The following is a 1,153,433-nucleotide window of genomic DNA, read 5'->3' as shown; positions in this document are numbered from 1 at the left end:
CGAGATTATTGATATCTATTATATCCATATGGTGAGGGTGCTCTGCTATGTGATGGTATATGGCAGCCCATCTCTTCCTCATTCTGCTCTTCAGAGTGGGGTTGTCCCTGGAGCCCAGGGTTCTACTCAGGGCGCTTTGAGTGCTGACTCGGGCCCTCCTCCCTCTGGGCTGCTGCTAACAGCATCCTTGATGGAAGAGAAGCAGCTGAGCCCTGAAACCTCAGGGCCCTCGGCGTGGCCCTCAGCTCTGCTTTTTGCTTGTGTGTGTGTGTGTGTGTGTGTGTGTGTGCGTGTGTGTGTGTGTGTGTGTGTGAGTTTCCTCCTCTGTAGAGTCAGAATGATCACGTATACTGGGCCATTTGCCTGGAGAATTAAATGATGGTGGAGATGGCCATGGTGATGAATAATGGGGTGTTTGTCTGAGTGTGTGAAGCTCTGTGGCCACGGAACTTAGATTCCAGTAGGATAAACAGACAATAGATGAATAATCATATATTGAGCTGGCCAAAAAGTTCATCTGGGCTTCCCATAGCATCTTGTGCAAAAACGGGAATGAACCTTTTGGCCAACACAATAATTTTGTTTAGTAACCAAGTCGTGTCCGACTCTTTGTGACCCCATGGACTGCGGCATGCCAGGCTTACCTCACCCCCTACCATCTCCCAGAGTTTGCCCAAGTTCATGTTCATTGATATCAGATGGCGACAAGGAAAAGTCACACCAAGGCAAGGGGCCAGACAGAGGCAGAGCGGTCAGGCCAGCATCGCTGAGGGTCCCTCTGGCCTTGAGTCTCCGCCTACTGTGTCCAGAGCCCCAAGAGGAGTTTGTTGACTACTGTGTTGCCCCCTGAGCTCCTCCCCTCCCACAGCCCCTACTGTCTTCCAGCTCTCTCCAACTAGTCTCAGTCCTGTTTGTCCCCCCACCCCCACCGCCTTTCTCTGGAGTGTCTCTTGCAGCACAGTTCACAGTGACTTCCTGGAAGGAAGTTAAATGTCCTGGCAAAGTTGCAGGCCCAGGGCCTAGAGCTTCTGGAGAGACAGTTCTGTTGTAGGCAGCACCTCCAGCCAGGTGCCAAGCGAGCCAGGGAGCCTTTCATAAGGGAGTCGTCCCTGGGATGCAGAAGACTCTCCCACTCCCCCAGAAGACATCATCATTTGCGATGATTCCTTAGAAGCTTAAGGACAAAAATAAAAAAACAATTTTTTTTGGTGTATAGTTGATTTACAGCATGGGTCAGTTATACACATATATATATCCACTCTTTTTTTAGATTCTTTCCCCATGTAGGTCATTACAGAGTACTGAGCAGAGTTCTCTTTGCTATACAGTAGGCTCTTACTGTTATCTGTTTCACATATAGTAGTGTGTACCCGTGAATCTCAGTCTCCCAGTTCACCCCCCATACCTTACACTGGTAACCATAGGTTTCAGTAACAAAATTTTTAAAGAAAGTATTGATGCATAGTATTTCTTTTCATTATACATTGGTGTATAGAGATCATGATGCTATAAAAAAACATGTGGTAACATGGTACCCCCAGATAAAAGGATACATTGGGCAAGTTTAGGGGAGATAATTGCAGTTCAGTTCAGTCGCTCAGTCGTGTCTGACTCTTGCGACCCTATGAACCGCGGCCTGCCAGGCCTCCCTGTCCATCACCAACTCCCGGAGTCCACCCAAACCCATGTCCATTGAGTCGGTGATGCCATCCAGCCATCTCATCCTCTGTTGTCCACTTCTCCTCCTGCCCTCAGTCTTTCCCAGCATCAGGGTCTTTTCAAATGAGTCAGCTCTTCACATCAGGTGGCCAAAGTATTGGAGTTTCAGCTTCAACATCAGACCTATCAATGAACACCCAGGACTGATCTCCTTTAGGATGGACTGTTTGGATCTCCTTGCTGTCCAAGGAACTTTTAAGAGTCTTCTCCAACACCACAGTTCAAAAGCATCAATTCTTCAGTGCTCAGTTTTATTTATAGTCCAACTCTCACATCCATACATGATCCCTGGAAAAACCATAGCCTTGACTAGATGAACCTTTGTTGACAAAGTAATGTCTCTGCTTTTCAATATGCTATCTAGGTTGGTCATAACTTTCCTTCCAAGGAGTAAGTGTCTTTTAATTTCATGGCTGCAGTCACCATCTGCAGTGATTTTGGAGCCCTCCAAAATAAAGTCAGCTGCTGTTTCCACTGTTTCCCCATCTATTTCCCATAAAGTGATGGGACTGGATGCCATGATCTTCATTTTCTGAATGTTGAACTTTAAGCCAACTTTTTCACTCTCCTCTTCCAATTTCATCAAAAGGCTCTTTAGTTCTTCTTCACTTTCTGCCATAAGGGTGGTGTCATCTGCATTTCTGAGGTTATTGATATTTCTCCCAGCAATCTTGATTCCAGCTTGTGCTTCCTCCAGCCCAGCATTTCTCATGATGTACTCTGCATAGAATTTAAATAAGCAAGGTGATAATATACAGTCTTAACGTACTCCTTTTCCCATTTGAAACCAGTCTGTTGTTCCATGTCCAGTTCTAACTGTTGCTTCCTGACCTGCATACAGGTTTCTCAGGAGGCAGGTCAGGTGGTCTGGTATTCCCATCTCTTTCAGAATTTTCCACAGTTTATTGTGATCCACACAGTCAAAGGCTTTGCCATAGTCAATAAAGCAGAAATCAATGTTTTTCTGAAACTCTCTTGCTTTTTCAGTGATCCATCAGATGTTGGCAATTTGATCTCTGGTTCCTCTGCCTTTTCTAAAACCAGCTTGAACATTTGGAAGTTCACAGTTCACGTATTGCTGAAGCCTGGCTTGGAGAATTTTAAGCATTACTTTACTAGCATGTGAGATGAGTGCAATTGTGCGGTAGTTTGAGCATTCTTTGGCATTGCCTTTCTTTGGGATTGGAATGAAAACTGACCTTTTCCAGTCCTGTGGCCACTGCTGAGTTTTCCAAATGTGTTGGCATATTGAATGCAGCACTTTCACAGCATCATCTTTTAGGATTTGAAATAGCTCAACTGGAATTCCATCACTTTCACTAGCTTTGTTCATAGTGATGCTTCCTAAGGCCCACTTGACTTCACATTCCAGGATGTCTGGCTCTAGGTGAATAATCACACTATTGTGATTATCTGGGTCAGGAAGATCTTTTTCGTACAGTTCTTCTGTGTATTCTTGCCACCTCTTCTTAATATCTTCTGCTTCTGTTAGGTCCATACCATTTCTGTCCTTTATGGAGCCCATCTTTGCATAAAATGTTCCCTTGGTATCTCTAATTTTCTTGAAGAGATCTCTAGTCTTTCCCATCCTGTTGTTTTCCTCTATTTCTTTGCATTGATCGCTGAGGAAGGCTTTCTTATCTCTCCTTGCTATTCTTTGGAACTCTGCATTCAGATGGGTATATCTTTCCTTTTCCCCTTTGCTTTTTCCTTCCCTTCTTTTCGCAGCTATTTGTAAGGCCTCCTTCATTCTGCTTTTTTGCCTTTCTTTTTCTGGGGATGGCCTTGATCCCTGTCTCCTGCACAATGTAGTTGCAGTGGGTTTTCTTCCATGCATTGTGTGAACCATATGGGGGCTTCCCAGGTGGCTTGGTGGTAATGAACCCATCTGCCAGTGCAGGAGCATAAGAGATGCAGGTTTGATCCCTGGCTTGGGAAGATCCCTTGGAGGAGGGCGTGGAAACCCATTTCAGTATTGTTGCCTGGAGAATCCACATGGACAGAGGAGCCTGGCAGGCTACAATCCATGGGGTCTCGAAGAGTCAGACACGACTGAAGGGACTTAGCATGCTCGCATGCATGAGCCATGTAATTTGATGCTATGGTTAGAATAAGTCTCATCAGCACAATTTTCTTTTATCAGAAAGCTGTGTTGTTAGGGGCCTAAGCTGCAGTGGTGTGATGAAAAGGACACTTCTCCTGGTAGCTCCTGGTGGCTCCGCTTTTCTGCAGAGGCACAGACCTCCATGCAGGATGGCTGTGAGGGATTGCTCACTGCCCAAGCTCAGATGCTGCCAAGGGCCTCCCCCAGACAGCATAAGTCACCTCAATGTGGAGTGGCCCCTGGCCACCAGGCGGTTTCCTGTACACGCTGCTGGCTCTAGCTGTCAAGTGTCTTCTTCAGAAATCCCCCACTGCCCCTCTTCTCTGGGGTCCCCCTTCCCTAAGCCCCTCCTCTTTCCCCTGGCCTCTCTCCACGCTCCACCCCAGCATCATCACCTCTACCCCACCCCAGGCTCCTACTTCCTAAACCAAACCGCCAGCTCCTGCAGGTCTCCCACTTCCCCTGAGCTGTCAGCAGGTCTGTGACGCAGATGCACCCTGGCCTCAGCCTGAACGGCGTCAGTATGCCCTGGCTCCTGGGGTCAGACCTGCTCGCATTCCACATTTGGCTCAGACAATATAAGAATCTGACTGCAATGCGGGAGACCTGGGTCTGATACCTGAGTTGGGAAGATCCCCTGGAGAAGGGAATGGCTACCCACTCCAGTATTCTTGCCTGAAGAATTCTATGGACAGAAGAGTCTGGTAGGCTACAGTCCATGGGGTCACAAAGAGTGGGACATGACTGAGTGACTAACATTTTCACTTTCATGTTCCAATTCCATGGTGGGAATTGCCTGCTCCAACCCAACCTGGTGTGGTGGGCCCGGGAAAGCTCCCTCTGACATGGTACCATTCACACTGCAGACTTCCCTGTGGCCAACTGATGTCTCTGCAGAAAGTTGTAGTGGAAAAATGCCAATGAAGATGTGAACATTAAACAAAGAGAAAGATTTAAGGGGCTTCCCTGGTTAAGACTCCATGCTTCCAATGCAGGGGGGCATAGGTTTAATCCCATGTTGGAAAAATAAGATCCTACATGCCACTCGGTATGGCAAAAAAATAAAAATAAATAAGAATTACAAAATAATTCTTTAAAACAATACATATATATATGTATATATATGTATATGTATATATAAAGAGAGAGAAGTGTTTGTGATCCCATGGGCTGTAGCCCGCCAGGCTTCTCTGTTCATGGAATTCTCGAGAAGGGGACAACAGAGGATGAGATGGTTGGTTGGGATCACTGACTCAATGGACATGAGTTTAAACAAACTCCAGGAGATAGTGAAGGGTAGGGAAACCTGGAGTGCTGCAGTGCATGGAGTCAAAAAAGAGTCAGACACTTGGCCAGGGAACAGCAACAATATATAGAAGAAGAATGAATTAAACCCTCCATAGCATGCGCCACAGGAACAAAGAGAGAGGCAAAAGCAAACTGATTTTGGAGAGAGATGGGGAAGGTGCAGGGCAAGGGGGGTGCCGCCCTGAAGCTTTTGCCCAGGTGGAGTAAGGCTAGACCTGGGAGGCGCAGGGACACTGCAGGCATTGTTTGACCGCCCATCGTGGTGGTGGGAGTGGGTGGGCTCTGGACCCAATGCCTGGCATGTCCACAGCTAAACTGGTCAGGTGGCAGGTGCCAAGCCAGCACTGAGCCATGCTTGCTCTGCAGAGTGCCTGGGCTGGGCAGGGCTGGGGGCTGGGGGCTGGGGGCTGGGCGCTGGGCCCTGCAGTGGAGGTCAGGCTCCCTGGGGTCACCTGCTTCCAGACAGGAAGGCTTCACAGCTGGGAGCTCTTGGGAGCAGGGCCTTGCCATAAGCCATATTCCTAGCAGACCGAGTTTGAGGGAGCGGTGTGTGGGGCACCACGGGGGCACAGCTGTCTCCCCAGCACCCTGTTCCATCCAAGGAAGTCCCACCATCCTGGCCTGAGTGGGTCAGTCTGGCTTCCCAGGCAGCCTCCTGGGGTGAGTGCGCCTTCCTTGCTCATGCTCTGATAAGTGAGGGACCACACCACTGGCTGACGGAGGTCTGGGGGTGTAGCGCCTCCTAACCAGTGTGGTCGGCTTTACAAGAACCAAAATCCTGGAAAGTGGAAATTTATGAAACAATGCCAAGTTTCTCTAGTTGAAAAATAAAAATTGCATGTTATAGAGGTGCAGATGGGGGTGTGAATGGATTGCTTCCTGTCTCAGAGGCGGGAAGGCAGGCAGAGGTCCCCTTGGCCTCAGTTTTCTGGGTGTGAACCACACTGTTCATGCACTTTGTGACGTTTGCGCCTTTACAGAGGTCATTTCAGCTTTGGCTGTGTTTCAGTCTCTAAAACAAATGGCATATTCTGAAGTGAGATCATCTAATTAAGGGACAATCTTGGCGTTCGTGTGAAAAAAATACACCCACAGCCAACAACTTTGAGATGAAAGACAAGATAAAATGTCATGAAGAAGACCCTGAAACATCAAGAAATGCCAGACTGCTACCTTTATAACAAGGATCCTAAGATATATTGGAGATGAGAATGAAGATAAAAGTAGCATTAGAGATCCACAAATTATACTTGTTTTTAGTTGTCACATTTCAGTTATTTCTATTACACATATATTAGTTTCTAAAGTTAAAAAGTTTTAAAATTAATGTGAACTTTATTTAAAGACCTTATGTTGAATTAGAAGCTAATAATTACAAGGAAATTCTATAGACAGAGGAGCCTGGCGGTCTACAGTTCATGAGGTCCCAGAGAGTCGAACGTGACCAAGTGACTAACATTTTCAATTACAAGAAAGGTTTTTTTTTTTTTTTTTAATCTAGAAAAGACAATGAAAGGATATTTAAATTTTGATGTGAATGTTGCTTGTGCTGTGCTCAGTTGCGTCTGACTCTCTGCCACCCCATGGACTGTAGTGGCCAAGCTCCTCTGTCCATGGGATTCTCCAGGCAGGAATACTGGATGGGTTGCCATTTCCTTCTCCACGGACCTTCCCGACTCAGGGACTGAACCTGCATCCCCTGCGTTGGCAGGCAGATTCTTTACCACTGAGCTACCTGGTTAGGATATAAATTGGAAAGTCGATAATTTTGTGTTGAACCATAAACTGACAATTTCAATGAACAGGAGTTTAAAAGTACGTCCCTTCTGTATTTTATAAATTATTTTCTTAGGCAAAAGTCACTTGTCCCAAAATCAACTGCTTTTTCTTAAATTAGAATTGGATGTATTTTATGTCTTATGTAGAGTAACACACAATTGCTGTTACTGCATCACGGTTTCTAAAGATCCTAGCACCTTACCTTTCCTCAGTGTGAAGGAAAACCTCTGCAGCGCGACGCGTGGGCTTCTGCAGCCCTTTTCTCCTGTAGAATTCCCCACCCAGCACCCTTAGGGTGAAGGCTCCCAGAGCTCGGGGAGGGGTCGTGTATTTCCTGACAGCTGTAGCTGTATGAACACCCCGGGGGGCAGCAGCCTCTCAGTGTCAGTTCCTTTGAGAGAGGGGTCGAAGGAGCTGTTGATTCCTAGGCCCCATTTCCATGCTTCCAGCCTTGGCTGCAGCCACCGAAAATTACAGCGAGACAAGGAGGAGTACCACCCCCCTGCTGACTGCTGGCACACCTGCAGCATGGGCTTTCGAGAAGGCAGAGATTCTGACCTTTCGCCTATACACCTTGGTAGATGTTGAGTTTTTGCAATTTTGAAACAACAGCTAATTTTGAAAAATGAAGGACGAAGACTTTTCTGGCAGTCCAGTGGTTAAGGCTGCATACCTCCAGTGCAGGGGGTGTGGGTTCGATCCTTGCTCAGGGAACTAACATCGCATGTGCCACACAAGTGGCCAAAAAAATAAAATGAAATATTAAAAAAAAAGAAAGGGGGTGGGGGGAGAGGGACTTACCTGGCAGTCCAGTAGTTAGAGGTTCCATGCTCCCAATGTAGGGATTGAGGGTTCTATCCCTAGTCAGGGAACTAAGATCCTACATGTGTGGCCAAAAAAATAAGATAAAAATAAAAGATTTAAAAAGAATAAGGAAGAGGAAGTGAGTTCTGCTGTGGAAATTAGGCTTTGCTGGAAAGCAAGGAGCAGGTCAGTGGGAAATCGCGATATGAGATGGTCTGGTGTCAGCCCGGTGCCAGCCACTGGTCCTGCTCCGCAGCACACTCAGCTGAGCAGAGCAGCCAGCCGCCCGCAGTCCGCTCCCCGCACCTGACGGCTGCCATCCATCCTCCAGGAGCGGGGGGAGTACAGGGCTGTGTCTGACATCTTCGTCTACTCAGGCTGTGCTCACCCAAAACTGTTGACTGGTGTCAACTGCAAATCGGCACTTCGCCTGCGTGCTCGCCATCTCCCTCTACAAGGATTAAATCATGAGCTGCTGCAGTGCTGACCTTCAGCACCCCTGAAAGGAGTTCAGGATGGAGGGCGGGAAAGTGTGATGGAGGCACTTTATGTGTGGGGGAAAAACTGGTAGAACAGGTCTTCATGTAATTAGATACTTTTAGGAGCTGATTTTATGAGTCTAATTCTTGTTTCTCCCCATATCTAGAAGAGCACTAAAATCCTTCATGCTGACGCAAAGCTTCAGGAGACTAGCAGAAACCTGGAAAAATACATGCTTGATTGCGTGTGTTCCCCCTTTACCAAAATCACGTGTATATTAACCTCCTCTCCACATCCCCAGCAATGTCTCAGAAAAAGGAAGCCAGGACCCTGAAGCTACAAAATGCACAGGAAACACTCACTTAGATGGGGTGATAGGTAGGGAGCTAACCCACGTCCAGCAGGACTACTCCCAACCCCGCCTGTGGTGGCCCCATGTTGCCCATCCCCCACGCACTCAGCGGCAGCTCTGCTGGGCTCTGCTCTCTAGAGAGGTTACCGCCTCAGTGACTCGGGTCGGGGGCTCAGTCTACAAGCTGGGGGCAGAGAGCACATGTTAACAGCATTTCCTGACTCTACCCAGTCCTTCCCTGGCCCATGCTGGCTACAGCCCATCCTAAATCCAATTGCAGCTCAATCTCTTTGAAAATAATTTTGCCTTTGGAGTTGAGCAGCTCAGGGCAATGCAAAGTCATGGTACCTCAGCGAAGACCAGCCTACACTTCTCAATTCCACGATGAGCATTTTGTTGACACATTTCAGGCAAGAATGGAATCCTGATAAATGTGCTGTCTGTTTATGAGGTCCACACATTTCCACCTATGGCATCAGCAGACATCATTAAGAAATAAAATCTAAAAAGATTATGCATTGTCTTTTTTTTTTTTTTTGCAAAATATATTACAAAACAGAGCTCAGTCTGAACCTGAAAAGAGTAATTCTGTGTTAGCCTGCTTTTACAGCTTTTAGCTCCTGTCTGTGGGCAGTTTGCAAGAATTGCCTCCCTTCTCCCCATTCATTTGTAAAGCTGCCTCCTACACGGTGCGATTAAAATAAAACCTTACTCAAATGCTTAGTCAATGCTGAGCAGCCCTTCTTTCATATGTATCCTATGAATGAGTTCTGAAGTAACAGGCCTAGAAAACGAAACTTCTCAAAAAGAATATGAAAATGATTTGAAAATGTGCCAGAAAATACTTTGAGAGTGTGGGTGGATATCTGCTCATGGGAGTCTCCCAAGACCTCCAGATGGTGATGGCGCGTGAACAGCCTTGAGAGCTGACGTGGAATAACTGACCCCGGTTTAGACTGGGAGGCCCACCCGCCGTGGACACCGTGGGGTGTCTGCTCTCGGTGGACAGGCCACTTCTGAGTGCATCCCCTCTTGGCTCCCTGTTGACTGTGTCTGTGTCATCAGGACTCTGGCTTTGGGTCCCGCTCTGCTGCTTATTAGCTGTGTGGTCTGGGGCAGGTCGCCCAACCAGTCTGAGTTTCCTTGCCGGTAACATGTAGAGAAAAATAGCACTTACCCCACGGGGTGCCCCCTTCCCCCCATCCATCAGACCTCACAAGTTAGATTAATCACAACCCTTGGTTATGACAGTCTCCCTCTGTGATCTGTGTGTGGTTTGGTCATTTATTTACCTATGCAATGAGCTATGTACCATAGTGTGATGAGCACCCATGTGTCCAACGCCCGGAATGAAAACCATGACCAGGATGTAACCTGCATCTCACTCTGTCCCCTATATCTCATTAAGCCCTTCTCTTCATCCTGAGGTCGCTATCATTTTGAGTCGTATTCCTAACACCCCCGTTTCCCTTTATTTAGTTTTCTGCTTCTGTATGTGTTTCTAGAAGGTTTTGTATATTCTTAATTGTTTTTAACTTTGTAGAAGTGGTATGCTACATGTAACTTTAGGGGATCTTACTTTTTCCACAATGTGGGAGACCCGGCTTGGATCCCTGGGTTGGGAAGATCCCCTGGAGAAGGGAATGGCAACCCGCTCCAGGATTCTTGCCTGGAGAATTCCGTGAACAGAAGAGCCTGGCGGGCTACAGTCCACGGGGTCATAAGGAGTCGAACACGACTGAGTGACTAATACTGTCACTCACTTTTTTCACTTAACATTATGCAGTAACATTAACCATCCGTACTAGTATGTATCACTGTAGGTTTTGTTCTTTTTTTTAAGAAAGTATTTTATTTGGTCTTAGTTGCAGCATGCGGATCTTTAGTTGCGGCATACAAACTCTTGGTTATAGCATGTGGGATCTAGTCCCCTGACCTGGGTCCCCTGCACTGGGAGAACAAGAGTCCTGGTAACTGGACCACCAGGGAAATCCCAGTTTATTTGTTCTTGATCTTGGATTGCCTCAGCTTGTGTGGGCTTGAATCAAGACTTTTCAGTTCCTGGCCAGAGATTGAGGTTGGGTCATGACAGTGAGAACACTGAATCCTAGCCACTAAATCAGTGGCCCTTCAGCTTTGCAGAAAATAATTCCCACAAATACCGAGATTAGTGAAACAAGTTAAGTCTTTATTAGGGGGACAGAGAGTATGGTGTGTGTGGATAGACAGAGAGCGTTGTGCCCTCATGGTAGTGTAATCGCTTACATGGAGCGCTGCTTCTGAGTTTTCTCTGCCAGTCTCAGGATCCTCCCCTGTGTGAGTGCACATCTCTCAACCAAGATGGATTCCACCAAGAGACCCACGGGTGGCTTGCTGTCAGTTAGCAGCACTCCCCTTTTGACCTCCAAGGGGCTGTCTAGTTGGGAAGGTCTCCTTGACTTCAAGAAGGAGAAATATGTGGTCTCGATGGTGAAAAGTTTTCAACCGTAATACTTTTCAACTGCACTATTTTTTCATCCATGATGCAACCCTTTATGGGTCTCTGATCTATCCCAATGGCTGTCGGAATGATTGATGAAGCCATTGCTTGAAAAATATTTGGGAGTTTAGGTCCAGAGGTTTGTGGAAAAGAAAGCAATGAAAAGCCCTTTGAACGTGGCTATGCTAAATTCCTGGTGGGTCAATAAGATTAGAATTTGTATAAAGTATTTATTGAATAACCAACTCGATGGACATGAGTCTGAGTGAACTCCGGGAGATGGTGATGGACAGGGAGGCCTGGCGTGCTGCGATTCATGGGGCCACAGAGTCGGACATGACTGAGCGACTGGACTGAACTGAACTGAACTGACCTGAAAGTATTTATTGAATGAAATATTAGCCAAAAGTAAAAAACAAAACCAAATATGTGGTCTTTTATCTGGGCAGGGCCCAGCCTCTTCTCTCAATTGTCCTGCTATTTTGGAGCTTCGATGTTCACCTGAAACTATCATGACATTGTTAATCGGCTAGACCCCACACAAAATAAAAGTTTTTAAAAAGAAAAGGATAGTTTATTTCATTTAAAAAGTCCCCCAAGGTGATCTCATCACTTCCTGCGGACAGTTGTTGGATGGAGGAGAAATTAAACCTGCCTGCTAAAAGCAACTTGAAGTCTTTGGGTTTAATTCACTTTGGGGTAGATACACAGCTAAATCAAATTTATACTTCCTTCTGAAAAGGTGACTCTTCACCACCTCTAAAGCTTTGCAATGGTCGCCTCACGCAGGCCAGCTCCCAGTTGCCCCTGCTTCTTTGCTGTGGGCACTGGGGAACACTGGGTCTTCTCAGGCTACACGGAAGCATCGTGAGAGGCAGACCGGCTTACCTGGGTGCACTCCATCTTCCCTATCGTGGATGGAACAACCCAGAGAACCCAGCCTCTAGCTCAGCCCTTCTTCTCAGGGCCTGTCCCATCTCACCGAGCTGGGGGTTTCTCCTCCTACCTCTCCCAGGAAGGACTGTAAAGAGTTCTTTGCAGGAAACTGCTCTCAACAGGAAGCCCCTGTTTTTGTTACCTTGCGTGTGTGTGTGCTAAGTCATGTCTGACCCTTTGCGACCCTAAGGACTCTAGTCCACAGGCTCCTCTGCTCATGGGGTCCTCCAGGCAAGCACACTGGAGTGGACTGCACTCCTTCCAGGGATTTTCCTGGCTCCAGGCTTGAACCCGGGTCTCTTGCGTCTCCTGCACTGGCTGGTGGGCTCTTTGCCACTAGTGCCACCTGGGGAGTGCTTGTCACTTTAGCGAAGCTGTATTGTAACTAACCGTTCACCGGGCACCCTTATGTTCTACTCATCTCCAGCTGAGCAAACCTTTCAAATCTGTTTTACATTTTATTCTATTTTTAATTGGCAGATAATTACTTTACAATGTCGTGTTGTTTTCCACCATATGTCAACATGAATCAGCCATAGGTATACATATGTTCCCTCCCTCTTAAACTGCTCTCCCACCTCCCTCCCATCCCATCCCTCTAGGTTTTCAGAGCACCAGCTTTGGATTCCCTGCATCATACATCAAACTCCCACTGGCTGTGTATTTTACAAATGGCAATATATATGTTTCAATGCCAGTCTCTCATTTCCCACCCTCTCCCTCTCCACTGTGACCATATGTCTGTTCTTTATGTCTGCGTCTTCTTTACTGCCCTGCGAATAGGATCACCAGTACCATCTTTCTAGATTTCATATATATGCGTTAATATATACTTGCCTTTCAAATCTTTTAATCATACAACATCTTCCCTAACTTGTCAGGTTCTTCATGTAGATGAGAGAAGAAGGGATGAAGGATAAGTAATTAACAGACAACTGAATCTCTTCCCTAGCTTCCCCTTTAGCAATCTCATGAACAAACAGCATGACCAAACTGTGTGAACAAGATAACATCTAGAGAAAGATCCCAAGGATGGGCTTGCATGCAGGAAAGGCTGGTGATGACTCTGACCCCCTACCTCAATGCTTAACTGAGATTGCTTCCGGTCCTTCCTTTAAAACCTTAGTAATTGAGTAGAATCTTGGGAGGTGATTCTCTGGGGACACTGAGTCCACCATCTCCCCAGATTGCCTGCATTCTGATTAGAGACGACACTCCCCTCTACCAACGCTTACGAGTTTGACTTTGTAAGCGGCAAGCAGCAGGACTCAGTTCATTTGGTAGCAGGACTGGGATACACCCCTCTTCTCCCCGAGTCTCTCCCTCAGCCCTCTCCTCTCTGCCAGAGGGCCTCTCCCTGCTTCCCAAAGCTTTGGGAAGCTTCCGAAAGTACCAAAGTCCTTGTCTGCTGTTCATTCAGGCCTACAGCCAACTCCACGCCCAGGTTAGCCAGGTCTAGCTCTTGATTCCCTCAGGGAGCGTTTGGAATCTAAAATAATGTGTGTTGGACTTCTCTGGTGGTCCAGTGATTAAGAGTCCACCTGCCAACACAGGGGATGTGGGTTCAACCCCTGGTCCAGGAAGATCTCATGTGCTTTGGGCCAACTAAACCTGTGCGCCACAACTACTGAGCCTGTGCTCTAGAGCCCGACCTTTGCTGCAAGAGAAGCTACGGTAGTGAGAAGCCTGACACCACACTTAGAAAGAAGCTCCTACTCACCACAACTAGAGAAAACCTGCACGCAGCAACAAAGATCCAATGCAGCAAAAAAGAAAAAAAAGTGTGTCCTCTCTCCCCAAAGCCTGACTTTAACAATGTTTCCTCATGACCTCTGAAAAATGTCAGTTTTGACATGCAAATATCTGCCACGCAGTTTCCTGACGACCTGCAGTGATGGCCAGCTCTGGGGTCATGACTCAGATGCAGTTGTGCAGAACAAATCACGTTCCTCTTGCCTGTGTGTGCGCAGAGGTGACTGTCTTTGTGGCCAAGGCACCCTGTTCTCCTTCCTGAGACCGTCTCTGTGCTAGTGAAGGCCAGATCTGACTGTCCTCAGCAGCCTTTCTGCCCACCACTGCCCCAGAATGCTGTAACTAAACAGGTCCTCCAAGAACGGCCTCCAACTCACCCAGCAAATCCTGGTTCATTCACCCACAGGGCCACCATGCAGCCCTTGTTAAAGACTTACTGTGGGAGAGGCTGTGAGACCCAGAGATTAAGACACAAGAAAGCCTGCAGGCTGCTTGCAGGGACACAGGAAGTAGCCACTGTACTTAAGGGGCAAAATCCCATATAACTGAGAACAGGTCCCAAGAATCAAGGAAAAGCAATACTTGGGGGCAGGGAGTGGGGCGTTCTAGTTTCTTGGCTCCCACATAGAAGGAAGCTGAGCAGTATTTACTCTTGATAAAGGACACAGGCTTTGCGCCCAGTAGGAGTTGAGATTTTGCCTCTGGGGACCACTGTTCCACCAGGGCTGGGGCCTGAGTGTGCTTCCCACCCTGGCTGCCTGGCTGCTGTCCAGGAGGTCAGGTTGCTGTCCCAGTCCACCCCCTGACGGGCTCTATGGACAGCAGGTGCCCTGGATGGAACAGCTCAAACCATCAGATGCAGCAGGCCTGCTTTGCAATGCCAACAGTAGCTAAAGAAATTACAGAGGGCCCCAGAGGAGCTCTTTGAGAGCTGGTTTATTCTGAAATGCTAAGTGGGGCTGCCTCCAGGCAAAAGCTAAACGAAACTCTGTTTCAATTTTCTTTGGCCTTTGGAAGAGGTAGCCTCGGCAGCATTCACTGCTGCCAAGGTGGGCTTTCCATTGAGAGTGGGAGTCGGGTTCCTCAAATCGTGTTGAAAGGTGACAAGGTTTTCCTCAGGCCAGCAAGGCCTTAGCCTGACACTCTGTGTGTGTGTGTGTGTGTGTGTGTGTGTGTGAACGCGTGTGTGTACTGTGTATGCATGCATAAGGTACACATGGAATTCTTTTTGCACATGTCTTAAACACGTTCCTCAACACAGATAGGTGTGAGTTTGTGTGTGTGTGTGTGTGTGTGTATGTGTGTGTGTTGCTGGTGTTGCCACTCCTGCTTTTAGCCTAATTATTCCATGGTTTTAAAATATGTGTCAAAGATTTCTCAAAATCCTTTCCTACAAATTCTGAGATGTTCATCAGTGGGCAACAGAAGGGTGTTGTGGATGTGGGTAGTGGTAAAGACGCATGGAAGCATTTACTGATGATGTCAGTTCCTAATATTGGAAAGACTGCACGTTCTGAAATACGTCTTACCATTGCTAAGTCCACAGAGCATATGCTGTAAACATTTTATATTATTAAAAATACAAGTAAATATTAATGTTTGTATATTATTAAAATGTTATTAAATATTCTTAAAAATATTTGCTGGGTTGTGTCAGTAGAATTGACAGTGTCTTACTATTACTTACTTACCATTTTTGCTATTAATTTTTTAAGATAAAACTTAATATAGTCTTAATATAGCCAAGGAAAGGATGTCCTAGTGAGATGATTACCTTTTCCTGATGGTCCTGCTTATAGAACTTGATCTTCTTTCCTGAGTTTGGTGAGAATAAAGGAGCCTATATCTTTCCTATAACAAAGGTCCCTGTGTTTCACAGCCACAGGGACCTAGAAACAGGAATGGTGTCAATCAGAAAGTGAGATTTGTGAATTTATTCACACTAACCCCAAGAAGCCAGGTGGTTTTGGTCACCATATATGAATCAGAGAGGGAAAAAACCATCTCATCTTCTCAGTCAGTTCAGTTCAGTCACTCCAACTTTTTGTGATTCCATGGACTGCAGCATGCCAGGCTTCCCTGTCCATCACCAACTCCCGGAGCTTGCTCAAACTCATGCCCATCCAGTCGGTGTAACATCTCATCTTCTGGCTAAAAGTAAATGAATACATGAATAAAAGAGTGCCTTCAGTCCTTTGAACCAATAAGAACAGCTAACTTTATTTTGTGATTGCTTATCGCCTTTCTTTGTTCTAAGGGCTACGCACAAAGTCACGCATGTCTTCTCACAAGTCCCTTCTGTGGTCCAGGGTTGTATTTTTGGGTTGGCCAAAAAGTTTGTTTGAGTTTTTCTGTAGTAGCTTACAATCCAAACAAACGTTTTAGCCAACTCAGTTTTTTGAGCCCCATTCTACAGAGAAAGCCATGAGTGGAAGACCAAGCTGCCCACAGCTGCACGGCTAAGAGGCAGCTCATTTGGGACCCTCATCCAGCAGTGTGGTCCAGGCCTGGCTCCCTTCTTGGCAACCTCCTTCACAGAGGATGCAAGAGGCTAGTGCATTTGATATCATATTTGATATTGGGTCCATGTGCATCCATTTCCTCTGAGTTTGTTAAGACTAGAGCTGGAGAAAAATTCTCTAGTTGTCTTTTTAGAGTTCTAAGAGTGGTCGTGGCGGGTGGTTCTGGTGACTTCTAGATGGCTACTTACCTGCAGCACCCCCATGGTCCATTCTGCCCCTGGGGTGACTGCATAGAGCTTCTGTACCAGCAGGACTTGGACAGACCACATGTGGGTCAGTGGGGTGGGATGCTTCATCTTTTATGCTCTGGGGCTCCTGATAGAATTCTTTATTTTTGGTGCTTCTCAAATCTTTTGCATTAAGTTGTATACGAATAACAGTAATAATAATAAAAGCCTTGTATTATAATTCTGGTCCACCACTGGCGTGGGGGATCTGGTGACATGTGGACAGACCTGCAGAGTGTGCCGGGGCACCCAGGATGTGGCAACCAGGACAGACCTCCTTGCTTCGGGGGTCTCCCTCATCCCCTCTTCCAGGAACAGGCTTGCTCTGGCCTCAGGACATAATGTTTCCAGAAAAGGGGAAAAAGGATGCTTGATTCAGTGCAGAAACTCCCAGAGTGGGGAACACTTACTTCTTTGAAATCTTCTTATGTTTCAAGCAGAGAAATTTGAATCTGCTAGCCAGTTTTCCTCCCAACGCCCATCCCACCCCCAACTCGGCCCATCCCCTCAACACTCCCGGGAGGGCTTTCCTTGTGCTCCTGAGGCTAAGATGGGGGCCCCAGGCTCTGTGCTGGCAGAGCCCACAGAACCGCATGTCACAGCTGCAGTGGTCAGGCCCAGATTTGTCCCTGTTTGCATCCCTCCTCTTGTAGAGAAGAGGTACAGACACAGATGGTTGCGGCAAATGCTTGTGAACCTGGCCGTTGTCCTCTAACTCCAGTAGCCAGGGTGTGTGGGCCACAGAGACTCCAGATCCTGGGTCCTACTCCCATAGGTGGTGACCGCAAAGCAAGGTGCTGTCCATAGCTGCAGGATGAAGAATGTTTTTAACCACCACCACGGTGCTAGTGGTAAAGAACCTGCCTGCCAATGCAGGAGATCTAAGAGACATGAGTTCGATCCCTAGGTCAGGAAGATCTCCTAGAGGAGAGCATGGCAACCTACTCCATCATGCTTGCCTGAAGAATCCCATGGGCAGAGGAGCTTGGCGGGTTAAGTCCATGGGGTCGCAGAGAGTCAGACATGACTGGAGAGACTGAGCATGCACGCAATGGTTTAAAAAGAGAATTCACTGGTTCTGCTGCTGCTGCTTCATGACGATGCCATCTTCTGTGCCTCTCCTCTCACCAGAGCCCCCTCCTCTCCCCCATCCCCCAGCCCTTGTGTAAGGAAAGGTACCTGCAGATGCTGCCAGGTCCCCTTTCGGATATGCGTGAATCAGCTCAACTGGCCTTTCAGCAGAAGCAGATTTTGTAGCAAAAGAAAGAAATGTAGAGGATTTGAGGGCAGTGCAATTATTCTCTGTGATACTCTAGTGATGGATACATGTCTTTTCACGTTTGTCAAACCCGGAGAATGTACAGCTCAAAGAGTGAGCTTTAATACAAGCTATGAACTTTAGTTAATAATAATAATGCTGTTATTTACTTGCTAAGTTGTATCAGCTCTTTTGTGACCCCCACGGACTGTAGCCCACCAGGCTCCTCTGTCCATGGAATTTTTCAGGCAAGAATACTGGAGTGGGTGGCCATTTTCTACTCCAGGGGATCTTCCAGACCCTGGGATCCACCGCACATTCCTGCATTGGCAGGTGGATTCTTTACCACTGAGCCACCTGGGAAGCCTGCTGATGATAATAAGGCTCATCATTGTTATAAATGTCCCACATTAATGCAAGATGTTAATAACAGAGGAGACTGGGGAGCAGGGAGGAGGGTGTTTATAGGAACTCTCTGCACTTCTGGTCAATTTGTCTGTAAACCTAAAACTGTTCAGAAAAGAGTCTATTAATAAAAAGCCACCTATAGTGAAAAAATCAATTAGTCATAAAGAAAGAAAAAAGAAAGAGGAAAGGCACAGGGCACCGTCCATTGCCAGAAACCTGCTCAAGGAGTATAGACGCGGCCTGGCCTCCCCTGTGAGGAGCAGGAGCCCTGTGAGTTCAACAACCATGAGATCGGGGTGGGGCCTGCTGACAGGCCCCCAGGCTGATGAGAGGCCCTCTCTGGCCCCTGGCAGCCGATGGGGTTCCACACACGGTCCTGGTTTCGGTGGAGAGGAGACCTGCCAGGCTTCCCAGGTGATTCAGTGGTGAAGAACCTGTCTGCCAAGGCAGGAGACGCAGAAGACTTATGTTCGATTCCTGGGTTAGGAAGATGCCCTGGAGAACGGAATGGCAACCCACTCCAGTGCTCTTGCCTGGGAAATCCCACAGACAGAGGAGCCTGGCAGGCTACAGTCCATGGGGTTGCAAAGAGTCAGACACAACTGAGCGACTGAGCGTGTATGCATATGCGCGTGAGAGCGGCCGAAAGGGAAGTGCGCTGCCTTCAGAAGGAGAGGTCCTTTTCAGGCCAGACTGGCCGTGTCACACTGCGTGGGAGGGGCCACGGGGACACACCCAGCCCCTGGCAACCTCATCGCTGAGGTGCCCTACGCCTGTGTGGGGAGGCAGGGACACTGCGTCTCCGCTTCGCACAAAGATGATGTCCTATGGCTGGCATAGTCTGGCCCAGGAGAGCAGAAACGTGAAACGACCAATTCTAGAGTGTTTGCTGGACCACTCCAAGCTCAGGTGAGAGATTTAGCTCTGGTGAGCTATGTGTTTTTGTTTAGTCGCTCAGTAGCGTCTGACTCTTTGTGACCCCATGGACTGTAGCCTGCCAGGCCCCTCTGTCCATATCAAAATCTCAATATATAAAAATAAAGAGAATATTATAATGATCCACTTGTTTCCATCACGTGAATTCAATGATCATCAGCTTGTAGTCAACTTCTTTCCATCTATAACCCCATCCACCACCTTCTGGGATTTTTTTTTTAAAGCAAGTCCCAAACATTGTATCATAGACATTTCCTAAGATATAAGGGCTCTTATTTTGCTAAACATGACCATAATGATTATGATCTTAAGAAAAATCAAATCAAATTTGTAAGGTTTAAAAAAAATCCCAGCATTCACACCCTTATTACTCCTGATTTTATGATTTATTTATTTGGCCATGTTGGGTCTTAGTTGTGGCATGCAGGATCTTCATTAGAGCATGGACTCTCTCGTGGCATACAGGCTCAGCAGTTACAGCATGGGGCCTTAGTTGCTCCACGTGAAGCTTAGTTGCTCCATGGCAAATAGGATCTTAGTTCTCCAACCAGGGACTGAACCTGTGTCCCTTGCATTGCAAGGGTTCTTAACCACTGGACCACCGGGGAAGTCCCTTATTACCCTTGATTTTAAATGCCTTTGTATTTTAAAGTCTGCCCTTTGGTCCAGCTCAGATCCTTCCAGAAGCTACTCCTGGAGAAGGAAGTGGTGCCTTGCAAGGGTGGTTCCCTTAGACACCAGGCTCTGGATTCTGAAAGGAGTTGAGCCCACTCTCTGATTCAGAGTTCTGGGCACAGTTCTGTGAATACACCTGCCCTCTTTCTAGACATCTGTCTGTCTAACCCTCTTACATATGACTCATTTCCATCCGTGGCTATAGAATATTCTCAAGCGTCATGAAGGCAGGACGAAACAGAGCCACTGTCAAATAGTGTCCAACGACACTCTCTCTTTGAAAGAATGATGAGCAGCCAAAACGTGAGATGCATTTGACATCCAGGCTGTATTAATATTAGCTGACTGCTTCCCAACCAGGAATTAGCCATCTAGAGAAATACCCTCAGCAGGTGATGAGAATCACAAATAGGCTATGATTGATTACTTTATACAAACGGGAATTTAGAAAGTTGGCATTGTTATGTTCATGCTAGTAACTAGTTTGATTTTTTGTGTGTGTGGGCAACTGGCTCCAAGATGACAGGCCAGTGTTCTCCAAGGGTCCTAGGGGATGCTGTACAAACTGTTTCTAAATGTGTGTACACACACACACACACACATGTACACAACATTGTAAAGCAACTGTACTCCAATTATAGTTGCTTTACAGGTGCTGTGTTCTGGGGGTTGGCTTTTAAGCTCATTGAGTCATTTATTACTGAGAAGCTTCTTCACCAAGGTTTACAGTCACTTTCAGAGGTGAATGAACTGTTTCAGATGATCAGAAAGATGTGTTCTTTCAGTATCCTCCAAAAAATAACCTCCCTTCTCTAGTTACGTTAAAGCTAACATCTGCTTATAAAGCAGGAGTCAATCCATGATATTATAATCAATGATATGAATGTTCTGCTCAAGTTCAGGTGTCTAATAAGAGCCATTTTCCTTCCGAGGGCGTGTTACCAGTTTCACGAATATATGCTCTTATTTCATTAGCATTCTTCTAGCAAAACATGATTCTGAGTCATTTCTGAAATATCTGCTCTCGCCTGTACGTTGTTTCTCAGTTTTTACAAAAATTGCCTTTTCTACTTACTGGCAGAAAAATGTAATACCACACAGCCTAAAATGGATGCACTGAGAAAAACACAACACACCTATGGAGCTGTGACCACCCAGCCCAATGAATTTGGTCCACAACCTTGGTCAAGTTTCATCCACGTCCAAGGAGGAGCCTCGGGTGGAATGCTGAGTGGAAGGGACGGAGGTAAAGTTCTATAATATGGGTGGGTAGTCACCATCTGGCTTCCTCAGATTTTAAGCCAGAATAGATTCAGAGAGCTTGTCAGAGGATGCCAACTGGAGAGAAATGGAAAATTGGAACCAATATGTAAAGAGTTGCTTTATGAATCACAGTGGAAAGTTGTTTGATTAAACACCACTCACTTGCATTCAGTGGAAAGCAGTTTTGGCTCACCCTGTTCCCCTGTCCCAGGGGGACGCTTTCTCTAGGATGAATAAGAAAGATGCTCTCCACTATACTAGTAATTAATGTGTTTCTTTCACCTGGAGGCACCTAGGTCCCTCACTCTATCTCATTATTGTAAAAATGGTCTAGCTCACCCCTTAGCCTGATGTTGAAGCTGAAGCTCCAATACTTTGGCCACCTGTTGCAAAGAGCCAACTCATTGGAAAAGACCCTGATGCTGGGAAAGATTGAGGGCAGAAGGAGAAGTACAGGAGGAGGGCGACAGAGCTTCGGCATCAGTCTAAGGTGATTGGATGGCATCACTGACTCAGTGGACGTGAATTTGAGCAAACTCTGGGAGACAGTGCAAGACAGGGAAGCCTGGCATGCTGTAGTCCACGGGTCACAAGAAGCTGGACTTGACTGAGCAACTAAAAAACAGCTCCTTAGAAGTCCACCAAAACAGTCTCCTCTGCACTGTGCCCACTGGTCCCTTCCACGGGTCTCTGTCCCAAGAAATCACGTGTGGTTTTACATTTTTGCTTTTTGAGTTTTTTTTTAAGACCAGGCTATGTAGCATATGGGATCTTGGTTCCCCAACCAGGGATTGAACCCAGGCCCCCTGCACTGGGAGAACAGAGACTTAACCACTGTACCACCAGGGAAGTCCCTGATCACATGTGTTTTCATCACTTGCATTTGAAGGGCCCTAAGTTTCAGGCATTGTTCTATGGACTCTAGCCCCTTCCATTTCCATGGGGGTATGGACTCTCCATCCCCTTTGAGGTCCATCTGCTTTCCAAAGTGCAGATTTTTGAGATGGAGACCCTGGGAGGGCTTCCTCTTTCTGCCAGTAGAGCTTTCATATCCCATTGTATTGCCACAAAAGATTCCCAAGAGATTCTAGAAACTTCTGATCTTGCAGGCCACCTGAACAGACCCTCCCCAGGTGTCAGTGGAGCTGCTTTCAGTGGGGTTGTCCTTGACTACACAAGTCTCCAGTGGGAGGCTTGGTCTCCTAAGGCTCAGACTGAAGACAGGATCTAGAGACTGTGTTACTGGATCATCACCAGTTTCTTTTGGTCCACAAGAGTGGTTCCTGCTTTTCTTGGACAGTTGTGAGAAACTGAGTGTGACTGCTTGGAAGTGCCACCGGCGGGCCTGCTGCTCCGCTGACTAGCTCACACCTCTGAGAGCTCAAGGCTGGCAGTACTGAGCACTGAGGACTCATTTCTGCTGGTGAGCGGGACCAAGAATGAACTGGAAGTAGGTGCTGCCTTCAGAAGAGGCACAGGTAGCTCTGCGAGGAGCTCAGATAAGGGGGAAGCAGCCAGGAACCCCTTCACCTCCCCTGTTATCTGCTGCAGGGATGGGGCCCCAGACCTGGGGAAGAAACACACTTTCAGGGGAAAGGGCTGGGGTTCCTCTTGAATGCGTGAGTCAGTGCCAGGCTCAAGGCACAGCCCCAAACAAACAAGTTTGAGAGAGGAGCCAGTGGGCTAAGGTGTGGGGTGGAGATGGCCAGGGCTGCAGGACTGTGAAGGGAGCCTCGTCCGGGGACGCAGGAGACTGGAACTGCATTCGGCTCCACGTGTCTTTTCAGACGCACATCTTGGGCCATTTAGGTGACAGGCTCCTGACTCTCCAGCCCCAGGCCCAGGACGTTCTCCTGCCTCTCAGTGCAGAGCAAGGACTGCTCAGGACTGAGGTTACCAGGCCTGTTGTGGAGCTTGGGACTCACAGCCCAGAAAGGATAAAGAAACAAATTCAATGTAAAGTCATTTCAATAACACTCACTTTTGGACATTTACTATAGCAATTATTGTTGTTGTTCATTCTCCAAGTCATCTCTGACTCTTTGCGACCCCATGGACTGCCGCACGCCAGCCTTCCCTGTCCTTCACCATCTCCCTGAGTTCTCTCAAACACAAGCCCATTGAGTCGGTGATGCCATCCAATCGTCTCATCCTCTGTCGCCCCCTTCTCCTCCTGCCCTCAATCTTTCCCAGCATCAGGGTCTTTTCAAATGTGTCAGCTGTTTGCATCAGGTGGCTAAGGTATTGGAGCTTTAGCACCAGTCTTTCCAAAGAGTATTCAGGGTTGACTTCCTGTAAGATTGACTGGTTTGACCTTCTTATATATTTATGTTACTTATAAATATATTACTTCATATCTATATCTATATTGCTACAGCAAAGTCATGTGCAAAATACTATGGAGGGGGACTTCCCTGGTGGTTCAGTTGCTAAGATTCTGCACTCCCAAATTGTGGGGGGGAGGTGTGTGCTGGGTTCTATCCCTGGTTGAGGAACTAAGATCCCACCCATCACAACCAAGCCCGTGCACCCCAACTAGAGAAGCCGGCTCTGCGACAGACCCACACGTAAAATCATAATGAATTCATCAATCATAAGAAAAATACTGTGGTGGGTATGGTGTGACAGATTCTATCTCCCCTCTCCTCTATAAAGGAGATGAAGTTCTATCGAGGTGAGCAGCCCAGGCTTCCCCGGCAGTCCAGTGTCCATGCTTTCGCTGCAGTGGCCGAGGGTCTGCCCCCTAGTCCGGGAAGTTCTGCATGCTAATGGTGCTGCCAAGACAAAAAAAAAAGAGTGACCAGCCAACAGGCCAGCTCTAACGAAGGCTTAATCAGATGGAGACCCTCCTGGACTTTTACATACGTCTTTAGAATACACATAACTTTTAAAATGAATAACCGTGAACAATCTTGGTCATCAATATAATGGGGCCTATAATAGGGACTTACATTTGTCCTTTCATGAACTGGCTGAGGAACCCTTCATGGCAACGCTACCTCCAGGCCACCAAAGTCAGTTTCAAGAAGGTCCTCCTAGCCATCTTGGTGCAGTTTTAGGAGGGCCCATTGCATTTTGCTTCTGTCATTTTTATCAAAATGAGCAGGAAACAGAAACATAAGCTCTGTATGCTTGTGATAAGAAACTGCCACTGTCAAATAGAGGGAAGGCCAAGTTGAAAAATCACCGGAAATACTAAAGGCTTCCATCCATTCCTTCAGCACACACATGCATTCACCCAGCCAATGTCACCCGAGCACCTACTGTGTACAGGCAGCTCTTCCTGGCACAGACTGAGGTCCCTGCCCTTGAGAGCTGCCAGTCAGGGAGCAGGAATGCACAGGATGGATAATACCCCGATGGCTCAGTGGTAAAGAATCTGTCTGACAATATGGGAGATGCACGAGATGTGGGTTCGATCCCTGGTTCAGGAAGATCCCCGAAGAAGGAAATGCAACCCACTCCTTTATATTTGCCTGGAAAATGCCATAGACAGAGGAGCCTGGAGGGTTATAGCCCATGAAACTGCAAAGAGTCTAACATGACAGAGCACACACACACACACACACACACACACACAATATGTATAGACAACGAAGCCCATGGATGAAAAGTAAAGCAAGAAAGAGGTGAACAAGTCAAATTGGGAGAAAGGCATATTTTATGAGGGGGCGTCAGGGAAGTCCTCACTGGAAGAAGGTGACTTTGGGATGAAATCCAAAGGGAAAGGAGTGTGACATCCTCAGATTCATGGGAGGAAGCCCACTCTCAGCTGAGAGAGCTACAGACACACGGGCTCTGAGGCCGGCGCCGATGGTGTGACAGGCCGCTTTCTCCTGGTGTTGTGCCTGAGTCTGTGTTGGTCGATGGGGCCGGGGTGGGGGCAAGAAGAACACCTGGAGAATGGGCTTATCCTGAAAAGCCTTGGATGAACGTAACTCAGATGAACCTCAGCCCAAATGGCCAATCTGTGAAGGTTGGAAACCAAATGCAATTGGTTCTGTTATGAAACGTTACTGAACACGACTCCCCTTGCTTTGGTGTCTTGGCTAACTTACTCCCTGTGCCTAGAGTGGGGCCAGGTGCACGGTTATAGCTCAGTGAGAATTTGTTAATTTCCAGAAGACATGCGGGAGCCATCAGTATGCATTTGTCAGTGGGCTTCCTGAGCCTTAAATGAGTGCTCCATGGGGTCTGCCCTGCCAAAGAGCCATGCATGGGGGCCCTTGAGCCAGTCTCCAGAGAGGCTCTAAGAATCCCAGGGGCACGAGGCAGGTGACACTGGCACCTTGCAGTTTCAACCAGTCCAACTTTCAGTAAGAGTTTGGTAAGGCCCCTTAAAAATAATTACTCATCCTGAGTGTCCCGAGCATGCTTACTGCCATGGAGCCTCTTTCCAAATCTCCAGGCAAACTGTTCTTTCTCTCCCTCAGCACACTGGAGGGAGGACTGGATGCCCCTTGTTGCCCAAAGTGCCCTTGCTTTCAGATTCAAACCCCAAAGCAGCGGTGTGTTTGTTCTTCAAGCTGATCTGTGCAGAGTAACTGCAAATGCCAGCCCGGGTGATGGTTTCTAATTGAATGTGACTTTCTTTGTTAACGCCTGTCCTTGCCCCCAGCAGAGAACTGACAACCAGGACTTGCGTTTGTGAGCTGAAACGATGTACCTGATAACCAACAGCTTGTATTAATTTTTCCTGATAATCTCACAGTACTTTTAATGAGATCGGTGGCAAACATGTCGTTTCTGGGGCAAATTAATCTGTCCTTGCAAAACAGAGTGTCAGCAATTTTTATTTCCTTTGTGTCTGACATAAAACTGGTGGTGTTTTCAGTGGGGATTGATACAACCTACTATTTCAGCTGCACTGTGGGAAGGACAAGATTTTGCCAAGGGCAACAAAATCAGCACAACCACAATTAAATGTCAGGCGACTGACATTTGGAAAATGGGATGCTGATATTTCTCCCTTCGTTCTTTGTGTTGTGACTTAGCAAAGGGTCAGAAAGATAAAGAAGGCAGCTCAGGTTGTCTGGCCACGGAGGAGCAAAGTGGTCATGAAAGGCAGCCCTCTGTCCTCTCCGTGCCCTCATATGCAGTAGACTGGTACTTGCGTTCTCTGTGTATGTGCTCTTTGGTGACTTGCACTGATGCCATTTTGCATTGCTGAAGCCATAGGAGTTGGAATACTGCACCCAACTCTTCCATTCTCTCATTTCTGGCATACTGTTGCCTCCCCTCCAGCCAAACAAAAATCAAGTCAAATTTTCTAGCCTAGTTGGAAGCGTTTTGGCCGCAGTGCTAGCCATTATGGCAGTTTCCATCTTCTTCACGATACACTTTTTGTTTCTTTTTAGCCGCCCTAGGTCTTTGTTGCTGCACATGGGCTTTGTGTAGTTGCAGCGAACTGGGATTACTCTCCAGTTGTGGTGTGTGGGCTTCTCGTCGCAGCGCCTTCTCTTGTTATAGAGCATTGGCTCTAGGGCGCTCGGGCTCCAGTAGCTGCCGCACGTGGGCACAGCAGTTGTGGTGCACAGGCTTAATGGCCCTGTGGCATGTGGGATCTTCCTGGACGAGGGATCCAACCTGAGTTCCCTGGACTGGCAGGTGGATTCTTAACCACTGGACCACCAGGAAGTCCCTACTGTACATCTTTTATGTCACTTCCTTTAATCAAAGTTAAGATAAGGTTTTGATTTGGGCAGATCATGGAATAACACTGAGACTTAACCAACTCTTTCTTAAGTTAGACAGAAAAGAACTTGCATGCTGAGTCCACCTGTGGCATTTTCTGCTGTTAAGGGGTCCATCACAGAGGAGAAAGGATGCTCATATCTTTGTTGGTGAGCATTGGGGTCCTAAAGGATATTAAAGGCTTGCAGGGCAGAGTGGGGTCTTTACACTGGCACAAGGCAAAGAGCATGCAGGTGTGGCAGAGGCAGTTCCCAGAGCTCCTTTGTCTTGTTAGGGGTGGGCTTCATTGGTGTGGCTCCCTCTGGGCTAGACTATACCTGTAAAAGTCAGCAAAGAAAGGTGATGCTAGAAACCTGGAACGCGATATCAAAGGGGGCCAGTGGATCAACTCTTTTTCCTTTCTGACTCTTGACTGACAACTTGGAGCGTCCAGTGGTGACAGCTGTGCCCAGAAGGTGAACATTCTCCCTTGAGCTGAGGTCTCAGTTCTGTTACTCTTAACCTGGAGTTAGAAGAAGCACGTCAGACAAGTAAGTGGTTAGGAGGTGGACTGGCTTAGAATCCATTATAACAAAAGAAAGCTTGGTGTTTAGTTAATGTTTGCTAAATACAGCCCTGTAGCCTCCACGTGTTCTTCACTCGTTCCTGAGTCATACAACCTGCTTGTCGCCTGCTGACATCCCCGTGTCCCCGTGTTCTCAGTAATTCTGTCTTGGAAGAAAGTCTTCCAGCTCAAAAGTCATCATGTTCAAGACCCATGAGTGGGACAGCATGCTCAGTCATGAATCTTACCCAAGAGCTTTGGTTCAAGTGACTTGGGGGGAAACACGGGTCCTTTCAGATATCCACAGGCCATGAGGATGTATAATTAAGTTGGTCATTCATCTAGGGAGTATTAAAGGAAAATTATTAAAAAATTTCAGACCAACCAAACAGCTCTATTCCTTTCAAGCAGGCTGGGAATTCAGATCCATTACAAGTAGCGCTTACTCCAGCCACCTACCTGCTCTTACTCTTTCTCAAATCTTTATAATATGGGAACTCAGATTCCTTTGGCTAGATTCTTCCCTCAGGTAGCATCTTTTTTTCTTTAATGGGAACCTGCCGGGATCACTGATGATCTCGCTTATCGCTGGGAATAAAAAGTGATCTATGATGCTGTAAGAAGGACCGCATAACTGTCAATTTTCTTAATTTTCATACTCCAGAGAAGGATGAACGAACTACTTGCTCAGGGCTTGGCCACCTGGAAAGCCAGCATCTGAAGTCAGCTCCCCATGGGAGGAGCTGTCCTCTGCCACATCTCTCTAAATCAGTCTCTGGTGTTCTGGTTCTGACTCAGGATGCTACACTGTGAATGCCAGGGTCTTCCACATTAGACAAAGACCGTGCTGCTTTTCTCGGCTCAGGGAGTCACATCTGTGACCGAAAAGACACCACTTTGTAACACTGATGATGCTCAGAGGCACAGTGAGGCTTGATATTACACAAGAATGGTATCATTTAACCTATCCTCCAAGCTATCTTCATCTGGTGGTTAGACTGGGTTCGTTTTGGAATTTCCCCAATTTCACCCAAGCAAATCATATATATTAATGGGCACATCAATATAAATGTATTTTATGTGATAAATATTGATAACTACATAAACATGTACAAATAAATAAAATGAATATGGCGCAACTAACAAGTACAAATACTTTATATAAATCCATATACTGGGAATATATTGGAATATATTCCAAATAGGAAAAGGAGTACGTCAAGGCTGCATATTGTCACCCTGCTTATTTAACTTCTATGCAGAGTACATCATGAGAAACACTGGGCTGGAAGAAGCATAAGCTGGAATCAAGATTGCCAGGAGAAATATCAATCACCTTAGATATGCAGATGAGTGAAGAACTTACTTATGGCAGAAAGTGAAGAACTAAACAGCCTCTTGATGAAAGTGAAAGAGGAGACTGAAAAAGTTGTCTTAAAGCTCAACATTCAGAAAATGATAATCATGGCATCTGGTCCCATCACTACATGGGAAATAGATGGGGAAACAGTGGAAACAGTGGCTGACTTTATTTCTTGGGGCTCCAAAATCACTGCAGATGGTGACTGCAGTCATGAAATTAAAAGACGCTTGCTCCTTGGAAGAAAAGTTGTGACCAACTTAGACAGCATATTAAAAAGCAGAGGCATTACTTTGCCAACAAAGGTTCATCTAGTCAAGGCTATGATTTTTCCAGTGGTCATGTATGGATGTGAGAGTTGGACTATAAAGAAAGCTGAGCACCAAAGAATTGATGCTTTTGAACTGTGGTGTTGGAGAAGACTCTTGCAAGACTCTTGGACTGTAAGGAGATCCAACCAGTTCATCCTAAAGGAAATCAGCCCTGAATATTCATTGGAAGGACTGATGCTGAAGCTGAAATACAATACTTTGGCCACCTGATGTGAAAAACTGACTCATTGGAAAAGACCCTGATGCTGGGAAAGATTGAAGGCAGGAGGAGAAGGGGATGACAGAGGATGAAATGGTTGGATGGCATCACTGACTCGATGGACACGAGTTTGGGTAAAGTCCAGGAGTTGGTGATGGACAGGGTGGCCTGTCCATCAGGTGCTGCAGTCCATGGGGTTGCAAAGAGTTGGACATGACTGAGCAACTGAACTGAACTGAATATATTGTGAACATGCCCTTCCAAAACAAATATTAATAAATGTTGTTGAATGAATGAATGAGTCCTTCCCTAAAACAGTCTAAATGTCTTGAGTAGTCACCACGATTCAGTCATCTCTTTGTGTAATCAACACTTATGGCAAATTGATTTTTCTTTTTTTTTTTAAGTAACTAATTAATTTGACTCTACAGCGTCTTTGTTGCAGTGTACAGGCAGGCTTCTCTCTAGTTGTGGTACAGAGACTCCAGAGGGTGTGAGCTTTCAGGCTTAGTTTCCCTGCAACATGTGGGATCTTAGTTCCCTAACCAGGGATGGAATCTACCAGCCCTGCTCTGGAAGGCAGACACTTAACCATGGGACCACCAGGAAAGTCCTTGATTTTTATTTGTCTTCATAAAATTGTAAATTGTTTTCTGAAATTCTGATTATCCTAAAGTTACAATAGAACAATCTTGCAATCTTAGGGTTTATAATTTTTTCCACCTCAAAATACAATACTTTCTAAATTCCTGATTTCTCATTAAAAAACATTAACTTATGACAAATACTCCACAATGACTATTCGTATGATAAACACCAAGTTAATAATTAAAGTAATGATGCTAAAAAGTAGTTCCAGACAGAAGAGAGGTCTGAATGTGAAAAGCTAAACAAGTCAATCTTGAGACGAAATCAGGGGAGACTATCTTCATGATATTGGCAAAGGCAAAGATTTCTTAATGCAGACACCAAAAGCACCATGAAGGAAAAAAACAGATAAAATAATGTCATGGATGTAATGTTGGGTATTGAAATTAATTTCCTCCACTTGGGTGAAAAAGAAGGCTAGGAGAATCAGAAAGAGCTGTGGGCTGGGACATTTTCCTTCTTTTGGAAGGACAGGCTTCAGAGGAGGGTGTTAACTGGTAAACAGGTAAACATTCTTGAGGGGCAGAAAGGTTCATTTGCAGCAGCATCATTCACTATCAAGTAGAGGGTGGGCAGCTTGAAATGTGCTGGTCTCATATGCACGATATTTCATTTCATCTTAACAAGAAAGTAGATGACCTTTCCTGGTGGCTCAGATGGTAAAGAAACTGCCTGCAGTGCTGGAGATGAGGATTTTATTCCTGGATTGGGAAGATGCCCTGGAGAAGGGAATGGCAACCTGCTGAAGTATTCTTGCCTAGAGAATTCCATGGACGGAGGAGCCTGGCCACAGACCACGGAGCGGCAGAGTCGACCGCTACCGAGTGACTAACACAAGGAAGTGGATAAGATGCCAAGCAGGCCAAGTCACTAGCACAAGATCAGACAGGTCTTAAACGGGAAGTTTGAAACCTGAGCCCACGTTGGTCCAAGAGGGCACCATGCTGTATACTTGGTAGGCACTGGCTATGAGGCTGTGGCCTCATCCATAGCCTAGTGATGGATTCCCAGGCTTAGCGTGAGTTTGCACCAACCCTGTGTTTCTCTGATGAGTGCTCCTGTTCGGCCACATGTTGTTTTGTTTCATTCTGAGTATGGCTGAATTGTTTGATTTTTAAAAAATCACAACATTAATTCTAAACAAATTAGATATTCAAACAAACAGTGCTACTCACTTTCCTTACTTTTAAGTCATGTTTTCACGGGAGGTCATTTCGGCTTGAAGACTATGTGCCACGATTATGTGATGGGGAACAGTGAGGCCAGCCTCTCCCTGTAAGTTCCAAAGTAGTTCAAGGTGGCAGTTAACCATGCAATGATTAGAGAAAGACGTGTTGGGACCTGGCCCAGACTTAATGTCCTTGAATCTCCTTCCTTCTATGGTGTCTCAAACACTTCACATTGCTGGCAGTCAATAGCTGTCTGATTTATGAAGAACGAGATAATCACAGTCATGTGGGGGGATCTCAGTCTATGAGCACTTGAGCGCCATGCGGCATGTTAATATCAGTTAAAAACTCCAACACCTATCTGCTGAGGTTAATGATATTAAAAGACTCCACACCAATGCCTGGATATCAGAGTGTATTTTGGACGTTTGCTTTCAGAAGTTCCTCCTGTGATTGAGACTCAAAAAGAAACTTCAAGAATTAATGTTCAAACTTCCAGGTTGAATGTGTGACCCATGTGCTGTAGGGTGTGAATAAAAATTTGTAGCATAGATTTTGAGTAGATGCCTTCATGTGCGTGAGCAAGAATGTGTGTGTGTGTGTGTGTGTCTGTCTGTGTGTCTGTGTAACCCTTGACAATTACAGGGTGGGGCAGAGCCCTGCAGGTGCCGTAGTTTCTCTGGAAGCCTCGGGTCCCAGATTAGAGACGCGTCGCCAACACCTGTAGCATCTGATTAGTCTTTGAATTCCTCTAGATCCTAGCTAGAGGAGTATGTCGAGGCTGCATATTGTTACCCTGCTTATTTAACTTCTATGCAGAGTACATCATGAGAAACACTGGGCTGGAAGAAGCACAAGCTGGAATCAAGATTGCCGGGAGGAATATCAATAACCTCAAATATGCAGATGACACCACCCTTATGGCAGAAAGCGAAGAACTAAACAGCCTCTTGATGAAAGTGAAAGAGGAGACTGAAAAAGTTGGCTTAGAGCTCATCATTCAGAAAACGATAATCATGGCATGTGGTCCCATCACTTCATGGGAAATAGACGGGGAAACAGTGGAAACAGTGGCTGACTATTTCTTGGGGCTCCAAAATCACTGCAGATGGTGACTGCAGTCATGAAATTAAAAGACGCTTGCTCCTTGGAAGAAAAGTTGTGACCAACTTAGACAGCATATTAAAAAGCAGAGACATTACTTTGCCAACAAAGGTTCATCTAGTCAAGGCTATGATTTTTCCAGTGGTCATGTGAGAGTTGGACTATAAAGAAAGCTGAGCACCAAAGAATTGATGCTTTTGAACTGTGGTGTTGGAGAAGACTCTTGCAAGACTCTTGGACTGTAAGGAGATTCAACCAGTTCATCCTAAAGGAAATCAGCCCTGAATATTCATTGGAAGGACTGATGCTGAAGCTGAAATACAATACTTTGGCCACCCGATGTGAAAAACTGACTCATTGGAAAAGACCCTGAGGCTGGGAAAGATTGAAGGCAGGAGGAGAAGGGGACGACAGAGGATGAAATGGTTGGATGGCATCACTGACTCGATGGACACGAGTTTGGGTAAATTCCGGGAGTTGGTGATGGACAGGGTGGCCTGGGGTGCTGCAGTCCATGGGGTGGCAAAGAGTCAGATATGACTGAGCGACTGAACTGAACTGAACTGAGACCCTAGCTACTCAAAGTGTGGTCATTACACCAACAACAACCTCATCCCCCAGGAGCTTTTAGGAAATGCAGCCTCCTGGGCTTCCCTCCAGACCTTCAGAATCCTCAGGAGATCTAAATGCCTATGGTAGTTTGAGAAACTGAGAATTTCTCTCTTTACCAGGCAGGTGGAGGACACTTTTTCCCACTCCATTCAGAGAATATTTCTGTGAATCTTCAGATCCCTAATTTGGTGATTTTGTAAAATAAACATGGTTAGGGACTGAGTATTCTAAGGCTTGTTTGGCATTCTATGTATAATTTGCGGGCCCTTGGTCACATCAATTCCTTACCTCTTCCTTCACTAAGCTCTTCTCTGGAGAGGAGGACAATTTGCAGAGAAAATGGGGATTTGCAGCCAGGAGCTAGTGAGATCTGACTGCATGTGGGGCTGAGTCCATAGGCGGAATGAAGGATCTCTCTAAGAAAGGGTATTTTAGCAGAATGTTTGGAACTGAGGTACAAACTGCCTTCAGTTCTGGTAACTGCCTACACATCAACTACTTTTCTTGTTTCATAAAAAATAACCAAACAATCCCCCTCCCAGCAAAATCCAGAAAAAAAATTTTTTTTAATCCTATACCACTATTCTGAATTTTTCCATCAATCACTCAAGGATATAAAGGCCATTAGTTCTGAATTTCCCTGGTGGTCCAGTGGTTGGAACTCCATGTTCCCGACACAGGTGGCCTGGGTCCATTCCTGGTCAGGGACCTAGGTCCTACATGTTATAACTAAGAGTTTGCATGCCTCGGCTAAAGATACCACATGATGCAGCTAGGATCTGGTGCAGCCAGATAAATAAATAAATACATACTAATAAACAGAACGGGAGCCATTCATTCCAAGGATTCATTCTCCTTCTTAGATTTACCCACACATCCCTGGCTTGTCTTACCAGTTACAAGTGTTGGTCACTCAGTTGTGTCTGACTCTTTGCAACCACAGGGACTGCAGCCTGCCAGGCTCCTCTGTCCATGGAATTCTCCAGGCAAGAGTGCTGGAGTGGGTAGTCAACCCTTTCTCCAGGGGATCTTCCTGACCCAGGGATTGAACCCGAGTGTCCTACAATGCAGGCGGATTCTTAATCATCTGGGCCAGCAGGGAAGCCCTCGATTGCCTTAAGTTTTCATAAAATGTGTCACATTAGTGTGAAGTCAGGGCAACTGTCATTCTTAGACCCTCTTTCTTCACGTTCCCTGCCACTGGCCTCCACATCTGGCCACACAAAACGGCTTCATTCCTGTTTACTCCCAGCCTCGACTCCCAGGCGTTCACTCTGTGCATCCAGATGCCTTGTGCCCAGATGGTCTTCACTGGGCCCTCAGTCTCGGGTACTGGGAGGAGAAGCATGAGAACCTTCCTTGTTCACCACCGAGAAGTGACTGCACTGCAGCTTAGATCCATGCTTTGCTTTGCTGTTTCTATGACATTGCATGGATGTGTCGTCTGTGCTATAGGGCCAGGTAAGAAACCACCTTGTAGGGATCCAGTCAGGTTTCAGATCACACTGTGCCCTGGGAAGCACACTGCACGGTTGCGGAGGAAATCTGGTCCAGCCTCATCAGGTTGGGGGCAGGGGACAGGGGAAAGCCCTTTGGGGACTCCAGAGTTAGCCAGAGTTGGCCTTCCCTGTGTTCTGTGCAAATCAGTGCACACCTTTATGATGTGGGCAGCATGTTCTTAGTTGCATGGAAGTGAGGGAGGTGCTATCCTGCTGCAAATCATTTGTACAATGAGGAATCCTCTGTGATGCAAATGCAGATGACTTAATAAAAGCTTGTATTAGTATCTTGGGGTTTCTAAAAACAATGCACATACCTCACATCTATAAAACACGTTTATAGACATATAGATATTTCAGAAAGTCACTATTGTTGCTGTTGTTGTTTAGTCACTAAGTCATGTCTGACTCTTCTGTGACCCCATGGATTCTGTAGCCCTCCAGGCTCCTCTGTCCATGGGATTTCCCAGGCAAGAATACTTGAGTGAGTTGCCATTTCCTCCTCCAGGGCATCTTCCCGACCCAGGGATCCAATTGACATCTTCTGTGTCTCCTGCATTGGGAGGTGGGTTCTTTAGCTCTGAGCCATCTGAGAAGGCCCTAGATAGATAGCAGCTATAAATAAACTCCCCCATATTAGTGACATAAGGTGGTTCCTAGTGGTCAGGTCCCTCCTTTTCCTAGTGAGCCAGAGACCTGGCTCCTCCCATCTCACAACTTTCTGCTCTTCTGGTTTTGGAGCCCTCTGTATCCAGCCAGCAGTTGGGAGGGTTGTAGAAATCCCACCTGCTTCTCAAAAGCCTTGGCCTGGATGGGGCGCAGTTTCCTTCTGGTCCCCCCCATGGGGAAGAACTAGACGCACGGCCCCAGCAGGCTGCAGTGGGGCTGGGCCACGAATTCTGGGCCACAGGTCACAGTGTGAAGAGGGAGTCCCACATTTTGCTTGAGCAACACTTTCTGCAGCATACCTTCTGCTGGTACACTGGTATATTCAAGGTTTTAAAAATATATATATATTTATTCGTGTGTGTGTTTGGCTGCACAGAGTCTTAGTTGTGGCAGGTGGGATCTTCCATTTTGGTTGCGGCACGCAGGATCTCAAGTAGTGGCATGCGAAGTCGTAGTTGAAGTACGCACGATCTAGTTCCCTGACCAGGGATGGAACTTGAACCCCCTGAGTTGGGAGCTCAGAGTCTTAGCTCTCAGGGATGTCCCATATTCAAGAGTTTAACAAGCAAATTTCCTCTAAGATGTCTGATAGTTCTTATGTGTGACTGGCATATCTTTCTTTATGGGGAGTGAATCGAAGCCCTGGAGAAATGTATTTGTGTTTTGGCAGATTTGGGAGGAGAAACCAAGATTCCAGGGACTTCTCATGCTTTGTAAAGCCAGCTGTCTTCATCACTATGATATTGATTTTAATTTAAAAAAAAAAAGGAAGCTAACAAGAAAGAAGTTAAGTGCACAGAAGCAAACTGATGGTCTGTTGTCCGAGACGAGCTTGGGGTTGTGGGGGCACCATTGCGCACTCTCCATCTGATGTATCGCGGGTCTGATGCTCTGGGTTGCAGACGAATCACTGAGCCTTTGAGGAACTGGCCAGGGCTTGAGCCAGCTTGGTCCATTTCCCTGGATCTCACAACTTGACTGGAATCTGCAAACAGATTTGTTTAGTTTCCCCCAGCCTAAAACAGATTTACCAAGTTCCTGTGAAACTGAAAGTCATCTAGTAGCCCAAACCCAGCCCCAATCTCATTTGTTCCGAGTGGCTGACATCTCACTAAGGGCTGGGAAGGATGTAACTTTTGCCCGGAGATGTGGGACCCTAGAGGGAAGGACTCAGCAGTAGAGTCCCACAGACTCAGGTCTTTATGCTTCTGCCACCTGATAGCATCCGACCTTGGGCAAGAATTCTCATTTCTTGAGGCTCAGGTGCCTCAGCTGCAGAATAGGGCAACATCACCCACTTTTCAGAGTTGCCATGTTGGCTGGAGATATTGGGTGGAAGGCTGCTCCTAGGAAGTGGTGGGTGGGAGATGGTTTCCATGGAGCCCCCTTCATCCCCTTGTTCTCCTCCCACACTTCCTGATGAAAGAGTCTTCCGAGGCCCCCTCCTCACTGCAACCCATACCCCACATCTGGCCCTCTAACCCAGCTGACTTGCCCTGCCCACCCCCTTGCTTTCATATCCGTGGAGCATCTGCTCTCCGGGGTCTCGGGCTACAGATGCACATGCCCCACGCTGGCTCCTCCTTCCCAGGCCTCTCCTCCGGCTCCCTCTGCTCCTATTTCTTGCCGCCCTCGTTTCTCGGGTGCCCAGGGGCCACCTCCGCCTGGCTTTCACTCTTCATCTCCTCCGCTCTCTTTTCCGGCTCCTGCGTCAGCTGCTGCTCCGCCTCCCACGTCCTCTGGGGCTCTAGTCTGCTTCCACATCGAGGCCAAGTGCGCTTAAAAAAAAAAAATGTTTATTTTACATTGGAGTATAGTTGATTAAGGTTATGTGAGTTTCAGGTGTCAGAGAAGGCAATGGCACCCCACTCCAGTCCTCTTGCCTGGAGAATCCCATGGACGGAGGAGCCTGGTGGGCTGCAGTCCATGGCGTCACTAGGAGTTGGACACGACTGAGCGACTTCCCTTTCACTTTTCACTTTCGTGCATTGGAGAAGGAAATGGCAACCCACTCCAGGGTTCTTGCCTGGAGAATCCCAGGGACGGGGGAGCCTGGTGGGCTGCCGCCTGTGGGGTCGCACAGAGTCGGACACGACTGAAGCGACTTAGCAGCAGTAGCAGCAGCAGCAGTTTCAGGTGTACAGCAAAGGGCTTCAGTTACACATATACATTTACCTATTCTATTTCAAATTATTTTCCCATTCAGACATCCGAGTCTTGAGCAGAGGTCCCTGTGCTATGCTGCTATATTTAAAACAGATGAACAGGGAGTTCCACGGTGGCCCAGTGGATAGGAGTCTGTGATCCCAGTGCAGGGAAGGGAACTGGATCCCACATGCCAAAACAAAATGATCCTGCATGCTGCAACTATGACCTGGCACAGCTGAAGAAGTAAAAATTAATAAATATTAAAACACAGAATAGCTAAATAACAGGTGCACTTCCTTATAGCTCTCCTCCCCCTGGACAGCTTGCAGAGGCTGCCTGGTTCTCACCTGGTAAGAGAGTTGCTAATTGGCCACCTGGCCCTAAACATCCTGGGTCTGAAATAAATCTTAATCTGATGGTCAAGGTCCTGCATCCTAATTCCATCTTGTTCCTCTATCTCCCGCTCAGCTCCTCCCAAGTTGAAATTATTCCAGTTCAATCTAACTGAACTAAAGGTCGGTCAGCTGAAGCCACTGACATTCATGAGAGGAATCTGACTCTGTTCCCCACTCTGCTTTCTGGACCCATCTTCTTCACTCTTGGACTCCCCTTGCCTAGAATATGTTCTTTATTCCTCATTCTTTCATTTTTTCTTTCTACCCCCGCCCCAACTTTTGCTCATAGGCTCTCTCGGCCACCGGTGGTGACAGTGTGGGTGAGGATGCTGCCTTGAAGGGGGCAAGTATGCCTAGAGAAGCCAGGTATAATGGCATGGGATGTCAAAATGAATTCTAGAATGATTACATTCCAAATTCTATTATTTACAAATTCCTTACAAACTTTATTATTCTATTTTACTAACATAGCTTCACAACCAATAATTACACCCCTAAATACTTTTTAAAGATTTTTTGAGTTGTTACTGAATTTTTTACAGTATTGTTTCTGTTTTATGTTATGGTTTTTGGACTGCAAGGCAAGTAGGGTCTTAGCGCCTGAGCCCGCTTCCCCTGCATTGGAAGGCGAAGCCTTAACTGCTGGACTGTGGGAAGTCCACCCCACCCCCACTAAATATGTTAAACTGCATTTAGTGAAGCGAAAGTCACTCAGTCGTGTTTGACTGTTTGTGACTCCATGGATTGTAGCCCGCCAGGCTCCTCTGTCCATGGAATTCTCCAGGCAAGAATACTGGAGTGGGTTGCCATTTCCTATTCCAGGGGATCTTCCCAACCCAGGAATCAAGCTGGGGGGTCTCCTGCATTGCAGGCAGATTCTTTACCAGCTGAGCTACCAGTGAAGCCCCGTTTGAAAGTGAAGTCACTCAGTCGTGTCCGACCCTTTGTGACCCTATGGACTGTAGCCTACCAGGCTCCTCTGTCCGTGGGATTCTCCAGGCAAGAATACTGGACTGGGTTGCCATTTCCTTTTCCAGGGGATCTTCCCGACCCAGAGATTGAGCCCAGTTCTCCCGTATTTCAGGCAGACGCTTTGCCCTCTGAGCCACCAGGGAAGCCCTGTTTATTGTCCCCTTAAGAATTCCCACTGTCCATAATAAAACTTCCCAAGCACTTAAAACAATTTCTGTAACTCTGATCAATTCAACTTATCATGTGTATTCAATTCATGTACAGTCTAAGACAAATCATTTTCCACCTTTTAACTTATATCTAGATTTTTAAAACATCAAATAATTATATCTTCTATGGCTAATCCGTTAGATTTGTTAAAATTTCTGAAATAGTACAAACCTTTTAAGGCTGAAGAACACACTGCTTAAAATTAGTGTGGTTCACTTAGGAGTTTTATTTATTAATAGTTTCTCATTTCTCTGCTTAATTCTGAGCTTTTGTGTTGAAACACACTTGCATCAATTTCCCGGACTGAACAGGTTAGAACTTCCATCTCAAGGACCCACCAGAGGGACTGGAGCTAAGACACAGGATCCGAGTTTTCCCAGCAAAGTTTTTATTCTCAAAGATGCCACTACTTACCTAGAGAGGCCCCTCTGACTTCTGCCCTTACATCAAAGGTTCTGCCCTTACATCTGCCCTTACATCAAAGGTCACATCGCTCAGTTCTGGATCCCTTTGACTCTGCCATTGGCTGAGTTTGCATTTCTGGTTTTCTTCTTCGTCCCCCCTCATCTGGCTTTAATGACTCTCCACTGGCCTCTCCTCAGAGACTCACCTCCTCCTATCAGCTGTCAGAGCCTCTAATTTCACACATGGTTTCTGTGGAAGGGAGTCTGTGTTCTGTCCCTACTTTTCTTGTTGGATAAGCCCCAAACTCTTAGTGATTGTTAAAATGACATGGAGAGGATTCTCCATCTCTTGCAGGCTCTCTGTCTCTGGGTTCACACTCAAACACCAGCAAGGCTGTGGGTCCTGGCAGGACGGGGGTCCGTGCTTTTTCTGGGCTAGTTTAAGACCTATTGCACTTGCCCGCCAGAAATCGCATGCCTTTGAAACTGCAGTGGATTTTCTGAGATCCACATGCCCCCCCATTCCCCATGGTACCTACCACATTACAGGCAGGTAGTAAATCACTGTCATCTTGCTGAATGTTCATATCCTGTGAGGGAGGGTCAGATGGGGGAGTGACTCACTCAGGACCACGCAGACCATCGCTGCCAAGAGTGGGATTGGTGTGTCGGCTGTATCATATTGGTTATGCTTGCAGCTCTAGTATAGCTGCTCACATAAAACAAATGGGTTTGCTCTTATCCCCATATCCTCAAGGTGGCTTTTAACGATAGAAACACTAATTCATAATCCCTGAATGAGAGAGACTCTGACATCGTAAAATGTCATCGTAATGTCGGTCCTTGGGGTTATAGCCTTGGTCTTTCGCTGCAGCCATGGGAAAAGGTTCAGCTTGTGAAGTTGTAAAAATTAGATGAAGCACTGTCATTTGGCATGATGGGTACCTTTGCCTGCAGAAAGGTGGGGCAGGGGCGCACGGTCAGATATTGTTAAGCTTTTTTAGTAGCAAAAAAAAAAAGAGAGAGAAAATGCAGAAAATTGGGGGTCACATAATAACGAGAGAGTGTTTATGGGAAGATTCAAGAGAATCTTGTAACTCAGAGAGAGATTTGAAGGAGGAGGCATAGGAAGGGGTAGGGAGACCATCAGTCCATGTCAGTCCTGGTCCCCTGGGGCAGGGGGACCAAGTAAAAGCATAGCGGATGGGGATGCAGCCCTGTGGATGGTGGTCATGGTGGGCATGTCATTTTCTAGATTTGCAGACGTCCTTCATGGTACCCATTCTGTCAGTGCAAACTAACTTGGCCTTAGAGAAAGAGATGCTGGAGTGGAGGTTTGGTCACCACAGAGAGGATTGCTAAGCGGCAAAGGTATTAGGAGAGGGAGATGGGAGAGACAGAAAAGGGTGTGCATGTGGGAACGAAGTTCCCTGGTCTTGAGTAAAGACACCTAGCTCCTGCCCTGAAGGATGGATTTCCTGCAAACCCTTAGTCCGCAGTGCAGGGTATACACTGAAACACTATATATATTTATATATTTATATTTATATGTAACTTTTCCTATTATAAGTTATTATAAGAAATGGAATATAGTCCCCTGTGCAATACAGTAAATCCTTGTTGCTTATCTGTATTTTTAAAAAATATTTTTTTATGAAAAAAATTTTAAATTGTGGTAAAAATACATAGAAAGGACTTCCCACGTGGTGCAGTGGTAAAGAATCAGTCTGCAATATAGGAGATGTGGAAGACGTGGGTTTGATCCCTGGGTTGGGAAGATCCCCTGGAGAAGGAAATGGCAACCCACTCCAGTATTCTTGCCTGGAGAATCCCATGGATAGAGGAGCCTGGCAGGCTACAGTCCATGGCATTGCAAAGAGTTGGACATGATTGAGCATACACACACACACACACACACACACACACACACAAATACAGATAACATAAATCTTACCATCTTATTTTTAAGTGTATTAGCTCAGTGGTATTAAATGCACTCTTAATATTTTGCTACCAGCAGCATTATCTGTCTCTAGCTCTTTGCATCATCCCAGATTGAAACTCTGTACCTACTGAGCAGTATCTCCTCATTCCCAATCATGGTTGTATGTTGTACTTCTATGATTTTGTATGGTTGTATGTTCTACCTCTATGATTTTGAATTATCTACTTGCTGTATATAAATGGAATCATACAGGATTTATCCTTTTGTGTCTTGTTTCTTTCACTTAGCATAATGTCCTCAAGGTTCATCCACATTGTAGCATGGGTCAGAATTTTGTTTCTTTCTTGAGGCTGAATGATATTCCATTGTGTATATATATATAGACCCCTTTTTGTTTATCCATTCATCTGTCATGGACATTGGTTGCTTCTGTTTCTCTTTAGCTATTGTGAACTGACTGCAAATATGCGAGTACAAAGATCTCTTTGAACCCTGCTTTCAGTTCTTTTGGATATATCTAGAAGTGGAATGTCTGGATTATATGAGAACTCTATTTTAATTTTTTCCTCCATAGTCATTGCAGCAGTTTACATGCCTACTAATAGAGCACAAGGGTTCCAATTTCTCCATATCCTTGCCAACACTTACTATTGTCTGGCTTTCGTGTGTGTGTGTTTAATATAATAGAAAGAGATTTTAATGCCCCACTTTCCATAATAAATGAACATCCAGAATGAATATTAACAAGGACAGAAAGGATTTGAATAGTACTATAGACCAATTGGACCCCATAGACATGTACAGAACAGTCCACCAAAAACAGCAGAACGTACGTTCCTCCCAAATGCACGCATCCTCTAAGACAGACCACATGGTAGGCAACAAAACAAGTCTTAACAAATTTTAGAAGATTGTAATTGTGGAAAGTATCATTTCTGATCACAATGGAATGAAACTACAAATCAATAGAAGAACAGGAAAAAATTTTAAATATGTGAAAATTTAAAAACACACTCCCAAATAACCAATATATGTGTGTGTGTTTTAACCATTTTTTTTTCTGGCTGATTCTCCCATGGGCTTCCCCCCACCTCCCTCTGTCTATGGGGATGGCCATTTTCCCAGGCACACCATCTTGGCCTGGAGGAGCCGTGAGAACGGATGCACGGCTTTTGAAGGAAGCATTTGGCTTTTGCAGTGGAAGAACCTTGGTGTGTGGGGAGCGTGGGAAGATTTCCTTTTGCTGGCTGGGGAATGACACTGTCATGTAAACAGGCTAATAGACCTGAGGAGAGGGACTGTCCTGGCTGGGGTGGCCTTTCTGCTTATGGCTCCAGGAGGATGAGGATGGGAATGTACTATGATAAGAGCGGCCAGAAACTAGGTCACTGTGGGACTGAGTGCTCCTTTTGTCTTTTGAGCCTGTAAGGGGATTAGTAGAGTGATGATAGAAAAGCAAGCCTGGCTCTCCCAGTATACTTCTGTCTTCCACCAGAAGGTTAATGTAAGAGATTATCTCTCAGTGTTAACTATTTCCTTGAGTAATTTGGTCAACTGCATTTCTCTTCTGAGGCCAGTAGTAAAATCCAGTTATGTTTCCAGGATGTTGCTGCGTAAGATCAAATTCTTTCAAAGAAATTCAGGGGAATGTTGCTGTGCCAGGCAGGAGAGCCCTGTGCTACAGACCAAAAGGACCTATTTGCAGAGGTGTGGGGGCAGGGAGGCACAGGCATGGAGAGAATGAGGAGGACATTGGGGGTGGAGGGACACAAATTGCTGCCAAAATAAATACCAGTAAAAAGCCTCCAGGATCCTTGCTGTATAGAATGTCCTATGAGCTCTCTGCAAGACCCAGAGCCAACCATTCACTTACTTAACACATTTTAGCAAATCATATTAAAAATTTCCTTGGAGAAGGAAATGACAACCCACTCTAGTACTCTGGTCTGGAAATCCCATGGGTAGAGGAGGCTGGAGGGCTGCAGTCCCTGGGGTCGCAAAAGAGATGGACACGACTGAGGGACCAAACAGCAACAACAGTGAAAAGCCTGGAGAGACTTTTCTCTGAATTGAAAACTGGACTCAGATTAAGAGCAGATTAAGAAACCTTGCCCTTGCCATGCAAATAGCTCTTTAGGGGATGATGTCCCCATGGCAAAGAAATACTGTGGATCCTGATCATAGGCATTCAGCGTGTCTTTCTTGGAGAGGGGGGACTGGAGCCAGCCGTGGAGCCAGCGCCTACCCCCCAGCCTCTGCTGCACAGCCTCCTTCCTGCTCATCTTCTCCAGTGCCCAGAGCCGCCCAGAAACCAACACACCATCTCTATTTTGCAAAATCCTTTCCCCTAACCCCTGAAATATAAAAGAAGGATTTTGCAAACAATCACATGTTGGCACGAAGATTTACATAAACTTGTTTTATTTAATTTATTTATCTATTTTGGAGTATAGATGATTTACAGGATCGTGTTAGTTTCAGGTGTACAACAAAGTGAGTCGGTTATACATCATATACATATATCTACTCTTTCAAACTTTTACTTATTTAGTTAAATATTTATTATTTATATGGCTGCCTGGGTCTTAGTTGCAGTACCTGGGGTCTTCGATCTTTATTGTGGCATGATTTTCAGGTGGCTACACGTAGTTGTGACATGTGGAGTCTAGTTCCTTGAAAAAGAATAGAACCCAGGCCCCCTGCATTGGAAATGCAGAGTCGGTCACTGGGAAATCCTTATTAGCTATCAGTTTTGTATGTAGTAGTGGGCATATGTTAATCCCAATACGTAGACGTGCTCTAGACTAAAGCACACTCCGAGTTTCACAGGTTGCCACAAGCCACCATTTAAACATCTTGGACAATGAAATGAAAAACTGGACGAACTAACCTGAGAGCCTTGTCTGCACTGGATGGCAAGGAATGAGCCCTCATTGCCTCTCACACAGCTGCCAGCTCTGTTTCCACACTGGCTTCCCTTGTTTTATTTCAGAGAAGTCAAATCAGACAGCAGGGATTCCGGGTGGGGTCTCTTCTGCTGGGGTCAGTGCATCATGCCTGCTGTCTCCCCTCGTCCAGGTCCACAGGCTGTTTGCAACCTCAAGTGTGCTTACCACATGCTTGTCCCATGTCACAGGCAGGTATGTGGTTGTAGGCCAGGCCTCGCCACACCAAGACTATGTATTAGGACAGTTTTTTTCTCTTCTGACTATCTTACCACACGATCAATGGGATAGTTTCCTTTCTCTTGTGGTGTCTTGATTTTATCCCCCTGGGGCTGCTGTGCCCATGAGCCTTCCTGCTTGGTTCAAAACAAGTATGTGTTTCTGCAAGAAAGAACTTCTGGAGTAATGGGATTGCTTTGCAGGCCACAAACTGGTCCTGGGAGTGGGCAAATGAACAAGTCTGGGCATGTCCTTCCTGCCCAAGACTGTCCTAGTTCTGGGTCCTGTTCAGCAGACCAGGTGTGCTAAGTCGCTTGAGTCATGTCCAACTCTTTGCAACCCCGTGGACTGTAGCCCATCAGGCTCCTCTGTCCCTGGGATTCTCCAGGCAAGAATACTGGAGAGGGTTGCCATTCCCTTCTCCAGGGGATCTTCCTGACTCAGGGATGGAACCCTGGTCTCTTAAGTCCCCCGTATTTGCAGGCAGGTTCTTTAACCAGGAGCAGCCCAAAACTTTGGAGGGAACTTGCCTGTGTGTGATGAAGACTGGGTGTGATGATCTCTCTGAGTACTGTTGAAGTTTCACCATGAAAAGAGGTCTCCACTCTGAACACTAAGGGTTTTAATAATAGAGAAAAATGTTTATGTTGTCACGTTAAGTGAAATAAAGCAGGGTACAAAGCTATGTATGCAGTGTGGATACAACTGTGTAAACAGATCAGGGCAGAGAGAGAATGTGAGCAAGCAGAAGGAAAGAGAGCAGAATATCAGCAGTACTTTGGCTTTGGGAGGCGGGACGAATTGTTTCTACTCCTCTGTATTTTCTGGATTATCTCCAGGCAGAATTGATAATTTCTACAATCATTAAACAATACATTTTATATTAAAATATACATGGTTTCAAGACTTATTACTTTCCCTCCAACGTAAACAACGTCTGGTAAAAGAAAGTTCTGTTCCTCAAAGCAGCAGCTGCTATCTTGAATCTTGTATTGCTGAAAAAACAAAAACCCCAAATGGAGTCATTCACTCCCCACCCGAGACTTAATTATAGCTTCAACTCCTCCCAGAAATGACCTTCAAAACAGTCAATCTGAAATTTCTCAATCAACATTCGTGAGGAAATCTGCATAATAAAGACCCTTGCCATGCCCTTTCAGTCCCCAAAGTAGCAGTTCAGTTCAGTTCAGTTCAGTCGCTCAGTCGTGTCCGACTCTTGGCAACCCCATGAAGCACAGCACGCCAGGCCTCCCTGTCCATCACCAACTCCCGGAGTTCACTCAGACTCATGTCCATCGAGTCAGTGATGCCATCCAGCCATCTCATCCTCAGTCGTCTCCTTCTTCTCCTGCCCCCAATCCCTCCCAGCATCAGAGTCTTTTCCAATGAGTCAACTCTTCACATGAGGTGGCCAAAGTACTGGAGTTTCAGCTTTAGCATCATTCCTTCCAAAGAACACCCAGGGCTGATCTCCTTCAGAATGGACTGGTTGGATCTCCTTGCAGTCCAAGGGACTCTCAAGAGTCTTCTCCAACACCACAGTTCAAAAGCATCAGTTCTTTGGCACTCAGCTTTCTTCATAGTCCAACTCTCACATCCATACACGACTACTGGAAAAACCATAGCCTTGACTAGATGGACCATTGTTGGCAAAGTAATGTCTCTGCTTTTCAATATGCTATCTAGGTTGGTCATAACTTTTCTTCCAAGGAGTAAGTGTCTTTTAATTTCATGGCTGAAGTCACCATCTGCAGTGGTTTTGGAGCCCCCAAAAATAAAGTCTGACCCTGTTTCCACTGTTTCCCCATCTATTTCCCATGAAGTGATGGGACCAGATGCCATGATCTTCGTTTTCTGAATGTTGAGCTTTAAGCCAACTTTTTCACTCTCCTCTTTCACTTTCATCAAGAGGTTTTTAGTTCCTCTTCACTTTCTGCCATAAGGGTGGTGTCATCTGCATATCTGAGGTGAGTGATATTTCTCCCAGCAATCTTGATTCCAGCTTGAGCTTCTTCCAGCCCAGCGTTTCTCATGATGTACTCTGCATAGAAGTTAAATAAGCAGGGTGACAATATCCAGCCTTGACACACTCCTTTTCCTATTTGGAACCAGTCTGTTGTTCCATGTCCAGTTCTAACTGTTGCTTCCTGACCTGCATACAGGTTTCTCAAGAGGCAGGTCAGGTGGTCTGGTATTCCCATCTCTTTCAGAATTTTCCACAGTTTCTTGTGATCCACACAGTCAAAGGCTTTGGTATAGTCAATAAAGCAGAAATAGATGTTTTTCTGGAACTCTCTTGCTTTTTCCATGATCCAGCGGATGTTGGCAATTTGATTTCTGGTTCCTCTGTCTTTTCTAAAACCAGCTTGAACATCTGGAAGTTCACGGTTCACGTATGGCTGAAGCCTGGCTTGGAGAATTTTGAGCATTACTTTACTAGTAGTAGTACTAGTACTTCTAAGTACTACTTTACTAAGTAGTAGTACTGGCCTCAAATAACTCTTTCGTTTTGCTAATAACCTTCTTGCCCCACCCTCTTTTCTATAAAAACCTTCCATTTTGTGCAACTCCTCCAAGCATCCTTTTAAAAGGTTGCTAGAAGGGATGCTGGTAGAAGGAAACGGCAACCCACTCCAGTTGCCTGGAGAATCCCAGGGACAGGGAAGCCTGGTGTGCTACAGTCCATGGGGTCGCACAGAGTCAGACACGACTGAAGTGACTTAGCAGCAGCAGTAGCAGCAGAAGGGATGCTGCTCAATTTATGAATTACCTGTGAAAGCCAATCAGATCTTCACATTTACTTGGTTGGATTTTGTTTTTTTGATAGTATTCTCTCACCATTAACAAGATAAATGCTGAACAGAAACTGGTAGGAGCTCTTGTCAGTTGGGTAATCAGTAGATAAAATCATCCATGAAATGAAAATAATATGAAAACAAAATCAAAATCCCATGAGCTGTGTTAGAAGTGAATTTCCTCTTAGAGACATGTTAAGAAATGTTTTGAGTAAAATTAACATATTTTTCAATCTTTTTCCAAGCACACATTGAACAGAAAAATGTGCTTTGTAAATCTGTCTAGAAACTCCAGGGTCCAGGGAGGTCAGGGATGACCATCTTGCTTGCACTGTTCAAGTTCCTTTTTGCAATTTCTAATATGGAGTTATGAGATCATTTTGCTAAAAACTGATAGGGCCCTGGTCAACTTTTAAAAAACATATTTAATTTATATACCGTTTGTTGCAGACAATAGGATCTTCTTTTCTCTCTTCCTTTTTTGAAATTGTGATAAGAATATTTATCACGAGATCTACTCTCTTAAAATGGAAAAAAAGCACTACCATATGGTCCAGCACTCCTACTTTTAGACATTTATCCAAAATAACTGAAATCAGGATTTCAAAGATATTTGCACTCCTGCATTCACGCAACATTATCCACAGTAGCCAAGGTGTGGAAACAACCTAAATGTCCATCCACAGACAAAAGGATAAAGAAAATGTGGTAGATTCACGCCATGGAATATCACTGAACTTTAAAAAAGAAGAAAATCCTGCCATTTGTGATAACAAGAATGAACCTGCAGAACCCTATGCTGAATGAAATAAGCCAGTCACAGGACAAATGGTTCAACTTATATGAAGTGAAGTGTTAGTTACTCAAGTCATGTCCAACTCTTTGGGACCCAGTGGACGGTAGCCCATCAGGCTTCTCTGTCCATGGGATTCTCCAGGCAAGAAGACTAGAATGGTTGCCCTTACCTTCTCCAGGGGATCTTCCCCACCCAGGGATTGAACCTGGGTTGCCTGCATTGCTGGCAGTTTCCTTATCATCTGAGCCACCAGGAAAGGTACCCAACAGAGTCAAATTCATAGAAGAGAGTAGAATGATGCTTGCAGGGGTTGGGAACAGGGAAAAATGAAGAGTTACTATTCATTCAGTGGGTATAAAATTTCAGTTGTACAAAATGAATACATTCTAAAGATCTGCTGTGCAACAGTGTGCTTGACCACATTTGAAAGTTATAAGAGACTGAATAGACTTATACAATCCCACATGATGATGGAACTGAGGCTGCTTTGCAGACTCCTACATTTTGGTACTCAAATGACTCATCGGTTGATCAGAATGAAGGTCGACATATCAGTTATGATTAGAGTTGATTGTATATTATAGAAACTTCCAATCATAGAGGCTCAAATACAAGTTTTATTCTCTCATGTAAAAGAAACCCAGAGGCAGGAAGTCTATAGTTACATGGCAGCTGCCCATCTTGACTAACTTAGACCCCTTCCAGCTCTTCATCCTGCCCTCCTCAGGTGGTGGCTTACCAGTTGCAAGTGGGGAAACTAACAAATGCAGGATTGTTTTAGGAAGAATTTTCCTGTGCCCAGCTGAAAATCAACATCTGCATTACTGGGGGCAGAGGAGACAAGAAATGGGGTTAGGCAGCCAGCAGTCGTTGCCATGGCCATAATTTAAGCTGCATTTGGTAGACTGTCCTTGGATCTTCAGGTGAGGCATGGCAACCTCTTAGCGGTGTCCTCGTGGCCTATGAACACAAAATAAAACAAGATAAATGAGCGGCTTCACATAGCCCAAGTTCCCTCAGTGGAATTGGCCATGCTAAGACGGGATGATGGGAGGCATCCAGGGGTTTCCAGTCCAGAAACTCTGAAGACTTCCAGGCAGACAGAGTGAGACTTCTCCCCCGGGTTTTGGGGTCCCATTATCTATGGGGCCATCTTTGCAGGACCTTTCCATCCACTGTTTCCTGGAGCCCCTGGCAGCATGTCGTATGGGTGGGAACCTGCCCTCAGTGGGTGCTACAGAGTATTTTCAGCCCACTTCCTGTTGCTGACAAGTTGGAGATCCATAGTTGAATAGTAAAAGCTTTTTTAAAAATTGAGATGAAATTTAAATAACATAAAAGTAGCCACATAAAAATGCATAATTTAGTAGCATTTAGTACAACCACAGCATTGTCCCACCATCACTTCTAGTTCCAAAACACAGTCATCACCCCAAAAGGAAATGCGCTCTCCACCCAGCACTTGTTTCTGTTCCTGCCTCCTCCAGTCCCTGGCGACCGCTGATCTGCCTCCCGTCTCTGTGGACCTGCCTCTTCTGGATATTTCATATAAATGGAATCATACAGAGTGTGATCTTTCGTGTCTGGCTTCTTTCACTTGGTTCATGTCTCCAAAGCTCATCCATATGATAGCAGAGATCAGTAATCCATTTCTTTTCATGGTTGAATAATATGCCATTTTAATGATCTTCTTTTTTTTTTTTTAAGTTCATGGTGTCTCTGGCAATCCAGGTTAAAAAAAATACAGTCAGCTTCTGATTCATTTGCTTCTAGCCTGTTCCACATGGTTACAATCTTTTCCAGAGTTCTTGCCAAGACGTTGGCCTTAGACCTGCTTCATTTCCTTCCTTTCTTGCCTCTAACTTGGCTCTCTTTTAATCAAATGGTGGCTGCCTTGAGTCTTTCTGAAACATGGTATGGCGAAGACCAGGCCTTTCTCTTCCTCTTTTCCCTAAGCTGTTTCCAGGCTTGGTCACTCAATGGCCAGCCCAAGTTCAGCTCTCATTGTTTGGCATCTTATAAGTTGTTGAGTTTTTTCCCCCTTTTTTTTCCTTGCAAGGCCCCGAATCTCTAAACTCTCTCTTTTCCTTTCCTGATGATAACAATTCCATTGACTCTCAGACAGCATTGATTTTCACTAAGGGGGGAAAAAAAAACCCCTCTCTAATTAATTATGACATGTCATATAGTACAAATGCTGTTATAATGTTAAAGAAAAAGTGCATCTCAGAGTCACTGGCACACAGTGATGACAATAATAACATGAATGACCAACAGCTACTGAGGTCTTACTAGGTGTCAGGCATTGTGGGATTTCCCTGGGGAGAACTTTCATTGTTATTGTTCCTTTCACACAATGGAGCAATGGAAGCAGGGGGAGGAGTCAAACCCGGCTGCCTGACTCCACAGCCCTTGATCACATCCTGTTGAGATGTATTTTGCATTTGCCGAACCTGAGTACACTTGCTGTGCATTCAATCACTCAGTGATCAACACTGATGGGCACCTGTAGGAGCAGGCAGATGGGTTGGAGGGGAGTTTCCTCTAGGACCTTTCCATCTCGAGGGAGGGGAAAGGGTTACAGTGAAGCAGGAGAATGAGACGCGGAGAGAGATCTCCATGGGCAGCCTCCCTTGGGCCCATACTCTGTCCCTTCCCTGGCTCGTGTTCCTTTCTGTGCTGCTGCATGTGGGACTGTAGTCCCTTCAGCCCGTGGTCCACAGGGAATATGGATTCCCCTCTCTTCCACTGTCTTAGACCAGATCTCACCAGAAGGGCATTGATGGCTCAGACTGGCCATGCCATGGGCATATCCAACAACTGATATCCCTTCTTCCCTTCTTGTTTAATTCTAAATCACATACTTCAGATGGCAATGTGTCCAGTGAAACAACTACTCTTCTAAGACTAGCTTGCAACTAGGAGAGGTCATGTGATTTGGTTCTATATTCAGAACTACTATTTAGAACTTTCAGTAAGATTCCATAATGATGGGGCTGGGGGAAGACTATATGTATGTGTATTGCATGAGTTTCCCTGGTGGCTCAGATGTAAAGAATCTGCCTGCAATGCAGGAGACCCGGGTTCAATCCCTGGGTCAGGAAGATCTGGAGAAGGGAATGGCAACCCATTCCAGTCTTCTTGCCTGGAGAATTCCATGGACAGAGGAGCCTGGAGGGCTAGAGTCCATGGGATCGCAGAGTCAGACATGACTGAGAGACGAACACTTTTCCTCACATGTGTGATAAGCCCCTTCAGTCATGTCTGACACTTTGAGACTCTATGAACAGTAACTCTCCAGGCTCCTCTGTCTATAGGATTCTCCAGGCAAGCATACTGGAGCAGGTTGCCATGCCCTCCTCCAGAGGATCTTCCTGACCCAAGGATCAAACTCGTGTCTCCTACATCTCCTGCATTGGCAGGTGGGTTTTTTTTTTTTTTTTTTTTTATCACTGGCACTGCCTGGGAAGCTCTGTCTTCCCTTGCTTTCTCCTGATGTCAAGATGGAGAATACAGATTTGCTGGCTGGAGTTTCAGCAGCCATCTTAGACCATGAGTTTGCTTTGATGTTGAAAGCCATGCTCCAGAATGGTATATCAGAAAGATAAGAGCCCAAGGTCTGGGTGATACTTTGGGGCTGCCAAATCAGCTCCTGATACTTATGCCAGACTGCTTTTACATGAGTGGGAAATAAAATCCTAATTTAAACCCTTGTTTCTTTTTCCTGGAAGTATGCAGCCATATCGAATCTGGATTGATACACTCAGTGGGAGGTACGCTAGGATGATAGAACCACTGAGACCCATGAAGGGGGTGGGCGAGGCTGCACCGGGCAAGAGCTCTCTCAGACTGAAGGGCAGCACCACCATGAAGGCCTGCCACTTGCTGGGCGCTCACTAATGGCTCAGCTCTCTGTTGGGTACAACACGTGCCCCGTGATTTAATCCACCCCAAAATGCTGTGACAAGACCCCCCATGTGGCTCCACATGGCTATTCTCAATGTACAAATGAGACAGCAAAGACTCAGGGAGCTCACTGTACAAGGCCAGTTAGTTGAGAGCCAGGTTCCAAACTGGATCTGTTTGACTTGAGGACAAACCCTTAAACCCTAGACAGACCCCAAGAAGCTGTGCAGATGTGAAGTGGGAGACTAGCCCAATCAGATCTGTGGCTTTGCCACACCACAAAAGTGAGAGAAACAGTGCAGAGAAGGGAGAGGTGCCTGGCAGACCAGAGGCAGGAAGACACACAGCGGAGCCTGCCCTGACTCGGGCTGAATGGTGACAGGCAACGCCAGTGAGGCTGGGCTGAGTGGCCCTAGGGTGGGAGTGCTTTCACCGGTGACTCCTTCTCAAGCGCTTGGTGGAGCTGGTCCCTATTAGACATGGGATTTAACTCATAAGTTTCTGCTAAGAGCCACTAGAGATGCATGAACTGTCTCAAGTTCAGGTTTGATGACACTTAATGATGCAATGGACATGGATTTGAGCACACTCTGGGAGATAGTGGAGGACAGAGGCCCCTGGCATGCTGCATGGGGTTGCAAAGAGTCAGACCTGACTTAGCAAGTGAACAACAAACAAATAATCCATTACTGGCTATCAGGAAATACACTGGCTTTTTTTCTTTTTTTCAGCAAAGTTTTTAATTATGAGCTGTTCAAGGGGCACACTCGAATTGTTTGAGGGTGTATGTGTCCATGTGAATGAAATGAAAATTAAGAAGCTAATGCTGCTCTTGAAGAAAAAAAAATCCCTCAGTTCTAAATCAAGATGGTACCTCAGAGGAAGAGTCTCCATCTGATCTTTTGTCAGCGTGCAACAGCTAGGGAACTATTTACATGTTAAGAGCTTGGTTTTATTTTGTTTCACCAATGATCAAGCCTAAGAAACCTCCCAGTCACACCAAATCCTGCAAAATGAAGACGACTATCGTGTGCCGCTATTTACAAGGGAAAGGAGCCATTCATAAGCTCTTCCTGTTTGCCAAGAACGGAGGATTTTCACTGCCTTGGCGCTTCGTGATAGTTTGCTTTGTGTTTCTCTTGTTAATATTTCAAAAGTTTGGTCTGTCTTTAGCAAAGCAGATGCAAACAGTAACCAATAACGTGTTTGCCAGGACCTGCGGATATAATGGCATGCTCACTAGCGTCCACCGAATCCCCTGCTATAACATCATTTCCATTCGAGCTTTGGTTTCCCTCCAGTCACACTGGCCAGGGCACTGAGCTTCATTACTATTTCAACACATTCTCTCTCTCTCTCTGTCACCAAACTAGATCTTTAATTCCACGTCTAGGGCGTGTGTGCTAAGTCACTCCAGTCGTGTCCAACTCTTTACAACCCCATGGGCTGTAGCCCACCAGGCTCCTCTGTCTATGGGTTTCTCCAGGCAACAATACTGGAGTGGGTTGCCTTTCCCTTCTCCAGGGGATCTTCCTGAACCAGGGATCGAACCCATGTCTCCTGCATGAGCAGGTGTATTCTTTATCAGTGTTCACCTGTCTCATTATGATTCCTTCTTTATATCTTCAGTTGTAGGAGATCTTTTCTGGCAGGTTCCAGCCTTTTTATTGGAGAAAGAGTTCTGTAAATAGTTGTAATGCCTGTCAGAGAGGGTGAGCTCCGGGTCCTTCTACTGCAACATCAAGACTAATCTCTGAACAAGGACTTAGATGTGGGTTCAAATCCTAGCTCAGCCCCTCACTGGTCATGGAAAAGCAGGCATGTCTCCGAATCTCTGCTTCCTCAACCTAGGCTTGCTGTGAGGTCTTTGGCAGGGGTAAGGGGTGGGGGGGTTGGGGGGGTGAGTTCCTCTGCCAGTCCTGCTCCTGTAAATTCTGAAGTCATTCCATTTCCATTCCTTACAGGGCCTGCAGTTAACTTGAAGTAGTGTAGAGATGTAAATGGCAGGCACTAGTCTAGGCTCTGACGGTCCAGCAGTGAATGAGACAAAATCCTTGTTCTCAGAGTTTCCAGATCTGAAAGGGAATACAAGATCACGGAACCACCGGGAGCTGCCCTTGGATTCAGAGTTAGCCTCTAGAAAGTCCAAATCAGACCATGTCATTCTTATATTTAAAACCCTCCAGAGCCTCCTCACTGACCTTGGCATAAAATCTGAGCGCCTTCTCTGCTGTCTTGCCGAGCCCATTATGCCTTCCCTGCTGCTTATCAGCATCAGCCTTGCTGGTCCTGAGACATGCCACACTCCTTTTGCCTTAGGGACTCTGGCTGTAGCTTGGCCCTGTTCCCATTCCTTACAGAATGCTGCTGGCTGGGTCCTGGCCATTGTTTAGAACTCAGTTTAAATGGCACCCCAACAGAATGGCCTTTCTAGATGGCCCACTTATCTCAAGCAGCATTCTTCCACCTTTGCTAAGGTTTTGCACAGTTCCTATTACTAGTTCAGATTTTTCTTGTGCACTTGTTTTTTGTTTCCTCTTACCGGAAGGAAAGCTTCATGAGACTGGAGACCTTGTGTCTTTCCTGCTGTGGCCGCAGTACCTGCATCAGTACTTGGCTTCTGGCAGCCTTCTCTGAATATTCATTGAATGCTTGGGTTTACAGATTTCTTGTGTTTCGCTCCATATACCCTGACATCTTCTTTATTACAGTCTGCTTTGTTACATAATACTTTGTAACTATGCAGCTCATTCATAGGTACCGAGTTTTCAAAGATGATGCATATTTAGTATGTGATTCATTCATTAAAATTGTAGACTTTTTTGACTGTATCCTGTGACTCAGATACTGTAGTGATGGGAAAACTTTCAAGTAGTCAGCCGTTTTACCAAGTCAGTGGCATCTATGACTAACAGACGATACTTAGAGACAGTCTTTATTATTCCATGCACTTCGCATATATCAACTTTCAATTCTCATATACCCTTGTGAGTATGGAGCCTCCATTTTGCAAATGCACTGGGTTTATTCCGTGTAACAAATTACTGTGTACCAATTCTGTGTTACCAATTACTATAAACCCAGTGGCTTAAAACCATCCCTAAGATGCCTGCTCCTTGGAATAAAAGCTATGAAAACCCTAGACAGCTTATTAAAAAACAGAGACATCACAGGCCACAAAAGTCTGTATAGTCAAAGCTATGGTTTTTCCAGTAGTCATGCACAGATGTGATAGTTGGACCATAAAGAAGGCTGAGCACCAAAGAAATGATGCTTTCAAAGCAAGGAGAAGACTCTTGAGAGTTCCTTTGATTGCAAGGAGATCAAACCAGTCAACCCTAAAGGAAATCAGTCCTGAATATTCATTGGAAGGACTGATGCTCAAGCTGAAGCTCCGATACTTTGGCCACTTGATGTGAACAGCCAACTCATTGGAAAAGCCCCTGATGTTGAGAAAGTGTGAAGGCAGGAGAAGGGGACGACAGAGGATGGATGGCTGGATGGCATCATGGACTGAATGGACACGAGTCTGAGCAAACTCAGGGAGACGGTGAAGGACAGGGAAGGCGGGTGTGTTGCAGGCCACGGGTCACAAAGAGTCAGACACAACTGAGTGACAGCAACAACAGCACCAACCCTTGCCCTTGAGAAGAAGACGGGATAACTAAGAGCTTGAATGACAGTTAATATTATGGAACACTTACCATATGTACGCCAGCTCGAGAATAAGTGTTGAAATGATACTCTTTTGAATCGTGCGTGACTCTCCTTCCATCTTAGACGGGAGGACGGAGGCAGGTGGGCCACCACTCGACTTTGATCATGCAATTAGTGGCAGGATGCAAACCTGAGTGAGATTTCACCCAGGCTCTGGCTGTGCTTTTTGTTTAAACATTTTAGACAGCATGGACTCTCCCCTCCTGCTTCTCTGAGGAACAGACATTGAGATGGGATACGTTGGTTTTCTTTAGTTCTGCGCATTCTTCCCTGCCATCCCTGAGGCAATGGCCCTACCCCTGAGCCCATTACCTTGGCCAAAGGAAGCCACACACGAACTGACATAGGCTTGGGGGCCCATCCTAGAACCAGTCACAGTGGCATTCTCTTGTTTTGCTTCACCCAATCAAAATTCTCCCCTGGGTATGGGGGTGGAGTCAATTTCAACCAAATGTCAAGCCTGCTGCCAATGGGGAGGGATGGAATGAATATGGGGGACATTCTTGGGGTCTGTTTCATGGGGTCAAAGACAGGGGGCTTTTTTGCAGATGGAAAAGATTTGGCCTGTGTTCAGGCCCAAGGACAGGGAAAGCTTAAGAATGATGGAGGGAGAGGACCTATGTGTGATTAGGAGTAAATCACTTCTTCCTAGAGAAGAAGTGAAGTGGAGAGGGGAGAAGGGCTAGATTTGAAATGAGGGACTGGGTCTTCTCCCAGGAAGGAGAGTGGTAACGAGCTCTGTGAGGCAAGTGAAGGGAGGACCACTGGGAATATCCCCCGACGCCCTTGCGTATCATGTGGGGCCAGCGCTGTCTTGGCATGTGCAGCTTCATGGGTCTCTCTGGGAAGTACTAGTGAGTCACTTCTCAGGTGGCACTAGTGGTAAAGAACCTGCCTGCCAATGCAGGAAACCTAAGAGTCGCAGGTTCGATTCCTGGGTCAGGAAGATCCCCTGGAGGAGGAAATGGCAACCCACTTCAGTATTCTTGCCTGGAGAATCCCATGGACAGAGGAGCCTGGTGGGCTACGGTCCATAGCGTGTCAAAGAGTTGGACATGACTGAAATGACTTAGCATGTCTGCACAGTGTTTAATTCTAACTGATTTTCCCCTTAATGAGAATTGCTGCCATCTTAAGGTGAGGGGCACTTCAAGGCTAGGATTTTTATCTACTTCTCAAATGAATAGAAAGTACCTCTACCTTACAAATATCTGCAGAATTAGGGAGAACTCATCATGGGGTTAGGGGATGTGCATGCCAAGATTTTTTAAAAAGTCCTTCGTGGAAATCCCTTTGGCCTGGTGGTTAGGAACATGAGTTCTGACATCAGATGTCCTGGGTTCACAGCAAAGCTGTGCTGCCCAGGGCAGGCTCCTGGCCCTCTTGGAGTCTCTGCTAGAAAACGAAGATGATCTGTGTTGCTACCTTCCTCACAGGGCTACTCTGAGGATCAGAGGTCACAATGCCTGTGTGTTGAGGAGACTGACTGGTACATATTAAATAGACATGAGTTTGAGTGAACTCCTTCTGATGGACAGGGAGGCCTGGCGTTCTGTGACACATAGGGTCACAAAGAGTTGGACACGACTGAGCGACTGAACTGAACTGAACTGAAAGGTGAGCCATCAGGGCTTGTGAGAATCCTGTGACAAAGCAGTATGCACTGTCTTCAGACTGTGCACTGTCCTTACGAGCGAATCTTGTTTATTTTCCTAATTCACAGAAACCTAAATTTTTCCAGTGCTGTTTTCATTGGGAAAGCATCGTGTAGACATTTCAAAAGTGTTTCCAGGGCTTTCCCTGGCAGCCCAGTGGTTAGGGCACTGTGTGTCTACTGCCAGAGGCACGGGTTCCATGCCTGCTTGGGCAGCTAGGATCCTGCATGTGGCATGGCCTAGCCAACAAATAGGAAAATAGAAGAGAGAAAAAGTGTTTCCACGTAGCCAGGTTTAAAATGACATCATTGTCTCCTTTCTGATGAGCTGTGCAGAGGTAAGCTACCTTAAAGAAAATCCATTCTAGAGCTTTCCATATTAACAGTCATGGAAGGCAGTGCTGATCTGTCTCAATGAGTGATTTATTTATGAATGTATTGACGGCAGTCCCTTCTCTCACTGATGGCCTTTCTCACATCCTGGCCCAGGTGAGAAGAGCTTTGGAAGGAGGGGCAGTCAGGAATTGACACAGCATTCTTGGGATTATCCGTTGCAACACCACGTGGATGACACAGTTCTACTGACCTTGCCCTGTGGTGCCTTAAATGGCTGCTCTGGGAGGAGATCTTGCCCTGGAAGTTTCTGGAAGAACTCCCTGAAACAGTGTTGCTAAGGAAGAAACCACTGGTAAAATAAGGATGCACTTCTGGCAGGAGGGTGTGGCTGCCCCTCAGAGCCTACATTTCCCAACTATTTTAGATTTCTTTAATTCATTTCTGGCAGTTTTTTCCAATGAATAATTTCTCAATTCCCCCAGGGATTAATGAGTTGACCTAATACAGTCTTCATAATGGACTTCCCTGGTGGCTCAGATGGTAAAGCGTCTGCCTACAATGCGGGAGATCCGGGTTCAGTCCCTGGGTCGGGAAGATCTCCTGGAGAAGGCAAAGGCAGCTCACTCCAGTACTCTTGCCTGGAAAAACCCATGGATGGAGGAGCCTGATAGGCTACAGTCCATGGGGTCGCAAAGAGTCAGACAGGACTGAGTGACTTCACTTTCACTTTCAGCCTTCATAATGGAAGGCTGGCTTTCTCTGCACAGACCCTTGCACCACAGCCTGCATCTGGGGCACGCTGGGCCTCATGGCCTGAGGTGTGTCCCTTTGGGACAGGCTGCTCATGGGCCCACCACCCCACCCTTGTTTCCACTCCCCCAGAGGAAAACACATTGCAATGCATTGCACAACAAAGCTGTTCTGAAATTCTGGAAAACCAACAGGCTTTCCATTCTCCTGGGAAAAAAACCAAAAAAGCAACCCCCCAAAAAACTGCCAGAAATAAGAATATTTGGTCAATTCACTAATATACTGCAACTTTCACTGGGACTTCAAAGGACTTGTGTTGTCTGATAGAAATATTTTAACAGCCGTGATGGTTCTGTTAAAAGAACTGAGATCTAGAGTAACAAACAAGTATTACTTCTGAGGTAGTTCAGTGGTAAAGAATCCACCTGCCAAGGCAGGAGATGCAGGTTCAATCCCTGGCTTGGGAAGATCCCCTGGAGGAGGAAATGGCAGCCCACTCCGATATTCTTGCCTGGGAAGTCTCATGGACAGAGGAGCCTGGCAGGCTACTGGGGTTGCAAAGGGTCAGACTTGACTTAGCAACTAGACAATAACAACAACAATTATTGCTCTAAGATGAATCTGACTCTAAATGGAGACTGGGTCTCCTGATCCCTCCGGGGTGAGGACCACCACACAACTGTGCAGCTTGCTCAAGCCTTCTGTCCCCTTCCAAAACGGTATTTCCTCATTTGCTCGCCATGCTTCAGGGGTATCACAGTGTGGGCTGCACAGCAGCAGGTACTAAGTCAGAAAGGGTGAAGGGCTCCAGTGTTCACCCATGGCCTTGTGTGGGTCACGCTCCAGAACCCAGGACGGGCCTGATGCAACCACAGCCACCCTTCCTGGTGGCTCAATCTGCTTAACATCACGTGGATTTTGCTCTTCCGTTGCCGCTCATAATTTAAAAATGTGGGAAGCTGTGGAAGGCTGCCCCACCCCAGGGATCATTCCAAAGAAAACTGGGACGTAAGGCTTGCCTCAGTCCTTGCATGCAGACGTCGTCAACGGTTTTTACAGTTTCCAGGCTTCTGCTTTCATTTCGTTCCTTGGGACTTGAATATTCAAATCTGGCATATCCTTGAAGCCTGAGAGATGATGGATTTAGAAGCGATTTTGTTTAAGTCACTTGATCCTAAAAACAGGGCACACCCCTTTTTAATAAATAACTTTGAAGAAACTGTGGTTGTGGAGTCTGTGATTAGTTTGGTGGAGGAAGATGAACAGGAATAAACACACACTGAAATCATGAGGGCAAAGTAATGTCCTCAAAGAATGAGATCACTCTCATTTTTCTCTATGTCCCTGAAATGCCCCTGCAAAAGCAAGTATTCGGTGCAGGAGCTTTGCAATCAGTTAGAAAACATCCGTGTCTATGGAGGTTCAAATGCATGGAAGACTCATGCATTTTTCTCTTTTTTTGGCCGTTCCTAGACCTCCTAAATAAGGCATTTTTCCCTAGAGTAGGCTCCCGGGCAGCATGTCAGGGCAGTGGCTGAGTCTGCTTGCCGGGGGGTCAGGAAGGCTGTTCTTCCAGGAAGGGCTGCAGAGACCCTGGGAACAGGACTAGGCTGCTCACAAGTATGAAGAGAATGTCGGGAGAGGAAGTGGTGGCTGTGAGTCAGCATGAGTCATCTCGTTCCAATGAGAATGAAGACTGAGGTGTGCGCCTTTTTTTTCTCTCTCTCTCACTTTTTAAATTTTTTTTATTTTTTTGAGTCTCAATCGTGTGGACATCACTGGGAATGAAGGGAAATAACTGACTGAATGGTCGTTGCTTTTTAAGTTTCAAACCGACATTCCAGGCGGGTTGTGCCTGAGCCAGCCTCGGGCTTTCAGACCTTCATAGCCTGGTCCTGAGAAGGTAGAGCTCTCAGCTTCTCCCTGGTGAGTATGTTTCTGTCACTTTCTTGCTCATTTCTGCAGTTTGTCTCAAGAATCTCAGCTCCAGGAGCTTGGCTGAGGGGTCTTGGAGTGGATGCTGTGTTTCGTTCAGACTTTGAAGATCTCTGACTTTAGAAGTTGGTTTCCCAGCGCCCTCACCCCCCTAGCTACTGTCTATGAGCCTGATGGTTTGGAGAAATTTCTTAGCATGTTAATTGTGAGCGTGTGTATTACAGAGAAGCCAGTGATGCTTGGCTGGTTTAAAATAAGCTGTTTTAAGACTCCTCTCTAGAGCCAAAGGGAAATTCAGAGATGGAGGTGGGTGACCGTGCTAACCCAGGGGTGCTGAGGTTGGGCTGGCTTCCGCTTCTCAGGGGTGGAGGCAAGACAGCTTCTGAGCAATTTTTGGCCTCGTGGTCTGAGCTGCCCACTTTTGGTGCAAGGATTACAAGAAAGAGACAGAATTTCGACTTTTCTCTCTAAAAGCATGTGAATGATTCCAGGAGCTTATTGAATGTCTTTTGCTTTTCCTTAGCACTGAAAGTCACAAACGGTAGTAAAATCAGAAAGAAAATATTCAGGGGGCTGGGGGCGGCGGGGGCGGGGGTGTGAGGACGGGGGAGCTGAGTCGTTGAGGCTTGACTTGACCTTGATATGTGTTTCTCAAGCTGCTACTATTCTGATAAGGCTTCGCTTTACTGTCAAGTAAAATACAGGAAACTTTTTTTTCAAGTGTCGTCTGGTTACTGTAAATGAAACGGTTAAAATGTCATAAATACCTTATGATAAACATTTTTCAAATTTGCTTAAAAATCTGCACATCAGTAAGCAGGGTATGACAGAGCTTTTTCAGTACAGTCATTTGAGTGCGTGGGCTTCCTGGGTTAATAATGAGTCAGCACCCGATTTCTCAAATTGGAGTGGCTGAGACAACATTCTGTTTGCCCCCAGCACAGCCCGGGGGCTGGTGGGCCCCTCCTGGAGGGTGTGGCTGTTTGGTCTCCTCTCCTGTTTGGGTGGCCCGTCTGGCTTCAGGCCCAGCTCTGCTCTGTGTGGCTGGGAGACCCCTTTGCTGAGGGGTCCTTGTGTAGGTTCAGCTCTTCTGGCTGATGCTGAGGGGTTTGAGGGGCTGCCATCATGGGACTGGCTGAGTATACAGTTGGTGCAATTAAAAATCCAGAGTTTATGAAGGGTAGTGGGGACCCAGGGCTGAAGCTGTATCTTGTGTCCTGTGACGTTACACTGGCCGAGGGACCCGGGGGGAGAGGCGGTCACTGCGTGAGTTTCAAAGCCCACGTCGTGCAGGTGACAAGTACATAGGAAGACCGCTACGTGTCTCCGCTTATAAGCCAAGAGCGAGATTCTGAGGAAGAAAACCTCCCTCCAGCTTTCCTCTTCTTATCTACAACATGAGAAAAATATTAAAATTTTAAACAATAATCACTGGGTTGCAGGCTAGCTGCTCAAGGCCCCAGCGCAGGCCCTTTTGACTTCATCCTGCACTAAAGTCTGTTGGCCGCACAGGGCTGGTTTCTGGTGTTCCAATGACTATAGGTGGCGGGTCCATATTCTTTGGACCGCAGGCCCTGTATAACCCTCAGGGCTATAACCCTCAAGCAAGGCTCTCGGGCTTCCAGACCACGTGTGACTCCACTCGTTTCAGTGGGTGGTCCAGAGGACTCAGAGAACCAAGTGTGTACAAGAGGGTCCGGACTCAGCAGCGCACATGTGCTGAGTCCTTAAGTCACATTTGACTCTCTGTGACCGCACGGACTGTAGCCCGCCAGGCTTCTCTGTGCATGGGATTCTCCAGGCAAGAATACTGGGGTGGGTTGCCATTTCCTCCTCCAGGGGATCTTCCCAACACAGGGATCAAACTCGAGTCTCCTGCCTCTCTCCCATTGGCAGGCAGATTCCTTACCATTGAGCCAGCTAGGAAACCCTTGGACTGGGCAGGGACTCCCTCAGTGTTAGCTCTACTGCCTTCTCCTCTTACCTGGACTCTGTAGGGATCTGGGCTTACAGCTCCTGTCTTTAAATCCCTGGACTTTTTCAAGCAAGATCCTGCGATTCCAGTGGAGTGAGCCTTGTTCCAAGGCTGAGTCACAGCCATACAAGTGTCAACTCAGGGGCTCAGCCAGGCAGGCTGCAGGGGTTTCTAAGATGAGAGATTTGCCCAGCATCTCTTCCTTGGTGAGTAATCTTTGTAAGTGCTCAGAGAAATGCCATCTTTGTGGAGAGAAGAGCCCATAACAGCAGAAATGCCTTAGGCGGTGCCTCTGTGTCCCCTGGCCACCAGTCCTCTGTTGTCCACATTTCAGAGATTGCACCAGGCACCAGACATGTGTTTATCCCTGGGTCCTGTGTCTTTAAGTCCTCCTGGCTTTGGGGTGGCTGCTTTTATCCTAGACACTGATCATGTTCTGTCGTGTGGAAGTCAGGCAGTCGTATGGATGCTGGAGGTCCACGGGTCTCTCACCCGTGAGACAGAAGCCTATGGCGAACTGCTGATTACCTTCTGTAATCAGAAGGGAGACTCATTTAGGAAGGTCTGAAATAAAGCCACGGGTAGGTCTGAAAAGAGCATTTCCGAATGTGATTTGCTGCTTTATCATCTTTTCCTAGGGCTTCCCTGGTGGCTCAGTGGTAAAGAAACTGCCTGTCAATACAGGAGATCCGGGTTCAATCCCTGGGTCAAGAAAATGCCCTGGAGAAGGGAATGGCAACCCACTCCAGTATTCTTGCCTGGGAGAGGATCCTGGCGGGCCACAGTCCCTGGAGTCGCAGAGTCAGACACGACTGAGCCACTGAACAATAACTACAACATCTTTTTCTAACTACCCAAAGGTGCTGAGTCTAAGTGTGAATGTGGGTAGGGATGAAGAGAGAGAAACATTCTATAATAGACACTTCAGATGTTTTAAAAGCACCTCTTTGGCAAAAAGAAAACGCTGAGTTTGATGACATTTGGCAAGTTGCCCTGTGCCCTCTGGTCGTGGTGCCCTCAGCCTGAGGACTGGCCTATGGCTTGTTGCCTAGGTACTCCCCTCTCTGCTCCTAGTGAACACCCCTACCAGGGTTCTCATTATCCCTTGCAATGAGGTTTCCATGGCACTTGAGAGGTGGCCCTCAAAACCCTCGGTGTTTGGCAATCTGAGCTAGTTTTTTAACTTACTCGTGTCCTATCTTCATCACCATGAAATGCAAATAGCATAGCACCAGTCTCATGGGGCCTTGTAAACATCAGTGATAATTAGCACACAAGTTACAAGGAGACTCAGTGGCCATCACGTACACATGCACTGACTCAGAAATGTATTCACACACCTTTCCATCTCTCCCTGGGCCCTGAGCCCTGTGAATCCATAAAGAACTGGCTCTGATGCCCCTGAAGAGAGAGCCCCTCTGTGTCATCCATAATATGACATGTTCTGTATCTGCAGGACATTTCTTGATTAGGTGAGTGGGAAAGTCTTCTTGGTTCTCTCTAGGAACACTGGGGTTCTAGATGTCATGACCATCATCACCATCATCATCATCCTTGTCCTTAACATTATCACAGAGAGAGCAGCTCTAATTTCATTCTGCCCAACCACGTGGTAACAATAGTAACTGTCTGTATATTACCTTTAACCCCCTTCTCCCAAACCCCACATGTACCCACCCTAGAAGACAGAAAGGAGGGCCACTTTCCTCTACTCACTGGAGATCCAGGATTCCCAGGCAGGTGTATCAGGCAGAGCAGTTTCCTTCAAGGAGTGCACTGGTGATGGGAGAGCCCCTCGCCCCCACCAGGAGAGGAGAGTCAGGAAAATCAGGGGACTAGGAGGATTCTGAGCATCATCCAACCAGACTCAGGCCACAAGCCAGAAAACTCATGACCACTGAACCTAGACCTGCCCCCAGGGTGGGAGCAACTGGATTCTGTACCCATGCTTCCTGTCTTAAAGTTGGCTACAGTGAACTTCTGGTTGTTTGAAAATCATCATAGTATATGGAGCTGACTCATATTGAAAATATTAAGTAAGATACACTTAAAACTAAAACACAGGGGAACATAATATGGCCTTGCCTTGTCGATTCTGGAGACATTCAAGATCAGACAGTGTCTCAAAAGTCAGATCTTTACATTCATTCTGCAGGGATCCAGAAGTCCCAAGTGTGTCCTTGTGCTCTCTCGGCCCTCCTGGGAATTGCCCCATCAAAGGAAGGCGCCAGGGGCTTTGCGCACCTCCTTTCTGAGTTCAGGCGTGGCCTCCTGGGCTCTGGCTCCACTGTGTCAGTCAGCCTTAAGCGGCATCACTTTGTGGACAGTTTTCCCCCTGCAGTCGCTTCTGCCATAATCCAGAGGACCCTCTACCCAGCGCCTTGGGGTGGGGCAGTGCTGTGCTTCGCTCAGCGCTGCGGGGCAGAGTTTGGGCTCCTACCAGACTCAAGAGGACGGTTCTGGGGAGACCACAGAGCTCAGACAAGGAGGAGCAAACAACAGATCAGAAGGAAGTCGAGGCCACAGGAAGGAGGGGTCGGGGGAGGCTCGACTGGTCTCAGAGGAGTCCTCTGATTTAAAAAAAAACTACACAACTGGTTTTATTGCCTCTTGTGTAATCAGAAAAGCTAATGGTGATGGCCAATCTCATCCACTGCAGTTTTCTTGCTTATCTTTTGCTTTCGGGATTGGTTATTCTGCAAGGGAAGGCGTCTACTGCAGGTGCTTTTAGCCCTTTTAGCCACCCTGTCCTCTCAAAGAAATTGCATACTTAAGATTTTAGAATTTTTAATAATGGCTGGAATGTTCTCATTGGACCAATCCTTCATAGAGTGTGAGAGGGAGAGTTTCTATCGGTTCAGCTAGATGTAAAGGGAAACCATCGAACAGCAGTGCGTCCAGCAAGTGTTTAGGTTTACTTTCTCTTACAAAAAGATAAAGCAGGTTGTCCGTCCAGGGTGAAGGCCGAAAGACAGTTCATTCATCTTTCTTCTCTGCCATTCTCAGCACTGGCTTTTCCTTGAAACTGCCTTATGGTTTTATTAACGCTGCTGGATCTCCAGCCATCACCTCTTCATTCCATACAGGAGGGAAAGGACAATGAGGGAAAAAAGCAAGAACCCTAGATGTCAAGCTCCTTTAAAGAGCCTTCCTACTAACCCTAACTAACCCTATCTGAGCCCCCAACTAACCCTATCTGCCTAAATCTTTCACTGGCCTCCTACTGGAGAGGATCCTAGCAATTTTTTTTTTTAAACTGGGCTCATTGCTGACCCTGACATTGCTCTCACTGGAGGTATCAGGAGGAGAGTACAAAGAGACTGGTTTCCAGAGCTTTGAACAACTGGAGGAGTCATTCAAAGGTACAGAAATCCCTTTGATTTTTGTGTTGTATCTAAATAGAACTTCTTTTCATTCATGCATTTAGCAAATATTTCTCTTTTATCCATTACAGTAATGAAAATCTGAGTACTGTTTTGTTTATGGAGTGTTTACTTGGCAACAGGCCCAGTTCTGGATGCATTGTATATATGACTTCACTTAGTCCTCACAGAAGTGTGTGCAGAGTCCATCAGGTATCGTCCCCATTGTCCAAAAGAGGAATCTGGGATCCAGAGGGGTTTAGGAAGCTGAGTAAGGCCACACTGAGCTTGGCTTTGAAACCAACCATCTTGGACCCAGAGATGAGAACAGGCAGACAAGCTCTCACCTATCGTATCTTTCTGGTGAAACAGACATAAATAAATCCAGGAACATCAGGAGGTTGCGGGTGCCCCCAGGAGACCGGCCCAGAGAGATGGGGAGCTCTCATCTCCGGCAGTACCTCATGCCTGGAGAAGACACACTGCCGAATCAGGGCCGAGCTGAGCTTTCTGCACCCCGCCTCCCCCAGGGGACACACCAAGAATCTCAGCTATGTCTGGGCTCATGACTCACCCCTTTCCTTGCAGCCAGTTCTTCCCAACTTGGACCGCTTCCCGCGTCAGGACCACGCCCTTCCAATCCGGGAGCTGTAGCAAGGAAACTGCCCAGATCCGGCTTCAAAGGCTGGGCGGGGTTCCAGGGAAGAGTAGGATGACTGAAGGAGACGAGGCGGGGCTCCGAGGGCCTGCAGGTCATTCACACCACTCAATCTGGCCTTCTCGGCTCCACACAGCCGCCTGGTACCTAGTGACACAGTCGGGGTGACAGGACGCCTGGGGGCAGGAGGAGTTTGGGGGAGGGAAAGTATTTGCTGTTAGCACCCCTTGGACCTGCCCTGGGCCAGGAAGACCCCCTGGACAGAGGAGCCTGGTGGGCTGTAGTCCATGGAGTCCTAGAGAGTGGGACACAACTGAAGCAAGTAACCCACGCCTGGGACCTCAGGCCCCTCCTGCGCTCTGCTCACTCGGCACCTTCTCAAGGCCTTTCTCTTTCAGCTCCTGACACAAGGTGGCCAGTGGAAGGCACAGTTTGTAAGCCCATGGCCTTATTTTCTGTGTGTCCAATGCAGAGGAAGGCCCTGGGAGGGTCTTGCCATGGAGACTGTAGGCCAGTCCTGATCCGGGGAATGGTTTCTGGACTGGGGTGATCGCCTGGATTGTGAGTGGGCTTCTGGATTGTGAGTGGCTCTCTAAATTGTAGGTGGTCCTTTGGAGTGTGGATGATCCCTGGACTGTGGGCCATCCCCAGGACTGTGGGAGATCCTCTGGAGTGCGGGTGGCCCTCTAGACCGTGGATGGTCTCCTGGACTGTGAGTGGCCCTCTGCACTATGGGTGGCCCTCTAGATTGTGAGTGGTCCTCTTGACTCTGCGTGACCCACAGCAGTGCCTCTGAGGGTGGCCAGTGGATCTGGCCTGTTGTGTGTGGTTGGTGAGGCTCACTTCAGTTTTGGAAGTGACCGTGTGGGTTTTCAGATAAGGATTCTCAGAGCAGATTCATATGCTTGGGCGCATTTCTACTTCCCCATTCCTCATTCTCCCTGTAATTGCACCGCTTGTGCAGAGAATTTGTCCCGTGGGTATGGGTTTCAGTCTCTAATGCTAAGGTATCAAAGCTAGTGTGTGTGTGTGTGTGTGTGTGTGTGTGTGAGTTGCTCAGTTGTGTCTGACTCTTTGCCACGCCATGGACTGTAGTCTGCCAGGCTCCTCTGTCAGTGGAATTCTCCAGGCAAGAATACTGAAGTGGGTTGCCATTATCTTCTCCAGGGGATCTTCCTGACCCAATGATCAAACCTGGTTCTCCTGCATTACAGTTCAGGTCAGTCCCTCAGTTGTGTCCGACTCCTTGAGACCCCGTGGACTGCAGCACCCCAGGCTTCCCTGCCTATCACCAACTCCCAGAGCTTGCTCAAACTCATGTCCGTTGAGTTGGTGATGCCGCCCAACCATCTCATCCTCTGTCTTCCCCTTTTTCTCCTACCTTCAATCTTTCTCAGCGTCAGGGTCTTTTCCAGTGAGTCAGCTCTTTGAATCAGGTGGCCAAAGTGTTGGAACTTCAGCATCAGTCTTTCCAATGAATATTCAGGAATGATTTCCTTTACCATTGACTGGTTTGATCTTGCAGTCCAAGGGACTCTCAAGAATCTTCTCCAACACCAGTTCGAAAGCATCAATTTTTCGACGCTCAGCTTTCTTCATAGTCCAACTCTCACATCCATACGTGACTACTGGAAAAACCATACTGGAAAAACTTTGTATCGGCAAAGTAACACCTCTGCTTTTTAACATGCTATCTAGGTTGGTCATAGCTTTTCTTCCAAGGAGCAAGGGTCTTTTAATTTCATGGCTGCAGTCACCATCTGCAGTGATTTTGGAGCCCCCCAATATAAAGTCTCTCACTGTTTCCATTATTTCTCCATCTCTTTGCCATGAAGTGATGGACTGGATGCCATGATTTTTGTTTTCTGAATGTTGAGTTTTAAGCCAAGTTTTTCAGTCTCTTCTTTCACTTTCATTAAGAGGCCCTTTAGTTCTTTGCTTTCTGCCATAAGGGTGGTGTCATCTGCAGTATCTGAAGTTATTGATGTTTCTCCTGGTAATCTTGATTCCAGCTTGTACATCATCCAGCCTGGCATTTCACATGATGTATTCTGCATATAAGTTAAACAAGCAAAGTGGCAATATACAGCCTTGACGTACTCCTTTCCTGATTTGTAACCAGTCTGTTCTGTGTCCATTTCTAACTGCTGCTTCTTGACCTTCATACAGATTTCTCAGGAGGCAGGTAAGGTAGTCTGGTATTCCCATTTTTTTAAGAATTTTCTCCAGTTTGTGATAATCCACACAGTCAAATGTATAGTCAATCAAGCAGAAGTAGATGTTTTTCAGGAACTCTCTTGCTTTTTCGATGATCCCATTTGCAATCTGATCTCTAGCTCCTCGGCCTTTTCTAAATCCAGCTTGATCATCGGAAGTTCTTGGTTCACGTATTGCTGGAGCCTCACTTGGAGAATTTTGTGCATTATTTTGCTAACGTGTGAGGTGAGTGCAATTATGCAATAATTTGAACATTCTTTGGCATTGTCTTTCTTTGGGATTAGAATGAAAACTGACCTTTTCCAGTCCTGTGGCCACTGCTGAGTTTTCCAAATTTGCTGGCAGATTGACTGCAGCACTTTCACAGCATCATCTTTTAGGATTTGAAATAGCTCAACTGGAATTCCATCACCTCCACTAGCTTTGTTCATAGTGATGCTTTCTAAGGCCCACTTGACTTCACATTCCAGGATGTCTGGCTCTAGGTGAGTGATGACACCATTGTGATTATCTGGGTCATGAAGATCTTTTTGTACAGTTCTTCTGTGTATTCTTGCCACCTCTTCTTAATATCTTCTGCTTCTGTTAGGTCCAGACCATTTCTGTCCTTTATTGTGCCATTGCATATACAGGCATATTCTTTACCGTCTGAGCCACCAGGGACGCCTATCTGAAGCTAGAACAGTCCTTTATTCTCTAAGTTACATCACAGTCTCTTGCAAGCTTATACTGCCCCTGCTGCACCCCCTCAATCTGGCTGCTGGGGAATTCAGATTCTTTCATTGTCGGGGATCCTTGTTGGTCCTGGGTCATCAAACAATCTTGGGGTCATGTGGTGCCAGAAGATGGGGGCAGGGGCAGTAGTCCAGTGAGAGAGGTGGTCGCCGCAGCTGCTGCTTCAGCACTGAAGGCGTGCCAGGGGTGAGGCCCCAGAGCTCCTCTGCATCCTGCTCCACCGAACAGGAGCCCACAGGACCTGTTCTGTGCCCACAGTCCCCCTCATTGGAGGTGCACTACTTCTCCCACGGCCTGGCGTGAGCCCCTAAGCCTCCACAGCTGCCCTTGGCCATGTCTGATGGGAGTGCTGTCTGCCTGATCTGTCCTGCCCAATGCCTGCTGCTGGACCACTTCTAACCTGGGCCTCTGTCTTGGCCTGGAGGGCCAGAAAGAGCGATGTTAACAGTGGAGGCGAAACACGACACACGTGGGCTACCCATGGGAGTCACGTGATGTCCTCTGTGGCTTCTCAAACCCTCCAGAGCATGCCATCCTATGTGTAACCCCAGCCACATGTGGCTAGTGTGACTGAGGAGCTGAGTTAAATTATTTTTCACTTCATTTCAATTAATTTAAAAGTGAGTGTATGTAGCTGCATGTAGCTAATGGTTACCCTATTGGACGGCACAGATGGAGAGCTTGTTGTCCTAATCCGGGTTGAGGGTCGGGCCATCACCCTGAGAAAGGATGTGGCCTTGGGGTGAAGGTTCAGAATGGGGCACCTTGTCTACTGGGGTCCCTAGAAGAGTGTGTGCCTCTCCCAGGTAGAGATACCTTCCGCCAGGAGGGTGGGTCAGGCAGATGGAGATCCTGGACCTTGGTCCCCAGTGACCGTAAGCCTCAATGTCCCCACCTCTGGGGGATAAACCCCCAAGTGACTCTCAGGGCCTGAAGGTCCCCAGGTGAGGGGTCTGTCCAGGAGGATGCCAGGGCTGGGCGCCTGGCACCCGGAACATTTCTGCCAGGGGTGTTGATGGCTTTTTCGAGGTTCAGGGGCCTCAGCTGAGGAGCACACAGTCTGGCCATCTATGTTTGTGGTATCTGATCATGAATTTTCCTCTTAGCAGGCATCCTTAGTTTTGTTTGCGTAGAGCCATTTCAAGGACTAAGCAGATTGGCTTAAGGAAACCTCAAGTGTTCCTGTCGCTGGCCTCCTCCACATCCTCCAAATGCATCTTTTGACTTTTTTCCCCTCGCCATGCGACTTGTGGGACCTTAGGTCCCTGACCAGGATTGAACTTGAGCCCACAGCATGGAAAGTACTGAGTCTTAATCACTGGATGGCCAAGGAAGTCCCTCTTTTGACTTTTTAAGAGAGAAGCATTAAGCTGTGTCCAATTATCATTGATAAGAAACACACAAGCAGTGGGGAGATGAGCTGACCTCGGAAGACGGCAAACCTTGGCCCTTTGGCCTTGCAGCTTTCAGCACAGTACACGCTCACTCGGGCACAGGTGATGTCATTGCTCATGGGTGGGATTGTGGGTTGAGACAGGCTGCCATTCCTCCCCAAAAGCAACCCCAAATTCCAACATTTTGCTTCTGGCAGTTCCCCCAAACCCAGGGCCCTTCGCTTTTGTTTCTTGGACCATGTGTCAGCAGGGAGCACTGTGAGGAAGCTGCTACTGGAGCTGAAATTCTGCTTAATCTGTGACTCACTGCCTGGTAAGTCATTCGCACCTCCTGGCCTGTTTCCTAATCCTTGAAATGGGAACACGGGAGCAATGGCCACAGAGGATTGTTTTGAGGATGAAAGATTCTTCATGAAAAATCCTTAGAAAAGTGCCACAAATAGTAAGCGTTCTATAGAATTAGCTGTTATTAGAACTGATGCCTTTTTGCCAATCACTGTTTTGTTTTGTTTTTTAAATTGAGGCATAGATTATGAATATGTCATTTACTCCTGACTTTTCTCTGGGGCCCAGATTTCCACCCCTACAGTGGGAGTGAAAACACACTGCTTGTATGTTTCTTATCAATAATGACTGGACACAGATTGATGTTTCTCTCTTAAAAAGTCAAAAGACCTCCACCCCATACACTCCAACCTTGGCATTTGAAGAAGTCTGCAGGCTTTCCTCCAGGCCCAAGGGTCAGTGTGGCTTCCACCAGGAGACGGAGATTCAACTGTCCATCTTATCTTTTTTGTTTTAATTTTGATTTTATATTGGGCCATAGCTGATTAAGCCTGACGTGCTGCAGTTCATGGGGTCACAAATAGTCAGACACGACTTAGCAACTGAACAACAAATAGCTGATTAATGATGTTATTAGACGTGACTGAAACGACTTAGCATGCATGCAGGTACAGCAAAGGGATTCAGTTATACATGTATATGCGTCTATTCTTTTTCAAATTATTTTCCCATTTAGGTTGTTACAGATTATTGAGCAGAGTTGCCTGTGCTGTACAGTAGGTCCTGGTTGGTTATCTATTTTAAATATAGAAGTGTGAGTATATCAATATCCCTTGTATTCACTCATTATTTGACATGTGTTTCTTGAGCCCCGGGGAGACCTATGGGATCAATGCTGCAGGGCAAATGTGGCTGTGAGGAGGGCCTCTGGAGGAGGGGCCTCCCGTGTGGAGAGTGGTCTCCCTGATGGGAAGACGTTCGAGAGGAGATCTGAGAGTAGGGCTGTGTAGGTGGTGCTTGTTTCTCCTGTGCCGATCTGGCAGCTGGAGTGGAGCTCTGGCTGCCCCTTGCAGCCACGTGGCCAAGAGCCGGTCACTGGACCTCTCTGACCCTCCACACTCACGGGTGTGGGGACACACGGTGGCTGGTGCTCACACGTCCCCCCGGAGTCATCGTCATCATGAAAACACGTCTCACTTCCCACTGGATGTGCCCTGGGTTTGAAGGGCACTGCCCTCCACCCCCACAGTCCCTCTGCAAGAGCCCCATATCTTAAAAAAATTTTTTTATTTTGTATTGGGCCATAGTTGATTAACAGTGTTATTAGTTTCAGCTTTCCTGGTGGCTCAGATGGTAACACGTCTGCCTGCAATGCGGGAGACCCATGTTTGATTCCTGGGTTGGGAAGATTCCCTGGAGAAGGAAATGGCAATCCACTCCAGCACTCTTGCCTGGAAAATCCCATGGACGGAGGAGCCTGATAGGCTACAGTCCGTGGGGTCGCAGAGAGTCGGATATGACTAAGCGATTAGTTATTAGTTTCAGGCATACAGCAAAGTGATTGAGTTGTATATGCCCATGTATCTATTTTCTTTTCAAATTCTCTTCCCATTTAGGTTACTACGGAATACTGATCTGTCCTTAAACCCCTTCTCTCCTTCCAGACATAGATTAATCCGAAGCCTCCTTTCTGGCATTCACACATTTTGGGCCTGTCTCTGCCCCTGAACCTACTGTCATAGCCAGGATAGTAATTATGGTCATAATCCAACACATGCCTTAGCATCCGTTGGTGAATTATTTTGTCCCCCAAATTGCTGAATTATAACACGAGCATTATTTTGTCCCCCCAATTGCTGAATTGTAACACGAGCCCCAGCTTCTTTCACACCAGAGCCCTTCCAATGGCGGGGACATCACCACTTGTGTCCAAGCTCTTCCTGCTCCTAGTGGTTCCTGAAATGTGCAGCAGCCTTCACCCCACACCCCTTCATGGCACGGACTGCAGTTCTTGGACGTCCCTCTTCACAGAGGCCCCATACCCTGCCTGCTGGGCTGAAGGTTTAGGCCAACACGCTCATCCATTGGACCCACAATCAGCCACCACCCTGCCTCTTTGAGGGGATCTGTGTAAAGCCATATCTCTCTCATTTTGCATTTTTGATGGCAACTTGGTTTTGACTTTTTTAAACAGAAGTAAAATTTTACATTTTCCTTTGTTTGATCTTCTAGATTTGATCAGCATATCCTCTAGTTAAAATGTAAATCTTCTCCTCACCAGCTATCTCTTACACACGGTAGTATATATATGTTAATGCTGATTTCTCCGTTCGTCCCACTCTTTCCTTCCCCCGGTGTCCACAAGTTTGTTCTCTATATCTGTGTCTCCATTCCTTCCCTGCAAATAGGTTAATCAATACCATTCTTATTTTTTTTAGATTACAGGGAGCCCAGCCTGGTGCTCTGTGACAACCTAGAGGGGTAGGGGAGGGAGGCTCAAGAGGGAGGCAATATGTGTATAATTATGGCTGATCTGCCTTGTTATATGGCAGAAACCAACATTTTTTCCCCCAATTAAAAAAAAATTTTTTTAATATAGAGCTCCGTATCATTGGCCAGTTGGAGGGGTATCCATTTTATAAATTGAGTGGAAGATCTTTTGACTCAGTGGAGACCTAGAGCAGAGACCTGTGGCACTCCACTAGTGATTGTCTGCGAGGCTACCAGCGTCTAACACTCTGGGGCACTTCAGTAAACACAAACAACTCACCTTGCAACGCAAGTTTCAGTGATGTGGATGAAAGGATGTGTGGTGTGATGCCATCAGGTGTGTGATGTGATCTTATAGACAGGTAGGGGATGTAGCAATAATTTAGACACTCAGCCAGACTTCTGATTGGAGATGGGTAGCCACCCTCTTTCTCTCCTGTTCTATTCTTTCTTTCCCCCATCCTCAGGCATGAGAAGCTTTTGGGAAGGCTAGCTAACTCTTGGGTAGCTGTTAATTAGATACTGGGGCTTCCCGGTGGCACTCGTGGTAAAGAATCCACCTGCCAAAGCAGGAGATGCAAGAGATGCAGGTTTGATCCCTGGGTCGGAAAAGCCCCTGGAGGAGGAAATGGCAACCCACTCCAGCACTCTTGCCTGGGAAAGCCCATGGACAGAGGAGCCTGGCAGGCTACAGTCAACAGGATCACAAAGAATTGGACATGACTGAGCAGAAAATTAAATACTAGCAATAAGTTACTTTAAACTTCTAGAACATTTGAACTCTTGCTTGTCGGTGATCCCAGTTTCAGTTGTTTTCCATAGATATCCTCAGAGTTTGTGGGCTGGATGCATTTGATCCCCTGAGCCCAGTCTGACAGACGGGAGACTCTGTGTGCGCGGTCCCTTTAAAGTCCCAGAAGTGCCTGCTCAGGGTGAAGGTCTGCGGAGGGAGAGGTGAGGCGCGGAGTGAGTGCAGACTGCCGCCCAGCAGCACTAGGGGTGACTGCAAACCCCAGCTTCCCCCGGGAAAGCGAGCCTCCCGGCTCCGCCTGCTGGCCCTGTGCTCACCAGCTGAGCCCGCAACAGGAAGTCACTAGAGAGGGGATTTTATTTTCCAAGGGCACATCCAGATGGAAGCCTTTCAGGACCATTCAAGTGCCTTGTTTCCAAATGAAGACAGCTCTTTTGTAACCCCTTCTGGAGCAACTCTCCTGTGCGCAGGGAGTCTCGCTGGGCGCTCTGTGGCTGGTGAGTGGTAGGGGGCATCCTCCATCACGGGCACCCAGAGGCTGGCTCCTGGAAAGGGGTCCTTAGGGGGCACTGACTTTCAGCTGGTGCTTCTCAGCATCTCTTGAGATTTCCACACGTGTCCAACTCTTTGCGACCCCGTCAGGCTCCTCTGTCCATGGGATTTCTCAGGCAAGAGTACTGGAGTGGGTTGCCATTCCCTTTTCCAGGGGATCTTCCTGACCCAGGGATTGAACCGTGTGTCTCTTGCATTGGCAGGCAGATTCTTTACCACTGAGTCACCAGAGAAGCCCCTGAGATGACCATATAGAATGTCTCTTTTAATCTACAAATGCAGGAAATAGGGAATAGGGTTTCCAGCTTTAATTTATTTGAAGAAGCTTCAAAAATAAAACTGTAGTAAAAAGCATTCAGTGGAAAGCACATTCCCACCGTGGTCTCTGATCTGGTTCCCTCTGACGCCCCCTCCATCACCCTATTCTTAGTTTCTTATGTATCTGCCAAGACTTTCTTTATGCAAATATCAGCGCGTAGTTGAATGAGTCTTTTTCTTTTCTTTCCTATTTTCCACAAAAACTATCACAGTCATTTTTGACAGTGAAACCACTTTGTGTGTGGAGAGGATCGGCTTGTGGGCGCCAAGTTCAGTGGTCCCAAGGTTAGGGTGCTCAGATCTCAGGGTCCAAGGGCGACTGGCCCAGTGTCCCTTTCTCCTGGTGTCCTGCCAGGAGGGCCGCGGGCTTGTCCAGGCGTCCAGGTGACAGATAGACAGGCCCTCACAGTCTAGGAGTCATGTGTACATGGGCCCCGGTCCCCAGTGAAGCCCCAAGAGGCCGAGGGGTGAGTCGCCATCATCCGGAGCAGGCGGTTCTAAGACACATTCCCAGGGCTGCATCTGCACCCCCAAGGTGATGGTTCGGAAAGCGGCTGAGGGCCAGGAAGGAGAGACTCGACTCTGACAGGCGGTGCTTCCTGAGGGTCACAGGCCCCCAAAGTCAATTTGACACCAAGTTGTATTTACAAAGCAGACAGATGAGGAAATGGAGACTGCAGGTTCAAAAGAATTATCTCAGAATTCTTCTGAGCAAGTGTCTCTGCCTATTGAAAGTCACTGAGTTTTCGCTGGTGAAAGCGTTTCAAGCAGCCTTGGCTGGCTTCAGCGAGCACCTTCTCTGGGCCGTCGTCGCTCCCCAGCCACCTCTTAAGGATTGTCCCCAGTCCTCGGAGAGGAAGCGGCAGCTGAACCACACGGCTAACAAGCGGAGGAGTCAGAGTCCCAGGCCAGCTGGTCCCCAGGCCACGCCGGCTCCTCAGTGGACAGCTGAGGTCTCTGAGCTTTCCTAGATTTTACCCTCAGAGCAGCCGGGAACGCAGGAGGCAGAAGGCAGCACAAAGGCCCGGGCTGGGTGTCAGCTTCGACAAGAGATGACGGCCCAGCCCTCCTATCCAACCCTGTGCTTTTTAGACCCTGGGCTGGCCAGGGAGGCTGGGCTTCGAAGCCCTTCCTCCTGAGCACCTTGGAAATCAGCAGCAGGATTTTGAGCTGGATGGAATTCTGAGCTTTTTAATTTGACTCCATCTCAGCGCAGACGTTGACTCTGATGGAAGAGGAAGCAAACGTCAGGTGCTTCTTAAGAAGGGAACTTCTTCGGGGGGAATAAGTTTGAGGGAGGAGACAGGCAGAGTCGGTGACGATGAAAGTGAGTAGGGGTCCAGCTCTGAGAGTCACCGCCGGGGCCCCTGGGTGTGTTCGGGTGGGGCTGTGGCACCCCCATATTCACCTGTTGAAGCCCCACCCCGAGTAACTCAGGAGGGGGCCTTATTAGGAAGCAGCATCGGGTGCAGCCAGTGGAGATGAGGCCCTCCTGGAGCCGGGTGGGCCCCTAGTCCATGATGGCTGGTGTCCTCACAGGAAGGGGGCCTCTGGGACAGGGGCTGAGAGAGGGTGTCATGTGAAGGTGACTGAGGGCCACCAGGAGCGAGGAGGGTGGCTCGAAGCGGAGCCCTGGAGACTTCAGAGGAAGCCTGGCCCTGGAACACCTTGATCGCGGACTTGTAGCCCTCGCAACTGTGAGATGATACGATTCTGCGGCTTGATTCCCCTGGTTTCCTTTGAGGCGTTTGGTGATGGCAGGTCTAGGAAATGAGTAGAAAACGGTGGACGTCCTCAAAGATGCTGCAGGAGGCGCCTCTGAGCAGGTCTCCACCCGCACCCAGCTCTGGGTGGATTAACCCTCAAGAAGCATCTGCCAGCAGTCTGTGAGCGAATGGCTGATGCAGGCACTCAGGCCTTATTTAAGCACATAAGATGTTTTCACTTTCCCTGAACTGCCGAAAGGCAACTGCTCAAAAATGGAGTGTGGTCTTTACATTTGCTCAAAGAAAAATTTACAAAGGGAAGACAAGGAAAAGCATGCTTCATCTTTTCAAGTGATGGGTTCTGATGCTCCATCCCGGAAGTAGGCTATGGAGCGTGTCCCCATACAGGGGGCTGTTTCGGTCAGTCATCCCCAAGGGCCCTTGCCTGAGCCACAGGCTCCATGTAAGCAGGGAACCTCCCACGAGAACAATCGGAACTTTCACGGTCATTGTTGTTTTCCAGCTTCTTTCCCTTCCGCCCATGCTCACACTCATCACTCCACATTCGCAGAGTGGGGCAGGGGTTCCCTAGGGGCCGGGAAGTCACATTTTCTGGGGGGACTTTTTCCACATTTCCTGGTTATTGAACATGGGTGCCTGTGAGCCTAACATAAACATGGGTTTGACAAGCAGTTCAGAAAAACAGGAACCATCAATTCATGAGAATTTAAAGAAAAAAATAGTTTAAAGAACCGAGAAGTTGCCACATTATAGTGAAAGAAAGTCAGGTTTGGGAAATGACAAAAGTGAGCAATTTTCACCTCGAAAAGCTGGTGGAATCAGTTACACAAGATGTAACCACACACAAACACGGGCATTTCTTATCATATAAGCGCATTTACAGTCAAGAAGCTTCTTTCAGAGTATTTCATGGAAAGTTATTTTAGTAGCAAGGGGAGCCTTCAGCAATGAGTAGTCGTCAAGTGAAACCTTGAGTTCAAAGTCAGTAGACAGAGGAGCCCAGACTCAGAACAGAAGGCGACTGGCAGGGTGGGTGCCCACGTGCACAGCCCCGCCTCAGGCTGTGTGCTCCCTTGTGACCAGGCAGTGGATACACCAGCTGCTGGGGCCCCCTGCTTGCCAGAAGGGCCAGATTTTACATTTTTAAATGGTTCTTTTATTATAAAATTGAGGGCATGATTTAAAACAAAGCAAAAACTGCATGTAAAAAAAAAATACCCGTGGGATGTAAATGGCTTATTACTTTAAGGTAATATCTGGAGAAAACATAAAAGCTCCAGGTGAAGGTGGTCTGAGGATGGAGGCACGGTATGAGTGTCCCAGGGCGGAAAAGGAGCTCTGCTGGGACCACAGCACCTGGGCGCCTGTCACGTCGCCAGGTGCAGGCTTTAGAAACAGGTTGGGAAGACAGTGACGTCCGCCTGTATTCTTACTGCTGGAGCTTTCTGTTGTTGCCATCACATGTGCTTTCTTCCAGTCTTTCTCCCTCGTATGTATTTAGTATTTACATAAGTAATCTGTAAAATAATCTTTAAAATTTAGACCAGTACACTTCATGGAGCACCGTTTTTTTAAAAAAAATTATTTATTTTTTAATTGAAGGATAATTGCTTGACAGGGTTGTGTTGGCTTCTACCAAACAACAGTGACTCAACCATGGATTTGCCCGAGTCCCCTCCTACTTGAGATCCCTCCTCCCTCCCTCCCTGTCCCACCCCTCTAGGTTGCTACAGAGCCCTGGTTTGAGTCCCCTGAGTCATGCGGCAAATTCCCGTTGGCCGTCTATTTCACATCTGGCCACGTGTGTTTGCATGCTACCCTCTCCATGCAGAGCACTCTGGCCTTCATTTCTGTGTTCAGCTTACCTTGCAGTCATGCACAACTTGCCCCTCTTCAGAAGAGTCTGCATTTAGGGATGTCTTTAGAATTTGCCCTCTCTGCTGAAGAGTTTCATGGCATAAATCTTAAAAGATGTAGCTATACTTTAAAAAAAAAAACAGTGAAGGAGTAAACCCAGCCTCCAGAAATACTGATTTTTAAAAACAAATGTATAAACTGCAGATTATTCTGGGAGGGTTGATTTAAAGGAGAAGTTGGTTTAAAGGATGTTACCTCAATTATTCTTTTAAAAATTGTCTGCTCGTATTCTTTTCCTATTTTCCCCCTTCCTTCCTTCTTCCTTCCCTCCTCTCTTTCTTTCTCTCCTTCATTTCTCCCCCTCCTTCCCTCCCTCCCTCCCCTCCTTCCTAGTTTTCTTTTTTGTTGTTGTTCTGTAAGAGCTCTTCAACTATTCTGAATTTTAAACCTTTGACATATATACCCTGCAGATATTTTTTCCCCAGTTTGTTGCCTGACATTTTACTTTGTTTCTTGTGTCTTATTCCGTTTATAGAAACATTTAATTTCATATAGTCCGATCTGTTTTTACTTCCCTGACCCCCAGGTTTTAGCTTGCTTGGAAAATCTGCTCCCGCCTCTAGATTACAAAAGTATTCTCACATATTTTTTTCTGATGTTTTATAATTTTATTTTTGAGCTTTAAAATTCCAAGTCCATGGGGATTTATTTTTGTTTATGGTTTGAGGTTGGGGGGAATGTCTGATGAGTCTTTAAATGGCCAGCATTTTTTTTCCCAGTGTCCTTTTTGAAGCAGTTCACTCTTTCCTCCTGAAAATATATTGTACATTTATACATTTTAGGTTGAAGAAGATGGAGGGCGTGGCATAAATGATTCTGGGTGGAAGGTGGGGTTGAGGGCTTTGACACAACACCTCTGCCTTTCAAACATCCTGTGACCTCAGGGCTGAGGGACGCTGGGAGCTTTTAGAGAATGTGAAATAGAAACGGGAAGGGTCAGGGGCAGGTAAATGGGGATATACAGACAGTGAGCACGGTCAGGGAGACGGAAGAGCCTCAGCAGAGGAGAGGAGAGAAGACATCAGGAGAGGGCTAAGGGAAGCTTGGAATAAACAGGTCCTGTGGGCAGCCAGTTCATAGCACACAGATACTCAGCGGATGCAGGCGGGGCTGGGCCAGGTACTGAGGAGACTCATGGGTGCTGGGAGAATTCGGCTTGGATGAATGTCTTCACATGGAAAAAATCTGACCTAAACCTGCAAAAGCAGACATGCTATCCAGGGAGAAAAAAAGCCTGAGTTTTCTGGAGCCAAAAACAAACAGATCAGTGAAGATAACCTCAAGATCAGGTATGGACACAGTCTTTAAGAAAGAGCCTGACCTCGCCATGTGGAGGTGGAATCAAGCCAGATGATTGGAGGGGCTGCCAGGTCTGCTAAGGGCTCGAGGCGGGTGGAAATCTGTGGCGGGCATCCAGAGGGCCAGTCTGAGAGCCTCCTTTCAAAGAAGGCTTCCTGAGAGGCTGTGACGTCTGTCTTCCCACCGTGAAGACTTAGGTGAGACTGTCAAGTCCCCAGCATCCGTGGCAGACGGCCCAACCTCAGAGGTATGGGCTCTATGGTACAGGTCCCTGTGACTGGAAGGTCGGCGCTTGGTTTAATGCCCTGCTGTCACCATCTTGAAATTCTTCAATGTGTTTAAACAAGGGACCCTGCAGATCCCCTGGGCCCACTGTGTTCTGCATCTAGGCCTGAAGGTGGGGAACAGGTCCTGCCGCCATCCCATGTCTTCCTGCACACACTGCTCCAGGGAGCCACTGCCCGAAGGAAGGTGGGGCCATCGAGAGGCAAAAAGACTGGTCCTGGGTGACTTGGCCTCTCCACGGCTGCTTCATGTAACAGCAGATCCTGATTTATGAAACGTGGCTTGAGAGCAGCTGACGGAAATGAAGGGGAAGAGTGTGTGTGTAGGGGGGAGTTTGTGGTGAAATTCTGCCCCCTTGAAAGTACCTCCATTCCTGTGAGTCCCTGTAGCTGGGCTGTGTTCTCTGCATTGCAAGGACCCACAGAAAGGGGAGCCTGCCAGCAGGAGGCCCGGGTGCTCCACTGAATGGAAGGTGCAGCCGTCCGCGCGTCTTCTAAACTGGGTCCCTTCTAGAACTCAGAGGCTGGGGAGTGGGCACCTGCTGTCTAGCACAGGGAGCCCAGCGTGGTGCTCTGCAGTGACCTAGAGGGGTGGGACAGGTGGTGAGTGGGAGGGAGGCTCAGGAGGAAGGGGACAGATGCATACTTATGTCTGATTCATGCTGTTGTACAGCAGAAATCCCCACAACATTGTAAACCAATTATCCTTGAATTAAAAGCAAATAAAAATAACAATGTTTTACAAAAGAGGCCAGAGGCCTGAGGGATTATGTCTCTGTCCTGATCAAAGCCATCCTCCAGGGGGTGGAGCTGTTGGACTATATTCCAACTGACCCATCTCTGGGGAGCCCTGAAGACTAGAGCAGCATTTCCTGGTGAGGATTCTCTCAGTGCCCAGCTGTGTCCTGCAGCCTGTGGCCTCCCTCCTTCAGCACCCGGGAGTGAGGTAACACCGGAGGGGTGTTTCTGGACATCAGGCTCAGGCACCCTCCGACTGGGGGAAACTTGTTGTCAAGCTATAAAGGAAACACAGGGCTTCCCTGGTGGCTCAGACAGTAAGAATCCGCCTGCAATGAGAGAGACCCGAGATCGATCCCTAGGTGAGGAAGATCCCCTGGAGGAGGAAATGGCACCCCACTCCAGTATTCTTGCCTGGAGAATCCCATGGACAGAGGAGCCTGGTGTGTGGACCCCAGACAGTCCATGGGGTTGCAAAGAGTCAGACACGGCTGAGAGACTTACATACATATACACACAAAAGGGTCTGATGACAGCCTGCGTTCCTGCCCCAGTTCTCCTGAACCCAGGACTCTGAGACGAGTTCTCCTTCTGGATTCCAAAGATCAGGTTCGGACCACTGAGTGCCCACTGAACTCAGCCCACTGCAGGGTTCTTGGAAGCTGGTAGCTCAACCAATCTGATCGCTGCTGAAATGAAGCACGCAGGGCTTCTGACTGCAGTTGCCAGCCCTAGGAAGCAGAGGCTTCAAAAAAAACCCTTCTTCTCTGCTGCTTTCATGCTCAGGCCAGCTGTAGGTCAAGTTGCTCATTATGTAGCCATGTAAGTGAGGGTGTAGACCATAATAATGGCTACGCTCCCCAAAGAGCCTACACCCAAGGGTAGAGTGGGAAAATTTGAGTTAATTCAAGATTTTTTATAAACTACAGAACTTCTCAGAGCCTTTGGCCATGCTTTGTGAATACCTGAAACAGCGTAAAATAAGCAGTTGGTGGTAGAAGATGGGGGAACCCTCTTCTCATTTATTTCTTGGAGTATTTTTATAGAACCAGAGTTCCAGTGAATGCAATTTGGGATACGCAGTACAATATTATAGAAGGTTAGATGGAATATTTTAGTATGGGCTGAAAGGTGAAGTTTGGATTGAAACTTAAAAATGGGAAAAGATCCTTAAATGGGAGGGGTGGATTTCCCTGGTGGTTCAGACGGTAAAGAATCCACCTGCAATGCAGGATACTCAGGTTTGATCCCTGGTTTGGGAAGATCCCCTGCAGAAGGGAATGGCTACCCACTCCAGTATTCTTGCCTGGAGAATTCCATGGACAGGGGAGCCTGGCAGGCTACAGTCCATGGGGTCGCAAAGATTTGGACGCAACTTCACTTAATGGAAGGAGTGGCGTGGTCAGAGGCAAGCACAGCCTGTAGAGCGGGCTGGTGGGGATGAGCCTGGGTGTTTTGTTAGAACCTCGATTGCCTGGTCACTGTGTAGGGCCTTTAACCTGCAGAATGTGTGTGCACGTGTGCAGTACTTAACAGTTTTGTAAAACCTGGGACAGGATGCTGACGCTTAGAAAAAAAATGACTTTTCGGGAAGCACTGAAGACCTGCTGGTCTTCCCTGGTGGCTCAGATCGTAAAGCGTCTGCCTACAGTGTGGGAGACCCGGTTTCCATCCCTGGGTTGGGAAGATCTCCTGGAGAAGGAAATGGCAACCCACTGCAGTACTCTTGCCTGGAAAGTCCCATGGATGGAGGAGCCTGGTGGTCCATGGGGTCACAAAGAGTCAGACACGACTGAACGACTTCGCTTTCACTTCTCAAAGACCTACGGGAGACTTGGAGCCCACTTGGAAGGCACTCGTCACGGAAGCCTGGTGCGTATGGCCAGGAAGGAGGGACCTGGCCCATGGCAGGGTGGCAGATGGATACACGAGAGCCGTAATCAAGACAGAAGCAGCAACTGGGAGAACTGGCTGAGTTGTGAAACTCCAGGTCGCCCACGCCACCCTTCACATTTGAGAACTCAGAGCAGATGGTAACACCTGGGCCAGTCTGTACAGATGGGCGAGGAAGATAGCTGCCACCACGTGAGGGGTGGGCATGGGGTGGAAGTCATTTCTCTAGCCCAAGATTACAGAGGGACTCCCCATTTCCCTCGGGTGCAGAGCTGAGCAGCACCAGTGGGAACACCTGTGTGTCAGGGATGCGGCGTGGCGGTGTGCCCTGCCAGCCCCTGAGGCGTAGCCAGCTCCTTCGGCCAACTGTCTGCACAGAAACTTCGTGATGACCAGAGAAGTTGGAGGCATAGACAGGCCATTTCTTGATGGACGGCTAAGCACTGCCAGGCGGTAACTGTGGTCCCAGACATGTATTTCTTAAGTTATATTCCAATTGCATCTGGCTTTTTTAAAGTATAGGAGTTGGACTTCCCTGGTGGTCCAGTGGTTAAGAATTCACCTGCCAGTGCAGGGAACAGGGCTTCAATCCTTGGTCCAGGAAGACTCCTCATGCTGGCGGGCAACTAAGCCCGTGTGCCACAACTACTGAGTGCACGCCCCAGAGCCGGGAAGGCACGGCTACTGAAGCCTGTGCGCCCAAGGGCCCACACTCCGTAACAAGAGAAGCCACTGTGGTGAGAAGCCCGTGCCAGCTAGAGAGAACGCATGTGCAGCAGCGAAGAGCTAGTGCAGATAAAGAAATAATTATTAACAGAGAAAAAGAAGCAACAGCCAGCCCACAGCAGTGGCCACTGCCTTAAAAAAAAAAAAAAACAGCACAAAAAAGCAGAGGAATTTCTTGTTATTTGGAACCAGCAAAATCTGCTCTCCTCTGAGCTGCCTGTCTTGGAATCTCACAAATTTGCACGCTGTTCTTAATAAAGGACTAAGTAGATAATTCAAACAAGCCCTGTGGGTTAGAAGTCACAGGTTCTGGGGTTGAGTACTGAGACATTCAGGAGACAAAGATTGAGCAACAGCATCTCCTAGAACCACACCATGTCTGGATCAAATGCTGCACCTTCAGACTCTCTCCCAGAGAAATTCACCCGACCTCCGCTCTTGGTTTGTTCCCATCCAGGCACATATATGCGCGAGAGCGCTCTCACGTGTGGTATGCAGACACTGGGACCATGATATTTTAATCCGTCCTTAATTAAGGCATATAACCAGGACATACTGATGGAAGGTTTTCAGTACTTAGAAGGGCAGATCTGATAGTCATCGTACATTATAAAGAGCACCAAAATATACTATGCGCAATGAGGAAGTGGGCTTCCCAGGTGGCACCGTGGTAAAGAATCCACCTACCTATGCAGGAGACGTGGATTTGATCCCTGGGTTGGGAAGGAACCCTGGAGAAGGAAATGGCAACCCAATCCAATATTCTTGCCTGGAAAATTCCATGGATAGAGAAGCCTGGTGAGCTACAGTCCATGGGGTCCCAAAAGAGTTGGACACGATTGAGCCCACACGCACACACACACACACATGCACACACACACACAATGAGGAAGTACTGAGATCTGAATGAAGTGAAAACCCACAGATATTTTATTTAAGCACCATAGGTTCTGATGAGGACGCAACCATTCACTAGAAAAGAATTCTGGTGGAAATGACAGTGAGGGATATAAAGCTACCCTGAAGGGGGATTTGGACCACGGGAGTGAATGACTTACGCTGGGACCGTGGTGTCTGCCAAGGAGGTGGGGTCTGGACCAGACCGTGGGAGGCAGGTAGCCTGGGATGGACAGTGGTGAGAACAGAAGGCTGTCCAGGCGCAGGTGCCAGCTGGTGCGAGATCACAGCAGTGGGCGAGTCCAGACTGTGCTTGCGATGAGTCCAGGGTGTCATCTGGCTGGTGAAAGAGTGAACAGAGGTAGAGGGGGAACTCAGCAGGAACAGGAGTGTGTCCAGATCAGACCTGCTGCGACATGAATATGCAAATGAGCATGACCCCTCACCCCCAAACCCTCAGGACATCCATTCTGCCAAGGTTAAGACTGCTTAGAACAGGGCTGAAACCCCTTCTGGGGCACTCCTCTCAGAGCCCTGGAGAACCACAGTGGAAAGCGCTCTTGCCACCGAGCTGTGGCTCAGCCAGGCCCCCACCAAGCTCACTCCACCTGGCAGTTTCTAAACTCTCTCCCATGGAAGTTGTCACTCCGTTAACCATCCAGAAAAAGCATGGTGGGCCCCAAAAGCCCACCGTGCCTGAGATGAGTGCTGTGATGAGCTTTCCCAGAAGAGCTTGAAAACTGAACCTGAAGCAGCCCAAACCGTGCCTTGCAACTCGCAAGGTCTGTTTGAATTATTCACTTAGTCCTTTATGAACGGCCTCAGTGCGCAAATTTGCGAGATTCTAGGACAAGCAGTTCAGTGAACAGTGGATTTTGCCGGTTCCAAATAGCACGAAAAAGCCCTGATTTTTAAGAACTGGATCCCTTTAAGAATACTCTTTATTAGTCACGTGGAGCATGAAGATGACTCCAAATTGTGTATTTGGCCTCTCTTTTCCCTACCATCTTAGAGCTGTCACAGTGCTCAACTTGGACTCTGCTGCTTCTCCCATGACTGTCCCTTACTGACTCCAGCAGGGTGGGCTTCATCTGTGTGATTCCGTGTTGCCCATGTGGCGCTCTTGGCTCCACACCATAGTCCTTGTTATTTAGGAATGCACTGGGAGGACAAGACTAAGTTTTATGAAGTCACAGTTCGCAAATTGGCTGAGACTATGTGGGATGAGGGTCCTCTGAGCACTTGCAGGCTGGTGTGGCCTCTGTTGTTCCTGGTGGCCCAGGAGATACAAACGCTGGACACCTTGCCACTGTCTGTAAGGAAGTAGAAAAACCAAAGTGATTTCGAAATGTGTAGTTGCTTTGCTGGGGCTGCCATAACAAAACATCTTAGACTGAATGGCTTAAACAACAGAAAGGTATCTGCTCTCAGCTCTGGGGGCCAGAGGTCCATGATCAAGCTGCTGGCAGGTTTGGTTTCTTCTGAGGCCTTTCTCCTTGGCCACCTTCTAGCTGTGTCCTCACACGGCCCCGCCTCTGCTCACGCATACCTGATGACTCTCTGCGTGTCTCCTCTCCCCCTTTTTTAAAACTTACTTTTGCCTGCCTTTTGCAGTGCCTCTCTCGCACTGGGTCTTCGCTGGGTCCTCTTTGCAAAGGTTTTCTCTAACTGCCATGAGAAGGGGCTACTCTTCATTTGCGGTGCACAGGTTTCTCTTTGTGGTGGCCTCTCTTGCACAGGCTCTAGGCTGGAGGGTTTTAGTAGGTGCAGCATGCCGGCTTTATAGTTGTGGCTCGCAGACCCTAGAGTGTGGGCTCAGAAGTTGTGGCATACGGGCCTAGTTGCCCCAGGCATGTGGAACCTTCCAGGAGCAGGGATTGAACCCGTGTCTCCTGCATTGGCAGGCCGATTCTGATCTACTGTGCCACCAAGGAGATCCCCCTTCTTCCTATGACAGTCATCTTGGGTTAGGGCTCACCCATATGACCTCATTTTGCTTAATTCAACTCTTTAAAGACCCTACCTCCAAATGCACTCTTATTCTGTGGGATTGAGTGGGGGTTAGAATCCCCACTCAATCCCCATGTTGATTTTAGGGAAATATAATTCAGCCCATTTTTGGATGAAGCATTTAAAAGACTCAAATCCATGCCAATGGATGAATTGTGCAGCCAGTGGCTGGATGAAATGTTTGGCTAGTTGACATAATTTCTCTTAATTACAAAGACAAAGTACGTTCACCTTTGCATTCTTCATTCTGGCTTCCATGCTTCAAATTCAGAATTTTGCTAGCTAGAGTGTCAAATCTTTGAGCAAACAGTATACTTTTATCTCGACATATTCTGAGCCATGTTGTTGTTGCAGTTCAGTTACTAGGTTGAGCCTATCTTGCAACCCCATAGACTGCAGCCCGCCAGGCTCCTCTGTCCATGGGATTTCCCAAGCAAGAATACTGGAGTGGGTTGCCATTCCTTTCTCCAGGGACCCAGCGATCAAACCCAGGTCTCTTGCATATCCTCTGTTGCAGGTGGATTCTTTACCGCTGAGCCACCAGGTAAGCTATATTTTGATCCATGGACAACTGCAAATAGGTAGGATGTGATTTTCATGCTCATAGGAGCACAGAGGCTCCTGATCTTTAGGACAGGACCCTTTATTCCTGTGCTAAGGGGTCACACCACCTGCCAAATGGCTTGACCTAGTTGGTCCCCCTGGCAGAGAACAACTCTAGGGGTCAGGCAGACTGATGACCAGATCAGCTCTACCCCCTGAGACCTGCTGACTCCCCCTCTCAGACTTGAACCTCCTGCCCCAGGCAAGTTTCTCCCTTCACAGAGAGGCTTCCACCTGGTCCGCCTTCCACTATTCTTCTCCATGCATGTTTCAAGTTCAAATTGTATAGACTCCTCCTCCGAAGCAGGAGGTTGGAGGTTGGAGGAGGTTGGCTATCTTTGGTGATTTTCTGCCCTAGATTTTTGGGTTTTCTTTCTTTTACTTGGCAATTTTTGATATTAATTTCTCCCACATGTTCTAGTCACCTAGGAAGTCACTAAGGTGATGACCAGATGGAGTCAAGGAATGCCTGAGTGAGTAACTTAGGTCTCTCTCTCAGACTTTGAATCTGTTTAATGGTGGCACTAGTGGTGAAGAATCCGCCTGCCAGTGCAGGAGACGTAAGAGATGCGGGTTCGATCCCCGGGTTGGGAAGATTCCCTGGAGGAGGAAATGGCAACCCACTCCAGTGTTCTTGCCTGGGAAATCCCATGGACAGAGGAGCTGGGCGGGCTACAATCCACGGGGTCACAGAGCCAGACATGGCTGAGCACAGCACAGCATGCTCTCACGTGCAATTCATGTGGGACTTCCCTGGCGGTCTAGAGGCTAAGACTCTGTGCCTCCACTGCAGGGGGCACAGGCTTGATACTTTGTTGGGGAACTAAGATCTTGGGAGCTGCAGAGTGTGGCCAGAAAATAGGAAAAAAAATACAATCCACTTGACCTTCTTTTGGCAGCTTTGGTTCTTTTATCACTGGATTCCCACAGACAAAGGCTTGAATTTTGAGCCCACCACATACTAGTTAGTATGTCAGTAAGTTAGGTTAATTCAATTTGTATTCCCAACTCCCAACATGCTCATCCATAAGATGGAGGTAAATGACTTATTTCTGTTTTAAATTTTTTAAACTTTTTATTTTCTATTGGGGGCACAGCCAATTGACAATGTTGTGATAGTTTCAGGTGAACAGGGAAAGGATTCAACCATGCATATATTAAAACATGTGTCCATTCTCCTCCATACGCCCCTCCCATCCAGGTTGCCATATAATATTGAGCAGAGTTCTATGTGCTATACATGGAACTCTTGGTTATCACGTAGGTCCTTGGTGGTTATCCATTTTAAATATAGCACTGTAATACCTATTTCTGAGGCTGCTGTCAGTGTTCAATGTAAATCTCTTAACACAGAGTTCGATACTGAGTAGGTACTTGGAGAATGTCAGCTACATTGTAATATTTACTCTCACTTTGCTGTGACATCTCACCAAGTTATTATTCATTCCCTAGACTCATCTCAAGCTTCAAGAGGACCCAGTGACCATCTCATATCACCCCATCTATACCTCTCTACTCTGTAACACCTCCTCCCATGAACAGATGCCAAGGCCATCTTCTAATGGCTAGTAAAGTGGGGTCTTCATTAAGCCAGGCTGTTTATTGGAAAGTCTGGCAACTTCTAATCCACATCCAGCCCCTTGTACAGAGCAGTGCAGCCTGCCTGTTCCCTGGGCTCTCTCATGGCCCTTCAAGACAATGCAAGACCCAACTGAAGACGGGTGGATGCACTTCTCTTCTCCTGCACCTCGTCCCCTGAAGCAACCAGCCCTCTTCCTACCTCTCCCAGCTCATCTCTCCTCTGTTCCTCTTTGATTCACCCTCCAAGTCCTCTTTCCCCTTCACCCCATCTCTGGGCCTCGCTCCTCTTCCTTAGTCAGCTGGTAGTGGCATCTTTGGTTTGCTCCAATTTTTATCTCTTCTTCACCCTTGAAACCTTTAAACCTATCAGTGCTCACTGTCCATACCACCAGAAGTCATCTTCCTTGGAAGGGACGATGATGCAGATTTTATAGAACCTAACTGAAAATTTGATGTCTTCAATGATGAAGTTCTTTCAGGAAATCATTGATGTTAGATTCTGAAACATCTTTCCTGTCTCAAAGAATGAAGTCCCATGTATGTGATGGGGTTCAATCTTCCTCTGTAGGATCAATAGCAACAATGTCCCAAAGGATCTGAGTGATCTCCCAGCTATATCTGAGCTATTTGGTGGTTTCAAACTTTGGCCCCAGATTACCCTGACCAAATGAGTTCGTGTGAGTCCCTGAAAAGGTGTTTCCCACCTAGGGTACAGGTTATTGGCCGGATCCAGGATGGACTGTTACAGTTTGGACCTCAGACACACTTATTCTAGGAAGGCAGGTCCCAGGGAGGCTCGCTGGGAATCCAGGAGCTTGTTTATCCTCCCTGGGGGGACTCAGAATAGAGCATCTGTTATTCAGTTGCTAAGTCATCTCTGACTCTCTGCGATCCCATGGACTGCAGCACGCCAGCCTTCCCTGTCTTTCATCATCTGCTGGAGTTTGCTCAAACTCATGTCCCTTGAGTTGGTGATGCCATCCAACTGTCTCATCCTCTGGCATCCCCTTCTCCTCCTGGCTTCAATCTTTCCCAGCATCAGGGTCTTTTCCAATGAGTTGGCCCTTCATATCAGGTGGCCGAAGTATTAGAATTTCAGCTTCAGCATCCGTCTTTTCAAGGAATATTCAGGGGGCATCTGACAGTCCCCTAACTGAACACCAGGATGCTATGTTCCTTTATTTTTTTGGCCATGCTCGGAAGCATGTGGGATCTTAGTTCCGACTGCGGATCAAACCGGGAGCCTTGCATTGAAGCTCAGAGTCTTAAGCAATGAACCACCAGGGAAGTCCCTACATGCCTTACAAGTTTACGTAAAGACCCATCTATGGTCCCTGCGGGATGCAGGGCCCCTCATCTCTTCCCCGCATCAGACTACAGCTGTAGAGTGGCAAACTCAGAGCTCCTCAGGGAAGAAGGCAGGGAAGGAAGATGACAAATGTCTACTGCAGAGGGCAAAAGGAACTCGCATTCTCAGATTCCATCCAGGGGGAAAGAAGGGACATGGATCCCTGCGTGCTAGGACACTGGGGGGTGTCCTGAGCCAAGATCAACTTTCCCTCCCAGATACCAGCTATTTTCACTGACAGAGCTGGTGATGAACATGGTTTTCTTACGTGGAAACAATGAGATCCTTGATGTCACATCCAGAACTAATCAGATGTGTCCACACCGACCAGGGAAAGGAAGGCCATTCTTGAGTAAACGGTGTCCAGAAGTTGAACAGAATTCGTACATCTGGTTGTTTTGTTCCCCCTTAGAGGGATAGTGTGTGGTGATTAAAAAAAAAAGCCTTGGGGCTCCCCTCGTGGTCCAGTGGCTAAGACTACAAGCTCCCAGTACAGGAGGCCATGCCTGGTTAGGAAACTAGATCCCACATGCTGCAACAAAAGATTCCACATGTCAAAACTTAGACCCAGTGAGTGCGTGCTACGTTGCTTCAGTTGTGTCCAATTCTTCGTGACTCTATGGACTGCAGCCCGCCAGGCTTCTCTGTTCACAGGACTCTCCAGGCAAGAGTATCCACTGCAGCCCCATAAATAAACAAAAATAAAATATACTATATATATATATATATATATATATTTGAAAGATGCTTTGATTTCTAGCTTTTCCAGAATCTTGGGCAGTTAATCTCTTCTAAGCCTTATTTTTACCACCTCTAATAGAGACAGCGCTCATCACATGGTTCCCATCTAAGGCAGGGATCACGCTCAACTCAGTGACTGGTGGGGATTCATGGACAGCCTGGGAGGATTCCACCTGTGCAATTACAGCTCTCCTCAACCTGGCCTTGTGCCCAGCACCTGCCGTGGAAGCAGAAACAGCCACTAAGTTTGCTCAGAATCCCTTGCAAGGCCTGGTGGGCTTGGTTGTGCCTGACATTCGCTGGGTCTCACCGTGAGGGCTGAAAGGCATCGCTCTCAACGTGGATCAGCTTTAAACTGAGTCACCAGTCACTAGAGGACTTCTTTACTACTTGGGGCTTTCCGAGAAGTGTCTGTGCTTGGGTAGTTTTTGTCTTATAAAAGTTTCCCACCTGCAGTGGAGTTTATAATTACTTCAGAGCTTTTTATAAATGAACTAGATTTCCTTTGCACTCAGGATAATTTACAGAGTCATCAGTCACTTCAGTGCAGCTGGGAGCTTCACACCAACCCTGCAAACGCACCCTTGAAAGTGAAACTGCATGTAAGTGGGAGCCAGGAAGCATGCCTTTGAGGGAAGCAGAAATGACTGTCCAGCAAATGCTTGCTCCTGTGTATCTGCTGATAGAAACCCTTAACATTTTTAAGAAAAAAAAAAAAATCCTAAATCATTCACCAAGATTTATGTGAATCTCGTACATGAAACAATAAGGATTACAACTTAAAAAAGAATCATTCTGGTCTAAAGCTTGTATTAAAATATCCTTAAATGATTTATTTAGCTGTAAAAGTGCTGGAAGGCATGCCTTTCTGCCTTCCTGCATATCCCGCCCCACCCCCCACTTTACCAACACTGTTTCTGCTTGGTAATTTTTTTGGTGAGCATGGATGACACCTTAAACTACCTGAGTTTAACTACAAATAAAACCGCACATTACGCAAACAAAATGACTGCACTTCCCAATTTCGAGTGACTTGAATGTGAACTGGACGTTCGCCTTCGTAAACCCCAGGAGACTCAGGGCTCTAGAAGGAGTCAGAACACACACGCAGTTGTCTCCTGCCTGGGATTCAGTGTCGTTCCTGGCAGGTGCCTTTCAACGGGTTCATTTCTGTTAGAAGTTTGCTCTTAGCCCCGGGGCTTTTTTCCTGCCGCTGCACCTAATTCATTACTTTATAGTCGAGATTGCCCTTCGGAAAGGAGAATCCTGTCTCCAAATTGCATCTGGGCATTTTAAAGTAAATAGGATGCAAATACTTAGCTGGCCTTGTACGTAGGAGAACTTCAGAGTGAATAATGAATATGTAAGACTGAACGGGGGTGGGGTGCGGTGGGCGGGGAGGTCATTTGCATAATGGTGTTTGCGGCGGGGTGAAACTGAAACCCCGGCTGTGTGGGTGGGGCCCTGTTTCCTTACGTCAGCGCCGTCGCCCACGACCGCCCCCACCGACACATGATGCCCCGTGGCAGCCCCCTGGCAGAGGGGTGGTGGGGCGTGGGACACGGGGGGAGGGGGGACCACAAAGTGTGAAACCAGAATCAACACCTGGAGCTGGGCGGGCTTTGTGCTTCTCGGTCTCACTCCTGAAGAAACATACATCATCTTTTTCTCCTGATGCTTGTGTGACCCTCTTTCAAGTGGGGTCTCATCCTGTGTGATAGGGCAAGTCTTTAAAAACAGGGATAAGTCATTTTTTAAAAGGATTTCTTCTGCTTCTCTTCCTCCTTTTCCTTCTCCTTCTTTTTTTCCCTGCCCTGAGAGCCAGTGTCTGAGTTGACTTGAGTTTTTCAGAGTCCAGTAACAAAGGTCAGGGTTGACCGGGGCCTGCTATTTCCTAGAGAACAGTTCAACCCTTAGGGTGCTATACACATAGCTCCCTACGTTAACCCAGCATCTCTCACCCACTTGGTGTGTACCCCGAAGTACTGAAAAGCAGTTTGGGCTCGTAGTAGTTTGAAAACTATATGATCTTGTATTTTCTGTTGTGTTTGGCTAGCTAATGTCTCCAAGCAGTGGGGTGAGTTTGGGAGGGGGTTGGGGGGAAATAACACCAGAATGTTTTTTCATACAGCTCAGATTTGCGCTCAGTACTAGGCTTTCTGCTGTAAAAGATATACTTCTTATAGGAGTTGTGAAAATAAGAGCATTTGTAGCGATGTTTCTTTCTGCTCTGTCTTCAGCCAGCAGTTGGCTTGCACCCTTGCTGGTCGATGGTGGGAGACGTTTTCCTGGAGGAGTGGTCCCACCCTGGAGGCCTCGTGTCTCCCAGGATGTTCTCAGGGCCTCTGAAATCCACTTGCATGTCAGCCATTGTAAATAACTAATGGCTCTGGCACTTATGTGTTCTATGACACTGAGGCTTTTTTTAAAATGTATTGATATATTATACAAATTCTCTTATATGCCTAGTTAAAATCATATCATTAAAAAAGAATTGTTGATGTCCAGTTGCTAAGTTGTGTCTGACTTTGCAACCCCATGGACCGTATAGCCCGCCAGGCTCCTCTGTCCATGGGATTTCTCAGGCAAGGATATTGGAGTGAGTTGCCATTCCCTTCTCCAGGGGATCTTCCTAGACAAGGGATTGAACCCATGTCTCCTGCATTGGCAGGTGGACTCTTTACTGCTGAACCACTGTATAACTAGTACCGTAATATGTGTGAGGGGTAGGGACTGGGGCTCAGGAGACGAGCATCCCAGTCCTGACACAAGGTTTGGTGCTAGGCAGGACTCCAAGGAGATGGCAGTACAGGACTGGGAACTGTGTTCTCCAGGAATTTTCACTTATAAACTTTGGTCACTGTTCATTTATTCCTAAGATGAACATCATGGAACTATTTTTCATCCTTCCATAGTAGGTATAGCTTCTCACCATCAACTTCTTATTTAAAAGTGTTTATTTTATGGAACATTGAAAAGAAGGTAATTTATACGTGTGTGATTTTATTAGGCCTTTGTAGGGTGTTTGCACTGAAAATCTGTGACTGAGGCTAAAAGACAGGAGCAGGGGGCTTTATTTAATTAACCTGGACATTTTAACTGACCTGTGTTACTTTTCTTGTTTCATTTTGGAAGAAGGAGGAAAAAAAAACAATTTTAAAACCAGGATTGGCTTATCACATGTGTTTATTTTCACACATATTCCATAAATGATATTATGTCCTAGGCACCAAGCTACCCTAAGGAATAGTGCTTTGTCCTCGGGATATTCATAGCATAGAAGGGCAGACAGTTGGGAAAGGTAATGTGGTATCAATACTCTTTCCCAAGGGCCAAATGCATGCCAGACTCTGGACCAGGCTCATCCTATGAACGATCTCATTTCTTCTTCACCCAGTCCAAGAGTCCACAGACCCTATTACGACCTCTGTTTTACAGATGAGGCTGTTGAGGCAGAGAGGCTAAGTAACCTGTGCAGGGTCCACAGCAGGTGAGTCTCAGGGCCTGGATTTGAAGCCAACAGTTGGATCCCAGAGTGCTATTCTCAACTGCCACGGCACGAAAGTGAAGAAGTAAAGCCGCTCAGTCACGTCCGACTCTTTGCGACCCCGTGGACTGTAGCCTACCATGCTCCTCTGTCCATGGGATTCTCCAGGCAAGAGTACTGGAGTGAGTTGCCATTTCCTTCTCCAGAGGATCTTCCCGACCCAGGGATCGAACCCAAGTCTCCCGCATTGTGAGCAAGACGCTTTACCATCTGAGCCACAGTGAAGTCCTCTGGGAGCCCAGAGAAGCACTCCGAGAAGAACTCCACAGACATCTGTCTGTGGGCGTCCAGAATGTGTTCAAAGAAAAGTTGGTGTTTAGCTCAGCAGGAAGGGTAGGGGCACCCGTGCTGGGCAAATACGTGAGGAGGCTTCTCCTGCTAATGATAGTAGAAGAAAAGCACCACAAGGCCATTTGTTCACACTTAGATGCATCACATTTTATAGGGCCCTGGTTACTTCTCATCCTGGTAGATCTCAGGCCAGGGCTACATGGTCAGTGTTGGTGAGGATGGCATTCCTATCCCCCAGAGCAAGATGCCACTTCTTATACACGTCATTCAGGGCATAAAGTGAGTAAAAAATGTAACGCTAAAGAGAACATTTCATCAAGATATGCTGCCTGGGGATTTCACTTATTGGTACTAGAAAGCCTCCCAGTAAGTGATGAGAAAAATAGATTTTGAAATGTTCTGATGTAGGTGATGGCTTTCTTGGTGGCCCAGTGGTAAAAAAAAAAATCTGCCTGCAAGGCAGGAGATGCAAGTTCAATCCCTGGGTTGGGAAGATCTCCTGGTGGAGGAAATGGCAAACCACTCCAGTATTCTTGCATGGGAAATGTCATGGACAGAGGAGCCTGGTGGGCTACAGTCCATGGGACCACACAGAGTCAGACACGACTGAACCACTAAATAACAATGCCAACAAATGAAGGTGGCGTGTGCCTGAAGATGCCAAGCTGGGCCATGGAGAAGCAAGATGCCTCTCCTGCCCTTTGGTGGCATTTAGTTAGAAAACTAAATACTTGTTTGGTGCTACCATGCCCAGCCTTGCGTCAGATCCTTTGAGGGCAGTGCATGGGCCAGTTAAGGCACGAGGGTGATGGTGCATCAGGAGGACGGAAGCGGTCGTGAAAGGTGAGGTCCGTGACAGTCTGATGGGCTCCAGGGCTGACTTGGCCACTAGCACTTCGGTGCCCCCGCTTCCTTTCTTCAGCATCTCAGCCACTGCCAGTGGGAGGCTAGCTGGGATGCCTTCTCTGCTCCTTGCTGGGGAGGATCTTGGTTACACATGAAGCTCAAGTTCAATATCCTGGTGCTTTTATTTGTACTCAGGGCTGCACAGTGGTGAATAAATGAAAGATCAGGGCAGAGCAAATGTCAAATCTCAGCAGGTGATCTTATGATTAGAGTTGTTTCTACGAAGCAAACCAGAAGTTATGATATCAAGATTATTTTTGAAAGGGAACTTTGACCAAAGTTGGATCCATGTTTCTTATTATTTTGAAGTTTGAATGTGTGAACACCTTTTAAAATCCCTTATCATATGGAGCTATTCTGAAACCAATAATGCCAAGAAGCCTGTGAGCATTTTTTTTTTATCATAAACTGAATGAAAATGAAAAATCTTTATATTTTAAACTCTTTAATAATTATTCTATCCTATTTGGTCAGATTCTAGAGCATACTGAGGCTGCTGCTGCTAAATCGCTTCAGTCATATCTGACTCTGTGTGACTCCATAGACGGCAGCCCACCAGCCTCCCCCGTCTCTGGGATTCTCCAGGCAAAAACACTGGAGTGGGTTGCCATTTCCTTCTCCAATGCATGAAAGTGAAAAGTGAAATTGAAGTTGCTCAGTTGTGTCTGGCTCTTCACAATCCCATGGACTGCAGCCCACCAGGTTCCTCCATCCATGGGATTTTCCAGGCAAGCGTACTGGAGTGGGGTGCCATCGCCTTCTCCTCTAGAGCATACTGTTGATTCCCAAAGAAAATAAAATTCCTGGGGTAGAGGGGAATTGGGATTTTACAAAATGACTGGATGAGAAATAATGTTGAAAATAGAAAGCAGTCTAATGATCATAGCACGTGACTTAGTCTTCTCTGTTTCAACAGTTTTGTCTGTCTTTCTGTTATTTTCTGTATGTTTTAGCTTAAATTATTTTTAACTTCCTTTATAATTGTGCAATTCTAAAGGCGTCTCAGAGGGACCCACCTGGGAAACCTGGAGTAAGGTCTCTAGGATTCCTCATCATGCTAAGACTTGAAGGGACTGAGAGAACTGTTTTCTGTTTAATTTTATCTTTTGATATATATTCCCATGTTTGCAATTAAATGGGATGGACTGTTGAGTAACATTGACTATTTTAGAGAAAAACAAGGCATCTACACTTGTAGACCCTTTCCTGTAGGAATGGATAGTATATATTTGCAGATGAGCTTCACATTTAATTAAGAATCTTTCCAGGTTAAGGATGACAGAAAATCCAACTCAAACTGGCTTAAACAAATTCTAGAACTTACCATCTCATGTCAGTAAACAGTCTCAGAATAGGATTTTCACAGATACCTCTCAGATGAAATTAAGACTTTTCAACGTTTTTCTCCTCTTGGCTCAGTTTCTACTGCTTTCTCAAACAGACTCAACTATAAAGCCCTCAAGTGGCTGCCATTTGTCCTTCTGGGTCCAAATCCAGCAGCAAAGAGCTTTTGTCCCAGCATTCCTTGCAGAAGTGCTGAAATTCACTCTGATTGGACCAGCTGAGGTCATGTACCTATCGCTGAACCAGTCACAGTGGGTGGAGGACTGTGACGTACTCATTGACTTACCTGATCTATCTTCACTCCTCTCCTGGCGGGGAGGGAGGGGGATGGAGTTATGAAGATTGAGAATGGATAACTAGGGCAGCAAATCATTGATATCCACTAGATTTTACTCAGTGACACAGGTGACTCGCTAGATGTATGCTTACTGGTGTGCAGAGGAGCCATTTCTTGACTTCCAAGTAGCCACCTGTCACGTACTTGTCACACTTCCTATGCCTTTTGTTCGGCTAGCTGGAAGAGGGACCTCAGTAGCTTACAAGGTTGTTCTTCTTGTTGATTCGCTGGGTCGTGTCCTACTCTGTGACTCCGTGGACTGTAGCCCACCAGATTCCTCTGTCCATGGGATTCTCCAGGCAAGAATACTGGAGTCGGTTGCCATTTCTTTCCACAGGGGATCTTCCCAACCCAGGGATCAAACCCATGTCTCCTGCATTGGCAGGAGGGTTCTTTACCACTAAGCCACCAGGGAAGCCCAGCTTGCAAGGTAGCCCCTTACAAATTGAGCATTGTGTCCATTATTCTTAAGCCCGGTGTGCAGTTGGTGGCAGAACAATCCCTATTCACAGATTGTCGGTCATTTCTTCCACCTCCCTCGCAGCAACCCCAGCTCCTGGTGCCAAGTGTCTGACTCCTTCCTTATCGGCCCATGGCATTGTCTTTTGTGTTTGAGAAGGATTTTCTCATTTCATGCATCCACATTTTCTTTCTGTGAAGCAAACCCAGGAGCTTTGTCTCTCTGAGTTTCTCTATGTCATTTAGCTAGAACCAGTGATTTGCTTCAGAAATGTTCTCTGATTCTGATAAAATGTTTTGTCATCTCTTATGCCCAAGGAGCAAGTCTTTCCTTAGCAGAAAGTACCTCCTAAAGGTTCATCTATTTTGCCAGTCAAATGCCACAGGGATACTGTCTCTAATAAGAGTATCCCTTTCTCAGTTTTGACCACTGGCAGGGTGATCAAGGCCACTTAGCCAAAAAATAAAATAAAATAAAAATTCACATCTCTTTTTTTTTTCTTTTAAAGCCTTTTAGTCCGTAACGATCTAGCTGATTAACAAGCAATACTGTGATAGTTTCAGGTGGACAGCGAAGGGACTCACCCATACATATACATATATCCCAACCACACATTTCTTTGTCTTCCAGGTTTAAGGCCTATCTAGTGAATTCTCAATGATTACAACCAGCGAGCAAAGGATGGCTGCTGTATAAATCGTGAACTTCATTGTTTACTGTGGTTGTCCAGTTCACTTTTAAACACTCACTTCATTTTCATTCATTTAGAAAGACACATATTTGTTCTGTTTGAGCATTCACAGTCTGTTTCTGATTAGTTAAAATGGTCTTGACCAGGGCTAAGGTCGCATTTCAGCTTTAATTTATGTCTTCCCTATCTGCTGGGATATGTTGCTTGCTACCCCATACAACAGAAGATCTCTCATTTATTCCTTCTCATTTTCATGTGAACAAAGTAATTTGGTATGAGAACTATCTAAGCAAAGCTAAGTAGGCTAATATTATAAGAGAATAAGACATGGAGATACTATATAAAATTCCAGATTACTGGAGCATAGAAGAAAACTTTAGTAATTTCTTGAGCTGATAATTCCAAGCTTAGGTATCCTTGAAAAGAGAAGACAAGATATTAGAACTGTTCAAAAAGGGTTCCATGGAACTGGGCCAAGGTTTTTGATGAATGCATGTCCGCAAAGATAGACTGTACCCTTAAATTACTTAACTACTTACTTACCTTTGGCGGTGCTGGGTCTTCTTCACTCCTCGCGGCCTCCTCCAGCTGTGGTGCCATGCTTCTCTTTGCGGAGGCTTCTTTGGTTGCATAGCAATGGCTCTAAGCTCGGTAGCTGCAGCACACAGCCTCAGCGGTTGTGGTGCGCAGACTTAGTTTCCCTGCAGCACCTGGAATCTTCCCAGACCAGGGATGGAACCCATGTCCCCTGCATATGCAGGCAGATTCCTACCCACTGTACCACCAGGGAAGTTCACTCAGGATGTTTTGAAGAGAAAATGTGGCCAACCAGACCTACGTTTTTAGCTCTGTGGCCGTTTATTCTCTATTCCCTCAATTTTACTGGCCCTGAATCTTGTTCAAAATGTGGGCAGGGCAGGAGCCCAAAGAACGACATGGTAGCCAAATTAAGGAAGAAAGACTTCACAGAAGTCAGTGATAGTTCAGTAAAGACCTCATGGCTTAGCTGAAATGACCTTCTCAGGGCCCCCTGTTCCTTTGAGGAGAGACAGGCATCTCAGCCTTTGGTCCACCTCTGAGCCTGGGAACCAGGACACCCTTCGCCTCGATCCCACGCCCTCAGCCTACTCTTACACAACCCACCTTTGCAATAAATGTCGTGGGTGGCATTTGTGTTTTCACTGTGTTCGTGGGTATGTCTGCCAAAATACAAAAATCTTGCTGATAACACGTGAATTCTTCCGGTGTAGAAATGAATGCCATCATCCAGAGGTACAGAAAACAAGCCCACTTAAAACTGTTTAATAACATGTAACTTTTATAACTTTTATAAGATGGTACATTTCCTCTTAACCTCTGCCACCAAAGGCATTTGAAGACCTGAAATGGGTCCCAGGAAAAAAATCCACACGAAACAGCCTTGGAAAAGATACTGTGTGTGTGTGTGCGTGCATTGTAAGATGTTAGACTGAGTGCTTTTGTTTTCTTTTCCCCCATTTATACAGACTTTTGTTCTGCTCTTAGATAAAATACTAATAAACAGGAAGTTCAAAAAAATGTGGTGCAATTGTTCTGAATGTTGTTTTTCTTGTAAGGCTTTAGGGACCATACTGCACCATCCTATTCAAAGCAGCCCCTGTAGGTGGTGGTGTTAAAAAAGAAATGAACCAGTTGGGCTGCTGGAACCGGCTCTGCATCTGCCTGCCTCCCAGTGAGGCCTCAGCCTTCAGGATCTGTGGGGCCCTCTCAGACTTTTCAGCGGTTTCCTCTTTATTTGCTCTGAACCTGGTTGTAGAATTTTAAGGATGTGAAAGTAAGGCCATTCCTATGGAAAAAAATTTTTTTTTCTTTGCTCCTTATCCTGAGTACATGAGGGTTCTTCATTTCCCCTGAATATTCGTTTGTGTGTGTCCCTGAGAGAGACAGAGTGTGGGGTGTGTGTGTGCGTGTGTGTGTGTTTTAAAGAACCAAGAGCAAACAATTTAATAGGAATGTGCAAACTTTGTTTGTCTTTAAGACAGCTCCTTGGTCTGTTGCCACTGAAACAAGTTGTTAAGAAAACCTGAATCTTGTTCTCCTTTTCTCAAAAGGGGACTTGAATAATCACGGCAATAGTTAGTTTCGGGATCTGTGATAAGATGAAGGGCAACAGCGAATTCTCCTGAATGTAACCCTCACCTCCCTAGGTCCTCTGCCCTTAGCAATTGCTGGCACTGTGTGAACTGGGGTCTGGGACCCTCCCCTGGGGCAAGCAGAAGCTAGACAGGGGAGGTGTTGAGATGTTCTGGTTTTGGGGGGACAGTCATCAGCCACAGTGTAATGTCACCTTGCTTCTTCTAACCCTGTACTTGTTTCTCTGCCTCTCGGGGCTTCCCCATACTGTGTGAGGGTTTGCAGAGCCTGGAGTTTTAGACCCTCTAGCCTTTGGATTTGCCCCCACCGTGGTGTCACTGTAGCTGGGGGTGCCAGCAAGACACAGAGATGCAGAGCTGCGGGAGGGGCGCCGAGAGAATCGGGGTGCTAGCGGGAGGCAGGCCAGGCTGTCCCCAGCATGCTCAGGGCCCCAGCCCCTGCCCGGGGGAGCCCTCCCACAGAGGAGCCCCACCATCGCTCTGGCTGTTATCCTCCGCTGCCCGGGGCTCGTTCTAAACTCCCCGGCGCCTGCTCTCATCGTCAGGCTTGGACCGCGGCTGGTGCTGCACCACGCAGACCGCTGCGTGTCCTAGACCTGCCCCTCTGTCTTGTCTGTTTCTGCACTCATTAAGTGAGACTCAGTGCTAAAAACTAGAAGGAAAAGATAGGTATGCCTTCACAGGAACCTGCGCCCGGGCAAGGTAAGAGGGGGAAGTGCCAAGTGCCCAGACCCCGCCCCAGGGATCCCAGCAGCTGGAGCTCCCAGGCCATTTGAGTAAGTGCTTGCTGCTGTGAATGCCAGAAAATGGGAGGAGGAGTGGTAGTGAGTCAGAGGCAGTGAAGCGGGTGAATGTAGAGCCTGTTATACAGAGTGAAGTAAGGCAGAAAGAGAAAAACAAATGTTGTGTATCAACGCATAAATGTGGAATCTAGGAAAGTGGACTAGAGATGCAGATGTAGAGAATGGGCTTGTAGATACAGCAGGGGAAGGAGAGGGTGGGACAAACGGAGAAAGTGGCATTGACATATATGTACCATCATCTGCTAAATAGATAGCTGGTAAGAAGTTGCTGTATAGCGCAGGGGGCCCAGCCTGGCACTCTGTGATGACCTAGAGGGGTGGGATGAGGAGGAAGGGGAGAGAGGCTCAAAAGGGAGGTGATATATGTATAACTGTGGTTGATTCGTGTTGTTGTATGGCAGAAACCAGTACAACATTTTAGAGCAATTTTCCTCCAATTAAAAAATAAATTTAATTTAAAAAATGGGAGAGAGGAAATAAATCCCATCTTTCACCCTGAACCTGGTAGGATCTCACCAGTTAGTAATCCCATGAGGTCTTTTCTGGGCTTAGCCCTCTTGGGAGAACTAGAGTGTGTGTGTGTGTGTGTGTGTGTGTGTGTGTGACATTCTCTTTGGTTCTGGAGAAAGATTCTAGAGGGACAAATGTCTCCTTGTGGAGTTTGGTGTTTGAAGGACATTTTAGGGCAAAGAAACCTGATTTTGACAGGATTAACCAGTTTCTTGGAGGGCAGTGATCACTGTTCCTGGATACGGTGGTTAGTGGTTTTCCCTAAGACATTGCACATTTTATATTGAGTACATAGGTATTCAGCTCTCTTATGGTTATTTTTTTTAAACTTTTAATTTTATATTGGGGTATAGCCAATTAACAACGTTGTGATAGATTCAGGTGAACAGCAAAGGAAGTCATATCCATGCCTCCATTCTCCCCCAAACTGCCCTCCTGTCCAGATTGCCAAATAACATTGAGCAGAGTTCCCCTGCTGTACAGTAGGTTTCATGCTATTATTAACATTTTATTTTCTGTTCAGAGTCAAGAACTGTATCCACCTAAGTTAGCCCCTGTCAGCAAATAGAATGTCCCAGCAACAAAGTGTCTAAACGCTTAGGAGGCCAGACCCCTACAGTGTCTGTGAACAGAAACAGTTAGAATTCAGTTCAAAAGCAGTCAGGTGAAAATACTCTGCAGGACCTATCAGGGTGCTTTTGCTTCTTTGGGCTCCTGATTTATTGAGTCTTTTCTTAGATGGCTTGGAGGTTAGAGAGCAGATAAGTAATCCGTATCTGCAGCGCTGAGCATTTTCACTGATCTCAGTCTTACTCACTAGAAAATAATCTACTCACCCACAGATGCCAAGGGTTCTAGAGCAGAACCCCTCTGCCTCCCCACTAGCCAGTTTAGACCTCTTCTCCCCGCTGTGGCTTTCACAGTCAAATGTGAGTTGACTGGCCAATCATTTGTGAGCCAGAGGTATTTTTCAAGCACTCGTTCCCTCTCTGTCACGATATTTGGTAGTGGAGGGAGGTGTGTGGCGTGAAATATCCACCCCAGAGTCCTGTGAGGGTCAGCGCCCCCTCCAGATTCTGGCATCCAGACATGCAAGTTTGGGCACGATCACCCCTCAAATGCAACCTGGTGGAACAACCAGTTTGTAAGGGCCCTGTTATGAAATTGCAGGACTTTCCCTGACGATGCTGTTTGAGTCATTTTCGAACATCGGCACCCTGAGTCTGATCAGCCTATTTATATTTTTGACATTTTGTATTTTAGGAGGGATTGAAAATGAATTTGATCAGTTTCACTTTGACATCTCCTGAAGGTCATCTTACCAGCTTTAGACCAAAGTCGATAAAGCTTTCGTTTTAAATGTTGGTATTTTCTTTTCGTGAAGTGTGTGGTCTGGTGACTTGATGATTTCAAAAACCTACGGTGTGGTAAAGCTTGGTCTTAGGGTCTGGTGGGGCCAGGTGGCTCACTTGGCTCATCGATTGTCCGGACTTTGCGCCGAGCAGTGTACCACCAGCAATTAGATTTTGTCCAAAAAAGGAAACAGTGGAGGACTTTGATGGTGTAATTCTAGATTTTGGTGTTTGATTGTTGGTCTGAAAGATCCATTCTCTTCTATAAATATATGTAAATATATAGACTCTGTAATCTCTCCCTTCAGATAATTCAGAGAGCCTTCAGTTAATTGGGCCAAATCAGAAATTTGCTTTTCTAGAAAAATTTCCTGTTTTCCTAGGAAACCTATTCATATGTCTGCTTGGTTATTGTATAAATAATATTTCATCTATATTTAAATATTGTGTATTTTATGTAGTTCATGTATATATACCAATGAGCTGAATCCTTTTAAAAGAGAAAAATAATAGTTGATTCCCCTCCATTTTTTGTCAATATCAAAAAGGACATTGTTATAACAATCCCAACAGGAAAGAGTTCAAAAATTGAAACAAGTTGATATTTGCTGAGTTCTGCATCAAAATGGAAACTTTAGCTTTCCTTTTTTTATCCCCCTCTATTAAGCCTTTTACATATGATCAGGCCTTTTCAGATCTAAGGTAAAATATGGTTTAGAATTATATTTCAAGTTAGAACTGTCATATGGTCACTCACATATTTTCAGTTCAGTTCAGTTCAGTCGCTCAGTCGTGTCTGACTCTGCGACCCCATGAATTGCAACATGCCAGGCCTCCCTGTCCATCACCAACTCCCAGAGTTCACTCAGACTCACGTCCATTGAGTCAATGATGCCACCCAGCCATCTCATTCTCTGTCGTCCCCTTTTCCTCCTGCCCCCAATCCCTCCTAGAGTTAGAGTCTTTTACTGTTGCTATAAAATAGTAAACAGTGGTCTTTAATCAATAATTCACATATGAACTATTCACATATGAAGATAAGAATTCAGTGATTCTTATCTTCATATTCACCCATATTGCATGGCATCAATATTTCACAGTTTCTTATTTATTAAATTAGTATTTTATATAAACTTGCCTATGAAATTCATACTTCATATTTGCTTGCCCATGCAATTAAGTTTTCTGTGATACTACAGCTCATGCTTTTAGTACACAAGTCAAGAAAACAGTAAAAAAAAAACATGCATGCGTGTGGTTCCCTATACAAAATGAATGCCACATGCTGGCCCTCTCTACACTTTTTGATGATAACAAATGAATTTGAAAAATACAACTTGCTTCTTCTAGCCATAAGAAAACCTTTTTCTTTTTCTCTTCTCCCTCCTTTTTTTTTTGTTGTTGGCTCTTTTTTTTTTTTTTAACCACTAAATCATCCACCTCAGCTGTCCCTTCTTCAGGGGAATTACTCACTGTATTTTCTGTTGGGATTCATGATGAATTTCCTGTTGTTTCACAAAAGTTTACTCAGTGGTGAGAGCGAGCTTGCATGCAGAGGACTCGTGATGGATACGAGATAGCAGCCTGACAAATTTTACCTCTGAAATGACTTCTAAAAGAGCAGTTTTTAAGGTGTATCTTTCACCAAACCAAAACAGCAATATTTACCACTGAATCCTCTTCCTGTATACAGGCTTTCTATGCAATTAGAGGTCTGGACTTCACTTCCATTTTTCAAATCTGTGAAAAATTTCTCACACCAGTGACCCTAAAGAAGGCCACTTTAATATATCTTACGTGTTGCAGGACAGAAAAAGAACAGTGTACCAGATAAACCATAATCCTATTTAATCCTTACCATGCTGAGAATATTTGTGAATATAAAAATATGGTATGATTGTACTTATATAAAATACCTAGGGCTGTCAAATCCAGAGAGAAAGAAAGTATAGGAAGGGTTACCAGGGGCTGGGGACAAAGAGGAACTGAGAATTGTTGTTTAAAATGATTTCTGTTTGGATGATGCTAATTTTGGGAGATGGATAGTGGTGATAGTCATACAATACAATGAATGTGCTTCATGCTACCAAATTGTAAGCTTAAATCTAGTTAAAATAGTGAATTTTATGTTATGTATATTTAGCCACAGTAAAAAAAAAAATGCATCGAAATAAGGCATCTGAATCACTGTGTATAATAAAGTTAGACGCTAGATGTAATTTGCAAGGACTTATAGAAATTATGGAGTGTGGGAGAGTATCTCAAGAGCCACCATTGAGTCCAGACCTCCGGTTGCACAGATCTGAGAGCTGAGGCTGGGAGGGAGCGTGTCTCACCCCTAGGGATCGGGAAGCCTAGTCCAGAGCTCTGAGATGACATGTGGCTGCCTCTCCTCAGAACAACCTTTCCTTCTTGTTCATCGTAGCATGCCATTGGTTAGATTAGCTTTGTGCTAAAGCCATGTTGCTAGGACCTTTTCATCCTGTGGTCTCGAATCCAGACAGTCCGTGAGTCAGATGGATACCTCACTAAGGGGAGGCCCCTGGACCTGGGGCCGATTTCCCAGCCCTGTGACGGGCTTCCATGTCGCGGGAAAATTGTGTTTGAAGCTGAAGTGGTTCCTGGTGGCAGTTTGCAGCCCCCTGGCTCTCCCAGGGCGCAGACAGTGTCCCTTGCTGTGAGTTTTGCATTTGATGGGATCTGTCCATGCTTTTGAACCTTCATTCATTTTTAGTTCACATCTACTGAGTCAAGTGTACATACCATCTTACTGAGGGAACTATGGATGTGAGAATTAGTCACGTGATGTTTGTAAGTGGTTTAAGTCAGCTTGGGAGGTAAACCCTCATAAAGTGAATTTCGATAAACATTCTATGGCCATGGAATTGCACAATCCTACCGTATCATTATATCATAGAATCTCTTTTTCTATGATATTCTTTTATTTTTTTACTATCATGTATATCCCCCACCATCAAACAAGTTCTTCAGCCACGTTTGATTTTTTTAAAAGTCCGCTTCGTTGGAACTAACACATTACATTTAATTTCACACGAGCTGTAGCCCCACTTGTAGACAGTTTACCTACTTCCTGAGAGTAAATGCCGCACCCAGGCAAGGTTTAATTGTAACACATTTGTGCCCAGTGTCAGCATTAATAATTCTGGGTAGAGGCCGCAATGAAATGAAGAAATTGCCTGAGCTAGGGACCACAAATGCCTAATGTGTGAGACAGGCATCTCAGTGAAACAAGTGCATGACATACTTTTTCTTTCCAAATGAGGCAGCGCTACAACTAAAAAGCCAGCTTGCCTTTCGCTTTCTAAAATGTATCTTGCTGGAGACAGCGATTGCTTCGTCGCATCCTTCACCCGCGGAGATGCCATTCGGGAAAGTCTAGCACGAGCGGCAGCGCCTCTGATGGACTTATAAGTGGCCCTCCCACACCGTCCCAGTGTGGAGCCAGAAATATCACCTGCAACATCAAGACTGTTCCAAGCTGCTTCTGTGGTTAGTCTTGTAATTCAGCTCATTGGGACGCTTGTTGCTGTTTAGTCCCTCAGTAATATCTGACTCGTTGTGACTCCAGGGACTGTAGCCCGCCAGGCTCCTCTGTCCATGGGATTTTCCAGGCGAGAATATTGGGGCAGGTTGCCATTTCCTCCTCCAGGGGATGTTCCTGGACTAGGGATCAAACCTGTGTCTCCTGCAATGACAGGCAGTTTCTTTACTGGTCAGCCACCAGGAAAGCCCCACTGGGAATCGTAGGCGAAAGCACATTTCTCTTAATCTGAGGAGTAGGGTGGGGAAAAAAAGGAAAAACTCATAGAGGAGGAGGAAGGCAAAGGAGCTGAGTGGCTGGGGGAACGTCACAGAGGACAGCCTGGTGGTCCAAGATTCTTGAGAATTAGATGTATTGATCTTGTCTGAATGGAGCTTGGGCAGGAAAAGGAATAGAACTCATCTACATGAAAGTGACTGATGCCTAGGAGAAAAAAAAAGTATTTAGTGTGGTAGGAAGGGTGATCAGGGTAATGGGGTGAAACCAAAAAAGGACGTCCTGGAATTTCATATTAGAAATTAACTTTCTAACAGGGATGTGTCTTGTCAGAGTGTGAAATGGACTTATCAGAAAAAGGACTAGAGATGGGTTCTTCTGACATTGCCCAGAAGGTTAGAAGGAAAAGTTGATGAACAGGATGAGCTAGCAAATAAAGTGTGTGTTGGTAGAGCGTTGGGCCAGGTGCGGGCCCGAGAAATTATATGGCTCTCTTGCAGACACCCCTCCAAGCCGAAAGATATTGGGGAAGTCAGGTTTGCACTGCACCTCTGTCTGTGAATCCAGAGCTGTTTCTAAAGCTGAGCTTTTTGTCACCTTAACACCCGTCGTCCCAAGCTTGACCACCGATGCTCCTCCGAAATCCTCTTTATGACTGTTAATCGTGTTATGGAGGTCACAACCAGGAGTGACATGAATGGTCATACTGGTGCACTTTTTCTGTTATTACACCTTTAGACTTTTCAAATAAGTTGCAGAATTGTCATTAATATCTATATATTTTCCGTGATAACAGTAGTTCATTAAAAGTACCCGGAAATGCCCCTGCTGGCTCCTGGTATCTTCTGGCTGGATTTGTTTTTTCTCCCCAGCAGGCAAGGAGATTTATTCCCACAGCAGGGGTTTCCGGTGTCATGCTGACAGTCTTGAGACCATTCTCCCTGGCTTCGTGTACTGACTGGCTTTTAAAACAGTCCTGTCACAATGCGAGGTAGGCAAAGTCATGTTTCTATCACAAGGGAAGATCACCTTTTCCCGACTTGAAAGGATCCTGTGAATCACTCTTAGTTTTGACTATGCTGGGTCTTCGTGTGGGCTTTCTCTGGTTGTGGCTCTCGGGTCCTAGACCGTGGGCTCAGTAGCTGTGGCATGCGGGCTCAGCTGCCCTACAGCAGGTGAGATCTTCCTGGACAATGGATTGAACCTGCATCCCCTGCACTGGCAGGCAGATTCTTAACCACAGGACCACCAGAGAACCACCTACAATTGCTTTTTAAGAACGGCATGGAATAAATATCTGAATCAGAGAGGAGGCCCGGGCTTCCTTCAGATTCTCTAGGCAGGAGCCTCAGTGTCTGGGTGGATTTTTCCTCTGTCCCTCCTTCCCCCCTTCCTACTTTTCTTCCCAGATATCTCCCCTTCCCCTTCCTCTTTGTCCTCTTGCTTTTTCTCCTGAGTCCTCAGCTTCTCTCTTCTCTGAACTTTTTTCTTTTTTTACTTAAAAAATATAAGAAAAATATTTTTGTGTTTTTGCTTAAAAAAAGAAAGACACAAATTCAACAGTGAAACCACCCTGGATATATTCATCTACAAGAAGAGAAGACCAAGGGAAGCAGCAAATAACAGAAACACAATTATTTTATTATTTTTTCCAATGATGGAGTGACTCAGAGAGGATGTCCCTCCCACCAAGCGGGCCATGTGTGGTCTACGTTAGGTGGTCCCAGGGAAAGAGATGGGTCAGAGCTCAGATGAAGGGGAGGAACAGAAAAGCCACGGTGCCCTGGGTGGTCCATGACTGTCTGCTTCCCAGAGCAAGACCGTGGGCCAAGCAGGGGAAGACTGGTTAAGGAGAAAGGGTCCTCGGGCTCCCCTGGAAGAAATTTTATAAGCTGCCTGCTGCAGGGACAGGCTTGTCTCAAAACCCCACCTTCCCTACTCCCAACTCCCCCAGTTTGCTCTGAAAAGAGGCCTGAAATCCTGCTCTGAGAGTTTTATGAACACATAAGCCTCCTCCAAGTGTGTTCACTGCTGGTCTGGGAGGCTGAACCCAGGGTCCTGATGCCCAAAGGCCACCTCCCCAGTCTCTCCGGAGAAGGGTCAAGAGTTGGGGCTCGGAAGACTGGAAATGCAGTGCAGGTGTTAGGACTCGCAACAGGCCTGGAGGGATTCCCTGGGGGACCCTCAGGGACAAAGGAAAGCTAAAGGAGGGAGACCCAGGCTCCCCAAAGTGCATGCTGGGAGAGAGGCGCCTTCTCCAGGTGGGAGTGATGAACCTGTGGTTCAAATTTCTTCCTCTTAGTGTGAGCCCAAACATCCAATACTGAAGACAGTGCCCTCTTGGCTTTGAAAGGCTCCATGGGCAGGAGATGGCAACTCACTTCTTGAACACAGATGAGGTGTCCATGATGCTCCGGACAGGGCGCTCAGGGCTGGGAAGGCAGGTGTCCTGGAGAGCTTACAGTCAGGCCAGACACACATGGATCTGTGGACCAACAACCTCTGTGGAAGGCGCTGCGTGGGCTGTGGGTGGGGGCTGCTGATTTAAACAGTGATGAAGGCGGCGGTGTAGGAAGGCAGCGATGTGGGTTGGAGCAACAGAGGTCAGCCATCCTTCCCGACTCTTCACTTGCTGTCATCTACAGCCAGTTAACCACCTCCCGCTCTCCACCCCATGGCTTCCTTCTCCCTCGGTGAAGGTAACAAGAGAAGCAGCCTCAGAAGTTTGAGGCAAGTCAATATCGTACACAAAGCGCCTAGAACGGGACCTCAGCGAATGGTAGCTGTCGGTCTTTGTCACTTCGTGGTACCCATCCGTGCCTCCCCTGGAACTGTGGTGAGGCCCAAGCTCCTGCTACCTGAAAAGCTGCACACTTGTGGGCCCATCTATCAGATTTTCACCCTGTGCCAACTCGGACCAACCACCATGCTGTGAGAGGATGAGACACAATCAAGCCAGACTGAGCCTGTCTCGACACTGGTCACCCCACTTCTCGGAGGCCTACGTGTCGAGGTGACAACATGTCCCAGGGATCGGTGACAGGAGGTGACTTTCAAACCGCAAAATGACATTTGAACTTCCATTCAAATGAGGGGTGGTAGCATCTAAAGAGAGAAAGGCTCACTCCATCTCCACCAGTTTGCAGGGCCACGGGCACCAGCAGGGCCCGAACGCTGGCCCCCCGCACAGAAGGCACGCAAGAGGGCTAGGGAAGCCGCGTCCAGGGCACCGAGGTGAGTCTGGGTTTGAGGACAGAGACTGGGCTTTGCTTCCCCTTGGCAAGAGGCAAATATAGATCACTGGTACCGCTCCAAACGCTAGGCTTCTCACTGAATCCGAGTGAAAAATCACAATGGTTTCCAAGCGACTCCTGGAAATAAACTGTGGGTGAATAGCATCTACTTAAAGCCTGGAAACCCAGCTTCCTTTGGTTTGTGTTTTTAAATGCTTTGACGATGTGGTTTGCTTCTCTCCAAGAACAAAAAGAAAAAAAATAGTAAATAAAGGCTGACAGCGGAGTGAGATCTATAGCTGAGCTCTGCTGACTGTCCGCCGTCACCTGGGGGCAGGGCGGTGCGGGATGAGGACAGTTGGTGCAGACACGAGATCTGTCACAAAGGCACCAACCCCAGTGCGAAGGAGAAGAAGACGCATCTCATCAGGGGGGAGTACTGCCAGCCTGCGGAGGGAAAATGCCAGTGAGGGTGTTTTGAAGGATTGCTTCTGCCTTGTCACCGAATGGAGACGTTTGTGCTTGTTCACTGCCAAGTGTGGACGGCGGCTGCTCTTGTTCCTTCGAAGTGATTAGGGCTCCTTGCCTAGAAGCAGGCGACCGACGGCAGAAAGCAAGCCTGGCGGGAGTGTCACATAATCAACACAGTGGGAACGGCGGCAAGGACAAAGGTAGCCCAGGAGGGAGGCACGCGCGGCAGGGCCTGTCACCTCCTGGCCTTTTGGTCTGTGACAAAGGCCACAGGCCGCTGGGAAGGGTCCTGCCAATGTGGGAATCCCTCTGATGTGCTGAAATGTTTGAAGATTTCACGTCGGATTTTGCAGGCTCGCCTGCCCATTCTGGAATCGTGCCATCAAAAGTGCTTTAGTGCTGTTTCGTAACTCCTCTTTTCTTGATCTGTCCTTCTCAAAACCAGTCTGTAAAGGAAATTGGCTGATTAGCTGTCCCTGGGACCCTTGTGCGCTAGCTTGGAACTTCTGTCTGGAGGTCAAAGGAACAGGCAGACCGAGATCTCTCAGAATCCAGAAGCAGAGGCCCCTGGGTTTGGGGAACAGGGAAGCCCCTCTCTCCCACCCCTCCCCAGGTTCCAGCTTTCCTGGTGCTCAGGCACTGGTTTTGGTAATTTCCCAAAGGAAAGCCACCCCCCGGGCAAGAAGAGAACTCTTAATAAATGAAGCCCAGTTGTTTTTGAGTTTAGAAATGAATCAAATGGCTGCTTCTCATTAGACACAGAGCAGAAGACAGGACACATTCTTGTCCTCTGCTTGTTCCTCAGGGCCCTGTTATGCTTCCTTTTCTAGCTGCTGCATCAGACCCTGGTGGGGATTTCCTCTGGGCTGGCTCTCCTGGGGTTGAACGACAACCTATATGGACAGATTTTATGCTACATCTTAAAAAAAAAAAATGATTAACAACGAAAGACTTGGGTTTGGGGAGAAGCCCTTTGTAAAACAAACTATGAAAAGTAATTGATGAGTAGTGGCAGTCTGTGAGAGCATTTTTTCTGTACCCCTTTACAAATTCTGTTTCTAACTGCATGTAAATTCCTGAATTAATATCCTGACGCTGGTACCCTTTGACTTCTACAATGTGAATTCAGGTAGAAAGCTCCTGAGAAACAGAGTCCTTACTTAGAATGTACATTTTGGTCCTGTAACATCAACGACCATTTCCCTTTCATTTTGAAAGATGTGTGTGGTCCCCGGCATGAGGTTGTGTGGTTCAAGCGTGCTGTTGGCTGCAAATTTCACTTGGGTCTGCTACGGCTTCTCTCAAGCTGAATTTGTCTTTGAGCTTAATTTTCATTTTCAACAAATTAGACAAGATGAAAAGTGATCTTTGGGAAAGAGTGAATGAGTGACTAACACATTCTTTAAACTCATTTCTTGTGCTGGTGCAGTGGTGGTGAATCACTAAACCATCTCCATAAAATGTAAAGCATGAGTACATGGTCACCAAACAGACACACAGCTATCAGGCCACGTTCCTGATGTGAAGATGTTTAAAGGCTGATGTTTTTCTGGGATATTTTACTGCTCCTTCGCGGGGACTTTTGCTGAGACAGTTTTCATCGTGGTAAAACTTCTGGTCTCACTGTGGGTTTTCCTTGAAGTGGACACTGTCAAGTGTTAAGCGAAGAACAGTTCTTCTTATCAGAATGTTGTTTCCAAGACATGCTGCGTGCAGCAGTGGGTTAGGGTTTGGACCCCTGTCTATTTCAGGAAGCATCATGCTCCTCTGAGCTCAGTTCACCGTGGTGTGCTGGCTCTGCCACAATCCCTGTAACCCAGTGTGAAAGTGGGCTTCAACTCCACTTTGTCACCCTTGGCCCCACTTTCTTTTTAGTCAGTCTTAAGTAAGGAAGTGAGAGGACACGGAAAGGATCTGTGTTCAGTAAATAAGAGTTAAGTCTTTGCAGATTTCTAGGCTGGAAATCAACAAAACAAGATCTGCTCACAGAAGTGGTTACCTCTAAACTAAGTATAGGCTGGAGATAAATCTGACAACCTCTGACATCTTTAAATGTCAAATCCACCGCACGGCATAGATGACATTGTACCTAATGATCGAACTCCCTTTAAAATATACTTCATGTAAATACATTTTTTGTGAAACCACAAGCTATTTCTCTCAGTTTTGTTTTCAGTTGGCTTTGATAAAGAGATTGGTTGGCATCTTACAGCTAATTAAACAGCTTTCAAGCCAACATCAATGAAGGATTTTTAAACTCAAAAATATACTATGCTATTCATGATCCAGGGTTATTCACGATGCTTTTAATGATGCTAACAGACCCCGTCAGAGGGAGAATCATTTAGCTCAAACCTGAGTTTGCAACACACATCATCCTATTTCTGATGCTATAGACACAGGGTCTGATCTCTGTCAATTCACCAACATTCAGGTTGAATTCATACTAACAAGAAAAAAAAACTTGTAATGCCTGTGTTCCTTTAGATTTATTAATATTTAACATATTGCATATTTCCAGTACTTGTTACATATTTCATTGGGGACTAGAGAGCTATTTGGTTTTTTCCTTGTGAAAAATAGAAAATGCAATATAAGAGACCTTTGTTTTCAGGGCAAAGATTCTGAACTTTTTTTTCACCCTTGTCTGTCTGGTATTTTTATTTTCTTTTTTCCAGAGGCAGTTATTTCTGGATTCTGGAAAATTATTTCTTGCTTTCAAGAAAAAAATGGTTTGGTTTCTAATTTTAATTTTACAGTAGAACCTGTCCTAACTTTTAAAGCCAGATTGCTGTAACAAAATTGTTGTCATTTCATACACAACAGATTGACTCCCAGTAAAAATGTGTATCTAAAAAATGGGGGAGAAAACCCTTACTTACACCTAGGAATGCCTCCAAATATAACAATGGTATTTCAAAACCTTGGTGTTAACACATGCATTTTGTAAAAAAAAAAAAAAAGAAGAAGAAGAAGAAGAAGTTAGCTAGTTGTAGGTGAAGTAATTGTGCTGAGAACATGAAATTTTCATATGGTAGAGTCTACCTTTTTGATTTTTACACTTGTCAAAAAAGTGGGAGTTTTTTTTTTTTCAAGTGCTTTGAATCTTTCTTCCATGAAAGCTTTTGTCCTGTGCCACCCTGCTCATGAGAAATTCCCAGGTTACAGATACAACTGAGGGTGAACTTGAATTTGTTCCGTGAGCACGGCCTTTTTTACTTGTGGTGAAAGAGTTTAAATGACGACGGTTCTAAAGAAAGTGCTTAAAGACCAATGTCATGTTTCACTCTTTCCAGATGACTAAAATCACCCTCATTTCCCAAGTCTTATGTCGGGGGAAGGGGAGATATGTGGTTTAAGAGTGGCAAGTATTGCCTAAGGTCAGGGTTTTTCTGAATGTGAATATTCGATTATGCTGGTTAAGGGTGAGGGCAGATATTCTAGGGTAAAAGACTCATACAGAAAATGTCTCAAAGTAACAAATTCAGGTGATTACCATAGCCTTCTTATTCCCTGTCATCTTTCATCGTAGGGTTCATTCAAGGTTTTTTGGTTTGTTCTAAAATGCTGCTGCCTTACGCAAGTCAGCCTGCTTGCTCTCAAGTATCAGAACAGTCCCATAATATTGAAAGAGCTGGATCATAAAATCATAAAGTGTGTAAATTCTGAATCACATGTTTTAGGTCTGATGTCAAAAAGCCTAACCAGAAAATGTTATTACATTGATACTGTGTTCGCTTCAAGTTTCCCCAGAGCTATGCTGATCACTCCCTGAGAATGCCTGAAACTCACCACAAATGAGTTCATCCTTAAGGACTGAAAATTCCTCCTGTTAAGTTTTCTGTCCATCAGTCTGTGTCCTTCCTGAGTTGTGCTATTTGTTTTTAGTTCTTTCACTGTTTATCTTGCTGCCCTATGTTTTAGGAAGAAATGACTTCTTACTGTCTGTGGGTGTTTACTTTCTTTATTATCTTAAGAATTTTCATGTAGGAATAGATTAGGAGAATATATATTTGTGCAAAGAACTTGGTGAGGGGAGAATGAACTAAGTTTTAAATTGTTTGAAATCAGGGGGCTGCTGGACTGGATCTTTTGGGGTTTTTCAAATTGTTCCTCAATTTAATTAGCCAAAGCCCTGAGTAGTATTTCTTTCTGCTATAGATGTTGAAAACATATTAGCTTTTCTAAATGTAAATAGCAAGGACTCTTAGTATTGCTTGCAAAATCTAGAAATATCTGCAGGCTATTGTGAACAATTCTGTCTCTTTATGGAGAGTTGTTTGGGCTTTTTAGAAACTCATTAAATTGATTGTGAGTGCCTGAGTGTTATCAGGAAAAGGAGCTTTAGAAAATGGTTTCAGAATGTGTCATTCTCTCCTTGGTTTAATCTGAGATAGTGTGTGGGCATGCTGATATTTTAAAAGGCTAAAAATGTACATAATGCTGTGCCTTCAAATATGAGATAGGATTGCAAACAGAGAAGAGTTTTCTTAAGTCTTCTGTCAGAAATTCTGCTTTTCTTCCAACTAATACTTCTTGGATTTTTAGCAAGAGTCTTTCATCCTTGTTCCATCTTCAATTTGTTGTTGGAATTAAGCAAAAACAAATTTTGAAAAGCCAGGTTAGCTTTCTCTCATTTTGGTCTGAATACTGAATGTTTCAAGTAAAACCCTGTGTTTTCATTTTAACTAGTTCATTATTTTTTTTTAATGAAATGATTTGTGGTAGAAGACTGCTGTTTGGTTTCAATATTAATATATAAGATGAACTACGTGGGTGTCATTTATTTTCAGTAGTAAATAAGTGCTTAACCGATTCTTTGCCTTTAGCAGAATTTAATTGACTCCTTTAGAATTTGGCTGTGCAGGTTCAAACAGTATTTGATGTGTGTGGATGTAAAATAAAAATTACCTCTTGTGTCATTAAAAGCTCTTTTCATGGTGTCCTGTGGTCAGAATCGGGGAATGTTGTGTAGTTGGTTTCAAAATCCAATCAGTAGGTTAATCATTAATTATTCTTTTTTCCAGGAAATTCTGCTTAGTTTATTTCAGAATTTGAATTTGCTAGAATTCTTGTTTTTAATCTTTTATGTGTGTGTCACTTTAACCTTAAAAAGGGGTTAATGTAGCCAGATTAGGTACCTTTCTGTTTGTATTGTGGCTTCTTCAATTTCTCATAAACTATTTGGTAGCTAAAATGTTGAAAGCAGTTTGGGAACAAAATGTCTGCTTCAACCATGACAAAATTGGCCACAATTTGCCGATTGGGCTGATAACAAAAGCCAGCAACACAAAATAGGTAGAAAAACAGTTTGTTCGGTGATGTGAGACCACTGCAGGACTTTTTGCATGTTATTTTTTTCATTCTGCTGTTTATGTTGTGCCGGCAGAACGTGGAGAGAGATTTTTGCTCACCCATGATTTTGATTAACCATTTCATCCAGAGGATTTCTTTGAAAACTTCAGAAAACAAGCTGCTTACCTGGCATCTGAGACCCATTTGAGTTAAAATCCAGCTTTGCATCTCAACCCCAGGTTTCATCCCAGCTCAACTGCTTGGAAAGTATCTCAAGGCTCAGAATTGGATGTTTTCAAGAAACTCTTCAATTCCCCTTTTTTCAAGACTTCAATATGGAAATATATGGCTGGGACTGCATTTCTGCAAGTGTAAAACAAAATCATGAAAGTTTGCAGCTTTAAAAAAATAGTTCTGTACCTGAGCCTACAGTGGACCAAAGTTTTAACGACTCAAAGTACCCATTGCCTCTCGTGTGGCTGTTACAGACTGTAAACAAATATTAATGTTTGACATGAGACAATACATTTTTTCAAGTGATAGGATGAGATAACAGGACCGTCTCTCTCCTCTCTGTTGTTTTGAATTCTCATGACTTGAGTGTGTGTCTGATGCTGTTTCTTTTTTCTTTCTTTTTTTTTTGTCTGAAAAATCAGATACTCCAGGGCAATAATTAGGATGAGGTTTATGTTTCTACTTATCTAATCTTTGTTTTCACAAATAAATACAAATAACTCAAACTGAAACTTGATGGCTTTGGTGATAATAAAATAGCAGCCACGGGGAAATTTTCTTCATTTTAATGTTCTTTCACAACCCACATTCAGTTTCGGTAGGAAAATTATTAACCTTTTCAAGAGCATGCTAAAACATGGTTCACAATAGACGCCTGAGTATGATTTGCAGGTTTTGGTTCTATTTTGAGATTTTGGGGTGTGCAGAGTTTTTTTTTTTTCTTTTTCTTTTTCTTTCTTTCTTTCTTTCTTTTTTAAATGGCTTTCTTTGACAGCGATAGTCATGACTTGGAGTCATTTCGTTGGTGTATTTCCAGTGTGGGCACATTGAGAGCGTTTGTATTTTTTTTTTTTTTTATGATGAGGAGGGAAGATTCCTGTTTCCTATCCTCTTACTATTTTGTGCTATGAAAGAGGAAATGTTCTTGAGTCTCATTGTTTTTCCTCATTTGAATTCTTGGGTGGATATTGTGAGTTCCTGGCCCCCATTTGAAAAAAAAAAATCCATTTGAGCCATATTCAGGGAGGGCAGATGGCCCGGGTTTAGGGGTCCTACACGACTCCTGTCTGCCTTGGGTGGCCTCATGTCCATGCCCTTCAAACCAAAACAAGGCTGGCCAGTTTGGGTTTGTGGTCCTGAAGGGGTGCCCAGCCACCGGCTTGGGTGGAAGGCCTGGGATGGTGGGGTCTGCCTAGCTGACTGCTATTAGCTTTGGAAGGCACGTGGGGTGCGGTGAGCATGATCTGGTCTTGACCTGAAACACACGAAGGGCAGAATGTGGGACAGCAGGGGCGGACACGGGGGATGCTCTCGGAGAGCAGTTTCCGTTTTAGGCATCTTCTTCTCCACGTCTGGCTGGGACCGCCAGCCCCGCCTGGAGGGCCCTGGATGGGGCGCCATCCTCCCTCTGTGTGTGGCAAGGCTGTGCCTCGGGCCTCACGGTCCCTTTCTCTCCTGCAGCCCCCCTCTTTGTAAGTCCCCACCTTGGCCCAGTGCCCTTCCCTACCTGTTCCCACCACCCCTGCAAAGTGGGAATGGGGGCTGCAGGGCCTTCCCTTGGTTTGTATCCAAGGCTGCCCCTTTCGGCGTTGTAGCCTGGGGCTGTGTTTTTCTTCTTCTTCTTCTCATACTTCCTGTATGAGGTTAGTTTTTTTAAAATGATAAACAAACTATTTTTTTAAACCTTTTTTTTTGACCTGGTCATGTGTTGCCAGCTACCTATCCGGCTGTGAGCCTTCAGCCGTTAGCCCCCTACCTGTGCACCACCGGGCGTGAGCGGGGTTCCAAAGCAGAGGGGGTCTGTGCTCCCCTCTCCTCAGAGTGGCAGTCAGGTAAAGGCATTCTCTAGTCTCCTATTTGAGAGCAATACCGATAGACATCATGGCTCAAGGATTCTCCCCAGGCAGAGAGCGTGGGGGAGAGGAAGGCAATGTGTGGGAGGAGAGGGCTTGGCCAGGAAAGAGATGTGATGTGGTGGGGGATTCCCGGGTACAGGTGTAGAATCCCACGGTGTCAGTCCCACGCTCTGCAGAGGCGCAGCGTCTGGGAAAGAGGATTACGGAATGAGCTGTGCCGGCCTTTCTTCCCAGGTCAGCCCAGACTGTGCTGCCGGTCTGGCTTCGGGGCTGCCGGTTCTCTCCTCCCACTGTGGCGTCTCAGGGCAGAGCCATCCCGTGAGGAGCTTGGGGCCAGCTGACCAAGCAAAGAGCATCAGTAGACAGCTGACCTGCCGTGGTCAGGAGCCCACGGCCCGGGTATCACGTGCCACTGGTGATACTCGGGTGTGTGTCACAATCACTCGGGCACTTGTGGAAAGAGACATCCCTGGGTCCCATTGCCAGAGTTTCCGATTTAGAAGGGCTAGGGCACACCCTGAAAATCTGCACTTATGAAAATTCTCAGATGATACTTTTGGTCCAGAGGTCCATATTGAGGACCATTAGTTAGGGCCATGGGCCAAGGGTGATTGGAAAACCTAAAGGCCTAAAGATTATCTCTCTTTTCCCCTTTAACGCTGAGATTCCCTCCATGTGTTTTAGTCCGACTTTAGAGGTAAAACCAGCTTTAGCAAGGTCACCTGTAACTTAGACATTTTACAATGTCAACCATACTATAGATCTGCTAAAATGTTTTTGGGGTTTAATTCTTTGAAAAGAGGATTTTTTTTTATGGATAGAGAAGGTGACCAAGGGGAGGGGGGTGGTATTGACTAGACCAGGAAATAATTGAGTGAGGCCCAGTCCTTGGGCTGCCCACCCTTGTCTTCATTTGTGGAAACCTTTAGTATTAACAGAGGGAGGTATTTTGTGGGTCCCTTTTGGTACCAAAAGGTGGACAAATTTCCGAGATCCTTGGGGCTCAGGGTGAATCACCCATGAAACTCCTGTTCACCCTAGAATGTGGCGGAACATCACGATCAGGATGCTGGACTGGAGGCTGAGTGCTATCAGGTACCAGCTGGTGGCTGAACTTCCCCTGCCTCCCAGGTGAGAAAGATGCTCCTGCAGCAGCAATCTGAGAGGGCAGATGCTCGCAGAAAAGCACACATCCAAACTAGTATCTGGGATGGGATGGGATGAGCTCAACACAAGGGATGCTGCTTGTGTTTGGGGCAGCCCTGGGACAGGCTCGCACTCTGCTGATGGCTTGGTTAAAGGCTGAGACTTCCTGAACCATGGGTAGGTCTGTAATGATGCATGGAACACTTCGCAAAAACTGCTTCTCGGGGAGGTCCCCTCAGAAAAGTTTTTATGTCTGCTCGGGGTTATGTGCTTTTGTTCTAAAAACGGGGCCCTCCCCAGAAACAAGGGGAGGGGGCCTCTCAAGGGTGGCTCCTCTTTCCCCTGCCCTGAAATCTCTCGTAGCACAAAAGCTGAATCATTGACACAGGGGATCCATATTACTTATCCTTAAAATTAGTCTGCAAGAAACAATGATGTCTGCTGAGCGTGTCCTCTAGCTTTTCGTTTTCTGAGAGCGTGCACCTTGGCATTGCCAAGCTTGCCACACCCTCCTGGCAACAGTTTCAAAAGCTCAAAAAGTTGGCTTCCAACCCCATCCGAATCCGATATGAATCAACACGAGCAGGATGTGAGCGCCTGGCCCATCGTTTTCCCAGGAGCTGACAGAGCCCTCGACGGCTCGAGTATGTGTTTTGCACCTGGGTGGCTGGGGGCTCTGGTCTGGTGTTTTGGCACTGGGGTTTCGGCAGTGTCGAGGATGTTACAGCAAGTTGAAGTGTGTGCTCTTTGCTTCCCCATTTCCCTGCCCAGGTATTTGTTGTTTAGCTGCTAAGTCCTGTCCCGCTCTCTCTGCTGGCTCAGCGGTAATGAATCGGCTTGCCAATGAATGAGACTCAGGAGATGCGGGTTTGATCCCTAGGTTGAGAAGATCCCCTGAGGGAGAAAATGGCAACCCAGTCCAGTATTCCTGCTCTATTCCTACCACCTGGGAAGTAGAAGCTTGGACGGAATCGAGGGGAAATGCCCTGACCTGTGACCCATCCAGTCAGGGGGTGGATGTCTGAGCTCTATTTCCACTTCTCAGTTTCCCAGGCTGAGGACTCTCCTCTGCAATAAGGAGCCAAAAGGGTGTAATCTGGGACCTGGCTTGGAGAGCATCCAGGGAATCGCCTGGGCTGCATCTCAGGTCCCTGATGAGAACTCATATTCACAATGTGATGTACAGATTTGAGGAAACGTGGAGCTGGGTACCCACAGGGGGGCGAGCACATGGGGGTCCCCTGAATGCTGGAGACTGCAGGGAGAACACAGCTCAGTCGAGCTGGGAGTGAGAATAAAGGAGTAGCGTGTGACCAGGAGTTTCTCTAGAACATCCCAGTGCAAAAGAATTGCTGGTGGTCTCTGCCCCATCCCAGTGTATGCTGGCATATGGGAAGCCATCTGTGTGGTCAGCCCTGAATTAGGGGCAAACCTTTTAGAGTCCCTGGATGTAAAATCTTTAGTTTCTTCAGTGATAACTGGACAGCCCGTTCAATGTGGAGTTGCTCAGGATTTGACTTATGCATGCAAAAACTCCCACACCAGCTAGATCAGGTTTTACAGTGGAAAGCTAGAATTCAGAATCTAGGGATGAAGGTAGGAGAGACCCAGGTCTCATTCCCAGCAACGTGTTTTCCAGAGTGACCCTGAGAAGACTGCCAACTTCCTCACTCTGTGTATCTGTAAAATGTAGGTTGACCAGATGACACCTCTCCCCATTGTTATTTTGGTCCAAGTCCACATGGTCAAGTGATGCATACCAAATCCTGCCTGGGCTCTTGCACTTTGGTTTTTCCTTCCCACTCAGAACTGGAGAGGAGCATAGGTTCCTTAGCTGCCTCTCTATTTCAAACTAGAGGAACCAGGTTGCCCCTTCCACCCATGTCAGCCACTGATGCGTGTCATAGTTCCTGTTTCTCTTTGCCCACCCAGGAAGGCACTGCGTATAAAATTTTGGGCCCAGATTCAGATATTAAGTCACATTAGAAAATGCTAGCTCATTGAACACACAGTAGCAAACTGGTATTCCTAGCAGGCTCAGGTGGGCAGTGTTCTCCCCAGGATATTAGCAAGCACACAGCCAGGTTCATCATCACTCAGAAAGGTCACTAGCAAAGGAGGCTTATGAGAGAGAGATAAAAAAAGAGGCTGCAGGAGTTTGTGTGATTCAGTGAACTTGTATGTGGGGGACCTTAGAGGGAAAATATTGAGGAAAAGCAATACAGAGTTCCAAGAAATAGACTGTCACAATTGCCCTGTGATGTCAGGATAGCAAGGACTCGGTCTAAGTAAAGCTCTGCTCTCTGTTGCCCAGTGGAACCCTGTCAGCAGAGGTTCCAGTGTAAGAGGGGTTCCACTCCAGCTGTTTGAGAGGCACACAAGAAATTAATTTAAATGGCTTTCTTTATTTCCTAACTTCTCAGGGTCTTCTCCATGTTACCGTCATTGTGAATGAATCTCTTCCAGAAGGATGGAGCTTTTCCAAAATTATGCAGCGCCCCCTGCTCCCAACCTTTTTTGCAGAAAGTTTTGTGCCATTAACAAAAGTCAGGAAAGGGAGAGGGGCCCGGGCAGCCAGCTTTCTGAGTGAACTCAGGGTCGCATCCAGGAAAGATGGCATATGGAAGGGATGACGGGATATGCAAGGAAGTTCTGAGCAGTCCTGGGCAGAGTGCATCCCCTCTCTGACCATCAGGGGTGGCTGGTCAGAGAATGCGATGGGGAGGATTGGGCAGGTATGGGTTTGACTTTGCTTCCAAGAGAGTGCTGTCTCCAGTTCTCTCTTCCTCCTCCAAGGTCTGAGCAGTAGATTGAAGTGCAAAGCCCATTTTTTGGGAGAGGTTGGACTGTTTGTAATCATGAATCAAGCCATCCCTCTGTCTGTCTCTGAACCTGTCCCTTCACTTGTTTGGGAGAATTAAGGGTGAGTTTCCACAATGTACTGTTTGGGAGCCAAACCATACCACCAGCCTCAAGTGGACAGAGTAGTTTTCAATAGAATCATAGTCTCTGGAGTTGTCTTCAGCCCTGTGCTGTCCTTCAGGGTCTTTGCTTGGACAAGATCCCTCCTCTTACCACCTCTCCTTTCCCCTACCTCGCTGAGGCTGCTCGGTACAAGCTTGTGTGCTCATAATGCTGTGAGGTCCCTGGGAGACCAGCTGTCTTGAATGGGAAGAGGAGAGGGGACCAGAAGTTCAGACACTATTGTCCGCATCTACCTGCATCCAACTACAGTTCCATGGTGATTTCTTTTAAGTCTCTTTGGACCCCTGAGGAGAGGCTCTCAGTATCACCTGGGCCAACACCAGGGTTGTCCAGGGAGTCCTGTCTGACTTCAGCTAGACCAACAAGGGCACATAGGGGAAGGGCCATGGTGTGCCCCAGACTTAGACCTGGACCCAGAGGAGGCAGAATTGACTTCACCTTTTCAGTAAACAGGCAGTGGGCTTCTGGGAACATCTGCCTTTACAGCCTCTTTCTGAATTATTTTTGAACAGATGCCCCGCCCACCCCCATCCCCACCGCAGTTTTTGTTGATTATCACCATTTGAATAGATGCTGATAAATTTGATTCCCCATCTTACTGTGGCATTTACGATCTGTCTTTCCCTTTTCGGTTTCCATGTACTGGAGTGACTGTGTCTCAATGCGGTTGGCAGTGACCTGTGTTTTTCGTGCATGTTTTTGTTTCAGAATAACTGGGAGATGAAACAGGAAACTTTATGACACACTTGCTTGAAAATGACACAGGACTCAGCCCCTCTGCAACACCTCTACCTGCTGCCCACAGCCGAGTGCGGGGGAAGGGCTGGCCCTGGGACCTGATTCCAGCCGCCGTGGACTCGCCGTCCAGTGTGATGTGTCTGCCATATTGCGGTCACGGTCTAGTCTGGTCGGTTTCCTATGTAGCTGGCCACTCTTGGTGTATCTTTGCCCCTTTTCCCTCATTAAAAGGATAAGTGAAGAAAAATGGATTGTTTGCTTAATGTTGCTGTTCATCCTCTAAGTTGTGTCTGACCCTTTGAGACGCCATAGACTGTAGCACTCCAGGCTCCTCTGTCCTCCACGATCTCAATAGCTCTGTTTAAATCTCAATGTGAAGGAGACCAAATAACGTTTGAGAGTCATTTCTCTAGGACCACAGGGAAACCATGTCATAACCGCACAGCTCATTATGACAGCTTCTAGAAGAAGTGTGTTGAACTTGAATCACTTATTACTCAGACTGGTCTGCTCTGCCTTTTCTTCTCTCTCTGGAAGCCCTCTCTTGAATCAGTACTGGCAAGCTGACACTTGAGAAAAATACTGGGAGATATTTGGAAGTCTCTTCCCACACCCTCTCTGATCATGGCCTACAGACGGTGGCCCGAATCATCACCAGCCTTGAGCTTGCTTCTGCAGACTTCTGTCTTCTCAGCTGCCCCCTGCCTGCCTCTGCACATCAGTCACCTGCTCACTGTTTCATGCCACAAGGGTTTTTTGGGCTTCTCTGTGCCAGGTTCTGAAGACAAGGGTGAGGATGGGGTCAGTCTGCTTGGCCTTCCCAACACCTCTCGTCTACTTCTGTGTGAGCCTCTCTAGGCTTCACTCACCAAGTGTAGTGGGTGCTGGACAGTTCATTACAGACCATAGATGCCCAGATTGTTTAAACCCACCCTTCACATTGGAGCCCCTGGAATTGGCAGCTAAATATTCCTTAAAATGAGTAAACATCAGCACGTCCATTCTGCTGGTTCGCACTCTCTTCCCCAGCTCTTGGTAGGACGTTTCCATGCTCTTGGGGACCTGGCCAAAGAGGCCATTAGGAGTTGCCTTCCAGAAATTCCCATCTGTCTTTGTGTTTAAGCTTGGCAGACGCATAAGAATAATTTAAAATGACTTGTCCTACTGTTTCACACATTTCAGAATTAATTTATCAGTAGACCATGATGATCATATCAAACTCCCCCCTACTGCCTTGAACAGTATATACAAGATGTGTATCTAGGTCTCAGCCAAATGTCCCCAAGTCAGGGGGGCCTCTCTGACCAGCTGTCCTGAGAGACCCCATTCCCTCTATGCTGCTTGTTCACTTGTTAGTTAGCTATCACTCTCAGCTGCCCCTCTGGATTCCAGTTCTCTAAAGGCAGCCTCTGATCTGTCTTACCCCTCAGGTTGTCCCCAGCACCTGACACTCTGCTCAGGGACAAGGTATTGACTGGATCCGTCATGACGCTGCTTCTCAGAGTGGCCCTGTGAGGCTGAGCACCTTGTATTCTAACCACTGTCTGCTGGATGAGGAAACTGCCAATCCCTGTATTCTGATGAGCTAAGGAGATAAACAGGGTACTCCCAGAGAGGACCCAATCTTCCTGCCAGGTCACTCTGCCCAGCAGGAAAGGTTGATCATGAACCACGTGCCCTCTGGATACTCAGACCCTCATCTGAAACCAATCTTTGCATTTCTTGTGTTGTTTTTCAGTCGCTAAGTCATGTCCAGCACTTTGTGACCCCATGGACTACAGCACACCGGGCTTCTCTGTCCTTCACCATCTCCTGGAGCTTGCTCAGACTCATGTCCATTGAGTCAGTGATGCCATCCAACCATCTCATCCTCTGTCATCCCCTTCTCCTCCTCCATTGTTTATGAATATCCTAAAGTTACATTGTGTTCACTCACATTCCAGAAAGTGACAGTGACCTCCACATCCCAGTGAAGGGATGTGCGGGGTGTCTGGAGGACACAGCTCCCATCCTTGTTCTGCCAGCCTTTGCCTTGGGCAAGTCCTCGAACTCGGGACGCCAGTTTCCTTAACAGAACACTAGGAAGAATGGGTGAAAAGATTCCTGAGGCCCCACTCTACCCTGAAGTTCTTTTTTTCCACCTCCCTCATTACGTTTCCCTGGGTTCTAGAAGAGGGAGAGACTCTGCAGAAAAGTATGGAGCAGCAGGGACAAAGCCCCTGAGAGTGCCAGCAACCCAGGACCATTCATGGGTTTGTGGCTGTGCCCTGTGGGTAGATGTTTGGAGTAATGGTTCTGAACCCAGGCCAGACATTAGAATTGCCTAGGAGTTTAAAAAAAAAAACAAAAAACTCCAATGCCCAGGCTCCACCAGGACTAATCACACTAGAATTTGGGGTGGGGGGACTGATATCAGTATTTTTAAAACTCCCCAGGTAAGTCCATAGTGTAGCCAAGGTTCAGAATGATTGGTCTAGGACCATATGGACAAAAATGGCAGCCACTGACCATGAGAATCCATTGAAAACTTAAAATGTGACTAGTGTGACTGAGGAGCTAAAATTTTAATTTATTTTTATCTTAATTAATTTAAATATAGATAGCCACCTGTGACTTATGGCTGCTATATTGGACATAACAATAGAACCTTCATATTGTCATAGGAAGTTCTACCAGGCAGCTCAGTCTAGGGCCACTCTAAGGCCTATAACTACCAAATAAAATTATACTGACCCTCTTGAAAGAAGTTTAAGGTCATTATCCCTGTCTGTGACCTTGACTAAGACCTGCTCTCCTGTCTTGCATTTAGCAACTAAAAACAATGTATTTTTCACCTAACTTGTGAACCGGGGCTTGTATAGCAGCAGGAGTGGTGAGACCGAAAAAAATTTAAAATCGTTGCAAAAGTCTAAGGCCCCAGCTGAAGTCATTTGGCATCCACTCTGGCCATTTACCTGGTTACATCTTTAAAGACCCGGCTCTGGAAAGGGAGCTTTCTGAAGGATTATTTAATCAGTGGAAAGCTGATCTTCCAGAAAGAACTTTTGGAAAAGCAGCTGGGCAGAAGAGAGGTTTGGAGTCCGAGAGGCATTTAGGCTTTTGAAGCTGGGCTCAGCTAATGCTGAAGCTGAGGCTCTGATACTTTGGCCCCCTGATTCGAAGAGCTGACTTGTTGGAAAAGACTCTGATGCTGGGAGAGATTGAGGGCAAGAGAAGGGGGCAACAGGGGGTGAGATGGTTGGATGGCAATTCAATGGGTGTGAACTTGGGAGAACTCCGGGAAATGGTAAGAGACAGGGAGGCCTGGCATCCTGCAGTCCGTGGGGTCACAAAGAGTCGGACTAAGCGACTGAACAGCAACAGCGGGGCAGCTTGCAAGCTCTACCAATTTGGGGTTAGAGCTGGAGAAACAGAACTCAGCGCTGAATCACTTTCTGCTTATCACTTGCAGTCTGTCAGATTTTTTTCTTTCTTTTTTTGGAGGGAAAGCACCTTACAACAAATAATAACACTATTTTGAATTTCAGAGCTTTCCCTTTTTCAAAGCACTTTACCACCTCTGACTTATTTTGTCCTTACAACAAGGTCACCCCGTAAGTAGGGAAGGGATTTTTAGGACTTGTCTCACACACTGAAGAGCTTTAATATTATGGAAAGAATTTACAAGTAAAGATGAAGCCTTTGAGGTGTCATTTTGTCATTTCTGGCCGCACTCAAGTACGTAGTAGCGCGGCTAGAATCAAATGTGCCCTGATTTTGTGCTCCTCCAGTGGATTGCGATTTGAAAGGAAATGTAGGGCTTCACGTGGGTTCTGTCTTGTTTCATCCCAGTTTTCCAGCTCATGTGAGTGAGCCATTTTTTCCTCAGAGGTCTTGTGGTCTGCAAATTCAACAAATATGCTCTCAGTGTCTCCCTCCAAGCTATATTTTAATTAATCAGTTTTAATTGAAGCGTACGTGGTGTTGGAAAAGGAGATGGCCGCTTGCTGCAGTGTTCTTGCCTGGGAAATCCCATAGAGGAGCCTGGTGGACTACAGTCCATGGGGCCTCAGGAGTCAGATGTGACCAAGCAACTAAACCCCCACCACCATGGTTGATGTACAACGGTGTGTTAATTTCTGTTGCACAGCAAAGTGATTCACTTATACACACACACACACTCACACATGTATTTCTTTGTGCTTTATGGTTTGTCAAGGAAGTTGAATATCATTCGCTGTGCTTTACAGTAGGGCCTTCTCTTAAGTTGAATGGTGACTGCACAGAGCCCTCTGGGCCTCCATGGGAGCATTTCTGCTCCCTCCAGTAGCTAGAACTGGTGCAAAACCAGCCAGAGACCAGCACTGTCCCCTTGGAGTTTTTAGCCTCCTCTAGGTATAGAGCTGCAGAGAACCATTTCAAACCACACTTGCCACAAGGGAGAGAACTCTGAAGAGTCCAGCTAAGACCTCCGGGGCGGCCGTCCTGGCCATCTCCGGCAGCCGCGGCGGGACAGGAGGCAGCGGGGCTGACATGGAGCTGTGTGTGGACTCATTCGGGGCGCTCCTGCCATCACGCGTGGGCTCTCCCGGTCACGCCATCCTTTGGGCCATTTTTTGTGTCTTACGTGCATAGGATCCGATGAGAGGTTTTCAGATGCTTTACTGAAAGCAAGACACACTTTCTGGGGCATTCCCCTAATTGACTGTTCTGGTGAAGCTCGTCAAAACAGGAAACGAGGTTAGCATGGAATGACTTTCTCTTAGAGAACTCGCCCTGCTCCTCTAGAGACCACCACTTTCTTCCAAATGCCTCACGCCTTTCCTGGGTTTGCCTGGAAATTGGAGCAAGTCTGCTCTTCTGGAGTTTTTAGAACTGGTTCTTTTTTTTTTTTTTTATTGGGATATAGCCGATCAACAGCACTGTGATAGTTTCAGGTGAACAGCAAAGGAACTCAGCCACACATATACGTGTATCCATTCTCCCTCCAATCCCCCTCCCATCCAGGCTGCCACATAACACTGAGCAGAGGTCCTGTGCTATACAGCAGGTCCTTGTTGGTTGTCTGTATTAAATATCTCCGTGTGTACATGTCCATCCCAAGCTCCTTAACTATCCCTTCACTCCATCTTTCCCTCTGGCAAGTTCTAGAAACCATTCTTTTAGGAAGTGGTGGTGATATTTGCTTGTCCCTGATTTCCAGACCCTCTCCTTTTCACTCCAGGGTCTGTAAGATGTTTGCAAGTTGCCCTGCAGTTACACCTGCACAAACACAACCCTAGCACAAACATGACTGAGCGAAGAGCTCCGGGTCCTTGACCAGGATGGATGTAGTCACCCTTGGGATCCTGGGCTTCAGGTGACTCTCTCCTCCTGCTGGCTGCCCCAGGGGTTCCCTTTCCGTCAGAGATGCCAGTAAGAGAGGATGAATCCAGCGGAGATGAAAACTTGGTGTCGGGAATCGATGTTCCTCCCCTGCTCCCCACGTGAGCACCTGGCTCAGAAAGTCACTGTGATTGAAAGGCTCGGCTTCACACACGGGAATCCCCACATCGGGTTCTGACTCTGTTTATCAAAAGCCGTGAGCGTTTCATAGTTTTAGGCGCTCTGCCACCGGTGTATGGAGACTGAGGCTTTCTGATAAACAGCGCTACTTGAAATTTCTAGATTTAAATGTCTTTTTGCTAAGACTGAAGTACTTTCCAATCACGTTTGTTTCCTTTGATCCCGTGGAAGGGAATCTACATCGGGGGAGGTCTAGACTTGACTCCCCGGTGCGTGGGGCGCACTGACGTCTCCAGATGTGGCACTTGGATCCCTTCAGGAAGGTCTGCCTGTGTGTGACCCTCTCACTACTGCAATCCCGGGACTCTTTCTCTTTCCCCAGGACTTAACTGGATCTCGAAGCCTTCTGAGTCCCTGTGGCTGGGACGGGGCACAGCCGCTGCACGGCCCCTCCTTCAGTCAGGGGTCCCTGTCCCACTCTGCCCAGGTCTCCAGGTACTGCGCTCCCAGTGATGACGGTCCAAATAGACAGATTAATAAAGGGGCACCTTGAGAATAATCCCACTCTTTGGTGATTCACAACATTATTTCCAGTTCTCATAGCCGGCCACAGAGGTGGAATTATTATCCTTTTTTTCAGTTAAGAAAACCGAGTCTCATTTTGCTCCAAAGCACAAAGTTAGGAGTGTGATGCACATCCTAACTGACGTCCAGAGCAGTCTGGCCTCACCTGTCCTCCGCTCTTCTGTCTCTGAGTTTTATGAACACGTGCCGGCAGGCGCCGCTTCTTTCCTTGCGCAGGGCTGTGAACCCTAAGCACCTGCTGGAAGATACGAGAGTGCCACTGAGGGCGTCCCTGGTGGCTCCTCAATAAAGAACCCGCCTGCCAGTGAGGAAGAGTTGGGTTTGATCCCTGGGTCGGGAAGACCCTCTGAAGGAGAAAATGGCAACCCACATCAGTATTCTTGCCTGGAAAATCCGTGGACAGAGGGGCTTGGCAGGCTATAGTCCAAAGGGTCGCAAAAGACTCGGACACAACTTAGCAACTAAACAACAGCAACAGGGCATCCCTGAAAATGGGGCGATCGGAAGTCAGATGACCCCTGAGAGATCCTGGTTCCCTTGTGGGTACAGCAGCATCCCACCCAGACATTTTCTGGGGTAACTCAGTGACCCCGGGGTAACTCAGTGATGTTGGTCCTGCCTCCTGGCAGATGCAGCTGAGGATGCTCAATCACTAAAGGGCCAGGATGTGGACAGGTCTGTTCTCTGCAAAGTGCCTAATTCTCAAAGCATGGTGGGAGGGTTAGTCAAAAAGGCAGAGGCCCCACCTGGGCCCCTTGGCACCAGAGTCTGCTGTTCAACAGGATCCCAGGAGACCAGGGAGCACAGCTGTTTGCTCTGCTTTCTGGGCCCCTTGAGGTCAGAGCTCTGTGGTCACACCTTTCACCTCCAAAGCCCAACATATGCCTGCCTGACGTAGGTGCTACAGAAGTTCTGGTAAAGAGAATTTGGTCTTTATTCTTCTGAGGAGCTTGTGGGGTGGGCGGAGTGGGGAAATCAGTTAGACAGAAGCTCCTGGGGCCCCAGGCAGACCTCCAGCCCTCAGCTCGTGGCAGCACACTTAGAGAACCACTGAGATGGGCTAAGGAACCGTGAAAACAGTTCCACCAGTAGAAGTGGTCCTCCCTGCCCTTTAAGAAGACAAGCAAAAATGATGGAAATACAGCATCCCAAACTATTAGTGTTCTGAATTTGTGGTTGCCAGAAGGGGAAGGATGGGGGGGAAGGGGAGTTTGAGATGGACATGTACACACTGCTGTATTTAGGATGGATGACCAGTAGGGACCTACTGTATAGAATAGGGGATTCTGCTTAATGTTATACGGCAGCCTGGATGGGAAGGGAGTTGGGGAGAGAATATGTATGGATACATACATATATGGATACATACATATCCATACATACATGGCTGAGTCCCTTTGCTGTCCACCTGAAACTATCACAATATTGCTAATTGGCTATGCTCCAGTAGAAAATAAAAAGTTTTGCCATACATTGACATGATTCATGTCAATAATGGCAAAACCACCACAATATTATAAAGTAATTAGCCTCCAATTAAAATAAATTAATTAAAATAAAATAAAATATTAAAACAAATACCGTTGTGTCTCCAGCTCTTACTGATTCTTATTCCATTAATTTTATTATTTTTTAAAAATCTCTGAAGCCTCTAGAGGCAGCAGAGCACAACTGTGGAATGACTGTTCCTGGTCCCTTTAGGGGAGGAAGACTTGGGTCTGCCCGGGACACCCCCATCCATGCCTGTCAGACATCAGTTAGAGCCTGGTAATGCTTTCCACTCTGCCTTTCACTCTCAGGCATGTCCTGGTTTGGACAGTAAAATAGTGGTTACTCTTTCTTTAGGTCACATTAGGGCTGCTTTTTCGTTTTCCCAAGAAGTTGCTCTGCATGTGTGCCAACTTGCTTCAGTCGTGTCCGACTCTGCGACCCCATGGACTGTAGCCCGCCAGGCTCCTCTGTCCATGGGATTCTCCAGGCAAGAATACTGGAGTGGGGTGCCATGCCCTCCTCCAGGGGACCTTCCCGACCCAGGGATCAGACTCGCATCTCTTATGTCTCCTGCACTGGCAAATAGCTTCTTTACTGCTAGCACCCCCTGGAAAGCCTAGGAAGTTGCTTTACAAACACTGAACTCCTTCACACACCCATCCTCTCTTCCAGGAGGAAGGCGGTTTGGCAGCTCACCCCCTATTCCTGGTGCCCCAGAACAGGAGAGTCAGCGACGAGGGAGGATGCGTGTGCATGCGCTCTGGCGTGTGTCTGTGAGCTCGTACGCATGTGGTGTGGCCATGTGAGCTTCGTGCGGATGGCACGCATGTGGTGTGGGCATAGGTGTCTGCGGCTCGTGTGTGTGTTCAGTGTGCTGGTGGGTGGCGCATGCGCTTTGTGTGCAGCTGATCGTGGGTATCTGTGGCACATGAGCACCTGTATGTGTGTGTGGCTGTCTGCACACTACATGTGCAAAGGGGGTGTGGGTGTGTGTGGCGGACTCTGTGGTGTGTGTGTGCCTTCTAGTGTCTGTGATGTGTGCGTACATGAGTGTGTGGCTTGTGTGTGTTGCGGGGGATGTCTGTGGAGTGTGTGTGCATGTCCATGGTGTGTGTGGAATGGGTGTGCTTCTTGACCCCTCAGGGGTTATCGGCAGCCCCGCTTCAGGCTCACAGGATGCCACAGAGGGGGAGACCTCTGCCTCTCCTCTCCCCTTGGGGCACTTCAAGGAAGCCACTCCGAGAGCCGACACGGATTGGAGGCACAGGGACGCCTTCTGGGCCTGCTGAGCACAGGCCCTGAGCCATCTTCATCCAGGAGCCTGGGGGCCATCCCCGGCCCCACTGTTCATGCCCGGCTGGTGACTGGCACATAGTAGGGCCATAAGAAGGATGTGCCCACAGCAGATTCACTCTGGAAGCCCCTTTTCTCTGCCCTGCACAGGTGCCTGGAGGAGTGTTCCTGGCTCCAGGGTTCGTGCCTGCTGCCTGTGTCGGAGGAGAGCTGAGCTGCCCGCTCCAGCTCTGTGTCCCTGGCTGGCACCCCAGGACTGCCTCCTCCTGGACAGACTTGCAGAGGCCACACAGCCCAGCCTGGTGGGGCCCTTCTCTCGTTAAGGCCAGGTTTCCACCATGATCAGCACAGCAGCGAGGTGCTGACCACAGGTGAGGATAGCTGGCCTGACCCACGGCTGGCATGTTCCCCTGCCCGGCCCTTACGCACCACACCCTCTGGAAGGTCATTGCTCGCGTTAGCAGAGGGACACCTGACTTTCCTTGACCCGCTCCTTCCCGAGGCAAGAAGAACCCAGGAAAGTACTTCTGAAAAGCTGGTCAGTCCTGGGGCTCTTCCTCTAAAGTAGAGAAATGAAGCCCTGAATTCCAGCCCTTGACCTGTTGGGTCCCAAGTCTGGTCTGCCTGGTCTTGGTCTGCAAGTTTGATCTCTTTGAGTCTCAATTTCCAAAATCATCGACTATGGAGAGAAATGCTTCCCAGGCTGGCACACGAGGGTATTTGCCGCAATGTATGAAAGCACTTCCAGACTCAGGCATGGAAGGAGCCTGCATCTCCTGTGTCCTCCAGTGCGAGCTGATTCTTGGCCTGCTGAGCCATCTGGGAAGCCCTCTTATGAAAGCATTTGGCCCAACATGAGGCACAGAGTACAGAATCAATAAACGGGACCATCATCTTAATTATTTCAATACATGAATGTGGAGAATTTTTTAAAAGTCACAGTTATAAAGGCAGTGGTAGAAATAGGCTGTCAGCAAAATTACTGGGATGGGGTCTTAATGACCCCAGCCACAAAATCATATCCAAAGGAAGAAAAGATCTAGAAGGTGAGAGAAGCAAAGACGGCAATACAGGAAAAGAAGAAAAAAAAAAAAAAACAGTGGTAGACAGAGTAAGCTGGAGCAGTGTGGGGCTGGCCAGCCAGAGCACGGCTTTCCCTGCTGCAGGGGCATGACAAGCGGCCGATCCGAAACCTACAGCGCCAGACGCGGGAGGCGGGCTCTGATTGGCTTTAATGTAAATATTTTGATGTCTTTCTTTTTCCTGAACTTTTAACCTTGCTGGTAAACAGGGTACATACAGTAAATGAATTGTTTTTCTGAGAACTGCCTTTTGAGGAAATAGGAAGAAAAAAAAAAGGAATTTTTTTATTAGCTGATTGTCAGTCTCGTGTATGATTGAAAGCCTCATTATTCTGCTTCTTAACTCAGCTTTGGGAGACGCTTGGCCAGCAAACATTAATGAAAAAACACTTTCAAACTGTCTAAACAGAGCAGTTCAAAAAAGCGCAAACCTCACACAATGAAGGGAGACAAGTCATTCTGTGGAAGGTTTTCTGAGACGACAAAAACAGCCAGTCCAAACTCTGGTTTGTTGTTTACAATTAGAAACTCCCTGACCTTCATTTCCCTGTGGATTCAGGCCCTGGTGACCATCCCAGTCCATTTCCAGCCCTTGTAACTTCTAAGACCTTGTGGTTGTTCAGGCTCTCAGTCCTGTCTGACTCTTTGTGACCTATGGGCTATAGCACACCAGGCTTCCCTATCCTTCACCGTCTCACAGAGTTTGCTGAAATTCATTTCCATTGAGTCAGTGATGCCATCCAACCACCTCATCCTCTGCCACTTCCTTCTCCTCCTGCCTTCAGTCTTTCCCAGCATGAGGACCTTTTCCAATGAGTCAGCTCTTTGCATCAAGGTGCCCAAAGGGTTGGAGCATCTGAGAAGTTAGTGGAAGTCAAGAGGGTGTCTCAAGTCTTGGCAGCTTAGACTGAGCCTTAAGATACAAATGTAATCGCCTTTATTTCTGCAGGCAGGTGGCTGACAGCCGTCTTTGTTTACTAACACTGTCCCAGAGGGTGGATTGTGCAAGAGCATTTTGTGATAAAGGAGAACCAGGACAAGGAACTAGCCAGAACAAGGAAGACCTGGGTTGTAGCATGAGCTTTTCACTTGAAACTGTCATTTAACCTCTACCCTATAATTTCCTTAACTGTTACGTGAAGATAGGACCTCTGGGCTTTCAAGCCCTGGGGAGATGTGTTCAAAACACCAGATCTGGAAGCTGCTTTGAAACAGAGGAAAAGAGGAGCCCTCTCTGTATCAGGCTGTACTGTGTCTCTTCAGCTGAAGGCTAGTGGAGTCCATCTTTCAAACCATGCTCCCACTGGAAGAGAAACTGAGGACGCTGAGAATATTCAAGTCCCCTAAGATATAGAACAGGGTTAAGAGGACCTCTGGGGCTTCCCGGTGGCTCAGAGGTTAAAGCTTCTGCCTGGAATGCAGGAGACCTGGGTTTGACCCCTCGGTCGGGAAGATCCCCTGGAGAAGGAAATGGCACCCCACTCCAGTACTCTTGCCTGGAGAATCCCATGGAGGGAGGAGCCTGGTGGGCTATAGTCCATGGGGTCGCAAAGAGTCAGACAGGACTGAGCGACTTCACTTTACTAAGAGGACCTCTAAGAAAGGTTCTTTCTGCTCCCTTAGAAAAGAAGGAAGAAACAGAGGAGGCAGAGAAGATGAAACAAATTGCCAAAGCTTTAAAAATGCTTGTTAATTTTTATTGACACATAGTTGGTGTACAATATTATATAAATTTCAGGTGTACAACATAGTGATTCACAATTTTTAAATATTATATTCCATGTATAGCTATTGTAAAATACTGGCTATATTCCCCGTGTGGCACAACATATCCCTGTAGCTCATTTATTTTATGCATCGTAATTTGTACTTAACCCCCACCCCTATCCTGCCCCCTTTCCCGCCCTCTGCTCATTGCTAGCCACTAGTTTGTTCTCTATACCTGTGAATTGGTTTCTTATTCGTTATAGTTTGTTGTTGTTTAGTCACTAAGTCATGTCTGACTCTTTGGGACCCCGTGGACTGTAGCACACCAGGCTTCCCTGTCCTTCACTATCTCCCAAAGTTTGCTCAAATGCATGTCCACTGAGTCAGTGATACTCTCTAACCACCTCATCCTCTGCTGCCCTCCTTTAGCCTTCAGATTTTTCCAGCATCAGGGTCTTTTCCAAGAAGCTGGCTCTTCCCATCAGGTGGCCAAATTATGGGAGCTTCAGCTTCAGCATCAGTCCTTCCAATGAGCCTTCAGGGTTGATTTCCTTTAGGATGGACTGGTTTGATCCAGGGGACTCTCAAGTCTTCTCCAACACCACAGTTCAAAGGCATCAATTCTTCGGCACTCAGCCTTTTTTATGGTCCAACTCTCACGCTTGTACACAACTACTGGAAAAACCATCAGTTCAGTTCAGTTTATTTCAGTCGCCCAGTCATGTCTGACTCTTTCCAACCCCATGGACTGCAGCACGCCATGGCTTTGACTGTACAGACGTTTGTGGGGAAAGTGTTGTCTCTGCTTTTTAACATGCTGTCTAGGTTTGTCATAGCTTTTCTTTCAAGGAGCAAGTGTCTTTTAATTTCATGGCTAGAGTCACTGGCCACAGTGATTTCAGGAAAATAAAATCTGTCACTGCTTCCACTTTTCCCCTTTCTGTTTCCCATGAAATGAAGGGACTGGATGTCATGATCTTAGTTTTTTGAATACTGAATTTTAAGCCAATTTTTTCACTCCTCTTTTACCCTCATCTAGAGGCTCTTTAGTCCCTCTTCACTTTCTGCCACTAGAGTGGTATCATCTGCATATTTGATGACATATCTGTATTTTTAGATTCCACATATAAGTGATATCACAGTGTCTTTCTCTGCCTGACTTATTTCACTAAACATAATGCCCTCTAGGTCCATGCATGTTATTGCAATTGGAAGAATTTCATTCTTTTTTTAGAAAAAGAGAATGAGTAGTATTTCACTGTACACAAGGACCATTTTTCTTTATCTATTCGTCTGTTGATGGGCACTTAGATTGTTTCCATATCTTGGTTATTGAAATAGTGCTGCTGTGAATGTTGGGGTCCTTGTACCTTTCTGAATTAGTGTTTGGGTTTCTGTTGGTGTATACCGAGGAGTCGAGTTGCTGAGTCATATGGTAGTTCTAGTTTTATTGTTTTTTTTAAGAAACCTGCATGCTGTTTTCCACAGCGGCTGCACCAATCTACATCCCCACCAGTTTAAAAGATGGGGTTGAAACCAACCACAAAATGTGTTAAGAGAGGCAGCCTGTGAAAAATCAATACTTAAGGCTCTGGGTTCCCTTCATTCTCAACTTCTTTTCCTTCGGAATCAAGAATGGGCTAAAGCCCAGGTGTTATATTTTTATCTGATGAATGAGCTCATACATCAGAGCTTATCTGTCCTTATAAAGCACCCCTTCCTGTTCCCCAGGCACCTCACTTCTGTAAATGTCATGAACACACACAGATATGAGTCTGCTCTGTAGAAATCATAGAGAGGTTTCGGTCTCCTGGAATTCATCATAGGTTTAGTTCTGGAAGATCTGAGCTGGCATCACCAGCAGACTGTTTCACACACTGCCATAGCTCTGTGAATCACCAATGGCTCAAATCAAACAAAGGCATATACTTGTAGATACTACAGAATGGAACCTTCTCCTTCCCTTTCTGATCTTTCTAGTTGACACAGGTATCAGTCAGTACAATGTTTGTTGGGACTGGTAAATCTGAAGATTCATATGTAAGACTTTATTTGTAAATAAAATATTTTTTCAGAAATTCAGTTGCTGTGGTCAATACTGTCTTCCCCTTTCCTTGATTCATTTCAAACTATTTATTTATTTGCTTATTTTCTTAAAATTTTTTTTTAAAATTTATTAAGCTATAGTTGACTTCTAATACTGTGTTAGTTTCAGATGGACAGCGTCGGATTCTTTTCCATCATAGGTTCTTACATGATATTGAATATAATTCCGTGTGCTATTTAGTAAGTCTTTGTGGTTTATCTGTTTGATTCATTTTTGTTGTTTAAGTCACTAAGTCATGTCCGACTTTTTTACAGCCCCATGGACTGCAGTCTGCCGGGCTCCTCTGTCCATGGGATTTTCCAGTCAAGAACACTGTAGGGGGTTGCCATTTCCTTCTCCAGGGAATTCTCCCGACCCAGGGATCGAATCCCTGTCTCCTGCAACTGGGAGGCGGATTCTTTACCACTGAACCACTGGGGAAGCCCGGTCATTTATACATACCGGACTGTATTAATGTATCTATTCATCCCATACTCTTAACTTATCCTTTCCCCTCCCCTTTCCCCCTTGGTAACCGTAAGTGTGTTGTCCATGTTTGTGAATTGGTTTTGGTTTTGTAAATTAGTTGATTTGCATTGCTTTCATTTCAAACTACTGAAATTGGAAAGAATTGTGTGCTGCTTTAAGAAGTATCACCTCGAAACAGTAATTTAGCTGCGATGGTGTTGCTGTCCACACTCTAGCTGGCTGATTCTAGTATTTATAAGGCTTTTCGTCCCTGGGCTCCTAGTAAAGCTCAGGCTGCTGGCTCTCCAGCCAGATGATGAAACAGGAGTTTTTAAGGCCAAGACTGCATGGGTAGTGTTACTAAATATAGTTCCTGTGTGTGTGCACATGTGTGTTTCTATCTCAAAAGTGTTTTGCAAAATTACATACATACTTGTTGCGTGCGCCAAGAAAAGTAGATTCAAAACTATCCCTTCCCCTGGTAATAAATCTTCCCCAATAATTCAGCATTACAACTGCTGCTCACATCTGATTCTCCTGTCCTAAACTCTGCAAGGAAAGAGGGGTTCCCGGATGTGGCAAATTGGGGGGGGCTGTTACTTTGAGTCTACCTCTTTTTATATTGAGTTCAAACATTAAAATTCTAGAGCTTACTCGGGGAAAAAAAGCAGTTCTACTTTATATCTGTTGTGCCACGCTGGTTTAGATGACAAAACAAACAAACATGAGTACTGGGAGGTCAGGCCTCTCTCAAAGGAAAGGTTGTGAAATGACAGGGTTCAAATGAGGCAAAAGCTTCAAATCCTGTAAGAGGCACATTTTGGGGTGTCATTTGGATTCCCCTCCAGTGCTTGTAAAAACAGAAGGACTTTTAGCTGGAGTTAGGCCAGTGTTTTTAACTTCAGCATAAAACACAATCTCCTCTGATCCCTCCCTAAATTCAAGGAGAAATACATCTTTCCATCAAATTGAGACATGACTCTAACAGTTATTGAAAATCATGAAACATACCTGTTATGAAAAGCACATCCCTCCGCTCTTTCATAGCCCATTTCTCCCCATTTTAAGATAGGGAAATGAAGACTCAGAGTGGGCAAATGACTTTGTCCCCAATGACCGAGTTAGGAAGCAGCAAAGCTGATACTCAGAGTGGGTTTTTCTAACCAAACTGCTTAAAAACATGAACTTCATTTATGAAACAACCTTATGTGGTTGGTATTATTATCCCCAACTTTTCACCCACCATCAGGCCCAAAGCAAAGTCATATAACTAAAGACCAGCAGGACCAGGGGGCTTCCCAGGTGGCGCTCGTGGTAAAGAACCCACCTGCCAATGCAGGAGATGGAAGAGACCAGGTTGCATCCCTGTTTGGGAGGGTCTCCTGGAGGAGGGCGTGGCAACCCACTCCAGTATTCTTGCCTGGAGAACCCCATGGACAGAGGAGCCTGGTGGGCTACGGTCCACGAGTTTGCAATGCGTCAGACACACCTGAAGTGACTTAACATTCACATGTGCACACACAGCAGGACCAGGGCACGGGCAGTGAATGCTTCTGAGCACTTCAGGGTTTGCATGTCCTTGCCCCTGGGTCCCAGTGTAGGATGGATGCTGCGAGAGCCGCATTGCAAGGAATCCCCTTCTGGAAAGAGGCTCCTCTCTGAGGGCCAATGTCTTTCCCTTACTCTGTGGGATCAGAAGTTTTGTTCTGCCTGGACTGACAGAAACCTGTGGCTCTTCTTTCTATGTCTTATCACAGGAGGGAGGAGTGGGAACTTCGGAAATGGGAGGCCTCCCTTTTCTGGAGTCATCAGGAATCAGTTCCAAGAACCTGAAGACAAACCCTTGGCAGGGGCGTGGGGGCCTCGGCTGGGGATTCTCTGAGTCCCTCGTGCAGTGGCACAGCGGCCAGATGCTCCTGATTCAACATCAGGCCCGTGATGTTGTTTCAGTTGCTCAGTCAGGTCTGACTCTTTTGTGACCCCATGGACTGTAGCCCACCAGGCTTCTCTGTCCACGAGATTTCCCAGGCAAGAATACAGGAGTGGGTTTGCATTTCCTTTTCGAGGAGATCTTCCCGACCCACATCTCCTACATGTGTGAATGGCACTTAATACAGCTTTGTCCAAACTCGGGCAAAGCAATGCGGTCCTTCAGCCCCACTGTAAACCCTAGCCCCGCTGACATCTCATCCGATTGCTTCTTAGTTCTTGTTGCTCTTCAGTCACTCAGTTGTGTTGACTCTTTGCGAACCCAGGGTCTGTAGCACAAAGACAGGGTCAGGCTTGCCTGTCCTTCACCATCTCCCAGAGTGTGCTCAAACTCATGTCCACTGAGTCACTGATGCCATCCAACCATCTCATCCTCTGTTGTCCCCTTCTCCTCCGGTTCTCAGCCTTTCCCAGCATCAAGGTCTTTTCTAGCGAGTTGGCTCTTCACATCAGGTGGCCAAAGTATTGGAGCTTCAGCATCAGTCCTTGCAATGAATATTCAGAGTTGATTTCCTTTCAGATTGAATGATTTGATCTTGCAGTCCAAGGGACTCTTAAGTGTCTTCTCCAGCACAATTCAAAAGCATCAGTTCTTTGGTGCTCAGCCTTTTTTACGGTCCAACTCTCAGATCCATACATGACTACTGGGAAAACCATAGCTTTGGCTATATGGACCTTTGTTGGCAAAGTGATGTCTCTGCTTTTGAATATCCTGTCTAGGTTTGTCACAGCTTTCCTTCCAAGAAGCAAGCGTCTTTTATTTTCATGGCTGCAGTCACTGTCCACAGTGATTTTGAAGCCCAAGAAAATAAAATCTGTCACTATTTCTACTTTTTTTCCCCACCTATTTGAGAGCAAAACTATGAAGGTCAGATACAGGATCTGAAGGCTTTTAAAAAGGCTCTGCACACTCACCCCCAAATCAGGACCTTGATCACTGTGGACTGACATTGTATTGTGGAAAGACGGAGGGGAAAATCCTTCTTTCCCTGAAAGTTCTCATCCATCATTGAGTAAACATCCTAAATCCATGGCAGAGCAGGCTGCCTGTACTCCAGTTAGCTCCTGCTACAATTTTAGCTTCAAGACTTAATGCTCTAAATGCAAATAACATCGTAACCCAGCACAGGTCTGGTTAAGGAGGCAACTTTGCCAGCCTCAGGGTCAGAAAGTGGCTCCCTCATGCCTTCCTATTCCCCGTGGCTTGGTAACCACTTGAGCAAATTTCCGCATTAAATATACAAGGCCATTGAGTGCAATAAAACTGAAAGGATGTGGCAGGTAAACACCAACGTGTCTCCAGGCAGACCTCGCTGGGTGACACAGAGCAGCTCTGCTCATTTGCCCTCCAGAATCGGAGACGTCCCGTCAAGAATGCCAGCATCAAAGCTGATCAGCTTGTGCTTTTGCCCACTGCTCATCTTCAGTTCCACTTCTAGGACGAGCTACTTCCCAGGCGGTCTTTTGGTTTATACATGGAGTAGCTCATGAGCCCTGTTTACCTGTGACATGATTGATGCCCACATTTGAGAACCAGGCTAAGGATCACCCTCAGGAGGTGACCCGAATTATTAGCACCTAACACCCGACCAGGGAAGAATGGGGCTTTTGTCTTGCCCAGATAATGCCAACACCCCACGTATAATAAGTTCCCCTGAAGGATTCCTGGGTGGAAACCATAGTTGTAAGCTCTTAATACACACTGGGCACACTTAACAAGAAATGCTGAGTTTTCTGTGAGGTGGCAGAGGGTCTACACACATGTGATCTTTTAAAATTTATTTTGGTCTTCTTTGCTGCCCACAGGCTTTCTATAGTTGCAGCGCGTGGGCTTCGCATTGCAGTGGCTTCTCTTGTTGTGGAGCGTGGACTCTAGGCTCGAGGACTCAGCAGCTGCAGCTTGCGGGCGCTAGAGCTTGGGCTTGGTAGTTGTGGTGCATGAGCTTAGATGCTCTGTGGCATCTTCCTGGACCAGGGATCACAGGGGCCACAGTTTGAGATCCCATTCTTTTAAACTCAAGCCATCATTAAAATACCTTAGAGTTTCAGACACTGGGTCCATCTAAACTATCAGAAAAAAGGCTGGGTGTCAAGGCCCTTGGAGTACAGCAGCACAAATTATCAACTGTTTAAGAAGCACTGTGACCAACATCATTAGTCTACCCAGATGGCTGGACCAGCAGGTCTCAGCATGTGTTCTGCTGGGAGACAGCAACAGGTGTTTTGCCAGAAATGAGTTCTCTGAGTTAGTAAGTTTGGGAAACCTTGAGTTACAGAATTGAACTATTTCCACTATTGCAAGACTTCTCAAGGTCTTCAATGTGCTAAAAATCATGGAAGGGAAAGCAGTTCCTAAAGTCTGGCATTCTGTCCTGACCCTTGTGGATGGCCCTCCATGCATACAGCATGTCTACACAGTATCCTCTGGGAAGTCTGTGTACCCACCTCAGGGGCTACCACTCACCCAATATATCCACTCTATCGTCAGAGCAACAATGGGGTCCAACCAGGAACTCTGGATGCTGTCTCCTCATGACCCAGTGTGGATGAGCTCAGCTTGGAGGATGTGAGGACAGGGGTGAGAGTTGGTGCATCTCTTTCCTCCATTTCTACAACCAGCTGCTTGAAGGTCTGGTGTTTATGATCTTCTAGAATGTTCCAGAGCCTTACAAGTCTCCTGTGCTCCTGCATTGAGAGACTAGATGGAAAATCTCCATAAGAACACAGGCTCAGAGCTTCATGAAGCCTGATACAGGAGCAGCTGGCTTTAGTCAGGAAACCCAGGGCCTCTGATGGGAGTCTGCATATGGGACATTCGTGCCCAGGAGGTTATCACTTCCTGAAATCTCAGTGAGAAGATAGGAGTTGAGGTCAGGAGTTGCTGCTATTCGGGAGAAACCAACAAGGGAGGGTAGTCTGGGGCAAGACTCTTAGCTCTGAGATGATTTTGGCGTGTGGACGCATGCTCAGTTGCTTCGGTCGTGTCCAACTCTTTGTGACCCCATCAATTGTAGCCTGCCAGGCTCCTCTGTCCATGAGATGCTCCAAGCATGAATACTAGAGTGCGTCACCATTTCCTCCTCCAGAGGATCTTATTGACCCAGGGATCTCTGAAATAGATGAGAAAGGTGGCCAGTCCAGGCTTGGAGCATGGGAGGTGGGGGTGGGGTATGTGTAACAGCTTCAAAAAGAAGGCTTAGGTACTATTTGGAGGAAGAGTTTAGGGGCAATTCAGACCTTTCTAGGTCCTTCTGAGGAGTGAGGCATCGTGGCAGACTTTGCAATTTGACTTACAGAACATGCTTTTTTTTTCATGTTTAACTAATTTATTTGATGTTTGCTCCCATTTCAATCCTTGATGCATGTTAATCGCCAGATGTGAAATATAGTGGTCAGTTTAAGAGTCCTTAATGAATGACAATATTTTTAAAACATGCTTTATAAATACAAATATCTCCAAAGCAAAGAGAGAAAACCATGCTTCTTTTTTTAAATATATTTTTAAAGTTGTTATTTTTACTTTATTTTGCTTTACAATACTGTATTGGTTTTGCCATACATTAACATGAATCAGCCACGGGTGTACGTGAGTTCCCAATTCTGAACCCCCCTCCCACCCCCCACCCCATACCATCTCTCTGGGTCATCCCCGTGCACCAGCTCCAAGCATTCCTGTATCCTGTATCGAACATAGACTGGCGATTCGTTTCTTACATGATAGTATACATGTTTCAATGCCATTCTCCCAAATCATCCCACCCCCTCCCTCTCCCACAGAGTCTAAAAGTCCGTTCTATACATCTGTGTCTCTTTTGCTGTCTCGCATACAGGGTTATCCTTACCATCTTTCTAAATTCCATATATATGTGTTAGTATACTGTATTGGCGGAGAAGGCAATGGCACCCCACTCCAGTTCTCTTGCCTGGAAAATCCCACGGACGGAGGAGCCTGGTGGGCTGCAGTCCACGGGGTCGCTAAGAGTCGGACACGACTGAGCGACTTCACTTTCACTTTTCACTTTCATGCATTGGAGAAGGAAACGGCAACCCACTCCAGTGTTCTTGCCTGGAGAATCCCAGGGACGGGAGAGCCTGGTGGGCTGCTGTCTCTGGGGTCGCACAGGGTCGGACACGACTGAAGCGACTTAGCAGCAGCAGTATACAGTATTGGTGTTTTTTTTTTCTGGCTTACTTCACTCTGTATAATAGGCTCCAGTTTCATCCACCTCATTAGAACTGATTCAAATGTATTCTTTTTGATGGCTGAGTGATACTCCATTGTGTATATGTACCACAGCCTTCTTATCCATTCATCTGCTGATGGACATCTAGGTTGTTTCCATGTCCTGGCTATTATAAACAGTGCTGTGATGAACACTGGGGTTCACATTTCTCTTTCAATTCTGGTTTTCTCGGTGTGTATGCCCAGCAGTGGGATTGCTGGGTCATAAGGCAGTTCTTTTTGCAATTTTTTAAGGAATCTCCACACTGTTCTCCATAGTGGCTGTACTAGTTTGCATTCCCACAAAACCATGCTTCTTTAGGCATGTGCTTTAGTCACCAGCATTGAGCCTACTCCTAAAAAGGAAGCAGTAACTATGGGAGGACTCCAAGGCCTCACCCAGCCCACAGAGCCCTCCAGCCCTCGGGGTGCAGTGGGCAGCTGGGAGGTCCTGTCTGCAGGGCAGTGGTCAAGGGGTTCCTGAGCCTCATTTATAGTGTGTACATGTTACAAGGGTACTGTGAAGTATTTCTGTAAGTGAGAGCTGCTTTTTAAAAAAAGACAAAGGGAATCAGGAGGAAAAATGTGACTTTAGGCTCAGACTCACTTCCATCTCAAAAAGATGGGCGAGGTCCATGAAAATGTCCTTAGATTTGTTGTCTGCTGTTATCACCCAGTTTTGCTTCTCTCTCTCTTTTCTTTTTTTCATTTGGGTGGCCACCTGACTTTCCTAGTGGTGATTACTAAGAAAACTCCTAAACTCAATCAAAACAAGGACAAAAGCGAAAACAAACAACCAAACCAGCCCCAGCGCAATCCAGACCCTCTTGGCTGGCGTGGGTTTTCCACAGGCTGGCTTTGTGTTTCAAATGCACCTGCTTCCTTTTTTCTCTCTTATTTCCCTGGGTACCTCTGAGAAGCCCTCCCTCTTTCCCAGAGACCCAAAAGGACCGCTCCCTGGGGCGGGACCTACCCTGGCCTTGGGGCCCGCCCTCGTTCCCTCAGCACTCCCCACCCCAGGATGAAGGGCTTTCACCGCTGAGGCTTCCCCTCCCCCCGGGCAGGTGCCTGGTCCTGAAGACAGCTTTCAGAGAAAGCTTCTGTGGCTGTCTCCCTCAACCATGGAATCTTGGTGTTTCAGGGGAGACTTTTTTTTTGTCACACCAGGCAGCTTGTGGGATCTTAGTTCTTCGGCCAGGAATCAAACCCAGGCCCCCTGCAGTGGAGGTTCAGAGTGCTAACTACTTGACCCATAGGGCATTCCCCCAGATATTTTATAGCCAAATTGACTCCCTTCTTATGAGAGATCTGTCCACAGGAGATACCACCCCGTCAGTGGGGCCCTAGTATTTCCTGCCTAGAAAGTACAGTCCCCAGTTTCCTCCTGGGAAGAGAGAAAAGGGGTTTAAGCCTTCCATTTCCACAGCCTCACCTCCCCAGTGTCTCCATGTTACCAGTGAGAGTTTCCGGACCTCTATCTGACCCAGGCAGGTAAGGTGAGCATGGCCTTGGCCCACTGCACTGAGCCAGGCGAAAGAGCTAGCAGGTAAGAGCCAGACAGGCACAAGATCAAATCCCAGCCCTGACCCTGACCAGCTGTGTGAGCCCAGGCCACTCACCCAAATTCTCTGAGCCTCAGTTTCCTCATCTGTAAAATGGGAACCAGGCCAGACTGTGGGTTTGATGTAGGGAAGAAGTGAAGCAGTGCCTGTGCAGAGCCTGGCACTGGTGCCCAGTTGAGGGGTTTTCAACCCGGGCCTGATAGCTCACCAGGAAAGCCTGTGGCCCGTCCATCCTGGGGAGGCTGTACCAGATCAGAGGGAAGCTCAATAAGCCACTTGAAAGGGACCTTGACTCATTTTGTGGTAACTGAATGTGCAGTTCAGGAAGTGCTTTGCGAGAGCGAACTGGGCTCCAGCTGCCCCCTTGTCCCCCTGTCCTCTGCTCCGCATCCTCCGTGCCTTGCTGTTCCCAGCGCGCTCCCGGCTTCAGCCGGTGCGCATGCGAAGAGCATGGCCCGCAGGACCCGCGCCTGCGCCCTGAGAACTCACTGAAAGCTGATAAGGATGGTCCATGGCTAGGCATGCCACACGGGGTCTTTCATGAGGCCAGGTGCTCATTCTCTGGGCCTCTTATAAGTAGTGCGCCGGCGTATCAGGCCAGCACCTTTCAGTTCAGTTCAGTTTAGTCGCTCAGTCGTGTCCGACTCTTTGTGACCCCATGAATCGCAGCACACGAGGCCTCCCTGTTCATCACCAACTCCCGGAGTTCACTCAGACCCACGTCCATCAAGTCAGTGATGCCATCCAGCCATCTCATCCTGGGTCGTCCCCTTCTCCTGCCCGCAATCCCTCCCAGCATCAGAGCCTTTTCCAATGGGTTAACTCTTCTCATGAGGTGGCCAAAGTACTGGAGTTTCAGCTTTAGCATCATTTCTCCAAAGAACACCCAGGGCTGATCTCCTTTAGAATAGACTGGTTGGATCTCCTTGCAGTCCAAGGGACTCTCAAGAGTCTTCTCCAACACTGCAGTTCAGAAGTATCAATTCTTCGGCGCTCAGCCTTCTTCACAGTCCAACTCTCACATCCATACACGACCACAGGAAAAACCATAGCCTTGACTAGACGGACCTTAGTTGGCAAAGTAATGTCTCTGCTTTTGAATATGCTGTCTAGGTTGGTCATAACTTTTCTTCCAAGGAGTCTTTTAATTTCATGGCTGCAGTCACCATCTGCACTTGACATTTAATAGTCACAAGCAGCTCCCTTGGGAAGTATTAAACTCACCATTTAAGGATGGGGAAACTGAGGCACCCAGAGGGTATGAAATGCGCAGGCCCATGGAGAATGATGAGTCTGGACCTGGGGTTTGAACCCGAGGAGCTGGACTCCAGATGCTGCTTCCCACCTAACCCCTGGCATCTAAAACCTGCCACACGGGAGGTTCCTAATAGGAGTGGGGGTTCAGCCATGCCGTGCAATGCACGTGATGTTGTGAGTGTGGTGGGAAAGAAGGATGTGGGGTGACCTCAACCCCGGCTTCTGCTTCCTGCTGGGTGGGGGAGGAGCTCTGAGTGTGGGGGAGCCTTAGGGCATGTCACAGGGCTCCCGTGTGTCCAGTACCAGATGCCCTGGGAGTTGGCATGGTTCCGGCCACTCCACTGCGTTCTTTCGGACCCTCCAGCCCCTCAGGGTCTTTGAACACTCTGTGGACACTGACCGCAGGGGCCCACGGAGCAAGTGCTGAGGTCATTGGAGGAAACCCGTGGGGTGACCTGCTGGGAGGCCGCTGCCACTGGAGACCAGAGGCTGGATGGGCTGGGGGGCCTCTGAGAGCAACAGGCTGGCTGGCCATCCGCCCGGGTCCACTCCCACCTACCTTCCCCAGGCGCTGGCCGTGTGGGGTTTCTGGGGAGAGGGAAGTGGGCAAGTGAAGTGATGTGTGAAAGTGGATGGCACAGAATTGCAGCGCTAGCTCCCAGGTCCTGAGAAAAGCAGATCCTCCCCTGGCCCCTGCCTCCCAGGCCTTGGGGAACCAGATCTTTGTAAACTGAGCTGTACGCCTGCTGGGAAGTCAGGGCCAGTCCTAGTTCCTCATTCAAGGCGCACACCCTCATCCCCAAGGCAGTTAAAAGCCCCGAGTTGCCCAACTTGACAAGGGAAGGCTGGCCCGCCGTCCCGCTCACCCTTGGAACCTGAGCCCTGGCCTGCCAGGCCTGGTCTGTCTGGCCTCCAAGACCGGACAGTGACCCCTTCCCTGCATCCCAGAGCCCACGTGTCGAGGAGGAAGCTGCCATTCTGACAGCCCAGAAACATCTGTTCCCCATTCATCATTGTCCAGCTCTGATGTCTTTGGGGACTATTTTGAAGGACAGTTTTTACTGTTGTAACCAAAAAAGCAAAAGGAAACAAACAATTGCAGTCCTCCTTTATTTCAGAAGTTTTGCTTTTTCTGTGTTAGTAGAAAACCATTCCCGTAAACAGGAGCTTGGACCAAATTACCCTCCCCCACAGTGTGGCTAGAGCATCTCCCTCCCCCTGCTTCACACCTCATTGTGCTGAGAAATTTTGAGATATAAATACGTTTGGGCTGAGGCTGGGATGAAATGAGCAGCAGAAAACGTTTTGTTCCCACCTGCACGTGTGTGTGCATCTTTCAGAGGATATTGATGAAAGCCAGCATGCCTGATGCTTGGTGATCAAAATGCCTTGAGTAACAGCAGCTGCTCTGAGGGCCCTCCCCATCCTCTGCCTTCTGAGGCTGCAGCGACTCCTACTCTGACCTGGATGTTTCCAGTATGCACTTGTTCATACAATGGATGTGCCGGTTCAGACTCATGGAGACCGTGGAGACACCCAGATCAGCCCGGAGAGCTCTTGGACTGTTTCCATTTGGTGCCCCGGCAGGTGCATTAGTGAATACAGAACAGTCGTAAAATGCCCCGTATGCTGAAGGCTGAGGGTTGGTGAGCAGCCCTCTTGGAGCTGATGAAGGACCACTGCTTTTCCGAGGGCTCTGCTGAGCCCCAGGGCACCCTGGGACTCTTAGGGACTTGTCCTGAGTTGGGACTCCAGGAGGATGCTACCCAGTAGAAGGCAAGATCTGGATTCCTAGGATGTGACAAGTGAGCCCCTGGGTCCCTCTCTATCTTCCTGCTTGTTGTGTAAGATGTTTTCATTTCCTCTGGCTGGTGTGAACACCCTGGGTGACTTAAAACAACACAAATCTATTCTCGGACAGTGTTGGAGGCCAGGCACCCCAAATCCATCTCACTAGGCTCAAGGCAAACCCTCATTCTTTTTTGGAGGCTCTAGAGATACAGGGCTTCCCAGATGGCTCAGTTGGTAAAGAACCTGCCTGTCAATGCAGGAGATGCAAGAGACACGAGTTCAATCTCTGGGTCAGGAAGATCCCCTGGAGAAGGAAATGGCAGCTTGCTCCAGTATTCATGCCTGGAAAATCCCATGGACAGAGCAGCCTGAAGGGCTACAGTCCATAGGGTCACAAAGAGTCAGACACAACTGAGTGCGCGCTCACACACACACACACACACACACACACACACACACACACACACACAGATTCCTCTTCCTCGACTGTTCTAGAGGCTGCCTGTACCCCTGAGCGGTACTTGCAGAAGCCCGGTTACAGAGGCAACGAAGCCTTGTCAAGAGAGCTGCAGCGTATCAGGGCTACCTGTGTCTGCTCCACCCAGTTTCCTCTGGGGCCATGCCCCTTCCTTCCATTGTGTGGCATCTTGGGGAGGGAGTGACTCCGAACGCCTCCTCTCTCCGAATAGCCTGGGGATTTGCTGGGGGGTGTGGGTGGGGGATATGCCACCAAGCTCTGTCGTTGGGATGCTGTTGTCTGAGACTTTGGGGCTTACCTTATTCAACTCAGCAGTGCCCACATTACTCCTGCCTCAGGCCTATTTTTGCCATTCCTGTTCTCTCCCGTGCCCATTCCCAAACCCAGCGACTCAGCTTTCCCCATGATTTATGGAAACTCCAATCTCTTAGCATACAGGCCCTTTGTGATGGAGTTCACAGATGCAGATTCTGTGACTGGTGCCCCAAACCTGTGAGACAAGGCCTGTCTTTGTTGCTAAGTCATGTCTGATTCTTTGCCACCCCATGGACTGAAGCCCGCCAGGCTCCTCTGTCCATGGGATTTCCCAGGCAAGAATACAGGAGTGGGTTGCCATTTCCTTCTCCAGGGAATCTTCTTGATCCAGGGATCAAACCCATGTCTCCTGCATTGACAAGTGGATTCTTTACCACTGAGCCTCCAGGGAGGCCCACAAGGATTGTCAACTGTGTTGAATAAGTGGAGGACTTGAAGATTCATTTTGGTGCCATCTTACAGATGTCTTGATGTATCTGGGAAACCTGGTCCCGGCTCCAAGGCTCTGGCTGCTGGTCAGTGAAGCGCGTGCTGGGAGTGCATTGGGGGAGGGGTGGTGATGAAGGATGGCATGGGTTTGACTCATTTTTGCTCCTAGTACCCTATTGTCCAACAATAGGCTCTTTGATTATATAAGATGACATCATTATTGCCAGAGCCGTGATGAGGTTCAGAATATACTACCCAAAAATATATGGTAGCTGGGCGTATTGAGTATTCTAAACTGAAGGGACTTGAGAAAATAGCAGCTGCCCTTTTCTACCTCTACGTGCACTTCTTCCCTGAGACACATCGTAAAATCCTTCTGTGAGAGGCACCCTCCCTTTACCTGGAAGATCATCCTTCTCTCTGAAGATAAAGAGAAGAATCCTAACAAACAGGCCTTGCTCAGTTTCCCCCAGTTTATTACACTCGCATCTGTCCCTTCACCTGTCATATGCTGCACACCTGGGCATCCTCCTCAAACCCAGCACAAAACACTCAGGTCTAACTTTTGCTTTGGGTCTTCATTTCCTTCTGATGGCTGTGCAAACTTAATAAACGTGTATGCTTTTCTCCTGTTAAATCTTTGTCAGTTTAATTTTCAGATCCAGGCAGGGTCCCCCATGATGGTCAAAGAAAGACTTTTGCTTCTCCTTCAGCCTTGAATTTGCTCACTGGACTCCCACATACCCTGCTGTGTGAAGGACACAGAAGGCACAGAAGTGAGCACAAGGGTTAGTCACAACAGGCCAGGACCTTAATGAATGCTGGCAGTGTTTTTGTTTAGTTCCATCTCTAAAGCACTTTGACATGCAATGCTTATTTGTTGAATGAATGAGTAAATGAAGGCTGTTGCAGTCCAAACCAGCCTTCTTGCCAGTGGACTGCCGTGCCATTTAAAGCTGCAGGTACAGCTTCAGCAGTGAGCCCGCAAACTCAGCTGGAGATCAGCGAACATTGCTCATGTCCTTTTTGTTTTGTCTCTCTCTTTTACCACTTTAGGACTCCCGTGGACCGGAAACAAAGCAGAAACGCGAATCCCTGGCTCAGGCGTTTACTCAAAGGTAAGAGGCCCTGAAGCGGGCAGTGAATGCTGCTGCTGTACAGGTTTAAAGCATTTTGAATGACATAGATCTAAAGACAACAACAACAAGTAAATGTTCTTTGTCATCAGAATGGTTAGCTGTGAAATTTACACGTAACTTACAGTTGTTAGTAACTCTTAAATTATGGGTCTTCTGGGAACCTAGCCTTGTGTTCTCGGGCTGGAGGTACCCAGAAGGGCCCAGACAGGGTGACTGTAGCTGAGATCCAAGGAGGCATGGGATGGTGGATGACATCGAACAGAAATCAAAGCCAGGAGAAAAGGCCGAAGCAGGCAGGGGTGGCGGGGGCATCCATACCTAGAAGCCTTTTGAACAGAGGCTCTCAGACAGGAAGCAGCTGCCCTGGGGAGAGGGCACAGCCTCCTACCGACCGCTCTTGACCTGCTAGCAGGGTGACTGAGAAACCGCCAGGGATATGGCCTCTGAAAGCTGAAGCAGGGACAGTCACAGGGCAGCCAGGAGGGCTGGTCACTCAGGTTCCAAACGGTCTCTAGAATTCTCTAGTGATGAAAGAGCCTCGGTCCCCTGGGGCCACCGGGATGTCTCTGCCACCCGCTGGTTATGCTCAGGGTGGGTGGTGAGAATAGGGACGGGGACGACCCTACCATCCCCTCCTGGAGCAGAAGCCAGAGCTTTTCCAGGCTTTTGGACTCTGTGGATGGTGAATGCTTCAAAACCTTTAGGATCCCACGGGACTGTTAAGAGTTTCATTTATTAATGACAATTAATTTTAATATTCAAAAAAATTCAGACAAGTTTCTCAGAGTTGGTACTGAGTCAGTGTAGAAAATATCCTTTCTTGGGGAAGGACTGGGATCATGGGATTAGCAGATATAAACTGTTACACATAGGATGGATAAACAACAAGGTCCTACAGTATATTTAACAGCCTGTGATAAACCATAATGGAAAAGAAAATGAGAAAGTATCTATGTATTTAACGGTGTCATTTGACTGTACAGGAGAGATTGATATACCCTGTAAATCAACTATGTGAAGTGAAGTGAAGTTGCTCAGTCGTGTCCGACTCTTTGTGACCCCATGGACTACATGTAACCTACCAGGCTCCCCTGTCCATGGGATTTTCCAGGCAATAGTACTGGAGTGGATTGCCATTTCCTTCTCCAGGGGATCTTCCTGACCCAGGGATTGAACCCAGGTCTCCCGCATTGTAGACAGATGCTTAACCGTCTGAGCCACCAAGTTAAATATATATATAGTTTATATATTAAACATGCATTTATAAATAATTCCTATGTTAAATACATATTTATAAATAATATAGAATTTACATATTAATATATAATAAATAAAATTATATAGTAAATATATAATACATATAATTTATTGTATAAATTTATGCTATATATATAATGACATTGACATTCTATATATATTGAAGCAACTTAGCATGGACATACATACATAAATTTATATGTTAAATATATATAAACTTAAATATGAGGTTTCCCTGATAGCTCAGTTGGTAAAGAATCTACCTGCAATGCAGAAGACCCGGATTGAGTTCCTGGGTTGGGAAGATCCTCTGGAGAAGGGAAAGGCTACCCACTCCAATATTCTGGCCTGGAGAATTCCAGGGACTGTACAGTCCATGGAGTCAGAAAGAGTTGAACACGACTGAGCGACTTTCACTTTCAAAGTTAAATATAAAATATATATGTGTGTGTGTGTGTGTGTGTGTGTGTGCTGTGCTTAGCCGCTCAGTTGTGTCTGACTCTCTACGACCCCATGGACTGTGGCCCCCTAGGCTCCTCTGTCCATGGGGATTCTCCAGGCAAGAATACTGGAGTGGGTTGCCTTGCCTTCCTCCAAGGGATCTTCCCAACCCAGGGACTGAACCCAGGTCTTCTGAATTGCAGGCAGATTGTTTACTGTCTGAGCCAGTAGGAAAGCCATATATAAAAGAAAATATCCTTTCTCTGGAGGTAAAACTGCACAGGGGTTCTATTTGAATTTCAAAGGGAGAACAGCTTGCTTTGAGCCAGTACGGCTTGATGAAGCTTAGTGTGGTACATCTTATCACCAGGACTACATCGTAGTGTAAAGGGCCCCTGGAATCTAGATTTGGAGTCCTTGAGGTCTCCAGACAGTTTCCTCTTCTTTCTCCTCTAAGGCTGCTTCTCCATGGGCCACTCCTCACATTTTAATCTTCTAGAAATGCACAAATAACTCAATTGCATGTCAGAAGAGCAAAAAAAAAAAAATTGACTTTCATTTTCTAAAATATCTAAGTTCATCTTGAACTCCAAGCCCTTTTCCTACTGGTAGCAACCAAATATTTCATTTTACTACCTGAAGAGTCCTCAGTTAGTAAAACTAACTGTAAAACTTAGACGGTGAGATCTAAGGTTTTGATATTGCCCAAGGTTTCTTTCCCACTTTTCCTTTTCCAAGACACAGCCCGGGTGCCAGAGTGGACCTGTGTGCCCTGTCACATTCAGAAATCTTTGTCTGCCCCAAGACTGCAGAGATCTTCCATGGGTTTTATAGCTTCAGGATTTTACTTTTAAGTTGTAAATGGTAAGCCTAAATATGTGTTGCTTAATTTTTGTTTGAAGACTTTTCTAGATACTCATTGATAAGGTCTAGTTCCAATTGGTCAGAGATTCATGCGGTATGATATGGCAAAAACAATTCCTGGCTGTCTCTAAAATAAACTGCAGAAGGGCAGAAAAGTAGTCTTTTATTTTGCTCACATATTTACCATTTTTGGTAACTTTTCCCCATGTTGAAGACCCAGGTTTCCTCCTGGTGTCATTTCTCATCAATCTGAATAACTTCCTTTCACATTTCCTGATGAAGAAGTCGCTCAGCTTCAGCTAGCTAAAAATGTCTGTTTCCTGAATTTTTTGAAGAATGTATCTTACTGGATGTAGAACTTTAGCGCTAATCATTTCATGATCTTATCATCACATGATCTCTTGCTTCTTTGCTTCTGATAAAAACTCAGATGTGACTCCTGTCATTGGTCTTTCGTATCTGTGTCATTTTCTTCTCTGGCGGGTTAAGGCTTCTTATTTTTCAGCAGTTTGACTATGACATACCTTTCTGTGGTGAATGTGTATGTTTATCTTCTCTGGAGTTTATTAAGATTCTTGAGTTTAGAAGTTAGTGTTTTCCATCAGGTTTAGGACATTTTCAGCCATATTTTTCAAATGCTTTTCCTGCTCATTTTCCCTTTCTTCCTCTCTGAGATTCCGATTACACTTATATTAGAATGCTTGATATTGTACCAAATGTCACTGAAGCTCTTTCATTTTAAAAAATTTGTTTTGTTTTGTGTTTTTAAGACTGGCTTATTTGAGTAAAGATATCAATTAAACTGAGAGAGAATGCTTTTTGACCACACGCTTCTATTTCATAGCCATGCCATACAGCATGTGGGATCTTAGTTCCCCAACCAGGGATTGAACCAATGACCCCTATCTTAGGAGTTCAGTGGCTTAAACACGGGACTGCCAGGGGAGTTCTCAGTTTCTTTCTAACAGAGCTCTTTTTGCTTTAGATTTCTCATAGATCACATTGCTCGGCTCCTATGCCTTTATTTATGCACTGAATGGCACGATCTTTTTGAAGGCAGCTTAAAAAAAGATTGGCTTGTTTGTATTGGCCTGTCTTCTAGTTTACTTACCCATTTGGGGTATCCACTGAATCTTTCAGTTCTGAGTCTTGTCAGTTCTGGAACTTCCATTTGATTCTTTTTAAAGAATTGTTTCCATTGCTCTGCTGAGATTCTCTCCCTGTTTTATGGCAATGTTGTTGTTTAGCCACTAAGTTATGTCTGACTCTTTGTGACTGCACTGACTGTAGCCCGCCAGGCTCCCCTATGGGATTTCCCAGACAAGACCACTGAAGTGGGTTGTCATTTCCTTCTTCGGGGATCTTCCCAACCCAGGGGTTGAACCTGAGTCTCCTGCATTGACAGGTTTTGTGTTTTTTTTTTTTTTTAATCACTGAGCCACCTGGGAAGCCCATCACGGCAGTGTTTTGCTTTAATTCCTCAAATATATTTAGAATAGCTACTATAAATTTTTTATCTGCTGATTCCAGCATCTAGGTTACCTTCGAGTTCTGTTTCTATTGCTTGATTTTTTTTTCTTGGGTATGTGCCACATTTTTCTTTTTCTTTGCATATCTAGAAATTTTTTATTATATATTTTTTTGAACAGCGGGTTTAGAGATTCTGTATCTTTTGTCTGTCTTTAACGATAGCAGGCAGGTAATTATGGCATATCAACTTTTTTTAATAGAAGGATAATTGCTTTACAGTATTGTGTTGGTTGATTTTTACTCTTTAAAATGGGTCTGTTTTGGATAGTTTGCTTAATATGAGGGAAATATCTTCCATCTTGGGTCATAATCTTTGATTGTCTCCCCTCCTTCTTCTCTGATATCAATAAAATGTTAAAGGTGTTTATGAAGTCTCTCCTGGAAAAGTTGGCAAGATTCAAACTCTACATTCCTGTCTCTCTCAGCATTTGAAATCTCTATTCAGTTTTTTCAATTTTTAGCTTCTTTTAGGATCTAGCTCTCTGATTTTCAGCCACTCTGACAGCCCTGAACTCTGTCCTCTGACACTTCAAACAGTTAAGAGTGCAGCTTTCTGTCTGGCAGGCTGAGGAGTGCCCTCATCAGAAAACTGTCTAAACATAGGTCTCATCCTGTGTGGTTCCTTTTTTGAAAGGTCAAAGTCCCCTTTGGTTTCTGCCTGCTTCTGGTTGCTCTCCAGTGCTTTCACAGCTTTCCTTTCTAAAATATTTTGTTTTGAGTTGTTACTTGTTATCTTCAGGAGGTTTGGTCTGGTAGGAAGGAACTACTCCATCCACCATTATTAGCACTAGAACTTCTATACCCATTTAAGGATTTTAAAATGTATTGCAAAATTGGCCTTGACAAATATTGTACCAAATTGTATTCTTACTGGTGGTGGATGAGAATTCTTAATATCCATCCTCCCCCTTGGCATCCAGAATATCTGAAGCTAAATATCATGGAATGTTAGAATCTTTGAGACCACCAGATACAGTAATTCCAAGTTCAAGGTCCCTGGATTTCAAAAGGATTCCAGAAGATAGTGTACAGTTGAAGGACAATTTTTGTAAGTTATAAACACTGTTTCCAAATATGAAATACATAGTTAACCCATTTTGAGTGACATTACTTTTGGTTAACTTTTCCCTGGTGGCTCAGACAGCAAAGAGTCTGCCTGCAATGCAGGAGACCCAGGTTTGGTCCCTGGGTCAGGAAGATCCCCTTAGAGAAGGGAATGGCTACCCAGTATTCTTGCCTGGGAAATCCCATGGACAGAGGAGCCTGGCAGGCTATAGTCCATGGGATCTCAGAGTAGGACACAACTGAGCAACTAACACTTTTGGTTAAAATGACATCCTATTTTTCATGGAAACATTGATTTCTTTTGATAACTTTCTGCAGAAGTAATCAACCAGGACTTCTGCTTGATAGTTTAGTTATGTTTGGGGCCAACTCAAACAGGCAAAATGCGTTATTACTGATAAGTGAAGTGTGGCTTTTATGAAATAGGAACCTTGAGGAGAAAGCAAATCAAAAGAATTGCTGGTGGCCCTGGACCCTTTGAGCAGTGATGGGCACTACCTGCTGATGAATTTAGACTTCATCTTTGAGTGTCTCTTTATCTGGATAACTTTGTTGGCTATGGCTTAAGTATCCTTCTTTACTTAGGCCCAAAGAGATCAAGGGCTTCCATGGTGGCTCAGCAGTAAAGAATCTGCTTGCAGTGCAAGAGACGCAGGTTCGATCCTTGGGTCAGGAAAATCCCCTGGAGAAGGGAATGGCAACCCATTCCAGGACGCTTGCCTGCGAAATCCCATGGATGGAGGAGTCTGGTGGGCTGCATTTCATGGGGTCACAAAGCGTTGGACACGACTTAGGGACTAAACAACGACAACACGAAGAGATCAAAGAATTTGCCTGGAGTTCCACAGAATTACTCCCACTGTGGGTGCAGAGATCAAAACCCAACGTCAGACTTTGTTCTTATCACTGACATGCATCTTAACTGTGAAGGAGTGATTGTTCCATCTACCGTGGTTCAGAAAGGAAAACAGAAAGCAGTGAACTGGGAGAAGAGCTTGTCCTGGGAGCCTTTTCATGGTAGGATGGGCAGCCGTGTTCTTTGAAGTCCCCATGATTCCCTTGTCACTAACTTCCAGAAGCAAGAAAATGTCTCTGGAGTCCGAGGTGAACAGATTTTCGCAGACCCGTTGTATCTTACTAGGTTTTCTTTTTTTCGCTGCAATGTTCATTTCTTATGTTTTGACACTGGATTCGGTTTTGTGCGTGTGGATTCACTGCAGTCTTGTTTCCTAGATTTCTAAGGGCAGACACTTCCCATCTTTCGTAATCACCGGAAATGACTGGAGTCATGTAAACACATAGCTTGTTTTTCCTTTTATCACTCCTCCAACATCCAGGCAACTGGCAGATATTCCTCGGTGTGTATTTTCTGTAGCTAAACTTAGGTCTATTTCAGCACTTGCTTTTTTCCAGGAAAATCGGTGTCCCTATTGGAGGCAGCAATCATGAAGCCGCGGAGACTTTGTCAAAGTCTTATGGATTTTAAAGGACTTGGATCAACTTTAAAAAAAAAGTTTAGTTTGCTCTTTTTACAATTTTCATTTGTTTGTTTAGCTTGGTTTTGGCCGCGCTGGGTGGGTCTTCTCTCTAGCTACGGGAGTGAGGGCTGCTCTCTGCTTGCCTGTGTCGGTTTCCCGCTGCGGCGGCTTCTCTAGTTGTGGCGCGCAGGCTCGAGGGCCTGCAGCTTCAGTAGCTGCGGCTCCCAGGCTCTAAGCACAGCCCCAATAGTTGTGGCGCATAGCCGTAGCTGCTCTGTGGCATCTTCCTGCACCAGAGATCGAAAAACTGGTGTCCCTTGCGTTGCAAGGCAGATTTGTAACCACTGGACCACAAGGGAAGCTGGAGTTCAGTCCTCTTTGATGAAAGGTCCAGGACACCAGCAAAAGGAGGCCGGGGAGCCTGTGTCCTCTCCACCCTGAACCTGGTGAACTCAGTCAAATCTTCCCTTTTCAGTCTGGGACCTGGCTTGTCTATCTAGAGAACAAGGCTGGTGGCCTCTCCAGTTGTGGGATGCCAGGCCTGAGGGTGGGGCATTCACAGGTAAGATGGGAAAGGGGTCTGTTCCCCATCCAGGCCCTGCAGTCCTCTGAGCCAGGTAGACGATTCCCGTTGGGGCTTCAGATCCACTCGAACCGTCTCTTAAGGAATTATATGTGGGGTAAAAACAGGGCCAGGGCACCTCTTAGACTTCAGGCCAGTCCACTTGGGTCTGTGAATTGTGTGTTTTCCCCCCTACTTTCATCTGGGCTCTTCAAATAAAAGGATTTGAGAAGCTGAATGCTTTGGACTGTCGACAGAAATAATTAATAAACAATCTATAATCAGAATCAAAAAGAGTTTTATTTGAGCCAAACTGAGGACTGTATAGCCCAGAAGAAAACCTCTCAGAGGATCTGCTTGGGAGAAGCATGGTTTTCGGCAGTTTAATATGTTGTCAGAACAAAGAACATTAAATGAGTCATGGATACAGTCCTTCAAGGTTTTTTAAAAAAAGATCAGCATGTATAAAGTGAGTCAATATGGCCTTGGCACCTGGGGGGACAGTCATATCATCAAAGGAGGACCCGCATGGGCATCGCAGGAAGAGGGGTTTGATCTTTATTTTTAACATAGACATGCTTTACTTCTGACCAATGAACCTTTTTCTTTTATAATTAAAGTAGATATACAGTGTATATCTACCACAAACAGGCTATGATAGTCAGCATGAAATTCAGGTTAACTCATGTATAAGGCAGAATGACCTCCCCATACCTCAATATGTGAAAATGTCTTTTATCAGGGCACATATAAAAATATGTGTGGGCCCTGAAGCCGGAATACTTGGCTTAATCCTAGCCGCAACACATACTGGCTGTGTGATCTTGGGTAATTGCTCAACTTGTCTGGTCCTCAGTTTCCTCATCTGTAAAATATGACAATAGCAGTGCCTATCTCATCATCATTAGGATCGTATTAGCTAGTATGTATGACAGATTCTCCCCCCTCCCACCCCCGCCACCCCTGGCATATGGGATCTTAGTTCCTTGACTGGGGACCACACCATGCCCTCTGCAGCGGAAGTGCAAAGTCTTAGCCGCTGGACCATCCGGGGAGTGGCAGCTGTTATGCAAGAAATTCTTCAACAGGACCTGCCATGTTGAAGGAAATGGCAACCCACTCCAGTATTGTTTCTAGGAAAATCCCATGGATAGAGGAATCTGCTGGGCTACAGCCTGGGGGGTTACAAAGAGTCAGGCATGACCAAGCGACTGAGCACATACACACATTTACAATTGATATAGAAAGTACTATATAAATGTGAGCCATCATCATTTTTACAGTTATTATTTTGCTTCCTTTCTCTGTGTTTATTATACATTTCTAATTGCTAAAAGAGATCCCAATTTTCCATTTATTAAGACGAAAGGAAAGCCTAGCCACCCCCTGCCCCCTTGGCCCTGGCCTGTGCCTGCTCTTCATCCAGGCTTTTTTTGCTGGAGCCAAAGACACACAGTTCTTGTCCCCATGCCCAGGTAGGGGTGTTGAGACACAGAGCAGATGTCCCTCCTAGACTGTGGTTTGGGTCCCTGTACAGTCTTTCAACTTCTTTTCTTGGTCTTTCAACTGTCTTTTCAACTCTGTAATTTTTTTCATCCTCATTAACGAGGGTAGTCTTTTGTCATAATTATTTCTTGAAAATTAATATATACACATTGTAAAACTCCTCAAGCACAAAAAGCCCCCTAACTCTGATCCAAAGGTTGATTTTCTTCTCCTGTTACCAGTTTCCTACATATCCTTCCAGGCTGGTTCTAGGACAGCATTCCTTTGTTATCTTCCCTGCTTACTGATCAACACCATTGGTGCAGGCCTGTAAATGCGTGTGGGTGTACAGACTAGAGTGAGATTGACCTCTGGGCTCACCTGCCCAGTTCCCCACAGCTAAGGCCATCTATTTGCGCCTGCAGGTCATCAAGGTTATGGACCTCGGGGCAGGGCCTGTCTTAGTCCAGGTGAGTTCAAGACCCAGTTTAGTAAGCTGCATGTCATCTAGGTCATTGGCTGGTCTTGCAGCCAAGTCCTAAAATCCACCCTCTGCCTTTGGTCTGGTTCTTGAACCCCTCCAGCCTCTTCCCTTGAGCTTGGCTCTTTGACCTGAGAGCTTGCTCAGGAGCTCACCCTGTCCCCTCCAGTCCTGCCCAGAAGCCTACAGAAGAGACCAAGGCTGACCCATTGCAGCCGCAGCCCATTCCTCATGTCTGGTCCCCCTGGTCTGTCTGGGTCACTGGGCTCTCTCTGCCAGGACCCTTGCTGGAACCTGCTGACGCTGTCCCTGTCCTGCACTGCCTCTGATTCTGTGGTCTCCACACTTTATGGGAAGACTCCCTCTCCCTGGCTGATTCTAATCCCAAGCACCTTAGGATTCAAGACCTACCCATGTGACTGAGAGATTCACTTAACCTCTTATGACCCTCAGTTTCTTTATCTGTAAAATGGGCCTGATAATCCCTGCATAATCCACAGAGTTGGTTAAGAGCCTCCTATTAAGCCCTGCCCTGTAGATAGAAATCCCTTTGGCTTCCTTCCACCCACCTCAGTGGAGATATAGAATTTCCAGGTCCCATCAGCTTCCTCTCCAAAGAGCCCTGGCTGCTCCCTGGCTGCTCACCAAGCTCCAAGCTTCCACTTTAACTTAAGGCTTGAAACCAATGAATCTCAGTTGACTTAGTTTTCATTCCTCCCAGATTGGTCATCAGAACAGTTCCAGAAGAAGATCATCTCTAAGGTTCTTGAAGGGTGATTAGCAATGACGTCATAATAAAAATGGTGGTCAGTATTCGCTGAGCAGTAACTGTATGCCAGGTATTCTGCCAGGAGCCATACATGAATGACCTCATGAATCCTTTGTGACCAGCTATGGAGGCAACCCCACTGCCACTGACTCATGACTGAGATGCTCGGACAGAGGCTCAGAGTCTGGAAGTGATCTGATAAGTCGGCTCTGCTAACAGGTGGGAAAGGGGCATTTAACCTGTGGGAAGACTCCAAGATCAGCCGAAGATCAGAGCTTGCTAGAGAAAGGGGGCCAGCCACCATCACTTGCATGTAGCAGAGACTCAAAGGCAAGGGGATGGGAAAGCTTTATAGTAAGGGAGGGGTGAGAAGGGATCAGAGGCTGTCAGCTGACAGTGGATCTGGAAGCTGTTGGCACAGAGGATCTGGAGGCTGTTGGCACCGGGGATCTGGAGGCTGTTGGCACAGGGGATCTGGAGGCTGTTGGCACAGGGGATCTGGAGGCTGTTGGCACAGGGGATCTGGAGGCTATTGGCATAGGGGATCTGGAGGCTGTTGGCACAGGGGATGTGGAGGCTGTTGGCACAGGGGATCTGGAGGCTGTTGGCACAGGGGATGTGGAGGCTGTTGGCACAGGGGATCTGGAGGCTGTTGGCATACTGGATCTGGAGGCTGTTGGCATACTGGATCTGGAGGCAGGCTACATAGGACTGGACATCCTGTGTAATTGATTAGGGCTTATATCTGGCTTTCTCGTGTTGGTCCTAAGTTGGGTGTGGGGACAAAAATTAGAGAAGCTGTCAGTGATTCATCAACTCCTGGACATTTTGGCTGATGGTTACAGAAATGACTGTTTATCTTCCTGGATTGTCAAGCAAAACAGCAATCTGGGTTCCTGTGAGTCTGACTTAGAGCAGGCTGGTTTCGTGGGCTGTTGGCTATGGATAAGGATTTGGTTTCCTGGGCAGGTTGCTATAGGTTATGGGGCAGAATTCTGCTTTTATTTAATTAAAAAGAAATTTTGTTTATGCCCACAGCATGCAGGATCTTAGTTCCCCGACCAGGGATTGAACCTGTGTCCCCTGCAGTGGAAGCAGAGCTCTAACCACTGGAAATCCCAGAGTTCTGTTTTTATATTAGGCCTGGTCATTGTCCATTTGTATATTCAGTCTCTCAAACCTGAGGAAGTCCAACTCCATATTCTTGGAATCTGGAAAATTCCATAAGGGCTAATTCAAGAGCATCTCAGAAGAGTCCTAGATTCTGAACCTACAATAGTTTAATCTGCTTCAGGCTGCTGACCTCTGTGGCTCCCAGGTGGGCGTATTTCTACCGTTTCAGAAGTCTAATGCCTCAGTGGCTCCCAACAGCGGCAGCTGCTGTGTTTCTTGGGGGTCTGAGCCCCTTCTCCAGCTAGAGGCCAGGCACACAGCCGCACCCTGAGCAGACCCCAAGCTCCTGCCCCCACGCTAGGGTCCGCAGAGATCAGCACTCCAGACTGGCCGGCTCAACTCAGCTAAGGCTGCCAAGACAAGTTTCTGCTGGGCACATTTTCTGTGTGGTGTGTTTTTCTTTCTTTGGTAGCTCATAAAATTCCCCTGCCTGCCCTGGGCCTCTCGGTCTTTAATCTTCAACCTCTCTTGGAGCTGTCCCTATTTCTTTTTAATTGTGCCTCTTTTTTTTTTTTTTTTCTAAATGGAAGTTTCCTATTGACTTTTTATGACAATATAGAGACGTGGACGGACTCCAACAAAAATGAAATCTTTATGGAATAGTCATCTGTCTTCTGGAGCCTCCTGACAAATGTTCCTCCTTGGATACCCAGACATCTGTACATATTGGTGGGGAGCAGGGGGCCGTGGGGAGTCGCTCTGGTCTTGGCTGAAGTATCACGACCATGGAGGGAGGGGTGTGCAGCTCAGCCAGCGGGAGAGGGGGAGGGGACGTGAGGGTGACATGAGATATGGAGCAGGAAAAATAAATCTTTCCCAGGTACAATCCCTTTGCCTTAGTGTCAGCTGAACTGGCACTGCTCCCTAATCCTGAACAACCTGGCTGCCTGGCTGCACGTGGGACACACGCGGGGTGACATGTCCGGTGACCCCTTGCTCAGCGTCTCTTGCCTTGGGCCCCCAGCCTGGCCTGGAAAGTTTTTGTCTTCGGGTCCTAACGCCAGACATGACTGTCTGGGGTCGTGGGCTCGTTTCCCTTGGGCAAGCTTCCCAGAGTGTGGTCTGGGAATGGCTTGGGACCCACTGATGGTTCTCCTGGGATCAGGAGCCTATGCAGGCCTGAGTTACTTGTGCCAGGAGGGGAGGAACAGCTCTCCACTTACAAATCAGTATTAGACACCACCCACACCGCATGCCTGGCCCACATCTGGGCACCAGGTCCGAAAGGTCACGGTCCCTCGTCCCATGGAGCTGATGTTCTTGAAGGAGGAAACAGGCAAAAATTAGAAGGCCGCTCCCCCCCGCCCCGCCCCCCCCCCCCCGCCAAATCAAGTAAATATGTAAATGATGTGACATTGTCAGATTGTGGGGAGCGCATGGGACAAACAGAGGGGAGAGAAGGCTGCTGCGGGGGAGGAAGGGCATCTGTTTTAGACAACAGTCAGGGAAGCCTGCCTGCTGACACTGGAGATGAGCTCAGGTCAAGGAAAGAGCAGTTCAAGCAGAGAGGCAGCAAGTCCAAAGGCCCTGAGGCACTCGTGGATTTGAAAGCCAGAGAGAAAGTGAGGGTGGCTGGAATGGTGTGAGCCCCCAGACGAGCAGAGGGAGAGGAGGCTGGGTCAGGCCTGGGGCTTTGCGAACAAACCTTCCTGATGAACACCTCTTGTTTCAAGTACAGCATGAGCCACTGTGTGGATTTAGGGAGTGGAAGCCTGACACAACCTGATTTTCGTTTTTTTTTTTTTTTAATTGGAGTATAATTGCTTTCTTGGGCAAACTCTGGGAGATGGTGAGGTACAGGGAAGCCTGGCATACTGCAATCCGGGATTGCATACTTCACAATCCATGGGATCGTGAAGAGTCGGATACAACTTGGTTTTTGAACAACAACATAATTACTTTATAATGTTGTGATAGTTTCTGATGTACAATGAAGTGAATCCACTATAAATACACACATATTCTCTCCCTCTTGAGCCTTCCACCCCACCCACCCCTCTTCCGCTAGGTCATCACAGAGCCCCAAGCTGAACTCCTTGTGGTACATAGCAGCTTCCCGCTAGCTATCTATTTTACACACACAGTGTTAAACAGTGTTAGTCACTCAGTCATAGCTGACTCTGTGCAACCCCGTGGACTGTAGCCTGCCAGGCTCCCCTGTCCATGCGGTTCTCCAGGCAAGAATACTGGAGTGGGTTGCCATTTTACACTTGAGTGAAGTGTGAGTGAAAGTCACTCAGTCGTCTCCGACTCTCTGCGACCCTGTAGACTATACAGTCCATGGAATTCTCCAGGCCAGAATACTGGAGTGGGTAGCCTATCCCTTCTCCAGGGGATCTTCCCAACCCAGGGATCGAACCCAGGTCTCCCGCACTGCAGGCGGATTCTTTACCAGCTGAGCTATCAGGGATGTATATATGTCAACATCGCTCTCCCAATTCATCCCACCTTCCCCTTCCCTCTCTGTGTCCACACGTCTTTTCTCTATGTCTGCATCTGTATTCCTGCTCTGCGTCTGTATTCCTGCTCTGCGTCTGTATTCCTGCTCTGTGTCTGTATTCCTGCTCTGCGTCTGTATTCCTGCACTGCGTCTGTATTCCTGCTCTGCGTCTGTATTCCTGCTCTGCGTCTGTATTCCTGCTCTGCGTCTGTATTCCTGCTCTGTGTCTGTATTCCTGCTCTGCGTCTGTATTCCTGCACTGCGTCTGTATTCCTGCTCTGCGTCTGTATTCCTGCTCTGCATCTGTATTCCTGCTCTGCAAATAAGTTCATCAGTGCCATTTTTCTAGCCATAAAAAGAAACAAAAGGGGGTCATTTGTAGGGATGTGGATCGGACATGACTTAGCGACAGAACACGCGTGGATGAACCTAGAGCCTGTCATACAGAGTGAAGTAAGTCAGAAAGAGAAAGACAAATATCATATATTAACCCATATATACATACCTACATATATATATGGAACCTAGAAAAATGATTTTCATTTTAGAGATGCTATTCTGACTGCTGGGTCTCTAGACTGGACTGTAGAATTGTATTAAAACCAAGCTACCAAGGTTTTGGAGCTTTGAGAAGGCAGCACAAGGCTTCTACTCAAGGGGTTTGGGGAGGAGGGTGGTGGCAGGGTGGCTGTCTCTTTAGGTGGTTTGGGTCTAGAACTGCTTCCTTAAACTTCAGGGCCTCCTATGAAGCTTGTCCACAGCCTGAGTTTTGAGGACAACTGAGAAGTTATGTAGGGGATAACTGATAGTTATGTTTGCCTCTCTGCCAATAACAGGCTTTCAGAAGAGGACAAAGCACTGTAGCCTCACATGGGAATTTTGTCAAAGAATGGGATCTCCTCCGTGAGTGCTAGCTGTCTACCCAGTAGGAGGAAAGGTCATATACATCTTAGTAAGGGAGCAACATGTTTCAGCACCTCTGTGGCAGGCTCTGTCCCATATCTTATAACTGCCACCACTGCCCGGAAAAGTACTGTTAAATATGAGATCTGGGACTTCCTTGGTGGTAGAGTGGATAAGAACCCACCTTCCAGTACAGGCGACACAAATTTGGTCCCTGGTCTGGGAAGATTCCACCTGCAACAGAGCAACTAAGCTTGCACACAACTGCTGAGCCCACGCGCCCTAGAGCTTGTGCTCTGCAATGAGCAGTCACCACAGGGAGAAGCCTGCGCATAGCCAGTGGAGAGTAGCTCTCCCTCACCGCAGCTGGAGAAAGCCCCTGCAAAGCAGTGAAGGCCCAGCACAACAACCACGAAAACTATGGAACCTGGAACCAGAGAGCTTACGCAACTTGCTGACGGTCACACAGTACCAAAAGGCAGAACTGAGGCTGTGAGTGGCCTTGGAGAGCATCCACGTGCTGGGGGCTTGGTGTGCCCCTCCCATAAACACTGTTATGGTTCCTCAGGGAGAATGAGGATCATGCCTGGGAGAAGCTGGGGAACCCTTGGGAGACCCTTGTGTCTTCCTGCCATGGGCCTAAGGTCACAGAGCCTGCCTGAAGTCTGCACGCTTTCAAGAAACATGCTTGACACTGGCCGAGAATTAGCTTCAAAGTCTAAGAAGAAAGCTGCAAACTCACAGCTAGGAATTTAGATCAGTAGAGAATAAGAAAACTGAAAGATGTTCTTTTAGCTCCATTTCTTCCTTCTACACTCATCTCTGCCTTTTGCAGCTCCAAGTGTCTGACCTCTATCACTTTCCTTCTGCCTCAAAAACCCCTTTTAGCATCCCCTGCAGGGTGCATCTCTTGGGAATGAACGCCCTCTGTTTTTGTTTCCTGAGAGAAATCTTCCTTTATCCTTCACTTTTTTTTCCCAATTAAAGTTTCATTGTGAGGTAATTGGAAATTTATACGTGTTGTAGGAAATAAATCAGAGAAATCCTGTGTACCCTTAATGCCACTTCCCCAAAAGTATCATCTTGCAGACCCATAGTAGATATCACAAGCAGAATACGGACGTTGCTGCACTTTCATGTATATCCATTGGTGTGTGTGTGCACACACACACGTGCACACGCCCGCAGTTAGTTCTCTTCAGTTATACCCCATGAGTGCGTTTGTGTGTCCATCACGACAGTCAAGGTGTGTTTTATTTCCTTCACCAGAAGGATCTCTAAGTCTGCCCTTTTATAACCCATGCTCCCTCCTACCCACTCTCTCCTCTCCCTCAACCCTGGCAACCAGTCCCTTTTTATAATTTTACCATTTCAAGAATATTTTATAAATGGGGTCATGGTCCATATGTTTTTTTCGCTCAGCGTAACTCTCTGGAAATTCATCCATGTTGTTGGGTGTGTGGATACCCAACCTCCCTCTGGATTGCTGAGGGCTATTCCATGATAGATGTACCATGATTTGCAGTGTTTAACCACCCATCACCGAAGGACATCGAAGGCTGCTTCTCGTTTGGGGGGAGATCAGGGAGAAAATGGTCCAAGAGAGGATGGAGAAAAGAGTCCCCACCAAACCAACCAACCAACCAACCAACCAACCAAATGAGCTGGAGAAAGAACAAGCAAGCCCGTGCAGTGAGTGAGGATGGGGCGGGTGGGGCGGGGGTTGGTTGGAGGGAGGTGGAAGTGGCTGCTCCAGGAGGGCCCATCCAGGATGAAGAGAGAATTACAGAGTGGAGAGTCGTAAAATAAATTCTCATGCCCCTGCAGGTGCCTTATTTTCAGTAAAACCCGTATTCTCATACAAGAATTTGCATAGCAGATGTTTCTCCTCTTGGGAAGAGGCAGCCCAAGCCAGTGCGGATCCCCTGCAGCTCCCAGCCCTGCGTGCACACACTCCCTCATTTGCTAACGTGCACAGGCTTCTGTACACATGCACACAAGTCCAGGGCTTTCCTGGTCTTCCGGGTTGCTCAGCGGCCAAGAATCCACCTGCCAATGCAAGAGACACAGGAGACTCGGGTTCCATCCCTGGGTCAGGAAGACCCTCTGGAGGTAGAAATGGCAACCCACTCCAGTGTTCTTGCCTGGAAAGTCCCATGGACAGAGGAGCCTTGCGGGCTGCAGTCCATGGAGCTGCAGGGTGGGGACATGGCTGAGCAGCTGAACGACAACGAGGCCGGCCCCAGTGCCACCATGCTGGGAGGGGCTCCACCCCCTCCCTTCTTGAGGCAGATGTCCTTGCAGACAGCAGAGCAAGGTCTCTTCATATATTAATAGCTTCTGATCATCAGCCCCCTCGCCCACTGATGCCTCTTGGGGGTTGGGGGATGAGGGAGTAAGAGTCATTTATTCTTGGTATCCTGATTAGAACTTGGAATTTAGTGCCTGCTAGTTTCAAATCCTGAAAGATGATGCTGTGAAAGTGCTGCACTCAATATGCCAGCACATTTGGAAAACTCAGCAGTGGCCACAGGACTGGAAAAGGTCAGTTTTCATTCCAATCCCAAAGAAAGGCAATGCCAAAGAATGCTCAAACTACCGCACAATTGCACGCATTTCACATGCTAGTAAAGTAATGCTCAAAATTCTCCAAGCCAAGCATCATCAATACGTGAACCGTGAACTCCCTGATGTTCAAGCTGGTTTTAGAAAAGGCAGAGGAACCAGAGATCAAATTGCCAACATCCACTGGATCATCGAAAAAGCAAGAGAGTTCCAGAAAAATATCTATTTCTGCTTTATTGACTATGCCAAAGCCTTTGACTGTGTGGATCACAATAAACTGTGGAAAATTCTGAAAGAGATGGGAATATCAGACCACCTGACCTGCCTCTTGAGAAATCTGTATGCAGGTCAGGAGGCAACAGTTAGAACTGGACATGGAAGAACAGACTGGTTCCAAATAGGAAAAGGAGTACGTCAAGGCTGTATATTGTCACCCTGCTTATTTAACTTCTATGCAGAGTACATCATGAGAAACGCTGGACTGGAAGAAACGCAAGCTGGAATCAAGATTGCTGGGAGAAATATCAATCACCTCAGATATGCAGATGACACCACCCTTATGGCAGAAAGTGAAGAGGAGCTAAAAAGCCTCCTGATGAAAGTGAAAGAGGAGAGTGAAAAAGTTGGCCTAAAGCTCAACATTCAGAAAATGAAGATCATGGCATCTGGTCCCATCACTTTATGGGAAATAGATGGGGAAACAGTGGAAACAGTGTCAGACTTTATTTTTTGGGGCTCCAAAACCACTGCAGATGGTGATTGCAGCCATGAGATTAAAAGACGCCTACTCCTTGGGAGAAAAGTTATGACCAACCTAGATAGTATATTCAAAAGCAGAGACATTACTTTGCCAACTAAGGTCTGTCTAGTCAAGGCTATGGTTTTTCCTGTGGTCATGTACGGATGTGAGAGTTGGACTGTGAAGAAGGCGGAGCACCAAAGAATTGATGCTTTTGAACTGCAGTCTTGGAGAAGACTCTTGAGAGCCTCTTGGACTGCAAGGAGATCCAACCAGTCCATTCTGAAGGAGATCAGCCCTGGGATTTCTTTGGAAGGAATGATGCTAAAGCTGAAGCTCCAGTACTTTGGCCACCTCATGCGAAGAGTTGACTCATTGGAAAAGACTGTGATGCTGGGAGGGATTGGGGGCAGGAGGAGAAGGGGACGACCAAGGATGAGATGGCTGGATGGCATCACTGACTCAGTGGGCGTGAGTCTGAGTGAACTCCGGGAGTTGGTGATGGACAGGGAGGCCTGGCGTGCTGCGATTCATGAGGTTGCAAAGAGTCGGACACGACTGAGTGAATGAACTGAACTGAACTGAGAAATAATGCATGGAGCATGGAGTTTTAGAATTACGTCTTTTGTGGAATGTCACAGGACTCTGGTCACCCCAAAACGTTTTTGTCTGTGGGAAAATGTACCTTGAGCTCCATCTTGCCAGTGAATTTTTATGGGTTTGAGTGTTGTGTAAACTCTTCATATTATCCAGCAATATGTGTTTATTGTAAAAAAAAAAATCATCAAGGATAAAGAAGAAAATAAATATAACCCATGGTTTTTTTGTTGCATTTTTTTCTTATAAAAAGATTATCATATTGCACATACTATATATCATATCTGGCCTTAGTTGGTAACTATATAATGCAGAATTGTAAAATTGGTCCTCCAAAATTCTATGCCTAAACACCAGAACCTATGAATATCATGAGCTACCATGCCCATGAAAAGATTACCTTATTTGACATAAAAGAACTTGGTAGGTTTAATTTAAGGTTATTAGTTAGTTGAGTTTAATATAAGCAGGTGATCCTGGATTGTCTAGAAGATTCCAGGAGGAATCCCATGTGCCCTTAAAGGCAAAAGGAGAAGTCAGAGAGACTCAAATCATAGGAGGGATTTAATGTCCATTGGTGTCTTTGAAGATGAGGCCACAAGCTAAGGAAACAGGGGAGGCATCTGGGAGCTGAGAAAAATTCTAGCTGGCAGCCAGCAGGGAGATGGAGATCTCAGCTCCAGAGTCACAGAGAACTGAATTCTGCCAACTTTAACCTCAGGATAAGTGCATAGGCTAGCTGATACCCTGATTTCAGCTTGTGGGACCCCAAGCAGACACCCCAGTGAGCCTACCTGGACTGTACTCCTACAGAACTGTGAGATAATAAATGGGTGTTGCTTTACACTGCCCACAGAAAAGGCAGTGGCACCCCACTCCAGTACTCTTGCCTGGAAAATCCCATGGACAGAGGAGCCTGGTAGGCTGCAGTCCATGGGGTCGCTAAGAATCGGGCATGACTGAGCGACTCAGCAGCAGCAGCAGCAGCAGCAGCAGTTACACTGCTCAGGTTTGTGATAAATGGCTCAGTTCAGTTCAGTTGCTCGGTCGTGTCCGACTCTTTGCGACCCCACGAACTGCAGCACGCCAGGCCTCTCTGTCCCTCACTAACTCCCGGAGTTCACTCAAACTCATATCCATCGAGTCGATAATGCCATCTAGCCATCTCATCCTCTGTCGTCCCCTTCTCCTCCTGCCCCCAGTCCCATCAGGGTTTTTTTCCAATGAGCCAACTCTTCACATGAGGTGGCCAAAGTATTGGAGTTTCAGCTTCAGCATCAGTCCTTCCATTGAACACCCAGGACTGATCTCCTTTAGGATGGACTAGGTTGGATCTCCTTCGTGCAGTCCAAGGGACTCTCAAGAGTCTTCTCCAACACCACAGTTCAAAAGCATCAATTCTTTGGCACTCAGCCTTCTTCACAGTCCAGCTCTCACATCCATACATGACTACTGGAAAAACCATAGCCTTAAGTAGATGGACCTTTATTGGCAAAGTAATATGTCTGCTTTTCAATATGCTATCTAGGTTGGTCATAACTTTTCTTCCAAGGAGTAAGCGTCTTTTAATTTCATGGCTGCAGTCACTATCTGCAGTGATTTATACAGCATTAAAAACCAATCCTGTCATACAGCACAAGTGTTTTCCATGCCAGTGAGCTTATTTGACATGTTTTGGTGGCTGGCTGCAGAGTATTCTATTACATGGATGCCCCATACTTCAGTGAGTGTCTTTAATGATGGACACTAAATCATCTCTGAGTTTAACACATTCATTTGCAGAGGGCACTCTCAAACCGAGACCTCACATATCTTACTCTTACTTACCAGGGCAGAGGTTTCTGAGAAATACCCTCCGCATCCGTGGGCCTCAGCCAGAGCAGACTAGACTCGTGGTTTCCGACGTGCGCTGGGTCTTGCTGACACTGTACCCTGACTTCCAACAACCTTTCTCCCCACGCCCTGACTCACTGTAGCAGACACACTTTTCCAAAAGCAGAGCCTCCATGCTTCTAACCACAGTGGAATGGGGTGACAGGGACCAGATTTATCCTCTTGTACCAAACAAACAAATACGGCAAAACTATACGAATCCGCAACGGCTTACTAGAACTGAGTCCAAAAAAGGGCAGGATCTAAGATCAATACAAGAAAATCACTTGCGTTTTTATGTACCAGGAATGGACAATCAGACATTGAAATGAAAAATACCACTGATAGTAATCTAAATAATAGGAAGTATTCAGGAATAAATCTGGCAACAGATTTGAAAGTATGCTGGAAACTGGGCTTCCCTGGTAGCTCAGCTGGTAAAGAATCTGCCTGCAATGCAGGAGATCCCAGTTTGATTCCTGGGTTGGGAAGTTCCCCTGGAGAAGGCATAGGCTACCCACTCCAGTGTTCTTGGGCTTCCCTGGTGGCTCAGACGATAAAGAATCCGCCTGATATGCAGGAGACCTGGGCTCAATCCCTGGATTGGGAAGATCCCCTGGAGAAAAGAATGGCAACACACGCCAGTATTCTTGCCTAGAGAATTCCCATGGACAGAGGAGCCTGGCGGGCTACAGTCCACGGTTGCAAAGAGTTGGACTTGACTGAGCAACTAAGCACAGCACATGCTGAAAATTACAAAGTATTGCTGAGAAGAATGAAATAAAACCTAAATACATAGAAAGATATACATGTTCTGGGTCAGAACACTCAATATTTTTAAGATGATTTTTCTCTAAGTTGATATACCAATTCAATGCAATCTCGGTCAAAAATCCTCAAAGACTGTGTGTGTGTGTGTGTGTGTGTGTGTGTGTGTGTGTGTGTGTATGTTTAGAAACTGATAAACTGATCCTAAAATTTAAAAGAAAACATAATAGACCTGGGATAGCTAAAGGATTTTTGGAAAAGAAGAACAAATTTGGAGGAGTAACACTATCTGATTTTAGATCTTATTGTAAAGTTATAAGAATGAAGCAATGTGGTATTGACATGCAGATGAATCAACAGAACAGAATCTGTGCTTTAGAAGTAGATCAATTGATTTTCAACTAGGATGCAAAGGCAGTTCAGCAGAAAAAAGATACTCTTTAAACAAGTGAAGCTGGAACAATCGAATATCCACATGCATGAAAGGTTGAACTTTGATGAATATCTCGCACCGTATACAAAAGTTACCTCAAAATGAATCATAGGTCGACTTTTAAAACCTACAGCTGGGTGGGATGATTTGAGAGAATAGCACTGAAACCTGTGCATCACCCTATGTAAAATAGACGACCAGTGCAAGTTCGATGCGTGAAGCAGGGCACCCAAAGCCGAGGCTCCGGCACAACCCAGAGGGACAGGGTGGGGAGGGAGGTGGGACAGGGCTTCAGGATGGGACGCCACGTGTATACGCATGGCCAATCCATGCTGACGTATGGCAAAAACCATCCAATATAGTAAAGTAATTATCCTCCACTGAAAATAAATTTTAAAAGAAACAACAACCCTACAACTGTATAACTTCTACAAGAAAGCACAGAAGAAAATTCTAGGCAGAAGAGAAAGAGAGCCTCTGAAACTGAAACTGAAATTCTGGGTTAGGCAAAAAGATTTTAGATATCGGACAAAAGGATGACATATGAAAAGTTGGATTCATTGGACCTCATACAATTTAAGGACTTCTACTCTGTGAGAAACATCGTTAAGAAGACGAAGAGATAAGCCACACACTAGACCATAGTTGCAAGTCACGTATCTAACAACAGATTTGCATCCAGAATATTTAAAGACGAATTCAAAATCAGTAATAAGAGAACAACCTAATTTTATAAATGCGAAAAAGAATTGAACATACACTTCATCAAAGAAGATGTATGAAGGCCAAATAAGCACAATATCGTTGGGAATTAGGAAATAAAGTGTAGGCTACAATACAAGACAACACTCCACACCCATTAGAATGTCTGAAATTGAAAATACTGGTGGAAATGTGCAGGAGCTGGTGCCTTACACACCGCCAGTGGGCACGCAGCATAGCACATCCACTGTGGAAATCAGATGGGCAGTTTCCTAGAAAAATAAGCATACAGTTGCCCTGTGACCCAGCCACTCTACTCTTAGTATTTGCCCAAGAGAAATGAAAGCACATGTCTACACGGCTTTACTTTTTAAAAATATCTAATTTTTGATGTGGACCATTTTTAAAGTCTTCATTGTTTCCGTTTCTGTAGAGTCAATGTTGTTTGTTTTATGTTTTGGTTCTTGGGCCCAGAAGCTTGTGGGATCTGAGCTCGCCATCCAGGGGATGAACCTGCACCCCCTGCATTGGAAGGCCAAGTCCTAAACTTGACTGGACTGCCAGGGAAGCCCTAGCAGCTTTGCTTTTAATAACTCAAGACTAGAAACAATCCCCAAATAGAGCGACAAGTAAACAGATGAACAGTGATGTGTCCCTGTAATGGAATCCTGAGATAATAAGAAAGTTGTTACCTGTCGGAGTATGGGAAATGAAGCCCTGAGTCGTGAAATCTGAAGCTGAAGGGTTAGACACACGGATGGCAGATCCTGGGAGCCAAGTTTCTCATCACTGGAGTGGGAGGGTACAGACAGGCCAGGGGAGAGGCTGAAATGATCCATGGAGAGGTGGATTAGCAATGTAGACCTCCACAGGGACGCATGTTTAGCTTAATATTGATACAGATGGACGCATACAACATATTTATAGATATAAAAGTGAAACTGTTAGTCGCTCAGTCATGCCCGACTCTTTGTGATCCTATGGACTATAGCCTGCTCCTCTGTCGGTGGGACTCTCCAGGCAAGAATACTGGAGTGGGTAGCCATTCCCTTTTCCAGGGGATCTTCCCGACCCAGGGATCGAACCCTCATCTCCTGCATTGCAGGCAGATTCTTTACCGTCTGAGCCACTAGGGAAGCCCACTTATAGATATGGGTTAGTATAAATACCCAGGTTTACGTTTTCTGAATCTTTTATTTTTATGTATTTTACTGTGCTGAGTCTTAGTTGTGGCATGCGGAATCTTTAGTTGTGGCATGTGGAGTCTCGTTCCCTGACCTGGGATTGAACTTGGGCCCCCTGCATTGGGATCATGGAGTCTTAGCCCCTGAGCCACCAGGCAAGTCCCAATTTGCAGATTTACTTGCTCTGTCTGCTAAGAAGTCCTGAAAGAAATGCCATCCCTGTAGCCAGTGAGCACACCTCGTGCCCAAGACTTAGGCTTTACGACAATTCTCCAGTAAAAGGGACTAGGACTTCTTGGAGAAATGGCTGTTTCTAGGATGGGCAGGATGAGCCTGAAGCATCTTCTGGGGTCAGAGAGTAAGGGCTCAGCAAAGCAGACAGCAAGAGGCAATGATGGAAGCGCATCCAAGGAGCACAGCCACTGTGAGAAAGAGCTCCCATTGGCCAAAGCGGAAACAACGTGAGCAATAAAATAGTCTTGGATTATAAATAATCCAATATAAAATAAATATGGAAAAGTTCATACTGATAATATGAATAAACAGATGGAGAACAGGCAAATCTCCCACACAGTGGGATATCAGATAATTAACGTAGATGCTCTGCTCCAAGGAGGTGGAGCAGAATTCCTGTACACAGAAACTTCCTTTCAAGAGTACAGTGTGGAAAGGGAGGAAAAGAACCTGAAGGACTTCTCAGGTGGCCCAGCGGTAAAGAATCCACCTTGCAATGCAGGGGACGCGGGTTCGATCCCTGGTCGGGGAACTAAGATTCCACGTGCACAGAGCAACAAAGCCCATGCTCCGCAGCTACTGAGCCCACACGCCATAGCTAGAGGGCCCATGAGCTCCAACAAAGATCCTGCGTGCCACAACGAAGGCCCAGAGGAGCCAAGGAAATAAGATAACCTTCAGAGAAACTCAACACACACTACCTTGGCCAGAAGATCCAGGTCAACATCAAGAATACTAAGGCGTCTTGAATGCATGTACCCTTGCTGTAATGTGATGAGAAGGGCACTTGACTTCTGGGTTTTCCTCCCAGAAATCCATAATCCCAGCCTAATCGTGAGAGAATGCCAGGCGAATCCCGATTGAGAACACTCTGCAAAATAACTGAGCAGGGCTCCTGAAAAATGTCCAGGCCAAACGCAAGGACAGTCTGAGACAATGTCTCAGCGAAGAGGGGTTAGGAAGACAGGACCACTTCATGCAATATGATGTCCTGGATAGAATCCGAGAAGAGAAGATGGAGACAAAACCAAGGAAATCTGAATAAAGTGTTAGGCACTCGGTCATGTCCAACTCTTTGTGACCCCATAGAGCCTGTCAGGCTCCTCTGTCCATGGGATTCTCCAGGCAAGAATACTGGAGTGGGCGGCCATTTCCTCCTCCAGGGGATCTTCCCAACCCAGGGATCAAACCCACATCTCCTGCCCTGCAGGCAGATTCTTTACCGCTGCACCATCTGGGAAGCCCTCAAGGAGTTTATGAAATTCCAGAGAAGTTCCATCCTCTTGGGAAGGTATCTGCAGAGAGGCGGCCATCCGGTTTCCTCCAGCTGTCCTTCTGGACCGCAGCCGATTCTCCACACACGCCCGTGGCACCTGAACGTGTGGGCAGAAACGCGTCTGCTGAGTGGAATGAAACCCTGCACGTGCTCTGAGGGTTGAAACTTTGAAGAGGTTGAGATCTTTGAGAGCTGAAGAACCTTTGAATCTCCCTTCGGCGCCCTCTACCCTGACCACAGCCCTTCTCTTGATGTAAAACACGTGCTCAGACTGACAACAATAAGGCATGTGGCTGAGCCGACAGGTCTGTTTTGCTTTTTCTTCCTCAGTGGTTGGAAACAGACCTTCCTTGAGGATCTGCAGGATGCTGCAAATGCGTGATCCACCCCCCACCCTCGACCGTGTCTATGGAGTTGCGACAGGGAGCAGGGACAGGCCTCTCTGCAGCTGGGGACAGAGTCTGTGTGGCTGGCTGTACTGGGGTGGGGTTCTCACAGCTTTGGAGAAGATGGAATGAAGGTGCCTGGCCTTTCTTGGAGGCATGTAAAGGTTAAACTGAAATGTCCAGGAGCCCATAGAGGGAACCTTCCAGAACAGGGTATGCATGACCCCCCTCACCCACACCAGTTCAAAGATGACATCCGTCTCCATGTGATAGACAGTCTGCCTTCAAACCAGGACACCAGGCTTCCACGCTCCCTTCTGCCGCAGAACCAGCTGTGCCATCCTGGATGAGTCCCATGACCTCTTATCAAAGAAATGGACTGAGTATTTTCTAAAGAATCTTCCCATTCTCAGAAGCCTACAGGGTCGTTTGTTTCTGAACAAACGGAAAATTGGCTACACTTCATCCTCCTCTCTGTGTGATCCAAATTGCATTCATGCACGTGTGCTCAGTGGAGTCCAGCTCTTCATGGCCCAGTGGACTATAGCCCTGCCATGCTTCTCTGCCCATGGAATTTTCCAGGCAGGAAAACTGGCTGAGTTGCCATTTCCTCCTCCAAGGGATCTTCCTGGCCCAGGAATCAAATCCGAGTCTCCTGCTTGGCAGGTGCATTCTTTACCACTGAGCCCCCGGGGAAGCCTTATTGATACTCACTGGGACCTAATTCCTCACCTGGGTATGTTAACAGTAGAAGCATCCTTCATAACGTCCATCGTGTGAAGGCGTTTTCAGGTCTCCTCCTGGAAACAAATTGGGATAACTGGAAAACTCGCAAGAGGCCAGGTCTGTAAGTTGTTTAAACAAGAGGGATTGTTCTACACCATGGTTTCCAGAGAGTCCCACCTGTGCCCAGAAGGGGAAGCGGATGCTTTCATTGCTTTGGAAACCTTATGGGAGAAATAAACAATATAATTTCTGTTGAGAACAAGGCAGCGTAAGGATTCCAAGAAGGAAGTCTGAGCTGAGAACTCCTGAGCTATGCTTGCCTTGCTGCAGTTCATGGGGTCACGGCTGAGCAACTGAACTGAACTGAACTATGGGATCTCGTTCCTGGGCCCCCTGCACTGGGAGTGTGGTGTGTACGCCACTGGACCACCAGGGAAGGTCCATGATGTTCTCCTTGTGCGCACATCTCTGTGCCCAGATTTCCCCTTTTAATTTTTATAAGGACATCAGTTACGCTGGCTTAGGAACCCAACCTAATTCAGTAGGACCCCACCTTAACTAATGACATTGGCCATGACCCTCTTTCCAAATAAGATCACATTCTGAGTTTCTGGGGGTTAGGTCTTTAAAATGTGAATTTAGGGGGACATAAAGTTTCCCTGGTGGCTCGATGGTAAAGAATCCATCTGCCAACGCTGGGGATGTGAGTTCAGACCCTGGGTTGAGAAGAGTTCAGTCACTGGAGGAGGAAATGGCAACCCACTCCAATACTCTCGCCTGGGAAATCCCATGGACAGAAGAGCCTGGCGGGTTACAGCCCATAGTGTTGCAAACAGTCAAACATGTGACTGAACAACAAATCAACCCATCACAGCATCCTTTCTGCACAGGGAACCAGGTTGGAGGGCCCATCAAGTCACAGGCAGGGAAAGGGATGTGGTGGGCGGGTCCCTCGGTGTTTGAAGCAGTTCTGGGTGCTCTCTGCTTCCCCCTTCCCCTGGGCCCCGTCATTGCTGCATCACAGACGTAAGCTGAGCTCAGGTTCCTGGCAGAGTCCGTTGTAAGCTGACATCAGCGCCCCTGCTGGGGGCCGGGACCAGGGCAGGGCTCTCAGGCCCACCCAGAGGAGAGCAGGCAGAGCAGGCTTTGTGATGCTGGCTCACACAGCCCCGCTGTGCCTCAACTTCCCCTGTGAAACGGGGGTGATGCTACACCCTGCCCTGCCCGCCTAGGCTCAAAGTGTTGATCGCACAGTCGTGTCTTGACTCTTTGAGACCCCATGGACTGTACAGCCTGCCAGGCTCCTCTGTTCATGGGATTTCTGAGGCAAGAATACTAGAGTGGGTTGCCATTTCCTTCTCCAGGGGATCTTCCCGACCCAGGGTTTGAACCCAGGTCTCCCACATTGCAGGCAGATTTTTTACTGTCTGAGCCAGTAGGGAAGCCCTAGGGTCAGGCCAAGCCTAAATAGGAAAACTAGATGGACCGGCTTTGAGAAGACCCCACACCCGGCGACCCAGGGAGCATACTGACTGTGGATGCTCTGTGCCAGCTGGCTGTCTCATCTCCTCGGGGCATACCCTGTGCCGGCTGGCAGGGACACTGACTGATGACTAAGACATACCTGGCCTTCCCTGGCCCTGCTTCACACACAGCAGAGGCTCAGCCAGTCCCCATTGGCAGCCTGCCTGCCCGTCCAGCCGCTCAAAGCAGAGGCTGAACCCCCCCTAGGTTGCATTTCAGGAGCCCCAGCCTGCTCTCCCCAGGCACTGAGCTCTGAGCAGCACAGACTCTGGGGCTGCGCTCTGCCCAGGTGAGCCACCTGTGGCTAAGGTTTCTCCCTTGGGGTCCCCCTCTCTCTCCACCAGCCTTTTCCCCCCAGATCGCCTCCATCCTGCAAGATTGACAGCTGACTCTGGGCTGGGAACAGAGGATAGGAAGTGGTCTTTGCCTGAAGCCCGTTGCCTTATTTACCCTGGCCACCAGGCCTCTCCCAGCAGCCCTAAGAAAACAGAGGATGGTCCAGAATCAAGTTCTTGCGTGTTTTCTCCCTGGAGGTGGATCAGGTTTTAAAGAAAGGGTTCCTGCGGCCTGCAATACCGTTTTGCTTTGTTTTACCTGTCTCCACCTGCCGGGCAGGGAATTAACCTGCTGGCGGGGGGCCGGGCCAAACTCCATCAGGGTGAGGCGAGCGCAGCTCAGGGGTGTGGGTCTGACAGCTCGCGGAGGAGGCCTGTTCTCCTCCACAGAGCTTTGCGCACGGGAGACCCAGGCCCCGATCTGAGTGGGGCTGCAAGTAACTCGATATGTTTTCTTACGTTGCTGCGGACACGGTGTGCCAGATTTAAGTCTCCCGCATCTGTGTCTGCCTGTCGGGTTGTTGCAGGGGGAGGGTTATCAGGGGGAGGGTTATCAGAGGGAGAGGGGAGCGTGCCCCTGTGTCCTTGGTTTTTCCCTATCCATCTTCCTTTTCCCTTGCCTGCACTGCTCACTCTCGCTGTATACAGCCTGCCACGACCGTTTCCGTGTCTCAGCCCCTAACCCTCCAGAGGCCACTGTGCTTTGTACCTCCTATAGAGCGGCTCTACAGACGCCTTCACGGTGCCCTGTCTGGGACGCCCTGGCGCTGTCAGGGTTAACAGCAGGCCTCTGGAAACTTGAACTTCCCCAGAAGTGCTTGTGCAGCAATTAGCAGAGCCCCACTCAGATACAGAAAAAAAGTCCCCTCGATTAAAAAGAAACAAGCAGCCAAGGGTATTGGAGCCAAGAGTCACCACTGTGTGCCCCAGGCCTGTGGCGGCTACCCCCTTTGCAGAAAAGCCCGCACCTTCCAGAACTGTGATGGAGAAGCCGGATGCTCTAGCAGGATTCTGAGGAAAGGTGGGAATCTGCTGTCTGGTGAAAACCCATCAGGCTGGGCCTCACGTGTGAGATGCCCAGGGTGCACCGGCCTGAGGGTGGTAGAAAGGGCCGCGCATCGCAGCCTGGGATGATGGATGGATGGCCTTTTCTGGGTGCATAGGAGCCTTGCTTTGCTTTGCTTTGCTGGAGGGAGATACCAGGCTGGCAGACTGTTTGGCATTGCCTGAAGAGTGGTGGGCAGAGATAGCACCTCACCCAGCGCCGCACCCGAGGGGGGCAGACGTCATTCCTAAGGCCCCAAAGCCCTGTAGGACCAGGGCACAGGAATGAAGAGCCTGTCTCTCTGTTTATTTCTTCAGCCCTCGCAGAAGTGCTGCAAAATACAGAACCGCAGGTCTCCTTGCGAGGAGAAGATGTCTTGGGTCATCCTGGGCTATATTTAGAATGGAAAATGTGCTGGCTCAGAGAAAACCGATCATGCGCCCTTCTCCAGGATTCATGCTGAGCTGGGAACCCTGCCCCATCACCCGCCCTTCCCATCCTTCCCACAGCCCTGCCACCTACTTCCTCCTCCAGGGAGCCCTCCCAGCTTGTCAGGAGACCCTGCAGGGAAAGGCCCAGTTTCTCTTGTCAATAAACTTCACAAGCATCTCCCTCTCGTGAGGACCATGAGGATATTGTGGAGGGCTGTGTGCAAGGCTGGCTGAGAACTCAGAGCTCAGAAGGGGGTGTTTGACCTGATTGTGAGAATTCCTCGGCTTTCCCCAATGCCCACTTCTGCTTCTCCAGGTGTGAAGGCTGGGGACATCGTGGCAGGGAGTGGACCAACCTGGGTCCAGCCCCTCAGTTGTGCTCTGGGCAGTATTGCCACCCTGAGACTCCTGAGAGTCCCTTGGACATCACGGAGGTCAAACCAGTCAACGCTAAAGGAAATCGACCCTGTTGGCAGGACTGGTGCTGAAGCTGAAGCTCCAATACTTAGGCTACCTGATGCAAGGAGCCAACTCATTTAGAGAAGACCCTGATGCTGAGAAGGACTGAGGGCCAGAAGAGATGGAGATAACAGAGGGTGAGATGGTTAGATAGCATCACTGACTCAATGGGCATGAGTTTGAGCAAACTCTGGGAGATGGTGAAAGAGAGGGAAGCCTGGCGTGCTGCTGTTCATGGGGTTGCAAGGAGGGGAACAAGACTTAGCGACTGAACAACAGCAACAGGCACGGAGAGCTTCATGATGGTGATTGTTGGGCCAGTCCCCGTCAGCGCCCTGTCAACTTTTCGTAACCATCAGAATGTTTTTAAGAACCTGGAAGTTCATTGCATCACTGTTTTGCTTTCGGAGCTGCACGTGATTTCTCAGAAGGAGCGGCCCAGACCCGTCCTGTCTCCGATGCTGACCCAGCCACGAATTTCCACTTTACTGGGAACAAGGGGTCAGAAGGGGCACCACTGAAGGCAGCATTTGCTGCCCGTGCCCATGGGGACAAGGAGGCTTTGGGGACACGGTGACACTCTCAGCTCTTGGGCACATGTTCTGGGCTGGGGCGCCACCTCCATTTCTGATCTCCACAGCCCCTCTGAGAGGTGGGAATTATTGCGTCCATTTTCCCATGGAGGAAGCCAGGGGGTTAGACGCCTTGTCATGGACCATTCCCCCACCCTCCTTGCCCAGCTCCCCGCCATGGTCTTGCTGGTTCTCCCTGTGACATGCAGCCCTTGTTCTCCTGTGACATCACCCACTTGGCCCCCAGTCCAGCCTCTCGCCCCACTGGACTCATTCTCCACACAAACCAGCTTGATCTTTGGGAAAGACTCTGAGCTGTGCCCTTCTCCTTCTTAGAACCCAATAGTGGCCTCCTGTTGCCCTGAGAGCGGGATTCTGACTCCTCCCTGTGCACGGCCAGCAGCTCCCCTAGGTCTTGGCTGTGGCTCACCCCCTCTACTCAGGCCAGTCCAGCCTCAGGGCCTTTGCACCTGCCGTCTGTGTCCCTGGTGTGGACCCTGGACTCAGTCCATTCCTGTCTCTTTCCAGCAAGGGCTGAGGCCCTGTTCTAGTTGTGGTTAACTCTAAAACCCCCTCTTGCACATCTGTTCTCTCAGGCAGGAAGCAGGCATTCAGGCTCCCACACTGTGAGGCTGGCACCTCCATCCCCAAGATGCAGGCCTTCCCCAGAAGCCTGTAGTCTGCGCCTTTGTCCCAGGGTGAGACAGGGTCCCAAGAATCAAGTCACTTGCTTCCTTCTTGCACAGGTTGTGATGGGCGTGATTCTTCCACCTTGGCCCCTTGGCCAGAACTGAGGCTCTGCAATTAGGGTGATATAGCTCCTCGTTCATGGAGCTTTAGGACATGAACTGACACGTTATGTCCTCAAGGTCTATCCAGAGGGGAAGCGGACCACCTCCACCTGCATTCGATGGCCTTTCTTAAACCCAGCACACTGACGTGCTTTCTGCACTTGGATTTTCCTTTTCAAATATTGCATCATCTCAGAAGACAACTCTCTTATAACGAGTGAAGCTTGGGCTGGCTTGACCATCCTGCTCCTGCCCACACACCATTTGATCTATTGTTTTTGTTTAGTTGCTAAGTTGTGTCCAATTTTTTGTGACCCCATGGACCATAGCCCTGCCAGGCTCCTCTGCACGTGGGATTTGCTGGGCAAGAATTCTAGAGTGGATTGCCATTTACTTCTCCAGGGGATCTTCCTGATGCTATTGCTTCAAAATAATTCATTCCCAGTTATCAGGCTCCTGAGACCCACCAGTCACCTGGAAGCAGTCCCATATTTGTTGCTCAGAAAAACTGGCCCTTTCAAAGGGCTCCTCTAGGGTGGCCTGGGACAGTGGCCACCTGGAGGAGACTCTCTGAGACAACAGCTGATCCTTTGCACAAGGTGGTATTTGAGGCCCTCATAGAGGCTTCCCCAGTGGCTCAGCGGGTAAAAGAATCCTCCAGCAATGCAGGAGACACGGGAAACACAGGTTGAATCCCTGGGTCGGGAAGATCTCCTGGAGGAGGAAATGGCAACCCACCCCAGTATTCTTGCCTGGAGAATCCCATGAACAGAGGAGCTTGACGGGCTAGAGTCCATAGGGTCACAAAGAGTTGGGCACGACTAAGCATGCATGCCTGCAAACAGGGCAAATAAGGTTCCCTTTCTCTTACCCTCTGCTGGTTTTACCAGCTTCCCCATCTCTGTGCCTTCTAGCTCAAAACCAAAAATTTCAAATGAAAAAAGAGACAGAAGACAAACATGAAGTAACATTGACTAGTTCGTCGAAGCCATCTTATATTTTACGTCCCTGATTTATTTTATAGCCCTAGTGTCAAACCTTCCTTGTCAATTTAACACGTGAACATTTTTTTAAATTAAAATTCAGTATCATCAAGCAGGTCATAGAGTGTGAGCAATATTCTCTTTGTTCTAAAAATCCTCATGTAATGAAGCTGCCATTCACAATTGTTTTCCAATGACCTGCTTATTAAAAAAAAAAAGAAGAAGATTTTCAAGGAACAGAAAGAGGTGCCTTTTCGCAGCATGCGGTCCAGCAGGAATGAGAAACTTACCAAGCCCCTGGGAGATGCCGGGGGTGGGGGATGTTGTCAGATGTCAATTTGGACTGAGTGTTTCTGAATACATGTGACTGCTCTTCTTGGGTTCCCTGTGGTGCATTTTATAGACTGATGTCACTTTTTAAGAGAGAAATTATTAGATGAATGTTGATAAATGAACATACATTCAGTGTGCTGGAATCGAGATGAGAACTCCAGTGAAGAAGCAGGAAAAGGCTTTAGAAGAGAGTCGGGGACCAGGGGGCTGGGCTGGGGCACATTGCCCATGACCAGGGCCTTCTGCACCAGAGACAGACCCCTGGAGTCCCCCCTGGTGAGCAAGCCAAGCCAAGGCAGCCTCTGCCGAAAGCCCCAAAGACCCACAGCGAGGGTTGCAGATCACAGCCGGGCCTGTTTTTTGGGGTTTGTTTTCAGTTCCTGAGCCAACATGAAGAAATCTAGTGACTTCTGCATTCGAAGCACTTCAGTCGTGTCCAGCTCTGTGACTCTATGACCCGTAGCCCACCAGGCTCCTCTGTCCATGGGACTCTCCAGACACCAATGCTGGAGTGGGCTGCCATTTCCTACTTTCAGGGATCTTCCCCACCCAGGGATATAGCTCCCATCTCCTAAGTCTCCCACACTGGCAGGTGGGTTCTTTACCACTAGCGCCACCTGGGAAGCCCTAATGACTTCTGGTTCTTTCCAAAAACCAAAGGATCTGGGGGCTTCCCTGGTGATCCAGCGGTTAAGAGTCCATGTGTCCATGCAAGGGATGTGGGTTCAATCCCGGTCAGCGAACTAAGATCCTACATGTTGCACATCACAGCCAAAAGATCAAACAAACAAAAAACCCTACGATCTGGGCTCACAATGTCTGTATCCGTCCACTTAAGCCACTTATTAGCCGCCCAGGGCCCCTCACCTCTTAGCAGCTGAGCCCTATAGTTCTCTAAATTGTGGCCTCACCCCAAGGAATATTTAGACAGGAGGAACAACCTTTCTTCTTTGGAACACCTCACTTCCTCTGGCTAGGGTGGTCCTGGGCAAATCATCCTCAGTCTTCCCATCTCTATAATGGGACGACAGTGGGACCTCATAGCTATGTGGTATATGTTCACTCGCTCAGTCATGTTTGACTCTTTGTAACTCCATGGACTGTAGCCTGCCACGGCCTCGTGTCCATGGAATTTTCCAGGCAAGAATACTGGAGTGGGTTGCCATTTCCTCCTCCAGGCCATCTTCCCGACCCAGGGATCAAACCCATATCTCTTGCGTCTGCTGCCTTGGCAGGTGGATTCTTTACCACTTGTGCCACCTTGGAAGCCCAGGCCCTCATAGGGTGTCAGTTAAGGCTCCCTCCCCTCTGCTGCATGTCTTTAGGGGCCACCAGTGTATTTTTAGGGAGGGAAGACAGTTGGGTGCTCTGTGTGCCAGCAGCCTCCCTGCTGGCTTCCTCTTGAATGTCTTGTTGGGGGAGTGAAGACAGAATTATTCAGAAACAAGTGATTTCCCAGCTGTAGGCTCCTCTGTGATGACAAAGGACTCCCTCAGCCCAGATTGGTGGTGAGGCAAGAATTACATGCTGCAGAGAGGCTGCTGGGACCATCTTGAGTTTGTTTGTAACTAATCTCAAATAATTTAGATCTTTTTAATTCGCAGCAAATCCTATTCCCTCAACAACATCTGCGGTAAAATAGCAGGAACACGTGTGGAGACCAAGTGTTGGGGGGTGGGGAGGTGCTTTTTGTTTTCCCACCACTGAATCCATAGTTACCCTCTCAGTTGAAATCTTATCGTATTTAACTGGTTCCACATAAACAGATCTGTGTATATTTTCAGTAGTTTCATCTGAAACCGGTTAAGAACAGATGTGCAGAAGGTTGCTCAGCACTGATCCATTTAAATGTATTTTTCCACGAGCAGTGTTTTTCCTTCAGCCCTTCCTTGAGAGAGGAAGACTTAGGAAAGTGGGACCTTTATTAAGATGTATATTACATGCTTCTAAGTCTCAGCAACCAGTGCTTTGCTATCGGTTTTCCAACAGCTCTTTGGCACATGGGGCTGTGAGTACTGGGTGTGCATTGATGTGATGGGCGGTGTCTGCCCCGAGCCTCTGTGGCTGGCAGGATGGGCTCTTAGCTCTTCTGGATGCCGCCCATGTGAAGGTGGGCCAGTCTTTCCCAGCTGCTGCGGAATCAAGTAGCCTCTGTCCAAAGGCTGGAGTAAGTTATCTGCTTCTTTGACCCTTTAATTTTTTTAAGCAGGGGGGGAAAAAAAAAAGAAGAGGGAGAGGGGAATGTAAAAAACTCCTCTAACTCAATAGCAACCAAAAACAAATCATCTGATTTTTAATTGGGCAAAGGACTTGAATAGCTATTTCTCCAAAGAAGACAAGCAAATGGGCAACATGAAAAGATAGTATCACTGAGAATTCGTGCTCATACACAGTTGCTAAGTCATATCTTTGACTCTTTGTGACCCCACAGACTGCAGCTCACCAGGCTTCTCTGTCCATGGGATTTCCCAGGGAAGAAAACAGGGCTGGATTGCCATTTCCTTTTCCTGGGCATCTTCCAGACCTAGGGACTGAACTCGAATCTCAGTGGCAGGCGGCTTCTTTACCACTGAGCCACCAGGGAAGCCCCACTGAGAATTAGGGAAATGCAAATCAAAACTATAAGGGGGATATCACCTCATACCCAAAGGAGGCTTAGTATTAAAATTAAAAAAAAAAAAGAAAAGAAGTATTGGCAACGATGTGGAGAAATTGAACCCCTAAACACTGCTGGTGGAAATGTAAGATGGTACAGCTGCTTGTAGAAAATGGTATTGAGGGTCCCCCCCAAATTAAAAATAGGACAACCGTGTGATCTAGCAATTCCTCTTCTGGGTATATGGACAAAAACATTGAAAGCAAGAGCTTCCCAGGTGGCTCAGTGGTAAAGAATCCACCCGCCAATGTAGGAGACGCAGGAGACTTGAGTGTGATCGTTAGGTGGGCAAGAACCCCTGGAGGAGGAATAGCAGCCCAGTCCAGTATTCTTTTTTTTTTAAATTAATTTATTTTTTATTGGACCAGTCCAGTATTCTTGCCTGAAAGTCCCGTGGACAGAAGAGTCTGGCAGGCTACAGTCCATGGGGTTGCAGAGAGTCGGACACGACTGAGCCCGCATGCGTTGGAAGCAAGATCGCAAAGAGACTGTTTCACGCTCATGTTCACAGCAGCCGTATTCACAACAGCCAAAAGGTGAAAGCGCCCTAAGCATCCATCGACAGATGAATGGACAGTCAAATGTGGTCCATTCATACAATGGACAATCATTCAGCCCTTGAAAGGAACTCAGACGCATGCCACAACATAGATGGACCTCGAGGACATCACGCGAAGTGAACTAAGCCAGTCACAGAGAAGACAAATCCTGTATGATCCCACTTAGAGTAGGCAAATTCACAGAAACAGAAAAGGGAGTGGTGGCTGCCATGGGCTGGGAGGTGGGAGGGGGAAATGACTGTTTAATAGGCACAGAGTTTCAGTTTTGTGAGATGAAAAAGTTCCGCAGACCTGTCGCATAACAATATTTATGTATTTACCTTTGAATGTACACTGAAAATGATTAAGATGTTAAAAATAAAGCTGGGGGAAGGAGGATCTAATCACGATACTCATCTTAGGGATGGCGAGAAGATTCTGTGAGATAAGGCACACTTAGCAGGAATTTGCCTTTTCATACTGTAAAAAAAAAAAAAGCTGTGACAAAACTAAACAGCATATTAAAAAGCAGAGATATTACTTTGCAGACAAAGGTCCGTCTAGTCAAAGCTGTGGTTTTTCCAGTAGTCATGTACAGATGTGAGTGTTGGACCATAAAGAAAGCTGAGTGCCGAAGAATTGATACTTTTGAACTGTGGTGCTGGAGAAGATTCTTGAGAGTCCCTTGGACAGCAAAGAGATCAAACCAATCAATCCTAAAGGAAATCAATGCTGAGTATTCATTGGAAAAACTGATGTTGAAGCTGAAGCTCCAATACTTTGGCCACCTGATGTGAAGAGCCGATTCATTGGAAAAGACCCTGATGCTGGGAAAGATTGAGGGCAGGAGAAGGTTGGATGGCATCACCAACTCAATGGACATGAGTTTGAGCAAACTATGGGAGATGGTGAAGGACAGGGAAGCCTTTGCGTCCATGAGCTCCCAGAGTCAGACATGAGTGAACAACTCAACAATAGCAAAAAGCAGGGCTTTGTCTTGTGGGCCGTGGAGATGATAACTAAGGTGAAGTGAGATAAAGTGGATTGTTTCCCCGGTTTTGAATTTCTGTTTTCCAGAAGGTTCCTCTCCCACTTCCTACTGCTCATGGAACAGAGTGCATCCAGCCTCCCAGGTCCCTGTCATAGGCTGAGCCCCCTCGAGGAGTGTCCCTGTGGGGCACTGTGGGCCTCTCAGCCCATGCCTCTGGGGCGCAGAGTTCTGCCCCTCCGGCCAGTTTCCTTGCGGCTGGCACTGGCTGTGAGACACTGCTGGGCTCCTTCTAGTGGCCTCTGAACAAGCCGCAGAGCCCCCAGCGCCTCCTGTCTGCAGGCGCTCCTGCCACTGAATTTGCCCTGCGTTGGAAGGAGGGGAAGGAGGGCCTGAGCGGGTGGCATGATAACAGGCGAGCCTCAGGGCTCCATGCCACCTGCTTGCAGCCCCAGTCTGCCTCTTGTGGAACCATTGAGCCCCGTTGTGTCGCAGGCGCAAAGGGTGGGGCATAGTGGGGCTTCATCCACTAAAGATTCCAGATCTTTCAGGGGGCTTTTCCTCCTGATTTCTCTCCAGCCTGCTCCCTTCCGCAGGGCACAGCATCCAACACACTGGACATGCCTGAGTTTGCTCAGTCCCTAGCAGGACACTGGGAGCATGTCTGTTTTTTCACAGGAGCTGGGGGTGGTATGTTCTGGGCTCTAAGAGCAGCGTGAGGCTTGGAGGCCCCTGGCAGAGCCATGGAACGGTGGTCATTGGCAAGACTGGCATTTCTCTCATCTGACTGGAGGAGACCCTCTGGCAGGGCTTGGACTCAGCTGAGCAGAAAGATGAGCAGTTGACTTGGGATGTGACTTTACATTCCTGGCAAAGTAACACCACATTTGTCTTAAAGAGGAGGAAAGAACAAAATCAAACCGTTCGTTAACATTTCAAAGAGGTTAAAAGAGCCACTTGGGTTCCCACTTGGGTTCCTCTCCTGGTCAGTTCTATGATGAGGGGATGCCAAGGGCTTCTCTTGCTGGCGGAGAATTATGGGGCGTCTCTCTGCTACCAGGGTCCCAGCCTCTTATCCATTTAGGAGATGGTTCTGGGAATTCACACTTGTCTTTGGAAAGCTTGATCTTCTCCAAGTTTCTCATATCCCTTCTGTATTTCTTTCCCATGCAGATTCTCTTGCTGGCTGTTTTTGCTGTTTTCAGAAGTTAGTATTCACAAGCTTTGATTTCTAGGACCAGTTCTGGACTTTACAGGAGCGAGAATCAACAGGCTCAAAACTCGGCTTCGTTACTCATTTGACTCAAACGTGTTCAGGGCAACGTCCCGAGCCACTGCCAGAAACGAACGTCCCCAAAGTGGGGCTCTTGCCTGGAATCTCACCACTCAACCAGGAGACCTGAGCACACTTAGCCAAGTGAGAAAGATGCCCATCTCTTCCCTCTGGAATAGAGACCCCAAGATGGGCCTGGGCACTGTCCCGCTCTGCCTCCGTCTTCTCCAGCCTGCTTCCAGATTCCTTTCCGTTATTCACGTTGCTACCCCCTCATCCACCAGGATTTTCAGAATCCACACACATTCATCCATCACTCCCGTTTCCAAATATTATCTTTATCAATACAGTGGTATTTCCCTAAAATGAATGACAGCTCCATGACCTTTCCTTTCAGCCACAAATGAAAGGGGGCTTAAAAGTGTGTGTGCACGTGTGCTTGAGTGCAGGCCTGCTCCATGCGCATAGTTCTAATGGAGACCAGGGTAAATTACAGAGAATGGTCACATAATGATTACAAAAACGTACACGAGGCATAACCCATTAGTGAGCTACATTTTGTTCGAAGCTGAGCTACGCCTTTGTGCCGGAACGCAGTCATCTGTAGCAATGACTAATAATATAGTTGAGGATCTGTTCACATTTTCCCCGTTTTGTGCCTATTTTCATAAGTTAATAACTCAAGCATGAAATTGTTTCAGGCTGAAAACTTGGTGGTGAGAGCACGGCAAACTGTGTGGGAAACAGCTTTGTGTTGTTGTTGTTACTTAATTTAGCTTGGCTGTTTTTTAAGTTACGGGAGTAGAAATGTCCATACGGGTTTTCTTGAGCTGTGTGTGTTTGTGAAGCCCAAGAAAGTCTGGGATTGTGTTAGACAAGGCACATTTTTAATAGCTACAGAGAGAAGCTGTCCTTCGTGCATGTGTGTGCTTTAGCTTAGTACAAGTCGATTTTGTTGAGGTGGGTAGGTTTGGATGATATTCAATCAGAACGCCATGAATGACATCATCCTGGATTCACCTGCCTTCAACGAGAAAATGTCTATCCTAGATCAAAGAGCCTGGTGAGCACACAGCTGCCTTAAACAGATGAGGACAGGAACAGGGATGGAACCTACCGCTGGGTCAGGAGCAGTGGAAGGAGCAGAAACAAGATGCATGGTCGCTCATAATTGTTCATCCCTCCTGGCGCTGGATTTGCTGGGCATTGTCCTGTGTCTCCCTAGAGGTCCAGATGGTAAAGAATCTGCCTGCAATGCAGGAGACCTGCGTTCAGTCCCTGGGTCAGAAAGATTCCCCTGGAGAAAGGCATGGTTATCCACTGCAGCACTGCTGCTTGGGACAGTGACCTCTGTCATGACCCATTGACAGAGGAGTCTGGCGGAATACAATCCACGGGGTGACAAAGAGTCAGACACGATGGAACAGCTAACACTCACTGCATCCTGAACCAGAGAAAGTCCACCTGCAGGAGACCGGAGTTTCTATAAGTCTTTACAATCTTTTTCTTTCCTTTTCTTTTACTGGGGCAGAAGACTGAAAAATGCAGAGAATAATAAAACAAAGGCCTAAGTACCCACATTCCAGAATTTGCAAAGGTTAGTATTTTGTAAGGATGACTCTAACATTGCTCATAAAGTGTTCCCCTTATTTCACAGATGGGCAAAGTGAGGCGAAGCACGAGGGGATAGGATGTGACTGAGCCATGCAGCCTCCAGCATCTTGCTCCTGGACGGACTGGATCCTACAGGAGACTCTGGAGCTGGTAAGACAAGCATTCTCGTCTGACTTTAAGGATGAAGAGCTTGGAGCCCCCAGTGCGTGTGGGTGCTGTCCTCCATGTTCTGAGCCCTGTGCTGGACTCGGAGGACAAAACAGAACGCAAAGCCCACAGCAAGTGGGACCCCCATGATGAGGGCGCAGAGAGTGCCTGCCTGGAGGGGAAAGGTTCCCTGCAGCCAGGGCCAGCTTCCCCAGGCTTCTGATCCAGGCGCAACCCAGCAAATGCTTCCGGAGATGCCCCATAGAAAAACTGTGTACTTCCTAAGGCATGTCTGAGCCAATGGCTCAAATTATGGATCATTACCGAAGAAAAACACAATATCCTGCCATCCAGTGAGATGATGTGATGCTTTTTATTTTTACTAGTAGATTGCTCCATTTATAAATCTTTGATAAAATCCTACCCCCACCAAAGAGCATCTGAATCCATCAATTAAAAAAAAAGTGAAACTGATGAGGAATGAGAGCTGGCTTTCTGTGAGTTCCTAGCTTCTCAGGCTACAGTTCCGGAGTGGCATCAGTGGAGCCCGTGCTAGGTTGCATCATATTGTGCTAAGCCACCTGCATTCTGAGGGCGACAGGAGCCGGCTTGGGGTCCACCAGCTGGAATCTCAGAAAGCCTGCTCTCTAAAAATACCCGGCTCTGCAGATTCACCTGGGGCCCAGGGGGCTTCTTGATTGATAGCTCCCTTAGGCACCAACCCAAGTTCAAAATGGAAAAAAACACTGCCTTTTCACCTTGATTGATTTTAGCTCCGGAGAGTTTTCACTGGTCCTTTCAAAGGGATAGAAACTCCCCGGAATTATTTTAGGAAAAGTAAAAGACAGCAAAATGAAGCTAGAAGCCAAGCTTCATCAGAGGCTCGGGCTCCAGCGTGCAGGACAAGACGCCCAGCCTCCCTCCCCACAATCAAGGTCACGGTTAGGCGGCACTGGCATCTCCGCGGAGTCTGGCACACTTGGACAGGATGAGAGGCTGGTGGCGGGGCTGCAGCCAGCCCCTCTCCACCCCAGCCTGGAGGCTAGCTCTTCCGCGCATCCACGGAGCAAGAGGAGGGCAAGTAACTTTCCAGTCCCATCGTGTAAGGGAGAAAGCCATGTCCAATTGGTCTGAAATGAAGCACACAGCCCTAGTGCTCAGGGTCTCAGCGTCCTGGTGTGTGCAAATGAGTTGTCCCTGCAGCGATATACAAAGCACTGTTTGGGAAGAAAAGTACCTCCTCCTAGTCTTGTTGCTTCAAAGACAAAAACCACAGGTTCCTGACAAGGGGCATGGGCTTTATCAGCTACAGCAGGCCCTTCCTGGCCTCAGCCTGATCGCTTCCTCTCACCATAGGCAGAGACACAGACGGAAGGCACAGCTCAGGCCCTGACATAGTCGCAGAGTTGTGTTCAATCCTCAAAAAAGCATTCAGAAGACTTTGCTGAGTCATGATGTAGTCTGCCTTCCTCCCTTCAGTTGAGCTGGGCACTGAGCCGCCTTCAAAGTCACCTCAGTCCAATGACAAGCAAAACTAAAGAAGGCAGGGCAGTTGAAGACACCATACTAACTTCATAGACTTCCCTGGTGGCTCAGCGGTGAAGAACAGCCTGCCAACCCAGAAGACGAAGGTCAGTCCCTGGGTGGGAAGGAGTCCCCGGAAAAGGAATGGCAACCCATGCAAGTATGCTTGCCCGGAAAATTCCATGGATAGAGGAGCCTGGTGGGCTACAGCCCATGGGGTCACAGAGTCGAACACCACTGAGCAACTAGACAACAGCAACATGCTAACTTCATAGTCTGGTGCCTCCAAGAAAACACAGATCTTTGGAAAGACTGTTTCTAGATCCACTCCAGATTGCTTTAAGGTGGGAAGTTTTCTGCTGCTGGAGGTGGCCTTGTGTGACCCTGGGAAACTGGCTCTATCATGGCCCTGAGAAGAGGCAGGGAAGAAATTAAGACAGTTACTTGAATGGATTCCTTGAACACGCTTTGAAAAGATTTGGTTAACAATTGCCTCATCGTTTGTAAAACTCATCAGCCAAGGGTGAGAATTCCGGTTGCTCCATGTCCTCATTAATGTTTACTATGGTCAGGTTTTTTGCTCTCATCATCCTAATGCATGAATAGTGAGATTTCTTTGTGATTTTAGACTCCCTGAAGTAGATAACAGTAGCCCACTCCAGTCTTCTTGCCTGGAAAATTCCACAGACAGAGGCGCCTGATGGGCTGCAGTCAGTGGGGTTGCAAAGAGCTGGACACGACCAAGTGACTGAGCACATACACACATAGAATTTAAAGACTTTCATTCAATTAAAAAAAAAAAAAACTCATTTAAAATACTGAATTTTCTAACCTATGAGCACTGCTGCTGCTGCTAAGTCGCGTCAGTTGTATCCAACTCTGTGCCACCTCATAGACGGCAGCCCACCAGGCTCCCCCGTCCCTGGGATTCTCCAGGCAAGAACTCTGGAGTGGGTTGCCATTTCCTTCTCCAATGAATGAAAGTGAAAGTGAAGTCGCTCAGTTGTGTCCGACCATTAGCGACCCCATGGACTGTAGCCTACCAGGCTCCTCCGTCCATGGCAAGAGTACTGGAGTGGGTTGCCACTGCTTTCTCCAACCTATGAGCACAGTATCTATTTATTTAGGTTCTTTTTAATTTCTCTCGGCAGTGTTTTATAATTTTCAATGTATAGCTATTGTCCATCTTTTGTCAGATTTGCCCAAAGTATTTTATGCTTTTTGATACTATTGTAACAGCTATTTTTAAAATCTCAATTTTCAGTTGTTCACTGAAAGTATACATTTTTTATTGATTAATCTCTTACCCCATATCTTCACTAAAGTCACCTTTTACATTCTAGTAACTTTTTGTTTCTATAGGATTTTTTACATAGATTCTCAGTTCAGTTTAGTTCAGTTCAGTCGCTCAGTCATGTCCGACTCTTTGCGACCCCATGAACCGCAGCATGCCAGGCCTCCCTGTCCATCACCATCTCCAGGAGTCCACCCAAACCCATGTCCATTGAGCTGGTGATGCCATCCAACCATCTCATCCTCTGTTGTTTCCTTCTCTTCCTGCCCTCAATCTTTCCCAGCATCAGGATCTTTTCAAATGAGTCAGCTCTTCGCATCAGGTGGCCAAAGTATTGGAGTTTCAGTATGTCATCTGCAAATGAGGATGGCTTTACTTCTCTAGTTCCAATCTAGAACTTTTTTATTTTTATTTCTTGCCATATTGCACTGGATCAAATCTTTAGTACAATGTGAAATAGAATCTGTGAAAGTTTCTCATCTTAGGAGGAAAATATTCCATCTTTCACCATTAATAATGATGTGATTAGCTATTAGTTTTTAGTAGATGCCCCTTATCAGATAGAGAAAGTTCCCATCTATTCTTAATCTGCTGAGAGTTTTTATCAGGAATATTAACTGGATTATATCAAGTGACTTCTTGCATATATTGAGACCATAAATTTCTAGTGTCATCATTTAGCAACTTTGAGTCAAGTCTAGAAGATTAACCTCTTAATATATCTCTTTTCCCTTCCTGTTTATAACTGCCTTAAATATTTCTTCTACATATATTGTGATTCACATTAGCAGTGCTACATTTTTTGCCTCAACTGTCAACATAATTTAGAAAAATGAAGAAAGAAAGTCCATTGTATTTACCAGTATTACCAGTATTTTTGCTTATTGTGTTATTTCTTCCTTATTGGTGTTCCAGAAGTCTTTCTTCTATTGTTTCTTTTTTTGTCCAGGAAACTTCTTTTAGCTACTCTTACATGGTATATCTGCTAGTGACAAGTATTCTTCATTTTTTGGAAATGTCTTAATTTCCCTTTCATTTCCTTCCAGTGAAGGATCCTTCACTGGAAAAGACCTTTCAACTGGATACAGGAGTTTATGCTAACAGTTCTTTTCTACATACATTGGAGCAGTTCTTTTCTTTCAGCACTGGAAAGCACTCTGGCCTCACTGGTTTCTAATGAAAATGTGCTGTCATCCAAATCTTTTCTGCTGTAGGTAATGTCACCTTTCTGTTTTATATGTATGTATATGTTATATATGTATATATGCTTTATATATATCAGAGAAGGCAATGGCACCCCACTCCAGCACTCTTGCCTGGAGAATCCCATGGACAGAGGAGCCTGGTGGGCCACAGTCCATGGGGTCGCTAAGAGTCGGACATGACTGAGCGACTTCACTTTCACTTTCACTTTATATATATGTGCTTTATATGTGTGTGTGTGTGTGTGTGTGTGTGTGTGTGTGTGTTGTGCTTAGTCACTCAGTCGTGTCTAACTCTTTACGATGCCACGGACTGTAGCCCGCCAGGCTCCTCTGTCCCTAGGAATTCTCCAGGCAAGGATACTGGAGTGGGTTACCATTCCCTTCTCCAGGGGATCTTCCTGACCCAGGGGATCTTCCTGACCCTGGGTCTTCTGCATTACAGGCAGATTCTTTACCGTCTGTGAGCATTTATCAGTTGCTTTCTTCATTCAGTTTGAGATGACCCTGGTTCTTGGTATGATGAGCAATTTTCTACTGCAAACTTGACATTTGGGGTGTTCCGTTTAGAGAGTCTGTATCTTATTTCCATCTGTTTTCACTGGCTCCCTCTGACGCTGCAGGCGAAGGTGCAGGAGGGTGGGGGTGGCAGTGAGCTGCCGCATTACTGCCGGTGGGGGTGGAGGTCCAGGCCTCTCACTTGGCCTCTGTTGACACCAGAGGAAGGGGTCTCCTTACCGTTGCGTGGGAGTGAAGCTCAGCCCCCTGCCTCGTGCTCGGCCTCCACTGATAGCACCCCCATGGGGAGGTGTCAGAGTGCTTCATTGCTATTCTCCACATGGCCTTGCTGCCCCTGAGAGGTAAAGGGGTCCTGACTCACCAGTGGGCCTCCCAGATACCACCCTCACTGGGCAGGAAGGAGCTCCTTGTTGCTGTGTGTGGGGATGAAAGTCTAGGCTCGAGATGAGGTCTCCACTGACCCTGGGGAGGAGCTTGCTTCCACTGGGTAGGGATGAAAGTTCTGGCTCCCTGCTCAGCCTTCTCAGATACCACCCTGGGATGGGCGGCAGGTAGGGTGGTTTGGGGCACCTGGTTTCAGCCTGGTCTGAGACTGGATGGACAACTGCGCTCCCCATGGCCTTTGCTGACTGAACTTGGTTCTCCTGCATTGCAGGCAGATTCTTTACAGTCTGAGCCACCAGAGAAGCCTGATGATGTAGTTTCTTTGATGCTTGGCAAAACTGGAACAGTTATTGCCTAAAACTTTTATTTCTTAGTGGGCTGCCCTTTTCCAGGCTCTTTGGCTAGAGAGAGCAGTATCTTGTGGGGACTTCTCCTGTGTCTGCTCTCTTTCAGAATTTGAGTTCCCAGCTTCTTCAGTGAGATGTCTAGGATACACAAGACAAAAGGAAACCAGAGATCTCACCTCTGTTCCACTGGTCCCAAGGTTCCTATTAGACTGTCTTTTCTCTACTTTCTAGAATCCTCTTACTATTTGTTTTGTATATGATATTCAGGGTATTTAGTCGTTGAGAGCAGGAGAAACGGATAAATATGTCTGTTCCAACTTCCTGGAAGAGAAAGTTCTCATCTCACTTTTGGGATGCATTTACAAGTAAGTTGCAATGATTCACTCTTAAATACCTCAGCCTATGTATTATTAACTACAGTTCAGTATTCCTAAGAGACACGGGTTCGATCCCTGGGTTGGAAAGATCCACTGGAAGAGGGCGTGGCAACCCACTCCAGTGTTCTTGCCTGGAGAATCCCATGGACAGAGGAGCCTGGTGGGCTACAGTCTATAGGGTCACAAAGAGTCAGGCACAACTGAAGTGACTTAGCATGCATGCATGCACATTTGCTTACATCTTTCTAAGTTAAGCATTGTACATACATGAAAAAGTACAAATCTTAAGTGGACCATTTGATGACCATAGCCCACCCTCCATTAAGATACAGAGTGGATCCATTACCTGAGAAATTCCCTCGTGCTCCTTCTCAGTCAATCCTTGCTGTCAGTCACCCCCCAGAGGCAAACATTGCTGTGCTTCTTTTAACATCCTAGATTAGTGTTATTTGTTCTAGAATGTCACATGGATAGAACCATGCATCAGACACTCTTATGTGTCTGGCTTTCTTCTTTTAACATGATATTTTGAGATTTATCCATGTTTCGTCCTTCATTCTGTTTTACTGCTGAGCTGTACTCCATCGCAAGAATATACCACAGCTTGCTGATCCATCCTCCTGTTGATGGACACCTGAGTTGTTTCTAGGTTTTGGCTCTTATAATCAAGCAAAGGATAATGCTTTTAACTTGAAGCATATTTTTAAATTTTTTTTAATTTAAATTTTTAATTTATTTAATTTTGGCTTCTCTAGTTGTGGCAAGTGGGGGCTACTCTCTAGTTGCCCCCTGGCATGTGGAATCTTCCCAGACCAGGGATCGAACACTGCATTACAGGTGGATTCCTAACCACTGGACCACCGAGGGAGTCCTGGAGCATATGTTTTAATGGTCTGAATCAACCTTCATCTGAACGCAGGGTCATATTTGAAAATGTCACCTACAGCTCTGACATACCAAATTTTATATTTTTCTGAAATTGTATAAAGAATCATTCCTTCATTCGTTTGTTGAACCACTATTTAGTGAGCCTGTTCTCGTGCCAGAAATGACAGTAGGCCCTGGGATTAGTGCAGAGGAGGACAGACTCAGGCCTCTGCCTGGTGAGCTGGTATTCTAGTGAGGGCAGAGGGGAGGCACAGTAAGCCAAACAAGAAATAGAGATATAACATCCATTAGCAATGCGTGCTCTGAAGGAAAAAGAAAGCCAGGTCCACGGGTGGAGGAGGCAGACGGGTGGCCCAGGGGTAGGTGGGTCTTATTTTTAGCTCTGGGGGTCAAGGGAGGATCTTAGAGGGGGGCAGGGAGGGTAGTTGGAGAAGGTGAGGTTTGAAGACACAGGACTTTTTTGAAAATTTATTTTATTTAAATTATTCCTTAAATCTTTAGCCATACTGCGTGGCATGCAGGATCTTAGTTCCCCTACCAGGGATGGAACCTATCCCCCCCCTGCAGTGGAAGTACAGAGCGTTAACCTCTGGACCGCCAGGAAAGTCCAAGACTTTTTTTAAAAGTCTATGTCTTTTAAGCATGTCATGCCTTGGAATTCATGCGCTTCAGAAAAGATTTCCCTGTCACCATTAAAGGGTGAGGAGATCCAAGGCCCTGAGGGGGCAGTGGGCCAATTATGTCTCAGGGACTCTGAATCAGCCAGATTATAGGTGCTTGCCCACTGCCTGGGTGTTGATGAGCTGAGCTTCTTCTTAGCTTCCTGAAGGGGAGCTTTCAGTCTCCCCAGCCTCTCTGCCCACCCCCTCCCCACTCCTGCAGGTGCTTCCCCAGGAAGTGCTAGCGTGGAGTGAGAAAGACACCGGCAGGCTGAGGTCTGGGGCTCTCTGGTTTGTGTGTCCTTGAGCAAACCCTCTCCTCTTGCTGGGAGGTTCAAGTCACGTCGGTGGTGGGACACCCCCCTCCCATGTCCTCCTCCCCTTATCACCTTTGTCGCAACATACCCTTGCCGCAGCGCTGCAGCTCCTGTGCACACGAGTCGGGAGCACTTTCTGTTTTATTTCATTTAACTCGCACACCCACCCCGTGGGTAGTTGCTCCATTGTTACCCATGGGAAACGGGAGTGGGGCATTTGCTGAAGCCAAAGCAGAATGCTAAGCTGAGTGTGTCTGATCTGAACCAGAATGCTTTGAGCTACTGCGTTTTATTGTTAACTCAGTTCTGAACAGAGGGAACCTGTGCCCTTTGGGGATATGAGTTTGCAGAGGTCAGAGGGAAGGATCTGGAAAAAAGCTAAAGGATGTTTCCAGGGGAGGGTTGGGGCGGGGTGGACCTGCGTGGGTCTGAGAGAAGAAGCCTTGTGTGGATGTCCATGGGGAAAGTGGGGAAGAATGGGGAGTTCGATAGGAAGGAGCTGGAATTCAGAGTTGGAAAAGCCTGAATTCCAGCCCGACTCCACACTAATGCCACGGATGGTGGGATTTGGGGCAAACCCTGTAAGTCCTCCAACTTCCCCTTCCACATCTGTAAAATGGATAATGGTATTTCTCTCTCTCGAACGTTGCTGGATGGGTCCGATGGGGTGACGCGTGTAAACTGCTCAGAAGGTGCCAGGCTTACAGTAAATGCCCAATAAATGCTGGCTGGCTTGTTGTCTAAAAAGTGGCAGCACTACAGACGCGGAAATGTTAGATGCCGGGAAGCAGTGCCGTGAAAGCAGGGCTTGCATCTTACCTGGGAGCGGGGAAAGCTAGCAGCACCCAGACGCTCGCAAGAGGATGCCTGCAGGAGCCTGGGCTTCCTGCGTCGGGGGAATGAGTGTGCTCTGGGTTGTTTTCCAGCTTGAAGTTGTTGCTTAGTGCTCAATCATGTCCAATTAATTCTTTGCAACCCCGCGGACTGTAACCACCAGGCTCCTCTGTCCATGGGATTCTCCAGGCAAGAATACTGGAGTGGGGGTTGCTATTTCCTCCTCCAGGGGATCTTGACGAGCCAGGGATCAAACCTGTGTCTCCTTCCTTGGCAGGCGGATTCTTTCCCCTGAGCCACCAGGGAAGTCCTGTCCAACTTGGAGACGTCCTGTCCTTTCAAGTCTTTCTACCGTAGCGGCGGCAGCTCCAGCAAGGGAGGGTGCAACAGCTTCTGTTGGCTCCCAGACACCAGCTGGGGTCTCTGGGAACGTGTTTATCCAGCCCAGAGGGAAGTGGAGGAGTAAGAAGGGAGCACCAGGCTTTCCGAGCCCTGGCCTGTGAGCTCTGCGCTGGCGCACGGACACCCGGCCAAAGCAGCGTCACAGCCGGCTAGGACGCGCTGCGCGCTCACTGCACCAAGATGTGTTTTGCAAACTTATTATAAACATATTACATTTCTTATCCTAATGTGGCTGTTGGCAAGCTGCCCCTGAGTTTTAGCCTCTGGGAGAAAAACAATTGCTTGAGCCGAGTGTTGGGTACTTTTACTTTCCATACGCCACTCAGGGCTCCTTGGAGTCCCTACTCCAACACACACGCACACACACGCTGCCCTTCATATAGACATGCAATCATGGGCCACTGGCCCCCATCTGCTGCTGAGGTGTTCTGCCACCACATGTGTATCTGGGGATCTAGGACCTGCTAATATTTTGGGGGTTTTTTTGAGGAAAAGTCCTGAAAACTGTACATGTTCATATTGAACAAACTCACTGACTTCTGCTTCCAAGCTCTTCTGCTGCCTCAGTTAAATGCCTGAATGGTCCACTTTGCTGATTAGTGCCTTTTACAAGGAGAAGGTGGGGCCAGGGAACGGAGATCATTTGTCCAAAGTCCCCAGCCATTCGCCTCAAGGGTTCTCCAGCAGGTCCCCCCATAAACCATGACACTATTGTGAGGAGACCCTTTCAGCCACCACGACTGTCTCCTTGAGGCCGCAGTCCAGAGCCCAGAGCCGATCACAATTAACTGCTAGGGATCTGAGACCTAGCCAGCCAGGCATGCTGCAGGGAGCCCTGGGCAGTGGGGCCCCTTGCTCCTTCTCATCAGCCCGCACGCAAGTGATTTTAAGAGAGAAATGGAGTGTGGGTTTGCACCAAGCTCCCTGCCGCCCTCTCCACGCCCCTGGGGCCCCCCTCCCCTCCCTCCAGGTCTGCAGCCCTTCCTCTTCCCCTCCCTACCCTCTCTCCCTCCTCTCTCCGTCTCCCTCTCCTTCCTTTCTTCCTCCCTTACCTTGTCCTTAACCAGCAATGCCAGCAGCTGCGCTTCCTGCTCAGCATGGCCCTACATTCCTCCTGAGCCAGAAAAGTGGGCACAGAACGGGTGCCCAGGCTGGGCCTCCGAGAGGCCCCACTTCAAAGCCTCAGGAAAGAAGTCTGTTTCCCTGTCTACTGACATGTCGGCTGATGTCTCGCCAGGCAGTGCCTCTGCCTGAGGAAACAGCCCTGCTGGCCACACCGGGCACCTGGGTGTTTCGGTCTTGCACGGCAGGTGGCCAGTCTCTCTGGGCCTTTCCTCGTGTAAAACGGCTGATGAACCAGAAGCTGATTCTAGTCCTTCAGACCATGGGCAGACATGTACGACTGCCTGGCGCCCGCGTGGACACGGTGCACACATGTGCACACTCAGCCCGTGTGCAAGGATTCACACACACGCACATGCTCGCAGATGCACACGCACCCACACATACACTAGGCTCATCCACAGAGGGGTGGCTTCACGCCTCTTACTCAGCACTTCCTTAGCTCATCTAAAAACAGAAAGACAAATATACGTGAGACCGCTTATATGTGGAATCTAAACAAAAAAAGACACAAATGAACTTAAGAAACAGAAGTAGACCCACAGACATATAGAAAACAAGCTTACGGTTACCAAAGCAGAAGGGCAGGGGGTGGGATACAATGGGAGACTGTATTAACAGATACACGGTACCTACCACACATAAAATAGATAACCAGCAAGGACCTACTGCAGAGCGCAGGGAACAACACTGAATATTTTGTAATAACCTATACGTGAAAAAAACCTGAAGAAGGGTGTGTGTGTGTGTGTGTGTGTGTGTGTGTGTGTGTGTAACTGAATCACTGGGCTGTACACCTGAAGCTAACACAGCATTGTAAATCTAAGAAGAGCCATATAATCTATAAAAACTATAATATAGCATATAATCTAATTATAATATAATCTAAATATATAATACATATTTAATATATGATATATAATCTAAATATGTGATCTGATTGTATATAATCTACATATGATATGTAATATAATATAAATATATAATCTATATAATCTAATTATATAATATATAATCTAAAAGGCCATATAATCTATAAAAACTATAATCTAAAAAAAGATATAATCAAAAAATCTTTTCCTGCTGAAAATAGATGAATGAATGAATAGCAAACAACAGTCTCTCAGGCTATTTGTATGTTTTAAGAACTAACCAGTCTCTCCCAGATTCTCTGCTGGAGCCACCTGAAAGCCGGCCTTGAGTGGGGCCTGAGGGAAGCCCTAAACAGAGGCCAGTGCTTCCAGAGGGGTCCAGACAGCCTCCAGCATCTGTGCGCATCCGTGGGCAGTCTGCCAGGCCTGGAGGACACCCGTCCTTTGCGGCATGGCCGCTCCCGCCAGCCCCTCGGTGGGTGGACTCTGGGTCCCCGTCCCAGGAGTCAGGGAGCCGACTGCCAAGCCCGGCCTGCTGAGGACTCGGCAGCAAGCCGCCACCCACAGCTGCAGGGATTCGGAAGACAGAAGCTGAGCCAGAGAGACGAGTGTGGTGACACGGAGACAAAGTCCAGAGCTACAGCACAGCCCTGTCCCTGAAGAAGCTGCAGGGCCCTCCGTGGGCTCACCCCGCCTCGGGGTGCAGCATCAGTGAGAGTTTGCTTCTACCTGGGGCGCAGTGAGAAGAGCAGATTGAAGGACTTCATTGGAAACCTGCCCTGGGGAGAGGTCACATATGGGAACATGGAGCTACGAATGATGCCTTTGGTCCTGAACTTGTTCCCCGTCTGTGGGCCCCCAGTACCTAAGTGTTAGTTGCTCAGTCGACTCTTTGCAACCCCATGGCCTGTAACCTGCCAGGCTCCTCTGTCCATCGGATTCTCCAGGCAGGAACACTGGAGTGGCTTGCCATGCCCTGCTCCAGGGGATCTTCCTGACCCAGGAATCAAACCCTGGGTCTCCTGCATTGCAGGCAGATTCTTTACCGTCTCAGCCACCACGGAAGCCCCAGTACCTAAGAGGCACAAGCAACTGTGACATTTTAATTATTTCAGATTTAAAATATGTTCTCCTCTGCCTGCCTCCAAAATAATTTGAAAGGCTACAGAATTCACCACTAATGTGTATGAATTAATTCATAATTAGATGAAAACTTGTGAGCAGAGTTCCAGCAGGCCCCACGCATGAGGTGATGGCCACAAGTGAGCGTGGAACACGCCTCCACATAGCACACAGCTGAGGCCCCACACTCACCTTCCACACTGCCGTCCTGACAGCTGGGACACCAGGCCAAGCAGTGGTGATCCAGCCAGGAGACGGGGGGTGGCATCCACCTAGGCACCCAGCCACTCACCTGCTGACTCTTACTGGAGAGAAAGAAGAACAGAGATATCTTGCCTTTTGTAAATTTTAAAAAGAATTTTAAATCAATAACCATTGCACGTGGTCCAAAATGTCAAAGATTCAAACCAACATGTAGAGAAGACTTCCTCTCAGCCTGACCCCCAAGCCTCCCTAGAGGCAACCATCATCTTCAGATCCCTTCATGTAGAGAAGACTCCATCTCACCCTGACCCCCAGAACCCTCCTAGAGGCAACCATCTTCATCAGATTCCTAGGGATCCTATTTTTTACATGAACTACAGCTTTATTTTGTTATATAAAGGATAGCATACTGTGGTAGTGGTTTAGGTGCTAAGGCATGTCTGACTCTTTGTGACCCCATGGACTGTAGCACACCAGGCTCCTCTGTCCATGGGTCTTCCCAGACAAGAATACTGGAGTGGGTGGCCATATCCTCCTCTAGGGAGAATCGTCAAGTCGTGAAGTCTCTCAGTCATGTCTGATTCTTCGTGACCCCCTGGTAGCACACCAGGCTCCTCCACCCATGGAATTTTCTAGGCAAGAGTACTGGAGTGGGTTGCCATTTCCTTCTCCAGGGGATCTTCCCGACCCAGGGATCGAACCTGGCTCTCCCGCATTGTGGACAGACGCTTTACCATCTGAGCCATCAGGGAACTGCTCCAGGGAGAATACTGTACTACTTTTTATGTAACTAATTGCAGAATATTAGACGTTTGGGTTGTGTCCCATCTTTGGCAAATGCAGACGATGTTACCTAAATGTCCTTATAGGTGCACATGGCTTATACGTGTTTAAGAATTTCTGTAGATGAATTCTCAGATGCCAAGTTCCCAGGTAAAGGGGATAAATGCACTTACAGTTTTGATATATGTTGCAAAATTACTGTCCACCAAAGCTGTACTATTCTGCAAATTACTAGAATGAATAAAAGTGCCTGTTTTCAAACATCTGTTTTAATATAGCATGGGATTAAAGTTAGACCATCTGAAAGGTGAAAATGATACCTTGGTGTAAATGTGAATTGCATTTCTCTTTCCATGAATGGTATTCCCATTCCTGTGTCTTGTCAGTTCACCTCCTTTGCCCCTTTTTTCTCTATTTTGACCCCATATTATAGCCCACCAGGCTTCTCTGTCCATGGAATTTTCCAGGCAAGAATACCAGAGTGGGTTGCCAGGGGAAGATCCAGGGGATCTTCCCAAGCCAGGGACTGAACTCCCATCTCTTATATCTTCCACATTGCCTGGCAGATTTTCTACCACTGAGCCACCAGGGAAGCCCTTCTCTGTTTGACTGTTGGTCATTTATTGATTTAGAAGAGTATTTATGTATTATGGATATTTGCACTTTTTCAATAATGTTTATCAGTTTGACATTTGCATTTTGAGTATGTCTGTGGTAGGTTTGGCCATGCAGAGAAAACTTGATTTTTATGTAGTTATTTTCATCAAATTTTCTCTTTTTGGTTTTGTAATTGGTGTTTATGTTCATAGAAGTATTCTTCCTTCTGAAGTGAAAAATTATTTTCTTTCAGTACTTTATGGTTTCATATTTTTACATGTAACTATTGGAGAAGGAAATGGCAACCCACTCCAGTGTTCTTGCCTGGAGAATCCCAGGGACGGGGGAGCCTGGTGGGCTGCCGTCTCTGGGGTCACACAGAGTCGGACACGACTGAAGCGACTTAGCAGCAGCAGCAGCATTTGATCTAGATGGGCTTCCCAGGTAGCCCAGTGGTAAGGAATCCACCTGCCGAGGAAGGAGATGCAGGTTTGATCCTTGGGTTGAGAAGATCTCCTGGAAAAGGCAAAGGCAATCCACACCAGTATTCTTGTTTGGGAAATCCCATGAACAGAGAAGCCTGGCAGGTTAAAGTTCATGAGGTTCCCAAAAAAGTCAGACCTACTTAGCGACTAAACAACAGAATTTGATCTCTGTAACTTTTAGTTGGGTATGTAATTATTGTATGGATTCACCTTGTACTGAACGCTAGACCATGTGCCCAACACACAGCGAGGTCAAGCCAAAATGTCAGTTTCGAGCACAGAAGGCTTCATAGCAGGGCCAGGCAAAGAAAACGGCTGGCTCATGTCCAAAAAACCCAAACTCCCTGAAGGGTTTCAGCAAAGAACTTTTAAAGGCCAGATGAGGGCAGGGCATGGTGGGTTGTTACAAACTTCTTGGTATAGGAATCCTTTGTTCTTGCAGCTGTCCTTGTAGGTCAGGTCATGATGTTCCTATAAACCTCAACAACTCAAATGTTATTCTCTATTCTGCAACTTTTTATCTCTATGTGAATGGAAAAGTGGTATACCCTTAAAGGTCAGAGCTTTAAGAAAGGGCTATCCTGTATATTTCAGGCTGTAGGCAACATTCTTAACTCAAAGCAAAGGCTACAGAGCACAAAGGTTGAAGTAAAAGACACAGATTAAATGAGTCATATGTGTTCTTCCCTCTTACCGCCTTTTCTCCAGATGGCTGCTCTGTAGTCCCAGCACGATTCCTGAATCGCCCACTTTCCCCACTGGCTTTGCTTGCCTCTGGCTCTCTCTGGACTTCCCACCCTGAGGAGCAGAGATGCTTGCTTGTAAGTGAGCAACAGGTAACACCCAGAAGCCCAGAGCAGGACACACCCTCAGAGGCCATCCCTTTTAATCTATGGCTTAAAATACAAAGAAACTGCTCCTTGCTTTAGAAGATACAACCTTTTCTGTTTGTTTACCTGCCTATCCTGTCACATTTTAAGCCTTCCTCCCTTGCGCTGCCCTCACCCTACAGGCCCACCGCCGTGGTTTGACGGTGAGCACTCATGCCGCTGGCCCTGTGTGAAAGGTTCAGGACTGGCTAGACTCTGTGACGTCAGCAGGAATGGGTCTTAGTCACTCCATCTCTCTGCTTTGTCTCACTCTTAGCCTCCCTGCCCCCAGAGGTCCCATGAATTGGCTGCCAGCAGTCCAGCCCACCGCCTGATGTGGGCTTAGCAGCCCAGGTCGCAGATGTTGAGGAATGTCGGTGACTGAACCCGCTGCCCACCCTGGACTGATCACTGGGACTGGATCTTGGAATGTATTGGTGTTGGTTCCAGGTCACATGTCCACATTTTGAATCAGGCAACCTGTCTGAATAATGTGGGACTTTGGGGAAAGTAAGTTAAAAATAGCTGACCCAGTTGAGAGCTCCCTTCCTCCTCCTGTGGCACGTGAGTGTGAAAACAGGAGCCCCTGCAACTGTCTTGTGGCCTGGAGGACAGAAGCCGGTGCTATGGTGGTGGAGCAGAAGGGCAGGAAGAAACAAGCCCTTCTATGGGTGTATCTCATTAGGGGCCCGGACATTTTTATTTATTTATTTTAAATTGAGGTATAGTTGATTTACAATGATTCAGATGTACAGCGAAGTGATCCAGCTATGCTTTCCCATTGCAGGTTACTACAAGGTGTTGAATATAGTTCCCTGTCCTAAATAGTAGGCCGTTATTGCTTACCTGGACTGCAAGGAGATCCAACCAGTCCATTCTGAAGGAGATCAGCCCTGGGTGTTCTTTGAACGGAATGATGCTAAAGCTGAAACTCCAGTACTTTGGCCACCTCATGCGAAGAGTTGACTCACTGGAAAAGACTCTGATGCTGGGAGGGATTAGGGGCAGGAGGAAAAGGGGACGACAGAGGCTAAGATGGCTGGATGGCATCACCAACTCAATGGACGTGAGTCTGAGTGAACTCCGGGAGTTGGTGATGGACAGGGAGGCCTGGCGTGCTGCAATTCATGGGGTCACAGAGTCGGACACGACTGAGCGACTGAACTGAACTGAACTGATTGCTTATCTGTTTTACATATAGCAGTGTGTATCTGTTAATCCCAAGTTCCTGATTTATCCCTCCTCCCTTCCCCTTTGGTAACCATAAATTTATTTTCTATGTCTGTAAGTTTATTTCTGTTTTGTAAGTAAGTTCATTTGTATTATTTTTTAGTTTGTGCATATGAATGACATGAAATGATATTTGTCTTTGACCTGCTTCACTTAGTACGACAATCTCTAGATCCATCTATGCTGCCGCAATGGGCAAAATGTGGCTGATTAGCATTCCATGGTATGCGTGTGCCACATCTCTGTATCCATTCGCCCACTGATGGACGTTTAGGTTGCTTCCATGTCTTGGCTACTGTAAATAGTACTGCTACATACACTGAAGGACATGTATCTTTTTGAATTAGAGTTTTCTCCAGATATATGTCCAGGAATGGGATTGCTGGGTTACATGGTAACTCTATTTTTAGTTTTCTAAGGAACCTCCAGAGGCTTTCCTGGTGGCTTAGTTGGTAAAGAATCCACCTACAATGCAAGAGACCTGTGTTTGATCTCTGGCTTGGGAGAAGGAAATGGCAACCCACTCCAGTATTCTTGCCTGGGAAAATCCCATGGACAGAGGAGCCTGGCGGGCTGCAGTCCGTGGACTTGTAAGAGTTGGACACAACTTAGCAAGTAAACCAACATACTGTTTTCCATAGTGGCCACCAATTTACATTTCCAACAACAGTGGAGGAGGGTTCCCTTTCCTCCACAACCTCGCCAACATCTACTATTTGTAACCTTTTTAACGACGGCCATTCTGACCCGTGTGAAGCGGTTTGTAACTGTAGGTTTGATTTGCGTTTCTGTAATAATTAGTGATGTTGAACATGTTGTCTTGTGTCTTTTGGCCATCGGTGTGTTTTCTCTGGAGAAACCTTGGATGGAGAGTGGATTCTGGGTGCCATAACTGCTTGCCTCCAATACTTACCATGACCGTTGTGGTCAGTGATGTATGTTCCTTGTCGATGATTAATCGACTCCCACTTGGAAACCTCTGACGCAGCCTCTACTCCTGGGGTTAGGTCTGATCTGTATCATTGGATATCATTTTAACCCAGTTTTTACAGATCTAATCTACTAAGGAAATGTCTGAATTTTACTCAACCAAGTGACTTCTGGTCTAGTTTTGTCTCTGCTACGAGATGTCACAGAGCAGCAGGGTGGAAGAAGTGAATCCAGCCTTCATTCCTATATGAAATAGACGATTCCTGAGAATGATGTTAGTCATTCCCTCTGGCATACTGTTAGTCTGTAGATAATTACACCGACCATCCTCTTTGTTCCATAATTAACACTTTTATGGGTTTCCATCTTAAAGAGAAAAAAAAAAATTTATCAAATCCAAATCCCCAGAAAAGGTGGTCCATACCTGCTCTCTTGGACCAAGATGGGACTCTTTCTCAAGGGCCCAAGTATGGTTTCAAGCCCCTTAGGACTCACAGTCCTACTCTCCCCAGGACGGCCAGTCATTGAGAGGCAAGTGACATGCTGTTCCAGAGGGCAAAATTGGGGCACAGGGCTTCCCTGGTGGCTCAGTGGGAAAGAATCTGCCTGCCAATGCAGGAGACCCTCCCTGGTCCGGGAAGATCCCACATGCCGCGGAGCAGCTCAGCCCATGCTCTAGAGCTGGGGAACCGCAGCTACGGAAGCCCGAGCACCTAGAGGCCCCGCTCTGCAACGAGAGAGGCCAGTGCAATGGGAAGCCCGAGCACCACAACTAGAGAGAAGCCCCAGCTCTCAACCACGGTAGAAAGCCTGCGCAGGAGAGAAGAAAGACAGCCCAGTGCAGCCAGAAATGGATAAATGTAACAGAAGCAAAGAAAAGCAGGGCGCACCCCCGTGTGGCATCCCTCTACTTGTGTGGGCAGATGTTACAGCCCCACATGACCTTCTGTCTTGCAGACTGCACATCGTCTCCAGCTGTTTCACGTCATTCAAGGTTTCCAGCAATCTAAACTCACCAGTTGACATTGTCAGGGCACAATGTACAACATTTTGTTTCATTTTAACTTCGTTTGGTTTCAATACCATCTTTGTCCCTATAGCTTTTGTCTTTACTTTAAAAAAAGTCACCTATAAAGCTCATTACCTAGAGATGACTATAAGAAAGAAGAAACAAAATGTTAACTATTTTTTCTGTATATAAAAAGTATATATGTATTTTACTTTACAATATTAGGATCATAATATCTCTAGCAGTTTACATTAGGAAATAGTCTTGTATAATATGCTTAATGTCTGTGCAATAGCTCACCTTACAAATATATCATGATTTATTTAGCCATACCCTGCTGCTGCTGCTGCTAAGTCGCTTCAGTCGTGTCCAACTCTGTGTGACCCCATAGATGGCAGCCCACCAGGCTCCCTTGTCCCTGGGATTCTCCAGGCAAGAACACTGGAGTGGGTTGCCATTTCCTTCTCCCATGCATGAAAGTGAAAAGTGAAAGTGAAGTCGCTCAGGCGTGTCCAACTCTTAGCGACACCATAGACGGCAGCCTACCAGCCTCCTCTGCCCATGGGATTTTCCAGGCAAGAGTACTGGAGTGGGTTGCCATACCCTGCTGGCTTGCTGCTAAATTAGAAAAAAATTCCTTGAAGTCTCACCGCTGGGTGAGAGTAATTTCAGTCAATCCTCTTGACAACCCTGTCAGATAAGAATTATGATTATTTCAGTTTATAGCTTGGAAGGTTAAGTAAATTGCTCAAAGACACTCAGCCAGTGAGTGCTGAGGGGAGAATCTAATTAGCACCCCTGCTGATACTGTTGCCTTGTCACTGGATCCTTGTATATGATGGTGCTGATTTAGTTGCTAAGTCGTTTCCCACTCTTCTGACCCCATGGACAGTAACCCTCCAGGCTCCTCTGCCCATTGATTTCCCAAGCAAGAACTGGAATGGGTTGCCCTTTCCTCCTCCAGGAGATCATCCCTACCCAGGGATCAAATCTGAGTCTCCTGCACTGCCCAGGGACTCTTCACCACTGAACCACCAGAAAAGTCTACCCTTGTATATACCGTCATTTATTTTTGCCATCTTGAAAGAGAAATGTTACCTTACTGTTTTTATTTGCATTTATTTGGTTGTTGGCAAATCTGAGCGTCTTTTAAATTCTCATAGATCGTTGGCATTAACTTTCCTTTAAAATCTTTGCTTGTATTTTTTAGTCTGTTTTTCTGTTAGTCTTATCCTTGGCACACACATGGGCTTCTCAGGGGGCTCAGTGGTAAAGAATCTGCCTGCCACTGCAAGAGATGCAGGAGATATGGGTTCGATCCCTGGAGAAGGAAGTGGCAACCCACTCCAGTATTCTTGCCTGGGAAACCCCACAGACAGAGGGGCCTGGCAGGCGATAGTCCAAGGCGATGCACAGAGCGGGACAACACTTAGCGGTGAGCCCTCGCACATGCGTGTGTGTCCGTATAAACACGCACACAACTACCCACTCTCTGATACATATGTTTCCAGTTTTTCTCTTGTCTTTTAATTTTATTATGTGATTTAAGACCCTGAAGTTGTAAAATTTTTATGTCTACCGATATGTTCCTTTATGATCATTCCCAGGAGTTTTATCTTTAGGGTGTTTTCACACCTCTCAGATGCAGATAAATATTTGTTCTTATTTTCTTAGTGGTACAGGCAGGTCACTTCACATTTCATGTCTCCATCTGTCTGGAAGGTATTGTTAATTGTCTTCTCACAAGGCGAGTCCAGCAGTATGTGAGTCAAAGTTTGTGTGGGATAACCACGCCTATGACCTGTTCCATCATGCCTGTTACCTAAAAGATGAGCTCTTAGCAGATTGCCACACCTGGGTACCTGCACTGGCCCCTGAGGGCAGCACATTATAGAGACATTATACTTCTGTGGATACAACTAAAGCTACACTGGCTTTTAGCACTCCCATCCAGGACTCACTGACAGTAACTTCACGGCAACACAGGCTGCCAGACTTTCTTTTCTGCTAAGAGAGTGAGGGTATAACTTTTAGAGAAGCATTTCCGCCGATTGCTATAAATTGGCATGTAACACTTCTCCTTAACTATATCCATCCAGTAGATAGTATTTGATCTTTGATTTCTTATCTTGTAACATAATTTCCATTAATATATCCAGGTCAGTATATTCTTCAGAACTGTGCACAACATCCCAGGTCACTTCTGCTCCTTAGCTCTTCCACATGTTGGAGTGCGGGGTTATTCCTTAGATACTGTCACACAGAGAGCTGAGGAAATAACCAGGCCCTCCCCTGCATGTTCTGTGTTGCATTTTTAATACTCACTGCTTTTATTGACATATAGTCTGACTCGATTTTTACTCGTCTTGTTAGTTGGCCTCTTATTCCATCCAGCTGAAATGAGTTTGTGTCATTGGTGATTTGGTTATTTATGATATATATTGTCTTTCTCAGCTTCTGGTTGCCCACATATTTGACATTAGTGCCTTTGATGTCTTTGTTCAAAGCTTTGAAAGCCGTGTCTGTAGACGAGGAAACCGGGGCTCGGAGTGGTGGAGTGACTGGACCAAAGTCACATGAGTATGTGACTTGGAGCCAAGGTGGGGATCCAGGTCCTGTGCCTCCCCGGTCGGGCACTGGGGTGACCAGCACTAGGTGGTGTTTAGTCACTAAATCATGCTGGTTTATTTGTGACCCCGTGGACTGTAGCCCGCCAGGCTCTTCAGTTCATGGGATTTCCCAGGCAAGGATTCTGGAGTGGGTTGCCATTCCCTTCTCCAGGGAACTTTCCCAACCCAGGGATTGAACCCACGTCTCCTTCTTGGCAGGAGCATTCCTTACCCCTCAGCCACCAAGGAAGCCTTGAAATCCTTTGCGGTTACAAGTGATAGAAACCCAAAAAGAGAGTCTACTGGCTCAGGGGATTTTTCCCTCAAGCCAAGTCTGAAGGTCAGCCACTTTCAGGCACAGTTGGATCAGAACCTGTCCGTGTCCCCAGGACTCAGATCTCTCCATCTTTCTCTGCTGCTGCCTACTTTGGGAGTGAGATAGTGGCACAGTCACCTCCTATCTGCTCCCCTTACCCTGTGAGACCCTGGCGCCCAACCCAGCAGAGCCATGTAACATCAGACAGTAGAGCTTGGCTCCTTGCCCTAGGAACTGGCACCATGCCCAGAAAAGGGGGAGCTAGGCTCTGAATTTGGGAGCTGTACTTCCCAGAAAGCAGAGTTCAGGAGACTCCCTGAATGTGAGTGATTTCACGGACACTCCTGGGAAGGCACCTCCTCCACTCTGCAAATGCGGCTCTTTTCCAGCAAGACAGACCCCATCAGAGTGGAGAAAGATGACCCTGAGCCTTGTGTACAGGTCTCACGTTTTACTCCCTCCTTCACCCCATTCCTGGCCTTGACGTTCATCTCTGACACCTGCTAGACTCCTTCCTGTCCTCCCCTCTGCTTGGTCCTGATGGCTGGTAATTAATTGACTTATTCTTTGTCCTTTAACCCCATCCGTGCCTTCCAGATGGCTTTTGCACACCTGGTATCTGACCTTCGAGTCACCCTCAGCTCTGCCCAGTGGGCTTGCTGGACCCAGTCCTGTATTTGTTTGCTTCTTTGCAGTGCACTCTTGGGCTGTCCTGGTACAAGTCTGGTTACTCGATGTGCCTATAGTGTGACGCCTGTCACCTACGATGCTGGGCATCATTGTATTGTTGTTGTTCAGCTGCCAAGTCGTGTCTGACTATTCATGACCCCGTGGACTGCAGCCTGCCAGGCTTCCCTGTCCCTCACCATGTCCTGGAGTTTGCCCAAGCTCATGTCCATTGAATCAGTGATGCCAACTAACCATCTCATTCTCTGCCACCCCTTTCTCCTCTTGCCCTCAGTCTTTCCCAGCATCAGGGTCTTTTCAAATGAGTCAGTTCTCGAATTAGGTGGCCAAAGTGTTGGAGCTTCAGCTTGAGAATCAGTCCTTCCAATGAGTATTCAGGGTTGATTTCCTTTAGGATTGACTGGTTTGATCTCCTTGCAGTCCAAAGGACTCTCAGGTGTCTTCTCTAGCATCACAGGTCGTAAGGATGAATTCTTCAGTGTTTATCCTTCTTTATGGTCCAGCTCTCACATCCGTACATGATTACTGGAAAGACCATAGTCTTGACTATATGGACATTGTTTTTTAATAGCCTGGAATCCCTTCCTTTGTGCAACTCCTTGACCCTTTGTGACCTGACCTTGACCCGTGTGCCGTGTCAGTGGACCAGAGAGTCCAGGTGCTGTGTCCCTTGCAGCGGAGTAGAAAGGTGGTCACAGTCTGTCTGCAGGGCCCCCTCCTCTGCCCTGGAGCAGCCCCAAGCCCAGCTGAGTTCAGCAGCCTCGGAGTGAGCAGCAACAACCCATTCATTTCCCACGGAGACACTCGACAGCGGGAATGTTTCTGTCCTGGGCTGCACAGGCTCTGAGCTCAGAATCCAGCTTTCCTGTTGCCACTGCAAGCGTCTCTGTAGCTTCTAATAACATTTTCCCTTTTTTGCTTGAATCAGCAAGAGCAGTTTCATTTGCTTTCAAGGACCCTAGCTGATATTCTAGGGCCGTGCTTCATCTTTTCTGGTTTTGTCGATTTATCGGGGCTTTTTAAAAATGCCTCCCTCCAAAGCTTCTGTTCAAACTCTTTCTGGTCACACTGGCAAGTCTCCTGCAGCGTGTTCTCGGATTTGGTTCATACATCTTGCTTGCTGCCAGGACCCCGCTGTTCTGGGGTGGATCTGGGCTGCAGTCCAGGAGACACAATTCTCCACTCTGACACCATCTACATGCCCAGATGTTCCTTCCATATACTTCTTCTCTCCTCCTTTCACTGCCAAAGTCACGAACTTCCAGTGAAAGAAGGAAAGAAAACACCACCTGTAACACCAGTTCCTTCAATTTCCTCCCCAGAACTTCAAAGTAAATAGAAATAGATTGGATTTAGACTCATGGGCTCACAGACCATCCCACTTGAAAGAAAACTTAGAAACCACCACAGTCTTTACTCAAGTGCCATCTTCAATGGATTGGTTGTGCCTAACTGCCCATCTGGACTCTGAAAGGTGCTGTGAGGGATTGATGATGCCTGTCTGGGTGTGGTAATGAAAGTACCAGCCTACAATCTGATGATTAAATGACTCTCTCTCTTCCAGGTACCTTCTCTGCGTTTTACAAACGAGGAAACTGAGTCACGCACATAGTGTACTAAGTTGTCTAAAGCCAGGACATTATAGGAAGCCAGGGCAGATTTGAAGATAGAGTTTAGGTTGTCAGACCTTTCCTATCAATGACAGTGATTTCTCTTCTGGTTGGAGTCCAGTCTCCTGTGACTTTGTCAAAGTCGGCTTGCGGGTTTACATGCTGTGGATTCTATGCTCAGCCACTCCTGCACATTCCAGCAGGATCTTGTGGGTGCCTATGGGGCAAGTCATAGAAGACTTTCACAATCTGATGCCCTCAGGCAGTCGAGGGGGTGCCGGGCCTGAGAGCTCACCCATTAAGAGGGGACCTTTTATCAAACAGCAACTGGAAAACTTCAGAAACTGCTGTCCCAAATGAAACATACTCGAGTTCACTTCAAGTGGGCAGAAAACAAACAGCCAGGAGACCCTGGCCCAAATGCTTAAAGCTCATCACACTTGAGACGTGAAACTGGGTCCAAATCTAGACCTGGCATGACTCTAGGAGCTTGCTATGGAAAAGGGGAGACAGAAGGTCTTCAACCTTCCTGGGAACACCAGCTCCTTAATTTTACATTTAAATTCTTTTTTTCTTTTGGCTGAACTACAAGGCATATGGGATCTCAGTTCCCAGACAGATCTCACATGGCTTCGGCCAGCAACGTCTTGGAGCGGGGCGTGGGTTCCCAGCCAGAGACTGGCCTGGGTTTCAGCAGTGAAAGCACCAGATCCCAGCCACTGGACCAGTGGTCAGTGACAAGCACCGTGGTCCTTCGATTTTGCAGGAAAGAATTTCCACAAAGATGGAAAGTAGTGAAGCAAGTAAAATGTTAATTAAGAGGAAAAAGAGTACAGTAGGTATGGATAGACACACGGGCAGACTCAGAGGGACAGTCCCTGAGTTGCTAAGTCGCACCCTCACGGCAGGTTGAATTGCTTTTATGGGGCATTTCTTCTGGGTTTCCTTTGGCCAGTCATTCTAATTTGCCTGGTTCACAGTCCATATTGGTATACCTCAGAATCTCTCCATGCCTGTGTACACATCTCTTAGCCAAAGGGGGTCTTACGGAAGAGGCATAGGGGTAGAGTATCCTTTGACATGACTTCCCTTTGACCTCCAAGGAGCCTTTTCTATGCATGTGTGGTCGGGAGGTCTCCTGACTTCCAAATGAGAAATATGTGGCCTGGGCAGGGTTCAGTGTCCTCCCTTAACTGTCCAGCTGTTCTCATCTTGGAGTTTCAGTCAAGAGAGAATCTCCAATTACTTTACCCTGGGGGGTGCCCATCTGCCTCCTGCCTGAAGACCAGGGATCGAAATCACCCCCTGCATTGGAAGCGTGGAGTCTTAACCACTGGACCACCAGGGCAATTCCTAGTACCTTATTTACAAGCACCCATTCTGTTTAAGAGACCTGGGTTTAATTCCTCGATGGGGAAGATCCCCTGGAAAAGGCAATGACAACCTCCCCCAATATTCTTGCCTCAAGAATCCCATGGACAGAGGAGCCTGGTGGGCTACAGTCCATGGGGTCGCAAGAATCAGACATGACTTAGCGACTAAACCACCACCACCATTCTGTTTAAATGTCCTAACAGGCAAAATACACTACTAGGATTAGCAGGAGGGGGCGCGCTCAAGGATGGTGAAGACCCTGCAGAAGCACTCAGCTCCAGGATCTGGAGTGGCCGCCTGCAAACATTAGCTCAGCAAGCCCCTGGGAGACTGGCTTTCCTCCTGGGCCAGCAGCCCCCAGCGATAAGAATCACAAGACTGATGCTCTGTGGGGGGAGGCAGTTCTGGACTGGGGCCCATTCTCGGGACAGTCGTCAGCGGCCTTAGTAATGGGACAGCATCCTGTTTTATTAAAAGCCTGTTGCTGGCCAGGAAAACTGTCTGCTGTGTGGGCAGCGGCCCAATATTGCTGCGGGCAATTCCAAGTCAGTCCTTTGAGTTGACATCAAACCAGGAAAGAACAGGACTATTTTTCAGTTGATGAAGCAGTACTTTTTCTTTCTCTCTTTTTTCAAGCGGTTCTCTCTCGTGTTCCACCGCGCACATTTTGTCTGCGCGGGACGCACGCGAATCTTCAAGCCGGCTGCAGTTGGAGTCCACCTCCCCTCGCCCTCCTGCCCCTCTCCCACTCCTCCTTCCTCTCCCCTCCCCCAGAGCCCCACCCTTGCCTCCCTGGCCTTCCCCGCCCCCAGCCCCCAGCCCCCCGGTAGACACCCTGAGCGGACGGAGGCCCAGACGTGGCCTGAGGCTATTTACAGGGTGGGGGTGGGGAGGGGAGGGAAACCGACTGCTTTGTGTATCTTCGGAGTCTGGAAACTCTACAGAATTCCTCCATTTCCAAGGAAGCCCTCATTTGCAGGTTTCCAAAAATAAAAAATAAAAGGAGACGCACTTCAAAAGGATCCAGAGGAAAAGCTGTTTTCTCTGTGAGCCGATTTGTTTATTATTATTTTATTCTCTAGCATTAGATTTGTTGAAGGTAGGCAAGGACTGTCATTTTTTTCCCCATATTTGTATTTTGCTTTCCTCTTTTTTTTGCCTTATCAGTGTAGAGGGCAAATAATATTTGAAGAGATGTCTATGAAATACTCATTTCATACATGTCTGTGGGAAACAGGTTTTGTGTAAACTTTTATATTCGGATTTTCAGCTGAGGTTATGGATGACTGGAATCTCCCTTCAGGTTGTAAATTAAAATCGCTCAGATGGTGTCATTTTTACAAATTAAAAGAAATTAAATGTGCTTCAACACAGATTTTTAAAATAATTTCAAGAAAGTTATAAAAGCAGTTTCAATATGCTGGTTAGTTGTGTGTACCTGATTTTGCTGGCTCTTTGGAAAATTTGGAGTGGATAGTGCCCATAGCAATAAAGAGTATGTTAATTTACTAGCTGCTTTTTAACCCTGCATTCAAGCACTAAACTTCATGTAGTGCCAGAAAATGATACCTGTGTTTTAATATTTCTAAAGATAGTGGCATTAAGAGTAATTCAGAAAAGAAAAACTATAAAATGCACTTGAAAATGTGTTACTTCACCTGTGAACACTGAATTTCAACTTATGGATAAACATATGCCATTTTAAAAGTTTCTTTCATTTACCACATTATTTATGAATCACTGTACTGATGTAAGCCCGAAGTCATGTAAACTCACAGGTTTTGCTACATATTTTAATATTGTATGCATGCAATTTAGAGTTGTTTTCAAAATCTTGGGAAGAGATAATATATGGCACACAAAAAAGAGTGATATATATCATGTTAAATCTGGTGTAGTTTTTCCTAAATTGTGCGTTCAAGATGTAAGAAAGTCAATAGATTGGATTCTTGCCCCCATACTCTCTGGTTACTTAAGAGAAATGAGATTATCTCTATGGTGAGGGAAAAGGTATAGAACATGGTAATTTTTTTTTTTTTTTTTGGAGAGGGGTAAAGGCTTGATCAGCTCACAGTGTACTGGCTACTGTGTCGTTGTGGTAAAATCCAAACATTAACTCCAAGCTTTAATAGTGCACTTTCCTGCAGGTCTCTGGGCCGAAAGCCCATCCAATATTGTCGGGCAAAGGCCCAAGATGAGAAACAAGTAAAACACAGATGCAAGGTCTTTCCTCCTGCAGCTAAACATTTGTAATTAAGAAAACTCCAGTAGTTCCACGGTAATCTCTCTCTAGATAAATGTATTCGTAACCTTCGGCTCCCAGGGGAAAAAAAAGAACCCTTCCTTCTGTTGCAAGAAGGGGGACCCCTTCCAGGACCTGAAACTGGGCTCTTGCCTAACATTCGGAAATGAATTGTCAGAGGAGACACATGTGCTGACAAAGCAAGAGATTTTATTGGGAAAGGGCACCCGGGTGGAGAGCAGTAGGGTAAGAGAATAGAAGAATAGCTATTCAGGAGAATAGCTCTGCCACGTGGCTAGCAGTTTTATGGGATTAGTTTCTGGGTTGTCTTTAGCCAGACATCTGCCTCAGAGTCCTTCCTGGTGGTGCACACCTTGTTCAGCCAAGATGGATGCCAGAGAGAAGGATTCTGGGAGGTGGTCTTGTTAGGGGAAGCACACTGATTGAAACCGCCCACCCTGGCCAGGCACCACAGTAACCATTTGCATGAGTTGTTTTGTGACAGGAGATCCTGGTAAGGAATACGGAACTAGTAAGCCACCACCAACCGGAAGAGTTCAGGAAAGGTCTAAAGGAGACACCGCGCGTCCGTCCACTTCCCAGAATCCCTCTTGCTAGCATCCATCTTGGCTGAGCCGTGCATGCGCCACCAGGAAAGACTCTGAATTAGAATGACTGGCCAAAGACCACCCGGAAACTAATCCCATCACCATAAAACCCGAGACTGCGAGCCACGCGGCAGAGCAGTTCTCCTGGGATCCCTTACCCTACTGCTCTCCACCCGGGTGCCCTTTCCCAATAAAATCTCTTGGTTTGTCAGCACATGTGTCTCCTCGGACAATTCATTTCCGGGTGTTAGACAAGAGCCCAGTTTCGGGTCCTGCAAGGGGTCCCTCTTCCTGCAACAAATGGCAGCTCTGGCAGGGACTCTTCTTTGCTGAGACTGACATCCTGACCACTCGGGGTACTCAGGGGCCAGCTTGCCTGCCAATGGACCAGACTCAGTGGCCGCAACTGGGACCCTTTTGTCCCTGGTCTCCTCCTGACACGGACAACTGGCCAGAGTGCCCTGACCGGTAAGGAACAAGAGACTTCGTTGACCTCTCTCCCTTCCCTCTCTCTTTCCTCTCCTTAACCCTTCCTATCCTTCCCTGTTTTTCTAGTCCCCAGTCCTGGATGCAGAAATCTGGTCGAAGGGCCCTCGGCCTGAGCTGAGGATTGGAGACTGATCACCTCTTGGCAGAGAACTCGAATTCTGCTTCTGGTCTGGCCTGATTTCTGGTAGGGCTGAGTTCCAGTCCTCCCTTCTCTGAAGGCCCAGGGAAAAGTCCCATAACGCCTGGGCATCTGTAGGTGGCAGGAGACGTCTGTAAGGCCACCCCTTTCGCCCCCCTCTCCTGGCTCCTCCCCCTTCTTCTTTCAACCTGGCTTCCTTTCCTCCCCTTGAAATTTTTGAAGACTTGAGATATTTTACTTGATCAGAAGTTCTGTGTCTCTATAGGAGGTTTCTGAGAGACTGTATTCTTGTGTTTACGGGAGTGTCTGATGAGGACTGCCAGGTTTATGTGTGTGTGTTTTAACTCTGTGTGCTGTGCTGTGATCTTTGATGGCCATTTTGCTTTGGCCACCATTTGGTTTAGACCTGCCGCCATTTTGTTAGAACTTGATTTTCTTTCCCTGTGCCTTGAGACGAGGGCTCTCAGGAACACTTACCTAGACCATCTCTAACTTCTGACACTGAGGAAAAAGGGAAAAGAGACTTTAAAAGTTTTATTTATTTCGACATTTTTTATAAACTAGTAAATTTTATCTTGTAATCTCTAATTCATGACTAAACTTAGAAAATGAAGCTAGGTCTTGCACTGTGTCTGTCTAAATATGTCTTGGTATGTCTTTGTCTCTGGGTAATATTTTTGAGGTTAATTTGTAAATGAGCTCTATTTAATTGGCTTGAAAAAAGGTAAGCGCTTACAAATCAAATAATTCTAAATTAAACAATAAATTCCAGGTTCATGTGAACTGGGAAATATTCAGCATTAAATACCTAATATTAATATTTGTTTGTTGACCTGTCTAATATAGACATGTCTTAAAGTAATTAACATTAAGTAGAATATTTTCATTGTATAAGTTAAATATTATATCTGTTACAAGTTTGTCAACAAGGAAATTACCTCAAGTGAAGAAACTTCTAAAAAACGTAAATGAGATATGAGCTTTTATATAAACTCTATTAAGAATAATTATTCTTTAAAAACATCTGTCTAAAATAGTCTGTCCAGATTGGCGTAACTTAAATTTCTAAGGGTTGTGCCAAGTGTGCTAAGTGTTGGAAGTCTATTGCATAGTTAGGTCATTTCCAAATAAGATACGATTTTAAGAAGAGATAAGAAAGCCTTCCTCACCGATCAATGCAAAGAAATAGAGGGAAACAACAGAATGGGAAAGACTAGAGATCTCTTCAAGAAAATTAGAGATACCAAGGGAATATTTCATGCAAAGATGGGCTCGATAAAGGACAGAAATGGTCTGGACCTAACAGAAGCAGAAGATATTAAGAAGAGGTGGCAAGAATACACAGAAGAACTGTACAAAAAAGATCTTCACGACCCAGATAATCATGATGATGTGATCACTAATCTAGAGCCAGACATCTTGGAATGTGAAGTCAAGTGGGCCTTAGAAAGCATCACTACGAACAAAGCTAGTGGAAGTGATGGCATTCCAGCTGAGCTGTTTCAAATCCTGAAAGATGATGCTGTGAAAGTGCTGCACTCAATATGCCAGCAAACTTGGAAAACTAAGCATGGGCCACAGGACTGGAAAAGGTCAGTTTTCATTCCAATCCCAAAGAAAGGCAATGCCAAAGAATGCTCAAACTACCACACAATTGCACTCATCTCACATGCTAGTAAAGTAATGCTCAAAATTCTCCAAGCCAGACTTCAGCAATACGTGAACTGTGAACTCCCTGATGTTCAAGCTGGTTTTAGAAAAGGCAGAGGAACCAGAGATCAAATTGCCAACATCTGCTGGATCAACGAAAAAGCAAGAGAGTTCCAGTAAAACATCTATTTCTGCTTTATTGACTATGCCAAAGCCTTTGACTGTGTGGATCACAATAAACTGTGGAAAATTCTGACAGAGATGGGAATACCAGACCACCTAACCTGCCTCTTGAGAAATCTGTATGCAGGTCAGGAGGCAACAGTTAGAACTGGACATGGAAGAACAGACTGATTCCAAATAGGAAAAGGAATACGTCAAGGCTGTATATTGTCACCCTGCTTATTTAACTTACATGCAGAGTACATCATGAGAAATGCTGGACTGAAAGAAGCACAAGCTGGAATCAGGATTGCCGGGAGAAATATCAATAACCTCAGATATGCAGATGACACCACCCTTATGCCAGAAAGTGAAGAGGAGCTAAAAAGCCTCTTGATGAAAGTGAAAGAGGAGAGTGAAAAAGTTGGCTTAAAGCTCAACATTCAGAAAACGAAGATTATGGCATCTGGTCCCATCACTTCATGGGAAATAGATGGAGACACAGTGGAAACAGTGTCAGACTTTGTTTTTTTGGGCTCCAAAATCACTGCAGATGGTGACTGCAGCCATGAAATTAAAAGACGCCTACTCCTTGGAAGAAAAGTTATGACCAACCTAGATAGCATATTCAAAAGCAGAGACATTACTTTGCCAACTAAGGTCCATCTAGTCAAGGCTATGGTTTTTCCTGTGGTCATGGATGCATATGAGAGTTGGACTGTGAAGAAGGCTGAGTGCCGAAGAATTGATGCTTTTGAACTGTGGTGTTGGAGAAGACTCCTGAGAGTCCCTTGGACTGCAAGGAGATCCAACCAGTCCATTCTGAAGGAGATCAGCCCGGGGATTTCTTTGGAAGGAATGATGCTAAAGCTGAAGCTCCAGTACTTTGGCCACCTCATGTGAAGAGTTGACTCATTGGAAAAGACTGTGATGCTGGGAGGGATTGGGGGCAGGAGGAGAAGGGGACGACCGAGGATGAGATGGCTGGATGGCATCACAGACTTGATGGATGTGAGTCTGAGTGAACTCCGGGAGATGGTGATGGACAGGGAGGCCTGGCGTGCTGCAATTCATGGGGTCGCAAAGAGTCGGACATGACTGAGCGACTGAACTGAACTGAACTGAACTGAACTACTAAACACTAATTTTCTTTTACAGAAAAACTAAAGAAATTTGAGACTATAAATAAATAATGTTTGGTGCCATCCTAAAATGTTCTCAGAAACCAAGGGTTTTAGAAATTATCACTGGTATTTATGTTCACCCATCTATAAAATGCTAATATGAAAGTTAGTTCTTGGTTGCTAAAGAAAAGTAAAAAGTGTTTTCAGTAAAAAAAAAAAAAAGAGGAAAGAAAACGGTACGAAAAAATACTAAAAAGAGTTATGCATGGTCAGGATTTTCTAAAATTGGATTACAATTAGTTAGATAAATGGATTTTGTTGGGAATGACACAGCCATAAGAAAACTCGTTAGAGCCAATTAGGTCCACGATGGCGGAGCTGACTGTAAATAGACCTTGAGCCTTGGTATTTACGCCCATTGTGACATATCAACAAGCTAAATGATACACCCATCAGCTCAATCTGACCAAAGTTCTAAACCCTTTTGATTGATCTTTCCGATAAAACTTCCTAAATCAAATTCTTTTGAAGTTCTTTTGACCTCTAGTTAACTTTGGGGTGCTTCAGAGGGCCCCTGAAACATCCCAAAGAGAGATATTAAACTGTGCTTATTTGGTTGGTTAAATTACATGAAAAAGATTATGAAATGAGTAATAAATCCGCTCATGTTAAATGTATGGTAAAATTACTAATACAGATATCCTAGAAATTATATGGAGTTCTTAACATTCTGATATGTCCTGGTATTCTAATGGAAAACCTGATGACTTCACAAAAGTTAGTGGAAGGACGGAATGAACCAGCGAATATGCTTATAACTTTTATGGTTTCTATCTGAAAAATTACGGGTTTGAAACTTATGTTTTCAGGGAGTAGGAAAAACCTTCCTCTCAGACTAATTATGAGAATACTTTGGTAAAATTAAACATTATAAACAAAAAAATTATATTTTCTCCCCATCTGACTCCTCCAAAAATTGGAAATTCTTAGGTTTCCAGTAAGTTTTTCAAATGAGTTAGGAAGGTTATCTCACAGGTACAAAAATCTCAAGAAATTTTTGAGACTTTAAAAAGGGAAGAATTCACCTAGATTTGTTGGCAAAATCTGTGCTAAGCCTTTGGTGTGAGTTTCCCAGCCCTGTTTCATTTTAAAAGTTCAGTCTGAGACACTATAAATGTTTCAGCAAAATAAAAATTCTATAATCAATTATGGTTATATAAATCATCAGACCAAAATTAGTGAGAACAGACCTATTTTGCAAACAAACTAGCCTTAATTTGGTTATATTTGATGAAAATGAGGGCGACTTTAGGGAGAAAAAGATATTTCAAAAAATGTTAAATCCCAGTTTGTTAATGGAGGTCTGCATCTAGTAAGACTCATCTCTTAGATAGTTCTTTGCTGTTATGTGATATTCATGTAAAATTTAATTGAATTCTTAAAGAACACCCTAAGTTTGTTTCTGAAGCTCATCTCAGTAATCTGATGAAGATCAGATGCCTCATGACCTGCAACCAGGGCTAGAAAAAGACATAATTTAAGGGGCTGTCTCCAGCCTGGATCGAAGGACTTTTTTATCAGGAGATAAAAAGTCTGAGAAGACGACGACATCAGAGGTAGATAGCTTCCCCGAGATGCTGGACCTGATTCGTATGATCATTTATGTTTTCTTGACTTCTTAGACCTTTGCATATAAGTCAAATGCTTTTCAACCATAGGCCTGATCCTATACTAGTTTTAAAAATCAATCCAATTGTTGTGTTTGTGGCCAATTACCTGTGTCTAGTTCTGGGTTACCTTGGTAAATTTCTCTACTACCAGACTCTAACTGGTTGGCCCTGAGAAAATTTACTTTAAAAAAAAATTATAGTCATATTTAGGTCACTGTGATATTACTAGATAGGATCCCCTTACTGGGCCAATTAATAATGCCTGCTCTGACCCTGGCCATAAATTTGAGCTTTTTTCTATTACCCAAGCTCAATCATAACAACAAAAGTTTACGCAAAGGAGGGGAAAATCTCCCACAATTATGGGATGGATTTATATAGATAACACCAGGCTATAGTAATTTAGGTTTAAAGTCTCCTCTGTGTTGGAAACAATTAAATCATACTAAAGATAATCAGTCTAGTAACACTAGAAAACTGGGCTATGTGCCTTATAGACAGTGCCAGTATATAATTTCCCTGGAAGATAAAGATTCTACAGAGCAGACTAAGTCAGATGACCTGAGATATTCTGGGCTACATCTAATGTAAGCTCTTAACTTAAGTCTTACTTGTAACTTTACTAATACCGCTGACTATGTTATTTGTATTTCATTTGATTTACAAAACTGCTATTTCTTACACTGTCAAATGTGTGTCTGAGGCCTCTAATAGAATAATATATAGTCCCATATGAGATCGATGATGATAACAGTGTAACTCTAGGTATGGGAAGAAGCAACATTAGGGAATATTTTCCTGGACCAAGAGGCTAGTGGTCCAGAGAATTTTGGATACTATTTTATGGCCTAGTCCAGTAACAGCACACTGAGTGGCCTGTCAACAAAATCTTTGTCAAACCTGAGAATGGACATTCTCAGCACCATGGGATAAAATGGTCATGAAGTGCCCCCCTCATAGTCATGGTCAAGTTTATGAGCAAAAAGGGGCTCTGCCAACTGAAGACTGACACTCGCCGTCTGCATCTACAAAGATTAAATCATGGCCGCTGCAACTGCCGACTTTCAACGCCCCTGAAAGGAGTTCAGGGTGAAAATCAGGAATGAGGCACTCTATGCTCTGGGAAAAACTGGCAGAACAGGCCTTCGGATAGTTAGATCTTTTCAGGAGAAGATTTTATGAGTCCCAGTTCTTGCATCTTCTCATACCTAGAGAAACACTGACATCATTAACGGTGAAATCTGCTTTGGTTATTAAGGAAAAGTTTACAATTAAAAGTCAAAATAGTGTAGCTATGGTTCAGATATCCTGGGAAATAACTAGGTGATGCTATGGGTGTACTTTCAGATTAGACCTTGTATCGCTAAACACTTGAGTTTTCTGAGTCGTGTCAGGCTTGGATGCCACCATTCTCAAAACAATGTCTGCTGGAAGCTACTAACCTTACTTTTTATAAAACTAGGCAACTGGCTACATGGCTACAAGTCTTCCTGAAGTGCCAGGTCCAGACAGGGTTTCAGGCCTATTCTTCTAAAAAGAAATGAGATTTATTTTGTCTAGTAAATTCCAGTTATCACTCCTCCAACTATTTCTAATTGGGTCTGTTACACCAAAATGGCAAACCAAGGGATTGAGATTTTAATCATACAAGACTCAGATCTAGAACTTGGAACTCAGAAATACTTCCAATTCAGTGTCTATACTCCAAGCTGAGGCAGTCTTATGCTCCATTTTGACAGGAAGTTATCACAGTCATAGTTGCCTAGTTCCCTAAATTAAAACTGAGTGGAACTCTGTGGAGCTCTGGAGTAGAGATCTGCTCTGTGTTCTCCATTGCTTGTCTGTAGGATATGGGCTTCATTCAGCCTCCTTGACCTTCCCTGAGCTCCAAAGGGTGGATTTAAACAACTGCAAATAAGGGAAGGGAGGGGATACAGAAACAGGAGAAACAATCAAAGGTTGGTACAGCCTCCAGACAGAGTCCTGGTTCCTACTCAAAGAAATATGCATAGCAATGTCTTTGAGCTCCCACCCAGGTGGAGGATGGGAACTTCAGACTGAACACAAGATTCCTGGAGCACAGCTCTGTTGCCTTACCACCAACCAATCAAAAAGGGTCACAAACCCTGCAACCCTCGCCCCAAAAGTTGCCTTCTGTTTCCGGGGACCAGAGATGATCATCCTGTTTGGCCCTTGTCTATTTCATCTCTGAGAGGGGCCGACAGTTTCAAACTAAATTGCTGTTACTACAAGGGTGGAAGCTGGTTTCAGATGTGGAACATCCCAACTTAAATCAGGTAGAGACTTCTGTTCTGCTAGGCAGGCCTACGCCCATGCACAGCAGTAAGAAGTTACAGAAAAAAGAGACTTCCGCCCCAATTCCCAAGAAGTATCTTGAGTATGAAGCCTCTCAGGGGGGAGTTGTTAGGGGAAGCACACTGATTGAAGCCGCCCACCCTGGCCAGGCACCACAGTAACCATTTGCACGAGTTGTTTTCTGACAGGAGGTCCTGGTAAGGAATATGGAACTAGTAAGCCACCACCAACCGGAAGAGTTCGGGAAAGGTCTAAAGGAGACACCGCGCGTCCGTCCACTTCCCAGAATCCCTCTCGCTAGCATCCATCTTGGCTGAGCCGTGCATGCGCCACCAGGAAACACTCTGAATTAGAATGACTGGCCAAAGACCACCCGGAAACTCATCCCATCACCATAAAACCCGAGACTGCGAGCCACGCGGCAGAGCAGTTCTGGGTTCCCTTACCCTACTGCTCTCCACCAGGTACCCTTTCCCAATAAAATCTCTTGGTTTGTCAGCACATGTGTCTCCTCGGACAATTCATTTCTGAGTGTTAGACAAGAGCCCAGTTTCGGGCCCTGGAAGGGGTCCCTCTTCCTGCAACAGTCTGACATGTGGTGTCTTCTTTTGACCTTTCCTGAACTCTTCCGGTTGGTGGGGGCTTATTAGTTCCGTGTCCCTTACCAGGACCTCCTGTCCTAAAACAACTCAGGCAAATGGTCACTATGGTGCCTGGCCAGGGTGGGCGGTTCCAGCCAGTGTGCTTCCCCTAACACTTCAAGACACTGGATGAGGAATGGGAAGAGCTCAAAGAAAAGCCATTTTCTGTGTTACAGACAAGTATTCACATTACGAACCAACTTTTGATCCAGGAAAGAAGTGATAACCTGTTTGGGTTTTCGAAAGCAATTCAATATCCTGGGGTTAAATACAGAGCAGGTTCTCAGAGAAACCTTGAATAACGCAATTGATCTCTTCCAAGAAAGCAGAGGATGGCGTTGTGGTCATAGGAAGCACCATTGATAGTATTTTTTTTTTTCCTGGAAAATCAACTGGGAAAGAAAATAATGTCTGAAACACTTTAAAAATAGGCTGTCTTGGCATCTGGTTCTGCAATGAGATGGTGTAGATTCACTTTCCCTCCTCTGTTTCTCTAAGTACAACTAAAAACCCTGGAAGCTATTCAATGTGTGTGTGTGTGTGTGTGTGTGTGTGTGTGTGTGGGTTGCTCAGTCACCTCTAACTCTGCAACCCCATGGACTGTAGCCCACCAGGCTCCTGTATCCATGGGATTCTCCAGGCAAGAGTACTGGAATGGGTTGCCATTTCCTTCTCCAGGGGATCTTCTGAACCCAAGGACTGAACCCAGGTCTCCTTTACAGTTTGAACTACCCAGGAAGCTACTTAATAGGCAATGATAAAAGGATTCTGAAAGTTGGAAAAGTAGAAGGTAGACTGGCAGGAATCCTCAAGAGTTGAGAAAACAACTTTTTGAGTTCCCTGAGCTTTTTTATCTTCCATATACCCTGAACAGAGCACCAAAGAGGCACGCCATGGAGGATCACCAATAGGCTCAGACAAAACAAACAAACGAAAAACCCCAAGAGTATCCTGCTATCTCTGGCCAAAGTCCAGGAAAACGAAAACACAACAGAGACCAATAAGAAGTTCCAGCCTCCTCTTTACAACCCAGGGTTCTTGCAGACAGTCCAATCAACCGGCTGCAGCAAAGCCCTGGACACTCCTGGCTCCTGGTTCAAACTGGATACCATCAGGTGGTTAGAGCCATCCACAGCTGCCACTGCAGTGAAGCCCTCAGTCTCCTTGGCCTCTGTGCAGTGGCATACGGAAACCCAGACCCACCAGCCTCTTCCTCATTCCCAAAGGTTTCCCAGCAGCATAGTCTCCAAACAAAATAATAACCAAGAAAACAATATGAAGGGATACACTGAAAATACAGTTATATCCAAAAGGAACTCTAAAATTGTTCAGGTCACCCAGAGAAAGTCAGTTAAAAAAAAAGAAGACTGATGAACAGAAAGAACAAACAGAAAACAAATAAAGTATCAGACTTGGTCCCCATAGGCCAGCACTTGCGAGTGTGGTAAGTCGTGTCCAACCCTTTGCGACCCCATGGACTAGCCCACCAGGCTCTTCTGTCCATGGGATTCTCCAGGCAAGAATACTGGAGTGGGTTGCCATGCCCTCCTCCAGGGGATCTTCCCAACCCAGGGATCAAACCTATTTCTCATGTGTCCTGCACTGGCAGGTGGATTCTTTACCACTAGTGCCACCTGGGAAGCCCCAAGGAAGCCCCATTTAAGGTCAGTAGTTACCTTCAATGTAAATGGTATAAGTACACCAATTAAAGGTAGAGACTGGCACAGTGGATTTAAAAAAGATAACCTGACTGTGTTATTTACAAGAAACTCACTTCCAGTTCAATGACATAGGTAGACTGAAAGCAAAGGAAAGGACAAACATATACCATGCAAACATTAATCAAAAGGAAGTGGCTATGTTAGTATCAAAGTAGACTTTAGAGCAAAGAAATTTACCATGGGCAAAGAGGGAAATTATATGATGACATGTAGGGTTATTCCGGGGTTTCCCTAGTAGTTCAGCTGGTAAAGAATCTGCCTGCTAAGCAGGACGCCCCAGTTCGATTCCTGGGTTGGGAAGATCCCCTGGAGAAGGGATAGGCTTCCCACTGCAGTATTCTTGGGCTTCCCTGGTGGCTCAGATGGTAAAGGATCTCCCCGCAATGCGGGAGACCTGGGCTCAATCCCTGGGTTGGGAGGATCCCATGGGGGAAGGCACGGCAACCCACTCCAGTATTCTTGCCTGGAGAATCATGGACAGAGGAGCCTGGCGGGCTACATAGTCCACGGAGTAGCAAAGAGTCGGACACGCCTGAGCGACTAAGCACAGCACAATCCAGGGAGAAGACATAGCCATCCTGTGAACCGAACAACATATTTCACAATATGTGAAGCAAGAAGTAAGACAACTGAAAAGAAAACCATAAAGCCACTGTCGTGGTTGGGAGCTTAAATTTCCATTCACGTCCCACTCTGGACTTCTAGAATTACTAAAGAGAAAATCAGTGAAAACATAGAAAAGAAAAAATACAGGACTCAACAATACCATCAGCTGAAAGGATCTAACTGACATTTATACAATGCTCTGTACATCAGCAGCAGAATATACATTCTTTTAAAGGGCCCATGGAACATTTGCCAAGATAAACCATATCCAAACTTTAACAAATTTGAAAGAGCTGAAATCATATGGAGCCTGGCCATAGTGAAATTAAACTAGAAGTCAAAACCAAGAAAATCTCCAGACCACTGAAAACTCAATAATAAACTTCTAAATAAGTCATGGGTCAAACAGGTGATGTCAAAGGAAATTTTAACAATACATAGAACTAAAGAAAGTGAAAATAAATATATTGTGAGCTGCAGCTAAAGCAAAGCTGGAAGGGAAATCTATTGCACTAAACGCTTACATTGGAAAAGAGTTATCTCAAGTAACTAAGTTCTTACTTTGGAAAATCAAAAAAGAACAAAACAAAATAAACTCAAAGCAAACAAAAGGAAGGGAATAAGGAGCAAGAAAGCTGGAATATAATAGAAAAAATAACTGGAATAAAAAAATAGTCTTCAAGAAAAAAAAAATCAATAAAGTTAACAACCTCTAGGAAGATAGGCAAAAATAAAAACGGAAGAAAACACAAATAACCAGTATCAGGAATGAAATGAGATACTACAACAAATTCTGGAACCTTTAAAAAGATAATAGGAAAGTACTACAAACAACTCTATGCTTACAGATCCAACAATTTAAAAGAAATGGGCCAGTTCCTCAAAAACCACACACTAGCAAAACGCAGCCAAGATCAAATAGATAAATTATTCAGTCCTATAACTGTTAAAGAAATTGAGTTGTAGTTAAAATAATATCCCCAAATAATCTTCAGTCTCAGATATTTTCCCTGGAAAATTTTACCAAACATTTAAAGAACAACTAGGACTTCCCTGATGGTCCAAATGCGGGGTGTCCTGGGTTTGACCTCTGGTCAGGGAACTAGATCCCACATGCCACAACTAAGACCCAGAACAGCCAGGTAAATAAATATTTTTTAAAAAGAACAATTAATGACATTTGTACACAATCTCTTCCAGAAAATATATTTTTTAAAATATGATTATCATTTCTGACATCAAAACCAGCAGAGGCAGTTTAAAAAAAAAAAAAGCTAAAGACCAATATTTCTCAAGCACTTAGATGCAAAATTTATCAACCAAATTTAACTATCCAAATACAGCAATTTATAAAAGAATAAGGCACCATGACCAAGATGCGTTAATGACAGGTATGCAAGACAGAGTCAATATTTCAGAATCAATCAATATAGTCCTCTATATAAATAGATCAAAGAAGAAAAAGCATATGATCATATTCATTGATTCAGAGAAATCATTTGACAAAGTTAAATACCCATTAATGACAAAAAGACATCCTCTCTACACTAGGAATAGAGAGGAACTTCTTCAACCTCATACACCCTGTATCAGACTTTGTATTTAATAGTGAAAGGCTGCATGCATTCACTCTAGTTTCCGGAACAAAGCAGGGATGTTTGCTCTCACCATTCTCACTCAACTCAGTATTGGAGGTTCTAGCCACTGCGGTGAGGCAGGACAAAGAAAGACAAGTCATACAAATTGGAAAAGAGGAAATAAAACTATCTTTCGTTGCAGGCAACGTGATTTCCCACATATGAAGATAAGCTGTCCTCCTGTCATTGGCTGCATTGGCCGGGAAAGTGTTCCCTCTTGTTCAGCAGACTGGCATAGGGCCTGAGAGCACAGCTTGGGCGCGGCAGACCAGGAGGACCCCAGCACCCCCATTCCCAGCTGCGCACCCCGGGCGCTTCCCTTGACCTCCCTGGACTCTGGTCCCCTCGTCTGAAGTGGAGGTCATGATAGACGCAGGGGCCTGTCATTGTGAGTACTGAGTGAGAGCAGAGCACGCGAGACGGTGGTGTACCTGCTGCAGGTGCTGCCGCTGTTGCGTGTGATCCTGTATCATCCGCTGTGCCGCCCTCAGGACTGCCACTGGAGCAAGAAGCCTCATTCTCTTGCTCAGTGGTCCTGTGACTTCTCAGTCCACTCAACCATTCTGGGCCTCAGTCCTTTTATTTATAACATGGGGAGGATAACCCCTTTCTCATAAGATTCTCGTGAAAACCAGATGAAACAACCCATTTTTAAAGTTCTCTGAGCACTTTATAATAATATTATAATAATATATAATAATGTTTGTAATAATAATATAATAATGGCAGATAGAATTTATTGAACACTTCCTAGCACCAGTGCCATGGTTTGCTTTTCACTTACAATTTTTTACTTAATCCTTATAACCGTGAGTCATTAGTCTCATTTATGTAGATTGGGAAACTAAGGCCCCCAAGAAGTAATCTGCTCAAAGACACAGCCTGTAAGCAACAGAATCCAGACTTGGACCCCTCACCCCAGATCTGGGCTTCCCAGGTGCCTCAGCAGTAAAGAATCTGTCAGCCAACACGGAAGACACAGGTTCAGTCCCTGGGTTGGGAAGATCCCCTGGAGAAGGAAATGGAAACCTCCTCCAGTATTCCTACCTAGGAAATCCAACGGGCAGAGCAGAGGAGCCTTGTGGGCTACAGTCCACGGGGTCACACAGAGTCAGACACAGCTTATGGACCAAACGCAACAGCAGCAACCACCTAGGGTCTGGCTGTGCTCCTGCTTCAGAGGAAGTAAGCCGGGGAGGGAGAGAGCAGCGTGGCATGCGGGCTCACTCCCACTAGCAAGGTGAGTTTAATCCAGTGAGGGGGCCTCAGGCGCAGTGTGTGACAGGCCGTAGGGGGGCCAAGAGTCACCCTTGGTAGGGGCAACTGGCTCCGAACTAACCACCTGTCTGAGAAATACGGTTCTCTCTGGTAGGACACTGTAGCGCAGGATGTTACTCTGAGAGTGCCTCCATCTCCTTGAAGGATCCAGTGATTAGACCGAGGCTGACTACGTGCCCAGGTTTAAAAATAACTCCATGACTTCTAATAAGTACTCAGTTGGGACTGAAGTCATCCTTTCAGGTGCAGAAAAGGAAAGCTTGTTTGTACGTCATGGACTTAAAATAGGAGTGGGGTCAGAGGGCCAGCTGGGGATCACGGGTGCCAAGTGGGCAGTTTCTCAGCTGGTATTTCCTGATATTTCCTGCTTTGGACAGCAGGTTTCTGCCTTTGTTTTTGAGTTGAGAAGGGGTGAAAATGTGCATTTAAAAGTTCACTTGCTTTTCTTTCTCCTTCTCCACATGTGCCCTTTTCATCCATAACCCACATTCACCTTGAGTGGTTGTTCATGCATTGTCCTGAAATATACTAGGTACAGAAATTAAAACAGGTTAAAACAGGCTACTTTGCTTCTTTCTCCTTAGCTCTATGCATTGGGTACAAGAAGTTTTTCTTGAATATCTTTGCCCAGAGTGAAACAAAGAGGCCACTAGTTGAATAAATCCCACCATCCCATGATGTACTGAGGTCCCTATGTGTGGGTGGGTGCTCTATGGAAAAACCTCCTTTGCGAAGGAGGGTGGGCCAGAGCCTAAGATCCTAACAATTCTGAGTCTGGGACTTGTTTCCTTTTTATAGTCTGGCTATATTTAGGTCAATGAATTGTATTGAAGATGGACTCATCAGTGATTTCTTTCATTCATGAAATGAATTCTTTCATTCAGAAGTTATTGAAAGGACTTCTGCTCCAGATAGAATAGCATAAAATGGTTCTTCTCTTCTCTTCTCCCACCTTGGGATAATGATAAACTCTGGAAAAAATTCAAGCCACCATTAAGAAGGAAAAGGCAAGCCGCAGTGGGAGAAGATATTTGCAAATCCGAAAACTGAGAAGAGGCTTGTATCCAGAATAATTAAAAATTTCCACACATCCAAATGAGTCAAAGATTTGGACAGGCACATCACCAAAGAAGTTACACAGTTTGCCAAGAAATATGAGCAGCAGAGCGCAACGTGAAATCCCAAGGATACACGTCTATATATCCACCAAAGTGGCTGAGGATAAACAAACTAAATAATACAAAGTGCTGGAGAGGATGTAAGGCAAATACACCTGCCATCCACTGGCTAGTAGGGGTGTAAACTGGCACTTACCATCACTTTGGAAAACTGTTTGACAGCACTGAGTGCTAAGCATTGTATATCCCATGGCTCAGCAATTCTACCCCTCTTAATACACCCAACTGAAGTACATACTCGTGTGCACTCAAGACGTATACAAAACTGCTCATAACCATCCAGTTACAATAACAAAAGACTGAAAACACCCCAAACATCCACCAGCAGTGGAATGGGTAATTCTATTGTGGTGTCCTTCACAATGAAATTGAACAGTTGGATGCAACACACAGTAACACAGAACTGAAATCATGCTTGATGAAAGAAGACAAAGAAGGGGGTACCGTGCGGGGTTCTACGTACTCCAGGTTCAAGAAAGACAGAGTCAGTAATGAGGACTGGCACCTAGATGGTAGTTATTTGGAGGGTGTGACGGGAAGGAGGCAAAAGGTGGGGTGCTTTTGAGGTGCAGCAAATGTCCTGTTTCTAGATCTGGGCAGTGACTCCATAGGTTTGGGCACTGAATATTTGTCAAATTCTTATGCTTATCATTCATCCGTTTTTCTCTATGTAGGTTTCACTTCAATAAACAGTTTACTTAAAAGAGTGTACTTCAGTTTGCCAAGTTGAAAACAGCTACAACATCTTCATTGCCTTGAAAAGAGGCTTTTGGGGTTTTTTTTGCCATTCAAAGACACGAGAAGCCAAGATGCTGGTCTCCCACTCTGAACCAATAAGCAAACAAATTAATAGTAAAGTAAGTGGGTTCACGGGCTTCCCAGGTGGCGCTAGTGCTGGAGAACTTGCTTGCAATGCTGGAGATGTAAGGGACTTGGGTTCGATCCCTGGATTGGGAAGATCCCCTGAAAGAGGGGATGGGATCCCACTCCAGTATGCTCGCCTGGAGAATCCCAAGGACAGAGGAGCCTGGTGGACAGCAGTCCACAGGGTTGAAAAGAGCTGGACACAGCTGAAGTGACTTAGCACACATGCAAGCGGGTTCACAAGTCACTTACTTGTAGACAGCTTACACCCAGTGTCCTAATATCTCCCACCCACAGGCAAGCCAGCCTTCCTTTCAGCAAAGTAGCCTGTTCCCCTCTCAGCCCATCTGCTTCACCGAGTCCATGGAAGGTGGTTACCCCCAACTCCAGCCCTCTCACCCCTGTGCTGGTCCGTCCACCTGCTCACCAGACACCATGGCCAGTGACAGGGGAGACTGGGCCACAGTCAGCCCTCTTTTGCCACCATACAGCTCACTGGTGACCCATTCTTTTCATTCCATGCTGGTGCCCCTGACTTGTAGAATTGGGGATAGAATTTTTTGGGATTTCCTCTCTCCAGAAACCTCTAGAGAGCTTTTGCTGAGATACTCAGGATACTAAGGTGTCTTTCCTGAGATACTTGGTGAAAATCAGCCATGTGTTTTTTTTTGGGCGGGGGGGGGGTGGTGGTGGCTGCGCTCTTTGTTGGCGAACACTGGCTCTTCATTGCTGTGCACGGGCTTTCTCTAGTGAGCGGGCTCCCGAGCGTGAACTCAGTAGCTGTGGTGTACGGGCTTAGCTGCCCTGCGGCATGTGGAGTCTCCTCAGACCAAGGATCGAACCTGTGTCCCTCACATTGGCCGGTGGAATCTTAACCGCTGGACCACCAGGGAAGTCCCAGGCTTTTTTTTTTTTTTTAATGAGAAGAGGGACTCTAATTTGGAGGCTACATCTGCTGAAGGAATGGGCCCTACGGGGCTGCTTTATTTCATCATGAAATCTTAGGGCCTTCCAATTAATCCCATGCTCTTATCAACTCACAGGGTGAGAGGTGTTGGTATAACAAACTGGACCTTTTTTACAAGCCATCTTTGTGTGGCCCATCATCATCCCTTCCCAGTAGGTTGCTGAAGTTATAGTAAAGCAAGCGGGCCTTCGAGAACCCCCAGCATTGCCTCCTGGCTTGCAGAGAAGGACCCGGGAGGAAAAGTGGAGCAGTAGAAGACAGGTCTTTGGGGACACCTGATCAGGGATCCCAGGACAGAGCAAGTCTCATTGTTCCAGAAGTAGCTGTCACCTCCTCTCCTTGATTTGTTTTCTTCCTACCATCAAAGTCAGGTTCCAGAAGCCTCCCTAGGAGGGACCAGGGAGCTGGCTGTGCCTCCTACTAGGAGCAAATGGGCTCAGGCAGCCTCAGCTGAGATGGGCTGGAGGAGAGAGGAAGCCGTGTGGACAAACGGGCAAGAAACGTGCATCCCGAGCCGCCTTGCAGGGGCTGCGTGAGAGTGAGGGTCTCGGCTTCTGCAGGTGCGCCTCATGGGTTGGAACCCCACCCCGCCTCCTGTCCTCTGGGCCCCTGTCTCCCTACCTGTGAGGTAGGGATGGTGCTAGAATCCACTTTGTTGGGTTGCTGGGAGTGATGAATAGCATGCGAAGCACTCAGAACACCACGCGTGATGCTAAAATGAGGGTAGATGACCACCAGCTAAGGCAAGGGTACGTTCTTCTAACTAACAAGGCGAGACAAAGAGGCAGACCCAGCGTTTGGTACTTGCTTCCCAGGTGGCACAGCGGTAAAGAACCTGCCTGCCAGTGCAGGAGATCCCTGGGTCGGGAAGATCCCCTGGAGAAGGAAATGGCAGCCCACTCTAGTACTCCTGCCTGGGAAATCCCATGGACAGAGGAGCCTGCCAGGCTACAGTCCATGGGGTCACAAAGAGTCAGACATGACTGAACACACACACACAGGAAGATAGAGCCTGTCTATTGCCCAAGCTAACCACTGTACCACCTGGCCTTAGTGGAACCCTGGCCTCCCAGTAGGACCACCTAGGTATCCAGTGACCACGTGATGTGGCTCCAGAGTTGAAAAAGGAAGAGTCTGATGAATGGATCACTAGTCGGGGCTGGCAATGGCGCCAAAGGAAAAACCGAGGTCACCTCTTCAACTGGTCAGCTCTAAGGGATATTTCTAATCAGCACCCAGCCTGGAGGATGCTGGCAGCTGGGGGTGGACAGGAGGCCAGTGGGGAGTCTCTCTGCGGAGTGACCAGGGACAGCCTAAGGTGCTCAAAAAGTTGGCGGTGTCTTTCCCCCAGGAAAATAATTCCCTCCTGGGAACTGTCAGTTGATGATTGCAATGTCCACTGTTAGAGAACTATTTCTTTGGCTTAATATTTGATTTTCTTTTAAAAGCAGAACCCTCACTGGCAGAGGAGAAGACAAGTTCACCTTGATTCCTAACTCTGTCAGTTGCATGCCATAGGTTTTAAAGAAAGTAAGGGAGAAAGCTTTAGGGATGCCTCCTATCTGAAAGGAAAGAACCATGACAAAGCAATTCATAGAAACCAGCCGGTTTTCTGTGCTGCCCCAGTTTTAGCCGTGCTGGACTCAGTCGCTAAATCATGTCTGACTCTTGCAACCCCATGGACTGTAGCCCACCAGGCTTCTCTGTCCATGGGATTCTCCAGGCAAGAATATTGGAGTGAGTAGTCATTCCCTTCTCCAGGGGGTCTTTCTGACCCAGGGATTGAACCCGGGTTTCTCGCACTGCAGGCTAGTTCTTTACAGTCTGAGCCACCAGGGCCTGCAAAATGGGGGCAATGGTGCCTCCCACTCTTGGAAAACCTATTGTATTCTCTGGCATCTTGGGAGTTTCCCAGCGTGCTTTGGCCCAGCTCTGGTTCAGTGTGCTCAGCAAATCAAGTGCAAATAAGGCCTGGCTTTCTAGCTCCCATATCCCTACCTTGGAATGGCCCCTCCCCAGCAGCTCGTTGCCACATCTGTTCAGTAAGCTGCCTGCCAGAGAGTTTTCACAAGCTGTCCTGGGTCCTGGGCTAAAGGCACAGTGCCTGACAGGAAGGGCACTCAGTAAACCATAGCTGCCCTGAACTACTTTTCTGTTCCTGATTTACTTCCTAGTCTTGCTTATGTCACTTGCTGTGCCACCATCTAAAGTGACATGCTCCCTCTGAGGAGTGAAAATACAATGAGGTGGGAATTCCCTGATGGTCCAGTGGTTAGGACTCTGCGCTTTCACTGCCGAGGGTGTGAGTTCAATCCTCAGTCAAGGAACTAAGATCCCGCAAGCCGCACGGTGCAGCCAAAAGCAAAAAAAGATAGAAGAGGAAGGAATCCTGTGTCCCAGGCAAAGCCAAACACAGTTGTGCCTCCCTGCAGAGGACTCATGGAGAAGGCGACGGCACCCCACTCCAGTACTCTTGCCTGGAAAATCCCATGGGCGGAGGAGCCTGGTGGGCTGCAGTCCATGGGGTCGCGAAGAGTCAGACATGACTGAGCGACTTCACTTTCACTTTTCACTTTCATGCGGTGGAGAAGGAAATGGCAACCCACTCCAGTGTTCTTGCCTGGAGAATCCCAGGGACGGGGGAGCCTGGTGGGCTGCCGTCTATGGGGTCGCACAGAGTCAGACACGACTGAAGCGACTTAGCAGCAGCAGCAGCAGAGGACTCAAGGGCCAGAAGCCTGAATGCATCAGGCTCCCTAGAACTCTACCTGGCAGAAGAGAAACATTTCGGGCTCCTTTCAGCAGTGTGCGGACAGGGCCCCACAGGGAAAAGCACACAGGGCAGCTGGATTCTGTTCTCTCTGAAAGTGAAAGTTGTTCAGTCATATCCGATTCTTTGGAACCCATGTGCTGTAGCCCGCCAGGGTCCTCTGTCCATGGGATTCTCCAGGCAAGAATACTGGAGTGGGTTTCTCTGAGATTTCCTCTCTAGCCCTGAGGTTTCCTCCCTAGGTGACTGTTGGGGTCAATCCTCCCCATGTACTCTGACTCGAGGGAGGGTGGCCTACCACCAGCTCTAACCTCCAGCGTGTCGAAGATTTATTTTCTCCCAACTTGCAGGCAGTCATCAGGACAAAGGAGTTCTCACCCTTCTGCTCCTAACTTGTTATGTAAGTAAGCCACTTAGCCTCTCTGAGACCCAACCTCTCCTGCAGGAGGGGGGTGATGGGCTAGACTTGATTCTAGAACCACAAGACATCAGTCTGCCTTTTAAAAGGGTCATCTGGGGACATTACTGTCAATCAGACTCGAGACCAATCACAGCCGTCCTTCAGTATCCTTGGGGGGTTGTTTTCAGGACCACACCTGCCCCCATGGATATAAGAATCCACAGATGCTCAAATCTCTTATGTTAAATGGCGCAGTACAGTCTGCCCTCCAGATTCGAGGGTCCACAAATACAAGGGTGGGCCAGTTGCCCTTGAGAATCTGGTGGAGTGGGACCAGGGGCTCCTATGTGCTGGGGACAGAGAGGAATTCTGGAATGGATGGCTCCTCCCTCCTCTCCCCGCACTGACCTCAGTAGAGGCCAAGCACCCCCCTCCCACTTCCTCTATGCCCACCTAGTCCTGCTTGTTGGGGATTCTTTTCCAGACTCAGGGATGGATGTGTTCAAGCCCCATGTCCCTGAGAGTGGAGGGCTTCTCTGGTGAGTGGTAAAGCATCCGCCTGCCATTTCAGGAGACCTAGGATCCATCTGAAGGTTGGGAAGATCCCCTGGAGAAGGAAATGGCTCATACCCAAGAATACCCACTCCAGTATTCTTGCTTGGGAAATCCTATGGACAGAGAAGCCTGGCGGGCTACAGTCCATGGGGTCACAAGAGTCGGACACGACTGAGCAACTGAACCACCACCACCACCACCTCAGGAACATGTCAACTCACTTTCTCCGCCTACTTCCGTGGGTGTGTAGACATAGGTTCCTGCAGGACAGGTGTCCAGATCGCTATGGGGATGACTCAGAAGCTGTGGGCCTCCAGGGCAGTGTGGGCAGGTCCTCAGGACTCTGGAAGTCTTCCCAAAAGACAGTGACAACAGTTCTTAAGAGTTTTGAAAAGGAGGGACCCCTGACTGTCATAAAGGATCCTTCTGATGCTGACAATCTCTTGTTGTTGTTAGATGTGACTATTTCCACACAGGAATGAGAAATGGCCCCCTGCTCTTTCTCTGCTGACCGAGAAATAGGGCATCAGAAAACACCGCCTTTCCAGTACATTATGTTTCTTCTCTTCCCTGATGCTCTCTCCAGCCTTGTTGTTTTCTCCTTCCTTTTCTTATCGTTTCTTTGGGCTTTTCATCCCCTTTCCCATCCTTCTCTTCATGCTTCACACTCTAATCTTTGCTTAATTTTGAGTGTTCTGCCTGTGTTGGCTTGGTCCAGACTCAGTTCAGTTCAGTTGCTCAGTCATATCCGACTCTTTGCGACCCCATGGACTGCAGCACACCAGGCCTCCCTGTCTATCACCAACTCCTGGAGCTTACTCAAACCCATGTCCATAGTGTCGGTAGTGCCATCCAACTGTCTCATCCTCTGACATCCCCTTCTCCTCCCACCTTCAATCTTTCCCAGCATCAGGGGCTTTTCAAATAAGTTCTTTGAATCAGATGGCCAAAGTATTGGAGCTTCAGCTTCAGCATCAGTCCTTCCAATGAGTATTCAGGACTGATTTCCTTTAGGATGGACTGGTTGGATCTCCTTGCAGTCCAAGGGACTCTCAAGAGTCTTCTCCAACAACACAGTTCAAAAGCAACAGTTCTTCAGTGCTCAGCCCTTTTTATAGTCCAACTCTCACATCCATACATGACTACTGGAAAAACCATAGCTTTGACTAGACGGACCTTTGTTGGCAAAGTAATCTCTCTACTTTTGAATATGCTGTCTAGGTTGGTCATAACTTTTCTTCCAAGGAGGAAGCGTCTTTTAATTTCATGGCTGCAGTCACCATCTGCAGTGATTTTGGAGACCCCAAAAATAAAGTCAGCCACTGTTTCCATTGTTTCCCCATCTATTTGCCATAAAGTGACGGGACTGGATGCCATGACCTTCATTTTTTGAATATTATTAAACCAGCTTTTTCACTGTCCTCTTTCACTTTCATCAAGAGGCTCTTTAGTTCCTCTTTGCTTTCTGCCTTAAGGGTGGTGTTATCTGCATATCTGAGGTGAGTGATATTTCTCCCTGCAATCTTGATTCCAGCTTGTGCTTCCTCCAGCCCAGCACTTCTCATCATGTTCTCTGCATATAAGTTAAATAAGCAGGGTGACAAATATACAGCCTTAACGTACTCCTTTTCCTATTTGGAACCAGTCTGTTGTTCCATGTCCAGTTCTAACTGTTGCTTCCTGACCTGCATACAGGTTTCTCAAGAGGCAGGTCAGGTGGTCTGGCATTCCTATCTCCTTCAGAATTTTCCACAGTTTGTGGTGATCCACACAGGCAAAGACTTTGGCATAGTCAATAAAGCAGAAGTAGATGTTTTCCTGAAACTCTTTTGCTTTTTCGATAATCCAGCAGATGTTGGCAATTTGATCTCTGACTCCTCTGCCTTTTCTAAAACCAGCTTGAACATCTGGAAATTCATGGTTCATGTACTATTGAAGTCTGGCTTGGAGAATTTTGAGCATGAGTTTACTAACATGTGAGATGAGTGCAATTGTGCAGTAGTTTGAGCATTCTTTGGCATTGCCTTTCTTTGGTATTAATGAAAACTGACCTTTTTTCAGTCCTGTGGCCACTGCTGAGTTTTCCAAATGTGCTGGCATATTGAGTGCAGCACTTTCACAGCATCATCTTTCAGGGTTTGAAACAGCTCAACTGGAATTCCATCATCTCTACTCGCTTTGTTTGCAGTGATGCTTCCTAAGGCCCTCTTGACTTCATATTCCAGGATGTCTGGCTCTAGGTGAGTGGTCAAACCTGTGGTTATCTGGGTCATGAAGATCTTTTTTGTACAGTTCTTCTGGGTATTCTTGCCACCTCTTCTTAATATCCTCTGCTTCTGTTAGGTCCATACCATTTCTGTCCTTTATCAAGCCCATCTTTGCATAAAATATTCCCTTGGTATCTCTAGTTTTCTTGAAGAGATCTTAGTCTTTCCCATTCTGTTGTTTTCCTCTATTTCTTTGCATTGATTGCTGAAGAAGGCTTTCTTATCTTTCCTTGCTATTTTTTGGAACTCCACATTCAAATGGGTATATCTTTCCTTTTCTCCCTTGCTTTTCACTTCTCTTCTTTTCACAGCTATTTGTAAGGCCTCCTCAGACAGCCATTTTGCTGTTTTGCATTTCTTTTCCTTGGGGATGGTCTTGATCCCTGCCTCCTGTACAATGTCACAAACCTCCATCCATAGTTCATCAGGCACTCTGTCTATCAGATCTAGGCCCTTTAATCTATTTCTCACTTCCACTGTATAATCATAAGGGATTTGATTTAGGTCATACCTGAATGGTCCAGTGGGTTTCCCTAGTTTCTTCAATTTAAATCTGAATTTGGCAATAAGGAGTTCATAATCTGAGCCACAGTCCGCTCCCGGTCCTGTTTTTGCTGACTGTATAGAGCTTCTCTATCTTTAGCTTCAAAGAATATAATCAGTCTGATTTCGGTGTTTACCATCTGGTGATGTCCGTGTGTAGAGTCTTCTCTTGTGTTGTTGGAAGAGGGTGTTTGCTATGACCAGTGCATTTTCTTGGCAAAACTCTATTAGTCTTTGTCCTGCTTCATTCCGCATTCCAAGGCCAAATTTGCCTGTTACGCCAGGTGTTTCTTGACTTCCTACTTTTGCATTCCAGTCCCCTATAATGAAAAAGACATCTTTTTTGGGTGTTCTAAAAGGTCTTGTAGATCTTCATAGAACCATTCAACTTCAGCTTCTTCAGCGTTACTGGTAGGGGTATAGACTTGGATTACTGTGATATTGAATGGTTTGTCTTGGAAACTAACAGAGATCATTCTGTCGCTTTTGAGATTGCATCCAAGTACTGCATTTCTGACTCTTTTGTTGACCATGATGGCTACTCCATTTCTTCTAAGGGATTCCTGCCCACAGTAGTAGATATAATGGTCATCTGAGTTAAATTCACCCATTCCAGTCCATTTTAGTTCGCTGATTCCTAGAATGTCGATGTTCACTCTTGCCATCTCCTGTTTGACCACTTCCAATTTGCCTTGATTCATGGACCTGACATTCCAGGTTCCTCTGCAATATTGCTCTTTATGGCATCGGACCTTGCTTCCGTCACCAGTCACATCCACAACTGGGTGTTGTTTTTGCTTTGGCTCCATCTCTTCCTTCTTTCTGGAGTTATTTCTCCACTGATCTCTAGTAGCACACTGAGTACCTACCGACCTGGGAAGTTCATCTTTCAGTGTCCTATCATTTTGCCTTTTCATACTGTTCATGGAGTTCTCAAGGCAAGAATACTGAAGTGGTTTGCCATTCCCTTCTCCAGTGGACCACATGTTGTCAGACCTCTCCATCATGACCCGTCCATCTTGGGTGGCCCTACATGGCATGGCTTACTTAGTTTCATTGAGTGAGACAAGGCTGTGGTCCATGTGATTAGACTGGTTAGTTTTCTGTGATTGCGGTTTCAGTCTGTCTCCTCTCTGATGCCCTCTCAGCGCCTACCATCTTACTGGGGTTTCTCTTACCTTGGATGTGGGGTATCTTTTCACATGATGTATATGTAGAGTACATCATGTGAAATCCCAGGCTGGATAAAGCACTAGCTGGAATCAAGATTTCCCAGATAAATATCAATCACCTTAGATATGCAGATAACACCACCCTTAAGGCAGAAAGCAAAGAGGAACTAAAGAGCCTCTTGATGAAAGTGAAAGAGGACAGTGAAAAAGCTGGCTTAATACTCAACATTCAAAAAATGAAGGTCATGGCATCTGGCCCATCACTTTATGGCAAATAGATGGGAAAACAATGGAAACAGTGACAGACTTTATTTTCTTGGGCTCCAAAATCACTGCAGATGGTGACTGCAGGAAAGAAATTAAAAGACACTTGCTCTTTGTAAGAAAAGCTTTGACAAACCTAGACAGCATATGTCTTCCCTGGTGGCTCAGAGGTTAAAGTGTCTGCCTCCACTACTGGAGACCCGGGTTTGATCCCTGGGTCGGGAAGATCCCCTGGAGAAGGAAATCACAATCCATTCCAGTATTCTTGCCTGGAGAATCCTATGGATGGAGAAACCTAGTAGGTTACAGTCCACGGGGTTGCAAAGAGTCGGACATAACTGAGCGACTTCACCTTACCTTACCTTCACCTTAGATAGCATATTAAAAAGCAGAGATATCATTTAGCTGTATAGTCAAATCTATGGTTTTTTCAGTTGTCATGTGAGAGTTGGACCATAAAGAAAGTTGAATGCTGAAGAATTGAGGCTTTTGAACTGTGGTATTGGAGAAGACTCTTGAGAGTCCCTTGGACTGCAAGGAGATCCAGCCAGTCCATCCTAAAGGAAATCAGTCCTGAGTATTCGTTGGAAGGACTGATGCTGAAGCTGAAGCTCCAATACTTTGGCCACCTGATTCGAAGAACTGACTCACTTGAAAAGACCATGATGCTTGGAAAGACTGAAGGCAGGAGGAGAAGGAGAAGACAGATGATGAAATGGTTGAATGGCATCAGCACCTCAATGGATGTGAGTTTGAGCAAGCTCTGGAAGTTTGTGAAGGACGGGGAAAGCTGGTGTGCTACAGTCCACGGGGTCTCAAAGCGTCGGACATGACTTACGGACTGAACTGAACTGAACTGACGTTATCCTGATACATCTTGAAATTTGAAAAACCATTGCTTCCAGTGCCTATATATCTCAACAATTTTACCACATTTCACTGTACAGTTCAGTGGCATGAAGAGCATCACACTGCTGCGTACCTCTCACATCCATCTCTTGAAGCTTCACCTTCCTAAGCTGAAATTCTGCCCCTATTAAACATGAAGTCCCCATTCCTCCTCCCAGCCCTCCACCTCCAGCCCTTGGCATCTACCAATGTACTTTCTAACTCTATGAATTTAACTATTCTAGGTACCCTGTGTAAGTGGAATCAAGCAGTATTTGAACAGTGACAACATTTAGCATATGGTAGATGATAATATTTTATTATATTGGCTCCAGATCTTTTTAAAGAGCATGCAGTTGGACCCCCCCACCACCAATACCCCCACTGTTTACCAGGTTTAATGGCACCCCACTCCTGTACTCCATCCCATGGATGGAGGAGCCTGGTGGGCTGCAGTCCATGCTAAGGGTTGGACACGACTGAGTGACTTCCCTTTCACTTTTCACTTTCATGCATTGGAGAAGGAAATGGCAACCCACTCCGGTGTTCTTGCCTGGAGAATCCCAGGGACGGGGGCGCCTGGTGGGCTGCCATCTATGGGGTTGCACAGAGTTGGACACGACTGAAGCGACTTAGCAGTAGCAGCACATGATAATATAAATGGAGGAATTCTGCAATACGCTTTCTTGTTTCCATGTTGCTGAATTCTACTTTTATTGCTACCCCTGGACATGGCTCATTCTCACCCCTTCTCATCCTGATGGGCATTTAAGTGAGGATCCTGGTCAGTGTTTCCATGTGCTCAGGTGGGAGAGTAAACAATGGAAGTAGGCATTTATCTTTAAATATATTTAAGAAGAGGTTTTTTTTTTTTTTTTCCCAACCAGTTTAAACAGAAAGGCCTTCAGATACACAGCTGGGGCTACTCCATCAGTTTCCCAAGAAAAAAATTTCTTTGTCCATAAGCCCAGACTCTTCTTCTGTGCCTCATTCAGCCAATCATGGATGAGCAGCTCGCCTGGGTCAGGCGCTGTGCTGGGTGCTGGGGAACAGCGGGGGGCAAGTCCTAGAGGTCTAGAGAGACTGCAGGGTCAGGATGCCTTTGTGTAGGTGGCAGAATAGCCATCTGGTTGCCTTGGCAACTCCAACCTAGAAAATGAATGAGCCCATCACATCCTGTCCCCCTGTTTCTAGTTTTCCTGAAATCCAAGCTGCTCCATGGAAACAGACGCCCCTCCACCCCAAGTGTCAAAACTGTTAGGACCCACCTGCTCTCCGGGCGTGGAGGACCCACCCTGCCGGGGGCGCTAGACTCCACCTGCCAGCTACTCCGAGTGAATGACTGACTCCGTCCAGCCGGAGGTCCATATTCAGTAAACGGAGGGCTTCTCACCCTTTGCTTATCTACTTTTGGCTGTGCTGGGTCTTCGTGGCTGTGCGGGCTTTCCTAGCTGCGGTGAGCATGGGCTACTCTCCGGTTGTAGTGAGCAGGCTTCTCACTTCGGCGCCTCCACTTGTGGCGGAGCATGCGCTCTAGGGCACACTTGGGCTTCCGTAGTTGCCCCGCCCAGGCTCTAGAGCTCCAGTTTGGTCTGTGGCACACGGGCTCAGATGCTCCATGGTAAGGGCATCTTCCTGGGTCAGGGATCGAACCCGTGTCTCCTGCATTGACAGGCGGATTCTTTACCACTGAGCCACCAGGGAAGCCCTCACGCTTTACTTTTGAGAGTCCACTATTTCCAGCCCTGTAGGGGACACCGAGGATGAATTAGTAACTCAGACCGACTTGGACCTCTCCCACAAGAGGAGAACCCTATGGCGTAATGGAAGTGGGGGAGGACAGGGGCCGTGGGAGCCCAGGGGGCTCCTAACCTAACCTTGGGGGTGCAAGAGAAGCCCCGCAGGCTGGGATGAGAGGAAGGAGGAGACAGGCTGCAGTGTTAATTTTTTGTATCAGCTTGACTGGGCTAACAGATGCACAGAGGGGCCTCCCTGGCGGCAAAGTCAGTTTAAAAAAAAAAAACACCTACAATGCAGGAGACTGCCTTCCAATGCAGGAGACTTAGGTTCGATCCCTGGGTCTGGAATATCCCTGGAGAAGAAAATGGCAACCCACTCCAGTATTCTTTGCCTGGAAAATCTCATGGACAGAGGAGCCTGGCAGGCTATAGTCCATGGGGTTGTAAGAGTTGGACACAACTTATTGACTAAGCCACCAATGGGTGCCCAGATAGCAGGGGAAACATGTTTGGGGGTGTCTGTCAGAGTTTTTTGTTTTTTTTTTTTTTGAAAAGACCAGCCTTTCCATCATTAGACTGAGAGAAGCAGAGGTCCTCCCCAGCATGGGAGAGCATCACCCCCGACCCCAGGGCACCCGAATGGAACAAAAGAGCAGAGGAGGGGTGGGTTCACTTTCTCTCTGCTTGAACTGAGACATCTGCCTTCTCCTGCCCTTGGACATTGCTCCTGGTTCTGGGCTTTTCAAGCTCAGATCAGGACTTAGTCCATCTATCCCCTCAATTCTCAGGCCTCTGGACTCAGGTGAATCACACCAATGCCTTGCCTGGTCCTTCAGCTGGTGAACAACAGTTCATTTCAACCTCTGTATCTACATGAGCCAATCCCTGCAATAAATCTCCTCTTGTATATATCGCTGTATGTCTTAATGATTCTGTTTCTCTGGAGACCCCTGACTAATTCACAGGCTGGGAGAGAGGAAATGAGTCCCACCTTGAGCAAGGGCCAGAGCCTGGCCTCTGCAAGATCTGAAAGAAATTCAGGGCAAGGGTCAAAGCCATAAGGGTGGCAGGGCAGGAGGAGAAGGGGTGACAGAGGATGAGACGGTTGGATGACATCACCGACTCAATGGACATGAGTTTGAGCAAGCTCTGGGAGTTGGTGATGGACAGGGAAGCCTAGTGTGCTGCAGTCCAGGGGGTTGCAAAGAGTAGAACACAGCTCAGTGACTGAACTGAACTGTCCCTGGAAAGACAGAGAAGCAAAGGCAGAGTGTAAATCAGTTCTCCACCCATCCCTGGGCCTGGAGCTGTCTCTTGGGTGGGGCAATGGCACACAGGACCCTCCTGCTTGCTTGCCTTTTGCACCTTCCCAGTATTTCCAGCCACTGCTGAGGGTAGGGGAGCTGGGGAGGTTGAGGATGCTCTGTTACCTCCTGGCGGAGAGACCCCGTGCTCAGCAAACGTGTGCACACGAGCCACATCCTGTGTTAATTAATCAGGCTGTGTTAGACTCTGGTCCATTTGGTGGCCAGACGCTGGGCCCATCCATCCTCCTGTGTAGCTGAGAGCAGGCCGATGGGCAGGTGCTGTGGTCGAGGTTCAGGGCTGCAGACAGTGGCAGCTTTAATCCCATGAGGGGGTTTGAAGCCAAGTCTGAAATTAAAGGACGACTCTTTACTCAACTCACCCTCTTATCCAACCAACCAGGAAACCTCACAGATGTCTGTCCATCTCAGATTTGATGGAGGCCGCAGGCTTAGGATGTCAACTTTTCACTTTATTTGAAGCCCTCTTTTGGTTCAGGTAGCTGCTCCAAAGCCATACTTCCACCTACTTTAAAATGATGTTTACATCTCTGTTTTCCTTGGCGTATGCAGATGAATTAGCCAAGATAGGGTAGTTTGCTAAAAAAAAAAAAAAAAAAACCTAAGATCATGGCATCCAGTCTCATCACTTCATGGCAAATAGATGTGTAAACAACGGAAACAGTGACGGATTTTATTTTCTTAGGCCCCAAGATCACTACGGATGGTGCCTGCAGCCATGCAATGGAAAGATACTTGCTCCTTGGAAGAAAAGCTATGACAAATCTAGATGTATTAAGAAGCAGAGGCATCACTTTGTAGACAAAAGTCCGTCTCGTCAAAGCTATGATTTTTCCAGTAGTCATGTATGGATGTAAGAATTGGACCCTAAAGAAGGCTGAGCACTGAAGAATTGATGCTTTTGAACTGTGGTGTTGCAGAAGACTCTTAAGAGTCCCTTGGCCAGAAAGAAGATCAAACCAGTAAAATCCTGAAAGACATCAACCCTGAATATTCATTGGAAGGATTGATACTGAAGCTGAAGCTCTGATACTTTGGCCACCTAATGGGAAGAGCTGACTCATTAGTAAAGACCCTGATGCTGGGAAAGATTGAAGGCAAAAGGAAAAGAGGGTGACTGGGGATGAGATGAAGTTTGGATGGTATCATTGACTCAATATACAGGAGTTTGGCAAACTCTGGGAGATAATGAAAGACAGGGAATCCTGGTGTGCGGTAGTCCATGGGGTTGCAAAGAGTCGGACACAACTGTGCAACTGAACATTAACAACAAAGGGTGGTTTTCATGTCCAGACACCAGTTTTCATTTGGGGTGAAGCTTCCACTGTGTAACTGCTTGAAGTCCTGCTGAAGAAAATAATCAAAGTTGACACGAAAGCAGCCTTCCTCCCCAAGGGAAAAAGAACCCTTGGTTTGCCGTGGGGCTCGGGGAAAGACTGAGGCCCCTCCGCCATCCCCTGCTTCCCAGCTGCCATCCTCCCACCTCCTCCTGTCCAGAGACCTCTCTCCCTGCTGACTGCACGTTTCTGCCCTATTTATTCCTCTATTTAGAAGTCTGGGAAGACAGGAGGGAGTCGTAGAAATACCTGCAAACCATTGCTTCTGGGGTCTAATGAGGGGAATCTGTCAGCATTCACAGCAAACCCCACTTGGACCCACTGGGATGAAAACTTTCCCAAGGATGGACTGAGAGATGCCCCCAGGGGTGGCTGTGCTCACTGGTGTTGATCAGACAGTCACCAGTCTCTTTCCTGCCAGGATCCTCTCCCTCCACCTATGAGACCAAATATCCCTCATGTTGGCCCAGATAGGGGTGGGGGTGGGGGGCAAAGTGGGAGCTGACTGAGAAGATGGAGAAAAGCTCGGTCCTCTGGCTGGAAGTCTCTGCAGGCTTTGGAGCTTCATCATCCAGTCACCATGTTTTCTCTTTCTTTCTTTAAAGAATTTTTTTGGCTGTGGCAGGTCTTTGTTGTGGAATGCAAGACACTGGATCCTTAGTTGTGGTCTGTGGGATCTAGTTCCCTGGCCAGGGATGGAAACCCAGGCCCATGACCCTGGGATCACTCCGTCTTAGCCACTAGATCCCCAGGGAAGTCCCATGCCTTCTCTTTCTTTGGAAAGCTCCCATTCTGTGGGCATGGAGGGCCAAGGGTGGTTCTGGATGGCACTGTGACCCCAAGGCCAGAGTCTGGGGGTGTAGGACCCCAAGTTCAATAGGAGGAGGGAACTTGGCAGTGGCTGTGAATGCCCGGAAAGCCTCCAGGACCAGGCAGGGGCGAGGGCAGGACAGGTGTCAAGACTATGAGGGCAGCCTGCACAACCTTCCCGCAGTCCCTGGCTTCCCTTTGACTCCCAGTAAGCACGCGGGACACAGGCCCAAGAATAGACTCAGAGGCAGCAGCAGGAAGGAAGCTGCCAAGGGGCGACGACTGCGTCAGGAACCAGCTCGGGTGCAGCTCCGAGCTTCCTGGCGAGGAAAGGGGAGAGCAAAGGACAAACAGAACGGTCTGCAGCCCTCATTGTCCAGCAAAAGGAAACACACCAGTTCTGTGGGGAACTCTTTTTCTCTCCCTGGCAACAAATTCTTGGAAGAATTTATGTGACAGAGCACCCCAGGGGAAAATCCTTGGGTTGTTAAGGAGGCCACCTAGTCTGAGAGGCTGTGGAAATTCCAGCTGTGCACGTGAGAGGTGGACCAGGACGGGCCACCGTGACGGCCCAGCGGGCTCCAGGGAAGGAGGTGCTGGGGGCGGGGGTGCTCAGAGGGTGTGCCCTTGGGATGAGGGAAGGGGCTGGCCTGACGGCCCCAGGGACTAAAGGTGGAGAACGCAGGACAGGACAAAGTCCCAGGGCCTCTGTGAGATCAACGCTTGGGGAGAGAGTCTGTGCTGGAGCCAGGAAGGCAGGACCTCGCTCCCTGGCCTGGGCTGGCTGGAGCAGGTGAACCACACAGCTCAGGTAAGTGGTCAGTAATTCCCCAAAGCCAGGAAAGCAGCTCTGGGTGTCTGGGAGAAAGAAAGGAGCCTGTGGAGCCTATGAGGTGTAAGGCCTGCAGCTCCCCGGGCTCTTCCGGCTCAGGGTCCTCGGGCGGGTCAAGGCTGAGCAAGGGACACTTGGAGGAGAGATGGAAGGGGAAGGGCAGGGAAGGGAGCAGGAGAGGCAGGCAGAAACAGGAAGCTGGGAGAACACAGCGCAGAGCAGAGATGCGGCTCAGGGCAGGAGGCTGTGACAAGGCCGTCTGGCTTTCAGTGTTGGCCCAGGGGAATAAAAGCTCAGTGCCACGGGCAGATGGGGGTGTCAGAAGCTGTCCACGTGAGGGGCCTTGGGAGGGGGCTTCTAGGGAGGGTTCCTGTTGGCCAAGGGAGGAGCGGTCAGGGCCTTCAGGGGAATTATTGTGCATAAAGGGATCTGGGCAGGGTTTCCTGCAGATGTCGACCTGGGTGGAAGGGGGCTTTGCAGAAGCCGTGGGTGATTCTGGCTCAGGTTCCCCTCATCCCCTAAACATCACGACACACTCAGAGGTGATGAAAGTCACACGAGGCTGGGGGAAGGAGGGAAGAGAAATATCTGTGGATCAAAGGGTTAATAAGTGCCTGGGAGACAGAGGGGTGAGAATATCCAGTCTGCGGAGTCTGAGAGGCGCAGCGTGGCTGAGGTCTCACCTGAGGCTCCCACCTGGCTGGCAGGCCTGCAGGCAGAGAGGAACTGAAACGGTCCACCTGCTTCTCTGCCTCCTGGCTTCTCCACCCACTGGTGTGGCTCAGGCTCCCCCAGGGCACCCCAAGAGGAGCTGGCTCTGGGGTCTTTGTCCTCTCCTGCCTGGGCGTTGGAGGGGTGTACAGGGATTTGGCCTGCACAGAGTGAATGAAGTAGGCCCAGCATCCACCCCAGTTCACACCGCCGGAGCCCCCTGCACCAGGGCAGAGAGCTAAAGAAAGACACTCAAGCTGCCCCCGCAGATCCTTCACGTCACCCTGACAGCGTAATCCAGCCACCCAAGGCTCCAGAGGACTCAGCATGGCTGAGAGTACTGCCAGCCCTCTCCACCCTAGAAAAAGCAGAGATACTTCAGGAAACAGAAAAGTGTCTCAAGAGATGCTCAGTTTGACTCCTTGGAGATTTCAGGAAGAGGGTCTGTTCCCAAACTAAACAACCCATCTACCAAACTGCACAGAAAAATACCTCAATCACATTTTGTGTGAGCTGTGAAATCTCTCACCCTGCATACTCCCTGTTAAGTTTTATCCACTCCTTCCTTCCTACCAAATTTAGAGCAAACTGTACTTTGGAAGTAGATTTAGTGGTAAAGATCCCACCTGCCAGTGCAGGCAACACAGGAGATGTGGGTTTGATCCCGAGGTCGGGAAGATCCCTGGAGGAGAAAATGTAAACCCACTCCAGGATTCTTGCCTGGAAAATCTCATGGACAGAGGAGCCTGGCAGACTATAGTACATGGGGTTGTAAAGAGTCAGACACAACTCAGCAACGGAGCACACACACACTTCAGATGTTTAAATATATGAAGCACCATTTGTTACTTTACCATGAGTGAAAAATAATTTTTTCTGCGTTAAATATTTTGAAATTCTTACAGAAAATGACAAATTCTCATCAAAAAAACAAACCAAAAAAAAGATCAAGTTCTACTAGAAATCACATTTTCTAGAAACGTCCAGATTTTTCCCAGACAGATGGCCTCAGCTTCGAGGTTTACCGTTGGTGTCAACAGCTGAGCCATGTCCTTGAAGCAGCTGTGACTCAGCTGGTTCGGAAAAAACTTGAGTGTGAATTCTCTCTGAAGATTCGGGAGTCGTCCTTGGCAGCCGCCCTGTGATCACTGCGTCACCTCAGTCACATCTGCTCAGGAATGTCGCAAGTCTCCCTGACTCATGGGGGAAGCACAGGCCGCAAACGGTTGAGGAGCTCGTGCACGTGGGGTGGGGGGCATGTCACCTGCAGGGTGAGTCAGCAACCTACAGAGGCCGCCATGGAGGGTCAGGAAGAAAAAAAAGAGAGAGTGGCTGGTCCCCGAGAAAATACAATGGCAAATGTGTTTTATGATTTGCGGGAAACGCTGCTGATCAGGAGTGAATTGTCATGTTCTTCCACCAAGCAGTTCAAAATGGGAACAGCTGTTTCTTTGGGCAGGCAGAGGTTTCTGTGTGCCCTTGAGCCCTGGGCTGGGCCCTGGCGCCGTCTGGGGGACTCCTCTGCCCTCCATGGGCTTGGGTCGGCTCCCATCCCTGCAGTTCCTCCTGCCACGTTCACAGGGCTCCTTGTGACTGCAAAAAAGGGAAGTCTCAGGCAGGAAACCAACCGAGTGTTTTGTGCCCCCTGTCAGGGGCACAATGACCCTGACCCTGAGACCCTGCTCTGCAGACAGTCCCGTCACTTGCTTTTGGAAACGGCTCACAGGGTCAGGGAGCAGGGCCCCATCCTCTCAGGCCCATTGCAACTCAGAGCTGAGAGAGGTGAGAGTTTGAGCTTTGGTGTTTGGAAGGTCAAGGGTGTACCCAGCTCCAGAGACGTCTGCCCATTTTGTCGTCACGGTCAAAGTTAGGGGAGGACGTTTGGCACAGCTTAGCTTTCGAATACACACACAGAGGAGGGCAACGGCAATAGTCCATGTGATGGACAGCCAGTCCTCTGGAGGGTCACCCTCTGAGAATCAGAGGGTCCTTGGTCCTAGCTAGGGAGCCAGGTCCAGCCACTCAGAGCATCTGTTATGTGTCAGAGCCATCTGGCCTCTCTGGGCCCAAAGCTGCTCTGGGGTGGGGATGGACAGGGGGAGCCCAGGAGGGGAGAGGCTGGGCTGTCAGGAGACCCTGGAGGAGGCTTCGGGGCTAAGGGTCATCACTCGGGCTGGGCTTCAGCCCAGGCCCATCAGTAGGCAGCTTTTGCTCTGAGCTTTCAAAGTTGAATCCAAAGCCCCCCGATTTGAATTCTTTTTCTTCTGTCCTTCTTTCAGATTCTGGGTTTCTCCACCTTGTCCCTCCACAGGCCAGGGCTTCAGCGTGAGTCTCTGACACCCACAGCCTCCTGCCCCTGGTCCTGCGCAGGCCTGCCCTTTAATCCCATCTCTGCCCTTCATTCTGTAGCCACATCTCTCGTGCCTCCTTGCTGGGAGAACCTTCTTCCTAGGAGCCCCAGTATTGAATTCTTAGGGTCTGATCATTCTGATCATTTCCCAACAGTGCACACAAATCAAAACACGAAACAAAGCGACTTCCCTGGTGCCCCAGTGCTTCTGACTTCTCCTTCTAATGTGGGCAGTTTGGGTTCGATCCCTGGTTGGGGCTCTAAGATCCCACAGGCCAAAAAACCAAAGCATACAACAGAAGCAGTGCTGCAACAAATTTAATAAAGTCTTTTTTTAAAAGCATTAAAAAATAGCATAAACCAAAGACACAATTTTAGGACATTGAAGGCACCCTGAATCTAGGTTAGCTACCCCTGGATGCATTAACCTCTGATCCATATATATAGGGCTTCCCAAGTGGAACCCACCTGCCAATTCAAGAGACTAAGAAGAGATGTGGGTTTGATCTCTGGTTCGAGAATATCCCCTGGAAGAGGGCAGGGCTATCCACTCCAGTATTCTTGGCTGGAGAATCCTATGGAAGGAGGAGCCTGGCGGGCTACAGTCCACAGGGTCGTAAAGAGTTGGACACAGCTGAAGTGACCTAGTGGGAGAGCACGCACACACACACACGCCGTATGCATAACTTCCCACATGCATGCTGAGCTTTCTAGTAGCAAGCAGGAGATGAGCCCTCAGCACGACGGATCTTTCTTGAGCCTGACATATGTTTTTGAGAACCTACTGAAAGCCTTGGAATTTTTTCTCCCATAAAATGCATATATCCAAATATATCTAAATTTTAGCTTTCCTTTTCAGAAATCTCATACTTCTCCTGTGGCCCATTCATGAGAATTTAACTCTGATATTCAATCAATTCTGAGTCTAAGCATCCCCTCCCCTGATGCCCCATTTAGGATGTTTCCTCCTCCGTGGGATCTCCTCTGAATCCCCAGCTGGAAATCCTCTCTCCTTCCTCGGGTTTCCGCGCTCATTCTGTGGCTCTTCACCCCTTGACCCCCCAGGGGTAAATGCTATGGGTTTCCAGTACCTCTTGCCGTGGCACCTAGTATGGTCAACATTTCATTTTTTCATCCATTCTGTTTTCAAATGAGGTTCAGGGAATGAGGGGTTATGGTTTTCTTCTTTAGTACATTGAGCATTTGGATCTCTCCCACCTAAATGGCTGGATTTAAGTTTGTTTATTGCGTCAGAAATGTATCCAAATTAGGAGAACGACGGTGGATAGACTTGGTATGAGGGGACACCAAAAAGACAGGATTTTTCATCTAGGAAGATGACGACTGAAAGGGCATGTATGTAATACAACGGAAATGATGAAAGCTTACAATAATGCATACTGGGATTTGCTCACCATAATTGAAAATGCTGAAATTAAGGTGGTCTGTAAAAAAGGGATACAAACAGCATCTTCTATTGGCTTTAACACTAACTTGTGTAGTGGGGAGGGAAACATGGCCGTCAGTATCCTGAGAGACTACGTAAGTTATAGACATAAACAGGCTCAAGAAAGATTGGGCAATTGCTACAAGAAGTTAAAGAAGACCTAGGTAAATGGAAAGGCACCCTGCATTCATGAATGGAGGGGCTTAATATGGTTGAGATGTCGGCACTACCCAAAGCAATATGGAAACAATCCAAATGTCCATCAGCAAATAACTAGATAAGTTATATATGGTGTATACTTACTGCGGAATATTATTCAGTCTTAAAAAAGAATGAAGGGCTGATCCATACTGCAACGTGAATGAGCCTTAAAACCACTGTGCTAATTAAAGTGAGTCAGACTCAAAAGGACACATAGTACATGATTCCACTTACAAGAGGTACCAAGAGCAGGAAAATTCATAGAGAAAATAGAATAGTGATTAACAGGATCTGGGAGAAGAGGGACTGAGGGCTTATGGGTTAAATGCACAGAGTTTGTGTTTGAGTTGATGAAAAATTTTTGCAAACAGATACGGTGGTGATTGCATCACACTGTGAGTGTCCTTAATGCCATGAGGCAAACACTTTTCAAAAAAGACATGTTTAGAGAAATATATATCACATCATAGGTCATCAAGAGCATGGAGGGACGAACCACCGGCCTTGGCAGTGGCCTTTTCCCCAGAGCTTCATTCCTCACCAGTGATAAGCTCTGGTCTCAGCTGTGGAGGTACCCCTGGGATCCACAGGACTAGCTTGAGGGTGAGCTTTCAGTTCTGCAGGGACCTGTCCTGGGAGGTCCACAGATACGGTGATTGCTGGCATCCCTCAGGCAACATGAAATGGCTTTGTGCATTTCTGGAAAGTCCAGAGCTGCTGGCCAGTGGAATGTTTTGAAGTATTAGATGTTTCGCAGCTAGGGAAGGTCCTCCTGGCATGAAATCCTTTAGGGGAATAACAGCAACAAAGGGAGCGACATTTTATTAATTTGCTGGAAAGAAAGAAACACACACCAACACACACCCACACATATGCAGACTCTCCCCAAAGATAGTTATCAATTACAGATATTAGCAATGACTACTCTCTATTAGTGGGGCTTCCCAGCTGGCTCAGTGGTAAGGAACCCACCTGCCAAGGCAGGAAACACAGGAGACGCAGGTTCCATACCTGGATCAGGAAGATTCCCTGGAGGAGGAAATGGCAGCCCACTCCAGCATTCTTGCCTGGAAAATCCCATGGACAGAGGGGCCTGGCGGGCTAAAGTCCGTGCAGTTGCAGAGAATCGGTCACGACTTTGAGACTGAGCACACGTGCTTGAAAACCTGGTTTTAGGTGTAATTTTACAAACCCAGGCTGCTCCAGAGGGCCGGGAAAGCAACAAGCACAGCCTTTTCCTCATAGAAGAGGCTGTCTGTCCCAAGTCCCAGCTGGACCCTCTGCCCATTGGTCCCTGCATCCCTGATGCTGATGTCACATTCCGGGTGAGGACCTGGTTGTGTCACACACCCCTCTGTGAGTGCCCAAGAGCAGAGAGAGAAGGGTTCTGCTTCCCCGACTTCTGTGGTGGATGGTGACACCTGCAATATTCTCCACCATCTGAGCCACCAGGAAAGCCCTCAGAAACCCAATACGTACAGTAAATCATCGCCTTCCTGGAAAAACATTCTAGTCCCCACTGGACTGAGAATTAAGGGTCAGGACCCACATGAGGCTTTAAAGATATTTCCTCTCTCGGAGTCCCAGGGTATATTTGTGCATCTGCAGAAGCTGGTACCTGATGGAAAATTCGTGGGTTTCTGACTTTGGCAGATGCTCCCTCTGCTTTCCCACAAAAGATGATGCCCCGGCTGCCTTATTCTTCAAGTCTTGTTAGCAGGAGCCCCAACTCCTCCCCGCCAAGGCCAAGCCCCAGCAGACTGCTCCTGGCATGTCAGTGGTGGGGTGGTGCTTCCCCAGGGCAGAGACTGTGGTAGTCTGGTGATATCACCCCCTTTTCTGGAGGCAACTGACCCCTGGGACACAGAAATGACTTAACTGGAGAGAGTGACAAGTGTTACTTGCTCCTGGTTGCGGCAATCTGCACTTCTGTGCAGCTGCCAGGTCAGAGGCGGGGCAGGAAGCCAGGAGAAGAGTCAGGGCCCAGTTGGCAGAGAGGGGCAATCCACACCCATGGGTGGCAGGTGGGGTGTGAGAGCTTGTTCACCCACAATAGGGCTGCAGCAGCAGGGGCTGATAAGTTACAGGGGGAGGAATCCCAGAGAGGGGTCGGGCCAGGTGGGCAATCAGGAGGCCTGTGCCAGGCCTGTTACCCGAGGAAATGGGCCAACTCTCAGACAGTCCCTGATGGGCAGATGAGAAAGTGGGCAAGGCATCCTGCTTTCCCAGGGCAGGGCACTTGGCCAGTGAGCGTCAGAGACAAGGTTCAAATCCCAGTCCCTCTTGGTCAGACAGAAAGGCAAGTAAAATATGAACAGGGATTGACAGGGATGTAGGGACAGTGTGTGTGTGTGTGTGTGTGTGTGTGTGTGTGTGTGTGGTGGGGGCCTGTAATGCAGTGAGTACCAGGTCTCAGAGACAGATCCTGGTTCTGGTCGAGTCTATTGGATTGGATTGACCACAAAGTTCATCAGGGTTTTTCCATAAGATGGTATGGAAAACCCCAAATGAACTTTTCAGCCAGCTCAACAGTTCGTGACCGGAGGATCCTAGGAGTTCTGCCACGCGGGGCCCAGAGGACCCAGAATCAACGCCCCCGTGAACATTGGGAGCTTCCCTGGGATGGGGCTGGGCGTTCGTTCCAACGCCACTGCCCTCTGGGGGTGCCCCCAGAGCTGCCCCCCAGCAGGGGCTGACAGCGGCTGGGCGGAAGCAGGGGAGGCGCCAGACCCCGCCCACACAGGTTCAGAGGGCCCCCGGAAGGTGTCTTCAGAGTTCCTGCGGGTCCTACCTCACCCCTATTAAACCCCAAACCTGGTTGCTCTCCCTCTCAGCTGCTATAGGCAGAAGTGAAAACCTATAGTCCCAAGGACCCTGGAAAGACCTTCAAGTATCTTCCTCTGACCTCATAAATGTGAGTGAAGCCTCCCCCACCCCTACCCAGAGGGCCTCCCTGTCCCAGAGGGTCCCCGTGCCTACCCCGTGGCCTTCATCTCATAGTCTCGGGGACCTCAAGCGGAAAGCTTACTTTTCCCCCTGTTTGGGTGCCTTTCAGATCATTCTTATATATTTATTTACTTAAATTTTTTATTGGAGGGTAATTGCTTTACAATGTTCTATTAGTTAATGTTGTGCAACAAGGTGAGTCAGCTATCTTATTGTTCAGTTGCTAAGCCATGTATGACTTTTAGTGACCCCAAGGACTGCAGCATGCCAGGCTCCTCTGTTCTTCATTATTTCCTGGAGTTTGCTCAAATTTATGTTCACTGAGTCGGTGATGCCATCCAATCATCTCTGCCACCTGCTTCTCCTTTTTCTTCAACATTTCCCAGCATCAGGATCTTTTCCAATAAGTTGGCTCAGGTGGCCAAAATATTGGAACTTTACCATCAGTCCTTTCAATGAATATTCAGGGTTGATTTCATTTAGGATTGACTGGTTTGATCTCCTTTCTGTCCAAGGGACTCTCAAGAGTCTTCTCTAGTACCACAATTAAAAAGCATCAATTCTTCAACACTCAGCCTTCTTTATGGTCCAACTCTCACATCTATACCACAACTATTGGAAAAACCATTTGTTGGCAAACTGATGTCTCTGCTTTTGAATACCCTGTCGAGGTTTGTCATAGCTTTCCTTCCAAGGAACAAGTGTGTTTTAATTTCATGGCTGCAGTCACTGTCCGCAGTGATTTTGGAGCTCAAGGAAATAAAATCTGTCACTGTTTCCACTTTATCTGCTTTCATTTGCCATGAAGTGATGGGGCCAGATGTCATAACCTTAGTTTTTTGAATGCTGAGTTTTAAGCCGACTTTCTCACTCTCCTCTTTCACTCTTATCAAGAGGCTCTTTAGCTCCTCTTTGCTTTCTACCATTAGAGCGGCATCATCTGCTTATCTGAGGTTGTTGATATTTCTTCCAGCAGTCTTGATTCCAGCTTGTGAGTCATCCAGCCTGGCACTGTGCATAAAGTACTCTGCATATAAGTTACATAACCAGGGTGACAATATACAGCTTTGTCATACTCCTTTCCCAATTTTGAACCAGTCCATTGTTCATGTTTGGTTCTAGCTGTTGCTTCTTGACCTGCATACAGGTTTCTCAGGAGACAGGTAAGGTGGTCTGGTATTCCAAGAATTTTCCAGTTTGTTGTGATCCACACAGTCAAAGGCTTTAGCACAGTCAGTGAAGCAGAAGTAGATGTTTTTCTGGAATTCTCTCACTTTCTCCATGATCCAGCGTATGCTGGCAATTTGATCTCTGGTTCCTCTGCCTTTTCTAAATCCAGCTTGAACATCTGGGAGTTCATGGTTCACATACTATTGAAGTCTGGCTTGGAGAATTTTGAGCATAATCTTGCTAGTGTGTGAGATGAGCCTAATCACTGCACAGTAGTTTGAACATTCGTTGGCATTGCCTTTCTTTGGGATGGTTTTGATCACTGACTCCTGTACAATGATACAAACCTCCATCTATAGTTCTTCAGGCACTCTATCTATTCGTCACCTCCACTGTATACTCATAAGGGATTTGACTTTGACTTTGAATCAGCTGTATGTATACATCTCTCCCCTCCTTTTTGAGCCTCCCTCCCCCCTCACCTCCCCCACCCCTCTGTGTCATCACACAGCACCAAGCTGAGCTCCTGTGCTAGACAGCAGCTTCCCCCTAGTTATCTATTTCACAGATGATGGCGTATATATGTCAGCGCTACCCTCTCAGTTCATCCGGAGCTTGGCTCATACTTAATACCTTCCTTTTGCTCTTCATCAGCTTCAAATGGATCAAGATGTCCTGGGGGCAAAAGAACTGATTCAGCTCTCTGATTAGAAGGAACACTCTCTGCCTAAGCCTCGCTCATTTTGAAATGCTGACATTCATGGGGAAAATCACTCAAGTTCTCTCTTTACTTCCTGTGCTTAATTAAGTGGCTCTGCAGGTGACTCAAGCCTTTTATTTTGCAGAATGACATCAGATTTATTTTCCATTTTAATAGCCTGGTTACTTCATTGATTTTTAAAAAATCCAATTTCACTTTCTAGTGCAGTTTTTCATCTGTTTCTTTTACCCCCCTCCACCCCAGGACATGTTCACTCCCTCGGTGGCTAATCTCCAACTGTCATAAGTACCTCCTTTTTTTTTTTTTTTTTTGAGTCCAGGGTCCAAAATCAGAATTTGAAGAAGAAATTAGGGCTGTAATTTTTTTTTTTTTTTGCTGATTACCTACATAATTTCACCAAGTGCTGGAGTTATTAATATAATTAACAATCTGATGCTCTCTCTGACCGGGCTCCCCAAGTCCTGGGGGTGGCATGTGGGTCCTGCAAGAAGCTACACCTGCTCTGAGAGCCCTTCTTGCCCACAGGGACCTCTCCGCTCTCATCAGTTGCCCCTATCCATTTTCACAGGATGATCCCGAACTCATACACTTGTTTCCAGCTTCTTCAGATTTTATCAGGCAGCCATGTGACATTTATTCATCTGGAAGTGAATTGTCAAGGCTGTTTGGTAGATTCTGCAGGTTTTTAGGGAGACGCAAGCATTAGTCCTCTTACTATAACACAGTTTGGACTCAGGAAAAGCAGACGTCTCTCTTGGCACGTGACATTCATTGCCTGTGTATCTTCAGTTTGCGTTTTTATTTGTTATGATCCTCGGGTGAACTGGGTGATTTCATTTTCTGCCCTTGCTGAGGGGTTTTCCTCCATTGCCTCCTCGTGACCTGCTTCAGTTTCCCAAAACAAGCCATCCTGGTGAGAGCAGGGACCCTCATTCCGGGCCCTATGGAGCCACCAGGCTCCTCTGTGCATGGGATTCTCCAGGCAGGAATACTGGGGTATGTTGTCATGCCCCCCAGGGGATCTTCCTGATCCAGGGATTGGAAACCTCATCTCTCACAGCTCCCGCATTGGCAGGCCGGTTCTTTACCACTAACGCCACCCTGGAAGCCCCATAAATAGTAATGTGTGTCTGTTAACCCCAAATTCCCAATTTGTCCCTCTCCACCTTCCCCCTTTGGTAACCATGAGTTTGTTTTCTAAGTCTGTGAGTCTGTCTGGTGAATAAATTCATTTGTATCATTTTTTAGATTCCCCGTGTAAGTGATATAACGGGGTTTTTTATCTTTCCCCTTCGACTTACTTCTCTGAGTATGATCATCTGTGGTCCACCCACGTTGCTGCAAATGGCATTATTTCATTCTTTTTATGGCTGAGTAATAGTCCATTGTATATATGCACCACCTCTTTAACCATTAGTCCATTGATGGACATTTAGATTGCTTTTGTATTTTGACTATTGTAAATAGTGGTGCAGTGAACATCGGGGTGAAAATGCTTTTTTTTTCCAACCTTGGGTATGGATGCCCAGGTGTTCATTTTAATAATATGATTCTTTAAAGTGCTCAGGTCCGTTTTTTAACACATAATACATTTTATAGCGTATCTGCATGATGTGTTTCACAGTGAAAGCCGTTTATAAGGCGCATTCTCGCCGTGACTACCTCCTCGCCGTTTCTGCCAGGCCAGGCAGGCCTGCGGTCTGAGGAGGGCACCCTGTGCCACTGCTGCCGCCTTCCCTGCCTTCACACTGACCGGAGCCACATCGAGTCCTGACCTCGGGCGCAGAGCAACTTTCCGGATACCCCACTGTCTTCCCCCTTGCCCAGTCGTGGAGCACAACACTGTTGCTGCTGTTCAGTCACCAAGTCATGTCTGTCTGACTGTCTGCGACTCCACGGCCTGCAGCACGCCAGGCTCCCCTGTCCTTCACTTTCTCCCAGAGCTTGCTCAAACTCATGTCCATTGAGTCAGTGATGCCATCCAGCCATCTCATCCTCTGCTGCCCCCTTCTCCTTTTGCCTTCAATCTTTCCCAGCATCAGGGTCTTGATTTGGAAACTATAAACAAGAATGTATTGCAGAGAACTCTGCTTCCAAAATTGGAATCTCCCGTCATCCCAAGTTTCTGCCCAGTCTGGTGAGTCTGTTTAGGAAGGCATGGTGACTTTCTAGAACGTACATGGGGCCAAATGACCACCCAGAAAGTGCCTGAGGTCGGGAGTCAGGCAGCCTGAGCTGGCCCCTCAGCTCTGCCCCTAGTGGGTGGCACACCGGATTCTTCCTCCGCTCTCCTCGGGTGTCTCTTCCAGGACTGAGCGACACCTTTGCTCTCTTGCGCTTGACCTGCCAGGTCATCCCTCCACCTCCATTCAATGTGCCGTCCCCTGACTACCTACTCCACCCTGCTCCCGGCTCAGGGCTCCCCTGGCCTCACCTTGGCCCTGACTGTGAACTTGGTGAACATCCCTTGACAGCTGTGGAGTCTTTCTGCAAAATGATCAACGCCAAGGAAAGTCTGGGCGAATGAATATTTAAACGACCACCTCCAAGTTTACACAGTTGATCACTGGTCTGGCCTCAAGAGCCCTTCATGGCCTTTTGGACCCTGAAACTGGGGCATTGATCCCACTGACCAGACATACACTTTCCCTTTGAAGTGTCTACAAGGTGGATATATTGAACCAAAGCTAACTTATGGATGAGAGGGAGGGGGCATTTGAATATTAGTTGGCTGCAGCCAATGCTTAGTTTGGCAAACTTTTTTTTTTTTTTTACTTTAGCATTCAGTAAGAGTTTATTAAGTGAATTATGTTCTCTCGTTTCTGTTCCACAGTTCCAAATAAATGGTGACATGTTGACAAGTGATAAAAGTAATGAAGATATGAGAAAGTGGTCCACAGAAAATTGTGATCTAATTGAGATCACATTAAAAAGTTAACATTTCAAGTTATCAGGACCTTCTAACTAGAATATCTGTCCTGTGTGTCTGCAGATCCTTAATGAGTATCCCAGCTCAGCTAGCAAGGGCATGGGGCCATCAGCTTGGACTTGCTCTCCCATCCATGGGATACAGCCTGGTGTGGATGCCTTAGATGAGCCTGTGTGTACACCCTACCCCTGCCAATAGCTGTGTGCTCTTACGCAAGTTGAGTAGCCTGACCGAGCCTTCATTTCATCACGTGTTGTGTGGGGGTAACAATCTCCGCTTCACAAGGTTGACGGGGCTTACAGGGGATCAGTGAGGTCATCCACCAGTTCAGCGCTTCGCTGGTCCTCAGGCTGTGTCAGCTTCCTCCTGCCGCCCTCTGTCTGTCTTTGCTCTGCGCTCCAGGGGGCATTCGCCTGTGTAAAGGAGACTGTGTGCATGCCTGTCTGCTCAGCTGCTCAGTCGTGTCCGACTCCTTCCGACCCCATGGGCAGTTGCCCACCAGGCTCCTCTGTCCATGGGATTTTTCCAGACAAGAATATTAGACCCTTTCTCTGCGGAATCACCATGGCGGCTGGGACCCTGTACACATATCCTGAAAACTGGAGGGCCTTCAAGGCCCTCATTGCACCTTATGACCCAGCAATCCCACTGCTGGGCATACACACCGAGGAAACCAAAATTGAAAGAGACACATGTACCCCAATGTTCATCGCAGCACTGTTTATAATAACCAGGACATGGAAACAACCTAGATGTCCATCAGCAAATGAATGGATAAGAAAGCTGTGGTACATATACACAATGGAGTATTACTCAGCCGTTAAAAAGAATTCATTTGAATCAGTTCTGATGAGATGGATGAAACTGGAGCCAATTATACAGAGTGAAGTAAGCCAGAAAGAAAAACACCAATACAGTATACTAACACATATATATGGAATTTAGGAAGATGGCAATGATGACCCTGTATGCAAGACAGGAAAAAGGACACAGATGTGTATAACAGACTTTTGGACTCAGAGGGAGAGGGAGAGGGTGGGATGATTTGGGAGAATGGCATTCTAACATGTATACTATCATGTAAGAATTGAATCGCCAGTCTATGTCTGACGCAGGGTGCAGCATGCTTGGGGCTGGTGCATGGGGATGACCCAGAGAGATGTTGTGGGGAGGGAGGTGGGAGGGGGGTTCATGTTTGGGAACGCATGTAAGAATTAAAGATTTTAAAATTAAAAAAAAAAAAAGAATATTAGAGGAGGTTGCCATTTCCTCCTGCAGGGGATCTTTCCAATCCTGGGATTGAACTCATGTCTCCTGCATTGGCAGGGGGATTCTTTACCACTGGACCACCTGGAAGCCAAAAGAACGTGAAGCTACCAGGACACCCAGGATTGGCCTGTGTCTCTGATGATCCCAGGAACTAGGTAGTCCCAGGCCCAGAACCCATTCTGCTTTCTCACTTGTGGCCTCTGTCAGGGGACTACCCCGTCCTTGGAAGCCTGACCCCAGGCAAGTACTTTACCCAGCACCCTGGCCTCATGCAAAGAGCCCCGACTGAGGTCTGAAACCGCAGCAGTTGAGAGCCAGGAGCCACTGAGCCTGAACCTAAATTCTGTGGAGGCAGAAATAGACCTCCACTAGCTTTGTTCATAGGAGAAGGCAATGGCACCCCAGTACTCCAGTACTCTTGCCTGGAAAATCCCATGGACAGAGGAGCCTGGTGGGCTGCAGTCCATGGGGTCACACAGAGTCAGGCACGACTGAGCGACTTCACTTTCACTTTTCACTTTCATGCATTGGAGAAGGAAATGGCAACCCACTGCAGTGTTCTTGCCTGGAGAATCCCAGGGACAGAGGAGCCTGGTGGGCTGCCGTCTATGGGGTCACACAGAGTCAGACACGGCTAAAGTGACCTAGCAGGAGCAGTTTTGTTCATAGTGATGATGTGCTGGACCAAGCACAAGCTGGAATCAAGATAGCAGGGAGAAGCTTCAATAACCTCAGATGTTGCAGATGACACCACCCTTACGGCAGAAAGTGATGAAGGTGAAAGAGAAGAGAGAAAACAAAGATCATGGCATCTGGTCCCATCACTTTACGGCAAATAGATGGGCAAACAATGGAAACAGTGACAGACTGGGACTCCAAAATCACTGTGGACAGTGGCTGCAGCCATGAAGTTAAAAGACACTTGCTCCTTGGAAAAAAGCAGTGACAAACCGGGACAAAGTATTAAAAAGCAGAGATATTACTTTGCCGACAAAGGTCCATGTAGTCAAAGCTATGGCTTTTCCAGTAGTCACTTATGGATATAAGAGCTGGACAAGAAAAAAGGCTGAGCACCAAAGAATTGATGCTTTCAAACTGTGTTGCTGGAGAAGACTCTGGAGAGTTCCTTGGATTCCAAGGAGATCAAATCAGTCAGTTCTAAAAGAAATCAACCCTGAATGTTCATTGAAAGGACTCATGCTGAAGCTGAAGCTCCAATACTTGGGCCATCTGATGTGAAAGAGCTGACTCATTGGGAAAGACCCTGATCCTGGGAAAGATTGAAGGCAAGAGGAGAAGGGGACGAGAGAGGATGAGATGGTTGGATGGCATCACTGACTCAATGGGCATGAGTTTGAGCAAGCTCTGGGAGCTGGTGAAGGACAGGGAAACCTGGCGTGCTGCAGTCCACGGGGTCGCCAAGAGTAGGACACGACTGAGCGACTGAACAACAAAAGAAAGAGACCAGGGAGGCCAGCACATCTGCCCAGGGCTGCCAGCACCTCTGCCCAGGGAGGCCAGCACCTCTGCCCAGGGAGGCCAGCACCTCTGCCCAGGGAGGACAACACCTCTGCCCAGGGAGGCCAGCACCTCTCCCCAGGGAGGCCAGCACCTCTGCCCAGGGCTGCCCAGTTCATCGGCATCACAGCCCACCTAATGCGACCTTTTGGTCACACTGCCCTGTGCCCTCCTAAATATCCTTCGAGTTGGTTTTTGGTCATTTCCCTTGGATAGTTATTTCCCTATGATAGTGATGAACAGCTTCCTGGGGATCTTCTAAGTGAAGCCAGGTAAATTTTAGAGCTGTACTTGAAAACTAAAGTGGCACACTGTGAAGAGCAGACTGTGGACAGAGCCTGTGATGGCCAAGTGGAAGTGTTAGTTGCTCAGTCGTGTCTGACTCTTCATGACCCCATGGACAGTAGCCCGCCAGGCTCCTCTCTCCAGGGGACTCTGCAGGCAAGAACACTAGAGTGGGGTGTCATTCCTTTCTCCAGGGGACCTCCCTGACCCAGGGATCAAACCAGGGTCTTCTGCATTGCAGGCAGGTTCTTTCCATCTGCGCCACCAGGGAAGCCCATTGGTGATAAAAGATGCCAGCAAAATGATGGCAGGGTCTGTTCTGCTGACCGCCAGGCTCGCTGCCCGCCTGGGCTGTGCACAGACGAGATGTGGGCCTCTGCACCCTCGGGTTTCCTTCCTACTGAGAAAGTCTCACAGATTCCATTATTCAGTCACAGTTTTGTACAAAGCTTAGGAGCAGTCAAGTCAAATAGTCTTCAAGTCGACAGCCGGGACTGATGTGGGAATAACATCCCCAACTAAGAGTTCAGCTCGGGGCTGGGCAGCAGGGCTGTAGCCCATCTGTCCTTAGTGGGGATGAGTGGATGCCCTGAAGGTTCCATCCTCAGACTGGCCATCAGCTGCTGCTTGTTTGCTACCTTAGCCTTTGGAAGCTTGTTCATGCTTCCTGGACTCTGGAGCTTGTCCCCATCATGACCTCCCCAACCAGAGAAGCCCCCTGGCCAGGCAAGTCATCATCTGGGGGTCAGCCATCACCTGAAAAGTTGGAGGCCAAGAACATCAGGTGAGCTTAGACTCATCCTGGACGCTGCCTGAGTCCAGGCTGCACAGTGTTTCTGGTATTTGGCACCTGCCACAGTGCCTGGCGCACAGTAGGGCTGTTTCTCTTTGAGTGGCAGAGGGATGGGGCATGTCAAAGCTAGAAGGCACGGGAGCTTTGCTTGGACTTCATGAGGCTAAGAAAGTGACGGTGGGTCACTAATATCACACAGCTGGTTAGGGACCATGCTTGAAGCATTTCAGGATGGATCTGGCATGCAGCCAGCATATTTTTATCGAGCTGTACAAAGTACCAGGCACTGTGTTTGAGTTGAAGGTCCAGTCCAGAATAAGACTGTCTGGAGAAAGAGAAATCCTGTCTGGAGAAGGAGAAATACCATCTGACATCCCTTATATGCGGGATCTAAAAAGAAATGATGCAAATGGACTCATGAAGCAGAGGCAGACTCACAGACTTAGAGAGTGAACTCACAGCTGCCCAGGCCAAGGAGGAGGGGGAGGCATAGTTAGAGAGTTTGGGATAGACATGTATACACTGCTGTGTTTAAAATGGATAACCAGCAAGGACCTGCTGTACAGTACAGGGGATTCTGCTCAATGTTATGTGGCAACCTGGGTGGGAGGGGAGTCTGGGGGAGAATGGATGCATGTATATGTATGCTTGAGTCCCTTTGTTGTTCACCTGAAACTATCAAAACATTGTTAACTGGCTTATCCCAACACAAAATAAAAAGGTTTTTTTTTTTTTTAAGAAAAGAATAAAGCTGTCTGTATTTTGTATTTACAGGGCACAGAGCCTATTATGACAACAAAGTTTAAACTAACAAATAGAAATAAATTGTGTACAGTCAGTGCTAATACAGTGGGTGCCAGGTCTGGAGAGAGTTCTCTCAGGCAGTGAGGTTTAAGAGGCAGCAGTGCTGGCCGTGTGGGGAAGTGAGAGGAGGGTCTCTGGCGAGAGAACAGCTTGTGCAAAGGCCCTGGGGAAGCCTGCCTGCATTCTGGGAACTGGCGGAAAAGAGCAGTGGGAAGAGGCAAGGCAGGGAAGTTAGGGGCCATGTCACCAAGGGCCTCAGGATGGGCAGGAGTGTGGGTTTTCCTTGGCATGTATCGGGACACCCCCAAAGGCCCAGTGATGGTCCAACTTGGATTTTATAAAGGGCAACCCGCTACTGTGCTGATTGGAGAGAAAGAGAGGGAAGCTGATGGCTCCATAGGAGATGTTTGCACAAGCTGGTGATGGATGGTCCCTGTCACTCACCAGATATGTGATCATGACAAGCAACAGGGTTTCTCAGCTTCCGTTTCGTTCATGTGACAGGGACGGTCACGGCTCATGGGACCGCTCTAGGGCGCTGCATGTTGGCAGGGGCCTAGCGCCCTGCCCAGTACCAGTGCTGCGTGCCGTCACTTCAGTCGTGTCTGACTCTTTGCAACCCTACAGACTGCAGCCTACCAGCCTCCTCTGTCCATGGGATTCTCCAGGCAAGAATACTGAGTGGGTCGCCACTGTCTCCTCCAGGGGATCTTCCTGACCCAGGAATCCAGTCCATGCCTCTTGGGTCTCCTGTGTTGGCAGGTGGGTTCTTTACCACTAGCGCCACCTGGGAAGCCCAGGGACTCTTCCATTCTTTCCCACCAGACCCTTCCTCTGGCTTAAAAAAAAAAAATTAATTAACTTGATTGCTCTGGATCTTGGTCGTGGTTTGTGGGATCTAGTTCCCTGACCAGAGATCGACCCTGGAATCCTTGCGTTGGCAGCGCAGAGTCTTAGCCACTGGACCACCAGGTAAGTCCCTCCCCCTAGCTTTCAATAGGAATTATTCAGGACCCAGGAAATTCAGACTTTAGACACTGGTTTCCCTCTTTGTTTTAAGATGGAGAGAAGCTCTTTATCTTAATGCGGTTTGTGCTTTTTGTGTCTTGCTGGCTCAGATGGTAAAAGATCTGCCTGCACTACAGGAAACCTGGGTTTGATCCCTGGGTTGGGAAGATCCCCTGGAGGAGGCGTGGAAACCCACTCCAGTATTCTTGCCTGGGGAATCCCATGGACAGAGGAGCCTGGCAGGCTACAGTCCATGGGGCTGCAAAGAGTTGGACACGACTGAAGCAACTTAGCACAGCACATGCCTTCTTTCTTCCCTACCACAATGTCATGAATATATTTCTCTTATGGTTGGAAAGTTTCATTTTTACATTCAGTTTTAGTCCCTCTGGAATTTGGGTCTGACTGTGAAAGCCAGCTTCCCACTGCTTGGCTGTGTGACGCTGAACATCTCAGGATCCCCGTGTCCCCACCTGACAGGTAGGAGGCTAGTTTAGGTCATCTCCGAGGCTCTTCCTAAAGTGCAGTTGTGAGAACTCGGTCCTCCTCTCTTCAGCCTGAAACCACAGTGATAGTCCAGCCAGTGTGAAGCTAAAATCAATCCACAGATTTCCAATAACCCTACAAAGATGCGGTCATGTTCACACAGGGTCAGTTGCCCTCCTGTCTCTGCCTTTTTCTCCTCCACAAATAAAAGAAAGCGCAATGAGGCAGGTTTCTTAATGCCCACTTCCTGGCTCTTAATCATTCCTCTTTGACATTTCAGTTTTAACCATACTGCACGTACCAAGCCAAGAATGGAGGAGAAGCCTCCGTAACTAGAATTGTTATGAAAACCAGATATCTGACTTTACTGGCATTTCTGGACGCTCCAGTTTGCAGGACTTGTAAGTATAATCGTTAAAATCTTTCAAACTTGCCCTGAAGGGGGCTCTGAGAGGTACCATTTCTGTGCAGGTTAGTGATCACCTCAGTGGAACTATGTCTCTGGAAGCAAGTGTCTGATGATAAAAAATACATACATACATACATACATACATATATATATATATATATATATATATATATATATATATATATATACATACACACAAGTAAAAACCCAGTTTCCAGTTTTCACCCTGATAGTTGTCACAAAATGGAAGGTGGAAGACTCTGTGGCAGCCCAGTTTGCTGGGGGTGACCCAGCCCAGTGGTAACAGCTCGGGATGGGGGAAGGTCCATGAAGACCCCATGTGGAGGAGGGGCCTGATGGAAAGAAGCCAGTGTTCACAGGGGCTGTGGGGGTGGTGCAAGTAAAGAAACACACCCCAAGCTCATTTAAGGGAAAAGGGGTGCCCATGATCATAGTACAGGGGCTGAGAAGGATGGTGTCTTGAGGGACTCAAGGGCTGGGAAGGAGAGTGCGAGGGCATCTGGAAAGAAAATCTCCAATCTGCTGGGACCCAGATCCTGCCCAGACAGAGACCAGGTGGTCTCCCCGCTCTCAGTGGGAAATTCACTTAGAGAGGGAATTTGATTAACAATGGACTGGGCCACGGAGTGCCCAGATGTTCGATCAAACATTATTCTGAGTCAGGTGTTTCTGAGAGGGCTTCTCTGAATGAGTTCAGTGTTTAAGATTAATAGGCGGAGTAAAGCAGGTTGCTCTTCCTACGGTAGGTGGGCCTCATCTCATCAGCGGAAGGTCAGACTAGACCACAAAGGCCGACCCTCTCACACAGAGGGCACTCCTCTGGCTCCGCTGCCTCTGAGCGGGGACTTTGATCTTTTCCTGCCTTTAAACTCAAGAGGAAGCCCAGCTCTTCCTGGGTCTTGCCCATGCTGGCTTTCGCAGTGGTGCTCACACTGCTGAAGCTCTGCTTCTCAGGTTTTGGCACTTGACCAGGAGTACATTTGCAGCCCCTTTGTCTCTGATTTACTGAATGCAGTTACTGGAACTTGTCGACTTCTGTAGTCATGCGAGCTGAGTCCTTATAATAAACCACTCTGTGTGTGTGTCCCATGGACTCTGTTTTTCTGGAGAACCAGACAAAAGAAAGAGCCCTTGGAGCATGTGCTGTTAAGACTCACCTCTGTGATGGGGAGGCAGTTCTCCGACCAGAGGACGTCTGGGCTGAGCCAACACCCAAAGAGGCCTACGTGGCCATTTCACACCAGAGCCCTCCTCTGTGTTCCAGGAGCATGTTGCCTGGGTATCCATGTAACCTTGCTGCTGCTGCTAAGTCGCTTCAGTCGTGTCCGACTCTGTGCGACCCCATAGGCGGCATCCCACCAGGCTCCCCCGTCCCTGGGATTCTCCAGGCAAGAACACTGGAGTGGGTTGCCATTTCCTTCTCCAATGCATGAAAGTGAAAAGTGAGAGTGACGTCGCTCAGTCCTGTCTGACTCTTAGCGACATGTAACCTTATGTGTGTGTGTATCCAATCTCTGTGCTCCGCAAGGTCAGTGGTTCGGCTCTGGAGCAGTGCTGAAGCCTTTGTAGGTCAAGGCTTAGTCCAAGGCTGAACAAGGCTCAAGCATGGCTTTTCAGTTAATGGGGTCTGAGGTGGCTGTCAACACACAGGGCCAGAGGACCCCAAGTCCCCTGACCTGTGGTGACAGAAAGGGCCTGCACCCCAGATACTTCTCTCCCTCAGGACAGGCAGAAAGGCCATGCCCTCTGTCCTCACTCTAAGTTAAAGCTTCGAGGTGTCCCCTGTCCCCCAGGCACATAGTGCAGGGTCAGGAGGCACTGCCCAACCAGACCGTGTGACACCAGGGCAGCCATCCTCCAAGCCCAGCATCGGGACTTGCTGTTGCTATTTTCAAGTGATTTCAAGACTGGTAGAAACTGAAGGGGCCTCTCGAGGGCTGTGATTCTCTTTCACCTAAGACTTACTTGCAGAGGAATGACTCCAGCCAAACCCCAGGCAGCCACCGTCAGCCATGGGCGTGCCCCAGAGGGCCGCCGCTTGCCTTGCGCTACCCCTGGATCACTCCTTTCCTTCCAGAAATCTTTGTTCAGAGCCTGGTGGGAGGAGGTGTCAGCAGGAAACAAGAGGACACCACCTCTTGCCCTGCCTGCTGCTCCACGGGCAGTGGCAGAGGGCTGTGCCCCAGCCTGAGTCCCCGGGCCTGGCACACGTCCCTTCTGGCCCTTCCCCTTGTGCTGCTTCCTCCTTCTCCATCAGCGTGTGTCCTCCTCCATGAATAACTTGGTGACTTCAGCTGTGGCGTGGATCCCGGTGGCACTGGGTCACACCTTCCCGTCTCTGTTCTGATGGTCCTGCATGTCCTTGGACACCAGAGCTGCATAGACATAAGACTCTGAAGCCTGAGGACCTTTTGGTGATCTCTGATCTCCTCTCTTGATGCAGGTGAAAAGTTCCAGAAGAACCCAGCAATGAGGGGACCAGAGACACTCTGTGTCCCCTATGTCCTCTCCAGGGTACCCTCACGGAGCTGCCTCTCAGTAACAGGCACCTCTCGTGCCCCCTCACCTCCCAGCACAGCCGTGAGTCACATCTGCATGCACGTGCTCACGCTGTCCGTGCGGGGTGAACAGTGTCCCCCTAAATCCATGTCCACCCAGAGCCGCAGAATGTGACCTGACATATTTAGCAATAGGGTCTTTGCAGATATGATTACTTAAGATGCATGCATGCTAAGTCGCTTCAGTTGTGTCTGACTCTTTGTGACCCAATGGACTTGTTACATACCAAGCTCCTCTGTCCGTGGGATTCTCCAGGCAAGAATACTGGAGTGGGTTACTGTGCCCTCCTCCAGAGGATCTTCTCGACCCTGGGAACAAACCTGCATGTCTCAGGTCTAACCTGCATTGGCAGGTGGGTTTTTTACCACAAGCACCACCTGGGAAGATAAGGACTTCCTAAAGTGGCAGGTGGTGTATGCGTGATTTTATTTTGATGGTCGTATATACCCAAAATACACTAACAGCTTATACTTCTCAATACCAAAACAAAAAACACCACCCAATCAAAAAATGGGCAGAAGACCTAAATAGACATTTCTCCAAAGAAGACATACAGATGGCTGACATGCACACGAAAGGATGCTCAATATTGCTAATTATTAGAGAAATGCAAATCAAAACTACAGCGAGGTACCACCTCACGTCAGTCAGAATGGCCATCATCAAAAAGTCTGTAGACAACAAAGGCTAGAGAGGGTGAGGAGAAAAGAGAACGCTTCTAACTCAAAGGGAACCCTGGCATGCTGCCTGGCGCATGGGATGCTCAGCAAATGAGGTGACCTTCACAGGCTCTGCTGGGAACCCTCTTGTGAGGCCTCCTGCAGGGCCCCTTCCTATGGTCCACACCACTTCCATCCTTCCTCGCCAGAACTGTCTGCATCATGGGAAGCAGCAGGCTCGTCCTGGAGGGAAGGCAGAGGCCCTTCCAGGTTGCCTAGGCAACTAGAGGCTGGCTTGTGAGCACCTGGTGATGAATGACAGCTCTCCTTAGTCCCTAACTCCTGGGTCACGGTTCACACCTGGAGCCATCACGCTGTGACCACGCTTTCACTGTTGGAACTTTGGAATAAAGGCATGCTGTGTCACTCTGGGGCTGAGCAGGGCAGAGATACCTGTTGTGCTATGAGATTGGACTGGAGCATGCTCTCTGGAAAAGTCTGGAAAGAAGGCAAGGAGGCCTCTTGCTTTCCTGGTGGCTCAGTGGTAAAGAATCCACCTGCAGTGCAGGAGACCCAGGTTCTATCCCTGGGTCAGGAAAATCCCCTGAAAGAGGAAATGGCAACACGCTCCAGTATTCTTGCCTGGGGAGTCCTATGGACAGAGGACCCCAGCAGGGTCCATGGGGTGGCAAAGAGCCACACACAGCTGAGCGACTAACACACAGGCCTCTTGCTAGACAACCGTGGGAAAGATCCTCCTCCAGACTCTGTCTGCAAGGAAGGGCTTGTCGAGAGACCTGAGTGCCTTGTCCTCAGGGTCCCCAGCATGTCCCTGGTGCAGCCACATAGACTGTATCCCAGAGCCGCAAGCACGCCTGGCCTCACTGGCATCTAGTCTGGACACCTCCCAGGTCCCCAGGCCCAGCATGGCCCCGCTTCCAGTCTCTTCCAAACGCAATCACCACGCCCCAGACACACGACCTGAGAATCACTCCTTCAAATAATATTCTCATTAAAATATGGGCTTCGTTTGATGGATTCCTGATACTTGTATGACAAATATCTGATATTCGTTTATGGTGGATTTTTTCTTATTGTGGTAAATCTACGTAACATAAAATTTACTATTTTAACCGGTTTTAAGTGTACAGTTTAAGGCCCACTATTTCTTTTAATAGTAAACCATTTTTTTAAAGTCTTTATTGAATTTGTTACAATGTTGCTTCTGTTTTTTATGTTTTGGTTTTTTGGCCACAAAGCCTGGGGGATGTTATCTCCCCCGACTAGGGATTGAACAGGCACCCCCTGCATTGGAAGGCAAAATCCTAACCACGGGACCACCAGGGTGGTCCCAGACCTATGATTTGTAATGAACCTTAATCTGCAGACATTTAGCAAGGCTTGGATAGGTGGAGGAAGTTCACCTCTGCTCAAGGGCTGTTAAAGGGCTAGATGGAGATTGAAACCCAGGCTGCCTGATCTCAAAGCTGTGCTTATCACGACGACAATGAGAACCAGAGGAAGGACAAAAAGAAAACCACTTAATATTTATGGAGCCTTCACTGTGCGCCAGGCACGGTTCTAAGTACGTGAACAATTTTTGTCTTCATTTATTTATTTATGTGGCTGCCTAGGGCCTCAGTCACAGCACATGGGGTCTCCCCTTGCGTCGTGTGGACTCTAGTTGTGGTGTGGGCTCACTTGCTCCACAGCATGTCAGATCTTAGTTCCCTGACCAGGGATCAAACCTGTGACCCCCGCATTGCAAGTCAGATTCTTAACCCCTGGATCATCAGGAAGTCTCTGTTAAGTACTTTAAATAGTATATGTATTTATAATGTCATAGATATTTATATCTAAAATATAATTTATGTATAAATATATATACAATTATATATATATACACTCTTATATAATTCATTTATATTTGTATATATAATTTCATATATACACATGAGTATGTATATAGATACATCTGTGTATACACTTAAAACCTCATTTAATCCTTAGGTCAACTCTGTGAGGTGGGCCTCATTTTCATCCTATTTTACAGAAGAGGAAACTGGCCCAGTGAGTTGAGCTGCCCAGGATCACGTGGAGGGTTGGGAGCTGGGAATCTAGCCCAGACTGGCCGGGGGCTGTTGCTGTCAGCTCGCCCAGACCTCCTTCGTCATGGGCTGAGAAGAGCACATTGATGGTCTCTATCTTGAGACCCTGCCATGGCACCCCCTGCAAACAGAGAGGCCAAGAGACTGCCCACACTGGGCCATGTATGGGACTTGGTCCCTCTCACCTAATGGGAAGCATGAAGCAAACCATGTCTGGCTTAGAGCTGAGCCAGGGCAGAGAGGGAGATGCTCCAGGTACCCAGAGGCGCCAGGCCATGGGCATCTGTATGCCAAGTACTCTGGGAGGACAGCCATGGGTGTGAGGCTTCAAGGTGCTTCCCCAGAGATGAAAGTATTAGTCCCTCAGTCATGTCCAACTCTTTGTGACCCTACAGATGGCAGCCCGCCAGGCTCCTCTGTCCATGGGATTCTCCAGGCAAGAATACTAGAGTGGGTAGCCACTTCCTTCTCCAGGGGCTCTTCCTGACCCAGAGATCCAACCCGGGTCTCCTGCACTGCCAGATTCTTTACTGTCTGAGCCACCAGGGATGGGGCCCTCACATAAATCAAAAACCAGCTAAACCTTTGGAGAAAGTGGATCTGTGGGTAGCCTGGGCAAGGCAGTGGTGGAGAGACATTGCCAAGAGTCCCCAGGTCCTTCAAGACAATTCTCCATCCTCCCGCAGACCCTGGAGTGAAGAGGAAGCAGGGAGCAGGGCCTGGCTGGGTGCGGCAGACTGGCTTGCCTACAGCAGCCCCCGTGCTGAGCACCGCCAGGCCAGCGCAGCATCTCTGTGAGCTGCGGGCAGCCTGTGAGCAGGGCCTCTCGGGCGGGGGTGGGGAGAGGTTCCTGGCTGGTGTCTGGAGAGCCTGCTGCTCCGCAGGGCCCATGTCTGTTACCTTTCAGCTGCATCGGAACATGAGGTTTCTGGCTCCGTGTATTTATTTTCTGGTTCTGGCTCCTGGCCTGCGTCTCCATCCGCCGACAGCACTGGAGCTCTGGGCTTCTAGAAACATGCACCTGGGAGCAGTCAGGAAAATAAAACACAGCCGGGAGCCAGGCCCTCATGCTCGCAGCTCGCTTCTGCTGCAGGAGCAGCTGACACAGGGCACCGTCCTGTGTGCCGCCTGCCTCTCTCCCTGGACACAATGCTGTAACCGTTTAGGGGGTTTCCTAGGGCCTTTACAGAAACCTTCTATTTTAATGGGACCTTCTAAGAGTCCCATATGCAGGAGATGTTTTTCTTTGCTCCCTTCAACACATAGCAAGATACTCTATGGAGGAGCAAAGTATCTGCCTTTTCTTCCCTGGTACCCAGGCCTTCACTAGCTTATATCCAGCAAAGCCCTTGGCCTTGAAGCTTCCTCTCCTGGCTACATGGCTGAGAAGCAGGAGATGGGCGTGAAGATGGGTCTGGGAGGGGCCCTTCTCTGCTCTGCCCAGCTCCAGGCCCCACTCGCAGAGAGAGAAGGGCCTGAAGACCCTAGCCTGGTCAGCCATGTCGGGGGCTGGCTGTGTTTCACTGCCATGAGGAGGCAGACGGGGCTTAATGCTCCCAGCTTACAGAGGATGAAAGACCCCTGCCCCGACGCTGGAAGCCTTTCTGGAAGCATCACATATCCACTGGATGTTTGCAGACTGGCGCAGGTAAGTATGGGGTGAGCAAAGGCCCTGTTTGTTCCAAGCCTAGCTCAGATCACAGTGGAGCTGTGCATGGTGGGAAACTTTGCTTCATGCCTCTGGGTCCTCACTTCTAGATCTAAAGAAAGGGCTGGTCTACTGTTTACAATAGCCAGGACATGGAAGCAACCTCAATGTCCGTTAACAGAGTAACTGATGTGGTACATAGGCACACAGTGGAATATTACTCAGCCATAAAAAAGAATGAAAACAATGCCATTTGCAGCAACATGGATAGACCTAGAGATTGTCCTACTCTTTGAAGTAAGTCACGCACAGAAAGACAAATATCATAGGATATCTCTTATATGTGGACTCTAAAAAATATGGTACAAATAAACTCGTTTTAAAAACATAGACTCACAGATATAGAAAATAATCTTATGGTTACCAGGGTGGTCGTGGGGTAGATACTGGGAGATTGGGATTAACACATACACACTACCATGTATAAATAGATAACTAATAAGGGCCTACTATACAGCACAGGGAACTTGACTCAAAACTCTGTTATATATTGGAAAAGATTCTAAAAGTGAGTGGATATATGCATATGTATAACTGATTCATTTTGCTGTGCACCCGAACCTAACGCAACATTGTAAATCAGTTACACTCCAGTAAGAATATATGTTCTTTATAGAACAGAGTTAGATAAACTCCAAGAGCTGACTCATTGGAAAAGACCCTGATGCTGGGAAAGATTGAAGGCTGGAGGAGAAGGGGACGACAGAGGATGAGATGGTTGGATGGCATCACCGACTCAATGGACATGGGTTTGGGTAAGCTTCAGGAGTCGGTGATGGACAGGGAAGCCTGGCGTGCTGCAGTCCATGGGGTCGCAAGCAGTCGGACACGACCGAGCGACTGAACTCCACTGATATATATATAAAGGACAGGCTAATCGTGCAAATTCTGGCGGAATGGTTGGGAGATGAGGGACGAGGCATCTACAGTGGGACTCTGCACAGACGGGGGCCGTGGGAAGTGCACAGCTCTCTCAGGAAAGAAGCTACATTGGCTGTACTTGTGACGTATGCTCGCCCGCTAGACTGAATTTCAAGTCGGAAACACGGTCGTCGTCCAACCAACTCAACAGCGCCCCGGAATCCAGAGCAGCCCAGCCTTCTGTGATGTCAGCAGAGAAGCAAGCTGGGCTCCGGCTAGGGGTGTGGACGCCCCAGCCAGCGCAGCCTGAGGTTTCCGGAACTGACCCCAAGAGAGGGGCCCAGTACCACCCACCTCCCAGCACTGCCACACACAAACGTGTGTGCCGACACAGATGAGTGTGTGACACTCATTCACACACACACAGACAAATCCATCCATACACAGAAACACACTGACACCCGTGTTCACACAGACGTGTGCACAGACACACCCGTTCACATAGACATCCACACATGCTCACATGCAGATGCACACACACAGTGAAAGTGAAGCTGGTAGTCGCTCAGTCGTGTCCGACTCTCTGTGACCCCATGGACTGCAGCCCACCAGGCTCCTCTGTCCGTGGGATTTTCCAGGCAGGAGTACTGGAGTGGGGTTGCCATGCCTCCACCAGGGGATCTTCCCCATCGACCCAGGGATCGAATCCGGGTCTTCTGCATTGCAGGTGGATTCTTTACCATCTGAGCCATACAGAGACACACTCATTCACATACATATTCACCCATGTACACATAGACACAACTGCACGCAGACATGCACAGATTGACTTTCACACATTCACACACAGAGGCACATAAACAGACGTGCAAATTCACGCACACACACATACAGAAACTCAAACTCACTCATGCGTACACATGTACACACAGACACACCGTTCACACGCAAACATATCTACACATACAAACACTCAGACACATACACATATGCACAGGCACACACAGACACGTTCACTCAAGTGCACACACATACACATAGACGCTCACGCACACCATCAACAGGCTGACACACAGCGTTGGCCTTACTTTTAAAAACTCAGACCTCTGCCATCACGCCCTCCTGTTCCCCTCAGATGCCAAGAGGTGTGCCCCAGGGTCGCCTTCGAGCAGCTGAGGGCCCACGTGGGGCGCTTCCGGGAAGGCTCAAGGGAGAGCACAGTCGTGGGGCGCTGTCCGGCTGGGCTTCACGGCATCAGGCCTCTTGCCCTGCAGCCACACGCATCCCTCCGTGTGCGGCGGGCCCTGTCACCACGGGGGGAACTGCAGTGTTGGATCCGCTCGCCCGCTGACCCGGCCTGGCGTGGCACTCGTTGTGAGTGGTTGCTTCCTGAGCCCCCAGCTTGGGGCGGCCACTGCTCACTCCTGCCTGCTGCAGGCTCTGGAGCGGCTGTCCAGAGGGCCCACTAGCTGCCGTGCGAGGCCCCTGAAGCTGGTGCGGTGAGGTTGCGGGCGTGATGGATGAGAGACTGGCTAAGGGCTCCTGTAATCTTAGGAGATGAGCCAAAGGGAAAGCAAGGTAAAACCAAGGTGTTTGGGGCCAGGAGCCTCCTTCCCACCCCTGTCCCTACAGTCGTCTGATGCTCTTCAGCAGCAGGGCAGACACAGAGCCTGTCCCTCCCTTGCTGGCCTGGATCCATCCCTGCCTCCCGCAGTCTGTCAGGTTGGCAGGGTACCTTTTATTCAATGGCTGTTTCACCTTCAATCTCATAAAGCCAGTCCATAAAAGTCGTTACCTGCCGAGGGAGGGGCAGAGGGCAGCAGGACAAAGAGACGTGCGCCGAGGCGTGTACACACGTGCACACACGTGATCACTCGTATGCTGGGGGCAGTTCATGGCAACGGAGGAAATGAGATGCACTCTTTGGAGAGAAAACCCAGCCGACCATCGCCGCCATACAAGAGAGGAAGCCCATGGTGGGTGCCCTGGGGTCTGCAGCGGGGGCTTCCCGGGGGGCCTAGTAGTAAAGCGTACACCTGCCAATGCAGGAGACATAGGAGATGTGGGGTCAATCCCTGGGCTGGGAAGATCTCCTGGAGTAGGAAATGGCAACCCACTGCAGTGCTCTTGCCTGGAAATCCCAGGGACAGAGGAGCCTGGCGGGCTACAGTCCGTTCCATGTGGCCACAAAGAGTCGGACACGACTAAAGAGACATCGCAAGCACACACGCACAGTCTGTAGATGAATCGTAAGATCGTTTTACTTTACCCCTAAATCATCCTGGAGGGCCACCGGCGCAAGTCCCCGAGCTTTCTTGCAGACTCCACAGATCACCAGAGAAAATAAAACAACCTTTCTCCGACTCAAGACCGCAATGTGGAAAAGTCTCTCCCAGTTGGAAAGGGGGAGGGGAGCAAGGGGCAGGAGCCAGGGAAATTTCTTCAAGAGGAAAGAAAAAAAGGAACCCTCAGAACTCTTTCCCCAAACTGACAAATTTGACTTGTCAGATGCAGGTCCAGCTTATGGACAGCCCACTCACAGCTGATAATCTCCATGGTAACTGCTGTGTCGCATGACGCCACAGCAGCATGGAGACGGCCCTGCAGGCAGATCCCCCGAGGTCAGCCTAACTAAAAGTGCGGAACAGAGACCTCAGTTTAGATCATCGGCAGATGTCCTTAAAGAAGAATGAAGATGTTCCAGCGTCTTCTCTTCCCATTCATGTGCCTAGATCGGGGTGGGTGGGGTTGCAGGGGCGGAGCTGCAACCTGGTACCCCCTCATCCTTTGTCCTGATCATCTCCCAAATACCAAGCAGCACTCTAAGTGCGGTTCTTTGTGGCACCCTGTCCGGAGGAAAACTTTAATTCTTCTCTTGAGGCTTTTAAAATATCAGAAATTGTGAGCGAGAGAGTCAGGAATATGCCTCTGAAGGATCCCAATAGCTCTTTTGATTTAAGACGATACATTTCTACTTCTTTAATTTCCCACTTCTTCTCTCTGAAAAATACAGATATGATGTATTGTAAGCTCTCCGTCTGTGATGACATTTTGTTCTCATATAAAAAAATGCTGTCTCCTTCCCAAGAGGTATCTCTTTAATGTAGGTCTGGTGACTTGATGAAAGTGGAAAGAGGTTAATTTTCATAGGCTCAAGGAGTGAGATGCCTTTTGGCTGCTCAGAAGCTCTGTGGCTTCTTCCAGTGAGGAAGTGACCGGACGGCTGGTAGCCCAGCCTGTTTGCGGTCAATGGCTGCCCCTTCCATTGCCAGCCTCGACACGCGGGAGTCTGTGCCCAGGCCACTCAGGCAGCTTCGCTTGTCCCAGACTCCAGCATTTTGCTCTGTCTGCCCTGGGACAATTGCCCCATTGTCTCCAGGCTAATAAAGTTTCTGGTCACAACACAATGATTTCAAACATCCCTTGGGCCCCTTTACCATTCACCTGGGACAGACTGGTCCATCAATTGTCCAAACTGCCTGCTCTGAGTGGGTTCCGCAGTCACTGTGAGCCTGGGGGCAGGGGGGCAACCCCAGCTGGAAATGAAACTGTGTGTGAGGGTGCCTGAGCCATGGAAATGAACAAAAACCTCCTAAATGAGAACAGGCAAAGGCTGTTTGCATGGTTGCGTGCTCAGCCACTCAGTCATACCTGACTCTTTGCGACCCCATAGGCTGTAGCCCACCAGGCTCCTCTGTCCATGGGATTCTCCAGGCAGGACTACTGGAGTGGGCTGCCACTTCCTCCTCCAGGGGATCTGCCCGACTCAGGGATTGAACACGCGTCTCCTGTACTGGCAGGCGGACTCACTGCACCACCTGGGAAGCCCCAAAGGCTGTTTAAAGGGAGCGCGTCCTAGCAAGTGGGTCAGACACCGCCACTTGTGTTTGGCATCACTGAGGCAGGCAGGGCTGGGAAGGAGCTTCATGGAGGAAAAGAGGGAGGGCTCCATGTGTGCCCTCCTTGGAGGCTGTTTTGGGGGGAAGCTGGAGGTGGCAGCTAACTGTAGGAGAGACATCCTTATGGGATAGATTAGGGGCTTCTCTTAAAGATCTTAAGTCAGAAGCAGGGACAACAGTTAGGGAAACTGTCAGTTATTATCAAGCCCTGACATTTGGGGCCAGTGGCTATGGTTTAACTTGCTGCAGATGGTGGGTCCGAGTTCTATCTTACCTATGGTCCGGCCATTATCCATGTGTATGTTCAGTCTCAGAGTATATACAAGACTGTCTTCTTCTAGAACCTGCTTGAAACTCTTAAGAAGTTGAACAGGTCAAGGGTGGCAGAAGAAAAGCCATCTTTTTGCAAATAGTAGGAGGTGGAAATTCAGGATGCTTCTGAGATAACTGAGTTCAAGAGAGTCTACAGCAACCGCTTGGCACAGGTGAAGGCTGCCTCATGGTCAGTGGCCTTTCTCAGGCATTGTTGGGGACGGAGGATCTATGTTAGAGGCCAACTTTGGGTCCTACCTTGGACCAGAATGGAAACCATGAAATAGATCAAGATAGCCTCCAGACACACCTACCTCTCTCTTCGGGGCTCCCAGGTGGAGCATTGGTAAAGAACCTCACTGGCAATGCAAGAGGCGCAGCAGACGTGAGTTCAATCCCTGAGTCCGAAAGATTCCCCTGGAGGTGGAAATGGCTATCCACTCCAGTATTCTTGCTAGAAAAGCCCATGGACGGAGGAGCCTGGTGAACCACAGTCCATGTGGTGGCAGAGTTGGACACACCCGAGCACACACACACTCTTTGTCCTTCCTCCCCACTCTGTCCCACCCCAGGGAACCGGCTTACCGCCAAACCGCCACACGTCCAACTTCAGTACCTTATCTTCAGACTTACTGCCTTTTACCAAGGGAGGAATTATTGAGAAGGCGCCTCTATTTTTAACCAGGAGACAAAGCCCAAAGACAAGAACTCCATCCCTGGTTCTGGACTGCCACACCCCTGGCAACACTTGGTGGGTTCTGAGCTGCCGTGGTGCAGACAGCAGCTAACTGTGCCTGCCTGTCAGGCGGGTGACAGTGTTTCCAGAAGCACTCCTTGTTTAGACAAGGAGTTTCTGTCCCCAGTAACATGCCTTCAAGCAGCAAAATGATTCTCAGCCTTTCCAGAGGTCACAGACTGGAGGCTTGGGGAACATGTTCAGTCTAGAGATGTATTTTGCTTGGCCCATGTGTGTAAAAGCTTTTAGATTACTTGTCAAGATTTAAAAATCAGGAGCTTGCCTTGCACATGAAAAGAAGCTGTGTTTTCCAACTTCTTTTAGAAAATGGGATGATCCGGCAATGCTGGGTCATTGCTCTATCCAAGGATGCTTGGCACCTTGGCGCCTCCAAGGATCCTGTTTTCTTCTCCACCACAGTCCCCGTTTGGCCTACCGATTTTCCCTGTTTGTGAACTAGGTGTGTGTGTGTGTGTGTGTGTGTGTGTGTGTGTGTGTGTGTGTGTGCATGTGAGACCCATTCCTCCCATCTGGCCAAATTCATGTTGAAACCCTAACTCCCAATATAAGGAGATGGGGCGCCTTAGAAGCAGTTTGGTCTTGATGTCAGAACTCTCATGAATAGGATTAGAGAGACAACACTAGAGGGTCTCTTATCCTCTTTCTTCTCTGTGAAGATACAATCAGAGTACAGCAGTCCAAACCCACTCCTGGACATATATCTGGGAAGAAACGATATAGAATTGGAAAAGACAGTGTTCACTGTAGCACTATTTACAGTAGCCAAGACATGAAAGCCACCTAAACGTCCATCAGCGGAGGAATGGGTAGCGGAGATGTGTACACGCGCCCAGTGGAATGCTCGTGTGTGTGTGCTAAGTCGCTTCAGTCACGTCTGACCCTCTGTGATCCTAGGGACTGTAGCCCTGCAGGCTCCTCTGTCCATGCAACTCTCCAGGCAAGAATACTGGAGTGGGCTACCATGTCCTTCTCCAGGGGATCTTCCTGACTGTTCACTTCCAAAGAGAACTTCTGAACAGGTTCGCCCTGAGAGACAGAGATCTGCTTCCCTCCTCAAATTTTAGGCCGAAGATCAAAGTAATAAGGACTCATGTCAAAAAAAGAGAACCTAACGACAGATGCCTCCTGAGCTTCGGTGCGTAAGACGAGGTCTTCATTCCCAGTCAAGGCTTCTCTTGGGGTTTCAGTGGGACCAGCATGTGGGCATATTCAGTGCGCTAGCTTAATGCCAACCCCATCAACAGGGCCCTGTCCAGCGGAGGAGGCAGAGCCGATTCAATTCAGTGAAAAAAGTAAAAGTGTTAGTCGGCCAGTTGTGTCTGACTCTTTGCGACCCCATGGACTGTAGCCTAACAGGCTTCTCTGTCCATGGAATTCTCCAGGCAAGAATAGCGGAGTGGGTAGCCATTCCGTTCACCAGAGGATCTTCCCAACCCAGGGACTGAACCCAGGTCTCCTGCATGGTAGGCAGATTCTTTATCATCTAAGCCACCAGGTTTCCCCATAAATTATAGGTAATACTCATGTTGACTTGAGACTGTTATTATACAGGGAATGCTACTGAATACTTCTCCCGAGGTCTGATGAGAGTTTGTCTCTTTGGAGTGTGGTGTAAAGGCCTCTTTGGGGGATGGTGTATAGGTTCTTGGGGGGTGACCGTGAACTCTGGGGAAGTATAACCTTGGTCTGCTCCCCAGCAGGGAGCAGAGAGTGCTATTTCCTCACTGCCCCGAGACTGATGAGTGTCCATGGATATGAAAGGCCTCTCTGATATCCGTCTTTCAGCCTCATCCTGAGGCCTCTCTAAAGAAGACCAGGAAGAGGCAGCCAAGAAGACTGTGCTATAAACACAGAGCCCAGAGACCTTAATCCCAAGGCACTGTGCCTGCTGGTGATCCTACATCCTTTGATAAAAAAACAATGAGGGACTTCCCTGGTGGTCTAGTGGTTAAGAACCCACCTGCCAACAGAGGGGACACAGGTTGAATCCCTGGTCTGGGAATATTTCATGTACCATGGGACAACTCAGCCCGTATACCACAACTACTGAGGCCTACACTCACAGCCCAAGCTCGGCAACAAGAAGCTGCTGCAATGAGAAGCCGGAGCATCGCAACTAGAGGGCAGCCCCCGCTCGCCTCGATGAGAGAGAGTCCGTGTGCAGCGACCAAGGTCTTGCACAACCAAAAATAAATACATTAATGAATTACTGTATTAAAGAAGGAATGAGAAAATAATTTTGGAACTGCTCTTCCCGCTGGCAAAGAGCCCCTGTGGTGATGCTGAGCCCTCATCCTGTCCCATACCCTCTTCGCAGCACTTTCTGGGCTTTGCTTCATTTAATCTCTGCAATAACCTATCAGATAGCTACTATTATGATTTCCATTTTACAGATAAGGATTATTCTTAGCTCGGAGTGGCCTGAATGTTATGAAACTCCCTCAAACACTGCAGCACCTCCAAAACAGCCCCACTTAGGGCTGCATACGTGGTAGGACAAAGGCGCCACGCCTCCCCAAGCCCCCTTCTTCTCAGGGGGGCACCACCCCACTTCCCACTTCCCCCGATAGAAGCTGGGGTCGTCACAAACCCCCTAATCTGTGTGAGGCCCTGATGTGAGGGCTGGACAGCACTCAGCTAAGACACGTGGCTCTGTTCCATCCTCCACTCTGCCCCCTCTTCCTCATATAAAGTCATTTAAAATGGCCAAAGCCACACGGAGCTCACAATAGCAAAGCTGAGAGGCGAACCATGCAGAGCAAGCTTTGCACCACTGGCAACTGCATTGCCTCCTCTTATAATATGATTATAGTGTAGCCCAAATCTGAAAGACCACCCACTGCTTGCTTTATTGGATCCTTCCAATAAACTGGTCATGCTGGTAGCACAGTTTCTGAAGGAAATCGAAAATGACTATTATAAACTCAGTCTGGAGGATACACCCAGCCACAACGTGGGAGGCGTTTTATACAAACACAACCAGAGCCTTCCTCTCCAGCCAATCTGTGCTCAGAGCTAAGGATCCAGGTCTTAACCACCAAGGCAGAGGGTAGAGGCAAAAAATGCCAGCTGGCAGCAAGAGGCAAACAGGGCAAAGAATGAAAAGGATTTAAAATGCAAATAGAATTCTGACAGCTTCAAATGCCCTTGTGAAGGACTCAGGCTCAGTGGGCAGGGCTTGCAGGGGTCACATTGGGTAGGGCTTGTTTGCATAATACTCCACATCAGCTAGGCTAGAAGTGCATCATTGACCAGCCTCTTTCTTTTTTTTTTCTGTTGAATTACTGATTTTATTTTATTTTTTTTTTTTCAAGCTTTGTATTTTATACTGGAGCATAGGCTTAGCGGTAGAGAATCTGCCTGCAATACAGGAGAAGTGGATTTGATACTTGGGTCGGGAACATGCCCTGGAGGAGGAAATGGCAACCCACTCCAGTATTCTTACCTGGAAAATCCCATGGACAGAGAAGCCTGACAGGCTACAGTCCATGGGGTCACAAAAGAGCCTGACACGACTTAGTGGCTAAAGATCACAGACAATTCACAATGTTGTGATGGTTTCAGGTGCACAGCAGAGCAACTCAGCCACACAGACACAGGCATCCATTCTCCCCCAGACCCCCCTCCCCAGGCTGCCGCGTGACGTTGAGCAGAGCTCCATGTGCTGCACAGTGGTCCTTGCTGGCGACCCATTCCCAGTACGGCAGCGCGCACGTGCGCACTCCCCGCTCCCATGCTTCCCCTGGCAGCCATAAGACCATTCTCTAAGTCTGTGTGTCTCTTTCTGTTTGTAAGTAAGTTCATTTGCATCATGCTTTTTTAGATTCCACATATAAGGGATGCCATATGATATTTTTCCTTCTCTGTGTGGCTTACTTCATTCAGTATGACACTCTCTCAATTGGACCTGGGTCCTAAAGGAAACACTTAACCTCTGTTCCTTGGGCACTGTTTCTGAAGACCAGAAATACGTAGTCACAAAAAATGCTAGAAGAATAACATGCATTATTTAAGCATTTTAAGCCCTCCCTTGATGCTTGACTTCCCTGGAACTTGGCCTCGTAGAAACACCTTGACTTAAAATGTGCCATTACAGACAGTGACAGGGCCAGGGGGAAAGGGTTATTTTAACATTTCATTCACAATCCCATAGATTCATCTGGAGAGCACTGTCGGGATTATTTCAAACCTGAGTCTTCTTTCTTGAATACAGCAGTGTGTACATGTCAGTCCTAAACCCTCCCCCGACCCTTCCCCTCCAGTTCATAAGTTCTTTCTTTAAGTCTGTGAGTTCGTTTCTTCTTTCCTAGTGATCACCATCGCCTGAGAAGGGGCATTATTAACCCTTGCATGTGGGGGAACTAAGAGACATGAGCCTCCTGGCCTGGCCGAATGGGGCAGGATTCTTCACCGGGGCCCGGGTCCTCTGAAGCTGCCACTGCGGTTTGACCCCCCATTCTGGAGACATCGCTTAGATTAGGTAGGGGTGGAGGAGGGAGGAAAAGGATGTGTTGCATGGGAGAGGGGAAATGGCAATGCCAGACGGGAGACCGAGCAAGAGGAAGCTGGGATGGAAGAAGAAGGAAGCCCCTACCGAGGCACCGAGGGCGGGGAAGAGCTGGGCTGGGGCAGGGGAGCAGAGAGCTGGTGGGGGCCTCCGTCAGGACCAAAACCACCCTTAACGCCGGCTCAGCAAGAGAAACTGCAACAGCCTCGGGGTTCCAGAAGCCTCCTCCAGAGAGCTGGGTGCAGAGCCCTTCCCCCTCTACCCTCCCCAACCCTGCTCTCTGTAGAGGCTCTCCTGTCTGTACGCTCAAGACTCTCCTCTCCTCAGCTCCTCTGGTGCCCCTCTTGGCTCTAGAAGCTGTGCGTGAACCCCGAAGTCACACTGAGTTCTAGGAGTTACTTCTTTCCCGTTTCCTGCACTGGTTTTCCAGGTCACCTCAGAAATGCCTTTAAAAATAAGGCTCTAGACTAGGAGGGCATTATGCTAAGTGAAAAAAGTCAGACAGAGAAAGACGAGTGCTGTATGACACCACTTATATGTGGAATCTAAAAGTACAATGAACTAGTGAATGTGACAAAAAAGAAGCAGATTCACGGATGCGGAGAATAAACTAGCGGTTACCAGTGAGGAGAAGCGAAGGGGGAGGAGGAGGGGCAAGAGAGAAGCGGGGGAAGGGAGGCCCAGACCCCTGGGTGCGAGAAGGCTGAGGACGCATTGCTCGACACGGGGACCGCAGACAATTTTTAACATCTGTAAATGGAGAGTAACCTTTAAAACTGTATAAAAGTTAAAAACATAAAGGAAAACCCAAGGCTCCACACAATCAGGAGTTCTGCTCACCACAACTCCACAAAAAAAGTGGCAGGCTCAGCTCTGGCAGTTCTGACAGTTTTGCTAGACTGCACACCAGGCTAGGTTTCCTGAGGTAAGGAGACCTGCCCTAGATAGAGAGCCCAGACCGCAGGCAGCGCCCCTGCAGGCCAGGCCTTCCCTGTGTGAGGCGGGGTGTCAGGCAGTGCACGCAGCTGGCTCCCGGCTCTGACCTCCCTCAGCCCTGCCTGTGTACCCTCTGGGCCCACGTGCGAGGTACAACGTTCCCCGCACACCGCTTTAGAAAACCGGAAACCTTGACAGACAACTCTATCTGAAAGTCAGGTTTAATCTCATAAAGTTTATCAAGCTTCTCCCCCCACCTTTTTTCCTGCCAGTGTTGAGGCGTAACTGACACGTAGCACTGTGAATGTTGATGGCGCCCAGCACCATGAGCTTTGCAAGCGTCATGAATTGCCGTGTGTGACTGTGGGCCCCGCGGGATCTGCGCTGCTGCTCAGGCTTGCTCCAGCGGCAGGGAGCAGCGGCTGCTCTTTGCTGCGCCGCACGCGCTTCTCACCGCGGTGGCGTCTCTCACGGCAGAGCTCAGGCTCCAGGTGCTCGGGCTTAGCGGTTGCAGCTCTCAGGCTGGGTGGTTGTGGCACACGGGCTTAGTTGCTCCACGGCATGCGGGATCTTCTTGGACCAGGGATTGAACTCGTGATGCCTGAATCAGCAGGTGGATTCTTACACACTGTACCACCACGGAAGTCCCAGAATCATGATTTAACTTACATACTTTGTGAAACGATGACCATCTTAACTCTAGTGAGCATCCATCATCTCATACTACCAAGTAAAAGAAAATATTTTTTTCTTATGAGAAGAACCTAGGATTTACCCTCTTAACAACTTATATATAAATATAAGTTGTTCTTATATAGCCAACAGCAGTGTTCATTACATTGTACCTGACATCCCTCAGATTTGTTCTTAGAACTGGAAGTTCGTACCTTTTAACCACATTCATCCAATTTATAAAAGTTTTACAATTTTAAATCCTAGACTTGTGTTTTTAAAAAAGCAAAATTTGGGGCTTGTCTGGTGGTTAAGACTTGGCCTTTCAGGGCAGGGGGTGACAGCTCAAGTCCTGGTTGGGGAGCTAAGACCCTGCGTACTTCTTGGCTGAAAACCAGAGCATATAGTAATCCACAAGCAATAGTGCAACAAATTCAATGATTTAGAAATTCATTCATTTAAAAATTCAAGTGAATTCAATTCAAAAATGGTCCACACGCCCTGCCCCCACCCCCTGAAGCAGAAACTTTTAAAAAAGCAAAACTTGGTAGATTTGGTCAGTATTACGGTATATGAGGAATCTTCTTGAGACCAGAAGGTCATGAGGGAGCCAGATGCGCGTCTTCGTGTACCAGAGAGCAAAGGCCCTGAGGTGCCGCACGTGGAAGCGCACCAACAGCTACCTCTGTTTCGGCTGGCAGTGCTTTCCCCATGATGACGGAAGTTTCTAGATGGAGTCCTCTCCACTATGCAGACTGGAAACCTGTAGTCCAAAGAGGAACAAGGTTCCTTCAAGAATGAGAGGCAGAGCAGGGGGTCCTCATCCCTGGCCTCTGATCCCACCTACTGTTGTTCACTTCACCACATTACTCCTTAGGAGATCAGGAGGCCTGATCCTGGAATTTTACATGAAGAAACAATGTAATTGGCTCAGATGGTAAAGAATCTGCCTGCAGTTCAGGAGATCCGGGTTTAATCCCTGGGTCGGGAAGATCCCCTGGAGAAGGGCAGTTTTTCTTCCACTTCCATATCAAGATCTGTGTGACATCTTAACATTTCCACTTCGCATTGCAGACCTATAATTAACTCATCATGATCAGTGAGTGGATTTTCCATTTTGTGTATTTTTCTGAAACAGCTGGGGCTCTTTGCTTTTTGTGGTAAAACCAGGAGGAGAAGGAAAGTTAGTCATAAAATGATCAAGATTGGGAGAAAGATGCACCACTGGCCATCTGAGCACAGCGCAAGTACCCCTGATGTCAGAAACTCAGCCTCAGTGCACCGGTGCCAAACTGAATCTTGGCAACTTCAGGGGGAGTAGGCTTCCCAGGGAGAAGGCGATGGCACCCCACTCCAGTACTCTTCTTGCCTGGAAAATCCCATGGACGGAGGAGCCTGGTGGGCTGCAGTTCATGGGGTCGCAAAGAGTCGGACACGACTGAAGCGACGCAGCAGCAGCAGCAGCAGCTGCAGCAGCAGCAGGCTTCCCAGGTGGCACTAGTGGTAAATGTTATGCACCAAGCCCATATCTCCGAACCGACCGAGAGAGCAAGTCCACCACAGTAATGCAAAGGCAAGAAGGGAGTTTATTTCTAGCGCGCTAGGGCCCAAGTCTCTTCCAGCACAGTGGAATCCGACAAGAGCCCTGAACAAAGGAGTATGGCGGCTTATATACAGGCAGTTCTTTGTCTCAGTTACAGGAGTAGCTGGCGTTACATGATTGGCCAGGCAGGATGAGTGCATGTCCTGTCTCTTTCTGGTAAACATGACTCAGGTCCTAGAGCCTGTCGTTTGGTCCCTAACAGTAAAGAACCTGTCTCCCAATGCCAGAGGCATGAGAGACTCGGGTTTGATCCCTGGATTGGCAAGATCCCCCTGGAGAAGGGCATGACAACGTGCTCCAGTATTCCTGCCTGCAGAATCTCATGGTCAGAGGAACCTGGCAGGCTACAGTCCATAGCGTCACAAAGTGTCAGATACCACTGAAGTGACTTAGCACACACACGCAGAAAAGCTTTATTGCTTTGCCAGGCAAAGGGAGATACAGTGGACTCGTGTCCTGAAAAACTGTTTGTCCCAACCCCGGCTGGGATTTGGTGAGGAGTTCAATTGCAGTGGTTCAAGGGTAGGGTGCTGATAAGGAGCAGGGTGTGTGCAGGCCCTGCATTCCTTTAGTCTGGCCTCAGGAGGTCTCCTGATGAGCTGAATGAAGAATGCTTCATCACGTAGTTAACAACTTGCATTTCTTGGGGTTTTTAGTTCTGCTGCTGTTGTTCAGTCGCTCAGTCATGTCTGACTCTTTGACCCCATGGGCTGCAGTAAGCCAGGCTCCCCTTGCCCTTCACTATCCATCTTGCCCTCTGCTGTCCCCTTCTCCTCCTCCCTGCAATCTTTCCCAGCATGAGGTTTTTGGTTTTTATTTTCTTTCCAGTGAGTGGGCTCTTTGCCTCAGGTGGCCAAACTGGAGCTTCAGCTTCAGCATCAGTCCTTCCGAAGAATATTCAGGGTTGATTTTCTTTAGGATTGACTGGTTTAATCTCCTTGCTGTCCAAGGGACTCTCAAGAGTCTTCTCCAGCACCACAGTTGGAAAGCATCTATTCTTTGGCACTCAGCCTTCTTTACGGTCCAACACTCACATACATATATGACTACTGGAAAAACCACAGCTTTAACTACAGGGACCAAAGATACTGTTATGTGTACTCCTTGAGGCAGAGCCAGGATCCTGCACCAAGACTGTACTGTTGCTTATTGGCAGCTCCTCCCTTATCTCTGCTTTCCCTACCCTCCCTGACAAGCAACTGTTTGAACCTGCCCTTTGGAACTCAGGGAAGCTCTTGGAGGCTGGAGTCTATTCCCCACAAACAAGAAATGGGGGACACAGAAAGCATTCATACCTAGGAGCTGCAGAGAGTCCTGCTTGGTTTCACCCCCAACCAAGAGAGTTGGATGCAGGATCCATGCTGGGAATGCTCAGATGCTCAGTTGTGTCCGACTGTGACCCCATGGACTGTAGTCAGCCAGGCTCCTCTGTCCATGGGATTCTCCAGGCAAGAGTGCTGGAGTGGGTTGCTATTTGCCTCTCCAGGGGATCTCCCCAACCCAGGGATCAAACCCACACCTCCTGTGCTCCTACACTGGTAAGTAGATTCTTTTTTGTTGTTGTTTAATTAATTTACTTTTTTAATTGAAGGATAATTGCTTTACAGAATTTTGTTGCTTTCTGTCAAAATCAAGAAGAATCAGCCATAGGTATACATATGTCCCCTCCCTCTTGAACTTTCCTCCCATCTCCCTCCCCACCCCACTCCTCTAAGTTGTTACAGAGCCCCTGTTTGACTTTCCTGAATCATACAGCAAATGCCCATTTGGTTATCTATTTTACATATGGAATGGTAAGTTTCCACGTTACTCTCTCCATGCATCTCCCCCACCTCCTCCTTCTCTCCCTCCCCCCACCCCCCTTAGTGTACTAGTGGATTCTTTACCACCAGTACCACCTGGGAAGCAGGATCTGTGTCCCCTCCTAAAATAACTGTGAGTCCCACATATATGAAACTTACAAGAGGAGAAATAACATGGCTTGTGAACTTGGTCTAGGGACCATGTTTTCAAGTCACTATTGAGGCTGAGTTTGTTTTCTGTGGCCTGTCTCCACTGCAAAAAGAGATGTCACTTTTTCTGCTGGTGGATATTTCCCTTGGGGAAATAAAATGTCATGTGGAAAACAGTCACTCCCAGAAATGCTGGATAAACAGAGCGGGCAAATGCCCTCCTCGTTTTCCAAGGAGCAGACTGTGTAAACCAGAAAGGGGTACTTCAGATGTTAATCTTTGGCAAAAACTCTCAAATGAATTAGCAAATAGTGACTGGAGATAAAGTAAAACTTGGTTCAAAGGTCAACCTCTGAAATGATTCAGGTTGCTCTCCACTCTCCACCTTGGCAGGGAAGGGCAGGTCCCAAAGGAAGCAGCAAAGAGTACACTCTTCCAGGAATTTGGGAAGAAGCTCCTGACTCCCCACAGCAAAAACAACCTTGAAGAGAGACATGCGGGATCTGGGGCCAAGGGGGCTTTTCTCAGCCCCGGGAGATGTGCTGGGTGAACTGGCTATCCACTGAAGAAAAACCAAAGTAGAAGGAGAAAAGGTAGGACAACATGGTTATGACCTTGGAGCTGGAGTGGGCACGGCCTCAAGCAAACACAAATCCCAAAGGCAAACAGAAAGAGTGATGTCAGCCTTTATCAAAATGCGGAACTTCTGATTCAGACTCAGAAATCACTAGAAGCTGAGATAAAAGACAAGCAACAGAGTTGGAGAAGGTGTTTTACAGAGATGTGTGTGCATGTGAGTTCAGTTGCTTCAGTCACGTCTGACTCTCTGATACCTCCGGGACTGTGGCCTGCCGGGCTCCTCTGTCCACGGGATTCTCCAGGCAAGAATACTGGAGTGGGCTGCCATTGCCTCCTCCAGATCTTTCCAGCTCAGAGATCAAATATACGTCTCCTTCAGAGGGAGAGGGAGAGGGTGGGATGATTTGGGAGAATGGCATTCTAACATGTATACTATCATGTAAGAATTAAATCGCCAGTCTATGTCTGACGCAGGATACAGCATGCTTGGGACTGGTGCATGGGGATGACCCAGAGAGATGTTATGGGGAGGGAGGTGGGAGGGGGGTTCATGTTTGGGAACGCATGTAAGAATTAAAGATTTTAAAATTTAAAAAATAAAAAACTAAAAAACAAACAAAACAAAACAAAAAACAAAAACAAATATACGTCTCCTGTGTCTGCCGTATAGCAGGTGGATTCTTTCCCACTGAGCCACCAGGGAAGCCCGTAAGCTGTGTGTGCACATGTATTTATGCATATGTGTGTACACATATGCAGATACATTTATGTATATGCAGAAACGGACACACATACACATAAAAGCTGGATTATTATCCAGACTTCGTTAAAAACTACCATCAACCTGCAGGAAAAAAGACCAAGACCAACAACCCAATGGAAAAATAGATAAAAAGATGAGCAGCCAGTTCATAAGATGGGAGGGTCCAGAGAGACCTTTGTTTTATCTCTACAGTGCAAATTTTTAATACTTCCAGTGAGGGTTTATTCTTATACGAAGTTTATAAAGAAAATAAAGAAGAAAATCATCCAAAGATGAAACCCAAGCCATGAGATGTATTAGCTTGCCAGCATGTAGGGAGCACTTAATCTCTAGAGTATGAGCTCCTTGGCAACTACAGGGCAGCAAAGACCAGAGCTGGACCCAAACAGGACGCTAAGAGAGAGGCCCAGCCACTCTCAGCTCTGTGCCTGGCAGCCCGCAGGGGTCTTGGCTGTGCCAGGCTGCTGAGAAGGATGGACTCCAAATTTAAGACCCTCTTATCACCATTCTTTGTGACATTGTACAGGAGACGGATCAAGACCATCCCCATGGAAAAGAAATCCAAAAGCAAAATGGCTGTCTGAGGAGTTCTTACAAATAGCTGTGAAAAGAAGAGAAGTGAAAAGCAAAGGAGAAAAGGAAAGATATAAGCATCTGAATGCAGAGTTCCAAAGAATAGCAAGAAGAGATAAGAAAGCCTTCCTCAGCAATCAATGCAAAGAAATAGAGGAAAACAACAGAATGGGAAAGACTAGAGATCTCTTCAAGAAAATTAGAGATACCAAGGGAATATTTTATGCAAAGATGGGCTCGATAAAGGACAGAAATGGTACAGACCTAACAGAAGCAGAAGATATTAAGAAGAGGTGGCAAGAATACACAGAAGAACTGTACAAAAAAGATCTTCATGACCAAGATAATCACGATGGTGTGATCACTCACCTAGAGCCAGACATCCTGGAATGTGAAGTCAAGTGGGCCTTAGAAAGCATCACTAAAACAAAGCTAGTGGAGGTGATGGAATTCCAGTTGGGCTACTTCAAATCCTAAAAGATGATGCTGTGAAAGTGTTGCACTCAATATGCCAGCAAATTTGGAAAACTCAGCCGTGGCCACAGGACTGGAAAAGTTCAGTTTTCATTCCAATCCCAAAGAAAGGCAATGCCAAAGAATGCTCAAACTACCGCCCAATGGCACTCATCTCACGTGTTAGTAAAGTAATGCTCAAAATTCTCCAAGCCAGGCTTCAGCAATATGTGAACTGTGAACTCCCTGATGTTCAAGCTGGTTTTAGAAAAGACAGAGGAACCAGAGATCAAATTGCCAACATCTGCTGGGTCATGGAAAAAGCAAGAGAGTTCCAGAAAAACATCTATTTCTGCTTTATTGACTATGCCAAAGCCTTTGACTGTGTGGATCACAACAAACTGTGGAAAATTCTGAAGGAGATGGGACTACCAGACCACCTGACCTGCCTCTTGAGAAACCTATATGTAGGTCAGGAGGCAACAGTTAGAACTGGACATGGAAGAACAGACTGGTTCCAAATAGGAAAAGGAGTACGTCAAGGCTGTATATTGTCACCCTGCTTATTTAACTTCCATGCGGAGTACATCATGAGAAATGCTGGGCTGGAAGAAGCACAAGCTGGAATCAAGATTGCTGGGAGAAATATCAATAACTTCACGTATGCAGATGACACCACCCTGATGGCAGAAAGTGAAGAGGAGCTAAAAAGCCTCTTGATGAAAGTGAAAGAGGAGAGTGAAAAAGCTGGCTTAAAGCTCAACATTCATAAAACGAAGATCATGGCATCTGGTCCCATCACTTCATGGGAAATAGATGGGGAAACAGTGGAAACAGTGTCAGACTTTATTTTGGGGGGCTCCAAAATCACTGCAGATGGTGATTGCAGCCATGAAATTAAAAGACGCTTCCTCCTTGGAAGGAAAGTTATGACCAACCTAGATAGTATATTCAAAAGCAGAGACATTACTTTGCCAACAAAGATCCATCTAGTCAAGGCTTTGGTTTTTCCAGTGGTCATGTATGGATGTGAGAGTTGGACTGTGAAGAAGGCTGAGTGCTGAAGAATTGATGCTTTTGAACTGTGTTGTTGGAGAAGACTCTCGAGAGTCCCTTGGACTGCAAGGAGATCCAACCAGTCCATCCTAAAGGAGATCAGTCCTAGGTGTTCATTGGAACGACTGATGCTGAAGCTGAAACTCCAGTACTTTGGCCACCTCATGCAAAGAGTTGACTCATTGGAAAAGACTCTGATGCTGGGAGGGATTGGGGGCAGGAGAAGAGGACGACAGAGGATGAGATGGCTGGATGGCATCACTGACTCGACGGACATGAGTTTGAGTGAACTCCGGGAGTTGGTGTTGGAGAGGGAGGCCTGGCATGCTGCAGTTCATGGGGTCGCAAAGAGTCGGACACGACTGAGCAACTGAACGGAACTGAACTGATCACGATTCTACCATTAATGTTCCATTACAGATGTCGTTTGGTCACTAAGGCGTGTCTGACTCTGTGACCCCATGGACTGTAGTCCTCCAGGCTCCTCTGTCCACGGGATTCTCCAGGCAAAAATATTGGAGTGGGGTGCCATTTCCTCCCCCAGCAGATCTTCCCAAGCTAGGGATTGAACCCACATCTCCTGTCTCCTGCATTTTCAGGTGGATTCTTTACCACCGAGCCACCTGGGAAGCCTTGAAGTGTCTGTGCCACCCACCTCCATTCCCCTGGCCTTGATTACCCTCTGGCCTGTCTGTGAGAGCTTAGTTTCTCAGCCCCACCAGTACTCAGGGGAGCCCAGCCTGACACCAGGCCTTCCAGTCTTGTTTCAACCAAAGCTGGAGTGGGATTGGGGAATGTCTCCACCCTGTGCATTGTGGCCAGCCGAACTCAGGGCTTCCACACACGGTCAGACTCTTCTGGCTCAAGAGATCGTGGTTCATGGTGCCAGAGCCTAGCAGGCGGGGTATCCAGGATCATGAGAGTATCCTGCCTTCCCCTCTGTGGTTGGCTGCCAAGGAAGCACTTATAGATCAGCTGAACACTTCAGAACGAACAATAATAACAACATTTTATTTCAAACACATCTTGATTTTTTTTATTTTTCAATCGCAGTATAATTGCTTTACAGTGTTGTGTTAGTTTCTGCATACAAGATCGTGTGATTGTATACATCAGCTGTACGTATACCTAGATCCCCTGTCTCTTGAGCCTCCCTCCCCCGCTCTAGGTCATCACAGAGCACCCAGCTGAGCTCACTGCGCTATACAGCAGCTTCCTGCTAGCTGAAATGATGTGGGTGAACCTAGAGCCTGTCATAGAGAGTGAAGTCAGAAAGAGGAAAACAACCTTGTAGTGTAATGCACGTATATGGAATATAGAAAAATGGTACTGATGAGCCTAATTGCTAGGGCAGGAGTAGAGGGGAAGAAGCAGAGAATGGACTTGTGGTCACGGGGTCGGGGGTGGGGGGAGAATTTCATTGACATATATACACAGCTTGAATTTCATCCTATTCTCAGGAGGCCCGAAGGGATAAAGTCCCCTAGTCCCACACCGGAGGTTCAGAATTGAGACCTCACCCTGCCTTGGAACGGGAACTTTTATTTTGTAACTCCTGTCTGCTCCTCTGTGCCTGGGGTTCTGTTTGGGAGTCTCCCCAGGGTGATGGTGCCTCCAGATAAAGTCATAATGAGAGAGGGGGAGGGGGACAGTGAAAAGGCCGGGCAGAGAGCAAACGGACCTTCTCCAATCCAAAGTCTAGACAGCAGGGCACTCAGTAGGTCTACAGAGTGACTCCTGACTGCCCCTGAATGCCCTCTATTCAGGAATCCAGGCTTTTGTTTAAGAGTGAAGAGCAGTTCTGAAGAGTGGAGAACTGGCCGAACTGGTCTGGCCACTCAGCAGAAGTGAATACTTCCCCCTGGGGCCAGGACTCAGGTGAATGATGTCATCGATATTTTCGGGGCAATTCTAATCTGTGATTAACTTTTATCTCTGCTGTGAAATAATGGCCTCCTTTTCAGACTGCTAACAAGAAGTAAAACTGGCTGCCTGGAGCGGGCTGTTTCCTACTCAGCTCAGACCCTGGAGGGCAGCTCTAAACAGAGGCAGCCTTGAGAAGGCTGATGGGGGTACCCCTGGGGAAAGCCTGGGGTGAGGGAGGCTGGGGATGAGGGGGGAGACGGGGACAGGAGTCCTCCAGGTCCTGGCCTTGGTTATTCCAGGATCCTCTGTCCATGGAATTCTCCAAGCAAGAAGACTGGAGTGGGTAGCCATTCCCTTCTCCAGGGGATCTTCCCCATCTAGAGATTGAACCCATGTCTCATGAATTGCAGGCAGATTCTTCACCATCTAAGCCATTTGTTATTCCAGTGTACCCAGCTGTCCTGACCTGATTTCAAACTCAGCTTCCCCAAAGCAGACAGGCCACTTCCTCCTGTCCTTTCTTCTTGTTTAACCAGGAAGCTTTGCTAGAACCCATCTAGCAATTCTTGAGTCCTGCCTCATTCCGCCCTGTGTTGAATCCCTCTGTGAGCACAACACCTCGGAAGGCCTCCCCGTGACCTCACCTTTGCCGGAGACTTACTTTTTCAGCCCACATCAGGCCTCAGACAAAAGAAAGCCAGAGTTGTTTTTCTAAAAGACACGGTTGGGATTTCCCTGGTGGTACAGGGGATGGGACTCTGCCTGCCGATGCAGGGGCCACGTGTTCGCTCCCTGGTCCGGGCAGATTCCACATGCTGCAGGGTGACTGGGCCCTCACGCCACAACTGCTGAGGCCTGCATGGTGCAACTACCAAAGCCCACGCAGCTAGAGCCCACGCTCTGCAGCAAGAGAGACAACCGCAATGAGAAGCCTTCGTGCTGCAGCTAGAGAAAGCCCACACACAGCAACGAAGACCCAGCACAGCCAAAAATTAAACCAAATAAATAAAATAAAAGACATGCTTGTGTCTGTCTAAAGTTCCTACTATAGGGACACCAGAACTTGGCGTTCAAGACCCTTCACAGTCCATAAATGAGAACCTTGGATTGTGGATCTCAAGACTATTGGGAAAATCATGGGTGAATTAGACAAGTGAATCCAGGACTTTCTTTTAGTCAATATTTTGTTTACTCCATTTTGATGGAGACAAAATACTATATCTATGTGACCCCACGTAGATAAGAGGGCAAAGGAGGGGTCTGTTCAGGGCAGCAGGGCCAGCGCAGGGGGCCATGCCCGAGGCCTTGGGGGCTGTGGAAATTAATTACTATACAGCTTGGTGGTGCTTTTCTCCAGAGAGGGGCCTGGCCCACGACCGTTCCAGTGGGTTAAGTTCCTCTCCAAGAGCCCTATTGACAGGAAAAGAATTGAGTCACTCATGTGGGTTGACCCTTATGACCTCAGCACTGAAAACCCTCAGGTTTTCAACCTGTTTCTTAAACGGGGCTGAGAAATGAGAAAAGGACCCTGGGGGCAGCAGGAAATAAGACTGAGATTTTCCACTGGGGTTACAGGTCCCAGGGACTATTCTTAGGACCCAAGGGTTCTGGCAGATGGCACCCCAGAGGGTTTCATGCAGGTGAGTCACTTGGAACAAAATCAGTGCTGTGTTCCTCCCCACCCTCTGCATGTAGAGGAGAAGACCTTTTAGCATAATCAGAGGCATTTTCTTTAAGGACGTTGTTTTCTCTCAGTGGTGATATGAAGCCAGCCAGAGCCAGCTGTTTCTCCATCAGGGCTAGGATGGGCTAGAAAAATATCTGACTCAAAGTGAGTTTATCAACTGGCCGCTTGTTAATATTTTTCCTTGTAAGACACATAAATGCAGTGAATTCTATCTGCTTTGTGAGCAGCGGGTCTCCTGGATAAAGATGGAGCCACATTCAGGTCAGACCTGGGAAGGAGGACATGATGGACCATAAAGGGAACAGGCACCTTCAGTGAAGCCCAATCTCTTGGTCCCTGTCCTCTGTCATCATGGCCTTGTTGATATTGATTAAAAGGTGCGTGTGAGACATGTGTGTGTGTGTGTGAGACGTGTGTGTGTGTGTGAGACTTGTGTATGTGTGTGAGACTTGTGTGTGTGTGTGTGAGACTTGTGTGTGTGTGTGAGACTTGTGTGTGTGTGTGAGACTTGTGTGTGTGTGTGTTTAGTTGCTCAGTCGAGTCCGACTCTTTGCGAAACTATGGACTATAGCCCACCAGGCTCCTCCGTCCATGGGATTTTCCCAGCAAGAATACTGGCGTAGGTTGCCATTTCCTCCTCAAGGGGATCTCTCAGGCCCAGAGATCAAACTAGTATCTCTCGCATCTCCTGCACTGCCAGAGGATGCTTTACGTCTGCGCCCCTGGGGAAGCCTGATTAAAAGGTGGGCATGAAATAAGCCCCAGAGGACCAGCCCCACCAGCGCCTGAACCGCAAGGTTCTTCATTCTGCTCTTGCCACTCTCGACACCAGTTCTGGGACTTTGCTCCAGCACCAGGAACCCAGAGGCATGGCTCAGCAGAAATCACGGGAATATCTGGAGGATAAAGCTGATGATCTCAACAAACTGCTTTGAGTCTGGAGAGAAAGAAGGTGGCTGGTAATAAAGGAGAATGGAGCCTTCCAGGCACACAAGGGCGGTGGAGCTCCAGGCCAGTGCCTGGTCCAAGGAAGCATTCCATACAGAGCGGGTGTGGGAGTGTTTGCAATCTCACTTCCGTGGTTGTTGCTGGGCCTCCGACGCTCACCACCTGGGCGTCTCCGCAGGCAGCCTCAGGACACTGTGGCTGGCGACCCTAGGCTGTGTGACCCCAGAGAGGGTGAGAGAGTGCCAAAGGTAAAAGCCACAGTCTTTTCATAGCCCGATATCAGAAGTGGCGTAATGGCACCTTCCTGGTGGTCCAGTGGCTAAGACTCCAAGCTCCCAAGGCAGGGGCCCAGGACTGATCCCTGGTCAGGGAACTAGATCCCACAGGCCGCAACTAAGAGTTTGCAAGCCACAGCTAAAGATCCTGCACACTACAACGCAGATCGAGGATCCTACACGCCGCGACTAAGACCCAGAGCAGCCAAGTATTAATAAATAGGTAGATACTAATAGAAAGAGTGAGATAAAATCATCTGTGCCCTCTTCTACTCATTAGAATTGGAAGCAAGTCATTTAGTCCACCCCACACTCAAAGGCGTAGATACACGGAAGGTTGGATCACTGGGACCGTCTTACAGCTAGCTTGCCAACCACAGGACCCCTAATTGTTTCTCTGAAAACAAAAGGAGAAGAAAGAGAAAGGCCCGCTATTGTACATTTCTGCTTCCCTCTGAATCCAGGTCTGGGCCCCGTGTCTACTTTCATGGTTTCAAAGCCCACTCCCATTTCGCTGCGAGGTTGCCAAATAATCGCAAAGAAAGGGATTACTTTCAAGAAACTCTCAGTCCCTCCTACCACTCCTAGCGGCGTCTACAGCGCTGTTGTGGGGCAGAGGGAACGCTCTCTTCCAGGGGCCTCTGTCTGAATCCATGTGCTTAAACACAGACAATGAAAGGGCTTCCATGAAAAGCAGTTTGAGTGCCTACTGGATACCAGGCTCCACACTAGTCTGCGGCTAGAGTGTCAGGCTCCATAGAGGAAGCAGTGTGATGCGTGAGAGAGGAGCAGAGTCCCCTGCTCAGAATGCCACCGCCCCTGTGCTATTACAGGATGAAGGATTTCGGGGGAGCTACTCTGACCCCCTAGTCATTTGGGCTTCCCTGGGGGCTCAGATGGTAAAGAATCTGCTCACACTGCAGGAGACCTGGGTTTAATCCCTGGGTCAGGAAGATCCCCTGGAGAAGGGAATGGCTACTCACTCCAGTATTCTTGCCTGGAGGATTCCAGGGACAGGGGAGCCTGGCAGGCTACAGTATATGGGGTCACAGAGAGTCAGAAGCAACTAATACTCGACCTTCAGGAGCCTCAATTTCCAAATCATCTTAACTGAGAGATTGTGTCTGTAATGCCTCAGAGGCACACTGGAGTCAGGGTGCTCCACCTAGGTCTCTGGGAGGCGTGGGTACCCCTGACACAGTGGTAGAGATTACCCTGCAGAACCACTTCTCATCCTGGCCAGCCTGAGACTGCACTCAGTGGGTCTCAGTGGGGGTTTGAGCAAATCCATATCCCCACACCATGGGAGGCTCTCAGAGGGGTCACTTCAGGGCCTGATGGTCCTGGTCCCTATTCAGCTACAGGTGGCAGATGGGCCAGGGTGGGCGGGATTCAGGGCCTGGGGGCTCTCTTGGCCAGTTCCCCTAAGACCTAGGAAAAGGGAGCAGCCCAGTTGGAGAAGGTGGTTTTCAATCCTCGTCCTTTCCTTACGCTTGACTCTTGCTTCCTGTAACCCTGCCCAGGGGTGAGTCACCTGGCCCCTTGCTCCTGGCTGGAGAGACCTTTAAGAAGTTGTGAATTCTAGGTGGGTCCGGAGTTAGCCTCTGCCACAGGAAGTCTCTTTGGCTCTCTGTGCTCCATCCCCACGCCCACATCCTGAGCCACAGACTTCACATTCACGTCTTGTTCACCAAGGGCTGGAATCCCACGGCGGGTGTCAACCTAAGGCCCATCAGAGGAGCCTTCAGGTCGCCTGTCTAGAGGAGACCATGAGATTCCAAGAATATGGGGCTCCCAGGCCAGGGCAGAGTGGGCGTCAAGAGTGTGTCCTTCTGAAGGTCAACGTCACGTGGGGAAAGCAGGGGGCTCTGCGCCCCGCCCCCTTCCCAGCCCCCATACTATCTTGGATAATTCCTTTAGCTTCTTTTAGATGTTTTCCCCATTTATAAAGCAGAAAAAGTATTAAGAATCTGACAAAATAATAAACACAGAGGAACTCTGAAAACAACCTAATTCAACAACAATAAACACAGAGCACATCTGGTAAGTGTCAGGCTGTGTTCTGAGCATGAAGCCAAGACGGAGCTCTTGGTCTAGAGGAGACACAGACGCGAAACAAACACATACACTCAGAGCACCCTGCAAAATGACCGCGCGAGCTGGAGGAGAAAGGAGGGGCTAAGAGATTCAGGAAGGAAGCCTAGACCTGCGCGAGAAGAGTGCGGAGCCATGTCCCTACCTGCGAGAAGAACATTCTAGAAGGAGGAACAGCCAGGTGCCCCAGAAGGAAAGTGTGTGTGCTGGTAACAGTGGCCCACTTGGAAATCTGCCTCCAGGTCAGTGATCCATGGAAACAACAAAGCATCTGGGGCAACGCAGACGCTCGCAGCAGCCGTGGCAGCATTCAGGGCGTCTCCAGCTGGGGTTTCCCTGCTGGTCCGGGGGTTAAGACTTCATGCTTCCAATGCTGGGGACACAGGTTTCATCCCTGGTTCAGGAGCTAAGATCCCACACAGTGTGGCTGAAAGAAGGAAAGTGTTAGTCGCTCAGTCACGTCTGACTCTGTGACTCCATGGACAACTGGAGCCCACCCGGATCCTTCATTCTTGGGATTTCCCAGGCAAGAATACTGGAATGGTTTGCCAGGCCCTTCTCCAGGAGATCCTCCCGACCCAGAGACTTCAGTCTCTACCGTCAGACTCTACCGTCTGAACCACCTGGGTGTCTTCAGCTGATTTGTTGAAAATAAGATCTAGAAAGGGCTTTTCTGGTGGCTCAGATGGTAAAGAATTGACCTGCAATGCAGGAGACCTCAGTTCGATCCCTGGGTTGGGAAAATCCCCTGGAGGTGGGCATGGCAACCTACTCTAGTATTCTTGCCTAGAGAATCCCCATGGACAGAAGAGTTGGACACAACTGATTGACTAAGTGCAAGATATAGAGATCAGTCAGCAAGAAGGTGATGCATATCAACAGGACGAATTCCAAGTCCAAACTCCCTCCACAGACCAGCCCAACCCCCTGCATCTCCCACCACATATCCTTCCAGCCTGCTGGTCTAAGCAGCAGAATTCTCACTGGTCCCCAGCTTGCCTCCAGCCTCGGCTGTTTTGGTTACAACCCCCAGCCCCAGCCCGTGCCTATTTTTAAAGAACCACTTCAAACATCACCACCTCTGAAGACTCTCACCCTCTGGTGTTCACCTAGGCAACTGGTCACTCCACCCAGGCCTGCTCCTGCCCTTGCACATCCCTCCATTGTGATCCTACTGAGCAGGGCCCCTGGGAAGTACCCGAGTACCTGTCCCCATCGGGAGTATGAGAGAGTATTTGTGAGAAGTGATCACCCTAGAGATGCAGCAGAGGTGTCCGCCTGTGATGTGGAACCACCAGAGGACCATTGTCAGCTCAGAGTTACTCCAAAATCCTCCTAGTAAATTTGTTTTAATTTTATCTTTATTATTAGTGATTTTCGCATCATTGCAGAACAAAAGGGTGATCTCCGTCGCACAGTCTGGAACTGGCTTCACACATTCTTCGACTGTCTTGCTGTGTCTCTAGGGGTCACACACCTCTGCCTTTCCTGCTGGAAGCTGTAGGGGATGTGTTGTCTCTGGACAGGATCCAGTGGCCGTCTCCTGCGGGATACATACAGGGCGGGCCTGCCCACCCTCGTCTCACTGAGCACAGAGCGTGGCAGCATGGAGGGCCAGCGATCATGTATTGAGATCAAACACCTGCCCAGCACTCAGCCTCCTGCTTTCTCCCTCGGAGCCAGCGTCCCAGCGTCCTCAGCAGTGATGGAAAAGGAAGCCAACTCTGACCCACAGAAAGAGTCTATTTCCTTAATTCCAAGGCACACAGTTGTCCAGATTTTAATTATTCTGGGTTCAGGATATGTCTTACAATTAGTCGGTACATTGCATGGGGTGTTTCTTTTTCTTTTTTAAATTCCTCCCACAGACAAAAAAAAAGGCTGTTCCCAAAACAATGCCATGTCTTACAATTGATGGCATCTTAGAATCAAAGAAAATAGGAGTGGAAATCATGGGGCGGCAGCTGAAGTTCCGCCCATGTGAGACTTCTAGGAGCCATCGTGAAAACTGTTTTGTTCTGCTGTAAATGTTTCCGGTGTGAATGCAGGGCAACCAGATTCCTAGGGCCCCAGGGTCCCCTGGCCATGCCAGGATCACGAGGCAGATGAAGAAGAGTGTAGCCTGGATCCTGCCCACGTGTGGTCAGCCATGCCAGCCTGGCCACTGGGTTTTGTATTTTTCATTCCGGAATTCCTGGAGATGGCTGCCAGGGCTGAGAGGTAATATCGGGACACACAGGCTTTTCTTGGGCCTTGGAATTCCGGAAGTGGGTGGCTAGAGTCTATGGAGCCAGACAGAACACATATGGGAATACAATTACAGGGAAGTCAGCCTGGCTGGAGCGAGGAAGAGGGCCCGGGTGCACGAGGGGCCCGCGTGGAGAGAGGCCCGGGTCTGGTGGGGAAGAGGGCCCGGGTGCACGAGGGGCCCGCGTGGAGAGAGGCCCGGGTCGGGTGCTGGCTCGCGCAACTGCAGCTCCTGGACCACATTTCTCACCGTGCACCCCCTCAGCAGTCTTCTTGAGCAAAGATACCCCACGGTCTCAAAAAGCTTTAGAAATGCTGCAGGAACCATCACCCTCTGGAGAACCATACACGTTAAGGGTCCTGAGAAGCCCTGCGATAGAGAAACACGAGAAATGGGGCTTCCCTGGCAGCTCAGTGGTAAAGAATCTGCCTCCAGTGCAGGTTCCATCCCCGGTCTGGGAAGATGCCACATACCTCAAAGCAACTAAGCCCATGCGCCACAGCCGTGAGCCTGTGCACCAGAGTCCAGGAAGCTCAGCTACCGAAGGCCGCACTCTGCAGCCAGAGAGGCCGCCACAGGGAGAAGCTTGCACACCGCAACACAGAGGAGCCCCTGCTCGTTGCAACTAGAGAAAGCCCGAGCACAGCAACGGAAAACTCAATTGATCAATAAAATTATTTTTAAAGAAGAGCTGCATTTAAAAAGAAAAAAACAATGATGAACCTCTGTTGAATGTTCTCCCAATGTCTTTGATCACAGAACACTTTTATTCAAGTCTCATCTTATAAAATCTGAAGATACAAATTGGCTTCAGAGCAGCTGCTGGGCAACAGTTCTGTCTTAGCCGAGCCACTGAGGACTGAGAATACTTTCGTCACTCTCCAGCTGATCATGGGAAGGAGAAAGCGGGAGTAGAGAAGTGATGGGCAAGACCCCAGAAGAGACCCTTTCTGGGATGCTGGTGCGTGACCCCACTTGCCCGCTGGTCTCCTCCAGGAAGTCGGCTTTGGCTGTCACAGGTGGCCCCAGGGCAGGACGCTGCCAGCACTGGTCTGACAGGTATGAGAGCCAGGGAGGAGGGCTAAACATGGTCTTGGCACATGGGCGGAGTCACTTTTGGAAGGATTTTTTCTGGAACAGGAACCGGCACACACAGAAAGAGCAGCAAGACACAAGGCCATGCTCACCTCGAAGTTAGTTCTCTGGTTCCTTGTGCAAACCCAGGACAGACCTTGTAGAATGAGAGCACTGCAGGGCACGGGATTCAGAGCCAAACAGAGAGGACTGTTGCTCTCTGAATCAGGAAACACACCTGTTGCCGGGTGCTTCCCAGGTGGCGCAAGTAGTAAAGAATCCTCCTGTCAATGTAGGAGACACAAGAGATGTGAGTTCAATCTCTGGGTGGGGAAGATCCCCTGGAGAAGAGAATGGCAAAGCATTCCTGTATTTCTTGCCCGGAAAATCCCACGGACAGAGAAGCCTGGCAGGTTATAGTCCACGGGGCCACAGAGAATCAGACGACACTGAGCACGCACGCGCCATGCCAGACGCTGCTTGCAGGCCTCTGGAGAGCTGAAAGGACTGATGGTAGGTGACACTGGTTGACGGCCTTCTCCCAGCGGCTCAGTGGTGATGAGTCTGCCTGCAGTGCAAGAGATACAGGAGATGCGAGTTCAGTCCTTGGGTTGGGAAGATGCCCTGGAGGAGGAAATGGCAACCCACTCCAGTATTCTTGCCTGGAGAGTCCCCTGGACAGAGGAGTCTGGCGGGCTATAGTCCATGGAGTCACACACACACAACACTGGTTGATAAGCAAGGCCTGAGCTTCCTAGCTTTTCTATAAGTCCTTGGTGACTACCTCCTGGGTGCAGGATAAACAGAACTCCAATGTGTTGATAGTTTAGGCCTGCAACGGGTCCCTGGTGCCCAGGAAGAGGCTGCAGCCCTGGAGAGGTCACGAGAGCAAGGGTAGGAAATGGCTGATGTTAAACCCTCCCAAAGACAGCTGTAATCAGGGAAGGGCAGCTAGGTTTTTGCAGAAGATTCACTGGAAGCTTTGCTGTTCACTCACTAAGTCACGTCTGACTCTTTGTGTCTCTTTGCAACCCTTTGGACTGCAGCATGCCAGGCTTCCCTGTCCTCCACTATCTCCCAGAGTTTGTTCAAACTCCTGTCCATTGACTCGGTGATGCCATCCAATCATCTCATCCTCTGTTTCCCCCTTCTCTTCCTGCCCTCAATCATTCCCAGAATCAGGGTCTTTTCCAGTGAGTCGGCACTTTGCATCAGGTGGCCAAAGTACTGGAGCTTCAGCTTCACCATCAGTCCTTCCAATAAATATTCAGCGTTTATTTCCTTTAGGACTGACTGGCTTGATCTCCTCACTGTCCAAGGGACTCTCAAGAGTCTTCTCTAGCACCAAGTTGGGAAAAATGAACTGTTTGGTGCTCAGCCATCTTTATCGTCTAACTCTTACATCCATATGTGGCTACTGGAAAAACCATTACTTGTGCTAAGTTTTGAAGGGTGGATCCTGGGGAGTTGGGCTGCAAACACAGCCGAAGCAAAGACAGAGAGGCAGAACAATCAGAATTTGCTCTTCGAGTGGTGAGCAGGTACTTGGCACCCCGGGACACCAGGTGGGAAGGTGCAGACACCAGTCAGGAGTTTGGATTTGTTCATAAAGAAATCTCTTGAGTATCACGTGCCACCAGGGGCAGGGTCTCTTAGCTTCCCAAAGATGGCAGTCAGGAGGGAGCCACTGAGTGCTGGGTTGGAGTTGAGGACCTCTAGGGCAAGGAGAGATGCAAGCCAAGGGGTTTGGTGCAGTGGCCATTTTTTAGTGGACAGGCATGTTCATAGAAGCGGGAGCCCCTAAGCCAAGAGAGCTGAAGTGGGAAATAGTTCAGTATCAGGCCTGGGGCTTGGGCCAGAAGCCCCAGGAGAAGTAGGGGAGATGGGGTGGAGATATATCCCCATGCCCTGGTGCCAAGATCAGGGTTATGACTGAGGCTGAGGAGAGAAGGATGGTGGGGTGGGTGAGGGTGAGGGGGTTGTTGTGGCCCCCACCCAGGATTCCACTGTAGCTGTGTTTTTCTGAGCTGCATCGTGGTTATTAAAGAGCTAGGAAAACCTCATGTAAGTATCTAGATTTCTGGCTTCCCTTGAAAGCCCTGGATCATGGCTCCATCCTAGAGTGCTGGCCAGAGCTGGTCACACAGCACCTGGGACTTGGCCATCCAGCTTCCACATCCCCCCTCTGCTACCATCTCTCACTCGGCCAGCTTCTCTCCTGTCCCTTCTTGGCCCTACTGGGTTCCTGACGCATGGATTCACAACCTGGATGCAGGTCAGGGCACAGGAGGCTGCCGTTCACAGCATGGAGCTGGGGGTGAAATCCAGCTGACACCCAGGTCTCCCAACCCTAGCAAGTCCACCCCTCACCCCTAGAGAAGAGGTGTCTAGTCACACAAAGACATAGAGATTAGACCTGGCCCTGACCCCAAATTCTCCCACCTAATCCTGAGTTCCCATTGGACACAGCGGGTCAGATGGCCACGAAAAGGAGGATAAGGCATGGTGGGGTGGGCGGGGCAGGGCACTGGGACTCAGGAGGGACGAGTTTTCAGAGATCTTGGTCAACTACAAATTGGCACTTGCCAAGAATGTTTGCCAGCTGCCTCTGCGGAGACTGAACTCTGTGCTGCGGCAGCTACTGACCTTCAGCATTCCTGAGGGGGCTCAGGGTGGAGAGTGAGGCGCTCTGGGCTCCAGGGAATCTGGTGGGACAGGTCTTTAGATAGTTCGATATTTCCAGGAACTGATCTCATGACCCCAGTCCTTGCACCGCTTCACATCTAGAAAAGCACTGCATCCCTTCCTTCGTGGTGACATCAGCTCCTCATGACTAGCAGAAAACCTGTTATAAAGTAAGCGCTTGATTGCACTGAGCTCCCCTCCACCAAAGCCTTGTATCCTGACCTTCCTCCACCGCCTCCTGGGAGCAGTCTCTCCAAGCTGTCTGAGGTGCTCTATCCTGGGCTGCAGTCCTCGTTTTGCCCCACATAAATCTTAACTTCAACTCTCACGTTATGTACCCTTTTAGTCGACACCTTTAAAAATGTGCAGAGATCAGGATACCGATGCTCAATAACACTCAGCTTTGAGGAACAGTCTGGAAGCATCTAACAGAGCTTGGAGGACATTGGCACTGTTGCTACTACGGTAATTAGTGATCATTGACTGCCTACAATGATTTTGATTCTGACTTCCGGCTTCATATATCATGGTTATTTTTATTCTCTGTTTTGTTAATGAGGAAATGGAAGCTCACAGAGGTTGAGTGATCGGCCCCAGGCCACTGCCCATCAGGCTAATAGTAGTGTCAACAGTCACTGCCCATGGGGGCTGAGCTGAGCACTTCACATTCCCCATGACATAGCCGATGCTACTCCTCCCATCTCGACAGGGAGGCTGAGGCCTGGAAGGGTCTGTGTGAGTTCTAGGCCACCTCCACTAACAAGCCCATGCCTCAGAGCTAATTTTGAAGCACAAACATGGGATTAAAACCTCAGTCTTCAATCAAGACTTTCCCGCTGGCTCAGAGGGTAAAGAATATGCCTGCAAAGCAGGAGACCTGGGTTTGATCCCTGGGTCGGGAAGATCCCTTGGAAAAGGGGATGGCTACCCACTCCAGTATTCTTGCCTGGGAAATCCCGTGGACAGAGGAGCCTGGCAGGTTACAGTCTGTAGGGCCTCAAAGAGTCGGGTGCGACTGAGAGAATCTCTTTCTGTGCTCTACAATGCTGCATTTAGTTTCTGTTGCCCAGTGAGGTGAGTTAGCCATAGCCTCCTGGTATGCTGAGCTGGAACTGTTCATGCAGGCTACGCATTACATGGTTCGGTTCAGTTCAGTTCAGTTCAGTCGCTCAGTCGTGTCCGACTCTTTGCGACCCCATGAATCGCAGCACGCCAGGCCTCCCTGTCCATCACCAACTCCCGGAGTTCACTCAGACTCACGTCCATCGAGTCGGTGATGCCATCCAGCCATCTCATCCTCTGTCGTCCCCTTCTCCTCTTGCCCCCAATCCCTCCCAGCATCAGAGTCTTTTCCAATGAGTCAACTCTTCGCATGAGGTGGCCAAAGTACTGGAGTTTCAGCTTTAGCATCATTACATGGTTAGCAAACCCTAAAATCTGAGCATTAACCACGATGTTTCTAATAACTGGGAATCTGTGCCTTTCCTATGAGACAGACCACCCATGTGCAATGCTGGTTAAGCTCGGGCCTGAGTCAGTCCACCTATGTGCAATGCTGGTTAAGCTCGGGCCTGAGTCAGTCCACCTATGTGCAATGCTGGTTAAGCTCGGGCCTGAGTCACTCCACCTATGTGCAATGCTGGTTAAGCTCGGGCCTGAGTCAGTGAAACCTGAGTTCTAGCCCTGCTTTGCAACTCTGGCTGTATGACCGCAGCCAGTCCCTTACCTCCTAAGGTCCCCCCTGTCTCTCCTGGGATATGAATACTGCAGCTCCTGAGCCCTGGGCTGTGAGGTCCGGAGGGGTCCCATGTTGGTGGGGTTCAGCTCTGGCGCACGGCTATCCCACTGAGGATGCGGATGCGAAGGAGTGTGTTTCTCATCACAGGCAGAGGATTGAGCATTGTCCACCAGTGAGGCTGGTGAGTTTTGAGCCATTTCAGAGCAAGGCCAGCAGTGGACCCAGGAGCATAAGCCAGCTCCAGGGACAGGGTGGAGGGGCAGCCTCTTCATCTTGTCACACGCAGCCACACCCCCTGCAGAGTTGAGGCGGGGGCTCCCGACCACTTCCTGCAGAGGAGCACCGCCCTTGAGAAGGGGGTCCAGCCACCTACAAAAAGGTCTGCCCCGGGACCTACACCCTCCCATCCCTCCCCACCTTAGACACCTGGCCCATGTTCCAGGATGGTCCCAGGCAGCAGGCAGCACATGGCCAGCCTCCTAACAGTGGCAGGCATTGAGCCATTATGCTCTTCCAGAAGCTTCTAGGTCCCAGACCAGTCAGTTATTTTTGCTCTGTCCCTGGAGTTGCTGCTGTGTGTTAGTTGCTCAGTCATATCTGACTCTTTGCAACTGCATCCCGCCAGCTCCTCTGTCCATTAGATTCTCCAGGCAAGAATATTGGAGTGTGTTGCCATGCCCTCCTCCAGGGGATCTTCCCATCCCAAGGATGGAACCTGGGTCTCCTACACTGCAGGCAGATGCTTTACCATCTGAGCCACCAGGGAAGCCCATGGTTGCTGCTGGGTTTATGACAAAATCCTCCTGCTCAGGACTCGGGGAGAATAGGAGCCACATGCCCACCTCCCAGCTGCCTTTTACCCGCAAGGCCCTGCAGGTGTAGAGGCTTAGCTCTACCCCAATGGGAACCCCCTGTGGAGAGGACTATTGGTTCCCCAGCTGTTGAATCATGCTCCAGCATCCTTGAATATATTAAAATCTGCTTAAAAGAGAAGAAAGAGGAACTCTACTGAATATTCTGTAATGATGTATATGGGAAAAGAATCTGAAAAAGAGTGGATATACGTATATGTATAAAATGATTCACTTTGCTGTATACCTGAAACTAACACAGTACTGTAACTCAACTATTCATTGTTGTTCAGTCACTCAGTCATGTCTGATTCTTTGTGACCCGATGGACTGCAGCACACCAGGCTTCCCTGTCCTTCACTATCTCTTGGAGTTTGCTCAAACTCATGCACATTGAGTTGGTGATGCCATCCAACCATCTCATTCTCTATTGTCCCCTTCTCCCCTTGCCCTCAATCTTTCCCAGCATCAGGGTCTTTTCTAATGAGTCGGCTCTTTGCATCAGGTGGCCAAAGTATTGGAGCTTCAACTTCACCATTAGTCCTTCCAATGAGTATTCAAGAATACTCCCATAAAAATTTTTGAAAAAGAGAGAGGAAAAAAAACAACTCCGCTCCACTCTGTCATGCTCAAGCAGCTCCGAGTAGCATCAGGTCAGAAGAGCTGGGGTGAGGGCGGAGCTGCGGCAGCCAGAGGCCTTTGCAGTCTTAGATTTCTTGTCCAAGTACATCCTGTGAATATGTGAGGCTCCTGGCCCCTGCCCAAGGCCCAGCTCCCATCCATCATGCATTCAAACACTTGAAAGCAGTTACAGTAGTTGGAGCTGTCGGCCTGGGCTGTTTTTCCCTAAGCAGACAGTGTCCAGGTGCCCATCCCCCCGGCAGAGGGGGAAATGCCAGGATGAGGAACCAGGTCAGAGCACCAGGGTTGGGGGAGGGGAGGGGGGTGAGACTGGGGACCTGGACCAGGGATGGGAGGGGCTCTGGAAGGCTCAGCTGTAAGGATTAGAAAGGCAGTGGTGTTCCCTTCCCTGAGAGCTGAAGAAAGGAAGGGAGCAAGCAGCTGGAAAAAAAGGTAACAGAACAGGACAGATATGCGGGGGGAGTGAGAGAGAGAGGGTGGACTGGACAAGAGCTCCAGGTCCAAGTGGGCAAAGTGTGTTTGAAGAAAGAGTGTGCAGATCCTGGAGGAAGGGAAGGAAGTGAGATGTCTTGAGGTTTTGCTGAAATTTTCAGGTGCAAATGATCTCTCATTAAAACAGCCGCAAGAGGGGCAGGAGGGAGGTTCAAGTGGGAGGGGACATGTGTATACTTATAGCTGATTCACGCTGTTGTATGGCAGAAACCAACACTAGATTGCAAACCAATTAACCTCCAATTAAAAGTTAAAACAAACAAACAAATAGCCACGAGAGAGAAGCTGCCACCAACTCATCTTTCTGGGGAATGGGTGGTCGGGGAGGTCTCGGGAGCGAAGATGTCTCCATGGAGACTGAGAACCAACACGGGGTCAGGGAGCTTTTGGAGCCAGAAGGCACCTGTCATGAATGAGGAAGTTGAGGCCTGGGGATGGTGAAGTGACATTAAAATGATTTGCCCCAAATAATCCAGCCTGAGTTCAAACACCGAGTCCAAACCAAGAGCATGACACAGATATCGCAAATACAACCCGAAACGAATGTCGTGTGTTAAGGCCATTGTTGTTGCTTACCCTAAGTTGTGTCCAACTCTTTTGGGACCCCATGGACTGCAGCCCACCAGGCTCCTCTGTCCATGGGATTTTCCAGGCGACAGCACTGGAGTGGGGTGCCAGAGGCTTCTCCAGCTTTCAGAGCTCTCCACCCACAGTTCACTCTCATTCCTGAATGCCCATGTAAGCCAGACTCTGGTGTCAGCCATGATACATAGGACAGAGCTCCCGCTCTGTACCTGGTAAGCGCAATGCCAGCTTTAACCACGGTAGTGAAAGGGGGGTCCGGGAGCCCAGGAGGCCAGGACTGCAGCCGAGTGCTCAGCTAGGATGGATGCACGGCAGCTTCACACTGTGCTTTCCAGGGCAGACATCACTAATCAATCACAGCATTCTTTCCCATGGAAGCTGGATCAAGCACAGTCTTTGTCAGCCTGCCTTGTGTCCAGCAACCAGAAGAAAAATTGGGGACCTGGAGCAGGACCTGGCTATGTTCACTGGCCAGGAGCAAGCGTGCCCAGACCTTCAGCCATTCTGCCATACTCAGGGAGGCTGTGGGACAGCACTGTAGGACTTGAGTTTTTGACAGGAGAAGAACTCTTGAGTCTCCCAAGTGTTGGGGGAGGAAGGAAAGCCTCTCTGGAGTGCTGAGCGTGGGCCAGTAGGGATGGGTGGGTGGTGGGGAGTAGGGGCGATGCTGAGGAAGAGGCTGAGAATGTGCCATGACGCAGCAAGGGAGGAGGGAGCTGAAGATTTGACTGAGGGCATGAGGGTTTTCCAAGCAGAAAACTTGGGGAGGAGCAGAAAATTGAGAGACAAGACAGTTTCTATGAAGATCCTCCACGGGCAGTTGAAACGTGGGTTGAGAATCTGAGAAGCAGTCAGGGATGCAATGATAGACTGGGAGCCCAGCCACAACAGGAGTCCCAGGGAGACTTCTCGTGAGGCGGTGGTCCCCAACCTTTTTGACACCAGGGACCGGTTTGGGAGAAGACGATTTTTCCGTGGACCAGGAAGCAGGGGGACGGTTTGGGGATGATTCAAGTGCATTACATTCGTTGCGCACTTCATTTTCTAATCTAATGTCACTGCTGATCTGAAAGGAGGTACCGTTGTGTAAGCCGGAGGTTGGGGACTCCTCTCTTAAGGGACCTCCACTTGGGAAGACAAGACCAATGAGTAGAGCCATCAGCCCCCAAAGTGTAATTCCACCTGCAGAGGAGCTGAATGGAGGTGCATGGCTGCAGAAATGTAGCTTGGGTACGGGTGGGGAAAGGAGGCAAGGAGGCACTTGAGTTGGATCTGAGGGAGGAATAGAACCTGCTTAGAGGCAGGAGATGTGAGCTAAGTTGGGGGAGGGCCCCAAAGACCTAACTGAGCCCCAAGGAACAGAGAGAAATGGGTGGGAAGTTGTGAGCATGGAATACTAGGTCGCAGTGTGGGTGGAATTTAGGAGCAGAGGAGTTGGAGACACGGTTCATCCAAGCGCTGAACCACAAATGAGAAGGATGGTGACAGGGAAACGCTTCCTCTACTCACAATACTTCTCACTGCAGACATGTGGGTTTTCCACAGCAAGAAATTCTTTAATTCTCTGCAGGTATCAACTGATGTCCTATACTTCAGTTAGATTCTAACTGCCCAACAGACCCCACTGGTTAAGGGCTCAGTTCCATACAGCTCTCTGGGTATTAGACACCAGTCACAAGTAGTGGGCCCCCAGGTTACCCACATTTCTGTCTGGTTTGGCTACCAATTAGAGGTTCCCCTGACCTCTTCCTCAGGCTTAACAATTTGCTTTAACAGTACATAGAACCCAGGGAAATAATTTTACTTATTATTTCTGGTTTATTGTAAAAGATATTGCAAAGAATACAAATGAATGACTGGATAAAGAGGACCTAGGCAGAAGATCCTAAATGTAGGAGCTCCTGTCCCCACCATGAACTTTGGGGGGCACTACCTTCCCAGCATACATAGGCATTCCCTAACCCAGAAGCTCTCCAAACCTATTCGTTCAGGGTTTTTGTGGAGGTTCCATTATGTAGGCAGCTTTGATTAAATCCTTGGCCTTTGGTGATTAATTCAGCCCCCAGTATCCCTCCCCTCATGGAGGCTGGGCATGGATTGAAAGTTCCAACCCTCTAATCACATGATAAGTTTCTCTGGCAACCAGCACCAGTCCTGAGATAGCGTTATCAAGAACTCATCTCCTTAGCATAAATTCAGATCTGGTGAAAGGGCTTATTATGAATTACTCTCGGTTAGTATAGTGGTTAAAAACACGGTCTTGGAGCCAGACAGCCAGAGTTGGAATCGCAGCCCCACCACTCACTAACTGTGACCTTGGTCAGACTCTGGGCTTCCCACGTGGTGCCAGTGGTAAGGAACCCACTGCCAGTGCAGGAGCCGCAGGAGATGTGGGTTTGACCCCTGGTTTGGGAAGATCCCCTGGAGGAGGGCATGGCAGCCCACTCCAGTATTCTTGCCTGGAGAGTTCCAGGGACAGAGGAGTCTGGTGGGCTGTAGTCCATCGTGTCGCAAAGAGTTGGATATGAAGAGACTTAGCCACGTGAATCACTAAGATGCTCTTCTCATCCCTACCATTTAGGAAATTCCATGGGTTTTTGGAGATCCTGTGCCCAGAACAGGGGATGACAATCAAATATCTATTTCTTGTCATATCACAATGTCACAGTGCCAGAGGACTCAGCCCTTGTCCCAGAGCAGATAGGGAATACAGAAGGCTCACTTCCATCTAGAACTTCCTTCTGGTGTTCAGCTGGGGTTGTGCCGAGTCATTCTCTCACCTTGGCCTCCCAAACAGCCCACCTGCTCCTTCATCAATCTTTCTCCCATCCAACCCTCCCCCATCAGAGAGGTCTGGTTCTCACTTTTCATCCTCATAGATCTGTTACTTAACTGCATGCCAGGTACTCTGCTGGTTGCAGAGCAGCTCTCCACTCTAGTTGGGACCAACAGAATCATTGCACTTCATTTGGCTGCTGGAGACCTGACTTAGATGTCTGGGCTTTCCTAGCGGGTGTCCAGCTGCCACCTGGATGTCTCCGTTGATGTTAACCCTTTACAGACAACCACGCGCCATGGAGGAGGCGCCCTCAGGGAGGGCCCAGTGTGCATGCCTTCCTTTACAATTCCAGCTGCTTTCTGTTCTTCCAGTTTCAGAAGGAAAGAGCCAGCTGGTCCCTCCTTGTAATAAATGCTTCTGTGTGTTTGAAGACAGTAGTTAAGTCATTCTTGAGCTTTCTCATCTCCAAACTAAACAATCCTGGCCCCTGTAACCTTTCTTGGCAAATCTGAAGGCCCATATGCAGAGAGAAAGCAAAACAAAACCATCTGATGGGGGAGGCCTCCTATGTCCAAGCCAGACTGCGTTTGGAAACTCGGTCTTTAATTACATGTAAATTCAGTAGCTTCTAGCATCTCAGCCAGGGAGAGGCCAGGTGCTCATCAAGCCCCCGCGTGTGTTTGGCTGCCAGGCTGCCAGCGCCTGGCTGAGGCTGGCCTTTCTTCTGTGTTCAGATGCATTGGGAGGATGGAAAGGTACATCGCCCAGGGGGTGAGCTGGGAGTACAGACTGCTGAAACTTCCTGCCTCAAGTGCCTAGGACTCCTGGAGAGTCAGGCAGCCTGCTAGGAAAGCTGCCCTCTGACCCCACAGAAGAAGACCAGTTTCCCGGGAACTCTAAGTGGAACTTAGAGTTAGAGTAACCTTAACTTGTCAGCTCTCCCCCAGACTTCCTGCTGCTTCTAAATGGGAAAGGCTGACTGTGGGTCCTTGGATCACATCCCAATTCCTCCCCTTGGTGGTATTCCTGGGGATATCTTTCTCAGGAATTCACTAGGTGTCTTGGGAGACCCCAGGTTGATGTCTCCTGACCTTGGGTTTTGCTGGCTGTGGACCAATTGTCCTTTTGGTCTCTGGGGCCTCTTTTTTCCTTCAAAGCCCAGTGTTTGTAGGTCGGGCCCAGCTTCCAGGACACAAGAGGCATACTGCAGGCTCACACCATCACCTAATACATTCAACACATTTTTCTAAATAAATAAAAAGTTATTTGGACAGTGGCGATACTCTGTGTGTCCTCATTACACCTGGAAGTAGATGTGGAGGGAAGGGTCCATTAGGGCATCCCTCTGTCTGTCTGTCTGTGCTGTTCTTCCTGCTGGTTGCTCAAGCTGTGGGCCCCTGGTTTTGCAGTAACAAAATTTAACTATTTTAAGCATTCAGTAGGTTTTTTAAAAAATTATTTTATTGAAGCATAGTTGATTTACAATGTTAAATGTACAATATGTTAATTTCTGCTTACAGCAAAGTGATTATTTTATATATATATATATATATATGCATTTTTTCACACTTTTCCAAAATGGTTTATCACAGGATATTGAATATAATTCCCTGTCCTGTACAGCAGGACCTTGCTATTTATCCATCCTGTGTATAATACTTTGCATCTGGAAGAACTTTGAGTATTTTTACAGTTGTGCGCTCATCATCACCCCAAAGTGAAACCTTGTGACCATTTGCAGTGACTCCCACCTAGGCAACCGTGAATCTACCTTCTGTCTCTACAGACTTGCCTACACTTGTCATTTCATATAGATGGAATCATACACTATGTGGCCTTTTGTGACTGGCTTCCATGACACAATGTCTTCAAAGTTCATCCAAGTTAATGATATTCGGTTGTCTGGAGATACTACATTCTGTTTATCCCTTCATCACTTGGTAGACATCTCATGGGCACATTTTGTGTGAAAAGGTGTTCAAGCCTCTTGGATATATACCTCACAGTGGAATTACTGGGTCACTTGGTAACTCTGTTTCAAGGACACAGCCACTGTTTTCCAAAGTATCTACAGCATTCTACATCCCCACCAACAGTGCATGAGAGCTCCAATCCCCCCCCCACATCTTTACCAATACCCTTTATTGTCCATCTTTTTAATTCTAGCAGTCCTAGCAGGTGTGAAGTGGGTTTCGGTTTGCATTTCCCTAAGAACTAATGACAAATAGCATATTAAAAAGCAGAGACATCATTTTTCTGACAAAGGTCCGTATTGTCAAAGCTATGGTTTTTCCAGTAGTCGTGTATGGATGTGAGAGTTGGACCACTAAGAAGGTTGAGTGCCGAAGAATTGATACTTTTGAACTGTGGTGCTGGAGAAGACTCTTGAGAGAGTCCCTTGGACAGCAAGGAGATTAAACCAGTCAATCCTAAAGGAAATCGATCCTGAATATTCATTGGAAGGACTGATTCTGAAGCTGAAGCTCCAATACTTTGGCAATCTGATGTGAAGAGCCAACTCATTGCAAAAGACTCTGATGCTGGGAAAGATTGAAGGAAGAGGGTGTCAGAAGATGAGATGGTTGGATGCCATCACCAACTCAATGGACATGAGTTTGAGCAAGCTCCAGGAGAGAGTAACGGACAAGGAAGCCGGGCGTGCTGTAGTCCACGGGCTCGCAAAGCGTAGGACACGACTGAACAACTGAACAACAACAAAGAACTAATGATGTGGAGCGTCTTTTCCTGGGTTTTGGAATCTCTGATATATAGATTGCATTTGAATCTTCCAAAGAGGACAGTAGGCAGTCATTCCTAACGCATGGGACCACGGTTCATCCTTGCACAGGGCAGCTCCTGGAATGTGAGCTTTCAGTGCAGAACTAGAATGCACTGCTCCAAAGCTGACTGTGTGCAACAATGTGAGTTTGGGGAACATCTTTAGGGTATTATTTTTACAAGCTTTTCTCAAAGTAGAAAATCCTTACCTCTTTGCCCTTTCACATGGAACTTTGTCAAGGGTAATTTTGGCTAAAACAAAAAGGGAAACGAAGTGACTTCCCTGGCAGTCCAGTGGTTAAGACTTCGCCTTCTACTGCAGGAAGTGTGGGTTCAAACCCCGGTTGAGGAACAAAGGTCCCACATGCCTCATCATGGCAAAAAAAAAAAAAAAAAAAACACACACACACACACACACATAAAACACAAGCAATATTGTAACAAATTCAATAAAGACTTTAAAAATGGTCCCCACCCCCCCCCCCAAAAAAAAATCTTTAAAAAAAGGGAAGGGCTCCCCTGGTTGCTGAGTGGTAAAGAATCCGCCTGCCAATGCAGGAGACATGGGATCATTCCCTGGTCTAGGAAGATCGCGCGGAGGAGCACCGAAGCCCCTGCACCACAACCACTGAACCCTTGATCTGGAGCCTAGGCCCCACAGCTCCTGAGGCCCACACAGCTAGAGACTGTGCTCCAGAGCAACAGAAGACCCCACAAGGAGAAGTCCTCACACCTGACTTAGAGAGTAGCCCCTGCCAGCTGCGGCTGGAGAAAGCCCAAGCAGCAACAAAGACCCAGCACGGCCGAAAATAAATAAATAATTGTTTTTAAGGGAAAAGGAGGCTAAAATCTATCTCCTTGAAAAATTACACAATTTCTGTTGTTTGATGGAGAGGGTTGAGGAAGTTGGACCCCCTGCGTCCCTTCTCGCGGCTGCCAGTGGCCAACTCCACAAGATTGTCCTCATGCTTTTGCTTCCGAAATGGTTCGGGCACAGCTGGAGACATGGCAAAGGGCAGAGTTGTCTCAGCTTGACTGGGACTCCAGGTTCCCAGAGGTCACTGCATGGAGACTTGGAGGCACATCAGTCCCAGCTCTGTCCCAACACGGGTAGTGGCGAGATCCTGGGTGTCCTGGGCTTTATCAGCCAAGCAGGCCAGAATGTCCCAAGTGCTGGAGAAGCAGCGGCCATCTGCTGGTCTGTCCACTGTTCTGGTGTCTTCTCAGGACCATCTTTTCTTTGTGAACCATGACCTCAGCTGGCCCTATAAGGGTCCATGCCTCTGATTTCTGGGCGTGTCTCTGCTGATCCTGTGATGATGGGCTTTGATTCTCTGCTAGCGCCTTCCTGATGCTCAGTGTGGTCTCCAGACACGGTACCCATCTTTCCCCACTGTTGACCTGCCTCACAAGCCAGGCATGGCCTTTCATCTGAGCCCCATGAGAAGCTGAAGTTTTCCCTCAATATAATTCAAATGTGTCCCTTCTTTGAACATCCAAAACCATGATAGGGGATTGTTTTTTGTTGTTGTTGTTTTTTTCAGTAAAGAGATAGGGATGAAAAGGGGGACATTTGAGTTCTTAAATTTTATAGGCACACCCTTGGCTGAACCTACAGGTGACTGGTTTTTTCATAAGCTGCTGTATAACTGTCTTCCTCATCTTCCTTGTGGAGGCAATGACACCTACTTCTGTGGTGATTTTCTTGAGTCACTTTTCATCTCGTCTATCCTCTCCCTCTGAAAAATTAGCATAATTGGTCAAGCTGGGTTGTCCAGGCCACACTCTTGGACTCCTGAGTCAGGGTCGCCCTCTTTCTTTCTTATCTGTGCCCGGGCAGGAGCGGCCCAAAAGGCTTCCCCTCCCTCCAGCCTCACTGCCTAAAGGGACACACGGCCCTCCAAGATATGGGGACAGGCAGAGCCCAGAAACCTCACACACCCTGCATTCTTTCATAAAGTAAATTATAAAACTTCTTAATTTACTTTATGATTGATGTTGGTTATTGCTGTAGTGGGGTTGGTGTCCAGACAGGCATATAGACCAATGGGACAGAGTTAGGAATACAGAAATAGAGCCACACTTACATGACTGATTTTTTTCTGGCAAAGGCACCAAGGAAATTCAGTGTAGAAAGTATGTTCTTCAACAGGTGGTGCTAGAAAAAATGGGTAGCCGTAAGCAAAAAAAAAAAAAAAAAAAAGAATAATAATAATCATTACTGGACATTATATAAAGAATCAACTCAAAACAGATTATAGATAGAAATCAATGTAAGCGCTAAGGCTACAGAACTCCTAGAAGAAAGCATATGATATATCTTAGTTACCTTGGTTTGGGCACCAATTTGTTAAACTCTACATATAAAGTATAAATCATAAAAGAAATAATCTATTGACTGGATTTTATCAAAATTAAAAAAATAAACTTTTGCCCTTCAGAAGACACTTAAGAAAATGAACAGGAAAGCCACAGACTGAAGATATTTGCAAAGCATACACATGACAGAGGACTTGTACTAAAATTTATAAATAAGTTATTTATGAGAAGACAACGTAATGTTTTTAAATGGTCAAAAGATCTGAACAACAAAAAAAAGACTTCACCAAAGAATGTATAGAGCTGGAAAATAAACACATGAAAAGAGGCTCAACATCATTAGTCACCAGGGAAATGCAAATCACAACCACAATGAGATACCACCAACCCACTTGAGTGGATAAAATGAAAAAGACTGACCATACCAAATGTTTGCGAGAGTGTGAAGCAGTTGGAACAGCCATTCACTGCCGGTGGGAACGGAAAATTGTATGACCACTTTGAAGAGCATTTTGTCAGGTTTTTTTTTTTTTAAGTTAAAAATATATCTACCATATGACTCAGCCATTCCACCTCTGTTTATTTACACTCCACAAAAAAAAAAGAGAGCCTATGTTCACAATGTTCACAATTGCTTTATTTGAAATGATCAAAAATGGAAAGCAGTCCAGGAGAATCCCAAAGAATGACCAGATTAACAACTTTTGACCTATCCGTGCGATAGAATGATACTCACCAATAAAGAAAAGGAACAATTGATGTACACAAAAGCATGGCTGAATCTCAAGATAATTATGCTAAGTACGAAAAAAGGCAATAAAAAGTAGATACTATGATTCTCGTTGTATAAAATCATAGAAAGTGCAGCTAATCTTCAGTAAGAGCAAGCAGATTGGCAGTTGCATTTTGGGTGGAGGGAGTTGGAAAGCTGGAAGAACTACAAAGTGCCAGAAGGGAATGTTTGAGGGTGAGGTATGTGTGTTCATCATCTTAATTGTGATGACAGTTTCAGAGACGTATAAGTACGGCCAAACCATTCAAGTGTACACTTTAATTATATGAGGTTTATTAAGTGGCAATTACACGTCGATAAAGTTGTCACCAATAAAAGGAAAAAAAGAGCCCTTATCTTCTAGAGATAGACATTGAATGTGCTACAAACAAAGTTATCTAAGTACTGAAATTTGTTTCGAGATAATATAGGAAGGCGTGTGAAGTAGGTGGGAGATACAGGGTGTCATAGAAGATGGACCACCAAATGACGCAGGCTGAGGACGGGCTCATCTGCACGCGTGTTTGCAACATCACATTCAAAAAAGTGCTGACTAGAAAATGTGACTTTTACCCTAAGAATGCGGGACAGCTTTCTTTGGCTTTCTTTCTTTAGTCAGAAACCTCATTAGCTTTTATTTAGTTTAATAAAAATGTGTAGGGGTGACATGGTCTAAATAAATTGGTTAAAATTGATGTGAAACAATTAATAATTAATCAAGGCAGGTCTTTAGGCAGGCTGGATTTTGTCAAAGAAGACAAAATCTTCTTTGGGGAGAGGATCTTCAATGAGAGGGGATGAGGTTGCTGAGAGGCCACCCTTTTATAGCAGTTTACAGATTGATAGAATGCATGTACGTGGCGGTGTGAAATAATGGAGAAATATGGATAGAGAAGCGTGAAGGCTTCCTCGGTACCTAGCTCCTGGGTGCCTAACTCCTACCTTCTCCCTGGGAGAAGCATCAGTACCCCAACCCCATGCTCCTGCAGGATCAGCCTTGTGGCCCAGAGTGGAGGGGAAATTCCAAGCCTGCTAACAAGTAGGACAGTGCTCCTCTAATAAAAGGGCCTGTCCATGAAATCTTCTGGACCGCCTGATGAGCTCCCACGTTAAATTCTCAGCGGCTTTTACTATCTTTGACAGTTTGGGAACTTGTAACTAAGGAGAAGCATCCAGAAGGGATGTTTGATGGGTATCCAGGGTAGGGAGTGGAGACCGAGGCATACTACTGCCTCAGCGTCTGTGACGGCAGCTGAAGAAAGCGGGTCAGAAAAGGTATACTGGTCTCGACTCTACTCAAACCCACAGAAGTTTGCTTATATGGACCAGGCATATTGTTAAGGTTATCTGACATGTGTTGATATAATTTACGTTTTCAATTTTATGTTGTTTAGTCGCTGAGTCATGTCTGACTCTTTGCAACCCCATGGACTGTAGCCCTCCAGGCTTCTTTGTCCATGAGATTTCCCAGGTGAGAATACTGGAGTGGGTTGCCATTTCCTACTCCAGGGGATCTTCCAAATCCAGGGATTGAAACGGTGTCTCCTGCAGTTCTCTTACATTGCAGGCAGATTCTTTACCGCTGAACCACTGGAGAAGCCCCTGGATTTGCCATATGTCCCAGCAGTTCCACTTGCATATATAAGAGAACTGAAAACTTATCCAGCGAACTCTGGTGCATGGATATTCATAGCATATTCTTTATGATAATGTCCATCAACTGGTACACAAATAAACACAATAATGGGATTCAACGTTCAACTATAGAAAGGGATTAAGTATTAATGCATGCTAAAGTATGGAAGAACTTTGAAAGCACATCGCTGAGTGAGAGAAACTGGTTTCAAAAGTCCATATAATTTATGGTTCCGTTTATACGATATGCCTAGATAGACAAATCCAGAGACAGAAAGCAGATAAATGGTTGTCAGGAGCTGCAGGAGACAGAGATGGAGAATGGCTGCTAACGGGACTGGGTTTCTCTGGGGAGTTATGCAAATGTTCCAGAATGAGATAGTGGTGATGGTTGCGTGTGTGTGTGTGTGTGTGTGTGTCAGTCGCTCAGTCGTGTCTGACTCTTTGCGACCCCAAGGACTGTAGCTTGTCAGGTTCTTTCGTCCATGGGATTCTCCAGGCAAGAATACTAGCGTGGGTAATCATACCTTCCTCCAGGGGATCTTCCCAACCCAGGTATCAAACCCAAGTCTCCCACATTGTGGGCAAATTCTTTACCATCTGAGCCACAGAGAAGCCCTGGTTGCATAGCCTTGTGAATATACTAAAAGTCACTGAACTGCACATGTTAAAGGGGTTAATTTTATGATATGGAAAGTAAAAGTGAAAGTCGCTCAGTCGTGTCCAACTCTTTGCAACCTCATGGACTATACAGTCCATGGAATTCTCCAGGCCAGAATACTAGAGTGGGTAGCCTTTCCCTTCTCCAGGGGATCTTCCCAACCCAGGGATCAAACCCAGGTCTCACGCGTTGCAGCTGGATACTTTAGCAGCTGAGCCACAAGGGAAGCCCAAGAATGCTGGAGTGGGTAGCCTATCTCTTCTGCAGCAGATCTTCCCAACCTAAGAAATGAACCGGCATCTGCTGCACTGCAGGTGAATTCTTTACCAACTGAGCTATCAGGGAAGCCCGTGATAGGTAAACTATATCTCAATTTTCTAAAAAGGGAATGCGATCTAATGATTCAAATTTCAAGACACAAAAGAGTCAGCAATGACAAGTCTCCCTTCTTCTTCTGGGAGCAGCTACCTATTGCCCCTGCAACCCTTCGGATCCATGTTGATCAAGGAATCAGTTTTCTATTGTTTGTGATGTTGTCTTATGCACAGCTTTTTTTATTATACTCACTGCTTTCCAGTTTGCTTTTTCCCTGGTTACGATCTACTAGTCCCTTTTTTTTTTTAAAGTTTTTTCTTGCAGTATAATTGCTTTGCAATGTTGTGTTAGTTTCTGCTGTGCAACTGAATGAATCAGCTGGGGATACATATATCCCCTCTCTCTGAGCCTCGCTCCTACTCCCCAGTCCTACCCCTCTAGGTCATCAGAGAGCACCTAGCTGAGCTCCTTGGGCTATACAACAGCTCGCACTGGCTAGCTGCTTAATACATGTGCGTGCTAAGTCGCTTCAGTCATGTCCGACTCTGTGAGACCCTATGGACTGTAGCCTGTTAGGGTCCTCTGTCCGTGGAATTCTCCAGATGAGAATACTGGAGTGGGCTTCCATGCCGTCATTCAGGGGACATTCCTGACCCAGGGATCGAACCTGCATCTCTAACGTCTATTGCATTGGCAGGCAGGTTCTTTACCACTAGTGCCACCTGGGAAGCCCGTTTAATACATGGTAGTGTATATATGGGGCCTCCCTGGTGGCTCAGATGGTAAAGAATCTGCCTGCAATGCCAGAGACCTGGGTTTGCAAACCAGCACAGCACACAGTGTATATATGTCAATGCCAACTCTCCCAATTTGCCCTGCTCTCTCCTTCCCTTATATTAGACGTACTGGGACAATCCGCTGCAGGTGACTATGTCCTGCAGATTAACATGAGATAGCCATCTATAATAATGGTGACAATTATATCGTATCACGAACATCAGTAAGTGTCTTTATCAAGCCCAGACCAGATTAAGGAGTTTGAATTAAATTTGGTCTCATCTGGGCTGATTGAATCTGGGTCTTGGCCAGGACACCCCGGGGCTTGCCTGGGATTTTGTTTTCAGCAGAATTTGAGGTTATATGATTTTTGGTGACAATGTGCACAGTCAAATGAGTCTTTACTCTTCAGAACATTTTTGTTCCTGAAGGCTCACGAGGGAACTGCCAAATCCAGTGAAATGAATCAAGAGACCAACCCGCCTTGGGCCATAGTAAGCAAAGACCAAACACGCAGTTGAGAGCCACCTTCAGCTGGCTACTTACAGTTACCTGGCCTAGATACCCACAGACCTCTCAGGCTAGGACAGTTGGAACTGCAGGTACCATCACAAAGTTCCCCACTCACTCTCCCAGGGATCAGATTGCTAATATTGTGCTGGGTCCCTTAACATTTTTAAGGACTGAGGCCTTGGACTTCCCTGGTGGTCCAGTGGTAAAGAGTTCGCCTGCTAACACAGAGGACACAGGTTCGATTCCTGGCTGGGGGACTAAGATCCCACATGCTGTGGGGCAACTGAATTCACCATAACTACTGAGCTCAAGCATTATAATGACTGAAACTCATTCACCCTAGAGCCCATGCTACACAAGAGAAGCCACAGCAATGAGAGGCCCCTGCACCACAACTAGAGAATAGCCCTGCTTGCTGCAACTAGGAAGGTCTGTGAGCAGCGATGAAGACCTAGCACAACCAGAAACAAATAAATAAATAAATGGATCAATTTTTTAAAAAGAATTGAGGGGACTTCCCTGGTGGTCCAGTGGTTAAGGCTTCACCTTCTAATGCAGGGGGTACAGGTTCACTCCCTAGTCAGGGGCCTTGGGGCCAAAAACACCCAAAATGTTGTAACAAATTCAATAAAACTAAAGCTAAAGCTAAGTCGCTCAGTTGTGTCCGACTCTTTGTGATCCCGTGGACTATAGCTCACCAGACTCCTCCATCCATGAGATTCTCCAGGCAAGAATACTGAAGTGGGTTGCCATTTCCTTCTCCAGGGGATCTTACAAAAAAAAAAAAATGGTCCACATTAAAAAAAAAATCGAGGTCATGTGGCCTGTTTTGTCCATTTGTTCATTAGTAGAGTAGAAATTTCTCTCTAAAAAAAAAAAAACAAACAAAAAACCAGTGAGCTTGAGTGGGATTAGTTGTCCCCTCTGCAGTTTTGCTGCTGTTGGTCCTGAAGGTGCTTCTACACAGAGTCCCCGAATGTCCCATTCTTTATGAAGTTAGTAGGACATGTGCCCTGAGTGGTTCTCTCACCACGGTTCCCAGTCACTTCCCAGGGATGATCTCTCTGTGCCCTGATGCCACCTGTGTCGGTAGTAAGCATGAGCGCAGGTCACTCTTGTTAGAGCTGATGAAGCCCCGCGGGTGAGGAATGCAGGCGCTCCCTCCAGGCCTGGGCGAGAGGCATGGAAGGGGACAGGTTAAAGATGCTGTGGGGTTGTAAAGCTGGAGGGGCTGAATCCATCAAGGAGGCACCAAATACCAAGAGAACCTACTCCCCAGCTTTGTGGAGAGGATCCATTGCAATGAGGCACCCAACGTGCTTAGAACAGTTACTGCTCAAGAAATGTTGGCCTTAGCAGGTGAAGAGTAGAGTCAAACAGCTATTTGCCAAAAAGGATGTCCACTGAAGAAACTATTTTGCAGAAACCACAGAGGCCATCTGGCCTTGGATTAAGGGTTTGATGAGGACCCAGGGCAACTACTGTTGGGGCTGTGACAAGGAATCCACGGGGAAGAAACCAGCAGCTCAGCAGCTGCAAGAAATGCCCACTTGAGGATAGAGAATCATGGTGGTGTGAACATGGCTTATTGGCGAGTGATTCTCAGAACTCTTGGAGAAGGAAATGGCAACCCACTCCAGTATTCTTGCCTGGAGAACTCCATGGACAGAGGAGCCTGGTGGGTTACAGTCTGTGAGCCCACAAAAAGTTGGACATGGCTGAGCAACTAACTAACTTTCAGAGCTCTAGAGTTCTTACCCATTAAGTGGGCATAATTATATTACCTAACTCATAAGATCACTGCAATAATATTTGTAAAGGTGAGTCCTTTGCCTGACACAAAATGTTGCTTGTTGTTAAGGTGTTAAGTCGTGTCTGACTCTTTTGAGAGTTGTAACCCACCAGGCTCCTTTGTCCATGGGATTTCCCAGTCAAGAATATTGGAGTGGGTTGCCATTTGCTTCTTGATGACAAAATGAGCATGTGGTAAATGGTGGTAGGGGTGGAGGTGATGTTTCTCCGAAGATTTTATGAGACTCCTTGTAGGGCAGACTCAATCTGTTGGGTAGGTGTTTTGAGCTCATGTAAGTAAAAAGCAAGGGCTGGCATGTAGGCCTTAGAGCAGCAGAGGAGCTGCCATAATTGAGAGAGGAGGGACTCAGTTTTCCTGGGTTGAGGATGGGAATTCCAAGGGGAGGAGCATCAAGGATGAAGTCTCAAAAGACAGAGAACTTTGGGGAATTTGGGGGGCTTTGAAGTCTGCCCCTTCCTTGAGTTAGCTCCTCAACACCATCTGTCAAGTCTATGCATCTCACTAAAAGTTTTGAAGAAGTGGACTCTTTGGTTACCTTGAAGAGAGGTTGAGTTCTGAGTTCAGTTAAGCAGGTGATAAGCCAGGCTGACCCAGGGACACAAGATCCGGGAGCTAGGGAACTGCTGACACTTGGGGTATAGTGTTATAGCTATGATCATGGCGAATCCAGAAGACGGATCAGTGGCTGGGGCCAGGAGATGCAGATGTGGGCTAAGAGCATGGCTGGGGAGGTGGGGGAGGGCAGAAACTTAGTGACTGTATGTTCTTTGAACAAATCCCCAAAAGGAATCCAGGAAGAAGAAAGATGGTTTAAACCTCAGAGGAAGGAAGAGGAACATGGGGGTCCAAGTTACACCAGGATGGAGGTCATGAGCCAAACAGCAAACAGACAGCCCCTCCCCCTGTCGTGGAGGTGACTGTGTCTGAGAATCTTGGTCTTGGGCTGTAACTGAGCAGGATCCTATGAGGCCTTCTAGAGCAGCCACTCCCTCCATATCCTCCACTTTAGCGCCTCTCTGAAGGACCTAGAAACTATCTGATGCACATTTCCTGAGTTGTTTTATGATGCTAACACCATCACCCAAGGGAAGAAATTAACTACCAGATCTTCGTGAGCACTAGCCTCCAGACTTACTGGCACCTAAGGATTGATAATGCTCACTCCCGTGACAGGGCCCTATTATCTCGCCATCAACCAATCAGAGGTGTGCTGGAACCATCTCACACCCTGAGATGCCCCTCCCTCACCTGGCCTTTAAACATGCTTTGCTGAGGGGACTTCCTTGGCGGTCCAGTGGTTAAGACTTCACCTTCAAACACAGGAAATGTGGGTATGCGGGTTTGATCCCTGGTGGGGGAGCTAAGAAACCACATGCCTCTCAGCCAAAAAACCAAAGCCAAAACATAAAACAGAAGCAAAATTGTAACAAATTCAATAAAGACTTTAAAAAATTATTTATTTAAACAATAGACTACAAAATCGCTTTGCTGAAATCCATCAGGGAGTTTGGGCTTGTTGAGCGCTGGCTGTGGTTCGTACCCAGCAACAAATGCTGCATTTCCTTTCGCTGCAACCTGCGAAAGTAAACTGCTTTTACTGCGCGTGGGTGAGCAGACCCAAGCTTGGTTCAGTAACAGGGTGAGGAGTGGACAACCTTGGACTTGCGTCAGGAGGCACCACGTGCATAGATTGCACTTCTTTTTCTTGTGGTGGTCTTGGAAACGGGCCACATTCTTTAAGCCCTAGTGGCTGAACTAGGCCTTGTGCATTAATGATGTAAGGTAAGCTGACCCTGATGCCTGAAGAATCAACTAGAACATAAGCAGTTTAGGGAAGAGGTTCCAGGGATAAGAAGTGCTGGTGGGGTCTGATTGTCAGATTTACGGTCCCAGATGAGAAGCATTATTGAGGCCTACTGTGTGCTGAGCATCATCCACTTGTTTCCATGTTGGAAATGCAGAATTCCTTCAATCCAACTAACAAATATTTATAAGTGCTGACTAGGGCTTCCCTCATAGTTCAGTCGGTAAAGAATCTGCCTGCAATGCAGGAGACCCGAGTTTGATTTCTGGGTTGGGAAGATCCCTTGGAGAAGGCAATGGCAACCCACTCCAGTATTCTTGCCTGGAGAATCCCATGAACAGAGGAGCCTGGTGGGCTACAGTTCATGGGTCGCAAAGAGTCGGACACGACTGAGTGGCTATACCACCACCATATAGTTGTAGGTCCCACATACAGAAAATGGTCTAAGATGCCTGGGATATGACCTTTCTTCTTTTTACCTCCTTGTATTAAAGTTTATTTATAATTCCCTCACCATTAATATACAGGCTTCCCAAGTGGCTCATGGGTAAAGATTCTGCCTGCCAATGCAAGAGACACAGGTTCGATCCCTGGGTGGGGAAGATCCCCTGGAGGAGGATATGGCAACCCACTCCAGGATTCTTGCCTGGGAAATTTCACGGACAGAGGAGCCTTTTTGGCTACAGTCCATAGCGTCACAAACAGCTGGACAGGACAAGTGACTAAGCATGCACACAACATTAATTTTACCAAAGAGGCACTTGGTTTAGCCAAAAACAACACAAAACTGCATATACTCTTGCCAGTCTGAGACTGTAAAGTCAAATGTGACCTTCTAGTATGATTTATTATACTTTCCCATCCCAGCCCCACTGGCCCATGAAGAGAATCTTGTTGGTAGCTGTTTTCTCTCAGCAGTACCCTGACCACAATCTGAACTGTATCCAATAATGTTGGTAAGATGATTTTAAATTACATTATCTTTAACTTTGTTTTATCAAGGAGGCTGTGAAATCTCTGACCCTGGTCTTGTCTTTTCATTTGGAAAGAGCCAATTGTCCTCTTTGTAAAAAACCTCAAATTCTTACTGGACCCATGGATGGGATTTTAAGCAATGGTGTTAAAGAACCTGCCTGCCAAGGCAGGAGACGTAAGAGACTCAGGTTCGATCCCTGGGTCATGAACGCCTTTTTATCAGATTGCGGAAGTTATCTTCTATTTCTTATTATCTATGAGTTTTTATTATGAGTGCTGAATGCTTTTTTGTACCCATTGAAATACTTATATAATTTTCTCCATCATTCTGTGAACTGGCTAATTACACTGATCGATTTTTCTAATATTAACTCAACTTTCCATTTCTGGTATGAAGCTTTCCTAAGTATCATACTTTTAACACATGACTAGTTCAAGTTGCTGCTATCTCATTTAGGTTTTTTGTAGGTGTGTCTCTTTTCCTTTTTTTCCTAATGCCTTTGTCAAGTTTTATATTAGAATTATGCTGACCTCATAAAATCAGTTTTACCTCCTCTGTTCTCTGAAAGTTTGTGAAAGGTTTGCGTTATTTCTCTCTTAAATGTTAGAACTAATGAAATGATCTTAAGCAAAGTTTTCTTTATGGAATATTTTTAAAATAAATTCTTTTCCCTAAATACAGGGTTATTTAGATTTCTATTTTATCATATTGGAGTTACGGTAAGTTGCATTTTTCAAAGAATTGTCCATTTCATCTAAGTTGTCAAATTTGTTGGTTGTCATAAAGGTTTTTAAATAAGATTTTCTTACCATTCTTTCAATATCCAGAGCATTTTCAGTGTTGACCCCTCTTTTATTCTAATGTTGATAATTTTCATTCTCTCTCCTTTTTTGGTTGATCTAACTAGAGTTGATCTTTTCAGTGAACCAACTTTTGGCCTTTTTAATTTTCTTTATTCTTGATTTTTAGGTCATCTATTTCTGTTCTTAGTATCTCTTTACTTCTGCTTACTTTAGGTTTACATTTTCTTCTTTTAACTCATTTTTTAGACTCTCAGAACATGAAGTCATTGTTTTTGACCTTTGTTCTTTTCTGATGCACATATGTAAAACTATGGGCTTCCCAGGTGGCGCTAGCGGTAAAGAATCCGACTGCCAATGCAGGAGACCAAAGCGACTGTGCTTAATCCCTGGGTCGGGAAGATCCCCTGGAGTAGGAAATGGCACCCCACTCCAGGATTCTTGCCTGGAAAATCCCATGAGCAGAAGAGCCTGGAGGCTTACAGTCCATAGGGCCACAAAGAGTTGTATACAGCTAAGCCACTGAGCACACACATACTCACACACGTAAGACTATAAATTTCCCTCTAAATTTTGCTTTAACTACAGTTCATGACTATTACTATGTTGTATTTTTATTATTATTTTGTTCATTAGTTTTCCTAATTTTTCTTTGGGGTTACTTAGAAGTATGTCATCTGATTTCCAAATATCTAGAGCCATCCTAGATTTCTTATTATTGATTTCTAATTTGATCCTATTGTGGACAGAGAAAATGCTCTGTGGGATTTCAGTCTTATTCTGTTTATCAAGACTTATTTTGTGGCCTAACATATGGTTTCTCTTGACAAAAGTTCTACATGTAACTGGAAAGAATGTGCATTCTTCAGATGCTGGGTGTAGAGTTCTAGAATTATTAACGGGTCAAGGTGGTGACGCTTTTGAACAGATCGTCTATGTCTTCACTGATTTTAGGCCCAGTGTTTCTATCAATGACTGAGGAGAGGTTAGCGTTTCCAGCTATGGTGGTGGTATTTTCCACTTCTCTTTTCACCTCTGCCATTTTGCTCTGGTGTTGTGAAGCTCTGTTGTTAGACCCATATATTGTTAGCACTGTGGTATCTTCCTGTAGAATCAATGCCTGTCATTAGGACATGTCTCTCTCCATGTATGGTGTTATGCCCAAGTCGCGAAATCTCCCAATGACCACCAGGGAGCCGGTATCCGATGCAAAAGCAAGAGAGTTTTTATTACCAAGCTCGAGCTGGGGCTCCCACTGATACCGACGCAGCAGCTATAGGAAGGAGCCCTGAGCTCTGGGTTACATTGCTTATATAGGGTATTATCGTGCGAAAAATTCAAAAGACGGGAGTCTCCGGGTCTGATTGGTCACCTTCTGGTGAAGGGTTAGGTGTTGAGTTCTGATTGGTTCTCCTTTCCCGGGCTTGACTCGAATTTCCCGGGCTGGCCAAGGGTTCTGATTTGTTCCCAGGTGGTGGGGTGAGTTTAGGGAATTTCCAAAGGCTCTTTTTCTGGAACCTTACAAAGTGGAGTAGCTTTGATTCTTCATTCCCCCCTTCTCTAGGATCCAGGACAGATCCAGTCATGGGTCTGAGGTTGGCTCTATATTGTCTCCTGCTAAGGGGACCATTGGTAGGGCCGCATATTGGGATCTGAGTACCATGAGCTGCACCATGTTGATGCAGTTTTTAATGAAGGCCACTAGTTAGTTTAATAAGCATGGCATGAGGGTGAGTAGCAGTAACAAGAAAATCAAGGGCCCCACCAAGGAGGATATGAGAGTTGTGAACCAGGGGGATGAGTTGAACCAGGATTCAAACCAATTTTGAGACATTTCTCTCTTTTTTTTTTTTTGACTCAGCCCTTTTCTTATCTTGGCCAGGGACTCCTTGACTACCCCTGAGTGATTCACATAAAAACAACGTTCTTCTGCTAACACAGTACATAGGCCCTCTGAGAGACTTCATACTCAAGATACTTTTTGGGAATTGGGGCGGAGGTCTCTTTCTTCTGTAACTTCTTCCTGCTGTGCATGGGCGTAGGCCTGCCTAATAGAGCAGAAGTCTCTCTCTACCTGATCTAAGTTGGGGTTTTCCACACCTGAAACCAGCTTCTATCCTTGTAGTAACAGCAATTTAGTTGGCCCTTCTCAGAGATGAAATAGACAAGGGCCAAACAGGAGACCTAACAGGATGGTCATCTCTGGTCCCCAGAAACAGAAGGCAACATTTGGGGTGAGGGTTGCAGGCTTTGTGACCCCTTCTGATGGGTTGGTGGTGAGGCAACAGAGCTGTGCTCCAGGAATCTTGTGTTCAGTCTGAAGTTACCATCTTCCACCTGGGTGGGGGCTCAAAGACATTGTTATGCATATTTCTTTGAGTAGGAACCAGGACTCTGTCTGGAGGCTGTACCAACCTTTGACTATTTCTGTTTTTGTATCCCCTCCCTTCCCTGATTAGCAATTGTTTGAATCCATGCTTTGGAATTCAGGGAAGGCCAAGGAGGCTGAACAAAGTCTATATCCTACAGATAAGAAATGGAGAACACAGAACAGATCTGCACTCCAGAGCCCCACAGAGTCCCGCTCAGTTTTAATTTTAGGGAACTAGGCAACTATGACTGTGATAACTTCCTGTCAAAATGGGGCATAGGACTGCCCCAGCTTGGAGTATAGACACTGAATTGGAAGTATTTCTGAGTTCCAAGTTTTAGATCTGAGTCTCGTATGATTAAAATCCTAATCTCATTTCTTTCTAGAAGAATAGGTCTGAAACCCAGTCTGGACCTGGCACTTCAGAGACTTGTAGCCATGTAGCCAGTTGCCTAGTTTTATAAAAAGTAAGGTTAGTAGCTTCCAGCAGACATTGTTTTGAAAATGGTGGCATCCAAGCCTGACACGACTCAGAAAACTCAAGTGTTTAGCGATACAAGGTCTAATCTGAAAGTACACCCATAGAATCACCTAGTTATTTCCCAGGATATCTGAACCATAGCTACTCTATTTTGACTTTTAATCGTAAACTTTTCCTTAATAGCCAAAGCAGATTTCACCGTTAATGACATCAGTGTTTCTCTAGGTATGAGAAGATGCAAGAATTAGGACTCATAAAATCTTCTCCTGAAAAGATCTAACTATCTGAAGGCCTGTTCTGCCAGGTTTTCCAAGAGCACAGAGTGCCTCATTCCTGATTTTCACCCTGAACTCCTTTTTCAGGGGCATTGAAAGTCAGCAGTTGCAGCGGCCATGGTTTGATCTTTGTAGATGCAGATGGCGAGTGTCAGTCTTCAGTTGGCAGAGCCCCTTTTTGCTCATAAACTTGACTATGATCATGAGGGGGGCACTTCATGACCATTTTATCTCGTGGTGCTGAGAGTGTCCATTGTCAGGTAAACAGGCCACTCAATGTGCTGTTACTGGACTAGGCCATAAAACAGTATCTAAAATTCTCTGGACCACCTGTCTTACTAGCTTTTTGGTCCAGGAAAATATTCCCTCTTGTTGCTTCTTGCCATATCTAGAGTTACACTGTTACCATCATCGATCTCATATGGGACTATATATTATTCTATTAGAGGCCTCAGACACACATACAGTGTAAGAAACAGCAATTTTGTAAAACAGGTGAAATACAAATAACATAGCCAGCAGTATTAGTAAAGTCATAAGTAAGACTTATGTTAAGAACTTCCATTAGATGTAGCCCAGTATATCTTCAGGTCATCTGACTTAGTCTGCCCTGTAGAATCTTTATCTTCCAGGGAAATTATATATTGGCACCATCTATAAGGAACACAGCCCAGTTTTCTAGTGTCACTAGACTGATTATCTTTAGTATGATTTAATTTTTTAAGTAAATTTTCTCAGGGCCAACCAGTTAGAGTCTGGTAATAGAGAAATTTACCAAGGTAACCCAGAACTAGACACAGGTTATTGGCCACAAACCCAACAATTGGATTGATTTTGAAACTAGCATAGGATCAGGCCTATGATAGAAAAGCATTTGACTTATATGCAAAGGTCTAAGAAGTCAAGAAAACATAAGTGATCATACGAATCGGGTCCCGCATCTCGGGGAAGCCGTCTCCCTCTGACGTCGTTGTCTTCTCATCCTGGCGTAGTGTAGTTTCTCCTGATAAAAAAGTCCTTCCGTCCAGGTTGGAGACAGTCCCTTAAATTATGTCTTTTTCCAGTCCTGGTTGCAGGTCATGAGGCATCTGATCTTCATCCAAAGATAGATTACTGAGATAAGCTTCAGAAACAAACTTAGGGTGTTCTTCAAGAATTCAATTAAATTTTACATTAACATCACATAACAGCAAAGAACTATCTAAGAGATGAGTCTTACTAGATGCAGACCTCCATTAACAAACTGATATTTAACATTTCGAAATATCTTTTTTTCCTTAAAGTTACCCTTATTTTTATTAAATATAACCAAATTAAGGCTAGTTTGTTTGCAAAACTGGTCTGTTCTCACTGATTTTGGTCTGATGATTTTTATAACCATAATTGATTATAGGCTTTTTATTTTGCTGAAACATTTATAGAGTCTCAGACTGAACTTTTAAAATAAAACAGGGCTAGGAAACTCACACCAAAGGCTTATCACAGATTTTGCCTAACAAATCTAGGTGAATTCTTCCCTTTTTAAGGTCTCAAAAATTTCTTGAGATTTTTGTACCCATGAGATAAACTTTCTAACTCATTTGATAAACTTACTGGAAACCTAAGAACTTCCAATTTTTGGAAGAGTCAGATAGAACATATAATTGTTTTGTTTATAACGTTTAATTTTACCAAAGTATTGTCATAATTAGTTTGAGACGAAGATTTTCCCTAGTCCCTGAAAACATAAGATTCAACCCCATAATTTTTCAGACAGAAACCATAAAAGTTATAAGCATATCCACTGGTTCATTCAGTCCTTTTGCCATTAAAATACCAGGACATATCAGAATGTTTAAAACTCCATATAATTTTTAGGATATCTGTATTAGTAATTTTACCATCCTGAGTGGATTTATTACTCATCTGATAATCTTTTCCATGTAATTTAACCAACCAAATAAGCACAGTTTAATATCTCTCTTTGGGATGTTCCAGGGGCCCTCTGAAACATCCCAAAGTTAGCTAGAGATCAAAAGAACTTCAATAGAGTTCTATTTAGGAAGTTTTATCAAAGAGATCAATTAAAAGGGTTTAGAACATTTGGTCAGATTTTTAAGTTACACCAATCTGGAGAGACTATTTTAGACAGATATTTTTAAAGAATAATTATTCTTAATAGAGTTTATATAAAAGCTCATATCGCATTTATATTTTTTAGAAGTTTTTTTTTACTTGAGGTAATTTTCTTGTTGACAAACTTGTAACAGATATAATATTTAACTCATATTAAACCTAGGTACAATGGAAATATTTTACTTCACGTTAAGTACTCTAAGACATGTCTATGTTAAATAGGTCAACAAACAAACATTAATATCAGGTATTTAACACTGAATATTTCCCAGTTCACATAAACCTGGAATTTATTGTTTAATTTAGAATTACTTGATTTGTAAGTGCTTACCTTTTTTTAAGCCAAATAAATAGAGCTCATATACAAAAATATTACCAAGACATATTTAGACAGACACAGTGTAAGATCTAGCTTCAAGTCTTTTTTTTTTTTTTCTTTTTCCTCAGTGTCAGGAGTTAGAGATGGTCAGATAAGTGTTCCTGAGAGCCCTGGTCTCAAGGCACAGGGAAAGAAAATCAAGTTTTAACAAAATGGCGGCAGGTCTAAACCACCTGGTTGCCAGACAAAGCAAAATTTCCTTTTCCAGGGGATCTTCTCGACCCAGGGATCGAACCCAGGTCTCCCATATTGCAGGCAGACGCTTTAACCTCGGCTCCACCAGAGAAGCCATTAAATACAAAAATACAGTCTCTCAGAAAACCTCCTATAGAGACACAGAACTTCAGATCCAAGTACTAACATCAAAGATTTCAAGGAAGTAAAGGAAGCCAGGTTGAAAAAGAAGGGAGAGGAGGCAGGAAGGGGGGGGGAGCAAAAGGGGTGGCCTTACAAACGTCTCCTGCCACCTACAGATACCCAGGCGTTACGGGACATTTCCCTGGGCCTCCAGAGAAGGGAGCACTGGAACTCGGCCCTACCAGAAATCAGAACCAGAATTCGAGTCTCTGCCAAGAGAAGGTGATCAGTCTCCAAACCTCAGCTCAGGCTGAGGGCCCTTCGACCAGATTCCTGTGTCCAGGACTGGGGGACTAGAAAAACAGGGAAGGATAGGAAGGGTTAAGGAGAGGAGACAGAGAGGGAAGGGGAGAGAGGTCAATAAAGTCTCTTGTTCCTTACCGGTCGGGGCACTCTGGCCAGTTGTCCGCGTCAGGAGGAGACCAGGGACAAAAGGGTCCCAGTTGCGGCCGCTGGGTCTGGTCCATTGGCAGGCAAGCTGGCCCCTGAGTACCCCAAGTGGTCAGGATGTCAGTCTCGGCGAAAAAGAGTCCCCGCCAGAGCCGCCATTTGCTGCAGGAAGAGGGACCCCTTCCAGGGCCCGAAACTGGGCTCTTGTCTAACACTCGGAAATGAATTGTCCGAGGAGACACATGTGCTGACAAAGGGAACTTGGTCAGGGTGTCCAATCCTCGGTCAGAAGATGATATCTCGGACTCTGTGTACAGTTCCCAAGTCAGAGGTGCCTTCTGAGGGCCAGCCTACATGGAAGGTCGGCCATTCTGCGCTGCAAAAAGTGATTAATTTATTCCTTTTAATTTCTACACTGAGGTCATGAGCGTGCATCTTGACCTCCTTAAAATTATCAGTAACCAAGGATAGAGGTGTGGGGCTAGAATGGCGTTGCCCCATCGTCCCTGGATCAGTCAGATGTTGGTAAATTAACACAGACAATACGAACAGCCACACAAACAGAGAGACAGCAGAAATACACCTCTGGGAGTCCGGAGGTAAAACCGAACGACGACGGCCTCCGGCCGTTCAGCGGGAGCGACCCGCTATCGTCTACAGAGAACAGGGGCACTCCGTCCCCCCACGCCGGGGTCGGGGACGTCTCCCAACGACCCCCACCGGTGACTCTCCCGCGCGTCCGCCTGAGTCGTATACCGGTCTCAGATACCAGGCCCTACCAGGAGTGAAAAGAAAGACAGATGACTTACTGGCTGCAGATGACTCTCCGGATCGGTCTTCCCGTGGAGCCGGTGGCAGATCCCGGATGAGCCCCAAATGTTATGCCCAAGTCGCGAAATCTCCCAATGACCACCAGGGAGCCGGTATCGGATGCAAAAGCAAGAGAGTTTTTATTACCAAGCTCGCGCTGGGGCTCCCACCGATACCGACGCAGCAGCTATAGGGAGCAGCCCTGAGCGCTGGGTTACATTGCTTATATAGGGTATTATCGCGCGAAAAATTCGAAAAACGGGAGTCTCCGGGTCTGATTGGTCACCTTCTGGTGAAGGGTTAGGTGTTGAGTTCTGATTGGTTCTCCTTTCCCGGGCTTGACTCGAATTTCCCGGGCTGGCCAAGGGTTCTGATTGATTCGCAGGTGGTGGGGTGAGGTCAGGGCATTTCCAAAGGCTCTTTTCCTGGAATCTTACAAAATGGAGTAGCTTAGATTCTTTAATGGTAGCACTCTTTACCCTGAAGTTAACTTCAATCTGATACTGATATCACCACTCCAGCATTCTTGTGCTTACTATTCCCATGGTATTTCTTTTTCCATTAATTCTCTCAGTGAACTTGTTTTTTTTCTATTTAAAGTCTGCCTCCTATAGACAATGTTTCTATCCATTCTGACAATCTCTGCTTCTCATTGGACTTTTCAGTGCATCAGCATTCAATGTAATTATTGATATTTTTGGAGACAGGTCTTCCATTTTACTATTTATTTTCTGTTTGCAGCCTTTAATTTCCACTCCTATTTTCTTTTAAAATTATGTAATAGATTTTAAAATTACTTCTTAATGTATCTATTGACTTTTTAGCTTTACTTTTTTGCATTTTTTAACCTTTTGCCTATAGATTACCATGCATTTCCTTTCCTTTTGCAATCTGTGAGAGTTAAGGTTGTGCCACTTTACATAAACTGTAGAACCTGACAATCATATAGAGCCATTTACACTCGATCATTCTTTACACTATAAATCTCATATGTACTACATTTACATAATTATAAATCTCACAAGACAGCATTATAAATTTTTCTTTAAATAACCATATGTGCTTTAAATAAAGAGAAAAAAAAAAAGTCTTTCTTACTTATCCTGAAATTCACCATTTCCAACAGTATCATTTCTTTTCAGCCAGAAGAACTTTCTTTGTTTTTTCCTTACTGTGCAGTTCTCCGATGATGCACTGTCTTGGTTATCTGAATTGTTTGTAATTCGTTTTTATTCTTGAAGGATATTTTCACTGTGTATGAAACTCTGGGCCAACAATTCACTTCTCACAGCAATTTACGGATGTTGTTTCACTGTCTCCTGGTCCCTGCTGTTTCTTTAAAAAAAAAAAAATTTGCCCTGGGTCTTAGTTGCGGCACTTGGGATCTTTAGTCGCAGGGTGCAAACTCTTAGTTGCGTCATGTGGGATCTAGTTCCCCAACCAGGGATTGAACCTAGCCCCCTGCAATGGGAGCATGGAGTCTTAGCCGCTGGACTCTGGTGTTTCTGATAAGAAGGTAGCAGGAACTGCAAGAGAAGGTTGGTTCTGTTGCCCACAGGAAGTCATGTCTACATACATATATGAATTCACACACCAGAAGGAATCTATTATCTTTGCTGACAATGATGTGCAGCATTTAAAACTCCATAGTCAGACCCAGTTCTCAAAAATTTAGACCTAACTTAACTCTGGCCCAGCAAAGACTTTAGTTGGAAATTAAAGTTTTAGCCTAGGAGCTATTTTCCAAAGATCTTTAAGGCTCATCAACAATGACAATGATAACAACAATGGTGAGCATGATAATAGCATCATCACCAATAGCTGCTCCAACCTACGATCCCAGTACGTGATCACAGGTTCTCTCCATCATCTCAACAACTCATTCTGCAGATGAAGAAACAGACTTATCAGTGAAGTAAGTCCCAAAGAGAAAAACAAATATCGTAAATTAATGCATACATGTGGAATCTAGAAGAATGGTATAGATGAACTTATTTGCAAAGCAGAAATGGAGACAGAGAACAAACATGGATACCAAGGGGAGAAGTGGGGTGGACTGAGTTGAGAGAGTAATATTGACATATATTCACCACTGTCTAAGCTTCCCGGGTGGCTCAGATGGTACAGAATCTGCATGCAGTTCAGGAGACTCAGGTTCGATCCCTGGGTCAGGAAGATTCCCTGGAGAAGGGAATAACTACCCACTCCAGTATTCCTGCCTGGAGAATTCCATGGATAGAGAAGCCCTGTAGGGTATAATCCATGGGGCTGCAAGAGTAGAACATGACTGAGCAATGCCACTTTCACTTCCTTCACTCTCACCGTGCGTAAGATGGATAACTAATGAAAACCCGCCTGATAGCACAAGGAGCTGTACTCAGTGCTTCCCGGTGACCTAAATGGGAAGGAAATCCAAAAAAGAGGGCACATATGCGTACATGTGACTGACTCACTTTGCTATACAGCAAGAAGCCAACACAACATTGTAAAGCAACGACTTCAGTTGTTTGTCGCTAAGCTGTGTCTGACTCCTTTGCAACACCATGGACTGTAGCCCAACAGGCTCCTCTGTCCATGGAGTTTCCCAGGCAAGAATACTGGAGTGGGTTGCCATTTCCTTCTCCAGGGAATCTTCCTGGACCAGGGACTGCACCTGTGTCTCCTGCATTTCAGGCAGAGTCGTTACCGCTGAGCCACCAGGGAAGCCCCCAAATCCTCGAATTACAGAAAAAAGAAGAAGCAGCAGACTCAGTGAGCATATGATCTCTGCTCATGACTAATGGAGGCAGGATTCAGTCAGTGCGGCCCTAGAGCCCCCCCACCCCCACCTTTTTTCCACTGTACCACAGTACTGGCCCCCTGGGCTGGGATGTTACCTCAGACCAAAACCGCAGGATGACAGCCATTTCCTCCAATGGGCCTGAGGATATTATTTTTTTTCTTTGTTTCTCCATCTCACAAGGGACTTCTCTCATGACTCAGAGGTCCTGTGTTTTAGCTCTGAGAGTGGATTACCACCTGGAGGTGTCCTGGGCAGAGGACTTGATCCAGCTCCTTTCTCTCTAAACCCCAGATCTCAGCTGCTGGGTGAAAACTCCACTCTGAGACCCCAGCTATAGCCCTGGGGGAAAGTGGAGAAAACGGCAGGGCGTAAGTTGGAAAGAGAAATAGCTGGCTTGCATGCATGCTAAGTCACTCAGTCGTGTCTGACTCTTTGTGATCCCATGGACTATAGTCCCAGACTCCTCTGTCCATGGAACTCTCCAGGCAAGAACACTGAAGTGGGTTGCTATGCCCTCCTCCAGGGGATCCTTCTGACACAGGGATGGAACCCATGTCTCTTACATCTTCTGCACTGGTAGGTGGGTTCTTTATCACTAGTGCCAGCTGGGAAGCCCCTAGAGCTGACTCAAAACTCAACATTCAAAATCTAAGATCATGGCATCTGGTCCCATCATTTTATGGCAAATAGAAGGGGGAAAAAGTGGAAGCAGTGACAGATTTTATTTTCTTGGGCTCCAAAATCACTGTGAACAGTTACCGCAGCCATGAAATCAAAAGATGCTTGTTCCTTGGAAGGAAAGCTATGACAAACCGAGACAGTGTGTTAAAAAGCAAAGACATCACCTTGCCCACAAAGCTCCATCTAGTCACAGCTATGGTTTTCCAGTGGTCATGCACAGATGGGAGAGAGCTGGGCCATAAAGAAGGCTGAGCACCAAAGAACTGCTTTCGAACCGTGGTGCTGGAGAAGACACTTGAAAGTCTCTTGGACAGCAAGATCAAACCAGTCAGTCCTAAAAGAAATCAACCCTGAATATTCACTGGAAGGACTGTTGCTGAAGCTACAGCTCCAATACTTTGGCCACCTGATGCAAAGAGCCGATTAATTGAAAAAGACCCTGATACAGGGGAAGATAGAAGGCAAAAGGAGAAGGGGGTGGCAGAGGATGAGATAATTGGATGGCATCACCAGCTCAAGGGATGTGAATCTGAGCAAATTCAGGAGAGAGTGAAGGTCAGAAGAGCCTGGCATGGGGTCACAGAGTTGAGCACAGCTTAGTGACTGAACAACCAGCTGGGCTAAGCTTCGAGGTTTAGATGTGAAAGGTAGTTAGTTTACATGGCTGGAGTGACGCCTTCAGGGTCCTAGAGGCTGGTCAGAAACCCTGATGGTGCTGGAAACATCTGAGCTGCAGTCCCCTCAGATATGACTGAGACAGGAGCTTTGGTAAACATGTCCCTGAAGAGCTTGCTCATTTCTTGGAAAAGGGACTTCCAGAGAGTTCTCAGAGCACATAAATAGCAGGGCCACACAGACAAAGGTAACCATTCAAGGAATAGAGAAGTATGTTCTCAAAAATCACACTCCAAGCCAGAGCTGTGGTTCAGAAAGGGGGTTTTATGCCGTTGCTGTTGTTGCTTCATTGGCCTCAGAAACGATGCGCTGGGCTGCTGCCAACAGACTCCAGACAGTGAGAAGGGGTGTGCCTCACGCCGGAGGGCAGAGACACAGGTGCCAAGGGCCCATCCCGGCCAGGCTTGGGGTGCCCTTAACAGAGCCCTGGGCCGAGTGAAGAGCATTTCTGTTTAGAAGCAAGCACCTGGGAGCTGCTTCTGTGTTACCAGTCATGGTTTGTCATGCAGTTTTCTCCCCGCCGCCTTCCAGATGGGATTGCCATGCCTGTTTGACGAACCAGGAATCTAAGTCTTGAGATGAACTCTCTCAGCTCTGAGCACATTAACACCCAAGGTGAGAGGGAGCGCCAGCGTGGCCGGGGGCACTTGGAGGTGAAACCCTCAGATCCTCTCAGATCCCGTTGCCTTGTTGGATTCCTAGGTTAATTTCTGCACTTCATCAACATCTACGCCAGGCTACCTTCCACTACACACTATATTCTGGGCCATGCCCCACTGACAACCTGCGTATTTCCACTCATTGCTAATGGGAGCCAAAGTCAGAAGAGCAAAGGACCAGTAGAGTTCCTGTGAACTTCACCTCTCCAATGGGCTCCTTCCCAAGTGGCCATTCCTACTGTCTGGGAAGCCAGAGCTCAGAGAAGAGAGCGGTGTGATCAGAGATGACCCTCCCTGTGCTTTGTGGGCAGCCACTGAACCAGAAAATGTGCCTCCAGGGAAAGTCTCATTTGGGGAATGAAGAGGCTAAAATTCTTTATTTTGAAAACAGAGAACAATCTTCCTCACGCCCCTCTTCCTTCCAACCAGAGTATCGGCCCCTCTTTACCAAATATGAAGCGTTAGTGAAATCTGAGGGACATCTGGGTGATGATGAAAACCAGCTGGAGAATAGACTCTCGTCTATGCACTATGAGTGTCTGAATGGTGGAGGCAGCTACTCCGCAGGGCAGAGACCAAGCCCTGCCTTCACCCACTGAACACCCTCCGTGAACGGGAGCTCGAAGCTCCCGATGGATGGACGAAGCCAGGGAGGAAGCAGTGAGAAGAGGAAAGGAAAGAAACACAACATGGACTTGCCAGTCCCTATTGTCGAACTGTGGAGAGAACCAGCCTGCCTGCCTTCTACCGCCTCCAACCACACACACACACACACACACACACACACACTCACACTCACTCTGCACCCTGGCCCCGTGGTCCCTGTTTGGAATCTGAAAGCCCATCTACATCAGATAGTGCTGAACTGGTCACCAAGCCATCTGAATATATAAGACAGCAAGGGGCACAGGGAATCTAGGGACATATGATACCACCTCAAGGCAGGTGACCACAGGATGGGGATCCACACTGAAGTCTGGGGCAGTGAGGCTCAGGCAAGGGCTGGACTGGGCTTCACTGACCTTGTGTGTGGTATCCTCCTTGCCGGACAGCAGCTCATTCAAGGGATTTACAGGTTGGGTCTAATTCGATCTCTTGTTCATGTTCTAGATTGGAGGGACAGCATATGATGATTTCGTTGTTGTTGTTTAGTGGCTAAGTGGCATCTGACTCTTTTGCAACCCCATGGACTGTAGCCCACCAGGCTCCTCTGTCCATGCGATTTCCTAGGCAAGAATACCGGAGTGGGTAGCCATTCCCTTCTCCGGGGGATCTGCCTGACCCACGGACTGAACCGTGTCTCCTACATCGGCAGGCAGATTCTTTGCCACTGAGCCAGCACGGAAGCCTATGGTGATTTTAAGATTAACTGTGTAGATAACTTTCTCAATCAGGAGTTTTCTAAGCAGTGCTTTGATCAACCTTTAAGACTGTCAAGAGAATAGTTACAAGTATCTGTTTAACTGGTGACAGAGTGACAAGTTCATATTTAAAATAAGACATGAGTTTGGAAATGTTTTTTCTATCTTCCCATTCTTTACAGCACTGATTCTTTACCGTCTGAGCCACCAGGGAAGCCCCTTAGTGACCCTGTCAGCATCTAAAACTAACCTTCTCTGAGGATGTTGGAGCCAACGGTTCTTTCCCAGATACGACTCTGTGCTTCAAACTAAACTGTTCAAAATTATTAAGCAAGTTGGTGTCCTCTAATGTGAAAAGCTTTAGGAGAATTTCACTCTAAAGTGACTTCCTCTTCTGCAGTGAGTTTAGAAACCCAAGCAAACCTGGTTGTAGATTTGAATATATCTCAAAAGCAACTGGGGCGTGGCTTAGTGTGTTGACAAGCTCACTGTGAAGGTGACCAATGCCTTAGCAAGTCTGGACCTGAGGGCTGGACCTCTTGAGCCCGGAAGGGCCAACAGAGATGGGCTGAGACTCTGTGGGCCCAGGGGACAGCAGGCTGTCCAAGGCTACACAGCAGAGACCACTAGGCTGAGGCCCAACGCAGCTCTCTTGACTCAAAGCCTCTTCCCAGGGCTTGCCCTTCCCCCTAAATACATGTGCCCCAAATTGTCACCAGATCTCAGGAAAGCACTGACTTTGTCTGGAATAAACACTAGCCCCACAGTACACCCCGTCATTATCAGATGGTCAACTCTCCTCTAGGTCTTGCGGCTTTCTTGGGGTTTTCTCGGGTGTCTCTCTCCCAAATCTTTCCCCTTTCCTTTGGTTATACTCACATAAACATTCAGCTCTGTAGCCCTATGCACTCGCAAGCATCACTCAGGTTACCCACCTGGAGTGCCTGGTGGGGTCCCCTCTGCAGCTGCCCATCAGCTGTTGTCCCAGGTCCATCCCCAGCTGCCCCCAGCATGTCCGGCGGCTCCCCCTTCTCCTCTCTCCCCCACTCCTCTCCTGGGAAGATCTCTGCAAGGATCCTGAGGGAGGAGACCTGAGGTCTAGATGGATGACATAATCCCTTTAATTCTTACAAAAACAACCTTGTGGCTCCTGGCTCTCTCGGCCTCTCATTTTGGTGGCCTCGCGGCACCGGGCAGCGGACCAGGGCGCCCAGCCCCAGCGTGGAGACTTGCTGAACTCCAGGAGCACCGGCACTGCGGCAGCCCGCCCCCTCCCTGGCCCAGGACTCGGCCCTGCCCGCAGAAACTTAGGGCAGGCCCCGAGACAGGCCCTGAAACTCCCCTGTGCCTCCCAGTCTGCAACCGCTTAATCCCACACTGGCTTCGTACTGTCTTCCCCTTCCCCTCTTTGTGTGTTTTCACTGAGGAGCTGACTTCATATAATTTGATGTTAGACAGGGATTCAGGTGCGGCTCTAGTCCCGGCAAAGAGCAGGCCCCATAGAAGGCTGAACGCCTATTATTCTGAATCACTTGAAAGAGAAGTGAGGTGTCTTGAAGACAAGATACTGAAGGGTGCTGAATTTGGGTAAACTCTGGGAGTTGGTGCTGGACAAGGAGGCCTGGTGTGCTGCAGTCCATGGGGTCGCAAAGAGTCGGACACAACCGAGCCACTGAACTGAACTGGAGGGAAAAAGTCCAAATATTCATAAGGAGTGGAATGGATCAATAAATCACGGCATAGTCCCACAATGAAATACTTGTTATTCAGTTGCTAAGTCATGTCTGGCTCTTTGCGACCCCATGGACTGTAGCGCACCAGGCTCCCGTCTTCCACCATCTCGCACAGTTGGCTGAAACTCATGTCCATTGAGTCAGTGATGTCATCCAACCATTTCATCCTCTGTTGTTCCCTTCACCTCCTGCCTTCAATCTTTCCCAGCATCAGGGTCTTCCAGTGAGTCGGCTCTTTGCATCAGGTGGCTAAAGTCCTGGAGCTTCAACTTCAGCATCAGTCCTTCCAATGAATATTCAAGCTTGATTTCCTTTAGGATTGACTGATTTGATATCCTTGCAGTCCAAGGGACTCTCAAGAGCCTTCTCCAACATCACAGTTTGAAAGCATTAATTCTTCAGTGGTCAGCCTTCTTTATGGCCCGACTGTCACATCTAGCTTTGACTAGATGGACCTTTTTTGGCAAAGTGATGTCTCTGCTTTTTAACACACTGTCTATATTTTCATAGTTTTCCTTCCAAGGAGCAGGCATCTTTTAATAATGGTATAGATTTAGGTTTAATTCTTTTGCCTCTGTATCTGAAATGGTTCCTTTTGATCCGCTGAATTCCCTTTTAAACCTTTTGACAAAAATCAGCTGGCCAGGGCTTCCCTGGTGGTCCAGTGGTTAAAAATTCACCTTGCAGTGCAGGGGACACTTGTTTGATCACTGGTCCAGGAAGATCCTACATGCTGGGGAGCAACCAAGCCTGTGCCCCGCAACTACTGAGCCTGTGCGCTAGAGCCCACAAACTGCAAACCGCTGAGCCCATAGGCAGCAACTACCGAAGCCCGAGCGTGCAGGGCCCGTGTTCTGTAACAAGAGAAGCCACTGCAGCGAGAAACCTGCGCTGCCAGGGGAGGCCCACGTGCAGCAGCGAAGACCCAGGGCAGCCAAACACAAGTGTCTTTTCACACACCAGTCGGCTCAGTTATGCAGGTCTCTGTCTGGATTTTCCAGCATTGATCTCTTCTGCCAACACCACCCTGACTCGGTCATCGTTACTGTACAGGACTCCTTAACGGTAAGTAGCTTTCTTCTTGCCTTATTCTTTTTCAGAATTGCCTTAGTTATTTTAGTTCCTTTGACTTTCCATATAAATTTGAGAATAATTGTATCTGTAGCTACAGAAAATGTTTCCGGTAATTTTATAGGAATTTTGTTAAAACTGTAATATATATCGATGTAGGAGGAATTGATATCTACTATGTTGACTGTTCTAATCCATAAATGTGATATGTCTCTCCATTTATTTAGATCATGACTTTGAGTTCTTGTATAGCTTTCAGCATACAAATCCTGTACATATTTTCCTAAATTTGCACCTATTTCTCTTTTCTCGTGTGAGTGTGTGATTATAAGTTGTAATATAATGTATTTTATTTTTTAAACATCACTGTCTTTTTAATGCTTTATTTACTTATTTGCAACACATGCAGCATGAGGGATCTCAGTTCCCTGAGCAGGGATGGAACCGATGCCCCTGCAGTTGAGAGGGAGAGCAGTCTTAACCACTGGACCACCAGTATCCCTCATAAATATAGACATAAAAATTGTTCATTGCTATTATATACACAAACAATTGATTTTTGTTATGCTAATCCTGCACCCTTGCTGAAATCATTTATTAGTTCTAAGAGTTTTTTGGTAAATTCCTTAGTATTTTCTACACATACCTTTAAGAAATCTGCACATAGACAGTTTTATTTCTTCTTTTCTGATCTGCATGCCTGTTATTTCCTTGTCTTGCTTTATTGCACTGGCTAGAACTTCTGCTGCTGCTAAGTCGCTTCAGTCGTGTCTGACTCTGTGCGACCCCACAGACGGCAGTCCAAAAGGCTCCCCTGTCCCTGGGATTCTCCAGGCAAGAACACTGGAGTGGGTTGCCATTGCCTTCTCCAATGCATGAAAGTGAAAAGTGAAAGTGAAGTCTCTCAGTCATGTCCGATCACCAGCAACCCCATAGACTGTAGCCTTCCAGGCTCCTCGGTCCATAGGATTTTCCAGGCAAGAGTGCTGGAGTGGGGTGCCATTGCCTTCTCCCGGCTAGAACTTCTGGTACTATGTTAATTAACTTTCCCTTGTTAATGGTCTTGGTGGGGAAAGCATTTAGCTTTTCATGGTTAAATATGGTGTTAGCTGTAAGTTTTTTACAGATGTTTTTATCGAGGAGATTTCTCTTTATTTCTATTCTTGAGAGTTTTTATTATGAATAGGCATTGAATGGTGTGTGTCTTCCTTGCATCAGTTGAGATGATCATGTAATATTTCTTCTTTAACCACGCAATGAAGTGGATTACATCTAGAAATCTGAACCAGTCTCATATCTTTGGGATAAAATTCACTTGGTCATGGAGCATTATTCTTTTTTCATGCTGCTGAGTTCCATTTGCTAATATTTCCTTAATAATTTTTCTGTCTATATTAATTTGTACTTTCTTTGTCTGGTTTTAGTATCAGGGTACTAGTGATCTCATAAAATTAATTAGGATAACACTGTAAAATCAGTGTCACTTCCTCTTTGATTGTTTGATAGAATTGTCCAGAGAAACCCTTTGAGCTTGAAAATTTCCTCCTATGGAATTTCTAAATAATGAATTGAATTTCCTTAACAGTTATAAAGCTGTTTATATTATCTACTTCATGTTGTTGAGTTATGGTAGTTTGTGCTTTTTAAGCTTACATTTCATGTAAGTTGCCAAACATATATGCAGTTATTTATACTATTTTTTAATTAACATTTTAATATCTATAGGACATGTAGTGATTTTTCCTGCTTCATTCCTGGTATTAGTAATTTGTGTCTTCTTTCCCTATTTTGTTCAGTCTTGCTAGAGGCTTGATTCATGAATTTTATCTTGTTTCATGAATTCTTTTTCTCTCTTTGTTTTTTGCTTGCTTTCATTCTCATTGTTTTCTGTTCATATATTTTTATTTTCTTCTTTTTGCTTGCTTTGGGATTATTATTTTTTTTTTTTTAATTTTAAAATCTTTAATTCTTACATGCGTTCCCAAACATGACCCCCCCTCCCACCTCCCTCCCCACAACATCTCTCTGGGTCATCCCCATGTACCAGCCCCAAGCATGCTGCACCCTACGTCAGACATGGACTGGCGATTCAATTCTTACATGATAGTATACATGTTAGAATTCCCATTCTCCCAAATCATCCCACCCTCTCCCTCTCCCTCTGAGACCAAAAATCCGTTATACACATCTGTGTCTTTTTTCCTGACTTGCATACAGGGTCGTCATTGCCATCTTCCTAAATTCCATATATATGTGTTAGTATACTGTATTGGTGTTTTTCTTTCTGGCTTACTTCACTCTGTATAATTGGCTCCAGTTTCATCCATCTCATCAGAACTGATTCAAATGAATTCTTTTTAACGGCTGAGTAATACTCCATTGTGTATATGTACCACAGCTTTCTTATCCATTCATCTGCTGATGGACATCTAGGTTGTTTCCATGTCCTGGCTATTATAAACAGTGCTGCGATGAACATTGGGGTACATGTGTCTCTTTCAATTCTGGTTTCCTCGGTGTGTATGCCCAGAAGTGGGATTGCTGGGTCATAAGGGAGTTCTATTTGCAATTTTTTAAGGAATCTCCACACTGTTCTCCATAGTGGCTGTACTAGTTTGCATTCCCACCAACAGTGTAGGAGGGTTCCCTTTTCTCCACACCCTCTCCAGCATTTATTGCTTGCAGATTTTTGGATCGCAGCCATTCTGACTGGTGTGAAGTGGTACCTCATTGTGGTTTTGATTTGCATTTCTCTAATAATGAGTGATGTTGAGCATCTTTTCATGTGTTTGTTAGCCATCCGTATGTCTTCTTTGGAGAAATGTCTATTTAGTTCTTTGGCCCAGTTTTTGATTGGGTCGTTTATTTTTCTGGAGTTGAGCTGCATAAGTTGGTTGTATATTTTTGAGATTAGTTGTTTGTCAGTTGCTTCATTTGCTATTATTTTCTCCCATTCCGAAGGCTGTCTTTTCACCTTGCTTATATTTTCCTTTGTTGTGCAGAAGCTTTTAATTTTAATTAGATCCCATTTGTTTATTTTTGCTTTTATTTCCAGTATTCTGGGAGGTGGATCATAGAGGATCCTGCTGTGATTTATTTCTGAGAGTGTTTTGCCTATATTCTCCTCTAGGAGTTTTATAGTTTCTGATCTTACATTTAGATCTTTAATCCATTTTGAGTTTATTTTTGTGTACGGTGTTAGAAAGTGATCTAGTTTCATTCTTTTACAAGTGGTTGACCAGTTTTCCCAGTACCACTTGTTAAAGAGATTGTCTTTACTCCATTGTATATTCTTGCCTCCTTTGTCAAAGATAAGGTGTCCATATGTGTGTGGATTTATCTCTGGGCTTTCTATTTTGTTCCATTGATCTATATGTCTGTCTTTGTGCCAGTACCATACTGTCTTGATGACTGTGGCTTTGTAGTAGAGCCTGAAGTCAGGCAAGTTGATTCCTCCCGTTCCATTCTTCTTTCTCAAGATTGCTTTGGCTATTCGAGGCTTTTTGTAGTTCCATACAAATCTTGAAATTATTTGTTCTAGTTCTGTGAAAAATGTGGCTGGTAGCTTGACAGGGATTGCATTGAATTTGTAAATTGCTTTGGGTAGTATACTCATTTTCACTATATTGATTCTTCCGATCCATGAACATGGTATATTTCTCCATCTATTAGTGTCCTCTTTGATTTCTTTCATCAGTGTTTTATAGTTTTCTATATATAGGTCTTTAGTTTCTTTAGGTAGATATATTCCTAAGTATTTTATTCTTTTTGTTGCAATGGTAAATGGAATTGTTTTCTTAATTTCTTTTTCTACTTTCTCATTATTCGTGTATAGGAATGCAAGGGATTTCTGTGTGTTGATTTTATATCCTGCAACTTTACTATATTCATTGATGATCTCTAGTAATTTTCTGGTGGAGTCTTTAGGGTTTTCCATGTAGAGGATCATGTCATCTGCAAACAGTGATAGTTTTACTTCTTCTTTTCCAATTTGGATTCCTTTTATTTCTTTTTCTGCTCTGATTGCTGTGGCCAAAACTTCCAGAACTATGTTGAATAGTAGCGGTGAAAGTGGACACCCTTGTCTTGTTCCTGACTTTAAGGGAAATGCTTTCAATTTTTCACCATTGAGGATAATGTTTGCTATGGGTTTGTCATATATAGCTTTTATTATGTTGAGGTATGTTCCTTCTATTCCTGCTTTCTGGAGAGTTTTTATCATAAATGGATGTTGAATTTTGTCAAAGGCCTTCTCTGCATCTATTGAGATAATCATATGGTTTTTATTTTTCAATTTGTTAATGTGGTGAATTACATTGATTGATTTGCGGATATTGAAGAATCCTTGCATCCCTGGGATAAAGCCCACTTGGTCATGGTGTATGATCTTTTTAATGTGTTGTTGGATTCTGATTGCTAGAATTTTGTTGAGGATTTTTGCATCTATGTTCATCAGTGATATTGGCCTGTAGTTTTCTTTTTTTGTGACATCTTTGTCAGGTTTTGGTATTAGGGTGATGGTGGCCTCATAGAATGAGTTTGGAAGTTTACCTTCCTCTGCAATTTTCTGGAAGAGTTTGAGGAGGATAGGTGTTAGCTCTTCTCGAAATTTTTGGTAGAATTCAGCTGTGAAGCCGTCTGGACCTGGGCTTTTGTTTGCTGGAAGATTTCTGATTACAGTTTCAATTTCCGTGCTTGTGATGGGTCTGTTAAGGTTTTCTATTTCTTCCTGGTTCAGTTTTGGAAAATTGTACTTTTCTAAGAATTGGTCCATTTCTTCCACGTTGTCCATTTTATTGGCATACAACTGCTGATAGTAGTCTCTTATGATCCTTTGTATTTCTGTGTGTCAGTTGTGATCTCTCCATTTTCATTTCTAATTTTATTGATTTGATTTTTCTCTCTTTGCTTCTTGATGAGTCTGGCTAATGGTTTGTCAATTTTATTTATCCTTTCAAAGAACCAGCTTTTGGCTTTGTTGATTTTTGCTATGGTCTCTTTTGTTTCTTTTGCATTTATTTCTGCCCTAATTTTTAAGATTTCTTTCCTTCTACTCACTCTGGGGTTCTCCAACTCTTCCTTTTCTAGTTGCTTTAGTTGTAGAGTTAGGTTGTTTATTTGACTTTTTTCTTGTTTCTTGAGGTATGCCTGTATTGCTATGAACTTTCCTCTTAGCACTGCTTTTATAGTGTCCCACAGGTTTTGGGTTGTTGTGTTTTCATTTTCATTAGTTTCTATGCATATTTTGATTTCTTTTTTGATTTCTTCTGTGATTTGTTGGTTATTCAGAAGTGTGTTGTTCAACCTCCATATGTTGGAATTTTTAATAGTTTTTCTCCTGTAATTGAGATCTAACCTTAATGCATTATGGTCAGAAAAGATGCTTGGAATGATTTCGATTTTTTTGAATTTATCAAGTTTAGATTTATGGCCCAGGATGTGATCTATCCTGGAGAAGGTTCCATGAGCACTTGAAAAAAAGGTGAAATTCATTGTTTTGGGGTGAAATGTCCTGTAGATATCAATTAGATCTAACTGATCTAATGTATCATTTAAAGTTTGCGTTTCTTTGTTAATTTTCTGTTTAGTTGATCTGTCCATAGGTGTGAGTGGGGTATTAAAGTCTCCCACTATTATTGTGTTATTGTTGATTTCCCCTTTCATACTTGTTAGCATTTGTCTTACATATTGCGGTGCTCCTATATTAGGTGCATATATATTTATAATTGTTATATCTTCTTCTTGGATTGTTCCTTTGATTATTATGTAGTGGCCTTCTTTGTCTCTTTTCACAGCCTTTGTTTTAAAGTCTATTTTATCGGATATGAGTATTGCCACTCCTGCTTTCTTTTGGTCTCTATTTGCGTGGTATATCTTTTTCCAGCCCTTCACTTTCAGTCTGTATGTGTCCCTTGTTTTGAGGTGGGTCTCTTGTAAGCAGCAAATAGAGGGGTCTTGTTTTTGTATCCATTCGGTCAGTCTTTGTCTTTTGGTTGGGACGTTCAACCCATTTACGTTTAAGGTGATTATTGATAAGTATGATCCCGTTACCATTTACTTTGTTGTTTTGGGTTCGGGTTTATACACCCTTTTTGTGTTTCCTTTCTAGAGAATATCCTTTAGAATTTGTTGGAGAGCTGGTTTGGTGGTGCTGAATTCTCTCAGCTTTTGCTTGTCTGTAAAGCTTTTGATTTCTCCTTCGTATTTGAATGAGATCCTTGCTGGGTACAGTAATCTGGGCTGTAGGTTATTGTCTTTCATCACTTTAAGTATGTCTTGCCATTCTCTCCTGGCCTGAAGAGTTTCTATTGAAAGATCAGCTGTTATCCTTATGGGAATCCCCTTGTGTGTTATTTGTTGTTTTTCCCTTGCTGCTTTTAATATTTGTTCTTTGTGTTTGATCTTTGTTAATTTGATTAATATGTGTCTTGGGGTGTTTCGCCTTGGGTTAATCCTATTTGGAACTCTCTGTGTTTCTTGGACTTGAGTGATTATTTCCTTCCCCATTTTAGGGAAGTTTTCAACTATTATCTCCTCAAGGATTTTCTCATGATCTTTCTTTCTGTCTTCTTCTTCTGGGACTCCTATAATTCGAATGTTGGAGCGTTTCATATTGTCCTGGAGGTCTCTGAGATTGTCCTCATTTCTTTTAATTCGTTTTTCTTGTTTCCTCTCTGATTCATTTATTTCTACCATTCTATCTTCTATTTCACTAATCCTATCTTCTGCCTCCGTTATTCTACTATTTGTTGCCTCCAGAGTGTTTCTGATCTCATTTATTGCGTTATTCATTATATTTTGACTCTTTTTTATTTCTTCTAGGTCCTTGTTAAACCTTTCTTGCATCTTCTCAATCTTTGTCTCTAGCCTATTTATCTGTGATTCCATTTTGATTTCAAGATTTTGGATCATTTTCACTATCAATATTCGGAATTCCTTCTCCGGTAGATTCCCTACTTCTTCCTCTTTTGTTTGGTTTGGTGGGCAGCTCTCCTGTTCCTTTACCTGCTGAGTATTCCTCTGTCTCTTCATCTTGGTTATATTGCTGCGTTTGGGGTGGCCTTTTTATATTCTGGTAATTTGTGGAGTTCTCTTTATTTTGGAGCTTCCTCACTTTGGGTGGGGTTCTATCAGTGGCTTGTCAAGGTTTCCTGGTTAGGGAGGCTTGTGTTGGAGTTTTGGCGGGTGGAGCTGGGTTTCTTCTCTCTCGAGTGCAGTGGAGTAACCCGTAATGGGTTACAAGACATCAAAGGTTTTGGGATAATATTGAGCTGCCTGTATATTGAGGCTCAGGGGATTGTTTCTGTGTTGCTGGAGAATTTGCGTGGTATGTCTTGTTTTGGAACTTGTTGGCCCTTGGGTGGAGCTTGGTTTTGGTGTAGGTATGAAGGCATTAGATGGGCTCCTATTGCTTAATGTTCCCTGAATTCATGAGTTCTCTAATGTTTTCAGGCTTTGGATTTAAGCCTCCTGCTTCTGGCTTTCAGTTTTATTTTTACAGTAGCCTCTAGACTTCTCCATCTATACAGCACCGATGATAAAACATCTAGGTTAAAGATGAAAAGTTTCTCCACATTGAGGGACACTCAGAGAGGTTCACTGGGTTATAAGGAGAAGAGAAGATGGAGGAGGTAGTTAGAGGTAACTGGAATGAGATGCGGTGAGATCAAAAGAGAAGAGAGCAAACTAGCCAGTAGTCACTTCCTTATGTGCGCTCTATAGTTTGGCCCGCTCAGGGGTATTTACAGAGTTATACGGGGAAGAGGAGAGGGAGGAAGTGGACAGAGGTGACCAGGAGGATCAGAGAGAGGAATGAGTGGGAGAGAGACAAATCCTGCCAGTAACCTGTTCCTCAGGTGTTCCCCACCGTCTGGAACACACAGAGATTCACAGAGTTGGATAGAGGAGAGATGGGGGGGGGAAAGAGACAGAGGCCACCTGGTGGAGAAAAAGGAGAGTCCAGAGGAGGAGAGAGTGGTCAAGCCAGTAATCTCGCTCTCAGGTAAACTGGGGTAGTGAAGTTTGGGTTTTTAAATGTACAAAATTGGCAATAAACACCTAAGAGCAAAGATTAAAAATCTAGAGTAGAGTTTGGATTTTCAAAGATACAATATTAAAGAGAAGCAGAAGGAAAAAGGAAGAAAGAAAAAAAAGAATTATTAAAAAACAAACAGACAATCAAAAAAAAAAAAAAAAACCATCAACAACCATCCAAAGACTATATATGGTGTTTGCCTTAAAAAAAAAAAAAAAAAAAAAAGGTCTTTAAAAAAAATTAGTAATAATAGGTTATAGAAATAAAAATTTAAGGAGAAAAAGAAGACAACAATTAAAAAAAAAGTTAGAAAAAAAAGCAAAAAAAAAAAAAGGAGTGCTTTTAAAAATATTAAAATATATATATATATATATCTTGCCCTTTCTGGTATTATGGGCCGTGTGGGATCACTTCCAAGGTGGTTCCCTCTGATTAACTTCTTCTGTTTGCTGGTTTTTTAGGATCACTAGTTCAGTCGCGCTGTGGGGAGGGGGGATGCTGCAAACAAATAGCACTGTCGTGTGCACACAGTATCTCTGCTCCGCTTGACCTGTCCTTTCTCGCGGCGCACAAACCGCTCCGGTTCTACGATGCTCAGCTGGGAACCGTCTGGGGCCGGCCCTAGGCTGCGTGCACTTCCCCGGTCCAAGCCGCTCAGGTTCGGCGCTCAGGCAGCCCTCAGAGGCACAGATTTGGCTGGAACTGCGCTTTGTGCCCTTCCCAGGTCCGAGTAGCTCAGGAGTTTGGCGAGTTTGGCGAGCGCGGTCGCCGCGGCTTGTCACCTTTTCTGCCGCTGCTGCTCAGCTTTCTGGGCGGACTGCTGGCGCACCCCGTGAGGCAAATTGTGACTGTCCAGCTCCCCCAGAAGTCTTAGCAAAGGAGCCTGCTTGCAGTTAGGTAAGCAAAGTCTCTCCGGGTCTGCAGTTGCCCCTTTCCAGACCTTACAGCTCTGGCTGCCTGTCCCCGGCGGGGGATGGTCTGCAGCCGGCTTTTTCCGTTCCGTCCTTTGTTCTGTGCTCGGTCCTGGCGGGGTCTTATGTTCGAGCTTTTCGCGTGGTAGCTATCCCACAGTCTGGTTTGCTAGCCCAGGTTAGGTCGTTCTGGTTGCGCGTGGGGCGTTCCTGCCCGATTCTTACAAAGCTCTGCAGCCCGCGCCTCCCGCGCGTCCCTGCCCTGCCCCCACTTCCCAATGGCGGATGCAGGCGTCTGTGCTGCTTTTCCGCTGGGGGAGTTACTGTTGGGCTTGTAATCTGTTGGTTTTAATTATTTATCTATTTTTCCTTCCTGTTATGTTGCCCTCTGTGTTTCCAAGGTTCGCCACAGACTCGGCAGGGAGAGTGTTTCCTGGTGTTTGGAAACCTCTCTTCTTAAAATTCCCTTCCCAGGACGGGCTTCCCTTCCCGGGACGGAGCTCCCTCCCCACCTCCTTTGTCTCCTTTTTCGTCTTTTATATTTTATCCTACCTGTTTTTGAAGACAAAGGTCTGCTTTTCTGGTTGCCTGATGTCCTCTGCCAGCCTACATAATTTGTTTTGTGAAGTTTGCTCAGCGTTGAAATGTTCTTTTGAGGAATTTGTGAAGGAGAAAGTGATCTTCCCGTCCTATTCCTCCGCCATCTTTCCCTCCTCCCGCTTTGGGATTATTATTGCTCTTCTTTTTTTGGTTTCCTGAGGTGATAGGCTAGATTATTGATTTGAAAATGTTCCTCTTGGGACTGACCAGTGGCTAAGACTCCATGCTTCCAATATGGGGGGTATGGGTTCAATCCCTGGTTGGGAAACTCAGCAAAAATAAAAATAAAGAAAATGTTCCTCTTTTCTAATGAAAGGATTAGCAGTATAAAATTTATTCTCAGTATTGCTTTAAAAGTTCCACAAATGTTGATGCAACATATTTTCATTTTCATTCAGTTCAGTGTCAATCCCTTGAAACTTCCTCTTTGACCCATGGATTATTTGGAAGTAGTTGTTTAGTTTCTAAATATTTCAGAGTCTTCTGCATACAGCAGAAGACTGTTATTGATTTCTAGTTTGAGTCCATTGTAGTCAGAGAACACACTTCATGATTTCAATTATTTTATCTTTGCTGAGGTTTGTCTTATGGCTAAAGATATGATGTTTCTTGGTATATGACCTGAGAGCACATGAGAAAAAAACGTTTATTCTATTAGTCTGGGGCTATTTTATCAATACCAGTTAGATCCTGTTGGACGATGGTAGGATTTTAAAAAATATTTATTTGCCCATGTCAAATCTTAGTTGCATGTGGGCTCAGTAGTTGCCATGCACAGGCTTAGTTGCTCCATAGGATGTGGGGTTTCAGTTCCCCAACCAGGGATCAAACCCACGTCCCTTGCATTAGAAGGTGGATTCTTAACCACTGGACCACCAGGGAAGTTGATGGTGTTGTTGAGTTCTTCTCTATCCTTGCTGGTTTTCCACTGATTTTTCTATCAATTGTAGAGAGACAAGTACTGAAGTATCCAACTACAATGGTGACTGTATTTCTCTTTTCAGTTCTACTAGTTTTGCTTCACATATGCTTCATTCTGTATTAAAAAGCAAAGACATCACTTTACTGAAAAAGGTCCATATAGTCAAAGCTATGGTCTTTCCAGCAGTCATGTATGGATGTGAGAGTTGGACCATAAAAAAGGTTGAGTGTTGAAGAATTGATGTCTTCAAAATGTGGTGCTGGAGAAGACTCTTAAGAGTCCCTTGGATAGCAAGGAGATCAAGGAGTACATCAAGGCTGTATATTGTCACCCTGCTTATTTAACTTATATGCAGAGTACATCATGAGAAACGCTGGGCTGGAAGAAGCACAAGCTGGAATCAAGATTGCCGGGAGAAATATCAATCACCTCAGATATGCAGATGACACCACCCTTATGGCAGAAAGTGAAGAGGAACTAAAGAGCCTCTTGATGAACGTGAAAGAGGAGAGTGAAAAAGTTGGCTTAAAGCTCAACATTCAGAAAACGAAGATCATGGCATCTGGTCCCATCACTTCATGGGAAATAGATGGGACAACAGTGGAAACAGTGTCAGACTTTATTTTTGGGGGCTCAAAAATCACTGCAGATGGTGACTGCAGCCATGAAATTAAAAGACACTTACTCCTTGGAAGAAAAGTTTTGACCAACCTAGATAGCATATTCAAAAACAGAGACATTACTTTGCTGACAAAGTTCCGTCTAGCCAAGGCTATGGTTTTTCCTGTGGTCATGGATGGTGTGAGAGTTGGACTGTGAAGAAAGCTGAGCACCAAAGAATTGATGCTTTTGAACTGTGGTGTTGGAGAAGACTCTTGAGAGTCCCTAACCCTTGAACTGCAAGGAGATCCAACCAGTCCATTCTGAAGGAGATCAGCCCTGGGATTTCTTTGGAAGGAATGATGCTGAAGCTGAAACTCCAGTACTTTGGTCACCTGATGCAAAGGGCTGACTCACTGGAAAAGACTCTGATGCTGGGAGGGATTGGGGGCAGGAGGAGAAGGGGACGACAGAGGATGAGATGGCTAGATGGCATCACTGACTCGATGGACGCGAGTCTGAGTGAACTCCGGGAGACGGTGATGGACAGGGAGGCCTGGCGTGCTGTGATTCATGGGGTCGCAAAGAGTCGGACATGACTGAGTGATTGAACTGAACTGAACTGAAGGGAAATCAACCCTTTATTGGAAGGACTGATGCTGAAGCTGAAGCTCCAATACTTTGGCCACCTGATGCAAAGAGCCAACTCATTGGAAAAGACCCTGATGCTGGGAAATATTGAGGGCAACAGAGGATGAGATGGTTGGATAGCATCACCAACTCAATGGACATGAGTTTGAGCAAACTCTGGGAGGTAGTGGAGGACAGGGGAGCCTGGTGTGCTGCAGTTCATGGAGTCACAAAGAGCCAGACACGACTTAGTGACTCAACAGCAACAACAGTTTTGTTTGCAGGTTGGACTCTGGGCCCTGAGGTATGCAAAGTATTAGCTGGACTGGTGGGGGTGTAGGGGTGGGACACGCTGGGCAGGGGATGTGACTTTGAGGAATGAAACTACTCAGCTTCCCACAATCCTAAAGCTGGCACTGAGGCAGCAGCCAGAGGGGCCCCCGAGGTAAAGCAACGGGAGACTCATCCCCCGTTGACCAGAGCTCCAAGACAAAAATAGCAGGGTGATTAGGGGAAAAGGCTGGACCCTGCACAGACCACATATTTCTCGTTACTGAAGTCAGGAGACCTCCCCAGCCACACATGGTGCAGAAAAGGATCCTTGGAGACCAAAGAGGGAGCAATGTCAAGGGATGGTCTATGGCACTTTTCAGTAGGCTGCATCTTGGCTAAGAGCCGCGTGTGCACATATGCAAGATCCTGAGATATACCAAGTATGGACTGTGCACCAGGCCAATCAGAATGACTGGCCAAAGCAAACCCGGAAGAAATGCCCCAAAAAGGTAATTCACCCTGCCACGAGGGCCAACTCAGCAACGCAGGGCTTTTCTCTCTGAGTCTGCCCATGTACACTTTTTCCTCCTAATCAAGACTTTACTTGCTTCACTACTTCCCGTCTTTGTGGAAATTCTTTTCCTCAAAGCCAAGGGGCCAGGGCCCTTGTCACTGACCACTGGTCTAGTGGCTAGGATCTGTTGTTTTCGCCACCGCCACCCAGCCCAGTCTCTGGTTGGAAATCCAGGCCCCGCTCCAAGGCACTGCAGGTCGAGGCCACCTGAGATTAGCACCATCAGGACTGTGGTCCTGACACTGGGCAGTGGCACCAGCCAGATCCCTGAGGCCTGGGGGTGCTGGGCAGCTGGGTGGTATTTGGCCTTTGGTGTGAGGGCAGGGGTACCCACGTAGGCAGGAGAGCAGGGGAAGGATGGGTTGGAACTGTCACTCAGCAGGCCTGAAGTGGAGCAGGAAGTGCAGCAGGAAGCCTCAGAATGGAAGTTCAGGGCTGTTTCAATGTTTTACACCTTCCAGATGCCTTATTAGCATTTTAATAGGGCTTTCCAGTCCACAACCCCCGGAGTTGCTGAGGCACCCCAGGCTGCCTCTTCTGAGCTCTGAGAAGAGGATGGGAGTTGAAGTGGGTCAGAGGCTCCCCAGGGTTGATGCTGCCTCCAGGGCAGTCAGGGAGAGTGAAGGCTGGAAAGGAACTTGAGGAGTGTGCAGGGTGGGAGTGCCTGTCATCCCCAGGGAGCGGCAGGAAAGACGGACTGGGCATCAGGAAGACAGAAGTAGATTAATTTTATTCTCTCATGGATGAATGACTATGTCTGCCCAGAAAGAGAGGCAGGTTCCAGCGCTGTGACTGCGTTAATTGCCACCCAGGCAGGGACAAGGAGGAAGGACATGGGCTGGTTGGGGGGGTGGGGGTGGGGGCTGGGGCTGGGGGAGTGCCTCAGAGCCCTTCTTTTCTCTGTGGGAGAAAAATTAATGCTGGCCGTGGGAGAAGGAGTGGAAGCGGTGGTGGTGCGGGTGGCGTGTGTGTGTGTGTGTGTGTGTGTGTGTGTGTGTGTGTGTGTGTGTTATGTGTAGAAGTGAGGGGGAGCCCTTGGAATTGAGCCGGAGAATAACACTAAGTGGGCTTCCCGGGGGGTGGTAGTGGTAAAGAACCCACCTGCCAAGGCCGGAGACCTGAGAGACGCGGGCTCCATCCCTTTCCCTGCAGAAGGGAACGGCAACCCACTCCAGTATTCTTGCCTGGAGGATTCCATGGCCAGAGGAGCCTGGTGGGCTACAGTCCCGTGGGCTCGCACAGTCCGTGGAGTCAGACACGACTGAAGCAACTTAGCAGGCAGGCACAGCACAGCACTAAACAGTCTCAGTCCTCAACTCTGGCAACTTCAGAGGCTGGGGCTGACTCAGCCAATGCCATGGCCTCCTCCCCAGGTGAGCTCTGGGCCTCTCGCCCACCTCCCCCACACTCCAGTGGCCCCAGCACTGCTCCACCTTTAAGTCCCCGGTATTTTCCCACCCCCCTTCCTCTCCCCCAGCTGGCTCATTCCCAGCCGACCAACTCCTGCACCGCTTGGAGTTCCAGCTTCCGGTCCCGCCGCGTACTGCCCATTCTGTGTTCATGACCATTTTGGCTTTCGGGGCTTCTCATTTCTAGTCCTTCGCCCCATCATCTCTGAATCTATCGCTCTCATACTTTCCCATACCACCTGCCCAGGAAAGCGCCAACCCTCAAGAGCGATCCAGCTGGCCACGCCCAGGATGCGGAGCACCGGGGCAGAAACCACCCGGGTGATAAGCGGCGGAGCTTGATGGCTCATCCCCGCCGGAGGGATATGCGGTGCGCAGTGCCCCAAGGGCCCCGGCAGTCCCGCTCCGGGACTCTAGCTTCTCAGGTGTCCTCACCCCTTTCAGCAAAAAACCCCTCCCTCCACGCCTCTGAAACGAACTCTTCTCATGTCCATTCCTGTACAAAACCTCACTTCCCTCCTTCCTCTCTCTTCCAGCGGAATCTAAACCCTGGGATCACATCCCTCCCCCTTTTCAGAACCAGCTACTCTCCCCATCAGCCTCCCTCTCACCACCTCCCTTTTTTTTTTTTAATTGGAGTATAATTATAATGTGTTAGTTTCTGCTGTATAAGAGCTGAATCAGCTATGTGTATACATGTATCCGCTCCCTCTTGAGGCTTCCTTCCACCCCCTCACTCCAGCCATCTAGATCATCACAGAGCACCAAGCTGAGCTCCTTGCACTATACAGCAGCTTCCCGCCAGCTAGTTATTTTACACAAGGTAGGGTATATATGCTTCCCTTGTGGCTCAGTGGTAAAGAACCACCTAAAATGCAGGATATGCAGGTTCAGTCCCTGGGTCAAGAAGATCCTATGGAGGAGGAAGTGGCACCCCACTCCAGTATTCTTGCCTGGGAAATCCCATGGGCAGAGGAGCCTGGGGGGCTACAGTCCAGGGGGGTCGCAAAGAGTCAGACCCCACTTATCGACTAAACAACAACAAGAGTGTATACATAACAATGGTCCTCTCTAAATTCGTCCCACCCACCCCTTCCCCGACTGTGTCCCCAAGTCTGGTCTCTACTTCTGTGATTCTTTGCCTGCCCTGCAAATAGGTTCATCAGTAGCGTTTTTCTAGAGTTCATGTATCAACCTCTACTTGAGAAACAGCTAGTGGGCGTAGAGCTCAGGGTTAAGGCATTGGACTGCAGAAACACAGTCATTTACCAAATCTCTCCGAGACCAAAAAGCTGACATATTTAAAATCAATTTGCCAAGTGACCAATTCCGCAACTACCAACATCCACCCCCCCCCAACGTTTTTCTCTTAATTACTTAGAAAATGTGTCATCATAAGCGTTGCATGTGTGCGTGCTAAGTCGCTTCAGTTACATCCTACTCTTTTCGACCCCATGGACTGTAGCCTACCAGGCGCCTCTGTCCATGGGCTTCTAGGCAAGAATACTGGAGTGGGTTTCCATGCCCTCCTCCAGGGGATCTTCCTGACCCAGGGATCGAACCCACATCTATTATGTCTCCTGCACTGACAGGCAGGTTCTTCACCACTAGCGCCATAGGAAGTTTCAAATGTTGGATGATGCTTTTCATCATTTTGGCTCTTGGATTATTTTTAGATTAGAAGTTTTATTTTTGGTTTCTCCACCACATTTTATATTGGATTTATGGATTTGTGATTCACATTTCTAAAGCTGACTACTTCTCAAAAGTTACTTCTAAAGGTTTCCATAATACATGAGCCTTTTAAAAAAATTTCAACCTTTGGTTTGCAGAGAAAACAGTTTGACCCTTCAAGTGTAATTTTACACCAATTTGCAACTTCTCTTTCTCTCTTTTTCAGTGGTTTGGCAGTCAGCCAAATAAAAGTTTCTTCTGCATGTTTAGTTCAGTTCAGTCGCTCAGTCGTGTCCGGCTCTTTGTGACCCCATGGACTGCAGCACACCAGGCCTCCTTGTCCATCACCCACTCCCAGAGCTTACTCAAACTCATGTTCATTGAGTCGGTGATGCCATCCAACCATTTCATCCTCTGTCGTCCCCTTCTCCTCCCTCCTTCAATCCCTCCCAGCATCAGGGTCTTTTCAAATGAGTCAGTTCTTCACATCAGGCGGCCAGAGTATTAGAGTTTCAGCTTCAGCATCAGTTCTTCCAATGAGTATTCAGCACTGATTTCCTTTAGGATGGACTGGCTGGATCTTCTTGCAGTCCAAGGGATTCTCAAGAGTCTTCTCCAACACCACAGTTCAAAAGCATCAATTCTTTGGTGCTCAGCTTTCTGCATAGTCCAACTCTCACATCCATACATGACTACTGGAAAAACCATAGCTTTGACTAGAAGGACCTTTGTTGGCAACGTAATCTCTCTGCTTTTTAATATGCTGTCTGGGTTGGTCATAACTTTTCTTCCAAGGAGTAAGCATCTTTTAATTTCATGGCTGCAGTCACCATCTGCAGTGATTTTGGAGCCCCCCAAAATAAAATAAAATAAACACTGTTTCCACTGTTTCCCCATCTATTTGCCATGAAGTGATGGGACTAGATGCCATGATCTTAGTTTTCTGAATGTTGACTTTTAAGCCAACTTTTTCACTCTCCTCTTTCACTTTCATCAAGAGGCTCTTAAGCTCTTCTTTGCTTTCTGCCATAAGGGTGGTGTTATCTGCATATTTCTCCCGGCAATCTTGATTCCATCTTGTGCTTCATCCAGCCCAGTGCTTCTCATGATGTCCTCTGCATATAAGTTAAATAAGCAGGGTGACAATATACAGCCTTGCCGTGCTCCGTTCCTGATTTGGAACCAGTCTGTTGTTCCATGTCCAGTTCTAACTGTTGCTTCTTGACCTGCATACAGGTTTCTCAGGAGGCAGGTCAGGTGGTCTGGTAATCCCATCTCTTTCAGAATTTTCCACAGTTTGTTGTGATCCACACAGTCAAAGGCTTTGGCATAGTCAATAAAGCAGAAGTAGATGTTTTTCTGGAACTCTTTTGCTTTTTCGATGATCCAACAGATGTTGGCAATTTGATCTCTGGTTCCTCTGCCTTTTCTAAATCCAGTTTGAACATCTGGAAGTTCATGGTTCACGTACTGTTGAAGCCTGGCTTGTAGAATTTTGAGCATTACTTTACGAGCGTGTGAGATGAGTGCATGTTAATTCTGCATGTTAATTTTTCACATATCCATGACAACCTCCCCAGTGGCAAAATCCCAGAGCGGGAGCTGTAGTTCAATATAGGCACAAGTCTTTAAACTAGCGTTGACAGTAAATGCAGTTGAGGGACAAATCCACCCATTGGCATATATATATATATGTATGTATATATGGATTCCATATATATGCGTTCCATCCCTGGTCTGGGAAGACCCCATATGCTGCAGAGCACCACAACGACTAAAGCCCATAGCTCCTGAGCCCACGCTCCAGAGCAACAGAAGTCACCATGGAACGTGCACACCACAACTAGTGAGTAGCCCCCACTCGCCTGCACACAGCAATAGAGACCCATTTATTTATTTTTGGGTGGCAAAAAAAAAAAATTAAAAAAAGAAGTGCCCTGCTCCTGAAATATGAAAACCCACAGAAGACTGACCTTTATCAGAGCTGGACTGAGAAATCCATAGGAAAATATCTGGTAAAAATAGACCTGAAAACTTGCAAACCAAGCTAAACTACTAAACATAAATGAAAAAACAAACCAAACTTACAGAAAAATTTTCCGTGTTGTATAAACCACAGCACACAAATTTTTATATTTTTAAAAGTAATTGACCAAAACAATTTTGAGGGGAACTCCAAGGATCACTCATCAGGGAGATGGGTTCTTCAGCAAATTGATTTTCAAGAAATCAGTTTTCAGTTCATTGGACTTTGGGAAGCAGTGATTGGTTATTTGGCAAATTGACCTATTTTTTCAACCTCTCCATCTTTCCCGGGTCTTCTTCTCTGGAAGCCACCATCAGGTTACCCGGGGCTCCCATAACTGCTTCCTGTTACAGTCAATAAAATAGGCTGGAATAGGATGTGGCCACATCAGCCTTTAACCTAGTATTTTGTACCCTCTTCTGGGCTTCCCTGGTGGCTCAGATGGTAAAGAATCCGCCTGCAATACAGGATACCTGGGTTCAATCCCTGGGTCGGGAAGATCCCCTGGAGAAGGAAATGACAACCCACTCTAGTATCCTTGCCTGGAAAATCCCATGGACGGAGGAGACTGGCTGGCTGTGGTCCACGGGGTTGCAGAGTCGGACATGACTGGGTGACTTTCCCTTTGTACTCTTTTCTGCTGGATTCGCCCCCTCATTCACACTCTTAAGTCATAGGACTGTTTTCTTCTCTTCTCCCCACACTGATCTAAGAGTCCCAGCCCTGACTAAGCCCCCAGAACCCCACTCTCAAAACGTACTTGGGTATGACCGACCGTTTTAGGCCATCCGGCCAAGCAGGTAACTTCACGTGGATTGCTAGCCAACCCAGCTCTACCAATACCACCTGTTTTCCTCCAGGCGTGCTGTGGGCTCCTCCCCTTCTCAGCCCCTCCTTTTTGCTGTTCACACTTCCTCCCTCTCTCTGGTCCTTCTCCAATCACTCCTCCTGAGTTTTCTTGTAGAACACCACTCATCCAGCCTGTTCACTACTTCCACACACGGATGGGAGATATTCGCCTTCCAGAACCAAAAAGGAAGCTGCTGGGAAAGAAACCTGGCCCTTCCCTCACAAGAGAGAACAGGTTATGTCTATATATTGCAGTGGAAAGAAACCCTCTAGCCATCTCCATACACTGACATCTCCCACCCTGACACATCCTCTCTCATGACCTTGTATCCTCTCTCCACCCTCATCCTAATTTCCTTTCACAACCAAGCTTCCTAGACTAGCTAGTGATACCATTTCTCCTTTGTCCCAACCAATAGACACTTCCTGATCTTTTTCTTTCCTAACACCCTTGCAACATTTGGCAGAGTAGATACCTCCTTCCAGACACTCTCTTTTGTGCATCTTCTCTGGCCTGGGCTTCTCAGTCTCTTTTGCACCATCCCTTTCCCCTGTTATCATCTTAGAGGTCAGTGAGCCTAGCTTTGGCCTTAAGACTCACCTATTCTACAGTGTGGAGATTCCTTAAAAAATTGCAAATAGAACTACCTTATGACCCAGCAATCCCACTGCTGGGCATACACACCGAGGAAACCAGAATTGAAAGAGACACATGTACCCCAATGTTCATCACAGCACTGTTTATAATAGCCAGAACATGGAAACAACCTAGATGTCCATCAGCAGATGAATGGATAAGAAAGCTGTGGTACATATACACAATGGAGTATTACTCAGCCATTAAAAAGAATTCATTTGAATCAGTTCTGATGAGATGGATGAAACTGGAGCCGATTATACAGAGTGAAGTAAGCCAGAAAGAAAAACACCAATACAGTATACTAACACATATATATGGAATTTAGAAAGATGGCAATGACGACCCTGTATGCAAGACAGCAAAAAAGACACAGATGTGTATAACGGACTTTTGGACTCAGAGGGAGAGGGAGAGGGTGGGATGATTTGGGAGAATGGCATTCTAACACGTATACTATCATGTAAGAATCGAATCACCAGTCTATGTCTGACGCAGGATACAGCATGCTTGGGGCTGGTGCACGGGGATGACCCAGAGAGATGTTATGGGGAGGGAAGTGGGAGGGGGGTTCATGTTTGGGAACGCATGTAAGAATTAAAGATTTAAAATTAAATAATAATAATAATAATAAAATAAAATAAACTGAAAAAAAAAAAAAGACTCACCTGTTCTATAAGTAGATCCTGGCTGGTCCCACCCACTCACAGGCTTAACCACCTCTGCTGTGCTGCTGTGGGGTCTCAGGTCATTGTCCTGGGCCATGATCTTAATAGTTGAAGACCACACTTGGATGTCTCCTTGGGGTCTAGAATGAAACACATATGAAGTACACTTGTTCTCTTTCCCTCAAATATGTGTCCATTGCCCAAACCAGGAAGTTCCTCTCCCACCATCACCAAATCCAAGTTGGGCAGCACCTCTGCTTTAATGTCTCTGAAAGCCACTTTGGCCTCCTCATTCTATTGCTCCTGGCTCGGCACAGGCAGTCATTACTTGCTTCTTGGGATAAGACCAGTTCCCTTGGCTTTCTGATCTTTTAATCTGCACCCAACATGGTGGCCAAAGGTATCTCCTTAATGCAAGGTTAGTCATACCCTCCCTCCCCTGGCTTGCCTCTATGAGGCTCGGAGCTTTCTTTTATTATTATTTATTTATTCATTTTGGCGAGGCTGGCTGCCTGGCCTACTCTCCAGTTGCAGTGTGCAGGCTCTCATCGTGGTGGCTTCTCTTATCGTGGGAGACAGGTTCGAAGGGTGTGAAAGCTCCAGTAGTTGTGGCACGTGGGATCCAGAGCGCAGGCTCAGTAGTTGGGCTCCCGGGCTCCGTGCGCAGGCTCAGTAGTTGCGGCTCCCCGGCTCCAGAGCGCAGGCTCAGTAGTTGCGGCTCCCGGGCTCTAGAGCGCAGGCTCAGTAGTTGTGGCTCATGGACTTAGTGGCTCCATGGCACGTGGGATCTTCCCGGACCAGGGATTGAACCTGTGTCTTCTGCATTGGCAGGTGGGTTCTTTACCACTGAGCCACCAGGAAAGCCCATATTTTTTTCAAAAGGTTTTTTTTTTTTTAAGATGTGGATCATTTTTAAAGTCTTTATTGAATTTATTACAATATTGTTTCTGTTTTATGTTTTGGTGTTTTGGCCACAAGTTATGTGAGATCTTACTTAGCACCCTGACCAGGGATTGAACCCACACCCCTTGCCTTGGAAGGAGAAGTCTTAACCACTGGACTGCCAGAGAGGTCCCGAGTCTCAGAGATTTCAAGAGAACACTTCAAGATAAGGGGCCTTGTGTAATTTAACATTCTCTCTCCAGCTCCAAAATTCAGCTTAGGCTCCTAGAAAACTTGCCTGATCCCATCCTGCAAGGTGTCCTGTAGAACAGAACTCAGCTCACATTACTCTGATGAGGGTCTTCATTGTTTGTGAGCTTCTAGACAGCAGGCCTGGTCTGACTCAGTTTTGCCTCTCCAGAATCTAGCTTATGCAGGCATTCAGAAGTGTTTGATAAAGAGACCTGAAAAATCTTGGGCTTCATGGCCCATGGTGTTTCAGTAGAGACTTTGACATTGGTCAAGAAGAAGAGACAGGGATCCCTATGGGGAAACCCAAAATTCCAAGTCACAGCTTGACTGGGAGACTTCTGAGGGCAAAGGCAATTGGAGGCAGTGCAGCTTTTCCTCCTAATTGCACGCTTGCTCAGTCGTATCTGACTCTTTGTGACCCCATGGACTGTAGCCCACCAGGCTTCTCTGTCCATGGGATTTCCCAGGCAAGAATACTGGAGTGGGTCACCATTTCCTCCTCCAGGGGATCGTCCCGGCCTCAGGATCGAACCCAGGTCTCCTGCATTGGCAGGCAGATTCTTTACCACAGAACCACCTGGGAAGGCCTTTCCTCCTAACTGGGAAGATATAATTTCCATCATTCTGCTTCCCTGGGGCTCTGCCCTGCAAAGTGAAGGTGGTTCACTTGGCAAGGTCTGTCCTGCTGCGAAGGCAGTCAGGGCGGCTTGGGCAGTGTAAAGGCGCCACAGGCATTTGCTGACTGCATGCATGAAGTGCTTTTGGCTTAACCTCGAGACAGGCGTGCATTTTTGAGCACCCAGACCTCCCCTTCTGCCCTGCTATGCTTGACTTAGAGGGACTCCGGCCCCCTCGAGGAGTGCCTCCTGAGCACTGAGGTGACAGCATGGCGCCATGGTGGCAGTCAGCGCACACGTGCTTTAGAGCCTTCTTTGGTGAGGCCACCAGTCCTCGAGGTGCTTTGCTGCGGGGCCGCTCCTTAGATGCCACTGACCTGGGACCAAACGGTGCAGGTAGATCAAATACGTTTCCAGCCCAGTGGCCACTGGCATCCCAGGTCGAGGTGTCATCAAGAGGGCAGCCAAGAAGCAGGCAGCACCTACCTAGCGCCCGAGTCCAGTCCAACAGGCCGTTTCCTCAAACCAAAAGAGACGGGTGACTAATTCACTATGACAGCACAGAGCCCGTGCCAAGTCCTTCCTGAGCGGGGCGAGAGTCACTTCCAAGGAAGCATAAAGCTGAGTCTATAAAGCATGGCGCTCTTGGCCTCAGTGCTCACAAGTGACAACCCTGCCAAAGCTCTGCGATGCATGGCGTGCCTGGCATCCATGGTTAGAGGCAATGAGCTTGCCAAAATGCTGTGAAAAATCACTTTCCAAGGTAGAGAGACTAAAGGGAAAGACTGTAGGTATTTCACTGGCTTGGAGCCATGGCAGCTTAGCTAGTTGATGGAAAATCAGTCACCATTCACATTCACATCAAATGGAAAGACCCATAAAGCAGTATGCTTTGGTCTAATACACTAACAAAAATGAACATTTTAAGGACAATTCACAGTGTTGAGAAGGGTATGGTATAACTGCTGTCTTCACACACTGCTCTCAACAGCATGTATTTGTACAACCTCCCATGGAGGGCAATTTATCATTATCTGTCAAGAACTGCAAGAGTTCATGACCCTCTCTCCAAAGAAAATAAAGCAAGATATGGAGGAAAGTTTCATTAGAGTGTTAATTGTCATTTTGACAGAGGTTTCAAGTGCTCAAATTGTAGTGCATGACAAACGTTTTAATATTGTGTTCAGTACCGAAAGGATGATGGTGAGCACAGCATGACAACATGGAAGAGTGCCTGTGGCAACCACAGGACCCAACTCCACGTGTGTGTGTGTGTGTGTGTGTGTGTGTGTGTGTGTGTGTAAGGATGACAAGTGAGTGAAACAGCCTTCACAGGAAAGTGGAATCTGGGTTGGTCCACCAAAATGATCACTGTGGTTGTGTCTGGGAGTGGGAGTGATGGGGAGTTATTTTTTCTCTTTCAAATTTAGAATAATGCAATATAACACAAAAAACCTTTTTTAGAGATGTGAGGGTTGCCAAGGAGAGATAAAAAAGGCAACTGAGGGACTTCCCTGGTGGTCCAGTGGTTAAGACAACACACTTCCACTACAGGGGGGCCTAAGTTCCATCTCTATTTGAGGAACTAAGATCCCAAACGCTGCATGGTGCGCCAAAAGATAAATTTAAAAATAAAAAAAAGGCAACTGAGGGACTTCCTGGTGGTCCAGTGGCTAAGAGTCCTTGCTCCTAATACAAGGGTCCCAGGTTCAATCCCTGGTCAGGGAACTATATCCTATGTGCTATAACTGAAGATCCCCACATGCCACAACTAACCTGATGTGGCCAAATAAATAATCTTTTTTTTTTTAAGGCAACTGAGAATCCTCATCTGGTGGGCAGGAAGGAGCCTTTCAGGAAAGGCAGGGTGCTCGACCTCCCAGAGCTGGGTTTCACTTTGGTTTGGACAGGGCAGGCTGCAGGCTGCCATAAAAGCAAGGACAGGCCTTTGTTGACTGCTTTCTCTTGGAATCTTAAGACATCGAGGGAAGAGACAAGCTGATCTTGATTGGGAAAGTTTGGAGACCTCACACACGGCCTGTGTGGGAAACCTTCTGGCTCCAAGATGAGCAGTCTCTCAACATATCTGACGTGGGCCTATGAGGACCCCAGGGAAGCCTCAGGAAGTGACGGTATCAACTCTGGAGAAGCTTCAAGGAACTGGTGACGAAGAAGACAAAGGAGAAGGGATGGGTGCAGGGTGGCAGGTAGGAAGCTCTGATGCTCTCCAGGGCAGTGACAGTCCCAGTGCCTGGGCCTGGAGAAGCAGGAGGAGGCATCCTGGCCCTCCAGTAGCAGGAGGGAGGAGCATGGCTTTGAGAAGTCTTCATGATTGTGTCTTAAGAGAGCAGGCTCAAAGAACTTATGGTTGCTGGGGGAAGGGATATTTAGGGAAGTCGGGATGGGCATGTACACACTGCTATATTCAGGATGGATAACCAAAGAGGACCTGCTGTATAGCACAGGGAACTCTGCTCAGTGTTGTGTGGCAGCCTAGATGGGAGGGGAGTTTGGGGGCGAATGGAGACATATATGTATGGCTGAATCCCTTATGATCAAAACATTGTTAATCAACCATGCATGCATGCTGAGTCGCTTTAATCGTGTCCGACTCTTTGCGACCCCATGGAATATAGCCCGCCAGGCTCTTCTGTCCATGGGATTCTTCAGGCAAGAATACTGGAGTGGGTTGCCATGCCCTCCTCCAGGAGATCTTCCTGACCCAGGGATCGAACCCTCATCTCTTATGCCTCCTGCATTGGCAGAGGGGTTCTTTTTTTTTTTTTTTTTTGGGAAAATAATAACTTTTTATTTCTTTTTTTTTTTTAGTTTTTCATTTTTTTAATTTTAAAATCTTTAATTCTTACATGCGTTCCCAAATATGAACCCCCCTCCCGGCAGAGGGGTTCTTTACCACTGGTGCCACCTATTCCAATACAAAATACAAAGTTTTAAAAAATAATAAAATGTATACTAACAGTGTCAGACTTTATTTTTGGGGGCTCCAAAATCACTGCAGATGGTGACTGCAGCCATGAAATTAAAAGACACTTACTCCTTGGAAGAAAAGTTATGACCAACCTAGATAGCATATTGAAAAGCAGAGACATTACTTTGCCAACAAAGGTCCGTCTAGTCAAGGCTATGGTTTTTCCAGTGGTCATGTATGGAAGTGAGAGTTGGACTGTGAAGAAAGCTGAGCACCAAAGAATTGATGCTTTTGAACTGTGGTGTTGGAGAAGACTCTTGAGAATCCCTTGGACTGCAAGGAGATCCAACCAGTCCATTCTGAAGGAGATCAGCCCTGGGATTTCTTTGGAAGGAATGATGCTAAAGCTGAAACTCCAATACTTTGGCCACTTCATGTGAAGAGTTGACTCATTTGAAAAGACTCTGATTCTGGGAGGGATTGGGGGCAGGAAGAGAAGGGGACGACAGAGGATGAGATGGCTGGATGGCATCACGGACTCGATGGACGCAAGTCTGAATGAACTCCAGGAGATGGTGATAGACAGGGAGGCCTGGCGTGCTGCGATTCGTGGGGTCACAAAGAGTCTGACATGACTGAGCGATTAAACTGACTGACCGAATGCTTGAAAAAAATAAAAGCGATTCTTACATGATGGATCTATTTAAAAAAAAGAAGTCCCACACATCAGAATATTTGAAAAAAAGAGAGCCAGCCTCCGGTTGAAGAGGATGCTAGGCCAGGTCCTTAGGGCACACATGTAGCCCAAAGCCTAGTATCAGAACTTTGTATAGAAAGAGGCAGCTGAATAAACGGATGGTTGAGTGAATGTTTGAGGTCTTATGTAAAGCACTGGGACGTGATAACATGGTCTTAACGGGATCTGACACTGTCTGAGCTCAACCCACCATGTGTCACAGCAGCTAGCTCTAAGAAACATCAAAACATGTATTTAAATAATCCCTCTGGAGAAAATGTATCAATCACCCAGGAAGCATGGATGGAGATACTATGAGTTCCTTAGAGCCACGCCTTGCAGGATACAAAAGGAGCCCAAGACAGACTTCTGTCCTACAAAGGGTGCCTCATCACTGTCCTACCCCGATATGTTCTTATTGCTGGGTCCTGTCTGAAATTCTTTAGGGCCAATGCTACAAAATCAGGGCCATCCTATTTGAAATCAGTAATCTGTGAACTGACTTCCCTGGTGTCACTGTGGGTAAGTGTCTGCCTGCCAATGCAGGGGACATGGGTCCGATCCCTGGTCTGGGAAGATCCCACATGCCGCGAGCAGCAAAGCCTGTGTGCCGCAGCTATCAAGCCCACGAGCTACAACCACCAGGCTCACACACTGCAGCTACCTAAGTGCGGGCGCCGAGAGCCTGCGCTCTGCAGAAAGAGAGGCTATTTCAACGAGAAGCCTGCACACTACGACAGAACGGCCCCGCTCGCTGCAACTAACGAAAGCCCATGCAAAGCAACGAAGACCCAGCCCAGCCAAAGATAAATATCAACAGACAAAATTATTGAATAAATAAATACTTAATACATGATGAGGTATATTAAGAAAAATAATCTGTGGGTAACGGAGAAGTGTCTATCTACAAAGTGAGAACCAAATCGGAATGTAAATCAGGTGAAGGCAAATACCTTTCAGACTTAAGCGCAGACAAGAAACTATGCAAAATGAGGGGGAACTATTTCATCTTCACGAGATGTGCTACACTGAGAGTGATGTTAACTCACCAGCTTATTTGCATCTGGACAAAGAGGAACCTAAATCACTTTCATTATCGTAAGAGGGCGATTAGCCAGCTGAGAAGAACGTTCCTCCTGACAGCAGTTAATCTTGGTCGGCCTCCTCTCTGCTCTCAGGCCATTGCCTTGCTGAGTCATTCCACTGAGCTCTGTCCCGGCCACAGCCCAGCTGCCATCTGCTCACCAGAGGCACCGGGGCCAGCTGACTGCAACCACCAGGAACCCTAGGATCTCACTACTGAGGTTGTTTTCATTGCTGTCACTTTGTTGGTTTGTGTGTGTGTGTGTTTAGATAAAAAGCATATTATTTATGTAAAATTATGTCTTTAGGTAAAAACCCATAGTTAAGACCATGTCAAATCTTAAAATTTTTACAACGGCACGTTCTTGGAATCCACACAGAAAGAAACTTCCTTTTCATCCGGCTTTATCTTCTGCTTCTAAACAGCTATTTATTCTGTTTTATAAAGATCTTCAAGCAGAATGCATAAGTGAAAAAGAGGAAGCAGCAGGGGAAAAAAGGTATACCATAACATCAGTTTGGTCAGCGCACACACACATATGGACAGACACATACGTATGTGCTTATACATGAAGAAGCCTTACTAAAAAGCCATACTGAATGCCTCACTAAACCACCGAGAGCTGTGATCTCCGGGGCTGAGAAGACAGAGGAAACTCATTTTCTAAAGTTTGCTTTTTTCTGATTTGTGACTATTTTACATTGAGTTTATATTCCTGTTGTAACTAAAACTGATAAAGATCGAATGTTAAAGATGGTCACACACTAAGACTCCCGTTGCATGGGAGGTTTGCCTAGTGATGGAATATCGTCCCAGGTTAACTACATACTTTCTCTCTTAGAACAATTTATTCTCATTTCCTCCTTGCTTTTGTTTTCCCTAGAAATGAAGAAAGTGACCAGTATCCTCTAGATCAGAGGGATCTATGAATTTCTTTCCTTTTTCTTATGAAAATTTCAAACATAACACAAAGGAAGCAGAAGAGCCTAATAAGCCCCCGTGTTTATATCACCAACTTCTATAGTTATCCACTTTCTACTGTTCAGGGTTTATTTTTGTCTTCATCTATCTTCCACCCCCATCTCAAACAAATTAATTTGTATGCATATATTTCTTTTTGGCTTTGAAGTAATAATTTATATACTGTGAAATGAATAAAACGGAACACTTAAATTCTGAAAAGTAAACATGTCTGTGTAACTCACACACCCATCAAGATATAAACAAACTTCCCATCATCCAAAAATATGCTCCTGTACCCTTCATAGTCAATCTCCTCCTCACTTTCTTGACTTTTCACCACAGTTAATTTAGTTGCCTGTCCTAGAACTTCTGTTCATTGGTTTTTAATATAATAAAACTATTTTCATTATGAAAGCTGTACATGTTAAAGAAAATATTGAGAGTTAAAAAAAAAAACTACAAAAACAGAAAGGAATAATGAACAGTCCCATTACACAAAAGGAAAAATATTTAAAAGTTTTATTTTCTTTTAGTTTTTAAGTAAGTGAAGTGGCTCAGTCGTGTCCGACTCTTTGCGACCCCATGGACTGTAGCCTTCCAGGCTCCTCTGTCCGTGGGATTTTCCAGGCAATAGTACTGGAGTGGATTGACATTTCCTTCTCCAGTGGATCTTCCAAACCCAGTGACTGAACCCAGGTCTCCCTCATTGTAGACAGATGCTTTACCATCTAAGCCACCTTTCTAGGTATATATTTTTCTTGTTTTGTTTACTTGTGATTACTTACTTCATATGACTTTTCATAATAATTTCACAAGACAAGCATCTCTCCTATAATAGTCTCAAAGGAAAAAAAAACCTATCAACTTAGAATTTAATACCCCAACAAAAATATCATTCAAAATGGAGGCAAAATAAAGATTTTTGTAGACATACAAAAGCTGAAAGAATTCTTCAGAAGCAGATTCATACTCTGTGTGTGTGTGTGTGTGTGTGTGTGTGTGTGTTAGCCACTCAGCTGTGTCCAACCCTTTGTGACCCTGTGGACTTTATCTGTCTACGGGATTCTCCAGGCAAGAATACTGGAGTGGGTTGCCATTCAGTCCACCAGGGAAGTCAGCAGGGAAGCCCCACGGTAAGAATGGTTAAAAGAAGGCTTTCAGGCAGAAGGTAAATGACATCAGATGGAAGGATGGACCTGCACAAAGCAATACAGAGCACTAAAAATGGTGGGGCTTTCCTGTGGCTCACTCGGTAAAGAATCTGCCTGCCAGGCCAGGAGATGCACGTTCAATCCCAGGGTCAGGAAGATCCCCTGGAGGAGGGCATGACAGCCCACTTCCAGTATTCTCGTCTGGAGAATCCCATGGACAGAGGAGCCTGGCCAGCAACAGTCCATGGGGTTGCAAAGAATCAGACACAACCGAGTGACTAACACACACACACACACACACACACACACACACACACAGAAATGGTAAACATGTGAGTAAATACATAGGAATTTTATCTTAGCATTTACTGTCTTTAAAAAACCCTTAAGGATATCCAGTTCTAAGAAGGAGTAGCCCTATTCAGCCCAAGTCCAAGCCTCTTACAATGAAGATTCACTGGATAGAGCACAGCACAGCAAACAGATGACTCTGAAAGGAGTGTGAAAGAATAGCGAACTGCCTAAGGGCTGCAGGACTTGAGAGGCAACCCAGCAGTGGCGGCTTTCTTAACAAGCTTCTGTTTGCTAGTTTTGCCTCCTACCTATCCTGATGAAGTACCAAAACTGTCAATGAGCACAGATCAAAAACTTTCAGAAAAGTCTGCTTCTCTAGTCAAAGACCCAATAAAGAGTGGTGTAACTGTAGAAACTGTAGTTTGATCACACTTGCCCTACTCCAGCCAAACACCAATAGAATTCCTGTGCCCCCTCCCATGATCTTGCTCAAAGAATCCCTCCAGGGAGCCCGTGGTTCACCCCCTTTACGGCAGCGGCAGGTGATACTCCGAGTGCCCCTCTGGGGTTGCACTAGCAGGGTCCAGGAGGGAGCTGAACCTCCTCATCCCCTCACCGGGCACCAACAAGACTGACAAGGCAGTGGAGTGAGGCTGGTTAGCACCCTGCTTTTCTACAGATGGTGTCAGCATGACTCAGAGAGAGCCTGAGCACCCATCCCCACACGGTAGCAGCGAGGTAGAACGAAGTGGTCCCAGGAACACTGTGCCGCCAGCACAGAGAGGGGGCTGAACTTACACTGTACTCAGTGCCAACAGGAGGATGGGAGTCGACGCTCCAGCTTCATCAGGAAGGCGCTAGCTGGGCCAAAGGGGGAATCAAACATCTGCCCTGACCATAACCTGCTACTCTACCTAAACAGGGTGACTGCCTGCTAACAAAGAACATTAACTAGAATCCAAAGTCACACAACATGGTAGCCAAAATGTCAAGGATATGATTTTTTTTTTTAAATCACATCAATAAAAAATCTTGTTAAACCAAGAACCAGGGAAATCACACTTGAAAGAGAAAAGACAATCAATCAATGCTTACACCAAGATGACTCAGTTGTTGGAATATTCTGAAGAGCATTTTTTAGAGCAGCAATTATAAAAATTGCACAATGAGCAAGCTAAAACACTCTTGAAACAGAAGAAAAAGAAAATCTAAGGAAAGGAGTATAAATTATTAAATAAATAACAAATTGGAAATGATAAGACTGAAAGATCCAATAACTGAAATAAAAACCCAAAGGATGAGCTCAAGAGTAGTCTGGAGATAACAGAGAATGAATGAATGAAGTTGAACACAGATAATTGGAAATGACCCAGTCTTCACAATAAAAAGAAAATAAACTGGAAAAAAAAAAAAAAGCAGAGTCTGAGAGATTTGTGGAATGGTAACAAAAGATCTCTGATGCTGGGAAAGATTGAAGGCAAAAGGACAAGGCAGCCTCAGGGATGAGACAGTCATATATGATAGCATCACCGACTCAATGAACAAGAATTTGAGTAAACTCCGGGAGATAGCAAAGGACAGAGGAACCCAGTGTGCTGCAGTCCATGGGGTCGCAGAGAGTCGGACACAACTTAGTGAGTGAACAACAACAGAAACAACAGATCCAGCATTGGGATCATGAACATTCTAGAAAGGGTAGAAAAAGTGTGCAGCTGAAAAATGCTCAAACAAATAGTGGCTAAAATTGTCAAGCACCTACAAATAAAATATTGAAAACAGGAAAGTATAGCATATAATCGTATTTGTATAAGCCATATAACCAACACACACACACACACACACACACATTTGGCTGTTTTCTGACAAAGTTGCAAAAACAATTCAATGGAGAAAGAACGGGCTTTTTAACAACTGACACGGAAACAAGTGGATGCTCATGTACAAAAGAGATCAACTTGAGTCCATAAATTGCATTACATAAAAAAATAATTCCAGATGGACTATACAGCTCAATGTAAAATCTAAAACCTAAATCTCTAGATGGAAAACATAAGGAGAGTATCTTTGTGATCTTGAAGTAGGCAAAAAGCTTTTAGATATAACACCAAGTACACAATCTAGGAAAAATAAATTGATACATTGAACTTTATCAAAAGTAAAACTTCTGCTCTTTGAGGGAAAGAACAGACAAACCACAGACTGGGAGAAAATTTTGCCAAGCATATATCTGAAAATGCACTTATGTCTAGACTATATAATAAACTCTCAAAACTCAATAGCAAAAAAACGGAAAGTCCAATTAAAAATACAGTGGCCAAAAGATCTGAACAAACATTTTTCCGAATAAGTCCAATGGATGGCAATGAGCAGATAGCATTAGTTTTGAGGAAATGCGGATCAAAACCAGACTGTGATACCATTACACACTTTATATTGCTGTTGCTGTTTAGTTGCTAAGTTGTGTCTGACTCTTTTGCAATCCCATGGACTATAGTCCATCAGGCTTCCCTTCTTGTCCCAGGCAAGAATACTGGAGTGGGTAGCAATTTCCTTCTCCAAGGGGTCTTCCTGACCCAGGGATTGGACTCAAGTCTCCTGCGTTGGCAGGCAGTTCTTTGCCACTGTGCCGCCTGGGAGGTCCTCACATATATTACAGGATGACTGAAATTAAAAAGATTGACCGCATTGAATGCTGGAGAGGATCTGAAGGAACCGAATCCTGATACGCTGCCGTGGAAATGTAAAATGACACAACTACTTCAGAAGTTTAGAACTTCTCAGAAACTTAAACATGTAACCACGTGTCCCAGACATTCAACTGCAAGAGAAAAGGAAGCAGATGGCCACACAAAGACCTGGACACAAGTGTTCATAGCAGGTTTATTTGTAATACCCCCAAACTGGCAACAAACCAATGTCCCTGCACAGATGAATGGAACAAACAGTTGCGGTCTATCTATATAATGGACTGCTTCTCAAGGGGGAAAAGAAAAAAAAGAAATGATTTACTGATAACACAGTATGGATAAATCTCAAAAATAATTACGTTGGTACTAATACCAAATGCTGAAGAGGATCTGGAGAAGAGGGGACCCTCCCGTACTACTGGCGGGATTGTAAGTTGATGCAGCCACTGTGGAAAACAATATGGAATTGTCTCAGAAAACTGAAAGCTGAGTTTCCACATGGCCCAGCAATCCCATTCCTGGGCATATATCTGGACAAATCTAAAATTTAAAAAGATGCATGCACCCCTATGTTCATAGCAGCACTACTCACAACAGGCAAGAAATGGAAATAACCAAAATGTTCCTTGAGAGACGAATGGATGAAGAGGTGGTGCATACATACAGTGGAATACTACTTGGCCATAAAAAGAACAAAATAAAGCCATTCGCAGCAACATGGATGCAAGCAGAGATTATCGTACTAAATGAAGTTAGAAAGAGAAAGACAAATACCATACGGTATCACTTACATGTGGAATCTAAAACCTATCTGTGAAACAGGAACAGAATCTTGGACATAGAGACACACTGGGGGTTGCCAAAGGGGGCAGGCTTGGAGGAGGTAAGCAGCGGGAGGTTGGGGTTAGCAGAGGTGAGCTTTTACACAGAGAACGGATAAACAACAAGGTCCTACTGTATAGCACAGGGGACTGTACTTGTTCTCCTGTGATAAATTATAACTGAAATATTATTAAAAGAATATATATACATTACATATATGTATGTATGTATAACTGAACTATTTTGCTGTTCAGAAATCATAAAACAACACTGTAAATCAACTGTACTTCAATAAAGATTCCCCTGGTGGTCCAGTAGTTAAGAATCTGCCTGTCAATGCAGGAGACACCAGTTCGACCCCTGGTTTGGGAAGATTCCACATGCCGGGGAGCAACGAAGCCCGCATGCCACAACTATTAATACTGAGCCACACCTACTGAAGCCTGCATGACTAGAGCCCGCACTCTGCAGCAAGAGAAACCGCCTCAATACGAAGGCTGTGCACGGCAAGGAAGAGCAGCCCCTGCTCTCTGCACCCAGGGAAAGTCCATGCTCAGCAATGAACACCCAGAGCAACCAAAAATAAATAAAAATTTGAAAAACTATACTTCAATCAAAACAACAATAATATTAGTATAAATAAAATAATAATGTCAGGGGATTCCCTGGTGGTCCAGTCACTCTGTGTTCTCAAGGCAAGGGCCCCTGGTTCAACCCCTGGTCAGCGAACTAGATTCCAGATGCCTTAACTAAGAGTTCTCAAGTCACAACTAAAAATCCTGTGTGCCACGCCTCGAATATCAAAGATCCTACGTGCTGCAGCTAAGACCCAGCACAGCCAAATGAATGAATAAAGATAAATAGGAAAAAGAGAGACATTCTTTAAAAAGCATTAATATTGAGTACTAGAAGTCAGACCAAAAAAAGACTACACCCTGTATACTACAATTATACAAAACTTTAGAAAATGAAAGTCTTTAGTGACATGAAACAAACAAATAGGAATGGAGAGGAAAGAGAAGGGAGGCCTGGGAGAGAATACAAAGGTTCATGAGAAACTTTCTGGGGGTGATGGAGATGCTCTCTCTATAGATCACTGTGATGGTTTCACGGATGTATACATATGCAAAGACATATTATATACACTTATGGTTGCCAGGTGAGAGGGTGAGGGGAAGGGATAGTTAGGGAGTTTGGGATGGATACGTACACACTGCTATATTTAAAATGGATGACCAACAAGAACCTGCTGTACAGCACAGAGAACTCTGTCCAGTGTTATGTGGCAGCCTGGATGGGAGGGGAGTTTGGGGGAGAGTGGATAGATGCAATTGGCTGAGCCCCTTTGCTGTTCGCCTGAAGCCATCACATTGTTTGTGAATCAGTTGTACCCCAATACAAAATGAAAAGTTTAAAAAAAAATGTGCGCAGTGTTTTGTATGTCAATATTGTAATGAACTGCTTCCAAAAAAAATAACAGTGAGTCCATGGAAGGTGTCAAGACTTTACTCTCAATAAGACTGTTCTCTATCTGGTCTACAAACAGGTGCACACAAAATCTATACTTTTGGCTGGAGCCTGCCTGACGACAGCTCTGTAACATTATGCAAATAGCCGTGAGAAAGAGACAATAATGACGTTCGAAACCACCAGCACATGTTTGTTTCCACACATATTTTTTTTGTTTATTTTCAGATACGGGTTGTCTGTAGCATGTGGCTGTCAGTTAGCCCAAGTCGGGGCTTTTCTGTTCAGTTTAGAGAATCTGAAATTGAGATCTGCTGGGGTTTAGGACCATGTGGTAGTTCATGGGCGTGGAAAGTACCTATGGCTGACCACAGACTAGAGTTCCCTACCGCTGCATTAGTCTCAAAACTAACGCTTGTCTTCTAACTTTGTTTTAAAACAATCCTATAGTCTTCATTTTAATTGCTTTTAAATAATCTATAAAATATGCTTCTTTTTCTTGTTCTTGTGTTTTCCTAACCTTTCGGATTTTTCTATTTTCACTCTAGGGGAGATCTTAATCTCGCTGGAGAATGATTTCAAGATCACATTCAGTCTCTCTTCTCCTGTGCTTCTCTGAGCAGACCTCCTAGCCCAAATGCTGTGAAGGGGCCCAGACTTAAGGACTGTTCTTGGCATCCTAAATATGCCAGGTCTTATCACTAAGGTGGCCCCACCCGGGTATAGCCGTCTAGAGCAACAGTCTTACTTCTTACCAGAAAATCTCCAGCCTCAGCAAAGCCTTTTCTAGAATTAACCAGACCACAGGGAGATGTGGCGGAGGGGCTGCGCACCTCTGAGCTTGGCTTTACAGAAGCCCTCATTTGTTCAGCTCATCTCTGTTTTGTAATGTGCTCAGGGAACCGCTGGACTTTGTGCTGGAGGGAGAAGGGGGAAAAGGCCACTGACTGCATCTCTGCCCCTGTGCGGGAAAGGATGCTATATCAGATAATCACATGTGCAAACATCCAAGGTCAGTATCACTCCACGTGCCAGATGAAGCCCAGAGAGCCTCGGGGGCTCCCACGCCCCAGGTCTCAGTGGGACGGAGCAGAGCAGGGGCTTGGTCCCGGGACGGGGGACCCATGTCCTTCCCCGGCTCAGCGCATTGCCTCACTGTGACTGCCAGGCCACCGCCACTCTCCATGACCACCTGACCGTCAGTCCCTGTCTCTTCCAGGGCACCAACCTTCACTGGTCTTATCCCCCAGATTTCCCTGTGGATAAACCCATTCATCCATGAGGTCAAGGAAGCAGGCAACGGCCCTTCACACAGAATCTTTTAGGCTGGGTAAAGAGTTTGGATTTTAGCCTCAGAGAGGATTTTTCTCAGAAGGAGTAATATGATCATATCTTTCAAGAAAAGATGCTTATAAGATATTGAAACAACCTGAATGTCCACTGACAGATGAACAGATAAAGAAGATATGGTACATATACAATGGGATATTCCTCAGCCATTAAAAGTTGGAATAAAAGGTGTAGCCGTTTGCAGCTACAAGGACGGCCCTAGAGATTATCGTACCAAGTGAAGAAGGTCAGGAAGGTAAAGACAAATACCATGTGATATCGCTTAGATGTGAAATCTACACAAACGAACCTCTCTATGAAACAGAAACAGACTCGAAAACACAGGGTACAGACTTATGGTCGCCAAGGGGGAGGGGTGGCGGGGAGGGAGGGCCTGGAGTCTGGGGTCAGCACACACAAACTCTTATGTACAGGACAGATAAACAGTAAGGTCTTATTTTTATAGCATAGGGCTTCCCTGGTGGCTCAGATGGCAGGAGATCCAGATTCGATCCTTGGGTCGGGAAGATCCCCTGGAGAAGGGAAAGGCAACCCACTCCAGTATTCTTGCCTGGAAAACTCCATAGACAGAGGAGCCTGGCAGGCTACAGTCCATGGGGACGCAAAGAGTGAGACATGACTGAGCAACTAACACTTTCACTTTCACTTTTATAGTAGAGGGAACTATCTTCCATATTCTGTAATAAACTATAATGGAAAAAAAAAAGAAAGAATGCTTAGAGATCAGCCCAGTTCCCATTGCAGTAGCCCAGGCTAGAGAGGATGATGGCTTGAACTTGAGTGGTGATAGTAAGAATGAAAGTGGGTACACTCAGAAACTGTTTCAGAGAGAGAGTCAAATTAGACTTGTTGAAGAAGCACTAGATGTGGGGAGCAAGGGTAAAGAGCAGAACCAAGGCTGACTCAGAGGATTCTGTCTTGAGAAACTTTAAAAACCAAGACACGAAAGAGTCCAGGTTCGATGCATGAGACAGGGCGCTCGGGGCTGGTGCGCTGGGATGACCCTGAGGGATGGGATGGGGAGGGAGGTGGGAGGGGGGCTCAGGATGGGGACACATGTACACCCGTGGCGGATTCATGTGAATGTATGGCAAAAAACACCACAATATGGTAAAGTAATTAGCCTTCAACTAAAATAAATCAATTAATTTAAAAAAAAAGAGTGAGGTAAAATCAGAAGTGGGAAAATCTTGTGCTGTGTTTGGGACAAATCTGAATGGTAAATATCTGTTAAAATAGAAATAGACCACAGAGTATAAGAACATGGACTCTGAACGAGTCATGAAAATATCAGTGGAAACACAGAGCCGCGAGAGAGGATGAGATCACCACGGGAGAAAGAGGGGTGTGCAATGAGCCCTGGGGACTTCCTTGCTGGTCCAGTGGCTAAGGCTCTGTGCTTCCAATGCAGGGAGACCAAGTTTGAGTCAGATCCCATATGCTGCAACGAAGACTGAAGATCCTGCCTGCTGCAAACTGAGATCCAGAACAGTCAGATTAATTAATTGGTGGTGATGGTGTTTTAGTCGCCAAGTTTGTCCAGCTCTGTGTAGCCCGCCAGGCTCCTGCTTCCATGGGATCTCCCAGGCAAGAATACTGGAGTGGGTGGCCATTTCTTTCTCCAGGGGATCTTCCTGACCCAAAGGGCTGGGATCGAACCAGCATATCCTGCATTGCAGGCAGATTCTTAACTGGAGAGCCTAGTGAGGCTCTCAGAAAACAAAATGGAAAACTCTAAGGGAAACAAAATTAGATTTAACTGGATGGTCATTGTGTCTGAGTAGAAAACGATGCCTAAATGAAATAGCACAAGTGACTGCTTGCAAAGTAGGAATTTAGGGGCAGGAATATTTGAATCAGAAAAGACCATAATGATCTGCAATTATGAAAGGTTTTAACTGAACACCAGCAAAAACGGCAAAAGAAAAACAGACAGCAAAGAAAATCAAAGAAACCCATTGAAGAGGGAACTTGGGGGCCCAGTGCACACTTGGGACCCCTAACCTTCTCCATCCTCTGGAGAAGGGAATGGTTACCCACTCACTCCGGTATTGTTGCCTGGAGAATTCCACGGACAGATTACAAAACCAGAAAGGAAAGAGGTGAGAAAGGTATACGCTGAGCAGAGCTTTAGGGGCTTCCCTGATGGCTCAGCAGGTAAATGCAAGAGACGCAGGACACATGGGCTCAACTCCTGGGTCGGGATGGAGGAAGAAATGGCAACCCACTCCAGTACTCTTGCCTGAAAAACCCCACGGACAGAGAAGCCTGGCAGGCTATAGTCCAAAGGGTCGCAAAGTGTCAGACACGACTAAGCGACTGAGCACACACACAACCTTCCCCATCAGCAACATACGCAGGTAATATATGTTAAATAAAAGTGAGGTTGGGAGTTATTTGCCCAAATTTCATTATCTGACATTAACTCTCAGAGTTCTTGTTAATTTTGCTGGAAATACAACTACTATAATGGATTTAGAAAACATATAAATTGTATTTTCTATCTGAACATCATTCTAATTAACTTTTGATCTTTTGTCTAGCTAAAGACTTAAAAATTACTGAAGTCAAATCTTACTTAAGGGACTTCCCTGGTGGTCCTGTGGTTAAGACTCCTCCTTGCAAAGCAGGGGATGCGTGTCTGATCCCTGGTTGGGGAACTAAGATCCCAAATGTTGCAAAGCCACCAAGCCTGCAGGCAGCTACTACCAAGCCCACATGCTCTGGACCTGCACACTCTGGGGCCAGATCCCACAACTAGAGAGTCATTGCATTGCAATAAATAAATAAATATCTTTTAAAATCTTATGTAAACTATATCTTACTTCTCATCATAATAGAAGAAATTTGCATCTTCATTTTTAATACCAAATTGCCTTTAAGATTTATTTAATATTGAATTTTGATCCTTATCCTTTGGACCAGTTATTTGAAGAATTATGGTTTTAATGCAGAGAATCTGGAAGGGATAAAATTGCAGCTCCTAGTAATTGTCATATTGCTGCCAGTAGAAATGTAATACACAATGCCAATTTATTTTGGCAAAAACCATTTCTAATGGACAAAAGATTTAGACAAAAGAGGATGTCTAAATGGCCGATTAGCACATGAAAATGTTCTCAAACCATTATTCATCAGGAAACGCTAAATTAAAAGTATGAATGAAATATCAGCATACCATCCCTCAAATGGACAAAGTCAAAGAGACAGACAACACTGAAAGTCAGCAGAGATACAGAGCAAGCAGAATGGTCGCCGCTGGCAAGAATGCAAAATGCTACAGTAACGCCAACACTTTCTTCACCTTTTCTCGTAAAATAAAACACTTCCCTTCCAAATCAGCCAGCAGCTCCACTCCTAGGTGTTTATCAAAGAGAAGTGATTGTAAATGTTCCCCAAACTGTTTACAAGTTTAATTTGTGATAGTTAAAAATAAGACACAACCTATATATCAAAATCCTTTAAGATAGGCTCTAATAGTATGTGAATCCAGAACTTCCAGATGTACAAGCTGGATTTAGAAAAGGTAGAAGAATCAGAGATAAAATTGCCAACATTCACTGGAACATAGAAAAAGCAAGAGAATTCCAGAAAAATATCTGCTTCATTGAATATGCTAAAGCCTTTGACTATGTGGATCACAACAAACTGTGGAAAATTCTTAAAGAGATGGAAATACCAGACCACCTTACATGCCTTCTTAGAAACCTGCATGCAGGTCAAGAAGCAACAATTAAAACCGGACGTGGAAGAATGGACAGGTTCAAAATTGGGAAAGGAGTCCGTCAAGGCTGTATATTGCCACCCTGCTTACTTAACTTATATGCAGAGTTGCTGTTGTCATTGTTCAGTTGCTCAGTTGTGTCCAACTCTTTGCGACCCCGTGGGCTGCAGCATGCCAGGCTTTCCTGTCATTCAGCATCTTCCAGAGGACAGGGAAGCCTGGTGTGCTGCAGTCCATGGGGTCACAAAGAGTCGGACATGACTGAGCAACTGAACAACAACAACGCATCATACAAAATGCCAGGCTGGATGTTTCACAAGCCAGAATCGAGACTACCTGGAGAAATATCAACAACCTTAGATACGCAGATGATACCATCCTAATGGCAGAAAGCAATGAGCAACTAAAGAGCCTTTTGGTGAAGGTGCGAGAGAAGAGTGAAAAAGCTGACTTGAAAACTCAACATTCAAAAAACTAAGATCATGGCATCCAGTTCCATCACTTCACGGCAAATAGATGGGGGAAAATGGAAACAGTGACAGACTTTATTTTCGTGAGCTCCAAAATCACTGCAGATGGTGACTGTGGCCATGAAATTAAAAGACGCTTGCTTCTTGGAAGAAAAGCTATGACAAACCAAGACAGCACATTAAAAACCAGAGATATCACTTTATCGATTAATCTCTGTATAGTGAAGCTACGATTTTTCCAGGAGTCATGTACGGATGTGAGAACTGGACAATAAAGAAGGCTGAGTGCTGAAGAATTGGTGCTTTTGAACTGTGGTGCTGGAGAAGACTCTTGAGAGTCCCTTGGACTGCTAGGAGATGAATTCAGTCAATCCTAAAGGAAATCAATCCTTCATTGGAAGGACTGACGCTGATGCTCCCATACTTTGGCTACCTGTTGCGAAGAGCCGACTCATTGGAAAAGACTGAGGGCAGGAGGAGAAGGAAGTGATAGAGAATGAGATGGTTAGATAGTATCACTGATGCTATGACATGAATTTGAGCAAACTCCGGAAGACAGTGAAGGACAGGGAAGCCTGACATGTTGTAGTCCACGGGGTCGAAAAGAGTTGAACAAAACTGAGAGACTCAACAACAACAGATGTTCCATCTGGGGAGGGAGGGAGCAGAAAGGAGTGCCCTGCTGTTAGGGAGATAGATGGGGGGAGGGGGGGCCCTGGCTGGGAAGGGAGCACAGGGGGTATGCTGCCCAGGCTCTGCTGGTCTTCACTCTCCTGGGAGGAGTTGAGGGTAAGGAGGGAAGTCAGGGTAACTAACTAGAGGTCATATCTGCCCTGTGTTTGGGACACTGTTTGAAAGGGAGCCCCCTCCAGGTGCAGTGGTCTTGGGGATCGGGGCAGAAAATAAACCTGTGTTTGCGCACTTGCTTTTAGGTGTCAGTATCAGTAGCAAGCCCCGGGTGTGGATGTCTTTTCCTTCGAGCCTGAGTCCTACAGCTTCTTGGGTTGTATGCCCCCAAACTTCCCGAGGATCTTTCCCACAGGTTGTGACTTCTAGGTTGTCAGCAGTGGGATTAATTCTGCCAGGGCTCATGGGAAGGAGGAAGGATTCAGAGAGTCTCACAAAAGTGGCAACTGCTCAACTGGTTTTTTTAAAAACATTATACCTGGCTGCCTCAGGTCTCGGGTGTGGCACACGGGCGCTCTCGTTGTGGCGCACAGTCTAGCTGTGGCTCACGGGCTCAGCACACAGGCTTAGCCACTTTGCAGCATATGGAATCTTCCCCGACCAAGGTTTGAATCCGTGTCCCGTGCATTGGCAGGTGGAGCCCTATCCACTGTATCAACAGAGGAGTCCTGCAGTAACTTTTTAAGGTAAAGATACGTGGCAGCTTTATACACAAAAGGCAGGGTGAATTAAATCAAAATCCTTTTATTTAATTTTGTCCCAAATTTCTTAGAACCGAAAACAAAAAGGAAAAAGATGGTGATTACTGGTTAATACACTTGTTCTTCTGGAAGATTCTAATTCTCACACTCAGTGAATTTGCCAAGAAGCGCCAAGTATGGGCACAGAACCCTCCTGGATCTGGAGAAGTGGGTGACTTTGAAAGCCATCACACTGTACTGATGTTGTGAGTTTGCTAGTGGTCAGAGACCATTTTGTCACCACAGACAAAAGGCGTTCACTCCTTCCTAAATCTTTTTGAGTGAAACAGTGCCTTGGTCTGATGCCCTCTCTCCTTCAGGAAACAGCATCTCTTGATCAGTAAAAATCCCTTTGCGCCTTTAAAAAAGAATGTGACACTCCAATATGAACAAAGTGTTTTGGGTTTTCTTTCAATCTCACCCCAAATGCAGGCATGAAAAAAAAACACAAGAATTTAGAATGAGAGAAAAGTAAAGTTGGGGTTTGTTTGGAAAAATACCTTTAAAAGTTAAATATGAGTTTTTGAACACTAAAAGTATTGATAAAATCACACCTCTGAAGTAAAACACTCTCATCCACCTCACCGATGTTTCCTGTTTTGGTTAACACATTTTAATTACCTTCTTTGGAATTTCCGCTGCAGCTCTTCCACCTACCTTCATGTCTGGACAGAGTGCCACATGTGCTGGCCAGTAAACCAGAGCCCTGGGGGCTCCAGCAGAGCCTGGAGTCACTGCCGGATGTGAACCAATCTTGCTCAGTTATCAATCATCTCAGTCACTTACTACCAGAAGCTGGACACCAGAGAATTCAGCACAAACCTGTCATTTATTTCTTTGACCCTGTGGCTCTTAAGCCTGGGTGCTCACCAGTCATCAGGAGAATTTTCTATAAGTCTGGGACCAGCCCATGTTCCAAGATTGGGCTTCAAAGTGTCTGCTGGGGGTTCCAGACATTGCTTTGCTTCCTACTGGCTTGACTTCCCTCTATCAGGGCTCTTATTCTGTAATGTGATTCCTGTTCTGGGAGAAGAATGCTCTGTATCTGATGGATCCGCCTTTAAGGGACTGTTTCTACGCTGCTGCGCAGTTGTGTTTTATAAGTTCCCACTTCTTGAGGTTTTCCTATAGGCGGGCCCTAGACCCTTCAATCAAATGGTGCACGGGAACTAAATGAATGGAGGCCCCACTGCAGTAACAATTTTAGTCAAGCTTTTCCATAGCATGCTTTTCTCCTATCTCTACATGGCTTTTTAGAATCTTTTATTTTGATGTCAACAGTAGAATTATTGTATTACATTCACTAAAAGCAATTACTCTTTGGAAGTGGGCAGAAAAAAAACTGGTGATAAAGAAACATCTTTCGGTTCAGTTCAGTTCAGTTGCTCACTTGTGTCCGACTCTCTGCGACCCCATGAACCACAGCATGCCAGGCCTCCCTGTCCATCACCAACTCCTGGAGTTCACTCAGACTCATGTCCATTTCTCCTGATGACTGGTGAGCACCCAGGCTTAAGAGCCACAGGGTCAAAGAAAGAAACGACATAGGTAGTATTCCCAAATGGACGTAATTAACACAGTATGTTTGTGTTTTGTTTTTTCAGGGAACAGTGGGTGAAGTATCCTTGGTATGGTTGATGGTTTCCTAGCATGGCCACCATCAGTTCGTTCCCTCCTCGAGGCACCTACTGAGATGTAGGATCAACTCCCCTCCCCAGTCTGGGCTGGTCCTGTGATTGCCTTATCCAGAAGATTCCTGCAGAAGTGTGTCCTGGGACTTCTGAGTCTAGACCTTAAGTGGGCTGCTGACTTCTGCTTCCTTCCTTTTGAACCTCAGTCTCTATGACATGGAGGGACACAGAAAATTATTTCCACTCAATAGACTGCTGAGTGGAAAAAAGTATATCTCCTAGTGGATACCCTGTGATGATTCTATTTTGCTTATTTCTCTGTTTATTGCTCTCTATGCATACACACATCCACACGTATCTTTAAAGGACATATACCAAAATGTCAACAATGGCTATCTCTGATAGTGTTTCATTTTTTTCTTCTTGCATATAATTATTTTTAAGCTTTTGCAGAAGAAAACGTGAATTTTTTTTAAAGAACTTTTTATTTTGTATTGAGATATAGCTTGTTAACAATGTTGTGACAGTTTCAGGTGAAGACTGAAAGGACTCAGCTACACATATACATGTTCCCATTCTCCCCCAGACTCCCCCCGCATCCAGGTTGCCACGTGACAATGAGCAGAGCTCTGTGCTGCACAGCAGATCCTTGTTGGATTTTGTTGTTGTTAGGTCCCTAAGTCATGTCCAACTCCTTTGCGACCCCACGGACTGCCACCCACCAGGCGCTTCTGTCCATGGGATTTTTCCAGGCAAGGACACTGGATTGGGTCGTCATTTCCTTCTCCAGGGGATCTTCCTGACCCAGGGATCGAACTCACGTCTTCTGTGTTTCCTGCCTTGGCAGGTGGATTCTTTACCACTGAGTCGCCTGAGAAATCCGCTTGTTCATTATACATTTAAATATAGCACTGTGTACGGACAACAATAAATTCACTAAGTCTGTGAGTCTCTTTCTGTTTTGTAAGTAAGTCCATTTGTATCAAGAAATATGTGAATTTTATTAAAAAAAAAAAAAAGCAGGGGAATTCTCTGGAAGTCCAGGGGTGTAGAGTCAGCACTTTAACTGCCTGGGTTCAATTCCTGGTTGGGGAACTAAGATGCTGCAAGCTGTGCGGCACGGCCAATAAATAAAATAAAATAAAATAAAATAAAATAAAATAAAATTAGTGTCAATAGGAAATTAAAAAAAAAAAAACAGTGAAGGAACCAAGAACCCCAGGGCAGTAAATTTGCTTGTGAGTCTATTCAAGACCCAGTTTCTCAGGCAGGGAGCCCACAAGGACAGCCACTTGACCCCCTGGTCACCCCAAGCAAAGACTCATCCTACTGGCTCAAATGATCAACCTCTCTTATTGAGAATGTTCTTTCTTTTTTTAAAATATTCTTTCTTTTTTTTAACTTTTTATTTTGTATGGGAGGGCTCAGTGGTAAAGAACCTGCCTGACAATACAGGAGACAGTTTCAATCCCGGGGTTGGAAAGATCCCCTGGGGAAGGAAATGGCAACCCATTCCAGTATCCTTGCCTGGGAAATCCCATGGACAGAGGAGCATGGCGGGCTACAGTCCATGGGGTCGCAAAGAGTTGGACACAACTTAGCGACTGAACAATAGCCGATTAACAGTGTGATAGTTTCAGGCAAACAGTGAAGGGACTCGGCCACACATATACAAGTAACTTTTCTCCCCTAAACGCCTCTCCCATCCAGCTGCCACATAACGTTGAGCAGAGTTCCCTGTGCTATAGAGTAGGTCCTTATTGGTTATCCATTTGAAATATAGCAGTGTGTACATGTCCATTCCAAACTCCCTTGAGAATATTCTTGATGCTTTCACAGTTCATTTTCTGGAGAGAAAGCACAGCTACAGAACAGGTGGATTCAGAATGAGACACTGAGGTGGGCATCTGCTTAAGCTAGCAGATAAAGACTCTTTCAACCTGCCTCAAGGTAGGTCAGGGTGTGTCCACCCTGGCTGGATAGTTCTTTGGTGACCCTATGAACGGACACTTTCCCCATCACCACCCAGTTTTTATCTGTTATTTCTGAGGCAGCATAGATGGTGGCCTCCCAGAGTGGACAATGGATGATTGGGAGGGCCCTCGGGTACCCTAGCCCTTGGGCACTGGCTTTTCCCCCAACTCGGCCTGCCTTCCATCTACCAGGAAGGGCAGCCAGTGCCAGAATGGGCGGGGACTTGAAGTCCAGAGAGCTGGGTGGGACATAAGGGAACAGAGTGAAGTAAAGGTAAGCAGGCCTTTACTTATCACCTGCACAGAGGGGTACTGGAGAAGCTTCTGCTCTGCTGGGCTGCACAGACTCGAGATGTGCGTGGAAACTGCCCGAATGCCCAGCCCCTACGGTGACTGAGTCACATGGTTGCCAGAGCCCAGACAAAACAGGAAAACACTCACGAGAAGGTAACTTCCTCACGGGCGGGGGTACTGGTGATACTGGTCTGTTTCCTTCACTGCTGTCTGCCCAGTGTCTACAACAGTGCCTGGCACAGAACGCACACTGATGAATAAACTCACCCATGAGGGTGTGAATGAATGGAATTTGCTAGTAATCAAAGGAATGCACATGACCACAATAATGTGGTGTTGTTTTGTATATTAAGCTGCCCCCAAATAGTGTAATGGAAACACTCAGTCCTGGTGAAATCCGATGGGATCTGCCATGTATCTACTATTAAAGGCAACTTTTGTTGCTGTTTAGTCACTAAGCCATGTCTGACTCTTTGCAAGGACTGTAGCCCGCCAGGCTCCTCTGTCTACGGGAGTTTTCAGGGAAGAACACTGGAGTGGGTTGCAATTTCCTTCTCCAGGGGATCTTCCCGACCCAGGGATCAAACCTGTCTCCTGCACTGCAGACAGATTCTTTACCACTGAGCCACTGGGGAAGCCCATTAATGGCAATATGTATTCATATAAATGTTCTGGAAAGCAGCTTGGTAACAGAGTTATTTAAAAGGGGCTACTCAGTAGTTCCAGTCCTAGAAATTTATGTTAAACAGACAAATCAGAAAAAGGACAGAGCTGCCTATATAAACTAGCCCTTGAAATGTTATTCATAACTGTAAAGAGATGGGAGCAGTCTGAGGGGCTAGGACACTGGATGATCAGATAGCTTGTGGTTATGGAGGCCCGGGAAATAGTGCAGCAAATAGGCAGGGATGCAAAAGTGTCCATGTACATTGAGTGTGACCATAAAATGTATTCTGGAGGAAAGCCTGGAAGGATAGAGTTTATGGATTTTTTTTTTCCCCTCCAATTTTTGTCATCAAAATATTTTTAACCAGAAAGAGCGTACCCAAATAAAACCTTCCTACAGGACACGATGGGCTCCCCGGTGGCTCAGTGGTAAAGACTCTGCTTGCTAATTCAGGAGACACAGGTTCGATACCTGGGTCGGGGAAGATCCTCTGCAGAAGGAAGTGGCAACCCACTCCAGTATTCTTGCCTGGGAGATTTCATGGACAGAGGAGCCCGGCGGGCTACAGTCCATGGGGTGGCAAGAGTCTGGCACGACCTGGTGACTGAATAACGACAACAGACACCGCGCACCAGTAAACGTGCACGCGGCACCTGGTGAGCTCACAGCGCTCACAGCCCCCCAGCGAGCGGCCTGCCGTCGCCGCTCGGGCGGGCCTTCAGCCTCCAGGGTTCAAGCCACTGGACACCAGAGGCAGCAGAGACTTTTTGGCAGAGTCCACCCATCTCTGAGTAACAACCAAGTGCTGCTGTGGGAACAACAGTATTTAGCACCATCTGATCACAGATTGGAGAACATTTGCTAGAAATAACACTTTGGGCTTTGGCAAAGCAGGTATTGAGTTGCGCTTTCTGATGGTGGTTGAATAAGCACTACAGTTGCTTTTTGATGATAAAACCATGCATACATCGGGACACACTTCCCTTCCTACTGCGGGAGGGCTATGGCCAGATCACCTACAAGAGCTATCAGGTTACAAAAATGTAAGAAGGCGGTCACAGCCCATGGAGAGCCTCTGGTTTGTGCTGATTCAGCATTAGGTGATAGTTCTTAAGTGAACAGAAGCCACCTGGGAAATTTAAACATGGACCCTTTGCTCCCTGTTGCAGAAATTCCGATTGAACTGGTTTGGTGAACCATCCAGAGCACTGGAAATTTTAAAAGCTCCAGGATTGTTTAGACAAGCATCCAGGGTTGAGATCCACTGTCTTACGGTATCAGCAGATGAGCTCTCTGGAAACATTCAGATGTTCTGAAAGGCCATAATCTCTGTGCAAAGATGAGAAGAATCCATGCCACTTTTTGCAAAGGTTTGCTGTGTGCTACTAGCCAGAGGAAGCAGAGCAAAGGGCTGGGAGGCCCAGGAGCTCAAGGATCTCAGACACGGACAGGATGGGTGCTAAGTGTGACTCTATCTTACTGGCTCTGCAACCTCAGGCAAGTTACTCCCCCTCTCTGAGTCTCTTTTTCCCCCTCTGAAGAGGGGATGCTGGTCACCATGCCAGCTTCACAGGGTTGTTCAGAATGGGATGCGTCTATGCAGAGGGATACAGGAGCATAGCTCTTCCCCAGATCACGTGAGCATGTGGAAAGAATACCATTACTGTGAGCTCACAGAACTGTGCCTCCATGGATTTGATGGAGAACCACACACCCCCGGCTTATGTATTAAGTGAGACATACACCTAGTAGACTAGTGGGTGTGTAATTTATAGGAAATAGGGGAAATGGAAATAGGGCAGTTTCACTGCTGTGAAACTCTCCCAGATCTCCACCTTCAACGTGAATTCAAGTACATTTACAAGAATCAAAGCCCACTCTCAGCAGAGCACCTGACCGATTTAAGAGCAGACAGATCTCTCTTTCGTTGTTGTTCAGTTGTTCAGTAGCTCAGTTGTGTCTGACTCTTTACAACCCCATGGACTGCAGCCAAAAGCCTGGCTGTGGTCCTTCACCATCTCCCAGAGTTTGCTCAAACTCATGTCCATTGAGTCAGTGATGCCAAGCAACCTTTCCCACCTGCCCTCAATCTTTCCCGGCATCAGGGTCTTTTCCAGTGAGTCAGCTCTTTGCATCAGGTAGCCAAAGTACTGGAACTTCAGCTTCAGCATCAGTCCTTCCAGTGAATATTCAGGGTTGATTTCCTTCAGGATGGACTGGTTAGATCTCCTTGCTGTCCAAGGGACTCTCAAGAGTCTTTTCCAGTACCACAGTTTGAAAGCATCAATTCTTTGGCACTCAGATCTCCCTTCAGAAGGCAGACAAGCAGAAGGTGGTAAGATTCCTGGCACCCACTCAAGGAGAGAGCTTCTGACCCCATAAGATGTAGGGAAACTGCCAGGAGACCAGGAGGCTGGCCTCAGAATATTCCTGAATCTGCATATGTCTTAATGATGAGATATGTGTGTGTGTTCAGTAACTAAGTCATGTCCGATTCTTTTGTGACCCCATGGACTGTAGCCCGCCAGGCTCCTCTATCCACAGGATTTAACCAGTCAAGAATACTGGAATGGGCTGCCATGTCCTCCTCCAGGCAATCTTTCTGACCCAAGGATTGAACTTGCATCTCCTGCATTGGTTGACAGGTGGACTTTTGACCACTGAGCCACCTGGGAAGCCCAGTGATGAGATAAATGTTCTTGAATCTGCCTGACATGGGGAAAAAAATAAACCAAGGCCTGAAAGTCTTGGTGGATTGAGCCAGCACTGCAGTGCCGTCCCAGGCCCCTGACAGTCACCTCCCTGGGGAGCCTTTTCGAGGAAGATGAACCTTCATCCCTTTGGTCACTCAGCAGAGGCAGACATGTCACACTTCAGGAAACCCTCGGTCACATGGATGCTAATTACTCCTCCTGTCCCTGAAGCTGGGCTGAGGTTTCCTAGGTGACTAACATTAACTGGAGAACCACCTCTCTCTGGCTGGCTGGCCGGGAAGGGGTCTGGCCTCTGGCATCGTACATGCGGCTGCCACTCACTGATGCGGCTCCTGGCTTCCTGGTTCAGCCACAGACGTGGCTCTAGGCTGAGGCCATGGCCCAGGGCAGCCCAACCCGCCTTGGCTGCCAGCCTCCTCTCCCTCCTTGCGGCCTATTTATTGCAGCAAGCAATCTCCAGGTTGTGTTGAATTCTGTCTTGTAGGTTTATTTTTTTTAATCTTTTTTAAAAAAGTACGTGTGTTGTAACCATGGAAACTCTCTTCTGCATTCACTTGTGTTTTTAAAAAATCCTCCTGTGTGTCTGTCTGGCTTGTGCTGTCTGCACTGAACTGTGGGCTCCCAGGGGAGGGATGTGTCTTGGCAGGGCATCTGAGAGAGGCTCCTTCCATCTCCATCAGCAGGTGGGGCCAAGGCTCTGGCTTCCTGATCCTAAGGAACCCACAAAGGGCAGCTGGAAACAAAGACATGCCCCTCCCCCATCCCCACCCTTGGAGGCTGAGGTTCTGGTATCACACCTCACTTCATTATTGTGACACTGTGATCACACCCCCATCATTATCTCTACTTTACAAGGTACCTTTTTTTTCTTGAGAAGCAAAGCCTGAAAATTAGTATCTTAGTCCCTCTGTGGAGCTGGTTCTAGAAGGAAACCCTCCGGTGGCTGCACACAGAGCCAGAGGGCTCCCAGCTGGACATCTCTGCCTTTGAAGGACCTAGCGCTTCCATTCACCACACTTGTATTGAGCCTTTGCTGCAGGCCAGGCAAATCAGCCTGGCCCTGCCCACCATGCCAAGGAGGTGGCTCCTGGGCTGGGCATAAAGCCCACACACACGGCTTGGGGGGACCCAAGCAGAGGGTCCAGGTGGCTGGCAGGGCAAGAGACACCCCAACTGGGGACCCAGTCTAGCCTGGGTTTCCTCCTGCATCAGATGTACAATGCGGTAACAATAACACCTGCCTGTCTCCTTTGCAAAGTGGTACTGGTGGCTCAGATGGTAAAGAATCTGCCTGCAATGCAGGAGACCGGGGTTCCATCCCTGGGTCAGGAAGATCCCCTGGAGAAGGGAATGGCAACCCACTGCAGTATTCTTGCCTGGAGAATCCCATGGACAGAGGACCCTGGTGGGCTACAGTCCAGTTGTCGGATACGACTGATCAACTCACACACACACACAAGGAGGTGGCCGTCGCTGTGAGATGCTCTCCAGAGGCTGAGACCACAGGCTGCGGAGCATGGTCACTGTGCTCTTCTGAGCAGAAGAGTAACGATGCAGGCCACAGTGGTGACAGGGCCCGCCCTGGGGGCCCAAGGCAGGAGGGCACAGGCCCGGGAGCTCAGTCGGAAGATAACGCAGAGTGTGTGTGAAGTCAAGTGTTAGTTGCTCAGCTGTGTCTGACTCTTTGCAACCCCATAGGCTGTAGCCCACCAGGCTTCTCTGTCCATGGAGCTCTCCAGGCAAGAATACTGGAGTGGGCTGCCATGTCCTTCTCCAGGGAACTCTTCCTGACCCAGGGATCGAACCTGGGTCTCCCGCATGGCAAGCAGTTTCTTTACCGTCTGAGCCATCAGGGAAGTCAGAGTATGTGGATGCCTTACTTTCAGTGTTCGATGCTTTCCATGAGAGAGGAGGAGAAAATAACATTTCTAAAGGATCCCCCGCCCTTCCCTGCACATGCCTATTTTTCTTGGTATGTGATTTGACGGTCAGAGTCTGCACTCACTGAGGACTCAGTGTGTGTTGTCTGGGGGTCTGTTTGCACTGAGAGAGCCGCAGGGGACGTCTGGTTGTGCGGGGCAGGGGAGGGGAGGGGATCCAAGCTGGATAGCTGTTCTGGCTGCAGGATGAGCCAGGATGAGGTCAAGACTGAGTTTTCCTGCCCAGGCCACTCTATTCAAGAGACTCTGGAGTTGAGGAGTTGGGTGCATATTCATGGGTCTGTGTATTAAGGGAGCTGACTGAACTGGTCAAAGGAGCACAATGGGGAGATGCCTCAGGCCAGCAGGAGCTGTGCCCTGCAGAGTTTGCCTCAATGGAGTTCTGCGAGGGAGCTTCCCCTAGCAAACCTTCGAGAGCTTCACAGAGCTCCCTGGAGGGGAACGTGAACTGAGTGGGGGTGGGGCTGCCTAACAGTCCCTTGAGCAGTCCTTCAGTTACACCTCCTCCTTCAGTTAAAGCCGCTTAGCCCCTATGGCAAGGTGGCCAAGCCAGGCTTGGACCTCTGGAAGAGGCTCAGAATGGGGGAAGTAATTAACAAAGAGCCTGGGGCCATGAGGCATCAGAGTGATCCCCACCCCCACCAGCGCCACCATCATCATCATCACCACCATCATGACCAACACCACCGTTCTCAGTATCATCGCCATCTTCATCACTGCCATCCCTTACATCATCATCATCGCCCTCCACAGTGAGGCTTAGTGGCTAAGAGCAAGGCCTGGGGAGCCTCGCCGGGTCTCTAGCCTAGCACTGCCACTCACAAACGCTGTGAGCTTGGGCATAGTTTTGAACTTGCCTGAGCTTCATTTTCCTCATATACAAACTGGGATAACTTTAAAAGATAATAAAGCTCTTAGCATCTAGCCTGTAAGTTGGTTATCATGATCACTGTTAGTGTTTTAGTGTTTTCATCATTAAGGAGCCTTCTGAGTGGAGAGGCTTTGGGTCATTACGGTAGTTCCTGATTGACAGAGTGGAAATGAGGCTGGCTGTGTCCCACTTTTCAGATAAGGAAAGGGAAGCTCTAAGCAGTGAAGAAGTTTGTCCACGTGGCTCAGCTCACAGCCCGGGCGGTGGATGGAAGCCGAGCAGCCCCCTCCCACAGTGCCTGCCTCCTTCACCCTTGTCCTTGGGCAGAGCCCCACGAGCTGGGGTGCGCTCCAAAATGCCCATTAAAACACACAGTTATTTTATGGTTTGTTTGCGCCTAAAGACATAAAATCCAAGCTTATCAAACAAAAGTCACACTTACCCCTGCTGACTTGAACACTAAAGTCCAGCATTATCCATGCTCTTCAGCCCCCACAGAGAACACTTAGTTCCCCACGGAGCTGGCAACATGCTCCAAGGCTGACCTCTGGCAGTCCTCACCCCTCTAGCCATGAACCAGTCACAAGGCAGGTGGGGTGGGGAGTCAGGTAGGTGGGGAGAAGCCCAGAGATCCCGCTTACCAGCTGGACACCTACAGTAAGTTTTTAAACCTCTTTGAACCTTCCTTAATATCCTTATCTGTAAAACGGATTTAATGATGGGAACCTCTTCACTGAGACCTTTCAGTGGGAAAGAGCTAGCGTGGGAAAGGAAAGTAAAAACGGAAAGAAGGGTTCAAGAGGGAGGGGACATAGGTATACTGAAGGCTGATTCATGTTGATGTTTGGCAGAAACCAACGCAATGCTGTAAAGCAAGTATCCTTCAATTAAAAATAAATAAAGTGAAAAAAAAACACACAGAAATAAAAGCAGTATCTCTGAAGACTATCCTGAGCTGAGGCTACAGCTGTGCTTTCCCGGCAGTGTTAAGTGTGGATTCAAGATATATTAGAGAGCAAGTCCACAAGACTTACCAATGGATTAGATAAGAGATGAAAGAGACTATATAACCTGGAGAGCAGGTGCCATTGTCTGAGATGGGGAAGTCTAGGGAGAGACGGGACAGGTCTTGCGGGGGCGGGGGGATTTGCATCCGCTCTGGATGTGCTAGTTTTAGAATGTCTGAGATTACCCAGCGGAGATGGCAGTGGGTGGTGGGAGCTGCAACTCTGAAGGAAGCTCCCAGGAGTCCAAGTTGAGAATTCAGACTTGGGATGATTGTCATAAGAATGGTATTCATTTATTAATTTTTTAATATTTATTTGGTTGTGTTGGGTCTAAGAAGCAGAATGTGAGATGCAGTTCCTGGAACAGGGATCAAACCTGGCCCTACTGCATTGGGAGTTCAGTCTTAGCCATTGAACCACCAGGGAAGTCCCAAGAATGGTGTTTAAATCCAGGTGGCTCAGCGGTAAAGAATTTGCCTGCAATGCAGGAGACAGGTGCAGGAGACACAGGTTCCATCCCTTGGTTGGGAAGATCCCCCGGAGAAGGAAACTGCAACCCACTCCAGTATCTTGCCTGAAAAATCCCATGGACAGGGGAGCCTGACAGGCTGCAGTCCACAGGGGTTGCAAAAGAATCGGACACGACTTAGCAACTAACAACACTGAAAAGTATCTCTTGGGAAGTGAGCAGGGAAAATGAAGAGAGAGAGCCCAAAGGGCCGTAAGGAGGACCACCATTCAGGGCTCAGAAAAAGGAGGACCCCATGAAGGGCTGACCGGTGAAGTCAGAGAAAAATTGGGAAAGTGTTCAGTTTAGGAACTGAGAGAGCAGAGTGCTTCTGGAGGGAGGGAGGGAGCGGCCACCGGTGATGAAGGACTAAGATGAAGCTGCAGAGTGGGTGGGGCTGGACGGCAAGAGGGGGTCATGGGTGGCCTTGACTGAGAGGCATCAGAAGAGCGTTGGGAGCAGAGCCAGGCTGTAGTGGGGCTGGGCGTGCATGGGGCTGGGAGAGCGGGGGCCATGTGTGCATGGAAAGAGAATGGAGGAGTCAGGAGGTGGCTGTTGAGGGAAGGAGGGGCTCTGGGAGGAGGAGAGGGGCATGTCTGTGCACTGATGGAAGTCGCCTGGAGAAAGGACCATGAAAGTGAGCGGGAGCTCCCTGCAGAGGGCACCCCTGCAGAAGGGAGTGCAGTCCTTTTTTTTTTTTTTTTTTTTTTTTTGTGGACCATTTTTTAAACCTTTATTGAATTTGTTGCAATATTCTTCAGTTTTCTGTTGTGGTCTTTTGGCCACAAGGCATGTGGGATCTTAGTTTCCTGACCAGGGATCGAACCCGCACCCCCTGCATTGGCAGGCCAAGTTTTACCGACCACCAGGCAAGTCCTGGAAGCGAAGTTCCTGAGTAGCTGGAGGGATGAATCCAGAGCGCAGGGGGAGAGACTTCTCTCCATCCATCTAGGAAGGAGGAAACAGAAGAGGTGCCAGTCTGGGTGGGACCGGTGAGCTTGCTGGTGGGAAGATGAGCGTTTGGAACTACAGGGAAAGTTCCGGGTGGAACAGGAGGTTGTGAGCATTGTCGTCATCCTGTGGCGGGGGTTGGGGGGAGCAGACCTCCAGAGGGAACAGTGGGGTCTCCTGTGGCACTGATGGCCGCTCACAGACTGAGATCACGAATTCAGAGCCAAGAAGCCAATCGTATCATCTGACGATGTCCAGAAACACTCAGCAGCCCAGCGCAGGCCAGAAGACGGTGGGTGGGTGGGGTTCACTCAGAACTGGGACTTTGCCAAAGGGTTGTAACCTACAAGAGAAAGGCTGAGTTACTGGGGAATTCATGTTGAAGAGGCTGGATGGCAAGAGAAGAGAGGCGTGGCATGAGTGGGCGGGGGCTCAGTGGTCTAAAACCGAAGTAATAGGGCAGTGGCAGGGGTTTGAGCGGCAGGGGTGGGAGGATGAGGACGTACTGGAACCCAGATTTGAGGACAGGGCGGTCCAGGTGTGAGATGTCCCGTCTGATGCGACATCACCCTGAATGAGGGCAGAAGGCCCCAACCCGGAGGGAGGTGCGGTCGCTGGTCTGCTGTGCCTGAGCTCGGAGAGCCAGGCCGGGTGCTGCTGGGATTCCCGGCAGGCTCTGCAGCCCCCTGCCCAGACCCTGCCACTTTCTAGCTGCAGGACCCAGAGACTTATTTCCCCTCTTGGTGCTTGAGTACCTCTACTTGTAAAAATGAGGGCAATAATTTGTACTTGTCTCCTCAAGCTATATGAAGACTAGAGGAGATAATTCAGATAAAGCACCAAACAGTGCTGGGGCTAGTTAAGTGCCAATAAGTGTTAAATATGGAGCTATGACAAACCTAGACAGCATGTTAAAAAGCAGAGATGTCATTTTGCCAACATAGGTCAGTATAGTCAAAGCTATGGTTTTCCCGGTAGTCATGTACAGACGTGACACTTGGACCATAAAGAAGGCTGAGTGCAGAAGAATTAATGCTTTCAAATTGTGCTACTGGAGAAGAATCTGGAGAGTCCCTTGGACTGCAAGGAGATTAAACAGTCAATCTTAAAGGAAATCAACCCTGAATACTCATTGGAAGGACTGATACAAAAGCTGAAGCTCCAATACTTTGACCACCCGATCCGAAGAGCCGACTCATTGGAAAAGCCCCTGATGCTAGGAAAGACTGAAGAATGAAGACTGAGAAATTGAGGGTTGTGTGCGTGTGTGCTTAGTCACTCAGTCACATCTGACTTTTTGCAACCCCATGGGCTGTAGCCCACCAGGCTCCCTTGTCCATGGGACCCTCCAGGCAAGAATACTGGAGTGGGTTGCCATTCCCTTCTCCAGGGGATCTTCCCAACCCAGGGATCAGATCCAGGTCTCCTGCATTGCAGGCAGATTCTTTACCATCTGAGCTGCCAGGAAGCCCCTAGATGAATGAAGGCGATCAGTAAATATCGGGGTGTCCCTCCCTGCCTCCACCACGCTGGAATGTGTACACACACACGCACAGGCATGCACACGGGCACGTTCTTCTGGGATAGATGTTGCTTTGCACCGTAAGTTATTTTCTGAAGCATAGCCTTTGCTCAGTGTCAGCTCAGTTCAGTTCAGTCGCTCAGCCGTGTCCGACTCTTGGCAACCCCATGAACTGCAGCACGCCAGGCCTCCCTGTCCATCACCAGCTCCCCGAGTTCACTCAAACTCATGTCCATTGAGTCGGTGACGCCATCCAGCCGTCTCATCCTCTGTCGTCCCCTTTTCCTCCTGCCTCCAATCCCTCCCAGCATCAGAGTCTTTTCCAATGAGTCAACTCTTCGCATGAGGTGGCCAAAGTACTCGTACTCAGTAAGAGATGCCGCTACCAATGGCCACATATGTGCAGATGGCACAAACACACACTTACGTATGAAACATGCCAGGTTGTCCAGAGCAGCCCCCAATATCAGACACAGTAATGTCAGAGAGGAGGGTGGGATGCCTTCAGACTGTGTCCACCCAGGGGGCAATATGATGGAGGAGGTGCCCTTCCCAGTGGTGATCAGAGGCTGGGCCTGGGTCTATGAGTTCTGAAGACCCGGGGCACAGATGTGCAGGAACAGAGACTGGCCCTCCTTGGAACTCTGAGTCATCTGCTAGCTTTAACGAGAACTAACCCTCAGAGACGGGCTTCCCTGGTGGCTCAGATGGTAAAGAATCCTGCTGCAGTGCAGCAGGCCTGGGTTTGATCCCTAGGTTGTGAAGATCCCCTGGAGGAGGCCATGGCAACCCACGCCAGTATTCTTGCCTGAAAAATCCCATGGACAGAGGAGCCTGGCGGGCTACAGTCCACGGGGTTGCAAAGAATTGGACACAGCTAAAGCGACTGAGTAAGCAGGCAATCCTCAGAGAGGAGCTGGGGTAGGGAAAAGGCAGACCGGAAGAGGACGTACAGGGACTCCAGTCTGGTCCACTGATCAACACAGGTCAGGATCTTGCGAGTTTCAAACCTGGACCCCTGAGAGGCTGACCCTGTGCTGGGCAGTCCTCACAGCTGTTCTCTGGACCAACATTTGATCCTTCTCAGTCACGGGGCAATGAAGCGTCCTCCTCCACTTACCCGCAAGGTTCACTTCCACTGTGGATATTTTCAGTGAAACTCACGGCCAGCTTAAGGCAAATAACGTTCAGTCACAGAAAACATGAAAAAGAAGGTTCTTGGCATTTGGGAACACGGGTAAAGAATTCTGTCTTTCTGAGACTGGAGTTTTATTTGATGTTTCTTGGAAAGAAACCATCTAACTTGCTTTATATAGGCCTTCATGTCTTCAAAGGGTTCAGAATCAGACCGAAAAAAAACCCCATAAATAATCCAAAAAAAATGCTGTCCTCTATCTTATGAATGCTGTTTCCTTCCTCCTCATAAGGTAGGAATATTTATGAACTCTGAAAAGTAATTTCAGGGGGAAGAATGCAACCTTAGTCCAGTTTTATAACAGTGAAAGTGTTTGGTTCTTGCCTTCTGGATTATTTTTAAGGCAGTGCAGTATTATTTATACAAGTTGACATACACAACTCACTGAGGCCAAAGTCCTTCAGATTTATGTCTGCCTTCCTGGGTGTTTATGCTTTTAGAAAAGGGGATTTGCAGCCCGGGAATGTGTATGTTAATCCAAACAGGGCTCCTTCTCACTGCTTCAGACCCCAGATGTAGACTTGACCTATGGGTCCAGCCCTCGGCACCTCCACACCCAACCCGCTCCCCCGACCCATGTGGAATCACCCACACTGGGCACAAACTCAGTTTCAGCCACAGGAGCAAGCTCTCTCATCTCAGCCTGTCTGTCTGTCTGTCTGTCTGTCTAGACATTCCGAGCCCCACCAGGCAGGTCAGTCCCAGGGCTTGGACCCAGGTGGAGGTAACAGGGTCACGACCCATGGGAATGGCTCAAAGCCCAGTCTCTCGGACGCTCTGAGGACAGTTCCCTGTGGCCTCTTCACAGACAGCCATCAGATAAGAGATGTAATATCCCCCAGCTCCCCTGGCCGTCTGGTGGGCAAGTATTTTAAGCCTGATTTCTTCTGGAAGGGAAGTTTAAGAAACTTCTGCCATGGGACTTCCTGGATGGTCCTGGTTTGATTTCTGGTCAGGGAACTAGATCCCACAGGCTGAAACTAAAGAGGCTGCATGCTGCAACAAAGATCAAAGATCTCACGTGCCACAAGTAAGATCTGACATAGCCAAATAAATAAATTTAAAAAAAGAAGAAAAAGAAACTTCTGCCTTGATGCTCTGATCTGTGCACAATAAAAGACCACAGGCGACTGGGTCCCGTGAAGGGAGCCTCTGAGGTGTCTGGAGGGAGATGAGTCTCTCCTGTTCCCACCCAGTTCAGCACTGTCTCTGCTTTACCTGTTTTTTGTTGCTGCGCTCGGGCTTTCTCTAGCTGCAGTGAGTGGGGGCTCCTCTTCGTGAAGCTCCAGCTTCTCACGACGGTGGCTTCTCACGACAGTGGCTTCCCTGGCTGCAGAGCAAAGGCTCTCGGGTGGACGGGCTTCAGCAGTTGCAGCACCCAGGCTCACAAGTAGTGGCTCAGGGGCTTAGTTGCTCCACGGCATGTGGCTTCAAGGCATCTTCTTCCCAGACCAGGGATCAAACCCGTGTTCCCTGCATTGGCAGGCAGATTCCCATCCACTGGACCACCAAGGAAGTCCATTGCTCTCTTAACTTGTCAGGGTGTTCAGGTAGCCATGCTCTTTGGCTAAAGTGAGAACCAGGTCTTCCCACACCTACTAAGTGCAATGCTGGAGAAGCAAGAAATGGGACTCCTACACCCATAGTTCTCATGGAACATATAGCCCAGGCCTTTCCAATCACCAGGCCCCCAGAGAAGAGGACCCAGGTCCCTCACTCTTGTCCCACGGCCACTCCAAGCTCCCCAGGTTCCAACACACACTCAAGCTGGGGCTCTGGGAGCATGTGCGAAGACTTACTGCCCAGACGATGAAACTGAAGGTGGGACTGGATGGGGTGGAGGGGAAGGCCAGGTCAGGAAGGGGCTATTTGAACAGAAACATTAAAAAGCCAACCCTGTGCACATCTGAGCATTTAAGGAAGAGGGGCAGCAAGCCTGTGATGCGGGAGTGAGCCTGGGGTCATCCAGGAGACAGCCCAGGCTGTTGGGCTTGCGTTCAATTAAAGCATCATTTTCTTAGAATCAGTGTGAACTTCCGCTTCATGTGCTTAGTTGCTCAGTCGTGTCCAACTCTTTGTGACCCTCCAGGCTGCTCTGTCCATGGGATTTCTCAGGCAAGAATACTGGAGTGAGTAGCCATTCCCTACTCCAGGGGAAATCTTTACCCCGGGATCGAACCCATGTCTCCTGTGTCTCCTGCCTTACAGGCAAATTCTTTACCCACTGAGCCACCAGGGAAGCTCATTCTGTTTTGTACTAGCCACCAAGTTTAGACAGAAACTTAAGTTTTCAAAATACACATGTCATCAGAGTTGCAAGATGTTGCCTTCATCAAGCCATTATTGGTCATTCATTCGCCAGGGAAACTGATTCACCAGAACCCTGCCAGCAACACGCTCCAGCAGCAGCTATTAAAGGAAGGGGTTTAGAGGAACCTAGTGGCCTGGGGACCTGAGTAGGTGGAGTGTGGAAGGAGGAAGGGACCGCCTCAAAGCAAAAGAGGGGCCCTAAAAGGAGAACCATTTGGCCAAAGACTGGACTTACCTCTTAAAACAGATGTCTGGGATGTGAATCAGCCCAGGTTCTCACTGCTCATTTTTTAAGTGGGGAAAAGCGCAAATTGTGGTCAGCAGCCCAGAACAAAATCTGGCTTTCAGAAAAGAGGATTTGCCATGAATCCTAGTCAGACATTTAGTTGGCACCCACCCGTCCCAAGGTCACCTGTTGAGTGAGTGCCTGGTGCCAGGGACCACGCTGGATAAGAGGGGCTGCCTCGACCCTTACAGTTCAAAGCCCAGAGAGACACGATTGCCACGTCACTATTAAAATCCCCGGGGGGGGGGGGGGGACAAGAGCATGCGTGCGCGCTAAGCTGCTCCAGTCACGTCTGACTCTGCGATCCTAACGGACTATAGCCTACCAGATTCCCCTATCCACGGGATTTTCCAGGCGGGAATACTGGAGTGGGTTACCATTTCCTCCTCCAGGGGATCTTCCCAATCCAGGGATCAAACCTGTGCCTCCTAAGGTTCCTGCGTTACAGGTGGGTTCTTTACTGTTGAGCCACTGGGAGAGCATTTACCTGCAGGCTGACAGCAGGCCGGCCCCAGAGCTTGGTGACTGGGGGCCTGAGTCAGGCCCAGAGACGCTCGGGATCGGGAGTGGCGCCCAGGGGAACGCCGAGGCTGAGCCCGCGGAGGCTCCCCCAGGGCAGCTTCCGGAGGCTGAAAGAGCGTCCTTGCAAGGCCCTGAGCAAGTCCAAGCTGACATCTCCTTGTGTGTGTGTGCTCGGCCCCTTCAGTCCTGGCTTACTCTTCATGTCCCCGTGGACTGTAGCCCATCAGGTCCTCTGTCCATGGGATTCTCCAGGCAAGAATATGGAGTAGGCTGCCATGCCCTCCTCCAAGTCCCTATTCCAGCTGAGGGGTAACATAGACTGTGATTTCTTTCCCAGCTCAGGTGGCCATGTTCCCCCTCTAAGTCCTCAGATCTCATCCCCAGGTACACACTCTCAGGGCAGGCGGTGTGTCCTCCCACGCTGGTCTCTCAGGGGACCAGGAAACATCCGGATTCTGAGACGCTCTCACGTGCCACGCCCACCAAGCTCTGGAAAGCGAGGGTCAAGCACACCGCCGTTTACCCCTTCCTTCATGACCTGCTCAGCAAGCCAATTCCATCCCGCCTCTACCCCTACCGAGCCCAGCCTTGGCCCCTTCCTGCCCCTCTGACCTTGCTGAGCCCTTTGGCCTTGTCAGTGGGAGGCTCTGTCCTACTGGACGATGGATGGGGCTCTCCCTGGGCACACAGCCTGGGGCGGCCTCACCTACACCACACCGTGGCCTTGGCCCTGGGCCCTCCAGCCCACTCTGCCCTCCCACTCATCCTGGATTTGGCAGGACGCACGGATGCCTGTGCCAGGGCAAACTGGCAAAGGGAAACAGAAAGGAGGACTGAACGTTTTGCAACTATAACAGAAAACTAAACAAACAGAAAGCACCTTGTTGAGTGTTGTCTTTCAGAGATTTCTCCCTAGGGTGACGCACTCGCCATATGATGCTGCTGCGGGCCTAGGGTTTCTGCAGACACCCGAGTAAGCCCCCAGTACACCCAAGACATTGTCACACTGGGTCATGTATTGCTATTGTTGCTGAGTTGCTAAGTTGTGTCCGACTCTTTGTGACCCCATGGTCTGTAGCCCACCAGGCTCCTCTGTACGTGGGATTTCCAGGCAAGGATACTGGAGTAGGTCGACATTTCCTCCTCCAGGGGACCTTCCCAATCCAGGGACCGAATCCGCATCTCCCGCATTGGCAGGCAGACATTTTACCACTGAGCCACCAGGGAAGCCTGGGCGCTTTAAAAAAGAGCTTTTTTTTTTTCTAAAGGGAGCTTTTAAAAAATTACTGCACTGGAATCCCACTGGAGTTTTGGAGTGGTTGCTCTGTATGTGGGTATTTTGTATAAGCCCCTGCTAAGTCACTTCAGTCATGTCTGACTCTGTGTGACCCCATAGATGGCAGCACACCAGGCTCCCCTGTCCCTGAGATTCTCCAAGCAAGAACACTGGAGTGGGTTGCCATTTCCTTCTCCAATGCAGGAAAGTGAAAAGTGAAAGGGAAGTCGCTCAGTCGTGTCCGACTCTTCGTGACCCCATGGACCACAGCCTACCAGGCTCCTCTGTCCATGGGATTTTCCAGGCAAGAGTACTGGAGTGGGGTGCCATCATCTTCTCCGGTGTAAGCCCCTGGTGGAGTCCAGTGTCCTCTAGGGTTGAGGGCTGCCCACCCCCCTCTCCATGCAGCATCCGGGCTGTGTCCAGTAGATGCTCCATATAGGCCTTAAGGGAGGCATGGATGGTCCTCCATCTCGTGATTAAAGACCCGGTTTCCTCCAGGTTGTGTTTTGCAAAAAGTGTTTCATTAAAGCAAATGCCTCAATATTTACGCTGTATCCTTTCTTCAAGCTGCCAACAGTTTACAGTCCAACTGGCTGGGACTGCTCTCCAAAAACCCAACATTTTCCCTTTAAAACGAGCTGATAACACTGTTTCTGGATCAGCCCCTAGCTAAGCTGGCAGCTCAACAGAACAGAACTCTCCATGAGCCCTCCCTGCCCTCCCCCGCCCCTCCCCAGCCTCTTCCTCCTGCACCCCCGCTTCTGGACTCAGGAAAGGCCACCCTTCCAGTCGCTCAGGTCCAAGTCCGCGGTTAGGACTGTCCTGCCTCCCTCCTCACGGGGAGGCCGGGTCTCCTGACTGCACAGCATCTCTCCCTGGGTCCCGGGTCCCCCAGGAGGACTCCTGACTGTCCTCCGTGTGCCCATGCTCCTGCTTGCTGCCACCATTTAGGCACAGCCGAAAGGTCTTACGTTTTTCACTTTTTCATTTTGACATCCAGATTGCAAAATAGTGTAAACAATTTCCTTAGGGTCCCCACCCAGATTCCCCAAATATTGACATTTTGCCCCGTTTCTCTATCCTTTTCCCGTACCCCCAAGATACAACCCACGTGTTTGCCTATGGGCTGTCTCTCTGAATGTCAGAGTAAACCGCAGACAGCAATGGCCCTCATCCCTGACAACTTCAGTGTGTGTCTCCCAAGAATAAGGACATCCTCTCGAACAACCATGGTTCAGCGGTCAAAATCAGGATATTAACCTTGATGCAATCCTACTATCTAATCCAGCAGTACCCAACTTTGTGGCACCAGGGACGAGTTTCATCAGTTCAGTTCAGTTCAGTCGCTCAGTCATGTCCGACTCTTTGCGACCCCATGAATCGCAGCCCGCCAGGCCTCCCTGTCCATCACCATCTCTCGGAGTTCACTCAGACTCATGTCCATCGAGTCCGTGATGCCATCCAGCCATCCAGCCTCAGTGGTCCCCTTCTCTTCCTGCTCCCAATCCCTCCCAGCATCAGAGTCTTTTCCAATGAGTCAACTCTTCGCATGAGGTGGCCAAAGTACTGGAGCTTCAGCTTTAGCATCATTCCTTCCAAAGAAATCCCAGGGCTGATCTCCTTCAGAATGGACTGGTTGGATCTCCTTGCAGTCCAAGGGACTCTCAAGAGTCTTCTCCAACACCACAGTTCAAAAGCATCAATTCTTCGGCGCTCAGCCTTCTTCACAGTCCAACTCTCACATCCATACATGACCACAGGAAAAACCATAGCCTTGACTAGTTGGACCTTAGTCGGCAAAGTAATGTCTCTTTTGAATATACTGTCTAGGTTGGTCATAACTTTTCTTCCAAGGAGTGAGCGTCTTTTAATTTCATGGCTGCAATCACCATCTGCAGTGATTTTGGAGCCCCCAAAAATAAAGTCTGACACTGTTTCCACTGTTTCCCCATCTATTTCCCATGAAGTGATGGGACCGGATGCCATGATCTTCGTTTTCTGAAAGTTGAGCTTTAAGCCAACTTTTTCGCTCTCCTCTTTCACTTTCATCAGGAGGCTTTTTAGCTCCTCTTCACTTTCTGCCATAAGGGTGGTGTCATCTGCATATCTGAGGTTATTGATATTTCTCCCAGCAATCTTGATTCCAGCTTGTGTTTCTTCCAGTCCAGCGTTTCTCATGATGTACTCTGCATGTAAGTTAAATAAGCAGGGTGACAATATACAACCTTGACGTACTCCTTTTCCTATTTGGAACCAGTCTGTTGTTCCATGTCCAGTTCTAACTGTTGCTTCCTGACCTGCATAAAGATTTCTCAAGAGGCAGGTGGTCTGGTATTCCCATCTCTTTCAGAATTTTCCACAGTTTCTTGTGATCCACACAGTCAAAGGCTTTGGCATAGTCAATAAAGCAGAAATAGATGTTTTTCTGGAACTCTCTTGCTTTTTCCATGATCCAGCGGATGTTGGCAATTTGATCTCTGGTTCCTCTGCCTTTTCTAAAACCAGCTTGAACATCAGGAAGTTCACAGTTCATGTATTGCTGAAGCGTGGCTTGGAGAATTTTGAGCATGACTTTACTAGCATGTGAGATGAGTGCAATTGTGCGGTAGTTTGAGCATTCTTTGGCATTGCCTTTCTTTGGAATTGGAATGAAAACTGACCTTTTCCAGTCCTGTGGCCACTGCTCAGTTTTCCAAGTTTGCTGGCATATTGAGTGCAGCACTTTCACAGCATCATCTTTCAGGATTTGAAACAGCTCAACTGGAATTCCATCACCTCCACTAGCTTTGTTCGTAGTGATGCTTTCTAAGGCCCACTTGACTTCACATTCCAGGATGTCTGGCTCCCGGTGAGTGATCACATCACCATGATTATCTGGGTCGTGAAGATCTTTTCTGTACAGTTCTTCCGTGTATTCTTGCCACCTCTTCTTAATATCTTTTGCTTCTGTTAGGTCCATACCATTTCTGTCCTTTATCAAGCCCATCTTTGCATGAAATGTTCCCTTGGTGTCTCTAATTTTCTTGAAGAGATCTCTAGTCTTTCCCATCCTGTTGTTTTCCTCGATTTCTTTGCATTGATCGCTGAGGAAGGCTTTCTTATCTCTTCTTGCTATTCTTTGGAACTCTGCATTCAGATGCTTATATCTTTCCTTTTCTCCTTTGCTTTTCGCCGCTCTTCTTTTCACAGGTATTTGTAAGACCTCCCCAGACAGCCATTTTGCTTTCATGGAAGACAGTTTCTCCACGAATGAGGGGTGGATGATCTCAGGATGATTCAAATGCATTACATTTACTGTGCATTTTATTTCTAATTTAAAGCTGCTGCTGGTCTGTGACCAGAGGTGGAGACCCCTTGTTTAATCTACGTATCTGATACAGATGTTACCATCTGTTCCAATCATGTCCTTTATGGCAAAAGGAAAATCCCTCATCACCCAGCAGTCAGCCATCATGTCCCTTCAATATACCTTAATCCGAAATTCTGAGGAGTCTTTCTCAAATAATTCGTATTAGGTTATGTTGGCTCTGTAACAAAAGGCCTTCACTGCCTTGTGAATTTAAAGGGAGCCCAACCAGGAATTCCCTGGTGGTCCAGTGGCTAAGACTCAAAGCTTCCAATGCAGGGCGACCTGGATTTGATCCCTGGTCAGGGAACTAGATTGCACATACTGCAAGGAAGACTGAAGATCCTGCATGCCACAGCTACGACTCAGTGCAGCCAAATAAATAATAAATAACATTAAAAAAACAAAGGGAGCGGGTCTCTCAGATGTGACCCGCTTGGCCCTGCGGCCCCGCCCCAAACTGCCCCCAGGCCGCTTGCTTCTAGACGCAGATCAGTTCCAGCAAGTAACTTTTGAATTAACTATTCCTTTAACTTTCCATATTTAAAAATTCCAAAGTTATACACAAGTAGAGACAATAGTATAAAGTACCTCCATGTTCATGTCATCCAGCTTTAATAGTTACCCACTCGTGGCCAGTCTTGCTCTATCTCTACCCACATCTGTTTCCCACTTTCTGTATTTCTGTGAAGTTCAGCTGTTACTGCCTCTAGGTTGGGAGGGAAGAGAGCAGGGAGGGACTACTGGATCCTGGAGGAGAGAACTCTATTCAGTGACACCTTCAGAGGAGCCGTGACCTTCATCAAGGAGCACGGAAACCCCAAGGTGATCTCACAAGAAGGCAGGCAAGGGGCAGGGATATTCCACCTTATTCTTCTCCCTGTCTCTGATCTCTAGGTGGGGCTTCCTGTTCTCAGACCCTAACTGGATCCAGAGGGCAAGAATTCCTTCCCCTGATGCAAGGTCAGTTCAGTCAGTCAGTCGTATCTGACTCTTTGCAACCCCATGGACTGCGGCATGCCAGGCTTCCCTGTCCATCACCAACTCTTGGAGCTTGCTCAAACTCAAGTCCATTGAGTCAGTGATGCCATCCAACCATCTCATCCTCTGTTGTCGCCTTCTCCTCCTGCCCTCAATCTTTCCCAGCATCAGGGTCTTTTCAAATGAGTCAGCTCTTCACATCAGGTGGCCAAAGTGTTGGAGCTTCAGCATCAGTCCTTCCAATGAATATTCAGGACTGATTTCCTTTAGGATTAACTAGTTTGATCTCCTTGCTTGCCAGGGGCCTCTCAAGAGTCTTCTCCAACACCATAATTCAAAAACATCAATTCTCTGGCGCTCAGCCTTCTTTATGGTCCAATACTCACATCCATACATGACTATTAGAAAAACCATAGCTTTGACTAGACAGACCTTTGTGGGCAAGGTGATATCTCTCCTTTTTAATATGCTGCCTAGGTTTGTCACAGCTTGCCTTCCAAGGAGCAAGCGTCTTTGCTGTCACGATAGGTGACACGGGGATTCTGGGACCAGATGGGGGTGGGATGAGACACCCAGGGGAGCTGCAGCCCCCTCACTTCCCCAGGCTCCCCTGCATGGTAAGGTGGATTCTCAATCACCAGACCACTAGGCAAGCCCCTAAGCACGTTTGTATTTTCATATGCACCTAGGAGATTGGTACGATCTTAATAAACATACTTGGGTCAAATAAATTGTTTAGGAAAATGACCGCCTAGAGCATGGGTCTGCAGTCTTTGGGACCTAATGCCTGATGATCTGAGATGGAGCTGACATAATAATAATAGAAGTAAAGGACACAGTAAATGTAATGCTCTTGAATCATCCTGAAGGCTTCCCCCGCCCCCTGGTTCATAGAAAAATTGTCTTCTGCAAAACTGGTGCCAAAAAGGTTGGGGACCACTGGCCTAGACAACTGAAAATGTAATGAGGTAGTATAAGCTCTCAGAGGTCCTTCTGAGCCAGAAAGTCTGCAATGGAACATGGCATCTCTGGGGTGCATTTTAAGAATGGTCCTCCAAATTTGAGCTTGTTTAGTCAGTAGGGAAGGGGTTGCTATGCTGTGCTGTGCGTTGTGCTGAGGCATTTCTGACTCTTTGCCGTCCCATGGACTGTGGCCCGCCTGGCTCCTCTGTGCTTGGGATTCTCCAGGCAAGAATACTGCAGTGGGTTGCCATGCCCTCCTCCAGCGGATCTTCCCAACCTAGGGATCCAACCCAGGTCTCCCGAGTTGCAGGCGGATTCTTTACCACCTGAGCTACCAGGGAAGCCCAGGGAAGGGGTTCCCTTAGAGCTAAGTGTCCCCAGTTCTGCTTTAAGGAGACAAAGATGAGCAGCTATTATAGTTTTGCCTTCTTGAATCCCTTTTGGAAATGCATGTCATATACAGCTTGGGGAAAGGAATGGAAACCTACTCCAGAATTCTTGCCTGGAGACTCAGAATGGACAGAGGAGCCTGGTGGGCCACAGTCCACGGGGTCACAGAGTCAGACATGACTGAGCACACAATGCAGGACAGAACGCTGAAAAGCAGGGCCTTCGACCTTCCACGGTATCTTCTCCTTGGCGACTGATTCTCCTAAGGGCTTAGGCTTGGCTCAGGAAAGTGCGTTCAGGAAAAGGAGACTCAGTGGGAGAAGTGAGAGAGGATGAGAGAGCGTCCTTTGGCCTTGTCATTTCCCGTCTTCCCAGAACGCCATCTGGTCTCACCCAAAGGGGAATTTTAACCTCCAGCCTATCACTGCACACCTTCTGGATGTGTACTGCTTATGGAGGACTCCTTATCATCCTTTGATTCAGCCCTTCCTGGCAGGTAGAAATGAGTCAGCGCTTATGGCTGCCAGCGACGGCGTCTGACTCTGACTGACTTAGCACAGAGAGAACTTCCAGGAGAGACCCTGAGCTCCAGGAACAAAGAGGAAGCTGGGAGACCAGGCACGAGCGTGCTAGGGACAGGGCAGCGGGTACCCCGGCCAGTGGGTGCCACGGCCAACGTGCCCTGTGCCACTCCCCACCCCCTAGCCACGAGGACGCTGCCCTCCCATCAGCCCCTTACTGCTCGCTTGCTCCCGGTTCAAGGTGCTGGGAAAGTGTTGGATTGGCCCAACATAGGCCATGGCTGCCCTCGGCTGTCTGGGGGGTGGGTTGTGGGGGGAGAGAAAGTTTTGAGGCTGGAAGGGAGCAGCGAGAGGCAGGCACGCAGAGAGCAACTGTGGTGGAAGTAAGAAGGCTGGGGAGCGCAGGGTTCACAGCAGCGCCATTTACAACCGCCAGGGCACGGCAGCAACCTGTGTCTATCAGCAGAGGAACGGATTAAGAGGATGTGCTACGTGTATACAATGGAATATTACGCAGCCAAAAAGAGGAACACAACTGTGCAATTTGCAGAGACGTGGAGAGACGCAGAGACTGTCCTGCAGAGTGAAGTCAGAAAGAGAAAAACAACGTATCAATTATACGTGGAGTCTAGAAAAATGGTACAGATGACCTTGTTGGCAAAGCAGGAACAGAGGCATGGACATAGAGAATGATGGACACCAAGGAGGAAAGCAAGGCGGGAGGAACTGGAAGACTGGGACTGACATATTTATTTACACTGCTGGGCTTCCCAGGTGGCATGGGAGAGCGCCCATCTGCCAAAGCAGGAGACACAAGAGAAGCCAGCTCGATCCCTGGGTCGGGAAGATCCCCTGGAGAAGGAAACGGCAACCCACCCCAGTATTCTTGCCAGGAGAATTCCATCAACAGAGGAGCCTGGTGCGCTACAGTCCGTGGGGTTGTGCAGAGTCAGCCACAAGTGAAGTGACACGGCACGCACACACACACTGCCACGTATTAAACAGATAACTAATCAGAGCCTGCTGCGCAGCACAGGGGACTCTGCTTGGTGCTCTGTGGAGATCTAAACGGGAAGGAAATCCAAAAAAAGAGAGGACACACACGTATACACACAGATGATTCACTCTGTTGTGTGTACAGCACAAACTAACACCGCACTGTAAAACAACTATATTCCCCCCCCATATTTTTTTAAAAGTGGGGAGTGGGCAGACTGGATGCCGGATACTCCCCATTCCTCCCCCTAGACAAAAGCTCACACGAAATGTGCAGGATACGTGGGAAGAAAAGTCACGCACTAACAGCATCAAAAGCAAGCCTCATAGAGCAAAACACGACCCGCCTTGGAAACCCTCTTGGGAAAATGGCAACGCTCCCTCAATGAATATGGTCACTGTGCTTCCAAACCAGACCTGTTCCGAAGTTTTCTAATTCCAAAATGCACGTGAAAGACACAATGTGGAATGGCCAGGACAGTCTTGAAAAACAAGGACAAGAAATTCAAAACAGAAATCTATGGCAATTAGCACAACACAGAAGAAATGAAAGATCAACGGAAAAGGAAAGAGTAGAGAAACAGAACCACATAATGTGAGAATCTGGTGGATGTAAAAGAGCCATTTTAGGTGAAGATAAGAGGAAAGTGCTGGCTGTCAATGGGGAAAAGTAAAGTTAGATTCATATTGTATCATTAAAAAAATCTGGATAGATTAAAAGATGAAAACAAACCATAGCACTATATGAACAATGTATCAGAAGATATATTTAAAACTTTGGCCTAGGGAAGGGCTCTTAAAGTACAAAAGAAAACATCTATGTAAGACGGGTAAATCTGACTTTCAAAATCGTGACAACTGCGTCAAATACACCACAGCAGTTCAAAGACATGCAGTGGAATAAAACCTACACTCACAAAAAGATGTGTTCAAGAATATTCGTAGATTTATTCAGCCTAGCCCAAACTGTAAGAGTTCAGGTGCTAATTAATAAGCGGAGAAAGGTGTGGTTTGTTCAGACAATAGAACACTACTGGGCAAGAAAAAGGATTACTGTTGACGGTAACATTACGCTGAGAAAAAACGGAATCAGACACAAAAGACCACATTCTGTATGATCCCATCCCATTCAAACTCAGGAACTAATTTATGCTGGGAAAAAAATCGGAACTGAAGTCACCCCTGGAAGTGGGGCTGGCGGCGGGGGTGGGTGGGTGGGGGTGGACCGGATGAGAAGGAACATGGAGGAACTTTCTGGAGTGACAGTCATGCTCTTTATCTTGATTCGGGTTTGGGAGACAGCTGCATCCTCGGTCAAAACTTAGCAAATGCACACTGGAGAGTTGTTGTATTATATGCAAATCTTATCTCAAAAGAAGGCTGATACAAAATTAATGAACTCTAAATCATATGCATATGGAAGCATAAAGTTGCCAATGACTGATTTCCTTGGAAATGTATCACAAGGTAAGATGAATGAATGGATGGACAGATATACAATCAAGGAAGTAAAATGAGAAAGGCAGAATCTAGTTGGTGGGTATTCTCTGTACATTTCTTTCAGCTTTTCTGTATGTCTGAAAATCTTCATAATAAAATATTGAGAAAAGACTGGAGAAAATGTATTTCCAACAAATAAGAGACTTTTACCCAGAAAATACGAAGAGTTAATTATGCTTTTGAATTGTGGTGCTAGAGAAGTCTCTTGAGAGTCCGTTGGACTGCAAAGAGATTCAATCTGGTTAATCCTAAAGGAAATCAACCTTGAATATTCACTGGAAGGACTGATGCTGAAGCTGAAGCTCCAATACTTTGGCCACCTGATGCAAAGAGCCAACTCATTAGAAAGGACCCTGATGCTGGGAAAAAGTGAAGGCCAAAGAAGAGGGTGGCAGAGGATGAGATGGTTAGATAGCATCAGTGGACATGAATTTGAGTAAACTCTGGGAAACGGTGGAGGACAGAGGAGCCTGGCATGTTGCAGTCCATGGGGTTGCTAAGAGTCCACACAACGTAGCCACTGAGCAATTATTCATAGGAAAAATTAAAAATTCAACAGAAAATAAGCAAAGGCCATCAGAGAGAAAAAAGCAGATGTCAACTATGTCTCACCCTACACAGAAGAGGAAAATTCGAATTCGGCCAACACCCCCACTCCAGGCTGTTGCTGCTGCTGCTAAGTTGCTTCAGTCGTATCCAACTCTGTGCGACCCCATTCCAGGCTGGTATCACCCTGCAAAGGCTTGGCGGAACATCGGCAGGTGGTCGTATGAAGTCGGACAGACAATACAGCAGCACACGTGAGGCTGTTTCAGCCCATCACCCAGCATCTCTCCCGCAGGCTGGCGAGGTATGGACCAAGCAGCACCAAAGATGCAGAGAGGCCGCAGCGGGACACCAGGGAGAGAGACCTTATTCCTGTTCGCAGTGATCAGAGTGGAGTCACCATGGAAAAACCTACGACCTCTGCTAAGTCAGAGCCACATACTGACAGTACAGCATTTATAGAAAAGCAAAACTGCTGAGTAAGTACACACACACACATGCGCGTGTGCTGTGGAGAAAAAGGGCTGGAGAAACACCAACTCCTGTCTTGGCAAGGAAGCAAGATTAAACAGGAGCCAGCACCACCACTCGATTCGAGATAAATGTGTGTGTGTATGTATGTATGTATCTGTGAATCTGTTTCACAGGTTTGGGAGAGGAATGCACTAGGAGTTAGGGGTTGTGTGTGTGTGTGAATGTGTAGATACAAACTGTTACCTACAGAATGGATAAACAAGAGTTCCTCCTGTACAGCACCGGGAGTTATAGTCAACAGCCTATGATAAATTATTGGGCTTCCCAGGTGGTGCAAGGGGTAAAGAACCCGCCTGCCAGTGCAGGAGACACAGGACACTGGTTTGATCCCTGGGATGGGAAGGTCCCTGGAGAAGGGAACGGCAGCCCACTCCAGTATTCTTGCCTGGGGAATCCCATGGACAGAGGAGCCCGGTGGGTTACAGTCCACAGGGTAGCAGAGTGGCACACAACTCAAGCGACTTCAGTTGTGTGAAGTGTGTGTTCAGTCGCACAAAACGTCAGTTGTGCGAAGCTGTGTGACGGACGTGACTTCAGCATGCACGTGATCAACTAAACGGAAAAGAACATCAAGAAGAGTGTACGTATGTGTGTGACCGAGTCACTGCTAAAGAGCAGAAATCAGCATGCCACCACATCAACTACAGCTCAATAAAAACACACTTTAAAAATGTAGACACATGTGCTGCTCACGTCACTGAAAAGCATGAAGCGATTACCTGCCTGAAACAAAGCTGACCCAGTCTTTTAACTTTCCCAGCACTTCTTTCAGAGTAGAAGTGGCAAATTATGTAATTTGTTTATAGGATTGATAGGAATTCATAAGATTTCATAAACTGTATCCCCAAAGTAGACCGTAATTTCTCTCTGGCACCCCTACACCAGCTCCCACCTGCCACGCAGCACAGGGCTCCCCAAACTCCACGGCCCCTTTAGAAGACAGCAGCGATGACTTCACCACAGATCGGGGCATTTGTTGATTTCTGGCTTCAAGCAGGTGCTATATAGATAAGCTTAAGAGTCAAACAAGACTTCCATTTTTTGAATGTTCTTCAAACTACCAAGACAGGCTGAGATGGCAGGCTATCTGCTATAATCACTAATCAATATAGTTTAGACCTGTGACCTCATACTCCACAGCCAGCCCAGGTGCTGAGTCATACCTGACTACGTGGGCAGAAAACTCTGCAGTTGCTCTCACCAGCCACTTCAAAACGTTAAAGAGCGGTTTGCTTTTAAGTATATACTACACAGATTTGACTTCAAGCGACAATTTACAAAATCTGCATGTTGGTAATACATTCAGTGAATGATAAGGGCAGAGTGTGGGTGTGTACGTATCCACGATTTCAGCTGCTTCTCCACCATTTTGTGAAATAAATCAAACAGCTCGCCAAAACTAGTTGAAAGTTTTATTTATATAAAATTCATTAAGAACATAAAAGATTGGGTTTCTTAAAAAAAAATCTGCAATTATTTACAGCAGTATTGCACAAGTAAAGAGGCAATTACCCTGTCAAAATCCATCAGTGCAAAACACAAGCCAGGGAAACTGCAATACCAATGCTACATACGCTGGGTCCTAGGAAGAGAGTTACAGACAGATCAGTGCTATTTATAAATGAGTACCTGATGAGTTATGATACAGTAACTAGTGGTCACAGAACCTGGACACACAAATCAAAGAGAGCTTCTAAGGTCTGAAATTCCCAAATCAAAGTAGTCAAGTTATTTAGCTGGGAGCTTGAGGGTGCTTCTCACGCACGATGCCGTCTGGAGCAGGGCAGGTGTTACCCCAGCTGGTTTAGCGACACGTGTGGTCATGTCACTGCACACAGGCTGCGCAGACTGGACACACACAGGCACCAAGCTAAACCAGCAGGGAGGACGAAACCATCCACACAGAACCGCTAGAAAATCTTTCAAGCTTTCACCTCTGTGCACCCAGGCCAGTGGGGTCCAGACCCCCGCTTGAAGGCTTTGGAGAAGCAGAAGGAAGGCGCCACCCTAAAGACACAGGTGGATCGAACGCTGGGACCAAACGGTTCAGGGCTAGGGTGGGGGGCGCAGGCCTGTACAGTTAGTTCCTGAAGATACATAGTAGAGTCTGCACCGCAAAGCATAGGAAGCCACAGAGCACGGTTGGGGGCGGGGGAATTCAACTAGTCACCAGTTGCCAACAAAGGTCAGTACTGTGAAGGTGGTCCAGTAGTCACTTGGGAAGCAGGGCAACTGGTCAACCCGGCCTTCAGTCTGCCTGGTCTCTGCCTTCAACAGTCTCATGGCAACACCGCAGAAGTGGACGTGTGAGTCTCTCTAAACACTGAGCTGTCAGGGATTAATCTTCAATGGAAAGGTCTTTCCCACTGCTAACGATAAGTATTTTGTTTTGTAAGATATGGCCTGAAGTTCACAGCACTTGTTTCTATGAGAAGCTAGCTGTTCAGGAATTAAAGAGTCACTGGAAAGTTCTAGAGGAAAATCTGATAGCCTATCAGATTTCTGGTCTCTCATCATGAGGACAGCAAACCCTAAGAATTTAAACCCACTGGACTAGAAATACCAGGAAGCCACCCTGGGGAGACCACGTGGCCAGCCGTGCGCTGACCAGTCACCACCTCAAGAGTTAAAGCAATTAACAGGACAGCAGGGGGCAAAGGGGAAAGGGGGGTCAACACTTTGCAGAACTCAAGACATTAAATAAGCCAGAAATAAATATACAACATTCCTACAAGTTACAGCATTATGAAACAGTAGGACACATTACATAGAAAAAGAATCTACAATATTTACAATCAATTCTGAAAAAGTTGAGTAAAAACTGATTTTTTCCTTTTACTCATTTAGGCTGTACAAAATTTTACAAGAAAGGACACATAATAATTGCACAGACATTTGGCTCAGTTGATAAGTAAAATACGACTTCCTAATCTAATAAATAGTCAAAATATATACAATATTAAGAAGGAGAAACAGGTGAAAGTTGTAGTTCACTATGTACATTTTTTTTTAAACCAAGAAAAAAAAAATCTTCATCAACTCAGGTCTAGGGAGGGGTCCAGGTAATTTGCAAATTCACTCATGAAGTTAATTTCACGTGTTTATTGCATTCCTGTGAAAAGTCACAGGCCACTTTCTATAAACGTCACATGAGACGGGGTGATCAAGGCACAAAACCTGCATTAAGTTTCCAACAAGGGACCGAATTATTTTTGCTTTCTACAAAAAGTCAAAGGAAGGAAAAGTAAGACATCAAAGGTACACCCAGCCATGGGCATACCTTCTGCAAGAAGGAGGCATCATGATCAACAGATACGTACAGTACAGGGATGTCTCGTCACCTCTCAAGTCCCGGGGGCAACATCCTCGTTTTAATACTTCTACAGTTCATAGAATCTCTCATTTCCTCACCAGCTGCTTCCACGGCCAGCCCAGGGGGCCTGGAGGCCCCCAAGCCCAAGGTAAGCCTGCAGGTGGGTGAGCAAGCGCTCGGCCCCCCGGGGCACCGGTGCTGAAGGAATAAAGTGCTCCAGTCCAAGAGACTGGCCGTGAATACGGGGATCCTGGGGGAGCGGCCCAGAACCAAATACGTCTTTGGTGTGTGTGTGCAGCAGGCCCACAGCTGCAGTTCCATGGACCGCCTTAACCGCTTGCATGGACTTGAGGATCCAGCGGACGGGTTCAAGACAAAGGGTCAGAGGACACGCAGGCTGAGACTCAACACAGCTTTTAAAACAATTCAAGACCCCAAAAAGCTACTTGGGGAAAAGAAAATGTTTAGAAGGAAGAATATTTGGAGTCAAATCTCTCTCTACCTAAGGAAAAAGTATATATGTAACATATATATATATATATAAAACTATAAAGATACAAAAATGAGTCCACTGTTCCAACCGATAAGGAGAGAACACTGGTCCTCGCTGGGCCCAAAGCAAACATGACAGTTGTTGTTGGCACTGTTGACTTGTTTGAAACATCATGTATGTCTTTTAAAAAGCTGTTTAATCAGTTGAGGTTTCAAAAACTGTAAGAGCCATGGGATTCACAGAATGACCCCCACCTCCCTGCTCGCAACGCTCCCTCATCTGTCTGTCCTGGGTCCCCTCGGGAGTTTATCTGCCTTTGAAAAGACTGAGCAGCTCCTGAGCCTGCATTCTCTGCCTTCCTCCTGGCAGGTGTGAAGGAAGAGCACCCCCAACAAAAGTGGCTGCAGGAAGGGGGCCCTGACAAAAACCCAGCGGTCCAGGAGGTGGGCGACTGACAGAGACACCCCTGTGTCTGATGGTGCTCTTTATGAGAACTGCTGAGAGCAGAATGAAGCCTTTACTTCAAAGAGCAGTTAGCCAAGAGCCACTGAAGGCCAGAGGGACTCTGAGTTGGATGAAAAGCCAGGATGCCCAGAAAACAGCTGCTTAAAGCCCTGCCACAGCCTCTGCCAATTCCCACGAGGGCTCGACGGTGGCCCCCTGCAGCTGAACCTGGCCACAGGCGGGCATGCTAGTCACCTGGGGCCTTAGGCCGAGTGCCCACCCTGTGCTATAGGAAAGCCACAGCAAATCTGGTGTTATGACTGCCCTGAACCTTTGCGGAACACGTCTAAACAACAAGTCCATCAAAGCAAGCGAGAACCGCCAGCGAGCACTCCCCAATGGGTGAGCTACCAAGAGACAGACAGAGCCATGTCTGATACAGACCCGGGCTCAGACCCAACTGCCTTTTACCACAAAAACAGTCAGCGGACCAGATGTGTTCATCAGCGCCCTGATAGGCTGGGAGAGCATCACCGAAGGACGTAAGCAAAACACACACACACAGAGTAAAATTTTGCCACAGATACAACTGAATTTTAAGGAGGTAAGTAGGTATTTACACAAAGGGAGTGGCATGTCAATACAGGCTGACAAAGGACCTCTCTCTGCCCCTTTTACCAGTTCCATTTCATAAAAACTTTTTTGGTATTAATAATAGTGATTAAAAAAAAAAAGGTCCAAGAGGCAATGGCAGGGAAGGGAGGGGCCATGCCATACCTCTCCCGTTTAAAAATGCTGTACGGTGACCTCTAAAAATAAACTAAGGCAGCTTTATAAATGAGCTGGCTCAGTTTCCACTGCAGAGTTTATATACTCCTCTGACAGCAGGCAAAGGTTCTTAAAATTTTACTACAAAAATCACTCATGAGTTGGTTAAAAAGTTTCCATTTCCTTTTTGAAAAACCTGCTCTTATCAAAGGTGGGAAAAAAACACACACACACTGCATGTAAACACCATTCTTGCATAAAATCTTGTTCCAGAGAACCATGATTTGTACATTGTTTTTTAAAAAAAGAGAATCCCTCCCTCATTTACATTCACATCAAGCTTCCATTGGAAATTCGGCCGCATGGTGATGAACAGACAGAGGTCAGGTCCACGTGCAGCGTGGTGTCCTCCGGGGACATGCCGGCTGGCTCTCTGCCCACCCTTCCAGCAAAGGACTGCTGCACAGCAAGGGCACTGAAGCGCCGCGACCCCGCGGCGAGGGGCTGGTCGGTCTGAGGCGAGCGGAACGTCTGCACGCGCCGTCACTGCATCCTCCACACCAGACGCACCAGGTAGCGCAAGACGCGCAGGAGGACCATTTGTGGGTGGCCCTCAATCGCCTGGTGACGCACGAAGACCTGCAATGAGAAGACAGGAGCTGCTTACTGCCCAGCCCTGACTCGCTTCAGGCGGGACTGGGGGTGGGGGAGGAGGAGGGCACCCGCATTTAAGGGAGCGATCGTCCTGCGGGGACCACTGAGAAGGGCGCCAGGCCACCCAAGCGCCAGTTCTTCCCAGAGCTGTCACCCCCTAAGGAGCAGCGGCACTGAGGGATGCTCTTTATAAAACGGCTGAAAGACTGTTCGGAGACTCAAAGAGGATCCCTGAATCTGCTTCTCTCTCTAAACACCACGCAATTCTGGAGTACCTCCCTGGTGGTCCCGCAGCTAAGGCTCTGCGCTTCGAAGGCAAAGAGCAGAGGTTTGATCCCCTATGAGGGAGCTAAGGTTCCGCCTGCTGCGGTCAAAAACAAAACAGCAACAATAGAAACTGCACATTCTTTCCACAGGTGACGTCCCAGCTGACCAGAGCGGCCCGGACTAGGGAAGGCAGCAACCACTGGCAAAGGACAACCCAGCGCAGGGCGAGAGCAAATCAGCCAAGACGGCGTGGCCAGGCCCTCTCGGCCCATGTTTTGTAAATAATGGCTGTGCAACAGCTCAGACCATTCACAGCGCTGTGCACGTGCGTCACGGGTTGCTGTGCACCGCACGCCTGTGTGAGCTTCACTGTGAAAGCCCTGGCTGCAGCTGCGCCAGGGCTACACTGCAGTGGGACCGTGATGTTACATGACGGTACGTTTTGGCTACGTTACGGTTACGTTGTGGCTGCTGAACCAACCAGGAGAGGAGAAACGTGTCTGCAGTTCCTGAGGCCCCTTGCGTCTCCTTCCAGCCTCTGAGCTCAGGCCTTGCCTGCCCCGGGTTCAGCGAACAGCGTGGAGAGTGTGGACAGCAAGACAACTGGCGTCACGAACAGGATGAAGAGCGATAACACCCACCACCTCCGCACAGGTGCTGAGAAATGTCACCCCAAGTTGGGGTCCCGTGAAGAGAGGCATGGGTAAAGCAAACGGGAACCCGGTGGATGCAAGTAACTAACTAAGTTACTGACATTCAAATAGGTTTCAGGCTCCCTTAAGCGTGAGTCTCGGGGTGATCTGCCCCAAGAAGCTAAACAAAGTGAAGTGCTGACGCGCCACCCTGCCTCTGGCGTGCGGCAGCTCTCCTGAGCGCGTGCTGTCAGCCCAGCACAGCGGCCAGGGTCGGCAAACAGGTGGACTCAACCCTCGCCCCTCCAGCCTTCACCCGAGTGGCAGGCAGAGTGTGATGAAAGATAGAACAGGTCTATCTGCCGGTGACCCCCACAGGTTTAGGACAAGCCGAGATGGTGCTCAGAAGGAAACTGGCAGGCTACTGAACGCCTCAAGGTCCCCATGTCTTCCAGAGCACGCCCACCTTCGGGTCTAATCCATTCCGCAGGTAAGTGCAGGGTGTAAAGGCTTCCCCGATCGGTGGCTCATCAGTAAATAATCCGCCTGCAGGAGGTGCAGGTTCCATCACTGGGTCGGGAAAATCCCCTGGAGGAGGGAATGGCAACCCACTCCAGGATCCTGGCCTGGAAAATCCCATGGACAGAGAAGCCTGGTGGGCTACAGTCCCTGGGGTCCCAGAGAGTTGGACACGACTGAGCAACCGAACAAGCGGCAGCAAGCAGGGTGCCCAGACCAGCCAGAGCTGGGAACGGACGACCCACTTCCAGCCAGGAGCTGTTTCTCTGCTCAGGCCTGCACGCAACACCCCGGGCCCGCTCCCTGTTCTGTCTGAAGCTCTCCATCAACCCCTCTCCTCACTCTGGGGGGCTGGTCTCTTCCGATGCAGAATCGTGGGACCACTGGCCACGGGGCAGGCTGAGGACGGGCGTCCCCTCCCAGACCTAACTGCCGCCTGCAGATGCCAGCTGCAAGTAGGGCTCCCTCCTGGCCACTGTTTACAGAGCCCTCTGGGGCGTGCTGGACGGGATGGAACTGTGATAAGGCCTGAGCACTTCCCTTGCTCCTTCCAGAACCAGACTGGAGGAAATCGGCTTTTATGTAAGCGATTCCTGTAGAGGCGTTCCGTAACCACAGTCTGCGATTTTTATCTGCTCGACACACAAGATTGCTTTGTTTTGATTTAACTTTCTAAATTACTTTGCTTCTTTGGGGTGAGAATAACTTAGGGGAAGGTTAATTTTAGTTGAGACTAATATTAACAGGTTGAAAGAGGCTTATTCAAAATAAAACCACGATTTACTAAAATGAAGAAAGTGTACATGGGGCTGGGCTAAGCCACTGCTTCAAGATGGGGAAAGCCGTCTTAAAGCCGTCTGGCTGTCCCTGGTGGCCTTCAGGTGGACCAGAGAATGGAGTCAAGATGACCCCATGAGGGGACCAGGTCACACAGTAGGGATGGACCCTGCTGACCCTTGGCCAATTTTATATTCCAGAAATGGAATTATCTAAGAGGAGAAAACCTTCCACGCACACTATGAGGACAACAGGTGCAAAAAAATTTCTCATTAACAGTGTTGCTTTCGTCTCGCATGAGAAGAACACGCGGTAGAGATACGAAGACGTACCAGGGTGGCAGGGGAACGCAGGAAAAACTTGGTGAAAGGGACACCCAGCCCCTGACCAACGAGGAGATGCTGCACGGCCTGAGTGAGCGGAGACGGGGCACACCTGGCCCCCCCCCGATGGCATGCAGGACAGCCCGGTACACGCCTTCAAGCCAGCGAACCACCGATTCTGGACGCCTTTCAACAGAGGAAGACATTACCGCTGATTCCGAGAGCTGTGCCAGCCCAGAAAGCCCCTGACAGCTGGCCCAGCCAGCCACGGCCGCTGCTGGCTCAGCGCGGACAGCTCACACCTCGGACGGCTGGAGGATGGGCAGCTCCCGTCAGGGCGGACACACTGCCCGACACCTGCAGAGGGCACAGACATCGTCCCGCCAGGGGGAGTCACCACCACACAGTCTGCAGCGCGGCGAACGAGAGGCCTTGGCTTCTGGCCTCCAGGACTGTGAAAGAAAGCTGCTTCCGCTGTTTAAGGCCCCCTGCCTACGCTCCAGCCACCCTAGCAAACTAATACACCCGTGCATGCTCAACCATCGCTCCTAAGCCTTTGCCCTTAGGTGAAAACCAGCGCTTCCTGGCTCAAGAACTGCATAGTGCTGCTTTAGTCTAAACCATAAAACACTTTAAAAAGATACATGACAATGGTACATTTGGAGGGGAAAAGATTAAAAAGCTAAACACGCTCCTAGGTTCAAATCCCTTCTGTCTCAGTTTCCTCTTCTGCTCACCCACACGCACACAAAGCACAGCACGCCATCCCACCGGGACGCCTGTCTCCGTGGTCTGGATCCAGGTCCCCCTCACGGTCCTCGCTCCTCTCTGGCCGCCCTCACACGGGCCCGCATCATAGGACATCTGACTTCAAAGCCTGTCTGCGTGCAGGAGGTCTCGCGGGCACTCCCGAGTCACAGCCCACCGCACAGGGAGCCTGCGGCACTGTCATCAGTGGGAACAGCCGCAGAGAAGGCCTGGGCCCCAGCCCAGAAGCCAGGCACAGGCACGTGCAAGCTCCCGCCCTGCAGACTGAAAAGCACCCATGCGTGCCAGTGAAACCAAGGCCCGCGCAGAACAGAGCCAAGATACGGGCGGTCCTTCCTGTCCAAGGAGCGGACGGGGCAACGCGCTGCGGCACTGGTCGCTGTGGCAGGGCACAGCACCGGCCACCACCAGGGCTTCAGCTCCGGGACCACCAACCGCGGGTCGGGGAACTCTAATTCCATCCGCAGGCCAAACATGCTCTCTTGCCTGGCAAGCAGGCGTGCAGGATGCAACACAGGTCTGGAGAGACCTCCCTGGTCATCCAGTGGCTAAGACTCTGTGCTCCCAAGGCAGGGGGCCCTGGATAGATCCCTGTTCAGGGAGCTAGATCCCACACGCCTCAACTAAAGACCCTGCATGCTGCCACGAAGACCAAAGATCCCACGTGCCACAACCAAGACCCCAGCACAAACAAATAATTTTTTTAAGGGAATTTATTTAAAAAAAAAAAAAAAAAAGAGGGGACTTCCCTAGCGGTAGAATGAATAGGAATCCGCCTGCCAACACAGGGTGCATGGGGTTGATCCCCGACCCGGGAAGATCCCACGTGCCGTGGACTCCTGATCCCGCGGGCCACAACCACGAAGCCTGCGCTCTAGAGTCTGTGAGCTGCAACTACTATGCTTGCGTGCTGCGAATCCTGAAGCCTGTGCATCCAGAGTCCGTGTCCCAACAAGAGAAGCCACTACAATGAGAAGCCCAGGCACCGTAACTGGAGAATATGCCCCTCACCACAGCTAGAGAAAGTCTGCTCAGCAACAGAACACAGCACAGATAAAAAATAAATAGATACTTTTTTAAGAAAAAGTCTTTTAAAATACTCTCCCAGCCTGCCCTGGAGAACGCACGCCTGCAGAGGGCAACGGATTCCGCTTTCCTGTCCTGCAGGCGTAGAGGAGCCCGGACCCTTCGAAGCCCACAGGACACACCAGGCCTTCTGACTTCGTGTGCCCGAGCCTGGGCACTCATAGCATCGCCCACTGTCACCGCTCAATGGAACCACGACCTCTGAGCCAGCATGGCTCTCCTGCATCTCACAGACTGAGCCTCCAGATCAGGAAACACGAGGTGACCTTGACTGCTTGCCTCGAGCTCCAGCACAGCGCAGGACACACTCAACAATCTGGGCTCCACAGGCAGGGCCAGACCTCACTGGGCCTGATGACTCAGTAAGTACCAGCCACAGGTTCACTCAGCATCATCACTCAAGGGGGCTTACCATCAAAACCACAGATGCACAAAGCTCAGTAGAAATAAAGGTTGAGTAAGACCATAAACATGATTAAGAGACTAAAAAAAAAAAAAAGGAAAAATGAAAAGGAAAAAAAGGGAACGAGGGAACTAGGACTGAGATTTGGTGCCACAGAACCACAGTTTAGTTAGGAGTTTTCTGGCAGTCAAGGTAACAATGGCAACACAACACTATCTTCCCCATCTTATCAAAACAGAGCACGACACCAAACTCTTGGAGACAAACCAAAAAGCAAGGTATACCAGAACTCTGAGACTCTGAGTGATTTAACTTGTTCAAAAGCTTGCTTCTTAAGAGGATTTCAACATGAATGCCTAAGACGTCCCAAACTTTTTTTTTTTTTTAATACAGATTTAATCTCTAAGTGGTCATTTGTTACAGGAGACTGAATTCTAGACTCTGAGACCAGGAAGGACTCTTACAGAGAGAACCTCTGCTCCAGTTTGGGCAAAGGAGGATAGAGTGTCTGCCCGGATGTACGGTGTTTGCTCTGCATCTTCCAAAATAAGGCTGAACACTGTCACCATCGCAGGGGACAGGCTGAGGCAAGGGGCAGAGCGGCCCCACTGTTGGATGGAAGACCCCCTCTGCCCACTCATAACCCATCAGTCTAAATGTTCTTCTCAACGACCAGCCAGGGAGACGACAGGTCAGAGAGGAACAGGGCCCGTGCACAACGACTCGACGTGGAGCCCGGAAAGACGACTTGGCCTCTCCACTTGAAGACCAGAGTCCAGGGGCGACTCGGCTGGGATTCCAGCACAAGTTCCACGTGCACCGCTCTTCTCAGGTGTCAGACTGGTGCTGCCCCAAGGCCAAACTCACTTTCTATCTGTCGCCAAGGCAACAAGGGCATTTGCATAGCTAGTGCCGAACAAGCTTTGTTGTCAACACAGCTGTGGAAAGAGCGCCAGGGGATCCCCTTGGCCGGATGTGGTGCCCCCCACAACCTCCCAGCACCAGGAGTGAGCTTTCCCACAGCACTGCACCCAGCGCCCACCAGGGCGGCAAGGGACGCCCAAACGCCGCAGAAAGACCGTATCGTCATGAATCCCACCTTCTGAGTGTCAGCATCACTTCAAAGCATCTACTACAGGTGACGCTTTCGGTAGGGCAAATAGCCACTCCCTCACTGACCTGTCATGCGTCAGATTTTCTTAGCCCAGTATCTCCCCTAGAAATAGAAAACTTGGTTTCCAGGCCCCATGTTGGCTGAAATGAGGAACCCTGGCCCATGACCCTCGAGGGGTATCACTGTGCCAACCATAGAGAAGCCAGAGATGGCAATGAACACTCCAGCACAAGACACCACTTGATGAAATACTTGATTCAGAGCAAGCATACGTGCTTGTGAAAGGCCCAGGCTCCAAAAAATGCTAATGAGACAAACACACTTTAACCACAGCCCAAACCCCTCTGCTTTGGCTCAGCCGGGAGAAGTCGAGCGGAGGACGACGTGATAGGCTGATTATTTCTGTACGTCTGCAGGAGGGCTGAGCCTCCAGGGTATCATCATTTCCTCCTCAAGAAATTTAAAAAACCCCAGTTGGCCCTCTCTGAAGACCCCCTCCAGGCAGCTGCATCTCCAAATGGTTCTGTGCTGACGGCCTCCGGTGCCCCAAGGGCCAGGCAGCCGTGCAGGCGTGCCCACCTGCCACAGCACCACGGCGCCCTCACGGGTGATGTGAGCGAGCCCATATCCAGCTTGGTGCCCACCCAGGCATGCACCCACACATCAGCGCCTCAACCCCGGCTCACAGCTGTGTGACCCGGAGAGACACAGCACGTCCGGGGTCCCCCCCACCCAGGTCCAGCCCCCCAACATTTCCTTTAACAAACTGGGTACTTATCAGACAGGTGAACCAAGTTACTAGCCTCTCTCCTGTAAAGATCACTGAAGAAAAGTCAGTTACAGTTCAGAGTGAGAGAGAACAGCCCTGGTGGAAGACAGCATTTTCTAGATCCATCTCTCCACGCTTTAGATTTAATTGGCACTACACATCCCGAAAGACCGTCCCTGGTGGCTCAGAGGTTAAAGCGTCTGCCTGCAGTGCGGGGGACCTGAGTTTGATTCCTGGGTCGGGAAGATCCCCTGGAGAAGGAAGTGGCAATCCACTCCAGCAGTCTTGCCTGGAAAATCCCATGGACGGAGGGGTCTGACAGGCTACAGTCCATGGGGTCGCAAAGAGTCGGACACGACTGAGCAACTTCACTTTCACACATCCCGAAGAGACTGACTGAATACGGGGCTCCCGAAGGTGAAGGGACGGAGCCAGGGATCGAGGCCCCTGCACTCGTCCATGAGCTGTTTCTTCCTGTGAGATCACACTTCACCCTCCATAAGAAAGCCCTTATCCAAAAAACCCACGATCCACAGCTGCTGTCTTGATGGAGGTAATCTGAACCCCATGCTCTCCGAGAAGGCATGTGTGCGAGGCTCTAAAATCCACAACTGCCTCATTCACCTCCAAGGAAGACATTCACCAAGCCTGAAGACTGTATCACACAGAAACGGTAGACATCAATTTACATATCCTAATCATAGCTGTTTTTACTACAAAAACTGTCACTCTATCAACGTGTGAGTCAAGTGAGAAGCATCATCTCGTGAGATACCATGGGTGTAGTTTCAATGTTTAAGATGCAGATTTTTCATTATTCTTTTTTACAGACAGTAATATAAGAGCATTGTATTTTGTTTGACTCCAACATTCAATTAACGAAGGCCTCAAAAGAGGACCGTCTGAGAACATGCAACTCTTGAGTGTATGTGTGGTTTACGTTATTACCAAACAAGGTGCAGTTGTGACCTCTCTCTGCCCACTATCTACAGAAGACAGGAGAATATCACTTCTAAAAATAAGGGTCAAACAGCAGGTTCATGTATCTTACAGATGATCCTTGAACAAGATGGCTTTGAACTGTGCAGGTCCGCTTACACACGGATTTTTTTCAATATGGTACCTAGTTTTCATTCTGTTGATCTTTAAATTAGCTAAGTGTGGGGAAAAGTTTGTGTTCAGTTAGAGACTATGCTATGCGGAAACAGTTGAGTCCCGATGCCATCCACACTGCCTCAGCCTCCTGCCCTTGGGTGAGCCATTTACTAGTTTCTCTGTCTTGAGGCAGAGATGGTAGTGATGCATTTCTGTCTGCGTGCAGGGTCGTGCCCCAAGCCCCTCCGATGTTCAAGGGTCAACTAACATGAAAATGCTAATGTGTTGACACCAGTTTTCCTGTTGCTCCCCTTAAAACCAGCCTCTAAGCCCGCTTCTCTTCTCCACTTCGTCTACTTCAGGGATACACTTCTGCTGTAGGGTTGGGTCAGTTCATGCCGGCACACGCCCAGGACCAAAAGTAGGAGGCTGACAGCCCCAACAAAAGACACACTGTTTCCTGAGATCAAACAGCGCAAGGGTTTTCATCCACTTCTGGCCCATCTGGACAGCCTATCCGATGGGCATCAGGTGTCGCTGTCCACTGTAGGCCCCTACCGGGACATCCCCAGGTCACAGCCTACGTGAGTGCAGAGTGATTTAGGCTGGGCCACCTGATGCCTAGGAAAGAAGGTGAACGTCCCAGTCTGGGTACTGGGAAGGGCAGGCACGCAGGTTAGAGAACGGGGGAGGGGGCCTAGTCATCCCAAGAGCACATGTTTTTACATTCCGAAGGGTCTAGTACCCCCGTCACAGCCTTGAACTACAACCCCAAACAAGCCTGAGAATCCCACCCAAGCGGACGGCATCCTTGAGAACTGGCCATGAGCACAAAGCATCCCATGCCTGCAAGGGACCAGAGTCCATGCTTGCTGACACTCCCTCCAGCAGAGGATCCTGGACTTGCACTCAAGCAATTTCTGAATTGTGGACGAAGCCAGAGGCAATCAAGAACAGGAAAGCGGGCGGCCTGGGTGGAGGCCCCCACCCACAGGGAAGAGGCAGCAGCGAGCAGGGCGACTCAAGCACACAGAGGTGCTGCTGCCCCCGGGCTTCCTGCCAGCTCCTCGGCCTCTTCAGAAAGCCCCAGAGAGAGATGTGGCTTCCCTGCAGGTCCATCAACAGCCCTGGCTGCCCAGAGTTCCGGAAGAGCCCTCTCCTCCCTCCTCAGGGTCCCAGAGAGGAGGACACGGGGAGCCGTGCAGCCAGGACACTGTGCGGCTGCAGGTCACCCACCAGCAAATCCCAGAGGGACCCCAGAGCTCCATCGCCTCTTCAGCCCCTTAGGTTCGGTCCCACTACAAGTCTGCATGTGACTGGGGTGCCGAGGCACTTCAGCGCCTAATTACGGCACGGAGACACGCCGGAGGCTGCCACTAGCCAAATCTGCCACTAGCCAACTGAGCATCAAACTAGAGTGAGCATGCTCAGTCACTTTAGCCATGTCCAAATCTCTGCAACCCCATGGACTGTAGCCCACCAGGGTCCTCTATGAGAATTCTCCAGGCAAGAATACTGGAGCAGATTGCCCTGCCCTTCTCCAGGGGATCTTCCACCCAGGGATGGAACCCGAGTCTCCTGCATCTCCTGCGTTGGCAGGTGGATTCTTTACCCACTTAGCCACCTGGGAAGCCTGAGAGAGATGTGTAATAACCCGGTGAACTGATCAGGGACCCAGGAACTTATTTTGAAAAATGAAGTACACACGGGAAATACACTCATGAAATAACCACACTTTCCCTCCATCGTGAATGGGAAAGTACTGATTTGTAGTAGAGGACACCACCTCTGACCAGGGGCTCGGGAATGAGACGGATGGACACCCTGTGCCTCCTGATACAATGCACGCGGGAGGACACGACGTCACACTGCAGGGACAACTGGCAAGGTCTGCAGGCAGCCCACAGATGACACAGCTCTGTGATGCTATTCATTTCCCAGCCGTGCTCGCTACACTGTGGTTACTGGTTACATAAGAGAATATGCTTATTCATAGGAAGGACACGCTGATGAATTAGAGAATAAAGGAGTATCGTGCCTGCAACTTCTCCAACAGTTCAGCAAGTAGTCTGCACACAGGCAGGTGTGAGAAAAGTGAACACCACTCAGTCGTGTCAGACTCTCTGTGACCCCCTTTGTGACTGCAGCCCACCAGGCTCCTCTGTCGGTGGGATTCTCCAGGCAGGAGTACTGGAGTGGGTGGCCATGCCCTCCTCCAGGGGATCCTTCCAATCCAGAGACTGAACCTGCATCTCCTGCACTGCGGGCAGATCCTTCACCATCGGAGCCACCAGGGAGCCCGAGGTTTAAGGGAGGAGGGTGTTAACCACATGTGGCAGAGTCAGCAGCAGGGGCTTGGGTGGCAGATACAAGCGGGGTCTCTGTACCATTTTGCAACTTTGGTGTAAAACTCTGCAATTATTTCAAAACCAAAAGTTAAAACACAGCATGCATGGAGCAATAAAACTCCCATCAGGTAGGGTGACGGGTCCCCCTGCCCGGGCAGGGTGGTTTGGGGAGATGACATAGAGTCCCTGGAAGAGAAGGGAACATTCACCTGGGCTTTGAGCTCACCTGGGCCTCTCTCACCTCCTGCTTCAGGGATTCAGCCTCCACAGCTTCGGCCCACAGGCCGCCCCCCGCCCTCCTCAAGGGCACTGACCACACGACAATTTCCCCTAGCGCTCTAACTGCGAGAGGGGAACGCAGCCCGTCAGGCTTTGCAAGGCTCGTGGCAACAAGAGACCAACACTTCACAAAAGGTACTGTAGCCACATTAAGTAGTTAAGGACACCAAATATTTAAAAGGCCATGACCCACCATAAAGTGGCTAAGCGGCAATGGACTCTGCCTGCCAAGAAGTGACACCTCCCGGGGACAGACAGTGCCTAACTTGAAAGCAAAACGCCTCCCATTTCCTGGTAAGATGTCCACCCCCAGCTGCACCCCCCCCACCCCCCCGCAATTCAACAATGGCCCATCAGCGTGTCTGCAGACAATGGACCACTCAGAATCTGACAAGTTTCAAGACAGGCGACCGCAGGCCTGAGGTCACTGGGTCACCACTCCGAGTTTCAGTCTGCCACTTTGAACCGGCTATTTATAAGATCTGGAGAATATGCTTCATTTTAGAAAAATCACGTTTTAAGTTATAGTTCGTCCCTTACTCTTCCCCCAATATTCCAGCCTTCATTGAAACCTAGTCTCTTAAATGATTAGCAAGTGCATTTTTGCATTGGTTCTTTTTTTAAAAAAGAGATGCCAAGTAACATTTATAATTACAAAATATTGCAGGATATTGCAATCAAACTGACTTCTACTTATTTTACCCAAAACACTGAGAATCTCATTTGAAAAAAAAACAAAACATGAATACCGTCTACATTAAACCATGCAATAACAATGGGCAGGGGAGACGGAGCGGGAAGCATAAGAGTTAGAGGCTGCTTTGCCTTCTTCAATGGAGAGGCAGGTAACAACACGGCCAGACAGCCTGCGTCTCCTTTGCACACGATCAGGACTGGCCACCACCTCAACCGCCTCCATGTGCGGATGGCTGTGCCCCGACCCCACCACGTTAGCCCTTCTCACCACTGACCACTGAGGGCCACCATGGAGATGCATCAACCAGGCCCATCTGGGAAGGCTCAGGGAGACCTTTGTAGAGTCACCGGTATCTCCTAAGGGCTTCCCTGGTGGCTCCGAGGGTAAAGAACCCACCTGCAATGCAGGAGGCCCAGGTTCAAGCCCAAGGTCCCTGGAGGAGGGAATGGCAACCGACTCCATGGACGTTTAAAGAGAAACTTGGGCAAAATCTCCTTAAACCCACCTGGCTCTGTGGTCAAAGGCTCTCAGTCAGCTCCCAAGAGGATGGAGTTGACGACTGTTCTCTGTGTCCTGAGCTTCCCGGACTCTGAAGGCACCAGGGCCCAACAGCCTCATCTCTCCCGGGGAGCCCCACCCAAGCTAGACCTGAGTCCCAAGGCTTTCCTCTGCCCCGAAAGATGGAGGGAGGCCAGGCCAGGGTGCTGCTCAGTCACAGCCTTGCCCACCCTGTTCAGCTGCCACAGCCACTGAAGTCACCTCTCCCTGCTGGATCTGTGACACACGCCCGAATCACGGTGGATGCATTCGGCCTACCCCTCGGAGGGACACGTGTCCTTCCCCCCTCAGCACCAGGACCAACATCCCAGATACCCTGGGGCCCTGCTTCTGATCACTCTCCAAGTCCAGCGGGAAAGCCAAGTCCATACACACACACAGTAACCCCAAACTTCCACCAGAGAAACCGAGGCAGAGGACTGGGGGAACACTAACTTCTGTGGCCCATTACACAACAGTGCACCTTGCAAAGAGGAGTGCCGCTGCAGACCTAGGCTGAGAGGGGGTTGTGTTCTGTGAACGGGTTCCCATCAGGGTGCGGGGCATTCTGCCAGCTAGACACAGCATCATAAGGAACCCTGAAGCCCGTTCATCCTTGTGGCATCTTGCATCTAATGACAGGCTCGCACAGTAGCACGTTTCCCATCAAACACACATATACACACCCAAGAGAAGGAGGAGCAAGTAAGAGTGTTCTGAAAGTCCTTAACTCCTTGGTGGAGATTCTATACTGGAGAAATAAATAACTTGTAACTGGAAAACATCTCCATGTATGTTTACAAAAGCTTAGAAAGCATCGTATATAACAGGAAAATAAGAAAGGCTGAAAGCAATTTTACAGGGACCATTCATTTACTCAGCAAAAGCTAGCTACAAAAAAGCCTAACATTTAAAACAGGATAAAACATTGGGGTGTCCAAAGTATCAATTCCACCCAGAAGAAACAACAAAAAAGAATCTTTAAAAGGAGTTTATATGAAACCATAATGTCTGGGGAAAAAGGAGTCAGATGAGAAAGAACACAGAAAGAATGACATTAAATTTTATTTTGTAGAAAACAATTAAGTGCTTCCTTTTGGATAAATCAACACAAATACCTTCACACACGGGAAACAGAAAAAATGTTATACTGTCACTGTTTAGTCACTAAATCATGTCCTGCTCTTCGTGACCCCATGGACTGTAGCCCACCAGGCTACTCGGTCCATCGGAATTTTCAGGCAAGAATACTAGAGTGGGTTGCCATTTCCTACTCCAGGGGATCTTCTGGAACCAAGGATCAAACCTGGGTCTTCTGCATGGGCAGGCGGGTTTATTACCACTGAGCCACCAGGAAGCCCAGAAAAAAGGTAAGCAAGCCGAAACCACATTCTGTCACGCGTGTGTTGGTGAACCCCTACAAGAAGCAGTCACACATGCTTCTAGGAGCCTAACTCCCTGAGTTAAAGCCTACACAGTTTAACACGTCTTCCATGAGAATAAGGTGTCCAAAATGGCAACATACATGGCCACTGAGCAAAACAAATACAGTGTCTGCAGCCCAAGATCTAAGGCTGATTTTTTTTCGTTTAAACCAACAGCACACCTCAAAAATTCCAGTGCTATCAATTTGAGGTATAAAAAAATTTATGCCCCGAACTATAGGCTGAAGGATTGGCCTCTAAATGCACTTCAATAAATGGAGCACTGAGAAGAGCAGTGAGGACTGAAAGGGCAGAAGGCGCTTCTGCTCCGACTCACTGCCTGGCAAACCGCAGGGGAGACTGCTACCTTTTTTCCCCCTCATCTTCTTGACTGCATCCCACAGCAAGCGGGATCTCAGTTCCCTGACCAGAGATCGAACCTGCACCCCCTTCATTGGAAGCACAGAGACTCAACCACAGAACCATCAGGAAAGTCCAAGACTCTTACTTTAAAGCTGGCATCATTCCCTTTGGCTGCATAAAGATGGAAATTTAAAAATTTCTTTACCTCTGACCCAAACTGCTTCAAGGGAGGACAGAAAGAGCCCCTCTGGCTTGAAGACTACGTTAATATTTTTGTGGAAGTATTTCAAATATACAAATACTTCCTTTTCTTCTAGCATGGAGGGTTAAAGGTTTATGCTCCTACAACCCCCCTTGGCTCATACTGTATTTTGTCTAATCGCTATCATTTAAGTTCAGCTATAAAAGAAATGGAAAATGGGAATGGAGAAAGAAGAGGAGGTCACACCTAGGTAATACTGCTCATTTCCAGAGTAAGCACAGAATCAAGAAAGGAGGTAAAGAAAACATCATTTACCCTTCTTGGATAATACGCATTAAACTCGTCTCCGATACGCCGTAGCTCTTGGGCAATCCATATCTCTGGGCGTGTATCTGCAGGTATAGCCTGAGACTGCCTCATGGAAGCTGCATGAAAACAGACAGAACAAAAATCACATTGTTTTCCATGGATCATTCAGCAAGTCCCGAGGTCAGTTTCCAGAAGTCAGCCCATCTTACACATGGGATGTTCCCAGATTGTCAAGAACTACAATCACACATTCCAGATTACAGTGGCAGGCTCTGCTATGTAACCTCTGGTTCATGAATAAGGGATACTGGAGACTCAGAAGTGCCAAATTTACTTATACTGCAGCCGATGAATTACACACCTCTATTTCATGAGGGCAAGGACAGGCAGAAATGCTACAATCAATACTGCCAAGAGCCTTGACACACGCTACAGCTGCTGTTTAATCACTGAGCCATGTCTGACTCTTTGAGACCCCGTGGACTGTAGTCCACCAGGCTCCTCTGTCCATGGGATTTCTCAGCCAAGAATACTGGAGTGGGCTGCCATGTCCTTCCCCAGGGGAATCTTCCTGACCCAGAGACTGAACCTATGTCTCTGCACTGGCAGATGGATTCTTTACCACCTGAGAAGCCACTTACCCTTGAAACATACAAGAACGTAAGTTAGGCTGTCCAGACAATAACTATATTTTGATCATAAGGTAAGGTGAAATTCCTAGGAAAATGTCAAAACGACACAGAGGAATATGAGATGAAATGGCTGTCCTACTCAAAGTTTTTTCTCAGAAAAAACCTGAGAAATGAATGAGTTGGTTTCCATGGAAGGAGGCCAAACACAGCCAGTCCACACCAGCACCACTGCAGGGCCAAATGAAAGTGTAATTGCATGTTTTGTCTTGATATTAATGCAGTTAACAAAGATGGCCTCAAGTGTGCAAACATCACACGGAGAGAGGAAATGCTCTGGGGGTAAGAGCGAAAGCCCTTCTGGAAGGACAAAGAGGAGGGAGGTCCGCCCTTTCATTAAGCTGTCATTCCCGAACACACCCAGTACATTCAGCTGCTGGCTAATGAGCCCGCTGCCAAGCCAAAATATGGAGCACGCAAAAAAGTGATTTGCCCAGAGATCCCACGAGCACCAGGGAGATGGTGTCCTCCAAGGATCGCGAGGAAAAGCACTCGCCACACTCAGAGGAGTACAGGCAGGCGACATGGGCAACAGGCAGAGAGAGGAGATCCTTGGATCTCAGCTGCTCTTCGCATGCGGCTGCTAACTTCCTGTTAAAAGGGCATGCTGCACGGCAATTAAGGCGCACACGCTCCCCTTTGACCACAGGGAAACACTTAAGCACCTATGATAACCAGATTCTGCCATAACATGAGTACAGCTTCCTGTTCTGTGTTTTCGTTAGAAAAATTTTTTTTCTTGTATGTCGTATCTGGAGTTCTATTTATCATTACAAACAACGGTGGTGTGGGTTCTGAGCTCTGTAAGATCAGTTAAAAGTAAATTTTTTGAGTTTTTGCCATGTCTTCTTAATTTCTTGCCCCAATTTCTCTGTCCCCCAGCCCTCACCCGAGGGAAACAGACGACCCTGAAAAGGCTGAAAGAGGCAGGGCGCCCTGCTTGTGTGCCCGCGCATGTGCACAGGGACACTTGTGGATCCTCTCCCGGATTATCCGTGCTGGGAACGAGCCAGAGGGGACACTCCCCAAGCACCCCGCATAAAGAACACGAACACTGATGTCAGGGAAGCTTCTGGGAAAAGCCAGGCACGTCCCCTGAATACCTCTCCATCACACAGAAAACTGCCTTGCCTGCCTTTATCACACAAACAGTTCCATCGTTACTCTGTATAAGCCTATTAAAATTACATTTTAAATGGCTAAACTGGCAGAAAACAGTTTCAGTTCAGACGTGATGCCAGATGGCAGGCCACAGTTCACTCCGATCTCCTGGGTTTGCAGCTCTTTAAGGATTTTGTCTATCAGAGGGACCAAACCATGACTGTCTTTTTACATTATCAGTGATCATGAGCTTTGCCCCTGAACTTAGAAGCTGCTGTTACCAAGTTAACTGACCCTGGAGGGAAAGGAAAGCCTCTTTTCTGTGAATGCCCACTGTGAATCTGTACCTCTGGGACTATCTCAGGGACGTACTGATACACCTGAGCAAACCAGCACCCAGGATGCCACGTGGCTGCTCAGAGCCAACCAGCACCCGCCTCTCCGGGATCCCAGCGCCCCGCTCATTTCTCACTATCCTGGGCTCTCTCTGAGAGAGTAAGTCTGCCTCCAACCCTAGAGTCAGAAATGAAGACAGTGCCGATTATCCAAAGAGTCTGTGAAATCTAGACTGCGTGTTTTCCAAAGATGAGAGACTGGTAAAAAAAAACTGCTGGCAAGTTACCCGAAGTTTAGCAAATTAAGACACTCACTAATTTACCCAACAAATATGAATGCCCATGAGCTAGACACTACTCAGGAGATGGCCTGGATACAGCAACCAGAGAGGACCCAGGCCTGCTCCCATGAGCTTTCACTCCTGTGGATTATGGGCTAAACTTCAACTAAATGCTCAACAACTTCTGGACAACGATACTCCTACTTTATATTTCTGTAACACAAAATAGATGTTTGCTCCTTGGAAAAAACACTATGACAAAACTATACAGCATATTAAAAAGCAGAGACATCACTTTGCCAACAAAGGTCTGTATAATCAAAGCTCATATCGATGTAGCTGAGCGCCGAAGAATCGATGCTTTTGAATTATGGTGCTAAAGAAGACTCTTGAGTGTCCCCTGGACAGCAAGGAGATCAAACCACTCAATACTAAAGGATATCAACCCTGAATATTCATTGGAAGGACTGTTCCTGAAGCTCCCACACTTTGGCCACCTGATGTGAAGAGCCAACTCACTGGGAAAATACCTCATGCTGGGGAAGACTGAAGGCAGGAGAAGGGGATGACAGGATGAGATGGTTGGATGGCATCACTGACTCAATGGACATGAGTTTGAGCAAACTCCAGAAGACGGTGAAGGACAGGGAAGCCTGGCATGGGGTCACAAAAAGTCAGAAACGACTGGGCAACTGAACAACACAGAACAGAGGAAGGTCTCTTGGTAAATTTCCCCTACGCAGCAGATGAAATTTATTCAATTCTACCAATATTTAAAACCCCCACTGACGTGTGTGGTTAAGGAGGTTCTATCTGACTCACGTGAGGTCTGGCGGCTGGAAGCACCACGGGAGCCTGTCCAGTATCAAAACGAGCACCCAGTGACTGCATCAACCGAGCACCTGGAACTTTGGGGACCAGATGCGACTTACTCATCTTAGAGATAAACGTCTTGCTATTTACGGGGTAAGGAAATAAGCAGATGCTTCTTCTACAGAAAGAAGAGTTCTGTAATGAACTGTTAGCATCAATAAACACACAGAAACATATCTACCAGGTCTGGCCAGGAGATTCAGGTGGGTTGTGTCTGTAGGTGGCCCCTGAAGCCACATTCTTACATAAGCTCCTGGAACAGACTGTCCACAGACCAGACCTTGAGAAACACTGGGCAGAGGGGGAAGAAGCCAGGGATCAGTCCTGGGGCCCAGACCTGCGTCTGCAGAGAACACTCAGGAGCTGGAAATTCTTCTTAACCTTAGATAATGGCCAGGTTAGACTAGGCTTAGCACCTGCTAACTGATAACAGATTGGTAAGAGAGCTAGCCACTGTTCTTGTTGCTCTTTAGCTGCTCACTGGTGTCCAGCTCTGTGTGACCCCATGGACTGTAGCCCACCGGCTCCTCTTTCCACGGGAGGAGCAAGAATACTGAAGTTGGTTGCCATTTCCTTCTCTCACGGGACCTTCCCAATCCAGGGATCAAACCCATGTCTCCTGTATTGATGGGCGGATTCTTTACCACTGAGCCGGCAGGGAAGTCCAGCCACTGTTCTTAGGAGTATTTTTCAAGTTTCTATAGAACAGTGACATACAATATAAATTAACTTTTACAAAGGAGACTGATCTGTCTTGGCTACTCTTATCACCATTTGGGGCAGTTTTTTGAGTAAATACTTTTTTCGTTGCTTGAATTTATAAACCTAAAGTGTTTAATAACCAACATGCATCCTGCAATAGACTAGCCAATGTGTATACAGAGTATTGGTTTTCAAGAAAAACTGTAAGGCAAAAATTCTATTTTAATTATTTTCCGAAGCATCCTATTCCTGTATTTTAGAAAAGTACTGTTAATCTGTAATATGATGGACTTTTCCACCTAAGTTTCAGAGACTATTTCTTAAGTGACAAAAGTCTCCTTTTCGGTGGAGGACGGGGGAGCCTTTTCCTAGCTGCCTCACTAGTTTAGTGTCTGTCTGCCTGCCGTATGTGGCCTCATGTCACTTGAGAACCTAGCAAGACAGAGAGGGGGGCTGGCTGACCTGAGAGTCAGCTTATCAGTCCCAGGCCAGCACTGGTTGGAGCCAGAACAAAGGTTTTTATTTCCTTTACCATCAGTTTGTGGAATTCTTCTCCACAGTGACCAGAGCATTGACCACTGCAGTGAGGAAGGGATCCACGGCTCTGTCTTCTGAAGGTGAGCCTGGAGCTGGTGGCATTAAAGGGCAGGGGATACTTGGGGGAAAAAAAAAAAAAAAACTACCCTCAATCCTACAATCCTTTCTAGATACTTTATCTGCCTGCTCCCCTCCGCATGTACTCCACTTACCAAAAAGATAAATTAATATCTCTGTAAGAAAGAGAAACATCATTATGCTGTCTGCAATGTGCTTAATAGCCATAAATGTTACCTGGGCTTCTCTTGTGGCTCAGCTGGTCAAGGATCCGCCTGCAATGCAGCAGACCTGGGTTCTGTCCCTGGGTTGGGAAAATCCCCTGGAGAAGGGAAGCTACCCACTCCAGTATTCTGACCTGGAGAATTCCACAGACTATATATAGTCCACGGGGTCGCAAAGCAACGTTCATTTTCACTAACTGTGTTTCTACTGGAAACAAAAGCTCTTATTACTACGCAAAAAGATCACATTTTAAAGTTAGTATTTTTACATACACATAAAAGCTTCTTCAAGGGGGAAATAATAGTGAAGAGGCGTATTTTCACCCACAGAAAATGCAGTTTCAGCATTTAAGAAGGCATTTCATTCATAAAGGTGGGGACTAACCCAGGAGAGGGGACGGAAGACAAAAAGGCACAGCCAAACAGGAACTGCTCTCAACGCAAAACTGCTGCTCTGCCGCTCAGTCGTGTCCGACTCCTGGCGACCCCAGGGACTGTCGCCCGCCGGGCTCCTCTGTCCACAGGATTCTCTAGGCAAGAACACTGGAGTGGGTTGCCATTTCCTTCTCCAGGGGCTCTTCCCACCCCAGGCACAGTATCTGCCCTGGCAGGTGGATTCTTTACCCACGGAGCCACGAGGGAAGCCCAATGCAAAGCCATGACTGTCCAAAAGCTGTAGCCAGAAGCCCACACAAGGCCAGCTCTGACCCCACAGCGTCTTCCTGAGCTCGGGAACTTGCTGGGAGCCCAGATTTCTAACCAAAGCCACTCATCCAAACTTGTAAGGCAGGACTTCCCTGGTGGTCCCGTGGTTACAGAATCCACCGGCCGGCGCAGGGGACACGGGTCCAGCCCCTGGTCCAGGAACAAGGGTCCCGCATGCCACAGCTCACCTACCGATGCCCAAGCATCACACTGCTGGGCCTGCCCACCCTAGAGCCTGTGCTCTACAGAAGAGGCCCCCGCGCCGAGCCTGTGCGCACCCCGACCAGAGAAAGCCCGCACACCATGACGAGGGCCCAGTTCAGCACCCCACAAAGGCTCAGCGCGCAGCCGCGCCAGAGGCGGGCAAGCCAGCAAACTGAGACACGCTCATTGACCCTCCTGCAGACAATTTTATGAAATCTGGCACTTACCGGTAACCTGATTTCCTACAGGAAAAAAAACAAACCCACAAGGTGTATGATTAATCTATTTTTCTCTACCAGTGTAGAGGCAGGTAGAAAGCAGGACCTTTTTCAACACCAAAGAACTCTCGAGTTACTGAAAGATGTGCAGTGTTTGATTAACAGACTGTTGTGGTTCAGCTACAGAACTAGTTTCCAGCCCAGAGGGTAATTCCAAATCTTAAAAGTTCAACAAGTGAAAAAAAATTAATATCGTGGTTAAGTGGCTGATAGTGAAATCAGGCTGAGGCTTTCGGAAAGGGCTTTCTGTAGCGCTGCCAGCAAGAGTGGGAACATTAAAAAAAAAAGAAAACGAGATTGCCACTGCGTAATGAGCTTGACGTCAGTCAAGCCAAACCTGATTTCTCCTGAATGCCCAACCACCTCACCCCACTGCTCCGAACAGCAGGTGTTCAAAGGCACCGAGGTCCCAGCCTGACGTCCACTGCCATCCTTCCACACCCAACCAGGGGACTGCGAGCATCTGGGGGCGGGGCTAGGGGAGCGCGGGGTACACCTACGCGCACACCGCTTTGGTCCTCCTTGGGGACAGGATGCTCTCACATCCCTGGGCCAGGGACTGTCTGAGTTCCTAGCATGTCACTACTGGAGCTTCAAGTGCAGAACTGGAAACCAGACAAAAGCCCACAGGAGCATGCACTCTACACGGTTCTCAGGCGTTCAGTGAACTGTCAGCACTGGGGCAGAATCGAGATCAGATTTTCAGCTAACCACTGTGAACCGAGCTCTGAATCAATTTCCCACTCAGAGCTGAGAAAGGATTTCTCTTCCTTGCAGAGATGCTGAATGTGTGACTGAAGAAATGACTGTTTTTATTTTAAACATACCACAGCATGTACTGAGGCAAGTAAGAGCTCACTGTGCCTCCTATTTACCAGGGACTACGGAGCAGTAAGAAAGACTGGAAGGACAGTCCCTCCTGGCATTTAGGGGCTGAACCAAAAGCCATAAAGAGCCACTTTGTAGGCTCTGAAACCAGGGCTAAACCAATTCTGAAACAGACGCTCCAAAAATTCTGAGGAAGCACTGATTCTGCATGCGGCCCCTTAAGATTATTCATTTAGGGAAGTAAAAATTCTGGGATATTTATCCAACCCAACAGTCTCCTGACTTAGGGGGCTATCTTCAGAAGTACCTTTATTAACGAAGATTTGTCCACAGCTGACGAGGAGGATGAGGAAGTCACTAGCCATCCGGCCACCATTTCCACTGGAAAGCCATCTGAGGGGCTGAGCGGTCTCGGACGCTTCTGGATCCCCAGCCCCAGGACAGAAGGGCTGCTGCCGTGACGGCTCGGCTGCAGCAATGCTTTCAGAAGTCACCTTCCACTCTGACGGTTCTCACAAAGCAAATGAGCCAGAGCCCAAGTATCTGCAGGCACACACCTCTCTCTGGATCTATTATTTCCCAACTGCCTCATCTTGTTTATTGAGACTCCTCTATCAATTCCACTGAGCCACTGGGTAAAAATGAAAGGGAACTGAAATAAAGCGATGGCACACAGCACCATTACTCATCAAGTTTTTACACCTGTTTTTCCCTGGCACACATGTAGGTGAACCTCTGAGCAGCTGCATGAACTCAGGATGGTGCTTTATAAACAGCCGCTGGGATCAAAAAACAAAAAGAAAACTTAGGAGCTGCAGCCAGTGTGTGCTGCCCACTGCTTTTACGTGACTGTGAGTAAGAAAATCAAAACAAGCTACTTCAATCAATTTCCAGTCTGACTGTGTGGAAACTGCCAGAAAGCCAAGGCTATGAGGCTGGAAATCAGTGTTTGTATTTTTTCCCTGTGACAGTTACCTGTTTCTTACAATAAACTATGAATTTAAAAGCATTAGGATGAATGCTATGCCTTCTTACTAACTATGCAACCTCTAATGACCTAGCTCCCCATATCACCCGAGCTGTCCCGCACAATCCATGTTTTTCCAGAAGCCAGTGACATGCCAGAAGCAAACCCAGATTTTGAGTTTTTATGTCTATGTCCAAGGACACACCAGCTAACTCTGAGTCACAGCAGGAGCCAGCATGTGGGGACGTGGCAGAAGCTTCCTGCACCGCAAGGCCTGCACCCTGGCCTGGGACAGGTGCACCGCTTTTCCTAAGGTGCCGCAGTCCTGCTGACGGGCACTGGGGGCTACAGAGTTCTTCCTTCTGGGAACCGGAGCTTTCCCTTCTAACCCCAACCCAAATCTAGACTCTGTCCCCTGGGGCTACAAAGATAATCCCTCTCAGTCACCACCCTGCCTTTTAATCATGAAACTGCTACCATGTGCCCCACATGTGGTCCTGAGTCAGATCCTTCCACGTTCCTTTCGTGGCAAGGTGCTCCATCTGGTCCTGCTCCATCTGTTCCCCAACACACGCTGCTCTGAGCAGTGTGGGGCCATGGTCTCACTAGGTCTGGATGGGCACAGGAAGACAGGCGACAGGACTGTTCCTCGCTTTTCCCATATGCGCCTACCCCACTGTCCCCAGGACCGCTGTGTCTCTTATTCCTATAGTCTTACAATTCTTCCGAGTCAGTCCTAAAGGAAATCAACCCTGAATACTCAATGAAAGCACTGATGCTGAAGCTCCAATACTCCTGCCACCTGATGTAGAAAGCTGACTCATCGGAAAAGACCCTGATGCAGGGAAAGACTGAAGGCAGGAGGAGAAGGGGACGACAGAGGATGAGATACTTCGGATGGCATCATCGACTCAATGGACCTGAGTTTGAGCAAACTCTGGGAGACAGTGAAGGACACGGAAGCCTGGCGTGCTGCAGTCCTTGGGGTCGCAGAGTCAGACACTACTTAGCAACTGAACGAGAAGATTCCTTCCAGAAGATCATGGAGGACTTGACTATGCAGTCTTCTTTTGAAAAATAAAAATAACCCCTCCAGATAAATATAGTCCAAGCTATGCTCCTTCCACTGCAGCAGAGACAACTTCCTATCCACAAGATTTATTTCACCACTTATTCCAGCAAAACTACGAAAAGAGAAATGCTTTTTGAAGACCCTTGACAAGTAAACATACAACTCTACATGTTAATTCACTTAAGACCATTCCTTAGAAATAAAGTGTTAAAAATTCTGAGGTTGCTAGCTTTTGGTAACCTGGGTTCCTGGCCCATCATCAGATCTAGGGGAGGAAACGAGAATTTACGCTACGAATATAAAAAATTTCTGACCAGAGAGCGCATGTGGCTTCCTCTATGAAATTTAATGCTGGCGGCAGGAAACAGGTGATGAAAATCTCTTCTCCTCAGTTCACATGAAGGTCTTAAGCATCATAGTGTTTTGTCTTAATAACAGTGAAGACCCAGGCAAAGGGGCCAAAACAGAATCCTGAAAAGCTGCATCTGAAACAGCTTTCCAATTAAGACCTGTAAAACCCTGTAATTTTATTTATGCACTTAAAGTTTATCAAGGCCATGTGCTAAGTGAAGCGCTTAGCTGTTAATGCAGATATATGGCGACTGATAACACACTCGAGGGATGAGGCATAATGAAAGCTTCCCACTTAAAACAAATTCACAAGAGCCAGCTGCCTCTTCTTATCCCACATCGTATCGAGAGAGAAAACATCACACCTCAATTCCAGACACTGTTTTGCATAATCACAAGGACGGAATCATTGTGTTTGGACATTTGATGGTTTAAGTATTTGGCCTCAAAACACATGTCTGTCTCAGTTGGGCTGTCTGATTCCTCTCCCCTAGAAAATTCACAAAGCTCCTGTGTCTAGAAGACACATTGATGCTGAACGCGGGGGCGGGGGCAGGGAGGAATCCCTCCAAGGGACACAGGCGAACACAGCCCCAAAGCCTTTTGTAGAAAAGCGTTAGTCACTCAGCCCTGTCCGACTCTGTGACCCCATGGACTGTATCCCGCCAGGCTCCTCTGTCCATGGAATTCTCCAGGCAAGAGTACTGGAGTGGTTGCCATTCCCTTCTCCAGGGGATCTTTCCAACCCAGGGATCAAACCCAGGTCTCCTGCATTGCAGGCAGATTCTTTACCATCTGAGCCACCAGAGAAGCCCTTTTTATAGAAAATCCCATGATAAAAAGAAACACTGTAAGAATTGAACCCTGCATAAAAAATAAGAAAACCAAAAGGCTCAAGTGAGCAGAGAATTTGATTGGTGTGGTGAGTAGTCCATCAGAAAGATGGTTGGAGCCCAAGTTCCTTCATCCACGGATCAGCCTGTACCAATGCCACTGAAGGCACCACCTAACCTCTACATGACAAGTCAATTCCTGGGGCGGATGCAGTGATCCTAAGGCCTCCTCTGCAAACCACAAGAATGTCCTGTCAACGGCTGTGCCACGTCCCCATGCAGGACAAGAACGGAAGCCAGTCACTGCCCTACTGCTCCGTGGGCTCCGATCCTGGGCGCAGCAGTTTGGCTGCCCCTGGGCATCCGAGGTGGCACTCGTGGTGAAGAATTTGCCTTTCAGTGCAGGAGACAGAGAGACGCGGGTTTGATCCCTGGGTCAGGAAAATCCCCGGGAGGAGGAAACGGCAACCCACTCCAGTATTCTTGCCTGGTGAATCTGATGGACAGAGCCCGGTGGGCTACAGTCCATGGGGTTGCAAAGAGTCGGATAAGACTGAAGTGACTTAGCACAAGCTTAGAAACCCAATGTGCAACACTGATTAAACAGGGTCATTCCAGTTCAGTGTAGCCTCCACCAACCAACTCCCTACAGTGCCCCTCTGACCACTGCAGACTGGCTGCGACACCCTCCCGTTTCAGGAGGACACAGGTCCCCAGCCAGCTGGAGAGACCTGCCCCGGGGACTGCACAACATCAGAGAAGGGTCACGACTGGCCTGGGTCACTTGCCGGAAGTGTCCACTCCAACGCTTCCTTCCTACCAACTATTAGAAATAAGGACCTGAGAGAGCATGGAGCACGGTCGGTGTGTGCGTCAGGCTTCCCTTAGAGAAGGAACCCAGTTCTAAGCTTCCAAGGCTTCCAGGGACAGAATCCACCTGACAGGAGACAGGGAATCTCAGACACTCATCCACGCTTTAAATATCAGCAAACTCTTTTTAAACTGACAAGCATATGAGCTTGTGCTCCTTATCACCACAGTTCCTTAGGCTGGCAAGTTGTCTTGACCAGTTTAGCAGAATTTATACTCACTGCAGGCTTCCCTGGTGGCTCAACAGTAAAGAATCTGCCTGCAATGTCAAAGTGGCAGGTTCGATTCCTAGATCAGGAAGATCCCCTGGAGGAGGGCATGGCTACCCACTCTACAATTTTTGCCTGAAGAATCCCATGGACAGAGGAGCTTGGTGGACTACAGTCCACGGGGTCAACAAGGAGTCAGACACAAATGAGCAACTACACACCCCCAGAGGTCTAAATTCAAACATTTACTAAGATAGCATAGATCCAGAATTCAACCCCAGACTACCCTGCATTAAGAAATTTCTCAAAGGAGGAAAAACCAGACAATAAACAAGAAACCTTTAGTCTCTCCCCCAGCACTTATTCCACAGAAAACTCACCTAAACTAAGGCTAAGTGTGGCTCATCCCATACACCGCCCCCGCCCCTCCAGGACACACATCTGCAAGAAACAGGTCCCTACCACACAAGCGAGTTGCTGTGAAAAGTCGCAGGTCACTCACTGAACTGATAAATCGCTTACATCCAAATGCTTTAGGAACTGGAGTGGGACGCATGCTCTGGTCTAGGAACGGGACTCATTTTTGGGGAAAAAAGTCCCCAGAGCAACTCAGCTAAGCAGCATCATGTCGAACCAGTATTTTTACCATATACCCTCTTGGACTGAAATGGTTCATTTCTTTCTTTTTTTTTTTTTAAGAAATTTTAGCTCCAAAACCATTTTCACGCCTAAAGGCCTCAAAGCTCAAACTAAAGGGAGCGCTGCATCCTGTGCAGAGCGCCAGGCTCACGGCTCCGGGTCCAGGACAAGACAGGGCCGCAGGCAGCCCTCCCCCATCAGCCTGCGGGCCCACGTGGCCAGGCAGCCCTTCTCAGGAGCCGGTCGGCTCACCACTGGTTAAACCCTTGTGAACCACCGGGATCTGATCCAGGGTTGCAAACAGAGGAAATGCAAAGTGAATGTGGGGTTACCATAGGACGCCGGGGATACCGACTCCCTCTAAGCAAATACTTGAAACCACGAAGGCCTAGCCTCTTACACACTGGGCTTCAACCTGTACTCCCAGGAACCGGTCAGCTCACAGCGTACAAAAAAGTTCTCAAGGGTTCATGACTCATTCACTCAGAAGTAAAAACCAAAATTTAACAATGGCCAAGAAGCAGAATTTGCACAGGGAAAAGGAAAAAAAAGCTGTTTTAAAATTCTCAATTCTATTCATGTGTGTGCACTGAGTCACTTCAGTTGTGTCTGACTCTATGGGGCCCCATGGACTGTAGCCCACTAGGCTCCTCTGTCCACGGGATTCTCTAGGCAAAAACACTACAGTGGGTTGCCATTTCCTACTCCAGGAGATATTCCTGATCCAGGGATTGAACCCATGTCTCTTACGTCTCCTGCACTGGCAGATGTATTCTTTACCACTGGGACCAGCTGGTGAGCCCCTGGTACAGACCAGGGGGCACCCACCACAGGCTTCATCTCTCCTGAGATGAGCAGGCCAGTGGCTGGGTTCTCTCTCCAGTGAGCATATTTCATTTCCTCCACTGCCATGAACTGCCCACAACACACTAACGATCATGCGTGTGCATGTGTGTTTGTGCCTGGGCGCACGTGTGTTAGCCCTGCTGCTCTCTGTCCCTTGGCAGGTCATGACTTTCACAGACAGGCTTCCTGAACCTGGGAAGGAACCCAAGTGTCTCACATCTCCTGCGCTGGCAGGCAGGTTCTCTATCAATAGCACCACAATTCTGTTCAGCCAATGACTACTGCTAATGTTAAAACAGTGAGCAAAATACCTCTTATTTTGAAAAAAGTTGCAATAACTTCTAACTGCAGGAAAAAGCAGTTCAAGCCTGTCTTAAGTGTCCAGATCTTTCTTTCTCCAAATACATGTCTTGAGCTACAGTCAAGTTTCTGCCTAAGCCAACAGGCCATTTTTCTCAGGTGTCCCTGACACAGACCTGGTTCCAACAGAGCCGGTGCAGTAGGGGTTTCCAGATGTTTCTCCATGGTCCAAATATCTGCCAAGGTTCTTCTCAGGGTGATGTGCAGGTTCATGGGCAGGTCAAGGGTGATTTGGACCTCCCATGCCCTCCCAGGCCACTTCCTAGAAAAGATTTTCTTTCCTTTTTTGCTTGTTTGCTCTGGGGCCTGGCAGGGTTAGAATTACAGCTCATTTCCAGATGAAATGACTTCCTTGTGGGTTTCCGAAAGTCCTAAAATGACAGCTCCTTCCCATGGAAAGGAGGAAGGAATGTTTCATTCTGTCATGCTCAGGGTCCTGCCAGAAGCTTCCACAGTCCCTGAGCAAGGAAAACAGTGACCAAGTCCCTGCCAGCTGCTCTCTGCCCAGGAGCTTATACAAAAGCCCTCAACTCTTGGGATGTGAGCACTTCTGTCTCCATCTGATGGATGAGGAAATCGAAGCTCTAAGAGACAAACAGATCTGCCCAGGTTACTCGTGGGGCTGAGAACAGCTGGGCACCACCCAGACCCCACTCCAGACCCATGTGCAGCCCTGAGACAGGAAGGCAGTCCTACAGGTGCCCAATCAACGCTCACCCTGCCAGCCGGAGCTCTTACACCATGACTCAGGTGGCACCAGAGGTAAAGAATCCGCTTGCCAATGCAGGAGACCTAGGTTTGACCCCTGGGTTGGGAAGCTCCCCTGGTGAAGGGCATGGCAATCGAGTCAAGTATTCTTGCCTGGAGAATCCCATGGACAGAGGAGCCCGGTGGGCTAGAGTCCATGGGGTCGCATGGAGTTGGACACGATTGAAGCAACCGAGCATGCACACACTCACTTTGCTAAAATAAAAGGGAGACCTCCAAAGAGAACATTAGGAGGCGAACGTCCACCTGGAGTTCTTGTGATGAGCCAAAAGCTTCATCTCACCTGGATGAAATGTTTAACAACATAACGGATGTGGCTGTTAATACTAGGCCATACAAGTTAACGCTGAATTACACACGCCACAGTGACAAGCTGCTGGTCAAAATGCCAAAAGCGAAGGTTAAAATTTTTTTTAAGTCTTTTTTAATTTAAAATTAAAAATCTTTTTAAGATTTTTTTTTTGATGTAAGCCATTTTAAAAGCCTTGAATGAATCTGTTATAATATTACTTCTGTTTTATGCTGTGCTTTTTTTGCCCTGAGGCATGTGGGATCTTATCAAACCCACACCCCACCCTTCCCCCACCCCCACATTGGAAGGCAAAGTCTTAACTACTGGGCTGCCAAGGAAATCCCCCCTCAAATTTTAAATATATACATTATGCATTAATTATAAATGCTACTCATGATGATTCTCCAAATACCAAAAACAGAAAAAAAAATAAGGTAAGAAGGTTAAGACCACCTGTGAGTTGAATACAAAAAGTTTCACTATTAACATTTTGATGTATTTTTCTTCTAATCTTTTTGTTATGCTTGTAAACTGCTTGAACACAAAACCACGTGCTATGGGGTACATGTTCATGTCGCCCATAAAATTCACCTCCAGTGTGATGTGCATGGAGGTGGGGCCTATACAGGGTTATCAGGTCAGGAGGGTGGAGTCTTCGTGAGTACAGTTAGTGCCCTTAGAAGAAGGGGTCAAGGAGTTAGCTTCCTGTCTTCCCACCTCGTGACACAGGAGCCACCTACGAGCCTGGAAGAGGGTCATCGGAGCCTGACCATGCCAACACCTGGATCTCAGACTTCAGCTTCCAGAACTTCAGACAAATGCTTATCATCAAAGGCACCCAACCTACGGTGTTTTAGTTACAGCAGCACCAACTGACAGTGACACTAGGGTGTCATCAAGAACTCTGTAACTCTGTAAAGCTTAACATTATGCCAGGAGCATTTTCCATGTGATTATTCTTTTTAACATCTTTATGAAGACAGCTTCACAATCACAGCCCAGGGATGTGTAGTAACGTAGAGGTTTTCCTATACCATGAGTCCTGCCAACAGTTTTCCGGTTGGTGTAAAAAACGCCGTAATGAACGCTCTGCACATACGCTTCCGCCAGCATTTCCTGTGAAAGGAAGGATTGTCAGGCCCTCTTCTGTGCCCACCGAGCAGGGTCTGCAGGCAGGGCTCACAGCCCAGTGCCCGACACAGCACAGCACAGCACAGGTCTCTAAGGACAGACGTTTGCTTTGTGTCCACAAGAACTCCACAGACCAGGAAAGCAGCCTAAGGCCACGTGCCCTGGCCCAGGTCCTGGCCACTGACGTGAACAACCAGAGGACAGTGACGGCAGGCTGAAAGCGGCTGGGAGTCCGTCTCGGGAGGAGTATGTCGAGGCTGAGGCCGACCCAACGAAGGAAAAGTAAACACCGCTGGACTCTGGTGTGGGCAGTGGGGGTCCGTGGGGAGTCCTGACCAGAACAGGGGGGCGACCACAGACCAGGAGTGTGTGGACACTCGGGCACAGGACAAGTGCTCTGAATCACTGGTCTGAAAAGTAGGTCAGGAAACACTGTGTCAGATGGTCTGGCATTCAACTGGCAATTATGTGCGTATGCAGATCTAGAAACCTAACACCGCCAAAGTCCTAAATATTAACTAAGACAAGTCAATGGATGATCGATCTTCTTCCTGCTTTACAGTAGAGTCCAGTCATTCCAAGAACTACAGGACTTCCCATTTTCCTTAATGAGAAGTTCCTCTGCAGCACGCGCTGCTGAACTTGAGTTGCCCATACCTTTTCAGGCAGTGCATATGAGGGGGGCCTGCTGGGTACCCACTGAGGGTACACTACCAGAGGATTACAAGACTGAACACTGCAGTTAGCGTCTGAAACACATGTCAAGGATTACTGTTCAATCTCTTCTGACACGAAAAGCCTATCATCCCATATAGAGTAAAAATAAGGGCGAAAGACACGATTTCTCAAATGTAGTAGCACTGGGTTGGCCAAAAAGTTAGTTTGGGTTTTTCCATTAAGATGTTACAGAAAAACCTGAATGAACTTTTTAGCCAACCCAGTACTTTGAAACCAGAGCCAGTCAACATCAGTTGTGAGCACTTGGTGAAAAGAAAATAAAGGTTTCTAGTTTCACGAAGGTGGGCTCTCCCTGTTCTCCGAGGTCCTCCTTTCTCACAACTAAAAACTCTGGATTTTAACAGGCAAGCACAGGGTCTTCCCTGGAGGCTCAGTAGTAAAGAATCCACCTGCCGATACAGGGGACATCAGTTTGACCCCTGGTCTGGGAAGAGGCCACACGCGGTGCAGCAACTAAGCCCGTGCGCCACAACTAACGGGCCTGTGCTCTAGAGCCTGGGCATCAGTCGCAACTACCGAAGCCCTCTCACCCTAGAGCCTGTTCTCTGCAATAAGCAAAGCCAAAGCAACAAGCAACCCACACACTGCAACCAAGAGCAGCCTCCGCTCGCCGTAACTAGAGAAAAGGCCTGTGCAGCTGTGAAGACTCATCACAGCCAGAAAGAAACACACAAATGAAATTAACAAAATAAGTAAAACAAGCACAGAGGACTGAGCGGGAAATGGGAGTGTGCTCCCTGGGGACCATGGGGATTGAGGAATGACATGGGGGTAACTCTCCTGGATCCTCTGATTACCCTCCATACCCCCAGCCGCAGCACTGCAGACGCCTGCAATGCAATCTCCAACAGGCAGAGGAAAAACACAGCAAGGAGAGCCTGTCTGCCTGAGCCTAAGGACTGGGGGATGGGGCTCCCCCAGAGCAAAGTCTCTTAGCCACACCCACCGGACTGCAGCGGAGCACTGAGCGCCACCCATCCCCCACCCAGCAGGAGTGCCCCCTGCTCTGCAACCAGCCAGCTGGTGCGGTAGGTCAGGTGCGGAGCTGGCCTCCCAGGTGATGCGCAGAGGAAACAGAAGGTGCTGCAGTCCCACCCTGGGGGCCGCATGGAGAGCTGACCCTGCTGTTGTTCAGTCACCAAGTCGTGTCCCCCTCTTTGTGACCCCGTGGACTGCAGCCTGCCAGGCTACTCTGTCCTCCACGGGCTCCTGGAGTTCGCTGACCCGCCACCCTGACGAAGCAGCACGGAAGCAGTAACAGGCTGGGTGAGTCGCCACTACCCATGTGCGTGTGAGCGCACACACACACACACGCGCACACACGCCCGCACACACAGACAGTAACAGGCTGGGTGAGTCGCCACTACCCATGTGCGTGTGAGCACGTGCACACACACACACACACACACGCCCGCACACACACAGTAACAGGCTGGGTGAGTTGTCACTACCCATGTGCGTGTGAGCACGTGCACACACACACAAAGACACAGTAACAGTCTGGGTGAGTCACTACTCATGTGCGTGTGAGCACACACACACACGCACACACACACAGGCTGGGTGAGTCGCCACTACCCATATGTGTGTGAGCACACACACACACACATGCACACACGCACAGTAACAGGCTGGGTGAGTCACCACTACCCGTGTGTGTGAGCACGCGCACACACACACACACACACACACACACACACAGTAACAGGCTGGGTGAGTCGCCACTACCCATGTGTGTGAGCACACACACACACACGCAGGCATGCATACTGTCCGTGGGCCCAGCCCCCACCTCCACCTCACGCTGATGAGCAATGAGACAGAACAAGTCAGAGTGAGTCACCTTACCTGTGGCAGGGGGAGGGCTAGCGGGAAGCTGAACCTGCCCAGCCCCTGGCAGCAGTAAGGAAACCCACTGGCGCCGCTATCCCAGCCTTAAGAGTCAGCAGGACCCGGTGGGTCACCAGGTCTCCACAGCCACCCAGCATGAAGGGGGAACCAGGCGTGGCAGGCAGGGCTGGCGTTCGCCCCCCTCCAGCCTCCACTGGTGTCAACAGGGAGCAGAGAGGAGCTGAGCCTTGCCTCCCCCCCCCCCCCCCCCCCCCCCCCCCCCCCGCGGAAACAAGGCCTGCAAGTCAGTCCTCCACCTTTTCCCCTCCTCGAATCGGCAGGGCAGGGCCGAGGGAGCATCCGCCCCCAGTGGGGCTCCGTGAAGCCGCATAGTCAGTGCCCTGCTGCGCTGGGAAGGGATCCGAAGGGATCTGAACGTCCACTCCCCAACCCCGGCAGGAGCAGGCAAAATCTTAGAACTGAAAAATACATTTAGAGTAAAAAAGCACTGGACAGGACCAACAATAAGAGTGGAAGTAACAGATGAGAGTTGGCTGACATGAACCTGATCAACAGAATTTCATCAGAAGAGAGAGGGTATGTGATGAAAAATGAACAGCCATCTCAGGGACCTGTGAGACCCCAACACAACACTCATACTCTCCTACAGGAGTCCCACAAGAGGCAGGAAGGGACTGGGAAAGTATCCAAAAATGTAACGGCTAAAAACTCCCCAAACTTGGCACAAAACATCAAATCACAGATTTAAGAAGCTGAGTGAATCTCAAAAGAGATAAACCTAAAAAATCCAAGCCACATTAAATTTCTAGAAGCGAAACACAAGGAAAACCCCCAGGAGCAGCCAGACAGAAACGACACATCACTTACAGGAAAACAACTCGAGTGACAAAGGATTTCTCACCTACAACCATGAAGGTCAGGAGGAAATGACATGTTTCTCAAGCACTAAAAAAAAAAAAACAAAAAACCAACAGCTATCAACCACAAATTCTATATCCAGTGAAGATATCCTCTGGGGTGGAGGGGAAATAGATTCTCAGACGAAAGAGGACTAATGATTGTTGCTAGCAGGCCTGTCACTGAAGAATGATCAAAGGAGTCCTCTAAATAGGAAGGAAATGATAACGCTCTTGGAACTTCAGAAACGAAAGAACAGTAGGAAGGGAAAAAAATGGAGGTACATCTAATAAACTAGCCAACTTTTCAGGAGTTTAAGTTATATTTGATGGTCAAAGCAATAATAATAATACTAGTGTCATCTGACATAGTACTCAGTGTATATGGAAGAAATATTTTAAGACATTTAAAAATCAGGGCAGAAGACTTCCCTGGTGGTCCAGTGGTTATCAATCTGCTTTCCAGTGCAGGAAACATGGGTTCGATCCCTAGTCAGGGAACTGAGATCTCATATGCTGTGGGGCAATTAAGCCCACATACCACAACTATGGACCCCATGTGATCTGGAGCTTGTGTATCACAACTAGAGAAGCCTGTGCACCTCAACAAAAAAGTCCCACATGCTGCAACTAAAACCCAGAAATAAACTGAAAAAATTTAAAGAAATAATAAAATAAAATAAAAAACAGGGCAGGATAAAGGGACCTAAAAGGAAGAAGTAAGGTACCGACGCTGAGCTGAAGCCGTGTAACAGTGGTGTCAGAGTCGCAGATGGAAGCTACAAGTTACACAGGTACAGTGTAACCCCAGAGCAAATGTGACGGCCTCCCCAGCGGCTCAGCGGTGAAGAGTCACCTGCAGTGCAGGACACTGGGGTTCGACTTCTGCCTCAGGAAGATCCCCTGGAGGAGGAAACAGCAACTGACTCCAGTATTCTTGCCTAAAAAGCCCCATGGACAGAGGAGCCTGGTGGGCTACAGTCCATGGGGTCACAAAGAGTCAGACGCAACTGAAGTGACTGAGCGCGCAGGGCAGTTATGTGTAAAAAGACTACCAAAAAAAGAGAAAAAAACAAGATGGAGTCGTAAAAAGTGCTCAAATAATTCTTGGTAAGACTGAAAAAAAGCAACACAAAAAAACGGAGGAAACAGAAAGACGGTGAGCTGGCACACTCAAGCTCTAACACATCAGCAGCCACCCTGAACGCAAGCGGCCTTAGCACACAGCTGAGCAGACAGGCTGAATGCGGGAGAAAAAACAGGATCGTCTAAAGATGCACTGCGTAAAAAAAAAAACCCGTACTGCAAATACAAACACTGCTAATACCTTTCACAAAAAGCAGGAGTGGCTACATTAGCATCTGATAAAGTAGACGTCACAGCAATGATAGAAGGATCACTCTAAGAGGAAGACATAATTCCAGCTGTGCTCACACCTAACAGTGCCTCGCAGTATACGGAAGAAAGTCTGACAGATACAAAAGGAGAAACAGACAGATCCACCACTACAGCCGGGGCCTTCAACACTGCACTCTGAGCTACTGACAACTAGACAGAAACTCAGGAAAGATACAGAGGCGCCAGCAACACAAGCAGCTGGTAAGATCGAATGGACAGATACGGACTGACACACCATCCCACAGCAGCAGGAGACGAACGCCCAAGCCCACGGGCACTCCTGGGCCATTCCCCACACAGACCGTGTCGTGACCCACAGAACAAACCCCAACAAATTTAAAAGCACTGGATTCATTCAGAGCGTGTTCTCTGACCATATTGGAATCACACAAGAAAACAAGAGAAAGACAAGACAATCTTCGAGTACCTGGAAATGAAATAACACATGTCTAAACAGTCTAGGGTCAGAGGGTCAAAGGAAACAACACAGAAGTCAATGAAAATGAAAACAGAATATATCAAAACGTGTGGGACACAGTCAAAGCAGGAAGAAGAGAAATTTATGACACTGAATGCTTACAGTAGAGAAGAGGAAAGGGACCACTACTCTAAACTCCTACCCTCAAGAAATTAGAAAAAACGAAACAGACACACAGTAAACAGCAGAACGATGAAACAACAGAATTGAAGACAGGAAAATAATAGAGGAAAGTAAATGAAACCAAAGGCTGGTTTAAGAAAAATCAAAACAGACACACTCTAGAAAGACTAAAAAATCCAGAAAGGTTGAAAAATAGGAAAATACAAGTATCTGGATGCACGCTCTGCTGTGATAGCCCATTTCATCCCTGATATTGTTAGTTTATAGTTTTCTCTAAGTTATAACCAGGACCGAGACTAAAACAATTTTAGAAAATTGCACACTCTGGGAAACTGTTTGGCAATTTCTTAAGAAAAGCTAAACTACCATCTGACCCAGCAACTGCATTTCTGGACATTCACCCCAGAGAAAAGAAGACTCACGTTCACACACAAACCTGTACAGGAACAGTTCTGTTGTGGCGAATGGCCATCTCATAGGAGAGCGGACAGAGACAAACAGACGCAAAAAACCACTGCGCGCCTCCAGCACCCCAGTGTTCCTGCCTGGAGAATCCCGGGGATGGGGGAGCCTGGTGGGCTGCCGTCTGTGGGGTCACACGGAGTCAGGCACGCCTGAGCGACGCAGCAGCAGCAGCAGCAGCAGCAGCAGCCGCAGCCGCAGCAGCAGCAGCAGCAGCAGCGCTCCAGCGAGCTGTCACCACGCACGCGTCAGGTAGTGGCCAGGCTGGCAGCGAGGCAGCGGCTTAAAAATGAAGGCCGGTGCCCGTGGCTTTCAACTGAAAGCTGCCCAAAGACATACCAGAGGGCACAGTTTGATGTCCAGGGCGAGCTGGCAAATGCCCCCAAGTCCCAGCTATGCCAGGTCCCTGCCAGGGCCTGCCAACAGGGAAACGAGGCACGCGCAACACACACAGCGTCCTGGGTGGGCCTCATGGTTTCATGCTGAGTGCGAAGAGCCAAGTTCCAAGAGCCACTTACGGTGCGGCATCTTGATAGCATACTTAACAGGACAGACGTGCAGACAGGCCACTCAGATTCACGGCTGCTGGGGGTTAGGGAGCAGAAGGAAGGTGGCTGTGACTATAAAAACGTGCAAGAGAAACCGAGGGATGGAATTCTTCTGGATCCAGACCGTCCTGGGGGGCCACTCAAACCTACACATCTGATAAAATGGCACAGAACATACTCCCACGCACACAAACGGAGTCCATGTGAGGCTGCTGAAATTTACATACGGCAGCGGGGTTCTAAAATGTCCCGTGCTGGCTATGATGTTGTGGTTGTTAGTCCCTCAGCTGTGTCTGACTCTTTGCGACCCATGGACTGGAGCCCGCCAGACTCCTCTGTCCATGGAATTCCCCAGGCAGGAATACTTAAGTGGGTTGCCATTTCCTTCTCCAGGGGATCTTCCCGACCAAAGGACCGAACCCACGTCTCCTGCATTGCAGGCAGATTCTCTACCGTCTGAGCCGCCGGGGAAGCCACTGTGCTATTTAAACAAGATGCTGCCACCGCGGTGAACTGGGTAAAGGACACCTGGGACCTCTGTTCTCTCTTCCAACTGCATGTCAATCTATTTTTACCTCAAAGATTTGGGGTTTTGTAATAGATGTAACTTAAAAATGTCTAGAAAGCTGTAACTTACTAAGTTGTTAGGAACCAGTGAAGAAGCTGTTCACTCTCTGCCATCACTTTCTGCCCCCACACAGGACACAGTAATACAAACTACCTGTTTCTCTTGGTGTCTGAACGAGAGACGTTGGGGTTTGGAGGCCAGAACCAAGTCTTCAGCAAAGAAAACTATCATGAGGATTTGTGGGCAGACTTATGGTGCCCAAGGAACCAAATCACTCCACCTTCCACCTTCTCAAAACCTGCATGGATCACAGAGTTTAAAGAGGTGAAACAAAACCGATATTTACATTTACCTGGAGAGTAGATCTTACAAAGCTCATCTGATGTTTAAGGTACTTACAAGATTAGGGTGATTACTTTCACTCATCTGAGTCAACAAAAGAAAACCAAAGGAATAAGTTCCATGGAAATGAGGTGCTTTGAGAGCAAGAGTCAGGTCTGGCTGCTAAAGCACCAAGCTGTGTCCAGCTCCCTCATCTGCAAGGCCAACCCATTCTGTTAGAGCCGAATGCTAGCCACAGACCTAATCTGACTTTTTTCTAGTAGTCCCACTTAAAGAAGTAAAAAGAAACTGGTAAGGTTAATATCAAAAAATACTTAATGCCCAAACAAACATACGAAAAGATGCTCAACGTGACTAACCATTAGGGAGCTGAGAATCTAAACCACACGGAGGTATCACCTGACTCCTGTTAAAATGGCTACTGTCAGAAAAAGATAACAAATGCTGGTTGAGGATGTAGAGAAAAGGAATACTGATGGTGGGAACGTAAATCAGTGCAGCCACGGTGGGAAACAGTTATCAGTTCAGTTCAGTTCAGTTCAGTCGCTCAGTCGTGTCCGGCTCTGTGACCCCATGAATCGCAACACGCCAGGCCTCCCTGTCCATCACCAACTCCCGGAGTTCACTCAGACTCATGTCCATCGGGTCAGTGATGCCATCCAGCCATCTCATCCTCTGTTGTCCCCTTCTCCTCCTGCCCCCAATCCCTCCCAGCATCAGAGTCTTTTCCAATGAGTCAACTCTTGGCATGAGGTGGCCAAAGTACTGGAGTTTCACCTTTAGCATCCTTCTTTCCAAAGAAATCCCAGGGCTGATCTCCTTTAGAATGGACTGGTTGGATCTTCTTGCAGTCCAAGGGACTCTCAAGAGTCTTCTCCAACACCACATTTCAAAAGCATCAATTCTTCGGCGCTCAGCCTTCTTCACAGTCCAACTCTCACATCCATACATGACCACTGGAAAAACCATAGCCTTGACTAGTCGGACCTTAGTCGGCAAAGTATTATCTCTTCTTTTGAATATGCCATCTAGGTTGGTCATAACCTTGCTTACAAGGAGTAAGCGTCTTTTAATCTCATGGCTGCAGTCACCATCTGCAGTGATTTTGGAGCCTGTTTCCACTGGCTCCCCATCTATTTCCCATGAAGTGATGGGACTGGATGCCGTGATCTTCGTTTTCTGAATGTTCCTTAAAAAACTGAAAACAGATCTACTGCAGGACCCAGCCACCCCACTTTTGGGTCTGTATCTGAAAGAATGGAAAGTAAGATCTCATACAGAAATATGCACATCCATGTTCACAGCAGTATTATTCACAACAGCAAAGCGATGAAAGCAACCCAATGTTCACCAACAAATGAATGGATACAGAAAGTGTGGTTTATACATACAACAGAATCTGATGCAGCCTTAAAAAGGAAGGAAATCTGCTTCACGGGTTACAATGTGGATGACTCCTCAGGACATTATGCTGAGTGAGATAAGCCAGTCAGAAAAAGTCAAATACTGTGTGATTCCACTCACTGCTGCTACTGCTGCTAAGTCGCTTCAGTCGTGTCCGACTCTGTGTGACCCCATAGACGGCAGCCCACCAGGCTCCACCATCCCTGGGATTCTCCACTCACATGCGGTACCTAATTAGAGTCATCAAAACTCACACAGAAGGTAGAATGGTGGCTGCCAAGAGCTGGGTGGGAGAGAGAAACGGGAAGGTGCTTTAACGGCTACCAAATTTCAGTAGTGTATGACAAGAAAGCTCTAAGAACTGGCTACACAGCAATGTGAAGACGCTCAACATGACTACAGAGTATTCTCAGGAACAGTGAAGACGGTACGTTTTGTGTTTATTACGATAAAAAAATATATAATTTAACCCACTATATTCAAAATATCTCAGCTTACAATTCATACAAGAAAGACTGAGGCATTTTACTTTCTTTCTTCAACCCTAAACCTACAAACCACAGCGCTCTCGGACACTGAGTGACTGACCTCTCGGCTGCACTAGTCCCAAGGCAACAGCTCGATGCTCCCGGGCGGCTTCCCCCGGGCCTGTGCTCCCACCACCATACCCATCACTCCTGCACCACACACCTGACAGCTGGACCTAAATAACAAAACCTGTTTTTTGACAGGCATGGACAAGGTCATCTTCCTGCAAAGACTTTTTGGGAAACCTTATTTGTCCCTGGTCAGCTCTCTGGAAAGGCAAAGCTTGAATGACTCTGAATATCCTCTAAGCACCTCCTCCTCCTCTCCAGGTCTCATCAGGACCTTCGGGATGTCATGTCCCCACTCTGAGAGCTCATAGTTTAAAAGAGGGGCCCGTTACCAGCTATAAGGATCGCAGGCACAAGATGCTGAGGGATTGGACTTGAAGAACAACTCAATTAACTCCCACCAATGGATTCTAATGTGCCAGGAACAAGTTTTACCACAACAACATTTACCACAGAAAGTATGGGAGCTGCTAAAACCAGCATTCACCTATACTCAGCCTTTCTGAGCTCTGATCTGCAACTGCTTAGACTCCATCTTCAAAGCATATGAGCTTGTACAGAATTTAGTGCACATCTGAACCAAACACATCCAGGGCACACTCCCCAGAAAAGGCACCCTGCCAGTCAACACCTCTGCTGGTGATTCTGATGAGAAGACACAGCTCGCTAATTTCAGATAGCATTGGCCAAGGTCAGTCCACCCAGGGGGTAAAGAGAATAACATCTGGTAAAAATGAAAAAACTGTCTCTCTTACAAATATTGTTTGAAGATATCTTCAGAAAAATTGAGGACGAAGAAGACAATGGAAAGACATTTATAGCTCAAACATCTGTTGTATATCCTAGACAAGACTTTACATTCTCAGGACAAAATCACAACATACACGCTCTCCACCCTGTCACTCAGCAGAAAGCTGAAAAAGGAAGCCCTGAGGAAGGACCTCTTTCTAACCTCCCATTTGTGCTGCCACTGGTTGAAAGTAGTCATAATGACCTCTTTGTGAAAAATGTACTTTGCGACAAATTATCAGAAGCTTCATTGAACATCTTAATGGGTATGTCTGAGCAAGGAGTGCTACTCATGGCCATGCAGAGAACAAGTTGATCAAATCATCACACTGAAGTAGTCCCCAGGCACTGAAGTATTTTAAGAATAGCCAGGAAAAAAAGTTATGGACTACGAAAAATGCAAGTTTTATTCTTTAACACACTCACATCTTAATCCCCTCCCCCCATCAGTAATTCACTCCAATCCCAATAAATCTCCCAAGAACTTAATACTGAAAACTTGATGCATTATCCTCAGACAAACCCCTCCAAACTTATCATTTAATCCTGTGCATTAACCTCTAAGTTATCACACCAGCCTGTGGGAATGCGGTTAATACTGTAAAATTACACCTCAGGATCCATTATTTTATATTTCACAGGTAAAACCGTAACTTCGCTTAATAATTTAGATTGTGATCTTGCTAAAGCTGTACATCTGTCACCTCAAGTAACTGTGCTTACCATATAATTAGCTTGCTAAACATCACCAGAAAAAGCACTCATGCCCATCCCTACTTAAACAAAAACACAAAACTACCACACCCACTATTCCTGGTTGAAGGAGGAATATTCCAGGCAATGAGAAACTATTTCCATGCACTAAGCTACCTGCAGAAACTGATTCAAAGGTCTGCAGGGGGAAACTATAATAGCTTCCGAAGGATCCTTCAAAAAAAAAAGCATAGTGTTTTTAAACATCCACAAGCTTCCCTGGTGGCTTGGATGGCAAAGGATCTGCCTACAATGCAGGAAACCTGGGTACTGTCCTGGGTCGGGAAGATCCCCTAGAGAAGGGAAAGGCTCTCACTCCAATATTCTTGCCAGGAGAACTCCACGGACAGAGGAGCCTGGCAGGGCTACAGTCCATGGGGTCACCAAGAGTCAGACATGACTGAGCGACTAACACCTCTCACATTTTCATTTAAACATGCACACTGTAAAACCACATTAACTCATTTAGTAACTTATTATGTACCTATAAATGCTCCTACAGTCAAAAGCATTTTCAAGGGCAGAAAAACATGCGAACACCAAGACCTTCTAAGGCTGAAATGAACTCGGGAATAGCAATAACTACAATAATAGTAAAACTTCCAGTTCCTTTCCCTAAGGAAGGGGTCCTAATAAAGCCACTCAGCATTCAGCAGGAGGTGAGCAGCAAACACATACAGCTGCTGGTGTTTTTGTCATGTGTCTGTCACTTCCCAGGTGTGCCCAACTTCTGAGGTTCTTTCTAATTTTGCAACGTGGGGACAGACCTGCACGGCTCATCCTACTGAAGATTTTATAGACAGAGCTCTGTGGTATTTGCAAAACTAAGATTTGTCATTGCAGTCCAGCAGTCACATGTCTACCCTGATGATTTCATTTTAATTAGCTTTTGACATGGTGTCACCTATGTTTTAAACAGAACCTATGCTGGATTTCTTAATCCTTATTGCTGCCAACTTACTTATATCTCAACACAGAAGAGCTAATCTGGATAAATGGCAAGTGAGATTCTGGTGAATCCTAATCAAGATAAGAACCTTTTCTACTACTGAAGAGCAATGATTTGAACCAACCCATGTACCCGCTGATTATTAAACCTTTTCCACTACTGAAGAACAGTGATTTGAACCAACCCAAGTACCCGCTGATTAGGGTGGCTAGAACTGCAGATACTCAAAATCACATGCTGGAAGCTCAACTGGTCAAATCAAGGCCACAGATGTTTTTATGTGGCTTGTACTGTGCTTTCAAAGTTCTAAATGAGTTACACAGTTTAATAAGCAGATTACAGACATCAAGCTCTGCATTCTCAGACTATCTGGCCTGGAGGAAAACCTCCAGGGGATCTTCCTCACCCAGGTATCAAACCTGGGTCTCCTGCATTGCCTTCAGATTCTTGACCATCTGAGCCACCAGGGAAGCCCCTTCACATAGGAAAACCTCCAGCTAGAGACCACGCAGCCGCACAGCTACACCTGGGGGCACCCAAATGGGCAAGGGCAAATGCTCTTCCAGCTGGCACGCGCTCCTTCCCTCGGTCAGGGCCCTCACCAAAGGGACTGCCTGACTTTTCTGGGCATCATGCTTGCCACTCCTCCTTCAGACTCTAGACTGCCTTCAACCCCTGAAATAAAATTCCACAACCTAATCTTGTTAGTACTACGTCCAAACCCCTAACCCCTAGAAAACAAAAGAAGTCTAAAGAGAAATCTAAGTAGAAAACAAACTGTTTTCATGGTTCTATGATGGGAAGGCAGATATGAACTACTTCATCTTTGTAAAAATATCATTTCTTAAAATGATGAGCTTCTCATCTCTTTCTCCACAGTTTGGGTTAGGTTCTCACGCTATCTGCCGTAACTGACTGTGGAGTCCCTTTCAAATGGAATGTCATTACTTAGCACATCTTAAGGTGCATCTTAAGCATGCAGCCGCTAAGACACTTTACGAAGGCACCGTGGGGTATGATACACGATACATACTCCCCAACAGGCGGATGCATGGACATCAACTCACTGCTGCCACAAAACGTAGCAACATGCTTTTTAAAATGTTGGCTGGATGTTTTACTTGACATGTGCTCCATTCCCAACAGAACATGAAACAAATCAGTAAAAGGAGTCTAACGGGGCTGCTCTAAATGCACCCACGCATGCACAGTCGCCTCCCCGGTATTGCTTACCCATTGCACTGAGATAATGGTTGAAGGCCTGGCAAGGAGGGCTTGGGGTCTGTGTGGATTTGTCACAACTCATGGGTGCCGGGCTCCTGTCTGTGTCAAAAGAGAAATACCCGCTGGAGGACCGAGACAGCAAGGAGGATCTTCTCACGAAGATGAAGAGCGGGGATCTGGTAGCGAAAGGGCCGGGGCTGGCCGGTGGGGCCAGCGGGCCCTGCGGGCTGCCTTGGGGGCAGCGGTCCCCTTCTCCTTCAGGATTACCTTGCCGCTCTGTCTGTAAAGAGGTGGGGGCCCCTGGTCTGAGCTGAGGAGGCCTCTCGGCAGGCTGCAATTGTCCACCTTCTCTGTCACACTCAGAACTTACATCGGAAGGTTGCTTTGCCATTTGGTCTTTTTTTCTGCAAGGAAAATTAAAACTAGGGTTATCTTAAGCAAAGTAACAATTACAACGAATACCTAACTGGGCAAACTTTCACCTCTTCATGACAAATTCTTAGAATTAACATCCAATACTTTAACATTGTTAGAGTCATTACTAATAGAGTAGTTCTCCATAAGACCTTCCAAAATAATAGAAATAACCTTAAAAATAAAGGTATCATTTTGGGGGTGGGGGGTGAAGTGGGGAGAGGGACGAAACTTCCAGCCACCAAACAAAACAGCAACAATGTCAATTACTCCTGGAACCGGTGCTGTAACACAGACACACGTTTTAGAAGAGGTTGCTTGTCTGAGATCTATTGACAAGTGTTCTTTGCCCAGGGCCCACTAGAATAAGTCAGAAACTCCCCGCGGGCTCTGATTTCCCCGGATCAGATACAACACTGGAGCCCAGGAGCGGGCGCAGATGCAGCGATTGCAGGCGGCTGGCCGCGTTCCCCACTCCGGCCCCATTGTTCTGCCGAAAGTGCTGAGGACAGCAAGTCTGGGGAAGGTTTGGCAAGGGCCGTCAGTCGTAGTAAGTGCGTCACAATAGAGTTTGTAACTCAGCGCGGCTCGGCTCGGCCCCGGCTCTCCGCCCGCCCGCAGTCCCTCCCGCTCCTGGTCCGCGCGCCCCTCCTCCCGCGGTGAGGGGCGGGCGGGGGCGCGGGCAGCGCGCCACACCGAACCCGACAGAACTTCTCCGAGGTACACCCGCGCTGTTGGGTGCACACCTCCGAATGGGAGGAAGGTCCCCCAAGCCGGCTCCTGGCGACCCCAGCCAAATCCATAAGTAACTCCGCACGCTGAGCGGCATTAGGGCGCGCGGCTCCCGCACCCCCGAAACCCTCCCTTTCTAAGGCAATTAGGCCGAAATTCACGTCCGCCCCTTCCCTTCCAAGTTGCGTCCGAGCCCGGGCCCCGCGGCGCCCAGCCCGCGCCCTTCGCCGACCTGGAACCCCCCGACAGTCCACACGAAGGCGGCGCGGGAAACAAAGCCCGAGACTCGCGCTCTGAGCTCCCCGGGCAGCGCAGAGCCTGCAAATCGCCGTCCGCCCGCCGCCGCCGCGCTCCGCCGGGCAGCCGAGGGCTCCGCGCGCCTCGCCTGTGGCCCGCGCTGCCCCGGCCGCAGCAGCCGGGAACATCCTCCGCCTCCTCCCGCTCCTCCCCTCGCGCACTGCGCCCGCCGCCGCCGGCACCGCCGACCTCCCCGCGCCGCCGGCGCCGGGTGCCCGCGCTCCCAATTGGCCCTCGCGCGGTCGCTCGGAGCCGCAGCCAATCGGTGGCGGCGGCGGGGGCGGCGCCTGCCAACAGGCCGCCGAAGGCGAGGCGATTGTTGACAAACTCGCCGCCGAACGCGGCTCGGGCCCTGACTGCGGCGGGAGCGGCGGCGGAGGTTTCCGGGGCCTCTGGGACCGGGACTGCCCAGCCAAACCCGCCCCTCCCCTCCGTCAGTCCTGGCGCCGCGCCCGCCTCTGCAGCTCCCGCCGCCCCCAAGAGCCGGTCACCTGGAGACAAAACAGGACCCGCAGAGCCGGCCCCAGACTCCAGCCCCGGCCGCCGACCCCAGTGCAGGCCCGCTGGGGTGGGCACCCTAAAGGCCACCCTCTCCCCAGCCGAAGCCCCCATCCTCCTCCGACTTCCTCCCTCTTTCTCCCCATGCGCCACGGGACACGCACCAAATGGCCACCGACGCGCACATCCGCGACCACCGACAAGAAATATATCCACACCCCCATCGCCGGGGTCCAGTGGGCATTCCACTACCTGCGCCAACCCCGAGTAACAGGCCCCCGAGGGCACGGTGCAGCTAGCCAGCCAGCCAGGACTGCGAGTGGATCGAGCGGCGAGTGAGCACAGCCGAATCGCTAAGAGGATCGGGCCCCACGGGACCGGGCCGGTCCTACAGCCAGCGGCTCGTCCACCGCGTGCCCCGGCGGTCGGGGGAGGCCCTCTTGTCTCTGGTTGTCTGTGGATCTTGCGTCGGGCATCGTCCGCAGAGCCCCCGCAGGCGGGGCAGGACCCCCAAAACGTCCCAGAGAGAGGACGAACGCAGCAGCAGCCCAAAACTTCGGCCTGAATAAGTAAAAAGAAAAGCCGAGTCCCGTCAGTTTAATCACCGTCGCTGTTCCATAAATCCTTCACAAGGAGCCTGCGTCCCCAAAAAAAGCCGAGACGCGAAACCGGCTGGTTATCTCGCGGCCGCTACTCAGGACCCGTCGGACCTGGCGGGCGGGCGAGACTTCACGGGCGGGCGGTCAGCCTGGTCCGGCGCGGCTGCCCCCAGCTCCCCAGTCAGCGCGGGGCGCACGCGCTGCCTCCCCCAGTGGGCCCGGAGAGGCTTCACCATCCCGGTGCGCCGCATCCCCGCCCGGGCCGTTAAGTGCTCGCAGCCTCAGTGCGGACGACCCCTCCCCTGCCTGCGGCACGAACTCGACCCGCACCGGTGACCGCCTCCCACCCGACAACACGCGGGACGAGGACGCGCGCCTCTAACCGCACGTGCGCGGGAAGCGGGCTGGAGGTGGCGCCGTGCTGGCTCCCGCGGCAATCTTCCATCCGTACCCGGCCTGCTCCCCAGGACTCGAAAGTATTTACCTTGCGTTTCTCAGTTCGTGAATTAGGGTCAGACATTGGGGGGCGAGGGCCAGGGGAACGGCACCGAGGCGGTGGCACCGGCTGCGGCGGCGGCGGCGAGAGCGAGGCTAACCCAAGCAGCCTGAAACGGTGCTGGCCGCAGAGGGCAGGGTGCGCAGGGCGGTTGCGAGAATCCGAGGACCGCGGCGGCGACGGCGAAGTGGGACAGAGCGCTCCTGCAGAACCGAGACCTGGCGGCTGCTCGGAGCGAAGTGAAACCTGCGCGGCTCTGCTGCCCAGCTCAGGCTGGTGGCCCCAGGTCCGGGCCCAATCACCGTGGGCTCCGCCCCCGCTAAGTCCCGCCCGGCGCGCGGGCTGGCAAGCCCCGCCCCCGCGGCGCCGCGGCCGCCCGCGCGTGCAGGCTCGGACAGGTAAAGGAGGGGGCGTCCCCGCCGACTTCCCCGCTGCGCGCGCCGCCGGCCCTGCCCCTGCCGGGCGTGTTTACCCGGGAGACTTGGGCTACGGACTGCTCTGCGCGCCCCCATCCCCCATCCCAAAGTGCACTCTCTCCTCCCCACACCCTCCGCAATTCACTGGTGGCCAAGGCGTGCGAGTGGAACAGAGGGGGCGCTCCGGGCACACTCTGAGCCAGGCCCAGCCTCTGCCGCCCGCGGAAAGCCTCAAGAGGCGCCCCTGAGCCTTGGCTCTGCCTCGGGAGTTTCCCTTCTGAGCTGTCCTGGGGCAGGCGCCGAGACTGGGTGGGTCCTCGGGAACGCGCAGGTCCAAGGGTGAGAGGGGTGTCTCTTTAGTTCTTCTCCCTTCCAGATGAGGGGGCTCCGCGCTGGACCCCCATCTGCCGACTGCGCATCTTCCTCTCTCTCGCCTAACGCGGTACTCTTAGGCGTCCTCTCTAAAGCCACCCCAAGCTGCATCCAGCTTTTCTACCGCGCCAAATCTCCCCTGGTAAGAGGTAAAGCCTGTAATGGGGAGATAAGAAAAGGACCCAGGGCGATCCCCGGATGCGTTTTTCCGCAGCCCCGCTGCGAGACTGGGAGTGAACGCTGAGCAGGTGAAATAGGGAAATGAAAAAATCTTTAAAGATCCTTTTAAGAAAAAAGGACTGGGAAGAGTCGTGGCCTCCAGATGGGAGATGGGATGGTGCCTCCACTTGGTTGGGTCCTCAAGAATTGCTGGGCTCTCAGAGAACCGTCCAGGAGTGGTCCCCTGGCGTGTTAAGGTCAGAGAAGGCAGCGCCGAGAGCCTCGGAGGGCTCGTAGAGAGCAGCAGGGAGAGCGCAATATACCCCTACTCCTCCTCCCTGCGGGTCCCCGTCCCCTTGTCTTTAGAATCCGAAGCCCCACTCCACTCCTTCCCCGGAAGACCAAAGTCTGTGAACGCCGTGGTCCCACGCCTACGGCCCTTTCAATACGCATCCCGCATCCCCACCTCCGCCCTTCCCTGGGCTCCCCTAGTTTTGAGACGCCCGCAGCCGGAGTAGTGGAGGGCAAATCGGTTAGGAGATGGAACATCCCGCCGCGGGAGAGATCAGGCTAGATGGATTACAGACTCAATTTAGGGGCCTCCCTAACCCGAACCCCAGATGAGTGCCTCGGTGCAGAGAAGCAAATCAGCGAGGAATGATCCCGCCGTCTAGCCACCTTGGCCAGTTTTTAATGTTTTATAAGCAAATGCGGAACATGAACAGCACAGCCCCAGGTTTGTTTTCTCAGCGCATCCTCCCGCGAGTCCTGAGCGAGGTGAAGGAGGCCGAGGGGCTGGAGGACGCGCCCCGGGCTCCACCCCGGGATTTCGCTGCAGGAGGGAAAGGACGCGCGCGGGTGTCCGCAGCTTGGAACTGCCATCAGTGGCTAACAGGTGGCGGCCGCAGGCAAACTCTGCGCCTTAACCTCCTATCGCGGCACTCGGGGGAAAAGAGACCAACCTTCTGTGCCCGCGAGGAGCCCCAAACCCGCTGCGCGCCCGAGTGCTCCGCGCTCTCCGTGGGGTTGGACGATGAAGACAGGGACCGGAAAAGAACCACACAGAAGAAACCCCGATGGTTGTTTTTTGCTTCTGTGCAGCTCCGCCGCCCCCGCGTCGTCTGCTCTGGTGACCCTGTGAACACTTAAAAAAAAAAAAAAAAAAAAAGGAGTCGGAGAAAGCAGCCGGCTACATGCTCTTATTTGGGCCACAAGCAGGCGGTCGGCTCGGAGGTGGCAGTTCGCGCAACCCAGACTGTGCTGAGGAGCTTCGACCAAGCGCCTGACGTCGGCGCTTCACGCCCTCTCCCGCAGAGCCCCAGCCTAGGGGAGGGCGGGTAGGTGCGAAGTCCTGGCTCCTGTCCTGTGGTCAGAAGCAGAGCGGCGTCCCCTTCTGCCTCCTCCGCGAGATGTGGAGAGGGAAAACGGAGGGCATAGACTGAAAGCAAGAGTGAAGTCGGGCGACATCTACGGCCCTCATTGGAACCACAGGCGTGTCTCTCCAAGTCCCGAAACCAACTTAACTACAGTGGATCGCCTCGCTCACCTCCCCGTGCTCGGCAAGCTGCGGGAACCTTCCCGACGCCTTATTTCATGACGAAACTGTATCTCTGTCTGTGCTCTTCTCAAGAACACATTACACTTTAATATGGTAAAAATGTTTCCGAGCTTCGTCTGGCGGTCGGTCCGGAAGCTGCCAGCCTGGAGGGACACGCCCGGGTTCATGCTTTGCCCAGAGCAGGACTCCAGGTTCACACTCCCCTCTCCCGGCTCGAGTGTTTCCTCGCAGGGCGCACCCCTCCCCCCCCCCGCCCCCCCCCCCCCCCCCCGGGGTCGGGGCTGGGAAAGCGTCACTTGCTGAATTGAACCTTTGCCTACAGGCGTTTCATTTTTAGACGTTTATTTTTCCTCCAGCACCACAGTCTTCCCAAATCACTGGGAACCTGAATCACCACTAGCAGCGAGAGGCCTTGGATGGCAACCGGCTCTGCATCGCGCCCAAAGGAAAGCCCACTCGGTGTAGTGCCCTAGGCGGCAGAGGGCATGGCCCGGCAAGTAGGGGTTACTTGGGGAGGATAAAAGGCCGCGTTCCGGATCGGAAATGGGGCTGCCGCCTCCCAACAGCCTAATGGCCTGGCCAGCCTCAGCGGGAACCCCATTCCATGACCGAAATCCCTGAGGGCCGCGGCGCAGCGCGTGCCAGCCGGCCTCGGGCCCCAGCTCCAGGCGTCTGAGAAGCATTCTGGCAGCTGCGGGCGGGCCACCACCCTGGCCGCCCCACCCGCTTACAGCTTGGCTCCCAGCTTGGGCCGCGGAGACCGCGCTCTTTCCCCTGCCAGGGAATGCTGTGGTGCTGGGTACAAACCCCAGGCGGCCTTCGGGTTGGCGATTCCAGCGATCGGTGCGTGGAGGGAGGCGTGTGAGATGTTAAAGGCAGAGATCACCGTTAGGGCATCACCCTTCACTGAGCTGCACAAATGGAGCAACTGCAAAAGACAGCACAGGGGAACGGGTCAGATGTTGGCTCACTCCGCCACCCGCTTTACGCCCACCGCAAGCACCGCACACCCAGCAGTCGCTGACGCTAGTTTCCCTTCCGATTTCCTGGGACCCAGGAGGGTAGAGGCTGTTGGTCACCGTCACAAGCCTTCTTCATCTTAGAAATTCCTAGCTGTTGACACTTAGTCTGGCAGAAGCAAGCTTATTCCTCGAAGGCGTGGGTGTGGGCTCCAAATTAGCTGGGGGCCGGAGTCCAACACCTAGAGAATCCCCCTTTCCAGCCTCCGTTCCCCTTCCCCCATCTCTCCTCCGGTCCTTTCCCTTTCCCTCCACTCTACCTCTGGAGTGACTGGGGTGCCACCCTCTGGCACACAGAGGCAACTGAAGAGCAAGAGCATCAGAAAAAGGTGAACCAGTGGAGACTTCCCGCTATTCCACAATGACCAGCACCTCCCACCCCTGGCTGGCAGAGACCACAGTTCCTGAAACATCTGCACAGCGGAGCTGGGGGACCAAGGCCAGGCATTGGTACCTTTGCGCACCTCCCACCCCCGCTGCCGTGCAGGAAATATACCTGCGCAGGAAATAAAACACAAAGGAACCCCACTGACACCCTTGTGTCCTGACAAAAGTTGGAAGGCACAGATAAGCTTTTCCTGCAGAAGAGAAAGGGAAATGCAGGCCAGGGATTTTGAAGGAGCTGCACTGAGTGTATTTTTATTTCATTTCCCATGGTTTAGGTGCCAGGAAAAAAAAAAAAAAAGCTCTTAAACATAATAGATTGTTTTCCTAAACCTTGACAAGAGCAGGGCAGAAGAACTACTTTCCTTTCCCGCTTACTAGCTACACAATTTACTCCTCCATTTTTCAAGTTTTCATCCAGCCATGAATTTCCTTCGCTCACTAAATTACAGGCAGCCCCCAGGTTTTTATGGTTTATTTTTATGGTTTTTAAAACGTCACTTATACCAACCCCACCTTTGCCCTCATGGTGGCGGTCATCGCTGAGTTACGCTAATGCTGTTAGGATGACAGTTCTTTGCAATAGTTCAGAATGCCACTTCAGGTGTTCAGAGACAACGAGAGTGGGCTCCCCAAGGGGGGATGGGGAGTAGGTGGGGAAAGAACATGAGTTTTAATAGTCTAGCAAGCCATCTTCCCTTAAAACTTGCTCTATTACATCAGTATTTTCTAATGAAAACCTTCATTCTTTACACACTGTGGTTAAGCATCATCAAATCAGTACTGAAAAGACTTTGATCACATTCACAAGGTACACTATGATGAACTTTCACTGACCAAGATTTCAAAGTCTGTAATTAATACTCTTGACAAATCCCTGACTAATCTGTCAACTCTGTATCTGCCCACACAGTTCAAAACCATGAGATGGTGTGCAAGTCCCTAAAGCTTCCACACATTGTAGTATCATTACTGGAGACAAATTTTCCTTTCGGTTAGCATTATGAACCTCAACCAATTCTGTAGTGTATTCTACAATAGGGAAAATTCAATTATTCCAATGAATATTGCTTGGAAGAGAATATGGGTTTGGTTTGTCTGATGCCAATCACAGAACAAGGATCCAGAGGTAGAAATTATAAGAGGCAGATTTCTTTTCTTTCTTTTTTGGATAGGTGTCGGTATGTGTACACTTAGTCATGTCCAATTCTTTGCGACCCCATGGACTGTAGCCCACCAGGCTTCTCTGTCCATGGGATTCTCCAAGCAAGAATACTGGAGGGGGTTGCCATTTCCTTCTCCAGGGGATCTTCCAGACCCAGGGATGAAACCTGTGTCTCCTGCATTACAGGTGGATTCTCTATATTAGCCCCACTAAGGAAGCCAAAAAGTGGATTTATTTAGAGAGAAATGCACTCCACCGAGTGTGGGCCATCTCAGGAGGCTAGAGGATGGGAAGGAAGGTGTGGTTAGTTTTTAGGGACTAGGTAATTTCATAGGCCAATGAGTGGAAGGGTTAGTCCAACTATTACAGGGGAAGGGGGTAGGGATTTCTAGGAATTGGTCCCCCACCCACTTTTTGGTCTTTGATGGTTGGCCTCAGGAGTGTCATGGTGCTGGTGGGTGTGTCATTTAGCTTGTTGATGTATTTCAAAGAACCTGTACTGACGCTTCCCTGATGGCTTAGTGGGTCCTCAATGCAGGAAACACTGGAGACAAAGGTGTGATCCCTGGGTTGGGAAGATCCCCGTGAGGAGGAAATGGCAACCCACTCCAGTATTCTTGCCTGGAGAATCCCATGGACAGAGGAGCCTGGCGAGCTACAGTCCACTGAGTCACATAGAAGCAGATATGACTGAGCGCCTGAGCACGAACGCAAAATAGCCCTCCTCCTTTCTTTCTCCATTTGTCACAGACTGTAACACAAACCCCAAATGACAAGGGTTCAGATGGAAGGATCAAGCAGCATTCCTGTTTGACTCTGATCCCAGGTAGCCTCCTACCTCTGGGAGGGATGATAATGATAATGCTCATTCTTCCACTTACAAAGTGTGTACTGTAGTCCCCAGCTGTGTTGAGGACATCCTGTGCTCTAGAGTAGGGGTGCACACTGCAGAGACAGGCTCAGACATCGCGGCCCTACAGTGTGGTTTTAGACACTTTTTACAAATACAATTCTTCATATAACGTAAGCAGTAGCTAATATAGCATTAATTTTTCTTGGGCTTCCCTACTGGCTCAGTGGTAAAGAATCAACCCAAAATGCAGGAGACATTGGTTCCATCCCTGGTTTGGGAAGAAGATACCCTGGAGAAGGCTATGGCAACCCACTCCAGTATTCTTGTCTGGGAAATCCCATGAACAGAGGAGGTGGGCAGGCTATAGTCCATGGGTCACAAGAGTGTCAGACACAATTTAGCAACTAAACAACAGTAACAACAGCATTTTCATATTACTGTTGCTGCTGCTGCTAAGTCGCTTCAGTCGTGTCCGACTCTGTGTGACCCCATAGACGGCAGCTGACCAGGCTCCCCCGTCCTGGGATTCTCCAGGTAAGAACACTGGAGTGGGTTGCCATTTCCTTCTCCAATGCATGAAAGTGAAAAGTGAAAGTGAAGTAGCTAAGTTGTCTCCGACTCTTAGCGACCCCATGGACTGCAGCCCACCAGGCTCCTCCGTCCATGGGATTTTCCAGGCAAGAGTACTGGAGTGGGTTGCCATTGCCTTCTCCGATACTTCTATACTATAAGTATAAAATGATATATATTGTAACCTCTTTTCCCCCACTCTGTCCTGCCAGTGAGCCAACAGTGCTGGATAGAGTACCTCGAGTCCATTCATCTCTTTGTAAGGAGTGTTGACCAGTTTTTGGAAAAACATCAATGGGGAAGTGCCCTTAAATATAAGAGAATATGGACAAGTTATAAATTCTTGCAGAAATTTTTTAAAAGGACAGGCCAAAAGCAGGGGAAGTATTGGTCTAAAAATAAGAACATAAAATCTGGGACTTCCTTGGTGGTCCAGTGGCCAACTAGATCCCATAAGCTGTAAGTAAGAGTTCTACTGCAACAAAATGTAAAAAAAAAAAAAAAAAACAAGAATGGAAGATGCATTGAAGTATAGGGTGAGGAGGATTGGAAATACCTACTTTAAAGAAAGAGGAAGCACTCCATAATGGAGGGACAGTATGTGGATATGTGAATATGTGTACTGGAGGTGGGGGTTTATAACGTTGATTTTTGCTTTCCACCCCTACCTGGTTGCAGTGGATTAGTTTTTTTTCTCTCTCTGACTCAACTTGCATTTTTTTTTTTATTCCAGCTGGGAGAGCAGGATGGCCTAGGATGGGCAGTGACTAAGCTTTATAGTCTTCTAAACAAACTGTATTTTCTATGGTGTTGGTGTTAATTATAGAACAGATGCCCAAGTTTCAAAGTACCCAGTGCACTTACAGTAGCACCCAGCTATTCCTGAGACTCTCTGCAGGTTTGTCTGCCTCTTCCCATATCCCCGTCTCTGTTCCCAGCACCAGATGACCTCAAACTGTTCTCTGTTTGTGTAAAGTCCCTTATCCCAACTTGAAATGTCCATTAATTAGCGAGTTTCTTGCTTGGGCTCCATGATAGAGCCTTTTCCTCCTTGAAAATAGAGCCCTTAAACCTGGGCTGCCTTGTGACCTACTTTGACCAATAGAATGTGGAGAAAGTGACGCTGCGTGTTCCAGAGTCTGGGTTTCAAGAAGGCTTCCAACTTCTACTCTCCTTCCCTTGGGACCCTGAGACCCCTTGCTGTGCAGAGGCCCAGCCCAGCTTGTCAGAGGATGAGTGGTCACGTGGGGGAAGAGCCAGACCCACAGCTAGACATGTGCGTGAGGCCATCTCAGACCCCTCAGTCCTATTAAACTTGGATTGCAGTTATCATACCAAAGGCTAGCTCAAGAATTATGCTAGAACCCAGGTTGCCTACCCAGAGAATTGCAAAGAATAAACAACTTTTATTTCATGACACTAAGTTTTAGAGATGTATATTACACAGCAATAGGCAACTGAAACAAAAAATTTAATTCAACTTTCCATCCACTGGGGTTATCTTCAGCTTCACTTCTACCTTCTTACTTTAGTTATCTGAGGACAATTTTATAATTATACAAAGTAGTTGACAGGTGTAGAACTAAAGAGCCTCTTGATGAAGGTGAAAGAGGATATTGAAAGAAAGCTGGCTTACAACAACATTCAAAAAATTAAGATCATGGCATCCAGCCCCATCACTTCATGGCAAATAGAAGGGGAAAAAGGGGAAACAGTGACAGATTTTATTTTCTTGGGCTCCAGAATCAGTGTGGACAGTGACTGTAGCCATGAAATTAAAAGATGCTTTCTCCTTGGAAAGAAAGCTATGACAAACCCAGACATTGTATTAAAAGCAGAGACATCACTTTACCAACAAAGGTCCACATAGTCAAAGCTATGGATTTTCCAGTAGTCGTGTACAGATGTAAGAGTTGGACCATAAAGAAGGTACTTTTGAACTGTGGTGTTGGAGAAGACTCTTGAGAGTCCCTTGGACAGCAAGGAGAACAAACCAGTCAATCCTAAAGGCAATCAACCCTGAATATTCATTGGAAGGACTGATGCTGAAGCTGAAGCTCCAATACTTTGGCCACCTGATGTGAAGAACTGACTCACTTGAAAAGATCCGGATGCTGGGATTGAGGGTAGGAAGAGAAGGGATGACAGAGGATGAGATGGTTGGATGGCATCATCAACTCCATGGACATGAGTTTACGCAAACTCCAAGAGATAGTGAAGAACAGGGAAGCCTGTTGTACTGCAGTCCTTGGGGTTCCAAAGAGTCAGACATGACTTAGTGACTGAACGACAATAGGTGTAGCTGATAGGTTTAATGGAAAGATAGACCATCAGTCCTGAAAGAATAAAGCTAAATGAGCATCCAGTGGTAGGGTATGAGGGAGAGAATTTGAATAGCAGGCTGGAGATCTCACTGCAGGCCACCATCCAGCCCACTTCCCTAGTGTAGTTTAGAAGGCAAATCACCAGAACCTGCCTTAAAACCATCCTCCACTCCTTCAGCTTCTCTGTGAGGGGTTTCTGTTGTTGTTGTTTTAGTCGATAAGCCATGTTTGACTCTTTTGCGACCCCATGGACTGTAGCCTGCCAGGCTCCTCTGTCCATGGGATTTCCCAGGGTATCTTTGCAACCCAGGGATCAAACCTGCATCTCCTGCATTGGCAGGTGGATTCTTAAACTACTGAGTCACCAGGAAAGCCGAACCTCCAACAAAAATCCTCAGTACAAGCCAAGTGTCCGGGATGGGGAAAAAAGAAAGTATTTGCAACCAGCGATCCCAAGTCTTGTAACTGCTTAAGTTCTCCTGGGCCATCAGTCAAGGGAAATGGATGGGGCCTGCTCGGGCCAAACCAGAAGCAGCTGGTATGATGGATGGGTGCCTCTTTATCACCTTACTTCAGCAGGAATGTAGGATTTCCTGACTCCCAGAGCTGTTTTAAACAAGGATGGCCCAGGACATCCCCGTGTGGTCCAGTGGTTAAGACCTCACCTTCCAATGCAGGAGGTGCAGGTTCGATCCATGGTTGGGAAGCTAAGATCCCACAGGCCTCATGGTCTAAAAAACTAAATACAAAACAGAAGCAATATTGCAACAAATTCAATGAAAACTTTGGCCCACATCAAGAAATCTTAAAAAAAAAAAAACATTTAAAAAGAACAAAAGAACAAGGATGGCCAGGAGGCGATCATCTCCAAAGCCTGGAGTCTGTCTGTTCTAGAATGTGGATGGGAAGACGGAGTGAGGTAATTATGTGAAGGTCACAGTGTAAGGTGCAAAAGGCAGGAAAGCAGAAACTTGTCAACTGTTTATCCCCAAAATGCCATCGTCAAGGCCTCTAAAGGTTTCTAAGAAACTTCTATCCAGGAAGTTTCAACGCAAACCTGTCCATTTACACATAAAGTCGGGGGCCGACACGACAGGATGTGAAATCAGGCGTGGGCACCTGGATGCATAACTTGCCACTTCTATCCAGATGGATTGCTCTTTATTCTCTGATGCTCAATATTTCTCACTTGAAACCGTTTTAAAGAGCACTCTCCTTAAAGAAGAGGGTCTATACATCAACACATTGGCCTTTCATCCAAGGCATTGCCGGACTCCACCTGGGAGGTGATGGCAACTAGACAGTGACAACCTGGGAAACAGGCATAGAGACGCCTTCTCTTACGAGTCCCCTCTGTGAGATGTGTAAAGCCTTCATCCTGATGTGCGTGCGCAGGTGTGTGTGTGTGTGAAACAATATCAGGATGTATTGTTTCATTTCAGAGCAGGAACAACCTGCTCCAGATGGTTGTTGAAAATGTTAAATGAAACAGGGTATCAGCATACATCCCTCAGACACACTTGAAACATTTCTCATCAAAGGAAGGGTCAATTCATTTTTGTTGCCTGTCTTCATCACCCATGGAAAGTCATCCAGGCTTTCTCTGCTCTATTGATTTTTATCCTGGAATCTGGCGTGAGAACTGCCTCCACTCTCCTCTGTAGTCCCTTCAATTCAGACTTCCATTACATTCTCTAGATTTTTGCGGGGCTACCACAGTGGCTCAGATGGTAAAGAATCTGCCTGCAATGCAGGAGACCCAGGTTTGATCCCTGAGTTGGGAAGATCCCATGGAGAAAGGAATGGCAACCCACTCCAGTATTCTTGACTGGAGAATCCCATGGACAGAGGAGCCTGGCGGGCTACAGTCCACGGGGTCACAAAGAGTCAGACATGACCGAGCAAGTGACACACATAGATTCTCGCTGCCCAAAGTTACCTTCCGTGAGTATCTTTCAAAATAATTTTATTTATTACTTCTGGCTGTGCTGGGTCTTCGTTGCTGCATGGGCTTTTCTCTAGTTGTGGCGAGCGAGGACTCCTCTCTAGTTGCAGTGCACGGACTTCTCACTGAGGTGCCTTCTCTTGTTGTGGAACACGGGCGCTAGGGCGTGTGGGCTCAGTAGTTGCTGTACGTGGGCTCAGTAGTTGCAGTACACGGGCTCAGTAGTTGTGGTATGCGGGCTCAGTAGTTGCAGTATGCGGGCTCAGTAGTTGCAGCTCCCAGGCTCAGTAGTTGCGGTACGCAGGCTCAGTAGTTGTGGTACGTGGGCTCAGTAGTTGCAGCTCCCGGGCTCAGTAGTTGCGGTACACAGGCTCAGTAGTTGCAGCTCCCGGGCTCGGTAGTTGCGGTACACAGGCTCAGTAGTTGCAGCTCCCGGGCTCAGTAGTTGCGGTACATGGGCTCAGTAGTTGTGGTACGCAGGCTCAGTAGTTGCAGCTCCCGGGCTCAGTAGTTGCAGCTCCCAGGCTCCAGAGCATTGGCTCAGTAGTTGCAGCACAGGGCTTAGTTGCTCTGCATCATGCGGGATATTTTGGACTGGGGATTGAACCCATGTCTCCTGCATTGACAGGCTGATTCTTTACCACTGAGCCACCAGGGAAGTCCTGAGTACTCTTTTTTTTCCCCCGATCAGTCTTCTTCCCCAAAGTCTGGAATCACCCACCTGCTTCTCAGGTTAAGGGAAAATGACCAATTGTGAACTTGAATCCTTTAGCAGCACTCAGTATATTGAGTTCCCAAAACTATGATAGTTTCATCACGCACTATCCATGCACAGTCTGCATTTCCTTCTTGCACCAAGGAAGCTTATCCTGCCTCCCACCAGCTGCTGTCCACTCTCGGGAACTGGGCCACCTTCCCATTCTCCCTCTCCTGACACACCGCAGCTTGACCGGGTCTCTTCCAGGTCTTGTGCACTTAGCTACAGTGTTGTTGCTTCTGTAAAGCCATCCTCAAATACTTGCTATGTTAGTCGAGACAACCTGGACAGGTCATTTCATTTTGCCAACCCTCAGTTTCTGCATCTGTAGAAAGGGAATATTATCTGTCTCTCTCGGGGTTTTGTGAGGATTAAGTAATAAACATGTATATATTTATATCAAAATAAAGCATTTAGCATGACTGGCTTTGTCACATAGAACATACTAGCTAGTTAATGATCCCCTCCATTTGCTTTTCTGTCACGTTCAATTTTCCTGAACACCGAGTTCTTAGCTGTATATTGATGTATGACTATTATATATATATGACTGTTGTATGTATATATATTCAGTTCACAATTTTCATTTGCTCTTCTTTACAAATTTGATTTCTTTGCTGCATTTTATGATGGCTGCTTTACAATCATCAAATAATTCTAATATCTCTGTCATCTCAGTGCTGGTATCTATCAACTATCCTCAAGGTCTTCCTTATTCTTGGTTTGATGACTGATTTTCAACGGAGACTTGGACGTTCTGGGGCATGACGTTGGGAGATTCTGGTTCTTATTTCAATCTCTGGCTGGAACTGGTCTCCTCCGATGGCGGTTTGGCAGTGTCAGGCAGCAAAACGTCATTATCTATCAAACTCTTCTTCCAGAACTCACTCTTGGGTCGGTAACAAGACGTTAGGGCACAGGAGAAGTGCACAGCTGCTCTTGGCAGGTGATACGGCGTGGTTCAGGCTTCTGCTCTACTTGTCGAGGCCAAGCAATGGCTGCCCGCTGTGCTCTGAGACCCCCTCTGATTTGGGCTACCTGGAAGACTGCGGCCATGACCAGGGGGAGTTCCGCCCATCACCTTCGGAATGCCCCCTCCCCACGCCAAAGCTGACCTCAAGCAAAGGACAACCTGCTTTACAGAAGGATAGCAAACCCACTGGATACATATCCATCTTATTTTTAAACTATATTTTATTTTTCAGTTTATTTGTATTTATTTGGTAAAAACAGGGCTTCCCAGGTGGTGCTAGTTGTAAGTCTATGTGGGCATCTGACCCCCTGTTGCCTAGGAAATCAGGAGTGATGGGGTGGCAGGGAATTCTCTTATCAAAGTACACCAGGCAGCCAAAGTATAAAACAAGACTCCACCACTCTCTCAACCTGTGACCATGAGCAAATAACCTTTCCTGACCTGTTACTTCATGTGAAGTGACATCATGTGTGTGTCCTAAAGCTGATTTGCAAGAGTGTCCTTCTTGGTACCAGTCACTATAGCTGGTAAAAGCACAGAAATGGAAACTTCAAACCTTACCAAACCAAACCACAAATATACTTGTTATAACATAGCAATTACACATACTTTTCAAAAGGAATGTCTAAGTAGCCAGCCTTTATCTTCCAAGGCATTGTTAGATATTGATGGGCTATTTGTGTAATTTTCTGCCCCCATTTTTTCCAATTGACTTGATTTTAGATTAACTAGAAAATGAATCAGACACTTTTAAAGAAGGGGAACCTTAAAACAATCAACAAATATTTTTAATGTAAAAGATAGGATAAGGAATAAGTCTGAAGCGATTGGTGAGATGAGGTCTCCCTATGTGGCTGTCATTCATGGTCTTCGCTGCTGTTTTGACATATAACAGATTCTGCCAGGAGTCTCTGGGCATCTGTGTCTGCCTCTAGCCTCTTCTACTATTCCACGCTTGCATTGTGCAATCCTAGTCCCCAGTGGACAAGTCACAGATCGGTACCCCCAGCCTTTGCCCAGGATTCACGTCTCCCACATAGTATCTGTGCTTCCCACACTCCATCCTAGATGGCTTAGCATGCAGAGATACAGAAGGAGTCACTTGGCTGCCTTGGTTTGGCAGCTTCCCTGCATCTCCAGCATCTTTATAACAACATTGTGCAGCGGCTCAGCTGTGTGACCTGGATGTTCTGTGCTCTGCTCCCTGGGACAGCCATTTCCTGAATACCCACCATATGCCAGGAGACAGACGAGGTCTTTATATTAATGGTCTCCTTCAGTTCTCACAAAAACTCTATCAGGCACCAATCCATTTTACAAATGAGAAAACCAAGGCTTAAAGAGTCTAGGATTTGGCTCCAGATCATATACCTCATAACTGGGACAACTAGGGTTTTCATCCAGAGCTTTCTGCTTCCACAGCTTCCGGTCTGCCTCTATCTCCCCCAATGTCTCCCATACCTCACTGTTTCCAGAGCCTGGAGGGCAGAGGTATTGCTCTGAGGAAATGCCTCCACCATGGCAGCAAGCACAAGACCCGTGCTGCTTCTCTCTAAGTCAGAGCCCATGTTCCATATGTGTCCAACGTGGAGAGCACGGATCTGACCAGCCACACTGGCTCCGATTCCCCCTGGGGACCAGGGCAGTAATGGTGAACCCCGGGGCTCTGGGGTTTTGCCACTGCAGACACTGAGTTCAGAGCCAGCCACCATGACGTGAAAGGGCCAGGCTGATGATCTGGGGCTCTTCCCAAGAAGGACAATGCTTCAGCTGTCCAGAAAACAAGCCGGTGAGACTCAGATACAAGGGTCTTCAAGAAACAACAGATTCTAATGGGACTCCCCTGGTTTTCCAGTGGCTAAAACGCCACGCTCCCAATGCAGGGGGCCTGGGTTCAATCCCTGGTCAGGGAACTACATGGCACACGCCAAAACTAAGAGTTCACACGCTGCAACTAAAGACCCTCCACATCGCAGCGAAGACTGAGGGTTCCGAGTATGGAGACCAGGACCCGGCACAACCAAATAAAACTAACCAAGAGAGAAATACATATACATACAAAGGAAAAACAGACTCTCCGAGGGAGGGCCACTTGCTCTGTGGATTCTCTTCTCGCACAGGCCTTCCTGCTTCTCTGGCCCACACCTGAAGCCACCAAACACAGTTCAGTCCCTTCAAAGAACAACAGTGTTCAGACGCTCAGTCGTGTCTGACTCTTTGCAACCCCATGGACTGTAGTCCGCCAGGCTCCTCCGTCCATGGGGTTCTCCAGGCAAGAATACTGGAGTGGGTTGCCATTTCCTTCTCCGGGGGAGCTTCCCGACCCAGGGACTGAACATCTGGCATCGTCTGCATTGGCCGGGGGATTCTTTCCCACTGGCACCACCTGGGAGGCCAAGAGCGCATGCCATGAAGCAGCTGAGCCTCTGCACCGTGCTTCAGAGCCACGGCCCAGGAGCTGCAGCTGCTGAGCCCAGGTGCCGCAACTCATGCAGCTGGCGCGCCCGAGAGCCTGCGCGCTGTGATAACAGAAGCCGCTGCGACGCAAGGCCCGCACGCTGCAATGAAGAGCAGTCCCGGCTCACTGCAACAACAGAAAGCCCACACGGCCATGAAGACCCAGCCCAGCCAAAAATAAATTAAAAGAGAAGAGTTCACTCCCTCTATAGGCAAACATTCTCTCAGGAGTCAGAGTGGTAGGCCTGTAACAGCTAATTTGCCACCTGAGCCCCAAATGCCAGGTTGGTGATCAACCTAAAGAGAGACATACCTGAAGCCTTTGCATGGAGCGTAATTGCGCAGTGTGCTCTGCTTCTAGCTCTGTCAATTGACCTAGGAAAGGGGAGCGCTGCTCCTGTTTCTAATGACCACTGGCCAGGTCCTCTAGGCGGGACCAGACCTTAGCTTTTCAGTCCCCAGAACATATATTCTCATGGTTGCTGTAGCCAAATTTCATTAGCATGGAACGAAATTCTGTGGTTCCATTAAATAATCATGACTTCAGCTTAATATTTTCCCTAAATCAATGTAAAGTTTATTTATGCTGATTACTTCTTCATCTGATAAAAACATTCAGCATTGTCTGAAATGTTAGAATCTTAAATCGCCTTCCTTACCAAACAACAACAAAAGTGCCTTTGTTTAGCCCAACTAGAGAGTTTATTTAGATGAGAGACAAATTTACCTTCATAGTGTTGTTCTTCCTATTGCGATGTTTCTCGACCAAAGAGTACACAATTCCATTATTTTCTAAGTGCTATTGACAAAGCCCATTTCAGAGAAGGAGTGGGACTCTGCTGACGTGATGACCTCCTTACCTCTACAATGTTAACATCAAGTGAGTTTGGCAGAGTATTTATAAATATGATTATTACTGTGTGTTCTTAGAAATAAAAAGCAATTTCTTTATAACTCTGGTATTTTCTAAAACCAAGTCTGCTTAATCATCATTACCTAAATCAAGAACGCTGAGACAGAAGTATCAACTTTAACCACTTAATAAGAACTTCTGACATTTATTCATACTGCTACTGATTCATAAGAGGAAAAGTTTAAAAAGAAGACAAGTGCATATAGCCTTCCCTTTAGAATACAGGAAACCATATAAAAGTATTGGCAATGGAATTAAAGTAACCACAAGGCCGCCCTTGGTAGCACTGTCTACAAAGACATTTACATGAAACGAGAAAGAATATTAAATTAGGTGGTTAAAATAAAACTTCACTATTAGCTTCACACGTTTTCATACATGAGATTATGGCATTTAAATCAGCTTTAATTTGTAAGTACAGACACAAAGAAGTGTGAACATACCCAAGAAGGAATAATTTTCATTCAGACTAATTTTGTTTTTTCAAGAAGCGGAAGCTCCACAAACTGCCGGAGCTAAATATACAGCAAGAGTCCAAAGTTATTATGCAGAAATTCTGTGTCCATGAGTCCTGGAATTTTGGATTTCATCAGCCAAAGGATTTCAGAAGCAATTTGGGAGGACTTCTAGTTAAGATGTAAAAAGATTCAAGAGAACTTAGCTCTCATGGTGACAACCATAAGTTGAACCCAACGTTTAATCAAAGATTTCTGAGACGCTGTTCAACATCCTTCCAACTCAGCTGCTGCTAAGATCAAAAGATAGTATGGGAATGTGGTGGGGGTTGGGCTAGGCACAGTGACCTCAATCTAATTAAAGCAGCTTCTGCTCAACTTGACTCTAGGTGGAATCCTAGGGATCAGTCTCCCACCCTAACCACTGCTGCTGCTGCTGCTAAGTCACTTCAGTCGTGTCCGACTCTGTGAGACCCCATAGACGGCAGCCCACCAGGCTCCCCCGTCCCTGGGATTCTCCAGGCAAGAACACTGGAGTGGGTTGCCATTTCCTTCTCCAATGCATGAAAGTGAAGAGTGAAAGTGAAGTCGCTCAGTCATGTCTGACTCTTAGCGACCCCGTGATGGCAGTCCACTCCAGTGTTCTTGCCTGGAGAGTCTCAGGGACGGGGGAGCCTGGTGGGCTGTCGTCTATGGGGTCGCACAGAGTCGGACACGACTGAAGCGACTTAGCGGCAGCAGGACTGCAGCCCACCAGGCTCCTCCATCCACGGGATTTTCCAGGCAAGAGTACTGGAGTGGGGTGCCATCGCCTTCTCCGCTAGGCAAAGGAAAAGGAAATACACAAGAGAACATAAAATCTATTATACATCATGTCTGGAATATAATAAAAAGGTATAGGATCCGCAAAGAAGCTGGAAAATACAACCCTAAATAGAATTATCAGTACCATCTTTCTAGATTCCATATACATGCATTAATATACGATATTTGTTTTTCTCTTTCTGACTGATTTCACTCTGTAAATTAGGTTCCATCTCATTATAACTGACTCAAATGTGTTCTTTTTTTATGGCTGAGTAATATCTGCAGGGCAGCAATGAAGACACAGACATGGAGAGCAGACTGTGGACACAGTGGGGGAAGCAGAGGGGAGATGAATGGAGAGGGCAGCACAGAAGCGTATACGTTATCACATGCAAAAGAGAAAGCCGGTGGGAATTGGCTCTATGAGTAGGGAGCTCAAACCCAGCACTCTGTAACAACCTAGAGGGATGGGATGGAGCGGGAGGGATGCTCAAGAGGGAGGAGACATATATATACCTATGACTGATTCACGCTGATGTATGGCAGAAAGCGACACAATATTGTAAAGCAATTACCCTCCAACTAAAAATAAACAAATTAAGATATATATAAAATTTTATATATATAGATAAAACCCCAAATCCAGAGAAAGCACAATTGGTAAAAGCAGACCAGTTATTAGAATCAGCAAATTGTTTTCTAAACAGTCATTATACGTACTTGGGCTTCCCAGGTGGCACTAGTAGTATAGAACCTACTTGCCAATGCAGGAAACATAAGAGGTGTGGGTTTGATCCCTGGGCCCGTAAGATCCCCTGGAGAAGGAAATCACAACCCAGTCCAGTATCTGTGCCTGGGAAATCCCTGGACAGAGGAGCCTGGTGGGCTACAGTCCATGAGGTCACAAAAGAGTCGGACATGACTGAGCAACTAAACAACAGCAACCAGTTTACTGGATTTTCACAAACACACTCCTGTAGCCATACCTAGATTAGGAAAGAGAAAACTCTACTCCAAGAGGCCTTGCCTAAAGTCACCCCGACTCGAGCTGCCTGGTGTTTCTCACGCTGTCTCAGCAGCAGCCGATGTGGTGAGCAGAATTAATACCTGTCGGTCTGAGGCATTAATCTGTGATGCGAATGACCAGCTGTCCAGGGAAGGAGGAGCCTGAGGGATTTCGGTGTTCTGTAGACCGACGGGTGCTGACAAGCGAGTTCTGTCCCTTCTCTGTCCCTCAAAACGGGGATATCCCTCCTAGCTGGCTTTGTGTGGTTTACTGAGTACCAAGGACTTTGACTTATCCAGAGGAAGGAAGAAGTGGAACAAGACCCAGCAGTATCTAGTCTCTAAAATTAAAGGAAAAGGGCAATTTCCCATCAGACAAAGAAAAATTACACATGTTATTTTGCTAGAAGTATTGATTTCTAGCTAGACTATTAATTTCCTCCAAAGTGGATACACTGGGCATCATTTCTATTTCCAGGTCAGTAATTCATTTAAATTTTGTTATTATGAAATCATAATAAAACCCACCTTCTCCTTAACTGTGACTCGGGTCTGCCCCATCTGTTTGACTCAATTGAATTCTACCTTCTGGAAGGTCTTTTTAAAATGTAACACAGCTACTCTTAGGAACAGATCTCACCAATAGGAAACTTTCACTGGGCATGCAGGAGTGAGGGGATGACCTCAAATATTCATGGAGAAGGACACTCCAATCAGCCAGTACTCAGGCGTCTCTCCAAGGAGCCCAGGATAATGCAACTGCTAGAAAAACTCAGAGGCTGGAGCTCAGCAAAACAAGTTACTCTCCCCTGTGGTTATAACAAGTCATCCTTCAGTGAGTGAAACAGAATGAGCATGGCTCTCCCAGATATACAAAGCAGTACTGTGAGGCGTAGCACGAGAGTCGACCAGATGGCTGCCATGCAGAACCCAGGTTGCAGAGGTGGTGACCTCAGGGTCTGTTTTACTGGCCAAACTGAAGAAATACATCCCACTTGTATTTTCTTAACCCCTGTTTGAATGGCCTGCATTGATAGGTTCAACAGTGTATTTTATGCCACTGAAGAGATAAAGGGAAGGGGGAAGGAAAAGAGAGTTTTCTCCCTGTCTTAGTGGACTCTGTTAAGACTGATATGTTTTTTATCTGTTTAGTTTGAGAGTTTTGGGCTCTGGAAATAGAGGCTAGACCAGGATACATCAATATTTTGGATCTTGTCATCTCCTGGAGGTGAATCAGTGGTCTTACAGTGGTAAAAGGGAAGTTAAAGCCAGTTCTGGGGGTATTTTCAAACCAAAGTAGATTTTAAAATTGATGTAATTGCATTCCCTATAAAACCACTCCATTGTGATATCATTTCAATGACACCCTGGCTCCTTGACCAAGGACTCACCATCAGGAACCATCCCTCCCCACTCTGATGGAACGGGTATTTGTGGCTTCTGTTCATACCAGCTTCTCCACTCAGCCTGGAGGACACAGCCAAGTGTTCTCAAAACCTCATCACTGACTTGCAGCCAAGTTAGAGAGACCTTACTAGGTGGGTGGAATGGGGATGGGGGAACCAGAGATCTTTTCCCAAGTTCCGTACAAAAACAAAAGAGAGAGAGAGAGAGAGAGAGAGAGAATCTGTAGGTGAAGCCAAGGGACAGAGAAAGTCTTCCTCCCTTTCCCAATCCAGTGAATGTTTGCAATACCCTTTGCCTAAAGTCTCAGTTCATGTTGCATTTGGTTCCAATATCTGAACATTTGTTAAGCTGCCTTGATCCAGGTGTTTGGAGAAATGGAAATAGAAGGATAGGAAATCTGCACGGCCATTTAAATGAGAAACAGTTAATGCAGCATGGAAGACAGCCAACGCTGTTGGTAGGAAGAGAAGCGCACTGTTTCTAAGCCTCAGGGGTATGAGCACAGGGTACCTGCTCTTGAAGTAGGGAGAAGGGTTAATATCCCAAAACTACCTTTCCATCTTGGAACTCTCCTCCAAGTTTTTCTTCCCGTTTTCTCTCTTTCACTCCAAGTCTTTATGGCACAGGGCAACAACTGTGCATTTATATTTTGCACATAGTTCAAAATAGTAAATAAGGAGCATCCACCCTCTAAATTCGAAGGAGCCAAGTGGCATCCTAGTTTGGGGTTTGGTATCTGCCACTCTGCACATTCTTACTCCAAGCTCATTTCCTAAGAATAAATTGATGTGTTAGTGGCTTCAACTCAGGGCTACTTCATCAACTCAGAGCTACCTAAATCTGTCAGTCAACAGGCTTGGATGTTTTTCCTCCTTAATGATCCAGCTGGGAAGCCCAGTAAAGAACTGGCCTGCCAGTGCAGGACCCTGGGGGTACGTGGGTTTGATTCCTGGGTTCCCGACCCACTGTAGTATTCTTGTCTGGGACAATGCCACGGACAGCGAAGCGTGGCAGGCTATCGCCCAGGGATCACACAGAGCTGGACATGACTGAAGTGACTGAACATGTGCGCATGCAGCTATCTGATGGACTAAACTGAGCCTAAGACCCAAATCTTAATGGTTGTTTTAGACTTGAGCAAGTATAGCAGAAGAGCCAAGATCACTTGCCATCAACAGGCTCCCCCTGCCCCCCTGCTGTGGCTGAGTATCCCAGCAGTTCTCATGCCAGGAGGGAAAGAAAGATTCCTTTTACTGGGGTAGACTAAGGCTGTTAAGTGCTGGGTCCACCTCTGTGTCACTTGCTGTTGAGGGTACAGAACATGACTTGGGCTGGTGCTGGTAATCTGGGTTTCACCCTAACACACCAAAATGCAAATGATCGGTCTGGAGGCATGAGAGAAGGACTCGGGTGGGAAGAGGGGCCAGTCATCCGCTGCTCTAACAGGAACAGGGCACTTAGGAAGGAAATGGTTGGGCAGGACTCAAGCCGGCCATCAAGGCAACATCTGGGTGAAGGCGTAACAGCTGTGGGTACCGTGTGATCAAATGCTGTGGAGATGTCACGACTGCTTGGCTGCGGTCATGATCAGTATTTATTTTCTTTCTTCCTGAATGAGTTTTGGGTTTTTAGCTGGGTTTCCCTTACAGGCAGCCTCCTGTGCCCTCTGGGAGGTGGAGAGGAGTGCCCCTCCTCATTGCTGTGCTGAGTTACACAGCCCACCCTCACTTCCCTGAAGGTCCCTTAAAACCCCCTTTCTCACACGGTTCCATGATTTGGGCTCAGGGCAGGAAGCATAACCTGATTCAACATTTTTGTAAGTATTATTTTCACCATGTTGAATAGTGTCTTTTTTGATCTGCAGGCCACAGCTGGGTTGTGGTTCTCTCGACCCACACAGACTGAAACGCTTCCTCCCACGAGGATTTCCGAGTGAGAGCTGACCACACGTCCACGTACATGCTTCTCTGAACATCAGCAAGAGCCACTGTTCCCAAACCAGTGGGCTCGGACAGAGCAAGACTGCTGTGCCTGGGAGTTTAGGGAGCAAACACTCCAAAGAGAAACACGAGCCAGCTCGAAAACTTAGTTTCCTTTAAGGGCTGGTGTAAAATAAGGTGGAGGGCTCAAGGCCAAATATTCCTTTCTATTAAAATACATCATTTTACAGAGTGAAGGAAGTCAGAAAGAGAAAAATAAATATTGCATATTAATGCATATATATGCAATCTAGAAAGATGGTACTGATGAACCTTTGTGCAGGGCAGCAATGCTCAGTGGTAAAGAAACTGCCTGCCAAGCAGGAGACCCAGGTTTGATCCCTGGGTCAGGAAGATCCCCTGAAGAAGTATCTGGAAACCCACTCCAGGATTCTTGCCTGGGAAATCCCATGGACAGAAGAACCCGGCCGGCTACAATCCATGGGGTTGCAGAGTCGGAACGACTTAGCGACTAAACAACAACAACGGAGACGCAGACATAGAGAACAGACTTGCGGATACAGGGGGAAAGGAGAGGGTAGGACGAGCAGAGAGAGCAGGGTGAGATGAGCGGAAAGAGTAGGGTGAGAACATACACTCTACCGCGTGCAAAACAGACAGCCAGGGGGAGTCTGCTCAAAGAGCGCAAACTGGGGCTCTGTGACAGCCTGGAGGGGTGGGATGGGAGGCAGGTTCAGGCGGGAGGGGAAGTATGTCTGCCTATGGCTGAGTCTTGTTGCTGTACGGCAGAAACCAACACAATATTGTAAAACAATGATCTTTCAATTAAAAGTGCTTTTAAAATTAAAAAATTAATAATAATAAAAAAGAAGACACAGACACCTGTATTCGGGAAAACATACACACAAAACTTCGTCATTTTATAAAGCTGAAGTTTTCGTTGCGTTTCATCTGTTTTTAAGCAACATGAAGTTGGTTTTAGCGGAGATACACGATTGGTAACTTATTTTGGAAGATTTTCCCTCCTGAAAATGAGAGTTAGCTGGTAGTTCCTCCTTAATGCTGATAATTATCTAAAGCAAAATTAGTACAAGCATCGAGGTTAATGAAAACTGAAATGGGATAAGGCCCGGACACTAAGTTTTCCATGAACAAAGCACACAATTGTTCCAGACACTTAAGTACTTAATGGCAAGTGCAGAGCTCTTTTCCTGAGGGCCTTGTTATGATGGAGCCCTGAGGGCACCATCACTAGACGCCTTTGAGCCAAGGTCCCTCAATGAGGCACAAAGGTGGAACCACCCCATTCTACAGTTCAGGCCTGGGAAGCTTCACCTTCCCCTCTCACTACCCCAATCACAAATCAGCCTCAGCTTCCCCATCCCTACAGAGGATTAGCAGCTATTCACACGAAAGCATGTGACTAGGGGATTACACTGGCTCATGAAAGTGGACCATTTCACACCAGTCAGAAGGGCTGCGATCCAAAAGTCTTCAAGCAATAAATGCTGGAGAGGGTGTGGAGAAAAGGGAACCCTCTTACACTGTTGGTGGGAATGCAAACTAGTACAGCCACTATGGAGAACAGTGTGGAGATTCCTTAAAAAACTGGAAATAGAACTGCCATATGACCCAGCAATCCCACTGCTGGGCATACACACCGAGGAAACAAGAACTGAAAGAGACGCGTGTACCCCAATGTTCATCACAGCACTGTTTACAATAGCCAGGACATGGAAGCAACCTAGATGTCCATCAGCAGATGAATGGATAAGAAAGCTGTGGTACATATACACAGTGGAGTATTACTCAGCCATTAAAAAGAATACATTTGAATCAGTTCTAATGAGGTGGATGAAACTGGAGCTGATTATACAGAGTGAAGTAAGCCAGAAAGAAAAACACCAATACAGTATACCAACACATATATATGGAATTTAGAAAGATGGCAATGATGACCCTGTATGCAAGACAGCAAAAGAGACACAGATGTATAGAACAGACTTTTAGACTCTGTGGGAGAGGGAGAGGGTGGGATGATTTGGGAGAATGGCACTGAAACATGTATACTATCATGTAAGAAACGAATTGCCAGTCTATGTTCGATGCAGGATACAGGATGCTTGGGGCTGGTGCATGGGGATGACCCAGAGAGATGATATGGGGTGGGAGGTGGGAGGGGGCTTCAGGATTGGGAACTCATGTACACCCATGGCGGATTCATGTCAATGTATGGCAAACCCAATACAGTACTGTAAAGTAAAATAAAGTAAAAATTAAAATTAAAAAAAAAAAAAAGAAAGTGGACCAACTCTGCTAACACTGATGCTCCAGACAAAAGAGAGCAGGTACGTATCACAGCCAGGAAAGGCTTGGGAGGTTGGCTCGGTTTTTCTTTTTTTTTAAATAAGTAATTTTTATTGGAGTATAGTGCTCCTGCTCAGTCACTTCTGTCGTGCCCAGCTCTTTGCAACCCCGTGGACTATAGCCCAGGTGGCGCCAGGGGTAAAGAATCTGCCTGCCAATGAAGGAGATACAAGAGACACAGGTTCGAGCCCTGGGTCAGGAAGCTCCCCTGGAGAAGGAAATGGCAACCCACTCCAGCATTCTTGCCTGGGAAATTCCATGGACAGAGAAGCCTGACGGGATATAGTCCATGGGGTCCCAAAAGAGTCAGACAGGACTTAGCGACTAAACAACAAGAGTTAACTAATGCAGCCTTTATTCAGATTTATCAGTTTTTCTATGAACATCCTCCTCCTGTCCTAGGACGCCATCCAGGTGCCACACTGCATTCACTCACCACGGCTCCTTCTTCGTCTGGCTGCAGATGCTTTCTCAGCCCCTCCTTGTGTTTCACCGACTGACAGTTTGAAGAGCACCAGTCTGGTTCTGTGTGGACCATCCCTCAGTTTGGTTTTGTGTGACATGTTTTTTCATGACTGGACTGGGGCCGTGGGTTCTGGCAAGAGAGAAGTGCTCTTCTCATCCTATCGTATCAGAGGTCCCCATCACCAACATGACTTACTACTGATGATATTAACCCTAATCACGTGGTTAACGTGGGATCTACGGATTTCTCCACTGTAAAGAAACTCTTTTCCATTTCCAAACTTGATTCTTTAAAATCGAAGGAAGTTTCTAAGTCCAACTCACTATCAAGGGAAGGAAAATGAAGCTGCGGAAGGGGCCACTATCATTTGGAATTCTTTAAGGAAGACTTGGGGCTTCCCTGGTGGCTCAGAAGGTAAAGAGTCCACCTGCAATGCAGGAGACTGAGGTTCGATCCCTGGGTCGGGAAGATCCCCTGGAGGAGGGCATGGAGACCCACTCTACTTCTTGCCTGGAGAATCCTGTGGACAGAGGAGCCTGGCAGGCTACAGTCCATGAGGCCACAAAGAGTCAGACATGACTGAGTGACTAACACTTTTACTTTATCTCTTTTTCCCATTTATATTACTTGTTTAACTATTTGCTTACATGATTACTGGCTTGTGTTTAGTTACTTTATACTTTGGGTTATAATCCAAAACTACACTATCTATTTTCTTGCTCTAAGTGTTGCAGCTTTGGCCCCTGGGAGCTCTTTCAGTAGGCTCTTTCCCACATCCCTTGGACATATCCCCACGTTTTTCTATTGCTTGAGACTTCAGTTAAACTGGACTTCAATTCATCTGCCCTAAGTACTCCCATTTTTATGATTTTGCTCACTTCAACAACCCCAGGCAGTGCTTTACTCAATATGCCAGCAAATTTGGAAAACTCAGCAGTGGCCATAAGACTGGAAAAGCTCACTTTTCATTCCAATCCCAAAGAAAGGCAATGCCAAAGAATGTTTAAACTACAGCACAATTGCTCTCATCTCTCACGCTAGCAAAGTAACACTCAAAATTCTCCAAGCCAGGCTTCAACAGTACCTGAACTGAGAACCTCCAGATGTTCAAGCTGGATTTAGAAAAGGCAGAGGAACCAGAGATTAAATTGTCAACATCCACTGGATCATAGAAAAAGCAAGAGAATTCTAGAAAAACATCTACTTTTGCTTCACTGACTAAGCTTTGACTGGGTGGATCACAAAACAATTGTGGGAAATTCTTCAAGAGATGAGAATACCAGACCACCTTACCTGCCTCCTGAGAAATCTGTGCACAGGTCAAGAAGCAACAGTTACAACTGGACATGGAACAATGGACTGGTTCCAAATTGGGAAGGGAGTATGTCAAGGCTGCATATTGTCACCTTGCTTATTCAACTTATATGCAGAATACATCATGCGAAATGCCAGGTTGGATGAAGCACAAGCTGGAACCAAGATTGCTGGGAGAAATATCAATAACTCAGATATGTAGATGACACCAGCCTTATGGCAGAAAGCAAAGAGGACCTAAAGAGCCTCTTGATGAAAGAGAAAGAGGAGAGTGAAAAAGCTGGCTTAAAACTCAACATTCAGAAAATGAGGATCATGGCATCTGGGCCCATCCCTTCATGGCAAGTAGATGAGGAAACAATGGAAACAGCGACAGACTTTATTTTCTTTGGCTCCAAATCACTACAGATGGTGACTGCAGCCATGAAATGAAAAGACACTTACTTCTTGGAAGAAAAGCTATGACAAACCTAGACAGCATATTAAAAAGCAGAGACATTACTTTGCCAACAAAGGTCTATCTAGTCAAACCTATGGTTTTTCCAGTAGTCATGTATGGATGTGAGAGTTGGACCATAAAGAAGGTTGAGCACTGAAGAATTAATGCTTTTGCACTGTGGTGTTGGAGAAGACTCTTGAGAGTCCCTTGGACAGCAAGGAGATCTAATCAGTCCATCCTAAAGGAGATCAATCCTGATTATTCATTGGAAGGACTGATGTTGAAGCTGAAGCTCAATACTTTGGCCACCTGATGCAAAGAGCTGACTCTTTGGAAAAGACCCTGATGCTGGGAAAGATTGAAGGCGGGAGGAGAGGAGGACAACAGAGGATGAGATGGCTGCATGGCATCGCCAACACAATGGACGTGAGTTTGAGTAAGCTCCAGAAGTTGGTGATGGACAAGGAGGCCTGGCATGCTGCAATCCATGGGGTTGCAGAGTCGGACATGACTGAGCAACCTGAGCAACAACAACAACCCCATCTGAAGGTTCACTTGCATTTCTTCCTCCCCATTTGAATCTCTCCCTCCACTGTGAATTTTCCCCTCTTCAAGGCTGAGCAAAGAACACCATTAATTCCTAGTGTTAGCCTCTCAGTTGTGTCCCACTCTTTGCAACCCCATGGTCTGTAGCCCACCAGGTTCCTCTGTCCATGATATTCTCCAGGCAAGAGTACTGGAGTGGGTTACCATTCCCTTCTCCAGGGGATTTTCCCAACCCCAGGGATCAAACCCCGGTCTTCTGTATACAGGCAGATTCTTTATACTGTCTGAGCCCCCAGGAAAGCCCATTAACTCCTAAGTGTCCAGTGAACTCAAATTATTCTTGTGGTCAAGTTCATTAAAGAGCTCCATTTTCTTGTGTTATTTGTGTTAATAAAGGCAGTTTTGTGTCCCCAGCTATAATAGGTTCCCTTGAATACAGAGACTGACAATATACTTGTGTGTATTTTTCAGCGTCTAACAGGGGGCCTCAGAGAAGGCAATGGCACCCCACTCCGCTACTCTTGCCTGGAGAATCCCAGGGATGGGGGAGCCTGGCGGGCTGCCATCTCTGGGGTTGCACAGAGTCGGCCACGACTGAAGTGACTTAGCAGCAGCAGCAGCAATGAGGGGCCTGGAAGAAAGGGGAAATCCAGAAAATGCTTCTGGCTGATTATGCTTGTTTCATGGCCTTTTTCTAGAGCAGCATCTTGGGGATGATTTGCTGGCTTTATCTTCATTTTCAGGTGCTCTGTGGTTGTCATACTGAATTCCAATTGCAACTACTGACAAAATACCACCAGGTCTTTTTTCCAAATATAAAGAGTGACTTACTAGGCTTTGGTAAGAAGTAAGAAAATGAAAATGATTTCATACCTCTTTTTAATCTTTTTACAACACTTTCGATTCCCTCCTATCCATTACACATTAGAAGTTCATCCAACAGTGGGAGGGAGGCTCAAGAAAGAGGAGATATATGTACACTTACAGCTGACTCATGTTGTTGTTCAGCAGAAATGAATACAACATTGTAGAGCAATTATCCTTCAATTAAAAACTTTTTAAAAAAGAAAAAACTGTGAATCACTTCCTTGTCACTTAAACTCTGAAGTGTAATATGATCACGGTAGGCAATGAAAACACATATGCGAAATCCCAGAGGCATAAAAATTCATGAGTGGAAACCATCAACAAAAGATTGGCAGGAGTGTTTTCTAAAAAAGCAAAGAGCCGACAGCTGAGGTATGAAGGGTTTCTTCTGCACCCCGGGGGGATTCTTACCTGACGCCTAATCCTCATGCTGGTCATGGGAGTCAAATATTTATGTTCCAGATACCACGCTCGCTCCTGGAACACAAGCTTGGTTCCATATAGCAGACAAAACTAAGGGTTGTGGGGGGAGGAAAGAAATGGAAGAATATGTTAGAAATTGCAGAATCTAAGGAAGTGAATGAGAAAGAACATAATATACTTTCTAAAATCAGAAAAGCTAATACATACTTAATGTAAAATGGTCACATTTAAAAAATTTTTATTTTCTATGGGATATAATTGATTAACATTGATGTGTTAGTTACAGATATATAACCAAGTGATTCAGTTATGCCTAAACAAATATCCATTCTTTTTCAAACTCCTTTCCTATTTATGCTCTTACAGAATACTGAGTCTAATTTCCTGTGCTATACAGGTCCTCGTTGGTTATCTGTTTTAAAGATAGCAGTGTGTGCCTGTCCGTCCCAAACTCCCACTCTATCCCTCCCACCCAATGTTTCTCCCTAGTAACCATAAATTCACTCTCTAAGTCTGAAAATGGTCACATTCTGGACATGCAGTTTATGTTTTATGTTTTGAAACCACTCTATGGAGATATTTGAAGCATAGATAAAATTATTAAAAAATAGTGTAATCAGCTTCCATGTCTCCATCCTCCCAGTTCAACAAATATAAGCTCACAGCCAGTCTTGCTTCATCTGTAATCTCTAATTCTTTCCTATCCCAGGTTACTTAGAAGCAAGTGTTAGTCACTCAGTTGTGTCCAACTCTGTGATCCCATGAACTGTAGCCTCTCTCCATGGAATTCTCCAGGCAAGGATACTGGAGTGGGTAGCCATTCCCTTCTCTAGGTATAGAAGCAAGGTCCACTCACAACATATTTTAAAAGATAAATGTAATGTATCTGTTTGCTTTTTTCTTGATCCATGAAAGAATACTCTAAACACACATTCTGAATAATATCATCTTGATATTTTTCATTGAATATGCTGTTTGATTCAACCTTCATAAAAATAGCACTCCTCATTTGCATTTTATTTCAGTATATTTTTTCTATCATGTTTCTGAAAGCTTCACACAGACCTCCTTCATGGTATCAGTGGCATCCGGCAATAATAGATGAGTTTTACTGTATCAGCAGGTAATTATTTTATTTTATTTTACTTGGCCACACCATGCAGCATGTGGGATCTTCCCCAACCAGGGATCAAACCTGTGGCCCCTGCACTGGGTGCACAGAGTCAGCCAATGGACCGCATGGAAGTTCCGGCAAGTAGCTTCTGAATTAACTGTCCTTTTAACTTTTCACATTTAATAATTCCAAAATTATACAAAAGTAGAGTGGGGGCAGGGGGAGAAGGGGACGACAGAGGATGAGATGGCTGGATGGCACTACCAACTCGAAGGACACGGGTTTGGGTAGACTCCAGGAGCTGGTGATGGACAGGGAGGCCTGGCATGCTGCGGTTCATAGGGTCGCAAAGAGTCGGACACGACTGAGTGACTGAACTGATCTGAACTGAGAGACAATAGTATAAAGCACCTCCATGTTCATGTCATCCAGCTTTAATAGTTACTCACTCGTGGCCAGTCTTGTTTTATCTCTACCCACATCTGTTTCCCACTTTCTGTATTTCTGTGAAGTTCAGCTGTTACTGCCTCTAGGTTGGGAGGGAAGAGAGCAGGGAGGGACTACTGGATCCTGGAAGAGAGAACTCTATTCAGTGACACCTTCAGAGGAGCCGTGACCTTCATCAAGGAGCACGGAAACCCCAAGGTGATCTCACAAGAAGGCAGGCAAGGGGCAGGGATATTCCACCTTATTCTTCTCCCTGTCTCTGATCTCTAGGTGAGGCTTCCTGTTCTCAGACCCTAACTGGATCCAGAGGGCAAGAATTCCTTCCCCTGATGTAAGGTCAGTTCAGTCACTCAGTCCTATCCGACTCTTTGGGACCCCATGGACTGCAGCACGCCAGGCTTCCCTGTTCATCGCCAACTCTCGAAGATTGCTCAAACTCAAGTCCATTGAGTCAGTGATGCCATCCAACCATTTCATTCTCTCTTGTCCCCTTCTCTTCCCATCTTCAATCTTTCCCAGCATCACGGTCTTTTCCAATGAGTCAGCTCTTTGCATCAGGTGGCCAAAGTATTGAGCTTCAGCTTCAACATCAGTCCTTCCAATGAATAATCAGGATTGATCTCCTTTAGGATGGACTGATTTGATCTCCTTGCTGTCCAAGGGACTCTCAAGAGTCTTCTCCAACACCACAGTGCAAAAGCATTAATTCTTCAGTGCTCAACCTTCTTTATGGTCCAACTCTCACATCCATACATGACTACTGGAAAAACCATAGGTTTGACTAGATAGACCTTTGTTGGCAAAGTAATGTCTCTGCTTTTTAATATGCTGTCTAGGTTTGTCATAGCTTTTCTTCCAAGAAGTAAGTGTCTTTTAATTTCATGGCTGCAATCACCATCTGTAGTGATTTGGAGCCAAAGAAAATAAAGTCTGTCACTGTTTCCATTGTTTCCTCATCTATTTGCCATGAAGCGATGGGCCCAGATGCCATGATCTTCATTTCTTGAATGTTGAGGAACTGTACAAAAAAGATCTTCACGACCCAGATAGTCACGATGATGTGATCAATAATCTAGAGCCAGACATCTTGGAAAGTGAAGTCAAGTGGGCCTTAGAAAGCATCACTACGAACAAAGCTAGTGGAGGTGATGGAATTCCAGTTGAGCTCTTTCAAATCCTGAAAGATGATGCTGTGAAAGTGCTACACTCAATATGCCAGCAAGTTTGGAAAACTCAGCAGTGGCCACAGGACTGGAAAAGGTCAGTTTTCATTCCAATCCCAAAGAAAGGCAATGCCAAAGAATGCTCAAACTACTGCACAACTGCACGCATCTCACACGCTAGTAAAGTAATGCTCAACATTCTCCAAGCCAGCCTTCAGCAATACGTGAACCGTGAACTTCCTGATGTTCAAGCTGGTTTTAGAAAAGGCAGAGGAACCAGAGATCAAATTGCCAACATCCGCTGGGTCATGGAAAAAGCAAGAGAGTTCCAGAAAAACATCTATTTCTGCTTTACTGACTATGCCAAAGCCTTTGACTGTGTGGATCACAAGAAACTGGAAAATTCTGAAAGGGATGGGAATACCAGACCACCTGACCTGCCTCTTGAGAAATCTGTATGCAGGTCAGGAAGCAACAGTTAGAACTGGACATGGAACAACAGACTGGTTCCAAATAGGAAAAGGAGTACGTCAAGGCTGTATATTGTCACCCTGCTTATTTAACTTGTATGCAGAGTACATCATGAGAAACGCTGGACTGGAAGAAACACAAGCTGGAATCAAGATTGCCGGGAGAAATATCAATAACCTCAGATATGCAGATGACACCACCCTTATGGTAGAAAGTGAAGAGGAGCTAAAAAGCCTCCTGATGAAAGTGAAAGAGGAGAGCAAAAGAGTTGGCTTAAAGCTCAATGTTCAGAAAACGAAGATCATGGCATCTGCAGCCATGAAATTAAAAGATGCTTACTCCTTGGAAGAAAAGTTATGACCAACCTAGATAGCATATTCAAAAGCAGAGACATTACTTTGCCGACTAAGGTCCGCCTAGTCAAGGCTATGGTTTTTCCTGTGGTCATGTATGGATGTGAGAGTTGGACTGTGAAGAAGGCTGAGTGCCGAAGAACTGATGTGTTTGAACTGTGGTGTTGGAGAAGACTCTTGAGGGTCCCTTGGACTGCAAGGAGATCCAACCAGTCCATTCTGAAGGTGATCAATCCTGGAATTTCTTTGGAAGTAATGATGCTAAAGCTGAAGCTCCAGTACTTTGGCCACCTCATGCAAAGAGTTGACTCATTGGAAAAGACTCTGATGCTGGGAGAGATTGGGGGCAGGAGGAGAAGGGGACGACCGAGGATGAGATGGCTGGATGGCATCATGGACTCGATGGACGTGAGTCTGAGTGAACTCCGGGAGGTGGTGATGGACAGGGAGGCCTGGCGTGCTGCGATTCATGGGTCACAAAGAGTCGGACACAACAGAGCAACTGAACTGAACTGAACTGAGTTTTAAGCCAGCTTTTTCACTCTCCTCTTTCACTTTCATCAAGAGGCTCTTTAGGTCCTCTTTGCTTTCTGCCATAAGGCTGGTGTCATCTACATATCTGAGTTATTGATATTTCTCCCAGCAATCTTGATTCCAGCTTGTGCTTCATCCAACCTGGCATTTCGCATGATGTACTCTGCATATAAGTTGAATAAGCAAGGTGACAATATACAGCCTTGACATACTCCCTTCCCAATTTGGAACCAGTCCATTGTTCCATGTCCAGTTCTAACTGTTGTTTCTTGACCTGCGCACAGATTTCTCAGGAGGTAAGGTGGTCTGGTATTCCCATCTCTTGAAGAATTTCCCACAATTGTTGCAAGTGATCCACCTAGTCAAAGGATAGTCAGTGAAGCAGAAGTAGATTTTTTCTGGAATTCTCTTGCTTTTTCTATGATCCAGTGGATATTGGCAATTTAATCTCTGGTTCCTCTGCCTTTTCTAAATCCAGCTTGAATATCTGGAAGTTCTCAGTTCAGATACTGCTGAAGCCCGGCTTGGAGAATTTTGAGTGTTACTTTGCTAGCATGAGAGATGAGTGCAATTGTGCTGTAGTTTAAACATTCTTTGGCATTGCCTTTCTTTGGGATTGGAATGAAAACTGAGCTTTTCCAGTCGTATGGCCACTGCTGAGTTTTCCAAATTTGCTGGCATATTGAGTAAAGCACTTTAATAGCATCATCTTTTAGGATCTGAAACAGCTCAGCTGGAATTCCATCACCTCTACTAGCTTTGTTCACAGTGATGCTTCCTAAGGCCCACTTGACTTTGCACTCCAGGATTCCTGGCTCCAGGTGTGATGCAAGTTAAGAAGATCAATTTCCTCGGTCCAGAGTAGGGTTGAGAATGGTGGAGAATAAGAGATGGAGAGGCAGATGGAGGATGTCTGGCATATGTTCCATCCCTAATGACCGCCACAGGTGGTCATCCAGCCTTAGTCCAGTTCTATCTCAAGTTCAAGATCTCTTGGAGCCACTCACAGACTCCGACTTCTGGCACTATTCCCAGACCTCTTCCTAGACTGCCACCTTTAAAAAAAAGTCATTGATGTATAGTTGATTTACAATGTTGTGTTACTTTTTGCAGCATAGAATAGTGATTCAGTTTTATATGAAATGAACTGATCTAATGAATTGTGTTAATCACTTAGTTATGTATGACTCTTTATGACCCTATGGACTGTAGCCTGCCAGGCTCTTCTATGGGATTCTCCAGGACAAGAACACTGGAGTGGGTTGCCATTCCCTTCTCCATGGGATCTTTCCAACCCAGAGTTCAAACCCATGTCTCCTGCATTAGTAGATGGATTCTTTGCCACTGAGCTACCAGGGAAGCCCCATACATATGTACATGCATCTTCTTTTTCATATTATTTTCCATTTTGGTTTATCAGAGGGTATTGAATACAGTTCCCTGCGCTACAGAGTTGGACCTTGCTGTTTACCCAGTCCATATATAATAGCGTTACGCTACCAACATGAAACTCCGAATTCCTTCTTCCCCTCTCCTCCTCCTCGGCAATGACAAATGTGTTTTCTATGTGTGTGAGTCCATTTCTATTTTGTAGATAAGTCGTTTGCATCATATTTAGCTTCCATAAATAAGTGATCTCCACAGTATTTCTCTTTTTCTGACGTACTTCCCTCAGTATAATAATCTCTAGGTCCACCCATGATGCTGCAAATGGCATTGTTTCCCTCTTTTTCGTGACTGAGTAATGTTCCATTGTATATATATGAGCCACATCTTCTTTACCCCCTTACCTCCCAGACTGCCCTCTTTCACCAGGGTCACGTCATGCTCCCTGACTGTTTGGCCCTATAGCTGCTCTGCCCTTCTGTCGACTCCTGACTTGTCCTCCTGATGATGGTTCGCAGCTCTGGTGTATCTGATGCTCAGGGCCACTTCTCTGGCTTTGAATTTCTGCTTTTCTCCTTGAACACAGTTCAAACTCTTCTTTGGCTAGCCTCTTGCTTGTCTGGGGAAACAGGCATCCTTGTTCTTGGTTGCCACCAGAACACCACCTCCAAACACCATCAGCCCAGCCTTAGATCCTTAAAGAGAACCTGAGCATGTTTCCTTTAATGTTCCAGAGATGGGAGCTCAGTGCCATAGAGGTATCCAGTTCTTCTATCTACTCTTGGAAGAACCACTGCCTATTGAGCACTTGTTTATGTGGAACCTGAATTTATGGAGTGCTGACTCTGTCAGAAAGGGGCCTTGTCCTGCTCATTTCTGTGTGCCTAGGGACTGGAAAAGGAGCTGGTAGACAGTCAGAGACTGGCTGACATTCAATTTCGTATACTTCCTGGCTATTAATCCTATAACTTTTGCTGCCTAAGGAGCAGAGCAGGAACATATGGAAGTATCCAGACAACAGCTCTTAACCAGTGTAAAGATAAGTTTCGCATCCCTACTTAGTCTTTCTCCAGATGATCAGCCTTCACAGACTGTCATTTTTCTCACCTTGCAGCTTCCAGCTCTTGTGCCACCTTGAACCTGGTGGCTTCTTTTAAATGTGTAATTCTCTTCACCAAGGTGTCCCACAGGATGAGCACAGTACCCAGGGGTTTCTCATCACTAGTGTTGGGGCACCATTGCTGTCCTGCTCTGGACTCTAAACTTTTACAAGCAAGGTGAACGGAATTTGCTTTTATGAGAGGCACATAATGGTTTTTTGAAGAAATGACTGAAAGAATATGATGCAAATTTGATTTACATTGAATGCTTGCTCATTTGACACTCCTGCTATGTCTTTTTCTCTATGAACTGTTTTCAACCAACTTATACATACATATACACATCCCACTTACCTCAAGCCCCCCAAATCTCTAAGAATATTGATTCAGTCACCTCACATGTTTGTATCATTTTACAAATTGTTAAGTCCCACCTATGTCTTTATATGCTGGAACCCAACTGACGGGTCTAAAACTTTTCATTCAAATATTTGAGAATCTCTTTAATAGACTATCATTTAACTCATATTCCTCTAGCTTGTACATAAGGATATCCTAAGGGTCTGGAAGGTGTTGGCCAAAATCAAGATACATCAAGTATTTAGTATTCTAGTAACCTGATTAAGAAAGGAAATAAGATTAGTTTAGCAAGAGCTTAGCCATAGTGAACACAGACAGGCTCCTAGTGACCATCTTTTTCTCTCTTTCTTTTAATACAAATTTAGGAAGGTATAGCTATTTGGCTGAGACAGGTCTTACTCTGTGACATGCAGGATCTTCCGTCTTTGTCACGCCATGTGAGGTCTTTGGTTACAGCATGTCACCCTGGCCAGGGATGAAACCCAGGCCCCTGTATTGGGCGTGTGGAGTCTTAGCCACTGGAGCGCCAGGTAGGTCCTGTGGCCATCTTTCTCTAATTGCTCATAAACTACTACGACTCACTTTCCCTCACATTTTAACTTGGATTTGTATCAGTCTTAAGTTCCATAGTTTCCACAGCCAGTGCTTCTTTTTTTAAAACGTGGGCATTTGCTCGTTTATGATTTTCTGACGTCTCTTCTGTCCTCTGTAGCTTCACGTCTCATAACTGCGTCCTTCCCGATTTAGAGAGAAGACGGGAATTTGGGAGACAGGTAGGACTGCTTTCTCTTTGCATTTATGAACATCAAAGCTTTCTTCCCCACACCAGTCATCTGTCTCCTCAAACTCTGAGTGTAGCTAAAAAGAGCCTTTGACATCTTCATCAGAGTATTTGTCAAGCCTCACGTTATACTGGGATTTGAGCATGCTGACATTTATTAAATGCTACCCTTTGTATTTGTCCCTGGATAAGCATTCCCTCATCATCCCATTCCCCATTCATATAGTGTCCTTAGACTTATGGTCATCAGGGTGCCCTCTCTAAACAGCTCTTGGTTTCTGTACATGTATCTCAAATTACACCTTCCCTCCTATATCTACTATACTGTCAGAATAATATTTTACTGTTCTTCTTACTCTTAAGTACATGTGCCCCTTGGAAATCTCTGTCCGAAGAACAGTAATAACCAGTATTTATTAAGCATCTACTATGTGCCAGGCACTGCAAGGCATTGTACACGCATCTCATTCAGCCCTCACAATAATCCTGAATGTAGCCACAGCTCCTGGACAGGAAGATGGAGAAGCGATCCGAGGAGCTGAAAACTCATAGGAGGCAGACTGGGGAAGAAGACCAGAATTTAGAGCACCACCAAACAGCTGGTGAGTTTAATTTTTTTCCTAGTCCCCAAGCTGCTTGTCCTTGGAGTCATATGCAGCAGAGCAAGGATGGAAAACGGAGGTCATGGAGAGGGAGCCCCAGAAACGTGCTTATGAACTTCTGGGCTCAGCCCCAGGTGTGCATACACGGATCTAATGCTCATCAGCACCCAAAACACTCTGACCACTGAACTAGCAAATAAACGAGATCCAGGTGTCCGACTGGCCACTGTGTGGTGCGTATGTGGGACAGAACAGAACTGCAAAGGCTCTGAAGACCAAAGTGACACTGAGGCCACAGTGAGCGAAAGGTGAGCTGAACACAGCCCCCAAACCAGACACACTCACGGCTGACACGAAAATACTAACATTCTTCAGTGGGGTTCTAAAAGAGTCTCATAACATGATACTCAAAATGCCCGGGAAACGGGGAATTCCCTGGTGGCCCAGTGTTTAGGACTCTGCACTCTCACCACTCAGGCCTGGGGTTTGATCCCGGGCTAGGGAACTAAGATCCCACAGGCTGTGTGGTACAAAAACAAAAATGTCTGGAAAGTAATTTTTTAAAGTTCAGCACATGAAGGGCAAGGGAAATATAATCTATGTAGAAAAAGACAATTAACACATTCCAACAAAAAAAATGGCATGGATGTTGGAATTATTTGGCAAAAGCTTTAAAACACCTTTGATAGCACAGAGTAAAGTTAGTCAGAAAGAGAAGAACAAGTAATGTCTATTAGTGCAGAATGTGAAATCTAGAAAAATGGTAAGTAAGAGTGTTAGTTTCTCAGTCACGTCCAACTCGTTGCAACCTCAGGGACTGTCGCCCGCCAGGCTCCTCTGTCCATGGGATTCTCCAGCAAGAATATTGGAGTGGGTAGCCATGCCCTTCTCCAGGGGATCTTCCTGACCCAGGGATCAAACCCAGGTCTCCTACACTGCAGGCAGATTTTTTACTGTCTGAGTCACCAGGGAAGCCCAGAAAAAATGGTAGAGAGGATCTCATCTGCAAAGCGGAAATAGAGACCCGGATGTAGAGAACAGTCACATGGACACCAAGGGGGGGACTGAGGTTGACATGTATATATACTATTGACATATATATATACTATTGACATGTATATATACTATTGAGATTGACATATATATGTTGATTGACATATATATACTATATATTGAGATTGAGATTGATATATACATACTATTGACATGTATATATACTATTGGCATGTATATATGCTGACATATCTATACTATTGAAAATGTATATATTCTATTGACATGTATATATACTATTGACATATGTATACTGACATGTATATGTGCTATTGACATGTATATATACTATTGACATGCATATATACTATTGACATGTGTATATATGCTGACATATACATATACTATTGACACATACATATATATACTATTGCCATGTATACATGTCGACTGGCGTATCTATCACACTATATACTGAGACGGAGATTGATATATATATATATACTATTGATACTACGTATAAAATAGATAACTAATAGGAACCTACTGTGTAGCACAGGTAATGCTACTCAGTGCTCTGTGGTGACCTACGTGGGTAGGAAATCCAAAACTAAAAAGGAGGGATGTATGTATCTGTGTAGCTGATTCACTTCACTGTACAGTAGAAACTAACACGAAACTAACACATTGTGAAATGACTACAGTCCAATAAAAAGTAATTTTTAAAAACGTAAAATAAATTCTTTAACAAATGATCACAAACCATCTTGAAACAAAAGGCAAAGTGATAGGTTTCAGTGCAGAAATAAATGATACAGAAGAGAATGGAAATGTTAGAACTAAAATTACAGTGATCAAGAGAAAAATCAACAGCATTGGGATGGGGGAAACAGAGGTGAGAGTTAGTGAGCTGGCTGGTGGAGCAATGGAAATTACTCTACTTGAACAGCAGAGAGAGAAAATAGACTGAAAACAAGAGAGTCTCAGGGACCTGTGGGCCTATGATAAAAGACCTGTCCTTAACATCATTCCAGAAGGAGAAAGGAAGGATACAGGAGTGGAAAAATACTTGAAGATTTAATGGCTGAAAAAGTCTTCACATTGCTGGGGCGGGGAACTCTACAAATGTGCAGGTTTCAGAAGTTTAGTGAACTTCAAAGATTAAACACCAAGAAATCCACGCCCAGATACAACAAAATCAAACATCTTGAAATGAAAACAAAGCCAAAAAAACCTTGAAAGCAGCTGGAGAAAAAATAATACATTACCTCTAGGAGAAAAATAATTTTAATAACTGGATTTCTTATCAGAAACCTTGGAGGCTAGAAAGAAGTGTTGCAACATTCTTTTTAAGTACTTAAAATAGCAGGTACATCCCAGGAGTGAATAAAAATATCCTTCAGGACTGAAAATGAGATAAAGATATTTTCAAATGAAGAAACACCAGTACCATTTGTTATCAGCAGACTGCTCTAAAAGAATTGCTAAGAGTTCCTCAGTCAGAACAACTACATGCAGCAAAAATTAACTAATAAAAAATAATAAGACAAAATAAAACAAAAAAATAGTTTCTCAGTCAGAAGAAAACAGTAAAAGGAAACTTGCAATATCAGGAATGGAGGAAGAGCAATAGAAATGGTAAATATCCGACTATTTTTCTCTTGAATTCTTTTAAAATGTGTGTAATGACTGAAAGCAAAACCTATAATATTGTCTGATGTGGTTTCCTATGTACGTAGATTACTTACAAGATGCTTATGATACACAGAAGGGAGAGGGTGAAAGAAACTCTATGATGGTAAGGCTTCCTTATTCCACCTGAAGAGGCCAAATATTTATTTTAAGTAGACTGTAAAAAGTTTGATAGCTATTTTATAATCCCTAAGGCATCCATGAAAAGGGAAAAAAAAAAACACAAAACACTGTACATAGAAATATAGGTAGCTCAAAACCCTGAAGAATGCTCAAATAACCCAAAAGAGGATGTGTACTGTAGGCTGAGTGATGCCATTTAAGGATACCAGGTCCTAATTCCTAGAATCTGCAAACATTACTTTATAAGGAAAAAGAGTCTTTGTATGTGTGATCAAGTCAAGATTCATAAAATGAAGAGATAATTCTGTATTAACTGGTGGGTCCTAAATACAATCACATGTATCTTTATAAAAGGGAGGCAGAGGTACTTTCCCTGGCAGTCAGTAGTTAAGACTCTGTGTGCAATGCATGGGGCACAGATTCAATTTTTGGTTGAAGAACTAACATCCCACATGCCATGTAGCACAGCCAAGAAAATATAAACGAAAACAAACAAAAGAGAGGCAGGAAGAGGGTCCAAAGACAGAATGTGAGCATGCTAAGTCACTTCACACTCTTTGCGACCCTGTAGACCAGGTTCCTCTGTCCATGGAATTCTCCTGGCAGGAATACTGGAGTGGGCTGCCATGCCCTTCACCAGGGGACCTTCCCGACCCAGGGATCAATGGCGCATCTCTTTCTCTCTGTCTCCTGCATTGGCAGGTGAGGTCTTCACCGCTGGCGCCACCTGGGGAGCCCCCGAAACAAAATAGGAGGAAGCAGTGTAACTGCAGAGCCAGAAACCAGAGTGAATGGCCACGGGTCAAGAAATGCCAGCAGCCAGCAGCCACCAGAAGCTGAAGACGTGAGAAACGAATTCTCTGGAGCCTCAAAAGGCAGTGCAATCCTGCCGACACCTTGATTTGGCCCAGGGATGCTGAGTGCAAACTCCCAGCCTCCAGAACTACAAGAGGATACATTTCTGCTGTAATCCACCAAGTTTGTTGTCATTTGTCACAGCAGTTAGGAAACTAATTTAACATATAAGAGAAAGTGAAAAATAAGACTGTCTGTATTCACAGACAACATATTTGTTTACATACAAAAAAACACAAGAGTTCTACCAAAAACCCCCAAATCTCTAGAATTAATAGTGAGCTCAGCAAAGTCATAAGACTCAAGGTTGACATATAACATTTCAATTGTACTTCTAGATACTAGCAATGTACAGTTAGAAGCCAATATTTAATACAATATATCCTTTATAGTCATTGCTCAGTTGCTAAGTTGTGCCCAACTCTTTGGGGCTCTATGGACTGCAGCACGCCAGGCTCCACTGTCCTTCACCATCTCCCAGACTTTACTCAAACTCGTGTCCATTGAGTCAGTGATGTTATTTAACCATCTCATGTTCTGCTACCCTCTTCTCTTGCCTTCAATCTTTCCCAGCATCAGACTGTTTTCCAGTGAATTGGCTCTTCACATCAGGTGGCCAAAGTATTGGAGCTTCAGCCTCAGCATCAGTCCTTCTAATGAATATTCAGGGTTGATTTCCTTTAGTTTTAACTGGTTTGATCTCCTTGCTGTCCAAGGAACTCTCAAGAGTCTTCTCCACACCACAATTTGAAAGTATCATTTCTTTGGCACTCAGCCTTCGTTATGGTCCAACCTTTTATAGTAACTGCCCCCAGAATGAAATATTCAGGTATAAATTTACAAAAATGTGTACATTATCTTTATGCTAAAAATTAAAAATACTGATGAAAGAAATCAAGGAAGAACTCATAAAGTAAATTGGTGATGTCAACAAAGGACATTTGCCAGTTCTCCCCAAAGTGATCCATAGCTTTTATATAACTCCAGTAAAAATCATAGCAAACTTTTTTTGTTGACAGAATAAAGCAAATTCTAAAATTTATATGGAAAAGCAAAGAAACTAGAATGACTAAAACAATTGCAAAAGAAAAATAAAGCTAAAGAAATTATTCTGTTTGATTTTAAGACTTACTATAAAGTTAGAATATTCAAGATAGCATGGCTTTGTCCAGAGATAGACACAGAGGCCAACAGGACAAAAGGAAAACAGAGAGAGCCAAGAACAGATCTGTGCAAATGTGTGTGAGTGATTTTGATAAAGATGCAAAAGGGATTCAATGCAGGTAAGACAGTCCTTTCAACAAATGATGTGAAAACAACTGGAGAGCAACAGTCAAAAGATAAATAAATCTTGACCTAAGCCTCACACCTTATACACAAATTGGTTCAAAAGGAATCACAGATCTAAATGTAAAACGCAGAAGTCTAAAACTTCTAGAAAAAGATATGGGGAGAAAACCTTCAAGACCTGCGGCTAAGCAATTGTCCTTTTTTAAAAATAAATTTATTTTTTTATGGAAGGATAATTGGTTTACAGAATTTTGTTGTTTTCTGTCAAACCTCAACATGAATCAGCCATAGGTACACATATACCCTTAATAGCTCCTCCCTTAAAGGAAGCTTCTTAAAAAAAATTTTTTTTTCAAGTTAAAAAAATGTTTATTTACTTATTTATTCTGGCTGTGTTGGGCCTTCACTGGCTTCTCTCTAGTTGTGGCGCATGGGCTTCTCACTGAAGTGGCTTCTCTTGTTGGGGAGCACGGGCTCTAGAGCTTCTGCAGCCGTGGCACCTGGGCTCTGTAGTTGCAGCCCCCGGGCTCTAGAGCACAGACTCAGTAGTTATGGTACACGGGCTCAGTTGCTCCATGGCACGTGGGATCTTCCTGGACAGGAATTAGACCCGTGTCTCCTGCACTGGCAGGCTGATTCCTCACCACTCAGCCACCAGGGAAGCCCTAAGCAAATACTCTTAGATAAGACACAAAAAGCACAATCTATAGAAAAATTGATAAACTCTGTCAAAATAAAAAAATTGCAAAACACTTTAAGAGAATTAAAAGACATGCCACCAATTGGGAAAAACATTTGCAAATCACACATGCAAGAAAGAACTTGTATCCAGAACTAATAAAGAACTCTCAAAACTCAACAGCAGGAAAAATTATCTGATTTTAAAATGGGCACAAGATTTGAACAGACTTCATGAAAGAGGACACACAGATGACAAAAAGGCTCATTAAAAGATTTTCAACATCATTAGGAAATGCAAATTAAAACCAGATGAGATACTCCTACACCCCTATTGGAATGGCCAAAAAAAAAAAATACTGACAATAACAAGTGTTGGTGAGGATACTGAGCAATTGTATCTACACTGGGAATGTAATGTTTCTTACAAAATTAAATGTACACTTACATGTGACTCAGTACATCCACTCCTAAGCATTTACCCTAGAGCAGTGGTTCTCAACTGTGGATGAATTTTGTCCCCAAGAGACATTTGGCAATAACTGAAGACTGGAATCTATTAATAGTAACTAGATGCCAGGGACACTGTTCAACACTCTACAAATTATAGGACAGCACCCTCAACAAAGAAGTACTGACCCAAAATGTCAGTGTTGCTGAGACTGAGAAATTGACTCTAGAGAATACTTGTTTATGTAATATAATCTATGTAATACTTGTTTATGTAATATAATAACCTGTACATATATATATATATATATATATATATATATATATCATCTCTACTCATAATCATCAGAAACTGAGAACAATTCAGTCATTCCCCGGGTGAATGATTAAACAAACTGTGGTACATCCATACAATGGAAAACTGCTCAACGATGAAAAGGTATAGCTGTAGATGCATGGAATGACTTAGCTGAAACTCAAATACAGAGCAAAGGAAGTCAGTATCAAAGGTTACATACTGTACGATGCCATTTCTGTAACAGCCTCACAATGACACAACTATAGTGCTGGACAATAGATTATTGGTTGCCAGGGTTTATCAGAAGAGGAAGAGAGTGATTATAAAGCCATATCATAAAGGATTATTTCAGGATGGTTAAATTGTTCTATATCCAGGTTGTGACGGTGCTTATACGATTCTATGTTGTTATTGTTCAGCTGCTAAGTTATGCCCTACTCTTTGTGACCCTATGGACTGTAGCCTGCCAGGCTCCTCTGTCTTCCACTATCTCCTGGAGTTTGCTCAAATTCATGTCCATTGAACCACTGGTGCTATCTAAATATCTCATCCTCTGCCACCCCTTTTTTCATCTGCCTTTAATCCTTCCCAGCATCATGGTCTTTTCCATTGAGTCAGCTCTTCGTATCAGGTGGCCAAAGTATTGGCGCTTCAGTAACAATCCTTCCAATGAATATGCAGGGTTGTTTTCCTAATTTAGGATTGACTGGTTTGATCTTCTTGTGGTCTAAGGGACTCTCAAGAGTCTTATCCAGGACCACAGTTTAAATTCATTGAGTTACATACACCTAAACAAGACCATTTTGCTGTATAATAATTTAAACATATCATCTTTTATGTATATACCACCTCCTCTTTGTTATGGCAGACTCCAAGCTGAAAAGGCTATATTCTGTAAGTGTTTCCTATATCAAAATTTTGTCCAAGGACCCTTCCCTGATTTCCTCCCAATAAAAGTTACCCTTTCCTTTCCAGGGTCCTCATAGCAGTGTGTTTTTCCCTATTTCATATTCTGCTGTTGGTGTAATTATTTGCCCATTTGACTTTCTCCCTGATCACAGTGTGATACGGAAGGCAGGCATTGTGGCTCATGCATCTTGGAATGTCTGCATGCCTAGCCCAGTATCAGGGTTTAGTGTGTGCATTTGTAGAACTGAGACCCTTGGTTCCCAAGAGCATACACCTATTGGGCCAACGACAGAAAGAAGGGAGACTGCCTGCAATTTATGCCAAGTAGGCAGCCTGTATCCATGGCCTGAGATGCATAATAAGCAAAGAAATGAAGCAAAAGGACTAAGTTGGACTTCCAGTGTCAGAGAAGATGAACAAAGCTTATTAATTCACAGTAATACCAGCATGATTTCAGAACACTTTCCCCCAGCAACAACCTAGTTATCTCAATGTGATGTAGTGCTCTGCCTTCTGCCTCAGACTTTAGCCACTTGGGATCTGCATACTGCCTTGTAAAATTGATGGGCAGTGGCACAGTCTCTTAGTTTAAGGAATTTCTGCCAGCCTTAGCAAAAAATATTAGCATTGCAATTTCGAAGGGCATTCTTTTGCCATAGAAAAGTGATTAACAATTGGACCAGACTGGAACAATGCCCAGCTCGAATTCGTATAGTTCGCCTGCCCTGTCTCCTCCATGCCATCTGCTCCGGTGTGAGCTCATCAGCTTCCACAGGTGAGGGAGTCTTATTTATATTACACTGGAAAAAGGCTGGAGAGGGGGTAATCAACATTAATGTCTTTTTCTTGAGCAGCCAAGGAAGTTCTCCAGATCAATGTCTCTTTTCCTTCTAAGCTGCCTGAAGATGTTAATTTTTTAAAAAGAAGATCCAATCTGCCAGATGTTTCTTGTGTCTTAAAAGCCTCTCTTCTTGAAAAAGGTGACAGACAGTGGCAGCTGGATCATTCTGGTAGAGCTGGTGCTCTAGGAGAGAAGAGGTAAGGATGAAGGTGATCTTTTCTCTCTGAGTCTTTGCAGACTGAAGAGCCGAGATGCCTCTCTGTCCACCACCACTTTGGGCAGAGGACCTAGTTTAGAAAAGTGATGGTGTCATAGCAGATCAAGGGCAGAGGGTGCAGTAGGAGGCAGGGATGGACAGCCAGCCAGACCCAAAGCATGTTCTGTTTTCTGCCTCATTAGGAGACACGAGAGATGGGTTCGAACCCTGGGTGGGGAACCCTGGAGGAGGAAATGGCAACCCACTCCAGTACTCCTATCTGGAAAATTTCATGGACAGAGGAGCCTAGCAGGCTACAGTCCATGGGGTCAGAAAGAGTCGGACACGACTGAGCATACATGCACGGAGAAGCCTAGACATAGCTCTATTTTTGCCTTTGAAGATGCTGGGAAGTGGAAAGTGCAGAAAATCCATCCACAGGAAACAGAAACTCAGCAAGCCAAAAAAGGAGACAGAATGGAAAGCTCTAGAGAAGGTAACCTTGAGATATCTTTTTTTTTTTTTTCAGCTTGCTGCATGTGCATGGACAAAGGGGAGACTGGAGTTCTGCTGCCTCTTAACCCTAAGGGTAGACTGGTACTTGGGGAGTCTTCTATCTGGCTGCAGAATCCAAGCTCTTCTGTGATTGCCAAACTCTGGCAAACCCACTCTCTACTACTTTGTAGCATTGCAGTGCACTGTCCATAACATGTCCAGGGGAAGTAGGAAAATTCAGAAACCACAGCTTTGCAGGTAGAGATGAAGCTATTCCCTCTGGGGCTCCTTACACACCTTCATACAGACTGACTCAGAATCATACCCTACAGCCTTCCATCCTGGAGGGTAGCCTTGAGCGGCAAACCTCCGTGTGCGCATGCTCAGTCATGTCCGACTCTTTGCAAGCCTATGGACTGTAGCCCACAGAATACTAGAGTGGGTTGCCATGTCCTCCTCCAGGGGACCACCCCGACCCAGGGATGAAGCCTGCGTCTCTTAGGCTCTGCACTGGCAAGCGGGTTCTTTACCACGAGGGTCACCTATTCTTTCAGTGGATACCAAATCCACAGATGCTCAAGTCCTTTTATAAAATTGCATAGTATTTCATATATTCTCCGCTATAGTTTAAATCATCTCTAGATGACTTATAATACCTGCTGCTACTAAGTCGCTTCAGTCGTGTCCGACTCTGTGTGACCCCATGGACAGCAGCCCATCAGGCTCCGCCATCCCTGGGATTCTCCAGGCAAGAACACTGGAGTGGGTTGCCATTTCCTTCTCCAAAGTGAAAAGTGAAAAGGAAGTCACTCAGTCGTGTCCGACTCTTAGCGACCCCATGGACTGCAGCCCACCAGGCCCCTCCGTCCATGGGAGTTTCCAGGCAAGAGTACTGGAGTGGGTTGCCAGTGCCTTCTCCAAGATGACTTATAATACCTAATACAAGGCAAATGCTATGTAAATAGTTGTAAATACAATGTAAATGCTGTAAATAGTTGCCGGTGTGCAGCAAATCCAAGTTTTACTTTTTGGAAATTCCTGGAATTTTTTTCAAATATTTTTGATCTGCAGTGGGTTGAATCCTTGGATGTGGAATCTATGGGTATGGAGGGCTGACTGTACTTTATGTAGACAGTTTGGCAACCTGTGGAAGAGCTTTCAGCCAGGTCCTTCCTTCTGATTTATTTTAACCCAGAACTGATCCCAACTTCCTCCCATTCCTGGTTCCTCATCTGTTATTGGCTTTGCAACCATCACCACCATCTGTCTAGAATTTTTTTCATCTTGCAGAACTGAAATTCTGTACCCATTAAATAATAACTCCTCATTCTCCATTTTCCATGGTCCTTGGAAAGGGACTATTCTATTGTCTGTCTCAATGAATTTAACTACTCTAAGTACCTCACATAAATGGATCCACACAGTATATGTTCTTTTGTGTCTGACTTTTTCACTTCAGTTCAGTTCAGTTCAGTCACTCAGTTGTGTCCGACTCTCTGCGACCCCATGAATCACAGCATGCCAGGCCTCCCTGTCCATCACCAACTCCCGGAGTTCACTCAGACTCACATCCATCGAGTCCGTGATGCCATCCAGCCATCTCATCCTCGGTCGTCCCCTTCTCCTCCTGCCCCCAATCCCTCCCAGCATCAAAGTCTTCTCCAATGAGTCAACTCTTCGCATGAGGTGGCCAAAGTACTGGAGTTTCAGCTTTAGCATCATTCCTTCCAAAGAAATCCCCGGGCTGATCTCCCTCAGAATGGACTGGTTGGATCTGCTTGCAGTCCAAGGGACTCTCAGGAGTCTTCTCCAACACCACAGTTCAAAAGCATCAATTCTTCGGTGCTCAGCCTTCTTCACAGTCCAACTCTCACATCCGTACATGACTACAGGAAAAACCATAGCCTTGACTAGACAGACCTTAGTCGGCAAAGTAATGTCTCTGCTTTTGAATATGCTATCTAGATTGCTCATAACTTTTCTTCCAAGGAGTAAGCGTCTTTTAATTTCATGGCTGCAATCACCATCTGCAGTGATTTTGGAGCCCCCCAAAATAAAGTCTGACACTGTTTCCACTGTTTCCCCATCTATTTCCCATGGAGTGATGGGACCAGATGCCATGATCTTCGTTTTCTGAATGGTGAGTTTTAAGTCAACTTTTTCACTCTCCTCTTTTACTTTCTTCAAGAGGCTTTTTAGTTCCTCTTCACTTTCTGCCATAAGGGTGGTGTCATCTGCATATCTGAGGTGATTGATATTTCTCCCGGCAATCTTGATTCCAGCTTGTGTTTCTTCCAGCCCAGCGTTTCTCATGATGTTCTCTGCATAGAAGTTAGATAAGCAGGGTGACAATATACAGCCTTGACGTACTCCTTTTCCTATTTGGAACCAGTCTGTTGTTCCATGTCCAGTTCTAACTGTTGCTTCTTGGCCTGCATACAGATTTCTCAAGAGGCAGGTTAGGTGGTCTGGTATTCCCATCTCTTTCAGAATTTTCCACAGTTTATTGTGATCCACACAGCTTTTTCCATGAGCCAGTGGATGTTGGCAATTTGATCTCTGGTTCCTCTGCCTTTTCTAAAATCAGCTTGAACATCTGGAAGTTCATGGTTCACGTATTGCTGAAGGCTGGCTTGGAGAATTTTGAGCATGACTTTACTAGCATGTGAGATGAGTGCACTTGTGCAGTAGTTTGAGCATTCTTTGGCATTGCCTTTCTTTGGAATTGGAATGAAAACTGACCTTTTGCAGTCCTGTGGCCACTGCTGAGTTTTCCAAATTTGCTGGCATATTGAGTGCAGCACTTTCACAGCATCCTCTTTCAGGATTTGAAAGAGCTCAACTGGAATTCCATCACCTCCACTAGCTTTGTTCGTAGTAATACTTTCTAAGGCCCACTTGACTTCACATTCCAGGATGTCTGGCTCTAGAGGAGTGATCACACCATCGTGATTATCCGGGTCGTGAAGATCCTTTTTGTACAGTTCTTCTGTGTATTCTTGCCATCTCTTCTTAATGTCTTCTGCTTCTGTTAGGTCCATACCATTTCTGTCCTAGCATAATGTATATAGTTGGGGTTCCTCCATGTTGTAGCCTGTGTTGGAATTTCCTTCCCTTTTTAAGGCTGAATAACATTCTGCTGCACGTATACACCACATTTTTTACTTGTCCATTCATCCATCCGTGGACACTGGGGCTGCTTCCACATTTTAGTTGCTATAATTAGTGCTGCTATGAAGATGGGTGTGCCAATACCCATTCAAGCCACTATTTTCAACTCTTTGCCCAAAAGTGAAATTTCTGGATCATATGGTAAGTCTATGCTTAATATTTTGCCAGCCTTTTCTGTTCAAGAATACTGGAGTAGGTAGTCATTCCCTTTCTCCAGGGGATCGTCCCAACCCAGGTCTCCTGCATTGCAGGCAGATTCTTTACCAGTGAGTCAACTGGTCCTGAGGTCTGTTTTCAGAGTTTTCCTATGGTTGTTTTTGTACATCATGTCCATTATTTTCACTGAACTTAGCAGAAAGAATAGGAATAAGAATTTTCCCTTCTTCATCTTCCTGGAAGCAGGGGTCTGCATTTTTGTACACGTCGTGCAACTGGGTTTTGTTTTTCCCTCCGTCTGAGAGCCTTTCACTTTTAATAGTAGGTTTATCTCATTTATATAATCGGTCTTAATCCTACCATTTAATGTTATATTTTCTGTGAAAGTACTTCCAAAATATTATATACTAATCAAACAATTACCGATAGATTGTTCCTAGCTGCCCTTCCCATCAGACAAAAGTTTCAAGAACACATCAAGTTGTCTAATCCCCATCTTGTTCTTTTCACAGTCCTAGAAGAGATTAAGATGGAAAGATTTTCCCCAAAGGGAAAACATTCCACCAGGAGACACCTGTGAAGTAGTAGTCAGGTGACTGGTACCTTCATGCTGGCACTTATTCCACAAGTAAGTTTCTCCCTGCTTTCTCCCTCTCTCCTCCCCTTTCTTACCTCTTGAGAGCTGACTGTGCGCCAGGCATCTTGCCGGGTCCTAGGAGCGGAAGGGAGTCGAGCTAACTAATCTTTTTCTTTTTTCCTCTCTCAAACTTGATAACCATGCTGGGTGTGTGTGTTTCAGTAGACTTTTGAATGTAAAGGTAACCCAAAAGAGACCAGCTAAAATTTTAGTAGGACCTCCCAAGTGGCTCAGTGGTAAAGAATCTGCCTGCCAATGCAGGAGACACAAGAGACCCAGCTTCAATCCCTGGGTCAGAAAGATCCCCTGGAGGAGGAAACAGCAACCCGCTTCAGTGTTCTGGCCTTGAGAGTCCCAGGGACAGAGGAGCCTAGCAGGCTACAGTCCGTGGGGTCACGGAGAATCAGACACGACTGAGTGACTGAGCACACAACGGTTAGTAAGGGAAAGAGGAAGAGTTGTGCAGGTCCAGGGAGCAGAAATCTTCAAGTCTCATAACATTTCCGGTTTTCAATCAGAGCACAAGTGTCTTCGGTTGCAGGCAGGGAAGCTGCCTGAGCATGAGAGCCCAGCTCTCCCCCTCCATCAGCTCCATCCATCATGAGCCCCCATATAACCTGAATACAAGTGTTGCCTTCACTGTGTGCTGGGAAAGCCACTTGACAACCCTGTTAATGTCTAGTAGCCTCGACTCAGGGCTTCCCAGATGGCTCAGTGGTAAAGAATCTGCCTGTCAATGCGGGAGACATGGGTTTGGTCCCTGGGTTGGGAAGATCCCTTGGAGAAGGAAATGGCAATTCACTCCAGTATTCTTGCCTGGAAAATCCCATGGACAGAAGAGCCTGGCGGGCTACAGTCCATGGGGTCTCAAAAGATTAAGACTCAACTTAGTTACTAAACAACAACAAGCCTCCTGGACTCACAGTCCTAAAGTTCCCTGATGAAATTTCTCCATATTCTGGGTAAGTCACTCGAGAATTCTCCTGCACACTTCAGCATCTTGATCTCTTTATTTAAATGGCAAAATGACAACTCTGGGGCCAGGCCCTGTTTTCTCCTCCCACTAATTTTAGTTCCCTAGGGCCAAATTTTGCTTTCATTTTCCTACAGATGGCTTTCAGCAGATTTGTCTAGTCTTCTCGTCTCCAGTGATTTCCTCTCCCTCTTTCTCGTCTTCTAGAAAAGTCTGAAATGAAAGCTGTCCCCTAGAGCCGTGCACAGAGGATGTGGAGGGGAGAGTGTCTGGGTAGGAGCTCCCTCCGCATGGCCGGCTGGCGGAAGCAGGAGTGCCCCCACAATGATGCTCTCTGCACTCGGGGAAGTGCACCGCCATTCGGAACACGGCTTTTCTGCTCTCCAGCTGGCTTTCCACTTAGATATTGATTTAGACGCTTGACAAGAGTGTCAAGGGCAGAGCAGGTGTAATGTCTCACCTGTCGCTCCATTCATCCATGCAGCCATACGCTCCTCTTAGGTAATCAGGCACGTGTGCAGTTTTCACATGACAGCGTTTGGACCCAGAAAGCCGTCAGTCCGTTTCCCCTGACAGGGGAGCTCTGTGGAGGAGGTGGATGATGGCTTCTGCTACAATCCCTCTCAGAGACACCTGAGTCCGACGTTAACCTTCCGAACCAAACGAAGGAATGCTGAACGCTGGAATTTCAGGATTGCTAGAGCACACCGGGTGGCTCAGGGGGAAAGAATCTGCCTGCCAATGCAGGAGATGCAGGCTTGATCCCTGGGTCAGGAAGATCCCCTGGAGGAAGAAATGACAACCCACTGCAGTATTCTTGCCTGGGAAACCCTATGGACAGAGGAGCCTGGCGGGCTATAGTCCATGGGGTTGCAGAGAGTCGGACACGACTGAGCAGGCACAAAGAGCACATGGGGGAAAGGTGCATGGCCAACAAGGACAGAAGCTTCTGGAGACCTCTCCCCTGAAGTGGCAGCTGGCTGGGTCCCCTACTGTAGCAGCCAGCTCTCAGGACACACATCGGTGCACCTGAAACACTCTATAAATGGAAAACACAGAGCACAACTTCTCACACTGACCCCACCAGTGAGCACAGTGGAACCCACACAGCTGGTTAAATTTAATTTCCTGCAGAAACTTAACACAAATGCCACCTCCTCTGGCAAGTCTTCTCTAACCTATGCTGTGTTGGGCACCCCAGCTGAATGCTTTGTTAACACCCCCAATTTCCTCCCTTCTACCACGTAGCCCACTACAATGTGCTTGCTTATTGGGGAGTCTCATCTAATAGGGAGCTGAGGGTGAGGGCCAGGTCCTATTGATTATAACACCCCCCAGGGCCTAGCACAGTGCCTAGCACATAATAGCCACTCATAGATGTTTCTGAAGAGGGGTTGTGGCAGGTACGTGCAAACAGCCAACAAAATAACCCTTCTGTTGACCTATCAGGGAGCCTGCAATTCTACTGGACATTTATTTCCTTGAGTTAAAAAGTTAATCCTAGGCACCAAAGATTTATTTCCAAAATTAAAATTTCACTAGGAGAGATAAATGCACCTGAGATTTGGGGGCATTGGTTTGAGATGCCCTGCAGAGCCTTGACATGAACTTGACCTTGTGGGGAGAGAATTGGGAATGAAGGGAAGGAGGCATTCTAGGGCCTTCATGGCATAAAGGTGCAGGAATGAGGAAAATCATTTATGGCTGGAACACTACATCTGAAAGTTGACTTCTATGTCACCTGTAGCTCTTTCCCCTTATTAAAAAGCCTGAAATACATTCTTCAAACAAGCCAGGTACTAGAAAACCATCACTTGGCCCACAATGGGTCCTCAATGGACATGGCAGAACAGCTGCCTTAGAAGATTTTCAGCCACACGCTTGCTTCTTTCTGTGTGGCTCTGACTTGAAAGGAGCAGGAAAACATTAGAGAAAAGGATGGGGTTTCACCACTGCAGACCCCACCACCCTTAATGATCTCGGCTCATGGAGTTTGCAGCACAGACTGACGCTCTTCGTGCTGGACTGGGCCTGGAAAATGGAGTCAAGCCCCAGATAGGAACTCTCCTTTCTGTGTGGGAGGCCTGAGCCCTTGACTGGCCCCAGATGCTTAGGCGGGGGCTGCGGGCATGCGTGGTGCTCACACAGGATGTTTGCTCTTGTTTCCTGCCCTGGGGCCCAGGACACTTTCAAAGGCAAGGGGCCACGCCGGGCTCCTCGGGTGGGAAAAGGGCCACTGAAGGAAAGGAGGACGTCCCACGTTTCCCGTGCACTCAGAGGGAGGCGCTGGCCATCACCTTTGGCTGCTGGGTTTGGTGCTTAGACCAGCTGCCACCTACACGTGTTTAGAAAAGGAAGAAAGAGCAGTTAGAATGAAGGAAAGAGGGAAAAACCCCACCTCGCCCACTTGACAGGCTCCAACTGCCGCTGCCAGCCGCCTGTGAGCCGGGGACGGTCCCCTGCAAAGCCCCTGCCTGACGCTGGGGCTGCCGCGGTGAGCGCTGCAGGAGTGGAGGCCTCCTCCACAGCACAGAGGCAGACAGAAGGCCCCTCGAAGGGCAGTGAGCCATTCCCCAACCCGGACGCTGCTCCCTCGGCCGGCCACACGGAGGGAACAGGCCGGCTGAGGCGAGCTGTGGGAGAAGCCAAGCACAAAGTGTCACCGAGACAATCACAATTGGAAGAACACACGATAACCAGCTTGCTGGGGTGTTTCTAAGCCTTTGAGGGGAGGTGAATCAGTGGAGCGCTCATGTGGAAAACTCCCTTTCTCCTCAAGGCTCTGCCAGTCCCGTGCTAAAGTACAGTCATCATTTTTCTGTTGAAAACTCTCAACAGTTTCAACAATCCTGGCCTGTTAGCATTCCACCACGTGGGGAAAAAAGGCCCATTTCCAGGAAGAACTTGTATTTTGTAAACTTGGTATTTTGTAAACTTGGGAAATGGAAGGGTCAGGCCATGTCACTCACTAGGGGGCTTCAAATTTCAAGAAAGACTTGTGTGTCTGAGTTCCTAGAACATCATGAGACAGAGAAACAGCCCCATTGGGCCAGACCACAGTGGTGAGGAGAGGTGGGGGAGGAGGGCTTGGCCTTCTTCCCTCCATGTCTGTCTGGGATTGCCTGTGCCTTTGGGGGCAGCGTGAATACTTGGGAGCCGACGAAAATGCTCAGGAAGCTCCCATGCCTCTGGTCAGTGGAGCCTTCCCTGGGAATCAGCTCTGTGGGTTTTCCTGGCCTGGGCCTCAGCACCCCGAAACTGTGCCCTCCACTCTGACGGGCCCCTGCACATGCCAGTCAGGCAGACAGCAGAGGCTCAAACTGCTCTGCTTTGTCCAAAGGTCTAGGTATCGTCGGCCTCGCCACAGACGGGCTGTCCGTCTGCCCATCAAATGGAGACTGGCCGGAGCATCACTGCTGGTGTGACAGCCCCACCAGAGGTCTGCGGTTTGCGGAGCAGAGAGTCAAGATCTACTCCTCTATCTACTCCCGAGCAGGCAGCTTGGCTCTTGTTACCGTTTTCTACAGTCTATGGGGTATGAAGGGGCTTCCCAAATGGCGCTAGCGGTAAACAACCTGCCTGCCAATGCAGGAGACACAGGAGACGAGGGTGCAGTTCCTGGTTCTGGAAGATCCCCTGGAGGAGGACACAGGACCCCACTCTGGCATTCTTGCCTGGAGAATCCCATGGACTGAAGAACCTGGCAGGCTAGGGTCCATGGGGTCACGAAGAGTCGGACACGACTGAAGCGACTTAGCATGCACGCACATGTGCTATGATATCAAAAAGCCAATCTTGAACTTTATACAGTGTTTCCGGCCAGAGCCCAGAGGCAGAGTGGCTGAGACAGGACTGCGCCGGGGGCTGCAGTGTGGGGGAGTATTCCAGGCACTCGCTCAGCATCCCTGGAGTGGGGAGGTCTGGCTCTGAGATAACCCTTCGGTTATAGCAGGTCAAGTAGAAGCTCCTTCGCTAGCTCTGGTGCCCTGGCCCAGGGGGAGCAGCACAAATCAGCAAGGGCTGCTTTCCCCAGATCATCCTACTTGCTTTTCCAAAGGGAGGCAGGGAGACCCAGCGGGTTACCATCTTGTGATGCTTTTGTCCCAGTGAGGGTCCTTGCTGGGCTGCTGTCTCATACCCAGACTGGAAACAGCTGCTGCCAGGTGTGGAATAAGTCCCCAGGGAATAGACTAAGGCACTGTGATAATTTATATTTGATTTAGAAAATGATGGTCCTGATGCAGACTGGTACCAAGGAGCCTGTCTTATGGCCAGTTTCCATCACTGAAAAGAGGAAGCAATTTAAAAAAAAATCTTTATTTTGGCTGTGCTGGGTCTTAACTGCAGCATGCAGGATCTTTTAGCTGTGGCACGTGGGATCTAGTTCCCTGACCAGGGGTCAAACCCAGCTCCACTCTGCTGGGAGTATGGAGTTTTAGCCAGTGGACCACCAGGGAAGTCCCCCCCGATTTCAAGAGGAGACCATCCTGGAGGTAGGGGGGTGACAGGGACCAGCTGAATCAAACACTGAGAACAAAGTCTGATAGGCAACCTAGAGCCATTTGATGAGAAAAGGGATTTTGGACCTGATTCAAAAACAGGCTCATCAGATGCCTGGATTCACCTGGGACAGTCGGGGTTTATGTTCAGTCATCCAAGCTTAATTTTTACCAGTGCCCCCTTTCACTCTCAAAAAGAGTCCAGGTTTAAATGCAAGCTCTGTGATCTCCCTGTTTCAAAGGATAGAGGAAGTTAGGGCTGGAAACTGATCCAGAGAGGAACACGAAGGCTCATTTGGCTGACCCCGCAGTAGGGAGACAGACAGTTGAGGGCCAGCGCCATTCATTCTCAAGCATGTTTAGAACTGCAAGCTTGCCGACAATGTCCAGGCACAGATTTTCAGAATGTGGTTGCTGGATGGGTCTTTGAAATAATCACATTCAATCTCTTTTATCAGAAGAGGACACTGGGCTGAAAGAGGTCAAAATGACCTGCCAAGGTCATACGCTAGAGCCTGGTAGAGTGGAGATCAGTCCTGCCCTCAATGGACCAGGCCCAGCTGCTCTGTTCTGAGACAGAGGAAAGGGTTAACTCTGAAAGATGCTGCCAAGGGTACGGATGCACCGGCTCTGGCTTGGCAACCCCTGGACAGAGCTGTGAATGGTTCACGGCCCGAGGCTGAGGAGACAGGACAGAGACCAGAGACGGGAGGAGGGTCCAGCTGCTGCATGAGCTCAGGCGTGGGGCTGCGGCTCACGTGCGATCTGGAGCCGCAGGGGAGTGGGGAGTGGGGCAGAGGTGAGGAGCAGATGAGCTCTCCAGGGCGGTGACAGCAAGTAGAACTAGGAATGAAAGAAGAGGGACTTCCCTGGTGGTCTAGTGGTCGTCTCTGAGCTTCTAATGCTCAGACGATGTGGGTTCAATCCCTAGTCACAGAACTAACATCCCACACGCCAGGGCAACTAAGCTCCACAAGAGAAGCCAGCATGCCACAGTGGAGCTCCAGTGAGGCCAAGGTGAAAACAATGAAAAAGAATGAGTGAAGAAACCGTCAATACAGGGACTGAAAGTGAATGGGGTCATTAGTCATCTATGGGATCTAAATCTTTTCTGTGGTTCAAATCGTAGTGAAATCTGCCTGCGAGGCAAACCCTAATGACAGCTGTCCTACCCTTGGCATCTCTTCTCCCACCCCTTAATAGGGCCACAGTGGTGGGAAAAACCAAGTCATCAATAGCCTTGACCTCTATTTGGCATCTGGAGGAGGAAATGGCATCCCACTTCTGTATTCTTGCCTGGGAAATCCCATGGACAGAGGAGCCTCATGGGCTACAGTACATGGGGTCTCAAAGAGTCAGACACAGCTGAGCATGCACACGGCTGGGGAAACTGAGTCATGGAGGAGCCAGCTTCTTCCTGCCTCACAGTATTCTCAGAAAACGAGGTGTGACTGACAGTAAGCGGAGAGAGGGACCCCACGCAGCAGTTGCAGCACGGCGCCCGTGGCGTCATTGGTCTTGCCTCCTGTGTGGCTCTGCTGTGGCCAACGTGGCGGGTTCTCTGCGAATCTGCTCATCTGGGCAGAGGTCCCAGCAAGGAGCTCAGACTGAGGGTCCACAGCACCGGCTTTGTGGCCCCAAAGCTACTGCCCACCAGCTAGCAGAGGACCACGGCTTCTCCCTGCCCTGCTCTTCTTGGCTGTCACGCGAAGGCTCTGGTTTCTGCCATCTCCAGAGCCTCCCTCTCTGGCTCTGTTTTCCCAGGGGTATCAGACATGGGCTCAACTGCTATGTGTTCATCTTTTGCATCTTCCCTGCACTCTGTTTCTAGAGCAGCCTCATAGATCATGAAATATCCACCCTTAGGTCTCAAGTGGGGGCTTCCTAGGTGGTGCAGTGGTAAAGAATCAGCCTGCCAATGCAGGAAATGCAAGAGATGTGAATTTAATCCCTGGATGGGTCAGGAGGATCCCCTGGAGTAGGAAACGGTAACCAACTCCAGTATTCTCATGTCCAGAGAATCCCATGGACAGAGGACCCAGTCAGGCTACAGTCCATGGGGTCACAAAGAGTCAGACACAACTGAAGCGATTGAGCGCGCACACACAAGTCTCAAAATAACCGGAATGGTGTAAGAATGTCACAGTACGCATGCAAATATAACTTTTAAAAAACATCAGAGCCAGTCTCCATCTGCATTTTTTTGCCTGCAACAGCTTTCACCCAGTGAGGTGGGGGTAAATATTTAAGCTGGTTGCAGAGAATATAGGAAGTGAACAGCTCGCCCAAGTAAACAGAAACTGGACCGCAGGCTGGTTGTAGTCAGAACGATCTACTGTCACCCTGAGCATGTTCTCCCACAGAACCATCTACAAAAATCCTGCACACCACTGTCACGCCCACGTGATGTGCTCTGATATGTGACATTAAAAAACCTCAATCTCCTGAAAAAAAAAATCATAAAACAGTTTCAGTATATATGAACTGAGCACTCGTTTTTGTTGAGTGAAATTTCTTTGATGATGCCGGTTCAAAAAACTACAGATATTGAGAAAACAGCCACAGACATCATCCTCGGTTGTAACAGCCACACAGTCTGCAGAGACCAACGGGAAAGACATGAAACATTCAATGTCACTGGAGATTATTCCAGGACACCTCGGGCTATCTGAGCCCTCTTCCGCTCCCAACTGCTAGTTTCTTTAAAATTAATTTTTATTGGCGTATAGTTGAATTATAATGCTGTGTTAGCTTCCGGTGTACAGCAAAATGAATCAGTAATTTTGATACATGTGCACATAGTCACCCTATGTTAGATTTTTTTCCTGTATAGGTCATTACAGAGTATGCAATTGTTAGTTTCTAGCCAAATGTTCCCAAGGAGACAGCCTGGGGCATTATGTGCATGGCAGTGGGGGGAGGGTGAGAAAGTAAAAGGAAGGGACTTTCCTGGCAGTCCAGTGGTTAAGCCTTCACTTTCCAAAACAGGGTGTGCAGGTTCGATCCCTGGTCGAGGAACTAAGATCCCACATGCCTTGTGGTCAAAAAACCAAAACTGGAAAACAAGCAATATTGTAACAAATTCAATAAAGACTTAAACAATGGTCCAGATGAAAAAATAAGTCTTTAAAGAAAAAGCAAAACTGAGAGAAGGAAGAGGCTTTGAGTGGCATCTCTCTCCATATTCTCTCTATGGATGTGGAGAGAGTGGCCACAGCGTCTCAGTCATGGAGGCCTCGGGGACAGTGAGACACAAGCCTGGCCTGGTCTCCTGGCACCGGGCTCCATGCTCTGACCTCTCCATCCCATGCTGCCTCTGAGATGCCCAGGTAGCCTCCATGCAGGGCTCAGGAGCAGGATCAAGCGGCACACAGTCGGTTCAGCCCACAGAGGTATGGAGAGGGGAACACAGGGCAAGATGGACATTCAGAGGAGAATAAGAAAGAAACAGGAAGGAGGAGATGGTGGGAGAAAATGCTGGACCAAACAAGAAGAAAGAACCAAAGGTGCTACAGCCTGGTCACCTGGAAGGTGACTGGAAGCAACCTAAATGTCCATCAGCAGATGATGGATAAAGATGTGGTACAGCAGAATATTACACAGACATTAAAAGGAACAAAACTGGGTCCTCTGCACAGACGTGGATGAACCTAGAGTCTGTCATACAGAGTAATGTTATGTCAAAAGAGAAAGACAAATATCATATTAACACATTAATGCGTATTTATGGAATCTAGAAGGGCTTTTCAAGGGGCTCAGTGGGTAAAGAATCCACCTGCAATGCAGGAGACAGAGGAGATATAGGTTTGACCCCTGGGTTAAGAAGAGCCCTTGGAGGAGGACGTGGCAACCCACTCCAGTGTTCTTGCCTGGAGAATCCCACTGACAGAGGAGACTGGTGGGCTACAGTCCACAGGGTCACAAAGAGTTGGACACAATGGAAGTGACTGAGCATAGCACACACAGCATGGGATCTAGAAACAGGGTGCAGATGAACTCATTTTCAGGGCAGGAATAGAGACGTGGGTGCGGAGAGTGGGCACGTGGACACGGGGCGGGGGGACTGGGGCAAACCGAGAAGGTGGAACTGACGTACATGCCCCACGGCGTGTGAGACAGAGCCTGCGGGAGCCCACTGTGTAACACAGGGAACTCAGCCCGGTGCTCCGTGACGGCCTCGTGGGGTGGGGCAGGAAGGCCAAAGAGGGAGGGGACGTATGTACACACAAAGCTGCCTCACTTTGTTGCACGGCAGACACTAACACAACATTGTAAAGCAATTATACTCCATTAATAAAATAACATTTAAAGCATTTACATTTTAAAAAAAGAGGTGAGTGTCTGGGACCCAAGAGCTATTCTACGATCACAGTAATACTGCCTGTACCTGGCAGGGAAGGTGACCCTTGGGGAATGGGCCTCGGTGGGGAGTGCCAAGAACTTGGAGTGGACGACCTTAAAATGCCAAGCAAAGCTCCTGTGCCTCTGTGGAGGCCATTCAAAGTCAGCGTATTAGAACCAGGACTCTGGAGGGTCAGTTCTCCCGGGCAAGCCCAAAGTTTGGTATCAGAACTTCTGTTTATAAAATCAACATTACTGAAAGCTTAAAAAAAAAAAAAGACAGGCTGAAAATATCACATCTTAGGCAAATGAGTTGAAAATCCCTTTTAGTGACACCCTCTATTTTCCACCCATTTCTAAAGTCAGAGAACACCTGGCATGGTATTCAGGTAAAGAAATGCAATCCCTGGCACATGTGGTTTCCTGACGACACAGAACTGCAGTGACATCATGGAAATGCAGATGCCTCCTGGTCGGCCCAAGGAGAGTTTCCAGGTGGGAACAGCCTTAGCCATGGGTGGAAAAGAGTGCATATTCCTTAGTTATCTGCTGGTGTCTACCGCTTCCTGCCTCCAATGGCCAAGTTTTAATTAAATGCAGGCAGGGTGTGGGTCAGGCTTTCTCACACATTTGGCTCAACCCAGATGTACAACCAAAACATAGATGAGACCGCACCTGTTCTCCTTTGTCCATTTGGAAGGAAACAAAGCGATGGTCACCAAGAAAAGAAAAGTCTTTCTCCCGCTCGAGAGGGAGGAAGCGATGACATCGATGCCCCTTCCCGTGGCTCATATGAACAATCTCATTTGTGAAGCGTTCCCCACAGTGACGAAAGTGAGGATGCGGCAGACTCGGAACGCATGAAATCCTTTGTCTTAATTAAAAAGTACGGTGAGAGTCATGGAATTTGGCCAAGCCTCATAAATCCGCTCAGAGAATCAAGGCTCTGTCAGATAAGCTTAAGTAGAACCCCCTGAGCCCTCTGGAGAATTGCATGGACCCCCACTCGTGGCTGACACCCGCTCGCCCGTCACTTTGCTGTTCTCTGAGGAAAGCGGCCGTGCTCATTAACCAGCAATCCTCCCAGCCGCTGATGACAAGTGTATCCCCGAGGAGCGCAGAATTCAGAGATGATAAATTTACTCCTGCCTGTAAGAGTGAATCTCTCCTTAGGGCAATAAAAGTGCTGCGAGGCTCTCGGGCATCAGGGCTTCCTTTCGGGAACATACCTTCTTTAGCAAAGCCTGGTCCTCCTGGTCAGGACAGTTCCTTACAGCCAGGCAGAACTGCTCTAAAGAAACTGGAAAGGAAGAAAAAGAAAGAGTGAGTGGCCTCCCTGTGGGCCCTGAGGCTCTCTGTACAGAGAAGGACATCGTGGTGTTAACCCACAGAGGTGACATGCCACCGTCTTTCCTTGGTGATACAGTCGAGGGGAACAGAGCCCGCCCTGGGGAGGTGGGGGGCAAGGCTAGCACAACCACTTCACCCTTGTCAGCTGGGATTATCACATGAGAGCCCGGGCCGTGACCATCAGCAAAGCTCCATCCTAAAATGGTACCAATGAGCTTATTTACAAAACAGAAACAGAGTCACAGATGCGGGAAACAAACATGGTTATCGGGCGGGGGGAAGGGGGAGGGGGATACGTTGGGAGGTTGGGACTGACATACACACTGCTGTATATAAACCAGATGACTAATAAGGGCCAACTGTAGAGCACAGGGTGTGTGTGTGTGTGTGTGTGTGTGTGTGTGTGTGTGTGTGTGTGTGTGTGTTAGTTGCTCAGTTCTGTCTCACTTTTTGCGACCCCATGGACTGTAGCCCGCCAGGCTCCTCTGTCCATGGAATTTTCCAGGCAAGAATACTGGAGTGGGTTGCCATTCCCTTCTCCAGGGAATCTGCCCAACCCAGAGATCAAACCTGGGTCTCCTGCATTGCAGGCAGATTCTTTACCGTCTGAGCCACCAGGGCATCCCCAATAATACATACTAAAAACCAAGCCACCGGGAGGGTCATATGGCCTGTCCTGCCCCCCATGACCACATTGCATGTCCGTTCCCTGTGCCCACCATCTAGAGGACTCCACCCGCCTCTGTAAATCTGGCAGCGCTGCGTTTTCTGTCTCAAGTTTCCATTGTGATCCCCGTACAACCCCCAGCAAGTCTTCTCTTGGTATGAATGATGGGACCCCAGTGTTGACCTGAGCAAACACCACTAACTCCCCCAAATATTTCAGGTTGAGTTTCCCCAACCATCTTTCTCCAGCAAGATGGTGGAGAAAAACCAAGAATATTTGCAAAACAATATTCACAATCCATCTTAGCTGGCCATGAACACTCTAGGAATGTTAACCAAGATGATTTACACAAACAACACTCCCCTTCTCCGTGCTGGTGGCCTCGATCTCACTCACGGCCACTCATGTGAGTACCCTTTTCTCTTTCAGTCTAAATAAGCACAAAACCACAACTGCCTCCCATGCACGCTGCTTTGACTGTGTTGTTTCACTCTTAAAAGTGCTCCCATGATTCCCTGCCACCCTCAGATTACTTAAATCCACCTCTTTTGACAAGCATTAAGGCTTTAACTGAGTGAACCCAGGTAGACTTCTTTCCAGACTCAAAGCTGTGTTCACTCTGCCTGTCATCTCTCTTCACTGTCATCTGCTGGGCAGTCTCACCTCCTGCCTTTGAGAGCAGCGTAGCTCACCCTTCCCATCCAACTGCTCCAAACCACTCACCATCCCTCGGGCCTAGCCCATCCTCCGCAGAGCCCACAAAAACTGGTAGAAACATACCAAGCCTCAAGACAGAGGGACGGTCTGATTCCACTGTTCTGACCCCCAGATCTAGAAGTCTGTTTAGACATGCAGATATTTTAAAAAGCATTATAGCAGCAAAAGTGAATTGTCATCAAGCAAGCAAGCATGGTCTGGGAATTTTTAATTATACTTTTCAATGTTACAATTCTCTACAGAGTTTTCCTCTATGACTACAGTCCTCTGCAGTCGTCACTGTGGTTGGTTGTATCCCATGCTGACGACTTCTCCCAAGTTTAAAGTTCTGCTCTCATCTGAGCAAAACGTGCTCGGGTTGTGTCATGGGCTCCTCTGTTGTGTGCGTGGCCTTCTTGCTGTGGCAGCCTCTTGTGTTGCAGGGCAGGGGTTCTAGGGCACGGGTGCTTCAGTAGTCGTGACAAACAGCCTTAATTGCCCCTGGCACGTGGAATCCTCCTGCACCAGGGATCGAAACTGTGGCCCCTGCATTGGCAGGCAGACTGTTACCCACTGTGCCACCAGGGAAGTCCCAGCTGGGGTTTTAGCCCAAACTTCATTCTTTGCCCATCCTGCCCGACAGGCCTCAAGTCACAGCCCAGTTTTTGGAGCTGGGCAGAAGTACATTTGTGGGGACACAGGGCTCCCCAGGGAGGGGAGTAGGAGGGGAGCTCCTCCTTAACTGGCCGGCTCCATTTCATGAATCAATCACCCCTCACACCTTCGATACAGACAACAAGAGCCCATCCTGACAATGGCAGGTCAGCAGGAGCAGGGCTCACCGAGTCCTCGGCCGTTCCATTCCCCTCGCCTTAGAGCCAGTCAGGGCAACACGTGCTCTCGTGCCCAATGCGGGATTCTTGCCAGCCTCCTCCATTCTGGTTTCTACTGAGGCCAGCTTGAAAGAGGAAAGAGGGGCAGAAACCGCTGATGGAGTGGGGAGAGGGAGGGCGGGTCTGGGCCCAAGTCATCATCGCAGCATCGCACAGCGACAGACACACGGGGCTTCACTGCCCTCTGCTCCACCTGCCTCCATGTTTAAACAGGCAGAAAAACCCAAACCCTCACAAAGAAAGCAGCTATGGTATCTACTTTCTTCTCCTTCAGGGCTAATTCAAGGAGCTGCCTGCCTCAGGAGGAGGAAAGATGTAACCAAACCCCACTCAGGGTCACTCTGGGTCTCTTCCTTAAGAGACTCTGGAGGTAGCTTTCTTCCCGAGCCCACATCCATCGTCGTAACTGCTCCTAAGTGTCCCCCTGCTGTTCATTTCAGTGGCGGCCACAGAGGCTCCCACCTATCTGAGGAAGTCCAGCCCTCTTTGGTTCAGCCTTTCCACCTTGTGTGACAAAAAGATCCACGTGCTGATACAGGGAGAACAGTAGATTTTTAGATAACATACCTGTTAGCTGTGAGGTTGTTAGTTTTGAGGTTGGGGGGTGAAGCGAGGGGGCTGCATAGAAAAAAATGACCAAGTGAAGTAAAAGAAAAAAAAAAGGAAAGTGGTAGTTTGGGAGGAAAAAAAAAAGACAGGCCAGCATGAAACACACACGCCTCTCCCTCTATGGGCTGGTGGATAAATTACGTACAACGGCCAACCCCCCGCAGCCCATTTCTGAAAGACAGACAGGACTCTGCAACACGGTGCGCACCCTACAACTCACACAAATGCCTCTGCCTTGATGCCTCTGCCTCTTGCCAAAGCCACACCCACAGCGTCTTTGTCCTTTTCGCAATCAGGCTGGTGAGACTGGGCACCACCCTCAAGTTCGTTAGCAGGCACAGCTGTCCTGGACATACGACACGTGGGGCTGAGCCGCTCAGCAATCTTGTCTCATAACTTTCTTTCGAGCTCTCTCTCAGTCCCAGCTGGCTGATTCAGGCCTGCCTCTCCCTGAGGGCCCTGGGGGGCGAGGGGGTGGGGGCAGGCGCCCCTGGTGTCCGTGCCTGGGGCTCCAGGACAGGGACCCTCACTGGTTCTGTGGCACAAGGTGGGAGACGGCAGTGGCTGTCCCTCAGCCGTCGCCTCTCACCCGCGCACGACAATGGTGCCCTCAATTCATCTTACAGAATGACCTGTCCCTCCAGCTTCTGAAGTCCCCCACCCACTTCTTCTTGACAACGTTTAACAGGGAGATATTGAAAGGAAAAGAGTGAGAGAGTGGTGTAAAGGCTGCGTCTTTGCCAGAAGAGCTCCAGCTCTGCATTCAGAATCAACACAGGGCGGGAAGAGGGATGTTTAACTTCTCGGTATTGAGAAGGTGTAGCAGTTCCGGCCTCCTGCCCATGGGGACGGGCTGTAAGGGCATGGGGTGGGCCTCTGTGCCAGGCGAAGGCCGTGGCTCCCCGCTCCCCCTTCTCTGTCCTTGTCACTGCCCTGCCGTGCCTGCTCACCTGGCTCACGGGATCCACCCCAGACAGCGAGCAGGGCACACAGGCCTGTGTCCCACTCTCCTCTTGGACTGCGAGCAAGACAGGAACTCAGAGGTGACCTTTCTCTAGGCAGACAGGCTCCGGCTCTGTGTAACTAAGTCTCACCAGCTCCTCTGCCTGCATGCTGGGGCCACAGCCCTCCCATGGGCCCTCTGCTTCTCCAGGGCAAAGCACCTCTTCAGGCCCGACGACCACCATCTCCCTGCAGCTCCGTCTTCTTACTTGCTGGCCACACTCACTGGTTTTGGGCTCTGTTCTCCACCCATCCCCACCCGGGGCCTGTCTCCAATGCAGGATGTCCCCTGGGACCAGGAAAGTCCCCCTCAAGAGAGGCTGGGTCGGAAGGTCCCTCTCCCCCTTAGCCCCTCCACTGACGCCCTACTGTCTACCCAGGAAAGGCCAAGCTCTCCAAAGCAGCACCCGACCCTCGCAGCCCACTCTCTCCGGCTCTGTCTCTCAGTGCTCTCCCCGGCCTTTCCCCGAAAAGCCTCCCTTTCGGAGGCGCGGGGGCCCTGGCACTTCTGGACCAGCCCTTCACTTTATCACCTTCACCTTCGTCGGCACCAGCCTCCTCCCAGAATGCACTGCTACACTCTCAACTCTGGATCCTGCCCACACTTCAGGACCCAGCACCGAGGGGCCCTCTGCGGAGTCTCCTGGGAGTCCGGCAACGTCTGCCCACCCTGGGACCTCTCCCAGGCTCTGTTACACGCTCCAGGGCGCCTTCATGCCCCATGGTAAGTCTTCTTGGCTAACTTACTCTTTCGGTTTTTGTGCTTTTGCCCTACAGAGCTCAACAGGGAAAGGTTTATGCCTTCTGGATTCCAAGTCCTTTTAGCTGCCCTCTTGGACACAGAACCATATTCACCTATAATTACAGAAATCTGTGGGAATTTGCTTTATTTTCTAGGCTGCCTATTAAAAGAGAATTTCTGGGTAATTTTTAGGGAAAAAAATCACAATAGATAGCTTTGTCCATCTCTGTTTACAATGATGTTACATGAAGTTTCCCCATCAAGGATTCAACAAGCACTTAGATGGCTCAGACTGGGGTCCTGAGTCAGTAAGAAAAGGTAAAATCGTGATGAAATACTGATGAAAACCTCGCTTTTTTCCCATCTAACATCTGATGCCACTTTGAGCATATAGCAAATCTTGTTAAGCTACTATAGCTCAAAGGAGTGCCTGCTTTTTTTTCTGCTTCAGCTCTCACGTTTCTGAGTAAAAGCCATCATTTTCCAGTTAATAAAGTATTATATTTTCTCTGCAAACAAATTCCCATAATTTACAAGCAAAGAGAAAGGGAATTCATGAAGAGGAGACACTGCACTATTTTTCCTTCTGACATTTGGGATCTACCATGGGTTAAAAATGATGGTTTTATCTCTGGTGATTTATCAAACTCCGGATTCCCTAAAAGATGAACAGATGCACTGAAGAAAGAATGCATCACCTTAATGCTTCATTTTGACACTCTGGGTATCTAAAAAGAACGTATTTTGAATCTCTCCCCTCCAGAAACTCAGTCATTCCCATGATTTACACATTGAATTCTTATTTTCCAAACACACTTACGTGAGAACATGCCAGGAGACACACTGAAAGAAAATGGTCACATTTGAAACATACAGATTATTTATAGACAGAAAACTCAAAGAACTGAAAGAAAATCTGGTTGTCAACAGACAGTTGCTTTTTCTATGTTTTCTCTGTAGCTCATTTTGGGTTTTGTGTGGGCGGCTCATGTGAACTCAAAGGTTATTTGCTAAATGTTTGATGAGATTAGGACACGTTGTCTTCTAAAACCTAAATGTAAGTTTGTGTATATAGCACATATGTTTAACCTTAGAATATGGATAACTTTTTAAATATAGAAAGCCATACCTAGAATTGCTGTTATAAGACAAGATTTCCTACACTTCTATTTTTATCCACAGTTTAGAAGGTCTTATTCATATTCCTAGTGGAGTCTCATAATAGTTATGCAGTGGAAATTTTTGGTTTTTTACCTTTTGGGTTAATTTCATCTGCCAACTTGGGCACTCTGTTTGAAAGTACTTAGGTACCAGGAGCTGGAAAGTCAGTGTGGCCTGCAGCTCAGATCTTTGCAGTTCATCATATAAACTACATCTTTGATTATATAGTGCACAAAGGGGGAAAAAAACACACTTTTTTAAAAGGCAAATAAACGAGGGCTTATTTATTTACTTATTTGCCTCTTTAGCAATGCTCAGCCATTAGATTCAGGTCCAGCAAGCACTTACAGGCCCCACAAAGTGGGCAGATGGTAGCACTCTGCCAGGATTTGAACCCCGCTTTCTGGTGTGTGGTCCTGGGCAACTCAGGAAGCCTCTCTGAGCCTTAGCCGCATGGGTGGATGGTGGTCCCTCCCTGTCTGCCTTGGTGGGAGACTAATAAGTGCTCGTTAATCTTACAGAAAGTCTGTGAGATAGCAAACAAAAATAAAAAGCACAATTCGGCCACCAACACAGTAAGAAGAGTGAAAAAGAGCATAAGCCAAGTTTAACCTCAGAAAGTACGCGCCAAATAAAATACAAAGTACCCCCCCCCCGCCCCCCGCCTTGCACCACTGGAAGTTTAAGAACGCTAGAATGCCCATTCTTTAGGGTTTATCTGTAGGAAAAAAAGCCCTTGGGGAGTTGGGGGTGGGAGGGCATCTCTCAAAATCTGATGCTAGAAAGCCGTGGGGGTCAGCCAGCCCCAGGGCAGAGTTCCAGCCCCACATCTTAGACCTGTGTGGTCACAGGCAACTGTCCACCCCTGAGTGGAGCTTCCTCAAGGCTAAGTGAGGTTGTCATGGGGACTGAAGAGGGTGATGGGAGCCGGGCACTCAGCATGGCCCTGGCTCAGGGAAGCGCTGGAGAGGCAGAGACAGTGGCCATCAGTCCAGTCGGCCAATGTCCCCAGGGTCAGGAAGGTAAGTGACGTCTTATTAGAGTCTGGGTCAAGCATAGCTGCTAAATTCTGTCCGGAACGAGCCTCCACTAAACAAACATTCCTCAGGAATGGAACTTGGCCTTTTCCTCTTGTCTCCCTCTTTCTAGCACAACAGAATCTTGAAGGTCATCTATCATAAAACCGTCTCATAAACCGCCGCCTTCATCAAAGAAAAGTGAGCTGACAGCTCTCTCGGGACCTTGCAGGTGACTTGCTCCCAGGTGCTGGGGGAGCAGACGAGGGCTGTGTGGCTGCCCTTACGGAGAACGTAGCGCTTGGGGTCCTCGGGTCCAGCTGACACAGAACTCAAGTTCACCTGCGTGGCCTGGCGCTCCGGTGAAGGAAACCCTGTGTTCCGATGAAGGGAGCAGACTGTGCGATGTTGCAGAAAGAACCTGCTCCCCTTGCTGGAGCCCAGGAGCCATGCTCCCTCATAGCTGCTCTGCCAGAACCAGGAGGGCTCAGAATAAGGTCTAACTTTGGGCATCGGTATCTTAGAACATCCTCTCCTCCTCGTCTACTTGCTGATGAGACACAAAACATAAATCTATGAGGGCTTCCCTGGGCTTCTCAGGTGGCACTAGTGGTAAAGAACCCGCCTGCAAGCGCAGGAGACATGGGTTCAGTTCCTGAGCCGGGAAGACCCCAAGCCCGTGCCCCACACTACTGAGCTCCAGCCCCAGAGCCAGTGCTTCACAGTGAGAGACGTCACCCGAATGAGAAGCCTGTGCGCTGCCCACGAGGCAGTGAAGACCCAGCACTGCCATAAAAACCAAAATTGCTTTTAAAAGTGTAAATCTGTGGTGGCAAAGTTGCACACCTGCCCAGGGTTTCGGAGCTGCAGCGCTCAGTCAGCTAAACTAATTCTCCCTTTCAGGAGCCAGCACCTACGGGAGCTCCTGCCTGCAACGGCCCCCATCACCAGGGCTTGCCCTCTTCTCTCTCCCATCCTGCTGGTGCTGTGCCAGTCCTCACCGTCTCTTCTTCCTGAGTACTGCCACCTCCTGGGCCGCCAGACGGAGTCTCTCCATTGTTCCAGACTCCAGGCATTAGGGACAGTGGACATTTGCGTGGCCCTCTCCGAGCCGCCACACCCTCCGACACTGACCCATCAACCCGCTTTGTTCTCAGGAGTGATGAGTCTGAGATGCGTCCCCCATGTCAAAAGGACAGAGAAAACGAATCTGAAGACAATCCTTTTTTTCCTCCAGTGTTGAGGTCTCCAAGACGCTGGTCTGCTGGGATCTGGTGGCAAATAGCACCTGCTCACCCTTGGCTCCCCAGACCACATCACCGGCCGCTCCCACCCACATGTCTAAGGGGCGTTAGAGGAAGACGAAGGTCAGCAGCTGGGCAGCGGGACCCAGCGCCTGCCTCCCTCCCTCAGAGCACCGCCTCAGGGGCTGCGCCACAGCTTCTGGGCCAGCAGAGGGCGCCAATGGCAGAGGAAGGCTGACAGGTTGGCACAGCCAATGGAGTAGTACCTGTGTACTCCCCCTCCCCCACCCGCCAGACTTCCCACTTCCTGCGGTAACGACAGAATGTTCCAGAAACTCATCCAAAGAATGAGATGTGCTGCCTTTTGACTTTTAGTTCCACTGCACAGGTCATGTTTGCCCTTCAAGCTGGGAGGACCCAGGGTTCGGAGGGTCCTCTATAGCCTTGAGTCTGAGTTGAGTCTAAGTTTTGTAGTTGACTCTAAGTTCCTTGAATATCTGCAGGTTAATGGTTCCCATACTGTTGAAGCCTGGCTTGGAGAATTTTGAGCATTACATTGCTAGCATGTGAGATGAGCAATTGTGTGGTAGTTTGAGCATTCTTTGGCATTGCTTTTCTTTAGGATTGGAATGAAAACTGACCTTTTTCCAGTCCTGTGGCCACTGCTGAGTTCTCCAGATTTACTGGTATATTGAGTGCAGCACTTTCACAGCATCATCTTTCAGGATTTGAAATAGCTCAACTAGAATTCCATCGCCTCCACTAGCTTTGTTCATAGTGATGCTTCCTAAGGCCCACTTGACTTCACATTCCAGGATGTCTGGCTCTAGATGAGTGATCACACCATCATGGTTATCTGGGGTCATGAAGATCTTTTTGTACAGTTCTTCTGTGTATTCTTGCGACCGCTTCTTAATATCTTCTGCTTCTGTTAGGTCCATACCATTTCTGTCCTTTATTGTGCTCATCTTTGCATGAAATGTTCCCTTGGTGTCTCTAATTTTATTGAAGAGATTGCTAGTCTTTCCCATTCTATTGTTTTCCTCTATTTCTTTGCACTGATCACTGAGGAAGGCTTTCTCATCTCTCCTTGCTATTCTTTGGAACTCTGCATTCAAATGCGTATACTTTTCCTTTTCTCCTTTGCCTTGAGCTTCTCTTCTTTTCTCACGTATTTGCATTATTTGTCCAGGAGTTCAAGCTGGATTTAGAAAAGGCAGAGGAACCAGAGATCAAATTGCCAACATCCACTGGATATCAAAAAAGCAAGAGTTCCAGAAAAACATCTACTTTTGCTTTATTGACCAAAGCCTTTGACTGTGTGGATCATGACAAACTGTGGAAAATTCTTTAAGAGATGGGAATACCAGACCACCTGACCTGCCTCCTGAGAAATCTGTATGTGATCAAGAAGCAATAGTTAGAACTGGACATGGAAAAACAGACCGGTTCCAAATTGGGAAAGGAGTATATCAAGGCTGTATATTGTCACCCTGCTTATTTAACTTCTATGCAGAGTACATCATGTAAAATGCTGGGCTGGATGAAGCACAAGCTGGAATCAAGATTGCTGGGAGAAATATCAATAACCTCAGATATGCAGATGACACCACCCTTACAGCAGAAAGCAAAGAAGAACTAAAGAGCCTCTTGATGAAAGTGAAAGAGGAGAGTAAAACAGTTGATTTAAAGCTCAACATTCAGAAAACAAAGATCATGACATCTGGGCCCATCACTTCATGGGAAATAGATGGGGAAACAATGGAAACAGTGACAGATTTTATTTTTCTGGGCTCCAAAATCACTGCATATGGTGACTGCAAGCCATGAAATTAAAAGACACTTGCTCCTTGGAAGAAAAGTTATGACCAACCTAGACAGCATATTAAAAAGCAGAGACATTACTTTACCAACAAGGTCCATCTAGTCAAAGCTATAGTTTTTCCAGTGGTCATGTATGGATGTGAGAGTTGGACTATAAAGAAAGCTGAGTACTGAAGAATTGATGCTTTTGAACTGTGATGTTGGAGAAGACTCAAGAGTCCCTTGGACTGCAAGGAGATCCAACCAGTCCATCCTAAAGGAGAAAAGTCCTGAATACTCATTGGAAGGACTGATGCTGAAGCTGAAACTCCAGTACTTTAGCCACCTGATACGAAGAACTGACTCATTTGAAAAGATCCTGATGCTGGGAAAGATTGAAGGTGGGAGGAGAAGGGGATGACAGAGGATGAGACGGTTAGATGGCATCACTGATGCGATGGACATAAGTTTGAGTAGGTTCTGGGAGTTGGTGATGGACAGGGAAGCCTGGGCGTGCTGCAATCCCTGGGGTCGCAAAGAGTCAGACACAACTGAGTGATTGAACTGAACTGAACGAAAGTCCTAAACTCACACATGACTTTGGGATGAATTTGCGGCATTTTTATCCTGCACTTGCAGAATACTCATTCAAGTAATGAGCTAAAGTAACGCTCATTCAAGAAGGTGGTAAGTGTAGTTCCACAATTCCCTGGAAAATGAATGCCAAAGCTAAAACTAAATCAAGGTGAATGTCATTTGCCTAAAGAAGAGCCCCATTAACCATGGGGAGGAAAATGGTGATCCCATGAAGAATATTGGGAAAAGGACTCATAGCTAAAATGCAGAAATAATGCTTTCATAATCCAGGTGATCACATTTTTATTAACGAAGTCTCCTTAGCAAGGAAGCAAATACATCCTTTAAAGGAGTCTGAAATTAATCTTGATAGGGAGAAATCTACCGTACTCAAATATTCTAACTATAGTTGCAATCTGAACTGAATGCCTACATTCTAAACTCTTAGTCACTTTATTAAGAACCAGAAAAGGGATTTGCTGCAATACAATGGGAACTCCTCTTAGTTTTTCTCTGAGAAGGAGAAAAACTAAGAGACAATTCAGCATGGAGCTGAAAATGCTGGATGTGATTTATTTAATTAATTTAATTGATTAAATTCATTTCATAAAATTATTCTTTTTGGTTTTTGGATTGGTACACCCTTAAGGATTCAAACAGCACCATGTTTCAGCACTGCTATTTCCAGGGCAAGATCAAAATGTGTATCAGAGGAAAGTAATAATTCATCATCGTAATAGTTACATCCCACTTTAGAAACCACTAGAGACTGCTTAACATTCTTATTTCCAACATGGTCTTCCTGAGTTTTCAGGTGACAAGTGAAAACTGATGCCAGAAGGCTTTTTTCCTGTTTGTTCCTGATGAAGAGGGCTAGATGTGGAGTTCATTTTCATCTGGGGTGACACTCAGCTCTGAGCTTCCGCCCGCCGGCTCCTTCCCTTGCCTGTTTGCGCCACTCCTTTGAAAGTCTCCAGGGGCAACATCTGGGTCCAGTCACTGAAAACAGATGGGCTATTCTACCTCCTCTCTGGTCTCCCTGGAGACCTCTGCCCGGCGGGGGGCTGGGGAGAGGGTGGGGGGAGTATGCTATTGGACCCTAATGACATGCTGACTACATTTTTCCTGTGTCTGTATCTGTACAGCCCTTCTCATTACGGACGGATTTCCCTATTTCAAAATCTTCCTCAGATTTCTTGATGTTGTCATTGGGTCCTATTATTTTTCTTGCTGTTATGATTTTTCTTCTGTGACTTTCTACAGCCAAATCCTCTTCATCTGTCATGGAACCAGAGGCCAAATTTCCTGAAAATCATCACTTTAGCTTACGGTCACTTTTGCTTACCATCATTTATTGCTTAATCAATAGCAGGTTCAGAATCAGTCTGGATTTCTCCAGCGCTGCGGAATATCAGTTCTTTGATGTCTCTTCCTGGTGTTAAGACTTCATACATTGGCACCAAGCCCCTTTCTCTGTTTCTTCCTCTTAAGGAAAAAGATCTAACTTTGGTTATGGGAACAAAGGCTTTTGTAGATTAGTAATTAAGAGTAATAAAAAAGTTTTATTGAACACAATGAGTCAGGCTTCTCTGGTGGCTCAGCAGGAAAGAATCTGCCTGCAATGTAGGAGATGTGGGCTGGATCCCTGGGTTGGAAAGACCCCCTGGGGAAGGATATGGCAACCCATTCCAGTATTCTTGCCTAGGAAATCTCATGGATAGAGAAGCCTGGCGGGCTACAGTCCATGGGGTCACAAAAGAGTCGGCCCTGAGAAGCAGAAGGCAGAAACCAAACAGAGTCTGGGGCGCGGATGAGGCCTCGGTTATCACAGGGTGTGGGCACCAAGCTTAAAGGCTGGCCCTGGGTGTGACGCTCTGGCAGCCTCGCTGACCCTGGGAAGAGCCTGTGCCCTTGCCAAGTTCACCTGAGCATCCGCGTCCCACTCCTTATTCCTAAGCCCAGGGCCATAGGCTACCCCAGGTCCCAAGCACTGGACTGCACTCAGAAGGCAGAGGCCCTGGCACTCTTCTCCTCCTGAATGCCTGGCTAGGAGGCAGGGTGGTGGGCGGGCCAGGATACTGGACAGGAGGCAAGCGCTCCTGGGTCACTGCTGTGACTCTTTCTCTTCTGGCTGTGCTGGGTCTCCGTTGTTTCATGGGCTTTTCTCTAACTGCAGCAAGTCGAGGCTATTCTGGAGTTGTGGCAGGCAGGTTCTAGGGCTTCAGAAGCTGCAGCTCCTGGCTCCAGAGCACATGCTCCGGAGTCGTGGTCATGGGCCTAGTTGCCTTGTGGCAGGTGGAGTCTTCCCAGACCAGGGATGGACCCCAGGTCTCCTGCACTGGCAGGCAGATTCTTATCACTGAACCATCGGGGAAGCCCAGGCTTGACTCTTAACAGAGCCCATCAAGGAGTTCCATACTCTGGACAGTGCCCAGGGATGTACTAGGGCCATTAGCCAGGCTCCAGAGCTGAGACGGTGGTCAAACCCGCCCCTGCTTTCTGGGAGCCATCAGTGACCTCGGTATGATGGAAAACTCTATGCAGCAAACAACAGTCAGTGCCTCTGCTTTTCATACTTTCCCCCCACGGAGGATGGGGCTCCCTGGTGGCTCAGTGCTAAAGAATCCCCCTGCCGTGCAGGACACGAAGGAGACACAGGCTCAGTCCCTGGGCCAGGAAGATCCCCTGGAGGACGGCATGGCAACCCACTCCAGTGTTCTTGCCTGGAGAATCCCACAGACAGAAGAGCCTGGTGCGCTACAGTCCATGGGGTCCCAAAGAGTCGGACACGCCTGAGCAACTGAGCACACAAAATTCAGTAAGGGAAAGAGGAGGAGTTGGGCAGGTCCAGGGAGCAGAAATCTTCATGGATCTCACTCTTGACATCAATGTTTCATTTTACTTTCTGTGATTTTGAGGCCGAAATGAAATTCACACTTCCTCGCCCTCGGGGGCTAACGCTTTGGCCCGGATCACTTTTTGTTTCAGAAGCAGGGAGGACTGTCCAGTGCAGTGTCCCTGCCTCCACCTGCTGGCAATTCCTGCTCAGTTGCAACAACCAAGATGTTTCCATCTGTCAACAAATGTTCCCTGGAAGACGTAGTCACCTCTGGTTTAGAATCACGGCTTTAAAAGGCAGAACCAGTCCTTGCTAAATTTGGGGGGTAGGTTTAAGCAGTTTTGGTCCTCAAACTTCTTCAGGCAGTGATTGCATTAAAACATCCTCACTTTACCCACCCCTCGTTTGTTTGTTTGGGAATGACAGTCACCACTGGGCTGAGGGCCACTGCTGAGGGACCGCGCTTGGCCAGCTGGATCCTGGCAAATTTAGCATTAGGTTCTGTGGGTGTCATTTGGTCAGTGTAAGTGGGGAGTAACTTGGGGACCCTAAATTCAACACAAGGGCTCAGACCAGAGTGGGGACTGTCCTTTCTCTGCAGAGTCATCCTCCCAGATAACCTGAGAGTCACTCAATCCCAAATATTTGACAAGAGCCACTGACCTCGGTGAATATGTGCCAGAGACAAGCAGGTGATGTGGTGAAGACATGAGTTCCAGGCACTGAAAAAGTCCTCCTTCTCGGTCATCACCTGCCAAATTGACAGAAAAAAAAAAAACAACAACAACGGCTGATGATATTCTTAGAGAATAGAACTTATTAGCAAGGCAGATGGCAGACAACGCACATCTCAGTACCACCATTAAGCAGGGGTATGTTGCATGCAAGGCCTACTGTTACCCCTAAAATGCCTGTGTCACCCCTCAAAGCTTCAGTTAGATGAAGAAATGCCATAACATGCTGTGAGTCCAGTTTACATGTTTCTATTAATCCCTCACTCATATCAAGCGTGGTGGTGCATCTGCCCTCAGTCACTTCAGTCGTTTCTGACTCTTGGCAACCCCATGGACTGTAGCCCGCCAGGCTCTTCTGTCCATGGGATTCTCCAGGCAAGAATACTGGAGTGGGTTGCCAGGCCCTCCTCCAAGGGATCTTCCTGACTCAGGGACCAAACTCAAGTCTCCTGCACTGCAGGCAGATTCTTTACCACTGAGCCACTGGGGAGGCCCAAGCATGGCAGTACCACGCTGCATTTCTTGAGATGTGACCAGCGATGAAGAAACAATTTGAAGGAGAAGGACAGAGAATGTGAGATGGTTTTAGTCAGGTCACTCACTGCCTGGAAAATTCTAAATAACATAACTAACTAAATCTAGTCTGCAACAAAACCAACCCACCTTCCCACCCTCCTTCCCCATATCGTAGTCACATATTGCTGGGTTTTCAAACTTTTTTTCTTTCCTCTTCTCTTTTGTTTTCTTAAAAGCTTTTGCTTGAAATTCATTTCCTGACCATTCTAGAGGCGGGAAGTCCAGTATCAGGGTACAAGCACAGTCAGGTTCCGGGGGGACTCTTTTCCTGGCTTGAGGACGGATGCCTCCTTTCTGTTTTTGCACAGCTGTCCTGCTGCTGCTAAGCTGCTTCAGTGTCCAACTCTGAGACCCCACGGATAGTAGCCCGCCAGGCTCCTCTGTCCACAGGATTCTCTAGGCAATAATACTAGGGTGGATTGGATTGCCAAGCCCTCCTCCAATCCAGGGATCAAACCTGCATCTCTTATGTCTCCTGCATCGGCAGGCAGGTTCTCTATCACTAGCTCCACTCAGGATGCAGAGAGAGTGATCTCTCTCTCTTCTTACGGCATCTAATCCCATTATGAAGCTCCCACCTTCATGGCCTCATCTAACCCTACTGACCTCCCAAAGGTGCCATCTCCAGATCCATCACATTTGGAATGAAGGCTTTGACATTTGAATCTAGAGGAGGGATGCAGACATTCAGTCCACAACAATATTCCTTTCGATTTTCATTATAGAATTATATGTACTAATTCTTAGAGGAATCTTATAATAGAAAGGCCATAGACTTTGGAGCTTGAGAAATAAAAATTGAAACTACAGCCCGATTACTGTCTACTTTGGTGGTGTGGACAAATTATTTCACTTCTGAGACGTTAAAAATTTTGTTAAAGTCTGTCATATAGAGTGAAGTAAGTCAGAAAGAGAAAAACAAATATTGTAAACATATATGTATATACATACGTATCAAATATCATATGTTACCACACACATATATATATGGAATCTAGAAAAAATGGTACTGATGGACGTATTTGCCGGGTAGGAATAGAGTCGAAGATTTAGAGAATAAATTTGTGGGCGTGGAGAAGAAGGGGGTGGACGAACTGGGAGAGCAGCATTAACATACGCACACTACCACGTGTGAGACAGAGAGCCAGCAGGAAGCTGCTGTACAGAACAGGAAGCTGAGCTCAGTGCTCTGTGATGAGCTAGAAGGGGTGGGATGCGGGGTGGGGGGAGAGAGGCTCCAGAGAGAGAGGATGTGTGTATAATACAGCTGGTTTACATGCAGAAACCAGCACCACACTGTAAAGCAATTATACTCCAATTTTTAAAATGCAACACCAATTTTTAAAACTTAGATATTGTTGACAATAATATATTAGTTTCGGGTATACAAGATAACAATCTGATATTTGTGTATACTGTGAAATGACCACCACAGTGAGTCTAGTTAACATCTGTCACCATAGTGACACGTTTCTTTCTTGTGATGAAAGCACAAGGACTAGTTAATAACATAACTGCTTGTATATTTGAAAGTTGCTAAGAGAGTAGATCTTCCAAATTCTCCTCAAACTGTTTCCTGGACACCTGCCACGTCTCTAGCATTGGCACGGGTGGTGGCCGTGTCTGACCTGTGTGAAGAATAAACACAAAGATGGAAACTGGACTCGGGATGATTATGCTCTTTATTCATTTAGGGAGTATATTTTTCAGCTTTACTCTGCGTGAGATGGTCTTTCAGTCACTCTAACGAAGGAAATGGTTTCCTTTACTTGGTTTTTCAATCAGCGGGAAGTGAAGAAATAGAATTGGAAGAAAATAAGAGGGAAAAGGATAAGCAGAAAAGAGAAAGATGCCTAATCGCAGAGTTGGCAGTTCGAGTTGTGTCGGTGGAGTCTGGAGGCAGATTCTTATCTGACCAGAGCAGAGTGTGAAATTTGGCACTTCTGGGGTTTCTTTGTTTCTTCTTGCCTTTGTTTGGAAAACCTAAGGGCTTGATATTTAAACTTTCAGCAATTTTCTTTGCTCAGAGAAATAATACTCAAGTGGAAAGCTGGAATATTATTGGAAGGACTGCTGCTGAAGCTGAAGCTCCAATACTGTGGCCACCTGATGCAGAGAGCCAACTCAATGGAAAAGACCCTGATGCTGGGAAAGATTGAGGGCAGGAGGAGAAGGGGATGACAGAGGATGAGCTGGCTGGATGGCATCACCAACTCGATAGACATGAGTCTGAGCAAGATCCAGAAGCTGGTGATGGACAGGGAGGCCTGGCGTGCTGCAGTACATGGGGTCGCAAAGAGTCAGACATGACTGAATGACTGAACTGAACTTGGACTGTGTATCTTCTTCCCATTTTTTTTCAGCTCACACTCTGAGTCTTCTGGTTGGAAGGTCATCTGCCTCCCACTGCTTCCCGGTTCCTGCAGGGCCTGGAGGTCAGACTCCTCTGTAAAAACCCTCCTATAACAGAGTGCTTTGTGCTCCAGCAGAAAAGTTGGCACAGCAGAAACTCTCTGTCCATGTATAATTTCGCATGACCACCTGGGGCAGCAGGCACAGCTCAGAGGATCATGTGTGCCTGGGGTCCCCACCCAACTGGGGCATCTCATGAGAGTGGAGGGAGAGAAAAGTGTCTGTCTTGCTCCCTGCACTGGTTTCACCATCACAACTGAAAGAGCACGGTGGAGATGGGTGATACTCAAGCAATAGCTCACAGAGCACCTTTCGCAGAGGTGAGGACAAGAGCTGGCCAAACACTCACGGCCCGAAACTGCCCCATCGCACTGCAGAGGAAAAGGCCAAGAATCCACACCAAAGCCTGGTGGACAGGCTCTCCTAAACGTGCTCCAGCTGCCCCCCCCCCACCCCCCATCACACGGGAGGGAGAGAGGAATCTCCGTGTATCCAATATAACGTGGATGTGTCCAAATAGAATTGAGGGACAATTTTAGATTTTTTAAAGCGTCAGTGGATAGAGTAAGTTTTCATGAGCCTGGTCAAGAACAAAGCAGAGAGAGAAGACTGGCTGGGCTACACGGAACCCTGAAGGAAGCAGGCACATCCGATGGGAGAAGCTTGCAGACGGCCCTGGCTGTGGCTGAGCCCTTCCACCAGGATGTTGCTGTTGTTTAGTCGCTAAGTCCTGTCTGACTCTTTGCAACCCTGTGGACTGTAGCCTGCCAGTCTCCTCTCTCCATGGGATTTCCTAGGCAAGAATACTGGTGTGGGTTGCTAGTTTCTCCTCCAGGGAATCTTCCCGACCCAGGAATTGAACCTTCATCTCCTGCATTGGTAGGTGGGTTCTTTACCACTGAGCCACCAGAGAAATCCCCAAGAGGATGAGACAAAAGTGAAGATCAAGTTCAAGTTAAGGAGAAAGGCCCCTGGCAGCCAATTCCTAAGAGCTTTTCCTTATATGTCAGCATCATGGTGTTGCAGCAAGACCCACTGGAGAAGGCTCAGAGCAGCCTCATGCTTGCTGGCAAGTGGCCCCGGCCCTCCACTTACCGGATGGAAAGGTTGGCACGACTGCCCCCTACCCTCCACAACTCCCCCAAGACCCCCACTGAAGGACAGCACCCAGAAGGTGGAACGTGTTGATAGGAAGGCAGCTTCACGAGGGCAAATGCCCAGGAAAGTAACCAACGGAGAAGCCCCTGGTCCCTTGAGTTAGCTGATGGGCGGGAAGCAATAAGCTGAAGCCACACAGGTCCATACACCGAGGCAGGGTGGCCTTTGTGTGTGGGGCATACTTCATCCCACAATCAGGTGGTCCAAGTGAGCAGACCAGGAGATCAAACTCTATTCAGCCTCTAAGTGTAGACTCAGTGCTAACTGCAGAATATCACTGTCAGCAGCTGTAACCCTGCCGATAACTGTAACCCAACTCCAACACACAGAATTTTTACATTTACTTACTGCGCAAAAACATGGTAGAACGACAGAAATCAACTACTTAACCCTCCAAAGTTAAAATGTCTTAACCCAAGGTTTCAGTAAAGATGGCATGGTGGGACTTTCTGGTGGGACAGTGGTGAAGACGCTGCGCTGGCAACGCAGGGAGCGCAGGTTTGATCCCTGGTGGGGGAACTAAGACCCCTCAACGCAGGGCAGAATGGCCAAAGGATTTTTATTTTTTAATGGCATGGTTGTTCTTTACGTCAAGCAGTAAACCTCCTCTTGAAAACTTGTGCATAAATTAACCTTCCCCATGCTCAGTGGTGTCCGACTCTTTGCGGCCCCAGGGACTATATACCCCACTGGGCTCCTCTGTCCATGGAATTTTTTAGGCATAAATTAGCCTTATGAAAGCAAATCCTTTTTAAAATGCACCAAGCAACAGACACTGTTTCAAACCTTAAGTTGCACTTGCTCATTTAGCCTTCAGAAGCCCTGGAGATAAGTATTACTGATAACTTTTACTATCTTCATTTTGCAGGTGGAAGATTGAGGAATTTGCCCAAGGTTGCAGACCTGGGTTGGGACTGGGTACCCAGTTTTATGAGCTCACATTTCTAGTCGCAGAATACACTGCCTCCCAACAGACTGATGGAGAATTAGCTCCCTGTCCCTCCCAAATACATAGTTTATAGAGATATGTTGTCACACCTGGTCATGTTTGATGTGAATGACATCCCACATATTCCCTCTAAGGGAAATAAATGCTTATTTCCTAATAAGTCATCATACAGCTAAGACGGAACTGAACTCATAAAGAGACCCTGCTGCCTCATCTTTGGTGAATACCCATATCCATCCCCCCTTTTTCTTTTCTAGCTGCTACTGCTAAGTCGCTTCAGTTGTGTCCGACTCTGTGCAACCCCATAGACGGTAGCCCACCAGGCTCCTCTGTCCCTGGGAGTCTCCAGGCAAGAACACTGGAGTGGGTTGCCATTTCCTTCTCCAATGCATGAAAGTGAAAACTGAAAGTGAAGTCGCTCAGCCATGTCCGACTCTTAGCAACCCCATGGACTGCAGCCTACCAGGCTCCTCCGTCCATGTGATTTTCCAGGCAAGAGTACTGGAGTGGGGTGCCATTGCCTTCTCCGTTCTTATCTAGAAACACCGCCAAATAGGTTGGGCAGCTATATAGCCAGTTAAAAACACTTAGCTCCCTAGAGCGGATCTATTAAAAAACCTCAGCTAACATCATATGTAATAGTAAAAGTCTTAAGTGCTTTCCCTCTGAATCAGGAAGAAGATGAGAATGTCCATATCTCCACTTCTATTCAACATTACTGCAGGTTCCAGCCAGGGCAATAAGGCAAGAAAAAGAAACTAAAGGCCGAGAGTTTGGAAATGAGTTAGACTGTCTTCACTACAGAAAGACGTGATTTTTACACAGAAAATCCTAAGGAAGATACAATAAAACTACTAGAATTAAGAAGTCAATTAAGCAAACTGATAAGCCTTTGATATACAAATCAAAAGTGAAAGTAATAGTCAATCAGTTTTGTCTGATTCTTTTCAACCCTATGGACTGCACCCCGCCAGGCTTCTCCATCCATGGAATTCTCCAGATAAGCATACTGACGAGGGTAGCCATTCCCATCTCTAGCAGATTTTCCTGACCCAAGAACTGAACAGTCTGAGTTGCCAGGGAAGCCCATACAAATCAAAGTCAACTGTATTTCTGTATTCTAGGGATGAGTAATTGGAACTTGAAATTGAATCCTCTCGCCAACACAGAAGACGCAGGAGCCGTGAGCTGAATCGCTGGGGCAGGAAAGTCCTCTGGAGGAGGCAGCCCACTCCAGTATTCTTGCCCAGAGAATCCCATGGACAGAGGAGCCTGGTCGGCTGCAGTCCATGGGGTAGCGAGAGCTGGACACGACTGAGAAACTAAACCACCACCGCTGCCCAGCCACATGGAGATGTTTCCTGTGCTTTCGGCCGTGGGAGGCCTCCTGCTCGCATTCAGCAGGTGCTCTGTGAGACTTGTTCCATGCGTAGAGCTGTTTGTGATGCGTCTGTGGGTAGAGGTGGGCAGATGTGAGGTCCATGTCCTTCATCTGATTAGACTCCCTGGGCTCCTGTCTCTGGCAGCATTTAAAACACTTCTACCTTTGTATTCAGCTCCAAATCCATTTGCTGTGTCCTCTGAATTTGTTTTCCGTGCTGTTTTAAATCTACCCTCTTCCTTTTTATTTTACTGTGGAGAGAAGGTGGAATCAGTTGGGGCGGGGGCGGGGGGGCGGGAAAGAGTCCAGGCCTGACCAATAACCATGTAGGCCTTTATAAGTTTGCTAAGCTTGGATATCAGATTCTACAAAACACTTTAGGTACCATATGTCTTAAATTATATCCATCTGATATGCGGAATAATACAACATGCATTTATTTTTAAAAAATTTTTAATATAAATTTATTTATTTTATAGAGAAGTAAAGTAGGTCAAACAATGATTTTTCCTTACTTTCTGCTTCTCCGGCTGTCCACAGAAGCCCACTCCCCTAGACTTGTGAGCCTTTGTCCAGGAGGAAGTAATCTTGCCCAGCAGATGAAAGTGAAACTGTCACTCAGTCATGTCAGACCCTTTGCTACCCCTGGACTGCAGTCCATCAGGCTCCTCTGTCCAGGGAATTCTCCAGGCAAGATTACTGGAGTGGGTTGCCATTCCCATCTCCAGGGGATCTTCTCAACCCAGAGACTGAACCCAGGTCTCCTGCACTGCAGGCAGATTCTTTACCACCTGAGCCACCAGGGGAGAAGCCGAGTAGATGACCACCTGGTAAAGTAATGGAAATGGTGCACCCCAACCCATACAGGATTTCTCCTCCTTCTCCTTTAGCTTCTCTTCCTTCCCTTCTCTCTAGTAGGTGGACCGTGGGGTCTGGTTTCCCCACACTTACCCCACCTGCAGCACACGCTCACCTGGCCTCTCAGCCCTTTTGCTGCAGACTCCTCTGTGGCCCTCTGTAGCCTGGCAGGAGAGGCTGGGGCCCACCTGGGTCCCGCCTGCATTGCTCTCTGTGACTGCACCCTTGGTGCGGCTGGAGGACGAGTCCCCCTCTAGCACCCCGGAGGCCAGTCCTCGCCCGGGTGGCCCGCGTCTCCAGCTTCCTGCCTCTCCGCCTGTCTGACTTTCTGTGTGGGGGCATGCACGTACAGGCACGTGTTCCTAATATATTTTCCCGCCTTCCAGTATTTTTTATGTCTATCTTTATTTCATTTCTCTGTATCTCCCTCTCAAGATGAGTTCTTTCTTTCTCTTTTTTAAAAAATTACTTATTTATTTGGCTGCATTGGGTCTTAGTTAACCATGGCATGCGGGATTTTAGTTCCTCTCCCCGGGACTGAACCTACATCCCCTGGACTGGAAGGTGTATTCTCAGCCACTGGGCCACCAGGAAAGTCCCTCTTTCTCTCTTTTTGCAAACTTCCTTCACCACTTTTCACTTGTCTATGTATCTTTAATGCTCCCACAGTTCTCTGCCTTTCTGCACTGTCTTTATTTTTCTGGGTTCCTGCTCTGGTTTTTTCCTCTCCTCTCCTATTTCTATGTCTGCAGTTCCTGCTTTCCTGCATCGTCCCATCTGTCTTTTCTCCTGTCTCCTCTTTCTTTCTGCTCTTACGTGCTTGCCCACTACATTATTTCTTCCTTTACTGTTTAGGCTTGCTTCCAGATTACGCTTGGTTTCCTCTGTGCGGCTTTGGAGAGAGGACCCCTCTCCTGGCCACCAGCAGCCACTCCCTGAACTCTGCGCTCTCCCAAAGCTCTGTTCTTGCATTGGCGGGCAGGGGCTGGTTTGTCTGCCGCTAGCAGCTCAAAGAAAGCGAGGTGGCTGGGCCCACCAGCTGTCAGCTCACTGGTGGCTTCCTGAACTGGGAATATGGGATTCTTTATACCATTACCCTAAGCTTTGAACCTGAGCTATAATTCCAGGAGGGCCAGATAAATACATCTCATCCAAGATCTTGCTACCCATGCCAAATAAAAAAAAAGTGAGAAAGGAAACAAGCTGGCCACTGCTCCTGCTTGTTCCCTATGAAAAGGAGAAGTAAATATTCTCCAGATGTCCCAGAGACAACTGTGCCTTGGCTTTGGGGACCCCAGGGGAGGGGCTAGTTGTGGAATTCATGATGATCTCAGAGCTTGGGTCAGAGTTTGAACCGAAGGCCCTCCGCTCTACCACCCATCCCATCCCAGAGACCCTTGCCAGGCCCCAACTAGGCACCAGAACCTCACTCCCTTCCCTCAGAGGTGGCCAGTGGCTGCATGGCAAGACCGAGGTGGGTGGAGGAGCCCTCCTCTAAGGATATGAGCTGAGGCGGCGCAAGGCTGGGGTTCCCAGAGGAACACACCATCAAAATGATGGCTGGTGTGATGTCATGTAGAGGCCGAGCATCTCGGATCTTCCCAGCACACCCATGTGCCCCACGGCGCTGGCCCTGGGTTTTACAGTGAGTCCCAGGAAAGTCCAGTAACAGGCTCTAAACCTGGAACGCAGATGTATCTGTTGGCCAGGTCATACCTCGTCCCCCACTGTCAACAAAGCTTGTTCAGCACAGCCATGTGGCTGCAGACCTGCCCCCCCAACACACACACACCCTCACTGTTCACACAGGAGCATCCCCTCCAGACAGCCTGAGCCACAGCAGCAGAGACAGCATCCTCCTCACCTGCGTGGGGAGCAGGTTCTCCATTCAGTTCAGTTTAATAGCTCAGTCGTGTCTGACTCTTTGCAACCCCATGGACTGCAGCACGCCAGGCCTCCTTGTCCTCACCAACTCCTGGAGTTTACTCAAACCCATGTCCATTGAGTCGGTGATGCCATCCAACCATCTCATCCTCTGTCGTCCCCTTCTTCTCCTGCCCTCAGTCTTTCCCAGCATCAGGGTCTTTTCAAATGAGTCAGCTCTTCGCATCAAAGATGGCCAAAGGATTGGAGTTTCAGCTTCAACATCAGTCCTTCCAATGAACACCCAGGACTGATCTCCTTTAGGATGGACTGGTTGGATCTCCTTGCAGTCCAAGGGACTCTCAAGAGTCTTCTCCAACATCACAGTTCAAAAGCATCAATTCTTTGGTGCTAAGCTTTCTTCACAGTCCAACTGTTAGATCCACACATGACTACTGGAAAAACCATAGCCTTGACTAGACGGGCCTTTGTTGGCAAAGTAATGCTAGCTTGCCTGCAAAGATGCCTGCACGTGATACACACATGGCATGGCTCCTCTCCATCCGGAACCATCCAGTCTCAGGACACACGCCCTTGCCTACTTCAGAGTGGTGTATGTACCCTTCTCTCTGCCTTCCCCACCCACTGCTCCCTCCGAGTTTCTCCTGGGAGCTCCCCTCCACATCATGGTCCAAATGTGCACCCTCTGGTCTCCACCAAGCTTGTACATCCATCCATTGGAGCCCTTCTTGTCACACTGCTCTGACTAGAGCAGGACTGAGACTTGCCTGGTACCCAGCCGAGTTGGGCAGGGCTAGTGGGCACATGTAAGACTCCCCTCTCACAGACAGGTGGTGGGAGTAGAGGTGGATTCCAGGCAAAGGGCTGGAATGCAGCTGGATGCAGAGGGCACAGAAACACAAGAGGAAATTTTGTAGAGAGGAGTATAGGCAATTAAGATGTGCAGGGCTCCAGGTCAGGCTTCTCACTGCAGGGCAGTTATAGAGACTGCAGCTTTGGGGGGATCTTCCAGGGTCTCCGCAGCTTCTTCTCTCACCAGTGCTGCCCTCCAAGCTCTGGTCTGGATCCTGGCAGTACGAACAGGTCCCCAAGACAGAGCTCTTTCCTAGCGAAGACCTGACTATTTTTGTCCAGGAGTGGGTATGGGGCAGGGGGGACATATGTGCTTGATCTGACCTGTTTCTGAATCTTTTCACCACTCAGGCTTGGCTGAGATTGTTAGAAGATGAAATCAATAGGCTCTTGGCAAAGCGCTGCTATAATTGAATACATTACATCCCAATTTCTCCTCCTTTTCCCTTTTTGTGTCAAATGAAGAGTCTGCTTTTTATTACTGAGTCTTTCAGAACAGAAAACGAATATCAGATGATACAGCTTCTTTGGTCATTTAGCCTACATTTGAATACATGCCCCTGAAATTGATCTTGATCATTTCCAACAACAGATATGTCAATAAACAGATGGATGCTGCCTTCATCCTTTCCTAGCAGTGTCCTCGTCTTGAAATCGCTTCTAACTGTTCCAGTGGAGGAGGAATACAGGTGGGGGTAGGGGGTGGAAATCAGGAGACTATAAATAGATTTTACAGGCACTGAAGCCTGCATTTGGAGTACCATCAGCTAGAAAGATCTTGTTTCAAGAACACGATCTTTGCATTTAGCTGAAGACAATGTTATGGAACCTGATTGCCCTTAGTGACTGCCTAAAGCTGTCATAAGGCAGAATAATGTACATTTAATATGGGAAAGAAATCAACCCTCAGGATCTTTGTTTCCTGATTCCCTGCAACAGCTCAAATGGTGCTTGGCCCATGAGACAGCTGGTGGAGGCATTCTTGGGACTGTGGGGGAAAGGCCAGGGGTGCGGCACACAGAAAACTCACCCCACGGGGGTCTAGAGTGAACACAGGAAACGACAGTCTGGGATGAAGAGCACAAAACCCACTGCAATTTGGACTCTACAGGGCTCTGTGCCTCAGTGGCCACCAGTGACATCAGATCTCCCCCAGAAGCCCTGGGGGCAGTCCTGACTCCACCTTCCACGTTCTCTCCATTAAACTAGCCCAAGTCTCACCCCCTACCCCTCACACTCACTGCTGTGCATGCCAAGTTGCTTCAGTCATGTCCAACTCTGTGTGACCCAAAGGGCGGTAGCCCTTTGCCACCCCTCCTAGTTCAGACTAGATCCCAACTTCTCTGGGGTGATGGTTTCTGTGACCTCCCAAAGGGCCACCCTCTCATCACTGACTCCAGAATGATCTTCCTGACACCAATGTGCTCCGGCCACTTGCAGGGAAGGTAGAAGGTTCTAGACCCAATACTCAGGGTGCACAAGGCTCCCTGCAGCGAGCACCCAGCACCACTGCAGTCACTCCACCAGTACCATCAACCCCACTGCAGTTTCTGCCGGACAACAACATGAATCAGCTCATAGTGCATAAACACCCCCTCCCTTTTCAGTCTCCCTGCTGCCCCGCCCACCCCACCTCTCTACGTCATCACAGAGCGCTGAGCTGAGCTCCTTGCGCTGTACGGCAGCTTCCTGCTAGCTAGCTATTTTTATTTAAATTAAAAGACGCTTACTCCCTGGAAGGAAAGTTATGACCAACCTAGAGAGCATATTCAAAAGCAGAAACATTACTTTGCCAACAAAGGTCCATCTAGTCAAGGCTATGGTTTTTCCAGTGGTCATGTATGGATGTGAGAGTTGGACCATGAAGAAAGCTGAGCACCGAAGAATTGATGCTTCTGAACTGTGGTGTTGGAGAAGACTTTTGAGAGTCCCTTGGACAGCAAGGAGATCCAACCAGTCCATTCTGAAGGAGATCAGCTCTGGGATTTCTTTGGAAGGAATGATGGATGCTAAAGCTGAAACTCCAGTACTTTGGCCACCTCATGCGAAGAGTTGACTCATTGGAAAAGACTTTGATGCTGAGAGGGATTGGGGGCAGGAGGAGAAGGGGGCGACAGAGGATGAGATGGCTGGATGGTATCACTGACTCCATGGACATGAGTCTGAGTGAACTCCGGGAGTTGGTGATGGACAGGGAGGCCTGGCGTGCTGTGATTCATGGGTTCCCAAAGAGTCGGACACGGCTGAGCGACTGAACTGAACTGACTGAATGTAGATATGTTAATCCCAGTCTACTTGGTACTTGAAAGGATGCTCAACATCAGTCATCATCAGGGAAATATAAATCAAAACCACTATGAACTATCACCTCACACCTTTTAGAATAGCTATTATCAAAAGACAAGAGATAAAAACTGTTGATGAAGATGTGAAGAAAAGGGAATCCTTGTGTACTGTTGGTGGCAATGTAAATTGGTACAGCCACCATGGAAAATAGTATGGCCATTTCTAAAAAATTAAAAATGAAACTACCACATAGATCCAACAATACTACTTCTGGATATTTATCTGAAGGAAATGAAATCACTATCTTGAAGGGATATCTGCACTCCTATGGTCTTGAAACATTGTTTACACAAGCCAAGATATGGAAGCAATCTAAGTATTCACACACACACATGCTGAAATAGCCGTTCATCCTGAGAAAAAAGGAAATCCTACCCTTTGCAACCACATAGATAGACTTTGAGGTCATTATGATCAGTAAAAGAAGTCACACATAGAAAGACAAATACTTTACAATCTCATTTATATGCAGAATCTTAAAAAGCTGAAGTTGGGACCTCCCTGGCAGTCCAGTGGTTAAGACTTCGTCTTCTAAACCGGGGGTGGGGTGGGGGAGGTGGCAGTGCAGGTTTGATCCCCGTTTGGGGAACTAAGATCCCACAGGCCTCATAGCCAAAAAAACCAATACATAAACCAGAAGCAATATTGTAACAAATTCAATAAGGACTTTAAAAATGGCCCACATAAAAGAAAAATTCTTTAGATAAATAAAATTAAAAAGATCAAGTCACAGAGAGGGAATAGAAGGATGGCTATCAGGGGTTGGGGGCAGGAGAAATTGACACGTGTTGGTCAAGTGGAAAAATGTCTGGTGACCTAAAGTACAGCACGGTGACTACAGCCAACAGTATCATACTATATACATACAAGGTGCTAGAAAGTACACCTTCAAGGCCTCACTCTCTACCAAAAATGCAGCTATGTGAGCTGATGAGTGTTAGCTAACAATAGTGTGTTAATCAGTGCACAACATACACGAATCATCACATTGTACATCTTGAAATTACTCAATGTTCTATGTCAATTATATACAATGAAACTGGAGGAAAAATAGCAGGAGAAACTCCAGAAAAGAAACAGCTGTTCAGTATTCGGTCATTTACACCAAGTCAAACTCACCAGTAATTAGCATCCCATAAACTAGAAAAGTGTGATGTCTATGCTCTGCTCTTCAACCATGAGCCCTGAGTTTGCTACATGTACCCACAAATCTGCGTGTCTCTCAGACTAAGCTCTGTCTTGTCCCTTGCCCTGTCTGGATGATTTGCACCACTGTCCATGCCTGAGCCTTTCCTACCACCTTGACCAGGGACCTGCTTCCCACGGTCCAGACTCTCAGATGTCAAGATCTCTAATAGAAGGTTCAGAATCTTTAGGGTCCATCTGCCTGACTTTGGGGCCAGCCCTCAATAGCTCACCTCCTGCCAGGCTCCTTTAACTTTGCCCAGACCTCCCTGTCATCTGTCACCATGCTCTGGATTCCATGCTGCTGGCTGGTCCGGGTGCCCACAACTGTGTTTTGGTATGCCACTGAAAACTCTCTAGCACAGAACTGATACTTGGTGAATGTTGTTGCTGTTTGCCATTTCTTCTTTTCCCCAATTAGCGTATCAAGATTCAGTGGCTGAATCTTGGAAAGTTCTGAGTCGCCCATTTCATATAAGAAAATATGATAAGTGCCTGCAATGCAAACAACCTAACTGCTGCGAGGCACCACTTAAGCTGTATCTTTACATATTTTAATTGAAGTATAAAAAGCACAGAGTCAGATGCATCAATCTTAAGTTGACAGCCTGATGATTTTTTACGTGTATGCACCCGTGTAACCATCCATACCAAGATAAAGAAATTTCCCAAACCCTGTACTGTACTCCCTCCCAGCCCATACCACACACTCTCTCACTCTCTGACCCACAGGTCACCACCAACTAATTTCACCCCTTCTTGAATGAATGTCATATAAATGGAATCATACATTAGTAACTTCTTTCCAGGCTTCTTTCACTACACATAACATCTGTAAAATTCACTTATGTGGCTGCATGTAACAGCAGTTTATCCCTTTTCATTGCTGGATACAATTCTGTGGTATGAAGATATTACAATTATTTTATCTAATTTCATGCAGATGAACATTTGAGTTGTTTCCAGTTTGGGGCTATTATTGATATAGATGCTATAAACATTCTTGTAAAAGTCTTTTTGTGAGCAGAATTTCATTTCTCTAGGTATTTACATAAAAACCTAGGGGGAAAAGTGCTGGCTGTAGGGTAGCTGTGTGTTTAACTTTATGAGGAACTGCCAAACTGTTTCCCAGATCAGTTATCACTATTTTACAGCAATGATCAAAGCTCCCCTTGCTCTACACTGTCACCATGATTGACTTGCACCCTTTTGCTTAACACACTGCAGTGGGTGTGTCGTGGTATTTCGCTGTGGTTTTAATTTCAATTTCCCTGATGACTAATAAGATCGAGCGAAGCTTCATGTGCTCATTACCATTCTTTTATCTTCTTTTTTGAAATGTCTTTCAAGTCTCTTGTGCAATTTTTCTTAGATTGTGTCTTTTTGTTACTGGGTTAGAGAAGGTCTTTATTTTGGATAAGTCTTTTGTCAGATTACATGTGTTACAAATAATTTTTCCAAGTTTATGGATTGTCTTTGTGCTTTCTTACTGATGTCTTTTGGAGAGCAATATTTTAATTTTGAAAAAAATCTGGTCAATATTTAATTGAATGATTTGTGCTTTTTATCTTTTTCACTAAAAAATCTTTGTCTACACCAACTCCAAAGAAATAGTCTCATGTTTTCTTCTAAAATTTTAAGTGTTCACTTTAAGTCAATTTCAAGTTAATTTTTCTGTATTATATGAGGAATAAATTTTTTCCATTTGGATACTTAGCTGTTTTTCACACAATTTGTTGAAAAATTTTTTCGTCATTTAATTCCCTTTGTATCTTTGTAAATGAACATATATTTGTGAGTCAGTTTTCTGGACTTTATACTGTTCCATTGATCTATTTGTTTATCCTTATACCAAATCCATACTGTCTGGGTAACTGCAGCACAAACATAAACTCTGAAGTCAGGTACTACAAGGCCTCCACCTTTCTTCAGCTTTTTTCAGTCATTTTGGCTATTTCAGATTATTTGCATTTCCATATGAACTGTCACATCCTCTTGTGAGTTTCTACAAAGATGTCTGCTGCAAATCTGACTGAGATGGAGTCAGATCTACAGACCCATTTAAGGAGAATGAACATCAGAGCAATACTGGATCTTTCCATGCATAGATACGATATACTTTTCCACCTATTTAAGTTCCAGTAAATTACCTTCCACAATGTTTTATAGTTTCCTATGTATAGATCTTGCACTATTTGAATTTTTGCTGCAAAATATATTCCTAAGAATTTTATGTTTTCTAATGATGTTGTAAATTTAATTTAATTTTACATTGTGTTTTCTAATTGTTTATTGATAGTGTATAAAAGTAAATTTATTTTGGATATTGAGTTTGTATCTTGTTACCTGTAGTGATTTACTATTAACAGCTGTGTTGCAAATAAATAACATAATCTCACTGAAGGAGAAGGAAAAAACATATTGAAGTAAATTTGGAAAATACTATTTTTTTAGATACTGTAAGCTACATGCAAGAATACACAGAAGAACTGTACAAAAAAGATCTTCACGACCCAGATAATCACGATGGTGTGATCACTCCTCTAGAGCCAGACATCCTGGAATGTGAAGTCAAGTGGGCCTTAGAAAGCATTACTACGAACAAAGCTAGTGGAGGTGATGGAATTCTAGTTGAATTATTTCAAATCCTAAAAGATGATGCTGTGAAAGTGTTGCACTCAATATACCAGTAAATCTGGAGAACTCAGCAGTGGCTACAGGACTGGAAAAGGTCAGTTTTCATTCCAATCCCAAAGAAAGGCAATGCCAAAGAATGCTCAGACTACTGCACAATTGCACTCATCTCACATGCTAGTAAAGTAATGCTCAAAATTCTCCAAGCCAGGCTTCAACAATACGTGAACCATGAACTTCCAGATGTTCAAGCTGGTTTTAGAAAAGGCAGAGGAACCAGAGACCAAATTGCCAACATCCGCTGGATCATCGAAAAAGCAAGAGAGTTCCAGAAAAATACCTATTTCTGCTTTGTTGACTATGCCAAAGCCTTTGACTGTGTGGATCACAATAAACTGTGGAAAATTTTGAAAGAGATGGGAATACCAGGCCACCTGATCTGCCTCTTGAGAAACCTATATGCAGGTCAGGAAGCAACAGTTTGAACTGGACTTGGAACAACAGACCGGTTCCAAATAGGAAAAGGAGTACGTCAAGGCTGTATATTGTCACCCTGCTTATTTAACTTATATGCAGAGTACATCATGAGAAATGCTTGGCTGGAAGAAGCACAAGCTGGAATCAAGACTGCTGGGAGAAATATCAATAACCTCAGATATGCAGATGACACCACCCTTATGGCAGAAAGTGAAGAGGAGCTAAAAAGCCTCTTGATGAAAGTGAAAGAGGAGAGTGAAAAAATTGGCTTAAAGCTCAACATTCAGAAAACGAAGATCATGGCATCTGGTCCCATCACTTCATGGGAAATAGATGGGGAAACAGTGGAAACAGGGTTAGACTCTATTTTTGGGGGCTCCAAAATCACTGCAGATGGTGATTGTAGCCATGAAATTAAAAGATGCTTACTCCTTGGAAGGAAAGTTATGACCAACCTAGATAGTATATTCAAAAGCAGAGACATTACTTTGCCAACAAAGGTCCATCTAGTCAAGGCTATGGTTTTTCCAGTGGTCACGTATGAATGTGAGAGTTGGACTGTGAAGAAAGCTGAGCGCTGAAGAATTGATGCTTTTGAACTGTGGTGTTGGAGAAGACTCTTGAGAGTCCCTTGGACTGCAAGGAGATCCAACCAGTCCATTCTAAAGGAGAACAGTCCTGGGTGTTCACTGGAAGGACTGATGCTAAAGCTGAAACTCCAATCCTTTGGCCACCTCATGCGAAGAGTTGACTCATTGGAAAAACCCTGATGCTGGGAGGGATTGGGGGCAGGAGGAGAAGGGGACGACAGAGGATGAGATGGCCGGATGGCATCACCAACTCGATGGACATGAGTTTGGGTGAACTCTGGGAGTTGGTGATGGAGAGGGAGGCCTGGCGTGCTGCAATTCATGGGGTCACAAAGAGTCAGACATGACTGACCGACTGAACTGAACTGAACTGAAGCTACATTCACAAAGAAATACTGTGTTCTAGTTGTAAATGTGTTTCTCACAGAGAGATGGACTAGCAATTCTGAAACTACTTAATGTGTACACTAGGGAAGATCAAATAAATTAACACAGTAGACAGTCAAAGGCAGATTTCTCACTTTCTCAGAGAAAGAGGTTACAAATAGGAAAGAGGGAAGGCTTGTGGTTTGGGATTGGAATCAGAAGTACCAGTAAAAACTCGTGGTTTCTAACATAGGTACGTACAAATCTGTGTGAGAATGTGAGTAAACCTCTATTTTCTAGCTCAGAACAAGCCTAGAAATTGTGATATTCCAGTAGCAAATTAGCATACTCAGCAACCAGATACTGGTTTTTAAATGTTATTCTCCAATAAAAGGACCAGGGACTCTCGGAGAAATGGTTGATTACAGGGTGGGCAGACAAAATAAAAGATGAGCCTAGGACCTTTTGTGGTACGCAAAGTACAGAAGTTCTAAAAAAAGAATCACGGGGACATAACAAGCAGAGATTTGGAGTAGCTAACATAAAAGGAGCTCTCAATAGACAAAGTGGAAACAGTCTGAGCAAGAAAATAAAATATGTTAGAATTGGATGTAGCCCAAATATAGAAAATCCACCAATCTGAACTGATATAAATAATACTAAATTGAATAAATAAATAGTTGGTGGAGAAGCGACATCTCTTTCTTCTAATACAGGAATGTAGCCAGAAGGAGGGAAATTGAAAGTCCCCACTAGTAAACATCTCAGGGGGCTTCCCAGGTGGTGCTGGAGGTGAAGAACCTGCCTGATGATGCAGGAGACATAAGAAACATTTGCTCCGTGGGTACCGAAGATCCCCTGGAGGAGGAAATGGCAGCCCACTCCAGTATTCTTGTCTGGAGAATTCCACGGACAGAGGAGCCTGGCGGGCTGCAGTCTATGCGATCACAGACTCAGATGTGACTGAGCACGCACGCACGCACGCACACACGCACAGAACAGAAGCGTTTCCTGTGACCAGGAACAACCAAGACGGGAGTGCCGGTCCACACAGGAGGCGACACAGGCAGCCTCGGATCTTCCTGTCTGCTCACTCGGGGCTCTCTCCAGACCACCGTCTGCCCCTCCTCGGCACCATGTCAGCTCACTGTGACAGGGAAGTCAGTTACGCTTTCCCTCTCTCGAGAGTTGCAGGGGTAGAAGCCTTACCTCTCACTGAGAAATGGGAACATGTCCCCCATTAAAGGAATTTCAAGCCCCAGTCAGCAGAGGAGCCTCACTTTTGTACAAGATGACTATTGCCCAGGCAGCACCCAGTGCTCAAGGACACAAAGACTGTCCATCAGGTGGCCCTGGTCTCCGGCTCATCCTCCCAGCCCAACTAAACCACCGGAGTTAGAAGATGCAAGATCAACGCAGACCAGTGGCTCAGGAAATTCAGCTCCTAATCCTGTTTGCTGCGTTTGGTGATCTGCCTCGGAACACAGCTCTCGGCATTTCTGCACCACGAGATTCTTCGTAAAGCATCTGCTCTTCAGGCTGCCCTGCTGGCTTCTGAAATGGTGACAAACAGAACCCAGCGGCTGTTACTCTCTATGTCCTATCTCTGCTCTGAAACTCCCAGAGCAGTACAAGCAAAGAAGATCAGATTTTCTCTCTAGGTTCAGTGACCATGGTGGCTCAGATGGTAAAAAAATCTGTCTGCCATGCAGGAGACCTGGGTTTGATCCCTGGGGAGAGAAGATCCCCTGGAGAAGGTCATGGCAACCCACTCCAGAATTCGTCTCTGGGAAATCTAACGGACAGAAGACCCTGGTGGGCTACAAGTCCATAGGATCACAAAGAGCTGGACACAGCTGAGTGAGTAACACTTTACTTTTTTGGTGATAGTGGTATTTTCCAGCTCCTCTCTGATTTAGCAGATATCACCGGACCCACTGGGCTTCGATGGTGGGTCAGATGGTAAAGAACCCACCTGCCAATGTAGGAGAGGCGGTTCGATCCCTGGGTCAAGAAGATCCTCTGGAGAAGGGCATGGCAACCCTCTCCAGTATCCTTGCCTGGAGAATTCCATGGACAGAGGAGCCTGGCAGGCTATACAGTCCATATGGGGTGGCAAAGAGTCAGACATGACTAAGCGACTAACATTGGACCAAGTTCCTGAAGACCTGTGACTGAGTAGACTGTGGCAGCTTGACCTCCAGCACACGCCATGGGTGTGCCATCCAATCACCGACAAGGACAGCTTGCATTTTCCACAGACAGGAACTCAAGGTTCTAAACGCCAACCAGGTGACCTGGGCAAAGAACCTGTTAGTCTAAAAGTATAACAAATTAGAAATGAAAATGGAGAGATCACAACAGACAACACAGAAATACAAAGGATCATAAGAGACTACTATCAGCAGTTGTATGCCAATAAAATGGACACCATGGAAGAAATGGACAAATTCTTAGAAAAGTACAATTTTCCAAAACTGAACCAGGAAGAAATAGAAAATCTTAACAGACCCATCACAAGCACGGAAATTGAAACTGTAATCAGAAATCTTCCAGCAAACAAAAGCCCAGGTCCAGACGGCTTCACAGCTGAATTCTACCAAAAATTTCGAGAAGAGCTAACACCTATCCCACTAAAACTCTTCCAGAAAATTGCAGAGGAAGGTAAACTTCCAAACTCATTCTATGAGGCCGCCATCACCCTAATACCAAAACCTGACAAAGATACTACAAAAAAAGAAAACTGCAGGCCAATATCACTGATGAACATAGATGCAAAAATCCTCAACAAAATTCTAGCAATCAGAATCCAACAACAAATTAAAAAGATCATACACCATGACCAAGTGGGCTTTATCCCAGGGATGCAAGGATTCTTCAATATCCGCAAATCAATTAATGTAATTCACCACATTAACAAATTGAAAAATAAAAACCACATGATTAACTCAATAGATGCAGAGAAGGCCTTTAACAAAATTCAACATCCATTTATGATAAAAACTCTCCAGAAAGCAGGAATAGAAGGAACATACCTCAACATAATAAAAGCTATCTATGACAAACCCACAGCAAACATTATCCTCAATGGTAAAAAACTGAAAGCATTTCCCCTGAAGTCAGGAACAAGACAAGGGTGTCCACTTTCACCATTACTATTCAACATAGTTTTGGAAGTTTTGGCCACAGCAATCAGAGCAGAAAAGGAAATAAAAGGAATCCAAATTGGAAAAGAAGAAGTAAAACTCTCACTGTTTGCAGATGACATGATCCTCTACAGAGAAAACCCTAAAGACTCCACCAGAAAATTACTAGAGCTAATCAATGAATATAGTAAAGCTGCAGAATATAAAATCAACACACAGAAATCCCTTGCATTCCTATACACGAATAATGAGAAAGTAGAAAAAGAAATTAAGGAAACAATTCCATTCACCATTTCAACGAAAAGAATAAAATACTTAGGAATATATCTACCTAAAGAAACTAAAGACCTATATATAGAAAACTATAAAACACTGATGAAAGAAATCAAAGAGGACACTAATAGATGGAGAAATATACCACGTTCATGGATCGGAAGAATCAGTATAGTGAAAATGAGTATACTACCCAAAGCAATTTACAAATTCAATGCAATCCCTATTAAGCTACCAGCCACATTTTTCACAGAACTAGAACAAATAATTTCAAGATTTGTATGGAAATACAAAAAACCTCGAATAGCCAAAGCAATCTTGAGAAAGAAGAATGGAACTGGAGGAATCAACTTGCCTGACTTCAGGCTCTACTACAAAGCCACAGTCATCAAGACAGTATGGTACTGACACAAAGACAGACATATAGATCAATGGAACAAAATAGAAAGCCCAGAGATAAATCCACACACATATGGACCCCTTATCTTTGACAAAGGAGGCAAGAATATACAATGGAGTAAAGACAATCTCTTTAACAAGTGGTGCTGGGAAAACTGGTCAACCACTTGTAAAAGAATGAAACTAGATCACTTTCTAACACTGTACACAAAAATAAACTCAAAATGGATTAAAGATCTAAATGTAAGATCAGAAACTATAAAACTCCTAGAGGAGAACATAGGCAAAACACTCTCAGACATAAATCACAGCAGGATCCTCTATGATCCACCTCCCAGAATTCTGAAAATAAAAGCAAAAATAAACAAATGGGATCTAATTAAAATTAAAAGCTTCTGCACAACAAAGGAAAATATAAGCAAGGTGAAAAGACAGCCTTCTGAATGGGAGAAAATAATAGCAAATGAAGCAACTGACAAACAACTAATCTCAAAAATATACAAGCAACTTATGCAGCTCAATTCCAGAAAAATAAACGACCCAATCAAAAAATGGGCCAAAGAACTAAATAGACATTTCTCCAAAGAAGACATACGAATGGCTAACAAACACATGAAAAGATGCTCAACATCACTCATTATTAGAGAAATGCAAATCAAAACCACAATGAGGTACCACTTCACACCAGTCAGAATGGCTGCGATCCAAAAATCTGCAAGCAATAAATGCTGGAGAGGGTGTGGAGAAAAGGGAACCCTCCTACACTGTTGGTGGGAATGCAGACTAGTACAGCCACTATGGAGAACAGTGTGGAGATTCCTTAAAAAATTGCAAATAGAACTACCTTATGACCTAGCAATCCCACGCTGGGCATACACACCAAGGAAACCAGAATGGAAAGAGACATATATACCCCAATGTTCATCGCAGCACTGTTTATAATAGCCAGGACATGGAAACAACCTAGATGTCCATCAGCAGATGAATGGATAAGAAAGCTGTGGTACATATACACAATGGAGTATTACTCAGCCGTTAAAAAGAATTCATTTGAATCAGTTCTGATGAGATGGATGAAACTGGAGCCGATTATACAGAGTGAAGTAAGCCAGAAAGAAAAACACCAATACAGTATACTAACACATATATATGGAATTTAGGAAGATGGCAATGACGACCCTGTATGCAAGACAGGAAAAAAGACACAGATGTGTATAACGGACTTTTGGACTCAGAGGGAGAGGGTGTGATGATTTGGGAGAATGGCATTCTAACATGTATACTATCATGTAAGAACTGAATCGCCAGTCTATGTCTGAAGCAGGATACAGCATGCTTGGGGCTGGTGCATGGGGATGACCCAGAGAGATGTTATGGGGAGGGAGGTGGGAGGGGGGTTCATGTTTGGGAACGCATGTAAGAATTAAAGATTTTAAAATTTTAAAAATAAAAAACTAAAATAATAATAATAAAAAGGATGAAAAAAAAGTATAACAAAATAGTTGGCATCACCTATTAGAAAGATAGTCTTCAGTGGTACAATGATTTCATTATATTTTAAAGGTCTAAAGAGTGTTAAAGTCACACACACACACACACACACACACACACACACACACACACACAGAGGTCAGGCTGCACTGACCACAACAATAAAATCTGTAGGTGACAGTCAGAAAGTTCTAGGGACTCCCTGGTGGTCCAGTGACTAAGACTCCACACTGCCCATGCAGGGGGCCCGGGTTCAATCCCTGGTCAGGGAATGAGATCCCACATGCCAACTAAGAGTTCATACACTGCAGCTAAAGACCCTGTGTGCTGCAACGGAGACCTGGTGCAGCTGAATAAATAAACGAATGAAATAAACAGAAAGCTCTACAAAGTTACATCACCCGAAACCTTATTTCCAACCCCCACTAACTCTTTTCCAACAAAATCTCAAATTCTTAATAAGGAAAAATAACTTAGGGTAGTTGTTCCCAACTTAGATGACAGCCCCTGGATTTTGAGGATGATTCAGTCTTTACTTGTCGGTACAAACCACTTCTCTTTTCTTTTGACTCAGCCTTGCAGTGGGAAGGAGGGCATTGTGAATCAAATTTTTAAAATCACTCACTCCTAGCTGATTTCTACACACTCTGAAATGGAAGAACTACCAGTGCAGTAGAGGAATATTACAGGTGATGACAGAAGAAACTGGTTAGCCAGAAGGATTTTCATCCCACCTGAATTACCATCCCTCTACCTGCCCAATTTTTATTTTAAACATATGAAATTCAGCAGTCATCTGTTATATATATTGATTACTGAGGGTATGCATTTGTCTCCTTTAGAGTTTTCTTTTATAAAATGACTGAAAGTGTTAGTCATTGAGTCGTGTCCGACTCTTTGTGACCCCATGGACTGTAGCCCACCAGGCTCCTCTGTCCATGGGATTCTCTAGGCCAGAACACTGGAGAGGGTTGCCGTCTCCCTCTCCAGGGGATCTTCCTGACCCAGGGATGGAACCTGGTCTCCTGCATTGCAGGCAGATTCTTTACCATCTGAGCCACCAGGGAGGCCACAAATGATAGAAGCCCTTAATAAAATATTCTCAAGGTGACAAGTTTATTGTCTTCTCCCTGCCCCAACGAATGGGGAAATGACGCAGTGACCTTGATGAGCAACGCTTGCAAGGTGATTTTAGAGCACTGGAGAAGTGGGGCTTCCTAGGGGAGCTATGGGGTTGGGCTCCCACCATGGTTACCAGAACACAGAAGGACATTTCCTGGTCCCATTGGAAGTTAAATTCTGGCTGCACCAAGGAAGGAAAGAAATGATCAGATGGTAGGGCTCTCTTTTATTTTAATCAGAGCAGAATTACTTAACAATATTGATACATCAACATGAATCGGCCATAGGTATGTATGTGTCCCCTCCATGTCCCTCCCCATCCCACCCCTCTAGGTTGTGACAGAGCACCAGCTTTGGGTCCCCTGCACTGACAGGTCTTTTGGGGGAACCCGGGAACCCTCAGCACTCATTCCAGACCATGAGGGAGATGGACTGTCTAAGGTGTGTGGGCCAAGGGTCTCCAAAATAAAATGTGCATGTGAGGAAAATTAAAGTGGGTCAGTGGTAAAGAATCCACCTGCCCATGCAGGAAACGCTGGAGACATGGGCTCACTCCTTGAGTCAGAAAGGTCCCCTGGAGAAGAAGATGGCAGCCCACTCCAGCATGCTTTCCTCCCTGGGAAACCCATGGTCAGAAGAGCTGGGAAGGCTAAGGTCCACGGCATCGCAAAAGAGTTGGACATGACTTAGTGACTAAACAACAATGACTATGTTGTTTATTTAACTCTATTAAGAATAAAATACTAAAACTTATATTAGCCCGTTATTATATTATATTAACTTATATTAACTCTGTTAATAAAATATTAACTCTGTTAATAATAAAACAAATAAGACTATTTAACTCTGTTTAATTATTTCAAAACACATAATTATTAGTTGGCTGATCCACAGGGACCACCAATTCTTTTATAAATCTTTAAAATTTTTTTTAATTTTTCAAGTTGGAGGATAATTGCTTTACAATATTGTATTGATTTCTGCTGTACAACAACACAAATCAGTCCTAACTCTATGTATATCCTCTCCTTCCTGAGCTTCCCTCCCACCCCCGCCCATCCCACCCCTCCAGGTCATCACAGAGTGCCAGGCTGGACTCTCTGTGCTATGCAGCAGCTCCCCGCCAGCCAGCTATCCTACAAGGCAGTGTACATGATAATGCCACCGTCTCAATTCCTCCCACCCTCTCCGTCCTCCGCTGTGCCCATGAGTCTGCTCTCCATGTCTGTGTCTCTATTCCTGCTCTGAAAATAGGTTGATTTCCTTATTTTCAAGTTATTAATTTTGATTCTTTTTAATGTCCTCTTGAGTAGGTCTTTGAATAATTTTCAAGGAAGGCCATGGGAGTGAGGTAAGGTGAAGGTGAAGTCGCTCAGTCGTGTCCGACTTTTTGCAACCCCGTGGACTGTAACCTACTAGGCTTCTCCATCCATGGGATTCTCCAGGCAAGAATACTGGAGTGGATTGCCATTTCCTTCTCCAGGGGATCTTCCCGACCCAAGGATTGAACCCGGGTTTCCCTCATTGGAGGCAGACGCTTTAACCTCTGAGCCACCAGGGAAGTGAATTGCTTCTAATTCTTAGATATTTGAAGATATCTTTCCACTGCCTGTACTCATGGATTAAATCTGGCTTGGAATGGTATGCTTAGATCATGAGGTTTCCTCTTTGTAGGAGCAGGTCTTAGTCCATTTGGAGCTGGTGAATAAGAATTGAAGCTAGTCTTGTCTTTTTTTAATTTGTTGATAAACTATTACTGTCTGTCTGGTTGTAAACAATATTCTCTTCACTATAGAATTGCAAGCTATCCTCAGGTATGGGTATTTTTTCCATTAAAATTTTGATTTTGTTTTTTACACTAGGGAAGATACTTTTCTTCTGTGTTGATTACTATATCTGCTCCTTTGTTCCTGCATTTTCAGGAATATTTCTTCTCTGTAGGTTGCATTTTGACTGTTTCCACTCTGTTGATTGTTGTCTCGTGACCTTCATCCTTTACTTCTGCATTCTTGGAAAGCTCATTCATAGGTTACATAGTCTCCATTGTTCTGCTCACTAGCGCCTCTAGACCGTCTTGACGGCACCCTCCTCTTATGTTGGCTGGGACCATGTTTGATAATGGCAGGGAATGCGGAATGACTTAAACCCACCTGAATATGCCCTTGGCATCTGCCAGGGCTTCACCTCAGACCTACACCTGGAGGAAGGACCAATTTGCACAAACTTGGTCCAGCTTCCAGTGGGTATGCATCAGTCTGTCTAATTCCCCCAAGTGGATCTGGACCACTTCTGCTCCGGGGCTCTTCTGCTGAAGAGCGTTTCCTAAGAGAATACCCATCCCGCAATGTGGCATGCATCCTCCTCCCGCTCTGTGTTATCCTTGGTGACGCTGTCCTAGGAGATGTGGTCTTGGTATTCATATTAAAAGAGATGAACTGAAGCTTGGGGGAAGTTTCATGGGAACCAGTTCTGGTCCTCTTGGAAGCTAATTCCTTTGCAGAGGAGAGCAGTGCTCTGATTCCAGGCTATGGTAGTCCCAAGTCTCTGAGTCCGGGCAGAAAGTAGATAAGTGAGCCTTCTCTTAGGGTGGTCTTGTCTATTCCATGTTGGGATTAGGAGATGAAACAGATATTTCTGGGGTGGGAGTGGGGGTGTGGGTTTCCTCCAATAACCCCATTGGCACCATACTTGGTGGAAACTACCTCTAGACTTCCATCAACGCTGATGCAAGGTTTTATGTTTTTTCAGAACATCATGGGCACTTCAGTAGGAAACAGAGTGCATCTCAGGTGAGCCCAGTGGTTAATTTCCACATGTGCCTGATGTACTCTGTTCCCCCAGAAAATAATGTATTTGTTATTACAGACAATGATGCTTCGGTTTCAGTAAGGATTAAAAATTACTCCACTCATCAATTCCCATTCTAAAGATGACACACAGAGTTCATCAGTAGCATCAGGGCCTCTGCAGTAAGCAACGCTGTCATGCAAAATGGCGTATAGAAATTCTAGCTGTTTCAAGAAGCTTGTAATTATTGCCACATGGGTGCTAAGTCATTTCAGTTGTGTCTGACTTGCTGACTTATCCTCTATTACATTTAGCAGGGACAGGAAGATCCCTTGGAGAAAGGAATTGCTACCCACTCCAGTATTCTTGTATGGGAAATCCCATGGACAGAGGACTCTGGTGGGCTACAGTCCATAGGGTCACAAAGAGTCAGACCCGACTAAGGGACTAACACTTTCGCCAGCAAGAATATGCCTTACACACATGTTAGAAGGAAAAATGTTATTACAACACAATGTATCTTTACCTTATAATAAATTCGGGCCACCAAACCCCGCTGAAGAGTCCTTTCACGAAAATGCACTGCTTTCAACAGAAAGGTGAGGTTACCAACTGTGTCCATGTTAAATGCCAGGAAACTGAAAAAAAAAAAAAAGGCACAGTGACCATCATTATTATTTTGTCATCACCAAAGTATTTCAGTTTGAAAGAAATAGATGGGATTTTTTTTTTTTCAAAAAGAACTTCCTCCCGATAGAGAGTGTGAATACACACAATTATCTCCTTGATCTCTCACTTGCTGTATTTTGGGCCTTCTCTTGGTAATTCTGTTGATGAATGCCTGGGTCAAGTTATTCTACGTGGTCATCCTTGTGATGTAAAGATAATTTGGTTTACTGCTTTTTCTACTTAGTATTTTTTAAAACGTTTTTTTTTTTTTAATTTAACCATTTTTTTTTGGCCACACCTCATGGCATGTGGGATCGTAGTTCTCCAATCAGGGATTGAGCCCTTGCCTCCCTCAATGACAGCACAGAGTAATAACCATTGGACCACTGGGGAAAATCCCTAAAAGATATTTTTTAAGTGAAGTATAGTTGATGTACAATATTATATAGTACAGGTATCCAATATAATGCTTCACAATTTTCAAAGGTTATACTCCACTTATAGCTATTATAAATGGGCTTCCCAAGTGGAAAAAGTTCTCAGTTTCTCATAAACTAAACACACATAACCTGTGACTCAGCCATTCCATTCCTACTATTTGCCTTAGAAAAATAAAACACGTTCATGTAAACACTTGTATACAAATATATTCACAGAAGTTCTACTCAGAGAAGTAAAAAATTAACATCCCAGGTATCTCTCTGTCAAGAGAAAGGAAAATAATACAAACAATTACACACCAATAAAACTGACAACCCAGACAAAAAAAATAAATTCCTAAAAACATATAATCTTTGAAGACCAAATGAAGAAGAAATAGAAAATATGAGCAGAGTAATTACATGTAATAAAATTGAATCATTGAAAAATTAAAGATCTCCCAACAAACAGAAGTCCAGGGCCAGATGGTGTCATAGGTGAATTCTACCAAACATCTGAGGAAGTAACACCTATCTTTCTCAAACTATACCCAAAAAATTAAAGAAAAAAGAAAATTTCTGAACTCATTCTAGAATGCCAGAATTGGACTGATACCAAAACCAATAAAAATATCACACACAAAAAGAAAATTACAGACTGGTATCTGATGAACATAGATCCAAAAATCCTCAATAAAATATTAACAAACCAAACAAAACAATACACCAAAAAGATCACACACCATGATCAAGTGGGATTTATCCCAGGAATGTAAGGATGGTTCAACATCCACAAATCAGTGTGATCCACCACATTAACAAACCGAAGAATAAAAATCATCTGATCATCTCAGTAGATGCAGAAAAAGCTTCCCAAAAAATTCAAAATTATGATAAAAACTCTCAACAAAGTGGGTACAGAGGGAACAAACCTCAACATAACAAAGGCCACATATATGACAAACCCACAGCTCACATGTATATATAATTTTTGCCAATTATTCCTCAACATAGAAATTTGAAAAAAAAATTTAAACAGAATGGAAAACAAACCTTAGTATGAAAGTGAAAAAATGAAAGTGTTAGTTGCTCAGTCGTGCCCAACTCTTTGTGACCCCATGGACTATAGCCCACCAGGCTCCTCTGTCCATGGAGTTTTCAGGCAAGAATATTGAGTGGGTAGCTATTCCCTTCTCCAGGAGATCTTCCTGACCCAGGGATTGCACCTGGGTCTCCTGCACTGCAGGCAGATTTTTTACTGCAGAGCCACCAGGGAAGCCCCATGTAACTTCTGCATCAGCAGAAAAAACTGTAACCAAATACTGAAATTTAGTTAATAATGTCCATTCCACATTATTCAGAAGTATGCTAATGTCTGTAGTTTACTTTGAAATGCATCAGAGAAAAAAGGGCAAATTGAAGGATGAACTGAGGGCTTGACACATGGATATATATGTGGTACAGTCAGCACAGTCACATGTTACTAGTTGATTCTATGGTGGGTATGTGAATGCTGCCTAATATTATTTCAGTTCTCCTGAGCATTTGAAAATGTTCATAATATAAGTGACACAACATTCAAGTACAGTTTACAGAGACTTGATTTTCCTCCACCCCCACATCCTCTGAGGCATCCATGGGTCGACGAGAGCAGTGAGGGGCCCGGTGGCAGCCCCTTAGGGGAGGGCATGGGGCAGCACACACTGGCACAAGAAAGGGCAGAATGGAGCTGTTTGTAGAAGGAAGCTCAGCCCCAATCAGAGCCTAGCCCTGCCCTCCTCACCTGGCCACATGGAGTCTTCCCAGTACCATGACTGACTCCTCCCACAGCTCACATGAAGGGTAGCCTCTGGGAGTCCATACAGACAGTCGCCTACTTGGAGGGATTTCAGGGACCATCGTTCCTCGTGTTCCCATCCGCTCACTTCTCTTGTGAGTTGTCAGTATGACTGCCATCCAACTGCTTTACCTGCATCAAAGTTTCCTGAAAGCTGAGAACCCAAGGTCACTGCTGTGTCATCAGCACCTGAAGTAGTGCCTGGTACAACGTGTGTGCTGGAGATGTGCTGGATGACAAAGGCTTTTCTTAACACACATAAAAGTGAGAGTGAGCAAGGTTTGGGGGCATAAGGACAAAACTGCAGCCAGACTGAACCAGCAAAACCTGGATGTGTGGGAGAGAGGAGTGTACTGTTTTGGAGGATAATAACCGAGACAAAAATAAATGGACTGGAACTTTCCAAACATTTACACTTGGAATACTGCCTTTGGCACATCTCAAGTCTATCTTGGAAGATTTGCTAGGGATATAGATTTGCATATGGGTGAGAATCTGTTTTTCTTTTGAAATGATGGAAACACCCCTGTTCTGCTATCTGGAAGAGAAATCGAGGGGCAGATGGTATGTAGGTAGATGGGGAACTTGTTTCCTGAATGGATGGAACTGGTTCTGGTGGGAATTGTACAGTTCTTTCAACTTATATGTTGTAAATTTTCCAGCTAATAAATTGTGAGGGAAGCTATCAGTTCTATAAAATGCCCATTCAGGGCTGTGTTCTCAGCCGCAGTCAAGTCTGACTCTGTGGCCCCATGGACTGTAGCCCACCAGGTTCCTCTGTCCATGGGATTCTCCAGGCAAGAATACTGGAGTGGGTTGCCATCTCCTCCTCCAGGGGATCTTCCCGACCCAGGGATCGAACCTGCATCTCCTGCACTGGCAGGCAGATTCTTTACCACTAGCACCAACTGGGAAGCCCATAGAAATGTTAAAAAGACATACTGACTTTGTAGAGTGTGCAAACTGAAATAAAATCAAAGAAAATTATATAAAATTAGAAGATTAAAAAACACCCCCAAACAGAGGGAGATTTAAGTGAAACAATCTTCGGATATGGGAGCTGCTATTTCCAGCTTTAAGACAGCCTACAGTTTGAATAAATAGGAACATGAGTAGTAGCTTACAAAACAAGAGAAAAAGGACAGATTCATGCCAACCAATGTGAAAAGTCGCAGGCGTGTGTGCGTGCCCGCTAAGTCACTTCAGTACTGTCCGATTCTTTGCGACCCCATGGATGTAGCCTTGCCAGGCTCTTCTGTCCATGGGATTCTCCAGGCAAGAATACTGGTGTGGGTTTCCATGACCTCCTCCAGGATTGAACCCAAGTCTATTGCGTCTCCTGCATTGACAGGTGGATTCTTTACCGCTAACATCGCCTGGAAAGCCCCCGAAGTCCCATACTATCATTTAGTGTATTTCCTCTGTCTCTCATCAGGATTGTAAGATTATACTTTTTAATGAATAGTTGCTTGAAAATTAGTTTATTTGGGTTATAAAGACCAAAGTCTTCCTCCAAATAAAAATGATAATTTAAAAACTACACGAAAGGAAAAAGTACAATAAGCGCCTCAGAAGTAGAACAAAGAAGATAATACATTTATGAGCCTAAATCAATGAAGTAAAAGCAAAGGTATGTCAGAGGATCAACAAAGGGGAAAGTTGGTCATTTGAAAAAAATAATAAATTAGACAAACATCTGGTGAGATCAAACAACAATAATACAGGAGAGAAAAAAAACACCATAAATAATTTTAGGAATGAAAACTGGGACCTAACTACAGATCTAAAGAGCCTCTTGATGAAAGTGAAAGAGAGTGAAAAAGCTGGCTTAAAACTCAACATTCAGAACACTAAGATCATGGCATCTGGTCCTACCACTTCATGGCAAATAGATGGGGAAATAATGGAAACAGTGACAGACTTTATTTTGGGGGCTCCAAAATCACTGCTGATGGTGACTACAGCCATGAAATTAAAAGACGACTGCTCCTTGGAAGAAAAGTTATGACCAACCTAGACAAAAGCAGAGACATTACTTTACCAACAAAGGTCCATCTAGTCAAAGCTTTAGTTTTTCCAGTAGTCATGTATGGATATGAGAGTTGGACTATAAAGAAAGCTGAGTGCAGAAGAATTGATGCTTTTGAACTGTGGTGTTGGAGAAGACTCTTGAGAGTCCCTTGGACAGCAAGGAGATCCAAACAGTCCATCCTAAAGGAAATCAGTCCTGGAAGGACTGATGCTGAAACTGAAACTCTGATATTTTAGCTACCTGATGCGAAGAACTGACTCATTTGAAAAAGACCCTGATGATGGGAAAGCTTGAAGGCGGGAGGAGAAGGGGACGACAGAGGATGAGATGGTCGGATGGCATCACCAGCTCGATGGGCATGAATGTGAGTGAGCTCCAGGAGTTGGTGATGGACAAGGAGGCTGGGTGTGCTGCAGTCCATGGGGTCACAAAGAGTCAGACACGACTGAGCGACTGAACTGAACTGAACTGAACTACCGATCGAGCAGAAGTTAAAAGGATAATTAGAGAATAGTATGACAAAACTTACTGGAGAAGGAAATGGCAACCCACCCCAGTATTCTTGCCTGGACAACCCTATGGGCAGAGGTGTGTGGCAGGCTACAGTCCATGTGATCTCAAAGAGTTGGACATGACTGAGAGGCGAAACAACAGCCACATGATAAACCTCAGACCAGTAAATCTGAAATCAAATGGACAAAGTCCTAGAAAAATATCATTTACCAAAACTGGCAGAAGAAGAGAAAGCCTAAATGGTCTTAAAACAATTAAACTAATTGAATCAGTTGTTTAAATATTACCCAGACCCAGATAGTTTTCAAATGGCTTCTCAGATTCTTCTACAGAATAAGAAACTACTCCCAAAATAACTTCTGTGGCCAGGAAAACTTGATAGAAACCCAATCAGGGAAGTATGAGAAAGGAAAACAATCAGCTAATAAACTACACAAAAACCCTAAAAATAATACTAACAAGTCAAACCCAGGAAAATATAAAAATAATAATACAGTATGACAACCCTAGGTGTTTCTTAAGCACACAAGTGTTATTTATCAAAACAGGATAAGAAGAAATAACATGATAATTTAATAGACAAAAAAATCATTTGCAGTAAAATTCATCATCAAATAATGATAAAAACATGTTAAAAATAACAGTAAATGGAGCTTCCTTAGGAGTAAAGTATGCCTATCAAACACTTTAGTAAATGTATTCTTAACAGTGAAATATCAAACTAATTCTTTTAAAAATCAGCAATAGGGCACCTTCTCACAAAAACAAACAAAAGAAGCAATAACTGGAAAAGAAGGAATAAAATTTACTATTTGCAGATGGTATGACTGTCTATGGAAATCCAAAGAATCTATCAGCACATTTAAATGACATTTTTTATGGTCAGGTTTATATACAAAAGTCAACAGTGTGTATAATAAATCAAGAACAAAAAAAACCATAATTTAAAAAATGTTCTTTTTATGGCAACAACAAAATTATAAAGGAACCAGTAATAAATCTGTCCAAAGTTGTACTATGTTGGAAAGAAATTATAAAACTCTGGAAGACACTTGGGAGGTTAAAATCTTTGAGAGGAAGTTCAGTTTTACAAGCATGTCAATTTTTCTGCAAATCTATAGATTTAACACACTTCCAAAGAAAATTTCAGTAGATTTTTTAAAAACTGTGGTAAAATAAACATAACATAAAATCTGCTACCTTAACCTTTTTAAGTGTATAGTTCAGCAGCATTAAATACATTCACATTATCATGCAACCATTACTATTACTCATCTTCAAATCTTTTTCATTTTCCCAAACTGAAATTCTGCAGCCAGTGAACACTATGCCCATTTCCTCCTCCTACTGGCCCCTGGTAACCACTGTTCTGCTGCTGCTGCTGCTGCTGCTGCTGCGTCACTTCAGTCATGTCCGACTCTGTGCGACCCCATAGATGGCAGCCCAACAGGCTCCCCTGTCCCTGGGATTCTCCAGGCAAGAACACTGGAGTGGGTTGCCATTTCCTTCTCCAATATATGAAAGTGAAAAGTGAAAGTGAAGTCACGCAGTTGTGTCCGACTCCCAGCGACCCCATGGACTGCAGCCCACCACGCTCCTCCATCCATGGGATTTTCCAGGCAAGAGTACGGAGTGGGGTGCCATCGCCTTCTACTTTCTTCTTTTTAAAGATTTTTTCCCCTTAAGGTGGGTCCTTTTTGAAAGTCTTCATTGAATTTGTTACAATATTGCTTCTGTTTCATGTTTGGATTTTATGGTTGCTAGGCAGGTGGGGTCTTAGTTCCCCAACTAGAGAGCAAAGTCTCACCCCCTGCATTGAAAGGTCTTAACCATCAGACCACAGGGAAGCCCCACTACTCTACTGTCTGTCTCTATGAACTTGACTACTGTAGATAATATCTCATATAAGTGCAACCATATCATATTTGTCCTTTTGCTATATGTATGTTCTTTTCTTTTTTTCTTTTTTTGGAGGAATTTGACAAACTTACTCTCACACTTGTAAGGATATACAAAAGACCCAGAATAGCCACCACAATTCTGAATTATATTTTAGATATAATAGTATAATATGTAATATGTACCACATAATACTATTACACTGTTATAAATCTAGTGGAATTGAGACAGTATTTTGTTAGATTGCAAATATTCAAACAGGGACTTCCCTGGTGGTCTAGTGGCTATGAGTCCACCCTCCCAATGCAGGGGGCCCAGATCCGACCCCCAGTCAGAGAACTAGGTCCCGCGTGCCACAACTAAGAGTCTGCACTCGCAACCAAAAAGATCCTGCGTGCTGCCCTGAAGATCAAGGATCCTGCGTGCTGCACTGAGACCCGGAGCAGCCAAACTAACTAACCCACTTAAGCGCACACAAGCAGACTAGGGACAAATGGACTTCCACATGTGTAAAAGTTTAATGAATGCCAGCGGGGCATTCCAGATCACTAGAGAAAGGGAGAGAATTCAGAAAATGGGGCTGGAAAAACTGACAATCCCCACAGGAGAAAGAAAATGAAATGAAACCCCTTCCTCACACCACAGACAGAAATTTCTAATGGATTCAAGAATTCAAGGCGAAAGGTGAAACTCTCAAATTCTCAACAGTATTAAAACATATGTATTTCAGAAAGTAGACAAGATACAGGAAGTGTGGAATATACAAGAAAAGATTAATAAATTCAACTGTAATTGAAGAATTTATGTTAATCGAAGACATCATAAAGAAAACAAAAGACAAGCCACAAACTTGGAGAAGACAGCTGTAACATCTAAAAATCAATACCGACTAAGACCAAACAAAACAAAAACAGGAAAACTGACAAAATGCATGACCAGCATTTTGCATAAGAAGAAGTACAAATGGGAACGAGAATGTGAAAGCATGCTCAACTATAATAATAATAAGAGAAATGCAATTTTCAGGCCCTAGTGAGGGACTTCTCTGGTGGTTTAGTGGCTAAGACTCCGTGCTCTCAATGCAGGGGGCTCAGGTTCAATCCTGAGTCAGGGAACTAGATCCCAAATGCCCCAGCTAAAGATCCTGCTGCTGTAACCAAGACCCGGTGCAGTCAAATAAAGAAATAAAAGTAAATATCTGACTAGATTCTAATGAGGTGGACAAACCTAGAGCCTATTATATGAAGTGAAGTAAGTCAGAAAGAGAAAGCCAGATATGGTGTATTAACCCATATACATACATACATATATATATATATATATATGGAATCTAGAAAAATGGTGCTGATAAGATGGTACTGATGAACCTATCTACAGGGCAGCAGCAAAGATGCAGACAGAGAGAACAGACTTGCACACAGTCGGGGAGAAAGAAGGTGGGACGATTTGAGAGAGTGCACTGAAACATATACATGACCGGATGGAAAGTATACAGCCAGTGGGAGTTTGCTATATGACACAGGGAATCCAAGGCTGGTGCTCTGTGACACCCTAGAGGGGCTGAGGGTGGGGAGGAAGGTGGGGGTGGGGGGAGGTTTAAGAGGGAGGGAACATATGTATACCTACAGCTGATTCATGTTGATGCATGGCAGAAACCATCACAATACTGTCAAGTAACTATCCTCCAATTAAAAATAAAATAACTTTTAAAAGCCACAGTGTGAGATCTTTATCTTATACTGACAAAAATTAAATCTGACAATGCCAAATGTTGGTGTCATAAGACACAGGCTGTTAGTGGGGATAAAAAATGTATGCAGTCACTTTGAAAAATAAATCGGCGTGATCTAGTCAAGTTCAACTCTGGCATACCCACAACACAGCAATTTCACACCTGGGTAATATACGCTATTAAGGAGTGTCTCTTCAGGCAACAGATTGAAAATCGCTAAAACAGCACATGAAATCAGTTTAACTGATTGAGATCAGTATTTTTAAAAAACAAAATTAAAAAACATCAGAGAACATTCCGAGTACTAGGATGAGCACGGCTTCACAGCATGTTTGTTTCATCTGTGTCTGCGGTGGCGAGGAAGGGAAGGGGACTCTATGGGTGTGTGGGTGTCCATGGTGACATACAACGTATTTCTCACTCTGAGTCATGGCAACTAAGTTCGAAAGCCCTGTAGAAATTCTTGCCCACGGTCTGCAGAAGACATGTACAAGATTTTTCATAAGAGTGTTGTGCAAGATATCAAAAATACAACCCAAATATCCACTGATATTGGGGATTAGAAAGCATAAGTAACTTGTAGCACAGATACATGATCAAATATTACGAGCAGAGACAGAAGCTCTTCAGCCACACATGATAAATTGGATGAACCTAAGAAACAAAATATTGAGTGAAAACAGGAAGCTACAGAATACCACACACATTACACCTTATTTATCAAGCTTATAGATAACACGAAAGATCCGTGAAAACAACCCAAAGCATGGATCCTGGAGCCCAACTGTCTGGATTCAAATTCTAGCTTTGTCACCCACTGGCATGTAATCTTGGGCAAAATGCTTAACCTCTGTGTCTGTTTCCTCATCTGTGAAATGGAAATAACAAAAGCCTGTAAAGTCCTTGCAACAGTGGACATGCTAAAAGGAAGGGACACGTGTAGAAGGGGCAGAATCAGCAGTCTTCTGTCCTTAAGGTGGATTGTGGGTGCATGCGTATTGAAATTACATATTCATATGTATGTTTCCACATATCAGTATTTTTTTAAACACAGAAGGTACGGGTTCAATCCATGGGTTGGGAATATCCCCTGGAGCAGGAATGGCTCCAGTATTCTGGACTGGGAAATTCCATGGACAGAGGAGCCTGGTGGGCTGCATTCCATGTGGTCACGGAGTCGGACGCGACTGAGCAAGCATGCACATAGTTGATGGACAATGTGGTTTTAGTTTCCGGTGTACAGCAAAGTGTTTAGTTATATCTGTTCTTTTTCAGGTTCTTTTCCCATATAGGTTATTACAGAATATTGAGCAGAGTTCCCTGTGCTATTCACTAGGTCCTTGTTGATTATCTATTTTATATCAATATTCTACATTTAAACAAGTGTGAACTGTACAAGGTTCTGTATACTCAGGCTCAAGAATAAGACTCCAGGTCAAGGATGGTAGCAGCCTGAGTGACCACATACCTGGTTCTCAGCCTGTCACTCCCTGATTCCGCCCAGTTTCGGAGCACGCTGGAGACCGGTCTTTCTTCACACTGCTTAGTGTACTGAGCCAGCAGTTCCCGAACCACAACCTGCACACATTATAAACCAGTTGTCAGCCACTTGTGAAAAATGTAACAAACACCAGGGTGTTCTTAACTGCTGCAGCCAGATATGGTCCAGTGGCTTCCAGCAAAATTTGTGCTCAGTGGTGTCAGACTCTCTGCGACCACATGGACTATAGCCCACCAGGCTCCTCTGTCCATGATGGGTTGCTATTTCCCTCTCCAGGTGAAGCCGACTCTCCTGAATTGAAGATGGATTCTTTACCCACCGAGTCACCTGGGGAGCCATGTCTTACTATATATATATATATATGAAAGTCGCTCAGTCATGTCTGACTCTTTGTGACCCCACGGACTGTACAGTCCATGGAATTCTCCAGGCCAGAATACTGGAGAGGGTAGCCATTCCCTTCTCCAGGGGATCTTCCCAACCCAGGGATTGAACCCAGATCTCCTGCATTGCAGGTGGATTCTTTACCAATGGAGCCAGCAGCAAAGCCCAAGAATACTGGAGTGGGTAGCCTATCCCTTCTCCAGCAGATCTTCCCGACCCAGGAATCGAACCAGGGTCTCCTGCATTGTAGGCAGAGTCTTTACCAGCTGAGCTACCAAGGAAGCCAGTGTCTTACTATATAGTCATGCTTATTACACATTCCTTTTGCTTCTTTGAAGTATTGTCTTGAATTCTTGAAATCATATCTCTAGATAGATATTACCCATGACTTCATTTCAGGATAGAAAAGGACGTGTCACAAAATACTGACTATGGGGTCAAAGGACATCAACATTTTTGTAGTTCCTGCTGTACACAGTTGGGCTTCCCAGGTGGTGCTAGTGGCAAAGAACCCCCTGCCGACGCAGGAGACATAAGAGACGTGGGTTCGATCCCTGGGTTGGGAAGATTCTGTGGAGGAGGGCATGGCAACCCACTCCAGTATTCTTGCCTGGAGAATCCCATAGACACGGCAGCCTGGCGCACTATGGTCCACAGGGTCGAGAAGAGTTGGACACGACTGAAGCAAGTTAGCATGCATGCATGCTCTACAAAGTAAGTGTGAAAATCAAACACTGCTAGCGACAGGGACAATGGCGGGGGTGGGGGAGGGGTGGGCCGTGGGGATCAACTAACTCTGACTAGAATAAAAATCAAAATGATATGGCACTCCAGGTCAGTTTCGCTGACATCAGTGGGATTAAGACACCATTTGTTTTTGCTCACCTATTAAATTTACAATGGCTCTAACTCCATCACCCTCTTGGTGGACAACAAACAACACTCCCAGTGTTAAACATTGCTCTCTGATTCCCACGCCTCCACTCCAGACCTCCACTGCCTTTATTTTTCCACACTGAGTTTATTGCTACCCAAGGACATGGAGCTTACAACTTGCCGCTGCTTTCCCATCCTTCTGCCTCCGGAAGGTAAGCACCACAAGGTCAGAGTCTGTTCACGTTCGCTCCATCAAATGGCTATGGGAGTTGAGGAATCTTTCTTGAATAAGTGAATGAGTAAATAAATCCCTTTTCTGTGTTCAGCATCTCCTCTGATCCATTCAGTTCCTTAACAATTTCCTTTAACTTCTGTCACTACGTCCACCTTTCTGATTTTGTTGTTGTTCGGTTGCCCGGTTGTGTCTGACTCTTTGCAACCCCAAGGACTGCAGCACACCAGGCTTGCCTGTCCTTCACTATCTCCCAGAGATTGCTCAAATTTATCTCCACTGAGTCGATGATGTCATCCAACCTCCTCCTGCCCTCAATCTTCCCCAGCATCAGGGTCTATTCCAATGAATAGGCTCTTACCTTTCTGATTTAAGCAAATTAATTTGGGAAAACAAACACATTTTAACTAGATTTAAAATTAGAAGAACATCGGGGCTTCCCCCGTGGTCCAGCACTTAAGACTCCATGCGTCTGCTGCTAGGGGTGAGGGTTTTATTCCTGCCTGGGGAATGAAGATCCTGTATGATGCACAGTGTAGCCAAAAAACTATTTTTTTTTTAAATTTCTAGAACATAATAATCCAGTTTAGGTGTTAAACTTAAAAGATAGACACACTGGGGCCTGGCTAATATCACCAAATTCCTCTGTTTAGATCTTCGCTCTTTTCTTTTTCCTTTTTGCTCCTCGTTTTTGGAATTGTTCCTTTTTTTCTAGGTCATGAGACAAGAAAAGCTGATTTTTTTTAATGAGTCTATTTTCTGCTGCTGATGCACTTTGGTGAAGTTTAGATTAAAGAGTTGGAGCTATCAGCTACCATGGGGTTTGGTCAGGACAGTCTCTACACTCAATACTTTATTTGATAAATGACCTGGAGAGGCAGACAGATCCATCAGTCTCTCAACTGAGCATGCAATGAAGACGTGATTTTTTAACTTCATATATGTGTTCCTGAATGTGTTATAATATACCATATACTATATATACATTATATAATAAGAAACAAAATGAAAAATATAAATAAATTATGCCATTATATAAAATATATAAAACACACACACACACACACACACATATGAGTACAGAAGACACAGGTTCAATCCCTAGGTCGGGAAGATCCCCTGGAGTAGGAACTGGCAACCCACTCCAGTATTCTTTTTTCTTTTTAAAAAATTTTTCTTTTTCTACATCAGTGTTCTCACCTGGAAAATTCCACGGACCGAGGAGGCTGGTGGGCTACAGTCCATGGGGGTCGCAAATAGACAGGACTGAGCATATAACACCCCCCAACACACACATATAATTTTTAATTTTCTACTTTAAAATAATTATACACACTAAAGTTGAAAAATTAAAATGAAACAGAGAGGTTTTGTCGAGCGACACCCAGATTACCCCCAAAATGATAATCTTACACAGCAATGTGTGTGCGTGCTGTTTGTGACCCCATGGACTGTAGCTTGCCAGGCTCCTCTGTCCATGGGATTCTCCAGGCAAGAATACTGGAGTGAGTTGCCATTTGCTCCTTTAGGGGATCCTCCTGACCCAAGGACTGAACCTACATCTTCAGTGTCTCCTGCACTGGCAAATAGATTTTTTACCACTGAGCTACCTGGGAAGCCCTCACATAGCAATAGCGATGACCAAAACTAGGAGACTCCGTAAAATTTGTATACACTGAATGTCTGAGTTGCAGCAGAGAATTCATTACTTAAAAATGAACCTGGTAGTAAAAGAAACCCATTTTATAAAATAAAATATATTTCCTCTCAGTACAAATAGTCAAATCCTCTAGGTCTGGTGTTTTGAAAACTTACACCAGATTTTCTTAAGACAACTTGTGATGTTATTTCTTTCCAGATGATGGTTTCTGCGGCTTTGGACACAGTTCTCTGGCTCAAAAGATGAAGACTCTTTATTTTCCTTTATCCACTTGATTAATTCCCAGGGCCTGAGTCCCGCTGCACCTGCTCAGGAGTCCCTTCCTTAAGAGAACTCTGGGGAACTGAGCAGCCAAAACAGCTATACTCTTGCCTTTTGTAAAAGACCCCACCTGCAGAAGGAATCAAGTGAACCTACAGCCGACATTTGGAAACCATGAGTCTGAGTAGTTATGCAGAATAATGATATCACAAACATGCATTTATAATAAATATCCTATGCATCAGGGAACACTGATTATATAGCACAATTACAAATAATTTTTTAGGTCGAATGGCTTCTCAAGGCATCTACGAAGCGACTAGCATGTCTACACACTGAGTATTTCACTGATTTATGTCAGCTACAGAGAAACTTGGATTAAAAAGCCTAACGAGTTGTGTCTGCTGCCAAAGCAGAAACACTTAGAGTCGATGAGGATAGAAAGCACGGTCTCTAAGGAAAAGTCAGCCTACGTTATCCTCTCTACAGCAGGACAAGCCAAGCAGCGGGCAGCACTCAGGCTTATACCGAGGAGGACAACGGCTTCCTTCCAAGTGGCCGTACCTGTGGCCCTGGGGTCCAGACCATGCCCTTGGCAGGACTGGCCATAGGACCCAGGGCAAAACAGAAGTGCAGAGCACCTTGTTCAAAAATGATTAAGGATCTCAAGACAGTGAGAGCAGAGCAGCAAGCCAGCATAGGCTCTTCTTTTCCAAACATTTCATTTCGTATTAGGGTAGAGCCAATTGGCCATGCTGTGATAGTTTTAGGTGAACAGCGAAGGGACTCAGCCATACATATACGCGTGTCCCTTCTCCATGCCTGACTCCCACCCAGGCTGCCACATAATACTGAGCAGAGTTCCCTGTGCTATACAGTGGGTCCCTGTTGGTTATTCATTTTAAACATAGCAGTGTGTACATGTCCATCCTAAACTCCCCAACTGTCCCTTCCCCCCATGTTTCCCCTCAGTAACCATAGGCTCATCCTTTCCGTCTAAGTACAGGCTCTTCTGACCACAGGTTTCATCCCAAGAAGCTGGATCTGTCCCTCTAGGCCCCGGGAGGATGGGCAGACACAAATGGGACTGCGTGTCCTGAGCTTTTCTTCCATCCACATCTGGCAACATGAGCTAGCTAAGGGCAATTCAGGTGTCCCCTGGGGAGTGAGGCTGAAGAAAAGGCCAACACGGCATTATCTCCCACTGAGTATAGTAACTGTTTGCCTCTTTCAAATGCTGGACATCCCATCAAGGTCAGATTTCTTTGAGGAGAATCTGTAATGATTCTCTGGCTAGAAGGAGAGAAAGAAAGAAGGAAGGAAGGAAAGGGACAGGGAGAAAGGGAGAGGGAGGGAGGAGGAAATAAAAAGGACACACAGAGAGAGAGAGCAAGAGTGATTTCTGTACAGAAAATGAAGAAGCCACTCTGGCGAGCTCAGAAGTACAGGTAACGAGGCTCAGATTCAGAAGGCTCTCTCCCAAACCTCACACACAGAGTTCTTGAGGAGAGCCTTCAACAGTCAGATGCTGGAACATCCGGCTTTGAAAGAATTAGCACCGGATTTGTTATGTGTCAGTGGATTTGGAAGGGAAAACCAGAACGTCTGTTTGAAACTGCCTTGCTTCTCTAAAAGGGTACTATCCCAAAGGCCCTTCAAGTGCCCCAGAATGGGTGACCATGTTTTGTAAATGCTCTGCGCCAAATTCTACCCCCAATCTTCACGCGGCCGCCTCCCGCCTTTCCAAGGCCATTTCCCTCCTCTTGGCCGAGACTCGGTCCCCACCCTACATCTACTCCCCGCATGGTGGTCTTCAGCCTCCACCAGGCCGGCCTCTGCCTGCCTCTGGCCCATTCACACATCTCCCTTTCTCTGTGCTTCTGCCATCATCCGAGGTGATTCTGCACAGCTCATCTGTAGATCCCACCTGCAAACCTCCGGAAGATCTGTTGAACTATCTGTCTCTGACTTTGCTGGGTCGGGCAGGCCCTCAGCCCACGCCCTCGTTCTTTCTCTCCAAGAGGCCCTCAGAAGGGGAGGGCGGCTGGTCTTTCAGGATGACTGGCTGTCTTCCACAGTCCGGTCACCCCCATACCAGCTGTTCCTCAGACCCCTCCTTGTGCAGCCAGATCTCAGCTCTTTTAGAACTGATGCTCCGAGGCCCTGTGATAGGGTCGCCCCAGCCCCCGTCTCTGGTTTCAGGAGTACCTGCACCTTGCTCCTTCTGGCATCTCAACACCTCCACCTGCTGATTGCTAGGACTCACTGATAGCCAGAAGGCTGGGGCCCCAGAGGGAATGTTCTTTCAGGTTTTCTAAAGGAACTGTGTGCTTCCTTTAGGAGCAGAGGGAGTCAGGGTTCTACAGCCTGAGGTCGAGTCCTCGCCCAACATCGTACCTGTCCCAATGCTCCATTGTAGCACCTGAGGTCCAGGCTGTCTTGGAGAAGAATCTGGAATTCACCCCAGCGATGGGGATGGGGAGAACAGTAAGGTGTGTGCGTGTGTGTGCGTGTGTGTGCGCGTGCGTGTGTGTGTGTGTGTGTGTGTGCGTGTGTGTGCATGTGTGTGCGCGCGTGTGTGCGTGCGTGTGTGCGCGTTTGTGCGCGTGTGTGTGCGTGTGTGCGTGTGTGCGCGTGTGCGCGTGTGTGTGCACGTGTGTGCGTGTGTGTGCACGCGTGCACTCGCATGCAGCATTTGTTCTCTCAGTGAGGCCTTTCTTTGTCACTCTTCATTCCTTCTCTTTCCTCCTTTATTTTTTATATTTAAGGGAAGGGCTATTTCTTTTCTTTCTATATTCTACTCATAGTTCCTTTATTTTATATAGTGAAAATTGATTCACACCAATGAGTAAGAATGCAATAAATGTGTTTTTACAAGGGAGGGCCAATTTATTTTAATGGTTTTAAATATACTCAATTTTTAATTAAAAAAATTTTTAATAGGAATAAAACTACCACATGATCCAGTAACCCCATTATTGGGCATATATCCTGAGAAAATCCTAATTCAAAAAGACACATGTACCCCAAAGATCATTGCGCACTATTTACAATAGCTAGGACACGGAAGCAACCTACCTGTCCATCGGCAGAACAGATAAAGATGTACATATGCAACGGAAAATCGCTCAGGCATAAAAAGCAACAGAACTGGTCATTTGTAGTGATGTGGATGAGTATAGAGTCCGTCATACAGAGTAAAATAAGTCAAAAGAGAAAAACAAATGTCATATATTATATCTGGAATCTGGAAAGATGGTACTGGTGAACCTATTTGCTAAGCAGGAATACAGACGCAGACAGAGAGTGGGCAGGTGGGCACAGGGCAGGAAGGAGAGGGGCGATGAACTGGCAGAGGAGGATGGACATATGCCATTTATACTACCATGTATAAAACAGACGGCCCGGGGCGCTCAGCTCAGCGCTCTGTGAAGACCTGGAGAGGTGGGATGGGGTGGGCGGGAGGCTTAAGAGGGAGGGGATACATGTATGCATACGGCTGATTCACTTTGCTGTACAACAGAAACTAACAACATTGTAAAGCAAGTCTCCTCCAAGTTAAAAAGTTTAGGCCATATTAAATAGTCTTAAATAAAAAGTGCAAGTCTCTTACCCAACCCCTTACCTCTAGAATGTCTCTTCAGAAATAACCATTCTTAAGCAGTTTTCATTCTGCTAGAGAAGCAGCTTCCAAATGCCAAGGTCAAACATAGTTCTCTTGCTTCCTATTTGGAACATGCTTTTGCCGAGCAGTTTTGTTTTTCCTAGAGTCTTGATCAACTATTTTCCCACTTGTTTCAAGAAGAACCATATGGCTTTTCCATCATGACTAAGCATTTTCCTGCTTCTTAATTATTCTACTTGTTGAATAGAAATCATTTCCTTCTCAAAGTCATTCTTTTGAGCCCTCTGACTTCTTGACCTAATTTGGACCAACTGTGTTGGCCACGACTATGCAGGTATTTCTTTACACAAACCCCTCTTGGATTAGCTCCAGAAAGCATAGATGTCTTTCTTTATTAAAATTTATTTATTTTTAATTGAAGGATAATTGCTTTAGAGGGTTGTGTTGGTTTCTACAAAACATCACCATGGATCAGCCATAGGCACACATACGTCCCCTCCCTCCTGAACCTCCCTGCCACCTCCCTCCCCATCCCAGCCCTTCAGGTTGTTACAGAGCCCCAGTTTGAACTCCCTGAGTTATACAGCAAATTTCCATTGACTATCCACAGATATCTTTCTAATTATTCACTTGTTTTACACTTTTCTCCACCTCATCTACAAGTAATATTTTTCAGAAAGTGCATGGCAAAGTAAACCTCCCAAACATTTGAATATCTGTAAGTCTGGCTCATATTTGATGAATAATTTAGCCAGCTGTAAAATTTTACATTCAAAGTAATTTTCTCCTAAGTTCTAAAGGCATCGTTCTATTTTATTCTAGACTCTGGCCACTCAAACTGTGGTCTGCAGAGCAGCAGCGTCACCGTCACCCAGAAGCTTGCTGGAAATGCAGAAGCCCAGGACCCACACCAGAGTCCGACTGTGACAAGAGCCCCAGAGACGTGTGGGTGCAGTGGAGTCAGGAGGCACTGCTCCAGCCTCCAGTGCTGCAGCCAATAGGGCTGAGGTGAATCCGACTCTTTTCTTAACAAATAATCTGATGTTTCTTTTCAGTCTAACATCTAGATGCCCTCTCTCTGTCCTTACTTGGTGATCTGAAATTCTCCAGACTGTTTTCAGGCTCTGACTTTGTCTGGTGGGTCCTGCCTGGTGTGAAGAAAGACTTGTGACTTTCTTCAGGTTTGGGAAACTGTCTTCTTTCATTTTTCTGATTTCACCCGCCTCTCTGTGTTGTCTGCTCCCTCTTTGGGGAATGTCATCAGTTCCCTGGACATGATCATCCATGTCTCTTAGCCTTTCCCTTTTACTTCCCTTCGGCTTCCCTGGTGGCTCAGTGAGTGAAAGAATCTTCTTGCGATGCAGGAGACCCAGGTTCAATCCCTGGGTCAGGAAGATCCCCTGGAGAAGGAAATACCTACTCCAGTATTCTTGCCTGGAGAATCCCATGGACGGAAGAGCCTGGTGGGCTACAGTCCATGGGTCACAAAGAGTCAGACAGGACTTAGAGACTAAACAACCACCACACATTCGAAGTCTGTGGTTACACTGGACCGCCAGGGAGGTCCCCGGGATGTTTTTGTTTTATGGATGCAAAGCCATCACATATCTCCAGGAATACTAATTACTTTTTGCTGAGTTACCCTGGTAACTCAGAAGGTAAAGAATCTGCCTGCAATGTAGGAAACCCAGGTTCAATGCCTGGGTCAGGAAGATCTCCTGGAGAAGGAAATGGCAACCCACTCCAATATTCTTGCCTGGAGAATCCCATGGACAGAGGAGCCTGGCAGGCTACAGTCCATGGGGTTGAAAAGTCAGACATGCCTGAGCAACTAACACTTTTACTTCACTTTCATTATGGTATTCCTGTTCATTTGCTTAGGTGTACAGTATTGTGCTTTTGTAAGAAAATGTCCTTATTTTAAAAAATGAATGTTCACGTTTAATTTAGGGATGAAATGTCTGATGTCTACAACTTTCAAATGGTTACACACACACACACACACATTAACACGCATGCACGCATGCACGTGTGCATAGAGAAAATAGGAATGAGACCACTTAAAGCGAAATCTCAAAATTTGGAGGTGGAGAATATGCCCAAGTGATATTATACCAATAGTTCAATTTTCTCTTGAAATATGACCCAGCAATCCCACTGCTGGGCATACACACCGAGGAAACCAGAATTGAAAGAGACACATGTACCCCAATGTTCATCGCAGCACTGTTTATAATAGCCAGGACATGGAAACAACCTAGATGTCCATCAGCAGATGAATGGATAAGAAAGCTGTGGTACATATACACAATGGAGTATTACTCAGCAGTTAAAAAGAATTCATTTGAATCAGTTCTGATGAGATGGATGAAACTGGAGCCGATTATACAGAGTGAAGTAAGCCAGAAAGAAAAACACCAATACAGTATACTAACACATATATATGGAATTTAGGAAGATGGCAATGACGACCCTGTATGCAAGACAGGGAAAGAGACACAGATGTGTATAACGGACTTTTGGACTCAGAGGGAGAGGGAGAGGGTGGGATGATTTGGGAGAATGACATTCTAACATGTGTACTATCATGTGAATTGAATCGCCAGTCTATGTCTGACGCAGGATGCAGCATGCTTGGGGCTGGTGCATGGGGATGACCCAGAAAGATGTTATGGGGAGGGAGGTGGGAGGGGGGTTCATGTTTGGGAATGCATGTAAGAATTAAAGATTTTAAAATTTAAAAAATAAAAAACAAAAAACAAAAAACAAAAAAAAATAAAATAAAATAAAAAAATAAAAGCAAGAAAAAAAAATAAAAAAAATAAAAGAGATAGCAAGATACGTAAACTAAGAAAATAGTGTCAACCCATCTAGCAGCTAGGAAAGATACACAGGACAGAAGCCAACAAGGATGGTAGAGGGGGGAGCCCCCAACTGCAGTATCCGTCTGTCCCCATGCCACTGAATAGCCCGCTATGGGACTAGCTAACCTTGGTTAAGGCAATTAAGTATTTTGTTACTTATAGCCCAAACCGAGATAACAGAGAAGCTAAATTAAACAAAACCTGAGATAATCTTGGTAAGATAACTAAAACGACAGCAGGTATTTTGGGTTAGCTTATGAATCTTTTTTTGAAAAAGAGTATGCCTTTCATTATATTCACAATTTTTTAACTTCAAATTTCAAAACCCAAAATTGTTTTAAGAGAACCAGAAGCAATGGGAAAACATAATAAATTCCTTTGTAATTTAAAAGATTACTGATTTTTTTTAAATGGCAATAGAAGACTTCTGTGTACAGAAAGCACTGTTTAGTTCAAATAGCATTTATTTTGTCTTTAAATCAGACATTATGCTAAATCGTGAGCTACTGCAGTTTTAGAGATTAGTTGTTAGAAAAGATACTTCATTTTTATGAGGACAGTTCACTCTCATAAAATTCTATATGAAATCTAAATGCATAAGAATAGATTAGACCATAATCGTCTATATTAATGATCTCCTCACATCTCAGCTCCTCTGAAAGAAAATCTTTAAAAGGAAGTTATAAAAGACTTAAATTTTAAATTGACAAAAATTTGATTTACAATCCTCCTTAAGATGCTCTTAACAAATTAAATGAGTTATATTACAACTATTATTTCAGAGAAAACACTGTATTCTTCCCTGGAAAATGTGTTCATATAAGAAGTACAATTTGTTTTGAAGAGGTCTCCTAAGTTATTGATCATAAATAATAACAGAAAACATTACCTTCATGCTTGTTATGTACCATGTACTCCTAATCCTCAAAACAGAAACTTTTATTGCCACCAGTTTCCAGATGAGAAACCTCAGAGAGAGTGGTAAGGTATTATAACGTGTCCAAGAATAAGAGTCTGAATCAGAATATATATGTAGAGAATCTGACTCCAGGGCCCCCACACACTTCACTGTACCTGACAATACTCCAGATGAAAATAAAGTGTGTATATGTAGTGAAAGTGCCTGACAATAAGCTTTTGACTACTGAGGCATCCATTTCAAAGATATACATCTCAAATGAGCGTATTTACAGCTCTATGATGACACACACACTAGCTAAACAATCAGATAAGGAGCCAGGCCACCTCACCTATGACGTTCCTCTTTTAGAAAGCCCTGGGTGACCCAGATAACTCCACTTGAGTGACCCTGATTCTTTTCTTCCCAAGCCCTAATTCCCACTCTTATGTTTTAAATTCACCACTGAAGTGTGAACCTGTGAAACCTCTTATTTCACCTGGCCTCCTTTGTGACCTTGGGTGTGACTTGTACCCTCCAAGAATTGTATGTAATAAAACCTTGTCTTTTTCAAAGTTCAAAAAAAAAAAAAAAAAAGAAATTTTCAAAAGTAGGAAAAAAGAAAAACAAAACAAAATATCCGAATTCTCGGGAAAATACTCCAGAGGCGGGGAGGGGACAGTGAAATCCCTTTCTTAATCCCTAAGAAACCAGATATGTGCTTGGTTTTTAAGCAAGTAGGACTATAGGTCATTTGAATTTTTGCATATATTTTCCTGGAGTAATAAACAATGTATGCAAAGCCTGTGGCTGATGTTCCTTAGGAAATCTGCCACAGTGGATTAAGAAGGGACCTGTCCTAGGGTATATCTAATGAAGCAGAAGAAAGTTATAATGGGATTTCATGAGTGTGGACAGTAATTGGATTTGGTGGACGGTGTAATTAAATTCCACCAAGGGCTCACAACCTCTGCCCCAGGAAAATGATGAAGGGGTCAGCGACCTTCGGTCCCGCTCAAAGGGAAACATGTCAAGCGCGCTAACTGCGAAGCACAGGCCGCTGTGCCCGCCTCTCCCCAGTCACGGGGCAGCGGCCACGGCGCCTTCAGGATCACTAAAGAGACGCACCTTCAGACAGAGGGTGGAAGGCACGTCGGTAACAGAAGAGTACTATGAAAAGTATTGACTCCTGGTCTCTGAAATATCCACCTCTACTTTGATAAGTAGATTCAAAGCATAATCCAGTCCAGAGAAGGATTTGCTGTTGTTTAGTCACTAAGTCTTGTCCAACTCTTTGCAACCCCTTTGTAGCCCTCCAGGCTCCTCTGTCCATGGGGATTCTCCAGGCAAGAATACTAGAGTGGGTTGCCATTTCCTTCTCCTGGGGAGCTTCCTGATCCAGGGATTGAACCTGTGTCTCTTGCGTTTCCTGCACCGGTAGGCAGATTCCCACTGCGCCACCTGGAAAGCTTACAAGTTACAGAAATTCCCCTCCATTCCTAGTCTGATGAGAGTTTTTAATCACAAACTATTGTTGGATTTTGTCAAATGCTTTTTCTGTGTAAACCAATATAATCATATAATTTTTTTCACTTGATATGATGGTTTACATTGACTGACTTGAATGATGAAGCAGCCTTGTACACCAGCGAAAAACTCCACTTGTTCACAGTGTATAATTCTTTTTATACACTGCAAGATTTAATTTGCTAAAATTTTGCTGAGGATTTTTGTATCTAAGATCATGTAAGTTTTTGATATGTAGCTTCCCCTTTTTTTGTAGATAGTAATCTACTTTTGGTATCAGCGTAATAATAGTTGTATAAAACCAAGTTGGGAAGCCTTCTCTTTGCTTCCATTTTCTGCAAGAGTTTGTGTAAAATTATTCCTTAAATGTTTGGTAGAATTCTCCAATGAAACCTAGACCTGAAGATTTCTTTGGGGGGAGCTTTTTTATTATTATTAAACATTAAGTTTCATTTCTATTACAGGACTACATAGGTTGTCTATTTCCAGCAGCTATGTTTGGGTCTTTTGACAGAGGAAAGTGAGAGCACTAGATCTGGGGAAAGGAGCAGATATCTTGACTTCACAGCCATCCGCAGCACCTCTGGGTGGCAAGCTGAGGGGACAGTCCTGGGTTCTGAGGCTGGAAACACCTGCCAAGCCAGGTCCTAAGCCAGCACCTCCGTCAAGCTTTCCAAACCAGCACCTCAGGATGAGTTGAGAGAAGGGACAGTGTGAAGGTCATCGCTGAGGACTGAGCTGTTTTTCTTACTGGCGTACAGTTGCCTTATGATGTGTCAGTTTCTGCTGTACAAAGAAGTGAGTCAGCCATATGCACACATCTATCCCTCCCTCTTGGGCCTCCCCGCCCCCCACCGCTCGGAGTCATCACAGAGCACTGAGCTGAGCTCCCTGAGCTGTGCAGCAAGGTCCCACCAGCTATTTGTTTCACCCTGGTAGGGTGCACTGATCCTGTGCTCTGAGTTACACAGGAGCACTCACGTCCACGCTTCACAGCAGCACCTCGGCACCTGGTGGTAGGGATGAGGAAGTTGGACCGGGCACAACAGATCCCTGGGACTTTTCGTTTTCTTCCCCTTTGTTCAGACTGAGTAATTCTATTGACTGAGTCAATTCTATTGACTTTACAGATTTTTTTTCTTTTCGCGATCATCTCTTCTACTGTCATTCCACCAATTTGTTTTTTCAATTGTGTTTTTCAATTCTACAGTTACACCTGGGTCTCCTTTTATTTCTTCTGTCACTGCTGAAATGTTCTGACACTTTTATCTGTTTCAAGAGTACTTGCAATTACCTTTGAAGTATTCTTTTGATGGGTACTTTAAAATCTTTGTTAGATAATTCCAACATCCGATTCTTTTTGGTATCATCATCTGTCGATTTTCCCATTCAAGTTGTGGTTGTCCTTGTTGTCGTTGTTGTTATAATGAGTGATTTTTCTACTGTATCCAGGGGGTTTGGATATTTCTTTAGGAGATTGTGTTTAATTGCGAGGTGCTGTGCAAGGTCTGGGGCTGTGAATGCTCAGGTTCCCAGTGAGTGCGGCCCGTACCGCCCTGGCTCAAGCAGTAACTGGCTCACACTGGCTCACTGTGGACAGGTGGGGTGACACTCCAGCATCCTGTTGGTCACGCTCATACCAGAGAAAGAGGGGTGGGGACGCAGACTGCCAACGAGCCCCAATTCCCACTACTTCTTCCTAACTAACTGATGATGGGCGAGGGCAGAGGCTGAACGTCCTCTTGGCTTCTACTGAAACTAGGGAGACAGGAAGTGGAGTATTAACTAACCCAGCTCACACCATTCCACTCCACCCCGAAGTCAGGGAAGGCTGGAGACTCAGAGTCTACTGAGGTATGGGGGCGAGAGAGCAGGGTGAGGAGGATCAAAGAGCCCACGAGTCCTCCTTCACGCCATCTAGTTAGGCTTCTTTTTTTAATTTTATGTATTTGGTTGTGCTGGGTCTCTGCTGCGGTGTGGACTTTCTCTAGCTGCAGTGAGCAGGGGCTACTCGTCATGGCAGCGTGCAGGCTTCTCACTGTGGAGGCTTCTCTTGTTATGGAGCACGGGCTCTGAGCCCTGTGGGCGTCAGTAGTTGCAGCTACCAGACTCTAGCGCCCGGGCTCAGTAGTTGTGGAGCAGACAGCTTAGTTGCTCTGAGGCATGTGGGATCTTCCCGGACCAGGGGTCAAAGCCATGTCTCCCGCATTGGCAGGTGAATTCCTTACCACTGAGCCACCTGGGAAGCCCTCGAATTAGTCTTCCTTTTGCTGGGTACATGTGTAGCTTCAGCTCCTTACTGGGTCCACTGACACCAGGCATGGGGAGAATGTGAGTGGTCACGAACCCTAACTCACACCTCCTGGTTTAGTCTAGTTGATGTCAGGCAGGCGTAGTGTTCACTCTCCACTGGACTCTGCTGACACTGGAGCTGAGGGTGAAGGGCACTGGTAATTAGCTTCACCTCGCATCGCCTCACTGGGTCTTGATCTTGCTAAGTGCAGGTGAAGTCTTATCTCACCTAGGGATCCTGCTGATCTTACCCCAGTGGGAGAAACTGGGCTCTTTTTGCTTCCGCCAGGCTAGGGATGGAAGATTAGTTCCCTGCCCAGCTTCCCAGACAGCTCAGTGGTAAAGAATCTAACTGCCAATACAGGAGACTCTGGTTTGATCCCTGGGTCAGGAAGATCCCCTGGAGAAGGAAATGGCAACCCACTTCAGTATTCTTGCCTGGGAAATTCCATAGACAGAGGAGCCTGGAGGGTTAGAGTCCATGAGGTCATAAAGTCAGACAGGACTGAACGGCTGCACATACACGGCCAGCCCCACCAGCCCCACCAGGCGGGAGAAGGGCATCGCTATCCCTGCTACCTGCTTCTGCTGATTTCCTCAGACTGGAGCTTAGGGGGAAGGTCAGTTCCTGCCAGGCCCTGGTGAAGCTGGGTGTGTGTGTGTGTGTGTGTGTGTGTGTGTGTGTGTGTGTGTTGGTCTGGATTTTCTGTTGCGTGTAACTGGTGGAGAGGGAGTGTTGCCTGTAAGGTTTTCTATTGTGAGGCCACCATCTTCCGTTTCCTTTGACTGGATACACAGGCTTTTCTTGAAGCATATTCTGTTTGTGCCAGTTAGAGATTTAGGACATGTATATTCTGTCCAGGATTTATGGGAGGCAATAAGGAAACCCAGAGAACTTGCTTCATTTTCTTCCCCAGTCCCTAGGTCCCTGAGCAGCCTGCCTTCTTTGTTCCCGCTTTATACAATGAAATATTATTCAGCCATAAAGAAGAACAAAATAATACCATTTGCAGTAACCTCAGACACAGAAAGACAAACATCATACGATACTGCTTATATGTGGAATCTAAAAGTAGGCTACAAACTTGTCTACAAAACAGAAATAGAGTTACAGATGCAAAAAAATAAACTTACAGTTACTGAGGGGCAAGCGGGAGAGGGACAAATTGGAAGACTGGGATTGAGACATACACATTACTGTGTATAAAATGGATACTAATAAGGACCTACTGTATAGTACAGAGAACTCTACTCAATATTCTGTAATGGCCTTTATAGGAAATGAATCCAGAAAAAAAGAGTGGTGGTGATTTAGTCACTAAGTTGTGTCTAACTCTTGTGACAGCATAAACTATAGCTTGCAAGACATCTCCGTCCATGGGATTCTCCAGGCAAGAATACTAGAGTGGGTTGCCAGTTCCTTCTCCAGGGGATCTTCCCGACCCAGGAAAAGAGTAGAAATATGTGTAACTGATTCACTTTGTTGTACATCTGAAACTATCCCAACACTTAAATCAACTGCACTCCAATAAAAATTTTTCAAGAAGAATCTCCCTATGCTTGTTCACTGTGTTCTATGCAGGGTGTTTAACTGTTAAGAGGAAAGCCCTGGGGGGAATGGGGTCAGTATATCTTAGCAAAACCCAAAGTCCCTATTCTTCATCTTTAAAAACACCGAACTGGAATCCCATTCTGTATACAGTCTTATATAATTTTTACTTACCATATCATACAAATTTCTATAATAAACTCTTTTCAAATTTCTGTAATAACCCCTTTATAAGTACAATTTTAAAGGCTATAGAATTCCCCATTGATTGGCCAGAGCATGATTTCCCTAATCATTTTCCTATTGTTGAAAATTTAGTTTCCAATATTATTGCTGTAATAAATCATGCACTAATGAGAACGTTTGTGACCAAAAGTTGTCTGCAGTTTGGATTATAAGTTTAGATGAAGCCCCAGAAGTAGAATTACACATGGCCAAGAGCAACATGGAAGAAGTCCCTTTTGTTCTGACCAACAGTGGGATGTGAACATACTCTTAAACATCAGGCAGCCTGAGATATGAACGCGATCGGTATTGCAGAGGCCCCAGAGTTGTTTCTCTGGTCACTTACGTGGCTGATCAATTGCCCTCCTTTTGTAAACTGGCTCTTCCTGTCTTTTGCCTGTTTATCTTCTGGGTGCACACGTGCTCAGTCATGTCAGGCTCTTCGCAACCCCATGGATGGTAGCCCGCCAGGCTTCTCTGTCCATGGGATTATCTTGGCAAGAATATTGGAGTGGGTTGCCATTTCCTCCTCCAGGGGAATCTTCCTGACCCAGGGATCAAACTCATGTTTCCTGAGGCTTCTGCACTGGCCGGCGGATTCCTTTCCACTGAGTCACTTGGTTGCCTTTGAGGCACTTACAAAGTCTTTGGGAATAGCCTCCCAGGTAGAAGATATATGACTCTACACTCACAAGATGTAACTTTCTTAAGCCAAAAAAGATACCTTTCAACATCAAAAATCAGCTAGGAAATAAATAAATTAATCCCTTTCCCCATTCAACTACTGGGAAAAGCAAGTGCCTAATGGAAAAACACCTGCCAATTAAACAAAGACTTCAGATGAAGATAAGACATAGGAAGAGCTTCAGATTTCTGGGTAACACTTGATCTTGAAAATGTCACTGTTTAAAAAGAATAAACATTTCCCATGTCTTACCTGCAGCATGACAACATTGTCACCTTCAAAAGTGACGAACACATCTGTGTCGCATTTTAAGCCTGAGATTTGATTTTCCATCATGTAACCCTATTGAAAAAAGAGGGAAAAAAGACAAATTTTATATTTGCAGTCCCAATACTATAAAGGACTAACATTTTCTTTCAAATTAAAAACATACAATTAGAAAAAAAAAAGAAAATAACTTTATTTCTCCTATCCAGAAAAACTATTCTAAGAATTCTGACCCATCCCATTGGCTTTTGGTCCATAAATATTATTTGTGATGTAGTCTTCATTAGCAGCAAAAACATCTAAAAACACTCATGTCACATTTTTCTAAACTATTTCAACAAATTATGCTAGCTTTTCTATTCCAAATCAAAGTGGGCTTCCCTGGTGTCTCAGTGGTAAAGAATTCACCTGCTAGTGCAGGAGACTCCAGTTCAATCCCTGGGTCAAGAAGATCCCCTGGAGAAGGAAATGGCAATGCACTCCAGTACTCTCCTCCAGGAAATCCCATGGACAGAGGAGCCTGGTGGGCTACAGTCCATGGAGTCGCAAGAGTCAGACACGACTTAGCAACTAAAAACAAATTCATGATTATATCCCACAAAATGCAGGTGAATGATGCCTCCCCCAACCCAACCCAACTATTGGTACTATGTATCTATGTATAAAATAGGTAACTAATGAGAACCTACTATATAGCACAGAGAACTCTATTCAGTGCTCTGTGGTGACCTAAACGGGAAGGAAACCCAAAGAAGAGGAGACATACGTATACACATAGCTGATTCTCTTCGCTGTACTGCAGAAGCTAACACAATATGTAAAGCAACTGCACTCCAATAAATTTCAAAAAAATCAAGCAGAGAAGAATTAGCAAAGCTACCTACGATACTTGGGCAACGTCGTAAAAATCCTAAATTGCCACTCTGTCTCTTAATGTCCTTAAATACTCTGTATCCTGAATACACACTGTTTCCAGCCCGTTTCTTCTTTTTTTCTTTTCTCACTTCCTGAAATCCTTGTTTAAAGGGCAGCAGCCTGCTGCTTCTTTCCAAAGTTCTGAAGTGTTTCTGCACACACCCTGGGAGAACCAGCTGCCCACAAGAAAGTGGACCAGCCCCAGGCCAGAAGCGGAGGGAGCAGAGCTCCCCGTGTTTGGCCTTGGGCCCATCACCTTCTCAAGGCCCCTGCGCTCTCCTTCTTCCAGCTCATTGTTCTGCCGCTTAGCTCTCAAGATCTTTCCCTCTCTCAAAATCTGCTTCCAGATCAGTCCAGCCACGTGAGTTACACCAGAGGCAGCTGTCACGCCGCCTCTCCTGGGAGTATGTGCACTTAGCACTTTGGCTCTGCTAGGGAATGATCAGCTTCAGCCGCTGTTGGAATCTTCAAGCCACACGGGCCAGGGAGAGTTACAGAGGGCACTCCCTGGGGCAGCTGTGTATTCCAAACGCATGGTACCCATTATCTTTGGGCGGTGTGTGTGCTCAGTCATGGCCAACTCTTTGCAACCCCATGGACTGTAGCCCACCAGGCTCTTTCACCTATGGGATTTCCCGGGCAAGAATTCTGGAGCAGGTTGCCATTTCCCACTTCTGACCCATAGATCGAACCTGCGTCTCCTGCACCTCTTTCATTGGTAGGCAGATTCTTTACTGCTGAACCACTTGGGAAGCTTTTTCCTGGGGGACCCACTTCATTTATGAAAATGGCCACTTGAGTGACAGAAGCGGGCAAGAAGGGGGCACTCTGGGTTCCTGATGCCCATGCGAAGCATCCTTGCTTCCTGCCCCAAGAATCGTCCTCTGATGCTCCCCTCCCTCTCCTTGTTCCCCTCAGCATCAGCGCAGTCTGAGCAGGCCCTCTGCACAATGTAGTTTACAGAAGCAAGGGCCTATTCAACTCTCATTACTTTCATAAAGGTAAAATGATTGTGTGTGTGTGTGTGTGTGTGTGTGTGTGTGCGCTAAGTCACTTCAGTTGTGTCTGACTCTGTGCTACCCTATCGACTATAGTCCATCAGGCTCCTCTGTCCTTGGGATTCTCCAGGCAAGAATACTGGAGTGGGTTGCCATGCCCTCCTCCAGGGAATCTTCCTGACTCAGGGATTGGCCCCATGTCTCTTAAGTCTCCTGCACTTCAAGCGGGTTCTTTACTGCTAGCACCATCATGGTATTTATGCATAAATAAATCAGCAGCATTTCCAGTCTGGAGAAGCTGGGCCTCCCCATCCCATCATAGACACAAGGTAAACCCCACTCACCCCTCAGGCAAACCACATGAGATCGGGTTCTGACTGAGTGTGATCAGGCCCGGAGAGTATGTCCCTGGCCAGGGAGTAACTGAGTCAACCTTCATCATCATTGTTATACCATTTGTGAAGTACCTGCCACTAGCCAGATACTTCACTGGGTGCCTGACCCAACTTCATTTATTATGTCACTCAATCCTTTTCTTCCACTCAACAGCCCTGTGAGGTAGGCATTATTCTATTTTACAGATGAAGGGAGTAAGCCTGGAGGGCTATATTCTCGAATAATCCATCAAGTTCTGGTGCAGAAAAAATAAACATAGCATATACCACCTTGGACTTGGGAAGAAGCCATTATACATAAGCAGCACACTGGCTAAAGGCTTAAAATAACAATTTTGAAGAAACAAAGTACTTTTCCCTTGAGCATTGAGCCCTGGTCTCTTCCAGCAGGGGAAGGAGGAACAGGAGCTCCATAGTTCTGACGCTTTTGAACTGTTCACACAATCAGGGCTTTCAAATGACCAGACCAATGGTCCACTTGGAAGGCAGCAAACCAGCACAGAATCCCACTGACTCTCACAGAACGGGCACTGGAGTTCCCCGAACATAAAGATGCCTCATGTTCCTGTGTTAGTTCCTCACACACATTATAATTGATTTGAGGCTCAGATAATTGATATGAAATTGATGCTGAAACTCAGCTTTGAATGCCTCTCTTCATTTGAAAACTGTGTGACTATGATTCGGATCATTTGAGACTCTCCAGGGTCCTGGCTCAGAGAAGGCGATGGCATCCCACTCCAGTACTCTTGCCTGGAAAATCCCAGGGATGGAGGAGCCTGGTAGGCTGCAGTCCATGGGGTTGCTAAGAATCAGACACGACTGAGCAACCTCACTTTCATTTTTTACTTTCATGCATTGGAGAAGGAAATGGAAAACCCACTCCAGTGTTCTTGCCTGGAGAATCTCAGGGAAGGGGGAGCCTCATGGGCTGCCGTCTATGGGGTCGCACAGAGTCAGACACGACTGAAGCAACGCAGCAGCAGCAGCAGCAGCAGCAGGGTCCTGGCTGAGCCAAGGTGACAGGGCTCATGGCTCTCAAAGAGCTGGTGGACAACTAAAATGAAGCAGTGGAGAGAAAACCCAAAGGCTAACCACGTGCGGGGTGGCACCATGGCCGGCACGTCACCACCAAGCTCCTGAAACCAATGGGGCGGAGCTATGATGCAGTCTCCGTAGAATAGCCTGAGAGGGGCAGAGCGGACCACCCAGAGCGTCATGACGCCTCACACTGTCCCCTCCCACAGCCCATCCTCCCCAGAGCCAACACCCGTGAGCCCCGCTTCTGCCCAGAGGAGGAGCGCCTCCCCAGGGCCCAGGACGGAGGGGCCTGGCTTCCTCCTTGGTGCTTCTGGGAGAATACGAAGTACTCTAGCGAAATGACCCAGGCTGCACTGCCTGCTCTGCACTCCTACCCCTGCCCGAGACATTTCCCCCCATCTTTCAGCCACAGGGCTCCCTCATGCCCTGCTGGGATTCTGTTTCATTTTTCTAGGCCTCAAAATGGTCTCAGCTTTAACTGGGGAGCCAAAGAGGCCCACTCAGCCAGAGGACCGCACATGACCCACAGTTCTAGGCTCCTGATGCGTCCATGGCTGAAGCCTGGCTGGGGAACAGACTGGGTTCCCACCCTGCCTGTCACATTGGGCATCTCTCCACCACAGGCCTGAAACTTTGGCCTCCAGTGTTCAGTTCAGTTCAGTCACTCAGTCGTGCCCGACTCTTTGTGACCCCATGAATCGCAGGCCTCCAGTGTATCTCAAGTCAAATCTACAAATTTACTCGGGAGAGGCCCTATCACAACATTATAGAGAGCATGTGCCTGAGTATGGGGTGTGTGCCTGTGTGTTCTTGGCTGACCTGTGTCCCCTGAAGTTCCTACATTGACGTCCTAACCCTCAAGACCTCTAATGTGACTGTATTTGGTGATAAGACCTGTGAAAAAGTAATCAAGGTTAAATAAAGTCACTGGGATGGGTCCTAATCCATGATGACAGGTGTCCTTATCAGAAGAGACATTAGGAATTTGTATCAACTGATGCTGAAGCTGAAGCTTCAATACTTTGGCCACCTGATGTGAAGAGCCAGCTCATTGGAAAAGACCCTGATACTGAGAAATACAGAAGGCAATAGGAGAAGGGGGTGGCAGAGGGTGAGATGGTTGGATGGCATCACCGACTCAATGGACATGAGTTTAAGCATGCTCCAGGAGATGGTGGAGGACAGGGAAGCCTGGTGTGCTGCAGTCCATGGGGCTGCAAAGAGTTGGATATGACTTAACAATTGAACAACAACAGTCCCACTATTGTGTGAAAACTGTATGAATCTCAATTCTGTTGAACTGGTTCATGGTGCTTTTCAGGTCTACTACATTCTTCTACTTTTCTGTATATTCATTCTATTAATTTTTGAGAGTTTGATGTTGAAATTCCAACTAAAAAATCTTAATTTATCTACTTAAAAATAATTGTAATATGTAATGAAACTACATGTTCTGTATTTTCCAAGTCTCCTATAAATGCATCATCATACTTTCATAATTTAAGAAGTAAAGAAAGAGAAAAAGAGTAGAGACCCTGGGACACAGACACAGAGGGAAGAGCATGTGAGGACATAGGGAGGAGAAGACGGTCACATACAGGGCTCCCCAGGCAGCTCAGCTGGTAAAGAATCCGCCTGCAGTGCAGGAGACCTGGGTTCAATCCTTGGGTTGGGAAGATCCCTGGAGAAAGGAATGGCAACCCACTTCAGTGTTCTTGCTTGGGAAATCCCATGGACAGAGGAGCCTGGTGGGCCACAGTCCATGGGGTCGCAAAGAGTTGGACATGACTGAGCAATGAAACCATCACCACAGGCCAAGCAGAGAGGCCTTGGGAGAAACCAACACCTGGATTAGGACGTTTGCCTCCAGAATTGTGGGACAATACATTTCTGTTGCTTAAGCTTTGTTACGGCAGCCTGAGCAGTGTCTGTGTGTGCACACGACGTGTGTGTCTGCCTGTATGTGTGCAGTATTCTCCCGAATCCTGCTTGTTCTCCACCAGAGGGAAATCGACACGAACTGTTGCTCCAATGTGAACAGATGCCCTGGAGTCTCAGGAAATTCTTCTCTCCACCATCCTCTCAAGGCACTCCCTAACACTTGGGTTTTCATTATAAAATGAAATGGTTGTTTCCATCATTTTTCTTCTCTTCCACCTTGGACTCTTCTAAGTAAGGGCCTTGGCTTATACATTTCAGGTTGGGGACCGGGGAGATGAGAAAAACAAGGGGGAGTGATGGAAGAAAGAGGTTTAATGCCCCTAAAAAGTGAATAATATTTTCCATTAGCTTACTTCACTGTGAATAAAGTGAGAAATGTGGACTAGACAGAAGGAACTCTAAACGATGTGCTCCCCAAGCCAACAGCATCCTCAGGGGACACACAGGCCAGGATCTGGGAGGAAAGAGCAGGCTGGGTAGACACATTACTCTAGCCTTGCCTTCTGGGTTACATCGGCCTCCGAGCAAGTAATTGTGAAAGTCATTAAGGTTGTGTCCCATTTCAGTGAGGGCCCCACAAAACATATTTTATGGTTTCAACTTTGTACACTGAAAAGTTTAATATGTTCCTGCTGCTTTTCACATCTCTAATTTTTTTTTTGTATATGATTACGTTGAATAAGTATATCAGAACAAAATTAGAAACAGGCTTTCTTTCCCCCACCCAACCCTTTAAACCCACAGAGGGTACATTTTGTTCATTTTTAGAAGAAAAAGATAAAATCAGTCTTATCTTTTTGGCTAAAGGAGGGTCAGTGGAAAATAGAGAGACCATCCAGGAGGGAATTCTTGTGTCAATTTTACACCAAAATATCTCTTGGAAAAGACCCTGATGCTGGGAAAGATTGAGGGTAAGAGGAGAAGGGGGCAACAGAGGATGAGATAGTAGGATGGCATCATTGATTCAATAGACAAGAGCTTGACCAAACTCCGGGAGACAATGAAGGACAGGGAAGCCTGGTGTGTCGCAGTCCATGGGGTTGCAGAGTCAGGCATGACTGGGTGGCTGAACAACAACAACAACACATCTGTACCACCTGGCATGGAAGAGAACCCATGTGTGTGGGTGACTGGTGTGTGTGGGTGACTGGTGTGTGTGGGTCACTGGTGTGTGTGGGTCACTGTTCCCTTTCCTGTGACAGCTGTGATCAGGGTGGCATCTCCTGACAGCCCAGCAGACAATGGATGCTCTGATGCAGGTAGTGACAAGTCATCCCGCCCTGCCCTGCGTGCTTTGGAATGACCCTGAACTCTCAGGGCTTATGAACTGTGAGGGAATTCATCTGTGGGTCCCATCACCAAACGTTTGCTCAGAGTTTGTACTGCAGGCACTGTGCCACACACTGCAAGCCACAGACACAGTCCTCAGAAGACAGACAGGCACCGGTCAAGCAGACAAACAAAACAGGTGATCAAACAATCTGTGGTTGGATAAATGGCTAAAGAAGATGTGGTATTATACACATACACAATGGACTATTACTCAGCCATAAGAAGGAACAAAACTGGTTCATTTGTAGAGATGCGGCTGGACCTAGAGTCTGTCATACACAGAGAAGTAAATCAGAAAAACACATAGCATATATGAATACATATATGCGGAATCTAGAAAAATGGCACATATGAACCTACGTGCAGGACAGGGACAGAAATGCAGATGCAGGGAACAGATGTGTGGACGAGAGGGTGGGACGAACTGGGAGATCAGCGCTGACAGATATACACGACCGTGTGTAACATAGCTGGTGGGGAACTGCTGCACAGTACAGGGGGCTCTGTTCCGCGCTCGGGGGTGACCTGGCAGGGTGGGGTGGAAGGGATGCACACATCCAGCGGATCCACTCCACTGTATAGCAGAAACTAACACCACACTGTAAAGCAATTATTTGCTGTTGTTCAGTCACTCTGTCATGTCCAGCTCTTTGCAACCCCATGGACTGCAGCATGCCAGGCTTCTTTGTTCTTCACCATCTCCTGGAGTTTGCTCAAACTCAGGTCCATTGAGTCAGTGATGCAATTATACTCCAATAATTAAAAAAAATAATCCTCTGAGGTAAGCGCCAGAAAGGAAAAGATCTGGATTCCATGAAGAAAGAATAAACAAGAAAGACCTCTTCTAACCGAGATGCCAGAGAAAATTTTCAGGGCTTGTTTAACTTGGAGCCATAAAGAGGTCAGCCAAGCCAGAAATGGAGACAGCTTACTCCAGGTGAAAGAAGAGCACATGCAAACACCCCATGGCCAGGAAGGAGCTCGGAATGTTCAGGACTGGAAAGAAGGCTGGACTGGAGGTGGTGTGCAGGGAGGAGAGTGCCCCAGAGATAAGGTTGGAGACAGGTGTCAAGTGACTCAGTACCTCAGGAGGCATCTTGGACATTCGTTTAATTGAACATGTTAAGTTAGGTGCAATGTAAAATCATAAGATAATTTTATTCTTTGGGATAAGATGACTTGTGATTTTTAAAAGACAGCTCTGTCTGCCAAGTGATCACAGCCCACTGGAGGCAAGAGAGAACGGGTTGGTCAAGATGGGAGACCTGGGTGGCCTGGAGTTAGAGGGAGATGGGCTTGGATGAGCTGCGTGTGTGTGTCTGTGAGAAAGAGAAAGCCCGGGCCACAGGAATGGGAGGTGTACAGTGTGGTGTTTACCAAGCTGAGCATCCTGGCAGGGAGTATGTTTACAGGAAAAGATGAAATGTTCACATCTATAAATGTTAGATGTGAGAATCAGTGAGACATCCAAGGGGCCTGGTCAAAGTGAAGGTTAGATACAAGACTCTGCAATTGCAAATAGATGTCTGGGATGGAGATATAGCATCCTCATTACATAACTCTTCAAAACCAATGGAAGGAACAGAATTATCAAGAGTCTAGCTACACAGGGGCTTCCCAGGTGGCACTAGTGGTAAAGGACCCTTCTGCCAATGCAGGAGTTGAAAGAGATACCGGTTTGATCCTTGAGTTGGGAAGATGTCCTGGAGAAGGAAATGGCAATCCACTCTAGTATTCTTGCCTGGAGAATCCCATGAACAGAGTAGCCTGGTGGGTTTCAGTCCACAGGGTTGCAAAGAGTTGGACACCACTGAAGAGACTTAGCACGTACACACTAACTACACAGAGAAGAGAGGACTCAGGCTCATGTTATGGAAAATGCTAACATTCTGAGGTCAGGTAGAAGAAAACTAGCAGAGCAGACTAAGAAAACAAAGAAGCAGAAAGGAAGTTGAGAGCATGGTGTCCTGACAGCTTGAGAGAATGCTGTGTTTGGCAGAGAGGGGTGGACCAGGGCAAAGGAAGCTGGGAGCTCAGGCAGGTGGGGACCCAGAAAGATCCTCTGGTCAGAGTCTCAGGGAGTAAACGGCGACTGGCCCAACACAGTTCAATAAGTATGCAGGCATGACTCAGAAGGAGAACTAAATTTGCTTGGGACATCTGTCCCTGGCAATACAGCAGATAAGACAGTCTTTAACTAAAAATTAAATCACCAGTAGAACCACTGAAAATATGCTTGATAAAATATTTTTTAAAAATCACTTTGATGCATATCAAACTGATAAAGAGATATACTCAGAAGCTGAACTCAATAAGAAAGCATGACACCTAAACGGGCAGCAGCTGATGAGACCAAGTAAGAAGTTATATATAAAGAAATCTGTATAATAGCTAGGATATGGAAGCAACATAGATGTCCATCCACAGAAGAATGGATAAAGAAGTTCTGGTACATGTATACAATGGAACATTACTCGGCCATAAAAAGGAATGCATTTGAGTCAGTTCTAATCAAGTGCATAAACATAGAGTCTATTATACAGAGTGAAGTAAGTCAGAGAGAGAAAAAGAAATGTCGCACATTAATGCATATATGTGAAATCTAGAAGGATGGTACTGATGAACCTCTCTGCTGAGTAGCCATGGAGACGCAGACATGAACAGACTGTGGGCACAGTGGGGGAAGGAGAGCGGGACGGCTGGGGAGAGGAGCACGGAAGCATACACACCACCATACGTAAAACAGAGCTAGTGGGAATGTGCTGCGTGACACAGGGAGCTCCAACCCGGGAGCTTCCAGCAAACAAAAGCCCAGGTCCAGACGGCTTCACAGCTGAATTCTACCAAAAACTTCAAGAAGAGCTAACACCTATCCTACTCAAACTCTTCCAGAAAATTGCAGAGGAAACTAAACTTCCAAACTCATTCTATGAGGCCACCATCACCCTAATACCAAAACCTGACAAAGATACTACAAAAAAAGAAAACTGCAGGCCAATATCACTGATGAACATAGATGCAAAAATCCTTAACAAAATTCTAGCAATCAGAATCCAGGAACACATTAAAAAGATCATACACCATGACCAAGTGGGCTTTATCCCAGGGATGCAAGGATTCTTCAATATCCGCAAATCAATCAATGTAATTCACCACATTAACAAATTGAAAAATAAAAGCCATATGATTATCTCAATAGATGCAGAGAAAGCTTTTGACAAAATTCAACATCCATTTATGATAAAAACGCTCCAGAAAGCAGGAATAGAAGGAACATACCTCAACATAATAAAAGCTATATATGACAAACCCACAGCAAACATTATCCTCAATGGTGAAAAATTGAAAGCATTTCCCCTAAAGTCAGGAACAAGACAAGGGTGTCCACTTTCACCGCTACTGTTCAACATAGTTCTGGAAGTTTTGGCCACAGCAATCAGAGCAGAAAAAGAAATAAAAGGAATCCAAATTGGAAAAGAAGAGGTAAAACTCTCACTGTTTGCAGATGACATGGTCCTCTACAAACCCTAAAGACTCCACCAGAAAATTACTAGAGCTAATCAATGAATATAGTAAAGTTGCAGGATATAAAATCAACACACAGAAATCCCTTGCATTCCTATACACGAATAATGAGAAAGTAGAAAAAGAAATTAAGGAAACAATTCCATTCACCATTGCTACGAAAAGAATAAAATACTTGGGAATATATCTACGTAAAGAAACAAAAGACCTATATATAGAAAACTATAAAACACTGATGAAAGAAATCAAAGAGGACACTAATAGATGGAGAAATATACCATGTTCATGAATCGGGAGAATCAATATAGTGAAAATGAGTATACTACCCAAAGCAATCTGCAGATTCAATGCAATCCCTGTCAAGCTACCAGCGGTATTTTTCACAGAGCTAGAACAAATAATTTCACAACTTGTATGGAAATACAAAAAACCTCGAATAGCCAAAGCAATCTTGAGAAAGAAGAATGGAACTGGAGGAATCAACCTGCCTGACTTCAGGCTCTACTACAAAGCCACAGTCATCAAGACAGTATGGTACTGGCACAAAGACAGACATATAGATCAATGGAACAAAATAGAAAGCCCAGAGATAAATCCACACACATATGGACACCTTATCTTTGACAAAGAAGGCAAGAATATACAATGGAGTAAAGACAATCTCTTTAACAAGTCGTGCTGGGAAAACTGGTCAACCACTTGTAAAAGAATGAAACTAGAACACTTTCTAACACCGCACACAAAAATAAACTCAAAATGGGTTAAAGATCTAAACGTAAGACCAGAAACTATAAAACTCCTAGAGGAGAACATAGGCAAAACACTCTCTGACATACATCACAGCAGGATCCTCTATGATCCACCTCCCAGAATACTGGAAATAAAAGCAAAAATAAACAAATGGGATCTAATTAAAATTAAAAGCTTCTGCACAACAAAGGAAACTATAAGCAAGGTGAAAAGACAGCCTTCGGAATGGGAGAAAAATAAAAATTTTTAAAAGAAAATAAAGGTCAAAAAATAAAGACACCTGTATAAACACAGTCCTCTGGGAAAACAATGTCTACCAGGGATTAGGTGAGAAAACACCACTGCTCACTCAAGAAGATAAGGAGGAAATTTGCTAGTCTCAGGTCTGGCTGTGGGTGGAGAGAGAGAAACATCTCTGCTTAGAATTCTGACTCCGGCCCTCATTCATATGACACTAGGGCCAGAATCCATACTCTCTATGAGGCCATCAAAACTACAAACACAAAGACAAAGCTATAAACCAGTTCAAGCGGGTTGTGGTCTCCAGTCCTCTGGCATAGATAAATGCAGCTCCTTTCCGCCTGGAAAGAACTTACGGAGACAAAGCTCCAAAATTCTAACATGAGCAAAATGCAAGAGGAAGAAAAGGACAATCAGAAGAGATAGATAACAATAAACAGAATCAAAACATCAGAGGGAGCAGATATTAGCTACTACACCAAGAAGGAAAATATAAGAACACAAAGAGACAGTATTGAAAATGACAATGGCCTAGGACTTCCCTGGTGGTCGAGTGGCTGAGACTCTGTGCTCCCAACGCAGGGGGACCAGGTTCCATCCCTGGTCAGGACACTCGATCCCACATGCCACAACTAAGACCTGGCACAGCCCAATAAAGAAACAAACAAATAAAAAATAAATATTCAAAAAAGCACAGTGGCCTAAAATTGTCCAAAACTGTCAAGAGACAGAAATCTACATATTCAGCATACACAATGACCCCAAAGAAGGAAACTAAGGTAACAAATTCATACTTAGATACATTACAGTGAAATCATAGATCATCAAAAAGTAAAAATCTTTAAAGAAGCAAAGAGAAAAAAAGAGACAGCCATGAAAAATTATAATTAGACACACAACTGATTCCTCAGCAACAAGAGAATCCTGAATAACAGTAAAAACTTCAAATGCTGAGAGAAAAGAACTGTCACCCATGAATTCTATCCTTAACAGTGCTTAACCTTTCAAGGCTGAGAATGAAATAAAGACACATTTACACAGAGAAAATTAGGTTTACTGTCAAAGACCCACACTATTCTGAAGAAAGTACTCCATGAACAAGGAAAATGACGAAACGCAAGAAGGAATTGTGAGCAAAGAAACTGGTTTTAAAAAAGTGGTAGTTCTAGAGAAATCCTGATTCCATATAATAATAAATATGATAGCTAATGCCTACAATTAAAAAACATACTACTAAAGTAACGGAAAAGGATGCTATAGAACATGGGAGCTGATGATTAGTGAAAGCAATTCAAGCTCTCATATTGTTGGGAGAATGGAAAAATAATGATTAATTTTAGACTTTGTGTGTTAAAGTACATACTCCAGCTGCCACAGTGACCACAAAATGAATACAATAGGGACTTCCCTGGCAGTCCAGTGGTTAAGCCTCCATGCTCCCAGTGCAAGGGGACAGGTTCAGTCCCCGTTTCCCTGACCAGGGAGGGTACAGCCCCCCAAAAGAACATAGTAGAATGGAAACGGGAAGAGAGAAGAATGGAAAGGTGGGGATGGGGTTGGGGAATAACAATAAATCTGAAAGAAAGTAAGAAACCCAAACAGAGGTAAGACACAGCAAAATAGAAAGCAAAGAGCAAGAAGAAATGAACTCAGCTACACTAGCAATGAAAACAAACATTTAGACTAAAGAGATAAAAATGAGCTTGTCAGAGTAAACAAAATCTAAAAGCCAGATAAGTGTTGTTTATAAGAAACATAAGAGCAACACACTAACACAAAAAGGCTGAGTAAAGTCATGTTACACCTGCTGCTGCTGCTGCTGCTACGTCGCCTCAGTTCAGTTCAGTTCAGTTCAGTTGCTCAGTCGTGTCCGACTCTTTGTGACCCCATGAATCGCAGCACACCAGGCCTCCCTGTCCATCACCTACTCCTGGAGTTCACTCAGACTCACGTCCATCGAGTCAGTGATGTCATCCAGCCATCTCATCCTCTGTCGTCCCATTCTCCTCCTGCCCCCAATCCCTCAAAGCATCAGAGTCTTTTCCAATGAGTCAACTCTTCGCATGAGGTGGCCAGAGTACTGGAGCTTCAGCTTTAGCATCATTCCTTCCAAAGAAATCCCAGGGCTGATCTCCTTCAGAATGGACTGGTTGGATCTCCTTGCAGTTCAAGGGACTCTCAAGAGTCTTCTCTAACACCACAGTCCAAAAGCACCAATTCTTCAGCGCTCAGCCTTTTTCACAGTCCAACTCTCACATCCATACATGACCACAGGAAAAACCATAGCCTTGACTAGACAGACCTTAGTCAGCAAAGTAATGTCTCTGCTTTTGAATATACTATATAGGTTGGTCATAACTTTCCTTCTAAGGAGTAAGCATCTTTTAATTCATGGCTGCAATCACCATCTACAGTGATTTTGGAGCCCCCCAAAATAAAGTCTGACACTGTTTCCACTGTTTCCCCATCTATTTCCCATGAAGTGATGGGACCAGATGCCATGATCTTCGTTTTCTGAATGGTGAGCTTTAAGCCAACTTTTTCCACTCTCTTCTTTCACTTTCATCAAGAGGCTTTTGAGTTCCTCTTCACTTTCTGCCATAAGGGTGGTGTCATCTGCATATCTGAGGTGATTGATATTTCTCCTGGCAATCTTGATTCCAGCTTGTACTTCTTCCAGTCCAGTGTTTCTCATGATGTACTCTGCATATAAGTTAAATAAGCAGGGTGACAATATATAGCCTTGACGTACTCCTTTTCCTATTTGGAACCAGTCTGTTGTTCCATGTCCAGTTCTAACTGCTGCTTCCTGACCTGCATACAGGTTTCTCAAGAGGCAGGTCAGGTGGTCTGGTATTCCCATCTCTTTCAGAATTTTCCACAGTTTATTGTGATCCACACAGTCAAAGGCTTTGGCATAGTCAACAAAGCAGAAATAGATATTTTTCTGGAACTCTCTTGCTTTTTCGATGATCCAGCGGATGTTGGCAATTTGGTCTCTGGTTCCTCAGCCTTTTCTAAAACAAGCTTGAACATCAGGAAGTTCACGGTTCACGTATTGCTGAAGCTTGGCCTGGAGAATTTTGAGCATTTCTTTACTAGCGTGTGAGATAAGTGCAATTGTGCGGTAGTTTGAGCATTCTTTGGCATTGCCTTTCTTTGGGATTGGAATGAAAACTGACCTTTTCTAGTCCTGTGGCCACTGCTGAGTTTTCCAAATTTGCTGGCATATTGAGTGCAGCAGTTTCACAGCATCATCTTTCAGGATTTGAAATAGCTCAACTGGAACTCCACCACCTCCACTAGCTTTGTTTGTAGCGATGCTTTCTAAGGCCCACTTGACTTCACATTCCAGGATGTCTGGCTCTAGATGAGTGATCACACCATCATGATTATCTTGGTCGTGAATATCTTTTTTGTACAGTTCTTCTGTGTATTCTTGCCACCTCTTCTTAATATCTTCTGCTTCTGTTAGGTCCTGACCATTTCTGTCCTTTATCGAGCCCATCTTTGCATGAAATGCTCCCTTGGTATTGCTCATTTTCTTGAAGAGATCTCTAGTCTTTCCCATTCTGTTGTTTTCCTCTATTTCTTTGCATTGATTGCTGAAGAAGACTTTCTTATCTCTTCTTGCTATTCTTTGGAACTCTGCATTCAGATGCTTATATCTTTCCTTTTCTCCTTTGCTTTTCGCCTCTCTTCTTTTCACAGCTATTTGTAAGGCCTCCCCTGACAGCCATTTTGCTTTTTTTGCATTTCTTTTCCATGGAGATGGTCTTGATCCCTGTCTCCTGTACAATGTCACAAACCTCATTCCATAGTTCATCAGGCACTCTATCTATCAGATCTAGTCCCTTAAATCTATTTCTCACTTCCACTGTATAATCATAAGGGATTTGATTTAGTTCATACCTGAATGGTCTAGTGGTTTTCCCTACTTTCTTCAATTTAAGTCTGAATTTGGTAATAAGGAGCTCATGATCTGAGCCACAGTCAGCTCCTGGTCTTGTTTTTGTTGACTGTATAGAGCTTCTCCATCTTTGGCTGCAGAGAATATAATCAATCTGATTTTGGTGTTGACCATCTGGTGATGTCCATGTGTAGAGTCTTCTCTTGTGTTGTTGGAAGAGGGTGTTTGCTATGACCAGTGCATTTTCTTGGCAAAACTCTATTAGTCTTTGCCCTGCTTCATTCTGCATTCCAAGGCTAAATTTACCTGTTACTCCAGGTGTTTCTTGACTTCCTACTTTTGCATTCCAGTCCCCTATAATGAAAAGGACATCTTTTTTGAGTGTTAGTTCTAGAAGGTCTTGTAGGTCTTCATAGAACCATTCAACTTCAGCTTCTTCAGCATTACTGGTTGGGGCATAGACTTGGATTACTGTGATATTGAATGGTTTGCCTTGGAGACGGACAGAGATCATTCTGTCATTTTTGAGATTGCATCCAAGTTTTGGACTCTTTTGTTGACCATGATGGCTACTCCATTTCTTCTGAGGGATTCCTGCCCGCAGTAGTAGATATAATGGTCATCTGAGTTAAATTCACCCATTCCAGTCCATTTTAGTTTGCTGATTCCTAGAATGTCAATGTTCACTCTTGCCATCTCTTGTTTGACCAGTTCCAATTTGCCTTGATTCATGGACCTGACATTCCAGGTTCCTATGCAATATTGCTCCTTACAGCATTGGACCTCGCTTCTGTCAGCAGTCACATCCACAGCTGGGTATTGTTTTTGCTTTGGCCTCATCCCTTCATTCTTTCTGGAGTTATTTCTCCACTGATCTCCAGTAGCATATTGGGCACCTACTGACCTGGGGAGTTCCTCTTTCAGTATCCTATCATATTGCCTTTTCATACTGTTCATGGGGTTCTCAAGGCAAGAATACTGAAGTGGTTTGCCATTTCCTTTTCCAGTGGACCACATTCTGTCAGACCTCTCCACCATGACCTGCCTGTCTTGGGTTGCCCCACCAGCATGGCTTGGTTTCATTGAGTTAGACAAGGCTGTGGTCCTAATGTGATTAGATTGACTAGTTTTCTGTGAGTATGGTTTCAGTGTGTCTGTCCTCTGATGCCCTCTTGCAACACCTACCATCTTACTTGTGTTTCTCTTACCTTGAGCGTGGGGTATCTCTTCACGGCTGCTCCAGCAAAGCGCAGCCGCTGCTCCTTACCTTGGACGAGGGTTATCTCCTTACCACTGCCCTTCCTGACCTTCAACATCGTGTCCAATTCTGTGCAACCCCATAGACGGCAGCCTACCAGGCTCAGTCGTCCCTGGGATTCTCCAGGCAAGAACACTGGAGTGGGTTGCCATTTCCTTCTCCAATGCAGGAAAGTGAAAAGTGAAAGTGAAGTCAGTCGCTCAGTTGTGTCTGATTCCTTGCGACCCCATGGACTGCAGCCTGCCAGGCTGCTCCGTCCATGGGACTTTCCAGGCAAGAGTACTGGAGTGGGTCGCCAGTGCCTTCTCCAATGTTACACATAAAGACCAACCAAAGAGAAGCTGTTACCCTCAAATTAAAACTGGGAAAAATACACTTTAAGGCATTGGTAAAGCTAAAGAGAGTCGCTACAAGAAACTGAAGATTAAATTCACTAGGAAAATAGGACAATTCTAAATGTGTAAACATCTAATAGCACAATTTCACAACTTCAAAAGAATGAGACCAAAACTGGTACGAACACAAGGAGACACTAACAAACCCACCATCAACAGTGGAAGATTTTAGTCCGCTCAGACAGATCAAAACCTCAGGAAGAATAGGGAATACTGGAATAATGCTACTAATCAGCTTGATTGATTGGTCACATTTAAAACCCTCTAGCTCATTAAGGCAGAGAAGGCAATGGCGACCCACTTCAGTACTCTTGCCTGGAAAATCCCATGGATGGAGAAGCCTGGTAGACTGCAGTTCATGGGGTCGCTGAGTCAGACATGACTGAGCAACTTCCCTTTCACTTTTCACTTTCACGCACTGGAGAAGGAAATGGCAACTCACTCCAGTGTTCTTGCCTGGAGAATCCCAGGGACAGGGGAGACTGGTGGGCTGCCGTCTATGGGGTCATACAGAGTTGGACATGACTGAAGCGACTCAGCAGCAGCAGCAGCTCATTAAGGAATGCATCTTCCTTTGAAGATCACATGGAAACTGGCCATATTCTAGGTCACAAAGTAGCTCATACTAAATTTGGATACCTATGGCTGATTCATGCTGAGGTTTGACAGAAAACAACAAAATTCTTTAAAGCAATTATCCTTCAGTAAAAAAATAAATTAAAAAAATAATCTGTATCACACTGGCCATTTTCTATGACTTCAATGGAATTAAGGGAAAAGGCAACATAATAATAATTATTATAATGACAACAAAATAAGAATCAAAGAGTCACTAAAAAGAAGACAATATATACAGTGGTTGTACTTTGCAGCCAAACTGTCTCAGTTTAAATCTTGGTTCTGCCAACTCAGGAGCTCTGTGATCTTGGACAAATTGCTTAAACTCTCTATGTGTTCTCATTTTTCACTTACGTCATATTGGAGTCATAATGGTCCTACTTTGTGAAGATGTTGGGAGGATTACCTAAGTTAATATACATAAAATGTGAAGATTGGTGGCTGGCACATAGTAAGAATTCAACAAAGTTTGGCTGTTAATATCTTTAAATGCTAGACATTAGGAAATTAAAAAAAAAAACCCACTCAGCCAATTCACAGGCCAAATAAATCATTATGGACATTAAAACTTAAATGTTTATAATAGAATTGGAGAGAAGGCAAAAATTAATGAGATATCATGCAAGTTAATGTAACAAAAGAAGCTGCTGCTGCTAAGTCGCTTCAGTCGTGTCCGACTCTGTGCAACCCCATAGATGGCATCCCACCAGGCTCCCCCGTCTCTGGGATTCTCCAGGCAAGAACACTGAAGTGGGTTGCCATTTCCTTCTCCAATGCATGAAAGTGAAAAGAAGAGCAGAAAGCAAATAAACCCAAAGGGAGTAGAAGGAAATAAACAATGAAGATAAAAATCAATGACATGGACATCTCAGATACAATCGGGAGATCAAACAGGACCAAAACTTTATTATTTGAAGGAAAAAGAAAACAGATCAAGAGATAAGGGGACGGGGAAAACAAACAATATCAGGGTGGCAAAGGCAGCATAATTACCGATATGACAGGGATAAAAGGTAAGAGGGGCTTACGCACTTTATACCAATAAACTTAAAAAGAAGAAATGGACAAACTAATAAGCAAACACAAATTACCAGAACAGACTCAAGAAGAAACAGAAAACCTGAATGGCTACAACTACTCCAAGAAAGAGAACTAATCATTGTAAGCGTCTAAGAAAAGACCTATGAGGCCTGTACGACTTTCCAGGTGTTGGTAGGAAGTATTCAAGGAACAGATCATTCCGTTTCATGCAAACTCTTTAAAAGAGCAGAAAAGAAGAAAGCCTCCCCGCCCCCAATCCATTTAATGGGGTTATTATCATTGTGATGCCCAAATTAGCCAAGGGCAGAACTAGGAAAGGACAACACAAGACAATCTCATGACCACAGATGAAAACATCCAACGAGCACTGGCAGACAGAGCCAACAGTGAATTAAAGACACACAATCTCGACTCAGCTGTATTCATTCCCAAGCCCAAGGTATATTAAACATTAGAAAATGCATTGATGTAAATTCACCACAAAAACGGATTAAAGCAGGAAACTGTGTGATTATCTCACTAAAATAAAGGAATATAGATAACTCCATAAAATTTAGATCCACTCATTCATAATTTTATTTTTATTTTTTTAATTTAAATTTATTTATTTTAATGGAGGCTAATTACTTTACAGTATTGTATTGGTTTTGCCATACATTTAAAATCAAACAAAAAAACTAGCACACACACAAACACACAAAAGCCTCTACATAAACTAAGGGTAAAACATACCTGCCTTAACATGATAAATATCCACACCGAACACCAACACCAGAATATCCACACCAAATAAAATCCTTAATGGTGAAAAAGTAAGCAGGCCCCCATTAAAGCCAAGAATAAAATATAAGTGCCCATTATCAACCTCTTCTTTAACCACTGCATGGGAAGTCCTGGCCACTTCAATGATATAATAAAGGCATAAATGTAAATAATTGAAAATGAACAAACAAGCTATTTATGTTTCATAGGGAATATGATTAGGATCATAGGGAAACACAAAAGAACTAACAACGGCTTATTAGAATTGTCATGACAGTTTAACAAGGTTGCTGGATATAAGATCACTACACAAAATTCAGCTCCATTTCTATGTATCAGGCTGAAAGGATTATTGAGAAAGTATTTAAAACCTATCACACATATCCCAACAGATATCTACTCAGCTACTATCTGACAACTGTCTCACCACCTATACAACTGGGACATCAGCAGGCATGTTCACGCAATGTGACTCCATTCCCTAGCCAAAAATGTTTGGGTTGGGAAGGACGCCAACTCCAACTGAGCCAGGGATTCAGCACGAGCTCTACAAGACCCCATCTCGGACAGTAGCTGGAAAGGAGATGCTATAAGTTCCACAGCCAAAGGGCAGCCACAAACGCAGAGGAGAAAGAATGGGCAGGAGGCAAAGGCTAAGACTGTATCCCAAAGGAGGAGAAACCAACGGCAGGGTTGCCGGTACTCTAGGCTCCTTCCCAGTTCCTGGTCCTCACGAGACCTCCCGGACCTCACGAGATGTGACTTCCAGAACACATCTCTCTCTCTCTTAAGATATAGTCTCCCTTCTTGCTTGAGCAAATTTGTAATGGGTCTCTCTTATTTGCATCCAAAGAATCTTAACTAATTCTTAACAAATTTAGAAGTTAGTCTTGCAAAGCTTCTTTTCCTTTTCTTATTTCCTTGATATGATGGACTGAATCCTTCTGGAGAGCTGTGAACCATCCCAAGGGAGGGTGAAATGAAAATATGGTAGATTCAAAATTTGGCAAATTGTCCCAGGATGGATTCCAACTCTATCAATTATTCTCTCATATGTCTGGATGTTCTCCATCACATATAAAATTTATAATTGCCTTCTTTACGCCCTTAATAAGTTTGGACTGAGATCTTCAAAGGAACGTTGCCAATAAAGTGGATTGTCCTTGGGTCATTTTAATGTCTCTTTTCTGTATCAGTGACGGGGGTCAGTTTTACTGCCTGCTACTCTCCCAACTCATTTTCCTGACAAGATAAGACCTACTAACATAAGACACTCACAAATATGACATGTGAATCTTCTCACTAGGAGATTTTTTTTTCCAGGGACCAGAGGTTAACAACACAACACAGAGGCTTGTTTACAAACTGTGGATTATGTTAAATGAGGGCTAAGTGTAGAGCAGTGATCCACATAGGGCCTAGGGGCCAGAGACACAGCTGTCATCCCCCTCCCCCAGGAAAAAAGCAAGGTCCAGAATTCAGGACAAAGACCTGAATTAGAGCACTACATCCACCTTTCAGGGCTTCCCAGGTAGCTCAGTGGTAAAGAACCTGCCTGCAACACGAGAGACAGGAGATGCAGGTTCAGTCCCTGGGTGGGGAAGATCCCCTGGAGGAGGACACGGCAACCCACTCGTGTATTCTTGCCTGGGGAACTCCATGGCCAAAGGAGCCTGGCGGGCGACAGTCCAAAGGGGTCACAAAGAGTTGGACACGGCTGAGCGACTGACTGAGAGAAACAGCAACCACCTCCAGTCTTATTTCCTTCATCCACAGGAAACTGTGTAGACAATTACTCCCACTCATAGGACTGTTGGAGGATTAAAGATAGCCACATCTACACAGGTCCTGGCATTTCACCTAGCATGGACTCAAAGAATGTCAGAGAGGCAGAAAGAGAAAGCTCTTTTAAACAATAAGAAACAATTCCTCTAATCTTGGAACGAGGTTCTTTCAAAGTTGAGAAATAACTAATCATCATAAAGCTTTTTTTATTGTGCTGTCTTTCTAAATCCCTACAATCAGAAAGTGATAGCAGAAATAAGCAGAAACCTAGGTTTTCATCTGGGATTCTTCTTGCAGGCTCTCCATCTGTCCAGAGAAAGGGGTCTTTGATCCATGAAATCAACAACTCATTGGTTCCCTGGAAAAATTAGGCTGGGGCTGAGCAAAGGTTCTGGCTGATAAAGCTGTCATGGCAACCACTAAGAAGGCCCTTCTATTGGGGTCAACACTTGGGCCCCAGCCAGTCCCTTCTTAGGAGGTTTGCCAGATACAGTCTTGGATCCTTTCTTAGTATGGGCTGAACCTTTTCCACTTTGCTACCCAGTTACTTCATGTTACAGCTTAACTTGCCCCTACCCCACCCACATACGCATTCCTAGCCAACTGGGCCCTTGACCTTCAGACTCAGAATCCACCACAAGCACCACTAGCTCCTCATGCCCACGCACTAGGCAAGACTTTTTGTGGCTCTGTTTCTTCTTACGAAATTAGATGGGGGAGCAAAATCGTCTCTGCCATATTAGATCCAAGTCAGGCTGACCTACTTATCTGTTTTGAGAGATACATGTCTAGGGGATTGCTGTGAAAAGCTGAGCTTTTAAACAAACATCATCTATTGTATTCTGGGAAACAGTAGATCTGTAGCGTCTGGGAGGGAGGGAGGACCTTGAATGACTGTCCTTCTTGCAACAGCCTGTCTCCCACAGCCTACCTTGTCTGCAGCCCACTTGGCCTCCTAGCAGAGCTTTGATCCTTCTTGTGGCTGGGCACTGGCCCACTAAGCTCTTGAATCTTTCTTTTTTTTTTTTTTTTTTGGTGGGGGGCGTGCTACATAGCCTACAGGATCTTAGTTCCCCAACCAGGGATCGAACCTGTGCCTGCTGTAGTGGGAGTATGGAATCTTAACCACTGGACCGCCAGGGAAGTCCCAGAGCTCTTGAGTTTTTGAGTCTAGTTTTTTCCTCTTCTGGCTCTTGTTTGGCCACTAGCCCTCTTAACTGCCTGCCTCTGGAGACCGGATATCCTCACTGGTCTGCGACACGGCAGGAAACCAGGAATCACATGCAGGAGTCACCAGGAGCAGGCTCCCAGCAGAGGCCGGCCAGACTCCTTCAGGAGTGGAGTGAGGGCCTGCGCCTTGGCACAGGGACTCTGTGCCATCTCTCTGGGAGTCTCAGAGTTCTGTTTTGCCTATTTCAGGCCTCGGCTGTGTTCCAAGAAACAGTGGATACCAGATAAACGAGGTGATGGTACATCTCCTGAGGAGCCAGTCTTGGGACGGAGCCTACGGAACAACCAGTGAACTCAGCATCATGTGGCTTTTTTTTCTTTTAATTTACAAACACCTGTAATTGTTTCAGTGTCCTCTTGTGCAATCTTACAGCAATTCTGTCATTGCCCAGCTGGATTGTATATCTGAACAGCAAACAGCAGCTCCATGTCTAACATGAAAGGAACAGTCAATGCGTATTTGCTGATAACCTTATCATCATGGTGGGTCAGAGATCTCTCCTGAGACTTTATCCTGCTCCAGTCTTGTCTGCATATTTCTTTAGGCTGCTTCAGCCAATTTCGCTCTCCCACGGAATTTGGGAACACACTGAGAAGAAGTGCAGCAGCCAGGGGCAGAGATGAGAAGGCTTCCAGGGAGAGGCCCTGATGGGAGTGGCGGGTGGGGGGCAGAGTGCCTAAAATCCTGCAGTGGAGTCTGATCTTGACCACTGGCCCAGAGATCCCAGGGTGGGTATCTCCCAGCACTGGAGAGCACAGTTGCAGGCCATGGACATCCAGGTACAGATAGCCCTCAAGGGTCAAGGAATACTGTAGAAGTTCCCCGTGAAGAATTTTGCTGGGCAGGGTCAAGGTCAGCAGCTGGGCCGCAGCTCTGCCCCCCTGGAGTGGGGGTGGGGTGCAGAGTGGGGACCATGCAGCCTATGCTGGCCCCAGGCCTGTCTCTGCAGTCCCTGATGCTATAGAGTCAGATTTGCTGAGAAAATACTTGCCTCCAGAGTCCACGGCTATCCCCTGAAGAGCCCCACCCATGTAGCTCCCACACAGATCATATGCATCAGGATGGGGTTTAGGGAGGAGCAGAGACAGCTGGGATACTTCACTGTAACCACAGCCAGGAGAAAGAAAGACAAGGAGAGTCTTTACTGAAGCCTACCATGCTTCCCAGGTGGCGCTAGTGGTAAAGAATCTGCCTGCAACAGAGGTGATGTAAGAGACGCAGGTTCGATCCCTGGGCCGGAAAGATACCCTGGAGAAGGAAATGGTAACCCACTCCAGTATGCTTGCTGGGAAATCTCATGGACAGAAGAGCCCGGTGGGCTACAGTCCATGGGATCGCAAAGAGTCAGACACAAGTAAGAACATTGCAATACTATGCTGTAGGCTTTAAAAGAGAAGGAACCTGAGGCTCCCAGAGGAAAAGCCCAAGGCACAGCGTCCTGACCCTGAGATCTCACCCCTTCCTTGAGGAGCTGCCCCTCCCACCTCCCAGAGTTTCCTCCCCACCAGGCAGCCCCACAAGGGGTACAATGAATTCCAGGGCTCTGTTTCCCACTCCTCACTCAGCTGGTGGTAAGAAATTCAATCTGGGTTTGCTTGGATATGGAGAAAAGAGGCCAATGCAAGTCCAGTGAAACAGCAACAGTCTGAAGACTTGGTTTACCCACCAGTCCTTGGAGAAGGAAGGTGAGGAGCTAAGGAAGCAAAAGAACTGGGTCACGTGACTACTCCGAGGGGTGGAGTCTGTTCTCTGAGTTCACATGCGGGCAGGTAAAGGGTTTCCATCACTTCCAAACCAGGCTGGTGGATACTCAGCTTACACACTGAAGTCAGAAGCCACAGTGCAGACCACGTGTGAGCATGAAGCCCCAGCCATTGGGAACATCAGGGTTGTCCCAGGAATGGACAGTGCCTCCCCAGCGCCTGGTCCAGCCCCTTCTCGGTTATAAACTTCACATCATGTTGTTAGGATTTTTGTTTAAACAATTATAAATTTTTAATTAGTCAATTGGCTGTGCCAAGTCTAGTTGCAGCATACAGGATCTTCAGCTGCCTTCACCATTATATATTTTTATGCTAATCTTCTTGCTCAACTTAACTCTCACAATTGTTACAAAGGAAAGCTTAGCCTCATTTTATATATGTGAAAAATGAGGCAAAGAGAAAGCAATAACTTTCCCATAGTGTTACTGGCTTCAAAGTCAGTAAACGTGAGTTGAAATATGTTTTTGTTTTTTGTTTTTTTGCAAGCAAGACCTGCTTAGACCTATGGGCCACAGAAGTGGTTTTCATTACCATCTCAGCAGCCCCCAGACTCAGCCACACTTCACTCCTGGAGACTTCCTGCCTACAGAAGATGTAGTGTCTGAAAATACAGCTTAAAACAATTAGAAGATGTTCATGCTTTTTTTCAACAAATACTTGTGTATGTGTTAAGTGGCTTCAGTCATGTCCGACTCTTTTCCACCCTGTGGACTATAGCCCGCCAGGCTCCTCTGTTCATGGGATTCTCCAGGCAGGAATACTGGAGTGGATTGCCATTTCCTCCTCTAGGGGATCTTCCTGACCCAGGGATTGAACACACATCTCTTACATCTCCTGCCTCGGCAGGCAGGTTCTTTACCGTTAGTGCCACCTGGGAAGCCCCTTCAACAAATATTTATGTCTCTACAAACAGTTCTGGGCAAGGTGTTGGGTGGATACGGGGGTGGAGAGGAGAAGGGAAGGAACAAAACTAGAAAACAGGGACCCCCCCTCCTTCTGTTTCCGAGGAGTTGCTGGGAAGCAAAGCCACTGGAGGCAGCAGTGCCCAGGATTACAGAGCTGGCATCTGGCACTTTCCCAGCCCAGAAGAGCAGCCCTCCAGGGTCAGCTTCTTTTCCATAGTATGGTGGGTGGAGGGGTCATTTCTGCACTGCCGGGTGATGCTGGACAGTGAAAGAGGAATGACTGGGCAGGATCACTGGAAGGGCAGGAACCAGCCCCTGGCATGGGTCTCACAACATGTCAGGCCACTAGGAGCCATTGCCCCCGGCTGCCTCAGAGGACCCTGGCTCCTGACCCTGCTGTACCCCAGCTCCAGCTGTCACCTTATCCTCCTCCTCCTTCTTTCCTGATGGAGCCCGACACCATCCCTGCTGGAAAAGCAAGCATGTCCACCACCATCATGGGTACAGGGTGCAAGCCTGATTAACCAAGGTCCCCTTCACCACTCGCACATCTTCACTCAGTCCCTGCAAGAGCAGTGACCAGGCTGCCTCTCACTCCCATCCAGAGTCCACATGGGACAAACCTCAGGCTGAGCCTGCGGTGAAGGCACAGTCCCTCCTTGCCCCTCCCTGGACACGGGCTCCAATGCTCTGGGCTCTCCAGAAACTCAACCTCCCCCTTTATCTTCTACAGCAGCCCTTGATCTGCTCTTGACCTCTTCTCATTGTGGCTAAAATGCTTCAACCGCCCCTTCAGGTTCAGAGCTGCTGTTTCTAGGCAAATATTCAGCCAAGTTCTAGATGGAACTGAGGCTCAAGGCCCAAGAGGGGCTCCCTCCTCCCTGCATCCTCCTGCAGTGCCTGCTTCTGGCCCACATGATGATGAGGCGGGGTGGTCCATGGGTGTGGCCCACACAGGACTGTCATCTGGGGCTGAGCTCAGAGGCCACCAGAGTTGATGTCCACAGCTGTGCCATGCTACCAAGTCACAGGTTCAAAACCACACATCCCTCCCATGTGCTGCCCTCCAAGACCCCACTTGGGTCCCCTTTCTCACCAGCTCTGGGCTCCTGCAGGTGCCTCCACTCTCAGGGTCAGAAAGAGGGCATAGATCCAGCTGGTCTCGGAGTCCCCTCGACTCTCTGAAGATTCACATTAGGGTTTCCCTACCTCACTGCACAGTCCCGTCTGAGGCCAGTGCCGGGGATGCTATCAACACACCCTAAGCACTTGGCATGTCCCCATCTGCCTCATTCCCAGGGTAGAAACCTGTGAGGTCATTTCCTGCATTCTCCCCAAGGGATTGAAACACTGGAGCCGGGGGGCAGTCCTAAGATGGTGGAGGACTAGGACGGGGAGACCACTTTCTCCCCCAAAAATTCATCAAAAGAACATTTCAACGCTGAGTAAATTCTACAAAACAACTTCTGAATGCTGGCAGAGGACATCAGGCACCCAGAAAAGCAGATCATTGTCTTCAAAAACAGGTAGGAAAAATATAAAAGACAAAAAAAGAGACAAAGGAAGTAGGGAGGGAGCTCCATCTCGGGAAGGGAGTCCCGTCCCAGGAAGGGAGTCTTAAAAAGAGAGAAGTTTCCAAACACCAGGAAACACTCTCACTGCCGAGTCTGTGGCGAGCCTTGGAAGCACAGAGGGCAACATAACAGGGAAGAAAAATAAATAAATAATTAAAACCAACAGATTACAAGCCCAACAGTAACTCCCCCAGCGGAGAAGCAGCGAAGACGCCTGCATCCGCCACTAGCAAGTCGGGGCTGGGCAGGCAGGTGCGGGCTGCAGTGCTTTTTAAGAATTGGGCTGGAAAGCCCCGAATGTAACCAGAGCAAACTAACTTAGGCTAGCATACCAGACTGTGGGATACCTACCACTCGAAAAGCTCTAGCATAAGACACCGCCAGGACCATGCACAGAACAAAGGATGGAACAGAAATAGCCAGCTGCAGACCATCCCCTGCCGGTGACAGGCAGCCAGAGCCATAAAGGCTGGAAGGGGGAAATCGCAGCCCCAGAGAGACTTTACCTACCAAACTGCAAGCAGGCTTGTTTGCTAACTAAGACTTCTTGGGGTTCTGGACAGTCACCATCTGCCTGACAAGCGGTACACCCAGAAAACTGAGCAGCAGGGAAAGGCGATAAGTCACAGCAACCGCGCTCGCCAAATACCTGAGCTACTCGGTCCTGGGAAGGGCACAAAACGCAGGCCCAACCGAATCTGCTCCTCTGAGGGCTACCTGAGAGCCGAGCCTGAGCGGCTTAGACCAGGGAGGTGCATGCAGCCTGGGGCCGGCCTCAGACGGTTCCCGGCGGAGCAACATAGAGCCTGAGCGGTGTGCGTCGTGTGCAGGGGCATGCCCAGTGTGGCTGAGACACTGCGAGCACAAGCCAGTGTTATCTGTTTGCAGCATCCCTCCCTCCCCACAGCGCGACTGAACAAGTGAGCCTAAAAAAAAAAAAAAAAAGTGTCCACCACTGACCCCCTGTGTCAGGGCGGAAATCAGACACTGAAGAGACCAGCAAACAGAAGAAGCTAAACAGAGGGGACCACCTTGGAAGTGACCCCACACTGCCCACACCACCAGAGAAAGTCCCAGAAATATCTTACTATTTTTACGACCATTCTCTTTTTGTTGTTGTTGTTGATGTTGTTTGATTGTTTTTTGTTCTTTTCTTTTTCTTCTCCTTTTTTTTAACTTTAAAAACTTTTTAAGTCCTCTATTTCTCCTTTAATTTTAATTTTGATAACCTACTATCACTTTTCAAAAAAAAAGACCCTATTTTTAAAGCAAACACCGTGTATATATATGGTGGTTGTTGTTGTTTTTTAATAATCTCGTGACTTTTTTTTCTTTCTTCTTCTTTTCTTTAATATTGTATTTTTGAAAATCCAACTTCTACTCTAGATTTTTAATCTTTGCTTTTTGGTATTTGTTGTCAATTTTGTACATTTAAAAACCCAATCTTCAGTACCCAATTTTACCTGAGAGTGAGATTACTGGCTTGACCACTCTCTCCTCCTTTGGACTCTCCTTTTTCTCCACCAGGTTGTCTCTGTCTCCTCCCTCCCCCTTCTCTTCTCTACCCAACTCTGTGAATCTCTCTGTGTTCCAGACAGTGGAGAACACTTAGGGAACTGGTTACTGGCTGGATCTGTCTCTCTCCTTTTCATTTCCCTCTTTTATCCTCCTGGCCACCTCTGTCTACTTCCTCCCTCTCCTCTTCCCTGTATAACTCCGTGAACACCTCTGAGCGGTCCAGACTGTGGAGTGCACATAAGGAAGTGATTACTGGCTAGCTTGCTCTCTCCTCTTTTGATCCCACCTCATTTCATTCCAGTCACCTCTAACTACCCTCTCCCTCTTCTCTTCTCCATGTAACTCAGTGAACCTCTCTGGGTGTCCCTCAATGTGGAGAAACTTTTCATATCTAACCTAGATGTTTTATCATCGGTGCTGTATAGATGGAGAAGTCTTAAGGCCACTGTAAAAATAAAACTGAAAACCAGAAGCAGGAGGCTTAAGACCAAATCCTGAGAACATCAGAGAACTCCTGAATCCAGGGAACATTAATCGATAGGAGCTCATCAAACGCCTAAATACCTACACTGAAACCAAGCACCACCCAAGGGCCAACAAGATCCAGAGCAATTTGCATGACATACCATGCAAATTCTCCAGCAACACGGGAACACAACCCTGAGCTTCAATATACACACAGCTCAAGTTACTCCAAAACCACAGACGTCTCATAACTCATTACTGGACACTTCACTGCACTCCAGAGAGAAGAAATCCAGCTCTACCCACCAGAACTCTGACACAAGCTTCCCTAACCCAGAAACCTTAACAAGCCACTGATACAACCCCACCCACAGTGAGGAAACTCCACAATAAAGAGAACTCCACAAATTCCCAGAATACAGAAAGGCCACCCCAAACGCAGTAATATAACCAAGATGAAGAGACAGAGGAATACCCAGCAGGTAAAGGAACAGGAAAAATGCCCACCAAACCAAACAAAAGAGGAAGAGATAGGGAGTCTACCTGAGAAAGAATTCCGAATAATGATAGTGAAAATGATCCAAAATCTTGACATCAAAATGCCTGGAGACAAGGACTGAGAAGATGCAAGAAAGGTTTAACAAAGACCTAGAAGAAATAAAAAAGAGTCAATATATAATGAATAACGCAATAAATGAGATCAGAAACATTCTGGAGGCAACAAATAGTAGAATATCAGAGGCAGAAGATAGGATTAGTGAAATAGAAGATAGAATGGTAGAAATAAATGACTCAGAGAGGAAAAAAGAAAAACAAATTAAAAGAAATGAGGACAATCTCAGAGACGTCCAGGACAATATGAAATGCTCCAACATTCGAATTATAGGAGTCCCAGAAGAAGAAGACAAAAAGAAAGACCATGAGAAAATATTTGAGGAGATAATAGTTGAAAACTTCCCTAAAATGGGGAAGGAAATAATCACCCAAGTCCAAGAAACCCAGAGAGTTTCAAACAGGATAAACCCAAGGCGAAACACCCCAAGACACATATTAATCAAATTAACAAAGATCAAACACAAAGAACAAATATTAAAAGCAGCAAGGGAAAAACAACAAATAACACACAAGGGGATTCCCATAAGGATAACTGCAGATCTTTCAATAGAAATGCTTCAGGCCAGGAGGGAATGGCAAGACATATTTAAAGTGATGAAAGAAAATAACCTACAGCCCAGATTACTGTACCCAGCAAGGATCTCATTCAAATATGAAGGAGAAATCAAAAGCACAAGCAAAAGCTGAGAGAATTCAGCACCACCAAACCAACTCTCCAACACATGCTGTTTGTGTTTCCTGTCTAGAGAAAACACAAAAAGGGTATATAAACCCAAACCCAAAACAATAAAGTAAATGGCAATGGGATCATACTTATCAATAATTACCTTAAACGTAAATGGGTTGAATGCCCCAACCAAAAGGCAAAGACTGGCTGAATGGATACAAAAACAAGACCCCTACATATGCTGTCTACAAGAGACCCACCTCAAAACAACGGACACATACAGACTGAAAGTGAAGGGCTGGAAAAAGATATTCCACACAAATAGAGACCAAAAGAAAGCAGGAGTATCAATACTCATATCTGATAAAATAGACTTTAAAACAAAGGCTGTGAAAAGAGACAAAGAAGGCCACTACATAATGATTAAAGGATCAATCCAAGAAGAAGATATAACAATTATAAATATATATGCACCCAACATAGGAACACTGCAATATGTAAGACAAATGTTAACAAGTATGAAAGGGGAAATTAACAATAACACAATAATAGTGGGAGACTGTAATACCCCACTCACACCTATGGACAGATCAACTAAACAGAAAATTAACAAAGAAATGCAAACTTTAAATGATACAATAGACCAGTTAGACCTAATTGATATCTATAGGACATTTCATCCCAAAACAATGAATTTCACCTTTTTCTCAAGTGCTCACGGAACCTTCTCCAGGATAGATCACATCCTGGGCCATAAATCTAACCTTGATAAACTCAAAAAAACTGAAATCATTCCAAGCATCTTTTCTGACCATAATGCATTAAGATTAGATCTCAATTATAGGAGAAAAACTATTAAAAACTCCAACATATGGAGGCTGAACAACACACTTCTGAATAACCAACAAATCACAGAGGAAATCAAAAAAGAAATCAAAATATGCATAGAAACAAACGAAAATGAAAACACAACAATCCAAAACCTGTGGGACACTATAAAAGCAGTGCTAAGAGGAACATTCATAGCAATACAAGCATACCTCAAGAAACAAGAAAAAAGTCAAATAAACAACCTAACTCTACACCTAAAGCAACTAGAAAAGGAAGAAATGGAGAATCCCAGGGTTAATAGAAGGAAACAAATCTTAAAAATTAGGGCAGAAATAAATGCAAAAGAAACAAAAGAGACTATAGAAAAAATCAACAAAGCCAAAAGCTGGTTCTTTGAGAGGATAAATAAAATTGACAAACCATTAGCCAGACTCATCAAGAAGCAAAGAGAGAAAAATCAAATCAATAAAATTAGAAATGAAAATGGAGAGATCACAACAGACAACACAGAAATACAAAGGATCATAAGAGACTACTATCAGCAATTATATGCCAATAAAATGGACAACGTGGAAGAAATGGACAAATTCTTAGAAAAGTACAACTTTCCAAAACTTAACCAGGAGGAAATAGAAAATCTTAACAGACCCATCACAAGCATGGAAATTGAAACTGTAATCAGAAATCTTCCAGCAAACAAAAGCCCAGGTCCAGACGGCTTCACAGCTGAATTCTACCAAAAATTTCAAGAAGAGCTAACACCTATCCTACTCAAACTCTTCCAGAAAATTGCAGAGGAAGGTAAACTTCCAAACTCATTCTATGAGGCCACCATCACCCTAATACCAAAACCTGACAAAGATACTACAAAAAAAGAAAACTGCAGGCCAATATCACTGATGAACATAGATGCAAAAATCCTTAACAAAATTCTAGCAATCAGAATCCAGGAACACATTAAAAAGATCATACACCATGACCAAGTGGGCTTTATCCCAGGGATGCAAGGATTCTTCAATATCTGCAAATCAATCAATGTAATTCACCACATTAACAAATTGAAAAATAAAAGCCATATGATTATCTCAATGGATGCAGAGAAGGCCTTTGACAAAATTCAACATCCATTTATGATAAAAACTCTCCAGAAAGCAGGAATAGAAGGAACATACCTCAACATAATAAAAGCTATGTATGACAAACCCACAGCAAACATTATCCTCAATGGTGAAAAATTGAAAGCATTTCCCCTAAAGTCAGGAACAAGACAAGGGTGTCCACTTTCACCGCTACTATTCAACATAGTTCTGGAAGTTTTGGCCACAGCAATCAGAGCAGAAAAAGAAATATAAGGAATTCAAATTGGAAAAGAAGAAGTAAAACTCTCACTGTTTGCAGATGACATGGTCCTCTACATAGAAAACCCTAAAGACTCCACCAGAAAACTACTAGAGCTCATCAATGAATATAGTAAAGTTGCAGGATATAAAATCAACACAGAGAAATCCCTTGCATTCCTATACACTAATAATGGGAAAGTAGAAAAAGAAATTAAGGAAACAATTCCATTCACCATTGCAACGAAAAGAATAAAATACTTGGGAATATATCTACCTAAAGAAAGTAAAGACCTATATATAGAAAACTATAAAACACTGATGAAACAAATCAAAGAGGACACTAATAGATAGAGAAATATACCATGTTCATGGATTGGAAGAATCAATATAGTGAAAATGAGTATACCACCCAAAGCAATCTGCAGATTCAATGCAATCCCTGTCAAGCTACCAGCGGTATTTTTCACAGAGCTAGAACAAATAATTTCAAGATTTGTATGGAAATACAAAAAACCTTGAATAGCCAAAGCAATCTTGAGAAAGAAGAATGGAACTGGAGAAATCAACCTGCCTGACTTCAGGCTCTACTACAAAGCCACAGTCATCAAGACAGTATGGTACTGGCACAAAGACAGAAATATAGATCAATGGAACAAAATAGAAAGCCTAGAGATAAATCCACACACCTATGGGCATCTTATCTTCAACAAAGGAGGCAAGAATATACAATGAATTAAAGACAATCTCTTTAACAAGTGGTGCTGGGAAAACTGGTCAACCACTTGTAAAAGAATGAAACCAGATCGCTTTCTAACACCATACACAAAAATAAACTCAAAATGGATTAAAGATCTAAACGTAAGACCAGAAACTATAAAACCCCTAGAGGAGAACATAGGCAAAACACTCTCTGACATACATCACAGCAGGATCCTCTATGACCCACCTCCCAGAATACTGGAAATAAAAGCAAAAATAAACAAATGGGATCTAATTAAAATTAAAAGCTTCTGCACAACAAAGGAAACTATAGCAAGGTGAAAAGACAGCCTTCTGAATGGGAGAAAATAATAGCAAATGAAGCAACTGAAAAACAACTAATCTCAAAAATATACAAGCAACTCCTGCAGCTCAATTCCAGAAAAATAAATAACCCAATCAAAAAATGGGCCAAAGAACTAAACAGACATTTCTCCAAAGAAGACATACGGATGGGTAACAAACACATGAAAAGATGCTCAACATCACTCATTATCAGAGAATGCAGATCAAAACCACAATGAGGTACCATTTCACACCAGTCAGAATGGCTGCGATCCAAAAGTCTGCAAGCAGTAAATGCTGGAGAGGGTGTGGAGAAAAGGGAACCCTCTTACTCTGTTGGTGGGAATGCAAACTAGTACAGCCACTATGGAGAACAGTGTGGAGATTCCTTTAAAAATTGCAAATAGAACTGCCTTATGCCCCAGCAATCCCCCTGCTGGGCATACACAACGAGGAAACCAGAACTGAAAGAGACACGTGTACCTCAATGTTCATCGCAGCTCTGTTTATAATAGCCAGGACATGGAAACAACCTAGATGTCCATCAGCAGATGAATGGATAAGAAAGCTGTAGTACATATACACAACGGAGTATTACTCAGCCATTAAAAAGAATACATTTGAATCAGTTCTAATGAGGTTGATGAAATTGGAGCCTATTATACACAGTGAAGTAAGCCAGAAAGAAAAACAACAATACAGTATGCTGCTGCTGCTACTGCTGCTAAGCCGCTTCAGTCGTGTCCGACTCTGTGCGACCCCATAGACGGCAGCCCACCAGGCTCCGCCGTCCCTGGGATTCTCCAGGCAAGAACACTGGAGTGGGTTGCCACTTCCTTCTCCAATACATGAAAGTGAAAAGTGAAAGTGAAGTCACTCAGTCGTGTCCAACTCTTAGCGACCCCGTGGACTGCAGCACACCAGGCTCCTCCGTCCATGAGATCTTCCAGGCAGGAGTACTGGAGTTGGGTGCCATTGCCTTCTCCACCAATGCAGTATACTAACACATATATATGGAATTTAGAAAGATGGTAATGATAACCCTCTATGCGAGACAGCAAAAGAGACACAGATCTATAGAACGGACTTTTAGACTCTGTGGGAGAGGGAGAGGGTGGGATGATTTGGCAGAATGGCATTGAAACATGTATACTATCAGGTAAGAAACGAATCACCAGTCTATGTTCAATATAGGATACAGGATGCTAGGGGCTGGTGCATGGGGATGATCTAGAGAGATGATATGGGGTGGGAGGGGGTTCAGGATTGGGAACTCATGTACACCCATGGCTGATTCCTGTCAATGTATGGCAAAACCAATACAGTATTGTAAAGCAAAATAAAGTAAAAATAAAAATTAAAAAAAAAAAAAAGAAACACTGGAGCCGAGCTTGGATCATCTGGCCCCTGTTGGCCCTTTCCTATATTGTCAACAACTCACCACCACCAAGTTTCATGACAGGTACTGAGGGCCTCCACGGACCCAGTATTTTACAGGCATGGTCTGCATCTGTCTGGCAGCATCAGAGAAGATGGACATGCACAGATGACAAGGCTAAGGGGTGCACCCAGAGTCACAAGGGCAGATGGGAATTTCACCTGGTTCCAAAGCCCACTGGCCACACGGTCCTTCCCCAACACATGCTGTATGTGTAGCCTGTAAGTGTAGCCTGTAATCTGTAACTATGCAGACTCTGCTGGACCAGTGGCCTGAGGGGTCCGAGGGCACTCACCATGCCTCCGGTGCATTCGCGACAGTCCTGCAGGCAGCTGACGTTCTCCCAGGTGCTGTAGGCCTTCAGCCCTGCCACCAGCGCCTGCAGTGTGCGACTGCTGACAAGCTCCTTCCCACGGAAGATGTCCTCATCCAGAAGGGTGCTGGCATACCTGCAAGACAAGTGAAGGCCGCTGATGGGTGCAGTGTGTCCCGAGCACATGTGCTCATCCAGGAGAGGGGTCTCACAATTTCTTTGGGTTTTGGTGTTGGGATGTTCCTAAAATTAGTTTTCCCTTTTCTGAAAGAATTTGTGTAAAATCAGTATGTTTCCTTTTTCAAGTATTTAATGGATTTCACAAGTAACGTCAAAGCTATTCAGGTTTCTGGTTCTATTTGTGTCACTTTTGGTACTATGCATCTTTCAAGAAATTTGTCTATTTCATACATGCTGTCAAACGTATTGGTATTACGTTAACATCACATCAATAATAATGGTATTTAATTTTATGCTTTCAATGTCTGTGGGATCAATAGTAAAGTCCTATCTTTCATTCTAGATACTGGTAACTTGTGTCTTTTTTTTTTTTCTGCATCAGTCTAGAAAGATGGTACCGATGATCCTACATGCAGGCCAGCAAAGCAGACACAGACATAAAGAACAGACTTTTGGACTCAGTGGGAGCAGGTGAAGGTGGGATGATTTAAAGGTCTTTCAAGTTTATTTATTTATTGAAAGAAAAATAGTTTGTGGCTTGTTTATTCTCTATTATTTGACCATTTCTTATTTCATTTTTATTATTCTTCATACTTACTTTGGGTTTAACTTGTTCATCTTTTTATAGTCTCTTAAAATAGAAATTTATTCCAGTGGTTTTAGACCTTTCTTTTGTTTTGTAAGCATCTAAAGGAATACATTTTTCTCTGAGTACTATTTTAGTTGCATACCACAAATTTTGACAAACTGTGTTCATCTCCATTCAAAATATTTTCTAATTCCCCTGTGATTTCTACTTTGACCTATGAAGGATGTATATTACTTGGTTTCCTTGTATGTAAGGATTATTCAGGATATTTTTCTGTTATTAATGGTAGCTTAATTTCATTCTAACCAGAGAATATACTTTGTATCATGTCAGTCATTCTAAATCTACATGGTCTGTCTTGACACATGATCTACGTGCCCTTGAGAAGAGTGGGTATTCTGCTTGTGCCCAACAGAGTGATTGACAAACGCCACTGGGTCTGTCAGTAATGCTCGTCATATGATTTACAGCATCACTGGTCTTCTGTCTGTTTCATCGATTACCCAGAGAGAAGGGCTGATGTCTGCAACTATACGTGAGGATTTGTTCCTTTTCCCTTTCAGTGCTTCCCAGTTTTGCTTCCTGTATTTTGATGCCGTTTTGTGGAATCCATACACATTTAGACTGTTTCATCTTCTTGATGAGTAGATTCCTTAATTATCATGAAGTGATCTTCTTTACCTCTGGTAATGTTCCTTTTTCTGAGGTCTACTTTATCCAATATTAGTAAATCCACTCCAGCTCTTTTATGGTTAATGTTTGCAGGTGTAAATTTTTTATTCTCATACTTGTAACCTATTTGTCTTTAATTTTAAGTGAGTTTCCTGTAGAAGCATCTAGTTCAGTCTTAATTTATCATGTCTGACAATCTGTAAATAGGAGTGTTTGAATCATTTAATTCAATGTAACTATTAACATGACAATTTAAAACTGCTGCCTCACAAGTTTTCTCCTGTTTATCCCATATGTCCTCTTCCCTCTGCTCCAGTCTTCTTTTGATTAACTGAATAATCATTAGTATGCCAGTGTTAGATTTTAAACTGTTACTCATTTTTTCAGCAATTTTTCTATGGCCTAAAACATGCTACTTTAACTTATGACATTTTTCCCTCAAATAGTGTTATACCACTTCAAGGATAATGTAGGACCCTTGTAACAATACAATACATAATTCCTTTTCATTCTTCCATCCATTATGTCACTGCTGAGACAAAAATATGTTCTATATATGTTACAAACTTCATTGCTATTTTTGCTTTAAACAAACAGTTTCATTTTTTCTTTATCAACGTTACTGAGGATTAATTTATTCACAACAGATTGAATTATTCAAAGTGCACCATTTAAAGAGTTTTGACAACTCTATGTACCCACAAGAATATCACCACAATCAACCTACAGAATGCTTTCTAAAGAATGCCTCATCCCTTTTTGCAGTCCATCTCCTCCTCCTCCTCCCATCTCTGGACAACCACCAACCAGCTCTTTGTTAATATGGATTAGTTTGCATTTTATGTAAATGGGGTTATACAGTGCATGTCCTGTCTTGCTTTTCTCAGTCAGCATATCGTCATGAGATCCATCCGTCCATCCATATTGTACCATTATTAGTAGTGTTTCTTTTCATTGCTGGCCAGAATTCCATTCTATGAAACGCATACATTACATTTCATTTATGCATTCACTTGACGAACATTTTCATTTCTTCCAGTTTGGAGCTACAACAAGTGAAGCTGCTAAGAAACTTCATGTAAAAATCTTAGAGGAGACATATGTCTTTATTTTTCTTGAGTAAACATGTAGGAGCAAAATGACTGGGTCATATGGAAGACGTATTTTTAACTTTTTAAGAAACTGCCAAACAATTTTCCAAAGTGGCTGTGCAATTTTACGTTCCTACTAGCAGTGCAGGGGATCCTAGTTGTTCCAGCCAACAAGCCATCTTTGCAGTCCTTCTCATTTTAGTCACCCTAATGGATATGTCATCACTTTACTGCCAAGAAGCAAGAGTCTTCTGATTTCATGGCTGCATTCACCCTCTGCAATGATTTTAGAGTCCAAGAAGAGGAAATCTGTCATTACCTCCATCTTTTCCCCTTCTATTTGCCATGCAGTAATGTGGCCAGATGCCATGCTCTTAATTTTTTTTAATATTTAGTCTTAAGCTGGCCCTTTCACTCTCCTCCTTCACCCTCGTCAAGAGGCTCTTTGGTTCCTCTTCACTTTCTGCCATTAGAGTAGTATCATATGCATCTCTGAGGTCATCGATGTTTCTCCTGCCTATCTTGATTCCAGCTTGTAACTCATCCAGCCTGGCATTTCTCATGATGTGCTCAGCATATAGGTTAAACAAACAGGGTGACAGCAAACAGCCCTTTTACGACAATTTTGAACCTTTCTCAATTTTGAACCAGTAAGTTGTTCCATATCGGGTTCTAACTGTTGCTTCTTGACCCACATACAGGTTTCTCGGGAGACAGGTATGACGGTCTGGTATTCCCATCTCTCTGAGAGCTTTCCGCAGTTTGACATCGTCAAAGGCTTTAGCATAGTCAATGAAACAGAGATGGATGTTTTTCTGAAATTACCTCATTTTTTCTATAATCCAGTGATTGTTGGCAATTTGATCTCTAGTTTTTCTTCCATTTCTAAACCCAGCTTGGACATCTGGAAGTTCTTGGTTCGCATAATGCTGAAGCCCAGCATGCAAGATTTTAAGCATGACCTTACTAGCGTGGGAGATGAGTGCGACTGTCCGATGGTTAGCACATTCTTTGGTATTACCCTTCTGGGGATTTGGGATGACGAGGATAGACCTTTTCCAGTCTTGTGGCCACTGCTAGGTCTTCCAGATATGCTGACATAATGAATGTAAAACCTTGATGGAATCATCCTTTAGGGACTTGAATAGTTCTGGAATTTCATTGCATCCATTAGCATTATTAACAGCTTTATTAACAGCAGATGACAAACCTAGACAGTGTGTTGAAAAGCAGAGACATTCCTCTGCCAACAAAGGTCCATATAGTCAAGGCTATAGTTTTCCCAGTGGTCACATACAGTTGTGAGAGCTGGAAGCCAAAGAATTGATGAAATTGAACTGTCGTGCTGGAGAAGACTCCTGATCAAACCAGTCGATCTTAAGGAAGATAAATCCTGAACAGTCACTGGAAGGACTTATGTTGAAGCTGAAGCTCCAGTATTTTGTTTTCTGATGCAAACAGACGACTCATTGGAAAAGTCCTTGATGCTGGGGAAGATTGAGGGCAGAAGAAGAAGAGGGCATCAGAGAAGGAGATGGCTAGACAGCATCACCAATGAACTCATTAAACATGAACTCAAACATGAATATGTTTGATGAGCTCATCAAACATGAACTCGGGCAAACTCTGGGAGATGGTGAGGGACATGGAAGCCAGGCATGCTGCAGTCCATGGGATTGCAAAAAGTCGGACACAACTGGGCAACTGAACAACAACAAACGGATATGCAATGATAATCCTCATGTTTTGAATTTGCATTTCTCGGATAACTAATGATCACAAAACTTTTTTTATGGTCTATTGTCTGACCATATCTTCTTTCACTGCGCTTCCCAGGTGACTCAGTGGTAAGCAATGAAGGAGATGCAGGTTTGATTCTGGTTCGGGAAGATCCCCTGAAGAAGGAAATGGTTACCCACTCCAGTATTATTGCCTGGAGAATCCCATGGACAGAGGAGCCTGGTGCGCTACAGTCCAGGGGGGTTGCAAAAAGAGTCAGACACAACTGAGCAACTAACACTGTGTGTGTGTGTGCATTACAGTGCTGTGTTAGAGTCTACTGTCCAGCAAAGTGAATCAGCTCTACATATAAATGTACCCCCTTTCTTGGAGGGCTCCCTTCCTATTTCGTTCACCACAGAACGCTGCGTAGAGCTCCCTGTGCTGTGCAGTGATGCCTGGGTGGAGATGATTCCCTGGGAAAGGGAATGGCCACCCACTCCAGTGTTCTTGCCTAGGAAATCCCATGGACAAAGGAGCCTGGCAGGCTACAGTCCACAGGGTCACACAGTCAGACAGGACTGAGTGACTGAGCACACCGTATCTGCTTGTGAGCAATGTGCATGTCAATGCCCAGAGGGAGTGGGCAGCACTCTAACCCTAGGCTGGGGGCAGTCACCCGTGCCCGGGGGTGTGGCTGCAGTGCAGTGACTCTCAGAAAACCTCAGCACTGGCCATTTAAAAAGATGTACCTGATCCCCCTCTGACCTCCCTAAATACACACACACACACACACACACACACACACACCCCTGGACGTTCCCCAGCGTGGAAACGGGTGTTAAATACATTGACTAAGAAAAGGAAGAATCACTGAGGCTCTCTTAGAAGAGATTTGGTAGGATTTCTTTGCAATACTAGCCTGAGATTTTTTTTTAGGGGGGAAGAGGAGGCTCAAGAGGGATGGAATATATATATGGGTGTGTGTGTGTGTGTGTGTGTGTGTGTATATATATATATGTGTGTGTGTGTGTATATGTATGTATGTATAATTACGACTGTTTCTCATTGTTGTACACCAGAAACCAATGCAACAGTGTAAAGTAATTTTCCTCCAATTAAAAAACTGAAAATAAATGTGAAGAGCTGACTCATTGGGAAAGATCTTGATGCTGGAGAAAACTGAAGGCAGGAGAAGAAGGGGATTACAGAGGATGAGGTGGTTGGATGGCATCACTGATTCAACAGACATGAGTTTGAGCAAGCCTCAGAAGACTGTGAACGACAGGGAAGCCTGGCATGCTGCAGTCCATGGGGGTCACAAAGAATTGGACACGACTGAATGACTAAACAACAAAAATAAAAATAAGAAATAAATAAATAAAAATTTTAAAGAAAAGGAATTTTAAATAATGAGATGAACACTGACAGGATACGGGCCCTACTGAGGAAGAATGACCAACTGCCAGGCACAGTGGTTCCCCTAGTGGCACTTAGAAAGTCAAGAAACACCTGGAGCAACAGGCAAATTTGGCCTTGGAGTACAGAATGAAGCAGGACAAAGGCTCATAGAGTATTACCAAGAGAACACACTAGTCATAGCAAACACTCTCTTCCAACAACACAAGAGAAGACTTCACATATGGATATCACAAGAAGGCCAACACTGAAATCAGACTGATTATATTCCTTGCAGCCAAAGATGGAGAAGCTCTACACAGTTAGCAAAAACAAGACCAGGAGCTGACTGTGGCTCAGATCATGAATCCTTATGGCCAAATTCAGACTTATATTGAAGAAAGTAGGGAAAACTACTAGATCATTCAGGTATGACCTAAATCAAATCCTTTATGATTATACAGTGGAAGTGAGAAATAGATTTAAGGGACTAGATTTGATAGACAGAGTACTTGATGAACTATGGATGGAGGTTCGTGGCATTGTACAGGAGACAGGGATCAGGACCATCCCCAAGAAAAAGAAATGCAAAAAAGCAAAATGGCTGTCTGGGGAGGCCTTACAAATAGCTGTGAAAAGAAGAGAGGCAAAAAGCAAAGGAGAAAAGAAAGATATAAGCATCTGAATGCAGAGTTCCAAAGAATAGCAAGGAGAGATAAGAAAGCCTTCCTTAGCAAACAGTGCAAAGAAATAGAGGAAAACAACAGAATGGGAAAGACTAGAGATCTCTTCAAGAAAATGAGCAATACCAAGGGAGCATTTCATGCAAAGATGGGCTCAATAAAGGACAGAAATGGTATGGACCTAACAGAAGCAAAAGATATTAAGGAGAGGTGGCAAGAATACATGGAAGAACTGTACAAAAAAGATCTTCACCACCCAGATAATCATGATGGTGTGATCACCCACCTAGAACCAGACATCCTGGAATGTGAAGTCAAGTGGGCCATAGGGAGCATCGCTACGAACAAAGCTAGTGGAGGTGATGGAATTCCAGGTGAGCTATTTCAAATCCTAAAAGATGATGCTGTGAAGGTGCTGTACTCAATATGCCAGCAAGTTTGGAAAACTCAGCAGTGGCCACAGGACTGGAAAAGGTCAGTTTTCGTTCCAATTCCAAAGAAAGGCAATGTCAAAGAATGCTCAAACTACCACCCAATTGCACTCATCTCACACGCTAGTAATGTTCAAAATTCTCCAAGCCAGGCTTCAGCAATATTTGAACCATGAACTTCCCGATGTTCAAGCTGGTTTTAGAAAAGGCAGAGGAACCAGAGATCAAATTGCCAACATCCGCTGGATCATCGAAAAAGCAAGAAAATTCCAGAAAAACATCTATTTCTGCTTTATTGACTATGCCAAAGCCTTTGACTGTGTGGATCACAATAAACTGTGGAAAATTCTGAAAGAGATGGGAATACCAGACCACCTGGCCTGCTTTTTGAGAAACGTATATGCAGGTCAGGAAGCAACAGTTAGAACTGGACATGGAACAACAGACTGGTTCCAAATAGGAAAAGGAGTACGTCAAGGCTGTATATTGTCACCCTGCTTATTTAACTTATATGCAGAGTACATCATGAGAAATGCTGAGCTGGAAGAAGCACAAGCTGGAATCAAGATTGCTGGGAGAAATATCAATCACCTCAGATATGCAGATGACACCACCCTTATGGCAGAAAGTGAAGAGGAACTAAAGAGCCTCTTGATGAAAGTGAAAGAAGAGAGTGAAAAAGTTGGCTTAAAGCTCAACATTCAGAAAACTAAGATCATGGCATCTGGTCCCATCATTTCATGGCATATAGATGGGAAAACAGTGGAAACAGTGGCTGACTTTATTTTTCTGGGCTCCAAAATCACTGCAGATGGTGATTGCAGCCATGAAATTAAAAGACACTTACTCCTTGGAAGGAAATCTATGACCAGCCTAGACAGCATATTAAAAAGCAGAGATATTACTTTGACAATAAAGGTCTGTCTAGCCAAGGCTATGGTTTTTCCAGTAGTCATGTATGGATGTGAGAGTTGGACTGTGAAGAAAGCTGAGTGCCGACGAATTGATGCTTTTGAACTGTGGTGTTAGAGAAGACTCTTGAGAGTCTCTTGGACTGCAAGGAGATCCAACCAGTCCATCCTAAAGGAGATCAGTCCTAGGTGTTCACTGGAAGGACTGATGCTGAAGCTGAAACTCCAATACCTTGGCCACGTGATGCAAAGAACTGACTCATTTGAAAAGACCCTGATGCTGGTAAAGTTTGAGGGCAGGAGGAGAAGGGGACGACAGAGGATGAGATGGTTGGATGGCACCACCGACTCAATGGACATGAGTTTGGGTGGACTCTGGGAGTTGGTGATGGACAGGGAGCCTGGCGTGCCCCGGTTCATGGGGTCGCAGAGAGTTGGACACAACTGAGTGACTGAACTGAACTGAACCGAGTGGCACTTATCCGTTGTCAGACTCTCACGCCTGCTTGCCAAAGAGCTCTGAGAAACCCTTCTGTGTTCAGGATATGTAAGAGTCCAAGGGGCACATGTCTTAAGAACGCCTGATATAAGAAACTTGGAGGGGCCTGGAAGATAAATTAGGGAATAGGGATTCTGTGGCAAAAACATTCCCCATCTCCAAACCTGTTTATTTCACAGGCAATGCCTCTAGAAATATGAAGTATTTGTTTACGGGTTACGTCCACTTGAAGTGTTAGAAGCCACTATCGAGCAAGACTCAGGAGAAGTGCAGATTGAGTATCTCTAAAACTGGTAAGTCAGCAAGAGGGCAGGATTCCGTTTACAAAATCTGTGTAACATAAAAGTAAACAAGACATTTTGGCAAGAAGATTTCAGGATTATATTTAAAATGCAGTTCAGCAGTATCATAAACAGTACTATACACGTTATATACTACACTATATGTAGTATTTGATCTATAGCTATAGACAGTCTTCATTTAGTGGAAGAACTCTAAGAAGTTTACCTTCCTTGAAACTCCATTTTTTTTATAAGGATAGAACTCTGGTGAATTTCTTTTTTAAAAAAAAAATACTTATTTCTTTATTTGGCTGTGTTGGGTCTTAGCTGTGGCATGCAGGATCTTTAGTTGTGGCAAGCGGGATGTAGTTCCCTGAACAGAGATGGAACCCGAGACCCCTGCATTGGAAGAACAGAGTCTTAGCCACTGGACCACCAGGAATGCTCCCTTGGGTGAATTTCTGAGACTATGAAGTATTGTTCCATCCATTCATTTATTCAAAAATATTAATGAAATCTTACTTTATGCCAGGCACAGTTTTAGGTAGGTGATATGGAGACATCCATTACAAACAAGGACAGAAACTTGGTCAGTTGTCACAAGACATTAAATGAGGAAGCGCCAGTCTAGGTTCCATACAGGATACAGGATGCTTGCGGCTGGTGCACGGGGATGATCCAGAGAGATGATATGGGGTGGGAGGTGGGAGGGGGGTTCAGGATGGGGAACTCATGTACACCCGTGGCTGATTCATGTCAATGTATAGCAAAACCAATACAGTATTGTAAAGCAAAATAAAGTAAAAATTAAAAATTAAAAAAAAAGACATTTAATAAGTTTATTCCATGTAAAAATCTTAGGACAGTGCCTGATACATGACAGGCAACTGAATATGTATCAAGCTATCATCTTAATTTTATCGTTACAGGTCTTGGGCAAAATAAGAAGGCCTGGATTCAGTATAAAGACAGAATCATTTGGTGGTCCAGTGCTTAAGACTTCACCTCCCAAAGCAGTGGGTGTGGGTTCAGTCACTGGTTGCAGGGATAAAATCTTACATGCCTCACAGCGCAAATACTGAAACACAAAATAGAAGGAATATTATGAAAAAAATTTTAAAGGCTTGAAAAAACAAGTGATACACACTAAAAAAAAAAAAAAAAAAAGACAGCAACGCAATGGTGAAGTGGTCCCTCCTGGCCTGGAATGCAGCCTGGACTGCTGAGCTGCCCGTGTGGGCTGGAATAAATAACAGGAGAAGCAAACCTAAAATGCTCCTGCTGCCTGGCACTTCACACCCACTGAGCTTTTTAAGAAGTTGTCAGAGACATTCTAAGCTAGGAAATTCATTTTGTGGCAAACCCCACTAGATGATTCCAAGGAGAGACTTCAACAACCAACTGCCCTGACCAACAGGCCCTGGATGCCATCCTCACAATGGATAACTTCTGCTTCAAAAACCATCAAAATATTTAATAGCAAAGCTCCAAACAGCCTCATGGCCAAGAGTGATGTAATCACACAAGATAATTTCATTCAGTTGAGCCGAAGTACCCCCACGCAGAAAGTCAGGCAACTCATAGATGTGGCGATGCCAAATTAAGGATCCACAGTTCCTATGCTCAAAGAATTCATGGTGGTAAACCAAGAGTCACGGTGCAATGAGTAAAGGAGGCCAGGATGTTGCTCCAAGAGGAATATTAAGCCCTCCTTATTCCAGGAGAGTGGGAGCAGTTACAGATTTGATTTTCTTGATTTCTCTAAAATCACTGTGGATAGCGACTGCAACCATGAAATTAAAAGATGCTTGCTCTTTGGAAGGAAAGCTATGACAAACCTAGATAGCATCTTAAAAAGCAGAGATATCACTTTGCCAACAGAAAGGTAAGTATAGTCAAAGCTATGGCTTTTCCAGTAGTCACGTATGAATGTGAGAGTTGGATTGTAAGGAAGGCTGAGTGCCAAAGAATTGATGCTTTTGAACTGTGGTGCTGGAGAAGACTCTTGAGAATCCCTTGGATAACAAGGAATTCAAACCAGTCAATCCTAAAGGAAATCAACACTGAACATTCATTGGAAGGATGGATGGTGAAGTTCCAATACTTTGGCCACCTGATGCAAAGAGCCAACTCATTGGGAAAGACCCAGATGCTGGGAAAGATTGAGGGCAAGAGGAGAGGGGGACGACAGAGGATGAGGTGGTTAGACAGCATCACCAACCCAGTGGACAGGAATCTGAGCAAACTCCAGGAGGAGTCTGTCCTTAGTGGAGGACAGAGGAGCCTGGCGTACTGCAGTCCATGCGGTCTCAAAGAGTCAGACATGACTTAGTGACTGAACGACAACAAATTCCAGGAGGGGCTCAGGGAAGAAGGTGAGTTAGGGCACATGACAACCTGAACTGTGTCTTGAAGGGTGACTATGAGCTACCAGGTGATGGGAGGCAAAGATGTGAGAGGTGAGTGGTGGGACGAGGGGGGAGGCTGCCTGTAAGAAAGGCTGAAGCAGGAAATAGGCTGATCCAGGCCTGGGTGAAGGACTGAAGAGGTGACAGGTGGGTTGGGGGTCTTAGGGGCCAGGCAGGTGAAGGTGCTCCGGGCACCACATGAGGGAGCAAGTTTCTTCCAGTGCAAAACACAGAGAGAGCCCATGGGAGGGTCCCAGCAGGCAGGTAAGAATTCAGATTTCATCTCAGGTATGGAGCTTGTGGAGAATGGATTTGACCGGGGCCAGGCTGGACGTGGGGTGCACAGAGCCAAGAGAGGGAGCTGGCAAGATGCTGGAGACGGTGAGCTTTAGGTGATTTCACAGTAGAAGGAAAAATGGCCAGAATGTGATGACTGGCAGGATGGGAGTGGAAAGTCTGAGATGTCTTGGGGTAGCGGCCACACAGCATCTAGTTATGGGCATGTATTCCCACCACACGGGCTTCCCTGGCGGCTGAGCAGTAAAGAAGCTGCCTGTCACTGCAGGAGACACGGGTTCAATCCCTGAGTTGGGAAGAGCCCCTGGAGGAGGGCAGGGCAACTCACTCCATTAATCTTGCCTGGGAAATCCCATGGACAGAGGAGTCTTGGCGGGCTACAATCCATGGGGTCTCAATGAGTCAGACACGACTTAGCGACTAAACACCAACAGAAACATTCCCATCACAATCGCTAATTACTGTCATAGTGAGTGAGAACACAGAGGTTCAGTAAGGCCCGGGTGCCAGGAGCCCATGGGCACAGCCCTGAGCCAGGATGCGTGGAAGACACTGGAGCCCCAGCATGGGAAGGGGCCCCACCAAGGATAAGAAGTGACCCAGAGATGGGCAAGCACAGCCACAGGGACACGGGCCACCTGTTTTCCTGGCCATGGGGCCACCCCAGCAGGGCTGTGACGGTTCTGTTGGCTCTCAAGTCCTCAGACCTAGAGAGGGACCTGCCACACATCAGGGGAGGAGGGGGAGAGGAGGGAGGAAGACCTGGCAGGGTCCTCAGGGGGCCCCCATCACCTGGAACAGCCACCCCCATTGAGCCAGCCCCCTCCCTATTGAGTCGGCTCTGCCTGGCAGCTGAGCAGCCAGGTGGGAGATGTGTCCTGCCTCTTCTAGAGCAAGCAAGTGCCAAAGGACATCCGGTTCTGTCCCCTCTTTGTCAAGGCCAAGAAGACATGAGTGGAGTGGGCTGGGGGGCGGGGGGCTTGCTAAGGCCCAAGCAGGCCCACCCCATCTCCAGACTTGCAGAGGCAATGGGCAAGGAGAAGGATCTGGGAACCAGATCCGCTTACCAACCCGCTACTGTCAAAACCCAGACGAAGCAGCAAAGGTCCACGTGGCAGGGACCACGTCTGACTCCAGCAAGACTGCCAGATTCAACAAAGAGAAGCAGAGCACGCCCAGGAAAATCTGAATTTCAGATAAACAGTGCTTAATCTTTAGTTTAAGAGCACGCTCCCTGTTGCAGTCCTGGGAACACACTGAGACTACAAAACCGTGTGTCAGCCATCTGAAACTCAGAGTTAACTGGGAGACCGCAATCTACCTGGCAGCCCTACTAGCAGGGGGCCATACAACCGCTGATGACATGGACACATGTGATGCGCCCTGCAAGAAGCTGTCCCATTCACTTCCATGACCTGCATTTTACTAGGATGTGAAGCTCTGACTCTTTGCGCTTTGATTACACTAGATGGGAAGAGAGAGGCAGGGCTGCTGAGCCTGGCCGGTGGGGTGTTTTCCCTGATCACCTAACTCCAGCCACATACACCCGCAGGTCTGGACCCTCACAACTGTTTCTCTACACTTGAATGGAACCCAGTGCACTGAACAAACATCTAACCCATCCAACCTCAGGTTACCCAGACCCTGAAACTGAAGTCAGTTGACTGGTAGAACAATGCCCACAGGAACTGGAAGAAGGAACCTGTAACCAAGTTTTGATAATCTTAGTTTTTAAAAAGCGGGGTGTTTGGGGAGACTTCCCTAATGGCCCAGTGGCTAAGACTTCACACTCACAATGCAGGGGACTCAGGTTTGATCCCTTATCAGGGAGGTAGATTCTGGGTGGCTCAGTGAAGAATCCACCTGCCAATGCAGGAGCTGTGGGTTCGATCCCTGGGTCAGGAAGATCCCTTGGAGGAGGAAATGGCAACCCACTCTAGTATTCTTGTCCGAAAAATCCCATGGACAGAGGAGCCTGGGGGGTTACAATCCCTGGCGTCACAAAGAGTCAGACATGACTGAGCTCACAGGCACACACACCCTGCAGCTAAGACCTGGTGCAGCCAAACTTTAAAAATAATTTTTTTTAAAGTGGGGTGTTGGGGAGAGGTACTTAGCATTAAATTTTGTCATGTAACAACCAACTTTATTAAACTATTTCCTTACCAGGAGGAGAAGCAATAGGGTTGGTAAATGAGAGAGAAATAGGAAAGCCAGACTTTGTCACAGGAATACCACCTTCTTTTCAGCATTGTTTTAAAACACAGACAATCTCTCCCCACAGTTGTGGCACTTTGTCCCGGGGATTCCTTTAACCAGATTTTCAGTGGGTCCACCTCCTACTGCTACTGGGGGACAGAGAGAAGGAAAACAAGGCAGGGAACAACAGAGCCACACTGGGGACACTGAACTGGACCAGAGGCCACTGAGGGCCAGAGGAGGTAAAGGTCATGAAAATCAGGGAGGTCCTGGGGCCAATTCCCACTCCAGCACTCTTGCCTGGAAAATCCCGTGGCAGAGGAGCCTGGTAGGCTGCAGTCCATGGGGCCGCTAAGAGTCGGGCACTACTGAGCAACTTCACTTTCACTTTTCACTTTTATGCATCGGAGAAGGAAATGGCAACCCACTCCAGTGTTCTTGCCTGGAGAATCCCAGGGACGGCAGAGCCTGGTGGGCTGCCATCTATGGGGTCACACAGAGTCGGACACAACTGAAGCGACTTAGCAGCAGCAGCAGCAGGGGCAATTAGATTGAAAGTGTGGTGAGCATGTCTGATGTGCCCTGTTCAACACTACCTCACTCATGTGTGACACGTGGTCCTGTGATTTTTCTATTTACCACTTAATTTCCATTTATTGGGGTTTCCCTAGTGGCTCAGATGGTAAAGAATCAGCCTGCAATGTCGGAGACCCACGTTCGATCCCTGGGTCAGGAAGAGCCTCTGGAGAAAGGAAGGGCAACCCACTCTAGTCTTCTTGCCTGGAGAATTCCATGGACAGAGGACCCTGATGGGCTGCAGTCTGTGGGGTCACAAAGTGTCGGACATGACTGAGTGGCTAACACTCTCACTTTCACTTTTTCACTTTCATTTATTACCTCTTGAGTCTCCCCTGACACCTAAAACTAGAACTGTGGTCTCTGTTTCTCTGATGTTGGCCTTTGAGGAGTGTCTGCCTAAAAATCGAGGGAAATTTTAAACTTTAGTGACAGTGGCAACACAGTTCTTACAAAATCAAGGTATATGATGTTTAGTGAAAGTGAAGTCACTCAGTCGTGTCCGACTCTTTGCGACCCCATGGACTGTAGCCCTCCAGGCTCCTCCATCCACGGGATTCTCCAGGCAAGAATGCTGGAGTGGGTTGCCATTTCCTTCTCCAAGAAATGAAATTGAATCAACTGTAGTGGTGATGGACCTAGAAACAGTCATACAGAATGAAGTAAATTAGAAGGAGAAGAACAAGGATTGTATATCAGTGCATATCTGGGGAATCTAGAAAAATGGTGCAAATGAACTTATTTCTAGGGCAGGAATAGAGACACAAACATAAAGAACAGACATGTGGGCACAGGGGGCAAGGACAGGGTGGAACACACTGGGCAATGAGGATTGACATGCCTACATACACTACTGTAAAATAGATAGCTGGCAGGAGCTTGCCATAAAGCGCAGGGAGCTCAGCTCGGTGCTCTGCGGTGACCTAGATGTGCAGAATGAGGGGAAGGGGAAACCCAAAGGGACGGGACGTATGTATCCTTCAAGGTGATTCACTTCATTGTAGAGCAGAGACTAACACAACATTGTAAAAGCAACTATACCCCAAATAAAAATAAAGTATAACTATTATTTTTACAATAAATAAATAATAAAGATGGAGCTGAAGAAAAAGGAAATATGTAGATACATACAACACTTTTGTTATATATAAAGATGCATGTTTATATGTGTATATATATAAACTTACATACACATGCATACAAATATGTGTATGTGTTTATATATACATGTAAACTTATCAATGTGGACTATCTAGGGCCCATTTGTTATGTGGTCCAGTAACTTCTTTTGTCACGGATTTGTCAGTTGTAGATTAAGAATTTATAGACACCCTTCCCTCTTCATAATATCACAAATCCCACTGGGCAAAAAATTCAAAGGAAAAATTTTGTTTGTTTTTGGCAGGCATGCAAAACATTCTTAGGTTTCATTGTCAAGTTATTTTGATCCACCCATAAATGTTCATGATAACTTAATACTGCTGCTTCTTAACTATTAGTGAAAATTATTTCCAGGTCATGCTAGGAAACTCCCTTAAAAAGTTCCTGCAATTCTCAGCTCTGGCTGCTCATAAGAATCACCAAGGAACTTAAGAGCATAATAACTCTGGATTCCTTAGGATGCTCCCTAGATCAGGTGAATCTGAATCATGGGAGTAGGTGCAGAGAGTCTGTAGTTTTTAAAAAGCACATCAGAGAATCACTGAAAACCAACCTTTGTGTCAAGAATTATCTGGCTCAGTTGAAGCAAGTCAGGAAGTGTAAGATCAAAAGGGGTGTGTGAGGTCTTTGAACTGTGCTGTTGGAGAAGACTCTTGAGAGTTCTTTAGACTGCAAGGAGAGCAAACCAGTCAATCCTAAAGGAAATCAACCCTGAATATTCATTGGAAGGACTCATGCTACAGCTGAAGCTCCAATACGTTACCCACCCGATTCAAAGAACCGACTCATTGGAAAAGACCCGGATGCTGGGAAAGATTGAGGGCAGGAGGAGAAGGGGACAACAGAGGATGAGATGGTTGGATGGCATCATTGACTCAACAGACATGAGTTTGAAACTCCAGGAGATAGTGATAGAATGCGAAGGAAGCCTGGCGTGCTGCCATCCATGGGGTCCCAAAGAGTCAGACATGACCGAGTGACTGAACAACAACATTTTGTAGAGAGTTAGCGACAATTTCAGATGACATCAGTAAGGGTAAAAGAAATGTCACAGGGCTAAGATATAAAAGGACACCAGAAACAGTTGGTACCTTAATAATAGAAAGAAAGTGGATAAAATAAAAATCATATTTTCCCAAAGTGCCGCCAAAGAACAAAAGCTTTGAGGAGCCTTGATGAACAGAATTCCAGGGAGGGATCAGCGCTTTTTAGCAGATTGGACATTGTGTACAAAAGAGTCAGAAAACTTGAAGACAGATCAATGGACATTATCCAAATTGAAGTATCTATTTAAAAAAAGAACATAACTTCAGTGACACGTAGGACAATATGAAGCAGGTTAACATCTGTGTAGAGGGAAAGAAAGAAAGAGGCAGAAGAAAAATTTAAAGAAATAATGGCCAAAATATTTCCAAATTTTATGAGAAACTTCAACCCACAGATCCCAGAGGCTCAACAAACTCCAAACAGCACAGACATACAAAACCACAAAACCACACCTAGGCCAACATAATCAAAGCCTGAAAATCAAAGAACAAGAGAAACTCCTAAAAGCAGTTAAAGTGGGAATATACTGCAAATACAGGGAAACAGACAGAAAAATGACGGCTGTTTTTTCATGTGAATCAAGAAGATTATAGAACATAGAGGGGTGGGATGGTGGGGTGTGAACAAGGCTCAAGAGGGAAGGGAAATATGTATACACATGGCTGTTTCATGTTGTTGTACAGCAGAAACTAACACAACATTGTAAAGCAACTGTACTTTAACTTAAATAAATAAAATGGAAAAAAATAAGCCTATACAGTGACATTGTTAAGATGCTCAAAGAAAAATAAACTATCAACCCAGAATTCTGGGTATGCCGCTAATGTCTTTTTTTAAAAAAAAAAAAAAAAAAAGAGAGAGAGAGAGAGAAATAAAGACTTTCTCCAAAAAAATGGGGTGAGTTCATTGCTAGCAGACCTATTTTTACAAGAAATGTTAGAAATTCTTCAGGCAGAACAAATATGGTATCAATTAGAAATTTGGATCTACACAACTAAATTAACAATGTTGGCAACTGAATAAAGAAAGGTAAAAAAAAATTCTATTTTACTTATTTTTAATTGATCTAAAACATGACTATGTATAAGAAAATCAGTAGCAATGCACTGCATATTTGCAGCATATTTTAAAGTAAATTATGTGACAACAATAGCAGGAAAAGGATGCAAGGGAGGAATTGGGAATACCCTGTTTAAGGTCCTAACACTACAAGGGAGGCAAGATAATAGTTTAATGTAGACTCTAATTCACTAAGGATGTGTACTAAAAACCCTGGGTCAACAATTATATTTTCAAAAGAAGTATAAATAATGTCAATCAAGGAGATAAAATGGAATAATAAGCAATATTCATTCAATGTAAGAGCAGGCAGAATAAAGGGAAAAGTAACAAAAAACAGATGGAAAAAATAAAAATCAGCTGTCTACTAATCCAAACATATCAACAAATCACTTTAAATGCAATTGGTCTAAACAACAGCTAAAAGTCAGAGATTTTCAAGTTAGATTTAAAAAAAAAATTCAAGACCTAACTGCTGCTGCTGCTGCTAAGTCGCTTCAGTCGTGTCCAACTCTGTGCGACCCCATAGACAGCAGCCCACCAGGCTCCCCCGTCCCTGGGATTCTCCAGGCAAGAACACTGGAGTGGGTTGCCATTTCCTTCTCCAATGCACGAAAGTGAAAAGTGAAAGTGAAGTTGCTCAGTCGTGTCCGACTCTTAGCAACCCCATGGACTGCAGCCCACCAAGCTCCTCCATCCATGGGATTTTCTAGGCGAGAGTACTGGAGTGGGGTGCCATTGCCTTCTCCGAAGACCTAACTATCCTCTGTTTTATAAAGAAACCCACTTCAAATGGATGTCCAGGTTAAAAACAAATGTATGATAAAGATGTACTATGAAACACTAAGTCAAAGGAACATGGAGTAGCTGTAATATGACAAAACAGATTTCAGGACAAGGAATGTTTTCAAGGATTAAGAGAAAAATTACATGATGATAAAGGGATCAAGTGTCCAAGAAACTACAATAATCCTTACATGCACATGCATCTTAAAAATGGCAAAATACTAGAGACAGAAACTAATAAAAACTGAAAGAAGAAATAGGCAAATCTGTATGGTTCTCTTAGAACAAGAGGCAGAAAAGCAGTAAGGATGTGCGTGGTCTGCAGAGCACAATAAACCAACTTAACCTAATGGACATTTATAGAACCATCCTCCCAACCATAACAGAAGACATATTCTTCACAACATGGAACTTATTAGATTCGTGTGTGTGTGTGTGTGTGTGTGTGTGTGTGTGTCCTGGGCCTTAAGTTTGAAAGAACACAATCTTTCATAAGATATTCTTGTGCTAGAAGTCCTACAATAGCACTTCTAAATAACCAAAGAAGTCAAAGCAGAAGCTTTGAACTGAACAAAAGTGAAAATGAAAATAGAGCATATCAAAAGCAGAGGGATCTAGCTAAAGTGAGGCTTAGAGAAAAAAATTTGTACTAAATGATTAGGCAAGAAGGCAGGCCCCAAAGCCTTGGGAGAGAGAGAGAGCAAATTAAAGCAGAGCAAGCAGAAGGAAAGGAATAATCAACATTGAAGTAGATCCCAATAAAATCGAAAGCAGAAAAACAATAGAGAAAGCCAACTGCATTCAATCTGTTTTTTGAAAAAACAGTGTCATTGATAAACCTATGCAAACTGATGAAGGGGAGAGAAAGAGAGAGAGAACAAAATATCAGGAATGTATATGTGCCGATCCCAATCTCCCAATTCTTCACACCCCCCAATTCCTCCTTGGTATTCATACATTTCTTCTCTACATCTGTGTCTCTATTTCTGCTTTGCAAATACACTATTGATACTGTGTATAAGATATATATAAAGCTATATATATATATACATATATATATATATATAAGTTCAGTTCAGTTGCTCAGTCATGTCCAACTCTTTGCGACCCCATGGACTGCAGCACGCCAGGCCTCCCTGTCAATCACCAACTCCTGGAGTTTACTTAAACTCATGTCCATTGAGTCGGTGATGCCATCCAACCATCTCATCCTCTGCCGTCCCCTTCTCCTCCTGTCTTCAGTCTTTCCCAGTATCAGGGTCTTTTCCAATGAGTCCGTTCTTCACATCAGTGGCCAAAGTACTAGAGTTTCAACTTCACCATCAGTGCTGAATATTCAATGAATATTCAAGACTGACTTCCTTTAGGATGGACTGGTTGGATCTCCTTGTAGTCCAAGGGACTCTCAAGAGTCTTCTCCAACACCACAGTTCAAAAGCATCCATTCTTCAGTGCTCATCTTTCTTTATACTCCAACTCTCACATCCATACATGACTACTGGAAAAACCATAGCCTTGACTAGACGGACATTTGTTGGCAAAGTAATGTCTCTGCTTTTTAATAAGCTGTATAGGTTGGTCATAACTTTTCTTCCAAGGAGCAAGTGTCTTTTTATTTCATGGCTGCAGTTACCATCTGCAGTGATATAATTATACATAAATATAATATTTAAATAGATACAAATTAGTTGCATAAATATATACATATATAAATATGTGTTTATTATATGTGTATTTTAATTAGTTATATATATTTATATGTGTAAATACACATGTATATATTTATATAACTAATTAAAATGCTTCTTTTAATTAGTTGTATAAGTTTGTACATATATAAGTATGTATATTATATAAAATATACAAACTACAAAACACTGGAGTAGAAATGTAAGAATAATTTTTAAAACGGAGAGATAACCCAGTGTTCATGAACTGGAAGTCTCAATATGAAGAAGTTAATTCTCCCCAGTTTGATCTATAGATTCAACACAATCTCAAGCAAAATGTCAGCCATCTTGTAGATATTTACAAGACGATACTAACATGTGTACAAAAAGGCAAAAAAGCATTGAGAAGAGCCGAAACAATTCGGAGAAAGAAAAACTCACATCACTCAATTCCAAGACAAATCAAAATTTAAAGCTATTAAGTCAAATAAAAATTAAAACTATTGCTCTGATCAAGACACTTTTAAGAGGATAAAAAGGAAAGTGACAGGCCAGGAGAAGACACAAATCACATATGTGATACCAAAGACTCTGTCCAGAATATATAGAGAACTCTCAGACTTAACAATAAAAAAATAAGCAACCCAATTTAAAAATGGGTTAACGAACTGATTTTCTTCCACCAAAGAAAATACACAGATAGCAGGCAAGCACATGAAAAGATACTCAGCATCATTTTGCTCAGTTGTGTCCGACTCTTTGTGAACCTATGGACTATACAGTCCATGGGATTCTTCAGGCCAGAGTACTGGAGTAGGCGGTAGCCTTTCCCTTCTCCAGGGCATCTTCTGGACCCAGGAATCAAACTGGTGTCTCTTGAATTTCAGATGGATTCTTTACCAACTGAACTATCAGGGAAGTCCATTATGTACTAGGGTAATAAAATTATACCTGTTAGAAAGACAAAAAAATTAAAAGAAAACAAGACAAAATGTTAAAATAACAATGGCTGGCAAGGACGCAGAGCAGCTGAAACACTCACACATCGCATGAGAGAGTATAAAATGGTACTAACTTTCTGAAAAACCGGTAACTTCTTATACAGTTAGACACATACCTACTCACTACCCAGGGACCTTGTGTCTCCTGCACTGCAGGCAGATTCTTTACCACCAAGCCACAGTCTCAGGCAAATCCCTGAATTTCTGATACTCACAATGCGGTGATGACATACAACTGCCCAGACAACATCTGGGGCTTATGAGACATAGGTAAGAGCCAGCTGTACCATGTGAAGCTCTCCTGACTTGATAGCACGATTACTGCTCTTTCATTCAGTAGTGATGCCCCCAAGCCCCTGCAAACACATCAGTGTACACACCTTGACCTAGTTTTGAAAATAGTAGTATAAACAGAACCTTTTTCAGAGGCAGAAAAGTTTTAATGGGTTGAGTCTGTTTCTTTCAGAAACTCTGGAAAAACATCAGTCTGAGTCTTCCCAAATTCTTCATGGCTCCTGTTCATCAGGACACACAGACTATCAAGATTCAATGTCAGGTCTAACCTGACACTAGAGTTTAACCACAGATGCTTTGTGTTTGCAGTTAAGACTGCTGCTGCCATTCAGCCACCAAGTCGTGTTTGGCTCTTTGCGAGCCCATGGCCTGAAGCATGCTAGGCCTCCCTGTCCCTCACCATCTCCTGAAGTTTGCCCAAGTTCATGTCCATTGAATCAGTGATGCTATCCAACCATCTCATCCTCTGTCATCCCCTTCTCCTCCTGCCCCCAGTCTTTCCCAGCATCAGGGTCTTTTCCAATGAGTCAGCTCTTCGCATCAGGTGGCCAAAGTATTCAAGCTTCAGCTTCAGCATCAGTCCTTCCAATGAATATTCAGGGCTGATTTTCTTTAGGACGGAGTGATTTTGATCTCATTGCTGTCCAAGGGACTCTTAGGAGTCTTCTCAGTTACAAGTAAACTTTTTTAAATAATACAATTTTTAAGAAAAAAGGAAAAAAAAGGAAAGCCTCTGCCTACCTCTCCTGCCCCACCTATTAATGAAACCACAGGCTCACTTGGAGAGAGGGAAACCCCTGGAGCCATCTCACCTGCCGGCGAAGGTCAGGGCCAAGGCAGTGGCCAGATGAGGCATCAGCCGCAGGGTCTGCGTTTGGTGCTCAATAATCTTGACCTCTTCCCTGGCTTTGGGTCCAAACTGCCTCCGGCTAGAGAGAAGCAAACAGACACAACTTTACCAAAATCTAACAGGCAATTTCATCACAAACACTCATTTGCCTTTAAATAATTCAGAATTGATATTTTCTAACATGGTGCTGGAGAAGACTCTTGAGAGTCCCTTGGACAGCAAGGAAATCAAACCAGTTATTTCTAAAGGAAATAATCACTGTATATTCATTGGAAGGGCTGATGCTGAAGCTCCAATACTTTGGCCACCTGATGCAAAGAGATGACACGTTAGAAAAGATCCCGATGCTGGGATCTTCTCATGAAGGTACGAGAAGAAGGGGGGCAACAAAGGATGAGATGGTTGGCTGGCATCACCAACTCAATGGACATGAGATTAAGCAAACTTAAGGAGATAGTAAACGTGTGTTGCAGTCCCTGGGGTCACAAAGAGTCAGACACGACTGAGCAACTGAACAGCAACTTCAGATAACAGAATGCCTGAGTCTTCTCAAACAGAGTTAAGATAACAAGATATCAAGAGTTTCTGAAGACAGCCCAACAAAAAGCTTTTCACCTCCTCTGGAAATTAACCTTCCCACCATGGAAATTTTTATAGCAAAGTTATCTATTTAATCCACAGAGTAATTTTTACACCTTAACATTTACATGGCATTTTATAGTTCCTAGTGCCTTGTGATCATTAATTATTCAGTTTTACTGTTTCTGACATACCCCAGAACATATTTCAAAAGGACTCAACGAGGAGGCAATGAACTCTGGAGCTTCTGTCAGATTCGCAGGCAGGTCATTATTTCAGCCCATTGCATCCCCCCTGGAGTTTCTCGTGGGAAAGGAGATCTCTCCATCCTGCCTTAAACTCTGTGCACAGCACTGCCTCTCCCTCTCTCTTTTTATAACTTTTTTTTTTGAGTCTTTATTGAATTTGTTACAATATTGCTTGTTTTATGTTTTGGTTCCTGTGGGATCTTAGCTCCTCAAGCAGGGAGCGAACCCTTACCCCCTGCACTGCAAGAAGTTTTAACCACTGGACTGCCAGGGAAGCCCTGCCTGACTGCCTTTCTCTCTCATGCAGCTATGCAGGGGTGAACAGAGGCCCTGCTTCAAGCTGCTTGCAAAGTGCGGTAGGCTGGTCCCCAGACATCGCCCAGCAGTTAAGCATACAGAATCCCATGGCTGCATACGGCAAGAGCCTGGCTTGTCTAGATCACCCCCTGCTCCGTGCAAACTGATGCTCTACAATCTGGGCTTGGCAGCCTCCTGTCTGTGGACAATCCCAACTTTAATGTTATTTTTGAAATATTTCACACACATACACATGCACATGTGCACACAAACCTGTGCACACGTACACAGGAGAGGAGCATTCATGCTAGGTCATCCAACGGGCAGCCTGCTGCAGCCCCAGAGACATGAAGGTACCCGTCAGTTGCTGCTGCTGTGGTCAGTCATTCAGTCAAGTCTGACTCTTTGTGACCCCTGACTGTTCCCTGCCAGGTTCCTCTGTCCATGAGATTCTCCAGGCAAGAAGACTGGATTACTCAAGGAAAAAGAGGAAACGGCAAATTAAAAAAATTTTATATTTGACCTTTTTAATTATAATTTCATGCTTTAATATTGTTCCCAGGGACTTCCCTGGTAGTCCAGTGGCTAAGACTCGCTGCTCCCAATGCAGGAGACCAGGGGTCAATCCCTGGTCAGGGAACTAAATCCCATATGCCACAACTAAAACATCCTTCATGTGGCAACAAAGATCGAAGCTCCTGTATGCCACAACTAAGACCCACACAACCAAAAAATATATATATTAAATAATAGTAATACTATTACTATTTGTAATTAAAACAAGGGCACTATACCTTTTTAGTTCATAAGGCACCTAGAATTTACAACCTGACCATGCGTCTGGGTATGAGGCAGTGGAGACAGACCTCACACAGGCACACAGGGGCTCACTGTGAGCGCAGGTTCATCTTCTGTGAGCAGAGCTCCCCAGACAGTCTCACCATCTGCGGATGGCTGTCCGAGGAGCAGGACCCTCCCTTTGCCCATGCCCTTCATCCACCCCGACCACAACAGGGCGCACTGCCAAGCAAGCCAGACAGTCTGCAGGACGACAGCTCTGGCTGGATCATTTTGAAACCAATACATCAGTCATAGACCAAAAGCTGGTACCAAGGTAATGTCAAGTTATTCTACAAATGCCATCTGTCCCCACTCCTTTAACTGGCTAGAATTAAACATTTAACAGCATGGATAAAATCATATCACGTTAGAATGTATGACCTGTCATTAACTTTGGGGGATATTAAACATTACTAGATATCTAACCGATTTCCTTAAACTTATATTTTATTCAATATAAAATATTAAACTGGGGCTTCCCTCATGGCTCAGTGGTAAAGAAACGGCCTGCCAACGCAAGGGATGCAGGTTCGATCGGTGGGTCGGGAAGATCCCTGGAGAAGGAAATGGCAACCCACTCCAGTACTCTTGCCTGGAGAATCCCATGGATGGAGGAGCCTGGTGCGCTACAGTCCATGGAGCTGCAAGGAGTGGGACACGACTGAGCGACTAAACAACCACCGTTTTAAAACAGCACCTGTGGCCAGACTCACAGCTCACTGAGGGCAGGCCTGTTCTGTCTTCGGGTGTCCCAGCCTGGCCAGGCGCGAGTGGGTGGGAAAGACTGAAAGCGAGGCGACAGATGATGAAAGGTCCTGCCATCTCCCAGCAGCAACACACCTGACTTCTCCACCTCTCATCCCTCTGTGTCTCCTTGGAATGTTTGCTTGTTCACAGATGATCTGATAAAAGCGCAGCTGGGAGACACTGGAGGACTGGGTGGGAGCCCGGAAGCAGTTGCGACTGTGATGGAGGAAGCAAATAAGATGAGCAATCTACCCTGTCCTTATGTCCAAAAGCCCACCCTCTGCTGGTTTAGGGTTGGGTTTTACTTGTAAGGACAAGAAAAGAAGAAATGAGGGACTTCCCTGGTGGTCCAGTGGCTAAGACTCCAAGCTCCCAATGCAGGGGGGCTGGATTTGATCCCCAGTCCGGGAACTAGATCCCACATGCCGCAACAGTTCAAATGATGCAACTAAAAAGATCCTGCATGTTGCAACGAAGATGGGATTCCATGTGCCCCATCTAAGACCTGGTACAGTCAAATAAATAAATATTTTAAAAAAGAAAGAAAGAAATGAGTGGGTGGAAAGCAGGCAGCACCCACAGTCTTTCCTTCCCTTTCTCTGGCCCAGGACACCGATAGTCCACCCGTGCACTGAGCCAGGATGTTCTCACTGGCGTCTCATCCATCGCATGTGCTCTGTGGCTGCTCCAGGTGAAAAGACGACACTCACAGCTAACGATTCTTCTCCTGCCCAGAGATGCAGCCAGAGTCATCTGTGAGATCACCACCATCAAACCCAGAGCCAGGAGCCTGGCTCCAACACAGGCAGCAGAGAGAGGTGGCCTCAAGACTTTGCACTCTGAGAGGGCTTGGCGGGAGCTGGAGCCCTGCCTGCCACCCTGCCTCAGGCCCCAGACTACCTCACAGAGGGCCATGAGGGTCCAGGCTGGTCCTCTGGTTGCCAGCATCCTTGGCACGCTGCCCTGAACACGGCTCACCAGACCACAGTCCCTGCAGCTAGCCAGACATTACTGCCTGCCAGACATTTTTACTCTTTCAGTTTATGGTCCATATGGACATAAAATTCTTCCTATCCTTTTCCTCCACTGGGTTACTACTTTTCTTTAAAGAGCCAGGTAAAGGCTATATTTTTCTCCATAAACATCATTTTATTTCAGGGCCAGAAAACAACCCCAAAGTCACTGAGCTCAAATTTTTCATGGTCTTTAAAAAAAGAGTGTGCATCACAGTATCCGTGTGAGAGGCCTGTGAACGATGCCACTTAAAATGATAGATTGGAAAAGCTATTTCTGGATTCCAGCGACTCATAAGGACTGGAGGAAACATTTATTTTGGGGGTTGTTTTATTTCATTCCCACTCAGTTTTGAACACAGCCGCTTAAAGCAACATTCATGGAAAGTGACACAGCTATTAATCACCCACGCAGCTACTACATGTGCAGCCTCTGGGGAGACACAGGCTGCCCGCCTCCCCAGCTCTCCCTCTGGTCTCTTCTCCCAAAGGAGGCCAGTGACCTACTAAAAAGATAATTGCTTTGCAGGTTTCCTGCTTCTGGAGCATCATTGCATCAGCCTGCTCTGAACGACAGCCGGTCATACTGGAAGAAGAGGGGAGTTCCATGGCTGGCCCCCCGTCCTTCATCCTGAGACTTCTGGGGGTGCAAGCTGGTTCACACCCCTACTGCCAGGGGACAGACCCCTGCTTCTTGGCTGTCAAAGGCTGACCTCTGCGGACAAAAGCTGGGCAGATTCCTGAGGCCCAGCCTCCCTCCCTGTGGCCACCCACCCTGGCTGAATAACTCAGCCACAGACAGGATCCAAGGCAGCCTGTGAGTGTCCCACAGGTGACCACTGTACCCCATTTGGCCCCAGTGGAGACCCCAGCCTCTCAGAGAGCCCACAGCCCATCTGACTCTGTTTCTCTCCTTCTTCCTGATGTTCCTGAACACAGGAACCCAGAGGGAAAATATGTTTACAAAGCAGGATTTTTTAAAAATTTTTATTAGAACATAGTTGATTTACAATGTTGTGTTACTTTCTGCTGTATAGCAGAGTGAGTCAGTTGTACATTTACATATCTCCACTCTTTTTTAGATTCTTTTCCCATGTAGGTCATTGCAGAATACTGAGAAGAGTTCCCAAAGCGGGATATTTTGATAGCACCAGTTGGACCTGGCAGATTGAGTTCAACTGGCTGACCAGGATGTGAAAACCTGCCTACATTTTTTAAGAGATTTTTTTTGATGTGGACCATTTTCAGAGTCTTTATTGATTTTTTTGCAATATTGCTTCTGTTTATGTTCTGGCTTTCTGGCCACGAGGTATATGGGATCTTAGCTCCCAGATCAGGGATCAAACCCATACCTTCTTGCACTGGAGGGAGATGTCTTAACCACTAGACTAGCAGCTGCTGCTGCTGCTGCTAAGTTGCTTCAGTCGTATCTGACTCTGTGCGACCCCAGAGACGGCAGCCCACAGGCTCCCTCGTCCCTGGGATTCTCCAGTCAAGAACACTGGAGTGGGTTGCCATTTCCTTCTCCAATGCATGAAAGTGAAAAGTGAAAGTGAAAGTGAAGTCGTGTCCAACTGTTCACAACCCCATGAACTGAAGCCTACCAGGCTCCTCCATCCATGGGATTTCCCAGGCAAGAGTACTGGAGTGGGGCGCCACTGCCTTCTCCCAGCAACTTTTTATCTGGTAATGCATGAAATAGACACCTGACTCCCAGCCCCAAACTTCACCAGACCCAACCCCACGCCAGTGTCAAGTCTGGGATCATGAAAGGGTTCAGACTGCACACAACTCTCACTGGTTTTTGTTGTGTGTGTGTGTGTGTGTGTGTGTGTGTGTGTGTGTGTGTTATAAGATGAACATTAGTAGTTTGCCTGGGAGCTCTGACAAAGCAATCCTGCCTTGAAATACCAGCCTCTACATGTGACCTCCACCATGTTTTAAGTGTCATTCTTCAAATGGTCAATTTTCAATCCATCTGCAGGAGAGATGGAAAAGGTGCACGTATGTAGTCTATAAACAAGTGCCTCTTTCATATTAGCCTTCGTTTGTTATTGTTTAGTCACCAAGTCATGTCTGACTCTTGCCCACCAGGCTCCCCTGTCCATGGAATTTTCCAGGCGAGAATACTGGAATGGGTTGCCATTTCCTTCTCCAGGAGATTTTCCCCATGTCTCCTGCACTGATGAGTTCTTTCCCACCGAGCCACAGGGAAGCCCCAATAGTAGCCTTGGTTGTGATTAAATATGCAACATGGTCCCAAAGAAGAGTTCTCCAAGTGCCCATGCAACCCTGCAGCGCTCCCAATGAATGCTTTTTGCGCCCTCCAGACACCTTTTCCTCCTACTCCTTAGCAGGCTTTTTGTTCAACCAGAGGAAAAAGCAGATGATCCTCAATGGCTATGATGGGGTCAGTGACAATGACCATTTTTAAACACAAGAATGTTTCAGATACAGAAAAAATGAGGGCACTTAGGTATTAGGGCCCAAAGGTCTATGGAGTTGGATCGCCATCCTCAGTGCACAAACACAGACTCTAGAGCCCATGTTTTCTTGCCGGAAACTGCAGAGATAAAGAGCTTTCGCCGTTACTTTTTCCCATTTCTCAAAGGTTGCTGCTGCTGCTGCTAAGCTGCTTCAGTCGTGTCTGACTCTGTGTGACCCCACAGACAGCAGCCCACCAGGCTCCCCCGTCCCTGGGACTCTCCAGGCAAGAACACTAGAGTGGGTTCTCAAAGGTTACATCAAATCAAAACGCAGGAATCTAAAGACCCTCTCCAATAGGAAACCCATAGGTCTAAAGTCATGGTCCATCTAGTCTGGTGGGAACTGACATTCTGCTATCGTAGGCTGCAAAGACTGTCCACCCCGTCCACGGGCACTGGGAGCGCAGCACCAAGGGGAGCAGGCTGAAGAACCACCCGAGCTTGGAATCAGGCCACTTCTTCCCATCAGCAGACGGATGACCCCAGTGGAGACCCCAGAATCCCTTTCAGACAAGAGACAACACAAGGCAGGGTAACCCTATGACTCTGCCTCCACGTTTCTGCTGTGTAGACCATTTCTATGGTGGGCTGTAGCCATAGTAACCCTCACTGTGAAGGACCAGAGACAGCCAGGCCTGGGTCACCCTGGATCTGAAGGCTGACCAACTCCAGCTTCTTCTCTGAGGGCTCAACTACATCAGCCAAAGGGGTCCGACCCAACCCACTGTAGCTCAACCCCCTTCACCATAAACCCCAGAGAACCGAGCTCCCTCTCTCTGAGTTTGTTTTTATTGCCTTCTGGTGTCTCTGGCGGCCCCGGGGAGGGCATCATGGGACAAAGTCAACATCACTTCATCCCAGGCATCACAGGAGGGGAGATCGGACACAGGGTTAAAACTCAGGCTTTGACTCAGACTGGTTTCCATACAGACTCTTGACATTTCCCATTTTCTACCGAATGACTTAGACTCACTGAACTTTGGGTTCTTCAGGGCTGATGATGACAGTGAGGAGGAAGGGAGAGACACTGTCTTTGCCTGACAGATAGTAGGTGTTCACGGCGTGGCAGGTGTTATCATCACAGTCACTACTGCTACCCCAGGCTCCTAGGATTACCCTCTATTCCATTCATCCTTGATCTAGGAAAGCCATGTAAAAACTTCCTCAAAGAAACACTCTCTTTTTTCTTTCACTCAAAGCACTAATCTATTCTGCATCACTAAAACTGTCGTAAAAAAGATTTTCAGGGTGAAGAGGAAAGTCTCCTCCACTCAACACTGAATTAAAGAGAATGAAATTTCTGACAGAGAAGAACGCAACCTGTCAACTAATATGCTAGAAAAAATTGTGTGTGTGTGTGTGTGTGTGTGTTGGAAAGCACGTGAAACGTTCAGAAAGCACCTGCCCTTCTTATGCATCCAAGAACACCAGCTAATCTTCTTCTTCCCAAATTCCAGGGAGGGACAAGATGGACAAAATAAAGCCAGAGAAGGTGATGCGGGCAGAGCCCTCCGTCACAGCATGTTGCTATGGAAGCAGCAGATTCTTTCCAGAGACAATCAGCCTACCCTAGAGAGGAACCTAAATGTTATTCAGGTGGTTCCCACACAAGGGAAATTAACTTACTTTTCAGAATCACAGCCTTAGTAATATCTATGATTAACACAGTGGTAAATGTTAGTCATCAGAACTGTGACTCCTTGTGATTTTTCTCTAAAGAAACTCGCATCCTAATGAATCCAAAACAAAATTACAATGGTGGGAGACGCGGGGCCATAAATTACAGCTGAAACTCCCTAGGGTGGCTTAATGATTTCACCGTTATTTTTATATATTTTAAAAGTCATATACACAGAGAGTGAAATCTTGTACCATCAACACCACTGTGAAGTATTGCAGAAGCCCCCGGCACTTTGGCCATTCTTTGCCCTCCATCCACGTGCACGCTGCCTGCCCAAAGAGCCGGCCAGAGCCTGCTGTCATCCCTAGAGACACAAGTCTGACCATAGCACGAGAAAGGAGACATACACTGAGGCCCAACACTCTCCAGGATTCTCCTTCACTGAGGTTAAGCATGAGGAGACGAAAGCCAAGTAATTGAGGTTCTCTTTAGGGCTGACATTGATTTCTTATGCTTTAGGCTGGCTTTATTTGTAATATATATCTTTATTATTTTTTTTTTGGCTGCACAATGACTAGTTGCACTGCGTGGCATCTTCAATCTTTGTTGCATGTGGGATCTTTAGTTGCAGCATGTGGGATCAAACCCAGGCCCCTCGCATCGGGAGCATAGCGTCTTAGCCACTGGAACACCAGGCGAGTCCTCGCCTTAGGCTGGCTTTCACCTGCTCTTGGCACTAGGACATGCCTGAGTAGCTCAAGGGCTGGCTGCTGCTCCCAGTTTCCCTCTCCAATCCAGAGCCTTGGAAGTAAGGATGCCCACAACATCAGAGTCTTTCAATTCATAGACACAGTAGGTCTTTCCATTTATTTAGGTCTTCAATTTCTTCAATCAGTATTTTGTACTGTTCAGCATATAAGTGTTAAATGTGTACCTAAGTATTTCAATTTTTATGATCAATTGTAAATTAATTATATTTTAAATTCTGGTATCCTTCTGTTCATTGTATATAGAGCTACAACTGCAGACTTCCCTGACAGTCCAGTGGTTAAGACTGTGCTTCCACTGAAGGGTTTGGTGCCTGGTCAGGGAACGAAGATTGTACATACTGCCCAGCACGGTCCAAAAAAAAAAAAAGAAGAAGAAAAAAAGAAATTGCTTTCTGCATGTTTATTTTGCATCTGGCGACCATGCTGAATTTAATTCTCAGTTCTAGGGCTTTTATAAATATTCGGGGATTTTCTATATAACAACCAAGTCATCGGAATATAGAAACACTTTTGTTAGTTTCTTTCCAATCTGTTTGCTTTTTCCTTGCCTTACTGTACTGGCAAGAAATGCAGGAAATGCCGGTTCAATCTCTGGGTGGAGAAGATCCCCTAGAGGAGGAAGTGGCAACCCACTCCAGTATTCTTGCCTAGGAAATCCCATGGAGAGAGGAGTCTTGAGAGCTACAGTCTACGGGGCCGAAAAGAGCTGGACATCACTGAGTGGCTAAGCACACAGGCACTGTACTGGTTACAGCTTTGACCTCTATCTTGAATAGCAGCAGTAAGAGTGAATACGCTTGCCTGACACCCAGTCTTAGGGGGAAAGCATTCAGTCTTTCCCCATTAAGTATGATGTTGACTATACACCACGGAGACATTGTGGGTTCACTTCTACATCACTGCAATTAAGCAAATACACAAGAAAGCAAGTCACATAAAGTTTTGGTTTTGCAATGCATATAACAGTTAAATTCACACTACACTGGAGTCTATGACGTGCAATGATATTATGTCTTTTAACATGTTTACACCTTAAAAGCTTTATTGTCAAAAATTACTAACCATCATTTGCACCTTCAGTGGGTTGCAGTAGTAGTGTCAAAGATCACTGATCATAGATCACTATAACAAATACGACGATGATGAAAAAGCGTGAAATATTGTGAGACTTGCCAAAATGTGACACAGAGACACGAAGTGAGCAAATATTGTCGGGAAAATGGTACCAGGAGATGAGCTCAAGGCAGGGTTGACATAATCATCCAATTTGTAAAAAAAATGCAACATCTCGAAGTGTAGTGAGAAGCACAATAAAACCAGGCGTGTGCTGTGCTCAGTCATGTCCAATTCTTTGTATCCCCACGGACTGTAATCCCCCAGGCTCCTCTGTCCATGCGATTTCCCAGGCAAGAATACTGGAGTGGGACTTAGGGACACAGCAGAGGGGAGGTGGGGAAAGAGAGGGGGAGGTGTACGGAGAGAGTAACATGGAAACTTATATTCCCATATGTACAACAGAATGACAACGGGAATTTGCTGTATGACTCAGGGAGTTCAAACAGGGGTTCTGTAACAGCCTAGAGGGGCGGGATGGGGAGGGAGATAAGGCGGCTCAGGAGGGAGGGGACATATGCACACCTATGGCTGATTCATGTTGGTATTTGGCAGAAAACAGCAAAATTCTGTAAACCAATTATCCTCCCATTAAAAAATATATTAATTTTTTAAAAAGAATACTGGAGTGTGTTGCCATATCCTCCTCCAGAGTATCTTCCCGACTCGGAGATTGAAACCGCGTCTCTTTATTGTACTGTACCAGCAGGAGGGTTCTTTACCGCTAACGCCACCTGGGATGCCAAAAAGAGCCATGCCTGTATGTACTTTCCAGATGCTCTTTATCAGGTTGAGCAAATAATAAATTAATTCGTCTGTTTACATGTTTATTAGCCATAGATATGTCTTTAAAGTGTCTCATATCATGTGCCCATTTATTAATATTCTGTGATGTTACTATGTTTATTATTTCTTTAAAGAGGCTTTTTATGTATTAAGGAAAATAAACCACTGTTAGTCATATTTGTTTAGATATTTCTCTGTGTCATTTGAAATATACACATTTAAAACACTTTCTATATAATCAATTTACTCTAACACTTTTGCTTTGGGACTTTTTTTTCTATGAATGTTTTCAAAAAGGACATGTCACTTTTCCCCTTCATCTATGTGATTTTGTGGTTTGTTTTAACTTTAGAGATAAGCAGAGGTGAGAGATGTAGGTCTACCCCAGAGGGATATGAAATAAATATACCAGCATAGTTAACTGCAGCAAGTGCCACTAGGCTGACCCACGAAGGACCAATGAAGGTGAGCAGACTCTTGTTCCTATCTGCTTAAAATAGCCACTTCCTGCTTTCAGACAATTCCCTTGATCTTCCTCCTTCCAATTCACTTGGCAGACAAGTCCTTGCTTTAACCTCTCTCCCACTTTATTCTCTAATCTGCCAGGAAATTAATGCAAGTCTTGAGCCTCCCTAAACACAGCTTTTTCCAGGCATCCTTTTTCATCTCCGATTCTAAAAATTGAAATAACAAGAAAAAACAAACTTTGCTGTTCTGTTGGCATATGTGCCTTCAAGGAATATTTATTTAAGGCGGGAAAAAAATCTCTTTGAGTGGGTCTATATTGTCATAATCACCCCTCCCAGCAAAAACTAAACATTTCATCCTCCATCTCATGGCTTCTAGCTACCCAGCCACTGGGCCTCACTTAGGTCCAGCATCTGGATGTCAGGTGTTGCATGAACACATCTGTCATCAAGGTCTTGAACACAGAGATGCAAAGTTCTCTCAGCTGGAGTTGTCCAGAGAACACACCATCGGTTTGCTGCCCTTGTGACACATGGGCCTATGTGGGACCTATCCCATCTGTGGGTTTCCCAGGGCTTCATTTCAGGACATTCTCCTTTCATTACCCAGATTTTGCTGCCACGTTTTGCTCAGAAATATCTGCCTAGATCTGTTACCTAGTTCTAATCCCTTCCTGGGCATTCCCAAAGGGCAATGCCATCATCTGGGTCAGGACAAGCCCATCTCATTTCTTCCTACTGATGTATTCCTGCAAATACTTGAACATTAGAAAGAAAATAATCTGGCAGCTGTTTTCTTTACAAAAGCCATTTCCAAAATTAACAATTTATTATGCTTGTGACAAAAATAATTCATCTGCTTTGCAGAGATGCTGTCTGGAAAGAAACTTCCACAGGGTCATTTGAGATTTTGTGTACGATCTCAGGATACTGGAAATGAGCCAAATCGTGGGATGCTAAAGAATGCAACACAAGTTGACAGCCTGGGCGAATGGTTTTCCAAGAGGCTTGGGGAGCCTGGTGGAGACTCGACTAGAGGACCTGCCAGTGATCAGGAGGCCAGTGTCTTTGTACCGCTTCTATCAGGACTGAATCTGAGAGAAGAGCACACTTCTGAACTTTGCTCAAAAGGGAAACCCAATTTTCATCCCAGCTGGACTCCACTATTTTTGCTGACCCTGCATCTGAAGGTACTGATACTCAAATGCTTCTCATTTAATCACTGAAAATTATCTCTAAAACAACTCTTAAAGGCTCAGGACATTATCTTGAGGGCATTAAGCAAGTGCAGAAGCATCTGTTCCAAAAAATCTGAATTTAAATCTCATTTGAACCTCATCCCTCATCTCATCTCTCATTTGAACCCACTCACAACTACCTCATCCCCCCACAAGCTCCCCCAGCAGCTCAGTGTGATGGCAGCTGGGCAGGTAGATGCAGCCAAGAAGATGGGGTTCCCCCTCCCTCTACCTCCCAGTCTACGACTATGGTTTCATTCAGTCCACTGGCACCTCTCATTTGCTCTACCCCTTCACTCCCAGTCCACATTAGAGAAACTTTATTCTAGGCAGATACAGCCACGAGGGGGGCTTTCCTGGTGGCTAGGCAATAAAGAATCTGCCTGCAATGCAGGAGATGCAGGCTCAACCCATGAATCGGGAAGACCCCCCTGGAGAAGGAAATGGCAACCTGTTCCAGCATTCTTGCCTGGGAAGTCCCACGGATAGAGGAGCCTGGTGGGCCACAGTCCATCGGGTCACAAAGAGTTGGACATGAGTTAGCAACTAAACAGCAACAGACAATAGGATCACAGCTCCCTTCCCCCATCTGGCCCCCATTCACAGGGCATATGCTTCACTCCAGACACAACAGGTCAAGAATCGTGAATCTTGAGCATCCATGACTTGTCTTGCTTCTAGGATGAAGGTCTCATGCCAGCAAAAATAAGCTGGGAAGACCGGGAGCTGCCATCCCTGTCCAGAAGTCTTGCTTGCAGAGGCGCCATATCAGCAGAAGCAAGTCACTGACTCGCCCTCAGCTCTGAATGTTACAGAGACTGCCCAGGAAGAGAGGCAGGATGTTAGAACAGATAAGTCTTCAGTTTTGTGTAGGAGACTAACTATTTTGGTAACAAAGTAAGCAGAAGATCACGCCTATGAGTGTTGTTTCAAACAATGGAGATCTTGATGGTGAGCAACTAAGAGTCCCTGGTAGCTCTTTTGATTCTTTTAGCAGCGAGCTAAAAGATGATACGCACAGTGAAATGGTAGATCAGCCAGAAGTTTAACCGAAAGAATCAGGGAAAGAGATAGCTAAGCAGAGTCCTCTCTGGTTGGAGCAGCCTCAGACTGGAAACATCGTGCCCATGCAGAGGGACCCAACTTTAAGTGCAACAGACTGTGGCATAATGTACGCCTCGGGGCATTGGTTAAAACAACACAGCAATCAGCTAGTGACTAATGAGGACCCAAAACTGGCTTGATACAGATCATCCAAAAGCTTATGGGGGATATATAAATAGAAGCATTATTTACAAACGCCAACATAAGGCAGCAACTCAACTGTCCAAGAGCAAATGAATGGACAGAGAAGATGTGTTACATATATATAAAATGGAATACCGCCCAGCCATGAAAAAGACTGAAATCCTGCAGCAACATGGATGGACTTGGAGGGCATTACGCTAAGTGAAATAATAAGCCAGACAGAGAAAAGCAAATACTCTTTGCTTGTATGATATCTCTTATATGTGGAACCTAAAACATAACGATGAAGTAGTGAGTATAGCATAAAAGAGGAAACTCGTGAATACAGAGGACAAACTAGCAGTCACCCGTGGAAAGAGGGAAGCAGTGGGGAAGACCAACACAGAGGCAGAGGCACAAACTATCAGGTATGAAATAAACTACAAGGACATATTACACAACACAGGGGAATACAACCAATACTTTTATACTAACCGTAAGTGGAGTGTAACTTTAAAAACTGTGAATCACTATATTATATACTTGTAAGCTATATAATATTTTATATCAACTATGGAAAAGAAATGCAAAAAAGCAAAATGGCTGTCTGGGGAGGCCTTACAAATAGCTATGAAAAGAAGAGAAGCGAAAAGCAAAGGAGACAAGGAAAGATATAGGCATCTGAATGCAGAGTTCCAAAGAATAGCAAGGAGAGATAAGAAAGCCTTCCTCAGCAATCAATGCAAAGAAATAGAGGAAAACAACAGAATGGGAAAGACTAAAGATCTCTTCAAGAAAATTAGAGATATCAAGGGAACATTTCATGCAAAGACAGGCTCGATAAAGGACAGAAATGGTATGGACCTAAGAGGTGGCAAAAATACACAGAAGAAAGGTACAAAAAAGATCTTCACAGCCTTGATAATCACAATGGTATGATCATTCACCTAGAGCCAGACATCCTGGAATGTGAAGTCAAGTGGGCCTTAGAAAGCATCACTACGAACAAAGCTAGTGGAGGTGGTGAAATTCCAGTTGAGCTATTTCAAATCCTGAAAGATGATGCTGTGAAAGTGCTGCACTCAATATGCCAGCAAATTTGGAACACTCAGCAGTGGCCGCAGGACTGGAAAAGGTCAGTTTTCATTCCAATCCCAAAGAAAGGCAATGCCAAAGAATGCTCAAACTACCGCACAATTGCACTCATCTCACATGCTAGTAAAGTAATGCTCAAAATTCTCCAAGCCAGGCTTCAGCAATACGTGAACCAAGAACTTCCTGATGTTCAAGCTGGTTTTAGAAAAGGCAGAGGAACCAGAGATCAAATTGCCAACATCTGCTAGATCATCGAAAAAGCAGGAGAGTTCCAGAAAAACATCTATTTCTGCTTTATTGACTATGCCAAAGCCTTTGACTATGTGGATCACAATAAACTGTTGAAAATTCTGAAAGAGATGGGAATACCAGATCACCTGACCTGCCTCTTGAGAAACCTATACACAGGTCAGGAGCAGCAGTTAGAACTGGACATGGAACAACAAACTGGTTCCAAATAGAAAAAGGTGTACGTCAAGGCTGTATATTGTCACCCTGCTTATTTAACTTCTATGCAGAGTACATCATGAGAAACGCTGGACTGGAACAAGCACAAGCTGGAATCAAGATTGCCCGGAGAAATATTAATAACCTCAGATATGCAGACGACACCACCCTTATGGCAGAAAGTGAAGAGGAACTAAAAAACCTCTTGATGAAAGTAAAAGAGGAGAGTGGGAAAAGTTGGCTTAAAGCTTAACATTCAGAAAACGAAGATCATGGCATCTGGTCCCATCATTTCATGGGAGATAGACGGGGAAACAGTGGAAACGGTATCAAACTATTTTGGGGGCTCCAAAATCACTGCAGATGGTGACTGCAGCCAGGAAATTAAAAGATGCTTACTCCTTGGAAGGAAAATTATGACCAACCTAGATAGCATATTCAAAAGTGACATTACTTTGCCAACAGAGGTCTGTCTAGTCAAGGCTATGGTTTTTCTGGTGGTCATGTATGGATGTGAGAGTTGGACTGTGAAGAAAGCTGAGCACCAAAGAATTGATGCTTTTGAACTATAGTGTGTTGGAAAAGACTCTTGAGAGTCCCTTGGACTGCAAGGAGATCCAACCAGTCCATTCTGAAGGAGATCAGTCCTGGGTGTTCTTTGGAAGGAACGATGGTAAAGCTGAAACTCCAGTACTTTGGCCACCTCATGCAAAGAGTTGACTCACTGGAAAAGACTCTGATGCTGGGAGGGATTGGGGGCAGGAGGAAAAGGGGACAACAGAGGATGAGATGGCTGGATGGCATCGCTGATTCAATGGACATGAGTCTGAGTGAACTCCAGGAGTTGGTGATGGACAGGGAGGCCTGACGCGCTGCAATTCATGGGGTCGCAAAGAGTCGGACACGACTGAGCGACTGAACTGAACTGAAACTGAACTGATACTTCAATAAAAATTTGTAATTAAGAAATACAATAAAAAAGCTTATTGGAGAGATGAGGGAAGGTGATGAACAGAGCCACAGTCTCCCAGGCACTCAGCCACAGCCACATGCGCAAGCCTGCACCGCTACACACATAGCATCAGAGACTGCACGCTGCAGCAGCAACAGATCCCACTTAAATAGTCCATTCAAGTCACTAAACAAATAATCCAGTAAACAACAGCAACAAGCCCCAGAAGGGGAGACTCACTATGCGGTGTTGTTATATTATTCATCCCTTGTCCTAAAAAAATTTTACAAAACGCACAAAGAAACAGGTACATGTGACCCACAAATAAGAAAAAATGCAAGCCATAAAAGCTGCCTTTGAGGTGATCCCAGATATTGGACTTAGAAAACAAAAAATTCAAAGCAGTTGTTATAAGTATATTCACAAAAAATGAAAGGAAATCATGTCTACAGTGTTAGAAGAAACGGCGACGGGGGGGGGGGGGGCGCGGCGGGCGGTGGTCCCAAGATGGCAGAGGAATAGGACGGGGAGACCACTTTCTCCCCCACAAATTCATCAAAAGATCATTTGAACGCTGAGCAAATTCCACAAAACTCTGAACACTGGCAGAGGACACCAGGCACCCAGAAATGCAGCCCATTGTCTTCGAAAAGAGATAGGACAAAATATAAGAGAGAAAAAGAGAGACAAAAGAGTTAGGGATGGAGACCTGTCTCGGGCAGGGAGTCGAAAAAGAGGAGACGTTTCCAAATACCAGGAAACCCTCTCACCAGCAGGTCTGTGGGGAGTTTTGGAATCTCAGAGGGCAACATAACCAGGAAGAAAAAATAAATAAATAAAACCCAGATTACGCACCTAACTGCCACTCCCAGCGGACAAGCAGCCCAGACGCTGGCATCCACCACCAGCAAGCGGGGGCTGAACCGGGAGGCGCGCGCCTCAGTGCTCAGGGTAGGGACTGGGCCTGAATGCCCTGAGGGCAATCTGAGGGCTAACGTGAGATAGCAACCCAAACTGTGGGACAGACAGAGAGAAAAAAGAGAGAGAGAGCTTTCCTGTGAAAAGCTCTAACCTAGGGCACTGCCAGGCCCGCTCACAGAACAAAGGACTGAGCGAATACCAGAGGAGAGCTAGCCGGCTGCAGACTGGCCCATGCCCCGCTGGAGGCAGGGAGGCAAGCCGGGGGGGGGGGGGGGGGGGGGGGGGGGGGGGGGGGCGGGGGCGCAGCCAGAGCCGGAAAAGGGCAATCTCGGCCCCAGAGGCGGCATCCTCTACCAAACTGCCGCAGGCTCCCCGTTGCTGGCCGAGTCTTCCTTCCTGGGATTCTGGACAGTTGACATCCGCCAGGAGGGTCGCAGCCAGAGATCAGCTCTGGGAGACACAGGGCACACCCGAGACGGCGAAACCGAGCGGCTGGGACGGGGGGGGGGGGGGGGGGGGGTGTGTGGGGGGGGGTGGGGGGGGAGGGCCGTAAGACGCCCCGCCCCACCTGGGGAGAGTGTGCTCCTCAAGCACCTGGGCGCCTGAGCTGCTCGGACCTGGGAAGGGCACAAAACGCAGGCCCAACCGAGTCTGTGCCTTTGTGGAGTACCCGAGAACCCGAACCCGAGCGGCTCAGACCTGGGAAGTGCACGCAACCCAGGGCCGGCTCTAGACAGTTCCCCTGCAGAGCAACCTGGAGCCTGAGCAGTGTAGACTGGGAAAGCAGACACGCCGTGAGCGGGGGCACACCCAGTGCAGCTGAGACACTGCGAGCACTCCCCACACACGCCAGTGGTATTTGTTTGCAGGGTTCCTTCCCCCCCACAACACAACTGAACAAGTGAGCCTGAGTAAGTGACCACCTTCACCCCCGTGTGTCAGGGTGGAAGTTAGATACTGAAGAGACTTGCAAACAGAGGAAGCCAAAACAAACAAAGAAGAGGGAACCGCTCTGGAAGTGACAGGTGCAACAGATTAAAACCCTGTAGTTAGCATTGGCTACACTGGAAGGGGCCTACAGACCTTGAGAAGTATAAGCTGGAACAAGGAACTATCTGAAACTGAACAGACCCCACACTGCCTGCAACAGCTCTAGAGAAATTCCTAGATATATTTTACTATTATCATTTTTAAATTTTTTAATTAAAAAATAATTTTAAGTTCTTTATTGCTCCTTCAATTTTCATTTTTAAAACCTACTATTACCTTGCCCCCAAACACCCTATTTTTAAAGCAAATTTCATATATATTTTTTATAACTTTTGCAATTTTGTTTTTTTTTTAATATTGTATTTTTGAGAGTCTAACCTCTAGATTTTTAATCTTTGCTTTTTGGTATTTGTTATCAATTCTGTACCTTTAAGAATCCAATCTTCAGTAGCTGTTTTTACTTAGAAATGTGATTACTGGCTTGATTGCCCTCTCCCGCTTTGACTCTCCTTTTTCTCCCCTAGGTCACATCTATCTACTCCCTCTCCCTTCTCTTCTCTGCATAACTCTGCAAATCTCTTTGGGTGTTCCAGGCTGTGGAGAACACTTAGGGAACTGATCACAGGCTAGATTGGTCTCTCTCCTTTTGACTCCCCATCCTCTCCCCCTGGCCACCTCTATCTCCTTCCTCCCTCTTCTCTTCTCTGTGGAACTCCATGAACCTCTCTTGAGTGTTCCAGACTGTGGGGAGCAAATAGGAAATCGATGATTATGGCTAGATTGCTCTCTCCCCTTTTGAGTCCCCCTCTTCTCCTCCTGGTCACCTCTATCTCCCTCCTCCCTCTTCTCTTCTCCATGTAACTATACAAACCTCTCTGGGTGTCCCTCACTGTGGAAAATCTTTTCACCATTAACATAGATGTTTTATCATCCATGCTGCACGGATGGAGAAGTCATGAGGCTACTGTAAGAAAAGAAAGCCAGAGGCAGGAGGTTTAAATCCAAAACCTGAGAACACCAGAAAACTCCTGAGTCCAGGGAACATTAATTGACAAGAGCTCATCCAAAAGCCTCCATACCTACACTGAAAGCTCCACCCAAGAGCCAACAAGTTTCAGAGCAAGACATACCAAGCTAATTCTCCAACAATGCAGGAAAATAACCCTGAGCACAAAAATACAAACACCCAAAAGTCACACCTAACCCATAGACACCTCAAAACTCACTACTGGACATTTCATTGCACTCCAGAGAGAAGAGATCCAGCTCCACCCATCAGAACACTGACGCAAACTTCCCTAACCAGGAACCCTTGACAAGCCACTCATCCAACTCCACCCACAGGGAGGAACCTCCACAATAAAGAGGAACCACAAACTTCTAGCATACAGAAAGGCCATCCCGAACACAGCAACCTAAACAAGATGAAAAGGCAGAGAAATATTCAGCAGGTAAAGGAACATGATAAAAGCCCACCAAACCAAACAAAAGAGGAGCAGATAGGGAGGTTACCTGAAAAAGAATTCAGAATAATGATAGTAAAAATAATTCAAAATCTTGAAAACAAAATGGAGTTACAGATAAATAGTCTGGAGACAAGGATTGAGAAGATGCAAGAAAAGTTTAACAAGGACCTAGAATAAATAAAAAAGAGTCAATCAATCAATAATGAATAATGCAATAACTGAGATCAAAAGCACTCTGGAGGGAACCAACAGTAGAATAACTGAGGCAGAAGATAGGATAAGTGAGGTGGAAGATAGAATGGTGGAAATAAGTGAAGCAGAAAGAAAAAAAGAATAAAAAGAAATGAGGACAACCTCAGAGACCTCTGGGACAATGTTAAATGCCCCAACATTTGAATCATAGGAGTCCCAGAAGAAGATAAAAAGAAAGGCCATGAGAAAATACTCGAGGAGATAGTAGTTGAAAAATTCCCTAAAATGGGGAAGGAAATAGCCACCCAAGTCCAGGAAACTCAGAGTCCCAAACAGGATAAACCCAAGGCAAAACACCCCAAGACACATATTAATCAAATTAATGAAGATCAAACACAAAGAACAAATATTAAAAGCAGCAAGGGAAAAACAACAAATAACTCACAAGGGGATCCCCATAAGGATAACAGCTGATCTTTCAATAGAAACTCTTCAAGCCAGAAGAGAATGGCAGATGAAAGAGAACCCAGATTACTGAACCAACAAGGATCTCATTCAAATATGAAGGAGAAATCAAAAGCTTTACAGACAAGCAAAAGCTGAGAGAATTCAGCACCACCAAACCAGCTCTCCAACAAATGCTAAAGGATCTTCTCTAAATAGGAAACACAGAAAAGGTGTATAAACTTGAACCCAAAACAACAAAGTAAATGGCAATGGGATCATCCTTATCAATAATTACCTTAAATGTAAATGGGTTGAATGCCCCAACCAAAAGATAAAGACTGGCTGAATGGATACAAAAACAAGATCCCTATATATGCTGTCTACAAGAGACCCACCTCAAACCTAGGGACACATACAGACTGAAAATGAAAGGCTGGAAAAAGATATTTTATGCAAATGGAGACCAAAAGAAAGCAGAGGTAGCAATAGTCATATCAGATAAAATAGACTTTGAAATAAAGGCCATGAAAAGAGGAAAGGACACCACATAATGATCAAAGGATCAATCCAAGAAGAAGATATAACAATTATAAATATATATGCACCCAACATAGGAGCACCTCTATATGTAAGGCACATGCTAACGAGTATGAAAGGGGAAGTTAACAGTCACACAATAATAGTGGGAGACTGTAATACCCCACTTATACCTATGGATAGATCAACTAAACTGAAAATTAACAAGGAAACACAAACTTTAAATGATACAATGGACCAGTTAGACCTAATTGACATCTATAGGACATTTCACCCTAAAACAATGAATTTTACCTTTTTCTCAAGCACACACGGAACCTTCTCCAGGATAGATCACATCCTGGGCGATAAAGCTAGCCTTGGTGAATTCAAAAAAATCGAAATCATCTCAAGCATCTTTTCTGACCACAATGCAGTAAGATTAGATGTCAATTACAGGAAAAAAAGCTATTAAAAATACAAACATATGGAGGCTAAACAACACACTTCTGAATAACCAACAAATCACAGGAGAAATCAAAAAAGAAATAAAAGTATGCATAGAAATGAATGAAAATGAAAAAAAGAATTAAAGATTTTAAAATTTAAAAAATAAAAATAAATAAATAAATAAATTTGCAAAAAAAAAAAAAAAACCTATGGGATTCAGTGAAAGCAGTGCTAAGGGGAAGGTTCATAGCATACAAGCCTACCTCAAGAAACAGAAGAGAAATCAAATATATAACCTAACTCTACACCTAAAGCAATAGAAAAAGCAGAAATGAAGCACCCCAGGGATAGTAGAAGGAAAGAAATGATAAAAATTAGGGCAGAAATAAATGCAAAAGAATCAAAGGAGACCATAGCCAAAATCAACAAAACTAAAAGCTGCTTCTTTGAGAAGATAAATAAAATAGACAAATCATTAGCCAGACCCATCAAGAAAAAAAAAGGGAGAAGAATCAAATCAACAAAATTAGAAATGAAAATGGAGAAATCGCAACAGACAGCACAGAAATACAAAGGATCATAAGGGACTACTATCAGCAATTATATGCCAATAAAATGGACAACTTGGAAGAAATGGACAAATTTTTAGAAGAGTATAACTTTCCAAAACTGAAACAGGAAAAAACAGAAAATCTTAACGGACCCATCACAAGCACAGAAATCAAAACTAATCAGAAATCTTCCAACAAACAAAAGCCCAGCTGAATTCTACCAAAAATTTAGAGAAGAGCTAACACCTATCTTACTCAAACTCTTCCAGAAAATTTCAGAGCAAGGTAAACTTCCAAACTCATTCTATGAGGCCACCATCACCCTAATACAAAAACCAGACAAAGATGCCACAAAAAAAGAAAACTACAGGCCAATATCACCGAAGAACATATGCAAAAATCCTTAACAAAATTCTAGCAAACAGAATTCAACAACATATTAAAAAGATCATACATCATGACCAAGTGGGCTTTATCCCAGGGATGCAAGGATTTTTCAATATTTGCAAATCAATCCATGTGATACACCACATTAACAAATTGAAAGATAAAAACCATATGATTTTCTCAACAGATGCAGAGAAAGCCTTTGACAAGATTCAACATCCATTTATGATAAAAACGCTCCAGAAAGCAGGTATTGAAGGAACATACCTCAACATAATAAAAACCATATATGATAAACCCACAGCAAACATTATCCTCAATGGTGAAAAATTGAAAGCATTTTCCCTAAAATCAGGAACAAGACAAGGATGTCCACTCTCACCACTACTATGCAACATAGTTTTGGAAGTTTTAGCCACAGCAATCAGAGAAGAAAAAGAAATAAAAGGAATCTAGACTGGAAAAAAAGAAGTAAAACTCTCACTGTTTGCAGATGACATGATTCTCTACATAGAAGACCCTAAAGACTCCACCAGAAAATTGCTAGAGCTTATCAACAAATATAGTAAAGTTGCAGGATAAATTAACACAGAGAAATCCCTTGCATTCCTAAACACTAACAATGAGAAAACAGAAAAAGAAATTAAGAAAACAATTCCATTCACAATTACAATGAAAAGAATAAAATACTTAGGAATAAATCTACCTAAAGAAACAAAAGACCTATATATAGAAAACACTGATGAAAGAAATCAAAGATGACACAAATAGATGGAGAAATATACCATGTTCATGGATTGGAAGAATCAATATAGTGAAAATGAGTATACTACCCAAAGCAGTCCATAGGTTCAGTGCAATCCCTATCAAGCTACCAATGGTATTTTTCACAAAACTAGAACAAATAATTTCATAATTTGTATGGAAATACAAAAAAAAAAAAACTCAAATAGCCAAAGCAATCTTGAGAAAGGATGGAACTGGAGGAATCAACCTGCCTGACTTCAGGCTCTACTACAAAGCAACAGTCACCAAGACAGTATGGTACTGGCACAAAGACAGAAACATAGATCAATGGAACAAAATAGAAAGCCCAGAGATAAATCCACACACCTATAGACACCTAATCTTTGACAGAGGAGGCAAGAATATACAATGGAAAAATGACAATCTCTTTAACAAGTGGTACTGGGAAAACTGGTCAACCACTTGTAAAAGAATGAAACTAGAACACTTTCTAACACCATACACAAAAGAACTCCTAGAGGAAAACATAGGCAAAACACTCTCTGACGTAAATCATAGCAGGATCCTCTATGACCCACCTCCCAGAGTAATGGAAATAAAAGCAAAAATAAACAAATGGGATAAATTAAACTTAAAAGCCTTTGCACAATGAAGGAAACTATAAGCAAGGTGAAAAGACAGCCTTCAGAATAGAAGAAAATAATAGCAAACGAAGCAACTGACAAAGAACTAATCTCAAAAATATACAAGCAACTCCTGCAGCTCAATTCCAGAAAAATAAGCAAGCCAGTCAAAAAATGGGCCAAAGAACTAAACAGACATTTCTCCAAAGAAGACATACAGATGGCTAGCAAACACATGAAAAGATGCTCAACATCACTCATTATCAGAGAAATGCAAAACAAAACCACAATGAGGTACCATCTCATGCCAGTCAGAATGGCTGCTATCAAAAAGTCTACAAACAATAAATGCTGGAGAGGGTGTGGAGAAAAAGGAACCCTCTGACACTGTTGGTGGGAATTCAAACGAGTACAGCCACTATGGAGAACAGTGTGGAGATTCCTTAAAAAACTGGAAATAGAACTGCTATATGACCCAGCAATCTCACTGCGGGGCATACACACCAAGGAAACCAGAATTGACAGAGACATGTGTACCCCAATGTTCATTGCAGCACTGTTGACAATAGCCAGGACATGGAAGAAACCTAGATGTTCACCGGCAGACAAATGGATAAGAAAGCTGTGGTACATATACACAGTGGAATATTCAGTTCAGTCACTCAGTCATGTTCGACTCTTTGTGACCCCATGAACTGCAGCACGCCAGGCCTCCCTATCCATCACCAACTCACGTCCATCAAGTCAGTGATGCCATCCAGCGATCTCATCCTCTGTCGTCTCCTTCTCTTCCTGCCCCCAGTACCTCCCAGCATCAGAGTCTTTTCCAAAGAGTCAACTCTTCGCATGAGATAGCCAAAGTACTGGAGTTTCAGCTTTAGCATCATTCCTTCCAAAGAACACCCAGGACTGATCTCCTTTAGAATGGACTGGTTACATCTCCTTCCAGTCTAAGGGACTCTCAAGAGTCTTCTCCAACATCACAGTTCAAAAGCATCAATTCTTCAGCACTCAGCTTTCTTCACAGTCCAACTTTCACATCCATACATGACTAATGGAAAAACCATAGCCTTGACTAGACGGAACTTTGTGGAAAAAGTAATGTCTCTGCTTTTGAATATGCTATCTCGGTTGGTCATAACTTTCCTTCCAAGGAGTAACTGTCTTTTAATTTCATGGCTGGAATCACCATCTGCAGTGATTTTGGAGCCCCCAAAAATAAAGTCTGACACTGTTTCCACTATTTCCCCATCTATTTGCCATGAAGTGACAGGACCAGATCCCATGATCTTCATTTTCTGAATGTTGAGATTTAAGCCAACTTCTTCACTCTCCTCTTTCACTTTCATCAAGAATAAGGAATACAGAATGAAGCAGGGCAAAGGCTAATAGAGTTTTCCCAAGAGAACGCTCTGGTCATAGCAAACACTCTCTCCAACAACACAAGAAAAGACTCTACACATGGACATCACCAGATGGTCAACACCGAAATCAGACTGATTATATTCTTTGCAGCCAAATATGGAAAAGCTCTAAACAGTCAGCAAAAACAAGACCAAGAGCTGACTGTGGCTCAGATCATGAACTTCTTATTGCCAAATTCAGACTTAAATTGAAAAAACTAGGGAAAACCACTAAACCATTCAGGTATGAACTAAATCAAATCCCTTATGATTATACAGCAGAAGTGAGAAATAGATTTAAGAGACTAGATCTCATAGACAGAGTGCCTGATGAACTATGAACAGAGGTTGGTGACATTCTACAGGAGACAGGGATCAAGACCATCCCCAAGAAAAAGAAATACAAAAAAGCAAAATGGCTGTCTGAGGAGGCCTTACAAATAGCTGCGAAAAGAAGAGAACTGAAAAGCAAAGGAGAAAAGGAAAGATATAAGCATCTGAATGCAGAGTTCCAAAGAATAGCAAGGAGAGATAAGAAAGCCTTCCTCAGCGATCAATGCAAAGAATTAGACGAAAAATAACAGAATGGGAAAGACTAGAGATCTCTTCAAGAAAAGTAGAGATACCAAAGAAACATTTCATGCAAAGATGGGCTTGATAAAGGACAGAAATGGTATGGACCTAACAGAAGCAGAAGGTATTAAGAGGTGGCAAGAATACATAGAAGAACTGTACAAAAAGATCTTCATGACCCAGATAATCATGATGGTGTGATCACTCACCTAGAGCCTGACATCCTGGAATGTGAAGTCAAGTGGGCCTTAGAAAGCATCACTACGAACAAAGCTAGTAGAGGTGATGGAATTCCAGTTGAGCTATTTCAAATCCTAAAAGATGATAATGTGAAAGTGCTGCACTCAATATGCCAACACATTTGGAAAACTCAGCAGTGGCCACAGGACTGGAAAAGGTCAGTTTTCATTCCAATCCCAAAGAAAGGCAATGCCAAAGAATGCTCAAACTACTGCACAATTGCATTCATCTCACATGCTAGTAAAGTAATGCTCAAAATTCTCCAAGCCAGGCTTCAGCAATACGTGAACCATGAACTTCCCGATGTTCAAGCTGGTTTTAGAAAAGGCAGAGGAACCAGAGGTCAAATTGCCAACATCCGCTGGATCATCGAAAAAGCAAGAGAGTTCCAGTAAAACATCTATTTCTGCTTTATTGACTATGCCAAAGCCTTTGACAGTATGGATCACAATAAACTGTGGGAAATTCTGAAAGAGATGGGAATACCAGATCACCTGACCTGCCTCTTGAGAAACCTATATGCAGGTCAGGAAGCAACAGTTAGAACTGGACATGGAACAACAGACTGGTTCCAAATAGGAAAAGGAGTACGTCAAGGCTGTATATTGTCACCCTGCTTATTTAACTTATATGCAGAGTACATCATGAGAAACGCTGGGCTGGAACAAGCACAAGCTGGAATCAAGATTGCTGGAAGAAATATCAATAACCTCAGATATGCAGATGACACCACCCTTATGGCAGAAAGTGAAGAGGAACTAAAGAGCCTCTTGATTAAAGTGAAAGAGGAGAGTGGAATATTACTCAGCTATTAAAAAAATGCATTTGAATCAGTTCTAATGAGGTGGATGAAACTGTAGCCTATTATACAGAGTGAAGTAAGTCAGAAAGAAAACCACCAATACAGTATATTAACGCATATATATGGAATTTAGAAATATGGTAATGACGCCTATATGCAAGACAGGATAAGAGACAGATGTAAAGAACAGAATTTTGGACTCTGTGGGAGAAGGTGAGGGTGGGATAATTTGAGAGAATAGCATTGAAACATGTATATTATCATATGTGAAACAGATCGCCAGTCCAGGTTCAGTGTATGAGACAGGGTGCTCAGGGCTGGTGCACTGGGATGATCATGATGGATGGGATGAGGAGGGAGGTGGGAGTGGGGTTCAGGATGGGGAACACATGTACACCCGTGGTAGATTCATGTCAATGTATTGCAAAAACCACCACAACATTGTAAAGTAGTTGGCCTCCAATTAAAATAAATTTTTAAAAATTAAATTAAAAAAAATAAAGTGTTAAAGGTATGAAGACAATATTTAATGAAATAAAGAATTTCAATAAAAACAAAACAAATAGAAATTCCAGAGCAAAAAATAAATAACTGAAATAAAAATTTCCACAGGAGAAGCTGAACTATAGATTTGAGGTGGTGGAAGAAAGAATTGGTAAGTTTGAATATAAGTCAACAGAAATCAAGAAATCTGAAAAACACAGTAGGATGAATGAAAATAACTGAACAGCGCCTCATAGTATTGTGAAAGACCATTAATTACATCAACACATGCACAAAGGTAGTACCAAAGGATGAACATAAGAAGTAGAAAAAATATATCTAAAGAAATAATGGCAAATAACCTAACAAAATTTGATGAAAAACATAAGCTAATTCTTAGAAGCTCAATGAACTCAAGTACAATAGTACAAAGAGATGCACAGCCAGAGAAATAATAAAATATTCAAGCCAAAGGCAAAAGGAAGATATTCACAAAGCAATAGGAATATGATACATCACAAACGAAGAAATACCAATAAGATTAACAGCTGACTTCTCATCAGAAACGATGGAGGCCCAAAAGCAGTTCCTAGTTCTGGGGGGGGAAATCAAACAAGAATTTTATATCCTACAAAACTATTTTTCAGAAATTAATGTGAAATAAAGACAGTCTCAAGTAAATAAAAACTGAGAATTAATTTCTAGTAGATCTACATTATACGAAATATGAAATGAAGTTTTTCACGTTGAAAGTAAATTATAACAGACAGTAATTAAAATTCACACACACACAAACAAGGAGACCCAGCAAAGGTAATTATGTAGACAATTAGATAATATAATTTCATATTTCTTATAGGGTATATCTACTAAATCTACCTTACTGTAGCCTGCCAAGCTCCTCAGTCCATGGAATTCTCCAGGCAAGAACACTGGAGTGGATCACTATTCCCTTCTCCAGCAGTTACTGACCCAGGGATCAAAGCCAGGTCTCCAAAATAAAATAAATTTTACAGCATTTAAATAGAACTGTGTTGAACATAATTATATTATGAATATAATTGTACGTGCGACCTATAACATACAGAAATGTGATAAAATACTTGACAATAACCACACACAAAAAGAGGCAGATGGGAACAGACCTGTAATGGAGTAGGGAATGGCACAAGCTGATGAGTCATACCGATAGAAAAAATAAGAGAGCCAGGAGTGGTAAATAAGAGTGTTAGTCACTCAGTCATGTCCGACTCTTTGTGACCCCAAGGACTATAGCCCATCAGGCTCCTCTGCCCATGGGGGTTCTCCAGGCAAGAATACTGGAATGGGTTGCCATTTCCTTCTCCAGGAGATCTTTCCAACCCCAGAGATCAAACCCAGGTCTCCTGCATTGCAGGTGGGTTCTTTACCATGTGAGCCACCAGGGAAGTCCCCAGTATATTTGAAGCGTTTATTTAATGCTGAAATTCACCCTAGGGGACAGGAGGACGCAAAAGGAAAAGGCACCGTAATTGAGCTGTCCTTGGAAATGATGAGTTTTTTGTTTATCTTCTCTCTCTCAAATACCCTCACTTTAATGTAACCTGAAGCCCAAACATCCTGGGAGGTAAACAGTATGGTAGCTATGAGGGATGAGAGGCAGGATATACCCCAGGATGAGCACAGGAGCACTGAGGTCTGGCCACTCCACTGATTCTACGGCAGGGCCTGGGACATGAGAGCCCCGAGCAGCTGAAAGACAAAGGACTCCTCAGGTTCCCGCATGAAGGCACCATGTGCATCATGAAAGGATGCCCCTAAGAGCATCTCTGAACAGGCTGGGCAGAGCCACTCCAGAGTCTGGCTTAAGACAGTGGCCCAGAGAAGCAGTGCCCAGGTCTCGAGGCCAAAGGGGTCCCTCTTGCCTAGCCCAGCATCTGACACAAGTAAGACATGTGGCCAGTCCCAGAGAAAGAGGGATTTGCCACTGGGGTGAAAACTTGCCACCGGGGTAAATAAGAAGGTTAATATAACAAACTCTTCCCTTCTCCAGGGATCTTCCTAACCCAGGGACTAAATCCTGGTCTCCTGTGATGCAGGCAGATTCCTTACCATCTAAGCCACCAGAGAAGCCCCATACAAATCAGAAGATTCCAATAAATTAAGATGTATATCCTGGGACTTTCTTGGTGATCCAGTGGTTAAGACTCACTGCTTCCAATGCATAGGACGCAGGTTCAATTCCTCATCATGGAACTAAGATCCCACATGCCTTGTGGTATGGTCAAAAAATAAATAAACTAGACAAGCAACAAGGATTTAAAAACTGATGTATGTCCTAGACACTAAAATATCCACAGGAAAATAACAATTTTTAATAATTTAAAAAATTGCTAAAGAAATTAAAATGTTACATGGAAAAATATTCAGTTAATGTAAATTAAGGTAGTAAATGAAGAATGAAAGGAGCAAAAATTACATGAAAAATAGAAGAAAATGAAAGGCAAAATAGCAAATGTAAATCCAACCTGATCAATAATAACATTAATGTGAATTGATTAAACATTCAATAAAAAGGCAGAGATTGTAATACCATGTTTAAAAAATAAGATTCAATAATATTATGTCTATAAGAGATATAATTTAGATTCAAAATACAAATAAATTTAGAGTAAAATGATGGAAAAAAGGTATATCATGCAAACAGCAATATTAAGAGCTGTAGTGGATCAACATATCAGAGTTCAGTTCAGTTCAGCCACTCAGTCACGTCCGACTCTTTGCGACTCCATGAACCGCAGCATGCCAGGCCTCCCTGTTCATCACCAACTCCTGGAGTTTACTCAAACTCATGTCCATTGAGTTGGTGATGCCATCCACCATCTCATCCTCTGTCGTCCCCTTCTCCTCTTACCCTCAATATTTCCCAGCATCAGGTGGCTAAAGTGTTGGAGTTTCAGCTTCAACATCAGTCTTTCCAATGAATATTCAGGACTGACTCTTTTTAGGATGGACGGGTTAGATCTCCTTCAGTCCAAGAGACTCTGATGAATCTTCTCCTCCCAGGGTCCAGCCCCAGTGGATACAGGGAATTCGAAGCAGGGATGGAGTTGGTGTCTTAGGAAAGAATTATTTAATTAGAGATATAAAGAGAGATTAGGAAAGAATAGTGTAGTAGGAAAATTAGTGGAGAAAAGAGGCTGATATTCTTTCGTTCACACGGAAAGCTAATAAAGTCTCAAGACAAGAAACTTGCACCGTCTACGTTAGGCCACAGGCGCCCGTTGAACAGCGGAGGGTGCCCCGCCTTGGGCTCACTCTTGCGTGGGTCTTAGAACCCCGGGCAAATAAGTAGACATGGAGAGCCTCCGCGTTCCAAGGGATCAGCCTGAAAAGGAGAGGGAGGGAGAGGGAGAAGGAGAGAGAGGGAGAAGGAGAGAGAGAGAGTCGACGGGGGGAGGCCAAGCTTGCGCAAAAACCCCGTAACTTTATTTTTAAAAGGTGTTTATATACCCTAAGTTTTACATAGTGGAAGATACAGAGTCATGCAGGGGCAGCAGTCCTGACCCTTTCTGTTTATCTTTTTGTATACAAAAGGTCTCAGGTGATTTAGATTATCTTCTGGCCAAGAGGCCTGTTAACACTTTATGGCTCTCTTATTTAATGAATGTTAATCTCATTTCCCCTGAAGTGTTTTTCTTTAATCTGCATCATCCTCAAAGCACTAAAGTTATATCCCTATAGAACAAAGGTGCAGTTGCTGCTGCTGCTGCTAAGTTGCTTCAGTTGTGTCCAACTCTGTGCGACCCCATAGACGGCAGCCCACCAGGCTCCCCCATCCCTGGGATTCTCCAGGCAAGAGACTGAAGTGGGTTGCCATTTCCTTCTCCAATGCATGAAAGTGAAAAGAGAAAGTGAAGTTACTCAGTCATGTCTGACTCTTAGTGACCCCATGGACTGCAGCCTACCAGGCTTCTCTGCCCATGGGATTTTCCAGGCAAAATTACTGGAGTGGGGTGCCATTGTGGGTTATAACAAAGGTATTTAACTCAAAGATCTATGTTGCTACTTGTTTTTTCTATATACCAACTATATCAACAAATAAAAGTTATGAAAATTTGGCAGCAAGTATTGGCTCAACAATGAAACCCTTAATCAGTCTTATTTTAATGATTTTGACTCCTCAGAAGCTCCTACATTCCTAGGATATTTTAAGCTTCCTGTGCCTCTTGCGGTCGGGAGGCCACAATCACATGTGCGCTGTAAGAGTCCTGTAGGCAGGCTAGAAAGCCATTAGAGGGGTTTTTGGATTGAAACACTCTTATTATGCCCTGGAGACTTATTATCTAAAAGCTCTAAATTAACTTTTTCCAGAAAAAGGTGGTGGGGGGACAGCCCCTGTTAATGTCAGAAGCATAAGCGAAAAGCATAATGCAGTACGGCAGGCAGACGCTGGCTTTGGGGGTAGATGCTAGAGAAAATCCAGCGAGGCTCCCTTAAGGTCGGACTCGCCTTTGCCTGTCGGACCCCTTAACCTCATGACCTTTGCCACGGGCGGGACTCCTCGTACTGGCTCCCGGCATTCTTCAACACCACAGTTCAAAAGCATCAATTCTTCAGTGCTCAGCTTTCTTTACAGTCCAACTATCACATCCATACATGACCACAGGAAAAACCATAGCCTTGACTAGACGGACCTTTGTTAGCAAAGTAATGTCTGTGCTTTTTAATATGCTATCTAGGATGGTCACAACTTTTCTTCCAAGAAGTAAGCATCTTTTTATTTCATGGCTGCAATCACCATCTGCAGTGATTTTGGAGCCCAAAAAATAAAGTCTGACACTGTTTCCACGATTTCCCCATTTATTAGCCATGAAGGGATGGAATCAGATACTATGATCTTAGTTTTCTGAATGGTGAGCTTTAAGCCAACTTTTTCCACTCTCCTCTTTCACTTTCATTAAGAGGCTCTTTATTTCCTCTTTGCTTTCTGCCATAAGGGTGGTGTCATCTGCATATCTGAGGTGATTGATATTTCTCCCAGCAATCTTGATTCCAGCTTGTGCTTCATCCAGCCCAGAATTTCTCATGATGTATTCTGCATGTAAGTTAAATAAGCAGGGTGACAATATACAGCCTTGGCGTACTTATTCCGCTATTTGGAACCAGACTCTTTTTCCAAGTCCGGTTCTAACTGTTGCTTCCTGACCTGCATACAGGTTTCTCAAGAGGCAGGTCAGGTGGTCTGGTATTCCCATCTCTTTCAGAATTTTCCACAGTTTGTGGTGATCCACACTGTCAAAGGCTTTGGCATAGTCAATAAAGCAGAAATAGATGTTTTTCTGGAACTCTCTTGCTTTTTCGATGATCCAGCAGATGTTGACAATTTGATCTCTGGTTCCTCTGCCTTTTCTAAAACCAGCTTGAACATCAGGGAGTTCATGATTCACGTATTGCTGAAGCCTGGCTTAGAGAATTTTGAGCATTACTTTACTAGCGTGTGAGATGCATGCAATTGTGCAGTAGTTTGAGCATTCTTTGGCATTGCCTTTCTTTGGGATTGGAATGAAAACTGACCTTTTCCAGTCCTGTGGCCACTGCTGAGTTTTCCAAATTTGCTGGCATATTGAGTGCAGCACTTTTAGGATTTGAAATAGCTCAACTGGAATTTCATCACCTCCACTAGCTTTGTTTGTAGCGATGCTTCCTAAGGCCCACTTGACTTCACATTCCAGAATGTGTGGCTCGAGGTGAGTGATCATCTTTTTTGTACAGTTCTTCTGTGTATTCTTGCCACCTCTTCTTGATATCTTCTGCTCTGTTAGGTCCATACCGTTTCTGTCCTTTATCGATCCCATCTTTGCATGAAATGTTCCCTTGGTGTTTCTAATTTTCTTGAAGAGATCTCGTCTTTCCCATTCTATTGTTTTTCTGTTTCTTTGCACTGATCACTGAGGAAGGCTTTCTTATGTCTCCTTGCTATTCTTTGGAACTCTGCATTCAAATGGGTATATTTTTCCTTTTCTTCTTTGTCTTTTGCTTCCCTTCATTTCACAGCTATTTGTAAGGCCTCCTCAGACAGCCATTTTGCATTTCTTTTTCTTGGGGATGGTCTTGATCCCTGTCTCCTGTAGAATGTCACCAACCTCCGTCCATAGTTCATCAGGTACTCTGTCTATCAGATCTAGTCCCTTAAATCTATTTCTCACTTCCACTGAATAATCATAAGGGATTTGATTCAGGTCATACCTGAATGGTCTAGTGGTTTTCCCTACTTTCTTCAATTTAAGTCTGAATTTGGCAATAAGAAGTTCATGATCTGAGCCACAGTCAGCTCCCGGTCTTGTTTTTCCTGACTGTATACAGCTTTTCCATATTTGGCTGCAAAGAATATAATCAGTCTGATTTTGGTGCTGACCATCTGGTGATGTCCATGTGTAGAGTCTTCTCTTGTGTTGTTGGAAGAGGGTGTTTGCTATGACCAGTGCGTTCTCTTGGCAAAACTCTATTAGCCTTTGCCCTGCTTCATTCTGCATTCCAAGGCCAAATTTGCCTGTTACTCCAGGTGTTTCTTGACTTCCTACTTTTGCATTCCAGTCCCCTATAATGGAAAAGACATCTTCTTTCGGTGTTAGTTCTAAAAGGTCTTGTAGGTCTTTATAAAACCATTCAACTTCAGCTTCTTCAGCATTACTGGTTGGGACAGACTTGGATTACCATGATATTGAATAGTTTGCCTTGGAAACGAACAGAGATCATTCTTTTTTGAGATTGCATCCAAGTACTGCATTTCAGATTCTTTTGTTGACTATGATGGCTACTCCATTTCTTCTAGGGGATTCTTGCCCAGAGTAGTAGATATAATGGTCCTCTGAGTTAAATTCAGCTATTCCAGTCCATTTTAGATCGCTGATTCCTAAAATGTTGATGTTCACTCTTACCATCTCCTGTTTGACCACTTCAAATTTGCTTTGATTCATGGACCTAACATTCCAGGTTCCTATGCAATATTGCTCTTTATAGCATCAGGCCTTGCTTCCATCACCAGTCACATCCACAGCTGGGTGTTGTTTTTGCTTTGGCTCCATCTCTTCATTCTTTCTGGAGTTATTTCTCCACTGATCTCCAGAAGCATATTAGGCACCATCAACCTGGGGAGTTTATCTTTCAGCATCCTATCATTTTGTCTTTTCATACTGTTCATGGGGTTCTCAAGGCAGAATACTGAAGTGGTTTGCATTCCCTTTTCCAGTGGACCACATTTTCTCAAAACTCTCCACCATGACCTGTCCCTCTTGGGTGGCCCTACATGGCATGGCTCATAATTTTATTGAGTTAGACAAGGCTGTGGTCCATATGATTAGATTGGTTAGTTTTCTGTGATTGTGGTTTTCAGTCTGTCTGCCCTCTGATGGAAAAGGCAGTTCTTCCATAATAGGCTTATGGAAGCTTCCTGATGGAAGAGACTGACTGAAGGGGAATCTGGGTCTTGTTCTGATGGGCAGGGCCATGCTCAGTAAATATTTAACTCAATTTTCTATTGATGGGTGGAGTTGTATTCCTTCCCTGCTATTTATGTGGGGCCAAACTATGGAGAAGGCAATGGCACCCCACTCCAGTACTCTTGCCTGGAAAATCCCATGGATGGAGGAGCCTGGTAGGCTGCAGTCCATGGGGTTGCTAAGAGTTGGACACAACTGAGCGACTTCACTTTCACTTTTCACTTGCATGCATTGGAGAAGGAAATGGCAACCCACTCCAGTATTCTTGCCTGGAGAATCCCAGGGATGGGAGAGCCTGGTGGGCTGCCATCTATGGGGTCACACAGAATCGGACACGACTGAAGTGACTTAACAGCAGCAGCAGCAAACTATGGTGGAGGTCATGAAGATCATGGCGACCTCCTTCCAAAGACCCCATGCATGCACTGCTACACTCAGTGCCCCACCCATGCAGTAGGCCACCACCAACACAGGCCTCCGCCGGAGACTCCTGGACACTCACAGGCAAGTCTGGGTCAGTCTCTGGTGGGGTCACTGCTCCTTTCTCCTGCATCCTGGTGTACACAAGGTTCTGTTTGTGCCCTCCAAAAGTCTATTTCCCAGAAAATAGGTTTAAAAACAAAAATATTACTAAAGATAAAGAGAAATAGTTAACGTACTTTAGGTATCTAGATTGGAAAGGAAGAAGTAGAGCTATATTTGTTTGCAGATGCCATTATTCTGTATAGAGAGAATCCTAATGAATCAACAAAAGAATCTGTCCGAACTAATAAACAAGTTTACCAAGATACAAGGATACAAGATGAAGACATAAAAATTGTTGCTGCATACAAAATCGATACACAAAAATTAATTATATACACTAACAATGGGCTTTTCTGGTGGCTCAGCAGGTAACGAATCCTCCCGCATTGTGGGAGACCTGGGTTTGATTCCTGGGTTGGGAAGATCCCCTGGAGAAGGGAACAGCTATCCCCTCCAGTATTCTGGCCTGGAAACTCCACAGACTGTATACCCCATCACATTGCAGAAAATCGGACATGACTGAGTGACTTTCACTTTCACACTAACAATCAAACAAAATTAAGAAAACAATTCCATTTATAATAGCACCAAAGTCAATAAAATACTTAGGAACTGAGTGATCAAAATAAGTTTAAGATTTGTACACTGAAAACTATAAAATACTGTTGAAAGAAAATGAAGATCTAAGTAAATGTGAAGCCATCCTATGTTTATGGATTGGAAGATTTATTATTATTGAGATGGTAATATTCCCCAAATTTATCTACAGGTTCAATTAAATTCCAATCAAAATTCAAGCAACTTTTTTTTTCAGAAACTGACACATTTCTTTTAAAATTCATAGAAATAGAAGGGACCTAGAATAGCCAAAACAGTCTTGAAAAGGAGTAATTTTGTTAGAGAACTCACACTTCTCAATTCAAAAAAACTTACCACATAGCTATTAAGTGTGGGACTGGTATAGGATAGACATGTAGATCAATGGAACAAAACTGAGAGCCCAGAAATAAATTCTTATATTTGTGGTCCCTTGATTTTTCAACAAGATGCCAAGACAAATCAATGGAGAAAAATAGTTTTTTCAACAAACAGTTGGGACAACTGGATCTCCACTTGGAAGAGGATGAAACTGTAGTTCTTTCTTACACAAAAATTAACTCAAAATGAATCATAAACCTAAGTATAGGACCTAAAACTAAAACACTCTTAGAAAAAAAGCCTAAGTCTTCATAATCTCAGTTTAGGTAATAATTTCCTATATATGATACCAAAAGCAAAAGCAACAAAGGAAACAAAGATAAGCTGAATTTCATCAAAAATAAAACCTTTTATGTTTCAAAGGGCATTATCTGGAAAGTGAAAAGACAACCCACTGAATGGGAAGAAATATTTTCAGAGCATGTATCTGATAAGGGAATTGTAGACAGTGTACATAAACAACTCTTGCAACTCACTAGAACTTCTGCGTTGGCAGGCAGATTCTTTACCACTAACAACAAGTGCTAAGCCCCTGGAAGCCCCACATTTCTAGAAGAAGAAATCAAATCCAAGCAAAGAAAAATCATTTGCCCGAGGCCATGTTGGACTTGATCCTCACCCTGTCCCATCCTTCAAGCCCTCTGCTGGGGCACTCCTGTAGTCACATGGACCAGTCACTGATCAGGGTGATGGAGACTGGATTTGGGTCAACCTTGAAGTTATCATCTTTGAGGGGAATCAAATATTAGAGACCTTATTGACTCTAAAAGGTCTGGTCTGAAAGGAAAAAACAATGCAGTCTATTCATTACAAGTTCACAAAATATTTATCAGTAGGTAAGCACTATACACGGAGAAGGCAATGGCACCCCACTCCAGTACTCTCACCTGGAAAATCCCATGGACGGAGGAGCCTGGTACGCTGCAGTCCATGGGGTCGTGAAGAGTCAGACACAACTGAGCGACTTCACTTTCACTTTTCACTTTCATGCACTGGAGAAGGCAATGGCAACCCACTCCAGTGTTCTTGCCTGGAGAATCCCAGGGACGGGGGATCCTGGTGGGCTGCCGTCTATGGGGTCGCACAGAGTCAGACACGACTGAAGTGACTTAGCAACAGCAGCAGCAAGCTCTATACAGTCAGCAAAAACAAGACTGGAAGCTGACTGTGGCTCAGATCATGAACTCTTTATTGTCAAATTCAGACTTAAATTGAAGAAACTAGGGAAAACCACTAGACCATTGAGGTATGATTTAAATCAAATCCCTTATGATTATACAGCAGAAGTGAGAAATAAATTTAAGGGACTAAATCTCATAGACAGAGTGCCTGATGAACTATGAACAGAGGTTGGTGACATTCTACAGGAGACAGGAATCAAGACCATCCCCAAGAAAAAGAAATGCAAAAAGGCAAAATGGCTGTCTGAGGAGGCCTTACAAATAGCTGTGAAAAGAAGAGACCTGAAAAGCAAAGGAGAGAAGGAAAGATATAAGCATCTGAATGCAGAGTTCCAAAGAATAGCAAGGAGAGATAAGAAAGCCTTCCTCAGTGATCAATGCAAAGAATTAGAGGAAAATAACAGGATGGGAAAGACTAGAGATCTCTTCAAGAAAAGTAGAGATACCAAGGGAACATTTCATGCAAAGATGGGCTTGATAAAGGACAGAAGTGGTATGGACCTAACAGAAGCAGAAGATATTAAGAAAAGGAAGCAAGAATACACAGAAGAACTGTACAAAAAAGATTTTCATGACCAAGATAATCATGATGGTGTAATCACTCACCTAGAGCCAGACATCCTGGAATGTGAAGTCAAGTGGGCCTTAGGGAGCATCACTACGAACAAAGCTAGTGGAGGTGATGGATTTCCAGGTGAGCTATTTCAAATCCTAAAAGATGATGCTGTGAAGGTGCCACACCCAATATGCCAACACATTTGGAAAACTTAGCAGTGGCCACAGGACTGGAAAAGGTCAGTTTTCATTCCAATCCCAAAGAAAGGCAATGCCAAAGAATGCTCAAACTACTGTACAACTGCACTCATCTCACACGCTAGTAAAGTAATGCTCAAAATTCTCCAAGCCAAGCTTCAGCAATACGTGAACCGTGAACTCCCTGATGTTCAAGCTGGTTTTAGAAAAGGCAGAGGAACCAGAGATCAAATTGCCAACATCCGCTGGATCATCGAAAAAGCAAGAGAGTTCCAGAAAAACATCTATTTCTGCTTTTTTGACTATGCCAAAGCTTTTGACTATGTGGATCACAATAAACTGTTGAAAATTCTGAAAGAGATGGGAATACCAGACCACCTGACCTGCCTCTTGAGAAACCTGTATGCAGGTCAGGAAGCAACAGTTAGAACTGAACATGGAACAACAAACTGGTTCCAAATAGGAAAAGGAGTACGTTAAGGCTGTATATTGTCACCCTGCTTATTTAACTTATATGCAGAGTACATCATGAGAAATGCTGGGCTGGAAGAAACACAAGCTAGAATCAAGATTGCTGGGAGAAATGTCAATAACCTCAGATATGCAGATGACACCACCCTTATGGCAGAAAGTGAAGAGGAACTAAAGAGCCTCTTGATGAAAGTGAATGAGGAGAGAGGAAAAAGTTGGCTTAAAGCTCAATAGTCAGAAACCTAAGATCATGGCATCTGGTCCCATCACTTCATGGGAAATAGATGGGGAAACAGTGGAAACAGTGTCAGACTTTATTTTGGGGGGCTCCAAAATCACTGCAGATGGTGACTGCAGCCAGGAAATTAAAAGACGCTTACTCCCTGGAAGAAATGTTATGACCAGCCTAGATAGCATATTCAAAAGCAGAGACATTACTTTGCCAACAAAGGTCCGTCTAGTCAAGGCTATGGTTTTTCCTGTGGTCATATATGGATGCGAGAGCTGGACTATGAAGAAAGCTGAGTGCTGAAGAATTGATGCTTTTGAACTGTGGTGTTGGAGAAGACTCTTGAGAGTCCCTTGGACTGCAAGGAGATGTAACCAGTCCATTCTAAAGGAGATCAGTCCTGGGTTTTCATTGGAAGGATTGATGCTGAAGCTGAAACTCCAATACTTTGGCCACCTCATGCGAAGAGTTGACTCATTGGAAAAGACTCTGATGATGGGAGGGATTGAGGGCAGGAGGAAAAGCGGATGACAGAGGATGAGATGGCTGGATGGCATCACCGACTCGATGGACATGAGTCTGAGTGAACTCCAGGAGTTGGTGATGGACAGGGAAGCCTGACGGACTGCAATTCATGGGGTCGCAAAGAGTCAGACACGACTGAGCAATTGAACTGAACTGAACTGAAAGCCTTTTGGGAATCATTTAAAATATTTATTTATTCAAATTATCAAACAATTGTTTTTCTCTTCAACTGAATATTGGGAATTCTATATACCTACAAGGAGAGGTAAATAGATGTCCTTTGTTGTCAGCCAGCAAGCAATTAAAACGTCATTATGACAAAGAAAGAGCAAAACTTGGATGTCATCCAAAGTATGTTGGACTTTCAGTGCAAAGTAGAAAGGAAACACAGACTTTTAAAGTCACAGTAAATTAACCCCTCAAGTTGGAATAACAGAAACAACCTCTGGTAACTGGCTAACACAGCAGCTGTGTGTCATGGTGGGCGTGAGCCTGAGGCCCCGGGCTGGGTTTTTTTGCTCTCTGTTCTCACTGAAAGGTGGGAAACATGATCAAAGGATGCAGAGAAACCGAGAGTCAGTTCCCTGTGCTTTGTATCAGCTGCCTGGTCCCGGACAAAAGCATTTTGATGTGTTTTTATAAAAGAAGCCAAATTTCCACTCCTCACAATAAGACCTGAAAATTCAGCACATGCTAACATGTTCAACAATTTCACTTTCAGATCAAAGTTCACGCATCCCAGATCATCATCTTTAATATGTGGAGGCAGCCATCTGCTTGCAAAAACAACAGTGGGACCCGCTCACACCAGGCCAGCATTTCCCAAACTGCACTCTGCAGATCTCTGTAAAAACAACAATATTCTCAGGGCCATGGGACAGGAAACACTGAAAAACGTTGGGGGCAACACAGTGAGGGTAATACAGCCCACATGAATATACCCTGGGGAAAGCGGCTGGCAGATTTCAACAGCAAGCATGAGAAACATTAGCCCAAAGCCAGTTTTGAAGAGTCAGACACGACTGAGAGACTGAACTGTGAATTGTGTGCCTAGTGGTCCAGTGGTTAAGACTCTGTGCTCCCTGTGCAGGCGGCCCAGGTCTGATCCTGGATCAGGGAACTAGAAAGAGTTCATATGCTGCAACTAAGACCCAGTGCTGCCAAATAAGTGAATACTTCATTTAAAAAAAAAAAAAAACACAGTTTTTAGGAAACAAGCCTGACTTGCTGCAACTAAGACCTGGCACAGCCAAATAAATAAATAAAAATAAATATTTATTTTTTAAAAAAGGATTCGATGTAGATTTGCTTTTATTCATTCTCTTCAGGTTGGGCTTTCGACTCAGAATTTGTCTTTCATCAATTCCGGAACACTTTTAGCCAAGATTTCTGTTATTACTTCCTCTCTTTACTTCTCTGTATACTATTTCTGGTGTACCAATTCAACAACAGTGTAAATTTCTCACTTGTTCCTATATGTTTCCTAACACCTCTTATGGATTTTCCACATCTTCGTCTCCATAAAACTTCTCATTTACTAATTTTCTCTTTAGTTGTATCTACTCTACTTAACTGATCTTTTGAGTTTCAATTTCCAATTATTATATTTTTCATTTCTAAGAGTTCTATTTGTTTTTAGTGTTCTTGGTTGTTTCTGATAGCCTCTTATTCCTTGGTCATTGTTTTAATACCTTATTTTATTATTTTTTTTAATTTTTATTTTTACTTTATTTTACTTTACAATACTGTATTGGTTTTGCCATACATTGACATGAATCCACCATGGGTATACATGAGTTCCCATGTATAAATGAAATCTATTTATACATTTCATTTTTGGCACCTACTGATATCTGCAGTGTTTGTAGGTCTGACACTATTGTTTATTACTTTTGCCAACTAGTTCATTGTGGCTTATTTCCTCGTTTGCTAGTGAGTTTAGACTGTGAGTCCATGTTCCTTTAAACATTAGCTCTGAAAGCTGAGATTTAATGTGTTTTCTCTAGAAATGTTGGATTGATTTCCAGGGCCTGGGGTGTGTTCTCAACCTAGGATGACCTTCAACTAAGTCAGGATTATAGTTATAGGAACTCTACCCTGGGTCCCATTTGGGTTTTCTGGCCCCTCCATCATATCTGAGGTCAAGACAGGAAATTTCCTTGTCATTCCCATCATTTTCTTTTAATTTTTAAACAACCTTTTGGCTGAGTCTCCCAGCATGTGGGGACTTAGTTCCTGACCAGAAATCGGACCCTGCCCTCTGCATTGGCAGTGCAGAGTTTTTACCACTGGACCGCCAGGAAGTCCCTACCTTGGTTCTACTTTTCATTAACAATGCCACCCTGCCGGGTCCCAGTTTTATAGACAATTTTCAATCCAACTCCTGATCCTATGTCAGCCATGGGTTTTGGATCCCATCTCCTGTGCCTGGGAAAACTGGGATGAGCAGACACCTCCAGGGCATCACTGGTTTCCATTTATACTATTTCTCTGGAGTGGAGTTTCCTTACCACTTCAACTCATGTTATCTGTCAGTTTTGCAAAGCATTTTTCAAAAAAGACATGTTTTTACATTTTATCCAGCATGTTGCTAAGTCATGTCCAACTCTTTGTGACCCCATGGACTGCAGGATGCCAGGCTTCTCTGTCCTTCACTATCTCCTAGAGTTGGCTCAAACTCATGCCCATTGAGTCGGTGATGCCATCCAACCATTTCGTCTTCTGTTGCCCCCTTCTCCTCCTGCCTTAAATCTTTCCCAGCATCAGGGTCTTTTCCAATGAGTCAGCTCTTCACATCAGGTGACCAAAGTGTTAGAGCTTCAGCTTCAGCATCAGTCCCCAATGAATATTCAGGACTGATTTCCTTTATGATGGACTGGTTAGATCCCCTTGCTGTCCGAGGGACTCTCAAGAGTCTTCTCCAGCACCACAGCATAGATGTCCACTACTTTCTGGAAGGGCTACATGAAGTTTCTTATCTACTCTGCACCTGAGAAAAAATGTGTTTTCTGAAGAGAACATACTCCCTGTAAAGAGAGCATTTAGGCCTGGGCATTCTTAGAGTCTGAGCACTTGATCTCATTTGGCCATCAGCTAGGATAGGGCTGGCCAGCTGGCTGCCCATTTATATAAATTTTCTGTTGAAGCCAGCCATGCTCAGTTATTGGTAGACTATCTGCAACTACTCTTGATCCACAACAGCAGAGCTGAGTAGTTGTGACAGGGACCACTAGGCCTTCAAAGTCTAAAATATTAATCATCTGGCCCTTTGCAGAAAAGTGTACCAACCTTTGAACTTGAGAGTGTCTGGAAAGAAAACATTTCCTCTATCATGTTTTCCCAGTCTGTGAAACAGGCATGTCTGTCATTTCTGCTCCTCTCCGGTCCCTTAGCTATGAAGGATAATTGCCAAGAAGGTGATTATTTCAACATCTTTGAAAATCCAAGCTGAAACTCTTTGTAAAAACCAAGGTCCTTTATTGTCTTATTTAAAGCAGAATCTTGGAAAAGACTCGTGAGTTTCAAAAAGCGTAGGACTGATTATTTTAAATTTTGACATAAGAGACTCATGACATAGTCAGAATAAGTTTTGATTTAAAACTCTGAGAATTAACCCCCAAAAGTGGCCCTGTCTGGCTAGCCTTCTGATTTTCCCTCACCCAACCTGAGTGCCAGGGGAGTGCTTGGAGCAATCTGATCCTCCAGATCTGTGATCCCCAACCTTTTTGGGCCCAAGGAATGGTTTCATGGAAGACGATTCTTCTGTGGATCGAGAGGTGGGAGGTGGTTTCAGGATAACTCAAGCACGTTACTTTCATTGTGTACTTTATTTCTCTCATTATTACATGAGCTCTACCTCAGATCATCAGGCACCAGATCCTGGAGGCTGGGGACCCCCTCCTCCAGATCAAGGGCGTGGAACACATGCTCAGGAAGGGTTACTGCAGCTGGAGGACGCGGTGCCCCTTCCAGAGGAGCACCACAGAGCACGGGAGCAAAGGCATGGTCACCAGTGAGCAAGACACCAGCAGGCCGTCTGGTCCCACCTTTACCACCCCAGGAGCCAGTCTCATCCCAGGGGGCTTTCTGGCCTCTAACATTTTAGCAAAGGCAGGCACAGCCTCAGTGTCAGCAGAGGGTCTGACCTTTGTCAAGAGGAGATAACGTGGTAACCTTCACTGTCTGTCGTGACTGTGGCAGTCTGCAGGAAAGGGAAATCCTGAGGGCTTGTGAGCAGCATCAATGTAGTGGTTATTATCAAAGGGCTAAGTTCTGTCTGTTTTCAGCTAGATCTATGGCATCTGAACAAACAGCAATCAAACAAACACCCATTTGCACAGATCCTGTAGAAGTGTGATTTCTTATTAGACCAACAGAAAAACGGACAGAAGTTCTAGATCTTTCTAGAAACATCTGAAAAGCTAGTAGGTGAGCCCCTGCAGAAGCCCAGCCTATTGCTGTGTGTGTGCTCAGTAGCTTCAGTCATGTCTAACTCTTTGTGGCCCTATAGACGGGGTATCCCATCAGGCTCCTCCGTCCATGGGATCCTCCAGGCAAGTATACTGGAGTGGAGTGGAGGCCCGTGATCCCAGATCTGCTAGGAGTCCGGGGTAGCTAGCATCAAGAGGCAGAGATGCCCGGCTCCCTGCAGCACAGAGGACGCACAGCTGCCATTGGAGGGCTGACCATGAGAAGCCCCTGAGCAGCCGGTTTTACCTGCTGGTGCGAGACCGCTGTCTGGCCTTGGAGGAAGGCACAGCAAGACAGCCACCCCGGGGGGCAGGAGTGTCCCTGTGCCACAAACAATGAGACTCCCCTGATCTCTCTTCCATTCACTTAACTGTCACCTACTGAGGGCCTCCCAGGGTTCTGCGCTGTAGGAGACTATGCAGGGTCCACAGGCATGGCCCAGGGGTCCCTGCTGTCAGAGGGAATGCAGCTGCCATGGGGGTACCCGTGCAGGGGGCACTCAGCCGGGAGTCTCCGACTCTGGCCTCCTACTCTCAGTTTAAATGTCACTACAGACAATTCATCTTTTAATTCACATTTTACTTCTTTATCTCTTCTCTGTTTCCTTCAAGAGTATCAGCTCCAGGAGACAGGGGTTTTTGTCTGTTTTGTTCAGGGCTGTATTCCCAGTGATTAGAACAGGGCTTGCGATACAGCAGGTCCTCAGCAAAAACGCTGGAAGAGTGAATGAATGAGTGAGCGTGTGTGTGCTCAGTCATGTCCAGCTCTCTGCGGCCCCATGGACTGCAGCCCACCAAGCGCCTCTCTCCTTGGGATTCTCGAGGCAAGAACACTGGAGTGGGCTGCCATGCTCTCCTCCAGGCGATCTTCCCGACCCAGGGATCGAACCCGTGTTTCCTGCATTGGCGGGTGGGTTCTTTACCACTAGCACCACCTGGGATGATTCCTAAAGAAAGATTGCATGAATGGACCCAAAGAAATCTTTTAGAAGCCTGTCACTCATTCCGACTTGTTTCTGCCACCATCTTCAACTAATCAGCTGCCGTACACTGAGACCAGATGCTGCCACCTGGACCACGGGCCCATCAGGCTGAGACTGAACTCCTGAGTGCAGAGGCCCCCTCAGTCCTCTGGAAAGTTCCCCGGCAGCCCATGAACCGCAGGGCAGGAGTCCTGGGCAAACTAGAGGGAGAAGCTGCACATAGGACAGCTCCCCTGAATCTCACACAGGATAGCCTCCCTGGACCTCACAGAGGCTGGCTCCTGGGCGCACCTGACTGCCGTCACCCTGCCTGCTCCTTCCCTCCCAGAGGGCCCCCTGCCTTGGCCAGAAGCATCCCATCCCATAGGCCCAGCGCCTCAGCTCCCCTCAGAAGAGCCCCTTTCCATCACAGAGCATGTGCTCCACCCAAAGGACTTTGTGACGGATGTCTGTCAAGGCACCCCAAGGTCCAAGAGGAAGGAGGCATGGATATGAGGGTGCGCCAGTCTCCTTGAACAGAGGTACTTCCAGTGGTGCTGCTATTCTTCGTGGATGAGAGCTGGTATTTTACAAAACGCAGTTGAGTGGGTTTATGCAGATCTGGGGGGACAGAGGACCCCAGAAACACATTTGCTGTTTCCTCCCCACATGTCCTAAAGACACCGACTCAGCCACTCTGTGTCCTCATCTCATCTTTTGTAGACAAGAACATCTTTCACATGCCTCATTTAGGTACCCCGCAGCTGGAGTTTACTCTGCATTTTACAGATGAAGAACCTGAGGCTCAGAGAGGCCAACCTGCCCTATGTCACACACCCCAGGATCAGCGGGGGACCCCTGCTTGGCCTCAAGCCAGGCTGCAGGAGGCAATGCCACCTGGGCTGCTAAGAAAGAAAAAAACAAGCTTCCCTTTGGAGGGATAAGAGTGAGGTGAGAGGAAAGGGGGTCCCAGAGTAGAGGAAACTCAGCCAGAAGCCACAGCATCACCTACACGTCTGGACCACACACACACCTGCCAGGCCAATGGCTCCTGGGGCCCAGCCCCTTACCTGCACCTCACAAGCCAGAGCTGTAAAGAGGAGGGCCGCCATAGCCTCGTGGCTTGTGGTGACCCGGTTTTCAAAGTCACACTCTTCTTTCCCCGAGAGTCTAGGAACAAAGAGAGCACCAGTGCTTCGTGACTCACAGAAACCTGCAACCCTGCCCTCGGGGGAGGAGGCCTTGCCATGTAAAGAACCCAGGAAAATAGTTCAAAAGGCAACATTTTCAACTAGTTCATTTACGTCTGGAGAGGATTCTTGGTCCCATGGAAACTGAGCTCACTGCCTAGTCACCGTAAGTGTCCTAATTCTCTCATCATCGGGGTGCAGAAATGACCCCAGCTCGGAGGCCGTCTCCAGGCGCTCCCGGCCCGCGGGTTGAGGGCCATACCTGGGCTTAGAGCCGTCACTGTACGTTGTATGAAATCATGAAGGATGTTTTCTTCTCAGGAAAGTGCTAATGCAGGACAAGGGAATGGAGCCGGCAGGGACATAGGAGGAACTCAGCCACCTGCCAGCTCGAGGGTCTGGGGCCCAAAGTACTTTTTTCCTGAAAAGAAGGTTCTCTGACCCCACCCCCAGGGAGGCTGATGCAGGGCAGCCAGGGCGGAGTTTAGACACTGATGCAAATAATAAAATCAACAATGTTATAAGACTAGCAGCTCAGCACCGTGGCCTTCACCGTCAGCCAGGCCATGATCATGACACCGTGGGGACGTGGCATTTATAATTCTTTAATAGTTTCATTTATTCACTTTTAAGTTTTTTAATACGGACCACTTTTTTTTTAAGTCTTTATTATTGAATCTGTTACAGTAGCATTTAGGTTTTGGTTTTCTGCCCTCGAGGTACCTGGGATCCTAGCTCCCTGATCAGGGATTGAACCTGCACCTCTTGGATTGGAAGGTGAGGTCCTAACCACTGGATAGCCAGAGAAGCCTTTGAAACTATAATCTAATCAATCAGTCAGTTCAGTTGCTCAGTCGTGTCCGACTCTTTGCGACCCCATGAATCGCAGCACACCAGGCCTCCCTGTCCATCACCAATTCCCGGAGTTCACTCGGACTCATGTCCATCGAGTCCGTGATGCCATCCAGCCATCTCATCCTCTGTCATCCCCTTCTCCTCCTGCCCTCAATCCCCCCCAGCATCAGAGTCTTTTCCAATGAGTTAACTCTTCTCATGAGGTGGCCAAAGTACTGGAGCTTCAGCTTTAGCATCATTCCTTCCAAGGAACACCCAGGGCTGATCTCCTTTAGAATGGACTGGTTGGATCTCCTTGCAATCCAAGGGACTCTCAAGAGTCTTCTCCAACACCACAGATCAAAAGCATCAATTCTTTGGCCCTCAGCTTTCTTCACAGTTCAACTCTCACACATATACATGACCACTGGAAAAAACATAGCCTTGACTAGATGGACCTTTGTTGGCAAAGTAATGTCTCTGCTTTTGAATATGCTATCTAGGTTTCTCATAACTTTTCTTCCAAGGCAAAGTAATGTCTCTGCTTTTCAATATGCTATGTAGGTTGTCATAACTTTTCTTCCAAGGAGTAAGTGTCTTAATTTCATGGCTGCAGTCACCATCTGCAGTGATTTCGGAGCCCCCAAAAATAAAGTCTAACACTGTTTCCACTGTTTCCCCATCTATTTCCCATGAAGTGATGGGAACAGATGCCATGATCTTTGTTTTCTGAATGTTGAGCTTTAAGTCAACTTTTTCACTCTCCTCTTTCACCTTCATCAGGAAGCTTTTTAGTTCCTCTTCCCATTCCATGTTTATTATGACTTTAACGTGCCTCCCTGGTGTCTCAGCGGAGAAGGTGATGGCACCCCACTCCAGTACTCTTGCCTGGAAAATCCCATGGACAGAGGAGCCTGGTAGGCTGCAGTCCATGTGGTAGCGAAGAGTTGGACACGACTGAGCGACTTCACTTTCACTTTTCACTTTCATGCATTGGAGAAGGCAATGGCAACCCACTCCAGTGTTCTTGCTTGGAGAACCCCAGGGACAGGGGAGTCTGGCGGGCTGCCGTCTATGGGGTCACACAGAGTCGGACATGACTGAAGCCTCTTAGCAGCAGCAGCTGGTGTCTCAGACAGTAAAGAATCCGCCTGCAAGGCAGGAGACCCAGTTTCAATCCCTGGGTCAAGAAAATCCCTGGAGAAGGGAATGGCTACCCACTCCAGTATTCTTGCCTGGAGAATTCCATGGACAGAGGAGCTTGGCGGGCTATGAGGTGGCAAAGAGTCAGACATGACTCAGCAGCTAACACACACACACACATTATGATTTTAACACCTCTCCCCCATGCTAACCTGGAAAGCCAGAGAGTCACTTCATAAATGTTCATCCAGGCCTCCACTTACTTCCTAAGGAAGACGGTAACGGACTTGCTGGAGGTCACGATCCCAGAGTGGCGGGGATGGACTCTTGGTGCCTCTCACCCTTCCTTCTTGCTCACTCTTCCCCTACAGATGTCATCACCCCCTCCTCCTGCCTGCTCCACCCTCTAGCCACAGCCCAGCCCCACCTGGAGGGACACCCAAGTTGCAGCCAAGGTGAGAGAGGTGCATTTTGCAACAAGCATGAAACCAACCATAAAATCAATCAACTTATCTTGCTGATGCCTACCAACCTGAGCCCACAAATATCATGCCTATTCCGCCACCAAGGGGCAGCCCCCTCACCCCCTCGGAGCTTTCTGCGGCTTCCATGGCCTCCAGCTAGCCTTCAGAGCCCACAGGTGGCCTTAGGGGAGGTCTACCCACTGCAGCCCACGTTCCCAAGGTGAGCCACACCCACCTGCACACTTGAGTGCCCCAAGCCCTTCTTGCTCTGGGGAAGTTTGCTTTTTCTGCCAGGCTCAGAACCTCTCTCACCCAGAAGCGCAGTGCCCCTGGCCTCAGGCTGACCCCCCTACAGGGTGGTCAGTGCACAGACGGGCCCTGGGGGCAGCTGGTGCCCATGTGGTAGATGCCAGGACCCCGTGCCCTGTCTTCAGCCCGCAGTGCTGGTGAGAGAGAGAAAGGGGCGAGGGCCCCGCTGCAGGGAGACGGATCAACATCAGCGCACCCCATGCTCTGTGGAGAGCTTGGGGCCCACACATGCTGCTCGTCTCAACCGCTTCCCAAGCGCCTCTCCAGCAGCAATAGAGACCTTCCTCATGGACACTTCGGAACTTGGAAGGCTGAGCTGTTTTCCCGGTTGGTCTGTCTCCTGTATACAAATCAAACCTGCTGGACAAATGCAGATAATGCATTTGAACAGGTTCAGGCTGCAAGGCCAGAGCTCCTCCATTCCCATCCAGGGGAAGGCTCCTTCACCCCCTCCACTGCATGAGCCAAGGCCACTGGAGGGCTGAGCAGAGGAGCTCAAACAGCCCCTCTGGCCCTGCTTGCCAGCTCTGGAGAGAGGCAGTGGGGCTAGTGGTTGAGGGGGCACCTGAGTTAAATCCTGCCCCCCCCACTCACCCTCCAGGTATCCTAAAGAGGGATGAGGACAATTCTAGGATCCCGGTCAGAGGGTTGCAGAGAGGCATAAGTTATCAAGGTAATGTTTTGAGAAGCTTGAAAGGAAAGACTAAATAAATTACAGCAATGGGAGCCTTCTAGCATCCTGCGGACCCCATCTGCAACACTGCTCTCCCAGAATCCAGGCCCCCAGCTGTGGCCAAACCTCCTGACTCTGCTGCCACTGGGCTCCCTGGCACCAAACCTGGGTGCCCACATCCTGTCACCACCTGAGGGTCCTCCCAGTGGCTATGAACAGGACCCTAGGAGAAGGTGACCTCCAGTGGACCTGGTGGGGACATGAGAGTTTTGTAACAAGAGCTTCCCAAACTCCGTCACTCTTCACAGGGACATGAGGCAGTCGGGGGCGGTGGCGGGGGTGGTGGGTAGGCGGGGGGGTGGGGGTGGACGGGGGGGTAGGGGGGGCGGCGGGGAGGGGCGGTGGTGATCGATATGTACCTGAGAAATAGCACATTTGCTTAGAGACAACACGACCCAACAGTAAGGAACTTAGAAACTTGATTTATGTTTTAAACAAATGCAGACAGAAAGGGCCAGAGACAATGCTACATGGACCTTTACTGGAAGGAGAAAATATATTCTGATCATGATTTAGGCAACCTGGAGCTACCCAGCCCACCACCCGCACTCCCTCCATTCTTTGGTGACATCTCTGTGGAACTGCGAACAAGGGACAAAGTCATGCTCTACAGGAGGGTTGGGGGTTAACCAGCCGTCAGCCCCTCCATCCATTCCCTCTCCCTCAACACCCACCAGCCAGGGGTCTCCAGATTCCAGGCTAAAGGAAACGTCGCAGCGGTCACGCACCATTTAAGGGACTGAAACACAGGTCTCTGATTGAGCCTTAAAGCAGATGGAGTCAGGCCACTACCTGCAGCCTCCTGGAGCCCAAAGCAATGGGCAGTGACACACTGCTCTCCTCTAGGCCTGAGAAGCTGCAGGGACCACCCTCCCTTCATCCATCAGTGGGGCCAGAAGCTCTCCCTTCATCCATCAATGAGACCAGCAACCAGGTACCTCCCTGCTGCCCAGTCTCACCTGGGGCAGCGCAGGTGAGACCTTCAGCACGTGATCACCCCTCCTCCTCTTGAATCTGAGCAGACCTCAGGCTTGCTTTGACCCGAAGAACGCAGAGTAAGTGGCACAGGGCCAGCGCAGGCCTGTTTCTTCAGAGGCCCGGCAGCTTCCCCTTCCTGCCTCCTGGATGAAGCCCAGCTGCCAGGAAGTCCCATGTGGACAACTTGTGGCCAGTCTCAAACTCGATCAAGCTCCCAGCTGAATGCGGCTGCGTGAGGAACCCCTGACGACATTGCCAGACTCCTCACCCACGTTTCATGAGAAATAATGATCATTACTAATTTAGGCCCTGAGTTTGGGGTGGTTCATTATGTAACAGCAAATAGCTGAAACGCTCATCCGTGATCATGAAAGTCAGGGAAGGCAAAGCAAGCACACAGCGGGGAAGACTTCAGAACTTGGGGAAGGAGGAGGGGCACAAGTGTTCCCAGGACAGTCAGGAAGCAGGCAACCAAAGCAAGTGTTCCCTCACTCCCAGGTCACTTTGAAAGCTGGCCTCCAAAACAGCACCCAGTGGAAGTATTCCAGGTGTCATTCCATGTGCTAACGGAAGACAGAGGTTTATTCTAAATATTAGGTACTTATGTCACTCGCTTTTGAATAAAACAATGACAGTTCATTCAGATCCCAACGTATCTTTACAACATCAACAGACAGAAGTCATTAATGTTACTTGACATGGTTAAAATAAAGATACCCTGATACCCAAGAAAACTATTGGAAACCCTTTCTGGAAAAGTCATATAATTCATATATGTCCATGCTTACTAAATAACTAGTCTCTGTCTTGCAAATCATTTAAAAAATCACAATTCTTAGATCATTATATCAGAGAGGTAAAAACGTTTCTGTATGCTTGTCACCTGTATTTTGATCTAGGATCACACAATGGATTGTAAAAGGCTTTATTTAGACTATATGTGAAATTAATATATGCTAATTAACATGCTAAAAACTGAATGGTTTTTAATTGCTACCAAAAAAAGCTGGGGTCAGTGGAGATACCTCAGTGGGCTATAGGGCCGTAATCTGTGACCCCAGGTTAAGTGGAGCTGCTGCTTCTGGCTCCCCTGGAGGCAGAGCTGTTTCCTTTCTTGGCCTTCATCTTAATAGCGATGATCTTGACCCTGAACTTGACTTTGTCTTAGTAAAAATGACCTAACATCTATGGTATGCCCTCACATTAACTGGGAGATTTCTCTTGAGTCATACTCCCGAGGAGTAAGACTGTGACAGGATCTGACGAGTTGAATCTGCACTCCCCTGAGATGAACGGCGGTCATGACTTTCTCAGATTTCAGCTCTCCACAGCGCAAGCTGCACGGTGTTCGCCCCCTCACCCCCCCCCCGCCCACCCCCCCAATCCTCCCCTCCCACCGCCATCTCGCTGAGACAGCGGTTCATTCTGTTGTGTGGTTGCCTGCTTCTCTCCTGGAGGCTGAATGCTGGCAAGGCCTACGGGGCAGCACGGTCCCTTCATAACAAGAACCATTTACAACACCTCTGAGCCCTTCCCCAGACTTCCAAACAAAGCCAGTTCCAAATGGATTGCTCTAGCTGGCCAGTGGCACCCCACTCCAGTACTCTTGCCTGGAAAATCCCATGGACGGAGGAGCCTGGTGGGCTGCAGTCCATGGGGTCGCTAAGAGTCAGACACGACTGAGTGACTTCACTTTCAGTTTTCACTTTCATGCATTGGAGAAGGAAATGGCAACCCACTCCAGTGTTCTTGCCTGGAGAATCTCAGGGACGGGGGAGCTTGGTGGGCTGCCGTCTATGGGGTCGCACAGAGTCAGACACGACTGAAGCGACTTAGCAGCAGCAGCAGCTGGGCAAAGAGCTAGAAGGGTTCTTTCCAGCCTGTACTATCTCACTCTAGGAATATGAAAAGTTCATCTGCCCAATCAAATCTGCCCATCAAAGAAGTTCTAACCAGCAGTACTGGCTTGACACAGCACTCTCCAACATGACATAAATTTCAAATTCTGGAAGGAATGCAATGAGGTCATTTATTATCCTAGCACTCTGAAGTGGATCCCACGAGGCAGTGAACAGATTTTCCAGCACTGGGATGATTTAAGAGGTGGGTCTGAGCGCCTCCTGAGCTGGCCCGACAGCTCTCTCTTGCCCTTCCCCCACTACCATGACCTCACTGAAACCAAAACCCCACCAGCCACATGACACAGACCTGGTATCCCTTCATGAGTTCTCCTCCCCAGGATTTCCTAGGAATCAAAAAAAACCCTGCGTTCTGAGATGAGGAGCTCAGTTTTGAACAGGAAACACAGGGGAAGCTCTGAATTCAGGAAGCTTCTAGGCCCTCTGAGAAAGGCGGGGGCCCCCCAGCAGGCACCTGCTCTGGCCAACGGGTGTCAGGAGAGGGGAACACCCCTAAATGTTTGATCTTGCTCATGAGCATGAGGTTGACTGCAAATCAGAAGACCTGGCTCTAGTCCTGATCTGGTTCCTGGCATAACTAGAAGCAAACTAAACGTTTCAGGCTGTTTTTCAAGCTTTGGCCTTTATCAAGGGACTTCTTTGGCAGTTCAGTGGTTAAGACTCTGTGCTTCCAATGAAGGGGGGCAAGTTCGATCCCTGGTTGGGGAACTGGCAATCCCACATGTCACATGGCATGACCAAAAATAAACAAAAAAAAAACCTTTAACCTCCATCAGCACCTCCTAGAAGCCTTGTTAAAACACAGATTAATACTCTGCCCATCCTATCCCTAGAATTCGGTCTATACCTGTGGTCTGCCCACATCCTGAGTTGTTTTAAATTTTGGATTTGTTGCCAATTGTTAAGAATTTAAAAGTCTTCATTGAAAGAAAAAATAAGATTTCAAGCTTCCTTGAAAAACAGGGATATTGGGCTGCACAGGGCCTGCCCAAGCATAGCTAGCTACAGCAAGGACAGAAGTGTTCTGTGCTTTCCAACAGCTGAGCACCAGCCCCATGTGGCTACTGAACCCTTGAAAAATGGCAGGCATGTTTCAGGAGAACATGCTGTATGGGAGAGTCAGCTTTGAAGTCTTTCTCCTCTCCGGAAAAAAAGAAAAAAATCATGGGAACCACCCTGATTTCCCCAGGCACAAGAAGAGCTTGGCCCTATGGGCTTAAACCAGCTGTGAAGGAAATGAACCTAGTTCTCTGAAGGCTCCTGAGAGACCACTTGCTCAGGTCACCTGTTAAAGCCCCAGCCCGAAGGGGCACAGCTCTTTAGATTAGGAAGTTGAGCCCAGGGCTGCCCCGGTGGTCCAGGGGTTAAGACTTTGCCTTCCAATGCATGGGCTGTGGGTTCAATTCCTGGTTGGGGACTTTAGATTCCATATGCCATGGGGCCAGAAAATCGAAACATGAAACAGGAGCAATATTGTAACAAATGCAATAAAGACTTTAAAATTGGTCCACACAAGAAAAAAATCTTAAAAAAAAAAAAAGTTGAGCCCATCTGATGAATGAAGGGTGCCAGGTCAAGGGCTGGCTGAGTCTCACACAGCAAGGGGTTACATGTGCCCCACCCCGGGGTGTGGGCATCCTGTAGCCAGGAGGTCAGAGGGGCTGGTGGCAGCTGACAGGAGGCTGAGGGTCGGGAGCACCCAGCGGCTGAGGGTGTGGGCTCTGGAGACAGACTCCCTGGGCTTGAATTACTCACGGGTCACCCAAGCTCTCTGTGACCGATGCATATGACCTGGAGGGTTCGCACAGGCCTTGCAGGGTCTCTGCCCCCGACCCCGGTCAGACGATCAGGGCTGGGTGATGGTGAGGGCCAGGGCCCCTCAGAGGGTGACGACAGTGGCCCTGCCCTGGTCCCTAAGCATCACTATAGTCCCAGAAGATAGTGCCACCCCAGGCTAGCGGGAACAAGGGGACCCACTGCTAACCAGCCATGTGCACAGAATAAGCTATTTCATTTATGAAAAATAAGCGGGGCTTCTCACCCATGTTATGGAACCAATGTACACCCATTAAACAGGTAAGCGTGTGCCCCTTGCCGGGCATGCAGGAAGCATCACGCTTCATTGCTCAGTTCCATAAAATTGCACAGTACACAGGGGATGGGGTGGGGCGAGGAGTGAGGATTTGGGTGCTATCAGTTAGCTTCTAAAGTAAACTGTTGTTTAGTCAACAAGTCAAGCCTGACTCTTTTGCAACCCCATGGACTGTAGCCCCCCAGGCTCCTCTGTCCATGGGGATTCTCCAGGCAAGAATACTGGAGTGGACTGCCATTTCCCTCTCCAGGGGACCTTCCTGACCCAGGGATCAAACCTAACCCATCTCCTCTGCACTGGGAGGCAGATTCTTTACCACTGAGCACTTACCACAGGAAAGTGACTAGATGAAGAAAAAAGAAACAGTAATAATGATGATCCATAATCAAAACTGCTCTTGAACTTATGTTACATCACTCTGATCTTCTTGGCTTTCAGAAAGTCAAGCATTTATGTAGCTTCTCTGCATTTCCACTAAGACCTTCCTCCTCTTGGACAAAAGGAGACCAAGGGCCAGTTTGAAAGTATGCATGAACTGGTAAGGGATTTTCCATCCCCTTCTTCTCCACAGCCTCTGGAGTTAAATGCTTCCCAAAGAGGCGTCGCTGAGGTGGGGTGTGACTGCACAGGGTACCTACAGCCCAGGCTCAGGGAGGGTGTGACTCTGTGGCCAGCACGTGGTCATAGCACCTGCCGACAGGTGAGTGGTCCAATCCCCTCACTTTGGGATCATCATGTTCTCTATACTTTAAGTCAGACCATCTTCTAAACTAGGTGAAAATGCACGCAGGCATTTTAACGGGATGCCACAATAGACCAAAGCATACTTTGATTTACACAGATGCGGATTATTTAGAAAGTCACTTAAGTTTATCCTTGATGGAGGGTTTCCACTTAAAAGGAAACTTCTGGCTGAAGGCGAAGTTCCCTGCACCCAGAGCCTTGATCGATGTGGACCCAGTGTAACGAGATTCACTCAGACACAGTGGGAGGAACAGGAGCCACGGGCCCGGGGAGGCGGGTCCCTGGGAGACAGGCCCCTCTAAAGGGAAATCTGGACAGAAAGCACCCGAGCCCAAAGCCGGCCTCTCACTCACCACCACGGGAGGCTGAAAAACGGTGGTCCACTCAGGTGACCTTTCCCAAAGAGAGATTTAAACAAAAGGCAAAGCTGTTGATCATCAGGGCCTTCAGGGTGACTGACTGCAGAAACGTGTTTTCCTGAAGCCTTCCATCACGCAGTCTGGAAGTCTCTGTGGGTTCAGTCCAGGCTTTGAACACCTCCACCAACAACCAGCATTAATAGTTTTCAAGACAGAGCACACAGAGCTGCCCCCAGGGATGAGACTCAAAACGCCAACTGTCCACAGCAAGAGTGGGCTCCGAGGCAGGCGGCGGGAAGCGCTGAGTGGAGGGCACACTCACCATTACAGCTGTGTGACCTTGGCCAAGCTGCCTACCCTCTCTGTGCCTCAGTCACCCGAACTACAAAGTGGGGCAAGGAGTATCTACCTGCCGAGTTGCTACAATGAAAAACATAGATGATACGAGGGCAGTGTTTAGCACATCACCTATCTAGGGTGAGCACTCGGTGAAGGCTGGCCGCCACCCTCACTATGCCGCTTCCACAGCAGTAAACGTGCCCTTAGATGGTTGTTCCAGAGGGACCACCTTGGGAAACACACCAGCACAGCCTGTGGGAAGTATGGGCAAGAAATTCCAGCAGGAGCAATGGTGAGACAAATGACTAAGATGCGTATGGAGAAGAGGATGGAAAATGGAGAAGAGGATGGCCAGGTTAGCTGGTTATGCTGAGAAAACTCACAGAAGACTCCTTTGAGGAGGCACTGGGTCGATACAGAAGAGCATTCTTTTTTTTTAGGAATATTTTTTATAGGAGTATTTATTTATTTGGCTGTGGCAGGTCTTAGTTGTGGTATGTGGGATCTAGTTCCCTCACCAAGGATTGAGCCTGGAACATGGAGTCCAGGCATTGAGAGTCCATTGAGTCCATGGAGTCCACTGAGTCCATGCAGTCCATTGAGCACTGAACATGGAGTCTTAGCCACTGGCCCACCAGGGAAGTCCCCAGAAGAGCATCCTCATCAAAGGAAATCAACCCTTTGTTTCTCCTGTTGATGGTTGACTTCTTTTCCTAGCAGGGAGAAGGCAGATCATCACCGAATCTTGAACCAGGAGTCGGAGGCCCCAGCCCCAGAGAAAAGGCTCCAGTACCACCCATGATGATCTCTGGAGGAATTAAGGAAAACGGCAAAGCCAGAAAGAGCAGCTGTAAGAAGTCAAGCTTTGAAAACAGGCTTACATTAGAAACTCCTTGGGACTTCCTCGGTGGTCGAGTGGCTAAGGCTCCACACTCTCAGTGCAGGGGACCCAGGTCTGATCCCTGGTCAGGGGACTAGATCCCACAGGCTGCAAGTACTTGTTTGTATGGCACAACTAAAAAGATCCCACGTGCCACAACCAAGACCCAGTAAAGCCAAATAAAAAAAAAAATTAGGCAAAGTCAAATTTAAAAAGCAGAAACTCCCTCTACTGTGCTCGCCCTTCAAGGTTCAACTCCTATCCAACACCTCTCCGCCACACACCTGTGCACAGCCTCCTCCCTGACCAGGTGAGAGGATGGAGTCCTGAACTCAGGCACCGCAGACCCCCAGCCCCTGTGCACGTGCTTGGAACACAGTGTATGCTGAGCAAAGAGACATGCAAACGAACCTCTGGCCACCTCACCTCAAAGACTGTCACCTCTGCTTGAGCCGCCCCAGGAAAGCCCTGACCCTGCCTCCCAGCCAAGGGAACCCCTGGACCAGGGCTCCTCCCAGTGCCCCCGCCTGGCTCACCACATGACCACCACATGACCCTCACAGTCCACGGGCCGCACATCAGGCCCCCTGTGCGGCCGTGGGCCCTGTCAGCAGGCCAGCCTGGCCACCTCTCCTCTATCGGTGAGTCATCTTTTTTTGTTTGTTTGTTTGTTTTTAATAGTATTGATACCTACCATTCTGGGGAGGGAAAAAGCTGACTTTACTTCTGTCATTGAAACAGAGCTTCACTTAGGCACACTGAGAAATACAGTCATTTTCTAGCGATCAAGAGGGCATACGTTAAATAAATCTACCATAGGACATGATGAGTCTGCAGTTAAAAATAAGGTAGATCTTTATTTAATGACTTGGAATGGTTTCCAAGATATATCGTTCTATGGGAAACAAAATGAGTTGTAGGACAATGATTGGATTATGCTATCACTTATATGCAAAAATACAAGACAGTACTTTCTGGTAGTTCAGTGGTAAAGAATCTACCTGCTTATGCAGGGGACGTGGGTTCAATCCCTGGTCTGGGAAGACCCGACATGCCACGGAGCAACTAAGCCTGTGCTCCACAACTACCAAAGCCGGTGCACCTAGGGCCTGTCTTTCACGACCAGAGAGGCCACCACAGCGAGGGGCCAGGGCACCGCAGCCAGAGAGCAGCCCCCGCTTGCCGCAGCCAGGGAGAGCCCGTGCACAGCCAGAACTAACTGTTTAAAAAATACAGGACACATAAGTAACACTGCATGTTCTCCCTCTCTCTCTCTCTCCACACACACACACACGAATGCATACACATCTTGGAAAGACACCCATCAACAGTTAAAGACTGTTAACAGAGGTGATCTCAAGGAAAGGGCCTGGAATGTGGCGGGGGTGGGGGGGGGGGCACAAGGATGACTGAATTCTGTAAGAATGTGTGCCTGCATCACTTTAAAAATAAATTTTAACATAGACATAACCATTTTGAAATACAGCAATCCCTTTAGTGCGTCTTAGACTGGATTCTTCTCACTGGGTTCAAAATAAAAGGTGAGTCATCACTCCTCTGAAACATCCTTTTCTTCAGAGAATTGAGAAACAGGCTTAGTTTCAGAATGTGAAATCAGGCCAGGGTTCAACCACCTAGAAATGCAAAGTTAACGTAGAGTGAAAATGAAAGGGTTCGAAAAGTAGATCTGAGCAGGAGTCGGCCACCACCCTGCTCTGGGTGCTGTCCTGCTCTGATCCCCACACCAGTCCGGCGATAGGGACACAGGCCCTGTTCCTTCCTTCAGCATTTACAGCTGGGAATGTACAATTAAGTCTAGCTTTTCAATAGGGTTCCCTGATAGCTCAGTTCGTAAAGAATCTGCTTGCAATGCAGGAGAGCCCAGTTCAATTCCTCGATCGGGAAGATCCCCTGGAGAAGGGATAGGCTACCCACTCCAGTATTCTTGGGCTTCCCTTGTGGTTCAACTGGTAAAGAATCCACCTGCAACGCGGGAGACCTGGGTTCAATCCCTAGGTTAGGAAGATCCCCTGGAGACGGGAAAGGCTACCCACTCCAGTATTCTGACCTGGAGAATTCCATGGACTGTATAGTCCATGGGGTGGCAAAGAGTCAGACATGACTGAGCAATTTTCACTTCACTTTCAATAGGCAGACTTAGGTTTGGGGATGCTGGTTCCTCTATTTTCAGCTTGTATTAAAATTTCCCAGCAATCAGAAATTCTCCCAAAGGCCCTGATTTTAGGAGTGTTTTCAGAGACATGGAGAAATGGAAATCATCCACCATAAAGATATCCTTAGGAAATAAAACTCATGAGTCATTGGAGCAGGAAGACAACTGGCCACCTTGCATGCCTTGCCTGCCTCGGGTCCCCTCTTGCTGGACCACCAGGTACCTGATCAGAGCATTTGCTGGCCACAGGGCTACAGTGAGACACCAGTCCCAGGAATCTGGGCACAGGGCTGCTCAGGATGAAACTGGCAAAGTCTACCCAAGCCCTGAGCTCCAATCAGTGAGCCACCTTGTCCTGCAGTCCCAAGACCAAGACCCAGGCTGTATGACAGTCAGTGAAAGCCTGACGAACTCTACAAAACCATCCTAGAAGGGAGAGATACTCAGCCTGGAAAACACAGCTGCGGCTGAATCTTGCAGGCAAACATTGGCAGGGCTCCCTCTTTGGGAGACAGTCCTGACTAGGGGGAGCAAGCTCCTGTCCCCTTGAAAGGGCTATTCCCATGTAGGGAAGAGCATCTCCACTTCCTAAGTCGAAGGGCACGTCTGAAGATCCCATATCTCAGCAAACCTGAGATCAACTTCCCAAGGATATGTCAACAAGGATGGAATGTTCCGGTGGGTCTACCTCTGACCTCTGAACCACTGGACAGTTGAATTTCTTGCTGGAGAAGAATGAACAGCTGGGGGTCCCTGTGAGCTTAGTGAAACATGAGTCTGCCCTTAAGAGGTAAAGACTCCCTTGCAAGATTCAGTTCTAGGGACTCCTCCTTCTGGGAACTGGAAAAACCTTTCCTGTCGTCCATCAGACTGTTGCCGCACGCCCTGAAGAAAGTTGTTCACCAGGAAAGATTCTTCCCATTCTCACTGTGGGAGATTCTCTGAGAAAGGACAGAGCTGACCAAGGTCACCTAAGCAGTTAATGACAGGAGTTAAGAGGGGACTCAGTCTGTTCTCAAAGCACCTGGATCTCAAAGCACTTGGTGAAAGGGCTGCCATTCCGGTGCAGAGTCAAGGAGTGTAGTGGGGCTTTCTCTAGGAGCAGCATCACTTCCCCACCCCAGTGAAGGGATCTGAGTTGCTCTGATTTGTCCTCCCTGATGGAGAAGACGTCAAAGAAGGAGGAAGAACAGAAACTGAAGAAGATAAAGCCTACTTCTGCCCCCATGGAAACACATCCACAAGTCACACAAATTGTAAAACGAGCATCCCATGGAGGGACTCCTAGACCAGCTCTGATTTCTACTCAGGGGCCCAGTGTTGAGTTCCCAAAGGCTGCTCATTACAGCGAGTTGCTGTTATTGTTGTTCAGACACTCAGTCATGTCCTACTCTTTGCGACCCTAGGGACTGCAACATGCCAGGCTTCCCTGTCCTTCAATATCTACCAGAGTTTGCTTAAACTCATGTCCACTGAGTCGGTGATGCCATCCAACCATCTCATCCTCTGTCATCCCCTTCTCCTCCTGCCCTCAGTCTTTCCCAGCATCAGGGTCTTTTCCAATGAGTCGGCTCTTTGCATCAGGTGGCCAAAGTACTGGAGCTTCAGCTTCAGCATCAGTCCTTCCAATGAATATTCAGTGTTGATTTCCTTTAGGATTGGCTGGTTTGATCTCCTTGCTGTCCAAGGGACTCTCAAGAGTCTTCTCCAGCACCCCAGTTCGAAAGCATCAGTTCTTGGGCGCTCAGTCTTCTTTACAGTCCAATTCTCACATCTGCACATGACTACTGGAAAAACAGCGAGTAATGAAGGGAAAACAAGAGACCTAAAGGAATAGCTGCCTCCATAGAGACAAGCAGGTCCACATAAGGCGCAGGGTCCTGGGTGAGAACCCTGGAGCCATTCGTGCCAGGAGCATGGCTGCAGGAATCCTGACCCTCCTGAGTGAGACGAGTCCTCATCCAGATCAGAGTCAGGGAACTTGCGTTTTGTTTCTGCCCTGTCACCAAACAGCTGGGAGACTCAGAGAAAAACCCCTTAATCTTCTAGGCTTCTGTTTCTTCTCTATTTCCTACTATTTTGTTCTGAGTATAAAACCAATGTGAGACTTCCCTGGTGGTCCAGCGGCTAAGACTCTGAGTTCCCAATGTAGGCAGCCCAGGTCCAATCCCTGGTCCAGGAACTAGATTCCATATGCCAGACTAATGTAATAAAACCAATGTAATAAACCAATGCACATTCAGTGTAGAATATGCAGAAAGCCCAGAGTAAGATAAAGAGGAGATAATCATGGATAATTTCACTGTCAAAAAGCAAGCACTGCTCATGGTTCAACAAATTTCTCTCCAGTCTTGTTTTACACATGTTGACATGGCTTTTTGCCTCTGAGAATGTAACTAGAGTGCGCTGTACAACACAACTCAGTCAAGCTTTTTGTTTTAACCCAACATTATATCGTGAGCATCTTTCCATGTTATTAAAAACTGCCTACACATTACTTTCACGCCCATGTAACATTCCACTGTGGGAATGTATCACGATTGATTTAACCCTGGTTATGTTGTTTCCAATGCTGTAAATCATGAATAATGGAGAGAAACTTTTCTGTGGCATGAAATGACTTCTGCAAATAAGAGCATCCATGTCATTTTTCTAGAGGCCACATATATACATTCAGTTCAGTTCAGTCGCTCAGTCGTGTCCGACTCTTTGCGACCCCATGAATCGCAGCACACCAGGCCTCCCTGTCCATCACCATCTCCCGGAGTTCACTCAGACTCATGTCCATCGAGTCCGTGATGCCATCCAGCCATCTCATCCTCTGTCGTCCCCTTCTCCTCCTGCCCCCAATCCCTCCCAGCATCAGAGTCTTTTCCAATGAGTCAACTCTTCACATGAGGTGGCCAAAGTACTGGAGCTTCAGCTTTAGCATCATTCCTTCCAAAGAAATCCCAGGGCTGATCTCCTTCAGAATGGACTGGTTGGATCTCCTTGCAGTCCAAGGGACTCTCAAGAGTCTTCTCCAACACCACAGTTCAAAAGCATCAATTCTTCGGCGCTCAGCCTTCTTCACAGTCCAACTCTCACATCCATACATGACCACTGGAAAAACCATAGCCTTGACTAGATGGACCTTAGTCGGCAAAGTAATGTCTCTGCTTTTGAATATGCTATCTAGGTTGGTCATAACTTTTCTTCCAAGGAGTAAGTGTCTTTTAATTTCATGGCTGCAGTCACCATCTGCAGTGATTTCGGAGCCCCCCAAAATAAAGTCTGATACTGTTTCCACTGTTTCCCCACCTATTTCCCATGAAGTGATGGGACCAGATGCCATGATCTTCGTTTTCTCAATGTTGAGCTTTAAGCCAACTTTTTGACTCTCTTCTTTCACTTTCATCAAGAGGCTTTTTAGCTCCTCTTCACTTTCTGCCATAAGGGTGGTGTCATCTGCATATCTGAGGTTATTGATATTTCTCCCGGCAATCTTGATTCCAGCTTGTGTTTCTTCCAGTCCAGCGTTTCTCATGATGTACTCTGCATAGAAGTTAAATAAGCAGGGTGACATATATACATTAATATATGATATTTGCTTTTCTCTGACTTACTTCACTCTGTATGGCAGTCTCTAGGTCCGTCCACGTCTCTGCAAATGGCGCAATTTCATCCCTTTTTCTGGCTGAGTAACATTCCTTTGTATATCTGATCCACGTCTTCTTTATCCATTTTTCTGTTGATGGGCATTTAGGTTGTTTCCACATCTTGGCTATTGTGACTAGTGCTGTTATTAACATAGGGGTGCATGTATCTTTTTTAATTATAGATTTCTCTGGTTATACACCCAGGAGTGGGATTGCTGGGTCATATGTTAGTGTTTTTAGTTTTTAAGTCTCAGCTGGAGCAGGGGAAGCAGCTGTTGCAAATGCCTGTTCAGAAGCAGAACCTAAGAGGCTCCTTTTGCTCTCTTCCTCCATCATTCTGCCCTCCCATCCATCTTCAGAAATCAGACAGAAGTCCTGCCTGAATGAAACCCCAGTGATGCACGGAAGAGCCTACTTTTCCAACAGAGCAAGTGGCCGAGCCCGTGGGGTCTGCTGAGGCCAGTCTGGGTGGCCTGGGAGGGACACATGTGTCCCCGAGTAGGTATGTGCGACACACAGGGGCTCTCGGCCCCCCAGACCTCGCAATTCTCAATGGGCCACATCACAACTCTGCTAGCAATCCAAGACATGCCCCAGAACAGAGAAACAGGGGGGAAAAAAAAACAATTCTGAGAACTCAAATCCCTTTTCACAAAGCCCGAGAGGTGCCCTTTATACATCTGCCATCTGTCATCACGAAATTCACAACGGTTCCCCAAGTCTCACAACACGGACGTTCCTGACAGGGTCACCAGAGCAGCTGAGACGCCCTGACAGTCAAACAATGTGCAGCAAGGTGAAGCCCGGCGAGAAAATCCCACTAAACAAACACTGAGGGGTCACCAGCTCAGAAAGCAAGGTGCACTTAAACCCACTAATTGGAAATAACTCCAAGTGTTTCAGACATTACGTAGTGACAATAAGGTGCAAACATGGGATTAGTGACCTCCAAAAGACAGAGAGGGCTTTCGTTCCGTCTTTGTCAGAGCAGAAGTTCCCACCCTGTGTTTTGAAATTCCCATCAACTACCCTGTGCCAATTTCCACAAGCCCAGTTTAATAATGTGGCCAGGGTTAGACTTTTAGTTTCCCCCATTCTAGGTCAGGAAGCAGAACAAATGTGAGGAAGGGGGAACGGGCAGGGAATCAATAAAGCATCGAAAGCACCAGGGAGGGCGTATCATCCTGGTCTTTCCCAGAGGTCAGCTAAGCAAACAGATACCCTACACTGCTGTCCCAATGGGAAAAGCCACACACGTTTTCAGAGGTTTGGGTTTTGGTGGTGTTTGTTTTCAAGTCCACCCTGTCAAGCTGTATCTGCCAAGGTTCTTGTTGCTGCTCGGCCGCGCAGTCACATCCAACTCTTTGCGAGCCCACGGACTTGTAGCACACCAGGCTTCCCTGTCCTTCACCATCTCGTGGAGCTTGCTTACTCCTAGACTGAGGTTTCTTGGTTTTGTTTTTGTTGTTTCTAGTCTTAATATGCTGCAGAATTTCACTTGAGCTTGATAAGCAACTAAAAGGAAAGCAAAGGGTTTCTGAAAGTGCCTTATGAGCCCGGAACCTGGTTTGGTTTTGGAGGCATGAACATTTTGTCAAACAATACTGAAACAAATCCATTTCTGAAACAGAATAGCTTGAGACTTCTAGCAACCCTTGTAGAATTTGTCAACTTTGGTTTGACAGTGCACTCATATCCAGAATCGCTTCCACTGGGAGAATGGGGGAGCCCAGGGGTCCAGGGAGACATTGTATTTTGTTTAATATGGACCATTTTTAAAGTCTTTATTGAATGTTACAACATTGATTCTGTTGTTTATGTTTTGGTCTTTTGGTCTCTAGGAGTGTGGAATTTGAGGATCTTAGCTCCCTGACTAGGGATCAAACCCACACCCCCTGCACTGGAAGGCAAAGGCTTAACCACTGGACTGCCAGGGAAGTCCCCTCAGGGGGACATTTTCATCAACTAGCTCAATATGTGGTCCCCAAGATGCAGATAAGCCCAGCTGTGGCTTCCTGGGTGCTCTGTGTCAGGCTTGCTTTGCACAGAATCACCCAGCTATGGAGTAGAGGAACAGATAAGAACCCAAGCCTGCCTCTCCAAACTTCCTGGTCCCTACAGTGCAGAGCTGGGTGGAGCTCTAACCACAGAGGAAGGCTCTTAGGCTCCCCCAGCATCCCACCCTTCTGCACTAAGATCCACAGTCTTGAGTTAAGTGCACACGGTGGACCAGCTGGGTCAGAGGCCACATCTCAGCCTAGGTCAGGCTCAAAGTGGATGCTCTGAAAGGGATGACGTCACTCAGGACAAGTGATGTTATTCAAGACACCGCAGCCTCTTACCACAGTGGAGGTGATAAGGGGCCTGCCCCAGTCTTTACACGGGATTACAGAACGGCTGTCTAAGTGACAACCTCATGCACACAGACACCAGTGGAAAGCTTGCTGCACTGGATAAAAGAACAGGTGTAAAACCAGGGCTGTTTTGTTTGTTTTGGCTGCAGGTTACATGGGATCTTAGCTCTCCAACAAGGGATCGAACCCGCACCCCCTGCCTTGGAAGGTGAAGTCTTACCCACTGGACCACCAGAGAAGTTCCCCTTAGGAAGACATTTTAATCCACCAGCTCCATTATCCCCAAGACTCAGATAAGCCCAGCTGCCTCCTCCCAGGGGCTCTGTGCCAAGCGTGCATTGCCTTGTGCAAAAACGCCCCGAGGAAGCAAAAAGACGATGGTGTGTTGAGGGCTAAGCAAGTTGCGTGAACTGAGCTGAGATTGTTGGAACATCCTTGTGGCTGAACAAAGGTTTCCCAAGGATTCTAGAAGTTGCCTCCTCTCTCCTGTCTCTGGTGAGACTGAGGGGCACTCGGGGAGACCCAGCATGGTCCCCAGGGCCATATATATCGCTCCCATGCAAACGTTTTGGTCAGTGTTCCCACTGGGTGCCAAGCACCTGGGGAGCATTGTGCTAAGTTGTTTCAATCACGTCTGATGCTTTGCAACGCTATGGACTGTAGCTTGCCAGGCTCCTCTGTCTATGGGATTTCCCAGGCAGGAATACTGGAGCGGGTTGCCATTTCCTCCTCCAGGGGACCTTCCCAACCCAGGGATCGAACTTGTGTCTCTTACATCTCCTGCATTGGCAGGCAGGTTCTTTACCACTAGCGCCGCCTGGGAAGCGCATACGCTCAGCAAATAAGAGATCAGCCCAGCCATCCAACCCTCCTGTTTGCAAAGCACCCTAAAGTAAGATTCCACAAGTTGGAGATGCCATCAGGTTTCACATTTGGCCAACCGCTTGGCCATGGGACACATCAGAGGTCAATGGCAGCTGTGTTTCCTGCTCCTGGGAGCCCAGTGGGCCCCCCTCCCTTCCCCGCAGGTGAATGTCTGCTCAGGCCGCCCCAGTGAATCTCCCTTTCACAGTGATCTGATGAATAGATGGTCTGTGTTTTCTTTAGCATTCTCTTTAACGGCCTGCACCATGTGCCAGCAACCCAGCTGTGCGTGTCAAATGAAATGTATTGGGGTCAGATGGATTCTCACATAGCACCGAAACGCACAGCGCACCAAGCAGAGGGCACCCAACCACAACCACAATACTCATATTCTAGAAAGTTCTGCGAAGAACAGTGGGACTGCTCCAAGAGCCAGCTGGGTTACCAAAATATTGAGTCAGGTGGCATCCTCTCATATCATTACCCCATTCTCTTTCTCTTTTCTTTAAGATTTTTCAAATACAGTTATGCAAAAGACTTCTGTTTTAAAACTCACTGTGCAAACGCTAACATTTTACCCAGCCCAGGTAGATAACATCAGCTCAGGTTGAACGCAAAGCTATAACTGATTCAGCTTTGCAATGTGACCTTTAATTGTCCTGCAGAAATGAGAAGCGGATTTAGAGAAATGGTGACTTGCTTTTGATGTTATATACACAGGGACTGCCCCCTCTGAAGCATGTGAGCTCTCTTCAAAGCAGCCAATGCTTACAAACCAAAGGAACACCAGAAGGCAGGCTTGCGGAGGAAGAGGGGGTCTTTTAAACCTATACTAGAACAGGTGGGTTCAAGAAATACAGAAAAGGGTACGTGGAAACAGACTCTTACTGACATGGTAATACTTGAAAGAAAAAATAAACACGTGTCTTTTGTTCCATAACTAAATGAAATAAGCTAAAGTCATAAGGAGAGTACATGTGTTTACAACCCAGCCCAGAGTCAACTCGTTACCTCTGACTTTCTGTTCTGGTTAAAAACATCTCTTTCTTTAGCCTGCTGGCAAATACGCCCTCACAGTCAAGAGCAGATGTGGCTCACAGCACCCAGGGAAACACACGCCAGGCGGCAGACCGCTGCCGCGGGCTCCCACACCTGCAGGTGATGTCACCCAGCTCCATCTCACCCCAGAAGTCTATTAACATGAAGAAACAGGTGCCATCAAACCAAAACCCACTCTTAGAAAGCATTCGCCTCATCCGCCGGAGAGTGGAAATGACAAATGAGATGCTGCACTTCCACTCACCTTCCATGTCTGACAAGGGGGGCAGGAGGGACCCTCCCCCAGCTCCCCCATCTTCCCAGGACACCTGTTTCCTCATTTTCCAAGGACTCCAGATGCAGCCAGAACAAAAGCTGGGGAGAAAACCCTGATCCCTGGATACTGCGTGCTCCTTTGTTTCAAGGGATTTAGTCTTTTCTCTTTAGCAAAAAGGTAGTTAATCCCGGGCCAGTCTTCACTAATCTCTTGTCCCTGAAACAGCTTTCCTCTTTGGTGAGTGACAAGGCATATAGAAAGGACTCAATACATACGAGCTTCCCTGGTGGCTCGGTGGTAAAGAATCCACCTGCCAATGCAGGAGACGCGAGTTCAATCCCTGGGTCAGGAAGAGCCCCTGGAGAAGGAAATGGCACCCCACTCCAGTATTCTTGCCTGGAAATCCCATGGACAGAGGAGCCCAATGGGCTTCAGTCCATGGGGTTAGGGCTACAGTTCATGGAGTCACAAATAGTTGGACATGACTTAGCAACTAAACAACAATATATATACAAAGCACATAAAAATGAAATATCTGGAATTCCTTTTAAAGTACTCCAGCAGAAGAAGGGCAGGACAGAGAAGAACTAAAATTGTCAAAATATTAATAACTAAAAACCAGGAGATGAGTATTTGGGAATTACCTATGCTATGCCCCTGGTGTATGAAATTTGCCATAAAGAAAAATGTTTTAAATATGCAACATTTCCAGTTGTGGTCCAATTCCTCTTCCGACCCTCCTTAGGATCAGAGTCCCAGTTTTTATTCATGTCATCACCCTCCTCCACGGGGTCACTGTGCTTCATTAAACCAACTCACCTTTTCAGTGATGGCCTTAGGAATGGACAGATACTTTATCTGGCCAATGAGAGATGAGGGGAGGTTTCCTGAAGGATTTGGGGGGAAAAAAGTAACTGCTACAAAGTGACATATAGACACTCTTCTGCAAAATGTTGTTGTATCAGCATGTGACAACAAGAACCTCAGCAGTCATTTTGTCACCATGAGGGAGTCAGTCAAAGACAACACCAACATGCTGAGGATTGCAGAGAGGAAGGATCAAAGCAACCTTGGTCCCTGAGGATGCCTCAGCCCTCATGAATAACCACCCTGAAACTGCCTCATGTCAGGAATCAGTAAGTGAGAAAACAACCCACTCACCACTTAAGACAGGTCAGCCAGGGTTTCCTGTTACTCATAGCTAAAGGCATCCTGCTTGATACAAAATAACTCAGTGCAACAAGACAAGAATGGATAAAGACTGACACATAGGGAGAATTATCAGATAGTCTTAGCAGCATCTGAGTAAAATCAGCATAGCTGTTGTTCTAAGCAAGACTTGAGATTTACCTTGTATACAGGGTATACCTTGTATACCTTTAGCATACAAGGCCTTCTCTCTTATTTCAGGGAACATATTGTGTACATCTGGGTTTCCCTGGTGGCTCAGTGGTAAAGAATCTGCCTGCAGTGCAGGAGACATGGGTTCGATCCCTGGGTGGGGAAGATCCCTGGAGAAGGAAATGGCAACCCACTCCAGTATTCTTGCCTGGGAAATCCCAAGGACACGGAGGCTACAGTCCATGGGGTCACAAAGAGTCAGACACAATTACACATTGTGTACATCCAATCCTAAGAATCTGCAGGTTCCACGCTGGTGGATTCAACCAACAATAGATCAAAGATATTTGAAAAAAATTCCGTAAAGTTCCAAAAAGCAAAACTTGAATTTGTTGCATGCCAGGAGCTATATACATAGCATGTACACTGCATATAGGAAACGTGCATAAGTTTTATGCAAATACTGTTTACATAGGACATGAGCATCCTTGGATTTTAGTGTCCCGAGGGTTCCTATAATTCATTATCTGAGGACACAGAGGGATAACTGTAGTTTATATCGTTGACCATCAATCAGGTGCATCTTGTATCTTCTCATGTAAAGATGCTCTTTGATTTGTTTGGAGCATTTTCTCAAATGGTATATTGTATTCACAGGTTAGTGGGGGTTCCTAATATATCGTAAAGAGCCTGGTCTTTATTAAGTGGCTGTGTGGCCTTGGTCAAACTCCCCAACCTCTCTGAGCCTATAAAACAGAATCAGTAATACTTATCTTAGGGGCTAATAGACTTAAATGGAGATGTCTACAGTGTCTAAAGCATAGCATACTTCCATTTCATCCATATCAAGACTGGCTTCTAGGTCAAGGTTAACTGCTAGGAACTAGTAGTACCCCTTTTTTTGTTCTTTTACCCTGTTTCAGGTACACAAAAAAGTAACAAGTATAAAGAAAAAGCAGCACAATTTCCTTTTCTATGAACAGGCTTAGCTCTAATGCCTAATATTTCTTTCTCCCCCATCAACTTTCATCACAAAGGGTATGCGATTAAAAAGAAGATCCTTTAAAAAATGGTACAAATGAACTTACTTAAAAAACAGAAACAGAATCACAGATGTAGAAAACAAACAAACTTACAGTTACCAGCGGGGGAAGGAAAAGGGATAAATCTGGAAATTAGAATTGACATAGACACACACTACTATTAAAATAGATAACTAATAAGAACCTGCTGTATAGCACAAAGAACTTTACTCAGTACTCTGTAATGACAAATACAGGAAAAAAATCTTAAAAAAGTATACGTATAATTGATCAACACATGTACACCTGTGGTGGATTCATGTCAATATATGGCAAAACCAGTACAATATTGTAAAGTAATTAGCCTCCAATTAAAATAAATACATTTATATTTAAAAAGTGTACTATAACTGATCAACTTTGTTGTATAACTGAAACTAACGCAACAAGGTAAACCAACTATACTCCAATAAAAATTAACTTAAAAAAAGAAAACATGATATGGGGACGGTGGTGGGAGGGGGGTTCAGGATTGGGAACTCATGTGCACACGTGGCGGATTCATGTCAATGTATGGCAAAACCAATACAGTATTGTAAAGGAAAATAAATAAATAAATAAATAATTTTTTTAAAAAGAAAATTAATAAAAAGAAGTCACTGGAAGGTTTTCCTTCAGAATGAAAGGCTCCTCGGGGTCAGTCAACTCTCTCAACTGGGGAAGAGTTTCTTGGAACCCAGATTGGTGGTTCCTCCCCCCAGCTCCTGGCCCCAAGCCCTACATCAGGCGTGAGAGATTGGGGTCGGGGAGGCTGAGGGACCAGGTGAGCAGAGCAGCAGTCTCTGCACTCATAACCCTGCACCAGACAGACAAGGGCCACTGCTCCCTCCTCTTCTCAAGGGACGAAATGAAAACTCAGAAAACCCTGGTCCCTCCTGGATCACTTGAGACGGGGTCCCCACTCCCCAGGGGTTGAGCAGGCTTTCTAGACCTCTAACTCACGGACAGCCCCTGTGGATGGCTTCCATGATATCAACACACCACCTGAAGTCTCCTTAACATGCTTCCATAAATCAACTCAGTTTTCACATCCGTAAATTTATTTTAGATGGAAATTTTCTATCAGCATAGCCTGCCCTTCCAGCGCAAACATCATCATTTAATTTAATTTAATCATTTAATTTAATTACAAACAAACACCCTTCCCCAGGAGCTGGGGCTGGAACAAGGTTGGAAGCCACATGAGTCATTTCCAGGGACCACCTCCCCCCCACCACCACGCAACAATATAGGCTTCCCATATTGGTTAAGAATCCACCTGCCAAGCAGGAGACTTGAGTTGAGAAGATCCCCTGGAGGAGGAAATGGGAACCCACTCCAGTATCCTTGCCTGGGAAATCCCATGGACAGAGGAGCCTGGCAGGCTACAGTCCATGGGGTCACAAAGAGTCAGACACGACTTAGTGACTAAACAACAACCACCACCATTCTCTCCTGATTTAGTGTCTATGTTTAAACAAACAAGCAAAAAGATAAAATAGAACCAAACGATTTTCAGGGAATATTAGCTGGTGTTTTGTCAACACATAAGCCAGCACAGCTCATGGGCCTCTTAATAACAGATCTGACTCAATCTCTGCTACTGGGTACTTGATACCTGCCAGCCCTGAGGACAGGAAGAGGAATGAATACTCTGCTGGCCTTGAGAGGCTCCCCGTCTTTCTCCACCTTGGGACTGTCCACATTTGAGGCCAGACAGCTCTTTGTGGGGAGAGACTGCCATGTGCCTTGTGGGATAATCCCCAGCATCCTTGGCCATGGATGCCAGTGGTACCCCACCTCCTTCCTGGATCAACCGAAAACATCACCAGATATCCCTGGGAAGTAAAATCACCCCAGTGTAAAACCACTGGTCTTGGGGTGTAAATAAATAACCACACATGTGCTACAAAGTGGGAGACCAACACGGATGGGGGTGAGGATGAGACAGCAGTTTGCTCTCCAGACGAGAAATGCCGTGGCCATCAGGCGACCTCCACACGAGGACATGAAGCTCCTTCCATGCCTCGAGCTCCCATCACCACCTCCACCCCCCAGGGGCTCCCGGGAGGTAGAGACTGTCTGGCATAACAGAGCGAGCCACTCCGAGCAGTAGTCCCGTCTACCTTCTAAAGGATGGGGGGGCATAAATTCACATCCTCACTTCTCTGCATGGCACTTGACGCCCTACCAACCTCAGCAGGAAACACGGTCAAGTGGTAAGACACATCAGGAAGACAAAAAAAAAGCTGCCTTGGCACAATTCCTCTTGCACTGGGCCCACAGCAGATGGCACGCAGGAGGATCCCCTTCAGGAGGAACCCCAGGTGCCCTGGAGGCCCATTCCCCTGTGCAATTTAAGTCTGCAGAATTTTTGATGTCCATGCAGTCTGAGTCACAGAAGAGGCCAAAATGTCATTCACACACAACAGCTTCATAAACAAGGTATCTTGATGACTCAGAGGTGAACCTAGAATTTCTGTGGCTAGCCTAACAGTCTCAGGATTACCTTTCGCCAATCAAACTGCATTAAAGCTTGAGAAACAGGACCTTCCCTGGTGGCACAGTGGATAGGAATCCGTCTGCCAATGCTGGGGACACAGGTTCGATCCCTGGTCTAAAGATCCTAAAAGCTCTGGTGATAGTAAGGCCCTGTGCCACAACTACTGAGCTCCTGCTCTAAAACCCCTGTGTGCTAAGTCACTTCAGTCACGTCCAACTCTTTAGGACCCTACTGACTGTAGCCCACCGGGCTCCTCTGTCCGTGGGATTCTCAAAGCAAGAATACCGGAGTGGGTTGCCATCCCCTCCTTCAGGCAATCTTCCCAACTCAGGGATGGAGCCCATGTCTCTTTTGTCCCCTGCATTGGCAGGCAGGTTCTTTACCACTGGACCCAGGAGCCCTAGCTACTGAAGCCCGCGTACCTGGAGCCTGTGCTCCGCAACAAGAAAAGTCCCTACAAGGAGAAGCCCCCGCAACACAACGAAGAGGAGCTGCTGCTCCCTGCCACCGGAGAAAAGCCTATGGGTAGCGATGAAGACCCCAAAATAAAATAAACAGGTTATCTAAAAAGGAGAAAGAAATAGGGTTAAGCTAACAAATATTAACAAGAAAGAAAAAAAAGAAAAAAAGAAACTTGAGAACACCCTTGAGGATAAAGGTGTGTAGAACCTTCAGTCCAGCTTGCAGGTCAAGCCACAGAGAAGCCTCGGGTGTGCCACTCTCCTCAAGGCGTCAGCCTGAACAGAGAACCCCAGGCCCCGTCCCACTTAATGGAAATACTAACAGGGCCTTAGCAAACGCTGCTCCCATCAAATGGGTGATGCACGCCCACTGCCCCACGACCCGCTGGACCAGGGCATTAGGGCACTGATCAAAGGAATACATAGGAAGACCCTGCATGTCCCCTCACGCATCGGAGCTGTCATAAGCACTGGCCTGCTCAGTAGCTTCAAGCTGGGCAGAGCAACTGTTTCTCTAAGAATGATGAAAATCCCGCTGGTGGACTTCATCCAGCTCAGTTCTCTGTGAAGAGGGTGCCCCATTCACTGGGTGCCGGGTGCCCTGCCCACCATCTGGAGCAGTCTACCAAGTGGGAGTTAGGGTGACCCCTGCCACACTCGCCCGAGCAGCTGGGGGTGGAATACAGAGCGGTCTTCTCACTACTTTCTCACCGGCAAGATCTAGAAGCCGCTGCAGCCTGGACCCCAGGTCTCAGCCAAGGAGTTTTGCAGATGGATGAGGTGGGCAGTGCCTCTCGGAACACAACCCCAGGCACCTGCACTGGGGCCTCTGTTCCCCGATGGAGGGAGCCAGCCCAGCCCAGCGTGTCATCCCAGCATCCCTTAGTGGCCAGAGGGCCCGGGGATGGAGAGCGAGCACTAAACCCTGGTGGCCCCTCCAGCGCTCCCTGCCCTGGCAGCAGCCTTGTGGGTGAAGAATGAGGTCAAATCAAATTGCCTCTTGCTGAGCCGCCCCACTGAGAGGATCTCACTCCATCCAGCACCTTCGGATCTAAAAGGCCCTCAGGGACGTGTCTGGTGGTGCAGTGGATAGGAATCCGCCTGCCAGAGCAGGAGACGTGGGTTCATTCCCTGATCCAGGAAGATCCCACATGCCATGCAGCAACTAAGCCCGTGCCCCAAAACTACTGAGCCTGCGCTCTGGAGCCTAGGCGCCTCAACTACTCAAGCCCACATGCCCTAGACCCCATACTCCACAACAGAAGAAGCCACAGTAATGACAAGCCTGCACACCACCATGAAGAGTGGCGTAACTAGAGAAAACCTTTGCAAAGCAATGAAGATGCAAGGCAGTCAAACAATAAATTTTCAAAACATTTTGAAGTCCTGACCACATCTGTGAAACAGCTTTAAAAGACCAGCCAGTTAAACTGCATCTCATTAGAGGTGCCCACTCTCCTTACTGTAGATGGTGAAGGGAACAAAATAAGGGAGTGGATGCCTCATTTTGAGCACACAAAACATAGCCTAAATCCAAAGGCAGAGGCCCTGAGACAGCAGCCCGAAGCACGTGGAACCAGGACTGTCCCTGCGGCCTCAGACTCGGTGATCTCAGTGCTTAGAGGGGCCCGGGCTCTCTCCAACTTTGACTCTCTAGTTCAACGTGAAATTTACACATTCTCGGTGTTACAGTTCTATGGCTTTTTTTTTTTCACTGAAAACATTATATTTACTTAGATACAGACTTTTATCATATATCACGTGAGGAAAACTTTAGTTAAGAAAATTAGTCTGCATAGTCCTAAAAGCTTCTTCATAAAATCTACCTGTACTAAATTTAGTTTTTATCCTGGACTTATTGTTTTCCATGTTCCTCAACACAGGATTCTCTGTTTCATTCAAGTTGGTTGGTGATGCAGCATTTCTTGAAAGATTCCTCTTTTGTTGCCTCCAAGGTGTGTCTTTTGAGTCTCTGATCACTGTCCTGAAAGTTGTTAAGGCTGGTGCTTTTTTCTTAGTTTTAGTTTTTTCTCAGCTGAATTAAATTTTGCTGAAACTGAAGCAGCTTCTGTTCAAAAACAACAGGAAGTTTTTAAACAAGTTGATGTTTCAATACTCTAACAATACCTTGTGTGATGCATGAATTCGGTCATTCTAACCCCTCTACAGTTTGCTTTGTCTATTTCGACGGAAATAGTTCTGAGGTTTGACAAACATGTACAGTCTTGCAACTGCCACCAAAATTTAGAATATCATGTCTACCTCCCCCGCCAAAAGCCCCTCAGGTCACCTTCTCAACCCCACCCTCAACCATCACAACCACTGACCTGTTTTCTTCCCTGTGTGTGTGTGCATGTGTGTGTGTGTGTGTGTGTGTGTGTGTGTGTGTGCGCATGCTCAGTTGCACAATCATGTCCAACTCTTTGCAACCCCAAGGACTGCAGCCCACCAGGCTCCTCTGTCCATGGGATTTCCCAGGCAAGAATACTGGAGTGGGCTTCCATTTCCTTCTCCAGGGGATCTTCCTGACCCAGGGATTGAACCCACATCTCCTGCACTGGCAGGTGGATTCTTTACCTCTGAGCCACCTCAGAAGCCCTTTCTTCCCTATAGTTCTCCCTTTTTCAGAATGCTATACAAATGGAATCATACAGTTTGTGCTTTTGAATCTGGCTTCTTTCATTCCACAGGGTGCCTTTTTACTCCTGAGTCATATTTCAGGTACAGATGTGCCAGTGAAATATGGGACGTAGAGGTTTGTTTATCCAACTTCCTGGGTGAAGGACAGTAAGGACTGTTTTCTATTTGGGGCTACTGTGAATAGAGATGCTGTGGACATGTGCTGATAAGCCTTGGTGTGGGTAAATGTTTTCATTTCTCTTGTCTCAGTCCAATCTGGGAGTAGAGTCACTGGGTCATACAGTAAGGTAATTGTTACTGTTTCCCAGGTGGCTCAGACGGTAAAGAATGTGCCTGCCAATGCAGGACACCCAGGTTCGATCCCTGGGTCAGGAAGATCCCCTGGAGGAGGAAATGGCAACCCACTCCAGTATTCTTGCCTGGAGAATTCCACAGACAGAGGAGCCTGTCGGGCTGGAGTCCCAAACAGGCGGACATGACTGAGCAACTAACTGCGAGAAACTACCGCAGAGTCTTCCAAAACTGCCACACCATTTTCCTTCCCGCTAGCAAAGGATGAGAGCTGCTGCTTCTCCAAGTCCTCATCAGCACTTTCATATCATCAGGGTTTCTGCGTTTTGTGTTTCATTGTTGTGCTTGTTTCTATTTAAGCCATTCTGATATATGCATAATGGCGTCTCATTGTGTCCTTAATTTGCATTTCCTTAATGACTAATGATGCTGAACTGCTCTTCATAGGCTGACTGGCCATCTGCAGCTCTGCTGGGGTCAAGTATACCAGTTCCAGAATTTCTGCCCACTTATTAAATTGCTTTGCTGTCAAACACTTGTGAGAGTTCTACGTGTATTCTGGATGCAAGTCCTTGATCAGATAAGTGTTTTGAAAATATTTTCTTCTGGTTTGTTTTTCTGTCTTTTCGTTTCTTAGCAGTGGTTTTTCACAGCACAGATGTTTTTAACTTTGATAAAATCCATTTTACCAACTCTTATACTTTATGCTTTTCGTGTCTGAAGCAACCTTTGCCTGGCCCGAGGTCACAAGGTTTTCCTACTATGTCTTCTTCTATAAAGTTTTTACTTACTGCTTTTACTTTAGGCTCATGACCCACTTTTGCTCATTGTTATACAAGTTGTAAGGAACAGGCTGAGACTTTGAGGTTTTGATTTTTCGTTCTTTGTTGGGTTACCTTGGCGCTTTTGTGCCAATCGGCTGATCATTTATGTGTGGGTCTACCTGTAGATGTTACTGTCTTCCATTGACCTATATACCTGTCTTTCACCAATACCACGCTATCTTAACAACTGTAGCTTTAGGATAAGTCCTGAAGTTAGGAAGTACAACTTTTCCAGCTCTGTTTCTTGGCAAAATTGCTTTGGCTATTCTAAGTCTTTTGCCTTGATATGTAAATTTTTGAACTGTCACTTTGGAATGAGCTTATCATTACCCAAAACATTTATGCTTACACTTCTATTTATTTGTTTTTGGCTGTGCCAGGTCTTGGTAATAGCATGTGGGATTCTTTCCAATTGTGGTGTGCAGGTCCTAGAGTGCATGGGCTATGTAGCTGTGGCCAATGGGCTCAGTAGCCCTGCGGCACGTGGGTTCTTAAGTTTCCCGACCGGGGACTGAACCCACGTCTCCTGCATTGGAAGGCGGATTCTTAACCAGTGGACCACCAGGGAAGTCCCATTTGTTAATGTTTCCACATTTTCACTTGAGCTGCATTGGTCAAATTGAGTTGGGTGCCTTATCTTCTTGAAAATAAAACAGTGGTTATCTTTCAGAGACCAACCAGTGCCTCCCAGACCACTCACACAGAATGGTTTTGCCAAATGGCCTTGGCTGTGAGGGCTGGGCTGTGGAGCACACACATTCTGATCTGGAGGGGCACGTGCTGTGAGGAAGAAGAAGGTAATCTGCCTCTCCAGCCTGCTGCCTGAGACAGGAAGGAAAAGACACAAAAAGGAAAAGCTCTGAGAAGCAGCCCTGAGACCTACCACAGGAAGGAATATGGCTCCTTGACAAATCGGTGAAGAGGAGATAACACAGAAGGGGCCCTTGGAGGGTGCATAGGAGTTCACTGATGCTGGACACGAAGAAAGTTAATTCTTCAAAGGAAGATGCCAGAGCAAGGGGTGAAGGAGGCAGGAAGCTCACAGTGGCAAAGTGGCAGGAGACAGAGGCTGGGGATGAGGTCTGGAATCCCCTGCTAAGGGTCAGGGGATTCCTTATGCTATTCCACATAAGCAAGCCCATGGAAGTTCCTGAGTGGGAAGGGCATTACAGATCTGTATTTGAGAAAGATCTTTTGGATGGCAGGCAAAAGATTCCCCTAGAGGTCATTTTGTGGAGGTGGCAACAGATATGTGATGACTACGTTTGACTAGGGAAATGGCCAGGATCCTAGACCAGAAGATCCCTAAAAGACAAAAGCACCAGCTGGAGATACCAGACAAGAGATTAAAAGGGGATGGAGAATCAAAAACTGAGCAGAAGATCTAAATAGACATTTCTCCCAAGAAGACATACAGATGGCCAATAGGCACATGGAAAGATGCTCAATATTGCTAATGATGAGAGAAATGCAAATAGAAACTACAGTGAGGCATTCCCTCACACCAGTCAGAATGGCCATCATCCAAAAGTCTATAGAATATAGATGCTAGAGAGGGTGTGAAGAAAAGGGAACCCCCCAACACTGTTGGTGGGAATGCAAATCAGCACAGCCTTATGTAGAACAGTGTGGAGGTTTCTCAAAAAAAGCTAAAACAGAGTTACCGTATGACCTAGCAATCCCACTCCTGGGCATATATTTGGAAAAGACGAAATCTATAATTTGAAAAGATACATGTACCCCAGGGTTCACTGACAATAAACGAGACACAGAAGCAATCTAAGTGTCCTCTGACAGCGGAATAGATAAAGAAGATGAGGTGTATATATATACACACACACGTTGGGATACTGTGTGTGTTAGTCACTCAGTTGTGTTTGACTCTTTGCAACCCCAGGACTGTCGCCCGCCAGGCTCCTTGGTCCATGGGATTCTCCAGGCAAGAATACTGGAGTGGGTTGCCATTCCTTTCTCCAGGAGATCTTCCTGACCCAGGGATCAAACCCAGGTCTTCTGCATTGCAGGTGGACTCTTTACTGACTAAGCCCTCAGGGAAGCACAGAAATAGAACACTACTCAACCATTTAGAAAGCAATGAAACCATGCTATTCGCAGCAATATGGGTGGACCCAGAGACGGTCACACTAAGTGCAGTAAGTCAGACAGAGAGGCGCAAATATCACATGATACCACCTATATGCAGAATCTTAAAAGAATGATACACATGGACTTATTTACAAAACAGAAACAGACTCCAGACATAGAAAACAAATTTATGGTTACCATAGGGAAAGAGGGGTGAGAGAAGGATAAACTATGAGTTTGGGATTAGCAGATACATAAAATAGATAAACAACAAGGAAGCGCTGCATAGCACAGGGAACTATATTCAATATCCTGTAATAACCTATAATGGAAAAGAATCTGAAAAAAGTATGTGTGTGTGTGTGTGTGTGTGTGTGTGTGTGGTGTGTGGAGGGGGTGTGTGTGTGTGTGGTGTGTGTGTGTGTGGTGTGCGTGTGTGTGTGTGTGGTGTGTGTGTGTGTGCATTCTGGTGCACAGTCACTTTGCTGTACACCAGAAACTAACACAACATTGTAAATCGACTATATTTCAATTTTTAAACAGCGTGGGGATGGAGAGGAACACGCATCTACTCCTTACTCCCCTGGACCTTGAAACGCATCTACCTCTCACCAGGTACATCCACAACCCCCTGCCGAGTTCAGCTGTACAACTCCAGCCCCCAGCATCCTCACTCAGAGCATCTAACTCAGACACCCTGTGAATATTCATATGCTGCTCTTCAGGGGGCAATCTTTTGTGCTAAGTTTGTCTCAAGAAGGAAGCTAAAGCAGCAGCTGGAGCTCTGGGACCACACAGGGAGCGGGTTTCAGGATGGGGGGAAATGTGTGTGTACCTATTGCGATTTATGTTGATGTATGGCAGAAACCATCACAGTTCTGTAAAGTAACTGTCCTCCAATTAAAATAAATAAATTAGTTTTGTTTTTTTTTTAAAGAATGCAACCTTCCAAAAGATGGCGTTGCTTTTAGGAGAATACCATAGGGGCTAGATAAATTTCTTGGCAACCTTAAGTATAAATCTAGTTGGAGCCTCAGTGTGAAGTCTGAAAACCAGACAAACGGAACAGTCGGCCAGAGAGCCCGAGTGACAGGAACAACTATTCCCTGGAAGGGAAAAAAGGCCAGAAAGGCATCTCTGTTTATTTTCACAGAATGCAGAGAATAAGCGTCTCCATGAGATCAAACCAGCTCCAGATGGGAGTCGCTAGGTGTTTGAAATCAACGTCCGGGGGGCCTGATGGCCCTGCTTCGGTCCTCTCCTCCCTTCGCATCTCAAGATGACAATTTCATCTGTTCATGGACGCAGGCTGTCCATTCAATAACCATTCTGCTTCATCTACGAACTTCAAACTCGTCTTCTAATCTAAGTCAGAACACAAAAGCACAGGTCTCCTTCACTTCCTGCTCGGCCCACTTCCCCCTGGGCTCATTCAGAACCAGTACCTGGAGGCAGTCTCAGAACAACCTATAATCAGGGGGTCTGGCCTTTTCTGTGAGAGGCCGCGCCCACCTCAGTTCAGCTCTGAACTGATCAAGCTGTCAACTCAGCCACTTCCCTGGGACTAATCACAATCAAGTCTCCCATTCTCCCCGCCCTCGCCAGCCCTCAGGGGATCTCAAAGCCTTTTAGGGGGTTGGTACTTTCAACTCTAAGATTAGGCTTAGAGCACATGCCTGAATGGGGTACTGATTCCATCAAAGAAATTGACAGAAAGAAGTCAGCTGTGAAAATGATACACCTTTGGAAGCGGTTTAGTGTCTAAGTCGTGTTTGCCTCTTTGTGACCCCATGGACTGCAGGTCCAGCAGGCTCCCCTGCGCATGGGACTTCCCAGGCAAGCATACAGGAGAGTGTTGTCATTTCTTTCTCCAGGGGATCTTCCCGAGCCAGGGGTGGAACCCGTGTCTCCTGCCCTGCAGGCGTATTCTTTACCACTGAGCCACCAGGGCAGCCCTACGATACACCTTTAGTCTTCATCTAAAAGTCAAAACTCTGTGGCTTTCCATTTAACTAAAACAAGACAAGTGAAAACTTCCCTTTCTTCCTCATTTATTTCTTTATATTGAAGTAGCGGTTGGTTTCCGATGTTGGGTTGGTTTCTGGTATGTATACATTCTTCTTCATATTCCTATTATAGTTTATTACCGGATATTGAATACAGCTCTCCTGTGCTATCAGTAGAAGCTTGTTGCCCATCTATTTCACGCACAGCAGTTTGCCTCCGCTAACCCCAAGCTCCTCGTTTATCCCTCGCATACCCCCTTGTCCCCTTGGTAACAAGTCTGTTGTCTATGTCTGTGAGTCTGCTTCTGTGTTGTAAATGGGTTCATTTGTATCATATCTGAGAGTCCACAATGAAGTGATATCATACAGTATTTGTCTTTGCCTGACTGACTTCACTTCGTATTATCGTCTCTAGATCCAGCCACCCTTCCTCATTTATTTAAAAACGAGAAAATATTAAAACAAAACAAAACAGTTCTGCCGGGGGTCACTTTGCTGCCCTCATACCGTGTCTTCATGAGCCTTTCTCAGAAATATGGTCACGAGAGCCACGTGCAAAACCTCCTGTAGCTGGTGCACGTGACCTCGCCATCGTATCAGAGGACGAGAGCCAAAGGCGGGCAGGTGCCCCGCTTCACCCTGGCCCAGGGGTTCCCGTCAGGAGGGAGCAGGCGTCCTCAGGTTGCTGCCCTGTGACAGGCAGGAAGAACATCTAAACTCTCTTACAATCTTGTAGGAAAAGAAAAAACAAAACACCCACACAGTGGGGGAACAGTTTCCCCCACTGTGTGGGCGGCGGGGCCCCTGAGCTGTCATCTGCAAAGGGCACTTCTGGGGGTTACCCAGCTGTCACCACCGTGTGGATTCCACCCGAAAAACCTCAAGCCAAACAGTGGGGAATGAACAGCAAGACACAATTTTCCACTCTGTGAAAATGACATGACTTTACACAAATAAACTAAAATGCCATGGCAATAAATGAAGTGAGCGCCGGATCTGCCGTCAAAGGCACGGTCAGTCACAGCTGATGCTCCTCCTTGCTCGGGACATTATACGGAAGGAATATGATGAGGTCACTTTCCACCCTCCTAGCTCCCTAGTCCTCTATCCTACACCACATCTCACACACACACACACACAGAGGGACACGCTCACACTCCTCTACCACACACACAGGTCTAGAGTAACAGGTGTAGCAGGAGTTTGAAGCTGAGCGATGCCTGGGGCAGAAGTGGGGATGGTTAGGGTGTGCGTGTATTAGCGTAGAGCTGGGGGTAGGGTTGAGGGGTCCTAACTCTGAACACTGTGCATGGTATTAATAACAAGAGAGATTTGAGAGCTGAGGCACCAGCGCAGATGCATGGAAACAAAACCAGCATCCTTTGAGCCTCAAGCCCCTTCCTTACCACACAAGAGCCCCTCTGGCTCCAGGCAGCTCTGCCCCCGTGCGTCTGCATCAGCCTAAGAGGTTCTGCCCGCTCACAGGGTTATCGGATCTTAGCAGGCCCTTCCCCTCCCACACTCAAATCCTTTATAGCCCCCCAGCCTGTTCCTCTTCATACTGAGGAACGTCCTCCCAAAAGCAGCCTCTGGGAACTCTGCCTCCTCCCTCCCCTCTAGCTCACCTCCATCCACTGAGGTTGGCTGCTGGGATTTCTCTTCCACCTCGCTCGGCCCTGGCTCTCCCGTTGTGTTTGTGTGTGATCAGCCTCCCAGCTGTCTCCAAGTCTTTGGGACCCCAAGGACTGTAGCCTGCCAGGCTCCTCTGTCCATGGAATTTCTCAGGCAAGAATACTGGAGTGGGTTGCCATTTCCCACTCCAGGGAGATCTTCTCAACCCAGGGAGGGAACCCATATCTCCTGCATTAGCAGGTGGCTTCTTTTCCAGTGAGCCACATGGGAAGCCCCCATATGGCTCTCCTGTTAGAATTCTGGAAAGAGACCTGGTGTTAGAACCTAAAGTCCCAAACCTTGTTTCCCAAAATATCCCTATCCAGACAAGAAAGACCAAGGAAAACCTCAATTCTGTCATCTGGGTTCTAGACCAATGCAACAAGAGAAACGGAAATCATTTCTCAGTAGCAACTATGAGCCCTTGAAGTGACCAAGAGCTGTACAGACACAAGCTACAACCCCATGAATATATGTGCACATATAGCTGGATCACTTTGCTGTACTCTGGAAACTAACATGACATTGTCAAACTATAAAATAAAATAAAAATTTAATTGAAAATAGGATAAACTACAAGGATATACTATACAACACAAGGAATACAGCCAATATTTTGTAATAACTATAAATGGAGTATAACCTTTAAAAATTATGAATCACTATTTTGTACACCCATAACTTACATAATATTGTACAGCAACTACACTTCAATTAAAAAGATAAAAACAAAAAATGTAAAAAAAATCAAAAGTAGTAAGCAGGAAAACAGTATAGCAGCTCTTCAACAGTCTAAAAATAAAATTACCAAAGGACCCACCAATTCCACCCAAAACAACAGAAAGCAAAGTTTCAAAGAGATATTTGTACTCCCGTACAAAAAAATGAATGTATTTGCAAAACAGACTCAAACATAGAAAACAAACTTGTGGTTACCAAAGCAGGGAAGGGATAAATTAAGAACGTGGCATCGGCAGATACAAACTACTATACATAAAAGATAGCCAACAAGGTCCTACTGTATAGCACAAGGAAGTATACTCAGTATCTTGTAATAATCTTTAGTGGAAAAGAATCTGAAAAAGAACTATATAAACATATGTATATACAACTGAGCCAATTTGCTGTACACTTTGAAATTAGCACTGTAAATTAAGCACACTTCAATAAGTAAATAAATATATAAATAAAATGGCAAAATCTATCTTAGATATAATTTACACACATTAAAAAAGTGATCAACAAAAGGACAGAAGTTTCAAGTACTCTAAATAAGAGAGTGGGATTTTCAAAGAAAGGATTCAACCAGAAACCCACTCCCTTCATCACCCTCCACCTCCAGAGGGCAGAGGCGGGTAACAGAGCCAAGTTGCTGGAGGAGCCGAAGAGACATCACCAGGCAACATGGTGACCTGCAGGCATCTGGGAGGGAAGGCTGGTCCCTTCTGCGCCCACTGGCCCCAGAGACAGGACAGAGGCAATGGGACAGGAGGCAGGTTGTGCAGCCTTAACCTCCAACCCCATGAAGATGTGATAGGGAAGAGCAAATTTGACTCCATACTGGATCTGTTTCTTTAACTTTTGTATCCTGCTGCTTTTGCTACAAGTTAATCATTAAAAGAATGTTGCTTATAACCTGAAATATACAGGGTAGCCCTTTTTTAAGGCTCTGACCTTTAAAGGTATAACACTTTTCCATTCCTATAGAGATAAAAAGTTGCAGAACAGAGAATACTGGTTTGTCTTGGAGGTTTACAGGAACATTGTGCCCTGACCTACAGGGACAGCTGCAAGAACAAAGGATTCCAGCATCAAGAGGCTTGTAAAAACCAGCCACCACCACCCTCCAGCCCTGGGCTCCTTTTAGTATTAAAGACTGAATTCTAACCAGGGTAAATGATTCTTTGGGACACCAGTCCACCATCTTGGCAGTCTGCTGACTTTGAATAAAGTCACTGTTCCATGCCCAACAACTGGTCTCAATGGACTGGCCTGTCATGTGAGTAGCAATAGGGATGTGCTTATTGCCTCTATTAATTAAGCATCTTAATCCATTTTGATGCATGCAAAGGGGAAAGGTTAATACACGTATAAGAAACAAACATTTTTGATAAACATGATGCAAGCTGAGACAAAGGCAGAATCACAAAACAAAACAAAAAGAGGGACTCTGATTCATTTTCAGATGGACCCAAGGCAGGAGTCAGCGAGCTCCGCACTGAGGGGCAAGGACCTCATTAACAAGCCCTCACCTGGCTTTCTGGCCTCATCTCTCATCCAGGAACCCCTGTCTCCAGTTCTCACCCTTAGAGTCCACTACCAGAAGTCACCTCTGTATCCCAGCCCTAGAGCGTTACACTTTTGGTTTTGAAAGAAATGACCTATCTACCACCACTTTCACATAAAAATCTTACTCCTCCAAATAGTGATAAACTCTCACCAATCAGCAACTAGATCAATTTCATCTAACTGCTATGCTACTGACATTGTGGGTAAAGCAGCCAACAAAATTAAGCTCAGAAACAGGCAGACTCAAGCAAACCAAAAGCTATAAATCAAGAAGGATACTCTTTAAAAGAAAAAGATGCAACTTTACCTACCTGTGGCTATAGCGAATGGCTATGGTCAGCCCAAGCTGCAATTTAAAAAAGAGAGGAATACGTATTAAATAATACCAAGCATACGCTGAATTCACAAGAAAACTAACTTAACATGGCCAGTTTTTAAAACATTTCTTAAAACACCCTCCTGCTAATGCTTCATAATAACATGCTTTTGTTGCTGTTTTTGAATAATTTTACTTTTTCTAATCTTCTGTTAACTTTAACTTTCCACAGCACCCTGGCAATGTTGAAAACAAAAATACAAATACAAGCATGTACTCATTTTAAGATAAAATGCATGAGCGCTGGTGACATCATTAGGAGGGGGCAGCTCTGACAAGAGCAAATATAAGCAAAGAACAAGAGAAACTAAATACCGACTTCTGACTCCCAAGCCCAAACCTTTAAGAGCTGTCACTCAAGGGACATACGAATCAGGCAAAAACCGAAAAACGAAACTCAGGAATGATGTGGATTGCTTCTCAATCAGTGTTTTGTGCTACAAAACTGAAACCAAAACAATTTTATTTTATAGACAGCCCATTGATATCTCACTTGTACTTTTGTCATTTTTAATAACACATTTTAATGATTGACCTTTAGTTTCAACTTAGTTCTTAAAAATAATTGTATTTTTTTTTTTTTTGGATCTCTACACATTGGTATTTTTATTTCTTTTTTTTTTAATTTTAAAATCTTTAATTCTTACATGCGTTCCCAAACATGACCCCCCCTCCCACCTCCCTCCGCACAACATCTCTCTGGGTCATCCCCATGCACCAGCCCCAAGCATGCTGCACCCTACGTCAGACATGGACTAGCGATTCAATTCTTACATGATAGTATACATGTTAGAATTCCCATTCTCCCAAATCATCCCACCCTCTCCCTCTCCCTCTGAGTCCAAAAGTCCGTTATACACATCTGTGTCTTTTTTCCTGTCTTGCATACAGGGTCATCATTGCCATCTTCCTAAATTCCATATATATGTGTTAGTATACTGTATTGGTGTTTTTCTTTCTGGCTTACTTCACTCTGTATAATTGGCTCCAGTTTCATCCATCTCATCAGAACTGATTCAAATGAATTCTTTTTTACGGCTGAGTAATACTCCATTGTGTATATGTACCACAGCTTTCTTATCCATTCATCTGCTGATGGACATCTAGGTTGTTTCCATGTCCTGGCTATTATAAACCGTGCTGCGATGAACATTGGGGTACATGTGTCTCTTTCAATTCTGGTTTCCTCGGTGTGTATGCCCAGAAGTGGGATTGCTGGGTCATAAGGTAGTTCTATTTGCAATTTTTTAAGGAATCTCCACACTGTTCTCCATAGTGGCTGTACTAGTTTGCATTCCCACCAACAGTGTAGGAGGGTTCCCTTTTCTCCACACCCTCTCCAGCATTTATTGCTTGCAGATTTTTGGATCGCAGCCATTCTGACTGGTGTGAAGTGGTACCTCATTGTGGTTTTGATTTGCATTTCTCTAATAATGAGTGATGTTGAGCATCTTTTCATGTGTTTGTTAGCCATCCGTATGTCTTCTTTGGAGAAATGTCTATTTAGTTCTTTGGCCCATTTTTTGATTGGGTCGTTTATTTTTCTGGAGTTGAGCTGCATAAGTTGCTTGTATATTTTTGAGATTAGTTGTTTGTCAGTTGCTTCATTTGCTATTATTTTCTCCCATTCAGAAGGCTGTCTTTTCACCTTGCTTATATTTTCCTTTGTTGTGCAGAAGCTTTTAATTTTAATTAGATCCCATTTGTTTATTTTTGCTTTTATTTCCAGAATTCTGGGAGGTGGATCATAGAGGATCCTGCTGTGATTTATTTCTGAGAGTGTTTTGCCTATATTCTCCTCTAGGAGTTTTATAGTTTCTGATCTTACATTTAGATCTTTAATCCATTTTGAGTTTATTTTTGTGTACGGTGTTAGAAAGTGATCTAGTTTCATTCTTTTACAAGTGGTTGACCAGTTTTCCCAGCACCACTTGTTAAAGAGATTGTCTTTACTCCATTGTATATTCTTGCCTCCTTTGTCAAAGATAAGGTGTCCATATGTGTGTGGATTTATCTCTGGGCTTTCTATTTTGTTCCAATGATCTATATGTCTGTCTTTGTGCCAGTACCATACTGTCTTGATGACTGTGGCTTTGTAGTAGAGCCTGAAGTCAGGCAAGTTGATTCCTCCCGTTCCATTCTTCTTTCTCAAGATTGCTTTGGCTATTCGAGGTTTTTTGTATTTCCATACAAATCTTGAAATTATTTGTTCTAGTTCTGTGAAAATAATAATTGTATTTTGAAAGGGTCTTAAGGAGGCTACAATATTCCACTGTGGATTAGACAGAAGGTGTCTCTTATCAGGAAAGACTTCTACACGGGGCTCTTAACCGCCCTTTTAAAAAATGTTTTAATGTTTATTTTTTGTTTCCTACGAGGTATAATTGACAAGTGAAAGTGTATCTATGTAAAGTGATGACTTTAAATATATAAATATACGTTGCAAAATGGTTACTGTGCATTATCACTTTAACATATTCATTTCCTCACAGTAACTTTTTATTTCTTTTTTCAGTGAAAACACTTAATATCTGCTCTCTTAGCCACTTTCAACTGTACAATACAGTATTGTTAACTACAGTCACCCCACTGTACATGAGAGGCTCAGAACTTACTCATCTTAGAACTGCAAGTCTGTCCCCTTTGACCAGCACTTTCCACTTAACCCCACCCTGCAGCCTCTGGCAACCACCACTGTACTGTCTGTTTCCAAGAGCAAAACAGGGTTCTTTCAGCTCTGAGACAAAGCCATGAAAGGATGGGATGGCAGAGTGCAGCTGATTCTGAGGCTCACATTGGGAAAGCATGGCCAAACCTGGGTCCTGGAAGGTTCCCCTGACTGTCCCCACCCCATGGGGGTGACGACCTGGGCCAGGGGCTCACTGGGCAGGGGATCAGCACAGACTTCACAGCAAGCCTGTCAGCTCAAGGTCAGCAAGGCAGCTCTGAAGACTGCAAGGAAAGCCCACCTGTGATACACACGTGACATCAAGAGAAAGTGTGCATGATGCCGGGCACAACCACAAGCGGAGACTCCAGGTGACAGGGTGATTTCCTCCCTACCTTGTGGGGGTGCCAGGGAAACCTCTCAAGCACCACTAGGGGTCGAACCATAGTGTGGGCTTCAACCAGTGGTTGAAGTTAAGTGGTGTGGGGCCACTTAACAACGTTGTCACTGGGTTATCGTAAGGACAAAGCAGCTTTTCTACGTGTCTCTCTGGGTGTATGCCCACACGTGTGCCTACTGACGGACGGGGTGGTGCGTATGCTTGGTGCTCAGTCGTGTCCGACTCTTTGCAACCCCCTGGACTGTAGCCCGCCAGCCTCTTCCATGGGATTTTCCAGGCAAGAATACTGGAGTGGGTTGCCATTTCCTTCTCCCGGGGATCTTCCTGATCCAGGGATCGAACCCTGATTTCCTGTATTTTAGGCAGACTCTTTACCGTCTGAGCCACTAGGGATGGATGGGGAAAACTCTATAAATAAGCAATACCACCATTTATAGGCAATACTCCCTGGGGGAAAATGTCATCACATTTCAAAGTTTAATTGTGAAGTTTTTTTAACTTTAATTTTTGGAACTTTGTTTCATCATGGCTTCCCAGGTGGCCCTAGTGATAAAGAATCTGCCTGTAACGCAGCAGCCACAGAAGACGCAGGTTCCGTCCCTGGGCCGGGAAGATCCTCTGAGAAGGAAGTTGCACCCCACTCCAGCGTTCTTGCCTGGGAAATCCCACAGGCAGAGGAGCCTGGTGGGCTACAGTCCACGGGGTTGCAAAGAGTCGGACACGACTGAGCATCTCAGCATTCCCCTTCCATCGTGTAAAATACACAGTGCTCAGCCCTAATCATGCCTATGGAAGTCTCATTTACCCACTTATGGCTGAATTACTACATGACTAAGAATCCCAATGGCAGTTAAAAACCAAAGCGCCAGCTATAATATCATTTCTGGCAAAAGAAAAAAGTCTGCCTAAGTTGGACGTGACATCCCCAAACATATCACTGACAGTTCCCTTGATGTCAGCTGTCACAGAAGTAGGGGTGGGGAGGTGACTTTTGAGGTGCTCTCTTGGGTGCTACAAGACGACAGGAGGGTACCTGGGGAAGTGGGAGGGTGGATGGGGTGGGGAAGAGCCAGGAAGAGGAAGAGTCAGGAGAAAGTTTAGGGCTACAAAAGCCCAGTGCTTCTAGCCAGCTCTGTTTACTGCAGAATCCCCTAGCTACTCTGGGAATAGCTCAGCTCCAGAATCGTTCAGCTAGCTGGTACCACTGATTGCCCTGGAAATATGGAACCAGTGACAGTAAGGCTTCATGTTACCAAAAGCATATCTAAAAGTGAAGACATAACATTGAGTTCACACACCCCTCACCTGAATGGACTCTCACCTCAGCCAGGAGGGCATCTTCTTTGAGATTTTAACAAACAGAAAAGGAAGACGCCTGAGGGACCATCAAGAATTTAAAGAACAAGGAAGAAGGTATTGGGGGAACAAAATACAAGTAGAAACTGCAGCCCCCAAAAGGTCAGGATGAGCCAGTTACCAACTTCACATGCTGGGTAGCTTCACATTTCCTGGGGTGAAAAAGTTCTGGCTTCCAGTTAGGCTAATGATAAGATAATGTGACTGCCTGAATATTTTGATAAGCTTTGGAGTACTGTTTAATTGGTAGCTTTTCCACAGTTAAAAGATAAGCCCTATCTAAAGCAGGGTGAGGAAACAGGACTGGGGAGGACAAGAATAATAAAGAAGCAGAAAAAGTTCTTACATGACAGCTGTGTTGGTTAAAAGGGGCTGGGAGTTAAATCCTTCATGGTGGTGAATTTCGATTTAACGTTTTTATTAGTCTTTTCCTGGCTTCTGAATCAAATGTGGTTTACAGTCTTTTTTTTATAAATATACTTTTTTAATTTTATTTTATTGAAGTGCAGTTGATTTCCAACATTAAGTTCTGCTGTACAGCAGAGTGATTCAGTTACATGTGGATACATTCTCTTCTTTTTGGCCACGCCACCCAGCATGCAGGATCTTAGTTCCCCAACCAGGGTTCAGACCCTCCACCCCCGCCTGCATTGGAAACATGGAGTCTTAACCACTGGACTACCAGGAAGGTCCCTACAGTCATTTCAAAGAACACTTTTGCTAAGAAAGAAACAGTGAGTCTTGGAATCATACAGACCAGCCACAGAACACCGCAGGTCTTTGAAGATGCGCTCAGAGGCTCCTCTGGGGGCCCAGCAACGAAGATTCGTGTTCCCAGTGCAGGGGGCCAGCTCGATCCCTGGCCAGGGAACCTGATCCCACAGGCTGCAATTAAGCCCAGCATAACCAAATAAATAAGTTTTTAAAAAGATGCACTAGGAAATAGGATGACTGGAACCTGTATGAAGGTCCCAGAGCTACTGATGGGGGGGTGGATGAGAACAGGCCACTGCACAGTCCTTCTGGAAACCTGTGTTAAATGCCACATAGAATGCACTGCATCTGATTAGGCAGTCCTGAGAAGGTGCTGGAACAGCGTAGAAAGTTCTATGGGCCTTGCCATGAAACCCCCATGTGGAGCAGGCAAACAAGGCCAGTGAGCTGTGTAAAGTGAAAGTGAAATTAAACTGTTAGTTGCTCAATCGTGTTGCTCTTTGTGACACCATGGACTATAGCCTGCCAGGCTCCTCCATCCATGGGATTCTCCAGGCAAGAATACTGGAGTGGTAGCCATTCTTTTCTCCAGGGGATCTTTCTGACCCAGGGATCGAACCTGAGTCTCCTGCATTGGCAAGCAGGTTCTTTACCACTGAGCCACCTGGGAAGCCTAATGTTTGCACGCACCAGGACATATGCACACAGACACACATTTCTACAGCTGTGCACACGGCCTCACACACACACACACAGACACTCTAGCATCTGGAGAGGCCCCTAGAGCCTCTGAGACAAAGGGAAGCTCAGACAATTGACCCTTTTGTGGCTGATCTCAGCGGGGGCCCTGGGGTTGGAGGGGAAGGAGGCCCCAGGGTCAGCCCCTGACCCAGCTCCGCCTGGGCTGAGGCTCCACGACACAGAGGTCATTGGAGTTCTGTGCAGCCCCCTGCCCTGGAGAACACCCTCCTCCTCAGGACATCCTGTGGGTATTACCAGGGAACACTTAACAGACTCCCATTCAGAGTACTTCTTTCCTCATGGTTTAGTCGCTCCATCGTGTCGGACTCTTTGCAACCCCATGGACTGTAGCCCACCGGGCTCCTCTGTCCATGGAATTCTCCAGGCAAGAAGATTGGAGTGGGTTGCCATTTCCTTCTCCAGTACTTCTTTCGCGATTTCCACAATTTGCTAATACCAAAATTCAATCACCTTTCAATGGCCAGGAAAGAGTCGTTTAACTTTTTTTCCCCCCCAGATCTCCACCAACAACAAAAACCTTTTTCCTGCTGCTTCAGCCCCCAAAACACTCCTTTTTTGGAGCACCTGAGCCAGGCAGCTGTTTTGTATCAAGGCCAGGGGTTTTCTATATGACCCAGGGAGCTCAGACAACTGGCAGGCCTTCCTGCATTAAAAGGTAATCTGAGAATAATTTGCCATAAAACACCCAGAAGTGCCCCAGCTGTAGCCAGATATGCCCTAGAAAGCACCACTTGCACTGTGCGGACTTTATAAAATAATCATAATTTTAGAACACACATTTTTTTAATCCATTTTTGGAAACAATTTTAAAGGAAAGAAGTAGCCGGCACCATCTGAGAAGAAGGCCACAGGGAACTTCCCTTACAGGTACACAGACTGTCACCAAGCACCTCTTCTCAGCAGCTCAGTCAGTGCAGAATCTGCCTGCAGCGCAGGAGATCTGGTTCAGTTCCTGGGCTGGGAAGATGCCCTGGAGAAGGCAATGGCAGCCCACTCCAGGACTCTCGCCTGGAGAATCTCATGGACAGAGGAGCCTGGCGGGCTGCAGTCCAGGGGGTCGCCCAGAATCGGCGTGACTGAGCGACTAACACTTTCACTTTCACCTCCTCCCTAACGCGCGCCGGCCCGCGGGGTCCTGTGTTGCTAGGACTCCACTGGGCTCCGTGTTCAGAATGTGCTCTCACACACAGGCTGCCGGGGCAGGTGAGGAGGAGGAGCCCAGTAAGCGGAAGCCTCCAAGTCACCCTGCTGGTGAGTGCTGCTCCTCCCCGGGTGAATCCAGAACCCTCTAGACTAGGGGCAGGCTGTGATCAGGAGTCAAGTCCCTTCACAAGGTCCACCACCGACCAGCCACAGATTGTACAACAGCGCTCCCTGCTCCTCAAAAACGAAGCTGGACACCAAGCGTTTCATTATGAAAACTCCTACGTCTGAGACTGATTTGACTATTTTTCAAATACTACGGGAGCCAAACAAAACATGTCCGTGGAATTTGGCCAGGGGGCCACTGATCCGCAACCTTGCTTTCCAGCTTTCTGTGCTGCCAAGCCTCTCCTCGGGTTTTCCAAGCTTCCAATCTGAATTCACAAGTTTGTGACCAACTTAGAAAAAGCCTTCCCACTACACGTGACTCTTCCCTCCCTTTCCTATACAGGGTGATTTTCCTGTAGTTTATTTTTTAATTTCAAGAGTCCAAAATTTATAATGTCACAAAATAAACTCAAGAGAAAAGGCTGTTGTTTATTTTCCTCCTGTATTTTTTTTTAATGATTCCCTCCGCCTTTCCTGGGAAAGGTGGTAGGAGAGCATGAAGAGAAGACCAAGGGCCATAACACGGACAGAATCCCACAAAAACAGAGCCACGGTGCACAAGCACCGTGGACGGGGAGCAGGGAGGGGGAGACCCACCAAAAGCATTCCACTGGGCTGGGGGCTTCCCTGGTGGCTCGGATGGCGAAGAATCTGCCTGCCATGCAGACGGCCCAGGTTCGATCTCTGGGTCGGGACGATCCCCTGGAGAAGGGAATGGCCACCCGCTCCAGTGCTCTTGCATGCAGAATTCCATGCACAGAGGAGCCTGGTGGGCTGCAGTCCACGGGGTCGCCTAAGAGTCAGACACCGCTGAGCAACTGACACTTTCACCCTTTACCTGGCTTTCCTTCCAGCACTGTTCTCCCCTCCTGATGGCCAGGCCCCCAGGAAGCACCGTCCACAGCTGGTCTTTCCTGCAGGCATCACCTCCAGACTTCCTGCCCCTCCATTCCTGACTCTGAAACCCCACCACACACACCACAGCCCACCCGTCCTTGGCCGTGGACGTCCATCTAGGGCTCTCTTAGTCACTCACTACTTCCTCTGAAAAATTAACTACTGTAGGTCAATTGATGCTCATGGTCAGTCACAGTGAGCTTGGGGGTCCAGTACCTGGCCTTTTCTTGCCTGCTTCCTCATTATAAAATCGTGCCTGACTCTTTGTGACCCCATGGACTGTAGCCCACCAGGCTCCTCTGTCCATGGGATTCTCCAGGCAAGAGTACTGGAAGGGGGTTGCCACGCCCTGGATCACTCCAACCCAGGGGTCAAACATGCATCTCCTGCATTGGCAGGCACGTTCTTTACCTGGAGTGCCACCTGGGACGCCCCCGAAACGGGAGTAATTTTACCTGTTTCATGGGGTTGTTTCAGGCAGATTATTGTAGATCTCAGAGAAGAGGAGCAGCAGTGCCAGCTTCTCCTGCAAACTCATGACGAATGCAAATTCCCAGGCCTTGGCCCAGACACACCCACTGAACCGGAAACTCTGCTGGGCAGGTGGGGTCAAGGTTAGGAAACTGAATGAGGTGATGTGTGGAAAGAACTTAGCAACAGGCTTGGCACACATGAATTCTTAGTGACTATGATGATAGTGATGATGATGACGATACACCTCACAGGAAGAAAACTGCTCTTGCCTTATGCCCTCTTAATATCATGCTAATGTCCTGCAGTCAACTTCAGCGATTACAGTCACCAGCTGGCAGCCTCGGGGTGATGTCTGGGGAGATGAGAACTCCTGGTGCTCACAGGTGATCACCCGCTTGGCAGGGAGAGGTGTCCTTAGCCTGCTGAGATCCACTCTGTGCTGTCCACAAACAAGCTCAGGGCTGGCTTCATGGAGGCCCATGGCAAGGCTCCATAGGCTGCAGCCCCACTCCTCCCCCAGCTGTGCCTCTCTCGGTCATTCCCATCAAAAGACGGGGAGGCATCAGGAGAGGGGGAGGAAGAAAAACGATGTCACACTTTCCATTATTGAGCTTATTTCACGATGTTAGCCCTCCCTTGTCCTTTTAAATTAACAACAACCAAAAAAAAAAAAAAACTAAAAAAAAGCTAAAGTCCCACTCAAGTTTTTAAAAAGGGGATATATATATACATATACGCACACATATATATAACATAAGGCTCCTTCCAGCTTTGTCCAGAAACCTAGTAATTCAGATCTGAAACTTTCAAAACCTGATGTAAAAGACAACTTGCTAAATCAATGGAAATTCACACTGAACCAACATCAAAACGTAGGCGTTGATTGTTTTAACCAACCTAAGAAGACAAGTTGTTTCTAAGCCGCTAAGCCCCACAAGAGTGAAAAGGTAAGACGGGTGATATTGCTGTTCCGCCCTGCAGTCCCCACGAACCTGAGCCAGGCAGCATCTTTTTGGACTGAAAGTTACACAGCTCTGCTTGGAAAGCTTGGAGATGAGTTTTCACAAGGACTTGCTTTGTCCACCAGTTTGCACAAATTAAAAACATCTGTGAGTCTTGAGTTGCGGCCTGCCATCTCCCCCCACCAGCAGCAGCACCTGGGCCCCTTCTGCCAGGCATCTTCCAGCGACTGAGCCCCATGAGTCATGGGTCGAGGAACCTGCCCCTGCCCCCAACCTCGGTGCCACCCCCTGCAGCCCCTCCCCAGGAGACAGGGGAGCGGACTCTCATGGCCTCAGTGGTGAGGACGCCAGGAGGCCAGCTGTCACCCTTGTCACTGGCAACAGGTGGGCGTAACCTACCTACCTACGTCACCGCTTACTCATCTTTGTGTGGCTGGGACCTAGAGCCGGACAAACAGCTACCAAACCACTTCACGAACCACTTAATCCACTCCAGGGAGTTCTTCTGACACTTGTACCTTGTCAGTGACCCTACTTTTTTTTTTTTTTAAGGTTTTAGGTTTCCAACAAAATAATTGATGATTTTGGCTTCTTAACTTCTCTTGATATGAACGGTTGGGATCCGATAACATAAAGAAACCACTCTCTTTTCCTAGAGACCGTAACTTGCACGTAAAAGCAATCAGCTTGACGGTGAGCGTGCATTCTCTGTGCAGCTCACATCACGGAACACCTAACCCGGAAAATTCTGGAACTCTGGGTGGCAAACACTACTTAAGAGAAAGCTTGATTATGAAGTCAGAGTCGGCCAGGGCAGGAGGAACAGACAGAAGAGGAGATGTGTGAGGACTGGAGGGGAACAGGCGGCACCCTCGTGCGCACCAGTAACGAGTTTCTAGGGCATTCTGGGGTGGATTTCGGCCTGTTAAATACAAGAAAATGAAAGGCCGTTCAGAGCCTGTCACTGCAGCTCAGAGACTCCAAAACAGCTCATGGACCCACTCCGACTCCCAGATCCTCACCAGACCCAAAAGTGAAACTTCCAGGAGAGGAAATTCCCTTTTAATGTAAGACACAAAAGTACTTTTAAGGAACCTGTTTCAAAGAAAGAAAACCACTTTTCTTCCTTCCAGCTTTTACCTTCTTTCTCCTCTAATCAAATTCTTACAAAAAAAAAAAAAAAAAAATTCACAGAACAGGCAAAAAGCCCTCCACCCAGGCATATGGGATACAAGCGAATGTGAAGCCCTCCGTGAAGTATGACAGGAACTGTCAAGAGAAGTGTAGCAGGGGACTTCCCTGAGGGTCCAGCGGTTAAGACTCCACGCTTTCAATGCAGGGGGCACGGATTCGATCTTTGGCCAGGGAACGAAGATCCCATATGCCTCGTGGTGTGGCCAAAAAATAAAAATTTTTCTAAAAAGTGTAGTAGATCCACTCTAGAAAAAGAGACATTACATTTTTTTAAGGGAAATTCTGAATTATGCGATAATTGTAGATTCACACGCAGGGATCCAAAATTATATAAAGAAATAATAGAGGAAGCCCCATGTACCCTTCGCCCAGTTGCCTCCAGTCTTCACGCAGCATCCGTGAGCACAGTGACACCGGTCACCTCCAGTCTTCACGCAGCATCCGTGAGCACAGTGACATCGGTCACCTCCAGTCTTCACGCAGCATCCGTGAGCACAGTGACATCAATCACCTCCAGTCTTCACGCAGTATCTGTGAGCACAGTGACATCAGTCAGCCTCCAGTCTTCACGCGGCATCCGTGAGCACAGTGACACTGATCAGCCTCCAGTCTTCATGCAGCATCTGTGAGCACAGTGACATTGATCACCTCCAGTCTTCACGCGGCATCCGTGAGCACAGTGACATCAGTCAGCCTCCAGTCTTCACGCGGCATCCGTGAGCACAGTGACATCGATCACCTCCAGTCTTCACGCAGTATCCGTGAGCACGGTGACATCGGTCAGCCTCCAGTCTTCACACAGTGTCCGTGAGCACAGTGACATTGATCACCTCCAGTCTTCACGCAGTATCCGTGAGCACGGTGACATCGGTCAGCCTCCAGTCTTCACACAGTGTCCGTGAGCACAGTGACATTGGTCACCTCCAGTCTTCACGCAGCATCCGTGAGCACAGTGACATCGGTCACCTCCAGTCTTCACGCGGTGTCCTTGAGCACAGTGACATCGATCACCTCCAGTCTTCACGCGGTGTCCTTGAGCACAGTGACATCAATCACCTCCAGTCTTCACGCGGTGTCCTTGAGCACAGTGACATCGGTCAGCCTCCAGTCTTCACGCGGTGTCCTTGAGCACAGTGACATTGATCACCTCCAGTCTTCACGCAGCATCCGTGAGCACAGTGACATCGGTCACCTCCAGTCTTCACGCAGCATCCGTGAGCACGGTGACATCGGTCAGCCTCCAGTCTTCACGCAGCATCCGTGAGCACAGTGACATCGGTCACCTCCAGTCTTCACACGGCATCCGTGAGCACAGTGACATCGGTCAGTACAGTTCAGCCACAGAATGTCTCTGTCACCTTGTGCTGCCCATGTATAAATGTAACCACGTTCTTCCCACACACATCCCAGTTACGCCACTGGTAACCATCGATCTGTTCTCCAGTCCTGTAATTTTGTCATTTCAAGAATGTAACTAAAATGGAAGCCATGCAACCTGTGGGGCTCAGGCCTTTTCGTTCAGGACCGTTCTCTGGAGACTGATCAGCTGGCTACACACCTCACTGCAGAGCAGTATTCCACGGCTCTGGGTGTACCACAGCCTAGTCATCTGTTAAAGGACATCTGAGCCATCCTCAGTCTGGAACTAGTATACATGAAGCTACAGCGGACATTCGTGTATTTGCATGAATCTAAGTTTTCATTTCTCTGGGATAAATGCCCAGGAGTGCAACTGCTGGATTATATGATAGTATAGTTTCAGAAGAAACTGCCAAACTAGTTTCCCAAGTGATTGTCCTGTTTTATAATCCCACCAGAAACGTATGGATGATACTGTTCTTCTGCATCCTTACTAGCTTTTTGGTGTTATCACTTTTTTAAAAAGTTTAAGCCATTCTTGATAGGTATTATTTAGATAGCCACTGTGGTTTCAATTTACATTTCCCTAAATATCTAATGATGCTGAACATCATCTTTTCATGTGTTTATCTGCCAACTTCAGATCCTCCTCAGTGAAACATTTGCCCATTTTCTATTTGGATTCGTTGTTTTTCACTGTTGAGCTTTGAGAACTCTTTATTACTCCTTTGTCAGATATGTGGTTTACAAATATTTCCTCCCGGTCTATAACTTATCTTCCAAACAAGGTCTTTACAAAGCAAAAGTTATTTATTTTTATGAAGTCGAACCTATCAGCTCTTTCTTTAAGGGATTATGCCTTGGTGTCTATTCTAAAAACTCTTTGCATACTCTTAGAGCCCAGAGATTTTCTATTTTTTCTGAAAGTTATAGAAATATGTCTTACATTTAAAACCATAATCTTTTTTGAGCTAACTTTTGTACAAGGTGTGAGACGGGTTTTAAATTTTAATTTTATTGGCGTCTAGCTGATTTTCTATGTTGCGCTAGTTTCGCGTGAACTGCAAAGTGGCTCAGTTGCACCTGCACATGTATTGACCCTTTTTTAGATTCTTTTCTCGTACAGGTTATCACAGAATATGGGCAGAGTTCCCTGTGCTAACATTTGAGGTGGGGGGGGGGGGTTGTCTGTTGGTTTATAAATGTCCAGTTACTCATTTGTTGAAAAGGCTATCGTTCCTTCCACTGATTTCCTTTTGCACTTTTGTAAAGAATCAGTTGGGTATATTTATGGGGGTTTATTTCTGGGCTCTCTACGCTGTTCCATTGATCTATCTGTCTATCTCTCTGCCAAAACCACTAGACTTGATTACTATATGTCTTGAAATTGAGTAGACTGACTCAATCTACCTTACTCTTTAAAAAAAAAAAATGTTTATTCTGCTTCCTTTGCCTTTCCATATAAACTCTAGACTAACTTGTGCATATTCAACAAAAAAAAATTTTGCTGGAATTTTGATAGAAATTGCATTAAACCCGTATATTGATTTTGAAGAAAACTGGCATCAGTATTATCATGTGGAGTCACCCAATCCATAAACATGGTATATGGTTCAGCTCATTTAGACCTTGTATTTCTTTCATTGCCAGTGTATAACCACATAATTTTCAGCATACAAATCCTAATACATATTTGGTAGATTTACTTCTGAGAATTTCTCCTCATTTTCAGGCAAATGCAAATTATTTTGGTGTCCACATGTTGCTCTTAATATACTGAAGAAAGCTGAGCACCGAAGAATTGATGCTTTTGAACTGCAGTGCTGGAGAAGACTCTTGGGAATCCCTTGGACTGCAAGGAGATCAAACCAGTCAATCCTAAAGGACGTCAACCCAAAATATTCATTGGAAGGACTGATGCTGAAGCTGAAGCTCCAATACTTCGGCCATCTGATGTGAAGAGGTAACTCACTGCAAAAGACCCTGGGGCTGGGAAAGACTGAAGACAAAGGAGAAGGGGGCAGCAGAGAATGAGATGGTTAGATAGCATCACCACCTCAATGGAGACAAGCCTGAGCAAACTTGGGGAGATAGTAAAGGACAGAGAAGCCTGGCCTACTACAGTCCCTGGGGTTGGAAAGAGTCAGACACAACTTAGCAACTAAACAACAACCAAATGTTGTTGCTAATATACAGAAATACAATTTATTTTTGTATGTTTATCTTGTGTATTGGGACTTGCTAAATTCACTTAGCAGGTTTAGGAGATTTTTTTTGTAGGTTCCTTGGGCTTTCTATATAGATAAGCATCTTGTCTACATGGAAAGGCTGGTTTTGCTTCTCTTCTCGTCCAAACGCATTTTCTTTTCTTGCTTGATTGCACCATCTAGAAGACCCAGAACTATGCTGAGTAACAGCAGTGAAAGCAGGCACCCTTGCCTTGTTCCCAATTTTAGGGGAAAAGCATACAGTCATTCACCGTTATATATACTGTTAACTATACGGGGGTGGGGGTTGTAGATGCTCTTTATCAAGTTGAGGAAGTCCCCTTCCACTTCTATTTTTTTCTGACAGTTTTATCATGAATGGATGTTGAATTTGTCAAATGCTTATTAAAAACACTCATCTTCTTTTTAATTGTCCCCTCTCTTCTCTGTTTAGTTTTTTAAAAAATATACAAAACAAATGAAAAATCAAGCCCATCATCCAGGTATATAGAGCATAAGCTAAGATGAGGCTTTCCGTAAAACACAATCATACCTGTTAACAAAAAGACTGCAGTAGGGACTTCCTCAGTGGTCCAGTGGTTAAGACTCTGAGCTTCCACTGCAGGGGCACGGGTCCAATCCCTAGCCAAGGAACTAAGATCTCACATGCCACAGGGCATGGCCAAAAAAAAAGGTGTGCCGTAGATCCACTGTGAATCCACTGCGAAAAGTGACACAACATACTTTTTATTTCTCCTTTTGTGCCTCGTTTCCCTTTATTTTTTAAATTTATTTATTTTAATTGGAGGCTAATTACATTATTGTAGTGGTTTTGCCATACATTCACAGGAATCCGCCACAGGTGTACATGTGTCCCCATCCTGAGCCCCCTTCCCACCTCCCTCCCCATCCCATCCCTCTGGGTCATCCCAGTGCACCAGCCCTGAGCGCCCTGTCTCATGCATCGAACCTGGACTGGCGATCTATTTCACATATGATAATCTACATGTTTCAATGCTGTTCTCTCAAATCATCCCACCCTCGCCTTCTCCCGCAGAGTCCAAAAGTCTGTTCTTTACATCTGTGTCTCTTTTGCTGTCTCATATATAAGGTCATCGTTACCATCTTTCTAAATTCCATATATATGAGTTAGTATACTGTATTAGTGTTTTTCTTTCTGACTTACTTCACTGTGTATAATAAGCTCCAGTTTCATCCACCTCATTAGAACTGATTCAAATGCATTCTTTTTAATGGCTAAGTAATACTCCATTGTGTATATGTACCACAGCTTTCTTATCCATTCCTCTGCTGATGGACATCTAGGTTGCTCCCATGTCCTGGCTATTATAAACAGTGCTGTGATGAACATTGGGGTACATGTGTCTCTTTCAATTCTGGTTTCCTTGGTGTGTATGCCCAGCAGTGGGATTGCCGGGCCATATGGCAGTTCTGTTTCCAGTTTTTTAAGGAATCTCCACACTGTTCTCCATAGTGGCTGTACTAGTTTGCATTCCCACCAACAGTGTAAGAGGGTTCCCTTTTCTCCACACCCTCTCTAGCATTTATTGCTTGTAGACTTTTGGATTGCAGCCATTCTGACTGGCGTGAAATGGTATCTCATTGTGGTCTTGATTTGCATTTCTCTGATAATGAGTGATGTTGAGCATATTTTCATGTGTTTGCTAGCCATCTGTATGTCTTCTTTGGAGAAATGGCTGTTTAGTTCTTTGGCCCATTTTTGGACTGGGTTGTTTATTTTTCTGGAATTGAGCTGCAGGAGCTGCTTGTATATTTTTGAGATTAATTCTTAGTCAGTTGCTTTGTTCGCTATTATTTTCTCCCATTCTGACGGCTGTCTTTTCACCTTGCTTATAGTTTCCTTCATTCGCAACATACTCTTAAACAAACAAAGATTTTAAAAATTGCAGGTACAGTGTATAATAGATATATAGATATATATCATATAATATAATGATTATAAATATAATCATTAGGAAGGAACCCTGGAAGACTAAAGGCCAGCTGTTGGATGGCAAGGGTGAGGTAGACACAGATTTTCACTCTCCATCACTTTATAATCTGTAATTTTTAAAAGATCTAATAAGGGGATAATATGGAAAACAATTACCTTGCAAAAGTGCTATGGACCATATGCTTTTGGCATGCGTGAGTGCAAGTTTTCTCAGGGTGCTGCCTTGTCAGCCTGAAACATATGTACTGTGACAGAGACATACTATTAAACTATGTTCTACCTGCATCCACATTTACATTGAATAAAAAGAACAAACTTTTGAAATATAGATTCAAGAAAGGGAGTAAAAACACGAGGACACATCTCACAGAGATAAAGTCTTTCAGCCGGACTCCAGGAGAGTCTCACAAGGCCTCCCTTTCATGACTGGAATCTTTAGTCAGTGTAATTTAAACAGGGTCTCAGAAAGCTGGACACAGCTGAGCATGTAAGGAGAGAGTAACCGAAAGGCGGTAACTTCGGGCACTGACGGGAGGGGAGACAGCTCATCTACACTGGTGGGATGACAGAGGCGATGCACACACACTCAGCAGAGGGGGAGAAGGACATGGCCAGACCAACGGGGCCCTGCTGAAGTGCAACTGTGTGGCCACGGGGGCTCGGAGAAGAAACGAAGCGAAAAGCACCTTCACTGGTCTACAGACTCTGCTGCGCCTCGTCGCTGCCTCCTCAGGTGACAAGAAACAGTCTGAGTTTTCTCCACACTTCCAGAACAATTCTCAGCGGTGCCTTCTCTTCCTCTGAAGAGAAAAACCCAGTTCCTAAGGAGTAATCGAATCAAGGAGTCTTCACAGGGGAGCTGGCACTTGAGCGAGGCCTCAAGGGACTGGCAAGAGTCAGTCTGGTGAGATGAGACCATGACATGGGGACCACAGCATGAGTAATGGCTCAGCAGTAAGGACCCTGAGTCAGGCAGGAAGTCTGGGCAATAATACACCTGTGGGTGGAAACCACCAAGCACTTTCTGCAGGTTGAATACGGTGCCAGGCACAGCAGAAATGTCGCTTCATCTAAGCCTTGTAAAAACTCTGAGAAGGATGCATAACTATCCCCATTCGGGGATGGGGAGATGGAGACTCAGAGAGTATGCTACCTTGCCTAAGATCACACTCACTGAATCCCTGGGGATATTTGAACTGAAGTACTGAGCATCTTTTTTTAGATTAAACAAGTTTCTTTTGTTGTTTTTTATAAGTCATCTGGAGGTGGGTGAATGCTGATGTTAGTTTAGTTGCTCAACAATGTCCTTAGGGACCAAGCCCATGGACCAAGTCTGTGTTTAGCAACTAGCTGCTTATCCTTGTGCTCATTGCCTCATGGTCACAAAGTGGCTGCTGCAGCCCCAAGCATCATGCCATATTGAGAGTCTTAAGTACAATGGAAAACGTTGGGAGTATGAGCCTGGAGACACTAGAGAGATGCAGAAGGTGTGTGACTAAGGCAGACATCCTCAGCAATGCTTCTGCAAGGCTCACCTCGGCCTCTGCATAAGGGATACTGGAGGAGACACTGAGAGAAAAATTCCCTTTGGTGTGCTCTATTTTTGTCCAAAGATGCCTTTCATTCTTTGTTGGTAAGCAACCAGTTTGGTAATGGGCAATTAAACGAAACATCCAGTTTTGTGGGGATCGTGGAAGTTTCAGGGGCTGTCTGTCCTTTCCCATCAAACTCCCCTCACTCCTCTCAGCCAGGTGCTCTGAAGCATCTCTAGGTCTTCTTGAATAGTCTCAGTGCTCCTCACTCTCTCTCCAACCCTTCACACTTTTCTGCTACCAGTTATACTCAGAAAACCAGCCCAGACCTTCAGTCAACCACAGAAGGAAGCACAAGTCACATCAAAATGATGAAAATGAATATTTTTTCAGAATTCTAAGAAAAACCTCCACTGTGGCTGGGGGCCCAAGACGTTTCTCCACGAAGACATCAGAGTCATGTCTAAACAGTAAGGACATCTGATACAGCACTGTCTTCTAAAAGCAAAGCCTGGGAAACAACATAAACGTCCACGAGGAGAGGGTTCAGCCATAGTGGATTACCATACAGGATTCCAAAGACGGAGAGAAGTTTCTATATATTGACTCGGAAAGGTCTCCAGTCAGAATTGCACCTCTTGGGACTCCCTTGATGGTGCAGTGGCTAAGACTCTGAACTCCCAATGTAGGGGGCACACACTCAACCCCTGGTCAGGGAACTAGAGCCCACACGCCACAACTAAGAGTTCCCAAGTCACAACTGAAAAAGAGCTCCCATTCCACAGTGAAGCCCCATCTAAGACCCAGCACAGACAAACACGTTCCTTTAAATGATTTACTTATTCGTCTGCCAACGCAGGAGAAGCAGGTTTGATTCCTGGGTCAGGAGGATCACCTGGAGGAAGAAATGGCAACCGACTCCAGCATCCTTGCCTGGGAGATCCCATGGACAGACGAGCCTGGCCGGCTACAATTCAAAGGGTCACAAAGAGTCGGGCATGACTGTGCAACTGAGCATGCACGCAATGAGTGAAAAAGAGGATTCATAAGGTGCTAGGTAAAGGCAGGGTTGTGTCCGAAGAAAGGCCATACTTAAACAAATTCCTCCTCTCCCTTTCAAAAATTCTACTTAATTAAAAAACGGAGTATAGGCAGAGTGTACACTTCTTATGTTAAGCATCTCTAGTGATCTGAAGCTCAGTCATATGGAAACTTTGACAAAAGTGTCCTTTAATCTCAGATGTATTTCGCGGCAGTGGAAGGATCTCGTTTGGGTGACAAGGTGAGTTCCTTTCAAAGACAAGTCTGGAGAGTGGATTGAAACAAAGCCTGGATGAGATGCTAGACACGAGAAAGGGGGACTGGCCCCTCAGCGCCTCACACCATGACAGTTACACGTTCAGGCATGAAAACTGGGCCATCATTCTTGCCACGCTAATCAGACAACGAAATGAGATATGCAAATATTTTTCAAAAGTCAACTCACGACAACATTCTCATCAGGCAAAAAGTTAATAAAGAAAATAGGACCCCGTAGAGTCAACCCGGGGCCAGGGCCTATCATTCTGACTGCCTGACCTACGATACCCCTGGGAACAAATGTCAAGTTCAAGTCTAGGGCTGTCCCTGGGGACAGAACCCTGGGGACAGATGGGATCCAAGGCTCAGAATGGCCTCGGTTCAAAGGTCAGAGGTTGCCCATGCAAGAGGCAGGGAAGTCACCAGCAATCTAAGATGCTGCACTTGGAGGCCCCATGTCTAGTACATTCTCCAGGGGCAGCCTCAAAACCAAGCCACTGGGGCATCCCTGCTGGCGTCGTGGGTGGGGGGTATGGACTGCGTCCCTGGTCAGAGAACTAAGACCCCACACACTGCAGAGCACCTGAGCATGTGTGCTGTGACTACTGAGCCCGTGCACTCTAGAGCCCAAGCTCGGCAACCAGAAGAGCCACCGCGGCGAGAGGCCCACACACGGCAACTAGGGAGCAGCCCTCACAGCAGTGACGGCCCAGCCAGCCAAAACTAGATAAAAGAAAGAAAGGAAATAGCCTTTGGCAAGAGGAGTCCAGGGGGGCCCCGCTGGGGTGAGGTGGCACAACACTGCCCCACTCCCCATGAATGTTTGCCTTTACCAAGCTGCTTCACTTCCCAGCCTCTGTCTTCTCATCTGTAAAATGGGCATCACCGCAAAGCTGCCATGCACACTGGGTGAGAGAAGGCACTCTGAGCGTCACACAGCTGGCCCACTACGGGCATTCAGCACGTGCCAGTGCCCCCTTCCTGGCTCCTGGAGCCTGAGAACATGAAGATGCTTGTGATGGGCGGGGGAGGTCACAGGGCTGGGCCAGTTCACAGGTATTTATTGAGGGCCTGCTAACAGGGCAGCAGCTGGTGCTGCGTGAAGCCCCCGCCCTCCAGGAGCTCACAGTCTAAAGGGCAATCAGAGAAGAGACAACAGTTTGCCGGGAGCCAGCACAGGAGATCCCACCCATGACAAGGTCATGCGGAGAGACCTGACGGGGCAAGGCAAGTCAGGTCTCAAGGGGTCCTCTGTCTGAGCACCTACCCTGAAAACAAAATCTGTCTGTTTACTGTCCGCTATACTATACTCTTCTGACATTACAGGGGGCTATCCCCAACCACTTTTCTCTGGAAAAAGCTAACTTAGAGCTCCAATTGGTCTCCTGCATATGAAAGGAATGTCTCAGCTCAGATCCCTCTGATGGCTCTCTAACTTGCCTGACAGGTTCCCCCAGACTTTTACAACTACGCATGTGATTGTTTGCAGCCCCTCAACCCCGAGAGGCACGAAGCTTAAAACGTCTTAAAGATATAGAGCCTCTAAGAGCTAAGAATTATATCAGTGTAGGTTTTCACTGTTGAGTTAATGACTGCCGCCAGGCCTCCATATCCTTTATCTTTTAGGCACTTGGGAGGATATTAATCAATGTAATCAGGATGCAGAAATAGGAATATAGTAGTTTTGATGTTAGCAATACTAGACTTTTGAGTTAATGAATTTTCTCTTTGTTATAAATCACTGTAGTCCTCTTTCCTTGTTATAAATTGTTGTGTCCTTGCTATGTAAGAATGTAACCTTAATTAGTACTTCCTGAGAGTGGCACCAGACTTTAGTAAGAACAACACTTTTAGGGCAAGTAAGTTTTCTGGTTGACAGACCCTCATCAGAAAAGGGCCATAAAATGCTAATAGGCCTCCTGGCCAGAAGATGATGTAAATCACCTAAGACCTGTGTTTACAGCTAAGTATGCAAAGAGAAAGCCTGGTCTCGATAAGGGTCTGGGCTGCTGACCCTGCATGACTTTGTATTATCCATTGATATCTATGTACAACTAAGAGTATAAAAGCTTTTCCTGGAAAATAAAGGATGGACCAGTTTCTCAGGCCAATTCCTGGAAAGACTGGTTCCCCCGTGTCTTCTTTTCTTTCTTACTCTATTTTCTGGCTGATTCCCGTCTGAGGCATAGAGGCTAGCCGTGTCTACTTATTTGCCCGGGCTTCTAAGACCTACGCGAGAGGGAACCCAAGACGAGGCACCCTCCACTATTCAAGCAGGCACCTGTGGCCTTACGTAGATGGTGCAAGTCCCTTGTCTCAGGGCTTTAGTGGCTTTCTATGCAAACAAAGGAATGCAGCCTCTCTCCTCCTCTAAATTTCCCACTACACTATTCTTTCCTAATCTCTCTTTATATCCCTAAATCTATATATCTCTCTTGCCATGCCGTCCCCGCTTCGAATTACCCTGGATCCAACCGGGGCTGGTCTCCAACAACAGTTAACACCAGGGCTGAGATAAACCAGGTGCTGCACAAGCTCTATACCCAGAGAGGCAGCTACAAGGGCCTGAGGTCTCCTAGAGACCTAAAAGAGCAGGTGAGCAGGAACGGGAGAGCCTGGGAGGGTCAAGGGCACAGAAACAGTTTGTGCAGACCCGGGAGGCGGCGGCAGGTCGACTGCTGGACACTGAGATCAGTTTCTCTCCCTCAGAAAGAGTTCCCTAAACCCAGCCCCTCTGCAGTCTGGGGCCAGGGCTGCTCTCCAAGCTTTAAACCTATCACACGACCGCCCTTAGAAACCATCCTCAGACCTGTGGTCATACACCCAGAACAGCACCACCGTCACACCGACAGTGTGCGGTCAGCCCCATGAGCCTCACCTGTGAGCAATCTGCAAGGGTGAGCTAGGGAGCGAATGAGCAGTCTCTGCATGGATACATGCGTGCCTGGGCTGCAGGCAGCCTGGAGGGCAGGTCCCACAGTCATACAACAAAGATCGGGTCCACACACAAGAAACGGAGAATGTCCACTTTTGCTGCTCTAAGACGCAGATCAGAGTTCCCGTATCCACAATACAGCTAAATACAGCATCTGATCTCCACAGAGCTGTCATTTGGACTGATTCATTCTGCACTAAAGACACCTTCCCTTCGCCACGATATTCGTCCATCCATCCATCCACCAAGTGCTTAACCAAGTCCAAAGCAGACAAGAGTGAGCACTAAGACATAGGTCCTAATCAATCTCTGGAGGCTGACACTCCCAATGACCAGCCTGAAACTTTGAGGACCCTGGACAAGACCTACTTGCCCACTTCATGGCAAATAGAAGGGGAAGAAGTGGAAGCAGTGACCGTTGGCTCCAAAGTCACTGCAGACAGTGACTGCAGACGTGAAATTAAAAGACACTTGCTCCTTGGAAGGAAAGCTGTGACAAACCTAGACAGCATATTAAAAAGCAGAGACATTCTTTTGCCATCAAAGGTCCATATAGCCTAAGCTAATGTTTTTCCAGTAGTCCTGTATGGATGTGAGATTTGGACCATAAAGAAGGCTGAGCGCTGAAGAACTGATGCTTTCAAATTGTGGTGCTGGAAAAGACTCTTGAGAGTCCCTCAGACTGCAAAGAGATCAAACTAGTCAATGCTAAAGGAAATCAATCCTGAATATTTGTTAGAAGGACTGATGATGAAGCTGAAGCTTCAATACTTTGGCCATCTGAAGAAAGAGACAACTCACTGGAAAAGACCCTGATGCTGGGAATGGTTGAAGGGACAAGGAGAAAGGGGTAGCAGAGGGTGAGATGGTTAGATAGCATCACTGACTCAGCGGACAGGAATCTGAGCAAACTCCTGGAGACAGTGAAGGACAGAGGAGTCCTGCGGTGCATTCCATGGGACTGCAGAGAGTCGGGCATGCTGAGCAACCGAACAGCAGCAACAAAAGGAAGTGTGAACACCTTCGGCTGGCTCAGCTTCACTGTGGTAGACAGGGACACTCAGAACGCATCCTGCTGGACTGAGCTCAGAGGTGAACACACTCAGTGAGTGAAGGCACATGGTAAACAGACCTTCTCCCCATCAAAGGATATTTAGTGTGAAGTCTGGAGCGGCCCATCTCCCCTCCCTGCTCCTGCTCCCCGTACACAACTGCTCAGAATGACAGTGACACAGAGCCACCAGGCCAAGACGGCAGTGCCCCTTGACAAAGTCAGGTCCCAGCTCGCAACAGGGAAGGGAGCCTGAACTCTGGCCCCACGGCTGACCACTCAGCATCTGCCAAACCCCAGTTTGGGAGGACTCTCCATGTTCTTCGATGTAGACAGTGAATTGCTTTGCATCTTTGGTTTGGTTTACCAAAGCAAACATAACTGTGAGCCAAAGTGGTCCAAAGATGACGGGGAGCACAGCCTAAGCTGAACTCAAAGGACCTCTTGCTTGAGGATGACTAAGCAACCCAGCGTGAGTCAGGGCTGGACTCCAGCACCAGACTGCTGCAGCGGGGGACCCAGAAAACTCCAGACAAGCTGTCACCTCTTTCTGCATCCCAGTTTTCCCAACTGGAAAACGGGGATCACAACAGTATCCATATTACAGGACTGCTGCTTCAATTTAACAAACAAACAATGATGGGGCTTCCCTGGTGGCTCAGAGGCAAAGTTTCTACCTGCCAATGCAGGAGACATGGGTTCGATCCCTGGTCAGGGTAAATCCCACACACTGCAGGGACAGCTAAGCCCATACACCAGAACTACTGAGCCTGCGGCCTGGCGCCTGGGAGCCGCAACTACTGAGCCCGAACATTCTAGAGCCTGTGCTCAGCAACAAAAGGATCCCTAGAGAGTGGCCTGCCCATGCTCTCCACAATTAGAGGAAAGCCCTCTCAGTAATGAAGACCCAACACAGCCATATAAATACGGAAATAAAGCTATTAACAAAAAAAAGACATATAAAAGGCTCAGAATATGTCCTTCAAACAGGGAGGCACTGGATGGATTCCTCAGCTGGGACAAGGGAATGAGTGATGACACCTGGTGGGAGGGAAAGGGATGCAGTCCTGAACCAGCGCCTGTGCTACAGGGGGCATCAAGTTTCAGGTGGAAAATTTCCTAAGGACAGCAAACCATCCATCCATCATCCACGTCTGACCTTCCAGGTGGCACCGACAGTACTCCCCGGAGGCAGACAACAGGGCTTCCGTGGAGAGATGGGGCTCCCTGCAGCCGCGGCCCTAGGTGAACAGGCTGCTGCAGAAACCGAGGCAGGCAAGCCCCTCCCAAGCAGGACCCAGGCCCAAGCTGGGATCGGTCTGCACTGACAACAGCATCCCTCGTTCCCTCACAACTCCCACGGCCACGCCCAGGGTTTGAGGAGCCTGGGGCTTCCCACAAGGCTGACTCAGCCTCTGGTGACTTAGTTGAAGGGAGCCCTGTTCCTTGAAGGCTTCCCCCGTGGCTCAGTGGTAAAGAATCCAGCTGCAGTGCAGAAGAGGCGTGTTGGATCCCTACTCAGGAAGATCCCCTGGAGGAGGAAGTGGCAACCCCCTCCAATATTCTCGCCTAGAAAATCCCATGGACAGAGGAGCCTGGTGGGCCACAGTCCATGCGGTTGCAAGAGCTGGACACGACTGAGTGACTAAACCACTATACACACATAGTTTTACATATATATTACACACACACACACACACACACATAACGGCAACTAACACTGTAAACAAACACTGCAAACCAACTGCACTTCAATCTTTAAAAATAAATTTCTTAAAAAAGATAATCCACATCCTATTTACAGTCTTGATGTTGAGTCCAACGATTATTAGGCTGATGAATTCCAATTCTCCTTATAGTGACCACTTTGTAAAAAAAAAAAAAAAAAAAAGCAACATTCACAACTGATAGGAAGCTAAACTAATGAGAACAAAAAGTCCCGGCCAATTCTTAAATAGGGAAGTAAACAAAATGCAAAGGGGAGACATCTGCAAATCATTATTGGTATCTGTCGTCCTCTGGTGGTCGGCCTTAAGAAGTGTCCACGTCAGAAAATCCTGGAAACTGTATTTTACAGATAGTCCCTCTACCCATCATTCAGGCCAAAGCTCTCATCCCATGGGACTTCCCCAGCATTCGAGCACGTCCTGCTACTCTGCTCCCCACGCCACGTGTGTATGTGAAGCGTGAGGATGCTAAAGAAAGGATAACTCCAACCCGTGTAGAACAAGATGAGCTTACGACCCTGCTCCCTCGGGACACATAACACGCATCTGAAAGGCAGACAGCTGGCACGGAGGCGCCCTGTCTTCACTGCTCCAGCACCACTCTCTGTGTGAAGAGATGACTGGACCTCCCTGGTGGCCCAGGGGCTAGGACTCCACACTCCCAGTGAAGGGGGCCCAGGTTTGACCCCTGGTCAGGGAGCCAGAGGGACTTCCCAAGTGGCTCAGCAGTAAAGAACTCAACTGCAATGCAGGAGATTTGGGTTCGATCCCTGGGTTGGGAAGATCCCCTGGAGAAGGAAATGGCAACTCACTCCAGCATTCTTGCCTGGAGAATCCCATGGACAGAGGAGCCTGGTGGGCTGCAGTCTGTGGGGTCACAGCTGAGCATGCACACAGGGAGCTAGATACCATGAGCTGCAACTAAGACCCAGAACAGCCAAATAAATTTGTTTTTAAGTGCCAAGAGAATAAACATCCAGCAACCTCGGTTTACCAGTTCCAACAGAACACACATTTGTGGGTAGCACACATCTTCAAAACATTACTCCAGGGAACCCATTTCCTCCTCTCTATTTCACCCTCTTTATGCCACACGTTTGAAGGGGCAGAGGTCTCACCATGCTCATTATCACAGTGTTTCCACCTCCTTCCAAACCTATTCATTTCAGTCCCCACCCTGAAGCTCTTAGACTCACACAGCTCTACAGAGATGCCCCGTATTCTAGCCTACTGCTGGAAGAGAGCTGGCTCTGCAGTAGGCTGTATGCTTCTGGCCTCTCCCGACACACCCGTGCCTGGGGAGGTTTTTCTAATATGTGATGTTGATTCAGTGAGCGGCTGCTTTTCTCGAGAATATCCCGCAGCTCCCATTAACTACTAAATCACAGGGGAACTGATCATCACTGTGTTCAGAGTCTCTGTCATAGAATGGGTGAGTTGGCGGATGATGGATGAGCGGATGTTCATGAGTGCTAAGGCACTTCAGTCGTGTCCGCCTCTTTGTGACCCCGTGGACTGTAGCCCACCAGGCTCCTCTGTCCATGGGATTCTCCAGGTAAGAATGCTGGAGTGGCTTGCCATGCCCTCCTCTAGGGGATCTTTCCGACCTGGGGATTAAACACGCGTCTCGCGTCTCCTGCGCTGCAGGTGGGTTCCTTCCCACTAGCACCTCCTTTCTTCCTTCTTTCTCCCTCTCCCCCTTCCTTCCACCCACGCGTGTGCTCATACACATACCTATCCACCAACACGCTCATGCACTCACCTGTCCATTCATCTGTCTGTCTGTTCATCCCTCCATCCCCCCACCCACCCATCCACGCATCCATCCCTCCATCCATCCATCCTCCCACCCACCCACTGATTTACCTCCCACCTTTTCACTCATCTGGGCTTTCCAGGTGGTGGCATTAAACAGACAAAAATCTGATAGCTTCATAGTGCTAAGCATAAGTGTTAGTCACTCAGTCGTGTCTGACTCTTTGCAACCCCACGAACTATAGCCCACCAGGCTCCTCTGTCCATGGGGATTCTCCAGCAAGCATACTCCAGCCACACCCTCCCCTAGGGGATTTTCCTGACCCACGGACTGAACCCAGGTCTCCTGCATTGCAGGCGGATTCTTTACCATCTGAGTAGTAGCCACAGAAATTAAAATTACAAATATAAGAGGACTGAGTGAGCTTCACCACAGGGGAGGGAGTCACAACATCTGGTTCGAGGTCAACAGAGCAGATAAGGATGTCAGTTACACTCTGAAATGAGCTCCCCAGCCCTGGCCCATGACTGAGGCATATAAGCATGGCACTACAGGGCTGGATGCAGGAACCAGACACGGGGGAAGAGAACTCTGATGTCGGGGATATTTCTGGGGATGGCTTCCCTGGTAGCTCAGCTGCTAAAGAATCCACCTGCAATGCAGGAGACCCCAGTTCGATTCCTGGGTTGGAAAGATAACCTGGAGAAGGATAGGCTACCCATTCCAGTATTCTTGGGCTTCCCTGGTGGCTCAGATGGTAAAGAATCTGCCTGCAATGTGGGAGACCTGGCTTCAATCCCTAGGTTGGGAAGACTCCCCTGGAGGAGGACATGGCACCTCACTCCGGTATTCTTGCCTGAAGTATCCCCATGGACAGAGGAGCCTGGCGGGCTGCAGTCCATGGGGTCACAGAGAGTTGGACACGACTGAGCACAGACATCAGAACCTGGGGGGAGTGAACACCCCAAGGCCAGACCAGAGAGCAGCAGGAGCCAAAAGCCTGCTCACCCAAGTGACGGCACCACCTCACCCTCATGGATCAACAGCCGCCTCCATCCCAGGAGACTCAACGGCCCCCAGCCTCCTCCTCTTTGCTGTTCCAATCCCCCATGAACCATCAGAAGGTCTTGGAAAGGTCGTTTGAGGACACAGGGTCCCAGACTCCCGTCAGTAGAGGAGAGGGGCTCTTGGAAAGGCTTCCCTGGTGGCCCCGTGATACAAGCCAAAGGAGACCAGGCAGGAGACGCACGTTCAGTCCCGGGGCCGGAAGACCCCCTGGAGAAGGACACGGCAGCCCAGTCCAGCATCCCTGCCTGGGAAACCCCCGGGGCCGGAAGACCCCCTGGAGAAGGACACGGCAGCCCACTCCAGCATTCCTGCCTGGGGAACCCCAGGGACAGCGGAGCCCGGTGGGCTACGTCCATGAGGCTGCAAAAAGCTGGACGTGACTAGCAGACTAAACGACAACAACTCCCTGAACAAGAACCACCACAATCAAAGGCAGCGTAGTGGATGCCCACCTCAGACAGATTCCTTTACCTCCTCAGTTTCCCCATATGTAACATGAGGAGATGGCTGGAGCCCTCTCAGAGTTGTTTGAGGAGAAATGAGTTAAGCCCTGTGAAGTATGTATCATGGACATGGCTTATAGGAAGCAAGGGGTTTGGGGGGCATTGCTTTTGTAATTTGGCTGTACCAGGTCCTAGCTATGGCACGTGGGATCTTTGATCTCCACTGCAGCATGCGAACTCTTAGTCATGTGAGATCTAGTTCCCCGACCAGAGATCAAACCCAGGCCCCTGCACTGGGAGCTCAGAGACCTAGCCACTGGACCACCAGAGAGGTTCCAACACCCGTCTGTTCTGGGCAGCCACTCTCCAAGTGTGGCTCTGGACCAGTCACCGCAGCATCACCTGGGGCCTTGGTGGAAAGGCAGATTCTCGGGCCCCATCTGCTGCAGCACCAGGAACCCTGAGGGTGGGCCCCAGCTGCAGAGTAGCACCTACTTAAAGGATGAGGGAGACTCTTCTGAAAGTGGGGACCAGCTTGTCTTATGCTAAAATATTGTTGTTGTTGCCAAGACTGACTATTCACAACCCCACAGACTGCAGCACAACAGGCTTCCCTGTCCCTCTCCCAGAGTTTGCCCAAGTTCATGCCCATTGCATCAGGGATGCTATCCAACCACCTCATCCTAAAATGCTAAAATACTACTTCCCTGCAAAATCAACCCAAAACTCTGAGCTCGATCTCACGTGTGTTTCTCACTCCTCCTCTGCCTCCCAACTCACAGTGACTTTCCCTAGATTCCTTCCTCCTTCAGAAAAGGCTCCCCAGCATCCCCCTCTACTTCAGCTGCAGAATTCAATCCATGTGCCCTCCGCAATCCCTGCCAAATGTCTTAGCCTCCTTTCCTCTAGTCCCTGCTAATAATTTAATCGGACATGGCATCTGGGGGCACAAATGACAGCATGGCTATTGCAGCAAGTCTTTAAGAGACGATCCGAAAGGACTGAGAAATGACGAAAATGAGAGACACCACGGGAGGGGGAACAAAGACACCTGGGCAGAGTTTTAAAGCAGCAGGCACGCCCGGCCTCGAGCAAACGGGGCGCTGCGGCGACAGTTTTCTAACACAGGTGGAATGAGCGTCGGAGAGAGTGGCCCATTCTCTGCTCATCAGCAAGTGCAGGGCAAGCAGGACCGTCTGAGGTTTCCCCTGAGATAGCATCTGCCCCGTGGCCGAGCCGTGAGGGAGGAGGAGCTGCCAAGAGAGGCAAGGTCATTCTCATCCAAGAGGCTCGCGATGAGATCGCAATGGCCCGGGTCCGTCAGGGACAACACACCGGCAGCATCTGGACCCCTCGGGGCGGAGCCCATCCAGCTCTGCAACGGGCCTCCGCTCACCTGGAAAACCTGCCTCCCGCACAGAGCAGGTGCCGGCTCATCACCGCTGCGGCACATCACTCACACACACGTCCTCACTCAGGCTGCAGTATGATCAGAAGGCCCATTTTACAGATGGAGAAAGTGAGGCTTAAAGAGGGCTACCAGGACTTCCCTGGCGGCTCAGAGGTTAAGAATCCACCTGCCAGTACAAGAGACTCAGGTTCGACCCCTGGTCTGGGAAGATCCCACGTGCCAAGGAGCAGCTAAGCCCGTGCCCCACCACTCCATGACATGTGAGATCTTCCCAGCCAGCGCGCTGGAGCCAAGGAGCCTACTCAGGCCACTGCTGAGCCCAAGCGCTGCAATGGCTGATACCTGCTCGCCTAGAGCCGATGCTCAGAAACAAGAGAAGCCACTGCAATGAAAACCCCATACATTGAAACTAGAGAAAGCCTATATGCAGCAACAAAGACCCGGTGCAGTCAAAAATAACAAATACATCAAAATTAATTTAAAAACTTTTAAAGTTGATTCTCTCCCAAAAGCACCCCTCCAGTGCCCCATCTCCACCACCCTATGCCAGCCACCCTGGGAGTCCACCACTGGCCTGGGTGAGCTGACCGGCCCCTGGCAGTACAGACATCCTTCCCACGGTATCGCCCGCTCCAGCACGGGGCTTCCAGAGCACCTTTACAGCCACGAGCCAGTGTGCGGCTTTAATATTCAGCAGCACGCCCCTCCGAGGGGCCCAGAGGCTACTGCGATCGAGGAGCTCTCGTGCAGCCACAGCGGCCGTCACAGCACCAGGGAGCCCTGAGCAGACTTCTGCCCCGTCTTCTGTACAGTGCAATTCTAGGTGCATCTGCTTTCTCAGCTTTTGCCTTCTGGAGTCTGAGAAGTGGCTGAAATGGTGTCTATCCCAGACGCGGGAGAAGTATTTATTTATTTGTATCTGACAGCACGGGCTCTCAGTTGCTATGTGCAGGCTTTCTCTCGCGGCAGTGACTGGTGGCTCCTCTCCAGCTGTGGTGCTCTCCCTGCAGCGGCTCCTCTCGGTGCGGGGCACAGGCTCCGGGCGCAGGGGCTTCAGCAGCCGTGGCTCCCAGGCTCTAGAGCACAGGCTCAATCATTGTGGCACCGGGCTTAGCTGCCCCGAGGCATGTGGGAGCTTTCCGGAGCAGGGATCCAACTCACGTCTCCTGCACGGGCAGGCTGATTCTTCGCCGCTGGCCCACCAGGAGAGGTACCCGGTTGGCCGAAGGGCCTTTCAGGTATTTGTGTAACATCGTACAGAATGAACTTCTTGGCCAGCCCAATTTTCCCTCTGCGCTTTGCTGCTGGACCTGCGCCTTGGAGTCACTCCTGGGCCCACATCCTGAGGTTCTCCTGGAGCCTCACCAACTCAGCTGGTTCAGCTGAGACCTGCAGGGCCACTCCAGACCTGGGTCTTCAGAAACATGCACCTCACCCACTTTAAAGAGCCAGCGAGAATAAGCATAGAGGCAACACCCACAAGCAGGCCGGCAGTCTCCAGCTCAGGACTGATGTCACAGCTGCACCCACAGTGGGGAAGAGCACCACGGGGGCAGAGCATGGGCAGGCGGGCTTGTGAGCCACACAGACCCAGCAGAAGGGAGGAAGGGAAGGTTTTCCTGCTATTCCTGACACCAGGCCTGGGGTCAAGTGAACGGAACTTATCCCTTCTCAGTGGAGAAGCCGAGTACCAGCCACACGTGGATATTCACTGGTATCTCAATGCTCCGTCCAGCTTCCCCCTGCTCAGTGGAGCCTGAGAGAGGAAAGAAACGGGAAGGAACCAGAGAGCAGGCAGTGCTGCACTCTGAAGAGGAGGCAGCTTGGGGAGCGCTCTCTCCTGGCTGCTGTTTCCAAGTCAGAGTGGAGCAGGGGTGGGGCAAGGGGGGGTGGGATTGGCTCCTGGAGGTCTGACCTCACGGTCCTGCCTGTGACAGTGAGGGTCACATGCCAAACAGGCGTGCGCACTCAACACTCCCCGATGGACTCAGCCACGACACGCAGGCTGTTATCCACTAGTCAGCTCTTAGCTGCTTTTCTAGAAGATGTGCTCCTTCCGAAGGACCTGTTCTCCAGGCACCCACCTTCAGTGGCCTGTTGCTGTAAGGACCGGGCTCTACCCACTGTGGGTTCTTAATTACATGTGTGCATGTAATCCACAGCACACACGCAGATGTAGAGGGATGGTGAAAAGGCTGCAGAAAGTTCTCTGTGTAGAGCTTACTGGCACACACCAGCATTTAACCAGCAACCCAAGCCACCTTGCGCCCACTGTGGCTCAAGAAGCTCAGCTCCTGACATTGTTACCCAGCTCTGGATCACGTGGAGAGCAAACACTGAGAGAAACTAGTCAGTTACCTTCATAGAGCCCATGGCTTGGAAAGTCACAGCGAGTCTGGAAGGGGTCAGCGCCGCCAGCATCGCATTGAATCTCGCACTCTTGTCCTTAATGGGGGAGTGGTACTGCCCATCTGGAGCCACGGAACCGAACCTGCAGTGGGGCAGGGGGGTGGAAAAGAGAGGTGGGGTGAGCGTACGAGGACATCGTGCCTGGAAATGAAGGCAGGTGGCTCCCACAGGCACACACAGGGAAGTCACACAGGGCTCCCCATCCTGGAACCTCCCTCCCAAGACAGCAGAGTACGGGGCAGGACAAGTGCCTCCCCAGGAGATGCTGAGAGAGGCTAAGTCACAGAAAGTAAGAGCCGACACCCTGCCACTACCATTCTGCGACTCAGTGGTGGCCCCAGACAAAGAAAGGCATGAGGACTGCCACCATTAACCCAACTCTGGAGCCTGGTAGTCAATCCACAATTTTGTTGTTGAGATATAAATCAATACACCATAAACGTCATCCTTTTAAGCTGTTCAACGGTCTTTAGTATATTCACAAAGTTGTACAACCATGACTACTATCCGGTTCCTAAACACTTCATCACCCCAAAAGAAACCCCATGCCATTAGCATTCACATCCCAGATTCCCTACCCTTTCGGGCCTGGCAGCTATTCACCTATCTCCGAACTCTCTGGATCTAACTCCGGACATTTTCCGTAAGCAGTGTCACGCACAGTGTGCCCCTCGCGCTGGGTCCTCACTGCTGCGCGCAGGCCTCCTCCAGCTGCGGCGGGTGGGGCCCCTCTCTGGCTGTGGTGCACAGGCCTCTCTGCAGGGGCTTCCCTGCTTGCAGAGCACAGGGCCGAGACCGAGGGCTCAGTAGCTGCGGCACATGGGCTCCGCTGCCCCGTGGCAGGTGGGATCTTCCCGGACCAAGGATCGAACCTGTGTCCCCGGAATTGGCAGCCAGATTCTTTACCACTGGGCTACCGGGAAGTCTAACTTTAAACTTCTGAAGAGCTGACAAGCTCTTTCCCCAGTTGACACCACCAGTTTACATCCCCCCCAGCAACACATGAGGGCTCAAATTTCTCTAAGTCTTTGCCAACACTTGTTATCATCTGTCTCTTTTATTATAGCCATGAAGTGAGTACAAACTGGTACTTCATTGTGGGTTTTTAACTGGCATTTCCTTACTGACATTGACATTGAACATCGTTACATGTGCTTATTAGCCATCTTCTGTATCTTCTTTGGATAAATGTCTGTTCCCATTTTTGCCCATTTTTTTGTTGGGTCATTTGTCTTTTTACAGTTGAGCTGTAATATGGTTCCTTTTATAGTCTGGATATTAGGCTCTTATACATGATTCTTATATATTTTCTCCCATTCTGTGGATGTCTTTTCACTTTCTTCATATCCTCCTTTGCTGCAGAAGGTTTTCAAATTTGGATGAAGCCCAGGTTATCTATTTTTGCTTTGGTGCTCTGTGCTTTTGCGGTCACATCTCATAAATCATTGCCTAAATAAGGTCACAAAGATTTACGCCTGTGTTTTCTCCTATGAGTTTTATAGTTTTAGCTCTTATATTTAGAGCTGTGATCCATCTTCTGTTAATTTTTGTACATCATATGTGGTAAAGGTCCAAGTTCATATATTTGCATATGGATATCCAGATGTTCTAGCACCATTTGTTGAGAAGACCTTTCTTTCCCCATTAAATTATCTTGTCACCCTTTTGCTGAATATCAACCGACCATAAATACTAGAATTCATCTCTAGATCCTCTATTCTATTCCATTCTCCATACGCCTAGCCTTATGCCCATACCACAGCGACCTAGTAACTGTAGGTTTGTAGTAATTTTTCAGATCAGGAAGCTGAGTCCTCCCACTTTGTCTTTCATTATCAGGAGTATTTCGGCTACTCTGAGTGTCTTGCATTTCCATCTGAATTTTAGGACCAGCTTCTCAATTCCTCCAAAAAAAGGCAGCTGAAATTTTGATAAGGATTTCACTGAATCTGTACATCTATTTACAAACCCATTTTTGATCAAGTGATAAACCAACACCCACAAGTGTGTTGCCTCTGCTGTTTCGTAGTATTTGGGGGGCTATACCAAGGCAGTAGCTTCCAATCAAATCTTATCAAAGAATGTTCTATACACTCTCATACCTTCTACAGACCTTGGAGCCCTCTATCGTTATTCTTTCTGATTGAATCTGACTTTCTAATCTGCATTGGATAAATGCTAAACCAGTTGGTTGAAGCTCTGATAGAGGACTGTCCAATCCACTAAGATCCCATTTGGGTGAGTAAGAGACAGGGCACATCTATAGCTTGTCTTCCCTCTCCCCCATCTCTGAGAGTCGAGCGATGCTGGTAAGGGACGGGAAACGAGCAGGGAAGGCTGCTGGTCCCCAGACCTGCTGGCATGGGCACTGGTTGTTCCTGAGGAGGCCTGGGGGCTTCATCACCTACTAGGATACCTACAACATGCTCCTGCTGTTTACATTGTGTGTGTGTGTGCTTAGTCACTCAGTCATGTCCATCTCTTTGTGACCCCATGGACTGTGTCCCGCCAGGCTCCTCTGTCCCTGGGATTCTCCAGGCAAGAATACTGGAGTGGGTTGCCATTTCTTCCCCCAGGGTATACTCTTCACCCAGGGATTGAATCGGGTCATCTGCGTTGCAGGCAGATTCTTTACTGTCTGAGATACAAGGGAAACCCCTGTTTCGATTTTATTCTCCTACCAATTCACAAGGGGAAGAAAGTTAACAAACAGAATTTGGTTCATTTTAAGTTTGTTTCGCCCATTATTTTATTTAAACTTTTTATATCTATGACATATATTTGCTGGCAAGAACTTGAAGGCAACAGAAAAGAGTAAAATGTTCAAGGAAAATCTATAGGAAAGCAGGGAGCAAGACTGATGGCTTGCCTTTTCACAGATTTAAATATCGCTGCAGTTCAGCATTTTTACTGGATGCATGGAAAGATGCTGAGAAAAGTAAAAGTGATTGGTGTCTCTTAGCCTGCATTCAGCATTGTGAACGCCTGGGCTCCGCACCTGGAATGCACCTGTGGAAGCACATTCTCCTCACTGGAAGGCACCCTGAGCTCACTGAGGGATGCTGGGAACTGACACTAAACACGTGCGACATTGGGCTTCCCTGGTGGCGCAGTGGTAAAAAAATCTGCCTGCCAAGCAGGAGATGTGAGTTCAATCCCTGGGTCAAGAAGATGCCCTGGAGAAGGAAATGGCAACCCACTCCAGTATTCTTGTGTGGAAAATCCCATCGGCAGAGGATCCTGACAGGCTACAGTTCATGGGGTTGCAAAAGAGCTGGATACAACTTAGCAACTAAACAACAACCACCTATGACATTATTCACCCCATCAGTTCAGTTCAGTCGCTCAGTCATGTCCAACTCTTTGTGACCCCATGAACCATAGCACGCCAGACCTCCCTGTCCATCACCAGCTCCTGGAGTTTACCCTAACTCATGTCTACTGAGTCGGTGATGCCATCCAACCATTTCATCCTCTGTCGTCCCTTCTCCTCCTGCCCTCAATCTTTCCCAGCATCAGGGTCTTTTCCAATTAGTCAGCTCTTTGCATCAGGTGGCCAAAGTATTAGAGTTTCAGCTTCAACATCAGTCCCTCCAATGAACACCCAGGACTGATCTCCTTTAGGATGGACTGGTTGGATCTCCTTGCAGTCCAAGGGACTCTCAAGAGTCTTCTCCAACACCACAGTTCAAAAGCATCAATTCTGTGGCGCTCAACTTTCTTTATAGTCCAACTCTCACATCCATACACGACCACTGGAAAAACCATAGCCTTGACTAGACGGACCTTTGTTGACAAAGTAATGTTTCTGCTTTTGAATATGCTGTCTAGGTTGGTCATAAATATCCTTCCAAGGAGTAAGCATCTTTTAATTTCATGGCTGCAGTCACCATCTGCAGTGATTTGGGGGCCCCCCAAAATAAAGTCTGACACTATTTCCACTGCTTCCCCATCTATTTGCCATGAAGTGATGGGACCAGATGCCATGATCTTAGTTTTCTGAATGTTGCCTTTAAGCCAACTTTTTCACTCTCCTCTTTCACTTTCATCAAGAGGCTCTTTAGTTCTTCTTCACTTTCTGCCATAAGGGTGGTGTCATCTGCATATCTGAGGTTATTGGTATTTCTCCCAGCAATCTTGATTCCAGCTTGTGCTTCTTCCAGCCCAGCATTTCTCATGATGTACTCTGCATATAAGTTAAATAAGCAGGGTGACAATATACAGCCTTGATGTACTCCTTTTCCTATTTGGAACCAGCCTATTGTTCCATGTCCAGGTCTAACTGTTGCTTCCTGACCTGCATATAGTTTTCTCAAGAGGCAGGTCAGGTGGTCCGGTATTCCCATCTCTTTCAGAATTTTCCACAGTACTAGTTATAATAGCCTCCAAAGTTGAAAGAGGGTACCTTATCTCCTGCCATCCACAAAGGAGGCAATAACACTGTTTTATGATAACCAAAAAAAAAAATTAAGGGAAATAACCTAAATACCCAACAGTAAGGGACTGATTATATAACTTACAGATAATTTATTTAACAGCTTATGATGGCAATATTAAAAATGGTAATGCCTATGTGTATTTCAGGCTTCCCTGCTGGCTCAGACAGCAAAGAATCTGTCCACAATGCAGGAGACCCAGGTTCAATCCCTGGGTCAGGAAGATCCCCTGAAGAAGCAAATGGCAACCCACTCCAGTATCCTTGCCTGGAGAATTCCATGGACAGAGGAGCCTGACAGGCTACAGTCTATGGGGGTCTCAAAGAATCAGACACAACTGAGCAACTAACATTTTCTATGTGTTTTTATTGTTGCATAGAAACTTTGGACATATTTTGTTAAACAGAAACCACAAGTTATTTAAAAAAAAACAGAATTTCTAAGTGGATCTCATTCAGTAAAAATCAAACATCTCTCTCTCTCTTTAATATCTACTCAGAGAAAAGTCTAAAATGTTAAACAGAAAAGTGTAATAAACATTGTGGCTAGATGATCAAACCAGTCCATCCTAAAGGAAATCAACTCTGAATATTCACCGGAAGGACGGATACTGAAGCTGAAGCTCCAATACTTTGGCCACCTGATGCGAAGAGCTGACTCATTGGAAAAGACCCTGATGCTGGGAAAGACTGAGGACAGGAGGAAAAGGGGACGACAGAGGATGAAATGGTTGGATGGCATCATTGACTCAATGGACATGAGTTTGAGCAAACTCTCAGAGATAGTGAAGGAGGGTAAACCTGGTGTCCTGTAGTCCACGGGGCTGCAAAGAGTTGGACACAACTTAGCGACTGAACAACAACAACAAAGGTGATAGTATTGGGGATAATTTTAAATTTTCTTTTATTTGTTTATCCACCTTTTCTGATTAGTAAAACTGTGAAAGTGGTTATAAGGAGACAGCTGGACGTAAAGCCCATGAGACCTAGGAACCAGGCCTGGGAGGCAGAGAGCTCATAGCTACAGCAAGTCTGAGTTAAGGAGGCAGCTACTCACTTATCCAGCAGGTTCTCCCTTGGTATCCGAACATTGTCAAATCTCAGGATCCCGTTATCCACACCATGTAGACCTAGAGAGAACAGACAGGAAATGGAGCTACAGGTGGGACAAGCTTATGAGCATGAGAAACACTGCCCCATGGGACCTCCCTGGTGGTGCAGTGGCTGAGCCTGCACTGCCAGTGCAGGAGGCTCGGGTCTGATCCCTGGCCCGAGAACTAGACCCGGCATGCCACAGCTAAGGGTTTGCATGTTGCTGGTGCTATTCAGTCATGAAGTTGTGTCCGGCTCTTTGCAACCCCATGGGCTGCAGCACGCCAGGCTTCCCTGTCCTCCACTGTCTCCTGCAGTTTGCTCAAGTAGAGTCTGTATGCTACAGTCAAAAGATCCCACATGCTGTAACTAAGACCTGCTGCAGCCAAATATATAAACACATTTCTAAAAAAATATACACCAAGACAGTTTTAAAAACAGTTATACCATCGCTGCCACTTTCTAGATTGGACATCACTGAAACGCAAAGCCCTTCTTTCACTTCCAGAATCGTGGCTGCTTTCTTATCTGGGGTGAAGATGCTGTCTGCTTGTTTCCACGCAGCGTGGTGCCTGTTTCTCCAGCTGCCTCCTCACTAATGAGCATGGAGGAAGTGCTGGACCTTCTAGGGCTCAGCTGGGGCTACAGCTGTCTGCCTGGGCAGTTGCTAAGGCTGCAGAGGGGAGAATTCTAGGCAGCCGAGAGAATATCTGACTGAACATACAGAAGCAGCAAAGCTCATTCAGCCCCGCCAGTGACCCCAAACTCAATTTCTCCTCCTTCCCAATGCTTCCTCCTCAGAACACAGGATGAATTTGCAATGCTACTGCTGCTGCTAAGTCGCTTCAGTCATCTCCAACTCTGTGCAACCCCATAGACAGAAACCAGCCAGGCTCCCCTGTCCCTGGGATTTTCCAGGCAAGAACACTGGAGTAGGTTGCCATTGCCTTCTCCAATGCATGAAAGTGAAAAGTCAAAGTGAAGTCGCTCAGTCGTGTCTGACTCCTAGCAACCTCATGGACTGCAGCCTACCAGGCTCCTTCATCCATGGGATTTTCCAGACAAGAGTACTGGAGTGGGGTGCCATTGCTGCAAAGGCCTAAAAGACACTGGCAAACGGCCAGAGGGTCAGCAGCAGGTGGGTAGAGTGGCCCCTTCAAGACCAGTCTCTTCTGCCTTCACTGCTTTGATGAGTTAGGCTAGACTCAGCTGGGGAAAAGTGGAAACAGTGACAGATTTTATTTTCTGGGGCTCCAAAATCACTGCAGATGCAGCCATGAAATTAAGAGATGCTTGCTCCTTGGAAGAAAAGCTATGATAAATCTAGACAGTATGTTAAAAAGTAGAGACATCACTTTGCCAACAAAGGTCCCTGTAGAGTCAAAGCTATGGTTTTTCCAGTAGTCATGAACAGATGTCAAAGCTGGACCATAAAGATGGCTAAGTGCTGAAAAACTGATGCATTTGAATTGAAGTGCTTGAGAAGATTCCTGAGAGTCCCAAGGACAGCAAGGAGATCAAAACAGTCAATCCTGAAGGAAATCAACCCTGAATATTCACTGAAAGGACTGATGCTGAAGCTGAAGCTCCAGTACTTTGACCACCTGATGGGAAGCGCGGATTCTTTGGAAAAGATGCTGTGCTGGGAAAGACTGAGGGCAGGCAGAGAAGGGGGTGACAGAGGATGAGGTAGCTGGATGGCATCACCAATTCAATGGGCAGGAGTGGGAGTAAACTGCAGGAGATAGTGAAGGACAGGGAAGCCTGGCGTGCTACAGTTCACGGGTTCACAGAGTCGAACTTGACTTACAGACTGAACACCGACAGCTGGCAGGGTGGGGTGGGGAGGAGGCAAAAGCGCAGAGGAGGGTGCAAGAAGGTCCACCTGCGAACTCACCTTCTTTATGCATCATATCAACAACCGTCACTCCTGGGTACAAGCTTCCATTTTCATCTCGGACAGGGACGATGAAGCAGTGGGGCCCTAAGGACGGTGGAAAGACACTTACTAAAGTCTCTAAAGATATGAGCAAGGCTTTCCTAATTTCCAGTGTGCAATTATGTTGATTCTGAAATTCATTCTGTTGTGTGACTGTGCACTGCCCATAATAGTGTATAAGGTTGAATGTAATGATGAATTGTCTCATCATGTATATTTAGGAGACCAAGTGCTCAATTTTTTAAAAGACAAATAACTCAATTTCTTATGTAGCTGTGCCACACTGCATGCGGGATCTTAGCACCCCGATCTGCAGTGGAAGCACAGAGTCTTAACCACTGGACTGACAGGGGAAAGTTCCAGTGTGAATTTTTTACAAGATAAAAACACCCCTTTGGAAGGGGAAGGATTCTGTGTAAAGCACTCATGGGAGAATAGTACTAATAAAGAGAAACAGCCTAGGCTTCTGTGTTGGTGACAAACCTTGAGATCTTCCGTTTATGATGAGCTGGGCAAAGACTGCTGCGTAATTCCCATACATCGCATTTCCAATGTACATCTTCTCAGCATTTTTACATGGTGTGTCAATGACAAATTCCTGCACAGAAATACCAAAGCAACAGAGTTTTCTTCCTTATGATTCTTTTCAACCCCTGGGCTCAGCGCGATGAACACCGTGAAACAGATTCACGCTGCATAGCTGCGCCCACTTAGGCGACCTCACAGAAAAGGCGTAGATGACCCAAAGTCGTTTAGTCCACCCTCACATTCCTTCCCTTCTTGCTGGCCGCTCTTCTTTGTAAGGTTGGGCTGGCACGTATCGCATTCGTCCGAGCCTGTGGCTTAAACATATGAACCCTTCTTCAGTGAGCTTCTTTCTCTCTAGGCTACTCCACACTGAGGTTTTGACTTTTAAATAATCCAGCACCCAACCCCCTAAGAGCCCTGGTGATCTGTATTCAGCTCTCACCACAGCCCTCGCTCCCAAACACTCCACCTGCAGGTTTCACAAGAAACGATAGAGTACCCAACGATCTGGGGCCCAGTTCGATGAGTCCATGTCTGTGTATTTCGTTTTGTCTACGTGACATTGTCCCTCCTGGACCAATGATGTGGTTCCTCAGGTCCTCCACTGATCGCTGGGCCTCAGACATTCCTGTATCTAAGGTGTGAGTCCATTGTTTGAACAGCAGCTCTCTAACCAAAGGTTAAACGTGTAGGTGCACGCGTGCTGAGTCGCTTCAGTCATGTCCAACTCTTTGCAACCCTACGGACTTAGCCCGCCAGTCTCCTCTGTCCATGGGATTCTCCAGGCCAGGATGCTGGAGTGGGTCCCCATGTCCTCCGCCAGGGCATCCTCCCCACCCAGGCACTGAACCCACGCCCCTCATGTCTCCTCCCTCTTTACCACTAGTGCCACCTGGGAAGCCCTTAAATGTCTACACCTGAACACAAACAAGACTAATGAACAGCCGTGACCTAGTCCCACCATTGCTTAGAATCTCATCCCAGACAATTCTGATTTTTATAAAAAGAAAGATCTCATTTAAGCCTTGGGATAACTGTTTCAAAATCTCTCTCCATTTTCTTGATCAATGAATATGATAATGAAAGTTTCCCTCAAAAGCTCATGTGAATAAGCCCTTAAAAGGGTGTGTCAACAATTCTCCATCTTATCAGGGAATGAATCTTAGAACACACCATCTATCTTGTCTCCAAAATATGACCTAGGATTCCAGCTCAAAACAGTCTGAAGTTAACACCGGTCAGGAAAAAGCAGGGGGAAAATAATTAGCTTTTTGTTTTCAGTCTCTGCTCAAAACTCTGCCTCCTTTTTCCTCCTCTCCAGGAACCAGAACAGGATCACCATGGAAACACCTCTCTTCCCTTCTTGGTCCTCTCTCATGCAGCTTGCTACCTGGGATACCCTTTAGCCTCTTGTTAAGGAGAGAGACCATAACTGCCAACTCTGGATACTGGGTACCTGGAACAGGTCAAAGAATCCAGGGAGTGGGGGGAAGGAAAGGGGAAGCCAGGGCGGGGCGTGATGGCAAAAAAACAGAACCTCAAATTTAATCGAAGCTGACAATTATCAAAGACGTGGCTGAACCAAACCAACAAGCTATTGATCATGTAAAGATCATCTCAGATTTCAGATTTTCAAGTATATGGCCTCTACTTTCCCTCTGGCCAAGAAATACAGTCTTGGAGCCCAAGAAAACATTCTCTGACACATGTGCACACAGGGACACTTTTAACAGAGGCAAGGGCTTTTCAGAAACATAAATGGATGAGCTGATCATTTTTAAGTCTCTGGAGGCTGCTGCCCTTGTCTTATCGGGCCAGCCAGGAACTTTTTAAAGAAAGGAGTTTTTATGAGGCTGGTGGGTGCAGTAACAAACAACACGTGGTGAGGGAATGCATTAAATAGCACCCCACGAGTGGGAAGGGAAGTAGCAGAGAAAGGCTAACCTGGCAGAAACGATCTGGTCCTGTAGGGAGGAGACAGGAGGCCATTCGTCCCCATCAACATTTGATCCTCTCTGGGAAAGGAGTTTTGTCACTTCTGGCAAAAACACTTGATTGGGAAAGTCTGCCTCAGCCAAAGCGCTGGCGTTTAAAGCTGGATCTAAATAACGCACACCATGTGTGTTGGTTCCCATTATAATTAGTCGTTGAAGACCAACAAAACAGTCCTGTAAACACTCATAGAGATGGCTTTGGCCAGAGAGCTCTTAAAGTCTCATTTATTTTTGTGATTTTGCATAAAGTGTAACTCTCTCTTACCTCAAAACCCTCCATGCCGCTACTCAACCTACCATCCAAAAATAAAAATAAAACAGCCAACCCACAGGAACGAATAACAAAAAGATTGAAGAGATTTAAAACTGCTCCAGAGGGAGAGAGAGCTCATTTGATATGCTCTCACATTTGAAAAGGGAAATGAAGGGGAAAACACAGAAACCAATGGAGGGGAAAGCCATTCTCAGCTAAGCCAGCCCTCACTGGCCTGAGCCTATGATAGGCTTATTCCCTCCCTCACTCCCCCAGGAGGCAGCAAGTTCACCAGAGTCTTATCATTATGATTTCAACTTTGCAACTCCCCTGCAGAGAGCAGCAGCTGCCGAAGCACACCAGGTAGCTGAATAATTTATGCTGTTTGGGGAAAACAGGACCAACACAGGGAAATCATTTTTGTGCAAAAAAATAATAATTATAAGAAGAAAACAAATAAGAATTGTGGCTGGGTTTTTTTTCCCTTAAAGGACAGCAAGGTGACCTCAATACTACAGTTTTGGGAGAAAAAACTGGGGCAGGCAGAACCCCATGATGTTTGGTCAATGTGCGTGCCATCTCTGACAGGAAAGCTAAACTCTTAAGGGCAATCTCCTTGAACCTGAGATTCACTTGTTAACTTCATAGCCACAGTTCCTCCGCCTGAAAAATAAGGACAAAAATATGTTCCTATAAGATTATAGAACATTTAACACAATGTTGCACGGCAGAGTGCTTGGCCTGGTGCCTAGCACACACGCAGCAGCTTGACCATTACATCTATGGGACTGCCGCTGTAGGAGAATGTGCCTGAGTGCTAAACCACTTTAGTCATACACAACTCTTTTCGACCCTATGGATCATAGTCCTGTCAGGCGAGTCCATGGGGATTCTCCAGGCAAGAATACTGGAGTGGGTTGCCATGCCCTCCTCCAGGGGATCTTCCCAACCCAGGGGTCAAACCCACGTTTCTTATGTCTCCTGCATTGGCAGACAAGTTCTTTACCACTAGCCCCACCTGGGGAGCAGATGACTGTGGTAGTATACTATACAGAGAGAACTTGAGGCAGAGCCTGGCACAGAGCAAGCATTCAATAGGCGACAGTCCTTATTCTGGCCCTTATTGTGACCTTAGACATCACCAGCTGCTGCAGAGAACTAGCATTGGGGCAGGAGACGGGGCAGGACATCCTCTCACACAACCCTCACCTGCATCTGTCATTCTGAATGTTGACCGCCTCCAGCTAGCGTCCTGGGGTCAGAAAAGCCTAGGAACAGAACTCCAGATTCCAAAGGACAACAGCCACAATGAAGAAAAGGCTGAGTCACCACATGCACAGGCGAACGGCCACACCCACCGCACGTGGCCACACCCACAGCACATGGCCACACCCACAGCACATGGCCACACCCACGGCACATGGCCACATTCATAGCTAACGGCCACACCCACAGCACATAGCCACACCCACAGCACATGGCCACACCCACGGCACATGGCCACACCCACGGCACATGGCCACACCCACGGCACATGGCCACACCCACAGCACATGGCCACACCCATGGCACATGGCCACACCCACCGCACATGGCCACACCCACCGCACATGGCCACATTCATAGCTTACGGCCACACAAGCTTGTACAGTCATTCACACACACATTTCTAGAAAAACTGCAAAATATATTTATCCCTTTCTGGTTTTTAGGGACACCCAATATCAGACAAGAAACTAGAAAGAAGAATGAAATAAGTAGATCGTTGCTTCCTTTATTTGAGGACAGGAAGTAGGAGCTAAAGAGATGGGGGGCAAGATTTACAGAACAGGATTTTTGCTGTGACCCATTCATAGAGAGCTATCAATTTAGAGGGTCTTACTGACAAAGAATGCTCAAACTACCGCACTATTGCACTCATCTCACACGCTAGTAAAGTGCTGCTCAAAATTCTCGAAGCCAGGCTTCAGCAATACGTGAACCGTGAACTTCCAGATGTTCAAGCCGGTTTTAGAAAAGGCAGAGGAACCAGAGAGATCAAATTGCCAACATCCGCTGGATCATGGAAAAAGCAAGAGAGTTCCAGAAAAACATCTATTTCTGCTTTGTTGACTATGCCAAAGCCTTTGACTGTGTGGATCACAATAAACTGTGGAAAATTCTGAAAGAGATGGGACTACCAGACCACCTGACCTGCCTCTTGAGAAAACTATATGCAGGTCAGGAAGCAACAGTTAGAACTGGCCATGGAACAACAGACTGGTTCCAAATAGGAAAAGGAGTACGTCAAGGCTATATATCGTCACCCTGCTTATTTAACTTATATGCAGAGTACATCAAGAGAAAAGCTGGGCTGGAAGAAGCACAAACTGGAATCAAGATTGCTGGGAAAAATATCAATAACCTCAGATATGCAGATGACACCACTTTTATGGTAGAAAGTGAAGAGGAACTCAAAAGCCTCTTGATGAAAGTGAAAGAGAAGAGTGAAAAAGCTGGCTTAAAGCTCAACATTCAGAAAACGAAGATCATGGCATCTGGTCCCATCACTTCATGGCAAATAGATGGAGAAACAGCAGAAACAGTGTCAGACTTTATTTTGGGGGGCTCCGAAATCACTGCAGATGGTGATTGCAGCCATGAAATTAAAAGACGCTTACTCCTTGGAAGAAAAGTTATGACCAACCTAGATAGCATATTCAAAAGCAGAGACATTACTTTGCCAACAAAGGTCTGTCTAGTCAAGGCTATGGTTTTTCCTGTGGTCAAGCATGGATGTGAGAGTTGGACTATGAAGAAAGCTGAGCACCACAGAATTGATGCTTTTGAACTGTGGTGTTGGAGAAGATTCTTGAGAGTTCCTTGGACTGCAAGGAGATCCAACCAGTCCATTCTGAAGGAGATCAGCCCTGGGATTTCTTTGGAAGGAATGATGCTAAAGCTGAAGCTCCAGTACTTTGGCCACCTCATGCAAAGAGTTGACTCACTGGAAAAGACTCTGATGCTGGGAGGGATTGGGGGCAGGAGGAGAAGGGGACGACAGAGGATGAGATGGCTGGATGGCATCACTGACTCGATGGACGTGAGTCTGAGTGAACTCCGTGAGTTGGTGATGGACAGGGAGGCCTGGCGTGCTGCGATTCATGGGGTCGCAAATTGGAGTTCATCCCATACAACAGGGCTTCTCTGGTGGCTTAGAGGTAAAGAATCCACCTTTCAAGCAGGAGACACAGGTTTGATCCCTGAGTCAGAAAGATCCCCTAGAGAAAGAAATGGCAGCCCACTCCAGTATCCTTGCCTGGAAAATCCCACGTACAGAGGAGCCTGACAGGCTACAGTCCATGGGGCCACAAAAGAGTCGGACACGACTGAGCAACTAAACAACAACAACCCATGTAATAAAGTCAGATTGTTTTGTCAAATTTTATTTTGGTTGCCTTGTGGATTTTTGTCCATATGACAATTAAAGATGGAGAAGGCAATGGCACCCCACTCCAGTACTCTTGCCTGGAAAATCCCATGGACGGAAGAGCCTGGAAGGCTGCAGTCCATGGTGTGACTAAGAGTCGGACACAACTGAGCGACTTCACTCTCACTTTTCACTTTCCTGCATTGGAGAAGGAAATGGCAACCCACTCCAGTGTTCTTGCCTGGAAAATCCCATGGACGGAGGAGCCTGGTGGGCTGCTGTCTATGGGGTCGCACAGAGTCGGACACGACTGAAGCGACTTGGCAGCAGCAGTTAGAGATACTGCCTCATGCTGAGACAGACCTGGGACCTGGGCCCCTTGGCTGCAATGCTTGCACCTGTCTACACCTCTCCTCAAACAGCACAGTATATAAAGACACAATACTGGACTAAAAATGACTGTGTGCGTGCTCAGTTGGGGCAAAATTACAGAGAAAACATACAAAGAGACCAAAAAACCCAACTGCCAATTTTGAAGAGCCTGGAGAAAAAGCAGGGTGTCGGGAGCAAACACAGGATACTGAGCATACCCCCTGCACACACCACCTCACGGGCAGGCAAACCGTCTGAGCCATCCCTCTGGCCTGACCCCTCGACACACCCGTATACGCACCCCGTGTAAGGAATCGGCTTGCCCCCACCCAGGGAGTGAGCAAGCAAGAGAACCTGATGCCTGCTCTCACCTCCCCCTGCTGCAGCAGGGGCCCCAGTAGAGCCTTGCCTGAATTTCTTGTCTGGCCTCTGGTCAGTTTCTACTGACTGGGGAAGATCAAGAACCCTGGTTGGTATCAATGCCAGCACCAAGGACTCGGCTCCCAGAAGGAGGTCCAGCACACACAGTGCCCTCCTGCCCCATGGGGTGATGCACCAACAGAGACCTCTCTTAAACCCATGTGCCTGCTGCAGTTCAGAAGGACCACAAGATGGTGGAGGTCCTGTTCTCACCAAGCTTCCCCAAAGCATTAAGTCAATAAGCGCACCTCAAATGTCTCAGCAGCGTCCTCCCAAGGTAGGTGCTGTGCATGTGGTGGTATTAGACTCAGGGAGGCTGAGCATACATCCACCTCCACTAAAACTCAGACACTTCCAAATCTGAGCACCTCTGGCTAGAGAGTGCTCACAGTGTGGGTGAGCATGGTCTCGGGAGGAAGACGAAGGAGGGTCTGCTGGGTTCAACTCTTCTGCCCACAGAACCGCAGAACCACAGGAAGAATCCTCACCTGTGCAGAGAAGTCAAAGGTGGCTTCAGTCTGGATCCCTCTGACGTTGCTCCCGTGGCCCCTCTCGGTCATTGCAAACATCCCCGTGTATTTCTGCTCCTGGAGTTGACCGGGTGTTAGAAGGGAATCAGCTAGTCAAATGGCTGCTCTAACTGCCGACCTCTCAGATCATTCTCTCAGAGGACAGGATGGCTGGATGGCATCACTGACTCAACGGACGTGAGTCTGAGCAAACTCCATGAGATGGTGAAGGACAGGGAAGCCTGGCATGGTACAGTCCACGGGGTTACAAAGAGTCAGACAGGACTGAGCGACTCAACAATTGAACAACAGATCATTAAGAACACCGGCAAGAGAGGGAATAGTAAGTTGGAGTTGGAGATATTATAAAAAGTCTGGTGACAACTAGGGTGATAACAATATGACAGTCCTGTGCGATCTAAAAAAGGGAGTCAGGATTCTCATTTCAAAGCTCTGGCTGACACTAATTCTATATTTCATTTTCTTTTTCTGCAAACACACACCCCTAACTACTGTGAAGTTTTGCTATCCACTCCAGTATTCTGGTCTGGAGAATTCCATGGACTCTATAGTCCATGGATCAGAAAGAGTAGGACACGACTGAGCGACTTTCACTTTCATCTTCATAGAAACTGTCTAAGGTGGCCCATGTCATACCTGGAGAGGCTGAAGCCACTGAGTTATGTGTGCTGGGCCTCCGAGATTTCTGATGGCCCCACCGAACAGCCAGTAAATTATTCCACACTGGAAACAAGCACAGTACAGGCCATTGTTAGAAACAGTCAACAACTTAATGACGACCGAACCCACTGGGCAAAAGCCATTCAAGGAACACCGATCAGCTCATCAAGCTCTACCTTCGCCCCACAAGCAGCAAGGCATCCACGCCCTCCCCCTCACGGCCTGGGCAGGCACGGCTCTCGGTTCCCCTTTGTGCAGAGGCCACCCCAGCAGCACAGCGCATCCGTCCCCCATCCTCAGGGAGGCCTGGTTCACCCCATCACTCTGCCTTGTCTGAAAAAAGGGAAAGTGTTAGTCACTCAGTCATGTCTAACTCTTGGCAACCCTACTGACTGTAGGGTCCATGGATTCTGTCCTCTGTCCATGGGACTCTCCAGGTAAGAATACTGAAGTGGGTTGCCATGCCCTTCTCCAGGGGATCTTCCAGACCCAGGGAATATAACCTGGGTCTCCCTCACTGCAGGCAGATTCTCTACCATCTGAACCACCAGGGAAGCCCCTGCCTTGTCTGCTCAGGGTTTAATTTGGTGCCTGGTAGGTCGAAGTTAGGCAACAGCCTTTGTGCACTGATCCCAGGTGCTGACCCCAGCCTGGAGAGTCCCTGAGAAACAGTCTGCAAACAGGAAGGTGGATGGAAGAGGTAAGGCTACAGCATGAGCAGGCACTGGGCTCAGATGAGGCAGGCTAGACTGTGGGACCTTGCACACTGACACAGTGCCTGCGTTTCCCCATCTGACAGATGCAGTGGATGGTGAGCCCTCCCGCCTTCCAGGGTCTGAGCTCCACACACTCACTGCCTATCACAACCATCCCAGGAGAAAAACACAATTCCCCTCACTTGATAATTGGCAATTCCCCTCACCAGGCTTCCCTGGTGGCTCAGACAGTTAAGACTCTTCCTGCAATGCTGGAGACCCAGGTTCGATCCCTAAACTGGGAAGATCCCCTGGAGAAGGGAATGGCTACCTACTCCAGCATTCTTGCCTGGAGAATTCCATGGACAGAGGAGCCTAGCGGGCTACAGTTCACGGAATTGCAAAGAGTCAGACATGACGAAGCAACTGACACTTTCACCTCCACTTCCTCACTTGACAGATGAGGACAGTGAGGTTCAGGAGAAGGAAGTGACCTGTCCACAGCTGCACCTGAGGAAGCACGCAGGGCTGGGGTTCAAATCCAAGCTGCCTGACACCTAACAGCCCTTTGTAGCAAGGTTCAGTAAGAGGCAACTGCCAAGCACTTTGGTCAAGAGGAAGAGAAAGAAGAAAAGGAAGGGTGGCTTGAGCAGGGCCGTTTGAAGGGAACAGGGGACTGAGTGCAAAGACAGAAGAGCTCAGGCGTTCAGACATTTGCTGTGCTTGCCATTCAGCATCCCTTCATAGGAACACAGCCCCAGCTTTCCTCTTGGGAGCCCTCTTCCCCCAGATTCAGTCCAAGTGGCTTGTGGCTAAAGTCAATCTCCAGTCCAGCTTTCAGATGAGCCTGGGACCCAGGACTGGCCACTCTACATAACATCGTGGCTAAGGGGATGCTTTGGGATGAATCCATGATCTGAGTGGGTCCTATTAGACTGGTCACTGGACACAGGAGTCAGCTATTAGAGAAGAGAGACTTCTCTTATTGGAAGTAATGGAACTTGGAAGAAGGGAGGGTAGGGATTGCTCTTGCCATCAAGAGAGCTGGTGAAGGAAGCCAGTGCATGGGGGTCAAAGCGAGGAGAAGCTGAGAGATGAGAGGGACCAGGTCCCACACACCCACATCTGAAGCAAGCTGGACCCTGGACTCTTTGACTACAACAGCCAATAGGTGACTTTTTCTGGGGTCACTGCAATGGAATGCATCCCAGTGGACACAGTGACCCCAAGGAAGACCGTGCAGGTAAGTGGCAGAAATAGCATCTTCACATGCTCCCATCTGAGAACTGTCATCAGCCTCTGCTGGGGCCCATACCCTGCACCACACGGGTGTAATCAGCCTTACGCTAACTTCCAAAAAGGCCACTTCATCAAGTCGAAGTGAACCACTTGACCAGCTGAAATGCTCTGACATCACCACGGATGAATTTCACTAATTACATGTGACACGTGAGGCGCTTTGCATTTGGAGAGTAACCAAACGTCCTTGGAAGAGGCTGAGTACCCTGATTTCCCAGTTCCCTGCTCCTTGCAATCACTGCCGACCCAGCAAGCTGCTTTTCCAACTCCAACCCAGGAAAATGGAACCCATCCAAATAGCCCTTTTTTCCCCCCAAACCCTCTTGGAAATCAAGTTAAAGAAAAATATTTTTCTAAAACTAAAACAGGTTGAATTTTCTGCCCTTAAGTCTCTTTGGCTGGTGGCTAACGTGTTCTTTATGGTGTATTGTTTTCCTAGGTTTTACATTTTTTCCTCCTTTTTAGAAAGACAGGAAATGAGTTGGCTACCTTTTGAAAAACTCCATTCACTAAATGCTACTAGTAGGAGCACTGGGCTGGGTGAGTGAAACCTGCAGGCTTCTGGAAAACCACAGGAGTTGGGCTTCCCTGGTGGCTCAGTGGTAAAGAATCGGCCTGCCAATGCAGGAAACAGGTTCAATCCCTGATCCAGGAAGATTCCACAGGGCGTGGGCAACTAAAGCCTGTGTGCCAGTACTACTGAGCCTGGGCTCTAGGGCCCAGGAGCCGCGGCGACTGAAGTTCGCGCACTCTAAAGCCTGTGCTCCGCACCTAGAGAAGCCACCACAAGGAGAGGCCAGCACACCGCAACTAGAGGGTCATCCCCGCCCACCGCAACTAGAGAAGGCCCTCACAGTGACACAGACCCAGCACAGCCAAAAATTAAAGAGTGTTCTTAAAACTGCAGGAGTTAACTGAGGCATTACCTGCGAGACCCCGATCCACACGGTCTGTTCAAACACGGGCCTCTTCCCCACGTGCTGACCAGCACGCCGTCGCCAAAGCCTCAGTCTCCAAAGAGCAGGGAATCTGACAGCTGGGGAGGCCCTTGGGGGACTCTCACAGGCAGCTGCCTGGCCTGCTGTACTCTGAGCAGGGCGCGGCACCCAGCCAGGTGGGCAGGCCCAGGTGCCTGGCCAGGGCATGGTGGTCAGATCGCAGTAAAGGGCACGAGAAGCGGAGGTGTTTGGGGAGGATTCTGGAGACAGAGCTGGTGGGTTAGACTCGGGAGGTGGGGGCAGTGTGAAACCTGGTCTTTGACCCGAGTCTTCAGATAGATGGACGATCATCCATTGCAAGGAAGGAGCCTGCAGGAGAAGCCAGGCAGGAGGGGGTGGATTCCCTAAAACAGGGATGCTGAGCTGGAATGGAGAAGGACGCGGAGCCACCACGAGGAGCAGCACCAGGTGTCCCCGTGACAGGGCACCAGCCCACTGCTGCCAACACTGCCTGTGAGAGTCCTGCTCTGGCTGGACCCCAGCCCACCTCAGGAGGCAGGATACAGAGAAATGCTGGGAAAAGCAGCAGCAAGGAAATAAATCAGGGAAGCGGGAGGCAAGGGACATCTAAGGAAAACCCTAACTTTAAACACATGTACACGCGCCGAAGAATTGATGCTTCTGAACTGCAGTGTTGGAGAAGACTCTTGAGAGTCCCTTGGACTGCAAGGAGATCCAACCAGTCCATTCTGAAGGAGATCAGCCCTGGGATTTCTTTGGAGGGAACGATTCTAAAGCTGAAACTCCAGTACTTTGGCCACCTCATGAGAAGAGTTGACTCATTGGAAAAGACTGATGCTGGGAGGGATTGGGGGCAGGAGGAGAAGGGGACGACAGAGGATGAGATGGCTGGATGGCATCACCGACTCGATGGACATGAATCTGAGTGAACTCCGGGAGATGGTGATGGACAGGGAAGCCTGGTGTGCTGCAATTCATGGGGTCGCAAAGAGTCCGACATGACTGAGCGACTGAACTGAACTGAACACCTTGTACTGCTTGTTTGAGAAAGACCCCTCTCTCCTTTCTCACTTCTCTGGAGGACCACAGACACAGCTCCAAGGTCAAGTGCAGGGAATCATGAGCGCAACAGGCCCAGGGCGGGTTGGTAGCATTCTCCAGTGGCCACAGTTGGGAGCTGGGAACTACGGTCAGGACAGGCTGACGGGCCCAGGGATATGGCCTCCAGCAAGGCCCTTTAGCTCCCAAAGAGTGGCTAGGAGAGCCAACCCCTGGGCAGGGAAAGCTGAATGAGCTGGGTCTGGGAACAAAGGTTCGTCCCTCCTCCACCCACTAGCTGAGCCACCATCTGGCAGCCCGCTTGGGGAAGGCCCACGTCAAGAGCTGCAGCCCCCCTCCCCCCCACCACCACCACTTACATAGCTCCTGCAACCTGCAAGGCATGGCCTGGAGCTCCTCCTGGGCACCATCGGCTTAAAGCTGAACCAGCCTGTGACTGGGCATCAACACCAGCTAGCATCACCATCCTCATAGAAAACGAAGCTGCAGGAGTATGATGGGACATCTAGGGCCCTGATGGAGATGTCTCGGAGTTGGGACATGAACACACATCATTCTGACCATCTCCCTGACGCCACGGACCTGCCAGGTCTCTGATGCGTGCGGGAATCCAGGTCCTCCCTACGTGATGGTCAGACAGCAGGTCCCCTAAAGAGACTTCAAGTGCATTCAGATTGTTTCCATTTCAGAAGCAGATGGGAGGAACTTACCTGGTGGTCAAGTGGCTAAGACCCCATACTCCCAATAAAAGGGGTAGGTTTGATCCCTGGTCAGGGAACTAGATCCCACATGCCACAACTAAAGATTCCACGTGTCCCACAACCAAGGACTGCCATAGTCAAATGAATAAATATGTTTAAAAAAGAAAACAAAGAGTAGATGGGCTATACCGAGGCACTGCAATCGGTTTTTGAAACAATGGTGACCCCGCAAAGGACAGTGCAATGGACTAACTTGTTAGGCCTTCACCCAAAAACTCCTCTATTTGTTTCTGTGCAGTCGCTAAGTCACGTCCAACTCTTTTCGACCCCAGAGACTGTTACCCAAAAGGCTCCTTTAGTCCATGAGTTTTCCTGGCAAGAATATTGGAATGGGTTGTCATTTCCTCCTTCAGGGAATCTTCCTAATGCAGGGATGGAACCTGCATCTCCTGCATTGGCAGGTGGATTCTTTACTGCTGAATCACCAGAGAAGCCCAGAATTCATATGCAGAAGCTTTAATCCCCAATGTGGTGTTAGGATATAAGACCTTTGGGAACTAACTACATTTAAATGGGATCTTTAGGATGGGGCCCTCATGATGGGATTAGTGCCCTTACAAGAAATAGCAGAGTGCACTCTCTCTCTCTCTCTTTCTCTCCTTTTTCTCTCTCTCTGTCTCCCCAACCCTGCTCCTGAAATGTGAGCGCACACAGAGAAGGTGGCTGGCTGCTTACAAGCCAGAAAGAGGGCCCTAACCTGGAACCGAATCAGCTGGCAGCTAGATCTTGGATTTCCCAGCCTCCAGACCATGAGAAAGTTAATTTCTGTTGTTTAAACCACCAATTCTGTAGCTCTTTATCATGGCAGCCTACGCAAACCAAGACAGAGTGAGATGATTCAAACAAGGGGAAACAGGAGCTGTCATGGGGAAGAAGAAAAGGAAGCAGATCTCGATTCTTTTGGCTGTAAGTTCATCCAGATTGCATCAGCCTGTTTGGCGGGAGACCTTGGGCTGGCTCCCAAGTCAGAGTGAGATTCAAAGCCCTCAGCAGAGAAGGTCTCTCTCTCTCTGGCACCCCTCTCCCTTTCCCCACCCCGTCACTGTGAGTCGCTCTCCAAGCAGCCCTTGGCTCAGCCAGCACTTGGCTGTGTGAGTACAACTGTGTTTGTCCAAAGCACTTACGGACACTTGGAGCTGCTGGATGATGCAGACTCGGAGGAAGAGAAAAAGGCGCTCAGGTCTACAGGGTGCAGATAATGCTGATGAACTGATGTTCAGGTTGACGGCCAGCTCAGGTGACCAGCAGAGCCACAGGGGCCTTGGGCTGGCAGTGAGATGTGGGGAGGTCGTGACCAACCCAGGACTCACTCACCCATTCACCATGCACTGCCTTCCCCTCACCGGAAGTCTCCCTCCATCACCAACAGGAAAGGCAGATGGGCTGGACCAGGGGCATAACCTACACCTTCCGCTAACTGTCTAGGGTATCCGAGCACAAGGTAAAAAAGATTACCCTGTATGTAGCGCTTTCCTGGTGACTCAGCAGAAAAGAATCCTCCTGCCACTGGCTGTCACTGCAGGAGACCCAGGTTCAATTCCTGGGTCAGGAAGATCCCCTGGACAAGGGAATGGCAACCCACTCCAGTATTTTTGCCTGGAAAATCCCATGGACAGAGGAGTCTGGCAAGCTACAGTCCATGGGGTCGCAGAGTCAGACATGGCTTAGCAGCTAAACGATAGCAACAAACAACTCACATGAGGGAAAAGCAAACAGGGTTCATTGTCATTATTTTTTTTACATGGACCATTTTTAAAGTCTTTATTGATTTGCTACAATATTGTTTTTGTTTTATGTTTTATTCGTTTTTTTTTTGTTGTTGTTGTTGTTTTTGGCCATGAGGCATGCAGCATCTTAGCTCCCTGACCAGGGATTGAATCCACACCCCCAACATTAGAAAAGAGAAAGTCTTTACCACTGAACCACCAAGGGGAAGTCTCTAATCATCATTTTTGTTCAATTTTCCAAGTCTTTTTATTATGGTATAATAATAACATAAATGTTATAACATAAAGCTTGCCATTTTAGCCACGGTTATGTGTACAGTTCAGCAGGATGAACTATACTAACAGTATTATGCAACCATCAGCACTACTTCTAAAACTGTCTCATCCTCCCAACAAACTGCCCATTAACCAACAACTGACCCTATTCTCCTCTTCCCTCAGCCTCTGGGAACCTGTAATTTACTTTTTATCTCTATAAATTAATTTGTCTATTCTCAAATGTTCATATAAGTAGAATCATACAGTATTTGTCCTCATGGATCTGGCTTATTTCACTTAGCATATTTTCAAGATTCGTGTTGTAACACGTACCAGAACTTCATTCATCTTTATGGCTGAGTGATATTCCACGGTACATTCTATATATTAGACAGTATTCTGCTTATTCATTCATGCACTGGTGGACATTTGTTTCTTTCAGCCTAGGAGGCACTGTGAAGAAAGCTGCAATGAACATCGGCATACAAGGATCTATTTAAGTCCCTGCTTTAATTCTTCGGGGTACATTACTAGGAGCGGAACTGCTCGATCGTACAGTAGTTCTACATTTAACCTTTTGAGTGACTGCCAAACAGCTTTGATTCTATGCATTATTTAATATTCATGTCTTGACACTTCCTCAGTTCAGTTCAGTTGAGTTGCTCAGTCGTGTCCGACTCTTCGCGACTCCATGAATCGCAGCGCGCCAAGCCTCCCTGTCCATCACCATCTCCCAGAGTTCACTCAGACTCGCGTCCATCGAGTCCGTGACACTTCCTACATAGCAAGAACGTAGACAGAGACAGTCTCCAAGGATTCTGCCCTCTAGCAGTGCTAAGTGACATACAGTAGACACGTGAATAAATACATCGATCCAAAATGGGTGCACACCCAGACAGACGCTGTAAGGTACAAGGACAGATGACAACATGTAAGTGGGCTTTAAACTTCAGGCTTGGGCTTCCCTGGCAGCTCAGTGATAAAGAATCTCCCTACCAATGTAGGAAACAGGGGTTCCATCCCCGGTCCAGGAAGACCCCACACGCCGTGGAGCAGCTCAGCCTGTGCGCTACACTACGGCGCCTGTGCTCTGGAGCTGGCGGACTGAACTGCTGAGCCCACGCGCAGCAAGCACGGACGCCCAAGTGCACCCAGAGCCCACGCTCGGCAAAAAGAGAAGCCCCCGCCAAGAGCAGCCAGGAACCAGGGCAGCCCGCGCGCACCACAGCTAGAGAAAAGCCTGCGCAGCAGCAGAGACTCGCGCGGACAGAAAGAAAGAAAGGAGCTTGAGGCTGGAGGGAGGTTTCCCTGGAAGAAGGACACTCGAGCAGGGACTTGAGAATGAGCGTCAGGCAGGTGAAGGAGGAGAAAGGATCCTTCCAGGATGACAGCGTGAGTGGTACAGATATGGAAACAAGGGACCGAAAGGCCAAGACGGCGGGTCTCCCGGGCGGGACCATCCGGCACAGAGGCGTCTGCAGAGGCGAACGTCGGCCCGGCCATGTGACGACCTGCGAGCCAGCTCAAGGGCTGCAGGCCTTTTCTAAACCACAAGAGGAAGAGGTCTTCAGTAGAGGACTGATGTGATCAGAGGAGCACTTTTAAAGGTCTGTTTCTTTAAATCTATTCAAATTTCCTTCTAGGATACTCAGGAGTAAAACTTTTTTTTAAAGTCTTCTATTGTGGGAAAATTCAAACAACATAGAAGGGTATCATGAACTCAACAATGCCCAGCTCGCGGTCCATTTTATTCATTTTTCCGCCATTCTACACCCCAGGTGATCTCAAAGTTTATCCCAAACATCCTGTCACTTCATCCCTAAGTATCTCCTAAGCCTCTGTCAAAGGTAAGGACTCTTCTTAAAAACATGATCTTAAAACCATTATTTCACCTCAGATACAATAATAATCTTTTAACACTGCCAGAGAGCCAATGTTCAAATCTCCCCAACTGATTCCTAGTCTTTCTTTACAGTTTGTTGTTTGAATCAGTGTCTACTTGGTTGGCCAAAAAGTTCATTCGGCAAAAAGAGAAGCCCACGCCAAGAGCAGCCAGGAACCAGGGCAGCCCGCGCGCACCACAGCTAGAGAAAAGCCTGCGCGGCAGCAAAGACTTGCGTAGACAGAAAGAAAGAAAGAAAGAAGTTCATTTCTGTAGCATCTTGTGGAAAAACCCTAAACGAACAGTTTGGCCAACCCAAGAAGTAAGGTCCACACATTGCAACTGGCTGAAATGTTTCTTCGGTCTGCTGGATACCAGAAGCTGCCCTTCCCTCATTCGCTCAAACATTCCCTATGCAGTTCTGTGCGCCTGGCTCCGTGCAAGACCCTGCAGGTGCAGACAAGCAGGTGTCCTACCCAGAGAGTGGGGACGGCCTATGGAGGCTTCCCCATAGAGACCTGCCAGACAGAAGCGGGGGGCATGTAGCAAAAGGACCAGCTGAGGCTCATGAGTCTTGAGCAGGATCCTCTAGGATTTCTGAGAGGAGGATCTATTTGAGCATCTGAGCTGACTTTCTTCACTGCGGAAGCCACAGCCAAGAGAGAAGAGACTCTGCCGGGCTGAAATTGTAGGGAAGCCAGCTTCCCCACAAACGTCCTCACCTTGGGATGGCATTCACAGAAGTCTTCATTTTTAATTTCTGCCGCTGCATGCTAAGTCACTTCAGTCGTGTCTGACTCCTTGAGACCCTATGGACAGTAGCCCACCAGGCTCCTCCGTCCATGGGATTCTCTGGGCAAGAGTACTGGAGTGGGTTGCCGTTTTCTCCTCCAGCGGATCCTCCCCACCTAGGGATCGAACCCAGGTCTCCTATATTGTAGGCGGATTCTTTACCATCTGAGCCACCAAGGAAGCCCGTTTATTCCTACTCATATAAATGTCTATACCACAGAAGACACAGAGCTTGCATCTTGGACTCATCAATGGCTTCTTTTTTGATCATTTCCTCTTCATGTTCTAATCATAACTTCTCCCCTTTGGGGACATCAGAACTGGCTGTCTGCATGCAGACACTTATTTGGAGATGCAGTGGCATCCAGGGAGGGAGAGAAGGTACATGCAGAGCCACATGCCTGCTGGGAGACTTAGGGCATCAGGAGAGGTCACAGCACTCATGCCTTTCAAGCTATTCTGTTTACCATCCTTGGTGAGCTGGTACATGCAAAACAAGTCTACAGCATGATGCCATTTTGTACCCATTTAATCAGCAAACATGGAGAAGTGTAGAAGAAGTATGTAAGAATTCCAAGTGTTGTTCCACCCAAAGGAGTATTATTCAGTAGTTGAAGACTCAGGAGGATTTTCTGGTGGTCCAGTGGTTAAGAATCCATGTGCCCATGCAGGGGGCATAGGTTCAGTTCCTGGTCCAGGAAGATCCCATATGCCAAGGGGCAACTAAGCCCGTCACCACACCTACTGAAGCCCAAGTGCCGAGAGCCTGTCTCCGCAACAAGAGAAGCCCCGCCACGAGGAGCCCGCGCACCACCACCAGGGAGTGGCCCCGCGCAGCACAGCTGGAGCAAGCCCGAGCGGCAACGAGGACCCAGTGCAGCCCACATAACTAACGGCAAACATGAAAGGAAAGGAAAGGAAAGGAAAATAACTGACTGGCATAAATGCAGTAAATCAACTGCATCAACTGGCATCAATGCAGACCCAGTAAAACTGTACAGAAAGAAAAGCAAAGAAAAACAAATACGGGATGGAATACAGTGGCTGAAGAAGAGCTCAAGATGTCTGGGCAGGTGTACCATTTTATAAACATCTCTTGTAGGAACAGACTGACACCTATGGAACTGTTTTGTTTTCACTCCTTTTCATTCAAAATTATCAGTTCCTGGGACGCCCCTGGGGGTCCTGTGGTTAAGCCACTAAGCTCCCAACGCAGGGGCCCAGGTTCAATCCCTGGTCAGGGAATGAGATCCCGCACACCACAACTAAGACCTAGCGCAGCCAGATAAATAAAAAATATAGTGAAATAAAACAAAACTCGCAGTGCGTGAAGGGAGGGAGGCCCAGTGACTTTCACCTTCACTCCTGTGGCCATGTCCGCTATGGAGAGGACTTCTCCTATGACCAGGCTCCGACTGACAAAGTTCCTTGTCTTCTCCACCTGAAAACATGACAGACCCAATGTCAAGATATCCTTAAATCCCGACCATTTAAATTAACATTTTTAAAAATTATAAACATGTTACTTTTACAATTTAAAACCTCCAATACTTTTATTAAGCGATTTTTTAATAAAAAATAATCCTATCACCCTACAGAAGTCAATGTTTTCATCCTTATAAATTTTTTTTTTATTTAAGTATAGTTGATTTACAATACTGTGTTAGTTTCAGGTGTCCAGCCAAGTGATCCAGTTATATTTATATAAATGTATTGTTGTTGTTCAGTCGCTAAGTCATGTCCAACTCTTTGTGAACCCATGGACTGCAGCACACCAGGCCTCCTTGTCCTTCACCATCTCCTGGAGTTCGTCCAAGCTCATGTCCATTGAATCGGTGATGCCATCCAACCATCTCATCCTCTGCCACTCTCTTCTCCTTTTGCCTCCAATCTTTCCAGGCATATACCTCTATTATTTTCCATCACTGTTTATGGTAAGATATTGAGTCTAGTTGCTTGTGCTATACGGTAAATCCTAGTTGTTTATCTGTTTTATATATAGTAGTGAGCATCTGTTCATTGGTTTTTAATGCGATCATCTGGTCTCAGACCACAGACAGAGCGGTTAAAGAGTCTTTTCTCACATAATGGGAAGTCAACTACCCCTGCATGGAGGCCAGCCCTGACTGACTTGCCTTTGGCCTCAAGTGGCCTTAACCAAGTTTGTCCCTGGGCCTCCCCTCAACAATTCTCCATGACAACTCACCAATACTCCCACCAACAGCGAGAGCCTGGCACAAGTCCAGGCTTCATGTCAAAACAGAGGATTCAGAAGGTTTGGGAATATTCTGGATATAGGAAAAGCACTATTCTTCACTTTTGTTTCTAACCACAGACCATCCTTGGGCTTCGATCAGTTAAAAACCATGACGTCTGGTCCCCCTTTGTGACCCTGTCTTCCACTGCTGTGGACAGCAGCCTTGAATCCCAAAGCTACACAAGCACGCTCTTCTCCACCAGCAAGAAGTGCGGCAGGACAAGAGCACGACTGCTGTTTCATTTTAAAACTTCAGAGGCAGGTGGAGTTTCTGCCAAAAGTAACGGGCCCTTGCCTGTGTAAATTCCAATTACCCATTCTTGGAATTAATGCTTTTTTTTTTTCTGGCCGTGCCCCCACATAATGTGGGATCTTAGTTCCTGGACCTGGGATGGAACTTGTTCCCCATGAGTCGGAAGCTTGGAGCCCCGACCACTGGACTACCAGGGAAGTCTCAATGCTAGCCGTTTTGACTCACCAGTCTCTTCTGAGATGCACCCCACAAAACTCGTGCAAGCTGCCCACGTGCACGAGTGTATACATGTGTGCTGTGTGTGTTTGTACATGTGTGTAAACTACGCCCCACCAGGGCAGGAGGAGCCTGTCTTCCTTGGATGACTCGGTTTCCACACTGGCTTAAGCTCTCTCCCCAAACATACTACTTTCCCTCCTATAGGTTTTCACAATGTTCCTCTCAAGCTTTATTAATTTTCTCAAGCAGCAAACTGTCAAGACTTATGACTCCTAGCATGGCTGCTACCCAGTGCATCTTGGATTGATTATTTCCTAAAATACCTCCAAGGCTGGAGCACGTACCAGTGCCTGGCTCCAGCATCACTCACACGGGAGGGCTCATTCCCAGCAAATAATAAAAAACAACTGTAGTGGATATTTGCGGGCTTTTTCAGAGGGTCCCTAGGTCCTCTGTCCTGTGGGTCCCCACAACGACCCTTCATAAAGGGCTGAATGGGGCAAGACGTGCCGACCCCATATCATGGATGGAAGAGTCTAGGCTCAGGGACGTCAAAAGACTTGTCCAACAAGAATCACCTAGTAAGTGGTAGAAGAAGGGCCAGAAACCAGATATTCAGTGTCCTCACAGGGACCTCTTGCTCCCAGTCCTCAATGCCCCTCACTGTGGAGCCTGGAGGAAGCCCGGGACTCTGGGCGGCCCAGTCCCAGTCACCAATAAACTCTCTCCTGTATCACCAGCCTCATCTCCAGAAAGCATGTGACACCAACATGTCCCAGTCCCCAGGTGACTTTGCTAAGAATCACCCCACTCACTTCATTACAACAGCCCCTTCTTCCCCTTAAACCACATGCTCTGCTGGAGGTTAACCTAAGCCATCGGGACCAGGGAAATCCCTCAGCATCTCCAACCAGGCAAGGTTTCGCCATATTTCATTCTCTGCGTTTCCACCGTGGATGGGGCAGCATGACTTGGCCATCGGTGGGATCCAGCTATGGTCACTTTTCCACACATAAAAGTGAAATGAATTACCATCACATCTCCTAAAGAACCAACCCCAAATGTAGCCATCCTGGAGCATAATAAATCGATTGTGACAGTTCTTTTCCCTCTCGAGTCTCTGCCAGGACAGAGATCTTTGCTGTCAGATCCTATGGGCAAAGCCATAGAAGTCTGCCATTAATGCTCTGATGTTCACTCAAGCATTCATTTCGGCTGGTCCATTTCAAGACATCGAGCAAAAGTTTCAGAATGAAGACGAGGCTTAATTTGATGAATTTCCTTACTGGCATACACTTTTAACATCTTCTCCATACATAAATTCTCCCTTTTCTTCAGTTCTTCTTTCATTTTCCTTTGATTTACTAATTGTTCTTAAATAAAGAATGTCTAATATTTACAAGGTCCCCCCACATTCAATTGGCAGCATACAGAACTGCCCATGCCAGTAATGATCAATCAAGTAATTAATGCATTTTTCGACATACATTCTTGCAGTATTTCTACTGTATCTATATATTCATTTAGGATGATTGAATATATTCAAGCCAAACTCAATTCCCATATCAGACTATTACCTTATAGTAATTTTAAATTATAATCGTTCCATAAATGTATAGAGAATATACTCAAACTTCTAATTTATCCTAAATTATACTCTATGATATTTACATTTCTGCTTAATAAATTCAGTCTTAAATAAAAGGAAGGTAATTTCCCCTAAAATAACCTTCATTTCTTTATAAAGCACTTGATATATCAGACCTTCGTGATACAATATTCTATTACAAACCAAATTCTGCAAAAATGTATATTTTTGATTTTATAAGCCCAGAGAGTCTCCAAAAGACAAATATTCCTTCTTCTTTAACTAAAATCAACTTGATTCAACACTGCACGGGTGTCTATAATCTGAGCTTTCTTTCCTCTGATATTAAAAGACCCTTGCTGTCCCCTTCATAACCCATTGGCAAGCCCTGTTAGGAGCCAAGCCAAGAGGACTGGGCAAAAATAGGTTCCTGATCTTAGTTTTCTAACATCAGTCCCCAAACTGGGATATTTGCTTATTCTATCTTCTGGTTTCAATTTCCCTAATTTAGTTACATTTAATCAGTCTTACTGAATACATAGTCAATACCAGATGGTCAATACTGAAATCAGGTTGATTATATTCTTTGCAGCCAAAGATGGAGAAGCTCTATACAGTTGGCAAAAACGAGACCAGGACCTGACTGTGGCTCAGATCATGAAATCCTTATTGCCAAACACAGACTGAATTGAAGGAAATAGGGAAAACCACTAGGCCATTCAGGTATGACATAAATCAAATCCCTTAGGATTATACAGTGGACGTGACAAATAGATTCAAGGCATTATGTCTGATAGACAGAGTGCCTAAAGAACTACAGATGGAGGTTCGTGACATTGTACAGGAGGCAGTGATCAAGACCATCCCCAAGAAAAAGAAATGCAAAAAGGAAAAATGGTTGTCTGAGGAGGCCTTACAAATACCTGAGAAAAGAAAAGTAAAAGGCAAAGGAGAAAAGGAAAGTATACCCATTTGAATCTAGAGTTCCAAAGAATAACATAAGAAACCCTTCTTCAGTGATCAATGCAAAAAAACAGAAGAAATCAACAGAATGAGAGAGACTAGAGATCTCTTCAAGAATATGAGAGATACTAAGGGAACATTTCATGCAAAGATGGGCTCAATAAAGGACAGAAATGGTATGGACATAACAGAGCACAAGATATCAAGAAGAGGTGGCAAGAATACACAGAAGAACTATACAAAAAAGATCTTCCTGACCCAGATAATCACGATGGTGTGATCACTCACCTAGAGCCAGACATCCTGGAATGCGAAGTCAAGTGGGCCTTAGGAAGCATCACTACAAATAAAGCTAGTGGAGGTAATGGAATTCTAGTTGAGCTATTTCAAATCCTAAAAGATGATGCTGTGAAGGTGCTGCACTCAATATGCCAGCAAATTTGGAAAACTGAGCAGTGGCCACAGGACTGGAAAAGGCCAATTTTCATTCCAATCCCAAAGAAAGGCAATGCCAAAGAATGCTCAAACTACCACAAAACTGCACTCACCTCACATGCTAGCAAAGTAATGCTCAAAATTCTCCAAGCCAGGCTTCAACAGGACATGAACCGTGAACTTCTAGATGTTCAAGCTGGATTTAGAAAAGACAGAGGAACCAGAGATCAAATTGCCAACATCTGCTGGGTCATCAAAAAAGCAAGAGAGTTCCAGGAAAACATCTACTTCTGCTTTATGCCAAAGCCTTGGACTGTGTGGATCACAATAAACTGTTGAAAATTCTTAAAGACATGGGAATACCAGACCACCTGATCTGCCTGCTGAGAAATCTGCATGCAGGTCAAGAAGCAACAGTTAGAACCAGACATGGAACAACAGATTGGTTCCAAATTTAGAAAGGAGTACGTCAAGGCTGTATATTGTCACCCTGCTTATTTAACTTATATGCAGAGTACATCATGAGACGCGCTGGGCTGGATGAAGCACAAGCTGGAATCAAGATTGCTGGGAGAAATGTCAATAACTTCAGATATGCAGATGACACCACCCTTAAGGCAGAAAGTGAAAAAGAACTAAAGAGCCTCTTGATAAAAGTGAAAGAGGAGAGTGAAAAAGTTGGCTTAAAACTCAACATTCAGAAAACTAAGATCATGGCATCCAGTCTCATCACTTCATGGCAAATAGATGGGGAAATATTGGAAATAGTGAGAGACTTTATTTGGGGGAGGGGGCCCCAAAATCACTACAGATGGTAACTGCAACCATGAAATTAAAAGACCCTTGCTCCTGGGAAGAAAAGCTATGACCAACCTAGACAGCATATTAAAAAGCAGAGACATTACTTTGCCAACAAATGTCCATCTAGTCAAGGCTATGGTGTTTCCAGTGGTCATGTATGGACGTGAGAGTTGGACTATAAAGAAAGCTGACCGCCAAAGAATTGATGCTTTTGAACTGTGGCGTTGGAGAAGACCCTTGGGAATCCCTTGGACTTCAAGGAGACCCAACCAGTCAATCCTAAAGGAAATCAATCCTGAATATTCATTGGAAGGACTGAAGCTAAAGCAGAAACTCCACTACTTTGGCCACCTGATGTGAAGAACTGACTCATTGGAAAAGACCCTGATACTGGGAAAGATTGAAAGCAGGAGGAGAAGGGGATGACAGAGGATGAGATGGTTGGATGGCATCACCAACTTGAAGAACATGAGTTTGAGTAAGCTCTGGGAGTTGGTGATGGACAAGGAGGCCTGGCATGCTGCAGTCCATGGGGTCAGATGAGTCGGACATGACTGAGCGACTGAACTGAACTGAATACATGTCCTGTATTATAATACACCTTCAATTATTTTAGGAAGAAAACGAACCAGAGTAAAACATACAAATAGAATAAGTAAATGGGCTTCAAGGATTCAGTCCTCTGGGGCCGGCTTTAAACAAGACTCTTGCCTACTGGGCCACCTAGTCCTGACCCTCCCTCCAAAATGGGTCCCAAGTCTGTTCACTTCTTACATCTCCCATCACCATCTTGAACCTGGCCTATTCTAACAGCCTTCCAGCTGGCCTCCTGTTGCACTCTGCCTCAAATATCACCAGGATGATCTTAGTATTAAGGCAAAATTTGCATACAGTGAAATGCAGAGAGCATCAGTGCATGAGTTCTGGTCCATCATCTACCTGTGTAACCATCACACCAATTAAGATCACGCAACGTCCCTGTGCCACCTAGAAAGTGCCCTCATTCTCCTTTACAGGGTCACCACCCCCAGGGGCAACCACTGTTCTCTTTTCATCAATATGCACTAGCTTCTCCCGTTCTTGAACTTACAAAAATGGAACTGTACAGCATGTACTTTCGTATCTGTCTTCTTCTGGGAAAATAAGGCATCCATGTTGTTTTGTGTATCTGTCATTAATTCTTGTTGGTGGCTGAGTAGTTTTCCATCTGCAAATGTGCCACCATTTGTCCAATCCCTTATTGACGGACATCTGTGTTGTTTTCAGCTTGGGGTTATTTCAAGTAAAGTTGAGGTAAGCGTTCATGAACAAGTCCTTGTGGGGATATGTGTTTCCATTTCTCTGTTGTAAACCCCTAGGAATGCAACTGCTGGTTAAAGGGTTGTAAGGAAGTGCTGAACACCTGTGCAAAATGACTATACCATTCTCCACTCCGACCAACAGTATGTGAGGTTTCTAGTTTCTCCAAATCCTCATCAGTACTGTCTTTCCCTAGGGTCAGCGACTCTCAAGGGCTTGTGATGCGTCTCACTGTGGGCTCCCTGGTTTGCTGGCTGGCTGGCTGCGTTTGTTTGGCTGCACCAGGTCCTCACGCCCAAGTGAGAACTCTTAGTTGCAGCATATGGGATCTCGCTGCCTGGCCAGGGATTGAACCTGGGCCCCTACACTGCAAGCTCGGACTCAGAGCCACCCACCACCTGGAAAGCCTCTCATTATGATTTAAATGTGCATTTCTCAGATGACTAAAGATGCTGAGCACATTTTTCTATGCTTATTAGCCATTTGGTCCCTTTTATAAAGGCTCTGTTCAAGTCTTTGGCCCATTTTTCACATTGAACAGTTTATCTTTTTAGCATGTAGCTCTAAGAACTCTTTATATGTCCTGGGTACAGGTCTTTTGTATCTGGACATAATTTTTTTCAGATATATGCATTGGAGGCATTCTTTCCTGGTTTGTAGATTGTCTTTTTCTTCTCTTCACGATGTCTTTTGACGAACAACAGCTTTTAATTTTGATAAAGATCAATTTATCAGTTCTTTTTCTTTGATGTGTTTAGCATTTGACATCCTCTCTAAGAAACCTCTGCCTTCTCCTTTGTTCTTCTACCAACATTGTAATTGTGGAATTTACGTTTAAGTGTACAATACATCTCAAATTATTTGTGTGTGTAGTGTGAGGTAGGGATCAAAGCTAACTTTTTTCCTATAAGTTTATAAGTCACTCCAGAACCATTTATTGAGAAGATTTTTATTTTCCCATTGAACTGCCGTGGCAACACTGTCCAAAAATTTATTGATCACACATATGTGGATTTATTTTAAGACTCTCTATTCTGTCCCATTAATTTATGTGTCTAACCTTATGCCAATACCACATAATCTTGAGGCACTTTGAACAAGTCTGGAAATCAAATAGTGACAGTCCTCCAAATGTGTCCTTTTTTAGAACTGCCTTAATGATTCCAAGTCTTTTGCATTTCCATATACATTTTTTGAATCAACTTGTAAATTTAGATCAAGATACTATAATACTTTCAAAATAAGCATTACAGGACTTCCCTGGCAGTCCAGTGGCTGAGACACTATACTCCCACTGCAGGGTGCATAGGTTCAATCCCTGGTCAGGGAACTAAGATTCCATGCTGTGCTACGTGGCCAAACACCAGAAAAAGAAAAGACGCATTATAATGTGCTTCCCTACTCCCTCTTCCCAATCCAGCCTTGAGAAAACCCTCCTGTGACGGCAGTTACCTTTGCAAAACAAATCCAGGATTCTCACTGCGGCCCCCACATCGGACCCTTCTTGCTCTCAGCTGTTCCTATTCTTGGCTGATTCTCCCCTAAGGCCACAGAATGGGGTCACTGAGCACAGTGCTGGGAGAATTCTGCAACAAAGGCTGCCTGTCGCCGCTGTGCTTCTGTCCTCCCCAAGGGCCCTGACTACCCCAGGAAAGCCCAGCAGAGGAATGACGGAAAATGACATTCCCATGGCTCTGTCCAAAGACACTTTTCACCTGTCACAACATCACTGCAGCATTTGGACAGCTTCAGATTTTCCAAATTCTTGCCTTAAATTTAATGCCTCTTCTCTTGGCAGCATATGCTTCCTACCAAACTCCTAGCTGCCTTGGAAATTTTTATGATGATTAGTGTAATCATATAATTTACCAATACTGACAGCACCCATTGAAGAATGTACCGTATTGACATTACCAGCCTGATTCACGAGCTTACTTAGCTCTTAATGGGAAGTGCATTATTTTATATGAATTTTAACGGAAAAGAGTGATGGATTGTGTACCTTGCAACTTTACCAAATTTGTTTATCAGTTCTAACAGTTTGTTAATGGAATCTTTAGGGTTTTCTACATTAAAAAATCGTATCATCTGTGGACAGAGATAGGGTTCTTTTCCAGTTTACCATGCTCGATTTTTATCTCTAACATCGACAACCATCTGACATAAATTTACTTTTTTATTAGTTTGCTGCCTAAAATGTAAACTCCGTAATGCAGGAATATTTTTGCCTGTTTTGTTCACTGCCTCTCAAACTACTTTGTAGTAGGTATTCAATAAATGATCGTAAAATGAATGACTCACCTCTCTTGGCACATAGCAGGGACTTAGCAAATGATAACAGATAATCACTATTGTTATGTTTAACATAATAGTTCAATGCAAGAAGAATCATTGTGCCTTAAAATGCGAAATTTCCAATATGCAGGATGGTTTCCAGTGCAATAAATAAATAGCACCAAGCCCACAGCTGCAGTGGAGTCCCTGGGCGGGTCCTAGCTCACCCCCTGGCCCACCCTTGCAAAGAACCCCTGCAGCCGTCACAGATGACAACCCTGTTCAGGTGCCAATCTACACAGAGGAACTTCTGTAAACAGGCCCTCACTCTGTCCGGTCATCTCTGCTCAAATCCTCCAGGGCTTCCCACCGGGTCAGGGCTGACCCAACCAAAGTGCTGGCCAGGTGGCCAGGGCCCAGGTCATGGAGCTGGAGCTGGGACAGGGCCTCCTGCCAGAGACAGCACGCAAGGCCCAGCGCACGGCAGCCTGTCAGGCCCCCACGTGCTGGTACAAACAGAAGCCTGGGGGCCAAGGGCAGAACCAAGGCCAGGGTGTGGGAGCCAAGAGCGCAAAGGAGTCAGGGACCAGTCCCAGGGTGGGTGGAGCAGGTGTGCCTGGTCATCGTGATGGCAGTGGTGGGCAACAGAGCAGGCCTGGGTGGGGCCAGAGGGGTGGGGGACAGCCTCAGCCCCCTGGCATATCCCCTGCTCAGGTCCTTTTCTGCAACACGCCGACAGCATCAGTGTACTGGCGTCCTGGAAAAGACTGCTCCTTTTCTCAGGGTTCATGAAGAAAGCAATAGTGATCCCCACTCCCTGATGCCTTCTAAGGGGAGCTGACTTTTGAAGCTTATTCCACTCCAGATCTGACCACCCCTTGCCCCAGATATGTCTCTAAATATAAAAATCCAAACCATACCAAACAGACACTATCTAAAATCCTGATTGAAATAATAATTACAGTATGGCGGTGGTTTAGTTACTAACTTGTGTCCGACTTTTGTGACCCCATGGACTGTAGCCCACCAGGCTCCTCTGTCCAAGGGATTTCCCAGGCAAGAAGAGGCAAGAATACTGGAGTGGGTTGCCATTTCCTTCTCCAGGCTCTCCAGGGTCCTTCTCCAGGGTTTGCCATTCCCAAACCTGGGTCTCCTGCACTGCAGGCGGATTCTTTACCAACTGAGCTATGAGGGAAGTCTCTAAAATTCTCATGGAAATAATCATTACAGTATAATAAAGAATAATTTCATTAGCCACATATGGATGTGAGAGTTGGACTATAAAGAAGGCTGAGTGCCGAAGAATTGACGCTTTTGAACTGTGGTGTTGGAGAAGACTCCTGAGAGTCCCTTGGACTGCAAGGAGATCCAACCAGTCCACTCTAAAGAAGATCAGTCCTGAATATTCATTGGAAGGACTGATGCCGAAGCTGAAGCTCCAATACTTTGGCCACCTGATGTGAAAAGCTGATTCACTCACTGGAAAAGACCCTGGCTGGGAAAAAACTGGGGGCAAGAGGAGAAGCAGGTAACAGAGGATGAGATGGTTGGATGGCATCACCAACTCAATGGAAACATGAATTTGAGCAAGCTCTGGGAGATAGTGAAGGACAGGGAAGCATGGTGTGCTGCAGTCAATGGGATCGCAAAGAGGCTTGGCAACTGAACAACATACTCTTAAAACTTATCTCAGATTCCTGTCAATGTATGGCAAAACCAATACAGTATTGTAAAGTAAAATAAAGTAAAAATAAAAATTAAAAAAAAAAACTTATCTCAGATTCCAGAGAGCTTTTGTTTGCACAGGTTGTATCTATCAAGTTGCCATACAATTATAGCTGAAATTTCTAAAATATTTACTCATTTAAAAACAATAATGAACCTATTACATGTTAATGTAAATGACAAAATTCTTACAAAAAACAACCATCATTTTCAAGCCAAAAAATAATCAATGAGAAGAACGGTATTGTTTTGCATTTTTACAAATTGCTTTAGCATCTGGCTTAATAAAGGCCAGCAGGCCTCTCGAGCCTGCTTCTGCGCTCTGTGTTCTGCTCTATGCTGTTTCGGTTGCCGTTGATGATGAAAATCTGCTGTCATGCTTGCAGGCAGCTGACGTCTACTTTTCAGGTAGAAGCAAGATGTGAAAGGGTCTGGAGTAACCCCGAGGGGTCCTCGGATTATGCTTTGAGAATCACTGGCTTAGATAGTAAAGATGCTACCACACCCACAGCCCACGTGGCTCATGTTAGGATGAGAAGAGCTCAGGTGGGAGCGAAGACGGCTGAGGTGGGGGTGGAGGAAGCAGTCACGGGTGCAGTGGGGCTCCATTATCCAGATACCCATCCCCATTCCTCCCACACTCAGGCCAGGAATAGCCTGGGTCCCACTGGCTCCCTCCTGGGAAAAGGAAATATTAAGATGAAGTATCCCTGAGTCAGCCCTGAACCATGATTCAGTTCAGTCACTCAGTCATGTCTGACTCTTTGTCACCCCATGGACTGCAGCACACCAGGCTTCCCTGTCCATCACCAACTCCCAGAGCTTGCTCAAACTCATGTCCATCGAGTCCGTGATGCCACCCAACCATCTCATCCTCTGTCGTCCCCTTCTCCTCCTGCCCTCAATCTTTCCCAGCATCAGGGTCTTTTCCAGTGAATCAGTTCTTTCCATCAGGTGGCCAAAGTACTGGAGTTTCAGCTTTAACATCAGTCCTTCCAATGAATAGTCAGGGCTGACTTCCTTTAGGATGGACTGGTTGGATCTCCTTGCAGTCCAAGGGACTCTTAAGACTCTTCTCCAACACAAAACTTCAAAAGTATCAATTCTTCAGAGGTCAACTTTCTTTATAGTCCAACTCTCACATCCATACATGACTACTGGAAAAACCACAGCTTTGACTAGATGGACCTTTGTTGGCAAAGTAATGTCTCTGCTTTTTAACATGCTGTCTAGGTTGGTCATAGCTTTTCTTCCAAGGAGTAAGCGTCTTTTCATTTCATGGCTGCAGTCACCATCTGCAGTGATTTTGGAGCCCAAGAAAATAAAGTCTGTCACTGTTTCCATTGTTTCCCCATCTATTTGCCATAAAGTGATGGGACCAGATGCTATGATCTTAGGTTTTTGAATGTTGAGTTTTAAGCCAGCTTTTTCACTCTCCCCTTTCAATTTCATCAGCGGCTCTTCAGTTCCTCTTGGCTTTCTGCCATAAGGGTGGTGTCATCTGCACATCTGAGGTTATCAATATGAACCATGACTGGCAGGGACCAAATGCTGAATGGCAACAATCTAGGGAGACAGCACGGGGTACTGAGAAAGAAGGTCGGTGCTTCAGCACTCAAGCCAGGATGCAGCCTGCATCACCCGAAAGGCGTAAATGCTGATCTGATCGGCCTGGCCGACATCCTGGGTGGCAAGGGTTTGGAAAGCTCCTTTAGGGGATTCTAAGTGCACCCTGGCGTGAAATCACCAGATCTGAGTGGGCTCAGGAAGCAACCGCCCTGGCTCTGAATCTGTGCCCCACTAGTTACACCTACAGCTTGCTCCTTGCGTGCGTGAGCACATAGGCTCCGTCGCTCAGTCGTGTCCAGCTCTTTGTGACCCCCTGGACTGCAGCCTGCCAGTCTTCTCCGTCCATGGGATTTTCCAGGCAAGAATACTGGAGTGGGTTTCCATTCCCTATGACCTCTGGTCAATTCCTCAGCCTCAGTTTACTCATCTGTAAAATGAGACTACCTTTAAGGATGTCAGGAATACTAAATGAGATCATCCATTCAAAGTTCGTAGAGCTGGCACAAAATACGAATTTAGTAAATGTGAGCTGCTGTTACTAGTTATGGTGATTTGGGTGCAGACCACCAGCCTCCATGGACAAGTGTTTGAGGAGATGGGACCAGGCACCCAAGGAAGGGGACAGGGTCCAGTCCCAGTGCGTCCACAAAATAGATGTCCCAACTGGGTCCTCTGCATCTTCATCCGGAAATTCTGGGAGCCAGGACTTCCACCACCCAGGACCTGGTTCTGAATTCTCAGGGAGAGAGGAGAGAGCTGACTGAGGGGTACAAAGACAATGTTGCTGGAAACGGGTGCAGGAAGAGTCAAAAAGGTGCAATGAGATTATTCACAGTGTGTGCGTGTGTGTGTGTGCGTGTGTGTGTGCATGTGTGTGCGTGTGCGTGTGTGTGTGTGCGTGCACATGTGCAAGTGTATACGCTCTGTAGTCAAGGTCAGATACTGTTTTCCTTTTTAAATTCTCGAAACATCTCTAATCTATTGCAGATGGCAGAGGGGAGAAGACAGTGTGGAAACATTTTAATGGCTTCTTCTCAGCCTGTGGGCTGTCTGCCGAGACTTGAGACAGATGCGGCTCGCTCCTCGTTCGTCTTCAGGAACATCATCGTCACATGTTACACGCCGCCCTCTGCCTGGGTGCTCATCAGATCGTCCCCAGAAGTTAAGAGTAACACGAGGGCCAGGGAAAGACGGAAGGACTTGGACCACTCTCTGAACGGGCAGTGCAGCCATGACTCAGTAATCTCAGGAAGTGGATAAATCATGGATGAATCATACAACACTTCTTCTAGAATTACTGGCTGTGGACAGCTACTCCAGCTGTTCACGGGGTGGAATTTGAGAGTCTTTACACACAGATGTGCTGCTGAATCTTCGGACACCCGTCCCCCAAGAGGAGCCTGAGCCCTGGTGACCGATGACCAACTAGTTTAATTTCCTTCAGGCTTTTTGACTTTTGCTAATTCACACCAAGAGAAGTGCCAAACAGCCTGAAATAAGTAACAGAAATGAACTGGAGGGATCGTCCAAGGCCAATCCTGTGCCTCCCAGAGGAATCCTACCTAATCATCCAGGACAGAGCAGTCTGGCTGCTGAGGACCTCAGAGGGAGCCAAGGAAACAGGAAGGTAATTGGATGCAGGCCTTCACATGCTTCACGGGGAGCAAGAGTGCACAGGCTATGCCTTCAGACATGGGGGTCGGGCTGCAACTGGCAAACCTCATTACAGGATCGACTCTCACGTCCGGGTCTTGAATTTTGACACTAAGTTAAGCCTTAGACATAATGGGCTAATTAAAGGGGCAGGAGACTGGCCCCCATGTCAAGTTCTTACCTTCCCCCCAGCCCCAGGCTGGATGCATTTGGAGGCCAGGCTGTGATGGAGAAAGCAGCTAAAGCAAAGAGGAATTAGGGTTTCTTTATGTTTGGTTGGTTCGTTGGTGGGCTGTTTGCTTGGTAATTTGGTTGGCTGTTTGTTTTGTTGGTTAGTTGGTTGGTAGGCTGGTTGTTTATTTTGTTGGTTGGTAGGTTGGTTAGCTGGTTGGTTGGTTAGTTGGCTGGTTGGTAAGTAGGTTGTTTGGTTGGTAGGTTGACTGGTTGGTTGGTTAGTTGGTTGGTTGGTTGGTTGTTTTCTTGGTTGGTCATTAGTTGGCAGGTTGGTAGGTTGTCTGGCGGGTAGGTTGGTTGATAGGTTAATTGGTTGGTTGGTTGGTTGTATTCACTTCTAAATGTATGTTCCATTTAGAGGCAATCCACCAGTTTGGACACCTACTTTGCCAGTATGTTCTGATTGGTGCAGAACTATTTTCCAGGCTTTGCCCAGCGTGCGCCACCCTGTTCTGTGGGTGTTTCTTTGCACATGCTCTCCATCTAAGGGTGGCAATGCTGTGCCCCGTCACCTAAGAGGGACTGCAGGACCTCACCAGGAGATACCAAAGCTCTGCCTGTAACTCCCTCCTGCTGAGAAGATGCTGACTTCTGTCCCTGCCTCCCCAGGACAGACAGCCAGCCAAGGTGGGTGAGGGGGTGGGATCTGGTCTCAACCAATGACCGCAGGCCCCCACTGGCTCTGATTCGCATTCTGCAGAGAATCAATGCCCCGAATCAATGCCCACCATTCGTGGTCTCCCGAATGGGCAAGACTCCCACCGGTTCGGTCCTCAGCCTCTCCCTCTACAAACCACGGGGGGCAGAAAGGGGGCCAGGCTCACTGCAGAATACGTTCAGCTTCTCAGCAGCCCCAGTTCAGGGCCCTCCCCCAGGGGTCTCCCCAAGAGGCGTATTGTTCCTGTATAAAATGTTAGGTTTAAGGAAGCTATGAAGCTGAATGAACGGACTTTGTTGTCGCTGTTCAGTCACTAAGTAGTGTCCAACTCTTTGTGACCCCATGGACTCTAGCACACCAGGGTTTCCTGTCCTTCACTATCTCCCAGAGTTTGCTCAGACTCATGGCCATTGAGTCCATGATGCCATCCAACCATCCCATCCTCTGTCACCCCCTTCACCTCCTGCCCTCAATCTTTCCCAGCATCGGGGTCTTTTCCAATGAGTCAGTTCTTCACATTAAGTGGCCAAAGTTTTGGAGCTTCAGCTTCAGCATCAGTCCCTCCAATGAATATTCAGGGTTGATTTCCTTTAAGATTGACTGGGTTGATCTTCTTGCAGTCCAAGGGACTCTCAAGAGTCTTCTCCAGCACCACAGTTCAAAAGCACCAGTTCTGTTGGACTTGGCCTTCTTTACGGTCCAACTCTCACATCCATACAAGACTACTGGAAAAACCATAGCCTTGACTATATGGAACGAACTTAATGGACTTTATGGAATGGACTTCAACTTCGGTAAATATAGAGCTCCTAATGCTAGCCTCACAAAGGAATCCTCTCCTCACATTTTCTTTGCTTCTTTCCTTCTCTCTTTTTAGCAAGGCTAAATTGACTAAAATAATTTCACTGCGTTGAGAATGGCAATTCTTAGACAAACAAGACTCATCCATTTTTGACAAGATTAAAATGCTTGAAGACCCTGTAAAATGAATCTATTTTTATTATTTTATCTATTATCATATTTCTCAGACATTTGAATTTGCAACCCCAAATCATATTTGTTTTGTGAACAAATATTTCACTACCTTTGCTGGTTCTCCTACTTCCTGGCCTGTTGGCTTGAGAGAAGTGAATGTCAGCTAGATTAACAGGAAAGCGGGAGAAAAGGAGGGTGAGGGAGGCACTCCCATATCGACCAAATTGTCTGCTTCCCCCAGGACAAAATTAATGCGCTTCCTTCCACAAGTCACAAAAAGCAAACAAAGCAAAAACAGAATCTTTTTCTCTCTCTGTCTCTCTCTCATTCGCTCACACACTTTACACCATAATAACAGTGAGACTCACCTGGTCCTGAATTGCACGTTTTAACAGAGGTAGACCCATGGTAAACGTCACTCTCTGAAATGTCAAAGTTCTCATTTCATCCAGACTCAAATCATACCTGTGACAAATGGATACAAAATAGGTGTGAAGACCTTGAAAGGACCATGAACGGAGCCTTTGGACCCAGGGCTCTGTCAGAACAGACATCTTTGCTGGGTCTCCCTGTAGCTCTTGTTTGACACTGCGCGTCAAAGGAGGCCAGTGTGTGTGACACAGGCTGTGTGGTCAATACAGGGGGTCAAAATGGAAAGAAAGGAAGGGTTCGTATTTGCAGGGCAGGAACAGAAATGCAGACTTCGAGATGGACGTGTGGACGGGGTGGGGGGCGCGGAGAGGGGAGGGCGGGACGAGCTGGGAGGTTGGGACTGGCATGCATGCACCCCCACGGGTGAGACAAAGGGCCAGTGGGAACCTGCTCTATCCCACAGGGAGCTTGGTCCAGTGCCCTGTGCTGACTTAGAGGGATGGGGTCGGGGGGAAGGGGGAGGGAGCCTCAGAGAGAGAGGACATATTTATTCTTACAGCTGATTCACACTACTGTACAGCTGAAATTAACAACATTGTAAAGCAATTATCCTCCAATGAGAAAGATGATTTTCTGGAATCCCCTTGCTTTCTCCACCATCCAATGAATGTTGGCAATTTGATCTCTGGTTCCTCTGCCTTTTCTAAACCCAGCTTGTACATCTGAAAGTTCATAGACTGCTAAAAGTCTAGCTTGAAGGATTTTGAGCATAATCTTGCTAGCATGTAAGTTAAAGGATACATATTCCAAAATGTTTTAACTTATTTTGACCTGTACACTTAAATATAACCACTAGGTGGCGCTTGTTCTTCACTTCAACAGCCACCCCAAGGAATTACCATTTAACAAAGACAGTACTCTTGCCTGGATAGTCCCAGGGACGGAGGAGCCTGGTGGGCTGCAGTCCATGGGGTCGCTGAGAGTCCAGCATAACTGAGCGGCTTCACTTTCACTTTTCACTTTCATGCATTGGAGAAGGAAATGGCAACCTACTCCAGTGTTCTTGCCTGGAGAATCCCAGGGACGGCGGAGCCTGGTGGGCTGCCGTCTATGGGGTCGCACAGAGTCGGACACAACCGAAGTGACTTAGCAGCAGTAGCAGCAGCAGCAAAGCTGGATGAAAAAAATCTTAGAATCTGTCCTCCTGAAAGCTTGAACATCTGCTTATCATAATATGAATGTCTAAATTGCTAATGCTTTTCAAGCAAAAAGGAAACTATCTCTGCGATGGAAAAGTCAGGGTTTCAGGAATATCTCAAGCTCTCCCATGAGACATACATCTTTGTTTGTGCATTTTATGCTTTTAAATATCAGTCTCTACACTTAGCAACCTTAGTCTTTCTGTTTATTCTTATGCTCAGTCATGTCCGACTCTTTGTGACCCCATGGACTGAGGCCCACTAGGCTCCTCTGTCCACAGAATTTTCCAGGCAAGAATACTGGAGTGGGTTGCCATTTCTTACTCCAAGGCATCTTTCTGACCCAGGGATTGAACTCGCATCTCCTGCACAGGCAGGTGGATTCTTTATCACTGCACCCCCTGGGAAGCTTTGTTATACAAACAGTATTTAGCATTTAAGGTGGCCTACTAAGATTACTGGGCTTCCCAGGGGGCGCAGTGGTACAAAGAATCCACCTGCCAGTGAACGAGACTGGGGTTCAACCCCTGGGTCCGGAAGATGCCCTGGAGGAGGAAATGGCAACCCACTCAAGTATTCTTTCCTGGAAAATTCCAGGGACAGAGGAGCCTGGCAGGAGACACTCCATGGGGTCACAAAGAGTCAGACAGACTCAGCACACATACACACACAAGGTATAAATCATAAATAACAATGGTTTTTGGTACTTTAACAGATATAATTTCTCTTTTCTGTCTTCTTGGGTCTGTAAGATATGAAGATTCGGCAAATATTTTTATGTCTGTGCCATAAGTGGCAGAGAGAGGTCCTATGGGATTAAGAGAGCTGGCAGGTCCTGGGTAGATGGCATGAGAGTTGAGTAAGAGCTGGGACTCGTGTGCTGGGCAGCACCTTGGGGACAGCTGTCGGGGTGGTGATGGGGTCCAGAGAGGGCCGGCTCTACTCCCAGCAGCTCCACCATCTGACTTCTCTATTGGTGGTCTGTGTAGGACTTAGCTTTTTAAACATGGTTCCATTATTAACAGCAAGCTTGAAAACCCCTGAGCTAGGATCATTACAGGCAAGAACAAAAGCAAATGAGAGGAGCTTCACTGTTCCTCAGAGTCGTGTGGGGATGGGCGTCCAGCTAAGGATTAGTAAGACAGTGCCTTGCTGGGCAGTTCCACCTGTGGAATTAGGACCAGACTATGAGACACTAATTTAAAAGCTGAACCATAAATAAAAAACACTGATAATATCAAGTTCTTGTTAAGACAGAGAGTAACTGGATCTCTTGTTCACTGGTAGTGGGAATTTTTTAAAAAAAATGCTACAGCCTCTCTGGAAAAGTTTAACAGTGTCTTAGGAAGTCAATCCTAAAGGAATTCAACCCTGACTATTCACTGGAAGGACAGATGTTGAAGCTCCAATACTTTGGCGACCTGATGAGAAGCGCTGACTCACTGGAAAAGATCCTGATGCTGAGAAAGACTGAGGAAAGGAGAAGAAGGGGACGACAGAAGATGAGACGCTTGGATGGCATCACGAACTCAATCACCATGAGACTGAGCACACTTCAGGAGATAGCGCAGGACAGGGAAGCCTGGCATGCTGCAGCTGATGGGATCGAAAAGAGTCGGACATCACTTAGTGACTGAACAGGAACATGAAGGTAAACACACACCTGAGTTTACAGCTCAGCAATTCCACTCCTGGGTATTCACCAGAGAGAAATAAAGCCCTTCCTTTACACAAACACTTATCCATGCATGTTTATAGCAACTTTAATTGTAATCACCAAAGACCAGACATAATCCAAATGTCCCTCGATTAGGGAACAGACAAACTGCGGTACATTCATACAGAAGAGCACGATACAGCAATGAGCAGCAGTGAGCAACCGACATACGTGGCCACGGCGATGGACCTCCAAGCACTGTGTCGAGTGGCAAAAAGCCGACCTCAGGACTTCCCTGGTGGTCCAGGGGCTAAGACTCTGCACTCCCAGTGCAAGGGGCCCAGGTTCAACCGCTGATCAGAGAGCTAGACCCCCGGTGCACATCTAAGAGTTTGAAGGCTGCAGCTAAAACCCCCACACACCGCAACTAAAAAAGCCACACACCACCACAGAGATCAAAGGTCCCAAGTGCCGCGACTAAGATCGAGCCAGCCAAACACATAAACAAACATTCTTTTAAAAATTACAGAGTGAAGTAAGCCAGAAAGAAAAACACCAATACAATATACTGACACATATATACGGAATTTAGAAAGATGGTAATGATGACCCTGTATGTGATACAGCAAAAGAGACACAGATGTATAGAACAGACTTTTGGACTCTGAGGGAGAGGGAGAGGGTGGGATGATTTGGGAGAATGGCATTGAAACATGTATACTATCATGTAAGAAACGAAGTGCCAGTCTATGTTAGATACAGGATACAGGATGCTTGGGGCTGGGGCATGGGGATGATCCAGAGAGATGATATGGGGTGGGAGGTGGGAAGGGGATTCAGGATTGGGAGCTTGTATACACCCGTGGTGGATTCATGTCAATGTATGGCAAAACCAATACAGTATTGTAAAGTAAAATAAAGTAAAAATAAAATTTAAAAAATAAATAAATTCTTATAGAAGAATGTTCGTATCAGCTTTATTCATAAGAGCCCCAAACTGGAAAGCATCCAGACAGCCATCATTCACTAACAGAATTGATAAATTATGATCTAGTCATAAAATGGAATGTTACATAGCAATAAAAAGGGATGTGCTGTGTATGTGCTTCTCTGTCCATGGGATTTCCCAGACAAGAATACTGCAGTGGGGAGCCATTCCCTTCTCCAGGGGATCTACCCAGCCCAGGGATCAAACCTGGGTCTCCTGCATTGCAGGTAGATTCTTTACCGCTGAGCCGCCAGGGAAGCGCAAGGAATGCACTACTGATACGTATAAATGGTGTGTATTAATCTAGAAAACGTTGTTTCAGACTCTCTGGGATCTCTCACTCTGGAGGAAGCCAGAAACCATGATGTGGACACTCAAGCAGCCTGATAGAAAAATCCACCCGGGGAGATGCTGACGCCTCCAGCCAACTAGCCATGTGAGTGCCCCGCCTCTGAGGCGGCTCTGCCAGCCCCAGCCAAACCTTTATACACCTTCAGCCCCAACCAACACCCTACATGCAACGTCATGGAAGACCCAGCTAAGATGCTGTGAAATTCCTGACCAACAGAAACTGGCTGCTGAGTTTTGAGGTAATTTGCTATGCATCAATTGGAGAAGGCAGTGGCACCCCACTCTAGCACTCTTGCCTGGAGAATCCCAGGGACAGAGGAGCCTGGTAGGAGGCCGTCTATGGGGTCTCACAGAGTCGGACACGACTGAAGCGACTTAGCAGCAGCAGCTATGCATCAACAGATAGGGAATACACATGGCCTCATCAAATACACTCACTCACACACACACACACACACACACACACACACACAACTGATGGGCATAAACTAGTATCTTATATTATAAGCATTTTAATAATATGTAATACACCAAGAACAAAGCAACAGTCATAAAAGTATAGCCTAATGAATTCTCACAAAGATTACACCCCTCTGTATAATCCCAGCCAAGTCCATGGAAATCACAGCACATCAGCTGACTCCCTCTGTGGCCTCTCTCTTGAGCACGCCCTCTCTCCTGCCCATGCTAGCTGCCCTCCTGACCTGTAACGCCACGAATTATTTTTGACACTTTTGAATATTAAAGAAATGGGATTAGTCACGATGTCATCTCTTGTGTCTGGCTTCTCTCACTCAATGTGGCTAATAAGATTCATCCTGAGTGTCTACTGTAGCTGTGGTTCATGCATTTTCATTGCTTTATGGGATTAAATTGAATTATTATACCACAAAAAATATGCTGTGTGAACACATTGTAAGATTCCATTTCTATTAAATTCTAAAACAAACCAAAACACAGCAGGAACAAAAGCAGAAGAGTGGCTGTCTCTTGGAGGGCAGGGCAGAGGTGGGGAGGGCACGAGAGGGGAACGGGGGAGCTTTCCAGGCTGACAGTGGTGTTGTTGTTCAATCACAAAGTCGTGTCCGAGTCTCTGCAATGCCATGGACTGCCGCACACCAGGCTTACCCGTCCCTCACCATCTCCCACTGTTTGCTCAGACTCATGTCCATCGAGTCGGTGATGCCATCCAGCCATCTCATCCTCTGCCATCCCCTTCTCCTGTTGCCCTCAATCTTTCCCAGCATCGGGGTCTTTTCCGATGAGTCAGCTGTTCGCATCAGATGGCCTGAACTTCAGCCTAATAGTAATGTCCTCTACTTTGATAGAGGTTTGAGTTACCTGGGTGAACGTATTTGCCAAAATTCTGAGAGTGTACACTTGATCATTTTGTATTTCATGGTACTTTACAGCAAAAGGGAAAAATCCGAGTCACACTGACAGGATGTATACCATGGTGTGGTATGCTGTGGTGTGACTGGTGTGACGTGATATGATGGTATCATATCAAATCATATGACGTGACGAGAAGGCCACTCCCCCTCACACACTTTCCCGGAACTCATAACCTCAGCCTAAAGGTGAGAAAAACATCAGACAAGCCCAGAGGGAGGGACATGCAACATAATATCTGACCGAAACTCTTCAAAAGTGTCAGGTCATGAGAAACAGGGAAAGAAGAGGAACTGTCTTTCTTTGTCTCTCTCTGTCTTCTTCCAACAGCCCAGGGGAGACAAAGGAGCTATGGCAATGAAGCACATGTCCTGGAAGAGAAAGAGGCCACCATGCGGAAACGATGGAACCTAAGCAGTCTAGGACTGAGTTCACGGCAACGGACCAAGGCTGCCTTCTTCATTTCTGCAAATGTCCCTTGGTTCTGTGAAATGTTAACAGGGGAAACTTGCTAAGAGGGTGATGGGAACTCTCTGTATTATATCTTCAACTTTCCTATCAATTGAAAAGTAATTCAAAATGAAAAGTCCATTTTAAAAAAGAGACAAGTGTTAGGAAGGGAGGATACATGAAAAAAGAAGGGATATATATATGAAAGAAAATAAAAGTGTTAGTCACTCAGTGGCGTCTGACTCTTTGCAACCCCATGGACTATAGAGCCCGCCAGGCTCTTCTGTCCATGGAATTCTCCAGGCAAGAATACTGGAGCGGGGCTTTCCTGGTGGCTCAGTGGTAAGGAGCCCACCTGCCAATGCAGGAGACATGGGCTCAACCCCTGATCCAGGAAGATCCCACATGCCTCGGATAGTCCAGCACCACAACTGGGCCTGCGCTCCAGGGCCCAGGAACTGCAGCTACTGAGCCCTGCGCCCCAGGGCCTGTGCTCCACAACAGGAGAAGCCGCTGCAATGAGAAGCCCGCACACAGCAACGAGAGAGCAGCCCCCGCTCGCTGCAGCTAGAGAAAAGCCCTCGCGGCAACACAGACCCAGCACAGCCACCAACAAACGCATTGTTAAAGAAAGGACACTGGAGCAGGTAGCCACTCCCTTCTCTGGGGGATCCTCCTGACCCAGGGATCAGACCCAGGTCCCCTGCATCGCAGGCAGATTCTTTATCGTCTCAGCCACCAGGGAAGCCCTGGTGTGTATGTACAGAGGCATGTATGTGTATATACATCAGTTCAGTTCAGTTCAGTCACTCAGAGTGTCCGACTCTGCGACCCCATGAATCCCAGCACTCCAGGCCTCCCTGTCCATCACCAACTCCCAGAGTTCACTCAAACTCATGTCCATTGAGTCAGTGATGCCATCCAGCCATCTCATCCTCTGTCATCCCCTTCTCCTCCTGTCCCCAATCCCTCCCAGCATCAGAGTCTTTTCCAATGAGTCAACTCTTCACATGAGGTGGCCAAAGTACTGGAGTTTCAGCTTTAGCATCAGTCCTTCCAACGAACACCCAGGACTGATCTCCTTTAGAATGGACTGGTTGGATCTCCTTGCAGTCCAAGGAACTCTCAAGAGTCTTCTCCAACACCACACTTCAAAAGCATCAATTCTTCAGCGCTCAGCTTTCTTCACAGACCAATTCCCACATCCATACATGACCACTGGGAAAACCATAGCCTTGACTAGACAGACCTTTGTTGGCAAAGTAATGTCTCTGCTTTTGAATATGCTATCTAGGCTGGTTATAACTTTCCTTCCAAGGAGTAAGTGTCTTTTAATTTCATGGCTGCAGTCACCATCTGCAGTGATTTTGGAGCCCAGAAAAATAAAGTCTGACACTGTTTCCACTGTTTCCCTATCTATTTCCCATGAAGTGATGGGACCAGATGCCATGATCTTCGTTTTCTGAATGTTGAGCTTTAAGCCAACCTTTTCACTCTCTTCTTTCACTTTCATCAAGAGGCTCTTTAGCTCCTCTTCACTTTCTGCCATAAGGGTGGTGTCATCTGCATATCTGAGGTTATTGATATTTCTCCCGGCAATCTTGATACATACATATATATGTATGAGTGATTCATTTTGCTGTACAGTAGAAGCTAACACATGGCAACCCACTCCAGTGTTCTTGCCTGGAGAATCCCGGAGACAGAGGAGCCTGGTGGGCTGCTGTCCTTGGAGTCGCACAGAGTCAGACACAACTGTAGCAACTTAGCATGCATGCATGCATTGGAGAAGGAAATGGCAACCCACTCCAGTGTTCTTGCCTGGAGAGTCCCAGGGACAGAGCCTGGTGGGCTGCCATCTATGGGGTCGCACAGAGTCGGACACGACTGAAGCAACTTAGCAGCAGCAGCAGCAGCAGCAGAGCTAACACGACACTGTAAAGCAACTAGACTTTAATAAAAATTAATTTTAAAATAGAATAAAAAGAGACAAGCAAGACAACGCCACCACCAAAAAAAGACCTTTGCGTATTAAAACACATAAACACACAAAAATCATTTTTTAAAAGCAGTGGTGGGTGTTTTTCTCCAACTCCAAATCAAAATCAGTTTTGGTCTAAGGGAAAGCACACCTTCAGATACCTAATTTGAATGCTCATGACAAAGGACATCCCTGGTGCCTGGAGATCACCATGTGTCTCCACGCAACACAGACGTTCTAGAATGAAAAACTAACAAGAACTTGAAAACCAACGCTGGTTTCCCAGCAGTGCTCTGCTCCAATAATCCACGCCTTTATCCTGGTCTCTTTGGCAATCTGCTTCTGGAGACAACTCCAGCTCAGCCCCGAACAAACTCCCTCTTCTCTCTGAAAACAGCAAGAATCAAAAATGCTTCATCTTAGAGAAATCAAAAGCTTTCCAGACAAGCAAAAGTTAAAGAGAATTTAGCACCATCAAACCAGCTTTACAACAAATGCTGAAGGAAATTCTCTAGACAGGAAACACAAGAGAAGGAAAAGACCTATAGAAAACTAACCCAAAACAATTAAGAAAATGGCAATAGAATCATACATATCAATAATCACCTTACATGTACATGGATTAAATGCACCAACCAAAAACGACAGGCTGGCTGGGCAGATGAAAGCACATGCCTGTGTGCCCTTCCCCTTACCACATCACTCTGCTTGACTCCCTAAATTGTATATAACTGTTTTATATTGTTAAGTTACTCATGTTCCCGTTATGGCTTGCAATTGTAATTATCTTTTATTTTTTGTCTGGCTGATAAAAATATCACTCCAACTGATATTCATCTTTCACTATTTAAAAAAAAAAAAAACCACCAAAAAATGCTCTATCTCTATTAAAACTCTAGGTGTACCCCACTGTGAGCACACAGGACCCCCCCCCCCAGAGGCAGCCAGCACAGGGCCCATCCGCCTTCTAGCAAACATCGTGATCACAACTCGACCTCCGACCCCCAAACCTGGGCACCACCCCATGAACCTCACACACAGCCTGGTGAATGAGTAGATGGTGAATGAAATAGAAACTGTTGAATCATCTTGCGGTAACTGTCAAAGGCTGAAGGCCCGGAGCCAGCAGGCGCCTGAGAAGATGCAAAGGGGGTGGTTTCTAAGTGCTGCGGTTTAATGTAGGCCATGAAGTTCCCTCAGCTGGGAAGATGCCCAGAAGTTCGTTCTGATTTTTGCATAACATGAAAAAACCCGAATGAACTTCTGGCCAACCTTAGCTGATGAGCAAAGTACAGAGGCTGCAGGTGGGAAAAAAAAGGCTATGCATATTGAGAGGAAAGGGAAGAAGAGGAAGGAAAGTCCTTCCTTGAAGACAAAAACCTCACAGGAATTCCTGAAGGAGGCAGTTCTAGACCCCATCCTTGCATCCTGGGCCCCCACCAAGTGACCGAGGAACTGAGTGACTGAGTAACTGATGGAACAGAACCTCCCCCTCCGTCCTGGCTTTTCCCCTTCCTTCCTGAGCTTTTGCTAAAGCGCCTGCTCCATCTCAATGCTCAAAAGAAGCCAGGCCAGTTCCCACGCTCAAAGGGCTTGGAGTCCAGCATGGAAGACAAAGCAAGAGGAAGAGGGGCCCTGCAGGCAGTTCACGTGTTATCATCAGACTTCAAGTGGCTGGATGGGCGTTCCCTCCCTGGGATGGCCTGGTGGTTTTCTGGAATGGGGAGCTTTGGATTTAGCAATTACCTTTACTTGGCTTGGTCGGGAGGAGCTGAGAGAAGGCAGAGCAGCGAGTACCCAGTGGCTGTGCAGGGTAGGCTGAGGAGTGGGGTGTCTGTGGGCAGAGAGAGGAAGTCCCGGGGAGGGAGGGGGAGGGAGGGGAGGGAAGGAGGAAAGGGGAGGAAGGTGAGCAGGAAGGGAGCCGAGGGGAGGCAGTGCTGAGGGAGCGGGGGACAGAAACAGATACGGTCTAGCAAGATGAAAATACAAGCTGTCACGAGACTCGGGCATGTCTGTCATTAGGTGAAGGCACATGGCGCAGACTGCTGCGGGCTCTTCCTTCCCCACCAGGATCCTGGGGAGGCTGTGTCAGCCCCGCCCGAGGGCGGCTTCTGATTGTTCCAGGTCACCACTCAATCTCAACCTCCAGGATGGCGATTGGCTGAGAAACGAGACTTGAAGCTTCACACAAGTAGGGTTACTTTTTAGGGTTCATGTGAGAGGTGCTGATGGGAGTGGCCCCTGTTGTTCAGTCAATCAGTTGTGTCTCTTTGTGACCCCATGGACGGCAGCACAACCAGGCTTTCCTGATCTTCACTGCCTCCCAGAGCTTGCTCAAACTCATGTCCATTGTGTCGGTGATGCCATCCAACCATCTCATCCTCTGTCGTCCCCTTCTCCCAATCTGTCTTTCTCAGTATCAGGGTCTTTTCCAATGAGTCAGCCGTTTGCATCAGGTGGCCAAAGTATTGGAGCTTTAGCTTTAGCATCCGTCCTTCCAATGAATAATCAGGGTTGATTTCCTTTAGGATCGGTTTAATTTCCTTGCTGTCCAAGGGACTCTCAAGAGTCTTCTTCAGCATCAGTCTGAAAACATCAATTCTTTGGCGCTCAGCCTTCTTTTTGGCCCCTGAGAGATTAGCTAAGAAAGCAAGGATGGGTTTGTGGCCAACAGGTCAGGGTCTTGGAGGATGCCCAGCCCCACGGTCTACAAGTATAATCAGGCCTGACTCCCTCCCAAGGTCTACTCTGACCACAGGAGGGTGGTGTCTGCTGGCTTACGGGGCGCCTTGTGTCCAACTACAGTGGAACCTTTGGTGACTCAAAGGGTGTCTCTGGAGCGGCCTCGTGTGCGTGTGTGCCACATGCCCAGTTGCGCCCGACTCTTTGCGACCCCAAGCACTGTAGCCCACCAGGCTTCTCTGTCCGTGGGATTTCACAAGCAAGAATGCTCGAGTGGGTGGCCATTTCCTTCCCCAGGGGATCTTCCTGACCCAGGGATCCAACCTGCACCTCCTGCATTGGCGGGAGGATTCTTTACCACTGCGCCACCTGAATATCGTTGTCACCGTTCAGCTGCTAAGTTGCGTCCAACTTTTTGCAACACCATAGACTGCAGCACACTAGGCTTCCCTGTCCTTCACTATCTCCGAGAGTTTGCTCAGATTCATGGCCATTGAGTTGGTGATGCTATCCAAAGATCTGATTCTTGCTGCCCTTTTCTCCTTTGCCTTCAATCTTTCCCAGCATCAGGGTCTTTTTCTGAACATTACGGTACACAAACTCATAGTAGAAGATCCAGAGGGAAAACCCATCATTTTCAAAAATAGATCCATTCGCTGAGTGTGCAGGAGGCACCCTTAGGGAGTTAAATGTGCACAGGAGCCAGGGTCCCCTGCTGGACCCTGAGAGCTACCTGTCCACCCACCTGTCCATGTACAGGTAAAAGGGAACTTGGGAAATGGCCACAGAGATTCCCTCAGGGCCCAATGATCCCCTGGACTTTAGGGCCTGGGGTCCCCAAAGGGCCAAGTGGAGATCAACACTCTGCCATGGCTGCCAGGAGGGCTGGGGAGAGATCCCGGGGTTCTAGGGTCTCCCATGATGTCTAAGTTCTCACAATAAGCCCATGTGTGAATATTCCATCACTCAGGCATGTCTACCTCTTTGTGAGCCCATGGCCTGTAGCCCACTAGGCTCCTCTATCCATGGAATCCTCCAGGTAAGAATACTGGTGTGGGTTGCCATTTCCTTCTCCAGGGGATCTTCCTGACCAGCCACGGATTGAACCTGCATCTACTATATCTCCTGCACTGGCAGGAAAATTCTTTACCACTGTGCCACCTGGGAAGCCCCACAGTAAGCCAGTAGATAGTGTCAAAGAAACAGAGGTTTGCATGTGGTCCATAGAGCTGTTGCTGTGAAGAGAAGGGTGAGTGATCATTAATCAGCAGCACCGTCTCCTTTTGTCAGTCAGGATCCCCCTTGTCACAGTCACAGCTATGTAAGAATCAGTCTCTGCTCCTGGAATCAACCCACCAGCAAAGCATTGCTCACGGAGAGAGGACCGAGTACAGATGTTGTCACTTGGACATCGTTGTAAAGAAGAGGATGGACAGAAGGGAACTTAGAAAGACAAGGGATGCCACTGAAACTCAGTGCAACAAGGCAAATAATAAAAACATATCCACACGGACACAGAAGAATCTCAGCTCTCTAGGAGGGAAAGAAGGGGGCAGAGGATTGTGGGAGGGCCCCCTCAAGAACAGCATCAGTTCTGAGGTCTCCAGACGTAGCCAGAATGACCTCAGTTAGAAAAAACGCCTGCTTCCCTCCAAAGTCGCAGCCCCTCCGAGGCAGCAAGCAATGAGCACCCATGACCCTAGCCTCTCTGCACAGACATTGGTTTCTTTCATGCAAAACACCCTTTTGGGATCAGTCAGCAAATCTCTGCCCAGAAAAGGCAAGGTATTGCCCAACTTCAGATCCAACTCACGGCCAGAGGAACATGGAAGGAACTTAACAGGCAGCACTAAGTGCCCTGCTCAAGGTGAGAATGCCTGACCTGGCTTCCGAGGTGCCCTTCCCAGCCACCCTTCACTCCCTGCAGTGACCCAGGGGCTCAGGAGGAAGCCGAGGAGGGGTGCCCAGTGCTGTCTGTCCCACACGGGCTCTCCCTTTCCTGGGCCACATCCCCCGACTCTGTCTTTAGCAGGCTCCCACTCCCACTCCCACCCACGTGGTTCTGCTGGGTGACCCAGCCCAGTGGCATGTCAAGAAAAGGCAACAGCAGTGGCCAGATGGGCCAGGGAGGGTGGCCTGGACCGGGCCAGAAGCCAAGAAGAGCCCTTCTCTTCCAGCCTGGCTACTGAGCAGTGGGACATGCACCCAAAGCTCCGAAGGCCACACGGCGGCCAGAGTTCATCTGGACACGGGGCAAGCAGAGCCACGGACTCCAGCCAGCATCACCCCGGCTCCTGCCTTTCAGCCTCTGCACCCGAAACCAAGGTAAGCTGTGTTTTCCTGTCTCTGCAACTGAAACTAAAGTGAAAGAAAAGCAAACTAATTGGGGTGCTTTTGCTTAAGGACCACAAGTTTGGTTGAAACCCAACTCACAGTGGCCTGGACTGTAAAGGGGACTTACTGCTTCATGGAGCTGGGGATGAGGAACACAGTGCAGGCTTCGGGGCACATGGACTCTGTGGCTTATCATGTTACCAGAATGCGGAGTCTCCACTTTGCCTCTCTGAGTCATTTCCTCCAAGGGCTGGCTTCCCTGTTGGTGACAAAATGGCTGCACGCCTGTCAGCCTCACATTCAGACTCCACTCTATCCAAAATGAGAAGGTCTGCCCATCCAACAGAGCTCTCAAATAAGCAAGGAAGCATCTTTTCCTGGACCCCTCAGAAACCTCCCTTCCCATTTCAGTGGCTGAAATCAGATCATGTGACCATTCCTGAACCAACTTGAGGAGTAACACGGTGGCAAATAAGGAAGGGCTTCTCTGGCGGCTCAGACCGTAAAGAATCTGCCTGCCACGCGGGAGACCCCGATCCCTGGGTTGGGAAGATCCCCTGGAGGAGGGCATGGCAACTGACTCCAGTATTCTTGCCTGGAGAATCCCATGGACAGAGGAGCCCAGTGGGCTACAGTCCACGGGGTCGCAAAGAGCCTGACACAACTGGGCAAGTAATACAAATGAGGAAGCAAAAAACGACTTCTGCACAACCTTCTCCAAGGAAATTTCCCACGTGAAATTAGTATACGGGATTTATTGCCTGTAATTTAAACCCTGCAGATCCCACCTCTACGCTCTCTCTCTCCTCTCCTCTCCTCTCCAAAGAAAAGGAAGCTAGGACTATGCCCTTTCTGTTTAAGGACTTTTTAATACGATCCATTTTAAAGTCTTTATTGAATTTCTCCCAATATTGCTTCTGTTTTATGTTTTGGTTTTTTGGCCACAAGACATGTGGGATCTTGGCTCCCTGACCAGGGATCAAACCCACACCCCCTGCATTGGGAGGCGAGGTCCTGACCCCTGGACCACCGGGGAGTCCCCATCTCTGCCCTTTACAGGGCTCCCTGGTGGCTCAGACGGTAAAGAATCCGCCTGCAACGCGGGAGACCTGGGTTCAGTCCCTGGGGCAGGGAGATCCCCTGGGGGAGGGCACGGCAACCCACTCCACAGAGGAGCCTGGCGGGCTACAGTCCGTGGGGTCACAAAGAGTCAGACATGACTGAGTGACTAAGCACACTAGCATGCCCTTTCTAAACTTCATTATTATCACCTTTGAGAGTCAGATGAGCAATTGAATACGAAACGCATGTCGCCAACTGCACTCCTTGAACAGAGCCCGGAGAAGGGAAGCAGGCCCACTGAGCTGCCTGACCTTTACCGGCACGAGCTGCAGTGCCTTTCTCTAGATCTCTCTCTCTCTCAGTCTCTCCCGGTCACTGCCTGTCTTTCTTTCTGCCAGGATCCTAAGGACACACTCTTGGTTATTCATAGTTCATTTTTTATTCCTTCCAACTGTTGGTCCAACCAGAAAACAATTCTGCCTTTTACAACCATAACTGGGAGGCAACACAGTCTGAATCATTATCTTAAAACTGTGATAAACACCTTCATCCAGTCAGAGAAGCAGCCAGCAACCAAAAGCCACGCCCGTGTGCCCCCCTCCCTGCCCCACCCTCACCGCTCATCTCTCAGCCCTCACCTGCCAACCCTTTTAAACCTTGGTTTAGCAGTCCTTTCCTTTCATTATATAGAGGTCCTCACATATCCAGGTATGTCTAAAGAGTGTGTGCTCAGTTGCTAAGCTGTGTCTGACTCTTTGTGACCCCGTGGACTGCAGCCCGCCAGGTTCCCGGGCCCATGGGATTTTCCGGGCAAGAATACTGGAGTGGGTTGTTGTTTCCTCCTCCAGTGGTCTAAAGAGTATACTGTTAGCACAATTTATGCTAACTTTATAAAAAAAAAAAAAAGGGGGGGTGGGAATCAGCACCCCAACGTTCATAGTAGCACTATTCGTAGTCTGGACACCAAAGCAACCAAAGTGTCCATCAGCAGATAAATGGACAGAGAAGATGTGGTCCATATACACATATGGACATATATGGATGGACTCGGGAATTATCACACTAAGGGAAACAAGTCAGAAAGAGAAAGGCAAATATCATGCGATATCACCTACTAAACAAAGACAGGCTCACAGATACAGAGAAGAAATTTATGGTTGCCAAAGAAGAAAAGGGATAGGAAAAGGATAAATTAGAAGTTTGGGATTACTGCTAAATCACTGCAGTCATGTCCGACTCTGTGCGACCCCAGAGACAGCAGCCCACCAGGCTCCCCCGTCCATGGGATTCTCCAGGCAATAACACTGAAGTGGGTTGCCATTTCCTTCTCCAATGCATGAAAGTGAAAAGTGAAAGTGAAGTCGCTCAGTCGAGTCGACTCTTAGCGACCCCACAGACTGCAGCCCACCTGGCTCCTAGGTCCGTGGGATTTTCCAGGCAAGAGTATTGGAGTGGGCTGCCATTGCCTTCTCCGAGAAGTTTGGAATTAGCAGATACAAACTACTATATATAAAATGCATAAACAACAAGGCCCAACGATATAGCACAGGGAACTATATTCAATCTCTTGTAATAAACCATTATGAAAAGAGTATATATTAACTTTGCTGCATACCAGTAACTAACACAACACTGTAAATCAACTCTACTTCAACAAGGAAAAAAACCCTCGTCTTTAGCACGTTTGACATTCATAACACAATATCACCGTCCATCCTCGCTGTACCGTGCCATCTGTCGGCCAGTTTGTTCCTTTAAACATCCCTCTTATTCCCCCTACCACCAGTCCCTGCTAACCGCAATTCTATTCTGTTTTTACGAGTTCACAGCTTTTTAAAATTTCATACAGAAGAGGAGCTTAGTTTTCCAATCAGCCTAAAGTCACATATGGAGGAGACCAGCTCACCAACCATCTTTTCAGGCACCCGGCCTTTTCACCTGTCCTTCATTCTCTACACACCCATCCTCAGGGACTAACCCTGACCAAAACACAACACTAATGCTAACCTGCCCTGGAAGGGAAGGTCCTCTCTGATCAAGAAAGTCTTGGTCAGGGGCCAAGAACCCTGCTTGTTTATAAACCAGTACTTATTCGTATTACTCACTTCACTGCGATTTTGAACAAACACCCAAGGTTGACTAGACATTTAACAAAAGCCTCAAACATGAAAAACAGAGGTCAAAAGTACAAAGGGGGAAGAAAGGAACTCAAGAAACAGAGACAAGGCAGAAAATAGAAAGAAACATCTCAGAACTTACCATCAAGTATTCCCAAGAAATAAGACATCTGGCAACCAGAAAACAGGAACAGATGTTCTAGAAAAGGAACAAGAGACTTAGAGAAACTTTGAAAATTATGACAGTCGTTATTTTAAATGACTCAAGAGAAGTTGGAAGATAAAGTTGAGAAAGTCTGCCAGGAAAGAGAAATGAAAAGGTAAAGAGATGAAAAACAAGAAAGAAAAGATTAGGAAACTAGAAGACAAGCCCCAGAGGTCTGACATCTGAATCAGAGTTCAGATAAGATAGCAGTGCAAAGAGCTGAAGAACAGTAGTTTCCAGATTAAAGGAGCCCCCTGGCATGCCCCCAACAATGAAAGAGAAAGAGACCACCATCAAGTCACAACACAGTAAAATGCCACAGAGCCAGTGCTAAAAACAAAGTCTCAGAAACTTCCAGGCAAGAGGAAGAAAAACAAATCATATCTTTACATACTAAAATGCCAAGGTGCAGGAGGCGTCGGGCTCCTTAGTAACAATGTTGGGTATCTAAAGGCATGATGCCTTTAAAATTCTGAGGGAGATTTTATTCCCAGTCTAGAATTCTACACCTACACAAATATTCAGCCAATTTTGAGAGTAAATATTTTCAGACATGAAGATCTCAAAAGGTTAATTCTCTGGTATCCTTTCTCAAGAAGCTATTACATGAGAGACTGTCCTGGTTCCGATGGCTATGATAACAATGTACCCCAAAACGTAGGGGCTTAAAACAACAATTCACTGACACTCTGCCTCCTACTCTGCCAGGAACCTGGGCACACAGGATCAGGTATTAATAGAGATGGCCTGTGTGCTCCTCACAGGTCTGGGGGCCCAGCTGAGATGGCGTGAACAGCTGGGGGCCGGGGCAGTCAGGAACGGCCAGCATCTCTCTATGGGGCGTCTCTTCAAGGACCAGCTTGGGCTTCCTCACAGCATGGCAGCCACAGGCTGGTGCAGAACTTTCCACATGGAAGCCGTGGCCTCAGGAGACAGAGCGGAAGGTGCTGGTCACAGTCACACAGACCTGAGCCTAGACACTGGCACCCTGTCACTCCAACCATACCCATGGGCCAGAGCAGTCCCCGAGCCACCCAGACTCAGGGGAGGGGACACAGAAGCACCCCTCTCGATGGGAATGACGAAAAGAGCCTGTGGCCACCTCTAATCCTCCACAAAGAGCGACCAAGAAAGAGAAGGGCTGGGAAAACAGAGGCTTGACTTTAAAGGAGATGCAAAGGAAACTCCCCAGGTGACCGGGAAGACGATGGTAAAGCCAGTCCAGGCCGACGCCCCAGAGGGAGACCTCCTGGATGGATTTGTCCACGGGGAGGGAATGGAACGGCAGACACACGACAGGTGGGACCAAACCGCTGTTTTGTGGTTGTTTAGCTGCTAAGTCCTGTCCAACTCTTTGCGACCCCATAGACTGTAGCTCACCAGGCTCCTCCGTCAATGGGACTCTCCAGGCAAGAATACTGGAGTGGGTTGCCATTTCTTTCTCCAAGGGGATCTTCCTGACCCAGGGATGGAAGCTGCATCTCCTGCAAGTCTCCTGCCCTGCAGGCGAGCTCTTTACCCCTCAGCCACCAGGGAAGCCCTTGACCAAACTGAGAGGACTGGAACTCTTCCGTCTAGGAGTGCACAGGCCAGTGAGTGACAATTTTATATAAAACTAAGCCAATGAATAAAGGTAGAAATTGTTATCCCAAGAGAACACCAAGAGTTGTCAAAGAAAGGAAGTGAAATATGTTATACTATGGGGCGTGGCAGGGGGTGACACATGTAGTCACAGCAGTGTGAACCTGGATACCAGTTTAAGTAAAAATGGGGACACACTGATTTGCGGGAGTAAGGAAAGAAAGTGGGCAGTCATGGGAGTCTTCGTTTTCTATACTGCTAAATTACTATACGGGCTTCTCCCGTGGCTCAGACAGTAAAGAATCTGCCTGCAACGCAGGAGACCAGGTGTAATCCCTGTGTCAGGAAGATCCCCTGGAGAAGAGACTGGCTACCCACTCCAGTATTCTTGCCTGGGAAATCCCATAGACAGAGGAGTCTGATGGGCTACAGTCCATGGGCTTCCGAGAGTCAGACACGACTGAGTGACTAACACACACACACACAAATCACTACATAATCAAGAAGTAGCTCTGTTTATGAATGTTTTAAAGGGAAATAGAGGTAAATGACATAAGAATCCCCTGAAGAAGTGAAAGTGTTTGCCAGTGAGAAAAGGGAATGAGGGGTGAAGGGGGTGGAATAGGGGCAGATTTTTCACTCCAAATCTCATAGTGTCTCTTTTGTATTAAGTGCGTTCATACATTGTATTATGAAAATAAAAATAAATTTTAAAAGAGAAAGCTGTAGAACACACAGTATGATTCTGTTTATCCAAGAAAATGTTCACATGTCTATGTGAACTCATAGAAAAATCGGGAAAGTAGGAAAAAACAAACTCTACAACAATAAAGTATTCAAAGTGGTTGGAGGACCAAACACCCATCAACATATGAATGGACAAACAAAATGTGATATATCCATCTAATGAAGTATTGTTGTTGTTCAGTTGCTCAGTCGTGTCCAGCTCTGTGACCCCACGGACTGCAGCACGCCAGGCTTCCCTGCCCCTCACTATCTCCCTGAGTTTGCTCAAACCCATGTCCATCCAGTCAGTAATGCCATCCAACCGTCTCATCCTCTGTAGCCCCTTTCTCCTCTTGCCCTCAATCTTTCCCAGTGTAAAGAAATAGAGGACAACAACAGAATGGAAATGACTAGAGATCTCCTCAAAAAACACTGGAGACGCCAAGGGAACATTTCATGCAAAGATGGGCACAGGAAAGGATGATGGAGTATTATCCAACCTTAAAAAGGAGATTCTGTCACCTGTTGCAACATGAAGGACATTCTGCTAAGTGAAAAAAGCCAGACACAAACGGACAATGATGGTATGATTCCACTTAGATGACATCACTAGAGTAGTTCAAATTAACAGAGACAGAAAGTAGAGCTGTGGTCGCCAGTGGCTGTGGGGAGGAAGGAAGAGGGAATCAATGTTTAACGGGTATAGAGTTTCAGACTGCGAGGATGCCCGAGTTCTGAGATGGATGCTGGCGATGGTTGCACAGCACCACGGATGTACTTCGCGCCACTGGGTACTCAGATCTAGTGAGCCGGGTGAGCCTGGAGCCTGTGACACAAAGGGAAGTCAGAAAGAGAAGAACAAACGTTGTCTGTGAACACAGACATGTGGAATCTAGAAAAACGGTACTGATGAACCTATTTGCAGGCAGGGCAGGAATAGAGACACAGATACGGAGAAGAAACGCTGGACACAGTAGGGGGAAGGAGAGGGTGGAGCAAATTCAGAGAGTAGCACCAATGGATACACTGCCATGTGTAAACAGACAGCTAGTGGGAAGCTGCTGTACAGCACGAGGAGCTGGCTGGGGGCCCCGAAATTACCGTGGGGGTGGGGGTGGGGTTCAGGAGTAGGGGGACAAATGTGTACTTATGGCTGATTCGCACTGTTGTATGCCAGAAGCCAGAGGAATACTGTAGAGCAATCCTCTTCCGATTAAAAATAAATTTTTAAAATTTTAAAGTAAAAAATGTTAAAATGGTCAATTTTATTTTCTGTTTATTTCACCACAACAAAAATAAGTGGCTGGGGACTCCTCTGGTGGTCCAGCAGTTGAGAATCCGTCTGCCAATGCAGGGGACACAAGTTTGATCTCCACACCAAGAAGATTCCACGTGCCACAGAGCAACGAGGCCCGAGCACCACAACCACTGAAGCTCACGTGCCTAGAACCTGTGCTCTGCAACAAGAGATGCCACCACAATGGGAAGCTCACATGCCTAAATGAAGAGTAGCCCCTGCTCCTGTCAACTAGAGAAAGCCTACATGCAGCAAGGAAGACCCAGCACAGCCAAAAATCAATTCAGTTCAGTCGCTCAGTAATGTCTGACTCTTTGTGACCACCACGGACTGCAGCACGCCAGGCCTCCCTGTCCATCACCAACTCCCAGAGTCCACCCAAACCCATGTCCATTGAGTTAGTGATGCTATCCAGCCATCTCATCCTCTGAAGTCCCCTTCTCCTCCTGCCCTCAATCTTTCCCAGCATCAGGGTCTTTTCAAATGAGGCAGCTCTTCAAATCAGGTGGCCAAAGTATTGGCCTTTCAGCTTTAGCATCAGCCCTTCCAATGAACACCCAGGACTGATCTCCTTTAGGATGGACTGGTTGGATCTCCTTGCAGTCCAAGGGACTCTCAAGAGCCTTCTCCAACACTACAGTTCAAAAGCATCCATTCTTCAGTGCTCATCTTTCTTTATAGTCCAACTCTCACATTCACACATGACCACTGGAAAAACCATAGCCTTAACTAGACAGACCTTTGTTGACAAAGCAATGTCTCTGCTTTTTAATATGTTGTCTAGTTGGTCATAACTTTCCTTCCAAGGAGTAAGCGTCTTTTAATTTTATGGCTGCAATCACCATCTGCAGTGATTTTAGAGCCCGGAAAAATAAATAAAATAATAATCAATAAATAATAATTTAAAAAAATAAGCAGTTGGGGGAGGGGACAGTTTGGGAAACTTTCAGGTTTTCAATATTATCTGACTGTTTGCAATGAGAAGGTCTTCACCATATGCTTGAGTGCATAAATAAGGCTGTGGGGGAAAACCAAATCTCTGCAAAGGTTAGGAAGAGAAATGTGCATTGCTCCAGGGAAAGAAAGAAAAGGCAGTGAAGAGAAAGAAGGGGGACAGGGAAGCAGTCGGCTCAGCACAGCCAGGCCAGGGAGGGGAGCCCTGAGGACGGATAGTGCGGAGGTCCCGTCAGTCTAGAGACTTCTAGTGAGACTTGTGAGCCTTACAGAGCTTCCCAGGTGGCGCTAGTGATAAAGAACTCACCTGTCAATGCAGGAGACAGAAGAGAGGAGGGTTCGACAGCTGGGTTGGGAAGATCCCCTGGAGGAGGGCATGGCCACCCACTCCAGTACTCTTGCCTCAAGAATCCCATGGACAGAGGAGCCTGGTGGGCTACAGTCTACGGTGTCGAAGAGTCGGACAGGGCTGAAGCGACTGAGCACAGAAGCCTTACCTGTGCACACCCACTCACCAGCCTGGCGCCCAGGAGAGAGCCCCGCTTTGCCAAGAAACAAACTCAAAAACGTATGAAAAGCTTATCACGTTTCAGATGTTGCTCTCTTTTTTTTGATGGGGACCATTTTAAAAGTCTTTATGGAATTTATTACATGATTGCTTGTTTCCTGTTTTGGTTTTTGGCCACGAGGCATGTGGAATCTTAGCTCCCTGACTAGGGATAGAGCCTTCACCCCTGCATTGGAAAGCGAAGTCTTAACCACTGCACCACCAGGGAAGTCCCCAGAGGTTGTTTTTAAATATTCTCTGCAACCTCAGGAAGGAGCCTCAAGTGGCCCAGAATCCAGTGCTGCCCCAGCCAAGGGCATGCTGTCCTATGGACCTCGGGGCAGGTGGGACCCTTAGACATGGGGACATTCCCAGAACCTGGGGGGCCCGCCATCAGAGTGAGGACAGGGAGGACTCAGCCTGGCAGGCTGGTCTTGGGGAGAGAGGGGGGAGCTGGGCTGCACCCACACCACACCTGGCGCAGTACCCCAGAGGAGGAGTCCCTGCACAGAGGAGGGCAGTGGTGATGTGCTCAGAAAACTGCAAAACCAGGATTTGGGTTTTGGTGGGGAAGCAAACTGTTTCCTGGGCTCTATGTCCTGGGAGTGCCTGACACTGTACAAACTTCCCACTATACACACGGCACTCACACTCATGAACCTCACCCCCTCCAACACCTACTTGAATTTCAAGGGCCTGGGGATAGGGGACTGGTTACAGGAGGCCTCATATTGTATCTGTGAATCCATGTCTGGTGTTAGTCAGTCAGTCACATCTGACTCTTCGCCACCCCATGGACTGTAGCCCACCATGCTCCTCTGTCCATGGGATTCTCCAGGCAAGGATACTGGAGAGGGTTGCCATGCCCTCCTCTAGGGGGTCTTCCCAACCCAGGGATCGAACCTGGGTCTCCTGAATCACAGGCAGATTCTTTACATCTGAGCCACGAGAGAGTTTTATTTCTGGCCTCTCATGGAGCCTTTTACTGTGGCAGAAGGTTAAAAACATCAAGAAGTCAGGTCACTGTCTTCGAACACAGGATAAGATCAAATCTGATAGTACAAGGTGAACTTCCAAGCAGATACTAAGATCTTTAATCACTGGGGACGAAAAAAAAACCGGTATGACATTTAAGCTATTACAACTCTGAAATTATGAAGTCAATAAACAAAAACTGGAGAGAATGGAAAAGTGTTTGTTAGAGTAATGGGGTTTGTATCTCTTTCCCCCCACTTTTTTTCTTAGGTGTCATACCACAGCCAGCATTAATGAAAAGCCACTCAACAGTTTCTCATTTAAACCAGCAGCACAGATGTTATCTCCTTTCTGCAGATGGAAGCTCAGGAAGGTAACATCTCACTTGATAACAATCACACAGGTAATGTGCTGCTGGCTGCTGGTTGGCTCTCCAATTCCGGCCTGCCTTTCCCCTCTGTCCCAAAGCAGACTGTACAGTTCACAGCAAAGAATCTTCTACTTGGCCCAAATCAGTGGTTTAGATGTTAGCATTCTTTTCCATCATTTAAACTGCAGTTATCTAAATAAGAAAAGACAAAGAGATGACAGGCCAGGAACTAAACTGAAAAGACACAGGAAGACAGGGAAAGGGACGTGTATAAGGGCAGTCGTCCCCAAGCTTTTGGGCACCAGGCACCGATTTCGTGGAAGGTGATTTTTCCACACACTGAGGAGGGGGATGGTTTTCAGATGATTCAAGGGCATTACGTTTCTTGTGCACTTTATTATTCCTACATCAGCTCCACCTCAGATATCAGGTATTAGATCCCGGAGGTTGGGGACCCCTGGGATACTAGGTTGTGACAGAACCTAGTATCACTTAAAGCAGCAGGACCTCCTTGCCCTCTTAAAAATTCTTGAGGCCTCCACACAAAAACCTGTACATGGATGTTGATAGTAGCTTTACGCTTAACTCCCAAAACGTGGAGGTATCCAAGGTGGAGGTGCCTGGATAAATAAACCGGTTCATCCAGACAATGGAGCAGCATTCAGCACGAAAAAAGAGATGGGCTCTCGAGCCATGAAAAGACATGGAGAAAGCTAAAACACATATTACTAAGTGAAATAAGGCAATCTGAAAAGGCTACATACTGTATGATCGCAACTATATGATTCTAAGAAGGCAAAACTGTGGAAACAGTGAAAAGATCAGTGGTTGCCAGGGGTGGGTGGTGAGAGAAAACAGCGTTGACAATGTTTCGGGCGGTGAAAACACTCTGGATGACACCATAATGATGAGAGCGGCGCTGCGCTCAGTTGTGCCCGACTCTTTCGCAACCCCGCGCACTGTAGCCCGCCAGGCTCCTCTGTCCACGCAATTTTCCAGTCAAGAATTCTGGAGTGGGTTGCCATTTCCTCCTCCAGGGGATCTTCCCAATCCAGGGATTGAACCCACATCTCCTGCATTGGAGGTGGATTCTTTACCACGGAGCCACCTGGGAAGCCCCTATAATGATGGGTATTTGTCATTAAACATCTGTCCAGACCCACAGAACGTACAACGCCAAGAGTGAACTCCAACATAAACTGTGGTCTCTGAGTGACTATGATGTACCCACGTAGATTCATCTTTGGGTAAAAAAAAAAAAAAAGTCCATTCTGGTGAGTGATGTTGATAATGGAAGAGGTTATGCCTGTGTGGAGACAGGAGGTATCAATATATGGGAAATTTCTGTACCTTCCTCTCAATTTTGTTCTAAACCTAACACTGCTCTTTAAAATTGTCTTTTAAAAAATTATTGGGGTCTGCAAATATCTATGGGTATTTACGGTATTTATCACATTATAAATTATAAAAGAAAAAAATGTTTAAATATTTATATCATTTGAATGTAACAATAATAAACTCATTAAATGTTTACAAAAAGAACTACACTTTTAATTAGAAAAGTGGCATTGTTCTGTGTCTTTACAAGTCTGGTTAACGTCTGCCTTGAAATAACTGGATGCTGCTCTCTGCTTCTGCAGATATGTTGGGAAAGTATACATCCTATAGTTTCTGGGAACTACCACTGTACCTTCGTGAGAAAATGAGGATGAAAGGGTCAGTACCTGCTTCATGTTATCACTAAAATAATTTCTAACTTGTGAAGCTCCTGAAAAAGTCTTGGGTACCCCCCAGGAGTCCCTGGACCGTGCTTTGAGAAAGATAACATAAAGAAGACGGTGTGAGAGAGAAGGGGAAAGGACAAGTTGGGAAGACAAGGGCCCACCCACCATCTCACCTGTCACCTCCTCTAACCCCTGCTCCCCCCACCAGTTACCTCCAGTGCAGAAACCACAGCTTCCTCCCCAAGGATGACCTGCTTTTATTCCAAGCATCTCCTCCTTCAGCCTAGCTCATCCTTGAGACAGAAACATGTGCTAACTGGTTAATCTCCCTTCAGAACATACTGGTGCTTTTTAACTGGGGCTTTCTTAAATTAAAACTCCAAGCCTGATTCTAAAAATGGGCTTATCAGAAGACCTGAGATGGGGTGAGACCCCAGCAGAGTGCAGGAGAAAGTCCTCAACGAGACACAAGGGCTGGTCCTTGGGTTATTTTCTCCGTCTGCAAACGTAGGCTGCACCAAGCCTTCTGTCCAATTTTCTGGGCTGTGCTGCCATCAAATGACTTCTGGGCCTGAATCCACGTTGCAACCCAAGCACCCCCGCCGCTGTTCACCCGCCCCCACGCACACCTGGACTCCGCCAGGCCCCTGGGAGTCCGCAGCACGTCAGCAACCAGATACGACCCCGGGCAGAGCCAGTCCATCCCTGTGCCAGGAAAATGCCCGCACTTCTCTGCAGGCACGACCCGGGATAACGCTGTTTTGCGCCGCTCTCCGCGCTTCTGTTCCGGACCAGCCGACACGGTGGCCCTGGGGGCGCTCCACGCCCGCTCCAACCCGGTTTTCTGCCCCCTCTCCCAGCAAGGGGTGACACCCAAAGTCGGGGACTCAAGAAACAGGTTAGGAAACCGGTTTAGAAGCTACCGCTCTGGGCCGAGCACCCCGTCCGCCGCTGCGGGGCGCGCGGGTTCGTCCCTGCTCTCCGTGTAGGAGGGAGCGCGCTGGGCAGAAGCCGCCTCCTGAGGGCCACGAAGTCGCCGGCTCTGCGGCGTCCACAGGACTGCGGCGGGCAGCCCATCTTCGTCGAGTCGGGAGGGACCTGTTTTCGGGCGCAGCACACACACCCCAGCTCGCCCTGCCCGGGGTGCAATGCGAGGTGCCCTCGGGGACGCGTACCTGGGCCGGAAGAGCGGACAGCCGCCCAGGAGCCCGCGCAGCTCGTTTTTGAGGCTCCAGAACTCGCCGTCCAGGTAACGGTGCAAGGATGAGTCCCCGAGCCCCAGGTCCGCCGGCTGCATCGTGCTGTCGGGCCTCTGGCGCGTCTCTGCGGCCGCTGCCCCGCGCGCTCCTCCCGCAAGCGGCCCGGAGCGCACGCCCTCTCCTCTCCAGCCGCCGGCCCGTCTCCTCCCTCCTCCGCCGCCTGCCCCTCCCTCCTGCGCGCGGACCCTACCCCGACGCCGCTGCCTGGGCACCCGGTGAAGACAGAAAGGTCCCAGGACTCTGGGCTCTTAGAATGGTCTCCCTCCCCGCCTTGCCCCGGGGCTTGAATTCCTGCTGCCTGTGCCCTCGGCTCAGTTGTCCCTCCAGTCGGTGGCCCACAAGAACCCTGGTATTAGAACCCTAGAGGGGAGGTTGGTCTGTAGACACCGGGGCCTGGCTGCTCAGAGCTGAGGCATCTCACAGAGCAGAACTCTTATATCAGCAGCCTCTCTGCGCCCAAGATCCAAGATGGCCTGGCCCATGCTCTGGCCCCAGGTCAGCTGCAGCTTGGCATTCCAGCGAACTTTAATATTACTGTAATCTGGGGGAGTGGCCTGGGGCTACAGGGTAGCTGGGAGATGCAGACAGAACAGACAGTGAACAAACATGAACTCATCTCCCAGAATCCTCCTTCTGTTGCTCTAACGAGTGACAAACATTCACTCCTTTCCTAAGTCTCATTTACTTTACTGATTCTCCATCTAAGTAGAAAGGCAATGTTCGTTGTTTCCTTTCAAAGACCACTGGGCTGGGGAGATGACTTGGGGAGTGAGCTGTAGTTGGCCCTTGGGTCTCTGTTTGCTGTCGTTAGGTTAATGAATATCATCTGTATTAGTTTCCTTCTTGTTGCTCAGTCCTAAGCCTTGTCCCACTCTTTCCGACCCTATTTGACTGCAGCACGCCAGGCTTCCCTGTCCTTCACCATCTCCGGGAGTTTGCTCCAACTCATGTCCGTTGAGTCGGTGATGCCATCCAACCGTCTCATCCTCTGTCACCCCCTTCTCCTCCTGCCCTTAATCTTTCCCAGCATCAGGGTCTTTTCCAAGGAGTCAGCTCTTCACAGCAGGTGGCCAAATTATTGGCGCTTCAGCTTCAGCATCAGTCCTTCCAGTGAATATTCAGGGTTGATTTCCTTTAGGATGGACTGACTTGATCTCCTTGCTGTCCAGGAGGTTTTTAGCTCTGTATTTTCATGGTGCTGTGTGAGCCAAGGACTGTACTGAGGCATAGAGCCCCCGTGCCCCTCTTCTCCTGAGGATTCTGGAGCCTGGGCAATCCCTGGGGCCTGCCTGGAGCCACAGCTCTGCTTTAGCTGATGGTCTCCCCCTTCTGGGGCACCAGAGCCTATGTTTGTTGTGAGAGTTGGTTTGTTGTGAGGGTGTTGTCAGGAGGGGCACCCCCAGTTGCACACGAGCCCTTGCTATGAACCTGCTTCTGCCCAAAGGCCTGCCCTAGAGCCTGACCTGCCCCAAATTTGTCTGTGACTGATCTTGTGACTTTAGATAAGAATCTTCATCTCTCTTAGTTTCAATTTCTTCATCTGAAACTTGTGGCTAATATGATCTACATTTTTTTAAAGACTATAATTATGTATACATAATATTTGCCTCATATTAGGTGCTCTGTGATGGTCAGTGGGATGTTCTGTGGGATTATTTAAATTGTGGACATATTCCACAATGACTGCAGGAAATCTGAAGAGAATATTCATTGTAGATTTCTCAAAAAACAAAAAAACCTCCCTCTCCTTATAAGGATACCAATCAATGGGTTGGGCCCCATCCTACTCCACTCTGACCTCATCTTAACCTGATTCAGTTCAGTTCAGTTCAGTTCAGTCGCTCAGTCGTGTCTGACTCTTCTGCTTACATCTGCAAAAACCCAGTTTTCCAATAAGGTTACATGAACTTTCAATCCAGTATGTGCGTGTGTACTAAGTCACTTCAACCATGTCTGACTCTTTGGGACCCTTTGGACTGTAGCCCACCAGACTCCTCTGGCCATGGGATTCTCCAGGCAAGAATACAGGCGTGAGTAGCCATTCCCTTCTCTGGGGGAATCTTCCCAATCCAGGGATCAAACCCGGCTCTCCTGCTCACAGGACAGCTTCTTTACTGTCTGAGCCACCTGGAAAGCCACCTGGAGAAGTCAGAGAACACAGGCTAGATGGGCCAGTCACAGCATCAGAAAACCTTCCCCAACAAGGTGCCTGCTAGAGGAGTTAGGCATGTCCCGGAGAAAAAGGCTGGGCTCAGAACCAGAGTGCCCACAGCAGGACCTCATAAGGGAAATGCAGGAATCCAGCAGCCCAGGCCTCTGAGAAGGCTGTCCAGTGGCCCACAGTGGACCAGGCATGGCATCCAGGTTTGTGCTCAAGGGCCATCCTGCAGCCCTGGGCTCTCCATAGAAGAGGGAGGCTGTGATGGCTGCTGGCTTCATTTCGCACTGCCCCAGCCCCTCGGTCCTTGTAGGAGAGGCAGGCCCTTGGCTTGGACATTGAGAGGGCATTCTCCTGCGTGGATGGTGGCAGGCAAGAATCCTTTAAGCTCCTTCCATAGATGAGTGGCCAGGAATGTTAATGACTTGCCCAAGGGCTCCTGGCTCTCTAAGGCAGAGGACTCAGGCCCCAGAGGACCCACACCACATCACACTCCCCTGCAGGACTGGCCTGGGGGCCTCGGTGAACTTTCTGGAGGCAGCTTTCATGAGGGCCTGGGGCACGAACACTACAGCCCAGGGCTTAGGGTTCCGTGGTGAGGCACAGACTGTTCTCAGGGAACTTTGGTGTGTTTGTAGAAAGCAGAGAACCAGAAAATAGAGCAGGCAGAACCCTGGAGTATTTCCAGTCGGTCCTTTCTTTCCAGATGAGAACTCTGCAGGGCATGGCCTCTAATGGCTCCATCTGACCACTGCGCCGGGTTTCAGGAGGCAAATGGGGCAACTTAGGAAACTATAATGTTCCTTGTGTATGGATGTGAGAGTTGAACCGTAAAGAAGGCTGAGTGCCGAAAAACTGTTACTTTCAAACTGGGGTGCTGGAGAAGACTCTTGAGAGTTCCTTGGACAGCAAGGAGATCAAACCAGTCAATCCTAAAGGATTATCAGCCCTGAATATTCATTGGAAGGACTGATGCTGAAGCTGAAGCACCAATACTTTGGTCACCTCATGTGAAGAGCTGACTTATTGGAAAAGACCCTGATGCTGGGAAAGATTGATGGCAGGAGGCGAAGGGGGCAACTGAGGGAGAGATGGTTGGATGGCATCATTGACTCAACAGACTTGAGTTTGAGCAAATTCCAGGAGGTGGTGAAGGACAGGGAAGCCTGGTGTGCTGCAGCTTATGGGGTTGCAGAGCTGGGCACAACTGAGAGACTGAAAGCAACAATGCTTCCCAGACCCCCCGGTACTTTGAGAACCCCAGTAATGATACTAGCTCAGGTTTACCTAGCCCTTGCCTCATAACATTGTTATAAGGTAGAGAGGCTATAAATGCTAAAGAAATTTTGAACTAATGCTCAGAGATGCAGGTATAATTTTGTAAAAAGAAATTTGTCTGGGGACCTCCCTCGCAGTCCAGTGGTTAAGACTCTGCACACCCAGTGCAGGGTGCATGGACCGGATCTGTGGTTGGAGAACTAAGATCCTCCATGACAGTGAGCATGGCCAAAGTAAATTTCAAAAAAAGAAAAGAAATTTAGTTGGTTTTTGACTGAGTTCCTGACACAGAGCCTTCAAAAACTCTGAGCATTTCTTAAGGGATCGGTGTCTTTGTTGTGCTATTGAATAACGCCTGCAGTGATTCTGGAGCCCAAGAAAATAAAATCTGTCCCTGCTTCCACTTTGTCCCCTTCTGTTTGCCATGATGTGATGGGACTGGATGCTGTCTCAGTTTTTTGTATGTTTCACTCTCCTCTTTCACCTTCAAGAGGCTCTTTAGTTCCTCTTCACTTTCTGCCATTAGAGTGGGTATCATCTGCGTATCTGAGGTTGTTGATATTTCTCTTGGCAATCTTGATTCCAGCCATTAGTACCAGTGCAGCCATTTATCACGATGCAAAAATGAGCTCATAAGATTAGATGCCTCTAATAAGGGAAGACTAGGAAAGAGAAAGGAATAGGGTCTCTGGTCTCTAGAAGCAGGCTAACATGTAAATAACATCTGGGCATCACTTGTGTCCATTATACAAATACCAGGATCACACATAGGACTGAACATTCCATGAGAGATTCTTGGGGAGACTGATGGCGGCAGAGAGCTGGGATTCCCATCCTTCCTTCCTTCCAGGCTGCAGTGATATGAAAGTCCATCCTGGGTTTTGACCTCACAAGGGATCTTCAGAAGTAACAAAACACCCTCAGATGAAAAACATTTCTAGAATAGGGCTTTATATTTTTTCCTTTCTTCACATCAACTTTATTCTTAACGTTCTGTAGCCCCTGAAATCACTTGTCAGCTTTCTGTCACTACTTTAATTATAAATCTCTAATCTTATATGATGTTTCAGCAACACAGCTAATGCTGCTACTATAAATTACTTTAAATTTCCCAGTGGAAGGAAGATATATGCGTGTTTGTGATTGTCTGCATGTGTCAACAACTGAGCGACTTCACTTTCACTTTCCACTTTCATGCACTGGAGAAGGAAATGGCAACCCACTCCAGTGTTCTTGCCTGGAGAATCCCAGGGACGGCAGAGCCTGGTGGGCTGCCATCTACGGGGTCGCACAGAGTCGGACACGACTGAAGCGACTTAGCAGCAGCAGCATGTGTCAAAATTGTTTTCTTTCTCTTTTAATTTTGGCTGCGCTGGGTCTTCGTTGCAGTACGTGGGCTCTTGGCCGCGACAGGCTTCTCTAGTTATGCTGCACACAGCCTTCTCTTGCTGAGATGCACAAACTCTGCAGCATTCAGGCGGACTAGTTGTGGCACCTGGGCTTAGTTGCTCCAAGGCTCATGGGACCTTAGTTCCCCTACCAGAGACGGAACCTGAGTCTCCTACATTGGGAGGCAGATTCTTTACCACTGGGGCACCAGGAAAGTCCCTGTTTTCCTTTTCTTAACAGAGCACTGACTGGTATCATGGGACAACCCAAGAAACTGAGTGGAGGCTCTAGGAGAGTGGAAGTCAGAGAAACATTATGAAGAGATGGAGATAGCTGTCATTTTACAGATCAGGAAACTTACACCCAGATTCAGGGTTTAAGTCCCATTATCTGCTTCTTTGGCTTCCCAGGTGGCTAACTGGGTAAAGAATCTGCCTGCAATGCAGGAGATGAGACTCAGAAGACACGGGTTCAATCCCTGGGTTGGGAAGATCCGCTGGAGGAGGATGGCAACCTACTCCAGTCTTCTTGCCAGGGTAATCCCATGGACAGAGGAGCCTGGTGGGTTACAGTCCATGGGGTTACACAGAGTCAGACACCACTTAGTGGCTGAGCACAGCACAGCACACTTGCTTCTTGGGAAAGTCAAGTCTGGAGCTCATGTTCCCTGATGCAGTCTGGTTTTCCATCTCCAATAAGTTTGGAAATTACTAATTTGGAGTAACAAGTCACTGAAAGCCCAAATATGAATAAACATGCTTTACCAATTTAGGGAATCTATTAGTCATTTTACATAGATGGACATTTAATATTGACATTAGCAGATAAACTAAAGTTTTAGAGGAAGAGAGAGTTGTAACTGCACATTTCTGCCTCAGATGTAGGAAATGCAGGCCTTGACACACGTGGACCCACTACTCCCACTCAGATCAGAACAAGCCTCCCCACTCACATCCTCGGGTGGGTCTGGGGAGATAAGGTAACAGACCCACCAAGGAGACAGCAATGCCAAAAATTAAAGGGATGGCTAATCAGTGAAGCAACAATTATTATTTAACAAACTTTCCGATAAGCCATGGCAATCGCTGCACTCTCAACACAAACCTGAGGAGAAGAGGGCAGAGGGAGAAGACGGAAGAAGACAAGAGTTGGAGTAGATGGGATTTGCAATGTTGTCAGTGGCATGAACTTCCAATTAGTGAATTTTTTTTAAAAAACGAACAACGTATTTGCCAGCTCTTCTGGATTTTCTGCTTATATTGATTTATGTAAATTGCCAGCATTTGGGGGTTTCTGGATCTTCATCAAAGTAGCAAACTATTTCTTCATCACACTCTTTGGAAGCTCTTCCTTTACTCCTGATGTGTAGAGATAATGTGAAGCTCTGAGAAAAATAGTCATTCTAGACTCAGGAAACAGTTCATGAGACTTACCTCAACAAGCTCCTGAAGGCTTTGAACCAGGCCAGTCTCTGCTTTCCTTCCGTGGTGCTTAGTCCTGTTACATAGGAAGGTCAAACATCTGGTGAACCCTCCAGCTCAACACATCTCTACACAAGTAGCAGCCTTCCCCAGCTTTAGTGGCCCATTTCTGTCAATTCTAGGCCATCAAATTATCTTTCTCTTTTTTTTCTTACACATTAAAGACATCTTTGTGTTCTGAGAACACTCCCTCCTTGAGATCTGATTCCGTCTTACCTTCTTCTGCCTCCAACGCCAGCTTAGAGGCTGCAAATTACTGATCTTGGCCTCTCCACCCCGCCTCTCCCTCCCTGTCCCCCTAAAATCCTGATTTATTGGGAACTGGGTTGATTAACCTAATGGGGACACTATGATGAACACAGTGTGTGGGAGGATCGTTATATTGGGTTGGCCAAAAAGTTTATTCAGGTTTTTCCATGTTACAGAAAATCCTGAATTTTGGCCAATCCAACAATTTTCCTACAGAATAAGAATCATAGCAGAGAGGGATGTCCATAATTAAGGAAAAAGAGAAGGCATTGAGTAAGCCAGGAAATTATTTCCAGAAACACGTAAGATTCTAATAATTGCTGATAACTGTAATACTTATTACTGCTACCTCCAGCTATACCCCAGTGTCTGGCATCAGTGGGTCAGTGTGCCTTTTTAAGGGGCAGTGTGGGAAGAGGCATTCACAATACTTTACTCCACAAACAAGCCTGGTGGGAGAGAAGCTCCTAGTGGTAGAAATGAAGGAGGGCAGACAAGCTCTGTGGCCTCTAGAAAACAGGGTCGAGCTAAGTATACCTACCATGAGGTCCTGTGAGCACAGTGCTGCTCATTCCCCAAAGGCCCAGTTTATTGTCAAGATCAAGTACAAACGCCGTAATCTAGCATGTAAGATCAGACATCAAACTATCAAATTCATCTTTCATAAAGACTTTCCACTGCTCATTAACAGAAGTCCTCAAGGGTTATTTCCTTCAGTGATCTTTATTTACACCAGGAATGACATCCCCAGACTCCCCCCAGCCCAGATCCACCCCACCACGTTCAAGGCCCAAGTCAAGCCCTCCCTTCCCCAGGAAGCTTTCTCTGACAGACAGGCCCCACGTCCCCTCCCTCCTCTAGACTCCCCTAGCAGAAATCATATGTGTATTAATTTAGCACTTAATCCTGCATTGGCAGCCAGATTCTTTACTAGCTGAGCCACTAAGGAAGTCCCAAACATTCATTTAGCACTTAATAGCATTTATGTCTATACAGGCTTCCCAGGTGACTCAGGGTTGGGAAGAGCCCCTGGTGAAGGAAATGGCAACCCACTCCAGGATTCTTGCCTTGAAAATCCCTTGGACAGAGGAGCCTGGCAGACTACAGTCCACGGGGTCACAAAGAGTTGGACACAACTTCGTGACTAAACAACAACAATGTTTTATGTCTATATCTCCATCTCCCAGATAATACCACTAGTTTCTTAAGGACAAAATCTGAGTCAGATAAGGTTACAATTAAATCCAATAGCACCTAGTATATGAGAGATGCCTGATCAACATTTCCTGATTGGTGACTGAGGTGGAATCAGACATGGGTTGAAAACTTGAGTTAGTGAGAACAAAATTGTGTTAATTCCTGTGATAATCAGCAGAACCTAAACTTGTCTAAAGACTCCAGAGTGAGCACCCTCTGAGTTAACAACCCCACAAATTGGATACTTGTATAATCCAAATCAATCATTTCCCTGAAAGAAATTCTGAATTCTGAGAGCATCAGGATTTCCAGAAGCTGCTAATTTTTTAAAAAAGGGTATTTAACTTAAGGGCCCCAAGACAGCAAAACATGCACACCGCTTCTCTAAAAGGAAGGTAATCACTTGAATAGCTCTTTATATTTGACTTGCACTGTCAAGCAGCTCTTGAAAGAACCTCCAGAAGTAGAATGTGAAGTTATTAAAAGATCAAGGGGTTAGGTAAGGTTAGGCTGACTCTTCCAATTCAGTTTCAGGTAGGAAGCATCAGAGTATTACATGATTCTTCTTAGACTTCTGGGCTCCTTTGCAAAATGATCTCATTTTTGGTTTTCTAATTCCTAAATCCATGGTCTCCACAGCTTCTAAGTTCCACAGAAGATGGTGAAACTTTTCCTGCCGCCCTTCTTTTAATTACCAGTTGGATGTAGGAACTGCCCAGTCCCTTGAGCTTTCATTCGCTATAGAGCACACACAGAGCATTTCATATCAGTGAAACCAAGCCTGGAGGTCTCCCAAGGTTATCAACCTATCGCTTTATTTGCCGTGTGTAACTTACGTAACTAACCCTTAAGCGCCTACAGACGTGATGCCCTCACGTTGTAACCACTAAGCTAAAACCCACTTAGGTTTTTCCCTGGGCTTTTGATGAATCACTCTCTAACTCTCTGCCACAGCTTTTTTGGATCTGGAACCAAAATTTAACGGACTTCAGCATCTAGGTTCTTTACTTACAGAAACGCGGAACAAAAAACTGCGGGAAATGGAGAGGCGTGCCACTCGGCAGGATTCCGTTTTTCACCCCATCAGCCTCTCCTAAGCCAGAGGTAGGCATTCCCCCCGGACTCTGCGACCTTAAACAAGTCTGAACGGTTCATTTTTCTTCTTTCAATAAACCAAGAATAACGACTCTGGTTTATATTAAGTAAGCACAGCGTCGAAGTGGCACAATTTTTTCAACCTCAAGAAACTTTTTCTCCCAGATTGCCTTCCTCAGGGTGATGCCTTAATCATGGAATTTTGTAAGCCAGCTGCAGCTTGGACGGCTAAGGAAAAAACTCACTCCCTACTCCTGAACCAAACTAGGTGGTCCCGGTCACCCCGCACCCTGAAACCTAGCCCGCCCTCTGCTCAGCTTGAGCTTTTGATTCAACTGGGTTGCCGGAAGTGGGAAGAGCTCCCGGCACACCAGCGGGAGGCGGACCTTGGTCTCCAGGCAACGGCCCAGGCGATTGGCCAGCTCGTTTGCAACCGAGGCCAATGGCCAGGCGCCTTGCAAACGGTCGTTGCGGCGACTGAGGCTGCGCGGGAGATTCGACTTGGCGGCGGCTCCCACCCGACAGTGCGCTGGAACTGCTGCTGGCCTGGATCCTCTCGCCATGGATAACCCGGAAAATGTGTTTCAGTAGGTGTGGGTCTGCTGGGAGGGAGACGGGTGGGCGGGGGCGTGATCTCCGGCTGCAGGCCTCCGGGGGCTGGGGTACCTGAGTTCGGGCCTAGTGGGCTGCAGGTCCCGGGCCCGCCCCAGACCTGCCTCCCTTGGCCTTCCCGCCCCTTTTCTTGGCCCTGGAGTTTGTCCCCTCCCAGCCTCACTACCCCCATCCCTCCCTGGCTGCCCTGCAGGCCGCCGCTGAGACCCCGGGCCTTTGACCGAGCTGCCGCTAGGGTGGCAGTTTGACGGGAGTGGGGAGGGGTTTGGATGAAATGGAGGCCCCCAGAGCTCCTTGATTGTAAGGAATTCTCCTCTGGCAGATCGCCTCGATGGAATTAAAATGTCTAACCCCCAAAAAACTAACACTTGCCTGTAGGTTTCATGAGAAATTTTCGAAACCACTTATTTTAAAATTCTAGAAAGGGAAAGAACTTAAAATTGCACTATCCCATAATCCCGCAATTATTAAAAACGTTGAGTAATGTGCACTTTAAGGGAAAAAATGTTCCACTGTTTGTCATTTATGTCCACCTGCTAACACTTTTTAAAATTCCCATGTCTTTGCTTTTCATGACTTAGCTGATTTATCCAGACTGTTAAACGCATTTAAAACAGTTAAATCTTGTGCTACGGAAAGTAAAACTGGTTAGTTTTATTAGCACCAGTGTAATATTAACTGTCTGGGATCAAAAGACTCAGATCCTTGACTCTGCCTTCAGACTTTTTCTGTAGCCCAGACTGCAAAGGATTTCAATTTTACAGACTCCTCTTCCCCCATTTTAAAATAGAAACCAGATATTTCTGACCTTATTTTGACGTTCCAAAGGCTAATTTGCACTGATGAGCTGAGTGTTTTAGTATTGCTTTACAGTGTATTTAGACCATATTACTAGGGAAGTGTGATTGGTATCAGACGGGCATCTTACTTTGGGCTGCCTATTACATAATGTTTTGGGAGAAAGTTGTTTCATAACTTAAATTAGGAACTTTTAAACTGCTTATAAATTGTGGGAACTTATCTGCTATGATGCACAAGAGGGAGTTTCAAGATGTAGGAATGTTTTTTAACTTTTAAAAATAAGTACGTTTATGTGGTTAAAAAAGATTTAGTTAAATCTTGTTCACTGAGATTTTTATCTGACGGCTCTCCCAATGCCTTGTATGTAACCATTTTTCTAGTTTTTTTTCAAGAATGGAAATATTTATAATAACACGAACATATGTATGTACATATGTGTACAATTCCTGCCTTTATTAAACATAAAAAGTAGCAGAGCAGATGCACTTTTTTTTTTAATGCTGTCCTTGGAGATTTCCGTCTGTCATTCCTTAGATTCTTTTTTCTTTCTTTTTTACAACTGCATGATATTTTATGTGCCATAATTGACCTAAAAAAGTACCCCGTTGTTGGACGCTTGGAATGTGGACCTTCTTTGCCATAACAAATAGTGCCATGGCGAAAAATCTTTACCCATGGTGCTTTTCGTGTATCTGTCCTCTAGATTACTAGGAGTGGGTTTGCTAGATCAAAAGGAAATCCGTCTGTCATTCTGGTGATATTATTACCAGTTTCCGTGGCAGGGACTGAGCACACTCCCACCTCCAAGCAAGTTGTAAGTGTGTCTCTTTCCATTACTTCCCCTCTACTTTGTTGTCATATTTCTGGAGTCTGGTAGATGAGAAGTTCTCTCGGTGAGGCAAATTTCTCTCCCGAGAGAGGCTGAGTATTTTCCTGTGAAATGCCTCTTGTTCACTTCTTAAATTGGATTGGATTTGTTTTTTTCCCCCCAATTTCTAGAAGCTCTTTTCGTCATCGCCATTTAGCATTTCTCTCTTAACTCTGCTCGGTGTTTTGTTTATTTGACATAGAGAAACTTTTTATTTATAAGTAGTCCACTTACCTAGCCTTTTCTTTTGAGGCTTCTGGATTTTGAGTCATAAGAAACTTTGATTTTATTTGTATTGTGAGGTGACAGCTAGAAGAAAATATTACTTTCAAATTTTTTTTTCCCCTTGAAAAGATCATCGAACTTCTTTGATAGAAACCTGAAAGTCTTCCTTACTTTGGCTCTCTCTCTTACCCAGTGTTCAGTCCCATCCGCAAGTCTCATTGTTTCTTTCTCCAAAACACCCCAGTTCCACATTTGAACAGTTCCCATACTGGTTGGGGCTCTGCAATCGCTCTGTAACTGTTCTCATCCCCCACCTGCTTTGTCACTTAGAGACAGTTTAAAAATACACATTAGATCTTGTCACCCCTCGCCTTTCTCCTGACTTACCTGCTTGGTTCTGGCCCCGTCAGACGTTACCCTCTCAGAGAGGCAGGCTTTCCCTGACCACCCTGCCTGAAAATAGTAAGTCCTGTCGCACTCTTACCCCTTCTGTCCTTTGGGTTTGTTTGCTCGTTTTCCCCCTCTGTGTTCTTTCTTTTTGCTGGTTTTTTCATCCTGCTCGCGCCTGGGACCTCTTGGAGAACTTTCTTGGCTCGGCTGGGTGTTTTCACGCTGTGGCTGAGTGTGCAGAAGTAGGGCAAGTTCTCAGGGGGCTGCAGCCACTGACTTCCGAGCACTGTCATCGGGTAGTCCCCCTCGGGACCCTGGCGTCCCACTGAGGCCCGGAAAGCAAACCATGTCCTGGAAGTCCCGATCTGCTGGACCCTGGGCTGTCATGCGCTTCCCTGGTGACTCAGACGGTAAAAAATCTGCTTGCAATACAGGAGACCCAGGTTTGATCCATAGGTTGGGATGAGCCCCTGGAGAAGGGAATGGCAACCCACTCCAGTATTCTTGCCTGGAGAACCCCATGGACAAAGAAGGCTGGCAGGCTACAGTCTATGAGGTTGCAAAGATTCAGACGTAACTGGGTGAATAACCGTGGGCTGTCATGCACCTTTCAAGAGCTCTCTTCAAATCTCCAGCCAAATTCCTCAGCAGCAAGGTGAGGGGTCCTGGTCAGCGCCACACCTGGGTCCCAACACTAGAAGGAGGAGCAGCAAGGTTCTAGTGCCCCTCATGGTGGCGGTGACATTGGAGCTGGAGACCTTTTATTAATAGCTGCTTCCTGTAGACCTACCTCAGTGGCCTTGCGTCTTGCTTTCTTCTGAAAAAAACACTGCTTTTGAGTTTCTGAGTGGATACTGTTTTCATTTTTATTATAGCATTTGAATTGATGTCTTAAGTTTTCTATTTTAAGGTATATTCATGATAAATATGAAATATAACTTTTGCTTTTAGGAAGTATTCCTAATAATCCCATGTACCTATGTTTCTGTGTTCTAGAATGTTTGAAGCCCATATGCAGAGCTACAAGGGCGATGACCCACTTGGTGAATGGGAAAGGTTAGCATTTCGTTTATTTATTTTTTCTATGAACAAACTGTATGCTGCCCTGAAAAATTAATACTATCCATATTTTTTCTAGTTACATGCGATGGGTAGAAGAGAATTTTCCTGAGAATAAAGAATACTTAACAACTTTATTAGAGCATCTAATGAAGGAATTTTTAGATAAGAAGAGATATCACAATGACCCAAGGTTCATCAATTATTGTCTACAATTTGTAAGTATACTTTCAGAGGTATAATCACACACTAGTCATGTTGTACTTTTGCTTTTTACCCCAGATTTTAGGATCATTTTTTGGGGTGTTTTTTATTTGATTCCTTATGTTTCTAAGTTATAACTTTTTTTTTTTTCTAAGTTCTGTGGCCAGAGACTTGTATTTTACAATCTTCTGGCTTCTGTCTTGTGGAATCAGTGATTGAATTTTAAAACCCTCCTTCTCTGTAAAGTCTGAAATGTGACAACAGAAGCTAGAAACTAGGCTTCCCTGGCGGCGCAGGGGGTCTAGAATCCGCCTGCAATGCAGGAGACCTGCGTCGACCCCTGAGTCATGAAGATCCCCTGGAGAAGGAAATGGCAGCCCACTCCAGTGTTCTTGCCTGGAGAATCCCATGCACAGAGGAGCCTAACGGGCCACAGTCCATGGGGTCACAAAGAGTCGGACCCAAGTGAGGGACTGACACTTTCACTTTTCAAGGTAGAAACCTTGAAAAGAGGGTTTGTTGGCTGAGAAGTGTGTTCAGGGAAGAGTAGATAAACAGGCACTCCCTGGTGCTAAAGAGGGTTCCTTGAGTAAATTAAATTCATTGTGAATAATTAAGAAAATATTAACTCTCAGAAATGAAATTTAGTGCTAAAATGAGAAAGCTGCCTCAGGTTAGTCTTTCAAAGGTTGGATCTGTTCAATCTTGAACTAAAGGCTTGGGGTACAAGTTGTGGTCATAAAATCATGAATGGAATAGATAAAGTAAACAGGAATTTGTTATCTATCTTTACTAAGCTTCAAAATGTGAGGATTAGACACACCCTGAGGAATTTGAACAAGTACAACTTTATATATTAATATTACGGCACAGAACCTACTGTCTTGGGAAATAGTGGGGGATGCTGAATGTCAAGGAAGGGGATGAGCTGACTTTGAGGCTTGCCATCAGAGGACCACACAGGCCTTCCCCTGCCAAGTGCGTCGTGCTGCCTCCTTGAGGACGAACATTGAGTGTTGTTTGGACTGGAAGCCACGTCGTGCCTGGCAAGCACCCTTCTTTCATGTCTGTCTGCTTTGGATTTCTGCAGGCCAAGTGCAACAGTGACCTTCACCAGTTTTTTGAGTTTCTGTACAACCACGGTATCGGAACCCAGGCAGCTCCTCTGTACGTAGCCTGGGCCGGGCACCTGGAAGGCCAGGGGGAGTGGCAGCACGCCAGTGCCGTTTTTCGGAGAGGAATTCAGAACCAGGCCGAACCTAGAGAGCTGCTGCAACAACAGTACAGGTAGTTTGACAGGGAGGCTCCACACAGTGATTCCTACCTTGAAAGGCAGTGGTTTGCTCTTTAAAGATTTTTATTGTCATATTTGTACAGGGAAATGCTTGTCATTGGGGAAAATGTGGAATTAGTATAAAGAAAAACTGTCCAGAAATAGTACCATTAATATTTTTGAGCACTTCCTTCCAGTGTCTTTTCTGATGCCTGCGTGTGTGCTTAGACCCTCTGTATTACAGTAGTAAATTGTACTGTATGTCTGACTGTACATGCTGAGCTTTATACTGCTCTTAAGAAATTATGGACTTTTATACCACTTAGAAAGTGGTTGTGAAGTCTGTCCCAGAGCAGTGTCATAATTTCATTGTTCTAGAATGGAACGTTTGTTTCCAACATTTTGTTTTTCTTCACAAAGATCAGCACATGCTGTGTGCTAAGTCACTTCAGTCGTATCCAACTCTTTGTGACCCCATGGACTGTAGCCCACTGGGCTTCTCAGTCCAAGGGATTTTCCAGGCAAGAATACTGGAGTGGGTTGCCATTTCCTTCTTCAAGGGATCTTCTCGACCCGGGATCGAACCCGAGTCTGCTGCATTGCGGGTGGATTCTTTACTGCTGAGCCACCAGCGAAAGCCTACAATATGTACATGTTGTAACATGAGCATATTGATACCCACAGAGGAGGGTACATTTGTTATGTGAATTTATAAAATACTGACATAAATGAGGCAAAAGGAGGAATTTTTCTAATTAAGTGCATTGGGTGTGAAAATAAGCCCAGGGTTTTTTTCCCTTAATTTTGAAGCAAATCTAAAATTCAACTTTGCAATCTGTCTTAACCTCAGTCTTTATTAGATCACAGTAAGCTGTCTATCCTGTTTAGTTTTCACTCTTAACATAAATGCATATTAAACTGAATTGTAATCTATATTGATGCCTTTGCTGTTGTCTTTTAGGATGTTTCAGACACGCCTCACTGAAACCCATTTGTCTACTCAAGGTAAAATAACACTTTCTAAAATACCCAAAGTATCAGTAACTTAGTCTCTGATTTGCACTGCCTTTTTCCCCTTAAAAAACAAATCCATCCAGTATTTATTGATTATATTATCTTAGTAACGGGGAAGACCCTCTGATAATAATAATGCCTGCTTCATAGCCCTGCATAGCAGGGACTCTGTCTTAGCACTTTAAAAGAAAAACTCTCCAAAAAAACCCCAAAAAGCTTGGTAATTTCATTGTAGTTTTAGGATTTTCAAAAAGTAAAAATTACCCCAAATTGAGTGACGATACTTATTCTGGAGTACATCTGTTCTGAATTAAATTAAAGGTACTTAATGCAACTTTTAAAGAAATGGATTTTTTCTTTTCTTTTTTTTTTTAAGAAATAAAGTTTACATTTCAGCATTAAGCACCGACTACTTATCCTGTTGTTTGAAATAGCTAGAGTTTACGTTTCTTTCAGGGACTCCCTTGGGCATTTTGAATTGATTAGAAAATTGTTTCTACAACATTACTTTTATTTATAAGGTGTTTTAATTATGTTTTTGAGATAGTGTGAGTGAGTTCATTTTTCAGTGCTAGTTATTGAAAGCTTAGAGGAGTGTATTTGTATTATATTCACTTAATATGGTTTTAGCCTCATTTCTTTTCATTTCATGCATTTTGTGTCATAGTGAGAACCTCAGAACCTCTGCATGATGCTCAGATTTTAAATCAAATGGTAACATCAAACTCAAATCCAGGAAGTAACTCAGCCTGCATTTCTAAGAATCAGGTAATAATGACAGCTGCAGTCGCGTGGAAACTGGGAAGGGTGTTGAATGGTGTCACTCGGGCACCTCGTTTCTTTGACCTTGTCTCCCAGCACTGACCTCCACGTCAGCCACCTGTGCTGTGGCGCCTTTCTGGGCCTGCCCACTTCCAGTATTAAGTGGAAAATCGCTCCCTCTCTGACCGTAACTTCTGCACTCGTCTGGCCTGGTGGCACAGCTGCACAGCCTCCTGTCTTCGCCTGCTCCCCTGCAGCCTCTGTCCTTTGCTCTGCGGGGCTCCCCTCCCTGGCCCAGGGTTCTCTGGCTTAGGTCACACCCATCTGCAGACACCTGAGCATACTTCAGATGCTGTGAGCCTGGAACCGTCGCCTCAGCCAGAGCTTTTCTGTTTCCTGGCAGTCGCTTCCAGTTTCCCCGTTCACACTTCATGTTTTGCACGTTGCCTGCGTTTCCTTTTCTGCTCACTCATGCCAAATGGTAATTTTTAACTTCTCTTTACTCTCCTCAACCTTGGGGCCTGACTGTGTCTAACCTCTTTGCAGGAACTGGCACACTTACTGTATCGGTGAGGCAGCAGAAGCCCTAGATGACAGCTCCTGTCTGCCACCAACCAATAAATGCTGGGCCCTTGCTGCCAGGCCAGGGCCCGGGGTGACTCTCCCGCCCTAGCGACTCATCTGCATGTACACGTTCTCTCCTTTCTCCCAGCTTCTTTCCTCCTCAGGGTACCAGTGCTCTTTCAGAGTTTGCTACGGACCTGCTCTAAGCTAAATCCTATGGAAACGCTCTGTTCCAGGGACACATGTATTAAGTTTCATTAATGTAACACCTTCTTAGAAGGAGACTATGAATTCCAACTTTGACAGATACTCACACTATCCCAATTTACATCCAACTCATGCATGCCAATGGCACCCCACTCCAGTACTCTTGCCTGGAAAAGTCCCATGGGCAGAGGAGCCTGGCAGGCTGCAGTCCATGGGGTCGCTAAGAGTCGGACACGACTGAGCGACTTCCCTTTCACTTTTCACTTTCCTGCATTGGAGAAGGAAATGGCGACCCACTCCAGTGTTCTTGCCTGGAGAGTCCCAGGGACGGGGGAGCCTGGTGGGCTGCCGTCTGTGGGGACGCACAGGGTCGGACACGGCTGACGCGGCCCAGCAGCAGCAGCATGCGTGCCACCTTGTCTGTCTCCTGTTGCCCCAGCTCCAGGTGTCTGGGCAGCAGAGATGGATCTTTTCCACAGTCACTGCTCAGGACCTGACAGGACACAGATGAGAGATCCAGTAAATACTTGTCTAGTGACTGAACGCTAGCACTGTGGGCTCCTGAGCAGAGAACAGTACCAGCAGAAAATGTTCAGAATTTTTTTTCTAATGTAGCCATTTGGAATATTAATCTCATTACACTTAGGCCTGTGGCTCAGCCCCTAGACTGTGGGCCTTTCTTATTGGAAGAAGACCCACAGGTCCAAACACTTTCTCATTGGACTCTAGTTGTAAAGCCTGTCATAAAAGTGATCATGTAAACCAAGGCTTCAGCTATTGATGGTGACTTGAAAGAGCACACATAAATGTACTTGATGATTCAGAGACCCCGCAAGTGTTTCCATGCTGTTTTCTGCAGTCGTCTGGATGACGGATTCTTCTCAGATCAGTGATTATTTGTGTTTCTTTTCTGTCTCCTTAGGGTCCACAACTTTCTGGAGCAACACCTGCAGCTGGTGATAAAGGGTCAGACATGCAAGTACAATCGGTGCCTTCATCTGTGACTGATTTTCCTTCCAGAGCCGTTGCAGTTCATTGTCATAAATGATGTATTTTTCCCCATTTTAGGGAACAAAGGGTGATCACGATTTCTAAATCGGAATATTCTTCACACACATCTGTGGCAGACAAAGCTGATGTTCAGCAGGTTGTCATGTATTGCAAGGAGAAGCTTATTCGCGGAGAATCGGAGTTTTCCTTCGAAGAGCTGAGAGCCCAGAGATACAATCTACGGAGAAAGCATGAACAATGGGGTACTTGCAGTCTTAAATTTGAGATAGCCTAGGTCACTTAACATGATTCTCATCTCTGAGTAATTGCATTTGTAGTAGATAATTCATTGTCCTGAAGGAATCTCAAAAAAAAAAAAATCTCCAGCTCATTCCATCAGAAGCCTAAAACCTTTGTTAAATACTGAGGTAGCAGCCATGTTTGTCCAAAGCCTAAATCGATGTCTTGACAGCAAAGCCTAGAGCTGAGACAGCACTACAGGGGATGTCTGTGCCCATGCAGTGGATTCTTCCAAGCTTTCAGATAGCATCCGTATGGGTGTGAGCTCCTGTATCTAGCAATTGTAAGCCCCGGGTCAGTTATTTACACTGTAAAGAATTAATTAAGAACTAGAGTTGAGAAGAGATTCTTCAAAGTCTGCAGCTGTTATAAAAAAGACATTCAGGAGTCCTCTGATCAAAGTGCGGTGTTACTCATGGCTGTGCTGTCCAGTGGGTCCTGATTCTGCAGCGAAGACTGAATGTTAACAACAACGTTGGCACTTCAGTTTTGCAGCACGTTTGCTGTAGCAGCAGGGACCTCAGAGGAAAATGAACCTCTGTTCCTCTCAAGACTTCAACAGCATCTGACTATTTGTGCTGTGCACCCTGCATTGGCCAGTGTTTGTTTATTCATTAAATTTCTCGTTTGGTTAACAACCGAGAGGACAGTCAGGTGACACTCGGGGAGCACCCTTTCATGCCTTGCACAGATGCTAAACCTGAGCTGGACGGTTTGATTGGTATGTGATGTGGTTATGTTAGCCAGTTCCTGGAAATGGGACCGACAGCAGTGTCCTTGACATGCTGACCTTTCAGTGCACTTTACTCTTACTCCTTAGGAAGCAGCGAGAAACTTCTGTCTTTTAAAAACACTTCCATTTTCAAATGATTTGCACAGTCGTAATTGTTAAAAGTGCTTAGTATCATACCATGCATCATACCATGCTATTACCAAATATTTTTGTTGCTCATCATGTACATTTTTATAACGTACACACCCTGAACTTAAAAGTAACTGTACTGAGGATAGGTAAAAAGTATAATTGAAAAGTAGATAGTATTTCAGTTCTAAAAACCAAATACTCTTGGAAAAAGACTAGTAAAAAATAGTTGCCATCTTAAAAATAAACTTTTGCTGATTTTGCACAGATTCCTCTGTTGACCTGAGTTTAAATCTCACCTGCAAACTATACTTTGTCTTTCCTAAAGTAAATGAAGAGAGGCATTATATGAAAAGGAAAGAAGCAAATGCTTTGGAAGAACAACTATTAAAACAGAAAATGGATGAGCTTCATAAGAAGTTGCACCAGGTGGTGGAGATGTCGCAGGAGAACCTGCCCTCTTCCCGGGGGACGTCTGAGGTGTGTGGGCTCCTCCCCGTCGCCTCCCACGCCCGCTGCAGTGCTTTCTGTTTCTGTTCGTCCCTTCCGTGCTTTATTTGTAGAGTGAATTCTGATGTCAGTTTAGTACTAGCTTTCCGAATTATTCCCCCCCTCCCCCCACCAAGAACTGGGGGGAAAGACAATGACACACCTCCAGCAAGGATGGCAGTCACATTTAAAGAGGCAGGAGCCAGAGTGACACGGGGCTTCTCGGTGCCAGCCCAGAAGGACACTCACAGCGCAGGATGAGAGAGGGAGTTAGAGAGCAGGGTGTGTAGTGTGCGTGTCTGTGCATTGGTGCATATAGTCCTCTATCTGATTTTCCTTTTGTAGGGGAGGTGCAATGACTGTTACAGAATGGAAATTCAAATATATTGAGTGATTTGTATTGAGAAGCCGGCAGCACCTGCAGGAACGGGTCTCAGAGCTTGCTTTCCCTATAGACCTACTATGGCCGTATTCCTGTTTTCAGTTCCGCCTTCACTTCCGACACGTTCACGTTTCTGCGCTTCTCTGGAGGTCACCTCCTCTGACCGCTGTTTGAGGTGTTAGGATTCCTCTACTGTCATTTTAGTGAGGTTTTGGGAGGATGTGGATGATAAAACACATGTTTAAGCCACTGTCTTTAACCAGAAGCCTCTCTTAATGAACTTATTTCTGTGTATGAGTGGTCTGAGGATGTATTTTCCAAACGGATCTCCAGTTGTCCCTGAGTCATTTATTTACCAGCTCAGCTTTTCCCTATTGGTTTAAATTACCAGCTCAGCTTTTCCCTATTGGTTTAAAATATCTTTGTGCATGCTCAGTCACTTCCGTTGTGTCCAACTCTTTGCAACCCTGTGGACTGTAGCCCGCCAGACTCCTCTGTCCATGGGATTTCCCAGGCAAGAGTACTGGAATGGGTAGCCTTTCCCTTCTCTGAATGGAGATCTTCCCCACCCAGGGATCAGCCTGCATCTCCTGAACTGCAGGCAGATTGTTTGCCACTGAGCCCCCGGGGAATCCCTTAAGATATCTTTATCATGGACTGAATTTTTAATATATGAAAGGCCCATTTCTGAAATAACCCTCTCTGCTTTGGTCAGTAGGCTACTGCTTAAACCTCTCTTCTTAAGCCTCCTATAAGGTCATGGTGTTTCTTACAGTAAACACCATGTCGTGCGTTTACTATAACTTTGTCGTGTGTTTTGATATTTGTGGAGAAAGTCTGATTATTGTTTTTTAATATGTTTCTTCAGAAATGAATATTATGATTATTTTTGATCTTTACTAATTCAGTAGATAAGAAAATTTAAATTATCTCTTTTTTGATGACTATTGAGAATAAACTTTATATTTTGTCCATTTGTTTGTGAAATAACTATTCTTGCCCTAGCTATTCAGTGTTTCCTTAACAATTTGTGAGAATACTTTTACATGCTGAGGAATTAATTCTTTGTCTTTTAACTTGGTAATATAAGAGTGTACGTGTGCAGTCTAAGTACATATGAGTAGAAAAGCAGAGATTTTAATTAAGTTAAAGGCCTGTGTCCATATCCTTCCCATGATGAGCCATGCTTTTGTGGCAATTAGTACAGTTAATATTCATGTTTCCTATTCATTGAAGAGAAAATGGTCACCAAGGGTATTTTAATGGGAAGAACACCATTATGAGCATTTGGTGACATTGATTTGTTGGTATTTTCCTGATGCACGGTCGTGGCTGGTATTTAGGGGTTAGAAATATGAAGCACCAGTTGAATCTGTGGTTAAGCTACAGAAGCATCCAGCATGTGGTGTGGCCTTGTTGCTGCCTGTTCATTTCAGAATACCTAGGGAGGTAAGAGGCTGCCTCGAGAGGCAAGGCATCTTCTGAAGACAAAGCTGTAAGACCTAACTGGTAGCCTCATGGCTTTTTGTCTGTCTGCTTACTGTGAAAGGTCCGTCCAGCGTGTTTGGAGGCACACACAGACTCCCAGCAGGAACTAAGAGCTCCGGGTCTTCCAGCCATCCCTCAGCAGACCTCGAAGAACGCGGACGAGAAGCCCGGGGAGGCACCTTCTGTCCCTCTTACGGCAAGTGCTGTCGCCACTGCTTTGGTGTCCCCGGCCGCCAGCCAGGGTGTGGCTTGCCCGGCTCCTTTGGCAGGCCCGCCCGTGACGGACACCGTGTTTTCAGGGGGCAGCAGAGATGCCAGGTGAGCCAGAGGTGGCCCTAGAGACGGTGGCAGTGGCAGTGGTGTCTGGTGAATTCTCTGTGTGGCCTGCAGTAGTGAGGGCAGCGTGTGATTGATGGGCGAGGCTTGTTTTCAAAATGATGTTTAGATGGGCATGTAGTGGAGAAACCACATTGCCAACACATTAGCCCCAGGTCGTTCAGCCGCACTGTTTCTTTTAAGAATGTTTGTTCTACTTCATACTTCTCTCTTGAATTAAAAATTCTGATGCCCTGAAACTTACCGGTCTTTCTGCAGCTGAAGAATATACAGCTGCTAAACTGAAACTGCCTCTGCTCACCAGCTCTGACGGAACATAACGCAGGGGCGTTACAGTCCAGATAGTTACTTGCCTGTCGGACTGTTACCTGAATGCTTGACAGTGTGTTCTCACGGTCCTTCTGTCTTCCCCTGGGACAGTTTGGGATTAATATCCATAATGCAGTTTACCAAGATCTCTCATACACTGCTGTGGAGGTTTCTCCCCCCAGTTCTGAGCAGTTCTCCTAGATGGCAGAGATTATAATTATTGTCGTATCACTTGTTCTGTTTATATTTTTATCTTCAGTCACTTTGGTGCTCTCTTTTTTTAAACATAAAAAAATTTTCTTGCTCTTTTAGGAAAAATGAAAGTGAGGCTCCCATCTTTCCCTTGGGCTAAAACCCTTAGCACAGATTATGGTTCTTAAGGACTGCTTCTCCTCGGTGTCTGAGGTTAACTTCACCGATGATTTCCCTTGGAAATAAGACTTTAAAATGATCCTGCTTTTGCAGTCACCTGAGGATACTAATCAGACCTGTGTCCTGGATTGAACCGTGTATGTGAAAAGTAAACTGCTGGAACCTCCCTGGCAGTCCAGTGGTTAGGACTGCCCTTCCAGTGCAGGGCTGTGGGTTCTCTCCCTGGTCTGGGAACTAAGATCCTGCAATCCATGTGGTGTGGCCAAAAAAATTTTTTTTAAGAAGAGAACTGCTGTGTGTGGGCTGTGACTTCATTAGCTCTTCATAGTTAACTCTCGTGATTGTAAGATGGTCACAACGGCAGTGACAGACCCTGGAGGCATGCTGCGTGTCCAGCCACCCCTTAGAGAAGGGTGAGGCTCTTTAACCCAACGAGCACGCAGATCCCAGAAGCACTGCGGTCTGCCCGCGACCCTGGCCCAGGCAGGGACCGAGGGGGCCCCTCACTCTCAGCGGCCTGGACAGGTGGCAGAGAAGAGGCGCCTTCCCTGGCACCGCATGCGCAACTCCGGCTTTCATGGCGGTTTAACGGGGATTTGCGGGATTGAGGGTGCCTTGCACCTTTTACTTTGCATCCTCACAGGGTTCATTAAGGGAAGCAGTGTTAAAGAGACAGATGAAGTCCACTCTCCCCACTGGACTTAAACCAGACTGTGATGTAAGTGTCTCTAGCATTTTTTCCATTCTTGATAACTGAAGTCTAGAGGACAAGGCACTACGGCTCCACAGCAAAGGCACCAGCGCTTTCCCACATCGTAACTCAGAAGAGCCACGCTGGGCACCCAGACCCAGAGCTGCCGGTCAGCCCCTTGGCCTGTGTAACAAATGGGATCTTTTGAATCAGGGAGACCCTTAACCTCCCTTCCACGTGTGCAAATGATTATCAGGTGTTCACATCTATAATCACTGTGTCAAGCAAACATGAATACCTGGCCTTTATCTGTAAGAATTATTGTCCTCAAAAGGACGTGAAAGGAAACATAGTGTCTTACACTGTAGGCAGTCCCGCCTGTTTCTCTCTCTTGGCCATGCCACGCGCCATGCAGGATGTTCTCCAACCAGGGATCAGACCTGTGCCCCTGCACTGGGAGTGCGGATTCTTAACCTCTGGGCCACCAGAGACGCCCCCACCTTTATTTCAAAAACAGGCTGGCAATCGCCAACATTTCTTTTGCTGTTCTTGAGAGTTAGTGTGTCTCAGGAGTTTTCTCTTCCAGGTGTGTGAACAAAAGTACTCATGAATTCAGGCCACAGAGCGGAGCAGAGATAAAAGAAGGTAATGTTTAATTGTAATACACTTGTGTCTGACCTCTGCCCAGACTCGTTCAAGTTACTCAGGGGTCTGTTAGCTGGCCACAATTTATGGGGACTCTAGGCCTTAACAAACCTGGTTGTCAGCTCTCCTGTTCTCAGAACGCAGGGGTCAGATAAGCCCTGGGCCATTTCCAATAAAGCGGGAAATCTACTTGATAGTCACAGATTATTAGTTAGAATCCTTTGGAAACCTGATTTGTGAAAACTTTCCTCTTAAATTTCCCAGTAGATTACTCTAAAACAAGAGTCGTCTGTAATGTGTTGTGAGGAAGCCACGGTGGTTATTTGGGAGTGATGTGTGATATTTCTGTTTTATACTACTTCGTTAGAGGTACTTACATAACAGTAAGTTTTATAAATAAACTGGGACGTGGATGGGGCCTTCGCGTCCCACCCCCATGTACCGTGACATTCTCTCCAGTGACAGTTTAGTGGAAGCAGAGCTGCTCCAAACAGCAGGTGAGACCTGCATTTAACCAGGACCAGGCCGAGCACACGTGGACACCGAGCGCTGTCCTGAGTGGCTGCAGGTACAGCCACAGACAGAAAGGACAGAGAGCCCCCACCCCGCTCAGGGGGCAAGGAAGCATGGCTGTTAGGGAGGGGCCCGATACTTCAGAGGGGCCAGGAAAGATGCTCACGACGACAGTGCTATTTGGGTAAAGACAGGGCCAGCCTGCAAAGCCCGTTTCAGGCGGAGCTACCAGCAGGGCAGAGTCCTTGATGTCCCTGATGTGTTCTGAGCACAGCAGAGCAGCCAGCGGCCTCCGGGGGTGGGCGTGGTGAGGAAGATGAGGTCGGAGCTAGGAGGGCTTGGGCTCTGCAGGGCTGTACCTGGACTCCAGCTGAGTGAGATGGAAAACCGGTCCTAAGATTTATAGCGTAGCTACTATTTCTTGGGATACAGTGGAGCAAAGGGTGCTGTTGATGACTAGGCTGCTCATTTGATACGGTTTTAGACCAAGCCGCTTAATTAACTCTTTTGAGCTTTTATTTCCTTTTCTGTTAACAGATAATTCTTACTTTACCCAACTTGTGGGACTATTACAAAGATCAAAATAAAAGACGTGATAGTACTAGAATAATGAAATTCCTAGTGAGAATTGGCTTCCCAGGTGGCTCAGTGGTAAAGAATCCACCTGCCAATGCAGGAGAGTCAGATTTAAGCCCTGGGTCGGAAAGATCCCCTGGAGAGAGAAATGGCAACCCACTCCAGTATTCTTGCCTGGGAAATCCCATGGACAGAGGAGCCTGGCCGGCTATAGTCCATGGGGTTAGTGGACACAATCTAATGACTAGACAACAACAAGTGAGAATTATCAACAATAATAAAATGTATACTAAGTTTCTTAAATTGTGTGTCTTCTGAATTATTCTGATTACTGACATGGCAGTTTGTCCCCATTTCTTTAAAAGGGTGTGAAACACAGAAGGTTGTTAACACAAGTTCCTTTCACACAACTCCAAACACATCTCTGGGACTGGTTCAGGCAACACCATCCAAAGTGCAGCCATCACCCACGGTGCACACCAAGGAAGCTCTCGGTACGTAAAGCCTGCTGTGTGAATGTGTAACATCTGACTGTGACTTAGTGAGAGCTCTTTTGCAATCATGGTTACGGTTATTCTTCTGTTCTTTTAAGGTTTCATCATGAATGTGTTTCAGGCTCCTACACTTCCTGATATTTCCGATGACAAAGAGGAATGGCCATCTCTAGGTCAAAACGAGTTTGAAGCCCAGTTTCAAAGTAATAACAAATTATTTAATAGCTACTAAATGGATAACGTAGCAGGTGGTTGCCTGTGGAGAAAGCAAGGATTATGCAGAAGTAGGCCTGCCCTTGGTTAGCTTGTCGGGAGTGCATGTTGTGAAGTAAAACGTAGAAGCGCTTTGCCAGGTGCTCAGTGTGTGTCATGGACTTGATTTATTTCTTAAAAAATAGTAAGTGCTAAACGAGGGCAAAATAGGCCTCGGTAGGCGTGGCCAGGAAGGACAGTGTGTTGAGGGGAACTTGAGCCTTGCCAGGCAGAGGGGTGTTCAGGGCGGAGTGTTGGGGACCAGGACTTGCCCCACCCCCCACCTCCTATTTGTCTCGAGTCAGAGGATTTTTGCTGGAAGCCAGAGAGAGATCACAATGAAGACACAGAGTTAGTTGTAGAAAAGACATAGCATGTGAGACATAGCTTAACTGTAGAAAAAGTTGTGGAGAGCTGTGTTCGGTGTCAGTGCCCGTAGCTGTGTGCTAGGAGCATCGTGATTGCTGCGTTAGGTGTGGCAGGGGCTCGAGGCCTGGAGGCTTGGGTGCCAGCGCCTGTGACAGTCCCTTCCTGTCAGCGCAGAGGGACTACCGCATGGCCTAGAGTTCCAAAGCTGACGTCAGTTAGTTATTCCATTTTCTTATTTGTAGTTAAAGTTTCGACTAAAGGGTAGTGTTTTTGTCCTGTTACACTAATTAACTATAGTTTTTGTACTCCTGCAGAAAATGCACCATCTTCTGGGGCTTGGGGAGTCAATAAGATCATCTCTTCTTTGTCATCTGCTTTTCCTGTATTTGAAGATGGAAACAAAGAAAATTATGGGTAAAGACATATGTGGTTAAGATAACTCGGAGTGAAAAGCATGTTGCCATAGTGACGGGTGGTGTTGGGTCCAGGTGGGGCTGTGGAGAGAAGACCACCTGCCAGTCAGACGGGCTGGGTTCAGCCACAGCTCTGCCAGGGATAAGCCTTGTGACCACAGGGCCAAGAGACTGTGGCTGAAGTTCTTTTCCACATTTTCAGCATTAGAAGAAAGCAGTCCTCCCATGACAAAAGCATGTATTATGAAAGGAAACAGTGTGGTTGCAAAGCATCAGAGAGCCGAGGTACCCTGTAGATTTGAAATTGTGTTAGCTGTAAATGAATTCATCAATACAGGCGTCCATACATGCTCTGTATGTCTTTGCAGGATTGATGACATAGAAAGGGACGTGGCTTACGTTGGCAGAGAACGTTTGTTTTAAGGCTGAGCTGCATTACGATAGCTTAGGGTAGCACCAGGAAGTTTCACTGTTAGTAATTTAAATCATGAAAGAGAGGTGTGAACTCAAGTGTCATGATGTGGAAGAGATCTGTATTCCGTGGCTAGACCACGCACTGGGGAAAGGAAACAGCGGCATCTATGCCGTCCTGTTGGTCACGGCCCTCACTCTTGTCCTTAAAACTCAGTGCAACAGAAATTTGGTATTTTCCACCCCTCATAAAGTAACTGTAGACCTTCTTGTATATGCCTTCTCAAGTTAATTCAGCTTGCACTCAGATTTGCTATAAAGGTAGGAAATATGTATATGAATATTAACTAATTAATTAAGTGGAGAATGTTTTTAACACTGTGACTTAAGTGGTAGAATTTATTTCCTTAGGGTATTTTGCTGTTTATAATTCTGTCAAATTTTCCTTAGATTACCACAGCCGAAAAATAAACCTGCAGGAGCCAGGACCTTTGGAGAACGTTCCGTGAGCAGGTTTCCTGCAAAACCAAATGTGAGTCTCTGCTTCATCCATGAAATGGTTGTGCAACCCTTTTTCGATTTCTTTTACCAAACAACTGTGCCAGTCAAATGAGATGCTGTATTTAAAAAGTGGTTCTGGAAAAACAGAATATTATGTGAAGATCATGTTTTTAAAATATTATCCTATAATTATTTGCAGTATGCACAACACATACTGAGAGATGTGGAAACTGAAAAATGAGGTTGATGTGATCCTTGCCCTCTGAGAGTCTTCCCTGTAGACAAGAGGAACCACTGGGGGAATATATATCTTTCCCGGACCTAACAACCTCGATAAAGGCTAAATGGGAACTCCGTAATATCTTTGTTATTCCTCTGTAAATCCAGACTTTTCTATTTTTTTAAAAAAAGTTGGTAAATAAACTGTGACTCTTGCATGTGATACAATTCCATTGGCGTGTGTTAAAGATGAAGTGTACCAGTTCTGGGGAGAAGAACCAGACCCTTGATGTCCTTGGCTGTGTGTAAGCCAGGGGTTACATCCATTCCTTTGAAAAAATCAAAATTCGTTTTTTTTTTAATCTAAAAAAAGTATTAACGTGTTAAATTTCATCTGCAAAACAGGGAACCTACTGCCTTGTTTCCAGTTCATCTTTCGTTGTAGGAAGTGCCTCATGCTGACGAGTTTCTGGATGATTCAACCGTGTGGGGTGTCCGCTGCAACAAAAGCCTGGCACCCAGCCCCAGGAGCCCGGGAGACTTCAGGTCTGCCGCGCAGCTGGCGTCTACGCCCTTCCACAGGCTTCCCGCGGACTCCGCGCACCCACTGGAAGATAAAGGTGCGCCTTGCGCTCTCTGCCCCACCTTCTGCCAGCTTCACTTCTACTACTACCACAGTCGTCTTCTTGAAAATTCTAACTGGGACATTGGAAAGTCATAAAGAGGAAACTTAAAATCCATTCATGGTAGTGTTACATAAGTATAATGTCCTCATAGAGTCTCTGTGCCTTTTCAAATTCAATAGTGTTAGGTTATAAGCAGAAAGGAAAAAAAGACTGCAGAAGTATTTAAGGGCAAATGTCCCACCCATTTGCACAGGACAGAGGTTTATTTCCTGATTTACAGTAAATAAAATAGTCAGGACAGACAGATTAAATTACTTGAATGCTAAAATAGTAAACATTTTCTAATTTGATAAGAATAACTAATAGCAAGTTTTAATCCTTGATATGTATCTACAAATTTTATTACTTTAGAGATGTAGCAAATACTATACTCAGAAAATCATATTTAAAACTTTTTTTAGTGGTGTGATAAAACTCACAGATAGTCCTATTTTCCCCAAACATAACACTCTCATATCAAAGATCTTTATACGCCTGAAATGAAGCTTAATAAATGACATAGTTATTGAACACAGAAAATTATTACCTATTAAATACCAGACCTGCAAAATAATATAGGCATACCTCATTTTTGGCACAGTGGTAAAGAATCCACCTGCCAATGCAGGAGACTCAGGAAGATGCAGGTTCAATCTCTGGGTGGGGAAGACCCCCTGGAGAAGGACATGGCAACCCACTCCAGTGTTCTTGCCTGGAGAATCCATGGACGGAGGAGCCTGGCGGGCTACACTCCACGGGGTCGCAGAGTCGGAGACGACTGAGCGACTAAGCCCTGTACCTCGCTGTATCGCACTTCGCTTGGTTGCATTGTGCAGATACTGGGTTTTTACAGATTGGAGATTTTTGGCAACCGCACGTCAAGCAAGCTTACTGGCGCGATTTTTCCAGCAGCGTTTACTCACTTGATGTCTGACATTTGGTCATTCTTGCAGTATTTCCACCTTTTCCATTATAGTTACATTTGTTATGGTGACCTGTGATGGGCAGTCTTTGGTGTTACTATTGTAACTGTCTTTGGGTGCCACAGACCTCGCCCATTGGAGACAGTAAACTTAATGGATATTGTGTGTATTCTCACTGCTCCAACTGGTTGTTCCCTGTCTTTCTCACTTTCCTCGGGCCTCTCTCTTCCTGAAAAAGGAGAATATTGAAATTGGGCCAATTACTAACCTACAGTGGCTTCTAAGTGTTAAAGCAAAGAGAAGAATGTCATGTCTCTCACTTCAAATCAAAAGCTAGAAATGATTAAGCTTAGTGAGGAAGGCACGTCAAAGTCCAGTTAGGCTGAAAGCCAGGCTTCTTAGCCAGTTAGCCAAGTTATGGATGCAAAGGAAAAGTTTTTGAAGGAAATTAAAAGTGCTCCTCCAGTGAACACATAAATGATAAGAAAGCCAAACAGCCTTATCACCAGTAATGGAGAAAATTCGAGTGGTCTGGAAAGAAGAGCAAACCAGCCATAGTACCGCCTTAAGCCAAAGCTGAACCCAAAGCAAGGCCCTAACTCAGTTCTATGAAGTTAGGCTCTTCTAAAGTCATAAAAGTTCTGTGAAGGCTGAGAGGTGAGGACACTGCAGATGAAAAGTCTGAAGCCAGAAGAGGTTGGTTCCTGGGCTTAAGGGAAGAAGGCATCTCTGTATCAGAGTGCAGAGGGAAGCAGCAAGTGCTGATGCGGAAGATGCAGCAAGTTACACAGATCTAGTTAGGCCATTAATGAAAGGGGTTACTCTAAATAACAGATGTCCAGTGTAGACGAAACAGCCGCCGTCCAGGACTTTGCCAGCCAGAGAAGTAGAGGTCCGGTTTTTAGGCTTCAAAGGCCAGACAGACTCTCTTATTAGGGGCTAATGCAGCTGATGACTTTAAGTTGAAGTCAGTGTTTATTTGCCATTCCAAAAGTCCTAAGGTTTTTAACAATTATGGTTAGTCGGCTCTGGCTGTGCTCTATAAAAGCTGGATTACAGCAAATCTGTTTACAACATGGTTTACTGAGTATTTGAAGCCCGCTATTGAGAACAACTGCTCAGAAAAATAGATTCCTTCCAAAATAGTACTGCTCGCTGACAGGGTACCTGGTCACCCAGGAGCCCTGATGGAGACATATACAATGAAATTATTTTCGTGGCTGCTAACACAGCATCCATTCTGCAGCCCGTGGACCAAGGAGTCCTTTCAACTTATTGTTTAAGAGCAACATTTCATAAGGCCGTAGCTGCCATGGATAGTGATTCCTCTGATGGATCTGGGCAGAGTCAACTGAAAACCTTCTGGAAAGGATTCACCCTTGTAGATGCCATTAAAAACATTTGTGATTCATGAGAAGACGTCAAAAGATATGTCATTACTAACAGGAGTTTGGAAGAAGCTGATCCCAGCCTTCATGGATGACTTTGAGGGGTTCTAGACTTGAGTGGCAAAGGCGATGGCACCCCACTCCAGTACTCTTGCCTGGAAAATCCCATGGACGGAGGAGCCTGGTGGGCTGCAGTCCATGGCGTCGTGAAGAGTCAGACATGACTGAGCTACTTCATTTTCACTTTTCACTTTTCATGCATTGGAGAAGGAAATGGCAACCCACGCCAGTGTTCTTGCCTGGAGAATCCCAGGGACGGGGGAGCCTGGTGGGCCGCCATCTATGGGGTCGCACAGAGTCAGACACGACTGAAGCGACTTAGCAGCAGCAGACTTGAGTGGAGGAAATAACTAGATGTGGGACCAGCAAGGGAGCTAGAAGTGGAGCCTGGAGGTGCAACTGACTTGCTGCCATCTCGTGGTAAAACTTTCATGGGTAAGGAGCCTCTTCCCATGGATGAGCAAAGAGAGCGGTTTCCTAAGACAGAACCTACTCCTGGTGCAGATGCTATAAAGATTAAGTGACAAGAACAAATTTAAAATATCCCATAAACTTAGCAGATAAAGCAGCAGCAGAGGACTGACCTCGAGTTTGAAAGAAATTCTGTGGGTAAAACGCTATCAGACAGCATTGCCTGCTGCAGAGAGACCATTCATGAAAGGGAGTCAGTCGACCTGGCAAAGTTCATGGTTGTCTTATTTTAAGATCATTCATGAAAGGAAGTCAATTGACCTGGCAAAGTTCATGGTTGTCTTATTTAAGAAATGGCCGCAGCCAGCCCAGCCTGCAGCAACCACCACCTTAGTCATTCAGCAGCCACCTACATCGAGGCAAACCCTCTACGAGCCAAAAGATTATGACTCGCTGAAGGCTCAAGTGATGGTTTGCATTTTTTAGCAATTAAGCCTTTTTTAATTAAGGTGCACACATTGTTTTTTAGACATAATGGTGTTGCACACTTAAGACTTCAGTACAGTGTAAACGTAACTCGTGCATGCACTGGGAAACCAAAAAATTTGTGTAATTGCTTTATTGCAGTGGAATGGATCCAAATCCACAGTGTCTCAGAGGCACACTTGTGCTGTAAGATCTGGGACCACTAGCCAAATAGTCGCTGCTGGCACTTTTTCTAAATAGCAGTTGTTCACTGAAGCAGATGCCAAAAAATTCCATTCCCCTGGATGAAAGGATGAAAACTTACTTTAACATGAAGTCTGAGCTTATAGGGCTAAACATTTTTAACTAAGCAGTAAAATCTTTTCTTACTGTACTAACCAAATATATTTCTTACCTGAGTTTTAAAGGATTTAGTTGAAACTTGGACAATTGCCAAGTGCTATCACAGACATGATACTTTTTTTTTTTTTTAAATTTAAAACTTGTTTCAGTTTGGAGAACTTAATCTGTTTTAAGTCAAGCGTCTTCCATAGCGTCAGTATCGGCCTTTCTTAGTGTGTCTGCCGCTTCGGCCATATGAAGGGAAGCTAATGGTGCAGTGCTGCAGAGCATTACTAGCAGCTGCTCAGTGAGGCAGTAGCTAGTCGAGCTTCACCTGGCTCGGTATTGTGTTAGTGGCGCTTGGTAAAAGTCGTCTCTGTATTTCTACCCTATCTCGTTTACCTCTCTAGATTTTTTTTTAATAGTTTTATTTGTTTGTTTGCTTGTTTGGGGCTGTGAGCTCTTCATCACCCTGCGGGCTTCTCCCTGGTCCCTGGTCTCGGCGAGCAGGGGCCTCTCCCTGGCTCCGTGTGCGGGCTCCTCGCGGCAGTGGCTTCCCTTGCTGCAAGCACAGGCTCTGGGAACGCGGGCCTCAGCAGCTGGGGCTCCTGGGCTCTAGGGCACAGGCCCAGGAGCTGTGGCGCACAGGCCTAGTCTGCCCCGTGGCATAGGGAATCTTCCCAGGTCAGGGATCCATGTCTCCTGCAAGGTAGATTCTTCACGACTGAGCCACCAGGGAAGTCCCATCTGGACTGTTTTCTCTTAAAGGATTGTGTGGATTAGATGTATAAGGTAGAAAAGCTCACATACAATAACAGAAGTTTTTCTGTTTTTCCCCTCATTTTAAAAAGTATACTGCTTTTTACCATGGAACATTATTTTGAAACTGTAATGAAAGTCAGTGCAAAAAAAGGAGTCCCGGACTTCATACCATTTAAAGTCATACGTGTGTGTACAGTGTCCATCTCTATTTTTTTGTGTGTTTCAGAAAATATGGTGGCGAACCAGCACACCCACGTGGCTGTGGATCCTTGTGCAAGAAACAAGGTGGAACCCTTGAAAGAGAGAAGGTTCAGGTATTATGGGGGTGTGTGTGGTTCTGTCTGTCTCCATTTTCATTGTGGTGTTGCTTTTTAATCTGTAAAGGAGTACCTCATTCCTGTCTTTAAGGGCTGCCAGAGTTTTTATTAACTGAGAGCTTTAAGTCACAAGGTACTCTGTAGATGTAAGTACACTGATTAGGGACTTCCCTAACCACTTCCAGTGGTCAAGACCTCACCTTCCAGTGCAGAGGATGAAGGTTCGATCCCTAGTTGGAGAACTAAGATCCCACATGCCTTGCAGCCAAAAAAAACAGAACATAAAACAACAGAAGCAAGAATGTAACTAATTCAATAAATACTTTGAAAGGATAAAAAAAAAATAAATACAATGATTAACGGTCACACTTGGTTTTGATACATCAGGGAGTGAGAGAAGCGGCTGGGGCAGCAGAGAATCCCTGATTTCCGCTGACTGGGGGAGCAGAACTGCATGGTGAAATCATGGGAGGAAGGAGAAGGGCATGTCTTCCCATACCAGGACAGTCCTCATTATGATAAAACCAGAGAGGTCCAAATCAAGGGACAGACTACGAAATAGCTGGACTGACTAAGGTCTTAGGGAACCAGGAAAGACCAAGAAACTCACAGAAGAGAGTAAGGAAGGTGACAACTAAATGCAACACGGTGTCCACAAATGGATCCTGGAGCAAGCACGGTATCTTGTGGAAAACCTGGCAAAATCCAAACGAGGTCTGGAAGTTTGTCAGTGGTAGTACGACAGAGGTTGGTTTACTGCTTTTGACAAGAGAGCCACCTTAATGTGAGATGGTAGCATTAGAGGAAATTGATGAGGAGCTTATGGGAATTCTCTGTTATCTTTGCAACAGATGATTAAATCTAAAATTACTCCAGAATTAGTATTTGCATGTAGGTGAATTTACAAATATGGACTCTATGAGTGATGAGAGTCAGCTGTGTCCATGTATGCGTGTCCCCAGTGTGTGTGTGTGTCTAAATGTCCCCCAGTGTGTGTGTGTGTCTAAATGTCCCCCAGTGTGTGTGTCTAAATGTTCCCCTGTGTGTGTGTGTGTCTGAATGTCCCCGTGTGTGTGTGTGTGTGTGTGTCTGAATGTCCCCGTGTGTGTGTGTCTAAATGTCCCCCAGTGTGTGTGTGTGTCTAAATGTCCCCCAGTGTGTGTGTCTAAATGTTCCCCTGTGTGTGTGTGTGTGTCTGAATGTCCCCCAGTGTGTGTGTCTAAATGTTCCCCTGTGTGTGTGTCTGAATGTCCCCGTGTGTGTGTGTGTGTGTCTGAATGTGCTGCTGTTAGGTTATCGAATTATGGCTGACATTTTCTGTTTGTTTCAGTGTCATAAAAGAAGCCATTTTTGTAATAAAGTTAAATATTTAACCTCGTTCACAGTACTGATGCTTAGAGGACAACTCAGGGAAATAAACCTCCCAGCATATCCTGCTAAAGAATATCCAATGTCTCACCTCACCTATTTATCTAATATATTACCATGTTTTTTATTTCTGTTCATACTGTATGAACCATGTATTCACATATATTTGTACAAAGAAAGTGCTTTAATCAACTTTGTGAAGCAGATTTGAAATGTCCTTCATAGAATGAAAAGGAAACTGTTCTGTGGGACTTTGATGCGATCAAACCCAGTAAGCTTGTAATCACGTGTTTTGCTTCCTCTATCCCTTTATCATATCCAGTCCAGTCGAAGAGACAAGCCCAGACCCTGTGTGCCCCACAGAGGGCCCTTCGGCGTCCTTGCTCCTTCTGGGCCAGCCTGCTGCAGCCGTACTGATGAGCGAGGCAGAGCAGGGTCTCAAGGCCTGTAAAGTCACAGACCCCGACTTGGCCCCTGCAGAGGATCCGGCAGAAGCCAGCGCTGGGCTCCAGGCTGAACTGATGCAGGCTGGCCCGCCTGGGAATGTCAACGCTCCAAGTATGAACAGATGCTCAATCTTAACTGTTCCCTGAATAAGGACACTAGCCCGGTAAAAGCTGTTTCATGAAAGAAACTCAAAAGAGTAGGAACTTGAATGACGTTGAGTAGAACACAGACGCGCAGGTTACCTCACTGTGCATACAACAGCAGCCTCCTTGAAGGACTAATTTTGTTTTAATTTTAAAATATCAAAATAACTACTGTTGGAAGAAGCAAGTGGAATTGGGGGGCCCACTATGTGCCAGGCATTTAATCTGACACTGTTAGCTCCATTTTACAGAAAAGTAAATGGGCTCAGGATCGAAGGATCCCTATCCTTACCCCAAGGCTACACAGAAATTGTCTTGAATAGTGGTTAAGAGCACAGACTCTGAAGATAGACTAGCTAGTTTTTTTTAAACACAGATTTACTACCTTATGTGGCTGCGCTGGATCTTAGTTATGGCACGTGGGATCTTCAGTCTTCAGTTGCAGCATGAGGGATTGAGTTCCCTCAGCAGGGATCAAACTTGGGCCCCCTGCATTGGCAGCATGGAGGCTAACGACTGGACCACCAGGCAGGTCCCCAGACTAGCTAGATTCTCATCCTAGCCACCCCCTCTTAGGCTGCCGTTTGATCTTGGCCAAGATCATTTCAATTCTCTGTGGCCCTCTCTTCCGTAAAGTGGAGGGGGTGGCAGTGCCTCCCTTGGCGTCGTGCTGTAAGGGCCATGTGAGTCACTAAACATGAAGGGCTCAGAACACTGTCCTGCATCTGCTCAGCACTAGTAAGTGTCAGTCATGTTGGATTAGACTGGTAACTGCCACTAATGGAATTTGTTAGAGCATTCTAAATTGGGCAGAAACTTTTCTCTTCCCTTTAGAAATGTTTATCTTTGTAGATCTAAAATGTATCTCATACAGATGAATTGCAGATAGTACAGTCCACGGGGTCACAAAGGGTCGGACATAACTTAGCAACTGAACAACAAGCAAGAGTGCAAGTGTTAAAGGGCAGCGTGTTTTTCTAGATAGAAGTGGAAAAGCGGTTTAAAGAGTGCATAGCTGAGCATGTCAGTAAGGAATCTCCAAGTCTGCCTTTAAGATGTGCACCCCCAGTTCTATTAAAGGCAGAGTCATGAACAGATAGATGCTTCTGATTTGGATTTCCTTTGTCACAACTGAACATGCAAACTTGTGGGTCTGAAAATGACCGACGATGAACTGCAGGACTACCAGTTTTGACTTTTGAAATGATAATTTATTATTTGAATCAATGCTCTTTAGAGATAAGACTTGGGTTATTTAACGAAGGGCTCCACTTGCTTTGTCTTATGATTTATTTGGTAAGTCTTGCCTACTGAATTCATTTCCTTTTTTTGTTCCCATTCCTTCAAGACTTCACTGTTGAGAACCCCTGGGATGAGGAGTTGATTCTCAAACTTTTATCCGGGCTTTCTAAACCAGTGAGTTCCTATCCAAATACTTATGAATGGGCATGTAAGCTTCCAGCCATCAAGCCCAAGACTGAATTCCAGTTAGGTAAGCACCATATGGGTCATGACACTTTAAACTCCCTTTTCTCTACGGGAGTTGATGCTGACTGGTGTGTGTGTGTGTTTCTCCTCCTGTCACCTCCCCGCCCCGCCCACCAATAACAGGTTTCATCTGCAGTTTCACCTGTAGTAGTAAGACGAGAGCATCTTGTTAAGGCATAACTATCGGATTTGATTGCTGCTGTGACTGTGACTGTAAGGGGCAACTGGGCAGTTATCTATCAAAATTAAAGACACATATATGTTTAGACCCAGACACCCACTTTTAAGAATTTCTGCAGATAACATTTGTGTACCTTCGAAGTGATGTGTGTGTGTAAAGCAGCAGGGTGGGAGCAACACAGATGGCGGTGGGCGCTGCTTAAATAAATGACGGAACACGCACATGTGCTCAGTTGAGTCTGACTCTTCGTGACCCCATGGACTGCAGCCCACCTGGCTCCTCTGTCCATGGCATTTCCCAGGCAAGCATACTGGAGTAGGTTACCATTTCCTTCTCCAGGGGATCTCCCCAACCCAGGAATCAAACCTGTGTTTCCTGCATGGGCAGGGGGATTCTTTACCACTGAGCCACCAGGGAAGCTCCATTATCCTTTTAATGTCCACAGGATCTATAGTGATGCCCCGTCTTTCATTTCTACAATTAGTGATATGTGTACTCCTTATTTTTTCTTAGCCTGGCAGAGGCTTATCCGTTTTATTGGTATTTTCAAAGAGCCAACTTTTTTTTTTTTTCCCACAGAATCAACTTCTGTTTTCACTAATTGTCTATGTTGATTTTTACTTTTAAATTTCATTGATTTCTACTCTAATTCTTATTATTTCTTTTCTCTTCCTACTTTGGATTTGATGTGCTCCTTTTCTAGATTTCTAAGGTAGAAACTAAGATTACTGATTTTAGATCTTCTTTTCTAACACAGACATTCAGTGCAGTAAACTTCTCTCTAAGCACGCATTTCACGAATCTCACCGTTTCAGTAAAGTGTGTTTTCGGACTGTGTTATTTTGGCTCCAAGTGTTTGAGGGCTCTCCAGCTCTCCTGTTACTGACTACTAGTTTAATTCCGTGAGTGTATGAATTCTTTTTTTTAACTGTATTTTATGACCCAGAGCGTGATCTTTATTAGTGACTATTCCATGCAAGCTTGAAGAGAATGTGCGTTTTGCTGGTGTTAGATTATTCTGTAAATGTCTGTTAGATCCAGCTGGTTGGCGGTGCTGTTCCTGTCCGCCACGCCCTTTCTGACTTTCTGCCTGTTGGCTGTCAGTTGGCTGACAGAGGGATGTAGGAATCTCCAACTGTGATAGTGAAGTAATCTGTTCTCCTTGGAAGTCTGTCAGTTTTTTTCGTCACTATTTTGATGCTCTGTTCTTTGGCTCCCACGCTGATGCCTTTCAAACTCCTTATATGCCAGCTACAAACCAGAAAGTGACTTCTTTATATTCGATTTTAAACATGTGATTTTTTTTTTTATAATCTATTACAACTTGACCTCTGTGGTCTTTCTCCCAAAATGAATCACTCCAGTGTCACTAAACAATATCGAAACAAATCCAGGTGAGAGGCATTCTACAGCTCATCAGACAAGTGCTCCGTGGAGCTGCCACTGACTGCCACAGCCAGCAGAGGCCGAGGAGGCGTGCATACGCCCTAGGACAGTAGGCGAGGACGACTGCCACAGCCCAGCAGAGGCCGAGGAGGCGTGACCACGCCCTAGGACAGTAGGCGAGGACTAGTGAAGTCTCAGTAAAGTGTGCAGCTAGGCAACAGTAACCTGCCAGTCTTGGCTCTTGTTTGTTACCAGTGTACCTTGATTATGTAAAAATTAACAAAAGGGAAACTGGATGCAGAACAAACAGAAACTCTACCATCTTGGCAACGTTTCTATCAATCAAAAACTGTAAACAGAAAGTTTACTGCAATAAAAATTTTAAATTACCTGTTAGAAATATCGGTACAATTATACTCTGTCCCTTTTATTCTGATGTTAAAACGCTTGCGTTTTTTGTAGGCATGTTAGACCTTTGTTTAGCACTTTGCGGATGATGTTTACGTGTTCTTTGATGTCACAACAGTCTTGCCACCTAGGCAGCACAGGTATTTCCCCTTTAGACATGAGAGCACGGGTGACGAGGATGGCTGCCCGAGGCTGGCTGCTCGGGGACGGGCTTGGTCCCCAGCCACGCTGCCCTGGCTCCCCCGTCACTCCATGGAAGACTGGCCAAGCGCTTCCTAAGGGAGCTGCACCCACGTTTACTTATTAAAGCAACTCCAGCACCAAGAAGAATTTACACATACTTCGTTTTGATAGTCTTTAGTGTTCTGAGCTTCTTTTTTGTTTTTTCATTTTGACTTCTTTCTCTCCTCAGGTTCTTTGCTGGTCTACGTTGATCACTTTATTGGAGAAGGGGCTTTCGCCCAAGTCTATGAAGTTACCCATGGAGATGTGAACAACAGCAAAAATAAGGAGAAATTTGCTTTGAAGGTAAATGATCTAAACAATATAGAAATGAATTTTAGAACTTGAGATTGCCGGTCTCTCTTCTTCTTTTTTTTTAAGATAGTGGTGGTTTCAGGGACTTCCCTGATGGTCCAGAGGCTAAAATTCCCCACTCCCAACACAGTTCAAATTCCAGTTCAGTCACTCAGTCATGTCCAACTCTTTGCAACCCCATGGAGTGCAGCACACCAGGCTTCCCTGTCCATCACCAACTCCTGAAGCTTACTCAAACTCAAGTCCATCAAGTCAGTGATGCCATCCAGCCATCTCATCCTCTCTTGTCCCCTTCTCCGCCCACCTTCAATCTTTCCCAGCATCAGGTCTTTTCCAGTGAGTTAGCTCTATCTACACATCAGGTGGCCAAATTGCTGGAGTTTCAGCATCAGTCCTTTCAGTGAATACTGCAGGACTGATCTCCTTTAGGATGGACTGGCTTGATCTCCTTGCAGTGCAAGGGACTCTCAAGAGTCTTCTCTAACACCACAGTTGAAAAGCATCAATTCTTTGGTGCTCAGCATTCTTTATGGTCAAACACTCACATCCATACATGACCACTGGAAAAACCATAGCTTTGACTAGACGGACCTTTGTCAGTAAAGTAATGTCTCTGCTTATTAATATGCTGTCTACGTTGGTCATAGTTATTTTTCCAAGGAGCAACTATCTTTTAATTTCATGGCCGCAGTCACCATCTGCAGTGATTGTGAGGCCCAAGAAAATAAAGTCTGTCACTGTTTCCATTGTTTCCCCATCTATTTGCCACAAAATGATGGGACTGGATGCCATGGTCTTAGTTTTTTGAATTTTGAGTTTTAAGCCAGCTTTTCCACTCTCTTTCACTTTCATCAAGAGGCTCTTTAGTTCATCTTCGCTTTCTGCCATAAGGGTGGTGTCATCTGCATATCTGAGGTTATTGATATTTCTCCCAGCAATCTTGATTCCAGCTTGTGTTTCATCCAATCTGGCATTTCACATGATGTACTCTGCATATAAGTTAAATAAGCAGGGTAACAGTATGCAGCCTTGACGTACTCCTTTCCCAAGTTGGAACCAGTCTGTTGTTCTATATCCAGTTCTAATTGTTGCTTCTTGACCTGCATACAGATTTCTCAGGGGGCAGGTCAGGTGGTCTGGTATTCCCATCTCTTTCAGAATTTTCCAGTTTGTTGTGATCCACAAAGTCAAAGGCTTTGGTGTAGTCAATAAAGCATAAGTAGATGTTTTTCTGGAACTCTCTTGGTTTTTCAATGACCCAACAGATGTTGGCAATTTGATCTCTGGTTCCTCTGCCTTTTCTAAATCCAGCTTGAACATCTGAAAATTCTCGGTTCACGTCCTGTTGAAGCCTCGCTTGGAGAATTTTGAGCATTACTTTGCTAGCGTGTGAGATGAGTGCAATTGTGTGGTAGTTTGAACATTTTTGGCATTGCCTTTCTTTGGAATTGGAATGAAAACTGACCTTTTCCAGTCCTGTGGCCACTGCTGAGTTTTCCAAATGTGCTGGCATATTGAGTGTAGCACCTTTACAGCATCATCTTTTAGGACTTGAAATAGCTCAACTGGAATTCCATCACTTCCACTAGCTTTGTTCGTCTTGATACTTCTAAAGGCTCACTTGACATTGCACTCCAGGATGTCTTGTTCTAGGTGAGTGACTACACCATCATGGTTATCTGGGTCATGAAGATCTTTTTTGTGTAGTTCTTCCATGTATTCTTGCCACCTCTTCTTAATATCTTCTGCTTCTGTTAGGTCCATACCATTTCTGTCCTTTATTCTGCCCATCTTTGCATGAAAATTTCCCTTGGTATCTCTAATTTTCTTGAAGCAGTCTCTAGTCTTACCCATTCTGTTGTTTTCCTGTTTCTTTGCATTGATCCCTGAGGAGGGCTTTCTTATCTCTCCTTGCTATTGTTTAAAACTCTGCATTCAAATAGATAAATCTTTCCTTTTTTGAAATCAAATCACAACACAGGGTGCCTGCATTCAAGCCCTGGTCAGGGAACTGGACTCCACTTGCCACAACTAAGACTTTGCATGCTAAATCTAAGACCCAGCATAGCCAAATAAATATTAAAAGAAATAGTCTTTTAAAAAAAGATAGTAATGGTTTCATTTAGATCTGTTGTCAGCACTTAGGAAACAAAACTATATCCCACAGGGATTCAGAACTGCCTTGCCGCTAAAATTGTCTTGCAGCAATCCCCATACTGCAGCAGCAATTCATAGCTTGTCATCACTTTTCTATCCCATGCCCCCTTTTTTTTGGATGAAGTTGCTTTCTTGCAGTTATTTTCCGGAACACGAGCTGGATGTGACTGTTACGTTCCCTGCTTTGCAGGTCCAGAAGCCTCCCAACCTCTGGGAGTTCTACATTGGGACGCAGCTGATGGAGAGACTGAACCCAGGTGCGCAGCACATGTTCATCAGGTTCTATTCAGCCCACCTGTTCCAGAACGGCAGCGTGTTGGTGGGGGACCTCTACAGCTACGGCACGCTGTTGGTAAGTGTGATGCTTCGATGACACAAGCATGAAGGGGTCTGCTTTGCACACCCCTTCTTGCACTTGAAGCTTTTATTGGAGTGGTGCATGGGACAAAGCTCTTGGTTTGAAATTTCATTAATCTTGGGCAGCCAACTCAGGACATTCCACTGTCCATTGCTTCTAGAATGCCATTAATCTCTATAAAAATACCCCTGAAAAAGTGATGCCTCAGGCACTAGTCCTCGCTTTTGCCATCAGAATGCTCTGCATGATCCAGCAAGTCCATGACTGTGAAATCATCCACGGAGACATCAAGCCAGACAATTTCATACTCGGAAACAGGCAAGTGTTGCACTTTGAACGGGTGCTTCTCTGACCATCTCCCCCAGCAGCCTTTTATTTTCTGTGCTTACACAGCCTGGTGCTTGTTTGTGTTTAACACAGATTTTTGGAACAAGACAACAAAGATGATGACTTATCTGCCGGCTTGGTCCTGATTGACCTGGGTCAGAGTATAGACATGAAACTTTTTCCGAAAGGAACTGCATTTACAGGGAAGTGTGAAACTTCTGGTTTCCAGTGTATTGAGATGCTCAGTAACAAGCCATGGAACTACCAGGTAGAGACCTAGAGAGATCTGAAAACGTTTCCTGTACTACATTCACTGCAGTCTCGACGTGAATTTGAGCATCCAGATAGTTTGAGCTGGTGTAGACCTCTTCTCAGAGAAGGCAGTGGCACCCCACTCCAGTACTCTTGCCTGGAAAATCCCATGGACGGAGGAGCCCGGTGGGCTGTAGTCCATGGGGTCGTTAGGAGTCGGACACGACTGAGCGACTTCACTTTTGCTTTTCACTTTCATGCATTGGAGAAGGAAATGGCAACCCACTCCAGCGTTCTTGCCTGGAGAACCCCAGGGACGGGGGAGCCTGGTGGGCTGCCGTCTATGGGGTCACACAGAGTCGGACACGACTGAAGCGACTTAGCAGCGGCAGCAGTCCTCTTCTAGCCCTGGGGCAGACCACACTGCAGAGCTGTTTTCAGTCGTAGGCACGTCACACTTTGTGAGGCATGGCGTGCGGCTCAGAAACGGCAGCTGACCCCTGGGGAGGAGGGGGCACGTCCACCGGGCTAACCCTGCACTGGCTGTGTGACAGGGAACGAGACGGTGGTCCAGGAAGAACGGAGCTTCCTGAGATGCTCCGGCGGGGGCGGGTGATCCGCCGTCTGTGGAAGCCTCCAGCAAAGCCTAGACGGCCACTCATAGGGCACGTCAGTGTGAGGGCTGACGTGTGGCTTCCAAAATTCTTTAAAACGGAAATCCTGTGACTGTTTCCTACGATTTATTGTATTTGCTGCATAACTTGGACAGACATGATAATTTACTCACGTGTAAATTACTATTTTAATCATTGATACATACCCATATTTTCATTTTCTTTTATTAAAAAACTTTATTTTGTACTGGAGTATAACCAGTTAATAACATGGTGATAGTTTCAGGTGGACGGTGAAGAGACTCAGCCGTACATACACGTGTGTCCTTTCTCCCCCAGACTCCCCTCCCATAGGCTGCCCCATGACACTGGGCAGAGTTCCCTGTGCTGCACAGGAGGTCCCTGTTGATACCCATATTTCTTTTTAGATTGATTACTTTGGAGTTGCTGCAACCATATACTGCATGCTTTTTGGCACTTACATGAAAGTGAAAAATGAAGGGGGCATCTGGAAGCCTGAAGGTCTTTTTAGAAGGTGGGTATCCAGATTTGTTATTTGTATTCTTTTTGATAGCCATTCTGACAGGTGTGAAGAGATATCTCATTGTGGTTTCGATTTGCATCTCCATGATGATTAGCGATGTTGAGTATCTTTTCGTGTGCTTGTTGACCATCTGCATTTCCTCTTTGGGGCAGTGTCGATTCAGTTCTTCTTCCCACTTTTAAATTGGGAGAATCAGTTGTGTTTTTGACAAGGATGCCAATATAGTTCAATTGGGAAGAATAATCTTTTCAATAAATATTACTGGGATACCTAGATATTCACATGCAAAAGGATGAAATTAAATTCCTACCTCACAGAATACACAGAAGTTAACTTAAAATGGATCATAGACATGAAAGTAACAACTAAAATTGTAACAGTTTTAGAAGAAAACTCTGTGTTTCTTCTAAACAGGAGTAAAACTCTGTGACTTTGGATTAAGCAGTTTCTTAGAAAAAAATACCAAAAAGCAACAAAAGAATAGACAAGTTGTTCTAAACCAAAATTTTAAACTTTTTTTTCTGCAAATGATACTGTCAAGAAAGTAAAAAACAACTCAGAACTGGAGAAAATATTAGCAAATCATGTATCTGATATAGGACTTGTGTTCAGAATATATTAAAAATACTTGCAGTCAATCATAAACAGATAAATAGCCCATTTTTTAAATGACCAAAGGATCTGAATAGGCATTCCTCCAAAGAAGTTGTATAAATAATCGATATATACATGAAAAGGAAAATGTAAATCAAAACTACAGTGAAATACCACTTCATACCAGCTAGGATGGCTGTAATAAAAAAGACAGACATTTGTAAGTACCACTAAAAAGAGGACAGGGAGAGATTGGAATGCTCATACATAGCTAGTAAGAGTGTAAGATGGTGCAGCTGCTTTGAAAAATAGTCGAGCAGGTCCTTAAAAGTTTAAATATATGAAGTAGATGTAGCAAGTCTGCTCCTAGATGCACCCCCAAGAGAAATTAAAACAGATGTCCATACAAAATCCTTTACGTAAGTATTCATAATAGGCAAAAAATGTGGAAACAACTCAAATGTCCATAAAATGCTGAGTAGATAAAGACGTTACGATATATCCATACAATGACTATTATTCAGCCATTTAAAAGGAAGATGTACTGATACATGCTATAAAATGGGTGTACCTGAAGACATTATACATCATATGGTTTGTAAGTTATATTGCAGTAAAGCTGATTTGACAACATAATCAGCTTGGATACTGTTGTAAATCTTTATGCCCAAGCTGAAACCCAGATCAATGAGATCATTCTCTTACGGTGAAACTCAAGCATCAGTGTTTTTTAAAGTTCCCCAGGTGATTGCATTGTGTAGCCAAGATTGAGAATCACAGCTCTAGAATCAGCTCTAATCTAAATGAGCTTCTAATTTAGGAAACTGGAGAAGGCGATGGCAGCCCACTCTAGTACTCTTGTCTGGAAAATCCCATGGACAGAGGAGCCTGGTGGGCTGCAGTCCATGGGGTCGCGAAGAGTCGGACACGACTTGAGCGACTTCACTTTCACTTTTCACTTTCATGCATTGGAGAAGGAAATGGCAACCCACTCCAGTGTTCTTGACTAGAGAATCCCAGGGACGGGGAGCCTGATGGGCTGCCATCTATGGGGTCGCACAGAGTTGGACACGACTGAAGCGACCTAGCAGCAGCAGCAGCATTAACATTGGTGCTACAGTGGATGTTGCCTTCTGTCTGGCAGAAGATGGACCTTTGCCACGAACATCCATGCCTTGGGAAGCAGGGTGACATAGCACAGTCCTGGCCCTCTGCACTGAGAAAGCTAAGCGGTTCTATTTCTCCATTTATAACTTGTTCAGCAAGGTGTGTGTAGACATTTACCTGAACCTCTAACTCCTCTTAGTTATAGTAGAGTCAGCATTTTCATTCTTGATGCATTAAGCTGGCTTTAGGTGAGAGTGAAGTCAGATGCAAGAGTGGGGTTGCCAGGCGTGTTGAAGGCTACACTTCATCCTTCTTTTACGGCTTTGTCTCATCAGGCTTCCTCACCTGGACATGTGGAATGAGTTTTTTCACGTAATGTTGAATATACCCGATTGTCATCATCTTCCATCTTTGGATTTGTTAAGGCAGAAGCTAAAGAAAACATTTCAAGAACACTACACCAGCAAGATCAAGACCCTGTGTAATAGGCTAATTGTATTGCTCTTAGAATATAAGCGTTCTCGGAAATAAAAGATGGACACTCCCTGGAGATCACTTTGTAAATACCTGCCCGTTCACTCAGTACCTTGATGTCTTTGCTATTATTGTCAATGTTTCTTAAAAATAAAAGCCCACAAAGCATATCCATGTGAGTAGTTGTTACAGATATTTCAGTGAAATGCACAGCAGGATAAGGCCCCTGCCTAGCAGCCGATTACGATGCGAGCGTTCATGAGGACAGCCTGCACAAGGCCGCGCTCCGAAAGCGCTTAAAACACTGGCCCATTTACTTTAAGCCAGAAAAGAGCCACGTCCGGTTTTTTCACCCAAATTTAAAGGTTTATATTTGCATAAAACAAGCAAAATTTCCCCAAATATTTCCAGCGAACTTCATGTTTTTATGAATAAAACGTGCCTGTCCTTCATATATATAACTGTGTGTGTATATATATGTATAGCTTCCCAAGTGGCGCTAGTGGTAAAGAACCCGCCTGCCAGTGCAGGAGACATAAGAGACAGCCTCAAACCTTGGGTCGGGAAGATCCCCTGGAGGAGGGCCTGGCAGCCCACTCCAGTGTTCTTGCCTGGAGAATCCCATGGACAGGGGCCTGGCGGGCTACAGTCCACGGGGTCACACAGAGTTGGACATGACTGAAGTGATCAGCACGCACGCATGCCCTTTGTCATACCTGTTCATTGCTATCCACGGGAAATAACGCAGGTGTCTGTTTTTTAAAAGTACCATGAAAAAGACTATCCCGGATCTTGAAAATAGTCATAAACCCCATACATCATTAATGAGCTCTGAAATAACAGCAGCCAACATCATTCATTGGCCGGCCCCTGCATTAGGAGGTGAAGTCTCAACCACTGGGCCACCAGGGAGGTCCTGCAAATATGTTTTTATTTTAAAAATAATATAACCTACATGACTGATCAAACATATCCTCAAATTAGAAGGAAACCAACATTAGATTTACTCACAGTGTCAAAAACAACAGCACTGATAAAGACATTTGTGGGATTTTTTTTCTTTCCTCTTAAAAATGTTTTCAGTGGAAACAAGATTAAAACAGGTAAGGGTGCTGTTTTACTAAAGTGAAAGTGTCAGTCACTCAGTCATGTCCAACTCGGCAACCACATGGAGCCTGCCAGGCTCCTCTATCCATGAGATTCTCCAGACAAGAATACTGGAGTGGGTTGCCATTCCCTTCAAGGTATTTTCCTGACCCAGGGATGGAAACCAGGTCTCCTGCACCGCAGGCAGATTCTTTACCGCCTAAGCCACCAGGGAGGCCCCCTGTTGTACTAAACTCAGAGCTAAATGAGTCCATCTGTGAAAAACAGCTGTGGTGCCTTCTTGTCTTGGGCAGAGAGGACCCTTGGCCTCTGCTTCCAGCCCCTGTCAACATGTCCTGCCTCTCTGCCAGCCCATTTGCTGTTACTGAATCTTCAGCCCCATCACACCCAAGACACCCTCCGTGTCCTTCACACCAGCAACCTCAACCTGACCAGCGTCATCTCAGTGCTGCTGCCACCCATCTGGTGCCCAGTCTGTGCCAAGGACTCCACTCACCACCTGCACAGTCAGCTTTCCTAGCTACAGCCTTGTCCCCAGGGAGGAAGACTCCATCGAAACAAAAGTCATTTTATTAAATATGCACTTTAGGAAAGTAGATCGTTATTGGTGGTGGTGATAGTGATGGGTTTTGGGGTTTCTTTTCTCCATTTCATGGTACAAACTGTAGCGGTTATCTTCATTTCATTATAAATTAGTTGTCTGGATCACATACACAGTTTATCTGCACAAGGACAAAAGCTCTGCAATCCAAGGGGCAACTGAGGGACTTCTCTGGCGGTCCAGTAGTTTACCTCACCTCCCAGTACAGGGGGTGAGGGTTCGATCCCTGGTCAGGGGGCTAAGATCCCACAGGCCTGGGGGCCAAAACAATCAACACATACAAAACAGAAGTAACATTGTAACAAATACAATAAAGACTTTAAAAATGGTCCTTACCAAAAAACTTAAAGGTGGGGGGCAACTGAGATGGACGCCACAGACAGCAGTGTTGGGGGCAAAGAAACCTCCAACTCACCGACGGAGACTGGAGTTCCCTGGGGACAGAGCTGGGTTCCATTTACCCCATGTCTCTATCTGAGCAAGGGCCCAGCTCATCCTAAGTGCCCAGTATGGGCTGGATTCACCAAGGCTCAGATTTAATATCTACTTGGGCTTCCCTTGTGTAGCTCAGTTGGTAAAGAATCTGCCTGCAGTGCAGGAGACCCGGGTTCAATCCCTGGTTTGGGAAGATCCCCTGGAGAAGGAAATGGCAACCCAATGCAGTATCCTTGCCTGGAAAATCTAATGGACAGAGGAGCCTGATGGGCTGCAGGCCATGGGGTCACAAAGAGTCGGGCATGACTGAGCGACTAACACTTAACTTGCACTTGGGTCAAGGTCTTTCCCATTCATTCTCACTCCCTACCGCCGCCACCTGCTCCACTTTCCCAGTCCCAGCTGAGAACAACGCTGGTTACTCCAGAGACTCAGAGATTCCTGTTACCAGTGCCTTTTCGCTTTGGATTACATCTGTGTCTAAGGCAATAGTTCTAAGAGGTACTTTTCCCTAAGAGGCACCCGAGAAGCCGCAAGTGTGGCCCAGGCATATCAGAGATAAGCGCTCAGAGATGCTTGGGCATCGGCACGGTACGTAAACACACCTACAATGCTGTTCCTCCTCACCTTCTCCGTCTCCAGTCCCAGGAGTCAGTGTCCTCGGTCCTCCTCCCTCATCAAGTCAATCCATCTGTCCCACCGGCTCTATTCTGAATGGTTCAGGTGAACCCCTTTCTGGATCGGTCCAGCTGCAGGCAGGCTAAGCTCCAGTAACAGAGAACCCACACAAGGCAGCTTAGAGAAGACAGAGGTGATTGTGACCTCGTTAGTCCGGGATGGGCAATCCTGTGCTAATGCTGACCCTGCCGTGCTGAACAGGAGGCTTCCAGGATGTTCTGATGGCTGCCATTTCCCAGCAGAGGTGGACATTGTTCCCAGGGGCAAGACCTTCAAGCTGTGGACCCCAGCCGAGCTCACAGCCCACAGACCAGACACAATCAAGTTGGTTGTGTCTCTTGCCAGGGAGATGAGGAATGACGTGTCCAGCTGGGAGCCCAGGTGCCAAAATGTGGGGGTGACTAGTCCCCTAAAAGGCAGAAGAAAGACCTGGAGAAAAGTGGCCACAGCGGCCACCACTCCCGCCCCACGTCCCCTGCCTTACACTGCAGGCGGCTGCTGGGGCGGGCTGGTGCCCCCTGGCTGCTGCAAGAAAGTGGCAATCCGATCCTAGGCGTCCGACCCCGAGACCTGCTTTCCTCCCGGGGTGGTGGTGCTCGGGTCGTTAAGTCATGTCTGACCCTTGCGAGTCCATTCCTCCGGCAGGGCTCACACTTGAAAAACAGAAGTTACACAACAAAGCTCCCTCCGCTATTAATACTGAGCAGGTGAACAAGTCAAGAGACACAGATGGTATGGAGCCGTCGACAGCAGTGTGTGTCGTCTGTGTCTACACTTCCACAGGAAACAATTACTAGTAAGTGAGAAAAAGCAAGATCTTGAGCTGAGCATGATAAATGTCATCCCCATTTAGGATTAAAGACGCAATGATACAGGGACTTCCCTGGCGGTCTAGTAGCTAAGACTTCTCGCCCCCGATGCAGGGGCCCAGGTTCAACCCCTGGTCAAGGAACTGAGATCCTGCGTGCTGCAACTGAGACCAGGCACAGCCCAAGTAAATAAATATAAACTTTAAAAAATGAAATGATATATTAATACACATGATATCCACGACTGTAAATGGGTAGATTTACTTCCAGAAAGATAAGCACACATTTGGCAGTAACCCCCGGAAAGGCGGGGGTCAGATTGTGAGTGGAAGAATGGAAGAGAGGGGTTGAGGGGGAAGGATGGGGGAAGGGATAGTTAGGAGGTTGGGATGGGCATGTGCACACTGCTGTATTTAAAATGGATAACCAGCAAGGACCTGCTGGACAGCCCAGGGAACTCTGCTCAACGTTATGTGGCAGCCTGGATGGGAGAGGAGTTTGGGAGAGAATGGATACATGTAAATTTACGGCTGAGTCCCTTCACTGTTCCCCTGAAACTATCACAACATTGTTAATCGGCTATACCCCAACACAAAATAAAAACTTTATAACATAGAAAAGAGCAACTTTTCCTTTTTGCTATAGTTCTGTATTGAATGTTTTACAATGACTGCATCGTTTCGAAATAATTAAAAGAAGAAATGGCCAGCATATTTTCAAATTTAAAAAATTAAGTTGCCACTAAGCACATTTAGCTTAATCCTTTACAGAATGATAAATGTTAAATATACAAAGAAATAAGAGAGGCCTGGATGGATGGCAGGACTCCACAAATCCCAACAGATGGGTCAGCGAGGCCCTCATCTCCTGGGAATCATGGTGGTAATGGAATTCCAAGTACCAACACCGAACACCAGCTTTCTAGGTTTTAACCCAGAAGGTTAAACACCGTCTGGAGCACACAGTCAGCACTCCAACCACCGTCCACACAGTGCACACAGTCTGGGAGGCAGGTGCCATCTGCCCCAGACTTGCAGGCGAGGATGCGGGGCCCAGAGAGTTTAGGTGGCATGGTCAGTGGGGAGCCAGGCGGGAAACCAGTCTGGCCTGAGAGTCCTGGTCCTGAAGCCTTCACTTTGCACCAGGTCACCCTCAGAACAAGGAAAGGTCCCTCCCAGGCCAGGCTCAGCTGCCACCCTGACATGTGACACGTGACTGAGCCCTCACTGCATTCAGAGGCCTGAGGTCAGGAAGCTGTACTGCTCGCCAGCCAATCCCCTTGCTCAGGACAGGGCCAGTGACAGAAGAACCAGGAGTCCTGCCCTGACGCCTCTGGAAAGGACGGACTTACTCAGGACGCAGCTGTGATCGGCGGTAGGTTCAGAGACAGAAAACAGAATGGTGGCCAGTGGGAGCCTGGGGAGAGGGGCGAGGAAGTTACTGCCTCATGGTGCAGAGCTGCCTTCCGGGTGATGAGAAGTTCCGCCGTACAATGATACGAATATACTTAAAATTACTGAACTGTACACTTAGAAATGGTTACTTCGGTAAATTTCATGTTGTCTATTTTACCACAATTAAAAATGTTTTAAATAAAATGAAAAATGTTAGTCGTTCAGTCACGTCTGACTCTTTCCGACTCCATCTGCAGCCTGCCAGGCTCCTCTGTCCACGGGATTCTCCAGGCAAGAATACTGGAGTGGGTTGCCATTTCCTCCTCCAGGGGATCTTTCCGACCCAGAGATCAAACTCAGGTCTCCTACTTGGCAGGCAGATTCTTTACCATCCGAGCCACCAGGGAAGCCCTTTAAATAAAATAAATCCTTTAATTTCCCAGGAGTAGGTTGCTGTATTGAGAGATTTGAAACTGGGGAAAATGGCCTTAGGGAGCAACTGACTCAAAATCTTGCTATAATTGTAATTTAATTCAAGAAACTGAGAGAGCCTCCCTTGAAAAAGAAGCAATTATGACAGAATTTGATCTTCACATTCATATTGTTCTTCATTTCAAATAAACACCGCATCTAAAAGCTACCATACTAGGGCGTGTTCCTTTAGCGTATTTCGGTATTTTAAATTCATTCAGTAACACCACAGCACAGTATTCATTTAGCAAAGTATCATATAAAAATAAAGAAAATCTTTTCCATATCCATCAAAAGTACTTACATGTATGAGCAATGCCCTCCACAAACTCCTTATAGATATTCCTCTCCTTACTTCCATGATCAGTTCTAAGCATGACCCCAGTGGGACCACACAGAGCCAACAACTCAGGACGGGCAGGGCGATCCACAATCTTATCAAAACACAGATGGGAGCCCGGGCTGAGAAAGTAACCTCTAGGTAGGAAACGCGAACAGTAACGATAGCTTATCTTGGTTTCCAGTCGTGGACGATTCCCAGGCTCGGGATCAGGCACTGTTACCAAAATTGAGCTTCTTGGGTGAGAAGTTCAGAATCTCCTCCAAGGAAGGGTCTTTACCCTCTGGAGCTATTTCAGACTCAAACATCTGCTGCAGCAAAGTGTCCACCGTCTTGTACTCTGGGAGGAAGGAGAAAGGACACATGGAACCGGACTGTGGGGGGAGGAGAGGAGCATCGAGCCCCTCAGAGCTGGGCTTTCCCGAAGGAGGACCTCGGAGGCCATCCCACAGAGCTCCCAACCGCCGCGGAGGCTCTGCAGACCAAGGAGAAGGTCTTCCTTGAAGGAGGCAGGAGGCCCACCTCTGGGGTGGCATGCCCACCCCACTCCTCCCTGCATCTATGCTGTGCTGTGTCTAATTGCAAGAGACGGTGTCCCCGCCAAAGCCCCAGCTGGAATTCAGACAGCTTTGCGTTCACTCAATGTTGTTGTTTGGTTGCTAAGTATTATCAACTCTGTGTGCCCTCATGGACTGTAGCCCACCAGGCTCCTCTGTCCATGGGATTTCCCAGGCAAGAATACTGGAGCAGGTTGCCATTTTCTTCTCCAGGGGATCTTCCCAACCCAGGGATCAAACCCACATATCTTGCACTAGTGGGCGGGTTCTTCACCGCTTGAGCGACTGAACTAACTGAACTGAACTGAGCCACCAGGGAAGCCCCCCTGGGTTCACTCAGTCAATCCATAATTCACTGCAAGTCAGTAAAGTAATTAAACAGCTGATAGTAATGACCGCGTGTCCCAGGCACATTGTGAGGCCCTGGGAATACAGTTCTGTTCCGTCTCTCCGTCATGTCTGACTCTTTGCAACCCCATGGGATGCAGCACGCCAGGCCTCCCTGTCCATCAGCAACTGCTGGAGCTTGCTTAAACTCATGTCCATTGAGTTGGTGATGCCATCCAACCATCTCATCCTCTCTCGTCTCCTCCTCCTCCCACCTTCAATCTTTCCCAGCATCAGGGTCATTTCAAATGAGTCAGTTCTTCGCATCAGGGGGCCAAAGTATTGGAGTTTCAACTTCAGCATCAGTCCTTCCAATATTAAGGATGTTAGGGACCAAATGACGGGCTCTAGGACCTGAGTCGTTTACCAAAAAAAGACAGGACATGCGCTCATCCTGCCTGGCCAATCATGTAACGCCAGCTACTTCTGTAACTGAGACAAAGAACTGCCTGTATATAAGCTGCCATACTCCTTTGTTTGGGGCTCTTGTCGGATTCCACTGTGCTGGAAGAGACTTGGGCCCTAGCGCCCTAGAAATAAACTCCCTTCTTGCCTTTGCATTACTGTGGTGGACTTGCTCTCTCGGTTGGTTCGGAGATACAGGCTCGGTGCATAACAAAGGACTGATTTCCTTTAGGATTGACTTGTTTGATCTCCTTGCAGTACAAGCGATTCTCAAGAGTCTTCTCCAACACCACAGTTTAAAAGCTTAATTCTTAAGCACTCAGCTTTCTTTATAGTCCAACTCTCACATCCATACATGACCACTGGAAAAACCACAGCTTTGACTAGATGGACCTTTGTTGGCAAAGTAATGTCTCTGCATTTTAATGAGCTGTCTAGGTTGGTCATAACTTTCCTTCCAAGGAGTAAGCATCTTTTAATTTCATGGCTGCAGTCACCATCTGCAGTGATTTTGGGGCCCCCCAAAATAAAGTCTGACACTGTTTCCACTGTGTGCCCATCTATTTCCCATGAAGTGATGGGACCAGATGCCATGATCTTCGTTTTCTGAATGTTGAGTTTTAAGCCAGCTTTTTCACTCTCCTCTTTCACTTTCATCAAGAGGCTCTATAGTTCTTCTTCTCTTTCTATCACAAGGGTGGTATCAGCTGCTTCTCTGAGGTTATTGATATTTCTCCCAGCAATCTTGATTCCAGCTTGTGCTTCATCCAGTCCAGCATTTCTCATGATGTGCTCTGCATAGAAGTTAAATAAGCAGGGTGACAACATACAGCCTTGACATACTCCTTTTCCTGATTTGGAATCAGTCTGTTGTTCCATGTCCAGTTCTAACTGTTGCTTCTTGGCCTGCATACAGATTTCTCAGGAGGCAGGTTAGATGGTCTGGTATTCCCATGTCTTTAAGAATTTTCCACAGTTTGTTGTGATCCACACAGTCAAAGGCTTTGGCATATTCAATAAACCAGAAGTAGATGTTTTTTTCTGGAACTCTCTTGCTTTTTTGATTACCCAGCGGATGTTGGCAATTTGATCTCTGGTTCCTCTGCCCTTTCTAAAATCAGCTTGAACATCTAGAAGTTCATGGTTCATGTCCTGTTGAAGCCTCACTTGGAGAATTTTGAGCATTACTTTGCTAGCATGTGAGATGAGTGCAATTGTGCGGTAGTTTGAGCATTCTTTGGCATTGCCTTTCTTTGGGATTGGAACGAAAATTGGCCTTTTCCAGTCTTGTGGCCACTGCTGAGTTTTCCAAATTTGCTGGCATATTGAGTGCAGCACTTTCACAGCATCATCTTTCAGGATTTGAAATAGCTCAACTGGAATTCCATCACCTCCACTAGCTTTGTTCGTAGTGATGCTTCCTAAAGCCCACTTGATGCTGCACTCTAGGATGTCTGGCTCGAGGTGAGTGATCACACCATCATGGTTATCTGGGTCTTGAAGATCTCTTTTGTATATTTCTTCTGTGTATTCTTGCCACCTCTTAATATCTTCTGTTAGGTCCATACCATTTCTGTCCTTTATTGTGCACATCTTTGCTTGAAATGTTCCCTTGGTATCTCTAATTTTCTTGAAGAGATCTCTAGTCTTTCCCATTTTATTGTTTTCCTTTATTTCTCTGCATCAATAACTGAGGAAGGCTTTCTTATCTCCTCTTGCTATTCCTTGGAACTCTGCATTCAAATGGGTATATCTTTCCTTTTCTCCTTTGCATTTCATTTCTCTTCTTTTCACAGTTATTTGTAAGGCCTCCTCAGACAACCATTTTGGCTTTTTGCATTTATTTTTCTTGGAGATGGTCTTGATCACTGCCTCCTATACAATGTCATGAACCTCCATCCATAGTTCTTCAGGCACTCTATCAGATCGAATCCCTTGAATCTAATGTCACTTCCACTGTAAGGGATTTGATTTAGGTCATACCTGAATGGTCTAGTGGTTTTCCCTACTTTTTTCAATTTAAGTCTGAATTTCAATTTAACTTGGCAATAAGGAGTTCATGATCTGAGCCACAGTCAGCTCCTGGTCTTGTTTTTGTTGACTGTATAGAGCTTCTCCATCTTCGGCTGCAAAGAATATAATCAATCTGATTTCGGTGTTGACCATCTGCTGAGGTCCATGTGTAGAGTCTTCTCTTGTGTAATTGGAAGAGGGTGTTTCTTTGACCAGTGCCTTCTCTTGGTAAAACTCTATTCCCCTTTGCCCTGCTTCATTCTGTACTCCAAGGCCAAATTTGCCTGTTACTCCAGGTATTTCTTGACTTCCTACTTTTGCATTCCATTCCCCTATAATGAAAAGGACATCTTTGGGGGGTGTTAGTTCTAGAAGGTCTTGTAGGTCTTCACAGAACTGTTCTGCTTCTTCAGCATTGCTGGTCAGAGGATAGACTTGAATTACTCTGACACTGAATGGTATACCTTGGAAACGAACAAATATCATTCTATCATTTTTGAGATTGCATCCAAGTACTGCATTTCAGACTCTTTTGTTGACTATGATGGCTACTTCATTTCTTCTAAGAGATTCTTGCCCACAGTAGTAGAGATAATGGTCATCTAAGTTAAATTCACCCATTCCAGTCCACTTTAGTTCACTGATTCCCAAAACGTTTATTAAAATGTTCACTCTTGCCATCTCCTGCTTGACTACTTCCAATTTGTCTTGATTCATGGGCTTAATATTCCAGGTTCCTCTGCAATATTGCCCTTTACAGCATCGCACCCCACTTCCATCACCAGTCATATCCACAACTGAGTATTGTCTTTGCTTTAGCTCCATCTCTTCTTTCTTTCTAGAGTTATTTCTCCACTGATCTCCTGGGGATACAATGGAGAACAAAAAAGACACAGCCCTGTACCTGTGGAGCTTTGAGTCTGCAGAGAAGACAGACGGTGACCAGGCAGTCACTCAGCAGTGACTGTGCAGCTGACCTGTGCTAAAAGATGGGGGAGGAGAGCTGGGGGAGCTCCCAGGAGCACCTGACCTCTTGGGGAGCCCAGCGTGCTTCCCCAAGGAAGCAGAGACCTGTGGGAGGAGAGGCCTTGATTAGGCAAGGAGGGGTGGAAGGGATGAGAGCATGGGAGAGAGCAGCATGTGCAGGATGGAGCAAGGGAGCCCCGGAAGTGGGGCCAGCAGGGCTGAAGGGCAAAGGCACAGGGGACCTGGGCTGAGATATTCAAGGGAACCAGATATGGGGCCCCCGAGCCCATGGCAGGTCTTTACCCTTGACCCACAGGAAGCCCCTGAAGGTCAGGTTTGCATCCTGGAAACATCACAGCAGCTGCTACGAGAAGGGTGGATCAGAGGCAGCTTCGGGTCGGGTTACACTTACTTTTGGATGCAATTCTGAAGTACAGGCCTCTCAAGTCCCGCTTTTTGTTGCCTCCTTCGTCCGCACTGAAGCCACTGTCCTTGGTGTCCACGTGGTCAATGAGCCCCCCGTCCTTCATGTCTTCCCTTCAGGGAGGAAGACGTGTGTGAACACGGCCGAGTCCCTCCGCTGAGCCCCTCTCTGTCCTCCCAGCCGTGGCCCCACGCCACCCGTGCAGCTGGTGAGGGCCTCTGAGAACTGGCACCTGGGAGCCAGCTGGCTGCCATGGGACCTCGGGGGTTAAAGGTGGTCAGGACCCCGCCAAGAACACCCCACCTCCAAAGTCCACGAGCCGTGTCAGGAACTGCTACTCACTCTTGGACCCCCACTCCAAGCTCCTGAATCTTCTTCTCAATGGCAGTTTCCACTTCACTCTTTTCTAACGAATACGCCACAAAAAACGCCTCCAAGATGAATGCTATGAAAATACTGAGAAACAATAAAAGGCAGAGGGTGTTATACTGAGTCAGCCACGGTCTAGGTGATGGGAAACTGTGATGCCAAAGAGTTTCCAAGCCCACATGAGAAATACGCTGCCCATCTTTGCAAAGAAAACAGAACATGAAGAAGAAATGACAACATGTCTTTCAAGCACTGGGCACAACTTGCTTGCATCTGCAAAATCATTCTTCCTCTACATCCTATTTAAACAGTGACTATTAAGAAAATAGAGGGCTTTTTAATTCACAATTTTTAAAGGTTATATTCCAGTTACAGTTATTATAAAACACTGAGTATATTCCCTGTGTTGTAGCTGATGATAAGTCACTTCAGTCATGTCCAAGTCTTAGGGAGTCTAAGGACTGTAGCCCACCAGGATTCTCCAGACAAGAATACTGGAATGGGTTGCCATGCCCTTCTTCAGGGGATCTTCCTGACCCAGGGATGGAACCCGAGGCTCTTACATCTCCTATACGGGTAGGCAGGTTCTTTACTCCTAGCGCCACCTGGGAAGCCCATCCTTGTATCTTATTTTATATGTAACAGTTTGTACCTCTTAATCCCCTGCCCCTATATTGCAAAACTATGAAATGAGTCACCAATTTGTGAGTCATCCTTGTGCAGGGGCAATGTAAATCTTCTTTGTATATGGTTCCAACTTTATCACATGTGTTGCCAGACCAAGCACAAAAATACAGTTTAAGGGGAAGCTTAGGCCAAATAATGGTTGATAGACAACTCTCCACGAATGTCTCATGTTTCTGCACAGTCTGGATCCTGGAGCAAAGGCACTGGGAGTCAATTTAGGGATGTGTTAACTGTAAAAAAAAATTCACTTATGGAAAACCCGAACGTTTTGACCAGCCCAGTACACTAGCCTCCGGAGATGTCCCATGGGAGTAAAGCTTGGCGCTGCCTCCTCACCAGAGATCACTGTGGCTAGCGAAGACCTCTCCTCCCCAGAGACCTGCTTACAATCAAGAGCGAAAACACGGCCTTTCTTGAACTTACTTACAAAACAGAAACAGACTCACAGACTTAAAGAATGAACTTATGCTTGCTAGAGAGGAAGAATGGGGGGAAAGGACAGTTAGGGAGTCTGGGATGGACATGTACACACTGCTGTATTTAACATAGATTAACTTTTTGAAATTTAGTAATGTTTATCTTTTTGCCAGTTTTTCTAAATGTCCTCTGGACGTCTAATAACAACATATGAGATACAAAATTTTTTATATGTTTGAGTAGGATATGATTACTATAAATTAAATATAAATCTATTGTATTTAAATTATTAATGACATCATTCAAGATGCTCCTATTCTTATTTTTTCTGCACTTGATAAAATATTCTCAGAGAAATGTTAATATGTCTCTCTATGATTATACATTTTTTCTTTTCCCTTATATTTCTTCTGATTTTGCTTTATGTATCTTTGTTTCTTTGCTGTTAAGGTGTCTAACAGTTTATGAGCTCTATCTTCTTGGGGAATTGTACTTTTTATCATTAAAAACTTTCCCCTTTCATTTAAAATAAATTAAATTTTAAAAATAAAACCAACAGGGGCCCATCTAGCACAGGGAACTCTGCTGAATGTCACACGGCAGCCTGGAGGAGAGCAGAGTTTGGGGGAGAATGGACACGTGCATATGTGTGGCTGAGTCCCTCCCCTGTTCACTTGAAACTATCGCATTGTTAACTGGCTATACTCCAATACAAGGAAAAAGGTTTTAAAATAAGGTATTTCTCTTTTTTTCTCTCTCTCCAGAGGGGAGGATGGGCAGGTCTTCCCAGATATACAGATTAGAGTTTCCTCATTTTGAATTTCTCATTCTACAATCCAGCCCGTCCAGCTGGCCCTCCTCTCGCTGCTTAGTGGGGACTGGGGCTCAGGGAACAGACCCAGGTATTGCTCCGGCTGCAGCTTCTGCCATGAGGAATGAGCTCTCTCTGCCTTGGGCCCTCGGTGTCACGCTCGGTCACTACACACACACAACACACACGCACAGTGGCCCGTCAGTTTGTGAGCAGGGAATCCCAGCCCCTCACCACCCTGATGTAACACAGTGCTGCCGGAGCCCCGGCTGCCACCACCTCCTTGTACCTTGGGGAGGAGAGCAGCAGAAAAACCCCCACAGCTTTCCACGGTGCCCCGGCCCACCCCAGCATTCTGAAAATCTCTCTTAGAGCCACTAACCCTAACCCTCTTTTTCTCTTGTTCCTGTTGCACGTTCTGTCCAGACTATGCAGGACCAGCAGCACTGAGCGGTTCTTCCCCTCCCCTCCCGCTACCAAAACTAGCGGGTTGGTGGCCAAAGCAGCCTTGAGGTAACAAGGCCCGGGGCTGGGCTGTCACGCCAAGAGTTGTGTGCCCTGGGCGCTGAGAAGGGTACAACAGCCACATAACACCTCTGGGAAAAAACTCAGCGATCAAGGGCCTCCCTGGTGGCTCAGTGGTAAAGAATCCATTTGCCAATGCAGGGAACACAGGTTTGACCCCTGATCTGGGAAGATCCTACATGCTGCGGAGCAACAGCTGAGCCTGTGCTCTAGAGCCCACGGGCCACGAGCACTGAAGTGCATGCACCCCAGAGCCTGCGCGCTGCAGAAGAAGCCACCGCAATGAGAGCCCGCACCCCAGCACGAGAGCGGTGCCCACCTGCTGCACCCAGAGAAGAGCCTGAGCAGCCGCCAAGACCCAGCACAGCCAATGAGCAAACAAACGACCAAAGTTACTTAGAAAATGCAAACCCGTGATCAGGGGGACTCAGATTCCCACAAGGAACAATGGAACTGGAATCAGAGAGATCGGCAAGCTGGAAGGAAAGCCCTCTGAAGCGCTGAGATGTCGTAACTGCTTTCAAAGAGTGGCTGAGCTCCCCCGACCCCCGGAAGACAGATCAGGACAGAACTGGAACCAGTGAAGAGAGTTAACCAGTGGCACCTTTCCATTCTACCTGCGCAAGGACAGGTGAGGACCAGAGCTGGACAACAAGGAAACTAGCTCGTTTAGGTTCTAACGAGTCCCAGGAGTTGGGCAGATTTCAGCAGAGGGTGGATGCAATCCACAAGGATGTTCATCCCAGTGGGGAAGGGTAGGGAGACCCACCAGGACCCCAGAGCCCTTCTGACCCAACCAACTTGTGAGGCTATGAGATGTATATGACATATTGATATGCACGGCTGGCTGACGCTGAGGAACACAAGTGTGAATAGAAGTTAGACGCCTCCCTTCTGGTGTCCTGGCCATCTAGCAAGGGAGAGGTGACCCATCCTCAGGGAACTCCAGGGTGGAGCCAGGGAGGAGGGAGGTGCGAGCGGCTGTAGTTCTGAGGGTGGTGGTGGTGGGGCAGATCTGGAAAGGCCCACTGGCAGGAGGACACTCACTTCACAATGAGAATGACGACCACAACGTGGAAGCCGATGAAATACAGCTTTGCTGCCTGGTGTGTCGCGAGGGCAAAGCCGTCCGCGAGGAGTGCAAAGCTAAGGCACGAAACCTGCGAGGTCGTAGTTCAGTTGCTCAGTCGTGCCCCCCTCTTTGCGACCCCTGGACGGTAGCCCGCCAGGCTCCTCTGTCCACGGGATTTCCCAGGCAAGAATACTGGAGCAGGCTCCCACTTCCTTCTCCTCCCAGAAGCTGCTCTGAGCAGCCCCCACCACGCCTCCTCCTCAGAAAGGATATCGTGCCACTGGTTAACCACGGTGAGCTCCGTCAGCAGGATGAGGGAGGACGCCAGGTCGTTGAAGTTGTTTTTGCAGTACCTGCCTCGGGCAAATGCTGAGTCTTTTAAGGCTGGGTTCCCACACACCGCGGCATCAGGACTGCCAGAACTGGGGTCCAGGAAGTGGACTTTGCCGTGGAATGCTTCCATCCCAATGATGGCAAATGCATAGTAGACCACCTAGGGTGGGCAGCAGGGTCATGGGGTGGCACGCGGGGTGAGGGGAGGCGGGAGGACATGGACGGGGTGGGCCACGTGACAACAGCCAGCAGGAAAGGCTGCTGCCCTCATTCCAGGAATCGCTGCCCCCTAGCCATGAGTTCCAGCAACATCAGCAGAAAGGGTGGCTGGGGTTTGCCCACCGAACACTGGGGTGTTCAGGGCCAGGAGACACACTGGCGGGACCACACCTTGACCTCTCCCAGAGTCTCCATTTACAAAGTCACGGTGATGCTGCCAGCAAGTCAGGGCACCCAATTTGCTCTTGCTGTTCACTCCTGTCTGACTCTGTGACCCCATGGCATGCACCCCACCTGGCTCCTCTGTCCATGGGAATGTCCAGGCAAGCATACTGGAGCGGGTTGCCATTTCCTTCTCCAGGGGGGTTTTCTGACCCAGGGATCTAACCCACGTCTCCTGAATTGGCAGGTGGATTCTTTATTGCTGAGCCACCAGGAAAGCCCGACTCATTAGATTTCGAATATTTGTCATACTGTATAGCGATTTCCCAGTAGAGTTTAAAAAACAATCCAGATACAAGAGCCATGCACTGGAAGGAGCTTAAATCCCTGAGAACCACCTGGTGGTTAGGGCTAGGAATACCCCCCTGGACTGCGGGTGAGAAAAACTGTGACGAGATTAACCCGCTGAGGCTGGGATGTTCATTACAGCAGCCAGCGTAGCTGAACTGTTTGCAGGTATAAAGGCCGGACGTTTATACACATTTGATATTTTTTAAAATGGCTCCTAGAAACCACTGACCTCATTGATTTCATCTCTCTTTCTTTCCCTCACTTAAAATAAAGCTCAGAGAGAGCTGCTAAGAATGAATCTCTTAGACTCCCCTGGTGGTACGGTGGCTAAGAATCTGCCTGTCAAAGCAGAGGACACAGTTTGATCCCTGGTCCGGGAAGATTCCACATGCCCTGGGCAGCGAAAGCCCGTGAGCCACAGCTAATGAGCCCGGGTGCTGCCACTACCGAAGCCCTAGAATCTGCGTTCTGCAGCAAGAGAAGCCTCCACAATGAAGAGCCCACCCACTGCAGCGGAGAGTAGCCGCGGCTCGGCGCAGCTAGAGCTAGCCCATGCAAAGCAACGGAGGCCCAGTGCAGCCAGAAATGAGAAAGTAAGTTTTAAAAAATGAACATCTTACCACTTGCTTCACTTGGATCAGAAAGAAAACACTCACCAAGACCAGGCCGCCGAATGTCAGCATTGTGGGGCCAATGTTAATTAAGGTGGTCACGATCACCCGGAACCTGGGATAAAATGAAGTTTCTGACACAAGGAACAGGGCGGGTAAGAGTAAAACTGACAGCATCCTAGCACCTTTGGTTTAATGCCTCGCCCTCCCGTCCTGGATCTGCTCTCTAAATGCCGCTAGGAATCTGCCTTTACAATTTTGTCAATGTCAGTCCATCTACCGAACTGGGTGGGAAGGGCAGCAGGTGGTTAACTTGTATTTCACCTAGAGCAAAGCAAGCCAGTTAAAAAAAAAAAAACAACAACATGAGAAAGATAATCAGTTTCACCAGCAAGACAAAGGCTGAAACCCAGCCTGGGACTTCCCTGGTGGACCAGCGATTAAAACTTTACCTTTCAATGCAGGTGGATGAGGGTTTGATCCCCGGTTGGGAAGCTAAGATTCCATGTGCCTTGTGGCCAAAAAAACACAAAAAACAAAAAATAAAACAGAAATAAAATTGTAATAAATTCAATAAAGACTTTAAAGATGGTCCACAACAACAAAAAACTTTAAAAAAAAAGAAAAACCATACAGTCTCATCTGATTTTTTCCTCCACCTTTTTCTACATCAAAAATCCAGTCTGTATTAAAGCTTCCTTGGGGACTTAGGTTGAAAGAGTGAGTATTTTGTGGGGTAGCAAGCCAGTCCTGGAATGGAGGCATCCCCCTACACTCCTAGGAAGGAACCATGCCTATCCAAAACAGAGTGGCTTTTCCAGGCTTGGGGAGCAGACTGCTAGGTCTGTGCCCTAGTTCTGTCTCTTTCTAGCTGTGCATCACTGGGGAAACCTCTCGCTCTCTCTGAGCTCCAATGCCATGACCCATGAACTCAGGATCATCAAAGCCCCTACATCAAGCATTGTTGGAAGGATTTAACAAGTGCCAATACTTTGGCCACCTGATGCAAAGAGCTGGCTCATTGGAAAAGACCCTGATGCTAGGAAAGATTAAGGGCAGGAGGAGAAGGGGTGACAGGGTGAGATGGCTGATGGCATCGACTCAATGGACATGACAATGAAGGACAGGGGAGCCTAGAGTGCTGCAGTTTATGGGGCCACAAAGAGTCAGACATGACTTAGGGACTGAACAACAGTAAGACAATAGTTATCACACTGTTAGCATTAGCTGCCAGCATTAGCTGCCGTCATGACACGCAAGCACAGCTGGGGGACCAGGTCACGGGGATGAAAGTGATGGACTGACTTCCTGCCCTCAGGGAGCTGCCATGGGTGCCCTTTAGCATCTTCACAGGCTCCCTGCCCCTGCCCACGGCCCCTGGAGAACCCAGGTCCTCTATACAAGCTCCACCCTGGGGACACAGGTGGGCATGTTTCTAGCTCCCAGGCAGGATGGTTTCTGTCGAGCCCCAGAGAAGGGAAACCATTCAGAAGCAATGGTTCCCCATGGTTTCATCCTTACCTCTGAATGCTGACGATGACCCGTAGGAGCCGGAGTATTCTCAAAATCAAGACAATATCCAGTACCTGCTGACTGTTGTATTTTCTTGCTGGAAAAAGAACACAGTCAACTCTCATTGTTCTTTCTGAGCCTCCAGTTTGTCCCTTAATTCAACAACGCCTGAGACTATGTGGGTACTGGGGAAATATGCACTTCACTTCAAGAACAGGGTGACGGCTCCAAGCAACAGGAAGGGAGGGCTCTGCAAGCTGATCAGAGCGGGCTGAGCAGCCCTGCCAGCCCTAGAGCAAAGGCTCATGAGACCAGGACCAGACTGCAGACCATCATCAAGAAGTGACTGTGGGCCCCGTGCTACGGAGCACGTTTCAGCAAGCCCTTCTCCCCCAGCATTCATTTCATAGTCAGGTTAAGCTGCTCTGTCTGGGATTCCCTGGTGACCCAGTGATTAAGAGTCCGACTGCCAATGCAGGGGACATGGGTTCAGTCCCTCGTCTGGGAAGATCCCGTGTGCCACGGGGTGACTAGGCCATGCCAGAACTACTGAGCCTGTGCTCCAGAGCCCGGGCTCTGCAACAGGAAAAGCTACTGCAATGAGAACCCGCGAGCCTGTGCACTGCAACCAGCAAAGGCCACGCACAGCAATGAAGACCCAGCACAGCCAGAAATATAAATAAATAAGCATTTGAGGAAAAAAGAGAACCTGCTTTATCTGTGAATAATCTTCTCTGCCTCTACAGGAAGGAGGGTGCGGGTGCTGAGGGCACATGTCGGGAAGCCAGAGGAGGGTGGAAGGAAGAGGGCGGGAGGACGGTGGGCAGAGGCTGACGCCACATCTGGGTCCGGGGCCAGGGGCCAGCATGGACAGAAGGTCAAGGGTGAGCCCTGAGACCAAGGGCAGTTTTGGAGAAATAACCAGGTGAGTGTTTGGTGTGATGACGCCTGCACGTGAATCTCTACATAAAGAAGCTGAGCACCGAAGATTTGATGCTTTTGAACTGTGGTGCTGGAGAAGACTGTTGAGAGTCCCTTGGACAGCAAGGAGATCCAACCAGTCAATCCTAAAGGAAATAAACCCTGAATATTCATTAGAAGGACTGATGCTGAAGCTGAAGCTCCAATACTTTGGCCACCTGATGCGAAGAACTGACTCACTGGAAAAGCCCCTGATGCTGGGAAAGATTGAAGGCAGGAGGAAAAGGGGACGACAGGATGAGATGGTTGGATGGCATCACCGACTCGATGGATGTGAGTCTGAGCAAACTCTGGGAGATGGTGAAGGACAGGGAAGCCTGGCGAGCTGTGGTCCATGGAGTCGCAAAGAGCTGGACACGAATGAGCAACTGAACAACAACAACCATACAGCTAAACACAGACAAAGCTGCCATCCCTCTCCAGAACATGGAACGTTCTTACTGACTCTCCTTCATCCCCTCTGCATCGCTCCAAACACCCCAAGAGTGCACCATGGATGTTCTACAAAGATTACTGATTGAACACATGATCCAGGAAGCAGAGAAGCTGGCAGTGGGTGATGACACTGACCTTGAATGGTGGTGTTGGCCACAGTGGCCAGCAGGGCTGCAATGATGATCAGCGTATCGAACCTAACAGTGAAGAAGCAACATCAGTAAGGAATCAAGGGAAAGGTCTGTCAAGCTCAGGATACAGTGAATCCTAAGAAAATGCTGAATCCAATCTCCTAGGGAAAGCCAAGATCCAGCCATCAGACTCATTTCTATGATTTTTAGGACACCAGATACAAAGAAAGAAAGACTGTGTTTGATCACTGACTGACTGTACCAATGAACCATTCCAGGCAATCTGTAGAAATCAACTAATTCACATCACTCTGCCTTCCAGCATAGCTACATACTTGCAAGAACACTGACACATTTTCAGAAGACACAGTATAATTTTTCTTGGTATTAATTTTACTAAATGCATTGCAACTTAAATTTTTTTTTTTCTTTTTGTGTTTTGGCTACACTGAGCAGGATCAAACCCACATCCCCTGTATTGGAAGCATGGAGTCTTAACCACTGGACCACCAGGGAGGTTCTGCAACTTCCTAATTAAAGATGAAATTCATCGTGCCATTACTTTTCTTTCTGACAAAAGTGCCGTGGTCCTGGACAACACTGGTCAGGTCCCTCCTGTTGGGCCACACAAGAACTCTAGTGAGTTTCTTGGCACTGAAAGTAGTGACTACAGAGATCCAACTTTCCAAACTGTGTCCTCCTAAAGCTGGTGTTCCGTGATGCCTGACACTCAGCAGCACCTGAGATGGTGTGCAGCACGCGGGCAATGGTTTGAGGCAGGGAGGTACACAGCCTGGAGGAGAGAAGGTCACAGAGACACATCCAGCCCAGCAAAGAGCTCGCTAAGGTCCACATCATTCAGCCACGCAGCCCATGTTTTCTGATAATAAGACTAGACGAGCGTGGGGCCTGGTAGTTCTGGAGGGAACTGTCTCACTGGGTGTGTGTCCTAAGATTCCTTTTCAAATTCAAGATGTGATTCTAATTTTAGCTAGTCATTCGAACCGACATCATAAATCACAGCTCTGACAACCAGATGTTCCCATGTCCTCAAGACTTCATTATAAGAAGACTGGGGACTTCCCTGAAGTCCAGTGGTTAAGATGCCACACTTTCACTGCAGGGGGCACAGCTTCGATTCCTGGGAGGACCAAGAACCAAGATCCCTCATGCTCTGTAGCGTGGTCAAAAAAACAAAACAAGACTAATGAGCAAAAAGCAACAAAAAAGAAACCTCAAAACTAGGCAGACGAAGCTGTGTTCCCACAGTGTGACAGGAAGCCCTGTCTTCACCCATGGTCCCCCGGCCACCCACAAAAAAACACACAGACTCACCAGTTCCAGAACTGCTTCCTTCCAAAATAAGCGCTGGGTTCATACGTGTACAATTTCAGGAGAATCTCAATGATATACAGAGAAAGGAAAAGCCATTCTGCGTAGGAAATTAAGGAGTCTTTCTCATCCAAAGCAATGAATATGGCATTTATTAGAATGATGACATCGTAAACCCAGACAAAAATCCTGGCAGGAGGGAAAAAAGAAGAGATTCTGTCATATATTGCAGTTAAAAGAGAAAAAGGCAGTTTTAGAGCCCTCCAGGGACAGATGTGTTTCCTGTCAATGTGATGAATGTGAGACACTCACCACCTCCCACTCCACCAACACACACACACACACACACACACACACACACACACACACACACACACACATTCACCCCTCATGGAAAGAAAGGTTCCAGCATGGTCAGGGCCCTGAAATTCGCCTGCCTCCCAGGCTTTCCTGCCAAGGAGAAAATGAAGACAGAGCGAGGGAGCAGGATGAAGGCCTAGTGTTCCCAAGTTCGCCTTTCCGGCACAGCAGCTGGGTCAGAGGAAAGGTTCAGTAGAATCAGAAGGCAAGGAGAAGGTTTAGGAACCACTGTATCTCCAGTGCTTGTCCCTGGAAAACTGGAATCTTTTGCTAAGAAAGCTCCTGAAAACTTCTTTTTCTTTTTTTAAACCAAATTCTCTTTTATTTTTCTAAACAGGTTAAGATTATTTTAACAATATTTTCTATTTAACACAGTACATCCAAACTACCACCTGCTTAACATGTAATGATGGTAAAAATTACAAGCGAGATATTTGGCATCCTTTTTTGGTATGAAGTCTTTGAAATCCGGTGTGTATGTGTGCGTCTTCTTGTGGGTCTTTTTTTAAATTGGGATATAGTCGCTTTATACACACACAAGACTTCCAGGGAGTCAACATGTCCTATTTTCTCACCAAGTCAGGGGTGAAAAGGGATAAAAAAAAGTGTGCTATTTGGGCTCAGCATCAACTTTTCAACGCCAGAGCGGGTTGCCCCAAGCAGGCATCTGTGTGCTGTGCTCCTGGGTGAATCCTGGACGTGGCTGCAGGAAGATAGAGTCCTAGCCCACTGTTCTGGGGAAGCTTCAGACTCTAGGGGCCAGCCCTGGATGCCACGTGTGGACACACAAACATCCATCATGTGAGACACATCTGTAGCTCAGTGTAGAGATGAATGGAAGGGACCCTTTACATGGAGGGTTTTGGTTAATACAGAATATGGGCGCTGAAAGGGATATTTACCTGCATCATAGGCGGGGCTACTTTCAAGGACTTCTGAACCATTTACTTTCTTAAAAAAAAATATTTATTTGCAACAGGTCTTAGCTGTGGCACGTGGGATCTTAGATCTTTCTTGCAGCATTCGGGATCTTTAGTCATGGCATGTGGGATCTAGTTCCCACCAGGGACAGAACTCAGGTCCCTTGCACTGTGAGTGTGGAGTCTTAACCACTGGACCACCAGGGGCGTCCCATCATTCACTTTTATGAGACAAGAAATTCAAAGACGGCAAGAGGGGGAATCTCTGCTGATAGGTGTATTCCAGGCAACACGTAGTAAAAATAAGGTCTCCAACCAGGATAAAGGACTCTTGCTGGAGTCCATTGTGCTGTTCAGTCACGTCTGACTCTTTGCGACCCCATGAACTGCAGCACTCCAGGCTTCCCTGTGCGTCACCATCTCCTGGAGTTTACTCAAACTCACGTCCACTGTATCGATGATGCAGTCTGCCCCCCATTCTCCTCCTGCCCTCAGTCTTTCCCAGCATCAGGGTCTTTTCCAATCAGTTGCTTTTCACCAAGTCCATCTACTTGAGAAGAAAAGATTCAGCTGACATTCTTAGCAGTCATTCTAGTGATGCTAAGTCATGTCTTCCTACCACATACTTTACAGAGTCAGAATACACTTGCCATCAACTTCCTAATGACTCTGATAGGGCTGGAACTTTCTGAAATCAGAGAGTGATTCGCTTCACTGACTCAGGAAACACAGCCAGTCTGTGGCTCTTGAGCATTAAAAAAAAAAAAAAATCGAAGAAGGAAGCAAAATCTAAAAGCCTGGCCTCTGGCTAAGGTTAAACACAGCTTGTCCAAAACCCTTTCCATGCCTCCCTGAAAAAACAAACACAGCGAGCAGGGGGTGACTTATAGCTTCAGTGGTGAAATGTATTCAGTCCAGAAAGCACTAACTGATTCCACTACTTTGAAAACAACTTGAGAGAAAACTGGCCCCATCTCACTTGCCTGTGTTGAACCATCTTCTGGACCATGAGGCTTGTGGACGACTGGTATACCCGAGGCATCCAAGTTTCCAGTGGGTGTTTCTTGATGTTGATGGCGACCACCCGGATGTTGAGGAGGTCAGCCAAGCGTAGAAAGTTCATTTTGTCTGCAATGAAAAGACGACCCCCCAGTAGGGGGCCGCTGTGACACTAAGGTCCAAAGAGTGACACCGAGACAGCACTCTTGGATCTGCATTTCACAGATGAAGACCTGAAGCCTCAAAGGTCAAGGCCACAGGGCCAACGAGTGGCCCCACCTCCCGCCTGTCCTCACGCAGACCCTGAGCCAGCCTAAAGCAGCCTGACCAAGCACGTGCTTTGCTGGTTCACAGACGCCACTGCCTCCCTCCCTGCCTCCCACCTCATTTCCCTCCTCAGTGAAGACAGTCGCTGCCTCCCATATCTGCCTGACCTGCGTTTCCAGCCTCAATCCCATGCCCCATCCCAGCCTCAAAACCTCCAAGGTAGGCATAACCCTTTCCCTTCAACCCCTACCCTTTTCTCGGCCCACTCTCCTCTCTGCCCCTTCTCAGGGACTCACTCAAACCCACAGCCTCCACAACACACTGGCGCATCGTCCCAGACCACAGCACAGTGATCACTTTCTTTTTAAAAATAATTAGGTAATGAATGCTTGGCTGCGCTGGGTCTTCACTGCTGTGCAGGCTTTCTCGAGTTGAGGCGGGCAGGGGTGCGGCGGGCAGGGCTGCGGCGGGCAGGGCTGCGGCGGGCGGGGCCGCTCTCTAGACGCAGCGTGCGGGCTTCTCACTGCAGCGGCTTCTCTTGTTGCAGAGCATGGGTTCCAGAGCACGGGCTTGTAGTTGTGGCACAAGGGCTCAGGCACCCCTTGGCACAGGTCTTGGAAACTTCCCAGACCAGGAATAGAACCTGTGTCCCCTGTGTGGTCAGGTGGATTCTTGGACCACCAGGGAGGTCCACAGGGATCACTTTCCTGACGAGCCTGGACCCACCCAGCTGCTGAGCCAACGCTCTCAGGACCTGCTGAATGTCCAGGGCCAGCAGACTATTCTACATCACCCCGCGCACCTCTCCCCAACCAGGCATGTGGGGTGCTGACCAAGAGTCCACTGGGCTGCATGAACAGGAGTCCACTGTTCATGTACGAACCTCCTGTTACATACAACTTAAAGAAACATCACATCGATGGATGAAATCAGATTGTACGCAAGAGTGTTGCTGCTTCTTTGAAAACCAAGTTGAAGGCTTTGTTAAGCTTTAAAGAAAGTTGTAAATTGCAGGTACAGATTCAGGTACAGCCAAGATAGTTGTTAAAGAGTGGGTGGATTTTTTTTTTAATTTTTTTAAAGAAGTATTTTTAAAAAATATTTATTCATTTGGCTGTGCTGGGTCTTAACTGCAGGATCTCTTATCTTCGTCATGGCATGTGGGACCTTTACTTGTGGCATGCAAGCTCTTGGTTGCGACATATGGGATCTAGTTGCCTGACCAGGGATGGAACGCAGGCCCCCAGCCTTGGGAGCACATATTCTTAGCCACTGGACCACCAGGGAAGTTCTGGGATAGAGGTTTTAAATTCTAGAATGCTTCTCGGTTAGAGGCCTAGATGATGGCCAGGTCCCCAAGTTTCAGAAGTAAACAACCAGTCATGGCTCTACAGATGTCACCATAATGATTAATTTAAGACGATCAACAGACACCCAGGCAAAGAGAAAGCCCTAGCCATGCTCAAAGCGCGGCCTCATCCGAGTGAGCGGCCTGAGTCAGACGAAACTCCGAGTGATACTCAGCAGTCACGGTGCCTATATTCTCTAGGAGTGCCACAGTAAAGAAGCTGCCTGCATGTGGAAGATCCAGGTTCAGTCCCTGGGTTGGGAAGACCCCCTGGAGAAGGAAATGGCAACCCATTTCAGTGTTCTCGCCTGGAGAATCCCATGGACAGAGGAGCCTGGCAGGCGATAGTCCATGGAGTTGCAAAGAATCGGACGTGACTAAGAGATTAACACTACACACTCAGTGATCCTAAGAACATCAAGGTGGGTGAAAGCATTCTTAGATATCTTAGGATATCTAAGAATATCTTATTCTTAGATTCGATTCTGGGTCTTTAGAGTTAGAACCAAAACACATATATTTGTCTTAACAGCCAAAGGCATGTAGTACCCAGTCAGGGGAAGGGCAGCCTGGGAAAATTAGTTGATGTGATAACTTGAGTTCAGAGACTTGGGCTATGTGAGCTCCACCATCAGAGGGCAGGGGGACACTGACATGACAACCGCAAACAGGGTTCCGGGGAACCTACTGATAAGAATCCAGCCAAGGGACTTCCCTGGTGGCTCAGTGGCTAAGGCTCTGAGGTCCCAATGTAGGGGCCTGGGGTTCAATCTCTGGTGAGGGAGCTCGATCCCACACGCTGCAACTAAGAGTTCGAAGGCCACAACTATAGAATCCACTATGGAGAACAGTGTGGAGATTCCTTAAAAAACTGGAAATAGAACTGCCTTATGACCCAGCAATCCCACTGCTGGGCATACACACCGAAGAAACCAGAATTAAAAGAGACACGTGTATCCCAATATTCATCACAGCACTGTTTATAATAGCCAGGACATGGAAGCAACCTAGATGTCCATCAGCAGATGAATGGATAAGAAAGCTGTGGTACATATACACAATGGAGTATTACTCAGCCATCAAAAAGAATACATTTTAATCAGTTCTAATGAGGTGGATGAAACTGGAGCCGATTATAGAGTGAAGTAAGCCAGAAAGAAAAACACCAATATAGTATACTAACACATATATATATTCAATTTAGAAAGATGGTAAGGATAACCCTGTATGCGAGACAGCAAAAGACACACAGATGTATAGAACAGACTTTTTGACTCTGTGGGAGAGGGAGAGGGTGGGATGATTTGGGAGAATGGCACTGAAACATGTATAATATCATATAAGAAACGAATCGCCAGTCTAGGTTCAATGCAGGATACAGGATGCTTGGGGCTGGTGCACTGGGATGACCCAGAGGGATGGTACCGGGAGGGAGGTGGGAGGGGGGTTCAGGAGTGGGAACTTAAGTACACCCGTGGCGGATTCATGTTGATGTATGGCAAAACCAATACAGTATTGTAAAGTAAAAAATAAATAAATAAATAAAATAAAAATAAAATAAAAAAATATTTTAAAAAAGAGAATAAACTGCAATGAAGAAAACACCAAAAAAAAAAAAAAGAGTCCAGGTACTGCAACTAAGACCTGACAAGTCAAATAAATAAATAAAGCTCCGTGTGTGTACAGAATCCAGCCAAAACCTCAGTCGTCAAATAACCTCACCCAACAGGGACTCTATCAGTATCACTGGGCTCACATCTTTTCATCCAGAAGATTCTGTAGAACAAGAAAGGACAGGACTTCCCTGGTGGTCCACTGGCTAAGACTCCGTGCTCCCAGTGCAGGGGGCCAGGGTTTGATCCCAGGTCAGGGAACTAGATCCCGGGGGCCAGGGTTTGATCCCAGGTGAGGGAACTAGATCCCATGTGCTGCAACTAAAGATTCCATATGCTGCATCTATGACCCAGCAGGGCCAAATACATAAATAAACATTTTTTTAAAAAAAGAACAAGAAAGGACAAAGAGAATCCAAATTATGGTAATTTTGTGTCAAGAAATTTGTGCCCATCTGGTACTATATGTTGGAGATTAGGGGTCAGCAAATTCTTTTCTGCAAAGAGTAAATATGTTAAGTTTTGTGGACCAACTGATCCCTGTTTCAACTTGTCAATTCTGCCACTTTAGCATGAGAGCAGCCATAAGCAAAACACAGCTGAATGAGCCTGGCTGTGTTCCAGCAAAATGCGTTTATAAAAACCGGCAGTGACCACATACAGCCTGCGGATCACAGTCTACCAACTCTAGTTCTGAGTCTATTCTCTATACTGTTAACAGTTCTATTCAGCTCTTTTCTTTCCATGTCTATAAGTTTCACCTTTCTCAGTTTAACACCAGATTTAAGTCTAACGCTTTTGGCACTAACAGAATTCCAGCCTTTAATCTTGGAAACCACATATGCCCATGGTTATAGATCAAGGCAGAAAGTGATCATGCCTCACAGAACTACTGATCTCCCTGCTTGTACTGAGTGGAGACTACAGCGATGTGTGAAATTCTGTTCGTCTTTCTGTTATTAAAACTGTCTTTGAAAGTGTTGCTTAGGGACTTCCCTGGTGGTCCAGTGATTAAGACGTCACCTTTTTATGCAGGAAGTTGGGGTTCCATCCCTGGAGGGGGCCTAAGATCCCACATGCCTTGAGGCCAAACATCAAACAGAAGCAATATTGCAACCAGTTCTATGAAGACTTAGAAAAAAGATCCATATCAAAAAAACCTTTAATAAATTTAAAAAAAAGAAAGTGTTGGTTAACCAAAGGAGTCTTTGCACACCCTCAGAAATAACTGCTATCTCCCCTAAAGATAACCTACGCTCCCTAGAAGTTAACAAATCTAATTGGCTGTCTTCCTTAAGGACATGTTTGCCCTGGTGACAGTTTTTAAATTGACATCCCTGTTTTGTGAAAGGCAAAATCCTGGGGAAGTCTGCTAAGCCATGAGTTCACGGGCACCTTCTTGCCACTTCCATGGAGCACTCATAAAATCTGTGACTCAGACAGACTCCTTTTTTTCAAACTAGGTGAGTCCTGGTCTCATTTAATTTACAGACAGGATCATGACTCAGGTGGCAAAACTGAGCAGGGCTTCCTGGGCATATATCTGGAGAAAAACGTGATCCAAAAGGATGCCTGCCTCCCAGTGCTCATTGCAGCATTGTTTACAACAGCTAAGACGTGGACAACCTAAATGTTCATGGACAGAAGAGTGGATAAAGGCGATGTGGTGGATGTATACAGTGGATTACTCAGCTGCTGCTGCTGCTGCCAAGTCGCTTCAGTTGTGTCCGACTCTGTGTGACCCCACAGACGGCAACTCACCAGGCTCCCCCGTCCCTGGGATTCTCCAGGCAAGAACACTGGCGTGGGTTGCCATTTCCTTCTCTAATGCATGAAAGTGAAAAACAAAAGTGAAGTCGCTCAGTCATGTCTACTCTTCGAGACCCCATGGACTGCAGCCCACCAGGCTCCTCCGTCCATAGGATTTTCCAGGCAAGAGCATTGGAGTAGGTTGCCACTGCTTTAGCCATTAAGAAGAATGAAATAATGTCATTTGCAGCAACATGGGTGGATGGACCTAGAGACTGTCATACTGAGTGAAGTAAGTCAGACAGAGAGGGAGAAATATTATATGGCACCCCTTACCTGTAGAATCTAAAAAGAAATGATACAAATCAACTTATAAAACAGAAAGAGACTCAGACTAACAGAACAAACGTCACTGGAGGAAAAGATGGGGGGAAGGGATAGTTAGGGAGTTTGGGATAGACATGTACACATTGCTATAATTAAAATGCAACTGCTTGATGTTATGCGGCAACCTGGATGGGAGGGGAGTTTGGAGGAGAATGGATACATGTATATGGATGGCTGAGTCCCTTTGCTGTCCACTTGAAACTGTCACAACATGGTTAATCAGCTATAACCCAATACAAAATAAAAAGTTTAAAAACAAAAAACTGAGCAGGGCTCAGAGCTGAGGACTGAAGCCTGCTGACTCCAGCCATGAACCAACCAATGGCCGCCAAGGTCATGGGTATGTATGTCTCAAGGGCATCTGCTGACCTCCTTTGCCCCCCTCACCTGCCCAGAAGGCCGTACAGTGTCCTTTGCTGAATGTCCCCAGGGCATCAGAAAGTCAGGGCACTGCCTGGGTGAGGTCTGGCTGCCATCATGCTGCCGCTTTGCAGCCTCAGAGCAGCTGGACTCACATCATGTGAGGGCGAAAGCCACGGATGAAGCGGAACCACGGCAGTGCTGTGCTTTGAGTAAATGTTCAAGTTGGAGGTTTTGATAACCTAAGGCGATAAATCCAACACAAGCTTTCGAAGATTAGCAGTGCTAGGGCGTGGGGGATGGTAAACTGGAGACAGAAGAAAGTTCTAGAGAAGGCAACAGTCTAAGGCCAGAACCAGCCAAACAGGAGTTATGGGCTGATCTGTGTCCCCTGAGACTTAATATGCTGAACGCTTAGCTCCCAGCACCTCTGAGTGTGCCTGTATTTTGGAGATGGAGCCTCTGACGAGGTAATTAGGCAGAAAAGAGGTCATTAGGGTGGGCCCTGATCTCATATGACTGGTGCCCTTAATAAGAAGAGGAGGGACTTCCCTGGCAGTCCAGTGGTTAAGAATCTACCTGGCATTGCAGAAGATGCAGGTTCCCCAGGTCGGGGAACTAAGATCCCACATGCAGCACAGTGTGGACAAAAAAACTTAAAAAGAAAAAAAATATCCACCCAGGAGGGAAAATTTAATAATGAAAAATTGGGACTTGAATTTTACGTGTTTTTTTTAGTTCCACCTTTCTAGGCATTCATCTTTGCTGTATTTTACCCAAGTATACAGATCCATGGCGGGCTAGAAATTTAAAAGCTTCATGCACTTTTCAAAGACCTTGGAAAGTTTGGTGCTCAAGGGTTACCCAGCCACTCTCCCCCCATCATTAGCAGAACCTTAAGTCTGACATGAGGACCCACAATGTATCACTGCCAATCGCTAACAGGGCCACCAAAGCCGACTCTTCAGGGTCTGAGAAGCCTGGCTTCTGAGCCATCAAGTTGGGTGGCTGAAGGCACATGCCCACGGCTCAGCAAAGACGCCTGTCAAACCCTGCTGACCTTGCCTCTGGTATCCAAAACCCTCACTGGAGGACGCTGGCACTCCCCGTTCAACAGTGCCTGGCCACACAGTGCCCTCTTTTCCCTGGACACTCTGGTAAGTTCCAGAGGATCACTGCCACTGGCTCCTTCTTCTCACACTGGCAGTGAGTCCTAATAAAGCCCTGGCTCTGCTGGGCTGGTTTGAGACTCCTTGTCTCATGTAAATTTACATCCTCTCAGACTTACCACTCCATTTGGATGCATCTCCCCCTAGACTCTTCCTGAAACTGGTAAACTGAAGTTGGGGTGTATTGCAGTCATCATATATCTTTCCCCATTGCTACCTCATCTTTATGGTCACTTTCAAAAGCATCTTCTAAAATGTATTTATTTATGCGGCCACACTGCATGGCATGTGGGATGTTAGTTCCCCAACCAGGGATCAAACCCATGGCCCTCGCCTTGGAAGCGTGGAGTCATAGCCACTGGCCCACCACGGAAGTCCCTTCATGATCATTTTTGATGATGATGTCACCAACATTTCCTGTTAAGCGACCCTTAGAATTTGGGGCAGTTTAGAATAATGGAAAAGGCAGGGGCTGTGGAGTCTAGATAGCCTGTGCCACACTGCAGCTGTGTGGCCCTGGGCAAATGACTTGACCTCTCTGAGGCTCAGTTCCCATACTGATAAAAGAGGATAACAAGACCCCCACCTCAGTGAGTTTGGGGATGATCACACACAACAATCACAACAGTGGCACACACACGGCAAACACGCTACCAATATCAAGCGTTACTGAAAATCGCTATCAGCCACTCATACAGGAAAATGGAGGTGACTTTCAGCTTCTCACTTGGAAATGCTAAATGCACTTCAGGCGTTTATTTGCATAGCCATTTTCCATGTTTTAGATGTGCTCCTTAAAGCAGGATCCCAGACAGGGGATGACCGAGTTACAAGGTAAAGGGCGTCTGGAAGGCTCATCACATGCTGACAACATGCACCCTGGGCAGAATACAGCTGCCACCGCCACCGCCAAGCCACCTCAGTCCTGTCTTCGCGACCCCATGGACTGCAGCCCACCAGGCTCCCCCGTCCCTGGGATTCTCCAGGCAAGAACACTGGAGTGGGTTGCCATTTCCTTCTCCAGTGCATGAAAGTGAAAAGGGAAAGTGAAGTCGCTCAGTCGCAGCTCAGGACCCTCATTCCACTGTAACACTGCCAGCCAATACACATCTCTATTTGCAAACGTGAGAAAATGAGGGACTTCTCTGGTGGCCCAGGGGTCAGGAGCTTGCCTCCCACTGCAGGGGCTGAGGGTTCGATCCCTGATCAGGGAACTAAGACCCACAGGCGACTAAGCCCACGTGCTACAGCTAGAGAGAAACCCATGTGTCCCAACCAAGACGGGACTCAGTCAGATAAATGCACAGCTTTTTAAAAAAGAAAACGAAAACAACATCCCATCCCCCCATGTGTCCCAACCAAGATGGGACTCAGCCAGATAAATACACAGCTTTTTTAAAAAGAAAATGAAAAAACATTCCATCCCCCTACTTCTCACTGAGGCTTCTTACCCACGTGCCCCGTCTGTCCCTCGTCGGAGATCCTCAACAGGAGCTCCAGGTGGGAACTGCTGATACCTGGTGCCACCACCTTGACCAGCCGCCTCCACCGGGCCTCCTTCACCACAAACTCTGTGCCCACCTTGACTTTCAGGATGTTGAAAGCTTCTGTCATTTTGTGACGCTTCAGGTATGCCAGTGTGTGGATCTCATTCTTGAAAAAAAAAACCAGAAGTGTGTGCATTTTTTTTAAGAGGAAGATTCAAGGAAGCCTCATTTCTTGGCCTTAAACATTTCACAGTAATGGAAGAGTTGAGATGAGTGGGTCCTGGGGACCACGTGTATCCTTTCTGGATGAGCAGGAGATACCCATGTGTAAAGGTCTCACCATGCCTAACAAAGACTCCTAATATCCCCTCTCCTGGGTTTACAACAATAGCAACCCAGGAACTCATGCCACAGGAGGCATCGCAGAGAGAAGTCACTGATGAGTCTGTTAAATCACAAGGTACAAAATCCCTTCCCCGCTCCAGAGATGGGTAACCACCCAGCGTCTGAAGAAACACAACTCCGCTAACCACGTGCAAGTGAACAAACCCATGAAGGACAATCAGAACACCGAGAAACAAGGTAGCAGGAGGCGGACAGGCCTACACTCCGCTCTGCCCAGGAGGCAGATGCCCAGAAACGAAGGAGATGAGGCGTGCTGCTGAGAGGGAGGGAGCCACCGGGAGGGAGCCACCGGGAGGGAGAAGCCAGATCTGCCATTAAGTCAATGAAGACACAGAGGAGGGGTGGGGGGGGAAAGCAGCGGAGTGAAATGAGGCTAGAAGTGGCCTGGAAGGAAGGGGTCCAGGGCTGCCATGAAGCCTGACTGTACACAGAGAATCTTCCAGAAGAGGAGAACCCCACTTCATGTTATAATGGGCCATGTGACGCCCATCCCTACTGCCCCCTGTAAGCTGATAACATAGCTAGACCAGAAATTCTCTTTTTCAAATTGAGCAGAGTTGATTTACAATGTCGAGTTCGTTTCAGGTGTACAGCAAAGCGATTCAATTATATATAGATAGATAGGGAAGACAGATAGGGCTTCCCAGGCAGCACTAGTGGTAAAGAATCCGCCTGCTAATACAGGAGACAAGAGATGCAGCTTTGATCCCTGGGTCTGGAAGATCCCCTGAAGGAGGGCATGGGAAGCCACTCCAGTATTCCTGACTGGCGAATCCCCATGAACAGAGGAGCCGGGGGGCTACAATGCATGGGGTCACAGAGTTAATCTGAAGCAACTCAGCACACACAGTTGCATATATGTATACACACACATACACACACACACACACACACGGCTCAAATCATGAACTCTTTATTGCGAAACTCAGACTTAAATTGAACAAAGTAGGGAAAACCACTAGACCATTCAGGTATGACCTAAATCCAATCCCCTATGACTATACAGTGGAAGTGACAAGCAGATTCAAGGGATTAGATCTGACTGACAGAGTGCATGAAGAACCATGGACGGAGGTTTATGACGTTGTACAGGAGGCAGTGATCAAGACCACCCCCAAGAAAAGGAAATGCAAAAAAGGCAAAATGGCTGTCTGAGGAGGCCTTACAAACAACTATAAAAAGAAGAGAAGCAAAAGGCAAAGGAGAAAAGGAAATATATACCCATCTGAATGCAGAGTTCCAAAGAATAGCAAGAGGAGATAAGAAGCCTTCCTCAGTGATCAATGCAAAGAAATAGAGGAAAAACAATAGAATGGGAAAGACTAGAGATCTCTTCAAGAAAATTAGAGATACCAAGGGAACATTTCATGCAAAGATGAGCTCGATAAATGACAGAAATGGTATGGACCTAACAGAAACAGAAGATATTCAGAAGAAGTGGCAAGAATACACAGGAGAACTATACAAAAGAGATCTTCATGACCAAGATAATCATGATGGTGTGAACACTAACCTAGAGCCAGACATCCTGGAATGTGAAGTCAAGTGGGCCTTAGGAAGCATCACTATGAACAAAGCTAGTGGAGGTGATGGAATTCCCATTGAGCTGTTTCAAATCCTAAAAGATGGTGCTATGGAAGTGCTGCACTCAATACACCAGGAAATTTGGAAAATTCAGCAGTGGCCACAGGACTGGAAAAGGTCAGTTTTCATTCCAATCCCAAAGAAAGGCAATGCCAAAGAACTCTCACAGAATTGCACTCATCTCACACACTAGCAAAGTAATGCTCAAAATTCTCCAAGCCAGGCTTCAGCAATACATGAACCATGAACTTCCAGATGTTCAAGCTGGTTTTAGAAAAGGCAGAGGAACCAGAGATCAAATTGCCAACATCCGCTGGATCATGGAAAAAGCAAGAGAGTTCCAGGAAAACATCTATTTCTGCTTTATTGACTATGCCAAAGCCTTTGACTGTGTGGATCACAATAAACTGTGGAAAATTCTGAAAGAGATGGGAATACCAGACCACCTGACCTGCCTCCTGAGAAACCTGTATGCAGGTCAGGAAGCAACAGTTAGAACTGGACACGTCCAAATAGGAAAAGGAGTACGTCAAGGCTGTATATTGTCACCCTGCTTATTTAACTTACATGCAGAGTACATCACAAGAAACGCTGGGCTGGATGAAGCACAAGCTGGAATCAAGACTGCCAGGAGAAATATCAATAACCTCAGATATGCAGATGACAGCCCCCTTATGGCAGAAAGCAAAGAAGAACTTAAGAGCCTCTTGATGAAAGTGAAAGAAGAGAGTGAAAAAGCTGGCTTAAAACTCAACATTCAAAAAACGAAGATCATGGCATCTGGTCCCATCACTTCATGGCAAATAGATGTGGAAACAAGGGAAACAGTGTCAGACTTTATTTTGGGGGGCTCCAGAATCACTGCAGATGGTGACTGCAGCTGTGAAGTTAAAAGACACTTACTCCTTGGAAGGAAAGTTATGACCAACCTAGACAGCATATTGAAAAGCAGAGACATTACTTTGTCAACAAAGGTCCATTTAGTCAAAGCTGTGATTTTTCCAGTGGTCATGTATGGATGTGAGAGTTGAAGCTGAGCATGGAAGAATTGATGCTTTTGAACTGTGGTGTTGGAGAAGACTCTTGAGAATTCCTTGGACTGCAAGGAGATCCAACCAGTGCATCCTAAAGGAAATCAGTCCTGGGTGTTCATTGGAAGGACTGATGCTGAAGCTGAAACTCCAATACTTTGGCCACCTGATGCAAAGAGCTGACTCATTTGAAAAGACCCTGATTCTGGGAAGGATTGAGAGCAGGAGGAGAAGGGGACAACAGAGGATGAGATGGTTGGATGGCATCACCAACTCAATGGACATGAGTTTGAGGAAGCTCTGGGAGTCGGTGATGGACGGGGAGGCCTGGCATGCTGCAGTCCATGGGGTCGCAAAGAGTCAGACACGACTGAGCAAGTGAACTGAACTGAACTGAACTGAATAGACCCCTCCCTGCTTTTCCCCTTTAGTAATCACAAGTCTGTTTTCTATACCTGTGAGTCTATTTCTTTTCTGTAAATGAGTTAATTGGCATAATATTTCAGATTCCACGTATCTGTGACATCATATGATGCTTGTCTTCCTCTTTCTGGCTTACTTCGCTTAGTAGGACCGTCTCGAGCTCCCCCCGTGTTGCTGCGAATGGCTCCCCCCATCCTCTTTACGCCCTGCTGTAAATATGCACCACTTTTTGTTCATCCGCTCACCTGCTGATGGACACCTAGCTCGCTTCCATGACTTGGCTGTCGTGAACAGTGCCGCAGTGAACCTGGTAGTACAGCTACCTCTTTGAATCAGTTTTTCCTGAATATACATCCAGGAGGGGGATTGCTGGATCATAAGGTAACTCTATTTTTAGTTTTTTAAGGAACCTCCGCACTGTTTTCCATAGTGGCTATGCCCGTTTACACTCCCATCAGCATGTAGGAGGGTTCCCTTTTCTCCACACCCTCTCTCAGTTCAGTTCAGTCGCTCGGTCGTGTCCGACTCTTTGCGACCCCCTGAATCGCAGCACGCCAGGCCTCCCTGTCCATCACCACCTCCTGGAGTTCACTCAGACTCATGTCCATCGAGTCCGTGATGCCATCCAGCCATCTCATCCTCAGTCGTCCCCGTCTCCTCGTGCCCCCAATCCCTCCCAGCATCAGGGTCTTTTCCAAACACCCTCTTTAGCATTTATTATTTAAAGACCTTAAATTCTTAATGGGTGCAGCTATGTCTTCATCAGCTTTGGCTCCTTCATACTTCGTATGAAGTAAGTCAGACAGAAAAGGACAAATATCATATGATATTGCTTATATGGGAAATCTAAAAAAAATAGTAAAAATGAGCTTATTTAGGAAACAGAAATAGAGTCACAGATATGGAAGACAGGCATGGTTACCAGGGAGGAAGGCCAGGGAGGGATGAATGGGAAGACGGCGATTAACATATGCCCACTACTATATACAGCTGGACCTCCCCGGCGGCCCAGACGGAAAAGCGTCTGTCTACAATGCGGGAGACCCAGGTTCGATCCCTGGGGCGGGAAGATCCCATGGAGAAGGAAATGGCAACCCACTCCAGTACTGTTGCCTGGAAAATCCCATGGACAGAGGAGCCTGGTAGGCTACAGACCATGGGGTCGCAAAGAGTCGGACACGACTGAGCAACTTCACTTTCACTTTTCACTGCTGCTGCTGCTGCTGCTAAGTCGCTTCAGTCGTGTCCGACTCTGTGCGACCCCAGAGACAGCAGCCCACCAGGCTCCCCCATCCTTGGGATTCTCCAGGCAAGAACACTGGAGTGGGGTGCCATTTCCTGCTCCAGTGAGTGAAAGTGAGGAGTGAACTACTATATATAAAACAGATAATGAAATAGACCCACTGTATAGCACAGGAACGCTGCTCAGCACTCTGTAACGGCCTGTATGGGGAAAAGAATCTAAAACAGAGTGGATATCTGTATATGCACAACTGGATCACTTTGCTGTACACCTGAAACTAAGGCAACATTGTAAATCAACTAAAAATCTAAAAATAAAAACACTAAAATAAAGATTTTATCTTAATACTCAATAAAAATTTAAAACTAAGTCCATAAAAACACTAAAATAAAGAAGAAAAGATTTCAAGGAGCCACGGACAATCAGATGCATTAAGAGTGAGGGACAAGGAACCTCCCTGGTGGTCGGGTGGTTAAGACTCTGCACTTCCATTATAGGGTTCAATCCCTGGTCGGGAACCAGGATCTCACATGCCAAGTGGCCCAGTCAAAAAGAGACCAAAAAAAGAGTAAGGAGCAAATCTGGGATCTGCCCTGAAGCTGGGACACACCGTCAGAGCCACACCAGACTGACAAAGAGCCACCTGGCCCAGCAGAGTTCAGCAAGGCAAGTGAATCTTCAGATTCATCAAAGCAAAAGGAAAATGAGCACATTCAAATTAGCAAGTGCACAGGCTAGCCTCCCTGCTCCCACCCCAGCCAGGTGCCAGACCCCCACTGGCCCCCCAGCTCAGGCGTCCTACCTTCAAGCGCTTCCTGTGGCCTCCCTGCTCCCCCGCTGTCCCCCCAGCTCAGGCGTCTTACCTTAGCGCTTCCTGCGGCCTCCCTGCTCCCGCCCCAGCCAGGTGCCTGGCCCCCGCTGGCCCCCCAGCTCAGGCGTCTTACCTTCAAGTGCTTCCTGTAGTTGTTGTAGACAACAGCCAGGAAGACGGACATGAAGATGTAGGTGTTGATGATGATGTAGGCGATGAAGTACAGAGAATACCACCAGTTGAGCTCGTAGGCAGGCATCCTAGAAGGAAATAACCATCTGTCATGGTTTTCCGTGCCCTAGGTCCACAGTGCATAGAAGGCTGACCATAGGTGACATCCCACATGGACAGTCCACGTGCATGGGGCGAGGAAAACCTTGTCTCAGTCTGTCTCCCCCAGATAGTGCAATGGGGCCTCAAAGCCATCACCATGCTTCATGCTAAATGGCTCACTCCAGACCTGCCTTCTGAAGTTCTTAGTGCCTTAGAGAGGTGCCAACTTCCAGAGCAGGCAAGATCTGGGAGATGCCCCCATCCCACTCCCTCCCCTCCCAATGAGAAAATCCAAGCCCAGAAAGGAGATCCACTTGCCCAGAATTATAGAAAGAATCTGAACTGTGACCTGGGTTTACACTCAAGGCTTTTCAGGGACACTAGAATGCCTTGCCAGGATGCGGGGAAGGCAGATAGTTTTCTATCCACATTCGGACTATAAGAATGAAAGAAGTACCCTTGATAATGGCACTGGGCCCTTCCCTGGAAGTACAATGGATAGGAATCCACCTGGCAATGCAGGGCACACGGGTGCGATCCCTGGCCCAGGAAGATTCCATATGCCACAGCGCAACTAAATCTGTGGAGGACAACAACCGAGGCCGTGTGCTGCGACTGCTGAAGCCGGGAGCCTAGAGCCAGCGCTCCGCAACAGGAGGAATCACCACGATGAGAAGCCCACGTCCCACAGTGAAGAGCAGACCCCACTCACCACAACCAGAGAAAGCCCCAGTGCAGCAACCAAGACCCAGCATAACCGAAAAGAAACAAAAAGTAATTTTAAAAAATGACAGCGCCGGGACAAAAGGCATCGATCAGGATGCATGCTCACACCCCCGTTCATGGAAACTGGGTTTTGTACAGCAGGGGACACTGAGGGAGTCCGCCAAGGGAAAGAGCCAAGAAAAAACAGGAGGGCCAGGAGCTTCACCTCGCTCACTTTTTGCTAGAGACATGCCTCGGAGTGAGCAGGAACCCAGGACAAGTTGACACAACGGTCCTAAGCACAACTAGACAACAGGAAGCCTGCCCTTCCCCCACAGCGGACATTCGCAGTTAGAGCTCCAGCCACACTCTAGGACCCAGGAGTCATCTACTCAGGGGGCACTGTTGAATAATCTTACATCCACAAATAAGGCAAATCTCTAATACACAGGATATTAGGGGGGAAAAAAAAGCCTGATGTTTTTCTCCTAAATAATGTCCACATGTGTGGAGAATTGGCACTGGGGGAGAGGACAGCTCCTAATCTTTACATTTCTTTCCTGTTTCATTTAGCCAGAAAACCACATCAATGCTTAGGAGAAAAGCTGTGCTTCCTTTACGAAAATGGCTTAGGTGTTTCAACTCAAGACTCAAAGAACATTCCAGAGCAGAGTTGAGTTCAAACACTTAAGTGATGTCTCCAGAGATGTCTCTTGTTGCTTTTGGTTTTTTTAAAAAGGTCATCTAAATCTAGTTTTAATTTAGCCTATTTATTTTCTTTTTGGCCATGTTGTTCAGCATGCAGGATCTTAGCTCCCCAACCAGGGATCAAACCAGCACCCCCTGCAAGGGAAGCTCAGAGTCTTAGCCACTGGACTGCAGGGGAAGTCCCTCATAAAATTTTTGAAGAGTGCCAAGTGTTGGCACTAGCCTACCCTCTCTATTTAAATCTAAATTTACATAGGGACTTCCCCTGAGGGTGAGGGAGCCCTGGTGGGAGAACTAAGACCCTGCATGCCACATGGTGTGGCCAAAAAAAAAATACTGTATAAAAATTTTACAACAAATATGAATAAACAGAAAATCGCCATTTTTTTTCTCCTACAGTGGCTTTTAAGAAAGTGGATTCTGTTATATAACAGATGTCAGCGGATATGAACTGGTGACTCACGTACATGACATCCGGGCTGTTTGCAGTGGTGACCAGCACATAGAGCTCAAACGCTATGTCCAGGATGTTGGTGAAGTACGGCGACCCTTCCACCGTTCTGAGATCCCTAAAGAGGAATCAGTGACACAGAGTGAAAAAAAGCCCACAGACAGAAATGAAGCTGTGGTTTCCGACACCCTTTTCCCCTTGCTGGAGCCCTCCTGCAGGGTCTGAACGGGGAAGACAGCCACTGCCGACCGATTCTGGCACCGGCAGGCTGAACACACACATGGGAGAGATCTCCGGCAGAAAGCTCCGGAGTAGCCTGCTCACCTGTCCCCGAAAAGCTTCAAGGCCATGAGGGAGAAAATCATCATACTGAAGAGGAACAGGAGGAACACGTAGAGGATGTCGGGCAGCGTGTTCCGGATGCTTCGGAAAGCCCTTCGGATCTGTGAAGACAAAACTTCGTTTCATTTACACACAATCAGCGAATTTCCTGCTAAAACAAAACCCCACTCGCTTAGCAGATGCAGACTGGGATATGTTGTTGTTTTAGTCGCTAAGTCGTATCCGACTCTTTTGCAACCCCATGGACAGTAGCCCACCAGGCTCCCCTGTTCAAGGGATTTCCCAGGCAAGAATATTGGAGTGGGTTGCCATTTCCTTTTCCAGGGGATATTCCCAAACCAGGGATCTACCCCACGTCTCCTGCATTGGCAGGGGGATTCTTTACCACTGAGCCTCCAGGGAAGCCAAACTGGTGTGCGGAGAATGGATAAACAAGGCCCTACTGTGTATAGGGAACTATACTCAGTATCCCGTGATAGCTGCGCTCACACCCTACCCACGGTGGAAAAGAACATGAAAAAGAATGTACATATAAATGTGTAACTGAGTCACTTTATTGTACAGCAACAATTAACACAACTCTATAATTCAAGTACACTTCAGTTAAAAAAAAAAAAAAAAAACCACCCTCTTGTGTATCCTAAATCATATCCTTACCTGACGACTTTCAGGGAAGTTAATGAGGAAGACTGGCCTCAAGGCCCTTGACCATCGAACTCCTCGGATGTTAACAGCTTCCAGGGACGCATAGATGACCAGATCAATCAAGGTCAGCTGTGACAGACATGGGGTGGAGATGTCAGTACTGCGAGAGGACTGAGGAAGTGCCATACAGATGCATGTTCACTGACCCAGGAGGAAGGTCACAATGTATCACAGGAAAAGAACCCCATTCATAAACAGCATAATCCAGTTTCATAGCAGAACATTAACAGCAGCTGTCATCTGGGAGTTCACCATGGGCCATGGCCTCTGAGAGTTCACCATGTGCCATGACCTCTAGTGAGCTTTGCACAGACTATTCCACGCCCCCTGCAGAGGGTACCACTCCTGGATGGAAATGTTTGACATACAGACAGGGAGCTCATGAGGCCCCACTCACACAGCCAGCAAGAGGGGCAGGCCTGGGACTGGCCCCCAGAAGGCTTGGTAACAGAGCCTCGCCAGTTACCAGCACTACCACGTGTCCACACCATGTGGTACTTTCCTTCAGTTCCACATATGAGGCAGGTTTTCTAGCCCAGTTCCCAGGTGGCACCCGTGGTAAAGAACCTGCCTGCCAAGGCAGGAGATGCAAGAGACGCACGTTCAATCCCTGGGTTGGGAAGATCCCCTGGAGTAGGAAATGGCAACCCGCTCCAGTAACTTTGCCTGGAGAATCAGTCTACTGGTCTACAGTCCAGGGGGTCACAAAGAATTGGACAAGATGGAGCATGCACACACACAACAGGATAAAAATATCCGGATTACAGAAAATTCTTATCAATCCTTATTAAGGTGATCCTGAGGATGGACAAAGGAAGAAGGTCCCGGAGCAGTTTAGAAAAATATAAGTTAAAGAAGAATAATCTACCATCATCAGAAATGTTAGATCAGTCCCTTTGGAGGCAAGGCAACGAGGACTGAGAAAGCTCAATCACAGTGGGAGAGAAAATACAGACTCAGAAAGAGGCTGGTGCTAGCCGCTGCATGGAGCACCACCTGGAGGGAGTCAGAGGGGTTATTCCAGGGCAGCAGGGATGGACAGACAGCTCACCAAGGGTCACGGTATCTGGGGAGGCTTCCTGGAGGAAGCACTCCCTGATGCAATCTTTCGTTGTTGTTGTTGATTAATTTTTAAATTTTTGGCTGCACAGGTCTTTGCTGCTGTGCTCAGGCTTTCGCTAGTTGCAGCGAGCAAGGGCTACTCTCTAACCATGGTGCAGGGGCTTCTCACTGCAGCGGCTTCTCTAGCTACAGAGTCCAGGCTCTAGGGCGTGCAGGCTTCAGCAGTTGCAGCATGTGGATTTAGTTGCCCCACCTTATATAGAATCTTCTCAGACCAGTGATCGAACCTGGGTCCCCTGCACTGGCAGGCAGATTCTTAACCACTGGACCATCAGGGAAGTCCCCTTTGATGTAATCTTAAAGCAAATAAAAGCTTTAAAAGCACACAACTCTGAGAAGTCAAGAGCCGTGGCAGGCAGACACAGCAAAGGGATGCTCAGGAAGCAGGGATTCCTGGCAGTGGGGGCAGAGGGGAGCAGGAAGTGACAAGACCTCAGACTGAGGGCAGGTGAATTTGAGGATCAGGCTAAAAAGATAAGTCTTATTCCCAGAGCCTGGGGAGCCCAGAAAGTATTTCAAATAAGGGTGATGGAGGTGAAGGACTGAGACCCTTTGGGCTATAAATGCAGGACAGACCTGGATGGGGCACCCTGCACCCTCACCCGGTTCACTCCATACACCTCTGAGGAGTGCCTCTTCCACGCAAGGCATTGTCCCAGCTCTAGAGAGAGAAAGCGCTCAGAGCTCTCCGGAGGAAACCCGGATGAGACTGGGGCTGAGGGTGTGCGGGGCGGGGCTCTGAGGAGGTGGCGTGGCAGGGATGGCCGTGCAGGTCTAGGAGGGGAGGACCTCCGGCGGGAGGGACACACAGCCTCCGACATGGACTTTGGCTTTTCTCTGGTGGGATTCTGGACGCTCTAGAGAAGAGAGCACGGCGACCAGGTCGGACTTGGGCTTGAAAAGTGCTCACGCGTCCATCACAGCCACGGCTCCGTGCTGGAAGTCTTAGGAGATGAGGACGGACTTCCGACCCTGTCCCAGGAGGGGGTCATGCAGCAAACACGGCCGTGAAAGATGTACATGCGCTTCCAATTCTTCCCTTTTTTTTAAGTTTCCCCATCCATCTCATCCTCCACCTTCCTGTGTCAGGCGATACCATGTTATGGACTGAACTGAAGATGTCGTCATAAGTCCCATCTCAGACCTAGGGTTCTTGTACAGTAAGACACTCATATATGAATATTATACACAGTACTTTACTATATAGTACTTTACTTTACAGTATTTTACTATTATGGGGCTTCCCTGGTGGCTCAGAGGTAAAGAATCTGCCTGCAATGCAGGAGATGCAGGTTCGATCCCTGGGTTGGGAAGCTCCCCTGGAGAAGGGAATGGCTACCCACTCCAGTATTCTTGCCTGGAGAATTCCATGGACAGAGGAGCCTGGCGGGCTATAGATCATGGGGTCAAAAAAGAGTCAGACGCAACTTAGTGACTAAGCAACAGCAACAGCTTTACTGTTGTAAAGGTTTATAATACTTTTCACATAAAATACATTTTAGATAAAACAAACACAAAAAATTTAAAAAAACATTTTTAATCTTAGAGTACAGTACCTTGAAAAGTACAGTAGTATCAGTTACATCACTGCTGCCTTTACGATTGCTCATGGACCTCTTGGAATTGAACTAAAGATACGTACAGAGGTACTCTATACAGTCCTGTACAGAAAAGTACACAAAAGCACACCGACTTGTAGAAGACACACGCACATGACAATATACACACCAGACACGTGAACGACTCACACGACCGGGCATGTGAACACAGGTCACATCTTTGAAAGTTTGCAAGTTGCAGGTTCGTATGCAGGGGACTTACTGTGTTCATTTTTTAATAATAGGAAGTGAAGATACTTCTAAAAAAAAAAAAATGAGACCAGAGAGACAACTCTGTGTATTTCAGGAGTTCAGCAGATGTATGAAGGAACTCAAAACAAATTGAGAAAGGGTGAGAAAAGAGAGTGGACACTCTAGGTTGAGGCAGGCTGGCTGCTGTGCTGAGATGCTAATTATAAAGTGCCCTCAGCTATTCACCGCCCAGGACCACTCCCATCACAGCAGCATTTCAGAATACATCACCCTGCCTCACTTGGCATAACCCCTTAGCTGGTGTCCTTCCAGATCATTCTATGACGCTCTATTACTCTTTCTTCTTTTCCTTTAACAAAGATGAGTTCCAACTATACTGTAACCTGCTCTTTTGACCTAATAAACAAGAAGCAGTCTCTCCTTGATCATAGACACATAAGTGTATATAAGGCCATTTTAACAGATGTGCATGTACCATATTTTATTTATCTCCTATTGTCAGGAAAAGAAGAGAAGTGAAAGGCAAAGGAGAAAAGGAAAGATACATCCATCTGAATGAAGAGTTCCAAATACTAGCAAGGAGAGATAAGAAAGCCTTCCTCAGTGATCAGTGCAAAAAAATAAAGTAAAACAATAGAATGGGAAAGACTAGAGATCTCTTCAAGAAATTTAGAGATACCAAGGGAACATTTCATGCAAAGATGGGCTCCATAAAGGACAGAAACTGTATGGATGGACCTAACAGAAGCAGAAGATATTAAGAAGAGGTGGCAGAATACACAGAAGAACTGTACAAAAAAGATCCTAATGACCCAGATAACCATGACAGTGTGCTCACTCACCTAGAGCCAGACTGAACTGCAAAGTCAAGTGGGCCTTAGGAAGCATCACTCCGAACAAAGCTAGGGGAGGTGATGGAATTCCAGTTGAGCTATTTCAAATCCTAAAAGATGATGCTGTGAAAGTTCTGCACTCAATTTGTCAGCAAATTTGGAAGACTCAGCAGTGGCCATAGGACTGGAAAAGGTCAGTTTTCATTCCACTCCCAAAGAAAGGCAATGCCAAAGAATGCTTAAACTACCGCACACTTGCATTCATCTCACGTGCGATCAAAGTAATGCTGAAAATTCTCCAAGCCAGGCTCCAACAGAACATGAATCGGGAACTTCCAGATGTTCAAGGTGGATTTAGAAAAGGCAGAGGAACCAGAGATCAAATTGCCAACATCTGTTGGCTCATTGAAAAAGCAAGAGAGTTCCAGAAAAACACCTACTTCTGCTTCACACCAGACCACCTTACCTGCCTTCTGAAAAATCTGTATGCAGGTCAAGAAGCAACAGTTAGAACCAATGGACTGGTTCCAAATTGGGAAAGGAGTATGTCGAGGCTGTATACGGTAACCCTGCTTATTTAACTTATATGCAGAGTACATCCGGAGAAGGCAAAAGCAGCCCACTCCAGTGCTCTTGCCTGGAAAATCCCATGGACGGAGGAGCCTGGTGGGCTTCAGTCCATGGGGTCGCTAGGAGCTGGATACGACTGAGCGACTTCACTTTCACTTTTCACTTTCATGCATTGGAGAAGGAAATGGCAACCCACTCCAGTATTCTTGCCTGGAGAATCCCAGGGATCAGGGAGCCTGGTGGGCTGCCGTCTATGGGGTCGCACACAGTCGGACATGATTTAAGCGATTTAGCAGCAGCAGCGGAGTACATCATGAGAAACACTGGGCTCGATGAAGCACAAGTTGGAACCAAGACTGCAGGGAGAAATACCAATCACCTCAGATATGCAGATGACAACACCCTTATGGCAGAAAGTGAAGAGGAACTCAAAAGCCTCTTGATGAAAGTGAAAGAGGAGAGTGAAAAAGCTGGCTTAAAGCTCAACATTCAGAAAACGAAGATCATGGCCTCTGGTCCCATCACTTCATGGCAAATAGATGGGGAAACAATGGAAATAGTGTCAGACTTTATTTTGGGGGGCTCCAAAATCACTGCAGATGGTGACTGCAGCCATGAAATTAAAAGACACTTGCTCCTGGGAAGAAAAGCTATTACAAACCTAGACAGCATATTAAAAAGCAGAAACATTACTTCACCAACAAAAGTCCATCAAGTCCAAGCTATGGTCTTCCCAGTAGTCATGTATGGACCATAAACAAAGATGAGCGCCAAAGAATTGGTGCCTTTGAACTGTGGTGTTGGAGAAGATTCTTGAGAGTCCCTTGCACTGCAAGGAGATCCAACCACTTAATCTTAAAGGAAATCAACCCTGAATATTCAATGGAAGGACTGATACTGAAGCTCCAATACTTTGGCCACCTGATGCAAAGAACTGACTCATTTGAAAAGACCTTGATGCTGGGAAAGATTGAAGGCAGGAAGAGAAGGGGACAACAGAGGATGAGATGGCTGGATGGCATCACTGACTCGATGGACATGAGTTTGAGCAAGCTCCAAGAGTTGGTGATGGACAGGGAGGCCTGGCGTGCTGCAGCCCATGGGGTCAAAAAGAATTGGACACAATTGACTGAATAGAACTGAACTGATTGTCAGGAAATCCAGTTGTTTCCAATTTTTCAATACTAAGAACAGCTCAGCCATGACCAATCTTGTGGATAAATCTTTGAACACATCCTTCTTCCCTAAAGATCAACTCCCAGGAATGGAAATATGGGAGCAAGCACTTGCACACAAAAGGCTTTTCCAAAGGAATTGCTAACCAGCCTTCCAGAAGAAACAACTGTTTCTTCCCTAGAGTAAGGGATGACAAAGTTGAAGGGATGAAAGGACTGAACTGTTTTCAACCTTGCTATGATTGCTTTACAGGCAAACGCATGGCCTTTTATTGTTGCTTTCATGTATAGTTACTTTATGGGGGGGGGGGTTATAAAGAGTGGCCGGAGAAGGTGATGGCACCCCACTCCAGTCCTCTTGCCTGGAAAATCCTGTGGACGGAGGAGCCTGGTAGGCTGCAGTCCATGGGGTCGCAAAGAGTCGGACACGACTGAAGTGACTTAGCAGCAGCCGCATAAAGAGTGGCTTTATTTCTTTTCCAGGAAAAGGGGGAACACAGTAGGCTAGCCTCTCAAGATCCATGCCCTCCCATATATATTTCTTAATTAGTCAAGTTAAACATATTTTTCATATTTGCTAGTATTTACTTCCTCTTTTAGGAGATGCCATCACCAATTTTCAGCACATACTTTTCATAGACAAGTTGAACATTTTTATTAAAAAAAAATCAAAACATCTATTTGGTCTTTATGCTACACTGAACTATGAAAAAGCTAAGAAACTGGCAATTAATACATTAATCTTCCAATCTCAATGACTGGGCAGCATTCATACAGATATACTACGTATAGGTATATATAATACAGGTACTATGTTCCTGAGCTTAAGTATGAACACACAGCAGGGAACAAAATAATCATGTTCATACGTGTAAATGCAATTCAAGGAAAAAGGAATGGAAGGATATATGCCAGAGTTGGAACTAGCACTCTGTCCTGAGGCTGCCCTGCAGCACAGTTTTTAAAACTGTAGTTTCTGTTTCTTTTCCCTTTAATTTGGAAGTGCCCTTGAAACAGTAAAACACTCCCACCATCACTTTTTGCCCAGTGTGCGCTTCCCTTGTGGTTTCTGGCAGTTGTGCCGCTGGGGCTTGCTCTCCCAGCATCTGTGATTTTCCTGAACCCACTCAAACCTACCGAATCTTTTCATACTTTCTGCCTTTGACCACAGCCTCGAAGGCTCTGTAACGAGCACTCACCACTATGGTTACCATGACACAGATGTTTTTTGTATCCTTCCAGAAGACCTTCTGAGGAGTGACTTTCGCAAAGTGAACCAGTCTCCCGAAGAAGGCAGTCAGACAGAGCACTTCTGCTATCGAGGTAACCTGTGGCAAAAAAAAACAAGAGCTATGGCTTCATGCTCTCTTACTCCCTGACACCGCCCTGTGAGACTTAGCAATGTCCCTCAGTTTTGCTTGGGCTTCCCTGGTGGCTCAGATGGTAAAGAATCTGCCTGCAATGCGGGAGACGCAGGTTCCATCCCTGGGTCAGGAAGGCCCCCTGGAGGAGGCAATGGCAACCCACTCCAGTGCTCTTGCCTGAAGAATTCCATGGACAAGGAACCTGGAGGGTACAGCTCATGGGGTCACAAAGAGTTGGACACAACTGAGCAACTAACACTTAGCTTAACATTGCTGAAAGTTACAGCGAAATTCTTACTGGTTGGAATGTTTTCTTTCTCTTAAAACGGAACATGCCTCTCAACCACGAATCCCATGACCCAACTGACAGGGTTTCCTGGAAGGGGTGGGGTGCGGTGGGTAAATCAGCATGCAGAGGACCCCCAGAGGGCATTTCCTCAGAAAAGCTGGGGTCAGGGATTGGCAGAAATGGGCATCTGCTATGCTCTCAAATTCCCCGTGTTCATACTCAGAACAGACACCTAGAAGTTCAGTGTCTCCAATAACAATGCTCCAGAGATGTGTTTTGAAATGCCGGACCATTCCTTAGATCGCTGCCCTCCCGCCCTGCTGCCCGGATTTCGCTGGATGCTACCAGACCCACCTCGATGTCCTGACCATCTCCTCCTTGAGCTACGGGTATCAATTCCAAACTCCCACAGGCAGCTAGCTTTGCAGTCTGTGAGTGCAACTCATATTAATACTTGGCCTGCGGTTGCCAGGAGACAGTAAATCCTCCCTAACAGAAGTACTCTCCACCAGTGGGGAGAGAAGAGCTCCGTGAGGGTGGAGGGAATGAACCTCTCAAGGGAAGGAGGAAGGGGCTGGCTCTGGGCCCCAAAAGCAGCAGGTGGCACAATTTCTCCACCCCTGACCCCAGCCCTCATGAGCCCTGGGCTCAGATATGGGCTGCAGCCCCTTCAAACTGTCCAGCTCTCAGCCTGTTCATATCTTTGAGGGGCTATAGAGACTTACTGTCAAGACCAGGCTTACAAAAGGGCCGGGGGCATTCCAGGACACCCTGGCTCAAGATGAGATTTTCTTGGTAATGCTGTTGCTGTTGTTCAGCCACTAAGTTGTGACCCCACAGACTGTAGCATGCCAGGCTTCCCTGTCCTTCACTATCTCCAGAGTTTGCTCTAGCTCCTGTCCATTGAATCAGTGATGCCATCCAGCCATCTCATCCTCTGTCGTCCCCTCCTCCCCACCCATCTCCCATAATTTGACTTTAGAGACGTGAAGTGCAAACACTGGCTGATCAGATAGCCAAGCCCAAGCTGTGTGTGAGCAATAATCAACAGCAGGGTGGGGACACAGAAGAGACGCAAGGGGCTGAGAAGAGATCCACGGGAGCGCACCTCGTCCAGTGTCGGGCGGCGAGGGCGGGGACCAGCTCTGTTCAGGTCTGTGAACGCACAGCTCTGCTTCTTCAGGTTTGGTGTTTGTTTTGACAGACACTGGGCTAAAAGTTTTCTGCCCAGAGACGTCATTAATGTGACATCCTCATCAAATGGATGCCACCAACATTGGAAGCACCCACGGAAGACTGCCAACTTTGATGGCACCCAACAAACCTCCCTTTTCTACCTCCCTGTGCAGGGTCCTCCCCTGTTGACTCAGGGCTTGGGCATGTGATGGGCTCTGGGCACCTGGGCATTGGTAAATATGGTGTGAGTGGAGGTTGATGGTGCTTGCATGTTAGGATGCAGCTCCTTCTTAGACCCCCATCCACAGGGAGAAGCCTGAGCCATGGGGAGAGGCCGAGAGAGAGCAGAGCAGAGAGCAGGGGCTCTCTGTGAGCCCCCAGCTGCCCGCCAGACCCACTACCCCAGCCAAGAGAAAAATCTGCCCAGTTGAGCCAGTCACCCGCAGACTCATGGGAGGCAGGAAAACCTTGTTCTTTAAGGCAAGGGTCAAATGAACTTTATCTGTCAAAGGACCAGACAGTAAATATTTTAGGCTTTGCAAGTCATACAGTCTCTGTCACAGGTACACTGAGAGGCGAGAGCAGTGTGAGTTGGGAATTAATGTGAGCAGGTCATCAATTTATTACTTGGAACCCATCTGCAATAGCTGGGTAATCTGATGCTTTACTTCAAAGCACCTATAAATAATAACTTATGACTATGAAAAAAGCTGGAGTGTGGCAAGTACAAGACACATATTACACTGTATGGTCACAGTGTCTACTCAACATTAAATAAACATGCCCTCAAACATCACTTGTCTGTCCAACATGCCCTTGTATGCAGAGAGGACCCAAAACCGCCACTTTGCTTCCAACGTTTACTGAGGAAAAGCATCAGCTGGGGAAATAGAATTCTTCCAACCCCTTCCCCCGGAAAGAAAAATGAAACCAAATTCATACATACTGAAAATCTGAGGGGAAAAATGCGACTGAATTCATCTGTGACAAAGTCTGATTAGCCATTCTGTGCTGAGAGCTTACCAAGAAAGGGAGCGGGAACACGGCTGGTTCCTCAAAGAGGGCAAGCGCAAGGTCGACCCAAATGAAGAAGTAGGTGGCTGCCCGCATCGTCCAGTGGTTATAGAAGTGGTAAAGTCTGGAGCAGAGAACAGAGGAAGTTACAAGCGAGGAGCAGGAGTTAAACAGCTACCCCAAGCCCCATTCGAAGAGGAGGAATGGGAGGTGAGCTGCAAAGGCCAGGCTCTGACCACTCTTTCAATCCTAGGAAGCGAGGGGTAGCGTTTGACTAAGCGCGCACTACAAAATGTTCACAGCGAAAAAACTCACCAGCTCTCAAAGTGCAGTCTCTTAACAGTCTCAAGCTAGGATGAATACCCTCCTGGTGGGGTGTTGGTGACCCCCGACCCTGAGATGTACTTTTGGAGGGCTGACACAGAGCAAACCTTCAGTCAGGGTGACCTGTTATTAATATTACATGGTGAAGGAGCCTAACTGATTTATAATATATATCAGCCCATCTCGGCATGGTGGACCCAGAGAGATCCTGCGGTCGCACGGCTCTCTTCCTGTAGGGGGTATCCCCCAAACCTGCCAGACAGCATCCAGGTATGAGGCATCCGCTGCTGCCTTTGGAGGTACTGACACCTCAGTCCTGATGGTAAGATTTTTTTTTTTTCTTATTCTGAGCTGAATCTTTGGTTTTAGTTCAACCTTTAGGGGCTTAGGGAGAAAACGCTGAATTGTCATGAAAAGAACATATGAGTCCCGCCAAAAGGCAATCGAAAGTAAAAGAACACGTCTTCTTTTCACGTGGGAAGCTCCAAGAGGACAACCTGGTGAAAAAGACGCCGCGTTTCCCGCTCGGACGTCTCCCCGCTCGGACGTCTCCCTGTCCCGGTGGCACCCGCTTATCTGGCCTTGGCACGTGCGCTGAGTGCCGCCCTAGCGCGAGGCACCGCGCTCCTAAAACGTGGAAGAGCACCAGCCCTGGGGTTTGCCCGACGCCACGCGCCAGACCCCAAACATTGCTCCAAGTATTAGTCGATTCAGTGACTTTAGTTTGGGCTCAACTTCAAGAACACGAAGTGCTGAAGGGCAGGCGCCTCTAGGTTTCACACTGTTTCAAGCGCTGCCAGTCGGACACTTGGATTACCTGATGGCTTGAGCGGATGTCTCAAACGGGACGTTTCTGTTGTACTGGGCGTCCGAGACGTAGGCAGCGGCCAGGAGGAGCTCCCGGTCCTCAGTGGGAGAGAGAGCGGAGAGCAAGTCAGGGCCAGAAGGGACACCGGCGTTTCTGTTCGGAAGCACTGAGCGCGAAAGGAAAGCCCTCTTTTCGCCCGCGGCCCGGTGCCGCCCCCCGCCCCGCAGGGAGGAGCCAGTATTAACGCTGCCGCATGGTCGCCTCCAGGTGCTTTCTGGGCAGCGAGAAGCCTGCTTAGCTTTCGGGAATTCAAATACAGGCTCTCAGAGGAAGAGATGAAAGCCACCTGGGTAACACCGCAGATTCTTTACTGTCTGAGCCACCAGGGAAGCCGCATAGATCTATTAATAAGTGCTTAAATGGTATATTTCTACATTCATATTGGGCTTCCCAGGTGGCCCTAGTAATAAAGAACCCGCCTGCCAGTGCAGGAGACCTAAGAGATGAAGGTTCAGTCCCTGGGAAGATCCCCTGGAGCAGAGCATGGCAACCCACTCCAGTATTCTTGCCTGGAGAATCCCACGGACTGAGGAGTCTGGCGGGCTGCGGAATATGGGTTCACAAAGAGCTGGACATGACTGAGCATCTGAGCACATTCATACACCAAGCCTCAAACTATAGACTTTAAACAAGTATGGTTTGGTGCATATTAATTATAGTTCAATGAAGTTGTTAAAAATTGCCCTCCCCCCAACAACAACAACAACAACAACAACAAAACATTTGGATTAAAACTTGATGTGGAACAATAATCTCACAGGTGAATTAACTGCTATAAGAATATAACATCTACTGATTCACATGCATTCTCAGGGGTCTTAAAGACAGGTCATTAAAGCCTAAGAAACATCATATAAATGTGTTAAACAATTACTACATATTTTCCTTCATGCAGTTAAAAAATATTTTAGAAGAAAACCTAATATCAATTATTGTTCTGCGGAATATCTTGAACCTTTAGGAACACTAGAGTTCCCCAGGGCATGCTTAGACAGCTATAATATTTTAGTTATAAAATAGCTGGCATCAACAAAAGTTGATTTTTTTTTAATAAACACATTAAATTTAAGAAAATTCCATTAAGCTCCCCAAAGATCACACTGGGACAGCAAATAATTCTGATACCGAAGTTTTTTTAAAGAAAATATTTAATGCCTCTTTAAGGCATTAGTTAGTTAGTTAGTTCTGGAGAAGGCAATGGCACCCCACTCCAGTACTCTTGCCTGGAGAATCCCATGGAGGGAGGAGCCTGGTAGGCTGCAGTCCATGGGGTTGCAAAGAGTTGGACACGACTGAGCGACTTCACTTCACTTCACTTTAGTTAGTTCAGTCGCTCAGTCGTGTCCAACTCTTTGCGAACCCATGAATCGCAGCACGCTAGGCCTTCCTGTCCATCACCAACTCCCAGACTCACTCAGACTCACGTCCATCGAGTCCGTGATGCCATCCAGCCATCTCATCCTCTGTCGTCCCCTTCTCCTCCTGCCCCCAATCCCTCCCAGCATCAGGATCTTTTCCAATGAGTCAACTCTTCGCATGAGGTGGCCAAAGTATTAGTTTTCAGCCTCAGCATCAGTCCTTCCAAAGAATACCCAGGACTGATCTCCTTTAGGATGGACTGGTTGGACCTCCTTGCAGTCCAAGGGACTCTCAAGAGTCTTCTCCAACATCACAGTTCAAAAGCATCAATTATTCGGTGATCAGCTTTCTTCACAGTCCAACTCTCACATCCATACGTGTTCAGTTCAGTCGCTCAGTCGTGTCCGACTCTCTGCGACCCCATGAATCGCAGCACGCCAGGCCTCTCTGTCCATCACCAACCCCCGGAGTTCACTCAGACTCACATCCATCGAGTCCGTGATGCCATCCAGCCATCTCATCCTCGGTCATCCCCATCTCCTCCTGCCCACAATCCCTCCCAGCATGAGTCTTTTCCAGTGAGTCAACTCTTCACATGAGGTGGCCAAAGTACTGGAGTTTCAGCTTTAGCATCAGTCCTTCCAAAGAACACCCAGGGCGGATCTCCTTTAGGCATTACTATTTCCAAGAGGGACTTCCCTAATGGACCCGTGGTTAAGATGCTGTGCTCCCAGTGCAGGAGACTGGGGTTGACCCCTGGTCAGGGAGCTAGATTCTACATGCAGCAACCAAGAGTTTGCATGTCACAACTAGAGATCCTGCATGCCGCGACTCAGACCCACTGCAAATTAATTATTATTATTATTATTCAATGATGAGGGAACTCCCTGGTGGCCCAGTGTTAAGCCTCTACACTTTCACTGTTCAGGTTAGTTCTCTAGTGATCACTGGTCAGGGAACTAAGATCCCACATGCCACACACACACATACATACAAGAAAATCTTTCCAGTCCCAGGGAAACCGTTTGTCCACAAATATAAACAGGTGGACAGCTACGAATTTGAGGGCAATCATCCACACAGCCTCCATGTGGAGAATGGGGAAAAAAACAAACATTGTTACTGTTCAGTCGCTCAGTGCTCAGTCGTATCCAACTCTTTGCAACCCCATGGACTGCAGCTTGCCAGGCTTCCCTGTCCTTCACCATCTCCTGGAGTTTGTGCAAACTCATGTCCATTGAGTCGGTGATGCCATCCAACCATCTCGTCCTCTGACCTCCCCTTCTCCTGCCCTCAACCCTTCCCAACATCAGGGTCTTTTCTAATGAGTCGCCTCTTCATATCAGGTGTCCAAAGTAATTTCTCAGGCAATTGGCCCCTGGGTGTCTGGGGCTACCTCCCTCAGACCCCACCCAGACTCCCTGTATTAAATATGTAAGCATCATGGCACCCCATCCAAATGACCCCTTGCCAGCCAAACTCATGCCTGTCATTTTTAAATAGGCTTACACTTTCATAACAGCTAACTTACATTAATGTTTCAAAGCCTTCCCATTCTTAACGGCTATTCTGTTTCTGACACGTATCTCTTCTTAGGATCCCATCTGCTCTGTCCTCTGGTTTTTCTTTTCTTCCTTTCCTCCATCCCACGTGTGTACGACTTCTAAGTCTCCTGCCCATTTGAGCTTGGGAAGAAGTACTCTCAACAGGCAGAGTTATGGTACAGGAGCTTTCTCACCTGTGTTAAGCCCATTTGTATCCTCCTCGTAAAATGAATGACTTTTCATCCAACCCAAGAATGTGGCTTATGTTAGACATGCCATTCCAAAACTGCATATACTTTTCAAGTTTACCTGGGAATCACTACCCAGTGGCATTCATCGTAAAGAACCCGCCTGCCAGTGCAGGAGACATAAGAGATATGGGTTCAACCCCTGGCTCAGGAAGATCTCCTGCAGGAGGGCACGGCAACCCACTTCAGTATTCCTGCCTGGAGAATCCCATGGACAGAAGATCCTAGTGGGTTAGAGTCTACAGGGTTGCAAAGAGTTGGAAACAATTGAGCCAGCTTAGCACGTATGCACGCCCACGTCTACTGTGAAAATGGCGAAGACTGGATATCAGGCATTCCTCCAGACATAGCTGAAAAGTGGCTTCATATCTCAAAACAGCAGCCACAGTCTAGGGGAGACACTGCTGACTGCCCGGACAATAGATCTCACCTCCCAGGCACGATACAATCACCTTCAGAGCATTTTCTTGTAAAGACCTTGCAGCCCAGACAAATTACATAGTTATCTGGGAGGTGGGACCCAGCGCTGAACTTTTAAAGCTGCCAGGGGATTCCAATGTGCAGTCAAGATCAAAACATCACTGGTCTAAATAAAATATGGCCGTTTTACTACTGTTTCTCATAGGTTTTGTATTTTCATGGCACTTGGACAATAATTGACTTCTGATTTTTTTTCCTTCCCTTTTCTCAGAGCCATGACATTTCCTTTCCACTTCCCAAGACTTAAAAACATATGTAAGAGTTTTGCATTTTCTCCTCCTACCCTCCCCACTTTGTAAGCCTTCATTCTGAGGAAGGTGAATAATTTAAATCCCTCAGGGCAAGAGGGAGGAGGTTTGTCCAGGAGGGAGGGGGAGATGGAGTCCAGAAGTTCCGGTGGAATGAACAACTGTAAGCTCCAGAAACCTTTAAGTTCAGAAACCCTGATAAAACAGAAGCTGTTGATAAAGGCGCTTTGAAAAATGCCAAGGGATTTCCCTGGCAGTCTAGCGGCTAAGGCTTCACCTTCCAATGCAGGTGTTACAGGTTTGATTCCTTCTTGGGCAGCTAGGATCCCACATGCTTCACAGCCAAAGAAAACAAAACATAAAAGCAGAAACAATATTGTAACAAGTTAAATGTTGTTGTTTAGTTGCTAAATCTAAGTCAGGAGTCTGACTCTTTTGTGACCCCAAGGACTGTAGCCCACCAGACTTCTCTGACCATGGGATTTCCTAGGCAAGAATAATGGAGCAGGTTGCCATTTCTTTCTCCAGAGGGTATTCCTGACAACAGAGCGAACCCAGTCTCCTGCAATGGCAGGTGGGTAGTTTACCACTGAGCCACCAGGGAAGCCCCAACAAGTTTAATAAAGACTTTTAAAATGGTCCACATCAAAAAAAAAAAAAATTCAAAGAGAGAAAAAAGCCAAAATGTCTTATTTAGATATAGAAGAAAATTTATAAAACTTAAGGTAAAGAGAAGTTACCATAAATTTTAAGCAACATGCTTCTCCTTGTCAGTTTCCCCATGTCATTAGAAACACTGTCCCCTCTCTCTGTCTCTCTCTCTGCCTCCCTTCTCTCCTCCCATAGGGCACTCTGATGTCCAGAATACAGTAGATCATTGCTTCCCCATGCACCTCACTCAAACCTTCAGTAAAAAACTTTGCCTGGCGTGCCCACAAAATCAAACGTCAACCCCCTGGCTTAGCCCTTAGGGCCTCTCCCTCCTGCCTTGGCTCCCCCACTTTCCCTACAGGGATCCCCTTCTCTGTCCCAAACTGATGGACTGACTGTCTCACTCCCAGCTCCACGCCCACGCCTGATCCCTTGCATGCCTAAAGCCAGGAATATCCTTTCCACCCTCCTCCATGGAGACCCATCTCAAATTTCTCTTTCTCCTTGAGGACTGCCAATGCCAGCAACTTCCATTTCCATGTGGGAAGACAGCCAAGGGATGCTTTCGAAGTGTGTGGCGAGTGTTCCATACAAAGAAATGGCTTCGGAGGCTAACCTGGGCAGGAAGGGCGAGAATAGCAGTGACCACTTGGTGTGGGTATAAACAAATCGTGTGCCTCCATGCAGAAAGCAACAGCCTAAGGGCCAAGGGCAGCCTGAAGATATGTTTTGTTCGGCCTAGAGAGTGCTTTCTGGATGCTGGCTACTGACTCAAACTTTTTACAAAGCTGGAGCCAACACAGAAACGTGAACTTCTGGTTTCTCTTCAAAAGATCGTGACATCTGGCCAGGCTGGGTTGCACTGCAGTAAGTGTTTGCAGCCCGCCCTGGTACTCAGTCACCTGAAGGGACGCTTAGTATTTTCCCCAGTTTTATGGGTTAGCCAGGCAGTCCTTCCAGTCAGGGCCAACTTAGCTGGTCTCTAGGGTCATCTGGGGCTAGATGGTCTGGAACCAGCTGCGCTCACACGTCTCGGCTGTGTGCAGCACGCAGCAGGCTGGCCAGGGCCCTTTGCTACGTGGTCAGTGGGTCCCCAGAAGCATCTGGAGGACACACACCAGCGCTCCAGTGATTTCCATACCTCTGCTGGCGTCACATCTGCCAGCCTCCCACTGGCCAGAGCAAGTTTCACGGCCAGTGGTCTCAAGGGCTGGAGAAATAGACTCCACCTCCTGATGTAAGGGGTTGCAAAGGCCCGTTGCAGAGGGGGAATAGATCCAAGATGGAGTGTGTGGCCATTTTTGCAATTGATAGCCCACGTGGCACAACCAACTGGAGGTGGGTAGCTGTGGTCTTCATTGTCCGGAGGATGTGCCCTCCAGGTCACAAGCCCCAGTCCCCTCCCCATCTGGATTATTCCTATCCAGGTCACTACTTTTATGTTGCTCCCTGGCCCCTGTGGACATTTCAGCTTGTGACCACACCTGATTTAGGGTTTCCCAGGTGACGCAGTGATAAAAAATCTGCCTGCCAGTTCAGGACCCAAGAAATGCACATTCAGTCCTTGGGTTGGGAAGTTCCCCTGGAGGAGGAAATGGCAACCCACTCCAGTGTTCTTGCCTGGAGAATCCCATGGACAGAGGAGCCTGGCGGGCTGCAGCCTGTGGGGTCGCGCAGAATGAGACAGGACTGCAGACACGTGCATGAGTTGATCTCTACCTGATTTAATTAACACCTTCCCAAGCCCTCCTGGTCACTGCCCTTTCCTCCTGCAAGGAACCTCTCTGAAAATTGCTATAAGGGAACACCAGTGAACCAAGAGCCCCCAGACAGGGTGATCTAAGAGTTGGATGAACAGGTTTAAGAAGAACACAAAAAAAGAAGCACAAGATTACCTTTTGATACAAAAGAAGTATCAAGAGGTAATCACATAGAGTCACAAGGAAACAGCCTAGGACATGGGCTCTCAGCCTTGGCTGCCCCGTTCAATACTTAGTAGCTTTAACATCACTGTTGCTGGGACTTCTCTGGCGGTCCAGTGGTTAAGACTCCACACTCCAGTACACAGGGTGTGGGTTTGATCCCTGACTGGGAAGATCCTGCATTCTGCAAGGTGCAGCCAAAATCAGGAGAAAAAAATTACTATTGCCCAGGCCACACCCAGGTCAATTAAATCAGAATCTCCAGGTAGAGTCTAAACCCAGATAATTTCTTTTTTTAAATAATTTATTTATTTTTAATTGGAGGCTGATTGCTTTACAATATTGTGTTGGTTTCTGTCATCTATCCACACGAACCAGGCATAGGTATACTTATGTCCCCTACCCCTTGAACCTCCCTCTCACCTCCCACCAAACCGAGAAACATTTCTAAAAACTCCCTGGGTAATTCTGCCCAGCAGTAAGGCAGAGAATCACTAGCATCGGATTATTTCTATTTCAAAACTGAAAGTATTGGTCAAAGCACCAGAATGGCTTTCCATCTCAGTTCAGTCGCTCAGTCGTGTCTGACTCTTTGCGACCCCATGAATCGCGGCACGCCAGGCCTCCCTGTCCATCACCAACTCCCAGAGTTCACGCAAACTCATGTGCCATCAGTGATGCATCCAGCCATCTCATCCTCTGTCGTCCCCTTCTCCTCCTGCCCCGAATCCCTCCCAGCATCAGGATCTTTTCCAATGAGTCAACTCTTCGCATGAGGTGGCCAAAATACTGGAGTTTCAGCCTCAGCATCAGTCCTTCCAAAGAACACCCAGGACTGATCTCATTTAGGATGGACTGGTTGGACCTCCGTGCAGTCCAAGGGACTCTCAAGAGTCTTCTCCAACACCTCAGTTCAAAAGCATCAATTCTTCGGCGCTCAGCCTTCTTCACAGTCCAACTCTCGTATCCATACATGACCACTGGAAAAACCATAGCCTTGACTAGACAGACCTTTGTTGGCAAAGTAATGTCTCTGCTTTTGAATATGCTGTCTAGGTTGGTCATAACTTTTCTTCCAAGGAGTAAGTGTCTTTTAATTTCATGGCTGCAATCACCATCTGCAGTGATTTTGGAGCCCCCCAAAATAAAGTCTGACACTGTTTCTAATGTTTCCCCATCTATTTCCCATGAAGTGATGGGACCAGAGGCCATGATCTTCGTTTTCTGAATGTTGAGCTTTAAGCCAACTTTTTCACTCTCCTCTTTCACTTTCGTCAAGAGGCTTTTTAGCTCCTCTTCACTTTCTGCCATAAGGGTGGTGTCATCTGCATATCTGAGGTTATTGCTATTTCTCCCAGCAATCTTGATTCCAGCTTCTGCTTCCTCCAGCCCAGCGTTTCTCATGATGTACTCTGCATATAAGTTAAATAAGCAGGGTGACAATATACAGCTTTGATGTACTCCTTTTCCTACTTGGAACCAGTCTGTTGTTCCATGTCCAGTTCTAACTGTTGTTTCCTGACCTGCATACAGATTTCTCAAGAGGCAGGTTAGGTGGTCTGGTATTCCTATCTCTTTCAGAATTTTCCACAGTTTGTTGTGATCCACACAGTCAAAGGCTTTGGCATAGTCAATAAAGCAGAAATAGATGTTTTTCTGGAACTCTCTTGCTTTTTCCATGATCCAGCGGATGTTGTCAATTTGATCTCTGGTTCCTCTGCCTTTTCTAAAACCAGCTTGAACATCAGGGAGTTCACGGTTCACGTATTGCTGAAGCCTGGCTTGGAGAATGTTGAGCATTACTTTACTAGCATGTGAGATGAGTGCAATATCTACTACTGCAGGCAGGAATCCCTCGGAAGAAATGGAGTAGCCATCATGGTCAACAAAAGAGTCCGAAATGCAGTACTTGGATGCAGTCTCAAAAATGACAGAATGATCTCTGTTCGTCTCCAAGGCAAACCATTCAATATCACAGTTATCCAAGTCTATGCCCCAATCAGTAATGCTGAAGAAACTGAAGTTGAACGGTTTTATGAAGATCTACAAGACCTTTTAGAACTAACACCCAAAAAAGATGTCCTTTTCATTATAGGGGACTGGAATGCAAAAGAAGGAAGTCAAGAAACACCTGGAGTAACAGGCAAATTTGGCCTTGGAATGAGAAATGAAGCAGGGCAAAGACTAATAGAGTTTTGCCAAGAGAACGCACTGGTCATAGCAAACACCCTCTTCCAACAACACAAGAGAAGACTCTACACACGGACATCACCAGATGGTCCACACCGAAATCAGATTGATTATATTCTTTGCAGCCAAAGACGGAAAAGCTCTATACAGTCAACAAAAAGAAGACCAGGAGCTGACTGTGGCTCAGATCATGAACTCCTTATTACCAAATTCAGACTTAAATTGAAGAAAGTAGGGAAAACCACTAGACCATTCAGGTATGACTTGAATCAAATCCCTTATGATTATACAGTGGAAGTGAGAAATAGATTTAAGGGCCTAGATCTGATAGATAGAGTGCCTGATGAACTATGGAATGAGGTTCGTGACATTGTACAGGAGACAGGGATCAAGACCATCCCCATGGAAAAGAAATGCAAAAAAGCAAAATGGCTATCTGGGGAGGCCTTACAAATAGCTGTGAAAAGAAGGGAGGCAAAAAGCAAAGAGAAAACGAAAGATATAAGCATCTGAATGCAGAGTTCCAAAGAATAGCAAGGAGAGATAAGAAAGCCTTCTTCAGCGATCAATGCAAAGAAATAGAGGAAAACAACAGAATGGGAAAGACTAGAGATCTCTTCAAGAAAATTAGAGATACCAAGGGAACATTTCATGCAAATATGGGCTCGATAAAGGACAGAAATGGTCTGGACCTCACAGAAGCAGAAGATATTAAGAAGAGGTGGCAAGAATACACAGAACAACTGTACAAAAAAGATCTTCATGACCCAGATAATCACGATGGTGTGATCACTCACCTAGAGCCAGACATCCTGGAATGTGAAGTCAAGCGGGCCTTAGAAAGCATCACTATGAACAAAGCTAGTGGAGGTGATGGAATTCCAGTTGAGCTATTTCAAATCCTGAAAGATGATGCTGTGAAAGTGCTGCACTCAATATGCCAGCAAATTTGGAAAACTCAGCAGTGGCCACAGGACTGGAAAAGTTCAGTTTTCATTCCAGTTCCAAAGAAAGGCAATGCCAAAGAATGCTCAAACTACCACACAATTGCACTCATCTCACATGCTAGTAAAGTAATGCTCAATCCATACATGACCACTGGAAAAACCAGAGCCTTGACTAGACTGACCTTTGTTGGCAAAGTAATATCTCTGCTTTTGAATATGCTATCTAGGTTGGTCATAACTTTCCTTCCAAGGGGTAAGCATCTTTTAATTTCACGGCTACAGTCACCATCTGCAGTGATTATGGAGCCCAGAAAAATAAAGTCTGACACTGTTTCCACTGTTTCCCCATCTATTTCCCATGAAGTGATGGGACCGGATGCCATGATCTTTGTTTTCTGAATATTGAGCTTTAAGCCAACTTTTTCACTCTCCTCTTTCACTTTCATCAAGAGGCTTTTGAGTTCCTCTTCACTTTCTGCCATAAGGGTGGTATCATCTGCATATCTGAGGTTATTGATATTTCTCCCGGCAATCTTGATTCCAGCTTCTGCTTCTTCCAGCCCAGTGTTTCTCATGATGTACTCTACATATAGGTTAAATAAGCAGGGTGACATTATACAGCCTTGACGTACTCCTTTTCCTACTTGGAACCAGTCTGTCCCATGTCCAGTTCCAACTGTTGCTTCCTGACCTGTGTATAGGTTTCTCAAGAGGCAGGTCAGGTGGTCTGGTAATCCCATCTCTTTCAGAATTCTCCACAGTTTATTGTGATCCACACAGTCAAAGGCTATGGCATAGTCAATAAAGCAGAAATAGATGTTTTTCTGGAACTCTCTTGCTTTTTCCATGATCCAGCAGATGTTGGCAATTTGATCTCTGGTTCCTCTGCCTTTTCTAAAATCAGCTTGACATCTGGAAGTTCACGGTTCACATATTGCTGAAGCCTGGCTTGGCAGCCAAAAGCAACACTAGGTTGAAAAGGGTTCTAAAAAACTGCTTCAAAGGAGAGGGCAGAAATGCATTTCAGGTGACTAGGCAGTTTCTTATTAAGTGACCCCAAACTAACTTTTAAAAAGGTTAACCAGGTCAGATTGGTACCAAGTGGCTGAGGGCTGAGCTGCAGTTCAATGACTTAGTCAATACTGTTATCTCAGAAACTAGGGTTCTGCTGACAGTGACCTGTTGGTACCAGGCTCTTCATCCGCTCTGCCTGCTCCCAGGCTGGCCCCTGCAGGCATCCGTTAAGCTTCTGTTTCACTCAGGACTCAGCCGGGACTCTGGGCTGTCTTCAGCCCTCCTGGCATTTCTGGAGGCCTGCAGTGACTTTTCTACATGCTTTAATTTTGACAAAGAAGCATTAAACACACAGTGAGACACCTGACAGTCTCAAAAGATCTTCCTGCCGCAGAAGACTGGTGCTCACCGCCAGCGTCATCAGTTTGCAGAATGAGGGGAGCAAGACCTGGGTTGGGCTGGAGCCAGGGACCAAGAATCCTTTTCCTTCTCTTCCTCCTTGACCTGCTTTTCTCTGCTTAATCCTTTAAGGGACAGGGGACATGGTAGAATCTGCCTGCTGGAAGTTGCCAAGCCCCTTGGGAGGCCAGTAGGCCAGGGAGCACTGGGGGACCAGGGCATTTAACCCCACCCAGAAGCCTGCCCCTTGGACCATCCTGAGCAGGTTGCAGGGGCCACATAGCTGAAGGGGGGAGGAAGGGGAAGACTTCTCCATACACTCAAGGAGACACCACCTATCACCTCCCACACGCTTGCAGGACTAAAGGAAACGCCTCCGTGTGCCAAGCAAGGTGCCCTGGGCCTCACCGACACCGTCTTCTGGAGACGGGTGTGATTTATCACCGCCACCCTTACAAAGCGGGAAACCAGAGGCTTCCAGCGTCTTGTCATTCACAGCTAAAATTTCCTGAATCAGAGCCGAGGCTCTTTCCATTGGCGCCCTGCCTGCCTCTCCGCTGAGTTCTTGTCCAGGGAAAGGAAACAGCCAGAGAAGAACTCTTTCCAGTTCCCAGTCTTCCCAAGCTCAGGCGGTCTGGGTGAAAGCGGAGCTGAGCGGCTGCGCAGCGCGTCCGCCCGGCCGCAGGGATCCGAAGAGCCAGGGCGACAGCAGCGCTCCCCGCCCCACATCCTCCAGCCTCCCGGGCGTTTCCCTTGAGCGGGACCCTCCGCCACGGAGCGCCGTGCGGCGGGCACGGGCACCCAGACCCGGGGGCGCGCCACATGGAGACAGGACCCCCAACACGCAGCCGGAGCGCCGATCCCAGCTTGGCCCCCGCCTCCTTGACAGCTCCAGTAACGAGCCGAACGCGCGGGGCTGCGGCCAGGGGCGCGGCGCCTCCCGCACCCGAGCACCCAGAAGACCGAAGCAGCCCGGGGGCGGCGGGGCTCTGCCGCCGCATCTCCTCCTCGGGGCCCTCGTTCCCAGCGGCTGGCACTGGCTGGGCTCGGGGTCGCTCTCCACCCAGGAGGCCCGAGGACTGCGGACGCGGGGCTGGGGGCGCTGCCGCCCGCGTGCAGCCACCAGCCCTCGGGGCGCCGTTACCTCCAGGCCCGGCGGCTCCTCGGAGGACGACGGGCGCGAGTGAGGCGTCCCCGCGGCTCGGCTGTCCCCGGGCATCGCGGCGGCGACGCGCGGGGCGGGGATGGGGCAGACCGGGGCCCCGGGCAGCGGACTCAGCCCTCCGGCTGCTGGAGGCCCGGGCTTGGCGCGCTCCGCGCGGCCCTTCGTGTGACTGCGGCGGGGCCCCGCGGGTGGAGGATTGGCGGCGGGCGCGGCGCGTCCCCGGCTCTGGCCCCTTCCCGCCCTGCCCCTGAGTGGTGCTGGAGCCGGGGGCGGGGACGCGGTCCCGCCCCGAGCCGGGGCGGGAGCGGTAGAGGGCGGGACGCTAGCGGCTGAGCGGATCCGAGGGGCTAGAGGCCAAGCTGGCGAAGGGTCCCAGCCGTGCGCCCTGGGCGCGTGACTGCGCCTAGCTTTCTGTATCGATAAAATAGGAACAAGACCTTCCTCCCAGGGTTGTTGCGAGAATTAAAGGACTTACTGTATTCAGTTGCTGCCATTGGCAGGTGCCCGGTAAATTATGTTTCCTTCCGAGTGGAACCCCCTGGAGAGCTGGGTGTGGGCCCAGAGAAGGGCCTCTTGGGGCAGATACCTCTGAGAAGGGGTGTGCGAACCCTCCTCCCTTCCCTGGTGCACCCCCGTGTCAGCCTGGCCAGGAACTTGGGGTTACCAGAGCCGCTGAATTTGGAAAGAAAGCAGATTAGATTTTCATGAGACTATTCCTGATATTTTTAATGTTGGAATGAATTTTTAAAAATAATAATAAATGTTTACATGTGTTTTTAATTTTTTTTTTTTTCTTGTAGGGCAGCAATGCTGGGCTCCTGCACCAATGATCTTCACTGAAAAGTGAAAGTGTTAGTTGCTCAGTCCTGCCTGACTCTTTGTGACCCCATAAACTGTAGCCTGCCAAGCTCCTCTGTCTATGGGGTTCTCCAGGCAAGAATACTGGAGTGGGTTGCCATTACCTCCTCCAGGGGACTCTTCCCGGACCAGTGATCAAATCCCTGTCTCCTGCGTTGGCAGGTGGATTCTTTACCACTGAGCCACCAGGAAAGCCCATGAATTTCACTAACACCTCTCAAAGGAGGAAGAAGCCTGGCAGGGCAGGGCCTGACCCTGGTCACCTAGCAAGAGGCACAGTGGGGCAGAATTATCACCCACCTACCCCAAGATTCCAGATCCTGATCCCTAGGACTGTGAATCTGTTACTTTACTCCTCTAAAGCAGGAGTCCCCAACCTTCCAGATCTCATGCTTGATCTGAAATGGAGTTGATGTAATGATAATAGAAATACAGTCACAATAGATGTATCCCCAAACCATCCCCCTACCGCATCTGTGGAAAAGTTGTCTTCCATGAAATTGGTCCCTGGTGCCAAAAAGTGCTCTAAAAAGACTTCACAGTACTGTTACTGATCAGCTGATCTTAAAATACAGGTTGTCCTGGATTATCTAAAGTGACCCAGTGCAATCACATGAGGAAAGCAGAAGGGGAGGTGAGAGATGATGGTCCTGGAAGGTGTGCCTGGTGGGAATGCTGCTGTCTTGAAGATGAAGGGGAGCTACAAGGAACCGAATCTGCCATCAGCTTAAATGGGCCTGAATGGGAATTCTCCCCAGAATCTCCAGGAAAGAACACAGCAACTTTCAGTGGTTTGAGACTCAGGGCGTAGAATCCAGCCATGCCTTCCTGGACTTCTGACCACAGACCGCGCTAATAAATGGATGTTCATTTAAGCCCCTAAGTTTGTGGAACTTGGTTACATGCAAGAGAAAATGAATACAGGACCCTAGACTGCTTTTCAATGCCGGAGCCAACTTCTTGCGGTGAGGCTGGCCTACAGTGAGAAGGGCAGGTGGCCCCAGGTCCTTAGTAGGCATGCTGGGCACTGCATTTGACACCATCCACCTCTTCTGGTTGTTCCCCCTCAACTGAAGCTTTACACCCCCTGGGAGGCCCTTCCTCAACTTCTCCCAGCCAGTGGATCACTTCCCCTGTGTGGTCCCATGCTCTTCGTGAAAACAGCTGTGTGGTGCCTCAGTTCTTCTATTTGTATATGCCGTCACACACCACTGGGCCACCAGCACCTGGTGGAGGAGGGACTGGGAACCATGAGGTCTGAATCTCCAGTTCCTGGCACAGAGCAGGCACGTGGTAGTTAAGTGAAATGCAAAAACGGAATTCATACCAGCTTGTGGCCAGTGGTTCTTATCTACGGGGTGTCCGCAATAATGAGTTATTGTCACTGTTTATTGTGTGGATTACCCTAAAACTCTCTACATGCTCTTGAGAAAAGACAGTGATTCTGTTTCTATCCAAAATCATGACGTATGGGATGGTTGTGTTTTATGGTGGGGTCTTTTAAAATGGCTTTTCATCAGTACAGTATAAATGCGTGCATTGTAAAGTAGAAACAGCTCATCAAAGATAACCTGGTTAGTGCATTTCAGCGAGCTGCCTTCTCCACGTCTCTACCTGTGCGCACAAACGTACATGTATGCAGTTCTGTGTACATGAGATTATATTCTACCCTGCAGATGCTGTTCATCTTCTATCTACATCCTTCCTACCCAGGAACCCGGAATCAGGCCAGGCTTCCACCCTCACTAGAGGAGAATCTATACAGGCTAATCTATACAAGGTGTTTCCTGCCAACAGTTACCGAGGGAAGAATGTAACTTCTTAAGGTAGCTCAACCCATTTTAAAAAAGCCGTGGGCTGGGCTTCCCTGTAGTTAAGAATCCTCCTCGCAATGCAGGGGGCACTGGTTTGATCCCTGGTCTGGGAAAATCTCCCATGCTGCCAAGCAGCTAAGCCCGTGTGCCACAACAGCGGAGCCTGGGCTCCGGAGCTCAGGAGTCACAGCTTCTGAAGCCTGCCCACCCGAGATCGCATGCTCCACCACAAGAGAAGAGCCAAAACTGGAGAGAAGCCTCTGCTCACCACAGCTAGAGAAAGCCCACTCTCAGCAATGAAGAACCCCACACACAGCCTGGAAATACTTTTTTTAAAAAGCTATTGGCTTGAGAGCAAAGACTTTTTCTCTCTCTTCCCTCCCTTTCTATAAATGTAAAATTTTAAAACTCAAGAAACACATTTTCCTAATGGCCACTGACAACCATCTTCCAGCCAGCCTTGGGTAAGGATGATGCTGTGGATGGCAGAGAGATACATACAGGCATCCAGGTCTCTGAGGACCTTGTGGAGAGATTGCTTTTTGGTACCTCCCTCCTTACAACTGTCTAACTGTTGCAGGAAGGCGGGCCCCGGAAACTGGGCTCTTGTCTAACACTCGGAAATGCATTGTCCGAGGAGACGCCTGTGCTGACAAAGCAAGAGAGTTTATTGGGAAAGGGTGGAGGGCAGTAGGGTAAGGGAACCCAGGAGAACTGCTCTGCCACGTGGCTCACAGTCTCGGGTTTTATGGTGATGGGATTAGTTTCCTGGTTGTCTTTAGCCAATCATTTGACTCAGAGTCCTTCCTGGGGGTGCGTGCCTTGTTCAGCCAAGATGGATGCCAGAGAGGATTCTGGGAGGCGGTCTGACATGTGGTGTCTCCTTTTGAACTTTCCTGAACTCTTCCGGTTGATGGTGGCTTATTAGTCCTGTGTTCCTTACCAGGACCTCCTGTCATAAAACTCATGCACATGGTTACTGAGGTGCCTGGCCAGGGCGGGCGGCTCCCGTCAGGGTGCCTCCCCTAACATGAGCTTTGCCCCGAGAATTATGAGTGTGTGTGTTAGTCACTCAGTCGTGTCCGACTCTTTGTGACCCCATGGACTGTAGCCCACCAGACTCCTCTGTCAATGGAATTCTCCAGGCAAGAATACTGGAGTGGGTTGCCATTCCCTTCTCCAGGGGATCTTCCTGACCCAGAGATCGAACGTGGGTCTTTCTCCTGAACTGCAGGCAGATTCTTTACCAGCTGGGCCCCCAGGGAAGGCCAGGCCCTGAGAATTATGTGAGCTGTATCATAGGACCCAGGAGACAAAATGTGGTAGACCTCTATGGCTGATAGGGGGAAAGGAAAAAAAAGCAAGACAGTTAAGGGTGGCAGTATGCTGCAAGGAGTTTGATCTCTTTTGTATACAATTTTAAAAGGATGCATATACCTCTATTTTCTGATAAATGCATAAAGTATTTTCCTGAAAGGATACATCAGGAAACTGTAATCGGTTTGCCTTTGGGCACAAAACTGAAACAACAGGGAATAGAAACATGAAGTGAGAAGAACTTATTTCCTCTCATTTTACACTTTTCAATAAGGTTTCATTTTCACTCTATTACTCTCATGTGTTTGCACATCAGAAAATTCACAAGGATGAGGGATGGAACTTGAGTAGCAATTTTGGATGTTTAATGAAAAATATTTTCTGTAATGGAAAAGATTAAAACTGATGATTATGTCTGAAAATGCCTGTTCCTGGCAGCATCTCTGCTAGTAGGGAAATACACCTTTGCAGGGTAAGAAGGAATTCAGTTTAGAAAGCACTGCTTTTAGAGGCCAGATGAAACAAAGCACACTGTTACAGCCTTTTGGAGTACTGAATTGGTTTACCAATTCTGGCGGGGAGGTGGGGGACTTCAATGATATAAATGTGTTTTCCCACTGTCCTAGAGGCTAGAACTTCAAGTTCCAGGTGTTGGCAGGTAGGTCTCTTCTGAGGCTTCTCCCTTTGGCTTGTAAATTGCCGTCTTCTCCTCCTTGTGTCTTGACATAGGTCCCTCCTCTGCCTGTCCCTGTCCAAAGTTCCCTCTCTTATAAGAACAATGATTACTTGCAAGCTGTTGATGGAAACCACCCCACCCCACTTCCAGAAATTTCCATTCAACAAATACTTACTGAAGACCTTTTATTTTTCAGACACTGTATGAGAAGCTGGCAAATATCCACCCAAAATGATTTCATTTTAACTTAATTACCTTTGTAAACAAAACAAAACAAAACAAAACCTAACTCTGGAACTTCCCTGGTGGTCTAGTGGTTAAGAATCTGCCTCCAAATGCAGCAGATGTGAGTTCCATCCCAGGTTAGAGAACTAAGGTCTCATATGCTGCAGAGCAACTAAGCCTCAACTAGAGAGAAGCTCACATGCTGCAAACGATCACGCAGCAAAAAAATAAACTTCACCTTTGGAGGTGCTGGGGGGTTAGCTCTTCAGCATATGAATTTGGAGTGACGGGGGACATAATTAGGCCCATACAGGTATTGGTTACAGTTCCCTGGTGGCTCAGCGGTAAAGAATTCGCCTGCCAATGCACAAGACGTGAGTTCGATCCCTCAGTCAGGAAGGCCCCCTGGAGAAGAGAATACCGACCCACTCCTGTATTCTTACCTGGAGAATTCCATGGAGAGAGGAGACTGGTGGGCTGCAGTCCCTGGGATCACAGAGAGTTGGTCACAACCAAGCGACCAAGCGTGCCAGCACCCCACTTTAGAATTAAGAAAAAAGAAGATCAGAGAAGAGAATCAAGCTGTCCTAGGTCACACAGCGTGGAAGTGTAACACCAGGATCACAAACCCAGAGCTACTAGCATTGTGGAATTTCCACTCCACTCACTCTGCTCTGTCCAGAAATAGCTCCTGGGGAATTTCAGTTGAGAAAATGAAAAAAGTTCATATTTTACCAAAGACGTCTGCCTAACCAAATAATCTGCCCATTATCCCCTAAAATCCCATGGGATTTGTAGAAGTATTTTGGACACTGCAAGGCAGCTAGTTAGGACACATGGTTGACAGGTGGTCATGGTTGACAAGCTGGTGGTGGTGGTTCAGTCGCTAAGTCGTATTCAACTCTTTGCGACCCCAGGGACTGTAGCCCCACCAGGCTCCTCTGTCCATGGGATTTCCAGGCAAGAATACTGGAGTGGGTTGCCATTTTCTTCTCCAGGGGATCTCCCTGACCAGGGATTCAACCCACGTCTCCTGCGGATTCTTTACTAACTGAGCCACTAGGGACAGTAGGGGCAAACCTCAAACAGGACTTCCCTGCTGGCCCAGTGGCTGAGACTTTGCACTTCCAATGCGGGGGCTGTGTGCTCAATCCCTGGTCCTGGGAACTAATGTTCCACATGCTGTGCAGCCAAAGTGAGTGAATAAATTGTAAAAGAGCAACAACAACAAAAACCCTTCTCAAACATATTTCTCTGGCAGCACAGCCCAGCTGCCACCCTGCTGCCGTGGACTCCATGCATCTCCTCCTCCTCACGTGCTCTGCTCCAGCCTCGCTGGCTTCCATTCTGTTGCTCAAACATTCCTCAGGGTCCTTGCTCCAGCCATTCCATCAGCCCAGATGGCTCGTTCCCCCACACTCACCTGCCCAGCTCCCTGCCCCTCTCTGCTCAGCCCCCACCTTCTCGGGGGCCCTGACTGTCCCCCTTAATTCTCCATTCCTGTCCTTCTGACCCCTCTTCCTCGTCTCTCACTTTCCTGCATTGCCCTTATCACCTTCAACCTTAGGACACAATTTCTCATCTCTCATGTTTATTGTTTATTATCTATGAGAGAGAGTGAAGTCGCTTAGTCCTTTCCGACTCTTTGCGACCCCCATGGACTGTAACCCACCAGGCTCTTCCCTCCATGGGATTCTCCAGGCAAGAGTACTGGAGTGGGTTGCCATTTCCTTCTCCAGGGGATCTTCCCGACCCAGGGATTGAACCCGGGTCTCTCGCATTCCGGGCAGACGCTTTAACCTTCTGAGCCACCAGGGAAGGGACTATGCTGTAATGTAATGTCCACAAGGGTAGAAATCTTGATCTTGTCTACAGACAGCTCTCAAAGCATCTGATACAGTATCTGGAAAATAAAAGGTTTTCAATAGTGTGTATTGAATGAAAATTTCTGGAAGTAGTGTGGAATGGCTTCCATGAAGACCTTCCAATTAACCACAGAAAAGAGGATGTAGGAGGTTATTCTGTGCTTTCGGTTCCCAGAGGATGCAGTTTTCTCAGGGCTCCCTGCCCCCTCCCTGGGCCCCGTGGGAAGCCCACAGCCCCGTTTGGCATCTTGCCTGTGTTCTCACTGGGGGTGAGGGCTTGTTTCCCCCTCCCCCCCCGCCCCCGGCTGAAGGCTCAGGGCCAGAACTCCAATCTGAACTACCTAGGTATCCTTTGAAGCCACATGAGAGTCCAAAAATAGTTCTCAGCCTAAACTGCTGATCTATTCCAAGTTGAACATTTTATAAACAAAACCGAGTCATTAAAGCAATGGATGAAATGAAGCATCACTGTGGATGATTTCACATAAAAGCTGTTTATGGTTCCATTTTGCTGGAGTCATTTCTTCTTTTGTGAAGTCTCTGCTTTTGAAGGGCTTCCCTCGTGGTCCAGCAGTTAAGACTCTGAGCTTCCACTGCGGGTGGGGTGCAGATTCAATCTCTGGCCGGGGAACTAGGATCCCACATGCCGCATGGCCACAATAAATAAATAAATTGTAAAAAAGAAAAACAAAAAAACACTTCTTTATATTAAAAAGAGGAGTTCTCGCCTTAGTTTCTTGGTATGAGAAGTGAGCCAAATTGCCAAGTCTAGGAAGCAGTCCCCAAAAGACTGCCATCACTTCTGACACCAATCACAAATTTGGGGCATTCCCAAGGCCACCAGTAATTTGCTGTAAAGACTCACAGAACTCATTGAAAGCTGTTATGCTCATAGCTATGGTTTATTACAAGGAAGGATACAGATGAAAACCAGCCAAGGGCAGAGTGCATAGGACAGAGTCCATGGAGCAGAGCGCTCTGCGACGCAGAGCTTCCAGTCGCCTGATCTGGTGGAGTCCTGGACGGTGGCCTCCTGGCTGTGATGCGTGGCAATGAGCACGGATGACTGAAGAGTTCCCACTGGCCGACAATGGAATGATCTTAACACTAGTGAGGAATACAATGCAATATATAGAGACATATTATGTGTGTTAAAATCTCTGCGTTTCTAATGATCCTTTTAAAAGATAGCTACAGAATGCTAGGAAACTAAATCGTTATTTGGAAAACTGGTAAACAGAGGGGAAGATGCAAGCCCCTGTCTCACCTTTCTCCATCAAATGATACTCAGAGTAATTAAGAGTGAATGACTGGCACTTCCCTGGTGGTCCAGCGGTTAAGAATCTGCCTGCCGATGCAGGGGATGCAGGTTCAATCCCTGGCCCAGGAAGATCCCACATGCCGTGGAACAACTAAGCCTGTGTGCCACAACCACTGAAGTTTGCGTGCCCAGAAGCCCTGCTCCACAACAAGAGAAGCCACCACAATGAGAAGCCCTCGCACCACCGCTAGAGAAAGCTCACATGCGGCAACAAAGACCCAGCACAACCAAAAATAAATTAAAAAAATTTTTAAAGAGTGGCTGATAGGAAGTTTCTCTTTATTGAAGTATTACAGCTGAATAATGAAGAAGAGCAGAATTAAAATATGACCATTTGCAATCCATGATGAGTCAATGAATTCAGGCAATGATTATCCATGACTTCTAATGTAAAGAGAGAGAGAGAAGAGATGTCTTTTGCATCCTTATAAGAGAACATACCACTGCCTATGGCATACTCTTGCCCCAAACTAGAACCTAATATGATCAAAACTCTAGATCAGACTACCAGTTTTGAGGAATACAGGCATAGTTCAATATGGCAGGTTTGGTTCCAGACCCCGCAATAAGGTGAATATTGCAACAAAGCAAGTCTCATGAGTTTTTTGGTTTCTCAGTTATGTTGACACTGTAATCTATTAAGTGTGCAATAGCAGTATTTCTTTAAAAAATGTACATCCCTTCATTTTAAATTGTGATATTCCTTAAAAAATACCAACCATCATCTGCCAATGCAGGGTTGCCACAAACCTTCAACTTGTAAAAAATGCAATTTCTGCAAAGCAAAATAAAGCGAAGTGCAATAAAACACATTATGCCTGCGTGAAGGACTGAGGAATGTGTTTAATGACACCAAAGGGATGTGACTCATAAAATTCTGATTTTATTAATATTTCTGTATCAATATCAGGTTATTTCCATAAAGCACCTGATTTCTTTCACAAATAAATTGAAAAAGAAAACGATGAAACAGAAATTTGAACTGACTGGATATTTAGTCATATAAAGGCATTCTTCAATTTTTAGATGTGACAATGGTGTTTAGATTATTTTTCAGAGTCCTTATACCAAAATGTTGATGGATAAAGTAATAGGAGGTCTGAGATTGCATTAAACTGATCTAGGCTGATGGCAAGCAAGTAGGCGTACGCTAGGCTTCCCAGGTGGCGCAGTGGTAAAGAATCCGCCTGCCAATACAGTAGACGCAAGTTCAATCCCTGGGTCAGGAAGTCCCCCTGGAGAAGAGCATACCAACCCACTCCAGTATTCTTGCCTGAAAAATTCCATGGACAGAGGAGTCTGGTGGGTGACTCCATATATATATGTAAATAATATATATATTATATTGTATATATAGTATAATATATAATATATGTTATAATATAATATATATTATTTGTTCTATGCTAACAAATATAATTTACAGAATGAGTAAATATAACTCATTCTGGAAGTGAGTTTGGGAATTATATTTGGAAATACATATTTGTTAGAATATACTGAAAATTTTTTGAAAGTGATATTTGTTAGAATACATTTCTTACAGGAAATTAAATGTATTCACCTATCATGTAGCAGCAGCTGCTGCTGCTGTTCAATCCCTAAGCTGTATCTGACTCTTTTTAACCCCATAGACTGGAGTCCACCAGGCTCTTCTGTCCATGGGATTCTCCAGGCAAGAATACTGGAGTGGTTGCCATTTCCTTCTCCAGGGGATCTTCTCAATCCAGGGATTGAACACGTGCCTCCTGCATTGGCAGGTGGGCTACAGTCACCAGGGAAGCCCCGTGTATGGGGGACGTAGGAACAAATTACGTATAAGCATAAAAATACATATTGAAGTAAGATCAAATCTGGGAAGACACTGTTACTGAAGGGCTTGTTCACATAGCTTTTGAATGGATGATAGATGGTAGTATTTGAATGCCCTCTGAGAGAGGGATTGGTATGGTAATTTGATTTTAATATGTCACTTTGCTTCTGGCCATGGCTTGTTTCAGGCAGACTTCCCACTGAGAATAACTAGAAAATCCTGACAAAAAAATTTTTTTTAAATCTAAGGCAGCAAGGAGCTACAGGGAACCTCAGGGAGCCAGCATCCTGGAAGAAAGGAACCTAGAGAGTGAGCTTGAACTTGGCTCGACTTCTCCCTTCAAGGCATTTGCCAATTGGCAAGCGGGGACTGACAGGCTGAGCCAAGAGCAGCAGATGGGATGCTGAGATGCTGAAGGCAGAGCTGGTGATGTGTCAGAGCTGGCATAACAAACACTTGGGGGCTTCCCAGGTGGCGCTAGTGGTAAAGAACCCGCCTGCCAATGCAGGAGATGGAAGAGCCAAGGGTTTGATCCCTGGATTGGGAAGATCGCCTAGAGCAGGGCATGGCAACCCACTCCAGTATTCTTGCCTGGAGAATCCCATGGACAGAAGGGCCTGGCAGACTACAGTCCATGGGGTCACAAAGAGTCGGACACGACTGAGGCGACTAAGAACACGTGCACCAACAAACACTCGGGTTCAGGACCTGCCAAACGAAGAACACCTCAGGCTTTCAGGATGGACCCTAAAGGCATGCAGTCTATAACGAAGTATGAAGTAGAAATAGATCCGCCTTTATAAGGACTGAAGCCTACCTTCTAACTCAGTCAGTCCCTAACAGTTATGTTAGTCTCCAGTATGTCAAAGAGGATGTCATAATGTCTAGGGAAAATATCAAAAGTAAAAGAATGCATAATTAATGAACTAATAAAGATGGAAAAGGGAATAATAAGTTCTGCCCTGGAAGCAAGATAAATTCTCTCTGGATTATGACATTGTCCAAAGATTCAAATTATCAAGAATTTTCTTTTAGGGAATTCCCTGGTGGTCCAGTGGTTAGGACTTAGTGCTTTCATTGCCAGGAGTCCTGGTTCAATCCCTAGCAGGGAACTAAGATCCTGTAAGCTTTGTGGTGCTGCCAAAACAAGACAAAGGACAGCAACAAGTCACAGATCCAAGAAACGATGAACACAAGATGGATCAATACAAATAAAAACTCCCTTAAAAATAGCATATCAAATTACCAAAAATTAAAGGAGAAAATGCTAAAATTGGCCAGAAGAAAGGTAAAAATTCATGCTACCATGAAAGACACAAAAGCAAACCTTATGACTGACTTCTCAGCCCAAAGAAAAGGAAATGATACCTTCAAAGCAACAAAGAAACATAACCGATAACCTAGAATTCTATGCCCTGAAAATTATCCTTCCAAAGCAAAAGTGAAATAAGGATAATTCGGCAAATTACAACTGAGAAATTTCTTTAGCAGCAGATTTGCTATAGAATATATTAAGTGGAGTTTTTAGGTAGAAGGAACATAATTCTACATGGAAGCACAGAGACAAAAGAGGTATGAAGAGCAATAGAAAGCAATTTATTCACCCCAATAAAAATGTGGGTGAATCTTAATGAATATTGGCTGCGTAAAACAACAATAAGAACTGTTTGTGGGATTAAAATATATACACAGAATTTAAATAAAAGTAATCAGGACTACGAACAAAGCTAGTGGAGGTGATGGAATTCCAGTTGAGCTCTTTCAAATCCTAAAAGATGATGCTGTGAAAGTGCTGCACTCAATATGCCAGCAAATTTGGAAAACTCAGCAGTGGCCACAGGACTGGAAAAGTTCAGTTTCATTCCAATCCCAAGAAAGGCAATGCCAAAGAATGCTCAAACTACTGCACAATTGCACTCATCTCACACGCTAGTAAAGTAATACTCAAAATTCTCCAAGCCAGGCTTCAGCAATACATGAACCATGAACTTCCAGATGTTCAAGCTGGTTTTAGAAAAGGCAGAGGAACCAGAGATCAAATTGACAACATCTGCTGGATCATGGAAATAGCAAGAGAGTTCCAGAAAAACATCTATTTCTGCTTTATTGACTATGCCAAAGCCTTTGACTATGTGGATCACAATAAACTGTGGAAAATTCTGAAAGAGATGGGAATACCAGACCAGACCACCTGACCTGCCTCTTGAGAAACCTGTATGCAGGTCAGGAAGCAACAGTTAGAACTGGACATGGAACAACAGACTGGTTCCAAATAGGAAAAGGAATACGTCAAGGCTGTATATTGTCACCCTGCTTATTTAACTTCTATGCAGAGTATATCATGAGAAATGCTGGGCTGGAAGAAGCACAAGCTGGAATCAAGATTGCCAGGAGAAATATCAATAACCTCAGATATGCAGATGACACCACCCTTAGGGCAGAAAGTGAAGATGAACTCAAAAGCCTCTTGATGAAAGTGAAAGAAGAGAGTGAAAAATTTGGCTTAAAGCTCAACATTCAGAAAATGAAGATCACGGCATCTGGTCCGATCACTTCATGGCAAATAGATGGGGAAACAGTGGAAACAGTGTCAGACTTTCTTTTTGGGGGCTCCAAAATCACTGCAGATGGTGATTGCAGCCATGAAATTAAAAGACGCTTCCTCCTTGGAAGGAAAGTTATGACCAACCTAGATAGCATATTCAAAAGCAGAGACATTACTTTGCCAACCAAGGTCCGTCTAGTCAAGATTATTGTTTTTCCAGTAGTCATGTATGGATGTGAGAGTCGGACTGTGAAGAAAGCTGAGCACCGAAGAACTGATGCTTTTAAACTGTGGTGTTGGAGAAGACTCTTGAGAGTCCCTTGGACTGCAAGGAGGTTCACCCAGTCCATCCTAAAGGAGATCAGTCCTGGGTGTTCTTTGGAAGGACTGATGCTAAAGCTGAAACTCCAATACTTTGGCCACCTCATGAGAGGAGTTGACTCATTGGAAAAGACTCTGATGCTGGGAGGGATTGGAGGCAGGAGGAGAAGGAGATGACGGGATGAGATGGCAGGATGGCATCACGGACTCGATGGACATGAGTTTGAGTGAACTCTGGGAGTTGGTGATGGACAGGGAGGCCTGGCGTGCTGCCATTCATGGGGTCACAAAGAGTCGGACACGACTGAGCAATTGAACTGAACTGAATTGAACTGAAAACTATACAATTCTTAGAGGAAAACATAGGGAAACACTTTCATGACATGGGACTTGCAATGATTTCTTGGTATAATACAGAACGCACAGGTAACAACAAAAAGAGTTGTAGAGGAAACCAATTCTATTTACATACATACATTAAATGAACTTACAACAAATGTAAGTCTAATACTGTAAGTGGTAATATCTTTTGCTTGGCAAGCACTTCAAAATGCAGACTCAACAGTGGGAGTTAATGTATCATTCAAAATACACTCTTGTAATCCTTTAACTCATTACACTTGACTATTCAGCCTGTAAATCCCCAGTAATCATCACCTCAAAGCCAGTTGACCATTATCAAGTCTACTAAAATGCCCCACTGAAACAATGTACCTGGGAGAAAAATACAAAATCTCAAGTCAGGGGCACACTAGCTTTTTAAGAGGGATTTAAATCTTATACCTCTGAACTCCTTCCCATCAGCTCTATTCATCCTTCGGGACCGAGTTACGTCCTGCTAAAACAAGAGGGTCTGGGGACTTCCCTAGTGGTCCAGTGGCTAAGACTGTGCATTCCCAATGCAGGGACCTTGGTCAGGGAACTAAATCCCACATGCTCTAACTAAGATTCTGCATGCCTCAATGAAGATCAAGGATCCCACATGCCACACTAAAACCCTGAACAGCCAAATAAAAAAAATAAATATTATGAAAATAAAACAAGGGCAATTTTCTATGGTCTCTGCCAGATCTATGTGTCTAAGCTTCTCCCATATTCAAGGCTCCCGTGTACATGATCTGACTTATTTTTAACCCAAGGGCCACTTAGGGATGAGGCATGAATTCCAAATGAAGTTCAAATTGCAATATCAGCAGTGGCCCAAGTACACAATGTCAGGCTGCCAAAACTGGCTTTTAAACATGCCTCAGAGCTATTGAATCATACCAAACTGCTCATTTTACAACTGAGAAAATGAAGATTCAGGGAAATTACATTTTTTATTTGGATTATCCTATTTATCTATCCCACTTAAGATTTAGTTCAGTTCAGCCGCTCAGTCGTGTCCGACTCTGCGACCCCATGAATCGCAGCACGCCAGGCCTCCCTGTCCTTCACCAACTCCCGGAGTTCACTCAGACTCACGTCCATCGAGTCAGTGATGCCATCCAGCCATCTCATCCTCTGTCGTCCCCTTCTCCTCCTGCCCCCAATCCCTCCCAGCATCAGGGTCTTTTCCAATGAGTCAACTCTTCGCATGAGGTAGCCAAAGTACTGGATTCAGTCACCCACAAATAAGCCTCTTGTAACCACTCCCCGCCTGTCACTCAACAGCAAATGTTTACTGAGTGTCTGTTACATGCAAACCTCAGATGCTAAAAAATCCGCTGGCAGTGACGGAGACCCAGTTTTGATCCCTGGGTCAGGAAGATCTCCTGGAGAAGAGAATGACTACCCACTCCAGTATACTAGCCCGGAGAATCCCATGGATGGAGGAGCCTGGCAGGCTACAGTCCATGGGTCACACAGAGTCAGACATGACTGAGCAAGTAGCACCATGTGTCAGCCATTACTGTAGGCACTTGGGACTCATCAGTACACAAACTGAGACCAAAAAAACCCAAAAAACCCACCCTCGAGTAGCTTACGTAGTAGCAGGGGAGCTGGAGATAAACAGTTTTTGTATTAGGTAAGTATTGGGTTGGCAAAATGTTTGGATTTTTGGTAAAGTAGTATGGAAACCCTGAATGAATTTTTTTGCCAACCCAATAAATTCTACAGCATGTGGAGGGTGGTAAGGATGGAGTAGGAGAACAAAGCAGGAAAACAGCAGAAGTAGCAGAGAGTGGGGATTTGTTGGGCTTGTGACTTTTAAATAGGTCCCTTTGAGAAAGTGACAGTTGACAAAAACCTAAAGGAGGTGAAGGAGTTAGTCCTGAAGGTATCTAGGGGGAAAGTATACCAAGCAGGAAGACTGCACCTGGAAATGTTTTCAGGTAGCACCCTGCCTAGTGAGTGCAATAAACAATGAGCATATGTCTGTTTGAATTATGGTTTTCTCAGACCCTTGCACTGCAAGGAAATCAAAGCAGTCACTCAGAAAGGAAATCAACCCTGAGTATTCATTGGAAGGACTGATGCTGGAGCTGTAGTTCCAATACTTTGGCCACCTGATGTGAAGAGCTGACTCATTGGAAAAGACCCTGATGCTGGGAAAGACTGAGGGCAGGAGGAGAAGAGGACGGCAGAAGACGAGATAGCTAGATAACATCACTGGACATGAGTTTAAGCAAACTCTGGGAAACAGTGGATACAGGTGTGCTGCAGTCCACGGGGTCCCGGAGAGTCAGACACAACCAGCGACTGAACAACAAAGTCGCCTATGTGATTAGCGTGACTGAAGAACCAATGTTTGAATTTTTAAAAACAGTTTAGGGACTTCCCTGGTGGTCCAGTGGCTAAGATTCCAAACTCCCAGGGCAAGGAACCCAAGTTTGATACCCGGTCAGGGAACTAGACCCCATACACTGCAATTAAGAGCTCAAATGCCACACCTAAAAGCTCATAAGTGAAAGTGAAAGTCACTCAGTTGTGTCTGACTCTTTGCAACCCCATGGACTATACAGTCCATGTAATTCTCCAGGCCAGAGTACTGGAGTGGGTAGTAGCCTATTCCTTCTCCAGCAGGGTCTCCTGCATTGCAGGCAGATTCTTTACCAGCTAAGCTACCAGAAAAGGCCAAAAGCTACCATGCCACACCTGAAAAGATCTTGTGTTCTGCAACCAAATAAAATAAATCTATAAAAACAATTTAATGAATTTAAATATAAAAACCAATATTCAACTCAGTCATTGGAGAAATTTTTACACGTACTTGGAACGATGTGGGTATATGACTCTAACTTTTCAACTAACTTTAACAAATTCTAGAAAATGATCATATATCTGCACTAAAAATTTACTGTTCAAATTGAGATGTTCGGTTAATTATACCATCTACACCAGATTTCATAGACTTTCGATATAAAAAAAGAATTAAAAAACCTCATAATAACTTCTTCTATGTAAACTAAGTAAAATGCATTATTAACAACAATTTCATCTGTTCGCATTTTTAATGTTACCAGAAAATTCATTTTTTTTTTCCAGAAAATTTAAAGTCACATCCTTGGTTCACATTCTACTGCTTCGAGAAAATATAAAGGGGCTGAACTGCCCATGGGGTTAGAAAGCGGCACCACTGAAGTTAGGTAATAATGCAAGGAAATATCTGATGAACGCCAAACAACATGTGCATTAAGTGCTCTGAGGAGGGAAAGATGGGATGTCGGAGAGCCGAGCAAGTCTTCAACAGGCGGTGGTGGTTTAGTCGCTCTTCTCTGTCTGACTCTTGCGACTCCATGGACAGGCTCCTCTGTCCATGGGATTTCCCAGACAAGAATACTGGAGTGGGTTGCCATTTCCTTCTCCACGGGATCTTGCCGACCTCGGGATCGAACTCGGGTCTCTTGCATTGCAGCGTATTCTCTACACACCCACGAGATTCAAGAGATGCGCCGCAGGATGTGCCCCGCCCGGAACGCGCTGGGTCTTTTGACCCCGCCGCCCCGCCGTAGCCGCGCTTCACGCCCCGGGTTCGCAATGGCGGACGTGTCCGAGAGGACGCTGCAGTTGTCTGTACTGGTGGCTTTCGCCTCCGGAGTGCTCGTGGGCTGGCAGGCAAACAGGCTGCGGCGGCGCTACCTGGACTGGAGGAAGAAGAGGCTGCAAGACAAGCTAGCGGCGACGCAGAAGAAGCTGGATCTGGCCTGAGATCCCCGCTCTGTTGGTCCCCGCGGACTCCCGCGCGACCAGTTCGAGGGCATCTAGCCTGTCCCGTGCGGGGCCTCGGCCATAGCTAGGCCCGTCTCACGCCCTCCGCGCGCAGTGCCAGGCTTGTCTTGGAGTTGGTGAGCAGTATTTATAGCAGCGCTTTAAGGGGGGATTTTGGGGATAGACCAATATCTTGCGGCAAGGGGGTTTCAAGGGCCCCAGAAAGAAGAGAAAGTTCTGTTTTCCGTGGTAACGCACACTTTGGTGCCATAGATCAGTTCCCTGCGCGTGTTTAACGAGACTCCCTTAACCACGTGCAAAGTCATTGCACCTTGACAACATTAAGCTTCTAAATGGAAAACACTCGAAAGAATAGAAAAAAGATGGACCGTGGAGGTGTTCCTACCACTCTTCTCTCCCTAATCAGTTTATATTTAAAAATATCTTTGATAGCACCATAGTACATCTTTGCATTCATGCTTTGTCATCTGCAGTCTAAATTCTTAGCTTTCTGGCAGGCCGGGAAAGTGGAAAGAACAGTGGCTTGTAAGTCAGGAGCTTTGAATCTAGTCTTGGCTTTTTCATTAGAGCTCTGCAGACTTCCAGGGTCTCAGTTTTATTATCTGTAACACCAGATCTTGTTGGTCATGGTTTAAACAGTAAAAATAATTTGAAGTTATCCATTATGTATTTCTAATTTTTATTTTTCTTGTATGTTTCCAACAGCTCATTGAAGGTGGATATGGAGAACTGGACAGAAATAATTTCTCCTTGCACTTTATGAATCAATTTTATTTTTAAAATAAAAAAATGTAAACGTATTTGAACCTTTTATTAAAAGGGAAAAGAGTATCATTGCATTAAGAGAGCTGGAGCCTCAAAACTGATAATTACTGTTTTTGATCACATACCTTGTTTTCTAAGGAATCTGTGCTGGTTCGTTGGTCCAACTGCAAAGCAAAGTTGGTCTAGGAACCATTACCAGTCCCTTTGCTCAGCAGATTTGCTGGAGCTATTCTGGAAACCAAACAACTGTGTAAAAATACCTGACGTAAGGGAATATATGTAAGACCTTTACACTTCTGAGGGTAACAACATACTCCAAGCGCAAAGTATAAGTGTTTATTGACAGAAATTTCTTTTGTAGCGTTATCAAAATATACATGTAAAGGAGAAAACTCACTGAATAGAGCTTAGTGATAAATCCCAAATACAGTTGACCGTTGAACAACATGGGTTTGAATTGCACAGATCCACTTACGTGTGGATTTTTTTCGATAAATCTCCATGTAAGTGAACCATTATCCACTTACTGTCCATGGTTGGTTGAGTCCATGCATGTGGAAACGTGGACAGGAATGGTCGACTATGCCACTTGAGCATCCTTAGATTTTGGTATCCGTCACAGCTCCTGGAACCAGTCCTCCAATGGTACCAAGGGACGTCTGTGTCTAAAAATCAAGAGTGAGTGACCAAGTCCCTATGTGCTAAGTCGCTTCAGTCGTGTCTGACTCTTTGTGACCCTATGGACTGTGGCCCACTAGGGTCTTCTGTCCATGGGATTCTCCAGGCAAGAACACTGGAGTGGGTTGCCATTTCCTCCTCCAGGGGGTCTTCCCGACCTAAGGACAGAACCCAGCTCTCTTACGTCTCCTGCACTGGCAGGCGGGTTCTTTACCATTAGCACCACCTGGGAAGATGGTGGTGCCTCCAGACTGTTAGTATGTGCCCAGTTAAGCATCTGGGTTATGACTGGTTCTCTCTGGGGCTGTTCTTGTGCCAGGTGCCTGGTGCACCTGGTCTTTCCAATGTTGACTCCTTTTCTAGTACTTATGTGTAGCCTCTGGACACACTCGTCTCCCTCTCCTGTCTCACCTCAGTGTTCATATCCCTGCCCCCCAGTGCCTGTGCTGTTCAGCCCCAAGTTTTGCCTCGTCCTTACGTGGTTTTTAAACCGGCCCACAGCACTCCTCATCTGCCCCTTAATTTCTGCCTATTGCATCTTTACCCCGTGCCCAGGTGTTCCCATCCCTGTGGTGGACAGCTACCTCTGACATTGTCTCTCACTGTTTCTCCTCTATGTCTACCCCTTGCCCTACTTAAATGTGTGTGTGTTTTTTCCTTGAAAAAACTACCTTACTTGGAGATGTTACTTTTTCCCTGTTAGCCACTGCTTCTGCTGCTGCTTCAGTCGTGTCCGACTCAGTGCAACCCCATAGACGGCAGCCCACTAGGCTCCTCCATCCTGGGATTCTCCAGGCAAGAACACTGGAGTGGGTTGCCATTTCCTCCTCCAGTGTATGAAGGTGAAAAGAGAAAGTGAAGTCGCTCAGTTGTGTCTGACTCTTAGCAACCCCATGGACTGCAGCCTACCAGGCTCCTCTGCCGATAGGATTTTCCAGGCAAGAGTACTGGAGTGGGGTGCCATTGCCTTCTCCATGTTAGCCACTAGTTCTTCACTATGAGTCTCTCTGAAGCTGTTAAATTCTTTTTCATCTTTTTAAAAGTGAGCTCAGATCATTGGTGTAGGGGGAAGAGTTTGGGAATTGGATTTATAGGAATGACCCCTGGGTGGGGAAATGTTATTACAAACCTCCCTGAGAGATGTAAAATGTAAAATTTTAAGTTTCAGAGGCTCATAGTGAACTAGTTCTCCACTACAAGCCTCTTCCAAAGCTGTTAAATTCTTTTTCAATAGCTCCTATGAGGAAGCCATACAAGGTTGATGTTCGCTGTAACACTGATGGAAGAAAATCATAATGAGTTTTATGAAATAGATTGTTTTCAGGAGAAACAATGGCTGTGGTTTGCTTTGGTTTTGGCCGCCTCACTTCAGAACTGTCTTGTCTTAACATTACTCTTGGTTTTCATAAGGGCATTAAGGGATGACAATGGAGAAGCAATGACTAGCGTTAAAGTGACTATGCTGAGGGTTACAAGTAAAAAAATGTAAATTAAAAAAGAACAGCTGAGTGGCCGCATTCCTTACAGCATGGTGAATACTGAAGTGGTTTTCCTCAACCTTGAATGTGTGCATAAAGCCATGGAGTATTATTACAGTGCACATTCTGATCCTGTAGTTCTGGGCTGAGGCCTGAGAAGAGGCGTTTCCAACAGACCTGCAGGTGGTGATGCCAATCTGAGACTCAGGAAATGCTTGTCATTCTGAGTAGGGTACAGCAGTGTATAAAATCTGTCATCTTTCCACTGGAGGTAAACAAGAGTAATAAACTTTTCATCCTTCCTCATTCCTCATACATGGAGAAGGCAATGGCACCCCACTCCAGTACTCTTGCCTGGAAAATCCCATGGGCAGAGGAGCCAGGTGGGCTGCAGTCCATGGGGTCGCAAAGAGTTGGACATGACTGAGAAACTTCACTTTCACTTTTCATTTTCATGCATTAGAGAAGGCAATGGCAACCCACTCCAGTGTTCTTGCCTGGAGAATCCCAGGGACGGGGGAGCCTGGTGGGCTGCCGTCTCTGGGGTCGCACAGAGTCGGACACAACCGAAGCGACTTGGCAGCAGCAGCAGCATTCCTCATACATGTACATGTATGTAAGGGGTTTATTTGTTTATTTTTACCAACATAGAATTGTACCATCTTCATGACCCTGTAATTTTTTTCATTTAAAATATGGAGCTCCCTATAAAACAGAAAGTTGTCCTAATTTATTTAGAGACATATGTAAAATAAATAAGGATTTCCTAAATGACAGATTGTTTTTAGTGCAGTTTTTTTTTCTTTCTTCTTACCTCTTACAAGATCATTAGAAGTACTGATTTGTCAGTCCATCTGACAATATAACACTACTCAGTTGTTGGATTTTTAGTGGAAAAACTGGCTAAGTGAGTTTGAAGTATCATGAGCTGTAATGAAGTTTATTCAAAATAAAGACAGGAGCTATAAATAGAGCAGAGCAACAGTAGAATAGTTGAGTATACTAGAATATGTCACACAATGAAATGTCAAAGAGCAATGAGAGGGAACAACCTACAGCCTACACGATGACAGATGTATTGCACAAACAGGTTGAGTGAAAGAAGCCTGACAAGATGCCAGTACACTGTGTGAATCCATTATTCAGTTCAAAAGGAAGCAAGACAGATTTTTACAGTTAGAAGTTGGGGTCAGTTCAGTTCAGTCGCTCAGTCATGTCCAACTGCGACCCCATGAATTGCAGCACGCCAGGCCTCCCTGTCCATCACCAATTCCCGGAGTTCACTCAGACTCAAGTCCATAGAGTCAGTGATGCCATCCAGCCATCTCATCCTCTGTTATCCCCTTTTCCTCCTGCCCCCAATCCCTCCCAGCATCAGAGTCTTTTCCAGTGAGTCAACTCTTCACATGAGGTGGCCAAAGTACTGGAGTTTCACCTTTAGCATCATTCCTTCCAAAGAACACCCAGGACTGATCTTTAGGATGGACTGGTTGGATCTCCTTGCAGTCCAAGGGACTCTCAAGAGTCTTCTCCAACACCACAGTTCAAAAGCATCAATTCTTTGGCACTCAGCTTTCTTCATACTCCAACTCTCATATCCATACGTGACCACTGGAAAAACCATAGCCTTGACTAGACGGACCTTTGATGGCAAAGTAATGTCTCTGCTTTTGAATATGCTGTCTAGGTTAATCATAACTTTCCTTCCAGGGAGTAAGCATCTTTTAATTTCATGGCTGCAATCACCATCTGCAGGGATTTTGGAGCCCCTCAAAATAAAGTCTGACACTGTTTCCACCATTTCCCCATCTATTTCCCATGAAGTGATGGGACCAGATGCCATGATCTTCGTTTTCTGAATGTTGAGCTTTAAGCCAACTTTTTCACTCTTCTCTTTCATCAAGAGGCTCTTTAGTTCCTCTTCACTTTCTGCCATAAGGGGGGTGTCATCTGCATATCTGAGGTGATTGATATTTCTCCCGGCAATCTTGATCCCAGCTTGTGGAGTTGGGGTGGTGTTTACTCTGAGTGGAAGAGTGGAGGTGGGCGAGGACTAGAAGAAAGGGAAGACTGCTAGGATGTTGGATACTATCAGGATCCAAATCTGGTCGATGTTACATGGAGCTGTGTTCAAAGTGAAAATTAAGTGAGGGGGTTCTTGTCCCTTTTCTGTTGAAGAAAGAACACAAATAGCATGGCTCTTGGCCTGTGGGATTAACTTGTAAACGGGTATCAATGTGGTTCATCTTTTAAAAAGTGAGCTTCCGTGTAGTGGGGAGAGTTTGGGAATTGGATTTATAGGAATGAGTCCCACTTGAGGAAATGTGATTACAACCTCCATGAGAGATGTAAAATGCAGCGCATAATCATGGTGTATAGACTTCCTGTAGAACAGAATGACCATCCCTAGACCATAGAATTGAGGATGCAAAAACTACAGTTAAGTGATACTCCAGCAATATCCCCAATAGCAAAGAATTAAATACTGCCTTTGTGAAGTCAGAGTATGCAGCAGAACCACGTATCCTGTATAAGCCATGTAAGAAAACGATCTGTACATTTAAGACATTAAGAAGCTTCAAGGACCTTGGTGGTTCAGATGGCAAAGAGTCCACCTGCAATGCAGGAGACCTGGGTTTGATCCTTGGGTGGGGAAGATTTGGAGAAGGGAATGGCAACTCACTCCAGTATTCTTGCCTAGAGAATTCCATGGACAGAGGAGCCATGGGATCGCAAGAGTCCGCCATGGCTGACTGAGCGACTAACACAAGATTAGTTTAGCAAAACTGGTACGTGCAGGCTCAGTCGCTTCAGTCGTGTCCGACTCTTTCCGACCCTATGAACTGTAGCCCGCCAGGCTCCTCTGTCCAGGGGATTCTCTAGTAAAGAATACTGGAGTGGGTTGCCACACCCTCGTCCAGGAGATCTCCCCCACCCTGCTGGCTTCTGCATTGCCGGCGGGTTCTTTACCGCTGAGCCACTGGGAACTCCCAGTAACCCTGCAGGAACGTGGTAATACTATTATGGGACTTGTAGTTTCGGACGCAGCGGCATATTCTCCCCCACCTCCACCCCGATCCTTTGGGACTGGCCAGGAAAAAGTGACTTGCTGGGCAGTGGACCTGAGAAGCGAGCTCCCGCCCTGCGGATTGAAGGAGCCGCTTCCTCAGGAGAGGACCAACCCCACACTTGCAGAATCAGCTTCCCGGCGGGCTGCAGGGCGCTGAGGCGGACGCGTAGTGATGGCGTCACGTCCCGGTGCAGCCGCCATGGTTTCCCTGGCGACCGCTGTGCTCTCCGCGCCTAGGTGACGGAGATGCTGGCGAGGCGGCAGCGCGACCCACTCCAGTCCTTGCAGCGCCGCAGTCAGGAGCTGAAGCAGCAGGTACCGTCTGGTGAGAGACCTGGGCTCTGGCGGCGGGCGAGCTCCGGGGCGCACCCTAACTCTGAGAGTCAACCCCAACCCACCCTTTCCAAGTTGTAACCTCCCCCACCCGCAACGTACCGGGACCAAACCCTGATTCTAACCCCTCACACTCCCAACCCAACCCCGGGGAGGCTAGAACATGGGATCCTCGACTAAGTGCTGTCCTCCTCTCCCTCCACCCCACCTAACAGCAACCTAACAACTCTTCTATCCCATCTCACCTCCAAATCTAAACGAATAATAACATCCCAACCATCTCTGCACTCAACATCACTTTCCTCCATTCTGCATGCTTCTTTTCCTCTATCTCCCATCCAGTGGAGGCTCTTGAGTGTTTTTGCTTCCCATAAAGCCAAGCCAAATATGCATCAAGGAATAATATATAAGAAAAATGTTAAGACCTGCCAAGTGAGCAAAGGACATGCGCTAAAGAAGAAATACTAGTCACATACACATGAGAAAAGTTGACTTCGAAGATAAGCAATTGCAAAGAATATAAGATACCACAAACACTTTAAAAATCTTGATGCTCTTGATGGGGAGGCTGTGATGAAACAGGCACTTTTACTGCCCCAGGGTATAAGGCACAGCATTTCTGGAAAGCACCTTGACAAGATGTAGAAGATATTTATGCTCCTAGACTGTGTAATTGCATTTCCAGGAGGAAGCACAAGCTGGAATTAAGATTGCTGGGAGAAATATCAATAACTTCAGATGACACCACCCTTATGGCAGAAAGTGAAGAAAAACTAAAGAGCTTCTTGATGAAAGTGAAAGAGGAGAGTGAAAAAGTAGGCTTAAAGCTCAACATTCAGAAAACGAAGATCATGGCATCTGGTCCCATCACTTCATGGGAAATAGACGGGGCAACAGTGGAAACAGTGGCTGACTTTATTTTTCTGGGCTCCAAAATCACTGCAGATGGTGACTGCAAGCCATGAAATTAAAAGACAGTTACTCCTTGGAAGGAAAATTATGACCAACCTAGACAGCATATTAAAAAGCAAAGACATTACTTTGCCAACAAAGGTCCATCTAATCAAGGCTATGGTTTTTCCAGTGGTCATGTATGGATGTGAGAGTTGGACTATAAAGAAAGCTGAGGGCTAGAGAATTGATGCTTATGAACTGTGGTGTTGGGGAAGACTCTTAAGAGTCCCTTGGACTGCAAGGAGATCCAACCAGTCCATCCTAAAGGAGATCAGTCCTGGGTGTTCATTGGAAGGACTGATGTTGAAGCTTAAATCCAGTACTTTGGCCCCCTGATTTGAAGAGCTGACTCATTTGAAAAGACCCTGATGCTGGGAAAGATTGAGGGCAGGAGGAGAAGAGGATGACAGAGGATGAGATGGCTGGATGGCATCATCGACTCAATGGACATGGGTTTGGGTGGACTCTGGGAGTTGGTGATGGACAGGGAGGCCTGGCATGCTGTAGTTCATGGGGTTGCAAAGAGTCAGACATGACTGAGTGACTGAACTAAACTGATCTGTTAATATTACCAAGTATTATTTCCACTAAACAAAATTATTTTTATAATCTTTAGCAGACAGAAGATGTACTGAATGCTCATATTTTATCCAGTTTTGGACTTTCATTTAAAAAGTACAAAAGATTGGGTAGATAAATATTTCTTAAGGAACTCTATTGGAATTATAGTGGTACAACAAAATAGAATACTCTTCTGGTAGGAATAAAAATAAAAGTTAATGAGACACTAACTTAAGCTGAGCTTTGGCCAGATGCTTTATATTGCATTGAATTTTAAATTTAGTTGGACATTGACAGAACCAGGAAAAGTCGTAGAAGTAAGCCACAACAATTGTTACTGATATAAAAGATGAAACAAAACAGTCACCAGGGTTGTTCAAGCTGGAACCCAGTTGGCTCTTGAGCCTTTTGGTACCCTGTGTTGTCTGGGAAGGGCTGTGTGATATTGTGGGGTCCTTCTTCCCTGACCCCATATTAATGTACTTCTGCTCATGCTCAGGCGTGTCCGACTTTTCAGGATCCCAACGACTGTAGCCCTCCAGGCTCCTCTGTCCATGGAATTCTCCAGGCAAGAATACTAGAGTGTTTTGCCATTTCCTTCTCCAGAGGATCTTCCCAACCCAGGGATCGAACCCACGTCTCCTACATTGGCAGGCAGATTCTTCACTGTCTGAGCCACCAGGGAGGCCTCCACAGAGGACACGTGAAGCAAAACGTGGCACAGACTTCCACCCTGCTGTCCATGGGACAAGTTATGAAGGACCCATCTGGGTTATGCCCGTGATGACTGACTGTCACCACGTGTGTAACGTTGTGAATAACAGACGCACAATGGCAAGAGTAGAGAATTTTTATTTCTTTTTTTCAATCACTTTATCTTTTCCACATCTACAGAACCCGAAAGATATATGTGCCTCTTTTGTGGGTATGTTGGCAATGTTACAGGTAGTATTTGGAAATTGCTAAGTCACAGTATAAGATATAAGAATGAGGATAAGAAAGAAAAAAACTTGTGGTTTATTCATACAGGGAGTATTACTCAGCAGTAAGAAAGAATAAACCAACGATACAGACAGCAGTGTATATGGAAGTATCCTTCCGATATGGAAGTATCTCAGAAATGATTACACAAAAGAGTACATTCTAGGAACTTTCTGGAGTAATAGTAATTTTCTATAGGTTGATAGGGATTTGGATTACATGGCACTTGCCAGAACTAAGCAACTACAGTCTTATGATGAAATGTATATTTCATTGTAAATAAAATTCACACCAAATACTGCACTCTACTTAGTGATACCCATGATGTATTGTTTAAGGGAAAATATACTGGTGATTGTAATTTTCTTTGTAATACGTAAAAAATTAGATGGGTTGATGAATAGATGGATCAAAAAAGTAGAGTAAAATACTAATGGTCGAATCCAGGTGGTGGGTGTATGGATGTTCACTGTATGATTCTTTCCGCTTTATTGTGTGTTTCAAAGTGTTCATTATAAAATATTTGGGGAAAAATTAAAAGTTTATGTCCTAAGGTTATATGGTATTTAACAATGTGATACTTCAGACAGTCTCCATTTATTGTAGGTCGATGGGTTGCTTTTTGAGAGTCAGCTGAAAGGAGCTCTAGAAGCAAGTAAAAGGAGAGATATGTACCAAAGGTAAAGTATGCTGAGTTATGTAAGCTTTGTAGAGGCTGTACTTAGATTTCAATGAGCAGTATTTACAGCATAGAAATTGAGGCACTGTATTTTTTTAAATTAATACAATTTCTGAAAAGAAAGAGTAATAATAGGAAATAATACAGAGGTAAAAATGAATGAAATTTTCCAAAAGTATTTTGAAATATTTCTTACAGTTATCTACGTCTACCAAGCCTAAATATTGGAATAAGGTTAAATAGAGGATGACAATTGTTAAAAAGAAGTAGCTTACATTGATTTTGTACTTTTGTATATACCAGACAGTGTGGTCCGCACTCTAAGAATTTTTTCTTAATTAACTTTCATAATAACATCTGAAAGTTCCTGAAAGTTAGTGAGCTACTTGTTAATATAGATGAAAAAATTAAGGTTTGCAGTGATTAATTGATATGTCTAATATTACTCAGCTATAAAACATCAAAGTGGGAAGGCAATAAAAATGTTTGAAAACCAACAAGAAATGCAGAATTTATTTATTTTAGTACAGTTGATTTATTAGTATGATGTGTTAGTTTCTGGCGTAAAGCAGAGTGATTCAGTTATAAATATATATATATATTCTTTTTCAGATTCTTTTCCATTATAGTTTATCACAAGATATTGGATAGAGTTCCCTGTGCTGCACAGTAGGGCCTTGTTGTTTATCCATCCTCTGTATAACAGTTTTCGTCTGCTAATCCCAAACTCCAGTCCACCCTCTCCTCCCCTCCCCGCCCTTGGCAGCCGCCAGTCTCTTGTCTTCGCTTGTGATTGTGTCTCTGTTTCCTAGAGAGGTTTATATGTGTCATATATTAGATTTTACACGTAAGTGATCTCATATCACGCCGATTGTCTTTCCCTTTCTGGCCTACTTCCGTTAGTATGATAATCCCAGGGCCATACATGTGGCTGCAAATGGCCTTCTTTTCTTCTTTTTAGTGGCCGAGCAGTATTTCGTTATATTAACGTGCGCATGCCACACCTGCTTTATCCATTCGCCTTTTAGCGGATGTTCAGGTTGTTTCCATGTCTTGGCTATTGCAGATAGTGCCGCTGTGAGCATAAGGTGTATCTTTCCAAGTTCGAGCTCTCTTCAGAAGCATACCCAGGAGTAGGATTGCTGGGTCAATAGGCCAGCTCTAATGTTAGCTTTTTTGAGGAACCTCCGTACTGTTTTCCTCTGTGGCTTAACCAGTTTATATTCCGACCAGCAGTGTAGGAGGCTGCCCCTTTTCTCCACACCCTCTCCAGCATTTGTTTTCTTACAGACTTTTTAATGATGCCCATTCTGACTGGTGTGAGGTAATACCTCATTGTAGTTTTGATTTGCATTCCTCTAGTAATTAGCCATGTTGAGCATCTTTTCATGTGCCTGCTGGCGATCTGTATGCCGTTTTTGGAGGAATGTCTGCTTATGTCTTCTGCCCATTTTCTGACTGAGTGCTTGTTGGTTTGTTGCAGTTGTTGTTGTTATTGAGTTGTATGAGCTGTGTGTGTATTTTGGAAATTAAGCCCTTTTGGTCACATTGTTTGCAAATATTTTCTCCCAGTTCATATGTTATCTGTTCAGTTTGCTTATGGTTTCCTTTGCTGTGCAAAAGCTTATAAGTTTGATTAGGTTCCATTTGTTTATTTTTGCTTTTATTTTCTACTTCCTTGGTGTTACTAGACTGACCTAAGAAAACATTGGTATGGTTTATGTCAGAGAATGTTTTGCTTATACTCTTTCCTAGGAGTTTTATGGTGTCGTGTCGTATTTAAGTCTTTAAGCCATTTCGAGTTTGTTTTTGTGTTTGGTGTGAGGGTGTGTTCCAGCTTCACTGATTTACATGTGCTGTCCAGCTTTCCCAACACCACTTGCCGAAGAGACTGTCTTTTCTTCATTGTATATTCTTGCCTCCTTTGTCAAAGATTAATCGACTTTAGGTGTGTGGGTTTGTTTCTAGGTTCTCTATTCTGCTGCATTGATCTATGTCTGTTTTTGTGCCAGGACCATGCTGTTTTGATTATTGTAGTTTTGTACTGTTGTCTGAAATCTGGGAGGGCTGTGCCTCTAGCTTTGTTCTTTTTCCTCAGGGTTGCTTTGGCAATTCTGGTTCTGTATAAATTTCAAGATTATTGGTTCTAGTTCTGTGAAAAATACCATGGGTAATTTGATAGGGATTATATGAAATCTGTAGATTGTTTTGGATAATATGGCCATTTTGATAATAATAATCCTTCCAATCCAAGAACCTGGAATTTCCAGGTGGCTCAGTGGTAAAGAATCCACCTGCCAATGCAGGAGTCACAGGAGACGCAGATTCCATCCTTGGGTCAGGAAGATCCCCTGGAGGAAGAAATGGCGACCCACTCCAGTGTTTCTGCTGAAAAAATCTCCTGGGTCCTGGCAGGCTACAGGCCATGGGGTTGCAAAGAGTGGGGCATAACTGAGCAGCCAAGCGTGCACACTGTCCAAGAACATGGACCATCTTCCCGTTTCTTTGAATTATCTTTAGTTTCCTTTATCGTTGTTTTATAGCTCTCACATATGTTTCACCTCCGTGGCCATTTATTCCTGAGTATTTTATTTTTTTTATTTTATTGAAGCATGGTTGATTTATACTGTTGTGTTAATCTTTTCTCTACAGCAAAATGACTCAGTGTCCCACACACACACACACACACGCACACACACACACACGCACACACACACACACACACGCATTCTTTTCATATTCTTTTCTGTTACGGTTTGTCACAGGATATCGACTATAGTTCTCTGTGCTATACAGTAGAACCTTACTGTTTATCCATCCTCTATATGATAGTTTGCCTCTGCTAATCCCAAACCCCCAGACCTTCCCTCCCCTCATCCCTTGTCAACCACAAGTCTGTTTCCTGTGTCCGTAAGTCTGTTTCTGTGTCATAGATATGTTGATTTGTATTATACTTTAGATTCCACAAAGAGTATTTTATTTTATTTTCTGATGCAATTTTAAAAGGAATTATTATTTTTACTTTCTCTTTCTGATATTTCATTTTTAGGATAAAGAAATGCGACCAATTTCTGCCTGTGAATCTTGTATCCTGCTACCTTGCTGAATTTATCAGTTATAGTAGTTTTGGTGTGGAATCTTTAGGGTTTTCTATATATAGTATCATGTAATTTGCATACTCTTCTCTTCCAAGTTGGATACCTTTTATTTCTTTGTATTACTTGATTGCTATGACTAGGACTTCCAGTACTATGTTGGAGTGGTGAGAGTGAGCATCCTTGTCTTGTTCCAGAGTTTAGCAGGATGGCTCTCAGCTTTTCAGCGCTGAGTATTGTATTGGCTATGGGTTTGTCATAAGTAGCTTGTATTATGTTGAGATATGTTCCCTCTACACCCGCTTTGGTAAGCGCTTTTATAGTGAATGGATGTTGAATTTTATCAAATGCTCTTTCTGCATTTGTTGAGATGATCACGTGGTTTTGTCTCTTCTTTCTTTGATGAGGCATATCATATTGTCTTCTGGGCTGAATCCTGGGTTTATGGAATTTCAGAGCTATGGAAGCAGTTAAAAGCCCAGTGCTTTCCTTATTTTAGAGCTAGGAGACTGAAGCCCAGAGTCACTTGTCTTCTGAGTTTTGATTATCATACCCCATACCCTAGATCTTGCTGTGAGGATCACTCAAGCTAATGAGTGGAAAGACACTTACATATGAGTTTTTAAACATCATTCATACAATAGAAATTGCCTTGCCTGCTTAAAGACTGAACAAATGATTTTATAAAATAGCTTTTTGGTTATGACACTTAAAAAATCAATATTTTTCTTTCTTTTTGAAAATTTAGATGTATCCAATTAAAACAGGCAATAGATGAAAATAAAAATGCTCTTCAAAAATTAAAAAAAGTAAGTATTATAGTTGGTCACATTACTATTTTATTTTTAATCTGTTTTTACCCAAATATTTTATTAAGTGGGAGTTCCTACCCCTAGAGTGGGTAGGTTCCTGGGTTCATATAAGTGTTAAAATGTGAACCAGGGCCTCAAATACTGAAAAAAGTTCAGCTGTGATGAACTCACCCAGCACTGAGGACTCGGAAGAACTTGGAGGAAGCTATTTTTATTATTGCGTTGTGTAAGTTTTATGTTTTACAGTTTAGAATTATTTTCATTTTAATCACACTGTGGGGAAGTAGATTATGTGGCCCAGAGGGTACAAGGTAGAGAAGCTTCCTGAATCACACAGCAGTTCTGAGATTGGTGACTCTGCAGAAATGGGGGGAACTAACCCCAGGGACAGAGGAACTGGGTGGGCTGCCATCTATGGAGTTGCACAGAGTTGGACACGACTGAAGCGACTTAGCAGCAGCAGCAGCAGAATTTTCTCTTGCCAATTCCATCAGGATCTCCTCTTTTAATATGAGCCTGAACTTGAGCAAAGTGTTCAGGGCCAGAGACTCAGACAGCACTTAGGGTGGAAGGCGCGCAGGAGTCGTCGCCCTGCCTGTGAGTGAGTCTCCTTTACTGCATTGGAGACAGGTGGTTTCTAAGCATCTCTTCCGAATTTCTCCAGGGATGAAAAACTGTAATTCAGGAGACTGACTAACCCTAAATTAGAAACCCTGACCACTGGGGCTTGCAAAGGTGTAGCGGTTTTCCCAGTGTCTCACTGCCAGCAGGCGACAGAACCTGGACTTGGCACCTGTCTTTTTAACTCCAAAGCCAGTCCTCTGTCTGGAACCTGTCCCTTACTGGCTCTAGAGGGTCTGCAATACCTAGCAACAAAACAAAACAAATTAGAGGTATAACTTTATTATGCCATCTGATTCATGTTCTAGCATAATCTACATTTCTTTTAAGCTTATTTATCTAAGATAGGCATAGTCTCATATTGATATTTGCTTTGTCTTATATCACTTATTGGAGTTTTTTTCTATTACAATAAATGCAATAAAAATGGAATTTTTTTTTTTTTTAGTGAAGTAGACTTTTATTCTCTCATAGGCTGATGAACCTGCACCTGTGGGAAATTACTATCAGAAGAAAGAAGAGGAGCACAATCTTTTGGATAAGCTTACCCACCAACTGCAGGAGCTTGCTGTGTCCATAAGCAGAGAAAATGTCACTGAGTATGCGCCCTTCCTTTCTTTCTTCCTTTCAAATATGATATCACCAATAGTTTAAATGCTTTATTCAGAATAAAGTTGCATATAGGTAAAACTGTAACAGTATAATCTGTCAACAGTTACTTATTGTACACAGAAGAAAGTGTGAACTCCCAGGAGAGATGTAAAGTAGAAGCCGTAATCTCTCAGGTAATTCATAAGCTAGTTTTGGGAGCAAAATAGAGATGTGAAAAGCTCGGGAAACAGACGTTAGAAAGTAAGGGTCATGCCTTTAATGTCAGGGTTGATGTGTAAAAACAAAATTATCTGAATTATCTATTTGCTTATTTCCTCCTTTTATAAATATTCTTTTACAAATGGAAGCAGAAATACGCATTCTTTTCCTGATGGAGTGGATGTTAGTAATAGGCTTTGTAAAGTGGAAAGAAAACTTGATAGTGTAAACGAACCCATCCCATTCATAGAGAGATAAAAAGGGAAAAGTCAACTATTTAGACTCTTCAAATGCTGTTCCCATACTTTTACACTGTATTCTGGGGAAAAAAACACCAAAGAATATATTATTAGAAGGTTTCTAGAATTTCCATTGATTTCCAGTGCTGAGAAAGACAAAGTGGCTGGTATTGGACTTAACCTTCCTACCAAAGAAACACTGTAGAATCTGGACAAAATATACAAAAGGGCTTTCTGAACTCATTGAGCATCAGCTGAGCAGGGCTGATATCCTTAATACAGAGAGACACAAGAGGTGACTCCTGTATTCACCCAGACCCTCTCCTTGGCAATAGTTTATGGGCTCTGTGTGATGCAGGAAGGTAGATCCCAGACAGGGAGCAGCAGTCTCTCTGGGCTCCAAAGATCAAATTCTGGAGTTGCTGGGACCTAGTGGTTCAGTGGTTAAGACTTTACCTTCCAGTGCAGGGAGCTGAGATCCCACATGCCTTGGGGCCAAAACCCCAAAACAGAAAACATAAACAGTATTGTAACAGTTTCAGTAAAGACTTTAAAAATGATCCACATAAAAAAGAAAAGGTCTTAAAAGTTCTGGAGTTGCTGAGGCTCCTGGGACATGTGGGGAGAGGGAAAAGACTTTCAGAGAGACCACTCCAGAAATCTGAGGGGACTCCTGGGCTATACAGAGCTAGAATCCAGAAGGCCTGGCAGGAAGCACCTGCTGGGAAACAGAGCTTAAAAGACTCTGGAGGTCACAGAACCCTGGAAAATGCTGGGGTTTACACCCAGCTAGAGCAGAGAGACCTCGGTGAATGCTTCATGCATCTGGCTAGAGAGCACGTAAGACCCACGTCTAGGAGTAAGGAGTACAGAGTACACCCTGGTATTCAAAACTGTGATCTTGAAATACAGACAAAACTGAAGGAACTCTTTCCCAACAAAACCTAAACCAGACCTGAACAGGAAAAAGATAACAGGACAAAATTCACTACTCATTAAAAGATGACAACATAATCCAGAGTCTCTCAATATATAATCCACAATGTGCGGTGATTATTAAAAATAATGACTAGAAATGCAAAAAAAGTAGGGGAAAATAAATAATAGATAATTAAGCAGTGACAGTCAATAAAAACAGACCCAGATCTGAACTAGATAGTAGAGTAATCTGACTGGGATTTTTAAACAATATGATTAATATGTTAAAGAAAATAGAAGAAAAAATGGATGAAATGGGAAAAAAGGAATATTTTGAGAGAATTCAAATGTAGAAAATAATCAAATGAACATTCTACAATGGTAAAATATAATACCTGATAGAATAATGGCTGGGAGCTTTCTAAGTCTGATTCAATACATAGCTTCAAAAAGGTAGAAAATGTCTTATAATGAAGAAAAAAATAGTCAGTGGAAACCTAGGTGACCCAGATGTGAAAATTAGTGCACCAGAACTATCAAAGAACTATTTTCAGTGTGTTAAGGAATTTGTTGGAGAGATAGGCAGATTGGTTGATTAGAGAGGATCTTAAGGAGAGAAATGAAAACTAATACAGACCAAAAATGGAAACTCTGAACCTAAAAAACACAGTATATAAAAAAAAATTTTTTAATTGGTGGTTTGACAGATAATTAGATACAATAGAGGAAAAGATTAGCGAACCCAAATACTGAGCAATGAAAAACTTTCAAACTCGTGCACAAAAAGAAAAAAAGAATGAAAAGAACAGAACATAAGAATGGTTTAGGACATGGTCAAAAGTTACAGCCCACATGTAACTGAAGTCCCAGAACGGGCAGAGAGAGAGGATGGAGCTCAGGAAATATGTAAATAAAATTTTAATTGAGATTTTTTTAAAAAATTATCGATTCAGTGATCCAAGAACCTCAGACAAGCCCAAACAATAAATATATAGAAACTACACATAGGTGTGTCAGTTAAACTGCTGAAAATGAAACATGGAAAATCATAAAAGCAGCCAGGGAAATAAACATGTACAGGCAAACAATTCAAATTAGAGTTGACATCTTGTTAGAAAATAATACAGGTCAGAGGATAATGCAGTGACATCATAAAAGAATTGAAAGGAAAAAAAAAATCTGCCAACCCAGAATTCTGTACAGAGCAAAAGTATCTTTTAGAAATTAAAGTGGAATGGAGACATTTTCAGACAAGCAGAAGTTGAAGGAATCTGTCAGGCAAGAACCGAGGCATTTGCTATAGGGAGTCCTTCAGGCTAGGAGGAAGTAATCCCAGGTGCAAACGTGGATCTGCAAAAAGGAGTGAAGAGCCCTGGTATGTGGGTAAACAGAAAAGACTATTTTTCTTCTCTAAATGTCTTTTAAAAAAACACTTGATTGTGTAAAGCAAATGTAAATTTGAGAATTTATGATATGCAGTCAGTTTTCATTATTTGCAGTAGTTATACCCCACAAAATCGTTGCAGACCCTGAGTAGTGAGCACTGGCCTGTAGCTTCTAGGAGAAGCTAGGTTCCTGTGAAACAGTGAACAAAATGTTTTTTGTCAACTGAATAATATACGTCCTTGTTTTTTGTGTGTTTCTGTGTAAAGATACCTTATTCAATGTATATTATTGATTCATTAATATTGAACTCAGCCGACAGCCCTGTAATTTATGCCTGAAGAAATCTAATAACACACTAATTTTCTCCATTAGGTACATCACAGCTTTCTTCTGCTTGGGACCACTACATACCATTTCAGCACGGTGTTTGGGGGCCATTTAAGATAGCATAAGTGGGTTGCAAGTAAAAGATTGGAAAAAGATAGTCCATGCTTACCCTAACCAAAACAAGGTGATGCAGTTGCAGTAATATCAGGTGAAATAGACTCTAAGGTCAAAACTAATTTAATAGAGTAAGACATTTTATAGTAATAAAGGGACTGATTCAGTAGGAAGAAATTATCCTTAATGTGTAGGCATCTAATAGCTGCTTTACAACATATGAAGCAAAAATTGCAGCACTACTGGGCAGCTGACAATATAATGCACAAACCTTAACCCCCTAATTAAAAATGTATATGTAGAACACTATCCCACTAGGTAATGCACATCTCTTCCAAGTGCGTATATAACAGTAACCAAAATGAATCTCAAGGGACCATGAAGCAATTGTCAACAAATGTCGGAGGACTGAAACCATGCAGCAGTTTTGGTGACTTGGAATTACATTAAAGCTCAGTGACGATCCAACACTAATGCCACGGTGAATGTCAACTGCATCTCAGTTAAGGAAGGAAAACTCAAATGACAGAGAAATCAATAAGAATCTCCAAATGTTTGCAAATTAAATCACATATTTCTGGGACTTCCCTGGTAGCTCAGTGGTTAAGAATCTGCCGTGTAACACAGGGGATGTGGGATTAATTCCTGGTCGGAGAACTAAGATTTCATATGCTCCAGAGCCCACGTGCCTCAGCAAAAGGTCCCATATAGCATGACAAAGTATTCCATGTGCCTAAACTAAGACCCAATGCAGCCAAATAAATAAATAATTAAAAAAGAATCACATACTTCTATATAACCTAAAGAGCAAAGAAAATATTACAATGGAAAACTAAATATTTTGAATAATAAAAATACAGTTGTGGGCTGCAGCTAAAGCAGTGCTTGGAGGGAAATTTATGGCTTTAAGTGCAACATTTAGAAAATAAGAAAAGTTGAAAATCATCTACTAAAGTTTCCAACTGAAGAAGCCAGAAAACAAACAGCAAATTAAACCCAGGGAAAATAGAAATAAGGAAAAAATAAAAATAAGAGAGAAAACTGAATAATATACTGACATATAGTGGATAAAATCAGTAAGCCAAAAGTTAGTTCTTTAGAAAAAGTAATTAAATGAGTAAATTCCTAGCAAGACTGATCAAGAAAAGAGAAAGGGAAAACACTAGCAAAAAACAAGGATGAAAATTAGCCACTCAGAGCCTATAGAAATTTAAAAGATACTGTGAAGATGCTATGAAAAACTTTATGCCAATAAATTTGAAAATACAGATGAAATAAGTCCCTTGAAAAATAAAATGTACTCAAATTGACACAAGATAAATAGAAAATCTTAATAATCCTACCAAAATATCTACTAAAAAAGTTGAATGCATAATTAAAACCCTTTCCACAGAATAAATCCTCAGGTTGTTTCACTGACACAAATTTCTGCAGCAATTCAGTAAGACATAGTACCAGTATTATGAAATCTTTCCAGAGAACAAAAAAAGAAACATTTCCAAATCATTTTATGAGCATTATGAAAAGTGAAAGTGTTAGTCGCTCAGCTGTGTCCAACTCTTTGTGACCCGTTGGACAGCAGCCCGTCAGGCTTCCCTGTCCACGGGATTTCCCAAGCAAGAATGCTGGCTGCTACTGCTAAGTCACTTCAGTCGTGTCCGACTCTGTGCGACCCCATAGACGACAGCCTATCAGGCTCCTCTGTCCCTGGGATTCTCCAGGCAAGAACACTGGAGTGGGTTGCCATTTCCTTCTCCAAAGAATACTGGAGTGGGTAGCTATTCCCTTCTCCAGGAGATCTTCCTGACCCAGAGATCGAATCTGGGTCTCCCACATCACAGGCAGATTCTTTACCATCTGAGCCACCAGGGAAGCTCAATATCAAGACATGATAAAAATATTATAAATAGAAAGCCATAATGAACAAATGCACAAACTCAATATAAAGTGTTAGCAAATAAAATCCAGCGCACATAAAAAGGACAGTACATCACGACTAAGTGGGATTTATTCTAGAATGCAAGATTAATTTAGCATTTATTTTTACTTACTTGCTGTGCCGGGTCTTGGTTGCAGCACTCGGGGAGCTTTGGTCTTCCTTGTGGTGTGCTCTCAGTTGCAGCGTGTGAAATCTATTACTAGTTCCCCCACCTGGGATCAAACCTCGGCACCGTGCGTTGGGAACACCCCAGTGGACCACCAGGGAAGTCCCTGCAAGATTAGATCAACACTGAAAAAATCAGTAATTGAAATTTACTGTATTAGCATAATAAGAGTCAGTTGGCTAGTTTTATGGTTAGCAATGACTATTTGCTTCAAAGTTTTGTTAGTCGCTCTGTCCTGTCCATTGTGTCCGTCTTGTCCAGACTCTTTGAGACCCCACAAACTGTGGCCCACCAGGCTTCTCTGTCCATGGGATTCTCCAGGCAAGAATCCTGGAGTGGTTGCCACGCCCTCCTCCAGGGGATCTTCCCGACCCAGGGACTGAACCCAGGTCTCTTATGTCTCCTGCACTGGCCAGCAGGCTCTTTACCACTAGCACCACCTGGGAAGCCCGGTCCTTTCCTGCTTTGCCCAAAATTCTGTCTTTCCATTTGGCACCGATATTCAGAGAAGCTGAGCTTCAGGCTTCCTTAGTTTATATATTTCATGCCTCACTTTTAATAACCATCTTTGTGTTTAGCCTTTCTTCCAGTCTCCGTGGAGCGTGATTATCTTTCTCAGAGCAGGTCAGATCACACCCTTCCCTGCCTTCATTTTTAGGGAACACCTTCAAGATAAAGCTCACATGGGCTGCATTTTGCTCATCTCTTGTCCACCTCATCTCTTGCTCATTTCTCCCAGGCCTCTTCCCACCATTCATGAGCTACTTGAGGTTCCCTCTTTTCCAGCCTTCTTCCTCCACTCCTTTCCCTACCTTCTTACCCACCCCCCGCCCCTTTACCTGATTAACTTCAGCTCATCCATCAAGTCCTAATTCTAAGCCTTTCCTGATCCCCACCCGTGCAGTCCTGGTTAGGTGCCCATCTTGTGTGTTTCCTTAGCACGCCCTGTTTACCTCTGCCGCAGTATCTGTTGAACTATATTGAAAGTATCTGTCTGCTAGGTTGCCTCACTGTTCTCCTGGAGGACAGAGAATTGTCTGATTTACCTTTGTTTCCACTGTGTCTGACGTGGAAACTGACAGGTAACATCATGATCATCGTCACTGCCAACTTTTATCGGGAGCTTGCTGTGGTCAGACACTGTTGTAAACACTTTGCAAGTTTGTAACTCCTCCAATCTTCGTGAGGACCTTATGAAGCAGGTTCTGTTATTATCTCTACTTTACCAATGAGAAATGGAGAGTCTAAAAGAAATGTACCCAAGACCAATCAACGAAGAGGAGATAGAACCCGAACTTCATCTCAGAATCCATGCTCTAACCACCGTGCCGTGATGCTCAAGCAGCATTTGCTGAACGGATGAATCCAGGACTTAAATTCAAGTCTCCTGGCCTCAAGACCGGCACTTGCTCCACCATGTCAACACATTCCTCAGATATTTTAACTCCTTCATTACTCTCAGGTCGCATGTTCTTTGCTAGATGGTAAAGACTGTTAGTTGTACGTTCCCTTTTTTTTTTTTTTAAATTTGCCTGTTATAAATAGGGGCCAGTTCTTTGGTATGTAGAAGTTATACGTGATCTGTTCTTCTGCATCATTTCTAGTGATCCTCATCAATTATTTTTTGCAGAACTGGGGCACTCACTGAAAGAGAGGAAGAGGAGAATTCTGCTGAAGAAGATGAGGAAGAAGACGAAGACGACGAAGAAGAAAGTGAAGAAAGTAGGGGCGAGGATGAAGAAGCAGAAGAGGAAGAGGAAGAGAAACAGGAAGGTGAATCTCACCCAGAGGCCACGAGCGGAGAATACATCGCTCTTGGAGATTTTATGGCTCAGCAAGTGGGAGACCTCACATTTAAAGTAAGTGGGAACAAACCGGAAGCGAACCTAAGGATAAATTTGCATACCTAACAGAGTAAGAAGACTCTACCTGTACATCTGGATTAGAGAGTCCTGATACTAACTTTTTAAAGACTCAGTCTGTTTAAATAAAATAAGTGACAGTTACGATTTACAAGCAGTAGTCATAAAATTCTGTTATCAGAGCTACCTGGTAGTAAAATGGTAAGAAAAAAAGAAGAGTAGATGCTCCTCTGGTTTTGAAAATACAATAGTTTTAATGTTGATAATTCTGAGCTTAGGGGTAAATTCTAATTAAAACATTTTACTTTTATTTTGCCTTAAGAAAGGAGAAATTCTCTGTATAATCAAAAAAAACTCTGATGGTTGGTGGATGGCTAAGAACGCCAAAGGAAACAAAGGCCTTATTCCTAAAACCTACTTGGAGGTCAGTCTTTTTTGTTTGTTCCTTCCTTTAAGACTTTTTTTTCCCATTTATAATAAAACACTAAGTTGTACTCTTTGATCAATTGGCTAGTGAATGACTTAAGATATAGAATTTGCTTCAGTTTTGGAGGATCAGAGCATGAGAAAAATTGGGGGCTTCCCTGGTGGCTCAGTGGTAAAAGAATCTGCCTGCCGATCCAGAAGACACGGGTTTGATCCTGGGTTGGGAAGATTGCCTGAAGAAGGAAATGGCAACTCACTCCAGTGTTCTTGCCTGGGAAATCCCGTGGACAGAGGAGCCTGGCGGGCTACAGGCCATGGGGCCACAAAGAGTCGGACACGACTTAGTGACTCAGCAGTGATTTCAGTGGTCCGCTCTTATGCAGGTGAGCCCTAGCACACTGAGTGACTGCGCAGTAAGCGCGGTGGTCTGCTCGTATGCCGGTGAGCTCTAGAGTGTCGTCGCACACTGAAGATGCTCTGTGGGTTCGGGTCGATCATAAAAATGAGTAGACATTTATTTTCTGCTGTGAAAGAAAACTGCAGTTAACTTTGTCTTACGTTCCACAAATACATGATCCTTTACTAAGATGTGAGCCTAGTGTATATGCGTGTTGACCGTCTAGTTCTTTCTTATTTCATAAGATGGCATGGTCATTTGCTGTCCAGTGTATATGGATCAGTGCTGTTCAGGAGAAGTATAATGCAAACCACAAGTGTAATTAGAAATTTTTTAGTAACCACGCTGAGATGTCTTGTTTTCCCTCATACCACTTCTGACACTAGCTGCGTGAGGGTTTGTTTTTTTTTTGACTCCAAATACATGTTCTTTTTCACACTGTTTCTTTGAAGCCAACCAGGTGTCCAGCAATGCAGTTCAACTCTAGCACTAACTCCTGGACTTAGCACAGACCCCACAAGATAAGGGCACAGCCCGCAAGACTGCCCTACTCTGGGGACTTCCCTGGTGGTCCAGTGGTTGAGAGTCTGCCTGCCAATGCCGGGGATGCAGGCTCAAGCTAAGCCTCAACTTATATTTAAGTTATATATAACTTATATGTAAAGTAGACCACAACTACTTAACCCACACTTGTGAACCTGGAAACCGAATCTGCCGAGGGCCCGTGCCCTGCAACGAGAGGACCCACCAGTGAGGAGCCTGCACACTGCACGGAGAGATTAGCCCTCGCTCACAGTGAAGACACAGCACAGCCAAGATTCAGTCAATCGATGAATCAATCAGTAAATAAAATATTTTTAAAATTGCTTGGACAGAGGAGCCTGGCAGGCTCCTTCATGAGGTCGCAAAGAGTTAGACGCAGCTGAGCAGAGCAGCAGCAGCAGTCCATACCTAGAAGTGACATTCGTGGGAGCTCGGGTTAGCTTCCATTATGAGCTGAAGATCTCTGAAATCGTGGCCCACGTAAGGCAGACGCACATTTCTCTTGTGTGTGGAGGAAGTGCGGAGATGGGCAGTCAAGATATGGCAAGGCCCTGCCTCCTATTTTACTCGGGGCTTCCCTGGTGGCTCAGTGGTAAAGAATCCACCTGCCAATGCAGGAGACACAGGGTGGATCCCCGGGTCAGGAAGATTCCCTGGGGAAGGAAATGGCCACTCACTCCCACGGACAGAGGAGCCTGGTGGGCTACAGTCCATAGCGTAGCAAAACACTCTGACATGACAGCGATTAAACAACAAAGCAATATTTTGCTCTGTGGTTAGGTGCCATCAGCTCTCCCTAGGGCTGTTATCTCTTTAGGTTGGCAGCTATATCTTTTAACAATTCCAAGCAGGGAGAGAGAAGTGAGGAAGAAGTCAAAAGGCAAGAGCTGCAGTCTTTTATAAAAGGTTTCCTGGAAGTTACACAAAAAGCTTCCAGTTATATCTCCTGGACCAGCTTTAGTTTCTTGACAACACCTAGCTGTGAGGAGGGCTTGGAAAATGTACTTTTCTTAGGTTGCGTGCATGCTCAGTTATGTCTGAATCTTTGCAACTCCATGGACTGTACCCTATCAAGCTCCCCATCTGTGGGCTTTCCCAGGCAAGGATACTGGAGTGGGTTGCCATTTCCTTCTCCAGGGGATCTTTCCAACCCAGGGATCGAACCCACGTCTCTCCTTCATTGGCAGGAGGATTCTTTACCACTGAGGCACCTGGGAAGCCCCTTTTAGCTTGATTCATTGCTATAATCAGGGACTCTTGGAAAAGAAGAACCTGCATTGGGATCAGTCTGCACGAACCTTGTCGCATTATTCCCCTTAAATAAATTCCTAGATGCTCATTGCTGCCGACAGGGGTTTACACCTTGGTATTTTGGTCAAATTTGCCATTTTGCAAATTAGGAAAGTTATTCTTCTTTGGACTCCCACCAGCAGCAGCTGAGAATGTCTGTCTGTCTGCACACTTGCCACTGATGGTTGTCATCAGTCTTTTGCCAGAGTGACGACCGAGAACAGAGGGGCTCACGATTGTTTTTTACTTGCGTTTATTGTATTGCTAGTGAGGTTGAGTGTCATCTCATTTGCTTTATTTATTTCTATTTCTATTTATTCTTTGAAAATTGCCTTTTAAATTCATTTTTCAAAGGGATTTTTGAAAACTGTATTGCTTTGGAAGAGTTTTTGTATTATCTTCATAATAAGGATATTAAGCCTTGGAAACTTGAGGCAGATATCGTCTTTGTTGACTTTCACCCAGACTTACTTTTAGGTAGTTAAGTCTGTCAGTGTTCCACTTATGAGCTGTGGTTTTGCTTTCATGAGTGGGAGGGCTTCCCCCATCTCAAGATTGTTTTCTTCTAACACTTCTGTAGTTCTTTTATTTATATCTTTTCTTCTTTTTTTTACATTTGAATCAGTTCCATCTGGCACTTACGTTGAGTAAACTTGTTCTCTACCTTTATCCTTGTACTTTTTTCAAATAATGACATCATTATTTGAGCTTTTATCCACTGATTTTTGATACGTCTGTCATATACTAAACCCCTGCTGCTGCTACTGCTGCTAAGTCACTTCAGTCGTGTCTGACTCTGTGTGACCCCATAGACGGCAGCCCACCAGGCTCCCCCATCCCTGGGGTTCTCCAGGCAAGAACACTGGAGTGGGTTGCCATTTCCTTCTCCAATGCATGAAAGTGAAAAATGAAAGTGAAGTCACTCAGTCGTGTCCGACTCCCAGCGACCCCATGGACTGCAGCCCACCAGGCTCCTCCGTCCATGGGATTTTCCAGGCAAGAGCACTGGAGTGGGGTGCCATTGCCTTCTCCGATACTAAACCCCTACTTACACTCAGATCTTTCTGAAAGTACATTTATTGGTTGATTTTCCCATTAGGTAAAAGGCACTTCACATTTCATATTATTTTCCAGCCCTATAATAAAGAAGAAGGTCAAGAATCAAGTGAAGAAGGCAGTGAAGAGGATACAGAGGTAGGGGATGAAACCGCAGAAGGAGCAGAGGTCAAGCCAAGGTAAAAGGGTGTGAGCGGACGCAAAAGTGGGTTCATGAGATGCTTCATTTGTTTATCTTTACTGTTATAAATAATGGAAGAATTTCTTGTAATGGAAACAACTTATAGTTTGGGAGCTTTTTCATTAGCATTTGCTTAAAGGTTATTACAACTTTAAATTTGTGGTTACTTTGAGCAGTGATATTATTCTTAGTTTCATGTAGGCAGTGTTAGATTGTCAGAAGATACAATGATATACTTTGTTCTTTGATTAATGAAGTTCTCTGATTGAGTGAGGAGAAGACAATGGCACCCCACTCCAGTACTCTTGCCTGGAAAATCCCATGGACAGAGGAGCCTGGTAGGCTGCAGTCCATGGGGTCACGAAGAGTCGGACACGACTGAGCGACTTCACTTTCACTTTTCACTTTCATGCATTGAAGAAGGAAATGGCAACCCACTCTAGTGTTCTTGCCTGGAGAATCCCAGAGACGGGGAGCCTGGTGGGCTGCCGTCTATGGGGTCGCACAGAGTCGGACCCGACTGAAGCGACGCAGCAGCAGCAGCAGCAGCAGCTGATTGAGTGAACAGGCATAAGCTTTCTGTGCACTCACCTACCCACCCTGTCTCCCTAGAGCCGATTCTCACTGGAGTGCTGTCCGGAAGGCCATCTCAGAGGTTGGTATCTCCTGTCTCATTAGTGGGGCTTCCCTGGTGGCTCAGTGGGAATCTGCCTGCAATGCAGGAGACGTGTGTTCTATCCCTGGGTTGGGGTGATCCTCTGGAGAAGGGCATAGCAACCCACTCCAGTATTCTTGCCTGGAGAATCCCATGGACAGAGGAGCCTGGCGGACTGTAATCCATAGGGTGATAAAGAGTCGGACACGACCGAGCGACTAACACTTGCCCTTTTCACTTCATCTTATTAATAACACCTCATTTTGTTACCTAATAGTTTTGATAAGAGTTCAGATTCAAAACAACTTTAAATGAAAGCATTGGATCTTAAGTGGGTACAGGGCCTGGAATGCACATAACATGAAAACGTACCTCTGGTTTAGTAAGTCTCTACTCCGAGTAACATTTCCCATTAGGTCTTTTCTGTTCAGAAGGGTAGATTTGAGGGCTTGGAAATGTCTCACTTTGATTCTGCTTGAATTTTCTGTCATTTGGGTAAAGACAATTGTTAAATTTTAGTTTTGTAACATTTAAAAATTCCAAAAAGCTCAAAAAAGTAAGAAACTACCCATAATCCTGTCATTTAAAAAGTTACATAATGAAATGAAACTCCAGTCCTTCCATAAGTAATCACCACTAACCATTTAGTCAATGTATCCTTTCTGGGGTTTTCACTTTATTTATCGTTTATGGACATGGGTGCGTGTGCACATGCGTGTGTGTTATCGTTTATGGACATGGGTGCATGTGCACATGCGTGTGTGTTATGGACATGGGTGCGTGTGCACATGCGTGTGTGTTATCGTTTATGGACATGGGTGCGTGTGCACATGCCTGTGTGTTATTATTGTTTATGGACACGGGTGCGTGTGCACATGCCTGTGTGTTATTATCGTTTATGGACATGGGTGCGTGTGCACATGCGTGTGTGTTATTATTGTTTATGGACACGGTGCGTGTGCACATGCCTGTGTGTTATTATCGTTTATGGACATGGGTGCGTGTGCACATGCGTGTATGTTGTTTATGGACATGGGTGCGTGTGCACATGCGTGTATGTTGTTATCGTTTATGGACATGGGTGCGTGTGCACATGCGTGTGTGTTATTATCGTTTATGGACATGGGTGCGTGTGCACATGCGTGTGTGTTGTTATCGTTTATGGACATGGGTGCGTGTGCACATGCCTGTGTGTGTTATCGTTTATGGACACGGGTGCGTGTGCACATGCGTGTGTGTTATTATCGTTTATGGACATGGGTGCGTGTGCACATGCGTGTGTGTTATTATTGTTTATGGACACGGGTGCGTGTGCACATGCCTGTGTGTTATTATCGTTTATGGACATGGGTGCGTGTGCACATGCGTGTATGTTGTTTATGGACATGGGTGTGTGTGCACATGCGTGTATGTTGTTATTGTTTATGGACATGGGTGCGTGTGCACATGCGTGTGTGTTGTTATCGTTTATGGACATGGGTGCGTGTGCACATGCCTGTGTGTTATTATCGTTTATGGACATGGGTGCATGTGCACATGCGTGTATGTTGTTTATGGACATGGGTGCGTGTGCACATGCGTGTATGTTATCGTTTATGGACATGGGTGCGTGTGCACATGTGTGTGTGTTATTATCGTTTATGGACATGGGTGTGTGTGCACATGCGTGTATGTTATTGTTTATGGACATGGGTGCGTGTGCACATGCATGTGTGTTATCGTTTATGGACATGGGTGCGTGTGCACATGCGTGTATGTTATTGTTTATGGACATGGGTGCGTGTGCACATGCGTGTATGTTGTTTATGGACATGGGTGCGTGTGCACATGCATGTGTGTTATTGTTTATGGACACGGGTGCGTGTGCACATGCGTGTATGTTATTGTTTATGGACACGGGTGCGTGTGCACATGCGTGTGTGTTATTATTGTTTATGGACACGGGTGCGTGTGCACATGCGTGTGTGTTATCGTTTATGGACATGGGTGCGTGTGTACATGCGTGTGTGTTGTTGTTTATGGACATGGGTGCGTGTGCACATGCGTGTATGTTATTTTCGTTTATGGACACGGGTGCGTGTGCACATGTGTGTGTGTTGTTATTGTTTATGGACATGGGTGCACATGCATGTGTATGTGTTATGTATACACACACACACACACAAAGCCGTTTGCTCTTCAGCGCACATCAGCTCATGGTGTCCGCTCATCTGTAACATGGCGCACTCCCTTGGGGGGCAGGACAGGCCGTTTTGACAGGGACCACGCAGAAGTAGCCAGCCTGAAGCACAGAGCTCGGCGCCCGGAGCACTGCATGGGGCTTGGGAAAAGCCAGGTATCAGCGATGGCATCTTCTCATAATTGGGGGTTAAACTGCTGTATTCTTCCACTGAAGTCTGGACATTTGTATTTTTGCTTTGGGACTTGTAGTTGCTATAGTGATAAAGAGAGTATTCTAGAGGTGAGAAAACCTGGATGAACGCAAACAAGTCAGTTTTGTTTTACTCTCTTCAGCAGATAAACACCGTCGACGTGCTGACCGCGATGGGAGCTATTCCTGCCGGGTTCAGGCCTTCCACCCTCTTCCAGCTCCTGGAGGAAGGTAGCAGGTGTCCATCACCCAGCACAGACTTTTAGTGAAGCCATCATGGTTTACATCTGACTTTTCTGGCACAGCCAGAGAAGGTTGTTGATAAAGATGTTGAATCTCACATCTCTTGGATGCTCATCTTGCCCCTCATCTTGCCAGTAACAGGAGGAGGGAGCCTGATCCTATCGGACGCCAAGCCCCCCTTCATTTATTTTGGAAGCAGGACTCTCAGCGATCGCCCCTTTGCTGTGCTGCCCTCCCCTCCCGCGCCGGCTCATTGCCTCACAGTAGTCCCTAGCACCAGCCCCCCTCAGCCCTGTCCCACTCTAGCTGAAGCCTCCCTTTCTCTGCTTTTCTTCACATCAAGACTTTTCCCAAGAGTTATCTCTATTCACTGTTTCTATTTTCTTTCTTGGATTGCCCTGTACTTGTCACCATTTGTGCATAAGCTCATTTTATTTTATTTTTAAATATGTATTCGTTTATTTGGCTGTACCAGGTCTTAGTTGCAGCATACAGGATCTTTGATTTTCATTACAACATGCAAGGCCTTTTTTGTTTTGACACGTGAGACGTTCAGTAGCAGCATGCAGAGTCTAGTTCCCTGACCAGGGATTGAACGCAGACTCCCCGCGTTGGGAATTTGGAGTCTTAGCTCATTTTGAAGAGCAGCTATTTTGGGGAGAGGCTCACCTGTATTCTCTGAGTTGTTATCTATGTAGGGGCTGCTTTGAGGCTCCTCTGTTGGGAGGCTCTCCCCAGTGCCCCCTCAGCACCCACCTCTTCCTCATGCTTCTGTCTCAGGATAAAATGCCGCCTTCCCAGAGACACCTTCCTCGTAGGCTCTCCTGTGCTCATCCATGTCGGTACCCTTTGTAGGTCTAAGTCAGCTTATAATCATTTTATTTAGTCTTTTGCCTACTTATTTTTCTTAATTACTTTCGTCCACTGAGCTGTAAGCTCATGGGGGCAGGGCACGTATTTCTCTGATTCACGTTTGTGTTTCCAGTTCCTAGCAGGTTGGTTGTTGTTGTTCGGTTACTAAGTCACGTCTGACTCTTTGCAATCCCCTGGACCACAGCATGCCAGGGCTCTCGGGTCTTTCACTGTCTCCTGGAATTTGCTCAGATTCATGTCCACTGAGTCGGTGGGTGATGCTATCCAACCATCTCATCCTCTGTCACTCCCTTCTCTTGCCTTCAGTCTTTCCCAACATCAGGGTCTTTTTCAGAGAATCAACTCTTCGTGTCAGTTGGCCAATGTATTAGGGCTTCAGCATCAGTTCTTCCAATGAATATTCAGGGTTGATTTCCTTTAGGACGGACTGGTTTGATCTCCTTGCTGTTAAGGGACTCTCTGAGGAATAGATTTTGTAATAAGTATTCATGACTAAATTATGGAAAAACAGCATTAAAATACTTTTATGTAAAGAAGTAAAATTAATGATGATACAGTTTTTCTAGAATGTCCAGCAAGTGGTTACAGATTTTCTGCATTTTACAAAAATATTCGAATGGGTCATCTTCATCAGGGGGCATGTCACCAGCCTGACAGTCTTTAAGGCCTTTGCTAAAGCCGCTTGAGATCAGCTCTTATGTGCTTCCATCTTTTCGTTTCCTCCTGTTGTTCTTATCTCTGCTGGTATGTCTGTCTTAGGAAGCAAGTTTCTAGCAGACAGCATGCATGGTATTTTCAATCTCTGTTTCCTAAGTTTGTACCATAACATCATGGATTTGGGGTTTTGAACTTCATTCATTCTTAGTAAGAATATAAAGGAAAAATTGTTTTTGCAGGGAATCAATTTCGAGCAAGTTACTTCTTACAGCCAGAGCTCACACCTTCCCAACTGGCCTTCAGAGATCTAATATGGGATGCAAAAACCGGCTCTGTAAGTATGGTTACTCTTTACAAAAGGTGCTCGGAAAGTGAATTTGTCTCATAAGTCATAAAAGCAGACCTTCCTTGTAACTGATTGTTCTTGCAGATTAGGTCAAGACCGAGCCGTGTCTCCTTGATTCTGACTCTCTGGAGCTGCAAGGTGATTCCTCTTCCAGGGGTGAGCATCCAAGTTCTGAGCAGACACGTGCGCCTCTGTCTGTTTGACGGCAGTGAGGTGAGCTTGCTGGGGAGTCCAACTAGTTCCCGCCACATGCATTTTTTTAATTTAATTTTTTTTAACACCAAAAACATTTTGTAGTGGAATATAGCTGATTAGCAATGTTGTGATAGTTTCAGATGAACAGTGAAGCGACTCAGCCATGCATATACATGTACCCATTGTCCTCCAAACCCCCCTCCCTCCCAACCACATATTAAATGCATGCTGCGTAGGATCTGTCTGTCTGTCTCTCTCTCTCAATCTCTCTCTGTGTGTATAAGTATCTAGATAAGATAATGTGTACTGTTAGTGTTAGTTGCTCAGTGGTGTCTAACTCTTTGCGACCTCATGGACTGTAGCCTGCCAGGCTCCTCTGTCCTTGGGATTTCCCAGTCAAGAATATTAGAGTGGGTTGCCATTGCTTTCTCCAGGGGATCTTCCCGACCCAGGAATCAGACCCAGGTCTCCTGCACTGTAGGCGGATTCTTTATCATCTGAGCTACCGGGGAAGCCCCAAATAATGTATGGTAGCATGCAAACAGCAAGGGTTCTGATGATACAGGTTTATTAACTCCAGACTCTTTCGCTGGCTAAATGTATGACATTTATATATCACAGTTAGCTCCCGTGAGCTGTAGATTTTTCACTTACAAAAAGGTCCTGATGCCTACCTCCTAGTACTATATACAGTTCAGGTTTTAAGTATAGAGGATTGCACCTTGAAACATTTGTTTACTTACGGCTGTGCTGGACTTTTGTTGCTGCACTGGGCTTTCCCTGGTTGAGGCCCGTGGGGGCTACTGTCTAGCTGTGGTGTGCAGGCTTCTCCTTGCAGCAGCTTCTCTGCTGCAGAGCGTGGGCTCGAGAGCCCAAGGGCTTCAGTAGTTGTGGCCCCCTGGCTTAGCTGCTCTGCAGCATGAAGAATCTTCCTGGGGCAGGGATCACATTCGTGTCCCCTGGAGTGGCAGGTGGATTCTTATCACCGGACCACCAGGGAAGTCTGAGTGTTGCGTTTCTGACAGGTGTGCGCACCTGTGTAACCAGCATTCCAGTCAGCCTGTGGAGCATTACCATCACCTGCCAGAGTTTCCTTGTGTCCTCTTCCAGCCCCTTTCCCTCTAATTCCTAAGAGAATATTTCCGCCCACTACCAACCAAAGAATTTGAATGACTCTTTGTTAACTGATTTGTTTAGGAGATACAGCTAAAACAATGCTGAGATGGAAATTTATGACTGAATATACTCGGCAAGAAGAAAGATTTTGAATCAGTGATCTAAGCTCAAACTCAAGAGTCTAGAAAAGAGTGAGTGAAACCTGAGGAAAGTAGAAGGGAGGAACTAGTAAAGAGTAGAAACTAATGAAATAGGAAGCGAAAGAGAAAGTCAGGAAAGGCAAAGCTCAGTCTTTAACAAGACTAATAAAATTGAGAGAAGCCTAGTGAGCCTGATCAAGACATTTTAAAAAGAGAGACTTCCCTGGTGGTCCATTGGTTAAGGCTTCACCTTCCAACGTGGGGGGCAGAGGTTTGATCTCTAGTTGGGGAACCAGGATCCCACATGCCTTAGTGGGACCAAAAATAAATAATTTTAAGAATACATTTTAAAAAGAGAGAAAGAAAGAAAACAAACGATTGTTGCCAAAACTCAGCCTCTGTTCACTGGTGCCGAACAGGAACACGGAGGCAGAGTTTTGGGTGAAGTAGAAAAGAGTAGCTTTTATTGCTTTGCCAGGCAAAGGGCTCCACAGCTGGCGAAGGCCCTCAAAACTGTGTGTCCCACCCTGGAGGTGAGGTAGTGAAGAGGGGCAGTGAGAAGTCTTACAGTGTTAGAGGAGCATGGTGTGGCCAGCTCGTGGACTGCAGCCCGCCAGACTCTTCTGTCCATGGGATTCTCCAGGCAAGAACACTGAAGCAGGTTGCCATGCCCTCCTCCAGGGGATCTTACCCACCCAGGGATCAAACCCATGTCTCTTGTGTCTCCTGCATTGGCAAGTGGGTTCTTTACCACTAGTGCTACCTGGGAAGCCTGAAAGAAGGGTGATATTATAAATAACTTTATGGCAGTAAATTTGATAACATCGCTAAACAGAGGAATTCTTCAAAAACCACGATTTAATGAAACTGACCTGAGAAGAACTAGAACAATTTGAATAACCCCTGTTAAAGATATTGGAACTGAAATTAGAACTCTTCCAGCTGAAGAAACTCCAGAGCCCAGATGGTTTCACTTGTGGTTTCCACTGAACATTTAAGGAAGACATAGTACCACTGATACACAAACCCTTCCAGAGGACAGATGAAGCGGGAATGCTTCCTGCCTTGCTTCAGGAGGCTAGGAAAACATGCTGCCAAAATAAGACAACACATCACAAAAAGGAAAAATTACAAGACCAGTACTCCTCACGAATATGATGAGCTAAAACCCTAAACCAAATATGAGTGAATTGAACCTGATTGATGATTATCCAGCTCGAATCTATACTACACTTAACTTACCTGCTCGTCTGTTGACGTTAGTTAGCGTTGTTAGCATGCAGCTCTCCCTTGAAGTCCAGCACGCATGTGCGTGCTCAGTCATGGAGACTCTTAGCAACCCCAAGGACTGTACCCTGCCAGGCTTTTCTGTCCATGGGATTTTCCAGGCAAGAATACTGGAATGGGTTGCCATTATCCTACTCCAGGGGATCTTTCCAGCCCAGGGATTGACCGTGTGTCTCTTGAGTCTCCTGCATTGGCAGGAGGATTCTTAACCACTGCACCACCTGGGAAGATAAAAAAGGACAATATATCATGATTAATTGGGATTATTCCAGGAACTCAAAGGTACCCTCCTGTGTAGTCAGTATTTAACATTTGAGAATAGATCATTGTAATTTGCCATATTAACATAACTAAAGAAGAAAAAAAAAACCATGTGATCATTCAATAGACATGGAAAAAGCATTTGACAAACATTAACACACATTTATGATTCTTTAAAAAGTTCTCACCAAATTAAGAACAGAAGGGAACTTCAGGTTGGTAAAGGGCAACAATTCTTTGCTCAGTCGTGTCCAACTCTTTGCAACCCCATGGACTGCAGCACACCAGGCCTCCCTGTTCATCACCAATTCCCAGAGCTTCCTCAAACTCATGTCCATTGAGTCAGTGATGCCTTCAAACCATCTCATCCTCTGTCGTCCCCTTATCCTCCCACCTTCAATCTTTCCCAGCATCAGGGTCTTTTCAAATGAGTTAGCTCTTCGCATCCAGTGGCCAAAGTTTTGGAGTTTCAGCTTCAACATCAGTCCTGTCAATGAACATTCAGGACTGATTTCCTTTAGGATGGGCTGGTTTGATATCCTTGCAGTCCAAGGGACTCTCAAGAGTCTTCTCCAACACCACAGTTCAAAAGCATCGATTCTTCAGCGGAGCGACTGAACTGAACTGAACTGAAGCCTTCTTTATAATCCAACTCTCACATCCATACATGACTACTAGAAAAACCATAGCCTTGACTAGACGGACCTTTGTTGGCAGCAAGGGTCTTTTAATTTCATGGCTGCAATCACCATCTACAGCAATTTTGGGGCCCAAAAAAGGTGTCTCATGTTTCCACTGTTTCCCCATCTATTTGCCATGAAGTGATGGGAGCGGATGCCATGATCTTAGTTTTCTGAATGTTGAGTTTTAAGCCAACTGTTTCATTTTCCTCTTTAACTGTCATCAAGATGTTCTTTAGTTCTTCTTCGCTTTCTGCCATAAGAGTGGTGTCATCTGTGTATCTGAGGTTATTGATATTTCTCCTGGTAGTCTTGATTCCCTTGTGCTTCATCCAGTCCAGCATTTCTCATGATGTACTCTACATAGAACTTAAATAAGCAGGGTGACAATATACAGCATTTCCAAATACAGATTTGGAACCAGTCTGTTGTTCCATGTCCAGTTCTAACTGTTGCTTCTTGACCTGCATACAGATTTTTCAGGAGGCAGGTAAAGTGGTCTGGTATTCCCATCTCTTTAAGAATTTTCCGCAGTTTATTGTGATCCACACAGTCAAAGGCTTTGGCATAGTCAATAAAGCAGAAGTAGATGTTTTTCTGGAACTCTCTTGCTTTTTCCATGATCCAGCGGATGTTGGCAATTTGATCTCTGGTTCCTCTGCCTTTTCTAAATCCAGCGTGAACATCAGGAAGTTCACAGTTCATGTCCTGTTGAAGCCTGGCTTGGAGAATTTTGAGCATTACTTTGTTAGTGTATGAGATGAGTGCAATTGTGCAGTAGTTTGAGCATTCTTTGGCATTGCCTTTCTTTGGGATTGGAATGAAAACTAATCTTTTCCAGTCTTGTGGCCACTGCTGAGTTTTCCAAATGTGCTGGCATATTGAGTGCAGCACTTTCACAGCATCATCTTTTAGATTTGAAAGAGCTCAACTGGAATTCCATCACCTCCACTAGCTTTGTTTATAGTGATGCTTCCTAAGGCCCACTTGACATTGCATTCCAGGATGTCTGGTTCTAGTTGAGTGATCACACCATCGTGGTTATCTGGGTCATGAAGATTTTTTTTGTACAGTTCTTCTGTGTATTCTTGCCACATCTTCTTAACATCTTCTGCTTCTATTAGGTCCATACCATTTCTGACCTTTATCGAGCCCATCTTTGCATGAAATGTTCCCTTGGTATCACTAATTTTCTTGAAGAGATCTCTAGTCTTTCCCATTCTGTTGTTTTCCTCTTTTTCTTTGCACTGATCACTGAGGAAGGCTTTCTTATCTCTCCTTGCTATTCTTTGGAACTCTGCATTCCAATGGGTATATCTTTCCTTTTCTCCTTTGCATTTCACTTCTTTTCTTTTCTAAGCTATTTGTAATGCCTCCTCAGACAACCGTTTTGGCTTTTTGCATTTTTTTTTTCTTGGGGGTGGTCTTGATCCCTGCCCCCTGTACAATGTCACGAACCTCCGTCCATAATTCTTCAGGCACTCTCTCTATCAGATCTAATCCCTTGAATCTATTTGTCACTTTTACTGTATAATCGTAAGGGATTTGATTTAGGTCATACCTGAATGGTCTAGTGGTTTTCCCTACTTTCTTCAATTTAAGTCTGAACTTGGCAATAAGGAGTTCATGATCTAAGCCACAGTCAGCTCCTGGTCTCTTTTTGCTGGCTGTATAGAGCTTCTCCATTTTCAGCTGCAAAGAATATAATCAATCTGATTTCGGTGTTGACCATCTGGTGATGTCCATGTGTAGAGTATTCTCTTGTGTTGTTGGAATAGGGTGTTTGCTATGACCAGTACGTTCTCTTGGCAGAACTCTATTAGCCTTTGCCCTGCCTCATTCTGTTCTCCAAGGCCAAATTTACCTGTTACTCCAGGTATCTCTTGGCTTCCTACTTTTGAATTCCAGTCCCCTATAATGAAAAGGACATCTTTTTGGGGTGTCAGTTCTAGAAGGTGTTGTAGGTCTTCACAGAACCGTTCAACTTCAGCTTCTTCAGCATTACTGGTCGGGGCATAGACTTGGATTACTGTTGTATTGAATGGTTTGCCTTGGAAACAAACACAGATCATTCTGTCATTTTTGAGATTGCATCCAAGTACTGCATTTTGGACTCTTTTCTTGACTCTGATGGCTACTCCATTTCTTCTAAGGGATTCTTGCCCACGGTAGTAGATATAAAGGTCATGTGAGTTGAAGGGCAACAAGAGAAAACTAAAGCAAAGCTAGTATCATCATAGTTAATGTAAAATACTGAACACTATCCGCTACGGTCAGTAACAATGCAAAGATACCCAAGAAATAAGATAGCTTAGGGTTTTTTTTTAATTGACAAAAGACTTGAGCAAGCACTTAAAAAAAAGAAAATGTGACAGGCCAACAGGCATATAAAAAGATACTGAGCACATAATAAGTCATCTTGAAATGCAAATGAAAACCAGAGTGAAAGAGATCCAACTATAGACTAAGAAACCACCTTAAACATAGTAATACAGGCAGGCTAAAAGCTGAAGAGCAGAGAAAGGCACGCCATTCAAAAGATGTTAATATCAGACAAAGTATACTTCAGAACAAGGAATGTTATTGGGAACAAGATGGTACATTACATGATAGGGTGGACCATTCCGCAAGAAGATGCCCCAGTCCTCAGTGTGTATACACTCAACATCAGAGGTTCAAAATGCATGCGGTAGAAATGGATAGAACTAATGGGAGAAATGGGCAAAGCTGTACTTATAATTACAGATTTTAATACTTCTCTCTATAATACTGTAACAGAACAGGAGATTGACCACTATATCCTGACACAGCTTCCAAATGGTCTCCTGGGGTCCCTCTGGCCACCCCTCCAATCCATCTCCAGGGAGGAGCCAGAAATCACCCCCAGATGTACATCTAAGTCATGTCACTCCGTCATGGCAAACAGAAGATCAGTAAGATTATAAAAGAACAGAATAACACCATGAACAAACTGGATGTAATTTGTAAGTTTGTAAAACACTTCACCCCCAATTGCATTCTTTTTAGTGAATATGGAACATTCACCAAAATAGATGGTCCTGAACAGATTTTGAAATCATGCAGTGTAGGGTTTTGATCGCAGGGAGTTGAATTAGAAACCAAAAACAGAAAGAGAGCAGGAAAAAATCCTTGGAAATTATGCAACTGGTTTCTAAATAATCCATGAGTTAAGAAAAGCGTTGCTTAGAGGGAAGTTTGTCACACTAGAAAAGAATTTTCACTTCCATAATCTAAACTCTGAAGGGGGTGATGCTTGCTGTGAGATCTGAGGGGTGAAAAGACTGTAAGGAGACGGCAGTGTGTTCCTGACTGAACAGGAGCACAGGCAGGGCCTTGAGAGGAGAGGTGTGGGAAGGGGCGCTGGCATGGCTGCGCAGAGGGAGCGAGGAAGTGCAGGGTGGACGAGGTGGGGGATGCCGTGTAAGAGCTTGTAAGCCGCGAGTTTCGTCTTTGTCCTAAAAACAGGAAAGCTGTTGGAAGAGAGTGACATGACTTAGATGTACATCTGGGGGTGATTTCTGGCTCCTCCCTGGAGATGGATTGGAGGCGTGGCCAGAGGGACCCCAGTAGACCATTTGGAAGCTGTGTCAGGATACAGTGGTCAAAAGGCAGCAAGGGTCCACTCCTCCAAGAAAATGAAATCTGAAATCTGGAGCCATTTTGCCTGGAATTAAACCCAGGCTCCACCAGCTGAATGTGGGATGCCGACCAAATGACTCTACCTTGCTCTCTCTGGTGTACCTTCCTTAGGGTCAATGTGAAGACTAAATAAGTTAGTGTAAGTAAATCACTTAAAGCTAGACATCCTGGAGTGTGAAATGAAGTGCTAAGCTAGTGGAGGTGATGAAATTCCAGCTGAGCTATTTCAAATCCTAAAAGATGATGCTGTTAAAGTGCTGCACCCAATATGCCAGCATATTTGGAAAACTCAGCAGTGGCCACAGGACTGGAAAAGGTCAGTTTTCATTCCATTCCTAAACAAGGGCAATGCTGAAAAATGTTCAGACTACTGCAGAATTGTGCTCATTTCATGTGCTAGAAAAGTTATGCTCAAAGTCCTTCAAGGTAGGCTTCAGCAGTACATGAGTCAAGAACTTCCAGATGTACAAGCTGGATTTAGAGAAGGCAGAGGAACCACAGATCAAAATGCCAACATTCGCTGGATCATAGAGAAAGCAAGGGAATTCCAGAAAAACATCTGCTTCATTGACTATGCTAAAGTCTTTGATTGTGTGGATCACAACAAACTGGAAAATTCTTAAAGAGATGGGAATACCAGACCACCTTACCTCCCCTGAGAAACCTGTGTGCAGTCAACAAGCAAGTTAGAACCAGACATGGAATAGCAGACTGGTTCCAAATCGGGAAAGGAGTATGTCAAGGCTGTATATTGTCATCCTGCTTATTTAACTTATATGCAGAGTACATCATGTGAAATGCTGGGCTGGTTGACTCATAAGTTGGAATCAAGATTGCCAGGAGAAATATCAACAACCTCAGATATACACCTGATACCACTCTGAAGGCAGAAAGTGAAGAGAAACTAAAGAGCTCTTGATGGAGGTGAAAAGGAGGGTGAAAAAGCTGGCTTAAAACTCAACATTTAAACCACTAAGATCATGGCATCTGGTCCCATCACTTCATGGCAAATATAAGGAGAAAAAGTGGAAGCAGTGGCGGATTTCATTTTCTTGGGCTCCAAAATCACTGCAGACAGTGACTGCAGTCATGACATTAAGACGCTTGCTCCTTGGAAGAAAACCTATGACAAACCTAGACAGCATATCGAAAAACAGAGGCATCACTTTGCTGACAAAGGTCTGTTTAGTCAAAGCTATGGTTTTTCTAGTAGTCGTGTATGGATGTGAGAGTTGGACTATAAAGAAAGCTGAGCGCCAAAGAACTGATGCTTTTGAACTGTGGTGTAGGAGAAGACTTTTGAAAGTCCCTTTGACTGCAAGGAGATCCAACCAGTCCATCCTAAAGGAGATCAGTCTTGGGTGTTCATTGGAGGGACTGATGCTGAAGCTCCAGTACTTTGGCCACCTGATGCAAAGAGCCGACTCATTGGAAAAAAACGTGATGCTGGGAAATATTGAAGGCAAAAGAAGGGGGCGGCAGAGGATGAGATGGGTAGATAGCATCACTGACTCAATGGACATGAATCTGAACAAACTCTGGGAGATAGTGATAGATAGGGAAGGCTGGCGTGCAGCGGTTCATGGGGTCGCAAAGAGTGGGACACGACTGAGCGACTCAACAACACAACAAAGCACTTACACCAACCCATGCAACACCGTGAGATCACCAGAGGAGAGTGATGATGGAGACTCGATGAGAGAAGTGGAGATGAGGGCTGTGGCTGGAGGCACATTCAGGAGGCTTCGCTTGTCACGGGCTGAGTGTGGGGAGTGCAGGAGTGCGGGGCGTCAGGCGTGAAGCCGGGTCTCTGACTCCCAGGTCTGGGGGGATGGCGGGGACCCGCCATGAGGTAGAGAGCAGTGATCGCAGGCCAGGTGTGGAGGAGTTCTTGGGTAACTTGGTCCCTGCTGAGTATACTTACTTAAAAAAAAAAAACTTTTATTTTGTATTGGGATATAGCCAATTAACACACAATGCTGTGATAGTGTTAGGTGAACAGTGAAAGGACTCAGCCGTGCACAGACGTGCATCCATTCTCCCCCAAACCCCCTTTCCATCAGGCTGCCTAGGACATTGAGCAGAGCTCCCTGGGCTGTACCGCGGGTCCTTGTTGGTGATCATTCTAAATACAGCAGGGTGCACATGTACCTTCCAAACTCCCTAACCATCCCCTCCCCCACCCTTCCCCCAGCAGCCACAGCTCGTTCTCGAAGTCTGTGAGTCTGTTTCTGTCTTGTACGTTCATTTGTATGATTCTTTTCAGATTCCACATAGGATGGATGTCACGCAACACTTCTCCCTCTCTCTGACTTCCTTCCCTCAGTGTGACCCTCTCTCGGTCCGTCCATGTTGCGGCAGATGGCATTGTTTCATTCCTTTCTGATGGTTGAGTAATATTCCGTTGTGTATATGTATCACATCTTCCTTATCCATTTCCCTGTGGCTCCCTGGTAAATAATCTGCCCGCAATACAGGAAATGCAGGAGGACTGGGTTCAGTCCCTGGGCTGGGAAGATCCCCTGGAGGAGGGCATGGCCACCCACTCTGGTATTCTTGCCAGGAAAGTCCCGTGGACAGAGGAGCCTGGGGGCTGCGGTCCCCGGGGCTACGGACAGCAGGCCGTAACTGAGAGACAACACTGCCGTGGGCATCTGGTTGCTTCCGTGTCCTGGCTATTGCAGACAGCGCTGCAGTGAGCACTAGGGTGCACGCGCCTTTTCAGATCATGTTTTTCTCTGGATATATCCCAGGGGTGGGATTGCAGGGCCATATGGTAGCTCTGTTTTTAGTTTTGAGGAACCTCTATTATGGCAGAAAGTGAAGAGGAACTAAAAGCCTCTTGATGAAAGTGAAAGCGGAGAGTGAGAAAGTTGGCTTAAAGCTCAACATTCAGAAAACGAAGATCATGGCATCTGGTCCCATCACTTCATGGGAAATAAATGGGGAAACAGTGGAAACAGGGTCAGACTTTATTTTGGGGGGCTCCAAAATCACTGCAGATGGTGACTGCAGCCATGAAATTAAAAGACACTTACTGCTTGGAAGAAAAGTTAGGACCAACCTAGATAGCATATTCAAAAGCAGAGACATTACTTTGCCAACAAAGGTCCATCTCATCAAGGCTATGGTTTTTCCTGTGGTCATGGATGGATGTGAGAGTTGGACTGTGAAGAAGGCTGAGTGCTGAAGAATTGATGCTTCTGAACTGTGATTTTGGAGAAGAGTCTTGAGAGTCCCTTGGACTTCAAGGAGGTCCAGCCAGTCCATTCTGAAGGAGTTTAGCGGGATTTCTTTGGAGGGAATGATGCAGAAGCTGAAACTCCAGTACTTTGGCCACCTCATGCGAAGAGTTGACTCATTGGAAAAGACTCTGATGCTGGGAGGGATTGGGGGCAGGAGGAGAAGGGGACCACAGAGGATGAGATGGCTGGATGGCATCATTGACTCGATGGACGTGGGTTTGTGTGGACTCCTGGAGTTGGTGATGGACAGGGAGGCCTGGCGTGCTGCGAAAAGTCGGACACGACTGAGTGACTGAACTGATACTGTTCTCCATAGTGGCTGCACCAACTTACATTTCCACCAACTGTGTAGGAGGTTCCCTTCTCTCCAAACTTTCTCCAGCATTTATTGGGCTTCCTAGGCAACGCAGTGGTAAAAAATCCACCTGTCAATGCAGGAGACTCAAGAGACGTGGGTTGGATCCCTGGGTGTGGAAAATCCCCTGGAGTAGGGCATGGCAATCCATCCAGTATTCTTACCTGGGAAATCCCATGGATAGAGGAGCCTGGGGGGCCCCAGTCCAAGGGGCTGCAGAGAGTCAGACACGAGCACACACACCTCAGCTAAGAGTATATTCACTCACAGCAGGAGGAAAGAGCCTTTGCTTCATCTGAACCACACAAAACCACTGCCATGAGGAACCACTAGGTGTCATCAGTGTTCAAGAAGAGATGAACCACTTTCTTCTAAGATCTGGTTCCAAACTTTTTGCTCGCTCTCTCTCGCTGTTCTTACACATGACAACATAAAATAAAGACTGGAATTTTATTTTGACTAATATATCAAAATCATAGAAGTTATTTTATATAAAAATAATAGAGGTTGGTTTATGAAGTGAATTTATGTCAAATTTTCCAAATCATGGAGTTATAGAACGTATTTAATAGTTACATGCTCATTCTATTTATTTGGGCTTCCCTGGCAGCTGGTAAAGAATTTGTCTCCAATGTGGGAGACACAGGTTTTATTCCTGGGTTGGGAAGATCCCCTGGGGAAGGGAATGGCTACGCACTTCAGTATTCTTGCCTGGAGAATCTATTTACTTAAGAATACTTCTTTAGTAAATTTAAGCCAAGTCACAAATAGAAAGCACTGCTTCCAATAATGACTGAATAAGCTCCTCTCCAAATAACTAACCTAGTGAGAACAGCTGTAAATTTTGGATAATATACAAAACGCCACTCCCTCAAGTCTCTGACAAGCATCCCAAAGCAGGTGGATCCTGGAGGGGAATCTTAACTCTCGAGCCTGCTGTTTTATTTTTTCCCTTCCTTCCCTTTCTTTTTCATTCCTCTGTTTTCTTTTTTCTGTCTTCCTGTGTGTTAAACATTTTTTTTAGAACTCCATTCTGAAGTGCCTGCGGTGTTATTGAGCGGCTCTCTTTGTACAGCTTTTTCAGTAGTTGAACTAAAATAAGTAGGTATTATTTTATATCTACATAACTTCCCCCAGTCTGCTTGTCAACATCCCAGTTCAAGTGATCAGGAGAAACTTTAACCCTCTCACTGCTTTATAATTATCTTAAGAATTTCCTCTGCATACACTGAGAACCGCATCACACAGTATGATAATTTTGCCTCAACCACTAAGCTTTTCCCCAGTTGCAGAGAGCAGGGGCTACTCTAGTTGCCACGTGCGGGCTTCTCTTCGCGGTGGCTTCTTTGGTTGCAGAGCACAGACGCTCAGCTGCGGGGGCCTCAGCAGTTTCCGCACGGGGGCGCAGTAGTCTCGGCCCCCGGCCTCTGAAGTCAGGCTCAGGAGCTGTGGCACGTGGGCTTAGTGGGATTTTCCGGGATCAGGGATTGAACCGTGTCTCCTGCTTTGGCAGGCAGATTCTTTACTGCTGAGCCGCTAGGGAAGCCCTACCCTTGTTTCTACTCTTTCCATTGTTCTTCCTTCCTTCCTTCCTCATACTCAGAGATTCCTTCTGTTCCCATGTTCTTTTCTATTTAGAGAACTTCCTTTAACCATTCTTTTAGGGTAGGTCTGCTGGCTATAGATTCCCCTAGTCTTCCTTTATCTGAGAAAGCCTGCTTTCCCTTTCTTCATGGTGGGTATGTTCACTAGATATAGAACTCTAGGTTGGCAGTTCTTTTCTTTAAGCACTTAAAAAATACTGTTCCGCTTCATTGGAGTTGACTTTACCCTTAGGGGTGAATCTAAGTGGTGTTCCTCTCTCACTGCTTTCAGGATATTGTGTTTAGTTTCTAGAAGTTTATATACTTTGTCATGGGTTTCTTGGACTTACGCTGTTTCAGGTTTTCTCAGCTATGACCATTTCCTTTCCCTCTATTCTGTTTGGTTGTTCAGACTGTGTAATTTCTGTTTGCCTGTCTTCAAGCTCACTGATTCTTTTCCCTCTTTTCTATTCTGTGGCTGAGTCTATTTAGTGACTTGTGTAGGTGTGTGTGTGTGTGTGTGTCTGTTTTCAGACTTGGGGTTCTCTGGTGGCTCAGACAGTTAAGAATCTACCTGCAATACAGGAGACCCAGGTTCCATCCCTGGGTCAGAAGATCCCCTGGAGAAGGAAATGGCAATGCACTCCAGTATTCTTGTCTGGAAAATCCCGTGGACAGAGCAGCCTGCTGGCTGAGTCACTAACACTTTCACTTTCATTGTATTTTTCAGTTCTAGAATTTCCATTAGGGTCCTCTTTTTCTTTTTTCTTTTTGTTAAAATTTCCTTATTTCTTTCTTGAAACTCCGTATTTCTTTCTATATTTTAAATTTATTTTAAGCACCTCCATAGTTGTTTATTGAAGTATTTTTAGATGACTGCTTTAAAATGCTTTTCAAATAATTCCAACATCAGTCATCTTAGTGTTGGTATCTTTTTTTTTAACTTTTAACTTTATATTGGAATATAGCTGATTAACCACGTTGTGATGGTTTCAGGTGGATAGCAAAGGGACTCAGCCATGCATACACATGTATCCATTCTCCCCCAAACACCCCTCCCATGCAGGCTGCCACAAGACACTGAGCAGAGTTAGTGTTGTTATCTTTTGGTTCTTTTCTCACTTAAGTTGAGATTTTCCTGGTATTTGGTGTAATGAATGATTTTTTCTTTAGCAGTTGTATCCTAGACATTTGAGAGCGGGGAGTCTGGATCTCGATGAGTTTTGCCCCTATTGTAGCGCACACAGTGACGCCACTCCTGCCAGGTGAGAGCGAGGCCGCCTCCGGGCCTCTGCACACACCTCTGGGGAAAGGCGTGTCTCCTTACGTGGGGACCCTGATGAGGCTCAGGCTCCTCTGTAGGCCTCCAGTGACAGCACTTGCCGTGTCGTTCCTTAGGACCTATGGTCCCTAGCCAGCCCACTTTCCTTTCCCCACTCTGGACATTACAAGAGGATAAAAATAAGGTTTCTGAATTTCACTGTATTAAATTTTCCATCGAAAAGAGAACTGTGAACAAATAATGAACTCTATGCTATGCATGTTAACATATTTAGATAAAAGTTTACTTATCTCTGCAAGTTTGTAGTGTATCAAAAACTGAGATGAGTTGATGGATGGCTAGATGGTATATGTGATAAAGCAAGCGAAGTAAAATGCTGATGGCAGAATCTAGGTGATGAGCTTCGGGTGTACTGTAAGTTTCTTTTAACTTGTCTGGTATATTTGACATGTTTTATAATCAACCATCATTGTATGTTTCATCCTTAAACAGTGATTGAAAAGCCTTAAGAACTCAGTAAGAAATAATACATCAACAAACTATATACCTATTTTGCCAATAATTAGAGAAATAGAAAACAAATCTAAATCTCACATTTAGACTCTTATCTTTGAACATTATACTTCCAATTTGCTTATTCTTTTTCCTTTTACATGCATTTTATACTACAATCTGACTTTTATTGAAATTAGCAATATTTGTTAAATTAGGAACTATTTCAAATACATAGAAACATGCAGAAAAAAAAAAAAAGCTATCCATGGCCTTGTCACCTAGTTCTTTTGAAGCCTCTAAGATTGCAGTATGTAAATTTCTAGGCTTGCTACTTAGTTGTAATTATTCTCATAAATCTAAAATCAGTCTATATTTCTGTATTCCTTACTAACACACCAAGATACTCACATGCTTTAACTCCCCGCTGCCCCATCTTGTTATCATTGCACATAAAATGCTCCTCTCGGCCATATTTCTTGAAAGGTCAGTTATTCCTAAAGTTTCTCCTAATTTTCTGGTTAATCTCTCTCAGATATTAAGCATTTCACTTAGTACCGTTGATTATTAATGCAGAAGTCTGAGTCTGAATTCATTTGTCAGTTCTTTTGTTGTTTTATAGGTGCTGTGACACTTGGCTTTGTTAATCACTGTTCCCCTGCCCCCGAGCACACTTCTTACCCTCCTCCTCAGCTTTTACTTTGTGGTGCTCCTCAGCGCCAGGCAGATTTGTTCACTTTTCGTGAGTCTGTTTGGTTATTTCTCTTGCCAGTTCCATGAACAAGCGATACTTGTCGGTTGTGTTCACTGCTGTATATTCCCAGTGCCTAGAACAGTACCGGTTTACAAATATATCTCAATTCTATGTTACATGAACAAACAAATGGGTATTTCAAAGGGATAATGAAGTGCCCGAGGATTATGGCGAAGCTTGGAGCAGACGGGACTGCTCACGAGGCTGCTTGTGTATGTTTCTGTATAAGGATATGTTTGAAATAGCACTATCAACATAATGAGGTGTGTAGCGGCTTAGTGTGATTAACTGCGGGCTTAGTTCCTTCAGCTGGTAAAGAATCTGCCTGCAATGCAGGAGACCCCGGTTCAGTTCCCGGGTTGGGAGGGAATTGGTTCTTCCGCTGGAGAACAGATAGGCCACCCACTCTAGTATTCTCGGGCCTCGCTGGTGGCTCAGATGGTAAGGAATCCGCCCGCAGTGAGGGAGACCTGGGTTTGATCCCTGGGTTGGGAAAATCCCCTGGAGAAGGAAATGGCAACCTACTCCAGTGTTCTTGCCTGAGAATCCCATGGACAGAGGAGCCTCCTGGGCTACAGTCCATGGGGTTGCAAAGAGTCAGACACGACTGAACGACTAACCCAAGTTTGCTCCTCAAGGAAGCCCTGCCAGGCTCACCTTCTCCCATGCTTCTCCCTTGTCTCCCTCCACTGGGCCCCTGCCCCGCCCGGTCACCCAGCTGTTCAGCCCAACATATTCCTTTTCGTGAAGATGTGGGATGGTCTCAGCGATGGGACACTTAGGGCACAGCCCATGGGGCCACACTTCAGCTTGCCGGTTACCCAAGGCCCTGTGGACCCACCCACACCCCATCCCATTCCAGGAGCATTCACATGCTCCCTTTTGTTAATCATTTAAAAAGTTATGTATGTAGCTGATATAAAAAGAAAAAAAAAAGAAATGCAGAATCGCCCAAAGGAGAAAGATGCCCACCTTTCCCTCTGCTCCGCTGTTCACTGATGGAGCATGGAGGTGGTGAAGTTCCAACAGTGTGATTCCAAATGGGGAAATCTCATTTCAGGTTCTGAGCAACATTCACACAGTCAGGGCCACGTGGCAACCTAAGAAGCCCCAAACATGGACCTTTTCTCCCCAGGTAAGGAATCTGCTGAGTGAATTGAGTGAAACATGAGTTTCTTCTACCCATTAAGTATTATGCAATTCGTTTCTAAGGTAAGATTATCAACATGTATTTGGTAATGCACTTTGGTGTATTTGGTGTTGCTAGAGAAGACTCTTGGGAGTCCCTTGGACAGCAAGGAGATCAAACCAGCCAATCCTAAAGGAAGTCACCCCTGAATATTCATTGGAAGGACTGATGCTGAAATTAAAGCTCTAGTACTTTGGCCACCTGATGCGAAGAGCTGACTCTTTGGAAAAGACCCTGATGCTGAGGGCAGGAGGAAAAGGAGGTGGCAGAGAATAAGACGGTTGCTTGGCATCACTGACTCAATGGACATGAGTTTGAGCAAACTCCAGGAGATAGTGAAGAACAGGGAAACCTGGCGTGCTGCCTTTCATGGGGTTGCAAAGAGCAGGACACAACTGAGCGACTGAAAAGAACAACAGATTCCTGAAATTACGTGTTTTTATCTAACACAGAATATATGGTGCCAGGCTTGAACCTTTAGATTATTTAATGTTCTCGGAGGACTTTGATAAAAATCACTCAAGTTTCTGCCTCACCAAAGTTACCATGCCTATGAATCATCTCATTCAGTGAATCACAAGGTTCAATTTTAGAAAATTCTGTCTGATGGAAAATGAAAACAAAAAGAAAAACCTTAAAAGGGACTCTTAGCATTTAAGAAGTGTTTTTTTAAAAAAAAAAATGCAGTCTCCAGCTGTGCTCAGGAGAGCTGTCCTTTCTTCAAATAAACTCATGGGTGACGGCTAGGGAGCCGATCATCCCTTGACATCCAGGGACTGTCAAGATTGAAACAAACAAAGACAGGAATGAGGTTAAGTGGCTTCAAGCCACTGAGTCAGTGTCATATAGATGCCGGGGAGATGAAGTTGCCTTTATGTTCTTTTAATAATATTAGTTGTCTATAGCTCTGTTTACTTTTTTCCACCTCCAGTTTCATTGCTTCCTTCCCACGGTTCACTCCCTTGTGTCACTGACCCCAAGAACCCTTCATTAAACTTCTGTTGCATCAAGAGATCTCACAGCAAGGCAGAGGCTCACCACGTGGGCACAGCACGGGGAGGAGCCCGGCCACCTCGCCTGTGGGCTGCACAGGCCCACACTTGTCCACAGCACCGCCACCCCCAAGTCCAGTGGGATCTTTTTTTCAACGTGAGCCGCTTTAAAGTCTTTATTGAGTCTGTGACAGCATCGCTTCTGGCTTTTGTTTTGGTTCCTCGTCGAGAGGCATGTGGATCTGAGCTCCCCCACTGAGGATTAAACCCACACCCCCTGCATGGGAAGGTGAAGTCTTAGCCCTCTGCACCACCAGAGAAGTCCTCCAGTTTGGTCTTTTAAGCATCCTTCCGCGTTCATTTTGGCCCAACAACTTTTCTAATGTTCTCCTGGATATAAAGATGAACTGATGGAAGGGATAACTAGTATGTATAGGTTCCTTTGTGAGTGAAATTAACCGTCTGTCATTTAGGTGTGAGGCATGCTTCCTGGACACTGTGGGAGCTTCTGTGTTGGTGCAGAAGAGACTGACACATACACAGCACCAATATCCTCTGTGTGTGGAGCTCTGACCGTGTGCTGGGCTCCGAGGCAGCCGCTAGGTGCGTCTTCCCATTGAATCCTTAGAGCCGCTCCGTGCCGTGGGTGCTATTGGCAGCTATGACGTAGGCAGAGTGTAATGGTTGTGGGGCTCCTGGTACTGCGGAACCATGGAGAAGCAGGCTTTACAGAAGAGAAACTGATCTTGTAGGATGTGTGGGATTTTATCGGCAAGGAAGAGGGATGTTGTGGTCCGGGGAGAGTGAAAGGAAAGGAAAATTCCCGAGGCCTGCCTCAGGGAAGCTGGGCACGTGTGTATGGAGGTTATAATTTTAGTCCTGTCTGCAAAGGACAGTGGTTAATAGAAATATCTCATCAGGAACTTGCCTGGTGGTCCAGTGGTTAGAACTCCAAGCTTCCACTGCAAGGGGCACAGGTTTGACCCCTGGTTGGGGGTCTAAGGTCCCGCGTGCCATGCAGTATGCCCCCTCGCCTCCAAAAATCTTGCCGCGCATCACACTGTGTTTGCAGCACCTCCGAAGACCTCGGGACAGCTTCTCTGAGCAAAGGGCGAGTGAACGGAAAGCTAGTTTTCTTTAGCACAAAAATTACATTTCAAAATTTCAAACCTTTGGTATAGATGAGTCCGATCCATCTGCTTTTTGTTTCCTTTAAAAGACCTTGAGGACTTCGCTGATGGTCCAGTGGTTGAGATTTGGCCTTGCAATGCGGGGGCTGTGGGTTCAATCCCTGGTCAGGGAGCTAGGACCCCACAGGTCTCGCAACCAGAGAAGCAAAACAGAAAACATGAGCTAGACTGTAACAAATTCAATAAAGACTTTCAAAGTGGCCTACATTTTTTAAAGATCTTACAAGAAAAAAGACCTTTATTATGGTGCAGATGATAGAGCCGAACTGTCCTGCCATTTTAAAAAAGTTTATTTTATTGAAGTGCAGTTGATTTGCAGTGTGTACTGGTTACTGCTGTACAGCAGAGCGACGAGGCTACACATGTATGTTCAGTCTTTCTCACACTCTTTCCCGTCGTGCTTTATCACAGGGCAGTGACTCGGGCGCCCCGCCCGACAGCAGGACCTCGGTGTTTCTCCCCTCTCCGTTCTTGCTTCTTAGTAACCTCCGTTTTCTGCGTTGTTTCAGGTTACTGGCGTCTTGCCCTGCCTGCTTGATGGCGACTGTTTCATCAGATCCAATTCTTCCTCTCCAGATCTTGGGATATTATTTGAACTTGGAATTTCTTATATTCGCAATGTATGTCACTTGAAAGATCAAGCTTTCCAATTATCAGTCAAAAGGGAAGTTTTTTTCTAAATGTCTGTTCTTAGTAACAATAATTGAGACTTTTCTGTGTAATAGAATATTAGCCTCTTGAGGAATGGGAATGGCAGTGATTCTAATTTTTTTTTTATGATGTGGCTTTTTCAGCAGGGTTTAAAGCAAGTCTTTGTATTTTTAGCTGGAGTGAACTCCAGTGCTTTGTAAGAATGAAGATTTGAGAAAGATGGGACTTTACAGGAAGTGATAGATGCTCAGTGGCTTTCCAGCACAGAGCTGTACCTCTGTCCTTGAGGGTCAGAGTGCCCTTAACCTTGTAAATGGGGGTTCTAAGGAAAGGACCTGGCAGAGAGGTCATTTTATGAAAGGAACATCGGAAACTTGGATTAACTTACATCATATAAACTCCTGAATCAGTGGATGTGGGTCTGTGGTAACATGTTTCCATATTTTAATAATAGCTTCACAGGTGTGGTATGTGTGCTTGGCTTCATGGCAACCCAGAGAGCCGGCTGTTAAATTCCATTAATGGTGTTACGCTGTCCTTTCATTTCTTTTTTAAAAACTAACTCACTCATTGTTTATTTCTGGTGCTGCGGGCGGGGCTGCTCCTCGTTTGGTGACCTGTCTCTCACTGGGCGGCTCCTCTTGTTGCGGAGCCCGGGCTCAGTAGCTGCAGCGCCTGGGCTCAGCGGTGGGGGCGCACGGGCTCAGTTTCTCCGTGGCATATGGAATCTTCCCGGAGCAGGGATCAAACCCATGTCCCCCGCGTTGGCAGATGGGTTCTCGCTGCGCCACCAGGGAGGTCCTGGCCCTTGCATTGCTTTAAGGCACATTCATCCGTGAGTGTTGCTGTATAGGACAGGAGCGAGGAGCGGACCCCCAGGTGAATGCACTGGCCTCTGACACTGACGGGGGCAGGGGGTGAGGTTCTGAGCAGGGAGCCCCTTCAGTGACTCAATTGACTCATTCCATTTCTCACTGAGGCCCAAAGCCTCCTGCTTGCACGTAGCGTTGATGTGATCTGGGATCATTTCCCAGCATATTTGTATCACTCAAGAAGCAACAGCAGCAGTCGTCCTAGCGTCAGGCTTAGGGTTTTTCAGGAGCGACTTAACAAGGTAAGATCTTCACCTGACACCCTGCCTTTACCATCTGCCCTGCAAGTCCAGCGGGCCTCCCCGGCTTTCCCTTTGTTTTCTTGTGAAGAACTTTTTAGTTCTAAAGGCAAATTCTAGTTTTATTCCTTTTAGGAGAACTTGGTATGTGCTTATAGGTTTGACTGATTCAGACATGAAGGTTCATACCCAGTTTTATTTTCTAGTCCACTGGTGAAAGAGGAGAGTTGAGCTGTGGCTGGGTTTTTCTGAAACTTTTTGACGCCACTGGAATTCCTATTCCAGCAAAGTAAGTTGGGTTTACATATTCCCTCCAAGTGGATAATTTTGTGGAAATTCATTTTTTAGAATCTAGACACCTCAGGTTTCCAGAGGTTTCACATTTCAGTAACTTGATGGGAGAGGGCTTCTTAATGTTGATTTTAGTGTTCTTTGGGGGGCTCCCTGGTGGCTCAAGTGGTAAAGAATCTGCCTGCAATGCAGGAGACCCAGGTTCAATCCCTGGGTTGGGAAGATCCCCTGGAGGAGGGCACGGCTACCCACTCCAGTATTCTTGCCTGGGAAATCTCCTGGACAGAGGAGCCTGGCAGGCTACAGTCCACGGTCTTGCAAAAGAGTCAGACATGACTGAGCGACTAACACTTTCACTTTCACCTTAATATGATAACAGCGCACATGATCTCATCCTAGGAGGGGGAGAATGACGCACAGAGCAAAGGTACTTTAAGGATGTTTGCCCCAGTCGTCTGCTGAGAATGCTTCTTCAGCAGTTCCCTGTGGTATTAGCACACTTCACGGTGCCGGGATGGAGCCTGCGTGTACACGCGCTCAGTCCACCTCCGTCTTGTCCGACTCTGCGACCCCTTGGGCGGTGGCCCACCAGGCTCCTCTGTCCGTGGGCTTCTCCAGGCAGGAACATGGAGTGGGTTACCATGCCCTCCTCCAGGGCCTCTTCCTGACTGAGGGTTTGAACCCAAGTCTCCTTCATTACAGGTGAATTCTTTACCCCTGCGCCACCAGGGAAGCCCCAAATAGAGCCTAATTCTCACTAAAGAGTGGGAAAGCTAGGTGAGGGGTCCCCAGGTCTCCATGACTCCCCCTTTCTTCTATAGGTGGTAAGTGGAAATTGTAGCAGCAGCCACTGTAAACAAATTTAAAATTTAAGACCAAAAGCAAATGTTTGTAATGTATTTGCAATATATCCAGTATTTAACAGTCACAAGATTATTATCTTTAATATAAGAAGAGCTCTCAAAAACTAAGAAGAGAATCCAAATTTGAAAGTGGGTGCACACACACAAGTCTTAAGTCTAGGATATAAACAAGAAACTCACAGAAGGGATGCAGATGGGCAGTCAGTAGGATGATGATGGAGACCCTAGATTTGGAATGATAGAATTCAGGGCCATAGCCTGGACTCTGTCCGTGTAACTGTCAACGGGTGCTTTAATGTCTCCAAGCTTCAATATCCCCCAGTTTTAAAATGGGATTATAATAGTTCCTATCCCAGAGGTTTAATTCAGATAATGCTGCCCCCTGCCTCCTCTACTGACCCCACAGGGGTGGGCGTGACCTTACCACAGAACAGAGGTAAAAGTCCTCCTGATGGCACTCTGGTGGGAGGGGGCGGGCACCTATCACCCCTCACCCCCTAACCCAATACTGCCTGTAGATGTAGAAGCCCAGGCTTCCTGTGGGCTTTTTGTTTTTCTGTTTTTAATAATGTTCAGGGTTTTTAGTTGTGCTTACTGGGAGGGAAAAGTGCATCTATCCAATCTTTCTTAAAGTCTTAAACTATTTTTTTAAATGAGATGGAGGCCTGGGTATTGATGCAGAAACATCTCCAGTGTGTGTTATTAGCTGAAACCGGCAAGGTGTGGAACCACGTGTGTGCTAACCCCCCTTCTTTTCACGGAGCGCTATGCTTGTGTGCCTGTGGAAACTGTTCCTGGAGGTTGTCTCTGGGGACAGAAGTGGGGAGGCAGTGCCACAGGGTTAAAGAAGCAACTTTAGAAGGAAATGTGTGTCAGTTTGAGATTTATTGTGTGTATGAGTTTGTTTTAAAATAATTTGTACAGAAAAAGATAGGACAAGGGGCTTACCAAGCTAGGCGGGAAAGGACAGGGAGGGAGTTTTCGGGGTTTTATTGATTGTTTCTATGTCATTTGAAGTTTTTACAACAATCTACATGTTACTTTTGCATTTTAAAAGTAGTATAAATTCATAACAGCTTTATTTCCAATGATGATTCAAAACTTTTGAAAAAGACATTTAAATGGCACAAGTCATTAAAGTCTCAAAATGACATCAGTTAATCTTTCTCACTTTAATGTGGAAAATGTATTTTCTATAGTTCACAGTTAAGAAGGAGACTCAGTTTACTGAGAGGATAACCCTAGGGAAGGATACCAGCTTGCGTCCTCATTTACCAATGAATGAGGCGTAAATAAAATGTCTGTGGATGTGCTTGTGCTGAAATGATGCTCCCCCGCCGCCTCCACTGTGGCAGCGCCGCATGCACACTGTGCTTTTCTTTTGTAGGACTTACAAGCTCTTCTTGAACGGAGGCACCCCCTATGAAAAAGGCGTTGAAGTGGACCCTTCAGTATCCAGGAGAGGTACCACTTTCTTTCTGTTGCTTTCTTCCCTTTCCTTAAAGATTAAACAAGCAGACGATGCATCAGAGAAGACAGCTACAGTCTAAAAAGCCTAACGCTTTTCACCTGAATTCACATTTTCAAACGTATGTCATTTGATATGAAAATCTCAATCTTTCTATTTCCTCGGTGGCACATGTGAGACTTTAACATGGGAGATTAGGAAGCATAAGGACCCTGTATTGGTTCCTTTTCATTGAGCACACAGCCTCAGAACTGACGGAACAGGCCAGTTCAGTGATTTCCTATTGCTCGGTCACTGGGATACATGCCAGGCTGCCCTCTAAAAGCACTGAGCATCTCTCGATGTGTCCATTGACCAGGCGATGTGCTAGATAATGGGAACATGGAGAGTCAGGCAAACATTTATGGTACTTGCCTCTCGGATCTCAGAGCCTGGCAGATCTGAAACTCCCCTCTGGCTCCTCAGACAGCCGTCTCCTTGTTTCATGATTTAGGACACGCAGCAATGCCAGCCCCACCATCTTTGAACAGGAAGGTCCTGGGGTCTGGGATACAGTTAGTTCTGCTTGAAGTCAGAGATGCTTTTCAGACTCCCCTCTCCTCTGTAATCTGGCAGAATGATGCTAAGAATCTGCCATAGTGGCAGCTCCAGGGGTTGGCCAGTTGGGAACCTTCTGAGGGTCTTTGAAAATGAAAGTGAAAGTGGCTCAGTTATTTCCCACTCTTTGCAACCCCATGGACTATGCGGTCCATGGAATTCTCTAGGCCAGAGTACTGGAGAGGGTAGGTGTTCCCTTCTCCAGGGGATCTTCCCAACCCAGGGATCAAACCCAGGTCTCCCACATTGCGGGCAGATTCTTTACCAGCTGAGCCACAAGGGAAGCCCAAGAATACTGGAATGGGTAGCCTACCTCTTCTCCAGGGGATCTTCCTGACCCAGGAATCGAACTGGGGTCTCCTGCATTGCAGGCAGATTCTTTACCAGCTGAGCTATCAGGTAAGACCTCTGAAGGTCTTTAGGGCATATCGTACTTCATTAGTTCATTTAGGGTGTATGGGCAGCTGCTGCCTTTCATACAATTCAGCGCTCCTGGTGCTGAAAAAACTTGGTCTTATTTTTATTATAAAATTTTATGTAAAATACTGTTTTATCACATTCACTGCCTAAGCACTAAGTTTTGATATTTATTTTTTCTTTTTTAAAAGCACATGGTAGTGTTTTCCATCAGTTGATGACAATGAGGAGGCAGCCTCAACTTCTAGTCAAACTGAGATCTTTGAACAGAAGATCACGGAACACGCTAAGGTTAGTACCCGCTGTTACCTGTCTGGCGAACTTGGGCTCATTCAGAATTTATGGACCTTCTCTGCTTCCAGCTTCTCTTCCTGCTCAGTCACCATTTGTTAATTGTTTGTTTTTTTTTTCCCTCACTGATTCTTCAGCCAAGGATCAGTAGGGAAATGGAATAATAATACATTTCAGATTAACTTACTCTTCAGTTTACCAGTTAGTACAAATGGTAGACGTGGTCCAAAGTAGTATAGAAGCTTTTGACTAAGCAGGGCTTATCATCCATGATCCTTACCTTAGGAAACTTTGGGGAACTTTTTTAAAAAAATCATCATGAATTTTTTTTTTTTTTTTGGCCACACCACATGGCTCGTGGGATCATAGTTCCCAGACCTGGGGTTGAACTCATGGCCTCAGCAGTGAGAGCTCAGAGTCCTAACGACTGGATTGCCAGGAAATTCCCTGGGGAACTTTTTTAAATGTCAGGTCTATTGAGGTCTAATTTACACGCAAGTAACATTTGCCCCTCTTACTTTAAGTTCTTTGAGTCGTGACAAGTGTATATAGTCGTGTAGCTAGCAGACAACCAAGATAAAGACTGCTTCTGTCACTCGGAAGAGTGATCTCACGCCCCTTTGTAATCAGATCTCTGGCTCTGGTCTCAGGCAACAGGCGATCAGTTTTCTTCTCCCAGTTCTACCGTTTCCGGAATGGTCTGCTAATGGCATCACACAAGGTACAGCCTTTTGAGTCTGGCTTCCTCATTTAGCATAGCATAACGGAGATGCATCCATGCAGTTGCGTGTGTTAGCGTGTGCCTGCGTGCTCAGTCGCCAAGTCGTGTCTGACTCAGGTGACCCCATGGACTGTAGCCCACCGGGCTCCTCTGTCCATAGGGTTTTCCAGGCGAGAATACTGGAGTGGGTTGCCATTGCCTTCTCCAGGGGATCTTGGAGATCCCCTGGGATCAAACCCAGTCTCCTGCATTGACAGGATTCTTTACCACTGAGCCACCTGGGAAGCCCCATGTGTCAGTGGTTTGTTCCTTTTTGTTCTAACTAGGATTCCACTTGGTGGATATACACAGTGTGTTTATTTATTCACCAGTTCGGAGACATTTGGGTTGTTTCTAGGTTTGGGCAATCATGAACAAAGCTGCTCTAAATATTTGCGTAGAGTTTTTGTGTGTGTGTGGACTTATATCTTCCTTTCTTGTGAGATTACTGGATCATCTGGCCTTTGCTTAACTTGATGAGAAATTGCCAAACTGTTTTCCAATATGACCAGGCTATTCTATACTCTCTCCAGCAACGTATGAGAGTTCCAATTACTCCAGTATTCTTGACAGCCTTTGGTATGATTGGTTTTTTCTGTTTTGCCCATTTTAATGAGTGATCAGTGGTATCTCATGGTGGTTCTAGTTTGCATCTTCCTTAGGGAGCTTTTACATGGGTAACATCCCAGGTCTATCCATGTCCAACCCAGGAGTCTCCTGGACAAGCCATTTACCGCCTTTCTCAGGGTCTCAAGGTCTGTGTCTTTTAAATGGACATAATGATATCAAGCCCATCAAGCTCTAACGGGGTTTAAGGAAATGAAAACATATAAAGCATTTGCCTGGTATTTACGGTGCGTGCCTCACAGTAATACACAGTAAGTATCACAATGATTGTTACTCTCATTATCATATGGGCACATGTGTACTCAGTGGATCAATCATATCCATCTCTTTGTGACCCTGTGAACTGTATAGCCCGCCAGGCTCCTCTGTCCATGGGATTTCCCAAGCAAGAATGCTACAGTGGGTTGCCACTGCCTTCTCCAGGGGACCTTCCTGACCCAGGGATCGAACCCGGGTCTGCTGCATCGCTTTACTGTGCGAGCCACCAGGGAAGCCCTAGTTTTGTCATATGTGTGAATAAATGTAAATATCGTATGTGCAGATAAATGTAAATATAATAGCAGATAGCAGCGCTGTCACGAGGATGTGCTGTGTAGCAGGTAAGATCAGAGAAATTCACATCGGGCTTTGAAGTTTGGAAGGAGGTGCCATGTGACGATGTGGGGCTGTGGAGGACACAGGGCGCAGGAGGTGGGCGGGAGCACGTGGCTCGCGAACGGGGGCGGAGGCGGTGGGCAGCCCCGCCGGGACGCTGACTGCTGGGGATGCTCAGGCTCAGGGAGACTTGGAGCTCTCTGTGAGTGGTTGCTTTCCTCGCCTGAGATCATGCTCCCAGTTTAAATATCCCTGGCTCTTATCACTAGTACTGAAATGTGTTTTATAATGATAGTGTTAACAGTTCAATCTTTCAACAACCATTAATTGTGTACTCATGGGTAGTATTCACTCTTGGCTGCCCCCCACCCTGCCCGCCTCCCCGGATGTCCATAGAGCCTATAAACTCCCCCTTTCTGGCCAATCTTTTCTTGGACAGTTTTTATTTTTCAAGATAAAAAAAGAAGCAGGAACATAGGAGCGGTCTTTGTAAAAGGAAAGCTAGAATCCTGTTCAGCCTCATTCTTCCTACTTCTTTAACCACCTGCTGCTTTTCTGGTTGATAAGCTTTCCAGAGTCTAAAGCACTTCCAAGCATATCTTTCAAGTACAGCTTTTAATAGTGTTTCTTTGGCTTCAAATACTGGCTTGGAGATATGCTTTACAATCTAGATCAATCTGACTGGGTGAGCAGTGGTCAGATCAATGGGCCCATTCTCCCAAAGCCGCTAATGTTCTTCTGTGTACTGGGTTCTCAAAGGGCCCCCAGCCCTCAGCCCCGACCTCAGGAATAGAGGCCCTTGTTGGTTGCAGAACATAGTAGGCATCCAAAAAATGTTTGTGAAGTTATTTCAAGGTAGAGGTCTTCTTGCCGGTGTAAAAGCTCTGCCCTGCCACCTGTGGTCCCTGGCCTCCCCTTGTTTCATCTCTGTGTGCACGCCACTCTCCTCTCAGAGCCCAGAGAGAGCCCTGAGGACCATCATGAACTGGGCTCCACTTTGAGGATCCAAGGGACACCAAGGGATCAGAGATACCAAGGGAACACTTCATGCAAAGACAGGCTCAATAAAGGACAGAAATGGTATGGACCTAACTGCAGAAGATATTAAGAAGAGGTGGCAAGAATACACAGAAGAACTGTACAAAAAAGATCTTCATGACCCAGATAATCACAATGGTGAGATCACTCACCTAGAGCCAGACATCTTGGAATGTGAAGTCAAGTGGGCCTTAGGAAGCATCACTATGAACAAAGCTAGTGGAGGTGATGGAATTCCAGTTGAGCTATTTCAAATCCTAAAAGATGATGCTGGGACGGTGCTGCACTCAATATGCCAGCAAATTTGGAAAACTCAGCAGTGGCCACAGGACTGGAAAAGGTCAGTTTTCATTCTAATCCCAAAGAAAGGCAATGCCAAAGAATGCACAAATTGCCACACAATTGCACTCATCTCACACGCTAGTAAAGTAATGCTTAAAATTCTCCAAGCCAGGCTTCAGCAATATATGAACCGTGAACTTCCAGATGTTCAAGCTGGTTTTAGAAAAGGCAAAGGAACTGGAGATCAAATTGCCAACATCTGCTGGATCATGGAAAAAGCAAGAGAGTTCCAGAAAAACATCTATTTTTGCTTTATTGACTATGCCAAAGCCTTTGACTGTGTGGATCACAATAAACTGTGGAAAGTCCCGAAAGAGATGGGAATACCAGACCACCTGACCTGCCTCTTGAGAACACTATATGCAGGTCAGGAAGCAACAGTTAGAACTGGACATGAAACAACAGACTGGTTCCAAATAGGAAAAGGAGTACGTCAAGGCTGTATATTGTCACCCTGCTTATTTAACTTATATGCAGAGTACATCATGAGAAACGCTGGGCTGGAAGAAGCACAAGCTGGAATCAAGATTGCTGGGAGAAATATCACTAACCTCAGATATGCAGATGACACCACCCTTATGGCAGAAAGTGAAAAGGAGCTAAAGAGCCTCTTGATGAAAGTGAAAGAGGAGGGTGAAAAAGTTGGCTTAAAGCTCAACATTCAGAAAACGAAGATCATGGCATCCGGTCCCATCACTTTATGGCAAATAGATGGAGAAACAATGGAAACAGTGTCTGTCGGGGTCCAGCCCCGGTGGATCCAGGGTAATTCGAAGGGCAGACGGAATCAGCGTCCTGGGAAAAAACTTATTTAATTACAGATATATAGAGAGATTAGAAACGGATTACGTGGGATACCAATAAAACTCCAAAACAAGGAATTTGCACCATCTACGTTGGGCCACCGGCACCCGTTTGAATATCGGAGGGTGCCCCGCCTTGGGCTCCCTGTCTCATGGATCTTAGAAGCCAGGGCAAGTAAGTAGACGTGGTGAGCACCCACGCTCCAGATGGGAATTCAGCCAGAAGGGGAAAGAAAGAATGACATGGGGGAATCAGTCTTTCCAGAAACTGATCCGATTTCTTTATTTTTTAGGTTTGCTTATATACCCTTTGTTACACATAGAGACAAATGGAAATTTTAAAGTCACAGGGGGGTCAGCAGTCCTGACCTTTATCAAAATCAGGTGCTTCACATAAATGTATAAAAAAAGGTCTTAGGGGTTTTACATCATCTTCTGGCCATGAGGCCTGCTGATATTTTATGACCCTTTCTTTCTGATAACGGTCAGTTAACCAGAAAACTTACTTTTTCCAGGGGTGTTTTTTCTTAAACCAGGCGCCACCCTCTGAAGGTACCAGATAAAGTTGCATTCCTATAGAGTGAGGGTGTAGTGGGTTACAACTAAGAAAGGAATTTATTTAACCTAAGGTTAACATGATTAATCTTAAAGGTTAATACTTATTTCTCCTATATGCTAGTTATATTCATTATAAGAGCAGGGAATATGGAGATTTAGCAGCAAACATTGGCCCAGTAAATGAAAACCCTTCACCAATGTTCCCCTTAAGATCTATTTTGTCTTAAGATAGTGATAAAGTTACATTTTTACATAGCAAGGACACAGTGATTTATAACAAAGTACAGTGGTCTATAACAAAAGAAAATTCAGTAACTCAAAAAGTCTAGTATTGCTAACATCAAAAACTACTATATTTCCTTTTCTGTATTCCAAATACATTAATATATTCCCAGGTGCCTAAGGATATGGAGGCCTGGCGGCAATCATTGACTCAACAATGAGAAAAGCCCTATGCTAATTAAGATTTTCAAAATACTCCAAACTCTCTGTGCTGTTTATGGTTGAGAGGTAGTAAACAATCATGTGCGTAGTGGCAGGAGTATGGATAATCATGTCACACAAACTAGTCTGCCAGCAGAGAGGTTTGACCTGAGACACCCTTGTCACACCCAGGGCAGGGAATATGGAAACTTAGCAGCAATTATTGGCATCACAAATGAAAAACCCTTCACCAATGTAATTCCTAATCAACCCACTATACTAATAATTTCTAACTTCCTAAAAGAATCTGCCTTTAGTAAGTCTAAAACATCTCGTGCCTCTCACGGGTGGGAAGCTGTAAACAATCACATGTGGCCGGACGAACCTGTACAGGCAGGCTAGGTAACCTTCAGAGGAGTTCGTAAGTCGAAACACTCCTGTCACGCCCAGGAATTTTTATTGACTGGAGCTGCAAGTTTACTCCTTCTCCGAGAGAACCGGTGGGGAACAGCCCCCCGTAAAGTCAGAGGTGTAGGTGAGAGCATAAAATAGTAAAGTAGGCACTCTGGTTTTTGCGGGGTAGATGCTCGGGAACAGGGGGTCTCCTGAGGCTCGATCCCGCCTTTGCGTATGCCGAAGCCTCCTTCCTCATGACCTTTGCCATGGGCGGAGTTCCTCACGCTGGCTCCTGGCAAGTGTCAGACTTTACTTTTTTGCACTCCAAAATTACTGCAGATGGTGATTGCAGCATGAAATTAAAAGATGCTTACTCCTTGGAAAAAAAGTTACGACCAACCTAGACTGTATATTAAAAAGCAGAGACATTACTTTGCCAACAAAGGTCCATCTAGTCAAGGCTGTGGTTTTTCCAGTAGTCATGTATGGATGTGAGCGTTGGACTATAAAGAAAGCTGAGCACCGAAGAATTGATGCTTTTGAAGTGTGGTGTTGGAGAAGACTCTTGAGAGTCCCTTGGACTGCAAGGAGATCCAACCAGTCCATCCTAAAGGAAATCAGTCCTGAATATTCATTGGAAGGACTGATGCTGAAGCTTAAATCCAATACTTTGGCCACCTGATGTGAAGAGCTGATTCATTTGAAAAGAGCCTGATTCTGGGAGGGATTGGAGGCAGGAGGAGAAAGGGACAACAGAGGATGAGATGGTTGGATGGCATCACTGGCTCAATGGACATCCGTTTAAGTGAACTCCGGGAGCTGGTGATGGACAGGGAAGCCTGGCGTGCTGTGGTTCAGCATCACAGAGTCAGACACGACTAAGCGGCTGAACTTACTGACTGACTGACTGACTTGCAGGATCCAGAAATGTGCACTCCTTGTAGGGTCCACTGTGGGCCTTGGGACCTGTCAGTAGGACTGTGGCCTCAGGGAGTCTGTCCCAGAGACAGGCCGTGGGCACGGAGAAGCCAGAGGCCCGGGCCTTGCTGCAGAGCCATGGGCTGTGGTGCAAGGGCTGTGCTGTGGGTTCAAGGTGAGAGGCTGGGTTCAGGTGCGCCCTGGAGGTGGACCTTGAGGTGGGGCTAACCCTGCTCAGTCTCCTCTCCCTGACCTGCCTCTCATAGTGGGTGGAAAAAGAAGGCATTAATGTTACCAACGGGGCTTCCCCAGTGGCTGAGCGGTAAAGAATCTGCCTGCCAGGCAGGAGATGCTGGAGATGTGGATTCTGTCCCTGGCTGGGGAAGATGCCCTGGAGGAGGGCATGGCAACCCACTGCAGTATTCTTGCTTGGAAAATTCCGTGAACAGAGGAGCCTGACGGAGTCCATGGGTTTGCAAAGAGACACACACACGCACGCACGCACGCACGCACACACACACACACGCACGCACTGCCAATAGCCAACCTCCTTCTCTGCTCCAAAAGTCTACCCCACCTCTGTCCCCACTCCCCGGTGCTTAAGAACTCCATCTTTTGAGACTTGCCTGGCAGTCCTGTGGTTGAAATACCACACTTCCGCTGCAGGAGGCACAGGTTTATCTTTGGTCAGGGAACTAGTCCCACATGCTGCAAAAAAAAAAAAAAACACCTTCATCTTTGTTCAGTCAGATTTCTCTGCCTGAAACAGAAAGGACAGGGACTCTTTTGGGGTACGCCAAGGGCCATACACCGATGTGGGTAGAGCCAAGGGCAGGAAGCCCAGGTATCATCTGCATCAGTGCCCAGGTTCCCCAGGAGCCTCGCGGGCCAGCTTCCTCCTGCCCTCTCACCAGCCAGCAGTGTGCCCTGGGTCAGGGGCAGGTGAGCCGATGTGGGCCCACCTTCTGTTTGTTTGGCTGGGTTTGGCCGCGCGGGCTCGTCTTTGCTGAGCACGGGCTTTCTCTTCTCTAGTCGCAGTGCCTGGGCTGCTCATTGCTATGGCTTTTCTTGTTGCAGAGCAAGGGCTCTGGGGCGTGGGCTCAGCAGACGTGGTTTCGGGGCTCTAGAGCACAGCCCAGTAGTGGCAGCCAGGCTCAGTTGCCCCGCTGCACGTGGGATCCTCCCGGAAGCCATGTCGCCCGCATTGGCAGGCGGATTCTTCACCACTGAGCCCCCGGAGAAGGCCAGGACTCATTTTCTTGAGCAGAGACGCGGCACCGGAATCCTGGGCCTGGCTCTCCTTTTACAGAGGCAGCCGTGATTGTGTACACCCTCAGCTGAGACAAAAGAGAGAGCAAACCGATCCTTGCCTTTCACCAAGACTTGGCTTTCTGATTCTGGAGCTGTGTTTTGATGGGATGTAACTTGATGCGATTTGACCAAATGCATGCTTTTTCTTTCTCTCTGCTTTATGCCTTTTAATTTTTTAAATTATTTTTTAATTTTTATTTTTTTTTTACAGTAAGTCCTTGTTGGTTATCCATTTTAAACACAGCCATGTGTACATGTCAAATCCTAAACCAAAGGCATGTTTTTAAACTCCTGATGAGGGAAAGCCCTAAATTTAGACCCAGGCTCCCAGTGCGTGTGGGTTCTGAATCCTGAGAAACCCTGGTCTATGGGAGTAGACTATGTGCCTGGGTATAAACTTGCTATAAATTTATTTTCCTTTGCCTTTTTGATGTATCTCATCTTTTTTTTCTCCTTTACTTCCATTGTATTGTTGCTAAAAATAAAGGAAATAGTAGTGTCACTTGTGGGTGTTAGTTGCTCAGTCGTATCCAAGTATTTGCAGCCTCATGGACTGAAGCCCGCCAGGCTCCTCTGTCCATGGAGTTCTCCAGGCAAGAATACTGGAGTGGATTGCCATTCCCTTCTCCAGCAGATCTTCCTGACCCAGGGATCGAACCCAGGTCTCCTGCACTGCAGGCAGATTCTTTACCATCTGAGCCCCCAGGGAAGCACCAGGAAGTTACTTGCCCGGGGCCTGTTATCATGTTTATTGTACTTCTGCTGGTCTGTGTGTGAGGTCAGAAAGGTATATCTTTACTTCTTCAGCTTAGAGCTTTCTGGCCATCTTGGGTTTGGGAAAAATCAAAGAATTTCCCTAAAGGAAACTCTGATAAAGAGCCAGCAGCATTGCTTTGTGTCATGGTGAGGTGCCAGAAGGAAAGGAGTGCCCACACAGTGGGCGCTGAAGGCCTCTCCTACAGGCTGGCTGCGGCGCCTGCCAGATGGAGCGGGCTGGTCTGGGAGAGAAGGGGAGGGGAGAATGGAAGGAAGGTTCCACCCCTTCCCCTCGCAGAATTAATGGCTGTTTTTCAGCATGAGACGAGTTTGGGCATGCATCTGAAACGCTGCCCGCATGAGCCACAGAGCAGAGGGTGGGAGGCAGGAAAGCCTTGGGAATCACAGCGTGAGAACGAGAAGGCATGTGGTGGCATCAAGGCAGCTGCCATGTTCTTCTGCAGCCAGTCCTTGAAATCTAGGCCGGGTATATACAAGATCAGAATTTTAGCAGGGTTGGAAAAAGATGACTTCTGACTCTGTGTGCCAAATGTGGTGTATGAATTTAAGTGTGGTAAGAGAATCTACCTTGCATTTTTGAGATTTCTAGAAATGCAAGGGTTACGGAGTGGTCAAGATTTCTTATCTACATTATGTGAAACTCCCCCTGGGGGTCACATTCATTCTGTTCTCTTCCAACTGGCTGGAAGCCTGGATGTTAGCTGTGTGATTAACTTTCCCTTCTAAAATTCTCATCCTAGAAATTAGAATAAAGGATTAATTTCTGAAAGTAAGATCTGCTCTGTAACATGAAGTGGTTTTTCTTAGCTCAAAGACGTCTTCCCCTTTGAAGAGAGCACATTGTTGGCCGGGTTTTTGAGATTTCTTCTATGGTCATTCTTCACGCTTAGTGACAGAGTTCGTGTGTTTCTAAAAATAACACTTAGAAAATGTATGTTTGGAGTGACTCAGGACGTCTTCCTGAGTGTCTGCTAAGGTTGCCTCCGGTGCTCAATATCCCCACTGAGAGCCTGGTGTGCAGCAGGTGTCCAGCTTTGAGATTGCCCCTTCGGCTCTGTCATGCTTGCAGCATCTTCGTTGTCATCTGGGGTCTCTGTGGGCCCCCCAGTTGTGGCCCAGGCTCCAGTAGTTGTGGCACGTGGGCTTAGTTGCTCCTCAGCATGTGGGGTCTTAGTTCCCTGACCAGGCATTGAACCCACATTCCCCACATTGCAAGACAGACTCTCAGTCACTGGACCAGCAGAGAAGCCCCAGGCTCCAGGTTTAATATCCACATAGCTGTGAATTTTCCAGTTTTCCTTCTGCTGTTGATTTCTGCCTTCATTCCATTGAGATCAGAAAAGATACTTTGGAGGCAAAAAAGAAAGCCTACTTTATATAATTTGTCTTTTAAATTGTTAGGACTTATTTTGTGCCCAGCATATGGCTGTCTTGCAGAATGTTCCTTGATCACTTGAGGAAAATGTGTATTCTGCTACCGAGCAGTGTTCTGCGCATGCCTGTCCGTTACAGTTGGTCTGCAGCGCGTGCAGGCTCCCTTTCCCTACTGATCTGTCTGGCTGTCCTCCAGGCAGGAGAAGCCTGGCAGGCTGCAGTCCCAGGCTGCAGTCCCCAAGGTCTCACAGAGTCCGACACGCCTGCAGCGATGCAGCATGTGCGCTGGCTGTCCTGCCCCTTATTGGAGGTGGAGTTCTGAGGTCTCCTCTGTGACTGGGGTCTTTTTCTCTCTTCACTCCTGTTGGTGGTCACGGCATATATCTAGGAGCTCTGATGTTTATTGTATACGGTTGTAATTGCTATGTTTTCTTAATGAATTGGCCCTCTTACCTTCATATAACATCTTTCATTGTCTCTTATAACAGCTTTTGGTTTTAAAGTCTGTTTTGTCTGATATCAGTATCTCTGAGCAGTGTGTCTTCTCTCTTTGTTTACTATTTGCACGGAGTATCTTTAACTGTCCTTTTACTTTCAACCTATGAATGTCCTTACATCTAAAGTGGGTCTCTTGTAGATAGAATACAGTTGGATCCTACTTTTAAAACAATCTATTCTGCCAATCTGTGTCTCTGGACTGAGGAGTTTAACCCACTTACATTTAAAGTAATTGCTAATGGGGAAGGACTCAGCTGCATTTTGTTATCCATTTCCTGTACACCTTAAGTTTTTTCTTCTTGTCCCTCTTTTCCTCCTTACTGCCATCATTTGTTTTTAATTGATTTTTTCACAGTGATCCCTTTTCATTACCTTTTGTGTATAGATTTTTTTTCTTTGTGGTTATGAAAATTACATACAACATCCTAAAGTTCTTACGGTCTATTTTAAACTGATATCAAAAAAATAAATAAATAAAAAATAAAAAAAATAAAAAAATAAACTGATATCAACTTACCTTCAATATTGAAAGTTTTTTGTTCTCGAACACTTACTATGTACCAGGCATTCCCTTAAGCTTTCCACATTTACCTCATTTTAATCCCTTTAGTAACCTGAAATGCAGGCATGACTGTCTGTATTCTACAAATGAAGAAACCAAAACTCAAGGATAAAATTAACTCCAAAGCACATGGCTGGGAAGTAGCTAAGTGAGAGCTCGGTCTGATCTGTCGTACCCTCCCCTGTCCCACCCAGCACTGCAAAAAGCCTGAACTCATGTTTCCTCTGCATTCATTGCATCGGGTGGGGGTGGCAAGATGGCTTTGTTAAAACTTGCAGCTGACTAGTCCCGTTCTTTCTAATTGATGACTCTTATTTTCTATTTGACATTTGACATGGATGTATATGCAAATGTGGAACAGAAAGTGTAACTCAAAGTTGTGACTTGAAATATACTATATATTTATATAAATAGTATATATTTTTATATACTATATAAATTAAAAATATACATAGAAATAAAAGATTTTTGAAGTTTAACATGGCCAACTTATAGTTAATGTTATAGTTAATTTATATAACATTAACTTATACTTAACATTTAGGAAATTTTCCTTAACATTCTTTTCAATAATTAAGCCAAACTCAGTACTCTTCATTAGAGTGATGAGTATACATTTAAAAAGCACAGTCAGTTCAGTTCAGTCACGTCCAGTCGCTCAGTCATGTCCGACTCTTTGGGACCCCATGGACTGCAGCACACCTGGCTTCCCTGTCCATCACCAGCTCCGAGGGCCTGCTCAAATTCATGTCCATCGACCTGGTGATGCCTCCAGCCATCTCATCCTCTGTCTTCCCCTTCTCCTCCTGCCTTCAACCTTTCCCAGCTTCAGGGTCTTTTCCAATGAGTCAGTTCTTTGTGTCAGGTGGCCAAAGTATTGGAGCTTCAGCTTCAGCACCCTAGGTTGGATCATAGGGGACTGTTTAATGGGTACATTAAACAATGTATTCTTTCTTCTTTAATAGTCTACTACCAGAAACATTAATCGGAAGCATGTGCTGCGTCCATTTGTTGATATTTTATCGCCAGATCCTTGGAGATGTTCTCCTGAAAGACAGGATGAGCCTGAACAGTGCAGGTGAGACGTCTTTGGCGTTCCCCTCCTTGTAACAGTGCCCCATGCCCTGAGTGAACGTGGCCTCTGCCAGCCTGTGTCTTCTGCTTCTGGTGGTGACAGCTGGGGTGAAATATTCAGGAGAGCACCAGGGGCCGCCAGTGGCTTCATATGCCGAGTCTCCTGCTCAGCGTGCACCCTGCGTTCCGTGTGCGTTCTGTTATTTGCCATATTCGCTTTTCACAGCTTAAATTCTGGAGACTTGAGATCCAGATTTCGTATATAATCATATCTTTCCCTTAATGTCTTTAATAATGTTTTTACTGGGTGTTTGGTATACATGTCCTCTTTTTGGGAAGAGAACAAATTACCCCCAGATAACTGGTTTTAATGCAAAAAGTTTAAACATCAGTAAAATTGGTGAGACCAAGTGAGAGGTATTCAAGGGTTCTATATTGCAGCTTTTTCCGTCAGCTTGAAACTCTTCCCCAGTAAAATGTTAAAAAGTAACTTTAAAAAAAATCAGTGAGTTGTCATACATGATTGAAGTTGGTCAGAGATTGGCATGTGTTGTAAGAACTGCCTCTAAAAACGTTTCGTTTTATTGGATATTCTTTATCGAGTGGGTACTATGCACCAGGGCCCTGTCGTCCTTATCCTGCTGGAGCCACAAACTTCAAACACAAAACTATGTGAATAATCCTTTTTAACCTTAAATGTTCTGAAGGGAAATACACAACAAGAGCGTACACCAGGAAAACCTGAATTAATGTGTGCGATGGAGGAAGGCTTTTCCAAGCAAGGAATATGTAAGACAAGGCCTGAGACAGGAGTGAGACATACAGGGGACATGGGTGGGCTTGGGTCCCTTCTGGCTAGAAGGACCAGCACGTCTGAAGACCCAAGGCAAGAAAGTGCTGAGTGCACTGGAGGAATTGAGATTGAAAGCAGGCCAGTGTGCCCGGAATAGAGTAAGGAGAGAGAACCCCAGGGTGGCTTAGCACTCGTGGACAAACGAAGTTCGTGCTTAGACACGAGTTCTCTCCCGGAGACGCACTACCTGGGTAGGCAAGGAGAAATGGGACTCAGAGAAGCACCAGCATTCCTCAAGGAATAATTGTAACTCTGAAGGAGGCACAGTTTAAGCCTTTCGGTCACCACACGCCTTTGAATTTGTTTCGGTGCCTCTAGAAAAACTTCCTGAATGACATGACGCCTTAAAGAGGATAAGGCTTATTAGGTTTTTTAATAGGTAAGAAGGCTACTCAAAATTGTTGACTTTATTTGGATCCGAATAAGCCTAGTAAGACCTAGAGGAAGGATTTTTCTCAACTGAGAACACTAGATTGTTGAAGCCACTGCCCTGGCCGTTTGTGGCGTGTCCTTCCTGGCGTGCGTGCCCTTCCTGGTGTGCGTCTTGGCACGCACCCTCATTGATTGTGAAATATCAGTATTCTCCTGCATAGTATGTAGGCGCACGGCCATCTCCCGAGCCCTTTCAGCGTCACCAGCACCGTCTGTTGGCCCCAGGCTGAGGTCCTCCCCAAGCAACGGGGAACTGGAGTCAGGCCTGACCTGCCCGCCCTCTGCCACCTTTACCTTGGTGCCTCCTGGTTCCCGCTCAGCCTTCCAGGAGCATGGGTGCCTTGTAATTGGAAGATTCCTCTTACCACACCACACTTCAGTCATGAGGAGGAAAGGGAGGTAGGAAAAAAAACACAGAAAGAAAATCAGGATTTTCCAGTCTTACTCTGTTCAGAGCCACCTTACTCCCATCCTGAAGGCTCTACTTGATACCAGGCTCATTTCAGAACCCCCGGGCTGTGGATGTGGAGACAGGTGGGGATGAGGCGGGGACAGCTTCCAGCCCCCAAGAGGTTGGAGTGGGCAGAGTGTGTAACCAGCAAATCATCTGGCACAGGAATTTCAATCTGAATGAATATTTGTGTCTATTGCCGTAAGTTGCGTTGGGTGAAGCTTATATAAAATCCTTCCCGTTCTTTTTCATTTCAGATTTAATTAGTAATCCAGTGCTGGCCACCTTCCCCAAGCTCTTGGAGGAGTCAGACATAATGGATGCACTCAGGGTGGGTAGTATGTGTCATGATGGAGGCCTGCTGGGCCCCAGAAGGTCTTCATTTCATCCTTTCATGGGGCTAGTTGAACTCCGGGTGTTTTATTTCTTTAAAGACACTTTTCTGAAACCTTGTGCACAGATTAGAAATATTTACTTGCAAGTGAAAGTGAAAGTGTTAGTCATGCAGCCGTGTCTGACTCTTTGCGGCCCCGTGGACTGTAGCCCGCCAGGCTCCTCAGGCCATGGGATTCTCCAGGCAAGAACACTGGAGTGGGTGGCCATTCCCTTCTCCAGGGGATCTTCCTGACCCAGGGATGGAGCCCCTGTCCCCTGCACTGCAGGGGATTCTTTACTGTCTGAGCCCCCAGGGGAGCCTGCCCTTCATTCTGTCTCTCCCTGGCCATTTCCTCACCTCAGCAGATACAGCTGTACAAAAGTGTGGTATTTGGCAGAGTCTTCTGTTTTCGTGACTGTCTCACCTTAAAAGCTTAGTGATATCTTACTGTTCAAGTGCTACGTTGGTGCACTTGTATGGACGTGTTAGCGTTTCACCGATTCTGTTCTTAGTTTTTCATTTTGCCTATTTGGTTATTTTTGGCTGGGTGGGGTGCTTGCATGGGCTTTTCTCTAGCCGCAGTGCACAGGGGCTGTTCTCTGACTGCAGCACCCTCTAACGCCCGAGCTCCTCGCGGCAGTGGCGGCTCTGCTGCCGAGCACAGGCTCCGGGTGCACGGGTTTCAGTGGCTGCGGCTCCTGGGCTGCAGACACAGGCTCAGGAGCTGTGGTGCGCAGGCTCAGTGGGTCCGGGCACGTGGGATCCTCCCACGGCAGGGATTGGACCCCTGTCTCCTGCACTCCTGTGTTGGCAGGCGTATTCGTTATCACTGAGCCACCAGGGAAACGTGTTAAGTTAGTTCTGACTTGTAGCTTGTGAAGGATCGCTTGCTGATCCATCCCGCCTACTCCATCTGGTTCTGGGTCCTTAGGACTTGATGCCTCACTAGAGACCTACTTCTTACGTGTGCCAGACCTATACATCATGTTTAACCCTGATTTAAGCTTACTTACAGAGATGTGGCAAAGACCTGTGAATACTCAGGTTAATCTAGTACTTCTGTTTGCTTTTTAGAGTTCCTGGGCTGAGAAAGAGAGTACGTTAAAAAGATCAGAGAAGGTAACATGACGGTCCGCCCCGAACTTCACAGTTCCGTGCTCTGTGTTCACTACACGGCCTAATCACATGTCTTCTTGAGCTGGAGTAGCCATACTCATAATCCCTGTTGACAATTCAACCATGTTATTATGGCTCCAAAGACTCCTTCGAAGAAGGGCACGGGTGATCGATTCTAAGCATTAAAAAATTACTTGATCAACACAGTTATTTCAGACACACTTTTTTTTCTCCTTTCAGTTTTTAGTGTCTTTATCTTCTCCCATGTTCCTTGGGGAGATTTTTTTTTTCCTGTTTCTTTTTTATTTTTTAAATTATGAAAGTGTGATAACACATTTACAGGAAACTTGGAAATATAGAGCAAAGTTACATACAATTTCACTGTATATTATAGTTATTTTTTAAGTAGATAAATTAAGATTTTTAGTTGGTGTTTTCAATATCAAGCTCTCAAAAATTAATAGAATGAATATGCAGGAAAGTAGAAGGATATAGTAGACCTGAAAGACACCATGAACCAATTCAATGTAATTAAGAGGTATACAATTTTCCCACAACAGTAGGCTACAAATTCTATTCAGCTTCCCATAGACTATAGGAGACACTGGAACATATCCAGAGACATAAAGCAAGTACAAAAATTTGATGGTCTTAAGGTATTGAAATCATACAGACTCTGTTCTCTTATGTTTCTAACTGTGGAATTATATTAGAAATCAATACCAAAAATCTTTGAAAATAACCCCACGTATTTTCAAGTGCAATGTGACATTTACCGAGAGAGTCAGACCACTGAGTTTTATTGAATTGAGGGGAAGTTCCTAAGCCAAAATGTTCCAGCTGCCTATCAAATTACTCTCATTTAAAAAAAAAAAAAATCCCTAGCTCTCAAAGTCCACATCAGGTGCGGAGAAGTAAGGAAAATCGGCATACGCTGCACCTCACACTGGGAGCGCGCGTGACTGTGCGTCCGTGGCCCCGCGCGTGTCGTTACCAGACTGACTTGCAGCGATCAGTGTGCAGCGGCTTGACTACTCCAGTCCAAGACTGACAAACCTTTTTGGTAAAGGGCCAGAGAGTAAATATTTTTGGCTTTGCGGGCCACATGCTCTCTGTCTCAAATACCCAGCTCTGCCTTTGTAATGCAAGGCAGCTACAGGCAGTATTAAACACCCGAGTAGGGCTGGTTCTACGAGACTGTTTATAAAGAGAGGTGGAGGTGGGCTGCACGGGGCCCACGGTCCATGGTTTTTGGACTTTTTCCTCAAGGAACATCGGAGAACAAAGAAAGACACTAAAAATTGAAAGAAAAAAAAGGTGTATATATTGTATCCTCATTTGAGCTTCCATTCCACTCAGATTGGCAGCTTTAATGCTGCTCTTGGTCGGTAGTGGACAGGTGCTGGGCCTCGGGCCTGCAGAAGCGGCCTCTCCAGCTCCCCTAGAGGGGTCGTATCTCAGTGCAAACCGCCTGCCTCCCTGCACTGCCCACCTGAGCTGTGGAGCTGGGCTGCCTGCCCTTGGGATGCCACCTGGCTCCTGTTCCAGGGGAGGTGGGGTTGACGACACACCCTTTACTCCTTGGGCTCCTTCTCTGGATTTCAGGCAGGGCCCTTGCTGCCCTTCTCCTGTAATACCCTCAGCTAATTCAGTGCTCCAGCTGGCTTTGCACTGTGTCTTACCTGGAACCGCACCCTTGTCCCCAGAATTAGACTCCAGTGCCCCAGTCTCCTTGATGGAATGTGCGAGATCCTCAGTGGAGCTCGGTGGGCACCCTGGCTTCAAGGAGTCCCTCTCAGACCCTCAGAGAGAACCTCTCGTTTGTCCCCGAGGTGACTCCTGCTGTGTCCTCGACCTGACTGAACAGCTGGTTCAGAGCCCGTTACCTGCCAGGCATCCCTGGCACCTCCATCCCACCCCCTCCCTCGACAGCTTCTAGTTTGCAGAATCCCTAGAATGTAACGCTTGAGAAGTAACGGCCTGGGTCCGCTTGCAGTGACTGCTGTTGCGGGTGTTTTCCCAGGGAGACAGGGAGCTCCTGAAGGCGGTGTTCCTGCTGGTTTACCACGACTGCGTGCTCCCCCTGCTGCACTCTGCGCTCCTGCCCCCGTCTCGATGGGCAGAGGAGGAGACTGAGGCTGCCCGGTGGAAGGGCATCGCCGACTTCCTCAAGCAAAACCAGGAAAATGAGGGCGCCCTCCAGGTTCTGCTGTCGCCAGAGGGGGTCCATGAACCTTTCGACATTTCCGAGCAGACCTATGACTTCTTGGGTGAAAGAAGAAAGAACCTAGCCTGACAGCAGTGGCCTTTGACCCTCAGCTCCCCGCTGAACCTGATAGACCCTCCACGATGCCCTGCATCACGTGGCCAAACCGGAACTAACGGCCCCGTCACTCTTCTGCACAGGCCGCATTCTATAGGAAACGTTTATCTGGTAATTTAAATGTGTGTCAGTACAGTAAAACAAGTTTTTATAAGTAATGTTGTTTAAGTTTAAAGAGAATTTTTTTTTTTTTTTTTCAAAAAACAACTGCTACTTTTCTTTTAAAATTGAGTATAGTTGAGTATACTATATTGAGGATGGGATGGTTAGGTAGCATCACTGACTGAATGGACATGAGTCTGAGCAAACTCTGGGAGACAGTGAAGGACAGGGAAGCCTGGCATGCTGCCATCCGTGGGGTCGTGAAGTGTCAAGCACAACTTAGTGGCGGAACAACAGCAACGTGGTTGATGTGAAATATGAAAGTTTCAGGTGTACAACACAGTGATGAACAATTTTTAAAAATTATGTTCTCTTTAAAGCTCTATAAAATACTGGCTATACTCCCTGTGTTGCACAATATATCCTCGCACTGTTTATTGCATACTTAACAGCTTTATCTCTTAATCGCCTACCCCTGTCTTTCCTGCCCCTGTTTTCCTCTCCCCACTGGTAACACGTTTGTTCTGTGTCTGTTTCTTTTTTTTTCATGGAAGTACAATTGATTTCAATGTTGTCTTAATTTCTTCTGTAGAGCAAAGTGACTCAGTTACACATACGTATATACATCCTCTTTTAATATTCTTTCCCCTTACAGTTTATCATAGGATATTGGATATAGTTCCTTGTGCTATATTGTAGGACCTGTTGTCCATCCGTTCTTTATGTAATTTGTTGTTATTTACTCACTAAGTCATGTCTGACTTTTTGTGACCCCACGGACTGAAACTCGAGTACTTTGGCCACCTCATGTGAAGAGTTGACTCATTGGAAAAGACCCTGATGCTGGGAGGGATTGGGGGCAGGAGGAGAAGGGGACAACAGAGGATGTGATGGCTGGATGGCATCACCAACTTGATGCACATGAGTTTGAGTGAACTCTGGGAGTTGGTGATGGACAGGGAGGCCTGGTGTGCTGCGATTCATGGGGTCACAAAGAGTTGGACACGACTGAGTGACTGAACTGAACTGAAAGACTGTAACCTACCAGGCTCCTCTGTCCATGAAATTTCCCAGGCAAGAACACTGGAGTGGGTTGCCATTCCCTTCTCCAGGCGATCGTCCTGACCCAGGGATTGAACCTGCATCTCCTGCATTGGCGGGCGGGTTCTTTACCCCTGAGCCAGCAGGGAAGCCTTCTATATGTTACACTAACTAACATCTAAGTTGACTCCATCTCTACATCTGTATGAAAGCAAGATTTTATCAAAAGTCAAATTTATGATTATTCAAGAAAGCGAAAATATAATCCACAGAATAGGAGAAGATATTTACAAATAATGTATCTGATAAGTGTCTAGAATCCAGAATGGGGATTCCCTGGTGGCTCAGTGATAAAGAATCCACCTGCAATGCAGGAGATGTGGGTTTGACCCCTGAATTGGGACGATCCCCCGGAGGAGGGCATGGCAACTCACTCCAGTATTCTTGCTTGAAGAATCCCATGGACAGAGGAGCCTGGAAGGCTGCAGTCCATGGAGTTGCAAAGAGTTGGACACAGTAGAAGTGACTGAGCATGCACGCACGTGTGATTTTTGCTAATAAAATGCATGTTATAAAATGAAGAGGAAATCAGGATAATCTGTTTGAAAAAGCTGTGTCATTGATCACTCACTTGAGTCTAACATTTGAACGTGCTTTCTTTTGCTCAGTGGCTCAGGCATGTCCGACTCTTTTCCAACCCTCTGGTCTGTAACCCACCAGGCACCTCTGTTCACGATATTTTTCAGGCAAGAATACTGGAGTAGGTTGCCATTTCCTCCTCCAGGGGATCTTCCCCACCCAGGGATCAAACCCGAATCTCCTGCATTGGCAGGCGGATTCTTCACCCCTGAGCCACCTGGGAAGCCCAGGTTTATTCTAATTAGATATAAAAACAAAATCCAGGTTTCCTTTTTCAAGTTCGTATAATTAGTGCTCATTAAAGAACAAACAAACAAAAACACTTTCAGGCTTTGGACAGTGTGTTGACTTACCTCTGTGTCGAAGAACAAAGATTTTGTTGCCAAGCCTTTCATGTTAATGATAACAGTACAGCTGGCATTTGTTGGGTGCCTCCTGTGGGCGTCCTCTTTTACGAGGTTACCGCTCACAAGTGCTATAGGGGGCCAGTGCTGGGTTTCCAGTGTTATCAGTACTGCTGCTGAAGAGACAGGCCAAGCAGATTTGGTAATTTGCCTAAGGTCAGAATCCAGGAGATGTGGGTTTGACCCCTGAATTGGGACGATCCCCCGGAGGAGGGCATGGCAACTCACTCCAGTATTCTTGCTTGAAGAATCCCATGGACAGAGGAGCCTGGAAGGCTGCAGTCCATGGAGTTGCAAAGAGTTGGACACAGTAGAAGTGACTGAGCATGCACGCACGTGTGATTTTTGCTAATAAAATGCATGTTATAAAATGAAGGCACAGCTAATACACTGCATAGAGACGTCAAGTATAACTTTCTACAACAGAAGACGTTCCCCTGCTCAGTGGAGACATTTAAAAATTGTACGTGAAATATAACATGAGAAGTCTGTTGGAAGAAAAATACAATCAAATTAGAGTTTAATCTAAATTATCAGAGTGCTGACTGAGGAACTTGTCTTGAAACGTACTGCCTTAAAGGAAGCATTTACTTATTTTATTTTATTTGGCTGCACCACGCAGCGTGTGAGACCTTAGTTCCCTGGTCAGGGATCGAACTCAGGTCGCCTGCATCGGTCTTAACCACTGAACCACCAGGGCAGTGTCCTAGGAAGAGGTTACTTTTAGAGCCCCATTGTATTACAAAACTCCTGGGCTGCATCTCACTTCAGTTTAGTCGCTCAGTCATGTCCGACTCTTTGTGACCCCGTGGACTGCAGCATGCCAGGCCTCCCTGTCCATCACCAACTGCTGGAGTCTACCTAAACCCAAGTCCATTGAGTCGGTGATGCCATCCAACCGTCTCATCCTCTGTCATCCCCTTCTTCTGCCTTCAGTCTTTCCCAGCGAGAGGGTAACGGGCAGGAAGGCCAAGGGGTCTCCAAACGGAGGAAATAGCCTGCAAGGGTCAGACATTTTTATCTCTCTTAAGCGGCAGGAGGAAACAAAACGCGATATTTTTTCCTTTTCTATACAAATTTAAAAGGAGGTTTCTCTTAAAATTCTGTGTTGCCATAATGACACCTGGTTTCACCTGAAGTTAACTATTCTCAAACCTAGAGATAACCAATGCCTTTTTCTTACGGAAATGTTTATCTTAAGCTATGCTAATGTACTATGCTGCTGCTGCTGCTGCTAAGTCGCTTCAGTCGGGTCCGACTCTGTGCGACCCTGTAGACGGCAGCCCATCAGGCTCCCCTGTCCCTAGAATTCTCCAGGCAAGAACACTGGAGTGGGTTGCCATTCCCTTCTCCAATGCATGAAAGTGAAAAGTGAAAGGGAAGTCGCTCAGTCGTGTCTGACTCTTAGCGACCCCACGGTCTGCAGCCCACCAGGGTCCTCTGCCCATGGGATTTTCCAGGCAAGAGTACTGGAGTGGGGTGCCATTGCCTTCTCCAAACGTACTATGCATTTACCCCAAACTCTGTCTTCAAGTTGGTTCCGCCTCTTGGCTCAGAACCTACTTGACAAACCAGTATGTTATACTCAGATATTGTTCCCCTAATATATGTGAATGAAACTATTTGTATGGTGCTCTGCCCTCCTTCAAGGTTCAAGCTAATCATTTTATAGCCCAGGATGAACCATTTGGTGCCAAGATTATCCCAAAATGCATCTTATGGGTGAGGGGCCTGGTGCCATTCTGAGTTTTAAGACATTCCTTTCTTTCATTGACAGACTTCTAGTGACTATTCTCAAACCTAGAGATAACCTAGTGACTCTATAACATCCAGCTGAAGACTAGCAGGGGGGTACTGTTTCTGCCCCCTTCTGATGCCTATGTCAGAAGCTTTCTCTATCTCCTCTATACTTTATTTATTTATTTTTTTAATTTTAGTTTTTTATTTTTTAAATTTTAAAATCTTTAATTCTTACATGCAACTTTAATAAAACTTTATCATACAAAAGCTCTGAGCGATCAAACCTCGTCTCTGCCCCGGACTGAATTCTTCTTCGGGGCCAAGAATCCCAGTGTCGTGATTCAACAACAACCTTTCACCAGCATCAGGGTCTTTTCCAATGAGTCAGTTCTTCTGATCAGGTGGCCAAAGTACTGGAGCTTCAGCATCAGTCCTTCCAATGAATATTCAGGGTTGATTTCCTTTACAATTGACTTGTTTGATCTCCTCGCAGTCCAAGGGACTCTCAAGAGTCTTCTCCAACACCACAGTTCAAAAGCATCAATTCAACTTTATGGTCCAGCTCTCACATCCATACATGAGTAGCTTCAACTAGACGGACCTCTGTCGGGAAACTAATGTCTCTGCTTTTTAATATGCTGTCTAGATTGGTCAAAGCTTTTCTGCCGGGAGCAAGGGTCTTTTAATTTCATGGCTGCAGTCACCATCTGCAGTGATTTCCTTCTGCTAAACCCTTAAGAGAAACAATCTGGGCCTTCATCTCAGATGTTCACGTGTGAAAGGGGCACAGATGTCATGAGAATGTGGCCTTGGAAAAGAGATTTCACTATGTCTCCACCCCCCAACCCCACCCTCGGTGGTGTGTGGGCAGCAGCGTGTCCAGGCACCACTCAGCTGTCTAACATAAGGAGCTGCCTCTCCAGCTCCCTAGGCTATGCCTGCCCCGCTCTGAGACTATGACCCTCCCCAGCTCCTCTGACAAGAAGGGGCTCCCACCTTTGCAAATGGAGGCGGTGTACAGAGTTTTCCCATCCTGTCGGTAGTCTCAGCTTCGGCCCCTGTTGTATTATATGCAAGAACATGAAACCCCATCACTCCCCACCGTGAAGGTCATTTTTCTATAGAATCTTTCATTCCTAATGGCCACATTTTCATCTTTCTAATCATTTAGGTTATTCTTAGCATCCAGTCAAAGGTGGGGCGTTTTATGAAAGAATGATGGCCGGTGAATTCCTTTCAATGAATGCACAGCGTAGAGAGAGGGAGCTTTCTTTAGAGGGTGTTTTCACAGGCCGTCTTCTGTGTTCATTTGAAATGTGTCATGACTGACGAATGTAGCCAACTTTAGTGTTTCTGACACATAAGAAAAACAGAGGAGAGCAAACAGTTTCAGGAAGGCTTGGGCCCAGAAGCGAGACTCAGGGGCGGTCAGCCTGCGCGGAGGTGCCGGTTCCGCAGGGGAGAGGGCGGCTGTGCCAGCGAGAGGCTGAGGTTCTCGCACAGTCGGCGGAGGATTCTTAAAAAAAGAGAACAAAACAATGAAACCGCTCTGGCTTTCCAGTGCCACTTTTTAGCTTCCAAAACAGGAAGAGGTTGTCAAGGAGCCAAAAACATCCTGGAAACGAGTCCTGGGGCGGGGGGTTGTGTCCAGGAGTGTGACTCGGCAACACAGCGACTCAGCTGTGAACCCAGGTGGGGGGACGGTGGAGGGACACCCAGAGCAGGGTGCCCTGTGAGCCAAGTCCCCGCATCAGAACCGCTGTGGGGAGCAGGGCTTACTTAAACTGTAGACGATGCGACCCACCGCCCCCACCTCCAGCCTCAGGTGACAGATGGAGCGTCACGCCCAGCGGGTCTGCTGGAGGTGCTGGGAAATAACTTCAGTTCCCTCGCCTGGGCTGCACGGTGATGGGCGGGGCATCTCAGAGCAGGTACCACCTCAGTCCCAGTGGGTTTTATGGTCCAAGATTGAGGCCAGGACAGCTCACCAGGGGCTGGTTGAAACACGTGACACCACATACAAACGGAGCAGGTTTGACTGGCTAAGGCAGTCAGCATCTGGGTAACCCCAAGGGAACCGGGTGGGCGCTGGAGGTGTCAGCTGCCAGCCCAGGGCTTTGTCAGTTCACAGTGCTACGGGACATCCTTCACCGTGGACTCGCTCACTTCCTCTGGCATGAAGCGCTCCAAGTCGGGAGGTTTATTCGGGGCGTGGAGGTGACTAGAGCTGGCTGTCACCTGGCTGCTTTGTGTTCTGTTTCTTCAAAGCCGAGAATCAGCGGCAGAAGCCTCCTGGCTCAAGACACCTCGTGTCTGAGGTTTACAATCGGCCGTTTGTTCATTTGTATAGTCATTCATTCACTCCGTGTTTGCTGAGCGGCTACTAGCTGCCTGCAGTGCAGGAGACCTGGGTTCAATCCACGGGCCTGGAAGATCCCCTAGAGAAGAGACTAGCAACCCACTCCAGTATTCTTGCCTGGAGAATCCCATGGACAGAGGAGCCTGGGGGTCTGCAGTGCATGGGTTGCAGAGAGTCGGACACGACTGAAATGACTCAGCACACACTACCCTCCAGGCCCAGCATTTGGCTCTGACGACGTGGTGGGAGCAGCTCCCAATGGGATCCCTGTCCTGACTTGACTATGCACAATGTGGAAGTGATCGTGCATGAGAAGTGAAGAAGGACACAGGCTGCCAGAGAGCCTCCCGCTGTGTCTTTCTGTTGTCGCTGACACATTAAAATCCCAGCAGTCTTGTAGCCGGGGTGTTAAGAGCCCTGTGACAGGCGCTAAGTAAGGGTCAGCATAGGTGATCCTTCTAAGCTGCAGCCTCGCTCTCCAAACACCACCATCCCATGTTGGGGACCATCGTCTGCTCAGTTTGAATGAAACCCTCACTCTCTGAACTCCCACCATTCGCTGTCTGAAATTCAGGAATACATGGATTTAATAACAGGAGCCAGACCTGCTGGCTGAAATTCTCTGATTATTGCTGTTTAGTCACTAAGTCGTACCTGACTCTGCCACCCCATGGGCTGCAGCAGCGCATCAGGCTTCCCCGTCCTTCACTCGCTCCCTGAGTTTGCTCAGACTCATGTCCGTTGAGTTGGCGATCCCATCCAGACATCTCATCCTCTGAAATTCTGACATTTGGAGGCAGTAATTGAGTAATCGTTCAGATTTGGGCAGGGAGGAGTGGGAGAAGTGATAAATGAACTGTGAGTGAAGGGCTGTGCTGTGTCGGGTAGGAGAACGGAAGCGCAGGATTTTACGCCTCAGTGGCCGACACTGAATGAGAGCGTGTCGGGGTGCAGACAGTGTGCGAGGTGGGGATCAGAAATCACGGGGGGAGACAGTTTGAACTCGGGACTTTGGAAACACGGCTAACGTGCAGTCCATTTCTCATGCTCTGGAGACAGGCTGAACCTTAATCTCATTTGCGCCTGACTTTGCCAACGAAGATTAACTTTGCAGACCTTTGTCCTTTTGAAGAGGCCACTTGGGGTGATAACAAAAAGGACTCAAGGCTTTCTGAGCTCTTCACCGGGCAGGGCTCTCTGGATGACCCCAAAATTGTCCCATGAGTCTGTCCTCTTCCTGCCAGCTGCCCTCTGACCTTGAAGAATTCTGTGCCTGCCCAGACCAAAAGGGCACTGGGAACCAGATGGCCCCAGACAGCAGTAACCACAGCCTCCTCGCAAGCCTGATCCTTTGGGCATGTGTATTCTAACTCCCTCGTTGGAAGGTTGAAGTGACCTTGACTGGTTGAGAGAGTAATTGCAATGCAACTGTGTCTGAGTGAACAGGCCAGAGCCTGCGGGACATGAGTGTCCCTGCAGCAATGTCACTTCCAGAAATCCAGAGCCTAGAGCTGTGCTCATGGGAGGTGCGCCGAGTGAGGTCAAGAAGAAAGCCACCGGTATGACAGCAACAGGCAGGGTCGACAAACAGAGGAGATCTGGGTCCATTGTAGCGTTGTTTAGCTGCTGGATCAAGCCTCACCTGAAGCCAACACTTCCTCAACTTCTCGCCTACCCAAGGCAATAAGTCTCCTTGGTTGTCAAAACCAGTTGGCCTGGATTATTCTAACATTTGTAGTAGGAGGGATGGGTGCAGTGTCTGTTCTTTCCCCAAGCATCTCTGGCTTTCTCCTGACCTGCCCCTTATCTGTTGGGCAACCAATAAATCTTTTCTGAAAAATGTATAAGGTAACTTACTCACAAGGAGACAGTTTAAGGAAGAAGAGACAAAAAAAAAAAAAGAGAGAGAAGCAGTAGTTAAAAGTCTTTCTGACCAAGAGGGTAGGGTCAGTCATTTGAAAGCTTTTATTGAGTGCTTACTTTGTGCCCAGAAATATTCAATATGAATAAAGTCATGACTTCTCTGAAGCTAACATCTTAGGAAGGGGCAGGTTGGGAGATAAGCAATAGGCAAATGAATCAATAAACAAAAATACGAGGGAGTGGGACTTCCCTGGTTGTCCAGGGGCTAAGACTCCGAGCTCCCAATGCAGGTGGCTTGGGTTCTATCCTTGATCAGGGGACTAGATTCTCCCTGCTGCAACAATGCAGCCAAATACATAGAAACATAAATTTTGAAAAAATTTTGAGTAAGTGCTATGCAGAGAATCAAAACAGGTTAGTGGAGTTTGGGTTCTGGTCAAATAAAGATGAGTATTTCAATGTTTTCTTCCCACTGAATGCGACAGAATTCCTGGACACACTGCGTGGAACAGCCTTCTGAGGACTCTGAAAATAAGTAGAAGTGGGAAGATTTGGGAAAGAAAAAAGAACTCCAAATACTACCAAACTAGTGGTGGGTAGTATCCCCTTTTTTTCCCCCTCTAGTATCTCCAGGCCTGGGCTCAGAGCAATATGAAGTCCAGAATGTGGGTGGGATACAGAGAAAACACATCTTCAAAAAAGTGCTCCAGTTCTGGGCTGAGGACTGGGAAAGAGAGCCTGTGCTGGTCAGATGGGGGCTTCCCTGGTGGCTCATCGGTGAAGAATCTGCTTGCGATGCAAGAGAGCCAGGTTCTATCCCTCTGTCAGGAAGATCCCCTGGAGAAGGAAATGGAAACCCACTCCAGTATTCTTGCCTGGGAAATCCCATGGGCAGAGAAGCCGTGGGGTCACAAAGAGTCAGACATGACTTGGCCACTAAACCACCACCACCACCACCACCACTGGTCAGAGTACAGAAAACCTCTGTTTATTTGTATTTTCCCCCCGTTTTCTCCTGCCCTCAACCCTAGGCAATCTAGTGACTGTTGGGCAGGGGCAGCCAGATAGGTGTCTAAACTTTGAGGAGGAGAGCCCTTCTCTCTGACCAAAGGGACCGTGGTCTTAATAGCGTGATGGCAAATCCCTCTTTCTCCCACTCTCGGTTTCTCTCTGTATAAATAAATCTTATTGCTTTTTGGCCTGCATTGCAGGCAAATTCTTTACCAGCTGAGCAACCAGGGAAGCATAGCTGCCCCTGAACAACGCACCAGAGGACTTTATAACTGAGCAGCACAGTCCCAGACTGACCCCAGGCCCAAGACTAGCACACACAGTGAACAGATCTGAAAAGTGCTGCACAACTTTAAAAGAGAAACTGACATTGCTCAGATTTCATACCAGAGAAGGGAGGCAGGAACTTGCAGCCTGCATCTAATCAGGCCCGTTGCTGCTAAAACAAACAAAACAATATATTTAAAATTAATTACTCTTTGGCCGCACTGGGTCTACATCGATGCGCACGGGCTTTGTCTAGTTGAGGCGAGTGGGGGCTGCTCTCTAGCTGCAGTGTGAGAGCTGCTCATTCTGGCGTCTTTTCTCATTGGGGAACGCGGGCTCAGCAGTTGTGGCGCATGAACTTAGCCACCCTGTGGCATGTGGGATCTTCCCATTCCAGGGACCAAACCCATGTCCCCTGCATTGGCAGGTGGATTCTTAAGCACTGGACCACCAGGGAGGTCCCAACATTTCCTATAGGATTTAAAGAAGACCCGTAATCCCATAACGTAATACTCGAATTTTCCAGGATACAATCCACAGTGACTTGATATTTGAAGACCTAGGAAAATCTCAATATCTTTCAAAGGGAAGCAACGAAAAGTAAGAGACAACAGCTCTGAGATGACGCAGTCAAGTTGAGACACTGAAGTAGCTACTGAGAATCGTGCGCCAAGAAGTCAGAGCAAAACCCTCAAAATGAATAGATGGATGGACAGTCTCATTGGAGAAACATTCGATACAAAAAGAACCAAACTGAAGTTTTAGAAATAAAAAAAAAAACCAAAGTGAAAAAATCAGTTTGGATGGGCTCAACAACAGAGTAGAGATGATTAAAAAAATTCAATAAACTAATAGTTCAATAGATCAATATAAATCAGTATAGATAGATCAATACAAACTGTCCAATTGAACAAAAGAAAGGAAATAGATTGAAAAAAATAAACAGATCTTTAAGTATCTGTGGGACAATTCCAAAAGGTCTAATATTCTCATCACGAGAGTCTCGGTAGGAAAAACAGTCTTGAAAGCAACCAAAGGAAAACAGTGCTTTCAATATAGGGAACAACAGTTTGAATTACTGAGAATTTGGCATCAGAAACCAGAAGTCAGAAGGTGGTACAACATTCTTTAAGTGCCGAAAGAAAACCTAAATCTGGCACCCCAGAATTCCATATTCTACAATAATACTGTTTAGGAACAAAGATGGAATAAAGGCATTTTCAGATGAAGGAAGACTAAGGGAATTTATTGTCAACAGACTTGCTCTGAAAGAAATGCTATTAATAAAGAAAGTTCTTTGGGCAGAAGGGCTTGGAGCATCTGGAATGAAGGAATAGCAGCAGAAATGGTAAATATCTGCTGCTGCTGCTAAGTCGCTTCAGTCGTGTCCCACTCTGTGCGACCCCATAGACGGCAGCCCACCAGGCTCCCCTGTCCCTGGGATTCTCCAGGCATGAACACTCGAGTGGGTTGCCATTTCCTTCTCCAGTGCATGAAAGTGAAAAGTGAAAGTGAAGTCGCTCAGTCGTGTCCAACTCTTTGCCACCCCATGGACTGCAGCCCACCAGGCTCCTCTGTCCATGGGATTTTCCAGGCAAGAGTACTGGAGTGGGGTGCCATTGCCTTCTCCGGGTAAATATCTAGGTAAACACAATAATTTTTTTCTCTTACAATATGTATGATGGTTGAAAGCAAAAATCATAACATTATCTGATGTGATTTTCAACATATACATCTAATACATATAATCCCAGTGAGCATGCCATACTTTGTTGCATATAATAAAACATGACTTGGCTAAATACAAAATGTTTGTGGGTGGTGGTTTAGTCATTAAGTCGTGTTCAATTCTTTGAAACCACAGGGACTGTAGCCTGCCAGGTTCCTCTCTGTCCATGGGGATTCTCCAGGCCAGAATACTGGAGTGGGTTGCCATTTCCTTCTCCAGGGAATCTTCCCAACCCCAGGATCTAACCTGCGTCTCCCGCATTGGCAGGCAGATTCTTTACCACTGAGCCACCAGGAAAGCACTACAGAATATTTTAAATATGCCTTTTTTTTTTTCACAACTTTGCATTGGCACATCTTCACTTCTTAACATACGAAATGTCTCTGAAGGTAGAAGTGGCTCAGGCTCTGTCAAGCTCTCAGGAGCTCCAACCTTAGGTATTAGCTTCACTTTGCAGATGAGAAATGAGCCGAAGAAAGATTCTTATCCTTCTTGCCTTCCCTGAGCTGTTCCCATGAATGCTGCGCTGTCAGTGGCCAAGTACAAGGTATCCTATAGCCGAGGACAGTGGCCACGGTGCATTACAGCAGTCGGGAGAGGTGGCAAGAGGTGGGAGTCCTAGGCAGCACCTGCACGCTGCATCCGTCCTGCAGACGAGCTGGGGCTGCAAGGCCGGTGGGATCAGGGCCTCACTCCCCTGCCAGATCCCCGCAGGCCTGGAGGAGGGCACAGCCAGACTGATTCGACGTTTGCTCCACGAACACTTTGCCTGCCTTTGCAGTGCCTTTGCTGTGGGCTCACTCGTCCATCCCCCCTGTTCCCTGGCTCTTTCCCAGCTCTCCCCCACCAGGGGAGGTGGGGGGAGGCAGGCCCCAGCAGGCACTGTCCTTGCTCAGGAACTAGCCTTTCGTGGTGGACGCCTCCTGACTCCAGCACGCAGGGTGGCCCTCTCACATGCCCTCCACTCCAGTGGGAAGGAGCCTCCCACCCCAACCCTGAGTGTCCCCGTCGGACTCTGGGGCGCTAGGCCACTCTCCAGGGTGGCCGAGTGGAAGGCAGACAGGCGAAGGGCCCACATCTCCAGGCCCTGTCTTTAGTGGGGAAGGAGCCTCTTGGCCGCTGGGTCACAGCCCTGGAGGCAGGCAGGCAGGCAAGAGACAGGAAGGAACGGGCCTGGTTCCAAGCCTGGCTCCCAGGCACTGGCTCGGTGGGGGGTCCAGGGCAGGGAGGGGAGGAGGGCTCTGGTGCCCACTGGGGTAGATTCATCCCACAGACGGAGGCCTCCATCTGCTGGGTGAGAAAACTAGGAGAGACGGACGGTGCCAAAGAGTCCAGACAGAGAAGGAAGCACCACATTGCCGGGGCCGGGCAGGAGTTGGACCGGCGTGGGGTCCTCAAGGATGAGCAGGGACAAGCAGAGCAAGCTGTGACCTTGACCTGACAGGGCAGAGTCTGGGCCTCCTTGCTTGGAAAAGAAGCAAAGCAGCCACGAGTCGGGCTATAGGGAGTCCCAGAGGTGTCTGAAGTTTTCGTGGTTCCTGGGAGGTCCTCAGGGCTTCCCTGGTGGCTCAGACAATAAAGAGTCTGCCTACAGTGCGGGAGACCTGGTTCGATCCCTGGGTTGGGAACATCTCCTGGAGGAGGGCATGGTAACCCACTCCAGTATACTTGCCTGGGAAGTTCCCTGGACAGAAAAGCCTGGCAGGCTAGACTCCGTGGGGTTGCAGAGTCGGACACGACTGAGCGGCTGAGCACAGCGCACAGTAGGTCCTCAGTAAACGGTCCTTGTCACAGCGGGCAGCTCAGCCTGTCCTGGGCACCAGGTGGAAGCAGCTACTGCGGCTGGCCTCCCCTGGAATAGCATGCCTGGGATTCAGAACTTCCTTGGAGGAAAAAGTCTAGGAAGAGGCTCCTGCTCGCCTTCCTGAGCGGCTCTGCCACAGCTGGTGGAAGGCCCGTCTGATGCACAAACCGCATTTCAGTGAGGATTCTCTTGGCCGCAGCCAGTGGAAGGACCTGCTTGGCTGGAACTTTTTTTTTTTTTTTCCCTTCCAGGCGACGTCTGATGGGTGTGTCGGGCAGGAGGTGATATTTGAAGGGCTGCGGGCACGGGCTGCCAAGCCAGGGCGCCAGGCAGAGGGTGAAAGCATGGCCTCCCGGGACCCGCCCGCCACCAGCCATGCCCCCCCCGACGTGCCCTCCGGGGTCTCGCTGTTTCTCACCATCCCCTACGCCTTCTTCTTGCCCGAGCTGGTAAGTGTGGCCACGGGGGCTACCTGCACAAAGTGTGGCCGGGTGAGGGGTGGGAGGGAGCAAGGAGGGGCTGGCCTGGAGCTGGAAGCAGGCCCCTGGGGAAGGAGCACTGGGTCCAGAGCTGCCGTGGCCTCTGGTCTCCTGTGGAGCTCAGGGCCTGGGGTCCCCTAGTCCCTCCCAGAGCGCCTCTGGGCTTCTGCAGAGTGAGTGGGTCTCCTCCTCCCAAAACGAAACCAGCTCGGGTAGTGGGCAGGCCACCTGGTGATCGGAGGCCTGGAGGAATCGCTAAAGCGTCCTGGATCCTCAAGAAGATGTTAGGAATGGACTTCTATTTTGTGGTTTATTTCCTCCAACTACTTGCCTTCTGTACTTTCTAAAAGTTCAAAACAGGGAGGAGCACTCTGTCTTTCCTGCCGAGAGTAACCCTTCCAGTATTTTCCTAATTGACACTGAACTTTGGCTTGCGTGGACTCCCCAGGGGAGGTTGCTCATGACAACATGGGCCATAAAGCAGTGAGACACCCTGGGTGCTCTCTGGACCTCTCACTGCCTTCCTTTCCGGGTCTCTATGGCCGACCTGGCCCCACGCCTGCAGAGTGCAGCATGTTCATCAGAACCTGAGTCCACTCTGAGCCGGTTGTCACCACGTCCTTTTCACTGACGGGGACACAGGCCTGGTGAGCGATTTAGGGCAGAGTTTATTTCAGTCTTTGAACACCTTCTGAAACGTCTAGCTTGTGGGAGGTATTTTCTTTCTTTCTTTAAATTTAAGAATAATTGCTTTACAATGTTGGGTCGGTTTCTACCAAACATCATCATGAATCAGCCACAGGTTTACCCACGTCCCCCCTCACCTGAACATCTTCCCACCTGCCTCCGCATCCTACCCCGCAGGTTGCTACTGACTTGAGTTCCCATTGGCTATCTATTTTACATATGGTAATGTATGTTTCAATGTATGTTGCCGTGTTACTCTCTCCATACCTGTGTGGTGCTGCTCTGAATTGGCAGCACTGGCCTTAGGCAGGGAGGAAAGGGCAAAGAGTGGTTCCAGCCTCCAGCTGGGCGGGAAGGTCCTCTCATCCTGTCGTCTGCCCGGAAGGCCAGCCTGACTGAGCACCTTTTGACATACACTGGCTAAAGGATGCCCATTGGTGGCAATAAGAAAGGGAAGCCAGGCAGGGTGGGTCTGGCATTTGGGTGGCTCCAGCTGAAACCCCAGCCAAGAATAGGTTTCTGGCAGGCCTGGGTGTACAAGGGAGGGCGTCCTACCGGACTAATGCATCTTTGTGCTCCCGAGAGTTCTCTGGACCGGGTGTGCCCCTCACCTTGGAACAACCACAAGAATGGCCACGGTGGGGGTGGGTTCCCCGACTTCTTTGGAGCATGTGTTCCGTGTCAGTCACACCAGCCACTGGTGACAGGACCACTACCCTGCAGGTTCCCCATCTGCCTAGGAAGGCCCATGAGTGCTTCCACGATATAGTCAGTCGATGCTTGGTGGGTGGCCGCTGTGCTGGGCCGGGTACAAGTAAGAAGAGGCCGTCCAACCTTCTCAAGTCAAGGAGGAGTCCCGGCCTATCCCCTGGGAGGAAACTTTGCAGTTAGACCTCAAAGGACAGGCTGAATCTCCAGGTTGGGAGGCAGGAGGGGGAAGGGCCCGGACTCCAGGAGAGGCCAGTGGCAGAAGGCTGGAGGGATGGGATTTCCAGAGTAGGGAATGCAGGGCCATCTGGTCAGGCCCCATACTGGGCCCCTGAAGATGGAATTTCTGGGGAGAGAAAAGTGCTGGGCTCTAGGGCTTTAGGTATCTTGGGGGGGGGGGGGTACTGTCACTGATTGCATTTCATTCATTTTTTAAAAAATAATTTTAGATTTATAGCAATGCTGGCAATAATAGTAGAGTGCTCCCAGGTACTCCCTACTTAGCTTCCCTTCAGGGCCTCGTCTTACACAGCCAACTGTCAAAATCAGGGGATTAGCATCAACATCAGACTATCAGTTGTTCAGATTGTCCTGAACTCCCCACAAATGTCTTCTTCCTGATCCAGGATCCAGCTCAGAATTCCGAGTGGCATTTGGTGGCCATAATTCCTCCATCTACTCTTTTATTTTTATTAAGTAGATTTAATTTTAACTTGATTTTCTGATTACATTTCATTAAAAAAAATTTTTTTTATTTTGTATTGGGGTATAGCCATATACAAGCTGTAAGGGGCTCAGACCTACACATACGTGGATCCATTCTCCCCCAAGCCCCCTTGCCACCCAGGCTGCCATAGAACGCTGGGCAGAGTTGCGTGTGCTACACAATAGGTCCTTGTGGTTATCGTTTTTTAAACATAGCCATGTGTACTTGACCATTTCAATACTTTTTTTTTAAGATTTTTTTTTTTTTGGTGTGGAGCATTTTTAAAGTCTTTATTGAATTTGTTACAATATTGCTTCTGTTCATGTTTTGGCTCTTTGGCCACGAGTCACGTGGAATCAGTCTCCCTGGGATCACACCTGCACCCCCTGCATTGGAGGGTGAAGTCTTAACCAGCGGACCACCAGGGAAGTCCCTGCTCTACTTTAACCTGGGCCAGTTCCCACCATCTTCGTCTTGAGTATTTTGAAGAATACTGATCAATTATTGTGTACCAGGTCGCTCCATTCAGCCTTGTCTGATGTTTCCTCATCACAAATTTAGTTTTAATTCTCAAGGAATCCTTATGCATTATTGAACACTTAGAAGATTACAGAAAGAAATATAATCCATATATATGCATGTATGCATGCGTGCTCAGTCATGTCTGACTCTTTGTGAGCCCATGGACTGCAGCCCACGAGACTCTTCTGTCCATGGAATCCTCCAGGCAAGAATACTGGAGTGGGTTGCTATGCCCTCCTCCAGGGGATCTTCCCGACCCAGGGAATGAACCCATGTTTCCCGCATTGCCGGTGGATACTTTACCATCTGAGCCACCGGGGAAGTCCAAGAATACTGGAGTGGGTAACCTCCTCCAGGGGATCTTCCCGAACCAGGGTCTCCTGCATTGCAGGCAGATTCTTTACCAGCTGAGCTACCAGGGAAGCCCATTTATACGCATATGTGTGTATTTAATGGGTTTATTCTGTACATGCGCTTCTGCATCTGCTTGCTCCTTAAATGAGTGCTCCTAGCATGGAATTTCGGAAAAGGCAATGGCACCCCACTCCGGTACTCTTGCCTGGAGAATCCCATGGACGGAGGAGCCTGGAAGGCTGCAGTCCATGGGGTCGCTAAGAGTCGGACACGACTGAGCGACTTCACTTTCACTTTTCACTTTCATGCTTTGGGGAAGGAAATGGCAACCCACTCCAGTATTCTTGCCTAGAGAATCCCATGGACGGGGGAGCCCCATGAGCTGCCGTCTATGGGGCCGCACAGAGTCGAACACGACTGAAGCGCCTTAGCAGCAGCAGCAACAGCATGGAATATAAGACCAAGCATGCATCATATCTGGGGCATGGATGGAGAGGTAAACAGGAGAGGAGGGGAGAATTCCAGCTGGTGATTGATTCTGTTTTGGCTTGTTTTGGTCACGCCAAGCAGCTCGCAGTATCTTAGTTCCCTGACCAGGGATTGAACCTGAGCCCCCCTGTAGTGGAAGCTTGGAATCTTAACCACTGGACGGTCAGGGAAGTCCTTGGTGGTTGATTGTGATCTCCATGAGCAGATGTGCTGGGCTAGAGAGGAGAGAGCAGGGCCAGCCTAGCAGAAGTTCCTTTGTCCTGGGCCCCCTGACTATGCTGGCCGCTTCTACGCACAGAGCTGGCCACTGAGCCCCAGGCCTTGGGGCCCCAGATTCTCAGTCTGGGGATCTAAGGCATCACAGACAGCCATGTGCTTTTCAAAGGCAGAGAGCAGATTTTTCCAGAGAGTGGATTCTAAAGCTGGGAGCTCAGGACAGCAAAAAGGGGCAAAGAAGGCCAAATTCGTGACCTGGATTCACAGGTGGTCCATAATGGGGTGGCCAGGGTGTACACTTGTGGTGACTGCAGGCGTACTTCCATCCAGCCACTGTACCCCAGGACAGCGAGGGTCTTCCCATGGACCGAGGGGCCAAAAACTCCAGGCGTGCAGAGTTCAACAAGGGTCCTTGAGTCCTCGCACCACCTCTGTGGCCAAGGATCTCTGGCTCTTCTGTATCAGCGATGATGACAGAGCAGGACAGTGTGGATGCTGGGGGTCAGCATGCTTCCCGCTAGCTCTGCTCCCCAAAGACTGCTCTTACAGATCTTCACCTAAATAACTTTATTTTAGAGTCTTCCACACTAAAATGCACATTTTAAAACTTCCATCATGATTATGGATTAATAGGCAGATGCAAAGACATTTCAGAGAGGTCTCCCACACAGCAGTCACAGCTTTCATAATAACTCTCTACTATTTAATACAACGTCGACCAGGTTACTAATGTTCGCAGGCTATGTCTATATTCCAGGCCGTTTTCTCACATGTGTAGATTGATATAACCACTGCCGTCAAGACACAGAACCATCCCCTCACCATGAAGACCTCCCTCCTGCTTCTGTTTTAAATTTTGTTGGCCACGCTGGGTGGCATGCAGGATCTCAGTTCCCTGCCCAGGGACTGAACCTGTGTCCCCTGAAGTGGAAGCATGGAGTCTTAACCACTGGACCAACAGGGCAACCCTCGCTTCCATATTATGGTCACCCTACCTTATCCTCTCTCACCACCCTTCCTCACCCTTGGAAACCACTAATTCCATCTTTGTAATTTTCTTATCTCAAGAAAGTCACAGAAATGAATAGAATCATACAGTACATGGTCTTCAACAATTAGCTTCCTCCACTCACCATAATGTCTGCATGAATGCTTCAGTTGCCCAGTTTTGTCCAGCTCTTTGTAGCCCCATGGACTGTAGCCCACCAGGTTCCTCTGCCCATGGGACTTTCCAGGCAAGAATACTGGAGCGGGTGGCCATCTCCTCCTCCAGAGTATTTTCCTGACCCAGGGATCGAATCCAGGTCCCCTGCATCTGCTACATCAGAAGGTGGATTCTTCACCACTGTGCCACCTGGGGAGCCCCACAATGCCTTTGAGGTCCCTCCAATCGTGTGCATTTCTGTTGTGGGTCCCTTTTCATTGCTGTGTGATATTCCACAGTGTGGATTTACCGCAGTTTGTTTAACCACTGACGTAGTGAGAAACATTTTGGTCTTTCGCAATGTTTAGCTATTCTGATAAAGCTGCTGTGAGCGTTCACACATAGGCTTTTGGGTGGATGTAATTTTCACTTTTCTGGGTAAATGCCAGAGTGAGTATGATTTCTGTAAGTGTCTGCTTCATTTTTTATTAAGCAATGGACGGTATGTTTTCCAGAGTGGCTGGACCATTTTGCATTTCCACGGGCAACGGATGAGCCTTTAGAGAGTTTAATGTTTAAGTTTGCATTTGGTTTGGTTTATGGTTGAATTCAGATTTCTCATCTGAAAACCGTATTAATTTCAAAACCTAAATTCCAAGCTTGAGGAGGCTTTGAATCAGGGCATTTTAAGGTGAGAGCAGACGTTGTTTATTTCCTCTCTCCATCTCTCTGTTAGTGTGGGAGTCTCCTGGTGCCAGCGCTGGGTGGGCAGGGGACCAGGTGACTCACAGTCTCGCTGCCTGCCTCTTAAGCGCAAACACTGGGCCTGTGTCCGGCCTGGGGCAGGGAGCACGGGGCCTCCTGAGTCCCTGCCTGCTCTAAGCTGGCTCATAGCTTTTTTTTAACAAGATGAAAGGGTGAACATAGAACTAACCCCAGCGACTACAACTGAGGGAGCGTTTTAGGAAGTTGTTCAGCCTTTCCACTAGTTCACTTATTAATTAGATACTTGACTAATTATAAAGAAACAGCTGAGAAGGTTTCTAGAGTCAGCTGATTAAAAGGAAAGATGAACACTCTGTTCGGTGGTCAATGTTTTCAGCTTTTGAACTTGCCTGCACATGGTCAAAAGGAAATATTCTGACATCCCCACCCCCTCTCCCAACCCACACTCCCCCACCTGCCCCCCCAGAAGCTCATTCCAGAACCTTCCAGCTGGGAAGCTCACTGTGCTGTCTTATCCATATCCCCAGTTTCACCTGCAGTTCAGCCGGTCTCTTTTTCTACTCTGTCTATACGTAAATGGGCCTTCCTGATGGCTCAGCCAGCGGTCGGGGATCCGCCTGCGACGCAGGAGTTGCGGTTGGATCCCTGGGTCGGGAAGAACCCCTGGAGGAGGAAATGGCAACCCACTCCAGTATGCTTGCCTGGGAAATGCCAAGGACAGAGGAGCCTGGAGGGCTACAGTTCGTGGGGTCACAGAGGTGGACACGACAGAGCAGAGCACACACGTAAGGCAAGGCCGTATGTGAAACCTCCTGGACCCTGAGCCATCTGTCAACGGCGTGGGGCTGAGACAGGGAGGCAGGGCTCAGCTCAGGCCCGGCTTAGGACAAGCAGGTCCCTTCCTCTTTGTTGTAACGCTTCTTCAGAAGCTGAGTTTTCCAAAAGGAAAAGCCGTTCCTCTTGCTCCCTTCTGCTCCACTCTCAATTCTCTATGCTTCTGGGAGCAGCAGAGTAAACTCAGGTCGCCCCAGCTTCTCTTCATCGGCGGGGCTTCATTCCACGCCTGGTCCCCGGCCTCGCCCCCTCTGACCTCGCCCAGCCTCTGCAGGACCCGGGGATCAAAGGCCTCCGTGGCCAGGGCACCACTGAGGCCCTGGGAGGCTGCAATAGGAAGAGCGAACAGGGAGGGGAAAGTGTGAGGCGGGGGAGAGCAGAGCTCCTGAGAAGAACAGCGCAGGAGCGGGGCAGGAGCAGAGAGGGGCCGTGTAAGAAGGACCCAGGTTCCAGCCTCCCCAGGGGCCTGGACCCACTCTGGCTTCCTGGCCCCAGGCCCAGCCCTTACCCTCGGAGGCTCCTGATGTGTTCGGGTTCAGTCACACAGAGTCAGTTGAGAGGGAGAAGCCTGGCTCTGTTGCCTAGTGGCTGTGAGACCCTGGGCAGGTGACTTAACCACTCTGAGCCTCAACGGCAGGGCAGCATCAGCAAAGGTCTCCTCAGAAAACTCTGGGCTTGCAGTAAGGACCTTCCTGGAAGCATCCGCACAAGAACCGTGAGCACACACCACACTGTTGGTGGTTGGCTAAACCTCTTACGAAAAAGTGCAGGTCTTCGGGCTTCCCTGGTGGTCCAGCGGCTAAGACTCGTCACTCCCGGTGTAGGGGGCCCAGGTTCACGCTCCAGTCAGGGAACTAGACCCCACACACCACAGCTAAGAGTTTGTGTGCCACAACTAAAGGCTTGGCACAGTTAGATGAATAAATACAATTTTTTAGAAAGTGTGAGTCTCTCATGAATGAATTTCAGTTGCAAACCAAGAAATATTTACTGAGGTGTTACTATTATTCTAGACCCATGCTTTGCTCTCAGGGGGTTACAAGAATAAAAAGACAATAATAAAACAGATATGGTAAGTCATGGATCTTGTCTTAAAGGGGCGATGCATGAACACTAAACAGCACCCCGAGACAGGGGAAAAGTAAGGGTACACAGCCTCACCTGTTAACGTGGAGTTTAGGGACACTGTCAGGACAAGCTTGCTCAAGGTGAGAATTTGGTATTCTTTCCGGGGTTTGGATTAAGGGATTAGATATTTGCTTGTTCGGACCAGGGCTTCCCAGGACTCAGAGGAGTATATACACTCAGACTGTAAGGAAATGTATACAAACATGTACACTCAGACTGCAAGGAAAGAGGAAGACAATCCCACTTAAATCCCATGTATTCACTCAACAAATATTTATTGAGCCGCTACCGCATGGCAACCACAGGACTGTAGAGAGGCAGAAGACACGGCCCCCGCCTTGGGGGGTTTGATGCCTGACGGGGGCAGATGGAGACTAGGTGGGAAGGACAGTAAGTGGTGCCCGTCATGTTTGGGAGAGAATGGAATGCCCAGGAAGTTCTGCCCACAGATAGGCTGCAGCGTAGGGGATTGTTTGCACCACTGCTGCCAACGCTGAAATGGCAGAGAGAAGAAGCTGAAGCCCCAGAGGCTGAGGAGTACACGAAGCGACTGCCACGCACCAGGAGTCCCGTGAGGGGGGCCCCCCCAGCGGGCTGCGGGCCTTGTGGGGAGGGGCTGTGCTGAGGCCAGTGGTCTCCCCAGAGCAGAGGCACAGGGACCTGAAGGTTGGAGAAAACCCCAAGGAGGAATGGTGACAGGAACCCCCTCGAGTCCTCCCAGTGCCGGAACCTCGCAAGAATCCAGGTTCCAGACTTGCCTGGTGGTCAGGGGCTGACTCCACGCTCCCAGTGCAGGGGCCCAGGTTCCATCCCCGGTCAGGGAGTTAGATCCCCAATGCCGCAACTAAGGACCGAGGCAACTTGTGTGCGTGCATGCTCAGTCGTGACCGGCTCTTCGTGCCCAGTTGTCGTGACCAGCTCTTCGTGTAAGTTGCCAGGCTCCTCTGTCCGTGGGATTTCCTGGGCAACAGCACTGGTGCAGGTTGCCACTTCCTACTCCAGGGGATCTTCCTGACCCAGGGATCGAGCCAGCCTCTCTCTCATCTGCATTGGCCGGCAGGTTCTCTACCCCTGTGCCACCTGGGAAGCCCCTAGCTATGACCTGGTGCAGGTCATAGCTAATAATAAATAAATATTAATAATAATAATAATAATAAATAAATAAATATTTTTTTAAAACTGAAAAAGAATCCAGCTTTGGAGGGAGCTGGGAGCTGTGGCTGGCAGAGTCCAGCCCGCTTGGCAGAGCGGACCACAGCAGCACAGGTTTGAGCTGAGGGACCCTCGGAACTAACAGCCCATCGTCAGTTCCGCACACACCCCCTCCTTCAGGCCCTGTTCTTCCTCCAGGAATTCGGCTGAACCACACGCAACCTTCCCTGAGCTGGTGGCCTCTCTCAGTTCGGACAAGACAGGCCGCCAAGCCTGCTGCTGGAAGGCCAGTCCCCAGAGAATTCCTCTCGCAGCAGGTGCCCTGAAGGAAGCACCTGGGTGCCCTGGACCGCGGAGCCCCAGATAAGAAGTCTCGGCGATAAGCAGGCCCCACCTGCAGCCAGCGCCCTACCGGGGTGCTCTTCCTGGAGGACTTGCCCCGGGGCGAGGGGAGGTTTCTAGAGTGTTGTCTGGACGGGCAGGGGCAGGGGGGAGACCAGAGTGGGGTGGGATGGAGGAGCCCCCCGCGGGCTCCCGGCCTCGACTGCTCTCACCAGCCTTTCCCTGCTTCCTCCTCTACCGTGAGCCACCCCGCCCCTCAGCAGCGGCTACCTAGTCAGATGTCCTCTGTCCCGGCCAGCTCTACTGCAGCAGCCCACAGGCCCACGGCTCCTCGGGTGCCCAGCTCCGTCACTCCTGCCGCAGGCTGGACCCAGAGTGCAGCCCGGGGTGGGGTCTCCATGGACTCCCACCCAGGGGGGCCAGATAACACAGGTGTGGGGCTCCGGAGTCCTCTGATCTATTTCAAAGACATCCCACACACCCCCTCCCCCAGCCCCTTCCCTTGGAGGGATTCCCTGCTCCTACTTGCCCATCTGACTCTCTCCCTCTGCCCACATGGTGCTGGGTGGGAGAAGTGATGTGTTTATTTGAACATCCTCCCCTCTCTCTTTTTTTAAATTTATTTGGCTGCACTGGGTCTTAGTTGCAGCATGTTGGATCTAGTTTCCTGACTGGGGAGCAAACCAGGTGCCCTACATTGGAAGCTCAGAGTCTTAATCACTGGACCACCAAGGAATTCCCTGAACACTGTCCTCTTGGACAGCATGTTCTTGGCTAGTCCTTCCTGTGTGTGAGGGTAGGGGTGAGGATAAAGCAGATGGGTGTTTGTTCCCATTTGGTCCCAGCTCCTGGCAGAAACGGGCAGGAGACTCAAGTTCCACCCTTGGGTCAGGAAGATCCCCTGGAGAAGGAAATGGCAACCCACTCCAATATTCTTGCCTGGGAAAGCCCACTGACAGAGGAGCCTGGTGGGCTACAGTCCATGGGATTCCAAGAGTCAGACACGACTTAGGGACTAAACAACAGCAACCTGGCAGAAATGCCATTCCGTGTCAGGGCCAGAGGCGTCAGGGGCAGCCAGCTGGGTGGGCATCAGGCCCACAAAGGCGAGCCTGAGCTGCCGGTGAGTGGAGAGTCCAGCAGGCTACCTCCTGCCTCCTGTTCAAGGCGATCAACGGCACATGCTGGGCACCTGTGCGTCATGCCAGGCTCCCTGCCCCACACCAGGGACTTGAAGACCACAGGGCAGAGTCCTCCCTCCAGGACCTAGGGAGGCGTGAACAAGAGCAGCTTCCTGGAGGAGGCGACATTGGTCCAGCGCCTGTTTTCGAGGATCTGGTCTTAGACTAGCAGGGAAGGAGCAAGCTGGGCAGGAGTCCCTGGGGACTGGAGTGAATGGTGACATCTGTGGGTCCTCGGTGCCCGACAGGGCAGGAACATGGCCACTGGTCACAAGATGTCTGCGGTTCCTGGGGGAGGGAGGAGGTGGGGACCTCCCCTGAGCCCAGGGGCTCGTTGGGGGACTTCCTGGGGACAGTGGAAGGGTCACAAGGTTAATAAGCAGAGTGGAGCCAAGAAGAGAGGTGATGGGGCCGGGGAATGGGCAAGTCTGTCTACGAGGCCGCTGTGGGGAGCAGTACGCATTTATACTGCTTCTTTACACCTTTCCCGTACTTTCTAACTTTTCTAAGGTACACGAGCTTTTTAAAAAACATGGGGGAGAATGTGTTCCCCAAAATGCTTAGGTTTTTTGGTTTGTGTTTTTTTTTTTTTTTTGAGACTGGAAGGAAAAGCCCTTTAGACTTTGGAGGAATAAGAATGTTTTTATTATCCTAGTTCATGTTACATTGTAAATCTGTGCTGTTGAGTCAACGAGAAGCTGGGCCAGTGGGAAGTGGGGCGGGGGGCTCTGAATGGGTGGTGCCGTCCTAGGGGAGGAAGCCATGGAGGGAGGGGAGGAAAGCAGAGGAGGCCTGGCCACTGACTCACCAGCCCCTCCCGCCGGCATCCTGCCCCTCCCGGGCTCACACCCCAGGGCAGGCATCGATTTCCCTGGCGCAGGGCCAGCCCAGGCCTGAGAGCCCTTGAGGGTACCAGGAGCTCCTAATATGGCTTGTTCTGCAGGGGGCGGGTGGACGGAGCTTTGGCCCGCACCATTGTTTCTGGAGTGGACCGGATAAGACAGGGGTCCTCGTGGGAGTTCAAGGGGCCTGGGCAGGCACTTTCCTGTTACCCTTAAAGCCACAGAGAGAAAATTCTCACTGCAAGAGTCAGTATGTAGTGACTGGTCTTTGGAAGGATCCTGGGTTGGATTATGGCGCCTAGAGCTTCCACATAAAGCCGGTGGTTTGGGAGTCCCGGATTGCAGCCCAGGCCTGCCACATGCCCCCTGCTCATGGGTACTTGTGGGAAGTCGCTTGATCTCTCAGGACCGGCTTCCTCCCCCATCAAAGGAGGTGACATGCCAGCACAAAGTGCTTCACAGGCTGCAGAGATGGTGGGAATCAGAACCCACATGGGCGCTGGGGCTCCTGCGCCACCCACAGGGAGGGCCTCAGCTAGGTGAGGACTTCAGGGGTGCCCGCCCCCACCCCTGGGAGGGCCTGAAGGAGGCTGGGCCCCTACCCTCCAGCTGTGGAGGCCCTGGTGCCTTTATGCCAAGTTCCATCACCGCAGACAGAGGACATTCCAGGCACTCCTCCGAGTGTCTCACAGCCCCTCGTCCCTTCTCGCTTCCTCTCAGAGGCTCACGCTCCCCACAGACCTCAGCGTGACCCCCCAGGACCAGGGCTGAGGTTCCTGCTGCCGTCCAGCTGCGAGCTGACGCCAGGGATGGCACGGGGGGCTCTGGGGGGCAGGGGGCCCGCACCAGCCTGGACTGAGGCTCTCGGACAGAAAGAGGCAGACTGGAGCTAGGGGTCCACTCCTGGCCGTGATGCACGAAAAAAAAATGCGTTTCCGTGGCAACTTTGTGTGCGTGTGTGTGTGTGTGTATGTGTGTCTGTGTGTGTGTGTCTTGTGTGTGTGTGTCTTGTGTGTGAGTAATTAAAACAAAAGATTCAGGAAACAGTATTGCCCTTTCCCATGAACAAGGCGCTGTATTTTCTTCACTAGCCTACTTACCTCTTTGTTTCAAAACAAACTACTCTTTATTGAAGTAAAGTTGATTTACTGTGTTGTGTTAGCCTCAGATGTAGGGCAAGTGATTCACATATATTCTTTCAGATTCTTTCCCATCATTTTTTTTTTAGATAGAGTTTTTCATTTATTTCTGGCTGAGCGGGGTGTCCGGTGCTCTGGTGGGCTTTCTCTAGTTGCAGCGAGCGGTGGCTCCTCTTGTTGTAGGGCACAAGCTCTCAGCGAGAGGGCTTCAGTAGCTGGGAGCACTGGCCTAGCTGCTCAAGGCATGTGGGATCTTCCTGGACAGGGGATTGACTCCATGTCCCCTGTATTGCAAGGTGAGCAGTAGCCACTAGACCGCCAGGGAAGCCCCCCTCCATCATAGGTTTTCACGGGACCCTGCATATAGTTTTTCCCTGAGCTATACAGTAGGTCCTTGTTGTTTATCCGTTTCATACATAGTGCTGTGTATCTGTTTATCCCAAACCCCAGGTGCATCCCTCCCAACCCCTGTCTCCGTTGGCAGCCATGCGTTTGCTTCCTATGTCTGGGAGTCTGTTTCTGTTTTGTAATAGACTCATTTGCATCTTTATGAGATTCTACGTGTACGTGATACCAGAGGACATTTGTCTCTGTCTGATGCTCTTCACTTAGTGTGACCGTCTCTAGGCCCATTCATGTTGCTGCTAGTCTATTTCACTTTTAAAAATATATATATTTATTTGGCTGCTCCAGGTCTTGGTTGTGGCATGTGGGGTCTTCTGTCTTCATCGTGGTATGCAGGATCTTTACCTTCCTGACCAGGAGTCGAATCTGGGCCCCCTGCCTCTGGTGAGGGAAGTCCCTACTTAACCTTTTAATGCTGGTAGTGAGCAGGTGGACTTTATCAGCCACTAACAGATCTTAGCCGCCGTTTGGAAGGCTGGGCGCTGAGGGCACTGCACAGGCTCAGGAGACTGCTGGGTGTTGGCCGAGTTTGGCCTGGGGATCCCAGGAAGCCAACTGGGGGGGTTCTAAGAGGTGGTGAAGGGCATAGGTCATGTGAGCAGACTCTTATCCCAGGTCCTTAGCAGTGCTGTGACGAGGGCTGCAATACGGCTGGAACGGAAGGGAAGTGGAAGACCTCACATCCCCGTAAGCCCGGAGGAGCTGGCGGGCTCTGCCTGGGCTGGTTCTTTGGCAGCACAGTTGTGTCATCCAACCCAGCCTCTTCCCATCTCTCCTCTTCCTCATCAGACCTCCAGCCTAAACCCAGACAAGCCACGGCCAGAGCAAGGGCAGAACTGTCTCATCCCCGAGGCAGGAAGAAACCCTTCCCAGGACCCAGAAGCCTTGCATCTCGTTGTCCAGGGTGGTCACGTACGTGTCCCAGCCAAGACATATGTTGAGCCTAAGGGATGCTGGAAAGTCACCTGCTACATCTCCTACCCCACCCCACCCCACTGCCCACCAGTACGCCCAGCTGGGCAGTTTATTCCATAGGGAGGACTTATTCATTTGTCTTGTCTCTCTTCCGGCTTTTCTCTAGTTGCAGCAAGCAGGGCTACCCCCTCGTTACGGTGCTCGGGCTGCTCTTTGCAGGGGCTTCTTTGGCTGTGGAGCGTGGGCTTCAGGGCGGGTGGGCTGCGGCGGTCACAGCACGTGAGCTCAGCAGGTGCGGCTCCCGGGCTCGGGAGCGCGGGCTCAGTAGTGGTGCACGGGCTTAGCTGCTGCAGCCTGTGGGATCTTCCCGGATCAGGGATCAAACCCGCATCTCCTGCCTTGGCAGGCAGATTCTTCACTACTGAGCCACCAGGGAAGCCCCGTGGAAGGAATGAAAAAAAGACAACTCTCTCTGCAATGTTGCCTGCTATGGCATCATCCATAACAGGGAAAATCCACACCTCTTTGCCCTGGGGCCTCATTGACTAAATGAAGTGTTATCAACGTGATGGAATGTAATAGCACCATTGAAAGTACAGGCGGGCCTCACTACTCACGGATTCTGCGTTTCCAAGTTCCCTTGCTCACTGAACGTTATTTGTAAGCCCGCAATCCATAGTTGAGGTGTTGTCACGCAGATTCGAGGACGTGTGCCATTGCAGGCGGTGCAGACAAAACTTCGAGTCACAAGTCTGAGACACGCACATTTCAACCTGAGGTCAATCCCTGCCGTCTTAAACGCACGCTTAGTTGTTCAGTCATGCCCAGCTCTTTTCGACCTTTTGGACTAGAGCCTGCCAGGCTCCTCTGTCCATGGGATTTTGCAGGCAAGAATGCTGGAGTGGGTTGTCATTCCCTCCTCCAGCAAGTCTTCCAAACCCAGGGATCAAACCCGTAGCTCCTACATCCCCTGTATCACAGGTGGATTCTTTACCCACTGAGCCAGGGGGAAGCGCTTGCCTTCCTACAGCACATAGTGTCAACAGGGCCCTTTCTGTTAAAAATACCAAGTCTGTTTAGTGCCCCATCTTGCTAATTTTTGTGCTTGGCTTTTTGTTGGTGATTTTAGTATTCAAAATAGTCCAAGTACACCGCTGAAGTTATGTCTAGTGTTCCTAAGTTTGGCAAGGCAGTGACTTGCCTTACCTTGAAAGTCAGTGTTAGGTAAGCATATAGTTATAGAGCTCGACATTCGGTGACAGCTCGATATTAATATTACATATTAATATTACATATTAATATTACATATTACCTATATTGAATAATGTGTCTTTAAACAGAAAGATACATAAAACAAAGTTATTTGTTGATCAGTTGATGATATTTTGACCACAAGTTTGTAGGAATGTAGTCTGTATTTCCCAAGGAGCGATGATTCACCATTCACACCTAAACACACCAGTGTTCAGGACAACTTGACAGAACTACCTCGAACAACAAGAATCGACTGTATCATTAAGCCATGGAGCAAAATGGAAAAGTACCAAAAAAAATTTGAATACAAAATGCATGTTCCCCACAGTTTGCCACCAGCACTCGGCCCCGAAAGGAGCATAACATAATAAAGAATTCCTCTGCTGATAACGTTAACCTTAATTTTACAATCGACTTAAAATCTTAGGATTGAGAAAATGATTAACAGATCTAGGGACTTCCCTGGTGGGCCAGTGGTTAAGACTCCACACTTCCATTAAAGCGGACACGGGTTTGATCCCTGGTCTAGGAACTAAGACTCTACATGCCGCATGATCAGAAAATAAGACACAGATCTAATTCCTGTTGTGCCATTTAAACCATTAAATTACCCTGGGGTTGAGCATTCTGAGTGGGCAGTACCGAAGTCCCGAGGGATGCCCGTGCTGGCCTTGGTGACACGAACGGGGTGCTCTGTTTGAAGGGGCTGTGACTCTCTGGGCGTTTTGTACCAGAACCTCCAGATGGGCTCCAAACAGCAGCTCCTGCATGGGGCTCGTCTTATTTTTCCCTTCTAAAGGATGTGCATCAAACATACAGTTGTCCATTCATGTTCACAGCAGCACTACCCCCAGTAGCTGAAAGGTGGGAGTGGCACCAAAGGATGAGTAAATAAAATAGACATGAGGGGACCTCCCTGCTGGTCCAGTGGTTCCATCCCCGGTTGGGGAACTAAGCTCCCACATACTGTGGAATAACTGAGCCTACACTCCAGAGCCTGAATGCTGAAACTAAGGCCTGGCACAGCCAAAAATAAGTAAGTAAATACATATTTTGCAAATAAAATAGAATAGATATGTGGTATATTCATATAATGGAATGCTGCCATGCTCAGTCACTGAGTTCTGTCTGACTCTTCGTGACCCTATGGACTGTAGCCTACCAGGCTCTTCTGTCCATGGAATTTTGCAGGCAAAAATAGTGAAGTGGGTTGCCATTTCCTTCTCCAGGGAATCTTCCCGACCCAGGGATGGAACCCGAGTCTCCTGTGTTTCCTGCATCAGCAGGCAGATATATATATACTTTTTTACCACTGAGCCATCTGAGCAGCCCCCATAATGGAATATTATTCAGCTTTTAAAAGGAAGGAAAGTATTCTGAGTGCAATAAGCTAGAAACAAAAGAACAAATACTCTATGATTCCATTCATACAAGGTAGAGTAGTCAAACTTTTAGGGACAGAGGAATGGTGGTTGTCAAGGGCTGGAGGAGGGGGTATAGTAAGTTAGGGTTGAATGGGACAGAGTTTCAGTTTTGCCTGATGAAAAGTGTCCTGGAGATGGATGGATGGTGGAGATGGTACACAACCTTGTGGATGCTCTTAATACCACTGAGTAAGGTAAGTGTTAGTCGCTCAGTCATGTCCAACTCTTTGCGACCACATGGACTGTAGCCTGCCAGGGTCCTCTGTCCAAGGAATTCTCCAGGCAAGAATACTGGAGTGGGTAGCCATTCCCTTCTTCAGGGGATCTTCCCGACCCAGGGATCAAACCCAGGTCTCCCACACTGCAGGCAGATTCTTTGCAGTGTGAGCCCCTAGGGAAGCTGCTGAACTGTACATTTAAAAGCAGTTAAAATGGCACGCTTTGTTCAGTGTATTTTATCACAATTTGGGAAGGTAAACAAGGCCCAAGGGGCTTGGACTCACACAGCGTGGGCCGCGGCTACTGGAATGTGTGAGACAATAGTTTTCTTCATCTTGAAACATCTCAGCATCGGAAGGGGCCCCGAAATGGTCCTGGTTCCCATCGTGCACAAGCCAGACCTTCCTTCAGCTCATTCTTCCCGGGCCGTCAGAGGGAGCAGGAGCCCCCAGTTCACTTGGCCACACTGACCTCCTGGGCCTCCCTGTCTCGAGTCTGGCCTTCTCGTTTTCGCTTTCTGAACCTTTGTTTCTTGATCTGGCCTCGTTGGGTCTCATTGCAGCACACAGGTTCAGTAGCTGCGGTCCTCCAGAGCGTGCAGTTTCAGCAGCTGCAGTGTGTGGGCCTAGTCGCTCCACGGCGTGTGGGATCTCAGTTGCCTGGCCAGGGACTGAACCCTCGTCCCCTGCATTGCAAGGTGGATTCTTAAGAACTGGACCGCCAGGGAAGTCCCACGAGTCTTTTTCCTGCAGCTTGTGTTCACCTGAGTACCAGTGAAGGGGAGGAGGGGCCACCAACCTTTCCTGAAGAGTAAGCCAAGTGGTAAGGAAAGGAATGCAGGGTCGGTGGTGAGTGGACCAGCCAGGCTGAAATAACGCCCAGCTATGCAGAAAAACCTGCCTCTGGTATCAGCCAGAGTATCGTATGGCCAGCATCTCCTCCGGTTCCCAACCCCACGGCTGGCCCCACCGGGACCAAGCCTCCGGGGAGTGGCCAGGAGCCCAGCCCTGAGCCTGGCCAAAAGAACAGCCGCTCCCTCTTCACGCGGGGTCATTGCGAGGGCAGCTGTCATCACGGGCGATCCAAGTGAAGTTCCCAGCCCCGGGAGTGCACCCAGCCCCTGCCCCAGCCCCTCGGAGGCCCCCTGGCTCCCCCCCTGCTCTGTCCTCTTAGGACAGACCCTCTCTCCCCAAAGGAAAGGCAGTTCTCTTCTTGTCACTCCCATTCAGGATCTTTTCAAAAGTCCCCGTTGAAGTATAGCTGACTTTCAGTGTTGCCTTGGTTTCAGGTGTGCAGCCAAGTGCATCAGCTATACACAGCGCATGTCCGCTCTGTTCAGACTATTTTCCATATAGGTCATTACACAGTGTCGAGTCGAGCTCCCTGTACTCCGTCGCTCAGTCGTGTCTGGCTCTTTGCGACCCTGTGGACTGTAGCCTTCCGGGCTAGCTGTCCATATATGGTAGTACGTATGCGTCAACCTCAACCTCCCGATTTATTTCTCCCTCTCCCCCGTCTCCCTTGGTAACCATAAGTTTCTTTTCTACATCTGTGACTCTATTTCTGTTTTGTAAATGCATTTGTACCATTTTTTAAGAGTCCGCATATAAGTGGTATCATAGGATATTCGTGTTTCTCTCTCTGACTTACCTCACTCCGTTTGCCAGTCTCTAGGTCCATTCATTTTGCAGCAAAATCTTTCGACTTTTGAAGCGAGCCCCCATCATCCAGCCCAGTGTCTTTCTTCTTTCTTTTTCAATGTGTATGTTGGTGATTTGGATTCCTTTAAAAGATCTTGTCTCTGAGCCAAGAAATTCTCCTCCCAGGAGGTCAGGGCATGATTGGTTTATTGGGTCTCATTCCAGAAACACTCAAACCAACGCGCATATATCCATACAAACGCTTATACATTCTCTTCTTCTATGTAAGTCTTAGCACACTGGGCACACTGCTCTCTGCCTTGTACAGTTCTAGGCTCTGTTCTATTCTGATACACAGAGTTTTTCATTCTCTTTGAAGGCTGCCGAGTTTTCCTCTGTATGACATAATTGCTCTCATGATCCCCGCTCACACCGGACGAAACATTTGGGATGCTTCTTTATCTTCCTGTCACCAGCAGGCTTCAACAAGCAACACTGTGCCTTCACCGTTTCGTGCATGTCTGCTGTCTGTAGGACAGACTCCCAAAGTGAAATTACTGGGTCGAAGAGTATATGCATTTAATATCTTGATCGACATCATCGAAATAGTAGACTGGCTGATGGCACCATTATCTATCCTGGAAATGGTACCGGACTTCAACCTGCGGGCTGCAGGTGGGCTTGGAGGGACTGTGAGTCCCCACATCTGTAGATAGAATCACGCGTGTACGCAGCTACATTTTTCCAGTTGACCAAAGCTTTCATCAGCTCCTTAGAAGGGTCTGTGCCCCTCATTGCTATCTCATCTCCTCACCAATTGGTGTCCCAGCTCTTCCAGAAGTGAACCTCCTATCCCTCAGGAAGACTGGCCTTGGACTTTCCCTCTCCTGGGTCTTTCTCGGGGAAGATTCCCTCCCATGTCCTTATAGCCAATAACACAGCCAACAATGGTTGCTCAACACTCACCCTGTGCATGAGAGACTCATCTAATGCTCACAGGAACCAGGAAAGAGGAGGCCTCCCCACCTCCTCTGTTTGATGAACCAGCACATGGATGCAGAAATGGGTTAAATAATCTGCCCCTTTAGCAGAGCCAGGATTTGAACCCGGAAGCCTCAGTACTGCTTCTGCATGAACTGGAGTGAAAGAGCCTGGAAGCAACAGGATGGGCCCTGGGGCTTCTCAGTCTTCACTGCTTCACCTGGGAAATTTTTAACAATGCAGCCTCCCTCACCATCTCTGAGGCAATGTCTGGACCTTGGGGCTTCCTCAGAGTCCCCGGAAGGTCCCAGGAGTAGCAGGACTCAGGGTGTGGTGAGGGTTAAGGCTCAGGAATTTGCATATTTTAAAAGCACCTTACCCTTATGCCGCGGTTTTGGCATAATTCTTTTCTTTATTAAACATTTTTCAAAGTAATAATTATTGGCGGTATAGTGGTGAACATGGCTGCCTTCCAAAATAATAAGCATCCTCCAAAAATGACCAAAGTAGGGCTTTTAAAAAGCATCATTTTCAACTCATGGATTTCAGCTTGGTTGATACAGTCCAATCCACTGGGTGCAGTGATAAAGAACCCGCCTGCCAATGCAAGAGACATGGGTTCGATCCCTGGGTCAGGAAGATCCCCTGGAGAAGGAAATGGCAACCCGCTTGAGTATTCTTGCCTGGGGAATCCCATGGACAGAGGAGCCTGGCGGGCTACAGTCTATGAGGTCACAAAGAGTCGGACAAGACTGAGCGACTAGGCGCAATCCACAGTAGTTATTATATTTATTTGAAGGTCAAATTGCCCCATCTTTAGTCAGCAGCAGCCTTCTGAATCCTTCTGACCTAACCCCAAGAGCCTTTAAAAATATTTTGCTGTCCGCTCTGACGATATATCAGCTTCCCCAGCCCCGATCTGGAATTGGCTATTGCTCCTGACTGCATCTGGGCGCTGTTACCCCAGTGCTCATCCTCTAGCTCTATAACCAGCTCTCTAAGTGTGAGGGGCCTATTCTCCATGTTTTAGAGAAGAATGAGTAATAAATAAACTTACTGTTAAGCTCTACCCTCCCTTAAGTGATCCCTTCCAGTTGCAGTTCAACCTTTAGAAAACACACAGGTGAGTAATCTGTGTTTGCTCTTAAGAAACAGACTGCCAAAATTGTACCTGAAATACACTTGCTTGAAATATCTGCCTTTAATACAATCTTCTTCCACGTTGAAGGCCAGCCCCCAACATCTAAAAATATCTCCAACTCTTGAGATAACAAAAAATGAGGGTTAAAAGGAGAGAATGATTTAGGTTGCCAAGCCAATTTGGAAAGCTAAATATGAATTTAGAAAAAAAAAAAGTCAAGACAAATATTCAAAATTGTTTTCCCTGTAATGAATCCAACCGAGGCTGCTTGAGACAGAAACAGGATAGCAAACTCCACTGGTTTTAAATTCACCAGGAGTTTGGCCTTGGCCTTGGTTCCCTTCTAATGTTCAGAAGATAGAGGGTGTGGAAATAAAAAGTAAATAACATTCCTTTGCGTGAAGCTGATTGTGCAACCTTTATGCCAAGAAGAAGAGGCAATTTGAGTAGATTCTCCCAAATGCTCAGGGGCCCCCCTTGGGGCATGGAATCTGGTGAGGAGGAAAGCCCTACCCGTGCCCTGCTCCGTGTCCCACGCGGCCTCAGACCTCAGTCCCTCCTTCCATTTCCTTCTCCCGATGCTCCCAGGAGGGCAGCGTCTCACACGCTGCGAGAATGAAGTGGGGACACATAGATGGTGTGCGTGTGGTAGTGTCTGCCCAAGGCGGCCTCTGAGGGCAGGAGCCGGGGTGGGGAGACCCTGCGCCAGCACTGATGGGCCGGTAGGGCTGAGGCAGGGAAGCTGGCAGTGAGAGGCAGCAGGTATCAAGCGGCAGCTCTCTGTAGGAAGCCCCTGGGAGTTTGAATTCCTGTACAGATGAAATGAGGCCATCTGAGTGAATGCATTTTATTTATAGATTAATTTTTTTGGTGCTGGGTCTTCACTGCTGTGTGAGGGCTTCCTCTAGTTTCAACAAATGGGGGGCTACACTTGTTGCGGAGTGCGAGCTCTAAAGATGGGGCTCAGTAGTCGTGGTACTCAGACGTGTGGGTGGGGTCTTCCTGGACCAGGGACGGAACCCATGTCCCCTGAATATGCAGTTAGATTCCTAACCACTGGGCCACCAGGGGTGAATGCATCTCTGTGAATGTACTTTATAAACTCTAAAGCCCCTCGTGAACGAGAGGTAGTGCTTGTGGGTTTATCATCATGGGGGTTTAGTTGCTAAGTTGTGTCCGACTCTTTGCAACCCCATGGACTGTAGTCCACTAGGCTTCCGTGTCTGTGAAATTCTCCAGGCGAGAATACTGGAGTGGGCTTCCATCTCCTTCTCCGGGGGGTCTTCCTGAGCGGGGACTGGACCTGGGCCTCCCGCCTCAGGCGCACTCTTTACCAGCAGGGGAGCCCTTGGGTTTATCCCTGAGTCATCCCAAGGGGTGCTCTTTGACACCCTCCCTGCCTGCTTTTCTCCAGGCCCTGGGCTGGACACCAGGAATACATCGGTGAGTGGCACAGACCATTCTCTGCCCTCGGAGGTCTCCTGTGAGTGTAAAATTTTATAGATTCCACAGTCACTAAGTCCTGAATGCCATTGCCGCTAACAGCCAGCATTGTTTGGGTACTGGCAGTGGGCCAGCATCTTCAGGCATTTCTCAAGGCTTGGTGGGGAAGGTGCTTGGCAGGTGCCCCCAAGCCACGCTCTGGCACCTCCCTCAGCATCAGCCACCTGGTCACTGTAATCAACACACAGGAGCCCGGCTCAGGAAGACAGCAGCTCTTGCTCCTCTACTCTCCCTGCTCGGAACGAGGCAGCCCCAGCTCGCGCGTGGGCAGTCCCGGGTCCAGCCTAGGACTTCCACAGTTCACCTGGAGATTGTTTCTGAGGCCTGGGGCAGTGTGCTGTCAGAGGCAGCCAGGCTTCCGGGGATGTTCCCAACGCTGCACGAGGCTGGGAAGCTCTGCCCTGTGGCCCACTCCCTGGTCTCTTCTGGCGTCTCCTCCTGTTGCCTTTCGCTTTGGAAGAGCCTGAGAATTCTCCATAAATTCAAAAGTGCTTCTGCCTCCAGGACAACGGCAGTGGGACCCCGTGAGGGATGGGGTGACTTGTTTATGTCTGAAAGTGAGAGCATTAGTCGCTCAGTCAAGCCCCACTCTTTTGCAACCCACAGACTGTAGCCTGCCAGGCTCCTCTGTCCATGAGATTTCCCAGGCAAGAATACTGGAGTCGTCATTTATTCCCTTTTCTAGGGAATCTTCCTGATCCAGGGGTCAAACCCAGGTTTCCTGCATGACGGGCAGATGCTTTACCATCTGAGCCACCTGGGAAGCCCATATCTGTGTCTATGTGTCATTTATTTGTAAGAGGAGAGCTGCTAGTCCCAGGAAGGACCTGAAAGTTGTGTATCTTTCATCCGAGCTAGACAGAAGTATGTGGAGCCCTTTATACAGAAAATCTCTAAGAGAATCATGTAGAACTGAGCTAAGCCTACAGTCATGACCACAGTCAACCTTCAACAAATATAGGAGGGAAAAGGTGAACAGGAATGAACCTTGACAGAAGCCACAAACTGCAGAATCAGGCTCTCAAGACCAAGACAAAGGGATCAGATCATCAGATTGAATATAAAATGAATACAAGCGTATTTACTAAAAAGATGTCCACACCTCAGCACACTGTATCACCTTTGCACAAACTGGAGAAGACCGAAAATGAAAGTGCAAGTGTTAGCCACTCAGTCGTGTTCCACTCTTAGTGACCCCGTGGACTGTGGCCCACCAGCTCCTCTGTCCATGGGATTCTCCAGGCAAGAATACTGGAGTGGGTAGCCATTCCCTTCTCCAGGGGATCTTCCTGATCCAGGGGTTGAACCTGGATCTCCCAAATTGCAGGCAGATTCTTTACCACCTGAGCCACCAGGGAGGCCCCTGAGGAGTGCTTAGCCAAAGCCAGAGGAGGGCAGAGGTGGGAAATACGCAAAGAGCATCACACTCAGCACCAGCCAATAACGCGCCTTCTTCCGTGCTTTTCTCTTACAGATATTTGGGGTCTGGGTCTGGATCCTGGTGGCAGCCACGCAGGTAGCAAGCCCGCTGCTTCAAGGGTGGGTGATGTACGTCTCACTCACCTCTTTCCTCATCTCCCTGATGCTCCTGTTGTCTTACGTGTTTGGATTTTACAAAAGATACGAGTCCTGGAAAATTCTGGTAAGAATCAGGAAGAGAGCCCCAGGGCCTGAGGCTCCTCCCAGACCAACGTCCTGGGCGTGGTTGAGGAAAAACACGGGTGGGAGGAGGAACCAGAGATGCTTCCTGGGCTGGGCCCCTAGGGAATCTCCACATTTCATCTGAATGTGTTTACTATAAGATCATGATGCTGGGAAAGACTGGGGTCAGGAGGAGAAGGGGGCACCAGAGGATGAAATAGTAGGACGGCATCATCGACTCAAAGTGTAGCCACGCGTTCCGGGAAACAAACTCACTCAGGACAGTGCAGACAGTGGAGTGCGGTTTATTACACCAGCGAGCCCAAGGCAGAGTCTCCTCTTAGCCCAGGACCCCGACCAGTTTTTGTAAAAACTTATGTGCCCTAAGTGTACATGCCCAAACCCAACTCCCCAAATTCCCTGAAACTAGTCTCGACAAAATGACAGAGAGAGATATGATCAAAGTTAACCCATGATTCATGTGTCATAAGCCTAGATAGTTAAACAGTGGACTTTTATCAATAGGCCTGTGGCGATACCCCATAAGCATAATGGGATTTACAACTTTGTTCTCCTACAGAGATAATTACTATACTCTTTTAGGTGACAGAGAGTCTAGGTATGAGTCCAGAGGCTCCTTCATCCGGGGGCATCTGGTTTTCCATTGGCTTGTCGTTTCCATAGATACTGGGCGTATAGCTCAAAGTCCACAGACCAGCCCAAGATGGAGTCCTGCTTTCAAGGTGGAGCCTGTTCTGTCTGTTTCCTCCTTCAAATGGACATAAGTTTCCGCAAACTCCAAGTGATAGTGAGGTACAGAGGAGCCTGGCATGCTGCAGTCCAAGGAGGCAGACATGACTTAGCAGCTGAACAACAATTATTAGAGAGGGCTTCAGTAGTAAAAGGGGCTTCCCTGGTGGCTCAGAGGTTAAAGCGTCTGCCTGCAATGCCGGAGACCTGGGTTCAGTCCCTGGGTCAGGAAGATCCCCTGGAGAAGGAAATGGCAACCCACTCCAGTACTCTTGCCTGGAGAATCCCGTGGACAGAGGAGCCTGGTGGGCTACAGTCCACAGGATCGCAAAGAGTCCAACACGACTGAGCGACTTCACTTTCACTTTCAGTAGTAAAGAATCCACCCGCCAATGCAGGAGATGCAGGAGACAAGGGGTTCGATCCCTGGGTTGAGAAGATCCCTTGGAGAGGGAAATGGCAGCCCACTCCAGGACTCCTGCCTGGGAAATCCCCTGGACAGAGGAGCCTGGCAGAGTACAGTCCATGGAGTTGCAGAGTTAGACACGACTTAGCTACTAAATAACAACAACTATTGGATGGGAATAAAAGCATTCCTCTGCCGGAATCCATCCTGCTTTGTATTCCCCTCCACTGCCTCCCTTTATAGGTGTATACGCACAGCCCAGCTCCTCCCGTAGCAGGCACATCCTGATGCACTTCCCCTCTAATTTTAATTTATGGTAAAATAATTTGAGCAGTATTGAAAGAAATACAGTGGGAAAAGAATAACCCCGATCTCAAGGTCTATCCACAACCACGTATCACAATTCATTCTTCCCTATTCCTGGCAAATTTCATATAAAATGTATAAATCTCACTGAACCAATCATTTTAGATGTAGAGTCTTTCATGTATTATTACGCCATCCATTAACTATTTTTCATGTCGTCACACCATCCCGATAGCCATTGAAATATTTCTCTGTTGAACAATTCAAAACAGAAGTAGGGAGGATTGAATTGATATTGTGGATCCTCACGTAACCCTAACCCAGATCCCAGCATTTTCAAGACTTTATCACATTTGCTTCACCTAGCTTTTTCCCCCTAAAGAATCTTGAAGTAAATCCCCAACACCACGTCATTCCATTCTACATGTTGTAGCCACGCGTTCCGGGAAACAAACTCACTCAGAAGGACGGTGCAGATAGCGGAGTGCAGTTTATTACACGGGCGCACCCAAGGCAGAGTCTCCTCTTAGCCAAGGACCCCGACCAGCATTTGTGAAAATCTTTTATACCCCATGTGTACGTGTCTGAACCCACCACTCCAAATTCCTTGAGACTTACATCAACCAAGGAAAATACAATCCCAGTAAGCCCGTCATTCACGTGCTGTGTGCTCATGTGCTCAAACAGTCAAACAGTTAGCCAATAATCAATAAACCAGGGGTTACACTCTGATAGATACAGAAAAATGTATGGCCTGTCTGGAGGAAGGGGTGATTAGTGTATGCTTTCTCTTAGGCGATGAGTAACCTAGATCCGATCTTCAAGGTTCCCCTGTGTGGAGGGGTCTTATCCTTCTGCTGTTGTGTTCATAGGCACTGAACACAGAGTTCAGAGTCCACTGGAAAGGCGGCCGAGCATGATCAGCATGAACAGGCCTGAGATGGAGTCCAGGCCCTATGAATTCCTTCATACACACTTCGCTGCAGAATGCCTCCAAAAAATACACAAGCTCTCTTACATTATCAAACTTACATAAAGTTAGTGGTAATTCCTCATTATCATCAAAGGCACAGGTCACAGTTCCGGAAAATTATAACTGTCCCCCCATTATAACACAGTCACTACCCTGGTGGCTCAGACGGTAAAAGCATCTGCCTATAATGCTGGAGACCCCGGGTGGATCCCTAGGTTGGGAAGATTCCCTGGAGAAGGAAATGGCAACACACCCCAGTACTCTTGCCTGGGAAAATCCCATGGACGGAGGAGCCTGGTAGGCTATAGTCCACGGCGTTGCAAAGAGTTGGACACGGCTGAGCAACTTCACTTTCTTTCCCATTATAGCTGAAATATGTTTTTGCAGTCGGCCTGTTTGAATCAGGGTCCTCACCAGGCCCACTTGCACTTGGTAGTGGTGATTCTTGAGTACCTTTACTCTATTTTTCAATAGCTGGTTGCCGAACCACGAAAGACACCGGGATTCTTGGCCTCCGGGGGAGAAGAACTCAATCCGGGGCCAGTGACCAGGCTTGATCGCTCAGAACTTTTGTGTAATAAAGCTTTATTAAAGTATAAAAGAGATAAAGAACGCTTCTGACGTAGACATCAGAAGAGGGCAGAAAGAGTGCCCCCTGCTAGCCTTTAAGTGGTATGTTATATACCTATCAGCAAGCTGTTAATTAGAGAAAGGAGATGTCTCAAAACTCAGAGACTGGCACCAGGCCCCTCACCCACAACATGCATTTTGAGGGAACATTGGCACAAGGTGAGTTGTCCCAAGCCGTAAAATGATTGACATGAATCTTGAAGAAAGGCAGGTTTCCAAGCAAAAACCGTCTCAGTAACATAGCTTAAGAGAACACTCGCATGAGTAAAACATTCTGGTTTGTCAAGTCGGTTCTGAGTCTTAGGCAGAACTGACTTGAAGACAGAGTCTAGGGTAAATAAATACATAGCTCATTAGCATAGCGTAAGACAAACATTTCCAAGAGAAAAACACATTGCTTAGCTCCAGGTTTGAGAAAAGTTAAGTTCAGGTGGAGCCTGGTGTCTTCATGGTGGCAGAGAATTTTAAGAGAAACCTCTTTTTAAATTTGTATAGAGAAGGGGGAAAAATCTAACACTTGTCTGTTTCCTCCTGCCGCTTACTGCTGCTGCTAGGTCAGTCGTGTCCGACTCTGTGCGACCCCATAGATGGCAGCCCACCAGGCTCCCCTGTTCCTGGGGTTCTCCAGGCAAGAACACTGGAGTGGGTTGCCATTTCCTTCTCCAAGACATGAAAGTGAAAAGTGAAAGTGAGGTCGCTCAGTCGTGTCCGACTCTTAGTGACCCCATGGACTTCAGCCCACCAGGCTCCTCCGTCCATGGGATTTTCCAGGCAAGAGTACTGGAGTGGGTGCCATTGCCTTCAACTGTCTGACACTTGCAGCCTGTTTCCTCCGTTTGGAGACCCCTGGCCTTCCTGTCTGTTACCCTCTCACTATCATGGTTCTCCCTGCCAGTGACTTGCTGAAAAACCTGGGTGGTCAGCTGTCCTGTAGACCAGGGGTCCCCCACCTCCAGGATCTAATGTCTGATGATCTGAGGTGGAGCTGATGCAATAATAATAGAGATAAATTGCACAGTAAATATAATGCACTTGAATTATCCTGAAACCAACCGTCCACCCACGGTTCTTGAAAAAAAATTGTCTTCCACAAAACCGGTCCCTGGTGCCGAGAAGCCTGGGGACCACTGCTGTAGAAGGTCCCACATTTTGGTTTGTTTGCTTTTTCCTGGTGTGATTTGCTCCTCTAGGCCCTGAATTTTCTGTAAGCCAGAAGTTAGCATCTAAAGGCTAAACTGAAATGGGTTAAACCTTTCTGGCAAGGATGCTTCGTAAGTGTCTCCAAGTCACATCACACATGGTGACTGGCGGTCCTTCTTTCACGGTGACAACCTTACCCCATCACTCTTTTCTCCAATGTCCCCTTTCATCTTCTGATGCATATTCTTTAGGGGTTGCAAAATGCCAATTTGCCTATTATGATATTCCTTCCAGAATACTGTGGTATTCTTATGATGTTAAAGAACACTGCTGAGAGTTTAGCACAAAGGTTCAAAGATGGACGGAAATCTAGAGTCAGATTAGCCTGACTCTGCCATGTGTTAGCTAAGCCTTGGTTTTCTCATCTTTAAAGTGGGCATGTTAATAGTAGCTGCCTTATGAAATTAGCTGTGAAGATGAAATGACACAAGTGTGTACAGTTAGGAAAACACCTAGCAAACAGCAGGCCTTCATCGCCCTAACAGTTAATGTGGCCCGGTTTCAAATCCTGGCTCAGCCTCTCGTCACTGACTTTAACCTTGGACTTCTATTTCCTCAAAATGGCATTAACAATAAATAGAACCAACCTCATAGTTCACAAAGTTCCATGAGATAAATGAGGAAAAGATTTAGCCTATAATTTGACCGGGAAGAAGCACTCAATAAATCTTGGCTCATACTGGTACTGACATTTATTTAATCCACTATTGCTCACAACATAGAAATTGTACTAGGAACACTGAGAAAGCAAAAAGCGGGAGTTTCAGGAGCAGGCTTGTCTCTTTGGCCTCCTCTGGCCAGAGGCTGAGTCAGAGGAGAAGGTGTTACCGCTTGCGTGCCTGAGTGACGTGGCTGTGCCCCTGCTGCGCCTTTCCAGGACAGCCTGTACCACGGGACCACGGGCATCCTGTACATGAGTGCCGCCGTGTTACAAGTGCACGCCACCATCGTGTCAGAGACCCAGGACCTGAAGAACTACTATATAAACACTGCAGCCTCGGTGAGTGCTGGACAAGGGCACGGCAGGCAGCACCAGGGAGGGAAAGCCAGGGGCTCAATTCTGTCTCCTCTGGAACAGATGACCCCACATCCTCAGACTGAAGGAGTCCTGAGGGAAGGGAGGGGTGTGTGTGCGCGTGTGTGAGAGCGCGTGCGTGCACACAGATGCGTTGGCAGTCAGGTGTGCCCAAGCTCACAGGGTGCCAAGCCCACGTGTAGGTGTCATCTCTCCTCCTGGTGGCTCAGACAGTAAAGAATCTGCCTTCAATGCAGGGAGAGCGGGGTGCAATCCCTGGGTAGGGAAGATCCCCTGGAGAAGGGCATGTCTACCAACTCCAGTATCCTTGCCTGGAGAATTCCAGGACAGAGGAGCCTGGCAGTCCATGGGGTCGAAAGAGTTGGACATGGCTGAGGGACTAACACTTCACTCACACCAACTACGCTGCCCTCAGAATATGTTTCCAAAATGCACATCTCTTACTGAAAATCCTTAGGCCTTCCCTGGCAATCCAGTGGTTAAGACATCACCTTCCAAGGCAGGGGGCTTGGGTTCAATCCCTGGTCAGGGAGCTAAGACCATCATGCCTCATGGCCCCCAAACCAGAACATAAACAATAGAAGCAGTATTGTAACAAATTAACTAAAGATTTTTCAAAATGGTCCACATAAAAATTTATTTAAAAAATGAAAGGAAATCCTTCAGTGGCTCCTTTTTCTGGTGGAATGGACCTCAATTCCTCCTCACGGCTCAAGTTCCTGCGTCCTTCTATTTCAGTCCCCCTATTTCCACGGGGTTACATACTGGCTGATGGAATCCAAGACAAGGTGGTCCAGATGAGTTGTGGCCCGAGCGGGACTTCTGGGCCTCGGGCTCACTGCCTGCCTGCCCGACACCCTTGCCAGGCCCTGAGTGTGGCTGCTTCCCTCTCTCTGGGGGATGGCGCCCTCAAGTGGTAGATGGCTCACATGACCGGTGGTGGGTTCCTCCAGTGTGAGTCTGTGTGCCCACATGTGCTCCTAACCCTCCTTACTCCTTCTCAGGAAGATCTAAGGCCCAGGCTGGGTCCCACCCCATCAGCTCCAGTCTCTGTGGCCAGAAAAGTGCTGTGTCAGTCGGGTTCCCCAGGGATAGGGCAGCAGCAGGCGGGGGTGTGATATGGGGTGCTGCCGCCCTTGTCAGAAAGATACCAGGCCAAGGCAGTGACCCTCCAGGACGCCCTTCCTGCCTGTCTGCGTCCTTGCCCCCCAGCCCAGCACCTCTCTGCCTCCCACCACTCAGGGTGCTGCTCGCCCTGCTCAGGGGCCCCTGTCACAGCCTCCTTGCTGGCCCTGGACCCCTCTCACCTGGGCCTCGGCTTCCGGCTCCCTCACCTCCTCCTGTTCTTCTCTCACTTGTCACCTCTCGGTGAGGCCGCCACTCAGCCCCACTCAGAGTAGTAGCTCCTACTTCTCTCCTGGTTTATCTTGGCTCTTTTCTGCATGTGCCACTAAGATGCAAGTTCCATGAGGATAGGAATTTTTGAATTTTTGTTCACCATCAGATTCATGCCTGAAGCATGCGTGCTCATGCTAAGTCGCTTCAGTCTTGTTCGACTCTTGCGACCCCATGGGCCCTAGCCCGCCAGGCTCCTCTGTCCATGGGATTCTCCAGGCAAGGATACTGGAGTGGGCTGCTATGCCCTCCTCCAGGGGACCTTCCCGAACCTGCGTCTTCTGCTTCTCTTGCGTCTCCTGCGTTGTAGGCAGATTCTTTACCACTGAGCCACCGAGGAAGCCCATAGCAGATGCTTACAAGATATGTTGAATGAATGAATGAAACAGAGTGTGATTGGACAGGGTGGGGCAAAGGGAAGATGGAGTCCTCCGCTGGACTGAGAGATCATTAGACAGTATAGCCGGGTATCTTTGGGAATGGCTTTGGACATGGCCATCGGGGAGGGAGGGGTCGGGGGGAGCACAGGTTTTGGGCTTGGGTAGCTGGACAAGATGAGGATCCTGGGATCAACTGGGCTTGTGAGGGAATCTCAGGAGTTCAATTTGACCAGAGAGCTTGTGGGGCCTCTGAGCCTCTGAAGATTTAAGAGGTGGTGCGTAGAATCGAGTTCTGGACCTCTGAGTGAAACTCTCATTTGAGCACAGACTGTGGCTGAAGGTGGAGGAAGGGGAGAGTGCCCAGAAAGAGGCGAGGGCACCCAGGGCGGGCATGGAGACGGGCCCACTTTATGGCAGGTAGAGGGGCCCAGGTCTGCAGGTGAGAGTGCTGCTGCACAGCCACCGTGGGACAAGGGGTGGAGTGCTTCAGGGCGGGTGGAGGGGCTGCCCCGTGGCTGCTGCCCTCAGGCCAGGCAGGGCTCAGGTGAAGCAGGGTCAAAACAAGGGCCATCCAGGCTGCCATGGGCCTGTGTGGGGTTGCGGGGGTAGTGATTGCCAGCATCTCTAAGGCAGTAACTCCCCGGCTCTTCCAGTTCTTTGCCTTCATCACCACCCTGCTCTACATCCTGCATGCCTTCAGCATCTATTACCACTGAAGAAGCAGGGGGCCAGGCCACGTGGAAGATGCTCTTTCAAAACCAGGAGTGTCAGCTTCCAAAACTGGTTTTCAACCTTCGCCATCTGGATGGTAAACAGCTCACCAACGATGACATCACGGCATCCACAGACCATCTTTTCAGACTGAGCGATGAAATCACGCGCTGGCAGATGTTTGGACATTTTAATTCATTGTGATGAATATGAAGAGCCTGGTGGGGGGAGGACTTTGTTGCTGTTTCATTTTGTTTTGTTTTGCCCGGGGAAAGTAATTGTCTCACGGGATTATCTGACAATGACCCTCACTCTTCTAGAAAGCTAATATCTTATGTGGAAAATTCCAGGTCTACCACCATCGTGCCCGTTTGGGGATCTGCCCCGGCAACGAGCTTCCCCGCAGCTGACTGATGAGAACCTTTATTATTTTCTTAAAATCAAAATGGTGCTGTCAATGTCTTCAGTTCTGAAGAACCACAGACCTTGCTCCTGTCCCGGGATCCTGCCTCTTCATTGCAGTAGTGGTACAAACCCGCTACCCACTCCCACACTGCCTGAATCCAATTCATGTCCCCTTCCTCTTTCCTCTACACTTTTAGGAGCCAAGGGAACTCTGAGGGCAGATTTGTGGGGAAAATAAGGGACCGACCGCAAAATTGTTATATACCAAGACCAGGGAGGGGAGGAGGGGTCGGACAGGGAAGGCTGTAACCCATTTTTCAGATTCTCAGTAAGTCAGGCTGCTCAGAGAACTTCAGGGCTGCAGGACGCCTGGATCAGGCCTCCAAACCCCACTCCTTGTCCCTCAGAAAAGACCATCAAGGAAGCAAGAAGGACATTACATGCCAGGATTCTCCTCTGGGCTCCGGTTACACAGAGGATATCAAGGAGGCTGGCAAGGACCCCATCCCAGGGTCCCTGCTCTTTCACGAGGCTCCTCCCCACTGTGGTCCAGCTGGGTGGGGCCTGGACCGTCCAGCCAGCCTCCTGCAGTGAAGGGCTTCCAGGGGGCCGGGAAGTCCAAAGGCATTTGTGCTCCAGGGCATTCTCAAAGAAAAGGCACAGAGACACGTAATGCTGGATCCCTAACTGAATCGTTTTCAAAGGAAGCTGTGCTGTCTGACGCTTCTGGCCCCGAGCTGGGGGTCCAGGTGTCTGTCTGGCTCCGTCTCTGAGGAGAGTCAGTGCTCAGCCCCCAGCTGCGTGGACCTGCTGCCGTTCTGAAATGCAATAAGTTATTACATGGGAGTGCTTTGTCTGAGCCGGTTCGAGGGCTTAAAGTTTTGGATCGACTTTTTTCTGCTCCTGGGGGAAAGAGGGTCAGGAAGGCGGGGGGGATCACCAGAGAGAAAATCGGCTTCAGGCCTTGATGGCTCACCTTCTAATCACCCCATAGCTTTAAAAGTCACCATTCATCTGTGACTTTCCGGCCTATCATCTGTCTGGGATGTTCAGTATTTCCTGAGCAGTCACATCCAAATAAAAGTGGTTTCTACAGTGTAACGGCTGGAGCTCATCTCTTTTGTGCCCTCACCACTGGGGCTGGCCACAGTAGCAGCTGTACTGAGACCCCACACCCCCGACCCGTGGGAGGGGTCCAAGGCCCAGCCCACCCAGCCTTGCTTCACGGGCAGCTGCCCCGAGATGCCACAGCTGGCCCCAGAACTTGGGTCTGTGGCATCATTTCCACTGCAGTAATAATGGTTTCCCTCGTGGCTCAGTGGTAAAGAACCCGTCTGCCAGTGCAGGAGACACAGGTTCAGTTCCTGGGTGGGGAAGATCCCCTGGAGGAGGGCATGGCCGCCCACTCCAGTATTCGTACCAGGGAAATCCCATGGACAGAGGAGCCTGGTGGGCTAGAGTCCATGGTGTCGCGGAGAGTCAGACACGACTGAGTAACTAACACGCACACACAGCTGGGCTAAGGTGTAAGCATGCGGAAGTGGGGTAACATCAGGGTGCATCACGTCAAGACGCAGTTACGCAAGACTTAGATATGTCAGGAGGTGTTATGTCAAGGTGCTGTGGATTAAGAGGAGTTGTAGCAAGATGTACCTGTGTTCAGGAGTACTTACAGCAAGTTATTGCAAGGTGTAGGTCAGCTCTGGGCACCTGCAGACGCAGTGGCAGCAGCCGGATGGACCCTGTGATCCCTGTAAGTGGGACCATTAAAGACTTGTGTCATCAAACTTGGCAGGAACGCACCAGGGCCCCCTTGAGTTAAGGTCCTTTTCTTCAGCAACCATGGGAAATGACTCCACCACCATTAAGGTCGTGAAGTTATTTCTCTTTTCAGTGTTAAGACGCCTTTTGCGGTGGTGGTGGTCTAGTCACTCAGCTGTGTCCCACTCTTGCAGCCTCATGGACTATAGCCTGCCAGGCTCCTCTGTCCGTGGGATTTCCCAGGCAAGAATATTGGAGTGGGTTGCCGTTCCCTTCTCCAGGGGATCTTCCCAACCCGTGATCGACCCCGAGTCTCCAGCGCTGCAGGCAGATTCTCTACCAACTGAGCCACCAGGGAAGCCCAAGACGCCTTTTAAGGGGAGATAATTAAGGAGCCAGATACAGGTGGGAAACCGAGAGGTCGGTGCAGTTATCCAAGCCGTCCCCTGGGTGGCGCGCAGGCTCCACTCCCATGCGGAGACAGAGGGCCTTCCTGGTGGTGGGAGGTGGTCAGGGAGGGAGGCGGCAGAAAATCCCGCTCGACCCCAGCGGCGTCCTTGCGGATTTTGCCAGAGGAGGCTGCCCCTGCCACAGGGGGAGGCAGGGATGTTCCCTGTCCTTGGAGCTTCCGTGGAAAAGGAGGCCCGGGGCCCTGCCTTGGCACAGTTTGCCTGTTGGGTTAAGGCTGAAGGTGAGGGGCGGGTGTCACACGGAGGGCCGCTTGGTCCATCCACCATTGCTGCGGCCGGGTGACGGCTGGACCCGAGCCAGGGGAAAGCTCTGCACCTCTGAAGGGGAATGGGGGCGGGGGTGGGGGACTTCTGTCTGATATCCTCACAGCCGTCACTACCCGCTGTACCCTCTCTGCCTGGCTGAGTTCACCGGGACACACACACTCCTGGGCCCTGGAGTGATGCGCCTGTGCTGGGGAGGGGCGCACGCTGGCCCGAGCTGACCCAAGACTGCTCCCAGGGACCACTGAGGGAGGCGGGGCAGAGCGTGGGGGATCCCAGGCTAAGGCACAGTGTTAACACCCAACCTTTCCTTTCATCAGCTTCTGCCCATCAGGTATATGCCCAGGTTTCCAGAAGCTTTCAGGGGGCACCGCTGACCCTGCCCACCCAGCTCCCCAGCTCCCTCCAGCACCCCAAACCTTTATGTAGGGGTTTTGGGCCCCAGTGAGTTTGATCCTTGGGTCGGGAAGATCTCCTGGAGAAGGAAATGGCAACCCACTCCAGAAAATTCCATGGACAGAGGAGCCTGGTGGGCTACAGTCCATGCGGTTGCAAAGGAGTCGGACTCGACTGAGTGACTAACACACACACACTTGCTACGTAGCCCCACCTTCGCTGAAATTCTACAGCTGCACCCGAAGAGGGGCCCCCAGAGTGCACTAACACCCAACAACCCTGGACGTCTGCCTGCTCTCTGGGCCTTGGCCTGCTTCTCTGTGGCAAAGATGCCCTCGAAGACCCTCTGGGGTCACTGCTTCCTCCTAGAGAGATAGGGAAGGCGGAGTAGAAAATCGAGGAGGCATTCCCCAGGCCACTTTTGTGCAGTGGGAGGGTAGATCACAAAGCCCTCCCGTCCGAGCCAGGCTCCTCTGGTGCAGACGCAGCAGACACCGGCGGGAGCAGCGGAGAGCCTCGCGCCAGGGCACCTGCCGTCTGCGGGGCAGCCTCCATGTTTGCCAAAAGCATATCTCACAGGTTTGGTTCTGTTGCCTGAGTGTTTGCTGAGCGTCTGCTCTGTGCCTGGGTGGGGCTCTGCTCTCAAGGACTGGGAGTGGGGTGTGTTGCGGGGAGAGGGTTCGTGTCTTAGGGCAATGGGGCACTGACCCAAACTGGAAGCAGGGAGGGATTTACAAAAGGCCTCCCAGGAAATGGGGCCTCCAGGAAGTTATCAGAGCCATCAGCCATCTGCCCTTCCCCTGCCTGGAGTCACAGGCTGGGGGTCTAAAGGGGAGATGCAGTCTTAGGCGGAGAGGGCAGTCAGTGTAAGGAAGGGCTCTGAGTCCAACAGCGGCCATGGTTCAGGAGCCAACAGCAGCCTGTCCAGGGTAGTAGCAGCAAGCCTGGGCTTGCAGATATTAGCTGTGACCTTGATTCTCCTGCCGAGATGAAGAGCTGGGGGAAGAGCTGGGGGTTAAGCAAGGAGTACAGACCCTTGTGTCCACAGTGGCCACCCTCTCAGGAGGCGACCAGAGCATCTTTGAAGATGTGTCTTCATTAAGAATCTATATCCTTGAGAATGGAGCTTCCCTGGTGGCTCAGTGGTAAAAAATTTGCCCGCCAGTGCAGGAGACCTAGGTTCAGTCCCTGGGTCAGGAAGATCCCCTGGGGAAGGGCATGGCAACCCACTCCAGTGTTCTTAAGAACACTGGGAAATCCCAGTGTTAAGACCTGGGAAATCCCATGGACAGAGGAGCCTGGTGGACTGCAGTCCATGGGGTCGCAGTCAGGCACGACTTAGCAACTAAACAACAACATCCTTGGAAATTCCCTGGCAGTCCAGTGGTTAGGACATCACACTTTCACTGCCAAGGGCCTGGGTTCCACCTTGGGCAGGGAACTAAGATCCCACAAGCCACAAGGTGTGACCAAAACAAAAAAATAATCTGTATCTTTGAATTTTCCAAAAACAAAACGCTACTACTACCTTGGATTCCCCATCATGGTACAACTACAAGGAGGATCACAGTCTTCATACTAGTAATGAATTGGTCATTTATACCAGTAATTAAGAATAATGGCCAACACTCTCATGGAAGCTGGTAGACCCAAGCCCTTACATGGCCGCCTCTCCCTTGTGAGGAGATCTGACAGGTATTAAGTGCCACCCTCACTGCAAACGAGTGGGAAGTCCCATCTCCTGCCTGGGGATTCCAGGCAGGGGTGAGGGCTCACACCAGGGCCACACCACCAAGGCCCCCAGATGCACCCCCACATCGGAGCTCCCAGGAGGCTTCAGCTCAGAAGGGGGTTGAGGGTTGCTCCGAATATGGCCCTCTCCCAAGTCCACTTGGAGCCTGAGTCTCCAAGGAGGCTGGGAGGCCTTAGTGCTATTCAGTCACTCAACAGTATCTGACTCTTTGTGACCCATGGGCCACAGCACGTCAGGCATCCATGTCCTTCACCATCTCCTGGAGTTTGTGCAAATTCATGTCCATTGAGTTGGCGATGCCATCCAACCATCTCATCCTCTGCCGTCCCCTTCTCCTCCTGCCCTCCATCTTTCCCAGCATCAGGGTCTTTTCTAACGATTCGGCTCTTCGCATCAGGCTCTGATTGGAGGTCACTGGAGATGTGAAGGAGCAGAGTGAGAAGAGTTTGAATCTCAGGAAGGTCAAAGCACTGAGTCAGGACCATCTGTGTTCCCACCAACCCAGGACCTGTCTCAGATGCTCTTAGACAAGTTTGAGGCATCTACGGCATCCAGTCTGGGCACTGGATGCTGAGATTAATAAGAAATGGCCTCTGCTATCGAGGAGCTCACAGACTCTGAGAAACCAGGGAAAAGACACTGAGCAAGGAGCTAGGGGTTTGCTCTGAGGAGGGCACCAGGGTGGAAACTTCCCCTGACCAGCACGCTCTGGACCGCAGTGAGCCCTGTGACCATTCCAGCCATTTGACCATCGGCCAAGTTTGTCTTTAGCTGGTATCTATACTGCTGTGGATCTTGGAGTTTCTTAGAAGAGCCCTAATTTCATGGAAGGTAATTTTTTCTTCTTTTTTTTCAGAGGCAATCCACTGGAACTGTAGCTAAATATGATTTCATTTTTATGCTTCTGTAAAATTTTTTCATCTAAAAGAATGTGCCAAGAAGGAAAAAGTCCGCTTTAGTTTTGGAAATTACAACCTGCATAGCTCACACATACCCACACGCACACACACACACCCCTGCACACATACATGTGTGCATGCATGCTCAGTCGCTCAGTTGTGTCTGGTTCTTTGTGACCCCATGGACTATAGCCCGCTGCGCTCCTCTGTCCATGGAATTTTCCAGGTGGGAATACTGCAGTGAGTTGGCGTTTCCTCCTGCAGGGGACCTTCTTGACCCAGGGATCAAACCCACGTCTCTTGTGTCTCCTACATTGGCAGGCAGATTCTTTACCACTGTGCCATCATGGAAGCCCACACACTTGCACACAAATACACACCTGCACACACACCCCCTCAGCATGGGGTGCTGCCCACAGAGAGATCTCTGAGCCTGAACTTGCACTTGTGGACACCAACTGCCTTTCTTCCTCTGTTGGCCCCTGAGCAAAGGCCCCCAAGCAAAGGAGAGCTGTCACCCAGTGCTGTGTTGTGGGGACTGGCTGGAACCTGCAGGGGACACCTGCAGGGGCTGAAGGAAAGCGCTTCCACCTGCAGTGGCATCTGTTTGAGAGGTAGGGGCCGGGTGGGCCAGGTGAGGAGCAGTGTGCAACCTGGAAGAACATCGAAATCAACACACAGAAATCCCTTGCATTCCTATACACTAATAATGAGAAAATAAAAAGAGAAATTAAGGAAACAATTCCATTCGCCATTGCAACAAAAAGAATAAAATACTCAGGAATATATATACCTAAAGAAACTAAAGACTTATATATAGAAAACTATAAAACACTGGTGAAAGAAATCAAAGAGGACACTAATAGATTGAGAAATATACCATGTTCATGGACTGGAAAAATCAATATAGTGAAAATGAGTATACTACCCAAAGCAATCTATAGATTCAATGCAATCCCTATCAAGCTACCAACGGTATTTTTCACCGAGCTAGAACAAATAATTTTACAATTTGTATGGAAATACAGAAAACCTCGGATAGCCAAAGCAATCTTGAGAAAGAAGAAAGGAACTGGAGGAACAAACCTGCCTGACTTCAGGCTCTACTACAAAGCCACAGTCATCAAGACAGTATGGTACTGGCACAAAGACAGAAATATAGATCAATGGAACAAAATAGAAAGCCCAGAGATAAATCCATGCACCTATGGACACCTTATCTTTGACAAAGGAGGCAAGAATATACAATGGAGAAAAGACAATCTCTTTAACAAGTGGTGCTGGGAAAACTGGCCAACCACTTGTAAAAGAATGAAACTAGAACACTTTCTAACACCATACACAAAAATAAACTCAAAATGGATTAAAGATCTAAACTTAAGACCCAAAACTATAAAACTCCTAGAGGAGAACATAGGCAAAACACTCTTCGACATAAATCACAGCAGGATCCTCTATGACCCACCTCCCAGAATATTGGAAATAAAAGCAAAATTAAACAAATGGGATCTAATTAAAATTAAAAGCTTCTGCACAACAAAGGAAACTATAAGCAAGGTGAAAAGACAGCCTTCTGAATGGGAGAAAATAATAGCAAATTAAGCAACTGAAAAACAACTAACCTCAAAAATATACAAGCAAGTCCTGCAGCTCAATTCCAGAAAAATAAATGACCCAATCAAACAATGGGCCAAAGAACTAAACAGACATTTCTCCAAAGAAGACAGGCAGATGGCTAACAAACACATGAAAAGATGCTCAACATCACTCATTATCAGAGAAATGCAAATCAAAACCACAATGAGGTACCATTTCACACCCGTCAGAATGGCTGCGATCCAAAAGTCTACAAGCAATAAATGCTGGTGAGGGTGTGGAGAAAAGGGAACCCTCTTACACTGTTGGTGGGAATGCAAACTAGTACAGCCACTATGGAGAACAGTGTGGAGATTCCTTAAAAAACTGGAAATAGAACTGCCTTATGACCCAGCAATCCCACTGCTGGGTATACACACCAAGGAAACCAGAATTGAAAGAGACATGTGTACCCCAATGTTCATCGCAGCACTGTTTATAATAGGCAGGACATGAAAGCAACCTAGATGTCCAACAGCAGATGAATGGATAAGAAAGCAGTGGTACATATACACAATGGAGTATTACTCAGCCATCAAAAAGAATACATTTGAATCAGTTCTAATGAGGTGGATGAAACTGGAGCTGATTATACAGAGTGAAGTAAGCCAGAAAGAAAACACCAATACAGTATACTAACACATGTATATGGAATTTAGAAAGATGGTAATGATAACCCTGTATGCGAGACAGCAAAAGAGACACAGATGTATAGAACAGTCTTTTGGAATCTGTGGGAGAGGGAGAGGGTGAGATGATTTGGGAGAATGGCTTTGAAACATGTATAATATCATATGTGAAACGAATCGCCAGTCCAGGTTTGATGCATGATACAGGATGCTTGGGGCTGGTGCACTGGGACGACCCAGAGGGATGGTACGGGGAGGGAGGGTGGGAGGGAGGTTCAGGATGGGGAACACGTGTATACCTGTGGCAGATTCATGTTGATGTATGGCAAAACCAATACAATATTGTAAAGTAATTAGCCTCCGATTAAAATAAATAATTTTTTTTTATTTTAAAAAGGACACATGGCCCCCAGAACAGCCCCACCCCCAGCAGAGCCCCACCCCCACCACAGCCCTGCTCCTCACGGCCTTGTTCCCAGGACACCGGCGGGATCCCTGCTGAGGCAGTCACCCGTTTCACTGCAAAGGAGGTTGGGCCTCACTCAGTTTGCACTGAGGGCTCATGGGTGGTGTGCGTGTGTGCTAAGTCACTGCAGTCGTGTCCGACTCTTTACAATCCCATGGCACTGGCCCACCAGGCTCCTCTGTCCATGGAATTCTCCAGCCAGGAATGTTAGAGTGGGTTGCCATGCCCTCCCCCAGGGAGGGATCTTCCTGACCCAGGGATCTTCCTGACCCAGGGATCCAACTCGAGCCTCTTATGTCTCCTGCATTGGCAGGCTGGTCTTTATCACTAGTGCCACCTGGGAAGGCCCATGGGTGGTAGTAAAACCACGTAACTCTGATTGGGACTTGAACCCACTGTCTTTTAACTGAGATCACACGTGGTCTCAGGACTTAATGAAGCTCAGTTTCTTGATGTCTCATTGCAGAAAGAATTCAATGAGAGACAAAGTGATAGGTAAGAAGTGGATTAGATTAGTGGATTTAGAGAGAAACACACTCCACAGACAAAGTATGGGCCATCTCAGAAGGTAGGGTGATTAGTGTTTATGGGCTGGGTAATTTCATAGGCTAATGAGTGATAGGGTTATTCCAGCTATTTCAGGAAGGGGTGGGGATTTCCAGGAACTGGGCTGCTGCCCACTGTTTGGCCTCTGATGGTTGGCTCCAGAACTGTGTTGGCACCTGTGGGTGTGTCATTTAGATGGTAATGCATTACAATGAGTGTATGCTGAAGCTCAGGGTTCACTGGAAACTTCCGTCATCTTGGACCGTGTTGTTTGGGTCACACCCTATGGCTATGCCATTCTTTAAAGGTGTGCCCTACTGGCTTCCCTCCTGGATAAGTGGGAGAAGGGACACAGCCAGCCCACAACCCATGACCAGTGGGGCCATGGGGTTCAGGCCTGGATCTGACCAGTGTAGCCACCCGCCACCAGGGCTCTATCCAGAGGGGAAGATGGAGAGGTGCAGGACTCCTCAGCTCACCTCAGACGGCTTGTGTGAGAGAGGGGCTAGTGGTCCCTTGCATACATCCCAGAAAGGCAAGAGAGAGCAGGGCGTCATAGGTTATGTTGTCTGTTTGAGATGCTCCTTGTTTCTTGAGTTCAGCCTGTATCACTATAAACTTCCCTCTGTGAATTGCTTTTGCTGACTTCCATAGATTTTAGATTTTTTAAGTTGTGTGTCCATTTGCAATTGTCTCAGGGTGTTTCCTGATTTCCGCTTTGGTTTCTTCCTTAGCCCACTTGGATTTTTAGTAGCATGTTTAGTCCCCACGTGTTGATGTAGAATCTTGAAAAATAAAACAAATGCGGGAACTCCCTGGAGGTCTAGTGGTAGGACTTCACTTTCCGATGCAGGAGGTGCAGGTGAGCTAAGATCCCCACATGCCTCAGGGCCAAAAAACCCACACATAAAACAAAAGCAATATTGTAACAAATTCAATAAAGACTTTAAAAATGGTCCATATTTTTAAAAAGAAAAAATAAAGGATGTATCCAGCAAGACAGAAACAGACTCGCAGAAGTAGAAATCTAGTGGTTACCAGTGGGAGAGGGGAGTGAGGAGGGACAAACTACTGTATGGGATTCAGTTCATTTCAGTCGCTCAGTCATGTCCAGCTCTTTGTGACCCCATGGACTGCAGGAAGCCAGCCTTCCCTGTCCATTACCAACTCCCGAACAAAGATTCCCAAACTTATCCCAAACTCATGTCCATCGAGTCAGTCACGCCATCCAACTATCTCATCCTCTGTCATCCCCTTCCACTACTGTGGGCAAGAATCCCTTTGAAGAAATGGAGTAGCCATCGTAGTCAACAGAAAAGTCCGAAAGGCAGTACGTGGATGCAATCTCAAAAACGACAGAATGATCTCTGTTCGTTTCCAAGGCAAACCATTCAATAGCACAATAATCCAAGTCTATGCCCCAAACATTAATGCTGAAGAAGCTGAAGTTGAACAGTTCTATGAAGACCCATAAGACCTTCTAGAACTAACACCCCAAAAAAGATGTCCTTTTTATTACAGGGGCCTAGAATGCAAAAGTAGGAAGTCAAGAGATACCTGGAGCAACAGGCAAATTTGGTCTTGGAGTACAAAATGAAGCAGGGCAAAGGCTAACAGACTTTTGCCAAGAGAACACACTGGTCATAGCAAACATCCTCCAACAACACAAGAGGAGACTCTACATATGGACATCACTGACATATGGATATTGACATATGGTCAATACTGAAATCAGATTGATTATATTCTTTGCAGCCGAAGATGGAGAAGCTCTAGACAGTCAGCAAAAACAAGACCAGGAGCTGACTGTGGAAGTTCATGGTTCATGTCCTGTTGCAGCCTGGCTTGGAGAATTTTGAGCATTACTTTGCTAGTGTGTGAGATGAGTGCAATTGGGCAGTAGTTTGAGCATTCTTTGGCATTGCCTTTCTTTGGGACTGGAATGAAAACTGACCTTTTCCAGTCCTGTGGCCACTGCTGAGTTTTCCAAATTTGCTGGCATATTGGGTGCAGCACTTTCACAGCATCATCTTTTAGGATTTGAAATAGCTCAACTGGAATTCCATCACCTCCACTAGCTTTGTTCGTAGTGATACTTTCTAAGGCCCGCTTGACTTCACATTCCAGGATGTCTGGCTCTAGGTGAGTGATCACACCATCGTGGTTATCCAGGTCATTAAAATCTTTTTTGTATAGTCCTTCTGTATATACTATGTTGTATAATATACATTTATTATAATAACTTTTAATGAAGTAAAATCTATAAAATGCTGAATCACTGTGCTGTACACCTGAGACTAATATAATTTTGTAAATCAACTATATTTCAATTACAGAAAAGAAAGAAAGGGAGAAAAAACAAGGGAGGAGAAACCTTGTCTGCAAAGTGCTGGACTTCCCACACAGAGCTGCTGGTTTCCTTCTGGCCTGAAATGCAGTCATGAGTCCCAAGGCATGTGGAGTCATCTGCCCCAAATCGACAAACTTTCTGTTTTTGGTGCTGAATCAGTTCAGAGTATTCTGCAGCTCTGGGTCTAAGCTAAACACTTGTGTGATTGAAACCAGCCAGCCCCACAGGCATCTCTTACTGGTGCAGTGTAAACAGAACCTTTGGCTTTCCTGTCCCACTGAGAAGTGAAATACCATGTTATAAATAAATTCACACTAAAGAAAGCTGAGCGTGGAGAATTGATGCTTTTGAACTGTGGTGTTGGAGAAGACTCCTGAGAGTCCCTTGGACTGCAAGGAGGTCCAACCAGTCCATCCTAAACGAAATCAGTCCTGAAAATTCATTGGAAGGACTGATGAAGCTGAAACGCCAATACTTTGGCCACCTGATGCGAAGAACTAACTCATTAGAAAAGACTCTGAAGCTGGGAAATATTGAAAGGAGGAGGATGAAAGCAGGAGGAGAAGGGGATGGCAGAGGATGAGATGGTTGGATGGCATCACTGACTTGATGGACATGAATTTGAGCAAGCTTCAGGAATTGATGATGGACAGGGAAGCCTGGTGTGCTGCAGTCCAGGGGTAGAAAAGAGTTAGACAGGACTGGGGACTGACCTGACTGGCTGAAAGTGTAAATGAAAGACAGAGGTCCTTCCTTCCTTAGCAAATATTGGCAGCCAGGTATTCAGCTGTCAGGTGAGAAGCAAGGTGACAGGCAGTTGACAGGCACACAGGCAGAACCTCCTTACATTTTACTTCCCAATCTTTTTTTAAAAGACTTGTTGATGTGGACCAATTGTACCGTCTCTATTGAATTTGTTACAATATTGTTTCTGTCTTATGCTTTGGCTTTTTGGCCAGAGGCATGTCTGACCTTAGCTCCCCCACTAGAGATCAAAACCGCATTCCCCAAGTTGGAAGGCGAGGTCCTAAACACTGGGCCACCAGGGGAGTCCCACATGACGGAACACAGAAAATAATAAAACTTTTTGCGCATTGGGATAAACTGAATAACTATATAGGGCTTAGTGGAAAAAAATTCATTACGTTATCTTTATAAACAATTATGATAAAGATAAATTTGGAGGAGATATTAAGTGTGGAATTGGTATGAAACACCAGAATATGTTTTCCAAAAAAACCTTGCTCTTGCATTTATGTACATGCTTTGCAGGGTAAGCCTGTTTGTTTGAACTGGCTACAATCAGCTCCTGATCTAGGCCGTTAATTGATTCCTCAGTTGAGTGAGTGCATTTGCCCCCAAGGTCTGCAGGTAACTGGGGCAGGAACTGTTCTTCCCAGCAGGCACCCAGATACTCAGATCAGAAGGACTAGGCATGAATTCAGAAATGGTTCAGTATTAAGGTCTGGATGTCAAAAAGGGATCTCATGTCTGGAATTTTTTTTTGCAAGTAGAGACTGGGGACTCACGGTCTGGTGTGTAGTTGCTTTAAATTTGTGGTTTAGGCTGAAATCTAAGTTTATAAACAGTGCTGGAACATTTAAGAGAATACGTTTCATCATATTCCAGATTCATTCAAAATGACTTTGTTATCAGACCACTGAAATACTTAAGGAAAACACATCTGTTAAACTTACAAATGCAGTTTTCAATGCCAGAAGATGGTTCCTTAACTAAGTTTGCAATTGAAAACACATGCTAATCAAAAGTCCATTAGAAGTGATTGCTGGCTGTACCCTAGCAATTTACAATCCAAAATAAAATTAAGAAAACAATTCCATGTAAAATAGTATCAAAAAGGAAAAAAATACTTAGGAATAAATTTAACTTAAAATTGCAAGACTTGTACACACTGGAAACTACCTTTTTTTTAAATTTTACTTTATTTTACTTTACAATACTGTATTGGTTTTGCCATACATCAACATGAATCCGCCACGGGTATACATGTGTTCCCAATCCTGAACCCCCCTCCCTCCTCCCTCCCCATACCATCTCTCTGGGTCATCCCAGTGCACCAGCCCCAAGCATCCTGTATCCTGCATCAAACCTGGATTCGTTTCATATATGATATTATACATGTTTCAATGCCATTCTCCCAAATCATCCCACCCTCTCCCTCTCCCACAGAGTCCAAAAGACTGTTCTATACATCTGTGTCTCTTTTGCTGTCTCGCATACAGGGTTATCATTACCATCTTTCTAAATTCCATATATATGCGTTAGTATACTATATTGGTGTTTTTCTTTCTGGCTTACTTCACTCTGTATAATCAGCTCCAGTTTCATCCACCTCATTAGAACTGATTCAAATGTATTCTTTTTAATGGCTGAGTAATACTCCATTGTGTATATGTACCACAGCTTTCTTATCCATTCGTCTGCTGATGGACATCTAGGTTGCTTCCATGTCCTGGCTATTATAAACAGTGCTGCGATGAACACTGGGGTACACATGTCTCTTTCAATTCTGGTTTCCTTGGTGTGTATGCTCAGCAGTGGGATTGCTGGGTCATAAGGCAGTTCTATTTCCAGTTTTTTAAGGAATCTCCACACTGTTCTCCATAGTGGCTGTACTAGTTTGCATTCCCACCAACAGTGTAAGAGGGTTCCCTTTTCTCCACACCCTCTCCAGCATTTATTGCTTGTAGACTTGGATCGCAGCCATTCTGACGGGTGTGAAATGGTACCTCATTGTGGTTTTGATTTGCATTTCTCTGATAATGAGTGATGTTGAGCATCTTTTCATGTGTTTGTTAGCCATCTGTATGTCTTCTTTGAAGAAATGTCTATTTAGTTCTTTGGCCCACTTTTTGATTGGGTCATTTATTTTTCTGGAATTGAGCTGTAGGACTTGCTTGTATATTTTTGAGGTTAGTTGTTTGTCAGTTACTTCATTTGCTATTATTTTCTCCCATTCCGAAGGCTGTCTTTTCACCTTGCTTATAATTTCCTTACATTGTTGAAAGAAATTTTAAGAGACCTGAAGAAAAAAAAAAGATAGCAATATTCCTGCAATTAGCCAACAGACTCAGTGCAATCGTTATCAAAAATCCCAGTGGCAGTTTTGTAGAAACTGAAAAACTGACCCCAAAATTCATACAAAAATGTAAAGGACCCTGAATAAGCAAAACAACTTTGAAAAAGAAAAACCAACGCTGGAAGATTTACATTTCCCAATTTTAAAACTAAATGCAAAGTATAATAATCAGTACAGTGTGGGTCTGGCAAAAGGTTAGACAAGCAGATCAAACTAACAGGATGGAAAATCCAGAATTAAACCCTTACATTTATGGTCAATTGTTTTTTGACATGAGTGCCAAGATAATTCAACAGAGAAAGAATTGTGTTTTCAACAAACAGTGCTGACCACTGATCAGTCTGTTCAGTTCAGTCACTCAGCTGTGTCCGACTCTTTGAGACCCCATGAACCACAGCACGCCAGCCCTCCCTGTCCATTACCAACTCCCAGAGTCCACCCAAACCCATATCCATTGAGTCGGTGATGCCATCCAACCATCTCATCCTCTGTCGTCCCCTTCTCCTTCTGCCCCCAATCTCTCCCAGCATCAGGGTTTTTTCCATTGAGTCAGCTCTTCGCATCAGGTGGCCAAAGTACTGGAGTTTCAGCTTCAGCATCAGACCTTCCAGTGAGCACCCAGGACTGATCTCCTTTAGGATGGACTGGCTGGATCTCCTTGCAGTCCAAGGGACTCTCAAGAGTCTTCTCCAACACTACAGTTCAAAAGCATCAATTCTTCAGGGCTCAGCTTTCTTTATACTCCAACTCTCACATCCATACATGACTACTGGAAAAACCATAGCCTTGACTAGATGGACCTTTCTTGGCAAAGTAACGTCTCTGCTTTTTAATATGCTGTCCAGGTTGGTCGTAACTTTCCTTCCAAGGAGTAAGTGTCTTTTCATTTCATGGCTGCAATCACCATCTGCAGTGATTTTGGAGCCCAGAAAAATAAAGTCAACTATTGTTTCCACTGTTTCCCCATCTATTTGCCATGAAGTGATGGGACCAGATGCCACGATCTTCAGTTCAGTTCAGTCGCTCAGCTGTGTCTGACTCTTTGCAACCCCATGAATCACAGCACGCCAGGCCTGCCTGCCCGTCACCATCTCCCAGAGTTCACTCAGACTCACATCCATCGAGTCCATGATGCCATCCAGCCATCTCATCCTTGGTCGACCCTTCTCCTCCTGCTCCCAATCCCTCCTAGCATCAGAGTCTTTTCCAATGAGTCAACTCTTCGCATGAGGTGGCCAAAGTACTGGAGCTTCAGCTTTAGCATCATTCCTTCCAAAGAAATCCCAGGGTTGATCTCCTTCAGAATGGACTGGTTGGATCTCCTTGCAGTCCAAGGGACTCTCAAGAGTCTTCTCCAACACCACAGTTCAAAAGCATCAGTTCTTTGGTGCTCAGTCTTCTTCACAGTTGAACTCTCACATCCATACATGACCACAGGAAAAACCATAGCCTTGACTAGACGGACCTTAGTCAGCAAAGTAATGTCTCTGCTTTTGAATATACCATCTAGGTTGGTCATAACTTTTCTTCCAAGGAGTAAGCATCTTTTAATTTCATGGCTGCAGTCACCATACGCAGTGATTTTGGAGCCCCCCAAAATAAAGTCTGACACTGTTTCTACTGTTTCCCCATCTATTTCCCATGAAGTGATGGGACGAGATGCCATGATCTTTATTTTCTGAATGTTGAGCTTTAAGCCAACTTTTTCACTCTCCTCTTTCACTTTCATCAAGAGGCTTTTTAGCTCCTCTTCACTTTCTGCCATAAGGGTGTTGTCATCTGCATATCTGAGGTGATTGATATTTCTCCCGGCAATCTTGATTCCAGCTTGTGCTTCTTCCAGTCCAGCGTTTCTCATGATGTACTCTGCATAGAAGTTAAATAAGCAGAGTGACAATATACAGCCTTGACGTACTCCTTTTCCTATTTGGAACCAGTCTGTTGTTCCATGTCCAGTTCTAACTGTTGCTTCCTGACCTGCATACAGATTTCTCAAGAGGCAGGTTAGGTGGTCTAGTATTCCCATCTCTTTCCGAATTTTCCAGTTTCTTGTGATCCACACAGTCAAAGGCTTTGGCATAGTCAATAAAGCAGAAATAGATGTTTTTCTGGAACTCTCTTGCTTTTTCAATGATCCAGCAGATGTTGGCAATTTGATCTCTGGTTCCTCTGCCTTTTCTGAAACCAGCTTGAACATCAGGGAGTTCACGGTTCATGTATTGCTGAAGCCTGGCTTGGAGAATTTTGAGCATTACTTTACTAGCATGTGAGATGGGTGCAATTGTGCGGTAGTTAGAGCATTCTTTTGCATTGCCTTTCTTTGGAATTGGAATGAAAACTGACCTTTTCCAGTCCTGTGGCCACTGCTGAGTTTTCCAAACTTGCTGGCATTTTGAGTGCAGCAGTTTCACAGCATCATCTTTCAGAATTTGAAATAGCTAAACTGGAATTCTATCACCTCCACTAGCTTTGTTCGTAGTGATGCTTCCTAAGGCCTGCTTGACTTCACATTCCAAGATGTCTGGCTCTAGATTAGTGATCACATCATCATGATTATCTGGGTCGTGAAGATCTTTTTTGTACAGTTCTTCTGTGTATTCTTGCCACCTCTTCTTAATATCTTCTGCTTCTGTGAGGTCCAGACCATTTCTGTCCTTTATCAAGCCCATCTTTGCATGAAATGTTCCCTTGGTATCTCTCATTTTCTTGAAGAGATCTCTAGTCTTTCCCATTCTGTTATTTTCCTCTATTTCTTTGCATTGATCACTGAAGAAGGCTTTCTTATCTCTTCTTGCTATTCTTTGGAACTCTGCATTCAGATGCTTATATCTTTCCTTTTCTCCTTTGCTTTTCACCTTTCTTCTTTTCACAGCTATTTGTAAGGCCTCCCCAGACAGCCATTTTGCCTTTTTGCATTTCTTTTCCATGGGGATGGTCTTGATCCCTGTCTCCTGTACAATGTCACGAACCTCATTTCATAGTCGATCAGGCACTCTTATCTATCAGATCTAGGCCCTTAAATCTATTTCTCACTTCCACTGTATAATCATAAGGGATTTAATTTAGGTCATACCTGAATGGTCTAGCAGTTTTCCCTACTTTCTTCAATTTGAGTCTGAATTTGGTAATAAGGAGTTCATGATCTGAGCCACAGTCAGCTCCTGGTCTTGTTTTTGCTGACTGTATAGAGCTTCTCCATCTTTGGCTGCAAAGAATATAATCAATCTGATTTTGGTGTTGACCATCTGGTGATATCCGTGTGTAGAGTCTTCTCTTGTGTTGTTGGAAGAGGGTGTTTGCTATGACCAGTGCATTGTCTTGGCAAAACTCTATTAGTCTTTGCCCTGCTTCATTCCGCATTCCAAGGCCAAATTTGCTTGTTACTCCAGGTGTTTCCTGACTTCTACTTTTGCATTCCAGTTCCCTATAATGAAAAGGACAACTTTTTTGGGTGTTAGTTTAAAAGGTCTTATAGGTCTTCATAAAACCGTTCAACTTCAGTTTCTTCAGCATTACTGGTTGGGGCATAGACTTGGATAACTGTGATATTGAATGGTTTGCCTTGGAGATGAACAGAGATCATTCTGTCATTTTTGAGATTGCATCCAAGTACTGCATTTCGGACTCTTTTGTTGACCTTGATGGCTACTCTATTTCTTCTGAGGGATTCCTGCCCACAGTAGTAGATCTAATGGTCATCTGAGTTAAATTCACCCATTCCAGTCCATTTTAGTTCACTGATTCCTAGAATGTCGACGTTCACCCTTGCCATCTCCTGTTTGACCACTTCCAACTTGCCTTGATTCATGGACCTGACATTCCAGGTTCCTATGCAATATTTTTCTTTATAGCATCGGATCTTGCTTCTATCACCAGTCACATCCACAGCTGGGTATTATTTTGCTTTGGCTCCATCCCTTCATTCTTTCTGGAGTTATCCACCTACTGACCTGGCGAGTTCCTCTTTCAGTATCCTATCATTTTGCCTTTTCATACTGTTCATGGGGTTCTCAAGGCAAGAATACTGAAGTGGCTTGCCATTCCCTTCTCCAATGGACCACATTCTGTTAGACCTCTCCACCACACCCATCTTGGGTTGCCCTGCGGGCATGGCTTGGTTTCATTGTGTTAGACAAGGCTGTGGTCCTACTGTGATTAGATTGACTAGTTTTCTGGGAGTATGGTTTCAGTATGTCTGCCCTCTGATGCCCTCTTGCAACACCTATCATCTTACTTGGGTTTCTCTTACCTTAGGCGTGGGGTATCTCTTCACGGCTGCTTCAGCAAAGCACAGTCGCTGCTCCTTATTTGGACGAGGGGTATCTCCTTACCATCGCCGTTCCTGACCTTCAACGTGGGATAGCTCCTCTAGGCCCTCCTGTGCCTGCACAGCCAGCGCTCCTGGGGTTGCTCCTACCAGCTGCCGCCCCTGGCCTCGGGCTCCGGGTGGCTCCTCAGGGTCACTGCCCCTGGCCTTGGGCGCGAGGTGGCTCCTCCCGGCCGCCACTGACCTCGGACGCAGCGTAGCTCCTCTCGGCCGTTCCTGCACCGTCGCAGCCTGGCACTCTAGACCGCTGCCCCTGACCTCGGACGTAGGGTAGCTCCTCTTGGCTGCGATCTTAGTTTTCTGAATGTTGAGCTTTATCTACATGCAAAAGAATTAACTTGAATCCCTACTTTGCACTGGATACAAAAATTAGCACAAAATGAATCAAAGACTTAAATATAAAAGCTAAAACTGCTAAAGTCTTAGAAGAAAACATAAGTGAGTTAAGTAAAGTCACTCAGTCATGTCCAACTCTTTGAGACCCCATGCACTGTAGCCTACCAGGCGTCTCCCTCCATGGGATTCTCCAAGCAAGAGTACTGGAGTGTGTTGCCATTTCCTTCTCCAGGGCATCTTCCCGACCCAGGGATCGAACCTGGGTCTCCCGCATTCCAGGCAGACGCTTTAACCTCCGAGCCTCCAGGGAAGCCGTAGGAGTAAATTTTCATGACCTTGAATGAGGCAATGAAGTTTTAAACATGTTACCAAAGCTACAAGCAAAAAAAAGAAAGAGAGAAACTGGCTTGGCTAAATATTAAACACATTTAGGTTTCAGAGGATTTTATTTTTATTTATTTACTTACTTTTGACCGTCCTAAGTCTTTGTTGTCGCCCAGGGGCTACTCTCTAGTTGCGGCTCGTGGGCTTCTCATTGCAGTGACTTCTCTCGTCCCCGAGCACAGGCTCCACGTGCTAGGGCTTCAGTAGTTGCAGCCACGGGCTCAGTAGTTGCAGTGCTAGGCTCTAGAGCAAGAGCTCTCTAGCTGTGGCACATGGACTTAGCTGCCCTGCGGCATGTGGGATCTTCTCGGACCAGGTATCGAACCTGTGTCCCCTGCGCTGGCAGGCAGATTCTTATCCACTGGACCTCCAGGAAGTTGCTGAGGACAACCACTGAAAGAGTGAAACGACAACTCACAGAGTGGGAGAAGGTGTTTGCAAGTTATATCTCTCATAAGGGATTCGCATCTAGACTACATAAACTCATACTACATAACTCAATAGTAAAAAGACAGACCTGCATTCAAAAGTGGACAGAAGATCTGAAAGAAAAAAGGAATTATATACAAGTGGCCCATAAACACACACAAAGTTGTTTTTCTTCATTCACCAGTGGAAAAATGCTCATTAAACCCATACACCTATCAAGATGGCTAAAATTTTAAACAATGACTAACACCAAACGCTGGCAAGGATACGGAAAAACTGGATCACTTACACATTGTTGATGGGCGTGTATGTAAAATGGCTTAGCACTCTGTGAAACTAAGTGTGCAATCACTTTATGATTCAGTGATTGTACTCCTGGGCACTGGGGCCAGAGAAACGAAGTCTTACATTCACACCAATCTTTGCCCATGAGTGCACACAGCAGCTTTATTTGTACCAGCCCCAAACTGGAAACCACCCAGATACCTTCAACGGGTGACTGGTTATACAAAGAGTAGTACATCCATACCATGGAACACTGCTCAGTAATTAGAAAGAAGAAATAATTAATACACACAACAACCTGGGTAAATTTTCAGAGAATTATGCTGAGTTTTTAAAAAATCTCCAAATATTACATATGATTCTATAAAAAAATAATCTTAAAATTACAACATTGTAGAAATAAAGAACAGATCAGTGGACTAGGGGCTGAGGAGAGGGTGGGGCAGTCGGGGAGTGAGTGTGGTTATAAAGGACTCATAAGTCAGGTAAACCATTTGTTTCATAGTAAATGAGTGTGCTAAATTTAGAAGGTAGTAACGTAAAGTTTCTATTGGTCCACTTAGAAGTATTTATTAGAGAATCATAGTTTTTGTTTAAAAAATTTTTATAGTTGATGTAAATGTGTAGGTTTCAGGTGTACAGCAGGGTGATTAGTTTTGTATATATACACATAAACATTATGTTGTTTTTGTGGTTTAGTCACTAAGTCATGTCTGACTCTCTCATGACCCCATGGACTGTAGCCCACAGGCTCCTCTGTCCATGGAACTCTCTAGGCAAGAATACTGGAGTGGGTATCCATTCCCTTCTCCAGGGGATCTTCCTGACCCAGGAATTGAACCTGAGTCTCCTACATTGCAGGTGGATTCTTTACTGTCTGAGCCACCAGGAAAGCCCCTATCTACATATTCTTTTCCAATTCTTTTCCATTGTAATTTAAATCATGCACAGTCAGTTGCTTCAGTCAGGTTTGACTCCTTGTGACACTATGATTATACCTTTGACTGTAGCCCATCAGGGTGCTCTGTCCAAGGGATTTCAGTGTGCCATGTTACAACCACACACCTGGTCCCCCCAGGCAGTGGAGAACCCAGCCAGGAGGTACAGAGTGGACCACGATGGTGCATTCACGTAGCTTCATGGGCTGATGATGGGAAAGCACTCGGCTGACTGTGGAACAGCCAGAGTCCAGTGCGGAGAAATGAAGCCCTGCTAGGTGTTTCAAAGAGATGGGATTTAACTCAGGAAAGTTTTTCTGTCAACTTAAAAAAATGCACAAGAGTTGCAAGTTAATTTTTATTTGGGGCTAAATGAGGACTATGGCCAGGAGACAGCACCTCAGATAGCTCTAAGAAATTGCTCCCAAGAGACAGGGAGGAAATATCAGTATATATCTGATTTTGGTGAAGGGGAAGTACATGCAATCAAGCACATATTTTGCAAAAGGTTTCTACTAGTCTCATGAAGCTTCTGCTAGTCAGGAGAAACATCATCATGAAGGATTTAGAGCTTTTCTAGATATGGGGCAGGGAGATGGTGAAGGACAGGGAAGCCTGGCGTGCTGCAGTTCATGGGGTTGCAAAGAGTTGGACATGACTTAGCAACTGAACAACAACAGATATGGGGAGATATAAGAACTGGGCTCATAAAATCAGCTCCTGAAAGTATCTAATTATCTGAAGACCTGTCCTGCCAGTTTCTCCCCCTGAGTACAGAGTGCCTCATTCCTGCTCTCCACCTTGAACTCCTTTCAGGGGGTGTTGAAAATCAGCAGCTGCGGCAGCACATGATTTAATCCTTGTAGAGGTGGATGGCAAGTGCCAGTTTGGAGTTGACATTGCACATGGTTTAAAGGGCTGAAGAGAGAAAAGGGGAATGAGAGGTAACTCAGAGACTATAACTGCAGGGGGCAAGTGCCAGGGGAGCAGAGAGGGAAGGTGGCCACGCCAGGAGGCATTGCTGTGGACGCTGCTGCAAGGGGACCCCTGCTCCAGGGGAACCCCCGAGGCCCCTGGAGTGCTGGGCTGCAGCAGCAGCCACACAACCTCTAGACACAGAAGTTAAAGAACAATCCCTCTTTCCTTGCATCACCTTCCAACGTCCGGCCAGATTCTGCCCCTGGAAAAGGTAACAAAACAGTAGCAGCCAGCGAGGAGCCTGGGAGATGACGCAGAACAGAGTCAGGGAGGGGAGCAGAGAAGCTTTCCTCTCCAAATACACAGCATCCTGTTTACACATGTGCGCACAGACCTGGAACACAAACACTTGATATGCACTTCACTCTCGATGCATGCTTTCTTTAAATATTCATATTCTTATCTTACTTAACTCCCAGAGTCATTGGTGTTCTCAAAAAATTATAATAAATTTAAATTATAATTTAATTATTATATAATCTCATTATTATGATTTTTAAAGTTATAATAAAAATTTCAGGCATTTATATAATAAGAAATTCCAAGATGCAAAAATAAAAATCCTTTGGAATGTTTATACCTGGGGACTGCCAATGTTAATATTTTGGTGCGGGCGCACCCTTCCTGACTGTATTTGTAAGTGTCACAGGCTGATAAGGGGGTCTTGGCGTCTCCATAGAGAGACAGGAAATCCAATCATGTAGGTTTCAGCAAAGGGAGGCTCTGTCACTATTTTTCTCTGTTATCCACTTTGAAGGTAGAGGGTAAGGGAGGACAGTGATTGCAGACCAAACAAATGGGCATCAAGGGCGTCGCCAGAGAACTTGGGTGGGTCCCCTGGGGGTGGGGGAGTGGGCATGAGGGAGCAGCACCAGATTTGTCCCTGGAGCGCCTAAGAGCAAGAAAGGGCTGGCGCTGCTCCCCGAGCGAAATGGGAGAGTAATGGCAGGTGCGCACTGCCCCGCAGGTGGGCCGCTGGGGCAGTCACAGGAATGGGCATCTCTGAAGGGCTCGGGAGACCTGGAGAGGTAAGGTGACCTCCCCAAAGGGAATCCAGGAGCAGAGGACAGCCAGCAGCCCCGAGCTGAGTGCAAGCATCGGGGAACCACAGGAGACTGTTCCCCAGCATAGACGCTCAGGATGGAAGAAGGCAGCTTAGGATGTTACTCTGGCAGGTACAATGTCAGAGACACACTGTCCAAGATTCTGTCCTTGACCTCTAATCATCCCTGGCCCCTAGCCCTGGGCAGAGGAAGAGGGATGGAGCAAAGGGGCAGAAAGACTACCTATCAGTGGAAGACCACCTATTCTCCCCATCCCCGACACACACACCTTCTTCTACTGCTGGTTTTTAAGCCCAGATTTGTCCAGGGTGGGGAAGGGACTTTTGAATTGAATAAATCACAGCTTTAGGTTCCAGACTGGACAGGATTTTTTAAATACCTGGGAACAAAACCATTCCTTGATATCTGAGAGTCAGATGAGGCTATTGCACTCTTGAAATGAGGCCAGTCTGAATAAAGATAATCTGGGATTGTAAAATACATACTGCACTTCACTTTGTTAATTGGCATAAAACTGATAGGAACATTATATTAGCTTCAGGGGCACAGCATAACCGCTCGGCATTCCTGTGCACTGCAAAGTGACCACCACAAAAGTGTGGCTCCCATCTGTCGCCGCACGACTGGCCCCTTCTGCGCTCCCCATAGGCCCAGGCTCTCTGATAACCACTCATCTGTTTTCTGTGGCTATGAGTTTTGTTGTTTGTTCATTTGTTCTGGTTTCTTTAGCAACAGACACATGGATCAACAGAATAGCATAAAGCCTTGACATAAATGCATAAGTTTATGGTCAGTTAATTTACAACAAAGGAGGCAAGAATGCAGACCAGGGCAAGGACAGTCTCTTCAATAACTGGTGCTGGGAAAACTGGAGAGCTATGTGCAAGAGGACCAAGCTGGATCCCTGCCCCACACCACACACATGAGGCTAAGGCAAAATGGATGAAGAAACCATAAAGCCTCTGGCAGAAATCATAGGCAGTAAGCTCCTTGACCTTGCTTCTGGCAGTAGTTTTTTGGATCGGACTCCAAAGGCACTGGCAATGAAAGCAAAAATTAACAGATGGGACTACATCAAACTAAAAAGCTTATGTACAGCCAAGAAAACCATTAAAAAAATGAAGTGTTTAAAAACACTGCATTTCAAAGGCTTAGTATGGGGAAAAAGTGTAAAACATCTCCTATTTTACATTAACTGTTTAAATGATAATATTTTACATATACTGGGTTAAATAAAATACATTGTTATCATTGTTGTTCGATCACTAAGCTGTGCCCGACTCTTTGCGACCCCATGGACTGCAGCATGCCAGGCTTTCTTGTCCTTCACCATCTTCTGGAGTTTGCTCAAACTCATGCCTATTGAGTCGGTGATGCCATCCAACAATCTTGTCCTTTGTCATCCCCTTCTCCTCCTGCCCTCAATCTTTCCCATCATCAGGATCTTTTCCAATGAGTCAGCTCTTCACATCAGGTGGCTCATACATTATCCATTATAATAAAATACATTATTAAAATTAATTAACTCTACTTGTCCCATTTTGCTCTTTCTACTGTGGCTACTAGAATGTTAGAGTTAAGCATGCAGCAATGTGGCTTGCTCATGTTATCTTTTTGTTGGACAACAAGGCTGTGAGGAGAGAAGCTGAGATTTCAACCAGGAGTCAGGAGAAGAAGGACTCTGCATGGTGTTTGAAGGGCAGGGTGAGGAAGGAGGAAATAAAGTAGCTTCTATACCTCCTAGCAAGCCCAGCCCTTCCCACAGACTGACGTTCATGAGCGTTTGTGCAAGGCGATTGAAAAGCAGCTGCATTCTAATCTTTTTTTAATGTCTGTCTATTTATCTGGCTGTGTCAGGTCTAAGTTGCAGCGTGTGGGCTCTAGCTTCCTGACCAGGAATCGAACCCGGGGCCTCTGTGTGGGGAGCACAGAGCCTCAGCCGCTGGACCAGCAGGGAGGTCCCTGCATTTTAATTTTCCTCTGTCCCTTCAGTTCACTCTTCACCCCCTGATTCAAGGGCTTTGCAGCACCTATGACTCGCAGACCCCAAGTGAGGAAGGTTGTGTTTCTGTCTGCCCTGTTGCTTACTCTGCTTACTAAGGGAGCCTGGGCAGCCAGCCTGGCCTCCAGTCCTTCCAGTCCCTCAGGGTGGCCCCTTCACACCCGAGGCAAGGCCACCCCAGGGCCCTCGCTCGCTGACACCCCCACCCCCTACCCTCTTAGCTGCCATCCCCCCCGATCCCTGCCCCCTACACCCCACAGTCCACACTGCCCGTACTTGAGCTCCAGCAGGGGAGCAGGCCACCAGCCAGTCCCTCCCCCGCTGGACTTTCCAGGCTCAAATCTGACTCCAGCTCCTGTGTCCCTCAGACTGTGCGGTCGCAGGTTGGATTCTTCAAGCAAGCTCCAAGGCCTGAACTTGAAGTAGATTGTCCCCACTCCCTTGCCCTGGAAATCAGCTCTGGGTACCCCCAAACTCCTTCTCATTTCCAACTCTCAGCCTGTTACCCTGAGATGTGAGCCCACAGTTAGGGTCTTGTAACTGATTTCCACCACTGCATCACCAAGCTGTAGGACATGTATGCCTGGGGGTTCCCATGAGAGCCTCCCTGTCTGTCCGGCCAAAGTGTCCCTCAGCTCAGTTCAGTTCAGTTCAGTCGCTCAGTCGTGTCCGACTCTTTGCGACCCCATGAATCCCAGCACGCCAGGCCTCCCTGTCCATCACCAACTCCTGGAGTTCACTCAGACTCACGTCCATCGAGTCACTGATACCATTCAGCCATCTCATCCTCTGTTGTCCCCTTCTCCTCCTGTCTCCAATCTCTCCCAGCATCAGAGTCTTTTCCAATGAGTCAACTCTTCGCATGAGGTGGCCAAAGTACTGTAGCTTCAGCTTCAGCATCATTCCTTCCAAAGAAATCCCAGGGCTGATCTCCTTCAGAATGGACTGGTTGGATCTCCTTGCAGTCCAAGGGACTCTCAAGAGTTTTCTCCAACACCACAGTTCAAAAGCATCAATTCTTCGGTGCTCAGCCTTCTTCACAGTCCGACTCTCACATCCATACATGACTACTGGAAAAACCATAGCCTTGACTAGACGGACCTTTCTTGGCAAAGTAATGTCTCTGCTTTTGAATATGCTATCTAGGTTGGTCATAACTTTTCTTCCAAGGAGTAAGCGTCTTTTAATTTCATGGCTGCAATCACCATCTGCAGTGATTTTGGAGCCCCAAAAAATAAAGTCTGACACTGTTTCCACTGTTTCCCCATCTATTTCCCATGAAGTGATGGGACCAGATGCCATGATCTTCATTTTCTGAATGTTGAGCTTTAGGCCAACTTTTTCACTCTCCACTTTCACTTTCATCAAGAGGTTTTTTAGTTCCTCTTCACTTTCTGCCATAAGGGTGGTGTCATCTACGTATCTGAGGTTATTGATATTTCTCCCAGCAATCTTGATTCCAGCTTGTGCTTCTTCTATCCCAGCGTTTCTCATGAGGTACTCTGCATATAGTTAAATAAGCAGGGTGACAATATACAGCCTTGATGTACTCCTTTTCCTATTTGGAACCAGTCTGTTGTTCCATGTCCAGTTCTAACTGTTGCTTCCTGACCTGCATATAGGTTTTTCAAGAGGCAGGTCAGGTGGTCTGGTATTCCCATCTCTTTCAGAATTTTCCATAGTTTATTGTGATCCACACAGTCAAAGGCTTTGGCATAGTCAATAAAGAAGAAATCGATGTTTTTCTGGAACTCTCTTGCTTCTTCCATGATCCAGCGGATGTTGGCAACTTGATCTCTAGTGTGACCTAAAGCCATGACACTGCTGCCAAGCTGACCTCAGGAGCCCTTTCCAGGTTTCCCCATCAGGTACCCATGACCTCACAGTGCCACACTCACTCCCGTGAAGCTGGTTCCACTCTGGTCTCTGTTCTTGAACTTTTTAGAACATTCTCCATCTCGCACAGCTGCGTATCTGCACCCTAACATCCTCCAAGTCCCAGTCAAGTGCGGAACCCAGCCTCTCAACTTCTACTAGGTTGCACTTGGCCCCTCCCCCTAACAATGCAAGAGATGTAGAGACACTGGTTCAGTCCTTGGGCTGGGAAGATCCCCTGGAGAAGGGCATGGCAACCCACTCCAGTATTCTCGCCTGGAAAATCCCATGGACAGAGGGGCCTGGCAGGCTACAGTCCATGGGGTCACAAAAGAGTTGGACATGACTGCAGTGACTTAGCACACACGCACCTGGATGAGCTCCAGGTAGGAAAGGCTGGCTTAACCCTTTAGCAGCCCAAGAGGTGGAACCACAAGTGTGTCTACTTGACAAGTGAGGAGACTGAGGCTTCTGGGGGTGGAAGGAGGCAGAATGACTTGACACAGCCTCCAGTGACAGAAGTGGGCCTGCACTCATAGTGTGTGACCCACATCCAGCAGCCCTCCCAGCGCTGGCCATAAGGCCCCTTCCTGAGATCGCCAGATACGACAATAGCCACTCTAGGAACCAGGAGTTGGGACACACCGCCCCGTAACCACTTTGTGCAACGTTGCTAGAAACAGCAGAGCTTCGGGGCTGAGGGCCCCCCGCCAAGTCAGTCCCACAGTGGGCTCGTGGGCTCCAGTCTTCCCCCCGGAGGAGGATTAAGGGCACTCAGTGACCAGTGGCACAGCCCAGCACATGCTGACAATGGCCAGTCCTGTGCCAGCTGTGGAGTATTGGAAACCCAAACCACATTCCAGGGTCTCTCATCCAGCTGTGCTCCCTGGAGCCGGTCGCAAGAGGTGTGCGTGTACACCCTGTGTGTACATAGCTGGTACATGTCCAGTTCCCACACATCAGAGGCCGTGGTTGGGGGGGGGGTGGTGCTCTGCAGTGGGAGAGCCAGGATGGTGGGGTCATCGTGACTGTGATGGGAAGCCTAGGATTTGACTCCAGAAGAAACGAGAAGTGACTCAAGCTAGCCCATCCACAGGGAGCCTGAGAAACCTAGGTGACCCTACCCCACTTGCCACACATGAGTGGCCTCTGCAGCAATGGTTGCCTGGTCCCTGGTCCGCGGGTGTGAGTGTGCCTGTGTGGCCCTGCTGGCAGCCTGCTCTGGTTTGGAGCTGTAAGTAACAAAGAGTCTGCCTTTCATCTATCTGAGGACCTTTGTGCTGGGCACCATCAAAGGGACCTTTAAGTCTCAGAGAACAATTGGTGCTGTGAGCAGGATGGCGTGGCCGTGACCGCTGGCCCTTGGACAGCTCTGTAGGGAGGCCGCTCTCGATTTATTTGTTGGTTCTAGACCACGGTGAGAGGAGAGGGCTTGAGACAGAGCTGGGGCTCCTGGGTTGGGCTTGCTGCTGCTCTGTGATTGCGACTCTCCCCTCGCCCAAGCACCCTTAGCGCGAGAACATCCACGTGAAGGTGCTCGCTGGCCAAGCACCAGGACCGCACGTGCCCTCGGGCGGCCCTCTTTAGAGCCACAGGGGAGATGCGGCTGACCGAGCAGCACTCTCTGGGTTGGTCGTTCCTCTGTGTCTCCAGAAGAACCTGCATGTATCCAGAACCTTGTCCTATCTCCAGAGTCATTTGTTTTAAATCGTCCTTTGGGGCAGGACCCTGATTTCTCTGTGTGTTTCGGGCTATTTCCGAGGAAGGAGGTGTTGGTTGGACCTCCCGCCCCGAGGTAGAAAAACGACCCTTGTCTCACTGTCCCTGCGGCTCAGGTGCTTTATGTCTGCATAACTCACTGTGGAACTCCCATTAAAGGGCTCAGTTGCAATAGAGCTTTGTTTTGAACACTCTCTTGACCCACTTTTGAGGCCGTGGTTAGAGGCTGGTCATTTCACTTTCTTGAGCAGCTGATCAAGTCCACACTCCAGCCACTTCCCTTATCAGGCTCTGCCTCACGGCCTGTGACCAGGTGCCACACGTACGGGACAACCAGGGGTAGGCCCTAGGCCCTGGGGTTTATAATGCCAAGTCATTCAGATTAGCCAGTCCATGGGGAGCCTGTGAAATCTAGTTAGCCCCACCCACTTGCCACACCCAGGCTGCTCCCGCAGCTCCAGCTGACTGTTTCTCTACCCCAAGGTGCTGGGTCCCCCAGACTGGCCCTGCCTGGAGGCCTTCTCCCATCTGGAGTTTTAAGTAACAAAAAATTCTGCCTTTCCTCTCCCCGCGTGTGTGTGTGTGTGTGCGCGTGTCCATCCATGTGTTGTGTCCACTCTCAAAAGAATCTTTAAGGACTTCCCTGGTCCACTGGCCAAGACGCTGTGCCCTCAAAGCAGGGGGCCCAGGTTTGATTCCTAGTCAGGGAACTAGATCCCACATGCCTGCAACTGAGAGTTTTCATGCCACAACTAAAAATCCTGCATGCCCCAACAAAGACTGAAGCTCCCATGTGCCGCAATTAAGACTCAGCACAGCCAAATAAATAAATACTAAAAAAGAATCTTTAAACCTTGTAAAACACCCGCAGACCAAACCCTTTCTGGCTCAGGAAAGGCTGGGAAGCACTAAGCCTGCGCAGGTGTCACGGAGCTTTCAGGGACCTGGGACCTGACCAAAATCTGGGTCTTGAGCAAAGAAGAAGGCGTGTGGGGGTGAACGTGGGTAGGCTGCCTCCAGCATCCGCCTCAAAGGACAAAGGAAGATGCTGCCCACCCGCATCTATTCCCCTGCTTGTCCTGGGTCAGAACCACCAGAGGGACACCATGACAGCCAGGAAGACGGATCATTCATTCACTCCCTCACTTATCCACACACTTGGTCATTCACGCATTCACTCACTGCTTGCTCATCAAACATGTGCACTGTAGGCCTTAAGGATAGAAAGATGATTAAGACTGCTCCTTCCTGGAAAAGCTCCTAGACCTGTTCCAAGGGTAATAAATAATTACTGTGGGAGACATAACGTGCCAGGAGAGCCCTGGGAAGAAGCCAGCCTCAGAGTGCAGGAAGGAGAGGTGGTGGGGCCACGCAGGTGTGTACCTGGAGTTGACAGGCACCAATTAGAGAAGAAGCAGAAGGTGAATGCACAGACACAGACAAGGGCAGGGAAGTTTCTCGCCACGTGTGAGCATCACATCAGACATCACTTCAAGGGCAAAATGAGAGCCTGTGGATGGAATTCTGGCTGATCTCCAAGGATGAGGAAATGTACATCAACAGAGAAAATGATGATGCCGATGGAAGATTTTAGAAAGTAGGGTAGCCTTGTGTAGGCAGCACACACCATGAAGCAGACTTCAGATGTTTCAGAATGTGGCACTTCCGGATCCTGTTCAGAGGCCCAAAGTTTCCAACCCAGGGCGCAGCTGCAAGCACTTGTTCTAAGGCAGCTCCAGCGCTGATTGCGTTAACTGCAGACTAATTCACACGTGTGTGCGTGCGTGCGTGCGTGTGCACGCCCACATGTGTGGGTGTTAATCACTCAGTCATGTCCAGCTCTTTGTAATCCCATGGACTGTAGCCTATCAGGTTCCTCCATCCATGGGATTCTCCAGGCAAGAATACTGGAGTGGGCTGCCATTCCCTGCTTCAGGGGATCTTCCCAACCTAAGGACTGAACCCAGTTTTCCTGCTTTGCAGCCAGATTCTTTACCATCTGAGTCACTGGGGAAGCCCAGTTCTGGTGTGTCGAAACATGAATGACCAGCGACGCTTTGTGAATTGGGCTGGCTTCTCAAAGGATCTCACCATGTTACCTGCTAAGATTCCTTTACTTACTCAGCAACTATTACCTCTCTGTGCCAGGGGTGTTGCAGGCTTGCAGAACAAGGCAGGCGTCCCAGAAGGCAAATGTTCATTAAACAAGTAATTAGTAATGCATGCATGCTAAGTCACTTCAGTCATGTCCAACTCTTTTTGACCCCATGGACTGTAGCCCACCTCTGTCCATGAGATTATCCCAGCAAGAAGGCTGAAGTGAGGTGCCACTCTCTTCTCCAGGGGTCTTCCCGATGCAGGGATGGAGCCCACATCTCCTGTGGCTCCTGCTTTGGCAGGTGGATTGTTTGCGCCACTGGGGAGGCCCTGTAAATAGTAATCATATTCATTAAACCAGTAATTTTATTTCTGAAAGATTTTTTCATGTGTACCATTTTTTAAGTCTTTATTGAATTTATTACAATATTGCTCCTGTTTCCTGCTTTTTTTTTTTTTTTTTTTTTTTGGCCCCTTGGCATGTGGGATCTTAACTCTCTGACCAGGGAGCAAACCCACAGCCCCTGCACTGGAAGATGAAGTCTTAACAACTGGACGGTCAGGGAATAAGTAGCTGATTTTCAACTGAAGAAAGTGAAAAGCCATGAGAAATGATGGGGAGAAAAATAAGTGAAGTGGGGAGGCGGGTTTGTCAGGGAAGGTCTCTGAGAGATCAGGTGCCTGAGTCCCCAGGAAGAAGTGTTCAGGTGGGGAGAGCACAGAGGCCCAGACGTAGGAACATACTTCCTCTGCTCAAGGAGTGGAAGGAAGGGTGGTGAGACCCTGAGATGAGGGTAGGGTGGGCAGGGCAGCTGGGCAGCGCTGGGGAGGAGAGCCCACCAGAAGGCTGTAAGCGCAGGCTTGATGAGCCTGAGCATGGCTGGAGAAAGCCACCTCCAGACCCGCATGGAGGCTGCATCGTGGCAGTGGCAACGGAGGCCTCGGGCTTGGACCAGGGCGATGGAGGAGAGGGAGAAAAAGGACCGTGGGCGGAACCTTTGCAGTCTCCATGGGCTGTGGTGTCAGGATGATGAGCGGGAAGTCAAGCTGCCCAGGGGATGTCCACAGACCCGGGCTTCCACCGGGAGAGCAGTGCCTTCTGGCTTCAGTCTCACTTCTGCCTTCTAGGGCTCTACATTGCCAGGGTCCAGCCCCCACAGGATCCAGGGAAATCCGAAGGAAAAACAGTGTCGGCGATTGATTTAGAGAGAGATAAGGAAAGAATGTTGAAGATAAGAAAATAGAGGAGAGAAAGAGGCTGATATTCCTTGGTTTACATAAAAAGCCAATAAAACTCTGAGACAAGAAGTTTGCCCTGTTCACGGAGGCCATAGGTGCCCTCCCAGTCTCCCGAGGGAGTGAAGACGCAGAACGTCTTCCCGTTCAGGTCTTAGAAACCCAGGCAGATGAGTGAACACAGGGAGCCTCTATGCTCCAAGGGATCAGCCCGAAAAAGAGAGGGAGATGGAGAGAGAGAATGATTGACACGGGGAGACCAAGCTGCTTCAGTGAGCGAGGCCCAATAGCTTTATTTTTAAAATGTACTTTTATACCTTGCCTTATACATAGAGGGAAATGAAAGATGCAAAGTCACACAAAGTCAGCCCAAACATTCCAGCAGTTTTGCCCTTATCGAAACCAGGATTTTTCCTGCATACCTTTCCCACAAATGATGTTGGGTACAGTATCTTCTGACCTTGGAGGCCTGTGAACATTTTATCACCCTCTTTTGATAAAGGCTGCTCAACCAGAAAACTTATTTTCCCTCTAAGTGTCTTTTCTTTATATTTCTAATCTATGTCAGCCTGAGAAAATGCTAAACAGAGTTACATTTTTCACAAAGCAAAGGTGCAGTGAGTTACAAGAAAGAACCAATTAGCTCAAAGTTCTGATGTGGTTAATTTCAAGGCTATACTTGTTTTTCTTACATTCTAACTATGTTAACTAATGCATTCCCAGGTGCACAGTGGATAAGAGATATGGGAACTTAGCAACAAGCATTGGCCCAATAATGAAATCCTACACCAGCACTGCTCTAATAACTTTTAACTCTTTAAAAGGCTCTATGTTTTAGGCTTTCCATGCCTCTCACAGTTGGGAGGCTGTGAATAATCATATGCGTAGCTGCAAGAGTCTGGATAGACCTGCCAAGCTAGAATGCTAACAGAGGGGGTTTGATTTGAAATATTCCTCTCATGTCCAAGAGACTTATTAGCTATAGCTCTAAGTTGATTTTCTCCAGAGAAAGGTGGTCAGGAATATCCCCCTGTTAATGTCAGAGGAGTTGGTGAAAGTCATGAAATAGTAAAACAGACAGATTCTGGTTTTGAGGTAGATGCTCAAGAAAGCCTAGGGAGCCCCTCGAGTCCTGAAGCCTTGCTTAACAGTTCTCTTCCACATGACCTTGTCAAGGGTGGGCTCTCCTGTGCTGGCTCCCGGCACTACATGCCCTCCACCCATTTATGTACTGGTCCTGCCCTGCCTCCATGCCCCACCCAACGCTGAGGTGTCTACAGTTTGTTCAAGGGCTGAGCTCTCTTCTCTGCATTGTCAGCCCTGTCCATCAGGCCACAGCTGATAAAAACAAACCCAAATTGTTACTTTTCCCTAGTGGATGTACTGGCAGAGAGAATCCAGAACCAGGAGCGAAGATTGCATACATCTTCCCTTTTGGCCCCAGCCTGTGGGCTTTTGAATCAAGAGTTGTGAAGTTTTTAGTGGCCAGTCACCAGACCACCTCCTGCTTTCCAATGCAGGGAGAACCTGGTGGCCACAAAGACCACAACACAGTGGAAATGATGCATCGGCCCACGAGCAAAGCAATCACGGGAGAAAGCAGTAAATTATCCACATTCACTCACTTAAGACGCTCAGTCATGTCCAACTCTGTGCGACCCCATGGACCATAGCCCACCAGGCTTCTCTGTTCATGGAATTTTCCAGGCAAGAATACTAGAGTGGGTTGCCATTTCCTCCTCTAGGGGATCTTCCTGACCCAGGGATTGAACCCGTGTCTCTTATATCCCCTGCACTGACAGGCAGATTCTTTATCACTGCTGCTGCTGCTAAGTCACTTCAGTTGTGTCCAACTCTGTGCACCCCAGAGACAGCAGCCCACCAGGCTCCCCCATCCCTGGGATTCTCCAGGCAAGAACACTGGAGTGGGTTGCCTTTTCCTTCTCCAATGCATGAAAGTGAAAAGTCAAAGTGAAGTCGTTCAGTCGTGTCCGACTCCTAGCGACCCGATGGACGGCAGCACACCAGGCTCCTCCATCAATGGGATTTTTCAGGCAAGAATACTAGAGTGTTGCCATTTCCTCCTCTAGGGGATCTTCTTGACTCAGGGATTGAACCCATGTCTCTTACATCCCCTGCAGTGGCAGGCAGATTCTTTATCACTACTGCCACCTAAATTATTCTAGCGTGTGTGTGTGAGTCTCTCGGTCGTGTCCAATTCTTTGCAACCCCATGGACTGTAGCCCACCAAGCTCCTCTATCCATGGGATTCTCCAGGCAACAATACTGGAATGAGTTACCATTTCCTTCTCCAAGGGGATCTTCCCGACTCAGGGATTGAACCTGAGTCTCCCACATTGCAGGCAGAATCTTTACTGTCTGAGCCACCAGGGAAGCCCAAAATTACTCTAACACTGTATTAATTAACACAAGTATAGTAGCACTTGAAAGTGGAAAGTGAAAAGTGAAAGTTAAGTCGCTCAGTCATGCCCGACTCTTTGCGACCCCATGGATAGTAGCCTGCACCAAGCTCCTCTGTCCATGGGATTTTCAAGGCAAGAGTACTGGAGTGGGTCACCATTTCCTTCTCCAGGGAATCTTCCCAACCCAGGGATTGAACCCAGGTCTCTCACATTATAGACAGATGCTTTACTGTCTGAGCCACCAGGGAAGTCTGAAACACTTGGAACCCATGAGAAGCAAATGGGGTGACTCGTGGGATATGGTGACCTTGCTCCAGGGCTTCCCCAGTGGCTCAGTAGTGAAAGTGTCTCCTCACTTGTCAGTGCAGGAGACAAAAGAGACCTGAGTTCGATCCTCTGGTCAGGAAGATCCCCTGGAGAAGGGAATGGCCACCCACTCCAGTGTTCTTGCCTGGAGAATCCTATGGACAGAGAAGTCTGCCTCAAAGAGATGGACATGACTGAGCAACTTGCACACATATGTTAGAAAGGTATTTCCTTTTAAGTCATTTAAATAAACCATTCTTTTTATTTACTGATTAGTTCAAATGAAACTAAAAAGGTTCAGAAGGGTGAACGGAGAAAAATAAGTTTCTTTTCACATCTCTCCCTCAACCAGCCAGCTGACCTCCTGGGAGGCAACCATTACAACCAGGGCCTTGTGCACATGTCCCGGATATCACAGTCAGCTAAAAGAAGGTGCAAGAACAGTGGCGAAAGGCCAGACAATACACTGCGTGTTGCTGGGACAGTGACCCGTCACACAGAAAGACGAAATTGGCTCTCTACCTTCACCATGCAGAAATGTCACTTCTAGATGGGTTAAAATCCTAAAGGAAAAAAGGAAAAGCCACACTCTTGGGATAGGGATGAATTTCTTGAAACACAGAAAACATGAACCATAAGGGAGAAGGCTGAGAAAGTCTGTCTACTTCATTAAAACAAACAAGCTGTGCTTTCCGGGTGGTGCAGTGGATGAGATTCTGCCTGCCGATGCAGGGGACACAGGTTCAATCCCTCATCCAGGAAGATTCTGCAGCCCGCGAAGCAACTATTGAAGCTGAACTCTAGAGCCGGTGCACCACAACAACTGAACGGCATGAGCCTAGAGCCTGGGCTCTGCCACAGGAGAAGCCACCGCATTGAGAAGCCCAAGCACCGCACAACGAAGAGGAACCCCCACTCGCCGCAAACAGAGAAAGCCGGCCGAGCAGCAATCAAGTCCCAGTACAGCCAGAAATAAATAAACAAAAGCTTTTGTTAGTTAAAGACAGTCATAGTCTGCGGAAAGACATTTGCAAAGGATAAAACTGACCCAGGACTAATACTTGAAAAAAAAAAAAAACCGCCTACAAATACCTTCTCAGACTACTAGTTTGGCAAAATTTAAAGAGTTTGAGAATGCTAGGTCTTGAAGACAGGAAGTTACAGGATTGCTACCCTGGGGGACAGCCACATCAACAAAACAAAGAGGGAGAAAACCATATGGTCATCTCAACTGATGCAGAAAAAGCATTTGACAGAATTCAACAACCTCCATGGTAAGAACACTTGACAGATTGGGAATGGAGGGAAACTACCTCAACATGATAAAAGCACGTATGGCAAAGCCGTGATGAACACCCCACTCAGCGTGAAATGCTAAAGGTGTGTCCCCTAAGACCAGGAGCAAGCGGAGGTGCCCACTTGCACCACTTCTCTTCAACATAGTGCTGCAAGTTCTAGAAAGATCATCAGGCAAGAGGTGGGAACAAAAAGCGTTCAGCCTGCAACGAGGACGTAGAATTGTCTCTGTTTGGAGACAGTCTGATCTTACATGTAGAAAACCCTAAATCTCCCACCAAAAAAAAAGCCACCAAAAAACTATTAAAACTAATGTAGAATGTAAAATGGTTCAAACCATTTTACAAGAAAAACAGTAGAGCGGACTCCTCAAACAGAATGAAAACGACCACATGACCCAGCAATCCCACTCGCGGGTATACATCAGAAGAACTGAAAGCAGGGTCTTGGGGAGATATGTGTACACTCATGTCCATAGCAGCATCCTTCACAGAAGCTAGATGTGGAAGCAACCCAAGTGTTCATTTAAGGATAAATGGATAAACAAAATGTGCTATACATTAATACATACAGTGGAATAAATATTATCCAGCCTTTGGAAAGGAAGGGAATTCTGACACAAGCTACAACATGGATGGACCTTAAGGACAGTGAGCTAAGCAAAGTAAGCCAGTCACGGAAAGACAAAATGCTGTATGATTTGAGTTGTATGACTTGAGGCACTTAGAGTAGTCAAATTCATAAAAAGAGTAAGTCTGATGGTGGCTGCCAGGGGCTGGGGCTAAGAGGGGTGGGGGGTTACTGCTCAGCAGGTTAAGGAATGGCAGTTTGTGAACAGACTCAGTACCACTGTAATGCACACTCAAAAAATAGTTAAGATGGCAAATTTTATGTGAAGTGTATTTTACCACAATTTTAAAAAATTGTTTTCTAAGTAGCAATTTTGTTGGGCAGTTAATGGGAGAACGTATGTAGAATAGTGAGCCCAGGAAATTAGCTGAGCTGATCCCTCGTGGTTCGCACAACTAAGCCTGTGAACACCCACACTGTGTCACCAATTGTGTGAGCTACAATAGATCTCTGGAGAGGGACAGAGAGACTGACTGGGCTAGGCCTGGGCTGGTTTGGAGGAGGGGCCTGGGGGCAGGGAGGGGCTCCTGAAGATGGGACGCAGGAAAAGAGTGAGGAGAACGTGGGGGTGGGGAGCCCAGGGGTTAGGAGAGGGGAGGGTGTCACGCTTGCCCTCACCACCTCCGTGGGCCAGGACTCAGACACTAGCTGGATGCAGGTGTGCAGAGGGGGAGAGAACCCAGGCCCTCTGAGCTGGAGGTGCTGGACCCGAGGCCTGAGCTTTCCATGGGGGAGTAATAGAACCTTCTGGGCTGAAGACAGCTGCTCAGAACCCCAGTGGCCACGGCTGACCCCAGACTGAGCCCAAAGCGGCTGCTGCCTCTGTACCTACTTCTGAGCTGGGTGGGCCTCATTCACCCCACAGTCCCAGGAGGCCACCCGAGAGTGGAACGCCCACAGCAGGGCGGCTGGGTGACTGAGGTGGGGAGAGGGAAGGGAGGCTATGCCCACTGCAGCCCTGGGGGCGGGGAGAGCGCCCGGTCCACATCCTGATGAGACGCCAGCTGACGGCACAGTGGGCACCTCGGGGTGAGCCACGGGGGAAGCATGTCCATCAACGATGGGTTTCTCCTGGGCTGAGAGATTTTGTTTGCTCATGAAAATTCTAGTTTCCTTTTGAACCTGTTTCCTTCCCTGGGGTTGCAAGGCCAGGAGGACCCCTTTTAGGAACACAAAGTTAGGCAGTGGTGACGCCCACGGATCACCCTTTGGTTTAGGTCTCAGAGGTCCGTGTGGATGGACTCCCATAGCTTTGGCATCTTCTGAGTTACAGGAATTCACAGCTGGCGTCTCCCAAGTGACGGGTACAGAAACCCCCACTTGCAGAAAGAGGAAGGGACAAAAACAGCCTCGGGCACAGGAGGTGACCGCCAGGAACAGAGGTGGGGCTGCAGGTATGTGAGTAACAGCCAGAATGTTCTCTAATGGAATCTGGGTCCAGTAAGGGAGAGAATGTCTCCGCGGAGAATGAAGGTGTGTGAGAGGGCACACAGGTGACAGTGACGAATCCCAGTGACAAATTCTGGTGAGCGTTGGTTCATACGGGCTTCCAAGTCCCGAAGCTGACCACGTGGCAGGCACCACAGAGGGCACATGACACCCATTATCTCATTTAATTCACAAATATCCCTGTGGGAGGGGATTGCTCTCATTCTGTAGACAAGCAAATCAAGACCCAGAAATCAAGTCGTTCATCTGAAGTTGCTCAGTGAGTAAACAGGAGAGAGTTTTTTAACCCAGATAAACCAAATTCACTCTCAACAAGCTGAGGGTTCTCCAAGGTGTCTGGTTAGATGTCTGTTGTATATTCAATGTGGGAGAGAGAGGGCCATAACTGTGATAAAATTAGGGGTGCAACCCTGACGCAATATGTGGCTGTTTTTCCTTTTTTTTTTTTTTTTGGTGGGTCTTCTTTGCCTCACGCGGGCTTTCTCTAGCTGTGGTGAGCAGGGCTACCCTTTGTTGCAGTGCACAGGTTTCTCACTGAGGTGCCTTCTCTTGTTGCAGAACGTGGGCTCTAGGCATGCAGGCTTCAGTGGCTTCAGCCTGCAGGCTCAGCAGGGTTTTAGAGCACGGCCTCAGTAGCTCTGGTACACCGGTTTAGTTGCTCCAAGGCATGTGGGATCTTTTCAGAGCAGGGATCGAACCAGTGTCCCTTGAATTGCAAGATGGCTTCTTAACCACTGGACCATCAGCGGAGCCTGTATGCGGCTGTTTTTGTGGAAGATGCTCTGCAGAAGAGAGAGCCAGGGGCCACAGTTCAGAACAACCAGATTCCTGGATGGTAACGTGAATGATCAGGTCCTTTTTGCGGGAAGGAAACCCGGGGCAAAGGGACTGCCATGTCAGCCCAGGCAAACAGAGAGCAGAGCCGTTCATCAGCGGGGACTCCACGGCTCCCTGCCCACGGCCTCAGAGGCGCAGCTGTCTCTGCCTAGCCACACTTCTAGCCTGCCTGCTAGAGGGCGGGACCATGTGAGGGCAGAGAGAAGGAAGATTGCTTTTCCAAAAGTGGGGAGCTCTGAGGTTCAAGGTCTCCTGCCCCCAGCTGGCTGGGCTGCAGTCACCAGCTCCTGGTGGGGCAGAATGCAGAGCCTCCCCAGGTCAGCAACCTGGAGCCAAGATGCTTTCCTGAATGGGATTTCCAACAACAAGCCCTCTGTTCCTTGTCCACGCATGCATGCTCAGTCATGTCCGACTCTTGGCGACCCCATGGACTATAGTCTGCCAGCCTCCTCTGTCCATGGAATTCTCCAGGCAAGAATACTGGAGTGGGCTGCCATTTCCTCCTCCAGGGGATCTTCCCAACCTACGGATGGAACCCAGGTCTCCTGCATTGCAGGCGGATTCTTTACCACTGTGCCACTTTGGAAGTCACCTGTTCTGTATCCACTATTCATGAAAAACTGACATCTCTCTCCTCCCCTCAGCATCCCCATTCCCTTACCCATCAATCTTGTCCCCAGAGGGATCTACTGTGAAAAGTGTGGCTTCTGTCCTACCAGGCAATCATTTATCTACATATTTACAAATTGATATTTTCTTAAAAGAAGATTGCGCCCAGTGTGCTGGCCGGCAGCTTCCCCATTTCATCTCCAAATGATGGGCTTTCCTGGCCATGCTCCTCAGTCCGCACATGGATGTCTGGTGTCCTTCTCCAGCACAGACGGCATGGCATCCCACAGTACAGACACAGCCCTTTGTCTCGTGCTGAGTGGGTATAGTCACAGGCCTTCTCGAGAATGGGTTTCGCATAGAGTTGCTCCTTCCCATCAACTAACCAGAGGTGGGGAGAGGGGAGCTGGGGAGGTGACATCTTGCCCCAGAGGATCTGGTAATCCCAGGATTCTGGTCCCTCTGATGTTTACGGGATTTATAGGAGATGACGGACCCGAGGGGTGACGAGGCTAAGGGCCTGATGGTTAGGAAATGGATGAGGTCTAGAAAGTCTTTTGTCTAGGAGGGGTGGGCCTATGAGGCTACAGGGTCTGAAACACCTCCCGTGGTGCAATGGTAGCTCCCCATAGTCAGGCCTGCTGCCCTCAAAGAGCTGAGCTGCAGCCTCCTCCTAGGGGCTGAGGTGCTCGCCACCCTGGGCAGCCAGGCTGTGTCCTGCAAACCTCCGGGTGCAGCTCTCTGGAGCCTCCATCTCGATCGCCCAGGGGAAGCACTGGCCGCTCCCCTCCCCTCCTTACAAGAGCTCTGCTCTTCTGAGTCATGGACCAAGAAGTGGGGCAGCCAAAGCCCTTCCTTTCTTTTTTTTAAGACCCAGAGCTGGAAAAACTGGTCTGTTTATAGTGATAGAAATCAACTTACCCAAAGGACACGCTTCCTGACAAGTCCAGGAGACCAGTGGGACATAGCCGCCATGGAGTCTGAAGGGTCCTGGGTTCCCCAGAAGCCTGCCGGCATGCGTAATGTCGCCCTCCTTTCTCACTGCCTCCCTTCCCCACCCTCCCTCCCTGTCCTTGAAGAAGCCATCACCACTCCTCCCACGTTGCAGGCACTGTGTTAAATATTAGGTATTGAGAGGTGAGGGTCATAGGCTTCCCTAGCAGTGGCAAAGAATCTGCCTGCTAATGCAGGAGATGTGGGTTTGATCCCTGGGTGGGGAAGATGCCCTGGAGGAGGAAATGGCAACCCGCTCCAGTATTCTTGCCTGGGAAACCCCATAGACAGAGGGGCATGGTGGGCTCCAGTCCATGGGGTCACAAAGAGCTGGACATGACTTAACAACTAAACAACAAAACCAAGGGCTGAATAAGCAAGTTCCTACTACTCTTCAAAAGGACATGCCATTCTTCTGCACTGAGTTTCATAATCTGCTTGGCTTAAGTTTTACGGTTTTATTATGTTTTCTGATTTTATGCTGTCCCAGATCTCCAGGGTCCCTACGCCAAAGCATAGAATTACGGGCTGTTCCCTGGACCCCTGTTTTTGTCCCAAGCACTTGGCATTGACCAATCCTTCCAAGGACTAGAGACATGGGCACCTGCTGGACTCCCCTCTCTTCCCTGGAGAACTCACACTGGCCTTGACAAAGGCCCTCATGGCTGCCACGTGGATGATCCCAGGGACAGCGGCCCCCTCCACCTCCCAGGCTCTCACAGGCCTCCCTCCTCAGCCCAGTCACCTGTGCTCAGACATTGCGGGCGTGGCGCTTGGAGGGTGTATTTGAGACTGACTGAATGAACAGGTCACCAGGTGGAAACTGAAGCTCAGTTTCTGCCTCTGAGTTTCAGGTCTGCCTCTTCATGAGTCCTAAAAGGTGATGTGCTCGTGGTCCAGTGGCTAAGGCTCCACCTCCCAAATCAGCAGGCCAGGGTTCAACCTCTGGCCAGGGAACTGGATCCCACATGCCACAACTAAAAGAATCCCATGCCAAAATGAAGACTGAAGACCTGTGTGTCCCAACTAAGACCTGGACAGCTAACTCGATCAATCGATATCTTAAAAAATAAAACTAAAAACAATGTGCAGAGCTGAAAACAGTTACCTTGATTTGGAAGAGATGGGTGGGGGCGTTAGTACAACTTTCCTTACTAATATACATTAGTAAGTGTATTTTTCCCAAGAGAAAGCAAATGAAGAGAACAGTCAGCAAAAGAGGGCCCACTAGCACAGTAGGTGGGAAGTTAAAGGCTTCCCAGTCAAGTGGTTTCTCTGGGAGTGGGTCGTCCAGAAGAGGTCAGTTTCCATGGGGAGGCCTTAGGAGGAATTCCAGGTAGAAGCGTAAGTCTGAGAGCGAAATGCCTGCGATCAAGGCTGTTCCAGGAGGCACCTGCGAAATTCTAATGTTTACTCAATTCTTCAGAGTCTGAAATGCATGCTGTGTGGCAAAGGCTATTTGAGTGAAACCTGGAAGAGACAAGCTTAACAGGGAGTGGCCGGTCCACCCCAACCTGCTTGGAGGATGAGTTGGCCTCTGGGGGCCCCCCAGCCCAGGCCTCCCTGTGCATCGAGTGCTTCCTGATGTTTTGGGTGACTTAGGCCAGATTCCAGCACAACATGCCGGGCAGGGGGTGAACTCTCCTGCAGAGGTGAGGATCCTGCCCCTCTCCAGGGCAGAGAGATTGAGTCGGATTAGTCTCAGGGCTGGGTTTCCCAGGTGATGCTAGCAGTAAATAACTCACATGCCAATGCAAGAGATATAAGAGACGTGGGTTTGATCCCTGGTTCAGGAAAATCCCTGGAGGAGGGCATGGCAGTCCACTCTAGTATTCTTGCCTGGAGAATCCCATGGGCAAACAAACCTGGGAGGCTACAGTCCATGGGGTTGCAGAGAGTCGGACACGACTGAAGCGACTTAGCACACGCATGCAGCAGTCTCAGGGCTGAACAGGAGAGAAACGACTCAGCTTGAGGTGTGCTTCATGCTCTTTAAATTTTGCCTCTTTCCTCCTGAGCCCAGCCTGCCCTTGGCCTTTCCAGCTCTGCCCCAGGAGCCACTCTGCTCCCCACAGAGATGAGAACCTTTCCAGCCTCCAGGACCCATGTACTGGGTCTCGCTTGGCCTGGCACACCCGTTTCCCCCTTCCTGCTCAGGCTCTCCTCAGACTCCCCTGTCTTCTGCCAGAACCCATCTGTGCTGTTTCCTTCTGCCCTGGATGCCTCGGCTTCCCCCTGCTCCCCCAGCAGAGTGGCTCTGACCCCCTCAGGGATTCCCATATCTATCCTGCGACCTCGCGGCACGAGGAGCAGGGCCTGACCGTCCTCCAAGGCCCGGTGCCTGCTGCTCCTCTGTAGGGAAGGCTGCCTCCTCCCTCCAGGTAACCACTGCTCACCCCTCAAGGGTCCCTTCCTCCACAAGCTCCCTGGACCCCAAGCCCAAGCCGGCTGGGCTGGAGGGTGCTCTTGGGTCTGCCTGCACTCTCCTCCCAGCACCAAACCCTTTACACGTTTATCATGCAGTGTTTGATTGACCGCGCTCTCCTGTTCTCTAGGGTGAGCTTCAGAAAGGCAGGGATCCACACCCTTGCCAACATTTGTTATTTGTGTTCTTTTCCATGATAGCCATTCTGGAAGGTATGAGGTGAGACCTCAGCATGCTTTTGATTTCCCTGATTATGTTGAGCATCTTTTCATGTGCCTATTGGCCATTTCCTCTTTGAAAAAATGTATATTCAATTCTTCAACCCATTTTTAAATTGGGTTTTTTTTAATGTTGAGTTATAGGAGCTGTTTAGATAAGTTGGATATTAATTCCTTTTATCATTTGCAAACATTTTTCTCATTCAGTGGTTTGCCTTTTCATTTGTCAATGGTGGCCTTTGCTGGGCAAAAGCTTTCAAGTTTAATTAGGTCCCATTTGTTTATATTTGCTATTATTTCCTTTGCTTTAGGAGACAGATCCCAAAAAGGACTGCTACAATTTCTTTCAAAGAATGTCCTGCCTATGTTTTCCTCTAGGAGTTTTATGGTTTCTTGTCTTACATTTCAGTCTTTGATCCATTTTGAGTTTTGTGTACGGTATAGTAGAATGTGTGTGTATCATTCTTGTATATAAGGCTGTCCAGTTTTCCTAGCACCACTTACTGAAGAGACTGTCTTTTCTCCATTGTATATTCTTGCTCCCTTCATCCTAGATTAATTGACCGTAAGTGCATGGGTTTATTTCTGGGCTCTCTAGTCTGTTCCATTGCCAGTTTTTGTGCCAGCACCATACTATTTTAATGACTAGCTTTGTAGTATAGTCTGAAGTCAGGATGAGTGATTCCTCCAGCTCTGTTCTTTCTCAAGATTACTTTGGTTATTTAGGGTCTTTTGTGTTTTAGTACATATTTTAAAATGATTTGCCCTAGTTCTGCAAAAAATGTCATTAGTATTTTGTTAGGGGTTGTATTGAATCTTTAACAATATTAATACTTCCAGTTCATGTTGGCAAGAATGTGAAGAAAAGAGAACCCCCGTACACTGTTGGTGGGAATGGATATTGATGATGCAGCCACTTTGAAAAATAGTATGGAGGTTCTCAATATACTAAAATTGGAACTATCATCTGACCCAGCAGTTTCGCACCTGGGTATACGTCCGAGAAAACCAAACCACTCCTCTGAAAAGATACAAGCACCCTGATGTTCACAGCAGCATTATTTTCAATCGCCAAGGTGTAGAGGCAGCCTAAATGTCCATCAACAGGTGAATGGATAAAGAAGCTGTGAGATACACACCTACACACATACACACACAATGGAATACTACTAAATCATAAAAAAGAAAAAAACCTTGCCATTTGCAGCAATGTGGATGGACTTGGAGGGCGTTAGACTAAATGACACGTCAGACAGAGAAAGGCAAATGCTGTGTGATATTCATATATGAGATCTAAAACTATACAACAAACTAGTTAATATAATAAAAAAAAAGAAGCAGACTCATAGATACAGCTTTCGAGTGTATGGGTTTTATGCAAGGGGCACAGAGGCAGTGGGGACTGTCAGCCGTCACCAGTCAAGAGGCCCAGTTGCCCTCCATGTGGCCCGGGCATGTCCTTCTCCACTCCGAGCCTGGAGGTGGGGTGACACCCGCTGGAAAGGCTCCTGGAGATTAAATGAGGTCACGTGGGCAAAGAGCCGAGGGGGTGCTGGGCACTTAGCAGGCCCTCAGCAGTGCTGGCTCCCTCCACGGTCCAAGATTCAAGGCAGGTGTGATTGCCTAATCCATCGCCCAGCAGTTCCAGCGCCGAGTGGTGCGGAGCCGGGTGGTGCAGAGTTCCAGGCTCCAGGCTCTGAGGGCGCAGGGAGAAGGCATGGGTGACCGTACCTGGTCTCAGCAGTCCCTGCAAGGCAGGGAACTAGTCCCACGGTGAACTTGGATGCATATTAACGCGCCCGGCAGGAAGATAAAAGAGCCCCAACTCAAGAACAGTTTGCACCATGCTGACCCAAGAGATGCCACGGTGCCTGCGGGGTTTGGGGAGCCAACTGTTGATGGTGATCACTCTTAAGAAATGCCGATCACCTGCAAAGAGTGTGAAGCGCCTCACCGAGGCTTCCGATGGAAGGTGGCGCCCAGACGTGGCGCTCAGGAGTCAAACCCCAGTCTCAGCCTTGGAGTGTTTCAGGGCTGTGCCCATGACGCTGGGCAGGGCCCTTGGGGCGCGCCCCCACGGTTTCGGGCGGGGACCGGGCGGCGGCGGCCGGGACTCCTCCCTCTTCGGCCAGGGCGCCCCTGCTCTTAACCCGCGCGCGGGGGCGTCCGGGCCACTGGGCTCCGCGGAGCAACAGAGCGGCCAGCGCAGAGTCGGAGCAGCGCTCGTCCCGTCCGGTTCCGAGGCCGTCGCCAGCCCGCCAGCATGGCCCCCTCAGCGGCGTCGGGCGTCAGCAGCCTGCCTAGCGGTTTCGCTGTCTTCACCACCTTCCCGGACCTGCTCTTCATTTTTGAATTTGTGAGTGTCTGGCGCGCCTGGCGCCGGCGCGGGCGCCGGGAAAGGCAGGTCGGGATGGGTCGTGGAGTGCGCTCTCCTCTGCTGCAAGCCGCGAGGGTCCCTGAGCCTCTGGCAGCCGCAGGAGGAAAGGCTCTCCCCAGCCCCCACCCCGCGATGCTTCTTTGGCCCCTTCAAGCCCACGATAAACCGTCTCCGAGATTTGGGTGGAAAAACCAAACTCGCAACACGGATCAAATGTCGGAAGCTGGCCCGGGTCCACTGGGAGCGCACCGGGTCCAAAGCTGCGCTCCCAACCTGCTTCCCATGGGCTTATTGGGATCGGCGTCCTTGTAGAGGCACCCGGCTCTCCCCAGGGTTAGGATTTTGTTTTAAAGTTTAAAAATCAGCAAAAGACACCTGCGTATTACCAAGCGAAGGGTGGAGATGGGGTTAGTGTCATAGGAGGAGCCGAATCTGGGTTATTTGCTCTTGAACGTTTCTGGTGAGTGAAGGAATTGGCCACCACTTTGATCTGGAAATAACACAACAGGCTGTGACTGCTCTGCCAGTCACTGTGCCCATTGTGGAGTGTGGGGGAAGGAAGAGGGGCCTGAAAGCCGGGCCCTGCCTTGGCTGACCTTGAGCATCCAAGGGCTTCTGCACCTGCTGTTGGCCCCTCCTTACACTGGAGCCCCAACCGGAGGCTGTGGGAAAGCGCTTCCTCCTCGGGGCTCCCGGGAAGTGCTCTCTGCCGCGAGGCTTCAGACCACCCTCAGCCTAAGCTCCCCAGGGTGCCAGGCCCTCACCTGGCAAGGGACGGGCTGTACTTCTTTCCTGAGTGTGGTTCCATGAGCCAGAAGACTCCTGTCCCTGCGCCCCCACCGCAGTAGTGGCTGCCTGGAGCGTCAGCCGGTAAAGGAAACATCCAACCTGTTTAAAAACGGGACCTCAGCTTCTTACCTCCTGCTCGGCTGGGGAAGGCATGAACAGCAAACCCAGCAGGTTCTGTTACCCATGGAGGGTAGAGGGGGAGCACCCGCGGGGAGAGGGCTGAAGGGGTCGAGGTTGCCTTGTGGCGCCGTATCACTGAACTTGAGCCCAAACCTGCGTGTATACAGAGCAACTTTAAATCCTGGGGCTAGCCAGCATCCAGGAGGGGAAGTCTAGAAGAAGCTCTAGACACCTGTAATCTCAGCCACACCATTTGTAGGTGGCGACACCCAGTCCCAAAGTGGAAGGGGTTTGCATTCACTGGAAAATTCCGTCCCCAAATGGCTCGTCTCTGTGCTTCTACTCAGCACTTAGCCTGAAAATGAGCATGTATAGTAAGCAATAGGTTGTTCCTTCAGAGGCTACTGTATTTACGCGACAGAATTTGTTGATTGTAAGTGATGAAGGCTAAAGGTGAGGTGTGTGATGGGGCAGAAAGATTTTTAAGCCACAGAAGGACTTGCTAGTATCTCTTGAGTTGCTCTAATGAATTGTTTACTCTGCCTTTGTAGCTGTTTGGGAAGCATTATAACAAGAAGCATAAGAAAATGCATTGAGAATTCCTTGGTGGTCCAGTGGTTAAGAATACACCCTTCTACTGCCAGGGGCCAGGGTTCAATCCCTGATCCAGGAACTAAGATGCCACAAGCCATACAGCATGGGTAAATAAATAAATTTTTTAAAAATGTGTTCACTGGGCTTCATACAAAAGACTCTGGGACACCTTCCTCCTCTTGCCCTGACTTGAATAGGTGTGTGAGCATGCAGTATTCATAATAGTCAACCAGTGGGAACAGCCCAAATGTCCCATCAACAGGTGAACAGATAAACGCATAGTGATATTCCATGCAGTGGAATATTACTCGACTGTAGCAAAGAATGAAGTGCTGGTACAGGGTGATAAACCCGAAAACACGATGCTAAGTAAAATGGCCAGATGCAAAAGGTCACGTAGTATTTGGTTCTGCTTATAGGACATGTCCAGCATGGGTAGATCTCTAGAGACAGAGCGCAAATTGGTGGTTTGCCAGGGGCTGAGAGGAGAGAGAAATGGGGAGCAGCTTAATGGGTATGGAGTCTCCTTTGGGGGTGATGAAAACGTTCTGAAGTTAGATCGAGGTGGTGAGTGCCCAGCATCGTGAAGGTATTAAATGCTGCTGAACAGGCCAATTTTAAATGGTTAGTTTTCTGTTGTGCCGACTTCATTTTCACTTTTTAAAAGTTGAAAACTATTTCAAAAATGACAGAGAAGTATACATACTTTAATCGGCGTTCATGTAACTATCACTCAACTTTGTTATGTCTTAATATTTTTCCTTATTTACTCTCAGTAGTAAGGAAATAGAGCTTTCAGATGACATCTAAACCACCTGGATATTCTGCTATTCTCTTACTCTCTTCCCTTCAGCCTCAGGACCACCACTGGGCTGAACATGTGTTCAGTGTTAGACTTTTACTGCACCCCTAACTATTTATGATCACACCTGTGTGGTTTCATATTTTCCCGCTTTATAGAAAGGATGGTACACATCCTTCTTCAACATGGGTTTCATACAACCTTGTTCTGAGGTTTATACACACTGACACTCTTTATTTGGTCTTTTATTGATGGACATTTGGGCAATTTCCAAATGTGATACAGCAGACGGCACTGCCAAAGAACATTCTTGTGTTTGCTCCTGTACTTTGGGGAATTTCTTTCAAGAACACAAAGAGATTTGACTCACTGGGTCATAGCGATTGCACACCCTCATTTTCCCAAATGTTAGCACACTGATGTCCAAAATGGTTACTCCATCTCATAAGTGGGGTTACCAGGAAGCTGATGGAGCTTAATTAAGCTCTGGACCCCTTCTTGCTCAGGCCCCTTCCAAGACTCTGGCTGACTTCGCATTCCTTTAGAAAGAAGGTCTCCATACTGTATAACCCTCCTGACTCCCACCAGCAGCTTATGAAAGTCCCCATTGTGCTTCATCTTGCCTCACTTGGTAGAGTCAGACTTCGTAATTTTCTGCTAGTCCAATGGGTGTGAAAGGCTTGATTATTTTTTAAATCTGTGGTCAAGCAAGTTGTTGATTACTCACAGTCCATATTCTCATGCTTGACCTCCCAATAGCCTGGGAGGTGCTGCAGTAAAACTTTCCGCCTCCAGGTCTGCAGGGTGGAGCTCTGCTGAGCTCTCCCAAACCAGGAAACTGCCCAGGAGCAGGGAAGGGTGGTAGCTTGGGTGGAGCAAGGCAGCTCTTCCCTAGGCCTGCACCCCTACCCTTGGGCTCCTGCCCTCTGAAGGCTGTGGCAGACCCTGTCTCCATAAGCACCCCAGAGCCACAAGGCCCTGCTGCTGCAGCAGGCAGCGGGTCACAGGTGTACACCCCTCTCCAGGCGCAGGTGGAATGTCAAATGTCCCCCTCCCTCAACAGCTCCCAGGGCTGTGCTCTGGCCTGTTCCCCCTCACCCACCCGAGAGAATTTTTCCTTTTGGAGCCAAGACTCTGGTTTCCCTTCCCCCGCCCCGCCACCGCTCTCGCCTAAGCCAGGGGCTTCATGATACTGGGACATGTTCAGAAAACAGGATGTTAACATAGAATGCTTTTGTCTCAAGCCCCAGCCAGGGTCCCCAAAGGAAACTTCTTTCACAAAGTGTTGAGAGGGACACCTCCCTTTCAGAACTTTTGGAGGGGTTGCCTGAGAACAGGTTATGTAATAATCTTTAACCCAACTCCTTCCTCCGCAGCCTGCTGGAGGCAGCACCGCTGACAGCATGGCCGGACGTTGAGAGAGAACATTTGTTTGGAGAGTGTGCTGGGGGTGCCACCCACATCTCAAGCACGCTGCTGCCCCCCACCCCCGCCTGCACACCTCAGGAGCCCGAGGGCTCAGAGAAGGTCAAGTGATGAGGGGCAAAGCCTGTAGTGTGCAGTTTTAGGGGGTGAAGGTGGGGAACCACCTGGAATCATTGGCCGTGTCGACGCTTACAGTGAACTGAACATGTGCTATGCTTGAGCTTAGTCGCTCAGTCATGTTGACTCTTTGCTACCCCCACGGACCCGCCAAGTTCCCCTGCCCGTGGGATTCTCCAGGCAAGAATACTGGAGCGGGTTCCCATGCCCTTCGCCAGGGGATCTTCCCAACCCAGGTCTCCCGCATTGCAGGGAAGCCGGAACAGAGCAGTTATTGACACTAAAATGAGACTTTCAGGGACCCAAAGTGACTGGGGGCTTTTTATTACTTGATGGTGACCAGAGAAGTCCTAGGACCTCCCTGGTAGCTCAGCTGTTAAAGAATCCGCCTGCAATGCAGGAGTCCCCCGTTTTATCCCTGGGTCAGGAAGATCCCCTGGAGAAGGGATAGGCTACCCACTCCAGTATTCCCAGGCTCCTTGATGTCTCAGATGGTGAAGAATCCACCTGCAATGCAGGAGATCTGAGTTCGACCCCTGGGTTGGGAAGATCCCCTGGAGAAGGGCATGGCAACCTACTCCAGTGTTCTTGCCTGGAGAGTCCCCATGGACAGAGGAGCCTAATGGGCTGCAGTCCATAGGGTCTCAAAGAGTTGGACACGACTAAGCACAGCAGAGAAAAGTCCTGGCACTTACCCTAGAGCTTCACCTGTCTGGGGAAAGGCAGAACCACAGAATGGGAGCTAGACAGTGGGGCGGGCTGGGGGCAGGATAATAAAGCCGTTTTCTAATGGGAGGTTGGCATTCTGGCTCCACGGGGAAGGCAGCCTGGAGACCCCTAGGGGATAAGAGCTGTAGAATCCCAGAAACCTAGAGTTTCTAGAGCTGGGGGAAAAACAGGCTCAGAGAGGGGAGGCACTCGCTTGGGAACTCCATCCCCAGATTGGGCCTCCTTGCAGTGACAGCAGGTCCTGAATTCACCCCAACGCCCACGACAAACTCTTGCCTACAGGAAGTGGGATCATTCTGCCCACCTGGCAGCCCTGGGTGAGGCCTGGTTCCCTCTTCTCCCCCAGCTCCCCCAGAGGGCGAAGGGACAATTTGGAGATCTTGGGAAGCCCACACCAGCCAAGGCCTTGTTGCTACAAACACCCTGGAGGCTCTGAGCTGCTAGCTCCTGGGCAGGTCCAAGAGTCTGCATGTGATACCACCTCATGGCCCCCAGTGACCCAGCTGGGTCTGGAGTGGTCCTTGGGAGGCCAGTCTACACCCTGAATGTTTAAGGTGGGGACAGTGAAAGGCTTGGGCGGGGAGCCGGGTGCCCTGAGGTTCCCCTGGGTTCCTGGCAAGCACCTCTCTGCTCCTGGGTTAATTTTCTGTTACCACAGCCACCTCCCCTCCAGTCACCAAAGAGTGGGGGCCGGCCCTGCTGGCCAGTGCTGGCCAGCCTGGCTTCCCCGACTGTGCCCTCTGTCTCCCGGCCCTGGGTCTCTCCGCTGTTGCAGGCCCCTCCCTGCAGCTGTTGAGGGCACAGCTGGGTTTCCACCTTTCTTCTTCTCTAAAGGGAGGGGAGGTAGAAGTCTCTCGGGGGTTTGTCCTTGGAGCTGAGGTAAACTTGACTTTTCAAGTTTTTCAAGAACGGGAAGGCTACTTTGATCAGGAAACAGTGACTCTGAGCTGTCTTCTGGAAAATGCTCAGGGTGAAGATGCGGCTTAGCTCCCAGACCTGTGCGTGCATGTATCATCACAGCCAAGCCACCTTGACAGAGGTTACTTTTAAGCCTTCCATAAGTCACCCCCGCGTCAGCGCTGATGGAGCCCCCTTCTCTGTCTGAGCGCTGTCAGAAGAGAGGAGGCAGGTTCCAGACGCCCCTGCAAAGGCGCAGCTCACACTCAGGGTCAGGCTGGCTATTTGTACCCACAACCTCCATGCCCCCCGCCCCCTCCCCCCGGCTGCCAGAGAGCATGGCGGAGGCAGAGCATGCCTGCCGAGGCTAACTCTGTGCCGCTGTAGGAATGGCTCGGCTCTTTTTTTAAACTGAAGAACAGTTGATTTGCAGTGTCGTGCCAGTTTCTACTGTACAGCAAAGTGACTCAGGTTTACACGTGTGTACACTCTGTTTTTATTTATTTTAATTTGTTTATTTTTAATCGAAGGATAATTGCCTTACGGTATTGCAGTGGTTTCTACCGAACATCAATATGAATCAACCGAAGGTTTACATTCTGTTTTTCATATTCTTTTCCATTATGGTGTATCCCAGGAGATTGGATATAGTTCCTTGTACTATACAGCAGAACCTTGTTGTTCATCCATTCTAAATGCAGACGTTTGTAATCTACTAACCGCAAACTCTCAGTCTGTCCCTTGCCTTCCTCCTCTCACCTTTGGAAACAAGTCTGATCACTGTGTCTGTGAGTCTGTTTCTGTTTTGTAGCTGGGTTCATTTGTACCATATTTTAGGTTCCATGTATAAGCGATATCAGAGCTTCCCAGGCGCCACTAGTGGTAAAGAACCTGCCTGCCAATGCTGAAAACATATGTTCAATCCCTGGGTCAGGAAGATCCCCTGGAAGAGGGCACAGCAACCCACTCCAGTATTCTTGCCTGGAGAATCCCATGGACAGAGGAGCCTGGCAGGCTACAGTCCATTGTGCCAAAGAGTCGGACACGACTAAAGTGGCTTAGCATGCGTGAATTGACTTAGCTCACACGCACACACGTGGTATTGTATGGAATTTGCCTTTCTCTTTCTGACCTCCTTCACTTAGTATGCGATTCTCTAGTTCCATCCATGTTGCTACAAATGGCGTTATTTTGTGCTTTCATATAGCTGAGTAATATTCCATTGTATCTGTGTGCCATGTCTTCTTTATCCAAGGGCTTCGCTCTGCACTCAGGACACACTGTCTGGGGGAAGGGCTGGTATGGGGACTGGGCCACCTGGGGCCGGCCTCCAGGTGGGATGGGGCCAGTCTGCACCTAGCTGGGGGCTGGCTCTTTCTGGATTCAGTGCTGAACCCCAGCTTCCACCCCTCATACAAGCCCAGCTGAGCTTCCTGCTGGCTCTCACTTGGGACCTGGTCTTGGGGTTAGGCATTCAGGAGATACCCCAGAGGGTGCTGAGGGATGTGAGGACAGCAAGTGACACCCCTGGGCCCTGAGGCACTGCCTTGAGGAGACGTGGGCCAGCTCCTCACAGCTTCCAGACTGTCCCACGGCGCATAGGATGGGGCCCTGGCACTCTGTGCATCATGGGACTCTGACTTGCCTCCTGCATTCTGGTGGGAAGTGGTGGCTCCTGGTAGCTTCCAGGCGGGCAGTCTCTAGTGGTATAGCTAGTTCTGAGGGTAATGTAGCAGCCTTGCCTCTCCGCCTCGATTCCCAGGCTCCCTGTCCCTCCCTTGTTGTTGTTCAGTTCCTGAGCCGTGTCCGACTCTTTGCGACCCCATGGTGCAGCACAGCAGTCCTTCCTGTCCCTCACCATCTCCCCGAGTTCGCCCAAGTTCATGTCCATTGCATCCGTGATGCCATCTGACCATCTCATCCTCTGCCACCCTCTTCTCCTTTTGCCTTCAGTCTTTCCCAGCATCAGGGTCTTTTCCAATGAGTCCAGGTGGCCAAAGTGTTGGAGCTTTGTCTTCAGCATCAGTCCTTCCATGAGTATTCAGGGTTGGGGTTTCCCTCAGGGTTGACTGGTTTGATCTCCTTGCCGTCCCAGGGACTCTCTCCCTCCCACTCTGTGATTGAGCTTTGTCTTCAGCATCAGTCCTTCCAATGAGTACTCAGGGTTGATTCCCCTTAGGGCTGACTGGTTTGATCTCCTTGCCGTCCAGGGGACTCTGTCCCTCCCACTATGTGATCAGTATTGCACTCACACTGGGGCAGAACGACCCGTGTTGAGTCATTTTAATACACCAAGGTCCTAGGACCTGAAAACATCTGTAGGAACTAGAAGAAAAGCTGTCACACAGTGATGGGCAGTGGGAAGAAGGGCCACAGAGCCAGTCTCAGCTGACCTGAAATTCCACACTGGAGCCTTGGTTCCTATTAGAATGCAGTCGGGCTAGGAGGGGAGGGGCAAGAAGAGAGGAGCAGGAAGGAGGGGGAGAAGTACCCCCTCATGCTTATGACCAGTGCCGTGGAGAGAGAAGGGTTCTGGGGAGGAGGAGATTTCCTTGCAACCCCCAGGAGGAGGGACTCCAGCCTGGAGAGGGGCTGACAGTCCACACTCGTCCAGTTAACATCACTACAGACCTGAACTCACAGCCTATCTCTGAATCCCAAACCTCTCTCCATCTCCTCACCAACAGACTCAAGGCCCCTGGGTCCTGGCCTCACCCTCAGATTAGAGGGGCCCTAGTGCACACGTGCTGTTCGTGCTGCTCATGGGGGTCTCAGGGCAGGAATCCTGAAGGGGCTTGTCGTCTCTCCTCCAGTGGACACATTCTGTCAGCCCTCTCCACCATGACCCGCCCGTCCTGGGTGGCCCCAGGGGCATGGCTTAGTTTCATTGAGTTAGACGAGGCTGTGGTCCTAGTGTGATTAGATTGGCTAGTTTTCTGTGATTATGGTTTCAGTGTGTCTGCCCTCTGATGCCCTCTTGCAACACCTACCATCTTACTTGGGTTTCTCTTACCTTGGACGTGGGGTACCTCTTCACGGCTGCTCCAGCAAAGCAGAGCCGCTGCTCCTTACCTTGGACGAGGGGTATCTCCTCACAGCCACCCTCCTGACCTTGGACGTGAGGTTACTCCTCTTGGCCGCCACCCCTGGCCTTGGGCGGGGGGTAGATTCTCTCGGCCGCTCCTGCACTGTCACAGCCTGGCACTCTTGGCCGCTGCCCCTGACCTCAGACGTGGGATAGCTCCACTTGGCCGCCCCCCTGACCTCAGACGTGGGATAGCTCCACTTGGCCGCCCCCCTGACCTCAGACGTGGGATAGCTCCACTTGGCCGCCCCCCTGACCTCAGACGTGGGATAGCTCCACTTGGCCGCCCCCCTGACCTCAGACGTGGGATAGCTCCACTTGGCCGCCCCCCTGACCTCAGACGTGGGATAGCTCCACTTGGCCGCCCCCCTGACCTCAGACGTGGGATAGCTCCACTTGGCCGCCCCCCTGACCTCAGACGTGGGATAGCTCCACTTGGCCGCCCCCCTGACCTCAGACGTGGGATAGCTCCACTTGGCCGCCCCCCTGACCTCAGACGTGGGATAGCTCCACTTGGCCGCCCCCCTGACCTCAGACGTGGGATAGCTCCACTTGGCCGCCCCCCTGACCTCAGACGTGGGATAGCTCCACTTGGCCGCCCCCCTGACCTCAGACGTGGGATAGCTCCACTTGGCCGCCCCCCTGACCTCAGACGTGGGATAGCTCCACTTGGCCGCCCCCCTGACCTCGGATGTGGGGTAGCTCCTTTTGGCCACGCTTCTGTGAGGATACTGAAAGAGGAACTCCCCAGGTCGGTAGGTGCCCAATATGCTACTGGAGATCAGTGGAGAAATAACTCCAGAAAGAATGAAGGGATGGAGCCAAAGCAAAATAATACCCAGCTGTGGATGTAACTGGTGATAGAAGCAAGATCCGATGCTGTAAAAAAAAAGATTGCATAGGAACCTGGAATGTTAGGTCCATGAATCAAGGCAAATTGGAAGTGGTCAAACAGGAGATGGCAAGAGTGAACATCAACATTCTAGGAATCAGCGAACTAAAATGGACTGGAATGGGTGAATTTAGCTCAGATGACCATTATATCTACTACTGTGGGCAGGAATCCCTCAGAAGAAATGGAGTAGCCATCAAGGTCAACAAAAGAGTCCAAAATGCAGTACTTAGATGCAATCTCAAAAACGACAGAATGATCTCTGTTCGTTTCCAAGGCAAACCATTCAATATCACAGTAATCTAAGTCTATGCCCCAACCAGTAATGCTGAAGAAGCTGAAATTGAACGGTTCTATGAAGAGCTACAAGACCATTTAGAACTAACACCCAAAAAAGATATCCTTTTCATTATAGGGGACTGGAATGCAAAAGTAGGAAGTCAAGAAACACCTGCAGTAACAGGCAAATTTGGCCTTGGAATACAGAATGAAGCAGGGCAAAGGCTAATACAGAGTTTTGCCAAGAGAACACACTGGTCATAGCAAACACCCTCTTCCAACAACACAAGAGAAGACTCTACACATGGACATCACCAGATGGTCAACACCAAAATCAGATTGATTATATTCTTTGCAGCCAAAGATGGAGAAGCTCTATACAGTCAGCAAAAACAAGACCGGGAGCTGACTGTGGCTCAGATCATGAACTCCTTATTGCCAAATTCAGACTTAAATTGAAGAAAGTAGGGGAAACCACTAGACCACTCAGGTATGACCTAAATCAAATCCCTTATGATTTTACAGTGGAAGTGAGAAATAGATTTAAGGGACTAGATCTGATAGATAGAGTGCCTGATGAACTATGGATGGAGGTTCATGACACTGTACAGGAGACAGGGATCAAGACCATCCCCATGGAAAAGAAATGCAAAAAAGCAAAATGGCTGCCTGGGGAAAACTTACAAATAGCTGTGAAGAGAAGAGAAGTGAAAAGCAAAGGAGAAAAGGAAAGATATAAGCATCTGAATGCAGAGTTCCAAAGAATAGCAAGGAGAGATAAGAAAGCCTTCCTCAGTGATCAATGCAAAGAAATAGAGGAAAACAACAGAATGGGAAAGACTAGAGATCTCTTAAAGAAAATGAGAGATACCAAGGGAACATTTCATGCAAAGATGGGCTCGATACAGGACAGAAATGGTATGGACCTAACAGAAGCAGAAGATATTAAGAAGAGGTGGCAAGAATACACAGAAGAACTGTACAAAAAAGAGCTTCATGACCAAGATAATCACGAAGGTGTGATCACTCACCTAGAGCCAGACATCCTGAAATGTGAAGTCAAGTGGGCCTTAGAAAGTATCACTATGAACAAAGCTAGTGGAGGTGATGGAATTCCAGTTGAGCTATTTCAAATCCTGAAAGACGATGCTGTGAAAGTGCTGCACTCAATATGCCAGCAAATTTGGAAAACTCAGCAGTGGCCACAGGACTGCAAAAGGTCAGTTTTCATTCCAATTCCAAAGAAAGGCAATGCCAAAGAATGCTCAAACTACCGTACAATTGCACTCATCTCACATGCTAGTAAAGTAATGCTCAAAATTCTCCAAGCCAGGCTTCAGCAATACGTGAACCGTGAACTCCCTGATGTTCAAGCTGGTTTCAGAAAAGGCAGAGGAACCAGAGATCAAATTGCCAACATCCGCTGGATCATGGAAAAAGCAAGAGAGTTCCAGAAAAACATCTATATCTGCTTTATTGACTATGCCAAAGCCTTTGACTGTTTGGATCACAAGAAACTGTGGAAAATTCTGAAAGAGATGGGAATACCAGACCACCGGACCTGCCTCTTGAGAAAACTATATGCATGTCAGGAAGGAACAGTTAGAACTGGACATGGAACAACAGACTGGTTCCAAATAGGAAAAGGAGTACATCAAGGCTGTATACTGTCACCCTGCTTATTTAAATTATATGCAGAGTACATCATGAGAAATGCTGGACTGGATGAAGCACAAGCTGGAATCAAGATTGCCAGGAGAAATATCAATCACCTCAGATATGCAGATGACACCACCCTTATGGCAGAAAGTGAAGAGGAACTAAAAAGCCTCTTGATGAGAGAGGAGAGTGAAAAAGTTGGCTTAAAGCTCAACATTCAGAAAACGAAGATCATGGCATCTGGTCCCATCACTTCATGGCAAATAAATGGGGAAACAGTGGAAACAGTGTCAGACTTTATTTTTGGGGGCTCCAAAATCACTGTAGATGGTGATTGCAGCCATGAAATTAAAAGACGCTTACTCCTTGGAAGAAAAGTTATGACCAACCTAGATAGCATATTCAAAAACAGAGACATTACTTTGTCAACAAAGGTCCATCTAGTCCAGGCTATGGTTTTTCCAGTGGTCATGTATGGATGTGAGAACTGGACTGTGAAGAAAGCTCAGTGCCGAAGAACTGATGTTTTTGAACTGTGGTGTTGTATAAGACTCTTGAGAGTCCCTTGGACTGCAAGGAGATCCAACCAGTCCATTCTGAAGGAGATCAGCCCTGGGTGTTCATTGAAAGGACTGATGCTAGAGCTGAAACTCCAGTACTTTGGCCACCTCATGTGAAGAGTTGACTCATTGGAAAATACCCTGATGCTGGGAGGGTTTGGGGGCAGGAGGAGAAGGGGACAACAGAGGATGAGATGGCTGGATGGCATCACTGACTCGATGGACGTGAGTCTGAGTGAACTCCGGGAGTTGGTGATGGACAGGGAGGCCTGGCGTGCTGCAATTCATGAGGTTGCAAAGAGTCGGACACGACTGAGCGACTGAACTGAACGGAACTGAGTGCATGCATGTACGCTCAGTTGTGTCCAACTCTTTATGACGCCATGGAGTGTAGCCCGCCAGCCTCCTCTGCCATGGAATTCTCCAGGCAAGAATACTGGAGTGGGTTACCATGTCCTTCTCTAGAGGATCTTCCCAACCCAGGGATCGAACCCGAGTCTCCTGCATCTCTTGCATTGGCAGCTGGATTCTTTACCACTTGAGCCACCTGGGAAGCAAAAGGGACACTATCTAAGTCTATATTGGGAGGGTGATGTCATAATGGGTCCCCCAGAAAGAACAAGCCTACTGACAAAGGGGCCACAAGGGCAGAGCACCTCGTAAGTAAACTGAGTCACGAAGCCTTAGCACTACTCCTAGTGTTCCCCATGGGAGTAGCCTCAGAGGCCAGAGTTCTCAGTTGGTAGAGGAGGAGAGGGTCCCCACACAGAGAATCTCTGACCTGCCCCCAGACACCTCCATAGGGTCAGAGGAGGGGACCTTGTGCAAATTTCTGGGCGCTGCCCCTGTCCTGGGCAGCGGTGCTTAGCTGGACCTCTTCACTGGGGTCCTGACACTTTCGCCAGGACCTGCCTCTGCCCTCGGTGGCCCCAGAGCTGCTCAGGCGGGGCTTGGCCGAGAGAGGACAGGAAGGGAGAGGCGGGCCCCAGGTGCTAGTGTAGCTTTGAGTAAAGTCTGCCTCCTTGGCCGGACTTGCCCTCAGCGCAGTGTCTGCTACATGCACGAGCAAATGACTGAATGACTGGGTGACCGAGTACGTGAGCAGATGGAAGAAGGCTTTCCTTAGACTTGCTGGGAGCCCAGTCCCTCCACACAAGGGTGGAGGGGCTCATATCAGAACTAGTGCTTGCTTCCTGCTCGCTCTGCCTTTCAGAACCGGAAGAGGCCCCAGCCTCGCTCTCAGACCCGTTTTCTTGGGTCCTGGGGAAGTCCTCAGTGCTCTGCCCTCCCTTTCCGAGCTGCCTCCTGCCGTCTGATGCTCCCGTCCTCTTGACTTGGTGACTGTTCCCTTCTCTGCGGCTTCTGTTGCTGTTCAGTCGCTCGGTCGTGTCTGACTCTGCGACCCCGTGGCCTGCAGCACACCAGGCCTCCCTGTGCCTCACCATCTCCCTGAGCTTGCTCAAACTCATGTCCTTTGAGTCGGTGATGCCATCCCACCATCTCATCCTCTGTCATCCCCTTCTCCTCCTGCCTTCAATCTTTCCCAGCATCAGGGTTTTTCCAATGAGTCAGTGGCCAAACTGTTCTTCTAAGTTCATCCTTAGCCAGCCTCTACACACGTGCACACACACACACGCACACACACACACGTGCGCACACACACACACAGGAGAATGCCCTCAACTTTACCTCATGGAATGATTGCTCTTTTCAGTCAACCAAGACTTAGAGCTGGGACTGCTGCTTCTCCAGGAACATGGTTTCTCTACAGGTCAGGCCACCCTCACAGGCCTGCCTGGCATCACAGCGATCCCTGACTGCCGAAAGAGTTCAGTGAGCACAGACACTTCCAGAAACACGAGCTGGAGCTGCTGTTCCTGGGAGAGCACCTGAGGGCTTGGGGGTCCCGGCTGGCTGTGTTCTGTAGCCAGTTCCCTGTAACCCTCCAGAGTTAGAGGCACAGGCTCCTGTCCACACATGCCTTCAGGACCGCCCCCTACCCTGGGAGCTTGGGAATTCTGACCCTGAGCCCCTGGAAACCACGCTGTGTGTCTGAACAACCTTGCATAGGACATCCTCTTTGGGAAATGTCTTGCCTTGTTATTGGAAGAGTGCCTGCTCGTGGTGGCCTTGACAGAGTAAAATGGAACCCCAGAAAAATATTCAGAGAATTTGAGCAATTCTGCCTTGTCCTCAGTGAACCGAGTCCTGCAGTAAAAACACTGGACGATTGTGGACCCGGAGCTCTCGGCCTTGCACAAGCGAAGGAGGCGGTCTGCCAGTCTCAAGAATGTGCCGATGGAATCCTTTTCCCTCTCTTGTAACCAAAGCCCATTGTTTGAAGGAAGGCTTTCTCGTCTTTCTATGTCCTTTCTGTTCCCTTTTGCAGAAGCAGACACATTTCCCCCAACTTTTGATTTCTGGGAGATGGTAAGGTTTTCTCTTTTCGATGCTTTTGGAATTTTAATTTTAAAATTCTGGGTCCCAGCAAGGTCTAGCAGGGAGAAGTGCACGTTGCCATCCTGACTGACTGGGGTTTGCACGTGGCTGCAGGTGAGGCTTCCCCACATCATATGACAGTCGTGACAGCAAGCATCCAGAGCACTTAGTGTGCGCTGCTCCTGCAGGCACAGACCCATTTCACCCCAGCCCCACGGGGTGGGACCTGCTGCCGCCACTGTTTTTCAGATAGGGACCAGAGAGGAAGGAATTAGCCCAGGGACAACCAGTTGCCAGCAAAATGTGGCAGAGCTGATGGGAACTCAGTAATTCTGAAATCTACACCCTTAACCACCTTCGCCTGCCTCCTCTTGATTAATTCAGAAATGAAAAGACAGAGGACTTCTCTGGTGGTCCAGTAGTTGGGACTCTGAGCTCCTGATGCAGGGGCCACAGGTTTGATCCCTGGTCAGAGAACTAAGATCCCGCATGCTTTGCAGCATGGCAAAAAAAAAAAAGAGAGAGAGAGAGAAAGGACCTACTCTGAGTTCACCTGAGAGCCTTCCCCAAGACCACCTGCTGAGGAAATTTTATTCACAAAAATAATTTGATGGGGGTGAACATCCAGTAAAAACTTCTTGGCAATTTTTTGTCTAGTTTTGTACAACGCCCTTGGCTCTTACAGCACTTCACCTCCGCTCAGCATCTAAAACCAGACAGGGTAGAAGATGGCAGTTTCCAGTCCTAGAACACCAGCGTGGCTCAGATCCCCAGCTCCACTCCATTCACACACACAGGCTATGTCCTTGCGTCCAGAGGACACCCAAGGAGGAGTGACTCCCACGTTCGGGGCAAAACAGGGATGGAAGCTTAAGAAGAGGAAAGGAAACTTCGCACTGGAGCCACTTGGGAACTGGAGCGGCATCTTGGCCAGCATTGCTAGACACTAGAGACAGAAGCCATTTCTTCTGGTTTGACAAGAGTTACCGGAACACCATCCATGGACCGACTGTGTTATGGAAACACATTCCAAAGCCTTTGCAAAGAGTTTGGGATGTCTGCTTCTTGTCCTAGAACTCTGCTCCTCTCCTGGGCATGAGACCCAGGCACTGGGGTTTTGAAGGTGACCCAGGCAGTGTAGACTGATGGTTAAGGACCACAGTGCCTTAGCCCAGGCACCACCTCCATTGTCCAGCATGGGGATCTGGGACCCAGAGAGAGCTCAACCCTGGTGACTCTCAGGCCACTCAGCTTAGAGACATTCGTCTGAGACCACCCCTGCCGGCTTCACCATCCCTGTTATGGAGGATGATGTCCAGGTTGCAGGCTAGGGGTGACAGAGATGACTGGAAGCTGGAGCCATGTCTCCACTGGTGTGACTGACATTTCAAAACCATTGCCTCTCAGCGTGCTTCCTGGGAGCTGGGAGCCCCCTCCAGGTTTTCTTTAGGAGGAGAAGAGCTTGAACCCTCACCTACCCCTTCGCTCTTGACAAATATTTGGCCGGTGGGGTGCTGAGGCCAGGGTGGGGTGGACTCCCTGCCCTGGACGCCTTATCTCCTGGGTGTGGGTGTTCGGCTTGCTCTGTTTGCTCTCTGCAAACGTTGTAGGTGGAGTGTGGCCTGGCACCGGCTCAGCCACATGATTTATGCTGAATCTCGGCTTTCCACTGAGTGGGGCCAGGGAAGCCTTCAAGCAACTCATGTGGAGGTCACACTGCCTCCAGCCGCAACTTCTCCCACCCCTGTGTCCCAACCTCTTGCCTTCCTAAGCCATCCTTGCTGCTCCAGCAGCCTCTAGGTCCTGAGGTGCTTGTTCCTCCCCTGGAAAGCCTTGTCCTGACCACCTGGCCAGGCACAGTAAAGAATCTGTCTGCCAGTGCAGGAGAGGCAGAGATGTGGGTTTGATCCCTGGGTCGGGAAGATCTCCTGGAGAAGGAAATGGCAACCCACTCCAGTATTTTTGCCTAGAGAATCCCATGGCAGAGAAGCCTGGCAGGATCACAGAGTCAGACATCACTGAGTGATTAAAAACAAATGAAATCAGCTAAGTCCACCTCCCCCTTCAAACCTCTATGGGGCCATGTCCCAGTTGGTGCTACTCTGCCCGCTCAGGGCTGGTAATTGTCTTGAGTTGTCACTGACTGACTCGGGGTCTGTATGCCCCAGGCTGCTGGCATCCTGGGTTAGCAGTCTTCCCCCTGCCTGGGTGATGCCAGGCACAGGGCCAGAAGCTTCACACGCATACCCACAGTTTCAGGCAGTTCATACCACCGTAAGTACCATTTGCAGTGGAGGAAGCCGGGGCCTCCTCCAGAGGATTTGGTGGGGAGGCCCTCCCACATTATGTGCCGGCAGGGCCCTGCTCATGTGACGGGCATGCCACATCCACCCTCTTCTCCAAGCCATGCTCTCGTGCCTTCCAAGTCCAAGTCCGTCTCACCCATCGGCACGCTCACATCCTTCTGTCCCTGTTCCTGTGAAAAAGGCCTAGCAGTCTGTTTGATTTTGGAGGCAGTTATGGATGAGTCTACACACACATCTCACCCTGGCAGTCTGAGGGGTTTACCTGATGGACTTTGCTCCACTGATTATTGGAAAGTGTGTCCCACTAGCTCCAGTCACCACTAGAGGAATTTTCTGGTGAGAGCTGCCTGCATCTGACTCACTGGGCCCACCTTGGCTTTGATAACTGCAGATTCTTCACTGCACTGATTTTTCTACCCAGATGTGATGGTCCTCTGGTGCTTCTCAGCTTAGAGTCTCAGAGGACACCTGTGAGGAAGTGCCGCCTCTCACCCAGCAAGCGGGCAGCAGGTTCAGGGAGACAGGGTCGAGGTGTGGCCATGTGCAGTCACACCACAGGGGATGCAGCGCTAGGAGGGGGCCCATCCTCAACCCTCAGACCCTCAGGAGGATGGTGCCAAGCTCTGCAGCTCCTTGGGCCCTCTGACTGCAAAGCTGCGTGCGCCTGTGTCCCAGCCCAGGCCTTTTCTGGCTAGGGACGCTGGGGGAGGCTGAGGTGACCTCACTGGGATGGAGAGGGACAAGGAGAAGGGAAGGCAGGCACAGAGACTCCCAGCATGACTATCCCTTGTCCACAGAGGGAGCTAGACCAGGGCACTGAGGTCATGACCCCTATGTCTGTCCTTATGATCCTGGGGGCTCCCTGACCCTGAGGACACGAAGCAGGGTGTCTTCTGGATAATGATGGCAAGGAGGGGTGTTCCTCTCATGCCTGTCCTAGGAAACCTGAGATCCAGCTGGCCTGGGCCTCTCCACTCCACCCCTCCTCCAACAGTCAGAGAACTTCTGAGACTTGGGGATTTCAAGATCAAGTTTTTTATTAAATGCTAATGATACAGTGTGGCTAATTTGTTCAGCCAAGACCAACAGAATCTGCTGCTCACTACCATTTTATAAAAGAAAGAATATTTGGGGGCGTTCCTGGGCAGTCCAGTGGTTAGGACTTGGCACTTTCACTGCTGTGGCCCTGGGTTCAGTCCCTGGCTCACAAACTGCACAGCATAGCCTTGCCCTCGCCTCGACCAGAAGGATATTTTTCTATAAGAAATACTAGGAAAGATATAATCCCAGAATTTGCCCTTTACTGATAAAACTGGATGGTATAAATCCTTTCTAGGGATAACATTTTTAAGTCACATGTGCCTTTGTTTCTCCATCTCACAAATGGGTCAGGCCCACACTTGGGACACTGTGAGGATGAACTGAGTTAGTATTTGTGAAATGCCCCTGGTTCCCCCAGCGTGACCTCGGGGCCTGGCCCTTCTGGTCTGACCGTCAGTCTTTCTCACCCTCCCTCTGCAGGTCTTTGGAGGGCTGGTGTGGATCCTGGTCTCCTCATCCCACGTGCCTATTCCCCTAATCCAGGGCTGGGTCATGTTCGCATCTGTGTTTTGCTTCGTAGCCACCACTGTCCTGGCCTTCTTGTATGTAATTGGCGCCCACGGCAACAGAACATCATGGATCACCCTGGTGAGTCCAGTGCATGTCTGGGGCAGGGGGTAGTGATGGACGCTCTCCCCCGGGAGGTGGGCTTTCCCAGTGCTGGGTGAGGAGCCCTGTTGGTGTCTCCCGCCCGCCCTCCAAGGCCGAGCGGCCCACAGCAGCCCGGGGCCCCCGCGGCAGGAGGCTGACTGACACTGTCCCTGCCTGGGTCTCCGGGGGCTGCTCTGCCTTCTCCTCTGCCATCACCCCTTTCCTGGAAACCAGCAACCCAACATCCCTCCCTGTCCCTCCCGCACCTGCCAGGGCTCGGTCGGCCTCTCCCACCACCCAGCAGGACTGGCTTTCGCCTCCGGGGAGGGGCCGGGGTGCCGGGGGTGGGTCCCGCTGCCCAGTGTGAGGCATGCTCACTGCCCCGCTCCCGTCCCCGCCTCTAACGCGGGGTCACCAGAGAGGAGCCTGGCCGGGGAAGAGGATGGCCTGTGATCTCCCTTCCGCATGAATTCTGCCTTGAGGGCCGTGAAGAGGGGAAACTGACACCTGGGCCACCTGCCCTGACCTCCCCTGGACGGGGGTGGGGCTGTTAGCCAGGCCTCTTCCTCTCCAAAGGCCTGCAGCCTAGACTTTAGAAACCCCCTGAAAATTATAACTACTCAAAAGCCTGCTCTAGTGCTTTTTTGAAAAAAAAAAAAAACATATTTACTTGGCCGTGCGGGGCCTCCGCTGCTTTGCTTGGGGCTGCTCCAGTGGGGGTGAGCGGGGCTCTCTCTGTTGTGGCGCCCGGCTCCCCCCTGCAGCGGCTCCTCTGGCTTCCTCTGGCTGCGGCGTACGGGCTCTCGAGCTCAGGCTCCGCAGCTGCGGCGCACGGGCTTAGTTGCCCCGCAGCATGTGAATTCTTCCCAGACCAAGGATCGGACGTGTCTCCTGCACTGTCAGGTGGATTCCTGCCCACTGTGCCACCAGGGACGTTCCTTTTGTTTTGCTTTTAAACATAACTGGAGCCCCCATCCCTGGTCATCCTTCAAGAAAAAGGCTAATAACAAAACAACAATACGAATGGCCTGAGTCTTTCTGAATTGAACACCGAGGCCACATCCAAACTGGGGACTGTGACCACAGCTGACACTTCTCGGGCCCAGAACTGATTTCTACCAGTTGCAGCGGAAAGGGCCACTCCCCGACCCACGACTAGATCCCACCTCACGGGGAAGCAGCGCCCCTCCTCCAGCAAAGTCCTTACTCTGCCTCCAGACCAGCAAGACTGAGCTCAGCCCATCGACCGACCCTGGGTGATCAGTGTCTCTGAGGAGGGGGTGGGGCGGGGTGACAAAGGAAGCGGCAGAGGCTGGAGGAGGCGCCTGGCCCAGGCCAGGCAGGGTCAGGCAGGGCGGACAGGCCCTGCTGGGAGCACAGCCGCCGCAGGCCTCCCAGCCGGCTGCCCCGTCTCTCTGACGGCCCTTTCTGACCCCGCAGGATGCAGCCTACCACTGTGTCGCCGCCCTGTTTTACTTTGGCGCGTCTGTCCTGGAAGCTCTGGTCACCATCGAGCTGCAAGACGGCTTCTTCTACAAATATTACCATGAAAACATCTCTGCTGTGGTGAGTCCCCAGTCAAGGTGCCCTGTTCCCAGCTCCCACTGCTCGCGTCACAGGTACTGAGTGGAAGGCTGCCCAGGCCCTCCCTGTTATTTTTTAGTTCACTAGACTTCAATTAAAATAAAACTTCCCCTCATTTCTGAAGAGACAGAGCCCCAGAGGAGGGGACTGGTGTGCCCCGGCTCCCATGACTGCCAGTCGGTGCGCACTGCCCAGGCTGGGCGAGCTTTGAGGAGGCAGGTGGAGGAGGGTGCGTGACCGCGGGGGCCGGGCAGTGTGTGAGCTCCTATGGACAACCTGATTTACCCCCCGAAGCTTCCCAGTGAACAACGGGTGGGACAGGTGCTGGAACCACCTTCCCCCCGTCAGGAGGACAGAAGGGATGAGATTATGTATCTGGGGGGCACCTTGCCTGCAAGTCTCTGAGCTCTGAAGGGAACATCCTCCGCCTGGGAAGCCAGACCCTCTGGCAGGCTGTGAGGTCATACTCTGAATCGTCTTGTTGCTGGAATGGGTCAGGATAACAGGGAATAAGAGAATATATCATTCCATAAAACTCTTTTCCAGAGTTACACATGTGTGGGCTTGCCCCAGTATGCTGACTCGTTATATCAGATACATTTCTAACTGTGGATATTATTTAAAAACCAAGAAAAAGCTTCAGAAACAGCACTTAGATTTCTAGTGAGCAACCTATGAATTAAGTAAACCCCAAGGTCAGATGTGATGACAGGTCACAAGATGCCCGCCCCAGTGCCAAAGCTGTGCTGCCCCCACCCATTTGAGGAAAGGCAGGACAAAGGCTGAGAGAAAGCCCACGGGGTGGGCGCCGCTGGGCTCTGGGAAGGGGGTTAGTGCAGGTGCGCTTCCTGCTCCCAGAGGGACGGGTCTCGGGGAGAGTGCCTTGAAGCCTGTCTGCTAGCCTCCAGGGGCCCATCCCCTACCCTGGGGAAGCCACACGCTCCCCTCAGCTCCCAGCTGCTCCCCAGTTCCATTAGCAGGGCCTTCTCATGGTCCCTGGGACCCCCTCAACTGTCCCACAGAGTGGGAGCCTCTCCCATACGGGTGCATCTCCCAAGCTGGCTGGATTCTAAACAGAATCACAGCAGGCTCTCTTTCCCTTGAGAAGAGTCACTCGCCTCCTCCGTCACCTTCAGATGACTGTTTCATTGCCCCCTCACTAGAGAAACCACAGGTACTGCTCCCAACACGACCCCAGAAGCCTTCTCTCTGAACAGACATCAGCCAGGCTTCTGACAACCAGTTCTGTAGAATTACTGCTGACAAGGGCAGTGAAATCTAGATGGAATGTGGATAGTGGGCCAGCACTTGACTAGCAATCCGAGTGGGGTGAGTTAATGACCCTGTCCACTGGTCTAATCTCTAGTTGAAAACCGCCGGGCTCTACCACATTCTGACTTTTTTCCTTTCTATCAAAACACAGCATAGATGTCTTGGGTTTTCCTGGTGACTCAGCCATAAAGAATCCACCTGCCAGTGCAGGACACGTGGGTTTGATCCCTTGGTCAGGAAGATCCCCTGGAGAAGGAAACGGCCACCCACTCCAGTATTCTTGCCTGGGAAACCCCATGGACAGAGAAGCCTGGTGGGCTTCAGTCCATGGGGTCACAAAGGAGTCAGACACGACTTGGCAACTAAATAACAGCACAAATAGGCTTCTTGAGGGGTGAGGACACAGGGGTACAGCTTGATGAATTTCCATAATCCATCCATTATTCATAGTTCACAACCCTCCGTGTAACAAACATCCAGACTGAGAAGCAGAACATAACAAGCAGCTCCCAGAAGTCCCCTTCGTGCCCTGCCCAGTCATCGTGCCCCTTCACTCAGGATAAACCCCGTCCTGATGTCTAGCTTCTGGGACCCACTCCACCTGCTTTGGGTCTTCATGAGCACTGGGTGCCTGCTCCCATGTCTGGCTTCTCTCCCCACATCAGGATGGTGCGGCTGTTCCACACCGCTGGGTGGGGAAGTAGAGGTCTGTTCTCTTTGCTGGTTACTGTTCCACTGATGACTACACCAGCATCATCTATTTATCCTTCTCATGACTGATCATGTCCCCATATCTTTGTGAGCTCAGTTGGAGAGCGGTGCGAAGACTCTGGCAAAGTCACGGGGGCAGAATCAGGAATCTAAATGCTGCCTGCGGGCGGATATGCTGGGCTGAACACACCCCCCTCCCCCACCAACCAGGGGAAATATGAGCCCGTTTTCATGTAAAGTCACATCTTTGTATTCAAAATATCAGTTGCGCCCATGCACGGGGGAGAAGGGATCCTGAATACAGGCTCAGGATGTAACCCCAGACCTTGCCCAGACTGCAGACACCTTTCCCACGATCTGGGGTGGGGTGGCGGCGGCGGAGGTGGGGGCAGTCTGAGGATGTGAGAAGGTGTGGCCAGACCCTCTGCCCCACGCGCCGGGCCTTCACGAGCATCTGACCACCCCTCACTCTCTCCGGTAACTCCACGCCTTCCTCCAGCGCTCAGCTTCCCCCTCTCTCCTGGGCTGCACCAGAGGGATCCGAGGATTGGTGAGAGTTGCCTAAAAATGGCTGGAAATTTTCTGGAGAAATCTGGTGGTTCCAGGGTCTTAACCGTGGTGGACAGCAATGGCCATCGCTCACGGAGAGGGGTTTCTGAGGGTCTGAGTTCACCCACTCCTGGTCCTGGCTCTCAGTCTCCCCAGTGTGCCGCCTCCCTGCCCCTCTTCTGAGGAGCTCCTGCCGAGGGTCTCTGCTGGGCCTTGAGTCCCCACATGGGACACTGCTCCTGCCTGATAGGCAGAGGCCTCTTTTGAGGGGCTTCTCACTCATCTGTGACTGCTCCCTTTGGACAGGGTATCTGATTCCCAGATGGATTTTCTTGCCTGGTTATTAAATAACTCAAGTTACTCACTGCCCCTGGCAATGAGGGTGAGGGTTCGCCCAGGTGTGGAGGCAGGGCGAGGGAGGGCACCGTGACTGCTGGTTTTATGAGAATTTTCAAGTCACGGGAGTGCAGCCAGTCGGATGCTGTGCCTGGGTTGGAAACTCTTGACCCTCACACCCAAGGTCACAAGCCAGGTGCAGGTATTTGCTAAGGGGCAGGAAACCTCTGGGGACCAGCCACCCAGAGCTGGGTGATACTCTCCAAAGCGAACACAACCGATCGGGGCCTTGAAAGGGCACGGAGTGACCTTTCTGCTGCATTTCCTGGCCTCTGCTCCCAGCAGCTCTCTCAGTAAGCCCCATCCTTTGGCCAAAAGCTCAAAATCCCTCGTCCCCATCTCAGCCCCTCACTTCCCATGGCCTGGCTCCCTCTGAATAAAATTCTGGTCGGGGTCAGAAGCTACCCAGGTGTTCAAACTCTCTTGGCCAAGGCCACTGGGATCACAGTGGCGGACTCTGGTCCTACTGGTGTGCAGGAAGGAAGTTTTCCACGAAGAGCAGGACACAATCACCTGCAATTATCACTGGAGGGGTCTCTGGGGGCCCTCGTTTCTAGTTAGGCAGCACTGATGTGATGACATGTGCAGACAGGGGGTTGACCTTGCACGCCAAGTCCAGCGTGCCATGAGGTCACCTGGAGTCTGTGCTCGGCATTCTGGGTCGCACCCGGGCTCCACAGGAGAGCACGTCTGCACGTGTGACGGGAAGCAGTGGCGTCCACATGCTCCGGGGCTGCCAACCCCGAGCACCACGAGAGCCAGCCCAGCATGGACAGCCCATGGCTTTCCGAACTCCCCCGTGAATAGCCAACTAATTGTCACTCATCTCGGTTGCAGGTGTTTTCGTATGTAGCCACTCTGCTGTACGTGGTCCATGCCGTGTTTTCCTTAATCAGATGGAAGTCTTCCTAGAGCAGCAGAACTTTAACTGAACACCAAGCAGGTGTTAACCGATCGGCCGGCATTCCAACACAACACTTTAGAATGCAGAATGTTCTTGAGAACAGATAAAGAGAGAGGTTTATTCTCCTGTATACCTTCATGTCAGAGTAAGGGGGCTTGCTACGTTTATCCTCCGACTGTTGAGCTATCTTCCCAAGATCATTTCCTATTTGAAAGGGGGCAGTGGGGTGGGAAGTGAGGACTGACCGTGACACCGGACTGCTGGCCCCTGGACTGGATCGTGAGGACTGCCTACTGGAATTTTCCTCAGGCGCTTCTGAGGGTCCATCTTGCAGCAAGTTTCTCCATCTTCACGGATATTCTGCATCTTCAAGGATAATCTACCCGTTGTGGGGAATAAAAGTCATTCAGCAAATATTTGCAGATGTCCACGGTGGGATGGGATAAACCCTTGAAATACTTTATAAAGTGTCTTTATGTTCAATACTTTTGTGGGAGTGTTTTATTTTTTAATTCTCCAGCATGGGAACACCATCATGTCAGCCTACTTTCTGAGGACTCCTTGGGTTAGATAAAATCTCAGAGGCAGCTGCAAAGGGCACTTCAGATGACAGCTGTGTGTGCCTGGCCCCTGCATCTCCAAGAGCCCAGAGAGGGTATCCCATTCTCCCCAGCTAACAGGGAGGTCAGATGGCTTCACTCTTTCTAGAAACTCACCAAGCTATCAGCCTGGGGGACCCCTTCTTTTTCCTACAAAACAAAGGAGCCTGTACTCAATGAGAAAGTCCTTACGCCAAAAGAAAATGGGCAGACATTTCTTCTCACTCTATACAAAAACTGATCAGAAATTTTCTGGGCAGTATGTTCTATATCAGGCTTCCCTGGTGACTCAGTGGTAAAGAATCCTCCTGCCAAGGCAGGAGACACGTGTTTGATCCCTGGGTCAGGAAGATCCCTTGGAGAAGGAAATTGCAACCCATTCCAGTATTCTTGCCTGGAAAATCCCATGGACAGAGGAGCCTGGCAAGCTACAGTTCATAGTGTCCAAAAGATTAGGACACAATTTAGCGACTAAACAACAATGTTCTGTGTTCTATTCCCATTAGGAACGTGAATTAGAAACTGCTTTTAGAATTTCCCTGGGTCACTCCATAGGAGATAAAGGGGACTGGGCTACCACGTGAAAGGAAGCATGATGACAAGTGGCAGTGCCATGCTGGGTATGAGTTGTCTGGGTCAGAAGGAAAGAGGATGATGAGGAAGGCGGGCCCTCAGCTAGAAATGCTAAAAGCTCAGCTCCTGTTATGAAATGCTCCATTATCACTTCAATCAAAGATGTTAATGATGTTCCCGAGCTGGGACACCAAAACAAGTGCCTCAGAGGCTGGTCAGGTCCCAGCGTGGAGGTGAAGGGGCAGAGGCTGGACAATCGCTTCCGAGTGGGCACGCAGAACAAAGAGTCAAACCTCAAGCAGACATCTTACTTGACATCTTACTCCCCTTCTGGTATAGGGACCTGTGACTAAACTGGGTCTCAGTGGTGTCTTCAGGAGCTATTATCCCATGTAATTGTACCAGAAAAGGCCATTTTCACTGAGTCCATTTAAGTTTAAAATTTTATAGTATTAGGAACAAAAGGACAGGGGCTATATCCTGAAAAATACAAGTACAGGTTAAGAAATGATAGGAAGTTTGACACATATTTAACAAAATTTCCGATTAAGTGTTGACTGAGGGAAGTCTCATTTTTCTCATGATGTGCCAAGATGCTAATAGGCGCTCACATTCAACCCCATCAAAAAAAGAAAGAAAGAAACCAGAGGCTTAACTGAATGCTTTTTCAATTACCCAGTTTAAAGGAACTTCAACATGCTCTCTGTTTCCCCCTTTTCAGTTGCCAGTTGTCTAACTCTAAACCTTCATTAGTCCCAAGCTTTGCAGAAGATTCTCTGACACGACCTTCTCATTCCTCCTATCCTGAGTCATCTTTATCACCTGGAGTTTCATTGAGCTTTCGGTTTGCCTCCTCTCTGCAATGGGTGTAACAAGGCTCTTGCCTTGGGCCAGGCAGCTCCCGTATAGAGCGCCTCCTGTCATCCTCCCAGTTGGGCACAGGACACAGCCACGACTGTCCTTCCACAGGCAGGGAGATGGGTGCGCTCGCTGGTCAGAAATGGAGCTGGTGGGGCTGGCCTCCTCTGCCCCTGAAGCTCTCTAGTCACTCCCTGCCCTCAGGTGCCCAGACCTGTCCCCACGAAGGTCTGTCCTCTGGCTTCTCAGGAAGTGACAGTGAGACAAGACCTTGTAGTGGACCTGAGGCCAGTGGGCACAGGACATCGGTGGGGGGGTGACACCGGGCACAGGGGCAGCCCTGGACCACCAGCGGAGTCTGCAGGCGGCCACGCAGCTGGGTCCCAAGGACCCCAGTCCAGGTGACACTTTGGGTGTCTTTAAGTTCACAGAACAAAGAGCTAAGATCCTCCATGGACCTGAGAAAGGGGTAAGAAGAAGCCAGTGTCTGTGCATGACCGAGAGCCAAAGCTCGCAACACAGAACAAACCACAGTGACTATAAACGAGGGTGAGGGTTGCATCACGAACCAAAGGAAGGAGACGCTGCTCTGGATCACATCCCACCCGGACATTCTGGAGGCTTCCACCTGTGACTCCAGTCTTGTGGACCCTGTGTTTCTCGGGGACTCTGGGGGACATCCGGAAGGTGTTTCTTATGGCGGGCAGGTGGCCTGGTGGGGGCTTCAGCCACATATAGTCCCCCTCTGGGAACTATCTTCTAATACCCTTCCCTTCCCCCACCCCCTTCTGCTCACAGTTGCAACAGATCTGCCCTTCTCCTGGGGAGGACACAGTTTAGAGGAGTTGAGATTCACGTTACATGCCTGGTTTGTGGTGGTTGTTGTTCAGTCACTAAGTCGTATCTGACTCTTTGTGACCCCACGGACTGCAGCACACCACGCTCCTCTGCCCTCCACTATCTCCCAGAGCTTGCTCAAATTCATGTCCGTTGAGCCGGTGATGCCATCCAACCATCTCATCCTTTGTTGCCTCCCTCTCCTGCCTTCAATCTTTCCCAGCATCAGGGCCTTTTTCAGTGAGTCAGCTCTTCACATCAGGTGGCCAAAGTATTGGAGCTTCAGCTTCAGCATCAGTCCCTCCAGTGAATATTCAGGGTTGATTTCCTTTAGGACGGACTGGTTTGATCTCCTTGCTGTCCAAGGGACTCTCAAGAATCTCAGAATCCCCACAAAAGCCCAAATGAGGGATTGAAGGACACTTCATGGTGACCTTATCGGGACAGAGGGTTCCCACTGCCAGCCGTGGGCCGTAGGCTGGTGCAGCCTCCAGGCCCACACAAGGGATTGTTGTTCACGGAATTGCTCGGGGCGGCTCGGGGTCACAATGGGGCCTCTGAGGGCACAAAGAGCCTGTGGGCTCGCCAAGTGTTCCTGTACACATGGGCATCTGCCCAAGGCATTTGAAATAGCATGACTTGAGAAAAAGATTTAAAGTGATTTTCCCCACTCTCTCCACATAATCCACGGGCTTTGTTCTGTCTCCATCATATGGTCCTGGCAGCATCTAAGAACTGGGGTGCTGAAGACAGATGCCAGGGCTTCTCTCTTTGACCTCTCTTCTCTCACAGATGACCTGGGACAATCAGAATGCCAGGCTCTCTACGTGGTACCCAGAGAGGTTTGATACATGCAGGGAGCTCAACTTCCAAGATGTCCTTCAGTCGGTTTACAGTCAAGGAGAGCCTGGAAGGAGGCAGGCACCCAGGGACGTGATGGGACAAGACACGCCAACGACACTGCGTGCCCTGTGCTGCCTGAAGCTCTCTATTTAGTCAGTTAGTCCTCATGACAACCCTATGTGGTGGATACTATTCAGACGAGGACTCTAGACACAGAGAGGTTAAAGGATTTACCCAAGGTCACAGATGAAGCAGGTGTTCCAAGGACCTAGCTCCACATCCCCCAGCATCACCTGTCATGTACCACATCTCACAGGATCTGGGGGTGCAGAGCTGCCAGGCAAATCCCTCAAACCCACAACACTGACAGGCGACAGTGAAGGTTCCAAACCACACACGGGGAGTGTCAGGGAAATCCAGGGGGAAGCCCAGCCTGCCAAGGAGGTGTGTCTGCGACAAGAGCACCTGGAGGCAGGGAAGCTTCCCCAGGCAGAGCCAGGGCAGTGATCCGCCAGGTGAGGTGGAGGAGGTGAGGTCTCAGGAGGTTAGAAGGGCCAAGGCATGGCCCTGAAGGTGAGCACCCACTGGACAGTGGCCACTCTCCTGGTGAGGGATGCTGTGCGTCTGGGCAGTCGAGGGGATGGTAGGAGAAGAGGGGTGGACAGACAGGCTAGGCTGGGAGAGTGATCCCACGGAAGACAGTGGCTTACGACATGGATGCTGAGCCAGCACACGAGTATGGCCTCTTACTCAGCCTCACGGCCCTTGCCTGCAGAACAGGAATATTTGTCTTGCCTCACAGGTTGTTGGAAGGATTCAAGGACTTGGTTCAGCTAAGCACCTAAAACCAAGGAAGGCTGACGGAAGTGCTAGCTGGGCTCATCATGATGGGCACAAAGGAGGGAAAGATCTAGAATGATCCTGTTTCTAACCAGGGCAGATGATGGTTATTGGCATTGTGCTTATTAATTAACCGTGTTCCCCTGACATTGTCATAAATTTGGGTTGATACTTTTGCTTTTCCCCACAAAAGTGAATATTTAGTCAGTAATGACGCACTTTAAAATAGCTTCACCTAGTTTATGACAGATTGAAATCATAAGGAAGTAATCACAGTTCAGCCATACAAAATAGGGCCCATGGCCATCAAGGATCTGGTCTCAGACACAGCCTTGCCCCACTGGCAACTTCAACTTTTTTCTGAACTATATCAAACCAAGGACACCAGTTGTTTTTAAACAGTATCTGCCAGCTGTGAACTTGTGGTCTCAAGGTTGTTCCCCCTTCTAACTACACAATAATTTCTGACTCCAGCTGATCCTTACCTCCTGCCAGCTCCAATTACAATTCTTGATCAGCAACTCACGTAACTAAACTGTGGCCTTGTGGGCTTCCCTTTATAAGTTCCCTCCATTTTGTGGTCTGACACAATTCAACTGCTTCTTGAATCTGGGTCTCCTGGGCTGCAGTCCTAAAAAAAAAAAAACAAATTAATGCCTCTTTTTCCCAATTCACTCATGGCTCAGACAGTAAAGAATCTGCCTGCAGATTCTCCTGCCTGCAGGAGACAATGGTTCAATCCCTGAGTTGGGAAGATCCCCTGGAGAAGGGAATGGCTGCCCACTCCAGTCTTCTTCTCTGGAGAACCCTATAGATAGAGGAGCCTGGTAGGCTAGAGTCCATGAGGTTGCAAAGAGTTGGACACAACTGAGTAACTAACGCACATTTTTCCAATTAAGTCTTCATTCCCCAAATTTTGGTTAACATAGTAAACCAGATTTTAATTCCTTGGGAAGGAAGTCACTTCTGCCAGAGCCCTCTGACCACTAAGTGAAGGGCACTGGGATGGCCAGAGTCACAGTCATCTGACCAGACCCTTCAGCCCCTCAGGTGCCCTGGCATGAGTAGCCAGACCTCAGAAGCCTCCCTCCTCCGTCCTGGGGGCAGGGCTGGGAGGGGTCTGGGACATTACTGATGCAGAATGGGGGGCTGCAGAAGCCAAGAGACTGGCCAGTGCACCCAATGAGTTGGCACTGGAGCTGGCAATCGGCCACAGGCCTCCCAGTCACCTCCTCTGCCAGCCGCCCACCTTGTTTCCTGCCTCTGCTGCCCACCTCGTCTCCCTTCCAGTTTTCTTAAGATACAATCATCATATAACACTGGACAAGTTCAAAGTGTACAGCATAATGACTGCTCTATATATATGCTGTGAAATGCTGCCACGATTAGTTTAATTAACATCTTAATGGGCTTCCCTGGTGGCTCAGAGGTTAAAACGTCTGCCTCCAATGCGGGAGACCCAGGTTCGATCCCTGGGCCGGGAAGATCCCCTGGAGAAGGAAATGGTAACCCACTCCAGTATTCTTGCCTGCAGAATCCCATGGACGGAGAAGCCTGGTAGGCTACAGTCCACGGGGTCGCAAAGAGTCAGACACGACTGAGGGACTTCACCTTCACCTTCACTCACACAGTTAACACAATCTTTTCTCCTGGGGATGAGAACTTCGAAGATTTACTCTCTTAATGATTTTCAAATACACAGAAGTGTACTGTCATCTATCATCATTATGCTGTACAATACATGCTTAGGACTTATTTATCTCGAGTGGAAATTTGTTCCTTTGACCATTTTCACCCAGCTCCCCCTCCTCTGCCACCCACAACTGCTGGCAACCATAAATCTGATCTCTGTTTCTACCATTTCCTTTTCTTTTCCTGTTAGTTTCCACATAGAAGTGAGATGATACAGATGTGTTCTTCTCTGTCTGACTTAACTTCTCTTAGCATAAGATAATCACTGTCTCAGAGAGATACCGGCACCCACCTGTTCACAGCAGAAGCCAAGACACGGAAACAATCTAACTATCCGCTGCCAGGAAACTGAGGGCATTACACCGTCCTCTTTTAGGGTCCCGCCACTGCTTCCTCCCATATGCACCGCGGCAGGACAGACAGGGAGGAGCTGAATTCACAACCTGCACTGAAGGCAGGGTCAGAGGTCAAAAAGAGCCATCTCTGTGAATGTAGGACA

General features: G+C 46.8%; 8 protein-coding genes, 5 long non-coding RNA genes and 2 other non-coding genes across 49 annotated transcripts; 8 read left to right on the top strand and 7 right to left on the bottom strand.

Moving 5' to 3' along the window:
• The first annotated feature begins 59,364 nt into the window (after positions 1-59,364).
• LOC138437175 (uncharacterized) lies at positions 59,365-122,816 on the top strand. Its single transcript, XR_011255800.1, has 2 exons — positions 59,365-59,950; positions 122,540-122,816. It is a non-coding gene; the product is annotated as an uncharacterized lncRNA (long non-coding RNA).
• An 8,756-nt stretch (positions 122,817-131,572) lies between these two features.
• On the top strand, positions 131,573-206,430 carry LOC138437176 (uncharacterized). 4 transcript variants are annotated; one of them, XR_011255802.1, is made up of 5 exons: positions 131,573-131,793; positions 149,865-149,926; positions 189,464-189,570; positions 204,208-204,320; positions 205,156-206,430. It is a non-coding gene; the product is annotated as an uncharacterized lncRNA (long non-coding RNA). The 4 variants fall into 4 exon arrangements; XR_011255801.1 differs by lacking the exon at positions 131,573-131,793 and adding an exon at positions 148,693-148,894; XR_011255804.1 differs by lacking the exons at positions 131,573-131,793; positions 204,208-204,320 and adding an exon at positions 148,693-148,894.
• A 29,249-nt stretch (positions 206,431-235,679) lies between these two features.
• TRNAE-UUC (transfer RNA glutamic acid (anticodon UUC)) lies at positions 235,680-235,752 on the top strand. The gene has a single exon. It is a non-coding gene; the product is annotated as a tRNA-Glu (tRNA).
• A 98,390-nt stretch (positions 235,753-334,142) lies between these two features.
• Positions 334,143-337,541, bottom strand: LOC138437174 (uncharacterized). The gene is made up of 3 exons (XR_011255799.1): positions 336,756-337,541; positions 335,657-336,089; positions 334,143-335,223 (listed from the first exon to the last, which is right to left on the bottom strand). It is a non-coding gene; the product is annotated as an uncharacterized lncRNA (long non-coding RNA).
• A 60,107-nt stretch (positions 337,542-397,648) lies between these two features.
• BCL2L11 (BCL2 like 11) lies at positions 397,649-467,879 on the bottom strand. 13 transcript variants are annotated; one of them, XM_069583983.1, is made up of 5 exons: positions 467,530-467,705; positions 462,852-462,988; positions 462,594-462,683; positions 434,320-434,429; positions 397,649-398,181 (listed from the first exon to the last, which is right to left on the bottom strand). In XM_069583983.1, exons 2-5 carry the CDS (start codon positions 462,973-462,975, stop codon positions 398,146-398,148), a joined length of 360 nt encoding a protein of 119 aa, XP_069440084.1. In that variant the 5' UTR covers positions 462,976-462,988; positions 467,530-467,705; the 3' UTR covers positions 397,649-398,145. The 13 variants fall into 13 exon arrangements, with proteins under 13 accessions (XP_069440084.1, XP_069440075.1, XP_069440081.1 ...); XM_069583974.1 differs by lacking the exon at positions 467,530-467,705 and adding an exon at positions 463,963-465,325; XM_069583982.1 differs by lacking the exon at positions 397,649-398,181 and adding an exon at positions 419,988-420,386 and having other exon boundaries at positions 467,530-467,879.
• Positions 467,880-468,450: 571 nt separating this feature from the next.
• ACOXL (acyl-CoA oxidase like) lies at positions 468,451-835,419 on the bottom strand. The gene is made up of 19 exons (XM_069583969.1): positions 835,190-835,419; positions 809,419-809,515; positions 793,505-793,588; positions 782,692-782,778; positions 782,014-782,112; positions 775,033-775,147; positions 774,508-774,594; positions 772,576-772,648; positions 767,033-767,165; positions 735,109-735,143; positions 650,969-651,085; positions 629,187-629,340; positions 594,580-594,669; positions 577,217-577,326; positions 567,174-567,285; positions 539,691-539,778; positions 525,659-525,729; positions 493,510-493,611; positions 468,451-469,053 (listed from the first exon to the last, which is right to left on the bottom strand). Exons 1-19 carry the CDS (start codon positions 835,309-835,311, stop codon positions 468,853-468,855), a joined length of 1,977 nt encoding a protein of 658 aa, XP_069440070.1. The 5' UTR covers positions 835,312-835,419; the 3' UTR covers positions 468,451-468,852.
• An 8,627-nt stretch (positions 835,420-844,046) lies between these two features.
• On the top strand, positions 844,047-880,599 carry BUB1 (BUB1 mitotic checkpoint serine/threonine kinase). 4 transcript variants are annotated; one of them, XM_069583966.1, is made up of 25 exons: positions 844,047-844,707; positions 848,013-848,072; positions 848,155-848,293; positions 849,370-849,566; positions 850,514-850,557; positions 851,234-851,334; positions 853,022-853,074; positions 853,168-853,352; positions 854,580-854,731; positions 856,672-856,928; positions 858,905-858,963; positions 860,418-860,546; positions 860,645-860,749; positions 861,482-861,581; positions 862,442-862,523; positions 863,157-863,331; positions 867,954-868,041; positions 869,735-869,970; positions 871,351-871,494; positions 873,878-873,993; positions 876,350-876,511; positions 876,678-876,835; positions 876,938-877,112; positions 878,139-878,245; positions 880,291-880,599. In XM_069583966.1, the coding sequence occupies exons 1-25, from the start codon at positions 844,682-844,684 to the stop codon at positions 880,484-880,486; spliced, it is 3,246 nt and encodes a 1,081-aa protein (XP_069440067.1). In that variant the 5' UTR covers positions 844,047-844,681; the 3' UTR covers positions 880,487-880,599. The 4 variants fall into 4 exon arrangements, 2 of the variants coding, with proteins under 2 accessions (XP_069440067.1, XP_069440068.1); XR_011255797.1 differs by having other exon boundaries at positions 844,552-844,707; positions 876,752-876,835; XR_011255796.1 differs by having other exon boundaries at positions 844,552-844,707; positions 876,938-877,692; positions 877,742-878,245.
• Positions 877,928-883,628, bottom strand: LOC138437173 (uncharacterized). The gene is made up of 2 exons (XR_011255798.1): positions 880,133-883,628; positions 877,928-878,524 (listed from the first exon to the last, which is right to left on the bottom strand). It is a non-coding gene; the product is annotated as an uncharacterized lncRNA (long non-coding RNA).
• A 668-nt stretch (positions 883,629-884,296) lies between these two features.
• On the bottom strand, positions 884,297-945,204 carry LOC138437169 (two pore channel protein 2-like). The gene is made up of 20 exons (XM_069583968.1): positions 944,451-945,204; positions 942,997-943,950; positions 930,800-930,888; positions 929,668-929,782; positions 927,015-927,143; positions 920,257-920,373; positions 919,582-919,700; positions 919,274-919,375; positions 917,254-917,380; positions 911,588-911,789; positions 903,228-903,372; positions 900,968-901,153; positions 899,637-899,698; positions 898,095-898,182; positions 896,619-896,688; positions 895,171-895,390; positions 894,873-894,963; positions 891,359-891,472; positions 891,005-891,129; positions 884,297-886,604 (listed from the first exon to the last, which is right to left on the bottom strand). The coding sequence occupies exons 2-20, from the start codon at positions 943,069-943,071 to the stop codon at positions 886,474-886,476; spliced, it is 2,307 nt and encodes a 768-aa protein (XP_069440069.1). The 5' UTR covers positions 943,072-943,950; positions 944,451-945,204; the 3' UTR covers positions 884,297-886,473.
• LOC138438416 (U6 spliceosomal RNA) lies at positions 892,064-892,172 on the bottom strand. Its single transcript, XR_011256352.1, has one exon. It is a non-coding gene; the product is annotated as a U6 spliceosomal RNA (small nuclear RNA).
• A 14,501-nt stretch (positions 945,205-959,705) lies between the features above and the next one.
• On the top strand, positions 959,706-960,724 carry MTLN (mitoregulin). The gene is made up of 2 exons (XM_069580633.1): positions 959,706-960,040; positions 960,630-960,724. The coding sequence occupies exon 1, from the start codon at positions 959,733-959,735 to the stop codon at positions 959,901-959,903; it is 171 nt and encodes a 56-aa protein (XP_069436734.1). The 5' UTR covers positions 959,706-959,732; the 3' UTR covers positions 959,904-960,040; positions 960,630-960,724.
• Positions 960,725-965,795: 5,071 nt separating this feature from the next.
• On the top strand, positions 965,796-1,032,624 carry NPHP1 (nephrocystin 1). 14 transcript variants are annotated; one of them, XM_069580629.1, is made up of 21 exons: positions 965,886-966,230; positions 968,263-968,688; positions 969,351-969,424; positions 973,267-973,327; positions 974,426-974,550; positions 981,481-981,709; positions 982,035-982,136; positions 985,503-985,603; positions 986,218-986,260; positions 988,778-988,862; positions 990,644-990,738; positions 990,835-990,963; positions 1,006,861-1,006,935; positions 1,009,681-1,009,791; positions 1,011,140-1,011,222; positions 1,013,475-1,013,551; positions 1,014,761-1,014,860; positions 1,026,807-1,026,919; positions 1,028,909-1,028,982; positions 1,030,102-1,030,146; positions 1,032,167-1,032,624. In XM_069580629.1, the coding sequence occupies exons 3-21, from the start codon at positions 969,414-969,416 to the stop codon at positions 1,032,437-1,032,439; spliced, it is 1,932 nt and encodes a 643-aa protein (XP_069436730.1). In that variant the 5' UTR covers positions 965,886-966,230; positions 968,263-968,688; positions 969,351-969,413; the 3' UTR covers positions 1,032,440-1,032,624. The 14 variants fall into 14 exon arrangements, with proteins under 14 accessions (XP_069436722.1, XP_069436720.1, XP_069436721.1 ...); XM_069580626.1 differs by having other exon boundaries at positions 988,775-988,862; XM_069580627.1 differs by having other exon boundaries at positions 966,187-966,240; positions 988,775-988,862.
• A 12,049-nt stretch (positions 1,032,625-1,044,673) lies between these two features.
• LOC138435685 (MAL-like protein) lies at positions 1,044,674-1,078,490 on the top strand. 4 transcript variants are annotated; one of them, XM_069580615.1, is made up of 5 exons: positions 1,044,674-1,044,915; positions 1,045,677-1,045,874; positions 1,069,031-1,069,198; positions 1,074,340-1,074,462; positions 1,076,927-1,078,490. In XM_069580615.1, the coding sequence occupies exons 2-5, from the start codon at positions 1,045,770-1,045,772 to the stop codon at positions 1,076,987-1,076,989; spliced, it is 459 nt and encodes a 152-aa protein (XP_069436716.1). In that variant the 5' UTR covers positions 1,044,674-1,044,915; positions 1,045,677-1,045,769; the 3' UTR covers positions 1,076,990-1,078,490. The 4 variants fall into 4 exon arrangements, with proteins under 4 accessions (XP_069436716.1, XP_069436717.1, XP_069436718.1 ...); XM_069580616.1 differs by having other exon boundaries at positions 1,044,776-1,045,137; XM_069580617.1 differs by lacking the exon at positions 1,044,674-1,044,915 and adding an exon at positions 1,045,124-1,045,384.
• An 11,988-nt stretch (positions 1,078,491-1,090,478) lies between these two features.
• Positions 1,090,479-1,097,247, bottom strand: LOC138438157 (uncharacterized). The gene is made up of 4 exons (XR_011256277.1): positions 1,096,789-1,097,247; positions 1,096,487-1,096,656; positions 1,095,908-1,096,303; positions 1,090,479-1,091,601 (listed from the first exon to the last, which is right to left on the bottom strand). It is a non-coding gene; the product is annotated as an uncharacterized lncRNA (long non-coding RNA).
• A 24,878-nt stretch (positions 1,097,248-1,122,125) lies between these two features.
• On the top strand, positions 1,122,126-1,147,175 carry MAL (mal, T cell differentiation protein). The gene is made up of 4 exons (XM_069580612.1): positions 1,122,126-1,122,870; positions 1,141,106-1,141,273; positions 1,142,717-1,142,842; positions 1,146,626-1,147,175. Exons 1-4 carry the CDS (start codon positions 1,122,778-1,122,780, stop codon positions 1,146,698-1,146,700), a joined length of 462 nt encoding a protein of 153 aa, XP_069436713.1. The 5' UTR covers positions 1,122,126-1,122,777; the 3' UTR covers positions 1,146,701-1,147,175.
• Positions 1,147,176-1,153,433: the final 6,258 nt, after the last annotated feature.

Source organism: Ovis canadensis, chromosome 3 (assembly GCF_042477335.2).
Source record: "Ovis canadensis isolate MfBH-ARS-UI-01 breed Bighorn chromosome 3, ARS-UI_OviCan_v2, whole genome shotgun sequence".
NCBI classification, from domain to species: Eukaryota; Metazoa; Chordata; class Mammalia; order Artiodactyla; family Bovidae; genus Ovis; species Ovis canadensis.
The sequence above is the reverse complement of the archived record's forward strand: the minus strand, read 5'-3'. Positions and strand labels throughout refer to the sequence as shown.

Excerpts from the sequence above, each read along its gene's own strand:
- BCL2L11 (XM_069583970.1), bottom strand. The coding sequence starts at position 464,639 with ATGGGGGCTTCGGCTGGGGAGAGGGTGGCCTTTAGGGTGCCCACCCCA. Across the intron at positions 462,989-463,962 it reads GGACTGTCGGGGGGTTCCAG|AAAAAAAGACCAAATGGCAA; the intron begins GTCGGCGAAGGG and ends TTTTCCTTGCAG. Across the intron at positions 420,387-434,319 it reads ATGCGTATTATCCAAGAAGG|GTCTTCGTGCGTCACCAGGC; the intron begins GTAAATGATGTT and ends TTCTCATTGCAG.
- ACOXL (XM_069583969.1), bottom strand. The coding sequence starts at position 835,311 with ATGCAGCCGGCGGACCTGGGGCTCGGGGACTCATCCTTGCACCGTTAC. Across the intron at positions 767,166-772,575 it reads AGGGAGAACCTGCTGGATAA|GTTCGGTTCCGTGGCTCCAG; the intron begins GTGAGTAGCTGC and ends GCCCCACTGCAG. Across the intron at positions 735,144-767,032 it reads AAGCCATGGGCTCTATGAAG|CTTGGGCTGACCATAGCCAT; the intron begins GTAACTGACTAG and ends TTTAAATTGCAG.
- BUB1 (XM_069583966.1), top strand. The coding sequence starts at position 844,682 with ATGGATAACCCGGAAAATGTGTTTCA. Across the intron at positions 850,558-851,233 it reads AACCCATTTGTCTACTCAAG|TGAGAACCTCAGAACCTCTG; the intron begins GTAAAATAACAC and ends TTTGTGTCATAG. Across the intron at positions 869,971-871,350 it reads TGGGAATGTCAACGCTCCAA|ACTTCACTGTTGAGAACCCC; the intron begins GTATGAACAGAT and ends CATTCCTTCAAG.
- LOC138437169 (XM_069583968.1), bottom strand. The coding sequence starts at position 943,071 with ATGCCCGGGGACAGCCGAGCCGCGGGGACGCCTCACTCGCGCCCGTCG. Across the intron at positions 929,783-930,799 it reads ACATCCGCTCAAGCCATCAG|ACTTTACCACTTCTATAACC; the intron begins GTAATCCAAGTG and ends TCTCTGCTCCAG. Across the intron at positions 896,689-898,094 it reads GTCATCGTCAGCATTCAGAG|GTTCCGGGTGATCGTGACCA; the intron begins GTAAGGATGAAA and ends ATTTTATCCCAG.
- MTLN (XM_069580633.1), top strand. The coding sequence starts at position 959,733 with ATGGCGGACGTGTCCGAGAGGACGCTGCAGTTGTCTGTACTGGTGGCT.
- NPHP1 (XM_069580618.1), top strand. The coding sequence starts at position 966,162 with ATGCTGGCGAGGCGGCAGCGCGACCCACTCCAGTCCTTGCAGCGCCGC. Across the intron at positions 973,328-974,425 it reads CTCTTCAAAAATTAAAAAAA|GCTGATGAACCTGCACCTGT; the intron begins GTAAGTATTATA and ends ATTCTCTCATAG. Across the intron at positions 1,030,147-1,032,166 it reads CGTTAAAAAGATCAGAGAAG|GGAGACAGGGAGCTCCTGAA; the intron begins GTAACATGACGG and ends GTGTTTTCCCAG.
- LOC138435685 (XM_069580614.1), top strand. The coding sequence starts at position 1,045,584 with ATGCACAAACCGCATTTCAGTGAGGATTCTCTTGGCCGCAGCCAGTGG. Across the intron at positions 1,045,875-1,069,030 it reads CCTTCTTCTTGCCCGAGCTG|ATATTTGGGGTCTGGGTCTG; the intron begins GTAAGTGTGGCC and ends TTTCTCTTACAG. Across the intron at positions 1,074,463-1,076,926 it reads ATATAAACACTGCAGCCTCG|TTCTTTGCCTTCATCACCAC; the intron begins GTGAGTGCTGGA and ends CGGCTCTTCCAG.
- MAL (XM_069580612.1), top strand. The coding sequence starts at position 1,122,778 with ATGGCCCCCTCAGCGGCGTCGGGCGTCAGCAGCCTGCCTAGCGGTTTC. Across the intron at positions 1,122,871-1,141,105 it reads TGCTCTTCATTTTTGAATTT|GTCTTTGGAGGGCTGGTGTG; the intron begins GTGAGTGTCTGG and ends CTCCCTCTGCAG. Across the intron at positions 1,141,274-1,142,716 it reads GAACATCATGGATCACCCTG|GATGCAGCCTACCACTGTGT; the intron begins GTGAGTCCAGTG and ends CTGACCCCGCAG.